At 41.2% G+C, this 1153433-nt stretch overlaps 8 protein-coding genes, 5 long non-coding RNA genes, 1 other non-coding gene and 1 pseudogene across 43 annotated transcripts; 10 read left to right on the top strand and 5 right to left on the bottom strand.

Annotated features, from left to right (window-relative positions):
* Positions 1–354: 354 nt before the first annotated feature.
* NKX2-3 (NK2 homeobox 3) lies at positions 355–3879 on the bottom strand. Its single transcript, XM_008540924.2, has 2 exons — positions 3320–3879; positions 355–1804 (listed from the first exon to the last, which is right to left on the bottom strand). Exons 1-2 carry the CDS (start codon positions 3681–3683, stop codon positions 1056–1058), a joined length of 1113 nt encoding a protein of 370 aa, XP_008539146.2. The 5' UTR covers positions 3684–3879; the 3' UTR covers positions 355–1055.
* A 1932-nt stretch (positions 3880–5811) lies between these two features.
* Positions 5812–69282, top strand: LOC139073787 (uncharacterized). 2 transcript variants are annotated; one of them, XR_011522786.1, is made up of 4 exons: positions 5812–5948; positions 60989–61088; positions 68415–68525; positions 69152–69282. It is a non-coding gene; the product is annotated as an uncharacterized lncRNA (long non-coding RNA). The 2 variants fall into 2 exon arrangements; XR_011522787.1 differs by lacking the exon at positions 5812–5948 and adding an exon at positions 9172–9290.
* On the top strand, positions 35169–35979 carry LOC139078221 (large ribosomal subunit protein eL21-like; annotated as a pseudogene).
* A 13372-nt stretch (positions 69283–82654) lies between the features above and the next one.
* On the bottom strand, positions 82655–87611 carry LOC139073784 (uncharacterized). 3 transcript variants are annotated; one of them, XR_011522782.1, is made up of 4 exons: positions 87549–87611; positions 86055–86164; positions 84119–84214; positions 82655–83174 (listed from the first exon to the last, which is right to left on the bottom strand). It is a non-coding gene; the product is annotated as an uncharacterized lncRNA (long non-coding RNA). The 3 variants fall into 3 exon arrangements; XR_011522784.1 differs by having other exon boundaries at positions 85978–86164; XR_011522783.1 differs by lacking the exon at positions 87549–87611 and adding an exon at positions 87426–87535.
* On the top strand, positions 86053–117989 carry GOT1 (glutamic-oxaloacetic transaminase 1). Of its 3 annotated transcripts, XM_070559551.1 has the most exons (10): positions 86053–86256; positions 87639–87933; positions 96308–96489; positions 109513–109636; positions 110568–110680; positions 110910–111014; positions 112829–112979; positions 113063–113228; positions 113975–114117; positions 117187–117989. In XM_070559551.1, exons 2-10 carry the CDS (start codon positions 87816–87818, stop codon positions 117324–117326), a joined length of 1242 nt encoding a protein of 413 aa, XP_070415652.1. In that variant the 5' UTR covers positions 86053–86256; positions 87639–87815; the 3' UTR covers positions 117327–117989. The 3 variants fall into 3 exon arrangements, with proteins under 3 accessions (XP_070415652.1, XP_070415654.1, XP_070415649.1); XM_070559553.1 differs by lacking the exon at positions 86053–86256 and having other exon boundaries at positions 87724–87956; positions 96222–96489; XM_070559548.1 differs by lacking the exons at positions 86053–86256; positions 87639–87933 and adding an exon at positions 87941–88173 and having other exon boundaries at positions 96222–96489.
* Positions 117990–120587: 2598 nt separating this feature from the next.
* CNNM1 (cyclin and CBS domain divalent metal cation transport mediator 1) lies at positions 120588–182570 on the bottom strand. 5 transcript variants are annotated; one of them, XR_011522666.1, is made up of 12 exons: positions 179390–182570; positions 155753–155896; positions 152760–152900; positions 150714–150883; positions 148977–149076; positions 148529–148576; positions 136965–137128; positions 126186–126369; positions 125885–126034; positions 124097–124198; positions 122900–123074; positions 120588–122371 (listed from the first exon to the last, which is right to left on the bottom strand). XR_011522666.1 is itself a non-coding variant. In XM_070559466.1 (12 exons), exons 1-12 carry the CDS (start codon positions 180957–180959, stop codon positions 122995–122997), a joined length of 2916 nt encoding a protein of 971 aa, XP_070415567.1. In that variant the 5' UTR covers positions 180960–182570; the 3' UTR covers positions 120588–122994. The 5 variants fall into 5 exon arrangements, 4 of the variants coding, with proteins under 4 accessions (XP_070415567.1, XP_070415572.1, XP_070415587.1 ...); XM_070559466.1 differs by adding an exon at positions 145104–145166 and having other exon boundaries at positions 120588–123074; XM_070559471.1 differs by having other exon boundaries at positions 120588–123074.
* Positions 132219–134842, top strand: LOC139073789 (uncharacterized). Its single transcript, XR_011522793.1, has 2 exons — positions 132219–133188; positions 134065–134842. It is a non-coding gene; the product is annotated as an uncharacterized lncRNA (long non-coding RNA).
* A 55604-nt stretch (positions 182571–238174) lies between the features above and the next one.
* Positions 238175–845852, top strand: HPSE2 (heparanase 2 (inactive)). 3 transcript variants are annotated; one of them, XR_011522679.1, is made up of 13 exons: positions 238178–238627; positions 241657–241814; positions 301418–301579; positions 589677–589850; positions 612988–613159; positions 633756–633803; positions 687063–687156; positions 703300–703406; positions 708861–708975; positions 728903–728942; positions 816452–816597; positions 823525–823671; positions 843265–845852. XR_011522679.1 is itself a non-coding variant. In XM_070559517.1 (12 exons), the coding sequence occupies exons 1-12, from the start codon at positions 238338–238340 to the stop codon at positions 843428–843430; spliced, it is 1779 nt and encodes a 592-aa protein (XP_070415618.1). In that variant the 5' UTR covers positions 238175–238337; the 3' UTR covers positions 843431–845852. The 3 variants fall into 3 exon arrangements, 2 of the variants coding, with proteins under 2 accessions (XP_070415618.1, XP_070415622.1); XM_070559517.1 differs by lacking the exon at positions 728903–728942 and having other exon boundaries at positions 238175–238627; XM_070559521.1 differs by lacking the exons at positions 816452–816597; positions 823525–823671; positions 843265–845852 and having other exon boundaries at positions 728903–729876.
* LOC139073794 (uncharacterized) lies at positions 357382–358418 on the top strand. Its single transcript, XR_011522799.1, has 2 exons — positions 357382–357492; positions 358280–358418. It is a non-coding gene; the product is annotated as an uncharacterized lncRNA (long non-coding RNA).
* LOC139078492 (small nucleolar RNA SNORA25) lies at positions 745720–745837 on the bottom strand. Its single transcript, XR_011531468.1, has one exon. It is a non-coding gene; the product is annotated as a small nucleolar RNA SNORA25 (small nucleolar RNA).
* A 12108-nt stretch (positions 845853–857960) lies between the features above and the next one.
* On the top strand, positions 857961–883742 carry HPS1 (HPS1 biogenesis of lysosomal organelles complex 3 subunit 1). 12 transcript variants are annotated; one of them, XM_070559744.1, is made up of 21 exons: positions 857961–858106; positions 859258–859390; positions 859654–859768; positions 861488–861604; positions 866440–866577; positions 866795–866937; positions 868086–868194; positions 870426–870586; positions 871021–871123; positions 871867–871965; positions 872107–872173; positions 874132–874187; positions 875394–875561; positions 875648–875827; positions 876973–877034; positions 877385–877519; positions 877598–877662; positions 878755–878900; positions 880844–880957; positions 882624–882706; positions 882963–883742. In XM_070559744.1, exons 4-21 carry the CDS (start codon positions 861488–861490, stop codon positions 883123–883125), a joined length of 2109 nt encoding a protein of 702 aa, XP_070415845.1. In that variant the 5' UTR covers positions 857961–858106; positions 859258–859390; positions 859654–859768; the 3' UTR covers positions 883126–883742. The 12 variants fall into 12 exon arrangements, 9 of the variants coding, with proteins under 9 accessions (XP_070415845.1, XP_070415822.1, XP_070415853.1 ...); XM_070559721.1 differs by having other exon boundaries at positions 859258–859386; XM_070559735.1 differs by having other exon boundaries at positions 858061–858196.
* Positions 883743–885139: 1397 nt separating this feature from the next.
* PYROXD2 (pyridine nucleotide-disulphide oxidoreductase domain 2) lies at positions 885140–913313 on the top strand. The gene is made up of 16 exons (XM_008537140.2): positions 885140–885415; positions 889950–889969; positions 892526–892619; positions 892702–892775; positions 897926–898081; positions 900612–900765; positions 902556–902617; positions 902713–902810; positions 904916–905057; positions 905461–905595; positions 906824–906896; positions 907154–907310; positions 909400–909554; positions 910278–910384; positions 911899–912019; positions 913026–913313. The coding sequence occupies exons 1-16, from the start codon at positions 885289–885291 to the stop codon at positions 913094–913096; spliced, it is 1746 nt and encodes a 581-aa protein (XP_008535362.1). The 5' UTR covers positions 885140–885288; the 3' UTR covers positions 913097–913313.
* Positions 913314–934011: 20698 nt separating this feature from the next.
* Positions 934012–1138113, bottom strand: R3HCC1L (R3H domain and coiled-coil containing 1 like). 8 transcript variants are annotated; one of them, XR_011537138.1, is made up of 10 exons: positions 1137484–1137590; positions 1119929–1120035; positions 1072775–1074600; positions 1056867–1057042; positions 1052141–1052211; positions 1051145–1051240; positions 1050498–1050638; positions 963790–963859; positions 954371–954604; positions 934012–934583 (listed from the first exon to the last, which is right to left on the bottom strand). XR_011537138.1 is itself a non-coding variant. In XM_070609045.1 (9 exons), the coding sequence occupies exons 5-9, from the start codon at positions 1057028–1057030 to the stop codon at positions 1042899–1042901; spliced, it is 540 nt and encodes a 179-aa protein (XP_070465146.1). In that variant the 5' UTR covers positions 1057031–1057042; positions 1060545–1060666; positions 1072775–1074600; positions 1119929–1120035; positions 1137484–1138061; the 3' UTR covers positions 1042165–1042898. The 8 variants fall into 8 exon arrangements, 6 of the variants coding, with proteins under 6 accessions (XP_008524799.2, XP_070465146.1, XP_008524796.2 ...); XR_011537139.1 differs by having other exon boundaries at positions 1137162–1137509; XM_070609045.1 differs by lacking the exons at positions 934012–934583; positions 954371–954604; positions 963790–963859 and adding exons at positions 1042165–1042966; positions 1060545–1060666 and having other exon boundaries at positions 1137484–1138061.
* Positions 1018626–1039396, top strand: LOXL4 (lysyl oxidase like 4). Its single transcript, XM_008526573.2, has 15 exons — positions 1018626–1018767; positions 1023153–1023458; positions 1024294–1024472; positions 1025374–1025579; positions 1027027–1027065; positions 1027177–1027396; positions 1028274–1028457; positions 1028636–1028790; positions 1029529–1029696; positions 1030758–1030920; positions 1033232–1033475; positions 1034600–1034715; positions 1035421–1035557; positions 1035938–1036049; positions 1038091–1039396. The coding sequence occupies exons 2-15, from the start codon at positions 1023185–1023187 to the stop codon at positions 1038159–1038161; spliced, it is 2268 nt and encodes a 755-aa protein (XP_008524795.1). The 5' UTR covers positions 1018626–1018767; positions 1023153–1023184; the 3' UTR covers positions 1038162–1039396.
* LOC139081808 (uncharacterized) lies at positions 1116862–1120073 on the top strand. Its single transcript, XR_011537154.1, has 2 exons — positions 1116862–1116934; positions 1118709–1120073. It is a non-coding gene; the product is annotated as an uncharacterized lncRNA (long non-coding RNA).
* Positions 1138114–1153433: the final 15320 nt, after the last annotated feature.

Below are 1153433 nucleotides of genomic sequence, written 5' to 3' on the forward strand. Positions count from 1 at the left end.
TAAAACTTGGGGGATTATAAAGCCCGGGACCTCAAAAGGCCCTGAGTCTCTGACCTGTCCTCCTCACAGGAGTAAAGAGAAATTAACGAACAAAGCCACGAGGAGATCAGACTTGCAGCCTGGGTCTGGCGCAGGGGAGACCAGGCCTGCGGCCGCCCAGGGAACACTGCTTTCCCTTAGGCACCTTTTCCTACCCTGTCCGCCCTGTTTAAAGGACCCCTCCCCACTCTTTTGGACTAAACAGTCTGCAGCCGGCCAAGGGTTTGGAAATATTGCACCTTGTTTATTGACTCCTGTAGTGTATGGCAGCGGGTGTGTACACGGCGTGAGGATATAGTTATATATATATATATATTATATGTGCTGAATACAGACTACGAAACAGAAAGGAAACCGGGTAACACCTCCGGTGGGCCACCGGGTCTCGGATTTGTTCATTCTCCAACTTTTGCTCTCTCTCCGCTGGCTTTTCTCGAAGAGTTCTACTCCCTCTGACAATCCTGAGATCCAGGCCGAGGTATCCGCCGCGGAGGGCAGGCGGTTGGGAAAAGGAAAATCGCCTGTGGAGTGGCGCTCCGGGCCCGCAAAGCAGGCAAAGGGTCGGTAGGGCCTGGGGATTTCTCAAGCCACGACGCCCATTTTTCTCTCCTTCATGCTTTTTTTCGTCTTTGGGTTCTTCGTCAATGCTTCGCGGAGACTGCGGGACCGCCGCAGAGGGAGAGAAGCCCTTCTCGCTCTGGGAGTACCGAGCGGCAGCCAGAGTCCTCCCCTCTCGCACTCCCTCCGAGGCCAGGGTCGGGGCCATCGTCCTCCCCGGCACCCAGCCGGCATTTCTGCCTCAGAGACAGTCTCGGAGACCGGTCCCGGGCATCCTCCTCGCCCCTGAGCCCCATTCCCCAGGCCTCGTGGGAGCTGCGCTCCGGGGCCCTGGAGAGCGAGACGTGTATATATTTTTTTTAACGAGGGGACCAGGCCCTTGGATCCAGCCTTTCTCGCGCTTCAGTCCCGCGGCGCCAGGATGCGGCGGGGTGGCCGCCGCGTGACTCGCCCGGTTCCTACCAGGCCCGGATGCCCTGCAAGGTGCCTTGCGCGCACGCGGCCCCAGCCGCGGCCCCTTGGTGCAACGGCTGCGCGCCGCCACCGCTGCCGAAGCCGCCCAGGTTGCTCATGTTCACAAAGGGGCTGCCTCCGGCCGCGCCGCAGGCGGGCTGCAGGGCCGAGGCCGCCGCGGAGGCGCCGCCACCCCCGCCGCCCCCGCCGCCGCCGCCGCCTGCCGGGTACGCACAGCCGTAGCTGCCGCTATAGGCCGCGGCGGCGGCGGCGGCAGCGGCGGCGGCGGCGGCGGCGGCAGCCGAGTTCCCATAGCCGTAGGCGGGGAAGCTGTTATAGGAGTAGGCGCCCGCGCCCACGCTGTAGGGCGCGCCGTAGGGCTGCGCGCCGGGCGTGACGCACGGCTTGCCGTCCCGCACCAGCACCGGCACCGCCACGCGGCGCGGGGGTGGCGGGGGCGCGTGCGCGCCCAGCTCCAGAGACTTGTCCTGCCGTTGTCTCTTGCACTTGTACCTGCGATTCTGGAACCAGATCTTCACCTGTGTGGACGTGAGCTTCAGGCTGCTGGCGAGGTGCTCGCGCTCGGGCGCCGACAGGTACCGCTGCTGCTTGAACCTGCGCTCCAGCTCGAAGACCTGGGCTTGTGAGAAGAGGACCCGGGGCTTCCGGCGGCTGCGTGGCTTCGGCCTCTCGCTCTCCTCCGCCGTCTTACAGTCTCCGGCCGCCTCCAGAGGCTTCTTCAGCTGGCAGGTTTCTGCGGAAGAAGCAAAACAACAGCGTCCCTTAGCTGTTCCCGATCTCACCGCGGCTCCGGTCCCGGAACACTGTGGCCCCTTTTGGTGGCAGCGCGGAGCGTGCGGTAGTAAATGCCTGGACTTTTTGGAAAGTTTGTGGCTCCTGGCGCCGTGGGTCCCTGCGGCAGCCCAAGAACCCTCAGAGACCGTCTGGCCGGTGGAGGCACGTCCCATGGGGAGGGGTAGTTAGTGCACGTTTATTTGGAACTTTGCATCTGCGAGAGGAGAGAAGAGATTACCCTGCGGCTCTGCGCACTAATGACTATTTTTCAGGATGAAAGTTTGCAACTACATAATAACGACAGTATTTGCAAACTCGTTTGCCTTCCACTCGGTCGCGGGGAGCTAAAGATGTGAGGCGTGTTGGTATCTGGGGGCCGGTGCGCACGAGTTGCGCGAAAATCTTTCTGTTCGGAAATATCTGATTGTACGCTCGTGCATTGCCCAGGGACCATTTTTTTTTTTGCTTTTAAAAGACCATATGCCCACTGCTAAATGTCTGCGTGACGATGTCTGTGTTACCTTAGAAAAAGAAATTTGATTGACTCGTTCAGACAGTGTCGTGTCGATTTTAGGCCCAGGGGAGCTGTCAGAGCACAGGCCTCGGCTTCCGCCACATCCAACCTCCTCTTGGGGAAAGACGTTCTTTGACTCTTTCCCCTCAGAAACAAACCCTTCCTTGGAGGCTTTATTCAGTTGTCTGATTTTCCTGCCCAATTCAGCTCCCGTCCGATGTGAGCGGCCGGGATCTCAAACTAAGTTCCGCGCGTTTTTCATTCGGCCGGCAGCCCCACAGCCTGGGACACAAAGCAAAACATTACGAATTTTCAAAAAAGGCCGGCGCCTCAGGGGTGTGAGCGCTGCGCTCGCGCGGAATGGAGCGTTGCCACGGACTCTCCCCTCCCGCGCTGCGGGTGCGGTGGATGCCAGGACGCTGAGCTCCAAGCGGAGAAGTGAGGAAACCATCCAGCTGGTGTCTACCAAAGTTCCTGCGTCCTGCGGACGCTGGGGACACAACCTGCTTGGACCGACTTTTCGGAGAAGAGGAAGCGGCTGCCCTGGCCTCGGAGAACTCGGAGAACTCGTCTCACGCCAGAGGGAAAGTGGAAACGGTTGAGGCTCTTGCCCCTCTCGCTCTTGGGAAGAGCAAAAATACTGAGTTGTCAGGACTCAGCAGCTGAGCCCGAGTTGCTTATCAGCATCAGGGCAGCAATGACTACCTTCCCCTCCCTCAGGGGCTGCATCGCCTCCCCCCTCTGGGGGGAGTAGTTGTCGGGGTCACCCCGTCCTTCCCGCTCCGCCCCGGCTCCCTCCCTCCCAGGCACCTGCGCTTTGCGGAGCCGTCGTTGACCAGGACGAGGCATGACCCCAGCCGAAGGTTAAAGGCAGGGTAGCCGTGCTGGCAAGGTTTGTGGGCTGTTTGCGGGCGCTCCCCTCCAGATGTGTGGGTGCGTTTCCTTTCCCCCTCTACTCACTTTGGCTCCGGTCCCTCACGACCTCGGGCTCCTCTTCGGGTTCCTTAGGCCCGCTGCACGAGTCTCGCAGAACCGTGTGGACATAGCTCTGGGGACAGAGCCCCGAATCCCCGTGGCCATCGGCTGTGGCTAGTGAGTTCAAATAGGACAGTTTCTCGCTCTCTTCTTCCTCGTCCTCCTCCCCTCCGTCCGAAAATTGCGTCCCTTCGGCGGCGGCCAGCATGCAGGGCGCCGAGTGGAAGTGGTGCTCCAAGTCCGCCTGCAAGTGCGCGCCGTGGAAGTGCTGTTGCTGCTGCTGCTGCTCCAGATTCAAAATGTCTTTGACTGAGAAAGGGGTGGAGGTGACCGGGCTTGGTAACATCATCAGGGCCACTTAATTGTCCAGTCCAAATACTCAATAAATCCCGGCGGGGGCGGGGAGGCAGCGCGGCGGCTCCAGCTCTCCTTCTGGACTCCGCCGCTGCTGCCGAGTCGGCCTTTTGACAGACGCGGTCCCGCTCCAGTCTAAATCGCCTCCATTGGCCCGGACCTGGGGGTCTGGGTTTTGTTACAGCCACTGCAGGGACTGGGGCCTGGGCTGAGACGCCTGTGTCCGGGGGTCTTGCGTCACGTTGGGGGCGGTGCTCTGGCCTCGGCCTCCCTCCCCATTGGTTCCGGTTCATGTGGACCACGCCCCCCGCGTCCGCCGAGTTGGGTGCTGCGGCGCTACCAGAAATAGACAAGGACTAGTATAGAGTCGCGAAGTCCAAGTTGCTGCGGGCGAGACTGCACTGCCTCGGGTGCCCGAACGACCGATTCCAGCCCCTCCTGGCCGCACCTTCCCGGTTAGGGCTTGTGTGGGAGGCTTCTTGTCCGCCAACCAAGTGCTGGGAAGGATGACCCAGGAGCGTGGTTTTTCCAGCTGCCGCGGGGGCAGGAAAACTTCCTGGCCTGTAAACACCGGGCGCTGGATCCCGAAGGAGACGGAATGTTTTATATACGTACGGATGGGCGACGTGTCCGTTCCCGCCTTGTTGACTTTGCTCAAGCTGTTCCCTCCACTTGGAACGTCTTCCCTGCCCTTGTCTCCATGAGTCGAAAGCTGTTCTCTAAGGCTCTGCTCAGATAGCACCTTGTCAAGGAAGCGCTCCCTGATCGCCTAGCCGGAAATCATCCCTCCCGCCTTTGAACTTGCACCACGTGTTAGTAAAGGACAGTCGGTTCACTTGTCACTTTCCACCTAGTGCTATAGCTGTATTGCCTACCTGGTCTCCCCGGGTAGACTATAAGCCCCCGTGAGCAAAGTCCCGGTTGCATTTGCCCTTGTAACCGTTGCAGCGGCCGCAGTAAGCAGGTATGTGAGAGACAGGACGAGGGAGTTATTACTGAACTTTGTTGTCTGACAGCTCTTGGTTCGAATCTTGGCCTGGTCAGTGTGTGGCCTTGGGCGTTTCTAAGCCTCAGTTTCTTGGTATACAAAAAAGGAGACAGTAATACCTTTTTCAGGGTTGTTGCCAGGGATAAATGAGGTAGAACATGCCAGGAGCTTAGTTCAGGGCCCTGCTCATGTTAAGTGCTCAATTCATGTCAACTACCGCTATTCTGAATCAGAGGCCAAGCAGTGTTTGTGGACTGCATTGGTGAGGATGTGGCTGGAGTGCCGCACACGCTGGATGGCTTCATAAGGTCTTGAGAACAGGATCTGTCCTCACATGGCAGGTGGCCCCACCGTGGAGGCCGTCTTTTCCGCCTATGGAAATTGGGTGCCTGGGTCTAGGCCCGAACCCCCTGAGGCGTCTTTCTCATTTCTCCAACCCACATGCCTTCTGGCGCCCTCGTGCGGCTCTGGTTGTTTTCTGGGCGAATCTACAGGGTCCCCTGAGATTCTGGACACCCGCGCCAATGGGGATAATGTTCCCGCACAATAGACATTCACCTGCCACCACGTCTAGCCCAATGAGGAGCCGCGGGCGCTGCTGAGAGGCCCACAGAAAGACCCGAGGCGGCACTGGCCTTGAAAAAGTGCGGACCAGTTCCGGCCCCCATCGTGGTGCCCCTCATCCAGCCCTACCCACCCTCAAGCGTTTTTTGGCGGACATGATGGTGGAGCTAGGGGGAACCGGCCTCAGCTGGAAGGGGCGGGTGGAAGGCGCGGGGACTCTGGACAACGCCCCCGGGCGACGGCAGATTCGGGATGGGAGTAGGGGCGAGAATGGAGAGCTGCTGTGCGGGGCCCCGCAACGGCGGGAGGAGTGGGTGCCCAAGGCCGAGGAGAGAAAGAACAGCCGGTCGGGAGGGGGGAGAGGCGGAGCTGTTCAGGAGCGAGCGGAAATGGTGCGGGGAGTCAGCCTCTGGGGCCGCCCGGGGAGCTGGGATGCGGCGCGGGCCACGTGCGCCCGGGAGTACTTAGCGTGGCAGGCGGCCCGCGGGCGGTGGTGGAGACCCTCTGTGGGCAGGGCCTTGTGCTGGGACGACCATCCCTCAGCCGCAGGGTCGCCCGGTGACTTTCAGCTTTGAATTCAGAGACTATTGACGCCCCAGGCGGGGCCAGCGTCTCCAGACCAGGCCACGGGGCTGCAGAGAGAAGAACACGCCTGCTTTTGCCGCGGATCGCGAGCGCTCGGGCGCAAAGACCCAGAGTGAGGTGGGGGTGAGTGCGCGGCACTGCGGGGTGGGAGTCCTTGAGTGTGTGCGTCGTGATGGCAGGCGAACATAAAAGAAGGAAGCTGCCTCCAGTCCCATTCCTCCACTCCCATCCCCAAGGATAGACCGTCGCGGGGAATGTTTCTGCTCCCCTTCCTTCAGTCCCCAATGCTTTTCGCTTCTTTGGGTGATATTCTTGAGTGATTTCAAGATGCAAAAAAAAGACAAGACAATGACAAAAGCTATTGAAAGTCTCTCTCCCCCGTTTGCAACCGAAGCCTGCATCTCCTTGCTATGTTCTCTTGCTTCTCCGCGGCGCTTTGCTCCCAGACCTTCCCTAAACCCATCCCAAGGAGCCCCAGCTTAGAACCCGTGGCCCCGGGGTGCTGGGAACACCAAGACACGCCCACACACCCGCTCCCTGCCGCCGGGAGTCCACCTAGTTGCCTCCTCCCTGAGCACGCAGAATGCTGTCTCCTCCCCACCCGCAGGCCCACGCAGTCCGATCTCCTCCAAACCCGCCGCCAGCACTACCCTGCCAGCTACCCCGCTTGGGCTAGGCCTGAGTGGTTCTGTCCTGCAGCCGCTGACCCGGTTGCTCCTCGGCAGGCCGTCCGGGGACGCAGTTGTGGCCCGCCAGGCTGGAGGCCCGTGAGGATCCGGAGCGTGGGGAGCCCAGGCCAAGGGGCCTAGTGGGCAGTTTCTCTGCCCCATCCCCCTTTTCTCTTCCCATCCCCAGCCATGCTCAGGGCTGATCTAGCGGCGAGAAGCTGTTCTTAGTCTTACGCCCTGAGCAGGCGCTCGGGTCCTAGTTTCTGGCTGCCCTCTCCTAGTAGTTCAAGGCTCGCGTCGGTGGGTCTGCTTCTCCCGAAGCGGAGCTTGCCAGCAGGGATCCCTCCCAGGCTAATCCCGTCTAGATGGCCTGCCTTTCCCGAGCCCACAGCCGCAGCCCGGACGACCCGTGAGCGTGTGCGCCGCCAGCTGCGCGCCGCTGTCCCGGAGGAAAACGCCAGAGCCATAGTTACACGGCAGCAGCGGTCGGTTCTCGGGAGTCACTTATCAGAATGTGGAATCCAGTTCCATCGCGTATCCGGTTACGGGCCCGTTCTGGGGCATTTGCATTGTCTTGTTTGAAATGAGGATCTTTGAAATTCTGGAGCTGTGCTCGACTAATAATAGGTTTTCGTTTCGTGGACGGTGTAGCCAATTCCTGCCAGATAAAGTAAATATCGTTGCATCCATGGAAGAGTTGGATTTAATATTGAGTGTATCTGCCTCTATACGCTTTTATCACATTCTACGTTTATGCAAGTTCCCCTTCTCCCATATATGATTAAAGATTAAAGAATCGTAAAATGGTGGCAGATTCTATGAGGGTGAAGTGCTATGTAGGCTATATAGATGCATAAGCGATAAATAAACGTATGCTTTTGTGTTTTTTTGGGAGAAAAGCCATGTGCTAATCATTACAATAAATATATTATCAAATAAAAATGTGATGATTCTTTGAAAACTGTAAAATGTTCCCATAAGTTATTCTCTACACAAAAATTGCTTAATTAATATACATATAAATATAGGCAGATAATCAATCATTTTAGTTATATATGCCACTGCTAATGTTATTACCTTCCAACTATTAAATAGCCATTTAATTATGTAACCATATGTAATTATGTAACCATTTAATTATGCCACAAAAAAAGTTGAAAGTAATCGTGGCTTTCTAATCTAAATGCAGCATCACAGTCAGAACTGACTTTCTATTAAAGCATGGAAAATCATCCTGTGATGAACTCAGCTAGCCAGAACTATATGATAACATTTCAGGTGAATTTTTTTCATTGAACTTTTTCATTTTTTACTCCTCTCCTAGAAATTTCATTTTCAATGACATCTTACAAAGAGGGAAGAAAGAAAAGTTTCCTCTTTAGCGGCAGCACTAAATAGTTTTTATTTTGTTTCTGTTGTTGTTGGTGGTGTGTATGTGTGTATGTTTTGGTTTGGTCTTTAGTTGAGGGATGTTAGAGAGCTATCCAAAATTTTTGAGCAAGCGAGAGACAATAGTGTTTTGTGAGAAGAGTGAATACATTTTCTACTTTTAAAGCAGTGTCAACTAGGTAGGTCAGTCCCAGAAAGCATTAAACTGATTTGGTTTCTTGAGAGGATTTGTTTCCTCATTTTGGTAATTTGTAAAAAGATTTTAACATGGTGTTTTGAGCAATTTAGCTTGTTTTGCATATGTTTGTATAAATGCCAGATTTCCTCAGGTTGTATTTGGAATTGAGTTTTCGAAATAACCCACCGCTTCCCTTCCCTGGGAGAAAACCAGTCCAAGTTCAATAATCCCTGTAGTTCTTTGTAAATTACAGGCCCTTACTGAAGACGTGAGTTTCGATTGCTCAGGGAGGGGACCTTCCACATCTACGTGTATCTGCTCCCTCCAAAAAATTTTAAGATAACAATGTAAATATAGCTTTCATCACCAAAATCAGTTCTATTCTGCCGTTGGAACACACAAGTCAGAAAGGCTAACTTTGTCCAGTGAAAATCAATTCAATATTTTTTCAAACAAAAACGCCTAAGTGAAGGACGCCTGTATGCACACATTTATTTGTACTATTTGCGTGTGCTATTTGGGAGTGCAGCGAGCAGTTTTAACTTGGGGATTAAACTGGAATTCTGGATGCATTCCTTAACTTTTTTGTTTTTTTTTTTTAGCGTGAGTTTAACTTCCTGTAGAGAAATTTCAACGTCTATAGACCTTTTAAAATATAATCTGACTTCAGAAGAGCAGCTGCAGTCTTTGGTGAATTAATTCACTTAAACCAGAAAGCCTGCCTGCTCCGTGCCGGTCTCTGAGCAGTAAGGGTGGGGGTGGGGGAATGTGGTTATCCCGTCCCAGGAAGCAGAGATTCTTGGTGAGTCTTCCTAGTGCGATCTTCTTCTCAACCCTGTCTGCTCTCAACCGCAAGTCCTGGCAGCTCGGCCTCCTCGGACGTAGAAACCTTTCCCCAAATCTCCCTGGGAGCGAATGACTTCAAACCGTTTGAGAACGAAAACACCTTTCTCATTTGGAAACAAACGTTTGCCGCAGTCTTATCGTTTAAGTAACGCCTTATCCCTCCGTCGCTGCGTCCCAGCCTGGAAGTCCTGGTCTGTGGTGGGCACCAGAGAGCGATTCCCAAGGTGCGGCGGGACCTTTGCTCCGTCACTGCGCGACCGGGTCTGCGGGCCTAGCCGTCCACTTGCCTTTGGTTCCCTGAAGCTCCGGGGGCACCCAACAATTACTACTGCCCTGGCGACAGTCCCAGCTTGCCTGACCCTGAGAAGATGTTGCGGGGTGGGGGTAAGTGGTTGCTGGCCTTGCTTGGATCAGCTGGGGGCCGATCTGGAAAGGATCGAGACCCCAGGCCGCCGCGGCGCACCAGGGCGCACAGCCACGGGGACAGAAGGCGTGACGCGCCGGAGGAGCCAGGGCCAGGCCCGCAACCCGGGGCCTCTGGACTTCGCTGGTGTGTCTGGTCGAGGGTTTGGCGGCCTCGCGGGTGCGGGGACTGTGAGGTTGGGAGGCCTCACTGTGCCCTGCCGGCGGTGGGCGCCGCGTCTCCAAGCCCGCGCACTGTGTCCGCGCTGGTTGGGGCCGGGAGTGCGGAGTTTTTTCCCCCGGCGCGACTCTCTCCAGCTGCTGGCTAAGAGCCTGGGGCCCTAGCGACGAGCCCCGGGGAGACCTGGGCTGGGCTTCTGTCCTTGAACCTGCCTGTAGGTTCCCGAACTCCGCTCGACCTCTCGGCACTCCCACCAACCAGAGAGCAGGATCTTGTTACCTCTCGGGGGGGGTTTGCCGCACCCAGAGACCCGGCAGAGCCTCCAGTCCGGGACCCCAGAACTTCCGTGGCCCTCTTCCTCTGCACCCCCCAGCCAGCCTCTTTCCCCTTTCGGCCCCTTCCTCTTTCACTGGGCCCATCTCTTACTCTCCCACCCGGTCCCTTCCTCACTCTCCCTTTTTCCTCAGTACCCTTCCCCCACCTCCTTTCTCCCTCACCTCCTCCCGGTCTCTCTGGCCTCCTTTCTCCCTCCTTCTCCACTCTTCCCCACCTGTTTCACTCTTCCTTATTTTTTCACTCCCTTTTCCCTTCCCCCTCATCTTATTTCACTCTCCTTTCCCCCTCCTTTCTCACTCCTCCGCTCTGATGCTCTCCTGCTTTTTGTCACTGGACCCTGAGCGGACCGGCTCCTGATTCCTCGACCCTACTCCCCATTCCACCCCTGTGCTTACTGTCCCGGGAGCTGCCCATAAAATGCCCATGCACCCTTGGGCGTGTGATAGGGATGCTCCTCTGCACCCTGCTCCAGCCTGTAGGACCTCTCCCACCTTCCAGCCCCCCAGTTCCCAGCAGCCTGGGCTGTGGGCCCTGACCCGTCTGTGGGGCTCCAGATGGCAGGCTTGGCCACCCTCCCCGTGGAAATCCCCGCTCCAGGCAGATCCTGCAGAGCCTCCGTTTCCTTCTATTGTGGCAGTCCAGAGAGAGTCACAGCGGAGCTGAAGGTGACTGTAAGACCTGGGCCCCCAGGCATCCCTTGAGAGCAGATGGGGGCTCCTAGACCAGGGCTAACCCCCTCCTGGGCCAGGGCCAGGCGACAGCAGACTGGACTGACCTTCCCTTTTCTTTATTTCCTGCCAGCTCCACTTTAGATTAGGGGGCTGTTCAGTCTTAAGATCACCCCAGCTGGCGAGTGTTTCCAAGACTGCTTTACAATGCAGGGGCCAAAGCCAGGGGAGAAGACTGGGGTCTCTGGCTCCCACACCAGCCCAGAGGGAGCAAGGACTGAGCACTCTGTAGTTGTTCCCGGCCCACCAATAATCACCTTCCTCTTCCTAGTGGCTGGGTATGGGGCCAGTGGAGCCACTGAGTCACTGGCCTCCAGAGAGGAGACAGGGCTCGAGACCTTCTCCCCTGTGAGTCAGGCTCCCTCGCTGCCGGGGAGGCCGCTGGCCACCCTCTATCCTTTTACCTCCCGTCTGCGACCATGTTTCTGATGTTGATGGCAGTTGCATCACTCTGATAAATATGGGTTTCCAACAGATGGATGTGGACCTGACATATGTTTCTTATGACTGATCTTTCTCCTTGAATGAAAAGGAAGGTGCTTTCCTGTGTGGACACATCAGCATGTGTGTAAATGGATAGGCACGGGGAAGAAGGCACTCAGGACCCCCCATAAATGTAGACTCCACATTAGGGCTCTGCTCTTTCAGAGTGTGGTTATAACGGGAGGGCTGGGCCAACACTCATTCCGAATCCCCCTCCCTCCTTTTTCTCCCATAATAATGTGAATTACTGGTAGTGACATGAGATTTGGAGAGAAATGTTTATATGAACCAAGATGAAAACTTACTTCCATGACTATTAGATGCTCTATTTCCATACAAGCAATTTATGGGATCATTACAATTAGTCTTGTGCAAAGTGGTCCCATAAGGACCTGTCTAAGCTGCAGTCAGAGAAGACGGAATAGATTTTATTACCAGAGTTGTAATGACTGTGTGTGTTCTTGAAAGTAATAAAACCACATTGAAATTATTCTGCAATTTAGACTTTTAAAAACTTCACATCCCCCTACCATTAGTATAGTAGAGAGGGTGGCCTGTGTGTATGTATGTTTACGTATTGTGCCCCCTACTCTGAGCAAACACGGATGTGGGCCCGTATGAATGATTTACGCCTCCCACAACCGGTAAGCCAGTGTGTATGTGAATGGATGCGGACGAGCCTCCTGAGCATGCAGGTGTGAGCGTTGGCACCTGTGACACCCTCCTCTGCAGGGAGAGCCCACGGAGTGAGGAGGCTGGGTGTGGGGTGGGGCCTGGGGAAGACGTGGCTTTCTCTAAATCACAGTCACACCTCATCGTGTCTTGGGCCAAAGCATCCACTCGGGAGGGAGTCCGCCAGAGGGGTTTGGAGCCTGGTCCTGCTGCTTTTGTGGTCTCATAACCTTGAGCCAGTCCTTCAACCTCGCTGAGCAGCAGTTCTCTCACCTCTCAAAGGAGATGATGAAGGTGCGGACTTCACAGGCCTGCAGTAAGGATTAAAGAAATGATGGCAGGAAAGCGCTCGCAGAGAAGCCCGCAGGAAACGTTCTTGCGATGGTGACTGAGGGTGGCCGCCCAAGGAGGGGTCTCTGAACCTCTCCTCCTCTGAGCAGAGCTCAGGGGGCACGATTCCCAGGCGCTCCTTTTCCTCACTGGGGGAAAAAGCATTATTTACCTATCAAATTTTGCACTTTTTTCTTTTCTAACTGGTCCCCAAACAGGGAGACTAGGTCTCTTAACCATTTGAGTTTTAGGATATACTCTTGGAACCATCAACAGCCTCCACTCGGCCTCCCCCCCTTCCCACACCCCACCCCCTGAAGCTGAAGTAAACAAATCCCGCACCAGACCGAGCTTCCCGCTCCCACAAAAGCATCATTTTTAGCGGCAGTAAACAAATCCCCTAAGCCCATGTCATTGTTATCGTGTTTAGATAAAGATCTGGCCAATTAGTGTCCCAGCTGGAATGTAAATAAATCAGCTGCCCCAGACGCACAGCGGTGGTGGGCGTCCATCTCCCACCCCAGCCTCCACATTAAGGTCCAGCATTCCTCCTTCTCTCCTTTTCCTTCTGGTATGAGGGACAACCTCTGGCCTTGGGATTTACGTGGTCTCTAATCTCTGTCCCAGATCTGCTGTGTGACTTCAGGCAGGTCACTTACCCTCTCTGAGCCTGTTTCCTTTTCCATAAAGAGGAGTTGATGATGACTACATCTCAGGGTTGGGAGTGAGCAGCAGTAATAGCAGAAATAATATGGCTGATGATAAAAATAATACTCCCACCAGCAATGGTCATATAGATAACATTAGCTACCATTCATGGCTTTCCTATAAGCACAGAATGGCTCAGTGATTAAGTGCCTCCCCACTCCCGAACTCCCACATAAACTGTGAGACGGTGGGCAAGCGGCCTCTGTAGGGCTGGGGGACTGCTGTGTATGAAGATCTGAGAACAGCACCTGTGTTGTAAACCCTCGCTGCCTCCACCATTGTTACTGTTTCTGCTCCTTGCAGTAGCTCTTGTCTATGGCCCTGTTCATGTAACCATTTGACAGAGGAGGAAACTGAAGCTCCGAGAGGTGAAGTAACTCGCCCAAGGTTAAGTTCCTTGCCTTCCACGTTCCTCTCCCTCTCTTCGCTCCTCTCCCTCCCGGGGCAGCCCCAGCTTTACCAGGCTGAGCAGGAGCGCAAGGCCTGCCTGCCGGGGCACTGTTCTCTCTGCTTTTGCGAATTCCTGCTCGGTCCTCGACAGCCCTCCCCCCACCCCCAGTCTTCCTGGAGGGCCCAGGCGGTAGTCCACAGCCCCCGCGAAGAATGTGCCCGGGCGGTGGGATTGCCTGGAAGCTGCCTTGAAGATAAACACGGCTGGGCGGTGGGGCGGAGCTGGTGGAGCCCCCTCCCCTCCTCTCCCTACCGGCACCCCCCTCGGAGCTGCTTCCTTTCTCCCCATCTCCGTCCTTCTTTGCTTTCTCTTCAAAAAGAAGAGGGGCTGCCAGCTCTGTGCTCTGTCTTCTGAGGCGCCTGCCACGGAGGTAATATTAATCATGATAAACTTCCCACGTGATAATAAAGCGTTACCCATACATGATCGTTACAACATCCCTATGAGATTATTTCTCCTCTCCCCGCAATTTAGAGCCGTGGAAATTGAGGCCCGCAGAAATGAAATGACTTGTCTAAGGTCACAGAGCAGGTAGGCGGTGGATGCAGGACCACCAGGCCGGTGCGCTGGACACTGCCGCCCCACCCCCCGGGTGGGCTGGAGAGAAAGTCCTGCCCCAGCCCGACTCCAGGAACCAGGACCCCAAGGCCACCTGCTCCCAGGGAGATCTTTCTGTGGGAGGCCCCTGAGCTGATCCGCTAGCTCGGAGGCCTTGCTCTGGGAGCAGCGTCTGCAGCCCCAGCTCGGAGCAGCCCGTCGGGCCCCTGGGAGCGCCGCGAGCCCAGCTGCGGCTCCCTGGGAACTGGCCCAGGGGTGGTGGCTCCCCTCCCCCCTGTCCTGACCTCTCAGGCCACTGTGCCCACGCCCTTTGCAGAAGAAGGAACTTCCCTCTGGAAACCAAACCCCCGCAGCCCGGCGGGGCCGGGGACGCGCTGGAGCCAGGCTCCAGACCCTGGAAACCCGGCCCGTCGGAATCTGAGCAAGTGCTGTACCTCGGTGTGCACCGCGCGCTTCCTGGAGCAGAGTGGTGGGTTCAAATCCTGTCTCCACTCTGTCTCCGGGCGAGTTCCTTAATTCGGAGCCCCGTTTTTCCGATTTGTGGCACCGGGAATACTGAGAGTACCTACCTCCTGGGTCGCTCTGAGGATTAAAGAGATTACTTCTGTGAAGCACTTAGTGCGGTGCCTGGCACAGTAAACGCTCAATAACTGCTAGATTGTTATCGTTAACCCGGGGCCCGGTGGAGGCTGACTTTTCCGTTTCTGGGTGTGAGCTGCGTCCCTGTGCGCAGCGAGGCTGCGGATGGCGCCGGGCCGCACCCGCGGGCTACGGCTGGACACTTGGGCGCGCGAAGTTTTGGAGAAGAGCCGGGTTAGTCCGGGTCCGCTGTGTTGGGGGCCGGGCTTAGGCGATCACCGCGGCTCTGCGTCCTGGGCGTGCGCGTCTGTCCCGAGCCGCGTGCGTGTCGAGGCCTGTGCGTGTCAGGAGCCGGTCCCCGTTGACGCGCCCGCGGGGACCTCACCTGCTCTGGATTTAGATTTCGGCCGGGCCAAGAACCTCTGGTTTACCTGACGGATGCGTGGTGTCCACGATGTGTACACAAACCCGAGCGAGGCTGGAGTCCCCCGTGCTCGGCCTCTGGCTCATCGAACAATTTGCGCTATTAATGGTTATTTTATTTATATCGTTAGAATTGTCCCCCCCGGGTCTGTTTACACCAACGTCTGGCCGTCCAGGCCGCAGTGTTTGGACAGGGGATTACGCTAATGGATGGCGAGCTGGGAGGAGGGAAGGAGGCGCTGCTGGAAACTGGGCTCCGGGCTGCCACGCGGGGTGGGCCTCGAGGGAAGCGGAGCAGGCCTCTTCTGGGCTCGACATCTGACCTTAGGAGGGAAGGAAACGTGTCTGCTCGCGATAGGAAGCTTCGGGGCCTCGGGAGGGGTGGAGGCTGGAGGTGCCTGCTCCCGGGGCGGCCCCTACCTCGCTTCTCTCAAGGCCTTTCAGAACTCAGAACTCGAGGTCGTCCCGCTTGGGTGCGCACACGTCAACAAGTAAACAAGATCTGGAGCTACCAGGATGGCGGCCTCTTTGATTCCCCCGTCGGTGGCTGCCAGCTCCGTGCTTCGGCCTCCAAATCCGGATTATGGCTGAGCCCCGGGCGCCCGGCGGCCGGTGGGGTTAGACGCGCCTTCAAAGGGCGGCCGCCCAGCGGGCACGCTGCTCCGCAAATCGGGGAGGCCCCACAGCACCCAGCCCTAGGTGCGCACCCCACGCCCACCTAGCACTTGGGAGCAAAACTCGGCCTGCGCACCCGGCGCACGCAGTGGAAAGGCCCGTCCGCTGGCACCAGGGGCCAAGGAGGTTTTCTGGGATTTTTGGCAGCCTTCAGCTTCAAAAGACCTAGGCCTGGAATTCCTGGATTTGGAGCCAAGCATCTTTGCTACAGGGCTGGGGCTGATGCATAAAAATATCTAACATTTAATTAGCGTTTACTATGTGCCAGACACCATGCCAAGCATTTTTGCTCTCCACCACAATCCTTGGGACTATTATCCCATTTTACAGAAGAGGACACAAGAGGCTTCAGTAGCTGGGGCAAGGTCTCTGACGGCTGGTGTCAGAGCCAGAACTCTAGCCGTGCAGTCTGGCTACAGTACTGGGGCGGTGGTTCTCAAGTTTTGGGGTTTGAGCACCCGTTTGGGACCCTGATGTAAGCTATGGACCCCCTCCCCAGAAGAATGCTCATGGGCACATGCAACCCTTTCTCAACAATTTTAGGGTCTTCATCGAGTCCCGTAGGTCGGGCCAAGGACTTCTGAGTAATAGTTTTGACTTTACAGGTTATACAAAGTGCATTTGATTTAATTTGTTAATTTTGAACATAGATTAGGAAGGTAGTACTTTTAATATCCGTTTTATAACTAAAGATTCCTGAAGCTCAGAGAGGTAAAGTCACTTGCTCAAGATCACACAGCTGGTAAATGTGGAGTTGGGCTCTCAGGTCTTTGGACTCTAGAGTCTTGGTGCGCACCACTTCTCCACTCTCCCCCACTATGAAGTTTTCCTTTTCCTTCCCTCTTAGCTCTCGCTTTCTCTTGGGGGGGAGTGGTAAAGGGGCGCGCAAGTGGGGCCATTCCTCCAGAGGATCTGGGTTATTCTTGGGGGCCTCTGCGAGGTGCTCTGCTGCTCTGCTGGCGGGGGCGCAGCGCCAGGACCCGGTTGCCCTTGCTCTGTGGGCCGCGCTGCCAGGACGCGCGCTCCGGTAAACGGTTTATCTAAAGACAACTTCTGTTTCTCGTTCGCTGTCGGGAGTTGCCCTGTAGCCGGCAATGAAAAATGCGCCTTTTCCCGAGACTCTGGCGCTGGTGATTTATGTGGGAACCGTCCTCACCCGCGAGGCCTGGGCTGCTCAGCCGGGCCTAGGGGGTGGAGGGCGGGGGCAGGCCTGGAAGAGAACCTGGTGCCCCGGCCCTTCCAGCGCCCGCTTTTACGGCGCCCCCCTCCACCCCTACCTCCAGGACATTTTACAGCCGCTCCCCCAGGAAGCTGAGCGCTTTATCGCGGTAAAGTAAACACCATTATCCCAGGTCCATTAACACGGAGATTTTGGCGTTGTAAATAGACCCCGAGAGGGAAAAGAGCAGCCCCCTCGAGCTCCCTTGTAAAACCGAGAAGGTTCTCCAAGATTTATGGCCGTTGATTGGCCCCCCAACCTTCTAAAAAATCTCAGTCTTGACCAAAGCCAGAAGGTAGGGCATTCCCCCCAGCCTAGAAATCCCGCCCCTGGTGTTAAGACTGCGAGGGTGAGGAGTCCCCAGGACGCGTCTAGCCTGGTCATTAATTTTCTTTAAGTCACAAGCCCAGGAATGCTGATTCTTTTCCGGCTGTGGATGCATAGATAAACTCTGCAGCTCCCCAGGAGCTCTTAACAGGGAGCAACCAGTGTAGACGGTGCCAAGGGCCGGGATACTTGTGTTCCAGGCGTCTTCTTCATTTGTAAACTGGATAATGCTTTCAGCAGCTACTTAGGAGTCTATAAAGCACAGGAGACTTGCAGTTGATGGGTGCTGCCAGAGCACGGTCTCCCAGGGCAGTCATTTCACCAGCTTGCACGGCCTTGCATTTGCCTCTCTTTCCAAAAGGATATCCGCATCTTATTCACTCTTGGGCCAGCCTAGATATGAAATCAGGGAAGGATGGTGGTACCGGCACACGACAGACTAGACGGTCCTAGCTCGCTCTCTCTCTGCCTTTCTGTTTCTGATGAGTATCCAGTGACCTGTTCTGGGAAGTTTCTGTTCATCTGGATTGTGGTTTTCTTATCCCCTCAAGTCAATATTTCTATCAAACAGTGGATTTTGACCTAGGAAAGGCGGCTCAGTTTGATTGAGAAAACAAAGGGACAAGTTCTCTAGGCCAAAGGAAGCTTCAGGAGCGCCCAGCCTCTCCTAACCCTTGCCAAGGTCGCTTTCAGGACACAGTCCATGCCCGCTTGACCTGCTCCTTCTTTAGCCCTGAGAATTTAGTAATTCTTGTGGGATCCTCCATCTGGCTGAAGGGTTGGCCTTCGGGGAGGGGCAATAGAGAAAAAACAGAGAGCAGAAGTGTGCCAAAAATTGTTCTGGTCCTTTGGCATAACTGCCTCTACCTAGAGCACGGACTTTTAATCTTTTTTTTTTTTTGGTACCAAAGATCCCTTAGACAACTTTGACAGTTTGGTGAAGCCTATGGACCCTCTCCCAGAATGCTTTTAAATGCATAAAATAAAATGCATACAATGACATTGAGAAACAGTTATCAAAATCTTTTTTAAAATAGTAGTGTAGTAATATATATGCTTCTTTATTAATTGATTAAATAACAAAATCTAGTGGCAGTTCTAAGGACAACCATAATTTCAAAGTAGTGATGAATGTGAATGGGACTTCATGGTATCTACAGCATCAGTAGTGTTCTATGACAATATCAGTGATTCCTATGGGTGACAAAGTTGTAGGTTACTACTAATACTACTGGGTTTGTTGCCTACATTTAATAATTAAGGAAATGCTAACTTACACTTAGAACTAATAAAAATAAAGATGTATTTTTCCCCTTCACATTTATGGACACCCCCTGAATTCTACGCTCAGGTTCCTTGGCAATCCATAAATGGCCAGGTTAAGAACCACTGGTCAAGGGTCAAAATCTAGACCACTTCATCTCAAAGAGTGGTCTTCCCATCACCTGCATCAGAATCTTCTAGAGGTGTTCCTTAGAAAATTCTAGGGCCCCCTCTGAGATCTACTGTATGAGTTGACGCAGAAAACTGCATTTTAAACTTAATTTTCAGAGGATTGTTTTCACACAAAGTGTGAGAATGGCTGTATCTGGACCTCACTGATTAGCATCAGCACTTCGGCTGGCTGCTTGGATGGTGAAAGAAGATTCCTTTGGAGAGCTGGGGAGTAGGGTGGGAAAGCAGGGATTCTGGGCAGAAGCTCTTCTGTGGACACTGCTTTGAGGTGGTGCAGGTGAACTTGGTGGGCACAGCAAGCTAGGGCATGGGAGAACACCAGGGAAGGAAGCTGGAATGGGACATTTTGGTGAAGGGTCCCAACATGTTGGCAGAGGCACTGGAAAAACTTCAGAAATTAATCGGTCCCCATCCCCACCTTGATCCTGTATCTTACACGTAAGAAGAGAAATTTGCCAAAGGCCATATTGCTAGTGACAGAGGTGGGTCTGTAGTCCACTATCCTGAAATGCCACGTTTAGTCCTCACACTTGCTGGTGGTGAGTTCAGGGCATAACACACGGTCATTGGCAAGCCCCGTCCCTATGGCCCTATATAGACTTCTCCATCAGCTCTCTGCACTGGCTTCCTTTTTGCTTTCAGGTGCCCCTGAAATTCTGAGTTCCTTTACAGAGTCTTCCCATGTTGGTACCTTTAGAGCTTTCATTCATTCACTCACTCACTCATTCGTTCATTCAATGAATGCCATGCCCAGGCCTTGTCCTAGATGCTATGAAAGATACAGAAATGAGTAAAGAGATGATCAGTACCCTTAAGGAATTTTCACTGATACCCTGTCTCGTCACTACCAATCTTAAATAACCCTGATAAGCATCAAACCTCTTTTGACCCAGGCCTGATCTGATGTTTGTGCAATCACCAAAGGCCAAAGAAGTCTTGTTGGAAGGGAAGCAGAGCTTGTAGCATAGTGATTAGTTGGGACTGTCTTTTCTATTGTAAAAGGTAACCAGTTAGACCATGAGCTTTGAAGAGCATCATTACAATGTTAAAGTGTTGAACAAAGTGGAGCTTGTTGCAAATGTAAGAAATGTGCAAGATACAGCCAACATGATGCTTGAGGACAGTTATGAAATTGCTGGCCCCAAATCAAGCAAGTGATGATAATTGACAGTGCAGAGTAAACACAGCTCTAACTAATAAATTTTCGCTTGGCATGAGTTTCAGTGCTTTTGCTTCTCTTTGTATTCTCCTGTGTGTCTTCTTGAGGGTCTTAGATCACTCTCATAGATAGCAGGTCAGTCTGCGTGCAGAATTCAGAGTTTAATAAAAACACAGAAGAATAGAAAGGGAGTAGGGTCTAGAGTCATAAGATTTGAGTTCCAGTTCTGTTTCTGTCACTTAAGAACTTTGTGACTTGGGCAAATAAGTTGAGTTTGAGTTTTCTCTTTGGTAAAAATGAGTAATAGCAATGCCTGTTTCATAAAATTGTCAGAGAGAGTGAGACAAAGTATGATAAAAGTGCTTTGTAAACCGAAGTCACTATACAGTGTGAGTAGTTATTATATGTTTTTGGAGCCAGATAGACCTGGATTCCAAGCCTGGCAGGAACCACTTACTTGCCATTTGTGTAAGTTATTTAACTTTCTGAGCTTCAGTTTCCTTATCCATAAAATGAGACTAATAATACCTATTTCTTTGGATCATTGTTCTAAGATTTATTTATTTATTTTTTCTGCTTTATCTTCCCAAACCCCCCTGATACATAGTTGTGTATCTTAGTTGTAGGTCCTTCTAGTTGTGGGATGTGGGACGCCGCCTCAACGTGGCCTGACAAGCGGTGCCATGTCCACACCCAGGATCTGAACCCTGGGCCGCCGCAGCGGAGCGCGCGAACTTAACCACTTGGCCACGGAGCCAGCCCCTGTTCTAAGATTTAAATAAGAGCATGTATGTAAAAGAGTGTCTACCACATTCTAAGACAGCCCACAGCCATTTCTAGGTTGTCGATGTTGGAATGGCAGTGACTGTGTCCCATTTATCCTTGTGTCCTTAGAACATGGCAGAGAGTGCTGCACATAGTAGACTTAATTTTGGTTGAATGAATGATGAAGGAAGCTTTGTATATGTGTCACCAGGCATAGCATAATCTATACTTAGGCAAAATCCTCATTGGCCAAGCAGAGCTACTCCTGGGTCAATTTCAACTTCAATTTTACCCCCATGGGCCCATTGCATTCACCCCCCTCCTTGGAGGAAGATGGGGTCATGATGCGCCCCAGAGAGTCAGTAGCAGCCAAGGGCTGCAGTTCACGGCTTGGGAAAAAGAAACAAGTTTCTAAATTGCCGTTCATCAATCAAGCAATCAATCAACAAATGTTTATTGAGCTACTACTATGTATCACACACTGTTCTAGGTGCTGGGGATTCAGTGATAAACAAGACAGGCAAGATTTCTGTCATGGGTGCCATTAGCCAGTGCAAAGAGTGACACCTAGAGTTTCTGTTTCTTTTCTTGTTTTCTTTTTGAGATGAGTGGGTTTGAAAATCTGGAGGTGGAAGCCCGGGGGAAGTTGCTGCAGTGACTGAGGCTGGGAAGGTGGTCTCTGAGGAATTCAAGGGTGTGCAAAGGACTGGAGAATCAAGCACAGCATAGTAACATGCGCTAGTCAATAAAGACACAGTTGACAGAGGGAGAAAGAGGAAGACGGAGAGAGAGCAGGAGGTTGGTGGGGGAGAAATAGAATTAGTTTTCTATCGCTGTTATAACAAATTACTGCAAGCTTAGTAATTTAAAACAACACAAATGTATTATCTTACAGTTGTATAGGTCAGAAACCTGACATGGGTCTCACTGGGCTAAAATCAAAGTGTTAGCCTTTCTGGAAGCTTCTAGAGCTTCTAGAGAATCCATTTCCTTGCCTTTTTGCAGCTTCTGGAGGCTGCTCACCTCCTTGGTTAATAGCACCCTTCCTCCTTCTTCAAAGCCAGCAGTGACAGGCTAAGCTCTTCTCAGCTGCCACCTCGCTGGTTCTCCCTCTGACCATTCTTCTGTAGTCAAGTCTTTCTCTGGCCACAGTTGGGAAACGTTCTCTGCTATTAAGGATTCATGTGACTAGGTTGGGTTCATGCAGATAATCCAGGATAATCTCCCCACATCAAGGTCTATATCCTTAATCACAGTGCAAATCTGTCGTGTAAGGTAACATATTCACAGGCTCCGGGGAATAGGGCAAGGACAGCTTTGGAGACCATTATTCTGCCTACCAGAGAAAGAGAGAGAAGAGAGGAGAGAGGAAGGGAAAAGGGGAGAAAGAGGGGAGAGGGAGGAGAGAGAGAGAAGAGAAGAGAGGAAGAGAGAGAAATATATGCCTAGTGTCTTTCCCAGAAAAATGGACTTCCAGTAATGAAACAATTAAGAATGCAGCTAGGGGCTGGCCCGTGGCTGAGTGGTTAAGTTTGTGCACTCTGCATTGGCGGCCCAGGGTTTCGCCGGTTCGAATCCTGGGTGCAGACATGGCACCACTCATCAGGCCACGCTGAGGCAGTGTCCCACATGCCACAAATAGAAGGACCCACAACTGAAAAAAAGAAAGATGCACAACTATGTACCGAGGTGCTTTGGCGAGAAAAAGGAAAAAAAAAAAAGAATGCAGCTAAAGTTCAACATTTTCTAGTAAATTATATTTTACTTTTTGCTGCACATTCAGCAGCTGTAGCCATAACATGACACTCAAAGCACAAGCTAGTGCTATTAACTTCTGCTTCGTCTTCTCGTCCAGGAGTCCCTGCTATATGCAAGCTATCTTCGAGTGTGCAGGCGATCAACTCCCTGTTAATTACACTTTATCTTTGTCATATTTCCATGTTTCCATCTGATGCAAGATGAGCCCTTGGGCAAAGTTGTGGGAGAGCTGACATTTGTCTTTTGTGCTACTCTGTCTTTGCCACTAAACAGACCCCTCTGCTTAAAAGGACATACACAACTATCTGAGGATTTTTTTTTTTAACTTTTTTAAGGTGTATGGCAAAAGACTGGATGGGAGTACTCTGAAATGGCAGTATTTGTTAGGTGGTAAAATTATGGATTTTTCTTATTTCCCTTTGAAACATTACCCACTGTTCTTTTGTATTTATCAATAAAAATATCTGTTCACAAGTGTTAACCATTTGCTGGAGACCTAGTTTTGCAACATGGAACTGAGAAGTGGTGATCAAGATTTGCATTTCCTACTTTTATTTCTGAGGAGGCAGCCTTGCCCAGAAGAGAGGACTACAAGACTCAGCTAGATCTGGGTTGGAGTCCTAATTCCTCCATATACACCCTGGTTGACCTGGGGCAAGTGACTCAGTTTCTTCAGATGTAAAATGAGGAAACTAAATAGCTTTTGTCTCCTAGTGTTTCTGTGAGATTAAATCACAGATGCCCGCAAACTGCTTAGTCTGGTGTCTGGCACGTAATAGGCCCTCAATAAACACAAATTGTTATTTTTAGAGCTCAAATATTCCTTAATCCAGCCCTCAAAGCAAATAGCAAATCTGTTATCAGGGACAGCAGGGGTGGTCATGTTCCCAATTTCTGAATGTGGCAATTATGGACAAACAGAATGTGTTTTTATTTGAGAACCTTCAATTTAGGTGAAAGCCCATAAGTGACTTAATTATATAGACAAACACTATTGGTAATGCAAGATATTAAGACAAAGAATAAAAAAGCAGTCTTCAAATTTATTTTCTTATTACTTATGGAGCACTTAGTATTTTCCAGGTCCCATAGAGATGGGTCTCTGTTTCCAAGAATTTACAGTGTACCAGGGGAGAAAAGAAATGAACACAAATAGCTATACAAAAAGGCGGAATACATAGCAAGAACCCTGGAAGGTTCAAGAAGGAGGTTTTCCTGGAGAATAGACAGGGGAGAATTCATGGAAGAGGTGGGCTTTGAGCTGGGCCTCGAAGAAGGGTGGGGTTTTGACAGAGTAATGCGGTGGTGGGAGTCATTCTGTGGTCATTCTGGACTGCCCTGCAAGCGTTTTCAGACACAAGCCTCCACTAGCACAAAGATTCAGTCCATGTTATTCCCAAGAGCTATGCTCTTTGAAACAGGGAAAAGTTTCAATGCAATGTTACGATGGTTCCTAAAATGATCAACATGCAACAAATTTAGTAACACAAGATGCTTGTTAAACAGTCTCTCAAAAAAGGCACATATCAAAAATATATGCACAGTATGTTTTCAATTATGTAAAATGCGCAGAATAAAGATGACAGGAAATACTTAAAAATGTTAACACTTATTGTGTCTAGGTGTTGGGATTATGGATTTTTTTCTTCTAAATAGTTATTTTGTGTGTGTGTGTACTAAACACCCAGAAAAGAATGTATACAACACATATGTTCAGTTTCAATATCAACAACAACAATAACATAAACACTTATGAATTCACCACCCAGGTAAAGAAATAAAACATTGCTGGTACTTAGAAGTCCCTTGTGTGACCCTCCGTACTTATATGCCTTCCTTTACACCCAGACATTATCGTTAACTATTTCATTAGAGTTTTTCAGCCTATGTGTGTTCCTTAAACACCATATTGCTTAATTTGGGGGGAAAAACTGAGTGTCAAACACAAATTTAGCTGTGTGAGGAAAGGACAATATTGTCGCTATTAGATGAAGGCTTCTAGAAGGAGGAGAGGTGAACAGAGTCTCCGGGTGATAGTCCTACCGTGGCATTCCTGAGAGTTTGCCTGAACCCTCTGGGAGAAGTCAACAGACAAGACCTTAAATAAGTTTTGAAGTCTAGGACTCTGGAACCAGGGAATTTAGAAGGGCTATAGTATGGGACAGAGACTGGATGTCCAATAATAGATATATGGCCAGAGGGAGTGGCTGCTCTGTATGTTTTGCTTCTAAGCACCTGTAGACTCCCTCTAACTCTCAAGAGTAGATCCAAGAAGACCTCTCTGGAGTGAAATGAATGTCTTCACCTGGCCCATTACCTGGCATGGAAGGGGGAGCTAGGATTAGATCCACACATGGTGAGGGCAAGCAAGTATAGATAAGAGTCTGGGGCAGGCTCTCCAGGGCACTCTGTCCTCAGTTTAAGAAGATGGTATAATGGCGGAGGAAATCCTGGTGATGACAATGCTAATAATGTCTGGTCCTTGAGTCTTACCGCTCCAGTCTGAACTGGCTGTCCTCCTCGGTGGGGGCAAAGTGCTCTCTTGGGATCTCCATCACTCTCTTAGGGACTCCCTCCAGCCTCTCCTAGGCTGGCTTATTGGTTTCCTGTTCCCCGTTCTCTTCATGGTTATTGCTTTATTTTGTAGGAGCACTACTTCCAAAAGCTTTTTGAAAAAGGAAGGGTACATGAGAGGTCAATAGTTTAAGACCTTGAACATCTTAAAACGACTTTTATTCTACCTTCGTGTTTGTTGATAGTCTGGTTCTAGAATTCTTGTTTGGGAAATAATTTTCCTTCAGAATTTGAAAAACATTGCTCCGTTGTCTTCTGCTTCCTTGTTAGCGTTAAGAAGTCCCAATCCTCTCTAAATCATCTGTCTTTTCTCTCTTGAAACTTGTAGAAACTTTTCATTTTCCTCAATGTTGTGAAATTCCACAATTATGTGCCTTATTATGGGTCTATTTTCATCCATTGTGTTAAGCACTCAGTAGACCCTTTCAGTCTATCAATTCAGTCCTTCAGTTTGGGAAATTTTCTTGGATCATTTCATTAATTTTTATCCCTTCCATTTTCTTTTCTCTCTCTCTCTCTCCTTCTTCTTCTTCTTTTTTTTCTTGCTGGGGAAGATTGGACCTGAGCTAACACCTGTTGCCAAACTTCCTCTTTTCTGCTTGAGGAAAAGTGGCCCTGAACTAACATCTGTGCCACTCTTCCTCTATTTTGTATGTGGGATGCCCCCACAGTGTGGCTTGACGAGTGGTGTGTAGGTCGGTGCCTGGGATCCAACCTTGTGAACCCCGGGCTGCTGAAGTGGAGTGTGCAAACTTAACCACTATGCTGCCGGGCCAGCCCCTCTCTCTCTTCTGTTATTTGGATATTGGATCCTTTGGACTGATCCTCTATTTTTCTCTTCATTCCTCCTTCTCACCTCTTTGACTTTTTGCTCAACTAGGAGACTTCCTCAATGGTATCCTCCTCCTCAATAAGAGCTTTTCATTCTTGCCTTATTGTTTCTAATTCTCCAGAGCTCCTTTTAATTTTGTCCTCTGAATGTCAGTTCATTGAAACACACATCCTACTCTTGTGTCATGATTGCAATATCTTCTCTTATTTCTTTGAAGCTAATGTTGATAATTTTCAGGGGTTTTGTTTTCTTCTCTGCATAATTGCTGTTTCTTCCGTTACATTTTTTCTGTTTGTTGTCATTGTTGTTGTTGTTAGGTTTTACTTTTGCATTTCATGATAATGGCTTTCCTCAGCTATCTGGTCATACTTGAATGTCTGGTTGTGATTAAGAGTGGGCACCTAAAATGCTGATCGGACCTTCCGAGAGCAGGAGTGGGGCTTTGGACTCTGAGCTCCACTTTATGGTGATTTGGGTGAGTTGCTTTTTGCAGAACTGCTGATGACAGGGTCTTTAGGTATTTCCTTTGGGCTCGTCAAATTCTCAGGCAAGAACTTTCCAGTCTCCTGCCTGATGCTGCCCATTCAGAGATTTGAGGATTCTATGGTATCACTGGATTGGTTCTCAGCTTTCTCCACTGCTAGCTTGGGATTCAACAATCTTGATTCTGTCACCTGTCCCCAGTCTTACAATTGGGAAGTGAAAAAATTAAGGAATAAACAAACAAAGGTAAGACTATGGTGTGAGCTTCAATTCTGGATCCTAACATCCAATTTCTATTTCAGAAAGGAGTCAGACCTGTGTGGATGTAAAAATCAATTGAATTATCTATGTCCTAGATTTTCAGCCAACTCCTTAATCACCTGGGGTAATGGAGGGAATCCTGGATTCCCAGAACAGCTAAATGTCAGAATTGGATGCCACTTGGAATCAATTCAAGCCTGACATGTACAGAAGAAGAACCCCCAAGCCAGTCACCTGTATTTGCTCCAGAAGGCATTCTCTGAGCTCTGTGTTTGCCTGACCTAATACACACTAGCTCAAGATCCTTGTGCACACATCTCCCAAGGGAAGAGAGGGAGCCCAGAAGTCTGGATCTTGAGGGAAAGGAAACTTTCAGAGGCAATCTGTCCCATGGATCATGTGCTCACAGAGGCACCAAAGCAAACTATATGCACGTTGCCTTATCAGGTTTTGTTCTGAACAATTAGGAAGGGCTTGGTCCTGAAGGAATGGGTCATAGAGTGATGGAGGAACACCTCACCTCCATTCCCCAACACGGCCAGTCTAAAGATGGAACCCCAATTTCCAAACCCATCATTAAGACTTGTGCCATGGGGCAAGTCAATACAAAACATTGTTATTCCTAGCAGTCTCAATTGGTAGAATCATAGTAACAAAACAAAACAAAACAAAACAGGAATAAGAGGCTTTTAAAATGATCTGAGATGTCATTCCAGTTGTTCTTTCTTTTGTAATTTTCCTCACCTGGTAATGTACTGACTTGGTTCCACATCCTCCCTTTTTTGTTTCATTTTATTTTGTATTAAACTGTAATTTTATTTATTTTTTTTGAATAGATATCAAGTTCATGTTTTTCAAATTTCAAAACGTATGGGTCTCCTGTTTTCTCATGTGCCCCAGCCCCTAGTGTCCTTCTCTAGAGGCAATCAATGTTATAAGTTTTTAAAATGTAACTTTCGGAAACATTTTGTGATTATACAAGCAAATAAGTGCATGCTCTCTTTTTTTTGCCTTGTGCACAGATGGTAGCATTCTGCACATACTTTTCTGCATCTATGTCCCCACCAAATAGCATTTTTCACTGCTGTTGTTTAATGTACCTCTACATAGTATCCCATTGTGTGGATGACCCGTAATGTATTCAACCGATCCACTCTTGACGAACTCTTATGTCATTTCATCTCTACTTTTTCTTTTGAAGGCTTCATTTTTTAGTATTTTTCCTCCACTCTTCTTTCAGATTTTTATCTTTTTAAAAAGAGTAAGCATTTAGAATTTTAATAGGCATTGAGAAATCACACACCAAAAAGGTTATAGCAATTTACAGTGCCACCAAATATATGAAAGTGCCTGTTTTGCATTATTCACAATAGCCAAAATATGGAAACAACCCAAATGTCCATCAACAGATGAATAAAGACAATGTGGTATATACGTACAATGGAATATTACTCAGCCTTAAAAAATAAGGAAATCCTACCATTTGCAACACCATGGACGAACCTGAAGGACATTTGTTAAGTGACAGAAGCCAATCATAAAAGGACGAATACTGCATGATTCCACTTATATGAGGTACCTAAAATAGTCAAACACATTGAAGCAGAGACTCGGGGAGGGGAAAAGTGGGGAGTTGTTTAATTGGTGTAAAGTTTAAATTGTGCAAGATGAATAAGTGCCAGAGATTTGTTGTACAATGTAGCACCTATAGTTAACAATACTGTTCATGCATTAAAAAATTTGTTAAGAGGGTGGATCTCCTGTTAAGTGTTCTTAACACACAGACACACACACAAAGGGACACAAGGAAACTTTTGGAAGTGATGGATATATCTACTACTTTGATTGTGGTGAGGTTTCATGGGTACACGCATATGTCCAAACTTATCAAATTGTATACAGTAAATATGTGCAGTTTTTTGTATATCAATAATACCTCCAAAAAGCTGTTTTTTGAAAAAGAGAAAGTGCCCTTTTTTTCAGAGTTTCACCAATATGTTATTCTCAGTCTCTGAAATATTCACCATCCAATAGGCTTTATTTGTTTATTTCTAAGTATCATTTTCCACAATCTAATAATACACACAAAAAAGTTGCTAAGTAAAATTTACAAAATACAGAGAAGCAAAATAAGATGATTAAAAAAATAACCGTAATCCCACACAGTAATAATCAAATAATAATTATTATATTCTTTTTCTTCCTTTTTTTGGTACAAATATGGTAACATGCTACATATATTTTTTCTTAACTCAGTTCTTAAAGTTAATAAAATATGAGGAACATTTTCTATATTATTAATTACTTCCCTGTCTGTAACACCTTAAAATTTATATTATGAAAAATGTGAACCATGTAAAAGTAGATAAAATATTAGAATACCATAATAAGCATCCATATATACACTACCTAGATTTAAAAATTATTAACATTTTCCCATTTCACTTCTTTTATTTCTTTTTCTTTGCTAATTATTTTAACACACTTTCTGGCCCTCGTGACATTTTACCCTACATATTATTTCCTAGATTTTAGTAAAATCACTCTTCCTCAGTGCTCTCCCTAGAATACATATTAAAAGTGATTTCATGTATATTTACATGTATATGCATAGGTATACATACATATATATATAATTATGTGATGTTATAGTATAATTATGTGATGTTATATATGTTGCATATATTTATATTTTACATATGTAAAACTACATGATAGAATTACAGGGCTTCTCTGAGGCAAAATGGTGGAACCAGGCAAGCTCCTTGTCCTGAAGTACCCAGCACCCTTGTCCTTTTTCTAGGGACCCAAGAAAACCATTCACACAAAGTTGCTGCGGAGCTTAGAAAAATCATAAATATTGAATAGCACATAAGTCTTTAGAAATTTCTCTTTAAAGCAACATTAACTGTGAGGTGGCTAGGGAAAACATTAACATCCTTATTTTATAGACCAGAAAACCAAGGGTCCATGAAGTTAAGGACTTGCTATAGGCCACACACTAATGAACAGAAATGGATTCTAACTCATCTTCAGAAGCAAATGTTCTTCCTCCCAGGAGTTTTGCATCTTAAAAGAGGGCTGCAGGAGAGGATGATGCTTTACACCCAGGGATGAGTCAGTGGTGTGAGATTCTGGGCTTTGGAGGAGTTATTTTGGGAGAGCGCTACCTTTCCAAAGACCAGTGTCTACCTCCTCCACCTGGAGTTGGGGGTGGGCGCATCAGGGTCTGCCTTGAGGCAGAAAGCAGTTGGAGAGATTTTGCAAAGGGAGAGCTAAAAGGATTTGGGAATTTGCTGGACACTGGGGAAGAGGAAGATGCCAAGGCTTGAGCTTGGATGAAAGGAAGAATTTTGGCTTGCAGTTGATTTTGGGGAAAGGATGACAGTACCCATTAACTTTGGCATATTGCCTTTGGAAAACATCTAGAGAGCAGTGTCGAGTGGTCATCTGGAGATTCAGGATTGAAGCTCAGAAAAGGGATCTGTAAGACTGTAGAGTTAGGAATCATGGAAGCAGAGGTGATAATAGGTAGAGGCCATGGCAAGAGATGGATAGAGATAGAGAGAGTGGAGAGGGCCAAGGGTGAGGTCATATGTAGATCACAGGGAGAGGGAAAGAGAAAACCAAGAACAAATGAAGAAGACAGAGAAGAAGCATCAGGGAGAGAGAATAAGAGGAAGATGGTGTAGTGTCGCCAAAGTGTGATGAAGAGTCCCATCACCGAGGACAGGGCCTGCCAACAGACCAAAGGTTGCAGGACAGTCAAGGAGGATGAGAACTGAGGAAAGGCCCTCGGACGTGATGAGAGCTGAGAGCGTGTTACTGGACTGAGTAGTCTGGGGAAAGAGCAGGTTGAAGGATTATGAATGGGGCGAAGTACGAATAAAGTAAGCATGTACCACTTCACCACCTCATGCTTCTCTGCAGGGGTCACTGGCTCATGACCAGGGCAAAGTAATGGGACACTCCTTCCTCTCTCCCTGCTGCCCCAAGTCCCAGCTTCCATTCTCTTGCATGTATATATTGCATTCAAATCTGTTATTTTTCATTTAAACTACCTTCTTCCTAAATAAAAATATTGGCAAGAGACTATAATACAAGGCTCTTTGCTCTCCACCACCTTATGCCCTACGTGGTTCCGCCCTTCAAAATATTCATAGGGAAGGTCCTAGTAATGGGGAGAGAGTTTCTGTGTGTTTAATTAAGGTATAAGATACATATAGGAAGGTGCACAAATCTTAAGTATACAGCTTAATGGAAAATTATATAGTATATGTCTGAGTAGCTACTATCCAGATCCTGACATAGAACACTTCCAGCACTCTAGAAGGCATTCTCAATGCCCTTGGCTGTGATTGTGGAGACCTGGTCCAACTCCACAGGTGAACCCACGGTGGGGAGAAGTCCTGACTTTAATTTTAGCTGCCCCTGAGTAGTCGGATACACGATGGTGAAACGTGTGTGTGGACACTGGACCACCACCTGGGTTTAAATCTCAGTTCCACCACTTACCAGCTTTGTGAACTTTGGCAACTTTCTCAACATTTCTGTGCCTCAATTTCTGTAAGAAGGGGCAATAATAGTACTTACTTGATAGAGTGATGGAGAAAATTAAATGAGGCACTGAGAATAGCGCCTGGCACATGGTAAGCACTCAATAAATGTTAGCTCTTTTTAAGCCATTGGTGGGAATTCCAGGTGCACTACTGGAGCCAATAGAGCATATATTTAGGAGTGGGTCATGTCGATCCTTCAAATCCCATCCTTAGTCATTACCACTCACTTACAAGGAGCGAGGGCTTTTCACTACCTCTCCCCAATCTCTCCATGGGATCTCTGTTCTATACCTGGGCACTACACACAGCTGAGGAAGTGGCGACGCCAAACCGAGCTCTGGTGTTGACCTTATCAAGACTTTTCCATCACACTTGCTGGGTCATCGGAAAGGCTCGCTCACTGTGCAGGCCAGCCAGCTTCCAGGGAATTCATCAGCGGGCTGGAACTGGGTGTGTGTGACCCTCAGCTGCTCCCAGGGCTTTCCCCTTCCTTGTCCCCACCCAGGTTCACCTCTGGAATTGGACCAGTTCTCCACAATTGCGGCCAGGGTGACAGCAAGGTGTGATGGATGGACAAGGAGCTGTGGAGTGGCAGGGCTCTTGGTCAGGAACCCAAGGCTGTGTTTATGAGAAGGAAGAGGCTGTTTCCTGAAGCAAGCATAATGCAGCTCTAAAAAAGGCAGAGGAAATACATCATGCAAGGGAGCGTAACCCTGGGAGGACTGCTGGGAATCCGAGTACCAGAGAAGCCCTGGCAGGTCAAGGTGCCTCTGACAAGACCTTTTTTTATAGGCCATTTGCGTGAGGGTTTGCTGCTGTTCCCTGCAGAGCTGACAGCCACTCAAGGTCTCAGTGGGGAGTTGGAAGCTAATCTTAGCTGTCGCTTTCCAGACCTTCTCCACTGGCCCTGCTGATGCATTTAGAAAAGAAATAACAAGCTCTATTGTTTTAAAAAACTGCAAAAATGGCGATTTTGGCTGTTGACTCTTGCACTGCTGCAAGTAGATTGGGAGTATCAGCTTTTTGCCTTCTTCTAAACCCAGGACAAAAGAAAATTTACCTGGATTCTCCCAGTGGTCAAGAGAGATCCGAAAATGTGTTTCCCCCAAAAAGTGTTAATATCTCTCTTTATCTCTAAGGATTCTTGTTCCTCTGACTTCTCTAAAGAGCCTGCTGGAGATAAAGGAGACTCAGCATGGAAGGAGCTCTCTGTATTAGACCCACTAAACAATAACTCCTCATTGTCTCTGCCAGCCCCTGGCCACCACTATTCTACTGTCTGTCTCTATGATTTTGGCTACTCTAACTATCTCATATAGGTGGGATCATACAGTATTTATCTTTTTGTGACTAGCTTATTTCACTTATATCAATGGCATAATGTCCTCAAGTTTCATCCGTGTTGTAGCATGTGTCAGAATGTCTTTCCTTTTAAAGGCTGAATAATATTCCATTGTGTGTATATACCACTTTGCTTATTCATTGATCTGTCAATGGACATTTGGGTTCATTTCATATTTTAGCTGTTGTAAATAATGCTGTGAACATGGGTGTACAAATATCTCTTTGAGATTCTGCTTTTAATCCTCTTGGATATATACCCAGAAGTGGAGTTGCTGAATCATGGGGTAATTCTATTTTTAATTTTCTGAAGAACTGCCACGATGTTTCCCACAGTAGCTGAACCATTTTACATTCCCACTGACAGTACACAAGGTTTCCTATTTCTCCACATCCTCACCAACACTTGTTACTTTCTGTTGTTTGGATAGTAGCCATCCTAAAGGGTGAGTGAGGTGGTATCTCATTGCTTGGATTTGCATTTCCCTAATGATCAATGCTGTTGAGCATCTCTGCATGTGCTTACTGACCATTTGTGTATCTTCTTCAGAGACATGTCTATTCAAGTCCTTTGATCATTTTTGAATTGGGTTGTTTGTTTTGTTGCTGAGATTCTGCTTCCCTTTTATAGGACACTTATGATTACATTTGGGGTCTACTTGGATAATCCAGAATAATCTCTCCATTTCAAGATCCTGCAAAGTCTCTTTTCCGATTTAAGTTAACATTCACAGGTTTCAGAGATTAGGACCTGGACATTGAGGGCCATAATTCAGCCCATCACACGCTTTAATGACCATAGGAATTTATCGAACATTTACTGTGTGCTAAGTACTGTGCTAGGTGCCTTTAATGCAGGTACCCTTCTAATTCTGCCCCCCATGAAGTAGGTACGGCCTCTAATTTGCAGATAATAATAGCGAACACTCGTTGAATTCTTAGTATCTGCTAAGCTCTCTTCTTGGACTTTAGGTGTATTAACTCTTTTAAGTCTTACAACAACCTACGAGATAGGTACTATTATTACCTGCATCTTAGAGATGGGGAAACTGAGGCATAGGCAGGTTAAGTAATTTGCCCAAGATCTTCTAGCAGGAAGCAAAACTGGAGTGCGAACCTAAGCAAATAGCTACTAAACTTTCTACCAATTCGGCTTTGTTCTTCTTACTTCATAGGAGAAATTTTACCTGGCTCTTTATTGTCTTTATTCCACCTACAAGGTGACAGTTGTACTGTGATCTGAGGGTCACCTAGAACGTCAGCTGGCCAAATATCAGTTTTTTCATTCTCTGGGTATATTCCTTTGTGTTCAGTATTGCCTGTATATCCCCTTTGAAACTAAACATTCTTAATGACTAACATATTAAGTCATTAATATTGTGATGTGAATAGGTTTACTGGGTAGATTTTATAATAGAAAGAGAAGCATGAACTTGGAGGGTTAAGAAAGAGAAAGCTGGGATGATGTCAGGGTCAAAAATCATGAAGTGGACAGAGGAATGGGGAATAAAATGATCGACCTTTCCTGAGAGGAAGAGGTCATGCTGAGGAGGGATGGGGGGCGGGGGAGGGAGAGAGCGAGAGAGGCATGACAAATGAGAACTGGAGTATTATGAACCCACGAAAGTCAAGTTTGCTTCAAGGTGACCAAGCTGAAAGTGTGGACATGAACAGCAGGAGCAGACACTTTACTGGGAAGCGAGGTGGAGAGAAGAGATCATAAAGAGGACTCACGCCATCAGATTTTTCAGATCAATAAAATCCCAGTCCCTCGCTACAATCTATTAGTTCAAGAAGCATTCATTAAACTCCTACTGTGTGCTTGAGGTTTTTCAAAGAGCTGCCATTGGAGAGGCTCCCGCCATCATGAGGGCAATCATGAAGTAACTCTGGATTGCAAACTGGCAACCCAGGAGCCTGATTCTGGGAGAAATATTTTTGCCAGCAAAGCATTTTGAAATGGAATTAGATTTTTTTTTTTGTTTTACTTTGAGCACTTCTTACATTCTATATTGGCATATTTCCAACCCACTTCATGCAGCACTTATCCAGCCCCTGAAGGCATTTGAATTTACAACCTTTGGGATAAGGCTTTTTCCATGTGATAGAGGCTGCCAAACTTTCAGAATGAAAGCTGTTAAACCAAGGAAAAGTACGCTTACAACCATCTTAACTCTAGAAGGTCACACACCTGACCTTTCAGCCTCATTTGTCCACTAATCGTACCCCATTAGAAGATCCATATGTCATGAATTTTACTGCTACGAATTATAGGGTCAGATCATATCCCATTTTGTCATCCACCCTTGGATCTCCTGGGGACGAAGCTATTTCTCCTTTTGAGTAAATGGGAAGTGTTTGTCTCAGTGGCTTTTAATGGGTGGGCAAGATTGACCTTTAGCCTCCACATGTACAGGGGTTGTGTGGCAAAGAGGTGGTTTGGGCCGAGACTCACTGGGGGTTGGTAGGGGCTGAGGAACCAAGGTTATATCAAGTGATTTTGCCAAAAGTGATAGGATGTCAGAGCTAGAAGAGAGCTTAGATTATTCATTCATTCAACAACTATTGACTGAGGGCTGGCATTTTGCTAGGTACTGGGGTCACAGCAGTAAAAGAGAAAGTCCCTACCCTCATGAAACTTGTGTCTAACAATGTAGTTCCTCAGAAATCATGTGTGCAGTCCAATGACTTTATTAGACAGACAATGGAACCAGCATCAGAACAGGCACATGAATGGCCTAAGGTCATTTATTTGGCTTGTTAGTGACAAAACCACCACTGAAGATAAGGTTTGACACTCAGTTCCCAGGCTTTTTCCACTTCTTACCTCTTTGTCCTTCTTAATGGTTTTTATCTGCCTTCATCTTCCACAATGATCTATCCCAAACCATCCTTCTAGTGAGGTTGACTTTATTGAGCTCCCCTAAGCTTAATTATCAATTGATTCTTCTATCTTAAATACACTTTTTTTCTGTTGGAACTGCTGTCTTCCAGTAATTTGCCAAAATGACCAACACAAAGAGAAGGAGGAGCGATGACTGTTATCTGATCTCCAGGCCTTTTAGAAAGCATGGCGTTGGTCCTCTGGTCACATATATACAAATCTACAAGAAAGGTGATACTGTTGACACCAAGGGAATGGCACTATTCACAAATGAATGCCCCACTAAAGTTACCATAGCAAAACTGGAAGAGTCTACTGTGTTACCAAGCATGCTGTTGGCATTGTTGTAAACAAACAAGTTAAGGGCATGATTTTTGCCAAGAGAATTAATGTACATATGAGCATATTAAGCACCCTAAGAGCCTAGTTAGCTTCCTAAAACATATGAAGGAAAATAATCAGAAAAAGAAGGAAGCCAAAGAGAAAGGTACCTGGGTCCAACTGAAGCACCAGCCTGCTCCCCACAGAGAAGCACACTTTTTTTTTTCCTGAGGAAGATTAGCCCTGAGCTAACTGCTGCCAATCCTCTTCCTTTTGCTGAGGAAGACTGGTCCTGTGCTAACATCCATGCCCATCTTCCTCTATCTTATATGTGGGACACCTACCACAGCATGGTGTGCCAAGGGGTGCCATGTCGGCACCCGGGATCCGGACCAGTGAACCCCGGGCCACTGAAGCGGAACGTGCACACTTAATCACTGCATCACTGGGCCGCCCCCCAAGAAGCACACTTTTGTAAGAACCAATGGAGAGAAGCCTGAGCTGCTGGAACCCATTCTCTATGATTCATTGCTTAGCAGGTGTAAAAATAAACAAATAAATAGAAGACCTCTGGACTATGAAAAACAAAAGCAAAAGAAAACTCCTTAACTACCCCATGGAAAAATCAACTCTATTTGTTCTCATCATGCTTAGGAGTAGAGGACAGAAACTGAATTTTAGGTCCATCACAATCTAATTCCCCTCCGTCCTAGGGTATTTGACAAGATAGTTTCCTGGGGTCATGAATCAGTTTGTCAACCTGCAAATAAGCCTAGCCCTCTCTGTGTCTCTGAATATGGATGTCTGTGTGGACGTGTGAGTGTATTCTTACAGTTGGTGACCTTGTCTTTTCTATCAACTTGGAATCACCTCCAAACTACTGGAAGTGAGAGGTTATGGTCTTTTGTTTTTGCTGAGGAAGATTAGCCCTGAGCTAAGATGAGCCCTGAGCTAACATCTGTGCCAGTCTTCCTCCACTTTATATGTGGGTCGCCACCACAGCATGACTGATGAGTTGGTGTAGGTCCATGCCCAGAATCTGAACCCATGAACCAGGGCCACCAAAGCGGAGCTTGCAGAACTTAACCTGTACACTATGGAGCCGATCACAATTTTTATAGTAATATGAGTATGTCCAATGGTTTCTGTGGTTACCTGATACATGTTTTTGGGCCATTTGATTCCCTCTGCTTTCTACCCTCAAATTGCAATTGCAATTTAATGTTTAAAGGGCTCAAACACCTTTGGTGGGCAAATCTCCCCATGGAAGAATCACAGAGCTGATGAAACCATCCTAGGGTGTCTGTGCAATAATGATTTCACTGAAGTTACTCAGTGTTTCTCCAGCCTCACCCCAGCCTCTGGGTGATGGACACACAGTTTTGGGAAGAGATACATATAGGGCCTAATTCTAATAATACCTTAGATTTCCTGGGCACTTGGTGCATTTCATGGTACTTTCACATATACTGTCTTCATAACCAGCTTGGGAGGTGTATTGGACAGATATTATTATCCTCACTTCATTGATGAAAAGCCCAGACTAAGAGAGGACATGAGATTTGCCCAAGGTCATATGGTGAATCAGCAGCAGAACTGAAATAAGGACCAAAAGCTATGGACAGTTAATAAGACAAGGACAGAATGGAAAACCTGGAGAGTTATCATGAAAGGATTCATCAGGCCAATATATGAGGCAGGCAGCCATAATTTATTGAGTCTCTACTATGTGTAAGGTACTGTGAGAGGTCTTTTATGTATATTACTGCATGCAAGGTCATAGAAAACGTGGAGTTGTGATTATGTGTGGAATGACTTTTTATGATCCCAATTTACAGAAGAGGAAATTAGGAGTCCCAAAGGATGAGTAATTTGCTCAAAGTCCTGGAAAGAAATCCATTCACCCTCCTTTTACAAGAATATCCCAGTGTGTATAGATGACCAAGCCCTAGTCATTCCTTAGCCCCACCTTCAGTCTCTGCTTCCTTCTCCTCAGCCCCCACTCTCATTATCAATCTTCATTTTCACTTCATTTTCAAGTTTATTCTCAATCTCAACCTCATTCTCAGTTTTAACTTCATCTTCTCCCCATGATCAGGGAGAATCAGTTTCAATAAATAGTGGTTGATGATAAGGAATTTCACGTTTCCTGAGTAACTCCACCTAGTCTCCAACTTGCCAGCACAATTTCTGACATGCCGTCTTTCTCACGCCAGTCTGTAGATAATCGTTTTCAGATATTTCTGTTGAATAAGTATCGTTTTCTCTATTAATCTGTAAGCCCCCTCAGGATGGAAATTATGGCCATGCTTTGCTCTCTAGACTAAGAAGCTAGCATAGCTATTTTTGAATTGTAGGAAGTTAATATATGTTTGTTTCCAGTGATGCCATGATTACACTCATATTGGGTACACAGGATTTCTTCACTGATCATTTTCATTTGCTTTTTGTGTTGGATCCAAAAATTCGTCACCTTTTCATATTTTCATGATACATTATTTATTATTACCATTAGATTTTACTCAATGTATTTGTTCATTCAACAAATGTTTATTGTGCTAGGTAACAGGAATACAAAAAGAACATGTCACAATCTCAGACTTCAAGTTTTGAGGCATCAACTACGTTTTTCTCATTTTGAAAGTGTTTTATTTATTTTGGCTCTGTAGTTGTAGTTGTTTTGCAGGCAGTAATTTGACCAAAAAGAAGAGCCATAATTTCGTAAATAACTGTTAGATTATTTTTGCAAATGCCAGGAGAGACAGCAGCTTCTGAGGTCCAGCATGATTCTTTTCAAATGGTCTTTAGCCACAATATGGCTGAATTTGCTCTTACATTTGGCATGCCCTGCCTTCCTCCAGCATTCAACTAGACTCCTCTGGCTATTTCCTTTTCATGAGGAGGAAGGTTAGGTTAAATAGAAGGGCCACCCCAAAAGTAGTGAGAGGCCAAAGAAGTATTAAGAACAACTGTGCAAAAAAAAAGGAGATCCTGGGGCCGGCCCCGTGGCGCAGCGGTTAAGTGTGCATGTTCCACTTCGCTGGCCCGGGGTTCACTGGTTTGGATCCCGGGTGTGGACATGGCACCACTTGGCAAGCCATGCTGTGGTAGGTGTCCCACATATAAAGTAGGGGAAGATGGGTACGGATGTTAGCTCACCGCCAGACTTCCTCAGCAAAAAGAGGAGGATTAGCAGCAGATGTTAGCTCAGGGCTAATCTTCCTCAAAAAAAAAAAAAAAAAAAAAAACCAGGAGATCCTTTTGTGATTCATGGTCTTTATCCTGAAAGGAGACTTATCTACTACCGTGGAATACCACCATCTAAAAACAGTTGTAAGATGCCATGGTCAGGGAATATGACAGACTGGAGATGTGGGGTTCCAGCCAGATTGAATGTTGCTGAAGGACTGTGTAGTGGTGCAAACTGCCCTTTCTTGTCAGTGTGCTGATTTAGCTCTGGAGTAGATCAGTATGTGAAGGAAAAGAAGGGGACAGGGTTCCCTTTCCTAGAAAGCTCTAAACAGGAAGACGTTTGTTGCATCTTTTAGAAGACATCCAACTAGATAAAAATGATTTTGTTTCTGAAAGCATAAAGAGTAAATTTCAAAATGCCTCCTCCCTACATATAGCATCCACCAATGTAACTGTTTGATTAAATTATTTTTATTGTCATAATTTCCACTGTCCAATGTAGTTCACTATGGTGGTTTTGCAGTATAGACCAGAGCAAGAACTATTTCAGGAGAATGGAGTATTGGATATACTCTGTGGTACACTGCAGGTAAGAAATTGGTGAGCATCCTTCATCCAGTATCTTTACTCTTTCCTACATCTTTGTTTTTCTAGATCTTCGTAATCAGAGGCTCGCTTATCTCCCTACACTTATTTTCCATATGGTTCCTCAATCAAAACCCCTCTCATAGTTTAGGCCAAGTTTCCTCACTTTCATCCCTCCCCCACAGGATACAAATCCCTTCCTCAGTTCCCCTGGGGAGGAATGCCTTTTCTGCCTTTCCCAATCCTTTCCTTCCTCCAAGGTCCACTTGAGACCAATGTCCTCCATCAAGTCCTCCCTGACAGCTCCTGCCCAGTTCCCTCTTCCTTCTCTGACCTCCTACTACACAATGGTCTGTGATAATAATAGCCTTCAGTGGCCCAGTGGCTGACAAAGCACTCGCTCACTTGTGATTTTCACAAGCCTCTGAGGTTGGTAAGGAGAATTTTCTTGTCACCTCAGAGAGAATGGAAAACCATCCCAAGGCTGTATTGCAAATGGGAAAACTGGGACATCAGCCTAGGTCTTTGAAGTTTAAAGCTTTTCCATCATAGTCTTTTGTGTCTATCTCACACTTCTTTCCCCAATAGTGCCTAGCTCAGAGTTAAGAAAAATCAGGTGCTCCAATAAGTCTTTGTAGATTGCTCTATTGACTTTGTCAAATCTTCGTCTTTCTTCTTGCAGCCCACCTGCTCCCAACTCCAAGTCGCTATTTCCACCTGTCATGAACCATGAGTCTGCAAAGCACCAGAGATCTGTTCTTCCCAGATACCATCTGTGATGGAAGCTGTATCTGGGGGGTGGGGCTGGGTTCTGTTCTCTGGGGATGCTGTCTGTGAGGGGCATGGTCTCCCTGAAGAGCTGAAGAGGGACGACATCTCTAAAGCGCGGTAGAATGAGGACATGATTTCACTTGTTTGTTATGAGCTCTTTTCTTTTTTAACCAAAGAAAAGGGTATTTAAAAAACCACTAGCAGGGAAAATCTCTCTTCTTCGGCTGAGTGACATTTCATGCCTGTTCATATCGTTATGTCAGTCTTTGAAAAATGAAGAGCTTAAAGCAGTCTCTTTCCTCACTAGACAAAAGGAAGAGCTGGGTGTTTCCCTGGTAGGAGACCCGCATGTGACGAATGAAGCATTAGGATTCGGGCTGAGTCACTGGCATTGGGAGGGTGGGGGTCACAGCCTTCCTCTGAGCTTTCAAAGCCAGCGGATGCACTTAGGGCCGTAGTTACACACACCTGTTGGTGGCAGCCAGTGCTGGTACCGTCAGCATCTGGGACATGGCTCAGGTAAAATCTCCAGCTGTCTTTCAAAATGGATCTTCTCTAGATCATGTGGGCTAGTGTTTTATTTACTTTGAGTTTTATTTATTTATTTTTTTGGAGAGGAGGATTGGCCCTGAGCAACACCTGTGCCACTCTTCCTCGGTTTTGTATGTGGGTCACTGGTACAGCATGGCTTGATGAGTGGGGTAGGTCCACGCCGGGGATCTGAACCCACGAACCCAGGCTGCCAAAGCGGAGCGTGCCAAACTTAATCACCATGCCACTGGGCCAGCCCCTAGTGTTTTATTTTTTAATAACTTTAAAAAACAATTTAGGACTCACGATTAGTTGCAAAATAGTATAGAGAGTTCCTGTGTACCTTTCACCCAGCTGCCCCTAATGATAATATCTTACCTAACCATAGTTGTTTGTTTTTAATGTAGAATCTATGAATAAATGCTGTATTATTATCTCTTATGGTTCTGGGGATTGATGAGCTCATTTGGGTGGTTCTCATGTGGTGTCCTTCATTCAGTTGCTATCAGATGGCAGCTAGGCTAGAGCCATCTGAAGGTTTCCTCATTCATGTGAAGCTGGGCTGGTAAGGCAGCTCTTTCTCCACGTGGCCTCTCCCAGAGGGTAGCTCTGGCTTCCTAACAGCAGGGCGGTCTCAGGGTAATCCGATTTCTTATATGGTTACTGACTTGCTCCAGAGCAATTGTTCCAAGAGGCCTGGGTGGAAGCTGCAAGGCTTCTTATGATCTAGTCTTGAAAGTCCCAGAATATCACTTCCATCACATTCTATTGGTCAAGCAAGTCTCTCAGGCCAGCCAGATTCAAGGAAGGAAGAATTCGACTCCAGATCACAACAGGAGAAGGAGCGAAAAATGGACAGCTATCTTTAAACTACCACAACTGCCCCGCAGCTTGGTGGTCCCTAAGTGAGTGGACAGACATGCTAAGGAAGAGCTCATTGGAAGTGTTACTTATGTCATTAGTAGGATAAGTCCTTATGTCTGATTGGCCCCATGAGAATTTTACAGTCACAGTGTCACAGCACTAGTGGGCAGCGTATGCTCAATAAGTGTTGTCTGACAGAGCGATTGAATCACATTCTCAACCCAGACATAGTAAGTGGAAATAAATAGGGAAATAGCAAATCTCTCTGTGGACTCTGTGGTAAATCCTGGAATTGCCCTTGAACTGTTCCAGCTTCCATTCTTCAAATAGGCTGGAATCCATGAGTTTTTGCCTCATTTGTGTCTGTTACAAAGCAATCTGCCTGGAGGAGACAAAGCACTGTGCTAGGTGCTAAGTGGGGTTCCAAGATGACTCATGCATGGCTTCTGCTCTCAGGAACATTCGTAACAATTCCTTCCTGCCTGTCTGCTGGGGTCTTATTTTCTGGCCTGGGTGTTAAGCACGACTGGAAGAATGGAGAGGCGCTAGGTGGCGAGGGGAATCAGGGGAAGCAACCGCCACATTGTTGTGATGGCTAAAACAGGTTCACCAGGTTGTTCCATGAGGAAATCAGCAGCTTGCTTCTCAGACAGCAGCCTCTACATGAGGGAAACATCTTCTGGTTCTCTCTCAGGCGGAGAGCAGGAGATGGGGACTGGCATGTTGGATCTTGACTTTTTTTCTAAAACATTTACCGTCTTCCGTGCCCAGATATCAAATTATCCAGGGGACAATTCTGTGAGCACACATTGTACGGGTGGAAAGAAACCTTTGCCCAGTGGTGGGGACCGTCCAGCTGGAGGTGGGTGGCGTTGGGGAAGGCTTTTCGGTAGAAGCACAATGGGCTTCAACCGAAGCTGGGGAAGCGAGGAGAGAGCTGAGAACGAGTCCAGCACTGCTTGAATTGAGGGAAAGGCTCAAACTGAACAACTCAACTGACTTGTCTATTGAATGTGCTTCCTGTGATCATCTTCCTCAGATAAAAGATGATTGAAGTTTCAGTCCTGGGGTTTGTGGGGAGGAAATTGAGTGGAGAGGAAATTCGGTGGAAACCGAAAATGGGTGTGTCTGACAATGGTAGAAGAATTGAGTGAAAGGGCTCCATCTGGAGGCCTTTTTTGGTGGTGGTACCAGAAAAATGGAACCAGGGTATCTCTAGGCAGTGGTCTTGGGGTCTGAAGAAGAGAGGAGGAGAGTCCTTGCCTGAGACTCCCTCATGAACAGTGTCAGAACTGTGGAGTCCTGGGTCGATAGAATGGGCTGGAAGAGAACTGTGCGTGTCTGACTGAACCCTGAAGAGTGTTATTAAGGGGACGGGAGAAAGGCTGCCTTAAGCATGCGGGTGGGTGGAGGGAGAAACTGTTAGACAAATTCCAAGGGTTGGGCTTATGGGAAGCCTCCTCAGCTATGGTATTGCTAGTTCTTTGGATGTTCTATCATACCGCCGTGCCCTTGCCAATGCTGTTCCTTCTGCCTGGAATACTCTCCCCTCTTCTTGGGCCTGGATGATATGAGGTCTTAAGGTTCAAGGGAAGCTTCAGGACTTTAGGGGGAACTTTTCTGATCATTCTCAATCTGGATTAGGGGCCCCTCTTCTGTGTCCCATGTGACTTGGGCTTCTCGTTGGGCATGATCTCGAGGAAGGTAGGATTGTGTCTGTCTTGCTCCCTGTAACATTCCTAGTGCCTAAAACTTGAAAATTCTCATTAAATACCTATTTACTGAATGAAATACCTCTGTTCTAGCAGTTATCATAGATATGAATGTTGTGTGTAGACTTGTCTGTCTCTCCCACCAGGCTATGAGCTTCCTGAGGAGAGGGACCATGGCTTACTCATCTTGGTTATCCCCAGTACATTAGCTCAGAGTCTGGGAATTAGAGAGTGACATCAATATTTGTTGAGTGAATGTTAGAGAGGCGAGGAGCAGTCTGGGGGTACACGTAAGGCTAGTTGGTGATGCTAAGCTCGGGCTCACATAAGAACATCAGTGGAGCTTTAAAAATGCTGATGCCTAAGCCCCACACCAGACCAATGAAAACAGTCTCTGGGGTGGGGACCAGGCATGGGAATTTTTAAAAAGCTCTATAGGTGAATCTAATGTTGGGAACCTCTGGGCTAGGCTCTAACAGAATGTGAAATCTAGAGCAGCCAAGAGAACATTTCAGAACAGAGTCCCTTTCTGCTGGAGAGGGAAGGGCTTTAGTTCTCTTCCAAAACTGTGTAGGTATTGGAGCAGAAGATTCCATCCTAACACTTAATGGATTCTCTCTGGAAGAAGAACTGAGGTAGCCAAATGCGCTCCGCTTTTAAGAAATTAGGACATTTCCAAGAATGGTCTTCACCATAATTGCCCAGGGCCTGCAGAATCAGTATCGCCTGGAAGCTTCTTAGAAATGCAGAATCTGAAGCCCCTACTCTCCCAAACCTACTGAATGAGAATCTGCATTTGCACAAGATCCCCAGGCAACTCATGTGCACATTGAAGTTTGAGAAGCATTTCTGAAGTGGTTATTCTCAAAGTATGGCTGAGGTGCCAGCATCATCTAGGGGAAGGAATGGGGTGGGGGTAGGGAATTATGGTTCTCACACTTTAGCTTGCATCAGAATTACCTAAAGCGTTTATTAATCTCAGATAAAAATTGCTGGAGCAATTCCCAATTCAAAGGGAACCTGGTAAACCCATGAACCTCTTCGTTCCGTAGGTCTGGGTGGGATGTGCGAATTTGCATTCCTAACAAGTTCCCAGGTGATTTTGATGCTGCTGGTTCAGAGAGCACACTTCTTGGCTATTACAGTTAAGACTGTTATGAGCATTCATGTACAGGTCTTTATACTGACGTATGCTTTCCTTTCTTTTGGGTAAATACCTAGGAGTGGGATTGCTGGATCATGTGACAGTTATATATTTAATTTTTTAAGAGACTGCCAAACCATTTTCCAAAGTGGTTGGACCATTTTACAGTCCCATCAACAGTGGATGAGAGTTCTGTTCCTCCACTTCTTCACCAACCCTCTATATTTTTATTGTAGCCACTCTAATAGGTGCATGGTGGTATTTCATTGTAGTTTCAATTTACATTTCCTTAATGACTAATGAAGGAAATTTTTCATGTGCTTATTTGCCATCTATATATCCTCTGTGGTGAGGTGTCTGTTCAAATCTTTTGCCGTTTTCTTATTGGATGGGTTAATTGAGTTCTTTTCTTATTAAGTTTTGAGAGTTCTTTACTCTAGATATAAGACCTTTTTCAAGTATATGATTTGCAAATATTTCCTTTCAATTATTTGTGGCTTTTATTTTCATTCTCTTAGCAATATCTTTCAAAGAGCAGCAGCTTTAAAATTTGATGAGGTCCAATTTATCAATTTGTTTTTTAATGGAATGTGCTTTGGGGATTGTGTCTAAGAAATCTTTACCTAACCTAGGATCACAAAGATTTTCTCCTGTGTTTTCTTCGAGAAATTTTATAGTTTTAGGTCTTACATTTAAAGCTATAACCTATTTTTTGTATATAGATATTTGATTTTTTCATCATTGTATGTTGAAAAGACAATCTACTGAATTCCCTTCCACCTTTGCTGAAAATTTGTTCATAAATGTGCGGGTCTATTTCTGAACTCTGTTCTGTTCCATTGACCTAATTGTCTGTCTGTACTTTCATACAGTGTCTTAATTACTTTAACTTTATAATCAAATAGTGTTAGTCTCTGACTTTTTTGTTCTTTTTCAAAGTTGTTTCGACAATGCTAGGTCCTTTGCATTTCCATATGAATTTTACTTTATTTTTATTTATTTATTTTTTTGAGGAAGATTAGCCCTGAGTTAACATCTACTGCCAAGCCTCCTCTTTTTTTGCTGAGGAAGATTGGCCCTGAGCTAACATCCATGCCCGCCTTCCTCTACTGTATATGTGGGACGCCTGCCACAGCATGGATTGATATGTGGTGCGTAGGTCCGCACCCAAGATCCAAACCAGTGAACCCCAGGCTGCTGGAGCGGAATGTGTGAACTTAACTGCTGTGCCACCGGGCCAGCCCCTCCATATGAATTTTAGAAGCAACCTTTCAAATTCTACAAAAAACCCTGCTGGAATTTTTGTTGGGATTGCATTTAATCTATAGATCAATTTGGGGAGAACTGACATCTTAATATTGTGTTCTCCAAGTCATGAATATGATATATCTCTTTATTTATTTATATGTTTAATTTCTCTCTTAATTCCAGGCTATAGAAATACTATTGATTCTATTTTTGTAGATTCTCTAGGATTTTCTACATAGATGATCACGTTATCTGTGAATGAAGACAGTTTTACTTCTCTCTTTTCAATATGAATGCTTTTGTTTCCTTTTCTTTATTATCACAGTGGCTAGATCCTCAATGCAAAGTTGATTATGAGTGGTAAGAATGCATATTCTTGTCATCTTCCTGATCATAGGGAGAAAACTGTCAGTCTTTCGTAATTAAGTATGATGATGTAGCTGTAGATTTTTCAGAGTTTTTAAAAAATCAGATTGAGGATGTTCTCCACTATTCTTAGTTTGTTGACTTAAAAAAAATCAGGAATGGATATTGGATTTTGCCAAATGATTTCTCTGCATTTGTTGAGATGATTATATGGCTTTTCTTTTTTAGTTTATTAAATGATGAATTACATCGATTTTTGAATGTTAAACCAACCTTGCATTCCTGGGATAAACCTCACTTGGTCCTGCTGTATCCTTTTTATATGTTGTTGGAATCCATTTTGATAAAATTCTGTTTAGAATTTTTTCACCTGTGTTCATAAAGGACATTCGTCTGTAGTTTTCATGTAATGAGTATCTGGTTTTGGTATCAGAGTAATGCTGGCCCCACAGAATGAGTTAAGAAATATTTCCAGTGTTTCAATTTTCTGGAAGAGTTAATACTATTTCTCCCTTAAATGTTTGTTAGAATTCACCAGTGAGGCCATCTGGGCATGGAGTTTTCTTGTGGAAAGGTTTTTAACTATGAATCCAATTTCTTTAATAGATAAAGTGTCAGTCAGGTCATCTATTTCTTCTTGAGTAAACTTTGGTAGTCTGTGTCTGTCAAGGAATTTGTTCATTTCGTATAAATTGTTAAATTTATTGGCATTATTTTTTCATAATATTCTCTCATCATCCTTTTAATGTGTGTAGAATCTGTAGTGACATCACTGCTCACACACTTTATGTTAGTGATTTTTATTTTCTCTTTTTCCCGATTAGTCTAGCTAGAGTTTTATTAATTTTATTGATCTTTTCAAAGAACCAGCATTTGGCTACATTGATTTTTCTCTATTTTTCTGTTTTCTGTTTCATCTATTTCTGTTCTGACTTTTATTATTTCATTTCTTCTACTTACTTTAGATTTAATTTGCTCTGCTTTTCCTAGTTTCTTAAGGTGGAAGCTAAGGTCCACCAATGATTTGACTCATTGACTTGAGACCTTTCTCCTTTTCAAATATAGATGTTTAGTGCTGTAAATTTCCCCCTAAGTGCTGCTTTGGCAGTATCCTACAAATTTTGAGATGTTGTGTTTTCATTTCCTTTCAGTTAAAAATATTTTCTAGTATCTCTTTTGATTTCTTCTTTGATTCATGGGTTATTTAGAAGTTGTCCTTTAATTTATAGATACTTGGGGATTTTCCAGAGATCTTTTGGTTTTTATTTATATCTTAATTCCATGTGGTCAGAGAACATACTTTGTGTGACTTGAATTCTTTTAATTTATTTAGACTGGTTTGTGGCTCACTGTATGATTTATCCTGGTGACTGTTCCATGTGCACATGACAAGAATGTGGATTCTGCTGTCATTGGGTGGAGTGCTCTGTAAATGTCAGTTAGGTCAAGTTGGTTCATTGTTTAACTCTTCTTTATCCTGATTTTCTTTCTACTTATTCTACAAATTGTTGAGAAAAGGGTACTTAAATGTCAAACTGTAACTGTAGAATTATCCATTTCTTCTTGCAGTTCTGTTTTTGCTTCATGTATTTTGGAGCTCTGTTATTGAGTGCATAAATGTTTATTCTTTTGAGGAACTAATGCTTTTACCCCTGGTAATATTCTTTGCTCTGAAATCTTCCTGTCTTAAATTAACATAGCCACTCCAGGTTTCTTTTGCTAAGTGTTAGTGTGGGATATCTTCTCCTATCCTTTTATTTTTAACCTTTTTGTATCTTTAGACTTGAAGTGCATTTCTTATAGACAGCATATAGTCAGGTCTTGGATTGTTTTTGCTTTTTTTAAATCCAGTCTGACAATCTCTGACTCTTAATTGAGGTATTTAGAACATTTACATTTAATGTTGTTATTTAGATAGATTTAAATCTATCATCTTGCTATTTGTTTTTTATTTGTCCCACCTGCTCTTTGTAAACTTTGTCTCTTATTCTACCTTCTTCTGCATTAATTAAAATTTTTTTATGATTTCATTTTATCTCCTTTTTTGGCTCATTAGCTATAACTCTTTGTTTTATTTTAGTGTTTGCTTTAGAGTTGATAGTATACATCTTAATATATCACAGTCCACCCTCAAGTGATATTATATCACTTCGTGTATAGTATAAGATCCTTACAATAGTATACTTTCATTTCTCCCCTCCTGATCTTTGTGCTATTGTTGCCACACATTTTACTTTTACATATGTTATAAACGCCATACTAATTGTTATTATTTTTGTTTAGTCAATTAGCTCTCAAAAAGACTTAAATAATAAGAGGAAAATTTATATATTTAACCATGTAATTACCGTTTCTAACTTTCTTTATTATGTTGTGTAGCTCCATATTTCCATCTGTGATCACTTTTCCTCTGCCTGAAGGACTTCCTTTAATAATTCTCTTATTATGGGACTGCTGGTGGAGAATTCTTTCAACTTTTGTGTTAGAAAGATATTTTCCCAAATATAAAATTCTTGGTTGACAGTTTTTTTTCTTTTAATACAGCCATGTGCCACATAATAAAATTTAGGTCAGTGATGGATGGCCTATACAATGGTGGTCCCATAAAATTAGTAGCATATAGCCTGGGTTTGTAATAGGCTATACTGTGCAGGTTTGTGTAAGTACTGTAGGAGAGGAAGAAATTTTCCTCTATCCTTCTAGGTTCTTCTGGCTGGTCTAAGAATTAAATTGACATGAGACAGATTAACAGGAGAAAAACAAAAGTTTGATTACATGTGTACGTGGGAGCAACCCAGGAAAACCAAATGCCTCATCTTAATACCATCCTCAGCTAAAGACAAAAGAAGATATTGGGGATGGGGAGAGTCAGGGACTTAAAAGGCAAGGAAGGCAATTCAGCAGTGAAAAGGGGTAAACATTTGGAAAACAAGTGTTTGGCCACACAGAAACAGAAGAACACACAGAGGAGCCCAACAAAGAGGCTTTTCTAACTTTCTCCCTGTCTATCACCTAGTTTGTGTTATGCTGAGGTGATAGCACCTTTCCTGAGAAAGGTTTTATCTGAATTCTTTTAGGCAGTTAAGGGGGAGTTAACAAGAAAAACTCTCTGAGCCTTTTGTTTCTTAAAAATAATCAGCTTAACATAATCTTCATGTTAGAGACACATTTTGGGGTGGCAGATTTTCTTCCCCTTCAGTACACTCTATGATGATTGCACAGTGATGCAATCGCCTAACAATGCATTTCTCAGAATGTATCCCCATTGTTAAGCAACTCATGACTGTCCTTTAATCATGTTGCTTCATTATCTCTTGGTTTACATTGTTTCTAGAAAGAAACCTGCTGTCAACCTAGCTTTGTTCCTCTGCATGGTAGTGTGTCTTTTTTTTTTTTTTCCTGGCTACTTTTAATATATTCTCTTTAGCATTGCTTTTGAGCAATTTGTTTATGATGTGCCTTGGTGTAGTTTATGTGCCTTGTGCCTGCAGTTCATTGAGCTTCTTGGATCTGTAGGTTTTCATAATGTTCATAAAATTTTTGCCATTATTTATTAAATATATTTTTGGCCTTCCCCTCCCTCCTTTCTTTGAGGACTCCAGTTACACGTATTTTAGGCTGCTTGAAGTTGTCCCAGAGATCACTGATGCTCTGTTGTTTTTTTAATTATATTTTATTTCTGTTTCATTTTAGATAATTCTGTTGCTATATCTTCAAGGTGACTAATCTTTTCTTGCCATGTCTAAACTGATATTAATCTCGTCTAATATATGTTTTTATCTCACACATTGCTGTTTTCATGTCTGCAAATGTGATTTGGATCTTTTTCTTTTTCAAATATGTGTTCCTCCTATAACTCAACAATAAGAACCAAATAACCCAGACAAAAAATGAGCAAAGGACTTGAATAAACATTTCACCAGAGATGATATACAAATGACCAACAAGCATATGAAAAGATGCTCAACATCACTAATCATAAGAGGTATGCAAATCAAAACCATAATGAGATATCACCTCACACCCATTAGGATAGGTATTATTTAAAAAAGCAACAGCAGAAAATAACAAATGTTGGTAAAAATGTGGAGAAATTGGAACCCTAGGCACTGTTGATGGGGATGTAAAATGATGCAGTCACTATGGAAAACAGTAAGATGATTCCTCAAAAAATTAAAAAGAGAATCATCATGTGATACAGCAATTCCACTTCTGGACATATGTCCAAAAGAATTGAAAGCAGAATACAGAAGGGATATTTGCACACTCGTGTTCATAGCAGCATTATTCACAATAACCAAGAGGTGGAAGAAATCCAAGTGTCCATTGATAGCTGAATGAATAAACAAAATTTGGTATATGCATACAATGGAATTTATTCATGCTTAAAAGGGTAGGGGATTCTGACACACACTACACCATGATGAATCTTGAGGCCATTATGCTAAGCAAAAGAAGTCAGTCACGAGAAGACAAATACTGTATGATTCTACTTATATGAGGTATCTCGAGTAGTCAAATTTACAGAAACATAAAATAGAATGGTGGTTGCCAGGAACTGGGGGGGGGGGGGGTGAGGAATGAGGAGTTATCGTTTAATGGGTACAGAGTTTTAGTTTTGCAAGATGAAAAAGTTCTGGAGATTGATTGCACAACAATGTTAATACACTTAATACTACGGAACTGGACACTTAGAAATAGTTAAGACGGTAAATTTTATGTTATGTATTTTTTACCACAATAAAAAAAAATCCACAACAAAACACAAAATAGATCACACAACAAAAAAATAATAAACAAGAAATCTATTAATGTATTGACAAAATATTTTTGGGAAAAGTAGCATATTGTTCATCCATCTGGAAAGTCTGTATTAAAAACAAGCTCTTTCTAACCAATAGTTAGAAATAAAACAAATGGTATTTATTTTTTAAAGAAATGTATTTTCCACGTCTCTACTTAATTTTTGAAACAGGTGCAATACAGTTATAACTGTTTTAAAGCCCTTTTCTGCAATATCCCACATCGGTATCTGTTCTGTATCAGTTTCAGTTGATGGTTTCATGTCCTCACTATGGATTGTACGTTCCTGCTTTTTTTTTTTTTTTTTTTGCATACCTAGTAATTTTTATTGGATTCCAGGCATTCGAACTCTATTTTGTTGGGTCCTGGATATTTCTGTATTCCTACGAATGGTGTGGAGCTTTGTTCTGAAAGGACTTGGTTAAATCACTTGGAAACAGTTTGATCTTTTGGGTCTTGTTCTCAAGATGTGTCAGGCAGGCATGGAGCAGTGTTTGGTCCAGGACTGATGAGTCCTTACTACTGAGGCAGTATCCTTCTGTGTATTCTTCCACTCATGAATCTTGAAGTGTTCAAGTCTGCCTGGTGGGAACAGACACTATTCCCATGTGAGTGCCAGTCAGTTACCTCTAATCTTTTTGGATGGGTCTTTGTCTGGCCTCGGATAATTTCCCTGTATGTATGTGCTGATCAGTGGTCAGCTGAATACTTGAGTGGAAACCCTCTGCAAACCTCCAAAACTTTCTCTCTCGGTACAGTTCTCTCTCTTTTTTTCACTCTGTCCTAAGAATAGGGTTCTTAGGAAGTCTGTTCTAGCAGTCTTGGCCTCCTCAGATTCTCAGCTTTGTATTCTCAACTTGTTGAGTTCTCCTGGCTCTGCCTGGGCGCCCCCTCTCTGAGCTGTGGCCTGGAAATTCTCTCAAGGCAGCCAGCTGGGGCAGCTGTAGTACTGCCCTCATTTGTTTCGAATCTCTCAGAGATCGCTATCCTTCTCTGCCTAGTATCTAGTGCCTTTCAAACTGTTGTTTCAGATGTTTTCTCAAGTTTTTTGGTCGTTTCAAGTGGGAGAGTAAACCAGTCCCCTGTCTTGGCTGGAATTGGAAGTCTGCATTTAAAATTGAAAGCATACTTTCATTCTAAAAGTTCTTTATGTATTTCATAGAATTAAAAATAATTGACTTATCTATTTCTCAACTAAAACTGCAGTTTTCTTTACCTGAAAATGATTCCTGACCGAGTGAATTGCCCTTTGCTTTAAAAGCAACCCCATCACTCACACGAAGATGTTAGTGCAGAGCTGCATCTGAATCTAAACCAGACTGCGTTAAATCACTGTGCGTGTACATCACGGTGCCTGGCAAACACAACCGTCGTTCTGGGGACAGCCACTTGAACTAGAGCAGTGGCATTAAATCTTCGCCTCACTCAAGTATGGCCATTCCGTGGTTTCGTTTACAGCTGACACGTCAAAGACATTATAAGGAAGAAGATGAAACTCAAAGGTAAGATTTATAAACATAGGCTCCCTGCTCTTAGATTAAGTGTCCCTGAAGACTTCAACCTAAAGTGGATCTCTGTAAGCAGAATCCTGATCAGGCACATGCGGATGTCTTCTGTTTGGATACCAGTGGGAACTGTTAAGTGACTATGTAAATCTGACGATAGTGAAGCACAAGCATTTATTTGATAGCGTTGAATGGGGGGAGGTGCAAAATGTGAAGCAGTAACAAATGAAAACTGCCTGTCGATGTGGAGGAAAGGCAAAGATATATTCAGGCATGCATTGAAGTATTAAAATGTAAGTGCACTGTAGAAACACTACAGACTGTGGGGCCTGGATTCCAATCCTGTCTGTGACAATTATAGTTGCGTAAACTTGGGGAAGTGACTTCCTCTTCATTTCTTAGTTCCTACAGTACTACTTCATAGGGTTGTTGCAAGAATTAAATGAAATAATATGTTCAAAGCACTTAGAACAGTGTCTGGATATAATGAGCTCAATATGATGTTAGTTATTGGTACCATCATCATCATCATTGCTGTTTCTAGAATTGCATGTGCAAGGGCAGAAAGGAATATAGAATGTGCAGAGCATCAACAGAGAAGGTCTCCTTGAGAAGGGAGAATCTGAACTGAGCTCTAAGCATAGAAAGACCTCAAAACAATGGAAATGGGCGGTAGGAAACAGGTAGATTCCGAGTGTAGGAAAGAGAATGAGCCAAAGTACAAAGAAAAAAGTTTGAGGTATGGGAAGATCTAGCTGGTGCGTATGGTGTTGCTGGGCAGTAGAGAGTGATCAGGCTGGAAGGGGAAACAATCACAAGGTTTGGCAATTGTTTAGATGTGGCAAATGAGGGTGTCATGTATAACCCAAATATATGCTGGAATTCATATGGCCCAGTCTCAAAGCAATGATGAACTGAAAAAACAGTCTAGCAACCAACGCTATTTTAAAATGAAATCAAAATTTTGCTTGCCAGTCTCCAAGAACATCAAAAAGCATGCAATTCATAAGCTTTAGGAACAATTCCTAAACTTCCCTTTCCTCTCCTCAGTAATTCTTATATCTTGCCAGCTCTGGAGCTTCTCCTTCTCTTAACCTCCCCTTTTCCATTTCTTCTGTCCTGAAACTCTCTCAGCAGCCTTAGGGCATGAGGCCCTCATCTTTTGTTCCCCTCCTCCTTTCCTTCTGCCTTTTTAGTCTTGTCTCTGTTTATCCATGCTCCTGATTTTGAATCACGAAGCCCAGGGACCATCCTGAAAGAGGCAGAACTCTCCTTAGAAGGTAGGCTGAGCAAAGCTGTCAAAGACAATATCTTCTCCATGGACGGTGGTAGAGAGATTTACGTTGTAGCAGAGAGGTTATGTATTAACACTCTTATGTTAATACGTTTTTTAAGTCATCAAAGATAACAGTAAGGTTTTGAGCCTTGGTGATAGAATAATGGAGGGTGTATCATTACAGAAATAGGGAAGCCAAGGATGGAAGAGCTTGGGAAGATGTTGAGTTTGGAACAGTACATATATTAGAGCTACAGCATCATTCCAGGTGTAGGTAGACAAAAGGAAGCTGGATAAAGAGATCAGGGATTTAGACGGATTTGGGTATCATCCCACAGAAGTGATAGTTGAAGATGTGGAAGTGCATAAGAAAAGAAATATAAAGAAAACATAGAGAAAGGTGAGCGTTAAGGACAGAACTTTAGAAAATACTTACATTTCAGGATAGGAATTGACAAGAGAATTTAGGAAAGAAGAGAGAAATCCTGTTGTCCAGGCCTCACCCAGACCATTCCATCAAAATCTCTGGAGGTGGGATTCATGCATTAACATTCTTGACAGCTTCCCACTGATTCCCTGTGGAGCCAAGTTGAAAACCTTGTGGCTTATGTGATGCCTGATGGTTTTTAGGGTTGTATGGAAAGCAGTTGTTAGGGAATAAAGTTCTAGTTTACTGGATTTAAAAATCAGAAAATCTAACATTCTCGTTTTGCTGAGGAACCCGGGGCTCAAAGAGATTAATTAATTTTGTGACCTTAAACAAGAAATTTAATGAATTTCCAAACTTACTTACCTCTCACTGTCATAAACGCGATCTCCTCTCCCTCGTCTTCTCTCACCCCACTCCTCCTCATCCTAGCCCAAGCCCTCTGCTACCCCTGCTCCGACTCTTCCTGTCTCTCCTTCTATGGCTGTGCAATCCATCCAAAGGCTCTTGGTTCAGATTTCAGAACGCTACATTTCTGCCTGGTTAAAAGGCTCACTTGAGGTACCTCCAGCAGCGGCAGACCAGACCAGACCACACTGTCGGAGGAAAACCCTTTGAGGGACTCTCTTATAACTTTGTGAGCCTGGAGGGAAGGGTAACCTCCAGAAGAAAATGGAGGATGGGGGGGCATCCTGTATTTTGAGGTGCTGGAGGTGGAGATGCCCCGACTTCGCACAGTCTGCTCCTCAGAGACTCCGGCAGGCCCCTCTCTGCTGTTTATGAAGTGGCGTCAAAGTCTGGGGCTGTGGTGGCGAGGCCTGCCAGAGCTGATGAGGACACAGCATTTGTGGGAATTCTGTGACTCCAGAAGGCGAAAGGTCAGTTTCTTTTCATTGACAGTGTTCTTGCTGCCCAAGAGTTTATCTCTGAGAATCTTGACTGGTTTCCAGGGTCAGGCTTCACCTCCATTGTTATCTGGAAACACAGGAACAGCCCTTTTGTCGTGCCAGACTAGGTCAGACATTGGACCCCATTCCCCACGGCACTGTAACTGGGCCTCCTCCCGTGAGTAACATTCTGCAGCTTTCCAAAACAGCTAGAAGAGGATTTTTAAAAATACACAAACCTGCTCATGTTCCTCTCATACACATCCATTTGTGTTTGATTTATGCTCCCCTCTGTGTTTCGTTTTCTCTCTAGGCTCCACAAAATTACCCATGAATATGATCCAGCATTGGAATGCACCCTGGAGCTTGAGGACATGCCTGAAATCCCCTGCAAACACTTGTCTTTCACTCCTCCTCATACGCAGAAAGGATGTGCACATATGACCCCTGGACTCACACATGATTCCAGCCCACAGTCACACTAAACTTGGGTTCGAGTTACATGTGTGCTTGCTTACACCTCAACTCACACACTCCCACCTGGACATTTGTGTACACAGGCCTATTCATTCCTAGCAGAGCCAAAATCTGCATTTACAGCTACATCAAAAACACACTTTTAGGTCCCTCAGAAACAAATGGCAACAGAGAAGGGAAACAGGGCAGCTGTAAGAATGGCCCTGCTCCCTCCTCTTCTGTCCGGGAGCAAAGCAACCAGGATCTTTTGGGCTAAGTCGATATGCTGGGCCCCAGTGTAGACTCTTACAACAGGCCCTGATCCGACTCCAAGGCCAAGAGCAGCAATCCCCTCCCCGCCACGTCTGCTGGGTTCCTCCAGCTGTCTCCAGGGCAGTTCTCCCTACATGCAAACTATTAGCATTTCCTGTTAAAACATTTCTAATAAATAAATGAATACATCATCTTCCCAACCCAAAGCAGGTCTGAAAGCAGCCTAGGAGCTACTCCAAGCTAAGGATGGACGTGGACCACCCAGCACCAGCCCACTGGCCCAGGGCCAATGTTGCTTTTGTTTGAATTCCTGTATGAGTAACTGCTCCAGCTGACGCCAGCCAAACTCAGTGAAATATTATTTTTAATATTAAATAAATAGATGGTAGGGTGTGTTGATCTTTTTTTTTTTTCCCAGTAAATTGCAGCATCACAACATAGAAGCTGGCTCTGTATCTAGATTTCCTCAGAGAGCAGAAGGAAGGCTGACATTCTTTTGACCTTCCTCATGGAGCACTTACCCCCCAAGAGACAGAAAAGTCCCAGTTGCTGTTGACAGGACCCTATTTGGAGTAAGCTAGGAGTTCAAATGGTAACAAAGCTTACATAGGATCACCAACCATTTTTGTTAATTCTTCTAACTTAGTGTTTCTTTTCAGTATACAGAAAGTGCATGCTTTTTATATAAAAACCAGAAAACACAGATAGATAAGAAGCTGCTGAAATTCCATTATCCAGTAAGAGAATTACTGCTGAATTTTGATGACTGCTCTTTCCAGCTTTTACATATTTATATGTATATATCACACAAAGTGAATGTTGATTTTACAAAAATGGACTCACACTGTACATATGTATATTTTCTACACAAAATCAATTTTTGGCATTTATTTTATGTTAGTAAATACTCTCCTGAAACTCTACACGTAAGGGGGCTACATAATACCCCATCATATGAATATGCCACAGTGTGCTCAACCAGTCTCCCACTACTGGATGTTAGGGCTGTTTCCCAGTTTTTGCTATTATAAACAACACTCCTGTAAAACATCTTTGTAGTTAAATCTCTGCTTATATCCTTAATTATTTTCTTAGGATAAAGTCCCAAAAGTAGAATTTTAAGACTTTGGCTATATGTTGTCAAATTGCCCTCCAGAATGATTATACCAACTTACACTGCCACCATCAGGGAATCAAAACGTTCCCCTGCTTGTACCTCTGCCACGCTGTGTGTTATTCTTCAAAAACGATCTTTGACAATTTGTTAGTAAAAAACTAAAGAGCAACCAACCTTAAACATTTAACAGGAGAGGCGAGCAGTGTAGAAATTTTGCAAGTCTGAGTGGTGGGTGGGTGCAATGTTGGCCAGTGAAGGGGACAGACGTAAAAGGAGACCCTGGCGAGATGGCCTTGAGAAAGGCTCTGGCAAGTGAGAAGACACCTTGACACCAGGCATGGCTGGATGAAGTCAGCGCTCTGAAGCCCCAAGGTGAGCCAAGACAGGACACTCTACCACGGGGTTTCCCAGAATGTGTTCACAATGAGATTCACTTATTTGGAGAGGAAAGACACTGAGGTCAAGGAGGTTTTGGGAAGAGTGGGATAAGCCAGTTAGACCAGTTTCTTCGCAGCAATCCTGTAAAATGCCAATGATGGGGGCACATATGTGGGATGCAGTGTTTCCTGAGCTTAATTAACCACAGATCCAGCCCCACCCCTAACTTTTTTATTTTCCATAACACATCTCATGGATCTAGCCCTTGGTGGAACACACTTTAGGAAATGCAGTGTGATGCCATAAGTGGAAAATTGTTTTCACGGAGAGGGCAGAGAATGGGAGATTGGACAGAAAAGAAGGATGGGGGTGAAACAAGGAGGGGGACAAGAAAAAGTAGGAGAAGGAAGAGAAATTAGAAAAAAGGGACAGGAGAGTAACACAAAGGGGAAAGGAAAGAAGAAAGGGATGCAAAGGGAGGGAGGAAAAATTGAAGAGAAGGAGGAAAGTAGCAAGGAAGAGTCCCCTTATTACTAGAACCATCTACCCACTGCTTTTAGGGAGAGCCAGGTGTCTGTAATCTGCTCTGTACCCACCTCCCCCTACAAGCCACCCCAACCCCTATGTCACTCTCCACAGTGGGTCTTCTCTGAAATGTTACCCATCTCACAGCCCCTTCCTCAGTGACTGTTGCTTAAATGCAAGAATTCATTTGCAAGGAAAGCTCAGAACATAGAAACAAACAGTAGGCCCCAAAGAAATCCAGAAAAAAGAAAACAGAATAAGAAATTCCAAAAATATTTAATCATTACATCTTGTTGGTGTATAGCTTCTTGTGGCACAATGGGACACGACCAAAACTAAACAAACACACTCCACTCAGCAGGAAGTCTAGTTGCCTAAAGAGCAGAGGAAGGCAAATTGACAGCTTTTAAACACCAACTGGGCCTTTCACCCAAGAGGGCCTGCTTTCAAGCAAACTGAAAGCACCAAAGTGGTAACATAAATTCCTAAAAGCTTAAATGCAGTGCATGTACACAGTGCTAAACCCTTTAGAATTCCACAACAAAAAGACATTTAATTATTTAATGGAAGCTATTTGTTATTTTTTAAAAGTCTCAAGTAACACATGCTGAAATAAAAATAGGCATTTTGAAATAAACTCATGGAGCATTCATCCAAATCTGAAACCCCTGCGTTCTCATATGGTCACACGGCTAAGGAAGTGATGGAATCCCAAAAAGAACCTAGATTTTAAAACTCCAAGTCTAGCACTCTCTCTGATGCACTGGTGCTACTTCGCATTGGAGTGTATGCATGCCAGAATAGGCAGGGGCCAGGAGATTATTTCAAAGATTTGAGATACAATGGCGTTTCTCAAAGATTTTTAGGGAAACATTTTGATATAAAAAGTATAAAGGCACATTATGAAGTAGAATGCAGAATTTGCATGATATTTTACTATAAAATAAAAGATTTCAAAGATATTGGCACTAATGGACCCCTTCTGTCCGTGCGCGCAGACCTTCCGATGGTGTGCTTTCTTCGCTCTCTGCTCTTCTGGTGGAAACAAGTGAGAAGAACTCGCTCTTCACCATGCTGCCTCTCACCCCTCCTTTCCTCTGCCGCCTCCTCATCCTTGTTCTTCTTCATGGTCTTCGTTCATTTAGGTGGTGTTGCCACCCTCAGAGACTCCCAAAGGCAGCTTGCTTGTGATTCACTTCAGAGGAAGAGGGCTGCCATGTCAGGTTCTGGTGAGGCTCTCTTCCTGGCTTACAGACAGGTGCCTTCTCACCAAGTCCTCACATGGCAGAGAGAGGATCTCTGGTCTCTCTTCTTAGAAGGCTGCTAATGCTATCATGGGGGCTCAGCCCTCAAGACCTCTTGTAAACCTTATTACCTCCCAAAGGCCCAGTCTCCAAATAGCATCACATTGGGGGTTAAAGTTTGAACAAATGCATTCAGAGGGGACACAATTCAGTCCATAGTGATTAGTTAGGATAATTTCAGTTGTAAGTAACAAAAGACCCGACTCAAGGAGCTTAAACAATAAAAGGCATTTGTTGGCCCAGAGATTGGAGGCAAATTAGGGTGGGCCTCAGGAATAGCTGATCCAGAGCCTGAACCATGTCATCAAGGACTCTGATGTCCATAGCGTTGCCGTCAGACTAAGACTGTTAATTCTCTCAGCGTAGGTTGTCTGAGAGTTTGTCCTTCCTAGCTCACCTCCAGTGGACATGTCTCATTAGTTGGAATTTAGGCATGAATCTATTCCCAAACCAATCATTGTGGCCGGTGTGATGGGTTTTACTGATCCACTTAAACGAACCAAAGTTCACTCCAAGAGCTGAAGGAAGATTCCACTCACCCAAACTCCACAGCTGCTTCATAATCTGAGAAAGAAAGGAGCAGAGATGATAGGAAGTGTCTATGTTGCCCACTATAATTTCCTCTTTAAAACTATCCACTTTGAACTGTTGACTGTTTTTGGTACATGGCATGTTCTAAGTAAACAAGAACTGTCGAACTGATCATCTGCTTGTTTATTATGAGCTATAGTGAACATCCTGGGAGGCAGTAATAGTGGGATGGACCCTACATAAAACATAAATGGGCGGCCGGCCTTGTAGCCGAGTGGTTAAGTTCGCGTGCTCTGCTTTGGTGGCCCAGGGTTTCGCCAGTTCAGATCCTGGGCGCGGACATGGCACCACTCATCAGGTCATGTTGAGGCGGCGTCCCACATGCCACAACTAAAATGTACAACTTTGTACTGGGGGCATTTGGGGAGAAAAAGCAATAAAAAAAAAACATAAATGGAAATGCTGTGAATACTGAACTCATGCTGTGGCGACACAAAGAAGTTCAAGAAAAGGACAGAAGTCCATGGCCCCCAAAACTGCATTTAGGGTTTCATTGGGTCCACATTTCATCTGCATCCACTCCCTCCTCCAGTCCTGGAAAGAGCCATCTTCATTCTTCTTCCATGTGGAAATTGGCATTGTTTCATGCCAGTCTGGTAGGATTTGAATTTTTATTTTATTTAAATCACTTTGCAAAAGGCTTTGGAGTATACATAGTTTAGAAGTGGGGAGTCCATTATGCTAAGTGAAATAAGCCAGTCACAAAAGGACAGGTTATGATTCCACTATATGAGGTCCCTGAAGTAGTCAAATTCATAGAGATAGAAAGAATGGTGGTTGCCCAGGGCTGGGGGAGGGACAAATGCGGAATTATTGTTTAATGGGCACAAAGTTTCAGTTTGCAAGATGAAGAGTTTGGAGATGCATGGTGGTGATGGTTGTACAACAATGTGAATGTGCTTAATATGACTGAACTGCACACTTAAAAATGGTTAAGATCCTAAATTTTATGTTGTGTGTGTTTTACCACAATTAAAAAAAATGTTAGGAGTCGTATGTGGGATTTCCTTTTATTTACCTTACTTTCACCATCATTTTCTTTAAAAATCTCTTTTCTATTTCTATTATAAACATCTTACTTGAACAGTCAGCAAAATTTTTTCCCACCTCAGACACCTGGACTTTTTTTTTAAGGTCAAATTTAGACCTGCTTTGAGGTACTCCAGATTTTTTTTCTAGATTTACAACGTATTTTTTTCCTTCGAAAATGTTCCTTTCCATTTTTGCCCTCCCTAATAATGGAGTTCTTTCGCAGCTCCTTTTTCCTTCCCAAATGAACTAACTTTGGTTACCTTTAGTGGCTGTTAGCATTATCATCATCACACATTTTCTTGGGAGGGTGAGAATAGTGCAACCATATTTTCAGTAGGATTCAGCAAAAGCCAAATTCTACCACTTATGGGGACTACAGCCTGAGTGCTGCAACTTTCCCCAGACACTCAGCAGTCACCTGCTCTGCCAGGCCCTTTACGAACACAATTTCATTGGGTTGTCCCAGCTTCCCTGAGAGGTCTGTATATCACCACCAGTATACACGGGGACACTCAGAGGGGTTAAGTAACTGGTTCAAATCTCACAGTTGGTGTCCTTGGCTCCAAAACCTTGTAATGTCTTTCTTTCTATACTACCCTGTCTCCACTCAGTCTTTTCCTTCTACTCCAAGGCATTAGGACACCTCCATTCCTGACCTCCTGGAGCACTGACTGCCTTTTGTGGGGGATTGAAAAAGACTTCTGGGAAGAGCTGGTGCTGAGTCCTCTGTGGTAAGAGATGAGTCATCCCAGCTTTCCAACTCTCCTCCCACCTTCTCCCCTCTCCATCCACCCAGTTCCTCCTGGTTCCCCCAGTTCTCTAGCTGCCACCACCACACCTAACCCAAAGGGCACTTCAGTCCTCTCCTTGAGCCAGCCTGGGTGGAGACAAATCCCCTTCTTTTTGAGTAGAAACAAGGAGAACACTCTTCAAAAGTAAAAGAACATTAATATGAATGTAAGATGAAACTGAACCACACTGCAAGCAGGAAAGACAAAAGCATAAGAGTAGATGTACTGACCGAAGGAGGGTTGTCTTCGTGATTTAACTGCAGTCCTTCCAGAGTGGCTGAGGGTTGACCTGACTGCAGTTCCATTCCCTTCTGCACATCCAAATCCCCTCATGGGGAAGGAGGCGGAACCCCGATTCCTTCATCCTTTCTTGGCCAACAATGGGCCTGGGGGCCAAATGGACCATTGTCCCAAGAGAAGGAACCCTCATCTCTCTCCAGCGTTAAAGTAACAGGACCGATTTCCATGCCTGGAACTTTGAGTCCTTCTCTCCCGTCAAGGGGTAAAGGAAACTAACATTGAGCACGTATTGTGAGGGGAACTTGACAGGAGTTTAATCCTCAAGGCCACTCCCACAAACAAGGTAATGTAAGAAAGAGTTAGGAATGTGTTCAAATTCCAGTAGTGCCTACCACTAGCTGGGAGACTGGGTAAGTCCTTCCAACCCTCCAAGTCCCACTTCTTTCCTCTGTAAGATATCAAGGAGGATTGAAGAGGTAAATGCACACAGCACCCAACCACTCCCAAAACGTTAGCTGTTATCAATGACCCTATGATCAGGTGTCAGTACTCCAGTTTCAGAGATGTGGCAGCCTTTGAACCCAGGTCTGCCATGGTCAAGGCCCATGTCCTTTCCATTTCCCCATTGCTGTGGCCCTCAAGTGAGCACTTGTTCTCGTGTTGTCTTACACCGTTACCAGGTAGTGCATTTGTGGAGGCTGTAACAGCCCTAAGTAAACAACCGTTTGAACTGAATGCATGAATGCTCATGTTAGTAAAAGGAGAGGAAATGATTTTAATTTGAGACAGAAAAAGCACTTATACCAGAGGCTAATAGATTAATTCATTTAGACAGTCAGTTAGTTAATATTTACTGAGTACTCACAGGATACATGGCCCTATTCATATAGACTGTGCCATTTTGGATGCCTGGAGGGAGTGGGGAGAGCAAGGTGAGGGGACTGGCAAACGGGGAAGTTAGCCTAAAAAAATTAAAAGTCTGAATTATAATTTTTAATATTATTTTATTATTTTCAGATAATTGTAATCCTCAAACTGGGCTAAAAAGTATTTATGGAGAAAGTGAAAATTGATTACATGACTTGTAATAACCATATTAGCATTTGTGATGTGGAAACAGTTGCGTCCTCTTCTATCCTCAAATCCTAGTTACGTGAATACTTTGTGTAGTCTCCCAAAGCTAGTGGTTTTAAATTCCAAATTAGCATAGAGTCTGAGGAAGGTTTTTATTGGACTGTTGCTACGGGCAGAAAGTACTTGAAAAGAAGACACCATGCCTTGGATTGGAGGACAAGATTCCAGAGAGCAAGATTTCGTGTCTTGAAGGAACTTTATGCTCCTTGACTCAGCCACTCGTTTGATTTAGGAAGGGAACAAACAGCACAGGTAGGAGCCCCAAAGATCAGGGGCATGCGCAGTTAGTTGGGGGTAACACCGCCATTGCTGAGAAGGCTTGATGCAGTTAGGGTTGTGGATGGATTGGTGGAGATGGGGTAAGAGAGGGAGGAGCCAAAGGCCAAAGATCCCTCAGTGTGGGCATCTGCAGGTTCAGACAGGTAAGAGAACAGACAGGTTAAAGCAGGTTGGATCTCAGGTGACACAGCAAGAAAAGGCTCATGGGAGCAGGTCCAAGCGTGAATCCTCAAAACGAGTGTTATAACAGGAGTGAGATGAATCTGGGGACCTCACTCCTCTCGCAGTCAATCTTGAGTCATCAAATAGATTCTGAAAGGGGACTTGCGAAGGCAGTCTAGTAAGGTGCCTTCAAGCATATTTCGATCTCAATCTGAGTTGAGCGATCTTGGTAAATCATTTAATCTTTATGCTTCCACTTCCTCATCTGTGAAGTGGGAATGACAATAGTCCCTGCCTCATTGGGATGTTATGAGGATTAAATAACTTGATGAATGCCACGTGTTCAGCACTGTACCCAGCACCTAGGTACTCAAGACCAGGCAGTGGTGATTATTATTAAACTGTAGGGACCTAGGGCTATCACTTTGGATTTGTGAGCCCCTGAAGAGCAGGTTCTATGATTTTATCTTTAAGTACTTATCAAATTACTTAGTTCATCATCATTATGGTTGTTAATAAAATAACATTCAGCTATTTTGAAATATGGCTTCTGCTTCCAATGGTGATTAATACCTAATAACAAGCAACCTCTCTGTGGACCTGGAACCAACTCTTCCAGGTTTTTTCCACCAGAAAAAGAGATAACTGAACCATAGCAATACAGTTAAGCTGTCATGTGAGTCATCCCTGCTCCCAGGTCTATCCTTACATTATTCTCTGAACCTCAGATCCCAATAAAGAGACACCATAGAAAGAAAGAAGCAAGAAATACGAAAGCAGAGTAGAGAACTGTCGACTCAGAGGGTTGGAAGGCATTGAAGGTTTTCCGGATCAACCACCCCACAGTCAACCAAGAGTGGTAACAGTGATGTCGAGAAGGGAATGGGGATTAATAATTCCTTTCCGAAAGCTGAAGAAATTTAAATGATCTATCTCTTCCAAACAAATCTGCATTTTTAAAAAGCCTTCCTCTTGTTACCTCTTAGCCTTCACTCACTTCTCTATACCACTGCAGCTGCTCTTACTCAGCTTGTGGGGGAGGGTGAATAAAGGATTCCTCTGGAGCTACTGACATATGTTCAGCTGCCCCTTGCTATCACTGTCATATTCCCAGCTCTGACACCCCTGGTCTAGCAGCAGAATTACTAAGAGGGAACAGCTGGCACTACACCTGGGTCCTACTCACTAAGTTTGGCATTAGATCGCTCCAAAAATAAGATATTGCTCCAAAGATTAAGAGGATAAGAACAGGGGCAGGCCCAGTGGCGCAGTGGTTAAGTTCGTACGTTCCGCTTTGGTGGCCCAAGGTTCACTGTTCGGATCCCGGGTGTAGACATGGCACCACTTGGCAAGCCATGCTGTGGTAGGCGTCCCACGTAGAAAGTAGAGGAAGATGGGCACAGATCTGAGCTCAGGGCCAGTCTTCCTCAGCAAAAAGAGGAGGATTGGCAGTAGTTAGCTCAGGGCTAATCTTCCTCAAAAAAAAAAAAAAAAAAAGACAGCGAGACAGAGGATAAAACCCAATGAATTTATTTGGAAATTTATTTTTTTAATGTCATGTTAAAAATCTGCATATGTAAGAACACTCTCCTTTCTATTTACCTATTCACAACCCAACTAATGCTGTGTGGCATATTAACGGTATTCAATTTAGGTAAAGAAAAATCTCCCTCTGTGGGACGCACCTTTGCAAGTGAAATGCTGGTGAAAATTTGGCTTAGACTTCACCAGTTCTTTAAAAAGGAAAAAAAAAGACTCATGCAAAGTCTTTAAGATTTACAATTTTTTTTTTAAAGATTTTATTTTTTTCCTTTTTCTCCCCAAAGCCCCCCGCTACATAGTTGCATATTCTTCGTTGTGGGTCCTTCTAGTTGTGGCATGTGGGACGCTGCCTCAGCGTGGTTTGATGAGCAGTGCCATGTCCGCACCCAGCATTCGAACTGATGAAACACTGGGCCGCCTGCAGCGGAGCGCGCGAACTTAAGCACTCGGCCACTGGGCCAGCCCTAAGATTTATGATTTTTATTGTTTCTGCAAAGTCATGGGACCAAATCAATTATTTAACCATTTTCAAAAGATGCTTTGCTTCTAATTACAATGTTATCAGGGGATCAGTGTTACAGGATAGGCTGAGATCCCCGGGGGAATAGGATTCTGAGATCTCTGGCTAAGAATCTCTTTTGCAAAGAGGCAGCTATCATCTCCTGTGGATATTCCCACCAGATAACCTAGGTTAAATCATAATAGACTTCTTTTTTTTTTTTAACCCTAATTTCTCTCTTAGAGTAAGCCATGTTACCATCTTTCTTTCTTTGCAATCCTTTCCTTTTTAAATGCTGTCTCTCTCTCTCTCTCTTTCATTCAGAGTATAACCTTTTTTTTTTAAAAGTCGCTTCATTTCCTAATTTTCTCTTCCTCTACAACTCTCTATATCCTGCCCTTTGCCCTTCTGTTCTTTCAATTATTTATCTCCTTTTCTGTCTTGTCATTCATCTTACTCTAACACTGCATATGAGTTTCTACTCACATTAAGGTCTATATCGTCAGCCCAAGATAACTCCATCTCTTCATAGGGAGGAAAAGCTAGAAAAAACCCAGAGCTCTGGGTTCTGGCCCTTCTCTTATTATGTGGCTCTGTTATTCCCCTAGAGCTTTCACTTCTTAGTCTCAGCATTGAAAAGAGAGAATGAACTAGGATACTGCTCAGTAACGCACTCCATGGATCACCGTTTGACTAAAGGCTTAGAAGGCACGTCACCACTCAAAGTGCAAGATGTTCCAGGCTGACATTATGCCATTGAAGTCCAGCCTCTGCGACTCTACTGCCCATAGGCATTGGGACGCTTTGTAATTCTTGATAGTGTTTGCTTTGGAATTACAGAGACTTTGTCAGAAAGGTTCTTCTAAGTCAATGCAGTCTATCTAACCGTCTGCATTCGGGGAAGGGGAAACTTAACCACTTCCCAAGGCAGCCCAATCCATTCCGTGGCCAAATAAGAAAGCTAAATTTTCAAAGAAAACATTCCTATGTTTGGTCATGGTGGTTGTTTGTTTAGCAAACTATCCTCCCGTGAATGATAGTTACTCTTAATTTTCAGTAGCCATAGGTCATTCCCTTTCCATCAAGGTCTTTGCAAGAGAAAAGGCTTTAAAGTTATCAGAATACTGGATTATTTGTCTTTTTAAAATTTACAGATGTGGAGGTAAAAATGTGTTTGCAGTGCATGGATCCAACCTCATCGGCTTCATCATCATGTATAATAACAATAGCTAACACGTCTATAGAATTACTATGTGCTAGGCATTATTCTAAGAATTTTGCATATATTAAATCAAGAGAATATGATTTCCCCAGACAGCTTTTCCTATTTGCTTCCCTACAGGGGCCCAGAATATGATGGCACATCAACAAAAGAAGACTCTAGATGTCTTCTAGTCCAATCCTCAACTACCCAGAAAAGTCCCAGAGAGGTTATGTGCCTATGTTAGGTCACACAGCTGTTAGTGGTAGAGTAGGATCTCAAATGTCTTAATAACAACTAGCTCATCGTTCATAGCTAGGATCAAGTAAGGTATTATAGGAACCTGAGATTCTTTTTCATAAGAATCTGCCTCGTTTTGCTCTACATGTAGCTAATACTCTGCACAAGGTGCCAGAATCACTTTTCTATTTTTCCTACCTTTTTATCTTTTAAAATATTTATATTTTATTTTTATATTTTTTATTTTATATTTTATATTTTTTTATTTATATTTATATTTATATTTTATATTTATAATATTGAATTTATTTTCAGGCACTTATATTATCTCTCTTTCCATATCCCAGTCTATTTAAAAACTTTTTTAATGTAGCCAAGTGAATTTCTCTCCAAGTTAGAGTGAGATTTCTGGATCAGGAACGAAACAATCATTTCAACTTCTCTGCCATTGACTCTCCTATCAGAACAACTGACAAACGCAGTTCAGTTGACCTATTCAAGATCTGTCAGGTCTTTCTCCTGTGCGGCTTGTGGTGAAGGATGTCAGGTGCAGTGGGAGAACAGGTGACAGGGAGAGGGAACCCTGTGTAGAACAAGAAGATGCACAGCCTCTTAGCTGGGCTGCGTGTTGAACAGAACGCCTCGCTAGCCGGAAGGAGGGAGCTGGCTTCCTGGCTGTTTGCTTCCATCCAAATTCACCTGAACTCTGCTCCTGTGACAGCCCAGGAGCACAATATGGAAACTCCTGCCCAATTCTGGTTGAGAACATTTCTTCCCAAGAACCTCTGTCTGTGCTCCATCCACATTTGGAACCAGATCTGGCAACATCGGTAGAGAGGAAAGACGTTCGTCCTCTCAGTACACGGCAATATGCTATGTCAGCAACTGTTCTTTTCAATAGGAGTTTGGTGCATCATGTGTGGGCTACCTCGAACATTTTAAAATCATATTTGCCTTCAAACAATGGCAGCTTTATAAACAGTATGGACATGCACAGATGAGTCAAATTCAATTTATAACGATGCTAAGGCAATTCCAAAACTATTTTATTGTATAAAATATTGTTCAGAATTTGTTTATTGGGTTCAAGCTTCTTTTATTTATTTATTTTTTTCAAGTGTTCTTTGAATTCCTTTTTTTTTTGCTGGGAAAGATTCACTGTCAGCTGACATCTGTTGCCAATCTTCCTCTCTCTCTTTATTTTTTTTGGTGAGGAAGACTGGCCCTGAGCTAACGTCTGTGCCAGTCTTCCTCTATTTTGTATGTGGGATGCTGCCATAGCATGGCTTGATGAGCAGTGTGTAGTGGAACGTGCAAACTTAACCACTATGCCACTGGGCTGGCCCCTCTCTCTTTCTCTCTCTTTTTTTTCCCCCTCCCTAAAGCCCCAGTGCATAGTTGTATATTCTTGTAAGTTGTAAGTCCTTTTAGTTCTTCTATGTGAGCCAGCAGGACAGCATGGCTATTGACAGATGAGTGATGTGGTTTCACTCCCAGGAATCAACCTCTGGCCACTGCAGTGTAGCACGCCAAACTTTAACTGCTAGGCCATCAGGGCTGGCTCAAGCTTCTTTTACTTTTAATACAGCTATTATTATAGCTGTATTTGTTGGGGGGAAAATACTGGAGATTTGTTGATTTTAGTTGGATTTTGGGCAAAAGTGTGTTTTCCCTAATTGTCTGAACTTTTCTCCACTTCTGGAGCTCTAACGATGGGATTTGTGTGGATGTTAGGGTCACACATACCTGGGGCTCAATCCTCACTCTACCCCTAACAGTTGTAGGAGCTTGTGTATGTGACTTAACTCTCCGAGTCTCTGCTTCCTTCCATGTGATAGCACTTACCTCACAAGCCAACGTGGGTTTCAAACAAGATATTTTAAAAGCACATGGAATAAGTTTGCATAGTGTTCTGTATATAGATGCTCACTAAATGTTAGTTTCCTTCTTTCTCTGTGTGTATTTGTAGTGAAGAGGAGGAAAAGAGTTGATGAGTATGAATTGGAGGACCCATCCAGAAATAAAGGATCTGCAAACAATCAAACTAATAAAAAATCAAACACAAAACAGAGGAACAGAGGTGAGAAATAGAAAAAAGAAGTTTAGAAAAATGCTGTCAACAACAAATGTTCACTAAGCACCTCCTATTTATGTGTTTCAGTCCTCTACCAGGTAACCAATGTATGGGACTCAAGGATAGTTCTTGTCTTCCAAGAGCCTATAATACTTCTGAGGAGACAAGCTTTATTTCTTTGTAAAATAGATAAATAAAATGCAAAGGAGTTGTTACCCTTGGAGTTGAGTGGAGAGGGCAATCTCTTTATTTATGTATCTTTGGAGAGCAGACAGAAGCTCAGTGGTGCTGTCGGTGAGAGGCAAGAGCAGGTGAGAAAATGACCAACGTTTTGAGTCTGATGACAAAGGTTTGGGGACATCTTAACAAGCGGAGGCTGTTGGTTTTGTTAAACCAGCAGCAGTGAAAAATGCTCTTAATATTCTTTGGAACAACAGAAAATCCCCAAACAAACCTAAACGGGGCCTGGTAGTCTCAATGCATTCATGCTAAGGGGGAGGGGTGGGCAGACAAGCTGAAGATGTCCAGTGCATACTCCTGGTTTCCTTATTCGGCCTGAGAGACACCGATACTCTTTGTTGAGTTACTTATCCAGATCCTCTTTAAGCTCCATTTCTTTCTTTTCCCAGCAGATCCCTGGAGAGATGCCCTTTCAACCCTCCATCTCTGCTAAATGCCTTTTGGATCTCAGCAGTGGAGCCCATTGGTTGGTTGGATAGTCAGAGCAGACTATTACTGACGCCTATTAAGGCTGACTGAAAGAATTCTAGCCAAATCTTCCAGGTTAGAAGAGAAATGACAGCTCCTCCCAAAGGTATTTCCATGACAAAGCACAGCAACCATCCTGCAAAGGGTTAATACTCCCCCCTCCCCTGCCCCCAACTTGCTACAGAGATCAGCTAATCTGATAATTACAGCAACAAACACAGTTTAGACAAACAAGACCTGACCCTGAGGGTTTGGAATGAAAACATTTACTCTCTCCCTCCCTAGAGAGATGGTGCCTGGAGCATACACACAGAGAGACACTGGGAAAATACCCTTGTGCTGGAGCGACAGGGTGAAAACATCTGTGTTCCTGAGCTGCTTAAGAAGATGAAGTTAACAGGGAGAAGGGATGGGGCGGGGGAGGTGGGAGGAGCAGGGAATGGTGCTGTCGATGGGCGTACATGTTTAGAGCAGATGGAAAATGTACCCATCCATAACTGGAGATGTAAGCCAATTGTAATTAAGTTTACAACGGAGGCAGAGGGAGAGGAGAGGTACAAAGGAGACTCAATGATGGAGAATTCCAGTGAAAAACCTGGAGATTAGCTAAAGGAGGAGAAACATCTTAAAACACCAAAGTGGGATTTACTCCTGAGAGCTAGAGGAGAAGGATATTCAGAGTAGTCCATGATTCTAACGAATTCACTATCCGCCTGCCAGGGGGTGAGGGTCACAGTCTCAGTTGGTTGGTCATCCTTCTTACCCCCAGGTTTGCTTCTAAGCCGAACAGCATGCCTTTCTCCCCGCCTACCTGCCTCAAAACCTGTCAAGCTACTTTTTTCCCCTTTTGCTTCTAAAATGCTGCTTCCTAGAAGATGCCTGCTGGGTTGCTTGAGCTGGAGATTCCGACCTTGGCTTGTTTTAACCTGGACTTCCAACAGTTTCTCCTTTCCCAATACCCTCAAGCTTTGCCCCAGGTACCCATGTCTTAGTGCCAAAAGTCATTTCTTTTTTATCCTTGGCTGATGGTGTGTCAGCTGGTAAACTCTCCTTGCCCTTTAGAACTCTCCAAATTATCTCCAGGCATCCGAATCCTTGGGGGATTTGCAGATCATATATATGGATGACACCATGCTAAGAGGAATAGCTACTGTGATTGATGAGAGGATCAAGCTTTAAAATGAATCCCATAAGCTGAAAGATGGTCTAAAATCAATACGGTCAGATGTGCCAGGAATAAATGTGAAACACTGCATTTGGGTCCAATAATCAATTGTACAAGTATACGATGGAAAGACTTACAGAACAACAGTTTATGAAAAAACAAAACAAAACATTTTTTGGTGACAACTGGTTCAATAAGACAAGAATGAACCTGTGTTCTTAACAAGGGAAAGGTAGGACTGAACAAATCCTTTTTATTGTTTTTGAGTATAATTGTCAGCTGATCAAGCACAGAGTTCCAGTAGGCTGTGCAGAACAATCTTGTTTTATTCGTTTCTGTTTTAATTTAATTTCAGTTTCAAATGCCCTATTGCAATCTATTCAGGGTCCACCTTGGCAATCATCAGTGGCTCCCGTAGCCTGTTCACCTGATTCCAGTAGCCTCTGTGTTTTGAATCTCACACAAGCCCACTTGGCTGCCGTGCTGCTGGCCTGTTGGAGAGTCCCCCACTTCCCAAGGAGAGATGCTTCTTTCCAAACAGGCCAGTCTTCTCACTGTTCCTCATACGCCCCACGGTCGTTGGTTCATTTGTTCATTTCTTCACAGATCCGTTGACCATCCACTATGTGGCAGGCACTATTCCAGGCACTGGGGCTTCAGTGGTGAGCAAGATAGGGTCCTTGCCCTCATCAAGCTTAGGCTCTCATGGGGGTAGGCAGACCCTAAAGAAACACTTGAAAAATGTCAGATAATAAAAAGGTATGAAAAGCTATTAGGTAGTTGAAAAGCCTTCCGGCTTCTGCTTAGACTTCTCAGAATGTTACCTCCTGCTTCCTAAACCGGCTCAAATTCCACCTTCCCCTCAGAGGCAGAGAACTCCTCCAAGCTCTCTCTGCCCTGGGGTTTGTGCCACATAATTTAGCACTCAACTGCTCTCTAAGTGTTTCCCCCAATGCTAATTTTGCCTCCCAGCAGGCTATAGGAGCTGGCAAACTCTTTGAAGTTATAGGATGTGCCTTCAATTTAAACATATTCAGTCAATCTCTCCCTAGAATGCTCTTTAAAAGGAAATGAAAAGCATAGTTGAAACATGACTTGAAGTTTTTAAGCTGATTCCCAGATAACAAGAGAACTTCTTCCAGTGCCTCCGAAATCCTCTAGAAAAAGAATGCAAAGTTAGGACAATAGTTTGTTTATTTGTTGAACTTAACCTCCTCCAAAGAGTCCTAGACTCTGTAAGGAGATCTTTAAAGCAACAAACATACCTTAATCGCGTAGCAGCAAGATTAGAGCGAACAGCAGCAGGGAAACATCCAACAAGCTCAGAGGGAGGAAAGGAAAGGGCAGACAATGGCAAATCCAGAAAAATGATCAGCCCCAAATTGAGCCCAAATGACATTCTTTTGGGCCCCTCACACTCTGTACAATAAAAGCGGGCCAAGAAAAGCCAGAAACAATCCTAATGGCCATCAATAGAGGACTGGTCAAAGAAATGACAGCTTCATATGGTCGACTGGCACGCGGAAAGAGTAAGGTAGGTACAGCTATACACACTGACGGAGACAGATGGCCACCGCGTGGTTTCAAAAGCAAGTCTCAGAACAATACAGACAATAGGATCCTTTTCATTTAAAAACTATATTCATATGTGTGTAGAAAAATGTATGTAAGGATATACACTTAATTGTTAACAATGGTATTTCTGGGAATGGGGTTATAGGCAATGGGGTAGGGGAGACAGGCAGAGGAATTTAATAATTTATTTTTACTTTATAACTTCTAAACTGTTGTATATCCTGTACCTAATTATATATGTATTTTGAGAATGAGCATTTATTGCTTTAATAAAACAACAAACAGTCAACAAAAGCAGCCAGAGTTTTCATTAATTTCTTTTGGAGAAGACACACATGTTGTAAAGAACAAGGTCATTCCTAATGTCTGGTTTGCTCCTTGGAGAATTATGGATGCCCAGAGTGGTTCCTGGATTTGTATAGGTGTCCTTGTGCCACATGCCACATGGGAGGACTTCTGAAGAGAAATCCTAAGCATTCACCAATGGGCTGTGCACGGCTATGCCCTAGGAGGCGTTCTTAGGTAGAATGAGAGCAGATCCAAACCAAAGACAGGGCAGGGCACGGAAGCGGGGAGATGAGGGCTCAGCTGGAAGCGTGTTTCACGAGTTTGCTTCCTTAATGCAACTCAAGGATGCACTGAACAAATTCCTTGACAAATTTTTGTGTTGTATAAATGAACCTCTGAAAAATACATATAATAAAATGTGTACATCAACGGTAATTTTAGGCTGTAAGGGAGAACAATATTTAAGAGGTGTTGAGGTCAAGAACGTGGCTTTGGAATAGAGACATGTGAATTCTAAGTTTGCCGCTTAATAGCTTTGTCATCTTGGGCAAATTATGTCACCTCTCCTACCTCTTCTGAGTCTCTTTTGGGGGCTCCTCCTTCTCTTTCCAACCCTAAAATGCTGATGTTCCCAAGGCTGCTGTCTGAGGCCCTCTTCTCCCTTCCTCCGGTAATATCCTCCCATGGCTTCAGTTACCTCATGCCCATGACATACAAGTCAATGGATCAGGCTGAATCTCTCCTAGCTCCGACTGACAACTTTTAGTAGAGCCCCATTTCCCACACAGTAACATGCTTTACATGGTCCTTCAAAATCTGGTTCCAGTCTCACACTCCACACTGCCCTCTTCCCTCTCTGCTCCAGTCATACCAAACCACTTTTCATTTCTTTGACTAGGGGCCGGCCCGGTGGCACAGTGGTTAAGTGTGCATGTTCTGCTTCGGTGGCCCAGGGTTCACCCGTTCGGATCCCGGGTGCAGACATGGCACCGCTTGGCAAACCATGCTGTGGTAGGCGTCCCACATATCAAGTGGAGGAAGATGAGCACAGATGTTAGCTCAGGGCCAGTCTTCTTCAGCAAAAAGAGGAGGATTGGCAGCAGATGTTAGCTCAAGGCTGATCTTCCTAAAAAAAAAAAAATCTCTGATCTCATTTCTTTGACTAACCATGTCATGTGCTCTCTTCACTCTGGGCCTTTACAACTACCGTCTCCTCAGCCTTGAGCCTCGTTTCTCCTTTTCTTTTCTTGCTAATTTGTACTGATCCATTAGATCTCTGCTCACACCTCACTTTTTCTGAGAAACCCTCCTTGATTCTCCTGGTCTAGGTCTTGTGTCTTAGCAGCTACCTCAGCGATTTCCTGTTATTGTGCTCTTTGCACTGCATTGAATGACTTGTTGACACATTTGGATTGCTCATTAGATCGTGAGCCTCATGAAAGCAAGGACTGTATTTGTCTTGTTTGTCACTGTATGCTTAGAACAGAACCCCAATATTGACAGTTAATAGTCTTATAACAGATATTTGTTGAATAAAGCACGATTATCATTGATAAGAGTGAGGCAATATAATGGTTAAGAATTAGTCTCTGGGTTCAGATTTTAGCTCTACTACTTAACAGTTGTGCAACCTTTGGTGAGTAAATTAACTTGTTTGTGCCTCAGTTTTCTCATCTGTTACTCCATCTAAAATGCTTAGATGAAATGAAAGACTAAATGAAATAATCTTTTTCATTACAAAGCAAGTACTCAATAGATATCAGCTATTTCAACGCTTGAAAAAATGCTGAGAGCAGTACCCGGCACATAATTAGAACTTAATAAGTATCAGTTATTACTCTCACTATAATTTTTTTGTGATGATAAAAATAATCTCTAATTAGTTTAAAAAAATTTAGAATTTTGAGTATAGATTTTCTTAAACCACAGCATATTTGTACTTAGTAAGTCAGGCAATCTGGTCGCTATTCCCTCTAGGAAAGTATTTGAATACTTGGGTGGAAAATTATTAGGGATGTTAAGAGAGCAAGGAAGGAGAACCAGTTGTGTTCGGTGTTAATAATGTTTTAGACTTCAGTTTTTACAATACAGTGGTTGGACTTTAAAAATAATATTATTTCTCTGATTGTTGCTTTTGTTCTAGATGTTAGTTCTCGAAGTTTGGTGTGCATCTGCATCATCCTGTAGCTTGTCAAACTGTTGATGACCCGCCTCTCTCCCAGAGGTGGTCCTGAGATGGGCCTGGGTCCAGGCACTTTAACCAAGCTCCCTCAACATTTCTGACGTATACTGAGGTTTAAGAACGTGTGATCTAACAAAAGGCAGTTGGTTAAAATCAGCCACTACTCTGACCATGTGGCAGCACGGGGCCCAGCAGGACTTTCCTTCTACAGGGGTCTCTGACATATTGGTCTCTGGTAGATGCGTCTGCTGCTGGGAGTGGCCTCTGGGACCCCAGGAGAATCCTGGAGACAAATGGCTCCACCTCTAAGGGGAACAGCTGTCACAACCTGCTCTGGTCTTGTTGGCCGATGAGGAGGAGAGGAGCTCTCGCTAAGAGGTGTGCTGGAGGCACCAGTAGCAGCCCTTGCTGGAGGCGCTGCCTGAGGTAGCAGCAGGTAGCTGCGATGCTTCTCAAAGTGGGGCCCCAGGATCACCTGCATCCGGAATCCTAGAGAAACTTTGTTAAAATGCAGACTCCTTGGTCCTACTCCAGACCTACTGAATCAGGATCTTCATTTTAAATGAGCTTCGCAGATTTTTCTGAGGCATGTAAGGTCCAAGAACCACTAACAGAAAGTTGAGTTGAGATCCCAATGTGTTCCCCGCTCTGCAGTCTGGAGTGGAGAGGTGTTTCTTTCGTTCTGTCACACTCCCCTTCCTGGTAATTTGGCAAAGATGGAGACCCAGACATTCCGCCTGGAACCTCAGATGAAATTCTCAGAGCTTAGATGGTCATCAGCCCTCAAAGATCAGGTAGAGGGTGTAACCTGAAAAAAGACGTTTGTAAATCAAAGTGTAGCTTTCTTTGAGTTATTAGGTGTTATGCACTTTTCTGAGGTCGACTAGAGTGGGCATTTGGTTTTCAGGAAGTATCTGGTTAACATGGTTTTCTTTTGAGAGAAATCTCAATCGTGGTAGGTGGGCATTGTCTGGATTCCTCCCGTAGGGTCCTGTGAGGGTGACAGGCCTGTCCTGGCACACTTGGCTCAGGTGAGTGAAGCGTTTTGTAGGTGACATCTACTCTCCTTATCTGTCAAACAAAGATAGATGAGCAGGGACCTTGTTGCCCTGGGGGATGTTACCGCCTTGGTTTTCCCATCAAACTGTGTCAGGCTTTGTAACTTGAAGAAATGAGAAAGAGAGCAGGAGAAGGACAGTTTCTAATGAGCTGTCAGCGGGGCCCCACTCTTTGTCGGCCTGCCTCAGTCCTAACTTTGTTCCAATGCTATTAGGGTAAAATCCTTGAGTTTCTCTCAGAGAAAGAGCTGTGGCCTCGGGCTGAGAGGCACAGATTCATAAGTAATTTCTCTCATTATGCACTTCCAGTGCTTAATCACCATTTCAAAGAGGGAGGTCTGCTGGCATGAGTGAGTTATCTGAGGAACCAGAGAGGTTATTGGAGTCCACGTCTACAATGCCAAGTACAACGTTGGATGGGAAAGTATCTAGAGAAGCCAGCAATAGGAGCCCAGTAATCCCAGAGTAGAGAAGTGATGGGTTTAACAACGAAAACCTTGGGTGCCTTAGCAGTTTTTGTTTTGTGTAGGTATCATAGATTTGTTTTATTTTTGTCAGTCACTATATTATTTGTTATAACATTAGGCATTCAAGATTCTGATATTAAAATAATAATTACTTTAAATAGTCTGTAATCCAGGATTACAGATGGTATGACATCCAACAGCCCCGGAATGTGTTTTGAATAGTTACACAAGTAGTGCATGGATACATTTTTGTTGTAAAATATTTAGAAGTTTACACAGCAAAAAGTCCCTTTTCCTCCCATTCCTCTTCCCAGAGGTAACCACTGTCAATAGTTTGGTGAGTAGCCTTCAGTGATCTTTCTAAACATTTACATACATATGTCTGTATATATGCACACATATTTTCACCTAAATGAGATCATATATCACATATTCTTACATAACTTTTTAAAAACTTAGTAGTATATATCTTGGGGATATGTTCATGGCAGTAAATATCAGTCTTCCTCATTGTTTTTGTTTCTTCTTTTTTGAGGAAAATCAGCCCTGAGCCAACATCTGCTGCCAATCCTCCTCTTTTTGCTGAGGAAGACTGGCCCTGAGCTAACATCCATGCCCATCTTCCTCTACTTTCTATGTGGGACGCCTACCACAGCATGGCTTGCCAAGTGGTGCCATGTCCGCACCAGGGATCCAAACCGGCAAACCCCGGGCTGCCAAAGCAGAATGTGTGCACTTAACTGCTGCGCCACGGGGCTGACCCATTCCTCATTCATTTTTAACATCAGCACAGTATTGCATTATATGGACATGCCCTACTTAAGTAATCACTCACCAATTGGCGGATATTAAACGTTCCCAATGTTTGCTATTACAAACTATGCTACAGGAAGCCTCTGTGAACATACATCTTTGTTCACGTATTTTTGTAGGATAGATTCCTGGAATTAGAATTGCAGCTTGTGCCATTCTTTTGTTTCATTACTGTTTCTACATTTGTTTATTACATAACATGTGTAACTCTGCTCATCTCTTGATTCATCTCTATCAATGGTTCTCAACCATAGCGGTACATTAGATTCACCTGAGGAACTTTAAAAATTTTCGTATGCTCAGGCTGCACCCCAGATCCACTTTGGGAGATTTTTTGGGAGTAGGGGTCAGGCTTTGGATTTTCAGAAAAAAAATTTGAAGATTCCAGTGTGCAGTGATCTACACATTAAACAAAATAAAACAACTCTAGAGCACTTTAAGATAGTACGACCAATTGTCATGGAAACAATTAAAATCAATCAAACAGTCACTGATTAATCTTTCATCGTTCACTCTGAAAACGGGTTGAGTAAATCAAGTTGTCCAGGTGAAAATAAAGTGATGTTTAATAGTTGTATATCATTTTTATCTCTTGAAAATGCTTTTCTTTTCTTTTCTCTTATCTCAGAGCATCTTCAGTTCAGAACTGTGAGCAAGGTGGGCCAGGAATGACCTTGCCCATTTTGTAGTCCAGGAAGCTGTTGAGGGTAACGTGACGCTTTTCAATTTTAGTGTGCTTAGGAAAAATCTGGGGATCTTCTTAAAATGCAGATTCCAATTTAGTAGGCCTGAGGTGGGGCCTGAGAGTTTGCTTTTCTAACAAGCACCTAGGTGACGCTGATGCTGCTGGTCTGAGGACCACACTCTGATTAGTGAGCACTAATCACTAAGGCAGTGAGCTAAATATGGTGGAGGACCAAATCCAATAGAAGAAACTGGTTATGAACAAGGGATAAACCCTTGGCATAACAAAGAAAGGAGTGAAAGAAGGGAATACGGGGTGGGGAAGGATGGAGGGCAAAGAAGCCCTTCCTCTCTGACTACAGCCTTCCCTGCTGGGGGATCCCGATGGGAGCCCATTAGTGCCCATCCCACTGCCTTTCACACCTCAGTTACAGCCCAACCTTCCCCTGGGGAACCAAGAGGCCCCAATCCTGAACTTGGCTTGTCTCCTCCCATCACGTACGCATTTGATTTAATGGTCTCCCAGAGGAGAGTTTGCAGCCCAGAGCTGGCTCTCAGGCCCATCACACATGAAAGAGATGCTGTGAGTTTCTTGGCCATGTCCACTCACCATCTATGGCAGGGCTGTCCTCTTTGGGCAGTGCCTGTCGTCAGTTTTCCTCTTACCCTTTAGAGATCTGTGTCCTATGTAGGATAAGAATAATAAATATATAAATAAATGTTTCTGATTCTCCTTTCTCTTGCTATTTGTTTCTTTTTTTAAAATAGTAAAGATTTATGTTACTCAGAGTAAATTACTACTTGCCCCACATTTCTTAACTGAATCACAAAGATGAAAATACTGATATCCGGGTGCTGGCCCGATGGTGTTGTGGTTAAGTTTGCATGCTCTGCTTCGGTGGCCCAGGATTTGTGGGTTTGGATACTGGGTGTGGACCTACACACTACTTGTGAAAGCCACACTGTGGCAGGGTCCCACATACAAAGTAGAGGAAGATTGGTACAGATGTTAGCTCAGGGTCAATCTTCATCACCAAAAAAAAAAAGAAGAAGAAGAAGAAAAGAAACTTGTATCTGAACTAATGGAAATCAGATGTTTTTAAATGATGTTTTTGTGTTTTTATCTTTTGCAACAAAATTGCTAGAAGCAATAACAAAATAATAAATTAAAGGTATTCTTTTTAATGGGCCATTTTCTCTTGAAAACATTGGCTGCCAAAATGGATTCCAGAAATTTGAGATTAACATGTGCAAGCATAGGGTCTAAGAGGTGCTGCTAGGGTAGGAATTAGCAGTGAAATGCTATCTGTGCTGGAGGGAACATTGTTGGGGGGAAGAACTGGCCTCAACTGGATTAACTCCCCCTATTATATGCTTTCATGTGCCTTTTCCATGAAGGTACATAGCACTTACCATGGCTGTAATTTTAGTAATTTTGTTTGTGCACTGCTCTTATTATCTGTCTTCTCCATTAGCTTAGAGAACCCATGAGGACAGGGGCTTTGTCTTTTTGTTCACCACGCTATCTTTAGCACCTGGTGCAATGTTTGGCACATAGTAGGTGGTCAATAAATATTTATAGAATGAATGAATAGGGGCTGGCCCTGTGGCCAAGTGGTTAAGTTCGTGCACTCCGCTTTGGTGGCCCAGGGTTTCGCTGGTTCGGATCCTGGGCACAGACATGGCACCGCTCATCATGCCACGCTGAGGCAGCATCCCGCATGCCACAACTAGAAGGACCCACAACTAAAATATACAACTATACTGGGGGGCTTTGGGGAGAAAGAAAAAAGAAAAGATTGGCAACAGATGTTAGCTCAGGTGCCAATCTTTAAGAAAATAAAAAAGAATGAATGAATAAATCCTGAAGGAAAAAGAAGCACCAGTATTATTATAAGATGAAGTTAAGCTAAGGTTAAAACTAAAATTAAAACTGAAACTGAAAAGTAAAAGCTCTCAAGAAGTTTACAAAGCTTAGCTACAGAAGAAAGATTCCTGACTGGAAAAGTCGGAGACTCATTGCTTTAGTTATGTGGAAGACTAAAATTCATACCCAACCTTACCCCTTTAAATAATTTTGACATTGTTGTGTCATTCTTCTCTGTAAGCCCAATGCCCCTTCCATTTCTAGAGCAGGATATTTCCCTGTTCAGAACTTGGAACTGTTGTATGGAAATTAATCAGATGCCAGAAAGCAAATACAGTGACTTCAGCACAGGAACAAGGACCTCCCATGGTCTTCTTAAACACAATTAATGAACCAGTAATACATTAAAAGTGTTTTTAAAAATACGCTCTACCTCAAAAGGGAAGTTGTGGGATTCATTTTCAGGTATGACTTCACACAAAATATTCAGAGTTCCCTGGTATAAAAGCACAACTTCTAAAAACAGTAACATCTCATTCACTCTTTCATTCAATAAATTTTTATCACACAAGAGGCAACATGGCACAGTGGAGCAGGGACCCTGAGGCTGGACAGTCTGAGTTCATATCCCCATCATTGTCTAGCTGTGCCATCTCAGGCAAATTGCTCAATTGCTTTTTATCTCAATTGCCTCATCTGTTAAATGGGATGATAAGACCACCTATTTGAGTTGTTATTGTAATTTGAATGAGTTAGTGTGTGTAAAGATCTTAGAACAGTACCTGGCATATAGTAAGCACTATATACATGGTTTTAAAGAAGCAAACTCCTGTAATGTGCTAGGCAGGTATTAAGCACCAACAGGCCCCCAGGAGAGTAGTGAACTAGTATCTACTGGACACTTGCTACGCATCAAACGCTAATCTCGAGGCAGTTTTGCGATTCAATTCGTACGAGAACCCTGACGGAGAATCATCCTCATTTATTCCTTCAGCCAATATTCATTGAGTGTCTACTAGATGTCAGGAGCTGTTTGAGGTCCTGGGATACGGTGCTTACGATTTATATTTTTTGAAAATCACTGTTTCATTAAAAAGTGATTTTCAACAGCTCCCTCGAGTTCCAGATCAGCTCTAAACTGTACCACACCACCTTATTTCACCCTAAAACTATTTCAAAAATCTCCACTATTTTCCCTATTTTGTTTGTAGTTTAAAATATGTAAATCTTAAATCCATCTAGAGTTTTTTTTGTGCCTAGTGCAAATGAGAAAACCAAATTTTTTATCCCAAATGAATTTGACATGATAATTGACAGTCACAACATGAGATGAAGATCTGTGCTTGAAAAGGTGCATTATTTCTAAAAGCACATACTGAGAATTAAATACTGTCATGTTAACCTGAGAGAGCGCCAGAAGCACATATATCTACAGCTAAAGCAGGGTCTTTTTCTGGGACAGTTTCCTTCTGTACTCGTCCTCATACAGACCAGCTAAATAAAAGTGCTATTGTGACAGCAAGAATGATTAGAAAGAATACTTTTTTCAGTAATTAACAAAAGTCAGATATTCTGAAAGTAAAATGATTGGTTAGTTAATATCTTAAAGTGATACTTTCCTTCTCATAAATGTCTATGTGCCAGACGTAAATGACTCGTGAAAGCACTTTATAGAGGTGGCCCCCTTTTCTGGCATGTATTCCCCGGTTTATAGAAAATGGCTGATCAACAGGTTAGAGAGAGACTAGGGTAGAACCTCTGTGAGGGGAGGAGGAAGTCTTGTCATTACCTTGCTCCACACGCCCACAGCCACAGAGTGAAAGTTCTATAATTTTTTCCTGTTTTTGCCTGACCAATAAAAAAGCACTTTGGAAACCGGGTACTAGTGATCCAGAACAGAGTTATTACGAATTCTGGATGAAAAAGTTCTAGAGATCTGTTGCTCAACAAGACGCATACAGTCAACACTGCTGCACTGTACACTTGAAAATGGTTAAGATCGTAAATTTTATGTTCTACGTTTTTTACCAAAATTAAATAAGAAGAGTAAATAAATAAATTCTGCATTGTAGTTTCTGTTTTTAATCGATCAACAAATATGTGAGTACCTATTATGTACCAGATATCTTGCTGCTGTGTAGGCTACTAGGAAATATAATTGGTGGTTTCAGTTCTTAAGGAACTAACAAGCAGTCAAGTTGGAGGAAAAAGTTACGTACGTATACATGAAACTGAACCCCTCGGGCAATGTAACGATACCAAATGAGAAGAGACACAGAGTCTCATAGGAGTTTAGAAAAAGCAGGAATCTGGCTACAGTGATAGAAATATTGGCCAGGTACTTGAATGGTTTTCAAAGCACTTTGATATATATTTTTCAAATTGACCCTTTTGCTAGATCTAGACGGCATTATCTGCATTTAACAGATGAGGAAACAAAGGCTGAGGGCTTGTGATTTTTCCAGGTTCACACGGCAGAACTGGGAACTAGACTCAATGCCTTCCAGCTTTCACTCCTGGTGGGATTTTCAAAATTGGCACTGAGGATTTGCTGCCAAGAGAGTTTTGAGGGTTAGAGCAGAATCCAATGTGCTAGGGATACTGTAGTTATGCATTTGCTAAAAAGGCAATTATTCTCTCCTCTCTGTTATCCTGCCAAAGAGCATCACATAACTTTTAGTACAAAATTTTATACATATATATATATATATATATATATATATATATATATATATGTATAGCTACTTAACGGATACAGAAACTCAAATTATACTGCAATAGAACGAGGACTAGCATATAAGCATTCAAATTCACCCTTATATACACATAGCCATTTAGCCAACTGCAGTCCTATGAAAGACACTCCTTACTCATCATATCAGACATCATTTTTTACAGTCATAATACATCTGGTACAGCTGAGATAGGTCTGATCTGACCCAGGTGTGACAGAGAGGAAAACTAACACAGATAGAATAAAGTCAGTGGATTAGAATTTAAAAGCAGTTATCAGGGCTAAGACCATATGAGTTACACACATTTTTTAAACTACATCCTGCTAGTTCAGTAGATTGACTCCTACCCAGAAAGTGCAGGAGCATTAAGTCTGTTCATACAATAACCCTATCTGATTGCCCAGGGTCAAGCTACTGTTTATCTTTGCCAGACAGAGCCCATATCCTGAACAGGGGACTCAAAATCTGCATTTTTCACCAATTACTTCAAGGTAGTACAGGTTCTGACGTCGTTTCTACCACAATCACCTAAACAATAAGAAAAATACCTTTTTTTTTTTAAGTATTGGGTGAAAGTAAATGCACAGCAGTGATCAAGAGCTTTGCTTTTATTTTCCTTCTCATGAGAGCGCAAACATTTTGCAAAAGAAGGGCAGTCCTGCCCTCTACTGCTGGATGTTGAAATGTTAGCAATACACTTCTATACTCCCACTAGCTATGCGGAATAGATTAAGACAATCTATTACATTGTTTTAGATTATCCCTTTAGGAGTTGTTTAAAAGAAATGTGTTCTTGGCAAACACATTGAATTTGTTTCCTTCATTATTTCTTCATCTTTCTTCATCTCGTACCAAAGCATAAGACTTTAGGACAAGACCCCACAATAAAGGATGTTACAACTTGGGGGGAAAAAAGCTTAAGACATTGCTCTAGAAGTAGGAGGCTGTATTTGTGAGGCATTAAGGGAGAAACAGGGCAACGAGAGGAAATTTTCTTCTGACTTTAAGTCTGTGCTCTTCTTGATCTTCTGTCACTTGGAGTGTCTTCATTAGCTTTCTGCTAAGGCGATTCATTTCTGTCCTTGTGGTTCTTTGACTGGAGACAACAGTCACCTGGAGATATTGAGAGAGTAGTGGAATAGTGTTTCTAAAACACTTTCTGCTTTTAAGAAAAAGACAGTATAGAAGTACAAAGGGCTATTATTAACACTGTTACATTTTAATTAATTATTAAATCTGTTGTTACTTTTAAATTACTTTGAGATTTTACAGATCTCTACAAAGACTTCTTGGAGAACTCTAAATATTTAAAAAATTGTGGTCTCTGCTTTCTTTTCCATTTTTAAAAACTTTCAGAGTATACACTTGCAAGAGGCCAGAGCAGACAGACTTCAAAGAGAGCTAGCCTAACCATTACCTACAGCGATGCAGGGACTAGAGTGCAATCTCTATGACAATAATAGTGATTTCTACAACTGTGTTAAAGGTGTGTGTGTATCAACACTAAGAAAAAATCTTTTTGTCCCAATTTACAGATAAGAATACTAAAACTCAGACACATTAATTTACCCAAAGTTTCAAAACTAGTAAGAGGAAAAACTAGAATTCGACAGCAGGTGCAAATTCTCTGCATTGTTCTTCTATGCAGCTCATCATTCAGTGGGCAAACTAAGCAAATCTCAAAGGCAAGTGCTTGTAAACATCTATGATGATGATGATGATGATGATGATGACAGCTAACACAGTGAGTACTTACTAGTGTCCAGTACAATTCAAAGTGTTTTACATTTGATCATTTAATCCTCACAGCTACCCCATGAGGTAGAACTATTATTATCCCCATGTTACAAATGAGGAAACTGGGGCACACAGAGGAAATCTAGTTCCAGAGGCTATGAATTAACCATTATGCTATACTGCCTGTTAAGTAAAGCACAAAATCTATATAGCTCCACAATTTCTGAATGGTGCCCTGGAACTTAATTACATTCAACAAGTAGATAAAACCATCAATAGTTGTCATCCTGTTGATATCTATTATACAAAGTTCTCAGTACCTTTAAAAAAAGAGTTCTTTTGGGGCCAGTCCCATGGCCGAGTGGTTAATTTCACATGCTTCTCGTCAGCGGCCCAGGGTTTCGCCAGTTCAGATCCTGGGTGTGGACATGGCAGCGCTTGTCAGGCCATGCTGAGGTGGCATCCCACATGTCACAACTAGAAGGACCCACAACTAAAAATACACAACTATCTACTGGGGGGCTTTGGGAAGAAAAAGCGAAAATTAAAAATATCTTTAAAAGAAGCTGCAACCTTTAAAAAAAAAAGGTTCTTTTGATGGCCTGGGGTTCACAGGTTTGAATCCCGGGAGCGGACCTATACACCACTCGTGAAAGCCATGCTGTGGCAGCATCCCACATAAAATAGAGGAAGACTGGCACAGATGTTAGCTCAGCGACAATCTTCCTCAAGTAAAAAGAGGAAGATTGGCAACAGGTCTTAGCTCAGGGCCAATCTTCCTCACACACACACACACACACACACACATACACACATGAAGTTATGCTCATTTGGGTGGCCAGTTCAGGAACTAACATCAGACCCTGTCTACTCCAGGCCTCATTGGACAAGCCCTTCTATGAGATAGGAAGCAGCAAGAGACCCTACTTGGTCCAATCCATGTGTGCGGGTGGGAAGAGGAGTCACACACAAGGAAAAGAGGAGAGAAGCAAGAGAAGAGAAGCAAGGGGAGAGGGTTCCTCCAAGGCACACTAGGAAACAAGCCAGTTAATTTGAGGGGCGAAGTTGCAAGTGATCACTTTGTTAGCAACAGTAAACTCAATATGGTGGGACCACCACCACCGCAGGAGTTCCACACTTATCTTATCGCCTACTATTCAGCTACACGGTGACTCTTGAACAGATCTCCTCTTACTGCTTTGGTTTTTAAAGAAACATTTGTTCAGCCCACAACTCAGCTTCTAAATAATATCCTACTCTTAGTGACAGCATCCACCCAAATATAAACATTCCAAAGCACTTTGTGCTCGAGTGCAAAGTGTGAAAAACTCCTCCCTCCCCTGACTTGTTCCTAAATTTAGACCTTCTGGGTATCAGGGGCAAGATCGAGTACAGTAAGCAGGTGTGCACTTGCTTAGAGGTCCATGCAGTGCCCGCTGCTGCCCTGGCCTGGCCTGCCTCTTATGCTGTGGGGCAGCGCTGCCCAGCCCTGAGGCTTCAGATTTCTAAGAGTATTTTCTAATGGAATTCACCCCAGGTCAAGCTGTGGCTTTGTGGTTCTCAGTTCCTTTCTTCCAATTCTTTTGAAAGAACGAGAAAAAAAACAAAAAGGCAGAAGGAAGATGGTAGGGAGGACACGAACAGACATTCATAGCAAAGCCAGGAGGCAGCGAGAACGCCAGCCTCTTTCTTTAGACTCTTACTGCCCTTTCCCTGGACACTCACTTTACCTGGCTGCCTACTTGTCTGGGCAATGTTGGCCTCTCAAGAGTCTTTTGCTTGAATTACCATTCAGCAAGGGGGCAGTGTTGCGCCAATTCTGTCAAAGTGTTAAAATTAGCGATGGCCTGGGAAGCATTTTGTTTATTTCAAGACTGGCATTTTCCTTAGAGGGGCAGCCTGCAGGGCTCAAGAAAGAAGGCAACTGAACTGAAAGCAATCTCCACGAACCTGATATTCCTGAGCAAACAAGTTTGAGACTTGGATCCCACATAATATGCTGTCCTCCTCCTCCCCATGCACAAGACCCGTTTGCCCCTTTCTAAAATTTAGAACAAGTATTACAGAGACACAAAGAAAAACCACATAGGGCACTTTCTTTGCCCCGTCAGCCTTGGTTATGGAGATGCTTAGGTTGTCAATAAATATTTATTTGGACTTAGCTAAACGTGTAGTTAACCTAGGATTGTTTTTCTCCCGGGGGAATGACGTAAGGAGTGACCATGATATTGCTGGCCAAAGCTGTGGAGATCATACTTTGAAGTCAAATTCTGGGAAGGCTGGGTTATAGAAACACTCCTCTGCCTCTGCTTTTGGAAGCACTCAGAGTTCATGGTCACTTCAGCTTCAGTACTGAACCTGCAATTCTGAGAAGAAAGCGTTGTTAATGAAACACCGGGCAGTTTACTTTAAAACCAGAGGCAAAGTTTCTGAAAAGAAGTGGATGATACAAATGTTGGCAAGTGTTGCATAAAGTTCTTTTGGCATATGTTTATTATTTTGAATGGAAAATTCACTTTAAGGTTTGTGGTATTATGCAGTGAATAAAGGCTGAGGTATTGTTTTCTTCTGAAACACCAAGAGAATTGACTCCGCCTTCCACCATTTATTGAATACTTACTAAGCGAAAGAAACTGAGGGAGACTTAAACAGGGTAAAATCTTTAGCCAAAAGAAGCTTGCCCTCTACAAGGGGTGTGGCAGATGTGCAATGGTAACAATAGCTAACATGCAGGCAGTGCTTACTGCATGCAACTTAACACTTTATACATATTAAGTCACATAATCCCCACAACAACCCGGAGGAAAATAGTATTATCTCCAGTTTACAGAGCAGGAAGAGAGAGGCTGGTTAACTTGCCTAAACCTGCCCAAGTCAGTAAGTGGCAGAGCCAGAATCTATACCTAGGTAGTCTGGCTCCACAGCTGGGTTCTTAACTAGAATATTTTCTAAAACGGAAGTACTGCCAAGATACAGAAGCACAGGAAAGAGACAGATTTTGACCTGAGTGAAGGTTAAGGAAATGACTTTTTGGAGGAGGCATTTGCTGTGGGTCTTAGAGGTCACCCGGAGGAGAGGGGGCTGCGGAGGAAGGAAGGAATGAATAATCAGGGGAAAGGAACAGCCTGACTAAAACAAGAGGCAGTTCAGGTACCAGCCGGTTGATGACAGCCAGATCTGGTTGAGTGCATGCGTGGGAGGAAAGCTGGAGAGGGCAACGGCGCCCAGATCCTGACGGTCCCTGAGGACCAGGCCTTCTCTGTAAGGAAAAGGGAGCAAGAATCTCCAACTCTAAGAGCGGCAGAAAGGAGTTCCCGGTCACTCTTTCACTTTTATTAGGATGTTCCTTGTCTGAGACCAAGGCAGGCGGCTCACCCACATTTCCCTTAGGGGCAAAGAGACAGCCGAGAGGGTCAAGGTCGCCCGCGCGGGCTCCGGGGCTGCAGGTTCTGGCCCAGGACTAGCGTCCCGAGGGTTTGGCTGCCAGGCCGGGCCAGGAACGTGCGCGCTGCTGGGCCTGGCAGCGAGAGCACCAGGTCCGCGGTTACCGGAAGACCAGTCCTCCGGAATTCCCGCCGGCCACCTCCCCCCGTCCCGTGGCCCTCGAAGGCCGCGGAGACCACCTACAGGACACACCGACCGCTGGGATCTTCCCCTCAGCACCGGGAGACCCAAGGAATAACGGCCTCAGCGATAGGAGCACGCACTGCCAATCAACCCTAGCCCGCGTCCCCATCTCAGCCGGCGTACCTTGCATTGGTTGCATCCGGCCTCTGATAAGATTCTCTTCTTGGATTGGCTAATACTGTCTCCTCCCTCCTGTCCTTTCTGTGTCAGAAGCTCGCGATTGGTGAACTGCGTTGCCAAGTTCCGGACGCAGCCCGACCATTGGAGGCCGTGGGCCCGCCCTCGCCGGCTATGTGAAGGTGAGCGTCTCCTCCGGCCGTGGTGGCTGGACTGGACTGAACGGCTCCAGGCGCTTGTTGAAAGCTCTCGGCCGATTCGTGCTCTCTCGCCATGACGTCTCCTTCAATCTTTGTGGAGGTTCCGCAAGCCCAGCCGGTCCTTGTCTTTAAGCTCACTGCTGACTTCCGGGAGGATCCGGACCCCCGCAAGGTCAACCTGGGAGTAGGAGGTAACGATGCAGTGCCCCGGAGGGTGAGCAGCCTGAGGAGTGGAGCGGACCTAACCTGGGCTGTGGGGGGACTGTGGGAGAGGCCGAGGCCCAGCTTAGCGCTGGCTGGAGAAGGGAGCCCCGGAGAGGAGTCAAGATCCACAAGGCTTAGTTCAACCTGCTCATTTTTCGAATGGTCTTATGGAGTCTCTGGAAAAGGGAGATGTGTCCAAGGTCGCACAGAACAGGTGTAGCAGCCAGGTCAGAAACTCAGCTGCTCCGATTCCGTATTCTGCGTTCTTTATACTACGTCCTTTCGCCTCTTAAGAAATGGGGTAGCCAGAGATTGTAAGGAAAGGGAGGAAAATAGGAAGCCTGATAGGCTTGGAGTCTTGGTCGCTGAGAAATGGTTAAAGGAGAACTCTTATCTTTTGGGAGCTCTGGTTTGGGTCGGTAAATATTTGGGTAGCTACCGGAGATCAGTCAGGTTCTTTACCAAGCCTTGTGGGGCAAGACTGGGGCTTGGTTTTGGCCTCAAAGAATTTGAAATCAGCAGGTGTTAAGTTATGTAATAGAGATCTGAAACCCTTGTGAGATAGGTTAATGCTGCCTGGGGGGGATCTTGGAAGAATGTTTTAGCTCTCAAGGATATGGTAGGAATGGGTAGAGATGGTGGAAAGGAATGGAAAGAGTGTAGACAGAACGTCACTTTCCACACGTTTTGTCTTCTTTTCTTGTTTTTTTATTTCTTGGACTTCAGACAGCTCAGATCATGGGTCCCAGTGTCCCCTCCTGCCGAGTAAAAAATTTGGACTGGAGTGCCTCTGAAATTGCTTTAATCTTCTCTGATGACTTTGTTATTTCTGTCACCATCATTTGGGTGTTTGAAGTCCCACAGACACTCGACAATGTACAAAGACCAGCCAGGGAGAAGAAAATGAGTAGGATGATGTTCTAAGCCAGGGAACAGACTTGCAGTAAATGGACTAGAAATTTTGGAAAGAGAAAATTGAACTGTTTGTAGCAGAGGGTGGCGAGAAGGAGGTTTAGAGTCAGGCTTCCCACAGTGACTGTGTCTGTGCATAGCACCTGTTAAAAAAAATCTTCACCAAGGAGAATGGGAGAGGGGTAAGAAAAAAGCCATTAAAAAGTATGGTTTGTTGGAACTGGCTAATGGATACATGGGCATCCATTATATTATTCTTGCAACTTTTGTATATATTTGAAATTTACCCTAATAAAGCATTTAAAAAGAAGTTAGTACTATATAGTTTCACCCATGGAAGGAAAGGAGGCAGCAGAGTGGGAGAAATATTGAAAGACTGCCTTGCATTGGCTTGGAATGGGCACCATTCAAGCTCTTAATTTAAATCCAGTCCAAAATCTCCAAGTATTTCTTTAGGGCCAGATATATAGTGATGCTGATCCAAATGCATCTTTTTAAAATCTCAGATTTTATTGGCTCAGATTTTATTACCTTTAAATTGTCTTTCAGGGTTTTTGTGAGGATTAAATACATGTAAAGTGCTTAGAATAGTGTCTGGTACATAAGGAGGGGTTAGGTGAGTATTAGCTGTTACTATTGTTTTGGCATTTCTTTGGGTAGTTCTTCTAAAAGATGTTGAATAAAAATTTTCAGCTCAAGAACTGCAAAATGAGATAATTTCTGACATTGGTTCAGAAATAAACTGCTCATGCAGAGAAAAAAACGTGCTGCCAGCCCAGGCCAGAAGTGATTGGCTCGAAAGCATAGCCTGCAGCTCAGATGGTCACCTCAACTGTGACAGTGCCTTTGTCATGTTGTCCAGGAACCCAGGAACTCTGTCTCCTTACTATGAGCAAATGATTTATGCATTTAATCTCATTTGATACTTTCCATTACTTGGGAGGGTTGTTTATTATTGTAACTGTTTTAGAGATAAGGGAGCTGAAGGCCAGGTTGATGAAGGAGTTTGCCCCAGGTCATGTGGCCATAGGTGTAGAGCTGGGACTCCAGGCCAGGTCTCTCAGGCTTCTGCGGCTCTGCCCCCTTCTCTATTTTGGGTACCTTCAGGTGTTCTGGAGGTAGCTGGTGCACTGGAGTGGGAAGAGCCAGGAGATCTGGGCACAGGCCCAGCCCTGAAGTCCAGCAGTGTGACCTTGGGAGGGTTACTTAACATCCGGGGACTCAGTCTGTTAAATGAGGAGCCAGGACTGAATGACTTCTCTCTAAAATTCGACTCTTAAGATTCACTAGCATATTACATGACTATGGTATGGGATAATAATGTTACTGGCCTCATCAGTTGACTGAGGTTTAAATGAATAATTGTATGAAATGTGACATATAAATGAAAAGTGTTATATAAATGTTGTTTTTGATGATCACTGTGACCCGACTTTTATGTGGATGGGTGGTGCTCAGAAAGGGTATAATTCGAATAGAATAAGAGGTTTCTTTCCAGCTTTTGTGTGTCCTAACTCTTTTAATGCACGTCCCAAAGTATATCCTTTGTAAAGGAAACGTAATTTATCACTTGACTTTGGGGTAGATACTCTTTTTTTTCCTGAGTTAAGATAAAGCGCACTGGAGGTTATCCAGCTCAAGTTCTAGTGATGATGGACAGGTTTAGAATAAACTGCAACTATAATCTCATTAGCTAGTTCCTACTTGCAGATCTTTTCCCTAGGGATTTTCTTCTTGCTGTGACTATTTCTGTAATTTCCTTACAGTTAAACAGAGCAGAGCGTCACATTTTCCACTGTTAAGAATGACTCTCTGAGTTAATTATTTTAGTGCTTCTCAGAGTTTCAGGCAAGTGGCTTTAAAGGCAGGGGAGCCATGGGTCCAGCCTGATGCAGCCTGAAGCAACACATTTCTTCACAGTCCAGTCCATTTATCGTGTAAACTTAGCTTTCTTTTGTTCCAGGTAGACTGCGCTTACTTTAATCTTTGTTGTTTTTAATGTGGGTTCCTAGCATCTTCAAGTAAAATTGTTGGAGAAAGGTGCCGTATCAGGTATTTCTGAGTACCCCCTGGCCCTCTCCCCGGGACCCTAGTTGGAGGAGGGCTTAGAGGCATCTGTGCCTGGGCTCTTGCGTGGGGATGGGTGAGGGAAGTGGAGATCTTAGGAGGAGGATGAAGGTGATGGTTTGATCGTTTAATTCTCTATGTTCTTCCTTTCTTTTCTTCTGGAAAGCTAGACTGTTGCACTCACCTGAAACCTGTGTGACTCTAAAAAGGCTTGTATCCAGGGAGAGGGGGAGTAGAGCTGGGGAGCATGCTGATATAAAGGACCTTTAAATCTCTCGGGCCTGCTTGCTTTGGGCTTTCCCTAGACATCTCTGGCTCTTAAAAAAAAAAGCACATGGATCCATGAACTTAATAGTATGACAGCCTAGCTCTTACAGTCCCTGTGATCTTGGGCAGCTTGCTCAACTTTTCTGGCCTCAGTTTCCAGATCCCTAAAGTAGGGATCACAGTATCTATTTTGTGAGTCGTTATAAGAATTAAATGAGTAAAGAATGAAAAGAGTAAAAAAAAATGTAAAGTATTTAGCACAGTGTCTTGTATGTTCTAAGTATTCAGCAAATCCTTGTTATTACTATGGCTTTAGCTACCATAGTCGATGTCTATAATTATGAAATCTTTCTTTCCATCCTGGATTTCTACCCTGAATGCCAGACCCATACTTGCTACAGTCTGCCGGACACATCCTACAACCACCTCAAATTCAACCTGTTGAAAACACAACTCATCTTTTCCACCTTCTCTTCAATCTAATTTTTTCTTCCTCTTATGTTCTATATCATGGTTGACCCCCCACCACCAGTCAATGTCTAGACTAGAGAGAGACCTTGGAGTCATTAGTGACCCTTGCCTCGTTTCCATGTCTGTTTATTTGGTCATTAGGTTCTGTCTTTCCTACCTTATAAGTCTACTCTGAATATCTCCTCTTTTCTTTATCCCTGCTGCCACTGCCTTACTTCGAGACCTCATTATTTCCCTTCTGGATTATTGCAATAGCCTCCTGACTTCGGTATCTGTCTCTGTCCTCCTCTCCAGTTTATTTTCCATGATGTCACTTGAATGATCCTGTTAAAATGTATAGCTGGCCATGTCACTCTCTTGCTTAAATGCTCTCAGTGGTTTCCGCATTGAAACGAAATTCCTTAGAGGAGACTCCGAGGTTCTTTGAGCCACTCCCCACTGTTCCTCCATGGAGCCTCCATCTGAGCCATTCTAATGCAGGTCCTCAAAGGCCTCATGGCTCCAAGCCTCTGGGAACTTGCACAGGTGTTCCCTCTGGAACGCTGTTCTTTCCTTGTCTATCTTTTAAACTCTTATTCATCTTTCAGGCTTCATTCTCTGTAAAATCTTCCCTGACCCCTCTCAGGAGAATTCGGGGCTCTGTGCTCTCTGTTTCCTGGAGGGCAGGCAGTATTTTATTTTTTCTCATCCATCTCTGCGTAGCTACTTCTAGCCAGTGCCCGGTTTATGGTAGATTCGGTAAGTCCTTGTTAAATGAATGAGTGAATGAAAAAACGAATGAGAAACTGATGGGTCCAACAAACAGAATAAAAGTCCCCCCAGGAGACTGGGAATAGTGGTTGTTGATAATGCTTGACCTCATTGCTCTAATCACACAGAAGTAATCTTTTACTGAAAAGTTCTACTTCAGTTAGACGAGGCATTAGGAATAAATCTGGAGCTGAAGCTGGAGGAAACTGGGCAGTGAAGAAGGAAGAGGAGGTGTAAGTTGGCCAGTTTCTCTTTTGTCACATACAGACACAGTGCCTCGCTGCCGCCAGTCGTATTACAGGATTTTTTAGAGTTGTACAGAGTACACATTGCTGGTAAGAACAGTGGTACTGTGGCATTTTCTTTATCTTTCATATTTTATTTATTTATAATTCATGAGTTACAAATGACATGTTTGTAAATATATACAGCATAATTATATAATATATATATAACATCCAAATGCAGACCTGAAGTGTAATAGAACTGGTTTTTCTATGAACACCCACACTCTTGTGCATCTAAATAGTATCCTCTCTGTGTAGTGTCATCCACATATACCGCAATTGCTCAAAGATTTCTGGAAGCCGTCTTTTGGAATAGCTTTCAAAGCATGTTAAACTCACACAAGAGAGCATCTCTTTATAATTGTTCTCCATTAATATTATCCAGTTTATTCACGTACCTACTGTGCTGAACATGATGCAAGTACTGTTTCCAAAAATTAAATTTACTTTTAAAGGATGAAGGTTTGGCACCATTGAGGATATTCCAAATAACGAGATGTTGCCTCTAGAAACAATTCCAAAGGAAGCATTCCAAGAACACTTTGAACAGTGGCAGCATTGTGACCTTAGATAGGGTGATCTGCGTCAGGGACAGCTCTTACTTGGAAGTAATTATTTTGGAATCTCTTTGAAAAACCAGACTGAGTTCCACCTGATAAAGTAGACATTTTGACCTTGTTGAGAGGGAGTTAGTTTGGTGGGCCGGGGGCGTCATGTGAGCGGTGTGACAGTAGTATGAGTAGATCCATCTGCCAGGAGACTGTTGGTTGGTTAGTGGCTGCGTTAGTCTGGATCTCTGTCCGAATTTTTATTACCAGCTTGATGTGCTTATCAGATTTGCAGATGACACCTTCCTGGAGGATAGAGTTAGTTGATAGAAGGCAGATACAAAATCCAAATGATCTTAGAAAGTCTTATTTGTTGTATAACTTTTGACCTTGTAATTTTACATCTAGAAATTTATCTTAAGGAAACACTCATGAATATGTGTAAAGATATAAGAACATTCATCACAATGTTTATAATAGCAAATAATCAACACAAATAGTTAATAAATTATACATAGGAAGGAATATTGTCTGGCCACTAAAATTGTGCTATAAATGGCTCATATATATGAAAAATATATATGCCCAATTGCATTCATAGTAAGAGAAATGCAAACTAAAATTACCCTGAGATACCATTTGTACCCTCATTTGGACAAAAATTCTCTCCGTGGGTGAGGCTTTGGGGAAGCAGACCCTCTTATACATTGATGGTGGGAATGGAAACTGACAAAATCCCTAAGGAGGCCAATTTGACTATATCTGTCAAAAGTGCAAATACACATACTTCTTAGCCCACTCTTCCATCTTCATCCCTGCATCTTATAGATGTATTTTGCATACTTGTAAGATGATGGATGTACAAGGTTGTCCACTGAAGTAATGTTTTGTAATAGCCAAAGATTGGAAACAACTCAAATGTCCAAATTATGCTACATTCATCAGTCATGCAGCTGTGAAAAAGAACAAAGACACTCCATATACACAGATATAAAAAGATCTTCAAGTGGAAAAAGCAAGGAACAAAACAGTGTATAGTATGCTGTTACCTTTTGTGTAAATGGGAGGACATAAGCTGTATTTGCTTGTGTATGTGTAGGGAAATTCTGGAAGGATATAAAAAGAAATTGAGCAGTTGTTATTTACAGAGGGAGAGGATTTGCAACTAGGTAGATGGAGGATAAGAATGGGCTGGGGACATGTGAATGTGTCATCTATTAGAAGACTAGTTAATGACAATAAAAGATATTCATAATATATATTTAATAAGTGGAAAAAGGCCTGTTGAAAATTCTATAGACAATATGATGCATATTTTGTAAAAGAATATACTCATGTAAGATAAAGCTTAGAAGATTGCACATCAAAATTTTCATAGTCCTTATTTCTGAGTGCTGGGATTGCATGTTAATCATGTTTATTTACTTCCTGGACTGTTCTAAATTTTCTACAGTCAACATGTATTGTTTAGTAAACAATATTGACCGCCCTTAAAGGTGATTTTTTTTTTTAAAGCTTTTGTTTTTCCTTCTTCTCCCCAAAGCCCCACAGTATATAGTGGTATATTTTAGTTGTGGGTCCTTCTAGTTGTGGCATGTGGGATGCCACCTCAGCATGGCTCGACGAGCAGTGCTAGGTCTGTGCCCAGGATCCGAACTGGTGAAACCCTGGGCTGCCCAAGCAGAGTGTGTGAACCCAACTACTGGGCCACGGGGCTGGCCCCTAAAGGTGATTTTTTTAAAAAAAGTCAGAGATTAATGTTGGGCAGGAATCAACAAGGTAAAACTTAATCAGAATTATTCTAAAATTTTCAGTTTCAAAATAACTTGCAAAAGTACAGGCTTGTTGGGGCCAGCCCAGTGGTGCAGTGGTTAAGTTCGCACATTCTGCTTTGGCGGCCCGGGGTTCGCTGGTTCGGATCCTGGGTACTGACATGGCACCGCTTGACATGCCATGCTGTGGTAGGCGCCCCACATAAAGTAGAGGAAGATGGGCACAGATGTTAGCTCAGGGCCAGGCTTCCTCAGCAAAAAAGAGGAGGACTGGCAGTAGTTAGCTCAGGGCTAATCTTCCTCAAAAAAAGAAAAAAAGTATAGGCTTGTTGGACTTAAACATTCCAGTGGAGAGGCAAATGACCCCTGTCGGGAATCCTACTCAGAGGGCTTGTTGGCTTGCATGCATGCCAAAGCAGCTGCCCTCTAAAGCTATAATCCCCAAATAATCATACGGTAGGACAGAAAAAAAAATCAGTGGTAGGATAACTCAGTGGACTAAAAATACTTTTATTCTAGAAGAAATGCCTAGAAATTTGCTGTAAGCCAGATTAAATATTATGAAAAAGGTAAAGGTAGGTCAATAGAAGTGTGAAGCAGGTGAAGTGAAGAGTCCAAATGGTAAACACTGGCTGATGTCAGCGCACAGAGAGAGGACAAAGATGTGTTTAAATGGGTTGTTAGCTGATTGTGTAACCACCGTTGGACTCTTCATCACAGTTTGCTTGCCATTTGTCCCATTTCTGTTCTTATAGGAGAAGAGGAGGAAGTGGTCCTCCTTCCACACCCCTCTCTCTCCATGTTTACGTTGGAAGGTGCAGCATTCATCTGAAGTAGCACTTAGCCATTTTCTGGAAGTCTCTTGGGGACATGCAGAAGGAAGAAGACTGCTGGGCCAGTGGCTGTGGAGACCTCAGTGCAGTAGGAATACTGACGTAGCATTTGTAAGATATTGTTTAGTGCACAGAGTGCTCTCACATGCACTCTCTCATTTGCTCAGGCTCTGTGATGTCCCAGTTTTATTTTAGCATTCTGCTTTTTAATGGTCATATATTTAAGATCTGTAAGTTCTGTGAGGATAGGAAACACGTCTGTCCTTCTGTTTGCCCAGCACCTAGCCCAGTGCCTGTCCCCAAGCAGGCAGTCAGTAAATGCATGAACTTGATTGTAATTTTTCTCACTCTTCTGTTTTGATTGGAAGATGGTGGAATTCTCCCTGTTCACAGTTCCAGACTCTTGGACAAAGCCTAAGACTCCTCCGTTCTATAACTCTTTCCCATGTTCCAGCTTATCGCACGGATGATTGCCAGCCCTGGGTTTTGCCTGTAGTGAGAAAGGTGGAGCAGAAGATTGCTAATGACAGTAGCCTAAACCACGAGTACCTGCCGATCCTGGGCCTAGCAGAGTTCCGGTCCTGTGCTTCCCGCCTCGCCCTTGGGGATGACAGCCCAGCTCTCCAGGAGAAGCGGGTGAGTTTTGGGTGAGGATATGTTTTCTCTTTAGAAACTGTGAAGGTAAAAAAAGGTTGAAAATTCAATTTGTTTTAGAGTAATAGGTGTTATTACGTCCATTGAACTGTCAATGAGCAAGGGTTTATGTCGAGTGACCTCAGGAACCTGAAGTGCAAGTAACGACCCATATGAAAAGACGGCTTCTTCACTTGTTTACTTTTGCCTGGTAGATCATCAGATTTCGACTGCTGGGTTTGAGGCAGTAAGTAGAAATGCCAAGCCATGGGAATTTAATGGCATGATCAAGACATCAGGGTCTAGACTCAGACCTGCCACTACTTTTGACTATAGGCAAGCCCTTTACCCCTCTCACTCCTACGTCTCATCTACATGTTAGAAAAAGACTAGTCTGTGCTTCATAGTCCCATAAGGAACACTTGCATAAGGGGATTATTTAAGGGGCCTCTGAACCCCCTGAATTTTTTTGCAGAATTCCATGTGTATGCATGTTTCTGGGAAGAAGTTTCATAGATTTTACCAGATTTTCAAAAGGAGTGTGTGACCTCCTTAAGTTGAAGAGCCGCTGGTCTAGATGCTCTCTGAAGTTCTTGCCAGTTCTAATCTTTAATTCCTCTAGCCTTGATCTCAGCTTCTGTCGTTTAAGTGCTTCTTGGTATGTATACTGTGTCTAACTAGATAAACATGGAAAAAGAACACATTTGGAAGCAGCGAGAGAGGCTCAATGTGGCAGGAAGTGGTGTGGTAGAGAAACTCAGTGTTGTAGGGATTCAGAGGAAAGGGATACTGATAAGGCTGGCATGGGACTTGAGCCAAACCTTGGGGAATGAGGCCACACACTGGTTCTCAAAATTGGCTTACATTAGTATTACCGGGGAGTTTTAAAAACACACTGATGGCTGAGGAGAAGGGGCGGAGCAAAATGGCGGGGTGAGCTGATCCGGGATTCTCTCCCCTCCAAAATACAACAAAAGATTGGAAAAACTGAATTTCAGAGAATAAATCTAATGCCAACATGTTAGAGACCTACAATACCAAGAAGGTGGAGATCATAAACCTTGCTTATGGCCTCGGAGGCGCTGGAACGGTAGGAGAGAACATCGTGCCCTCCCCTAGAATCTGCGGTCGCTGCTGTGTGGGTCGGGAAGGAGCGGGAGAGGGGCTGCGCGACCGGGGGATCATCCAGGACTCCTGCCGCTGGTTCAGTGGAAACCCACTGACGGGGGGGCGGGGGGGAAGCTTCCATCCACAGGGACCCCATAAACCCAGGGCCTTGGGAGACCAGAGAACAGAACTGATCTAAATCCAGATCGGCACATGAGAATAGCAGCCCCTCCCTCTGGGCAAAGCCACTGGGCGCCGCCATCTTGCCCAAAGGCACAGAGCTCATAACACGTAGCTCTCGACCCCCATCTAGTGGCGACAGGCTGTAACTGCAACCGAATTCTACCACCATGTGGAAAAACCGCTCCAGCAACCATCCAGCAATTTATAAAAGCCCCATACCAGAAGGAAAACAATAAAAACATAGAATTAAGTCCTGAGGACTTGGAAGTAGGTAAACTAAGTGATAATGAGTTCAGAGCAGCTATAATAAAAAAACTCAATGAGGTAGAGAGAAAGATAGAGAAACAAGCCAATGAGCTCTGGAGTTACTTCACAAAAGAGATTGAAATCATAAAGAAGAATCAAACAGAATTACTACAGAAGAAAAACACAATGGACCAGATAAAACAGAATACGGATTCCCTGAATGCCCGTGTAGACACCATAGAAGAGCAAATTAACATAATTGAAGAAAGACAGGCTGAATGGCTCCAGACAGAGGAAGAAAGAGAACTAAGAATTAAAAAAAAGGAGGAAAATCTCCGAGAGATAGTGGGTTCAATGAGGAGTAAGAACATAAGGATCATAGGAATTCCCGAGAACGTGGAAAAGGAAAATGGAGCAGAAAGTGTGCTTAACAAAATTATTGAAGAGAACTTCCCAAATCTAGGGATTGACGGGGAAATGTGTGTAGAGGAAGTTTTCAGATCTCCTAGATTTGTCATTGTAAAAAGACCTACTGCAAGACACATAGTAGTAAAATTGGCAAGAAGGAAAGATAAGGAAAGAATACTCAGGGAAGTAAGAAAAAAGAAGAGAATAACCTATAAAGGAGCCCCTATCAGACTGTCAGCGGATTTCTCTACAGAAACCTTACAAGCTAGGAGAGAATGGAGTGACATATTCAAAGCTTTAAAAGATAAAAATCTTCAGCCAAGAATACTCTATCCAGCAAGAATTTCCTTCAGATATGAGGGAGAAATTAAATCTTTTCCAGACAAACAAAAGTTAAGGGAATATGTAACTAAAAGCCCTCCATTACAAGAAATCCTCAAGAAGGCTCTCATACCTGAAAAAAGAAAAAAGGGAGAAAGGGGTCACAATCCACAGACTAGGGAGACCGATGGATAGAACCAGAACAGGATAGCAAATATTCAACTATAGCATTAGGGTAAAGGTAAGGAATCTACCAAAGCAAGGACTATCTTATCACTCTAACTACAAATTCATAACATGAGTTGGAATAAGAAATGAAAATAAATATTTAGGAGGGGAAGAGCAAAGGGTCTAAATCAGTATTGGTCAAGTAAGTAAGAGACCACCAGAGAATAGACTATATTATACACGAGATTCTAAATACAAACTTCAGGGTAGACACTAAAATAAAATACAGAACAGAGTCACAAATCATAAATAAGGAAAAATCTAAGAAACCCAGCATAAGAAATTGCAGTATTAAATGGGTAGGCCAAAGCACACAGGAAAAGAAACACAGGAAAACCAGATAATGAGCGACAGATTGACAGCATCAAGTCCACATGCATCAATAATCACTCTCAATGTAAACGGATTGAACTCTCCAATAAAAAGACACAGAGTGGCAAAATGGATTAAAGAACAAGATCCAACAATTTGTTGCCTCCAAGAAACACACCTCAGCCCCAAGGACAAACACAGGCTCAGGGTGAAGGGGTGGAGGACAATACTTCAAGCTAATAGCAAGAAAAAAAAGGCAGGTGTTGCAATTCTTATATCAGACAAAGTGGATTTCAAAATAAGACAGGTAAAGAGAGACACAGAGGGACAATATATAATGATCAAAGGGACACTTCATCAAGAAGAAATAACGCTTATAAATATCTATGCACCCAACACAGGCGCACCAAGATTCATAAAGCAACTATTAACAGACGTAAAGGAAGATGTTAAAAACAAAACAATAATAGTAGGGGACCTCAACACCCCACTCACATCAACTGACAGGTCATCCAGACAGAAAATCAACAAGGAAATAGTGGAGCTAAATGAAAAACGAAAACAATTGGACTTAAAAGACATATATAGATCACTTCACCCTAAAAGAGCTGAATACACATTCTTCTCAAGTGCACATGGAACATTTTCAAGGATAGACCATATGTTGGGAAACAAGGCAAGCCTCTACAAATTTAAAAAAATTGAAATAATAACAAGCATCTTCTCTGATCTCAGTGCTATAAGGCTAGAAATTAATTACAAGAAAAACGCTGAGAAAGGCACAAAGATGTGGAGACTAAACAACACACTACTGAACAAGCAATGGATCATTGAAGAAATTAAAGAAAAAATCAAAAAATACCTGGAAACTAATGAAAATGATAACATGCCATACCAACTCATATGGGATACAGCAAAAGCTGTATTAAGAGGAAAATTCATCACAATACAGGCACATCTTAACAAACAAGAAAAATCCCAAATAAGCAATCTTAAACTATACCTAACTGAACTAGAGAAAGAAGAACAAATAAAGCCCAAAGTCAGCAGAAGGAGAGAAATAATAAAAATCAGAGCAGAAAAAAATACTATTGAAACAAAAAAAGGCAGTAGAAAGGATCAGTGAAACAAAGAGCTGGTTTTTGAGAAGATAAATAAAATCGACAAACCCCTAGCCAGACTTACAAAGAAAAAAAGGGAGAAAGCTCAAATCAACAAAATCAGAAATGAAAGAGGAGAAATAACAACAGATTCTGCAGAAATACAACGGATTATAAGAGCATACTATGAAAAACTATATGCCAACAGAATGGATAACCTAGAGGAAATGGATAAATTCTTGGACTCCTACAATCTCCCAAAGCTCACGCAAGAAGAGGCAGACAATTTGAACAGACCAATCACAAGGAAAGAGATGGAAACAGCAATCAAAAACATCCCAAAGAATAAAACCCCAGGACCAGATGGCTTTCCTGGGGAATTCTACCAAACTTTCACAGAGGATTTAATACCTATCCTTTTCAAGCTATTCCAAAAAATTAGGGAAGATGGAACACTTCCTAACGCATTCTATGAGGCCAACATCACGCTGATACCAAAACCTGACAAGGACACCATGAAAAAAGAGAACTACAGGCCAATATCACTGATGAACATAGATGCAAAAATTCTAAGCAAAATTTTGGCAACTAGAATTCAGCAATTCATCAAAAGGATCATACATCATGATCAGGTGGGATTCATACCGGGGACACAGGGATGGTTCAACATCTGCAAATCAATCAACGTGATACACCACATCAACAAACTGAGGAATAAAAACCACATGATCATCTCAATAGATGCAGAGAAGGCATTTGACAAGATCCAACAGCCATTTATGATAAAAACTCTGAACAAAATGGGCATAGAAGGAAACTACCTCAACATAATTAAGGCCATATATGACACACCCATAGCCAACATCATACTCAATGGGCAAAAACTGAATGCCATCCCCCTGAAAACAGGAACGAGACAAGGATGCCCTCTATCACCACTCTTATTTAACATAGTACTGGAGGTCCTGGCCAGAGCAATCAAGCAAGAAAAAGGAATAAAAGGAATCCAAATAGGGAGGGAAGAAGTGAAACTCTCGCTGTTTGCAGATGACATGATCTTATATATAGAAAACCCCAAAGAATCCATTGGAAAACTCTTAGAAGTAATCAACAACTACAGCAAAGTTGCAGGGTACAAAATCAATTTGCATAAATCAGTAGCATTTCTATACTCCAACAACGAACTATCAGAAAAAGAACTCAGGAATACAATACCATTCACAATCGCAACAAAAAGAATAAAATACCTTGGGGTAAATTTAACTAAGGAAGTGAAGGACCTATATAATGAAAATTACAAGGCCTTTCTGAGAGAATTGGATGATGACATAAGGAGATGGAAAGACATTCCATGTACATGGATTGGAAGAATAAACACAGTTAAAATGTCCGTTCTACCTAAAGCAATCTACAGATTCAACGCCATCCCAATCAGAATCCCAATGACATTCTTTACAGAATTAGAACAAAGAATCCTAAAATTCATATGGGGCAACAAAAGACCCCGAATTGCTAAAGCAATCCTGAGAAAAAAGAACAAAACGGGAGGTATCACAATCCCTGACTTCAAAACATACTACAAAGCTACAGTAATCAAAACAGCATGGTAGTGGTACAAAAACAGGTGCATAAATCGATGGAACAGAATTGAAAGCCCAGAAATAAAACCACACATCTATGGACAGCTTATCTTTGACAAAGGAGCTGAGGGCATACAATGGAGCAAAGAAAGTCTTTTCAACAAATGGTCCTGGGAAAACTGGAAAGCCACATGTAAACGAATGAAAATTGACCATTCTTTCTCACCATTCACCAAAATAAACTCAAGATGGATCAAAGACCTAAAGGTGAGACCTGAAACCATAAGGCTTCTGGAAGAAAACATAGGCGGTACACTCTTTGACATCAGTATTAAAAGGATCTTTTCAGACACCATACCTTCTCAGAGAAGGGAAACAATAGAAAGAATAAACAAATGGGACTTCATCAGACTAAAGAGCTTCTTCAAGGCAAATGAAAACAGGATTGAAACAAAAAAACAACCCACTAACTGGGAAAAAATATTTGCAAGTCATATATCTCACAAAGGCTTAACATCCATAATATATAAAGAACTCTCACAACTCAACAACAAAAAATCAAACAACCCAATCAAAAAATGGGCTGGAGACATGAACAGACATTACTCCAAAGAAGATATATTGATGGCCAATAGGCACATGAAAAGATGCTCATCATCGCTGATCATCAGGGAAATGCAAATCAAAACTACACTAAGATATCACCTTACACCCATTAGAATGACAAAAAATATCTAAAACTAATAGTAACAAATGTTGGAGAGGTTGTGGAGAAAAAGGAGCCCTCATACACTGCTGGTGGGAATGCAAACTGGTGCAGCCACTATGGAAAACAGTATGGAGATTCCTCAAAAAATTAAAAATAGAACTACCATACGATCCATCCATCCCACTACTGGGTATCTATCCAAAGAGCTTGAAGTCAGTACTCCCAAAAGTCCTATGCACCCCAATGTTCATTGCAGCATTATTTACAATAGCCAAGACGTGGAAGCAACCTAAGTGCCCAGCAATAGACGAATGGATAAAGATGTGGTACATATATACAATGGAATACTACTCAGCTGCAAAACAGAACAAAATCATTCCATTTGCAATAACATGGATGGACCTTGAGGGAATTATGTTGAGTGAAATAAGCCAGCTAGAGAAGGATAATCTGTGTATGACTCCACTCATATGAGGAATTTAAAATTATGGACTAAGAACAGTTTAGTGGATACCAGGGGAAAGGTGGGGTGGAGGGTGGGCACAAAGGGTGAAGTGGTGCACCTACAACATGACTGACAAACATTAATGTACAACTGAAATTTCACAAGATTGTAACCTATCATTAACTCAATAAAAAAAATTAAAAAAATAAAAAAAACCAAAAACATACTTATGGCTGAACCCCATGCCAGACCAGTTCAGCTAGAGTCTTGGAGGGTACCACCCTTTCCTGCGCTTTCATTCCCTTTTCCCCCAGTTCCCTTCCCTCTGTGGGCATATTTTTAAAAGTTCCTTAGGTGATTCCAAAGTACAGCTCGGGAGGAGAACCACAAAGTACACAGGAAGGAAAAAGGAGAGGTATTTGGAATATTAGGAGTCCAGGAGCAGAGGTAGGAGATAAGCAGGTCTAGGTTGTAGAGACTTGCCTGATTAGAGCTGGGAACATGTTGGATCAATCAGGAAGGCTGATTTTGGCAGCCGGGGCAGGGGAGGTCACCTGAAGGTTTGAGCAGAGGAGTTGCCCCATAAAAGTGGTGTTTGCGGAGGATAAACCTGGCTGGACGAATAGGACAGGGAAGAGCTCGGGTTTTTGCAATAGTCCAGTTAAGGGTTGTGCAATTCAAACCAGCTGGCTTTATCGCTCCCCTGGGTCAGTGTTATAGTGCAGGCCTTCACGTGTGGAAGGGAAGGGACCACATCGTGGAGTCATCAGATTTATTCCGCATGCTGTTCCCCAGATGCCCTGATCAGCAGAATGCGTGGTGATACGAAGGTTGCACATGGGCATGTTCTTATGTGTATCAGGAAGCAGGGAGGCTCTGGGTGAAGGTCTTGGGACTCAGGCCAGTGATTAGGCAAGTAATTAACTTAATTAGGGTTTTATCTGGATTGGTGTGAGAGATGTACCCGACTTGCCTCAAGGAACCTAAGGAATACTGGTAAAGATGGTAGAGTTTAGAGATTGTAAGTGGCATTGGGAAGTTGCTCTGGAAATCCAGTGTTTCTACAGAGGGAGAAGAGAGTCTTGATGAGGTTTGAAAGTGGAGAACTTTGGCACCTAGGGGCTATCTTCTGAGACGCTGTTGATAAATTAGTTGGAATTCTGTTGTTGGCAAATAAAAATAGATTCCGTGTCGGGGAGCTGCTGCTTCTAAGACTGCAGTTCTTATTAACTGTGTTGGGCAAATGCTTGTTCCGCTGCCCAGTGTTCCCCTTTTGATCACTGAGTCCTGTACGACTTGGGGCTGTTGCTTGTGGAACATAGCCCTCCCTCTTCTAGTTCGTCCTGTTTTGTGTTTTTGATAACAGAACAAATGTAAATGGCAGTCTATAAATATTTGAAGACCTTTTTTTTTGGACTGGGTTAGGAGAGACTCTCTTGGCATCTACATCACCCAAGGTACCAGTTGATTCTGAGCTCGGAGCCTTTCCCCTTTTCTTGAATGTCTTCACCATCCCCAGGTTACAGTCTTAGTTCAGCCTGCCGTCATCTCTTTTGGAATCTTTTAATACTCTCTTGCCTCTGGTCTCTTCCTCATTCTAGTACATTCTTTTTTTTTTTTTAAAGATTTTATTTTTTTTCCTTTTTCTCCCCAAAGCCCACCAGTACATAGTTGTGTATTCTTCGTTGTGGGTCCTTCTAGTTGTGGCATGTGGGACGCTGCCTCAGTGTGGTTTGATGAGCAGTGCCATGTCCGCGCCCAGGATTCGAACCAACGAAACACTGGGCCGCCTGCAGTGGAGTGCGCGAACTTAACCACTCAGCCACGAGGCCAGCCCCTCTAGTACATTCTGTACATTGCAGCTAGAATGATCTTCCTGGGCTAAAAAAGAAAACTAATCATGTCACCTGCTCCCTTTCCCCTCTTCCCCCGACACACAGTAGCTTCTCCATTATCTACAGGGTAGAATCCAGACTTGTAAATCGTCATGCAGCCTATTTTGTAGCTAGCCTTCATCCTGTCCTTGCATTAGCCTCCCCCCTGCCCCCCCTCCGCCCCCGTCCCCACTGGGGTCCTGCCATTCTGAGAGCCTGCTGTTTTCTAGACCCACCAGGCCCTGTCATGGCTTAGAGCCTTTGCCTCAGCTGTTCCCTCTGCTTGGAATGTGCCCCTTCACTTCTCTGACTCACCCGTCCCCACCTCCACATCCTTCAAGGCCCAGTCAAGGGTTGCTTCCCTGTGGAATCCTTTGCTCTCAGGCAGAGCGAGTTGTTCGAGTCCTCTGAGTCATCACAGGACTTTGTTCACAGCTTGGGCATAAGAGTTCTTACTATAATGGATAATTTTATAAGTCTGTCTCCTCACAAGCTCATAACTTCCCCAGGGCAGGGATGATGGCTTCCTTCTTTATCCACAAATCTTCAGCATTTAGCTCCTAGCCTGGCCCCTCAGAGATGCTCAGATGTTTGAATTCACTCATTCAGTCAGTCAACAGATGAGTGCTCACCACCAGGGGCAGGTGCTGTCCTGGTTGTTGGAGCACAGCAGTGACCCAAACACCCCAGATCCTCTGCCCTGGCTTAGAGTTTTGTGGAAGGAAACTGACTATAAGCATAATAAATAAGAACATGACATAGTATATTAAAAGATGATAAATGCTATAAAAATAGAGCAGGGGAAAGCATGTGAAGAGGGCTGAGGGTGGGAGTGAGGGTGGATACAGTTTTGACTAGAGTGGTCATGGTGGAAATAGAAATGACGTTTGAGCCAAAACTTGAAGGACATGAGGCGTGAATAAAAGAATGAATGAACCAGAGCAGTAGTCATGTCTTCCCTTAGAATTGTCGTCTCAAGGTTTAACGTTATCAGGTCCATCAGTCATTTTGAGGAGACGTATATTCTAGATCGTCACGGTCTCTTATTGCTTCTCGAATTTGAGACCTTAGGATCCAGACCAAATGTCGCATTTTCGTCTCCTGCATGGTAATGTTTCAGCTTCTAAAATTACTGAGCCACTGTAGGTAGGAGGGCTGGTGGGCCGTTGGGTGACATCCCAGTTCCTCACTTTGTCCATTGCCTCTGGGAGACTGGGGGCTTTCGCTGTGGCTCTCATCTTTTCAACAGTCTTTTTCTTCATCTAGTTCAGCCGATGTTTACTTAGAAGCATTTGCCAGATACCATGTGAATTGTTAGGGGCGCCCAGAACTTCACTGCATCCTGGCCTCGGCTACAAGCAGCTCCTAGTCAGCTCTCCTGCTCCTCGCAGTCAAGTCATAACTTCGGCATCTTGTGATCTGAGACAAATGTTCTGGAGTCCAGCAGGGATTTCTTCAGGTGGTGTGGCTAAGTCAGGAGTACAGATTATTGGCATCGCTTCACACTGAGTCTTAATGGGTTTCCCTTGTTCTACATACCCCTCTCCAGCCCCCCAGGTCCAGTTGCCTGACTCCTTGAGAAGTCTGTACTGATTGCCTTTGATAGTGTGGTCTCCCTTCACCCCAAATACAGGACTTTCTTGGTCTCTAGAGCGATTTGCCAAAAATCAATTCACAGAATGACCCCTTGCTACATTATTGATTTGCTGAAAATTGGTTTCTGTTAATTACTGATATAGTTTAGAGCAGTTTGTGTTTCACTGAAACTATCCAGTGTTCAAATATATTTTTAGGGAGTGACAATTTCTTGAGAATTTAATATTTCAGGTGTCACGAATGTCAAAGATTGATGTTAGTGAAGTGGGTTTATCTCTGCCAAATACATTTTCAATCTAGTCTGCTGACTTTCTGACTTCCTTTAAGTAATGAATTTGCTTTCTGGAGTGGGAGGGAAGGATTGGAGTTACAAGTTGAGCACAGGAAATAAAAAAATTATGCCTGGGAGTATTTTCACTGATGTCCGTGTGCACCTCTCACGATTCCATGATGCCTTCAAACTGTGTTCAAGGGAAACCTTGCTCATTTGTATAGGAAGTATTAACCTTCCAGAATTGTGTTATGTGTTTGAAATGTGAAATAATGTATAAAGTTGACATTCAACTTAACTGATGACAAATCCGTGGAAAATATGTGCTCATTTGGGTTACATCACCTTGGTAGCGATTTGCATGAAGAATCCAGGTAGATCCCAGTGTGGGGGCAAAGCCTTTACAGTAATGGGAAGGGACTGATGCTCAGCGGGATCACTGTGAAGAGCAGAGACATCAGTGGGCCAATCGGATGTGTGCCGACCACGCTCACCCCAGCTCACTGCCTTCGCTTCTCTCTGCAGTGTACAGCTGTGCTCAGTTCCTCTTTTCCTTGAATGTCAACTTTGCTTCTGTTTCACGTTCCAGATGGTATTCTTTTCACAGATGCTCAGACCTCTGAGCACAAATAGAACAGTGGGGAACAATAATGGTGATAACTGATATCATTGCCTCGTTTTGGACTTAAAGAGGATTTCTGCTAATGGTTCATTGTTCCTCATGAAGCTGACTTATTCATCATGGTTGAATGAATTTTTTTTTCAGGAATTATCCATTGTTTCCTGTTTTACTGAGCACTTACATCAAGCATGGCTATACTTTCTTCATCTGTTACGATGATCATTTGGGTTATCGCTGTCTAGCAGCCTGACAAATTTTTGTAATATATTTCTTAATAATCATGCGTTCGTGGGATGACTCCCTTGATCACGGGCGTGTGTCTTAATGTACTGTTGGATTCCTGCAGTGCGTTGGTGTTCGTCTGGGGAGTTAGTATCAGTGTTCATGAAACAGCTTGGTCTCTGCCTTTTTTCTTTTTTCCTTTGTCATCTTTTGGCATCAGTATTATGTTAATTTTTTTAAAAAGATTTTGGAAGCTTTTCTTCTTTATCTAGGAAGATTTTTTTTTTTACCTTTTTATTGTGAAAAATTTCAAATATATACAAAAATAGATAAAACAGTGTAATGAACAAACCCCGACGTCCATCACCTAGCTTCCACAATGGTCTGTATTTGGTCAGTCCCAAAACCCTCCGTCTCCCTGCCCAAGTTGGATTATTTTACAGCAAATCTCAGACATCTAAATTTACTTTAAAAATTATTTTAAAATACAAATAATACATGAATACGTTTTCCTTATTTTTCAGAAACAACCTATAGATTAGGCCAAGTCCCTGTGACCACTTTTCCCACATCCTAGGCCCTCCTCAGATGTTGCCACCGTTGTTAGATTGGTGTGTGCCCTTCTTCTTACTTAGATAGACTTTCTCATGTGATCTTTTTCTTTCTTTCTCCTTAATCCTTTAGACATGTTAGGCAACATGTAATGTATTATATTTCTCTACTGAAGGAGTCATGCTAAAACCGAATTAGAGTTGTGAAAGATACATGGAACAGGGTCAGCAGGGCATGGCGACTAGATCTTGACTAGTGAGAAGGCCTGGATTTGTGCCAGCTCTGCCGCTCTCCAGCTGTGTATCCTTTGGCAAACCACTTCTCTAAATCAGTTTCCTCCTGTGCAAATTGGAGATCTAGAAGTTACTTTGTGGGGTTGTGTGAGCCTCAAATAAGAATATGTGTGAGGGTATTTTGTAAATGGTCAAACATAAGACTTTCATTATTGTTCATGTGAGGTCATTTTAAGATGAGAGGAAGCTTAAAGAGAGGAAAGTATTATGCATGTGTCACCTTTGTTTTGCTGGAACATGTTTCTAAGGATTAATAAGCCTGCCTTATAGCCATGAGAAGGAGTATTGTGGATTGATGTTGATGGCAAGCTAGAAACATTATTTTACTGACTTCTGCTGGAGGGCAGTTTTTTGGTTTTTTTTTTTTTTTTGGTGAGGAAGATTGGCCCTGAGCTGACATCTGTGCCAATCTTCTTCCTTGTATGTGGGACGCTGCCACGGCATGACTTGACAAGCAGTATATAGGTCTGCACCCCCGATCTGAACCTGCAAACCCGGGGCCACCGAAGTAGAGCATGTGAACTTCACCACTATGCACTGGGCCAGCCCCTGCTGGAGGGCACTTTTGATCTTGAGATGGGTGCCAAAGGAATGGGTTTGCCTTCCAGGGCACACTCTAAATGTGGCCTAGATACGTCCTCTACCTCTGTGTTCAGAAGGGAAGCTCCCCCGAGAGTCAGACTTCTAGACTTCCTGGGTTGAAGACCTGGCCCTACTGCTCTGTAGCTGGTAACTTTGAGCAAGTCACTTCACTTGTCTTAGTCTCAGTTTCCTCATTTGTAAACATGGGCAAATAATAGTATCTTCTTCCTGTAGCTGTGAGGTTTTGATGAGATCAGACCTTTAAAGGGCTTAGCACAGAGCAGGCACAAAGTAAGCGCTCTTTGTTACCGTATTTTTCCTAATATTATCTGACCTCCCCACTATCAACCAGTGACCCTGCTTCTTCTCTTTCAGGTAGGAGGTGTGCAATCTTTAGGGGGAACAGGTGCCCTTCGAATCGGAGCCGAGTTCTTATCACGATGGTACAATGGAACAAACAACAAGAACACACCCGTCTATGTATCCTCACCAACCTGGGGTGAGTTCTTTAGCTGTGGCGAGATGAGAAACAGAGAAACCAGGGAGAATTGTCCTCATGACTCTCACTGCTTACACAGAAAATGTAACCCAGCCCTGGATCAACTGACGTTTGGGAATGGCTTGAGCAGTGGTTTTGACAGTACATGAATAACCTGATGCTTAAGTTCAGATTAGGAATGCTTTTTCCCAAGACTCTTGAAAGACTTGTATTTTAGTATATGTTGAAACTTCCTTGAGGAGGCCTAAAAAGTAGAGGGAGGAAGTCCCACTTTAGTAGGATGTAAGTTTAGCATGGCTCCAACTGGTTGAACTTGTTCTTGGTTATAATCATTCTTCTAAATCTTTTCTTTTTTTTAAAGATTTTATTTTTTTTCCTTTTTCTCCCCAAAGCCCCCCGGTACATAGTTGTATATTCTTCATTGTGGGTCCTTCTAGTTGTGGCATGTGGGATGCCGCCTCAGCGTGGTTTGATGAGCAGTGCCGTGTCCGCGCCCAGGATTCGAACCAACGAAACACTGGGCCGCCTGCAGCGGAGCGCGCAAACTTAACCACTTGGCCACGGGGCCAGCCCCAAAGATTTTATTTTTTTCCTTTTTCTCCCCAAAGCCCCCCAGTACATAGTTGTATATTCTTCGTTGTGGGTCCTTCTAGTTGTGGCATGTGGGACGCTGCCTCAGCGTGGTTTGACGAGCAGTGCCATGTCCGCGCCCAGGATTCGAACCAACGAAACACTGGGCCGCCTGCAGCGGAGCGCACGAGCTTAACCACTCTGCCGGGCCAGCCCCTGTTCTTCTAATCTTAACCCTGTTCCTCGACGTCACCCGCTAGACATGGAGCCTGTGAGGTCCCTGGAAGCTGGCTTGTGTCCTTTCCAATTATGCCTCCTTGTGTTTGTAAAAGTTTTTAACCTTTTGCCCCTTTGCTTGCAGAGAATCATAATGGCGTGTTTTCTGGTGCTGGATTTAAGGACATTCGGTCGTATCACTATTGGGATGCAACGAAGAGAGGACTTGACCTCCAGGGTTTCCTGAATGATCTAGAGGTGGGTGATTAAATGACAAAGTGAACAGAATTCTGTGGTGTCAGGAGGAGCAGGGAAAAGTCTGTAGATCAGTTGATTCGAGAGTTTGAGACATCCTACCCAGACCAGATGGTGGTTTTTGAAATAGCACATGAGGAGGGAATATGCTGCCCCTTGACCAGTGTGTCACTGACTCTGTCACCCCATATTCCTACTAGTGTCAGAGCTGACATAGCTTCTGTCTCCTCAGAATGCTCCTGAGTTCTCCATCATTGTCCTCCATGCCTGTGCACACAACCCAACTGGGACCGACCCAACTCCAGAGCAGTGGAAGGAGATTGCCTCTGTCATGAAGGTAACTGCCTTTTCAGAGCATCTCTTAAAAAATGGTGTGTATTAATATTTAATGTATTCAAAAGCAATACCTGTTTACTGAAGAATTTGGAAAATGGAGATGAGCCCAAAGAAGAAAATAAATATTAACTGTAAATCTTATTACCCAAGGAAGGCCATTGTTAATATTTCAGTGTACAGAATGTCAAGCCTTTTTTTTTCTTTTTAAGTGCAGTTATACGTATGTATATTTGACAAAGATGGGATAATTTTCTGCTATTTTGTAACATACTTTATCTTTTGTTTGAACTCCTTTCATGTCATTAAATGTTTTGTAGCATTGTTTTCCATGCATGCATATGTCACAGTAGATTAATTAAATCAATTGATGGACATTTAGATCTCAGGTTTCTTGATCTTATGAACAATTACGTAATAAAACTGCTTTTTTAATTATTTCTTTGGAATAACTTTCTAGATTGGAATTTCTAGCTCAAAGCATATATATTCTTCATTAATGTGTTTAGAGAATGCTGACTGAGAAACTGTCATCACCAGGCACTGTGGAGATACAATAGTGAACCAAGCAGAGATGGTCCTTGCCCTCAAAGGCCATACATCCTGCCAGGGGAGATAGCCAAGTGCTGAGAGACAGCTGTGTGGATGGTGTTTTATGGAGGCACAGAGCCAGACTTTGGGGAGTGTATGTGTGTTGGGAGGGGTGGTAGTGGCAGAAGAAGCCTTCATGGAAGAAGTGGTTTCCATGTTGAGACTTGAAGGATGAGGATAGGTGGGGGGCCAACGGGGAAAGAATGTTCTCTGCAGAGGGAAGGATATGGTCACAAGTCCAAGGCAGAGGTCATGGCCCATTTAAGGAAGTGAAAGTAATTGTTGGTATGGTGTGGGTTCCAAGGGAGTGAGTGTGAGTGATGGGGCTAGAGAGGCAAACTGGGCTGGATCCTGTGCTGAGGTATTGAGCTTTATTCTGAGAGCAGTGGGGAGCCACTGAATTCTTTGACGTCATGGAGTGACGTGATGGGATGTACGTTGTCTTCGGGTCATCCTGGCCACGTGGCAGGGGATGGATGAGAGGGAGGCAAGATTAAACAGGCTGGAGAGCAGTTAGGAGGCACTTGCCATAAGCCAGGGAGGAGTTGATGGTGACTGGAAGGAGGTGGGTGGCCGTGGCCAATGTGCAAGGATTCCAGAGCTCTCAGGAGACAGGAGTGATGAGCCTTGGAGTGTGATTGGCCATGAGGGATGAGCTGCAGAGGTAGGAGTGGAGGATGCACCCTGGCCTCAGGTTTGGACAGTTGGGGGTAAAGAAGTGGTGCCCACACAGAGAGCAAACCCAGCGGGGGAGGAAGTTCAGTGTGGGGCACTCTTTGAGAACATCAGAGTGATAAGAATAGAGACCAGGCTGTTTCCTTCATGTTGAGTACCCTGAAGACTAACCCTGAGGTTGTGAGGAGGCCTTGGGGATGTGCCAGCACTTGACTAAGCTTATCACACCAGGAGTTCATGGGAAAGAATCCACCGACATAGGACGCTACATCCATGCCTCAAAAATTAGCCTTGTTGGCAAAGTGGCATTTTGATACTTTAGGACAATATTGTTAAAAAAATAAGGTTAACTGAAATTGTTAGATTTGTTGCTTGGTTTTTAGCTGAACAGAGAAACAGATGTAAAGTAGTGGTTGGATGCAGAAAGAAGGGAAATAGGAGAAATGGACAATGTTAGAAATTCCTTCCAGGCACCAGTTGGGAATGGAAGGCCGGTGTCTGAAGTTGGTTCTGGAAGGATTTCCTGCCCTGACTCTCTTTCCTTCCTTGCAGCGCCGGTTTCTGTTCCCCTTCTTTGACTCAGCCTATCAGGGCTTCGCATCTGGAGACCTAAACAGAGACGCCTGGGCTGTTCGCTATTTCGTGTCGGAAGGATTTGAGCTCTTCTGTGCACAGTCCTTCTCCAAGAACTTCGGGCTCTACAGTGAGTGCTCTCCTGAGTTACAGCTCCGCCCCGACCCGCCCCCCATCAGGGTTCCTAAGGCTGATTCTTGTCCCTCTCTTTAGATGAGAGAGTGGGGAATCTGACCGTGGTTGCAAAAGAACCTGATAGTATCCTGCGGGTCCTTTCCCAGATGGAGAAGATTGTGCGAATTACTTGGTCCAATCCCCCTGCTCAGGGAGCGCGAATCGTGGCCTTTACCCTCTCTGACCCTGGGCTCTTTAAGGAATGGTAAGGGGCTCAAAGCCTGCTGGGCGAGGGCTGGGAATGTAGAACAGCAATTGTCCTATTCCACTTAACTGTCTCTTCCTTTTATTTTGGCAAAGGCAGGACAAAATAACTTTGACCTCTTTGTGTCTCACATATTTCTGTAAGATCGGACTGGCACCTACTCACATGTGCGTGTCACAACACGGGGACACAACATTGAGGAGGTCCCCTATGAGTGGGAGTTTCCCCCGCTCTCCCACTACCCTGGCTTCCTCCACCTAAAGCTGGGAAACACAGGAAGAAATTCCGTATAGAATAGAATATCCAGCTTCAAGTTAGTGTGACAATTTGGGAGCTCTTCATTCTTATCTAATTTACATGGATTTTACCTTATTTTGAAACAGAGTAATTTTTTATAGTAGCTAAATCTGCAATCTCTATTTAATTAGTCCTGATGAAATATATTATCCTGCCTAGGTGAAGCCTGTCAGCACCTAGGTGAAGTCTGAGTTAAAACATAAGTAGTATTACAGCCAGTATACCCAAGACTAGCACTAAACTTCCATCAGTAAATATCGTCCTTTCCTTCTGCCGGGTAAGTCTGTCTCTCTGGTCTGCTTATCAACCTGTCCAGGCATCCACATATCATCATAGGGAGATCACGATCCCATTTTCAGTTTGTCGATTAAATTACAGTTTTTAGACCAACATGTTTTCGTGTACCATCTCTCCCATCTGGATTGGTGTTGATATTGCTGTCCACTCAGGACAGGTAATGTGAAGACAATGGCTGACCGGATTCTGTCCATGAGATCTGAACTCAGGGCACGATTAGAAGCCCTCAAGACCCCTGGAACCTGGAACCACATCACTGAGCAAATCGGAATGTTCAGCTTCACTGGGTTGAACCGTAAGTGGCCCCCCACCTTGAATGCTGGACACTGTTGGACACAGCTCTGCTCTTGTCAGTGTTCTTGGGCTCAGCTCCATTAGCTCTTGCCTGATTGGTCAGCCATGGCTTTAGACCAGAACAAGTTAGGTTTTCTCAGTGTGTCCCACCCGCCTCTGAACCCTTGGGTCTCAGAAGAGCATTGCTGTGGTCTGCCCTGCTGACTCGTAAGTAAGATATTTTCATTTTTCTGGGCTGGGAAGTAGCTCAGAGCCAGCTGGGAAGTAACAGGATTTGTAGCTTGGAGCCTTGATTTATGAAAGGGCTCTCATAAATGCTCAGGTACCTTTTGGCTTTTCCTTAATCCTAAGTATAAATATTATATATGATTATTCAGGGACCTTCTTGCTTAACAGATCTTTCCTAGTCTCCAGGCATTGCCCTGAAAAAGGTTACAAAGTTATCTCTCCATTTCAGAAATAAGAACTTAGATTGGTAGTTAGAATTAAAAGCTGATTGAACGTCTAGTGGACCCCCATGCACAATCTTGGTCAGCTGTCAGTAGGAGACATCAGTGACTGTCCCTTCTGATGACAGAGGATTCATTCGTTTAGTAAATAATAGCACTTACCGGCCAAACCGCCAGTCACGTGGTGCAGATGTGGCCACTTGCCTGCGTGTGGAGCTTGTGTCCGGGTGGTTCTTGGGACAGATGTGTTGTGCCTGGCTTGGTAGGAAGTCACAGAGTGCCGTACTGTAAACCATCAGAGTGCCTCTTTGAAACGGGCTCCGAAAAAGCCAAGGGAAATACATATAAACAAGAAAGGTGATAGAATTTGTATATTGTAGACCCCTTGGAATACTTTGGGGTAAAATGAGGCTGTCCAGGAAAGTAAAGGGGATAGCCCAGTTAGCCATAGGTGTCCTCACGACCCTGGAATGGGCAGTTAGTTCACTGGAATAAGTAAAATCATCCGTATATAAGTCTTAAAATATTAAGTGTAGTGGAAATGGTGTTTAGTAGTAATATTCTAAAAGCTCACAAGATGGGGATGTCTCCCCATAAAATATCCATCTTGTCCCACTCTCCAGAGTAGGAAATTAATTTTTTTATGAAGTGGAAAATGGTGAGAATAGACCTGTGCTTATAACACAAAAGTTATATTTTTAGCACTTAGCACCATTTACCCTTTTTAAAAACATGGGGTTTTTTTTCCTCCCCAGATTTTAAAGTTTTAACCTAGGAAGGAGAAGTTTTAAACATACAGAAAGGTTGGCGGAATTGTATGGTGAACCCCTTATACCCACCACCTAGTTTCTTCAATTCTCATGTTACATACGGTGCTTCCTTTATGTTTTATTCATCAGAATGGGGGCTTTCAACCTATAGTCCGTGGATGTACTTTAGGAGGTGTGTGAAGCTCATATTTTAAAAATTGTGTATGTGTATATTGGCCTTTTTCTAGGCAAAGAGTCCATAACTTTTACTGGCTTCTCAACCGTGACGCTCCCCTGTCCTGCAAAAGTAGAGAAGTTTCATTTTTATTTAAAAACACAGGTGGGAGCCCTGTAACCACAACATCTGCCTCTGGGGCATGGGCTTTACAAACAGTGGCGTCCCTGTGGCTCTGTTGTTGGTGTGCGAGGTTAGGCTTTATCTCCTTGGGTGACTAATTCACACAGTTAGAGTGGTCAAGGGTACTTCCGAAGGGCGGTTTGTTTGGAGGGGCCGGGATAGCACTGAGCTGTGCCAGGTTTCCACTTCCATACCAAGGCCGCATAGTGTCCTGGCTGAGCTCAGACCCTTGAGTTACACTGTCTGCCTTAAAATCCCAGCTTCACCACTCACGGTGTGACATTGGGAAGGTCATTTAACTTCCGTCTGCACCATCTATAAAATGGGGATAATATTATTATCAAGATGAACTGAGTTAATATAAAGTGCTTAGAACACTGCCTGGCACATAGTGTTTGCTCCTCTGATTATTACGATTTTTATTACCATCTTAGCTTGGGCTGCCATAACAAAATACCATAGACTGGGGGCTTAAACAATAGAGATTTATTTCTCACAGCTCTGGAGGTGGGAAGTCGGAGATCAGGGTGCCAGCATGGTCAGGTTCTGGTGGGGGCCCTCTTCCTGACTTGCAGATGGATGTCTTCTGTGTCCTCACATGGTGGGTTGGGGGCAGGTGGAGAGAAAGAGAAAGCTCTCTGGTCTCCTCTTATAAGGACAATAGTCCTATCATGGGGGCTCCACCCTCATGACCTCATCCAAACCTACTTACCTACCAAAGGCCCCACCTCCAAATACCATCAGGTTGGGGTTAGAGTTTCAACATGAATTTTGGAGGGACACAAACATTCAGTTATTATTATCCCATTCCCTCAAATTGATGATGCCTTAAGGGTGCTGATTACTTAGGCAAAAATCAGCTAAAATTTTGCCATGGCTCTAAAGATTGTGCCATAAAGGAGGTCCAGGCAGTCCCTTCCTATTTCATACATGAGCATTCCTGCAAACCCATGGGAAAGCCCTCCTGCATTTCTTTGAATGAGAAAGCTGAGAAGTGCCAGATCAGAGGCCTTTGCAGTTTTTCAGCCCGCTGGTTCACGCACACAGAATTTATCCAGCACCTCTCATGCACGGGGCCTTATACGGTGTACTGTGAAAACGAAATGTCAAAGGGAGGTTGCTGCTAGGTGCTCAGGGATAAGCAAATACAGGTTAAGGAAGAGATAAAGGAAGCACTTCATAACTAGTTGTTCATATCAATGGGATGTTCTTAAGTCTGAGGGTGGTTTTAATTAGCAGGGTTTCCTGGTGAATGTAATGTGCAAGGTTTGGTTGGGAGGTAGTCCCAGGTTAAAATTCCCATCAGGAGGAGCCATATTAAGCTTTCTGGGAATTAGAAAGTTAGCTAATAAGTTTCCAGAATCTATTGAGCCAATTTCCCTATGCGTCAACTGGTTAAAATAGCTTTCTGCCTTAGTGGGAGAGGGAAAATTCTGATTGTCATGGAATCTCTGAATCTTCATTGCTTAAAAGATTCCTACTACTCTGATTGTATCTCTTTTGGTTTTCAACAGCCAAGCAAGTTGAATATCTGGTCAATGAAAAGCACATCTATCTGCTGCCAAGTGGTCGGATCAACATGTGTGGCTTGACCACCAAAAATCTAGATTATGTGGCCACTTCCATCCATGAAGCAGTCACCAAATTCCAGTGAGGAAACATCACCCAAACCAGCGCCACCAAAGCGGTCCTCTGTCACGTGTGTTCCCTGCCTGTACAAACCTCCTTGTGTATATCACAGATTAGAGACTTGAAGGATGGCAAAGACTGCTCTGCCTCCGTTTAAACTGGCCCTGTGTGAAAAGAACCTCCCTTGAAAAGAAATAGGGGCCTGGGATTAGACCCCTTTTGGAAACCAGAGCAAATTAAGATATTTATTTAAGAAGAAAAGGGTACTTTGATCATGAGACATAGATATCTTGCCCCCTCACTAGAAGCAGGAGTGTTGCCGTGTCGCTCATGTGCTGCTTCGTGTTGCTTCACTCTGTGCAAAGTCTAGTCCCAAAGATCGAGTTGTCTGAAGAGCCACGTGTGACTGTGGGTGTTGGCTGTGTCATTAAAACTCATCATGTCGACCCAGAGCGTCTGTCTTCCCTGCTCTTTCTGCATGGCTGTGTCCCTAGCCCTAAGCTTTAGGTCTTTATGGTGACCGAGGTAAGATATATATTTAAATATCTCACACACACACATATTTAACTGAAACAAAAGTTTCACAAAACAGTATTTACCCTTGTGATGTGTAGTGCATTCTGATATTTTCTAGTCCGTTCTATTGTGTTCTATTTCTCAAAAAAATAAAAGTGCTGATTGAGACCCATGGAACTGATTTTGTGATCCACTGATGGGTGGTACCCATGGTTTAAAGTGAATGCTATGGAGGGATTTACTAGATGCTAAAGAAGAAACTACAGTGTATTCTTGTGGTATGCCTCTTTTTAGTGAACTGGTGGTACCACAACTCTATGTCAGTTTTATGGGCTTGTCCTTCAGAGGCCAGCTGTCTTGTTATATCACTTTGGAAACTGGACTTCATGGATTGTAGAAGGGTTGACATCACTCGGGGTGATGCTAGGACACCAGCCCCGCCCATTGCAGCTGGAGTACCTCCTACCCTGTTGAAACAGTTAGAGCCACTTCAACATAGATCACATTTTCCACAGAGTCCAAGGGACTCTCTCCAAATGATAGTTTTGTAGAATTTGGTGGGGTTGAGTTTTCTTACAACAAGAGGGCCACTTGGAGTTTTAGAATATTGAAAGAGAATTCTTGTTATTTTAACAGGATCTGCCCTTTTCTAGGATGCCTTTGAGTTGTTATAAAATCCTACAGTCTCGAGGGCGATTGGGTCTTAGAAGTCATCGACTCCAGCCTCTCTCCCCCAGTGCAATACTCTCTCCTGTGTTGTCCCTGACTTGTCACTTTGAGCTGGGCTGGGGGCAGGCAGATGGATTCTTTCAACGGTGAAGCATCCCATTCTCACGATAGAGCCCTTTAGTTGTGAAGATCTTTTACCCTGATCTGGAGTGCGATCTCCATCTGCCCCACTCCCTGGTCCCCTCCTCCCTCCCTTTAAACCCACGGACACCAAGTCGACTGGCTCTTCTAACTGATGGCCTTTCAGACATTTGCAAGTGGCAGTTCTTCCTCGTTTTCGCTTCTCCACGTGAAACTCCTCCCTCTCCCCATTCTTCAGTGTTTCCACACAGCATATGGTTTCCAGATCCTTCACCATCCGGCTGGATCCCCCGCAGTCCATCAGAGGACACTGTGCAAGTATGTGATTGCACTGGCACATGTGAACAGACTTAAGGGGACTGGGTGATCCTGCACTCATCTCTTCATTACCTTCCTTTCTATTGATATTTGCTCCCCTTCCTATTTAAAAATGCTTGTCGTGAGTCAGGGAAGACGGGCAAATAGGAGGCGAACAATTCTCCCTTCTGGCCATCTCTCATTCTCCCGAAGCATAGCTTTAAACCATGAATTCTCAAGAGGGTGACAGTACCTCCAAGGGGGCAAAAACTGGTTCTTGGGGGCAAAAAAGCTCTGAGTATTAAAATGGTTTGTGGCCCTCCAAAGCGCAATCCTATTTGACAAAATCTTGTTTCTTGGTATTTAATTTCTCTTGCTAGGGAGAATTTAAATGCAATTTTTCTCTTTGTGGGGGGGCACTGATGAAAAAACAGTTAAAAGCACTTCTTTAAACCAAAGTGCTAAAATGTTTCAGCATTTTAAAAACGTGCCAATCCCACTGTGACTTTGGGCTCTTCACTCTGTTTCTATATATATTTTGGTCAGTGTTCCCTCCAGTGTGTTCCAGGGTCCTACGTGTGCTCACATGAAGAAAGGGCTCTGTGTAAGCCTGGGACAAGCTGGGCGTCCTGAGTTCCGATGGTTTCTTCACTGAAGGACTCCTCAGGGCCCCTAGCACGCAGGTATGCACTGTGACTGTCAGCGGTAGGATGGGTTCACATTTTGCCTGCTCACCAGGGGGCACTCACACCTTCCAGCTCCACCACTTCCTGGCTGTGGAACCTTGAGCAAGTCACCTCACTGAGCTGTTGTGCAGACTGTAAAACAGGGACAGACTGTAATGCCACCTTCACAGGGTGGTGTTGAGAAAGAAATGAGCTAATGTATACTTTGCACAAGATTTAGCGCATAAAGCCCTCAGCAAAATAGTTATCATTTATTATTATTATTAATGAAGTTAAGAGCTATGGAGACTCCTGGGAAGAATCTTAAGTCGTTCTGGCACAGGCCACTAATCGGCCTGTGTTCAGGTTTCAGAAATTTGTAGTAGGTGTCAGATTCCAGCCTTCCACAAAGACCTTAAATGCCCAAACACACCTTCCCACCTGTCTAGCTGTTCCCTCCCTCCTGCATTGGTTTAAGACTGACCAATGAGCCTGGCCCACTCCCTGTGCCTTTCCCAGCCTTTGGTTGGAAACTGCTGGAGTTGTGTCACTTCGGCTCCTCTCCAAATGGTCTGCAGAAGCTACTTGGCGTGACCAGCACATTGTCTCGGGTGCTTGCCTGGGTCTGGCCCCCTTGACCTTGAAGGTGCCCAGCCCATGCCTCGCATATCACTTTGCGTTCAACAAATGCCTGCGCTTCTCATTATCGTCTTAGGGCTTCTTCCTTATCTGCATTCACACTCCGGCTTCTCATTTGGGTTTTACTTTCCATTTCCGCCATTCGCTCCTGCAAAATCTTACCCATCTGGCTGCCCAAAGTAGAGCCTGAGTGTTTTCCTGTGACCTTAACAGCAGCCTCTCACCTGGCCCTGAGAGGTGTGCCTCTTCAGGCAGGTGGGCCTCAGGTGAGGTAATTATAGGTGTGCACCACCCAACCTGCATCTCAAATTAAGCCACTTCAGAACTCTCAGATTCCAGGGGCAAGGAAAACAGCCACATTCCAGGAAAGGCATTTTCGTTTTATTTAAAAATTATTTACAATTTATTGAGCCTTCATAAATGCTTTATTTTAAAATCCTCTTTTTTTTTTAAACATTTTTTTAACCTGAAGAAAACCTTGGGAGGGGAGGCGGCGAGGAATAAGGAAAGGAGTGGTGACAGGCTCCTTAGGGGACTTTGCAAAGGGAGGGGTGTACTGCAGCAGCAGTGGCCCGAGCCCCGTGGCCTAAGGGGTAGGGAAGACTAGCCAGGCAGGCTCCCTTGGGCCAGTGGCCAGCGGGGCAAGACTGCATGATGGCAGTTCTTGCTGGAAACTCACCGTTCACTGGTTTGGGTCTGAGGCAACCAGCACCAAGGGTGTCTGACACTTTGCCTATTCCTACCAGGCAAGAGTAGGTTTGGGGGTGGGTGGTGGCTGCGGAGTTATTTACGAGAAGTCATGCACTGCTGAGCCTCAGGCAGAACCAGGCAAGCGGTATGAAGCCGATAATACATTACTGGAAAAGCCATCTCCAGCTGAAAAGTCTTTACTTCCACGTGCTGTGGCCCTCCTGTCTGCAATACCTGCTCTGGTTTGGCGGGGAAGCAGGGGCCGCGTTATGTGGGGTCCAAGTTGTACAGTACTCTAGGGCGTGCCAAGAATTTCTGAGGACTTCCACGGCTTGGTGGGTGCCAGCTTTCCCCATTGAGGTGACGGACACTTGAGAAGACCACTTATAACTAAAAATCTGTCTCAAACTGCCCACTATTCACTCTGCATTGCAGAAACTTTGGGCTGAAAGTCCCACTAGTTAAAATAGTGGCTTTTAACCCTTGGTGGGTCTGAGATCTGTGAGAATTTTATGAAAGCTGTAGGCTTCTGGAAAACACGCGTAAGAACACATATACTAAATTCGGACAGTGCTAGGGCTTTCATAGACCCTCTGAAGTCCAACAATGGACCCTCTGGGGTGATGGACCCCAAGTTAAGAACCCCTGAGTTAAAGGTTCCTGTGGGTAAGCATTTTCTTTTGAGATGCAAATAACCCAGAGGAATTATCAATCTCCCACCTCTTCATGTGATTATTGATTGAAAGGGTGTGGAGAGATGGGAGTAATGGTTTTAGAGGAAAGGGGTGGTAAACCTGGATGGAAAAGTTTGGGAATGGTTTGGAGATTCAGCAGGCGGCGCTGGATCACTGGATCCCTGACTGAAGGGACCCAAGGGGTGGGAGACAGGTCAGAAAGGGAGACAGATGTCCCAAGGACAACCTTCACTTACTTCCACATTTTCCCAAAGTCTGGGTGTGTGGTTCCTCATCAGAACGATTTATTAAGTAGGTATATGCAGTCATTCTGCCACCTGGTGGTTACGCTTGGAATTGCATCTACCCCAACATCCAGGTGAAAACCCAGAGATCTAGTAAGTTCTCGGCATAAAGTACACTTAGCTGACCTGCTGGGGTGGAGTAAGGGTGGGGGTGAGAGGAATGGATGAAAAAGAAGAGTGATTCTTCACTGTTCCTGTGGGATGCACACTGAAGTCCCACGAGAGCTTGCATCCTTCTTGGCTGACCTGGGCACTCTTTGGTTTGTCATGGCTAAACTCACTTTAACAGCTTAGAATTTTTCCATATAATTATTTTTCTTTTTGCTTTGATTTGATCTTAAAACCTGAAGTTCCATCTCTGAAGTTCCATCTCTGGCTCCCAATTGGGTCTCTCTGCTCCCTGCTCCTCCTCTTCCAGAGCAGATTTATTGATGGATTGATGACTGCTGATTGGGAGCCAAAACAGATGCGTCCCTGGGAAAAACAGTGACTTGAGGTTCCATTTCACATTCTTTCCATTCCAGCTGAGACACACTTCCCAGGCTGCTGAAACCCTTATCTAACAGGAAACTGGTCACTGACAGTTTTCTGTACTGTAACTTCACATGCCAACATAGCTGAGTCCCTCTGTTCTAAAGTTCTGGAGGAATTCTTGGTGCATCTCCTGAAATTAACCTTCACACCTGCTACTCCAGCCTCCTATGTCCCTGTCTGCCGGTGGCACCTTCTGTATTAAGCTAAGCATGAAATATGGCATCAGGGGATCCCAAACAACAAAGGGCAACAGGGGTCCCAGAGTGGCACTGTCAGCTTGGGGTCATTTCTTCTCCAGTTCCAGACTGTGCTGTGGACAAGACCATTTCTAGCATGTTCCATTGCAGGCACCTCCTTCCATTACGGCCACAGCAAGGCTCTGAGTCAAACTGGAGGCAATGAGGGAAAATCTGCCAAACTGACAGCTAGGGGTGAAGAGGTGGTAAGGAAAGCAGAATGCTCTGTCACCTGTGGGAGGCTTTGGGGGGGAGCAGATGATGGGAGGGTGGGTTCTCCCCCAAAGCTCTGCAATCTCACACACCCAGCAAATGCAGTCTGCCCCATCATGTGATCAGAGGCGTTAAGTTGGAGTTCTCCTCAGAGGCTCGCTCTCCATCTGATGACCTCTTCCTTTTTCGACCACCTGAAAAACACAGTTTGTAAGGATCAATTGTAAGACCAGGAGGACATTCATACTCTCTTGGTGGTCCAAGCTCTTTTCATAATAGGAGCAGAAATGGAGACAAAGCCCTTAACAGTTTGGCAGGAAGTAATCTGCATTGTATCCTGGTGCTAATAGCATATTTACATCTTGAAGGATTAGGCTGCACTTTCCACTGAGATGACATCCCCAAAAAGCCACAAACCCAGCCTAATGCCAATGGAAGGGCGATTTCCTGGAGAGGACTGAATAAAGCCCATGCAATGCCTCAGGATCATGCTCTCCCCATCCCCTAGAGGCCCCGGGCCAAATGACTGCCAGACACTGAAAGAGGACTCTCACAGCCTTTCAGGTCCCATCAGCCAGGGGTGGTGGGTGTAGCTGGGAGTCACTCCCCGGGACCTTCATTCTCTAGCTCTAAGTAACTTCCCTTCTGCACTGGGGCAGGTGGGGGTAATTACATAATTATCCTCAAGGATGGGAGGGCACTCTGCTCCCAGCTCTGTTGTTTTTAGGAGGAAATATTTTCCACCCTGTTCTCTTGCCACTGACTTCCTTCCATAGAGGATATTGCTTTCCTTTTGTATTGAGTCTCCTGGACACATATTCTTTCTTTAAAGGTCCAGATGGTAAATATTATAGGTTTTGCAGGCCATTTGGTCCCTGGTGCAACTACTCAACTCTGTCATTGTGGCCACAGATAACAAATGGGCCTATGATCCAATAAGTCTTTATTTACAAGAACAGGCCAGGGAGGGAGGTCAGGATTTGGCTCTTGGCCACGGATGGCAGGCTCTTGTCCAAATCACCAACTGAATGGGACAGATCCCCAAACCCATCAAGGGTGCGGTACTGGCCCAAGCCGTATTATGGATTTCCACAATTGTACCTCATTAGGGTTCGCAAAAGGAGTCAGCAGTTCCTCCTCCAGGAGTAATAACCTAACATGACGTTTCTATTAGCCAGCTGGTGGGCGGCTTTTGTTTGGGTGAAAAGCTACTCACTCAAGGTTCTCAGCAGCTTCTTGCCCACAGTTTCCTCAAAGTCGCTACTGCAGGGGCTGGTCTCTGTGTCCAGGTTGATATTACAACATTCACTATCTGATGCTGAGAGAAAGGAAAGAAGACAGAACTCGAGTCTTTCCAACCTACACACCCAGGGATCTAGGTGGGGTGATTCTGGGAGATGTTCCTCAGCAGGTCAAAGTTCAAACCAAGAGCCAAGGCAGTGGTGGCTGTAGGGAGGGATGCCCAGGAAGGCACTGGCTCTAATTAGTTAGCAAGAGGCATTTTAGTGCCACAAAAGGAACAACGAGACAGAGAACAGGAGTGGGAATCCAGTATCCAAACACTGTTTGGCAAGAGAGAGAAGAAGAGAACAAGACATTCTCCACTCAGTATCTCTGCTAGACAAAGAGTACATGTGAGGACAGGTGGGGATGGCTCCTTCCTCTACCTGCACAGGCCTTGGAAAATCACCAAGTTCAATAACAAACACATGCCTTTATCTTCTCCCACCAAACCCAGTGGGGATTCAGGGAGCCACAGACTCTCAGAGCCGGGAAGTGGCTCAGGCCCTTACTGCAAATGCAATAAGAAGTTAACCAGGGATGCAAAGTGGTGTACTGGAAACTGCTCTGCACCCAAAGCGACGAGGCCTCGCCCACTTCTAATGCAGTGTATGGCCTCGGGCAAGTCATTTCCCTTCTCCAGGCCTCAGGGTCCTCATGTGTCATACAAGGAGGATAGACTATATGATCCCCAAAGACAAGCCCGTCTCCTCCATTCTTCTTCCTTTATACAATTTCCTGCTACACGCTTTAGCCACTAAATTCAGTCTGTGCAGGAGAAAAAGAACACCAGTTCTAAATCCAGGTCCTGCAATGGTGATTTTGTGTGTTCCAGATTTTCTGAGTTAGCCACAAGTTCAAATATGCTGTCTCGCTGACTTCAAAAATCTATGAGCACTCATCAGGTCATTGCTTTGGACTTGAGGGTCTCAGACCTACGGACTAGGACAGGTCTGAAAGGTTGGGTGGGGTAATTGCTGGCCTGGGGGGTGGGTGGAGGGGGCTTCTGAATGCCTGGGGAAGTATATCTGAGTGAGGCAAGCACAGAAGGATCCCAGGACTGGTGGGACACGGGGAGCTCGGGGCAACATCACCGTCAAGACAGAACGTTCAGTGTCTCAGAGGGAGGTGATACGATCTCAGACCTCAGGATAAGTCCTACAGTTACCGCCGGTCTCTGGGGCCCAAAAGAAAGGAACAGCTCTGCCAGTAAGTGATGGCTGATTTCAGTTTCTTAATCTGTAAAGTAGGTATAATAATAACTATCTAATATTTAGAGAGCATGGTCCCAAGCACCGTGGTGTGCCCTCTATATATGTTATCTCATCTATACTCAAAGCTACTTTATGCGCTGGCCACCATGATTTATATCTATCACATAAGAAAACTTATCTCTGAAGACAAGGAAACTGAATCCTAAGTTAAAGCAACTTGCCAAAAATTGCAAAGCTCCTAAATGAAGGAGCCAGGGTCTGAATCCAGGAGGAAATACAGCTCCTATCACTGCTGTACACACAGCTTTCCTGGGAGAATGGATTAAGATTGGCCTGACGCATGGCAGGCGCTCAGTAAGTGTTAGTTTCCTTCCCTGGCGGTATAAGGAGGTGGAAATTTTACACAGGGGCTGGGGCCCAGGCTCCCCTCACCCGCTCGCCCTGGGTCATCCCAGCACCTGGTGGTGGTGACCCCTCTTGCTCCTGCCGGCCCAGGTTCCTTCCCTCACCTGCCCTGGTGGGAACAGCTGCAGGAGACAGTGAGAGTTGCTGTGTACTGTGCTCCTCGAAGTCCGTCATTTCCTCCTGGGTGAAGGCCATCTCCTCCATCCTCAGGTAAACGACCTCACCGGGGCTTCTCAGCCCATCGGGGCGGCTGCCTGAGGAGGACAGCAAGCATGTCACCCCTCTGCTTTAAAGAAGACCTGGGGCTCCATGAAGCACAAGATTGCAGCTCTGGGCCTCGTTGAGGAGGAAGGCAGAGCCATCCTCACCCCATAGTAACCCAGCCCATCTGCCTGACTGACTTACACAGCAGGCTGTTTCTGTTGTTCAGCAGGGTGATGGCAGGGTCATCCTTGGGAGTCTGGGGTGTGCCCCGGGTTGTGGGGGCCTTGGTGGAGTCTCCATCAGTGAAAGCCTCCATGTCAGGGGACTGGGGTGAGCTGTCCATGTGGCAGGCGGTGAGCGCGTTCTGGTACTGCTGCCGTGTGATCTGGAAGGAAGAGGCAGAGAAGGGCGGAAACTCAGGAGGAGCTGGGCAGAGCCCTTTCTGGATGTGGCCAGCCTTCATGACCTCAGAAGTAGCCCCACCAGGATGCTTAGAAACTCCTGGCCTCTGTGGCCTAGGATCCATGAACTGGGGGCCTTACCCAAGCTGTACCAGCCCAGTGGCTGAGGGACAATGAGAGGACCCTTTGCTTGTTTGCCACCAGAGTTCCCACTGTTCATTTTTATTGGCTCTGGACTCCTCCAGTACACCTGGAGAAGCCAAGCCTTCTTCTCCTGAGACCCTGGAGAGGATGGAGGGCATCTTCCATTAGGGTGGTTGCCCATGGAGAAGTTTAAAACATACACTATATTATTGCCAAGGGCCCTCTCCTACGGGATCAGTCAGTGGGGACTCTGGTAAGGGAAGCTCTGCTGTCCCAAGTCTTACAGTCAGGAAGCTGGAGGCTGAGGCTCAAGAGCAGGGGCATTTCTAATTTGGAGTTGGCCCATCACCAGATGTGGAATCATGCTCCTCTGTGGGAAAAGTCTACAGCAGAGGTGTCTCCCACATGTCTCGTAGGAATCATATTAATGACTTTCCTGATGTGTCAAACCTCACGGGCAAGTGAAGGCATCTGGAGAGTTAGGCTCAGCCAGAACAGAAGGGAACTTCTATAATTCCAAGCAGGAAAAATACGATCAAATGTCTTTTCTGGAAAGTGGGAAGAAGGTTTCTCCGTCATCCCTGTTCTCTGGGTGTGTGTTGCAGACTGGTGCTGTGAATGCTTGTTTCCAGTGAAAAGAGGCCAGTTTTTGCACCTCCCAGTATAGGAATGTGATACTGTTAATCAATGAATGGCACTGGGAGAAAATGAAAATGCTCATGGCACAGCACCCTTCCCAGTCCTCAGTCCCCTAAAGTGTTCGCACCCTTCTGCATGTATTTAGCTGGAGAACTGGCACAACTACACACTGCGCGCATTTTGCCTTCTCTTTCCTTTAGGGGCAGGACTGGTATTACACGTTGGAACAGTAACTATGTCTGGCTGGAAACAGGAGAGGGGATGGTTAAGATTTACACATTGGAACACAAGGGGCTTGAAGTTGGCTTAATATCTGGCAAGGGCTCCTTCAACAGTGGCCCCTTGTCAACTGCTGACTTCTCAGCACCTGCTCTCCAGGCCCTCCTTTCCCTGGTTTGGGTGTGTCCCATGCCTGGCCTCCCTGGGGGCTGTGGGTGAGGGCCAAACCCAAGGCCTTGAGTCAGTCCTAGACTGCTCATTACTCACACCTTCTGGGTTGATTCTTCGTCATCTCTGGCTCATCCCACTTCTGCCTTCCCCACCCAGCAGGTTTTCCTCCTTCCTTTTCCGTACAGGCTGTTGGTCTGATACTTTTTACTGACTGGGTGAGCTAATTTTTTCTGCTTTATTATTCTATGATGTTCTTGCCACATTTTCTAGATCCTATGGTCCTCTGATTCCTCCAAAATGTCTTAAAATCACCAACGCTAACAAGAGCTTCTTGACACAATCTCTTGTTTTAAGAATTATTTAGCACTCATCCTGGATATTAGGTCACAATTTTAGCCAAAATATTTCATCTCAACAACCATTCAGGCAATGTTTCTTCTTCACAAAGAGAAATCTTTGATTTTCCCTCAAGTTGGGAACCCATTACTTAGTTGTACATTATCAATCCTCTCTTTCTTCCCTAACAAACTTCAGGAAATCTTGCCTGAAAATCAAGCAAATTCTAAGCACTACTAATTAAACACAAAAACACCAATTAAGAATGTATGTCTTTTTGCAAAACTTGTAGAACACACACATGCAGAGATCCCAGGCTTCAATCATACTACTGCCCATTCGAGGAGGCAAAAACAGTCCTCTTGACAGTTGAAATCAGTGGTTCTCAGACTTCTGCATCGGAATCATCTGGAGGGCTTGTTAAAACAAGATTACTGGGCCCCACTCTCAAGTTTCTAACATACTAGGTCTGGGGGCTGGCCTGAGAATTTGCATTTCTAACAAGTTCTCAGGTGATGCTAATGACGCTGGTTTGGAGAGACCACCCTTTGAGAACCACTGACTTAAGACCTAGTTAAAATCAGACACCGTCCTACTCAGGTTTTTGTTTTTCTCCCTTTAAAGGACTTAAAAGGATAAAACAGCAAAGTGTTAACAACTGACTTTGATATTTTTCAAGTCAAAATGATATGTCCTATGCTTTATGGCATGGAACGATGGGTCTCAACTTAGCATTTGTCAATGTTCTTGTTGAGAACACCTGACTTTTATAGCCTTGTCTGTTGGGAAGTGAGAAGAGAAATCAGGTTCCAAAATTTCCGCAAGAGATGTCAACTCTGGAGCCTGCCCTCAACTAGTCTAAAACCCTATCTTTGGTCAATCACACAATATCAACAAATTCACTGTGATGCAGTCCATGCTGATGGCTCAGGGACCTGTAAGTCTTCAGATAAAGGATCAAAGTGACATGCTAATTACTCATGACTCCAGGGACAGTGGTTCTCAACCTTGGTAGCACATTAGAATCACTTGGGGAGCTTTAAAAAAATCCTACGCTCAGGCAACACCTTTCAGCAATTATATGCTAATCTCTAAGGGGGGCCCAGACATCAGTGTTTCTTAAAGCCCCCCAGGTGATCCCAATGCAAGCCAAGGATGAGAACCACAGCTCTGGACTCTTGAAAAGTCCCTCTGCAATCAATTATTATTTTCACTCCCCTCAATAATTGCCTTCACTCATGTTAAACTTTCATATTGGACCCCCAGCTTGTATAGAGGGCTAAAATAAGAAACCTCCATATGAAGAACATAAATTCTGGCAAAACCAGATGAAGCCAATATGTATTATTTTCTGCTGATGTCTTCCATAGTCATACAGGAATCCATCAAGAAATTACCGCCAGGAAGAAGCTCCTTTCTCTAGATGAATTATACAGTTCCTTATATTGGATGAGAACTCAAATATCCACTATATTTCTCCTGTTTTGCTTTTATGACGAGGAAGCTCACAGATAAATCTAGTATTTAATTGCAGTAACAAACTTATTCCTGATAGCTTTTTCACCAAATTGGTTTGCAATGTCTTTTAAATTTTTTATTTAAAACATCGTTGGATTATTTATTTTTGGAAATCACACATATTACTGGAAATGCTACAAATATCCTAAAGAGATGGAACTGATATTAAATTTTCAGAAATTGGTGAAAGCTCTAGTGCTAGTGTTATCCAGAGGAGCTTGCTTTTGCAGATAGAGGTTGGCAGATGAGGACAGAAACTTCCATCTATTTAGTGCACTATGGCTTACAGAGCACTCAGGTATGTGTTACCTCCTTTGCTGTTTGTAATGACTGTATGGGGTAGGCATGAGAGGTCTTAATCATCCTCACTTTACAAATAAGAAAATGAGGTCCAGAAAGTTTGAGGGATTGCCTGGGGCTTGACAGTTAGCAAGCCTTCAAAGCCCTAGCCAGTGCACTGTCTCATATGGTGTGTGTTTTGCCTGGGAAAGTTCTGTTAAATAAATGGAAAACGATAGGATATATTGGAGTATACGAGGAAGCCATTTGGTTTAAAACTAATTTGGCCTGATCTTGTATTTCCAAAAGGGCCTGTTGTAGCCTGTTGAGCGTGCATTATACATCTGCTTTAAACATTTACAATGTCCCAAAGACAAGAATGATGCCCTTAAAGATAGGATGTATCTTCCCCGATATTGGCATTTCCTTAACAATAAGCATCTCTTTCTAGAAATGAGGATTATTTCTTGTGACCACTGATCTGCTGTGCCAGCAAAGCAACCTCATGACTATTGCAAAAGGGACATTCCTATCATATGTGATGTATGCTCTTTGTTCCAAGACAGTATACCACTCTGTATACCCTCCTTCTTTGATGCCCTTGGGGAAGGAAGGCCCTGGGCTATAGTCCTCAGACCTGGCTCATAATAAACTCACTCCAATTTTGATTTATAGATTGATTATGGATTATTTGCGTCAAGAGTGCTATTCACTCCTGGAGCCAGAGAGAGGGAAGGTGAAAAGAGAATGTGGACTCCAAGTTCTCAGAGGGGAAGGAAACTCCAAGAGTCTAATAACAGCACCCCTTTCAATCTGGAGATTTCATTTAAAGGGCCTTTACTCTTGCTCTCCAGGGAAAATCGTCTGAGCCTGCGCTCTGTGTGCTGCCTTTCACACACCCATTAAGGTTGCCTTTCACAATCCTTTGGAGGAGGTGCCCCAATAACTGCTTTGTAATCTTGTGGTCTGGCACATGGCCTGAACCAAGGTCATCATCAAAGCCCAATTTTCTAATGAGCGCATGGGTTTTCTGAAGGTGAAGCTTTCTTTGGAGTCTTGCAGGTTCTTCTGGCTTAAAGGACAGGAAGATTTCCTAAATGACACTTGATAAGCTCAAAAGTGCACTTGATATTACTTCGGGTTCTCTTGACTAGTTAGTTTAGATCTGGCTTCCAGTTTAGTCAAAGAAGGACAAATGACCCTTCACCTAGAAAATACGGTGTGAAACACACTGCCTACTCAACACAAAGCTTCAAGTCCCAGTTTTGCCACTTTCAAGCTGGGTGACTTTGACAAATCATTAATCTCTTTGAGCCTGTAAAAGTTGCCCAGAGATAATGAGATAACGAGAGTGAATGTGTTATACAGTTGTTAGGAATGATCCACACCCATCTCTCACAACTTAAGTTTATAATGCGCTGACATTTCAAAGAAGGGCGTCAAACATACCATCTCCTCATGTCTAAACTATCTACGTTACACCATGAGGTGGGGGTGGGGGAAGGAGCAGTGTCCTTCTGCCCCCAGAGTAAGTGTGATGGGAGGTGCTGTGAAGGCAAGACTAGCTCTTGGGAAAGTAAATCCTTAACCAAGGAAATAAAGCAAAAGATAAAGTAGGGGAAGGGAGGAGGTTCCAAGTAGGGACAATGGGAAAGGAAGATGGAGAAGAAAAGAGACAGTGAGTGAAGGAAAGAGGAGGAAGGGAGAAGGAAGAGGGTCTCTTCTGGTTGACTTTGAAATAAATTTGTGGGCTTAGGGCTCCTATCATTTGGTACATTAGCTGTGGTCCCCAAGCTAGAAGCCTCTTGGAAGTGTTACAAAGTACACTATTTTATTTAACTAATTTATTCATTTTTGGAAAGGTTCTGTCCAGGTTGTACACGCAATGAGCTGTACCACTCTCTGTTCCTTAGAAACAGTGATATGGCCCTGATTTCAGTAACCTGGAATCAAGGATCCAGGAATCCTAAGCCTCTCTTTAAGCACTGTTATGGAGGAAGGCATGAGCTGGGAATAAAGGATTACTTCTGGTAAAAACAGTGAGTAGTAAATATACTCTTTCCTTGTAAGGTACTGAATTCCCTGTCATTGGAGGCATTCACACAAATGTTAAACAACCATTTGTTAATGGTGTTAAAGAGAAGACTCAAAGAGCTGCAACCAGGATCTAACGTTAGTGGGAAAAAGCACGGCAGTGTGTGTGTGTGTAGGGGTGGGGGTGGTGTGGTTGTTAGCCCAGGTATGGGGGTAGGGGGCAGAGGTTGGGGGAGGGTCTGCATTGGTGGGTGGTTGTGTAAAAGGAAAGGCTCTACCCACTGGTTACCTTCTCTATGTGTCTCACAGCCTTGATTTCGAACTGCTTCCTCTTTTAAAACAATTTTTAAAAAATGATAAACTACTGCCATGTCAATGTGTCACCTTAGAAATGAGTTCAGGGAAGCAAGCTCTCCCCAGCTGCGTTTCTAGATTCGAGCATCACTTTTTATCAGTTGCCTTCCTTTGTTCAACAACCTATGAGAGGTTCTTTCTCCCTAGCACAGTATTGTCCAGTAGAAATAGGTAAATCACACAGGTAATTTAAAATTTTCTACCAGTTACATTAAAAAAAAAGTAAAAACAAACAGGTGAAATTAATTTTAATAATATATTTCATTTAACCCAACATATCCAAAATAAGTTCACTGCAACATGTCACCAATATAAAATTATTAATGAGGAATCTTACTTTCCTTTTTGTACCAAGACTTTGAATCGGATGTGTATTTTACATTCACCCCCATCAATCTGGATGAGCCACATATCATGTGCTTAATAGCCACATGTGGCTACTGGCTGCTGTATTGGACAGCAAAGGTCTAGCAGATCAACCTAAACCGTTCAGCCTTGTTCTGATAATCCAGCCTTGCATGGCCAGTAGTGTTCCCACTGCTTGTCAGAGCAGAACCACTAGTCCAGCTCAGCTCCTCTTGCACAGTTCCTGGAATGCACTGTGTTTACTTGCCTTCCATTACCCTGTTTATCAGTGTCCCCCCTCATGGTATTGTCTCACCTCCCATCTTATTCTTTCCTAATTCTTAAAGGTCCAGCATATTCTCCAGCCAATATAGTGCTTAAAATAAGTGCCATACAAGTTTGTAATCAATTAGATACTACCCTGCATTGGTCACTGTTATTTAACTTACGTTCCTTCTCCTAACTAGATCTTAATCTCTTTCTAAGGCAGAGGATATGTTTTATATTTCTTTAGTATATCTCATGGTGCCCAGAACAATCATTAGTGCTCAACAAATACTTATTGATTGGCTCATTGAGGGAATCAAACCACTGTTCAAAAGATAATATATTTTTATTCTCTCTTCATTACTGTAGACACAACCATTTCTTAGCAATGCCTCAAGTTTAAATTTTCTTCTCTTGTACTTTGGCCAGTTAAGAACTCAAGCATCCTCTAAATTACAAAGGAAGTGGAGCTTTGTTCGTCTGGAAACTAACAAAAGGTAAGGGTGCCCTTTTGGACATTTGGCGTAGCAGCCAACGTGTCCAGAAGTTAACCTTTTGGCCAGTGTGACATCTCCCATCATTTTATGATGTTCATCCCTCAAAACACAATCCTGTAATTTAGGGATTCCGCCGCCAGATGGTGATGGGGCCTGTGGCAGGGTTACACAACCCAGACTATAAGACATCTGCCAAATATTCTTAGTTCAATAGTGGTATTTACAGAACACATTTAAAAAAAATTCATAAGGATTCTTTGTTACCTTCATAACTTATTAATTACTATTAATAGTGGCTTTAATATCTTTCCCAGATAATCATTAGATACACTTTCTATCTGATTTTCTAACTCATCTTTAAGTCAAATTACTCCTGGACTTAATAAACAGTTCTGGAACGTCATTCTATTTGGACATGAAAAGCCCTTGCAAAACCTTCCTCCAGTCAGTCAAAGGGGCTTCTGCCAGTGAAAACACCCCTTTTGCATAGTGTCCTCTTTAGCTTCCTCAAAAACTCTCTTCACGTGAAGAAAGGTGGGGAGGCAGGTAGGGGAGGTGAATAAAAGAGCAGCCGCAACAACAGCCCTCACAAGTCCGTTAAATCACGAGGAGGGAGTTCTGAAGTTTAGTTTAAGGCGCCATCTTAACTGATATGAAAAAACAAAACAAATGAGAAAACCAACACACCAAAATAGAACAAACACTTGTGTTAAAACAAGAGTTTGAACTCCCCAAATTCCCTTCTACAGAACCACCCATTCCAATCGAAGTTTTTAGGAGACTGGAGCCACAAGTTTAAAGTTTTCAAATAACGCTTTAATTAGTTTCTCAACTTCTACTTTTGATATTTAATCTTCTCTATTTCCAAATGTCTAGGTAGAAAAAAGGACGATGTTCTGTGCTGCTCAGCTGCCCTGGTCACTGCCCTGGTCACCGCACCTGAGAGCTGACCTCGGATTTGGGGTTCTCAACACCCCCACTGCCTCACGTCAGGAAAGAGACTTCCCTTTTACGTTCCTCCTTATTTGTAGAGTGTTCCCTCTCCTCATGTTCTAGGGGAGGATAAGTGAGATCAGCTGTAAGTTTTAAGAAAATTCTTACAAACTTAATGCTAGGTATTCACCTTAACACATTCCTCTTTGAAGAGTTGCCAAATCCGTCTCCTAAAAGTGCGCTCCAATCTAGGCACACCTAGAGGTGGTTCAGAAAACTCGGGGCTACCACAGCTGCCCATTAAACACAACTCCTCAAAATCTGCTTCACTTTTCTCCTCAAAGCAGCAAGCTAAATCCTCATATTGATTTTCTGAACTTATGAAACAAATGGTGTAATGGACTGAATGTTTGTGTTCCCCTAAAATTGATATGCTAACATCCTCCCCGCCCCCCCCCCCAGGTGGTAGTATTTGGAGGTGAGGCCTTTGGGAGGTCACTGGGTCATGAGGATGGAGCACTCATGAATGAGATTACTGCCCTTATAAGAAGAGGGCTTGCTTCCCCGCCTCTCTCCTCTCCACCATTTGAGGATACAAGGAGAGGACGGTCACTTGCAAACCAGGGAGGGGGCTCTCATCAGGCACCAGATCTGCCGGAACCTTGAACTTGGACTTCCAGCCTCTAGAACTGTGAGAAATAAATATTTGTTGTTCAAGTCACCCAGTCTATGGTAATTTGTTATAGCAGCCTAAACAGGCTAAGACAAATGGAAAGACCTGAGGAACAAACTTAACAAAAATTCCCAGTGCACTTGAAATAGAATCCAAATGCCTTACTCTGGCTTAAAGACGCCAGGTAACACTGCGGCTGATGCTCCATTCTCATCTCATATCAGCCTCCGTCTTTGCACGTCATGGGCCAGCACTCAGATCCTTGAACCACCAAACTCTTTTCTGCCTCTGTTGTCTCTATCTTGAACATTCTCCCACTTCCCCTTTCAGGTCTCAGCAAAAATGTCCTTTTCTCAACCTGCTCTGATAACCATTTCTAAAGCAGCCTCCTTGCCAACTCTGCCCAGTCACTGTTTATGCCATGACCTTGTTTATTTCCTTCACAGCATTTATCACTACCCGAAATTGCCTAGATTATTTATGTGGTTACTTGTTTATCATCTCTCTCCTTCTTTTAGCACGGAAGCTCCATAAAGGCAGGAGCTTGCTGTCTTGTTCACCACAGCATCTCGCCAATGGCTAGACAGTGCCAAGCACAGAGCAGGCATTCAGTCAGGATTTGCTGAACCACTTACTCACATTGTGACTTTCAATTTCTTTTCCCACAAACCATGTGAGCAGTACTACAAACCAATAAGACTCAGCATAGTAGAGTTTGTCTTCTCCCATTTTTTCCTACCTCTCCCTCTGAGGAAGGTCTGCAATGAGGGGACTTCAGGGCTGGAAGCAACAGGGAGGAGAATCATCTGAGTCTTAACCTCATCGTCTCATTAGTCTTGTTAAGTGTCCACAGTCATACACGCCCATGGGTACTGCTGGGTTAGTTCCTAAAGTCACTTCTCTCTGGCTCCTTCAGCTCTGATTTCCCACAACTCTCCCTAAAGCCCAGGGGTTTGAGGGCTTGGACTTTGCAGACAGAGAGACTCAACTTTGAAGCCTGGTTCTGCCACTTACTAGCCACGTGACCTTATACTTCTCAAGCCCCAGCTTCTTCATCTGTAAAATGGGAATGACCGTAGGATCTACCTCACAGGGCGGTCGTGAGACTAAATGGATGATTCAGACAAAGGACTAGTAAAGCGGGTTGCACAGAGCACCCCACAAACAGTTATTATCCCACCCCACCCCCAAGGTTTGGCCTCTCTCTCTGATAACTTTGCATGGTTACTTTTATCAACTGATGTCAGTTTTAGCTCAGGGTGTCTGCAGAGTTCTAGAACACAGAAAGCCAGCCAGCGCACACCACTCTTAAATAATCAGGACACGTGTTCTGGACAGAAGGAAAGGACCTTCTCCCACTTTTGAGATTTAATACACATCTCACTACTTAGCCTGCAACTGGGACAAGGGTTACCAAGTGAACTCACTGGGTGTTTTGTTGGACTCAGATAAATGGGGCGCTCTCCTGACCTCAGGCCTAAGCATGTAATGGTTTGCAGAATGCTAGCAAACAAAACAGATAAAACCTATCAAAGCAAGAGAAAGGAGGATGTTTTAGAAGGCCTCTGCGCAATATTGATCTCAATGAAGGGTACGAAGAAACAGCTCCCCTCCTCTTTAATTACAAGGCCATGAGCATTGCAGTTTCCCTCTACTGCATTTGCAAAGTGCTTCTCTCCAAATAGCTCAGTGATGTCAAGGGGTGTAATAGCTACACAAAGGATTTTCAGTTAACATACAGGCCGAACTGTACTTTAGAATTCAAATATTAAGATGTGCAAATACACTTTCATATATAAAATCATAGCATGGCTTGTTCTATATACTTGGTTTATTAATCACCTGCGAATTTATCTTGAAAAAACAAAATCAAACTGGTGCCTATGGCAGGAGATCCAAAGGAAACAGTTCTGCTGTCTCGGGCAAATTAATTCCATATTGCTTTGTGCCTCAGTTTCCCCACACGAAAAATGGGGATCAGGAAATCTTAAAAGATTGACAAATAACGAATAGTAATCAAGCTAACTGAAAACAGGGCCCTTATAAGGCCAGGGAACAACGGCCACCCAGCTTTACCTTGGAACCTGGGGGAATGGGCCGCACATCCTGTCCCGCTGCCCCAGCCAACTCTGCTGCTGGGCACCAGGGGATGGCCATCCCGGGGTGTTACCTTCACAAACTGCACATCGCTGAGGATGTGGACTGAGTAGTCCGGTGTGTAGAGGTTGTTGCTGCTGCTGCACAGCTGGGTGTTGCTCCCCCCAAAGTCACTGCGCTCACGGTTCGGAGACTCGGAGCGGTTCAACCCGCTGCCACGAGAAGGGGACCGGTTTACTGCAGATGGTGAGGGACAGGTGAGGGAAACCAGGCGAGGAAGGGTGGGTGGGGAGAAAGGAGAGGGAAATGAAGAGAGAGAGAGAGAGAGGTGTTGTTTACTGAGGTCCCACAGGACTTTTAGGCAAGGGTAACACAGGATGGTGGAACTGGGCCCTCAACGCCCCCATCAGAGCCCAGCCGCTCCACTGATGTTCATTTCCGTGAGGAGCAAATACCTAAGACAGGAGCTCCTGACTCCCCTCTGCTCAGGCTCTTCCTGTTCCCCACGACCACTACCAGGGAGGAGCAGGGGCAGAGGTGGTCCACTGCCTTTCTCATTTCTGGTCTTCGGGTTAAGAGCAGGAGATGAGGACTGTGCTGTGAGCGTGGTTAGCTGCCCCAGACGCTGAGACCCTATACCAGAGTGAGTGAGTGTATATAAACTTCATTAGCAAACCTTCTTTCAGAAAGGCCTAGGCCTTAGGTTTGCCCTCAAAACCATCTGTCCCAGCACAGATAACCAATCCCCTGTGGTGATGCCTTTCAGTGGGGATAACTCAGGTCTGTCCCAACAGGGGCAGGGTCCGGGACAAGCAGAGGCCTGCAAACCACATATTTAAATCACATTAGTAAACTGTTAAAATATGTTCTATCCTTGCCCTTGACAAATATACCTTCATAACAACCTGGAAGGCCAGGTCCAACTACTTAGAGTTTTGTGCCAGAAAAAGGGCTGTGTGGGGAGAACCCCTACCCTCAGGCTTCCTGGTTCCCTTTCCCCAGGGCTGTTTAGGTGGGAATTCTGGGATTCTTGTACCTGAAACGTTGTCTAGAGGGAAGAACACATCTCTAGCTGGGCACATCTCTTTGTTCCTGTGAACTCCTCACCCCACAGAGAAGGCCAGGGCTGAGGCGGGCCAAAGCAGGGCTCTCTACCATGTGGGTCTAGGGCAGGGCTCTCTCTAGGCCCAAGTGGGGGACTGGAATAACTTACAGGCCTTCTGTCAAAGGCCGCCTAAATTTTCAAACTGAGGTTCTCTTTCCATTGTCAATAACCTCTTCTTTGGGAAAGTTGAATTAAGACCATGTCACTTGGTTTCAAAATGGACTATGTGAACTACCTCCCTCAGGATCAGTACAAGAGAGGTTCTTAAGGTGGCCCGAGCATTATCTCAACCGCAGAATAACATCGAGTGAGAGACTGCAAAGCCCCAGCCACCCCTCTGCTTCCCAACTGATGCTGCTGTGCATTTTCCCCCAAAAACGGGAGGTGGGGGGCTGTCAGCCTCTCATAACACAGGTTTAGTTCAGGGGCTCAAATGCAGAGTCCAATTCCTCAGAGATTCTGTTCCTTGTTCTTTCAGGGCAGGAGCTCGGGAATTTAATTCTGTCTGTTGAGATAATGCTGCCATCAATCAAAATATTTGATTAGTATCAATTTGGAGTGAGTCCTGGAGGGTTGACATCTGTTCAGCTGCCAAGCTGTTATGTCTGGCAAACCACTTAGCAGAAAGATTAAAATAACAATAGATTGAATCACTTTCTCATTAGAACCAGAATAATCACTGCCTCGATAGGATTATGGAATTAAGGATTCCACTTCCAGCCATCCCCTTCTCAGTAAATGTCATTCACACATAAGCTGTTACTTAAGCCAGAAACCTGGGAGTCACCCTTGACTCCTGCCACTCCCTCAGTCCCACATCAAGTCCTCTTATCTCCTCTTCCCACACAGCAAGCCCATCTGCCTCTATCTCTGTCTCCACTCAAGTCCTGGGTACCATTACCCTTGCCTGGACACAGTCTGTCCCCCACTTAGAATCTTATAATCAGTTCTCACCTCAGCTGCCAGAAGAACATTTTCAAAACCACAAATTAGCTTCCTTTTCTTCAGTCTGAATAAAATCTAAATTCCTCGCTTTGTCCCCTAAAGCCCCCCATGACCCGACTCCTGATTTCCCTTCTGATCTCATCTTGGGGCTCCCTTCCCCTCCCCTGCTAGCTCTGCTCTAGCCCACTGGCTGCCTTGGGATCCTCAATCAGGCAAGGGTCCTCCACCTCAGTAGATGCCCTTCCTCCCCACCCCCCAGTCCCTTCCCCACCTCTACATTAGGTCTCAGCTGAAATGTCACCTTCTCTGAAGACTTTGGCCATCCTAAGAAGATTCCCCCCGTTTTCCTCTAACACTGCCCCCTGTTCACTCCTTCAAAGTACTTTTCACAAGTTTTAATTAATTACATGATTGTACTTATTTATTATGTCAACTCAGTTCAACTCTAAATTCCATGAGGGCAGAGACCTTGTCTTTTCTGGTCATCATGGTACACCCAGTATCTAGCACAGAGCCTGGCCTAGAGTATGTGCTCAATAAAAATGTACAGAATGAATGAATCAGCACCTAAGAGTCCCTTAAGGAGCTTTTATTTTGAATCTAAAATTTCATTGAGAAAAAGGTTTCAGAGCTCTCAAATCATCCTGGAATCTGAAGCCTTTCCTCTGCAACCTAAAGTCATTCTGGGGAAGCTGGCTTCTTCAAGAAGCTAGGGGTGGGCAGAAGGACACTCCAGAAATACAGCTCAAGAGAGAGAAATAGCGCGCAAAGTGTGCAATGAGAAACAAAGAGCACCGAGAGCCTCAGGCCTTGGCGCAGTAACTTGAGGAAGAGCCATAGGGAGCGTCAGGATTTTGTTTGTTTGTTAGTCTGTTTAATTTGGCCCAGTAACTTGAGGAAGAGCCACAGGGAGCGTCACGATTTTGTTTGTTTGTTTGTTAGTCTGTTTAATTAGAGCTTGTGAAACAGGGGGTCCTAGACTCAGGTCTCTAGGACCCCACTTATCCACTGGGGAATAGAGGACCAGACCTTTCCCCAGAGTGACCAAGACTGAGAGGGACAGTGATGGTGCCATGAATAGAGTGAAGCACCAGTGACTGTAAATGGCAGAAGTACTGGGGAGACAAATATGTATTTCATTTCTGCTCCTGGTCCCTTGCAAACTAACAGATGAATTCTGGCTTGGCTAGACCCTTTGTGGCTGTTCTAAGGTGGTGGCTGGCTAAGTAAGTGGATGGTGCTTCCTTGGGGCTAGTTGTTATGGAAAAGCAGGGCAGGCAGTCCTGCAGGAGAGTCCTGCAGGCATTTTTGGCATGTGAGTGGAGTGGCCTGGAAAACAATACCTTGACCTGGTGGGTCTTGACCTCAACTCAGTTCAGAACAAGGGGAGAGAGTGTGAGTAGGGCCTATGGCTTCAGTTACCCTGAGAAATAACCATTGCTCCTTGATAATCCTCCACTTTGCCTGGTTGGACATGTGCTTCACACACCCTACACCTGCTGTTCCACATCGTCATCCCTATGTCACAATTCAAGATATATTCAGGGAGGATGACAGGGAAAGACAGCCCTATCCTAGAAGGTTCTGCCTGAATCACTTCCACTCTCCATTGGAAACAGAGGCAACAACTACACCCCTGTTCCCTAGAAAGTTCTCATCCTCACTGGCTCTCAGCACAGGAATGTCACTCTACTGTCACTCACAGGGACCTGCATGTCAAACACAAGCGATATCACTGTGGTACCGGGAGGAGAAACACAGCTTGCTTTCTTTTTAAAATAAAAACAATGCTATTGAAGCTTTATTCATAAAATCCCAAAGGATTCCCAACATCAAAAGATACAACTGTCTTACAAAGATCAGGTCTATTAAAAAATTTTGAAAAGGAAAAGGAACCCTGATTTCGTGACAAAGAAAGTCCCAGCTCATCTGAGTGTTCTGCAAGAACAATGTTTTCATGGCCCAGAGCCTGACATTCCTCAATAGGTGGGATGCTGATGACTCGGCATTTCGGTAATTGTGCACATACATTCAGAGGTTTCTGAGCAAGGGAAATGGAAATGCTTTTAATAAAAAAAAAAGGAGAAGAAATCAGTAACATACGAGTGTCCCAGCAGCATGGCAAACTAGTTCAAGTTGTATAATTCCCCGTGGCGTTTCCTAAGAGCACAGAGGCACAGCTTGGGGGAGTAAAGCAAGGGGGGAAATTCTGTTTAGTGCAAAGAGGTCTAGGAGGGGACAGACCAAACAGCGATGCATAAAGCTGACCACAGGACCCTTCAACAGGAGGGAGGCCAAGCAGCCTACATATCCCTTGCCCACGGTTGCTGTTACATCATATCCTCAAGCTGGCCCTGGAGAGACTGGGTGGTAGGGAGCAGGATTTCCTGCTCTAGACCCCCAAGTGCTCTGGAGAAGTGTGGTAGAACTCATTCCTGCAGCCTTTGCATGGCCAGTCTGCAAGAGATACCTGTCCTAGATAGTAAGTTGGAGTGAGGTGGGATGGAGAAGACACCAGGGTAAAATTGGGGATGGAGTGGGAGAAAGGGTGGAAAAGGATTTTACACTGTAGTTGGGGCTGGATGGAATCTGCACTTATAGGTAGGGGCCCTAAAAACCTATACACTGCTCTGAGACTCTGCTTCACTCATGACACCTGGATCTGGGGAGCAGGATCCATGATACAGAATGCTCCACTGGCCATTTCAGCTTGGAGACTGGAGGGGAAAGTAGGGTTCAGTGGCTGCCTGCTTGCATCTTTTGGAGCCTCAGTGAATGACAAGAGAAAACAGCCCGCTTTGGTCATGGTCACTGTGCCGCGGGACATCCGTGTTCTCCAAACTGGATGGGGCAGTTTAACTACATAGGCTTATTAGAGTGCAAACTAGGATTATTAAAATTCATCATTCTGGGGTAATAGTCAACATCAGACAACCAAATGCCAAAAGCTCTCTGTCAAAGCCACAATGCGAACTCTGCAAATCAGCCCAAGTTATAAGCCCAGATGAACTCGCTCACGTTACATGGAGCTTTAATGGTTCCCAAATGTTTACCATGCAAGAGCCAACCCAAAGGAATATTTCCACTTACCACATTTCACAAAGTGAAAAGATTATTTTTAGGAACTTTGCGTATATTCTGGGAGAAAACTCTATCCTCGTCAATCTCAAAGCACGTTACAGATGGACTATCTAATACTGAAAAAGAACCCTTGCTCCCAATGCCTCTCCCTGCTCTGACCTCTGTCCTGCTTGTGTGCTTTTGTGGATTCGGAAGGACTGTCATGGGCAACTCGAAATCATTGCCACATCGTCGGGAGAAGAAAGAAGGAGGATCTGGGGAGTGGGAATGATGACTGCAAGGGAGCCACGTACTCCCAGTGGGTCGAGCAGAAGTTTCCATTTTAAATGAAAGCACCTGCAAAGCTGGCTAGCTACACTGCACTCTGGAGGTAATCCAAAAACCCTCTACTCTCCTTATTTCAAACTAAGTCTCACATAGAAGGAAGCTCTCTACGGATAATGGTGGCAATATTTGGTGCAGGGACTGCTGGCCTCAATCCAGCGTGAGCACCATATTTGTTAGCACAGGCTACTCTCAAAATGCAAATAAGGCACAGGGGGCACAAAATGCCTATGTTCAGCGGGGAGCAAGGTCCCAGGCAATCGGAGAGCGGGACCTGAGAGACTTGGATTCCAGTCGTCATCCCTCCACCTTCTTACTACACCAATGACATCGACCCGATGGCCTAATTTCTGAGAGCCTGTTTCCTTACCTGTTGTTTCCCAACAAGAATTCCTGCTTGTCTCCTAAGGTGGTCGTGGGGATCAAATAAAATGACAGGGTTCTTTTAAAACTTAAAGGCCCTATTAATTTCCAGGATTCCTCTTTTTCCTGGGTAGGATGGCGGTTAGACATAATATACATAAATTAACGTATCTGGATCATAAATCAAGTATGGGGCCAGAAGGTACCAAGGGCTGCTTTCCACAAAAATCCTCTGACTAAGGCTGCTTCTTCTGGTGAAGTGGCACAGAAACAAGAGAGACAGCAGAAATACAGTAATACAGTTCTGGGGTATGTCACCCGGTCACGGGGAAGGCTTCACAGTTGGCTGTAGATAGAGACAGGACAAAAGGCGCTATGGAGAGGAAAGAGCCCAAGGAGAAGCAGGGCATCCCTGCCTCTCATTTCCTCCTGCTGTGCCCGTCACTGCTCTGCTCTGCAGTTAAACTAAGGGTAGGAATAAGCTAGCTTTGTTCTCACCTCTTTGTTGCTCACCTGTTTCCTGCTGGGTTGAACACCCACAGTCATGGAAAATGGGCAGAAGGTTAAAAGAGCCCTGAGCACATGGCACTAGCCAGAGTTGGACCAGAAATCTCAAAACCACCAGAGGGGATGGTACGGCAGGAATGAGTCACCTTAATCTCTATCTGACACTGCGTTACCACGAAGTTTTTCATAATAAATACTAATGAACTAGAATCAACTTTACTTTAACTGAGAAATTATAATTAACTAGACTGTCTCGTTAACTGAGGGTTAATTAAAAAGGAAAATATACTCCTGCCTTGATCCTCTTCTTTGAAAATCTTTAAAAAAATGTGCATTTTCCCTTTCTGCTGAAACTTCATAGCACACTCTACACTCACCAAGATTCCCTGCATGTGAAGGATCTGGAGGGTCCATGATGTGGTCAGTTCTAATTTTGCTGGCATGCAGAAGTAGACCAGTTAGCTGGTGATGGCACCAGCCTGGCATCTCACATTGATCATACTATCCTGTAGTCATCATGAAGGCATTAGCTCTCACAAAGCAAGAAAAATTTTATTTCATGGTGGAAAATCACCGTCAAGTGAGAGAGAAAACTTTGGTGAAATTTGAGAAGGTGGTTAATTTGTCTTGTGCCTCTAAACATGGAAATCAGATGGGTTTCTATGGAAAAATGTGACTTGGGAGAAAGCAGAAGTCAAGAGAAATTATTGTGAAGTTGCAAACTTGCGGGTTGGAGGTCTCAGGACATAGCCTTTTTTTTTTTTTTTTGAGGAAGATCAGCCCTGAGCTAACATCTGCTGCCAATCCTCCTCTTTTTGCTGAGGAAGACTGGCCCTGAGCTAACATCCGTGCCCATCTTCCTCTACTTTATATGTGGGACGCCTACCAAAGCATGGCTTGTCAAGTGGTGCCATGTCCGAACCGGTGAACCCTGGGCTGCTGAAGAGGAATGTGCGCACTTAACCGCCGCGCTGCTGGGCCGGCCCCAGGACACAGCCTTTTTGAACACTGAAGGTCTAATGCACAGACAGTGGAACATAAGTAGATTCTTGATGACTAAGGCTATGGTGGGGCCTCAGAATCTTTACTGCAGCCTTGGGATAAGGAAGACAGATGCAGACGGTATAGGAAATTGGACTGTGTTCTGATTTCAGGGCAATTTAACAAATACTTGGTTTGGTCATTACTTGCTCAATGAACCTCAGAGATCAACCTCCAGAGATGAAAATAATGCAAACAGTTAATTGATTGTTGAGATTTACTGCAGTCTACTCAATCCTGGAATTACTGTGTAGCTCTATGAGGAGCTACTTTACCTGATTAAAAAGAAAGCCAGTAAAGTTTATTTAATTAACAAGAGAGGTTAACCTAATGAAACATTGTTTTGAAATTTTTATATATAGCATCCTTTGTATGACCAGAGCCAGAGAGAATATGGTCACCACATAGTAACATTACTAGAAAGATGAGGGTGGGTTAACGGTCAGCTAAAGGCAGAGACCATATAGAAGGAAGGGTGGAAGAAAAATAGGAATACAGCATAATATTCCATTGTTTCTTTCTATTTTTCTCCTGCTGTACTCCTCATCCCTCCATTCTGCGGTCAGACAAAGGATGAGGAAGAACTCACACCATCCCTTATCCCTACTATTTCTCTACGTCCATACACAGGTACACCCCTGGGAGCTAAATTCACAAGTGGTGCCAATGAACCAGAAATGCCCGGCTGTGCGTAAAAATGAGTGCTATTTGAACAATCTGCTATGCCTTAGTCATGAGAGTGCCTGCTGGGAGACACTAGCTCTCATGCGGGACAATGACAGAGACCAAAGGCCTCTTGCAAACGCCGCTGGATCTATGGAGACCGAGACACCCATATGTGTTTACCTGGGGAGCCTGCCAGAGAGTCCCCTCTGCTGAAGGCGAAGGTACGAGACACAGAGACGGGCACTAAAGAGTCAAGGGCCAAGGAGTTGTGAGTTGCAAGGGGAAGATGAACACAAAAGGAGAGAGACAAAGAGCAAAGTGGGTGAGACAGTCTTTTCCTGGATCTTCACAGCATCACATTTCTCTGCAAAAGGGAATCTTGTCTCTGAAAACATTGAAATCACATCCTCTTACAAAGTCACTCTCCAGAAAGAGGAAAATAAAACAGACTTTGCTTCAGGTCATCTGAAAAGATGTGCAATCATCTTAGAGGGCATCAGACCTGCCAATGACAAGAACAGGCAGTGCCCCAGGGGGGAGCACATGTAGGCAGCACTCTCTCTGAGGCAGCCTTTTTGAGCCAGCAGATACACTGGGAGCCCAGCACTGCATTCCCACCAGGCTCTCCCAGCTGCCACACGTGTCCTGCTCACCTGCAGGAAGGCTGAAAGCAAAGTGCATGCTCCTGCTAGGGGCATCCTTCATGAGGCTGTATCCTGCCTCAGACTCCTAGGAGCTCCCTCTGTGGTCATGGTGCTGGGGAGAGACAGTGCATTGCTAGAGGCTTTGGATACAGGAAAGGCAACATTTCTAGCAATTTTAATGTGAATCAACTTGATGATTTAAATCATAGTCATTTCTTAGCAAGTTCAAGTGCTCCAAAGCACCTCTCTTCTTATCTCCTTTTCCTTCTCTCTCTTTCCCCAAAGAGTCCAAAATGGTGCTGGCTGTCACTTGGGGTCTGGGGTGGGGTGAAGTGTGTAGCAATATCTAGTCCTTCTCCCATCTTGACCCTTGACTTGATCAAGTAGTGTTTCTGCATGGGAATCTGTCTTCATCTCTCTTATCTGCTCATTCCCAGAGTCCCTTCCAAGGAGCTAAAGTCAGTCAGTCTGCAGGTAACAGCACACTGAAATAGGCAGCTTTCACAGTCTTATTTGCTGCACTCGAGGATTTTACTGAAATTACCTGTATATGCAGGGGAGTGCAGGGGGCTTTATACCTACTTGATAATCATTTACTTTGACACAAGATGTCAAAGAATATTTGAATGGGCCACTAATGTTGTAAGACACAGTGGAATAAGAAACCCCACAGTCTCAAGAAGAAGCCTAGCACGTCCGGGCTGCAAATTAAATGTATATCCTGCCAAATAGATAGTAGACTTGTTCTCTCCCGACTACACTCCCCTATGGGCATCTGTTCTGGCGACCCTGAGCTCAGGCCCAGTTCCTCCAGAGTGCCAGGCTCGCCAGGGTCCTCCAGCAGTCAGAACCAAGATAAAGCAGACAGGACTGGCTGTGTTTCCTTTGCCCTGGTCAGGAAAACCAGAGTGACTTACTTGTACCCTCAAGTTAACTTTGAGGCATCCATCACAGAGCCAGGATTCTGGCAAATTCGTCACCCCATTCATCACCCTCAAAGGCTGGTAAAGCTAGAGGTTGCCTTCAAGGACAGGGGCAGTTTGCTGGACCAAGATCCTAAAAGAGCCTTAAGCTCTCCCTCAATCTATAGGCCAAGGTTCTTGGCTGGTAAAAGATGCTGGGTGGCTGGACCTGGGCTGAGAGTCCACCAGGGACAACCCTGGGGTGTGGTGGCCTTTGCAGTTACTTCACACTTCACCCCACTAAGTGGGGAGGGCTTGGGGGAGGATGGAAAATGTCTCCATACCCCTGCAGGCTAATTTGAATTCTTTTTCCTCCCGAAGATTGACAAAGATGCTCAGAAGTGTGGGGCAGGGTGGGGAGAAAATTTAATGCTTCCTTTTAATCAGTTTTGAAGGAGAGATTAGTGCTGCAAGTTTACTCCCATCTCACTGATAAAATGGAAGGATTTTCATAGAAGGAACTAGAGACAGGAAGGAAGAAAAGGAGGAAACCATCTTCCAACTACTTACACATTTTTTTTTTTTTTTTAAAGAAAGCTCATCTAAATTAAGTGGGCTGGGGAGCCTTATGTAGCTCCTTTCCCCCAGAGTTCCCACCTCTTCTCTTTGGTCTTTTGGCAGAGCCGGGACAGGGCCAACAGGTCTAGGTAACATTTAGAGTCACAGGAGTTACTCCACCTTGAGCAATCTCTAATGTGAGGCCGGAAATCTCCCATAGAGAACCAAGGTTGACCCAGTCTGGCAGCCCATCCCTTTCCCATCCAGAGTTCTTGTTCTGAGTACTGAACCTTCCTTCATCAACCCTAATTGAGATTTGTTGGCTTATGTAAGTATACTACTGTGCTAGGGTTTCTATTTTACAGATCTCCTTCAATGCATGTTGGGCCCATGGGTGTGGGCACCACTTCAATTTCATTTCAGCCCTCTGCTGGGCTAGGATGTGAAATTACACCACAAATTATTCCAATATTCCCATATAGAATTGCATTCTGGAACATGATGGGTCTTAAATCTGTATTTCATTGTGCTGTGTGAACTAGTGAGGGCACTGGAATGTATCTAGGTAAATCACTATTTGCTGGGTGATTTGGAGCAAGTCATTTCTTTAGTTTCTCTGTGTTAAAATGGTATCTACCTTTCAAGTGCCTAGGATTGTGATATCAAGCTTTGGGACCCTCTGATAAATCCCAGTATAAAGCATGATGTAAAGTCTTTTTTATGATGAGAGAAAACACCCCATTTGGCATTAAAATGGCCACCATAAACAGTAACAGCTCAAAGCAATGCAAAATTCAGACCAGTGAATCAAAAAGAAATCTAGAGAAATCATTCTTTCTGGATCACACTCATGTCACAATAAATGCCATGCCTTCTGAACACAAGTGCAGTAACTATGCAGGAACTAGCGAGAAGGTAGAGCACAGAAGGGACAGAGCAAACCAGCCAGCAGCCCTGTGCCAGTCCCCACCATCAACATGCTTGGCCAGCTGGCAGACACCTCTCCACCAGCTGAGATGCAGTGAACAAGGAAAGAGAAGCAGATAAGCAACATACTGCACCAGCCTGGGACTTACATCCCAAGATCTCACAGTCGCTTCTTACTAACCCCACAGACACAAAATAGCATAGTAGGTTTTCAAGTGAATTATCCTAGCAGAGAAGGGAAGGCTGAACTTCCACCAAAACACACAAGCACCTGCCTGCATTCTCTGGCAGGTGACAATAAACAGTGCCTTCCCTCACAGACTCCCTCTCTGCCATTCATCACTTGCACATGAGCAGAGAAGCAGCAGAAAACATTCCAGACACACAGAAACTAAGCTCCCGTGGTCTGTGGGTACCTGGCAGGAAGCAGTGCTCCTGGCAGAGCATTACAAAGAGGCTGCCAGCATTTGTGTTAGCCTCAGCCCAGGCTCGGAGTGCTCGGTCCAGGGCCCCAGAGTGGGCTGAGGCAGGACTACGCTGGGGAGGGCGAGGGAGGGGTTTGAGAGATACATACAAAAGACAGAGGATCCAGCCAGACTTCCAACCTTCCGCACTTCGTTATCTAAGGACAGAAGAATGCAGTGTGTTTCACAAGCAATTCAGAAAACACACATTCTTATGGGAATTCTCCCTTTTCCACCCCACCCCAGCACCAATTAACCCTGCAAAAACCAGGCAATCAAATAGAAGTGTAAAAAGCAAAATAAACTTATCTTTTCACACTGAAAAATACCACTATCATCCCTAACACATGATAATGTTACAGCCCATTGTGAACTTCCATAAAAAATCTTTCTGAATGAAATATGCTTCTTATACCCATTTTACAAAGGAGGAAACTAAAGCCTAGGAAGTTAAATGCTTGTCCAGGGTCCCTAACAGGAGTCAAGATGAACTCAGATGCTTTTTTCTACAACATTCCATTGCCTCTCCAATAAGCTATGGCTTAGGAACCAGAATACCTGAGCAAGCAGTGGTCATGATGGCTGGGACACCATAGTAGGTGAAGGCTCCATTCTCGAAGCGAAGGCCTTCCTTCCCAACCTCCACCTCCACTTTACCCTGGAAACAGAAGGAAGTGTACTTAGAGTGTGTACAAGCACTTCCAGTCCTATTGACTACCACCCTAAGCACTTCTGCCTGGATCACAAGAGGACTTACGTTCTTATCACAGGAGAATGTGAATTCTGCGCATACTTACACTTCAGAAACAGCACATCTGACTTCAATAGCCCTCTGCAGTAAATTAATTGCTTAGTTCATAAAGCAGCATCCAGTCATGAATAACCAAGCTTTCCTTGCATACTGTACTGGACCTTCCATGATACAGCTCCAGGCACCAGCTAGTCTGGGGCCCCATAAACTGCCCTATTGGTTTAGTCTGAGATAAGACCATCTTTAAGTCTGGCTGACATAAAATCTGATTCTGCACAAAGTTTGTTGAATTCATCAGCAGTTATAATGATACTAATGGGTATCAGATAGTGTATGTCGATGGGCCTGACACTGTGTTATGTGTACTGCATGGACTCCCATTCAGTTGGTCCCACAACTCTATGAGGCCCGTACTGTTTGTATCCCTAGTTTACAGATGAAGCCATTTTGAGGCTCACAGAGATTAAATAACTTGGTCAAGGTTGGTTAGGAAGCAGCAATATTGGAAATTTCAAAGCCAGATCTTTCCAATTTCTGAACCCACACTCTTGCCACTACATTTTAATTCCTCCAAGTTTTATCTGTGAACAGTTAAGTTTATATTAAGCATAAGAGAGTCAATTGTATAGGTTCATTATGTTAGATAAATAATGTAACAGGACCCTTCTCGATTTCCGACAGTGAAGAACGTGACTCCATTTTTGGAGAAAGGAGGTCATTTTACTGAGATTGTTTGGAAGGACGGCTTAAATCCCTTAAGATTTTAAGACAATTACTGTATTCAGACTTCATAAGATTCTGTTGGGAAGAGACATGGAATAGCGACAGGGCTAATGGTGGAGCCAGGCCAGGGCACCAGCAGTATCACAAATTGGAACCATGCCTGACACTCATTTACGACAGGCCTGTCGAGGCCCCGAGGGCAGAAGGTGATCATACTTATGTGAGCACCAGGAAGATGCTACACCTCTTTCACTAGGTCATTTATTCCCTTCCTGGTCCTCTCGAGGGGGAGAAGATTCCAGGGACTGCAGAGGCTGAAACGTGGCAGAGAGTGGATGTGTTCTGTGCACCTCCAGAGAGCGGAGTGAGGACCAGTAGGTGGAAGTCAGAGATGGTGAGATTTCAGCTTGACAGAAGGAAGGGCTTTAAACAAGAAGTGTCTGAAGTTTGGGAGGCAGTAGACTGTTTCATTTCTGGGCATGTCCAAGCAGAGACAAGGAGGTCTTAGGGATGCTGTAGGACAGCAGTTTTGGAAGTTCAGTCACAGAAACTCTCTGCTGGGGAAGTACCTGCCCTACTACCCCACCACAAACATTGCTGATGTCAGATGCAATGCCATCAAGATCCCACCACTCCCAGGACATCAGCCAGTCATACATGGCCCCTGCTTTGGGTCATGGACAAACGCCCACCTCAACAGGCCTTGCTCTGGAGGCAGCCAGCCAAGCCTTGGAACCTGGCACTGAGGAGGCAGGGCCATTCCTCTCCAGCTGGAGATGCCCCCAGCTTGCCCTTAGAGGGTCCCTGGCTTTCTCACTCACCTGCAGAAGCAGCACAAAGTAGTCCACGGGGCGATTGCGCTGGTAGAGGTAGTGTTCTGGAGACTTCTTGTTCTTTTCATCAAACTTCAACTCCTGGATCACATTTGGATGTTTCAAGAGCCGAAGCAGGATCTTCTCCGACAGGTACAGAGACTTAAAGGGCTCCACTTCTAGGGGAGAATGAGAGACAGGACGAATTGGCAGCGGGGAGGAGTCAGGGTGAGCATAAGCAGGGCGTGTGTCTAGAGCCACCTCCACTCATGCTCCTGGCACCCAGCTGGCAGGGTTCCTGCGATTCCCTCGAGTTGGGGGGTCTCAGGCCTTCCCCATGTCCTCTAGGGATGTGCGTCTCTGCATTGGCAGCTCAGGAGAAACATGTCACCATTTTGCAAATGTCAGTTTTGTTATTAATTTTCTCCTTGATTTTATTTAAAGTTGGGCATGGACTTAAAAAAGAAGGTAACCTTGCCATTTGTGACAGCATGGATGAACCTGGAGGACATCATGCTAAGTGAAATAAGCCTGAAACAGTGCATGATACCACTTACATGATGAATCTAAAACAGTCAAACTCATAGAACAGAGAGTAGAATGGAGGTTGTCAGGGATTAGCGGGAGGGGGAAACAGGGAGGTATTAGTCAAAGGGACAAAGTTTCAGTTATGCAGGATGAATAAGTCCTAGAGATCCACTGCACAGCACAGAGCCTAGAGTTAACAATACTGTATCATATACTTAAAAGTTTGCTAAAAGAGTGGCTATTAAGTTTTCTTACCACACAAATAATAATAACAAACAAAGAAGGTAGGAGGAAACTTTTACAGGTGATGGTTATGTTTATGGCATAGATTGTGGTGATGGTTTCACGGGTGTATACTTATCTCCAAACTCATCAAATCGTATACATTAAATATACACTGCTTGTTGTATGTCAATCAAACCTCAATAAAGTGGTTTAAAAAAAAAGTTAGGGATGGATAAGTAAGCCTTGTGAACAACAAAGGCTTTAAAACCATAACCAAATGATATACAGAGAATTTAATCTGACTTATTTCTATGACATGAATGAAATGAAATTCCAAGTTAACAGAGACAATTATTTAAGTGATAAGTTCTCAATAATGTGAAGTATCATCGCATCATATTCACATATTAGCAGATATTCTTACATATTATGTTATGTTATATTATACCGTACCATATTATATTAACAGATACAGCTGCTTTGCTCTAGGAATTCAGGCAGCCAGTAGTTAAAAGAAATCTGTATTCAGAACTAGATAACATGTTGAAAATTCTACTTTAAAGAAGCACCAACTTAAAATTTTCTACTTTTTAGCCCCTGGAACACCACTAGCACTCATTAGACATTCAATAAATATATGTTGGATTAACTAAATATTGAACTTAACGATGGATGAGATCATTCTAGGTCAGCACATTAATCAGGCATGGATGAGAAGGTCAGAGGGTTCAAAGGCAAATTTTACCTTCTTTAGAAGAAGGAGAAGTTTATCTTTGGATCCTCTCACCTTTTTTTCCTTTCTACAGATTCCAAGATTCACAATCCACTTCTGTATTTTAAGAACTCATAGCTCACAGGCCTATGTGGTCCCTGGAGGGTACTGGAGCCCAGGGCCTTGTGGTTGGGTAGGATAACGCCTCTCCCTCCCCTACAAATCCTCTGGGGCACCCCAACTCCAACAGGATGGAGGTCGGCCTAAAAGGCTCCTGCCAGGAGGCAAGTGGAGGAAGGGAAAAGTGCAGCAATGGTTTCTTTAGCTCTTTTCTCAAGTAGAAGGGAGAAAAACAGAGTTGGGTTGTACTTACTTCCTCCTGAGAAGAACAGGCCTGGGGCTGAAAATGACAGCACGTGGCATGCCATCGCTCTACCTAAGGCAACCTCCTCATTTGGAACAGTGGTTCTCAGTCCTGGCTGCACACTGGAATTAGTTTGCAAGGTGTTAAAAATGATTGGTGCCTGGGTCCCACCCTCCAGATTCTGTTTACCTGCCTGTGATGGAGACACCAGTGGGCAGAGTCATACCTGTGGCCATGAAGCGGTGTGTGGCCAGCAGAAGCTGTGGAGAGATCTTCACCCTCATCTCCGAGTCGGAAAGTTTAAACAAGGAGAAGTCATGCCGCTTCCTCTCCCGGTGCGGGACCCTCTGCTTTTTCCGATTGTCGGCTGTGGGATCACATGGGACAGATTGTGGCTATCTCAGAATCACTATTGGGTTTGGAGGTTTTCCCAGAGTCATATGGGACAGACAGATCCTTTGGGACCACGTGAATTTCTGCCAAGTGTCAACTGTAGGTGACATTACAACATCTCTTTCCCAGGGAGTGGAAGGATGATGATAAGGGATAGAAGGTGGGGGATGCTATAATGTCTCAGCGTTACTTACACTTAGGTGGTGGATAGTGGAAAAGGGTGTATAGCGACTTGGGGTCCCCAAGACCAGGGTTCTAGGGCAGCTGTCCTACTTACAAGCTGTGCAACCTCTCTAAGCATCAGTGTTTGTTTTAATCTACACAGCGAGGTTAATCCTTAATAACTCTTCTACTCATCTGATGCAGTTATTCTGAGACTCCAACCAGAACCCATCTGTGAAATGCTTACAAAAAGGCATTCAGACAGGAGGGACATGCATTTTCACCATCGAGGGGTTTGGCGGGGTCTGGGGCTTTCTGCCTCTGTCCTTCTCCTGTCCCCGGAGCTGGGCTCACCTGGTCTCTTCCTGCTGATTTAAACCATGCTCTGAGCAGTACCTGAGGTATGCCACCCAAGGGAGGAGGTGGTCACCTCCTCTTCCCACTCACAATTCTCCTGATTCAACCCTAGCCCCCTCCGTGTGGAGAGAACTGGGGGAAATAAATGGAAGCAAGGAGAAGAAATGGGAACAGCTCTGTAACGTGCAGAGACGAGTTCTTTGGGCAGGGGCCTCAGGCAGGACCTGGAGGAACTCCAGAGATCCTATGATTGAGAAAATTTGCTTTTTCCAATTTATTTTTCTTCCTTCTTTTTTTACGCTTGTCTGAAAAAGTATTTTTGGGGGGTATGGGAATGTTTTCTTGGGTCATGTCTCTTTTGCTTTCCTTTAGTTTTGAGCAAAATTTTGAACCTTCTAGTCTATCTCACTTGTGCTGAGGGGAACAAAGGGATGTGGGTTTTCTCCAAACTTGGTTTGGAGAAAAACAGGCCTTTGGGGAACCAAGAGTGCAGGTTGAGCAGATACAGTGGAAATTAAAGGCTCCCAGGACTCTCTCTCTCTCCTTCTGGAACTCGCTTCAGCCACACTGGTTGGAATTCCTTCTAGAAGGGAGAAAGTGCCCTTCAACCACGCTGCTTTCTTCTGGGCCTACCTTGGACTCTGGGCCCCTGCTTAGCACCTTTTGCTCGGATTGCAACAGTGGCTAGATCCAGACCCAAATGTCCTGTGGGTCAGGGTCAAGTGAGAAGAAACACAGTATTCCCGGCTCCTTGGCCTTCTTACAGCTCTTAAGGAATCCTGCCAGAAGCTTATTTATAAGCGTGGGAAACCCTAACCTTCTCCTACAGAAAGAGGATCGCTCAGCAAGAGAGCAGCAAATATATGCATCAGACCCGTTCTTTTGCTCTCACAGGTGAGCAACCTTCTGCTTTTCATGACATGTTTGCCAAAATATCCCCTCTCTTTCCTCCATCAGAATGCCACTTAACATGTCATCATTGGAGAATCATTCCCCTGATCTCCTCTTCATTCTTTTTATTTTAATATTGAGCGTTTGGAGCATTAAGGTTGTTAGAACAAATGCCCTAGGAGGAGCTTACTCATTTACTTATTCATTACACTATTATCAGCCACTAACACTTTAGTGTGAATGTCTTCACCAATATTTCTATGGAAACACTTGGGAATCCTAAATCAAGAGTAGTGGGCAGAGGTGGAGAAGGGAAGGGGGAGGGAGAGGTCAATCCCTATTTGAAGAAGACAGGCCTGGCCAGGGCACCACAGCAATACCAGATACTGTGACATTCCTGCTGTGTTTTATCAAGGTCTGGCCCATCTTTTAGGTTTGATCTCTTCTTAGTCCAAGGAGAAGGCATTCTTCCTGCACCACGCACTGCTCTATAGTATCAAAGCTTTTTCTCCCGGGAGTTTGTTTCTAGCTGCTCAATAGCTACTTCTAGCAAACACAGGACAGGGGTCTGGAATGGGTTATCTGAGGGGAGGAAAAGGGATTGGTGCCCCACAAGATGAAATTCAGGGAAAGAAACATTTCTTGGCCTAGGGACTCCTGTGGATTTAGATAACACTCCCAAGCCCGGAGACAAAGCACGCCTTTGCAATGTTTGCAAGCAAAGCTTTGAGAAGGCTCAGTACCCCAAAGCAGTCACTATCTGCATAGAAGAGTCCATGTTGTTCCTGAGGGGCAGTGGGTGGGAGGGTGAGGAGACCAGGAAGAAGGGAGCAGGGACAGAAGCAGGGGCAGGAGCCAGGGGTGCAGAAGGGAGGAGAACAAGAAACCAGGCGGCAGAGCTAAAAAAGCATAAGGGAGAAGAGCAGTGTCTAAGAAGCGATAGTCAAGGTTTTGGCATAGGTTGCGGGTGGGAAACCTCATGACAGTCTCCATTGCGCACTGATGTTCTGGTGTGAGTGGAACCCCATGGGTAGTGGGGTCTGAGTCTAGGTGGGCGAAGAGACAAAACAGAAACAACACAGGGGACAGAAACAAGGGCAGAGCGGCCTCTGGCCATCATCCGAGGTACACTTTGTTTCCTTTAGTTCCTTTTCCATCCAAAGACCAGGAAGTCTCCTTTTCATAGTCTTGGCTCAGTTCCTGAAGGTCCCCTCCTGATAAACATTCAGCTAGCACATCCTCGGTGACTCGGGGTGGTTCAAGTCAGGGTATCTGGCCGTGCTGGCATCAGGTGACTGACACATACATGGGGCTTGCCCTGATACCCTTTCACACTGTCTATCAAACTAAGCCAGTTCTGAGAGTCTCAGAGGAAAACAGGATGACCTTGGACGATGGCCAAGGCTGTGCACTTACTATAGAGGTCAGTTTCATCCAGGATCTCTGATTTGATGATCTCCTCTATGATGTCCTCCAGTGTGACAATGCCCATCACCTCGTAGAAGGGGTCCCCTTCTCCCTCATTATTCACCCGCTGAACGATGGCCAGGTGAGATTTTCCTGAAGAACAAATGAAGTTGTAGTTAAGCATTGGGACATTTTCAGAGACCTTTCCTTGTAAGAAAATTATACAAATTTGTTCACTGACTAAGCTTGGGACTGAACCCATCCCAGGACCTCCTTAAAATATGAAGTTTGTGTACAAGCTCTTATAAATGCAAACATTATACTTTTATATCTCTGTCTCTTTTTAGGAAAGTTACCTAATATATCCAAAGCCAGTTAAATTTGTTTTCTTTGAACTTTCACATTTAGCAAATACATCTAAGCTGAAAGATGATGAATAACCTAATTGAAAGAACAATAATTGGAGTCAGAAGATTGGGTTGAAGCCGTTCTCCTCCTCCAAGCTTCCTCCCTCCCCTGACCTCAACTCTCCCACTTATTATCTGTGTGCCCGACCCTGGGCAGATCACTTAACCTCTACCGAGTCTCAATCTTCTCATCTAGAATTAGGGAATAATACCAGTGTGGTGATTTTAAAACATGGCCCCCACACTCTTTGATATGCCTCCCATTGAGAAGTGTGGTCTATAGCCCCTTCCCTTGAGTCTGGGCAGGCTTGTGACTGCTTCAACCAATAGAGAATGGGGACGTGTCTGCTATGTGACTTCTGAGGCTAGGTCATAAAAGGCATGCGGCTTCTGCTGCAGAAACATTCTAAGAAGTCTGACAATTACCCTGAGGCTGCCATGGTGGAGAGGCCACACACGTGCTTAGGCGACAGTCCCAGCTGAGACCAGCCTTCCAGGCATCCTACTAAAGTACCAGACAGGTTAGCAAAGAAGCCACCTTGGCAGTAGATGCACAATTTCAGCTGATCTAGTGCCACCCTCTGGAGTCCTCCCCAGCCATTCAAATCATCTCCAGCTGTGGGCCCAGTTACTGTGAAGAAGAAATAAGCCATTCCTGCTGTACATTGTCCAAATGCCTGACTCACAGAATCTGTGAGCATAATAAAATGGTTGTTGTTTTATGTTGCTAAGTATTGGAGTGCTTTGTTAGCAGCACTGGTAACTAGGACAACCAGTACCCATAGGTGACTGCGGAGCTCAAATGAACGAGCAGATGTGTAAAGGCACATTGTAAACTATAATGTGTCATAGGCAGTTTTTAAATTTTTATTGCCCAACAACTTAATAATAATAATTAACATTTATCGAGCTCTAATTATGTGCCAGGCACTATTCAGAGCACTTTACATGTATTGATTCATTTAATCTTCATAACAACCCTGACGCGAGTATTATTATTATCCCCATTTTACAAGTGAAAGAATTGAGGCTCAGATTGGTTAAGTAACATGCCTCAAGTTACACAGCCCATAAATGGCAGAGCTGGATTGCAAACCCAGGTAACTGGATTCAGTCCTAACCTAGGGACTGACTCTTACCTAACAGTCCTGCTTCACCTTGGTTTGTTTTCATCTTTTGATAGACACATTTCTTAGTCTTGTTTCTAAAATGCATATCTGAGTGGTTCTTTCTTTGGCTAAGAGACATTTAAGGAAAAAATTGAGGGTACTGACTTAGATGTGTTATTCTTGCCAAAAAAAGAAAAAAGGAAGTTCATGCTTTCTCAGTGTTACCTTTTATAAGCTTTTCTCGGCCATCGATAAACATATCAGAGACGAGAAGTAGTCAGTGTGCCAGAGGCATAATTAGCCATTAAAATTTAAACAGATGAATACCTTAAATCACAGGATAGTTACCCATTGGAATTTTTACCCAGAAATAAATGGGAAAGATGGCATTTGTATCACTCAAGAATGGTCTCTAATTCCTTCTCCACCTTCAACCTGTCCTTTGACTCACTCCCACTGATCTGATCATACCATTTCCCTGCTCAATGACCCTCCATGGCTCCCTAGTGCTCACAGAAGCAAGTCTAGATTCATTAGTTTGGTATTATCAAGACTGCAAAATGGGGCTCTTCTCTATCTTTCTAAATGCATTTCCTGCTACATTCCCTAATCATTCTATACTCCAGCTGTACCAGGTTACCTCCACTTCCTCAATTTCCTCCATGTCCACTTTCCAAGTCTTGGCTCACACTGGTCTTTCTGCTATCCTCTCTCCGCTGGCCCTTCCAGTTATAGCTCAGGTGTCAGTTCCTCAAGAAAGCTCTCCCAGATCTGCCCCATTCTGAATCTGAACCAACCTCTCCTCGCCTGTGTTTCTAAGTCCCTGATAACTACATTAGAGAATTTATCACATTAGAGAATTTATCACAAGTTGCTGCTTCTTGTAACTAGCAATGTGTGTGTCCTCTGCTGGACCATGTTTCTTCCTCAGATCACAAGATCCTTCAGGACAAAGTCTCATACACTTAGATATGCTTCCGTCCATACAACGAGCAGCCAATAAGTGCCTGATGAACTGAACTAATACTGAATAAAATCCACAGTTGATATTATAGATAATATTAAAATGAGATACTAAAATGTTTATTTTTTGATAAAATACAATGTGTTTAAATTAAACTCTGCATCAGTGGTTCTAAAATTATCCTTTGAAACAACTGCATCCTACCCATCTGGACTGAAGTGTTTTGTAGCTTAAATTAGATTATGTTCATTGTTAGAATGTGCTCAATTTAAAGGTTTTTTTTCCAACACATTGTTCTTAAACTTATGCTACCCGTTCTCACTTTTCTGCTAACATGTGCTGGCAGATAGCAAAACAAATGACTAGTATAATGGAAAAACTTGGAAAAGTGATTTCTTAAAATTGTTTTCTATAACTGGATACTTTTTGCAGTGTGGAACCTAGAATACAGACAATACAGCCATACTTCCTGCCACTAAGATGATTAGTTCATATGATAGGATTAAATAAATTGATATTTTATGATGTTTCACAAAGAGTACCATAACTTCCATGTGAAAATCCACCATTGGTCTATACTTGGTAAGTTCAATTTGAGGATACACTATGCGATCACCAGAGAATAGAGATTTTAAGTCCTAATTACATGATATTCAAGACAATGTACTTAGGTAATCTATTTAGAAACATTTTGTTACCACAATCAGTCCTTAAGATTCCCTCAAGTGCCTGTAGAGATCTAAAAACAAATGAAGGAAGTCATTCTTTCTTGGGTACAGACTAGAAGAGGAATCAGCAATCACATAACCCTGTTCTGAGCTGACACACAGGGACAAGAAAACTGCTGTTCTCATGATACACATACTTGAGGTCCTTCCTCTTTCAAAAAAGTTGGCCCGTAAGAGACCTATCTCCTCATATCCCTTCTCTTCCTGGGCCCAGACGTGTTGGAGCGGCCCCAAGTGAAGCCAATCTTGAGACATGGAAAAGTGAGTCATTTTCTCCTGCCAAAGCACTTTGTACATCCCTGTCTATTGGCATTTACAATAACAATAATAACAGCTATTATTATATTATAGCAGCTACCATTTGCTATACACTCTGGGGACCAGGCACAGTGCTAGGCACTGCATATACATTATTTCACCATGTCATTGTTCTCTATTTATATGTGATCCTCCCACTACGATGGTGAGCTCCTTGAGGGGCAATAGCTATGTTCTACTTATCTCCATTTCCCCAGAATCTAGGACAGCACCTGGCACAGAGGGAGAACGCCATAACTAGTGGGTGATAAGTAGATATCCACATGAAAAAGAAGGAAGCTGGACACCTACCTCACATCATATACAAAAATTAATTCAAAATGGATCAAATGCCTAAATGTAACAGTGAAAACTATAAAACTCTTAGGAAAAAACATAGGAGTAAATCTTTGTGACCTTGGAGTAGGAAATGGTTTTTTAGATAAGACACCAAAAGCACAAGCAAGAAAGAAAAATAAGTAGATAAATTAGACTTCATCAAAATTAAAAAGGGACAGCATCAAAAAAGTGTAAGATAACTTACAGAATGGGAGAAGACATTTGCAAACCACATATCTGATAGGGAGCTTGTATTCAGAATATACAAAGAAAATTTATAACTCATAAAAACAACTCAATTAAAAAGTGGGCAAGGGATGTGAATAGAGATCTATCCAAGCAAGATATATAATTGGCCAATAAGCACATGAAAAGATGCTCAACATCTTCATCATTAGGGAAATGCAAATCAAAACCCCAATGTGGGGTTGGCCCCATGGCTGAGTGGTTAAGTTCCCGCACTCCGCTGCAGGCGGCCCAGTGTTTTGCTGGTTTGAATCCTGGGCGCGGACATGGCACTGCTCATCAAACCACACTGAGGCAGAGTCCCACATGCCACAACTAGAAGGACCCACAACGAAGAATATACAACAATGTACTGGGGGGCTTTGGGGAGAAAAAGGAAAAAAAAAAAACCCCAATGGGATACCACTTTATACCCACGAGAAAGGCTACAATAAAAAAGACAGACAAAAACAAATCTTGATGGGGATGTAGAGAAATTGGAATCCTCGGACATTACTGGTGGGATTGTAAAGTGATTCATCTGCTTTGGAAAACAGTTTGGCAGTTTCTCAAAATATTAAACATAAATTATCTTATGATCCAGCAATTTCACTCTTAGGTATATACCCAAGAGAAATGAAAGCATATGTCCACACAAAAACATGTACACAAATGTTCACAGCCTTATTATTCCTAACAGCTAAAAAGTGGAAACAATCCAAATGTCCATCAACTGATCAATGGATATGCAATATGTAGTATATCCAGACAACGGAATATCATCAGGCTGTAAAAAGGGAATGAAGTACTGATACACACTACAACATGGACAAACTTTGAAAATATTATGCTGAGTGAAAGAAGCTAGACACAAAAGGCCACACATTGTATGACTTCAATTATACGGAATTTCCAGAATAGGCTAATCTATAGAGAAAGAAAGTAGATTAGTAATTGCCAAGAGCTAGGGGAAGAAGGGAATGGGAAGAAATTAAGGAGTTTCTTTTGGGGTGATGAAATGTTCTAGAATTAGATAGTGATGGCTACACAATGGATGGTCCACTGAATTGTACACCTTAAAAGGGTGAATGTTATGGTATGTGAATTATATCTCAATAAAGCTGTTATTAAAAAAAAAAAAGCCAAGTGGAAAAAAAATAACCAGTGCCTGAATGAACAGGTAGATTGGTGGGGCTGAAAGTTGCAACCTACACACAAGTGAGTAAAAATAGGAACTCCTTCATAAAAAGAGAACAGGTTGAAATGAAAAAGCAATACTTGTTTAGACATGGGTGGTAGTGCTGGTGACATGCTGGTTTAGAGTGCTTGTTGTCATTCTGTGCTCTACGATGTGGCAGAGACCACAAATGGACACAGGTGAGGCCATTGGGAGAAGGTATCATCTTACGATTTTTTGTGGTGATGGAAATAGGGAATGAGGCCTTATCACAGATGAGAGGAGAGAATCTGAGAACAAAGAGCTGTGGGCCTGGAACATAGTAGGTTCTCTTCTTTATTAGGGATTTTATCAACCTGAGGGATGACTCATGGGTATTTAAAACTCATAAACTGGGGCAAACTGGGGCAGTGGGTGCTCAAACTTCCCAAGTGTTTCCATCTTTTTCCAGGCAGATGCTGGTTTCCAACAAGCATTATTGCTCCTCCCGTGGATGAGTGTTGTGTTTACTTCCTAAAGGCATACTTGAAGGAGCAGCTTCAATTTGGGCTATTTCTCTCTTCTGCCCTTCTATGAGGTTCTGTGAACAGGAACTGTGGCCTTCCCTGTGGAGGTGACCCTCTGCAGACTATCAGAATTTCTCAAGCGCCTTTCTCATGACTATTAGTCCATTAATTTCAGTTTCCTTCTGACTTACTAGAAAAGCTGGATGCCTGTGAAATAATTTAGGTTAACAAGGATGACGAGCATTAACGTTTGTACAGAACATCATAATTTGTCAGGAGGCTTCACATACAGTCCAGGGGAGTCTCGGAGTTTGTGAGAGGATGTTCTTGAGAACTGCGAGAATCCCTCATTTTGTGAATCAGAAATGTTTGGACAGGCCCCCGGCTTTCTTCAGAATCTACTGAGAGACGATAGGAACTGTTGTCTTATGCATGTGTCTTATGCATATTTTTAAGCAAGTTAGCCTCTTTTTTTCAACTTCCTTTAAAAGATTCTCTTTCATTTGGTGCCCATTTTCCTTGAAGAAGAAAGAAAGACCATTTCTTTCGGATCGTTACTGCAAACAAGATGACACAGGGAGAACGGCAGAGCCGCACTGAGCAGCAGATGTCGAGAAGCTGCTAAGCGCTCTGCTTTGCACACTCTCAGCCTTGACATAAGTCTGAAGCAATGGGGCCCTGAAAAAATCACGCTTCCATTTGCTAAAAATAGTCAAAGTGGCAAACTTAAAGCTTGCTAATTCCAATGGCCTATTGGATCTCGTTAAGATAGGATGAGGCAAAAGGTAATTCTTTAAGTAAAAAAATTCATGAATGCTTCTATTTATGAGGTATATTAAAAACATGTTCTTTGACCATACTGTTGTGGCACTGAACATCAACAGATGGGAAATCTCTGGGCTAAGCTGAAAGATAAAGAAACAGTAGATTTTATGGCAAATGCATTTTCTAAAAATTAAGGCTATACTTGTCTCTGTCCTAAAGAGCATATTTTATTCTGGGTTCACTGGTGTTCTACTTCTGAACTGGTAACTACAGACTCTCTGGCTTCTAGCTTGACTGCCTGCTGCGTTGCTGGTCTCCAGCCTCAGCAGAAGCCCCAGCCCCATCCTGATGGTTTGGCTTGCTGACACACCTCTCCTAGTTTCTAGCAGCTGCGGGCTCCTTAAGCCTTGGTTTGCTTCCCTCAAGCATGGACTACTTCCTCCTGGCCTCTGATTTATAATCTTTAGCTGCAATGCTGTCCATACCCTGATGAGACACAAAGTGGAGAATATGCACTGATAGCTTGAGCCTTGTCTGGATGACAATGTGAGGATGGTTTTGGTTGGAACCGGAGAAGTAATCTTCAATGAAGCATAAGTGGTCAGAGTCACATCTTCCTGGGATTAAGTCATATTATAGCCTTCCATTAAACAGGGCCAACCTCCATGCCCAATGCTTTGGAATGCACTTCACCTAGCTCAACGCTTCTCAATGCTGGCTGTACATTAGAATGATTCAAGAAGCTTTAAATACATTCTGAAGAGTGGATCCCTGCCCAGAGCTTCTAATTCCATCGATTTGGGGTGGGGCCATGGCATCAACAGTTTAAAACGTTTGCCAGGTGATGCTAAAATTCAGCCGAGGCTGAGAACTATTACTTGTTTTATAGTAATGGGTCTCAAAGCATGGTCCAGGGATCAGCAGCATCAGCATCACTTGAGAACTTAGTTAGAAATGCAAATTGTCAGGCCCTATCCCAAACCTACTAGGGTTGTGGTCCAGTGACCTGCGGTTTAATAAGCTTTACAGCTGGTTCTGATGCAGGCTAAAGTTTGAAAACAACTGGTTTATGGGTAGGCTCTATGGCACTCTGGTTATTTGTCTGATGACCTATTAATGAGGAAGAGAAAGCAGCACGGAGATGTCTGGTAAAATCCTGGTACTGGGGCTGGCCCGGTGACGCAGCAGTTAAGTGCGCACGTTCCGCTTCAGTGGCCTGGGGTTTCCCGGTTCAGATCCTGGGTGCGGACATGGCACCACTTGGCAAGCCATGCTGTGGTAGGCGTCCCACACATAAAGTAGAGGAAGATGGGCACGGATGTTAGCTCAGGGCCAGTCTTCCTCAGCAAAAAGAGGAGGACTGGCAGATGTTAGCTCAGGGCTAATCTGCCTTGGGGGAAAAAAAATCCTGGTCCTTTTGGTGCACCTGGTTTAAGTTACAAGATGCTAACTACTCATGGAAAGACAGAAAAGAATCTCCTGGAGCAAAGGATAGTTGTAGTGGCAAGCTGATGAATACTTCTCTCATATGATGTGGTAGTTATGGTATTTTGTTGACATGGGCTAGGGAGTGGTTGTTGACTGTTTAACGCTGAGCTTGTAAAGGGGTTTCTTGTAGCGTTTGCACTATCTATTGAGTTCTTCGTGTGTTTGAGGTCAATAAAACTTCCCACTAATGAAAGTCAAACTAGTGTTTTCTATCGCCCCAAGAATCCAAAGGGTGGTCTCAGTACTGGTTACTGGTAGGGCTCTATCTCATTACCACCTGGCATCAACATACCCACACAAGTCACATTTCTTAGAAGGGCAACTAGGTTTTCAGACATTGCTTTTAAAGCAGTGGTTCTCAACTGGCACTGATTTTGCCACCAGGAGACATTTGGCAATGTCTGGAGACAATATGGGTTGTCACAACTTGGGGTAGGGGATGCTACTGGTATAGAGTGGGTAGAGGCCAGGGATGCAGCTAAACATCCTACAGTGCCCAGGACGGCCCCACAACAAGGAAGGTCAATAGTGCTGAGATTGGACACCCTGCTTTAAAGAGACAGAAAGTTAGGCAGTGGCAGCAAGGTCACAACTGTATTTTGGTATTCAAAGAAGCTGAAATACCCTCCAAAGGTCTTCAATAAATATAACCTCCAGATGGTTTAGGCACATCCACAAAGAACAGCTCCCAAGGACCCTGTTAGCATACCTCCTGTGCCTTGAAAAAACAAAAAGAAAATAATTGATTTGCTTTCTCTCTCTTTCAAAAATAGCTACATTACTTTGATAAGGTAACTGTTTCCAAGATAAAACATAGAAGCTGGGAAGAAAGCAGATTGCTTGGAAATAGAGAACCAAGGAAAGCAGAAATGATTTTATGGTTTCTGCCTCACTCTTGACCTTCACCTTGTAAAACCCAGTGGCTTTTGCCATGTTCTTATTCTCCCTGGCATCCCTACAGCATCTTTTATTCATTTGGTAGACAGTATTGAGTGCCTCTTCTTTCTTACCTTTGTCTTGATGACCCTCTACCACTTGAAGTGTGTTCCTTGGAGCAGCAGCATTGAACATCACCTGGGCACTTTTCAAAATGCAGGTAATTGGGTCCCACCGGCAGAATGAGGATCTTGGGTGGTGAAGCAAAGCTCAGACAGCTGTTTTAATGATATCCTAGGTGATTCTTATGCACACTAAAGTTTGAGAAGCACAGCTCTTGCCTCTTGCTACTCAAAGTGTGGCCCTTGGACCAGAAGATTTGGCATCACCTGGAAGCTTGTGAGAGGTGCAGAAGTTTGGCCCCCATCCCAGCAGTCTGAGTCAGAATCTGCATTTCCTCAAGCTCTCCAGGTGATTCTTATGCACATTTGAGTAGAACTGGTCAAGACCATCCTGGTTTTCTTTCCACCCTTAATGACTGATATTTTTCTGTTTCTATTGTGGATTCCTTTACTTTATCCTCACCTAAAGAAAAATATATCTCAAAGACTAGCTCAGTGATTCTCAACCTTGGCTGCACGTGAGAATCACCCGGGGAGCTTTAAAACCTATTGATACCTGTGTCCCACCCACAGAAGTTCTGATCTAACTGGTCTTGGGTTGGTCCAGGCATTGGGATGTTTAAAACTTCTTCAGGTGACTCTAATGGGCACTCTAAAAACCTCTGCTCCAGTCCTTGATCCTCTGTTCTTCTCTCTCCTGCTGATTAAAGATCCCCGCACAGCCTATCACTTTGTTTCTTCAAAATTTTTAATTATATCACTTTTTTTTGGTGGGGAAAATTGGCGCTAAGCTAACATCTGTTGCCAATCTTCCTCTTTTTTTTCCTCCCCAAAGCCCCCCAGTACCTAGTTGTACATCTTAATTGAAGGAACCAACTTTAAATATTACCATCACCTCTTTCCTGAGAACTAAATTTATATCCTAACATCAGCATCTATTTTGAACTCTCATCCTGTTTTAGATATTTTGCCTGAGCTGTGTCCTTGTCTTGTCGAAGTCACAAATAGAAACACATAATCTTCAAGACCCGCTATCCCCGCTCTTCCTCCCTCTTCACTACAATAAATGGGGCCATCACCCTTCTAGTTACCCAGACTCATAATCCAGGAGTCACGTTTTACTTCCTTTTCCTTTGTTCCTATTTAGAAAAAAATCCCCATATTCTTCCAATTCATCTTTTCTTCATTCTTTCAACAAGTACCAAATGAATGCCTACTATATGCCAAGCACTCTTCTAGGCACTAGAAAGGCGGCAATGAACACATGAACAAATCATTTTCCTCCTGTAGCTTACATTCTAGTAAGTGGAGATGAGAGACAATAAGCCAGATAAATATGTAAAATCTATAGCACGGTGCTCCGGGGAAAAGCAAAGCAGGGAAGGTTGATGAGGGAGTGTGTGGGAGTGACTGAGCAGGTGTTATTTTAGGAAAGGGAGGCCAGGGATGAACTCCCTGAGAAGGTGGTATTCACAAAAATTTCTGAAGGCGGTGAAGGAGCACCATGGATATCTGTGGGACATCTTTGCAGTAGAACAAGATGCAAAGGCCTTGAGCTGGAAGTGTAACTGATGTGCTGGAGGAATGGCAGGGAGGCCAGTGCAGTGGCTGAAGAGTTTGCAGAGTAGCAGGAGTCAAGGTCAGGGAGGTAAGGGGTGGGTAGGTGCAACTGCGATAGAGCCTGGAAGGCCTTTGTAAGGACGCCTACTGTGAGTGAGATAAAGCCATTGTGGAGTTTTGTATTGTTGTGTGTATGTTTCTTTTTAGCAAAAAAGTGATATGATCTGACGTTTTAAACAGATCTCTAGCTGTTGTGTTAAGAATGGACACAAAGTGGGCAGAGGTAGAAGCAGGGAGACCTCACAAGAAGCTCTAGCACTCATCTGAGGGAGAAGTGGCTGGTGGCTTGGACGGGGATGGTAGTAGTGGAGGTGGTGAGATATAGTCAGATTCTGTAGATATATTGAAAGCAGAGTCTAGATGAGGGACTGGATGTGGGGCAAGAGAGAAAGAGAAGTTGGGGTCTGAGAAACTAAGAATGGAACTGCAATTTACAGAGTTTGGGAATATTGTGCGAAGAATAGGTTGGCGAGGAGAGCAGAACCTCAAGTTTGGACAGGTTTAAGTTTGAGATGCCTTTTTAGACCTCCAAGTGGAGACGCCAAGAGGCAGCTGGAAATATAAGTGTGGAGTTAGTGATATCTTTGGGAGAATGAAGGAAATGACCAAAGGAGTGAGAGTAGACAAAGAGATCCATTTCTGAGCCCTGGGGCGTTCCAACATTTAGAGGTCACAGAAATGCAACCAACATTCATGCAACAAATATCTAAGTGTCTGATATGGGTAGGCCCTGCCTCAGGTGCTGAGGGTATATCAGTGAATATGATGTGGGAGTAACCAGTAAAGGAGACTGAGAAGGAGAATCCAGAAGATAATGAAGTCTCAGAGATTTTCCCCCCTTTCAACTGCAGGGGGATAGTCCTTAATTTCCATGTCCTCATTGCATTCTGGATCTCTGCGCTAATATCCTAAGCAATCCTACTTTTGTTTTTTTCAGCTCTAATCCATCCTATCCATCAAAACCAGACTGACTGCCCCAAATACTACATTTATGAGGTTATTCCCCATCTTAGTAACATGTACCAGTTACCAGGGAGGATCATTTCTGAAGTCTTGCTGCCCTTAAAGGCCACCATGTTTTTTGGGTATATACGTTGCCTTCTTTCCCACTCTTTCAAAATGCATTGTGCTTATTCCCAATTCAGAAACTAACTGGTCCAAGGATACTCAGCTAATAAATGACAGAGCCAATATTTGAACTCAGGGAAGTGAACAGGACCTGCCCTAGCTGGGGTTTGTGGAAAGCTTCAAGACACAACTAAATAAGACTGAATACTTTAACCTCAGGCTTCTCAGACTCAGAACTGGTCTTGGAGGCTGCCCAGGGGGCCAGTTTGTCTCTCTAGGTTCAGGCCAAACATAACCAAGATCCCCTGCTTACAAATCACCATGCTGACCCAGAGTGATCTGGCTAAGCTTTGGATGATGATGACATTCTCAGAACATGAACCAACCTCAGATATGAGGAAGATACACTGCAAGGCAAACAGGGCTTGCCTTAGTCATCCAGAGATCATTTAGTTCTGGGCCAGGCCAGGGGCTACAGCCAAGCTAGGCTGGTCCCTGGGAGAAGAGAGAGGTGTGTCTCTTGGGGAGCTCTATTTGAAGTAAGCCAGATACCTGAGGTGACCTTAAAACCTACCATTTTGAAGGTTCTCATTCTAAGTGAAGACAGCCTACAATGATTCCAATGTTCTCCACACTGTTTCTGATCTAAACCAAGCTGATTCCAGGAGGGCACAGGTCAACATTCACTCCCTTTTCCAGTTCTCTGTTCACTGCGTGTATATGTAACGTCTGGTCTTCATCGTATCTCTGCAAATGAGGACTGTTTTTACTAGTATGTGGATGAGGAAACTGAGACTTAGAAAAATTAAGTGACTTGCCCAAGAGCCAAGAGTTAGTATGCAATAGAGCCGGAAACACACCCAGGTCTGTCTGCCTCCACAGCCTGTGCTCTTCCCAACATGCCTTGCAGACTCCACATTTCAAGGCAAATCTCAGGTTTCCTGCCTCAAGTGTGTTAATAGAAATGGAAACTTATTTTGTAAATGCTCAGAGCCTGCAGGAAAGCATGCAGAGATAATGCCTAGCACCTCACTAGTGAGTTAGCAAGAGAGGAGAAGGGCTTTGAACAGGGAAAGGGAAAGAAGGAGTCACAGGCCCACCTCCCCACAATACTTCTGGCTTCTGGTCCAACCCTTCTTCCCATTTCTAGCCTAACATTGTATTTCAGAGGACTGCTTGGAGCTTTGAGGGGTTTCGTTGATCTGACGGTGATATTTGCTTATGTGGTTGTGTTTTTTCATTTGCCTGGGATGTCTGACGAAGGGCAGAGTGATGGAGGAGGAAACCTAATGTTAACTGATGACAGGATAAAAGAAATGTAAGGAAATTGCCACAATTCAATTTTGGTCTCCCGAGCCCTATCCAAAGTATATAGCTCTCACTTTTGTCTTCTTATTATATACAACGACTTTTACATAGGCTGGATCAGAGGAAGCATTTGTTATACAAAACGACTAACTAGGTACAATTCATTTAACTAGATCGGTGAGGTCTGAGGCAAATGGTGGAGACTCCTGAGTGCTGTCCAGGCATTATCTTTAGCCTTCCCAGTAAGCTTACAATGTAGTATCATTACTCCCATTTCAAGAAGAAGGATGATAAGCCTCATTCAGAGTGGTAGCGTGACCCGCCCCAGTCACATAGCAGGAAATGGAGGAGCTGGGATGTCTACGACTCTCTGTGGGTCCGGGATCTGAGGCGGTGATTCACAGATGTGGCTTCTGGTTCTGCCTCAGTCACTAACACTGAGCAGGACACTTGTGTCTCCAGATCCCAGGTGCCTCATATACAAAATGGGGATAAATTCTACTGACTTCACATGCACGGTTAGCACAAAATGAGTTACTGTTTTGGAAAGATCTTTGCAAACGTAAAGGCTTTGCAACTATAAGGAATTATCATTGCTATTTTTACTATTTGTCCTTTCTGGGCCTTGGTTTTCTCCACCTTAAAATTAACAGATAGGGGGCCGGCCCTGTAGCCGAGTGGTTAAGTTCACGCGCTCTGCTGTGGTGGCCCAGGGTTTTGCTGGTTTGAATCCTGGGTGGGGACATGGCACCGCTCGTCAGGCCATGCTGAGGCGGCGTCCCACATGCCACAACTAGAAGAACCCACAACTAAAAATATACAACTATGTACTGAGGGGCTTTGGGGATAAAAAGGAAAAAAAAAAATCTAAAAAAAAAAAAATTAACAGATGGGACCTGGTAATCTCCAAGGTGCCTTTTCTGGATCTAAAATTCTGTACTTTTATGAGTATAAATAGTCCTTGGCTACAAAAACAGTTTGGCTTTACAGGAGGCTTCTTTGTGATGATATATGATACACTAGAATTTTAACAGCGCCAACAGTTACAGCCTCTTGCATTTACAAAGGGTTGTGAACTCCTAATGTTTATATCTTAATATTGGAGAATTCCACTGGAATGAGATGAGAAAAAGCTGCCTTGACCCATGCTAGATAGTTTTTATCTACACAGTCAAATCAAAACACTTTCTATCAAATCAGGAAGAGAAACACAAAAGTGTTAACCTATAGTCCTGCAGCAACCACCTTGATTTGAAAAAACAAAATGTCCCTTTCTCTAGTTAAAAAAAAAAAAGCTGCACTTTGTAGTAATTGTCCTGTTCTACTTTATCAGAAATAGAGTAATCAACGCGTTTATCACCAAAAAATTTCTTGAGCCACTAAAAGGCAATTATAAAAAAGCGAACCATGTCACCCAGAGCACCATGGTAACCAGCATCACCGAGGCATGAAAAAATAGTTGTTAGTCACTAGAATCGAAGGAGGATGGCAGTTTGGCTTGCTAAGCAACACTGCAAAAATAGCAGAGTAACGACCCATAATCTGCAGGTCTGACTTTGCACGGCTTTGAAGGTGGTCCCAGAGGGAACTACCCCAGGTCCGTACACCGAACCCGTACCCTAGGCTCCCAGTTAAAGCCTAATGAATCACTTATTCAACAAATATTTATTGAAGCTTATCGTATGCAACGCACATAATTCCCTCCAAGTGTATTTACTCAGCTTCTTAGTTAAATAGAAGCTCTGAAATAGACACAGAAAGAGTGGTTTTGTGATGAGTGCGGTGGGGGCAGGGATCTGCTGGAGGTTGGCTCAAAGAGAACCAGCAGCTGATAGCCAGAGGACAGAGATAAATAAAAGAGTAGACAGAGAACTGCTTTATAATACCGCATAAAATAATTACATTCTTGTGACCATGATGCTGCGTCATCAAGAAAAGATTAAGTTATATTTAGGATCCTTTGTTCGGGAAGGCAGGAAAGGGTATAAAACATTTTAGAAATATCATCACCAAAAGTAGTTAAAATATACAGTTTTGGCATTTAGTGGAAACAAAAATGACGTTTGACAAATACCTCCTTCTGTCTAGTTCCCCATTTTGCTGGAAGGAAAGCAGCATTATGATCATTGCCCTACCAGCATTCAAATATAGCATCAGCTCCCTTTCTGCCTTGATTTTTCTAGCCTCAGCTGGAATGCTCTTTCCCTTCAGAATTGTTCATGAGAGTCCCTCTCCTCTCAAGTCCTCAGAGGAGTTTTCCTCTATCCTTTCAGGGAATTATTTCTCCCTTCTGCCTTTACCCACAGATGTCTGGATGCCCTTGCCTGTATCCCATCCAGTCTTGTATCATTTCTATTAGGGCCCTTCCTCCTTTCATGCTCCTGGAAGGCAGGGTCTTTCCCATATCCATATCCATCTGCCAGAGCCCTGGTAGGCTGGCGCTCAGTGAATGTTCCTGAACTCAACTGCCCAGATGATGTCATCAATCACGAGGGGTAGAGGGAGGGTTGGTAGGTAGAGATGGCGCTTCCCCTAAGGGATGTGAACAGTCCAGGAACCCTGCATGGCACTCACACTCTTTCCTCAGAGCCTTTGAATGTCTGCTCCCTTCTAGAAATGTCACTTGGGGAGGGAGAAGTCTATCCTCACCCAGAAGACCAGGTCAGGGCCCCTATTATATGCTCTCTTAGCTCCCTGCACCCTCTCTTCAAATTACTTGTCTCCGTTTGTAATTATTTATTGGTTAGCGTATTTCTCCCTACTGGACTGCAAGCACCAGGAGGGCAGGAGACCTGACATAGAATAATGTCAAATGGAAGGAAGGAAGGAAAGAAGGAAGGAGGGAGGAGAGAAAGGAAGGAAGAAAAGGAAGGAAGAAGGTATTTGATTGTTAAAAAGTGGAATTGAGGTGAGCTACGATATTCTTCAGACAATAAAGGACTCACAGAGGATGATAAAAAGAGGAAATGGAGGGGCCAGCCTGATGGCATAGCAGTTAAATTTGTTCGCTTGTTTTGGTGGCCTGGGATTCGCAGATTCAGATCCCAGGGGAGGACCTGTGCACCACTTATCAAGCCATGCTGTGGCAGACATCCCACATATAAAATAGAGGAAGATTGGCAATGGATGTTAGCTCAGGGCAAAATCATCCTCACCAAAAAAAAAAAGAAAGAGGAAATGTAATTTAACTATAGCCTGTGGGATTTGGATGAGGTAAAAATATAGTCTGACAATGAAGCCTGTTATGCCCTTAAAAAAAAGTGTGAATTAGAGTCTCTCTCAGGTTTTCAGTGCCCTTTCCAGCTCAAGTTCCACTGTTATCTGGTATTTCTTTTGCCAGACTGAGAAAAAAAATTATTGCAGAACACTATGACAACAACCATAATGAAAATTTTTAAAGAAAGAAATATAACCTGACAATTTTAGCTTGTATACTTATTTTCACTTTTTCTCATTTCTTTCTGTTCTTCCTCGCTGCACGTGATGGACTGAGCTCTGTTTACTGTTTGCCCTAATTATTGTTCAGAAGGTAAACATCTCATTCTAAATTTTACTAATTATTATTTAGTAACACAACACATTTTTAAGCATATTACACGTAATTATACCTGTGAAATGTAACTTAAAGTGAAAATAACTTTTTATTTTCTTTTATGGCAAACAAAGGATGTAGCACTAATGTTTTGGCAGCTTTTTATAGAATTAAGCAAAGGGATGATTATTCTTCCTGTCAAAACAGCTCACACCTGAATTTTGGAGTGATAAAGCAAAACACTGACTTTTCAACCAGATTATTACTCAGTGAAAATGTTACACTGTGTGTCTGCACCAGGAGTACTTAATGGCTGGTTGGATGTACTTTTGGCAAAAAAGAGATCACATACAACAGGACCAAAGACGGAAGAGGATACCTTTCAGCTCCATATGGCTGATCAATGTCTTTTTTGTTCACAACTGTATTCCTAGGGAGCACAGTCCCTGGCCCACAGCAGGAGATCAATAAATATTGATTGAATGAATGAATGAATCAATGAATGAGCAAAGACTGAGTATGAAAACTGCAACAGGCCATTTTACGTAATTTTACATGGCCACACTAGTCTACAGATAGAGTACCCCAACATTATGTGGATTACGTCATCTTTTGTTTAGAAAGATGGTGATACTAACCCAGGAGAGGTGAGTTGTTTAATCAAGTTAAATACCAGAGCTGTAGTGCCCAGAGGCCTTTGACTTCAGAACAAAGCTTTATTCCTTCTCCCTGTTGTCTACAAGGTTGGTTTTCTCCTAAAAACTATCCAATAGAGTAGTAAACTTTAGAAATTAAGTTCAATAAATCTCTAAGGCTCCATTTTATAAATTCGTCTTCCCAAATTATAGAACTCAACCCCAAGGGGACTATTGTGAAAATAATACCATTACATCAAAAAATCACTCTTGGGATCAGAATGGGATATTTGATTTGTGGCGGAAGGCAAGACCATGACTTTTCCCTTTATTTTCTTTTCAAGAATTGGATTAAGGTTGTTATTATGTGTAATATAATTTTAACATGACAAAATATTAAAAGCTATTATTTCAGGATAGTCGGATGATTATCTTCAGGTGATTTTCATAATATCTACTGTTCTATATTTTTCAATTTTCCATAATAAATATGCAGTATAGAAATTTATAAGCTTTAGTAAAAATTTAATAAAAGCAAAATAACCTAACCATAGTTTCTCTCTTCTCCATTGTTCTCAGTGCATTTTTACATTTCTATTACAGCACTTTCGCTTTAATGATTTAGGTACAGGTCTGTCTTATCCATATACTTAGATGATGAGCCATGACTTGTGAATTGTAATGTTGTTGGAAGTCAGGGGAAAGGTGAGTCCAGCCCGCCTTCTAGCTTTACAAGGGGGAATACTATTCTCCCATTAGGCTGTAGGCTCTTTGGGAGCAAGGATTGTATCTCATACACCCAAGCCTCAATATAGTGCTTTGAACATGAAAATGGGTAAAGAATTATTACAATAAAAATAGATATACCCAAAGAAGCAAAGAAACAAAGAACCAAATGTACCTAAAAAAACAAAGAAATACATCACTTTTCTTCTAACATTTAAAATTTGTCTTTGTCCTGCTGCATGGCCCAAAATGATTAGGCTGGAGATAATTAAAGATTCATTTACTAGAGCTCTGCAGATCCCTTCCATTGTATTACTTGTTCAACAAGCATTTATTGAAAACTTACTATGTGTCATATCCATTGTTAGATGCTACAGCTATAAAAAAAAGATAAGACAGTCTTTATCCTCCAGATGCTCATTATATGGATGGGCGGTAGTTATAAACAGATATTGATAATACAGCCTGTTAATTCAATAATAGAAGTATCGAACAATGAAGCTGGCCAAAACTAGGGTTTACAGGAGAAGCTCCCCAGAGGAGGAAGTCCCTGTGCTGAGTGTTAAAGGAGGAGCTGGAGTAGGGGTTAGTCAGGCAACACATCTTCCTGACAAAGAGTACAGCATAAGTAAAGGGACAAAAGCAAGAAATAGCACAATTCGGCCACGGAGTTTGGTGTTGCTGGAGCATAAGGCTGTGGCAGGGAGTGGTGAGTGATGGGGCTGGAGAGGAGGGCAGGGAGCAGGTCCTGAGGGTACAGCTTAGACTTTATCCTGCAGGCAGTGGGGAGTGCAGAAGGGTTTTAAGCAGGGATGACATCACCGGAGATTATTTCAGTGTCACTGGAGAGGATAGATTTGAGGGAGACAAAAATCGGAAGAAAACATCTTAGGAGGCATTTGCACAAATGGGGAATCGATTTGTGTTTATATTTAATAATCATAGCTAACATTTATTTAGGATTTATTATGACAGTTACTAAATAAGCAGTATTATGTAATATTGTCTTAACATTTCAAACAACCCTATGAGTAAATACTCTTATTATCGTTATTTTATAGCCAATGAAACAAAGAGTTAAGTACTTGCCCACGGCCAGGGTACAACCCCGGCAGTCTGGCACCAAAGCTTATGCTCTTAATCACTATTCCATTTGTTTAATTTCTGTCCCTTGCATTAGAATGAAAGCTCCATGCAGGCAGGGACCTTACTGGCGGTGTCTCCACTGTGCCTACACAACAGGTACACAGTAACTATTCCTTGAATAAAATCAATGAATAACCTAAGTGGAAGAAATGGTACAAGAAATACCTATACTTGGATGCAATATTGGCGAATTTCTTGCAGACTTTGTTCCAAATATTTGGCAGACTTTAGCAACTGTTATGGACAGAATGGTTGTAGCCCTTCCCTTCCCCAAACCCATACGTTGAAGCTCTAACCCGCAGTGGGGCTTCTAAGGAAGTAATTAAGGTCAAATGAGATCGTAAGGGTGGGGCCCTGATCCAACAGGATTGGTGTCTTTATAAGAAGAGGAGAGACAAGTGTGCTCTCTCTCTCTTTCTCTCTCTCTCTGCGTGTGCCCCAAGGAAAGGCCATGTGAAGACATAGTGAGAAGGTGCCATATGCAAACCAAGAAGAGAGCTCTCAACAGAAAACAAATCAGCTGGAACCTTGATCTTGACTTCTAGCCTCCCACACTGTGAGAAAATAAATTTCTGTGTAAGCCACTGAGTGTATGGTATTTTGCTATGGCAGCCCAAGCAGACTAAGATAGTGATTAGTAGGATGAGGGTATGGGGTGAAGCAGAGGTTTCTAGCCAGGGGGACTGGAGGGCAAGTGGTGCCACTAACTGGGGTAGAGAACACAGGAAGAGGAAGAGGAGAGATTGATTATGGTGAATGGAATGGAGTTAGGGTTCACTTCACTGGAACATAGAAATATAGTAGAAGTTAGCTATTTAAGGACATTTATTCAATAAATGTTTATTCATCCCCTAGCCATGGTGGCTGCTGTGCTTGTCCTGAGAATACAAAGTAAATATGATTCATTCTTAGCCCTCAAGGAACTCACAGCCCAGTGGGGAGAAATATTGTTTCCTTTTGTAAACCTAGCATGCTGGCTGGAAAGACCATTTTCCTTTACCCCACTTCTAAAGATCTGGAACTCCTAATAAACATATATAGAAAATCCCATATGGAGAAGAGCTTTGGAGTCACATGACCTGCATTTGAATCTGGGCCTTGGAATATTCTAGCTGAGTGCTGACCTTAGGCAGGCCAAGGTACCCTTCTGGGCCTTAGGGTCTTCACTTGTACCTGCAGAGTTATTTAAGGATCAGATGAGAGAAGGTAGCTATAAATGTTTTGTAAAATGCAATATGCATGTTAACAATTATGGTAATTATAAAAGCTACATTTCTAACCTGTAGAAACAAGAAACAAGAGATGAATCAACCATGGGCAGCAAGTCAGAGGTGAAAGGCCATTTTGGAACCCTGTGGGTGGCAGGAGTTTTGGGATGGAGGATGGAATAAGACTGGTGTAGCTGGGAAAAGAACAGGCTTTGGGGTTCTACAGATCTAGCGTAAATCACAATTCTGTCAGTAATTAGCTATGGGAAGTTGAGCAAGTCGTGTTATCGATCTGAGCTTCAGTTTCTTCATCTGTAAAATGGATTTGATACCTACCCAGGAGGGTTGCTCTGAGAATGTAAAGGGCTTGGTGTGGTGCCTGGCAGAGCTCTTGCTCAATTAACGGTATCTGTTGTTCCTATCAATATTATTTTCCTCTCCTATTTCCTAAGGGCTTTGTTTAGGTAGTTAAGTTACTAGAGATGCAAGGAAGTGAGGCAAATAGAAGGGCTATTATGACTGGCTTAAAAAGTTATTTTTAAAGGTAAAGAAGAGTAGTTCAACTTGGCTTTCCTCTCCCAACCTATAGGGCAAACATATGTCTTAAAGAAGATGACAACTGTATTATATGGCTTGGAGCCAGAGAACACCCACCTTGATAATTATTCCTAGTATTTATTCTAGTCTAAGTAAATCTACCAATCAGAGTTAATAAGGGTTCTCTGAAGGGAATGCTTCTCAAACTTGAATATACACATGAGTCACATGGGGGCTTGTTAAAACACTGATTTTCATTCAGTGGATTGAGAGCAAGGCATGAAATTCTGTATTTCTAAAGAGCTTCCAGGTGAGGCCCATGCTGCTAATTTATGGACCACACTTTCAGGAGGGAGCAAGGCTCTGAAGGGACATGAAAAGTCTTCCTTGGTGTGGTGTTCACTGTAATGGCCTGCTTCTCTTCAGTGGTCTACCTAATTACAAACTAACTACTAAACAGAACACTAAGGAGCCTTTTTCAGACCAGATTTAGAAGTTCTGCAACAGGACTCATTTCAGATCAATACCGGCTTTTTGGAGCAGCCTACTACGTGCAAGGTACTGTGCAAGGTGCTGGGGAAACAAAGGTTAGTAAGACACAGTTTCTCCTTCTGAAGACTGCCCTTATTTACCACTGCATGCCCCTGTAGACTGTTCCTTTCTGAGGGCAGTCTTATTGCCTACCCTGCTGCCTAAAGCTACACAGATGCTCAATGCATACTAAATGAATGGAGGAATGGGTTCACAGGAGCGTCCTTAAAAACGTCTTCTGGCAGCACATGACAATGAGACTCTAGCTTAACTGCACTCTATCTTAACTATCACATGAAGAGGTGGTTAAGTTAAAACGAAGCTGACAGGGTGGGCCCTAATCCAATCTGACTGGAGTCCTCATACGAAGAGGAGATTAGAACACAAGGAAAGACTCCAGGGATGAGCACACACAGCCGAGGGGCAACCCTGTAAGGACACACTGAGAAGGTGGGCACATGCCAGCCAAGGAGAGAGGCTTCAGAAGAAACCAAACCTGCTGACACCTTGAACTTGGACTTGCAGCTTCTAGAACTGTGGGAAAATAAATTTCTGTTGTTTCAGCCATCCGGTCTGTGGTATTTTGTTATGGCAACCCTAGCAAACTAACATAGATTTTCACAGCTTTTATGCCCAGATCCAAAACTCCCTTCTGTAGGGTACACAAAATGTAGGAATAATTCTAAGAGTGGATGGATGAAGCTGAGTGCAGAGGGAATGAGTCACACAAGTACCCGGGGGAGACAGACAGGAGAGGGTGAGACAGTAGCCCAGATTGAGCTAAAACAGCTGCAATATATACGTATTTCCCTCCCCTTATGATACCAGCACAAAATCTAGGGCTGTTCTCTCCCCAAATCTGAGACTGAAAGTAGCCTTTCGACTTTTTTCCCCCTTCTCAGGCTACATTTTGCTATTTAACACAATTTCACTTGTCTAAAAATACTGTGGCAGGAGGAAGACCCTAGATTTCTCTCTGCATGCAAAGTCTTTATATACAAAGAGTACCTGCTGATAAGGTAATGAGATTGAATTTTTGACAGGCAAAAAAGAGTATCAAAAATACACCATCAAATGAGATTCTTGGTAGCCACAGGGAAGCTACACTCGAAGCCCAATTCTAATGTCAGGGGATTGATTTTTTGTTTTATTTCATTTTTAATAAATATGCCATCTCATATGTACAGGTGAATGTCTCCTTCAAAATAGTCATTCTGGAAGGTTCTACATTTATTCTAACCATGTCATTGTTCTCAAATCATTTCTGGAATTGCTCTCAGTGACTGTGAGTTAGTCTTCTGAATGCTCTCAATGGTGACTCTTGAAGGTAGATTTGATTTTCAAAAACAACCAAATCTCCTCCTACGTCAGCTCTGGTTAACTAGGGGGACGAGTCAAATGTGTAAGGCCAAGAGGATTGACTCTAAAGTATCCAGGCCGATTTTTCTGGAGTGAATTGTACTCAACCCCAGAAGCCAGTTTCCAAAGGCAAACCCTAGACATGTGTGGTAAACACGTTATAGGCATGACATCAAGGGGGGGCTGGTGACTGCTCTGAAGGAAACCTCATTCATTTGAATATGCAAGTTTTCTAGTGGGTCTCTTGACCAGAATACTTCCTCAGATCCAGACCTACCCTGCCTCATGGTTCCCAGAAGTATAAGGACCTCACTGTCTAAGTCAACTCTTAATCCCCAACCTGGGTACTTGACACGTCTGCAATGAATAGCTGATGGAAAAGTTCAGCATCGGGCAAGAAAGTCCAAAGTGTCTGGGGCTGACTCTATGTGATTCAAAGGCAGAATTAGGACCCAGAGAGATGCTCCCCAGTCCTAAATTTCTGCTCACTTTGAGAAAGACATTGTTAGTAGCTGGAGCTGTCCAGCAATGGAGTTAGTTTGCCCCGGAAATGGTGAGCTTCCCACCCAAGGAGGAGTTTAAAGCAAAGGCTGCTTGTTATGGGAACCAGTAGAGGTTCCTCCTGTAATGGGGAGCTATGCAATCCCATTCAAGGGTTATCCCCTGAGTTCAACCTGTACAATACCTGGCAACTGGTAGGCCCTGAAAAAATACTGGAATAGAAAGAATGAGCAATCGGGAATGAGGTACCTCTTGTGAGCCAAGTAAAGGGGAAGAGGCCAGGGGCTCGGTCAGCTGCAAAGCAGGCAGGGAAAAGTGAAATGAAAAGAGCCAGGGAGCCACGAGGCCTTCCTTGAGCTTTTGGTACAGTAGGAGAGAAGTTGCCTTGGGTGCCTGAAAGCTCACATGTTTTTGAAAGGGCAATACTTTTGAAGGGGGTAGGAGTTGAGGGAGGAGATAAACCACTGCTCACCCTTCTTAAACTCCTCCAGCACCGTGTCCAGCCGGGTATCATTGAAGACGCAGTGTAGGGGCCGGTTGTAGAAGCGAGTGACGGTGAGGAGCGGGGTGCAGTCGTCGGGGTCCACGAAGGCCAAGTCCTTGACAAAGAGAATGTCCACAATGTTGTGCCGCTGGTCGCCCTCGTACACGGGGATGCGAGTGTAGCCGCTGCGCAGGATCTCGGAGACCGTGGCGAAGTCCAGCACGGCGTCGGAGCGCAGCATGAAGCAGTCCCCGAGGGGGGTCAACACCTCCTCCACCACCTTGGTGCGAAGCTCCAGGGCGCCCTGGATGATGTTGAGCTCTTCCTTCACAAGGTCGCTGTAGGGGTCCGCGGCCCGCAGCGTCTCAAGCAGCTTCTCCCGCGTGTAGAAGGTGCTGATCTCCTGACGCAGCGCCCAGTCCAGCAAGCGGCCCAGTGGGTAACACACAGGGAAGGCGGCCGCCATCAGGAGCCGGGTAAGGCACACACTGTGCGAGGCGATGGCCAGCCCGTGCCGCGAGCACACCGAGTAGGGGCAGATCTCGGCGCCCAGGAACACGGCGCCGGTGCACACGAGCGCCGGCAGCCACGGGAAGTGAATCCCTGCCTCGCCGTAGCCTTCCTCCGGATCCCCGACGCCCGGCGGCAACGAGGCATACAGCCAGCCGGCCAGAGCCGCGTTGGCTCCGGCTTGGCCCAGGAGCAAGGTGCAAAGCAGATGGGTCCCCCTGCCGCGCACGGCCTGCACGCGGCGCGCCTGCTCCTGCTCGGCGGCCGAGCCGCTGTTCCGCAGCACCCGTAACTCCACCGGGTCCAGCGAGAGCAGACTCAGGCGCAGGCCGCTGAACAGTGCAGACAGGGCGAGCAGCAGGATAGCCCCGAGAGCCCGCAGCCACGCGGGGGGCAGCAGGTCCCCGCCCGGGCCGTACAGCCGCGGGCGGACGCGCAGCAGGAAGCCGCCAGCGGCGCCGTGGTGGTGCCAGGTGCGCCCGTCCCAGGCGCACAGCGAGAAGAGCTTCCCGCCACCGTCCGCGCCGCCCCGCTCTGCCTCGCCCTTGCGCAGCTCCCGCACCCGCACCTGAACTAGAGCCGAGCCTGCCACGCCTCCGGGGCGCAGGGGCCCCAGGACTTCCACGTCCGACGCCCAGTCGCTCTGCTCGCGGCAGCGCTGCGGCCCTGGGGGGCGCGTGGGGACAGCGCTGGGCGCCACGCCACTGCCGCCTGGGGGCTCCTCGATAAACACGAGCCGCGGAGCCCAGTCACCGGTGCCGTTCTCCCCCGGGGAAAGGGTGGGTGCAGGCACAGTCGCCGTGGGCGCCGCGGGCCCGGGCTGGAAATAGACGCGCAGGAGGAAGCTGGTGCCTTCGGCGGCACGCAGGGTGCCCCCTTCCAGGGACACGCGGCCTCCAGCGGTGTCCTCGGGCCTCAGGCCCAGCAGCCAGGCGGCGGCGGCCGGGGGCCGAGGAGACAGGGAGAAGAAGAGCAGGAGCACAGCGCCTCGGCTGCAGCAGTCCCGGAGCCTTACACCCACCGCTGCTGCCGCCGCCGCCGCCGCCATCCTGCACCCGGCGCGGCCGCACGTGATACTGCAGAAGCCGAGCAAGAGCTGGAGGGAGGAGGAGCCGGAGCCGGGAACCGGCCCCAGGCAGGTCACCACGTGTACGCCCCCTACGCGCGTGGGCTGGAGGCGGTGGGGGTTCAGACCCTGCCTGGGCAGGATGTCTTCGCCGGAGGCTGGAGATGCCCACGCATAACTGCACTCTGCATAACCCAAACACACTTCGTTGTATCTGAGTTGCAGTCTGGGGAAAGCTTGCCTTGGAGCATGGCCTCCACTCCAGCAGTAGGGCGCCGCTCCGAGAACTCCTACCCGGCAGTAATTCCTTGCTTACCCACCGCTTCCCCATTGGCTGGGGCAATTTCCCAGCGTTTTGCCTCTCGCCCTGCCTCTTGCATTCCCTCTTCTGGTCAAAGGATATTCTGGAGGCAAGTCTTCAATCTGTGAACTTTGTGTTTGGTCTCAACTCCAACTGACCTTTCATATTTCAAAAATTTCTAAATTACTTAAGTTCAATTCCTTGTTAAGATCCGAATGTCCAATAAGAAACTGTTGAAATAAATTATACCACTGTGCAATAGAATACTATGCAGCCTGAAAAAAGAATGAGGTGAATCCATGTGTTTGTGATATGGAAAAATATCCAAAGTAATAGTTGAAAAATAACAAGGTGCAGAATGATGTGTATAATATGCTACTATTTGTGCTAAAAGTATTTATGTGTAAATTTGTATGTACATATATACATATATAAAATATTAGATTTAACATACAGAGGATACACAAGAAATTTGTAATAGTGTTGCCCTCTGGGGAGCAGGACCAGAGTCTGGAAGTTTGGTTGAAAGATACATTAAAGTATATGTATAGAGAGATGAACAGGAAGTTAAAAAGATAATACAGAGACCCCAGTACCCTCACCCACCCAGTTTCCCCCAATGAGTACATCTTAACTACAGTATAACATAAATAGCAGGAAATTGAAATTGGTATGATGTGTGAGTATAGTTCTATGTCATTGTATCACGTGTAGATTTGTGTAACCATCGCTGCAGTCAAAATAGAGAATTGTTCTATTATCACCCAGATCTAGCAGGGAAACTTTTTAGTGAATTCCTTTACTGAATTTACCATGGGCCTATATTACTTTGTTTTTACTTTCATGCATTTATTTAAAATTTTTATATAGTAAAATTCACTTTTTGTTTTACTGTTCTGTGAGTTTTGACAAATGCATATTCATGTAACCATCATAATCAAGAGTAGTGCCATTACCCCCCGATATTCCCTCTTCCTGTCTCTTCGTGGTCAACCCCTCCCCCATGTCATCCTCTGACAACTACTGATTTGTTCTCCTCTGTAGTCTTCCTTTTCTAGAATGTTGCATAAATGGAATAATACAGCGTGTAGCCTTTTGGATGTGGCTTCCCTTACCTTGTTAGCATAATGCATTTGAGAGTCGTCCCTGTTGTAGTGTTTAGCAATAGTTCATTCCCTTTTATGGCTGGATAATATTCCATTATATGGGATGTATCACAGTTTATCTGTTTACCAGTTAAAGAACATTTGAGTTATTTCCAGTTTTTGGCAATTATGAATAAAGCAGCTATAAACGTTCTTGTGCAGGTTTCTGTGTGAACATACGTTTTCATTTCTCTTGGATAAATTTACCATACATCTGTATTACTTTTTAAAATATAAAAGTAACAGTAATTTGGCATACTACATTTGGCATCTCTAATTTAAAAATCATTGCTGTGTGTGAAATCTTATTTTCCATAGACTTTGTGAGACCCCAAAGATATTGATTGAAAAAGCCTTGCAAAGAATAAAGCTCAATACAGATGGTCCAGCTAAAAGTTACCTTCTTTTCATAACAAACTCTTATCATCCAGAGTGGAAATAGCCTCTTTCTGGTTTGGGATTAGACAGGCCTTAGTAGGGTGCAGGTCACATTCCTACATAGGCTGCCTTTCACACTCTGCAGGGAATGGGAAACAAAGCTGCCATTGCCGTAAAACACACTAGATCCTGTCCACTACATGTTGCCTCCTGCGAGGGCTGCTTAAGAGACAGACAGAAGATTTAATCTGAAGAGGGAATATTGAGGCATTTATTGGAAGTACAGAGGATATACAGGGGAGAAGGGGGGTCAGGCATGTGATTGTTTCTCTAAAGTGTTTGCAAAAAAAGCTCTTACTTTTCTCCTGACACTAAGATCTCTCTCCTCTCCCAACATAAGCTCCTCAGCACAAAGGAGCTGTTATCCTAAGGGTTCTCCTACATCTTTTAGATCACGAGACTTTATCATCATTATAATACCACCTAACACCTTTATCAAGCTTTAGAGTTACAAAAGAATTTAATATTTATTATTTCTTGCACACAATAGCACTGGGAAGTGGATATAATTATACTCATTTTATAAATCAGGTTAAAAGTCTGGTGAAACTGATTTGGTCTCTAGGTTAATGCTCCCTCACCCCACAGTGCTGATCGGTACCAAAATAAAACCTTTCAAAAATGTTAGATCAGGAATTCAAAGACCTAAATTTCTGATTATAAACTATTACATGCTCATTGAAAATAAAATTTTAATACAGAAAGGCATAAATAAAAATAAACTATATCACCACCAACCAGAGATAAACACTGTTAATATTTTGACACACTTCCTTTTTTATTTTCTACACAGATAACTCAGAAATGCACACACATATGTATGCCCTCATATATTTGTATATTTTATAACTGAATACGTATTATACATACAATCCTAGTCTGCTTCTGTCACTTAACATATCAAGAGCATTTTCCTGGGGCCGGCCCCGTGGCCGAGTGGTTAAGTTCCAGCGCTGCGCTTCAGTGGCCTGGGGTTTCACCAGTTCAGATACTGGGCGCGGATATGGCACCACTCGTCAGGCCATGCTGAGGTGGCATCCCACATGCCACAACTAGAAGCACCCACAACTAAAAATATACAACTGTGTACCAGGGGGATTTGGGGAGAAAAAGGAAAAATAAAATCTTTTTTTAAAAAAAGAGCATTTTCCCTAATGTAATAAAAAATTCTTTCATAAACATTATTTTGAATTAATGATAGCATCACATTATCGACATATATTTTATATTATACTATATTGAGAGAGAGAACTGTAAGAATGATCCTATTTCCATTTGCACTAGCTCTATTATTAACAAGTGTTAGGCTTAGGAAAGTCAGTCTCCTTTTCTGAGCCCATTTTCTCATCTGTGACATAAAAGACAGTTTTAAGGTCCCTACCCTTTTATGTGTCCGGTGGGTAAGGGCTAATGTACAATCTGGAATGACTGAGTACTTTTCCTTTATTGAATAGGAGATTCTGGAAAAGTACTGAGTTTCCAGAGCTCTATTGTAACTGAAAGGATTCCTGGGAACAGGTTCAGGCAGTGTGATTCTAGTAAGGAAGAGCTAGCTGCCAAAAGCAGCTCCCAGAATCTGAATGTTGACTATCTTCCTAGTTTACAATATGAGCACTTCCTAGTATACAAGATGGGCAATTCCTCACTTCCCAGAGAGATGGAGGAAATGATACTTGCCTTTAGTCTCATGACTGTGCTATTTCAGAATGTACATGTTAAATGCTTTTGTGTATTTCATTACTTGTTCATTCATTGAATAAATTCGTGTTAGTCAACAAAGTACCAGGCCCTGTGCTAGACATTGTGCATAGACAGATATCATCCTTGCCATTATGGAGCTGAGATTTGACTGAGGATGACAGACATGAACCAGAAATTGCTTACCTACCTAATTAATTAATTACTCCTATGAAGGAGATGTTCACTGTGCCATGCAAGTATATAATTTGGGGACCCATCTAGAGAGGAAGGTCTGGGAAGACTACATCCCAAAGTGAAATTGAATGAAAATGGAAGAATTTATACGTTAGGAAGAATATGAAAAATATATTTTGTGTCTTCTATTCCTTTTTGTACTACTTTTGTACTACTTTTATTCCTTTTTGTACACGGGCTGGCCCCATGGCTGAGTGGTTGAAGTTCCATGTGCTCTGTTTTGGCGGCCCCAGCCTGGCGTTTATGGGTTTGGATCCTGGGTGTGGACCTACTCCACTCATCAGCCATGCTGTAGAGGCATCCCACATACAAAGTAGAGGAATATTGGCACAGATGTTAGCTCAGGGCTAATCTTCCTCACAAAAAACAACAACGAAAAAACAAAACTATAACCATGTAATAATAATATTCTAATAATGTAATCCATTAGCATTCATTGAGTGCTTACTATGTGCCAAGTACATTATCCCTTTTAATCCTCAGAATAGGTGAGAAAACTGAGGCTCTGATTGGGTAACTCTGTGAAAGTCTCATCATTAATGGGTAGTGGGGCCCAGTTGAGTCTAGAGTCTACAGTTAAAAAAATTAGGAATGGGGCCGGCCCAGTGGTGCAGCAGTTAAGTTCACATGTTCCACTTCAGCGGCCGGGTGTTTGCCAGTTTGGATCCTGGATGTGGACCTATACTCTACTCAGCAAGCCATACCTGTGGCAGGCATCCCAAATATAAAGTGGAGGAGGATGGGCATTGTTGTTAGCTCACAGCCAACTTTCCTCATCAAAAAGAGGAGGATTGGCAGCAGACGTCAGCTCAGGTCTAATCTTCCTCAAAAAAAAAAAATTAGCTGGGGCTGGCCCCATGGCCGAGTGGTTAAGTTCGCGCGCTCCGCTGCAGGCGGCCCAGTGTTTCGTTGGTTCGAATCCTGGGCGCGGACATGGCACTGCTCATCAGGCCACGCTGAGGCAGCGTCCCACATGCCACAACTAGAGGGACCCCCAACGAAGAATATACAACTATGTACCGGGGGGCTTTGGGGAGAAAAAGGAAAAATAAAATCTTTAAAAAAAAAATTAGGAAAATAATAATACCAGGTAACCCTTACACGAGGTTTACTAGATATCAGGCATAAATTAACTCATTTAATTCTCATAAGAACCTTTGGAAGTAGGTGTTATTATAATCATTTCCGCTTTACATGAGGAAGCTAAGCTACAGAGAGATTAAGTACCCTGGTAGTCAAGATTTTACGCTACTCTGCCTATAGCTGGCTGTCACACTTTTGCCTATTTACATCATTTTACATAGTTGCACTTATAATGTTCCCTACTATTGTAGTATTCTGTTTCTTTTCATTAATCATTATAGCATAAGTATTTTGCCTCATTAAAACTATTTATAAACACGTTTTCCTTCCTTCCCCTCACCCTCTGTTTTATTGTTGTTTATTTGTTGGTTTTACCACAGGTGCAGAGCATTGAGTTAATGATCTCCAGTTCATGGGCTATGAAAAGGCCTCCTCCACCCCATCCTAATCCCAATCCCATCTCCTTCCCCTTCAGGCAACCACTGCAGAATTTTGATATGTCCTTAAACAGTATATTTTCTTGTAAAATATGTAGTATTGGTTTGTGTATGTGTTTTCTTTTATTGAGATGCGATTCACAAGCCATAAATCGACACTTTTAAACTATAGAATTCAGTGGGATTTAGTATATTCATAAAGTTGTGTAACCATCATCACTATCTCATCCCAGCATATTTTCATCACCCTAAAAGAAACCCTATACCTTCTAACAGACACTCCCATCCCCTGCTAACAGACACTCCCATCCCCTGCCACAGCCTCTAGCAACCACTGATCTACTTTCTGTCCGTGTACGTGCTTTTAATTTTCATAAAATGTGCTGTAGAACTTGTTCTGTTTCTCTCATTTTCATTCAACATTGTGTTTGTAAAATCTGTCCGTGTTGCTGAATGTATGCCTGGTTTGATGTTTCTGAATGCTCGGTGGTCTTCCACAGTGGATGGCCACGTCATTTTCATCCATTCCTTTAGAGATGGACACTTAGATTACCATCAACTTCCCACTACTGCAAACAAAGCCACAGTGAAATCCTTGACCATTCCCTATTGGACCTGTGAGGGATTCCTCTGGAGTGTACCCGCTGTGGGACTGTTGGGTAGCAGTGTATACATATACTTAATCTCACTCAGCACAGCCAGATTACCCTCCACTGATGGTGCCTCAAGTTGCCTGCTTTCCGACATCTTAGTCTACACTTAGTATTATTCACTTCCCAAATTTGGCCAAGCTGACGTGGAGGAAATGCTATCTCGTTTTTAAAATTTGAATGTCTCTGATTCCTAGCAACTTTAAGCATCTCTTCATATATTTGTTAGCCTTTCAGGTGTGAAATTGGGTGGAATGGGGCTAAAGTTTTGGGCTGGCATTTAAAGTACATCTGCTCTTTTATAGGACATGCATTCAACAGTGCTTCATATCTGAAAACACTAACCCGTGCTTTACTCTGCTTGAAGCCCTGGACCCTACTCAGACAGAATCGTGGAGATGGAGCTTTCCAGTAGAGCAGGGGTAAGTCAGTCTGGACTTGATCATGTCTACATCAAATAGTTAATTGTGTGCACAGCATTTCTGAGATACAGACATTTCTATTGGTTAATAAGGGATGCTCCTGCCTGGGGCAGGGAGGGTTTGTTTGTTTTCTCCCCAAAAGGTCAAGAGTTTTTTTGGAGAATGATTACTCCCCAGCATCTGGGCAGTCAGAAGGTCAATCCCACCTTGACCACTAGTTAATCAGGTTATTCAACACTTGAATCAGGTAATTCAGTGTAGGGTACCAGACTGGGTCATGAAGAGCTGCAAGCAGAAGTGATAACCCCCAGCCAAATAGAAATAAATATTGAAGATATTTTCTTTACTGAGAGGAGATGGAAGAATGGAAAGTTATTCATACGTGATTGGCTTGAGTGTCGTTTATCAGGAAATCTGGTTCTCAGATGGGCAGGAGGGAAAAGTCAGTCTGATTAAGACGGCCTAATGCAGGCAAACATTCATTTATTTTCTGCACAGAGCAAAGATTCTCAAATTTTATTATGTGTAAAAATCACCTGGGGCAAGCTTAGTAGCATAGTGGTTAAGTTTGCATGCTCCGCTTGGGCGGACCCAGGGTTCGCAGGTTCGGGTCCCGGAGGAGACTTGTTAGACGGCTCATCAAGCCATGCTGTGGTGGGCACCCCACATACACAATAGAGGAAGATTGGCACAGATGTTAGCTCAGGGCTGATCTTCCTCACCTAAAATAAAAAATAAAATCACATGGGAGTTGTTTTTTTTTTAACAGATTCTAGAAGAATACACAGGAAACTGGTAACAGTGGTTGCACCTAAAGAGAAACTGGTAGCTGGGAAACAGGGATGGAAGAGAGAATTTTCCCTTTGAATCTTTTAAATTTTGTACAGTTAACATATATTTCCTATTTGAAAATAATTTACATTTAATTAAAAAAATGTGCATTCCTATCTCCATTTTGCTTCTGTGGGTCTGGAATATGACCCAAGAATTTGCATTTTAACAAACATCTCATGTGATTCCAATACAGCTGATTGTTGGCTCACGTTTTGAGAAAGAACCACATAGACGAGTGGTTCTTAATCTTTTTTGGATTTACACACTCCTGCGAACTTCTGATGAAACTAGGGGTCTTTTCTCTAGAAAACTGCACATGTATTCAAGGACAAAATAATTTGAATATGTTGTGAATACAGTTGCAGGAGGTCCTTGGGAATCCCAGTGGCATCATGTCTGTGACTCTTATGTTAGGGACTCCTGATATAGAAATTTTGTTCTCTATCATGGCAAGGAGTTTTTTTAAAGAGAGAGTTTCAGAGAATTGAGAACATTTTTAAGTGTGACTGTGTGTGCATGCATGTGTACCCATGCGCCTGTGTGTAAGAAAAGAGCAGAGGTGATTTCAACTTTTGATGAAAGGGTTCCTTCTCCATTTCTAGAACCAGTTGCTAACTAATAAAGGAACAGAAGATAGATCCCTCAACAATTCCTTCCAGCTACATCCTGTCCACAAACACGTTAATGAAATTTGCAGATGACCCCAAAAGAGGATATGTTGCAAACACCAGGAAAGCCAAAGAAATTATATAAAACATTAGCAATATGGCAGAGAATGACTCTCAACTTGGAAAATTTTCAAGTAGAGGCATCTGGAGAAAAGTAATTGGAAAGAAAATTTTTCATGGGGAGGGCAACACCTGGAAAGTAGTAATGGCTGTAAGAGGCCCAAGGGTGATGCTAAATGGCAAATTAGATACATGTCTGTTGTATAATATTGCCAGAAAAATATGACACTGGTCTCTTGTCACAAAGCAAGAAGATAATAGCTCTTTCTGTTTGGCCCTAGTGAGATAGCACCTGGGATGCTGTTTTCAGTTTTGGACACTTCATTAGTGGAAAATTGTTGATTAGCATTTGGGAATTTGGAGGCAAAAACCAAGAACAATTAAAAGCATTTATCTGACATGACTCAACCATTCAAAACCAACTGCACAGAGGGAAAGAGAAATAATGAAACCCCATACTTAGATTATGTTGCTGAGAAATCAAAGAATTCGAGTCTTTCATTTCAATTTCAGCATAGAACCACTGATTGTTGGAGCTGGGAGGGACTTTTGAGATGAATTTTGATGGCCTTTGAGTTCCTGGGCAGTGCTAAAATTTTGTTAGCTGGGCAGATTGCTCTTGGGCTATGCATTCCACAGAGATCTAGAAAGGGTATTATTATGATATTGTTATGATGTTATTCACCTGATTAAAACCCTACAATGGCTTCCCATGGCATTTAGAATAAATCCAGCCATTTAACAGTGCTCACATTGTTCTGCTGAATTTGGCCTTTGCCTAAATATTAGCTTCTAACACTGTTCCCTCAACTCACCAATCTTCACCCACACTGGCCTCCTTGCTCTTTATAGAACTCTCCAAGATCTTTCTAGCCCCATGGTCTTTGCATTTGCTGTTTATTCACCCAAGTTCGTGTATTGATTTCTCCTCATCTCTCTTCCTTTTGTAACCAAGTTATCTAAAGTCTCCATCCCCACTCCATCATCCTGTTTATAAGTGTTATCACAATCTTTAGTTATCTTTATTTACTTTCTTGTTTATTGTCTTTTTCCCCTATCAGGATGTAAAGTCCAGGAGAGCAAGGACCTTTTCTATCTTGTTCATTCCTATATTTCCAGTGCCTTGCATGAAGTCATAGCTGACGCATATTGAGCTCTTATATTTTCCTGACCCTGTTCAATGATTTACAGCTCATTTAATTCTCCCAGCAACCCCATAAGACTATAATTATTTCCATCTTATAAATGGGGAAGCTGAAGTGCAAAGAGGCTAAATTTTGTGTGTGTGTTTTTTTTCTGAGGAAGATTTGCCCTGAGTTAACATCTGTTGCCAATCTTCCTATTTTTGCTTGAGGAAGATTCACAGTGAGCTAACATTTGTGTATGTCTTCCTCTATTTTGTATGTAGGTTGCTGCCACAGCATGGCTGCTGATGAGTCATGTAGGTCCATGCCCAGCAACCGAACCTGGGCCACTGAAGGGGAGAGTGCCGAACTTTTTTTTTAAAAAAGATATCTATTGGTTTTATTTTATTTTATTTATTTATTTATTTTTAAAGATTTTAGTTTTCCTTTTTCTCCCAAAGTCCCCCCTGGTACATAGTTGTGTATTTTCAGTTGTGGGTCCTTCTAATTGTGACATGTGGGATGCTGCCTCAGCATGGCTTGATGAATGGTGCCCTGTCTGAGCCCAGGATTCGAACTGGCGAAACCCTGGGCCTGCGAAGCAGAGTGCGTGAACTTAACTACTCGGCCACGGGGCCAGCCTCTAAAGAAGCTACATTTAATTTGCCCAAGATTAAACAGCCAAGTAAGTGGTTGGGCTAGGGTTTGAATCTTGCCAGTGTAACTTGTCCAGGGTCTGAGAAATTAATGGAAGAGCTAAAGCCAGCATCTAGGGCTTCTGGCTGCCTGGGGCTTATCTGTCTAGAGAACAGGCAATGGATTAATTACTTGGATAGTTATTCACTGTTATCTTTTCCCCTGTGAGAAATTCTGGTAAATGAGGATTTGCTTCCGTATTTGAGAATGTGTGATCTTGAGTCATTCCTTTTGGGGATAGTGAGGAAAAGAGACAATTTAGGAAGGGGGACAGGAACAAAAACAGAAGGTAAAACATATGGCAGAACAAGATTTCAGCTTTTTGTGACACAGTCTTGGGGGAGGCAAAGGAAGCTAAGAGGAAGTAAAGCAAGAACTTGTTTTCTGGACCATTAGGAGGTAGGGAATTGGGCTGGTATAAGAGGAGTTGAGGGCCATGTGCCTTGGCATGAGCTTATTTATCATGGGCCAAAACAAGACCTATATAACCCCATATTTGGGAGAGAGGACTGAGAAATACCTGTTTAGCTAGGCAAACAGAATAAACAAAGTGTGTCTAAGGCCTTTTTGTATTGAGCATCCAAGTGACTCACTCTCTGTGAACCTGTGGGACCAAGGATGTGGGAGTCAGTGACACCCCTATGTTATAAAATCAGAAAGACATGTTTGGATGGAGGAACCAACAGGGACATCTTCTTAGTTTGCAGATTATCTGCAACCAAGCAAAACAAATTTCCAAGCATCTTGTCAAAACTGCAAGGTTTTTAGCAAGCATGGGATGATACATTGAAATTATTTCGACATATCACTATTATTCACATGAGTGAATGTTAAAATTAACTGCCTTAACTGTTTTATTAGTAGGAATGAAAACATCTATAAGGGGTTTCATTGGTTCACTCATGATAGCCTTGGTTTCTTTAACTCTATCTTCCCTGACTCCAGTCTTGTTTTGTTTCTCCATTCTTCACAATGCAGAGACTGATCCTTTTTTAAAAATTTCACTTTTTTTTGTTGACTTTATTTTTTAGAGCAGTTTTAGGTTCACAGAAAAATTGAGAGGAAGGTTCAGAGATTTCCCATATAACCTCTGCTCCACATATGTATAGATTGCTCCATTATCAACATCCCCCACCAGATTGGTACCTTTGTTACATTTGATGAATCTACATTGACACATCATAATCACCCAAAGTCCATAGTTTACATTACTGTTCACTCTTGGTATTGTGCATTCTACAGGTTTGGGCAAAGATATAATGATATATATCCAAAGATATAATGATATACATCCATTTCACTGCCCTAAAAATCCTCTGTGCTCTGCCTATTCATCCCTTCCCCATACCCCCTGGAAACCATTGATCTTTTTACCATCTCCATAATTTTCCCTTTTCCAGAGTGTCATAGAGTTGGAATCATAGAGTATGTAGTCTTTTCAGCTTGGCTTCTTTCACTTAGTAATATGGATTTAAGTTCTTCTATGTCTCTTCATGGCTTGATAGCTCATTTCTTTTTAGCACAGAATAATATTCCCTTGTCTGCATGTTCCACAGTTTACTTATCTATTCACCTACTGAAGGATATCTTGGCTGCTCCCAAGTTTTGGCAATTCCCAATAAAGCTGCTATAGACATCTGCGTGCAGGTTTTTCGTGGACATAAATTTTCAACTCCTTTGAGTAAATACCAAGGAGTGCAATTGCTGGATCGTGTGGTAAAAGTATGATTAGTTTTGTAAGAAACCACCAAACTGTCTTCCAAAGTGACTGTACCAATTTGCATTCCCACCAGCAATGATGGAGATTTCCTGTTGTTTCACATCCTCACCAGCATTTGGTGGTGTCAGTGTTTTGGATTTTGGCCATTCTAATAGGTGTATAGTGGTATCTTGTTGTTTTAATTTGCGTTTCCCTGATGACACATGATGTGGAGCATCTTTTCATATACTTACTTGCCAACTATTTATTTTCTCTGGTGAAGTATCCATTAATGTCTTTGGCACATTTTTTAATCTGGTTGTTTGTTTTCTTATTGTTAAGTTTTAAGAGTTCTTTCTACATTTTTTCCAACTTTTTTGAGGAACAGTTGAAGAATAAAATTGTATATATTTAAACTGTACAATGTGATGACTTGATATACATATACATTGTGAAATGATTACCATGAACAAGTTAATTAACTTGTCCATTACCTCACATAGTTATTTCTTTTTGTGTGTGTGATGAGAATACTTAAGATTTCCTCAGCAAATTTCAAGTATACAACACTGTATTATTAACTATAGTAACCATGCTATACATTAGATTCTCAGAACTTATTCGTTTTATAACTGGAAGTTTGTACCCTTTAACCTACATCTCTCAATTTCCCCCCTCCCCCAGTCCCTGGCAACCACAATTCTACTGTTGCTATGAGATTGACTTTTTTTTAGATTCCACATATGAGTGAGATCATACAGTATTTGTCTTTCTCCATCTGGCTTATTTCACTTAGCATAATGCACTCCAGGTTCATCCATGCCGTTACAAATGGCAGGATTTCTTTTTTTTAAAGGTGGAATAATATTCCTTTGTATAAATATACTACATTTGCTTTATCCATTCATCTGACAATGGATTCTTAGGTTGTTCCCGTATCTTGGCTATTGTGAATGATGCTGCAATGAACATGGGAGTACAGTATCTCTTTGAGATACTGATTTTGTTCCCTTTGAATATATAGTCCAGAGTGGGATTGCTGAATCATATGATAGTGCCATGTTTAATTTTTTGAGGACCCTCCATACCATTTTCCATGATGGCTATACCAATTTACATTCCCACCAACAGTGTATAAGGGTTCCCTTTTATCCACATCCTCACCAGCATTTGCTATCTCTTATCTTTTTTATAATAGCCATCCTAATAGGTGTGAGGTGATATCTCATGGTTTTGATTTGTATTTTTCTGAGGATTAGTAACGTTGAGCACCTTCTCATGTACCATTTGTATGTCTTCTTTGGAAGAATGTCTATTCAATTTCTTTACCAATTTTTAATTGGATTGTTTTTCTGCTATTGAGTTGTATGAGTTCCTCATATATTTTGGATATTAACCACTTATCAGATGTATGTTTTGCAAATATTTTCTCCCATTCCGTGGGTTGCCTTTTCATTTTATTGATTATTTCCTTTTCTGTGCAGAAGCTTTTTAGTTTGATGTAGTCTCATTTGTTTATTTTAGCTTTTTGCTGTCTGTGCTTTTGGCTTCATATCCAAAAATCATTGCCAATATCAATGTCAAGGAGCTTTTCCCCTACATTTTCTTCTAGGAGACTTAAGGTTTCAGGTCTACAATAGTATACAGTAATGTCCTAGGCCTTCACATTCACTCACCACTCACTCACTGACTCACCCAGAGTAACTTCCAGTCCTGCAAGCTCCACTCATGGTAAGTACACTATACAGGTGGAACATTTTTTATCTTTTATGCCGTATTTGTACTGTACCTTTTCTATGTTTAGATACATAAATACTTGCCATTGTGTTACAATTGCCTACAATATTCAGTACAGTAACATGCTGTACAGGTTTGTAGCCTAAGAGCAATAGGCTATAGCATATGGCCTAGGTGTGTAATAGGTTATACCATCTAGGTTTGTGTAAGGATACTTTATGATGTTCACAACAGTGATGAAATTGCCTGATGATGCATTTCTCAGAATGTATCCCTGTCATTAAGAGACACACGATTGTACTGCTTTGATTACTATATGTTTGTAATATAGTTTGAAATCAGAGCATATGATGCCTCCAGCTTTGTTCCTTTTTCTCAAGATTGCTTTGGCTCTTTGGGATCTTTTGTGGTTCCATATAAATTTTAGGACTGTTTTTTCTATTTCTGAGAAAAATGTCATTGGATTTTTTTCTCATCTTTCCCTCCCAGTTTTAATGAGATATAATTGACATACATCAATGTATGAGTTTAAGATGTACAGCATCATGGTTTGACATGCATACATCATGAAATAATTACTGCAATAAGTTTAGTTAACATCCATCATCTTATATAGATACAATAAAAAGAGAAAACAGAAAAAGAAAAAAAAGAATTTTTTTCCTTGTGAAGAGAACTCTATCATACAGCAGTGTTAACTACAGTTGTCTTGTTGTACATTACATCCCTAGTACTTATTTATCTTGTAACTGGAAATTCATACCTTTTGATCACCTTTCTCCGATTCTTCTTCCCCCTACCTCCGACCTCTAGTAACCACAAATCTGACCTTTTTTTATATGAGGTGTTTTTGGTTAAGATTACACATATAAGTGAGATCATACAGTATTTGTTGTTCTCTGTCTGACTTATTTCACTTAGCATAATGCCCTCAAGGTCCATCCATGTTGTTGCAAAAGGCAAGATTTCTCTTTTTTATGGCTGAATAATATGCCACTATATATATATATATATATATATATATATATATTTACCACAACTTCTTTATCCATTTATCCATTGATGGACATTTAAATTGTTTCCATGTCTTGGCTATTGTAAATAATGCTGCTATGAACATGGCGGTGTAGATATCTTTTAGAATTAGTGTTTTCATTTCCTTTGGACATATTCCCAGAAGGGTAATTGCTGGATCAAGGGTAGTTCTATTTTTAATTCTTTGAGGATCCTCCATACTGTTTTCCATAGGGACTGTACCATATAATCCCACCAACAGTGCACAAGGGTTCCCTTTTCTCCACATCCTCACCAGTATTTATCTCTTGTCTTTTTGATCATGGTCATTCTAACAGGCATGAGGTGATATCTCATGGTGGTTTTGATTTGCATTTCCCTAGTGACTAGCGATATTGAGCATCTTTTCATGTACCTGTTGGCCTTCCATATATCTTCCTTGGGAAAATGTCTATTCAGGTCTTTTGCCCATTTTTAAATTGGATTATTTGTCTTTTTGGTATTGAGTTGTATGAGTTCTTTATATATTTTGGATACTAACCCCTTATCAGATATATGGTTTGCAAATATTTTTTCCCATTCTATAACTCGTCTTTTCACTTTGTTGTTTCTTTTGCTGTGCAGAAGCTTTTTAGTTTGATGTAGTCCCACTTGTTTATTTTTAATTTTGTTGCTTGTGCTTTAGGTGTTGTATCCAAAAAATCATTTCCAAGACCCATGTCAAGGAGTTTTTTCCCTGTGTTTTCTTCTAGAGTTTCATGGTTTCAGTTCTTCTGTTTAAATCTTTGATCCATTTTGAGTTAATTTTTGTAAGTGGTGTAAGATAGGGGCCTAGTTTCATTCTTTTATATGTGAATATACAATTTTCCCAGCACCGTTTATTGAAGAGACTGTCTTTTCTCCATTAAGTATGTTACCTGTGGGGTTGTCATATATGAACTTTATTATGTTGAGGTATATTCCTTCTATATCTAATTTGTTGAGAGTTTTCATCATGAAAGGATGTTGAATTTTGTCAATTGCTTTTTCTGCATCTACTGAAATGATCATATGATTTTTACCCTTCATTCTATTAATGTGGTGCATCACATTTATTGATTTGCATAAGTTGAATCATCCTTTCATCTCAGCAATAAATCCCACTTAATGTGGCATATGATCCTTTTAACGTGCTGTTGAATTTGATTTGCTAGTATTTAGCTGAGGATTTTTGCATCTATGTTCATCAGCGATACTGGCCTGTAATTTTCTTTTCTTGTAGTATCCTTGCCTGGTTTGGTATCAGGGTAATGCTGGCCTCATAAAATGAGTTTCGAGGTGTTCCTTCCTCTTTAACTTTCAGAGAGAGTTTTAGAAGGATTAGTATTAATTCTTCTTTAAATGTTTTGTAGAATTCACCAGTGAAGCTATCTGGTCCTGTGCTTTTATTTGTTGGGAGATTTTTGATTACTGATTTAATCTCTTTGCTTGTTATCGGTCTGTTCAGATTTTCTATTTCTTCATAATTCAGTCTTGGTAAGTTATGTGTTTCTAGGAATTTGTCCATTTCTTCCAGGTTATCAAAGTTTTGGTAGGTTGTGTTTCTATTTTTGTTTGTCTCAAGATATTTTTTTATTTCTTCTTTGACCCGTTGATTGTTCAGGAACATGGTGTTTAATTTCCACATATTTGTGAATTTTATAGCTTTCACGCTATTATTGATTTCTAGTTTCATACCATTGTAATTAGAAAATATACTTGCCTTGATTTCAATCTTCTTAAATTTGTTAAGACTTGTTTTGTGACCTAACATATGATCTATCCTGGAGAGTGTTCCAGGTGTGCTTGAGAGGAATGTATATTCTGCTGCTGTTGGATGGAATGTTTCTTATATGTCTGTTAGGTCCACTTGGTCTAAAGTGTAGTTCAAGTCTCGTCTTTCCTTATTGATTTTCCGTCTTTCTTAAAAGTGTTAAAGTCCCCTCCTATTACTGTATTGTTGTCTATTTCTGCCTTCAAATCTGTTAATAATTTCATAATATATTTAGTTACTCCAATGTTGGGCACATGTATGTTTATAATTGTTATATCCTATTGATGAATTGACCCCTTTATCATTATATAATGACTTTCTTTGTCCCTTGTCACAGCTTTTGTCTCATTACAGCTTTTGTCTGACATAGCTATAGCTACCCTTCCTCTCTTTTGGTTTTCATTTGCCTGGATATCTTTTTCCATCCCTTCACTTTCAGCCTATGTTTGTCCTTAAAGCTAAAGTGAGTCTCTCTCTCTCTCTTTTTTTTTTAAGATTTTATTTTTTTCCTTTTTCTCCCCAAAGCCCCCTGGTACATAGTTGTATATTCTTAGTTGTGGGTTCTTCTAGTTGTGTAAAGTGATCTCTTGTAGGCAGCGTACAGTTGGGTCTTGTTTTTCAATCCATTCAGCCTCTCTATGTCTTTTGATTGGGGAATTTAATCCACTTACATTTAGAATAATTATTGATAGACAAGTACTTACTATTGCCATTTTGTCAATTGTTTTGTTTGTTTTGTAGTTCTTTTGTTCCTTTCTTCTTCTCTTGCTATTTTTCTTTGTGAATTGATGATTTCTTGTAGTAGTATGCTTTGATTCTTTTCTCTTTCTCTTTAGTGTTTGTACTATAGGTTTTGCTTTGTGGATACTATGAGGCTTTCATATTATATCTTATAATAGTATATTTTAAGTCAATTACAACTTAACTTCAATTGCATAAAAAACCTGGACACACATATTTTATGTTGATGTCACAATTTATATCTTTTTATATTGTGTATCCATTAAAGGAATATTTAACTATAGTTATTTTTAGCACTTTTATTCTTTAGCCTTTACACTAGAGTTCAAAGTGATTTGTATACCATCATTACAGGATTAGAGTATTATAAGTTTACTAAATATTTACCTTTATCAGTGAATTTTAGACTTTCCTATGTTTCTTGGTTACTAATTAGTGTCCTTTCATTTCAGCTTGAAGAACTTCCTTTAGGAATTCTTGTAAGGAAGGTCTAGTTGTGATGAATTTCCTCAGTTTTTGTTTGCCTGGAAAGAAACTCATATTTGTAAAACAGAAATCTGATTACATCAATCCTTTGCTTCCAATGGCTCTCTATTGCTCTTAGGATAAAGTTTAAATTCCTTAACATGGCTCATCAAAGTCCTTCATGAATGGCCTTCTCTGCTTCATCACTCTGCTTCTCAATGGTGGTAAGTGGCAGAGCTGGGGTTTGAATCCAGATAACGGACTTCCAGAGCCAATATTTTTAATTGCTTCCCTGCATTGTCTCAGGAATCAGCCATATTGAATTTCTCTCATTGTCTCCCATGAACTATGCTTTTTCTTGTATTTAGGCTTCCCTATAACCTGTTGCCTTGGCTGGAATTTCCTCTGTCCATCTCTTGACTTGGAAAACCCTTCCCTATTTATCCTTCAGATCTCAGTTTTGAAGTTTGTCTAAGAAGCTTTACGTGATTCTCCAAGTCTGAGTCAGAAGGCCCTCCCCTGTAATTCTATAAATCCCTTTTCTTCCCCTGACATATAACTTATTCATTATATTATAATAGGCAGTTTATTTATTTACCTCCTTGACAAGAATTCGGATTCTGTGATTTCAGGGACTGCGAATATCTTATGTATTATTATATCCCCAGTGCCTACCACAGAGTGGGCACTGGGAACATATTTGTTGTATAAACGAAACATAAGATTTAAAATTCCTTAAGAGGGTATTCTCCTATTCTGAAAGTTTTTAGAAACTTAATACCGGGGGTTGGTAAGGGAATACTATAATTAGTTTCCTGTTTGGATCTCTTGGAACACTTCAAAGCACAACCTAGAAAGAACTTAAAGGCAGCGGAGGTGCTCAGGAGAGACAGAGACAGAGAAAAAGAGAGATCTGGGATGGGCAGAAGCTGGTGTGGCTGTGCTCCTAGGGCATCCCCCTCAATGGCCCATCTGAGCTGGTCTGTCAGTAATTTGGCCGGGTTGGGGGGGCACACCGTCCCTAGGGGGCGTCTGTGAGCACTGAGAAGGCGGCTCCCTCGCACCCAGGAGCGTCCTCACAGCGGGTAACACTCTGGTACTTCACCACCCGTGAGGGCATCTCGGGCCTCCTCACAGCGGGTAACCTCGCGGTGCTTCGTCACCCGTGTGGGCGTCTGGGGCCTCCTCACAGCGGGTAACCTCGCGGTGCTTCGTCACCCGTGCGGGCGTCTGGGGCCTCCTCACAGCGGGTAACCTCGCGGTGCTTCGTCACCCGTGAGGGCATCTCGGGCCTCCTCACAGCAGGTAACCTCGCGGTGCTTCATCACGCGTGAGCACATCTCAGGGCCTCCTCACAGCACAGGACGTTCGCGTTCGGGAGCTTCCCAGCGCTCACTGAAAGTTCAGGAACTTTTCCTACGTCGTCGAATACGCAGTGGCCCTCCGACACGTGTTCTGCCTCTGCTTGTCTTGCCGTGGGGGCCGGAACGCCTGCCTGGAACCGAGCGAGCCCGTGGAAGAATGGCGGTCCCCTAACTGGCGCCCCTGAGTGGGAAGATCCCGGCGAGTGAAGCAGAGCGGCCTGCGCCCGCGGGAGGCGTGGGGAGCCGGACTCCGGCCCGGCCGGTGCCTGTCCCCTGTGCGGGGCGGAGGATAAGGGGAAACCCGGATCGGGAAGCGCGGGAAGGCTCTACTTCGGCAACACGGGGCCCCAGGAGGGGTGATCTTGCCCAGCAGTCAGTGGTGGAGCGCCTCCGAGCCGGTGGGCAGAGGCGGCGGCGAGGCCGACGTCGGATGAGGGCCAGGGAGCCCGGGCTGAGAGCCGCCGGGCGGCTCAGAAGGCAGGTGAGCACCACCCCCTTGGAGAACTCCTGGAGAGACGAATTGGGGAGAGGGTATCCCGAGAAAATATGGACTCCCTGCTCCTTAGCGGGGTGGGGACGGGGAGCACAAGATGTGGGGTATGGCCCTGAAGGGATCAGATTTATGTTCACCGTTCTGAAAGACTGTGGAAAACACTAGTCGTATTTGGACTTTCAGTTGCTGCAAGTGGGTGACCCTTTCTGGAAATGAGGGAGAGCTGAGTGGGTGGGACTCAGCTGAAGCACCTAGTAGTTATAAATGCTGGTGTAAAATCACCATAGAAGTGACTGTGGCCCTGGCCGTCAGTCTCCAAGCTTGTCTGCTTAGCCCGAGGCCGGAGATTTAGATGGATTTGTGCTTGCTGCCTCCTCGTTCCGTGCCTCCTGCCTGCCCTCCTTGCCCTCTTCCCGGCCTCACCTTTCGCTCCTCCCTTTGCTTGGTCGTCTCATCACTCCCTCCTTCCTCCCATTAAACCAGGAGTTCTTAACCCTAGAATTCCGGGGGTCTGTGAACTAGGATGGAAAGAAGATCACATTTTTATTTTGTTTAACGTCTGAATAAACTCTTGCATCATCATTAGTTATGAAAGTAATCGCAAACCACAGTCGTATTAGCAGTGCCTGTGACTCTGGCATCAGTAGAAATCGTGTAGTATTAACCGGAGCTGTACTTTTGTTAGCATAGAAATTACAGACGTCGTCATTCACGTTGTGGTATTTAGAAATGTTTTTGCTCACTATTGTGAAATTATGCATTTGACTTGCTACCTGATCTTTTATTCAATGTGTTAACTTTGAAACATATTTAATACTGTATCCCTAATTTTAAAAACATTTTGATACTGTAGTTCAATATAATTCGTTTCCTTTGCATACTTCTCATCCATTCCTAATCTTACTGTGCTGCATAGAAGGAAAATCGATGCTGATCTTGAGAAAGTGAATGACTGAAATCATTGGGCCACAAATGTTTTTTCCAGTTTAGGTGGTTTCCAGTTCTTCTTTCAACAAAACTGAAGGAGGACCTAATGTAGTTGTTAGTTGCTAGATAATTAAAAGTAATTTTTTTTGTGTGGAAGATTAGCCCTGAGCTAACATCTGCTGCCAGTCCTCCTCTTTTTGCTGAGGAAGACTGGCCCTGAGGTAACATCTATGCCCATCTTCCTCTACTTTATATGTGGGACGCCTACCACAACATGGCGTGCCAGGAGGTGCCATGTCCTCACCTGGGTCCAAACCGGCCCAGTGAACCCCGGGTCACCGAAGCAGAACCTGCGCATTTAACCGCTGCACCACTGGGCTGGCCCCTAAAAGTAATTTTTAATAATACTTTTAATTTCTGTGATTTTTGGCATATAACTCTGGAGGAGATAAAAAAATTCTGTTATGTTGCGATGACAAAATTGTTACTATTCCTATCTACTAATTTATGTGAACACACTTTCTCAAAGCTTACTTAAAAATAAGTAAAAAAAGTAAAGGGATTGATTTTGTACATCGACTAATACTATTAGTAAATGCATAGATTCACATTCATCTGAGATATGATGCCAATAAAAATTTTTTAAAATATCCATATGAATTTTATGTTTATGCTATTTTGCTCAATTGGGTACTAATACTAATTGTAATGCCAATGTAATTCAGAAGAAAATTTTTAATACTCTGAGCCTACTAGGGTCACGGTAAGTAACACCTTGATTTTGGCTGCTAGCCTCCAGAACCGTGAGAGGATAAATTTCTGTTGTTTTAAACCATCAAGGCTATGGTGATTTGTTGCAGCAGCCGTAGGACAGTAATACATAGGGTTTATAGCATATGCAAACATTCAGTTTTAGTAGATACTGCCACCTAGTTTTCCAGAGTGGTTGTAACAATTTACACTCCCAGTAGCAGTGTATGAAAGTTCTGGTTGCTCTACATCAAAGATTGGGGGCCAGATATTAAAGAGTCAGATAGTAAATATTTTAGGCTTTATATGCTATACGGATTTGTGGCAGATACTCAGCTCTGTCATTATAGCATGAAAAAGGCCATAGATAATACCTAAATGAATGAGCATGGCTATGTTCCAATAAAACTTTATTTACAAAAATAGGTGGTGGCTCCTAGTTTGTTGATCCTTCCTCTATATCCTCACTAACCCTAGATATTTTCTATCCTTTTCATTTTAGGTATTCCAGCTCATGTGTAGTGGTATCTCATTATGGTATTAAGTCACATGTCCCTGATGACTCATGAAGTTGAGCATCTTTTTGGGTGTTGTCCATTTAGATGTACTCTTTTGTGAAGTGCCTGTTCAAGTGTTTTGCTCATTTTTAAAATAACAGTTTGAGATATAATCCACACACCATAAAATTTATCCTTTTAAAGTATACAGTTCAGTGGTCATTAGTATATTCACAGAGTTGTGTAACTATCACCACTACCTAATTTCGCAGCATTTTCATCACTGCCCCCCCACCCCCCAAATCCCATACCCATTAACAATTACTCTCCATTCTTTCTACTCCTAGCAACTACTGATCTACTTTCTGTCTCTATGGGTTTGCCTATTCTGCACGTTTCATGTAAATGGAATCACACAAATGTGATCTTTAGTGTCTGGCTTCTTTCACTTAGCATAATGTTTTCTAAGTTCATCCATGTTGTAACATGTATCAGTCCTTCAGCCCTTTTTATGCCCAGATAATATTCCATTGTATTGGATACACCACATTTTCTTTATCCATTCATCAGTTGATGGGCATTTCGATTGTTTGCAATTTTGGCTAATATGAATAATGCTGCTATGAATATTTGTGTGCAAGTTTTTGTTTGGACATATATTTTTAATTCTTTTGGGTATAGACCTCAGAGTGGAATTGCTGGGTCATATGGTTACTTTATGTTTAACATTTTGAAGAACTGCCAAACTGTTTTCCAAAGCAGGTGAATCATTTTGTAATCCTACCAGCAGTGTTTGAGGGTTCCAGTTTCTTTACATTTTCACCGTCACTTGTTTTTGTCTGTCTTTTTTTTTTTTTATTATAGCCATCCTAGTGGGTGTGAAGTGGTATCTCATTGGGGTTTTGGTTTGCATTTCCTTGATGGCTAGTGATGTTAAGCATCTTTTCGTGGTTTATTGACTAATTATATATATTCCTTAAAGAAATGTCTATTTAGATTCTCTGACTGCTTTTTAATTGAATTGCCCATCTTTTTATTGTTGAGTTGTCAGATTTCTTTATACATTATGGATACAAGTCCCTTATCTGATATTTGCAATATTTTCTACCATTCTGTGGGTTGTCTTTTCACTTTCTTTATGATGTCCTTTGAAGCACAGAAGTTTTTTATTTTGATGAAATCTGATTGATCTATTTTTTTTCTTTTGTCACTTGGGCTTTTAGTCATATCTAAGAAACCATTGCCTAATCCAGGTTTACAAAGCTTACCACCCATGTCTTCTTTTAAGAGTTTTATAGTTTCAGCTTTTAGGTTTAAGTTTCTTACATTTTGAGTTAATTTTTGTATATGGTGTCAGGTAAGGGCCCAATTTTACTCTTTTGCATGTGGATATCCAGTTGTCCCAATGCTTGTTGAAAAGACTGTTCTTTCCCCATTGAATGGTCTTGGCACCGTTTTTGAAAATCAGTTGACCATACATATAAGGGTTTATTTTTGGACTCTCAATTCTATTCTCTTGGTCTATATGTCTGTCCTTATGCCAGTACCACATTCTCTTGATTATTGTAGGTTTGTAGTAAGTTTTGATGTCTGGAACCATCAATACTCCAATTTTGTTCTTTTTTCAAGGTTGTTGTGGCTACTCTGAGTCCCTTGCTTGTCAAGTAATGCAAAAAAGACAGTTGGAATTTTGATAGGGATTGCATTGAATCTGTAGATCATTTTGGTGAATATTGCCAGCTTGACAATATGAAGTTCTTTGATCCATGAACATTGGAACAGGGGGATGTCCTGCCATTTATTTAGGGCTTCTGCAATCTTCTTCAACAGTGTTTTGTAGTTTTCAGTATATAAGTCTTGCACTTCTCTTGTTAAACTTATTCCTAAGCATTTATTCTTGTTAATTGCTATTGTAGATGGAATTATTTTATTATTTTCCTTTTTAGGTGTTCACTGCAAGTGTGTAGAAATACAGTCTACTTTTGGGTGTTGATCTTGTAGCTTGCAACATTGCCAAACTTATTAGTTTTAATTGTTTTTTAGCGGATTTCTTAGAATTTTATATATACATATAAGATTGTGTTATCTGTGAATAGAGATCGTTTTGCTTCTTCCTTTCCACTCTGGATGCTTTTTAATTCTCTTTCTTGCCTAATTGCCCTGGTTGGGTTAAAACCTCCAGTAAAATGTAAAATAGAAGTGGTGAGAGCGGACATCTTTGTCTTGTTTCTGATCTTAGGGAGAACACTTTCAGACTATTACCCTTAAATATTATGTTAGCTGTGGGTTTTATGTAGATGTCCTTTATCATGTTGAGGAAGTTCCCTTCTATTCCTAGTTTGTTGAGTGCTTTTGTTATGAAAGGATGTTAGAATTTTTCAAATATTTTCTCTTTCTACTAAGATGGTCATGTGGTTATTGTCCTTTATTCTAGGTATATGGTTTGTTTCATTGATTGATTTTCATATGTTGATAATCTTTTTATGTGTTCCCTTTTGCTCACTTTAAAAATGACTTTGTCTCTCATTTTTATTTTTATTTGTAAGAATTCATTATATCTTCTCTTGGTGTCATTGTGTTCTTAACGATATCTTTTAATGAGCAAAAGTTCTTAATTTTTTTTTTGTGAGGAAGATTGGCCCTGAGCTAAAATCTATTGCCAATCTTCCTCTTTTTCCTTGTGAAAGATTGTCAGTGAGCTAACATCTGTGGCAATCTTCCTTTATTTCACGTGGGATGCCTCCACAATGTGGCTTGACGAGTGGTGCTAGGTCCACGCTGGGGATCTGAACCTGTAAACGCCAGGCCACTGCAGTGGAGTGCACAAACTTAACCACTATACTACCGGGCCAGCCCTGAAAGTTCTTAATTTTAATATAATCCAGTTTACCATTTTTTCTTTATGGTTAACATTTTTTGTGTCTTATTTAAGAAATCTTTATCTACTCCAAGATTATGAAGATGTTTTCTTATGTTTTTTTTTCCTGAAAGCTTTATTGTTTTACTTTTCACATTTAGATCTGTAATCCATCTGGAATTGATTTTCAGGTGTTAGTGAGAGGTCAAGGTTACTTTTATTTTTATATAGATATCTGATTCACTTTTCCTTACTGGACTGTCATCTTTTTTTCATGAATTAGGTGGCCACGTATATGTGGATATGTTTCTGAGCTCTCTATTCTGTTCCAATAGTATTGAAAAAAATTGTTTTAAACTCTTTATGGGTTCAGTTCACTTTTTGTATTATTTTATGGCTACTCTTGCTAGTTTAAAACCATTTGTCATAATTTTTAAAGTTAAGGTGAAATTCATATAATATAAAATTAGCCATTTTAAAGTGAACAATCCAGTGGCATTAGTGCATTTACAGTGTTGTGCAACCACCACCCCTGTCTAGTTCCAAAACATTTTTACCACTCCAAAATAAAACCCTCTACCCATTAAGCAGATACTCTCCATTTTCCCTTTCCCCCTGCTGCTGCCAACCACCAATAAATATGCTTTCTGTCCCTGTGGATTTACTCTATGGACTCATTCTGTGTATTTCATATAAACCGAATTATACAATGTGTTACTTTTTGTGTCTGGCTTCTTTCACTTAGCACAATGTTTTCTACTTTTATCCACATTGTAGCATGTATTGTTAGATTAGTTTTTGTTTTTCCTTGCACCAATGTCTTCATTCCTAGGGTTTTATGATAGTCCTTCTTAACTGATAGTTCCGTCATTTTATTCTTTTTCAAGATTGCCTTGGCTATTGTTGGCCTTTTGCATTTTCGTATAGATTTTAGAATTAGCTTGTCTATAATACGAAAAAAAGCTGGCTAGGATTTTAATTGAGATTGTATTAAATCTGCAGATCTGATTGGGGAGAACTGACAATTTAACAATTCCTTTTCATGGATATAGTATACCCCTCCATTTTAGTGTAAAAGTCTTGCTTGTTTTTAAAAAAACTTATACCTGGATATTTGACGTTTTTGATGCTATTATAAATGGTATCCTTTCTTAAAATTTCATATTCTGTTTACTTGTTGCTGGCATATAGAGATAGAATTATTTTTTTTATATTGACTGTGTATCTGGCTACCTTGCTAAATTCACTTATTCTTACAGTTTAACTGTAAATTCCTTTAGATTTTATACATCACAATCATTTGCTGAATATGACAGCTTTATTTCTTCCTTTTTAATCCTTTTTGTCTTTTTAAACTAGTTAATTTAGTTTAATTGCATTGGCACTATTCAATATTTCTAGCCGGCATCCTTATTCATTTCTGATTTCAAGGGAGTCTTTTTTTTTTTTTTTTTTTAAGGAAGATTAGCCCTGAGGTAATATCTGCTGCCAATCCTCTTCTTTTTGCTGAGGAAGACTGGCCCTGAGCTAACATCTGTGCCCATCTTCCTCTACATTATATGTGGGATGCCTGCCACAGCATGGCTTGACAAGTGGTGTGTAGATCTGCACCCCAGATCCGGGCTGGTGAACCCCAGGCTGCTGAAGCAGAACATGCGAACTTAAAGGCTGTGTCACTGGCCTGGCCCCTCAAGGGAATCCTTATGTTTCATTATTAGCAATGATTTTTTTGTGTTCTTTTTATCAGATTAAAGAAGTTACTTTCTATATTACTTTACTAACATTTGATTTATGAATGTGTATTAAATTTTATCAAATTCTTTTTCTTCAACTGTCAAGATGATCATGATTTTACTTTACTCTTTTTTCTATTAATGTGGTGAATTACCATGATTAATTTTTTTTACTTCCATTTTAATTTTTTTTGTTCAGATGAATTTCATATCACATACAATTACCATTTTAAAGTGTACAGTCCAGTAGCATTTGGTCTATTCCCAATGTTGTTTAACTACCAGCTCTCCCTGGTTTCTTGTCATGACCCCATAAAAACACCCATACACGTTAAATAATCACTTTCCATTATCTCCTCCCAACTCCTGGCAACCTCTAATCTGCTTTCTGTCTCTATGGATTTGCCTATTCTAGATATATCATATAAAAGGAATCATAGAACACGTGACCTTTTGTATCTGGCTTCTTTCACTTAATGTGTTTTTGAGGTTCATCTAAGTTGTAGCATGTATGAATACTTCTTTCCTTTTTATGGCTGAATAATATTCCGTTGTATGGATATATCACATTTTGTTTATCAGTCTGTCTGTTGATGGACATTTGGGTTGTTTGAGTTTTTGGCTATTATGAATAATGCTGCTAAAAATACTCTTGTATGTGTTTCTGTGTGGACAGGTGTTTTCATTTATCTGGGCTATATACCTAGGAATAGCACTGCTCGTTCATATGATAATTCTGTGTTTAACTTTTTGAGATCCTATAGACATTAAAAAGAAAATAGAAAGATATTATGAACAACTTGATTTCAGTTAATCTGAAAAGCTGGGTAAAATTGACAAATTCCTTGAAAAACATGAATAGTCTGTAATCAAATATTTTTTTTAAAGATTGGCACCTGAGCTAACAACTGTTGCCAGTCTTTTTTTTTTTTTTTTTAATGCTTTTTCTCCCCAAATGCCCCCAGTACATAGTTGTATATCTTTTTAGTTGTGGGTCCTTCTAGTGGTGGCATGTGGGACACCACTTAAGCGTGGCCTGACGAGCAGTGCTATGTTTGAGCCTAAGATCCAAACCAGGGAAACCCTGGGCTGTTGAAGTGGAGCACGCAAATTTAACTGCTTGGCCACTGGGCCGGCCCTCCCTTTTTTTTTTCTGTCACATATTTTTTATTTCATTTTTCTCCTGTGCTAATCTGTTCATTATATATTCTTTTACCATTTCAGTTACTCTAGAGATTACAACATATATTATTGACCTGGTACAGTGTAATTAAAATTATTGTTTTTATTATTTTTCCAATGCTTGAATTTCTGGTAAATAACATTTCGTATGTGTTGGCATAACCTGTTGCTGGAGGAATTAGGTGTGCCCTGTGTGACTGCATGGAAAAGGGACTCTTGGAAGCTTGCGCTGGTTTCCTCTGGGCTTTGCCCCATGTAACATTTCCCTTTGTTGATTTTTCTTTCAGTCCTTTCACTGTAGTAAATTATAGCCATGAATATGACTGTAAGTTGAGTCCTGTGAGTCCTTCATGCTGATCTTTGAACTTGGGAGTGGTCTTGGGGACTCTCAACATAGATGTTGAGACATGGTGCCACACATGCATCAAGAAGCTATGAAAAGAATTATTACTTACATAATGAGCCTATCTGGGGAGAGGAGGGCTAGGCTCCCAATAGCTCCAAAAATGACTTGCAAGAACAAGGAGAGGTGACTGGCTTTGGCTTTTATTGTGGTTAGAGGTTGAGCTGGAGTGAGAGTTCTCATGTGAGCTGGGACTTGTGTATTTTAAATTCCTTCCTATGCCAAAGGAGGGTGTGCATTTGCATTCTTATCAGCTTTCTCAGATATGGAGTTTGAAAACCATCAGTAGTCAAACATCAAAAAGGGGAGTCAGACTCTTTATTATAATTCAGCTCTGATATTTGACAACTGAAATGTTTCGTGTTTCATTTAATTGAATTTGAACTTGTTTAAGCCACATGGCATTTTTTGAGGCCTGCAATCTGAGGCTGGTAAGGGAGTTAAAGTTTTATTGAATGCCTTGTTCAAGAGCCCAGTATTGTGTATTTTGAGAATTTAAATGAGTGTCTTGGTCACTGTAAACAATGTTTGGAACAACAAAGGTGAGAAGAAGTGTCTTGGTGAGGTTTTGTAGTGTGCTTTAGTATGTGCAGAGATATATGTGACCTTGATATTTTGGATATCAGTAGGGCATAAGATTCTGAGAGTTCTTTACCTGGAATGGGGCTACCTTGGTTAAGAAATTATTTCTGTCATTTGCGGTGACCCAAAGCTCTGTAAAAATGTATAGAGTTGACTAGACTCTATGCTTTCATTAGTTTTGCTACCAAATGAGTAGTGGTCCCTTTCCCTGCCCTGTCTGTTTTCCAACAGGAGGTTGTATTTATAGTTGCTTGCAGCATCATATTTATGTCTAGAATTTGAATTAGTAATTAAGAAATTGCATTTATCAGCTCTCTTTTGCTCACTTGAGAGAATTTACCTAATTCTCTGAGTCAAGATTTCCTCTCAAGTGGGACAGATTGTTGACCAGGGCATCCAGTGCTAAGATGACTGCTTGAAGTTTGGCCAGTTTTGCTGATCCTTGGATTCCATCCTTTATCAGAGATGTGCCATTAAGGAATGAAAAGCAGCGGGTCTCCATTGAACTTAATCATGTATAATGGTGGTATTGCTGCCCATAAAGTATATGAACTCCCTTTGCTGTTCATTCAGTTGATCCCAAGGGGCTCCCTAGGCATCTGGGAGATGAATGACCTTTTCTAGCTCCATGGCATCTGTCAAAGGACTGAGGTCAGGGGAGGCCACCCCTCCTGCAAGTAGGATACACCAGAGGGCCCAGGTTTGGTTCTATCTGGTGGATACTGTTTCCATTTAGCAAGGAGGCCTCAATGGCCATGCTGAGTTTGTGGGTGCTGCTTCTATGACCCAATGCATAATGGGCAGCTGCGTATGGGGCATCACTGGATCATAGTGTGTGAGAGCCTCTGTTTCCAGGAGAGCCCAGTAATGAACTAATAATTGCCTCTCTAATAGTGTGTACTGTGTGGGGTTGAGGAGAGCAGTTTCTTGCGTCAAAAACCCATGGACAATTTATGGCCATCATCGGTGATCCAGAACTCTAGGATCTATGAGAGGAGGTTGCCTCTTGTTGTAGGCAGAATAATGGCCCCAAAGATGTCCATGTCCTATTCTCTGGAATTTTTTTTTTTTTTTAGATTTTTTATTTTTTCCTTTTTCTCCTCAAAGCCCCCGGTACATAGTTGTATATTCTTCGTTGTGTGTCCATCCAGTTGTGGCATGTGGGACGCTGCCTCAGTGTGGTCTGATGAGCAGTGTCATGTCCGCGCCCAGGATTCGAACCAACGAAACACTGGGCTGCCTGCAGCGGAGCGCGTGAACTTAACCACTTCGCCACGGGGCCAGCCCCCCTATTCTCTGGAATTTGTTACCCTACATGGCAAAAGGGACTTTGCAGATATAATTAATTTAAAGGCTTAGTTGATATGGGGAGATTATCCTGGATTATCTGGCTGGGTCATCCTATGTTTTCTGCTAAGAGTTTTATTGTTTTAGGTTACATTTAGATCTTTGATCCATTTTGAGTGAATTTCTGTATATGGTGTTACATAAGGGTCCAACTTCATTCTTTTACATGTTGATATTCAGCTTTCCAACCACCATTTTTTTATTTTTGAGGAAGATTAGCTCTGAGCTAACTACTGCCAATCCTCCTCTTTTTGCTGAGGAACACTGGCCCTGAGCTAACATCTATGCCCGTCTTCCTCTGCTTGATACGTGGGACACCTACCACAGCATGGCTTTTGCCAAGTGGTGCCATGTCTGCACCCGGGATCTGAACCAGCGAACCCCGGGCCGCGGAGAAGTGGAAGGTGCGAAATTAACCGCCATGCCAGTAGGCCAGCCCCCCAGCACCATTTGTTGAAGACTGTCCTTTCCCCATTGTATAGTCTTGGCACCCTTGTCAAAAATCCTTTAACCGTATATATGAGGGTTTCTTTCTGGGCTCTCTGTTTTGTTCTGTTGGTCTGTATGCCTATACCACATTGTTTTGATTACTGTAGTTTTGTAGTAGGTTTTGAAATCAGGAAATGTCAGTACTCCAGATTTTTCTTCTTTTTCAAGATCATTTTGGCTATTTGGGATCCCTTGAGATTGCATATGAATTTTAGGATAGACTTTTCTATTTCTGCAAAAAAAGTTATTGGCATTTTGATAGGAATTGCGTTGAATCTGCAGATCGTTTTGAGTAATATTGACATTTTAATAATATTAAGTGTTTCAGTTCATGAACATTGAATGTGTTTCCATTTATTTAAGTCGTCTTTAATTTCTTTCAGCAATGTTTTGTAGTTTTCATTGTACAAGTCTTTCACTTCTTTGATTAAATTAATTCCAAGTTATTTTATTCTTTTTGATGCTATTATAAATGCAACTGTTTTTGTAACTTCGGTTTCAGATCATTCATTCTTTGTATATGGAGGTGCAACTGATTTCTGTGTGTTGACTTTGTGTTTTGCTGAATTCACTTCTTTTTTTTTTTTTTGCTTTTTGGTGAGGAAGATTGGGCCTGAGTTAACATCTTTTGCCAATCTTCCTCTCTTTTTTCCTTTCTGTCTCCTCAAAGCCCCAGTACATAATTGTATATCCTAGTTGTAGGTCGTTCTAGTTCTGTTATGTGGGATGCCATCACATCATGGCTTGATGAGCAGTGTATAGGTCCGCACCCAGGATTTGAACCGGTGAACCCCAGGCCACCAAAGCAGAGTGCACAAACTTAACCGCTCGGCCGTGGGTCCGGCCCTGAATTCATTTATTCTAACAACTTTTTTGTGGAGTCTTTAGGTGTTTCTGCATATAGGATCATATTATGTGCAAACAGAGATAATTTTACTTCTTTCTTTCCAATTTGCATGTTTTTTATTTCCCTTTCTTGCCTAATTGCTTTGGCTAGAGCTTCTGGTACTATGTTGAATAGAAGTGGTGAAAGTGGACATCCTTCCCTTGTTCCTGATCTTAGAGGAAAAGCTTTCAGTCTTTCACCATTGAGTATTATGTTTGCTGTGGGTTTCTCATATATGGCTTTTATTATGTGGAGGTAATTTCCTTCTATTCTTATATTGTTGAGTGTTTTTATCATGAAATGGTGTTGAATTTTGTCAAATGCTTTTTCTGCATCAATTGAGGTGATTATGTGGTTCTTTCCCCCCTTCATTTTGTTGATATGACGTATTGCATCAATTGATTTTCATATGTTGAACCATCTTTGCATTCCAAGAATAAATCCCACTTGATAATGGTGCAAAATCCTTTTAATATGCTGCTGAGTTCTGTTTGCTTGTATTTTGTGGAGGATTTTTACATTAATGTTCATAAAGAATATTGGTCTGTAGTTTTCTTTTCTTGTAGTGTTTTTATCTGGCTTTGGTATCAGGGTTATGCTGGCCTCATGAAATGAGTTAGAAAGTGCTCCCTCCTCTTTAATTTTTTGAAAAAGTTTGAAGATGATTGGTATTAGTTCTTCTTTAAATGTTTAGTAGAATTCACCAGTGAAGCCATCAGATCCATGGCTTTTCCTTGTTGGGAGATTTTTGATTACTGATTCAATCTCCTTCCTAGTTATAGGTGTATTCAGATTGTCCATTTCTTCATAGTATAGTTTTGGTAGGTTTTGTGTTTTTAGAAATTTGTCCATTTCTTCTAGGTTATCCAACTTTTTTTCGGCATATAGTTGTTCATAGTACTCTCTTGTAATCTTTCCTATTTCCATAGAATTGGTAGTAATGTCCCCACTTTCATCTCTGATTTTAGTTATTGGAGTCTTCTTTCTTCTGAGTCCATCTAGCTAAAGATTTGTTAATTTTGTTGGATCTTTTCAAAGAATCAACTTTTGTTTCATTGTTTTTCTCTGTTATTTTTCTGTTCTCTATTTCATTGATCTCTGCTCTATATAAGTTCCTTCCTTCGGCTAGCTTTGAGTTTAGTTTGTTCTTTTTCTAGTTCCTTAAGTTGTAAAGTTAGGTTGTTGATTTGAGATCTTTCTTGTTTTTTAATGTAAGCATTTATAGCTACAAATTTCTCTCTTAGCACCACTTTTACTGTGTCCCATAAATTTTGGTATGTTGTGTTTTCATTTTCATTTGTCTCTAAGTATTTTCTAATTTATCTTGTGATTTCTTCTTTGATCCATTGGTTGTTTGAAAATGTGTTGTCTAATTCCCAAGATTTTCCAGTTTTCTTTATGTTATTGATTTCTAACTTCATCTGTTGTAGTCAGAAAAGAAAGTTTGTATGACATTTATATTTTTAAACCTGTCGAGACTTAATTTGTGGCCCAACATATGGTCTATCCTGAAAAATGTCCCATGTGCATTTGAAAAGAATGTATATACTGTTATTGTTGAGTGGTCTATATATGTTCATTAGATCTACTTGCTTTATTGTTTTATTTAAGTCCTCTGTTTCCTTACTTATCTTCTGTGTGGTTCTATTCATTATTGTGATGAGGTATTGAAGTCTCCAACTGTTATTATGGAACTGTTTCTCTCTTCAGTTCTGTCAGTTTTTGCTTCATATATTTTGATGGTCCGTCATTAGGTATGTAAATGTTTACAATTGTTATATCTTCCTGCTGTATTGAACCTTTTATTGAATTATTTATTTTATTATATAATATCCTTGTCTCTTGTAACCTTTTTTGATTTAAAGTCTATTTTTTCTGATAGTAGTATAGTCGCTCCTGCTCTCTGTTGGTTACTATTTGCATGGAATCTAGTTTTCCATCCTTTTACTTTCAACCTTTTGTGTCTAAAGATACTTTGGACACTTTGTATCTAAAGTGAGTCTCTTGTAGACAGTATGCAGATGGATCATATTTTTTTAATCTATTCTGCCAATTTTTCCCTTTTAATTGAAGAATTAATCCATTTATATTTAAAATAATTACTGATAAGGAAGAGCCTACTTCTTCCATTTAGCTGTTTGTTTTCTGTGTGTCATAAATGCTTTTTATTCCTCAGTTCCTCCACAGGCCTCAAATTGTGGAGGAACTGAAAGAACCATGGTTTTAATACCTAATAATTAGAAATACTTTTTGAATGCGTACACGTTATGATTTGGTACCAAGATGAGAAAGATTAGTTATCAAATGTTAAATAGTCTTCAAGGGAATTAAAACATTCTTGAAAAAAATGAAGTTATTTAAGGGTTCATTTTTAAACAACTATTTATTAAGCACTTAATATTTACAAAGTACAGTGCTTGGCTCTGTAGGGATATAAAATAAAATAATAACAATGGCAGCCACCATTTTTTGAGCAAAAACAAGCACGGTGTTAAGCCATTTACTCTCTTTCTGAGACTTCCTTCTCAAATAGTTTTGAGGAACCATTGCTTCAAGGCTAAGCATTAGGATTCCATTAGAACTGAGAGAATAGAGTAGATCTGAGAATCTTAACTGTTGATACAGAAAAGGATGGAATAGAATTGTGACAGATGAATATGAGGCATGTGATGTTTTGCATCAGTATTCTCCAACCTAATCTCTTACAACTCTCTCTCTGGTTTACTAAGCCCCTGGCACAGTGACCTTCTTATGCTTCTTCCCAACACACCAAGTTTGAACTGCCTCACAGCCTTTGTACTTGCTGTGATTTCTCAGATACATTTCTCCCAGCTCTTCGAATTGCTGACTTCTTGACATTTAGGTCTTGGTTCAAATGTCACTTCCTTGAAAGGTGCCTTCTCTCACCATCCCATTTAGTGTTCTCCCTCTTTTACTCTGTATCACTTTACCCTGTTTTGCTTTCTTTATAGCATTGAATTATTTATTTGTTTACCTTTGTATTGCCTGTCTCTCCATTATAAGCTCCATGAATGCAAGGACCTTATATTTTTTACTATTCTACCTTCAGCATCTAGAACTGGGCTTCACATATTTAGGCATTCAGTCAGTTCTTGTTGAGTGAATGAACGAAATCTCATTTAACAGATAAAGAAACTGAGGTTCAAGGAATTTAAGTGTCATGTTTAAGGTCACAGAGCTATTAAGTGTAGGAGTTTGGACTTCAGTCCAGAGCTGGAATTTTAACAACTGCCTAGCTTGCAACATGAGACTGGCATACCCATAGTTAACCATAACACAGGGTGGCAGGGAGTGAGGGCTGTGTTACATATGCAGGCCACGTGGTCATGATAAGGAATGGTTCCTGAATTTGGTCAGAGGTTCTTTGCTTTTATGCTTCAAATTGTGGCTGTTCCACTGTTCCCCAGAGTCTGGGAAAAATTAAAGGGAAATTTTCTTGTTATTTAACTGCTCTAATGAAAATTGTAAAAGAGAGGTTGAAGTAATTATTTGGTAGTTGAAATTTGGGGAATGCATATAAGTCTCAAATGTTCATTTTGTTCCTTTTCTCTATAACTGGGTACTTTTGAGGCTCTACTATATTGCAGATATTAAATAAATACAGATGAGTTTTAAAAGTTGTAATGGCATAATAAATTTTGGATACTCACCATCTTGGAGTTGGAAGGGACTTTGAAGAACTTCTGATCCAGAAAGCTAAAGACACTTGTACATGGTCACACGACAGTTACTGGCAAAGCTAGTCAAGAACCCAGTTCTCCTGGACTTGCAGTCATAGGCTCTGTGCACAGCCCCACTCTGCCTCACTTTTCGGTTGCTAGGAGCAGTCTCTAAAGGATATGCTGAGAAGGCCTCTGGGTCTCCTCTGACATCAACTTTAAAATATGTGCCAGCGTGAATTTTCGTATACAGAGCATGGGATTTTTCAAGAAAGTCACGTCTGTTTTATTTACTCAGTGTAGTCCCTGACAGCAATATGCAAATATAGAATTTATTTAGTCTGCCTCCCCTGGTGACTTGCCAATCTCTGAGGGGGGAGGAACACATTTTATGTTTCCCATGGGTTTTCTTTGTCATAGCTTGATTTCCCATAATGAAAAGGGTCCTGGGTAGCCCCATATGGGACAAAGCTGGAGATTATTAAATGCTTCTGTCTTATGTACATTGGGCATTGTATTTACTTACGAAGTTCCTCCATGCACTGAATTTAGAACTTGCCAAAATCTATCACTCAAAAATTGGTTTCTTGGGTTTTCTGAGGAACTACAGTATTTGACAAAGGAAAGCTAGTCTTTTAGTTACAGTATAAGAACTTGGAACCCAGGTTTTAGTTACAATTTAGGAATCTCTCTTAGCTAAGTGTACTCCCTTAGGTAAAGAATAAAAGCCTTGATTCTTATTGAAAGCTATAAATTCTTTCACCTCTCTTTTTCCAGCATGAACATGTTCTTTATCAGAATGAATGTTCTTGGTCCAAAAATCCAGCATCATCCTGCCTTTCTGTATGTAATTTGCTTGTAGCATTTCTCTGAGATAGCTCATTTACGTGCTATCACTTTCTATGGTATCAGTAAAGAACAATGCAACCTTTTCATGAAAAGAAGGCATTTCTTCCTTCCTCCTACTCTGTTGTTCTGAAATGAGATTTATTTTTTTCTGATGATAAACGAATATCCAGGGAATTTATACAAGCTCCGTGACTAGGAGAGAAATAATAGTTTTCATAAATTGTGATTTTGATGACTTAATCAGTTATCTTTGGTATTTTGAAGTCTACTAAACAGGTCTTTTTTAAAAAGGGAAATATGTACCTAGAATATAATCTCTTTTCAACGTTTCACTATTACTCTCTTCCCCCATTGCAGAATACCCACTTGGTACTTGTAGTACTTGTAGTAAAGGAATGATCTGAACCTTTGATTTATTGAACGCTTACTGTGTGGCAGCTACTTTTACATACTTTAACTCATCTAATCCCCTCAACAGTTTTATGAAGTGGTTATTTTTATTTATTTATTTATTTTTTAAAGATTTTATTTTTTCCTTTTTATCCCCAAAGTCCCCCAGTACATAGTTGTATACACTCTTCATTGTGGGTCCTTCATAGTTGTGGCATGTGGGACGCGGCCTCAGCGTGGCCTGATGAGCAGTGCCATGTCCTCGCCCAGGATTTGAACCAACGAAACACTGGGCCGCCTGCAGCGGAGCGCGAGAACTTAACCACTCGGCCACGGGGCCAGCCCCTGAAGTGGTTATTTTTATGCTAATTTTTACTAATGAAGAAATAGAAGGTCAGAAAGTCCAAGTAATTTGCCTGAGTTCACACAGTTAATGTGGTAGAACCTAGATTTGTTAATTTCTCTGGTTGTGAATGCCAACTGCCTACTCAATATTCATCTTCTCCTCTTTCTTATCAATAGAACCTCAATTTTATTTGAGGTATCAGAAGACTATTTCTCAGCCTCCTTTTCAGCTAGGCGTGGCCATGAGATAAAGGTGGAAAATTGTTTTGTTTGTTTTTTAAAGATTTTATTTTTCCTTTTTCTCCTAAAGCCCCCCAGTACATAATTGTGTATTTTTAGTTGTGAGTACTTCTAGTTGTGGCATGTGGGATGCTGCCTCAGCATGGCCTGATGAGCGGTGCCATGTCTATGCCCAGGATTCGAACTGGTGAAACCCTGGGCCACCGAAGCAGAGCGCTTGAACTTAACCACTCGGCCACGGGACTGGCTCCTGGAAATTGTTAAATGGGACTTCCAGGAATGACTCAGCTGGGACTTGTCCTTGTTCTACTCATTTTCCATGTTCCTGTCAAGAAGTTAGATGTGATGGCTGGAATTCCAGCAGTTATCTTGTGATCATGAGGGAAGCTTGAGATTGGAAGCTACATACCAATGCTAAGGATAGTGGAGTAGATAAATAGGAGTCTGAGACCTGATGACAATGTGGTGCCACCGTAACAGCCCAGGACTGCCTACCTTCAGACATTATGTTAATGAAAAAGAGATAGGGAAAAAAAACCAAGTGTCAGATCTGTGTAAGAAGCAGCTGATTGTAGTTCCTGATTAAGACAGACTTCAAGAACTCTTCTATATTTACTACACTAGACCAGTTCTGCTGGTCTGTATGCCATTTTTTGAATAGCTGAGTGACTAACTTTTTAAGTTTAATCCAGTGTCTTACTATTCAAAGTGTAGTGGGTGGACCAGCAGTATCAGCATCACCTGGGAGTTTGTAAGAACTGCAACATCTCAGGCATTACTGTAGACCTACTGAATCAGATTCTGTACTTTAACAAGATTCCCAGGTGATTCATATGCCTATTAAAGTTTGAGAAACACTGGTTGCCTTATGGTCACAAGAAGTTCTTAGCTGAAAACAACTTCTACAAAGTATACTTATAGGTATGCTTTGAGTTATGCAACAGATGTTATTTATGATAAACAGGAGACCAATCCAAGTTTTGTAAATTAAATCATATTAAAGACACTGGGACAGACGGGCAATTTCTTTTTAAACTTTTTTTGGCTGACAGCTACTATGTGTCAGTCATTGGGTGAAGCATTTTACTTGCATTATTTCTTAAAACAATCTAATGAATTATCGTCATCATCATCATCATCATCATCATCATCACTGCTATTTACAAGTGAGGAAACGAGAGATCAGAGAGTTTAAGTAACTTGCACACTCTCAAACAGCTAGTTTGTGGCAAAACTGGGACTTGAATTAAAATCTGTCAGATTCCAGAACCTGCATTCTTAAGCATTTAAAGTAATCTCATGGTGTAGCCTTTGGTAAGATTTCTATTTTAATGAAATGCTCTCTGATCTTTTTCTTTACAGATTTTTGATATACTGAAACAAGTTATGTAGTAAATATAATAATGCTAAGTTATCTATTAAACATCATTTATTATCAGCATTAACAGCATTATTTCTGTGAGAACTCTTTAATTGAACTTACATAAAGTAATAATGATAATACTCAGAATGAAATTTGCATTTTGGAAGTTTCTGATTACCCTTCTTTGATCTTATAGTTTAAATTTTATTTCTTAAACTATTATTTTTTCTGATTATGTAATTAATATATGTTTATTATAGAATGTTTTGGAAATATAGAAGAATATAAAGAATAACATAAAAATCACTTGTAAACCCAGAAATAGCCATGTCTACCTTTCAAACTCTTTTTTTTCTGACATACATATTACTTTACACATATTCATTGTCAAAGAATTGTGAAGAGTCCTGCTGTCCCTAATTTATTGTTTAGAGTTTTACGTATCAGATTTTCTTAAAGTGAAGTGCACATATATTAAATTGTATTATATGATAGACATCTTGATGTTTCCATCCTCTTCTTAGGAATTTGAGAATTTATATTTCATTATATTATGCTTATGGCACTTATACTATCAAAAGTCAGCTAATTGTTCCAAAAACTACCAGGATGCACAAATGCTAATTATTTCTATTATTACATGCCTTCCAACATGGAGAGCAGGGGTGGTATCTGAAGTACCCTCAGAGGTGGGAGGGCTTGTAGAGATCTTACCTGGTGAAGAACTACCCTCTTCCATTATCCTATCTTTTTTCACGGCTTCATTCAGCGAGACTGAGCTCACTATTTCAAAAGGCATCCATTTCATTTTCATTGAACATCTTTACTTGGTAGATTTTCCTTAAACTGAGCCCAAACCTTATTTTCCTTTTCTTTCTACCTGTTGGTCCTAAGCTCTGCTCTCCACAGCAAAACACAACAAAGTACTTTAGCTTCTTTTTGATTTTTCTTAAACTGGAGTATAAGCGTCCCAGGAGAATAAATGAGATGATCTACATTTTTGATTTGTGTTTTTGTGTATTTTTTTTGTGTGTGTGTGAGGAAGATTGGCCCTGAGCTAAAATCTGGTGCCAATCTTCCTCTTTTTGCTTGAGGAAGATTGCCGCTGAGCTAACATCTGTGGCAGTCTTCCTCTATTTTATATGTGGGGTGCTGCCACTGCATGGCTTAATGAGAGGTGCGTAGGTCTGTGCCTGGGATCTGAACCTGTGAACCCTGGGCTGCCAAAGCAGAGGGCACAAACTTAACCACTACGCCACAGGGCTGGCCCCAATTTTTGTGTATTTTTAATGTACATTATTTGGTACAGTAGTAAATGTATGTAATTCATAAACTAATAATGTATATTTTATCTGTTAAAATATGGTCAAAAAGTTTGGAGACCACTCTTCTATCCTTCAAATATCCTTCCAATATCTGAAGCCTCTCTTTTATAGTAGCTTTTCCAGCTAAGAAGTCTTTGGGGGCCTTTTTTCAAATGATCTTCATAAGATATTGTTTCTAGACTTCAACCACCTTGTTTTTTTCTGCAGAAGCTCTTTAGCTTATCAGTGTCCCTCCAGATGTGGCCTACCCAGGCAGAACAACATTTTGTGAGGACTGACTCTAATGTTACATTGTACCATGAGTTGTTTAACTTTCCTTTTATTGCTAGACATTTATAAATAATGCTCTGTGCTCATATTTGTACATAAATTCTTGTGTATCATTCTGATTATTTCCTTAGGATAACTTCCTAATTGGAATTATTCTGTTAATAAATAACAATATTTTTAAGGCATTGATATATGTTGCCAAATTCTCCCCTAGAAAGATTATATCACTTTATTCTTCCACTAGAAATAGATGAGAATATCCAGTTATTATAGCCTTGACAGAAATTACTTATATTATTGGGGATTAATATTTTATTTTGCTGTTTTCTAATTAGATGGACAAAATGAAATTCATTGTTTTATTTTTAATTTCTTTGATTCTTGGTGGTCTAATTGTTTTCTGTAATTAATTTATAAATTGTACCAAATGCTGTCTACTCTGTACATTATTTATTTTGGACATTAAGTATTCAATATTTGCTAAAGACCCTTTTCCTTGATTTAATTTTTGGGCCAACTACAAATAAATGCAAAAATATTAATTAAGGCATTCCATAGAGGTAGGTTGTTGTCTTTGTAGGAATAAGGAAAAAGAAGCCTAATATTTGCAAGTTTGGATTGGTGTACACATAATTTTAAAATGCAGACCAGCAGATCATCTGAAGAGAAATACAGAAACACTTTACTGGTATAAAGTCAGGATTTCCTTTTTTCCGGGATCCTAGCAAAATTGTTTTTCCCTCTGTCACAATAAATTTTTTTTATTACGCAAGTTGCTCTGTAAGCGTTAGATGTGTGCCTGTGTGTGCACGTGTGTGTGTTTGGACTTTATAATGCCATAAAATGGTAGAGATTACTGTTTTTATGTTATTTCTCCTCCCACCCACTGGGAGATATCCTGGTTTGAATGGGGGATAAATTAACTCCCAGGAGTTTTCCAACTTGTTCACTTTAAATATTTTCCCCTGTAAAAAACTCACCTGATGACAGTCACTATCCATTTTCTCCTCTTTGTTCCATTCTTTCAGAATTCACCTGGTAACTTAAAAATTATGACTCTGGGTAATATAGCACCATGATTTAATATATCTATTCCCAGCACATAATCTTACAGTAATCAATGTAAATGCTTGCAGTCATCAGTTTTTGCTTTAAATTTACAAATACTTCCCTCTATTATAGTAGGATAATATTTCTATATTACAATATTGTTTTCAGTATCTAAGTCACTTCCCTGGTATCTAATCTGTTGTACTAGGGTACTTCTTTTGAACTAAATGGCACCCCTGTGGCTTGAAAAGAATGAAGTTGCCTTTCTGTGTACATGTGTCACTGTCACACATTTAATAACCCCTGCAGTGAATGGAACTCAATATTGTTTCTTGTCTGCTGTTACTAATAGCATTTATCCTATTTGCCAGTTATGAGATTTTCAAGACTGTAAGCACAAATCAAAAAAACAAGATAGATTTTTTAGAAACTCTAGAATGCATAATAGAACATTATAAATGTAATTTGGATGAGGCTATGAATGCTCAGGTAAGAAAAGAAGGTGCTAATAGGTTATATGAGACATTTGTATTAAAGGGATCAGCGTGTAGTGAAAAACCCTGGGCTAGAAGCAAAATTCCTTTAAAAAATTATGACTAGATAATCATGCTACACAAGTACCCAACCATGAAATTTTAACACTTTTCTATAGGGTTTTGTATGCTAATGAGATAAAGACATTTAATGATAGATAGAATAGTTCTTGGGCTATGGGGCAAATAGGCATTAGTAAAGGAAATGTATATGAAGGACTGAGCATAGTGTTTAGCTCATTCTAGGTGTTGGTAGATGGAGTTATGATTATTGTTCTAACTAGTAATATTATATATATGTGATAAAATAGTTCGAAAATCAATTTTATTCATTTTTCAACAAATATTAGGCACTAACTGTAGGCAAAGTACTACTTGTGGTAATAAGAATGAATAAGATACTGTTATTTGGGGCATATAAGCTATCATTACTAAAGATTACTAATAAAATAAAACTTTTAGTATCTTTATTTTGCTGTTTTTTTCCATATCTATGTTCATGATACCACGTACTTTTAATCAGTCATTAACATTACTAGGACTTCACATCACACGCATACACATACACACCCGCCTATAACAATCTCTTCCCTTATAGAATTTAAGGGAAGAATATAGAAATATCTAAGAATATAGAAGCTCCCAATAGAAGAGTTTTCTTACAGTCCCATGTCCTAGATATTCTGCCCTGAGGGAGCCTGGTCTGAGCTGGTACCTGGGATGATGGCTGTCCTAGGGGCAACAGTACATTCATCTTGTTGGGGAAGAGGGAATGGAGAAGACCCAGTGAGAATGCTACAGCTGGAAAAAGAGAGGATTCAAAGTGAATGAGCTTTACATATCCCTGGGATGGACCCTGCGAACAGGGGGTGGAGGGTGAGGGTGGGGAGGAGAAGGAGTAGAGGGGATTTAGCAAGATAGGTCAGGATTAATAAAAAAGGAAGGAAGGGAGTGGGCTGTCTCTGGATTCCTTTTTGGTCCAGACAACTGAAGCAGATGTTACTTAAGTAGGTTGGCCATAATATGTTCTAGCTTGTCCAGGAGAGTCTAGTTTATACCTTGGTCCTTATGTACTTATTAATAGTATTCCCTTAGCTCTCAGAAGTGTCAGGTTGAAAGATAAATTATATGGTAACCCTACCCTTAGGATACTAAGTTGTAAGGGTCAACAAAGTTCCCCTGGCTCATGCCATCTACGTGACTACCTACAGAGAGAACGGGGATGCGCTGAGAGGAAATGATAACAAAAGGAGTTAACTGCAAACACTAAGATAAACTTTAAAGGTTTCACCTCAGCTTGTCTTCATCTTGATAGGAAAAATTAGAAACTGAATGCAAATGTACTCCAATTCTCTAAGAGCCATAATACTGGGTTTTGGAGGAACTGGATCTAACTCAATGACTAACTTGCTAATATGATTTTTCCTCTTTGGTTTCTGGAAGAGCCTCAGTTTCCACATGTGTAAAATGAAGGACTGAATTAAATTATTTCTTAGGTCCCTTGCAGTTCTGATAATAAATGTTTACTTTTTCACGAGAAGTTGACTGGAAAAGAGCATCCTTGCAGAATTTTGTTCTAGTTTAAAAAGCTATATCCATGTAAGTGAGATCTCTACATCTGCTGTTGGTGAATTGCATTTCCAAGCTGAGTGTTGTGTGGTTTGACTTTATACTACATGAAGACTTGCTATAGTGTGCTCTGTGGAAATTGAGAAAGAATGGCTTTTCAGACAGCTGTAGTGCCATCCTTGTTAGAGAACATCATTATCTGCTTTTAGCCTTCTAAGAAGTGATCTCAGACAGAATGGGAAGCTCTGAAAACATCCAGCTTCCCCCAGAGATGTGATCTCTTGCCAAGGCAGTTCTGATGCAGGAGCTCAAAGCCCCTTTTCTATTTCTGTGTCCATTGATTGATAGATTACAGCTCAGGAGCTCCAAGCTTAGTCCTTAGTTTCTATTCCTGTCTCCTTGGACTACTTGCCTCACACTGTTAACAAGCATTTTGCTATTCTCTATTTATACAAATGGTACCAGAGAAGTTTTGTGACCCTAGATTGGTTAATGATCTGTTTGCCTTAATCTTCTATAAAAAGGGTTTGATTCAGATTGGATCTTAGAAGTCACGTCCCTGGCATCAGTGAGAGTGCACATATCCTCATTGGCCAGAGCATCATGGATTCCTTTTTGTTCCCACCGTGGTTAAAGGCCACTTCTTCCCTGTGTAGTAGTCATTTTTCTAGAGGGTCTATCAGTTACTGGATCGTTTATCGATCACTCCATCCATCCATCTATCCATCCATCTGCCTATTTTATGTGCCCTGCCTAAAGATCTGTATCAAGTAACTCTAAGAGAGAAGACTTGTATCCTTTGTTTCTCTTGGGAACTAATCCCATACTTGTAGGGGCGGCTTTATATCTTGGACCTGATTCTCCCAGATTTTAGTGCCCAGATTTAGAACCCTATTTTCTTAGATTGCTTATAATTTGTTAAGGATTTACCCTTAACTTGCTTTACAGTGATTGCATTTGGGCCAAAGGCAGAAGGAGAAGAAAAATTCTCAGGCTATATATATATATATGCTTTTTACTTAAAAAAACTTTTTTATTATGGAGAGTTTCTAAAAGACTCCGAAAGTAGAATTATATAATGAACCCCCATGTATCTATTACCTAGATTCAATAATGACAACATTTTGAGAAGTTTTTCAGTGCTCTTCCCTCTCCTTTTTATTAGAGTATTTTAAAGCAAATCCCAATACGTAATTTCACTTATAAATACTTCAAGATACATCATTAAATCTGAGGACTTTTTCTTTTTTTTTAAACATAGCTACATGACAGCCTGAGTTTGGTTCCATCTTTGATGTCCTTGTTTTTGCTTAACGGGAACTTTCACAATGGGAAGAGTATATGGGAGGAATGAAGGGAAGTTGGGGTGTGTATATGGGGGCATGGGAGTTGAGCAGTGAAGGTCAGAGTTCAGGGGAATTTTAATCCCTTAATCCCTCTTTTAAAATTAGCTACGGGTGATCAGATGATTTAAACTCTAACTGCTTACCCCTAATACTGCCATATTACAGTTATTATTTAATCTCACTTGTAAGCAGATGCTCTTCTAGGGCTTCCCAACACAGGTCCAGAGCTTGAGGACATTTTCATAAATATTCCATTATGTATCTCTAAAAGATAGGGGCTTTTTAAAAAACATAATAACTGTAGAGTTATGTCACATAACCACATCACATTAAAGAATTAATAGTAAGTTCTTAATATCAAATAACCAAATTTCCAATTGCCTCACTCTGAATTTTTTTTCGTTTTACTTGAATCATGTGATTGGTTGATATATTTTTAAAGTCTGTCTTAATCTAAAGTGCCCCTGCCTTGCAGTTTTTGTGGAAGAAACTAGGTAATTTGTCCTGTAGAATTTTCCTAAGTCTAGATTTTCCTGCTTGCATCTCTTTGATGTTTAAAGTATTCCTCTTCCCTCTGTATTTTCCTGTAAATTGGTAGTTGAGTTTGGAGATTCTTTTTTTTTTTATCCTCAAGACTTTTTCATAGGTAATGCTGTGTTCTTCCACCAGGAGGCACACCATATCTGATTATCTTTCTTTTTGCAGTGTTATTTTCCCAAAGACCTGTGATTCCTCTTGGTAGGGAAATCTGTGCATTAAAGATGTTCATTGCTGCTGGGTTGGTCATTTTTTCTAGGTTATTTCAGTGGATGGAACTAGGAAATCTGATTGTTTTAAAAGATAAAATATCCTGAATTCTCAGTAATACTTCCAATTCAAATTCAATACTATAGGTTTACTTAACCTCATCTTTTTGTGTATCTGTTTTGTATTTTTTTTTTGGTGAGGAAGATTGGCCCTGAGATAACACCTGTTGCCAATCTTCCTGTTTTTGCTTGAGGAAGAGTGGCCCTGAGCTAACATCTGTGCCATTCTTCCTCCATTTTGTATGTGGGTTGCTGCCACAGCTTGGCTTCATGAGTGGCATAGGTCTGTGCTTGGGATATGAACCTGCAAACCTGGGCCACCAAGGCAGAATGCACTGAACTTAACCACTATGCCACTGGGCTGGCCCCTGTTTATTTGTTTTTTAATATTGTGTGTTACTCTAATTTGCTTTCCTTTCTTCTATGCTGAGAACTCTGGTTCTCATGAATGCTGAATATGATAGAATAAAATAGGATATTACATAAAAGTTAATTTCCTTTATTCCACATTACACATGTAACAGTCTAAGAATAACAAACATCAACACTACCACTAACAATTATGACTATTAGGACGTATAAACTAGTATGGTTTAAAGTCACTTGAAATAGTTCTTCAGTGTGTAGTTATACCTCCACCAGATATACATTTAGGTTGCTTTGTTTCATTTTATTTTCAATTTTTAAGGGCTGCTTTGAAAAAAAAGTGTTCTATAAAGTAAAGTATTTACATGGTTCTAAGTCAAATCAGTAAAACAAGCTATGTTTTAAAAGTTCATATCTCCATATAATATCTAAGTCTACTTATACTTTGATTTTTGTCTGTTGGCTTTCTATGTGAGCAGTATTAAAATTAGCTATAACACTTCTTCCCTTTCCATTCCTTCTCCCCCAGCATCTGATTTGAAGTCATATATCCTTTTACTCCCAGTTTATCAGTAAGCTTATTCTACTTTTGTTATCCTTTCCCATTTTTTGTTAGTTTTACTGGATCTACATTTACAGCATATAGCCACTGCCTACTGTATTCTCTCCATTATAACTATCATTTAGTCTGAGTTCTATGAGTAAATATTTAATATTCACCACCAGTTCTTACATAGATCTCTCTACAGTCATTTGGGTTGTCTAAAGTTTATTCTGTGATGGCTTTCTCTGGAAGCTTTCATGAAAGCAATATTCCTTGAGTTCATATGTGTCCCCAACAGTTTTTCTGTGGCCTACTAGAAAGTCAGTTTGGCTTGATATAAAATTCTCGGCTTATATTTTCTATCCTTGAATAGCTTAATATGCTATTTGGTTGTCTCCCAGTATAAAGTGTGGCTGTTGAAATTGATGATAAATCTGATTTCCTGTCCCTTATAAGTAAGTTGGTCAAAGGATAGTTTCTTTTTTTCCCCTCAGCTTTATTGAGCCAAAGGATATTTTCTTTTCTTTTTCACCCAATGTTTTACTAGGATATGTCATTGGTCATTCTGTGATGCAATGTGTCCTTTAAATATGTATTTTTTTCAGGAAAGTTTTATTGAATTATAATTTTTCATATTCTGTTCAACTGCTTTGGTTTTCTTCCTCAGGAACTCCTATTATATATTTGCTGGATCTTTTTTTTACCTATTTTCTTTATCTTTTCCTTTTTTTCCTTCTTTTTATCTCTTTTTCTCTTTTTTATCTGTTTCTTTTAAGGCAGTATTTTTTATGTTATTCACTCTTTCAGTTCTTTTAGTCTTCATTTCTGAAATGATATTTTTCTTTTATTTTTAATTCTTTTCAGGGTTTTGTCACCCTATTTCAGGGTTTTTCTAATTGTGATTTTTGCTTTTCTTTCACATCTTTTATCATTTTCTTAATTTCCTTTACCATGTTTTGAAATATTTGGTTATAATTTTCATAGTTTTCATGGACATGTCTTTTCTGGCATGATTTTTTTTATTTATAGAGAGATTATTCAACTTCTACTCTCTTATTTCTTATTATATTTTTGCATAAAGTTGATTGTGAGTCTTTTTCATTGCTCATTTTTGTGGAAAATTAGTTTTCCTAAACTTTTAGGAAGGAGAGTTGGATTAGGAGAGCTTTTCTAGCTTTACAGTTCTAGAGCTCGTGTGTGTGTGTGTAGCATTAAAAAGTATGGCCTATTGCTTTCTGAGCTACCCTGGTTTTGTTTCCCTCCTCCAATTTTATCTCAGCTTTTTGTTTTCTTTGCCTCAGTACTGTATGTACTGTACAATATGGATTCTTTTCCCAGATGTTTCTCCTCATTATGGGGTTTTATTTGTGGAAGGGAGTTTTGGCTGGTTGGTTTTGTGAGTTCACAGGGCCCAGAGTGCTTCAGGCCCTTCAGACTTCCCATGGATCCTTGAACCCACCCACAAATTGAATTATACAAAATCTTCCCAGTTTTCTGTTGCTGTTTTCAAATATGCCTGCTGCTTTTTATATGGAGTCTGTCTTAGAGAGAGAGAGAGAGAGAAAATGAACATAAACAAGAATGGGCACACACGAGTTAGGGGATTTCTGAGATGGCTTCAGGAGCCAAATTCTCTATGTCTTGCTCTCTAACCATAGTATTCTCAGTAAAAGTGAACACAATCATGGGTATAGACTTAGTCTTTATACACTAGAAAATGTTGTATATCAAATTCAAAATCTATGGAGAAAATCAAATTATCAATATTGCTGAAAAAGGAAATAAAATTTGTTTTGCGCAAAATATATCCTCTGTTGTACAGAAGAGAATGCCATTTAGATTGAGGAGGAAAAGCTGATAAAAATGTTAAAAGACATGTTACATTGATTGAAATGTTTATTATCTCTAAATATGTGAGCCTACTTATATGTTACATAGACTGGTTCAGAAGACCTGAGTGATTAAGAGCTTAGCCTCTGGAATGACAGACCTAGATCTGAATCCCCAGACCACTTCTTACTAGCTGTTGACTTCCAGCAAGTTACCTAATCTCTCCAAGTGTCAATTTTTTTCTTCTTTAAAATGAGGCTATGAGAACCTGTCTCTTAGAGTTATTATAAAGATTAGATGAGTAATGCATTAAAATGCTTTGCATACTATCTGGTACTTAATAAGTGCTTAAGAAAGCTGGTTATTTTAAGTATTATTCTTTGTCTGCATGGGTGGGTAAATGGATTTCATACCTGAGATGATGAAGGAAAGGCTTAGTGACATCAGCTTTATTTTCATGTTGATGCTTCCTCTGGCAACAGTTTTCACCTGCCAGCACAGTATTGTGTGCTTACTCTTTCTCTTTAGTAGTGTGACTTTATTTTGATTCCATCATGCCTTGCATACAATTGGTACTAAAATAAATATTTGATAACTGTTTTTGTCTTCACAGAGTACGAGTAGCACATTACATGTTTTTAGGTAATCTGATTAAAGCTCAAGTGGATCATTCCTGATTTTGTCTTCATGAAGATCATGCTTTTTCACTATGTAGACTTTCAGACTTCCCAGCAACTGGGGGTTGTTCCTCATGGACCTGCTGGCTGTTGCTATGTTTGAGATTGCTCGTTTATCTATTGTTACTTTCACAAAGACCCATAGATACATCTGTGGGCATTAATTTTCATGATGTTTCTGACTGATCTATTCCATATTTTACAATTGCTTATTCATTATCAGTAACAAAGCTTCTATATTTCTGTATTCCTTGTGGTGTTTACCTAGTCAATTTCTGTCTTCTTTGGATTTGGAGCATCATTTTATTAATGACATAGTAGTATCACATTTTCTTTTTCCCTTCCTTCTATGGGCTGTATGTTAAGTGCTGTGTGGAATGCAAAGATGAGTTTCACTAAAATTTTAAAGAGCTGAAGAAGTTTCAATACTTAATTGCTAAAACTTAGATAAATTTAGCCAAGAGTTGCAGAGCAGAGCTAGTTCTTGAAACCTCTTCTACAGTAATAGAGCTCAGGTTCTACTTGCTGTCCCCTAAAGTAATGCTTCTCAGACTTTAAATCTGAATTTTAATCACTTGGGGAGCTTGTTAAAATGTAGATTCTAATTTTGTAGGTCTGGAGTAGAGCCTGAAATTCTGCATTTCTAACCAGCTCCCAGGTTATGCTGATACTGCTGGACCTGTGGAGCAGAAGTATGATCTGACCAGATATGCAATTAACTATGAAAACACATTTTGCCTTCTATTTACATTTTTTATGGGAATTAATTATATGAAATATCTTAGAGCTGGCAAATTATTTATATTAAATATAAATATCAAAGATAAATGAGAGGAAGATCTATTTACAGTTTTTAACTTCACTGAGGATGGATTAGGAAGCATATTTAAATTAGTATTAGAGGTTTAGTTTAGCCATTAAATTTTTTTCTACCATTGCTAGGCATTTTTTATTTTTACATCTACCCACACAAATTATCACAGTGATCCTGTAAATTAGATTACTGTTCTTATTTTGCATATAAAAAATTAAGATTCAGAGAAGTTAAACAAGTTCTTTAAGCCTTCTTAGTAAATAGTAAAGATGGGGTGAACTTAAGTCTGACCTCAAAGTTCATTCACTTGGCAGTGCAATAAGCTGCCTTCCTCAGATTGTTTTCCTAGGAAATGGGTTTTATATAAATGTTAAACATGTCTTATGGAACCCTCTAAAGGAGTTTATGTATTTATCCATCTATGAAAATTTAGATAGTTTAGCTTGGTGAGTCTTTATAGAGTTCTGTGATGCTTATAGTGGTGATGGAAGGGGTGTGTATAGTGTGTGTGAGTGTGTGCGCATATGCTTTCCTTAAACGAGATGCAGTCTTGTAAGGAGATATTTACTCCTCTTTAAAACCATGGGCCTTGAATAAATGATTTCTGAGATTCCTTCATGCCCAAATATCCTATGATATATGTGATATTTTTGTTTTTGAAAACATTGTGATAGATGGGGGATTTAAAATATTTCCACCAGCAGATGGCACTCCAACATTTCTACAGCAACCAACCCTTAGCTTGTCCCCCCAAAGTAGAAACTAGGCAAAACTGGAGACACATTAAAAAAAAAAAAAGAAAAAAACCCAAAAACCCAACTCATTAAATTATGAAGTATTTCAGTCATCACTGTGATGGAGAATTACATATGTATCAAGTAATATATACAAATTAATATTGTCATAATCCCTTACAGTGCTCCACAGCACTTTTCACCAAACTCTATTATAGTACTCTTCAAATGGATTTGTATTTGTTAACCTGTTCATTTTTCCAGCTAGACTGTGAGGTTTCCAAGGGCAAGGATATTCTTTGGATCCCGAGAAGGGGGAGCAGACATGCTACCTAGCCCTTAGTCAGCACTCAGTAAGTATTTCTCTCTTTCATTCCCAAGAAAATTGGTAAACTTTTGCCTTGAATGCAGGAGAATGTTTTTGAACATTGGTTCATGCAAAGCCTTTTGTTTTCTTTTTTTCCCCTTTCAACAATTGCCTTATAGGTATCAATTCTAATGTGTTTGATGTATGTCCTTTGATATCTTTGTATCCTTATAAAGTATATTGTTTTGCACTAATGTTATTAGACTATAGATCTCATTCTGGTTTTTTTTTTGTTTCTCACATATCGTCATATTTGAAGGCCATCCAAGTTGTCATATGTACATTTAATTCATTTCTTCTAACTGCCACCCTCTTTATTTCACCTGTCCATTTCCCTTGTGATGGACATCTAGGTGCCTCCGTTTCCTTAGTATTAAAATCAAGGCTTTACAGACCGTCCTCATTCAAGTCCTTTTATGAGCCTTTGATGAGTTTCTTGGGGGTTTATGTCCATAGTGGGATTGCCGAGTCTTAGAGGAATACGCATACGTAATTTCAATAAATATTGCCAAATGACTTTCCAGAATGGCCCAACCAGTTTACACTCCCATCAGCATCCAAGAAGGTTTATATCTTCCCACATCCACAGTTAGTGTTATCCGTTATTCAAATTTTGCCAGTCAGATGGTGTAAAGTGAAAACATTTCTTGAATGAAAGAATAATCAGTTGAGAATCCATTAAAGCAAATCGGATGTATAGTATTTTCCCCCTTTAAGCATAGTCCCTCACTATCTGAACTTCCATTGTCTAAACTTAGGAACAGAATAGATTACGATATTTTTTTTGAGATATCCCTTAGTATTTGAACTCCTGCTCTTCATTACCTGAAACCTAGGAATCAAATAGATTCAAATAACATGGTATTCCTCGTCATCTAAATTTGCTCTCTGAAACTAGAAACCAAAGAGAATTAATAGCAGGGGATCCAGAATATGCCCAGGCCACACTCCAAATCAATTATCAGAATATCTGGGGGTTGGCCTGGGCATGATTATGTTTAAAAATCTTCTCAGGTGAATTTAATGTGTAGCCGGGGTTGAGAATCACTAACCTAGACTCTCAAATTATTTTCATGTCTTCCTGAAAAGGAAGAACATTTTTAAGTATTTAAACACAGGAAATCTATTTTATTTGTGATGGCCAGGCTTCAGAAAATCAAAAGAAAAATTTAAAATGTAAGTGTCTGATGAAAATGAAACATACTTTCTTAAAGTAACAGCACATCAATGTCTCTAGGTAACCAAAAAGACTAGAAGAATTGGAAAGTTTTGGTAAGAGTTAAGGCTGGTAAGATTTAGCATAAGTGGCACTGAACTAAGGAAGGACTTGGATCTGCTATGTGGGGACAAAAAGAATTAGGGATCTAGATGTTAATTCAGGTGAAGTAAAATATTCAATTAAGTATGTACCAGTAGAGTCTGTTAATTGATTTTAATTATTGAGGAGTGGATTGAACCTGTGGTATGCTTTGTATTGTCAATATTTGTTTAACTGTCCTTATTATGAAATAAGCATATTAGAGTATTTAAAAAGGTCAAAGTGCACTGTTAGCCTGGGTAACAAAAGAAAATACAGTCACCGCTAGTTACTTTTTTGGGGTCAGCAAACACAATTATGTTCCAGGCAAATGTTTTCTTACAAGTCCAATTTTTAAATATCAAGATTAAAATAGTAGAATATTGAGATAAATATATATGATTTAGATATTTCACTTTCTTAGAAATTATCTTTAGCATTAATTAATACTTAGAATTGTCTAGGAAAGTGGTATGTATGAACAACTTATACAAATATATGTAGTTAATGAAGTTATAGAACATGTGAAAGGAAATCTGAATTTTTCTCCTGGGACATTATATATAAAAGTTCTCAGGTATTTTCAATAACAAACATACCAAAACCATAGTCTAGTTATCAGTCAGTAGAGCAGGCTTTCGTCTCAGGTTCTTCAAGAAACAGAATTTTGAACTTTTGACTCTGGATTTCCTTACCTGAATTACAAGGATAAAGCTTGTCTTCTCTATGCTATGAGCATAAAATGGAATAGTATACATGTAGTTATTATTATACTATTTCAAGACCTTAGATTTCAGGTGTATAATTTCTTCCTACCTTATCTATGCAAATTACATTTATTTCCACAATGAAACCCAACTAATGAAAATGATAGTAGATTAGCAACTATGTGCCAGGAACTAAAGACATTACTACATTTAATTCCCACAACACATGTGGAGGGAAGCATACTTATGCCTATTTTACAGATGGGGCAGTTGGAGCTCAGCAAGAATAAATGACTTGTTCAACAAAGGTCACGTGAGTTAAATTGTGAATTGGGTTTTAATCCAAGTCTATTGGACTCCAAAGCCTGTGCAATTTCCAGTATAAAATGGTGCTTTTCAGGACTTCCCTGAATGTACAAAAGGCAAAATGGGCTAGGGCTGGTAAAACCACTCTTCAGTGGGTGTGACTAAGACGTGAATAATTTTAATCTCTTTTTTAGTTACTTGGTTTTCTACCTTTAGTAGTTCCTCAAGTAACTGTCATCCCTACCCCCAAACATGCTAAGGGATTTCAAACTGAACTCATTAGAGTCAACTACATTTATTGTGGTTATGATCTTCCCCACATAAGTTTACTGCTTGATGGCAACAATGAGAACAAAAACTGTCCAGCTAGAGTTTTCTTATGTAATGAGATTGAACAATCAGAGAGTTATAAATTCCTTTCCCCTTCAACTTTCCATATGGCAAAAATCTTGCCATCCCTTGCTCCTCCAAGCAGGACAGAGACACAGTCTTTGATGATAAAACAGCACACTTTGTTATTCCCCAGCATTGTCCTTTGCCTACTCCTGACCCCCCTTTCCTAGTGGAAAATTGAGGGAGGCATGTAAAACCTACTTAACTTTTCTTCCTTTTTTCAGATGCTAATTACAGGCAGAAGAGTCTGCATGGTTAAAATATGTGGTATATACTTGTTTTATTTTTGCATTTATTATTGACATCCTATTAGAGTTGACATTTTTTTCAAGTTTATCACTAAGTTATTTATATTAACTTAATTCTTGACCAAGTCATCAATTAAGGGTATGTATATGTGGCAAGTGTGGGAGAGAGGGAATAAGAATAAACAAGAAACAGATAGCACAGTTAGACGTTTTAGAGTTTACAAAACACTTTCTTCATACAGAACTTTATTAGATCCTTACTCTAGGATATTATATTAATTTTAGCGTAGGCCACTGAGGCTTAGACCAGTTGAAAAGTTTACCCAGGGTCTTAAAGCTAGGATCTGGCAAAGTCAGATTTTAAACTCAGGTCTTCCAACTCGCAGTCCAAGGTTTTTCCTACTCTACATTGACAAATTGTTAGAGGGTGCGCAGTAATTTAGCCACTTAGAGTATGGTGGTTAAGAACACCAACATGGCTTTGGAATCAGGTGGCCCTGGGTTTCAATCCCATGCTGCCACTTATTAGCTGTGTACTGTGAGAAAGTTGCTTAACATCTCTGAGTCTCAATTTTCTCATATGTAGATTAGCTATAATAATAAATTATATCTACCTTTCAGAGTTATTTGAAAAGATTAATAAGAGAACATATATACAGCCCTGAGCACCATGCCTGGACCATAAGATCTCAATGGATAGTAGTCATCATGGGCAAGTACACAGGCAGCGATGAGACAGTGGACTGGCTGCTATAGCTTCATGCTTTCAAGTCGCAGTTATGTTGGAAGGAATCTTTTTCTTGCTATTAGACATTTATGTATAGTTTTCTCAGAAGGGGAAAATGGTCATGGAAATAACTATGGCTTTGAATGTTTAATAGAAGGAGAGGGAGGTGGCATATAGAGTCAATGAGTTTGCGACAGGCTAAAGGTGAGAAAAAAGCATAGGAAAGGTGGAAGGAAATTACTGTAGTCAAGATGACTATACTAAAAAGCATGCACATCTTGCAGCAACACTGTATACTACAAAGCAGAATTTGGCCATAAACACAGGATATATCAGTAGTCCCAGTCACCAGTCCTAATACGTATTTTGGCCACTGGCATATTTCCACTTGTCTGAGATAAAATGATAAAAATGATAATACTGATTTTTCATGAAGCTAAATTTATTCAGTTTAAATGCTCTTTATTTTGACATATCTTTTCAGCTTTTTTTGGCTGTTAAAATGTTCTTTTTTGGGGGGAAGTAATAGTGATAAGTAGTCAATAGATTTTTTTAAGGTCCTTACTAGACAAAATAAAAAGTTGGCAAATCTTTGTCAGCTTTTCCCCACTAAGTAATATTTATTTTGAAATCCCAAAGTCTAGAAATCACTGAACCAGTTAATCTTCAAGATTTCTTACAGGTCTGGGAACCTAGACTCCTAGATAACCAAGGAATTTATCTATAAGGACATTCACTAACATCAGGCAGAGCATTTCCAAGGAGACTTCAATGCGTCTAATTCCCAATAATTCATATTTTATACAGGGGCCCAGTTCTTGTCTCCTAGGAAATTACAATCTAAGACAGAACAGAGTTGCAAATTGTTGTTACCCAGCACAAAAATAGGAGAGAAACGTCAATCTAAAATACATATTAATAATGAGCTACTTACAGCCTATAATTTAGGGTAAGATGGGAGGCAAGACCAAAAACCATGATATGGGAGGCAGGGGCATTTGGAAAGAGTAGCCTTGTGGATGTCTATGCCCCAAATAGACCAACAGACCAGATAATCAGGTCATCGTGGAGTCAACCAGGGCTATATGGAACTCCTTAAATGTTATCGAATTGCCTTCTTTGCCCCATGTCCTGAGGCTGGACATGACTATAGAATTTCAATGGCCAGAGAGATGGTTTTCATCAGGACATAAGAAAAAAGCACTTTGTTTTGTTGGTTTGACTTTTATGCTACATACAGGTCCCGATGAAAACATTAAATATTAGTTAAAGTAACTAGGCTACCAAACAATTACGGAACATTTGGGTCAGTAAGCAAAAATTATAGATAAAATTTATAATTAGACAAATTCTCATTCTACTCAAGTTCGTCTTTACTTACAAGAGTAGATACTTTTGAAAGGTACATTCATTATGGACATCTAGTAGATGGATGTTTTCTTTATTTAAGTGGTCTTCCACTGGCCCCAATTAATGTGGCTTCTGAAAGTATATTCACTTTTAAGCCAGGGGGTGTTTAGGCCCTTGGAAAATCTGTCTCCTTGTTAAAAACATATAATTGGTTTTAATTCTGAATACAGAATAAACTAATGGCTTCTGAATTTGAAGGATAAGAATTTCCTGAAGGAGATGACCAGGAAAATGCTAATAACTGGAAAAACAAATTACTGAACAGAAACCTAACACAAAGTTTACTGTGACAAAAGTATTTATTTTTTTCACATTCTTCTTGAGAGCAATATGATTTTAGTGCATTGAGCATGATTTGACTTAACATTAATTTATTTCACAGACATTTATTGAGTGCCTACTGAGGGTTTGGGTCTGGAGATACAAAGATAAATAAAAAATCTTTGCTCACCAGGCTGTCAGCATCTCTAGGAGGTGCTCAGTGCACATTTTAAAATTACAGTTTCTACTGGAACTTCTACCGTACCCCAGTCACACACAAACACACATATATTCTAGTGGATCTAGGTGTGCGAGAAATTTTCAGGAACTGAAGGAAGCAGGCCTTAGGGCTGAAGCCCACATCTAATACTTCAGTATGTAACGTCTTGGTTTTTAAAATCATCTTTAAATGATATGCCTTGAATTTTTTTTCTCTTTTGGCCTCATTTTATGCAGTCCTACTTCTGGAAGGTCTTCATGGCACTTCCCAGTCTAACCCACCCTAAACTGTGGATTTCCTGATTGCTTAGTTTGGTAAAAGCACCTCAAGGAACAACAGTTGAGGGTCATCTACTCCAGCCCTTTTCAGATTCCTTAATCCTATCTAGAGGGAAGAGGTGGGAGGGAATGGGAGACATGTTACTATTTCTGCATTTGTCGGGCTCTGAGACTGCCCTTTGCACGTCCACCCTTGGGGAAAACCTTTGCTCTGCATTTTAGAGTTTTGTCTGTTTGATATCAGGAGGCCCTGGGATGCTCATGTGTACCCACACTGCATAAAGTAGTTCTCATCTGCCAAGTAAAAGGTCCGTTTTGTTCCAGAAAGAAGACGAAAGGGGGGCCCAACGGTGTGAGTGCAGCAAAGTGTGCCGGGCCTCTTTCCGGCGCTTCACTTTGGGACCCCGGAGCTCAGTCCGAGAGATGCTGTGGGTCAGGGCTCCATGAGCTGGCGCGGGTGGTGCACCCCCTGGCTCCCAGCTGTTTCATGCATCCAGGAGCTATGTGCGGGCGGACTCTGGCTGTGACCCCAGGCCTAGTATGAAAACCCAACTGTGTCAGTCTGTTCCTCTCAGGCAACATTAGGGCGTACTTCCCCGCAGGAGGGGCAAGCCCAGGGTTGACCTCTAGGAGAGGCTGGAGGGACGGCTCTACTTGTGCCGTGGAGTGGCCACGCAGTGGCTCAGAGGGGCGCAGCGCCACTCAGACTCTCCAAATACAGACCAGGTTGCTTTGACTTGGCCTAAGTCAGCATATATTGGAGCCCCCAAGACACTTTCGCCTCGGCTGCAGGCAGAATGGAGCCACGACTAGTCTGAGCTCTTTTGTCCCTACGAGCAGATAAGCCCTTTGCCCTGGTCACTCCGTGTATTCCTTCTTGGCCACCTTTTGCCCTATCGAGGTCAGAGGATGCTTCCGTGTGGGTGCCCAGCGCGTCACAGAGGTCCAGACTTGTGTCCATGGAGTCTCTCTCTGCGCTCTGTGCTTTAGCTGGTATCACAGTTGCTGCCGAAGGACCCCTCTGCAACTTAACCACCCTTGCTCTTGCTGCTTCAACCCCAAAGGAAGGCCCAGAGCGGACGATATGCCTGACGCCGTCAGGACAAACGGGCGCGATGCGGGTGCGGACTCTTTACCCCAGCGCGCCCGCGGCTGGCGTGGGGCTGTTGTGTGTGGGTCCGAGCTAGAACCGCCCTTCCCAGAGCCTCGCAGGGAGGAAAGTAAAACAAGACGTTCTGCACCGTACCCAGAACGTTACAACAGTTCTGTTTCTCTCTCTGTCTCTGCTTTCTGACCCTAGAGGGTTAAATCAGGAGGGTACAACGCCACCCCTTCCTCCTACTTCCCGCCTCTCCCCCCACCCCCTTACCTTTAAAAAGTTAAAAAATGTCTGCAGTCGAAATCTCTTAAAGGGGCGGTGCTGGTGAACGAGTACTCTTGGCACGAGTCGCTGAGAAGGCTGGCTAGGGGCGTGAGTTCGCTCCACCAGCACCAAAACACTGAAGAAGGAAAAAAAAAAAAAAGAGAGAAGGAGACAGAGTGAGAGAGGGGGGAAAAAAGGAAGGGGAAAAAGGGGGAAAAAGGCAGACAGACACACACTTTAGATAAGGACAATTAGTCACCAGCGAGATCCTGTAGGAAGAGGTTTGAATCAGAGGGATTTAATGAGGGTGCTCTGTGCCTTCCCTGAAGCCATGCCCTCCAGCAACTCCCGCCCCCCCGCGTGCCTAACCCCGGTGGCTCTCTTCTTGGCTCTGTTGCTCCATCTCTCCCTTTCCTCCCAAGCTGGAGACAGGAGACCCTTGCCTGTAGACAGAGTTCCAGGTTTGAAGGAAAAGACCCTGATTCTACTTGATGTGAGCACCAAGAACCCAGTCAGGACAGTCAATGAGAACTTCCTCTCTCTGCAGCTGGATCCGTCCATCATTCATGATGGCTGGCTCGATTTCTTAAGGTAAGGCAGGGGCTTCGATGGATCATTTTTTTCTTTTAAGTAACAACCCCCACCCCTTCCAACTCCCCATTCCAAAAGGGGAAGAAGAAGAAGAAAATAAGCCAAGCGGATCTCTCAAAGAGAAGAAAGGAGGTTTTCCTCCTCCTGGAATATTTGCTGTGAGGCTGTAACTGGTGATTGAGTAAAGCAATGTTTTCTATTAAGATGCACATGTTTGCAATGCAGAATGCATTTCAGAAACTTATCAGTTATGACTGAAAAAATGTTGTGCTTACATATATCCACAATTAGCCTCCCCGTCTCCTTCTGAAAAAGAAACAAGAGGTTCAGGGCAGTTACAAAAGCGAAGAAAAGATCTTGAGCAACAAAGACCCGAGAGGAATGTGTGTGTGTGTGAGAGAGAGTGAGTGCGTGTCTGTGTGTGTCTGTGAGTGTTTAAGCGGGGATCGCACGAAAGTGGAATTTTCCACGGAAAGATCGCTTCGTCAGTTCTCTTCCACTCCCAGACGGAAAACGAATTTAAGCAGGGGGCTTGAACAGTGGGCAAGTTGGATCAGATTTTTAAATTTTTATTTTATATCCTCCGCTGTCGTCTCCAGACTTCAGGACTTTGTAAGACGCTTTTTATAGATCGAATCGCCCCCAGTCCCTCCTCCTCAAAATCTCCTGCGGTAACTGCATAGTTTAGTTTTTCTTTAAAGAAAAAAAAAATCCTCGCTTCGGTCACAGTGTATATAAGGAGAGCGTAAAGGGTCCTAGAAATACTTCGGGGATGTTTCAGAAGTCTGAACCCGGCACCGGCGGATTAGCAAACCCGGAGGTTTGTGATCACCGACTCTCCCTTACTCTAGGGCTTGGAATCTAACTGGGCTCACCCTCTCCCTGGGTTGTTACTGTTCAGCAGTTAGGCAACCATGATCCCTTCCCGTTAAGGACAGAGTTGCAGTGTAAAAAAAGAAATAAATAAATTGCCTGCAATGTCGAATCCAAGTGTTGAGTTTTTAAAAATTCCCTCCAAGTTGGAGCCTCAGCTGTGGGCTCCCTCCAAGAGCTTTGAGGGCTCTCAGTCCCCCTTTTCTGCCCTGAGGCAGAGTCCGGCAGCGCGTCTTTCGTGAGTATCTTTCACTCCTTGGGAAATTCGAGTTTTGTTTCTTGTGTGCGCCAGCTCCTCAGTCTCCCGGTCTTCTCGGCTTCGGCGGGGTCAGCGGATGCGGCAGGTAGCGACTGGCGCTTTGTGGAGCGCTCCTTCCACGTGGAGCGCTCCTTCCACGTGGAGCCAGCGTTGCGGGAGGACTGAGTGGTTGCCGCTGCCGCCGCCGAGGCCATTTCGGTTTGTGCCGTGCCGGTGCCTCTGCTGGGAGGGCGGGAACAGCTCCGCGGAGCCCGGCTTCCTCCTCGGAAGTTCTGACTTGCAGCAGAGCGCGTCTCCGAGCACGTCCGAGTGTGGGGGGCGTCAGGGGTTTCCCGAAATATTCGCCCCACTTGCATTGCACTTCTCCAGCTGCGCGGACTCCTTCAGGTTTTTTTCTTTCTTTCTTTTTTTAAACTATCCTGTTCGCGTTAAATGTTTGCCGCAGAAAAGATTCTGGAAGGCGGCTTTTCGGGGAAGAAGCCGTGGCGGGGCGCATTCGCATTGGCTGTGCAGGCTTCCGGATGCACAGTTGTTGGAAATGCCGTTTCCGCGGGGCCGGACTCTTGCGGACATCGCCTCTGCCTGCCGCCGACCCACGCGACGCCCCGACTGTGCCCGCCCTGGAACTCGGAGTCCTGGAGTCCTTGGCCAAACGACCCTTCTGGCCACCGAACTTCTCGGGACGGCCACGACTCTTGTCAGAAACTCTCCGAAAGCGGAGTCTCCGGGTTTATCCCCCCTCTGTATCCACCTCATTTATGATACTCTTTAGTTTCTCCATTTGGATTTGGATTTTCAGACCTGAACCAGCAAAGCGTTAAAAATAACTTTCAGATCCAGAACTCAACAGCTGATCCCTGTAGCATTAAGAGCATCTGCAATGCTCCTTCTCTACCCTTTCCTGAAGTTTCAGCGTTTGGCTTTTCAAAAACCTATTTATGGAAATCCTGAACCTAAATAGATGTAAATGCTATTTTTCTGGTGCTTCTCGAGTCTCCTCCGAGGCACAGGTTCCACATTTTGGCAAAATTCACGTTCTCTGGCTCTTCCAAACGGCCCTAAGTGAGAAGGAAAAAAGATGGAGCCCAACTTGGAGGGTGGAGACGAGGATGTTACCTTTCCTGAGATCAGGCTGAATTATTTCAGGGGGCAAAGAGACATTGCTTTTACTGTGCAAGGCGGGGGTGGGGAGTGTTCTCTGAAAGGCAAGGATTAACTCCGGCAATCTCTCTTGCCCAGGGATTTGGGAGATGGATGCGGTTGTTATAAGGCAGTGGAAAAGGAAAATCAACTTAGGCATTAAAAGAAAAAAGTCGGAATCAGCTTGATCTCACGTGCCTGGTCTGAGAGAAAGAAGGCAGGTTTCGCCTTCTCCGCAGTGGTTGCAGCGCCCTGGGGCGGAGGACGTAGATCCCGGCTTTCAGTCTGGAAGTCTAGGCAGAAGTCTGAGCGCCGGGTCCGCGCGCTGCGCGTCTCCGCCAGGAGCGCTTTCCCGGCGGTAGCGGAAGCCGGGCAACTGCGCCTTAGCCTCGTGTTCTCAGCAGAAGTGTCCTCCTCACGCCACACGCACAGTCTGTTAACAAACACACTAACCCTTTGCAAATAAGTACCTTTGGCATGCAGCGTGGGGGTGTCTGAGGGAGGGGGCCGCTGCCGGCTGGGCGCAGAAGGCGTAGCCCCGGGGAGCCAGGTGGCTGAGGGCAGGGCGGGCTGGGGCGCCGGGCGCACGCGAGACGCCGTGGAACGGCCAGGAGTCCGCGCGGGCGCCGGGCTGGGGCGGACACAGAGCCCCCTGTCCCCGGCTAGGTGCTCTCAGAGGAAGAGGGCCTTGCTCGGTGCCCCGCGCCCTCTCGCCTTCCTCCTGGATCCTTTCCTCTCTCTTTATCTACCCCTGCAGCTCCAAGCGTCTGGTGACCCTGGCCCGGGGACTTTCGCCCGCCTTTCTGCGATTCGGGGGCAAGAGGACCGACTTTCTGCAGTTTCAGAACCTGAGGAACCCGGCGAAAAGCCGCGGGGGTCCCGGCCCGGATTACTATCTGAAAAACTATGAGGATGGTGAGAAACCTGCTTTCCATTCCTGCGGGGTAGGGGAAGTTTGGGGAGTGGGGGCGAGTACTCGTTGTCTGTATAGTGGTGGGGGGAGATTTAGAGGAGAGACTGGTTGAAGTTCCCCTGAAAAGCTGGTAGCTGCTGGCGAGGTGACACGGGAGTGTGGGACTCCTGACGTGATTACGCAAAGGGGGCTCACCAGGTTGTCCTTGTCCTGGCTGCCGGCCTTTTGCTGGGCGGCTGTGTCTCCGAGGCCGCGAACTGGTAACCAAAATTTCTGGCAGGCAGTCCTGTGGGGAGACGACGCAATGGGTTTCTTGAGAAAATTCACTCAGGTTCATAGGCTACTAAAAGGTCAGGGTCACGTTTCATTCCTAAAATTCTAGAAAAAAGTGCCTTTTTGTTTTTCTTACTTCTTGCTTTCCTGAGCTGAGGATATGGAAGGATTCAGCCTTTTTGAAACCCTCTCTAAAGTTTTCTCGAATAACCGTTTTAGATTGGTCTCTTGTGGGGAAGGTTTGAAAAGCTCCACAGTGAGTTCTCCTTCAGATTACCTAATCTCAGAGTCGATTTTTTTTTCTGTTTTAAAGTAGGATGGTGAATGCCAGCCTTCTTTCTTGCTAGGATCAGATGAGTTAAGTATTGGAAGGGCTTTGGAAACTCCAAATCCTATTCCAATGTGAGAGGCCTATCTTTTTAGGTTTGAACAGTCTCATTTTAACTAGAGAAAAAATGAAAATGGTATTAAAAATTTGTTTAGAGGATTTGGTGTTAATATCTATGAACTTTCTATGTGGGCGGCGGGACATACTTTATTTCGAATAGGCAAAATGGGAATGGGTGTGTGCTCAGCCACTGAGGCTGTTCAGATTGGGTAGAAGAGGCATTGGTGTCCATTCTTGCAGGACTGTCTCTACCCTGCTGTTCTTTCTCATAAGTGAGCTACAGTTTTATTTTTAAAGGGCTCAGGGACAGGTTCTCAGAGCTCCCTGGATTTTGTTACATCTTGTCCTTATAAATCAGCAAAACGAGGAAATGCTGTTGTATTTTCTGGGGCTTTCACTGGATGGGAATTCAGGAGAGGTATTGGGATCTATTTCAAGGGTGTCTGAGAAACATTTTTTAAAATACTAGAATGGAGAAAGAGAGCAAGGCTGAGGCTTCTTGAGTTTGAAGCCTGATTAGGACTTACACTTTTATAACATTTGTAAAGTATGTAGGTGTTTAAGGCTACATCTTTTCAAAGGTAAATGTCATTGCCATAAAAACATGGATTGAAGTATAGTTTGCTGTCACTCAGCATAAAATGTTGAAAGGTAAAAGATAATCCTGAACAGCAGCTCTGATGGTAATTTGACCCAGGGCCTTATAGCTCCCAGGGTCCCTGTCAGCTCTGTGATCAGACACAAGAAGGGAGAATATTAATGGTTTTCTTGATGAAACAGCTCTTCTTCGAATCCATTTGAACTACTTCCTTTTTAGTTTGTGGAAAAACTTGTAAGAGCCCTAGTTACCACTGGGGGAAAAAGAGACCATTATAAGTTATAGGAATTGACTTTTTTCTCTCAAACTTGTACCTAGGATTATATTACTGATTCATTGAGAACATGAGATCTGCTTAAAATGAAGGATACAATTAGTTTCCCTTTGTAAAAGGAGAAAGTGGGCATCATGAGGAGAAAGGAAATTGGCAGAAGGCTGTGCCCGTAAAACTTCATAGAATTAAAAACAATCAGAAATGGAAAAGATCTAAGAGGCCATCTTCAATCCTCCCACCACTTCAGAGGCCAGTACAGGATCATTCCATATGGAATCCTTTTCTTATTTTGTCCAACCTGGTATTAAATATCTCTAGGAATGTAGTTTTCACCACTCCTGTGGGAGAGAGTTCTTGTGTCCCATAGATTTGTGCTGGCAAATTTATCCTGAATTTTCCCTTTATAAACAATCTCCGAGTATTTGTGCTTATCCCTGTTTGCATTTTTTAGACATCTACCTTCAAAATAATTTCTGTCTTTGGTGTGAGTGTCAGCTTCAAAAGTAGGTTTCCTCATAGCTGTTTTTTATCTAGACTACCTGGATTTAATTCTTTTAAAACTTTCTTTAAAGTCAGTCTTTCCAGACACTAATCTGTTTTATTGCTCCTAGCTGAACTCCTTTTGATTTATGTCTCCCTGGTAATAAGATGCTCTGAACTATATCAGTATTTGAGGCCTTAGCAGAGTTAAAGAGAGTAGGAATGCCCTATTTCTGCCCTTTGATGCTTGCATATTCTTAAATTACCCATATTGTTTTTGTTGTTGCATTGCAGAATTCAAGGAAAAAATGTTTCTGGTATAGTCTTAGCAATTTTGCAAACATTATACTTCAGTTGTCACTTTCCATCCAGTGATAACTGTCATCATCATGAGTATCTTAAAATAATTAGATCTTCTCAGTAAATGGACCTGTCGTAGGCACTTGGCCATAAGCATCTTGTTAAAAAAAAGATTTATTGACTTAAACATAATACAGAATAATAACATACATTTTGAGTAATGAGATACACTTACTGGCACATTATGAAACTGAATGATGAAGAGAATAGGGAATTTGGGCTTAGAAAGCGTGCATTGCAGGCCTGGCGCTATCACCTATGAATGTGTGGCCCTGGCTTGCTGCTTCTCTGTAACATATGGATGATAATAGCTGCTGTGCATTGCTGTGAGGGTTCTAAGAGGTAATATGTGTAAAATATTTTGTCAATCGCAAATCACTATATGAAGGCTAAGGATTCTTTTATTAAAGGCAATTTAATAAAAGTAAGAAAATTTATAACATATATATTTAATATTTTAAAGTGGGATTAAGGAGTGAATAAGATTCAGTGAGACAGAAGTTTATACAGAAGAAAGGAGATAGATTTAGGGAATTTTTTGAGAGGATAAAGAGAACGCAAGGAGAATTGCCTTTAAGGAATGGAGGTGGAGATCATAGGGTGGCTTTCTTTTGCGTGTGTGGTAATGAGAGAAGAGACTAATTTTTAGTTTTGTTATATACTAACATTAAAATGAACTCTTGTTCCAGCTTGGGTAAAATATACTTTTCTGGTTAATTCTTTCATATTGCTACCTTGATGTGATTTTTTATTGTGGGTGCTTTCCCCTGAATTGATAGTGCAATTAACAAGTCATGTGGCTTCTACTTTCCAAATACTTTTTTTTACTGAGGTATAATTGACTATTTTTTTAAATACTTTTTAAGCACTTTAGTGCAACTGTGCTTTCTCTAACTTTCTAAAGCCACTGTTACGTATCACTTTGGAGCTTCTCTGGTTACTCCTTTAATACAGTTACTTATTCCACTCTATGCTTAGGCAACTTGAATATCATACAAACATGGTGATGATGGAGGAAATAAAAATAGGATTATTCTTCATATCTTGGAATCTTACCCTTTACCTAACTTCCTCTCTTCTATGTGATATTATGCTTTTCTTTCTCCTAACAAAGAAATCTCAGGTTAATCTTTTGTTCTTAAGTTTATTTTGCTCCAGTCTGCCCCTTTTGGTTGTATATCAGTGGACTTTTTTGTATGCCTGTCTGTTTACTGCCATAACCATATCTTTAATCAAGATGTACACTATTTATTATGTGCATCAAAAGCCAGCTTAATATTTCTAAAATGTCATAATTTATCCTGTCACTCTTTTGCTTAAAAACCTTGATGATTTTTGGATTGCTTACAGAAAATGTTCAAACACCTGGACTTGGCATTCAAAGCCTTTCCCTTCTCAATCCTGGCTTTCCTTTTGTACCCTACATTTCCATATACCTTTTATAACAGCCCTACTTGATTTTCACTGTCTCCTTAAAGCACCTTAATTTTCTCAACCCCATACTTTTGTTCAGCCAGTATACCTCTGCTTTGAATGTCTTTCTCTTGGCTCTGTGCAAATCTCACTCCCTCCCCCACCCAATTCCTGAAGGCCCATTGCAAATGCCCCTTATTTTCACAAAGCCTTTCTTGAACAGGTCGTTCCATAGTGATCTCTTCTTTCTCTGGACTGTTTTAGCTTTTACTCAATAAGCTGTTCTTTTGGCCCCTTCTGCGTTGTTTTGCTCTTTACCTTTTCATGTATATGTTTGTTTGTTTTACCTTTCCATCTAGAATGCAAATTCTTTATAGGAAGGGACCATAGCTAATTATTGTATATGCTCAATTTCTAGCATTGTGTATGGCAAATAGTAATAGTACTTGTAGTAGAACAAGTAATAGTACTTGTTCAGTTATATAATAAGGATCGCTGACTTGGCACCCTTTATTCCGAAAGTTTGCCAACACAAAAAGAAGTACAAAGAAAGACAGGAAAGGGAGCCAGAGAAGTAGGACTACAAATGGTTAGTATATTCTTTGTTACACTTTCCATATTTTCCAAAGGGTTGGTAATGAGTTTATATGACTTTTACCATCTGGGAAAAAAATGAACACGATAGAAGAGAATAGAAGAGCTTCAGCAAATATTTGTGGGTACATAGTAGATTAAGCACACTCTTAAAGGCACTGGGAAAATAGAGGTGCCCAATGAAGAGATGAGTGAAAGCATACATGAAGATTCTATTAATTTTTCACCTTCAATGCATATTCCCATGAAGTCCCTTCTTAATGCTTGTTGTAATGATATTTTTCATTATTTTAACCATGGACTCTTTATCTTTGGTAGTCTAAGTTGTCTTGGTTTCATGCTATGCATTAAAGGAACTTTACCACCTGATTTAAAGCCTTGCACTGGACCCATACTGTTTTTTTATTGTTCTGTTTCTTCTTTGCCTTTACTTTTGCTTTCCCTTGTTAGCCTTATGTGGTTTCTATGCCTAATTTTCCAATTTCCGATTTAATAGTGCCTTTTCACAAATTTAAAATGTTTTTTCATCTCCATCTCCTGAAGTTTTTCTCTTCAGAGAGCTTCTGAAATCCTACAACAATGTCAGTATACTTCATAAACTCTAAGGCACTATACAACTATTATTATTGTTCCCCTTTCTCCAGGAAATTTTCCCAGTTTTAGCAGAGGCGAGGTAGTTAATTCTTTTTCTTTGTATTCCCATGCCATCAATCAAGACATAGGACATAAGAACAGCACGACTGCCAAAATACATATTTGCCTTGAACTTATTCACCTTTCACTATCTCATTTTATTTCAAATAAATGTTCCTTGAAATTCAATTACATTTAACAAGTATTTATTGATGACCTGCTCTGTGTTTAGTTTCATGCTGGACAAAGAATGGCAGAATATAAAATAAATAAAAGATACTGTCCCAAAGCACCATTAGAATACAACAGTAATATTTGCTGAGGCAAGATTCACTAATCAGAGTTAATATTAGTAGGTGAAATTTTAAGGTAAAACAGGATATTTGCATAGCCTCAAAGATACTCCTCCACAATATTTATTAATTATTGTGGTGGTTTTAGCATATGTCCACAATTTGTTTGATACTTCTTCTTCTAGGAGGTGGAGCTTGACTCCCCTCCCTTGAGTGTGAGCTGGATTTAAGGACTTGCTTCTAAAGAAAAGAGTCTAGAAAGGGGAAAATAGTAACTTTACAGTGGAGAAACTCACAGATATCATTTTAACAAAGTGATCGTGTTAACATCAGCAGATAAATCATGTTGATATCGTGTATTCCCTGATATGATGTGATGAGAAGGGCACTTCACCTTTGTAATATGCTTCCTCCAAATTCGTAACTCTCTATAAACATGAGAAAACACTGGTGAACCCCAAGTTGAAGGACATTATGCAAAATACCTGATCTGTACTGTTCAAAAGACACTGCCCCTGCTGTCATGAACTGGTAGCTTAGGTGGTGAGATAACATTTGTACTAATAAAACTGAAGAGTAACACAAAGATAATATAGAATGAAGTGCTAAGAGGAACATAATAGTGTGCCAGGGTGTAAAAGGAAAGGTAGAGATGAATGCTGGCCAGATTTAGATGAGAGTGAGATTGGGCCTTGTGAAAGATGGGTAGACTTTGGAGAGGTAGAGCAGAAGAGGGAAAGAGCATGAGGCAAAGCCCAAGTATATGTTTGCACAGTAAGGAGACTGCTCTGGCTGCATAGGTTGTACATATTAGAATTATCTTAGTTGATGTTGCTAGAACTCAAATTCTTTTTTATAGAAGCCTATTTGCACATTTTTTGTTAAATTCAAAAATGTTTATAAGTTAAAAAATATCTAAAATAAAGTACATTAGAAATTGTTCTAAGAAAAGCTCATATTGGTAGAATTATGTCTAAATTGGGTTTTAAGAAGTTCTAATGTATTTTTGTCAGCTCCAAAATATGTAATTAAAAAAGAAGAAAGTACCTGTGTGAGAGAAAAGGTTGCTTGGGTAAATCCAGATCAGATTATGAGAATCTTGAATTTTAGGCATAGTAAAATGGAATTGGCCATCTAGGAAAATAGAGGCCATTATAAGTTCTTTTACTCCATTGGAGAAGGGAAGGACACCTTTTCAAGATGGGTAATGACCTTTGCCCTCTCCTATTCTCCTTTTCCAAATCACTGCACACATTCATGTACTCGAGCTAAAGTGTGTTATAACTGAACTTAGTGGTGTTTGAGTTATGAAGCTTGTTTGAAAGACAGATAATTTAAAATCGAATTGTTAATTTAATTCTTATTTGTAGGGTATATAAAATAAAGAAAAGGTTTTAGAATTTGCTTGACAATTTTTATGCTACCCTTCCTTCTTTTATAGAGTAAAAACAGGCAAGTATTTTAGAATATTCATTCACTCATGAATTTACTCATTGAGCAGGCATCTAGTATCAGACCCCTGCTTGACACTGAGGCTGGGAAGGTGAATGAGGCCCAGATACTATTGTCAAATTACATACTACTGAACTCTTGTTACTTCAGCAGCATCAGCCAAGAGCTGTTTCTAGAGATTTTTAGGCCCAAGAAAAGCCTCCATTCCACCTTCATCATTTGGCTTTCCATGATTTGTCTGCTAGCAACTTTAGAAGGATTTGAAACAGTTTAATATTGTATTAAAGGATGTCAAAGATCACCTGAAGTTTTATGTATGTTATTCTGCCTTTTGGAAACAAAATGGATGCATTTTCTGTAATGTTTGAAATTTGGTACCCAGGTCCTGCGTGCTAGCTGCAGCTCACTGTACCTCTGTGAATTTGAATGTAGTATCTCATAGAGTTATAGTCATCATGTCCTTCAGTCACAGTTTAGTCATTTTGGCCACCTCTGTAGTGTTGGAAGTGGTAGGGATCAGGAAACTCTGGTCTATTGCTTGTAAGGTGGCTTAATTAATTTTAATGAATCAGAAAGTCCAGTAAATAAACCTTTCAGTCACAACCACACTTGTATAAGTTATCACCTGGTCACTGGGGCCGGAGGTAATCTACAAACAGTTGTGTGTTCCTGTACAACACAAATTGTGTTACTGTTGCCAATACCAAGTACCATTATTTCTCTTGCCAAATTTGTTTAAATTCTCTCTCCTATTCTCCCAAGCCCTCCTGGTAGAATGGGTACCTCATAGAAGAAAAGAAGTTTCTTTCAAAATTCCCTAAGCCTGTTCAGATTGCCAGTCACATGGTCTGGGCTCCTGGAGTTAAGACCCTATTCTGAGAATCCTTCATCAAAATGGATTATATGTTTAGAATCTTAACTTTGGTTCTTCTTAGTGCTTTAATCAAGTTTTTTGCTATCTCAGGCTATGAGTCAATGGATTGGAACTCTGAGCAGAGGGTGTATGTGTCTGTGTATGTGAGAGAGAGGGAGAGAGAGAGAAGAGAGAGTGAATGAATGAATATATGAGCATGGAGAATTTGGTGTGTTGTGTTTCTTGCGCTCATCCATGGATGGTGATGTAGGCACATTTCCAGACTAGTGGCTGATAGTGTAGAAGGTATAGATACCATGTTGAAATCCTTTGTTCTTTGGTTTTGTGATCTGATTGAGTTGGGTTCAGTTCTGTTCAGCTTTCTTTACTTTAGTATGGTGAAAACAGTGTAATTTTGCTTAATTATATAAACATATTTTGGTTATCAACTATATACCAAGCTTAGTGCTAGGTATTGGGGCTACCAAGAGGAATAAAACATGAACTGTACTCTCAAAGGGCTCTGGTCATACATATTCAATAGAATTTCACAGTAGTCTCTGTAACATCTCTCTACTATAGTCAGTCTAACCTTTGGCCGGTCCCTCTACTTTGCTCACACTATACCCTCCACCTTGAATAGTCATCTTCCCTCTAGAATTCAGAATTTTACTTGTGCTTCAAAGCTCTGCCCAGGTCTCCTATCTGATTAAGCCTTTTGCTAAGCCAATTCACATTAATCCCCCTTCATTCTCTGAATTTTTCTGAAATTATTCTCTGAATACTCAAACTAATTTAGTCCAAGTGCCTCAGAATTTATGTTTGATTGACTTAAGCAGATATCATTTTTGTCTCTAGGGATTTACAATCAAAACACACTGGCATGGACACATGCATAAAAATCCATATAGAGATAACCATCATCACACTACATGGAACAGACACATTAAGTCAAATAAAGTATTTATGTTATTTATAAACTTTAATGCATATGTTTTGCTTTTTGTGTGGCAAAGAATGAAGAGCAAAAATATAAGCTGCATCTTTAGAAAAGACAGGGTACATTTCTGTATCTAAATGTTTGTTTTGAGGGAGTTGAGAGTTAAACCAGTACCTTATTTTCACTTGCTCTGGAAATGCAAAAACACCTTAGAGGATGGTAGGTGAGATTGGAAAGCTGGGAAAGGTAAATTGTCCAGATTTGGGGCATTATCTCTGAAATACTATGGAAGAATGGATGTTTCTCTGCAGCTTAATAATAGTAACAATATATTAATAATATTACTTAACATTACTGAGTGCTTATGTGCCAAGTACTATTTTAAGCAATTTACGTGCATTAACACATTTAATCCTCTCAACCCTATGAGGAAAGTTTTCCCCATTTGACAAATGGAGAAATCGAGGCACAGAGTGGTTAAGTAACTATCTCAAGACCACCCACCTCATGAGTTGTGGAGCAGGGACACAGTGACATCAGTGGTTAAACTTGCAGACTTAAATGGAGTCTCTGCTTGAACTTCACAAGAAGACTGGTGCTAGTCTCAGTTCTTCTGCTAATTAACTGTGTGCCATTGGGAAAGTTGTTGACCCTCGTGAATCCTTCCTTATCTGTAAAATGAAGAAAATTGACTACATTGTCTACATATAGCATCTAATTCTAAGATTCTGTGAGTTAAAGATATCCTCAGACACACAAGATGTGCAGGAAATAATAGAAATGAGAACAGGATAGGATATGTTCAAAGGTTAGAGGCTGTAGAACAAGCTGTAAGGGCTGTAGGAGTTCAGAGAAGGGGGTTAAGTGAGAGCTGGAGTAGTCAGGATAGGTGCCTAGGAGGAGGGTCTTGACCTGGCCTTAACGGTAAATAATAAAATGTTAATAAGAGCTACTGTTTGTTGAGCTCTGTGTTTTACATTGTTACCTCATATAATTCTTAAATCAATCTGATGAGAAACTTTTGTGTGTGTGTGTGTGTGTGTGTGTGTATGACGAAACTGAGACTCAGAAAAGACATGTGACTTGTTCAAGGTCATACAGATGAGTGGTTGGTAGAACTAGGAGTAGAACCCAGTATGGTACTCTCTTCACCATACTTAGAAAAGAGAGGGATCCAGTCTTTGATTCATTCATTATTTCATTGATTCATCCATTCATGTATCTGGCACTCAAAAGCCTTATGCTTCACATTGTGGAGCATTAAAAAAATGTGTTCCGTAGTCCTTCCCATGAAGGTGTTTGAAGGTCTTGTTGGTTAGGACACAATAGTTTTTAGGTAAAACAACAAAAGAATAATCACATAGAGACATAGAGACATAAACAAGTGGAAGAGATGGTTGTCACACTTTATGACATAGTGAAGGAATAGAACAACAATTAATTCAATATGGGATAGAACATAGTTTCTCTGGGAAGGAAGTATATTTTGGAAGCAGATGGATTGAAGAGAATAATAGAAGTGGATCAACAGTGTTATTGATGTAAGGAAACTGGCATAAAATTAAGAATACTTGAACAAGTTGTTGGAAAGTTACCATCACATTGTTGGACAATTTTAGAACTACTTTATTATTTTTTTTATTTTTTATTTATTTTTTTTAATTAATGTTATGATAGATTACAACCTTGTGAGATTTCAGTTGTACATTTTTGTTAGTCATGTTGTGGGTACACCACTTCCCCTTTTGTGCCCTCCCCCCACCCCCCCTTTTCCCTGGTAACCACCGATCAGATCTCCTTATCAATATACTAACTTCCACCTATGAGTGGAGTCATATAGAGTTTGTCTTTCTCTGACTGGCTTATTTCGCTTAACATAATACCCTCGAGGTCCATCCACGTTGTTGTGAATGGGCCAATTTTGTCTTTTTTTATGGCTGAGTAGTATTCCATTGTGTATATATGCCACATCTTCTTTATCCAATCATCAGTTTCTGGGCATGTAGGTTGGTTCCACATCTTGGCTATTGTAAATAATGCTGCGATGAACGTAGGGGTGCAACGGACTCTTGAGATTTCTGATTTCAGGTTCTTAGGATAGATACCCAGTAATGGGATGGCTGGGTCATAGGGTATTTCTATTTTTAACTTTTTGAGAAGACCTAAAGATTAGGCCTGAGACAATAAGTCTTTTGGAAGAGAATATTGGCAGTACACTCTTTGACATCAGTTTCAAAAGAATCTTTTCGGACTCTATGACTCCTCAGTTGAGGGAAACAATAGAAAGAATAAACAAATGGGACTTCATCAGACTAAAGAGCTTCTTCAAGGCAAGGGAAAACAGGATTGAAACAAAAAAACAGCTCACTAATTGGGAAAAAATATTTACAAGCCACTTATCCGACAAAGGGTTAATCTCCATAATATACAAAGAACTCACACTGCTTAACAACAAAAAAACAAACAACCCGATCAAAAAATGGGCAGAGGACATGAACAGACATTTCTCAAAAGAAGATATGAATATGGCCAATAGACACATGAAAAGATGTTCATCATCGCTAATCATCAGGGAAATGCAAATCAAAACTACACTAAGATATCACCTTACACCCGTTAGATTGGCAAAAACATCCAAAACCAAGAGCGACAAATGTTGGAGAGGTTGTGGAGAAAAAGGAACCCTCATACACTGTTGGTGGGAATGCAAACTGGTACAGCCACTATGGAAAACAATATGGAGAACTACTTTATTTTTTATTTATAAACTGGAACCATACTCTGCCTTATTCTTCCTTCAAGTTCTAAGCCCAGTGAAACCTTGTGAAGGGTAAAGGGGACTGATAAAGGTGAGGTTTCAAGAAACCCCTTCCTTAATACCTCCTTCCCTTATCTTTCTCTTTGAACTGAGATTTTGTTAAATTCAAGTAGAGAATACTTTTATAGCCACTTAAAAAGGAAGAAACCAAGGAACAAAGAGGTTGTATATTCTACACAAAGTTTCAGGGGTTGTTTAAATAGCTGTGCTGGTAAGTGGCAGAGCTGTAGATGGATCCAGGACAGTCTCACTCTGAAGCTGGTGATTTTCACTGCTTCTATTGTAGCATGACAGCACAATCTTCCTCATTCTTTTACCAAGACAGCTTCAAAGGCCTTTCCTCTAGGAGTTTATATTAGCTTGAGTCTGATTTGAAAGTTTGAGAATGGGACTAAATGAAAGTTGTTATGATTTCCCTTATGGCTGTTTCCATCTGGTTTGGGCACCCATCACCTCACATCTCTTCTGTTGCCTCTCTCTCAGGGAACTGGGTTCCTTGTCTCCAGCCTTTCTCCATCCTGCTGCCTGATTAATCTTTCTGAAGCTCCACTGTCCTCCTATCACTGCCTGGCTAGCAGCCTTTAGGGACATCCCTCATCTGCTAACGCAAGTGCTCCTCACTCTCCTCCAGCTTTCCAAGGCCCTCTAGAGTCAGCCCACCCTCCTTGGCCAGCTTTTTCTCTCCTGCTCCTCACAGGAACCTATGTCTATTCACAAGCAGATGGTGTAGCTTCCTGTCACAGAGCTCTTGCTGTCTCTGCCATTCTTTTACTTTCTAATCCTCTGGACCCCCAACTCCTTCATCCATCTCCCCACTTTCTTCCCTTTTCTGAATTCTTCCTACCTTTCAAAGCCTTGCTCAATTTTGTCTTTCTTTATGAATTCTCCACTGTTTTAGCTCAAAGATTTAATTAATTCATTAATTCCTGAAATATTTATTGATCCTGCCTTTCTAAAAATCACTCCTTTGGCTATTTTCATATTCTGCCTTATGTTTTTAGGCGTCTTTTTGTGTACATTCATGTAGACTTGGCTCTACTGCTAGATTATAGGTCACTGTGAGAGTAGTGATTATTTCTACAATATTTAGTAGAGTGCCTTTTGCATTGCAGCTCCTCTCAGTAAATACTTGTTGACTGATTATTTGCCACTTATTTGGTAGCTTAACATGCCAAAAGGAATAACCTCTTTTCTATCCATTGTTTCTGCTTTTTTTTTTAATTCATAGTATATTTCTGGTTAATGCTTAAGTTTTTCTTGTTTTTTTTGGTGAGGAGAATTGTTGCTGAGCTAACATCTGTGCCAGTCTTCCTCTGTTTTGTATGTGGAGTGCTGCCACAACTTGGCTTAATGAGAGATGTGTAGGTCTGTGCCCAGGATCTAAACCTGTGAATCTCGGGCTGCCAAAGTGGAGCATGTGAACTTAACCACTATGCCACTGGACTGGCCCCATGCTTAACTTCTTTATTCATATTTTTACTTTTAAAGAGTCATGCTTTTATTTTATTAATTATCAATGTAATGCATGCTCATAAATATAAATTTAATAATACATATATCAAATAACCCCCCAGCCCCCTCCATAGATATAACCACTTTTAACAGTCTGGCATGTATCTTTTCAGACCTTTCTGTATGCGTATAGATGAATATAAATTTTTAAATATGTAAGTGGGATCATATTGTTGTACAACTTGCTTATCTAGATAACCTTTTAGTCAGTAATATGGTTTGTTTTTGAGTGGCTAAAGAATAATTCATATGTGGATGAGCTGTAATTTAACCATTCTCTAATTCTTTCATTAGTACTTTTTTGCAAGAACTTCTCTGTTTGCTATTTGTCTACAGCTTCTAACCAAGCAGTGCTGTAGTATCATATTTCTCTCTGCATATTGGAACTTGATCTAAATTATTTATTTTTCCCTAATGTCTTTTTAAACACCCTTATCCATTTTAATCCTTTTAGCTATAATACATTCTTTGAGCAAATGTCAAGAAAACAGCCGTAGCAAAACTAACCCTGTGCATCAAAATATGGTTTCCTTTAGCAAAACAAGTGCTTTGTAAATTTTTGGATGCAGATGGAAAATGACCCTGAAAATATTTTGACTTTTTGTTCAAATAGTTTTTGGTTCAAATCACTGTGTGATTTGAAGGAAAACCTAGCTGGATTTCTTTCTTTTTTTAAAGATTTTATTTTTCCTTTTTCTCCTCAAAGCCCCCCGGTACAGAGTTGTATATTTTTAGTTGTGGGTCCTTCTAGTTGTGGCATGTGGGATGCCGCCTCAGCATGGCCTGATGAGTGGTGCCATGTCTGTGCCCAGGATCCGAACCGGCAAAACCCTGGGCCGCCTAAGCGGAGTGTAAAAACTTAACCACTCAGCCACAGGGCCGGCCCCTGGATTTCTTGATTCTCTTTGAAAGTCACTCATCTCATTAAATCTTCTCTGTGAATTTGAATACTAGTCAGCTAAAGAAGGGAGATTTATAAAGACCTGGCATAATATTTTGTTAGAAACAGTCTAAAGAAGACAGAAGGTAGCCATTTTTGAATAGCTCACTAATCAGTCATTTGCAGAAGAAAAAGAATTACACTTTACATTTGTAATGTTCTTTAAAGATTATAAAAACTCCTCTGATCCTCACAGAAACTCTATATAGTAAGTCTTTTGACATTTACATTTTATAAATGAGAAAACAGACTCAAAGAAGTTGCTCAAACTAACATGGCTTTTAAGTGGCAGACCTGGGATTAGAAGTCACTACCTCTACCTTAGAGCCTGACACTTAAATGAGGTATCACAGCTAATGATAATCCCTTCACTCTGCTGCAGTGAGCCAGGTGGCTGCTTATGTTCTCCAATGGTTAGGCCAATCTGAAACAGGTTCTCTGGGAGGCTAGAAAGGGTCTATGGTTTTTATGAGAGGCCATGTTTGCTTGTAGGTATGCTAGGGTCCAGTTTAGTCCCAGATTCTTGCATCTTTTTGAACAATTCTTCATTGATAAACTCAACAGGGTGCAGAATGCCATTCTTGGAGATCTGGCACCTGAATCCCAGATTCCCTTGAGACTGGGCTCCAAACCAGAGTGAGGTTAGAAGCAGCTCAGAGAATAGGACAGAGGGGACTTTGAGAGCACTTCGTGGGATGCTGACATCACTATGGAGATGTCCAACAAAGATTTGAAAACCTTTTAAGTGCAGACATTCATTAGCTATCATGGTGCACCTAGTGAGAGGGAGGCGGAGTCTGTTTCATTTACCTTGGAGGAGGCCCATAGGGTGTAAACAGAGGAGCTGGCAACAGAACGTGAGCTTTTCGGTGACAGTCACTAAACCATGCACACTTTAAAAAAACGCTTGTAATCACCATTGATAAATCTTTGCATATCTCTCAGTGTCCTAATAGGTACACTGTTTTCATCTGGGTGTTTATTTCCTTGAAACTGTTGAAAAATCAGATTGTGGGCTTACTTTCCTGGGTATTAGGAATCCCCTTGGAAGAGTAGACTCAGGTTAAATCCAGTGAGATATAGATTCAAAAGGAACTACTGGCCAGGTTTAGCCAAGTTAAAATCCATAGGTGAAACTGAACACGTAACCTAAAACCTTTAGAAAAATAAATGCTATTGTTTCATAGAACATTTGTAGAAGCAAATGAATGGCACTGCAGTCCAAAGGTTAGGATTTTCAACAACTTGCAGCAGAAAACTTACACTTATTAAATGTCTTCACTAGGGGTTTTTGTGTTAGTGGATGACTGAGGTCTTTTGTTTCTTCTGTTTTCCTCATGGCAGTAAAGTTGAAATTTAGCAAGCTTTCAAAATGAAATTTCTCATAGAAGTTATAACCACAGGTTTTAAGTTTTCATCACCTAAATGTGGAACAGAATGAGTGAAAACTTGGGGGGAGGGGAAAAGAGTGTTGAGGACACATGTGGTGTGTATCAAGAATCCGTGTAAATCAGGAAGGTGTGGTAAGGGGGATTTCCTGTGTTACAAAATTGCTGAAACAGTGATTCCCCACCCTCCATGGAGACCTTCCAGATGAAGGTGCTGGCCTTTCCTGACACCAGGCAGAGGTGGTTTGCCCTTTGCCTGATACACTGTAGTTTCCTTGAAGCTTCAATCAACACTCTGGCGCTAGGAAGAACTTATCCTGGGGATAATGTGTTCCTTGATTGTGTCCTTTCTTTTGTGCCTCATGAGTTTGGCAGGTACCTACCTGTAGGATCATGCCAGACTAGTAAATTTGAACCTGTTCTTTTTTATCCCTGCTGTAGGACAATTCATTTCCAGGTTTCCAGGTATTATAATAATAACTACCAATTACTGAGCACTCATACATCCCAAACACTGGGCCAAAGCCTTTCAAAGGTGATCATGTTTTTTCCTCACAACCCCGTGAGGCAGGTACTATTAATAGTCCCATTTGATAGAAGCTTATAGAAGTTAGTAGTTCTTAATTCTGGCTTCACGTTAGAATTAGCTAGGGGCGCTTTAAAAAATATTAAGTCCTAGCCCAATTAAATGAGTCTCTGGGGTGGAGTTGAGGCATCATGATTTTTAAAAATCTCCCCAGGTGCTTCTAAAGTACACACCAGGGTAAGAACCCTTGGGTGAAGTGATTTACATAAGGTGCCCCAGCTGGTCTGTTGTGGTGTTCAAATCTAGACAGTCTGAATCTAGAGGACAGGCATAGCCAACTCTGCTGTTGTGGTGCCTAAACTTTAATGTGTCTGTGAATCACCCGGGGATCTAGTTAAAAATGTGATTCTGCATTTCTAAAAAACTCCCAGGTCTTGCCCATGCTGCTACTGGGTACTAATGTTAGTACCTGTGATAGCCAGAAGGGGAAAATGTTCACCAGAAGGCAGGAGCAAGATGGGGAGCTGGGAGGGGTTTCTCATCCATTTTTCTTTAGTGGTGATGGCAGGGATCACAGACTCATTATACAAACTTCTCAGTGTTTTCCTAGGGCTAATTAACCTGTTTCAGATTATTTCTCTTTTCTGAGAACCCTAGGAACTTCAATACTGTGGCAAAACTAGTAAAACTTCCCTTGTTGAGGCATTTTCATCTGTTAGGTACAGATGTGGTTTGTAATTGCTAAAGTGGTCAGCTTTCAAAACCTTTTTCTCCTCTTCTTTAAGGAGACTGAAACAGGAGTTTAGATAGATGAGAAATTATAAGAAATCCATGAATTTTCAGTTAAATGCTCATTGAATAAATATTTGTTAAGTACCTACTATGTATCAGCATTGCAATATGCTCTCCCTATAGGATGCAAAAATGAATGGGTCATAGTCCTTGCCCTGATAGAACTCACACTTTAGTGAGAAAAAAATAACATATACAAAGATAATGATATAGTAGAAATATGAATAGGTAAATTACAGAGAAAGATGCAATAAACTTTACCTGAAGTGGGTGAGAAAGACTTCATAGGTGTCACCAGACAAACTTGTTATTTCTGATTGTTGTAAATGTTTATAAGAGTTTAGGTTATTAGACCATTGCTGTGATTTCTTAAAGTTTCCTTTGTATTACAGAATGCTTTTATAATTTTGAGATTAAGGGTCCAGGTGATTCTCATCAATTACATGCATTAAAAAAGTTGACATTAAATGTGTTTTCTTCTGGAAACAACATCAGTAACATCATCAGCCTGAATTTATTGAGCACTTCCAAGGTGCTATAAGCATCATCTAATTTAATCTTTTCTTTTTAATAGCTTTATTGAGCTCTTCCATACATTATTCACATTCCATACAATTCACATATCATTTAAAGTATACACTTCAATGGTTTTTAGTATTTTCATAGAGTTGTACAACTATCACCACTATCAATTTTAGAATATTTTCATCACTCCAAAAGGAAACCTTGTACCCTTTAGTTATCTCCCCCAAACTCCCACACCCCCAGCCCACCTGGGCAACCGCTAATATACTTTCTGTCTCTCTGGGTTTGCCTGTTCAGGATATTTCAGATCAATGGAATTATACAATATATGGTTTTGGGGACTGACTTCTTTAACTTAATGTTTTCAAAGTTCATCTTTGTTGTAGCATATATCACTACTGCATTTCTTTTTATCCATGAATAATATTCCACTGTATGGATATACTACATTTTGTTTACCATTCATCAGTTTAATGGGCATTTGGCTTTTCACTTTTTGGCTCTTATGAATAATGTTGCTATGTCGGTTTTTGTGAGGATACACATTTTCATTTCTCTTGGGTGTGAACCAAGGAGTGGAAATAAATGTTGGGTCATATGGTAATTCTATGTTTAACTTTTTGAGGCACTGCCAAATTGTTTTCCCCAGCGACTGTACCATTTTACATTCCCACCAGCAGGGTGTGAGGGTTCCTGTTTCTCCATATCCTTGCCAACACTTGTTATTGTCTCTTTTTGATTCTAGCTATCCCACTGGTATCCCACTGGTGCAAAATGGTATCTCATTGTAGTTTTGTCTTGCATTTCCCTGATGGCTAATGATGTTGAACATAATTTCCTATGCTTTTTGGCCATTTATATATCTTCTTTGGAGAAATGTCTATTCAGATCCTTTGCCCATTTTTAAATTGAGTTGTGTTTTTAATATTGAGTTGTAAGAGTTCTTTCAATATATTAAATGTAAGTCCCTTAGTGGCTATATAATTTGTGAAATTTTTCCCCTGTTCTAATAGTTTTCTTTTCTCTCTTGATCTTGTCATTTGAAGAACAAATTTTGGTGATGTTTAATTTAATTTTCACAATGTCTCTGGGAGGTAGATTCTATTATTATTTTAATTTTATAGAAGAAGAAATTGAGGCTCAGAGAGGCTAAATCTCTTGGACAAGGCCACACAGTTAGTAAGTAGCAAAGCCAGGATTTTTTACCCACCTCATACCCCTCATCTCACCTCTGGTAGGCAGTTTGACTCTAACACTTGATTCCTAATGCTTCCTTTAGATTACTTTTTCTAAAAAAGTGAACCCAGAGCACAAATGCTCAAGAGAGAATGCAAACCTTCTAGGCCTCCTTTATTGGCTCTGGTTATTGACAGTGACATTGTCTCAGGTATTTACCTCAAGCCGAAGCTGTATGTTGAGGTGGTACCTCAAAGGGAACAGTCTTCTTTTCTTTGCCAAAAACTCAGTGAAAGAGGATGCTTTCCTTTGGTCATGGACATCATGGTCTTGGGCAGGAGGGATGGAGCCCATGGCTAGAAGTAGTCTATTTAGTCATGGTATGATTCTTGTGTGTGTGTGTGTGTGTGTGTGAGTGTGTGTGTGTTTTAATTGTGGTAACATTGGTTTATATCATTATATAAATTTCAGGTGTGCATCATTATATTTCAGTTTCTGTGTAGATTACATCATGTTCACCACCCAGAGACTAATAATCCATCACCACACACATGTGCCTAATCACCCCTTTCGCTCTCCTTCCTCCCTACTTCCCCTCTGGTAACCACCAATCCAATCTCTGTCTCTGTGATTGTTTGTTGTTGTTTTTACCTTCTATTTATGAGTGAGATCATGCAGTCTTTGACTTTATTCTTCTGACTTATTTTGATTAGCATAATGCCCTCAAGGTCCATCCATGTTATCACAAATGGCCAGATTTCATCCTTTTTTATGGCTGAGTAGTATTCCATTGTGTATATGTACCACATCTTCTTTGTATATTCATCCGTTGATGGACACCTAGGTTGCTTCTAAGTCTTGGATTTTGTGAATAATGCTTCAGTGAACATAGGGGCGCATATATCTTTATGCATTTGTGTTTTCGTGTTGTTTGGATAAATACCCAGCATGGTAGTTCTAGTCTTAATTATTTGAGGAATCTCCTTACTGTTTTCTGTAGTGGCTGCACCAGTTTGCACTCCCACCGGCAGTGTGTGAGAGTTCCTTTTTCTCCACATCCATTCCAACACTTGTTATTTCCTGTTTTGTTAATTATAACCATTCTGATGGGAGTGAGATGATATCTCATTGTAGTTTTGATTTGCATTTCCCTGATAGTTAGTGATGTTGAACGTCTTTCTTGTGCCTGTTAACCATCTGTATATTTTCTTTGGAGAAATGTCTGTTCAGATCTTTTGCCCATTTTTAAATTGAGTTGCTAGTTTTTTCGTTGTTGAGATGTATGAGTTCTTTATGTATTTTGGATATTAACCCCTTATCATTGTATGATTCTTTATCAAAGATTGTTGATGAAGGAATTCATTACTGTTGATCTCTTCAGAGAATTTTTTTTCCTTCTTCTTACTGAAGTGTATTGACCTTTTTATTTTACCCCACAGATATCTTTTCCTCTTCTCTGCTTTTTGGACTTTGCTTAGAAGTCTAATTTTTCTTAAGATAGGCAAAAATTCACCCTTATTTTGAGACCCAGCCTTTTCCCTCAAAGAACATTTTTTTTTAGTTTATGAGTATGAGGAAACATTTTTGATACAATGCCAACTCTTTCCTGCCTGTTTAACTGTCTTTGGTATTTCTCACTTTCCCTTTGGTCTTACTGTCCTTTCCCAGACCTTCTACTAAAATGGCAGGTCAGTAGCCCTAATTTCTTTAAAAGGAATAGAATAAACAGTTCTTGAGTACTTGCCCTCTGCAAGGCACTTTATATTATATCTCATTTAATACTCAAAACACCATACTAGGAAGGTTTTCCAAATATCGCCACTTAAAGATGAGGAAACTGAAATTCAGGGAGGTTAAGTAACTTGTCCCAGCTTTACAACTAGGACTTGGAAAAGTTAGAACTGATAATTCTAAAAGCTATGGGTTTTTTTTTTTGTAGCAATACATGGTTGCTCCCAGTCCACTATTAGAATCTTATCATATCTAGTTCAGTGATGGGTACATAGTGGGTGGTCAAAAATGCTTACTCACTTGTACTGAATTCCTATTATAACATACCCTTACTACATTTAAAAGCCAGAGAGAGGGCTAATGGTCCTCTTACTATAAAATAATGATGCCTAAGGCCTAATTCCACACTTCATCTTAGAGTAGATCTCTGTCCTTGGGGTCTCTGCTTTTGAGTGTGTGGTGATGTTTATTAAATCACTGTACATCCTGTGCCAAGCATAGGGCCTGGCACATAGTAGGTACTTGATAAATATTTGTTGAGAGAATAATGAATAGGTTAGGTTGTGGTGGTCTGGAATCCATCAAAATTGTAAACAAAGGTCCTTAATTCATGTAACTTAAGGGTAGTTGTCCTTCCAGTGGTTGTTTCTGGATCTGCGTTTGCAATCACCATTAACCAAAAGAGTCCCCGAGTCTACAGAGAATGTATGCATCTAATGTAATAAAATATTCTTATGCGGAACATAGAGGCCTTGAGGAGCTGCAGTTTACATGTGAAGAAGGAGCTCTCACATCTTGAGAGTCTTACTGTTTTAGACCTAGCTTGTTTATTCAGAAGGAAAAAAATTACAGGGAAAAACTAAAACAGACAAAAGCTAAATGGACGACTGCTAGTAATCTGATATGAGGAGGGAGTAGAATTCCTGGATTCTGTTCCCAGCCTGGCAGCTGATTTATTCCACTACTTCCCGCCCCTGGTTTGTTCCCCCAGTAGTCTCATTTCCTTTGCTAGTACAGGAGAGGGCTGCGATGAGGATATGGAAGTAAGCATTGTGAAACCTTGATGACATCGGTAGACTGATGATTACTACCATGGAGACCGTGACATGCTCACCTTCTGGAAGTCCTGGTTTCCTGAAGTTGGAAGGGCTCTGGAAGTAACTGGGAGCGTAGGCTGAGAAGTAAAATTTTCTTGGGAATGAAGGAATATAGGGTAAGTTTTTGTGTTATGCATATTAACCTGTGATCCCTTTTCTGGAGTTGTTAGTCATGGTCAGAAGTATTTGGACATGAAGGCATGCTCTTCCTTTATCTTTTTTTCACAATTGTTTAATGTTTGGGAATTGATGAACTAAAGATAAGGGTCATGTGCCATTGGGCTAATCCCATTTCCAATATACCAAAGCCATTTGGGAACCAGTTGTAAAAGGCTTTCCTTGAGGGGTGAAATTGGATTGAGGTTTGGGATCAGATTGTGGAAGACAATCTGAGAGTTAACTTGAAAGTTAAGGGGTTTGGACTTTATCCCTCAAGCAATAGAGAGTCAAGGAAGGACTGTGACTAAGAAAATTATATGTGATATTTTAGGAAGATTTATCTCATGGCTCCTCACAGGACAAAATAGAACAGTGGTAAATTCCTAGCTGCAGAGGGACCAAGGAGAGGCTAGTTAAGATATTCAGGAGTGAGATGAGGACAGATTACATTAGTGAAGCAGAAGTTGGAAAGAAAGAGATAGGGAGTCATTACAAAGGAAAAATTGACAGGACATGGTAATTGATTTGATACGGATAGTATCCTTTGCAATTAATTTGTGCTCCAGTTGTAACATGAAAGGGAGAGTTTTTCTTTTTTTTAAAGAATTCACTGGGATCAAACACTGCTTATAAACTGAGGGATTAATAACATCGGCATGAGTCAAACTTAATTTGTAAAAAAATTTCGTCAGTGCCAGAGCAGGTTTTTGGCCCTGTCAGTTTAACTGGAAACAATCCCTTTTCTACATTTTTTTTTTTTGCCTGTCTCCTCTCTCAGAAGGCAAAATAAACCCAGACAATTGGATAGTGGAAGAGGGGGTTAAGAAATGTTTTCCAAGTATTAGTACATGGGCAGAAAAACTTTTGTATTTAAGATTTCCCCAGATATATATGACATATCTGTGTGACAAATATGTATGAATCTAGTTAACATATGGGGGAAAATATTTCCTAGTAGCTAATACTGCACCCTTAAACCTTCCATATTGTCCTATGGTTATATCTTCTTGCTTATAAATAGGGACTAGTTGACTGAGTAGGTGGTCTAGATAATTGTCATCATCATCACTATTTTTGTCATCAGGTGGCTATTTTTATTACTAATGACTTTTATTAAATGTTTAATATGACCCAGACATTGTACCCACATTATACCTACTATTTTATTTAATTCTCATAACCATCTTATGAAGTAGGTACCATTTTTTATTATTGCACAGATGAGGAAACTCAGGCTCAGAGACATTAAATAACTTATTCAAGATCATGCAGCCAGTAAGTGGAAGAGCTAGGACAGAACTTAGGTCATTTTGACCCCAAAGCTCTATTATATCTGGTAAAACACTTTCAAGTACATCTCCAGCAGGCATGTGGGGAGTATCAATTTTAGAGCTAAAAATCAGCAGTGTTAGTATTATTGTATCTCCTAAAGAGAAATCTGATTATGAGGGTAAGGAATTATTTACAGAATGTTTGATGCCATTTTTCTAGGTTCCTCTCACTTTGCTACATCCTGAACACATTTCCATAAGTCAGTGACTAATAGTAATGAGTCATTATCTGCCCAGGTAGGTTTTTGTTTTTTTAATTGTAGCCAAAAAAAAAAAAAAAACTACGTAAAATTTACCATCTTACAACTATAATGTAAATTCAGTAAAGTTGCAGGATACAAAATCAACATACAAAAATCAGTTTCATTTCTATGCACTCATAACAAACTGTTTGAAAAGGAAATTAAGAAAACAATTCCATTTATTTATAGAGAATAAAATACTTAGGAATAAACTTAACTAAAGAGGGGGAAGATGTGTACACTGAAAACTACAAAACATTGATGAAAGGAGTTAAAGAAGACTCAAATAAATGGAAAGATATCCATGTTCATGGATTGAAAGACTTATTGTTAAAATGTCCATGCTACCCAAAGCAATCTACAGACTGAATGCAATCTATACAGAAATAGAAAAAAAAGTCCTAAAATTCACTTGGAATCACAAGGGACCCCAAACAGCCCAACTATTTTGAGAAAGAAAAACAAAGCCGGGAGCACCACACTACCTGATTTCAAAATATGTTACAAAGCTACGGTAATTAAAACAGTATGGTACTGGTGTAATGACAGGTATATAGACCAATGGAACAGAATAGAGAGCCCAAAAATAAATCCATAAATATACAGGCAACTGATCTTCAACAAGGGTGCCAAGAATACACAATGGGGAAAGGATAGTCTTTTTAACAAATGGTGTTGGGAAAATTGGATATCTACTATTCATAGGAAAAAGAATGAAGTTGGACCCTTATCTCACACCAGGCAAAAATCAACTCAAAATGGATTATAGACTTAAACATAAGACCTGAAAGTGTAAAACTCCTAGAAGAAAATACAGGGAAAAGCTTCATGATGTTGGTCTTGGCAATAATTTCTTGGATATGACAAGAAAAGCACAGGCAACAAAAGCAAAAAAAGGACAAACGGGGCTATATCAAACTAAAAAGTTTCTGCACAGCAAAGAAAGCAACAGGGTAAAGAGGCAGCCCCCACAGAATAGAAGAAAATATTTGCAAACCATATATCTGATAAGAGGTTAATAGTCAAAATATAAGAAACTCCTTTAACTCAAGAGCAAAAAATCAAATAACCTGATTAAAAACTGGGCAAAGGACTTGAATAGACATTTCTCCACAGAAGACATACAAATGGCCAACAGATATGTGAAAAGTTGGTCAATATTACTAATCATGAGGGAAGTGCAAATAAAAAACACAATGAGATATTACCTCATACTTGTTAGGATGGCTATTATCAAACAAACAAAAGACAAGTGTGGGGAGGATGTGGAGAAATTGAAACCCTTGTATATGTTGGTGGGAGTATAAAATGCTGCAGCCACTATGCAAAACAGTATAGGGGTTCCTCAAAAAATTAGCAATAAAAATACCATATGATCCAGCAATACCACTTCTGGGTACTTATCCAAAAGCATTGAAATCACGATCTCAAGGATATTTGCACTCCTGTGTTTATTATAGCATTATTCACAATAGTCAAGATATGGAAACAACCTGTCCATTAACAGATGAGTGGATAAAGAAAATGTGGTATATACATACAATGGAATGTTATTCAGCCTTAAAAAATAATGAAATCCTGTCCTATATGACAACATGGATGAATCTTGAGGACATTATGATAAATGAAATAATCCAGTCACAGAATGGCAAATACTGCATGATGCCACTTATATGAAGTATCTAAAATAATCAAACACGTAGAAGCAGAGTAGAATGATGGTTGCCAGGGACTGGGGTGAGAGGACATAGAGAATTTCTATTCAACGGGTAAAAAATTTCAGTTATTCAAGATGATTAAGTTCTAGAGATATGCTGTATAACATTGTGTAACATCTGCTGTAACAAAACTGTATCGTACACTTAAAATTTTAAGAGTTGACCTCACCTTAAGTGTTCTTATCACAATAAAAAAAGATTTCTATCATAACAATATTATAAAACCTGAAGGTTTATTATATGAATATATTAGGGTATTAAAGTGTTCTCTGTGACTATTTTTGGTGTCCTAACTCAAATGTAAGCTCTATGAAAGTAGAGTCCTTCTCTTTTATTTTTTCCCCATATCCTGTGCTTTTAAAATGGTGGAAAACCAACAGTAGATAATTAATACTTTGATTAATGAAGAGATTGGTTAATTGTGAGAAAAGTAAGGACATTTCAAACTGATATTTTTGAACATTTACTATTTGCCAGATTCTGTGCTAAAGGTTTAGTATAGTTTGTTTCGTTTGAATATATACAAGACCCTGAGAGAAGGTTGTTGCTACTCACCTTTTAATGATGAAGTATCTGAGATTCAGAAACATAAGTGAGTTGTGTGAGATATTATGGTTAGTAAGATTTAAAACAAGATCTTTGATGTTTCTGAGTGTTTGTTTTTTCTTACTTCAGAGATTTATCTCTTTAGCTAGTAGTAAATTATTGTGACCTTGTAGCAAAAATTTACTACTTTAACCATTTTTAAGTGTACATTTCAGTAGTGTTATTCCCAGGTAGTTTTGAGTCCATGGAAAGGATATATCCTCTCTATCTTCTTCATCTTTGTCAGATTCATGTTTTACATTAATAATTCTATCTTACATTTACATGGTGTATTATTGTTTACTAAGCACTTGACATATAGGTGTCATTTAATCTTCAAACCACCGTCAGGTAGGTGCTCTTCTTCGTATTTCAATGAAGAAGAAACAGACTTAGAAGTGAGGTGACTTGCCCAGTTCAAACAGCTTAAATTGCTCAGAGCTGGACCTTGAACTTGGTACTTCTAACTCTGTGTTTAGTACTTTTCCTACTGTAACCTGTTAAAGTTACTAGGGTGTTCTAGGAGTTGGAGGAACCGCAATTTGCTAATGCTGGTGATTCAGAGGTGAATAACACTATGCTTGCTTTTAAGGAACTCCTCTTGTAGGAAAGACAGATTTGTGCATAATTCATATGAAACAGAATGTTAATGTTAACCTAGAGACACGTGCAAGGTTTGGTGTTAGCAGAGAGACATGAAGAACTAAGTCATCCTTAACTGGAATACAAATTTTCGTCTCTCCTTATATATCTGTAGGACAGTATTTCTCTAACAGGAATCTGAAAACTCCTGGAGGGTAGTATGCCTCTGTCCATGTCTTCTCAGCTGTCCAGGAATTCTTTACTAGAATTAAAAACTTTATGTTTCATCCTAATGGTAATCTAATATATATGTGGATCTAGCTACATTCTAATTAATCCAGATGAACACTTCTGCCACAGGATTTTATTATCTGTCTTTGTTGGTCTTTAGGATTGTATTGGTGCCAAGACCTACTACTTTAATTGTCTGAATTTATGGGGAAAGAGCAGGGGTAAACTTAATACATGAATGATGTGATTTGCCGAAATGAAGGCACAGTCATGTCAAGAGTGGGCTATAGGAACAAAAGTTTAGAAATAGTTCAAATAGAGGGAAGTCATGGGGGAATTGAATGGTCTATAGGGCCTACACCAGATTCAAGGTGATTATGATGATAATGATGACAATGACAAGGATGATGATACTGGTTATGGTGACAGTTAACATTTTTTGAGTGCTTACTATGTACCAAGTACTGTGCACTTTACAGATATTAGCTCATTCATTTATCATAATAATACTATGAACTAAACATTTTTATTTCCTTATTTTCTATGTAAGAAAACTGAGGCATAACTTGTGCCATAAATCTTAGCTATAATCACATCATGAGTGGTGATTTGGTATTTCAATAAAAATGATGCCATCCATCGCCTTAAATTGATGGCAGTAATTTAAATTTTATGGATTTTTTTGGTTTGTTTCTATTCAACATATAAATTTGTTTGTTTTTTGTAATTGCTTGTGAACTATAGGTAAAGGCTGGCTTTTATGTTTTTAAATACTTAGATAACATGATGATAAAAATAATTTATTTTAATTTTGAGAGCAGTCCATGAAAATTTCTTTTTTCCCCTCTTTATCTTTAGTTTTTAAATTCTCTTCAATTTTATTTATTTTTTATTGTGGTAACATTGGTTTATAACATTATGTAAATTTCAGGTGTACATCATTATATTTCACTTTCTGTGTAGATTACATCAGGTTCATCACCCAAAGACTAATTACAGTTCGTCACCACACACAGGTGCCTAGTCACCCCTTTCACCCTCCCTCCCTCACCACCAATCCGATCTCTGTCTCTATGTGATTGTTTGTTGTTGTTTTTATCTTCTACTTATGAGTGAGATCATATGGTATTTGACTTTTTTCCTCTGACATTTCACCTAGCATAATGCCCTCAAGGTCCATCCATGTTGTCACAAATGGCTGGATTTCATCATTTCTTACGGCTGAGTAGTATTCCATTGTGTATATATACCACATCTTTATCCATTCGTCCATTGATGAGTACCTAGGTTGCTTCCAAGTCTTGGCTATTGTGAATAATGCTGCCGTGAACATAGGGGTTCGTGTATCTTTATGCATTCATGTTTTCATATTCTTTGGATAAATACCCAGCAGTGGAATAGCTGGATTGTATGGTATTTCTAATCTTAATTATTTGAGGAATCTCCATACTGTTTTCCATTGTGGCTGCACCAGTTTGCACTCCCACCAGCAGTGTATGAGAGTTCCCTTCTCTCCACATCCTCTCCAACAGTTGTTTCCTGTCTTGTTAATTATAACCATTCCGACAGGAGTGAGATGACATCTCATTGTAGTTTTGATATGCATTTCCCTGATAGTTAGTGATGCTGGACATCTTTTCATGTGCCTGTTGGTCATCTGTATATCTTCTTTGGAGAAATGTCTGTTCAAATCTTTTCCCATTTTTTAATTGTGTTAGTTTTTTTTTGTTGAGATGTATGAGTTCTTTATATGTTTTCTATATTAACCCCTTATCAGATATGTAGTTTGCAAATATGTTCTCCCATTTGTTAGGTTGTCTTGTCATTCTGTTGATGGTTTCCTTTGCTGTGCAGAAGCTTTATAGTTCGATGTAATCCTACTTGTTTGTTTTTTTCTATTGTTTCCCTTGCCCTGTCAGACATGCTACTTGAAAATATGCTGCTAAGACCAATGTCGAAGACTGTACTGCCTATGTTTTCTTCTAGAAGTTTCATGGTTTCAGATCTTACATTCAAGTCTTTAATTCATTTTGAGTTAATTTTTCTGTATGGTGTAAGATAATAGTCTACTTTTGTTCTTTTGCATGTGGCTGTCCAGTTTTCCCAGCACCGTTTATTGAAAAGACTTGCCTTTCTCCATTGTATGTTCTTGGCTCCCTTGTCGAAAATTAGCTGTCCATAGATGTGTGGGTTTATTTCTGGGCTCTCAATTCTGTTCCATTGATCTGTGTGTCTGTTTTCTGTTTTTGTGCCACTACCATGCTTTTTTGGTTACTATAGCTTTGTAGTATATTTTGAAATCAGGGAATATGATACCTCCAGCTTTGTTCTTTTTTCTCAGGATTTCTCTGGCTATTCGGGGTCTTTTGTTGTTGCATATAAATTTTAGGATTCTTTGTTCTACTTCTGTGAAAAATGTTGTTGGAACTTTGATAGGGATTGCATTGAATCTGTAGATTGCCTTAGGAAGTATGGTCGTTTTGGCTATGTTATTTCGTCCACTCCAAGAGCATGGAACATCTTTCCACTTCTTTGTGTTGTCTTCAATTTCTTTCAACAATGGTTTATAGTTTTCAGTGTACAGATCTTTTACCTCTTTGGTTAAGTTTATTCCTAAGCATTTTATTCTTTTTGTTGCAATTGTTAATGGGATTGTAGTCTTGATTTCTCTTTCTGCTACTTCATTGTTAGTGTATGGAAACACAACTGATTTTTGTATCCTGCAACTTTACCATATTCATTTATTATTTCCAGAAGTTTTTTTGTGGATTCTTTAGAGTTTTCTATATATAAAATCATGTCATCCGCAAATAGTGACCGTTTCACTACTTCCTTTCCAGTTTGCATCCCTTTTATTTCTTTTTATTGCCTGATTGCTCTGGTTAAGACTTCCAATACTATGTTAAGTAAGAGTGGTGAAAGTATCCTTGTCTGGTTCCTGTTCTTAGAAGGATAGCTTTCAGTTTTCCTGCATTGAGAATGATATTAGCTGTGGGTTTGTCATATATGGCCTTTACTATCTTGAGGTGCTTTCCTTCTATACCCATTTTATTCAGAGTTTTTATCACAAATTTGTGCTATATCTTGTCAAATACTTTCTCTGCATCTATGGAGATGATCATGTGATTTTTATTCTTCATTTTGTTAATGCGGTGTATCATGTTGATTGATTTGCAAATGTTGAACCATCCCTACATTCCTGGAATAAATCCAACTTTGTCATGGTGTATGATCTTTTTAGCGTATTGTTGTATTTGATTTGCTAGTATTTTGTTGAAGATGTTTGCATCAATGTTCATCAGTGATATTGGTGTGTAATTTTCTTTTTTTGTGTTGTTCTTGTCTGATTTTGGTATCAGGGTAATGTTGGCTTTGTAGAATGAGTTAGGAAGCTTCCTCTCCTCTTCAATCTTTTGGAAGAGTTTGAGAAGGATAGGTATTAAGTTCTCTTTGAATGTTTAGTAGAATTCACCAGGGAAGCTACCTGGTCCTGGGCTTTTAGTTTTTGGTAGGTTTTTCATTGCTGTTTTGATCTCCTTACTGGTGATTGGTCTATTCAAATTCTCTATTTCTTCTTGATTTAGTTTTGAAAGGTCGTATGATTTTAAGAATTTATCCGTTTCTTTTGGATTATCCAATTTGTTGGCATGTAGCTTTTTGTAGTATTCTTTTATAAGCTTTTGTATTCTGAGATGTCTGTTGTAATTTCTCCTCTTTCATTTCTGATTTTATTTATTTGAGGCTTCTGTTTTTTTTGTTGGCGGGTCTAGCTAAAGGTTTGTCAATTTTGTTTATCTTTTCAAAGAACCAGCTCTTGGTTTTATTGATTTTTTTTCTATTGTTTTTTTAGTCTCTAGTTCATTTATTTCTGCTGTGATTTTTATCATTTCCTTCCTTCTACTGTTTTTGGGCTTTGTTTGTTCTTTTTCCACTTCCTTTAGGTACACTGTTAGGTTATTTGAGATTTTTCTTGTTTGTTGAGGTAGGCCTGTATTGGTATAAACTTCCCTCTTATAACTGATTTTGCTGTGTCACATAAGTTTTGGCATGTCATATTTTCATTTTCATTTGTCTCCAGGTATTTTTGGATTTCTCCTTTGATTTCCTCATTGACCCAATTGTTGCTCAGTAGCATTGTGTTTAATCTTCACATATTTGTGGTTTTTCTTTGTTTCTTCCTGTAGTTGATTTCTAGTTTCATACCGTTGTGGTCAGAAAAGATGCTTGGTATTTTTTCAAGCTTCTTAAATTTATTGAGGCTTGTTTTGTGGCCTAACATGTGATCAATCCTGGACAATATTGTCTGTGCTTTTGAGAAGAATGTGTATTGTGAGGTTTTTGGATAGAATGTTGTGTATATATCTACTAAGTCCATCTGGTCTAATGCATCATTTAAGGCCACTGTTTCCTTATTAATCTTCTATTTGGATGATCTATCCATTGGTGTAAGTGGAGTGTTAATGTCCCCTACCATTGTTGTGTCACTGTCTATTTCTCCTTTTATGTCCGTTAATAATTGCTTTATATATTTAGGTGCTCCTATGTTGGCTGCATAGATATTTACAAGTGTTATATCCTTTTGTTGGATTATTCCTTTTATTATTATGTAGTGCCCTTCTTGTCTCTTGTTATAGTTTTTGTTTTAAAGTCTTTTGAATGATATAAGTATTGCTACACTAGCTTTTTTTTCATTGCCATTTGCATGGAGTATCTTTTTCCATCCATTTGCTTTCTTTTTTACCCAATCAGCCACCCTTTGCCTTTTGATTGGAGCATTTAGTCCATTGACACATAAAGTAGCTATTGATAAGTATGTGCTTATTGCAATTTTGTTACTTTTTTTCTGGGTATTATAGTCGTTCTTCTCTGTTCCTTTCTTCTTCTCTTGCTCTATTCCCTGAGGTTTGATGACTTTCTTTATTATTATGTTTGAGTTCCTTTCTCTTATTTTTTGGGTATATTTATTATAGGATTCTGGTTTGTGATTACCATGAGGTTCATATATAATAACCTACATATATAGCAATGTCTATTAAGTTGATTGTTTCTTTAGTTTGACCTCTTGCTAAAAGCTCTACTTTTTACTCCCTTCTTCCTACATTTTATATTTCTGATATCATGTCTAACCTCTTTTTGTGTGTGTGTGTGTGTGTATCTTTTACCCTCTTATTATAGAAATAGGTAATTTTAGTAGTTTTGTCTTTTGTTCTTCATATTATTTTCATAGGTGGTTGATCTGCTACCTTTCTATATTTTTTGCCTTTACTAGTGATTTTGTTGCTTTTTTCTTTTTTGGATAATTTTCTTATTCCTATTCGTGGTCTTCTCTTTCCCACTTAAATAAGTCCCTTTAGCATTTCTTGTAAGACTGATTTCTTGGTGATAAACTCCTTTAAGTTTTGCTTGTCTGGGAAACTCTTTATCTCTTTTCCATTCTGAATGATAACCTTCCTGGGTAGATTATTCTTGGCTGTAGGTTTTTTTCCTTTCAGCACTTTAAATATGTTGTGACACTCCCTTCTAGCCTGTAAGGTTTCTGCTGAGAAGTCAGCTGGTAGCCTTATGGAGTTTCCTTTGTATGTAACTTGTTGCCTTTCCCTTGTGGTTCTTAGGATTCCCTCTTTACCTTTAATTCTTGACATTTTACTTATAATGTATCTTGGGCTCTTTGGGTTTATCTTCTTTGGTGCTCTGTGTGCTTCCTTTACCTGGATGTCTGTTTCCTTCCTTAGGTTAGGAAAGTTTTCAGCTATTATTTCTTCAGATAAATTCTCTGCTCCTTTGTCTCTCTATTCTCCTTCTGGGACACCCATAATACAAATGTGAGTGTGCTTGATGTTGTCCCAGAGGTCCCTTAGAGTGTTCTCATTCTTTTTAATTCTTTTTTATCTGTTCAGCTTAGGTGATTTCCTCTAGTCATTTGTCCAGCTCACTGATCTGTTCTTTTGTATCATCTACTCTGCTATGGCATCCCTCCAGTGAATTTTTCATTTCCCGTATTGTATTGTTCATTTCTGATTGGTTCTTCTTTTATATTTTACAATTCTTTGTTGAAATTCTCACTCAGTTCATCCATTCTTCTCCAAAGATAGGTTAGCATCCTCATGACTTTTTGTTTGAAATCTTTGTCAGGTAGATTATTTGTGTTTCACTTAGTTCTTTTTCTGGACTTTTGTCTTGTTCCCTTACTTGGAACGTATTCCTTTGCTTCCTCATTTTGCCTCTTTTTCTGTGCTTATATGTAGGTATTAGGTAGGTCAGTTACATCTCCTGATCTTGGAGAGGTGGCTTATGTAAGAGATGTCTTATGAGGCCCAGCAGTGTCCTTCCTTCTCTCACCAGTTCCAAATGTTCCAGGAGTGTCCCTTGTGTGGGCTACATGTGTCCTTCTGATGTGGCAGGGTTGCTCTTACTGCAGGTGCACATGGAGGCTAGACTGTCCCTCTGGCCAGCTGGTTGTAGCACTCAGCTGCATGTGGCTGATATGGACCCTTCAGTCACTTTATTGGGCATGGAGAGCTCCAGTGAAGTTGGCTGCAACATCTAATAGCACATTCCTGTTGCAGTTTTTCTGTTAAGTGAATAGGCCCCCAGTGTGGTTGGTTGCTAGGCTCAGGGGCTTGCAATTGCTGTGGGCCTCTGGCCTGCAATGCTCTTGTTAGCTCTCTGTAGATTGCAGCTGAGTGGGGCTGGCCCCAGGTACTGGAACACCCAATTGTTTCAGGCTTTGGAAAGTGGGCTGATACCCTATGTGGCTGTTTGAGAAGCACAAATCTTCTGCAGCTGATAAGCCCCGCTGCCCACAGGGCCACACACACAGTCAACACAGTCCTGCCTCGTGTGTGTGCCCTGACCCAATGAAGTGGACCCAGTTGCCCCACTGCAGAGGCTCCACACACTCCACCCATGCCCCACACTCCACCTGCTCCTTGCACACGCCCTGCCTTGCAGAGGTGGACCCACCCACTCATCCAGCTGCAGAGAATCCAGACACCCAGGCTATGCAGGCCCACAAGTTTGAAGGGCTTGCTGTTGGGTGGGGCCAGTCCCTAGGGCAGGCTGTCTGTCCTGGCTGAATTGTGTTAAGTCAACTCTAGTGGTCTAGTGGGTGGGGCAGACCCCGGACTAACAGGCCACGGGAAGAACTCCAATCACGTTTGCCAGCCTCTATGTCAGCTTGCCTGTGCTAGGTCACAATAATGGCTGCTGCCATTGTCTGTCTCTGGAGAGGTCTCACCTCTCACTGAGATGTACCTAGAGCCTATCAGATGGGTCTGTTTTCACCCAAGGACTGTTCACCTCTCTTGTGATTTTTGGTTGCTTTCCAAAATGGGTGAATTTGTGCTTGGGCCCTTTAATAGCTGGCTGTTTTCCCCTTATGACCAGTAGCTTTTCTGGGGGTATTCACTGTTGTTGTTAGTAGCCAGAAAAGCCAGATATTGTGACACTTGTCTCAGTTGTGCTGAGTCCAAAAGCTGCTTATAGCAGTAACACTCCCCTACTCAGGTCCCCCACTCCTCTGGGGAAGGCTTTGTCCCTTAGGATTGCTCCTGGCTGGCCATGAAGTGCTGCGGCTTGCCAAGGTGGCTTTTTTCTCTCCAGAAAGGAATTTCTGCCGCTTCCACCTCAGTCATGACTGTCCCTTGTTGATGGAGTTCTTTTTATTCAGTTTTCAGTTCTCTCTCAGGGGTAATTGTTCCAAGAATAGTGGTAAATTTGTTGTGTCCATGGGAGCAGGTGAGTTCAGAGTCTGCCTATGTTGCCATCTTGACACCAACCTCCCTCTTTGTCTTGAAAAGGAGAGGAGCTATATCTGAAGCACACTGCCAGGGAACATCATAGATATTCTAATCTGTCCCTCTTGTCCTCTATCACAGCATTATGCCACTCTCTGGGTCTAGAAACTGAAATAGTGGACTCCCAACTTTTTTGACATATACTTCTGTTAGTAAAAACTTTTGAGCACATCCACAGATTTTCTTTATTTATTTATAAATTATATATTTGCATTATTATATGCTCTGCTAATATAGTATAGTCACAACAATATAAATTATAACGTAGTAAAATGTATACATAGATGTCACATTATTTTCTTCTCACATCCTTGGTGCACACATAACCCATTTTCGAGACCACTGGTATAGAAGACAGAGTTTTAGATTAAGATTCAGCATACTGGATTCTATTCCTGGCTCCACTGACTTGGCCAAGTAATTTATTATTTCTGGGCCTCTGTTTATTCTTAAAACTTGAATTTCCTAGGCTGTTTTTTTCCGTAAGCAAATTATAACTTTACTCTTTGTTACAATATGGTTAGTCTAGGGTTGTAGGTAATGATTGGTGTGCATACTAATTGTAGGAGTCAGGACATTTGAACATAATTCTTGCCAACATTATCCACATTTTATTTGTGGTGGGTTAACTCCTTGGATTTTTTTAGCAAAAGATGTTCCCATGATCCTGAATATATATGAAATATAGCTTATCAAATATCGTTTGTGAAACATTTGTTTAAACCAAGTTAAATAGGTTTCTTTAAGGAGTTATTAATATACTAATATGCAGTATAAATGTCTAAGAGAGGGATAAAGTATGTATTTCATGAGACCAGTGTTTCACAGAACATGCTTTGAGAATCCCTGGGTCTCAGAATTTTTTTGGAGTCATTGTGGTATAGCAGTTAAGGACATTGGCTTTAGAGTCAGACAGACCTGTATTTGAACTCTGAATGAAGCTAGAAAAACTCCATAGGGAGGCAGGCACTTGGGGAGATTAATGTGGGGTAACAGAAGCATCTATGTAGGCAAATTCTCAGAGACTTGGAGGCAGTCTTTCTGCTTCTAGAGCATCTCTTGGGCCCCCTTTGATGAAGAGAACAACAAGAACTCCCCATCAGGCAGCATGGTCAATTAATTCAGAGGAGGGCAAGATATTCTAGGATATTTCAAGGGATTCCCTCTCTCTCAAAAAGGACCCACATGAGATGCACTGCTCTCTTCAGAGCCATGGTCAGAGCCCACTCGGAAGATTATGTTCTACATAAACAAAAATAAACAAACTGGCAAGCAAAACAGAAAAAAATCATACTTGGCATGGAATTGGTTATCTGTATCAAGCAGTCAAGTGAGTTCTTTCAGGACACTAACTTTGGCACTTCTTAACTTAGGGTTAAGCTGCAGTCTTCATGTGGGTCTGATGTCATTTTGTGTTTAGCTCTCACTAGGCAATAATCAAACTTTGCAGCAGAGAGCACTTTATTAGATTTCCACATAATGTCAAAACAACTTAAGTAAGTTCATGCTTTTTAATGAGGCCCTCTCCTCTCCTCCCAAACATGGGGTCTTTTCCTCCTCAGTTGTCTACTCTGACACATAGAAAAGGAGAGAAAGGTAGGTGTCTCTGCCTTTTGGGGGAATGTGGGATCTTCCATTTAAACTTACTCTCGCGTGTTTAGCTTTCTTGGCCTGTTTATGTAAATATAAGAAGCTAGAAGCCAGTGAAAATAAAAATCATGAAGCTATCCATGAGACATGCAGAAGCAGCCTCCTTGAATGATAAACAAGCTCAGCTGCAGAAAGATCTGTGGTCTGATATTCATTACTGAAAAACTTCCATTGGATGGACAGTTTGTCCAGATGAGTTAATTGATTTTAAGAGCTCTCTGTCCTCTTAGAAATATACCATTCCAAACTAGCTGAAAACATGTTTACTTTGAACATTCATCAGTAATTCTGGGTCAGTCACCCCACAGCTTGGTTTGCTTTGGTGCCAGCTGCATGTGGCAGAGAAGTTAACTAGATGTCTCTCATTGTGTTAAAAGAGGGGAAAGTCATGTAGGGGAACGGGACTCTTGCAGAAAGAAGGAATATGGAGTTTCCAGTTCTCCCCAGGACTGGGAAGCCATGAGCACAGAGACTAGTTCATATGAATCCGTAAGGAATTCAGAGGCTTTTTCCAAGGACAGCTTCTCATCTCTGCAAGTGAATTTCCATTTCGATATTCTGAAAATATTTGAACAAATTATTTCACTTACCCAAAGGCTATTTTTCTATCTCAAATTTACCCTGCCTTCCAAGTCCTATTTGAATCCTACCTTTACTCCCAAACTTTCTCTTATTGCAATGGCTTTATTAATTTCTTGTTCGAAGTTCTAAAGTGCTAGGATATTATAGCCGTGCTCTTTTCCAATGTATTGTATTGTCTCGTGGTGTTGAAAGTATACTAAGTAGGTCTCTCATTTAGATTTGAGTAAGGAATTGCCTTGTGAGTAGGTAGAACAAGTGACAACCTTTGCAAATGATTTTTAAAAAAATTTCCTCTTCTTCTGCCACCTTTCCATCCCATTTTTATTGATCAGCATTATTTAGGTAAAATTTGTCAATTTTAAGCATACAATTTGATACATTTCGACAGCTATATTCATTTGTTAACTACTACTGTAATCATGATATAGAACATTTCTCAAAAAGTTTCTTCTTGTCTCTTTATAGTTAACGCCCCACTCCCCCTAGGAACTACTGATCTGCTTTCTATTACTATAGTTTTACATTTTCTAGACTTCTATTTAAATGAAATCAGGCAATAGAAAGCCTTTTAGTTGGGCTTCTTTCACTTAGTGTAACCCTTTGAAGATTCATAAATGCTGTTGCATGTCTCAGTAGTTTGTTTCTTTTTAATGTTAAGTTGTTTCCATTGATGGATATACTACAATTTGTTTACCCATTTTCCACCTGATGGAAATTTGAGTTCTTTCCAGTTTTTGGCTTTATGAATAAAGCTGCTATGAAAATTCGTATCTTTACATGGATGTATGTTTTTTTCCTTTGGGATAAATACCTGGGAGTGGAATTGCTGGATTGTGTGGTAAGTGTATGTTTAACTTTTTAAGAAACTGACAAACTTTTTCTCAAAATGATAAGACTATTTTGCATCCCCATCACCAATGTATGAGAGTTCCATTGCTCCACATCCTCATCAAAGTTTGTTATGGTCAGTCTTTTTAATGTAAGCTATTTAGTGAGGGTGCAGTGGTATTTCATTGTGTTTTTATTTGCATTTCCCTAATGACTAATGATATTGAGCATGTTTTATGTGCTTATTTGCCATGTACATTTTCTTTGGTGAAATTTCTGTACAAATCTTTTGTCTTTAAATTGGGCTGTTTGTCTTATTAAATTGTAAGAGTTTTTATATATTCTGGATACAAATCCTTTGTCAAATATTTATTTTGTCAATATTTTCCCCCTTCTATCTGGTTTAACTGCCATTTTCTTAAAACATGTCTTTTGAGGAGTAAAACTTTTTAATTTTGATGAAGTCCAACTCATTAAAAAAAAGTAATTTATGCATTTTGTATTCTAGGGTTTACAAAATACATTTTTAAATGATCAGAATCTACTTTCAATTAATATACAGTTTCATGTGTAGTGTAAGTGCCATATTTCTTCCTCCCATCCATGATGCTGTTGATGTCATATTTTAACATATGTTATTCACAAAATTCATTGTTCTTATTTTTGATTGAACCATTCAGCTGTCTCTTAGAGTAATTAAAAATAAGGAAAAAGGATTTTGTTTTACCTTCATTTACCTTCTGACACTTGTCAATGTTTTTGACATCCAAGTTTCTGACCTATATCATATTCCTTCTGCCTGAAGACTTTCTTTAACATTTCTTAAAGAGTAGGTATGCCAGTAATGAATTTGTTTGTCTGAGAAAGTATTTCTCCTTTACTTTTGAAGGATGTGTTTGGATAGTATACAATTCTGGGTTGACCATTTTTTTTTCTTTCAACATTTTAAAGATGTCACTCCATTTTCTTCCATGGTTTCTGATGAGAAGTTTGCTGTAATTCTTATTCTTGTTTCTCTGTGGCAATGTATCCTTTTTTCCTCTGTTTTCAAGATTTTCTCTTTATCTTTGGTTTTTAGCATTTTTACTTTGATATTCCTAGGGGTGTGTGTGTGTGTGTGGTGGTTATTTATCCTGTTTAGTGTTACCTGAGTTTATTGGATCTGACCATGGTTTGTTATTTGTCACTTATTTTGGAAAATTCTTAGCCATTATTTCTTCAGCCCTGGTGTCCCTTTGTTTGCCTTTTAGGATTCCAGTTATGCATGTAATATACTGTTTGTTATTGTTCCTCTGCTCTTGGGTTCTCTGTTCTTTTTTTTGCCTTCTTTTTTTCTTTGCATTTCATTTAAGTAGTCTCTGTTTGACCTGTCCTCTCTTGCTTGCATTGTTTCTGACAAAGAGTCTGCTGTGATTCATATATGTGTATTATATATCTACATATATATATATATTTTTTTTTCTCCCCTATATCTACTGTGCCTTTTTGCTCTGTCTACTTTTAAGAGTTTCTTTTTATCTTTGGTTTTCAGTAATTTGATTATGATGTACTTTAGTATTATGTTCTTTCTGTTTTTTTCTTGGGGTTCTCTGAGTTTATAGATTTCATCTAATTTGGAAGTTTTTTTTTTTTTTTTAAAGATTGGTACCTGAGTTAGCAACTGTTGCCAATCTTTTCTTTTTTTCCCCTGCTTTTTCTCCTCCAGTTCCCCCAATACATAGTTGTATATTTTAGTTGTGGGTCCTTCTAGTTGTGGCATGTGGGATGCCGCCTCAGTGTGGCCTGATGAGTGGTGTCATGTCTGCGTCCCAGATCTGAATCAGCAAAACCGCAGGCACCGAAGCAGAGCTCATGAACTTAACCACTTGGCCATGGGCTGGCCCCTAATTTAGAAGTTTTGACCATTACTTTTTCAAATATTTTTTCCCTGTCTTCTCCCATCCCTTTTTTGTACCAATTACTCATATGTTAGGCTGCTTAATATTATCTGATAGCTCAATAATGCTATGTTAAAATTTTTTCAGTTTTTTTCCCTCTCTATATGTCATTTTTCCTCTCTATATGTCATTTTGGATAGTTTCTACTGCTATGTCTTTAATTCCATTAATCTTTTCTTCTGCAATGTCTAAGTTACTGTCAATCCGGTCCAATATGCTTTTCATTTCAGTTTTTTTTTGTTTCTAGAAATTCAATTTGTTTCTTTTATATCTTTTGTTTCTCATTTTCACTCTTGTGCTTTCTTTTATCTTCCCAAACATATAGAATATATTTTTAATAGTTTTTTCATATCTTTGTTTACTACTTGCATCATCTGTGTCATTTCTGTGTCTACTTATATTTATTGCTTTCCCTCCTATTTATAGGTCATATTTTCTTGCTTCTTTGTATGTCTAGTAATTTTTAATTGGATGTCTGACATTTTGAATTTTACATTGTTGGATGCTAGATATTTTGATATTCCTTTAAATATTTTTTATCTTTTAGGGGGATGAAGTTAAGCTCCTTGGAGCCAGTTTGATTTTTTTTCAAGCCTTTCTGTTAAGCTTTGTTAGGGTGATCAAAAAAAGTCTTTAGTCTGTGGCTGGTTTGGCTTCTCTACTGAGGCAATACCTTTCTGAGGCAGTACTTTCTACATCCATACCCTTCTTACTCGATGTCTTGTGTGTTATGAAGTCATTTCAGTCTGGCTGGCCAGAACGCGAACTATTCCTGGTCCTGTGTGAACTGTGGTGATTGTTCCACTTTCTCCTTCCTGGTGGATCTTTTCCTTGCCCTGGTAGATTTCTCACATATGGCAGGTCATTGCACAAAGATATCAGAAAACTGCGCTACAGATCTCTGGAGCTCATGCTTTTTGTGTAGCTCCCTCCTCTCCTGTACTATCTTCTGTAAATTCTAGGTGCCTTGACCTCTCCTAATTTTGAACTCTGTCTCCTCAACTCAGCAAGACTGCTGAGTTCTGTTTGGGTTTCCCCTCCATGTACTACAGCCTGGACGCTCTCTCCAGGCAGTGAGATAGGGTGTCGTAGGGCTCACATTTTTTGTTTTTCCTTCCTCAGGGATCACTGTCCTGTGTTTTCTCTTTGCCTATGTCTGAAATCACTTTTCCATGTATCCAGGTCCTTTTTTCAGTTATTTAAGTTAGGAGGGTTAATCTGGTTCCTGTTAGTCTATCATGACTGGATACTGAAATTCATAGTATGATTTTAAATTTCCCAGAATGTCTCCCTGTCCCCAAATATCATCCTCACAGCCTTTCAGGCTGCTTATAATCCCACCACTAAATAATCATTAATTTGGATCTTTTGGTATTTGAATATCCTAGTAAGATGCAAAAGTGCCCCGTATGAAAGGAAGCATAACAGTGCAAGTAGCTCACTAAATATGGGGCATCTGAAAGCGTAGAAATGTTATAGAACTGTAACTCTAGGTACCTGGTTTCAGTCTCAGATCTACCACAAACTGTTTGTGAAACCTGGTCAAGTTATTTAACTTTTTTGGACCCAGTTTTATCATTTGTAAAGTATAAGCAAAGTGGAATAGGTGATTAGATGAAATTAGTGATTAGTTGGCCTCTGGCTGAGAGCAGAAGTAGGCCCATGCTTTACTGCTTAAGGAACTTAAATATAGTTGGGGAAACACAACTAAATTTCTTTAAAACTCCAGCAATTCATAAAGGACACTGTAGTAGAATACAATCTATTCTAAGTGCTGTGAGAGTACAGATATGTTAATCTGTTATGTTAGTACACACATAAGCTCTGAAAGAATGAGATAAGACTTTAAGGCAAAGATGGAACTCTGAGTATTCCTGAAAGGTTAGGTACTTTTGGATAAGCCAAAGGGGACAAAAGTAAGGGGAACAAGATGTTCACCTTTGTTAGAAAATTTTCATTGTCTAATGAGAAGGTAGACTTCTGAGACTGGATCAATTTCAGGGTATTATTTATGAAAATGGAAGTAATTATTCCTTTTCCTATGTCACTAAGAGCTAACGATAATTGATATTTTAATAGTGGTTATAACTCTTGTGGTTATTTTGAGATGGCTATAATATAATCTTTTTCAGCGTTATGAGTTTTGCAGACCCTTCCTACTGTTTCTTAAATAAATCCCAGGTCTAATTTGTACCCCAAATAAAATTTACTGAAATTCCATATTGTTACTCATCCCTTCGACTTCTCCTGTGTTCCCTACCTTGGTTAATGGCATCATTTCCTACCTTGTTTCTTAAGGAAAACTTTGAATATCTTTGATTCTTTTTTGAGCCTAATCTCTCGTATTTGTTAGGCTGTCAGGTATGCTTATCCTTAACTCTGGAATCTTCTTTCTTGCTACTGCTGTGCTGCCAGCTTCTTACCTCTCTCCTTGACTGTTATGACAGATTAATGGGTGTCTCTGTTCCCCAGCTCTCCCAGTATGTTCATCGTGCTGCTATCAGAATTATTCTTGCGGCTAGCCTTCAGTAGATCACTTGTCTGATTCAGAGCTTCTGACATCTCTTCAGAGCCTGGAAGATAAAGCTCAAGCCATAAGGCACTTGTAATTTTGCTCCCAGTTGTTTTTCCCAGTTTATTCTCACCCTACTGTACTCTAGTCTTAGTATTCTAAATATGATATGTGGAGAGGGAATATTCCAAACAGGAAGCAGAGTTAGCAAACACATGAAAATATATAATGTATTTAGATTCTCCATCAGATAGACTGCTACTTATCTTTTAGTAAAGACTTGGCTAAGATGACCCCCTTTAATATATCCTGACTTAATCCCCTTTACCTGCTTATGCAGGTTATAAGTGCTTGCCACATTTTTTCGGAGTTATTTGTGTTCTTACTTGTTTCCAGAGTAGGTTGTGAACTCCATGTGGTTAGGGACCAACATGTATTCATCTTTGCATTCCTAGTGTCCAATATAGTGTGTTGAGTGCCTTGTAGGACCTGACAACTTTGTTTGAATTAATCACCAGCACACATAACTAACACGCTCTCTTGAAAGCCTGGTTCTTTCCAGGACTCCTAGTTCTGTAGGTCCCTTGAGGCTGCCACTAGGAGGCTCCAAAGCCATCCACATGAGGAAATTTGGTTTGCTTCCAAGTTAGGCAAGCAACTGATTATGCTTGACAAATTCTTATCAGAAGTTCAGATGTGTAAACCTTTGTTTTAATTTCTTTAGAATTCTGTTTTGTTTTCTGGTTGACTTTGACATTTAGCAGCTTTGGATTACACATTACCCTTTGGAGAACTTATACCTATGTGGTGATATGCCAGGGATATAAACATTCTAGTACCAGCCAATCTACCCATACCATGGGGGAAATCACCTGTCAAAGAAGCTAAGTTAGTTTTTTCAGGCACAAAATGAAGGCAAGGGCTATTGAGTCAAATCCAGTGCCTAAACATTTCTTCTCTTCTTCATCAAAAAGCATGTATTAAGTGTAATTGTTGGCTCCTGTCCTTGCCTGTCGTTCATTTACCTTCAAAAAATTTGAATACATCAGATTGCAGCAGAAATTGCTATCTAAGATTATTGCTGTTCAGTGACCAAATATACCAGACCATTAGCTCTAGTTGGCATTCATGACTGCTGCTTTGGTGCAGTAACTTCTAAGCCATTTCTTAGAAGGTTGTGTCTTCAGGGGCTTATTGAAGTTGGGATAACCATAGAGCTTCTCAGTGGTTTTTACTGTTTGTATGTGAGGAGGTAGATAGAGAGGAGCCCATTGGTGCAGAGCTCCATTGGTTTCTTCATGCATCACTGTATTCTCTTTCCACATCTAAATTCTCTCTATTCTTCAAGGCTGAGTTCATCTTCCATGAGGATTTCTCCAGGCTGTACCATTCTCTCTTTTTTCTGAATTTAGAATAGCTAAATCTTAGAGTTGGAAGAACCCGTTACTTCACAAGTCCAATGTTCTCAATGTGTGAATCCCAAGTCTGGGTTAAAATGGCCCCAGATACACTGAGTGAACCAGCAAATGTCTTGGTTTTGACCAAGCTGCTTATGTAGCTGTTCTGGTCTAAGCTACTCTTCTAAGAACTAATGCTTTTACATCAAGCTGTGTGTATCACTGCTGCAGCTACTTATGATTACACAGATTGTCCATGAGGCAGTTTATTTAGCGCTTTTGTGAAGAATCAGTCACGTCAAACAAAATATCTTTGTGGATGGAATCTCAGCAATTGCAGATGAAAGAAATGAAGTAGATGTGATACATTCTGATACTTTGTATAGATTAGAATTAGATCCAGTACTTCAGGGATGTTCACTTGAAAATAGACTTCAGGTGGATTGGATATGAGTCCTGGTGTAGAGATGAAAAAATCAGGGCTGTGGTCAATACTGTGAGGATAGCTTTAGAAATATTTAGCAGGTGAATGATTTATGCTGAGTTGTTGTGGGAAGGCTGTGCTGCTGGGTTCAGCTTCCAACCCAATTGTAGCACATGTTTTCATGAACATTCTTACGCCGGAACAATGGTGTCTTCATCTGGGAATGATGTAATACTGGAGAAATACTGCAGACCACAGAGGAGGGAGCTGAAGCAGAGTTGAATATTCATGGACATCTGCCAAGTATCCATATATATTTGCATATATTTAGTAGAAATGGATAAAAATACTTGCTGAGGCAGATTCTGCCAGGGTGTCATTTATTCTGCTGAGTGGTGGGAAGAGTATCAGCAGTTAGAGGCCTGCGTTCTAATCATTGCTTGGTACAAAATGCTGTGCAATCTTGGGCAAATCACTTCATCTCTGGCCCCAGTTTTTTAATCTGTGAATTTTAGGGTATTTTATCCCTACGGGTCCGTCTAGAGCAGAAGTCAGCAAAGTGCAGCCTGTAGGCCAAATCTGGCTCCACCTGTCTTTGTTAAATTTTATTGGAACACAGCCGTGCCCATATATTGTCTATGGCTGCTTTTGCATTACAGCAGCAGAGTTGAGTAGTTGCAATGAAGTCTGTATGGCCCATAAAACCAAAAATATGTACTGCCTAGCTCCTTATAGAAAAAGTATGCCAACCCCTGCTCTAGAGAACATTTGAAAATATTGGAGGATTTTCAATCATTGAGACTAGGGATGCTACCAGTATCTGGTTGGTGGGGGCCAAGAATGTCGAGTGTCTTGTAGGGCAGAACATAGTGAAGAGCTGTCTTACCTGAAATTCCAATAGCTCTCTTTTAAGGATCCCTTCCCTATTTTTGATTCTAAGGAGAACCGCTTTTGAAAACTATAACAACTCTCTTAGGCCACTAAGGCAACAGAGTTTCCCAAGGTAAATGGTTTAGGAATTTTTTTAACCACTCCCCATAATCTGAAAAAGAGTATCCACCAAGAATTTAAATCAATTATTATGGTTAACGGTGAAATGTTAGAAGCATTCCTTTAAAATTAGGAAGAAGCCAATAATGCCTGCAGGTCAGCTTTGTACTGGAGGTTCTAACCCTCACACTAATGTTGAGAACTGTGAAGGACGAGATTTTACCCTACTTGCAAGCTACAAGGTAGCCTGCCAGAATTTCATGGATGCTGGCAGAAGATATAAGACTCCTGTGTCAGACACAAAGGAGTTTATTTTTTACAGCAATAGCAGTGGCCAGAGTATCAGCAAATTTTTTGCACTGTTTTCCCGAGTCTCAGTTCCCATAGGACAACAGGAAGAGTGCTAGGTGATACTTGCACATGCAATGGTTGTATTACAGGAGGGAGCCCTGAGTTAGAGAACCTGAGTCTTTTATGAGAAGTAAACAGGCCTGACCTTTGTTCTGAAGGGAAATATTATCTTTATTTTATTGGACATTACGCATGTCGGCCCTTTGCTGTGGAGGGAGGTTCTATCTCTGTTTTCTAAGACTGTTCAATATATAAACATCTTTGCAAAGATAATCTGGAACAAAGGCAGCCAGTGTCGCTGATTGTGAGATAAGCAGAAATGCAAGAGTCCTATGTCTTCCAACAAATAAGAAAAGTAAAATCGATAAAATATATAAGAATTAAGAAGGAAGAAACAAACTTGTTTTTATTAGCAGATATATGATTGTATAGCGAATTCATGAACATCTAGTCACAAATGGTTAGAAATAATAGTTTGGCAAGATTGCTGGACTCAAACTCTATATAGTAAAACCAGTTGCATTTTTGTAAAGTAGGCACAAAAATTTAGAACATATTATAAAAATGATACCATTTATAAAATCAACAAAAAGTGTAGTACCTGTGAATAAAGCCAAGAATTTTTTTTTTTTTAAAGATTGGCACCTGAGCTAAATATTTGGTGCCGATCTTTTTCTTCTTCTCTCTCAAACCCCTCAGTACTTAGTTGTGTATTCTAGTTGTGAATGCCTCTGGTTGTGCTATGTGGGACAGCACCTCAGCATGGCCTGATGAGCCATGCCATGTCCATGCTGAGGATCCGAACCAGTGAAACCCCAGGCCGCCGAAGCGGAGCGCAAACTTAACCATTGGCCACGGGGCGAGCCCCTGAGAAATGTTGAACCAAATTTTAGTAGAAGACATTGTAAAACTTTATTGAAAAACACATAAAAGAAGACCTACATGGCCATTCATAATGTCATGGATAGGAAGACTAAATATCTTGAAATAATCTCCAAATTAATTTATAAATTCAGTGCAGGTCAAACTCCTACAAGCTATGTGTGTGTGTGTGTGTGTATGTATGTGTGTATGTGTAACTTACTTAACAGGTTGATCATCTCAATAGTTGCAGAGAAAGCATTTGAAAAAATTTAACATCCATACATGATAAAAACTCTCAGCAAACTAGGAAGAGTAAGGAACTTTCCTAACCTGATAAAAAGCATCTATAAAAATGCTATAGTAACGTCATTCTTAATGATGAAAGACTGAACACTATCCATCAAAGACTGAGAAGAAGGCAAGAATGTTCACTCTCACCACTACTATTGAACATCATACTTGAAGCCCTAGCCAGTACAATAAGGCAAAACAATGAAATAAAAGGCATGCGGATTGGAAAGATAGACATAAAACTGTCTCTATTTGCAGATAACACAATAATCTACATTAGAAAATCCCAAAGAATCTATAAGAAAGTTCCCAGAACTAATAATGAGTTTACCAAGGCTGCAGGATACCAGGTTAATATACAAAAGCAAACCATATTTCTATATATTTACTTTCTATATATTTAATGAACACTGGAATTTGAAATTTACAAAAAATACCATTTACAATAGCACCAAAAGATATAAATCTAACAAAATGTATGCAGAATATTTATGCTGAAAACTGTAAAAACTGTGGTGAAAGAAATCAAATAAATGAAGAGAGCTATATAACATGTTCATGGATTAGAAGACTCAATATTGTTAAGACTTCAGTTCTCCCTAATGTGTGATCTACAGATTCAACTGAATCCCAACCAAAATTACAGAAAACTTTTTTTTTCCCACAAAGGAACTGGAATTGGCAGAACAATTCTGAAAAAGAACAAAGTTGTAAGACTCACATTACCTGATTTCAAGACTTACTATAAAGCTTCAGTAATCAAGGCAGGATGGTGTTGGTAAAGGATAAACATATAGATCGATGGAACAGAATAGAGAGCTTAGAAATAGATGCACACAAATATTGTCAACTGATTTTTGACAGAAGTGCAAAGAAAATTCAATGGAGAAGGGAAGTCTTTTCAACAAATGGCACTGGAACAATTGGAAATTTCTATGTGAAAAAATGAACCTTGATCCATACCTCACACTTTATACAACATTAACTCAAAATTGATCGTTTACCTAAATATAAAACGAAGATTATAATACTTCTAGAAGAAAATGTAGGAGAAATTTGTGTGGCCTTGGAATTGGCAAAATGTTTTTAGATACAATATCAAAATTATGATCCATTGAAGAAAAAAATTGATAAATTGGACTTAATCAGGATTTAAAACTTCTGCTTGTGAAAGATGCCATGAAGAAAATGAAGAAGTGAAGCCACAGACTGGGAACAAATATTTTCAAAATAAAAAACCTGATAAAAGATTTGTATCCAGAACTTATAAAGAACTCTTAAAATTAAAAACAATAGAAAATAAATAACTGAATAAAAAATTGACAAAAGATATTAACAGACACTTTACCAGAAAAGATATTTGGATGGAAAATAAGTATATGAAAATATGTTCAACATCATTGTCGTTAGGGAATGAGATTAAAACTGCAATGAGATACCACTACAAATCTATTAGATTATCTAACAAACAAAACTGACCATACCAAGTGCTGTTAAGGATGTGGAGCAAACAGAACTCTCATACATTGCTGGTGAGAATGCAAATTAGTACAGCCACTCTAGGAAAGAGTTTGGCACTTTCCTATGAAGCTAAATGTACATTTATCATATGACTCTGTAGTCTCGTTCCTTGGAATTTACCCAAGTCAGTTGACAACTTATGTTCACAGAAAATCCTGTATGTGAATGTTTATAGAAGCTTTATTCATTGCCAAAAACTGGAAACAACACAGATTTCCTTCAGTGGGTGAGTGGGTAAACAAACTATGGTACATCCATTCAATGAAACACTATTCAGCAATAAAGAGGAATGAACTATTGATTCACAACAATGTGGATGAATCCTAAATGCATTTTGCTAAGTGAATGAAGCCATGTCCCAAAGGCCACATATTGTATCATTCCATTGATATGACTTTCTGAAAAAGACAAAGCTATAGGGGAAAATCCCCAAACCAAAAAATAGCAGGTCAGTGTTTGGCCTGGGGTGAGAATGGAGGGAGGGATGGATAATGAAGAAGTAGTATGAGGGAGTTTCTTGAGTGATCAAGATGTTTTGAGTAGTAATATGCTAGTTGATACTTGATTCTATGCAATTGTAAAAACTCATAGAGTGAATACCACAAAGAGTGAATTTTACTGTCTTCAAATTTAAAAAAATCAACTGGATTGTTGGGTAAACCAAAAATGGAATGTAAATTTTACAAATGAATCTTAACTGTATTCCAGTGAATGACACAACCACACTGAAGGCTTGGAGAAGAAAGGAGCTGACCTAAGCAGCTTTATTTTGACTGGATATTGTAAGGCTAATGAAAAAAGAACTGAACAAAAATGCTATACTGTAGTTGGTAAATTTCTTTCTCATAGGATTAACAATTCTGAAACTGCATGTATACTACTGCTGAACAAGCAGGTAAATATATTGTTGTTGATGACAAGCAGGTTTCTCACTGTCAGAGAAAGAAATTACAAATAAGCAAATGGGAATGCTAGAATGAACCCTTTGGTATTAGATTGGAGTTGGATTCATAAATATGAACTAATATGTGAAAAGACACGCAGATAGGTACAGAAATAAATATACAAGTACAGGGTGTATATGTATCAGTTACTATATACATACACATTTCCTAGCTCTGCCTACTAAGAGGGCCTAGAAATTGTCAACTTAAAAGGCAAATTTGTCTGTTATTTTACCCCAGAATGAGTTTATTTGGGAATAGCCAAAAGACTTGCAATTCAGGATGTGCGTGTTATGGCAAATCATAGGAAAATCCAGAAAACAGAGGAGAGCAGCTTGCTTTTATAGAGAAAAAGGGCAAGTAGGGAGGGGCTGTTGTAAGTGAAGGTCCGTTAGGGGATAGTAACAGTTCAGGACGGCAGAGGGTCCTCGTTGGCTGAGCTGCAGTGTTTCTCACTGGCTGGGCTGTTGCCCGGTGGGGAGAGAAGGCTTCCTTCAGTAGTAAAGTAGTTTTACTTCCTGTGGAAGACGCAAGAGTATGTCTCTTCCTATTTGGAGTAATTGATTATGTATGCTAGGGCATGAGAACACCTCTTACAGGCCTTCCTGACTCCAGTTTAGTTGATGTTTCTCTTACTCGTTTCACAAAGTGGTCACATGCCTGTAGCAGTGAGCACATGTTGTGCCCAGATCTTGATTTTAAAATACCATTCTCCAACAAAAGGAACCAGGGCTCCCTGGAGAAGTGTATGATTCCAGGACTGGGGGAGGAAAAATGCAAGATAATCTTGGAACATTTGTGATATTAGGAAGTAAGGAAATGCTTTAAAAAAAAATGATGGGAGTATGTCAATAAGACAAAGAAGCTGACCTGGAAAAGCTCTCAATGGCCAAAGCTGGAACAACTTATGCAATAAAATAAATAAATATGATGACTTAAAGAATGAAATAAATGTTTACAAGTCCATGCTGATATAAACAATGGTTGAATAAATAAATGGACAAAGGGCATCTCTTCCTTAAAGAAGAATTCCAATTAGTAAATGTAGAAGGAATGAGAAAACAGAAAATTACCATTAGAATATCAGAATAATTATTACTATAGGCAAGATCCACTGATGAATGCTAAAATTAATGGGTAGAAGTTTACAGAAAAATGCAGTATTACATAGCCTCAAAGTGGCTTCTGCAAAATATTCATTAATTACAAAGGCAAAATACTAACTTCACAGTGGAGAAATGTGTCAGAAACAACCTTAACCAAGGGATCAAGGTTAACATCATCATTAATAAGACCTGAGAATACCTTTGTGGTGTCCCTCTCCCAAATCGGTAACTTATTCCAACTATGAAAAAACTTCAGCCAACACAAATTGAGGGACAATCTACTTGAACCTGATTGGTATCTGACCAGCACTGTTCAAACGTGTCAAAGTCATGAAAGACAAGGAAAGACTGAGGGACTGTCACAGTTTAGAGGAGATTAAGGAGACATGGAAACTAATGCAGTGTGGAATTCTGGATCAGGTTCTGGACTACAAACAGGGTACTAATAGAGAAACTTGTGAAATCTAATAAAGTCTGAGGATTAGTTAATAGTATTTGTACCAATGTTGATTTCTTAGTTTTTATAATTGTCCCTTGGCTGTAGAGAATGTGTACTAATAATATATCTGTTTAATGTTTATAATAAAAGCATATATGCACATACATACATACATAGAGCTATATATTACTTGTAGGATTTAGAATGGTGGTTATCTTTCTGAGGGTGGAGAGGGGACAGAGAATGTCATTGTAGAGAGGTAAGCAGAGGGCTTCAAGTATTTCTGAACTATTTTATTTCTTTAAACAAATCTAGAGCAAATATGTCAAAATGTTATGAAAGGGTAGAGCTGAGTGAGGGTACGTGAGTGTGGGTGGATATTCTTTGCACATTTCTCTGTTTGAAACATTTTAAATGAAGCCAATATAAAAAGGAAGGATTTTTTTCTAAAAGTGATATGCTGAATGCCTAGGATAGCCATGAGTCTGGATTTGTAGATGCTGGCCTGCACAATTTTACTTATCCAGATATAAGTTACATAGTATTAATTGGAATTGAAAGAAGGAGGCAACTCTAAGGGACATTTTGAAGCCAAAGTTGATAAACTTGGTGACTTGAAGGGAAAGGGAGAGAAAAAGAGGAATAAAAGAGACAGGCATCAGAGATTAAGGCAATGTGTGGTTGACTAAATCAGCGAAATAAAGGACAATCCAGTTGAAGGGAGGAGAGGTTAGGTGATGAGTACTTTGGCTTGGGGCTATAGGCTCTTAGGACAGATGCGCTTCTAGGTCTGTGAACCTCTTTCAAGGGTCTGTGGAGTGGTCCAGATCCTTCTTTTCTTGTGGCTGTTGGAGCACCTGCATTGAAGCCAGGAGGGAAGGGAGTGGCTCTAGTCTCATCCTTGGTCAGTTTGAGGACAGGCAAAGCATTCTCTCAGACCTGTACCTCATTCTTCTGGAGCTGATACTGCAATCGCAGTATACAAAATTATATCAAAGTTGTCATATCTAATCTCATATAATCTACAGAGAAAACCAAACATAGAATATGTAACAATGGCATTGCAGTCTCAAAATTTTAAGGGGATTCATTCATATTTTGTTTTAATTTTTGAGAAGCTCTGTATTTCTGGTTATTTTTATATATTTTTATTACTTTAAAGAATTTCTGATTGTGGTAAAATGCACATAACAAAACTTATCATCTTAACCATATTTAAGTGTATGATTAAATGGTATTAAGTACATTCACATTGTTGTGCAACAATTACCATCATCCATTTTCAGAACTCTTTTATCTTGCAAAACTGTACCTCTGTACCCATTAAAAAATAACTTGCCATTTTCTTTTCTTCCCTGCCCCATGGCAACCACAATTCTACTTTCTATCTCTATAAATTTGACCACCTTAGGTACCTCACACAAATGGAATCATGTAGTATTTGTCTTTTTTGTGACTGAATTATTTCACTTAGTGTAATGTCCTCAAGGTTCATCCATGTTGTAGCATGTGTCAGAGTTTCCTTCCTTTTAAGGTTGAATGATATTCCATTGTATGTATATACCACATTTTGTTTATTTATCCATTGAGGGACACGTTGGTTGCTTTTACCTTTTGGTTGTTGTGAATAATGCTTCTGTGAACATTGTATTATTTTTGTTACTTTTTAACAATTTTTTGAGCTATAATTTCCATGCCATAAAATTCACCCATTATAAGTATATAATTTCTGTGAATATAGAGTTGTACAACCAACATCACAATCCAATTTTAGAACATTCTCGTGCCTGTTTGCCATCAATCCTTGCTCCCGTACCAGCCTCAGGAAACCACTGACAGCTTTCTGTCTCTATCAGTTTGATTGCCTTTTCTAGAAATTTTAATAAATGGAGTCATACAATGAACAGTCTTTTCATGTCCAGCTTTTATGTTGTTGAGGTTATCCAGGTCTAGCATTTATTGGTAGTTTGTTTCCTTTTTTTTGCTGAGTAGTAGTCTGTTGTATGGATTGACCACATTTTGTTTATCCATTTACCAGTTTATGAACATTTGGGTTGTTTCCAGTTTTGGCTGTTATGCACAATACCACTCTGAGTATTCAAGTACAAGTCTTCGTGTGAACATATGCTTTCATTTCTCTTAGGTAGATTCCTAGGAGTGGATTTGTTGGGTCATACAGTAAGTTTCTGTTTATCTTTTTAAGAAACTGCTAAAGTGTTTTCCCAAGTAGCTGTACCATTTTACATTTTCACTAGCAACGTATGAGGCTCCTGTTTCTCTACATCCTTGCTAATACTTGGTATTGTCAATCTTTTGGATTGTAGCCATTCTAGTGGGCATAGCACCTCATTGTGGTTTTAGTTTGCAATTGACTAATGACTAATGATGTGCATCTTTTCATGTATGTGTAAGCTTTCGTATATCTTCCTTTGTGAAATGTCTATTCAGATATTTTGCCCATTTTTTAATTGGGTTGTTTGTCTTTTTATTAAGTTGTAAAAGTTTTCTTTTATTATATATATGATTTTCAAATATTTTCTCTCAGTCTATGGCTTGTCTTTTCATTTTCTTGTTTTCTTTTGAGGAAGATTAGCCCTGAGCTAACTGCTACCAATCCTCCTCTTTTTGCTGAGGAAGACTGGCCCTGAGCTAACATTTGTGCCCATCTTCCTCTACTTTATATGTGGGACGCCTACCACAGCATGGCTTGTCAAGTAGTGCCATGTCCGTACCCAGGATCCGAACCGGCGAACCCCAGGCCACCGAAGTGGAACGTGCACACTTAACTGCTGCGCCACCAGGCTGGCCCCGGGAACAGTTTCTTAGTCTTTCCTTGACTTTCATGGCCTTGACAATTTTGAAGATTACAGGACAGTTATTTTGTAGAAGTTCTCTTAATGTGGGTTTGTCAGACATTTCTTTGTGGTTAGATTAGGCTCTGTCCCATAAATTTTGATATCTTGTATTTCCATTTTCATTCAGTTCAAATCATTTTCTAATTTCCTAATTTCCCTTGTAATTTCTTTGACCCATAGGTTATTTAGAAGTGTGTTGTTTAGTTTCTTAATATTTGGGGATTTTCTAGAGATCTTTCTGTTATGGATTCTTAATTTAATTCTAGTTGTCAGAGAACATACTTTGACTTAAATTTTTTTTTAAGTTTATGAGATTTATTTTATGGCCTAGCATAGGACTGTTCTGGTTGTGTTTCATGTGTGCTTGGAAAGTATGTGTATTCTGCTTATGTTCGGTGTTTTCTATAAATGTCAGTAGGTCGAGTTGGTAGATAGTATTTTTCACATCTTCAATACTTTCACGGACTTTCTGTCTAGTTCCATCAAATATTGAGTGAGGTATTGAAATCTCCAACTTTAATTGTTGAATTCCACTTTCAGTTTAGTCAGATTTTGCTTCATGTATTTTTGAACTCACTTGTTAGGTGCATATACATTTATAGTTGTTATATCTTCCTGATTTATTCACCTTTTCATTACCGTGAATTGTCCCTGTTTGTCTCTAGTAATATTTCTTGTCTTAAAAAAGATTTTGTCTATGATGAATATAGTCATGTCTGCTCTCTTATGGTTATTGTTTTCATGATATATCTTTTTCCATTCTCTTATTTTCTACCTCTTTGTGTCTTTAAATCTAAAATGTGTCTCTTTTCAACAACATATGTTTGGATCTTGCTTTTTTAAACTCAATCTGACTATCTGTATCTTTGATTAGAGCTTTTAGTCCATTTGGATTTAATGCAGTTATTGATATGGTTGAATTTATCTGCCATTTTGATGTTTTCCATATTTCTTATAGTTATTGCCATCTTTCTGTTAAACAAATTTTTTAGATTCTTTTTTAGATTACTTATTTAATTTCCCTTCTGATTTTTATGTTGTATTATTTTCAGTTATTTTCTTAGTGGTTGCTCCAGGGATTACACTATGCTTCTTAACTTATGACAGTCAAATTTAGGTTAAGACTAACTTCATTTTGATAAATTATAGCAACTGTACTCCAATACAGCTCATTTGCATATTCCCTCTAGTGTGCTAATTTTGGTCTAAGTATTTATGTTATAACTATAGCATATTTTCCTTTTCATATAATCTTATGTATTTAAAAAAGTATAAAACATCTTTTATATTTACATACATATTTATCATTTCTGATATGTTTCATTTCTTTCTGTGTATTTGAATTACTATCTTGGATCTTTTTCTTTCAGCCTGAAGGACTTCCTTTTGTATTTCTTATATTGCAGATATGCTAGCAGCAAATTTAGTCTTTTTTAATATAGAAATTTCTTTATTTTGCCTTCATTTTTGAATGATAGCTTTGCTGTATATAGAATTCTTGGTTATCTGAATTTTTTTTTTTGGTGCTGAACATGTCATTGCATTGCTTTCTGGCCTTCGTTGTTCTGGATTAGAAGTCAACCATTAATTATATTGCTGGTACCCTTTACCAGATGAGTATTTTTCCTCTTGCTTTTAAGATAGTCTTTTTATCTTGATCTTTCAACAGTTTTACTATGTGTTTAGGTGTAGATCTCTTTGTAATGATCCTACTTGGAATTTGTTGCTCTTCTTGGATCCATGGATTAATGATTTTATGATTAAATCAAATTTGGCATGTTTTTGACCATAATTTTTTCAAATAATTTTCTGCCTTTTCTCTCTTTCTCTTCTCCTTCTGAGATTCCCATTACCCATCTGTTGTATTGTTTCATTTTATTCCATAAATCTCTGAGGCTGTGCTCATTTTTCCTTGATCTTTCTTTTCTCTGTTTTTCAAGTTAGGTCATTTCTGTACATCTGTCTTCATATTCTTTAATTTTTTCTCCTCCCCTTTCTGATCTGCTGTTAAGCCTTTCTAGTGCATTTTTCGTTTCAGTTACTGTAGTTTTCAACTCAAAAATATCCGTTTGGTTGTTTTTTTAAAGAAAAGTTTCTGTTTATTTCAGTCTCCTATTTATTGAGTCATTGTCAAGTTTTTCTTTAATTATTTAAACATGATTTATTTTATTATTATTTTTTTTGGTGAGGGAGATTGTCCCTGAACTAACATCTGTGCCAATCTTCCTCTATTTTGTATGTGGGACACCACCACAGCATGGCTTAGTGAGCAGTGTGTAGGTCCATGTCCAGGATCTGAACTGGCAAGCCCTGGGCCACCAAAGCAGAGTATGCATACCTAACCACTACATCACCAGGCCTACTCCCTTTTAAGTTTTTAAAACATATTTATAATCTCTGCTTTGAAGTCTTTGGCTTCTGGGATCACATATATTTAGTTCTGTTGACTACTTTTTTTCTTGATATGGGTCACACTTTCCTGTTTTTTGCATGACTTGTAATTTTTTGTTGGAAACTGGACATTGTAGTTATATTGTAGCCAATCTGTAATCTTATTTTTTCCCCGTGAGAATTGTTGTTGTTTTTACTTTTTAAAAAATAAATTACTTGGACTTAATTTTTCTATCTTGTGCTGTCACTGATATTTCTTCTCAGTTTTTAAAATTATTTAAGAAACTTTTTTAGCTTGGCTTCCTAAAGTTTACCTCTGAGTCTTCACAGCTTAGTGATCAGCCAATGATTGTTCAGAATGTGTATTTCAAATTCTTTGAGTCATTAAGGCTTCTACACTCTGCTGGTAGATTTCTGTGAGGATTGGTAGGAATATTTAGTTTTGCGGCAGTTTTTAAGTCTGCCTTGCCTTTTACTTTCCTCACAGCCTCTTGGGTGTCCCCTGTGTTTGTGTACAGTCTCCCGGTTAGCCAGTTTTGTGTGAAGAACTTTTCCTATATTGAGTTTCCCCTGCATGTGCACATAGCCTCCTAGTCAGCCAAGGATATGTGGAAAACTTACATAGCTCATTTTTATGTCTTTGAAAATTCTAGGACTCCCTATTAAAATTTTTGGCTGGTCTGCCAGTCTGCTGCTTGCCCCAACCAGAACTGCAACCTTAGGCTAGCGGAACTGTGGGTTACTAATGGTTGAAGCATGGAGAAAGACATGTAGCAGAAAGAAGAAAGAACAAAAATACAAACACTGCCATGCTCATGTGTCCAGAAATAATGATGGGCAATGACTTGACATCAGGGTATCAACTTTGGTACGAGATGTTCTCTCGCTTGGTACCTCCCTCAGGGTATGTGTTGGGTCTTTTGGCATCCTTGAACTATATATCAGGGTAAAGATCATAGGGGAGGTGAGGAGTTGACATACGGATAGCTTGATATTTGGAACCACTTTGATCATTTAACAACCAAGAATATCAGCAAGGAGGGGAGTGCTAGTAGGGAAAGAGTAGAGATTTAGAGATCATCCACACCATCAACTTCTCAGTTTGGTAGACCAGGAAAAAACTGAAGCACAAGGATGTTAAGTTTTTAGTCTATGGTTTCGTGGTTATTTGGTAAATTAGTTGAAATTCATATCTAAGTCTTCTGGCTTTGAGTCTTTATTCTTTCTCTTATGGCTGGCAAAGAACACAAGAAAAGTATATGTTTTTGTAGAGCCATAAAATTCTTGAGTTAAAAATGACCTAAAGGAATAATAATATCCTTTAATAATAACTTTCTGATATTATTATAATTATTATTAGCAACCACTGAAACAACCAGCACTTGTTAAATGCCTAATATGTCCCTATCACTGTGTAAGCTCATCACAAATATGCTATTAAGTTTTCTCATTTTTAAAAATTAGGGAAGGCATTAAGAGCTTTAGTGATTTGTCCAAGAGATGTCATATAGTAAGTAGTAGAGCGGGGATCTGAACTTGTATCTGTTTGGATTCAAAACCTGTGCCTTTAACTATCTGTTATATTATAGGTGATACAGCCTAACCCTATACCTGGCAGGTTTTAAAGCCTATACTGGAATCATTTATTGTGTATGTGTCACCCAGTCTGTGCTGGAATACCTCCAGGACTGGAAAATTCACTCCATCCTCAAGTAGCTCTTTTCCTTATTTGATAGCTTCTGGTAGTTTTCTCATGTTGAACTAAATGATATGTCTTTTGGTTATTCCCATAATGTTTGGCTTTCTGGATTTACACAGAATAAGTCAGTTATCTCTTCTGTATGAAAGCAAGTCTTTAGTTTTTTCTTTGCTAGGTTCAACACTTTCAATATTGTCAACTATTTAAAAAAATAAAAATTATTTCCTATCTTTATACTTTTCCTTGGATGCACTCTAGACAGTTAGTATCCTGCTGAGACTGTTGCAGCTGGAAATAAATGTAATACCACAGGTTGGATACTAATAACAAAAATAATAATAGCTACCCTTTATGGAGCTCTTATTATGTGGCATGCATAGTGCTAGTACTTTACATATCTTTTTTTTGGGGGGAAGATTAGCCCTGAGGTAACATCTGCTGCCAATCCTCCTCCTTTTGCTGAGGAACACTGGCCGTGAGCTAACATCCGTGCCCATCTTCCTCTACTTTATATGTGAGATGCCTGCCACAGCGTGGCCTGACAAGCAGTCATACTTTTTGCACCCGGGATCTGAACTGGCGAACCCTGGGCCGCCAAAGTGGAACATGTGAACTTAACCGCTGCGCCACTGGGCTGGCCCCTACATATCTTCACGATAACAAGAGATGAAGAAATTGAGGCTTAGAGAGGCTATGTGAACTTGAGCACGTCACTTAAGGTTTGTGGACCTCATATATACAATAGAGATAATAATTTTATTTTCTCAAAGATTGGCACCTAAGTTAACAACTGTTGCCAATCTTATTTTTTTTTTCTTCTGCTTTTTCTCACCAAATCCCCCCAGGACATAGTTATATATTTTAGTTGTGGGTGCTTCTAGTTGTGGCATGTGGAACGCCACCTCACCATGGCCTCACCAGCGGTGCTGTGTTCATGCCGAGGATCCGAAGCAGCAAAATCCTGGACCACCGAAGCAGAGCGTGTGAACTTAACCACTCGGTCACGGGGCTGGCCCCCAATATTTTTTTTTTTATCATTTGGCATTAGAAAAACAGATTAGGATTTCAAAAATAGGTAACTATTAATGGCTTTTGCAAATGATGCATTTGTCTCACATAAGAAATCAAGAGATGGGCAGTCTAGCACAAGTGTGGTAGCTGTGGTAGCTCAGTAAAGACATTGGGGACTAAGGCTCTTTCCATCTTTCTCTTCACTATCCTTAGAGTGTAGTAATACTTTGCCCTTTTGCTTCTTGACTCATTGTCACAAAATGGCTACTATACCTCCAGGCCTCATATTTATGTTTCAGGCATGAAGAATAGGAAGGACTAAAAGACTGAAGGAAAAAACTTTCTCTTAGTGAGGCTTTGTCTTTTAATTTGACAGGGGAAATCCCCCTAGGGGATGGCCTGTAGCTCATTGGCCAGATACATGTTACATGGCTACCCCTTGCTTCAAGGAATGCTGGGAAATTGAATATTTTAGCTTGTCAGTCAGTAGAGGAAGGCAAAGGAGAAGGGATTGTGTTTAGGGTTTGGGTCAGCTAGTCAACAATGTCTGCTGTATGCTTTGAGAGGATTGTTGGAAAAATTCAATGATACAGTGTAATTTAAAAGTTTTTTATAGAGTGTAATTTAAATAAATGTAAACTATTTATTATTCCTCTTGCCTTCTAGTGGATGGTCTTAAAAACTAGAGTGTATCCTTGAATTAATTTATTCTAATTTTGTATTGAAGCATCAGAAAATTTATGAGATTAGTTAGCTACTTGTGTTAAATGAGTTCACTTTATTGCCCACATTCTAGAAATTGGTATAAATATGTTTAGGCATAAATACTGCGTTATTTCCAAGCAGCTCCCCTGTTTTCATTAAGAATAAGTGAGGGCCATTTCCATATCTGGCTGGTCTTTGTGTACTATACATCCTAACCCTCATTGTTATGGGTTTGTATGTATATCTGGGCTTTTCTTTTAGGGCTCCATTGATGGATTTGAAAGTTATCTGTCTAGAATGTTACACTCTTCATGTCACATACCCTATTTTCTCCTAGGTGTCATTGAGCATTGCTTAAAGAGCCAAATCTTTCCTATTGGTACCATCAACAGGGGCATTAGTTTTTCCCTTCCAAAGCCATTGGTGTCAACAGTAGCAGAGCAGTCATATTTTAGTATTTTCTCCTAAAATTTTTCAGTTTGCTATGTAAAACTTGGAAGTTTCTAGAATTGTTATCCTAATTGCTGCTGATAGTATCCTGTTTTTATATATAATCAGCTGAATTGTGTTTTAATTTGTAAAAATAAACAAATAATTTCAGGACATGAAAGCTCCTTGCTAACTGGGGAGCATTCTAGATGAACGTGTTTTTTTTTTTGAGGAAGATTGTTTTCTGGAGAATACATTTCGCTGAGTGAAAATTATACTACAATATAAAAAGCAGTCTATCACTCAAATAATTAGGAAAGAGGCAGATCTGCAAAGTGACTCTAACTCTACTCTTGGTGTCTTCAGTGATCCACAAAATACTTCTAGATTGAAGGAGAGATTACTGAATCAGAATGTATCCAGAGGTACATGAAAAATACCAGGAGAAATTCTAAGCAGCTAACCTACAGAATGGCAGCCCCAATTTGAGCTGAATGGGCTGCCTGGGTGGTAACTTTGAAAATAGGCCAAGTATCCTGAATACACATGCTGGAGCTATCACCTGGTCCTATAGCCTGAAGTAGAGGAAATGACTTTCAGAGTCACTGGTATTCAGACAAAGGTGTATTATTTTTCCCCATGGAGAATGGTAAAAGATGTTAAGAAAAGGCCCTAGGAAGTAAATGAGTCCTGGAAGTGAGCTAAGAAGGGGAATAGAGGAATGAGAATCTTAAATGAGGTCAGAGAAAGCTAAGGAACAGAAATCTCCAAAGAATTTGGAAATGATCAGAGGAAATTGCAAGATGTATCATGGAGTTGGAGACCCTTCAGGTTTATTACTTCTGAATCTCTTCATTCCGATGAAAATGTTGGTAGTTTATAAATTCTGTCATTTTGGGTGAAACAAGACTTTGATGTGTGTATGGTTTTTTGTTTTGTTTTTGTTTTTGCTGCCTGCCTTCTTTTTTTCTTTCTGTAGACATTGTTCGAAGTGATGTTGCCTTGGATAAACAGAAAGGCTGCAAGATTGCCCAGCACCCTGATGTTATGCTGGAGCTCCAACGGGAGAAGGCAGCTCAGATGCATCTGGTTCTTCTAAAGGAGCAATTCTCCAATACTTATAGTAATCTCATATTAACAGGTAAGGCTATTGGAATTGGCTGAAATCGTGGAGCACCATAGATTGATGGCCTTCATCAGTTAGCATCTTGATGCTTGGAAGACACTAGAGTAGGATCCAGATGAGCCTACATCTGTCTGTCTCCACCCATTATATCTCTTTTTTAATTGTGGTGGCTCTTGTCTTCCTGTAAAATATTTCTTGTAGTTTGCAGATGTATTTTGGCTTGAGGTTATGGGTGATTCAGCATGTGTGTTCTCAGAAGATGGAACCTATGAAAACTGAAGGAAGCCTTATAAAAATATGACTTTTTAGATATGTTCCAGTAGATTTGAAAGAATTACTAAATTTGGTGTCTAAGAAGCAGCTATTTTTTCTTTCTGCGTATGTCCTTTCTGTGAACCCAGTGAATATAAAGATGAAATGTAAAAGAGATAATGATCCACAGGCAGAGCTGAGAATGTTCTATTCCTGGTGGAGTTTGAAAATATCTGGGGAATTTTATTTTCTTTTTAAGAGCAAAGAGGCTATGCAACTGAGTCATACTCCCTTACATCCTTGGTTCTAGGAGGGAAGTGAATGTGTGTCAGAGCTCCAAGGAGAAACAACTTTTTGCAGGGCTGCCTGCAAACTTTGCTGGTAAAAAGCATGTGAGTTGCATGCCTTTGTCAAGCTTTGGAAAAGATTCTAATAGACTCTAATGTGAGAATCATGAAGGACTTGAGATGAACTAGGAGGAGCAGTGCAAGTTACCTCCGTTTTCTTGAGGGCATGCAAAGCAGACCTGCATTATGTTGATCCAAATAAACTTTAACAAATCAAAAGTGTTTGTTTACCCTTGTTTATGATTATTTAAAAAATAAAAAGATTGACTATCTGACAGGCTATGAACATCTCACACACAGTTTGGTAAACTCCAAGTGAGGAAAATTTTAACTTTTTTACGGGCCTCCTGGTATCTCAGCAGGAATTGCTGAGTGGCAACTAGATTGTTTTGCTTTTGAAAAAGCATAAGACTCCTCCAACTTTTCATCTTGTACCTGGTAGAAAACCCAACAGAATGAGATGAAAGCCAGATTTAAATGTGGCTTTGGTGAGCAGAGAAGAGGATTATGAATTTCATAAGTATAGGCCCTATTTTTTGCTCTTTGATATGTCATTAGGAGGCAAAACTTAAAAGTAATTTTTGGCCAATTATGTATGCATGTATTTCCCTAAACTGGTTAGTGAAACTATGTTTAAGTTTAGATATTTGGGAAGAACATAGATTTTTCTCCAAATTTCTTCAGTCTACCTCAAATGTACATGTATTTAGCATTTTTCAATTCAGTTATTGGAAATGAAATATTTTTATTTCATCCTTATTCTAATATTTTTAGGCACATATTAAAGAGGTCAGACCCCATGTTCTTTAATGTGGCATAGAAAGGGCTTAGGGTAATTCTAACCCTAAACTGTGGATCCAGAGTGTGGCTTGAAGGCATATTATCTTTGAAAACACAAGTGTTCTGTTGAGTTCAATGGAATCTTTTCTAATTCTCAGTAACATAATCCCTTTGGATGTTTATCCGCAGTTCAAACTGTTGGAATCAACATTGTCAACTTTTACCCTGACAACTTGCTTACTTTCCACTAAACAAACTTACTCGAGAGAAGAGCCTCTTTCCTGCTCTCACTTCTCCCAAGCTGCTTCAAAGAGTCCTCAGGCATTTTCCACATTTTTCACCCAAATGCCTGTGCAGAGGTGGTACCTTGCCGCAGACAGAGCATTTGGTGTGCCTGGGTGTGTTTATATGAAAGTTCAAAAGGTTTTGTTTCCAGGTGTTGGGAAGAGATGGAGTCATTTCAATTTAGCACCAATGGTAAAACTATTTTAATGTCCTTTAACTAAGTCTTTGATTTTACACAGTGTGGTTTTCTAATTGTTATGAAGTTTAATCCTTGATTTCTTGTATAAATTTTGAGAACATGGTCTCCAGACAGCTAAACATAATATTTAAACATAACTAAACTAACTTTTGTAAATATTTCCCTTTTCGGTGATGAATGTATATTGGTAAGGAGGGTGAGGTTGAAGGGGCAGAGACCTCTCAAATGAAGTGACTTTCTTTACCAACATTTTCAGAACACCTACTCTAGGATTTCTGTTTGGTGATGTTCCACTTATTTTATATAACTATGGCATAATGTTTGAAATATCTGCAATGAAAGTATTTATGTGGGAACAGGATGAGGAAATTGGGCCTTCAAAATCTCAGAAAGAGATCACTTTTGCATACCTCTGCCCCCGCCTCAGCTCTTCTCCCCAGTTCATGTATATGGGTAGCAGTGTATTATATTTGTTTCCTGGCCTTGGACACCTAAGTTCACAGTATAGGAAAAAAATTTATAAAGTGACTGAAAAATCAGTATAGTAAGAAATTTGTAAAGTGATTGAAATGTTAGATGGTTAAAAGCATGTTAAAAATGATGGTTGTTGCCCTCCACCTCACAGGCAAGCCCTCATTCTTAGATGTTCCATCTTTAGCTGATGTGTCTGTCAGCCTTGAGGTAAGAGGCATGCCTTCATGTTATGTATTCCAGCTCATGATCTCTCTTAAACAGCCACCCCTCAGATGAGGGCAAATGATATTTTAGCTTTGAGCGTCTTCTGAACATTTAATAAAAGGAAACAACTCTACAGTCCTTAGTGACAACCCAGTTAATAGAAACTAATAATTCTTTAATGCATATATCTTATTGAAATATTCTCGTTATATCATATTTTTAGAAAAGTGGATTGTGGTTTTGCATGGTATTAAACATGTCTTAATGTTTTCATTTGAATGATTTACATAGTATTAGAAATAATGTTAGCCTCACCTAATCTAGAGGGTTTTTGAAGTAAATTCTAACGTTATGGGAAGGTGATGGAGAAATTCCGGTAGAACATCAGTGATAGAACTATTTTACATGGTGGTGAGTCGTACACTGCGCTTTTCACACTAACTCACCAACATGTGCATGTTTGCTTGTTCTGCAGCTTCTTGAGTCTAAGTGTGCTAACGTAACTGTGTATGTTACTTAAGGCATGATAAATGAGAGGGAGAGTTGGATAGGATCGTTTAAGAAAGAACAGGGATCATGTCTTCCATTTCTTTGTGCTCATGATTCTTAATGTAATAATGCTCTATAAATGTTCTGCTGTGTATATAATAAATGAATTTACTTGAAGACTACTTTTTAAGGGATAATTTTGACATCTATTAAGTAACTTTTATAGGTTCAGATTCAGTTATTTGTCTCCCCTCACCTTGCCACCTCCCTCCCTTTTTGAGGTGTAAATTGAACTTTTGTGGCAGATCCCTGTACTATAATCAAATGAAAGACAGAAAACAAAAGTTAACAGTCAGCCTTAAGGGACGATACATTTTCTAGGATTTTGTTTAGAACATAAACTCCTGGAGGGCAAGGAATATCATGTTTGTGTAGCATTCTGCATAGTATCTAGAACATAGTGAATGATCCTGAAATGAGGTCGGATTTTAAAAAACTTATTTGTGCTGCGAAGTCATCTAGTCAACCCTCTGTAACCAGGCAGCCTGAACCATTGCCACTATAAATGGATGGCGTTACTCAAGATGCTTTCCATTATGCCTTTATGAGGACCCTTGTCATGTTATTGGTTGCCACTTTTGGTTTTGTACCTCTTTTTTCAGTCATTAGATTCCAAAGCGAACTGGGATTCCTGTAGTTAGCTTCACTGTGCTACTGGGGCAAATGAATTGAGCAAAAGAGGCTCCTACTTCCCTGTTGTGGCTTGTTCCTCTAAATTCAATTGAGCAAAAGGGCTCGGATCAGTGAAAGGAGAACTGTTTTGTCAGTCCTACAAACCATTAGTGCTTAAAGGACTATTTCAAGGTCTTTAAAATTATTTGCATTATATTCTATAGTATTGAATACAACATACTTTAACCATTTCCCTATTAATTTACATTAATTTATATACATATTGATGCATTTATTTCTGTAGAATAGATTTCTCAAAGTGCGATGTCTGGATCAAAAGATATGTATTTTTAAATTTTATAAATTGAGGTTTAATGAGGTATAATTTACACACAGGAAAAATAAATTTTGGCAAATGTACATTCTATAGAGTCATATAACCACCACCGCCATCAAGATATAGAAGATTTCTGTCACCCTAAAAAGTTCTCTTGTTTCCCTTTGTAGTCAATTTCCTATCCCTTCCTCCACTCCTTAAATGTCATATAAATGGAATAATAAAGTGGTTGTGTGTGTCTGATTTCTTTCACTTAGCATAATATTTTTGAGATTCATTCATCTCGTTGCATACATCAGCATTTAGTTCCTTTTTATTGCTGGGTAATATTTCATGTTAGGAATATCCTACAATTTGTTTATCCATTCGTCTGTTGAAGGACATTTGGTTTGTCTCTAGTTTTTGGTGATTATGAATAAAGCTACTATATATGATTGTTCTCAGATTTTTGTGTTAACATATGGTTTCATTTCTCTCAGATAGATGCCTTGGAGTGAGATTGCTTGATTTTGTGGTGTTTGTTTTAACTTTAAAAGAAACTGTTGTACTATTTTTCCAAAGTGGCCGTACTATCTTGCATTCCACCAACAGTGTATGTGAGTTCTAGTTCCTCCACATCCTTGTCAACAATTAATATTGTCTGTCTTTTAAGTTTTAGCGAATAAGCAGTGGTATCTCGTGGTTTTAATTTGCAATTCACCTTATGACTAATGATATTGAGCATCTCTTCATATGCTTATTTGCCATCTATATATTTTTGTTGATGAAGTGTCTGTTCAAGCATTTTGTCCATTTTTGAAAAGTAATGAGTTTTCTTTTCTTACTATTGAGTTTTTAAGAGTTCTGTATATATTTTGGGCTACAAGTCCTTTATCAGACATGTGATTTGCAAATATTTTTTCCTCTGTGACTTGTCTTTTTATTTTCTCAACAGTTTCTTTCAAAGAGGAGAAACTTAATTTTGATGAAGTCCAATTTATGAAGTTTTTCTTTTATGGTTTGCATTTAAAATTTTAATGCATCTTGCCAGATAATTTTCAGAAAAGATTGTAGCAATTCCCATTCCCACTAGCAGTGTATGAGAGCAATTATTTCCTAGCATTTTCATTAGCACTGGGTATTAGTGCTCTTTTCAGTCTAACAGGTGAGAACTATTATCTCACTGTTGCAATATGTATAGCTAGGATGAGTATGTTTTCACATATTCATTAGTGGTTTGCCTTTTCTGTTTTGTGAATTACCTGTTCATATTCTTTGACTTTTGAAACGATTGGGTGTTGATCTGTTTCTCATCAGTTTGTAAGTACTCTTTGTGAATTAGGATTGTTAATCCTTTGTTATATGGATTGCAAACCATTTTCCTCCTTGGATATCATTTATTTGTCAACTCTGTTTTTAATTTAGAGTTTTAGTCTTTTACTGTGACTGGAACTTTTGATTATATACAGTATGGTATAAGTATATAATATTGTTTTCTTCCAAGTAGCCAGCCAACTTTTTATACATTATTTTTAAAATAAAATATTCTTTTACCACTGAAATGAAACATCATGTATGTTATATATTATACTCCCACACATATTTTTACCTATTTCTGAACTCTATTTTCTGCTCTTTATTTCTGTGCCAAAGCTATACTGTTTTGATATCTAATAAGGCATACTAACCACTCCTTCGTTTTTCTTTTCTGAGGTTTTCATGGCTATTTTCATATAATTGCTTCTGAAATGAGCTTCTCATTTTCTCCAGTTCGGGAAAATTCATCACTGGATTATGATTGGAATTGCATTCAATTTATATCCTAATTTGGGAAGGATTTATATTTTTCTGATATTGTCTTCCACTTAAGAACATGCTATATCTCTTTACTTGTTCAATTCTTGTTTTATGTTGTTTGATAATATTTTATAATTTTTTCCTATAGCTTTCTTGTTAAATTTATTTTTTAATATTTTATACTTTTGCTGATGTTGAGGGTGAACTTCTTTCTAACTTATTTCCAGTGTAGAGAGAAGCTATTGATCAAAGACAAAGATAGATTCATCCCTTTTCTAAATTTTTACCAATTATTTTTCTTTTAATTTCTAAAAACTTTCCAAACAATATTGAAAAATAGTGGTGCTTTTCACATGATTTTAGTGAAAATGACTTTACTGTTTTACGTGCATAAACATCTGAATATTTATCTACTAAAACCAATAGCTTTAAAATCAAAAAATATTTTTTGACTTTATTATTTGTGATTATAATAGAGATAAAAATATTTTGATTAATGTTCTTCTAGACATCTCTCTATCCATATACATATGTGTATACATAAGTCATAAACATGTAGGAAACACATAATACATAATTTTATACAAACCAAGTAATAAAACACATGCCTGTTATTTTGTAACATCCTTTTTGTTAACAATATTTTGTGGACATCTTTCTAATCAAAGAATATACGTTCATATTCTTTTTAATGGCTATGTTAGAATCTCATTATATGGGTATATTGTAATTATTTAACTGATATTATTTGTCTATTGATAGACATCTTGCTTGTCTCTAATTCTTCATGATTGTAAACAATGTTGTGATGAACATCATTGCATATATATCTTTGTACAATTCCTGAAAGTATGAGTGCTGTGTGAAAGGAATTACACATTTAAAATTTAGATGCATTTAGTAAGTGGACTTCCAGAAAGGTCATGCCAGCTTATACTTAACACGAACAATGTGTGAAAGAACTCGGTCATCTTGTCTCTTGCTAATGCTGATTATTTTCCAGTTTTATCTATGTTAGTGTAATGAACCATAATTGATAAGGCATTGTTGCTTTTAATTACATTTCATTGATTACTAGTTAGGTTAATGATCTTTCTATAGTTTTTGCCACTTTTATTTCTTCTGTGAATTTTCCATTTCTTTAGCCCACTTTTTAATTGGGTTATTGGTCAATTTCTTATTGAATTATAAGATCTTTTTATATTTTAGGGATAGTAATCTTTTGTCATGTATATTACCAAAAAAAAAAGTCTTCTTGGGCTTTTTAAATTTGTTTTTGTTGTATGTATAGTTTAGTAGTCTTTTCATTTTGTTTTTCTTTTCTCTCTCTGTTCTCACTCCTGTCAGGCTAGCAGTCTGGGAATTGTCTCTATCCTGCCCTTGATATGCCTCATCCAGAACCAGGTTTGTAGTGATGTTTGCTTCTACTCTGTGGTGATATTTGGGGTGTTGTACATCCAGTCCCTGGGCCACATGGCTTGCCTGAGTTCTAAGTGTTCTGTGGCCCCTCTCACTCTTCTCTGCCACTTCCTGTCATCTGCTGCCTCTGGGAGCAGGCCACAGTGCTTTTTTCTTTTTCCATTTAGTGAGTCTGGCTCTGGTCCTCCATTTCTCCCAGGTCACTTTTTTTTTTTCTTTTTAAGATTTTATTTTTCCTTTTTCTCCCCAAAGCCCCCTGGTACATAGTTACATATTTTTAGTTATGGGTCCTTCTAGTTGTGGCATGTGGGACGCCGCCTCAGCATGACATGATGAGTGGTGCCATGTATGCACCCAGGATCTGAACTGGCAAAACCCTGGGCCACTGAAGCGGAACACATGAACTTAACCACTCGGCCATGGGGCCGGCTCCCCAGGTCACTTTTTATCTGCATTATCTCTTAGCAGTCAACCTACTGGCTGCCACTGTGGCAATGATGAGGTTGACAGGTTTGAAGCAGGGACTACTTTAGATATGGCAGTCAGGGAAGACCTCTCTTAGCGGAGACTTTCCAGCTGTGTAATCAATTGTAAGTATGTTCTAAGCCTCAGTGTCCCCATCATTAATAGATGGGTAATAATATGTGCATTACTTTTCTCTTGGAGTTATTTTTGGGAATCATCGTCTCAGAGTGTGTCAAAGCTAGAGGAAAAATGTCTGTTCTTGTATTTGAATAATAAGATAATAAGTGTGAAAATACTTCATAAATGGTAAGAGATCTGTTTCGTCTCTTTATAAATGAAGGAATCATAGCGGTCCCTTGGTGCAGGAATACGCAAGTGGTTGGGCAGCTTTCAATTCCACTTAGTGCATTGATTCAGTGTGTGAGTTTTGGAATCGGACACTCTGAGTTTGACTCTAGAACAGCCACTTACCAGCACTCTTATCTTGGGCAAGTTTTTTAATTCTCTCTCTCTTTTTTTTTTTCTGCCTGTGATTATCTTTATTAAAGGCAATGAAGTGTCAGTTAACACAATGAAAAAGTACACAAGGGCAGCTGTAAAAAAATTATATTTTTCTACTGAATTTGTGAGTTTTTGTGTTTTGTTTTTTCAGAACATTTTGATTTCTAGCTAGCTTTAGCATAGCCTGATGTTGAAATTACTTCTCTGATAACCAGTTGAGGACAGTGGAATATCTAAGAGCTTAGAATATGTAAGGTGTCTCTGTTTCCCTCCCTACCTAACCAAGCCTCTAACCAGAAGTGGGTGGCCTGCAGAACCTTCCTGATCCCCACCACATAATTAGCATTTCCTGGTAAATAAAGGATAGGTTATATTCTCTTTTTAGCTTTAGTTTCCTCAGGTTAAAATGGTGATTGTATCTTACCTACCTCAGAGAATGTTTGAGGATTAAATGAGGTTATGTACACAATGCTTTTAGCACAGTGCCTGGCACACACTAAGTATTCAATATATGTTAGCTTTATTATTCTGATTAATCTTACTATGCTTTCAAATGTAAATATTACTCTTGGGTACCTCGGTTTCTTTTCCAGTACTGACATCTGTCTGCTTTTAAAACCTCAGTTGACACACTATGGTAGGATAAAACCAATCGGAAGCACTTTTGAGCTCTCCTGTGAACGTGTGGTAACTTTATGATAAATCTCCCTGCCACTCTGAACCTTGGATTTCTATTATCTAGGATGCGTGTAAGGATTAGTAAAATAAAGCACAAAGAGTCACTTAGTCCCCTGGAAAATAAAAGTCTGAAAATGTGTCATGTGGGAAACATTGTTCCTAATTTTCTGGGAAAGCATGTTGAGCTCCTTGAAGGCATGATATTAACTAGATGAATATGAGTTGGTAATAGAATTCTTCCTGATTACCCTAAGATGAAGTTCTGAGACACTCTTTGTTGTTGGTGCTGTCAAGTCAATTCTGACTCCCAGTGACCGTGTGTACAGCGGAGAGTAACCCTGCTCAGTCTTATTATACCTCCTTCTCATCTTCTGGCACTATATCAGACAATGGCTGCTAGTCGTAGGATTTTCATGGCCAAATTTTTCCGAAGTGGGTGGCCAGGTCCTTTTTCCTAGTCTGTCTTAGTCTGGAGGCTCTACTGAAACCTGTCCACCATGGGTTACCCTACTGGCATTTGAAGTATCAGTGGCATAGCTTTCAGCATCAGAGTGACATGTAGCTGCCACAGTATGACAACTGACAGACAGGTGGTGTGGTTCCCTGACTGGAAAATGAACCCGGGCTGCAGCGATGAGAGCACTGAATCTTAACCACTAGACCATCAGAGCTGAGGCTGAGCAGAACAGAAATTGGATGGTATTTTACATATTTAGAATTACCCTAATGCTGTTATCAGCACAATGAAATGTCTGCGTAAAAGTCAGTGGCTATACACAAGTGCACGGTCATGAGGTTAGATAACACAAGACTAGAAGTTTGCCTTTACTTCAACTGCTGTATGGTTTTAAGTATGAAGATATACTCTGTTGCTTGTAAGTCCTCTTACAAACCATCATGTAAGTGAAAATTTTTTTTTCTTTTTGGTGAGGAAGAGTGGCCCTGAGCTAACATCTGTTGCCAGTCTTCCTCTTTTTTGCTTGAGGAAGATTGTTGCTGAGCTAACATCTGTGCCAGCCTTCCTCTGTGTTATGTGGGATGCTGCCACAGTGTGGCTTGATGTGCGGTCCTAGGTCTACACCTGGCATCCAAACCCAGAAACCCCGGGCCGCTGAAGCAGAGTGTGCAAATTTAACCATTAGGCCACTGGGCTGGCCCAAGAATATTTTTTTTTATAAATTAAATTTCTTATTATTAGACTCAACAGACATAAAATTACATTTCAGTAAATATGATTAAAAAAACAAATGAGAGTAAAGGATATAATTACAAAAACTGTACATTTTGTGCATTAAAACATATTATTGGCAATTAATATAATCATTAAAAGATATTTTTGAAAAAGTGCTTATGTTATGCTTCTCTCAAAATTAGATTTAGTTCATATCCTCTGCCTGTATTTTGATCAGGTTGTTTGGGTATCTTTTGTTGAGTTGTGTGAGTTCTTTATATATTTTGGAGATCAACCCCTTGTCTGATAAATGATTTGAAAATATTTTCTCCCAGTGGTGGGTTGTCTTTTTGTTTTGTTCATGGTTTCCTTTGCTTTGCAGAAGCTTTTTAGTCTAATGTAATCCCATTTGTTAATTTTTTCTTTTGTTTCCCTTGCCAGAGTAGACATGGTATTCAAAAAGATGTTGCTAAGACCAATGTCAAAGAGTGTACTGACTATATTTTCTTCTAGGAGTTTTGTGGTTTCAGGTCTTACATTCAAATCTTTAATCCATTTTGAGTTAATTTTTTCCAAAGAAGATATACAGATGTCCAACAGACACATGAAATGATGTTCAACATCACTAATTATTAGGGGAATGCAAATCAAAACTACAAAGAGATATCACCTTACACCTGTCAGAACGGCTGTAATTAACAAGACAAAAAACAGCAACTGTTGGAGAGGATGTGGAGAAAAGGGAATGCTCATACACTGCTGGTGGGAATGCAAACTGGTGCAGCCGCTATGGAAAACAGTATGGAGAGTTCTCAAAAAATTAAAAATAGAAATACCATACAATTCAGCTATCCCACTAGTGATCCAAGATCCAAAGAACTTGAAATCAGTGATCCAAGGAGATTTATGCACTCCTATGTTCACTGCAGCATTATTCACAATAGCCAGGATGTGGAAGCAGCCCAAGTGCCCTTCTACACATGAATGAATAAAGAAGATATGGCCTATATATACAATAGAATACTACTCAGCCATAAAAAAAGACAAAATCGTCCCATTTGCAACAATATCTATGGACCTTGAGGGTATGATGTTAAGTGAAATAAGCCAGACAGAGAAAGACAAATACTGCATGATTTCACTCATGTATGAAAGATAGCAAATACATGGATAAAGAGAACAGATTAGTGGTTACCAGAGGAGAAGGGGGTTGGGGGATGGGTGAAAGGGATAAGGGGCACATATGTATGGTGATGGATAAAGATTAGACTACTAGGGGTGAGCAGGATGAAGTGTATTCAGAAGTTGATAAATAGTAATGTACACCTGAAATTACACAATGTTATAAACCATTATGATCTCAATAAAATTACTTGAAAAAAAATTAGACTTGGGAGCATTGACTGATTTCTCTTCTAAGTTGATGGAAGCTTTGTCTTTATGGATCACAGAGTGAGCTTCCTTATTTGCAGGAGTCTTTGTGTTAGGAGACCTGGAGAGATGATGATTACTTCTTGCTTTTCACTCGTACTCTATAAAAGATGATGTAGGAAGGAATCCTTTGAATTTATTTTAACTTTAGCTTTCCTGTTTTCTCACTATGCAAAGCAGTTTCACATAGGTTTCTTCATTTAGGCTGATGGCATCACATCAAAACATAATTGAAGAAAAACAATTTATTGGACAGTGAATTAAATGCAGACAACCTTCTGCAGGTCTGGTTGAACCCAGTGGTGGATTTTAGTGTATTTAGGTCAGTGATGGATCTCCAAGGTTCCAGGCAGGTGTGGGAGAGGGTGTATGGGCACTCCATGAGATGTGGGAGTTTTGTTAATGGTGTTACTCAGTCACATTGTCAGAAGATTAATAGTGTTGTACAGTTTTTATTCTGAGAATAAAGAATTTTCATAATTGGGAGGAATGGACAATGTTTCATCATTCATTAATTTTTCGTGTGTTTGAACATATTGCAGTTCACATGTGCCCATTTAAATGGATTTCGAAAAAAAACTGGATTAAATATAGTACTAATAATGCCAGCACAAAGGAACAAAAAGAAAATCACAAAGCCAAAAGTTTTTTGGGATGAAATCTTTGTCAGCCATGTAATGAAGTAAAAATAATTGAACAAGAAGTTGTCCTAAAATTGTCTGAATTATCAAGAAGAATATTTGAAAATTCAATTTACATATTATTTTTAATATGTCTTATTGAAAGTTTGTATAATAGCCAGACATTAATAGTATGTAATACTATTTTAAAAATAGCAAAAAAGTTTTTGAACCATTATAAAAATAAAAACAATTAAAAAATATTTTTTATTTAATTTTAGCTGATTATTAAAACATTTTTATTTGACATGTTTTATAATGTATCTAACATATTACTGCAGTAGGTGCATGTGTAATATATATGTAATATATTAATATGTGTAATATTCATGGACATGGATGATTTATGATAAAAAATGTTTTACTGCTATGCAATCAAAAAAATCTGGAGACCAGAAACCTACGAAGTCCTTTGTTCCTAAAAGCAGCATAGCAGAGTAGATATGAACAGGAACTTTAGGGTTAAATAGACCTGGTTTTAGATCCTGTACTTACCATGTACTAATTGTTTGCACTTGGGAAAACCTACTTAATCTCATTCCCATTTGTAAATTAGGGAAAATAACATCTTATATGGTGTGAGGATTAGTTAACTGATGTTATGGAGTGTTTAGTATAAAGCCATACACTCAACGAATGTTAGCTATTGTTGTTGTTGTTATAATTATATTATTATTAATAGAGAGATTGTCTATCTTTTAGGGGATCCTCTATAAATAAACCCATGTCTCAAATACTACCACAATGCAAAGTGAAGAAGAGCTAAGTAGATTTTAAAAGAAACAAGTTCTTAAATTTCATGGTTGTTGTCAGAACTAAAGTTTTCCATGCATCTGTTTTGTGTATGTGTGTGTTTGTGTGTGTGTGTGTGTGTCTGTCTGTCTGTCTGTGTAAGGTTCAAGGCTTTGGAGGAAGTAGAAAGTTTATTATAGGATTATAGGGGCATGAGCACATCAATGCACTTGCCACTCTTCTTCCCCAGAGCAGCTCTAGTCTCTGTTAGGGTTCTGAAGAGGAGAAATGCAAGCATCCTACAATTTCTTTAGTCTTTTGCCTGTTTCCCTTGGCTATAAGAGCTTCAGCTGTCATATGTTTCCTGTTCCTTTTCTTGGTATGACGAAAAGAAGCTTCACACATAATCTGGGGGAGTGTGGAACTATGGTGGGAGTAGGGAGTGATAAATTGTACTACGCAGCAGGGAAAAATAACATTTTGTTCATTTGGAATAGCCATTTGATTCTCCTGTGGCTTATATTGTAAAATATATTATTGTTACAGTGATTGATGGTTAATATATTAGGGGGAATTGTTTTGAGTTGAGAGACCTGCATTTCAGCCTTGCCATTTGCTTCACTTGTGTCCTGGAGTAAGCCTCAACTTCCTCATTCATAAAGTTGGAATCATAGTATCTGCCTTTTGTCAATATTCATTCAACCCACATCTGAGCTCCTATCATGTGCCAGCACTGTGCAGTCCACTAGGGATTGGTAGGTGAGAAGACTTGATCTGATCCCTGCCCTCACTGTTGTTAGAGTCCTATAAGGAGATAAACCTGCAATCAATTATAGCTCACTGTGATTAGGGCTATGTTAGAGGAATAGAAGCCTGAGTTGGCCTAGGGAAATCAGAGGGATCTTAATGAAGGAAGTGGTGCTAATGACCTCCAAGTTTCCTACACTTAACCTAAAATTCTAGATAGCACTTGTTTCAGAAATTAAAGACTGTTTGGCAAACTAAAAGGGATAGGCACAGGAGCAGTTTTCTTCAAATGTGTTGGCAGTCTCTGATGCCTTCAAATAAAAAAATTCATTTTCAGGTACATAACAATCCTTTTTTTCTGTACAGTAGGATGAGAGGCACTATATGTAGGTAGCTGCATGTGTGGTTTAGAATTAGAATGGTTGAGCAACTTGGAAGATCTCAATCTTTCTTCCTTCTTGTTCTTTTTCCTCATCTTTCTCTTTTGCTTGTGTGAGGGTGTGCATCAGTGCCTCACTCTCTGTTTCCTCCCTCCAGGTTTTAATCCACACTTATAGCTTAAATTGACATCATAGAGAGGTAGGTCCTGATTTTGTGGGGTCTGTTGCTTATAGAACTTTTTTTTTCCCGCTTTAAGAAAAAGGATACAAAATTATAAACTCAAAATTATATGAAAAAGTTTATATAGAAAATCAAAAGACCCAGAATACCAACACAATACTAAAGAAAAACAAAGTCAGAGGACTGACAATACTCGACTTCAGGACTTACTATAAAGCTACCATAATCAAGATAATGTGGTGTTGGTGAAAGAATAGACAAGTAGATCAATTGGATAGAATAGAGAGCCCAGAAATAGACCCTCACAAATATAGTCAACTGATCTTTGACAAAGGAGGATGGGTAATTCAATGGAAAGAGGTTAGTCTTTTCCACGCAGTGTGCTGGGACAACTGGACGTCCACAAACCAGAAAAATGAATCTAGAAACAGACCCTACACCTTTCAAAATAATTAACTCAAAATGCATCATAGACCTAAGTGCAAAACATTAAATTATAAAACTTCTAGAAGATAACGTAGAAGAAAATCTAGATGATCTTGGGTTTGGTGATGAGTTTTTAGATGTAACACCAAAAGCGTGACCCATGAAAGAAAAAGTTAAGTTGGACTTCACTAAGATTAAAAACTTTTGCTCTTCAAAAGACACTGTTAGGAGAATGACCAACTGGGTCCAGAAATACTTTGAATTCTTAATTTTTAATTTGGAATAAAATAAAATGATGTTTTATGTTTGATTTGTCAAAAAATTATCTTCCCTTCCTTGTCAGATACACTGTGGTGTGTATTACAAAAATGAAGTTGCTGGTCCTCTACAAACTTATCAGAAATTTCTGTTTTATAAAAGGGAAAATGACTAATAATGAAGATTTGAATGATGCTTTTATGAATCTTTTGGATAATTTCAGTAGAATTTTTGGGTTTCTTAGTCCATTAATAAAGAAGAGATGGAATAAAAATACTTTTCTTTTGTCATCAGGATTTAAGTATAGTGTTTATTTTATCCAGTAAAATCTTTATTTTCAATAGCCACTTTCCATTTACTCTGAACATATTTTCCCAGGATTGTTATTTTCTCAACTCATTTTGTGAAAGTGGGACTCTATACATCTTCATATAGATGAGTCTTACTTCTTTATAAATAGTCCCCTTTCCAATGCATTGAAGTCATACTTTATGTTGGAAGGGAGGAGGATGCTTATTATTCTATTCTCCTAAGGCAAGGAGGACATGGCATAACTGTCAAGGGTGGAACTTCCACATACACCCTGAGGAGCAGTTTCTGCATTAGTGCTGTGGTTGCTGCTCCCTTCTCTTCAGAGAGGACTTTGGGCTGAAGAGCTGACCAGGAGCTGAGAATGCAATCTCCTTTTCAAGTAGGCTTAGTCAAAGGAAGAGTATGTGCTAAGAAGGAAGCTAATGCTAATGGGCATGCCTTTTTATTTTACAATAGCTTCAAGGTTATATTCTCCTAGGAGGAGAAATCCCCAAACTATCATCCTTGTGTCTTTGAGTCATAAATTCTGTTTATGATGTTTAAGAGATGTTTGCTTATGACAAAATTATTTGCTAGCATATGATTTCTGGAAAACAAATTGGTCTGCCTTTCTTACAGATTTTTTATTCACGCTTTTTCCTTCCTTCACACATAACTGAGTCCAGGCTTATATTTCTTGATCCTCCATATGAGAAGATGCACAGAACCTGGTTTTCATGGTACCTCATACAACCATTCTCATATTCAACAGGGATGTTTACTACTCTTATTTCTTCCAACTTAATTGTTGTATCTGTGATACAACTCCATTTGTTTTTCATGTGCTGGCACTACTCAACCCAGTGTAAGGAAAATTTTTCTTCATTTCTCTTTAACCTCTTTGTAGAAGAGGAGTATGGAAAAGAAGAATGGGGCTCGCATTCATTATGTACCCAAGACACGTTCTGGAGTGTTTGGGAGGGTATTGAATGCTGCCACTTTTGTTCCATTTTTTTCCTCTTGAGAAGAAGAGGCAGTAAAGAGCCAGCCTCATATAGCACAAGAGCTTCCTGTTTAGCATTATCATTCATTCTTGGAGTCATCCCATTTTCAACTGGGAAATAATCCATCCTACCCTATCAGTTGGGAATGACTCTTTTGTTTACCTAGATGAAGTCATCATTTGGTATTTAGTACTATAGACAAGAATTCCAAGAAACTCATAAAAACCTAACCAGATAAAAACTTTTCCAAATTAAGTATACATTTTTAGCTGGCAGTATTATTAGGAATTAAGACCAGCCCTGCCATGTTATAGGTAAATAAACTAAGGCTGCATGTTAAAGGTCACACAGTTGCCTAGGTGGGACTAAAATCCAGGCTTTGAATTCTTGAGTTCATTGCTCTTACCCACTACACTGCAAAATGCTTTCTCTCCTACAAATGAAATAACATGGGAAAATAATTGTACAATTAAAAAATTAATTCATATATGTACTCCAAAATGTTTATTGTGAGGCTCCTCTGTCTAATGTAGAGATCAGCATTCAATGTGGAGGTGAATATGTCAGTGCCTCAGTTCCAGGTGAGCCTGTTTTCTGTTGGTGTGACCAACAGGCAGATCCACGACAATGCTGGGAGGATAAGTGCCCTACTCTCAGATGTAGGGACCCAGAGAAACTGCTTGGGGGATAGGGAGGTAGACATTTTACCTGAGTCTTGAAGGAAGAATATGAATTGTAAAATGCACAAGAGGATACAGTTTAATTATACTGAAAATGTGACATCATTTAATCCTTTATGACCTACTGAGACTTTCAAGTCTCTGTAGTAAAGGCATCACTTACAAGAACTTCCAATTTAGGACACCATTTCAGGCTACAAGGATTAAGGCTATAGGATAAATCCAAGAGGGACTTTTTAATTCTTTTTAGGTCTTTTGTCTTTATTTTTGGTGTTTAGGTGGTAGTTGCTTATGTGGCCTTTGCTTAGGGTAATGACTAAATTTTAGACATAGATAGTGGAGAAAAACAATATCCCTCTGTTAAGTGCTTGCATTTTTAATAGAATTATAATTATTTACCTAAGTGATAAATTAGTCATGAAATATTATATAGAGAGAAGTTGGAAGAAACAGATTTCTCAATATGAAGGACATACTGTGTTACTAAAATAAACTATGCATTTTTTTCTCTAAACAGTGTCTCCTCTTTCTCTTACCTGTAGGTTGCCACAGATCACTTTCAGTATGCGCTCTCTTTTTAGTTTATTTCTGTTAGTCTGAAGTTATGAAATACCTAGTTAGTACTTTCATGCTAATCTCTCTCAGCACAATAAGCTTTTAACAGACTCTCAAAGCCTCCCAGCACAAGTCTGTTTTCCAACTGCCTAGTTTTGTCTCTCTGTATTTCTTTGTTCTTAGCTGTTTCCTGTCTTGTAGCTCAAAATGACAGTATCTTCTCTTAACTCTCCAGAAGCTCTGAACTGTTTCTTAAAGAGGAGACATTCAATGTCATTGTCTGCTTCAGCCATTTGTAATTCCTTCATCTAGAGAGGAATATTGCTTGTTTTATTTTACAAGAGTTAGATTTATATTTTTATGTCCTATTTGAAAAGCAAAACTGATTTAAGCCTCTTATAAAGATCTCCTTACAGTTAGTCCTTTCTTGCTTCTCAGTGGACTATTAATATTTGCAGAAGGCTGGTAGGATGTACCTTAAGAAAGATGAATCCAGGAGATAATTAATGTTCACTTTTTTCCCCTTCATTCCAAGAAAACAAAATATGCTCAGTGTGCATTTCCCTGGAGGATACATGTAAAATGTTCATCCAGAAGTTCCATATATTCCAATAATATACTCTTGGGATTTGAGCAGTCTTTTATCCTTCAATCATATATTAACTAAAAATCAAATGTAGATAAGGCACAATGCTAGGAGCCATGGAGAAAAAAAGTTAAATATATGTTCTTTATTTCCAGGGTAGCTAAAACACAAAGTGTTAAAATATTGATTAAAGAATAAATACCAATATAAAAATGTCATTTAGAATTACAAAGTTAATACACAAATGTGAAATTAAATTGTTAAAATTTATGTTTGGTGTTGATTGAGGCAGAAGAGGACTTGGCTCTCTTGGGAGAGGAGTCTGTGAAGAGAGCACTAACTCATTTTCTGAATTAGCTTAGAAATGATAAAGGGCTAGAAAACCAATGGCAGAAATTTTTAAAAATCACGGTATTGGAATAGAAACTATTAGTACATAAAGGTGTAGTTAACCTTTCAGAACTAAGGGAGCCGATTAAGGGAAAGTTTAAGTATTCTGTTTCAAAAAATGACTAGACAGGTGCTGGCCCTGTGGCATAGTGGTTAAGTTCAGCATGCTCTGCTTTGGCAGCCTGGGTTCATGGGTTCAGATTCTGGGCATGGACCTATACTGCTCATCAGCCATGCTGTGGTGGTGACCCACATATAAAGTGCAGGAAGATTGGCACAGATGTTAGCTCAGGGCTAATCTTCCTCAGCAAAAAACAAAAACACTCCCCCCCCACCCCAAAACATGCTTAGACTATTATCAGATTAATGTCAGAGAAAAGGACACGGAACATGTTCTAGAAAATTAGTGAAATGTAGTATTTTAAGAATTTAGGAGTCAGAAAGGTCAGCAGGACTAGAATTTTGACTTTGCTTTTTCCTGAGGGAGATTTGCCCTGAGCTAACATCCATTGCCAAATCTTCCTCTATTTTGTATGTGGGTCGCTGCCACAGCATGGCTGCCAATGAGGGGTGTAGGTCCGTGCCCAGGAACCAAACCTGGGCTACCAAAGCAGAGCGGAGCATGTGGAACTTCACAACTAGGCCATGGGGCCAGCCCCCTAGAATTTTGACTTTTAACATTACCAGTGGGACTTTGGACAATAACTTCTTTAAGCTTCAGCTTTCTCAGCTGTAAAATGAGAATAATAATAGTGTCTATTTCATAGAGTTGATGTGAGGATTAAGTAATATGTATGTTTAGGGCTTAGCATAGTGCCCAGTTTATTAGCCCTCAAGTAAGTGGCAACCATTGTAAATATTATGTAAACAAAGCTTGGAAAAATAGTAGGGGTTTAAAATATGGTAATATTATTTTTATGTTTACACTGTTTTTCTCTTATGTTAAAATCAGAATTGTGCTTCTTATATCAGTTCATGCACACTCTAGCACTTTAGTCAGCTGGTGTAGGTTTAAAAAAATTGGTGAAATATTGATAAAATGTCATTAACTTGGAATTTAAATTGCCCCCAAACTCTGTTAAAATCTACATCAGTGACATAATTATCATAAACAAAGCTGATTTTAGGGGTTTTTTTATTATAGAGATTTCAGAATAGATTTTTTTAAATGAGATAAATGGAGTGGTTGGCTATTTTAAGAGCTTTTTAAGAACTAAGGTTTTCTACAAACCTAAATACCAGTATAACAGATAATTTTTGCATTCTTTAATGATTCAGATAATAAGATAGAGTTGAGAATAAAAGAGATATATAAGAATATACACACATGCACATACATTTTACTTTCAAATAGAGAATATACCATCTTTTAAAAAGTGCCCCATGGAACATTCTCTGAACTTGAATAAGTAAAAGTTCGCAAAGAATATCTCAATACAGTCTCTAAAGAATAAATAGTATATAATAAAACTAGAAATTAATAACAAGAACAACAACAATGAAACCCTTCCCCAATCTGGAAATTAGAAAAAAATACAAAAATAAAAACAAAAAATAAAAACCCAAGAAATCTCTCTTAAACAATTACTGGATTAAACAGAAAATACAAACACTCTAAAGTTATAAAATTTCTAGAAAACAATGGTTATGAAAATACTAGATGTCAGAAATTATGGGATACAGCTAAAGCTCATAGTGCTTATAGGAAAAATTAGAGGCCAAAATAATTATCTCAGTAATGATAGAATGAAAATCAATGTGCTAAAGACTTAAAAAATTCAAAAAAATGAAAAAATGTATCTATGCATATTGATAATAGTATGTATTTGCAGAAGAAATTCAAGAGGGAAACAAAAGTGGTTATCTAGGGCTGGACACAGGTGGAGGCATGGGATGAATAAAAGGTTGAGAGGGAAACTTTGTTTGCCTTTTTATGATGTTTTGCTTCTTAAACTGTGTGAATGTATAATTTGTTCACAAATTTGAATAAATTTTAAAAGTACATGTAGCTAGTTTTGTTTCAGGAAAATACTCTCATGCAAAAACTTAAGACAACTCGGATAGCTAGTTAATAGATCTGAGAGAGGAATTCTTGAGAGGTGGAAAAGGCTGTGCTTTTCAAGAAGTATTCTTTTTAGAGAATGAAGTGAGTCAGTTTGCATGGCCTAATCTATATTATATAATTTAAGATTCTCAGAAGTCAACAATTCTCATTGGAACCACTAAAGCAGTTAATTTATCTTTTTAATGCCTTTTATGTCCTAGGTGTGTTATTCTAACCTTTCCAACAACCTTGCAAAAATTGGTGATGATATCCTCAGTTTACATCTTAAGAAACTGTGGCACAGAAAGGCTAAGAGGCCAAGCTGGCTTTGAATGTTTGACTCCGAAACTCAGTGAGGCTACGTCCTTCACACCATGCTGTCTCCAAACTCAAGTTGATTATGCTTTCAGATATTCTGAAGTAGTAGCGTTTCAGAACTATTCATGCTCATGTACCTGAGGGTTTTCTGAATATTTTTCCCCTATGAATTTTCCTTTGGAAGTAGTAAACTGACATTATTCCCAAGGGCGAGTGGAGGTGTTTTGGACTGAGCACATTAGGACCACAGTTTACCGTCTTTAGAGAAATGGACTAGATGAGTCATGACACTTATTGACCTGCTTATTAATGATAACAATAATAGCTACCATTTATTGAGTAATTATTTAGTAATCGTTATACATTTATTAGATCTTCTAATGTTTACCGTATACTAAATTTTGTGGGTTGTTATAAGGTGTTGAGAGGGAGGAAAAAGGGTTGCATGATTAAGCAGATTTGGGAAATGCTGAGTTAAAACCATTTTGCATTGAAGGACTTATCAGAACCTCTAATATGCTGATATACATGTGAATTTAAATGAGGGAGATATAGAATGTGGTTTTTCCTAACCCTATTTGACCAGACCAGTAACCTTTCCCTCCCCTTTTCCTCCCCACTTCCCCTGCATGCCTTGAGATTGGCGTGATCTGAAGAATATGCTTGCAAAAACACTGTCTAGAAGGATTTGTTTGGAAACCTCAGGAGACTCAGCATTTGAGCTCCTGCGTATAACAAAGATGAGAGAAACTTTTGAGTAAATTAAAGAACCTTTAAAAAGAAAGCTCATAGAGGTTAAAAACCCTTAGTGAATTTTATTCTAAGTTAATGAATAAAGTAAGATGTCCTTTATTGAAAGAGAATATGGTAAAAGGACAAGAAAAAAATTATATGGCAGAATGCAACATCAAGAACATTTGAATTAGGGGGCATAGTAATAATACTCATGCCTCCATAAAAGGGTGAATTAAAAGCAGCTAGGACAGAAGAATATGCTGGCAGAGGTATCAAGAAACACCACTATATATATATACACACATACAATGGACTACTACTCAGCCATAAAAAAAGACGAAATTGTCTTTTTTGCAACCACATGGATGAAACTTGAGGGCATCATGTTAAGTGAAATAAGCCAGACAGAGAAAGACAAACACCATATGATTTCGCTCATGCGTGGAATATAAACAAACTTACAGACAGAATAAATTAGTGGTTACTGGGGGAAGGGGGGTGGAGGGTGGGCACAAGGGGTGAAAGGGCATACTTATATGGTGTATGACAAACAATATACAACTGAAATCTCACTATGTTATAAGCTATTATGACCACAATAAAAAAATAAATTAGGGGCTGCCAGTGGCTCAGTGGTCAGGTGCGCACGTTCCGCTTCGGCGGCCTGGGGTTCGCCAGTTTGGATCCTGGGTGCGGACAGGGCACTGCTTGGCAAGCCAGGCTGTGGTAGGTGTCCCACATATAAAGTAGAGGAAGGTGGGCACACATGTGAGCTCAGGGCCAGTCTTCCTTAGCAAAAAGAGGAGGATTGGCAGATGTCAGCTCAGGGCTAATCTTCCTCAAAATAAATAAATTTAAACAAATAAAAAGAGGAGACAAGAAATACATTCACAGTAAAAAAAAAAATAAATAAATAAAACAAACAAAAAACCCCCCACCACAATAGGGAATGGAGCACAGAATATCAAATGCAACGTGTGTAGGAGACTATGTGCCCTTCATTTTTTTTAAATTAGAGCAACTCCACTTTTTAAGGAAAAAGAGAATTGGGCCAAAATCACAGCAGGTAGTGGCTGTGACTTTTAAGAACTCTGTTATTTATAGATTGATGAAGATGTGAGTATTCTGGAAATAATTGTAGACTTTAAGTCTGGAGACCTGGGTTCAGTTTTCGCTCTGCAGGTACCAGCTAAGTGGCTCTGGACAAATAACACAGTGTTACTTAGCGTATTTCACAAGGTTCAGGTTAAATGAGGTGGTGATCATGATTCTCTGTGCTACATAGTAGGAGCTTAATAAGTTTAGTTGTAGTTCTGTATCTCTTTGAGTACATAAAAGAAGATTAGGATATTTTAGAACTTCTGTTTCCTAAATTTATGGGACACTATTACAAGAAGCTGCTAAGAACTAATAGTTCGAAAGGAGTATTTTTATCACTGATGGAAGTGTTAGTCTGTAAATAACATCTCTGAAGGCTTATTACCATCAAAAGAAGAAAGTATCATTTTTTTTTAGTTTTGCTTACCCCTAGTTAAGGTACAATCCAAGTGTGAATTAAAAGACTATCTGGCCTCAGAGAGAGTCCTGTGGGAAGGAGGCTGAGACAGAGATGGCTGCTGTGGGTTTTGAGGACTGATGGACTAAAGGAGTAGTTCTCTAACTTAAATAAGCATAAGAATCCCTTGAGGAGCTTGTTAGAGAAATGCAGATTTATAGGCCACAGCCCCAGAGCTCTTGAGTGGAGGCAGTAAATTCCATTTTTATCAATAAGCACCTCAGATGTTTTTGATGCAGATCTTTGATCACACTTTGAAAAAACTGAGCTATAACCTATATAAAACTATCATAATAATAGTGGAATAAGATACAATAATGTGCAGATGAAAGAATAGTTTTTAGAAAACTTATTAATATTTTTATGTATTTGATCACCATGTTAAATTATTTGAAATATTTTTTCTTATCCTCATCTGTTGATTGGTTCATGTATTTCTCATGTAAGCAAGTATACTTAAATTTTATTTAGCATTTATAGATCTTTAAATTTATACTTGTGAAAGGGAATATTCCGATAATGATTTACTACTTTGGGGGAAGTCTTATTGCAGTAGAACTTCCCAAATGCTCCAGGTTCTTCTTGAGCAAGTGCCCTCATTCATTCAGAACATATTTATTGGGAATCCAGTATATGCCAGGCAGCATTTTAATTGCTGCAGAATATAACAATGACCATTTTAGAAGGAAAGAGGAAATCATCTCAATGAATAAAATATATATTCTGTTAGATGGTGATGACTATGGAGAAAAATAAAAGCAGAAAAAGGAGCTAGAGTGCTGGGATAGGTATTCCATTTTAGGTAGATTGTTGAGGGAAGAAGTCACTGGGAAAGTGACATTTGAGGAAGACCTAAAGTAGTTGGGGAGCAAGTCACACAGGTAATAGAGGAAGAGTGTTCCAGGCTGATGGAGCATGGTGGGCAAAGACCCTGAGCCATGAGCATGTCTGCTGTGTTCCAGGGACGTCTGGGAGCCAGTGTGGCTGGAGAGGTGTGAGCAAGGGGAGTGTAGTAGGGAGATACGTTCAGGGAGTCTTGAGAAGGGAGGTTCGGGAAGTAAGAGATGGGAGGGGACAGATGATTTATGGCCTTGGGAATTTTTCAAGTTAGAATAACTATCCTAAAATAATCAGAAAGCATCACAGCATTCTGAGTTGGGTTTTAATAATCTTGTTAAGAATTGCCACACAGGACCATTATTGTGATAAAATAATTTTCAAGGACTGGGAAATGTCTTATTCCTCTTTGAAAATCCAGAACCTGCAAAGTAAGCATTTCATAAATATTTTGTTGAGCTGCATTTGTAAAATGAATTTTCAGAAATGGGGTTTGGGATTGAGAACTCCACATTAAGGATTTTTAGAAGAAATTCTTTGCAAGTTGATTTTGATAATAAATGCTAAAATTCCACCAAGTTTTGATAGTCATTTCTTGATGTGAACTCCAGGTCCTCAGATGAGTTAATTCAAGGCCAACACAATCACAAAAACATTCTTTTGGATAAAAGATATGCCTTTCCCTTAGTAATTTTTTAAACTGAAATACCTTGTGCAAATTTTAGTTTTTATTATGGATTGCACTCATTCTACCAAATAACATGTTTATTATTACTAAGGTTTTTTTTTAAGTCTGCGACTTAAAAAATCATAAAGAAATCTGAGCTTAATTTAGAGTTTCTAAATCTTCTCGAACTTGGTGGATGGGTTGCTAGAGGGATGTAGATAACTTTACTGAATTTACAATCTGGGGACATTTCAGATAATGGACTGTTAGCTATTCCCAGAAGACAGTGGAAAGCCATTGGATTGTACTAATGAGAGTGTCATTCTTAGATTTGGAGTTTAAAAGGATCTTTTTCCTGCCTGTGTGGAGAATGGGGAGTATTCAAGAAAGGGGGACAGGAGGCCAGAACAATGATATTATGGCAATTGTCTGGAGAAAAAAATGAACAGGGCTAAAGAAAATGGAGCTGAGGAAGAAGGAGAGACTCAAGAGTTATTAAGGAGACAGAACTGAGAGGTCTTGGTGACTGAATGAATATGTGTGTTTGTATGTGTGTGTGGGGGCAAGATGAATGGAGATCAGGATACGAAGAGTGACGAGTGTAGGACAAATCTCAGGTTTCTGGGTATTACCAGATCGCCACTTCACCAGTGTGTGTCCATTTGTATGCAAGTTCATAAATGTCCTGGAATTATTAGAGTTTACAGTCCAACTCAGTGAAAAACAACAAATAAGAAACAAGAAAGAAATATAATTTAGTGGCTAAAGACAGTCAAGTTGTTTTGGGATTGAGCGCAGCTTTTATTCTAATACTCTTAATAACTGTTTTTGAAGTTATCAGCATTAATTGGGATCTTCGTTTTATTTTCTCTTTAACTAGGAGATGGATCTGGAAATGAAAAATCTTTCTCTGGGCTAGTCATCAGGGCAGTAGCAAACCAGAGAACATAAAGGACTTAAAATTTGAGTTCTTTCCTTAGGTCAAAAGGCCACAGAGGATCCTACCCTGATACAAAGCTCTTCATTTGATCGCAGCCTTCATGCATCACTTCTGGTATTATGTGCACATTTAAGAGAAAGGGAGCCAAAATCAAACCATAACAAAGAGAATTTCAGCAGTCACGTTAGGATATGCAGAGGACTATAGTCTGCCCTCAGATGCACACCCAGAATTTCCATTGACGTCAGTACTTATTGCCCACATGTATCCAAGGGCAGAATCTGGCCCTTAGAAATTAAATTAAAGAATTCCCTGTGTGGGACGCCAGAAAGTATCACAGATCTTCTGAGAGTGACAAGCTACTAATCACGAAAGGGAAGTTTTTCTATGGTAATGTCAACACTGATGGATTAAGATGGCCCATGTATGTAAAATATGGACCCTTCCCATTACTGTTTAAATTTACAAACATTTATGATCTGCAAATGTGTTTTCAAGAGTACACATGACTTTTTAAACATCGAGAGATGACTCTAGTGATGTTTTCATCCTTTGCCTGTTGTATGCTTTTAAAGGCACTGAAATTAAAATTCTAAACCCTAACATTCCAAAGTCACTCTCATTCTATAATTTTAGAATTGGAATAATACAAAGAAAAATAAACATTCTCCAAACTAGTGCTACATTTCTTCCATTGTGGATACATTTTGCACAATGAAGGTACCTAGAGTTTGACAATTGCTAGTAATCTTTTGGACTCAATAAATGGGAAAATGATACACTGCATAATCTTTTGATTTGGGAGTTGGATGGAGGTCAAGTTCTTGTCAAGCCTCAGAAGGAGAGAAATGGTCCTCTTTTTGCGCAGTAGTAAATTGAATGGAGTCTTCGTTTTGTCACACCATCACTTTTGTTCTTTGAATGAAAGAAAACATACTGTTCTTTGAATGAAAGATGGGATTAGGATAATTTGTTTTCTATAAGAAATACAATTCAAATATATACATAGGTCATAACTTAAACTCTTCAGATTAAAGTACTCCTGTGTATTACCATACTTAAGCTGTTTAATGCTGATTAATAATAATTCCTTTCTCCCAAACCTTCAATTCAGTTACAGAAGCATTTATTGTGTGACTCCTTTGGGCTAGTCTCAGGGATGGCATGCTGGGCTGAAAACCCAGCCCCAGCTATCTGGGTACTTAACGTCTCTTGATGGGGGCAGACATATTACACTATGCATGGAAGACAGAGAACATATAAACAAAATTCTGGGAGACAATAAAGAAGGAGAGAAAAAGTTCAAATTTTCCTACTGTTTTGGAAAGGCTTCAAGTAGTCCTGATCTTCTGTGGTGCACTTTGAAAATGAGTGTGGTTTTGACTGGTGACAGAAGTGTGGGTAGAATAATGAGAACAGTATTCCAGGTGGAATGATAAGCCTGAACAAAGAATTAGATGAGTGCTTGATAGGGATATTGGGGATCAGGAAGGTGTCTGGGGTGGTTAGGACATAGAGTGCACTGAGAACACAGGGTGAGATCAAATAGTTGAGACCAACCTTTGGCCCTTGAATGCCAAGCTGAGCAATTTGGATTTTGTCTGAAAGCACTTCCCATTTCTTAGTGTTTTTGGCCAATCTCGGTCAATATCAGGTTAAAATTCCAGTTGTTTCTCTTAATAAAAATAGTTTCACAGGTATTATCTTTAAGCCTCTTATACTGATATCCAGTTTTTATTTTTTCACTTTCTTTCAATATTTTTAATAAATGTGATTCTTTACCCATTCAGAAAAGTTTTAATATTGAATAAGCAGGTTTAGGAACCAGTATGATGGCTATCATAGAAGGGATTCAAGGTGAAAAAGGGTGATGTGAAAATCTTTGGGTGAGAAGGAAACCCATGAAGTAGAAACAGCTTTCAGCTCTAATTTCTTGCTGTAGTTTTCTCTTGCTTAGAGATGGTGTAGGTTACCAGCACAGGCATGCAACTAGCCCCAGCCTGGCAAACTGTGGTGCTGGGAAATATCTTGGGCCTCTGTGTTAGCCCCAATACACAGACTTGGACAAATTATGCCACTTCTCTGGACCTCTGGTTCCTTCTGGACTTCTGGACCTTCTCTGGTTCCTTATTTTGAAAATGAGGAGTTAGTCTAAGTAAGCTCCAGGTTCTTTTCCTCTTCCATGATTCAATATTGAGCAGTCATGGCTGCACCTAGCAAAGAAACTCCCCTCTTGGATTTGTCTTTGTTGCTGCTGAGCATTGCTGAGGCACACTGGCATCTCGCTCCTCACAGATTCCTGCATCTGGCTTGCTTTGCTCCCTCCCCTTGCCTCACACCTACAGGCCAAGTAAAGGATGGTGGAGGAGATGGAAATGAAGGGTGCTAGAGGAAGAGAGGAAAATTGTACTTTGACCTGGAGATGTGAAGGACATAGACCAGGGAGAGGGAGAACTACAAAATAGGCACAGCTGATCTTTCTCACTGCTGAGTTTGTTGTTTTTTTATATATCTTCTCTGTGCCAAGCAGTATTGACTGGGGCTGGTTGGTCAATTGGCTTGTTTTTGCAGGTTGTACTCTGTAAACTTCTTTAGATAAAATCACTCTGTTTGCTAGCAACCAAAGGCATGCATTTATAAGAGGTGCTATCTATGGTCTTACTAATTTTTTTTTTGTTTTTGTTTCTGCTTTTTAGAATTTTGTCCCTTGAGGGCTAACATTCAAATCGCTGGCCTCCTTCAAATCAATTTCTAACCAATGGAGCCAACCTGCTCAGCAAAAGTGGTTCCCCAGGGAGGCTCAGTGTTGGCTTGTTTGCAGAAATATCTAACTTTAAAAATAACCCCCTGAGTATAAGGGGAAACCCATGCCCTGAGAACATTTGGATCCTTTTCTGTGAGGACTTTTGAGCTACCTGGCAACTAATGTGCATCAAGTGGTTTGTTAGTGAAAGGGGCCAATACATATTTGCATAGAAAAAAGGCCACTTTACCTCTTAATTTCTTCCAGCATTTTCCTGAGGTGGAAAAAAGCCTGAAATCATTGTCATTGTCCTTAGTTCCCTAGAATTAAAAATATGGACTTCAGTGCCCTTAAATGCACTGGTTACCAAGAAAAGCAAATGCTTCTCTGTGGCATTCTCTTGACATTCTGGAAACATTACTCTGCCTAGCATTTATTTCAGGATTGGGAGTAATCGAGTTTTATGGTCCTCTCTGTAAAGGGTACAAGCCAAACAAATCTCGGACTTCTGGCCTGGCTGTTATTGGCTTTTTCCAATAGCTGTACCATCCATTTCAGATTGCAAATGGGGTAACCAGGCCTGAAATGACTCTTGGAAGAAGAACTTAAGCAATTACTTAAAAAAAAAAAAAAAGTCTTTTGTAAGTTCCCATACAGCCTTGCGAGAGCCTTCAGTTCAGACTTGCAAAGGGACAATGCCTTCTGGCTCAAAGGCATTTTTAGCCTTTTGCAAAAGTCTCATTGTTTTCTTTGACGTTTGTTCTTTTACCTTCAAGACATTTTCTTTTCCAATATTGGCTCCAAAATCATATTTTTTGGAGGAAAATAAACTCAGAGTCCCTCTCAACAAACACCTCTTTCCAAGAAAAATAAATGACAAGATAGCTGAGAAGGGATGGAGGACTTTTCACTGCCCTCTGGATTCCTCACAGTGCACCCAGGAATAGTGTCTGGATTGAGGAAGCAAAGACCTTTACTGTTGTTAGTGTTCTCTGTGCCCTCAGTCTATCTATCTTTGCAATCTTCTCCCTTTGTTCTTCTCATAACTGTGAACTATATTGTCCATCGTGTATGAGGCCTTTGTGAGTTTCTGAGTCTAGGTTTATTTAAAACTAAAATCTGATCTATTCCCCGTGTCCCCTTTATTCTTCAAGCTTAGGCAGGAAATCTGAGGTAGTACATCATCATAAAAATAAAGAGGTGAAATACATAAAAGCTCATTGTAAATTGGGAAATGCTATTTAAATATAAGAGCTTATCTAAAGTGAAATTGGGGGTGTCAAAATTGACTTTAGTGGAGTCATTTTAAAATGGAGTCAGCTGCCTTTCCAGAGAAACTGCCTTGCTGTCTTGAATTTTGGACTGGGTCAAACCTTTGGACTGGACCAAAATGACAATTGTTTTACAAGCAATTGTTTGAGAAATCAGCAGGAAAACTGACATCCTGATCACAAATACTGAGGACTGTGGACTTTCTGAAGGTAGAATCAATAGTCAATCAATGTTTAGCCAAGACTAGCTTCTACCTCCAATTCAAAGTAAAATTCTTTGTAATACAAACCTCCCTTTGCCTTTAAAAGCTGCTGACTTCTCCCTAGTGGGACACTATTTGGGTTTCTACGTGAATCTGCACTCCCCAAATTGCAATTCTTTGATCCCAAATAAACACTTTGCCTCTTAAACTGGTTTCTGTTTTTGTAGGTTGACAAGAGTTTAAGAAAATCTCCTAGATCTATTATGTGATTTACTTTAGGTACTTTGAAACGCCCTATTTTTCACAGTTGATTTTCATTCAAAAATTTTTAGAATAGTGACCTTGATTTTATCTAATACACACTTTCCTTTGAGCAGAAATCCATTTAAATAATCTTAGAAAGATGGATACTCTTTTCATCCAAGTCTGTAGTATCGATGAAAATAATCCATAACCAATCTATAATGAAAATTTGGGTGAGTTTATTCTGAGCTTAAATCTGAGGATTATAACCCGGGAGAGTCTTTCCACAAAGGAACAGAGCACTCCAAAGAAGTGGGGGTACACAGGGTGGTTATATACCCTCAAAGAGTATGTTTCACATATGATTGAAATGTCCCTTTTACAATAGTCACGAGGCTGCTCTGTCAGCACAGTGATTGATGGAAACGGCAGATAGGTCTGCTGTCTCAGTGAACGCTGCGGGGTGGCAGGTGTGTTGCCTTGGGCTGGGTGGTCACAGATGAGCACTGCAGTCGGTTCCCAGCCTAAAGAAAGATGCTTAATCTTTAAGGAGATGCCAACGTTGGGAGGGGGAGAGAAGTTGCACCTTTACCTCAAGGGCCTTTGCTCTTGCCATAGGGAATCTCTAAAGCAGATATACAATGCATGCTCAATGGCCTCGGTCAGGCCCTTTTGGAAAGACAAGGTCAGGCCGAATTAGGTTTACACAAAATGGCTTCCTCATATACTCCAATGTATCCTATTACTTGCCATTTTTATTTGTCAGTAGAGTATAAGAATCCGTATCTCTTTTGTCAGGTTTTGCCAGTGTTTCACATCACTTGAGATGTCAATTCTGATTTTCAGTGTAAGGATCTCTTGCTGTAATTGAAGGCTATAGCTTTGTCCCATTACAATGGAAACAGAACAGCCATTCACCACTATCAGTGTAAGATTCCTTTAAGTTCTTGAAGGCTCACCTTCTCTGGATGAATATGTTTAGTTTCTTTACACTTTCTGTATAGTGATTATTTCCAAAAATTTTATTATTCCAAACATCTTCTCAGTTTCCCAAATCTTGTTTTAGTTTTGGAACACCCAAGTAGAGATGTCTAATTAAAGGTATGCTCAATGCTGGAAGATGAATTTGTCTCTCTGCTGTTCTCTTCTTTTATATGTGTTTCTACATATAGCGGTCACTTCTTTTTTTGCTACCAAATGACACAATGTACTTTTTGACATTCAGATATTTTTCTATTTTGCATATTAAGGCCTTAATTTAGGACCTGAATAAATAGGAACTTTGAGATTCCTAGGAAATAGGGTTAAGTAGTGGCATAACTAACAGTGTTCATACTTCCTGTGAATTCATTTTTTTCATTCATTCAACAAATAATGTGTATCTAGTATGTGCCAGGCACTAGAAATGTAGCAGTGAACAAAAATGACAAAATCTCTGCCCTCCTGGAACCAAAATTCTAGTCAAGAATTTCTCACCCCCCAACTTTTTCAGTTGAAGTTTATATGGCCTAAGAATGTAGCTAAGACTGGATATGTAAGGTAAGTGATAGCAAGTTACCTGCTTAGCTATCACAGAATAGCTGTGAATTTGAGGAAGTAATGTTAGCTAACTGCCTAATATTCAGGAGCTTAACTGGAGTGTTCAGCCTTAGCAAAGACACCAATAGGCTGTACAGTAACCAGTTTGTAAAATGACAGGCAGTGTCATTGTCTCTAGTCATCTGAAGGGCTGTTGGAGAAGAATTTACCATGGCCTGTAGGGTCTAGGGTCTCATGAAATATCACTGCTACAATTTAAAAGGAGATGTGTTTTAATTCACTATATGGAAGGGCTTTGCAGTATAGCTGTCTAAAAATGAATGGATAGCTTTAGGAGACTGTATCATCATCATCATCACCATCATTATTTTTTGTAGTAGAATAGTACTCTAGTAGTTAGTTACCTGACTAATTTGTCCAGGTAGTGTACTAAGGGCTTGAAAGACATTATTTTTAATCTTCAAATCATCCTGTGAAGTATCATTATCCCTGTTTCACGGATAAGGAACCTGAGACTTAGAAAGTTTGTGAGTTCCCCATTCTGCATCTAGGCTAAATGACAGATGGTGATGTTGTAAACAGATTGAAGCAGTAAATGGGAGGAGATGGACCACTATTCATCTTTATATTGTACAATGTAAGTTTTAAATGCAAGTATAAGATCTTTTAACTTGTATACAGAACCACAGAAATTACGTGATTTGTATTTTGTAGCTCATACATCCATATGTATTTTGATCTTACCACAACAGTGGCAATGCTGTGCAATCCATCTCAACAGTTTTTACTTCATCTTTTGATAATGTGCACAGTCTACCAACATTCTCTACCTTTGGCTTACTGATAAATAAGGAAGAACCAAAAAGAAAACTATGGATTGTCCTCTTTCCCTTTCTTTCCATGTCATCATTTTCACTGTAAGTGGTTGGTTAATATAGGGGAGGAACATGAGTAAGAAAGGATATGATAGGGTTCCTTGGTTGTTTGAGTTTATTAGAATGCCATTGCCTTCTTTCTGCATTCAGAGCAAGTTCTGCTTTGAATGAAAAGTGTGACTTCTCAAGGCTGGTAGTGCCTCCTCTTTCTCAATCGTAGATGTAACATGCTTATCCTGGACTCAGTTTGAGTCTCCCTGAACTCCCACGTATTGTGGATCCATTGGAATTTTGTGCTCATAGAGCATCACGAAGGCTATATGTGAAAGGGGTGATAAGAGATGGCAGGTGAACAGGTAGTGGGTGGGGGGGATACACATATTATGCATATCGCCTTTACTGATACGCGTGTTGCATTGTTCCATGGATTTAACTTACAAGACACAAGTTCAAAGATAACATCATTAAGAATTTTAAGATGGCAATGGCAGAGCATTAAACTAAACACAGAGCCCTCATAAGCATAGGGTTTTGACTATAAAGTGAGCATGTTATAATGGGATATCAAGGAACTGTGGCAGACATGAATATTGTGTGCATCTCCCCTGCTCACACTCCTGTTCCATTATCCCATCAGACCTCAATTACAAAACACAAGTTCAAAGATAAAATTATTAATTTAAAAATGGCAACAATAGAGATTAAACCAAGCATAAGGCCCTTCTGAGTATGGGCACCTGTGTGACTATATAGGTTGCATGCCTTTGAAGCTGGTCTTGGCTGCTTCACTCACTTTCTGATACCTAGGATGGGATGACTCAAAGGTTGAACCCAGCTGGGCCTGTCAACTAGAGCACCTACCTGTTGTCTCTCAATATGAATTGGATTTCTCCAAATGCGGTGCTTGGGTACCAAGTGGCAGAGTCCATAGAGGGACATTTCAGAGGGCAAATATTCCAAAAAAACCAGGTGGAAGCTTTTTGGCCTTTAATGACCTAATATTGGATATCACCTAATATCACCTCTGCCATACTCTTCTGGTAGAAGCAGTTAGAAGACTACTCTGATTCAAGGAGGAGGGACGTAGAACCTGCTTCTCAACAGGGAGAGTATCAAAAATTTAGGATCATGTTTTAAAACTGCTTCAGTGCTTAAAACTTACCAGGTGCTCAGGTGTTTTCACACTCTTCTCTTTCTCTCCTCTCCATTCCCATTTCCTCACACCTAGTTCTTTCTCTCTCATCTCCCTTCCTCCTCCTCCTCTTTCCCCTCTTTGTCTTCCTCTTCTTCCTCCTCTTCCTCTTCCTTCTCTTTCTTGTTTGTTTGTCTGTTTTTTTAACTCTCATTGCACCACACTTTTTTCATTGTTGAACAGGAGAAAACATTTAGAAAGTTGGAGAGAAACATGAAAGTGGGTGAGAAACAGAGAGGAGGAGAGAAAGTGGGATTAGCACTAACCTCTCTATTTAGCTGTGCGAATTTATGGCACTATTTAAAAATTTCAGACACCTAGATTATCTCCATTCACTCCATCTCAGCCCCACCTTCATTTCAAGAAAGATCTGTGATTATACAAATTTCCGTTTCTTCCTATTTATTTCTCATCTATTTGCCTTCGAATATAAGCACTTCTACTAGCCCTGGTCTCATGTTCTCTGCACTTAATTTCTCTATCAACTCTACTACATTTCTGGACTCTTCTAGAATTCAAGCAACATGGCTTCAAACATTCTATAACCAACATTATATATAAGAGAGAGAAACTTATTCCAAATAAACTGAAGCAAGATGTGGCTGCAAGAGGAATTTTGGCCTATAAATGTAAAAAAATCTCATTGTATATTCTAAGAGAATGCATTTGGGAAGAGCATGTACTTCAGTGGAAACTGATAGAGCTGGTTTGTATAAAGCATCTTTAACCCATCTGCCACTTGAATGATGGCTTCTGACTCAGTCTCCTTATTTCAAAGGATACCACTTGAGTATTGCCTTAAATCTCAAACACTACTCATAAAACAGCACTTTGATTTGCTAAGTGGGACTAAATCAGAAACATGTAGACTTGGCATCACTCAGATTTACAAAATGATTGAGCAGTGTCAGAATAATGCCAAGTAAAACAGTGTGATGAACTCTAAACATTGTTTTCTCACATACCTAAGAGTACTTGATTCCAGGCTCTCCAGGGTCAATGCCAAAGATACCCTCGCCCTCGCACAATCTATGGCTTTGAGAGGGAAATGTATCATGGTGTTTGTCCCCAAAACCATTATGTCCCACATGCTGTAAGCCTGGTTTATATTGTTTACTAGATAATTAAGAAGCAAGACAAACATTTTATACTGATGTTATTTGTTTTTTGGCCAAGATAATTCAAACTAGGTACATTAAAGTAGTGTCTCACAGGAAACATTAGGCTAACAGCTTAAAATCAAATGAAATCTTTCTTCTTTTCTTTTTTTGTGAAGAAGATTGGCCCTAAGCTAACATCTGTTGCCACTCTTCCTCTTTTTGCTTGAGGAAGATTGTCACTGAACTAAATCTGTGCCAATATTCCTGTATTTTGTATGTGGGATGGCGCCACAGCATGACCTGATGAGCAGTGTATAGGTCCGTGCCTGGAATTCAAACCTGTGAACCTTGGGCTGCTAAAGTGGAGCACGTGAACTTAACTGGTATGCCACCAGGCCAGCCCCCTAAATGAAATCTTTTTACAGTAAGAAATTATCTTTTTTCTCTATAGCCTAAGACAGGTGTTTTCATTTTTCTCTCTTTTAAGATCATTACAATGTCATGTCCATACCATTTTATATTCCACTTTTCCCAGGAATTATAACAGCATGAAGAACATAGGCTTAGGAGCCAGATGGACTTGGATTTAAATATTGGCTCCATCATCCACCATCTTTATGCGTGTGGTCAAGTTGTTTATCCACTTTGGTCTTCAGTTTGTTTATCTGTAAAATAGGGATAACAACTGACCCCCAATTATAACTTGGGTTCCACATGACTAGTCTCTGTGTAGCATCTTATTCAAAGAAACAGTAATTTAGCAGAAAAATGTAACTGAAGGTAATTAAGATATTTAGTATTTAAAATACAAAATTAAAAATTTTAAAAATAAAAGATTCGGTTGCTTTTATTGATGTATAGTTAGCATACAATAAATTACACATATTTAAAGCATAACATTTAATAAATTTTAACATTTATATACGCCCATGAAATTATCACCACAATCAAGATGATGAACACATCTATGTTCCCCAACAGTTTCCTCATGCTCCTTTGTAATACCTTCCTTCTGCCCCACCCTGGCTCCCTAATCCCTAGGCAACTAACCTGTTTTCTGTCATTATACATAAGATTGCATTTTTAAGAATTTTATATAAATGGAATCATACAGTATGTACTGCTTTTTTGTTGGCTTTCACACAGCATAATTATTTTGAGATTCACCCATGTTGTTGCACGTATCAATATATCAATAGTTCATTTGTTTTTATTGCTGAATAATCTGTTGTATCAACATACTGCAATTTAATTACCCATTTATCTGTTGATGGATATCTGGGGTTTTTTTTTCAGACTATCACAAATAAAACTGCTATGAATATTCTTGTACAAAACTTTGTATGACTATATGCTTTTATTTCTCTAGCAAGTGTGTGTTTAACTTTTTAAGAAACTACCCAACTGTTTTCTATAGTGGTTCTGATCATTTTACTTTCCACTAGTATTGTATGGAAGTTCTGGTTGCTTCACATCCTTGTCAATACTTGGTATGATCAGTCTTTGTGATTTCAGCCATTCTAATAGACAGGTAGTGCCATCTCATTGTGGTTTTAATTTGCATTTCCCTTATGAAAAATGGCGTTGAGCATCATTTTATGTGCTTATTTGCCATCGGTATATTGTCTTTGGAGAAGTTTTTGTTCAAATGTTTTGTCCGTTTGAAAAAATTGGATTGTTTATTAAGTTTTGAGAGTTCTTCATATATTCTAGATAAAAATCCTCTATCAGCTGTGATTTGCAAATATTGTCTCCTGGTCTGTGGCTTGTCTTTTCGTTCTCTGAACAGTGTCTTTCATACAGCAGAAATTCTTAATTTTGATGAAGTCCTGTTTATCATTTTTTTGTTTGTTTTCTGGGTCAGAAATTCTTAATTTTGATGAAGTCCTGTTTATCATTTTTTTGTTTGTTTTCTGGGTCATGCTTTTGGTGTTGTTACATTCTTAATGCACAGAAAAACTTAATAAAAAGCCTTTCGACATCTCTCTCTAAATTGCTCTGGACAGGGGGCCAGCCCCATGGCCAAGTGGTTAAGTTCACGTGCTCCGCTTTGGCGGCCCAGGGTTTCACTGGTTCGGATCCTGGGTGCCGACGTGGCACCACTTCTCAGAGGCGGTGTGCCACATAGCACAACCAGAGGCACTCACAACTAGAATATACAACTATGTGCCTGGGGGGCTTTGGGGAGAAGAAGAAGAAAAAAAGAAGATTGGCAACACATGTTAGCTCAGGTGCCAATCTAAAAAAAACAACAAAAAAAGACTGCTTAAAGCAGTAATTATATATTATATTGGGCTGGCCCCATGGCCAAGTGGTTAAGTTCACAGGTCCCACTGCAGCGGCCCAGGGTTTTGCTGGTTCAGATCCTGGGCGGACATGGCACTGCTTGCCAGGCCACGCTGAGGCAGCGTCCCACATGCCACAACTAGAAGGACTCACAAGTAAAAGATACAACTATGTATACAGTATATGTATAATATGCACAACTATGTATACACTGTGTACTGGGGGGATTTGGGGAGAAAAAAAAGAAGATTGGCAACAGTTGTTAGCTCAGGTGCCAATCTTTAAAAAAATAAATAAATTGCTCTGGACAACAGTACTGAAAACCCTTGCTCTATACTTTCCTCAAATCTCCTCCTTACCTAGATATGTAGACTCTTTTGTTTCTCTGCCTCTACCCCACTTTTCTGTTTTAATCATGGATGAAATATCCCACTCTTTTTTTTTTTTTGAGGAAGATTAGCCCTGAGCTAACATCTGTCACCAATCCCCCTCTTTTTGCTGAGGAAGACTGGCTCTGAGCTAACATTCATGCCCATCTTCTTCGATTTTATATGTGTGATGCCTGCCACAGCATGGCTTGCTAAGCAGTGCGTAGGTCCATCCCCAGCATCCCAATCAGTAAACCCTGGGCCGCCAAAGTAGAACGTGCAACTTAACTGCTGTGCCACCGGGCTGGCCCCCAAAATATCCTAATCTTATTTGTCCAAGTAAGCATAGTTTGTTTTTTTTCAGTTTACCAAATAAGAAGCTGCTATAGTTAAAGTAGCTGCAGTGTCTACATAACCTTCTTTGGATGAGAACCAACATGGACAATGTGAGCATTAGATGAGATGATACATGATAGTGCTGAGTACAAAAGTAAATGCTTGAAGTGGCTATCATTATTGCCATTTTATGCTGATTTAGCTAAACACTTTTCAGCATCACTCACAACTGTGAAGTTGACTATTGGTACTATATAGATAGATTTATAGTGTGTATATAAGAAATGTAAGCATGGAAGAAAGAAGGAGAGGGAAGAAAAAGTTCTTTTTTGGAACATACTCTTAAATATAAGTTGTTGTTTTTTTTCCTGAGGAAGATTAGCCCTGAGCTAACAGCTGTGCCAGTCTTCCTCCACTTTGTGTATGGGTTGCCACCACAGTGTGGCTGATGAGTGGTGTAGGTCCATGCCTGGGATCTGAACCCACAAACCCAGGCCACTGAAGCAGAGCATGCCAAATTTAACCACTACACCACAGGGCTGGACCCTGTAAGTTTTTTTTTTTTTTAACTGGAAAATCACTTGTTTTCCATAGATGTAGTAACCTCACATGTGAGGTATCACCTAAATAAGTAAAGATGTCTAAAATCTATAAAGTGATTTGAGAGCTAAGAGGCCTAGCTCTCATTACTTGATCCCAGTATTGTCCTGCAAGCCAAAATATTTCAGTTACTTTTTCTAGGCAAAGATAGGAGAAAAAAAAGTTCTCTTATGGCCTTTTTAGGTAGCTATTCTCAATTTCCCCATGAAATAGCCTGAAATATTTAAAGGACTTTTGAGATCCAGGTTGGTTCTAGACCTTTCTTAACATGATCTTGGACAACATCTCCAGCTTCCTAGCTGGCCTTAAGAATCTATCTGGAACCCAGAGGTATCAGGACTAACTGAGTTCTATGATCCTGGGTTTTGTTCAGAACAGGGTTAGAGAGTACTCTCAGGGGAACATGGGCCTCACAGAATGAGTTGGCAAAAATTCCCTCCTCCTCCATTTCCTGGAAGAGGTTGTAAAGGATTGCTATTATTTCTTCTAAATGTTTAATAGAATCCACCAGAAAAGCCATCTGGATCTGATTTTTCCTTTGAGCAAAAATTTTTAATTACTAATTTAGTGTCTTTACTCATTATAAGTGTATTCAAATTTTCTATTTCTTCTTGAGCCAATTTTGGTCATTTATATCTTTCTAGGAATTTTTTATCTCATCTAAGTTGTCTAATTTGTTGACATAAAATCGTTCGTAATATTCCCTTATAAATCTTTTAATTTTTGTAGGATCAGTGGTGATGTGTCCTTTTTCATTCCTGATTTTGGTGATATTTCTTCTCATTTTTTTTCTTAGTGAGTCTTACTAAAAGTTTGACAGTTTTTTAACCTTTTCTTAGAAGCATTTTTTGGTTTTATAAAATTTTTTGGTTTTATCTATTGCTTTTCTGTTTAATTGATTTGCAGTCTAATCTTTATTATTTCCTTTCCTCTCTTTGCTTTGGGTTGAGTTTACTTTTCATTTTCTAGGTTCTTAAGGTGGAAGCTTAGGTTGTTGGTTTGAGATCCTTTTTCTAGCAGAGGCATTTAAAGTTATAAATTCCCCTCTAAGTATTGCTTAGCTAAAAATGGATAAATTTATTGCTGGCTATTTTTTACTTCAGAAGATATAGTAGTAGTTTTTAATCTTGGTTTGGCAGAGACTACCCAGATATTTGTTCTGTTTGGACATTTGGGTTGAATATTTACTGCCCTGCCAAAGCTACAATCTTTAGGGGCATATACACTGTTGCTGGGAATTCTCTTTTGTCCCAAACATTTGTCCTCCAGAGAAAGTCTTACAAAACCATTTCCTCAGCTGTCTGCCTATACCTATTCACTTTCTCCCCTGCATTTGTGATTTTCTGTGACTTCTCATTTTACTAGTTCAGTTGCTTTCCATGATCACTTAAAGCTGAGAGAGGGTAGGAAGTGAGGGATATAGTGTTCTAAATGATGAAAGGAACTCATCAGAGTCAGACATATCTTTTGGATGAATGGGGTGATGTGATTTCAAAGGTGTCAGGAAGGCATTCCTCATTTCTTCTTCCCACCCACCTTTTTCTGGTTGATGCCCACTCATTCTTCAGTCCTTGGCTTAGATATTTCTTCTTCTAGAATGCTCTGAGCCTTTGCACTTGGTTAGACTTCCCTGCTCATAACACCATGTCTTAACTCTATCAGTAATTTCCACACTTTAGTGTAACTGCTTGTTTATTTATCTGTTCTCCTTGTTTTCTGAGGACAGGGCCCATCAGTGTGCTTCATATTGTGTAAAATACCTGGCAATATTGTGTGCTCATGTGGAATTAAAAAAATCGCTCTCTGAAATTTAGTGGTTACAGTTTTATTCCTTTGTATGTTTTTTACTCATCAATGTAAATTTGTTTTTCAGATCCTTTCCAGAAAGCAGGTTTGGTTGGGAGGGAGCTCGGGGTACCTTGGGAGCACCAAAGGAGAAGTGAGCACAGAAAGGGGCAAAGGGCTCACTAAAGGCTACCTTTACCTTTGAGCTTAACATGGCTTATTGGAATCCTTGTTTTTTGATAAATTTGTCAACATTTTTATATTACCTTCAGTGATGAAATGGAAAGCATGTATGTTTAATTTGTTTATCTCACAAAATTGAGCTGGTGATCTTGTTTTACCTGAGAGAAATATGTCTAAATTTAAAATTATCTGACAAACTGAGAAAAGGGGAAGATATGTAAAAAACGAAATTTCAATTTGGGGTAATTACTGTCTTTTTTTTGTGAAGAAGATTGGCCCTCCGCTAACATCTATTGCCAATCTTCTTCTTTTTGCTTGAGGAAGATTGTTGCTGAGCTAACATCTGTGGCAGTCTTCCTCTGTTTTATGTGAACTGCCACCACAACATGGCTTGATGAGTGGGGCTAGATCTGTACCCGGGATTTGGCCCCTGAACACCGGGCTGTAGAAGTGGAGCGTGGGAACGTAACCACTACACCACCGGGCTGGCCCCATGGGGTAATTACTTTAGAAGACACAGGTCAGAGATGATGTCATGTTCTAGGAGTAGTATTAATGTCTGTAAAATGCTTTAATCATGAGAATAATAGTAAAAAAAGGTAAGAATTGCTAAAATTTATAAGGAAATTTTCTCTGATCATACTCTTTCTAAAGAGAGCTATAATTCTATACTTTAAACCAAGAATTGCCACATTTTTATGCATATGGAAGGCTTGACACACCTTTTTTATTTTTTTTTTAACTCAAATTATTTTGAGTAAGAAATTCTGGTAAGAAATAATAACACTTCACCTATATGTATCACCTTAGATTCCTTTTGGTTGATAAGATGTAACTTAAGAATAGCAACACCTGTACTTTGCTTTATAATTTGCAAACCAATTTCTTTTTTTTTCTTTAAAAATTATAAAAGAAGTTCATTTGGCTGGAGAAAATGACAGGATATACTGTATATGTATGTATTTAATATATAAAAATACATATAAAGTATAAGTATATATAAAGTATATCTCCTCCCTACATTCTCTAATCTCATTTCTGTGGAATCAATACCATTAACAGTTGTGTAAACTTCTAGACTTTTTTTAATTCACTTATAAACATATTTATGTGTGTATATATAACATGTAGCAAAGGTATAAATATAAAATATCTATGTATAGGCACACATTTATTCACAATTAATTTAGTTATTTTAATGTACATCTTGGACATGTATTTTTATGAATTTATGATAGTATTTCTGATTGATACTTTACCAACAATAGAATTGATGGAGTAAAGGCTGTTCACATTTTAAGTATTACAGGCAAATTGCCTACCTAAAGGTTTATACTCCGTCCAGCTGTGTATGTGACTATCCTTCCGCCTGCCTCCTCCTGCCCCACACCATTGCCAACATGGGTGTTATCAATCTTTTCAGTTCTTGTTAAGCTGAAAAGTGGTATCTCCTTGTTTAGTTTGCAATTTCCTGTTCTCTAGTGAGGTTGAACATCTTGTATTTCTTCTGCAAATTGCCTATGTATGCCTTTCTATTTTTTCCTTTGATATTTGTATTTTTCATACTGATTTGTGGAAGTTCTTGAATTATTAGAGGTATTGACATTTTTGTTAAATATTTGTAATAAATATTTTCTCTCAGTTTAACATTTATCTTCTAACTTTGTAGTGTGTCTCACAAAAAATTTATTTTTGTTTTGTCAAATCTTCAAGATTTTCACATGTATTCTCATACAATCCTTAAAACAAAGCTATGCAGATAAGAACTATCATCTTTGTACAGATGAGCCAGCTGAGGTTCCTAGAGCTTAAATGACTGGCCCAAAGAGAAGGGACTCACATCTAAGCCTATACTTCTGGAGATGCACACTGTGACAAGGGAAACTATAGAGGATAGGTGAATAGGCTCAGGAGCCACAGAACTAAGAAGGAGCCACAGAACAAAGTTCCCTTTCAAACTGACTGCTCCTCAGGACCCAGCCATTGGTCAACAGTCTTTAAGGAGGCTGTGCCTAAAGCAGCGGTAATAGTTTTACAACGGCCTCTAGGTGGTTCTGGTGATATGAGGTGTTTGTAACTCCTTTGGCTTAGATTTGACACCCATTTCCCTTCTTCGCCTCTCCCTGCCAACTTTCTTTTATGGCTCTTGGCTCAGATCTTGGATATTAACTTTGCTTATTTCATGACTTCTGGCTCTGACCATTGGCTGGGCCTATGAACAGATTACTGGCAGCAATTTCAATGGATCCCCTGGTTCCAGATCTAGGATTCTGGCCTTGGTTGAAGGTCACGGTGTTGGGAGGGGGTCTTAGGCCTTTGCATCAGTGGATGACAGACAAATGGAGAGTTGGAGAAAATGCAACAGAATAAACTTTATTTAAAAATGCCCTCAAAATGTCTAATGAGAAATTTCAGCTACTGGATACCAAAGACCAGTAAGGAAGTAGGAGTAGGTTGGCAGAGTGGTACATTTTGTTCTTTTTCTGCCTGGAAAGAACTAGTTATGGGCAGTTTACTCTGTCAGCATGGATTGAAGTCATATAAATTCTCCTTAATCATTCTGTCACCTTGTGTTTGAGAGGAACAGGGAGACTAGAGGAAACTGGAATGCTCCTCCTAGCCAATCTGAAATCTAGAAAGTAAAGTTATTGTCAAATGAAAAAGCAAAGTACAGAACATTGTGTATAGTATAATCCTATTATTATAAAATAAAACCCTACTCTAGAATATTAATATTGGTTAGGATTCTAACTTATAAATAGTAAAATCCAACTCTGGCTAAGTGAAGCCGGAAACTTCCTGTTGGGGATTTTGGTGGCACACTGATAGAAATCTTGGAACAGTTTCTGACCATTTCTCCCTCCCCCTCCCACTACACCATGAGCTTACTATAAACACATACAATCTCGTACCCAACCATGGGGAAAAGCCAAAATTTTCTAATACTTCTCAGCAGATGGAAGTTTCTATCTTATAAGTTAATTTTTATTAACAAGCATTTCTATTCTAAAGCATTTCTATTTGTTTAGATATTGTTTACATACAATATCTCATTTAATCCATACAGCAATCCTGTTTACAGATAGGGAATGTGAGACACAGAGAGTTTAGGTAATTTGCCCAAGCTCACACAGCTAGTAAGTGGTAAAGCAGGGAGTCCAGAGTCTATGCTCTTTACTGTCTTAACCGCTAGGCTATGCTGCCCATCATGGGTGAAAATATGAGAGAGGGTAAATGTTTTCTTTAACAACAGGTAACATTTATTATAGATAATATTTATTGAGTGTTTATTATATTTCAGGACATGTACTACATACTTTACATGTAAAATGTTAATCTTCATTACAGTACTTTGTAAGAGGCACGATTTTTATCTCTATTTTATAGATGTAAAACCTGAGGGTAGAGAGGTACAGGAACTTGCTTAAGACCATACAATCAGTAATGGCAATTCTAGGATTTAAGCATAGATCTGTTTGTTGCCAGGACCTATGATATTAGCTATCCTCTATAGTTATAAAAAACAAACAACAAAACCCAGGTTTATTTAATATTCAAAGTATTGAACTTATAAAATCTACAATTATTAAGTTCACATACTGAGAGGCAGCTTTCAGAAATTTTTGAGAGAGCAAGCAGGAATGGACACACTTCACTTGAGGACTTAGTATGGAGGCAGTGTGGTGCAATGGACAGCATAGTGGATCATCTGGGAAATGGCATACTAGAGTTGGAGTCCTAGACCTGCCACCAACTCATTTTGTGACTTTGTGGAAGTTAGTTCACCTCTCTGAGTCGGAGACTTATCTATAAAATTAATGCCTAGGATTAGATCATCTCAAAGGAAGCTTCTGATTTAATGTTCACTGATTATCATCACAAATAGATTATAAAGAGGAGATGTTAGACTGTCTTAGGGTTTGATCTTGCCTGACTGTCCAGTTGGACATTATGCTATCTGGGTCTTTTTTGGATTATTTTCCAACTGGTGGGCTCCCTTTGTTGTGGGCAGGCAGATTTCCTTCCTGCCCAAGTTCCCTCCCTTTATCACCCTGTCTCTGGTGTACTACTCCTTCTTCTCAATATCTGGGTTTCTTTTCTACAGGGCTCTCTGTGTAGACTATGTTCTTCCGTAAACCAGTACTCCTGGCCTCAGCCTTCTCTGAGTTATTGGATTATTTGTCATCTGTATCTGTCACCAGATACTTAGTTACCGTGAATTATTTATTGTTGCCCATGTTTGCATTTTATGTAGAATTTTAAACACTACAAGCTCAAACTTTTAAATTCACAGTTGATTTTAAACATAAAAATATGTCTCCCGATATGTACCACAAGGACATTCATTTATGTCCGTATTATCATTTTTATGTCTTTTATGATTTATCATATTTTACTGTATTTGTGTTGTGTCCCCTTTTTCTTTTGAGATGAGCCTTCTTTTTTATACATAAGTTTTTTTTAGGGGGGAGGGTTACATTTCCTTATTGCCTTTTCTGGTATTTTTCTAATTTTGTTCTTGTTAGACAGGAAATATTTTTTAAATGTGTTTTTGAGAGTTGGGATTTTTCTCATACAATTTCTCTAAGTTTTCATTTTTATTATATCTGTATGGGATTCCATATTGCTATACATTTTCATATATATTCAATTATGTGAAATGTTTGTGGTTCTTATATTACTCTTTTCTATGTGTCTCTTATGCCTCTACAACTAGACTAAGTTTTTTGAGGGCAGCACCATATCTGTAGCACCAGCTCCTGTCCTGGTATCTTTATGTAGGAATGGTCCCTTCAGTGAAAACTCTGTGAAAAGTGCTGTGCCAAAACTTGTAGTTATAAATTATAAACCACTCTTCTTGCCTATTTTTTGTACCTAGGTCTTTTTCCTCTTTCAAAATGATGTATCAAGTTGTTATTCCCAGCAAATAAGTCTTTCACAGTAGAGAAGCTAATTTATTTGGGTGGACATATTAGTGTTTTTATTAAAAAAAAGAGAGAAAAGAACTATAGAGGTACCTCTGTTAGCCTTTATCTTCACCAAAGTAAAGCACAAGTAGATACTTGAAAATGTGATAATTAAGAAGCTACCCTTTCTTGATGCTAACAAGAATGAAAGAAGATACATACAAAGAATGGGCAAAGTAGAAAATTCTTGAAAGTTTAAAAGTGGGGAAGGAATTTATTTTAGATACACATTTATTTAGACCTCTGGCATCTGCTGATCCTGAGTATGAAAAGTTCCCCACAGGTCCTCATGGTAGGATGGAACACTTCAATTTTTAAAAAATTTTCTCAAGGAATGAGGACTCTTGCTGTAACCATTGTGCAGTTCTGGAACTGAACCTTGAATAATGGTCTTTATTGGCATGAACAATGGTCTTTATTGGTATTAAATAGGGATTGGCAAACTATAGCCCAAATCTGGCCCACTGACTTTGTATAGTTTGTGAGCTAAGAATGATTTTTACATTTTTAAATGATTGGGGAAAAAAATCAAAAGAATAATATTTTGTGATGTGAAAAATATATGAAATCCAAATTTCACAATCCATAAATTGGAACAAATCCATTCTCATTTGTTCACATATTGTCTATGCTTGTTTTTATTCTACAGTGGCAGAGTTGAGTAGTTGTGACAGAATCCACTTGTCTCACAAAGCCTAAAATGGTTGTTATGTGGCCCTTTACAGAAAAAGTTTGCTTTTATACTCCTAGTATAAGGGAAGATAGGATAGGAGACCAAAAAAAAAGTGGGTTGGGGGCAGAAATGAGGATAGACGATAGAGGCAGAATTCCTTTCCTGCTCCCTTTTTGTCCTTCCCTTGTCTCACCTGTTCCCCAAAAACATCTCTCTTTTTCTCTTTCACACCCCCTCTCCCACTGCACCCCAACTCTGTGTTCACAAACACATATGTGTTTTGAAATACAGAAAACAAGTCTTTCATTATTATGAGGGTTTGTAGTTTCTTTTAATTTTTTAAATTATATTTTCCTTTATTATTTTAAATCTGGAGTTTCAACCATCTGGGAAAGAAAACTGGGGACCTCAGCATGTAGGCTGTCCATTTGGCAACAGCTAAAAGTAGTGCTAAGACTAATCAAGAGGAGTGAGACTGAAAATGAAGCTTTGTTGGCCTGTTTTGGGAAATTTGGACCAGATCCGACAGCTTGAACACCGTTTTTGACCACCGTGCTGGGAATCCTGTTTTGTTCCACTGTTCAGAAAGCCTTTAGGGGTTAAACTTCTGTCATTCAGTTCTTCATGGAGAAACAACAACACAAAACTAGGGGCTCAATTTAGAGGAGAAGCTGAAACTGATTCAAACAAGATTTCATTAACTAATTTGGGGAGCATTTGAAGCTGTTCTGAGCTATACAATTACTCTTTTTTTTTTCTCATCTCCACTGGCACTCTGAGAATCAGATCACCTGGGGAAAGCAGCTTTAAAAAATTCCAGATGGTGTGTGTGATGCTCCAGCTGTGGAGAATCTCTCCCAGTCAGGCAATCTGCCTTTCTGCCGGAACCCTCTAAAACTGTGCTGCCCATTTGTCATGCTTCTCCAATTGCAGCCTTCTGGATAGCTTCTCTTTGCCTTGTCTGACTCTTCCTTTCCAGTTTTTATCATCCCCCTCCATGAGCTAATGTAGTAACATCTCTTCATTGGCTATAAATCCATAGAAGAACCCAATATAAAATATGGTTTTGTGAAGGAAAATTGGAAAACATCTGTTTTTTTACCCATAAGATTCAGTGTTCACTTGTCTCATATGACGACGTGACTGTGCATGTGTGAAAAAGAAAAGAAACAGGAAGAAGGGAGGGAAAGGCTAGGATGAGGGTGAGCAAGAAAGAATTCGCGCTTGTGTTTTTGTAGCCAGCTGGACCAAATAACTTCACCTCCATGTCAGCTTGATTAGAATCCTGGGTTTATGTTGAGAAAGGTCAGTCTCACTGACTAGAATGAACTTGATGGGGCTACCAAAGAAGTGATTTCTCCTGAATTGGTCCTGGCTATTGTCTTGATTATAAGCTTTGTCTGGAGTTAGTCCTAGTTTATGGTGGCAAGGCCTGAAAGCTTATGGGCATCTTTTGGTCTCCAGAGGGTTCAGGTGGGCTTTCCTTGAAACTTGAACAGTGTGGGCAAGTAAAGGGAGGAATCAGATAGCAAATGAAACCCCATGCTGTTGGCTACCTGCTGCCCTTGTTGTGTCTTTCTATAGTATTCTACATATAGAATTTCTTTTTATATTTATATAATATATAATTCTCTCACTCTCCATATATATATATATACACACACACCTTTCCTAATTTGTAGAATATTAAATGGGGGTGAATTTTTGAACCTTCCATTTTAGGTTCAGGTAAGGTACATGGGTCACTTCAGTTTTATTTTACTTGGTACTTGGTACCTTTTGAAATCTAGATGGAAAATTACACAAATTGGCGGGAACTAAAATTTCTTTTCCAATATTATCATGTTAAAAAATTATATAGCATAAAATGCAAAGATTGTAAGTTTACAATTTGATTAGTTTTGTTAAAAGTATACACCTATGTAACCACCACCTCAGACAAGATCTGGAACATTTCCATCATCCAGAAAGTTTCCTATTGTCCCTTTCCAGTCAATCCTCATCTTCCAAAGGCAACCACTGTTCTGATTTCTATCACCATAGATTATTTTGCCTGTTCTTGAACTTCATATGTATTTTTTGTGTCTGGCTTTTTAAGCTTAACATAATATTCCCATTACTCATCCATGTTGTGTGTGTCAGTAGTTCATTTAAAAAAATTTCTGAGTTGTTTTCCATTGTATGAATACCCACAATTTGTTTATACGTTCTCCTGTTAATGAAATTCTAACTTATTTTCAGTTTTATGGTCATGCTTCACTTAACAATGGGGATATGTTCTGAGAAATGCGTCATTAGGCAAGTTTGTCGTTGTGGGAACATCATAGTGTACTTACACAAATCTAGATGGCATAGCTTACTACACACATAGGCTATATGGTGCTAATCTTATGGGACCACTGTCATATATGTGGTCTATTGTTGACCAAAACGTCATTATGAGTCATATAACTGTATAGAGTGAAAGTTTTAATCATGATGTCTGATTTATCAAAATTTTCTTTTGCAATTAATGCTTTCTGTGTGCTAAGAAATCCTTGTCTACTCCCAAGACTGCAAAAATGTTTTTCCATGTTTTCCTCTAGACATTTTACTAGCCTTAGCTTTTATACTGAAGTGTATGACCCATTTCACATTAATTAATTGTGTCGGGGAAAGCTTAATGTTTATTTTTTCCATATTTTTCTAGTTATTCCAGTGGCATTTGTTGAAAACACTGTCTATTCCTCACTTAATTATATAATTGAGGATTTAGGCTATTGGTCTGTAGCTTTTTTTTTTTTGTAATGTCTTTTCCAGATTTTGGTGTCAGAGTCAAGCTGGCTTCTAAAATAGGTGGAAGCATTCTTTTTTCTTCTTTTTCTGGAAGAGTTTGTATAATATTGATATTGTCTTCCTTGAAGGTTGATAGAACTTACTAATGAACCCACCTGGGCCTGGAGTTTTCTTTGTGTGAGATTTTTATTATAAATTTAGTTTCTTTAATACATATAGGGCTATTCAGATTTTCTAGTTCTTCTTTAGTCATTTTTGTTAATTTTTTTAAAGGAACTTGCCCATTTTAAGTTGTTGAATTTATTGGCATAAAGGTGTTCATAGTATTACCTTACTATCTTTTTAATGCCTGTAGGATCTGTACTGATGCTTCTCTTTTATTCCTAATATTATTAACTTGTGTTTTTTCTCATTCTTAATTATTCTTGGTAGGTGTTTATTAGTTTTATTAATCCTTTAAAAGATTTTGGCTTTGTTAATTTTCTCTATTGTTTGCTGATTTCTACTCTGATCTTTATTATTCCTTTCCTATTACTTTGCATTTAATTTGCTCTTCTTTCTCTGGCTTCTGTTTTTCGTTTTTTTGTGAGGCATATTAGCCCTGAGGTAACAGCCACTCCAATCTTCCTCTACTTTGTATGTGGGATGCCTCCACAGCGTGGCCAATGAGTGGAGTAGGTCCACACTCAGAATCCAAACCCGTGAACCCAGGACCACCGAAGCACAATGCGCAGAACTTTAACCACTCAGCCACAGGGTTGGCTCCCTCCTCTAGCTTCTTAAGGTGGAAACAGATAACCAATTTTAAGTCTTTCTCTTTTCTCTAATATAGGAATTTATAACATAGATGCCCTTTTTAAGGACAGTTTTGGCTGCATTCCACAAATTTTGATATGTTTATTATTATTCAGTTTGAAATATTTTCCAATTTCTCTTATGATTTCTTCCCTGACCAATGAGTTACTTAGAAATGTGTTATTTAATTTCCAAATACTGGGGATTTTCTTTTCATTTCTCTCTTTTTCAAATTGGATTATTTTTATTCATCTGTCTTCAAGTTCACCACTTTTTATTCTACATTCTGTTTTTAAGCCCATCTAGAGAATTTTTAATTTCAGTTCTAGAATTTCTATTTAGTTTTTATTTATATATTGTTTTCATTTCTCTACTGAGGTTTCTTATCTGTTAACTCATTAAAAATATATTTTATTTTAATTTTTTACGTATTTATAATAGGTGCTTAACGTCTTTGCTAAGTCCAACGTTTGGGCCATTTCTGATCTGGTTTCTATTGATCAATTTTAATTTTTTTGTTTATTTATTTTTGACTATAGATAACATTTTTCTGTTTTTTATGTATCTGCTTGATTTTTAAATTGAATAGACGTTGTGAATAAAAGTATTGTAGAGCTTCTGGATTCTGTTTTCTTTTTATGGGTAGTACTGATTCTCATTTTAATAAGCAGTTCAGTTACAGGCTGGTCACCTTAAACTTTTGTAGGCTTTAGGCTTTGTTCAGTATTGTGGAAAGTTCAGGGTGTTTCTTAAGCCCCTCTAGTTTGGCAGGACTTCACTTTCAAACTCTGTCTCCCTTCTGGGTCTCATTAGGATTTGGTTTCAGGCTCTGTTAGGGTAGATTTAGAGTAGCTTTTACACTAGTGTTAGGTTCTTACTCCTGTGGTGTGGCCTTCTGTTGTCTCAACTGAATGCCAGGGATGTCATCAAAGTATTAACAGTCTCTTACTCTGAAAGGGCCAAGAACTCTGCTTTTCTTCTAGCATACTTATCCTCTAATATCTCTATTCCCCTCTCAATCCCATAGTAACTGTTATCTGGTAAACCTTGCAAGGTCTCACTCTGAACATGTACAGCCTCACCCTTAGTCAGGGATACACACAGGACCTCCCACGTGGACTCCTAGGGCCTTCTTCTCTGCACGGCTACCTTTTCTCTGATGCCTTGCCTCAAAGAGTACAGTTCAGCCAACCTTAAGTCTGATTTCTGTCTCCTCTGGTCAGTGGGACCACCTTGACTCCAACTCTCTGCATTGCAGTTGGGAGATCGTATCCAGCCAGAGAGCTGGTTGATCATGGGGCTCACCTCATGAGTTCCCTTTCTCTCAAGGGTTGCAGTCATGTGCTATCTGTTGTCCGCTGCCTAAAAAGCGTTGCCTCAAATAGCTTGCTCAGTTTTATAGTTGTTTATGTCAGGAGGGCTGATCCAGCACCAGTTACTCCAACATGGTTGAAAGTGCAATTCTAGATCTACCATTTTGCTGTGTTCTATTTGTCCTGTCTTCTTCTTTTTCCCTTGTTTTTCTCCTTTCCTGTTTTCTTTTGGGTTAATCAGATTTTTAATGTTTCATTTTAATTCTTCTAAAGACTTTCTAGCTATAACTTGTGTCTTATTTTTAAGTGTTTGCACTAGAGATTACAATATGGATCTTTAACTTACCACAATCTATTTAGAGTTAATATTGTAGTATTTTCAATAAAATGTAAAAGTTTTATAATACTGTAATTACATTTACATCCCCCACCCTTTGTGATATTGTTGTTATATATTTTACATCTACATATATTATAATCCCACAATATAATATTACAATTTTTTCATTAAACAGTCAGGTTTTTTTTTGGTGAGAAGGATTGGCCCTGAGCTAACATCTGTTGCCAGTCTTCCTTTTTGCTTGAGGAAGATTGTCCCTGAGGTAACATCTGTGCCAATCTTCCTCTGTTTTATATGCGGGATGCCACGACAGCATGGCTTGATGAATAGTGTATAGATCTGTGCCTGGGATCAGAACCCACAAATCCCAGGCCACCAAAATGGAGCATGCAAACTTAACCACTATGCCACTGGGTCAGCCCCAAACAGTCAGTTGTTTTTTTTTATTGTGGTAAAAAACACGCATCATAAAATTTATCATATTAACGATTTTAAGTGTATAGTTCAGTAGATTTAAGTATATACAGTCAGTTGTTTTTTCAAGAAATTAATAGAAGGTAGAAAATATCATCTGTTAGAATTATCCACATTTTACTATTTCCGCTTCCCTTTATTTCTCTTTGTAGGTATGAATTTCCATCTGATGTCATTTCTTTTCAGCCAGAGAACTTCTTTTAGCATGAGGTGTGTGTCTGTTGAAGACATCCTCTCAAATTTTGTTCATATGAAAATGTCTTCAATTCTCCTTCATTTTTGAAGGATATTTTACCTAGATATGGAATTCTGGGTTGATGGTTTTTAGTTTTTTAATTTTTGATTTTTATTTTGTTTTTGGTTTTTAAAAAATATTGTCCCACTTTCTTCTTGCCTTTATTCTTTGTGTTGAGAAGTCAGCTTTCATTTGTAGTATTCTTCCTTTTTGTGTAATGAGTCATTTTACTCTGTCTGCTCTCAGGATTTTCTTATTACCTTTGGTTTTCTGCCATTTTACTAAAATGTGCCTAATGTGATTCTCTTTATATTTTTCCTGATTTGGGTTTGATGACTTTCTTGACTCTAAAAGTCAATGTTTTTCATCAAATTTGGGGATTTTTCCTACATTATATTTTCACAATTTACCCCCCACAATTTCATGCTCTTTTCCTTCTGAGATTCTTATTACACATATGTCCAGCTATTGGATATTGTTCTACAGATCCCTGAGACTCTGCTAATTTTGTCCAATCTTTTATTCTCTGTGTTCTTCAGAATTAATACTTTCTATTGATCTGTTTTCAAGTTTGTGATCTTTTCTTGGAAGGGCTCCAATCTTTTGTTAAGCCCATCTATTGAATTTTTTATTTCAGATATTGTTCTTTTCATTTCTAGAGTTTTCATTTGGTTATTTTTCATAGTTTCTATTTTTCTGCTTAAATATTCCATCTTTTCATTCATTATTATCATCTTTTCCTCTAGTCCTTGATTGTATTTATAGTAGCAGCTTTAAAGCCCTTGTCTGCCAATTCCAGTGTCTGCATCATTTTGGGGTTTCTATTGACTGCTTTTTCTTTTAACTGTGGGTCACATTTTTTCTATTCCTATGTCTGGTAACTTTGAAATTGTATCTGGACATTAGTTTGATACGTTGTAGAGAATCTGGATTTTGTTGTCTTTCTCTGAAGAGTGCTTCTTTTCTTTTAAATTCAAGCAGACAGCTCAATTATTGGTTGGTCAACTTAAACTAGTGTAGACTTTGTTTTACACTTTGATAGAGCAGATCTATTTTAGTTTTTCTTTTAGTCTTAGAGTGAGACATAGACTATACTCACATGGCATTACTCCTTTTTGCACTTTTACTGGACAGTCCAAATGTTTATCAAGCCTCTCTAACTTGCAGAATTGAAACTCAAAACACTGTCTTCCTGCATTGGGCAGCAGCTGAAATCTCTGCTCAGCCTTTTCAGCTTTCCAGCAGACTTTTTGGAATCTCACAGTTCAATGGTCAGTTTATACTTAGATTTTATACTTGGATTAAAATGATATGCTTAGAACTTATGCTTAGTTTTGAGAGCTCCCTCTTCTGTTTAGTTTTTTCCTCTCTTGGATTTCCTATCTCAATTTCTGGACTCTTTGCCAACCTTAATCTCTGTGCCCTTGGGGTTTCTGCACCGTTCTGCATAGACTGGAGAATGCCCTGAATAGATTATTGAGTAAATTATTGTATATGGCTCATTCATTGCCTTTCTTTGGACTGAATCAATGTTGCATGGCTAAAGGGGAGAATGTTTGTTAAAAAAACAGTTGTGCCAGTAAACACTCTGTCATGGTAATAAGCCTACATGGCCCTTCTGTGACTGGCCTGGAAAATGATTGGCAATGCTAGATTGGCACTCCGTATCTCACCAGGAGCCAGGTTAGGAACATCCTGTCACCGCAGATTATTGAGCAACCTATATCACTAGGGTTTTTTTTAACAGGATTCCCCTGAGAGTATGTGCATTTCCCCTTCTTGTTTGGTCATAGTAGAATAGGTGAGGTGCCCAGATAAGTGGCTTTGTGAAACTTCACAAACCTTGTGAAATAGAATTTATATGTCTTCTTTGATTGGCACTGTTCATGAGAAAGTGTTTCTGGTATGTTTGCCCAACACATTTCATTTTCTTCCTTCTGATTATAGCATTTCTGCTACCATCCCAACTTTTCTTTGGAGAACCCTTCATGTTATTTATGTGGAACACTCAGTCTTCATACTTGTGCTCTCTGCTTATCTTCCTGATCCATACCCCATCTTTCTCTCCTCAGGAGTGGAAATGTGGCCCCAAATTACCGCAGTGATTCATTGAAATATAGACCAGGATATAAGTAAGACCAAATAGAATTCTCCTCAGGATATTTCTGTTCAGCTTAGACCATGAGCTCCTAAGGCAAGAACCACCTTTTGCTCACCATTGCATCCTCTGCACCTAGCACAGGCCTGGAAAAATGTGAATGAATCTTGAATAGAATGAGTGGCCTTTGTCAGAATCATGCAATGATGGTGTCTTTGGCTTTCCAAGACTGGGTGTTTCTTTTCCTACCTGATAGCATCTCTCTAAGAAATATGAGTTAGGCATTGGCAAAGGTGTTCATCAAATGGACCTCACCAATATATCATTGGGGGCATGACTGAGAGAGAAGAAAATCCTGGAGGGAGTACATTTGAAGCTAGACCTTGATTTCCCTACAGGAGTACAATTTTGATCTTTGAAACAGGTGTGTGTGTATTTATGTGTGAGGACACGTGTGCACATGTATGTGTGTGTGTGTAAACTGAAAGATGAACAGGAAGTTCATTCCTTTTCTTAGAGCTCTTTCCTTCAAGTCTTTGTTCCCCATTCTGCCCCCAGGACATCAAAGGACTCAGGAAGGTCTTTCTCTAGATATGCCTATTTCAAGTATATCTGCTAGACACTCAGTATGGACAACCTTGAGAGATAAAAACTCCAGGAGGGACCCAGTCACCGGGGGAACTCCTACAGTTTTGTGAGTTTTGCCTCCAGCAGCTTGACTTGTTCTCACAGTGAATACTGGGGAAAAATCTCTTCGTGTTTCTGGCAGGGGAAGGGGAAAAGAAACCATCTTGAAATATGCCAAAGCATTCTGTTCTTCTTAACAAGATCTGCCCTCAGTAGAAACTATTTAACCAAAGCCTAACTTGCTGGAGTTTTATCAGAGCCTAAATGACTTGGGAGAAGGGAAATACCTAACTCCAGCCTCCTCTAGCCGTCCTGTTCCACCTAGAGAGGGGAGAGGGAGTTGCTGAGAAGTACCTGTGAAGTTTACAATCAAGAGGTACAGGCTCACTAAAAGACTGATACCTAATCATAGTACTACAAAATGCTTCCCCTCCCTATACTTTACCACCACATCACTATAGGCCTACAGCAATTCTAATACACCATGTCTAGCTAGCAAGGAAAAATTACAATGGGGATCAGCCCAGTGGCGCAGCGGTTAAGTTCACACCTTCCACTTCGGTGGCCCAGGGTTCGCTGGTTGGGATCCCTGGTGCAGACATGGCACTGCTCGGCAAGCCATGCTGTGGCAGGCATCCCACGTATAATGTGGAGGAAGATGGGCATGGATGTTAGCTCAGGGCCAGTCTTCCTCAGCAAAAAAAGAGGAGGATTGGCAGCAGATGTTAGCTCAGGGCTAATCTTCCTCAAAAAAAAAAAAAAAAAATTACGAGACATACTAAAAGGCAAAACAACCACACAGTTTGAAGAGACAGAGCAAGCATCAAAACCAGATCCAGATATCACAGGGATGTTGGAATTATCAGACCAAGATTTTAAAGCAATGATTATTAATATGCTAAGGGCTCTAGTGGATAAAGTAGACAGCATGCAAGAGCAGATTGGCAATGTAAACATGGTGGTCAAAATTCTAAGAAAGAATCAAAAGAAATGCTAGAGATAAAAAGCGCTATAAAAGAAATGACGAATGCCTCTGATGGGTGTATTAGTATTAGTATAACCTAGATGAAATGCACCAGTTCCTTGAAAGATACAATCTGCCAAAAATACAAGAAGAAATAGACGATCTGAATAGGCCTACATCTATTAAAGAAATTGAATCAATAATTAAGAACGTTCCAAATCAGCACCAAGCCCAGATGGGTTCACAGGAGAATTCTACCAAATATTTAAGGATGAAATTATACTAATTCTCTACAATCTATTTCAGAAGATAGAAGCGGGGGAACTACTTCCTACTTATTCTGAGGCCAGCATTTCCTTACTACCAAAATGAGACAAAGACATTACAAGAAAAAAAAAATACAGAACAATATCTCTCATGAACATAGATGCAAAAATCCTCAACAAAATGTCCTTCGGTAGGTAAATGGATACACTGTGGTACATCCAAACAATGGAATATTATTCAATGCTAAAAAGAAATGAGCTATCAAGCCATGAAAAGACATGGAGGAAGCTTAAATGCATATTACTAAGTAGAATAAGCAAGTCTGAAAAGGCTGCATACTATATGATTCCAACTACATGACATTCTGGAAAAGATAAAACTATTGAGACAATAAAAAGATCAGTGGTTGCCAGGGGTTAGGGAGGAGGGAGGGATGAATAGGCAGAGCACAGATGATTTTTGGGGCAGTGAATCTACTCTGTATGATGCTATAATGATAGATACGAGTCATAAATTTGTCCAAACCCATAGAATTAAAACACCCAAGGTGAACTCTAATGCAAGCTGTGGACTTTGAGTGATAATGAGTCAATAGATGTTTATCAGTTGTAACAAATGTACCACTCTGGTGGCAGATGTTGATAATGGGGAAAGTATGCATATGTAGGAGAAGGTGGTATAAGGGAAATCTCTGTATCTTCTGCTTAGTTTTGCCATGAACCTAAAACTGCTCTAAGAAATAAAGTCTGTTTCTAAAAAGTGAACATTGTATCATTCTTTAATAAGAGAAAATAATAAAGTCTTTAGCATTTAAATGCTCATTTGATATTTGACTAAAGTCTTGGTACTCATTTTTTTAACTTCCATTATATCTCATGTAAAAATACAACCATTTTTATTGTATATATTTACAGTTAATTATTTATTTCAAGTAAAATGATATGGATTGTGACTAAATGTGCTCCAAACTCTTCTAGGCAGAACAGCATATACATAAGATGAGGAAGATCTAGATCCTACTTTCGGAAAGATTTCAGTCACAGTCGAGAAACATCAATTTGGGAAACAGAGAGTAGTACACACCAGTTTAAAATAAAGTACCAATGTTTCAGAATACCTGCTCTTTGTTGTTTTTTTCTTTTGTAGTTCAGGGCTGTGATAGTCCTTTTCCTGACTAGTTATTCTTAGTCCACTTTGCTTATGGATCATCTAATTTGGAATAAACTCAAGTCTAACCCAAATAAATCTCATAGCCAAGAAATGAGTAACGATGTGAAAGCTGCTCCCTCAGAAGACACCCAAAGCAAACCTTTTAACAAACACCAGAAGAACAATAAATAGCTTAATTAGCCTATTCACCATCAAAATTTCAGTGATTCTAAGAAGATGTACCTCAAAATCCACTAATGTTCTTATCCCTGAGTAAGACTCAGAGCCCTCTCTCTTGGAAATGGCTTGCCAGCCTTCCAGTGGAATAAAAAGTTCTCATCACCTTCTGTTTTCCATCTTGCTTTAAATCCTATTCACAGATTGTGTTAAGGGTCACTTTGACATTCATTTCTCAAATCAGACTTGGCTAGTGCTCTTTATGAATCTTCAAAGCACAATTCTTGAAAAAATGCTACTAATTCAAGTTTTGAAAAATGCACTCCTTGGGTGATCCCAGAAGCGTTTGGCAACAACTGCATTATTAGACAAAACAGAAATAATCATCCAACTGAGAAAGAGCTTATTTTATATACTGTTTGGTAGAAAGTTAAATTGTTCCTCATATTCTAACATTGATTGGTGTCCTGACCTTTCCAAATATTTAACCTGTAAAGACATTTGAGAAGCCCAGGACTTGCTCTCTCTGTCTCTTCAAAATGATAGATTTCACGTGAATTTTTACAAATGGGATCTCACAACTCCCTATAGCTGCAAAGGAGCAGCTGTCTTAGAAGGTACAGAGCGTGAGAAAACACTTTCCAGAGAGCTCTGGGACTTCCCATTATCTGGAAGTTTTTAAGGTCTTAAAATTTGTGAAGAAAATGAAAGTTTTATTTGTTTATTTGCTTTTAAACGAAGGGTCTACATCATGATAATCAGCTGCACCTGTTTGGAAGCAGCCTTTCGCAGTTTTCATTTAGCATGCTGCTGCGTGTATTTGCTTAATTCCTCACAGAAATGTGTCATCAAATAAGAAATGTATAAAATTACCATTTAAAAATAAATAAGCAGTTGGCATTTTCAGAAGAATCATTTCCATAAAATTCCAAATTTTATGAACTAATGCTAAGCATTTTCAAACCAGTTGTTTCAAGGATTGAAAGAAAATTTATTACTATTAAATCTTGGCAAGATGACCAGTGATAGAAGATTGTATACATAGTTTCAAAATTTTTGTTTTGGATCATCAGGGATTAAGCACAATGGAATATATTCTGTGAAATCAAAAGTAGAGCTGGGGCAAAGAGTTCTCAAAGAGCTTGGTGTTCTGTAAGGCTCTCATTAGAAATGGTAGGAGAACATAGAAACGCTAGCAACAAAGATGTGGGGCACATTACCTCCGAATGCCAGCTGTAGGATTCTGCCTCATTCACGACTAGATTAATTACCAGGTTATCTCCGGTGAACTAGCCTTTGGGGGATGAGTGAAGATATTTAAAGGAAGAGCTAAGTAGCCCAGTGAATGGAAACTAGCAATTTATAGTTGCTTCATATTCTGATGGTTGAGTAGAGGCCCAGGGCAGTGGACTCTTGGGATTATACGGAGATTAAGCTATACCTTTTACATTCCAATGAAAAGGAAGTATGGCAGCATGTTAAATTGGAAGTTTCTACTAAGGCATCAGTATACAGCAGATGTCACACACTAAAGCAAAGTACCGGGCCAAGTTGCAGAAGGATATATACCTGGAAACTGGTCACCTAATCTTAAAAACTCCTCTTCCATACAGAGGCTTTTAAAGTGTGGATTGTTAGATATTTGAGGAAGACTTTTTAAGGAAGCTTTATTTGGAGAAAGTGGTACTGTGAATCTTTTTCTCCACACTTCTGTCCCAAAAGTGGGGTGAGTGCTTCCCTCTTCACCTAAGGTCAAGAGAGAAGAGCTACCTGAGGCCCTTAATATGGATTTCCCACCATTGGGTATGGGAGAATGCACTGGGAGAACTGACTTCTCTTCAGGAAATCTAGAAATCAAAGAAAGATGGCCTAGCTACTTTTGTGGTGGGGCAAAGGAGGATCGCTACTGCACTGGAATTTGACTGAACTTTTGAGAGTAGTTTTGGGGAAAGAATCCATGAGTGTTTGTAATGGGTCAAATGTGGGGTCATATGAACAAGGGACATCTTAGATCCAGTGCAATAGAAATTCCTAGACAGGCAAACAGGTGTCGGCAGAGGTGGACTACTGTGTCCCTAGAGCCTGAGGACTGCCAGAACAGAATGCCTTCTTCCAAGTCGAGGGAATGAATGTGACAGACTGCCAGCATTTGAGGATGTGTGTAGTGCTTTGAAAAATCTGTGAAGACACCTACAAGAGAAAAAGTAGCTTTAAGCTTCTACCAGGCTCAGAGAATGAAGCCAAATTATAACCATACTAATTAAGTAAGAGTTTTCTTGCTTCCTTTACTTTTCCCTTATCCTTCTGCAGAGCCTTGAGCAGGAGGTAGATGTAATTTTGAATGAAGTGTAAAGCTTTGATTATACCCTGGGCTTTGGGATTAGATGTTTTGTGAACTGTGAGACTATGGTTAAGTCTTAAAGTGACCATAGAACATTTGCTACTTCAGAGTGAGACTTAAAAGCCATGGAACTGCCCAAGTTTCAGTCCAGGGGCATAGGAAATGCTTCCCCCACAAAATACATTTTAAAGGAATAGGGTGAGACAAAAGTATGCTATCCAGTTATCTCCCATGATTCTGCTTGTTCAATGTGCTGGTTTTGGAAAAGTTTTTTTCAAAGTTTGCAAATTATGGTACAGAATCATTTTAGAAGAGAATATCATGATGGTTAAGAACATGAGCTCTAGAATTAGACTAGGCTCAGATCCTGGCTCTGCCACTTTTTAGTTATGTGATTTCGGATAAGTTACTTAACTTCTTTAGAATCAATTTAGTTATCTGTCAAATGAGGCTAACAGTAGTAACTACCACAAAAGGTTGTTGTTAGCATTAGATGGGATAATGCAGGTACAATGCACACCTTGGTGTCTAGCTCCAAATGTTAGCTGTATAACAAATTTAGACTTTGAAGAGGTTAGATTTTGCTATAAGGTAATTTAATCATATAGATTTTAAAGTAATAGCCAATTGTGAGCTAGATTGGCTTTTAAGCTTTTGGCTGTTGAAAATATCATCAAAATATTTTTCAAGTGTAAATTATCAATGATTATTATTTGTATTTTTTTAATGTGCCACTATGAACCATGCTAGAATACAAATGCTTGTATATCTTTGTTCACTGATGCATTCATTTCTGTAGAGTAGATTTATCAAGGTGGGATGTCTAGTTCAAAAAATATATGTATTTTTGAATTTCCCCATAACGTCAATCTTATTAAGATATAATTTACATATGGCAAAAAATGACTTTAGAAAAATGATTGTAGTATACAGTAGTCCCTTCTTATCTGTGGGGAATACATTCCAAGCCCCCTTGTGGATGCCTGAAACTGCAGATAGTACTGAACCCTATATATACTATGTTTTTTCCTATACGTACATACCTATAAGGTTTAATTTATAAATTAGGCACAGTAAGAGATTAACAACAGTAACTGATAATAAAAGATAACTATAACAGTATATTGTAATAAAAGTTACCATAGATTTTAGCAACACCAGCGTATGATTTTTTTTTTTTCCTTATTAAGTCCAGAACTTTCATCTATTCACTTAATGGAAGTACCTTATGGCTTCTCTTTGGCATATCTGAATTGCCAGCATCACTACTCTTGCGCTTTGGAGCCATTATTAAGTAAAATAAGGATTACCTGAACACAAACACTGTGCCTCAACAGTCGATCTGATAACCGAGACGGCTACTAACTGACTAACAAATGGGTAGCGTATACAGCATAGAAATACTCGACAAAGGGATTATTCACATCCCCAGCAGGATGGAGTGGATGGTGGGAGATTTCATCATGCCACTCAGAACAGCGTGCAGTTTAAAACTTATGAATTGTTTATTTCTGGAATTTTCCATTGAGGAGTACTACTGTATAGTCATGTAACCACTACCACCATCAAGATATAGATTTAAATCACCCTGAAAAGTTCCCTTGTGCCCCTTTGCAATCAATCTCCTCTACCTAACCCTAGTCTTTAGCTGCCTCTGATCTGATGTCTATTCCCAAAGTTTTGCCTTTTCCAGAATATCATATAAATGGAATAATAAAGTGGTCATATGTGTCTGGCTTTTTAGCATAATGCTTTTGGAGATGTATCCCTCTTGTTGTGTATATCAGCATTTCATTCTTTTTTATTGCTGAGTAGTATTCCATTATAAGGATATTCTACAATTTGGTAATCCATTCATCTATTGATGGACATTTGATGTGTTGCTAGTTTTTTGTGATTATGAATAAAGTTGCTGTAAACACTTGTTCTCAAGGTTTTTGTGTGGACATATGTTTTCATTTCTAACTGCTTGGGCATTTATTAAGTGTATGTTTGACTTTTTAAGAAATTACCAAATTTTTTTCAAAGTGACTACCATTTCACATTCCCACCAGCAGTACACAAGAGTTTCAGTTTCTCCACATCATTGCCAACACTTGGTATTGTCAGTCTCTTCAATTGACATTCTAGTGGGTGTGAAGTGGTATCTTGTGGTAATTTACATTTCTCTAATGACTAATGATGTGGGTCTTTTCATGTGCTTATTAGCTATTTGCATATGGTGAAATGTCTGTTCAGATCTTCAGCTCATTTTTTAATTTGGTTGCTCATCTTATTGTTGAATTGTGAGAGTTCTTTATGTATTCTGGGTACAAGCCCTTTATCATAGAAGTGGTTTGCAAAAAATACCTTCTCTTAATCTGCAGCTTGTTGTTTCTTAAAAAAATTTTCTTAAAGGTACCTTTTGGAAGAACAAAAATTTTTTATTTGATCAAATCCTTTTAATCAATTTTTTTCTTTTATGATTGTTTATCTGAGTATATCTTTATTTTGCCTTCACATTTGTATAGTTTTGCTGGATATAGAACCTTTGGTTGACAGGTTTTTTTCCTCCAGTACTTTGAATATGCCATTCAGCTGCCTTCTGTCCTCTACTGTTTCTGATTAGAAGTCAGCCTTCACTGATATTGCTATTCTTCTGTATGTGATGGATAGTTTTTGTCTTGATACTTTCAAAAATTTATCTTTGCCATTGTCTTTCAAAGTTTGACTGTAATGTGTCTAGGTTTGGATCTCTTTGTGTTTATCTTACTTGAAGGTTCTTGAGCTTTTTGGATATTTAGGTTAGTGTATTTCATCATTTCGGGGACATTTTCAGTCCTTGTTTCTTCAAATACGTTTTCTGTCCTTTTTATCTTTGCTCTTCTTCTGGGGTTCCCCTTATAATATATTGATATAATTGATGTTGTCTTACAGGTCTCTGAAGCTTTGCTCATTTTTCTTTAATCTCTTTTGTTGTTTCTCCTTCATATTGGATAGTTTCTATTGATCTCTCTTCTAGTTCACTGATTCTTTCTTCTGCCATCTCTAGTTTGATGTTGAGCTCATTTAATGAATTTTTCATTCCAGTTATTATATTTCTCAACTTTAGAATTTCCATTTAGTTTTTTTATAATTTCTGTTTCTCTCTTGAGATTTCCTATTTGTTGAGTCATCATTCTCATATTTCCCTTGAACTTACTGAATAAACCATTTATAAAAGTTCTTTGAAGATATTTATAATAGTTACTTTGGAATCTTTTACTGCTAAATCTAATATCTAGGCCCACTCAGAGTTAGTTGCTTTTGTCTACTTTCTTTTCTCTGAGTGTTTCTTTGCATGCTTTATAATTATTTTTTGCTGCTGTTGTTGTTGCTTAAAGCTGGATATTTTAGATATCATATTGTAGCAACTCTGCATTCTTATTTTTTTTCCCATTAAGAGATTGTATCTGTGTTTTCTTTTTGACTTTTTCTTTGTTTTTGGTACCTTGCCTCTACCTACACAGTGGAATCTGTCTGCCCTCTGGTGTTCAGCTAATTGATGTCTTTGCTTAGTTTTCTGTTCTTATTTTTATTTTTTTATTTTGACTTCCTAGGGATTGCCTTGTGCCTACATAGGTTAGTGGTCACTAGTAGTTTGAGAAGAAATTGTGCACTAGTTCCCTCAAGTGCACAAGGTTTCCACCTTCTATTGATGAATCTGTATGTGGCTTGAAGAGTATATTCAAGTTCAGCCAATTTACAGATCTGCTTCACTTTCTGCCTGGCTCTTTCTGGACTTCTCTGTGTATGCCTGTCAGCCAGGGATGTATGATGAGCTTATATAGCTCTTATGTATCTCTTTCATTTCAAGGCTCTCTGTGTTCAGTTTCTGGCTAGTCCATCATTTGCACCAACTGCAACTGCTCTTTGGAGAGAGTAGTTGCTGATCTCTTTACTCCACGATAGCTGGAGGTCTTCCTTATCTTGATGTTTTAAGACTGTTGATTCATATTATTAAATTTGTTTCATTCTTCTTTCAGTCTGTAGGTATGTCTGCAACATTTCTTTTTTTTGCTGAGGAAGATTTGCCCTGAGGTAACATCTGTTGCCACTGTTCCTCTTTTTGCTTGAGGAAGATTTTCCCTGAGCTAACATTGTGCCAATCTTCCTCTATTTTGTCTGTGGGTCACCACCACAGCATGGCTGCTAGAGTGGTGTAGGTTAACACCCAGGAACAGAATCCGGGCTGCTAAAGCGGAGCGTGCTGAACTTAACTACTAGGCCATAGGGCCAGCCCCCTGAGATTTGTTTTTTCAAGGTTTTTAAAGATTTTATTTTTCCTTTTTCTCCCCAAAGCCCCCTCCCCCAGTACATAGTTGTGTATTTTTAGTTGTGGGTCCTTCTAGTTGTGCTATGTGGGACGCCGCTTCAGTGTGGCCTCATGAGAGGTGCCATGTCCGTGCCCAGGATCAGAACTGGGAAAATCCTGGGCCTCTGAAGTGTAGCATGTGAACTTAACCACTTGGCCACGGGGCAGCCCCTCCTCCGAGATATTTTTAAAGGTGGATAATTGAGTGAATTATTGCATGAATCCGTGAATATTTGAGAATATTTTTCTGTTTTCTTTACATTTGAATGACAGCTTGGCTTGGTATAAAAGTTTGTGGTCATAATCATTTCTCCTTAAATTCTGTAATACATGGTTGTCTTGCATTTGGTGTTGTAGAGAAGAAATATGACTTTTGTATCTTTATATATAATTTTTTTCTTGCTTGAATGATTTTAGAGATTTTTCTTTATTGTTTCAATTTGAAAGTAGAATATATCTTTGTATAACCATTTTTTAATTAATTTGCTCTAAAATTGAAATAAATTTAACCAGAAAGAGGTGAAATCTAAATAAAGAAAACAGTAAAGTTGTACTGAAGTTCATAAAGCCAGATCTGAATAAACAGAGAAGCATACCATGTTCCTGGAGAGGAAAACTAAATGTTATTTCTTCTCAAATGCTGTGTTACTTCATCTTTCATCATATCAGGCAACACATAACATATGTTTGTCTCACCTTTAGTAATGCAATTATAATCTGAATCTCAAAGGGGTTTTGAGGTAATAAAATTGGACAAATTGATTTTAAAGTTCATTTATAATAGTAAATATATGAGAGTATCCAAGAAAATTTTGGAAAGAATATATTATAAATCTAATGTTTTTAAAACACTGAGATACATAAAAAGATCAATGGCATAGAAGAATGAGTCTAGAAAAAGAAGTAAGTATATATGGAAATTTAACATGTAAAAAGATGGTGACATTTCAGATCAACAGGGAAGGATAGATTCAATAAATTGTGCTAAATACGTGACTATGCAACTTTAAGAAAATGACTTTAGATTTAATTTTCTACTTCATGTCACATACAAAAAAATTCCAGATGAATTAAAAATCTAAATGTAGGGGGCCGGCCCTGTGGCCGAGTGGTTAACTTTGCGCACTCCGCTGCGGTGGCCCAGGGTTTTGCTGGTTCAGATCCTGGGCGCAGACATAGCACCGCTCGTCAGGCCATGCTGAGGTGGCATCCCACATGCCACAACTAGAAAGACCTGCAACTAAGATATACAACTATGTACTGGGGGGATTTTGGGAGATAAAGCAGGAAGAAAACAAAAAAAAGATTGGCAACAGTTGTTAGCTCAGGTGCCAATCTTTGAAAAAAAAAATCTAAATGTAACTTTTTTCCCAATGATAGAAATGCTATAAAAATGTTGAGGAATATTTTTAAAATTTTGGGTATAAATACACATCATAAAACTTACTACTAATAAAGGAAATGTATAGTAGATTTGACTATATCATACTACACTTCTGTTTTACAAATGCTATATAAAGTTAAAAGATGATCAACAGATTAGAAGAAAATGGATGAGAAATACAGAAGACAAAATGTTGGTGAACCTGTGTGAAAATGGACACTCCTTGTGGGAATATAAATTGGTATAAATATTAGGAGGCACATTCTTAGCAATCCTAAATGTAGGACTCTATCTTATAGAAATAATTCCATGAACATATTAATATGTATTTTCTTTGTAGCATAGTTTAAAATATCAAAATTCTAGAAATAACTCAATGTGAAATAATAAAGGAATGATTGGATACTTTTGGCACATCTATTCAGTTGAAATGCATACAGCTATTGAAAGGAATGCAGTAGAACTATATATACTATTATGGAAAGATGCCTGTGGTTATGTTTTTAAATGAAAAAAAAATGCAGTTTGAAGAACATCTATATAGCATGACCCAAATTTTACAAAAAGAAAAGTATACATTTGAAGATCTACGGATATATATATACATATGCATGTATATAATCTATAATCTACCTGTATAGAATCATAGAAAAATTGTGAAAGAATACATGTTTATAGTTAATAGTAGTTAGATCTAATAAGTGGGTTTTAAGGGATGGAGGTAGGCATTTACACTTGAAAATCATTTTTGAAGAATAATTAAGGATAAGTAAATATGCTCAAGATATAATTAAAGTATAAAGAGTATTGCTCTGACTCTTTAGTTATTTTGGTTAGGCCAGGTCAGAAATAAGACAATGGGATTGAAGAGCTGACTTCTTTCCTTCCTTCCACTCTTAGCATTAACCCTCCCTTTCTATTGCTTGATTCCAAGACTCCCAGAGCTCATTTCTACTGAACTTGCTTCCTTTCTCTGTGCTGCCATCTCTAGCTTGGACTTTCTACAACACATTGCTGTTTGAGGATCTTGCTGAAGCTGTACTCTACTTGGAAAGGCCAAACACGTATCATGGCCCAGAATACCTGCTGCTTCAGACGGGAAATGGCATATATATATATTTAATGTCCTTCATTTGTGTGGAGCTTTACATAATGATTTTACATGCACTGTCTTACTTGATTATTCCAATAGTCCTGTGAATTGGGCAAGGCAAGCATTCTCATTTTAACAAAGGCTTGACATGGCTGGTGTCTTACTTGAGACAGGCAAATAAGGAAGTGAAACATAGATCTAGATAATTACTCAGTTAGAATGAGAGCATGACCAATAGGAGGTGAAATAACTCCGAAGAGTAGGTAAAGCACTGGCTGGGAATCAGAAGCCTATGGCTTTGAACATTTCATTCTACCACATCAGACCTCTGCTTCACACTAAAAAGATTAGTTGGAGTGGGAAACTCAAATGCCTATAAGGATTAGACAGACATTTAAATGAGTGGAACACAGGGTATAAGATTATAAAGGAGTGGAAACTGGTGAACTAGAGCTCATGTACTCCCTCCAAAGACTTGGAAATTTAAAAAAAGATTAATGCTGTTAACGCTGATTCATGCTGTTAACACTGAGGCTTTGGCAAGTCTGTTGGCCAAATCCAGCCCACGGGCTTCCAGTTTGTAACTCCTAGATTAGTTGATTTCTTTTCAAGTCATAACATCCTCTTATCCTTTTGTAACATGGAAAATTGATTGAATGAATGAGGGGAGCAGTTGGTACAGGGTATTGAATTTATAATATAATTTTATTTTTAAAAACTTTTTATTTGGGAACATTTTAGCAATTTGTGATATACAGGAAGTTGCAAAGATAATACAGAGAGATCCCAGGTACCCTTTATCTAGTTTCCCCCATTAGGTACATCTTGCATAACTATAGTACAGTATCAAAACCAGGAAATAGGCATTAGTATGAAGTGTGTCTATAGTTTGTTTTCATTTTATCTTATGTGTAGATTTGTGTAACTGCCACCACAATTGTATATAACTATTCAATCTTCTTGTGTTACCCCGTTTATAGTCCCACCTACTCCTTTGCTCCCACAGATGGATGTACCACAGTTTGTTTAATTATTCACCTATTTAGGACATTTGGTCATTTCCAGTTTTTGGCTATTGCAAATAATGTATAAACAGTTGTGTACAGGTTTTTGTGTGGACTTAGTTTTCATTCTGGGATAAATGCCCAGGAGTATGATTGCTGGGGGGTATGGTGAATGTATATTTAACTTTTTTAAGCTGCCAAACTATTTTTAAGAGTGACTGTGCCATTTTATAATCTTACCAGCAATGCTGCTTTGCATTCTTGCCAGCATATAGTATTGGCACTGTTTTTATTTTAGCTGTTCTAACAGGTATGTAGTGATATCATCATGGTCTTAATTTACATTTTTCTGTAGCCTAGTTATGTTGAACTTCTTTTCGTGGTCTTATTTGCCATCCATATATCCTTTTTGGTGAAAGGTCTCTTCATGTCTTTTGTTCGTTTTCTAATTGTATTGCTTGTTTATTTTATTGTTGAGTTCCCTCAGAACTGTGACTATGTCACCTTATATGGCAAAGGGGAATTTAGGTTGTAGGTGGAATTAAAGTTGCTAATCGGTTGACCTTAAAATAGGGTAATTATTCTGGATTGTCTGGGTGGATCCAACATAATCACAAGCATCCTTAAAAGTAGAAGGCCAAGATAGAAGAGTAAGTCAGAGAGATTAGATGTGATATGAGAAAGACTCAGACAGTTGGTGCTCTATCTGTTGTTGTTTGCTTTGAAGAAGGAGAAACAAGGTCAGGAGCCAAGGAATGTGAGTGGCCCCCAGAAGGTGGAAAAAGCAAGTAAATGGATTCTCCCCTAGAGCTTCCAGAAAGAAATGCAGTCCTACCAACACCTTAATTTTAGCCTAGTGAGACCCATTTCATACTTCTTATTTTCAGTAATATAAGATGTGAAATTTGTACTGCTTAACCCACTTAATTTATGGTAATTTGTTATAGCAGCAATAGAAAACTAATATAAGTATCAAGGTGGGAATTCTGAGGTACTTCCATGAAATCTTTAGGGTTCCATGGTATCCACTTTAAAGATTGTCGATTTTTAATGCTTGAATCGCAGTGTGTTTTTTTTTTGCTTTTGTAGACCCATAGTTTCTTATGTGCTGATGTTTTTTTCTCTCTCTACCTCTTTCTTTAAGCAGTGGGTGAACAGAAGGGGGACCTTGTGATCTCAAGAAGTAATAGAACAGGTTGAAGACATTTTCTAAACATTGTCCTATGTGCAAATATGTGTCTGCTGAATCTAGATACAACAGCTGTTTCTCACTTTCTTATGATGTGCTCCAAACATTCAGCAGTATCTATGAAAAACACCTTTAAAATGTCTTATTTATGATGTGGCAAGTGGAGATTAAGATTATTGTGCTTATACTTGAGCCAGATATATGTGGTGTGATTGATGCAGATATTCAAACTAAGACTAAAAACGAGGGTTGATTCGTGCATATTTTGTGAGTGTTGTGATTGCTCTCATACTTAATAAGGTAGTGGAAATCTCAGGAACAAAAATGACTGACTAATAGCTTGCCATATTTGAACTTCTGGCATTCTCTACATAAGCCTAAAAAGTGCTGAGCCTATTCCTTTTCCATTGCCAATATGTTACATTTACCTTCGAGATGGACATACTGACAACTACGAATTGTTTATCCTTGCATTTGAGGACTTTCACACACTTCTCTGATTTATTTCCCAATAGTATCCTCTAAATAACTCAAATATTATAAAAACTGGTTGTTTTCTGGTCCCCACAACTAGTTGCATGTTTTCTTTTCTGTGCCTCCCTCTACTTAGAATTCTCTCCCATCCTTCCTCCATCCTAGCCTACAAAAGTCACAAGCATTTTTCAGATCCCAGCTGAAATTCTATCTCCTTACATGAAATGTCCTGTCGTTCCCTCTGAGTATGAGGGAATTTGTTATAGAGAGGTTAATTTTCTGTGCCATGTATTATGAAAATTTGAGTATTTATAAATTACAGAAGCTTTCTGAATTATTTTTTTTCATTTCTTTAGGACCTAATATAAATTTTAGGTTCTCAGAAGATATTGCATAAGGTTATATGAAATAACTATTGGAGTATAAAAACTAGGACAATTGACATGGGCCCACCCATACAGAAAATTCTTCCCATTTGAAAACCAGCTTTTGGTGACTTGGTTTCAGTGTTCATATGTGTGCCTTTCATTTTGTATTAATGTATTTTTATTCCTAACGTAATGGTTTCATGTATTTGATATTGATGTTTCAAAGAACTAGATTATTTAAGAGCAAATAGTATATAATAGTCTCCTTGGTAATGTTACTTTAGAACAAAGAAGGGGAAAATGTGACTATACTGTTTCAGAGCTCATCTTATAATTGAAGAACACTTCAGAAATTATTATTCTCTTTTAAGGCTTGGGAAGCTAAGAGGGGTAAAGGATTAAGATTCTTCCAAGGTTTTTTGTCCTATTATGGGCAAATTCGTTCTTGTTAAACATTCATATTTCTCCTTTCAGTTGCTCAAATGAACCAAAAACTAGCTTTCAAGTGAAACCAGATAGATCTTCTACATATAACTCTCATTTCTCCACTTCCATTTCTTCAAGGAGGGGGAAGGAGGGGTCGACCTCAATTGTATTCATTCAACAAATGTTCATCCAACATAAATGTTTGTTGAGCACCTAGAACAGTGTCTAGCCCAGATATTAGTGACTAAGACAAAATCTCTGCCCTCATAGAGCAATCGTAGTAGGGACCTTTTCCAAATCATTAATATATCATATTGTCATTGAAAGTCTATGCTGTCTTATCTTTGTATTCTTCTCAAATCTTTGTTGACCTCAGCTACCGTATGGGAGTTACTTCTACCTTCCTCTATTACTTTACCTTATTTTTGCTGTTACGTTGTACTTTAGAAGCCATGTTCAACACTCTGGCCTCAATTCACTGTCATTCATTTTTTTGCTGAGGAGGACTCACCCTGAGCTAACATCTGTTGCCAATCTTCCTCCACTTTATATGTGGGCTGCTGCCTCAGCGTGGCTGACAAGTGATGTAGGTCCACACCTGGGATCTGAACCCATGAACCAAGGCCACTGAAGCAGAGCATGTTGAACTTAACCACCACACCATAGGGCCAGATCCTTCACTGTCATTCTTGATCTTCATCTACATATCACTGTTCTTCATGGCCAGAACCTGGAGCTTACTCTCAAAGGAGATTGAGGACTTCTACATTTGACTAAGAGGAAGTGATAGGGATTGGATTTGCCTTCCTACCTGAAACATCTGCAATACCAGGCAAAAGATTATGAAATAATAGTTTGAAGATAGAACATCAGGCAACTCAGGACAGTGATCTCTGAGAAAGGGAAACAAATGAGATAAGCTCTACAGTTGCACCAACTTACTGCTTAGAGAGAGTTTCCAGACTTCATTGGAGGAGCAGGAAACCAAAGCTGACCCCAATGATCTTCCTGAGATGAGGAGATGAAACTGGGAGTCCAGGGAGGCCAAGGTGGCTAAAGTGTGCATCTGTACAAGGAGAGAGCTTCAGAGATATTCAAAGGGTCCCTGCTGAGTTTTCAGCTTACTATTGAGCAGCACATATGTGTAATTAATCTGTCAGAAGCCGTGGAATGTATACCCAAAGGAAGCAGAGGAATAATCTGTGGGGTTTACACAGGTCTTGGAATTGTTCATATTCTCACCAAGCAGAGTGAAAAATCTTATAATCAATGGGGCATTGGATAAATTACTCAGAAAGATATTCTCTCATTGGTAGGGTAAAATCAGTACTAGGTCCAAGGTTGCTCTGGTCCTGCTTAACAAAACTAAAAAGCAGACATCAAAAGAATCAAACTGATTCCAAGAGGAAGGAGATCAGGAAAGTGACTGAGTTGTTTATGTGCTTCAAGGCTCATCTCTGAGCTGGACATGTATGAATCTGATCCTAAACACCATATTAAAAACTTTGAGAACTGAACTAAGAGCTAGACCACTGATCCAGTACCATACTGGCCACTGGGGGTGGGGTGGGGGCATGAATGCAGAATATGTTAAAATAGCACAACACAAAAAAAGAAAAGTACAGGGCAATATCACTGATGAACATCAGTACAAAAATTCTCACAAAATACTAGCAAATTGAATACAATAATACATTAAAAAGATCATACACCATGATCAAGTGGGATTTATTCCAAGGATGCAGGGATGGTTCAACAGCTGCAAGTCAATCAATGTGATACACCACATTAACAAAATGAAGAATAAAAATCACATGATCATATCGATAGATGCAGAGAAAGCATTTGACAAGATACAACATCCATTTATGATATAAACTCTGAGTAAAATCAGTATAGAGGGAAAGTACCTCAACATAATAAAGGCCATGTATGACACACCCACAGTTAATATCATTCTCAATGTAGAAAAACTGAAAGCTATCCCTCCAAGAAAGGAACCAGACAAGGATAAGCGTGGCCACTTTCACCACTCTTATTTCACAAAGTATTAGAAGTCCTAGCCAGAGCAATCAGGCAAGAAAAAGAAATAAAAGGGATACAAATTGGAAGAGAAGTGAAATGTCACTATTTGCAGATGATGTGATTTTATATATAGAAAACCGTAAAGAATCCACAAAAAAACTTTTAGAAAGAATAAATGAATACGGTAAAGTTGCAGGATACAAAATCAACATACAAAAATCAGGTGCATTTCTATACACTAACAACGAAGTAGCAGAAAAAGAAATCAAGAATACAATCCCATTGACAATTGCAACAAAAAGAATAAAATATCTAGGAATAAACTTAAGCAAAGAGGTGAAAGATTTGTACACTAAAAACTATAAAACAGTGTTGAAAGAAATTGAAGAAGACACAAAGAAATGGAAAGATATTCCGTGCTCTTAGATTGGAAGAAATAGCATAGTCAAAATGACCATACTTCCTAAGGCAATCTACAGATTCAATGCAACCCCTATCAAAGATCCAACAACATTTTTCACAGAAATAGGGCAAAGAATCCTAAAATTTATATGGAATAACAAAAGACCCCGAATAGCCAAAGGAACCCTGAGAAAAAAGAACAAAGCTGGAGGTATCACACTCCGATTTCAAAATACACTACAAAGCTATAGTATCAAAACAGCATGGTTCTGGCACAAAAACAGACACACAGATCAATGGAACAGAATCGAGATCCCAGAAATAAACCCACACATCTATGGACAGCTAGTTTTTGACAAAGGAGCCGAGAACATACAATGGCGAAAGGCAAGTCTCTTTAATAAATGGTGTTGGGAAAACTGGACAGCCACATGCAAAAGAAGGAAAGTAGACCATTATCTTAGACCATACACAAAAATTAACTGAAAATGAATTAAAGATGTGAATGTAAGACCTGGAACCATGAAACTTCTAGAAGAAAACATAGGCAGTATACTCTTCAACATTGGTCTTAGCAGCATATTTTCAAGTATCATGTCTGACTGGGCAAGGGAAACAATATAAAAAATAAACAAATGGGACTACATCAAACTACAAAGCTTCTGCACAGCAAAGGAAACCATCAACAAGAGGAAAAGACAACCTAACAATTTGGAGAAGATATTTGCAAAGCATATATCTGATAAGGGGTTAATATCCAAGATGTACAAAGAACTCATACATCTCAACAACAAAAAGCTAACAACCGAACTAAAAAATGGGCAAAAGAGAGAGGGGTGGGCGGAGAAAAATGGCAGGGTGAGCTGACCCGGGATTCTCTCCCCTCCAAAATACAACAAAAGATTGGAAGAACTGAATTTCAGAGAATAAACATAATGCCAGCTCGTTAGAGACCTACAATACCAAGAAGGCAGAGATCATAACCTTGCAGACGGCCTTGGAGGCGCTGGAACGGTAGGAGAGAACATCGCTCCCTCCCCTAGAGTCTGCGATCGCTGCGGCGCGGGTCGGGAAGTAGCGGGGGAGGGGCCGCACGACCGGGGGATCATCCAGGACTCCTGCTGCTGATTCAGTGGAAACCCGCTGATGGGGGGAAAGCTTCCGTCCACAGGGACCCTATAAATCAAGGGCCTTGGGAGACCAGAGAACAGAACTGATCTGAACCCAGACCGGCGCGTGTGAGTAACAGCCCCTCCCCCACAGCAAAGCCAGTGGGCGCAGCCATCTTGCCCCAAGGCGGAGAGCTCGTAACACGCTGCTCTCGACCCCCATCTAGTGGCGACAGGCTGTAACTGCAACTGAATTCTACCACCATGAGAAAAAACCGCTCCTCTACCATCCAGCAATTTATAAGAGCCCCAGACAAGAAGGAAAACAATAAAAACACAGAATTAAGTCCTGAGGACTTGGAATTAGGTAAACTAAGTGATAATGAATTCAGAGCAGCTATAATCAAAAAACTCAATGAGGTAGAGAGAAAGATAGAGAAACAAGCCGAGTTCTGGAGTTACTTCACAAAAGAGATTGAAATCATAAAGAAGAATCAAACAGAATTACTTGAGATGAAAAACACAATGGACCAGATAAAACAGAATACGGATTCCCTGAATGCCCGTGTAGACAATATAGAGGAGCAAATCAGCATAATCGAGGACAGACAGGCTGAATGGCGCCAGACAGAGGAAGAAAGAGAACTAAGAATTAAAAAAAATGAGGAAAATCTCCGAGAGATAATGGATTCAATGAGGAGTAAGAACATAAGGATCATAGGAATTCCCGAGAATATGGAAAAGGAAAATGGAGCAGAAAGTGTGCTTAATGAAATTATTGAAGAGAACTTCCCAAATCTAGGGATCAACGGAGAAATGTGTGTAGAGGAGGGTTTTAGATCTCCTAGATTTGTCAATGTAAAAAGACCCACTACAAGGTACATAATAGTAAAGTTGGCAAATAGGAATGATAAGGAAAGAATACTCAGGGAAGTAAGGAAAAAAAAGAGAATAACCTATAAAGGAGCCCCTATCAGACTGTCAGCGGATTTCTCTACAGAAACCCTACAAGCTAGGAGAGAATGGAGTGATATATTCAAAGCTTTAAAGGATAAAAACCTTCTGCCAAGAATACTCTATCCAGCAAGAATTTCCTTCAGATATGAGGGAGAAATTAAATCTTTTCCAGACAAACAAAAGTTAAGGGAATTTGTAACTAAAAGCCCTCCATTACAAGAAATCCTCAAGAAGGCTCTCATACTTGAAAAAAGAAAAAAGGGAGAAAGGGGACACAAGCCACAGACTAGGGAGACCGATGGATAGAACCAGAACAGGATAGCAAATACTCAACTATAGCATTAGGGTAAAAATAAGGAAACTACCAAAACAAGGACGATCTTAGCACTCTAACTACAAACTAATAAGACAAGTTGGAATAAAAAATGAAAATAATTATTTAGGAGGGGAAGAGCAAAGGGTCTAAATCAGTATTGGTCGAGTAAGTAAGAGACCACCAGAGAATAGACTATATTATACACGAGATTCTAAATACAAACTTCAAGGTAGACACTAAAATAAAGTACAGAACAGAGTCACAAATCATAAATAAGGAAAGATCTAAGAAACCCAGCATAAGAAATTGCAGTATTAAATGGATAGTCTAAAGCACACAGGAAAAGAAACACAGGAAAACAAGACAATGAGTGACAGATTGACAGCATTAAGTCCACATGCATCAATAAACACTTTCAATGTGAATGGATTGAACTCTCCAATGAAAAGACACAGAGTGGCAAAATGGATTAAAGAACAAGATCCAACAATTTGTTGCCTCCAAGAAACACACCTCAGCCCCAAGGACAAACACAGACTCAGGGTGAAGGGGTGGAGGACAATACTTCAAGCAAATAGCAAGAAAAAAAGGCAGGTGTTGCAATTCTCATATCAGACCAAGTGGATTTCAAAATAAGACAGGTAAAGAGAGACACAGAGGGACAATATATAATGATCAAAGGGACACTTCATCAAGAAGAAATAACGCTTATAAATATCTATGCACCCAACACAGGAGCACCAAGATTCATAAAGCAACTATTAACAGACCTAAAGGAAGATGTTAAAAACAAAACAATAATAGTAGGGGACCTCAACACCCCACTCACATCAATGGACAGATCATCCAGACAGAAAATCAACAAGGAAATAGTGGAGCTGAATGAAAAACTAAAACAATTGGACTTAATAGACATATATAGATCACTCCACCCTGAAGGAGCTGAATACACATTCTTCTCAAGTGCACATGGAACATTCTCTAGGATAGACCATATGTTGGGAAACAAGGCAAGCCTCTACAAATTTAAAAAAATTGAAATAATAACAAGCATCTTCTCAGATCATAGTGCTATAAGGCTAGAAATTAATCACAAGAAAAAAGCTGAGGAAGGCACAAAGATGTGGAGACTAAACAACACTCTACTGAACAAGCAATGGATCACTGAAGAAATTAAAGAAGAAATAAAAAAATACCTGGAAACAAATGAAAATGATAACATGCCATACCAACTCATATGGGATACAGCAAAAGCTGTATTAAGAGGAAAATTCATCGCCATACAGGCGCATCTTAACAAACAAGAAAAATCCCAAATAAGCAACCTTAAAGCACACCTAACTGAACTAGAGAAAAAAGAACAAATGAAGCCCAAAGTCAGCAGAAGGAGAGAAATAATAAAAATCAGAGCAGAAATAAATACTATTGAAACGAAAAAGGCAGTAGAAAGGATCAATGAGACAAAGAGCTGGTTTTTTGAGAAGATAAATAAAATTGACAAACCACTAGCCAGACTGTACAAAGAAAAAAAGCGAGAAAGCTCAAATAAACAAAATCAGAAATGAGCGAGGAGAAATAACAACAGACCCTGCAGAAATACAACAGATTATAAGAGAATACTACAAAAAGCTATATGCCAACAGAATGGATAGCCTAGAGGAAATGGATAAATTCTTGGACTCCTACAGTCTCCCAAAGCTCACTCAAGAAGAGGCAGACAATTTGAACAGACCAATCACAAGGAAAGAGATTGAAACAGCAATCAAAAACATCCCAAAGAATAAAACCCCAGGACCAGATGGCTTTCCTGGGGAATTCTACCAAACTTTCAGAGAGGATTTAATACCTGTTCTTTTCAAGCTATTCCAAAAAATTGGGGAAGATGGAACACTTCCTAACACATTCTATGAGGCCAACATCACGCTGATACCAAAACCTGACAAGGACACCACGAAAAAAGAGAACTACAGGCCAATATCACTGATGAACATAGATGCAAAATTTCTAAACAAAATTATGGCCACCAGAATTCAGCAATTTATCAAAAGAATCATACATCATGATCAGGTGGGATTCATACCATGGACACAGGGATGGTTCAACATCCACAAATCAATCAATGTGATACACCACAGCAACAAACTGAGGAATAAAAACCACATGATCATCTCAATAGATGCAGAGAAGGCATTTGACAAGATCCAACAGCCATTTATGATAAAAACTCTGAACAAAATGGGCATAGAAATAAACTACCTCAACATAATAAAGGCCATATACGACAAACCCACAGCCAACATCATACTCAATGGGCAAAAACTGAACCCCATCCCCCTGAAAACAGGAACGGGACAAGGATGCCCTCTATCACCCCTCTCATTTAACATAGTACTGGAGGTCCTGGCCAGAGCAATCAGGCAAGATAAAGGAATAAAAGGAATCCAAATAGGGAGGGAAGAAGTGAAACTCTCGCTGTTTGCAGACGACATGATCTTATATATAGAAAACCCCAAAGAATCCATTGGAAAACTGTTAGAAGTAATCAACAACTACAGCAAAGTTGCAGGGTATTAAATAAATTTGCATAAATCAGTAGCATTTCTATACTCCAGTAATGAACCAACAGAAAAAGAACTCAAGAATACAATACCATTCACAATCGCAACAAAAAGAATAAAATACCTTGGGGTAAATTTAACTAAGGAAGTGAAGGACCTATATAATGAAAATTACAAGGCCTTTCTGAGAGAATTGGATGACGACATAAGGAGATGGAAAGACATTCCATGTACATGGATTGGAAGAATAAACATAGTTAAAATGTCCATTCTACCTAAAGCAATCTACAGATTCACTGCCATCCCAATCAGAATCCCAATGACATTCTTTACAGAATTAGAACAAAGAATCGTAAAATTAATATGGGGCAACAAAAGACCCCGAATTGCTAAAGCAATCCTGAGAAAAAAGAACAAAACGGGAGGCATCACAATCCCTGACTTCAAAACATACTACAAAGCTACAGTAATCAAAACAGCATGGTACTGGTACAAAAACAGGTGCACAGGTCAATGGAACAGAATTGAAAGCCCAGAAATAAAACCACACATCTATGGACAGCTTATCTTTGACAAAGGAGCTGAGGGCATACAATGGAGAAAAGAAAGTCTTTTCAACAAATGTTGCTGGGAAAACTGGAAAGTCACATGTAAAAGAATGAAAATAGACCATTCTTTTTCACCATTCACCAAAATAAACTCAAAATGGATCAAAGACCTAAAGGTGAGACCTGAAACCATAAGGCTCCTGGAAGAAAACGTAGGCAGTACACTCTTTGACATCAGTATTCAAAGGATCTTTTTGGACACCATGCCTTCTCAGAGAAGGGAAACAATAGAAAGAATAAACAAATGGGACCTCATCAGACTAAAGAGCTTCTTCAAGGCAAATGAAAACAGGATTGAAACAAAAAAACAACCCACTACCTGGGAAAAAATATTTGCAAGTCATATATCTGACAAAGGCTTAATATCCTTAATATATAAAGAACTCTCGCAACTCAACCACAAAACATCAAACAACCCAATCAAAAAATGGGCTGGAGACATGAACAGACATTTCTCCAAAGAAGATATACTGATGACCAATAGGCACATGAAAAGATGCTCGTCATCACTGATCATCAGGGAAATGCAAATCAAAACTACACTAAGATATCACCTTACACCCGTTAGAATGACAAAAATATCTAAAACTAATAGCAACAAATGTTGGAGAGGTTGTGGAGAAAAAGGAACCCTCATACACTGCTGGTGGGAATGCAAACTGGTACAGCCACTATGGAAAACAGTATGGAGATTCCTCAAAAAACTAAAAATAGAACTACCATACGATCCAGCCATCCCACTACTGGGTATTTATCCAAAGAGCCTGAAGTCAGCAATCCCAAAAGTCCTGTGCACCCCAATGTTTATTGCAGCACTGTTTACAATAGCCAAGATGTGGAAGCAACCTAAGTGCCCATCAACAGACGAATGGATAAAGAAGATGTGGTACATATATACAATGGAATACTACTCAGCTGCAAAACAGAACAAAATCATTCCATTTGCAATAACATGGATGGACCTTGAGAGAATTATGTTAAGTGAAATAAGCCAGCGAGAGAAAGATAATCTGTGTATGACTCCACTCATATGAGGAATTTAAAACTATGGACCAAGAACAGTTTAGTGGATACCAGGAGAAAGGTGGGGTGTGGGGTGGGCACAAAGGGTGAAGTGGTGCACCTACAACATGACTGACAAACATTAATGTACAATTGAAATTTCACAAGATTGTAACCTATCAATAACTCAATAAAAAAAATTTAAAAATAAATGGACAAAAGATTTGAACAGACATTTCTCCAAGGAAGATATACAGATGGTCAACAGGCATATGAAAAGATGTTCAACATCATTAATTATCAGGGAAATGCATATCAAAACTACAATGAAATATCACCTCACTCCCGTCAGAATGGCTATAATTAACAAGACAGGGAACAATAAGTGTTGTAGAGGATGTGGAGAGAAGGGAACCATCATACACTACTGGTGGGAGTGCAAACTGGTGCAGCCACTATGGAAAACAGTGTGGAGATTCTTCAAAAAATTAAGCATAGATCTACCATATGATCCAGTTATTCCACTGCTGGGTATGTATCCAAAGACCATGAAAACATGAATGCATAAAGATACATGCACCCCTGTGTTCACTGCAGCATTATTCACAATAGCCAAGACTTGGAAGCAACCTAGGTGCCCATCCAGGAATGAATGGATAAAGAAGATGTGGTATATATACACGATAGAATACTACTCAGCTGTAAGAAATGATGAAATCTGGCCATTGGTGACAACATGCATAGACCTTGAGGGTATTATGCTAAGTGAAATAAGTCAGAAGGGGAAAGTCAAATACCATATGATCTCACTCATACATAGAAGATAAAAACAATAACAAACAAACACATAGAAACAGAGATTGGACTGGTGGTTACCCAAAGGGAAGGAGGGAGAGAAGGAGAACAAAAGGGGTGCTTAAGCACATGTGTGTGGTGCTGGATTGTAATTAGTCTTTGAGTGGTGAACATGATGTAATCTACTCAAAAATTGAAATATATAACTATGTACACGTGAAATTTATATAATATTATAAACCAATATTACCACAATAAAAAATAAAAAATAAACATAATTGTAGGATACTGAAAATAAATAAATAAATAAATAAATAAATAAATAAATAAATAAATAAAATAACACTGTAAAGTCCTTGAAAACAGAGCTCTCATTGAAACCATAACCCAAGGAGGACTGCTTTGAACTTGTGGCCTGAACTCATCTGGGATGATTGCCTGCTAAAACAAAAATATCAACATTCTCCATAGGACTTTACAAGGCCAAGAGTCTTATGTCATACCATTCAAAATGTCCAGGATATATCCAAAATTATGTGGCATACAAATAATCAGGAAAAATCTCAACTTTCACTGGAAAAAATGATCAACAGATGCAAATGACAAGATGACACAGATGTTGGAATTATCTGACAAATTCTCTAAGGTAGCTATTATAGTAATGCTCTGACAAGTAAAGGTGGAGACTCTTAAATATAGACTGTCTCAGTAAAGAATAGAAAATAAAAAGCAGAAGCAAATGGAAATTTTAGAACTGAAAAATTTAATAACTGAAATAACTCTGAAGAAGCTTAATAGCAGGAGAAACTATCCAATCTGAATAAAAGTGAGAAAAAAGATAGAAAAATAATTTAACAGATCCTCAGGGATATGAGGGTCAATACCAAAATGTCTAATATTCGTGTCATTGGAATCTCAGAGGGAGAGGACGAGAAGTGCAGTGCAGAAAAAATACTTTAAGAAATAATGCCTGAAACATATCAGATTTGATGATAGACATAATCCTACTGATTCAAGAAACTCAGAGAATCCCAAACAGTATAAACCCAAAGAAATCTACAACGAACACATCAAGATCAATCTGCTGAAAACTTAAAGCAAAGAAAATCTTGAAAGCAGCTAGAGAAAAATGATCTATTATTTATAGGAGAACTACAATTCACATAACTCCATATTTCTCATCAGAAACCATGGTAGGCAGAAGGAAGTGGGACATTTTCTAAGTGCTGCCAGGAAACCATCAACTGTAAATTCTGTTTCAGGTGAAAATATCCTTCAGAAAGTAGGTGAAATGAAGATGTTCTCAGACCAACAAAGATGATTCATTTCTAGGAAACCTATTCTAAAAGAATTGCTAAAGGAAGTTCTTCAGATGGAAGGGAAATGGTACCAGGAGGAAAGTTGGAAGATCAGAAATGAAGGAAGAGGAATAGAAATGGTAAATTTTATATTATGTGTATTTAACTGCAATAAAAAAGTAAAATGATGGGAAAAGTTATACTATAAAAACACTAATTTAAAGAAAGTTGGAGAGGTTACAATAATATCAGACAAATAGACTTCAGAAAAAAGAAAATTACCAGGGATAAAAAAGGATATTGCAAAATGATAAAATGATCACTTCACCATGAAAAAATAATCCTAAATTTGTGTGCATCTAACAACAGAGCTTTAAAATACATGGAGCAAAAACTTACTAGGATAAGTTTAGATAAGTTACATTAAAAATGATTCTATTTATGTAAAATTGTACAAATGTAAACTAATCTACAGCAACAGAAATCAGATGAAGGGTTTCCTGGGTACAAGAGGCTGGATTACAAACAGGCACAAGGAAACCTTCAGGGGTGATGGATATGTTTGTTATCTTGATTGTAGTGATGTTTTCGTGTGTATGTATGTATTTTAAAATTTGTCGAATTGTATACTTTAAATATATGTTGTTTGTTATATATTGATTATACCTCAATAAGGCTATACGCATACTTAAAAGAGAGAGACTGGGACAAATCTAATCTTCCACACTTGTCTTAGTTCATAGACTCCATGTTTCTTGCTGTTCCTACTCTTCTTCCCAACAAATCTGCTGTTTACCTTTTTTGGATCTCTGGTGTCTTGACCACTTGAAACTCTTTCTTTGCTTTTGGATAGCCCCTTTCTGGCCATACATCAAGGAAAGCTAAGGGACTGAGGGAAGTGCTAGAATTTCTGACTTTGCCATTCCAGCTGAAAAAAGAGAGCCTAATCTAAAGGGAGAGGATATGTGAAGGAAAGCTTGTTAAAAAAATTTGTTTTAAGATCTTGAATCTTGAAGTCACAAAACTGCTAGTTATTTATAAGCTTGGTCTACTGGAAGGAAGCCCCCGCCCCCCCAAAAAGAGCACATGAAAGGATGCTCAATATCATTAGTCATTAGGGAAATGCAAATCAAAACCCCAATGAAATACCTACTTCACATTCACTAGGATGGCCATAATAATAATTTTTAACATGGAAAATAACAAGTGTTGGCAAGAGTGTGGAGAAATTGGAATCCTCAAACAATGCTGGTAAATTGTATTCTTTTTTTTTTTTTTTTTTTTTTTAAAGATTTTATTTTTTCCTTTTTCTCCCCAAAGCCCCCCGGTACATAGTTGTGTATTCTTCGTTGTGGGTTCCTCTAGTTGTGGCATGTGGGACGCTGCCTCAGCGTGGTCTGACGAGCAGTGCCATGTCCGCGCCCAGGATTCGAACCGACGAAACACTGGGCCGCCTGCAGCGGAGCGCGCGAACTTAACCACTCGGCCACGGGGCCAGCCCCGTAAATTGTATTCTTATGGTCTGAATGTGTAATATGATATCTCTGGGATGTGATCTGTGGTTTGTTTGGGTTGATGCATGTGTGCTTGTATTTGTGTTCGATAAATGATTGTTGAAGGGCTTTGTGAATAAGTGCTGCCTTTAGGACAGTGTGAATTTGGGAGTAATGTAAAACAGAGGGCCCAGGCAAGTGTTAGGACTCCAGAAGAGTCCTAGAAAAAAGGGCCACACTTTGGAAGATTATAATTAATTGGAAGAGTAACTTGTGTAGTTATAGTATATTAATAACTAATTAACACTTGTATAAATATTCTGAAATTTGAAAAGCATTTTACCATTTATAGTCTCAGTGATGTAAGTGACATTATCCTTATTTTATGAAGGAGAAAACTATTTACATTTTAGTGCACTTAGTGCTAACCTAATGAAGTTTTTGCTGGGTTAAAGATCACTTAATACTACCAACATGAATAAGAGATGATCCTTTTACTCCTGAGTTTTCTTTCTTTGAAGGGTAGGATCCCTCCCAAGTCTTCTAGAGCTTTTGCAGTTCAGGGCAAACACTTGTCCCTCACCCTAAATGCTTCTGGGATGAAGAAGTAATTGAAAAGTAAGTATTGTTTTGGAGACTACTAATATTATAGAGAGAAATTAATACTGAGCCAGATATCTTGGGGCTCAGGGGGCAAACCCTTTAAGATAGAATGTGTAGAGTTAATGTACAAGACATTGGATGTCCATCATCATGTGTACTATGTCAGATATAGAGATTCAGAGAGAGAAAGGCTGCTGGGAAATGTGAAATTGTTAATATGGATAATTTGACAGTAATCTTCACTCTCTGTGTAAGCCTTGAATATGTTATTATAAGTTGATGTTTTCTCATCTATAAAATAGAGATAATAGTAATATCTACTTCAAAGGGCTTCTCTGAGGATGAATAAAGATCATGCATACAAATCAGTTAAAATAAGAGCTGATGCAGAATAGCCACTTGATACATATTAGCTATTAATATTAATAAATTGTCATGGATGAAGACAAGATTATATACTCTAGTAGTAGAAAATCTGTTAGAAAACTCTTGGAAGTGGGGGGAGGACAGTCACAGAGAACATCTTTAGGTAGATAGAAAAGACTTGGAGGGAAGAGAGACTCACCCAGGAAAATCTCCATGAATGGATGTTAGAACCACCAGCAGTTCAGCGTGATCTGAACTAAAGGTTAGGTCTTGGAAGAATAAGAGAGAAAAGATTTCTACTTGTAAGTAATCATGAAATAAATGAGGTAGAGTATTCTCTGGACTTGGGGATGGGAATAGAAGCAAGGGTGAAATTAGGAAAGGATATGACAGCCTATAAAAGTCTTGTCATTGCATTTTTCTTTGTCAGGCTGATTTAGGTAGTGAGATTTTGTTCTTGAAAGTGATTTGTTCTAGATCATCATACACTGTAATTAAATAGAATCAGAATTTAATTAAACAGATATTTATTGAGCACCTCATACATGTAAGGCAATGTCCTATGTAAATTTGTTAATTTTGATATTTTCAGTATAAGACAAAGTCCATGTTCTTCAGGAGCCTACTTAAATGAGCAAATGAGTATGCAATGCAGATGATCAGTTACGGATTAGGGGTACAGAGACAATTGATGAGGAAAGAATATATTCTCCCAACAGCATGGTCTTAAAGAAGAAAAATACCTGAAATCACTCTTGAGTGATGTTGGTAATAGAAAGTGGTTAGGACAAAGTGCTTAGTGACCTTGTTTATGAAGACTGCCCAATTTGTTTATTCACATGCTTTCCCTGCTAGATATGGTTACATGTTGAGCACTATATTGATTTGCTATTGTTATGTAACTACCTCAAAATTTAGTGGCTTTAAACAACAAATATTTATCATTGTTCATAAGTCCGAGGGTCAGCTGCCTGAGAGTTAGTTGATCTAGACTGGGCTTGGCTCATCTCTGCTCTTTGGACTAGAATTCAAGTTCTTGTAGTGATGACAGAATGCAAGAGAGAAGATGGAAACATGCAAGGCCTCTTGAGGCCTAGGTTCAGAAATAGGTCACTGTCGTTTCAGCTTCATTCTGTTGACCACAGAAAAATCACACGGCCAACCAAACCTAGCGTCAAGAGATAGGGATACTTGGCCATTGGAGGTGGAAGAAAGTGAGTAAAAATTTCTGAACAGTTATCTCATCTGCCAACCCCAAGCTCTGAGAACCCTGGCAAAAGGCTCTTCAGAAAGCCAAATAGTTTGGAGCCCTTTACACTGACCATGTAAGTCATGCCCCTGGCTGAAATTAGAACTTGAACAGTGCTTTCTATTTAGACAGCAAATTAAAATTACCAAAGAACTTTCACATATGGTATTTCAGAACTGCTTGTTAATATAAGCAGAGATTATCATCCTTAAATTAAGAGTCAGAGACATGAAATGGCCATCCCATGTTAACAGTCTATAGGAATAAATAGACAGGAATGGTGTCCACCTGGTTTGATGCAGAAGAAATTCTGAAACATAGTTATGTACTCAGTAGCCATCTCAGGGACCTAGATATAGCAAATTGTCCTTTGTCTTCTGGTCAAAGGCAGGGAGATTGGAAGAATGGCTTCTACATATTTCCTTCTCTTTGTCTAGAATCTGGACTCTGCACTCAGAAATCATGGTTTTCTTTCTTTGACATCATATGGGTAGAAAACCTTGTTTTGGTTGCTTCTACAATTTCCTCTCATTCCAAAAGACTAGAAGATTGGAACTGATTACTACTTTACCTTTGAACCTAACCAGATTTGAAAGCATTTGTCAACTAGCATTTGGCAGTGGTTAGAAAATGCCTCAGTTGATGTAGCTTCTAGTTTCACTTGAGATTTGGTTTGGGTATGTGGCAGTTACTATTAGTTTCCTACCCAGCAGCCATTCTTGCCCTTCTTCCTTCCTAACAGGGCCTCAGTTTTGTTCAGGAACAGGCAACTAAATGCTTCAGGGGGAGCTGATTCCTTCCTAACCTTAGGTAGATCTTGATTAGTTTAAATCAATCATGGTAATTCTAATCTTTTTACCAGTGATTGGTTTGGGAATGGCCAATGACATAAAACTTGAAGTCTTCAGGGAGGCTTCTAGGGTAGGTTTCTTCACTTTCAAAAGAAGTGCACTGAGAAAAACAGCCCCTTTTCTGCCTCCAGACACAACTATGTGAGGAGACAATGCCTGCAGCTGCTGCAGCCATCTTGCTACCATTAAGGAACATATCTGAAGACAAAAGCCAACATCTAAGGACAGCAGAGCAGAAATTGAAAGGATTTGCATCGTTAAAGATACCACTGAGCCACTGATTTAATCAACCCTAAAAACAACTTACTTCAAAACTCTGCTTTTCATGTGAGAGATTACATTTACATATTGTTAACACTGTTTTTTCCTGTTGTTTGCTGCTGAAAGCACCCTGATTAATTGAAAGTAGCACCCTATAGTGAGATGCTCTACATCTTGCCCTGCCTTGACCCTCAAGGAGGCAATAAATAAGGTGATTAGGAGCATGGGCTTTGAAGTGTGGCAGACCTACATTTAAATCTTGACCCTTACCTTTTATTAGCCGAATAACTTTCAATAAGTTATTTAACCTCTCTAAGCTTCCTTTGTCTTCTCATTCTATGAAATGGGAATAACAGTATCAGCTATTTTACAGTTATTAGCATTATGTAGGATAATGCATTCACAGCCTTAACACTGTATCTATCACAAACTGTGTTCAATAAATTCTTATTATTTATTAATGTTTACAAATGCAGATTGATGGCACTGTTCATACCATTTGTGCATTCAGGAAATGCTGATTAGGCACATAGTTTGTAGATTGAGTGTTGAAGACAGTGTGCTTCTCTCCTGTGGGGACAGAAATCTAAGTTGTGAGAAGAGTTATATTTATGGGAGAAAGTTTTACAATTTACAAAAAACTGTAAAGCTCTTAATGGAGGGATCGGACAGCTGAGAGTTCTTTACTTCCATGTCCCTTCCGTCTCCTCTGGGGGGAGGAAATGGACTACCCCATCCTGCTACCCTGATCTTTGAGATATGCTTCAGAGGGCCCTGACTCCACTTTCCTAGGCAAGAAGCAGCCTCCTGTACCATAGTTGGTTGTTCTAGTTTACCAAGTCATGTCCATGGCCTGAGTGTTCTCTGGCCATTTAAGCTGAGCTGAGGCAACATTTTCAGCCAGTATTTAAGACAGAAGCTAGTGGTTATTCTAGAAAACCACTTAGAATGCCTCCCTTCACCTATCCCCGGGTATACCAGGCAGGATATCCCTGCGCGGAAAGAAAAGCTGTGTGGGCGTTGCCAACGTAGTCTTGTGTGTTTTTCACACAAGCTTAGGAGACCTCTATCATGGTGTCACTTCTAGGTACCCTGCCCTCCTCCAACACACAAACATACACCCAACCTGCGCTTCCTCTAGGTATGCCTCAGCAAAGAGCAAAGCATTTTATTTAGTTGTGGTAGGAGGTAAAAAGCTTGGGAAGCCCCGCTCTAGAGAAGCTGCTGTGAGACTGCCTTGAAAATAGAATGTCAGATCATCTTTCAATCCAGGGGAAGCACACTGAAATGCACTGGGATACAGAGAGAAAGAGAATTGGGCTGGGAGCCAGGAGAGCAGTATTCTAGAACAGACTTACTGTGGGACCTTAGGCAGTCACTTAACCTTTCAATGTCTATTTACTCATCCCCAATTAATGACTATACGTAAACTGAGTAGTTATTTAATTTAATAATTATGAATATTTAATTTATGAACTATACATTCATTTGAATAATTAGTTAATATTTTATTATTTAATTAAGTGCCTCTAAGAGATCAGAGACTGTGTCTGGTTCTACTCATTATTGTAACTGCTAGCACAATTCCTGACATAGAATAAATGCTTAAAAATAATTATGACTGAAGAAATGAGTCTATAATATGAATGGGCTCTGGAAGAGGATCCCTAAAGTCCTTTCCTGTTCTGTAAATAAAGGGAAATTTCCATTTCCTCATGCCCTCCTTAATATCAAACCAAATAGTGCTTCTTTGAGAAGGAATACAAATGCCTTTCTACTTGAGGGGGATGCCATCTCAGTCTCTGAAGCATCAAGACACTAGCAGCACTAGAAAGAACTTCTGAGGAAAATCTGGCTATTTTAACTTGGGAAGAGTGAATTTGGTAAAGCTTGAAAGTATACTCCTATATGCACTTAAGTTGAAGACCAGGATAGAACCATATAAAGATAAAACTATTATCTTGGACTGTTTGGTCTCAATCAGGAATAAGAGAAAGCCAATTCTAATGTTAAAATAAATTTGGGATCTTCCATAAAATTAATTGGAAAACTGAAGAATTCTATAGGAGAAATTGACTCCTATATGTGAGATGCCTCTGTTGCAGAGGACATCTTGAAGTAATATGCAACTCTTGATGACACCTCTTCAACGCTTAGTAAATCTGACCTTTCCTTTTATCTGTCATTATGCTGAATCACATGGCCCAGCAAGCAGCTAACACATTGCAACCAAACTTCACAATTGTAGGCTGGGAACATGTGCTCCTCACGTTGATTAGTCATATTACCAGTGTTTAAACCCATTTCCTGTTACCTTCGAGGATGGAGGTTACTTGACAGGAAGTCATTCTGCTGTCATCCAGCAGGGCTGCCAATACAATTCTTTAAACTTGTCAGTGAGTACAGAGGCAGCCGATTTTGCTCTGCTCTAAAGCTTTTGCACATGTTGAGTAATGCAGGCATTTAGTATATCATGGAAGCACCTAGTTTTGATACTAATGGAATGTGCATTTCCTTGAGATTTCTGAGTTCTCAAAGGTTTTGGCAAATGCTGACAGTGAAACTGTTTTAGTTAAAAATAAGCTTATTTTGTGCTTAAAGGGTCATTTTGCATTAGCTGTGTCTTCAAGTCAATTTTGAAAAATCACCTATTTTGGGAGTGGGCAAAAAAGAAGTCCCAAGAGGTAGCACATTTCCTCTAATAAATTCAAGCAACTTTTTCTTTGTATTGAAGATATTATTTGTCATACATTTTCCTTGTCATACGAAGCATTCCCAGACCATCATTTAAAACATATTGGTAATTTGGCCCTTAATTTTGGCACCTGTACATCTTTTAAAGCTCTGGTCTGTGTTTGGAGACTTAACTACTCTGTAAGTTAATACCCTTTTAGGGCCTAAACACCACCATTAACAGCAAATTGCCCTCTCAGGATGCTGGATAGAACCATTTTTTATATTTATTTGTTTAATCTTTATTAGCCAAAGGTTGTCCAACAGCTCTGAGGGAGTGAATTGCCCATGAGGCTTGGAGGCACGTTTAAATCTTTCCCTATAACTTCAGGGATAGGAGGACGTTCGATTACTGTAAGTACTTTGGGCTGCTTATGATTCCAACCTCCATTTCTAGGAAGCCTTGAAAATCCAGCCATAAGCTGCTCCCATTCTCTGGCCTGTAGGCTTAGTAAGTAATTCCTAGATTTTCATAGCTGGAGGAGACCACAGAGATCATCTGGTCAAAACTACTTATTTTACAGGTAGGAAAACTGAAGTCCAAAGAGGGGAAGTGATTAAGTTGCTGGGATCTTAAGTTATTTTTCTTCCCTGGAGATGTTTGCTTTTTAATAGAAGTCTTCTAACACAAAATCTTCAAGAACCAAGGGAAAGGATTCCTGCTGATGGAATTTCATGAACTGTCAGGTGGTAGGGAGTTATTCCTGGACTGGGAAGCTCTTCAAGTAGGTGTCTATTCCTTCTGCTTTTCTTTCTTATTCGTACTAACTTCTCCTGTGCTAGGAAATAAGACTCCTTAAAATTAAAGAATCTTCATTCCATGTAAAGGCTGTGTTTGTTTCAGGATAACACCTAATCACAGTGTCTGGCATGAAGCAGGTGCTTAAGAATGTGTATTGAAAGCATATATCAAAATGGCTTTAAAGATTCTGATCTAATCAAAAGTAACATTCTGTTGAAGGAAGAGCATTTTACTTCAGAGTCCAGATTCCTGGAGCCAGCCCCATGGCCAAGTGGGTAAGTTCGTGCACTGTGGTTTGGGGGTCCTTGGTTTTGCTGGTTCGGATCCTGGGCATGGACATGGCACTGCTCATCAAGCCATGCTGAGGCGGCATCCCACATGGCACGACCAGAAGAACTTACAACTAGAATATACAACTATGTACTGGGGGACTTTGGGGAGAAGAAGAAGAAGGAAAAAAAAAAAAAAACCAAGAAGAAGATTGGCAAAAGATGTTGGCTCAGGTGCCAAACTTAAAAAAAAAGTACAGATTCCCAATACCTAATAATAGCTCTGCCAAATGTGACTGCTAATTCCTGAGTTATCAATATTCTGAAATTGTGCAATTAACATTCATCTTCATAAGATTTTGTGTCTATTCTGAATACTTCTGAATACTTGAATAATCTTTTGCTGATTCTTGGCTGGTAGAAATTGAGATGAGAAAGAAATCCTAGATTCTTAGAGTTGGATGGCTTCTTAGAGGTCATCTAGGCCAATGCACTATCTGAACCCTGCTTGATTTCCTATTGCAATAAACCTGCCAAATTGTTAACCAGGTTCTGCTTAAAACTCTTCCTGGGTGGGGCGGCTTTCCATACCGTGAAGTGATCCAGTCATCTTTGAGCAGACTTAGAAAGGTATGCCTTTAAAAACAAGTTTTTGTCTTTAGCTGTATCCTACATCCTTAAAATTTCTACCCGTTGGCAGTAGTTCTGATCTCTGGAATCACAGGAGTGAAGTCTAATCCCTCTTCCACAAGACTGCAATTCATGGGTCTATTTTGTTGCAAGCTTGGAGGGTATATTGTTAACATTATTCCTAATGAATTCCTTTATTATTATTATTTATTATTTCTGAAGATTCCTAAACAGGCTGATTCCGTGGTAATTTTTCTTCCCAAGTATGTTTTATTTACCTTTATAATATTTTGTGCTTAAAGATTTTCAAAGCAGAAGCTAATAAACACATTTAGTCTCCTTCCTAGTCTTTTGGTTTTCCAAAATGAGAGTTGCTTTATGTTTTTGTTTGTAACTTTCAGTTATAGAAAAGTTTCTTTGATGTCCTCTTTAAGCAGAGTAAAGAATCTCATTCCCCAAAGAATCTCACTGAGTTTCAGATTATTTCTTTATGGGAGAACAGCTATGGTCACAACAGAGAGGATTCTAAAGATCTGCCATTAATAATTGGCCTTTGAGTGATTCCATTTTCAGTCCAAAATAAGTGAATAAATGGACAATAATAGAGTGTATCACTCCTCTGCTCAAAAGGTGTCAGTTGGCCATGACTGTCTTCCATTTATGTCTAAATATTACTGAATGTTACAGTGCTACTCACAGTGTGATCCACAGATGGGCAACATCAACATTACCCAGGAGCTTGTTGGAAATGAATTCCCAGGGCCTACCTAGACCAATTGGATCAGAATCTTTGGTCCCCAAAATCTGTGTTCTAATAATTTTTCAAGGGATTCTTAAGCATACTAAAGTTTAAGATGCATTGGTGTAAATGTCTTAGACTGTCATTCAACATCTACTGAAATACCTCAGCAACCTTTCTTGTTCTTTCCTTATTATCTACCTCTTAAGCTTTGTCCAAATTCGAAAACTTGATATTCTGTCATAGATCCTTAACTTACTTTCCTACAAATTTTTGCTCACACCATTCACTTGGCTATGAATGTCCTTACTGCCTTTTTTCCTTAAGGCCCAGTTCAAATGTGACCTCTTTTATAAGGATATCCTGAAGTCCCCAACTGTGTCGTCTCCTTTTTCTAAAACTGGCATAGCAATTTGCATCTCTCTGCACATTACATACTTCTCTAAAGTGAAATTTTTCCTTATCTTTTGTCTAAACTTCCATCTACCTCCCTATTTCACTCTGAGCATAAATTCTTAAGGAGAGGTCTCTTTTTTAACTTTTCCATAAGCTTGTAGTCAGGGATCAGCAAATGTTCGTTGAGCAAGTGAAATAATCTGCTAACAATGGAAAAGGAGCATACTCAGAATTTATAGTTCTGGGTTCTGGTCTAATCTCTGCTATCAGTCAGTTTGATTTCTTTGAGCAAGTCTGTTCATCTCTCAGGAAGTCAGTGTTCTCATCAGCAAAGTAAAAGGGTTAGAGTAGTTGATTGTTTCTCAAACAGTGGTCTATAGATGAATGCCAGGCTGTGATGAAGTTTTCAGCAACTTAGGATGAAATGAGAAAATAAAAACAATGTGGTAAGTTTTTAATGAGGCTAAGTTCATTTAATTTTTAACTTCCAAGTTTATGTTCTTCCCACATTTTTGTTATTAAAATGTCTATAACATTATGAAATGGTGCTGATAATTGATGGTAGCTGCTATTTTAAATGTCTCTATTTTGTTAAAGCAAATGACTGTGAGAAAATGAGCAACTCTATTTTGGTGCTTTTAATGTTTGTTTTTTTGAAATGTTACTGGTCCATGAAATCCATAAGTATGTGAATGACTTGCTTAGATGCTCTGCAAGTCTTTGCCCAGGGTTAGGATTCTATGGTCTGTGAGTTGTGGTTGGATTGGGCTTGGACCTGAAACCCCTTTGGAGAAGCCAGGTTGCTGCAGGAGTTGAATTTTGGAATTCTGCAAGAGACTGGCTGCCTTGTCGCTGTGGTCCACTGTTGAATCAGTACTTCAGGATGGTGGCAAGGACATGTGGCTGCCAGTAACCCTGCTCTGGGGGCAGATTGAAAGCTGGCCTTGGTTCTCAGTCCTCTTTTAAAATCCTTCAAAACAGCTCTAAAAGGTTTTGCACTGAAAAACTACATAATTGAACCAAAATGGAGATTTTCATAATTCCTCCCAACCCTTCTTGAAAAGTTTTTGGTTCACACTTGACAGGGCAATAGGAACTTTCAGATATAAGTTAAGGAAGTGGTGTCATTAATAGTAAATGGCAGTTTTTCTAAAATGATGCATGTTTTCAGATATAGGACTGAATTCTATTACGATAAAAAAGGGGCCATTTAAGAAAAGCTTATCAAACTGTCCTCATCCTCAGAATTGCTTCATACTATTTCCATTTCAGTCCCCATAGCCATTCCAGTCCCCCAAGCACTGAGTCTGGCTGCTTTAGTATTCAAGCACATTGACTGAAGAGGCTTTCTGTATCTAATTTTACAGTAGCATATCACTTGATTATTAACACATTAAAGGCAATATGCTTCTAGCTTAGAAATCTGATACTAATTGGCTTTGGGATATTTTATTTAAAAAACATTTTCCAAATGGGACTGTGAATTGTTCAGTTTCTTTATTCAGTGCTAAAGAAAACAGTAATTCTGCCAGCAAAGTTTGTCCAGCAGGGCAGAAATATTAGAATCTTCGAGTTTACCTGTCAATCTTATATTTTCATGTCCTTTGCCTAGAAACAAGCCTACAAGCTAATTGACTTCTGTTCCTTTCCTGTTGGCTTCTCATTTTTCTGAACATGGAGACTCAAAACAAAGATAAAATTCCAGAGGAAGCTGGCATTGATCAAGGTTTGGATTAAATTAAATTAAGTGCTTTTTATTGAACTCAGCAGTATTAGTTATTAAAACCAGAAGGCTATACCCTGCCTAGTGTAAAAAAAAGAAAACAATGACTCATACTTTGGCACAGATTTTATTGGGAAATTAAAGCACTCGTTTTCTTTTATTCCATTAAAACTTTTGCAGACAAACATATGTAAACAAGATTAGGAGATGGAAAGCAGTGAGGAAATCAGTCTTTCTGGGCTCTGGTACTTTGTGGGTTCTAGCTTTCAGCTGAAGAACTAAAGGGAAAAAATCTTATCTGGGAAGAAAACAGGAAAGCATACTAGGATTTTCGTTTTGGGAGGACATAAGTCAGATGAGTTGCCAACGTACTCCTTTGTTTCTGGATGAGTTGGAATTATGTATATAGGGAAGGGAGAGAGGACAGCAGTATAGTGTAGCTTAATGTTCATTAGCTAGGACGTTAGACCCTCAAAATCGCAGCTTTAGGTCTACCCCTTCAGGCTGGTTGACCTTCGACAAGACTCTTAACCTCTCTGCTCCTGTTTTCTCAGCTGTGAAATAAGGGGCTAGACTGGTTAGTCTCTAAAGGCCCTGCTCGCATTCTGTCATCTATTTCTATGTTTTGTTTTGTGCTGTGGGAGACCACCATGACCCATAGTGAAAATAGCAATTAACCCAGGCTTGCCCAGGCCAAATTTGTCCTGCCATCTATTATTATTTTTAAACATTAACTAAAAAAGTCCATACTTTATTCAGATTTCCCTAGTTTTTCTGTTTTTTTTTTTTTTTCTGTTTAGGATCTCATCCAGGATACCATACTACATTGAATCATGGCTTTTTTAAAGACTCATCTTGATTGTGACAGTTTCTCAGACTTGCCTTGTTTTTGATGACCTTGACAGTTTTGAGGAGTACTCATCAGATCTTTTACAGAATGTCTCTCTATTGAGATTTGCCTAATGTTTTTCTCATGATTAGACTAGGGCCACGGGTTTTGGGAAGAAAACCACAGAAGTAAAGTACCATTCTCACTGCAGCACATCAAGAGTAATACTGTCAGCATGACTTATCACTGTTGATAATGACCTTGATTACCTGGCTGAGGTAGTGTTTGTGAGATTTCTCCACTATAAAGGTACTTTTTTTCCTCCCCTTTCCATACTGTACTTTTTGGAACGAAGTCGTTATGTACAGCCCACACTTAAGGAATGGGGAGTTATAATCCACCTCCTTGAGGACAGAGTGTATACATAAATTATTTGTGTTCTTCTGTATGAGGGATTTGTTCCCTCTTGCTCATTTATTTGTTTATTCAATCGTTTATTAATATCAGTATTTTCATGGATATTTATTTTATTTTTTGGTGATAAGGCAATGCTTCTTTATATGTTTCATTGCTCAGATTGTTCTAGCTTTGGCCATTGGGAGCTGTTTTGGTTGGCTTTTATGTCCCTTTGATATACTTCATCATTGGGTTTTTGTTCTTGAGCACTTCCTTTTGCCACCTGTTTTTGTAAATAAAGTTTTTTTGGAATACAGCCACACTCATTCTTTTACATATTCTCTATGGCTGCTCTTGCACTACAAAGGCAGAGTTAAGTCACTGTAACAGAGACCATATGGCCTGCAAAACCTGGAATATTTACTATTTGACCGTTTACAGGAAAAAGTTTGCTGACTCCTGATTTAGACCATTTTCTATGTATTCTAGTAATGCACTGTAGCTTTAACTTGATGGAGTATAATTTCCAGGATTTTCAGATTTAACTTTAAGTCATTTTTTTCATTCAGAACATGATCTTGACCCTGAAGTATAATCACCAGTGGCACCATCAACAAGACTTTGTTAAACACTCCTGGGTTTGGGTGGCTCTGTTCCTTTGACTATGACTGCTTCCTTGCCCAGATACTTGACCATGTTGTTGCAAAGTGCCTTTTCTGTTAGTAGTTTTTTCATTGAAAGGAAAAATTTAAAGATCAGGTCTATTGTGTCTTTATTCCTTTTACTAACTTGTACTAAAAGAATTCATATAACCAAGGTCTGAATTTTTTTTAAGGTCTGAATTGTTTAAATGGCTGTGTACTTGAGAAATTCCTTGTTGATAGCACTAGTTCTGCCCCTAGAAGCAGACAAGTGGAGAATTTGATGTGAAGTGAAGAATGTTGACTAGAGTTTTGTACAAGTCCATCAAGCTTATTTCATTGGTAAATTTACTCAAATTAGAACCAAAGTTTTCAGTAGTGAAATATGAGTGCATTAGTCCACTTCTCTTAAGTGTTCTCTAAGCCATATGCTCTGACCTGTACTGAGAGAAAATAAATCATCAGATTCCATAGTGGTTTAATATGTCTAAACATCTGGATTTAGACATAAATCTTATTTCAATATGGTTTTCACACTCCAACATCATCATCTCACCAATGAATAAAGTTGTCAATAGAGGATGATTAGAGAAATGGGGTGATTTATTTCTTATAAGTGTATTAAAGTCCCAGTGAAGCAACGTTGGTGTTATAAATTCAAATTTCATTTCAACTCTGTAATTACACAGATAGGATGCACACAGGGGACAGGATTTGGCCCTTAGTATGGCCTTATTCAGATTTTAGCATAGTGGTGCTTTATATTAAAATTTTACTATAAAAATTAAAATAATGGACTGAGAAAGTTAAAGTTCTCCTAGGTACATTAAGCTTAGCACATAATATAAAGTCCTATTTCTTTCTTTTTTCACTGCCAGTCTTTTCAATTATGTAGTCTGTCCCATAGCCTCCACTTTCAATTCCTGCTCTCATTAGTTCTCTGAAATCTGCTTTTTTCTCTGATTGCTTGCCTGAGCCAGAAGTCTTTTTTTTTTTTTTAAGATTTTCTTTATTTTTTTTTCCTTTTTCTCCCCAAAGCCCCCCAGTACATAGTTGTATATTCTTCGTTGTGGGTCCTTCTAGTTATGGCATGTGGGACGCTGCCTCAGCGTGAGCCAGAATTCTTGAAGGTCACCATGACCTCCTAATTGCCAAATCCAATTGTCTTTTTCCAGCCTTGGTTTCCTTGATTTGCATGCAACATTTGATACTGTTTTGCACCTCTGAGTGTGTTTGTGTGTGTGTTTTTTCCTTTTTTTTAAAAATCCTCTGTGAAGTTTATTTCAGTATGAATAACGAAGCTCTGGAAATTTCAGGAAAGATAAATGCAGACATGAGAGAGGTAATAATAGATATCAATAAAAAGGAAGAACATGATTTTTCCATTTGGCTTTATGAACAACACACTTGTGTATGTGTGTGTGTGTTTTTTTTAAGTCTAGTTCTTAACCCTTAGCTTTTGTCACTCTACACAATTTTCCTTGGTAATTTTGTTTCCTACTTTGGCTCCATCTCTGTGCAAATGATGGTCAAATCTAAATCTCCAGGCTGATCTCTCTCCTGGGTAATTATCTCCACCAAACATTTTCACGTGGTGTCTTGGGTCATCTCAAATTTAGTATATTTTAACCTGTCATTCTTCTTTCTTAAATTTCGTTCCTTTCTTCTAAATTTCTTGTTTCTGTTAATAATCCCACCATTGTCAGGGTTGTCTGGGCCTGACATTAGAGTGACATTTGATGCACCTTTTCTCTTGCTCTTCATAGCCTGTGAGTTAACAAGTTCTAATGACTTTCTCCTTGCATTGCTTTTTTTATGCTGCTCTACCTTTCTGTAAATATTTACTGAGTACTCTCCACCATGTGCCAGGGATTATTTTAATTTTCCTCTTTCTCTCCATTATATCCTGGTTTATCACTCGACGTCTGCACAATTACAATGACCACCTCAGATTGGTTCTCTGCTTTATTCTTTCTGGACAAATCCATCTATCGTACCCCATGCCAGATGACATTTTTAAAAAGTGAATTCCATAATGTCATTCAAATAATTATAGTGGCTCCCCACTGTAAAGAGAATAAGGTAAAACTCCTAAACTTAATGGTAGAATCTTTCCACAGTTTGGCCCAGGCTTCTCTTTGGAGTATTAGCTCTCTCTTCTTTTCTGTATAATCCTCTTTCTACCAAAGCAAGCGTCCTCATAACCCACTAAACTCACCTTTTGTTTGGGCTTTTCCTCTTGAAAATCATGGTATTCATAGTCTGCTTACCTAAAATGCCTTCTTTATTGTGTTCTACACTGCAATCTGCACATCTTTCAAGTCCCAGCTCACATCTCACTTCCAGTGAGATTACGTCAGTACAGAGTGGCAGCGTGGTAGATAGAAGGAGAAAGAAGAGATTTGAATTCAGAGGACTTACCTCTGCTAGTCACCATCTGGGTGACTTTGGACAAATCACTTTGTCCAACCTTTGTTTCCTCACCTATAAAAGTTAGAGTATACTGCTACCTTTACAGGGATGTTGTAAGGATTAAATAAATGGACCTATGCAAACTCTCCAGGCACCTAGTACTAGTAATTGCCCACAAATGTTTGTTGCAGTTGAGTCTCCAAAGCCAAACTGCAATAGCATTTTTTATACAACTCATTTTTTCCTCTATATATTTACTGCCTACTTATGGTGAGTTATCTCTTTGTAATCTCTCTCTCTCTCCCTCCACACACACACACACACACACACACACACACACTCACTCTCTCTCTCTCTCCCTCTCTCATCTAGCAGAATGCTTTGGGCATAGCGTGGGGCCAGTGAATGTTGATTTATATATTATTTCACCTGATGGCACAAGGTTTAATTGGAACCATCTCTCTCCTTTTCCCCCAACATCAATCATCCCCACATACCACCCCCACTCCCATATACACATATCCATATACTTGGATCCAAACAATAATAGATAAATCTAATTCCAGCCTTAATTGGAATTCTGTCTTTGAACTGCCTTCCCTTTGGGCAAAATGGAAGGGGAATAAGACTTGTCCTTTGATAATGATGGATATCTTTAGAAGATTAGAGTCTCTTTAGTATCCTCTGGTATCCAGGAGGTGTCGCTATAGCCTTATTTGCCTTGTGAAAGGGTAGCACATACCTTTAGCATAAGTGGACCACTTATGGTAGTATAGAACTCTTGGGGTCTGAGTTATCTTCATCTGACCTTTCAAATAGCGTGTACATGACTATCAAGGGGAAAGTATTGAAATTCAAGGCACAAATCCTTATGTAATCCTGAGAAGTGATGGGGAGTTACTGGAAGGCAGAGTGATCTAGTTCACTTGTTGTGTATGGAAAAAATGATTTGAGGTCTAGCATCCAGAACAGTTTGGAGCTAAATGAAGGAGGATCTGTGTTTCCAGGGAGCTGAAGCCAAGGCGTGATCATTATTTACAGGCATGTTCATGCCCTTCTTATAAGAAGCTTTTATAGGCAGGTAGTACTGGCCAAAATCACGTGAAGAAATCTGTGGTCTTCTTTCATCTCATCTACATCTAGAATTCTCCTCTAGGCTCAACGAAAACTAGCTGAGCTTCCCTTCAGGAAGATACTTGGAGGCTATCACAGGGAAAAAAAACCCCTCAAAATTTTCTCCTTTAATTTGGCAAAACTAAACATACAAAACGAAAGTTTTCAAAAAATACCTAAAAGGCGAGTCTTTGGAGGGCAGTGTGTTTGTCTGTACTCCCTTAATCCAAATCACAGCTTCCTCTGTTCTATTTGCTTGTGATAACATATATCCAACTATGTGTTGGCTTGACCTTCTGACATCAGGATAAAAACCTTGTCAAATTTCAGCACAGTTAAGCTCATGTGCACTGTAGTACCTGGAAAGGAGACCTCAGAAAGGAATGGTTTGGGCATGACTAGAGGGAACATTTTTCCTGTTGTATTGGAAATAAGTCAGTGCTCCTGATGGAAGGAAAAGGTCACTATGCTGTGGTACATGCCTTCTGTGAGATGAGGCTCTGACCACTAATGACACTTGTGCTTTTCATTATGACAGAGGTGTTAACCACATCATGCTGGCTGTGCTCCAGCCCAGGCCATTGCAGCCTTCTGCTTCTGCAGCCTTCCTCCTCTTCGCCTTGGTTGGCTGTAGAATTCTTCACTTCCTGTCCTAAACTTTTGTGAGGTGTCATGACTGTTAAACAGCTGCCATGTTGCAGGCCAGATGTCGCTGCACTTTAGTGTGCATGAAATGTTCCTCTTATAAAATATTAGATAGCTTAAAAATCTGTTTTGAAGGTTTGTAAAACACTTAGGATTCTTTCAGATAAGAGGACTATTTGTATATTCTTAAATTGTGTGTGAAAAAAGGGCCAAAGTGTAAAATACAAAGGGTGAAAATACTGTAGTCCCTAAGTCTCCTGATTGTGAAAATAAGTTGCCAGCTATTTTGAGGGAAACAAGTGGATATCATCCAATTAGACTTTCAAAATCTATAACAAGTTTTCTAATCAAAGGCTTTTAAAATGCAGTCATTGCATTGATTTTGGAATGGGAAGGGTCTCTTTTCACTGAAGTAGGTCATTTAGGTTATTTAGGAACAAGAAACAAAAGGAAGAAATAATACATACTTGTGTTATTTTAAAAATTGTTTTCTTAAGGTATAATTTACGTAAGAGTGAAGTAAAAGATCTTAAGTGAACAGTTTGATCAGTTTCCACAAATGCATACCCTTGTGTAACCCTACCCCTGTCAGCACCCAGTGCATTTCCATCATCCAGAAAGTTTCCTCATGCCCCTTCCCAGTCAGTGCTCTTGAGGTCCCACCCTCAAACAACCACGGGAGTCTGATTTCTGTCACCATAGATTGAGTTTGACTATTCTAGAACTTCATAAAAATAGAATTATGCAGCGTGTACTTTTTTGAGTCTGGCTTCTTTCATTCAGCATAATATTTTTGAGATTGACTCATGTTGTTGTTTGTATCAGTAAGTTGTCCCTTTTTTGTTGCTGAGTACTACTTTATTGTATGAATATACCATGGGTTGTTTGTCCATTATCCTATTGATTTATATCTGAGTTGTTTCCAGTCTTTAGTTATAATGAATAAAGTTTGTATGAATGTTCTTGTGCAAGGCTTTTTCAGACATAGATTTTCATTTTTCCTGTATAAATATCTAGGAGTGAAATTGCTGAGTCATAGGGTAGAAAAATGTATGTTTAATGTGTTAAGAAACTGCCACACTATTTTCTGAAGTGGTTATATCATTTTACACTCCCACCAACAATGTATGAGAATTTCAGTTGTTCCACATTCTCTTCAAGAATTCTTTTTCGTTTTACTAATTCTGGTGGATGTGGAGTGGTACTTGATTCTTTTTTTAACTTTCTATTTTCAAATTTTGGCTTTACGGAAGTTTTAAAAGTTTGGATTTGAAAGTTCCTATAGACCTTTCACCTAGCATCCCGTAACATTAACATCTTACATCATCCTGGTACGTTGATCAAAACTAATTGTTTTGTAACTAATTGTTACAATGCTATTAACTAATCTATAGCTTTTAATTGGATTTCCTCAGTTTTTCCATAATGTCTTTTTTTTTTGTTCCAGGATCAAATCCAGGATAACATATCGCATTTAATCTCATTGTGACTTTAATTTGCACTTTTCTGGTGACTAAGGATGATCATTTTTTCATGTGTTCATTGGCCATTTATAGATGTTCCCTTGTAAAGTGTCTGTCCAAGTGCTTGTTTTTGGGGTGGGGGTGGGTGGGGATTATTTGCCTTTTTATCATGAATTTTTAGGAGCTCCTTATTTTGTTCTGGATATGAGTCCGTTATTAGATATATGTGTTGTGAATATTTTTTTCCAGTCTGTAGCTTTTCTATTTATTTTCTTAATGGTGTCTTTTGATGAATAGAAATGAATACTTATCTTAAGAAGGAAGTATAATGTTAGAGTTCTCATGGATCAGAAAGGGGGGCTCAGATTTAATATTTTTAAAATTAATCCGTAGAGAAGAACATATTATGATTTCTTCAAAGACGTGGGTTGAACTAAGTTTGTCTGGACTCTGAAATAATAACCTGAAGGGGCATATATCAGGAATAAGCCTAATAATAATAATAATAATAATAATAATAATAACAGTAATTGCTAATACTTGTTGGGTGTTTACTATGTAGCAGACCCTTTACTTATTGCTTTGAAGGCATTGTTTCATTTTATTCTCACAATAATCCTATGAGGTTGGATTATTATTATCCACATTTAAAGGTAAGGAAACCAAGGCTTAACGAAATTAAGTATTTTATTCAAATTATTGCTAGAAAATGGTAAATTCAAAGTTTGAATTCAGGCAGTCTGACTCCAGAGTCTGTGGGCTTAATTGCTGCACCATTCTGATAGAAAGAAAATCAGTGAACTTTAGTGTGTGTGTGGCTATGAACATGGAAATCAAGAGCTATGGAATACTGTTTTCTGATGTCATTGCTGTGGCAAAAGGTGTATATTGATAACTTTCTGGGAAACACTATTTTATCATTGGATAAAACAAATGCCTACCTAGAGTAGCAAGTGTAATTTTTTTTTTGGTGACCATACTTCAAAACAACGGAATCAGAAGGAGGAGATATGGTGGTGGTGGAGGTGTTCAGGAACAAATTACACAGACTGGAAGTGATGTATGAAGCTGAGAGGGACTACAACCAATGTATAAAAGTATTCAGAATATGGACAAAATGAGCATGGTCTTAGTCACTGGATTTCAGAACTGTAGCACAAAAGGACCATTATTGAAGTTTTTCCCATTGATGGAAGGTTAAGTAAAATAAAAGGAAGACTTTTTTTTTACACAACTTGTGGAACTTATTAACTGAAGAGGTAGTGAAGGACAAAAATAGAAATATATTCAGATGAAAGGTTGAAAGATTTAATGAATGGCAGTTCCATGAGTTATTTAGGGGAGCTAGTCTGTGACAGGGAGGGGCAGGGACATTCCTAAGTTTTGAAGTTGACGTCCAAGAGGACAGCTATGTTCAATTTTAACAAATCCCATGGTAAAACTTCAGAATGTTCTAATGTCTGAACAACTTGTTTTTTCCAGAATATCACATTGTATTTTTATGTTATTGTATATGCAGCTCTCTCTGGCTCAGGTGCCATAGCCCTCTTCATCCTTTAAGACTCAGTTCAAATACACCTCTTTTGTGAAGCCTTACCTAACAATTCCAGGCAGCTCGTTACTCCCTGCTCTGTGTTCCTTGTAGTGTCCTCTATTTTAGTACTGATCACAGTGTTTAGGCAATCTTACAGCCTAAATTTTTACTGTTTGGTGAATGACTGGGTGGGGAGACCTTGACTCTAACTAGTGTGGCAAATCTTTCGGTCAAAGAGATCACAAGAATATATAATCCTCCTATATATCCAGAACTAGAAAACTTGATATTGGTTAACTCTGGTGATTCCCACTACAACTATTATCCCTATCGTGAGCTAAGGCTCAGAGAAGTTAAACACTTTGTCCAGGGTCAAACAGCTGCAAAGAAGTATAGCCAGGATTGGAACCCAATGATGTCTATCTTCAAACCCCATGCTTTTAAACATTCAAATATGAAGACTTTTTGGCTCCTGTATCACGTTTTAATTTACTCCACACCTGGCTACCATTGAGAATACCTGTAGGGAAGAGGGATGTTATTCTTTTTCTTAAGCCTCTTTATAGGCATCATTCTCCTCTCCCTTGTATATACTTTCTTGTATAATAAGCTGCTTGACTGCAAGCCTTTCTTTCTTCTTTCATTATTTCCACCATTGATCCACAGTGCCTTGCACATAGTGGGTGCTCACTGAAAATTTATTGAACTGAATAAAATCTTACTGTGCTCCAATGATTCAACACAGAGGCTGGGCTGTGGCTTGGAAATAAAACCTTCATTTTTCAGCTTCCCTATAGATCTCCGCACTAAATGATTGGCAGCAACATAATCTCATGCTTGTGTTCTGGAATACGTTAACATTTTATATTTTAAAATGTCTTATTTGGGCCCTTTTAGAGAGTTATTACTAAGAAGTTCTTTAAAAGAAAAAACACAGTTCTATGAAAAAACAACTATTTAAATTTTAGAATTGGTCCTACAGAAGGCAGAAAACTAGAGGGGAAAAGGGCTATTCTAGTTCCCTAGGGCCCAAGGGAACAATAAAATATTTTCTATAGTGAAATATATTTTTGTTATTTTTAACATTTATTTTTAAAAACTAACCTTGCCTTATATATGAGTTTATCCTGTATTTAGGAATATGCAGGAAAATATTGTCTCTGTCTTTAAAAAATTAAAATCTGATTGGGAAGACAAGATAAAATTAAAAGATGCAATTGATAAAAGATGCATTGATTTATTTCTACGTGAGTGGAAAAGAGACAGTGCTATATGGCTTTAGAGAAATATTTGTGGAACTGACAAAATGGAAGAGGTGGCTGAAACCTGAAAATGGTCAGGAAGTTTTGGAGAGAGTGGAGTTGTTTGGGTGCAGACTGCTTCAGACTGCTCCCAAGCAGTTTCATGTGGCTGGAGAAAAACACATCACCTTGCTAACTAGTCTCACTTTCATTTCATGATCCTTAACCTGAAATAGGTTTTGGTGATGCCTAGCAATCTTACTATTTTTCTTGTCTATTCACTCTCCTATTCTCACTTTATCTTCTCTCCCCAAAACCTACAACATTTCTTTTCCCCTCTTTTCCTTTACTTTCATTGGCATGTAAACATGGATCCTTTTAAACTTAAGTCAGACCATGCAGTTCTTCTGCTCAAAACCTCCCATTGGCTTCCCATGTCTTTCATATTAAAATACAGAGCATGCTCTTATGTGAGGGCTTTTGCATTAGCTATTCTTCTGCTTGGAAATTTCCTCCCTCAGATGCCTATGTGGCTTGTCTCTCTCTTACTTCAGGTCTCTGTTCAAATGTCAGAGAGGCTTTTCCTGGCCACCTATACAGAATATCAGTCCCCATTCTGACCTCAGCACTTTCCAGTCCCCTTACTCTGCTTTATTTCTCTCCACATTTTATATTTATTTGTTTATCCATTTAATATCTGTCACTTCCCATTTGAATGTAAGGGACTTTGTTTTGTTCTGTGTTATATTCTCAGAGCCTACATGTTGCAGACACTAGCTAAACTTTGAATGAATGAATGAAATAGGCATTTGAAAAACAAGTAGACATTTAATAGATGAAGCTTGGAAAGTCATTCCATGTTAGGTAAATGGTGTGGGAAAACAAGAAGAGGTGGAGATATGCATGATTGTAGAGATGGAAGACCAGTGTGTCTAGGGCATCAGGTTTGAGTTGGGAAATGGTAGGACAAACTTACAAAGTTATGTTGGGGTATGCTGTCAAATGTTCTGAAGAGCAAACTAAGGTGTTTTATTTGTATGTGTAGATAATGTGAAGTGATTGCAGGTTTTAGAAGAATGGAGTGTGTCTTTCCTGCCACTAGGACAGAATCCAATAGGCACATCCCGTGGAAGCTAAAAATCTCTCCAGTGTCCCTATTGTAGAGCTCCAGAAGTTTGCCTTATTTTGGAATATAGATGAAAAGATTTTAATTAATTTTCATTTTTGAGATAGAAGACACATTTGACATCATATTGTTCAAACTACTACCATGATGCTCTAAGTGCTTTCATGGCAGAACCATTATTTAGTACATTGTCTGGCTTTTAGTAGGAGCCAGTAAATATTAGTTGTATGAGCACTATTTGTTGAGTGGAAACAAGTCCTAAAGAATTTGAATGACTTACCTTAAGTTCAGCCAAAAGTGTGGTTCCCAACTTTAGTCTTTTGGCAATTGTTCTTCATGGTTTCTTCATAGCAAGTAATTCAAAAGATTAACCACATAGTCCAGACTCTAGACTTAGATTTCTTTCCTCCTTAAATAATTAACTATTACAACACAGCAGTATTTGTTGTATTAGATGTAAATAAATAAATGAGATATACTGTGGATTAAAATGGAATGGAATAGAACTGTAAACACAAGTTACCTATTCCTAGTTGATTACTAGAATGCATAGTGAATTTTCTTTACCATAACTTTATCTTGGCCTCTGCTTGGTTGGTTACTGGCTATTTTGACATTAGAAAGCCACATTTATTTTAGGTGCTTAAAAGCTGTTTTCTCCTGATTCTTGACTCTCTTTTCTTCTTTCTAATCAGGAAGAAATAAAATTTATTTTCTTTGCTTTTACATGTTAGATGTTCAGTGACTTTACCCTAAAAACTGAGCCAGTAATTCATTTATCTGTGAGCGTCTAGAAAGTGTTAGGGAATCTATTGAGTTCACAGAGAAACGTTCTCTATAGGGCATCCCTCCAGCTCTTCCATCTATTTTTATTGTTGTTTTTGTTTGTGTTTTTGATTAACTTAAACATCTTATAACTTGGCAGCTTTACATCCATCTCTCTTCTCAGTGTTGCAGATTCCTCACAAGACAGTATCTCTGCGTGTATATTCTATAGTGGTTGAAAGAGAACTTAGATGACATTATTCAGATCAGCAGGCGTTTTTTGTGTGTGATGGATGACCTTTTATCTCCACCTAAATTTCTGATGGGGGTTAAGCCTTTTTCCTTTAAAAAATATTTTAAAACATATATTGATCAAGATGAAACAAAATTTTCAAGAAAGAAAGGATAAAAGAGTTATTTTCTCACAGTGATAATTTGGAAGCAGTGATTTAAGAGTAGTATGGAGTTAGTCAAGTGGACCATTTGAGCAAAGGAGGGCAGTTGGAAAGATGTCGCTTTAATCCAGGCTTAGGTGTTAGTGTTAAGGAGGTATTAGGGACATAGGAAAGAATGTGTGAAAGCAAGGGTAGGATTGATATTTTTTGAAGAGTAGGAGGGAGAATTAAAAATAGCTGTAGACATAAGGCATTCAGGAAGGCAAACTGGTTTTGGATATGCTGGGTATAGGAGAGAAGGACATAGAGGTAGAAATAGCCACTAGGCAGGTGATGATATTGGACAAGACGATAGAAGAGATATCAATTTTGGGAACAGTTTTCAACTTTTACTGGTCTAGTGTTCTTTTACCTGAAGACTGTCTGGATCTCCTGGTGGAGCCAGAGTGAGAGGGAACAGGAGGAATTAACATTTCTTGAACCCAGCAGTAAGTTGGATACTATGCTACCCTTTCATAAATGTTATTTCAATGACTCTTACACTCCGCCTGTGAGAGTATGAGCCTCACTTTCCAGATGAGGATGTTAAGGGACTGGCTGAAGATCTCATGCTAGCACATGGCAGAGCCATGGTTAAACTGATTAAACAGGGTTAAATTTTGTTTCCAAAGACCATGCTTTTCCCATTTATGTCATACTGATTCTGACCCCTAGAAAAGGGACAACTGGAAAGGAACTTTGGGAATAGTGATTAAGAAATACACAAGGATGGCGAATTAGGGATGAGAGGGCAGATGAAGAGCATGAAAGAGTTAAGTTAGTTGTCTAAGAAAGAAAACAGGGAATAGCTTAGGCAGTGTGAAAACCTAATTGACTAGTAATAGGTTATTCAAAACCAGGTTATAAAGGGCCAGCCCCAGTGGCCTAGTGGTCAAGTTTGGTACACTCCACTGTGGTAGCCTGGTTTGGATCCTGGGTGTGGACCTATGCCACTCATCTGTTAGCAGCCATGCTGTGGCAGTGGCCCACATAAAAAGAAAAAAAGAGGAAGATTGACAATGGATATTAGCTCAGGGCAAATCTTCCTCAGCACAACAAACAAACAAACAAAAACCCAAAAAACGGTTATGTAAATGTGGAGTTAATTCTGTATAAGATCTCTTTTCAGTTGTCTAGTGGCTGATATGGTTCAGGTTTTCTTTCACTATTTCATATACTTAATATATTGGAATGTTACCATCTACCATAAACATATTCCTATCTTTGACTAAAGATTCTACGGGGGATAGCTACTGAAACTGTCAGAATTTGGGAAGGCTCTAATTATAATATCCCATCATACTCCATATTAGCAGCCAAACCACCACAGAGATTGAGCCGTAGAGGAAAAACATTTTGACTTTTCATCCAGAATATATAGCTACTAGACATAAATGTTGTCTTAACTGTTTATTTAACATTAAAAGTTGAACTGTGCAATAATATTAGTTTCAGCCATATGAAATTGCCAATATTCCATCATTTTTAACAATGATAATAACAAAATAATGAAAACAATAGTTTATTGGCATTACCAAATCATTATGACATGCTAAATGCTTACCATGATTATTTCATTTAATTCTTGAAGCTAAACTATGTGATAAATACCATTTCCTTCTTTTAGAAATGGGGCTAAGAAATGTTAAGAATTGTCCACGGGTACATAGGTTGGAAGGTAGCAGAGTTGGGATTTGATCCAAGGTCTCTCTGACGATTAGCAGCTGTTTGGTCCTGTCCACAACATCCATAAGACATTTGGTCCATGCCAAAAGGTCCTTCATGTTTGGTCCTGTCCAAAATGTCTGTGAGCATATTTGGTCCATACCAAATGGTTTTGGATAGGACAACTATCAAGGATGTTTTGGCATAGACCTAATGTCTCCATGGATGTTTTGGACAGGACCAAATATGACCATATATTAAGGATCTTTTGGCATGGACCCAGTGTCCTATGGACATTTTGAACAGGACCAAATGGCCCTGCAAATATCAAGGACTCTTTGATGTGGACTAAATGTCTTATGGGCGTTTTGGATAGGACCAAATGTCTTGCAAGGCTCTCTGACTGTAAATGCCCTTCCTTTCAGTATACTAGGTTGATTCCTTAGGGAGAACTATAAAAATGAAGACATTTGTAGTAATGATTACCTCTCTGTGGTATTCATCTCACATTGAACGTGTTATTTACATTAAGACATGTAAAAATTGATATCTTCCCTCTCTAGCTGCAGGTGCCTTCCGAATATGGCTTCAAGATTAGAATAACTTTCTTTATTCTGAGCCAATCCAATGTGGCTTTGTGTGTTTTACTTTGCCCTCCAAAAACTCCTTCTCTAGACATTTCTGCTTTTGTTGCTTAAATGTCCTTTTGCAAAATAGAGAGAATGTTTGAAACAGTATATCAATAAGAGAGAATTTCTTTCTTTTCTATTCAATGTTTCTTTTTAATGAGCTACTATAGTAGTTATGTTTTATAAAGTTGTCAAAAGCACTGAATCAGGGAATACTGAACCACTACTTCTGGGTGAAATACAAGTTTAGGTTCCTGTGAGCTTCTGGTTACATTTTTGTCAACTGATCAGTACATAGCCTTGTTTTATATGTGTTTCTGTTTAAAGAAACCTTATTTAATATGTACTTCATACAAATAATTAATTGTACACAGTATTTCTTTATAATAAAACACTAGCTAAAAAGGGTGTAACATTTTTCTGACTCTGAGTGATGTGACTGTAAGTATTTTTGGCTTTTAGCCTCACAACAATGCTGTTCGCTATTCATTTTATTTTTTCAATTTTTCTTTTTTTCAGCCCTGAGGTAACTACTGCCAGTCCTCCTCTTTTTTCCTGAGGAAGCCTGGCCCTGAGCTAACATACGTGCCCATCTTCCTCTACTTTCTATGTGGGACGCCTACCACATCATGGCGTGCCAAGCGGTGCCATGTCCGCACCCGGGATTTGAACCAGCGAACCCCGGGCTGCTGAGAAGCGGAACGTGCAAACTTAACTGCTGCACCACCGGGCCGGCCCTATTCATTTTATTTTTATTGGTCATCATCTCATGAATCCATAAATTTAGCTGCTTTTCCATCTTTCCCATAGCTTTACCACACACTATAAATGTTATTTTAGCACTATCTAGAGTGATGTGGCCTCCTTTCTCTGGTGGTAATTTATTTTTAATTCATTAACATTGAACTCAAGGCCAACAACACTGGGACTCACTGCCTGAAGGAAGCTTATCTGATACTCGTATTTCCTCTGTAAGGCTCATCACAGCATTCTTGGACTTAGGAACACTAGAGACCACTTCAGCACTGTGCTTAGGCACCATTTTAAATAGCAAAACAACCAACCAGAAATACAAAAATATGAAAACATGGCAGGAAATAGGCCAGGAAAAGCATAATTGTTTACAGTTTGAGAGCTGAAACAAGAAGACAGATATCACCTCATTTGACCTCAGCTGGGAACCTGTCAGCCAGGTGTCAAATTTTTTGCCACTCTGCATGTCCATGAATGAGCAAGAGAGCACCACAAGTATTGACTCTGGGGTTACAAATAAATTTTAGCAAGTGGACAAATTTGAAAATACAGAATCAGCAGAAATAAGGATCTACTGTAATTGGATTTATTACAAATCACAGTTTTTTTATGCATTGCAATTTTCAGGACTTTTATGATGCTTCAAACGAGTTAGGAAGAACAAAGTAACATCTTAAAGTTGCCACATGCTGTATTACTGTATATTTCTTCGAGTAGTCCTGTAAAGGAAAATTTTGAATTTATTATCAGGTTACTATTAGACAAACAGAAGCTGAAGTAAGTAAAGCAATTATTTTCAAATCACAGAGCAAACCATTGGTTAGCCAAAATGCAACTGTAGCAAAACAGCACCAGATTGCCAGGTAATTGTTGCCATTTCTATTGATACTACCCTATGCCCCCTTTTTTTTTTTTTTTGAGGACCTGTTGATGGAAGTGATTTCTTTGAGACTATAGCCTTTTTTCCTTGATCCCTTATGTCTGCTCAAAGGTGCATGTTTATTTAATGAAAATTTATTGAAGGCTTTATCTAACAATATTTGCAATTTTTAACATTTGCATAATAAGTATGATGTAGTGGTTAAAACCTCAGGCTGTGGAATTAAGCCTGGCTCAAATGTTGGCTCTACCTTATACTAGCTGGTGGATTTGTGCATGATATTTATTGTCCCTAAATCTGTTTCTCCATTTGTAAAACTGGTGAAATAATAGTATATTATTTCATATATACTATAAGTGATTTTTATATAATTCATATATATAAATAATAGGTTGTGAGAGTTAAATGAGATAATTTGTATAAAATGCATAACACAACACTAGGTACATATAAGCATTTAATAAGAAGTATGTATTATCATTACAAAGAACCTGTTTTAAATGAGAACACAACAGTTCCCTAATGCAGGCAGTGTTTGTATCACCTCTGTTATTTATTATCTGGGTTTTTTTTTTTTTTTGAGGAAGATTAGCCCTAAGCTAACATCCACTGCCAATCCTACACTTTTTGCTCAGGAAGATTGGCCCTGAGCTAACATCTGTGCCCATCTTCCTCTATTTTATATATGGGATGCCTGCCACAGCATGGCTTGATATTATCTGTTTTTATAATGAAGTCTCAGAGAAGTTAAGTGACTTACTTCCCAGGCTCTATCAGCTTTAAGTCTGGTGAGCTGTCCCTCCTGTGAATTTACAATGAATCCTGTTCTTCCACTTTTAGAGTATTAATTTACGAGATAATGTAATGAGTCACTTGAAAAGACATGTTGTCTTCATGGTTGACTTTCTGATTGCCTAGCTCATTGCCTGGCAGATATGAGGTCCCCAGTGTATGATTACTGAATGAAAAGATTAAATGCCTGAATCACCTAGTTTTTATGTAGTATATCAGCCCTCCTGTTTTCCATTTCCATTCTTAATTCCCAGTATTATTGCCCTTATACCCATGCTTCTTAGGCACTACACTAGATTGAAAGAGCAAAGACAAGAAAGAGACACAAAACACAGTTCCTTTTCCAGGAGTGTACAGTCTATTACAGATAGCAGATGGATAGTATATTGGTTTCCTGTGGCTGCAGTAACAAACTACCACAAACGTAGTGGCATAAAACAGTAGAAATTTATTCCCTTATAGTTCTAGAGGCCAGAAGGTGTTGGCAGAGCTGGCTTCATTTGAAGGTTCTCCACCAGATTCTGTTCCTTAACTCTTTGAGCTTTTGGTGGCTCCAAGTGTTCCTTGGCTTGTGGTTGTATCACTCCAATCTCTGCATGTGTGGTCACTTTGCCTCCTCCTCTTCTGTCTGTTGTCTCTGTGTCTCTTATAAGGACACTTGTCATTGGATTTAGGGCTCACCTAGATACTCCAAGATGATCTCATCTCAAATCTTTGCCTTAGTTACATCTGCAAAGGCCCTTTTTTCAAATAAGATAACATTCACAGGTTCCAGGGATTTGATGTGGATATTTCGAGGGGCTGTTTTAAATCCTCCCACAGATAGCAACTACTGTCAAGTCCATTTTTATGAGGGTACAAACAGTTCCTTACTTCAGGTGTGAAGAATGATTCTGTTGCCAAAAACAAACAGGGAGATGACAGTCTGTGCAAAATGCAGCTCAGGCATGTTTAAAAGTTGTCTTTTTAAAATATGTTAGGTTCTGAGTACCTTCCCAGCCACCCATGCGAAGATTTTATTGAGAAATTTAATATGCAGTTCCCCCTCCCCCACCCCAATCCCAGAAAAGATAGGGGAATAGAGGCTCTGGAACCGGATTCCTGGGCTATAAATCCCTAACCTACCCCCATCATTTCTAGCCATGTGGCCTTGGGTACATCTTGCCTGTAAAATGGGAATTATAATAGTACTTACCTCGTTGGCGTTGTTGTAAGGATTCAATGAGTTGATACATGTAAAGGATTTAGAACAGTGCCTAGCGCATAGTAAGCATTTAATTAGTTAATGCATATTAACTATTACTAGCTATTGTTGTAATTGCCTTTGTTGGAGATACAGGAGAAATATAAGACATGGTTGCTTTCTTTGAGGTCTCCAAAATCCCGTGGAAAATATGGGCCTAACATGGCTGAGTTCTGGTTGCAAGATGAGAGACCATAATCAAGAAGTGTATCTCAGAGGTTGTTATGGTAAATCTCCTGTGAGATAAGTAGGACTAAACTGGTGCTGTGGTAGGGAGTGGAAGAGAAGGGTGGGCTAAGTGAAGAGTTTTAAAGGAAAAATGGGACAAGACTTGGCAACTTTATTCCCACCTTGTTGTGGTGGGAAGAACAATCTTTCTTTTAGTTCCACTCTATTTCTAAAACCAGCATTGGTTAGCCTTTTTCTCTAAGGTGAATTAATTATAAGATTCCTTCCAGATTTCACATTTACTCAATCTGAACTCTTCTGATTTTTGAAGAAATACCCCAGGTCCAACAATTTGTTTGGGTGAACTGAGTGCCGGAAGCCTAATCTTGTTCCAGCCTCTACTGCTGTCTGAATCATTCTCTGCTGAATAATCTACCCTTACACTCACTGACTGCTGCTTTTATAGCTTTGAAACATATGAGCTGGGTTTCAGATACCTCTATCTGAGAGAGGACTTCCTGAATAAATTATATATGCTTAAATTTTTCTGTTCCAGTCCCTTTCTCTGATGGAAATATAGAGAAATAGCCAAGAAAAAGGAAGAGCAAAAGTCTTGTGAAAATATGTGGCTGTTGTTTCTTTTCTTTAAACAGTTAGTGTGATCTCACGGTAGTTTTTCTTTCTACTTTGTAAATGTTCAGCAGAGTACGCACTGATTCAGCCGGAAATATCAACAGTATAATCTCAGCAACTGTTGCAGTTTCTCTGTTAAATCTAATAAAATTTCTTTAAAAGCAGGCACCCAAACAAATGTGAAAAAAGAATCTTCTTAGGGAATAAAGTTGAAGAAGATAAAATTAAAACCAAATTAGAAGAACATTCTCACATTATTTTCATAGTTCAGCCTTCATATAGTTGTTATTCATTAAAAGAAGATAAATCTAACATTTCATCGCTATACTGAACACCAGAATAACAAAACTAATAGCATTCAGTTTTCCCACTAATAAGGGTTTGATATTATCTTTGTTCAACATCGGTTCCCTGCTTCCAAAATGGTACATCTGCAGTCAATCTCTAGTTAGTGGTTGTAGCTGGAGAGAGATTTATTAACAGTAAAAGGGAACAAGGCCACATGACTTTTAGTTATTTTATAATGAATATATTGGTGCCTAAAGTAGAATTACCATGACTAAAATATAACTCAGAATTTTCCATATCTCTTTCTATGATCACCAGGTAAATTCTTTTCTCTATAAGGTTGCTGCAGTCTTTTAAAATCCCACATTTCAGATATTTTATTTGGCATTACAAATCATTCTTTTTGCTCACTCAGGCTCCCCTGTATTTTGAACCTCTCTTTTGTCGCTGTGTATATGTGTGGTGGTGCTCATAGTGGCGATATGGAAGATGATGAGGATGAATATAGTCTTTTTTTAAAAGAAATTATTTCCTTTTTGTCCATTTTGCTTATTATAGGAAATTTGCAAAATATGGACACATAGAAAGCATGATTAAAAACATTACCCAAATATACTTCTGGAAAATTCCAGTGAAAAACCTGAGCCCCTTATTTTTTTCCCTTGGCAAAAATGCTCTATTCTTGTTCTTAGGAATTGTTCACACTAGAGCAAATTTGAAACTTACCTTTTGTTGTTACTAAGATGTAGTCATCAAGACCTTCTAGTTCAGAAGTACTGTTTACTCATCAGGTGCTTTTGTCATTTTTGTAGGCCTGAGTATTTTACTTTGTAGGCAGAATCTTCACTATACACAAGAATTTACCTTCAGAGACAAAGGCATTTGTGAGCAGGAACTTCTTTGAGCATTCTCAGAAGTTGATACATTGGTGGGATATTCTGAAATTAGTGAATTAGCTTGGCGCTTTTACTGGGTAACAACTTTCTTCTGAAAGATTTTCTTTCTTTGCATCAAAGTTGTGACCTGTAGTTGATCTAGACAGTAGATGGCTTATTTTTTCAGGTAATTTGACATACTTGTAATCATGGTTCTATAATTCAAATGTAGACAATTGCAAACACTGTCAATTTTGTGTTACTACTTTGTTGAGGTTTTCTTGACAAGGGCTACTATAGCCTCTGATTGATAGATGGTACAATAAACCTTAAATTTATAGTTCATTAGTATAGTTTATTATCATTCCCACTTGATTTATACAAGTCAGTGCAAAATTACATTGTACAATAGAAGCCACTGCAGCTTTGTAAGAAAAACAATTCACAGATTTTTGTTGTTGTTGTTGCTTAGTGAAATCTAGAAGAATATATATACAATTCAGCCTGATGGTGTTACTATTAGATGACTCAGGAATCAATATATAAAATTTATCATCTTAAAAAAAACTTGTCATCTGTATCGAAAGTGTTTTGATCTGTAAACAAGGAATATGCTCACATGGAGTTGTCCCCAAAATACATATCTCATAAATACATTAAGAGGTAACTGCATCAACATGAAACTATATTTCTGGGAACTAAAATGCTTTCTGCATTGCTAATTAGGGGTGGGATTTGCTATAAAGAAAACAGAACTAGGATATAAAGAAAATATAACTAGGATGGTTGTCTTCTTCCTTTCTGTTGGCACTCTTAAATTTTTTGGGATAGAGGTTGAGGGGGTGGCTTGAGCTAAGTAAGAAAAGAGAGGAAGAAGGATGGATGATAGCAGAGTTATTTTATTTGCTGCCTAAATAACTTAATGATGCAATGTCAGATAAATATCCAATGGAGCAGAATAGAGATCTCAAAGAAAGATCCCTGTGCATGTGTTACTTCTATGTGATAAGGTGGCACCACAAATCAGTGGAGCTATATGTGAAAGATAAGTCTATGAAGTTAATAGAAGAAAGTGTAAGTGAATATCTATGAAATCTAAGGGCTCAAGAAATGACTTCTCAACAAAATTTTAAAAGCACTGTATTCCCCATAAGGGAAATACTGATAAATTAAAATTAAGGATTTTTTTCAATGAAGCCTCCAGGGACAAAATTAAAAGACAGGTGACAGAGGGAGAGAATATATTGGCAATGTCTATAATTAACAGGAGATTAATATAATGGGTATATATGGAACTCCTGGAATCAACAAGAAGAAAAAAATATGTGAAAGATAGGAACAGAAAATTTACTTAAGAAAAAACCCTAAGAATTAACCAGCGTATGCTCAAAATTATTAGTAATTTTGAAGATAAAAATTGTAAAGACCATGAGATACTACTTTCTACCTATCAGACTGGCAAAGTTAGAAAGTTTGACAAAGCCAAGTGCTGACAAGCGTGAGGAATAGGGGAACCTTCATGCACTGCTGATAGGATTGTGGACTGGTGCAGCAACGCTGGAGAGCAAATGAAGAGTATCCTTAACTCTCTCACTTTGAAATTCCACTTAGGTGTTTTTACTCCCATGGAAATTCTCATGTGGGTCCATAAAGGGACATGTACCAGAGTATTCATTGCAGCTTTATTTGTCGTGGGGGCAGTTGGAGCAATCTGGGTGTTCATTACTGGGAGAGAACATAGATAAAATGTGGTGATTGCACAACAAGGAGTATTATGCAACAATTAAAAGCAAGCAATTTTTTGTTTTACCTAACAGTATGGATGGATCATAAAAACATTGTGAAAGAAACAGTGATACAAAGTACAATACCATTTATGTGAATTAAGAATACACATACAAAATAGTACACATTTATAGAAGCACATGCAAAGAAAAATATATTAAACACATTTAAGTGATTGTTCGTCTTCAGAATAGTGGGGCTTGAATGTGGAACGGATACAAAGAGAAATAAAAAAAAAATACAGTAAGAGAGGGGCCTTGCAAAGATCAGTGAAGATGATGTGTCATGAACTGAGTATAATTAATTCTAACCTCTGTGCTTGAGATCATAACCAAAAAAAAAAAAACAAAAACAATGTTATAACAATAACAGAAGTTAAAAACAAAAACATCTACAATTTCTCTACAAATTCTGTATTGTTTGCAAGAATAAATTTCATTGTTGTTGTTGTTAGTCTTTGTAATTCTGGTGCCTGGCACATAGTAGTAAGTGCAAGTAAATTTTTGTTAGTTAAGTGAGTAAAATGAGTGGATGAATGAATACAAATAATTATTTTTCAATAATCCTATGCTCCTTGTAGTTGTTATCTCCAAGTTTTAAACTGCTCTGAATCAGGGAAGTAAACATAGCCTCCCCATTTTGGTGGTTCTATGCACCGTATTGCAAACTGTTTTAATTAAATTAGAGGCTTCTTTATAAAATACAAATTTGATTACTTCCATGACCAAATGCTTTATTGGCTCCATTTAAGCTTTTAGGGTAAAAATGACTTTTAAAACTTAACATGCATGTGATTTGGCTTCTGACTACATCTTTTTTCTTCATCTCTTTCCTTAAGCACCCTGAGCACTATACCATAGGGAACTTCTTTCATATCACAAATGTGACATTTTGTTTGATAATTATTTGCCTCTACAACATTCTGATCCTGGAGGAATGCTCTTTCACCCAAGAAATTTATGAAGTGGTTTCAGATACTTGAGGCAATTAAAAGAGTTTATTTGGAGCTGGCCCAGTGGCATGGTGGTCAAGTTCGCATGCTTTGCTTTGGTGGCCCGGGTTTGCAAGTTTGGATTCTGGGCACCAGCCTAGCACCACTTGTCAAGCCACGCTGTGGTGGCATCCCGTGTAAAATACAGGAAGGTTGGCACAGATGTTAGCTCAGTGACAATATTCCTCAAGCAAAAAGAGGAAGATTGGCAACAGATGTTAGCTTGAGGCCAATCTTCCTCACAAAAAAGAAAAACAAAAAACCAAGAAAGTTTATTTCAGGCCAGTTATTTGTGTTAGCCACCATCCTGGATTCAAGGGATGCAATCAATGATAAGGGAAAAGAGTACAATACTTAAGTCAATGTGTTTTTTAGTATCAGCTCACTTTGCTTGAGCAAGGTTACCAAATTATTAATTTTCCACTAATTTAACCTTGTCCTTGCCTTCACTGAGCCAGAGAAGGTTCCATAATTATAAATGTCATAGTTGCAAGGGGCCTTTAAGGTCTCTCTGGGGCAAACAATCAGGTCACTGGTTAGAGACTGAAGGCGATAGGGGGAAGTGACTGGCTTACTACCACAATGCGTTCTGTCTTCAATCAAGTTCTTTCTAGAAACCACATCGTGCAGGTTCTTAGTTAATCTCAGGTAAAGACTCACCATGAACACTTACCTAGAAAGATAAAACCAGAACCATATAGAAGACAGGGTTAAAATATAGACTTGTCCAATTGCCACCTTGAGGCTTATAGGATTTTTCCTTTCCTATTGAATAGGGAAGTCTGGGCAAAAATAGTTGGTATTGGGCTTCAGACCAATGCAGCTATTAAATATTTGAACTAGGAATAAACAATGGACGTTTCCTTTCTGATACTGAAGAGCAGGTGGAAAAAAGGAAATTTTAGTATAGAAAGCCCTCGGGTTACTCACATTTGACTTACGTAAACTTGGCTTTACATAGTTTTCCACAAGCCAAGATAAATTTTCCTGGTGCATAAGCATATACATCACGTTCAGCCTTCAGTAGTTTGTTGTGTGGAATGAAAAGACCTGACAGGAATCTCATTGGGAAGTCTCTCTCTCTCTCTCTCTTTTTTTTTCCACAATAGCCATTTAATTATCTGGTAACGTAAAGTGACTTTGATTTGTGTAAAAAAACGTACTTACATAAGAGTTTCCACAATAGTAACTTTATAGAAGTCAGGGAATACTAATGATAGGAAACTGAACGGTGTAGCTGTGGGGATCCATACAGTGCTGATTATCTGAAAGCAAACTAAGCATATGCTTAGGGTGCTAGCAAAAATAGGCTCACTAGATATTTTTTTTTAAAAGGTGTAAAATTGGGCACCATGGGCAAAATCAGAAATATATTGGGCTTCCTTATACTTTTTGTTTCCTTTACAGGCTAGCATTGTTTTCATTTTGAATTATATAGCGAGAGATGTGTAGGGAAGGAGAAGTCCATAATTTTTCAGTCTTATAAGGTCTTAGTCAGTCCTTAATCTGAAAAATTCATTATTCAAGCCAGGAGTGAATGAGTCATGTGTTTGATAGACTTGTTTCCAGTATTCTCTAAGGCCTCAGAATTTCAATCTTGAGTAGATCAGATACTCCCTCTCCTCCTGCTTCTATACCCCCTGGTCAATTTGGAAAGACACCCATCGTAATTGAGTTGTTTCTGAACTCTCCCAAGTTAAAATCTTATGAGGCATCTATCTGTAACAAGTGGCAGTTTGGGGTCACTAGTTGTTACTCAACTGAATCATCATCCAAATATTTTGCTTTATTTGCTTTACCATTTCATTATTTAAATTATTTTTTTTTTTCCAAACTTAGCTTGGAATCTGTCTGAGGCTTGACCACATGTGAAGTTTGACATTTTAAAGGTCAGCTGGTTTGAGTTATTTGTGTGTAAGAGTCAACAGATTTGTTTTTTCTTTTTAAATGGGGAAATGTCTATTGTTTTTTCCACTTGGAAAAATAAATAAAACATACAAATATCTCATGAGCTTTCTTCAGACTTTCCCAGAAAGAGTCTGTATTTGTGCTGAGACAAAGCACAGGGAAGTTGCAGCTTCAGATGGTTTGGAGACAGTTCACATTGCAATAGCTGGAGGGTTAGATAAGGGGAAACCTGTGGAAGGAAGATTTCCAGTGGTTTAGCTGGAGAGAATAAAATCTGATTTCTTCATGTCTGTATTATAGCACTCTACAGGATCATAAACCCCAGTACAGAACCACATTTGGGACATGGCTGAGGTGGGGCTAACATTATGATGTTAGCTAAGCTGTTTCTGGGATATTCTATTGCCTCTTAGCTCAGACCAGTTTAAGTATCTCTATCATTTTTTTAGCTTAAGCCTCCATGGCAACTGCTAGCTGAAAGGTCAGAAGAAAACATTTTGAAGTCTACCACCTTCTCCTAACTGCTGTCTCCTCTAAAGCCTGATTCACATGGCAGAGGATGACCTTAGAATGCTCATACATTCCCTTGCATAAAATCCTCTTTTTTCCATAGCCTGGAAGAGCCCTGCATGATCTGAACCCCATCCTAGAAGGATTTAAATGCCAGCTGAGTTGAAGGGGTGGGCTAGGGAGGGTGTGGACCAAGGGACCTAGCCATTGGTTGGTAGAAAATTTACAATTAAAGAAAGCACCACCGTTTAACTATCTTTTCTTTTTGTCACCCTGGCAGCTTTCCTATTGCTACCTCTGAAGTCTTTTCATTGTAATATTAACAGCTGTAATTCAGTACATTACTGGTACCTTTTAAAAATGTGGCACTTTGGGAGAATATGCTCAGGGGAAGGAATTGTTTCCTTTCTCTCCCATCTTACTGTGTTTCAGTCTGGTCTCTTTCTGCTTCTCTACCTCATCTCTTTTTTCAGTTGCTTTAATTTATCAAGCTGTTTCTGGCCTCAGGACCTTCACACAAGCTGCTCCTTCTGCCTGGAAGCTCTTTCTCCTCTCTTTGCCTGGCTAACTTCTACTAATCCTTTAGAACTCAATGTAATTCAGTCCTCGTCAATGAGGACTTCCCCGGAATGACTGAATGAATGAGAGATACAAAGAGGGACAAGGCAGGTTAGTAGCCCTCAGGGCACATATAATATTGCTAAGATGATATGTTCTGAATACATGAAAAGTTCATGATACAAGACAGCTAGTAAGTTAAGAGACCTGAGTGCTTAGAAGAGGCAGTGACTATTTTTAGCTGAGGTTTTTATTGTAGACTTCATAGAGTAGGGTAGGTTTTGAAGAGAACTTGAAGGATAGTAATACTTATGTTGGTGTAGAGGAAGGGTAAAGGAATATTGTTTGGGAAAAGTGACTGGGAGTTGGATTGGAGTGGAGACACTGATTAGGGAAGAGAATAATTTACCTGTAGAGGTGGAAGAGACCTTATATTCAGATTCAAATGACTTCAATTGAATGCCTACCATGTGTCAAGAATGTTAATTTTTTTAACTTTATTTATCCCAACTATATGAAAACATTATTACTTATGTTTATATTCTAGATAAGGAAACTGGGGTTCATAGAGGTTAAGTGACTTGCCCAAGATGGCAAAATTAGCAAGTGACAGAACCTGGTATTTTAACCCCTGCCTCCTTACTTGGAGCCTAGTACTCTTTCTACCTTCTCATGCTACTTCTTACGGTCCCCAAATAAGAGCTGGGCTGGAAATAGGTTGTAGAGGACCTAAATGTGAAATGTGAACTTTCTTTTTTAGGCAACAGTACCTATTAAAGATATTTTGATCAGGTGAATTACATGATGAAAGTAATATTTTAGGAAGATTATTCTGGTAGGCATATGCAGGATAGGTGAGAAATGGGAGAGTCTGTTGACAGAGAGGCTAGTGAGGAAGATATTGTAGTAGTCTAGGTATGAGGTAATACGTGGCTGTATCTGGAAATTGGAAACATGGGAAGTAAGTTATGTATATTAGGAAGAATCAATAGTACTTGTTGACGATTTGATATAATGGGCAGGAAAGAGAAGCCAGGAGCGATTCCAAGGTTTTGAGCCATCTAGGAGAATGGTTTACCTCCATTAAGAAAGAAAGGGAAACTAGGGATTTTCACTGATTTAGGGGAAAATACAATGAAATTGGGTTATTCATATGATGCTAGCAAGACATAGCATTGGAGATATTCTGCAGGCATCTTAAGATATGACTGGAACTTGGGAGAGAAGTCAAGGCTTGAGAGATTTAGTTAATAGTTGACTAATAAATGGAATGGCAAATGTCATGAATACAGATGAAATCTCTAAGAGTAGAGGCGTTTGATAGAACTAGAGCAGAGGATTGGGAACAGATCCTCGGGGAATACTAACATCTAGAGGGAAGGAGGGATAAACGGTACCTGAAATATAGAGAGCAGAGTGATTAGAAGGTAGGAGAGCCAGACTAGAAGAACACTATGGAAAGGAAAGAAGGTGCTTTAAGAAGTCAAGTGTAATGAGCTATGTCTCGGTGTCAGGTGCTTGATACTTGCAGATAATATGGTTTCTAAGTTATTATTAAAACAAGTTATTAGCTAGGAAAAGGGCCAAAATGGAAGTAATGCCAAGGAATACCAAGTAGCTCAATCTAATTACACTTTCAATAAACTCATTTATTTATAATGTGTAACAGCTATTTTCTTCCTAAAGCTTAGATCTCTGTGCAGAAAACTTTAAGTAGAGATTGCCTATATTATATATTCACCAGAAGGAAAATAATAGAAAATAACTGGAAAATAAAGTATAACACAAATTTAGAAAACTATAGCAGTTAAGGGAAGAGCAAAATCAAAATTCAGAAGAGGGATGGTCCCAGGTCTCTAGACAGGCACTGAGGTAGGAAAAAAGTTGTGTGTGGATTCATTGAGCTCTGTGTGTGTTCTTCATTTAGTAATAGACATGCTCTTCTCAAGTTGTGTGAACATTCACCTGTGTTTCCCATTGACTTACGTTACAACGTGAAATATTTTATCTTCATCTGGCATTGAGTCTAGATAATAGACCCTGCTGTGCCTAATGAGTGTTCTTTGCTAAGTCATTAACTTTATCTTGATTTTTGGTTCCTAGTCTCTAAAGGCGTCCTGAAGCCTTTTGTAGCCCACACAGTCTATGGTTCCATGACTGATCCTTAATTAGAAACTGCTACTGCTGATATTCTCCACCTAAAGAATCATTCTGACACATCTTTTTTGAAACTCCTTATTTTTCCTTTTAAGTCATGGAATGCCTCTACTGGGCAAAAGGCTATAAGGGGGCATTGATACACATACTTTGGTATTTCTTGATGTTTCTACGTTTCTAGTCACTCACGTGGCTGGTACGTAGAAGCCAAGTACAAAACAAGAGTGAATGTGAGGATGAGTGAGATGAAAGGCAGGAATAAAATTTAATAAATAAATACATTCTTAGTGCTGAAAACAAACAAACAAGCACAGAAAAGAGACTGGAAGAAAACATTCTAAAATGTTAATAGTAGTTATCTGCAGGTGTGAGAATTGTGGTTTGTTTTATATTTTTGTATCTTTTTGCCTTTGCTTTTTGTATTGTTTAAATTTTCTGCAATTATCACATTTTAACTTTTACAATCAAAAAAATGATAAAAGTGTCTTGTTTTTTATGCATATTCCAAAGGACTTTAACATGATTGAAGTTTAATAAGTCTATCTTGATTTATTGACTGATATTTAATGAAAGTAATGAAAATGGTGTGCTGTAGAGAAATCTTATGTGTTGTGTGGGTCCTGAGGATTGTTAAAGTGACTACCAGTATTCTACAGGTGGGGTTGAGGTGAATTAGGTTCCCAGTTCAACAAACATTCACAGAAAATATACTCTGCATAACATGAAGGGGATTTACAAAGATTAACAAGCATTCCAGGAGGTAACATTCCATTTAGGGAAAATGAGAAATATACATATCTAACTGCAATTCAGAGAAAATGATTTCATGCTGTATTAGAGGTATAAACAGGGCTGTGGGACTACAGATGAAGGGGAGAGTAGCTCTGTCTTGGAGAAGTAGAGGGATACATTTTTAAATGTTCTCTTTTCAGATTATGTAATAACTAATATCTCCCAAATTTAATCACTTTCAACCCACCTTCATAGTTTCCCGCTTATCTGCATGCCATCTTTACAGTTGATCCATCTTTTTAACTTTAATAATTCAGATAAATGAATTATGAAAGTAAACTTTATTTTAGTACTATAAATGGAAAACCCTTTCACTTGCCATGAAAAGACAGAAACTAAAAATATAGACAGTATAAATAAAACAGTGTTACTAAATTATATCTAGGTAGTGTTGCCTGTTCCTTGGCTCTTAAACTCAGTCCTTATAAAAAGAAAGCTTAGCAAGTGTGGGAGAGATGCTAATGACATATTAGCATGGCAGTGAGACTTGCTTCTTAACAAATCAGAAAATTAGAAAAAGAATTGAAAATAGAGTGGCTTTCTCGCTATGTGATTCTATGCTATTTAATGACTCTCTCACCACTCATGGTACCAGTCTCACCTCTTTAGAAGTACTTTGGTGAAATCAACAGTCCAGATTAGGTCTGATGGATATAATCTCAGTAGAAAAGAGGCAGATTTCATGGAAGAAGTGGTGTCTGAGGCTTTTGGTTGGCAGAATCTGAGGCATGGATATTCCTGTGGACAAACTGTGCACAGAAGCATACTGGTTTCTATGGTGGAAGTAGAAAGAGGTGAAGGAGGAAGATTTGTTTATATTTTACATTCTTATTTTTCTGCCCCCAGAACTCATTTTGGGTCCAGAAGGAAGGAGGAGCTGAATGCCTGCTTTCCTGTATTTGTAAGGCCTTCTTCTTAGTTGTCTCCATCTAGATGAAGGCCTCCACTCCCAATCCTCTGTGAGTCTGCTTTAGACTATAAATGCCTCTGCAGATGTGAATAATGGGTGCCTTTTCTAATGCAGATGACATTTATATACTGAAAATGGACTTCACTAGTGGGGTTTGCTGGAGTTTATCAACTTCAGAAATACAACTTTTCAACTGTAGATCATTAAACACATTAGTGTCATTTCACAAACCATCTTGGGCACCAATAGTGCTTTGATACTTTGAAATCCAAGATAAATGCTGTCAGTCAAGATAGAAAGTGATATTTCTTTATGGGCTAGACCTTTGAAAATATACGGGTGTTGCACTTGGCAGCATATCAGCAGCCACAGGGACTCTTTTCCCACTGGCCATTTTTTTCAGAGATAATTTTGACAAGAGATTGGAGGGAATCCCTCTCAGTTCTCTGGGGAATGTGAAATTACTAGATTTATAAGATCTATCTTGTTTGCCTTAGAAGAGCCCAACTTTAAGCTTGGTAAGAACTGTAATTTGTAGCAGAATGCAAAGTAATAATGAAACTACTTCATTAGAAAGTATGAATTCACATCTCATGTAAATGTTCACAAAACATGATCAGTGTCTTAGTCACCCTCTCTCAGAATAATAATAAATATATTGGCTGTCATGTTTTTAGTACCTTTTCTGCTTACTGTATGCCAGACATTGTGTTTTTCACTTCACACACATTATCTATAATCTTGACATCAACTCTGTAAAGTTGATATTTTTCCCTCTTTCAGATGGAGAAATTGAGGTTCTTATGGAACTGACCAACGTCAGTCACATAGCTAGAAGTGGTAGGAGTCCGTACCTCCTAACTCTACAAATCTGTATCTTTAAATTTGGTTCCTAAATTTGACATGATACTCCAGGTAAGGTGTGATAGGAATATAAGCCAGTAGAAATATTATAAACTTTTTATATTAATGTAGCTTAAGTTTACATTTTCCTTTCTCCTCCTTCCTACCCCCTGTGGCGTACGAGCATTATGTAAGCATAAGAAGGTGCTAGAACTCGGCATTTAGAGTCAGACAGATCTGGTTTGAGTCCAGCTCCATCACTTACTAGTTCTCAGACTTGGCAAGAGATGTAATCTCTCTAGTACTCAGTTTTTTAAACTATAAATCCGGTGTAATAACAGTACGTGTCTCTTGAGGTTAGTATTATTAAATGAGATACGATAATTTAAGTGCTTAGCACATTGCCTAGCATGTAGTAAGTGCTCAATAATAGACAGCATGAATAATAATTATTATTCATTTATTTAATCAAATTTCAACTTTTCCTGTTACATCAGCTTCTCTTTTGTTCCACAGTTCTCTAATAGTTGACTAATCCTTGATTTTAATTTGTTCTCTACAATGCCCAGCTAGTTCTACAAATGTGTTGAAAATATGTCCTATGCAAATTACTTGGCTTGGTTTAGCTATTGTACCTGTTTATAAATGTATATGAAAATGTGTGTTTGTCTGTTTGAGTGTGTGTGTTTGAGTGTGTGAGTGACATATATGGGAACAATGAAAGACCTCTGTGACACTAGCCTTCTAGGGCATTATTTTGTTACCAACCCTACTGATCCTCTCTTGGGAATTCAGATCCATCCTTAAACAGCTAAACTTTCTGGAAGATTGTGACTCAGATTGTCAAAGCTTACAGAGAGCAAATGCTAGAAGAAGAGACAGCTTCTCCAGCTTCTACCTTTCTTCTCTCTGCAGACGTGAATACTTCCCACAAACCCGTGTATGAAATCTGGGAGAAGCAGGGAAACTGTTGAGCTATTTATTTCATTGCAAACAAAGGTTAAAAGAGTCTTTTCTGAATATTTTTCTTGGAAGCCAAGAATGAAATATTATATTACTTGACCAATGTGTTTATTTTGAGGGAATTTAAGATTTAACTATCTTGAATTGTATCTCTGTTCATTACATGCCTACATGATCTTCCTCTAGCCCAAGCTATCCAATGCAACAACTGGGAAAACCTGCTAGGGAAGAAGTGGGGAGGAGGAGTGAGACTCAAGAATCAGAAACCACTTTATTGATGGGGCATGTAGAATTAGCAGACTGCTGTGAGGGCATGCATTCACAACAAGGGGACTTAGATAAATCAGATGTTTGATGGGCTCAGGCTAAGATGACCTTATCCATCCTTATCACAATGAAGATAGCCCTTTTAAGAGGACTGAAAATACTCCAATCTAAATTTACTAATGTGGCCTTTGATAAGGTCTAAATGTCAATCTCTTGACTTCAGCTATAGCACTCTTTCCCTCATTCAGTTTTTGCCGGTGCCTTAGCTTTCTTGTTTAGTGGTTATCCTGAAGTTTGTATTCAGAATCTCATGTATAAGATAGTCCATTTTCTGATGGCCTCTTATTTCCTTAGTCTAAACTGATTCAGTCCCTTTCCTTCTCCCCTCCTAAGTTGTTTTTCTCATCTTATTCCATCTTGTGTTGTGAGTTTGTGGTTAAAATGACAAGATTATCTTTGTTTTTGGTGTTTTCTTTCCCTCTAGCTTAATGCTATAGTTGAATATTTGCTATCTTATTCTGGTTCTGTCTACCTATTTATCTCCTTACTCCGTGTTTTGTGTCCCCTTTCTCCCTTTTTTTTCCAGGTATGAGGGCCTTCTTGAGGATTTCTTGTAGGGAGGATCTCATGGCTGCAAAGTCCCTTAGCTTGTATTTGTCTGAGAAAGTTTTTATTTCTCCATCATATCTGAAGGATATTTTTGCTGGATAGAGTATTCTTGGCTGAAGATTTTTGTCTTTTAAATATTTGAATATGTTGTTCCATTCTCTCCTACCTTGTAAGGATTCTGTGGAGAAATCTGCTGAAAGCCTGATAGGGGTTCCTTTGTAGGTTATTTTCTTCTGCCTTGCTGACCTTAGTATTCTTTTTTTGTCATTCATTTTTGCCACTTTTACTAGTATATGCCTTACAGTGGATCTTTTTACATTGACAAATCTAGGAGATCTGGAAGCCTCTTCCACACAGATTTCCCTCTCTTTCCCTAGGTTTAGAAAGTTCTCTGATATTATTTCTTTGAACATGCTTTCTGCTCCGTTCTTCTCCTATTCTCCTTCTTGAATACCTATAATTCTTATGTTGCATTTACTCATTGAGTCGGATATTTCTCGGAGACTTTCTTCATTTCTTTTTAGTCTTATTTCTCTCTCCTCCTCTGTCTGGAGCATTTCAACATGTCTATCTTCCATTATGCTGATACGCTCCTCTATGATGTCCACTTGAGCATTCAGGAAATCTGTATTTTGTTTTATCGCTTCCATTGTGTTTTTCATCTCTAATATTTCTGATGGATTCTTCTCTTATAGTTTCAATCTCTTTTGTGACGTAGCTCCTGAACTTGTTGAATTGTTTCCTTACATTCTCTTTTACCTCGTTGAGTTTTTTGATGATAGCTATTTTGAATTCATTGTCATTTAGATTACATATTTCTGTGTCTTCAGGACTGAGTTCTGGGTGCTTGTCATTTTCTCTCTGGTCTGGAGATTTGATGTAGTGTCTGATGTTGGAAGGTTGGGTCTTATGCGTTCCGATATTATTCGGTTGCAGTTACCACCTGTTGCCCTTGGGTGGGGGTTGAGAGCTGCGTATTCTGAGCCCTCTGCCTTCAGCCGAGATCCCAGGCAGTGCAGGCGAGCTGTGTGGGGCACGTGGGGGGAGGGACACTTTCTCCTGCATGCACACCGGGCTTTCTCAGTCAGCTCTCGCTATCTGGTCTCCTGGGGTTTTGGCTTGATGAGGTCACCCCCCCATAAAAGCTTTCAGCCTGTTAGAGGACTTCTCTCTAGGCTGCAAGGGCTTTAGGGAGTCCTTGATGATTCTGCGATTGAGTGACCCCTCCACTGCTCCTTCCCTCATGGAGCCTCCCGCTGTCGCAATTGCAGTCTTTAGGGGAGGGAGTGAAGCTCTCTCTTATCCCGTTTCAGCTCCTTTGAGGTGATCTCCAGCCTCTCTGCCTTCCGTCATGTGGCTGCGTGTCTCTCTGAAGTTTTTGTGTTGTTAGGACGTTCTCTGTTGGAGTATGGATGCCTCTTTTTGTTGTATGTTGGAGAGGAGAGAGTCCTAGGCAAGTTCATGCCACAATGATGCTGATGTCACTCCACCTTAGCTTTCTTTTGATTCCAAAGATGCACAGAATTCATTCCCACTTCAGAGATTTTGCACTTGTCCTTCCCTCTGACTGTATTGTTCTACCTCCAGATCTTTTCATGGCTGCCTCTTCATCATCAAGGCTTCAGCCCATATGTTAGCTCTTCAGAGAGGCCTTCTCTGACTTCCTTTGGCAAGAATGCTATTTGCTGCCCAATATTCCTTCTCCCTTTCTTCTCTTGTTAGGCACATTGGCATACAGCCAAACAACTATATTACCCAGGCTCCCTTGCAGCTGGATGTTGCCCTGTAACTAAGATGTGGCTAATGAAATGTAAGACAAAGTGTAGTGTGATGCTTTGAAAACAACCCCTAAAGGGAAGGAGGTGCACCTTTCTTTCTCCCCCTCTCCATCCTGTTCCCTGGAACACCAAATGTGGGGACTGGGCTCCGGCAGTTATCTTGGATCATGGGGAAAAGGGCATACACTAGGTATGCTGGAGGAGTGATCCAGAAAGCCTGAGCCCCTGATGAACTTGTGAGTCTCTAACGTAGCTCTGGGTTGTCTACTTCCAGTCTTCTTTTATTTTATTTATTTTATTTTTTATTTTTTTTGCAATATTGATTTTATTTTATTTTATTTTTTATTGAGTTAATGATAGGTTACAATCTTGTGTGATCTCAGTTGTACATAAATGTTTGTCATTCGGGTTGTAGGTGCACCATTTCACCCTTTGTGCCCACCCCCCACCCCACCTTTCCCCTGGTAGCCACTAATCTGTTCTCTTTGTCCACATTTTTAAATTCCTCATATGAGTGGAGTCACACAGAGATTATCCTTCTCTAACTGGCTTATTTCACTTAACATAATTCCCTCAAGGTCCATCCATGTTGTTGCAAATGGGATGATTTTGTTCTGTTTTGCAGCTGAGTAGTATTCCATTGTATATATATACCACAACTTCTTTATCCATTCATCTGTTGATGGGCACTTAGGTTGCTTCCATGTCTTGGCTATTGTAAATAATGCTGCAATGAACATTGGGGTGCACAGGACTTTTGGAATTGCTGACTTCAAGCTCTTTGGATAGATACCCAGTAGTGGGATGGATGGATCGTATGGTAGTTCTATTTTTAATTTTTTGAGGAATCTCCATACTGTTTTCCATAGTGGCTGCACTAGTTTGCATTCCCACCAGCAGTGTATGAGGGTTCCATTCTTTCCACAACCTCTCCAACATTTGTTACTATTAGATTTAGATATTTTTGTCATTCTAATGGGTGTAAGGTGATATCTTAGTGTAGTTTTGATTTGCATTTCCCTGATGATCAGCGATGATGAGCATCTTTTCATGTGCCTATTGGCCATCCGTATATCTTCTTTGGAGAAATGTCTGTTCATGTCTCCAGCCCATTTTTTGATTGGGTTGTTTGATTTTTTTGTTGTTGAGTTGTGAGAGTTCTTTATATATTAAGGATATTAAGCCTTTGTCAGATATATGACTTGGAAATATTTTTTCCCAGTTAGTGCGTTTTTTGTTTCAATCCTGTTTTCATTTGCCTTGAAGAAGCTCTTTAGTCTGATGAAGTCCCATTTGTTTATTCTTTCTATTGTTTCCCTTCTCTGAGAAGACATGGTGTCCGAAAAGGTCCTTTTAATACTGATTTCAAAGAGTGTACTGCCTACGTTTTCTTCCAGAAGCCTTATGGTTTCAGGTCTCACCTTTAGGTCTTTGATCCATTTTGAGTTTACTTTGGTGAATGGTGAAAAAGAATGGTCACTTTTCATTCTTTTACATATGGCTTTCCAGTTTTCCCAGCACCATTTGTTGAAGAGACTTTCTTTGCTCCATTGTATGCACTCAGCTCCTTTGTCGAAGATAAGCGGTCCATAGATGTGTGGTTTTATTTCTGGGCTTTCAATTCTGTTCCATTGACCTGTGCACCTGTTTTTGTACCAGTACCATGCTGTTTTGATTACTGTAGCTTTGTAGTAAGTTTTGAAGTGAGGGATTGTGATACCTCCCATTTTGTTCTTTTTTCTCAGGATTGCTTTAGCAATTCGGGGTCTTTTGTTGCCCCATATCAATTTTAGGATTCTTTGTTCTAATTCTGTAAAGAATGTCATTGGGATTCTGATTGGGATAGCGTTGAATCTGTAGATTGCTTTAGGTAGAACGGACATTTTAACTATGTTTATTCTTCCAATCCATGTACATGGAATGTCTTTCCATCTCCTTATGTCCTCATCCAATTCTCTCAGGAAGGCCTTGTAATTTTCATTGTATAGGTCCTTCACTTCCTTAGTTAAATTTACCCCGAGGTATTTTATTCTTTTTGTTGTGATTGTGTTCTTGAGTTCTTTTTCTGTTAGTTCGTTGTTAGAATATAGAAATGCTAACTGATTTATGCAAATTGATTTTATACCCTGCAACTTTGCTGTAGTTGTTGACTACTTCTAAGAGTTTTCCAATGGATTCTTTGGGGTTTTCTATATATAAGATCATGTCATCTGCAAACAGCGAGAGTTTCACTTCTTCCCTCCGTATTTGGATTCCTTTTATTCCTTTATCTTGCCTGATTGCTCTGGCCAGGACCTCCAGTACTATGTTAAATAAGAGTGGTGATAGAGGGCATCCTTGTCTCGTTCCTGTTTTCAGGGGGATGGCACTCAGTTTTTGCCCATTGAGTATGATGTTGGCTGTGGGCTTGTCATATATGGCCTTTATTATGTTGAGGTAGTTCCCTTCTATGCCCATTTTTTTCAGAGTTTTAACCAAAATGGCTGTTGGATCTTGTCAAATGCTTTCTCTACATCTATTGAGATGATCATGTGGTTTTTATTCCTCAGTTTGTTGATGTGGTGTATCATGTTGATTGATTTGCGGATGTTGAACCATCCCTGTGTCCTTGGTATTGGTATGGATCCCACCTGATTATGATGTATGATCCTTTTGATCAATTGCTGAATTCTGGTGGCCAAAATTTTGTTTAGAATTTTTGCATCTATGTTCATCAGTGATATTGGCCTGTACTTCTCTTTTTCTGTGGCGTCCTTGTCTGGCTTTGGTATCAGCGTGATGTTGGCCTCATAGAATGTGTTAGGAAGTGTTCCATCCTCCCTAATTTTTTGGAATAGCTTGAAAAAGATAGGTATTAAATCCTCTCTGAAAGTTCGGTAGAATTCCCCAGGAAAGCCATCTGGTCCTGGGGTTTTATTCTTTGGGATGTTTTTGATTGCTGTTTCAATTTCTTTCCTTGTGATTGGTCTGTTCAGATTGTCTGCTTCTTCTTGAGTGAGCTTTGGGAGATTGTAGGAGTCCAAGAATTTATCCATTTCCTCTAGGTTATCCATTCGGTTAGCATAGAGTTTTTCGTAGTATTCTCTTATAATCCGTTGTATTTCTGCAGAGTCTGTTGTTATTTCTCCTCTTTCATTTCTGATTTTGTTTATTTGAGCTTTCTCCCTTTTTTTCTTTGTAAGTCTGGCTAGTGGTTTGTCAATTTTATTTATCTTCTCAAAGAACCAGCTCTTTGTTTCATTGATCCTTTCTACCACCTTTTTCGTTTCAATAGTATTTATTTCTGCTCTGATTTTTATTATTTCTCTCCTTCTGCTGACTTTGGGCTTCATTTGTTCTTCTTTCTCTAGTTCAGTTAGGTGTGCTTTAAGGTTGCTTATTTGGGATTTTTCTTGTTTGTTAAGATGTGCCTGTATGGCGATGAATTTTCCTCTTAATACAGCTTTTGCTGTATCCCATATGAGTTGGTATGGCATGTTATCATTTTCATTTGTTTCCAGGTATTTTTTTATTTCTTCTTTAATTTCTTCAATGATCCATTGCTTGTTCAGTAGTGTGTTCTTTAGTCTCCACATCTTTGTGCCTTTCTCAGCTTTTTTCTTGTAATTAATTTCTAGCCTTATAGCATTATGATCAGAGAAGATGCTTGGTATTATTTCAATTTTTTTAAATTTGTAGAGGCTTGCCTTGTTTCCCAACATATGGTCTATCCTTGAGAATGTTCCATGTGCACTTGAGAAGAATGTGTATTCTGGTTTTTTAGGATGAAGTGATATATATATGTCTATTAAGTCCAATTGTTTTAATTTTTGTTTAGCTCCACTATTTCTTTGTTGATTTTCTGCCTGGATGACCTGTCCATTGATGTGAGTGGGGTGTTGAGGTCCCCTACTATTATTGTGTTGTTTTTAACATCTTCCTTTGGGTCTCTTAATAGTTGCTTTATGAACCTTGGTGCTCCTGTGTTGGGTGCATAGATATTTATAAGCATTATTTCTTCTTGTTGAAGTGTCCCTTTGATCATTATATATTGTCCCTCTGTGTCTCTCTTTACCTGTCCTATTTTGAAATCCACTTTGTCTGATATAAGAATTGCAACACCTGCTTTTTTTTCCCTTGCTATTAGCTTGAAGTATTGTCCTCTACCCCTTCACCCTGAGCCTGTGTTTGTCCTTGGGGCTGAGGTGTGTTTCCTGGAGGCAACAAATTGCTGGATCTTGTTCTTTAATCCATTTTGCCACTCTGTGTCTTTTTATTGGAGAGTTCAATCCGTTCACATTGAGAGTGATTACTGATGCATGTGGACTTAAAGCTGTCAATCTGTTGCTCATTATGTGGCTTTCCTGCTTTTCTCTTCCTGTGTGCTTTATCCTACCCATTTGATACTGCAATTTCTTATGCTGGGTTTCTTAGATTTTTGCTTATTTATGTTTTGTGTCTCTGTTCTGTTGTTTAGTTTAGTGTCTACCCTGAAGTTTGTATTTAGAATCTCGTGTATAATATAGTCTATTATCTGGTGGTCTCTTACTTACTTGGCCTAGACTAATTTAGTCCCTTTGCTCTTCCCCTCCCAAATTATTATTTTCACTTCTTGTTCCAATGTGTGTTATGAGTTTGTAGTTAGAGTGATAAGATCATCTTTGCTTTGGTAGTTTCCTTACCTTTATCCTAATGCTGTAGTTGAATATTTGCTATCCTGTTTTGGTTCTATTTATGTCTCCCTACCCTGTGGTTTGTGACCCCTTTCTCCCTTTTTTCTTTTTTCAGGTGTGAGAGCCTTCTTGAGGATTTCCTGTAGTGGAGGGCTTTTGGTTACAAATTCCCTTAACTTTTGTTTGTCTGCAAAAGATTTAATTTCTCCCTCATATCTGAAGGATATTTGCTGGATAGAGTATTCTTGGCTGAAGATTTTTATCTTTTAAAGCTTTGAATATGTCATTCCATTCTCTCCTAGCTTATAAGGTTTCTGCAGAGAAATCCGCTGAAAGTCTGATAGGGGCTCCCTTGTAGGTAATTCTCTTTTGTCTTGCAGCCTTGAGTATTCTTTCTTTGTCATTCCTTTTTGCCATTTGTACTACTGTATGCCTTGCAGTAGGTCTTTTTACATTGACAAATCTAGGAGATCTGAAAGCTTCCTCTACACACATTTCTCCCCCAATCCCTAGGTTTGGGGAGTTCTCTTCTATAATTTCATTAAGCACACTTTCTGCTCCATTTTCCTTTTCTACTTTCTCGGCAATTCCTATGATCCTTAAATTCTTTCTCCTCCTTGAATCTGCTATCTCTCTAATCCTTTCCTCATTCCTTTTACTCCTTAGTTCTCTTTCTTCCTCTGTCTGGAGCCATTCAACCTGTCTATCTTCGATTATGCTAATTTGCTCTTCTATGGAGTCTACCCGGGCATTCAGGGAATCTGTATTCTGTTTTATCTGGTCCACTGTGTTTTTCATCTCTAGTAATTCTGTTTGATTCTTCCTTATAATTTCAATCTCTTTTGTGAAGTAACTCCAGAACTCGGCTTGTTTCTCTATCTTTCGCTCTACCTCATTGAGTTTTTTGATTATAGATGCTCTGAACTCATTTTCATTTAGTTTACCTAATTCCGAGTCCTCAGGACTTAATTCTATGTTTTTATTGTTTTCCTTCTGGTCTGGGGCTTTTATAAATTGCTGGATGGTAGACGAGCGGTTTTTTCGCATGGTGGTAGAATTCGGTTGCAGTTACAGCCTGTCGCCACTAGATGGGGGTCGAGAGCCGCATGTCCTGAGCTCTCCGCCTTTGGGCAAGATGGTGGCACCCAGCGCGGTTTGCTGGGGGGAGGGGCAGTTTGTCTGGCGCACCGATCTGGATTGGATCAGTTCTGTTCTCTGGTCTCCCGGGGCCCTGCGTTTATGGGGTCCCCGAGCACGGAAGCTTTCCCACCGTCAGCGGGTTTCCACTGTACTGGTGGCGGGAGTGCTAGATGATCCCCTGGTTGCGTGGCCCCTCCCCTTCTCCTTCCCAGACCGCGCAGCGATCCCGGTTTCTAGGGGATGGAGCGATGTTCTCTCTTGCCCCATTCCAGCTCCTCCGAGGCAGGCAGTAGGGGCTCCATCTTCTGTCTTTTGATACCGTAGGTCTCTGAGTCCTGGCATTGGGTTCATTAGCTGAAATTCAGGGTTTTGTTTTTTCAGTGCTTTGTTGTGCTTTGGAGGGGAGAGAGTCCCGGGTCAGCTCACCGCTCCATTTTGCTCTGCCTCCTCCGAACCTCCAGGCTTCTTTTAAATGAGAGAGAAATAAACTTTATCTCATTTAAGCCACTGCTATTTTTGTTTCTTTTGTATATTCAGCCAAACTTATGACAAACCTATTTAAAGTATCCTTCTTCTGCCTGAAACACCATGCTCTTTCATACCATTATTTTATGATTTGTCTTCTTCATGGCACTTTTTAACAATAGAAAGTTCTCATTTCTTTCTTTCTTTATTGTTGGTACATCCTATCTAGAATGTAAGGTCTGTGGAGAAGGGACCTTATCTTCCTTGTTCACTATGATGTCCTCAGATCTAAAACAATGTCAATAAAAAATTGTGCTCATGGTGGCAAGATTGAGTCCTCTGGACACATAAGGGCAAGGGTAAATTGTGAAAGATAAGAGGTTTCAGGGTTTTGTTGGAGAGAGTGTGGTGGCAAGGAGGATTATGAGAATAGAAGGAAATGTAAAGAGAATGAAAGAGGATATTACTCAAGGTACAGAAATGGAGAGCACAGCTCCTTCCAAAAAGACTCCTTCATCTCAGTGTCCTCAGCATTCACACAGACCTGTCACTTAGGGGTGCTCAGCAAGTGGCTAATTGCGTAGACAAAGTATATCCTGTCTCCTCTGTCTTGGCATCATCAATGCTGCACCTTATCTTATGTTTCATAATGAAGGAAGCAGTCTTTTCCATTATATTTCTTCATATAAGACAATAGACTTTCTACACCAAAGTTACAAAAGCTGTAGAAAAATATCCATGTTAAAATCAATCTGAAGGTATCCTTTCTATCACAGAAAAGTAAAAGTATGCTTTCAGAAATGTCAGAAGGTAATTTCAACAAATTGGTGACTTTTAAAGCTTATTGTGTTCTCCCTAATGCTGTTAGTGTTGTCATTTTTGAGGAAACCTTGATATCTTGCTATCATGAGTGTTTAATTAAGAAGATTTGTAGTGATACATTTGATGCCACTAGTGCTCTCAACAGAGCAGAAAAGGGAATGAAGATTTTTAGGCCTTCCCACTTTATTACCCATAGACCACTCTAAGCTCTTGGTGCTCTTTTCTTCCCATTCCATATTCCTTATTAATGATAATAACTACTATTTATTGAGTGTTTATTATATATTTGACACTATGTTTAGCGCTTTGCTTACATTACCTTTTCAATCCTGGCAAAAACCATGTGAATTTGGGAATTTTATTCCCAAATTAAAGATAAAGAAGCTGAGGCTTAGAGGAGTTAAATAAAGTGTTCAACATTGCATAGTCACCAGTTGGACAGAGCTGAGATGAGGACCCAGGTCTATTGGGCTCCAAAGCTTGCATTCTTAACCAGCTGCACTGTCATATGACCAAGTTATACTGCCTCCACACTGCCTGTTGTGTCACTCCCTAGTTGCCATGTATTATCTAGATAAGTCTTGCCCATTTCTCCTAATTCCTCAAGCTCCAAAATAGTCATTCCTTCAACTCCCTCATTGTGGAACTATGTCCTTTTGCTCTTAACCAAATGGGTCCACAATCTCACGCAGGGCTGGTGAATAATACAGGATACCACAGTGTACAGACCTGGGTTGGGGATAGAAGGGACAAGACTCAGGCACTGTGAGCACATTTTGGTGCAGTGAGATGGCTGAGTCTGTTAGGTCCCTGCTGTGTTGGACAGAAGCATGGTGAGGTAAGCCAGCAGTGATAAGGTTAAAGGGTCACAGTCACAGTGGCAGAACTGGATTAGATATGTCCATGTGGGATAAGACCAAGTCAGCAAGGTTCCAGTCATGTGGGAAGACTCCTATCCCAAAGCCTCTGCACCAAGGCAAGGGCCTAAGGGATTCTAGCTCCCACCTGGATCTTATAACTGAAGCCTTTCTTTAATTGGGCATCTCAGAACTTCCAGGTCAATCCTGCTACCAGAAGGAAGCTCAGCTCTCTTATGTAAGAAATATCTCCCTTGCCCACCAGGAGCCTTTGGCATCTTTTTTCAACTATATAATAGTCCCTTGGACTTATATGGGGCTCTGGCAGAAGTAGGGGGAAGAGAAAATGTGAGTTGGGTGTCATGAGTCATTATTCTATGTCAGAGCTTATGATCACTACTGTTGTGGACTGAGTTATTTCTCCACCAAAGTCGCATGTTGAAGCTTTCACCCTGCAATGTGGCTATATTTGGAGATAGGGCTTTTAAGAGGTAATTAAGGTTAAATGAGGTCATAAGGGTAGGGTCCTAATCCTATAGAATTGGTGGCTTTATAAGAAGAAGAAGAGGGAAGAGACTTTTGCTCTTTCTCTCTCCATGCACATGCACCAAGGAAAGGCCTTGTGAAGACACGGTGAGGAGGCCATCTGCAAGCCAGAAAGAGAGCTCTCACCAGAACCTGACCATGCTTGTACCCTGATATTGGGCTTCCAGACTCCAGAACTGTGAAAGAAATTTCTGTTGTGTAAGCCACCCAGTCTATGGTATTTTCTTACGGCAACCTGAGCTGATAAATACAACTGCTTTATCTTCAGAGCCTTTGTCCTCAGTGGCTGGCCATTTTCTTTGCACAGAGCAGCAGGAATTCTTTAAGTCCCTAGGAGGAAAGCAAACTGAGCGAAGTAATTCACACTGAGTTGTGAATGACTGACAAGTCTAACCTGGGGGAGCCAGGATTTGCCATTTTAAAGTGAGATTTATACAGCCAGTCTCTCACTCCTTCCCCACCCCACACCCAATCCTGGCCCATTTTTGCTCAACTACACACACATACATGCACACACACACATACACAAATACACACACACACATCCTTTTGGGCAAGTAATCCTTCCTCAATAGCCCTTGGCTTTCTTGACTATCCTATTTTCACACACATGGGGGTGGTGGGACATGGGGAAAAATAGGTGACCTTCTTAGCACTTCACTTGTAAGGGAACCCACCTCTGAGAGTAGACTGTTTTTTTCTGTCCGTAACATATGAAAAACAAAATCCTGTAAAACGGAATCAAGAAGAGGTCATTCATCATCCCCCTGTCACTAAGAACAGCAATTCAAGACAGCAGTCATTCTGTGTAGGGTTGAGTGGTTAAGGCTTTGGAATCAGCTACCTGGGCTTGGATCTTGGCTCCACAGGTTATAGCTATATGAATTTGGGCAAGTAACTTTACCTCTCTAAGCCTTCATTGCCTCATCTGTAAGATAGGGTTTATGATAATGACTATTCAAAGGGATGTGGGGATTTAGTTGGGAAATTTATGTTAACCTTATAGCAGAGAATCTGGGTATCTAAATACTCAGTAAATGTTAGCTTTATTCTTATTTACTAAGCACCTCCTGTAAACGACACTATACTTGGAAATACACAGAGAAATAATGCTCTGCTCCTGCCCTCAGGGAGCTTACAAGTATGAGAATAGCATACAAGATTCCTTTGAGATGAAGAGACCCTCATAGACACCAAGTCTTTTAAAACATCTTCAAAATTCCTGTTTTCCAGTAAAGCTACTGTCATATTTTCCTGCACACTCAGTTTATCTGTCTTCTTAAGCCTTTTGAAGTCAGCTACACTAGGCTTTTTTGCATCTTTCCTTCTAGTCCTCTGCACAATGTAGCCAAATATTATACTTCATGTATTATTTTTCTTGTCACTTCCCTGGTGCTTCTCCAAAGCAGACTCTTTTCTTGCATGCAAAGGAGGGAGACTTCCTTGGAAGAACATCTAGTCCAAAGGCTCCACGTATCACATATGCCGACTTTGTTGTTTCTTCACAAAGACAATCTATTTTCTTGAAAAAAACCAAAACCAAAACAAAATAAAACAGCTCTGTAAGAATGATCAGAGTTTCTTAGTGGTACCAATTAGGGTAAAAATACTTTGCCTCTCTTTTCTGTTGGAGCCAGGGCTACAGTATTTCTGTGGTCACACTGTTGTTGTCCAGACAGGGTTATTGCAGTGTACTTTTGGTTTGAAAAAGAAAAGGAGGCAGTATTTGTCTCCTCATGCTTATAAATGGCTCTTTCACCGTCTCCCTCATCTTGCACCCCTCTTCCCTCTCTAGTTAAGCTAGTAGTATGTGGAAAGGGCTAACCACCACTTCTTGACACTTGTGCTTAGAGGCTTGGCTTAGATAGCCTTCATAAGAATATTCCTTCACTATAGTCTCTGACATAAGGTGGCGCAGAAAGCTAGACAGAGGCCAGTGAGTGTGTAAACAGTGATGCCAATAGTTAGAACAAGTAAAGGGGAAAAAAAGTCTTACCACTTCTCAATGGGCTAAAAATCACAATGGTACTATGTGGTTTTTAGAAGAGGGAGCATGTTGTCAAATCATGACTTATCATTTGAATTACTAATTTTCTTGAATGAGTTATTTGAGATGGAAATTTTTATTTATTTATTGAATGAGCATGTCAACATTACACTGAAAAAAAAGGCGCTGGTACATTCTGCCATTGTATAATATCATATGAAACGCCAGGTAAATTGTATTGCTTCTGTGATTGTCTGCTTTTAGAAAATCAGTCTTAGGAAAGTTGGCATAGCACAGAGATGGTCAGAAACATTTGGAAATGTTGATAACATAGCAGGAAAATTATAATTAATTCTTTGAAAAAAGACAGTATCATTTTATCTTTTTCTTTCATTTTAATCATTCAACAAATATTTACCAAGTACCTTCTACTGTATTTCAATGAATCTAAGATTTTATCCATTATAAGATGCATCATCATTTCAGGTACCACTAGAGTGGCAGGCAGCTTCTGATATGGCTCCCATGATCCCCACCTCCTAATACTATGCCCTTGGGTAATCCTCAAGTGGGCTGGACCTAGCTCTTGCTTCTAAAGAATAAAATATGGGAAAACATATGGGATGTCACTTCATGACTAGATTACAAAAGACAATGACTTTAATTTTGCTAAGACTCTGTATCTCTTTCTGGCACTCTCCTTTGCCTTCTTGCTTGCTTGCTCTGATAAAGCAAGCTGCTATGTTGTGATATGCTCTATGGAGAGGCCCACATGAGAAACTCTGGGGCAGAAGACCCAGTTAAGCTGCTCCTGGATTCCGTATACATAAAAAAGAAAAAAGGAAACACTAAGATAAAATCAACTTTTGCTGGGGCTGGCCTGGTGGTATAGTGGTAAAGTTCACAGGCTCCACTTCAGCGGCCCAGGGTTCTCAGGTTCAGATCCCAGGAGCAGACCTATAGACCACTCATCAAGCTGTGCTGTGGCAGTGTCCCACATACAAAAAATAGAAGAAGATTGGCACAGATGTTAGTTCAGGGCCAATCCTCCTCAAGCAAAAAGAGGAAGATTGGCAATACATGTTAGCTCAGGGCCAATCTTCCTTAACTGTCCCCCGCTCCCCACCCCCACCAAATTCAAACTCTTACGAAAGATTCTCAAGAGTTCTGTTTTCTAACTTAATATGGAAACACTTAGTCTTTTTTCAGTTTCAGCTAGGCATAAATGCTGTTACCATGTGTGTGTGTGTTTACTGGAATTTTTATAGCATTTTTTCCCGTTTACCATGCTTCTCCATTTTTGTTTTATGTTTTCCCTTTTTATACCTTTTTCTTTTAGCTACTTTTTTTTTCTTCCACGGGCTGAAACATGTCTTTGTAATGTAATCGTTTTGTCCCCCCTGATTTTTCTCCCCAAATCCCCCCAGTACATAATTGTATACTTTAGTTGTGGGTCCCTCTAGTTGTGGCATGTGGGAGGCCGCCTCAACATGGCCCAATGAGCAGATCCATGTCCGTGCCCAGGATCCAAACCAGTGAAACCCTGGGCCGCCCAAGTGGAGCACACGAACTTAACCACTTGGCCACAGGGCTGGCCCCTGCAACGTGTCTTTATAGAAAAGATATGTGCTTCAAGGCGAAAACTTACTGACTTTGTAATCTTACTTAATTTTTCTGAACCTTATGTTTCCTCTGTGTAAAATGGGAATAATAATATCTGCTGTGTTAGGCGTGATCTTTTTATTTCAAGTGTCAGAAACCCAACTCAGACTAACTTAGACAAACAATAAAAGTAGAAGTTTACTGATTGAGGTAACCAGAAAGGGGTGGAGTTGAGGCTTAGGGATTACTGACGCAGGGACTGCAGTGTCATAAGAACTGTTCCTTTCCATCTATAAACTCTACTACTTTCTGGTTAGCTTCTTTTCTCAGACTGGCTTCTTTCACATGACTGGAAACTTGGTTACCAGCTGCTCCTATTTCTTATGTCTCTGACACAGCTTTGCCACCAGACAGGGACTGAATTTCTTTCTCAAGCTCTAATTTAATAAATGCCAAGGAAAGACTGATTGGCCCGCCTTGGGTTACATTGGTTGTGGGAAAAGGCAGAGGCCTATATTTGGCAACCCTTAAGAAAACTACCTGGTTATAATATATGTGGGGGGCATTCCACCATTTTTTGGAGGATTATTATGAGAGTTAGAAACAAGATTCTTCTAAAGTACTTCGTTTATACTATTGTTGTTATTTTTTTTTCTATGAGTGTAAAAGGAATAGTCTCCTGTGTATATGTGAAAATAGAGACTGTAGTCTGTGCTTTAGCTTCATCACCAACCAGTTTTGAGAATTGGGCAAAATATTACAATGTGAATGGTAAATGTTAAACAAGAGATTAGTATTATCTAATTGTCTCTCTTTAGGTACCATTAAATTTTCTCTGAAAACGATTTTGGCATTGAAAACAATCAATATAAGATTAAAGAAAAACTTTGAGGAGGGAAAATAATTACCCACAATCCCATTTACTTAATGCAGTTTTGCATGTTCCCTTCCAGGCCTCTTCCACATCCCAGAAACATCTATAGAGTTATAATTGTATTCACCTATACTTTCTATCCTGCTTTTAATATTATGTAATAAAATTTTCCATCTTTCTTGGTAGCAGTCAGAATGATAATGTCATGACTATATACTATTCCATTGTGTTGATAGATCATAATTTAGGCTGTACTTCCCCTTTATTGGCTGGATTTTGCAATTTAATTTAATGTAATTTAATTTATTTTCAGCTATTATAGATAATGTCATTTTGTAAATTCTTAGTAGTATACTGGATTAAAGATAGATTGTACTAGCATAAAGTTCACAAATGGGCAATTATAATACTGGCTGATAAGTGTTCAATAAATACTTGCTACATGAGTGAATGTGTCAAAGAATGGGCTTCATGGAAGTAAGCAAACTTTAACATGGAAAGAGCAATGGCTGAGTGGAAAAGGAGAGAGAAAGTTATATGCATTTGAAAGTTATGGGGAAGGAGAGAGCTTGTGTTGCAATGTAAGATGCTTTTGGTATCAAGAACTTTGACTTTTCTATGTACCTTGGACAATGCCTTTACCCTCCTGCACCTCAGTTTCTAGAGGATTCCTAAAGTTCCTTTCAAATAAAAAATTATTTGATTGTCTGATGTCAACAGTGTACAGACAGTCTGACCAGAGAGAGGATATTGATAATGTTTTCCTGATACAGATTACAAAGCTGAACAGAGCAACATATAGTAATTGTGAGCAACTTAACTATCTTGATGGCTGCTGGAAACTAGTGTCAGCCAAAGGCAGACCATCTTATACATTCTTTACTTGTTAGATTGGCAGTTTTATGTTTAAGAAGGTAAAGAGAGAAAGCAATGAGAAAATCTTTCTATGTCGTCTATAAATGTGATAAGTAGGGGAAGCTATCAGAAGATCAAATGTGAGCAAAAGGTCATTTTTTTTTAAAGATTTTATTTTTTATTTTTCTCCCCAAAGCCCCCTGGTACAATATATCTTTTAGTTGTGGGTCCTTCTAGTTGTGACATGTGGGATGCCACCTCAGCATGGCTTGACGAGCGGTGCCATGTCAGCACCCAGGATCCGAACCGGCAAAACCCTGGGCGCCTAAGGGGAGTGAGGGAACTTAACCACTCGGCCATGGGAGTGGCCCCAAAAGGTCATTTTTTTAAGGGAAAAGGAGTGAATTCTGGAAACAATAGAGTGATTTATATGTTCCACTATATGTAAAAACATGTAAAGAGTTATAAACCTTGTCCTTTGTGAACATTTAGAAGAAAAAGTAGTGATCAATAAGAGCCAACTTGTGTTCACTAAGAAGAAACCCTGCCAAAGTAAATTTACTTCCTTTTTGGGTGGGGTTAGTGTCTTGATGTATTGGAGAATTCCATACACAAAGGATATATTGATTTCAGCAAATCAATTTACAAAGGCTTCCATGTCATATATCTTGTAGCTAAAATGATGAATTTACACCTAAATGAATTTGCAGTTGATTGAGCAACCATTGTGGTGTGACAGCAAAACAATCTAAGCAATCTTAGGCTCCATTAATAGATGTGTAATTCCATAAAAAGGGAAATAATGGTCCCCCTAGTTATTAAAATTAATAGTGCTCAGCAAGGTCCTTGGCTCTCCAGGTGCCCTTTCCTTCCAAAGTCAGCACTGAGGAGAAGATAAAAGAATAGATGTGTGAACTTAAAAAGGTCAGAGATGAAGAAACTTGAAGCTAACCAAGGATTTCATGGGTGGATGAAGAAAAGGGAACCTTTCTTCTTAAGCCAAAAGGCAGGTTTTTGTGATAGTTTCAGACCAGGTACAGTGAGTGTGTATATGGGTTTCCTGAGGAATGGTATTGTATCTCGTTGATATAACTTTATAACCCATTCTTACCCCTAAAGCATGGCGCATTATGCCTGGAACACAGGAAGTACTCAGTAAACAACTTGAATAAATGATAAATGCAAATGCATGAATGGGGATGCCTTCCAGGCTGAGAAGATGCCCTGCCAATAGCTCTGTCCCTTAAGACCACTGAAACAGTACAAACTATAAGTCACCCAAGACAGTGCTACTGCCTCTCATTGTGCAAAAGCGAATACTCCAATGGTAGAGTTTATGGACATCTCATTCAACTCTCCTTTTCAGACAAGGAAACTGAATCCCCAGAGAGACCAACAGCTTGTCCAGGATCCCATAGCTAATTGTAAACACAGTTGGTTTAGAAAATGCTGGTGTCTTACATCCTAGTCCAGCAAAGCTTTCCCTGCCTCCTTCCTGCCCTGCTGCTCTCTGCCTCAGCAGCTTCATAGACAAGTCATTTAAAATATTTTCCACTTAAGCACTTGATGAAAATGCACTCTTGTCAGTTACTCCTGAGCTCGTTCCCTGTCTCCACCCTTTACATTCCAAACTGATCTGCATTCTTGTTCTTGTACCTATTTGGCCTCTCAGTAGCGGCCTGTTGAGAGGCCTTCCCTGTACCCTTCACTGTGCCCAGTCTGGGATTTTTGTCCTCAATACTCTCCCAATTCTTTCTTTGTTAAAAAGACAAAGATGATGGTTTTATTAGTCATCTATTACTGTGTAACAGGCTACCCCAAAACTAAGTGCTTTAAACTGTAAGCATTTATCATCTCAGTTTCAATGGGGAAGGAATCTGGGAGCAGCTTAGGTGGGTAGTTCTGCTTTAAGGTCTGTCATGAGGTTTCAGTCAAGATATTGGCTAGGGCTGCCGTCTTATCTGAAGACTCCTCATGGAGAGGATCTATTGACAAACTCTTTCACATTGTGTTGGCAGGCCTCAGTTCCTCACTGGCTGTTGGTCAAAGGCTTCAGTTCCTTACCACGTGGAATATTTCATAGGTTGCCTGAGCGTCCTCAAGACAGGGCAGCTGGTTTTACCCAGAGCTAGTGAAAGAGAGAAAGAGAAATAGGGAGAGGGAGAGAAAAGCCATTGTCTTTTATAATCCAGTCTTGGAAGTGACATACCATCTGCCACAGATTGTTTGTCACACAGACATTCCTGGTACAGTAAGGGAAGAGACTGCATAAGGGTGTGAATACCAGGACGTGGGCGTCCATGTTGGAAGCTAGCTACCACAAGAGTACAGGAGTGCTCTTTGGCAAGGAGGTCCAGACACAATTAAAACTTATTTTAAAAGCTGTTTTAATGTGGAATACATTCATGTCCCAAATCAAAATAGTATAAAAAGATATTCAATACAAGTCTCTCTTGCTTTCCCTCATTCTTCCCCCTTCTCATAGATAACCATTTTTAAAGTTTCTTGTATATTAATTTAAAGCAGAGGTTGGAAAAATTTTTAAATTAAGGATCAGATAGTAAATATTTGGGCTTTATGGGCCATACAATCTCTGTTGCAACTACTTAACTGTGTCATTGTTGTATGAAAGCACCCATAAACAATAATAAATGAGAACATGACTGTGTCAATAGAACTATATTTATGTATGCTGAAATTTGAATTAAAAAAATTTTCTGTGTCATGAAATCTTTTTCTTTTGGTTTTTTCCAGCTGTTAAAAAATGAAAAGACCATCGTTAGCTTGTGAGTTGTATTAAAACAGCTTATTTTTTCTCCATTAGGGACATTAAACAATTCTGGGTTACCCCAGAGCAATCCTCTTATATATACTTTCTCAATTTTGGGTTGTTGAAATTCTTCTGGCAACTACCCTTTGTCTTTAGCAGCCATTCAACATGCACACCTTTTTTTTTTTTTTTGAGGAAGATTAGCTCTAAGCTAACATCTGCTGCCAATCCTCCTCTTTTTGCTGAGGAAGACTGGCCCTGAGCTAACATCCGTGCCCATCTTCCTCTACTTTCTATGTGGGACTCCTACCACAGCGTGGCTTGCCAAGTGGTGCCATGTCCGCACCCGGGATCCAAACCAGCGAACCCGGGCCACCGAAGTGGAATGTGCGAACTTAACCGCTGCGCCACTGGGCCAGCCCTGCACACTTCTTCACAAAACTGGGCTTCTCTTTCTCTTGCTCAGAATGAGGAAACTTTTAATATGTATTATCTTGGATCAGTAGGGCCAGAGGAGACCTTGGATATCATCTTGTTTGCCTCCTTACTGCTTTTTCCATTTTATAGACGAGGCATGTGAAGTCTAGAGTTTTTAAAATTTTATCAAGGGTATAGCTAGTATTACAACCCTCATCAAGGAAAACCTCACTTTGCTTTAGGTGCTAAACAGTGGGAAAATGGAAGATTACAGGATCTGCAGTGTCCACTGTCATGGAAGCTTCCAGTTTCTCTGTTCCTTTGCCTGGCATGACAGTGATGTATGTTTCTGGAACTTTGTGTCTGCTATGAGTGTTTACAAGGGCACATTCAGTGTACCATGAGTATTAACAGGAATGTGGCAGGATGTTGATGGCTGCTAGAGAGTGTCAGGGACTAGGGACTCAAAGGAGGGGTGGGTTTGTGGTAGAAATGTGAGATTTGGTGGTAACTGGATAAATATAAGCTTGTTTGTATGTCTAGTTGGCTTTTTTTTCTTTTAACTTAGAGTTTTGGGCCAAGATTTCAGTGTCATGGAAAGAATAAGGATGATCAAGGGAGAAAATGTATTATAACTTTCATTTAATGTGTCCTAATAACTGCCTCTTTTCTTTCACCTTGTGGGCTTGGTGGAAAAAGCATGTCTCAAATTTAATGGTGCCTTGAAGACGAGTTGATGCTTTGTTGTCATGACCATTGTTGTCAAGGCTGGGAACATTGGATGATTAAGAGGGAAGGCAATGAGAAGGTATTTAGGCAAATAGGTTGGTGAAGATTTAAGCAGAGCAAACTTTTTCTAATACCTAAAAAGCTAATATGGGGGCCGGCCCTGTGGCGCAGTGGTTAAGTTCGCACATTCTGCTTCTCGGTGGCCCGGGGTTCGCCGGTTCAGATCCTGGGTGTGGTCATGGGACCACTTGGCAAGCCATGCTGTGGTGGGTGTCCCACATATAAAGTAGAGGAAGATGGTCATGGATGTTAGCTCAGGGCCAGTCTTCCTCCGCAAAAAGAGGAGGATTGGCGGTAGTTAGCTCAGGGCTAATTTCCTCAAAAAAAAAAAGCTAATCTGACTGATGCGTCCTTTTTCTCATGCTTCATGCAGTGCTTGCTGATCATGGGGTACACTAAATCAGGATCTGTCTCAATAAGTGGGCAACCCTAGCTGTATTACACCATCTCCTCCCCTCAGTTTGTCTCTGTGTACTCTATATGTTTCACTACTCTCTGATTGTATTTTATTTTTATTTTGTTTTCTACCTTCAATTCTTATTTAGACCTTTTCTTCATTCCTCCTATTTACCTTCACACCTCCTCCCACTGGCTCAGAATCAATTAAAAAATCAGAGTTCTTTCATTATTTCTTTTCTGAGAGCAGTCATTTTATGGCTTCATAAATTCGTTGAACAAGCTACTATTGCCAGGCAAAAAGCCTGCCCTTTTGAGGCTTACTTTCTAGCAGGGGAAGACAATCAATAATAGACATTATCACTGAATAAATGCACTATGTTAAAAGGTAATGTAGCCTACTTCTATTTCCAGAAAGATAGGGTAGATGTAGTTTTCCCTATTCCTCTTGCTAAGTACAACTAAAAACTTAGCATTAAAAATAATGCCAATATTATATATCTACATATTGGCATTAGGGCTTAGGATTCCAACATATGAATTTTGTGGGGACATAAACATTCAGTTCACTGTAGATAACTCCGAGATAAAAGAAACGTTAGAATTATCTGAAAAAGATTTTAAAGTACCCATGATAGAAATGCTTCAATGAGCAATATATATACATACATAAACTCAAAATAGATTATAGACTTAAAATACAAAACAGAAAACTGTGAACTTGCCGGAAAAAAATAGGAGAAAATCTTCAGGATTTAGAGCTAGGCCAACAATTCTAGATTGGCACCAAAAGCACAATCCATAAAAAGAAAAATTAATGCATTGGAGTTCATCAAAATTAAAAGTTTGCTCTGTGAAAGGCCTTCTTAAGAGGATAAAAAGACAAGCTGCAGACTGGGAGAAAATATTTGTGAATCACCTATCTGAGAAAATAGGATATGTGAAGAGCTCTCAAAACTCAACAGTAAAAAACTAAGCAATCCAGTTAGAAAACTAACAAAAGACATAACAGATACTTCACTTGAAGAGGATATACAGATGGCAAATAAGCACATGAAAAGATGTTCAATACCATTAGCCAGTAGAGAAATGCATATTGAAACCGCAATGAGATAGCACCACATACGTATCAGATTGGCTAAAATTAAAAATAGTGACAACAAGTGCTGGTGAGGATGTGAAGACACACACATTGCTGGTGAGAATGTAACATGGCACAGCCACTCTGGAAAACACTTTGGCTGTTTCTTAAAAACACTGAGGATGCTACCACCACTCAACCCAGCAGTTGTACTACTAGGCATTATCCCAGAGAAATGAAGACATGTTCATGCCTACGTGATTGTTGATAGTGACTTATTTGTAGTAGCCTAAAATAAGAAACATCCTAGATGTCCTTCAGTGGGTTAATGGTTGAACAAACAGTGGTGCATCCAAACCATGGGCTACTGCTCAGCAGCGGAAATGAACGGACTATTGATAAACACAACTTGGACGAATCTCCATATAATTATGCTGAATGACAAAAAGCTAATCCCCAAAGGTTACATATTGAATGATTCCATTTATGTAACATTCTTGAAGTTACAAAATTGTAGAAATGGAGAACAGATTGGTTTTGTGGTTGCCAGTAGTTAAATTGGGAGAGTGGGAAGTTGGTATAAGAAGGGAAGTAGGGATGGCTATAAAAGGAGAATATGAAGGATGCTTGTGATGATGGAAATGTTCTGTATCTTGATTATCAATGTCAATATCCTGGTTGTGATAATGTACTGTAGTTTTGAAAGATGTTACCATTTGAGGAAACTGGGTAAACAATACATAGGATCTGTCTGTATTATTCCTCTGAACTGCACGTGAATCTACAATTATCTCAATAAAAAGTTTAATTAAAATTAATGCTATAATTAAACAAAATTAATTAATTAATGCTATAGAACAGGGTAAGGAGGATTGGGAATTTTAGATTTGCAGGGAGGAGGTATGATTTTAGAGTGGTCAGAGTATGCTTAATTGAGACAGTGACATTTGAGCAAAGATTTGAATAAGTTGGGAGTGAACTATGTGCATATCTAGGAGAAAAACCATTCAGCTAGAAGGAACAGCTAGTGTAATCAGTAGCTTGATTGTAGGACTTATAATTAACTGCTTAAATATTGTCTCTCCCTAGAATCTATGTTAACTGAAGACTAAGTCTATGTTGTATTTGCATCTATATTTCCACTGCCTGCCTGGGGACATAGACGTAGAATAAATTCCTTAATTCTGTTCTTAACCACAACCTTGTTTTTCATTATATAGATTCAGTTCTCCTACTCTTCTTCCTAGAATTTTATTTGTAATATAACAAGTAGGATTACAATGTAACTTTGTTGTGCAAGTATATTCCATCACTACAAACAGATAATCTTACTCTTTGACAATCATGGTTGCACTAAGAGCTCTGAAGAGGGGGCAAACCATTTTTGTTCCCTTTAGTTTTCCTTTCATTTCACAGAATGAGATTCAGATAGGTGCTCAGAAGTCTTTCATTTGTTCTTCCTCCTTCCTCTCTTTCCTTCCCCATCCCCTTCTTGTAGTGTGTCAATTTCACACTGCTGCCATGTTTGTGCTCAATGATTGTGAGAATCTTCTCTATTTGGGACCATTTATTCTGTGTTTCAGAGTGGAGGACCTCAAAGGCAAAGACAAACACACTTGTTTTGCTTAGCCTGATGGCCTTTTGTAGCTTAACTTCAATTTGTCAGGCTCTCTGACATCTTACCTTTCACTAAGGAGTGAGGATGGGTCACAAAGCAGTAGATGGAGTGCTCTATCCTGTCATTCTTGATAATCATAGTAGTTAACTCTTTAAATGAGCACAAACTATGTATCAAGCACTGTGATAAGAATGTGACAATGATGTACATTATCTCTATTAATCCTCAGCTACCCTACAAGGAAGATACTATTATTGTTTCGGCATATACTAATGAGAAATTAGAATTCCAGAGACTGAGTGGCTTGCTCAGAGTAACAGGACCAGTAAATGACAGAGCTGGGACTTGATCTGTTGTCTCTATAATATCAAAAGCTGGATAGGACATTGTCTAGATTTCTTTATCTGTTTGGATTCATAGTTGAAACTAGAGAACCCACTCCAGCTAGTTTAAGCATAAAGGAATTTATTAAAGGATATTAGTCAGTTCACACAATCTCTAGGAATGCCAGAGGGGTCTAGATTTAGCCCTTTCCTTACAGCTGATCACTTGCATCTAGCACACAAGTCTTTCCCCACGAACTGTCACCTGCTAATTTATAGTTAACAATCCTTACCTTAAAAGAGGAGCATGAGGGCAAGTGACAGAACATCATGGAAAATATTCCCTTAATTAAATTCTCCTGCACCCATTGGAGGAGGTGTGTGACTGCACTGATTTCAGAAAATTTCCTCACAGGACACTGGCTCCAACTGCTAGAGAATAGACTTTGAAAAGAGGTCTGTGCTGATAAGTGATGTCACAGTTGGGCGAAGGAATATGTGCTAATGAACCATGCAAAGCCCCAGTCACTAAAATTGGGGTTTTACAGATGTGTTTTTATGGATCCTTATTTACCATGAATGTTTAGATGGTAATCGGAGCACAAATTGTCTGTTAAAATAGTTATTTCAGCCTTCCCCTGACCATCGTAATCTTCTGGTAATCCCTCTCTTGGCCCTCTCCAGCTGTCTGCCCCTTATTCAGTGAGGGGCCAGTTTCCCCTTTGCTGCTGTGAGTGAAGGCTGAACCTTAATGTGTGGCCACTTACATAGCTTCTCAGCTTACTAGTCAAAAAAGAGGCCAGATCACTTTATATGGTCACTGGCTTCTCTGGTGTGGAGAACAACTCCGTCCACTCCCAGAGCAGATGTTCCCACTGACAACAATGGCATAAATAGTAGTAATTTCCAGTCACAGATTGCTCATTATGTGCCAGGAACTGTGCTAAATGCTCAATCTGCCTTGACCCGTTTAATCTTTGTAACAAGCTCACAAGATAGGTACTGTTATTATAATCAGTTACAAATGAGGGAACCAAAGATCAGAGACGAAAAAAACCTTGCCTAAGGTTACCCAGGTTGAGCACCTTGTGGAGCCAGGATTTAGACCCAAGCGTGTAGGAGTACAGAGCCTGTGCACTTAACTATGATGCCAGACTGCCTCTCTTGACTAGAATTCTTGTGTGTTGACTTTGAGGCAGTGTCATCCAAATATTCTCCTGGCAGCTGGATGAAGCTGCTTGCAGCAGGAGAGGCAAATTCTCCTGAGAAGTTGATGAACACTGTATTCCAGAGAAGACTATGTTGTCTGCGTGAATTGCTTGTGCCCCTGGGGCTCAAAGAGGAGAAAATGATTATTTAAGTTGAGAATTCACTTGATTCAAAACAAAATTCTTATGGATGGAGTTTTCACTATTTTTAGTTCAATCCGGTTTTTATGGGACGTTTAATCTAATTTAGTTCAATTATATGAAATGTTAGTAAAAGATGTTCTGGAAGTTAGAATGGAACATATGACCCAAAGGAGGTGGGCAAGTCATTAGGAATAAAGTGTCTGACTGTGAGAGCTGTTAAACACTGGGCCATTGTGTAATATCTGGAAAATCCTGAGGACCAGCTACATTTCTGTCTCCCAGAGGTGGTTTAGGTGTGAGATTCTCTGCAGAAGGCCTCACATTTCCTTGTGATTCTTGTTCTTAATAAACTTACTTAATCTAGAGTGTCAGTTCAGGTCCTCTGAGAAACAGACACTAAGAGAGGAGCTAGACATAGGAGTCTTTTTTGTTTTTAAAGATTTTAAAGATTTTTTTAAAGATTTAAAAAAAAAAAGATTTTATTTTTTTCCTTTTCCTCCCCCAAATCCCCCAGTACATAGTTGTATATTCTTCGTTGTGGGTCCTTCTAGTTGTGGCATGTGGGATGCTGCCTCAGCGTGGTTTGATGAGTGGTGCCATGTCTGCACCCAGGATTCGAACCAACGAAACACTGGGCCGCCTGCAGCGGAGCGTGGGAACTTAACCACTTGGCCACAGGGCCAGCCCCTAGACATAGGAGTTTTATTTGGAGAAACACCCATGAAGAGAAAAGGGGAAAGAAGCAGGAGGAGCAGGGAGAGCCTTCAGATGGTGATGCAGGTCTGACACTTTTAAAAGGAGCAGGCAAGGGAAGGAAAATTGGGCAGGAAGAGCTTCAGACCACAATGCAGTTCTGAGGAAGACCTGGACAGGCTGATGGGAGTCTTTAGACAAATGTTCCCCACTAGAGAAATCTGTCAGGGGGATGGCCTAGCTGGGCTGTACCTTCTGTGCTTAGTCATTGCCTGGGAGCATCACAGGGGTCAGAGGGTGGGAGGTGGGGTGGGGTGCATGTCCTCAGAGTGAATGCTGCAGTGGATCCAAACCATGGCAGCTGGAGGCTGTCAAACAGCTATGCTTCTAGCAGCAGGTTCTCTTGAAGGGAGAGCTGAGCGAGGCATCTCCATGCCTGCCACAGTTACATATTGCGTTGCCAAACTGGAGTACTTTCATAAAATTTACTGCTAATGTCATGTGAACCAAGAAGCAGACTTTCCATTTCAACAGTATTTTCTCCTAAAAGTAAATCCCCTGGCATCAAAGTGCACTGTCTATAAAAATCCCTTCGTCTTTCCCTTTCTAGACACCATATCTGGGCTTTGATTTTTTCTGGAATCTACCATTTTGGTATCTAATAATTTTTCTAAATGCTTCAAATTTCTGATCTGATGTGAGTAGAAAGAACACTCTTTACATACTTTTCACTTTCACTTTTCCATAAATATTGTTTAAAATGGTAATTTTGTCTCTTGAATATATTTAAAATTTGTTTTTCCTCTCCATTCCCTGTGCTGTTAGATTAGCTCAATTCCCTCATCCTCACTTCCCTGGATTATTTTAGCAGCTTTCCATCTGTTCTCTCCTCCTTTGTTTTGTCGCTGTTTCCTTCACCTTCTGTATGAGTACAAAACACAAATCTCACCTTTTTAGAAAACTTCAATGGCTTACTAGCATTTAGAGGACAAAACAAAATCCAAGCTCCCTAATATGGCAGGTGAGGTGATTAACTTATCCTGCTCAGCTTGCTCACCTATCTCCTTCTCTCTCCCGGCGTGCTTTCTATTCCAGTGCTATGGAACCAATTATAGTTCTGCACACTGCCTGCCTGTGTATATACTCTTTTCTTTGTCTCGACTGTACTTTTTTGTGTCCACTTGACACACTGCTACTAAAAATCTGGTCACGTATCACCTTCTCTTTGAAGATTTTCCTGATTTCTGTTCAGAATTGATCACTTCATCTTTTGTATTCCTACTGAATCTCCTACGTTTGTAATTGTAATCTCCATGTTTTGTATTATAATTATTTGTACTCTTTCCTCAAGGGCCCTGATTGTATCTTATTTTTCTTTATAGTTATTGCACCTGGCACAGTGCTTAGCCCATGAGAGGTGCTCAATAAATATTGGTGAACTGAACCAAAATGGAGTTACGTTCTTTGTATTGCGCACAATATCTACTACAGAGTCTCCTAGAGCAAATATTTGTGTAATAGAATGTAAATGAAGTGAAAATATATGTAAGGAACCATAAGAAACCTCAATTTTAATTATTCATTAACTGCACTTGTTGTTAATGCTGTTTACATCTTATCATTTTCATTATGTGAGAGCAGTTGCCTTACTTGTGTTACTATGGGGTCAACACCATTCATATGTGTATCACCTATGTATGATAATCACATGTGTACGATGTGATGATACAGTAGGCAAGAATTGAGGGCTAGAGTTATCTGGCAAGTATGGTCCTGCCGTATCATTTTCATTTCCATATAATTTGTAGCTGAACAATTATATTGGGTTGTATCTGCAGAAAAATGTTGCTAGTGATGTGTGACTGCTCTTCATTAAAATTCTCTATGGGCATTGCCATCAGAAAGACTAAAAAAAAGAAATGAAACTTCCTTGCCAGATGCCTACCAGAGTCCCTTCTTTGCAAGTGTTGCTAGTTGTTTATTTTTTCCTTCCTTCATTTCATTCATTCACTCATTCATTCATCTTTCAGTTTGTGGTGGCAAGTAGAAACAACCCATGAGAAAACTAATGATAGTAATAATAAGAGAAGATGCCAGTTATCGAGTACTCATTCAGGCACCAAACTAGGTAACTTAATCCTTAGAACAGCTCTACAAGGTAGAAAATATTATTTTCATTTTAAAGATGAAGAGTTGTATGCTCTGAGAAGTTAAGAGGTAGAGCTAGGATTTGAAGGCAGGCGTTAATGCTTTGAAATAGCCCTATTCCAGGATTGATTTCGGAATGATCTATTTCAGAATCATTCCCACCAATTCACCTTAAGATTGCTTATGTGATCTTTTTCTTTGCTTATTGCTTATGCTATGTTTTTTCTACTCAATCCAGGAATCCAATGATATCAACTTCTAAATTGGATGATGGCATACAAAATTAAATTCTGAATCACCGTCATGTGTATTGAACAGCTAAGGTATATAGTTAGAGTGTTTCTAGTTTAGTTCTTATTTTGCCGCAAGAATTGTTTCTATTAAAAATGCTAGTGATTCTTCCTCAAATTCCTCCAGTTTCCAACTAGCTAATAGTGAGGAGGGTGTCTGCATTTAAATTAACAATGATAAAATAATTTTGCATGGCACTGTATTTGTGTAACATTTATAAATGGCTTCCTCCTTCCCTACTTCTCCCACCAAAAGGGCACGAATTGAAAACTCTGGCACGATCTGGAATAGTTGCCAAGTCCCCATGTGAGGCCTTTATTTTGCTTTTAATAAAGACAGACCACCATATAGCCAAAGGGGAACTCCAGTCAGACCGATAGCAGCCTCATTTCCTCCCAGTGGGAGGCATGGCAAGGATAGATGCTCTAGAGATACTCACAGCAATGCTAATGTGGGAAGGGCTCACTGAGGAGGGAGGCCGGGCTGAGCTCTGTGTGGAGGCAGGGGCCAGGCCTATGTGTTAAGGCTAATCAGAATAGATGATCTGATTATCTCCCAGAATATAAACACTCCCAAGACTTAATCGTTCTATTTATGTTGAAAGAAATCGAGAAACAAACTTCGTTATGTTATTTGGAATAAATCTGTGCAGATGGCAAGCAGAACCAGAAACTGTTTGAAGTTTCGTGACAAGCCAGGGGCATATATGAATATGATAACTTTTCCTTTTTGAAAGCACTTGATTTTATCAGCTTGTTTACCTATCTGTCACACTAGAGCATAAAGCCAAGAAATGCTTTTATAGACTGATATCTGAGAAATGCGTTCCTGGTAGCAAGGAAGTAACAAGAGAGTCATATATCAGTTTTCTGCTCTTTGTTAAATGCAGTAATAAACTAGTTCTTCAAAAATCGTCTAACTGGATATCAAATAGAGTGTGACAGTGGGCAGATTTATAGCAAAGGGTAGACATTGTCTGTGTAACAAATTGCTCTCTTGCACCAGTATTTCATGCCCTGTGTGGATAAATGGAAAGCAATTTGTCACATTCTCAAAAATTCATTCCCATTAAGTTGTTAAACAAAGCAAGTAATTGCAGTACAGAGTTTTCTCTTCTTTAATCCTCAACCAAAGGACACCATTTAGGCCTCTGACAAACCTGGATGGTTATCGCAGCCGGAGCAGAACTGGTTAAATTTTATTCTGCCTTCCAACAGGGAGCTAAAAGTAATTGCAAAATATTTTGTCCTCCTTGGCTCTGCGTGTAGATTTAAAATTAAATTGGTTCTGGTTAGCAAGCTAGAACAGGGCAACTAAATTGAATTTTCTGAGGAATGTTGTGAATCCTATGTGAAAAAAAACGCATACAGTTTGTATGTTTCCTGCTATCCTTTCTTTTGTGCTCTATGCTCTCCTGGTCCATTGTTATCTTTCCATGTTCTTCTTCGTGTTGGTAAGGCCAGCCTCAATTGTATCTCATTTGGAATTTTATGTGCATTTTTACCCGTGTATATTTCTCTGAAAGTTTCAGACATTTCTTTTTCTTGTCACCCTTTCCAAACACTCCCCAAGTGCAAATTGCTCCCTTTCTTTCTCTTCTCACTCACACATTTTTCACAGAATGAGATTACTGTTAGCATTTTATCGAGTTTGCACAGAAGAAAAGCAAACATAGACAGACCAGAGACTGGGGCATGTGAAGTGTTAGGCTGTTGATTATGTATTTAAAGCACAATCATAGACTTTTGTGCTGCTAACTTCCAGAGTGGATGATGACATTCTGAAGAAGATTCTAGAATTATCTTCTTTGAGTTAAGTTTTTTCCTCTCTCTCATTTTTCTTTCTTTCTGTCTTTCTTTTTTTTTACGAGGAAGATTGGCCCTGAGCTAACATCTGTTGCCAATCTTCCTCTTAGTGCTTGAGGAAGATTGTCACTGAGCTAACATCTGTGCCAATCTTCCTCTATTTTGTATGTGGGATGCTGCCACAGCATGGCTTGATGAGCGGTGCTAGGTTGGTGCCTGGGATCCAAACCCATGAACCCAGGGCTGCCAAAGCAGAGCATGCAAACTTAACCACAACGCCACTGGGCTAGCCCTCATTTTTCTTTTTTTAACATTTATTTTCTTAACGTAAAATTAATGTTTGTTCATTGTAGAAAATATGGAAAATTCAGAAAAGTATATAGAAAAATTGTATCAAAGTTTATTGAAGTCTGTAGATATATATAGAAGAAAAAAATAATCTTACCATCAAAGACCAAAAACAATGATTTGACATATTTCCTTCCAATTTTTTTTAATGTACTTATTACTTTCTTTCTTTTTTTTTTTAAAGATTGGCACCTAAGCTAACATCTGCTGCCAATCTTTTTCTTTTTGTTCCTACTTCTTCTTCTTTCCCCAAAGTCCCCTAGTACATAGTTGTGTATTCTAGTTGTGAGTGCCTCTGGTTGTGCTATGTGGGATGTCGCCTCAGCATGGCCTGATGAGCGATGCCATGTCCGCGTTCAGGATCTGAAGTGGCAAAACCCTGGGCCGCCAAAGCAGAGAGCACGAACTTAACCACTCAGCCACGGGGCCAGCCCCTGCATTTTACTTTCTATATTGTTAGAATTATACTGTGTATACACTGTTGGATACACTGTTGGGTATTGCTTTAACCTTGGAAAGGTTTATAATGTTTTTTTCTTAAATTGATCTTTGCTGTAGGGGCCTGGGCTTGGAGTGAAGTCTACCACATACTTTGCTTCCGTTATTCTCTGAATGTTTAGCTAGCAGAGCATCTGGCATGTGACAAAATTGGCTGCAGTTTGGCAGCAGACGGATGTCCATCTTTTAGGCTCTTCTCCCTTTGCCCTTGAGTATACAGGGCAGGTATCTTAGTGCTGCCACAGTTTAGATTTCTCAGCTTCCACTAGGGTGCTTTCTCATAGGACCTATGTCACTTTTCCTATTAAATATTCATTCCGTACGTAAGAAGATACTAGATCAGGCATACATCTGATGTTACAGCAAGTTACTAAGTGTGTCTGCCCTGAATTAGGAAGTGTTTGCTATTTGGCCTTTAGGCAACATATTGGAGCAATCTTAATTTTTATTTAATGGTTCCTTCCAGGAAGATAAATGCCCAACTGATACTAAATTGTGTGAGTTTGAGAAATTCATAGTGTTTTTTGTTTTGTTTTGCCTCTTATTGTTGAAGAAACAGCGCTAGGTCTCACAATGTGTAAATCCTCCATTTTCACCTTCTAAAATTTCATTTCCCTCACTGATCTTATGAGAAAGAGAAAAAAATATTAGCTGTTTGCTTTATTCCCCTAATTTATTTGTGGATTTGAGGCTCCATCAGTCATTCAGTATGGTACTTTGCTTGCTTTTATTAAGGAATCATCTCTCTTTTTAAGCTCTTAAATACTTCCCCGTCAAGAAATCTGTTTAAAAATTTTTGAACATCCATCTCAGATGCCCCCACTGAGAGCTTTAATTTCATTTTGTTTGCTCTGATTTAGGCATTTCCAAGCCAGGGTGGGCCAGTTAGTGGTCCACGTCCCTGGGCTCTGTCAGCGGCATTTGAGTTGCTAATTTGGGAAACTTTTAGACCAGTTTTTCTCACAAATGAAGTGTCTTTAGGGTGGTATTTTCTGATATTTCAGAAGGAAACCAAAAGCTGGGAATATTTCAGTCTTCTTTGAGGTGAGTTCTTTTTCCAGGTATTGTTGGGCCCTGCTTCATCTCCACTGTGCACTAACTGAAGATACTATGAGAGATTATAGAGATTTACACACAGTTTACTTCATTACATGAAGACAGAATGCAATTGAGGTAAACAACATATAGTAAAATATACCCATTTTAATTGTACATTTCTGACAAATTTGTATAACCATGTAACCACCACCAAAATCAAGATATAAGACATTTCAGTAAGCCTCCAAAGTGCCGTGTGCTCGTCCCCAGTTAACACCCCCTCTCTCCCCAGCCTCAAGCAAATACTAATCTGTTTCTCTCACCATAGATTAGGTTGGTCTTCTCTAGAGTTTCATATGAGTAGAATCATACTGCATGTTGGGTTTGGTGATTTTCAGTCAGCACATTGTTTCTGAGATTCATTCATGTTGTTGTTGCATGTATCAGTAGCTCATTCCTTTTTATTGCTGAGTATTATTCTATTGCATGCATGTACCACAATTTCTTTGTTTATTCAATTGTTGATGGACATTTCCAGTTGTTTTGGTTGTTTCCAGCTTTTGGCTACTATGAATAAAACTGCTATGAATATTTATGTATGCATTTTTGTATGGACATATGTTTTCATATGTCATAACTAGGAGTGGAATATATGAGTTATATGGTAAATGTAAGAAACTGCCAACCTGTTTTCCAAGGTGGTTGTACCATCTTACATTCTCACCAGCAACATATGAGAGTTCCAGTTGTCCCACATCTTCACCAGTGTTTGGTATTATCAATCTTTTAAATTTTATCCATTTTGGTGGACATGGAGAGGTATCTTGTCTGTGTTTTTCGTAACAACTTTGTTGGAATATAATTGACATACAATAACTGCACCTACTTAAGGTATTCAATTTGATATGTTGTGATGTATATATATATACCTGTGAAACCATCAAAATGATCACCACAACCAAGATGCATCCATCATCACAAAAGATTTTCACCCTCTGTGCAACTCTACCCTTTTCCCTCTTGCCCGCCACTCTGTCCCCTGGTAACATTGATCTGCTTTTAATTACTATAGATTAATTTGCATTTTCTTGAGTTTCATATAAATGGAATATTACAGTATATACTCTGTTTTTGTTTGGCTTCTCTCACTCAGCATAATTATTTTCATATTCATCCTCGTTGTATTCTTTTTTATTGCTAGTGGTATTCCATGTTATGGCTATACCACAGCTTGTTTATCCATTCATCTATTGATGGACATTGGATTGTTTCTAGTTTTTGACTATTATACATAAAGCTGCTATGCATATTCTTGTTCAAGTCTTTATTTGGACATATACTTTTATTCCTTCTGGGTAAATACCTAAGAGTAGAATGGCTGGATTACATGGGTATCTTTAACTTTTTAAGAAACTGCCAAAAAGTTTTCCAAATGATTGTACCATTTTACATTCCCACCACCTGTGTCTGACAGTTCCCATTCCTTTACATCTTCACCAAAACTTGATATAGTCAGTCTTTTATTATTAGTTCTTCTAATAGATGTGTAGTGGTACTTCATTATGATTTCCATTTTATTTTCCTAAGGACTAATAATGTTGAACCTTTTTTCATGTGCTTATTTGCCATCCATATATCTTCTTTGGTGAATTGTTTGTTAAAATATTTTGCCCATGTTAGGGGGCTGGCCCCGTGGTTGAGTTGTTAAGTTCTCACACTTTGCTGGTTCAGGTCCTGGGTGCAGACATGGCACCACTCATCAAGCCATGCTGAGGTGGTGTCCCACATAGCACAACCAGAGGCACTCACGACTGGGATATACAACTATGTACTGGGGGACTTTGGGGAGAAGAAGAAGAAGAAGAAAAAAAAGAAGACTGGCAACAGATGTTAGCTTAGGTGCCAATCTTTAAAAAAAAAAGAAATATTTTGCCCACTTTAAAATGTGGTTGGTTGTTTTAGTGTTATTGAGTTTTTAGTGTTCTTTGTATGTTCTGGATATAAGTCATTTATCAGATAAATGATTTGCAAATATTTTTCTCCCTATGTGTTACTTGTCATTTCATTATCTTGATGATGTCTTTCAACAAGCAAACATTTTTAATTTTGATGAAGTCCAACTTATCAAATTTTCTTTAGATTGTGCTTTTGGTGTTCTATCTAGGGTCCGTGGGCCAAATCTGGCCAATTGCCTGTTTTGGGCAATAAAGTTCTTTTGGCACACAGCCATGAGTACTTGTTTACATATTATCTATGACTGCTTTCAAGTTACAGTAACAGGGTTGAATAGTTGGAACAATGACCACATGGCCCACAAAGTCTAAAATACTTACTCTCTTGCCCTTTACATACAAAGAAAAGGTTTATCTAACCCATGACACAGAGGTTTTCGTCTGTGCTTTCTTGTACGAGTTTTATAATTTTAGATTTTACATTTAGATCTATGATTCATTTTGAGTTGATTTTTTTTTATGAGTGGAGATATGGATCAAAATTTGTTGTTTTGCACATGAACATATGTTTCAGCAAAATTTGTTGAGACTGTCCTTTCTCCACTGAATTGCCTTTACACTCTGGTTGAAATCAGTTTTCCATATATGTTTTAGTTTATTTCTGGACTCTTTATTGTGTTCTATTTATCCATTTGCCGATCTTTATGCAGGGCCATGCTCTCCTGATTATTTTTGGCTTTATACCAAGTCTTGAAATTAGGTAGTATTAGTCCTCCACTTTGTTCTTTTTTCAAAAATTTTTAACTATTCTAGGTCCTTTGTATTTACTCATTTGTATTTAAAGAAAAAAAGCCTGTTGAAATTTTTATTGGCATTGCACTGAATTCATTGATCAATTTTGAGGGAATTGACATCTTAACAATATTAAGTCTTTAAACCCATAGACGTGGTATATTCTCCAGTTATTTAGGTCTTTAATAGTTGTCCATAAAGTTTTATAGTTTTTAGTGTACAAATCTTTCAATTCTTTTGTCATATGTATTCCTAAGTGTTTCAATATTTTGATGACATTGTAAATGGTATTTTTAAAATTTTAATTTCTGATTTTACATTACTAGTATATAGAAATACTATTGATGATTGTATATTTATTTTATCTCTTGCAACATAGTAGCTTTTTTGAAGATTGCATTGGATTTTTTGTGTAAACAATTGTCATCTGAAAAAAACAATTTTGTTCCTTCTTTTACAATCTAAATGCCTTCTTTTCTTGGCATATTTCACTGGCTAGGCCCTCCACTTCAATGTTGAATGAAGTAGTAAGAATGGTCAACTTTTTCTTGCTCTGAATCCTAGAGGGAAAGCATTCACACTTTTACTATGAGGCATGGTGCTAGTTGTAGATTACTTACAGATGCCCTTTATCAAATTGAGAATATTTTCTTCTATTCCTATTTTGCTGAGAGTGTTTATCATGAATTGATGTTGAATTTTTTCAAGTTTTTTCTGTATTTATTGAGATGATTTTATGGTTTTCCCTTTTGATCTGTTGATATACTTAATTAGATTGATTGGTTTTTCAAATGTTGAAACAACCTTGTTCTTCTGGGATACATCTCGCTTGATCATGATGTATTATTTTTTATATATGGCTAGAATTTTCCTTGTGGGAAAATTTTAAATTATAAATCAATTTCTTTAATAGATAGGGTATTCAGATTTTCAACTTGTTCTTGAGTCACTTTTGACAATATGTGCTTTTCAAGGAATTTTTCATTTCATCTACATTGTCAAGTTAATTGGCATAAAATTGTTTATAATATTCCCTTATTACTCTTTTGATATACCTAAGCTATCCAGGGATGACTGTGTTTTTGTTCCTGATATTGGTAACATGTGTCTTCTTTCTTTTTTATGCTCATCCTAATTTAAGAATTTTATTTATTTATATTTTCAAACAACTATATTTCGGTTTAATATTTTTTGTCTTTTTAAAAATTTTATTCATCTTAGCTCTTATTTTGATTTCTATCCTTCTATTTACTTATAGTTTACTCTTTTCCTTTTAGCATCTTAAGATAGAACCTTTCTCATTGATTTTATACTTTTCTTCATTTTCTGTTAAATGCATTTAAAGCTATAAATTTCCCTTAAGGACTGCTTTATCTGTATACCACAAATTTTATTGTGTTCTGTTTTTTCTTTTATTTAGTAAAAATTGTTTTCTAATTCCCTTGTCTTTTCTTCTTTTACTCATGGACTATTTAGAAGTATGTTGTTTAAGTTCCACGTAGTTTGGAAATTTCCAAGATATTATGTGGCTGCTGATTTCCAATTGCTATCAAAATCTCAGCAAGATTTTTTCGTAGATATAAACAAGATTTTTTTTCTGAAATTTGTATCAAAAGGCAAAGGATCTAGAATAGTTAAAAATAATTTCGAAAAGGAGAATAAAATGAGGGGAATCAGCCTACCTAACTTCAAGGTTTATTATGTCACTACAGTAATCAAGAATGTTTACTATTGACAGAGGGATAGACACATAGATCAATGGGATGTAATAGATATTCCAGAAATAGACTCCCATAAATATGCCCAACTAATTTTCCTTTCTATTTTTTTTTACTTTTTATTTTGAACAAATTTTAGATTTACAAATAAAGCTGCAAAAATAATAGACTTTCGAATACCCCTCATTCAGGTTCCCCTTATGTTAACATCTTACATGACCATAGTACAATCATCAAAACTAAGAAATTAACATTTCTACAATTCAAATTTAACCAATATTTCCACTAATGTTACTTTTCTGTTCCAGGATTTTATCCAGGATCCAACATTACATTTAGTTGTTAATTCTTCTTAGTCTCCTTTATTATGTAAAGTCTCAATTTTTCCTTGTCTTTCATGACCTTAACACTTTCATTAAAAATAAATTTTTTATTTTAGACAGTTTTACAGTGATGTCAGCATCATGGCAGAGTGAGCTGTTCTCTTTTGTCTCTCCCCTCTAAGTTACAACCAACTGGACATCCTTTGACCAACAGAGGATTCTTTACACAGCACAACAGGACACATAAGAGACTCATGCATCTATATATCTGAAGGTTGGTGGACTGGACCCCTGGGAGGCAGTGGAACTAGGGGAGCAGCCCCTCCTCCCCTGGCAGCAGTGAACCAGGATGTGGATCTTCATGTAGCAGCTCATGTGACTGTGAGTAGAGGCAGCAGGTACCTTGGCCCTTGAGACTACGAGTGGAGCAGAGGTGGTGGGCACCCTAGACTGTATGACTTTGAGCAGACATGGTAGGAACAGAAAAAAACAGGCCCTGCTCCCCTCGAGCAGTGGCATGTGGAAGCTGTGACCAGAGGCTTCAGTAAGCACAGCAGAACCAGTGACCTAGCCCCAGTGGTGGCACCCCAGACACCAGCTCCACCAGCAGCAGGGGCTGCATACAAGTCCCTAGGTCCCTGGGTCCCCTGCAGCAACAGCAACACCTGTGAACCCAGCACCCCTGACAGTGGTGCAACCAGCACCCCCAGACAACCTGGAAGCAGCAGCACAGGTTGTGCACAGGGCAACAGCATCCAACCCCATCGAGAGCCCGTGGAGAGCCAGTGGAGGAACATGAGACCCAGGAGACCCCAGAAGCAGCAGAAGTACTTGTGGCCTAGTGACCCTGGTGGTGACACCTGAGACTATAGTGAAATCATAAGCAGCAAGGCACTAGCAACATCAGAGGCACAAAGTGGGCACTGACAGTGCCTCTATCAGAGGCAGTGGAGGGTGGAAAGTGCAGGCTCTCAAATATAACAGGAAGCAGCCCAGAACCAAAATAACCAAAGCCTTACCCAGATAAGAAAAGGTGGTTGCTACCACATATGCACTGGCAGAGGATCAATTCATCAGACACGATAAAGAACTAGAGTAACATGGCAGGACAGAAAGAGAATGACAACTCTCCAGAAACCAAACTTCAAGTCACAGAAGATTACAGTATAACTGACAGAGAAATCAAAATAGCTGTCATAAAGAAACTCAATGACTTACAAGAAAACTCAGAAAGTTCAGTGAGCTTAGGAATAATATTAATGAATAGAAGGAGTACTTCACCAAAGAAACTGAAACTCTAAAAAAAATAAAAACCAAACAGAAATTCTAGAGATGAAGAACGTAATTAATGAGATGAAAAATAAAACATTAAAAGTAGAGAAGACCATATGGAGGAGAGAAATAGTGAGCTTGAAGATAGAAACCTAGAAATGATTCAGGTGGAGGAAGAGAGAGAACTAAGGTTTTAAAAAATGAAGAAATTCTTCAAGAAATATCTGACTCAATTAGGAAAGTAACATAAAGATTATAGATATTCAAGAAGGAGAAGAGAGGGAAGAAAGGAGCAGACAGCTTATCCAAAGAAATAATAGCAGAGAACTTCCCAAACCTGGCAAAGGAACTGGACATGCAAGTACACGAAGCTAATAGAACTCCTAATTGCTACAATGCAAAAAGACCTTCTCTAAGGCCTGTAATATTAAAACTGTCAAAAGTCAGTGATGAAGGAAAAATATTAAAGGCAGCAAGAGGAAGAAAATAACCTACAAAGGAACCCCCATCAGGCTTTCAGTAGATTTCTCAGTAGAAACCCTATAGGCTAGGAGAGAGTAGAATGATATATTCAAAATACTGAAAAACAAAAACCATCAGCCAAGAATATTCTATCCAGTGAAATTATCCTTCAGATATGACAGAGAAATAAAAGCTTTCCCAGACAAACAAATCTGAGGGAGCTCATTGCCTCTAGGCCTGCCTTATAAGAAATGTTGAAAGGAACCCTCTGACCTGAAGCAAAAAGGCAAAGGTTTACAAAGCTTTAAGAAAGGAAATAGACAGACAGAATCAGAAAATTTCAGCTCTATGTCAATAAGTTAGTAAACATTTAATTATAACATAAAGGGTAAAGGGGAAAGAAGGCATCAAAAATAAATATATCTACTTCAATTTGGTCACAAACTCACAACACAAAAAATAATAATTTGTGACAGCAATAACATAGAAAAGGAAGAGGAAAATGATGGAACTGCACAGGCTAATGGAGATAAGATGCTATCAGAAAAAGGACTGTCTCTTCTATGAGATCTTTTATAAAAACCTCATGGTAAACACAAAACAAACAATCAGAGCAAAGTCACAAATCATAAAGATAAAACTGAGAAAAAATCACAGAAAACCACCAAACTGAAGTGGCAGACAGAAATACAAGGAAAAAGAAACAATGGAATTTTATAGCATCCAGAAAAAAAAAAAGATAAAATGACAGTATTAAGTCCTCATATATCAATAATCACTATAAATGTAAATGGATTGAATTCAGCAATTAAAAGACACAGAGTGGCTGGATGGACTAAAAAACAAGACCCCAAAATATGTTGCCTCCAGGAAACACATCTCAGCTCTAAAGACAAGTATAGATTCAGAGTAAAGGTATGGAAGATGATACTCCAAGCAAATGGGAAGCAAAAGAAATCAGATGTAGCCATACTTATATCAGACAAAGCAGACTTCAAGACAAAAAAGATAATGAGAGACAAAGATGGGCATTATCTAATGATAAAAGGGCATTCCACCAAGAAGATATAACATTTATTAATATGTATGCACCTAACACAGGAACATCAAAGTATATAAAGCAACTATTAACAGATCTAAAGGGAGAAATTGACATCAACATAATAATAGTAAGGGACCTTAACACTCCACTTATGTCAACGGATAGACCATCTAGACAGAAAGTCAACAAGGAAACAGTGGCCTTAAATGAAACATTAGATCAGATGGACTTAACTGATAGATATAGAACATTCCATCCCAAAATAGCAGAATACACATTCTTCTCAAGTGCACATGGAACATTCTCAAAGATAGACCATATGTTAGGAAAACAAAGAAAGCCTCAATAAATTTAAGAAGATTGAAGTCATATCAAGCGTGTTTTCTAACCACAGTGCTATGAAACTAGAAATCAATTACAAGAAAAAGTCTGGGAAAGTCACAGATATGTAGAGGCTAAACAACATGATACTGAACAACCATTGGATCAATGAAGAAATCAAAGGAGAAATCAAAAAATACCTGGAGACAATGAAAATGAAAACACAACATACCAAAACTTATGGGATGCAGCAAAAGCAGTCCTAAGAGGGAAGTTTATAGCAATACAGGCCTACCTCAAAAAACAGAAAAATCTCAAATAATCTTATACTATACATAAAAGAACTAGAAAAAGAAGAACAAACAAAGCCCAAAGCCAATAGAAGGAAGGAAATAATAAATAATAAAAATTAGGGCAGAAATAAAGGCAATAGACACTAAAAAATATAGCAAGGATCAGTGAAACTAAGAGCTGGTTCTTTGAAAAGATAAACAAAATTGACAAACTTTTAGCCAGACTCACCAAGAAAAAATTAGAGAAGACTCAAATAAGAAATGAAAAAGGAGAAATTACAACAGATACCACACCTTCCATCCTAGAAGAAATGGGTAAATTCTTAGAATCATATAACCTCCCAAAACTGAATCAAGAAGAAATAGAGAATCTGAATAGACCAATCACAAGTAAAGAGATTGAAACAGTAATCAAAAACCTCCCAAAAAACAGAAGTCCAGGAGCAGACGACCTCTCTGGTGAATTCTATTTTAGAAAGTTTTAGCATTACATAAAAATTGCAAAGATGTTACTGAGAGTTCACATGTACACCATACCTAGTTTCCCCTATTATTAAATTGTACATTAGTACGGTACATTTGTTGCAATTAATGAATCAATACTGATACAGTATTATGAGCTGAAGTCCATGCTTTTTTCATATTTCCTTCATTTTTACCTAATGTCCTTTTTCTCTTCCAGAATCCCATCTAAGATACCACATTACATTTAGTTGTCATGTTTCCTTTGGCTTTTGGCTGTAAGTTTCTCAGACTTCTCTTGTCTTTGATGACCTTGACAGCAGTGAGGTATTTTGCAGAATGTCTCTCATTTGGGATCTATTTGATATTTTTCTCATGATTAGACTGGGGTTATGTGCTTTTGCCAGGAAGACCACAGAGGTAAAGTGCCATTCTCTTCACATAGTATCAAGGATATATAGCATCAATATGACTTATCCCTTTTGTTGACCTTGGTCACCTGCCTAAGGTGGTATTTGTCAGGTTTCTCCTCTATAAAGTCACTTTTTCCCCCTTCTGTTCATATTTTATTCAGAATTTAATTTTTTATGCAGGTCATGTAATGTTAAGGGTGTCTAATTTGCTATCTGACTGGAAAAGCAATTCAAGCATTTTCTTTTAACATTTGATATCCTAGCACATGACTTTCTTTTTGTAATTTGACTCTATAAATGCAGATATTTACATGGAATGCATACCCTTTTGTCTTCAGGAGAAAGGGATATCTGTACTAGCTTTGTGACTATGTAGCAATTAACCTTTTTAAGCCTCATTCTAAAAATGAGGATGATAATGATACCTACTTCATAGTATTGTTTCCAAGAATTAAATAAAATAATATACATAAAGCACTTAGACCAGTGTGTGGCATTTGGTAAGTGCTCAAGTTAGCTACACCCCTCCTCTCTGCTTCAGGAGAGAGGAAGGCTCTACAAAGGTTTAACACCGAAAATGAAAGTGTTAATGGCTTTTTCAACAATGTACTTCTCACTTCTGTCACAGAAGTTAGTCACAATTCTTGGCTACAGGGATAATTAAAATCATTCAGGGGAAACAAGAGACTTGTCATAAGGCAATTAATTTTCATCGTCAGACAGTTAACTGGTTGATGAATTAGTTTGTGGTTCTTGGAAGTTGGGACTGAAACTCAACTCAGCAGAAAGGGCAGTGGCCCAGTTGTGAATATCTTGTTTGTTCCTAAATCAATCTGTAAAGGATAGTAGAGGGTTCTTCTGCTCAAGAAATGCTTAAGAGTATATAAAGTGAGAGATCAGGAAAGAAAGGTTCATAATTCTTCATTTCTGGTAGATTTCTTTACCTACTCCCATGCCTTGTATATGATAAGCACTTAATAAATATTTGCTGAATTAACTAGAAGATGGACTTAGTGGTGTCCAGGATATATTGAAGAATTTTTATTCCAAATTTATTCCAAAGCTCATGTAGGATCTTCTGGATTGTGGTGGGGCCTTGGTTGTCATATTAGGTCATAACCTTTGACACTTGAGGATTCGGATAATGCAACAGAGATATAGTGCACCTAATTCCAAGAGCCCTTTAATTTTCTGATAACATTTATTTTACTTCCTTTTCTTTTCCTTTCACTTAATTTTGAGAAGAATATTTTTCAACTTTTTGCTCTTCTTTTTTATTATGTTCCCCATCCCTAGTTTTGTGTCTGAAGGACTTGTGACCAAATGTCAGAAGTATAAATAATTCTCCCACACTCTCAGTTTAAGAAGGTAACAACTGTTAATTCCATTACTTACATTCCATGAGTCAGTTAGTAATAAATGTTCCACAACTATGGGCTTTCAGTTGCACTGATGCTATATGGTTTGAACTATTTATTCAGTTTATTCTTAACTCTTCCATGCTTATGGGATCATTTTGAAATTCTGATGACTTGCTATTCAAATGGTTTTCGTTGGCTATTGCTGCTAATTTGTATATGATTCTCTTTTTCATTTGTTTCTTTCTGAGTTCCATTGATATTTGGAGTAAATATTTTGATGGAGTGACCAGAAGAGTTCAAAATCTAGTTCTGTCAATAAAATAGCCACATCAAAAGCATACTCTCTAATCACCCTGTGCACATAGCATAGAGATGTGTAGGGTTCTACCTAGCTGTTAGGATGCCCTGGGCTTGGTGCCCCTTTTACAACCCTGAATGAGCTAGAACTGTCATTTATTAATATTATCCTTTAGCTAGAAGGTTTTCTCCTTTTATTTTTGTTTCATTTGTTAGTTTTTATCTACTGAGTTAATTTTTTAAATGCATTATATAATAAAACCACACTAATACTGAAAAAGGTTTGTTTTTTTTTTTTAAGGAAGATTAGCCCTGAGCTAACTACTACCAATCTTCCCCTTTATTTGCTGAGGAAGACTGGCCCTGAGCTAACATTCATGCCCACCTTCCTCTACTTTATATGTGGTTTGCCTACCACAGCATGGCTTGCTGAGCAGTGCCATATCCGCACCCAGGATCCAAACTGGTGAACCCCGGGCCGCTGAGGCAGAACGTGTGCACTTAACTGCTGCGCTACTGGGTTGGCCCCTGAAAAAAAGTTTTTAAAAAGAAAAAAACAGGATAACTGAATTTTTCCAAATATATCAACTCATTTCATTTTTCTGTTCTTTTCTAGCCCTTGCATACATGTGTACACATTTTTATATAGTTTAAATCACAGTCTTCAAGCGATTTGGGTCATGCTTTCTTCACTTAGCATTATGTCATACGTATTTTCCCATAATATTATCTACCCTTTATAATAATAATTTCAATGGATCTTAATTCTCTATTAGGTTTTTTACCACTTTTCAATTGTTGAATATTTAGATTTTTTGCAGCTTTTTTCCTACTACAGTCAGTAATATCACAAATTATCTCACTAAATACCTTGTTTCTTCTTTATGTTTTTTTGTTTTCTTTTTAAAGATTGTCCCTGACCCAACATCTGTTGCCAATCTTTTTTTTTCTCCTTCTTCTTCTCTCCAAAGCCCGCCAGTACATGGTTGTATATTTTAGTTGTAAGTCCTTGTAGTTCTGTTATGTGGGACGCTGCCTCAGCATGGCTTGATGAACGGTGCCATGTCTGCACCCAGGATCCGAACTGGTGAAACCCTGGGCTGCCGAAACAGAGTGCGCAAACTTAACCAACTCAGCCATGGGGCCGGCCCCTACAAGTATTTCTTAAGGATAAATCCCCAGGAGTGAGATTATTGGATCAAAACATAATAAAAAATAATACCTTATATGTCTTCAGTACTTCCCATGTGCCAGGTTGTGAGTGGAGCAGGTCTTTACCTGAATTTAATCTTCACAATAACCTCCTCAGATAGCTACATTATTATCTTTATTTTACAAATGAGATAACTATGTTAAACAATTTAAATGGGCATTGAAATCCTGCCACTGTGAAAATTAGAGACTGCAACTTGGAACCACTATGTGAGTCTCATGTTCTGGATGTATTTTATCAAATTGCTCTTCTAAAGAGTTATCTTAACTTGTAGTAGTTCTCTACCCTGTGCTGTCCACCCAAGCTGTGAACTTTAGAAAATGTTATGCCTTCCTCTCTCCCCTGCCCCACCCTCCATTCAGTTTTGTTAATTCAGTAAAAGCAAAAGTTTCCCCATAGTTAACCTAAAATTTTGGAGCTGGAAGGGAACTCCTGGAATATCATCTTGTTGATTAATAAATTGAGGTTCAGAAGAGTGAAGTAATTTGTCCAAGACCAACCTGGGATACTTGATTCCGTGGGCTAATGCCTTCTGCAGTCTACTTTGCTGCCATCCAGCTGTTCCTGTCTTCCTTCTGTGTTCTTTCTTCACTTGGTCCTTGCCCACAGATACCAACTGTGAATGTTGCAGAGCAAGCCTAAGAATAAAAGTTTAAAAACTAAAACAAATCCAGTCTATATGACTGAATCAATCTCATTTCGAGTTCATTTTTACTGGGGAAGGGGCAAGAGAAAATATCTAGAACAAAAATCCTCGTTGTTTTAGAAGAGAAAGTGATTGATAGGACACTGGTATCCCTGTTAAGATTACTAATTTTGAGGATGTGGCTCCCCAATGACTAGTTTTCATATATCTTTTAAGCAATTCCAGATTGAAAGAAGTGTCAGATTTAATTGGCTTCCTACAATTCCTTGTTTTTGTTGGAGAATGCCTTGTTCATAGTTAACAAGGGATTTACTAAGGCCTTATGGGTTATAGAGAAACATCTTTTATTATATAAATGAATTATGTGTGTTTCAGTGTGTTTATGCCAGTCAATTTGAGAAGGAGAATAGGAGAGGGTATTTCAGCACATACCATGTGCCACATTGGTTTAACATACCTTCACTTATGTAATCCTCAAACAGAGGATGTTATCATTCCCATTTTACAGATGAGAAAACTGAAGCTCATAAAAGTTAACTGACTCAGGGTCACAACAGATAATTAAGAGGTGAGGTGGTGACTATCTGATTCTCCTACGGTTTCTTCTCTCATTGAAGCTCACTGATATTTTTCCTTAATTTTGTAGTACAAAAATTGGGATAGTCAGTTATAATTATCATTTTTTAAATAAGTAGGCAAAAATATTTATCCTTTTTTGACTTTAGAAAAGGTGATTTCTGAATAATGACTCTAAGAGCATTTTCCTTAAGTATGAGAATGTAAGTGATCAGACTCCACAAAGTTTTCAATGGAAAATAAATGTAGACATAACAGAAGGAAGAATCTATTTGCTAAATTTTCTTCACAGTTGATTACCAGGTACTGCTGGGCTTTCTTTAGAACTTATCCTCCTGTGTGGGTGTGTGTGTGTGTAGGGGGGAATGTGTTTAAGGGCCTGTCTCTATTCATTAATTTCGGTGACTGGTCTTTTTGTGTGTTTGCCCTTTTATTTTAAAATTGCTTTAATTACATTTTCCTATGTCATATTATTTTCACCACGGCTGACATTTCCTGTTTTCCAAAGGATACATTTGCACCAAGTTTGGCAAATGCTTGTTTTCCATCTCTCCACCATGTGGCTTCTCTTACTTTCCCCTTGGTCAGTTCTCCTTTTATGTCTTCAAGATTGCATAATTTCTGCCCCTCCTCTCTTTTTGCATTTTCTGTTAGTTTCTGGTCTGCCAAATTGTTTTTCTTCAAAGCTCATCTCTGTGAATATTTCTTGGATTAATCCTATTTTACTTTTGAACTCCCACCACACCTTGGATGCTCTTTCTTTCCTGGTCCCATGGCTTTCATAATGCCTGTCTGTGTAACCGTCTTGCTCCTCATTTACTAGACTCACTGATCCTGTGTTGTCCACATGGTTCACATTTTTTAAACCAGAAACATCTGCATAAGGAGGAGATACTAATAATAAATAATTAAATTTAGCACTTTCCATGTCTTAGACCTCTTTACCAATGTTATTTAGTTCTTTCACACAAGAACAGATAGTAGGTAATAGCAATTCGTTTCCTCCACTGCAGAAACAGAGGAGCTAATGACTTGAAGAATTTGAGGTAGATTGAGATCCAACTCTGAAATTCATGCAGTATTAAAGCTGATATTATGATTCCTAGCTTTGACCTGAAAAAATTAACTTATAATGCATGGTTGCGTTCAATAGAACATTAGTCAGAGGTGATTATATAGATTTTGTGATACAGGAAATCTCAATTTTTGGTATCTTATTCATTTGAAATTTGTGACTTTTTTGACAGTCAGCACTGAAGTATTCCTTTGTGCCAGCTCTTTAAATTTACAGAGGACCCAGAATCATAAGTCTCTGCTTTGCGTTCTTCAGAAAACAGAAGATTGAGGATCTGACCATTTATATGAATATCATTAATTGTAAACGAGACTTATTGAAATTTGGAAACTCTGTTTAAGCAGTTAGTTATAGTTATATCTTCCAAATTCATGATTTGTCCTATCATTTCCCTGCTTGAAAAAAAACATTCTGTCTCCCCATTCCCTGCTGAATTAAGGAAGTACTCCAGGAGCCATACCTGGCTGGCTCTGCATTAAATACATCCAACTTCTCTTGTGCTTTTCTGATCCTCTCAATCCTTTTCTCCTTTCTAAGCTTTACTCTTGATAACTTTACTCCTCAGGCCATTTCAGTATGTAGCACTAAGCTTGGAACATGTTTGGAACTCATGTTTGCTCAACTCTTTGTGGAATCGATGAATCTCAATATCCCTCCTAATGAATCCTTTTATCTCTATCTTTTGAACTTTTCTGACTCTACAGGAGCTTCCCTATGGTGCTCTTCTCTTCGTAGACTTTGTATTTGAGTCATTAGCATGTATCTCTTCTCTCCCCTAGTAGGCCTTTAACTCCCTCTGGCTAGAAACTATCTGTTGCTGTAGTGTTACGGCATTATACATAATAGATGCTCTATAAATTTATATGGAGTTGGGCATATGTGACAGTAGTAACTCTTTGTTAAATGTATTCTACTAGATTAGATTGGCATGCTTTTCATTTAGTCAAGCAAGTGTGGTTTGACCTTATGTGTTTTGGATGTATCTATATATGTAATTCATGTATAGAATACATATAGAATATATGAATATTTACAATATTTCTTCCCCAGCCTTGTTTTTGAAAAACTGTGTGGCAGGAGTTTTATGACTGAGAAATGTAAGAACTCATGGCAAAAATAGTCTTAGGAGGACTAAGAACTCATCTATAAACATCTTTATAAAATTCTTTATTTTGTATATTTTAATACTGATGCTTCAAAAGAAACTTTTCATATTATTTTCATCCTAAAGTTTTAACAAGATACTCATAAATTAGTTTGCTTTTTTGTAGATAATATGGATTCTAAGAAAATATTTATTTTTCTATAGCTCATCTTTCATCTAAACTTTCAATGCCTTTCAGGTTGTGTGCTCTATCTCCAGGTTTCACTATGGTTCCAGAGGTTAAAATAATTTGGATACTTTGAATGGAAACACAAAAACAAAAGCTACAAATAGCCTTAACTTAATATACTCTGCAGAACTGAGTAGGCATTTCCCAATTCTCCTAGGCCTTAGCTCTCTCCATGCCAAAGCATTTTTTTTCAGCCCCTATTCTACATATTTTAGCTTCTTTTCTCCTAATAAATTAAGCATACAATTCTAAGTCCTGGATTTACCTTCTGTAATTTCCTTTCTGTACTTCAAGACAGCATGGCAAACATTTCTACGCCTGTTCTGCCAACATTTTTACTTTTGTTTTATTCCCAGCACCATCCTTCTTTTTCTTGAGTACCCCTAAATCAACTGTTCATTATTTGCATCTCTTTGAACAGTTATAGATGTAGAGATTTAGTACCTATTAGAACTTCCTCACCACCTCCCCTAAATTTACTTCCTCTAAAGCACCAGCAAACAATGTAGACTTTGTCAAAGATTTCTTCAAAGAGCAGAGGAGAGAGTTTACATCACTCATTCCACAGCCAACACCTTCAAAATCTCTATCAGACAATTGTATTCTTTAAAATCTCTCCTTAGCCTCGTTACCATCAAGGATTATCTTCCCTATTTTTTTCTCCATGTACAACTCAGCTTTCTTGGCTCCTTTCTCTACCAGATTTTCCATGAGAATTCTCAGTTCCTGATCACTTTATTATGCAAAGTTATAGAGGTCAGTTCTAGCTGCTACCTGTAAACTCATATATCTAAATCTATCACAGGGCTCAGAAAAAGAAAGGATCCTTAGTAGTAGGATCTGTGTTGCTTAGGAGGAATTATCTTCTTTTATTACTTGGAGGGTCTTCCTCCAAACTCTGAGCATATAAAATATTTATTTCAATTAAGTTCTGTGCTCTCCCCAAAAGAAGCTGTCTTATCATTTGCTAAGAGAATGAACACTTCTTTATATTGTTTTTACATCCAATATCTGTAATAGGAGTGGCTTAAAATGAATGTGTTTTGGAATATATTCATTGGAAAAGGAAAGATACACAAAAATCTGTCTATACTAAAATTTTGTCCAAAGTACTAGCTGTTGTGGAGGAATTCCTGTTTGGAGGATTAAATAAGACAACACATATTAAGTGCAGTGTCTGGTTATTCCTATTGTTATTTATTAGTCTCATTTATTGTTGTAAATTTTATTATATACCAAGCTAAATTGATATACAAGAGCCTTTTAAAAGCAAACATTTTAGAACTCTAATGTCTAAATAAGTTTTAATTCCTTTAGAGTAGTTATTAGAGGTCAAATACATACTACAACAATGTTATCATGCTTATCATTTTTGTCCAGGGGAATTAGCTTTCAGGTATTTTATGTTAAGTCCTCATCAGAAGAAAATCAATTTCGTTATAATGTAATTAAGAATTTAAAAAAAAAATTCCAAATTGGTAATTAGGTAGTTGAGTCATAAACTTTCGTTACCAACTTGGCTCCAAATTGCTTTTGATTTACCACCAGTGAGAGTGTTTGTTTAAATAATGTGCCACAGGCTCAGAAGGCAGTGTCCAAGGAGAACCAATGGTAGCAAATTTGGAATAAATATATTATTTCCTAAATACCTGTGTGTTCTTTGGCAAGCCATTTCTCTTTTCCTCTGGACCTCAGTTTCCTTCTTTAATATATTGCAGGGGGTCCTGTCAAACTCTATTATTCATTGATCACAATAGAAAGTCAGTGGCATATAAAACAACGACCTGAGGCAACTTGAGTTGAAGCTTGAAGACAGACAAGAAAGAGGGTGAACGTTTATCAGAAGTATGGTTTCATTATATACTCTTGTCTGTTTTTTAATGCCATAATTTAAATTTTAACTTTTTGGATTTAGATAAAATAGTTCTTGCAACTGCCATTTTAACAGGAGAGGCAGGTCTAAAGTGTACAGACATACCTCGGTGATATGGTGGGTTCGGTTCCAGACCACTGCAATAAAAGGAATATTGCAGTAAAGCGAGTCACATGAATTTTTTGGTTTCTCAGTGTATATAAATTATATTTACACTATATTGTAGTCTAATAAAGTGTGAAATAGCGTTATATCTAGAAAATTGTACGTACCTTAATTAAAAAATACTTTATTCCTAAAAAATGCTAACCATCATCTGAGCCTTAGTAAGTCGTAATCTTTTTTCTGGTGGAGAATCTTGCCTCGATGTTGATGACTGATCAGTGTGGTGATTGCTGAATGTTCGAGTGACTGTGGCAATTTCTAAAAATAAGACCACAATAAAGTTTGCCACGTCAGTTCACTCTTCCTTTCACAAATGATTTCTCTGTAGTGTGCAATGGTGTTTGATAGCATTTTACCCACAGTAGAACTTTCAAAATTGGAGTCAAGCCTGTCAAACCCTGCCACTGCTTTATCAACTAAGTTTGTGTAATATTCTAAATTGTTTGTTGTCATTTCAACAGTCTTCACAGCATCTTCGCCAAGAGTAGATTCTATTTCAAGAAATCACTTTCTTTGCTCATCCATAGGAAGTAACTTCTCACCTATTTAAGTTTTATCATGAGATTGCAGCAATTCAGTCATATCCTCAGACTCTGCTTCTAATTCTAGTTCTCTTACTATTTCCACCCCAACTGCAGTTACTTCCTCCACTGAAGTCTTGAACTCCTCAAAAATCATCCGTGAGGGTTGGAATAAGCTTCTTCCAAACTTCTATTAATGTTGCTGTTTTGACCTCTTCCCATGAATCACAAATGTTCCTAATGGCATCTAAAATGGTGAATTGTTTTCAGAAGGTTTTCAATTTACTTTCCCCAGATCCATCAGAGGAATCACTATTTCTGGCAGCTATAGCCTTATGAAATCTATTTCTTAAATCATAAGACTTGAAAGTCAGAATTACTCTTCGATCCATGGGCTGCAGAATGGATGTTGTGTTAGCAAGCATGAAAACAACATTAATCCTGTATATCTCCATCAGAGCGCTTGAGTGACCAGGTGCATTGCCAGTGAGCAGTAATATTTGAAAGGAGTCTTTTTTTTTTGAGCAGTGGATCTCAACAATGGGCTTAAAATATTCAGTAAACCATCTTGTCAACAGATGTGCTGTCATCCAGGCTTCATTGATGCATTTATAAAGCACCGGCAGAGTAGATTTAGCATAATTGGTACAGGCCCTAGGATTTTCAAAATGGTAAGTGAATATTGGCTTCAGCTTAAAGTTGCCAGCTGCATTAGCCCCTAACAAGAGAGTCAGCCTGTCCTTTGGAGCTTTGAAGTCAGGCATTGACTTCTCCTCTCTAGCTATGAAAGGCCTAGATGGCATCTTTTTCCAATATAAGGCTACACTGAAAATCTGTTTCATCTACATTGAAAATCTGTTGTTTAGTGTAGCCACCTTCATTAGTTATCTTAGCTAGATCTTCTGGATAACTTGCTGCAGCTTCTACATCAGCACTTGCTGCTTCACCTTGTACTTCTATGTTATTGAGACAGCTTCTTTTCTTAAACCTCATGAACCAACCTCTGCTATCTTCAAGCTTTTCTTCTGCAGCTTCCTCACCTCTCTCAGCCTTCACAGAATTGAAGTGAGTTATGGCCTTGCTCTGGATTAGGCTTTGACTTAAAAGAATGTTGTGGCTGGCTTGATCTTCTATCCAGACCACTAAAACTTTCTTCATATCAGCAATAAGGTTGTTTCACTTTTTTATCATTTGTGTGTTCACTGGAGTAGTACTTTTAATTTCCTTCAAGAACTTTTCTTTTGCATTCACAACTTGGCTAACTGTTTGGCACAAGAAGCCTAGCTTTTGGTCTATCTCAGCTTTCGACATCCCTTCCTCAGTAAAGTTATTCATTTCTACCTTTTAATTTAAAGTAAGAGACATGCAGCTCTTCCTTTCACGTGAACACTTAGAGGCCATGTAGGGTTTTTAATTGGCCTAATCTCAATATTGTTGTGTCTCATGGAATCGGGAGGCCCAAGGAGAAGGAGAGAGATGGGGAACAGCCAGTCGGTAGAGTAGTCAGAACACACACATTTATCAATTAACTTTGCCATTTCATATGGGCACAGTCTGTTGTGCTCCAAAACAATAGTAACATCAAAGATCACTGATCACAGATCACCATAACAAATATAATAATAATGAAAAAGTTTGAAATATTGCAAGAAATACCAAATGTGAGACAGAGACACGAAGTAAGCAAATGATACTGGAAAAATGGTGCCAATAGACTTGCTTGACACAGGTTGCCACAGACCTTCAATTTATAAAGAATGCAGTATCTGTGAAGTGCAATAAAATGAAATGCAATAAAACAAGCTATGCCTGTATAGCTAGCAGTAGATATTATATTATGTAAAAGGCTGTCAGAAAGGAATGAACTGTCTAGTGAATAAATGATTAATTGTGAATTTTGAATGAAACTGAAGTAAAACTCAGGAATCCAGTGTTGTCCTTTTTTGTTACATTGCCCTTTGGTGATCAGAACCCCAAACTGAATGTATTATTTAACTGGCAACTAAGCCAGCTGAGATGCACTCATGTTCGGAAGGGTGTGTAGCCATGAGGATAGGAACTGGCTCTCAGAATAGTAGTTAAGCAGTAGTCAGGGATGAGGCCATAGTGTCCCTGAGAATCTCTTAGAGGCAGGGTATAGTAGTGGGAAAGGTACAGGCTTTAGAGTCTGATATGATCTAGGTTTACATCTTGGCCCTGCCACTTACTGTTCAGTGATGTTAGGAAAGTGATCTCACTTCTTTCAATCTCAGTTTCCATATACATATTATGGGAATAATTCTACCTACTTTGCAGTGTTATTGTCATGAGAAAGTGTATGCAAACCATAGATACTTGATAAATGAAATTTTGATTATGTACCTGGTTTATTCTTTGAGGCTCATGGAAATGTAATTCTAATCTATACATGTGCACTAGTAGTTAAAGACACGTAAAACAACCCTCTTGGCTACATCACAGCATAGTTGATATGGAAAGCACAGTTCGGAGCTGCACCCTAATGAAATCCTTACCCTCTCACAGCAAGGCTAGACAGAACCAGATACCTTTCTTCCCCATGTTTACAGAAGCGTTGGTGTTACTGGGTGTTGATTTCTAAAAAAGGAAAAAAAATGCCTGTATACTTTTTAGTGAAAATAACTTAGATTCTTAGGCATGTTGGAATAATTTAATAGAATATAATGTTATTTATAATTTAATGACATTTAATAGCAAGTATTTTAAAGTTAGGATAATTATATACCTGTATTCTTATTTAAGATCATTTTTTCCTTGATTAAACAAATATTTATTAAATTCATGCTGAAAACATGATACTGTAGTATTTAATCAGTACCTTGAAGGAAGGATTTAGGCATGCAGATTTAGTAGGGCAGGTCGTTCCAAGCAGGAGAAACAGGCTGAGCAAAGGATTTTGGAAAACTAGCTGCTGTAGAGAAGCAGGTAAAATGTTGCCTATCTTTGGTAGAGTTGACAACTCTGTGAGCAGTAATTCATTGTGCCTTATTGTTAAAATTGGAGACTATTTCTACTTTGAAAATAGTCTCAGCTATAGAAGTTGAAAACCTTGTGAAAATTAGATGGGAACTCACTGAAGATGCAACATAGTAAATGCAAAAAAATTGTTTGTGTCCTAAATGATAAAAATCTACCAATCTGCTTCTCTGTCTTTATTTTCCCACCTCTATTCAGGAGAGAAAAATAAAAATTCTAGGACAAACCCTTTTTCTCTACTATCTACCATTATATCAACTATTTAGGCTTTTTTTTTTCAAGTTCCTTCGTATGGGCTGGGGTTAAAGACTAGTTAGGCGAGAAGTATGCTGCCTGGATGATTAGGAAAAAATGTTTTCCGTAGAGGCTTTTTCTCCCACGAAGAAATAGAATACAATCAAATTCCTTTAAAAGTACTGGAATACAAGGGCATCTTGCTCCACTCTGACTCCGGTGCTGTGGATTGAATGAATGTCTTCTTTTCCTTCCTATGGTGGAGAGATTACTAGGCCTGGTTCTGGTGGTCAACATGAGATATGTAATTCCAGAATTAGCCTGAGCCAGAGTTTCCCAAACTTCAGACATTTATACTCTCTTTCATGATTTTTACCATATATTCTCACCATTTGTTCAACTGTTGACTTAATATTTTTCTTTAAAGCGCCTTAAACTTGTTGCTTAAATACTTATACTTGCCTCACCTACGGTAAATGTATCTGTAAAATCTCAGGTTTGATATGCTAGTTATGTTTTTTAATTCATAGTAAAATTAAAAAGTTTGCCTATTTATCACTCAAAATCATCTCATGAGCCACCAGTGGTACATACAGCATTTTGAACAGTGATAATTTCAACTCACCACTGTGCTTTGATATTGCTGACTGGAATAGCTAAGAAAATGATATCTGAAAAGTGCCAAGAAAATTACAGCAAGTTCTAGATATTATTTCTTACCATGTCAGAGTGTGAAGCTGTCCTGTTCATCGCTGTCACCTGGAACCTAGAACAGTTTCTGGCACGTGATAGATTTCCAGTAAACTTTTTCAATGAACTTTTGGATAATTGAAGACCCAAAGATTTGTTTACTTCTTGTCCGTTTACTCAGAAAATTTCAGAGTTTGGCTTCCATTGGAGGATGTTAAGTAGCATAGGCTTAATCCATATAGATTAACCGCAGAAGGTTAAACTTGACCACACTTAGTTATCTTAGTGCCTTCATGGTCAAAGGGGGCCCTCTTTAACCTCACTTAATGCTGGAATTTTGTTTTCCGAAGTATAGAGGATACAATTTTAGTTGGTATATGAATTTATTTCACACGGTCCGTGACATGACATTAAATAACATTTGAATCACATAGTGAGGAAGTTATTCTAGTTTCAAGCTTCCTTTAATTTTGTTTACATCAAGTACCCTTTCTTAATTAGTTTGGCACTAGCTGAATATGTCTCAAATACTTCAAAAGCAGGCAACAGCATATAAATAGATCCTAATAGCATTGTTTTGTTTTCTATTTCTATCTATGTTTACAGAGCAGTATATTGTATTGGTTAGGCAAACAGGTTTTGGAGTCACTCAGCCTGGATTAAAAATACCAGGTCTGCTACCTACTGACTGTGAGGTTTAGGGTAGGTTACTTAACTTCTCTGTGTCTCTTTGCTCTCAACTATATATAGATCTAATGATGGTACTTTTACTTCATGGGATTCATATGAAGATCAAAAGAGCTAATACATGTAAAGCACTTAAAATAGTACCAAGCACTAGCAATACTCAATAAGTGTTAGCTATTGTATTTATTTTTGGCAAGTGATAATAGTTTTTCATTATAGTAGGAAATTAAATTTCTATTAAAATAAAGTTTGAGAAGTAAAAAAGTGGTCAATGTAGAGAAAAATATTAAGTAAGTGCTAGCATAGGTAGTAAGAGGCTATGGCTAAAATCAAGAAAGTGGATGACTAAACTTTGGAATTTAGTTTTAGAATTTTTAAGGAACACATTGAGCCTATTTTCAGACACCCTGTAGTCCATCTCTAAGCAGACTTAGGGTGGGTTTTTCTAGTTATTTTCATAATAAAGTGGCAACTTTGCCAGTTGTACATTAATATTCAAAGCATATGGATTTTCTTGCAGACAGCAGCAATAGAATATCTTCACTGCAGGCTCTCACTAGAGAACTTTGTCCTGAAATGTCATTTCCATGATTGTTGCTTCAGTCTCAGCTGAGCTCATTAGGAGTTGAAGAAGATGGGCTGAAGGACGTGTTCTCTCCCTACCTCTCTATGAATTCCAAGTTCTGTTCTCAGAACAGATAAAACCAACAGATGAATCTGCATCTTATTACTTATTATCCTGTGTATATGCTTTCATTGAGTTTTTTGTGTTATACCTCTGGAGTTATTTGGACATGGCTTTATTATAAGAAATGTTATTGAATATTTTATAAAATTATCCTCAGAACATTGTTTATTTTGTTGTGAAATACTTATTATATAAGAACTTACTGTATAAATTCCTTTTAGAAGATGAATTAGCATCCTTCCTTTCATTATAAAGTCAAATTTATTTGGTGGACTCATTGAGTGTCCCTTTTACTTCTAAGTGATGGAAGCTTGGAACTAAACATATATTAGCCTTTTATAGTAACATATATTAGCCTAGATTTTTAAGGAAATACATACTTCCTATCATTATAACTTTTATTTTAAGTTTCTATTTTAATAAAATATTTTGTAGATGTCTTTTATTGTAAGTCACCTATAATCCTATTTGGAAGTAAGAAGTACTAGGAGGCAATTTAGATAGTGATAAACTGCACCTGCTCAAACTGTCTGTTTGTTCAGATTCTGGCTCTGTTGTGTCCCAGATGTGTTATCTTGACATTTTATTTAATCTTTCTGTGCCTCATTTTCTCATCAATTGAATGGGAATAATAATAGATATCATCTTGTAAGTCTGTTGAGAGGATTAAATCAGTTACAGTGCCTGGCAAATCATAACTGAAAATAAATGCTAGCTGTTTTTCAAAAGTAGGAAATGTGATAAATTAAATAATAAGTAGGATTTAATCATTATGAAGAGTAAACTGATGAGGAATTAAAATAGTTAATAATTAAGTGTGCAATTTTTTTCACTTCCAAAAGCAATGTACCAGTTATTTGTATTATTGTAATTTTCCAAGGCATATGTCCACTTTAGGCTAGGTAGTAGATATGCTATGAGTGAGGTATTTTGGGGCAGTTTTCATTCAACTTTTAATTTATTCAATGTTTATCATGTTCCACGTGTTGCTCTGAGCTCTGGGGATTCAGAAATAAACAAAATGAAGTCCTAGCCCAGAGGAAATTAGCATCAAGGTTTAATAGGGTATCAAGGGAAGAAGGCTAGCTTCAGGGCGGAAATAGAGTCTAAACCACAGAAAGTGCAAATATATAGTACTTACAAGGGAAAGTCTGTGAGTTCTAGTCTTTAAAACTGACCTGGAACGTCCACTTTCAGCTAAGATGACATCACAGGAACCAGAATTATGCTCTTGACTTAAACAGCTATAAAGCTGGACAAAATATAGGTTTCAGATCTTGGACAACAGGCAACACAGGACTGTAATCACTGAGAAAAGGGAAACATATATTTCCAACTTATTGCCTGGAAGTAGTTTCTAGGTCACAGCCCATGTAGAGGATGCTATAGGAGTGTATGGTAAAGGGATCTAATTTTTTTCTGGAAGTTATAGAAGGCCTCCTTGAGGAAGTGATATTAAGCTGAGGCCTAAAAGACGCATTTATTCATTCAACAACCATGTCTTTTGAACATCTATCATGTTCAGGCATTGTTCTAGGTGCTAAGGTAGCAGAGATGAAAAGACAGACAAAGTAGGTAACTTGCTCTCATGGACTTTATTTACTGGTGGATGAATAAAAGATAAGCAGGACAAGGTGATTAGGGGTGATGGAATGTTCCAGACTGAAGAAAGAGAAGGTTCAGTAAGCCAGAAGTGAGAGTGATCCTAGTATGTCCAATTGCTTAAACATTAAGCTTGATTAGAATGGAAATAGAGGGAATTGACAGGTGAGGAGTGATGACGAAGCTGGAGAATGATGCAGGGATCAGAGCACACTGAGGGTTGTAGACTGTGTTAAGAATATGATGCTTTATCCCAGCAGTAATGGGAAACCACTGATTTTTTTAATCAAAGAAGAGATTGAATCAATTTTTGTATTATTAAAAGATCACTCTGGCTCTAAGTCAAGAATGAATTGGAATGGACAAGAGTCAGGGAGATCAGTTAGGAGGTTAATGCAGATGCCCCAGAGTGTGGCTTTAGAGACAGGATTACAATGTGACAGTGGGATGGAAAGAAGTAAATAAGTGAGGCAGATTGCATGATAGATTAAATGTCTGGGGAGGGAGGAAAGGGAGAGAGAGTGAAGTGTGGGATGACTTCTCTGTTTCTGTCTTCAGCAACTGGGAGAATGATGTCCTTTTTGAAGAAGGAACTGTTTGGGGAGGACAACGTAAGTCCAACTTTGGACGTAGTACATTTAAGATGCCTATGAAACATCCATTTGGAGTTGTCAAGGTAGTGAATACACAGGTCTGGAGCTCGGGTGAGAGTGCCAGTAAGATATGGGAGGCTTCAGCATGTAGATGGTAGTAGAAGTCATGGATGTTGGAAAAGTAGTCGTGTTCCCCATGATATGCCTAAGCATCTTTTGTTTTTCTTTACTTCTTGTAAGCTTAGTAGTTGTTTTCAGGTGTTCCATACACATCTGTATTCTGTAAGAGACACTCTTAGTCTTTGATTTCCTTTAGAGGACTTCTACTTCTTCCTAGCTTCTAGTGTAAACTTCTATACATAGTGCATGCACCATAAACTTTTTTTTTTTTTTTTGAGGAAGATTAGCCCTGGGCTAACAAATGCCGCCAATTCTCCTCTTTTTGCTGAGGAAGACTGGCCCTGAGCTAACATCCATGCCCATCTTCCGCTACTTTACATGTGGAACACCTACCAGAGCATGGTTCGACAAGCGGTGCTGTGTCTGCACCCGGGATCCAAACCGGCGAACCCCAGGCTGCTGAAACGGAACATGTGAACTTAACCGCTGCACCACTGGGCCGGCCCTGCACCATAAACATTTTTGATAGAGAAACTAGGACATGTTATTCCTGTTTGAACTGGTAACTGGTAAAGATTCACTTTTCTCTCCAACAGGTATATCATTCCACATTTGAGGCAATAGAATTCTTAGGAATTATAGGAATTTTGAAAGATTTTTTCTTTTACCATTATGTGTATCCTGGCAAAATAAATATGCATTGCCTTTTTGGATCAGGCAGCCAGGAATGTAGAGCTCTGGGAATCCCTGAAGTAATGAGCTCTGCTGTGTAAAGACCCATGTGAATCGTTTTCAGACATAAGTTGATTGAGCTTGTCCCCAAATTGGCAATGGTTTATGGAGCAAACATCTGTGGCCTTGGTGGACCTCAAGAAATTAGACTTACAGCTGACAACTTTTGAGTTAATACTGGGGAACAACTGTAGCTCCGTGTGTGTGTGTGTAAGATGCATTTCTGCAGAATCCTGTTCCAATAGGGAACATGAGTTTTACATTAGGATGGTTGCCTTTCCGTACATGGCTTTGCCATCATTCTTTCTCTTGCTGAAGCTGCAGTGCTGCTCTGTTCTGGTGTTTCTTCAGTGCAGCTGGAGGCATGTCTTTTGGCAAGGTTCTCTGTTTATTATAATCTCTGTGATGTACAAAAGTAAATTTCTTCTTTAACTTTCTCTTTAAATACTTAGAATTGTGAATGTGGTTTTAATTAAGGATTTCAAATTGAAACATTTCCTTTTTCTTAGGACAGTTTTCAGTTAGAATATTTTAGGGTTTTGAGAAATACCAGATCCCCAACTCACAAAGTGCAAAAAAAAAAAATCATCAGTCGCTCCTTTAAGCTGCCATTGTGTGGCTAAGGTTGTAGGGCACGGATTTGGGTCATAGTCTCAACTAAGTAACTCTTTTTCACCCCTTTACATGACTACAACTTATCTGAAGACTTGGGAAACCGTCCCTAAATAATATGGTGGGTGTTTTTCCTTTATGTAAACTCATGACTGTTAGGCTTAGGTCTTACTCCAGGCCTGGCTTTTCGGGTCAGATGCTGGCTTTTCCTCTCATAGGCTTATGACCTTGACAAATCGGTTAACCTCTGTGAGCCTCAGGAGCTTCATATGTGTAACTCAGATGTTCTGCTCTTACTAGGTACTAAGTGAATATTCAAAATTAAATGACTCTATATACTCTGCTTCCTTTTGATTATTAAATGTATCTATGTATATATAAATATGCTTGTAATTGCATGGAAATAACTCTGCAGAGCTATTACAGAACCTGAGTAACAATTGTTGCCTCTAGGGGTTGGCCAGAGGTAAGGAGGAGACTTATTTTTCACTATGTATTGTTTTCTATAATCAATTCTTTTCCCAGTTCAAGTATTACTTTTTAAAAAAACAATAAAGCAAAATCAGTATGAATCCAAGCCCCTATTTTGTGAATTGTGAGAAATATTTTCTATTCTTGGAGTTTGTCTTTTTAGATATCCCAGTCCTAAGTGGTCAGTCCTCTTTACTGTCCATGGAAAGTCTGCCATGCCAGCAAAGGATTGGTACCCTGCTGGTTTTGCTGCTCTCTTTATCCTATAGAGACAGATAGCGTTGCTCTTTTATTCAAGGGCAGCTTGTAGGACCTGCTAGTTCCTGCTCAGAAGCAGAGTTTTGTTTGTTTCCAGATTTGGGCCTCCACCCTTCTCTCCCCACAGTCTCATGGCCTCAGCACAGGCTGCAAGCAGCTGCTCAGGAAGAACACAGAAAGAATGATGAACTCATAGAATTGCCAGTGTTTTCAGGAGGTCTAATCTTGCAGGAAGCTGTCAGCTCTGTTTTTATGGGTAGGGATTCCACAGCTTCCCTGGGTAGATACCGTCCAGTTGGGTCTTTTCCTCCTATGTTGTCAGTATACCCTTTCTCTCAACAACTTGGATGAAGACAGAGAGTACATGTATGGCATGAAGGTGATATAATCAGGATCCAAAAATATCTGAATAGGCTGCAACCAAATTAAATATAGCAAGATCACTTAAATATACATGTAGCCAAATCATCTATCGCTTGACAGGAAGAGATGTTTGAACATCAGTCTGTATGAAAGAGAACTAGGATTTTAAGTGAAAGTGATGGGCTACCAAACATGTTAATGCTTAGGCTATTTTAAAACAAGAAAAATACCTAGAATGAGAATATGATAGTCTCATCCAGTTAGGCCATACGTAAACTATTGCTTTCTGTATCAGCATTTTATTTTTGAGGGGGATAGTAACAAACTGCATTTATAGGAGAGTAACAAACATAGAGAAGAGCTTGAATTATTGTGATGATGTTTAATTATGATAGCTAGCATTTGTTTACCAGTTTCTATGTACCAAACATTCTCTTAAGAGCTTGTATTAGTTTTTGCTGCGTAACTATGGTAGATTAGATTATTCTTTAGTAAATATTCACTCCTTCCTCTTCCAAAACCCATTAGAAGAGTAAACTTTCCCACCCCATTGATGTTGAGCATGGCTGTGGGACTTGCTTTGGACTCATGGACCACAGAGTTTACTTCTTCTCCTCTTGACTTTGGACTAGGGCACATGACTTTCTTTGACTATTGGTAAGCCAGTAGATGTGACAGGCAAAAGCCCAGCTTTTTTGATGTGTTTTCTTAGGTAGGTTTGCCCTCATACACTCCTGCTTTTTACCATGAGGTGACCATGCCTCAGATAGCTGCTGGTCTGAGGAGGAGAGGACATATTTGGAGCAGACCTGTACCCAATCTGCAGCTTTTGGAGTGAATCACAGCCAAGACCAGCATAGATTAGCTGAACCCCAGTCAACCTATAGAGAAGAGAGCTAGAAATAAATGCTTATTGCTGTACATTATTGAGTTTTGGTGTAGTTTGTTATGCAGCATTATTTTGGCAATAGTTGATCAATATTGTAACAGACCACCTCAAAGTCTCAATGGCTTACAACAAAAAAACCTTTTTCTCACAAGTCTGTAAATCAATTGTGGCTCTGCTGGACTTGGCTGAGATAGGTTAGGCTTGGCTTCAGACTGCAGATTAGGTTCAAGTCTGCTTTGTGTGTTTTCTTATTTTCTGTGGACTAGTGACTCTGTGGCGCATATTCTTATGGATGATCATCACAGCACAAGAGAGCAAGCAAACCATGCAAGCATGTTTAAAGTTTCTGATTATGTCACTTCTGCTAACATTATATTGGCTAAAGCAAGTGATTTGGCTAAACTCAATATCACTGGGACAGAGAAGTATGTTCCATCCACTGTAGTAGGCCCTGCATACATGGCAAAGAGTGTGAATGTTGTATGCTTCTAACACAAGGAAGGTATGAAAAGTTGGGAACAATGATCATCCAGTCTACCCCAGTGCTCAACACGTAATTTATTTTAATCTTTACAACAATATTGTGGAATCAATACCATTACTATTTCTCTGTTACAGATGGAGAAACCGAGATACAGAATGGATATTAAGTATCCAAATATCACACAGTCAGCAGGTTGTGGTTATGGAATGTAATGCCAAAGACTGTACTCTTTACCACTATGATTTACCTCCTTCCAAACATGTCATGAGCAATGTCTAAAGGAATCAGAGCTGCTTTGCTTGGAGAGGAGAAGCCATGTGTTCACCATCTTCCTAGCTCTGAAGGGCTATCATATGGAGGAGAGAGATAAGATACATTTTATGTGTTGTCAAAATGTAGTACCCTTGGTATAGGTAGTGAGTAGAGAGATCAAAGGGATATAAATTTTGGCACAATTAAAAAAAACCTTTTTAACAGTCAAAAGTTCTCAAAGATGGAATGTATCCAAGCAGATACCTAGGTGACCACTAGGTATGGATATTATAGAGAAGATTCCAATATCATGTGGAGAATCAGGTTTGCTTGAAAGTGGAACCTTGAAACTTTAAGGAGCCTTCCAGCCAAAGAATTCTGTAACTCTATGAAAATGTAAATTGTTCTAAAAGAAGATATTTATTCTCAGTTAATAAAAACTTTACCAATAGTAATAGAGTTTTCCAGTGTTTAAAATGGCTAGGCATATTTTATAGTTAGCTAATAATTAAGAATCTTATGTCGTGCTCTGAGACAGCTATACTCCATTTAATAATATTCCATATGTGTGCAACACATAACTTAGACATGGGTTATTTATGGCAGTGAGGTATAAGGACAGTTCATTGAACTTCAATTCATTGAAGTCACTAACTTACCTCCTTGTCCCACTCTGGAGCCCAATTTCCCCCAATGTAAAATGGATGGTGTTACATTAGATAGTCTTTAAAGACGTTCAACTTGTCTCTGATAGTCTGTATATGAAGAATGTAAGGATTTTTTTGTTTTCTTATTAAAAAAAATAAAAGTAGAGGCTGGCCCTGTGGCTGAATGGTTAAGTTCGCGCACCCTGCTTCAGCAGCCCAGGTTTTTGCCAGTTCGAGTTCTGGGAACAGACCTAGCACTGCTCATCCGTCCATGCTGAGGCAGCATCCCACGTGCCACAACTAGAAGGACCCACAACTAAAATATACAACTATGTACTGGGGGGCTTTGGGGAGAAGAAGGAAAAAAAAATTAAATATAAAATATAAAAGTAATTTAGTGCATCCAAAATTTACACTCTTGTTCTTTTTTTAAAAAAATAACCTATCTATACACAGGCATCTAGGAAAACATCAGGTGTGCAAAGCATAGTGTGATTGTGTGTCTTTGTAGGTGATACACAGGAATCTCTCTCTTGGCTTCTTTTTCTCTTCCTCTGCTCATTCCTCTTCTCCACTGGATTTTGTGACAGACTTTTAATTTTAAAGTTGATATTTAAAATAAAAAACTCATAATAAAGATAGCATTTGAATTTTCTACTAACGGCTTCAAGTTTTAAAGAATAATTTTTTAACAAGAAAATATGCTAAAATACACGTCTGATAGAAAATTCCAAATTCTCATGGAATTTTTCCCCAACAGAATGTTCTGTGATGTGATAAACTGTGATTTATTGACAGGGTCACATGCTAACATCCTCTTGGGTTGATGCCACATGACCTTTCCACTATTGCAGTCTCTTACATATGCATATAATAGAGTCCGTCAGCTGAAAGTCAGAGGATATCACAAAACAAAAAACTACTTGGTGGCAATAGAAGTACCACCCTACACTTTATATTTTTCAAGAGAGAAGTCAAGGGACCAGCAAGTTGTAATGATATTTGAAGCTTCTGTTTCTGCTGAATGTGTAGGTTAGAGTAGAAATATCAGTTTCTTTGGGCAGATGTGTCTTGCTATGCTTGTGGCATGGCTTATTACAAAAATGTACTTGTTACAACAAATTATGAGAGGGATAGCTTCCTGAAATCTTTATATATTTAAAATTACATAATTAATTATGTATCTCCCATAGAAATAAATGTGAAGCCTTGTAGCCATTGTAGAAAATTGGGGGCTTTAATGATGCTTTTTGTTCTCCTAACTTTATCTCATCATACTGGAAGGTACTCAGGAGAAGCTGCAGTCTCCTAAATTAGCAGCATGACATACTGTGGCAGTTGTCTAGCATTCTTCATGGCATTTTATCAGATCTAATTTTCTTGAGTATACTTTTAAGCACAAGTTCCACTACTGATTTGAGTGATGGAACAACATCGTTATAAATAAAAATTATTTTAAATTGCAAAGATGGCCATGGTTAAAATAACTGCACAGTAGTTACCAAAACATCTCGCCCAAGTTTTAATATACATGAACGGTATAGTTCTCACCTTACCGACATCAATGGCTGGTCTGTTTACCAGCTTTAATGGCACCACTGTGAGGCAAATTATTGACTGTTTATAATTCACTTGGCCTGCCAGCTTTGAAATTGTGTTTCTTAACAAATAATTTTTTTTCAAATTTTACACATAAACTGAGACTTTATTTCTGTTTTTCCACCAAACGTTTTCAGATTTGAATAATTCGAAATGCAATGACATTGTACCTACATGCTGTTTATAAATGGATGTATCCAATAATCAGGCTGGAATGCTTTGCTAGATCTTCTTAAGAGCAGAAAAGGGATTTGAGGTTTTCTGTAAGAGTTTCAGGGTCATAGAACTTTCCTACTCTATGTTTCACATGATGGCCTCCAGTCTCATGTAAAAGGTGAGCACATTTATATGTGCAGAGAGAATAGCACAGAAATTGCATTCTTACAACCAAGAAGCAGATTCAATTGATCATCTTGCTTATATAAATGACAGCTCATACAAATGCGTATACTAGTTCCTTCTTGTTGAGATGAAATGAAATACTAATGGACACCATCTTTCAAATGAAGATCTGGAGGCAGTTTTTTTTCTTTTTTTGACAGACTTGTAGTTTATGTGTATTTTTTTAAAAAACACTTTATATTAAAAAATTCTTTGATTTTTAATTTCCATATTGGGGAGAAAGGGAAGAAAAAATGATTTTTGAAAAACTGTATCACAAAGAAAAATAGAGGGAGTGAATTTATATCATAAGTTCCCTCAACTCCACAAAACCAATATCCACAATGATCTTGCTGTCCCCAAACCATGAAGGTGGATGAATCTAGGCATTTACTCAGCAAACAAGCAGTGCCTTCCTCTCCACCTCTGGCAAGAAGGAAAACAAATTGATCTGATAGCATATGAGGCAACAAAACAGGTTAAAAAATCAAATATTTCTAATGAAATATTCTTAATCCTTATCAATTTAAGAAACCACAATTTTCCTTTTCATTTAAATACATATGAAAAAATGCTTCTGTATTGTTCTTTAGACATAATTTTCTTCCATAGAAAATGAAGTGCAAGGACAAGAGGTCTGGTGGATGTAAGTTCATACCCTCAGGTGGGCATCTTGCACCTATGATATAGAAAGCTGGAAAGAGGGTCATTCCTACCCTAAAAGAAAAAGCCAGATAATATAAGAAATCATAAGTTTTCTTGAATCCATCAGTGAGCTGAGGTTGCAAGGAAAGCTTCTAGCTTGAAATCTGAAGAAAGGCAGGTGCCTCCAAGAGAGCACTGGCTTACATGTAGCAGAGCACAGGAAGAAGATGAGCACATCGTCAAGTAGGTAAGATGAATTCAGGCAGAAATTTTAACAAATTGTTAACTGCTAAATGTGGGCTAGCTTGAGAGTGTAGAACCTTTTGGAGCTTCACACACAGGAAGAGTTCAGACTCATTTGCTGGCTCTTCTTCATGGGCCTCTACTAGATGCTCACAAGAAAAATTGGGAGCGTAATGAAGTAGAGACTGAAGGAGGGGAGTGGCTGCCACTGCAGGAAAGACAAATTTGGCCCCTTTTCCCCTAGGGAACAGAAGACTTAAGTCACTGGGGGAAGGGGCAGCAAACCTTGTTTTGTGTGTATGACCTTATTCTGTCATCCTCCTTCTTTAACCCCAGAAGGGCCATCATACTCGACTTATTTATTGATCTTAGAGGGTATAGCAGGATTTCGAAGTGACTCAATCCTACTTTCTCTTAATAAATAAATAAATTCGTATTTAATAATGTATATTAAGAACAACATATAGCAGCTTCTATTGGTTCTCTGCTTTTTTCTCAAAATAAATATATCTGAGTTTATCTACCAAGTATTTTTCATGTTGTCTACAATTTGCTGATCTCTTTTACATTTTTATGTTATATTTTTCTTTCCCATCTTTTCACATTTCACTTTCCCATGTTTCCACATTTCTCTTTCCTAGAGTACATTTACAGAAGTACTTAAGTTTTACAACAGTGAATCAATCCTGCCACATGCAATATTCTTCTCAAAAACTCCACTTTATATCCACTCTTGTGTTATTGTACTAGCCTAATATATTGTAACCATTGCTCATCAAGTCTTAATACTCAACATGTCTTCCTAGATTCAATCCATTTCCTTTGTCAAGTGCATTCATTAGGTACCTGTTTTCTCTTACTAGTTGTTGGTTTTATTTATTTACTTCCTTAGTCTTGTTTCCTAGGGACATAGCAGACTTTTACAGGGAATAAAGCAATTCAGGTGTTATTAGTTGTAAGTTCTTACATTTGCATAGAGTTTTTCACTTTGCAAAGCACACTTCTCATATATTACCTCATTCAAGTTTCTCAGAATCCCTGTGAAATGGATATTGCAGATGTTATTTTTCCTTATTTACAGATTAGGAAACAGGTTTATCTGGATTCACAGGCACACAGCTAGTTACTAATAGACTTATCCCTAACTCAGCTTTTCTGACTTCAAATCTAAAGTTTTTAACCTATGTTTTCCAGCTATATTCTATGAAAAGGAATGAGCTTCTCTGATTTGTTTTTTACCATATTGTAATGTTGTCCTGTTTCCATTGATGCAAAAAGCCAACATCTTTTATTTCCATTTAAGTGACAACTTTCAACGTACAAATTAGTTCAGTAAACTTTCCCATCTCTGAATCTGATCTTTAAGCCCTAAGTTAGGACTGAACTTATTTTGCAGGAATGAGAATTTTGGAGACAACACTTAACCAAGACTACACCCTCTGAGAGAGTAGTGGCAGAGATTTTTTGGTTTTCTAGAAAAATGGTACAACTTCTAGTGACCCATAGCTCCAGGCTTACCAGAAGCATTTGGGTGAATCATGGTAGGCTCCTTGTTTTGGATAATGGAATCACAGAAAATTATAGCTGTAAGTGACCTTGCTGACTTACCCTTTCATTTTATTGATGTGTAAACTTGGGCCCAAAGAGATGACTTACCCAAAAGTATGTACTGATTAGTCATAGGATCAAGACTAGAATACAAGATATACCTCCTATTAAATCCTCTCCATTAGTAACTATGGACTCTTGGGGATTTTAGGGTAATGTATTGAAGACAGAGGCCAGTATGGTTTACTGGATCCTAGAAACATCATTAGACTTGGCTTCTTGGCAGTAGTGAATATGGCATCTCAAGCCTAGAATAAGCAATGGCTTTGGCAAAGGCTTGTATAAATTAAAAATTTATATAAACTTAAAAATTCCCTTGGGGCTGGCCCCGTGGCCGAGTGGTTAAGTTTGCACGCTCTGCTGCAGGCAGCCCAGTGTTTCGTTGGTTTGAATCCTGGGAGCGGACATGGCACTGCTCATCAAGCCATGCTGAGGCAGCGTCCCACATGCCATAACTAGAAGGACCCACAATGAAGAATACACAGCTATGTACTGGGGGGCTTTGGGGAGAAAAAGGAAAAATTAAAAAAAAAATCCCTTTGTAACATTTATAATTACCTCCAAGATGAGCCCTATTCTATCATCATATAAACCCACATCCCATAACTGGTAACAGAATTATTAGGAATGGGAGAAGAACGCTTACTCTAATGACCTCCCCTATCAGTTTGGAAATCATTGACTTTGTAGGGTCTACCTAGTTAATCTTTTTCTTGAGAGGTCTTGGGATCTTGTGATATGTGTACCACTTATAGGAACCTAATTGTTTCATTAGGTTTGACATTTTCTTGGCATCAAGGATGCCACATAAATAAATAAAAAATACAGCAAAATACATAAATCCTATATCAATTAAATCAGAGTCTACAAAAATGTATGCAGTGGAACAGTAACCCTATGAAATTCTCCACAGGAAGAGGTTCTTTGGCCAGCTAAACTTGATACTGGCTGCAAATTATATTCTCCTCTTGGAAATTCTCAATGCTTGTTCGCATATTAAAGGCTCTGGGAAGTCCTCTAGTAAGAAACTAACATTTCTTTACTCTGTTTCTCTCAACACCTTTTGAGCACAAAACTTTTAACGCATAACTTTCACATTCTATACAACTAGTACACTGAGGAATACATTCTAGGACACAATGAACAAAAAGAAAAGTAAAGGCAAACACTCTAAGATACAAAGGAATGTATGCAATAACCATGTGACCCTGTCCACTGACATGGTAGGTGAACAATGGCCCCCAAAGATACCCACATCCTAGTCCCCGGAACCCGAATGTACGGCAAAACGAAGGTTGCAGATGTGATTAAAGTAAGCATCTTGAGGTGGAGAGATTTTCCTAGATTATCTAGGTATATCTTATTAGGTATAGCTCTGTTTTGTTATTTTAATGATTGCTTTAAGGTTTAAAGTACACATCTTTAATTTTTCATAGGATACCTTCAAGTGACATATTATTATTATTATACCACTTCATTTATAGTATAAGAAACTTATAATAATATACATCCATTTTTTCCCTCCCAGCCTTTGCATCATTGTTGTCATGCATTTTACTTTTATATGTTATAAACTCCACAATACATTGCTATTATTTTTTAATAATTCATTACCTTTTAAAGATATTTAAATTACTATATATTTACCTCTATCCTTTCCATTTCTGGTCTCTTTATTCTTTTATGTAGATCCAGATTTCTGTCTGTTAATTTCCTTATCCCATAAGGATATTACTTAACATTTCTTATCTTTCTTATGTTGATGATGAATTATTTGACCTTTTGTATATCTGAAAATGTTTTTATTTTACCTTCTTTTGAAGCTATTTTTGCTAGCAATAGAATTCTAGATCAACAGGGTTGGTTTTGGGGTTTTTTAAAATTGTTTTTTAAGTACTTTAAAGATGTCAGTCCAGTCTTCTTACTTGCATTGTTTCCAGTGAGAAATCTGAAGTCTTACTTATCTTTACTCTTTTGTATGTAACATGTATTTTTTTCTTTTCACTGCTTTTAATATTTTCTTTTTATTATTGGTTTTGAGAAATTTTTTTTTTTAAAGATTTTATTTTTTTCCTTTTTTCTCCCCAAAGCCCCCTGGTACACAGTTGTATATTCTTCGTTGTGGGTCCTTCTAGTTGTGGCATGTGGGACGCTGCCTCAGCATGGCTTGATGAGCAGTGCCATGTCCGCGCCCAGGATTCAAACTGATGAAACACTGGGCCGCCTGCAGCGGAGTGCGCGAACTTAACCACTCGGCCACGGGGCCGACCCCTGGTTTTGAGAAATTTGATTATGATATGTCTTGATGTAGTCTTCTTTTTCTTTTTAAATGTATTCTTCGTTTTTAAATTTTGTTTTTATGTTCCATTTTATGTGTGTGTGTGTAAGATTGACCCTGAGCTAACATCTGTTGCCAATCTTCCCCTTTTTGCTTGAGGAAGATTGTCATTGAGCTAACATCTATGCCATCTTTCTCTGTTTTGTGTGGGATGCCACCACAGCATGGCTTGATGAGTGGTGCCAAGTCTGAGCCCGGGATCCAAACCTGCGAACCCCAGGCTGCCGAAGCAGAGCGCAGAAACTTAACCACTATGCCACTGGGCTGGCTCTTGATGTAGTTTTCTTAATGTTTCTTATGCCTGGGGTTCTTTGAGATTCTCTGATCTGTGCTTTTATGGCTTTCATAAAATTTGGAAAGTTTTTCATCCATGATTTCTTCAAATATTTTTTATATCCTTCTTTCTCTCTGTTCCTTCTGAGACTCCAATTATCTATATATTAGGCCACTTGAAGTTGTTCCATAGCTCACTGATGCTCTTTTAATTTTTTTTATTCTTTTGTCTTGATGTGTTTCATTTTGGATAATTTCTAATACTACTCCTTCAAGTTCACTAACAGTTTTTCCTGCATTATTTAGTTAACTGTTAATTCCACTGTATTTTTCACCTCATACATTGTAGATTTTATTTCTAGAAATTTGATTTGGGATTTTTTTATGTCTTCCATATCTCTACTTAATTTTCTGAACATATAGAATATAATTACAGTGATTGTTTCAAAGTCCTTCTTTGCCAATTCTAACATACCTGTCAGTTTTGGCTTGGTTTTGATTAACTGATTATTTTCCTTATTATGGATCATGTTTTCCTGTCCCTTTGCATACCAGGTAATCTTTGATTGAATGCCAGATATTGTGAATTTTACCTTTTCAGGGTCTGTATATTTTTGCATTCTCATACATTGTTTTGAGCTTTGTTTAGGGACAGAGTTAAGTTACATGGAAACAGTTTGATCATTTCATTGCTTGTTTTTATGATTTGGTAGGAAGGTTTGGACAATGTTCAGTCTAGGGCTAATGTTCTCTATAACTGAGGCAACTCAGATCTTTCTGAGTTGTCTATCCAATGCACTGTGAATTATTAATTTTCCCAGTGTGGCTGGTGGAAATTAGCACTATTCTCAATCTTAGTAAACATCAGGCACTGTTCCCTATAATTCTTTTGGATGGTTCTTTCCATGGTCTCAGGTAGCTTCTTCATACCCGTGTGCTGATCTGTATTCTGCTAAATACATGAGGAGGACTTTCTGCAGATATCCAAGGCTATGTCTCTGTGCATCTCTTTCCTCTCTAATACTGTGAACTAGGTGCTTTGGTCTTCCTAAACTCTCATCTTCATCTCCTCAAATCAAGGAGTCTACTAAGCTGCCTCTCACTTCTTCCTCCCTGTGCCATGGCGTATAAACCCTCTCAAGGCAGAAAGATGGGAAAGTATAGTGCCACCTTATTTCTCATCTCTCAGAGTTCACTGCCCTTTGTTGTCTGATGTCCAGTGTCTTGAAAATCATCGTTTCATATATTGACTCTGGTCCTTATTACTCCATCTTGGCTGGAAGAAGAAGTATCCCATATATTCCTTTAGACTACATTTAGTAACTTACCAATTTAGAAATAATCTTAGGAATCGGTCAACATACCGCCTATTTTTAAAACCTATAATTTTATTTTTTTTTATGGCTGACTTGCTTAAAGTAATTCGTCTAGTTGGGAAGAGAAAGTTTTCAACTATTATTCAAATCTTAATTCTTCTCCTAACTAGGGGTATAGCTGGTGGTTTTCAGTAGAGATTATCTTCTATGAACCCTTTTAACACCAACATTTTATTCATCTGTTCTCCTGTGATGGTAGTCACAAACTGTTTTGGTAACAGATTGTGAAGATAAAAACATTGAACAAAAAAAATTAATTTAACCTAATTAGATATCATTGCTACCTGCTAGAATTACCCAATGGTAAAACCTGCTCTCACATATCCTCTAAGGTGTTGAGAAGGAAATGGTCTGAGAACCATAATTCTTTAAATTCCTTGGATTATTAGGAAATGAAAATTTTAAAACATTATAAAATATTGTTAATTAAGGTACATTTGATCAGTAGTGCTCAAAAATAGTTCTAGTACCAAACCAGTGAAGATTTTCCATTCTTAGTCAAATCATGATGTCAGAGAAAGAAAACCTGGCTAATTATATACCAGCTTCTCCTGATGCAGAATGCATGGACCTTGACCCTATCATTCTTTAGGGGCAACTTGTATTTGTGGGTATCCTATTGGCTGGCCTGGGAAATGTGCCATGAATAGTGTTTCGATAGGGTCCTCGTGTGGACTTAGTGAGTCTGACAAACTGGGTGAGTTTGTTTAGCCTCTCTTCAGCCTCACTGTCTTCATCTATAAAAAAATGAGAGTAATAATAATACCTGTCTTAGTATAAGGATTAAATAAAATAATTCCTTAGTCTATGCATTCTCAATAGGGGCAATATAGGCCTCAAGTTTGTGAAAAATTGGTTCTTAGGGGAATGTGTGTGAAGAAAACTTAGATATCACAATGGTTTGTGCCTTTCCAAAGGGCTACCGGAATAAAAAAGATATATGCTATATTTGTGGTATTAAAATTTCGTGGGGGAGGTAGGGGGATTAAGAAAAATAAATGTCTAAAAAGTCTCCTGGGGGAGACGATAATAAAAACAATTGAGAATCATGGCCTTGGTCCGATGTTTAGTCATTATCATTAGTTTATTAGTTTGGCTGATCAATTAGAACCCAGAATGTACTTTCTGTGTAAGACGGGTGTTATAAATCAATGGCTCCCAACATGTGGACTACAGGTTTCCAGGAACCTCAGAATGAGAAGAGGTCTTTGAGTCCATTTACCTACCAATCATTACCTATAGGCTAAATCAATTTATGTTTTGCATAGTATATATAACTTCTCAATTATATATATGTATAAACTATATCTGTACATATTGTTATAATATTTACTTCTCAAATATGTATTTATGATGATGTTGAATAAAAACTGAAATTCATTTAAAAGTTTTGAATTCGTAGCAGTTTTCTTCAGTATGTATTTTCTCAACTAATATGTTCTAAAAATCCAGCTAATATCATTTGAGAGCTCAGAAGATGTTTTTCTATTTGAAAAGCTGCTTATACTTCGTATAAGTTTGGTAAACACATTTATAAATGAGAGGGTTTTTAGGCCAGCATTCAAGATCTATTTAACCTACAGGTTAGCTGAGCTGTTTTACTAGTTGTGGGCTTGAGTACCTCTGAGACAAGCCCCTTCTACACTTGAAGCAGGAGAGTATGGAAGAAGTGGAACCTGGCTCTAGGGTTCCTCTATTGACTACCCTTTAGTGGCACTGGACAGAGTGAGTAGGAGGAGCCAAGAAGCAGTAACTGTGTACATATGGGCAGTTCACAGGACAAATGTTCCTGAATTGGGAAATATATATATTTTGCCAATATATATATATATTTATGTATTTATTTTTTGCGGATCTATTCCTGTTTCCTAGCCATTAGAATTACTGACAAGATCTCCCAGAAGTAATGTCAGTGATTTGGGGCATTGGAATTTCTTAGCTCCTATTAACTGCTTTGTTATTTCCCTTCCCATACTTTTTCCAAGGCTTGGGTCTCTTTGTCTGTGACTTTTTCTGGCAACCAGTAGTCAACAAAGATTCCCTCTCTTCCTTCTCTTTTCAGCTGCTGTCATGTTTCATTCCTGAGGGAATCAAGAATTTTCCTTTCCACTTATAAACAACATTGTTTCCACCTCTGGTCCCAAGAATCCTGATCAAGCCTTCTTAATAATTGTCTCCTGTCTGCTCTACTCTTTTGAGACTTTATGTACAATGCCAGTGTTTTATTTCAAAGTTTTCTCTAGGGATTCTGCTCTGTTTTCTGAACCCTATTGTATCCTTCCACAATCATTCTCCAGTAGACATAGGAGAGAGAATTGTAGATTCTAAACTGATGATCTGATGATAGCATTAAAGGGCTGAATATTTTGAAATTCATCATCTACATTTTAATATGAAGTTAGCAACACTATGAGATAGGACAGGTATTAGTTCCACTAGACAGATCAGAGAGGTTAAATAACAAGGCATAGCTCTAGTAAGTGGAAGTGCCAGGACTTCAAAGCAGATTTTCTGAATCGCAAACTAGAGATTTTTCTAAATTTCTAAGAATTAACATTTGGAATGTACGAGAGCTTCAGGTTTTAACAATTTGAAGATCATGAATAAAGCCATTTAATTCCCTCCTGCTCTATTTTTCTCTCTCTGGAAGTCAGCTTGCTGCCTCTTTTCTTGACCTCTCATGCTGTGGGCCTGGTCTCCAGTACCCTTGGGGCTCTGGTTCCTGAGTGCCAAAGATGTCACCTGGCGCCACACAGTGGTAGAGCTATCTGAGCCTTGGCTCTAACCCAGCCAGTACCCCTGTTATAGATTCAAATGGAATCATTTCTTGATATGTCTGCTAACTACTATTTAATTAGGAACACAATTAATTTTTTTCAGTTTAAGCATGGATTTTCACCTTGATATCATCCTGGACAAATCATTATTCCTGAGAACGCTGGAGAGCCTTATTTCAAAGGTTCACCCACTCCAGGCAATATTTAAATCATGAAACATCTTGGAGTCAAAAGTAACAGTGGTCACATTCCTTACCACTGATGGCACTAGGGTCAGCCTGCTGCAGTGTTGAGATGTGGCACTCTTGAGTCCTTTTTTCTGCATCCCCCTCTTGATTGTGCCAGGGTTGTTCTCATTTGGTTGTCCAGTGACCCTCTGATAATGGCTGCCTTCTCATGTCTTTTTCTTGACCTTGTATCCATCAAAACTTATCTTCACATTATGTTAACAGTCACATATTGAAGACTGATTGCTTCAAGGCCATAGCTTGTTCTGGGGATAACTGATGATCCAGTAAGTAACAAACTAATAATGGATGAAAATGCATGAATGAGTTAACATTTATTTCATATTGTTTCCAAAGCCAAATTATGTTCTGTGTCCTAGACGTTCTGTGTTGGCACTCCAGGGTCCCCTGGAGGTGGAAGGATTCTAGATTCCTCCCTTCTCCTGCTCTTCAACCTCCACTACTGCCATCACAAGAGTTTTAGTTTCATCTATTTCATAATTTGGACTTCCATGTAAGATTTCATTAAATAAATGATTCAATGAATAAAAAAGATTGGAAGAGCATTGCCTTGACCCCAAAGAGAGGTGAATGTTAGGGATTCTGTTTCTTTGGCTAGATTTTATATGCAGAAAAAAGCTTCTTCAAGCCCTTAAGGCTTGAAGGCTTGTACTTAAGGCTTACTTCAGGTAGTTACGTGGGTCAGAGAAGAATGTCTTGGTTGTGATTCACTTTGAACAGCAAATGAAACCAAGCTCCCTACCTTTCATAATGAGAATATTTTAATATCTTTACCAGCTGAGAAATTTTCTTCCTTAGAATGTTTTGTTTAATATGGGAAACCAGCTGCTTCTGCATTCATCCACTCAAACAGAATGCATTTATGAAGCACCTACTATGGATGATGTAGGGAACTGTATGTTTCCTACCCTCAATGAGCCTAAAATCCACATTTTGTTTGTATATGTGCCTGTGGAAGTGGGGATGGGGGGCGTATAAATTAGAATTGAGAGTAAAATGAACTGAATGCTTTCATAGATGTGCAGAGGGCTGATAAAGCAATTAATGCAATTATTTTGAACTTATGGCCACAGGGAATCTAGGAGAAAGGCTTCATGAAGAAGTTGGCATTTGGATTAAGTCTTAGAAGTTGAAAGGACTTTCAAAAGTTGAAAAAGGGGATATAGCCTCATGGTTAATGGGTAATAGCACAATATCCAAGATTTTGTCAGATTATCAGAATCCTAGCACTTAGTGTTACTTGGAGCAAGTTATTTAACGTCTCTTGGTGTCAATTTCCCCATCTCTAAATGGGCATATTAATAGTAACTATTTCACTGAGCCATTATGAGATTTAAATAAAGCAATGCATGTAAAATACTTAAAACATATAGGGAATGCTCACTTTCATTAACTCATAAAAGTTAGCTATTTTTTGTTTTTGTTGTGGGAAGGATAATCCAAATTGACTGAATGGCATAAGCAAAAGTAGGAAAGTATGACTTTGAAAGGTTTGTTCTGATATTCAGTGCTTCCACAGCTGGAATGCCACCAGAGTTCTCCAAAGAGCTCAAGGCATAAACTTAAGAATGTTAACACCACAGTGCAACCACATTTCAAATGATATCACTTTTTGCCAGCCAACCTGGGAATGTAATATTCATTTATAATGAGGACCAGGACATTTTTTCTGTAAAGGGCCAGATAGTGTGTGAGTGCATGTGTTTTAGGCTTTGTGAGCCATACGGTCTCTGTTCCAGCTCTGCTGTTATATCTGAAAGCAGCCATAGACAACACATAAACAAATGAGCATGGCTGCATTCCAATAAACTTTCTCTATGGACACTGAAATTTGAATTTCATGTGTCATGAAATATCTTTTGTTTTTTTCAACCATATAAAAATGTAAAACCATTCTTAGCTTTAACTTGCAGGCCATACAAAAATAGGAGGTGGGCTGGATTTGGTCTGCGGGCCATAGTGCTGATCCCAGATTTGGAACGTTGTTCTCTCGGTGAAATGAATTCTGCATTCTAAACAATTAACTCTGAAACAGACTTTTGTAATACAACTTGTTGGTAAGGTAGGAGCTACATAGCCCCTATATTCTTTTTTTTTTTTTAAGATTTTTTTTTCCTTTTTCTCCCCAAAGCCCCCAGTACACAGTTGTACATATGTTAGTTGTGGGTCCTTCTAGTTGTGGTGTGTGGGATGCTGCCTCAGCGTGGTTTGATGAGCAGTGCTATGTCCGCGCCCAGGATTCGAACCAACGAAACACTGGGCCGCCTGCAGTGGAGCATGCGAACTCAACCACTCGGCCACTGGGCCAGCCCCTATATTCTTTTAGCAGCCCCCTCTGCTGGTTGATTTTATTCACAAACACGTTACCAGGAACACAGATTTCTCAGCAATTCATTCCCCTTATAAATAATTTGTAAAACCAACTCACATTTACTAGTAACGTTGAGTTTGGCACCCTTCCACACAATTTCAAAGAAAGTTTTCAGCAACTTGTCAAGCTTTCAGTCTCTGGTATGATACTGTTCCTTTTTCAAACTCACTTTTCTCTAACTTCCTGCTAATTTATTAATGAAGCTCGCAGCTTTAAGACCATGGAAATCAACCTATCAAGTACAGGAATGAAATTCCTATTGTCAAATTTGTTTTTCTATTAATTGCCCTAAAAATATCACAGATCTTTCAGGTTACCAAGGAATCAAAGTTTAACAATCACGCCTCAGGGTTTTCCTTTCTGTTTTTCTTTTTTACAGGCTGCTAATTGTCGGCACTTACTCTATTCCAAACAATCAGGTCAAGAGTGGCAGAATTTACAGTTTCTGGACCAACCCTTGTCTTTATATCTGAAAAACTAAATTTCAGCCTCGGAGTTAAGGATGCTAATAATTAAGACAGATTCATTCATGTAGGCATTCAACAACCATTATTATAGTGTTGGGCAAGCTACTCAAATTTTCTGAGCCTCAGTTAGCTTGTCTGTAAAATAGGAAGAATAGCTATTTTGAAGGATTGTTAAGGATTGAATGAGATGATGTATGATGCTTGATAGCTATCGATAGTTATGATTATTATTTGATAATTATTATTATTTGCCTCTAAACCAGTGTTTTTCCTTTATAAAACTCTTTCTCAAATACTTCAGTCACCACATTTTTTTCTGACTCATGTTTTGTGAGATTACATCACATTTTCTTCTCATCTCTTTGACATCTTACAATGTAGAAAAGTTTCTGTACACCACAAATGTAAAGTTTTCTCTCTGCATTCCCTGTTTCAGATAGTGCATAAAATTGCTTAAAAAACTTATCTTAGATCAGATTTTTGGGAACTCCATTATTAATACTTCTTTATTAAAAGTCATATATATTTAACTCTCCTCTTTGCTTCTGATCATTAATATAATTCTTTCTAGTGTAAGACAAAACTCCACTGAGATTCATGCTGTAGATTATTTTATGTCTTTAGAACTTGATTTGTGATGAGTGTGTGTGTGTGTGTTTACTATTCTGTATTTCAAACCTCATTTTTATATTGTAAATATTGTACCTGTATTAATATACTTTGGGGATTTAAAACTTTATGGTGTTCGATGTTCTCAACCAATAAAGAAATATTTCTTGTTCCAAAAAGGTCATACTATTTCTATTCCAACCAGCAAGAAGAAGGCTGAATTGCCTTCACATCGTATGAGCTATTTTCTAGCTTATACAGACATGTAAACATGTTTTACTTCTTCTCTTATGTATATATCTGGCTACAAAGTACAGATATGACGTCTTTTCTACTTGTTCAATTAAGGTACTCAAAGGGGACTATAAGTAAAATAGATGATTCTGGACTAAATAAGAAGGGCTGATCAATATAATTAGGTGACTAGAAGATCCCAGAGTAAGAGGATGAATTAGCCCAAAGTTCCAAAAAGGGAGATGACTGCACATATTTGGTCTGATATCTCCTAAGAGATGATGTCTTTGAGTGACTCTATTAATTATATAACATTTTGTGATCAAGATTTTATGGACATGGGCCTGGAGGTTAAGAGTCAACTGCAGAGAAGCTGAATGTGAGGAAGGGATAGAGAAGTAAAGGAGAAATTATCTATATTGTGGAAAAGCTAGACTACCCACTGGATCACTGAGTCTTGGCCAGACTGCAGCTGATCACGGGCTTCCTTGAGTAGCAAGAGTTCTCCTGTGGGAATAAAACTAAAGTGGTATATATTACAATGTTTCTGATTTTTACAGGAGACAGTAGATGGGTACATGTGGGATGACTGTGTGCTTGCTAGCTTAGTTGGGAAAGGCAAGGGACAGGGCCTTTATTCTATATTGTCCTGATTCAGCCTTAGTCTTAGATTGGTGCTGTGTTGCTGGGTCTCAAAGGTAGGGCTTTCTCATCATTGATTCTGCCTCATCCTGGGTGATAGGGAATCTCTAATGGTCTGAGCCCAGGACTGTTTCCTTCTCCATCCACAGGGGTAGTCGGTTTTTTCTATCCCATCCCTTAACTGCAATGGGGTCAACTGTGCCCTGAGATTGATAGTGTGTGCTTCCACTCCCGGAGCAGCTTAGAGCTTTTATACCTTAGAGAAGATAGGGGAGAAGGACCCGGACAGGGCATTGTGCCTTCCCCAGAGTGACTGTTACTCTCCTCCCCTCCTCTCACCCCTTCCAGTCCTGACCTGCCCAGGAAAGCTCTTCTTGGTCTCTTACCCTGCCCTTCCTGCTACCCTACCCAATTATTTTAATGCATGCTTGGGGATATCCAGAAAGAAGAGCCTGAAAGTGGATGCAAATCCCCCTTTGTATCTCAGACCCCCAGGGGTTCTATACTGTCATGCTAGCCCACACTGCCTTTTGCAATTTGTTGAACTTTTTATTTGAGTTCTTCTTACCAGCTTGTAAGGTGTCTGGCATCTCCTACTTCCATACTCTTCCCCAGGTAAGCAAGTGCAGGCATCCCATCTATCCTTGGAAGTGACTGTCTTTCCTTAGAATTCAGGCTAGTTGGTTGCCCTGAGATTTTTATGTATTTATTTATTTTTTTTGTGAGGAAGATTGGCCCTGAGCTAACATCTGTTGCCAATCTTGCTCTTTTTGCTTGAGGAAGATTGTTGCTGAGCTACCATCTGTGCCAATCTTCCTCTATTTTGTATGTATGATGCTTCCACATCATGGCTTGATGAGCAGTGTGTAAGTCCACACCCGGGGTCCAAACCTGTGAACCCTGGCCCACTGAAGCAGACTGCGCAAACTTAACCACTATGCCATTGGGCTGGCCCCATAGCCCTGAGATTTTTGAACTGTCTCATTCAAGAAATAACTTTGTAGATTATCTGGCTTTTTCTTGTTGTTAGGGTGGGAGCAAAGCTTTCTATGTTCTAAGAAGACATCAAAAGTCCAGTGAGTTGACTTCAGAACTTAAAGATGTTGAGGAGATTAATTTTTCTCCTTTTGTTAGCTTTATTGATTATTACAGGTGAATATTATATATATGGAGACTCTGTGGTTTAGAATAACTTGCTATAAAACTAAATCTACAAGTATAGAAAGCTTGGCTGTCTTGCCTCTCACTAGTGGTAAGCGTCCCTCCATCTTTAGTGCCCACGGATCCTGGTGTTTGTGTTTCTCAGTATGCTCCTTACGTGTTGTGTGGCCTGCTCTTTTCTTCCTACTAGAATTTCAGCTCCTTGAGGGCAGAAGTTATATCTGTTATTCATATTTGTGGTTCCCCATCTCCCCCTAGCATACTACCTATGTGTAGCCGTAGGTTCATATATGTTTGCTAAATTCCAATTAAAGAAATTTACCCTAAATTATAAATCACTAGATTACTCGGTCTTTCGAGTCATTTCATTCTCTGAATGGAAAGGTGAAATGTCATGAGTTGTCCTTGACAAGCAAAGAAATGCTGATATTAGTGTCTAATGATATATTTAAAAAACCCCGCAAAATCAAAAAACAGGCTTCAATCTTCTCTGTGTGAGCAGTACATTTAGCAATTCATAATTGAATTTCTTGTAAGTGAACCTTGAGATAATTCTCTCTCTGCTTGATTACACAGTAAACCATTTCTCATAAAAGAATCATCAACTCATAAAATAGTCATTATGATGCAAAATGTGCATGAAATGTGCAATATAAGGAAAGCAGTCTAGAGGAAATTAAGACCAGAGGACATTCTAGAAAACTTCACTTTTAAATTCTCATTCTTGCCTTTAAACTCTTAAATTCCTAGAGTAAAGGAAAGGGGCAACTTTTTCTTGTTATCATTATTCTAGATTGATTTTCTTAATACAGTGTTTTAAAATTATTGAGATACACGAGTCTTGCTTATTGTCTTGATTTTCTGATCAGCCTACTTAGCATTAGAGAAAAGACCAGAGGGAAGATGAAGAAGAAAATAATATTCCCTTTCACTTATCTAGCACTTTATAGTTTATAAAACAATTTCACATACCTCATGTGTGAGAGAGTTAGGACTTTTAGTTCCATTTTACAGATAAATTAACTGAAGCTCAGAGCAGAAACATGAGGGGCCCAAAGTTATACAGTTAGTAAGAAGCAGAATTGGACCATCTCTTCTGGCTTAGCTTCATAAATTGCCTCTTTCTAACTGCTCTGTTTTTGTTAGGGTTCTTTCATATATATTCAAGTTCCAAATGCATGAAATAGTTGGTGCTGAGGAGGAGTTTACTGTGGGTAGGTGGGGTTCATGGGGGAGAGAGCACTTTTACATTTTCTTGGCCATTTTACTCTGAACCATGCCTCTTCACTATGGCAAAGCATTTTCCTAATGATATATGTGGAAAGGAGAAATGAAAAGAAAGGAGAGATGATAAGGAGATGAGACAAAAAAAGAGTATGAGAAAAAGATAGAGATGGGAAGCTCTATTTTTCTTTCTGTCTGCTGTCAATATCAAAGTTATAACATTGACCAGGAGAATTTGGATTAGAACTCAAATCTTGGGAGCTCGGTTTGCTGAAGCACCTTGCTTCTCTAGAGAGGAATGGAATGAATTGCCTCAATGCCTTACTTGGCTTTATGGCAAACATAAGAGGGAAAGCCTCTCCCCTTTGTTTGTGTTTCCTTTTAAAGAGAAAGCCATCCACAAATGTTTAGTACTTTTAGGAGAAGTTTGCTCTTCCTCCTCATTTAGCTGTGAGAATAAAATGGCTCGGCCTTCCATAAACTGCCTATTGCATAAGAATTTTTCAAAGAAGATTAATGACAAGGATATTTATGAAAATGTCTCTGCGACTTTCATTTGTAACTATTCAGATATGTGGCTTTTTCCATTTGTATTTAATTTACATTTTAAAACTTTTATTTTGGAGCTCAGCCAGACAACATATAGGCTGGCAGAGGGTCTTGAAACTGTGTAAACAAGTAAATAAGCGATCCGATGACTTTTATATGCATGCAGGAAACTTCTCAGCCCTTGTTCAAGGAAATTAACAGCTCTCTAGTGGCAGGTGGGTAGAGAAGCTCATCTTACTTTTCCCAATTTCTTTCTTCAGTTTCTTCCTTGAGTTTGTAGGTTGTTAGAAAAGGTGCAAGGTTGTAATGTTTGTGCAGTCTTCATCTAAAGAAGATTAGTTCTTTGAATGCAATTGAAAGTGGGAGCTACTATAGCTGGACACCAGTCTTGCTGACATGATAGATTCATGGTAAACCTTAAATTTTTAGGGTCATCTCTAGTATCCCTTTCTGGTGTACCTCCTAATTGCAGCACCTATTTCTCCTAGCTCTCTTAGAAGACAAGATAAGGGAGAAGCGTTACCAACTTGGTTTGTCTAGGTGATTCTAGGTGATTCTGATTACTTAGGACACTTGGTTGTAGAGAAAAGGACTCAAGAAATAACTGGTCTGATCCAATATGGAAACTCTCTTGGAGTTAGGAGTGAGCTTATTTGCAGCACAATTAAAATAAAATTAGTTTACTCTGTCTTAATGCCTCAAATCAGCATTCTAGCTAGGTTTTAAGGGAGGTGAGTATAGGATTAGAGAACTTTTTAAAGAAAGACTCCCGCAAAATGCAAAGGATTCTGGGAAAGAATACCCAAGCGGTAAAAAGTCAGGGAGAAACTATGGAGAAGATGTTGTTCCATATGAGAGATACTTGCTCTTTTCAGAAAGAGGAGCAGAAGGATCTGGCAAGAGGCTACAAGAGAGGCATGAGTTGGTCACGGGACGTATTTTCTTGAAGAATACCTTCCTGACTTTGTGCTGAACAAAAATATAAAACCCTTCATTTGGCAAAAGCCTGTACAGCATAAGGAGAAGTGGGAAGAGGGGTGGGGACATTGAGGCATACCAGAGAGAAATAGCAGCAACCACAGCATCACTAAAAGTCAAGGCTTCCTTTGTTGAGCCAGGCTCCCTAAGTCTCAGTAATTCCTGCCTCTGTCATCAAGACCTTTTGGAGTTTCACTTCCCGAGATTTTATCAGATCCAGATCACAGATATCTCTGAGGTAACTCTTCCCTTCCAAATTTACCTCTACTCAACATGTATGGTTGGCTGTTCAAGTCATGTTATTACATAATGGTGTAGAACAATCTCAAAATACAGACTAAGTTAGTTTCAAATAATTAGTTTTAGTAACATTGCCAACTCAGTTTGACATGAATTGACAATAAATCCTAAGTTTTAGAGTCTTTTCTAGTCTCCCTTTCTGGTTCACCTGCTAATTTAAACATCTGTTTCTCCTATCTCTCTTGGAAGACAAGATAACGGAAAAGCAGTACCTACCTGGTTTTGTGTAGGAAGGTTATTCAACGTCTCTGAGATTGCTCACCTGTAAAATGACAGTAATAATATCCACTTTGGAGGCTTGTTGGGAGGATTAAAGTAATAATTCTAACTGATTTAGCATAATCCTTGATCCCGGTAAGCACCGGTATCTACCAATTTGTTTCAGACAGTAACTTCTTCTAAAGTTACTAGAACTGTTTTTATTAAGTCTTCCCTCATCGTTTCTAAGCTGTATTTCCCACTTATATAAAGGCTTGGACCATCTGTTGAACAATGTCAAATAGACATGGAATATGCAGTCCACTCCATATGGGATGATTTGTGTGGAACAGAGAGGCATTTTCTATCAGGAAACTTCTCTATCATTAGCTTGTATAAAACTGGCCCTTCTTACAAAAGTGATGTCATCGCTATATTTGAATTCACTTCTTCAAATATCAAATAAGAACAAATATTTTTGAATTCAATTTTCTTCTTTTTACTTTTTAAGGTGAACTTATAGCTAATTATCACTACTTTATATTTATCCATATATTGAGAAGGAAGAATGAGTCTTCTCACTTTTCTAGTTCTCATCTTTCCCCTTCCTTTAGAAGATCCTATGGCTGTATTAAAGCCTTGACTTTCACTTCCAAAGCCTTTGGTAAATCTGTTCCTTAACTTCCTGGTGATGAATCCAGTACTTTTCTACCTTGGTAGACTTTATTTATTTATTTATTAGATTTCTTCAGCCCAGCTAGGTTTCTTCAATGGTTCATCCTAAACCTTGAAATGTATTGCCTTTGGCAAGCAGAAGAATGGTTGCCAGATATTTCAAATCTTAGCTTACTCTTTTGCTTTCTGTGTAATGATGGTGCTAACTTACACTTGCTTAGCCTTTTGTAAGGTGCAGAATACTTTCACCTATATCTAGTGTTATCTTTTACACACATGGGTATATATATATATATATATCTCATATATATATGTTACATATATATATGTCAGAGTATATGTATATTAATTATGCAGCCTATGGTGAAACTTAATTAACTGGGAAGAGAAGAGAGTAGCCTTCATTTTCTTTTTACTCATTCATTCTTCCCTTCTCTGTCTCTTCCCCATTACCCATATTCTGTGCTAAACGGTTGATATTGGACAATTCACTTAACCTCTTTGGACTTCAGTTTCTTCATTGGTAAAAGGAAGATAGTATTTCCCTGCCCTGTGTGAGAAAGTACTTTGTAAAGTGCTATGAAATTATAATGGATTATTTTGCTTCTTCCCCACTGGACTGTGGGCCTTGAAATGGCAGAGAGTGAATCTGATTCACTTGTGTAAACTCCAAGTACTTGGAACACAGCGGGCCCTCAACTATGTCTTGTGAGTGGATGGAAAGGCTCAAGTAAAGAGGAGAGGGAAAGGCAGCAAGAGGAAGGACAGAGGGAAACAGAATTAAGAGGAAAGGGAGGAAGTGGAGGAAAAATCTTTAGTGCATTTGGTACTTTCTCATCTCAACTCATTTGACGGGGTTTAGCAGGTGAGACTGTGTTGCAGCTAAAGGAATGTGTTGGCGTTGAAGGAATGCTAACAGCCCCATTTGCCTGTCATTGTCTCAGGACCTGTGCACTCTCACCCATTTGCACGGCCTCTAATATGTCATTTCTGTTCCTGTATACACAAGACAAACTCTGACCCATGTTTTGGTGCAGTGGTAAAAATTGCCAGGATATAAGCAGTAAGTAATCCTTCTTTAGAGTAAGACATGGCTTTTATGAGTTTCCTGCTTTGATCTGATTATCTTTTTCTCTAACCCTGCTGCTCTTTGGGCTTTCTTAGTTTTTAATCCCTTCGCTGGCCTCCTGATAAATCTTTTTTTTATTTTTAGTTTCAAATCTTGAATTAACTCTCTTTGCTGTGGACAAGTCTGTTTCATCCTAGTCTTAATCTTTTTAAGACCGTTTTTCTTTCACCTGAATTGTTTTATGAATGATATGCTCAGAGAACATCTAGCTAGTGCATAAAGATTTGTTCACATTCTTTAAATTGATATGCTGGTTCCTATTGTTCTTCTACACCAACTGAACCACCAAATTCTTATGGAAAACTCAAGGCTGGTCCCTGTTTCCCACAAAAGGAACAGTGACCTCACAGCCTGGATATTCTAATAAAGTACTAATTAAGGAAAGTCTAAGTCGACAGACTAAGTGTTCTGATATTGGTCTGGCAAAATATGGTCACATAGACATGGCAGAAGCTGGTCTACAGAGCAGATCACATATCATATGTAGAGAGAATAATACTTCACAGAGGACGCACTACCTAAGGCAGAGTTGGGAAACACCTGATATGTATGTCACTGCTACAACTTTTCATCCTTTACTCATAGCAGACATCAATAAATGATCATAATTCTTGTTCCTAGGTCACACTTTGCCTAAGAATCTCAGGAATATATTCCAAGCAAATTTGCATATAAAGTGAAATCCAATAGCTGTGCCTGGAGTAGTCATTAAAACCACAGATTTTAGTGTTTAGGCAAATTTGGGTTCAATCTCAGCTCAACCGTTCATTAGCTGTGTAACCTCTCCTAGCCTTAATTCCCTTAGCTATAAAAATGATAATAAATGCCTCCTAGTGTTGTTATAAATATTAAATGAGATAATATGAAACACTCAACAAATGTTCATAACAAGTGTTCAATAAATGGCAGCTGCTATCATGATTAGAATTAAAAGAGTTACCAAACGCATTTTGGGAGGCATATGACTCATCTGTGGCTGAAAAGCAAGGGGACATAGATTCCACTGTTAATTCAGCATCCATGTAGCTCTAGGAAAACTGTTAATAAGTTAGAGTTTGTGTTTCCTGTCAAATGTTGTTATTAAATCTGAAGGTGGATGGTGAGTTGAGAGAGGACTGTAACAAACTATGAAGGAAATGCTTTGGCTAACTTCAGCCATCAATATTCTTCCTCCATATTTTGTACTTGCTTGAAACTTTTGTAGGTTGTTTTGCATCTGCAAGTACACATTCTCTGACTTGCACAGGATATTATGGAATTCATCTCCTGCTCTCATTAGTGTGAACCCTGCCACATGTCATTACAGCAGTTTGGCAGCTGCCTTAGGGAAGCTCATTTTTAAAAAGAATTTGTTTGTTTATTTGTTTATTTTAATCTGTTTCTTTGCTTGTTGGCTTGAGTTTCAGTAACTTTTTGATTTTTCAGATTTTACTGTAAGTGTTTCTTTAACGATGAAGATGTTTGAATTGTTGCATCAGTTATTTCACAGGGATCTTCAACAGATGCTATGCCATTCCTGGGTTTCCTAGAAAACAAGGAAAAAATATATGCAGGAGATATGTAGCAAGGCATGTCTCCATGCTCAGCATACTCATTTATAGCCTTCTGCTGTACTTTCAGGTTCCTTTTCATCTAATTACGAACTTCAAAACCCAGGTCGTGATAAAGAAGAAATATAACCAAGTGTAGGAAGCAGCATAGCATAACTAAAAGATCCAGGAGCTTTGGATCCTAGTCCCAGTTCTAGTGCTAACTAGTTGTCTCACCTTTCTTAAGTCACTTAACCACCCTGGGCCCTAATATCTTTGTCTCCTGTGTGAAAACACAGGCCCACGTTACTGTTTCTTGGTGACTTGAGGGAGCCTCTGGGTCTTTTGAAAATGCACTGGAATGTCATATAAATAGTCTGAAAAAGTATACTCAATATTGTAATGTTATATTTGAAAAACAAAAAGTATATCATTTCCATAAATAAAATTACAGAAAGTAAAACTCTCCTTGGTTGGTAGGACATGTGTTAAAAAAGATTAAGAAACGAAACTTTGCAGGAAGGCAGATCTCTTCTACATTTATTTGTCATATATGAGATGCCAGAATCTGCTGGAATTGGAATGTTCAAAGGTGAATATAACATAATTTTTGGCCTCTACTAACTAGTTCATTGGACAGTAATATCCTTCTACCCTTACTTTCCAGTCTCTGCTACTTGAACTCTTAAAAATTTTTAAATTATTTCTTGTTAATTTAAGAACTCATTTCTAGGTAATACAACAACTGCCATTTCAAAGTTTTTCCAAGAATATCCCTTAAAATAATGTTTTATGTTTTCTATTTCAAAAATCCAAAACATGAAATCTGAAAGTAAAATAGCAGTCATGCTTTTCTAACTAACGCTAAAGAGTGTTCTACTTGAAAGGGTTAAAAAGTCTTAATTCACTGTTTAAATAAACTTTAATTCGCTGTTCACTATTTCTTAATATAACTGTCAAAAGAGAACTTAAATTCAAATATGACCATGGTCAATAAAATCATTGTTTAATTTTCTTCATAATCAAGTAATTGTATGTTGGATCTAAACAGAACTTTTTGCTTTTCAAAGCACTTTCAGATAAGTAGATAGTGGTCGCAGGAGGTAGGCAGGCAGGGCATTATATAGCTAGTAAAAATTTCAACTTTGACTTGCTTCTTTTTTAAAAATGTCAAAAGCTAGTATAGGCTTTTTAACCAAGCTTGTTTTCTTGTTAATCTGTATAAAGACAAAATTTTAAAAATTTTATCAGTAAGTTTATATTTCTCTGCAGGATCAGCCATGAAAATAACCCATCTGACGATGTATAAACTCTAGCTGTAAAGACAGTCTGTAAAGTTATCTTGCTTGAGAGGAAACACAAATCTCACACCACATGCCAGGCCCAGGGTCCCTTTTACTGCATCTGTTCAAGGGTGAAATACTCCGAAAAAATTCCTGTTGGTTGGGAAACACAACTACTGGTAATTAAAAGCTCTGATTCCTTTACTGAGCAGTCCCAAGACAATCAGTAGGGGCTTATGCTCTAAAGACTCCAGCTGCCTTCAGCCTGCAAATGACCCAGTTCTCAACCTTATGTTAGTCCATGACACACCTGTGCACTGTCCAAGACACACTGGAGACTAGACGGGAAGTCCCTTGTCCAGCCTGCTTGCAGCCACATCAGAAACACACACCAGGTGTGACTGGAAAGTAATGAGGCTCACTCAGAAACAAAATAACACAACTGGACCAAGAATAGGATTTATGCATCCAATTGAGGATTGTTCCTCAAAGTGGTCATTGCGGAAAACATAAAATGCTGCCATTGCTCATAACACTTTTAGAATGTCTCCTTGAGAATGGCCTTTAGAGATTATGGTCTTCTCAAGAAAATTTGTCCATTTCTTTATATTCACATGTTAGTCTTTTAATCAAAAAGTTGGTGATTTGCTATATAGATCTGATGCTCAGGAGAGAGGTCTACACAGGAGATAGACATCACTAGAGATGCCATCATTGCCACCAACTACCTGTTAGAAACAGTAAAAGGAGATGAGAAACTGGGCTACTCACTCTACTACTTTTAGGCTGCTCACTCAATATTCAGCTTTGCAGCATTGATTTGAGTGGGGTGAGCAGAGTAAAGTAAGGAGCTCTCCTACCCTGACCCCATGCTCCTAACTTAGTTTGGCAATTACTTGTTATTTCCCTTTCTCTGAGTCTTCCTCATCCCCACCTAGCTCCATGGCCGCTCTCTTGTTCCTAGCCATCCATCATCACCTTTCCCTTCCCAGTTACAATTTTAGAAGTTACCTCCATTTCATTTGTGTCACACTTGGCAATGCCTTCAGCCAGGAAATTAAAATCTTAATGGCATTTAACAACTGCCTTACCTTGTACATAATAGAAATGTATATTCTTGATTTGATGTAAATTTGCTGATGGAGGAGTGCACTGGAAGGAGGTTGGGATTTTCAATCAGAAGGCCAGGGTTAGAATCTTGTTGTTCTCAAGTAATGTCACCATTCTGAGTTCAGGATTTTTCATCTGTACCATGGGAATAGGAATACCTACTTTTCAGGATTTGTTGTAAAGTTTAAATATTAGAAATATATATGTAATGTAAACCTACATAATGCCTAGAACATAGTGTATATTTAATATGTGGTAGCTATTATTAAAAGTAAATGCTGAAGTTCTTAGAGGCTAAGTGACTTTCCCAAGGTCATATGGCTGATTGATATCTTGGGATGGACTTAGATTCAAGTGTGATGAATCTGTGGTTACTACTAATCCATGGTGCTGACTTTTTCAGTTCATTAATATTTCTTCATCTTTGTCTCTGAAACTTTCCTCTGTGTAGGTCAAAAATTGACAAAGTTCTAAATTCTTCAATCTATTTCTAATTCTAGAGAAATTATTGTTGGACATACTGCTATCATGTAAATAATTATAAAAGCCACATAAGAATATGAATAGCTTAATATCAGAAACTAAAACATAGCCCATAACCCCAAAATGCAAGCAGTTATAAATGAAGATTCCTATAGTCTAGACACTGACCACTCCATACACACACAGTTGTTCTTACTGGAAGCTTTAACCTTGCAGATGCCTTCTGAGGAAGCTCTTCTCCTCTTTTATACTTGGCAACCAAGAGAATATCAGAGCTGGAAGAGACCTCAGAAATCATCTAGTTCACTTCCTCAGTTTACAGATGAGGAAACCTAGGCTCAGAGAGGAAAGTAACTTGCCTAAGATCACATAACTTAGAAATAGAACCAGGTCTTCAGTGGAAACCCACTGATGGGGGGAAAGCTTCCGTTCATGGGGACCCCATAAACGAAGGGCCTTGGGAGAACAGAGAACAGAACTGATCTGAACCCAGACCGGCACGTGTGAGTAACAACCCCTCCCCCCTGGCAAAGCCAGTGGTCTCAGCCATCTTGCCCCAAGGCGGAGAGCTCATAACACGCAGCTCTCGACCCCCATCTACTGGCGACAGGCTGTAACTGCAACCGAATTCTACCACCATGCGAAAAAACGGCTCCTCTACCATCCAGCAATTTATAAAAGCCCCAGACCGGAAGGAAAACAATAAAAACATAGAATTAAGTCCTGAGGACTTGGAATTAGGTAAACTAAGTGATAATGAGTTCAGAGCAGCTATAATAAAAAAAACTCAATGAGGTAGAGAGAAAGATAGAGAAACAAGCCGAGTTCTGGAGTTACTTCACAAAAGAGTTTGAAATCATAAAGAAGAATCAAACAGAATTACTTGAGATGAAAAACACAATGGACCAGGTAAAACAGAATACGGATTCCCTGAATGCCCGTGTAGACACCATAGAAGAGCAAATTAACATAACTGAAGATAGACAGGCTGAATGGCTCCAGACAGAGGAAGAAAGAGAACTAAGAATTTTAAAAAAATGAGGAAAATCTCTGAGAGATAATGGATTCAATGAGGAGTAAGAACATAAGGATCATAGGAATTCCCGAGAATATGGAAAAGGAAAATGGAGCAGAAAGTGTGCTTAATGAAATTATTGAAGAGAACTTCCCAAATCTAGGGATCGACAGAGAAATGTGTGTAGAGGAGGGTTTTAGATCTCCTAGATTTGTCAATGTAAAAAGAGCTACCCCAAGGCACATAGTAGTAAAACTGGCAAAAAGGAAAGATAAGGAAAGAATACTCAGGGAAGTAAGGAAAAAAAAGAGAATAACCTATAAAGGAGCCCCTATCAGACTGTCAGCGGATTTCTCTACAGAAACCCTACAAGCTAGGAGAGAATGGAGTGACATATTCAAAGCTTTAAAGGAGAAAAATCTTCAGCCAAGAATACTCTATCCAGCAAGAATTTCCTTCAGATATGAGGGAGAAGTTAAATCTTTTGCAGACAAATAAAAGTTAAGGGAATTTGTAACCAAAAGCCCTCCATTACAAGAAATCCTCAAGAAGGATCTCATACCTGAAAAAAGAAAAAAGGGAGAAAGGGGTCACAATCCACAGACTATGGAGACCGATGGATAGAACCAGAACAGGATAGCAATTATTCAATTATAGCATTAGGGTAAAGGTAAGGAAACTACCAAAGCAAGGACGATCTTATCACTCTAACTACAAATTAATAAGACGAGTTGGAATAACAAATGAAAATAATAATTTAGGAGGGGAAGAGCAAAGGGTCTGAATCAGTATTGGTCAAGTAAGTAAGAGACCACCAGAGAATAGACTATATTATACATGAGATTCTAAATACAAACTTCAAGGTAGACACTAAAATAAAGTACAGAACAGAGTCACAAAACATAAATAAGGAAAAATCTAAGAAACCCAGCATAAGAAATTGCAGTATTAAATGGGTAGTTTAAAGTAAACAGGAAAAGAAATGCAGGAAAACAAGATAATGAGCAACAGATTGAGAGCTTTAAGTCCACATGCATCAATAATCACTCTCAATGTGAACGGATTGAACTCTCCAATAAAAAGACACAGAATGGCAAAATGGATTAAAGAACACGATCCAACAATTTGTTGCCTCCAGGAAACACACCTCAGCCCCAAGGACAAACACAGATTCAGGGTGAAGGGGTGGAGGACAATATTTCAAGCAAACAGCAAGGAAAAAAAGGGAGGTGTTGCAATTCTTATATGAGATCAAGTGGATTTCAAAATAAGATAGGTAAAGAGAGACACAGAGGGACAATATATAATGATCAAAGGGACACTTCATCAAGAAGAAATAACGCTTATAAATATCTATGCACCCAACACAGGAGCACCAAGATTCATAAAGCAACTATTAACAGACCTAAAGGAAGATGTTAAAAACAACACAATAATAGTAGGGGACCTCAACACCCCACTCACATCAATTGACAGATCATCCAGACAGAAAATCAACAAGGAAATAGTGGAGCTAAATGAAAAACTAAAACAATTGGACTTAATAAACATATATAGATCACTTCACCCTGAAAGAGCTGAATACACATTCTTCCCAAGTGCACATGGAACATTCTCAAGGATAGACCATATGTTGGGAAACAAGGCAAGCCTCTACAAATTTAAAAAAATGGAAATAATAACAAGCATCCTCTCCGATCATAGTGCTATAAGGCTAGAAATTAATTACAAAAAAAAAAAGCTGAGAAAGGCACAAAGATGTGGAGACTAAACAACACACTACTGAACAAGCAATGGATCATTGAAGAAATTAAAGAAGAAATAAAAAAATACCTGGAAACAAATGAAAATGATAACATGCCATACCAACTCATATGGGATACAGCAAAAGCTGTATTAAGAGGAAAATTCATCGCCATACAGGCACATCTTAACAAACAAGGAAAATCCCAAATAAGCAACCTTAAAGCACACCTAACTGAACTAGAGAAAGAAGAACAAATGAAGCCCAAAGTCAGCAGAAGGAGAGAAATAATAAAAATCAGAGCAGAAATAAATACTATTGAAACGAAAAAGGCAGTAGAAAGGATCAATGAGACAAAGAGCTGGTTCTTTGAGAAGATAAATAAAATTGACAAACCACTAGCCAGACTTACAAAGAAAAAAAGGGAGAAAGCTCAAATAAACAAAATCAGAAATGAGCAAGGAGAAATAACAACAGACTCTACAGAAATACAACAGATTATAAGAGAATACTACAAAAAACTATATGCCAACAGAATGGATGACCTAGAGGAAATGAATAAATTCTTGGACTCCTACAATCTCCCAAAGCTCACTGAAGAAGAGGCAGACAATTTGAACAGACCAATCACAAGGAAAGAGATTGAAACAGCAATCAAAAACATCCCAAAGAATAAAACCCCAGGACCAGATGGCTTTCCTGTGGAATTCTACCAAACTTTCAGAGAGGATTTAATACCTATCCTTTTCAAGCTATTCCAAAAAATTGGGGAAGATGGAACACTTCCTAACACATTCTATGAGGCCAACATCACGCTGATACCAAAACATGACAAAGACACCATGAAAAAAGAGAAGTACAGGCCAATATCACTGATGAACATAGATGCAAAAATTCTAAACAAAATTTTGGCAACCAGAATTCAGCAATTGATCAAAAGGATCATACATCATGATCAGGTGGGATTCATACTAATACCAAGGACACAGGGATGGTTCAACATCCGCAAATCAATCAACGTGATACACCACATCAACAAACTGAGGAATAAAAACCACATGATCATCTCAATAGATGCAGAGAAGGCATTTGACAAGATCCAACAGCCATTTATGATAACAACTCTGAACAAAATGGGGATAGAAGGAAACTACCTCAAAATAATAAAGACCATCTATGACAAACCCATAGCCAACATCATACTCAATGGGCAAAAACTGAACGCCATCCCCCTGAAAACAGGAACGAGACAAGGATGCCCTCTATCACCCCTCTTATTTAACATAGTACTGGAGGTCCTGGCCAGAGCAATCAGGCAAGATAAAGGAATAAAAGGAATCCAAATAGGGAGGGAAGAAGTGAAACTCTCGCTGTTTGCAGACGACATGATCTTATATATGGAAAGCCCCAAAGAATCCATTGGAAAACTGTTAGAAGTAATCAACAACTACAGCAAAGTTGCAGGGTATAAAATCAATTTGCATAAATCAGTAGCATTTCTATACTCCAGTAATGAACCAACAGAAAAAGAACTCAAGAACACAATACCATTCACAATCGCAACAAGAAGAATAAAATACCTTGGGGTAAATTTAACTAAGGAAGTGAAGGACCTATATAATGAAAATTACAAGGCCTTTCTGAGAGAATTGGATGATGACATAAGGAGATGGAAAGACATTCCGTGTACATGGATTGGAAGAATAAACATAGTTAAAATGTCCGTTCTACCTAAAGCAATCTACAGATTCAATGCCATCCCAATCAGAATGCCAATGACATTCTTTACAGAATTAGAACAAAGAATCCTAAAATTGATATGGGGCAACAAAAGACCCCGAATTGCTAAAGCAATCCTGAGAAAAAAGAACAAAACAGGAGGCATCACAATCCCTGACTTCAAAACATACTACAAAGCTACAGTAATCAAAACAGCATAGTGCTGGTACAAAAACAGGTGCACAGATCAATGGAACAGAATTGAAAGCCCAGAAATAAAACCACACGTCTATGGACAGCTTATCTTCAACAAAGGAGCTGAGTGCATACAATGGAGCAAAGCAAGTCTTTTCAACAAATGGTGCTGGGAAAACTGGAAAGCCATATGTAAAAGAATGAAAAGTGACCATTCTTTTTCACCATTCACCAAAATAAACTCAAAATGGATCAAAGACCTAAAGGTGAGACCTGAAACCATAAGGCTCCTGGAAGAAAACGTAGGCAGTACACTCTTTGACATCAGTATTCAAAGGATCTTTTTGGACACCATGCCTTCTCAGAGAAGGGAAACAATAGAAAGAATAAACAAATGGGACTTCATCAGACTAATGAGCTTCTTCAAGGCAAATAAAAACAGGATTGAAACAAAAAAACAACCCACTAACTGGGAAAAAATATTTGCAAGTCATATATCGGACAGAGGCTTAATATCCATAATATATAAAGAATTCCCACAACTCAACAACAAAACATCAAACAACCCAATCAAAAAATGGGCTGGAGACATGAACAGACATTTCTCCAAAGAAGATATATGGATGGCCAATAGGCACATGAAAAGATGCTCATCATCGCTGATCATCAGGGAAATTCAAATGAAAACTACACTAAGATATCACCTTACACCCATTAGAATGACAAAAATATCTAAAACTAATAAAGGTAACAAATGTTGGAGAGGTTGCGGAGAAAAAGGAACCCTCATACACTGCTGGTGGGAATGCAAACTAGTGCAGCCACTATGGAAAACAGTATGGAGATTCCTCAAAAAATTAAAAATAGAACTACCGTACAATCCAGCCATCCATCCACCCAAATACTACTGGGTATTTGTCCAAAGAGCTTGACGTCAGCAATCCCAGAAGTCCTATGCACCCCAATGTTTATTGCAGCATTATTTACAATAGCCAAGACATCGAAGCAACCTAAGTGCCCAGCAACAGACGAATGGATAAAGAAGATGTGGTACATATATACAATGGAATACTACTCAGCTGTAAAACAGAACAAAATCATTCCATTTGCAATAACATGGATGGACCTTGAGGGAATTATATTAAGTGAAATAAGCCAGCTAGAGAAGGATAATCTGTGTATGACTCCACTCATATGAGGAATTTAAAATTATGGACTAAGAATAGTTTAGTGGCTACCAGGGGAAAGGTGGGGTGGGGGGTGGGCACAAAGGGTGAAGTGGTGCACCTACAACATGACTGACAAACATTAATGTACAACTGAAATTTCACAAGATTGTAACCTATCATTAACTCAATTAAAAAAAAAGAAATAGAACCAGGTCAATTAATGCCTAATTTACATTAGCCCTAATTTAAATTACCTAAAAAGGTAACTTTTTAGAAGTACCAAAGAATTCCTGTCTTCCAATGAAACTACCATCCCAGGAATGAAGGAGAAGCCGCCTTGAGCCAGAATTAGAACTGAAGTAATAATATTTTCTCAAAATAGCATTAAAAAAATCATGTGAGGGAATGAAGCCAGCATTGTGGCAGAATGAGTTGTTCTCTTTGTCTCACCCCTCTGTTACAACTAAATGGGCATTCATTAACCAACAGAGGATCCCCTACACAGCACAACAGGATACCTGGGAGATCCACACAGCCAGATATCTGAAGGTGGGTGGACTGGATCCTTGGGAACCAGGGGAACTAGGTGAGTGCACCCCTCTCCCTCCCTGGTGGCAGTGATCCAGGTCTTGGGTCCTCACACAGTGGTTGGTGTGACTGTAAGAGGAGGAGGCAGCTTAGCCTGCACACAAATGCTTTTGGAGTGGTAGCCCAGCCCATGGGAGTGCCCACTGTGCTTTGGTGGTCCCACCAGTGGTAATGCTCCCCACTGAGTGGCAGAGCTCAGCCCCCATGGAGGAGCCTCACCCACCAAGTGCAGCAACTCAGCTGAACAAGCCATGAGCACAGAGCCAGCCATGTGAAAGAAAACATCCCTCCTGCCTAGCACACAGCTCAGCCAGTCCCCTGTTGAGTGCAATGGTCCCACCTGTGTGAGAGCAACCCATTGGCAGAGCACAGTGGTCCTGCTTGCATGTGCCTGCACAACCCCCCAAGTGGCTGCAGCCAGCTCACGCAAAGGCAGAACAGCCCTACTGGCACAACTTCCAGCAGAAAGGGCGATCAGAAAACACAGCTCCTGCCTGGCCCCAGTGGTGGCAGGTGGAATCTGCAACCTGATCCCACCAAAAAATGCACTGGCAAAGGATCAATTCATCAAACACCATGAAGAACTACAGTAACACTTCAGAGAAGGAAAATGAAAAGTCTACAGAAACCAATTCTGAAGTCAGCAAAATTGCAATCTTAATGACAGAGAACTCAAAATAGCTGTCATAAAGAAACTCAACAAGTTACAAGAAAACTCAGAAAGACAGTTCAATGAGCACAGGAATAAAATTAACCAGCAGGAGGAATACTTCACTGAAGAAACTGAAGCCCATTAGAAAAACTATACAGAAATTCTAGATATGAAGAACACAAACAATGAGATTTTAAAAATCTAGAAACCATAACAAATAGAGCTGACCTTATGGAGAAATGCTTCAGGTGGAGGAGAGAGAGCTAAGATTTTTTTAAAATGAAGAAATTCTTTGAGAAGTATCTGACTGAATTGGGAAAAGCAACATAAGGATTATAGGATTCCAGAGGGAGAAGTGCGGGAGAAAGGAGCAGAGAGCTTGTTCAAAGAATAACTGGGAACTTCCCAAACCTGGGGAAAGAACTAGACTTACATGAAGTTGTTAGAACTCCTAATTACATCAATGCAAAAAGACCTTCTCCCAGGCGTATAATATTAAAACTGGCAAAAGTTGATGAAGAAGAGAAAATATTAAGGGCAGCAATGCAGAAGAAAGTAACCTAAAAGGAAACCCCTATCAGGCTTTCATGGATTTCTCGGTAGAAACCTTTCAGGATAGGAGAGAATGGAATGATATATTCAAAATACTGAAAGACAAAAACTTTCAGCCAAGAGTACTCTATCCAGGAAAACTATCTATCAGATATGGAGAAATAAAACCTTTCCCAGATAAACAGAAGCTGAGAGTGTTAATCACCACTAGGCCTGCCTTACCAGAAATGTTGAAAAGACCCCTTCCATCTGAAACTAAAAAACAAAGGTTTACAAAACCTTGAACAAGGAGATAAATGGATAGATAAAATCAGAAAATTGCAGCTCTATATCAGAATAGGTTAGTAAACAATTATAACAAGATAACTATAAACACTTCAATTTAGTCACAGACTCACAACAAAAAAGAATAATTTGTGACAACAATAACTCATAAAGGGAAGAGGAAAGGGATAGAACCTGCTTATGCTAATGGAGATAAGAGGCTATCAGGAAATGGACTGTCTCATCTATGAGACTTTTATATAAACCTTATGGTAACCACTAAACAAAAAATCAGAGCAGGGTAAGTAAAGAGAAAACTGAGAAAAACATCACAGAAAACCACTAAACTGAAATGACAGTCAGCAATACAAGGGAAAATAAACAATGGGACTATAGAACAACTTGAAAACAGAGATTAAATGGCAATATTAAGCCCTCACATGTCAATAATCACTAAATGTAAATGGATTGAATTCTCCAATCAAAAGACACAGAGTGGCTGGATGCATTAAAAAATAAGACTCAACAATATCTTGCCTCCAGGAAACACACCTCAACTCCAAAGACAAACATAGGCTTAGAGTGAAGGGATGGAAGATGAAACTCCCAGCAAATGGCAAGCAAAAGAAAGAAGATTTTGCCATGCTTACATCAGACAAAGCAGACTTCAGCATAAAAAAGACAATGAGAGACAAAGAAAGGCAATATACAATGATAAGAGGGACAGTCCATGAAGAGGACATAAAACTTATGAATATCTATGCCCCTAACACAGGAGCACCAAAGTATATAAAGCATCTGTTAACAGAGCTAAAGGGAGAAATTGACAGCAACACAATAATAGTAAGGGACCTTAACACCCCATTTATGTCAATGAATAGATCATCCAGAAAGAAAGTCAACAAGGACATAATGACCTTAAATGAAAGACTAGACTAGATGGACTTAATAGATATATAGAGAGCGTTCCATCCAAAGACAGCAGAATACATATTCTTCTCAGGTTCACATGGAACATTCTCAAAGATAGACCATATATTAGGAAACAAGGCAAGCCTTAATAAATTTAAGACAATTGAAGTCATTTCAAGCATCTTTCCCAACCATAATGCTATGAAACTAGAAATCAACTACAAGAAAGAAGCTTGGAAAGTCACAAATATGTGGAGACTAAACAACCTTCTATTGAACAATCATTGAATCCATGAAGAAATCAAAGGAGAAATAAAAAAATACCTAGAGACAATGAAAATGAAAACATAACATATCAAAACTTATCTGATGCACCAAAAGTGGTACTAATAGGGAAATTTATAGCAATAAAGGCCTACCTCAACAAACAAGAAAAATCTCAAATAGGTCATCTTAAACTACACCTAACAGAACTAGGAAAAGAAGAACAAACAAAGCCCAAAGTCAGCAGAAGAAAAGAAATAATAAAAATTAGAGCAGAAATAAATGAAATAGAGACCAAAAAACAGTAGAAAGAATCAATAAAACTAAGAGCTGATTCTTTGAAAAGATAAACAAAATTGACAAAACCCTTAGCCAGACTCACTGAGAAAAAAAGAGAGAAGGCTCAAATAAAGTTCAGAATGAAAGAGGAGAAGTTACAATGGACATCACAAAAATACAAAGAATTATGACAGAATACTATGAAAAACTATATGCCAACAAATTGGATAACCTAGAAAAAATGGATAAATTCTTAGACTCATACAACCTCCCCAAACTGAATTGAGAAGAAATAGAGAATCTCAATAGACCAATCAAAAGTAAAGAGATTGAAATAGTAACCAAAAACTTCCCAAAAAACAGACGTCCAGGACCAGATGGCTTCTTTGGAGAATTCTACCAAACATTCAAAGAAGATTTAATACCTATTCCTCTCAAACTATTCCAAAGAATTGAAGAAGACAGAATGCTTCCTAACTCATTCTATGAGGCCAACATCACCCTGATACCAAAACTAGGTAAGGACAACACAAAGAAGGGAAATTAAAGGCCAATATTGCTGATGAACATAGGTGCAAAAATCCCCAACAAAATATCTGAAAACTGAATACAGCAATACATTAAAAGGATCATACACTATAATTAAGTGGGATTTATACCAGATGCAGGGATGGTTCAACATCTGCAAACCAGTCAATGTGATACACCACATTAACAAAATGAGGACTAAAAATCACATGATCATCTCTATAGGTGTAGAGAAAGCATTTGACAAGATCCAACATCTATTTATGATAAAAGCTCTCAATAAAATGAGTATAGAAGGACAGTCTAAACATAATAAAGGCCATATATGACAAACCCACAGCCAACATCATACTTAATGTGGAAAACTGAAAGCCATCCCTCTGAGAAGAGGAATAAGACACTCTCACCACTGCTATTCAACATAGCTCTGGTGGTTTGAGCCAGAGCAATTAGGCAAGAAAAATAAATAAAAAGTATCCAAATTGGAAAGGAAGAAGTAAAACTCTCACTGTTTGTGGACAACATGATTCTATAGATAGAAAACCCTAAAGAATCCACCAGAAAACTATTAGAAATAATCAACAACTACAGCAAAGTTGCAGGGTACAAAATGAGCTTACAAAAATCAGTTACATTTCTATACGTTAATAACGAACTAACAGAAGTCAAAAATACAATCCCATTTACAATTGCAACAAAAGAATAAAATATCTAGGAATTAATTTAACCAAGGAGGTGAAGATCTATACACTGAAAACTATAAGACATTATTGAAAGAAATCAAAGAAGACATAAAGAAATGGAAAGATATTCCATGCTCATGGACTGGAAGAATAAACATAGTTAAAATGTCTGTATTACTGAAAGCAATCTAGGGATTCAGTGCAATCCCAATCAGAATCTCAATGACATTCTTCACAGAAATAGAACAAAGAATCTTAAAATTTATATGTAATAAGAAAAGACCCCAAATAGCCAAAGCAATCCTGAGAAAAAAGAACAAAGCTGGAGGCATCACAATCCCTGACTTCAAAATATACTACAAAGCCATAGTAATCAAAACAGCATGGTACTGGCCTGAAAACAGATACACAGATCAATGGAACAGAATTGAAAGCCCAGAAATAAAACCACACATCTATGGAAAGCTAATCTTTGACAAAGGGGCCAAGAACATACAATGGGGAAAGGAGAGTCTCTTCAATAAATGTTGTTGGGGAAACTGGACAGTTAAGTGCAAAGAATGAATGTAGACCATTATCTTACACTGTACACAAAAATTAACTCAAAATGGATTAAAGATTTGAATGTAAGACCTGAAACCATAAAACTCTTAGAAGAAAATGTAGGCAATACACTCTTTGACATCGGTCTTAGCAGCATCTTTTCAAACACCAGGTCTATTCAGGCAAGGTAAACAAAGGAAAAAATAAACAAATGAAACTACATCAGATTAAAAAGTTTATGTAGGGCAAAGGAAACTGTGAACAAAAGGAAAAGACAACCCACCAACTGGGAGAAATTATTTGCAAATCATATATCTGACAAGAGGTTAATCTCCAAAATATATAAAGAACTCATACAACTTAACAACAAAAAAACAAACAACCCAATCAAAAAAGGGGTAAAGGATATGAACAGACATTTTTCCAGAGAAGATATGCAGATAGCCAACAGACACATGAAAAGATGTTCAACATCACTAATCATTAGGGAAATGCAAATCAAAACTACACTGAAATATCTCCTTACACCACCTGTCATAATGTCTGTAATTAACAAGACAAAAAATAACATGTTGGAGAGGATGTGGAGAAAACGGAACCCTCATACATTGCTGGTGGGAATGCATACTGGTGCATCCACTATGAAAAACAGTTTGGAGACTTCTCAAAAAATTGAAAATAGAAATACCATAGGATCCAACTATTCCACTACTGGGTATTTATCCAAAGAACATGAAATCAACAGTGCAAAGAGATTTATGCACCCCTGTGTTCATTGCAGCATTATTCACCATAGCCAAGACATGGAAGCAACCCAAGTGCCCATCAACTGATGAATGGATAAAGAAGATGTGGTATATATACACAATGGAATACTACTTAGCCATAAAAAAGAGACAAAATCGTCCCATTTGTAGCAACATGGGTGGACCTTGAGGGTTTTATGCTAAGTGAAATAAGCCAGACAGGGAAAGACAAACACCGTGTGATTTAACTCATAGGTGGAAGACAAACAAATACGTGGATAAAGAGAACAGATTAGTGGTTATCAGAGGGGAAGGAGGTGGGGGAGTTGGGCAAAAGGGGTAAAGGGGCACATCTGTATGGTGACGGATAAAAAACTAGACTATTGGTGGTGAGCACAATTCAGTCTATACAGAAACTGATATATATTAATGTACACCTGAAATCGCATAATGTTATAAACCAATATGACCTCAGTAAAATAAGTAAATATATATATTTATATTTTATATATACAAATATACATATTTTATATATAAATATATATAAATATATTTTATATGTATAAATATAAAATATAAATATATATATATATATTTTGAGGAAGATTAGCCCTGAGCTAACATCTGCTGCCAATCCTCCTCTTTTTGCTGAGGAAAACTGGCCCTGAGCTAACATCCATGCCCATCTTCCTCTACTTTATATGTGGGACGCCTACCACAGCATGGCGTGCCAAGCAGTGCCATGTCCGTACCCGGGATCCGAACCAGTGAATTCTGGGCCGCCAAAGCCGAACGTGCGAACCTAACCACTGCACCACCTGGCCGACCCCTAAATATATATATTTTATATATAATATATACAATTAAGTTGGAAGACTCAGGATTTTATTTACCTTTGCTCACCAGGCAATAAAACTCATCACTTGGAGGCCTTAGGACCAAAACATTTGAATATCCTTTTCTCAATCTGGGGAAGGAGTAATGCACTAATACAGATGTTTAGAGAGAAAAAACAAGATGTTGTGAGTAGATTTGTTGTAGAATGCTAGTTTTTCATGAGAGGTGATGTTATGTTTACTTACAATAGTGAGAATGGGATGGGAATAGCTGTTAGCAGAAAGCAGATTAGGAAATTTGGAGAAGTTTTTCTTTCGTTTTCCATCAGTCTTTATGTTATGATCTAATTTAATTAAAGAAATTTTATATAGTTCCAAAACCTCTCCATATTCAAATGTAAGTGCCCAAATCTTAAAGCCAAATGCGAATAACTTTTGAATTAGCTATATGATTGTTTCACTCCAGTTTTGTCACAATTGAGAATATGTTGTGTTCTGTGTTGGATTCTCCTTTCTGGTATCAACCATTTTCTTTATATCCCAATATAAAATTTTAAGTTAGAAGGGGTATTAAATCTCAATGAATCCAACTTCGTGCTATAAAATAATGAGACAAAATAGTTTGGTAAACTCAACCAGAACCAGTTCCTCCAACTGGACACTGTCCCTTATAAGAGTAGATTTGTGGAGGCAGAAACCAGAGCCATGAGGAACTTGGCTTCTGCACTGGGTTGTTGCTCCAAGATAAGCATATAAATAGATAGTGTCTTCTGATGACCTGCTCTGTCTTTAGACAACTAATGTTTCTGTATACTAGTTCCCATTGCTTCAATGCATGTGATTAAATATTTCTTGCGTATCTGTTATGAATGAGGTAAAGAGACGCAGCAGTGAATAAGGAAGACTAATCCCTGCCAAAAATCATGGAATTTACATTCTACTGAAGGAAGACAATGTCCTTTTTGTCACTTTCTTAAGAACTCCCACATTAGCATATTACATGAGAATTATTGAAAAAGGAATCCTTATGGAGGATATGCTCAGAGGGAGTAATTGCTGCCCTTATTTCACTCACAGCCACAATTCTATGGGCAAGACTGAATATGATTCCACAGATGCATTATAGCTGTATAGAAGTAAGGATGAATCTTAGTAATACTATTGAGTGAAAAAAGTAAGTTCCAGAAGATTACTTAAAGCATGAGCATAAAAAGTCATGATATCTTTTTTATAGAGTCAAATACAAATAAAACTAAGAAATATATATATTTTAGGACTATATGTATGATCAACCTATATTTTTAAAAAAGCTAGGGGAATCATAAACAAAAGATTGGGCTAGGAGTTACCTCAGAGTAGCTGTTATCAGAGAGGCAGAGGGAAGGGATAGGGAAGGAACATACAGGTAAATGCATGTTATTATCAGTACTACACTTCTTGTGTTGGGTGTTGAGTTCATAAGTGTTAATTAGTTAACTAAACAATAATTACAGTATGTCATGAACCAAGAATTATGATTAATTCAATGCTGTGTACAGTAGATTAAAAAAATTTTCCCTCTTAAAGGTGACAGTCTTTTAAATAAACCTGGCTATCATGACTTCCTTTCATTTTCTTACTTCCAAGCTAAACATGATAATTTCCTAACTATTCTCGCATATCTCACTATGACTAAAAGTCAACTTATCTTCTCCTTCCCAAACATCTTTTTCTTCTGCATTTCATGTGTCAGTTGATGACACCATCCTTCTCTGAGCCACTCAGGCTTGAAAATTTGGAGTCATCTCTGAAGCCTACTTTTCTTTTGTCTCCTCCCAGATCCAATCACTTTTCAAGCCCTGTAGAGTCTCTCTCTGCCTGCCTCTTCTCTGTTCCCACTGTCATCACCCTAGCCCAAGCCCTTGTTATGTCTCTCTTACAATGTTGAAATCGCTCCCAACTGCTGTCTCTGCTTCTAACCTATCACATCTCCCATCCATTTTCACTGTGCTGTCGGATTTATTTTCCCTTCATACTTTAATACTTCATGGTACTTCTATGCTCTGAGCTTTTTAACATCTAAGGATAAAAGTCAAACCCAATAGCTTGCTCTTCTAGACCTGCCATCTGCCCCTACCTATTTTCAACCATATTTCTACTCTTCTCCTTTATCTATTATATAATCCAGTCCAGCTGAACAATTACTTCACTTTTCCGTGTAAATAATTTCCTGCCCCATCCTGATAGTCAGGAGGTTTTCTTAATCAAAGGATAATTTGCTGACTGGAATGAACAATGGACATAAAATAAGAGAACTTGAGTTTAAGTTCACCAGCTGTAGGATCATGGACAAATGACTGAATTTCTCTGATTCCCCAAGCCCTTATCTGGAGGAAATGAAATCCAACTGAAGATTATCATAAGGTTTAAATTAGAATGTATATTTTTAAATGCAAATGTATATTTTTTAAATGCTTTGTAAAATATTTTTAAATGTAGTTAGTTTCTCCCATTTCTGCATCTCAAAGATGATCTTAAATTTACCATCATTACCTCTTCCTCCAAATGAAAGTAGGTCTTCCCTTTTTCGAACCCTAGTGGCAATTTCACTGTGCTTTACTTGGGTCACTTAACCTGTATACCTTTTATTGTAATTATTTATGTGTATGTCCTGTCTCTCCTACTAAATTGTAAGGATTGGGAGGACTGGGTTCCAGATCATTTCATCTTTGTATCCACCTCCTAGGACTTATTGTAGTGTCTTAAACAATGTGGATGTTCTATTATATTTAATGGATGAATGATAAATTTGAATTCATGATTACAAAAGTATTATTCACCTTTTTATAATCCATTTCTTTTTCTAATCTCCGTCTTACCTTTCAAGAACAGAATACTGGTGAGGTTCTGGAAAGGGTTTGATTCTGATAAGAGTTTAGAGTAGCATAACTGATATCAAATGCAACAGCAGTGCTATGTGAGATGAGTTACCAGATGTCAGTAACTTGAGAAAATTACCTCTCCTAACTTCTGCATTCAAATTTTCAGCCTTAATGTTGCATGGCTTTGGTTTGGCCTTTAATTTATAAAAGTTCAGTATTTTAATTATGTCTAGATGAATGAAGTGAATGTTCTTTATATGCCTCATTACCTACATTAGTAAAGACATACTGTGGTAAAACGTGAATCACATATTTTTCACTGGCCTATTTCTAGAACTGATCTATTACAGTTTTATATTAACTTCTTTAGATGGCTTATGAATTTTAAATATAGACTAGATCATAAATTTGCAAACTCTTATAGACAGGTGAAGACTGTATGTAGGATCCACAGATGTGCCCCTGTGTGCATTGTCAGGAGAGCTATGCCTCTTAGGAGGTCAGCTAAGGGCTTCGGAGGCCAGGAGCATGGAAAAAAGTAAGGGATGGGCAGCCTCCCACTTTCTTTTATAATCATTTGAACACCTACCACTGTACTAGTTGCTGTGAGGAATATAAAAATGCATCAGACCTGGATCTTTCTCTAAAAGAGAGGATGAAAATGTAAAATGATAATTATATTACTAAGTAGACAGAAATAATACAATACCTTCAGGTTTTATGTGTGAGGCTCTATGGACATTATTGTTATATTTTAATGTAGTTAATCTTTACAATAAAAGGCTGAGATACACACCATTATCTCCACTTTACAGATTAGAAAACTGAGGCTTAAAGGGATAAAGTAATTTGTTTAGGGTCACAAAGTAGTAGCTGTGGAGCTGGAATTTAGACCCAGGTCTGTCTGACTCAATTGTGAATTACAGCAGGATTTGAACCATAGGTGAGAGGTACGAACTGCTGTGGGAGACTGGAGAGAAAAAATACTTCCAACTTACAGTTTTAGGGACAATTGCAACTATTTTTATAGGAATTTGTCTGAAATATGTAATATACTTTCCTGATGTCTTTTTAAAGTTATGAAATAGTTCAAGCATAAAAATTAATGTAGAGAAAATTACAATGAGTATTCATATCTCTACTACCCAGATTTGTTATATATTAGTAATTGATCAAATTTGCTTCAGATCTTTTTTTTTTTTTAACAAAACTTTACATTTACTTAAAGGTTTCTTTGTATTCCTCTTAGATCCAATTTCTTCTCTTTCATAAGATAACGACTATCCTGATTTTGGTATTTGTTCTGAATTTGATCTTTTTTATTCCCATACATAGAAAATCAGAAACAGTAGTAGTGCCAAGGGAGGCATTGAATGGCAGCCTTAAAACCCCGTCATCTTCTGGTAGCTTCCCCATTCTCTGAGATAGATAGTTGTCATTTGTCTATCTTATGTGAAGTACAGTGCAAATGCTGTTTAAGCTCCCATTCTAACCAGCTTACTGCCTCTAAGCCTCTCCAACACAAAAATTCTTGAGTCACTGCTAACTGAAAATAATACATGTATTTCTTGATGTTGCTGGGTCTAACTATGAGTATTAATGCTAGTGCTATCTTATACTGTGGTGGTATTTTGATGTGTCAACTTGACAAGGCTGAAGTCCCCAGCTATTCAGTCAAATGCTAATCTCGGTGTTGCTGTGAAGGTATTTTGTAGACGTGATTAAAGTTCATAATCAGTTGACTTTATTTAAGGGAGATTATCCTAGATAATCTGGGTGGACCTGATTCAATCAGTTGAAAGGCCGTAAAAAGCAGGGTTAAGACTTCCTGAGGGAAGAAGAAATTCTGCCTATGGATAGCAGCTTCAGTCTGTCCCTGTGAGTTTTAGCCTGCCCTTACTAATGGCCTATCCTATGCATTTCAGACTTGCTGGCCAGACCCTACAATTGCATGAAATTTGTAATAAACATTTTAATATGTATATTTCCTACTGGTTCTGCTTCTCTGTTTGAACTCTGACTTATAAGTATACTATATTGAGAAAAAATTCTGGTAGGGGTCTATTTCTTTGTTTCTTTACTCTTTTCTTCATTTTTTCCTTCCTCCCTTCCTTCTTCCTTCCCTTCATTTTTTAATATTAGGTATGTTATTATTATTCAGTCATTCAAAAATTATTATTTTGAGTTGTTTCTCTATTTCCTCTCTCACTTTGAGGCTATTTTTATCTTCCAGTATTTAACAGTATATTGTACATAATATGTACACAATGCTCATTTGCTGAACTGATGACAGCCTATGGCTATCCCTCTCCATTTCTAATTTGTCATTTCTAACATACTATAAGCTTATAAACCAGACAAGCAAGTATTTAAGAAAAGTGCATGAAGTAAGAATAGATACACTCCAAGAGAGGGTTGAAGGAACAAAATAAATGGCATGGATTTCCATGCATCTGGCAGAGAAATCTGTGAATTCTTCTCAGAAGCCACTTTAAAATTTGTCAGATCATTATGTAATTGGGTTCCTGAGAACCTGCTTTGTGCTGGTTTACTGCAAAGAGGCAGACAGATTATACGTGCATAAAGACAGCAAAGTGTTCCAGGTTCTGTGGTAGTCATTTGCATGGGGTCCTTCATAGGTCTGAAGGAGGCAGGAAATCGCTTTGTAGATCAGGTGACTAACTAAACATTTGAAACGCTACTTCATTTTCAAAGGTGGTTAAATTCCAAAGAAACGATGTGAAAGCCTGTGATTAGAGAGTTACAGATACAAGAACTTGAGAGGCATATAGCTAGTATCTCATCTTCTTTTAAATATGCAGTTGACGACTGGTCTTGTCAAGTTGTAACAGACCCAGCAGTGTAGCATAGTGGTAAAGTAGACAGGCTTTGCACCCATTCCTGCACTGAGAGGATTGAGTGGCACAGGAACTTGCCATAGCTTATTGATTCAAAGATGGACTCTTTAGGGCTTGATGAGTTATTATGAGGTGAACACCTTTATAACCACCACCAAGGTGAAGAAAACTTTTTTAGCCACCCCTAATCCCTTCAAGGTGCCCTGCCCCAGTTAACACCCCCCCTTCCTCCAAAGTAACACTATAGCAATCACTTCCTTATATTTCTTTATACTTTTATCACCCAAGTGTTTATCCCTAAACACTATAGTTTAGTCTTGCCCATTTTTTAAAAAATTTCTTGTTTTTTATGTCTCTTTAATAAGTTCTCCCTGCATACTTTTCTGTTCCTTACAGTTGATCTGTGGAAGAATCCAGAGCATTTGACTTGTAGTTTCCCATAGTCTGAGTTGTGCTGATTACATACTTACGTTGCAGTTCAACATGTTCCTCTGTCCTCTGTATTTCCAGAAAACTGACAGCTGGATCCAGAAGCTTGATGAGACTCAGATTTGATCTCTTTGGCAAAAACAATGGTTTTCAAACATTTTAATTTCAGGATTCCTTAATTTCTTAAAATTTTTTGAAGAACACCCCCCCACACACACAAAAGCTTTTCTTTATATGTCATATTTATCAATATTTACCAAATTAGAAATTGACACTGATAAATTTAAAAATATTTATGTAATAATTCATTTAGATTAATGATAATAAACCTATTACATGTTAACATAACATTTTAAATCATAAATAACTATATTTTACAAAATGAAAAAATGTCTGATGAGAAGAATGACATTGTTTTACATTCTTTTTGCAAATTCTTTTAATGTCTGGCTTAATAGAAGACAGGTGGATTATTATATCTGCTTTTGCATTCAATCTGTTGCCTTATGTTGTTTTATTTGAAGTGTATGAAGAAAACCTGGCCTCACGCAGATACGTGGTTGGAAAGGTAAGGACCTCATGGATCCCTTCTGAAAGGATTTCAGCATCTTTAGAATATACTTTGAGACTCTCTGGGCAAGTCTATAGGTGGTTTTGAGTTTTTCATCAAAAGGGACATGATGTTGGTTGCCCCTCTTTTTTATGGTGATAGCAGCTATTGATGCTCAGTGCCCGAATGCATTAAATCATTGGAGGTTGCACAATGGTGACATTTATTTTTAACTTATTGGTTGGAATACTTTTATAAAAATCTGCTTCCCACATCTACTGGTTTCTTAGTGGTATAGTTAATATAGGAAGGTAGGGTAAGTGATTCTTTTCCCTTAGTTACCGTTTTTCAAGATAGTTACTTGGTTCTCTATCATCTTCCAAAGGTGACTAGTTGTTTTTAAAAATATCACTATGGATTAATGGATCTAAATTTATTTCATGTGTTCCAATCAATTGCAATTATTATCCTTTTTGAAGCTTATATTACTCCATCTTAACTAGTTGGAGCCTCTTGAAATTGCCTCCTGAGTCCTGATAGTGAGAAAGGTAAGCCCTGTCATTTTTTCACAATAAATATCTCTGAAATAAAGGTATGTCTTACAATTAAGTGGGTGTCATCATTTATTTTTTTCTTTCTCAGTGATATATAAAATAATAGTGGATAATATAATCAGTAGCACCTTAGTTTATTGAAATGTTTTAACATAATTAAAAAATTTATTTCTTGCTTAAAGTCTCATTGAGGCATGCTAAGCAGCCCTCATCCATCTTGTTCTATCATCTGAAGCACTGGCCTCTACACTTACTGTGCCAGGGTTATAAAAAATCTGAGGCTTGTACAAATGCTTTAACTGTCTAGGCCCAATGCATTGCTCATTGGCTGAATTTAACCACATGATTGCAACTTAATTGTGAGGGATGCTGGGAAATGTAGTCTTCCATTGTGCCTAGGAAAGTGGCATGATAAACACAGCAATGCCTCTGTAACATTAGGTAACTTTCTCAACATCTGTGTTTTAGTTCCTTATCTATAAAATGAGGATAATAACAAGACCTACTTTATGGGGTTATGTTAAGGATTAAATAAGTTAGTACATATGAAATATTTCATACAGAACGTGACATATAATAAGTGCTCAATAAATGTTAGCTATTAATAACAATATTATTTCAATAGGAATGTCTTAAAACAAATGCCTAATATGTTCCAGAAGTCTGAAGCATGGTTATTCCTTAAAAGGTATTCTTCAGAACATGCTCAGATTCAAGAAGCACAGAAAGTTTTGGCAGATATATCCATGCTCTAAACCAGTCCTCTAATGAGGCCATATTTTTTTAATTCACCTTGAATTGTCAGGTCAAAGAGTAATGATCTCCAGGAGGAAAACTAGTTGATAGTCAAGGCTTGATTTTTGCTTCTTCCCTAAGGGATCTAGTTCCATTTTTGTCTCTCTAAGAGCCTCATGGATTCTTAGGTGTTTGGAGAGCTGTCTGCCTCTCAACTATTTGAATATGCTTTTAAAAGTTTCCAGAAACTGCTGTTTGTTGATAAATCAGAATAATCAGAAAGAAGAGTATTAGTGAAGCTGTAAAAGTAGGAACAAAATTTTATGCAGTGGTGCCAGCTGTCATCCCACTTAGAAACACACATCATAGATTTCAGTGCTTTTCAGACATCTGCTCTCTTAGCCATATAAAATAGTCGTTCTGTCAGCAAAAGTCCCGGCAAAAAAGCTCCATTACTTCAGGAATCACATTCCCAGGCCTGGTGCCTGTATCTCCATAGTTATGGATATGGAGAAGTCCCATAATATTCTCTTGTAAAATTAGCCATGACCTAGTACTTGTATACACATTTTCTTACCCCATGGCTGGAATTCAAGCTTCTTTCTCCATTAGTTAAATATGGAGCCCTAGATCAATGGTATCTGGGCACCCTCTCTATCTCATAATCTGAAAAGAGTAGCCTCTATCTAAATCCTTTTCCACACGGATCATGACCACAAGTTGTCTCTAATCATCTGGTGCAGATTCTTAGCTACCTCACCTAGACTTTTAGGATCCTCCAAGCTGAACTCATTCCTCATGACAATTATCTAAACCCTTAACATTTTGAGATTGAACCCAGATCTTGCAGTTTATTTCAAGCTGTTTGTCAGCTTTCACTTGAACCTAGAAACCATTGTTGTCATTTGAACTCTTTACCATCTGACGATTGAAACCAGACCCCAAGCTGGTCTTCCAAGCTTTTTAATGACAAGAGATTGAACCCAGACCTCATTCCTGACATCCAAAACTCTTACCATTTGAGGATTAAATTCATTCCCAAGTATTGTCCAAGCTCCATGCCATTTGGGGACCAAACTTTAGGTCTTAGGACTTTTAGCTAAGTTCTTTACAGTTTCTGGATTTAACCCATGCTGCTCATATGTTATCAAAGTATTATATCAATTGGAGATTGACTGCACACCACAAGGCGGACAGCCAAGCTCTTTAGCAGTTAGATATTGAACCCAGACCTCAGTGAGGATTGTCTTCCAAGTTTTGTGCCAGCTGGATTTCGAGCCCAGTCTATGGCCGCCTTCCAACCGCCTTATTGATGGGGGAGAAACAGAGGTCCCCAAACCACTTTAAGCATTCTATCCCGAGGGATCAAACCTATCTGTAGTCATTATCCAACCTCTTTACCAGCTGTGGATTGGACTCGGCTGTCAAAAACCAAGTGGAAAGATTGGTTGAAAGCCTATTTATCTTTTTCAGCTGCTAAAGATCTTGAATGATGATATTAGTAGCATTGAGGAGCAGTGCTTCTCAAAATGTGGCTTCCCACCACCTGCATCAGAATCACCTGAGGCTGCTTATTAAAAAGGCAGATTTCTGGGCTCTATCCAAGACTTTCTGGCTCAGAATTCTTAGGCCTGTGACCATGGAATCTGCATTTTTAGCAAGCACTCTAGCTGATTCCCATGCACACTAAAATTTGAGAACCACTGCCCTTGAGCAAGGTTTCCTTTATCTGGTGAAGTACAATCCCAGATCTCCCAGCTGCCATCCAGCTGCTCACCAGCTGGGTCTAAAATGCAGGTTCTTATTTAATATACTCTATCAATACATTACTTTGTTAGCTTGGATGTCTAAGCCAAATTTTTCCTAACTGTTATTCAGTTGTGCTAGTTTATAGGATGGGCCTCATTCCCCTGGTTCAATAAATATGGGGGGAGGGGAGCAGTTGAGTTATGATATAGCACAGCCAACTCTGCCACAGGGATTTTATTTCCCACCCAGACAGGACCACCAATACAGTACCTTGTCTTGGGGGAAGGACACCAGCAGCCCTGAATGCATATTCCTTAGGACCACACCATCCTGCAAATATAGAAAGGCCACCAAGCCCTCTGTGAGTGTAAACACTGGTCTTCCCCCAGCTTCTCTCTAGTGAACAAGCTGATCAAATTGGCATAGTAGGTAAGACCCTAAACTTCTTGCCTACCCTACTTCTTCATGCTTTCTTGCATTCCCCTCAATATAAAAAAATCAGAACATTTAAAAATTTACTGTTTTATAAGGAAATGTAGAGGGATGGAGAATGAAAAACAATCTAGATGTTAACATCTGGAGCAGACCAAATTAAGACATAAGGACTCATTACTGCAGCAATTACTTACTAAGTCTGGAAACTTAAACCTAAATCTGGGTTGAAATTTTTCAAGCATGCTTTAATATAAAAATAACTTGGGAAAAAATCTGCATGCACTACTGTGAATCAAACTGAATTTCATGTCCACTATTGGAAATGCATGGCCCTGCTTTCCCATTGATTCCGAGGGGAGAATCATGCTCTCTAGGGCTGAAATGTGTGTTTGCTTTTGACCAAGGTATAAGTTAAAGAATATTTTAAACCATCAAGTCTTTCACCCACACTCAATATGGCTGTTTATTTTTTAATCTTCTTAGTTAAAGTGAAGCAAAGATTCTCATAATGTTAGAAGTTTTGTTAATAAGGCTTGCTTGTGTCTACACAAGCACTTTTTTTTTACTATAGAATTAGATTCAGAAAGCGTCAAGGATGATTCTTGTAAATTCTTCTTCTTCCCAGGAGGTTGTAACCCCCGAGGCTCAGGGTTCTGTCAATGAACCTACTATTTTCAGGCTGAAGCCTTTTGTTTCTGAATCATAGGTGTCTTTTTCTCATTAAGTAGAGGAAGGCATGATGCTGATCCAAAATAGAGCTTTCCTTTCCTGTAAGTCCTATTCCTTAACCTGCTTTCTTGTTTTTCATCTTCCTCTCTTCCTCTACATTCCCCTCCTTCTCCCCTTACTTCTCCATTACACTTATTATTATTGTTTTCTGTCTTCCCCACTAGAATGTAATCTCCATGAGGACAGGGATGCATCTGCCTCATTCACTGTGGTTTCCTCAGTGCCTGGCACACAGGAGACAATAGTATTTATTGACAACTGTAGTACTGCCTGATTAAATAAGTGAATGGATGAGAACAGCCAAAAAAGAAACAAGTAACTTTTAAAATTCCCAGTGGTATTGGAGAATAGTGAGAGGTAAAAATTTCATAAGTCAATGTGATGTTGAAAAATCACTTTGAAAATACAATCCAAACCCTTGCATTAAAGACTGGATGAGATTTTCTTTTTTTGTTTGGGGTTTTTTTTGGTATTCACTTTTTTGAAAAATTATTTTTAATTGTGGTAAATATACATAACATAAAATTTACCATTTTAATCACTTTTAAGTGTACAGTTCAATTTGTCAAAAACCAGACTTTGCACACTGAATAAAATAAAGCAGAAAGATGAGTTTATTGCAAGGCTTTTGACCTGTAAGCCAAGAAACTCAAGGCTACGGGAGCAATGAGTTCCGAGTTGCTCACAAAGGGATTTTTGTAAGATAAATGCAGAAGTTATTTGATTTTTTTCAGCTGATTGGTTGCCTAGTGGTCTTCTTTCTTATTTGGACCAAGATAGCTGAGCTGGGAAAAAGGAATTCCAGAGAGAGCGTGAACAGACTTGGCATTCGGATATTGCCTGGTATGCTCTGCTGATTTCTGAGATGAACTACAAATTCCTGTAAGGTTAGGTTAAGTATCATTTATGCTCCTACCTTACTGTTTTCCTTCTGTCCCTGACATAAGTAACTCCATTTTAGTTTAGTTCTACAAATTGCACTAAGTCCATTCACATTGTTGTGCAACCGTCACCACCATCCATCTCCAGAACCTTTTATCTTGCAAAACTGAAACTGTACCCATTAAACGATAATACCTCACTTCCCCCTTCCCCTAGCCTTGACAACGATCGTTCTACCTTCTGTCTTTATGAATTTGACTACTAAAGTACCTCACGTGGGTGTAATCATACAGTATTTGTCCTTTGTGACTGGCTTATTTTGCTTAGCATAATGTCCTCAAAGTTCATCCATGTTGTTGCATCAGAATTTCCTTCCTTTTTAAGGCTGAATAACATTCCATTGTGTATGTATACCACATTTTGTTTGTCCATTAATCTGTCAATGGACGCTTGGGTCGATTTCACCTTTTGGCTATTGTGAATAATGCTGTTATAGACATGGGTGTACAGATTATTTGTTCATGTCCCTGCTTTCAATTCTTTTGGGTGTATACCTAGAAGTAGTATTTCTAGATCATATGATAATTCTATTTTTAATTTTTTGAGGAACCTCCATACTGTTTTTTATAATGGCTGTACCATTTTACATTCTCACCAGCTGCACGCAAGGATTTCAGTTTCTTCACCTCTTACCAACACTTGTTGTCTTGTTTTTTGTGTGTGTGTGTGAGGAAGATTGGCCCTGAGCTAACATCTGTTGCCAATCTTCCTCTTTTTGCTTGAGGAATATTGTTGCTAAGCTAATGTCTGTGCTAATCTTCTTCTATTTTGTGTGGGATGCTGCCACAGAGTGTCTCGACCAGCAGTGTTTGGTCCATGTCTGGGATCTGAACCTACAAACCCCAGGCTGCTGAAGCAGAGCTCACGAACTTACCCACTATACCACTAGACCAGCCTCTGTTGTCTTGTGTTTTGATAATATCTCATTGTGGTTTTGATTTGCATTTCCCTAATGATTAGTGATGTCAGGCATCTTTTCATGTGCTTATTAGCCATTTGTGTATCTTCTTTGGAGAAATATCTATTCAAGTTCTTTGCTCTTTCTTGAATTGGGTTGTTTATTTTTTTGCTTTTGAGTTTTAGGAATACATGAAGGTGTCTTCATGATAATGTGTCAAAGTTAATACAGAAGGCAGGATGATATGGCACCAGAACTCTATACCAAGAATCAGATGATATTGCGTTCTAACCCAGGCTCTACCACTTAGCGGCCTTGTGACTCTGGAAAAATTTTTTCTTTCTTTCCAAGCTTCAGCATTCTTAAAATTTTCACTCTGCTTGCCTTTCAAGATTGTGGGCATCCAATAAGAAAATATATATGAACATTCTTTGAAAACTACAAAGCTTTATGCAAGAGGAAGCAGTATATATTAGTTAGGCTTCTTCAGAGTAACAGAACCAATGGATGTGTGTGTATGTGTGTAGAGAGATTGAATTATTTTAAGAATTGGCTTTCACAATTGTGGAGGCTGGCAAGTCCAAAATCTGCAGGGTAGGCTGGCAGGCTGGAGAGTCCGGAAAGAGTTACTGTTTAAGTCCAAAGGCAATCTGCTAGCAGAGTCCCTTTTCTTCTAGGGAGGTCAGTTTTTTTTCCTATTAAGGCTTTAACTGATTGGATGATGCTCACTCACATTATAGAGGGTAATCTATTTTACTAAAAGTTTACTGATTTAAATGTCAATCTCATCTAAAAAAAAACACCTTCACAGAAACATCAAGAATAATGTTTGACCAAATATCTGGGTACTGTGGCCTAGCAAAGTTGATACGTAAAGTTAACCATCACTCGGTGATGTAATGGGCAGATATATTCCTTGGTGGCACCATTACCCTGACAATCTTAAAGCAGCTTTTAAATATTAACTTTCACCACATGATAAAATATGTAATTCAACCACCCTTTCATTTCTCAGTTCTTTAACTATCATATTAATAACTACCGTTATTTTTTCTCCTTTATAACCAACTTTCCACTGCCCTTCTCTAAACATATTTTTGTCCTTTTCTGTTGAAGGCTGTTATAGTTATTTATTGCTGTGTAACAAACCACTCCCAAATCTAGTGGTTTACAGCAATAATTATTTAGTTTACAAGTTTGCAATTTGTCCAGTTCTTGTCAGGGAAGGCTCATCTCTGCTCCATCTGATATCAGCCAGCTGGGCAGCTTGACGTAGGGGCTTGTGGGTCCACTTTCAATGGGGCTGAATCACATGGCCAGTAAGTTGGAGCTAGAGCAATGCCTGCTGGGGCTGAGGGCTAAGGGCTTCAGTTCCTTTCCACATGGATCTCTCCCTGGGCTGTTCGTTTTTTTCTTGGCATGGTGGCTGAGTACCAAGAGTGAGCATTACAAGAGACAGGAAGTGGAAGCTGCCAGTTTCTTAAGAGGCCTGGTCCTAAAACTGGCACATTGTCATTCCTGGAATATCCTAAGAGGTCTTGTCCTAAAACTGGCACGTTGTCTTTCCTGGAGTATTCTATTGGTCAAATAGCCACAGAGTCCAGATTCAAGGATAGGAGACATAGATTCCATCTTTCAATGGCAGGAGTGTCAAAGAATTTGAGACCATATTTTAAATCTGCCTCAAATGTGCTTCCATAAATCTCATTGTTGGGTCTTGTTTCCACTCTCTTTTTTTGTGTTGCTATTTTAATTTAAAATTTTATGGAGTGTAGTAAGATGAATGTAAAAACATTATTAATATAGTCAGTTTGTTGTGCCTACACAATACAGACACTTAAAATCCTTCAGCATTTTCTCATGTAGTCATTCAACAGATATTTATTGAACATCTACTATGTACTTGGAGCTATTGTAAACACTTGGAATACAATGATAAACAAGACAGACAAGGTCTTTGCATTCTTTGCCGTATACATTTTACTGGGGAAATAAATACATGAAAATCAGATGATGATAGATACTATTAGAGAATTAAACTAATATGATGTGATAAAATGACTGAAAATGAATGTTTTCAGCTGCAAGTAACAGCTGCAACTAATTAAAAGTAATTTAAATAATGAGGAGTCTAGTTGACGGGTGGTTCTGGCTGATTAATTTAGTGATCAGAGACATCGTCAATAACCAGGTGCTTTCCATCTTTCCCCGTGCATAGTCATAAAATGGCTGCAGCTGTTCTGCTACCACCATAGTCATGCATTGATGACTGTGTCCAATGACAAAGAGGTAAAAAGAAGGGATGTCTGTGCACATCTTCTCTATTTTCCTTTTGCGTGAGAGAAATTTTCCTAGAGGTAGGTTTCTTTCATGTCTCAATGGCTAGAATTGTGTCACATGGCCATTCTTAAACCAATCCTATAATTGTGTCACATGTCCATGCTTAAACAAATCCTATATAATGAGACCACTATAACTGACTTGGACCATAGGATTTGTCCTCTGGGTATGGAGTCTGTCTCCCTACAAGCACCTCCTCAGTCTTCTCAAGAGAAGGGTAAATAAAATTGGAGTTTTGTTAGCAAAGAACAAGGGAGAACTGGCTTTAACTTCAGTGACTAATTTTAAGTTGGGAGGTTAGGGAAGACCTTTCTTGAACAGGTGATGGTTAAGCTGAAATCTGAATGACAGGAAGGAGCCAACCTTGCTTGAGGAAAAGAAAACACTTAAGGACATCTTACCTAATTCTTGAGCCTCTTCTCAAGTAATTATCCACATATCCATTCCAGCCTTTGCTTATGACATTCCCTGTGGCTGTATGCTCTTTCCTCCTTTCTTTCATCATAGTAGTATCTATTTGTCCCTCAGGAAGGCTTGGTGCACAAATTACTTCTTCAGGAAAACTTTCTTTTCCTCTTTCCACCCCACATACATCCAAACACCAGATCAAACCTTCTTGGACTGATAAACTCTAAAGAACCTCGTATCTTTTGTAAGATACGTGTATCTCTCTTTTGTTGTAATGATTACAGCAGAGTTTTTTGAGTATGATTACTTGAGTAGTGTGTACTACTCATACTATATCTTTGGCTGCAAGAGCACAGACACCATATCCATTTTTTTCTCAATTATTATATCTCTAATGCCTAGCACAGTGCCTGACATACAGTGGGTGTTCCATCATGTTTAGGTGAATAAAAGGGAAGAATGAAGGGAATTCCTACCCTTATGAAACATGTAGGCTACTAAGGAAGATAGAGAAATAAACAAACAATTTCAATGTTGCCTGCTAAGAGCAAAAACTCTGCCTGAAGGACTTTCTTAAAAGTGAATGTAACTCATGAAGTGGTTTTGGTATTCTATGCAATTCTCATCACTTACTTGTGTCCTCAGATGGCCTAATTGAATAGCCTAAGGAAATAAAATAATTTTATTATGAGAATCAGAGTGTGACTAAATCCTTTCCCTAGTTTATAGAATTGTAAAAGATTAGAAATGAGATGGACATCTGAAGTCATCAAAAGATTAACTCCTTCATTTTAAAGATAAGGTAAATGAAGTAACACTGTGTTAACCTAGTTAGCTCTCTATGATGGTAAGAGACATTGGCATACACACAAAATCTTCAAGTACCACAGGAAGTAAAAATGAAGAAATCTATTCTGAGTTATTTTTAATAAAGTTTTATTGAATTAAAACATACATGCAGAAAAGTGCACACGGTGAATAGCTAGTGAATAGCTCGATGCACTTTTACAGTGAGCACAACTGTATAAGCACCACCCAGATCAGGAAGTAGATCACTGCTGACACATGGTGAGAAGGTCTCACCATGACCACTCTCTATCACTGAACTTAGTCTTCTTTTTGAAGATAACTGCTGTTCTGACTTTAAGTATCATAAATTAGTTTTACCTGGTGTTGAACTTTATATATATAGAAAAGGAGTATGTACGCTTTTATATTTGGCTTCTTTCACCCAACATTATTTCTGTGACATTCGTCTTCCATATGGCTATAGTTTGTTCATTATCATTGCTATATAGCATTCTGTTATTTGAATATACCAAATATATTTACTATGTCTATTGTTAATGAACATTCCGGTTTTTCCAGTTTTTGGTTATTAAAGTAAAAGAGTGTCTAGAGATGTGTTGTGGGTTTTGGTGAACATATGTTCAAATTTCTATTGGATATATGCCTATGAGTGAAATTGGTAGCTCACAGGATAAATATTGGGCTTCATGTATTGCATGTTGTATAACAGTTTCCCAAAGTGGTTATTCAATTTACACACCCATTAGCTGTTCCAGTTTTTCTACATTGTCAGCAACACTTGGTGTTGATAATCTTTTTCATTTTAGCCATTCTGGTGGGTATATAGTGTTATCTCATTGCCTTTTCCTGATGACTAAGAAGGTTAAGCACCTTTTCAAACGTCTATTAACCGTTGGCCATCCTCCTTTATGAAGTGCCTGGCCAAGTCTACCCATTTTAGGTGTTCTGTCATTATATATTTTGAATACAATCTCTCTGTTGATTATATGCCTTCCATTATGTTCACCTACTCTGTGGAATGCCTATTTACTGGCTTAGTGGTGTCTTCTGATGAAAAGAAGTTTTAAATTTTGTCGTAGTTCAATTTATCAACCTTTTTCCTTTCTGGTTGTGCTTTTCTGTTCAAGATATTATTGCCAACCCCAACTAATGAATATATTCCCCTATGTTGTTTTTGATAATCTTCATTGTTTTACCCTTTACAGTTAGACCTAAAATTCCCATTGAATTGATTATTTTGTATATGAGGTAGGAATGAGGGGGTAGGTTAAAATTTTTTTTATTTGCATATTCACTTGACTAAGCATCGCTTTTTGAAACGATCGCCCTTTCTCTGCTTGTCTGCAGTGTAGCCTTTATCATAAAGCAAGTGTCCAGATGTGTTTAGGTATGCTTCTGGACTCTCTGTTCTGTTTCATTGGCCTATTTGCCTATCTTTATACCAATATCACACACTCTTAATTACTGTAGATTTGTAAGTCTTGATATCTGGTCGAATAAATTCTGCAGCTTTGTTCTTTTTCTTCATGGTTGCCTTAGTGATTCTTGGCCTTCATATTACCATATGAATTTTAGCATTAGCTAATCAATTTCTATGAAAAGCCTCCTCATGATATGATTGGGATTGCATTCAATCTGTAAATTAGTAGGGGAACATGATATAGACATTCACTTATATATCTCATTTTCAGCAGTATTTCATAGTTTTTGTGTAGATGTCTTATACATCTTTAAGTTTATTCAGATTTATTCAGAGCTATCTGATTTCATACGCATTATGCAATTGGAAATAGTCTCATGTGTTTATAATTTCATTTCCTCATTGTTTGTTGATGGAATATATAAATACAATTGTTTTTTTTTATATATTGACCTATATCCAATGAACCTGCTTAATTTACTTACTCATTCTAAAAAAATTAGCTGTAAATTTCTTTGGATTTTTATGTACACAATCATGTCATAATGACAGTTTTGTTACTCCTTTTCCATTTATTATACCTTTATTTTCAGTTTTTGGCTTATCAGATGATGAGAACTTCCAGTACAATGTTGAAAAGAAGTGGTGCTAGTGGGCATCCTTATCTCATTACCAGTGTTAGGGAGAAATACTTTACTTTTATTCATTAGTTTGACATTTGTTGTAGATGTTGTAGATACTCTTTATCATATTAAGGATGTTTCCTTCAATCCTAATTTGTTCAGAATTTTTATCATAAATAAGTGTTGAATTTTACTTAATGCTTTTGCTGTATCTATTGAGATGATCATATACTTTTTCTCCTATATTGTGAATTACATTAATTGATTTTCGAATGTTGAACTAACTTTACATTCCTGGAATTCACTCAGTTTGGTTTTGATGTATTATATTTTTTATATATTACTAGATTTTGTTTGCCAAGATTTTATTTAGGATTTTTACATCTATGTTCATGGGAAGGTCTGACTTGTATTTTTTTTCTTTTTTGTGATGTCTTTATTAGGCTTTTGTATCAAGGTTATGCTGGATCTAAGCATATCAAGGTTATGCTTTATCTAATAAAATGATTAGGAAGTAGTCCCTCTTTATTTGATTCTCTGAAAGACTTTGTGTAAAGTTGGTATAGTTTTTCCTTAAATTAATGGAAGAATTTACCAGTGAAGCAACCTAGCTGTAGAGATTTTTTGTGTGTGAAGACATTTTAAATTACAGATTAAAAATTTTAGTAGATATTAGACTACTCATATTTCTGTTTCTTTTTTATATCAATGTTGGTAAATTGATTTTTATAGGAATTTGTCCATTTTATCTCTAGTTTCAAATCCACTGGGAAAAGTTGACCATCATTTTATCCTCGTATATCATTAATGTATGCAGGATCCAATTTTAATTCCTGATGTTGTTATTTGTGTGTTCTCTCTTTTTTTTGTTCGGACTTGCCAAGAGTTTATCAGTGTTATTAGTCATTTCAAAGAACTAACTTTTGGCCTTGGTGTTTTTTCTTCTTTTTTATATCTGTTTTCTATTCATTGATTTCTGCTGTTATATTTATTATTTCCTTGATTGTACTTTCTTGGGTCTAGTTTGCTATTCTTTTTCTAACTTCTTTTTTTTTTTTAATCAGAACCACTGCTTTTATTTCTTTTTCTCTCAGTTTTATTGAGATTTAATTGACATACAACGTTGTATAAGTTTAAGGTGTACAACATAATGATGTGATATATGTATATATTGCAAAATGATTACCACAATAAGATTAGTTAACATCCATCACCTCACATAGGTACAATTTTCTTTCCTTGTGATGAGAACTTTGAAGATCTACTTTCTTTCTAACTTCTTGAGATGGAAGCTTGGAGAATTTCTTTTAGGCTCTCTTCTTTTCTATGTTTATTTAAGGCTAAAAATTTCCCATTTCCCTCTGTATACTGTTTTAGCTGCACCCCTTGAGTTTTCATATATTTTATTTTTTATTATTGTTCAATTCAAGATATTTTCTAATTTCCCCTTTGACTTATTCCTTGGCTCATGGGTTATTTAAAAGAATGTTGCTTGATTTCTAGTTATCTTTTAAAATATTTTAAAATTTAATTCCATGTAGAAAATACATTCTTAAATCTTTGAAAATTATTAAGACTTGTCTCATGAACCAGCATATGCTCTGTTTTGGTATATGTTCATTGAAAAGCATGTGTTTTTCTGTTTGGGATTCTATAAATATTGATTAGGTAACTTGTTGATTGTGTTCTTTAAATCTTATATATCCTTGTTGATAGTTTTTATTGGCTTCTGAAGGTTACTGTTAGAGGTATGTTAAAATCTCCCATTATGATTTCTTGACTTCATTATGTATGCTGTTAGGTCTGTTAACTTTAGCTTTAGACACTGAGGCTATGTGTTTATGGATATGAAAATTTAGAATTACTGTAGCTTCTTGGTGGATTTAGCCTTTAATCATTATTTCTCTTTATCTGTAGTAATCCATCTGTATTAGTTTCTATTGCCACTATAACAAATTGCCACAGATTTAGTGGCTTTAAACAACACAAATTTCTTATCTTACAATTCTGGAGATCAGTCATCAAAAATATATCCCCTAGGGCTGTGTTCCTTCTGGAGGCTCCAGTGGAGAATCTGTTTCCTTGCCCTTTCCAGATTCCAGAGGCTGCCTACATCCTTGGGCTTGTGGCTCACTTCTTTCATCTTTAAAGGCAGTGTCATAGCATATTCAAATCTCTTTCTATATATCTCTATGCTGCTATGGTCACATTGCCTCCTGTCTAACTCTGACTCCTCTTCCATCCCTTTTACAAGGAGTCTCATGACTAAATCAGGCCCATCTTGCTAATCCAGGATAATCTCCTTATCTCACAATCCACAACTTGATTACATCTTCAAAATCTCCTTTGTCTTATGAAGTAATATTCACAGGTTCCAGGGATTACAACGTGGACACCTTGTTGGGGGGGTGGGGGAAGGAGGATGCCATTATTCATCTGCCAATACTATCTTTAAGTTTTCATTGTTTGATAGAAATGTATAGGTACACTTAACTTTCTCTTGGTTAGCGTTTGCATGGTATTTCTTTTTCCATCCTATTACTTTTATCCATTCCTTATCCTTATATTTAAATTTGTCTCTTTTTAGTAATATATAGTGATTTTGTTTTTCTCTTCAGGTGACAGTCTTTGGCTTTTAATTGGTGTTAATCTATTTCCATTTGGGTTTATGTTTACAACTTACTATTTGTTTTCTAATCATCCTATTTCTTCTATGTTCCTTTTCTTTCTTTTCCAAAATTTTAAGATTCATAACTTCTGTTATTTCATTTTTCCCCTACTAGCTAGTTTTTTAAACATTATTTTACAACTTTTTAGTGATTATTCCCAAAATTACAGTGTACATTCTTGACTTATGATATAAATTAGTACTTTTATAATTTCCTGGACAGTACAAGGACCATAAAATACTTTAAATCCATTCATCTACTTCCCATCTTTTGTTCTGTTGTCATTTTGTTTGCTACTCTGTATATTTTGAACCCTACACTCCTGGAAGGGACGGAGCATAAGCTGGAACCCACTGGGCACCTTTGCATCTGTAAATAACTACTTTTGACTATGAAAAAATTATTTAGGGTGTAATGGCTGCTGCTTACCTTCTGCCTTTCAAATCTTCCATAAATTCATTTTTGGCCAACTCTACCCCAGAACTATATGGAGAAGGGGATTTGGGGAAATGTTCACAACTTAACCAAGTTAGTACAGCACAAACCATTGCTCTCTCACGTCATTTTCCTCCAGAAAGTATTTTCTTTTGTTTCTATCAAACAGAGTAGGAGCCAATTACCTTAATTAATTTTGGGACTGAGCTGACTTGAAACTTGTTTAAATCTTTGTGAGGACTTCTCTTTCTGGTTCATTCTTCCTCCTAGGATGCATCCTTTCAGGGTCCCAATAGAAAGCTCGGGACAAGAGTTATATCTCAGCCCTGTGAGACTGCTGAAAACTGTGCTCAGTGTCTCAGCCCTTGAACTGTTTCCTTCTCTTTGACTATGCAGTTTCTTGGCTCTGCACTGCATGTGAATCAGTAAATGCTTTGAGAGGAAGACATGGAAGAATATTCAGCTAACTTCAATAAAATGCCCTTCTTTCATAGATCTTCCTCTTAGGTCCTGGCTGTCTTGGTAACTCTCCAATGCCTTCAAACTGATTTTTTAAATCCAGTTTTTCTGGCAACAAGAAGGTTGGGTCTGATACAGGGTGACTCTTCATAACCAAGAATGGAAATCTCAGAGTTGTTTTTAAATTTGTTGGCCACAAATGTATGACATAATAACAAGTTATATTGGGTAATAAATGGGAGGGGGGAGAGATAACATTAAGAAACAATAAATAATGGTAATTTTACTGGCTGACTTTCTTATTGCTAAAGAGCATTGTTTACCATAGTTAAATAAATAAATAAATCTCTACTGATTCTCACTATGGAGCATCACAGTACATAGATTTGCCCATGTGAAAAGCAGGTCATAAATTGCAGTTTGGTATGTTTGCCCTTAATGTGTTCCTTCATTGGTTGTCTTCTCTGTTCCTAGTATTTTAATGTGTGGCCTTTCCCTTTGGTCATTCTTGAATAGATTATTATCCTAATCACAAGTCATGGCCTCCAAATTTGATGAAAATCTATTTGGTCATTTTTACTTGACATGGAACAGAGAAATAAGCAGACAGTTATGTTTTATGGATTGAATCTGTATACTCTACAAAAATACTGGTAAGGCTAACAAGTGAGTTTAGCAAGATTATAAACTATATGGTCAATGTACAAATATCAGTTATATTTCTACATACTTGCCACAAAAACTGGAAAAGAAAATTTAAAAAAATATCATTTTCAATATCATCAAAACAAAAAGCACTTAGTAATAAATTGGATAAATTGGATATGTGAAACTTTACGTAAAACATTTTCATTAACATGTACAAGGCCTTTTGGGTTAAACAAATTCAAACCCTGGCTCCACCAACTACTAGCAGAATAATGTTAGACAGGTCTTTAGGCTCTCTAGACTCCAGTATCCCCTTTTTTGAAATTAGGATAGTAAAAATTACTTCAAGGAGCTGAAATGAGTTAACATACATGGCACATAGCAGGTGCTTAATAAATGTTAGTGGTCTCTCTCTTCTTTGCATCATACTGCAGGGCCATGCTCTTTCTCTGAATTTAAAATATTTTATTTCAAATGTGGCCAAATTGGCTGTCTTAACTTTTTCAGATACTGGGTGGTTGATTAAAGCAAAAACATACTGAAAGAAGGAATACCATTAAAAAATATACTGAACATAGCCATTTGTTAATCAAATTCACAAACTGTCATATGGAAAATATTACTTTACAAATGCTGATAACAACACAGACGTTTATTGTGGAGAGAGAATAATTTGGAACCCACAGGTTAAAGTAAAGGATTTTATATTTTATAGCAGTATTTAATAAAACTGATTTAATTACTTTAGGGTATCTATTACTCCTTGGGAGAAATGATACTTTTTCATATCTTTTAACCCTATCAGACCCATACAGCATCAGCTCAGTGCAAAAGCATATTATTGTAGCATTATGTCCCAAAGTACCTAACATATTTTTAATTAGAAATTGATTTCCAGCAAGCTGATTGTGAAATGCAGCATGAGCATTGGACCAGATATAAGAGAGCTTGCAGTAGGTTGTTGCATCAATAGATCATCCAGCTTCTTCTAGACTGATGATTATGTGGGAACTTCAAAATACAGTAGCTATAGTTATAAATTTGTATATATATATATAGATACACACATATATATAATTTATATAAATGTAAATAATCTGTAAAATTTACTGTAAGCAATCATATATATATATAACTTATATCATTATATTGTTATATGTCACTATATATAATGATTTAAATTTTATAAATAATTTTTATAAATATATTTTATATATAATAGTTATATAATTAATAATATATAGACATATATAATAATATATTATGCATATAATATATAAAATAATTTCTGTATACTTATATATAGAAATATATATAAAATTTACCTCTCAACAATCCTACAAAGCATTTTCCAGTTGATGAAAATGAAGCTTAGAGAAATAAAGCTAATTTGTCTAGGCTGTAGTTGTCAGCAATGGAGTTGGGATTCAGTCCCATGCTGATTGACTCCAGAATCTGTGTCTTTAAACATTTTATTTTACTCTTGTATAACATTTCTTTAATTGATCTGATTCTATTTGACCCTTGTGGGTAGGGCCACTTTTATACCTGAGATGGAGAATGAAGTGATTTTAGAGATTCTAAGATCAACAATTTCTCCTCTTAATTTCACAATACTTTGGAACCCATGAATTGAAGCTTCTTGTTAAGGTGACCGTATTCAAGCTAATGACTGGGACACTGCCTAAAAAAGAGACATCTTGCTTCTATCTAGGTAATTTAGTTTAGCAACCAAAAATACTGGAATTTCTGGGCCTTTTCATGATTTGTAGGAAGAAAATCCTTGAAGTTCTGGTGATGAGTCTTTGATCCAGGTTTGTGATAAATGGCTCAAGTCTTGTAGTGAATGACGTTTATTATTAGTTGTTTATCTCCTTATAAGAATGGCTGGCCCAATGGCATAGTGGTTAAGTTCACATGCTTCGCTTTGGTGGCCTGGAGTTCATGGGTTTGTATTCTGGGCACAGACCTATGCACTTCTCATCAAGCCATGCAGTAGCAGAGCTCCACATACAAAATAGAGGAAGACTGGCACAGATGTTAGCTCAGGGACAATCTTCCTCAAGCAAAAAAAGGAAGATTGGCAACAGGTGGTTAGCTCAGTGCCAGTCTTCCTCACCAGAAAAAAAGGATGATAGATCAAAAAGCAATTTTCCTGGCAGAAAGAAAGCAAGGTCGTTGGGAGTAATACAAATATCTGTGAGGTAAGGGGAAGTAAACAGAATCAGGAAGCTAGAGGACTGACCAATTCTTTCATTTCTGGGATCTCTTCTGGTGTATTTCGCCCCATCTAGCCCATATCGAATATTTGCCTGAGAGCCCACCTGAGCTGTGGTCCATTCTCTGCTGCTGTGAGTCCCAAACTTCCCTGAAAATGAGAATCATGTGATGTGGCATAAATGCTTTGGGTTCCCCACCCAAACCTACTGAATTACAAGTTTTAGAAGCAATACTGAAGTTGAGGAACATTCCTTTAAATCTGTGCTATTGTATACAGCAGGCACTAGCCATATGTGGCTATTGAGTACTTGAAATGTGGTGGTGCCAGATGTCAAAATGATAATATTTTGGTTATATTAGGCTAAAGAAAATGTATTATTAAAATTAATTTCATCTGTTTTTTCTTTTTTTAATGGGCCTACAAAAAAACTGAAATTATATATGTGGCTTGTATGACATTTGTTTTTCTGGACAGTGCTGCTTTAGAGAGCGAAGAATAGATTAATATTTCTCAAGTATGGCTCATGGACCACCTACATCAGTGTCCCGGGGGTGGCTTGTTAAAATTGCAAATTCCTGGGACTAGTACAGGAATCTCTTAGAGTGGGCCTTAGAAATCTATATTTTTAACAGGTGTTCACAGGTGATTCCTGTCCACAGTAAAGTTTGAGAATTTCTGGAAAAGTCCTTTATTCCCGTCTTTCCCATTTCCAAATCATAGGGGTTGGTACAATTCATGTCAATTCAGGATTACTACCAGATAATCTCCTATGGGTAGCTCTTGATCCATTCATAATCCTCCCTGAACAATATTCCTTGTGGATTGAAGATGCAGCAAGAGTTACCCATAAGAAGATAGTCCTGTGATTGAAACCTATCTGATAGTAATGTAATATTTTCCTTGGCTAGTGCTGGATAGGTTTATGAGAAAGAACCATACTAATCAAATGAAAGCTGGAGTGGCTTTATTAAAATGATGCAAAGTAGACATCAGAATAAGAAATATTGCTGAGGGTAAAGAGGAACACTACATAATGATAAAGGGGTTGATTCATCAAAAGGACATAACAACCCTAATATGTATGTGTATGACAATAGAGATTCAAAATATATGAAGCAAAACCAGATAAAACCAAAAGAAGAAATAGACAAATTCACATTTCTACTTTGGGACTTCAATACTCCTTTCACAATACCTGGTAGGATGAGTGAAAATCAATATGGGTATGGAAGACCTGACAACCCTATCACCCAACTTTACTTGATTGACATTTTACTTGATTGACAACCAACAACAGCAAAATACACACTCTTTTTAAGTGCACAGAGAACAGTCACCAAGATAGACCATATTCTGGCCATAAATCCAGGCCAAATCTTAATAAATTTAAGAGGACTGAAATCAGAGTATATTCTCAGACTATAGTGGAATTAAACTAGAAACCAATAACAGAAAGATATCTGGAAAATTACCTCAAATATTTTGAAATTCTTCAAATATTTGTAAATTAAACCACACATATCTAAATAACACACAGGTCAAAGAGGAAGTCACAAAGGAAATTTAAAAATATTTTAAATTGAATAAATATTAAAACACACTATATAAAAATCTGTGAGATGCAGCTAAAGCAGTGCTTTGAGGGAAATTTGTAGATTAAATGCTTATGTAAGCATCAGTGATCTAAGCGTCAATGTTATAGAACTATAAAAAGAAGAAAAATTTAAACCTGAAACAATCAGAAGGAAGGAAATAGTGAAGATAAGAACAGATATCAGTGAAATTGAAAACAGAATAACAATAAAGAAAATCAGTGAAACAAAAGCTGGTTCTTTGAAAATATCAATACAATTGACAGAACTCTAGCCAGATTGACCAAGAAAAAAAGAGAGATGACACAAATTGTATGCCCCAAAATTCAAGAACTTAGATGAAATAGACAAATTCCATGAAAAAGTTGAACTATAAAAATTCTCTCAAGAAAAATTAGATAACCTGAATAGTACTGTATTTATTAAAGAAAGAAAATGAGTTAATAGTTAAAAACCTTTCAACAAAGAAAACTCCAGGCCCATATTTCTTCATTGGCAAATTCTACCCAACATGTAAGGAAGGTTGATTATATACCAACTCTTCAAGAAAATAGAAGAGGAGGAAATACTTCCAAATTCATTTTATGAGGCGAGTATTACCCTGATACCAAAATCAGAGAAATCCATTACAAGAAAAGAAAACTACATACCAATATCCCTCATGAACATACAATCAGAAATACTTAACAAAATTTTAGCAAATTAAATCCAACAATATGTAAAAAGGGTCAAGTGGCCTTTATCCTAAGAATGCAAGGCTAGTTCTACATTGAAAAATCAATATTCTTCAGGCTAAATAGGAAAAACAGTGTGATCATCTCAACAGATGCAGAAAAAGCATTTGGGAAAATTCAACATCCATTAATGATGAAAGCTCTCAGCAAACTAGGAATACAAGGGAATTTCTGCAACCTGATAAAGAGCATCTACAAAAACCATTGTAATGCTAGAGGAAGACTAAATATTTTCCCCTTGAATAAAGAACAAAGCAAGGATGTCCACTTTAACCACTCCTATTCAGCAGGACAATAGGCAAGAAAAAGAAGTAAAAGGCATCAGGATTGGAAAGGAATAGGTAAAATTGTCTCTATTCACAGACAATATGACTATATAGAAAATTTAAAAGAACCTACAAAAACACTACTGGAACTGATTAGCGTGTTTAGCAAGGTTGCAGGATACAAGGTTAATATAAAAAATTATATTTTCGTATCCTAACAATGAACAATTAGAACTTGAAATTTAAAAAATAGTATTATTTACGGTAGCATCCCAAACCATGTAACAATTAGGCATAACTCTTAACAAAATATATGTAAGATCTGTATGCTGAAAACTACAAAACACTGATAAAATAAATCAAAGAATATCTGAATAAATGGAGATATTTGCTGTGTTCATGGTTTGCAGTACTCATTATTAAGATGTTAGAGTGATCTGTAGAGTGAATGCAATACCAATCAAAACCCAGCAGAATTTTTTGTAGAAATTAACAATCTGATTCTAATATCTACTTGCTCATAAGGTTGTTCTGAGGGTCAAATGAAAAACTACATATAAAGCAGTTGCTAAAAAGCCTATCATACAACAAGCAATAAATACTAGGTGTTATTATGCAATCTTTTCATTGCTCCTTTTGGCCAGTGGATGTCTTTGATCTTTGACACTACATTTCCTTCAATATATACCAAGAATTGTATCCTCTTCAGCATTTATCTTCATTCATTCATTTCTTCATTCATTCTACAAATATTTACTGAGCACTTACTATGTGTACAGCATTGTGGTAAACTGGGGAAACAATGAATAAACAAACACACTATGACCCCTACCTTCATGAAGCTTTCATTCCGGTAGCAGAATAGAATTTAAACTCATTTTTACAGAACTCTTTAATTACAATTGTGAAAGTGTTTTGAAGTAGGGAATACCATGGGTGAGACAACTGGGAGATTTAACCTAGGCTAGAGTCTTCCTTGACAAAGAAGGATTTGCACTGAGGTAGGGGGATAGGAACAGGGTTTTAGACAGAGATAACCACCTATGTACAGATCCCGAGGTGATGAGAGAAGGCCAGTGTTGTTGGGTATATAAAGTAAGAAAGATAGGGGTTCAAGAGGCTGTTGGAGAGGAGGACAAGGGCCAGATTATGCAGTAGTCTTTTATCTTAAGAGTAATGGGAAGCCATTGAAGCGTTTGTAAGAGGGATTTGGTAGGAGGAGGATTAATCCATCCATCCCTGCTTTCATATACCACAGCTGTATTTTGAAGACCTAGTATGTATATGGCACTAAGCTGATTGCTGAGAAGTCAGCAATGAAGAAGCCAGACATAGATTTATGGTGAAGCTAATGAAGCTTAAACTTCAGAACGCATCACTTGCACAGGCCTTTGTGAATGCCAGCAATGGGAAAGGAAAGCCAGGTTGCAATCAGGATGCATTTCTATGCAAGCATTTCTAATAAATTGTCTAAAGAAGTATCAGAAGAGAGGGATCTTAATCTCTAAAGCTTCAATAATCTATTGTGATTTCTTTTCTCATTCTAAATAAATGTATAAGTTTATGCATAATTTTGTACTTCTAGTCTATATTCCTTTCTAAAAGAAGGCTCCCTAAGTTAATTAGTTTCAGGTCCCACAGCATCTGGATCCACCCCTGGTTGCAGCCCTCTTACAGTCTTACAAGGGAAGCAGATAAGTAAACAATTTCAGTATGATATGACAAGGGCTATAATAGAGGGAGGCACCAGACTCAGACATGGATGGGGAGGTAGTGGAAAGCAGGGAAGCTAGTACCTGAAGATTATAGGAATTAGTAGGTACAAAAGCAAGGAGGGGTGCAGATCCCCTAGTAGAAATAGAGGAGTAGTAAGAGTGTCTTTGGGCCAAGCAGAAAGTTAGTAGCCACTAGTTGCCATGGAAACACAAATCAACTTCGATCATGACTTTGAAGAAAATTTTGAATTTGGACCAGACTAAAGGGCAAGAAAATCTTTTACGGTTTTCCTCCATCTGTTCTGCCTATAACAAGGAAAGATCAAAGAATTAAGTAAAACCTTGCCAGGAAGTAACAGAAGGCAGTCCCAGATAAGGTTGGTAGAAAAAGCACTTAATTAAAGTCAATGCCTTGAGACGGCAGGTCAGATAAACAGATTTTACCTTCCATATGTAGCATGCTTTGAAGTATGGACATATATCTTTAGTATTCCTTGGTATTTACTACTCCCAAGAATACAAGCCTCCAGGTCCCTGCAGAACTAAAGATTTTAGTTGTTAAAATTATTATTAATATTTCCTTTATTTTTTAAATCTACAGATGCTGGTAAAAATTCAAACCTTATTACAGTGTGTAGAGTAAGACATGATCATCTACTCTTATCCCTCCTAATTCCCAGGGTTAGCTGTCAGTGTGGTGGGTCTCTGTCCAGACTGTTATCTGTGGATATGCAAATATCTATATTTACAAGCCCACGGAGAGCTATCAAAACCCCCTCATGGAGCTATACTATACTTATTGTTTATTAACTTGCTCTTTTTCACTTAACAGTATATCGTAGCTCTATTTCTATGAGTACAGATGGATCAATATTAATTGTTTCTAGTGTTACATTATATTCATAGTTGGTATGTACCTTAGTTAAAAACTTTTTTTGAAAAATATTTTAAACATGTGCAAAAAGCAGAGAGAATTGTATAATGAACCCATTACTCAATTTCAACAGTTAACAACTCATGGCAATTTTGTTTCATCTATACGCTCATCCACTCTCTACCTGTTTATGAATAGATGTAAAGGCCATGTCTAAGATTTTATTAAACAAATGCAACTGTAGTGGATATATTTGTAAATGTATCTGGACATGCATAGTATAAAAACTCACCCCAGAGCACTGGAGTGAGTGAATGTCAACTGGGGTATTCTCTGATGGAAAGGTCACCTGGGAAGGGTGATGTCTGGACTACACTAGATTGCAAGAGAAAAACTAAGCAGAAAACTAAAATCTGGAAGTTGGCTGTTTTGTATAGCTGGGGGCTTGGAATGGAAACCAGTCATTAGAGATAAATGTTCTCAGTTAAGCCAAGCTCTTGCTTGCGTGTTAAGCTAGTAAACTGGAACTTCAGATCTATGTAGCTGGGACACTAATTGGAGACTATCAAGACTGAAACTTTATGGCACCTTTGAAGGGCTCTCTAAATGTAATAATGGGAATATGAGTTTTTATATAGAGACTGTAAAATTAGGGAAATATGAGCTGTATTTGAGAGGGCCTAGATTGCACTCAGATTTTGTTGGTGTGATTTCTCTGAAGATTATCAGATGTTTGCATTATTCAGACCTAGTTATAAAATAACATGTTTTACCAATAAAGAGAACTTTGTTTTTTCTGGCTCAGAAAAAGGATTTATGTCTTTTTAAACTGTCCTAAGTGTGAGTTGAAGGGCTGCTGAGGCATAATTCTCACTTAATTCCTAAAAGAGTTCAAAATTCTGGTTTCTTGACTAAGCGTTACGTGCTAGAAATTGTCTTTGATTGACTACATGAGCTATTGCATTAATTAGGTTGTGAAGTTGTAATGTCTCCAATTAATAGAATTGGGAAATGAATGGAGCAAATAAAAGAGATATTTCTAAGGAAGAATCACTCTTCTTTAGAGCTGAATTGGGTATAGGGATTTAAAAAATGGAAGGATGAGGCTCTAGTTTAAGACGAGATGGCCAGGAGGGTGATGGTACCATCAACAGAAACAGAGGATTTCTGGGAAGGAGAAAGAGTTTGGAGGGATGATGATGAGTTCAGAAGATTCTTGGAATCAGTAAATTGTGGGGTGGAGATGTTGATTTTAGAGGAACTCATATGGAGATGTAGACTGAAGCCCTATAAATGAGTCATCTATTGGAGCTTGTAAAAGAACTCAGGGCTGAGGAATAGGTCTTAGAACATCTCCCCATTTAGTGTGCCAGAGGATAAAGTGACGGTGAGAAGAATCTGTCAGAGATGAGAGAGCCCAGTCAGAGCAGTGACCCAGAAGAGAGGAGTCAACGCTTCCCTGTGTCCTTCACAGTGACTCAGTCATTAAAGAGAAGTCAAAGGTGTGTTTGATTTACCCATCAATACACTTGAATAAGTAGCTGCAGTGAGTTGAGAAACTCCTCACTTAGGCTACTGGAGTTTATCTTATTGCTTTTATAACTAAATAATGTCACCAAGATATAAAGAACTTCTTTATTACTTTTCTACAAAGACCATTATTATTGGAAACTTAATTAGGTTTATATGTCCCACCTAGATAAGGTGAAAGGGAACAATGAAGACATGTCAAAAAAAATTCTCCAAATAAAACCTGAGAGTCATCATATCAGTGAAATGGAATCCATTGTGTTATCAGCACAGCTTCTCCCGGAATAGTCCTGCTATATGAATGGTGCAGGTCAGTGAGCTAACAGTTGAGTGCCTCCTTTGTGATATTACAGTGCATTCTTTAAAATTAAGAGCAACTTTGAAGAGAGAGGTGTTATGATCTCATGAAGGGGAAATTGAGGATTAGAGCAAAAAAATCATATGTGAATTTGGATGGAAATTGAAGTGTTAGATGTCTGATTTAAAAAGTGAGATTCTCATAATCATGGAGAATCATGAGATTCTCATAATCTCCATAATCGTGGCGTGAGTGGAGGTTTAGATGATATAAGAATGGCAGACACAACATATGAATGTACTTAATGCCACTGAACTGTACACTTAAAAATGGTTAAAATGGTGGGGCCAGCCCTGTGGCCAAGTGGTTAAGTTCACGTGCTCCTCATCAGCGGCCCAGGGTTTCGCTGGTTCAGATCCTGGGGATGGACATGGTACCACTCATCAGGCCATGAAAGAGAAGGAGGAAGAGAAGGAGGAGGGGGGGGGGGGAGAGGAAGAAAAGATTGACAACAGATGTTGGCTCAGGTGCCAATTTAAAAAAAAAGGTTAAAATTGTAAATTTTATTTTATGTGTATTTTACCACAATAAAAAAAAAGAATGGCAGAATTTTGAAAATATTGAAACTGGATAGTAAGTCCATAGGGATTCATTATATTCTACTTAGTATCTGTTTGAAATTTTCCATAAGCAAAAGTTTTAAAAAATTAAGATTCTTTAAAGGCAAATTTAAATGCATGAAACATCTTTTCTGAAGCATGAGAATTAAGGATATAAACTACCTGTTATACAACATTTACATAACAGTCTACTTACTTGAGAAACGTTACATCTATTTAACCAAATTGTGATTATGAGATCATCATCATAAGAATACATCCCAATAGTTTTAATATTTAATGTTTTTTACAAAGTACTTTTGCATCGAGTATATGTAACGTTTTCATGAGGTGGGTCTCATCATTCTCCTTTTACAGAGAGTTGCAGTGATTGCCCATGGTCTCATAGAAAGTAAGAGGCAGAGCTGGGGTCCAAATACAAGTTTTCTGCCTCCAAGTCCAGTGCTCTGTCCCCTGGGCTCCATGGGGGGTGTTATTTTGGTAGTGACAACTTTATGACACCTTTACGACACCTTTACCAGTGTTCTGAGGCTCCAAGCCTGAACTAGTCTGCTCAGTAGTAGTGTCACTGTCGGGTATCTTTGGACAAGGCAGTTAACTTTAATCACTTCATTTTTCTCATTTGAAAATGGAAGGAACTGGACTAAGTGACAGTCTTGGTTCTTCATCTCTCAAATTCTGTGGATTAGATTTGATGGTAACTTAGGCAGTAACAGAGAGATAGAAATAAAAAGGGAAGCAGGAATCCTGTTGTATGTGTTAGGTCATATATAGAGTTTTCATCTGATTTCTAGATACCATACGTTAAGATAAACATTGATAACGAAAACTATAACCGGAGAACAACCATGGTCCATGCCCTTAAGTCCCTTATGATCCAATGGTCTAGTTAAATTCATATTACAGAACTTCTTGCTTAATTCTATCCACTCTCATTCTTTATATTTTCCATACTGACTGGATATTTCTGGTCTTTTCCTTCTCTATTATTCCTAGTGACAAAATTTCTAGACACACCATTCTTGTTTGTTTGCTTTTAGCTAGTATTTGTGACAAAATAAACTACACTACACTACAGTTGAAGGAAAGCTACACTACAGTGGAGACCCTTGTGATTGTCATTGGGTGTCTAAACTAATTTCAATTTCACAGATGCTCAACAATTCCTTTTCACATTGCCTATGTAAAAGCACCTTGTTTATTTACGTAATATGTAGTCTATTTTATTTAAACTATATAGATTTATATTCAAAATCACATTTATTTTTATTTGTTGTGGTTTATAAACATATCTTTGTCGTTATTAATGACTAACATTCTGTTTTCCATTTCTTTCTTCCTTAATTTTTTAGTGACCCTTGAGATCTTCCTAACGCCCTATATTCAGGATTTTGAACAAGTAAGGAAAGCCATCTTACATTTGCATTTAATTCATAGAAATTTGTCCACATTATACTTCTGCTTTTAGAAGTATAATATTACATTTTTGCTACCATCTAAGCATAAGCATACATTGATCTCTCCCTAGCAAAACATAAATGTTTTTCATCCCATCCCCACTAGCATATTAGCAATGGAGCAAACTGATATTGCGTACCTCATGATATTTTACATTGAAAAGGATAAACTTTTCATAACTTGCAAACCTGAATCTAACCTCAAGAAAACATCAGATAAATCCCAATTTAAGAATATACTACAAAAAAATGGCCAGCACTTTAAAGAATTCAATGTCATGAGAGATAAATGATGAGAAGCAGTTCCAGATTAAAGGAGACTAAAGAGGTATGAAAATTAAATGCAGTGTTTGATCCTGGATTGGAACAATATAATTTCTATAAAGGACATTTTTGAAACCGTTACCAAAATTTAAGTAAGGTCTATAGATCAGATAATTTTTTAACTGAGATATAATTATGATAATATTGTATTAATGTTATTTTCTGACTTTGACAGTTATACTCTGGTTATGTTAGTGAAACTCCTGATTTTGATAATTGTACTTTTATAATTGTCCTTGATCTTAGGACAAACACCAAAATATTTAGGAGTTAAAAAAAACTTCACAGTTTTTCCGATCTCCTATGTGTAACATCTTCTTGATTTAGCAGCCCCAGCCTGCCTCTTGGAACTCTCAGAACTCATGCCCTACCTCCCACTCCCTTTCACTAGGATTCAACAACCTTGGCCTTCTTTTGTTCCTCAAACATACCAAGCTTGTTCTGCCTCAAAACCTTTTGTGCTTGCTATTTTCTCTGCCTAGAACATTCACCTCCCAGATCTGTGCCTGGCTGGCTTTTTGTCATCATTGGGCCCTGGCTCAAATATGACACTTCAGCACCTCACCTCAGGGCATCAGTCTCTGACTACTCAAACAAAACTGGCTCTCCACCCAGTCTTGATTACATTAACCTGTTTTCTTGTCTTCATAGGACTTACCACTCCCTGAATTTATCTTGTTTACTTATTGCCTGTCACCTCTCTCACTCCCACTCTTCCTTTCCTACCTAGTTAGGATATAGGTCCATGAAAGCAGGGATGTTGTCTATCTTGATGACTGCTATAAACCCATTGTCTAGAACAATTACTTGGCACATAGCCTGTGTTCAGTCATAATTTTTTGAACGGATGAATGCATTTATATGTACAAAGACTAGACATGAATAGCAGCGGAAAAATATCAGTTGTAGGGAGTGATGTTATGGATAACTAAAAAATTTATTCAACTCCATTTGCAAGCTGATATTATAATAGAAAGTGCCCATGACTCCAAAAGAGTTAACACCTAAAGTGCTCTCTGCTGTAATGGTAGCAGTGGTTGATTATTTTCTACCCAGAACAAGGGCCAAAAGGTTAGGACATGGTATAAGGATTAGGGAGAATAGAGTTTCCAGGCTTAACTGGTATAACAGGGGAAAACTTCTGAAATCTAGACTATCTTAGACTGTTCCTAGAGCAGTAGATGTGTCCTTGAGAGAGGAGGGGTCTCCAGGCTGGTGGAAATAGGGCATGCACACACAGAGAGAACAACCCATTGGCCTCAGGGCCCATCCTAATGAACAATTCCACATTCCAAGTCATTCTTTAGTCTATGAAGTGGGCATGTCATTATTACTTTGCCACATTTTGGGGTGTGCTGGAGAAGAGCTAAGGCAAGCATTTGTTTAATAAAGACGCTAAGTAACAACATTCTTCGTTTCATCTTCTTTCGACATTTTCAAAGCCCTCCTTCAAAGCTGCTGTCTTTGAGGCTCTATTTACTCCATATTAAATGTCTCTCTGAGTAAATTCTTTGGGTAAGGGCCAGTCTTCATGGTGTTCTTGCTAACGCAAGACTTTGGAGCTATCTATAAACGACAGGTCTCCTTTGTACAATTTGTTGGAGCAATAACCACCACTCTGGCCACTGGGTGGCAGGAACCATTTCCCATTCTTCATTTTCTGTAGGAATTTGTAAGGAGCTGGGCTTCATTAGATTCTTTTAAATGAGTAAAAATGCCAACCACACTTTGCAGACATGATGTTTTCAGACACTTGCAAGTTCAAAAATACCCTTTATTCTTTCCAACTCAGTATGAAGGCTGTTCCCATGGAGGCCTAGCCACAAAGCAAGTTTGAAGTTTTCTTTTGTTTGGCTTATTTGGAGTTATTGATGAACTAGCTATAGAAGCCCCTCCATGCTTTTTTGTATGGTGTGGGGGAGGTGAATGGCAAGAACAAAGCTAAAGTTGTCTTCATTTCAGTCTTCTTTATGTTTAAGGGGATCAAACAGATTTTTCAACAAATATAGACACCGATACTGTTTTCATCTTGGTGATGAAAAAGGATAAAAATGAATGGCTAATGATTGGATTTACTGAGTGAAAAAAACTGTTTTAGACTTTATGGTGGGACTCTATTCTAGCATAGGTATTCTGCTTATACACCTGAAACAACAGGCATAGGATTTTACCTCTGTGATGTTACAATCATTTATAAGTTCTTCTTTTAAGTTCAGATCAAGGTTATACTCAATTTTGCAAAAAACAGAGATTATAATGAGTACATTTTCCCACACTATTCTAGAGACAGGTAATTTTTAACTGTTACATATCTGTGATAGCATGGAAAATATTCAAAGCACGATAATTTCAAAGAACCACTGTCATTTTATGCATATCAGAAAAAGGAAGTTAGATGATAAGTGGAAAACTTGAATTAGAAATCAAGTGACAGGAAGAATAATTCAGTAGAAGGAGTATGGAATTAGGCAGCAGAACACTTCAACCCACAGCTCTGTTTCTGTCTAGGTGTGCAATATTAGGCAAATCTTGTGATCTGTGTAGGCCTTGATTCAAACATTCACTCCTCAGGCAATGTAATATGAGAAATAGGTATGAAATACTTTGAAAAGAACTAAGTGCTATAATATTAGGGACTAAAGAGGTTGTTCAGTTAAGGAGAAGCATCCCTGCAACACAAATGCATTTGTCTTGTAGAGATATTGTTATGTGAGGCCAACTGCTGTTTAACAGGTATTTTGATCAGCTATTTGAACCTTATGAATAAGGCAAACAAACCCTTATTTGGGAAGGAATTTCTTATGGGGAAAAAGTCCAGCCATCTTCCCTCCTATCTTTCACAGCAGACATGCTAAACACATAGTCTGTCCACTTTCTCAGCACATTATCAGTCCTCAATACCAGGCAGTCTGGCTTCCATTTCTGTCAGTAGTAGTTTTTCTTGAAGCTCATCAGTCATTATCTGATGGCCAAATCCAACTGCCTTTTCTTAAGGCTTTATACTGAATATCTGCAGTAGCATTACGTTCGCTCCTTCCTCAGGTTCTAATGCCTGCCCCCAACCCTGCTCAATTCTAGCATTCGTTATGTCTTCATATGCTAAAGGGAACAACAGTAATAAGCTGTGGGAAAATGATAGGATAAGGAACGCAATGTTATATGTAAGTTGTGAAACATAACGTATTCTCTTTCTTCTACGACAATAAAAATTTTGCAGTGTTTATTGGTAGAAACTCAGAAAAAAAGGAACTATGAGTGCCATCTTGTGGCAAGGCATGCCCTACCACATCTAATTTGACCTTACCATCCCCTCCCCCCGCTAAATATTTTAGCTGTGCTCTGCCTGTCTGTGTCATTTGACACTGGAGTCCCTTCCTTTTTGAAGCTTTTTTATCTCTAGTCTCTGAGTCACTGCAGTCATTCTCAGTCTTTATCTTCCTTTATCTATCTTAACTTTTCAAGATTTGATATTATATCACCCTATTGTTTTGAAAATCACCTCCTTCCTTGAATCTCATTGCTGTTATATCTTGGTTCTTGGATCATATTTTATCTCTTCTTGACAATTCCACTTACTTCTTTCCTGACATCTGTGGCTATACTATAAAACTCAGCCCTTAGTAGTGTTGCCAGATAAAATACAGGACATCTAGTTAAACTTGAATTTGAAATAACAATGAATAATTTTTTAGGGTAAGTATGTCCTCAATATTAATGGAACATGATTATATTAATGCAATAGCATTATTTGTATTTGCTAAATTTGGCAACCCTAGCCATTAGCCTTCTCTTCTTTCCTTATTGTGGTAGATATGGAGATGTATTGCTCAGATTTCCCTTCAAAGAAGTACTTGCTACCCAGCTGTGGGGAGTGAGGTCAGCAGACATCCTCCAGCTGTCAGCTCCTTCAGGATCTGCCTCACCCAAGGTCAGCCCTTCTCAGGACTGTTCACATCATTGACTGAATTAAGTGGGGATGTAAAGGCCCAACCATTTTGGTCTGATGCAGGGCAACTCTGACAGGCAGCATTTGCTTCAGAGCTCCATCAGGTTGGCCGAGGCATTTTCAGTGTGCATTGCAGTTTGACTTTTTCCTCTGTCTAATCCACTATCCACTTCCTTCCCTTTCTTTCACAGGTGCTGATCCTTAATAAACATCCAGACTTTGTCTCAGCTTCTGCTCTTAAAGAACCCAAGCTGCAACACTCACCCTTTCAAGGAACTCATTCCTATGACTTCAACTATGATCCCTCCAACTATTTGATGTGTGTCTACAGATCTCTCATGTCTGCGTTCACAGCTGCCCATAGTCTTTCTCCACTTGAAGGTCTGTTTTTCAGACCGAACTAAACTGATCATCTTTTTATTCACTCATTCAGCAAACATCTGTTGAGTGCCTGTCATATTCCAAACACTGTACCACTGGGGTTATAATATTGAACCAAACACACATCCCTGCCCTCATGGGGCTTATCTTCTACTGGGGAAGACAGATAATAAATAAGATAGATAAAATGTGTTGTAAGTTATAGAGTGACAAGTGCTAAAGAGAAAACAGAGAAAGAAAGGAGTATAGCAAGTGTGTACGTGAGAGTACATGTGTATTTGGTTTTTTGGGGGAGGTAGGGGCAGAGGAAATTTTAGATAAGGTGGCCAGGGAAGGTGTATTAATCAAAATAGGTTATGATATGCTATGGTACGAAATCTACGTATCAGTGGTTTAGCCCCATAAAAGTTTAGTTTTTGTTGATAGAAGTCTGATATAGGTGACATCACTCCACCCAGCAGTTCAGGCCTCCAGGCTTCCTCCACAGTGTGATGCTGCCACATGGACATATAGTTTCTAGGGGCAGAGAGAGATGGAGGTAGATCAGCAGGCAATAAGTGCCTTGGCCTGGAAGTGACATCCCTCCTGCTCACATTCCCATTTGCCAAAACTAAGTCACATGCTCCCACCCTTAACTACAAGGGAAGCCAGGAAGTGTCCGCCTATCTGCCCAGGAAACAGAAATGGTACAGTGATCTGCCAGTTTTCTTTCCTTCCACAGGAGATTTCCCTGAAAAAGTGACATTTGAATAAAGACCTGAAGGAATTTTCTCGGAATTTTAAAGTCTGTTTCAAATATACTATCACTCACAGCCCCTTTTCCTATTGAAAACATGCAGTTATTTTGTATTCTTCTTTCATCTTCTCTATCTAACCAATCAAAAGTGTAACTCGTCTCTAGCATTTGGTAATCTTTTATATTCTATTTCTATCTCTAACCCTTCCCTGCTCTCCAGCCCCCAATCCATCTTCCATGCCACAGCCAGAGTGGACATTCTAAAGCAAAAATCCTGTTGATGTATGCTTTTCCTTAAAAAATTTTTTTATTGATATAAGAAACCCAATTGTAACTATGTATCTGTGAATTTCCCGCTACTATTGTTTACATGTCTTAAAATTTATAACAGAGCAAGTTTGAAAAAAAAAGAAACACCTAACTACAAATGAAACACTTTCCTACTAAAAATTTAGCTAATTATTGATCATTGCCAATATTGATTGATAATTTTTTTTCTAAGAATTAGAGCTTTTTCTATGTTTTGTTTTTGACTGTGGTTTCATTTTTTATATAAGCACTTTGCAAGCTTCCCTCAGCTCTTAAATTATCTACCTATATTTATCAGAAAGATGTGACCATTTTCTGAGCAGTTTGTAAATAGCTCTCAGAAACTCCTTTCTAGTTTTGCCTTCCTGCATATACTGTTTCTCCCTCTTTCCCTCTCCCTCCCTTCCCCACATTTATTCTTATAAAGGAAACAATTTTAATTCCATGTAATTTTTAAACACTGGGTCAGAGAATTCCAGCTTGAAGGAGAAAAAAATATATTATGGGAGACCCCATGTTTGCAACCAATGTGTGGCTTTCTAGTAAATTTCTTCCAAATCAAGAAACTCCCTACCCTTTGATGTCAGCTTCTTGGTAAAAACCTTCGAAGTTAACTCCAATGGTTTGGATTTGAAGATAAATATCCTTAAAGACTTCAGCAGTATTAGAACTGGTTTTTAGTTTGTGAACTTTTTGAGATTAGGGACAATTTATCACTCATTTCTGTATTCTCTTTACCTCACTCAGTGTATGGTATAACTGTCTTCAATAAATGTTGAATGAATGAATGCTAGAGTATTCTTTAAAGATTCATCCTAGTTTTGCTTGTGAACATCTAAAAACACATTTTAAAACAGTTTTTTAACGACAATGCATACTACTTTTCTAATTCTCAAGATAATTTCTTATTAGGGCTTGAATGGGTAGAACAGAGCCCATGGTATGTGTAAACACATCAGTGTTTTCTAGTATGACTCTTTGCCTGAGGTTCCCCCTGAATAAAAGAGTGGAATTATGGAAAGTAGTAACTTCCCCCATTTGTGCTCCCACTGCCCATGTTGAGTGAGTTGAATAATATGGGAGTGCGTCTTCCTCCAGCTTTATTACAATTGATTCCACCCCACCCAAGTGTCAGTTTCAATGTGTGGAAGGAACTCTGAGTCTTTTGGAAGAGAGGAGGAGATTGAATAATTTCAAGGTATTCTTGTGTTAGTGATTTCAGGCACTTATCATCCCTAGAGATCTTAATGATTTATCTCTGCATCTAACAGATGAGGGAAAATGAGACACCAAGAAACTAATTTTTCTTCTTCATGGGCTACCTTCATATCAGTGCATTTACATAGACTCACTGCCCCCTGAGCCTGTTTTCTGCCTGATAACCAAAGTGGAGCTAAATCTCATACTGCAGGTTAAAATTAATCTCTCACTTAACATCTGTTTCACTGGATTATTTAGATTTTCATATGTAATTTGATATAAATCTCAAAGATGACACATCTTGGATTTCTGTTATATCATCAGTGAAGTCCATTAAACTTGACTGTGATTTGGAACTTTATCCTTTATTTGACTTTCACAACTTCTTTGAGATGACTTCCCTTACAAGGAGAAAAATCTCTTCTATACCAGAATTTATCACTCAAGTTCCCTGTGATTTCTCTGGAGCAACTTCATGGATACATGGATGTTGAGAGCAGAAAATAGATGGACATTGCCAATGTTCCGATTTAACCTCCTCCTTGTATAGATGAACAAACTGAGGCCAGTGAAGAAAAGGGACTTGCCCTAGTAGCCAAACTGGAAGCTGAATCCTGGTCTTCTGACTCCTTCTATGGATAGATTTGGTCTTGCGTGTTCTTTTGCCTGATATGCTTGCTTTAGGCATTCCTGTGGCATGAACGGCCACAACATATTTCCCCTAATTTAAACCACCACCAAGAAGTCCTGGTGGCATGAGAGGACCTATGCTTCAAAGAAGTATGAGTAGTTAAATATGGCAGTAGCATAGGCAGTAAAAGGGGATGTGACAAGGGAAGAGGAAGGACAGGAAGATAGGGATTCCTTCATAAAGAATCTTCAGGTTGCCATCCTAGATGCAACAAGGGTTTTATCAGCGCTTGACATAGAGTTTTTCTTTTGTTTTATTTTATTGTGAGGCAGAATAAAGCTATAATACAGAGAACAAATGGCAAATTAAAGAAAAGCAAAGAAGAAAAACAAAGATTCAAGCATCCTATTTTTAAAAACTTCACATGTTTACTCTTTGAAAACTTCTAGTATCGCATAATAATTTACTTCATTTGTTTGACAGTTATAAAAACTCTAGGACATAATTCAGTTTGATTTGCTCTTGGTTTTCTCATCTCAGAAATGAAGCCAAGTATCTCATTTGGTTATTATGAGGATTCAGTGAGAGTTTGCTTGTAATTGCTTTTATATTCTTTGGTGTAAAAAAATGGCAGTCTTGAATTCAATTTGTCTGCTGAACTACCTAGCCACTTCTATATATAGCTCTTAAGTCTTCTGTTAACTTGTGTTTTTTTGCTTACTTGGGAAGTAAGCTGCCTGAGTTGTGGGGATGAAAGTAAATGGATTTGGTAATTCAGCCTTAGTGACCTCCCTACAATTTTTTTTCAATCTCCAAGAAATTCAAGTTGTTTTTGTAACATAGAAGATGTCCACTGGAAGACACGTTTAGTAATGGTGACAAGTTACTCTCTCTTTTTTCCTCCACAACTTTTTATTTTGAAAAATGTAAAACCTGGAGGGAAGTTGGAAGACTAGATTCATCAATTGTTTACATTTTGCCACATCTTTTTCTTTCTAATACCTATCTATCTACTTATATAATTTTTTGCTGAAATGTTTGAGAGTAACTTGTAGACATCGTGACATTTCTTTCCTAAATACCTTAGCATACATCTCCTAGGAACACAAGCTTTCTCCTGCGTAATCACGATACCATTATGACACCTAAGAAACTTAACATTTATTGATTAAATATCATCTAATATACAATTCATATCCTAACTTTTAAAAATTATCCCAACAATGTCTGTGGTATCTATTTCCAGCTCCTCCTCATCAATACTGGATTCAAAGAAGAATCATGTTTACATTTAGTTTTCTTATCTCTTTCTTTACTCTAGAACAGTTCCTTCAAGTGTGTTTTGTCTTTTGTGAAATTGACATTTTTGAAGAGTCCAGGCCAGTTTTCTTGTAGAATGCATCTAAATCTGGATTTGTCTGATTGTTTCCTTATGGGTAGATTTTATTTAAATGTGTTTGGCAAGAATACTACATAGATGATGTGTTCATCTCCTTTTTAGAAAGCTCTCTGGGATGTAGTATGGAGATGGGATTGAAGAGCGCGAAATGGGAAGGCTGTGGAAGTTATTCCAAATGAATGATATGGTGGTCTGAACTAGGGTAGAGGTGGTGGGGACTGAAAAGGGGAAAATCTGAGAAAGGTTTAGACAATGGACTTGATGACCAACTTTGGTTGTGATAGGTGATAGAGAGGGAGGAACCTAGGATAATTCCAAGGGTTACTGATAAATGACTATCTCACTCATCAATTTAGGGAATATAAGAAAAGAAGTGTTTATTGGGGTGGCTGATAGTTTATTTTTCACATGTATCATTTGAAATACTGGTGGATCATTCAGATAGAGATGATTGATATGATTAGTCTGGAGTTCAGGAGACAAATCTTGGACTGGAGATTTAAATTTGGGGCTGAAATATTAATATGTAGGCAGGAGTAAAGGCATAAGGATGGATCAGATTGCCTAGAGAGAGTATTAGGTGAAGAGTGATGGGGTGAGAAAGCATTCTTAGTTAAGACTAAGCCATAGCTGCTAGTCCAGTGCTGTTGCCCTAGAGTTCTTGTTTAGTTTTTCAGCATTTTAAGTTCTGAGATTGTTCCACTGATTTGGTCTTTAGTCAGTCACCAACTAAACTCAGAATTGTTGGGCCTCATCACAGATTGCAGTTGCCCCAACTAGACTACAGAATCACTGGCACTGACCCCATACTCATAGTGATCCATGTTTTCTCCAGGCATCCTAGGCTAAGTGTGGGGCTGTCTCCCACAAAGAGGCCATCCCTATTTAAGATGGGACTACCAGAGCTCCCCCGTTGTTCCTAGGTTCACTCCCAGAATGTGCTGAGGCACATTATGCAAATTAACCAGACATGATAAAGATGATCATACATTAGCTGGGCATGTGCGCTTGTGTGTTTCTGCTATCTGGATTGCAATTCTGTGATGGAATAGTGCCAGACTGATCTAGCAAAAGAAAAAGAAAGGAAAACCAAAAAATGTTCTTTCAGCTCCATTTAATGCTTTGTCTTTATCAAGCTTGTGTGCTGTTTCTGCCTGTACCTCTCAGCGTATGGAGACAAGAGTCAGGACCCCATCATTCCTCCCTACTCCTCCAAGAAATCTTTTATACTTCCTCCACAGGTAGAAGCCCAGGTCACCAACAACAGCAGCGAGTGTTTTATTGACACTTGTGGTATTCGATTACCAAAAACCTTCCCATTCCCAATATACTTAGAATCATGTTAAGTGAATATCTACAAAATGGAAATTCTTCTTCAATGACCTCTAAAGAGGAGATAAAGGAGATTGGGGGATGTAAAGGAAAAGGGAAAGCCTGAATACTTCTTGCAGAGAAGGGAAGGCTGAGCCCAGTGGGGATGGCTGAGTGTTCAGCTGCCAATATCTGTTACTTAAGGAGTGACATTTTCCAGATCTCATTTCAGGGAAGGCAACACCTGATTTCACTTAAAATTGCAGCATCTACCCTGCTGCTTTCCCCTGACCAGGCCCACGCCTCACCAGCCACAGCAATGAGGCTGAGAGAAAGGAGGATGCAATTAGCTGGTGAGTGGGGGTTAGGGTGAGTGGGAACCTCTTGAGAGTTCTGATCTGGTTGTGCAGCTGACTTAGGAGGTTTCTCGCACACACTAGCACGCATTAATAACATAGTCAAGTGCCAAGAAGCAAGAGAGAGAGCTGACACAATCATTTAAACATAATGCTATATGTTTTGATGGTTGTTGGTGGTATTGGTTTAAGAGCTGTGGCTCTCTAGCTTCTGCTTTCTTGAATCACCAACATTGCTTGATATGTCGAGCAGATAGGAATTTTTCTCTTAAATATTATATTAGCCTGGCCAAGGAGAACTGTAAAAGTTGATCAGAGCACAAATGTTCAATTATTTTTTTATTTTCTATTCTGGTCCTTAATGTCTTCTTTGTCTTCACTGTATTTTTTTGTGTACACACACACACACACACATACATATGTGTGTACACAAATACATGTAGTCAAGGCAAAGAAAATATTAGGGACCAGAATAGAATGTGTGTATGTATGTATGTATATACAAATATAAAAAATATATATATATATTTAGATGATCCAATTTCCTGATGTTAATTTTAATCTAAAAGATCTCCATTAAAGCTGGAGTAAAACAAAAAGCTCAAAATTGCAGCCAATGCAGAAAACTATAAAAGCGCAGAAATATTTGTTTAGTGATTTTTTTAATAGCAAAAGTATTACATTTATTGTTTGCAGCCTATTTTTCACTTAGCAATGTATTAATATTTTCCAGTATCAAAAAATATTTTTCTGTAGCATTTATTGAACTAAATTGGAATTTAGTTGGAAATTTAGCTGTCAATCTCTCTCTCTTTCTCTCTGCCATTAAACAAAGCTGTGGTGAACATTCTTATGAACTTTTTGCATCAAGTTCTATATATTTCCTCAGAGAAAATTTTTAGAAGTGGAGTTTTTGAGTCAATGTGTATGTACATTTTTAAAGCGTTTGATATATATTGCTAAAATGTCTCTTTCCAGAAGAGGTTTTAAAGTCTTATGAGGATTATCTCATCTGAAATTTCCATAAACAGATTGGAGGTTAGAGCAGGGGATTACAAATTTCAAGGGAGATCATTACTGTATGTCCTAAAAGTGTCAGGACTAGAATAATTGGGATAGTTGTCATTGAAGACTATGCAAGTGTAAATCCTCTCTACCTTCCTGGACCAGCTCAGAAAAAGAGAGCTAATCTGAGAATTGGACCTCTGATTCTCTATTGATGGTGTACTCATTGATGCATAGGTAGTGCTAGTATCTAAATGAATCCACAGGGTCTGAGACTAAAAGCCTAGAGTCTCATTTTTTTAAAAATCCAAGAAAATATAAGGAGATAATATTATAGTAGAAAAACAAACTATAAAGGAATAGATTCTTGTTATGTCCACTGAATTAAATACTTCTTTTACATAATATCCTTTACTCTGGGTGGAGGTTCATATATCTCTAGCTAGGATCTCAGAAACAGCCCACCAAAAGTAAGCTTTTAGATAGGGAGTAGGCAAAGTAGAAGTTAAGTACCTCCACAAGAAGAGGAAATAGATCTTCCCTAATCAATCATAATTCTTTGCTGGCCTCATTAGCTGACTGCAGCATAATGGAAGAAATGTCCTTCCAATTGTCATCTTTCCTGGAAATCTCTGGTGTCTAATTAATTTCTATTCAGAGTTCCGAACTTCCAGCAGTAATGCTCATACTCAACATTTTTGTTAATGATATTTTTGTCTCTAGAATTTATAAATGGAAGATTACTTTCTGTAGCCATGTCTAGGGAATGGACACTTTCTCCTTATTTTCCATATCCATTCTTGCAGTAAATCAAATCAATCAATCAATAATAGGTATCCAACTTGCATTAGGCACAATTCTGGGACTCCATTTATTACCTGACCTCCATAATCTCCACTCTAATATGCATGCCATGTTGACACTCTGGGTCTCCAGGTATCAGTCTACTCAGACCCTGTACTAAATATTTCTCAAAATGTCTGTGTGTTTTCTTTGCCTCAATGAACAGTCACCTGAGTAAATGGCTCTAGGTCTCTGGGAAAATGGAATCATTATAATATATGAAGCTACAGTGCTTCTCCTAAACACCTGGCCATCTCTGTGACATTAGGTTCTGGATCTGAAAATTGGCCAAGAACTAGCCAAGGACAAAGAACTAACAAGGGATCAGGACTTATCATTGGGGCAACCATCCTCAGCCTCCTGCTCATCCATTTTTTTCTTGTTGTGCTTGTAAACATTAAGTAACACTCCTGTTGGCTGCCCATCTTTGTGCCCCTAGGGATGTCATGCTCTCTTAAGCATCTCCACAGCTGCCTGCTGGTCAAGCCCCCTTGGCTGTCCTTGCTGGCCATTATGGTAATGGCAACTTTTTGGCTTCTTGTATTTAAATACCACCACCTGGGCTCTGTTGCTTTGGCCTCCATCATCCTCATGGTTATTGACAAGCCCAACCCTGGACTGCAGATAAGAGCCACCACTGAACTTCTTAGTGATGCTGTTCCTCTCACCAGCACATTCCTAGTGGCCTTGGTGGAGTGGTGTCCTTCGAGTGCTCCCTTGGACCATAATCCTCTAGTGGGTCTTTTGGTTTTATTAATATATGCATTCTTGCATGGCCACTTCCCTCAGCCTCTTTTATTCCTCCCTCCACCATCTTCCAGAGCAACTCAGGCATTTCTACTTTGCTCAACACAACCATTACTTTTTCCAGTCTTCTAAAAGTCGTCCTAGTAGCGAGTTTGCCTCATCCCCTGGGATCGTTGCCAGGGTGTTAAATCTCATACCCCAAGAAAGCACTGGCAAGTCAATGAATTCTCAGTTATCCAGTCATATATCCTAGCCCTTGATTAGGCATCTTCAAAATCCAATCCCAGGAATATATCCCTGGCTCTTGTTAATACATGCTAGCTAATTCTCTCAACTCCTTGACTGCATAGAGATCCTTGACTCCATCTCTTCATTGCCTTAACTGAGTAATTCTGGGCTTTACCAGCATTAGTTATCAGTGTGGCAGCCAGCAGAGGAGGTGGGACAGCTCCTTATGGGGCAGAGGCTTCTGCAGTGTTTTCTAACACAGGGCAAGTCTACCTCTTACTAGGGAAGGGTGGGCCACCGTGTTAGCTCTGGAGGTTCAGTGGGGGTCTTCAGCTCCATTATCTGGGGGAGCCATGCAGATGTCCCTATTCCATACTTCAGGGTCTGCGTTTTCCCAACCAGAGCTCTGAGATTACCACAACAGACCTGTTTTGATGAGCATTCAAATGTTTCTGAAGCCCTGTAGCTCTATCAGATCTTCGGCTTTCTTATCTGTGTTTGTTCTTCCACCACAGGATCTAAAGGGCACCTTCATAAATGACCAGAGAAGTCCTTTGGCTCTCACATTTAGCCATTTGTTACTTGTTAACCACTCTCAGTTTCTCATTACTTTTCTTCAGAGCCTCAATACAATTTTGCAGTGACCTGCAGCTCGGCTGTCTTGGTAGACAGCCCTCCTCGTATCTTTTATATTATTGCAGTAGCCTACCTCTACCTGGCTGTTTGCTCAAGTCACCACCAGTGAAATCTTTAGCAACTGAGCTGTCACCTTTTGTCAAAGACTATCCATCCCCACTTGCCCCACTCAGGATGGCATCCTTTTTGCCTGCCGAATGGTGTACAGTCCCGAATCCCCATCTTACTGCTTTCTTGGACCATTCTCAATATCATTTGCAGTAGTTTGAGCATGCCAAGAAGCAGACAGAAGGATAGGATTAGATGTGCCAGAGAGTGATTGGGGGTGGGGGGATTTGGCAAAGGTGAAGAAAGCCGTCAGACTGGTGTAATGTCTGTAGAGAGAGGAAAGGAAGGAGGAAAAGGTAGGAGGAGTTTTAGACTACAGCATGGTTCCAAAAAAGATTCTGTCATGCCGATGGGGAGTCTTCAAGCCAAATTTGTCCACAGGTGTCCTGTGACTAGCTGGAATGAATGTGCCTTAGTACCGTTCGCCACCATGTTCAATAATTGACTGAGAACAGCTCACGGGAAGTGTGGCCTCAGCGTGAACACAGTGGTGAATGCAGAAGAGCAGAAGCTGCAGCTGATAATCAGTAATGCTCCCTGTAGCAGGATTTCTGAGTGACATATTTCATGGCATGCATGTATGTACACACACCCACACCCACACCCACCCACACACACACACACACACACAGAGTCATTGCTTAAGATGAGTAAATCTTCAGGTTCAATACTAGCAGATGAGAGTATCTGAGGGGCTATATCCAGAGAAAGGGGATTCTGTCGTCTATAATTCAAATTCAAAAAAACGAACACACAGATAGTACACCTAGGGATCAGACTCTACCGTACCATTATTATTATAATTTTTTTCAGAACAGGTTTGTACAGACTTTCTTAGCCAGTTTAAAGAAATTACCCCCAATTTGTGGCTCTGTTTCTGTGTGAAAAAATGTAGCACCAAGTTTCCCACAGCTGACTAAGCACAACTGACTGACAAGTGAGTCTTTAGACCACAACAAAATTATAAACTGAGAACTCCCTGTAGCCAGGAGAGGCCTCTTGGACTCCTTCTGGGCACTTTGAGATATAAATCACCAAGTGTTCTTTCAGTGGATGATAATTTCAATGTCTAGGTCATCTCAGAACTGCCATTTGTTGATTCTCTTCTCTCCTGAGAGGTGGTCAGTTTTTCCCTTTTTTTATTTTATTTGATTTTGAGGGTTTTTTCATGTTGCTTAATTGAATCATATTCTGTATATTTTGAATATTATGTTGTGAGACACTGGGTCCTGGGATTTTTGTTTTTTTGTTTTTCTTGGCATACAGTCAACCTGATTGTATTCAGACTATAAGTTCTGTCTCATCTTCCTTGGGGGTGGTTTTGATGCCAGCTCTGTTTTCAAAGCTGTTTTTATGCTGTCTGGGTCTGCCAAGTGCATCTGCCACTTAGGGATTAGTTTGGACTTGGGCTATGGTTTAATGTCATATTTTATTCTTAAATGCTTTTCTATGCTTCTTTGGGTCTCTTCAGGATATGTGAAACTCCAGGGTAATCCTGGAACTTATGTTGTTTAATATCCAAAACTAGATATATCTCCTTCTCCATCTCTCTCCTCTCTGGGAATCTCCTCCCGCATCACGCACACACACACACACTCTGGATCCAAAACACTCTTTTCCTCAGTTCTTTTGTCCCAAATGATGGGTTTTTCTCACGGTTTTATCTCCTCATGTTTTTATGCAGTTCTGTGAGAGTGGGACTACCTTAGGGGTAAACGATTGAGAGAAAAGAGTGTGAAAAAAATAACAGGAAATCCCCCCACCTTATTTGGGCCATGGTGGCCCATTTCTCAATTTCTCTGTCCAGAGAGATGAGTCTTTTTTCAGGGTTTTAAGTGCCTGTGATGTCACTGCCACAGCCGTAAAACTCCCCAACTGGCCAGCCCAGTGGGCAGGGATGGGAGAGAAAAGAGAAAGAAGGAAAATGCTAAAAGAAATGGGAATTACTGCACCCATTGTCTGGCATTCTGAAACCTCTTTTCCTGGTTCCATGACTAGAAGTAATGTTTTATTTCTGAGAATTTTTGCTTTCAGCATCCATGGCACAGTTCTGCCAGTTGGGTCTTCCCTTGGTCAAAGCCTAGAGATAAAGGAAGAAAATAAGACCATGAAACTCACTCTCATTACAGATCATTGTCCAGATTTTGAGTTCAGTCCACAGTCTGCTTGCTAATGTCTACTTCTCAGAGTCCTTAGGTAGTTGTCTTTGTATTCTCTCCAGAGATTTTGGTTGTAATCAGTGTGAGAGAAAAATTGTAGTTCGCTTACTCCATTTTGTCTACATGGATGGAGTTTTGGAAGTCTTATCCTCATTTTTGGAGGCCATTTTCTTCTGTGTAAATGATTCTATATTAAAAGTTTTTACTTTCAGAACTTAAAAGATGCTATTCCATTGCCACCTGACTTACATAGTAGTTTCTATTGAAAAGTGAGTTGTCGTCTTGTTGTTGATATTTTGAAAGTAATATGCCTTTTCCCCCTATGATTGCTTTTAAGATGTTCCTTTAGGTTTTTGGCAATTTGGCTATGATATTTCTAGATTTTCTTTGTATTTTTCCTACTCAGGGTTTGCTGAGTTTCTTAAATCTTTGAATTGATTTCTTTCATCAAATTTGGAAAATTATTGGCTATTCTCTGTTCAAATATTGCTTGCCCCATATTCTCTTTCTCCTCTCATCTGGAACTCTATTACACATATGTTAGGCTTTTTGATTCTTTATCCTAGTCCAGATTTGGCAAATGCCACCATAGAATAAAATGAGTAGCAATCATCAGCTAACCTCGGGGGCTCCCCACTCTATGAAATTCTTTGCTCTTTATTCTTCCATATTAATTTTAAAATCACTTTGTCGAGTTCTGTGATAACCTCTCATGGAACTTTTATTGCAATTACATTATACTCATACATTAATATATAGAGAATTGGCATTTTTAAAAATATCAAGGCTTCTTACCCCAAAGTAAGGCATAAATTTTTATTTATTCAAATCCTGTTATATCTATCAATAAGGTTTTATAATTTTCTCCATAAAGGTAACACACAGTTTTGTTGGGTATATGTCTTGGTATCCCACAGATATTTGTATTTATATGTTATAACATATTCATAATATGTTACTGTTATGAATGGTAAGATTTTGGGTTTTTTCTTTGTTTTTAGGTTTTGCAGTTATTGCTGGCATGTAAGAGTGTCCATCTCAACTTCAGTAGCATAATGCTATTTATATATGTATTACTATCATGTAAAAATACTTTAACAAAAGGTATATTTCCTGTTTATTTGTTAAAATTGTTTTACTATACCTTTTCTCTATTTTTTCTTTTTCTTTTCTTTTCTCTCTCTCTCTCATTAGTTTTGTTAGAGATTTGACTATTTTATTAGTCTTTCAAAGAATTAGCTTATGGTATTGTGGGATTTTCTACTATTTTTTAATCTTTCAATATTTATTTCCTTTTGATCTGATAATATGCTCACACCTCCTTTTATTTATTTAATCACTTTAGCTCTGTTGACTATTGCTGTGAAAAATGGAGATTTAGCTCACTTAGCTATCTTCTCATCTCTCTTCTTTTCTTCCCAGTATTTGATAACTTTATGAAATAAATATATTTGATAAAGGATATATATTATATTCATATTCATCAATTACATAAATCTATAATATATTAATACATATATAAATATCTTAAAATATCTATTGATTATCATTGTAGCTTTAAATAACATTTTAACTTTAACTTCTTGTTTTCTCCATTTTTGACAATATTTCTTAGTGCTCTGCTCTCTAAGATGAGGATACTAATACTGCTATCCTTTTATCTACTTCTTTCAAGACTCTGCCATTTTTGGTAACACATTTACTTTTACCTTATCTTTGGTATTATTTACATTTTGTTCTTCAATCTCAACCAAATCCTCTATGTGTTACTATGGAAATTATCCAAATATTGAAAAGCAATAAAGAGGATTTACATAATTATGACATAGAAAAGTCATTTACTGCTGGGACAAGCTCTATGTAGATTGATATTTTCTACTTTTTAGTCTACTGTCACAACTCCTGGGCCACTCAAAGAAGAATTTTCCTATCATCAACGTCCTTGTATGAGAACTCTTTTGTAATATTCAGGCATTTAAGGGACACTCCACATAATATCAGTTGCAATTTTGATATTCACTTATTGAGAAAATTAGTAAGGACAGGAAGTTATTATGAATTCATTAATGCTTTTAAAAATAATTTTTTAAATAATTTGTTTTGTGTTAATCCCAGAAGCATCTACACCTATTCAAAAAGTATCAGTATATATGTGTATGACGTATGTCATTTATTCAGCCTAAAAATGGAATAGTGTCTAGAATTCTGCAATAACTTATCCTTGGCCCTCATGTTGGGAACCAATTTGAGCTCAGAATGGATTTTACCTTTTTAAACCGTTGTTACAAAAAAAGGAGAAGAGTATGTGACAGAGATAGAATGTGGATCACAAAATATTTTTTTTTACCTAAAAATTTACTATATGGCCCTTTTCAGAAAAAGTTTGCCAACCCCTGTTTTAGACTAAAGCAAGGCTTCATAGAAGAGGAACAGATTCTAGCTCACTAGGCAGCAAAGGGAAAGAATATCTCAGGCTGAGGAAATTGGACGAGTGAAAGCATAGAGGACTGAGTATGACTGTTAGAAGGATTCATTGGAAATTGAGACAGTGCCATATCTTAAAGCATCTATAAGTGATATTATTCTTAGGTAAACTTCCATGAGCCTAGATAAGAATAATCCACATGTTCTTTGTTTCACTACAACCAAGCGCTGGATTGTGTTGTTTGCTAGCAGTGAGTGGGGAGCCTTTTCACTTTAGAATTCATTTGAACCAGACTCACAGAAATATCAGGGATTATATGCAAAAGAACAAGTGTAGATAGAAGAGTTAAGCACAGAAGACAAATAAAAAATCTCCCCACAAAAGCAAACCCATTAAATTATATGATAAATATTACATATTAACTCTTTTGGATTTTTCTTCTATTTCTTTATTTTAATACAGAGAGGTATAAAAAAGAAACCAAAAAAAAAGGACCATAATTTCCTGCCTAGATAATCCTTGTACATGAAGAAATGCACACTCGCTGAAAACTGAAAAATAAAAGTATCACTCCCTGTCTTATCTCCACTTCCCCTCCTCTCAAATTATCAGTCTTAACAGTTTCGTTTTCTTACAACAAAATGAGTTATTCATATATGTGTATATGTATATGTGTATACATATGTGATTGTGTATGTCTGTGCATGTATGTATACCTAGATATACTTAGAAGGGAACATATTATATCTACCATTCTGGTCATTACTGTTTTTTCTTTTTCGCTTTTTAAAAACTTAATAATATATCTTGATAGTCTTTTCATATAGATATATACAGATAAATTTTGTTCTTTGAAAAAAAATTTTTTCTTTTAAATATCGTCACCTGAGCTAACAACTGTTGCCAATCTTCTTCTCCTTCTTCTTCTTTCTGCATTTTCTCCCCAAATCCCCCCAGTTCATAGTTGTATATTTTAGTTTTGGGTCCTTCTAGTCGTGGCATGTGGGACGCCGCCTCAGCATGGCCTGACAAGCAGTGCCATGTCTGCATCCAGGATCCGAACCAATGAAACCCTGGGCTGCCGAAGTAGAACACGTGAACTTAACCACTCGGCCACAAGGTGGCCCTAAAAGAATTTTTATATTAAATTATTTTTAGGCTTATAGGAAAATTCATCAAATTTTTATGAACCCATAATTCATATATAGTTCATAGAGTTTTTATATACTCTTCATCCAGCTTCCCCTAATGTTAACATTTGACATAACTATAGTACAATTATAGAAATAAGAAAATTAATGGTGATACAATACTATTAACTAATGTATAGGCCCTTTCAAATTTGGCCAGTTTTCCCACTATTGTCCTTTTTTTGCTTTAGGATCCCATCTAAGATTTAGTTATTAGTTATTTAGTTATTTAATTACATTTAGTCATTTAATTAAATTTAGTCATGATATCTCCTTCAATCTGTACTTAGTCTTTCATTCTCTTTCATGACCTTGACACCTTTGAAGAGTCTAGGCCTGTTATTTTATAGAACGTCCCTTTGTCTTATATTTTCTAATAATTAAACTGAAGTTTTCCATTTTTGGCAAAAACACCATTAAAATGATGTTGTAGCGTTCTCAGGGCTTCACATTTCAATATGTCTGCTAAGGTTAACTTTGATCACAAGGGTAAGATGTTGTCTGCCAGGTTTCTCTTCTGTAGAGTTACTATTTTTTAAATTAAGGAATAATTAATATATAACATTATATTAGTTTCAGGTGTGTAACATAATGATTTAATGTTTGTATACATTGCAAAACAATCGCCACAATAAGCCTAGGTAACATCCATCCCCTTACATAGTAACTGAAAAGTTTTTTCTTGTGATAAGAACTTTTAAGATTTGCTGTCTTAGCAACTTTCAAATATGCAAACGGTATTATTAACTATAGTCACCATGCTGTACATTACATCCCCATGATTTATTTATTCCATAACTACATGTTTGTACCTTTTGACCCCCTTCACCCATTTCACCCACCCCTGCCTCCTGTGGCAACCACCAATCTGTTCTCTGTTTCTATGAGCTTGGTTTTTGCTTTATTAGATTCCACATATGGGAGAGATCATATGGTATTTGTCTTTCTCTGTCTGACTTACTGAGTCACTATTTTTATCTTTGTAATTAATTAATATCTTGTGGGGAGATACTTTGAGGCTATCCAAATATCTTTTTTTTAATGTTTTGATACAGCTTTATTTTTTGAGGAGCTTTGATGGCAGGGCCGGTCACCAACTTTACCACATTATAGGTACGTGATGATTGTAAGACATCTTGGCTAAAGAAATGTTAAAATGTGAGAAAAAATGTGTTTTAGAATTGAGAAAATATAGTATTTTCTTTCTGTTTTTCAACAAGGAATAAGCCTTGTTAAAGGTAGTATTTTGTAAGGATCTGCCCTCTCTGTATATCAGAATTTTTATTACATTTGTCAACAGGAGTTCAGCCTGGTTCAGATATGTATTTTTTTATTAAGGCAAAATTGGTAAATAACATTGTATAAATTTCAGGTATACAACATTATAGGTTTGACGTCTGTGTACACTACAAGCTAGCCCTTGTGGTCTAGTGCTTAAGACTCGGCACTCTTTTATATTTACTAAGAGTTGGTATTCTGTAAGCAAGATCTGTTCTTCCTCTATATTTCATTTATTTAGTCAATTATTAATTTATATAAGACGACTTATCGGTATTTATTTTATTTTGTGGGTTATAATCCAATGCTATCATTATTGATTTTGTTGTTCACATTGTCTCAGTGTTGGCCACTAGTGGCTCCTTCAGGTTGGCTCCTATGTCCTTTTGACATGCCTTCATCATTTTTTGAGCACTTCCTTACTTTCTGGTATCACAGGATGTCCTAGGCTTATATCTTGTATTTTCTCTGACCTAGCTCTGGCATCAGCTATTTCTCTGAGGAACCCTGGTTCCTTTTACTAGAGAATGATGTTTAGAAACAAAGACCTGAGTACTCGGTGTACTCATTGATGTTATTGGAATGTTATTGCTTCTAGGCCTGCTCAGTAGAGGAAATATATATATCTATATATTGAACACACCCACATATACATCTATATTTCTGTATCTATCCATCTGTACATATATTAAAAACCATGAGTTATACTTTATACCTTTAATTCCAGTCCATCTCCACAGAGTTTATTATAACTTTCTTCCTTTCCTTATTTGGAATCTCTTTCTATAACAGATTCTTTACAATTGTTTAACCAGTCCCCATTTGATAGGCATTTAGATTGTTTTCAGTCATTGGCTATTAAAAAGAACACTGCAATGATAATCTTTGTATATATATCTTAGAAAGATTTTGCAAGTGTGTATTAGGAAAGATGTCTAGCAGTGGGCTTGCTTGGTCTAAAGGAAGGCGCATTTAAAATTTGGTAGATATTTTTAAACTATCCCCTAGAAATACTATTTGCATATCTAAAAATTATGTTCTTAAGGACACATTTCTTAAAAGCAATCCTAGCCTCTTTACTAATGTCAGTGTCTCTTTTAGTCTTTTCCTGTCACCATTTTAGTGGACTTCTGTTGGGATCCCGAGGTTCCACTATACTCATTGGCATTCACGTTTCCCTTTAATCTAGTTAAATTGATTAATGCAACAATTAGTCTCTAGCCCAGAGTCTTCTGATAGTGTTGTAATTTTTATTCACAGACATTTCCCAACTCTCATTCTCCTTCAACAGCTTCAGTCAAATTATACACATTTGGGCTGATTTCTTTATAACCTAGTTAAGGTTTCATTTCCTTCACTAAACTGAAGATATTTCTCTTCATATTAAAATCAGCTCTCAGCTTAGACATGTCTTTACTCTTTCTGAAATGCGTGTGTTTCCCTTCTAGGCAGTTTCTAACTGTTCTCTCTTAATAGCTGCAATTAAAATGCCCCCCTTCTTATTGGATGTACTCACTATTCAAATGGTTCCCCACTAACTGATGGTTTCTCTCTGAATTACAAGAGGCAGAGTTGTTTCAGAGTTCACCTCACTCTGCTTTCACTCTCACATTTCCTTTCTGGATTCCACTAGAACTTCCTCTGTTCTTCCAACCTCTGTGGGATAGTCACCTATGCCTCCCCCATATTATTCACCTAAACTGAACACTCAAAGCAATGAGTATATTATTTGAATGCATTTAACAGCATGGAGTAATAGACATAATCTGGAGGGAAGTTTCTACAAGGAATAATGATAATTAAGGTTGAGTGTATAGGATGAAGACTGATTGTAAGTGGTATTGAAAGGGCCTAAATAATACCTGTTTGAGTCAGACATTTATTAAGGCTTATTGTGTATCAGACACTGAAATGGATGCTAAAAAAGCAGACACAGTACTTTCTCTTTAGCAGATGCTCCCATCTGTCTTTAGAGAGGGAAGTAGAGCTGAGCAATGATAGCATGGTTGACGATTGCTGTTACAGGAGCTGATAAAGAGATGGGAGAGACCAGAGGAGAGGGAGCCCAGATGTCTCTACCTTAGAGAGTCAAGGAAGACCTCAGAGAGAAGGCCATTGACCTAGGCTATGAAGAAGAAGAAGGAGGAAGGATATTCCAGGTAGAGATAAAAAGCTTAGAATAACAGGGAACCATGGTTTGTCAAGTTCTAATGTGACCCAAAGTTCATCAGACTAGTGTTTGAGAAACTCTTTGGGAAAGTGTAAGCAGGTACCATTCAGAAAACATAGTTTTTGTTATAGGATTCAGTCCAATCCTATTCATTTCTAAATTGGCAAAAAAGACTAAAACACTCCCTTTGTGACTATTTTGTTGTCTGGAAATATTCATGTGAAGGGAGAGTGCTTTTTCTGAGTGGCTAAGGACTTGTACCCCTGATCCTTACCCTTAGCTCTTGGAGGGCAGTACTTGTGACTCCAAAAGGGGAAATTGGTGCTGAGTACAATAGAGTAGTGTCAGCTTATTCTAATTGTGAGCATGTGAGAATGTGAACAGATTATCAAATCATGTGAACAACAAAACATAGAGATTGGACATACTTGAGGAGAACTCAATCAATATTTTAGTGTCAGTCCTCTGAGGCAGCTGCCTCCTGCCCTCCAAGAAAAAAAGCATGCAATGGTCAGGGGCCTGTTTGGGGGAGGGTTAAACTGGAATGACATCCTAGGTATTGAGTGATGAAGTTGTTTTAATACCTTATCTTGTTAGAATACTGCGGAGGCACAGTTGGAAGCCAAAATTACTCAGCAAATCGCTGTTTAATTCATAGGTGATACTTGTGGCTTCATAATTTCTATAGAAGAGGAATTTAAAGATGGCTATTAGTTTTGAAAGTAAGGGATAGAGCCATGTCTATAAGTTTTGTTTGTATAGTATTTTACATAAGATTAAGAAAAAGACAATTGTCCCTGTCAAAGAATGGGGGAAACGTAGGGTAGCCATTACTTTGGGGGAAATAAATAAACACAAACAGGATGAAAAAGGCAGAAGCTATTCTGGAGAGGGAGTCAAGGAAGATGAGAAACCTTTAGGTGCCCGGCAGAAAAGAGAATGGGAGAAGGGCTAGGATAGGCTGCTTAGAGAATACTCGTATCTGTAAATCAGAAAATTCCTCTGACGGTTCTACTCTCCGTCCTCTACAGCTCCATACCTCTCCCAACCTTTCAAAATGTTTTACTTAGTCAGATTTATATCTTCAGTTAATACCTCTTGCCTTGACTCTGGATTTGTATACTCTGCCCCCTCAAATTCTTTACTTATATGTCTAATAGGCATCTCAAACTTAATGTGCCCAAAACCAAAATTCTGATCTTTGCCTTCCCCTCCTCCCTTCTCTGTCTTCAACACTTCCTTCTTCAATGTCAAGTTCATGTTTCTCTTGTTCAAGCCAAAAACTTGAGTTTTCCTTGACTCTTTTTTTCTCACACTCCATACCCAACCCTTCAGCTCATCTTATCAGCCCTACCTTTAAAACATTCCAGGAACCCAACCGCTTCTGCCACTCTGCTGCTACCACCCTAGTCCAAGCTGCTATGGTCCCTTGTCTAAATTATTACTAAAGACTCCTAACTACTTTCCTTGTTTTCACCTTTCCCTCTATTCCCCCTGCAGTCTCTTTTTAGCTCAGCAGCCAGAGTAATGCTTTTAAAATGTGAATCAGGTCATGTTCAAAACCATCCAGTGGTTTCCTGTGTCATTCAGGGTAAGAGCCAAAGTCCTTATGATGGTCAGTAAGGCCCTACACAATCTGGTCCTGCTACCACTCTGACCTCATCCCCTACTGCTCTCCCTTTCCCTCATTCTGGGGCAGCCACGCTAGACCCTTTGCTGGTCTTCACATTCACCAGTCTCCTCCCTGCCTTGGGCCTTTGCCTTTACTGTACCCTCTGGCTGGAATTCTTTCTATAGTTGTCCACTTGACATACTCTCTCACCTCCATCAGGTCTCTGCCCAAATGTTACCTTATCAGTGAGGCTTATAGCATACCACCTGCATTGGTTCTACACTCGCCTAGCCTGCTTTACCTCCCCCCATGGACCCCCACTGTAACCACATAAAATGTAAGCTCCATGAGACTAGGACCTATGTTGTGTTTTGTTCATTGCTGTAACTCTAGGGACCATAATATTGCCTGGTATATAGTAAGTGCTCAATAAATATTTGTTGAATAAATGAATTAATCCTACTAGAAATATCAGCCAACCAGTTGCTTAATTTGACAAGCATCCTATTTTTTGTATGTTGGATTGTTGTTTGTCTGTTTTATTTTTAAAGTGCCAAGACCTGAGGAAACTAAGTAAAATGACTGTCATTTATATCTTATTGTGAATTCATTGATCTTACTTGTTGGTAATGTAAAGCTGAGATTAGCCTCATTGAAGAAATGGCTTTTCAACAGGTGGAGATCTTAGTCATGTCATCCATATCTTGGAAAACACTCCTAAAAGGACAAGTAAGATTTGAATGTATTTAAGAGAGGAAAAAAGGCATGCCAAATGAGGAGAATAATTAGAGCAAAGATCAGTGGGGCATGGAATTGTATAATAAGCAGAACTGACTGACGCCAACAAGGAACTCATTGACAACAATAGAGAGGCCTGAAGTGGGGGAGGGGGAGGGGAATTATGGTTGAGTTGTAGAGGCCTTGAACTAAGGAAGTAAAAGGTCTTGAAAATCCAGTAAGGTTTTGAGGGTGAGTGAAACGGCTGAAAGTGGTTGGGGGAAGATGAATCTGACAGGACGGGAAGACACTAGAAGTAGACAGGCAATTACAGATATTGTTGTGATTATTCATGCAAGTGGAAATGAGATCCAGGACAAGAATGGTGGCAATAGAAATGAAGGAATGGGATGGGTATGGAACACATGGTAAATAGAGTTCATGGTATCTGGGATCAACCTGACAATGAGCATGTTTCTACTAATGGTTATGATATTTCTGTTCTCAGAAATATAAAAAATGTGGAATTGAGTGAAATTTTTTGGAAGTGCTGCTAAGCTGATCTATTTTCCAAAACTCACCAGCCAGTCATCTTTCCTGGCCTGGTCTCCTCACACTTTTTCTATCATTTTATTAAAAAAATACAAAACCAAGGGGGTCAGCCCAGTAGCATAGTGATTAAGTTCATGTGCTCCACTTCAGCTGCCCAGGGTTTGCAGGTTTGGATCCTGGGCCTTGACCTACACACTGCTCCTCAAGCCATGCTGTGGCAGCATCCCACATACAAAATGGAGGAAGATTGGCAGAGATGTTAGTTCAGTGACAAATGCAATTGCTTGGAACATTTGCTGTCAGCTTCCATTCAAGCAAGCAGATACTTAAAGACAACTTTGTACTCTCTTCACTAGAGGGTGCCAATGCCTCTATGTCCTCCAGATGCCTTGGCATCTCATGCAAATATAATTCTAAAGAGCCTTGTCTAGCAGACAGTTGAAGATGAGGAGGAGCTGAGGCTAGAGGGAGATATAAGAGAAAACAGGCTTGGGAGTCGTCTATATAGTGCTGATAGTTGATGCTGTGAAGGTTCTTGAGACTTCTGAAGGATAAAATGGCTGAGGACAAAACCTGAAGAAATGTCCACACATAAAGGTCAGGAAGAAGAGGAAAAAAGGGCAGAGAAGATAGAGGAGAACAGGAAAAGTAGTCTTAAGGAACCCAAAAGAAGACAGTTTCAAGGAGGTGCTGGTCAATGACAGTAGGCGTTGGTGAGAAATTGAGTAGAAAAAGGACTGAGAAAAAAAGCTATTATGGTTAATCAAACAGTGAAGTTGGAAACTAGATTTAGGGTAGGGGTGTGAACTTCAAAAATGAGTGCTAGAGAAAAAGGAATAGACTCTGGTACCTTGAACTTACTTTTTTAAAATTAATTAATTAATTATTTATTTATTTTTTTGAGGAAGATTAGCCCTGAGCTAACTGCTGCCAATCCTCCTCTTTTTGCTGAGGAAGACTGGCCCTGAGCTAACATCCATGCCCATCTTCCTCTACTTTCTATGTGGGACACCTACCACAGCATGGCATGCCAAGTGGTGCCATGTCCGCACCTGGGATCCGAACTGGTGAACCCCGGCCTGCAGAGAAACAGAACGTGTGCACTTAACTGCTGTGCCACGGTACCTGCCCCTGAACTTACTTCTTGAAGTTCTGTGGCAACAAAAGGAAGAAAAGAAACAAAATAGTAACTAGAGAGACACCAGAAATAGATTAAAAAGAAAATCTAGGTAATAATTATTATTGCTAGTTCAAGCAAAAAGAGGAGGATTGGCAACAGATATTAGTTCAGAGCCAATCTTCCTCACCAAAACACAAAACAATTATAGAACCAGCAGTGCCAGATCTTCTGACTTTTCAAGAAAAGCTAGAAATCTAGCTACTTTGTATATCTTCCCATTTTTAAATGTTAGCAATTCAATTGTTTTGTTAACAAATAGAACATACTGTGGACTAGAGTTGGTTGCCAATTTGCAACCTCTAGCTGGAATTGGGTGTGTTGCTTTCTAAAACCACCTTGAAATGTACCCCAAACCTAAAGGTAATAGTCCCTTTTAGAAGCCTGTCTGTGTAATTCCTATTGGCAGGAAGCTCATAGGAAGGCTTTTTGTAGTAGCTAATGTTTTCCTTTTGTTGGAATGCTGATTTGAAAGTTACAAGCCTTTCTCTGCTTCTTCCCAGCCAGGTCTCTAGACAAACTTTATAACTTTGCTGATTGCTCGGGACTCCACCTGATATTTGCTCTAAATGCACTGTGCCGTAATCCCAATAACTCCTGGAACAGTTCTAGTGCCCTGAGTCTGTTGAAGTACAGCGCCAGCAAAAAGTACAACATTTCTTGGGAACTGGGTAATGGTAAGTAAGGATGTTATTTCCTCTGAATTGACAAGATAAAGGGTGAAAAATAAGTTGGCCTGGGATATAGTCTCAGACCATCTCTAGTCCACTGGCCCAGAAAACACTTGGGATGTTTGGCCGCTGAGTTGACCTTCCGAATATTAAAAGACCAAATAGTGAAGGACAGTAGATTTAGTGAATCCACACCATTTGAATCTACAGTTATCTCTAGTTACCTCATTCCAAATAGGGGGAAATGCCATATGTGATTTACAACTAACAAATTGATGTTAAACCAGGTACAACCTGTCTGCACAGCCTGAGCTGCATTTTACAATGTGTGTTCTATGGAACACTGGTCCTACAAGATGACCCTTATAATAATTCAAAAGAGCTTGGTCAAATATATTTGGAGATTGCTCTACAGTATATGTACCTCTTGAAGGTTCACAATACATGTTAGCATATAAAAGGCTCTGAGAAGTCCTGCTGCAATGAAAGCTGTATAACGTTTTTTAACCCAGCATTTCTTAAACCATTTAACCAGTGTTGTTTTCAGGGGTGTGCAACCTATGCAGTCACATAGGGCCCTATGCTTAGAAGAGACCCATGCTTGGTTTAATGTTCTGCTGTCGTCATCTTAAAATTCTTAATTTTTTAACAATGGGACTCACTTTTTCCTTTTGCACGGGGCACTGCACATTTTGTAGCCCGCCATGTTTAATCATTGAACTGTGTGTGTGTGAGAGAGAGAGAGCGATAGAGACCTATTATCATCCCATGGAACAATAGTCCATGGAATGCACTTTGGAGAAATATTGCCTCAATTACACTACTTTTCCTAATGATATATATGTGTGTGTGTGATATATATGATATTCTATAGATTCTATAACTCCCTAATATTTTTTAAAATTATTTTATTGATGTCATAATGGTTATAACATTGTGTAATTTCAGGTGTATGTTATTATTTATCAGTTTCTGTATAGACTACATTGTGCTCACCACCAATAGTCCAGTTTTATCTGTCACCATACATATATGCCCCTTTACCACTTTCACCCACCCCCTCCCGCCTCCCCTCTGGTAACCACTAACCTGTTCTCTTTATCCATGTGTTTTTTGATCTTCCACGTATGAATGAAATCATATGGTATTTGGATGACTAATGTTGAGTCAGTTAGTATGGGTGTTAGTTAAAATTATGGATAGTATAAATTTGAAAATACTCTGATTCTCTAATTAAAAGACATTTTGGTGGACCTTAGAACAAAACAACTAAGTCTAACAAACCAAGACATCTCTTAAAATTACTGTTACAAATCGATATCAACATTTTTGTCCATGGCTTCACATATCCATAGCTAACCCATACTTGTTTGAAGCTCTGTGTATGTGTATATATGTGTGTGCACACATACACGTGCCCGTGTGTATTTATTGCACTCTAGAATTTTAAGTCCTCATAATAAGATAGCAAGGGATGAGGGTCTTATATAAGAACAATTGTCCTATTTTCCTATCAGTCGTCATTAACTGGAATGTAGTCTCAGTTTCTTTCCTTTTGCTCTTTCTTTCTCTCTTCCTCCCCTGGAGTGGGGGAAATTTGGGGAGAGTTAGGGGCCAAATGGAGATCCACTGAGCTGAACTGAAAGATGCTTTGGCTGTAGGGGGTAGAACTAGAGTAGCCTGAGGTTTTTATCTTCCCAACCAGTCTGGGTATCATACATTCTGTGACAAAAGCTAGAGTGATGTGATCAGCTTTGAACTTGGCAAAATTACTGCATAGTAGGGAAAGTCCTTTTCTGATCCCTTCCCTTCCCATCTTCTATTTCATGCCCCTAAACATTCTTTGGTATTTTATGTTGTCTACTCATCACCCCACTCCTAAAATTACCCTACCCCGATATCAGACACCACACGACTTAGCTCTCTTCCCTAAACAGAGCAAAATATTCTTCAAACAGTGCATTCCCCCAAACAAGGCATTATGCCTTTCATGAGGGACCAATTAGATACAATGTTTAAAGTGGGTGAGTGTAAGACTGTAAGGAGTGTAAGGGCCTCTGGTGAATTAGAGAATACATGCTCTGCCTAAAGGCTTTGTTTGTTTGTTTTCTTTTTAAAATATTGTGCTACCGAAATGAAATTGGTTGTAAAAAAATCTTAGCTAGTTATAAATAAGCGCTAAGCAATTAAAAGTTACTTACAAGTGATTGATGGGGATATTCCTCCAGGGTTTTTGGCATCTCTGAATGTGGGAGCTTGTTAAACTTAATAAATCTTTAATTGGTATAACTGGAATGATTTGGGGGTGCAGGTGGGTAGGGAGAGAATATACACATCCTTCTGTAGATACCCGTCTATTCCAGACAACTGAGAGCCTGCCGCTCCTCACCCACCTGCTTCCCCCCAGCTATGCCAAATAGTTTGGAGACGGAGCTAATTACTTTAAAATAATGTTATTTAGTCACCTTAGCCACACAACACTTGATTCCCTTCATCATCTTTTAAGTGCCTCTTCAGAGCTTAACGAAAACAAAGTATCATTTCTGAGGAGGAAAAAAGGCACAATCACAGGTGAGAAAATAGGTGGGGATATAGATAGGAATAGATAGGAAAATAACCAAATCTATGAATTTAAAAATTCAATCAAATTGAAAGTATGTGGTAATGATTTTGTGAGTATTTCTATCAAGGCAGATACAGATGAGTTTTGAAGCTCTAGTCAAGAAGACTAGACTTGGTTCATTTTTCCCTCCTTGCTTTTATTTTAAAAACTACATTTCTGTTTTTTAATATGACTTATAAATAATCTGCCCAACTCAACATACCTTTTCGGGTTTGAAGATTTATTTTGCTGCTTCTTTTAATTCTTTCTACGTGAATGAATGTGCTAGAATCATATTCCTTAAGATTTCTAGTGTGTTCTTCTCACAACATTCTGTGTTGTGTATTCAGGTCCTTTTCCCTCAAAATTATCTGCATGGTCATCTTCCTGGCCTAGACTCGTCTCTCCAATCTTTTATCCATTTTCTTCTTTGTAACCTTATCTTTTTGGACAGAGGGAATAGTTTAATCATTATTTCCAGATATAGGGAGGGACAATAGAACTGGTCAGTCCTCTTGTCACTCATCTTCCCACATACTCACATCCTGTTAACAAGCATTTTATCTCTTAGCAAATCTAACGTTGGAAAAACCAAAGTAGACATTTCTTTGGTTGTTTCTCCTAGAGTAGCTAAACTTCAAGGGACTAAATTACTTTTTTTTTCCTCCTTTGAAATCAGTGAATAATATGGGCTACAGACCACAAAAGCGAGATACACCCAATATCAAGAGGTAAAGACTAAGAAAGTTTAGCATGTCAAAGTCTATGAAAGAATGACTTTCTTGATACAGGATTTTTAACAACTACATTTTGTGGAAATAAAATGTTTCCTTAAATGTAATAAATTATAAACTCTGCATTTGATTAATGCTAGGTGATAACTGTAATTATTTGCATTTTTATTAATCACTGGTGAATCTAAAGTAAGGAAGAACTAGAGGATTTTGAAGCAGGGTTTCAAATCCTAGAAGTGTAGAATAAGATAGTCTTATTAGGAAAAGTCTCAATAAGATAGAATAGTCCAACTCTGCTCCAGGGAGATGTTGTTTGTTCTCTAGAGGGCCATCCTTAACAAGAAGCCTCTGAAGATAATGCAGCATCTCTAACTGAACTCTACATTTATGAAATTGCCCCTCAAATTAAGTGTGCTTCCCAATTAGATCAACTCATTTCTGTGAACAGATAAAAACTACTATAATTAATTACTGAATCAGTGTCATATATTCATACCTACACCTGACCTATACATTCACCAGTTATCTTATGATTTTAGTTGTATGGCTCAATTCCCTGGAACTTGATGTCTGCTAAGTGATTCATGAAATCAAATTTCTGACCTTACAAAATTTAGCCCCTTAGAGATGATGATTCTGGCAGCTCAGCTTTATTTATTCATTCATTTACTCAATATTTCTTAAGCATTTAGTCTGTGTTTATGTGGATAAATGTATGATGTATTTATGTCTAGCTGTTTATACCTTTTGAACATGTATATCTGTGTATATATAATAGTGATCGCCTTGTGAAGGCCAAGCAGAGTTGAGCCACCATCACATTACCAATTGTTTATGAGGCTAGGTCATAGCCCAGAACTTGAGAGAACTATATTTTCATAGAATAGAGTTTTGATGGTTAGGGAAGGAGAAGAGAGGGAAAGAGAAGGAGAGGGGAAGACGAGAAGCCATATAAAGTTTCTTTAACTTCTTACTTCTCTCCTTTCCCTCTCCCTGCCTGCTTCTTACCATCATCACCTTCATCTTCTTAATTTTTTCTCCACATACATACTCTCATGCTATTTAGTCATTTAATTTGTATTTAATATTTAATGTATACATATTGAGCACCTGCTATGCAAAATATTGTGCCAAGTGCTAGAGTGGGAGTTGGAGGATATCCTTAAAATCCTTCTCTGCCCACTACTGTATTTCTTGGTGGAGTACACTGTGATAGCCAGTAAATATAAAGAGCAAGGAATTCTCAGTCTCTAGGAGCTTATTATCTAAATGTAAAGGCAAGATAAACTCAAGATTATTGAACTATTAAACCCTCATATATTAAAACTGGAAGGAGCCCTTAGAGTTAGAAATGAGTATAGAATAAATCAAGGAAGTTATTAAACTAACAAATAATATAGTATAAAAATATACATTAATGCACAGAAGTGTTCATAAATTCATGACTTACATTTTCAAGCACTGAAATTAATTATCCTTTGATTAGTAAGAGAATTTATTGATGTTTGAAGTGCATCAGTTCTTTATTTGATTCATTGTCATAGTGGAGAACCATGTTCTCTCATGAACATGGTTTAGTGTTAGAACTTATGGCATAACTGTTTAGGGTTAGTTAGATAGTTCAGGAAAGCTTAGGTGGGATAGCTGCCGTGTGTGGACGTTTGATGAATCATTGATATGACCAAGATGGTCTATTTTGTTGTTCTCACTGATATGAGCCACTGCTGAGATGCAATTGACACTTGAAGGAACATAGTAAATAATTACTACCTTCCACTCATTTCTTAAACTCAACTTTGTTTGCTCAGAACAGGAGATGATGAAAGAGAACACATCTAACTGACATGGTCCAATAGAACTCTTGCCAGCTCTTCTTAAATATTTTAAAAACCTGTCAGTAACTTGTAAAACTAGACTGAATCTGTTGTTCTGACTTACCTCCTTGACACACCAGTGACTTCTCTGTCCATATGTGGTTGACAAAGGACAGAAAACCTACTTTGGTCATTTTTTGGTTTCGAGTAATGGACATGCACCAACAGTGACTGTTCACAGCATATGAGGCTAACTTCATATCTCATTTAAAACACTGTGAGCTGATTCATGGAGTGACGTCAGCATCATGGTGGAATGAGCTTGCCCAGGACTCTCTCCCCTCCAACATACAACAAAAAGGAGCAACCATATTCCAACAGAAAATATCCTAATAGCACAGGAATCCTCGCAGAGTCATGGCAGCCAAACAACAGAGGGTAGAGAGGCTGGAGCCCCCCTTAGAGGAGCTGGAATGGGGTAAGAGAGAACTTCACTCCCTCTCCTAAAATCTGGCATCACTGCTGTGGGAGGCTCCATGAGGGAAGGAGTATGGGAGGGGTTGCACATCTGCAGGATCACCCAGGACTCCCTAGCGCCCTTGCAGCCTAGGGAGAAGCCCTCTAATGGGGTGAAAGCTTTCATGTGGAGTGACCTGATCAAGCCAAGACCCCAGGAAACCAGACAGTGAGAGCTAATCAGGAAACTAGAGACTGCGCTCAAGAGAAAGTGCCCCCCTCACCCGTGCTGTGCTGTGCCATCTTGGCTGAAGGAGGAGGGCTCAGAATATGTGGCTCTTGACCCCCATCAAGTGGCGATAGGCTGTAACTGGAACCGAATAATATCACAATGGGAAAAACTCGTACTGCCAGCATCAAGCAGTTCATCAAGACTCCAGCCCAGAGAGAAAACAAATACCCAGAATTCTGTCCTGAGGACTCAGAAATGAGTAAACTAAACAACAATGAATTTAGAATAGCTATTGTCAAAAAACTCAATGAGGTAAAAGAGAATATAGAGAAACAATTCAATGAGTTCAGGAGCTACTTCACAAAAGAGATTGAAACTATAAAGAAGAATCAATCAGAAATACTAGAGATGAAAGACACAATGGAAGAGATAAAACAAAATATGGATTCCCTGAATGCTCGTGTGGACACCATAGAGGAGCAAATCAGCATAATCGAAGATAGACATGTTGAATTGATCCAGACAGAGGAGGAGAGAGAACTGAGACTAAAAAGAAATGAAGAAAGTCTCAGAGAAATATCCAACTCAATGAGGAAATGCAACATAAGAATTATAGGTATTCTGGAAGGTGAAGAGAAGGAGAATGGAGCAGAAAGCATGCTCAAAGAAATAATAGCAGAGAACTTCGCAAATCTAGGGAATGTGTGTGGAGGACGCTTTCAGATCTCCTAGATGTGTCAATGTAAAAAGACCTACTGCAAGGCATATAGTAGTAAAAATGGCAAAAATGAATGACAAAGAAAGAATACTCAGGTCAGCAAGGCAGAAGAAAATAACCTACAAAGAAACCCCTATCAGACTTTCAGCAGATTTCTCTGCAGGAACCTTACAAGCTAGGAGAGAATGGAATGACATATTCAAAACTTTACAGGATAAAAATCTTCAGCCAAGAACACTCTATCCAGCAAAAATATCCTTCAGATATGAGGGAGAAATTAAATCTTTCCCAGACAAACAAAAGGTAAGGAACTTCGTAGCCATGAAATCCTCAAGAAGGCCCTCATACCTGAAAAAAAAAGGGAGAAAGGGGTCACAAAACACAGAGTAAGGAGACAAATAGATAGAATCAGAATAGGATAGCAAATATTTATCTATAGCATTAGGATAAAGGGAAGGAAAACACCAAAAACAAAGACAACCTTGTCACTTTAACCACAAACTCACAACACAAGTTGGAATAAGATATGAGAATAATAACTTAGGAGGGGAGGAGGTAAGGGACTGAATTCGTTTAGACTAAGGAAATAAGAAGCCATCAGAGAATGGACTATGTTATGCATGAGATTCTGAATACAAACTTCAGGATAGCCAATAAACTAAAAAGCAGAACAGAGACACAAAAAATAAATACGGAAAAAACTAAGAAACACAGCATAAGAAGCTGCAGAAGTCAATGGGTAGACCAAAACACACAGGACGAGAAACAAAGGAAATGCAGGAAAACTGGAAAACGAGTGACAGAATGACAGCATTAAGCCCGCATAGATCGGTAATCACCCTCAATGTAAACAGATTGAACTCTCCAATAAAAAGACACAGAGTGGCAAGATGGATTAAAGAACAAGATCCAACCATGTGTTGCCTCCAGGAAACACACCTCAGCTCCAATGACAAATACAGGCTCAGAGTGAAGGGGTGGAAGATGATACTCCAAGCTAATGGCAAACAAAAGAAAGCAGGTGTCATAATACTTATATCAGAAAAAGTAGATTTCAAGATAAGGCAGGTAAAGAGAGACAAAGAGGGGCAATATATAATGATCAATGGGACACTACATCAAGAAGAAATAACCCTCATAAATATCTATGCACCCAACATAGGAGCACCAAAGTTCATAAAGCAACTATTAACAAACCTAAAAGAAGATAGCAAAAATGACACAATAATAGTAGGGGACCTCAACACCCCACTCACGTCATTAGACAGATCATCCAGATGGAAAATCAAAAAGGAAACAGTGGAATTAAATGAAAAGCTAAAACAGTTGGACTTAATAGACATATATAGAACACTCCATCCAAAAACAGCAGAATACACATTCTTCTCAAGTGTGCATGGAACATTCTCAAGGATAGACCATATGTTGGGAAACAAGGCGAGCCTCTACAAATTTAAAAAAATTGAAATAATAATAAACCTCTTCTCCAATCATAATGCTATATAGCTAGAAATTAATTGCAAGAAAAAAGCTGAGAAAGGGACAAAGATGTGGAGACTAAAACAATATGCTATTGAAGAAGCAATGGATCATTGAAGAAATTAAAGAAGAAATCAAAAAATATCTGGAGACAAATGAAAACGATAACATGCCATACCAACTCATATGGGATACAGCAAAAGCTGTATTAAGAGGGAAATTCATCATAATTCAGGCACACCTTAACAAACAAGAAAAATCCCAAATAAGCAATCTCAAATTACACCTAACTGAAGTAGAAAAAGAAGAACAAACAAAGCCCAAAGTCAGCAGAAGGAGAGAAAGAATAAAAATCAGAGCAGAAATAAATGCTATTGAGACAAAAAAGGCTGTAGAAAGGATCAATGAAAGAAAGAGCTGGTTATTTGAGAAGATAAATAAAATTGACAAACCCCTAGCCAGACTTACAAAGAAAAAAAGGGAGAAAGCTCAAATAAACAAAATCAGAAATGAAAGAGGAGAAATAACAACAGAATCCACAGAAATACAATGGATTATAAGAGAATACTACAAAAAACTATATGCCAACCAAATGGGTAACCTAGAGGAAATGGATAAATTCTTAGACTCTTACAACCTGCCAAAGCTGAATCAGGAAGAAACAGACAATCGGAATAGACAATCACAAGGAAAGAGATTGAAACAGCAATCAAAAACATCCCAAAGAATAAAACCCCAGGACCAGATGGCTTTCCTGTAGAATTCTACCAAACTTTCAGATAGGATTTAATACCTGTCCTTTTCAAGCTATTCCAAAAAATTAGGGAGGGCGGAACACTTCCTAACACATTCTATGAGGCCAACATCATGCTGATACCAAAGCCTGACAAGGACAGCACGAAAAAGGAGAATGACAGGCCAATATTGCTGATGCACGTAGATGTAAAAGTTCTCAACAAAATTTTGGCAACGAGAATTCAGCAATTCATCAAAAGGATCATACATCATGATCAAGTGGAATTCATACCAGGGACACAGGGATGGTTCAACATCCACAAATCAATCAACGTGATACACCACATCAACAAACTGAGGCATAAAAACCTCATGATCATCTCAATAGATGCAGAGAAAGCATTTGACAAGATCCAACAGCCATTTATGCTAAAAACTCTTAACAAAATGGGGATAGACGTTAATTACCTTAACATAATAAAGGCCGTATATGACAAACCCACAGCCAACATCATACTCAATGGGCAAAAACTGAAAGCCATCCCCCTGAGAACAGGAACGAGACAAGGATGCCCTCTGTCAGCACTCTTATTCAACGTAGTACTGGAGGTTTTGGCCAGAGCAATTAGTCAAGAGAAAGGAATAAAAGGAATCAAATAGGGAGTGAAGAAGTGAAACTCTCACTGTTTGCAGACAGCATGATCTTATATATAGAAAGCCCCAAAGAATCCACTGGAAAACTATTAGAAATAATCAACAACTACAACAAAGTTGCAGGGTATAAAATCAACTTACATAAATCAGTAGCATTTCTATACTCTAATAACGAATGAACAGAGAAAGAACTCAAGAAGACAATCCCAACAAAAAGAATAAAATACCTTGAGATGAATTTAACTAAGGAAGTGAAAGACCTATAAAACTTTCCTGAAAGAAATTGATGATGACATAAAGAGACGGAAAGACATTCCATGTACATGGATTGGAAGAATAAACGTAGTTAAAATGTCCGTTGTACCTAAAGCAATCCACAGATTCAATGCAATCCCAATCAGAATCCCAAAGACATGCTTTACAGAAATAGAACAAAGAATCCTAAAATTTATAAGGGGCAACAAAAGACCCTGAATTGCTAAAACAATCCTGAGAAAAAAGAACAAAACGAGAGGCATCACAATCCCTGACTTCAAAACATACTACAAAGCTACAGCAGTCAAAGCAGCATGGTACTGGTACAAAAACAGGTGCACAGATCAATGGAGCAGAATTGAAAGCCCAGAAGTAAAACCGCACATCTATGGACAGCTAATCTTCAACAAAGGAGCTGAGGGCATACAATGGAGAAAAGAAAGTCTCTTCAACAAATGGTGCTGGGAAAACTGGACAGCCACATGTAAAAGAATGAAAATTGACCATTCTTTTTCACCATTCACAAAAATAAATTCAAAATGGATCAAAGACCTAGAGGTAAGACCTGAAACCATAAGGCTTCTAGAAGAAAATATAGGCAGTACACTCTTTGACTATCACTATCAAAAGGATCTTTTTGGACACCATGTCTTCTCAGGCAAGGGAAACAATAGAAAGAATAAACAAATGGAACTTCATCAGACTAAAGAGCTTCTCCAAGGCAACAGAAAACAGGATTGAAACAAAAAAACAACCCACCAAGTGGGAAAATATTTGCAGGTCATATATCCAACAAAGGGTTAATCTCCATACTATATAAAGAACTCACACACTTCAACTACAAAAAAAAATCAAACAACCCAATCAAAAAATGGGCAGGGGACATGAACAGACATTTCTTCAAAGAAGACATATGGATGGCCAATAGGCACATGAAAAGATGCTCATCATCACTGATCACCAAGGAAATGCAAATCAAAACTACACTAAGATATCACTTTATACCCATCAGAATGGCAAAAATAACCAAAACAAAAAGTAACAAATGTTGGAGAGGTTGTGGAGAAAAAGGAAACCTCTGGTTCCTTTTTACACTGCTTGTGAGAATGCAAGCTGGTGTAGCCACTATGGAAAACAGTATGGAGACTTCTCAAAAAATTAAAAATAGAAATACCATATGACCCAGCCATCCCACTTCTGGCTATCTATCCAAAGAACTTGAAATCAGCAATTCCAAAAGTCTGTTGCACCCCTGTTTTCATTGCAGCATTATTTACAATAGCCAAGACATGGAAGCAACCTAAGTGCCCACTAACTGATGATTGGATAAAGAAGATATAGTGTATATATATACAATGGAATTTTACACAGCCGTAAAAAAGGATAAAATCGTCCCATTCACAACAACATGGACTGACCTTGAGGGTATTATGTTAAGTGAAATAAGCCAGATAGAGAAAGACAATCTCTGTATGACTCCACTCACATGTGGAAGTTAAACATGTAGACAAAGAGAAGAGATTAGTGGCTACCAGGGGAAAGGGGAGATAGGAGGTGGGCACAAAGGGTGAAGGGGTGCACCTACAACACGACTGACAAACAACAATGCACAACTGAGATTTCACAAGGTTGTAAACTATCATAATCTCAATAAAAAGTTAAAAAAAAAAGACTATGAGCCACCATTCTAACTATATGACATTCTGGAAAAAAATAAAGCTATAGAAAGTGAGTAAACAGACCAGTGGTTTCCAGGAGTTAAGGGGAAGGAGGGAAGGATGAATAGGTGGAGCACAGGGTATTTTTATGGGTGGACTTGTTTTGTATGATATGGTAATGACACATACATGACATTATGCATTTATCAAAACCCGTACAGCCTTACAACGCAAAGAGTAAATTGTAAACTATGGATTTTCCTTATGATAATCTATCAGTATTGGTTCAATTGTAACAAATGTATCATACCAAGGCAAGATTGTACTAATAAGGGAAATCATATGTGTGGATGGAAAGCCGGGGTATATTGGAACTCAGTGTACCATCTACATAATTTTCTGTAAAACTAAAATTGCTCTAAAAAATAAAAATAAAGTCTATTAATTATGAAAACAAAGCCATAGTGTAGACCTACTTCTTGGAACTATGAATATCATTTATTGTGTTGTTTCACTTCATATTAGGGACAACACAAGAATCCGTTTAAAGCATACTATTGGGCAAAGGATCTGAGTAGACATTTCCCAAAGAAGAAATATAAATAGCCAATAAACATGTGAAAAGATATTCAACATCATTAGCTATCAGGGAAAAAAAAAATCAAAACCACAATGAGAAAGTACCTCACATCCACTAGGATGGCCATAGTCATAAAGGAAAATAACAACTGTTGGCAAGGCTGTGGAGAAATTGGAACCCTCACACACTGCTGATGGGAATGTAAAATAGTGCCATCACTTTGGAAAACAGTCTGTCAGTTCCTCAAAAAATTAAACATAGAGTTACATACGACCTAGCAATTCCACTCCTAGATATATATATCTAAGCGAAATACAAACATATGACCACACAAAAACTTCTACACAAATATTCATAGTAACATTATTCATAATATCCAAAATGTGGAAATCAACTAATGAATGGATAAAGAAATTGTGTTATAGCCATAAATGGAATATTATTTGACCATAAAAAGAAATGAGGTACTGATACATGTTACAACATGGATGAACATTGAAAAGATTATGCTAAATGAAAGAACCAAGTCACAAAAGAACATGCTGTATGATTCTCTTTATATGAAATATCCAGAATAGGCAAATCTAAAGAGACAGAAAGTAGTGGTTGCATAGGGATAAGGGTGATGGGGATAAGGGATGACTACTAAAGGACATGACCTTTCTTTTTGGGTTGATGAAAATGTTCTAAAATTTATTGCAGTGATGGTTGCACAACTGTGTGAATATACTTAAAACCATTGAATTATATACATTAATTTGGTGGATGGTATACTAAATAAATTATATCTCAATACTGCTGTTACCAAAAAAAACCTATTGTGTGTTAATGTTTTCTATTTTAAAGGGCATACAATGCATATTCCCTGACACTGGTTGGTGACAAAAGACTTGAGTTACTTCCTTAGAAGGTTTACACTTGTAATTATCAACAACATTGTCATCCTATATTTGCATAATATTTAGTTTACATAGCACTTCCAAATAATCTTCTATTTGGATCTCAAAATGCTAAATAAAGTGCCTAATAAAGTAAATATTATACAGGTGAGGAAACATTGGAAAAGGTGAAGCGAATTGCTAAATACAGCAGTGAGTGCTAAATCTGTCAGGAACTTGAGACTTCTAACAGAAAAGGAGATACTTTTTCTACTACCCTACAGGATTTTTTTTTTAAATGCTGTTAAAACTTCTTGGCTTTCTTCACTTCATTCAACAGATATTTATTGACTTCCTAGTATGTGCCAAAGGCACTGTACTAGTTTTAAAAGATACAACAGTAAATAACAGATAAATATCCTTGCCTACATCCTAATAGAGGAGATGGATGATAAATAGGACTGAAAACAGTTTATCGTTATCCTCTCTCACACAACGTTTTTGCCTGTTAGCCATTCAAATTGAAGCATTCGACTTGACCTTATTGCTTTTCTAACAATGAATTGATATATCCCTCCCTCTCTACACTACTCCTTCCCTCCCTCCCTCCCTCCCTCCTATCCTTCCTCTTTATTTTATAATTCAATGATACTTAGAAAATTTACAGACTTGTACAATCATTTCCACAGTCCAATTTTAGAACATTTCCATCACTCCAAAAAAAACCGTCGTGCCGGCTTATAGTCAGTCCCTGTAACCATTCTCAGTCCCAGGAAACACTAATCTGCTTTCTGTCTTTATAGATTTGTTTTTTATGGATACTTCTTATAACTGGAATCATACAATATGTAGTCTTTTGCATCTGGCATCTTTCGCTTAGCATGTTTTTGAGGTTTATCTATACTGTAGCATGTAAAAGTAGTTCATTCTTTTTATTGCTGAGGAGTATTCCAATCTATGGATATATGTCACATTTTGCTTTTCTATTCACCAGATGGTGGACATTTGGTTTGTTTCTACTTTTTGGCTATGATAAATAATGCTGCTATAAATATTCACATGCAAGTCTTTGTGTGGATATATGCTGTCATTTCTGTTAGGAAGATACTTGGAAGGGAATGGAGTTGCTAGTTCATATGGTAAATTTATGTTTATTTTTTCACAAACTGCCAAACTATTTTCCAAAGTAGCTTTGCCATTTTACATTTTCACCAGCAATGTATGAGATTTCCAGTTTTCCTGTATCTTTGGAAACACTTGTTAATGTCTATCTTTTTTATTATAGCCCTACCAGTGGGTTTGAAGTAGTATCTTAATATGGCTTTAATTAGCACTTCTGTAATGATGAATGATGTTGAGTATCTTTTCATGTAATTTTCATGTGCTTATAAGTCATTCTTACACCTTCTTTGATGAAATATCTACTCAAATTTTCTGCCCTTTTACTTGGATTATCTTATTATTGAGTTGTAAGAGTTTTAAATATATTCTGGGTCAGCCCAGTGGCGCAGCAGTTAAGTTTGCACGTTCCGCTTCTCAGTGGCCCAGGGTTTGCCGGTTCGGATCCCTGGTGTGGACCTGGCACTGCTTGGCAAGCCAGGCTGTGGTAGGCGTCCCACATATAAGTAGTGGAAGATGGGCATGGATGTTAGCTCAGGGCCAGTCTTCCTCAGCAAAAAGAGGAGGATTGGCAACAGGTATTAGCTCAGGGCTAATCTTCCTCAAAAAAAAAAAAAAAGAAAGAAAATATTAAATATATATATATATATATTCTGGATACAAGTTCTTTATCAAATATATGACTTGCAAATACTTTCTCCCAGTCTATAGCTCATATTTTCACTTTCTTTATGGCATCTTTCGAAGCACAGAAGTTTTGAATTTTGAAAGTTCAATTTCTCAATTTTTTAATTTTATGGATTGCACTTTTGGTGTCATATCTTTGCCTAACCCAAGATCACAAAGTGTTTTCTCCTATATTTTCTTCTAAGTGTTTTACAGTTTTTGCTCTGACATTTGGGCATAAGATCCATTAGGAGTTAATTTTTGAGTATGGTTGAGAAGTATGAATCTAAATCATCTTTTTGCATGTAAATATCTCAGCACTGTTCATTTAAAAGACTATTCTTTCCCTATTGAATTCTCTTGACACTTTTCTCAAAAATCAATTGACCATAAATGGGTTTATTTCTGGACTCTTAATGCTGTTCCACTGATCTGTATGTCTGTTCTTATATTAGGATTCCATCGTCTTGATTACAGTAGCTTTATAATGAGTTTTGAAATTGGAAAGTGTAACTCCTTCAACTTTGTTCTTTTTCAAAATTGTTTTGGCTATCCTAGTTGTTGGTAGTTCCATGTAAATTTTAGGATCAGCTTATTGATTTCCTCAATAAAGCCTGAGATTTTAATAGAGAAAGCATTGAATCTATAGATCAGTTTGGGGAGAATTGTCATCTTAACAATTTTGAGTCTTTCTTCCCGTGAGCATAGATTATCTCTCCATTTATTTAATTTTTAATTTCTCTCAGCAATGTTTTATAGTTTTCAGTGTGCAAGTTTTACACTTCTTTTGTTAAGTTCATCCTTAAGTATTTTATCCTTTTTGATGCAATGGAATTATTTTCTTAATTTCATTTTTGTATTGTGCATTGCTAGTATTTAGAAATAAAATTGATTTCACATATAATCTTTCATCCTCTATCCTTGCTGAACTTCTTTTTAGATCTTATATGTTTTCCTCCATGTATGTGCATTCTTTAGGATTTTCTGTGTACAGGATATGTTGTCTGAGAGTAAAGATAATTTTATTTCTTCTTTTCCAATTGGTATACTTTTTATTTCTTTTCCTTGCCTGGTTGCTGGCTAGAACCTCTAATATAAATGTTAAATATAAGTGTCAAGAGCACACATCCTTGCCTTGTTCCCAATCTTACAGGGAAAACATTCAGTATTTCACCATTAAGTATGATGTTTTACCATTAAGCATTCAGTATTTCACCATTAAGTATGTAGGTTTTGGGCCAGCCCCATGGTGCATGAGTTAAGTTTGCACGTTCCACTTCGGCTGCCTGGGGTTCGACGGTTCACATCCTGGGTGCGTAACTACACACTGCTTGTCAAGCCATGCATACTGTGGCAGGCATCCCACATAAAATAGAGGAAGATGGGCACGGGTGTTGGCTCTGGACCAGTCTTCCTCAGCAAAAAGAGGAGGATTGGCAGCAAATGTTAGCTCAGGGCTAATCTTCCTCAAAAAAAAAAGTATGTAAGTTTTTCTTAGATGCCGTTTATCAGATTGAGGAATTTCCCTTCTATTTATAGTTTATTGAGAGTATTTATCAGGAATAGGTGTTGGATTTTTGTCGTTCCTTTTTTTTTTTTTTTGCATCTATTGAGATAATGTTTAGGCTTTTTTTTCTATTAATATGATATTTTACATTAGTTGAGGGTTTTGGTTGGGTTTTTTTGATGAGGAAGATTGGCTATGAGCTAACATCTATTGCCAATATCCCTCTTTCTGCTTGAGGAAGATAATCGCTGAGCTAAACATCCATGCCAATCTTCCTCTGTTTTGTATGTGGCATGCTGCCACAGCATGGCTTGATGAGCGGTGTGTAGGTCCACGCCTGAGATCTGAACCTGTGAACCCCAGGCCACTGAAGCAGAGCATGCAAACTTAACCACTACACCACTGGACCAACCCCTGCATTAGCTGAGTTTTGATATTAAATCAACCTTGCATTACTGGCATAAATTCTACTTTATTGTGGTATTATAATATTTTTTATATATTGCTGGATTCAGTTTGTAAATATTTTATAGTGGACTATTGAATCTATATTTATGAGGGATATTCATCTGTTGTTTTCTTTTCTTCTAATGTCTTTGTGTCACTTAGGTATCAGGGGAATATTGGCCTCATAAAATGAGTTGGGAAGTATTCCCTCCTCCTCCATTTTCTGGAAAAGTTTGTAGCTAACATCTGTTGCCAATCCTCCTCTTGTTTTACTTGAGGAAGATTAGCCCTGAGCTAGCATCTGTGCCCATCTTCTTCTATTTTGTATGTGGGTCACCATCACAGCATGGCTTGACGAATGGTGTACGTCCACACCCAGGATCTGTACCTGTGAACCCAGGCCAGTGAAGCAGAGGACACCAGACTTAACCTCTATGCCACAGGGCCAGCCCCTATTATTTCTTCCTTGAATATTTGATAGAATTCACCAATTAAGCCATCTGGGTCTGGACTTTCTTGTGGAAATATTTTTAATGATTAATGAATATTTTTAATTCAATGTCTTTTGTTATAGGCCTATTCAGATTTTCTATTTATTTTTGTCAGTTTTAGTAATTTATGTCTTTTTGAAAACTTTTCACTTCATCTGAGTTGTCTAAATCAGTGGTATGAAGTTGTTCATAATAGTCCCTGGTTCTTTTAATTACTGTGAAGTCCTTTGTGGTTTATCCCCCTTTCATTCGTAATTTTGGTAATCTGTGACTTCTTTCTTTTTGTCTTGCTCAGTCTGGCTAACGGTCTGTCAACTTTGTTCATCTTCTCAAAGATCCAGCTTCTGCTTTCATTGATTTTCTCAATTTTTTTCTATCACTGATTTCCACTCTAACTTTTATTATTTCATTCCTTCTTCTTGATTTGGGTTTAGTTTTCTCTTCTTTTTCTACTTTCTTAAAATAGAAGTTTGGATTATTGATTTGAGATCTTTCTTCTTCTTTTTTTTTTTTTAAGATTTTTTAATTTTTTTCCTTTTTCTCCCCAAAGCCCCCTAGTACATAGTTGTATATTCTTTGCTGTGGGTCCTTCTAGTTGTGACATGTGGGATGCTGCCTCTGTGTGGTCTGATGAGCAGTGCCATGTCCGCGCCCAGGATTCGAACCAACGAAACACCGGGCCGCCTGCAGCAGAGCGCGTGAACTTAACCACTCGGCCACGGGGCCAGCCCCTAGATCTTTCTTCTTTTTAAGCATATGAGTCTAAGGCTATAAATTTCCCTGTAAGCTTTGCTTTTCTCCCCCCCTAAACTGCAAAAATTTATTTTCTCGCTCTTCTGAATGCTGTAAGTCCAAGATCAAGGTATCAGCAGATACAGTTTCTTCTGAGGCCTGTCTCCTTGGCTTACAGATGACAACTTTCTCAGTATTTTCTCACATGGTCTTCCTTCTGAGTGTGCATCCCTAGTGTCTCTTTGTGTGCCCCAAATTTGCTTTTTTTAAAAGATGTCTTTTAGAGCAAATTTTTAGGTTCACAGCAAAATTGAGAGGAAGGTACAGAGATTTCCCATATATTCCCTGCCTCCACATGTGCATAACCTTTCCTACTATCAACATCCTCCACTAGAGTGGTACATTTGATACAATTGATGAGCCCACATTAATGCATCATAATCACCCAAAGTTCATAGTTTATATTATGTTTCACTTTTGGTATGCACATACTAAGGGTTTGTGCAAATGTATAGTGACATGTATCCATCATTACGGTGTCATACAGAATATTTTCACTGCCCTAAAAATCCTCTGTGCTTCAGCTATTCATCCGTCCCTCCTCTCCCCAAACCCTAGCAACCACTGATCCTTTCACTGCCACCATAGTTTTGCCTTTTCCGTGTTATATAGTTGGAACCATACAGTATGTAGCCTTTTCAGATCGGCTTCTTTCACTTAGTGATATACATTTAAGATTCTTCTATGCCTTTTCATAGCTTGGTAGCTCATTTCCTTTTAGTGCTGAATAATATTCCGTTGTTGGGATGTACCACAGTTTATTTATTCATTCATCTACTGAACGACATCTTGGTTGCCTCCAAGTTTTGGCAATTACGAATACAGCTGCAGTAAACCCATGTGCAGGCAGAAGTGTGGACATAAGTTTTCAGCTCCTTTGGGTAAATAAGAGGGAGGACAATTGCTGGATCATATGGTAAGAGTATGTTTTGTTTTGTAAGAAACCACCAAGTCTTCCAAAGAGGGTGTATCATTTTGCATTCCCACCAGCAATGAATGAGATTTCCTGTTACTCCACATCCTAGCTAGTATTTGCTGTTGTCAGTGTTCCACATTTTGGCCATTCTAATAGGTATGTAGTGGTATTTCATTGTTGTTTTAATTTGCATTTATTTCCCTGATGACATATGGTATTGAGCATCTTTTCATATACTTATTTGCCATCTGTATATCTTCTTTGGTGAGGTATCTGTTAAGATCTTGGTCTGGGGCTGCCCCGTGGCCGAGTGGTTAAGTTCGTGCGCTCCGCTGTAGGCAGCCCAGTGTTTCGTTGGTTCGAATCCTGGGCGCGGACATGGCACTGCTCATCAGACCACGCTGAGGCAGCGTCCCACATGCCACAACTAGAAGAACCCACAACGAAGAATATACAACTATGTACCGGGGGGCTTGGGAGAAAAAGGAAATAATAAAATCTTTGAAAAAAAAATCTTTGGCTCCATTTTTAATCAGGTTGTTTGCTTTCTGATTGTTGAGTTTTAAGAGTTCTTTGTATATTTTGGATAACAGTTCTTTATCATATGTGTCTTTTGCAAGTATTTTCTCCCAGTCTGTGGCTTTTCTTCTCATTCTCTTGACGCTTTCTTTTTGCAGAGCAGAAGTTTTTAATTTTAATGAAGTCCAGCTTATTAATTATTTCTTTCCTGGATTGTGCTCTTGGTGTTATCCCATACATTTTTATACATTATATTTTAATTACATTTATTTTAAAATATTTTCCAATTCCCTTTGTGATTTCTTCTTTGACTCATGGATTATTTGTTTAATTTCTAAATATTTATAGATTTCTCAAATTTCTTTCTGTTGAATTCTAGTTTAATTCTGTTGTGGTCAGGGCACATACATTATATGATTTAATCCTTTTAAATATACGAGATTTGTTTTATGGCCTAGCATATGATCTATCCTGTAGGATGTTCTATACACACTAGAAAAGAATGTGTATCCTGCTGTTGTTGAGTAGAGTATTCTCTAGATATTAATCAGGTCAAGTTAGCTGATAGTGTTACTCAAGTTTTCTACATCCTTGCTGATTTTCTGTCTAGTTGTTCTATCTATTATTAAGAATGTGGTATTGAAGTTTCCTTCTATTACTGTTGAATTTTCTATTTTTCTCTTCAATTTTGTAAATTTTGCTCCATGTATGTTGGTGTTCTGTTGTTGGTATGTATATATTTATAATTGTTATATCTTCCTGATAAATTGACTGTTTTATCATTATAAAATGCCCCACATTGTCTCTTGTAACATTTTTGTCGTAAAGCCTATTTTGTCTGATATTAGTATAGTCGTTCCAGTTCTCTTATGGTTACTATTTGCATGATATATCTTTTTTCATCCTTTTACTTTCAACCTTTTTGACTTTAAAGTTTGTCTTTTTAGTTGGATCATATTTTTTATTCAGCCTGACAATTTCTGCTTTTAATTAGTGTTTAATCCATTTACATTTAATGTAATTGTTGACATGGTTGAATTTACATCTGCCATCTTACTATTTTCTATTTTTTTCATTTTTTTCTTCCTCTGTTTCTCTTTTACTGCCTTTATATGCAAAAGTGATATTGTCTAAGGCACCATTTTAATTTCTTGGCTTTTGTTTTTAGTTATTTTCTTAGTAGTTTCTTACTGTAATACATCTTAACTCATTACAATCTACTTTAGAGTAATACTAACTTTATTCCAGTTAAATACAGAAACTTTGCTCCGAAAGAGCTCCACGTCCCCCTCCTTTGTGCCACTATTATTCTAAATATTACATCTTTATATGTTGTAAGGCCAACAATACAGTTTTATAGTTTTTGTTTTATGCAACTGTTATTTAAATTAGTTAAGAGAAGAGTAATGAATATTTTCAACTGTCTTTTGTATTTCCCTATGTTATTACCCTTACTAGTGTTCTCTATTTCTTTGTGTAGTTTTGAGTCACCATCTGGTGTCATTTCCTTTCAACCTAAAAGATTTCCTTTCTAATTTCTTGTAAGGCAGATTTTCCCACAACAAATTCTGTCCTTTGTTTTCCTGAGAAGTTCTAAATTTTGCTTTCAGTTTTGAAGGATAGATTGCTGCATATAGAATTCTTCGTTGACTTTTTTTTCTTTCACCATTTTGAATATGTCATCCCACTGTCTTCTGGCCCCCATTTTTTCTGGTAAAAATTCAGCTGTTAATTTCATTGTGTTCCTCTGTATGTAAAGAATCATTTCAGTTCCAAGATTTGCATTTTATCATTTTTTATAATTTCTATTTCTTTATCTATATTTGGTTAGTTGATAAAATCATACTTTCATTTAATTTTCATTGTTCCCTTTAGTTCTTTGAGCATAATTATAATAGCAGTTTTGAAGTTCTTGTCTGCGAAGTCTAACATTTGAGCTCCTTAAAGACAGTTTCTATTGACTGCTTTTTTTCTTGCTTGTGGGTCACACCTTCCTATTTCTTTGCACCTCATAATTTTTGTTGTTGTTGAAAACTATATATTTTAGATAATGTGTTGGAGCAACTCTGGATTTTGAATCCTCAATCCCAGAGGTCGTTTTTGTTGTTTCTTTTTTGTTTATTTGTTTGTTAGTGACTTACATGGATTAATTCTGTGGAGTCTGTCTCCTTTGCATCATATAGCTGCTGATATTTCTTAAGTTTTTAATTTTTTTTTTTGCATCTGAGCTAACATCTGTTGCCAATCTTCTTTTCTTTTTCTCCTCCTCCTCCGCCTCCCCCTCCCGAGAGCCCCCCAGTATGTGGTTGTGTGTTCTAGTTGTAAGTCCTTCTGGTTGTGCTCTGTGGGACACTGCCTCAGCATGGCCTGATGAGTGGTGCCATGTCTGCTCCCGGGATCCGAACCAGGAAAATCTTGGGCCGCGGAAGTGGAGTGCATGAACTTAACTGCTCAGCCCCTGGGCTGGCCCCAAGTTTTTAATTTTGTAATCATTTTTTTATTTTTAAGGCCAGTTTCCTAGGGGTTGCCCCTGAGTCAATATAGCTTAATGGTGAGACAATGATTGATCAGAAGTTGTGCTTATTTTGAGCCAGTAAGGCTTCACTCTTTGCCAGTGGATCTCTGTGTGGATTAAGGAACACAGTCAAAATTTAGGCAGTTTACAAGTGTGACTGGCTTTTACTTTCCGACATGCCTTCTCAAGTCTTCTTTATGAGTGTACTAGGTTTCACATTCATCTGGGAAAGCCTGGATAGCTAGTGCCCTCTCCAGTCTCTCCTGAGCATGCACAGCCTTACAGATTGCAAGGAGTTTGTGTGAGCTTATCAAGGCCTATGGTGGCTGTCTCATTCCCCAGATCTCACTGCTAAATTTCTTGCAAGTCTACTGGTCTATTTCTTGTCCGTACCAGTATCAAAACCTCAAGCCAGCCAGAGATGTTGGCTTTACCTGGGGCATGTGTTTCATTCCAAATCAAGTTAGCCCCCTCTAGCAGGGGAGCTGGTGGTTTCTAGGACTTTCCTTACCCTTTTAGAACTATCAAGATAATATAAACTGGGGGAGGCAGTTTTGCTCTAAATTATTTCACTCAGCCACTTTGTTATTATTGAACATTAAAGTTTTTCTCACTTTTTGATACAATGACCATCTTTATGAAGCTTTCCTTTCTTACTACTTGTATTAGTTTCCTAGGTCTGTCATACAAATTTACCACAAGCTCGGTAGTATAAAACAACAGAAATTTATTTTCTCACAGTTTAGGAGACCAGAAACCCAAAATCAAAGCAGCACTGAGGTTGATTCCTTCTAGAGGCTCTGAGAGAGAATCTATTTCATGGCTCTCTCCTAGCTTCTGGTAGCTGCCAGCAATCCTTGGCATAGCAGCATCCCTCCAATCTTTGCCTCCACTGTCACATAGTCTTCTTCCCTGTGTGTCTGTGTACCTGAATCTCCCTCTCCTCTCTCTTATAAAGACACGAGTCATTGGATTTAGGGCACACCCTAATCCCATATGACCTCATCTTAACTAATTACATCTTCAAAGACCTATTTACGAAGAAGGTCACATTCTAAAGTTCCAGGTAGACATGAATTTGGGGGGACGCTAGTCAACCCAGCATTCATTCTAAAGCATCACCTGAATATCTGTAAGGTCTCTCTGTTGTGGATTAGGCGACCTTTTGTAAAGATTAGTTAGGAAATGAATAGAACTGTAAAATAGCACTTGACATTTTTGTTGAGGTGGTTCTTCCAGTTAAGCTAGCTCACACCTTCTTTTTTGGTTATTTTATTCATATTATTAGGAAAAAGACAGAGAGGTCTGTGGACAGGAAAGGTTTAGCAGAGCCTCGCTCCTCTCAACTCTGACTTACATGTCTGCTTTTATTGTAGAGCCAAATAACTATCGGACCATGCATGGCCGGGCAGTAAATGGCAGCCAGTTGGGAAAGGATTACATCCAGCTGAAGAGCCTGTTACAGCCCATCCGGATTTACTCCAGAGCCAGCTTGTATGGCCCTAACATTGGGCGACCCAGGAAGAACGTCATCGCCCTTCTAGATGGGTAGGTCAGATTACTTAGCAGTTCTTATAGCATTGTTCATTAAAGGTAATGAATTAATGTATTTGCATTTTTCCTGGTTATTTCTGGTCTTAAGAAAGATAGAGAGACTTTTCCAGTGACTTTTCCCACTCTAAATCAGGGATTCTCCATCAAACAGTGGAGGAACTTCTCATCTCTCCAGGTGTTCCACAGGCAGCAGAAGATGGTAGGATTGGGGAAGGATATCACAATCTCCAGGACAGATTGGAAGGGATGGCTTGTTTCAAAAGCATATTTAATATTACAGTATTTCATAGCATCATTTATATATATATATTTTTTTTCTTTTTCTTTTTGGTGAGGAAGATTGGCTCTGACCTAACACCTGTTGCCAATCTTCCTCGTTTTGCTTGTGGAAGATTGTCACTGAGCTAACATCTGTGCCAATCTTGTTCTATTTTGCATGTGGCATACTGCTACAGCATGGCTTGATGAGTGCTGTGTAGGTCTGGGCCCAGGATCCAAACCTGTGAACTGTGGGCTGCCAAAGTGGAACACACAAACCCACCCACTATGCCACCAGGCCGGCCTCTCATTTTATATCTTTAAAAAAGCAAAATAATGTCTACTCTATTCTTGTAACATCCTACAGAAAGTAAAGCTTGACAAAATCCTGGCCAGTGGAGCTGAGTTAAAAAGTTGAGAAACACTACAAATACTTGTAGATTAAAGCACAACTTGATAGGTTTAATAGCAGGTGTTCTGGAGAATTGCTACCATATGATTTATTTAGTTTTGATCTAATCTAATAATCATTTTTTAAGCCTTGGCTGTGGGTGAAGCACTGTATTAAATGCTCTCTGCCCCAGTCCTGCTGGTGGGCCAGGCCCAGGTGAATAAGTGGACATCCACTCAGGTCGGGTCCAGTTATGCAGGGAGAGAAGGAACGTCTGAGAGAACTGCATGAGGAAGGCTGAAGATGTGTGGATCCAAGACCCAAAGTGGAGATGTAACTGGAGCAGGAAGGGTGGAAATAAGGAAGCTTGGAGACTCAGGAGTTCTTTTGGAACACAGAGTATGCACCAAGGCATACCTTTTATGTGGCATCTTGTTGTACTCTGGGGTAGGCATGGTTATTCCTGCAAACTCAAAGATGAGTAAGACATTTTCCGGTGAAGTGCACAGCCCAAGTGAGGTTAGATAAATGCCATAGAGTACAAATAGAGATATCCGATGAAAGAGAAACCCTTGGCCAATGTCTCAGATGGCCCTTATGGCTTCATGGCTCCTGCAAATCTCTCTCCTCCCTTTTTTGGTGACTTAGTCTTTATCTAAGCTAATGAACATAGCAGATATTACTGAAGGTTTGGAAAGGCAGAGGATTTATATTGTAACAACATTAACAATCTAAAATTTAATTTTAAGTGTTTTCTTCTTTACAAAGTCTCCTCAAGCCCTTGCTTCAACTCCTGTCCTTTGTCCATCCTTCTCTTTTCTCCCCTTCTACTTGCGAACAACTTTTCCTTTTTCTTTTTTTGCTGAGAAAGGTTAGCCCTGAGCTAACATCTGTGCCAATCTTCATCTATTTTATATGTGGGTCACTGCCACAGCATGGCTGACAAGTGCCTGGATTCTGAACCTACAAACTTGGGCTGCCGAAGTGGAGTACACTGAACTTAACCGCTAGGCAATGGAGCTGGCCCCTACATTCCCTTTTTCTTGCAGAACAATTTCATAACCTTGGCCCCTAACCACAAATGCAGCTCTGGGCTTTCCTTTGCATACTTTCACTAGACTTTGAAATTACTCTGCATGTGTGTGTGTGTGTGTATGGGATGGAGATGGAGAGGTTAGTTTTATTTTACGTGTTATAATTAGGGAATAAGAATCACATGTGTAAAAGTTTATTCATTGTTCATAATATATAATCAAGCAAAGCCAATAATTCTATCATTTAAATCCACATAGTTATTCTTTTGGATTATCTTTTTTCTTTAATGATTTGATTAATGTCTTCCCATGGGACTGACAATGTCCTCTGAGTATCCTGACCTTGTATCAATCATTTATTCATTCTGCAATTGTTTCTTGAGTAAGTGCTATGTCCTGGGTGCTTCATCTGGAACTTGTAATATGATAATAAACAAAAACAGATACTTTCTCTGCCCTCATGGAGTATATAATATTTAGGGGAGACACAGACGTTATATCAACTGATCTTAAAACTAAGACAATACCAAGAGAGGTACTGTAAGGGCTGGGATTTGACTCAGTTAGGAGGTCATGAAAGGATTTCCTAAAGAAGTCACACATAAGAGGAAGAGAGATATTTAAAGTGTAACCTAAATGATGAGTAGGCATTAACTAGACAAAGTGAGAAGTGAAAAATATCAGTGTTCTTGGGAGAAAGAAAGGGTTGTGCAAAAGCCCAGAGGATGAAAAAAGGGCCAGATGGACTAAAGAAAGGTATAGCCACAGAAGTAATTAGGAGTCGTATTGTATAGGAGCTTATATGCATAGTGAAGGTCTTAGAACTTTTTCTAAGTGCAGTGGGAAAGATGTTGAATGTTTTTAAGCTTGGAAGGGAAATAATTTGACTTATTATACAAAAAGTATGCTATGTCTGCTCTGTGCAAAATGGATTGGAAAGGAAGCAGGGAAATCAGTGAGAAGGCTACTGCAGCAGAAAGAATGATAGGGACCTGGTCTAGGGTGGTGGCAATGGAAAACATTGTTGGAGGTAGAATCCACAGGATATATTGGTTAAGTATATAGTGATGTGACATAGGGATGTGTACCTAGCTTGGTGGATTGTAGTCATTTACTGAGATGGGAAGACTTGGGGGAATAATTGATTCTGGGAAGACAATCATAGCTTTAGTTTTCATGTTATGTTTATTACGCTTGAATCGAAATGGAGATGTCAAGTGTATCATTGAATATGAGATCAAGGATCAAGGTCTCTGCTAGAAATATTAATTTGGGGGGGTCATTAGCATGGAAATGTTATTTAAGGCCATTGGAATAGAGGAGATCATTTAGAGAGACTGTGGAAAGATAAGAGACAGAGGCTCAGGAGAGAGCCCAGAGGAACTCTCACATTTAGAGATGTGAAAAAAAGGGGAATGGTCTCAGAGGTAAGAGGAAAGGGAGAGATTGAGATATCACAAGAACCAAGAAAAGAGAGTTTTAAATGAGGAGGAATGCTGCTAGGAAGCCGGGAGGTCAAGTAACAGGAGGACAGAGAAGTGCCATTGCATTTGGCAACATGCAGGTTGTTGGTGACCTTGAGAAACACAGTTCAGTTGAGTGGTAGGAGCAGAAGTCAGATCACAATACGGTGAATGAGGGGGTGAGAAGTTGGAAACAATAATGTAGACAATAACTCTTAGGAGAATTTTTACTGTGAAGGAGAGCAGAAAAATGAAGGGAGATGTGGGATCAAGAAAAGTGATGGCACTTTTCCCCTTTAATGTGGAAGATAGCAGAACAAGTTTATATGTTGATGAGACTTATCCAGGAGAGGAGAAGAGCTACATGATACAAAAGATTGAGGATATAACCAAAGTGAGAAGTTCTTTAAGGTTAGAAGAAATGGAATCCGGAGGGATTGGCCTTCGTTAAATGGAGGGGCAATTCCACCAGGGTAACAGATGGTAAGAAACAAATATTTCTCTCTATCAGAGAGTTAAAAGTCAAACTGAGGAGACGCTGCTACCCAGAACATCAGGTGTAGTTAGGGCATCCCAGTCTGTGTACATGGTGTAAATGTAAGCACATAGGTGTGGGTTCATTATGAATATGTCAAGAAGCTTGGGCATGACAGTAAGCAACAGATGAAAGAAATGAGCATATGACTGGGTATTGTTGTGGCAAGTGGTGGAGTGCACTTCTTCGTACATCCAAAAACTAATAGGACTCAAGAGACTAGAGGAAATCACTCATGGCAAGGAGAGGTACTGATGAGCTTTTTTATTTTTTATGTGCCGGAAGAAAAATGGAGATTTATCTTTCTTAATGTATATGTACTAAATATACAGTGAAACATAACGTGAAACATATAAGCATTCCCAGCAACGCAATCAACAATAACAAAAATGTCACCACTCTTAATTACCAGCTCTGTAATCTTTTCCAATCCTCCTGTATAACCAGATATAATTTTACATAGTTGTGATCATTGTATATGCATCATTTTGTGTTCTGCATTTTTTATTCATTGCTTTATATTGTCCTTTCCTTATTTCTACATAGTTCTCATGTTTGTCATTCTTAATAGCAATAAAACATTCTATTGCATTAATGTACCAAAGTCTGCCTAAGTGTTCCCTCGCTGTTGGGCATTTGGGCTGTTTCCAGTTTTTGTCTGTAATATATAGCATAGCTATAAACATCTTTATACAAATAGGGTTTTTATTTCTTTTGAATTACATCCTTGGGCTATATTCCAAAAAGTTGGGTTTCTGGGTCAAAGTATATGATAATTTTTATGGCTCTCATATTTGTTGCCAAATCTCTTTTCAGAGTAATTTCATCACGTTGCAAGGCAGCAATGTGTTAGTGTATCTTTTTCTGCAATACCTGACACCAATGACTGTTGTCATTTTTATTAATTTACTCTATTAATTAATGCAAGAGCATGCCTCATGTTGTTTAAATTTGAATTCTATTAACTATGAAAATAACTGAACATTTTCTAAATTCTTATGTTGTTTCTTTCCCCTCATCCCAAGTTTGGTTAATGACGAAATAACCATTTTGCCTGAGGTGCAGACCAGGAATCCATTTTAGATACATTCCTTTCTTTTGTTCACCTACTCCATCAGTTAGAAGTTCTGTTATTTCTGACTTCTTAGTATCACTTATATCCTATCTTCTTTTCATTTTTATTTTAAACCTTATCATTTTCATCCTAAATGATTTTTCCATCTCTAGTCTCAGGCTCTAATAATTTCTCCATATTGATTTCTGAGTAGTTTTTTAAAAATGCAACATGTGGTCCAGTTGCTCTTGCTTGAAATCCAAACCCCTGGCCTTCAGAGTCCAGGACCTGCCTCATTTTGCGGCTAGTAAATTCAGCTATACCCCCTTGCACAACCTGCCCTTAGCTACATCAAAGGATGTGTACATTTTGGAAGATGCCAAACACTTTTTTACCTTTGTATCTTTTTATTTTGTGTCATTTTCTTTGGAATACCACCCTCTCCCCTTATTTTTCCTCTTTCCAATAGATCTTCTCTGACATCTTCAGACAGGATTTCTTATCACCTCCTCTGTCTTTGTGTGGCACTTTGTTCATTTTTCTGCTATAGCACTTATTAAATTGGTGATAGCTTATTTATTTACCCATCTGCCTTCCATAATAGAATGTGGACTGGGATCAGGACCTGGTCTATGTTTTTTTCATTCTGTAGCCTCAGAACCTAGGAATACAGTGGGTGTCTTATAAATGCTTGTTGAATGAATATGTCTTACTCAATAACGGGCTCTAAATTCATCTGACCCAAAAACAGTATATATAAGTATGACTGTGAAGCACTGTATAAATAGTGATTTAAATAAATTATGATGATTTAAGTAAATCATCATAATTATCTGCAGTTTTAGTTTTTATAGAGCCAAACTAATTTTTAGGCTTTTTTTACTTAGTTTGTTACAGGACTAAACAGAACTATCTTCCCACTTAGGATATGAACTCCACCGGGACAGAGGTACAATCTTCATGGTCATATCTTCAGGGACTAGCATGTTGCTTGGAATATGGGAAGTATTTAATAAAATGCTAGTTTTATTATTTTCTTTCCCTCATTTGGGGACTGACTATTGCTAGTCATTGATTTTTATCTAAAGGCATGAACAATTGTTCTTTAGGGTTATATCAGTTTCCTCTGTTTTTCTTTTGTAAACTTTTATGCATCATCTATGTAGTGACAATTTTATCTTAATCTATTGTTTTTCTTATTACTTTGAAATGTTTCTATTGTTTCTGAAGTATATTTTTATTCTAATTGTTCTTTTCTGCTTGTTTGTTGATACTCTTTTCTGTTTCTTCCCTTACACGGTTAGGATAAAGTTACTATTTCATTTTCATCTAGCCTTTTTTCATCTTTTAATTTTCAATGTTAGGCTCTTTTAACTTATTTGGAGTTTATTGCTGTATCTGCTATAGAGTGAGGACCTAATCTGTGTTTTAGTGGTACGGCAATGTCAGGAAAAGCAGGTATTCATTGAAACCATGTTTACTGAGGCTCCTTTTTGAGGACTTTAGATCATAGTGAGGCAAGTACTAAATTCCCTTTCAATAAATATTTTTTGAGCACCTACTTTGTGTTTGATCCTTTAAGTGCTGGGTATGTATTGATGAGTAAAGCCAAAGTGATTCTTAGCCTCTTGGAACTTAGGAAGAGAGAGCCGCAGTAAATAAGAAGACAAATTCTTACAAGTTGTGTGTAATTCTGTGAAGGAAATGATCAAGATGCCTGGGGTTGGGGGATCTATTTGGTCAAGGTGATCAGAGAAGACTTAGCTGAGGAACAATTTATTTAAGCCAAGAACAAAAGAATGAGAAGGAGCCCACCATTCAAAGAGTGGAGGGAAGAAAGTTCTAGGTAGAGGCACTAGGTCATGTTTTTCAATGTCTTGAATCAAAAACAAGGTTAAGGCATTTGAGGAATAGAAAGATGGGCAGTATAGTGAGCACAGGGAGAGTGGTATAGGAGATGAGAATGCATGTACAGGCAAGCACAAGGTTATTACTGGACAATGTATTCCATGGTGAAGAGCTTGTGTATTTTATTCTATGAGCAATGGAAAGATAATACAGGGTTTTATGAGGGCAGCAACTTGTATTGGAGTCTACTCTATTCTATTCTGTGTGCCAAATGGATTTCAAGGTACAAAAGTAAAGGATCAAAAGAGCTCAGTAAGGAGGCTGTTTCACTACAAGATGATGGTGGATTGGGTTAAGGTAATGGCAGAGGAGAGAGAGAAGTTAGGGTAGATATGGCTTGTTGATGGATATCTCGGTGAGGTGGAGTGAGAGAATAGGAGAAACTAATTAAATAAAGTATGTCTTCCGCCTTTTGGGCAGTTAGTATCTCTCTTTCCAGTGCCATTCATGCAGAAAAGGGAGTTTCTCAAAAGGAAGTTGCATCCAAATGAACACACATTCATACTCAGGAAATATTATCTCTGGAGCAAAAAAAGATGGTTTTAAATATATTGGGTGCGCTTCAAGTTCAGGATAGTGATCTGAGCACAAGCTGCATTTCCTCCTGGAATCACATCCAAACTCCTACTAAAAATTGATATAGAAAAAAATCTGTAATAACACACAAAAGAAAGATCATCAGCAGATGAGAGATTTTCGACAGATTTCTGTAGGAGAGTAAACAGATGGAAGCCTGTTGACAGATTAAGCAGAGTAAGGCAGTGACAACCCAGAGAACATGGGCTCTGGGAAAAGATAGCCAATCTGTCTAAGCAAATAGGCTCAGAGTCAGGAGAGAGTGGACTGAGAAAGGAAAACCAAGCCAAGGGGTTTATATGAATGTCTGCAGAGGGACTACACCCACAGTACAACTCTTCCTTCGTCATTTTAAGTCCCCTACCCTGCCCATACAGAGGAAAGAGAGTTCAGGCTGTTATCTCCAAGCAAGTGCCAAACCAAAACTTAGGAGCCTTCACCAAAGAAACTGAAGGAATAGCCTGGGGATGAGCTAGTATTGCTAAGATGGAGTTGCTCCTGTATAGTAAAACACTGAGTGCACACAGTGGGATACCCAAAGACTGGGTCTGTGCCCTCCCCCTCCTCCCTCTCTAAAGTGAAGTGTCTTGGTCAACAAGCTCTGCCCAGAAAATAGAGATCCTAATGAAATGAGAGATTTATCCAAAAAGCCCACTTATTCAACAGTTGAGAAAATCTGCACCTGTGACCTAAGAGAATCTGCTTAGTCCTTAATTTCTAAATGTGAATAGATAGCCAAAGATCACAAGACATAAGAAGGAAACCTGTAGCATGAAAGAGAAAAACTTATATAAATAAATTAAAAAACTGACCCAAGAAGAATTCTAATTCAAGATCACAACTTTAAAAATAAAAACTGGTAGCTAGTATTCTTAGTAAGATATGGTAAGATATTCTACTGATAGAGTTAAAACACATTTCTATTAAAAAAAGGTAAAATCAGAACAAAAAGGTATTTTTTGAAACTAAATGTATAATTGCTGACATTAAGTCCAATAAAGGTTAGGCAATGATTTCTTAGATACAACACTAAAAGCATAAGTGATGAAAGAAAATGTTGATTAATTGGACCTCATCAAAATTAAGAACTTCTGTGCATCAAAGGACACCAACAAGCATATGAACAGACACAGAATGGGAGAAAATATTTGCAAGTTGTATAACTCATAGGGAACTTGTATCCAGAATATATATAAAGAACTCTTACGACTCTACCATAACAATAGCCTATTTTAAAAATGAGCAAAAGATATTTGAATAGACATTTCTCCAAAGAAGATATACAAATGGCCAATAAACACATGAATAGATGCTCAACATCATTAGTCATTAGGGAAATGCAAATCCAAATCACAATGAGATACCACTTCACATCTACTAGGATGGCTATAATCAAAAAGACATACAAGAGCAAATATTGGAAAGGATGTAGAGAAATTGGAGTCTCATACACTGCTAGGGGGAATGTAATATGGTGCAACTGCTTTGGAAAACAGTCTGGTAATTACTCAAAAGGTTAAACATAAAGTTACCATATGACTCAGCAATTCTGCTCCTAGGTATATACCCAAGAGAAATAAAAACACATGTCCACACAAAAACTTGTACACAAATATTCATAGTGGCATTATTTATAGTAGCCGGAAAGTAGAAACAATCCAAATGTCCATCAACTGATGAATGGATAAATAAAATGTGGTGTATCCATACAGTGGAATATGATTTGACAATAAAAAGGAATGAAGTACTGACGCATGTTACAAATGGACGAACCTTGAAAGCATTGTGCTAACTGAAAGAAACCAGTCACAAACAGCCACACATTGTATGATTTTCTTTATATGAAATGTCCAGAACAGGCAAATCTGTAGAGACAAAAAGTAGATTATTGGTTGCTTAGAGCTGATGGAGATTGTGGGAAATGGAGAGTGACTACTTGTGGGTATGGGATTTCTTTTTGAAATTAAATATTTTAGAATTAGATTGTATTGATAATTGTACAACTCTATAAATATAATAAAAACTATTAAATTGTACACTTAAATGGGTAGTTAAGATGGTATTAAATTATATCTCCAAAAAGCTGTTAAAAGAAAGAATCCAATAAATGAATTGGAGGATAAAATCAAGGAAATTTCTCATGTATAGAGCTTTAGACAGAGACAGAAGATTTGAGATAAAATATTACTGATATAGAGGATCAAGTCGGGATACCCGACAGCCATCTCATAGGAGATCCAAATCCAGAAAAAAGGAAGAAAATTATGGTTACAGAAAAGAATGAAAACTTTATCAATCTGTATAATGTAAAAGTAAAGAGACAGTTGATAGAAAAATAGGTGGTAGAAATGGAAAGAAGAAATAAGACATACAAAAGCTGATGTCCTCATATAGTATATGTAGAGTCAGAAAATATTGTCTAAACCATTGAAAAAATCGAGAGTTGGCGAGGAGGAGGCCCAGTAAACCAAGCACATGGAGTTAACTCTTGGTTATAATGAGTTATGGTAGCATTTCCTTAAATGTGCTCTGGAGAATATCAGTTCTGCAGGATGTTAACAGTATGTGAAGGGGGAAAAAAAAATAAAAGGTTCCACGGTCAAGTAAGTTTGAGAAATACTGGGACCCCTAAATTTACTGAAACACTTCCAAGCACCTTTAACACATTAGTTTACATTCTGAATCTCTAAGAAGAGGATTTAGCATGCAGAATTTCTTAAATTTATTTGATCAGAGTCTTATTTTCAGACACCATCTTGAGGACCTTGTGTTCCACTAACATGTTCGCATCACAGTGACTTGGAATATGAATGTTGCTTTGGGTGAGGGGGTGGCAGTAGAGCAAATGATAACAAAAGAATTGCAATTTGGAGAACTCAGAACCTGGACCACTTTAAATGCCTGGTTACTGGTCTATTTGCTTCCACTCTTGTCCTCTCCAATCCATTTACCACACAGTTGCCAGAAAATGTTTAACAAACACAATTCACATGATGTCAGTCACTTGCTAAAGACTCCTGATGACTTTTTATTGCTCTTAGAAAAAAATTTAATCTCCTTGCTATATCATACAAGGCTCTACAGTGAATGATCTGGCTGCTGCCCAGCTCTTCATTCTTATCTTTTCCAGCTTTCCCTTTCTCTTACTTCACTGAGGCTTCACTGGCCTGGCACGTGCTAAACTTCTGTTTAATTGGGGTCTTCACATATGCTCTTCTTTCTACCTAGTGTTCTTCTCTCTGCTTGCCACGTGACTGGTTTCTCCTCATCCATCAGAGACCTTCCTTGAATAAACTAGCTAAGTAATTCTCTATCAACAAACTCTGTTAGTTCTCTTTATGGCATTTATCACAATTTATAACTGCATATTTATTATTTGTTTATTTGTTGGTTATAGATTATAAATTCCATGAGGGTGGGAAGTATATCTACCAATGTATATGCAGTGCTGGCAAAAAGCCTAGTACATAGTAGGCACTCAAATTTGTTGAATGAATGAACGAAGAATGGAAGTTATCCTAACGTTCTACAGAGTTGCTAGTGGAATAGTCTAACCTGAACCTGTGTTAGAACGGAAAGCTAGACAGGGCCTTTAGCTCCCATGATGGCCCAGAGAGCTATGGAAAGCATTCTAATTTTGGCAAAGAGGATAAAAGCAGAAGAGGATTAGGAAGCAAATAATGGTCTTTTCCACCACAGCAGACCACATGATGTATGCTATATGCTCATACATCATGCTCATATATGGTCTACTAAACAGAAACAGAAAAATTGCCTTTTTATATCCAGAATTTCTATCTTTAGTTGTGCTTAATTACCAATACTTCTACTAAGTGCCTAATGCTGGTTTATAGATTCCACTTATACTCAAAGCATAGACAGCAATGAAGGCTGTGTGGACTCATAAGGATGAAAACTTCACTGTGTTCCTATACACAGGCCCTCATTATGACTTTTGTGGGCCCTAGGCATTTTTGAGTTCATGGGTTCCTTCCTCCATAAAGACATTTAAAACAACAGCCTTCTCTTTTCTGCTGTAGTGAGCCAATATAGCAGGATCAGGGAAAAAATAGCGGGATGGTGAAGAGCATGCACTTGGGAACTAGATGAGATCCATGTTAGCTCTAGCTAGGTCCTCTTGAGGAATTATTTAATCTCTCTAAAACCTGAGTTTCCTCATCTGTAAAATAGGGCTAATGAAATTACCTATTTCTTAGACTTGTGGTGAAGTCAAATCAGAAACTGAATTTAAAGTGCTTACCACAGTTCCTGGCACAGATGACACAGATGACATAAAGAAATGTCAGCTACAATTTTTAAGAGAAGAAGTGTATTTAAAAGATGAACAAGCAGGTTTTTCCTAACTGCTTTTTTGCATGTGACTCGATGTAGAATTGTGTGAGGACAGGAACTAGAAAGATTAGCTGCCATAATATGTCAGCGTAATAAGGGTGATCACAGCTCTACCCCCTGCCTGGAAACCGGCTTACATTCTCATTTGGAGTGGGAAGATGCACAGCTGGGGACAATTTGGTGCACTGAGTAATTATTACAATGTTGTTCCTAATAATTGTTCTGTTTTATTTCAACTGTGAAAGAGTTATTTGACTTGACCAAACAGCAGGAGGAGAGAACAATTTATTCCTCTTTCATGAGAAGAGAGTTTCCATCTCTGCCTCTAGAGGAAGGAAAGGCCTCCCAGCAGCTGTTCAGTGCTCATTAGCAAAGAAGCACTGGCTACTGCAATGGTCTGCTCCCTAGCTGAGAATTGTGTTAATGACTACTTACTTACAGACTTGCTTTCTTTTATTTTATTTTTTTCCTTATTAGAGAAACAGCCTAATTCTTTACCCAACCTCAAGGTTATCACTTATTGCCGTTACGATGAAGGATGTTTCTCTCTTCTTTTAATGTTATAGAAATCAGATGGGGGTTAGAAAGAACACTGGAGAAGGAGGCTGGAGCGACATAGACTTAGATTTGACACAGAGGGTCTTGGGAAATATTCGTCCTCACTTTCTTTTTTCCATTTCTTTCCTCCCTTCCCTAGTCTACTTTCCCTTAGAACTCTACTTTCTCCTTCAAGAATGGCCCACCCTAACAGGTGCTGCTCAGATCAGAATCTGTCAAAAGTGTAGCCCATGGTCCTCCTGCGTAAAAGCACCTGGAGAGCTTCTTAAAAATGCTGCATGATTCTTAGGCTCCAGCCCAGACCTACCAAATGAGAATGTGTGGGAATGGGACCTAGATATTGGCATTTTGAATGCGGACCCCAAGGGATTCTTTGCACACCAAAGTATGAGAACCATCTCCCTGTAATATAGGCAGTGCAGGCTTTATTGTCTTTATTTTACAGATCAAGGAATGGAGGTGCACAGATGTTAAATTATTTACCAAGCTCACATTTATTGAGCTGTATGCTGGGCAGTACCATTGTTCCTTCATAAATGTTAACCTGTTAATCTTCACAAGCCCTTTGGGAAGTAGATGCTGTTCTCCCCATTTGTAATGGTTCAGGGAGGTTAAACAACTTAGCCAAGGTCACATGGCTGATAAGCTGTGGAGCCAGGTCTTAAATCAGCTATCTGTCTGACTTTTGGGCCCTTGCTATTTCTACTTTGTGGTGCTGTTTCCCTGAATCTTCATCTTTGAAGAAGTCACGGGAGCTAGCATACTAGAAAAAATATAATCCTTATCCACCTTAGTTCCACAGTGTTTGCTCGCATAAAGTTAGCTTCATACCAGGGCTTGAGCTTTTGAAAAGTTTGTTTTTCCCTGTGAAATTCATCATGACATCTTGATGCATCTTTTCTCCTTCCCACCAGGCTCCACAGCCAGGGCAAATCATATCACGTCAGTTATAGCCTTCTTTGCTTGAATCCAAGACTTTATGACTTCCTCAGCAGCATTTTAGACTGTCATAATGTGTCTCTCTTAATATTCCTCTAACCAGCACCTTCCAGGTCCAGCCATAGCCTTCCAGATCTATTTTAGCATCTTCTCTCATCATCCCTCATCCCCCTGCCATTTCTCTTCATTCTAATCAAACCAACCTATTTTGTCCTTTATGTAGTATTGTCTCACATCTGCCTCTATTTTGTTCCAGGCATTGTCCTATAGACTCCCTCCTCCCAACCACATTAGCAGAAAAATAGGCTTGATCTTGGGGGCCAGGTCCAGGTAATAGTGCCTGGCACCCTGTCTTGAGAAGGGTTCTTAGGCTAATTCTGAGAGTAGTGAGACAGTATTGAGATCTATTACCAATATCTACCATGGGCTCAGAAAAAAGGAGCAGCACCACTGATAGCACAAATTTGCCATCTCTGCATGGTCGAAACAAGGGCTTTAGAGTCAGCACTGGGTTTGAATCTCAGCTTTGTAACTTATTACCTGGGTGATCTTGAGCACAGTTTATTCATCCATAAAATGAAAGTGATATTATCAACCTTATACATTATGTAAACTGCTTACCAAGTGCCTGTCAATCAGTAAATGGAAGCTAACTCAGTTTTTCCTTTCTTCATTCAAAATCTCCCTTAAATTAAACTTCATGGGTGTGACTTGTATGGGCAAGGGAGATTGGTTGAAGAGTCTCACCCATCTCAAGTCCCTGTATATGAAAAGTTCTATAGGGCCAGCCCCAGTGGTCTAGCGGTTAAGTTCAGCATGGTCTGCTTTGGTGGTCTGAGTTTGGTTCCTGGGCACAGACCTACACAAGTTGTCTGGCATTGGCCGTGCTGTGGCAGCTGCTTACATACAAAAAGAGGAAGATTGGCAACAGATGTTAGCTCAGGGCAAATCTTCCTCAGGAAAGGAGCAAAAAATTTTTTTAAAAAGTTCTACAAATCTATCAAATTAAGGGAATTGTAAGCTGGAAGGGAAATCTAAATAGGGAACTGTACTAATCATTAAAGTTAATGTTCATATAGCCGTGCTATTTATCAGCCTACTGTGAATATAATATTATGTGTAAATAGAGGTAGGAAGAGAAAAGGAAGAGAGGGAGAAAGGAAGGGAAGATTCAAGGGAGAAAGAGAGAGAGAGAGACACAGAGAGAGATGTCAATATTTTATTTGTTCTATACAGCACCTAGTATAGCTCAATATATAAATTAGCCATAGAAAAGTGGGTGGCTTTAGACCAAATAGAAGATGCCTGGTTTGCTGTAACCTAAGATGAATAATTTCCTCACAGGTTTTTCCTAGGCCTTTCTGTAGAATGGCTGTCACATCTTATTCATGTTAGTTATGCAACCAAAGATTCTCTTTGAGGATAAGGAAAGAAAGATCAGGCTGTTGCACTCTTACTGAAGTTTGTACTCATTTGGACATTCAGTTCCTTGTGAAGGATTTATCCTTTTTCCTGGGAGCAAAATTCAGAATCTCATTTTTAGGGTTGTACTCTGTGGTTCAGAAGTAGAAATCAAACCCCAAAGACCATGAATAAAGATGTGCCTTATAAGAGAGAGCTGTGATATGCCCTGGGAGAGAAGGCTCAACAATATTTCAGATACGTCATCTGTGCAGGTGGATAACAAAGGAAAGAAATTCTCCCAGATTTGGGGTCCCTTGGGGGAGGAAAGGAACTCTCACAATGAAAGGGGATATTTTGTTCTTTTCCATAGCAGCAGTTTGTCTCCAATGGGAAAGATCCCCCAATACTGAAAGGTCTGCCTGGCACTGGCCATTTTCCTCTGATACAGGTCCCTGCCCCTTCCCTCTCTTATCCTTCTGGCATGACTGGATGTCAGCATGAAGGCAGACACCTCTTGTTCTCTGAGATAGTCATCCAGGATTTCTGTCTTCATAATTCATGTATGGAGACATCCAACCCTGGAAAACCAAGGTCTTCCCCTCTTGTCGTTATTTACATGCTGGGTTATCTTTACTTGTACATTCATAGACCTAAATCTAGGGATTAGAATAGAAGTAGATGGTTGAAAATCCTTGGATAATACCAGACTCTAAACAGAATTTCACTTTCCCAGTGGTATTTCACTCCTGACAGCACTAGTCTGTGTGCATGTTATTCCACCTCTAATATTACTGTTGCTGAGCACTCTGCAGCTGTGTTGAAGTTATTCATTTATGTGGTTTGGGCCAGTTTCTGAGAAACAGGCAGAACTAGAGAGCAGAAGAATCCATCAATGTTAGATCTGAACAAAGAAAATTATGATCATTTTGGACTTGTCCTCGACAGTGCCAATATGGATATAAAAACAGAGTATAGCAATGAGATGCAAAGTAGAGATAGAGAGCCCAAATTTTCAGAGAAGGAACATGGGGGTAGGGAGAATACCCCCAAACTCACTGACTGTAATATCTATTTCTTGGAGTTTTGTCTAATCAGTTTCTTTTATGTGTGATTTCTGTGGTTGGTTTTTCTTTTTCTGGTTATTATTTTTTTTTCAATATTCTTCAAAGACTTCTGAAGACAGAATATTTGCCCCATTTTGGATGAGATTTTTTACACTTCTCAAAATACAAGGGTGTGTTGGTCATCTTGATAGTGTTTGGAAATGCATATTTTGTTTGACATTATTTGCAAATTAGATTTTTCCTCTTCAGAATAAGTGTAGAAATGCTTCCATATGTTTGAGGTTAGTCTCATCATGTAGTTTGTAGCAATTTTCGTGTGAACACATATCATCTGATGGTGTTTTCTCAAAGTTGGCTAAAATAACTTTTCTGCTGCTTCATTGTACTACAAAAGTTAAGAAGATAATATCATTTGTTTAAAAATATTAAATTGTGATTAAAATATTTTTAAAAATATAATGAAACTAAACTATATTTTACTCTTTTGATTTCTTATGCAAAATTAGATAGTAGGTGAGGATCTGACTTGAAGCTTTTTTTCCAAATAGCCACAAATCATATATTAAAAAATACTTCAGTTTTTTCATATACTAAATTCTTTTTCATGTAATACATTCTTATGTATGAATTTTAAAAAAAATCTTTTCTGTTTAATAGATCTCCTTACTAATTCCTGAGCTGGGAAATTTTAATCATTATAAATTTTATGATATATTTTCATGAGTGGTAGAGCAAATAAATGTCTTTAATTATTCCAACTTTTCAGAATTTTCCTGGCTTCTTCAGATGAATATTAGAATGATTTTGCAAAGTTTTAAAAATATCTGCTGGGTTCTTTTTTTAACCAGAATTTCATTATGCCCATAAATTTGTTTAGGAAGAATAATTGATTTTCCTATCTAGGATCATGGTAGATCTTTTCCTATACTCAATTTTCAAATATTTGTAAACTATATAATATTCTACATATGGGTCTAGTATATTTCATATTTAATTATTGATATTATAGATTTTCTTTGAGGAATATGGGTTAGGGGTGTGAGGAGAAAACATTAGCATTACTTTAAATATTCCTAACTCTAGTTTTCCGATTCTTTTTATAATGCTGCTTTTGATAATGGGTGGTTATTTAAGGACTTAATTATCAACCTATAGCAGAACAAACTGTCTCATGCATGTGAGGGTTTCCAGGTAGTAGTATCATAAAGAACCAGTCTCCAACTTCTAAGACACCATATTAGATGAGCTCTTAATTGCCTGTTTAGAGCCTTGTGGCCAGGCAGGGCACTGATGATGTTTCTTTTTCCTCCTGATTTTCTTGTGAATGCATAGCTGTTCATCAATGATGACTTATCTCAAGTTCTTCAAGGCATGTTCAGGAGGATTGGAATACATTCACCAACATCAGCATCAAAAGTCTGTTCCTGGGTTGCCCATCTTGGGCAATAGCATTACTGCAATTCAAACTTCAAGGTCCTTGTTTACACCCTCTCCTCCATTTAAACACCCCACCAAGCCCTCCTGAGAGCTCCAATAGTGTTTCTCAATTGTGTATTATTTTCTTTCTCACATTTCAAAGCCTCCCACCTCTCTGCAGTCACCTCCTGCCAGTTTGTCCTCACCAGTACCTTTCACCTTCACCATAGCCAGAATAAGCCTCCTAAAGCTCACATCTGATCCTGACATGCCCTCGCTTGTTTAAACACAGGATAAAATCCAACAAATATACATGAAGGAGGAGCTAGCTATGTTTTACAATATTATGCTGGGTGCTAGTCATACAAAGATAAATAGGACCTGGACTTGTATCTAGCTTTTAAGGGATAAAGCCCAGACATGTTAGCATCACAGACTGTCAACTAGTGATCTGACCAGTCTGACCTCCTGCTACTCCCTTACCTGTCCCCTGACATCCACCCATGCTGGATTTCTGAGGACACACTCACCTTGACTCTTCCTTGCTTTGCTCAAGCTGTTCCTATGCCTGGCCTGCTCTTCATAGCAAAATCCTACCCTTCTGTCAATGCTAGATTCAAAGTCATGTACGATGTGAAGCTTTTCTCAATGCTTATCCCTCTTCTAACACCATAGAAGGTGAAGCTAACTGCACCCTTGTCTGCTATCCCACAGCAGTTAGTCTGTACCAGTAATGCAGCACATGAGACTCTGAGAGCTAATTGTCTCAACATCTATCTTCTTGGCTTTGCTGTAGTTGTCTTGCAGCAGAGGCCCTGAGTCGGTCACCTTTTGTATCTGCTCCAGCACATTGTCTTCCAAATAGACACTGAAATGCTCAAGTCTGTGAGAGGAAGCCAACAAGCAAAGAAGGTGCTTAGGACTGTTTTCTTTTTCTGATAAATATGGTAGTATTTTCTCAAGGCAAAAATTCAACTTACTTTTTGCATCTTAGAATTGTATTGTGCTTCTTGGCCTCAGTGAAAACAGCTTGGAGTCAGCATAGGATCCTGGAAAGGGGGTAGGATTTGGAATCAGAGAACTCAGTTTAGTCCACATTAGCTCTATGAATTTGAGCAGTTCACATAACCTCTACGAGACTCAGCCTCCTCCACTACAAATTAGAAATATCTACCTACTGGGGTTGTTTGGAGGGTTATGTGAAATTGTACATATAAGAAGCTGTAAAACATTATATTATGAGAAAGCACTATAAATGTCAGTGTTATTTTCATTATGGTTATTTTTATATGTAAATAGAGACAGTTTCACATAAAATATTTCTATTTCAGAGATTTTGGAAGTTACTTTGGAGGAGTAAAGCCCATGTAAATAAATTTTTCAAGTATTTTATTTCTTTTTTAAGATGACACTTGTATCTAAATTTGTCTAGTTTTTCTAATTTCTAAAATATCCTGGGGAAGGGGTGCAAAATTTTATCTTCCTCTCTTTGTTTTTGGGTCACTCTACTTCTAAGATTAGCATCAGGTCTCCACTGCTCAGAGCACATACATGGCAGGGATAGTATTTTGGAGACCAATCTGTTTTCTTTCTCACTGTATTTTTCCATCTTCTTCCTCTGCATTCAAGCAGGGAGCTGGTTGTGTGCTTATGGACTCAGGGCTAGCACATGGCAGGATGGAAAAGACAATGGACAAGCCTTTCTGGCTTTTGAATTCCAAAGGGGGAATCCGTGGCATAGTGCCAGAAATAGTGAGAAGAGTGAAGCTACCCTTGCAGACTGAAGAGATTTTCCTGGACTAGGGAAAGGAGATGAGGAGAAGAGAGAAATCCATGGACTCCAAAAGTAGAGGGTACCTTTGTCTTACTTCCCAAGAAGTGCTGCTAGGAGGGGCGGAATGACCCTATAAAAATGGGCTCTTTGGGTGTCTGGAGATACAACTTCTCTAGCCAGTAGGGAAGTTAGTAATCTGTCTAATAGAAGCAATAACATCCACCTCACCAAGCAAAGCAATTTTGAGAATTATAAGAAATAATACATGTGAATGGCTGGTACTAAGTAGGTACTCAGTAAATGTTATATTCCCTCCAATTCCCACTGACATTTTGTCCTGCCCATCAAACCAATTCCATTCCTTGATCACGCTCATGCTCCATTTCCCATCTTCTTGCTCCTGGACTGCTGAATGATACTGGAGAAAAAAGCAAAACCATATAGACAAGGGCCAAGCTGCCTCCTCCTCCTCATGTGCTCCTTCTGCTATCTTCTACCTCCTCCTCCTCCTCTCCTTTTCCTTTTCCTCCTCATCTTCTCCTGACCTCCTCCTTCTCTCCCCGCTTCCCCTGTCTTCTTCCTCCTTCTCCTCCTTCTTCTCCTTCTCCCCCTTTTCTCTTCCCCTCTCTTCCTCCCTGTCTCCCTACTCTCCTTCCTTTTCATCTGCTTTTATAAACTTCACGCTGATGCTAAGCAACAGTCCTGGTATTCTCTATCTCTCGCCCAGTCCTGCAGAGACTCATCTGCTTTCACCATTGTGGTAGAGCAGAGCCTCTGTTTGGGCAGTGCACAGCAACCCCTTTGCCCATGTGTCTGCCTGGGAAGATTATGCTGGGGTAGGGCAGGGATAGGCCTTCCTGACAAAACACCGAAGAGTGGAAGAGTCCTTTGTTATGAAGTACTGATTGAAGATTGTTTCTGTCTGAAGAAAAAATCCCCTCCAGAGTCTCAGGGTTGGAAGGACTATCTTAAAGACTGAGGAAGTTCCATTTGATTTCCTTGTCTGGGTGGTAACTCTCTCAAATAGTAACATTAACCATGACAGCACTGAGTACATGGCCTCAGAACATGTGGAGGGGAAGGAGGAGGCAAGTAGGTAAATTGAGTTGTTCACAGACTTGCAATTTATGCTACTCTGTGGCATTGTGAGGCCTTGGACGCTTCCTCCTGGCCCTTTGGTTCTCCTGTAATCTCCAGGAGCACAGGAAGATGGGGAATTGCTAGTAAGACTTTGCTATGTGCTTTTCGGTCTGGTTTCCCTCTTGGGCTGAGCATGCTTGTCAGATGACACTTCTCTACTTAGCTGCTGCAGAAATGGTTAGCTTTCTCTATATGGTGCTTGGGTTTCTACACTCAGATAAGTGTGGCAGCCCATCATTCGGGAATATTTGATAGTGCTTTATATTTGTACCAATAAATCGTTTTTTCTTTTCCCATGGTCTCTTCAGAAGGAGAGGCCTGAGGTTTTTCAAAGGCATTTATTGTGTTGTCATCCTTGGGAAATATTATTGTTTATTTGTTTCCTAGTGGATCTCAGAGTCCTTAGAGAATAGAAAATGGAACAGATATGTTTTGATCATAGGGAAAGCAATGTGAAGACAGATATAGGTAGAATGTCATATTGTGGTCTTGATTTCCAGATGGTGAAGGATGTGTGGAGAGCTGAAAATACGATAACCTTCACCTTCTGAACAGTTTAACTTCCAATAGCTATGGATAGGCCATGAATACGGCTGTGGACCCTCTCAGAAAGCATAGCTGCCCAGGGATTGGGCTGATCTATGACTCAGCTTATTTTATTTTAACCCTGAGGAGATGGTTTACTCTAAGTTACAATATCTGTGCTCTTTCTGTTCTTTACAGATTCATGAAGGTGGCAGGAAGCACAGTGGATGCAGTTACCTGGCAACAGTAGGTATCCACCCTTTTTGCTTTTACTTATTATCAGCTGGTATGAAATGAAAGATAATTAGTTGTCATGAAGTTTTTGGCTGACATTTAATAAGCTATTCTTCATCCTCCAAGAAAAAAAGTTAAAACTAACTCCAAAGCTGTTTTTATGACATATGATGCATACAGTCTCATAGTAATATAATTTTGTTTTGTTGTTTCAAAACAACAACAACAGTGACACATTTTGGAAATTTCAGCTATTATGTACACTTTTAAATTAATCTGTCATCAGTGAACAGGTAATGGGAAGTCTGAACACACTATCATTTCCCTATAAGCTTTTCCTTGGGAATAAATTTTCTTAAGAGAACAAATAGTTTTAATTGCTCAATGTATCATGTGAAAATAGAAACACTTCATTAAATTAATGGCAGTGGTCTGAATTAATGCCAAGAGAGTCACTAATGTGAAGCAAGTAAAAAAAACCCAAAGGGAATGAAGCAGTTTCAAGAGAGCATAAACTCCATCATTCCAGGAAGAAGCTTACAATGGCAGAGACCTGTTACCCTAAGGGTAGCTTGACTTATAAAGATAATTATCTGACATATAAATTTAAATTTTGTCTGTCTCCTTATGGCATTTGTACTGGAATGTCCGGTATCTCACAATGTCTCACCAGTTTTATATTGGAATCCTGTCCTTTCTTTTTGTAAGAAATCTATCCCACAGCATCTTCCAAATCATCTCTCATCTAATGTGGTCATTACAGCTCAGACATGTACCCCCTTTCTCGTAGCTGTCAACTCTGGCCATCTTTCTCAGCTACTCTAACCCTGCCTGCCAAGTGTATTTACTCCTCTTGTCTATCCTCCATTTTAAGTGGATCACAGTATCTCTTGGGATTCATGACAGTTGTTCAAGAAAGAGAAGTGGATGAAATCTTTATTAAACATCCCGAAAGAGATTTGTTGGTCGTTGGCAATCAATAATTTCAATCATAATTGAAAATAGTTTATTCTATGTTTATACTCTTAGTTTCTCTGAACAGCAAGTTCCAAATGTTTCCAAAGAAATTCCTTATCCACCTTCAATTTGTTTTTGTGAATGACGGATTGAGGAGGTCTGAAGATCTTGTCCTCTCTTACTTAAAACCCCTCAGTGCCTTCCCTTTGTACTTAGACAAAAGCCAAACTGTCTCCTCAGGCCTATAAGGCCCTTTGTACTTGGTCTCTGCTAACTTCTTTTTTTTTTTTTTAAAGATTTTTATTTTTCCTTTTTCTCCCCAAAGCCCCCTCGTACATAGTTGTATATTTTTAGCTGTGGGTCCTTCTAGTTGTGGCATGTGGAATGCCGCTTCAGCATGGCCTAAGGAGTGGTGCCATGTCCGCGCCCAGGATCTGAACCAGCGAAACCCTGGGCCGCCGAAGCGGAGCGCACGAACTTAACCACTTGGCCACGGGGCCAGCACCTCTGCTAACTTCTGACTGCATCTGGTGCCACTCTGGTGTCATTCTCTCCCAACACACTGGTGAACTTTTGGTTCTTAGAAGGGCCATGTGCATGTCTGCCTCAGGATCTTTGTACCTGTTATTCCCGCTGCCTGGAATGCCGTTCTCCCCAATTTTTGTGTGGCTGGCTCCTTCTCATCTTTTAAGACTCAGCTTACATGTCACCTCCCTCAAGAGGCCTTCCCTGATGATCCTATCTAAAACAGGTCCTCCATTTAATTCTCTTTCTTAGCTCATTTTTATAGTACTTATCATAGCTACAATTATTTTTTCCTCATAACTTGTTTCTGTAATTCATGTGTTTTTCTCTCTCACAAGAATAGCACTTATTCAATTCAACACGTATCTATTTAGGCAGCTGTTTATTGGGCATTTACTATGGGGGGAAATAACAACAGCAACAATAATAATATCACTGTGGCAGAAACTGTTGCAAACCTTTGTATACCTTACCATGTCTGATCCTCACAACAACCAAATGAGGTCAGGAGTATTTTTTCGGGGGGGGAAGATTAGTCTTGAGCTAACTACTGCCAATCCTCCTCTTTTTGCTGAGGAAGGCTGGCCCTGAGCTAACATCCGTGCCCATCTTCCTCTGCTTTATACGTGGGATGCCTACCACAGCATGGCTTTTGCCAAGTGGTGCCATGTCTGCACCTGGGATCCAAACCAGTGAACCCCAGGCCGCTGAGAGGCCAAACGTGCAAACTTAACCGCTGTGCCACCAGGCCAGCCCCGGGTCAGGAGTATTTCTATCTCTGGTTTTCTACAACTTAAAGGAAGTTGTAGAAAATCCAAAGATTACATAGGAAGTGGCAGATTTTGGACTTGAAGTTGGGTCTGTGTCCCTCCAAGGGCTATTCTCTTAACAATTACTGCTTTGATGACAAGACAATGGTCCTTTACTGAAAATATTACTTTCTAGTGGGGGAATTCAAATCCTTTTCAATGTCCTTACCAAAGGCTATCTGGATAATGTAGCATAAAGGCTGAAGCTTGAAGAATTTATAATGTTTGTAGGGAGAAATAATGAGCTCAGTGTGCAAAACTTATTGGTAAGAATGTAAGGCTTGCTCAATTGTCATGGCTGACAGGGAGGAATCAGAGAAAGTTTTTCTTCCCTATCAAGCACTCTCCATAGCACAAATGGAATGAAGTAAGCACAGTATTTTTTTTTTTATAATGGAGAAATACATTTTTTATAACTACATTTTCTTTATTAGCTATTTTTAAAATATTGGCCATCTCTCAAGATAAATACCATGTGTTTGCAACTACTCTAAAAATAACCCCCAAAGCAGGCAAGGGGTTGTGTTTCTTTTGGCTCCAGGATCAGCACTCATTTGGGGACAACAAGTAGCACCTAGAATTTACCATTTATCCCTTCCAGCCATAGTTTTCAGTCAAGAATTGAAATAATCATGGAACAATTCCAGGAAATCCTGGCCAGGAGGACTCAGTGAAAATTAAAGCCAAATACCATGTTTCTCTAACCCTAGGAAATGCTGAGGTGAAAATTTCTTAAAAAATAAAAGAAATTAAGTCATTCTCAGAAAAAAAAAGAGCTAACATAAAATTTGTCAATATTTACCTATCAATTCAATACTGAGATGTTTAGCATGGAGCTTGAACAACCAGAACTCTGAATCTTAGGTGATAAATAAACAGATCTGTATAGTTAGACTATTTTGATTTGGAAGTTCATGCTTTTGGGTTTTGAGGACCAAGATACATGACTTAATGATTGATGCTGCCCACCAACCTATGCAGAAAATCCAGCAAGAGTTAGTGAGGTGAAGTTCCAATTACAGGAATGGTGGAATAGCTTATATCAGATATCAATGCTAAATCTGGACCAAAAAAAATACACATACACACACACACACACTGGAGAGTGACCAAAAGGCAGCAAAAACCAGAGGAAGTTATTTAATACTTGAAAAAAGTGAATGGTACTGGTGAGATCTGTGGTTACTTAAGAATCCATGCAGTATGGGGTAGCTAGAACTCAAACAAAATATGTGGTCATATTGGTTCGAAGTGTCAGAAGGAGTGAGAAGTTAGAAATCTTGGAAAAAAGAAGCTGTGGGGAAAAACATAAAATATACATATAAACTTTCCTGAAATCTTTGCCTGAGCCCTGAAATGTGCATATTCAAGGGAGACTCCAAGGAGCCTGGTAGAAAACAACAGCTGGAAGCCTGAAAAAGTTGAACAGAGATTTCAGCTGCTGTCTATCACATGAAAGACAGAGATTAGAATTTGAATCCCGCAAATTTAGGGGAACTTGATAAACACCTTATGCTTTCTGGTGAAAACTAAAAGGGTTATACCTCAGGGATAGAATCTATGTTCCAAGACTAAGGATCTGCCCTAAGTCTAATGTATAACCAAAACAGACTCACCCTAATAAAGTGTCAACTGCAGCTGCCACAAGGGCAAGATGGTCAGCTGTTTATCCAAATGATGACTAATTTGTCTGCAGAAGCAATGGAGAACAGAAGATAATAGAACAACATCTATAAAGAACTAAAGAGAAAAAAGTCAAGCCAGAATTCTATATCTAGCAAAAATATCCTTTAAAAATGAAAGTAAAATAAAGATGTTTTTGATAAATGAAAGCCAATAGACCTGTGCTATAAGAAATACTAAAGGAAGTTCTTCTGACAGAAAGGCAGTAACATCAGAAGGAAACTTGGATCTCAAAAAATAATAAAACACATTGGGAATGGTAAAATTGTAGATAAATATAAAAGACGATTTTTTCTTTTAATTTATTTAAAAAAACAACTGACTCTGGGCCAGCCCCGGTGGCCTAGTGCTTAAGTTCAGCACACTCCGCTTCAACAGACCAAGTTTGGTTTCCAGGCATGGGCCTACACTGTTAGCAGCCATGCTGTGCTCGTGGTGACCCACATACTAAAAAACAGAAGAAGATTGGCACAGGTATTAGCTCATGGCAAATCTTCCTCGGCAAAAAAAAAAATATATATATATATAAGTAAATAAAATAAAAAACAACTGACTCTATTGCAAAAATATAACATTATATCATGGGATTTTAAATGTATAGAGATGTAAAAATATATGTAATAATACCACAAAGGATGATGAAGGTAGGAGGCAGTAGATGGAATAATACTGTTGCAAGGTTCTTTTGTGTGAAGTAATATAATATTTACTCTAAAAAAGACTGTGATAAGTAAGGGTACAAATTGTATTCCTAGAATTAAGGTTGAAAATGGAACTAGGGTTGCTGATCTAGAGAAGAGAAGTTATCTTGGATTATCCAGTTAGACCCAATGTAATCATGAGAGTGGAAGAGGGAGGCAGAAAAAGGAGTCAGGAAAATTTAACTACAGAAGAGGAGGTCAGAGTGATGTGAAGATTTATAGAAGAGTTGAATAACACTATCAATTAGCTTTACCTAATTGAACATTTGTACACTACAATTGAACACACATTCTCTTCAAGTGAAAAGAGGAGTTAAAGGAAGGAAGATGTAACTATAGAAGAGGAAGTCAGAGTGATGTGATGTGAGAAGGGCTTGAAGTGTACCAAAGACTGCCACTTACTTTGAAATGCCTCAAAACATAAAATGGATCAATGGATGGATAGAGGGATAGATAGATCATAAACGTGTCATAGAGCAAGTATAGTATAATGTTAATTGTAGAACCTAAGTGGTGGATATATCGTTTTTACTATACAATTCTTTACTTTTATCAGTAAAAGCAGAAGCATTTGTCACAATTTTAGCCACTTCTTCTAATATTTGTTTCCATATTTCTCTACAAGATTCTGATGCTGCTATTTCTTGATTTTTTCCCAATTCAAATATTATCTATTAATTTCCTACTATGGAAGATGTGAATCTAGCTTTCAGAGCTCCCTAACTCTTCCCACACTGAAACGTACTTACCTTTCCCCATCCTCTAGTATTTTATGTCTTAAATATTCATTAGATCAGAATTCAGTGCTCACATTTTTATTATTATGTAAATATGATTCATGGCAGAGAATGTGGTGTGCTATGATTACATTTTCTTTCTTTCACTACTTTTTGTTTTCCCTGGAGTTAATAACTGTCTCTTTTTCATTGCCTAGTTTCCTATTAATCTATTTCTAATTCATCCCTAAACACTGTACCTGAGGGGTAAATCTCCTCTCTGTGCAAACACCCCAGGTAGCCATCAGTTTCATCTTGTCCTGGAGATACTCTCTTGGAGCAGGGTCTCCTCTGGTCCCATCTGGACTAGTTGATCTCCATGCTTCCTGCACAGCTGTTGTCCTGGGAGCTCCCTTTACCATCATCCTGGGGATTCCTTCTGACTCTCTAATTTGTTGGATACATGCCTTTTTTTGAGGTTTCCTCTTTCATTTTGGTGGAACATTTTTTTGCAGGAACTTCCTGAGAAAAGATAAATGAGAGGTAAGCACGTTGAGAACTGTATTAGAGTTTGATTTATATTTTGGATGCATATAGATTTCCCTCAGATTTTGATGCTTTGGCTCCATTTGGTTCTAGCTTCCCTTGTAACTATTGAGAAATCCAATGCCTTTTCAATTTCCAATCCTTTTATTTGCCCTGTCTTTTCTCTCCGTACTTTTAAGATCTTCTCCTTGTCTCCAGTGATCCTTTATGTGGCTCTCATTTTATTCTGTTCACTAGGTGTGTGGTGGACCCTCTTAGTCTGAAATTCATGTCCTTCAGTTTAAGGAAATTTTCCTGAATTTCTTTTCTTTGATAATTTCTTTCTTTTTATTTTTTGTGCTTTCTTTTTCCAGAACTTCTACTAGTCAGATATCAGAACTCCTCAAATAGTATTCTAATTTTTATATATTTTTCTCTTCCTTGTTTTTTTCTTGTTTTCTGATAAATCTACTTAATCATCTAAATTTTCTGTTGAAATTTTCATTTCTGTTATCACATTTCTAATATCCAAAAGCTCTTTTTATTCCTCAAAACTTCCTTTTTTATGGCTTCTTATAGCTTCTTTCCTTGTTTCTGGATGCAATATTTTCTATTTCTCTCTGAAGATATCAATTTTAGTTATGTTTCTTTATTTTGTTTCTTTTCTCTTCCCTGTCTCCTTTCTTCCTTCCTTTAGTCCTTCTTTCCTTCCTTCCTTTCTCCAATAGTTTTCTTATAATTTCTGCATTAAAATTTTTTCCTCTGTGTCCTTCCCTTTTCAAACTCCCATTTTTTAATTTTGGCTTCTGTCTCTCACATTATTTTCCTCAAATCTCCAATGATCCTTGGATCCCTTCTCCTATTTAAGAGAGAGGCATGGCAAGCTGATTGGATGGTTTTCATTCATGGACATTTCTTCTCAACTAGTGCGGGTCTACGTAGGGTGATCTGACTAGGTTATTACATTAGGGGACTCCTGTCTTTATCTGTTGGTCTTTTCTCTTGGACAATTTAGTTTTTCCAGAGAAGAATCTTTCTTCTTCCAATTTGGAAGTATAAATCTGCGAGCATCCTCACCTCTGAGGAAAGGGGCTGGATAGCTCACTGTTTAGTATGTAGCCTTCTACATAGTCCTCTTGTTTTCAGTATGGTCACCTCCACCTCAACTATGCTTGGTGGCCCTGACTCTAGCCCAACCTCTAGTGTTTGGCTTTCTTGGAAATGGGGCAGTTTCTCAACTATATAGGGCAGTGGTTCTCCAACTTTTTTTGTCCCAGGACCCTTCCACTCTTGAAAAATATTGAGTGTCCTACAAACTTTTGTTTATGTGGATCTATTTATAGATATTTACTGTATTAGAATTAAAACAGAAATTTTTAAAACATTTATTTATTTTTAAATAATAACCCCATTAAATTTTACCATAAATAATGTATTTTTATAAAAAGTGACTATATTTTCCAAAAAAACAAACACATTAGGAAGAAGAGTGGCATTTTATATTCTTGAAAATCTCTTTAACACCTAGCTTAATTGAAGATATGTGGATTCTCCTATCTTCTTCTATGTTTCTATGGCAATATGTTGTTTCAGTTTAACAATACAAGGAAAGTTTGCCCTCACAGAGATATGTAGCTGGAGAAGGGAGGAGGAGTGTTTTAATAGCCTTTTTTCAGATCATTGTGGCTAATCTCGTATACTATACAAAAATTCACCAAGTGATCATTTCTTAAAGATTAGTTGCAATGTCGAATATGAAGCTGTATCAGTGAACTTTTATACTCTGATGCCTTAAAATCTGTTGTCTTGTGTTTTGAACGTATCTTTTACCCACACATGATTTTATATCATGCATTAACCATTTGCAAAATATTGTTCTGTTGAGTTGTGGGTTATGCAAATCTTCCAAGTGTTGACACATTTTGTTACAAAACATCAAAAAAAGCACATTTATTATTATCACCACAGACCTAATCAGTAAAGTCTTTAAGTTTGGGAAGCCGACAAGCTCGTGGTGGCAGATACAGATAGTCTAAAATTCTAATTTTCACTGAACAGTTCAAAATGTGTAATCAGCAACAAGTTATATCAATTGTTTTCCTTGAAGTGACAGGCTTACTTTGTTCATTTTTGAGAAAAATGTTTTCCAAATACCCTAGTCTGAATAACCATAATTTGTCTGTCAGTCATTCTTTCTTTCAAGTAAAAATGTTGCTCCACGAAAAAAACAACCAATTCAGTTTGCAACTCAAACAATCATACAAGTGTTTGTCCTCAAGACAACCATCATACTTTGCTGTGGAGGTGAAGTCTTTTGCGTGTATTTCTCGTTTAGTCATACAGAATATTTTTACACATGCATACTGGGGAGTTAAAATTTAGTAAAATTAATCATTTTTATTACCTTATCAAGGGAATTCTTAAGTTAAACTGGCATTTTTGCCTTATTGCAAATATGTGACAATGACCACCAGTACAGTTTGATGCTCCTGACTTGACTTATGCTAAGCTGCCAGTAGTTTTACCCACTGTTGCTTTATACCATCAGTCCAGATGTCAACATAGTTTTTCCAGTACCAACCATGACAGTCAAGTGAATTATTCAACACTTTATGTATTTCATCACCATTTGTACTTAGTACCAATACACCAAGTGTATTTTAGTGCCATTTGCATAAAAGAAGATCTTTATCAATGATTAGTTGATGTTGGTATTGGATGAATACAAGAAAAAAAGCTACATCTGTAGACTTATCCAGATATTAATATCCTGAGATTTATTAATACAGCTTTGTTTTCATGTTTGCAGCTAGATCTTTAATTTAAAAAGTCACTCTATTGTTCAGAAGGGGTGCTGGGGTGATTTCTTTTACTGACTTGTTATGCAGCAGGCATTCAGTAGTGTCAACTGTACGAGGTTCTATCATTCTCTCAGCTGCCTTGTACACCTTTCTAGCCAATGCAGTATGACAACCTACTCTGTAAGATGCTTTTCTAAATTTAAAATTTATAAAACTCTTCAAAGTAATTTTAAAATGTTATCATAAAACAAGATAACAAAGTGTTCTTATTTCCATATAGGCGTAAGAAAAACGTTGGAATTTCAAAAGAACTTATTGGACAGTTATGGGGTTACACAAATTATAGCTGTATATGTATAATAGAAAATAGTGTGTAAGAACACAGTAGAAGTATTGAGAATAAACTGAGTTAACCTTTGAAAAGATACACATTTATACCCCAAAACCATACCTTAGAAAAGTCTAGGAAACAAATATATTCAAATATACATTCCATTAATTGTCAGAGCAATAACATTGTCACATGTCATATAGACTATGGAAAACCTCTACTGTACACTTGTGAGATAGTGACAGTGAAAATGGCAAATAACTGTCTTAGTTTAGTGTTATTATGAAAATAGTTTTGATCTCATGGAGGCCTGAAAGGGCCTTGGGGGACCCTCAGGAGTCCCTGGACCACAGTCTAATAATCACTGATGCAGAGTGAGGGTAGTGATCTGAGGTCTAGCTGCTTCCCAATTCTCCTGTTTCAGCCCACCTATCCCCCCTTTCTCAAAGCCGCCTGATGCTTCCAGCTCCTGAGACTTTCTGGGTTCCACAGCAAAAAGCTTTTAGGCTTCACTAAAAGAATGCACAGGTGGAGAATTCAGCCTCCCCTGGTCAGCTAAGTCAGTTACCACCCTTCCTTCTGTTCTCTAATATCAACATTTTACTGTGGTGTTTTCCTGTCCTATTCTCTTAGATCTTGTAGGTTAATGCCTTTTTTTTTTGGTCCTATTACTGTTGTTTTAGTGGGGCTTGGGGAGGGAGCTTAGTAAATGCCTATTTTTAAACCACCATATTTAACCTGAAATCCTGCTGTCTGCTTTTTTGTTCCTCTAGGACTATTTTTAATAAGACAAAGTTTAAAAATTAATTTCTAAAAAAGTATGAAAGCCATTTTTAATGTTTATCAAGTTAGGCAAACCCAGGTGTTCCCAATGCCTGGCCCCATCAGAGACCAACAGAATAAAAATCATCTATGGCTATGTGGTCCAGATATGAGGTTTTTTTTTCTTTTGGAGGTTATGATAGATTACAACATTGTGAAATTTCAGTTATACATTACTATTTGTCAGTCACCTTATAGGTGCTCATCCTTTGTGCCCACCCTCCACCCCTCTACCCCCTGGTAACCACCAAATCATTTTCTTTGTTAATGTGTTTGTTTGTCTTCCACATATGAGTGAAATCATACAGTGTTTGTCTTTCTCTATCTGGCTTATTTTGCTTAATACCTTCAAGGTCCATCCATGTTGTTGGGAGTGGGGCAATTTTGTCTTTTTATGGCTGAGTAGTATTCCATTGTATATATATATACACCATTTCCAATCATCCAATCATCAGTCAATGGGCACTTAGGTTGCTTCCGTGTCCTGGCTATTGTGAATAATGCTGCAATGAACATAGCAGTGCATAAGTCTCTTTAAATTGCTGATTTCAAGTTCTTTGGATAGATACCCAGTCGTGGGATAGCTGGGTAGTATGGTATTTCTATTTTTAGCTTTTTGAGAAATCGTCATACTGTTTTCCATAGAGGCTGCACCAGTTTGCATTCCCACCAGCAGTGTATGAGGGCTCCATTTTCTCCACAACTTCTCCGACATTTGTTATTTTTCAGACATGAGTATTTTTAAGTAATTCCTTAGGTGATTCTGACGTTTAGTGAGGGTGGAGAACTACTACCCTGGAGACTTCTGACTGAGCATCAGTAGCCCCTGGGCACTTACGCCCCAGAGAGCACACTTAACTTGTATGGCTTCTAGACCAGCCCAGCAGCATCACCTGGGAACTTGTTAGAAATGCAAATTCTCCAGTCTTGCCCCAGACTCACTGAATCACCACCCAACAATCCGTGTTCTGACACACCCTGCAGGTGATTCTGATGCAGTCTAAAGCTGGAGAACCACTGCCACAGAAGATGACTGCCTGGATCTGATTTCAAAGAATACATTTGTCACCAGACTTTTCGGCATAAAACTTTCTTCAGTAGCTTCTTTTCTGACATGGATGGGGGAAAATATATAAGAAAAATTGTCCCAGGAATTGGCCTTTAGTAAATTCCTGCCCCTTGTAGTCAGAGTCATAGCTTCAAGTCATCTCATTTTCAGTAAGTCTTTCTCTTATATAGAAGTCAGCACTTTTCTTTCTTTGGTCTTAGTCCGCACTTAGGTACATCATTCCTCACTTCTGCTGTTGCAGAAAGACAAAATATGGTGGGATATTACAGCTGTAGCCTTGAAAAGATCAATTTTAAGAAATCAATTTTATAATTTAGATCTTGCGCTACGTTTAAAAGCATAAAATGAACATTTTTTAAAAGTCATTGCAAGAGCAACTAGGGATTTGCCCACAATATAACTAAGTGTGAGCGAAATGACTCTGAGAATAGCATCTATTGGAAATTCATGAACATTTTCAGGGGTAATGGAACATTAGAATGACTTGTTAAGCAAAGATTCTGCTTAAAAGGAAAAGCTGAGGGAATCCATCACATCGATACTCAATTTTATAGAAAAGAGAGCTAACAAAATGTGGACCCTACTTAGAAAAAAATTGGGAGAAAGATATAACAATGTGAGTGATTCACAAGAGTGCTAAAACTTATTTAAAACTATTTTGGAAGCAAAGTACCTAAAGAGCTGTGCATTATGGTTTGGTAGAAAGAACAAAGGCTTTGAAGTCGAACATGCCTGGACAGAATATCTCTGACGCTTGGTAGGTTTATGGCCTTGGGGAGAAAGTAAATCCTTCAGAGCTCAGTCTTCCCGTCTATACGATGGGATTAATGCGCACCTCACAGAACTGTGGTGAAGACGAAATGAAATCATGCATGAAAAGCATTGCATAGTACACACAATATATCGAGCCCTCACAAAATGTAAGTTCCCTTCTTCCTTCTCCTTCTATCTTTCTATGATCCCTCTCAATCTCTATATTTGTGAAAGTGCCTCACTATAGAATATACAGGCGTTATCACGGATTCTATTACTGAGCATTTGTATAGCACTCTGCAGATGCTTCAGTACTTTTGCTTATGGTCTTTTCAACCAAAGGAGGAAACTGCATGGTTCTGTGGGGTAACTCTGTCATATTTTATTTATTAATTCATTCAAAAGATATTTATTGAGCATCTATGATGTTTGGGCACTGTGCTAGATGTTATAGATAGATGAGGGAGAAAAAAGAGACAAGATCCTCCCCCCTGGGAACGTTCATGGGCTTTAGTTAGCTGGGAGTTTACCCCTGTAGTGATCACTTTGGTAAGCTGTGCTTAGTCTCCTTCTTCCAGAAGAGAAAGTAGAAAGGGAGAGGTGCTCCTGGTGGAGGAAGTAAGGACTATATTAGGAAGTAAATCCCTGTGGGCCCCAGAGAGATCTATGCCTAGACAAATGCCTGCTGCAGAGGATTTAAAAAGGAAAGGATAAGGAAGGAGGGAGCCATAAATGACACATGGAGGTTGGCTGCAAAAAAATTGGAGAAAAAGGAAGAGAGAACTTTCTAAAAGCTAGTTGAAGAATCAAAGAGCTCTTTGTTTTAAGAAAGAGAAGACTATACACACACACCTATATATGTATTTTATTTTTAATTAAGTATTTTCTGGAGTCAAACTATGTGCCAAATTCTTTACAGAAGTGATCCAGAGCATGGGTTTTCCTGTCTAACAGACTGAATTCAAGTCCTTATTGCGTATGGTCTGTGTGACCTTGAGCAAGTCGCTCAGTACCTCATTGAGCCTCAATGCCTTCTTTCGTAAATTAGGCATAATAATACCAGTGATCCGGGTGGTAGGCTCCTTACCATTGGCCCAGGGTGGGGGGTACTTGTAGCTTTCCTCTCAGCCTAATTCCGGAAGGCTGTGTAGTCTCCATTAAATCCCCAAATCACTTTTTCTATCTTTTTGCCAGTGTTACTGCACAAAAATAGGGTTTCCTTACTGGATGCACATTTTAAAAAGCCAATTATTACAGCACCAGCTTTTGGGAAGATAAATCAGCTTTATTGCTAGAGCAATCTGTAAGGAGACAGGAGGCATCAGCTCTCAGATCTGTCTCCCTGATCCAGGGCTTGGGGCAAAATTTATGGGATGAAGGGCAGGGCCGTCTGAAGTGTGAAGACAGCTGATTGTAGGTAAGGAGAAGTGAGGTAATCGATGATCTGCACAAGCAGAGTCAAGCTTCCTGGCTCTCCACAGGATGCATGTTCACAAAATAGTGGTGTTAGCATCATCTGAGGGTAGAGTTTTCAGCCCTTTGACATCAAAAGGGTCACTTATCAGGCATTTGCTCAGGCCCACTTCATGGGTTGGTGGTCTCAACTGGCCTGAACTGGACAAGGGGTCTCAGTTCCTGAAAAATTACTCTTAATTACTCTGTTGATAAGATGAGGTTAGTTGAACTGCTCCTAGTGTTGTCCTGTCTCAATCACCCTGGAGCCCACCCAGAGAGGTGCCATTTGGTTATATCTATCCATCCTGTAACATCATGGGAAATCAAAGGGTCTAGGTGCCAGCTTAGACTTGAAATTCCTGACCCTCACTTTCTTTATTCCTCCATAAAACAAGTGTTACGCTAGTCTGTAGTCAGACTGTCTGGTTTTGAATTCTGGCTCTAATGCTTTTTATCTTTTACAAGTCATTTAACTGCACTGAGTCTTAGTTTTTGCATCTGTAAAGTAGGTATTCCTTTATTCAGAAAATATTTGTGGAGTGTCTGCTCTGTGCTAAGCACTGTTCCAGGCACTTGGGATGGATTAGTGAACAAAACAGACAAAAATGCCTGCCCTTGTGGAGCATACATTCTGGGAGAGAGTGGGTGTTGGTGGGAAGAGAGAAAGGTAAGTAGAAGACAATAAACAGGGGCTGGCCTGGTGGCACAGCAGTTAAGTGTGCACATTCTGCTTTGGTGGCCCGGGGTTCGCCGGTTCGGATCCCAGGTGTGGATATGGCACCACTTGTCAAGCCATGCTGTGGCAGGCATCCCACATATAAAAAAGTAGAGGAAGATGGACATGGATGTTAGCTCAGGGCCAGTCTTCCTCAGCAAAAAGAGGAGGATTGGCAGCCAATGTTAGCTCAGGGCTAATCATCCTCAAAAAAAAAGACAATAAATAGTAAATATAATAAGAAAATTATGTAGTATGTTAGAAGATCAAAAGTTGGAATAGGGGCCGGCCCGGTGGTGCAGCGGTTAAATTCGCACATTCCGCTTCTTGGCGGCCAGGGGTTCGCAGGTTCGGATCCCGGGTGTGGACATGGCACCACTTGGCACGCCATGCTGTGGTAAGCGTCCCACATATAAAGTAGAGGAAGATGGGCACAGAATAAAGGAAGTGCTGAAGGGAGGAGGGCAGACTGCAGTATTAAATAGAGTGATCTTTGAGAAGGTGAGAATTGAGCAAAGATGTGAAAGAGGTGAGGGAGTTAACTAAGCAGGTACCCTGAGGAAGTGTGTTCTAAGCAGAGGAAGCAGTTAGATCCAAGGTTCCAAGATAGAGGGGAGTCTTAGGTGTCTTAGCTCCCACCATGTAGCATTGTTGTGAGGATAAATAAGATGATGCATATAAAGCATCTAGCATAGTACTTATAATCATGAGTGTTTAATAAGTTTGGGTTATGATTATTAATTATCATTTTTATGGAAGTCACATTTTTAAATGTTCACTATGTTGTAGAATCTTTCAAAATGACCCACAGAGCCTATATTGAATATTGTGGTACCTCTTTGAAAATGCTATTTTCCTCCATACATATTCTTGACTTTTATACATACTACTTTGAGATGAAAAAATATATTCACTGTCTCTCAATAATTTCTTTCCATGGCAAGAGTCATGAAAAAGGTGTAAACTGTGTTACATTAAAATTTTTATGAAGCTAAATGGGAGATGTGACCACTCTTCCCATATCTTCAGCTGCTTTATTAATCTCTCAGTCATTAGTATCTGAAAGGCTGCTACAGTCAAAGCACAGACTCTTTCTTTCCAGTATTCCCAACCAATATAACCATTTTTTTCCATGTCTCTTTTAATTTTAGAAGAAAAGAGTGGGAGATTTTGTGTTATTAGAATTCTATTTTGGCTGTCTCAAACTGCAAGTCCTCAGAGGAATTGAAGCTCTGTATACATAGTTAGTGTTTTGTGTATGTGTATTAGCATATTATGTGGGTTGAGGATGATGAAAATAAAAGGGAAGAACACTAAGTGAAAGCCTTCCACGTGCCAAATATTATTGTAGCTGCTTTATATATAATGTTAACCCTTGAAAGACCTGATGACCTTGCTGCTCAAAGTGGGGTCCAGATCAGCAGGATCAGCGTTGCCTGAGAGTGGTTAGAAATGTAGACTCTTGAGCCCCACCCCAGTTGCTAAGTTGGAATCTACCCGCTAATAAGATTTCCCCAGGTGTTTCATATGCACATTAAAGTCTGAGAAGTACTGCCCTGACAAGACAAATATCATTAACACCATCTTCCTCAGATGAGGAAAGTAAGCTTCAGAGAGAGTATCAACTTGTCTTAAGTAGTCACAGCTAGTAAATGGTGGTCCAGAATTTAACTGAGAAGTTAAATTTCTTTCTTCACAGAGAAGAGTCCACACTCATTCTACTACACTGTGTCTTTCACTAGTTCTTTTTGATACATATATTTCATAATCTATTTTATAGAGAAAAAATAGGTCAGCTTCCACTTGAATGTACTTTGAAAGCATTTGCCCAGACAGGCTGAGTATAAACACCAGGTCCAAAGAGGTGGGCCTAGAAGATGATAATTGAGTTCGTGTGTGGTTGTGGGGGATGAGTCACATGCGACCCTGCTCTGCTGAGGTGACCTGACTTTCTGTTGAGTTAGGGAACCCAAGTGTAATTGTTGGCAGGATTCTCCCCAGATTCTACTCTGATGAGGAGAAGACAAGAGCGAATGGGGAAAGGCAGCCCATGGCCTCAGGAGATGAACAATCTGGCGTACAAGTCAGGGAATATCTTTTTTTATGAGCAAGGAGATATTTTTATGGTTTGCCTTGAGTGAATAGCCTCTGTTCTTGGGAAAACAAACTGGGAACAGCTGGACCACACTTTGGATCAGTTGCCACAACAACTTGATACATTTGTCTCTGGTGTCATTTGATCCCTTTGAGAGCTGTATTACCTCAGGGTAGATGTTTGACTTTCAGGCTTCCTTTCTGCAGTGAGCATGTTTGTTTGATTGTATTCCTCAGATTACGTGCAGTGTTGATTATATTCATTTGGGAGTTCGGATTCTAGGATTACAGAACATGGCAACCTCACAGGTGACTGGATCCCAGCATCTCGTAGAACCATCCTTATGTTTACTACTCTGATTTCCAGGGATAAACCATGCCTGATAGCATCTGGGAAAATCATACTGATATTCAAAGTCATCCCCAATTTTCAATTTCTGGTACTATATTCCACTTTCTCATCTCAGGTGATCTTTGTAAGCAACACTTTTCAAACTTGATCTCAGTACAAAAGTTATATTATTATTATTTAGTATTTACCAGTTTCTTAGAAAAATTAAGAGACAGCATGTAAGATTTGCAAAGTAAAATTGAATGCACTTGTGTAATTTCAAGAGCAGCTTAAATCTTTCCTCTTAAGAAGCTTAGAAATGACTAGTCTCTCGATGACAAACTGAGAGCCCAGCTACTGTCATATGAGAAAGAACTGAGTGCTCTGCATGAATCGTTTACCCTGACAGACATTTGTTCTCCTTAGGAAAAGTGGCCGCTTTCTCCTCTCTTTGATAAGAAACAGTCAAGCACTCTTATCCCAGCTCCCAAATTTATGGCAGCTGAAACTAGAGGTCCTGATAAACTTATATTACCGCATCTGTGCCCACCATCACCACCTTCTGTGAAAGTCATAGTTAGGCTCCTTTCTAAGGAACAAAATCTCCCGAGAGAGTTTAGGAAAGCAAAGAGAAAAAAAAGTAATGTCGTTAGAAGCTATGGAGGATAGTTTTGAGCATGTGCAGGATGTAATTTCATTATTGTCTAGGGTTACATGGCTGTTTCTGGGATGAGAGAGTTTCCTAAACAGAATATTGTTGTTAGAAAACTGTGGTTTTCAGCTGGTATTTTGGTGCAGAGAAGGAGAGCTGTTTCCTGTCATTTTTTCCCTTTCTTTCTCTCTTCCCACTTCATTTCGTTGAAAAAAAAAAAAAGGAAATAAAGTTAAGGGTAACAAAATCACCACCACCAACAAACACTTCTGTTAAAATTCTAAACTTGGCCTATAGGAGTAAAGGAATTAAAATTTTCTGTAATTTTTAAAAATTCATTTACATTGCGTGCAGCTAGTATAGTTTTTGCAATGCCTGTTCAACTTTTACCTAAGATACTTTAACGTGAATCACATGAAAAATGTGACTGAACATTATGAGCACTTTAACATTTGCATTTCCTGTTCTGTGTGGATAATTTTGTAAATGATGGGTTAGCCTGACAGGCTGGGAGGTGGACAAAGAGGGAGTTGGCCAGCTGGGTTTGGAAAATGCTCTTCCTTTTAGGATATTTGGCATGCCCTGAGTGAAGAGATGGTGATTTCCCTGTGGCATGGGGGACATTTTTTATTTCATGAAGAGTCAAGTTTTGCCATAAGGAGAGCATAAAGCTTCCTTTCCAGACAGGGCAAAATCAATAGCATTGCCTGCAGCAGCAATCTTTCAGTGCTTGGGGAAACCAGCGGACCCAGCCTAGTGAGTGGGTAGGCTACAGCCTTGCAGGACTTGAAGTCCCAGGAAACACCTCCAGGTCAAAAGAGATTTTCCAGGTCCTCATCCACTTACTGCAGGAGCCAGATCTCCAGTGCTACTTCTTCGGGTTTAAGGCACTTTTTAGGATCATCAATCCTTTTACAATTCTGATGAAAACTATTGATTTTCTTTAGAAAAACACATATGAGTATGTGCAGAAATACACACACACACACACACACACACACACACACACATAATTTTACATAAGATTTCAAGCTTTTTATGAATCCCCTGGAGTCCATTCATGACCTCATAAGGAATCCAAGGACCCTATGTTAAGAACTAGGTTTAAGCATCAGTTCCTCTTGCCCTCACGCCACGCTACTAACTCCTGAACCTCCAAGCTCTTTTTTTTTTTTAACTTTTTATTGAGATTATGATAGTTTACAAACTTGTGAAATTTCAGTTGTACATTATTGTTTGTCTGTCATGTTGTAGGTGCACCACTTCACCCTTTGTGCCCACTCCCCAGCCCCTCTTTCCCCTGGTAACCACTAATCTGTTATCTTTGTCTCCATGTTTAATTTCCACGTATGAGTGGAGTCATACAGAGATGTCTTTCTCTATCTGGCTTATTTCACTTAACATAATATCCTCATGGTCCATCCATGTTGTTGTGAATGAGACAATTTTATCCTTTTTTATGGCTGAGTAGTATTCCGTTGTATATATATACCATATCTTCTTTATCCAATCATCAGTTGATGGGCACTTAGATTGCTTCCACCTCTTGGCTATTGTAAATAATGCTGCAATGAACATAGGGGTGCAAGGGACTTTTGGAATTGCTGATTTCAAGTTTTTTGGATAGATACCCAGTAGTGGGATGGCTCGGTCATATGGTATTTCTATTTTTAATTTTTTGAGAAATCTGCATAATGTTTTCCATAGTGGCTGCACCGGTTTGAATTCCCGCCAGCCATGTATGAGGGTTCCTTTTTCTCTACAACCTCTCCAACATTTGTTACTTTTTGTTTTGGTTATTTTTGCCATTCTGATGGGTATAAAGTGATATCTTAGTGTAGTTTTGATTTGCATTTCCCTGATGATCAGTGATGATGAGCATCTTTTCATGTGCCTATTGGCCATCCGTATATCTTCTTTGAAGAAATGTCTGTTCATGTCCCCTGCCCATTTTTTGATCAGGTTGTTTGATTTTTTGTTGTTGAGTTGTGTGAGTTCTTTATATAGTATGGAGATTAACCCTTTGTAGGATATATGACCTGCAAATATTTTTTCCCAATTGGTGGGTTGTTTTTTTTGTTTCAATCCTGTTTTCCCTTGCCTTGGAGAAGCTCTTTAGTCTGATGAAGTCCCATTTGTTTATTCTTTCTATTGTTTCCCTTGTCTAAGAAGACATAGTATCTGAAAAGATCCTTTTGATAGTGATGTCAAATAGTGTACTGCCTATATTTTCTTCTAGAAGCCTTATGGTTTCAGGTTTTACCTTTAGGTCTTTGATCCATTTTGAGTTTATTTTTGTGAATGGTGAAAAACAATGGTCAATTTTCATTCTTTCACATGTGGCTGTCCAGTTTTCCCAGCACCATTTGTTGAAGAGACTTTCTTTTCTCCATTGTATGCACTCAGCTCCTTTGTCAAAGATAAGCTGTCCATAGATGTGTGGTTTTATTTCTGGGCTTTCAATTCTGTTCCATTGATCTGTGCACCTGTTTTTGTACCAGTACCATGCTGTTTTGATTACTGTAGTATGTTTTGAAGTCAGGGATTGTGATGCCTCCAGCTTTGTTCTTTTTTCTCAGGATTGTTTTAGCAAATCAGCGTCTTTTGTTGCCCCATATGAATTTTAGGATTCTTTGTTCTATTTCTGTAAAGAATGTCATTGGGATTCTGATTGGGATTGCTTTGAATCTGTGTATTGCTTTAGGTATTATGGACATTTTAACTATGTTTATTCTTCCAGTCCATGTGCATGGAATGTCTTTCCATCTCTTTATGTTGTCATCAATTTCTTTTAGGAAAGTCTTGTAGTTTTCATTGTATAGGTGTTTCACTTCCCTGGATAAATTTACCCCAAGATATTTTATTCTTTTTGTTGCAGTTGTGAATAGGATTGCATTCTTGAGTTCTTTTTCTGTTGGTTCGTTGTTAGAGTATAGAAATGCTGCTGATTTATGTAAGTTGATTTTATACCCTGCAACTTTGCTGTAGTTGTTGATAATTTCTAATAGTTTTCCAATGGATTCTTCAGGGTTTTCTATATATAAGATCATATCAACTGCAAACAGCAAGAGTTTCACTTCTTCATTGCCTGTTTGGATTCCTTTTATTTCTTTTTCCTGCCTAATTGCTCTGGCCAAAACCTCCAGTACTATGTTGAATAAGAGTGGTTAAGAGTGGACACCCTTGTCTTGTTCCTGTTCTCAGAGGGATGGCTTTCAGTTTTTGCCCATTGAGTATGATGTTGGCTGTGGGTTTGTCATATATGGCCTTTATTATGTTAAGATACTGTCCTTCTATACCCATTTTATTGAGAGTTTTTTTTTTTATCATAAATGGCTGTTGGATCTTGTCAAACGCTTTCTATGCATCTATTGAGATGATCATGTGGTTTTTGTTTCTCATTTTGTTAATGTGGTGTATCATGTTGATTGACTTACAGATGTTGAATCATCTCTATGTCTCTGGTATAAATCCCACTTGGTCATGGTGTTTGATCTTTTTAATGTATTGCTGTATTCGGTTTGCCAGAATTTTGTTGAGGATTTTTGCATCTATGTTCATCCGTGATATTGGCCTGTAGTTTTCCTTCTTTGTGTTGTCGTTGTCTGGTTTTGAGATCAGGGTGATGTTGGCTTCATAGAATGTGTTAGGAAATGCTCTATCTTCCTCAATTTTCTGGAATAGTTTGAGAACTATAGGTATTAAATCTTCTTTGAATGTTTGGTAGAATTCTCCAGAGAAGCTGTCTGGTGCTGGACTTTTATTTTTGTGGTGGTTTTGATTAGTGTTTCAATTTCTTTGCTTGTGATTGGTTTATTCAGATTCTCTATTTCTTCCTGATTCAGTTTTGGGAGGTTGTAAGAGTCTAAGAATTTATCCATTTCTTCTAGGTTGTCCAATTTGTTGGCATATAGTTTTTCATAGCATTCTCTTATAATCTTTTGTATTTCTGTGGTATCCAATGTGTTTCTTCTCTTTCATTTCTAATTTTATTTATTTGAGTCTTCTCTCTTTTTTTCTTAGTGAGCCTGGCTAAGGGTTTGTCGATTTTGTTTATTTGCTCGAAGAACCAGCTGTTTGTTACATTGATCCTTTCTACTGTCTTTTTTGTTTCAATTTCATTTATTTCTGCTCTAATTTTTATCATTTCCCTCCTTCTACTGACTTTTGGCTTTGTTTGTTCTTCTTTTTCTAATTCCGTTAGGTGCAGTTTGAGGTTGCTTATCTGAGATTTTTCTTGTTTATTGACGTGAGCCTGTATTGCAATGAATTTCCCTCTTAGGACCGCTTTTGCTGCATCCCAAATGAGTTGGTATGGCATGTTTTCATTTTCAATTGTCTCCAGATAATATTTGATTTTCCCTTTAATTTCTTCAATGATCCATTGGTTGTTCAGTAGCATATTGTTTAATCTCCACATTTTTGCCCCTTTCCCAGCTTTATTCTTGTAGTTGATTTCTAGTTTCATAGCATTATGGTCGGAAAAGATGCTTGATATTATTTTAATCCTCTTGAATTTGTTGAGGCTTGCTTTGTTTCCCAGCATGTGATCTATCCTTTAGAATGTTCCATGCACATTTGAGAAGAATGTGTAACCTGCTGGTTTTGGATGGAGTGTTCTATATATATCTATTAAGTCCATCTGGTCTAGTTTTTCATTTAATTCTATAATTTCCTTGTTGACTTTCTGTCTAGATGATCTATCCATTGATGTTAGTGGAGTGTTGAGGTCCCCTACTATTATTGTATTGTTGTTGATATCTCCTTTTAGTTTTGTTAATAGTTGATTTATGTACTTTGGTGTTCCTGTGTTGGATGCATATATATTTATAAGTGTTATGTCTTCTTGGTGGAGTATCCCTTTTATCATTATAAACTGCCCCTCTTTGTCTCTCTTTACCTGTTTTGCTTTACTTTGTCTGATATAAGTATGGTGATACCTGCTTTCTTACGTTCCTTATTAGCTTGGAGTATCGTCTTCCCTCCCTTCACTCTGAGTCTGCGTTTGTCTTTGGGGCTGAGGTGTGTTTCCTGGAGGCAGCATATTGTTGGGTCTTGTTCTTTAATCCATCCTGCCACTGTGTGTCTTTTGATTAGAGTTCAATCCATTTACATTTAGAGTGATTATTGAAATGTGGGGGCCTAATGCTGCCATTTTATCACTCGTTTTCCTGTTCTCCTGCATTTCCTTTGTTTCTTGTCCCATGATTTTTGGACTACCAATTCAGATAGGTAGGTTTCTATATTGGCTTTCTTCTTATTTGTAATTTGTGTCTCTATTCCTGTTATTTGTTTAGTGTTTACCATGTGGTTTGTATAAAACATCTCATAGATGAGATAGTCCATTTTCTGATAGCCTCTTATTTCCTTAGATTAAGCCATTCCATCCCTTTCCTCTTCCCCTTCTAGGTTGTTATTGTGAGAACTTTTTTTCCCCTTCCTTCTATGTTGTGAGTTTGTAGTTAAAATGACAAGATTATATTTATTCTTGGTGTTTCCGTTCCTTTTATCTTTAATGTTATACTTAGCATTTGCTAACCTGTTCTGATGGAGAGCTGCAATTTTCTGATTTTTGTCTTTCTACTGATCTCCTTTGCTTTGGGTTTTCTAACCCCTTTCCTTTTTTTTTTTTCAGGTATGAGGGTCTTCCCGAGCATTTCTTTTAAGGGGGGATGTTGTGGCAATTAACTCCCTTAACTTTTGTTTATCTGGGAAAGTTTTTATTTCTCCATCATATTTGAAGGATATTTTCACTGGATAGAGTATTCTTGGCTGCAAGTTTTTTTTTTTTTTTCCTTTTTCTCCCCAAAGCCCCCCAGTACATGGTTGTATATTTCTCGTTGTGGGTTCTTCTAGTTGTGGTATGTGGGACGCTGCCTCAGCATGGTTTGATGAGCAGTGCCATGTCCGCGCCCAGGATTCGAACCAACGAAACACTGGGACGCCTGCAGCGGAGCGCGTGAACTTAACCACTCGGCCACGGGGCCAGCCCCCCTTGGCTGCAAGTTTTTGTCCTTCAGAATTTTGAATATATCATTCCACTCTTTTCTAGCCCATAAGGTATCTGCTGAGAAATCTGCTGACAGCCTCATGTGGGTTCCTTTGTAATTTATTTTCTCCTTCCTTGCTGCCCTTAATATTTTCTCTCTGTTGTTGACTTTTGCAAGCTTCATTACTATATGCCTTGGGGTTGGTCTTTTTACATTGATAAGGTTTTGAGATCTATTAGCTTCTGTCACATGGAGTTCCATCTCTCTCCCCAGGTTTGGGAAGTTCTCATCCCTTATTTCTTTGAACAGGCTTTCTGCCCCCTTCTCCTTCTCTTCTCCTTCTGGGATACCTAACTGAGTCGGATATTTCTCAGAGAGTTTCTTCATTTCCCTTTAGTCTTAGTTCTCTCTCCTCCTCTATCTGAAGTATTTCTATATTCCTATCCTCCAAATTGCTAATTCTGTCTTCCCTATTAGCAACCCTACGGTTCAGAGAGTCCAGATTTTTCTTAATCTCCTCCATTGTATTCTTCATCTCCAACATTTCTGATTGGTTCTTCTCTATAGTATCAAGCTCTTTTGTGATGTAGCTCCTGAACTCATTGAGTTGTCTATCTGTATTCTCTTTTAACTCATTGAGTTTTTTCATGATAGCTACTTTGAATTTGTTGTCATTTAGGTTATAGATTTCAGTGTCTTTGGGATTGTTTTCTGGGTACTTGTCATTTTCCTTCTGTTCTGGAGATTTAATATATTTTTTTCATACTGCTTGATGGTGTGGATTTGTGCCTCCACATAGAGATGGTGTTTGGTTACTGCTTCCACTTTCTTCTACTAGTGGGGGAGGGGGAAGCAGCTGTGTAATCTGCACCAACCAGGATCCCTGTCAGCTGTTCCTGACTGAGCCTGGGCCCCTCCTTGTGATCACAGTGACCCTGTGGGGTCTCTCATCAGCTGGGGGAACAATTGCAAGGGGGCCTCGGGTTGTTGGTGCCTGTTCTCGCAGACCACCTAGACACACTCCCTCCTTAGGGTCTGCAGTGGTGTTATGGGCTTTCACAGCTGCTGAGAGCAGGTTCACCTAGACTTGCAGCTCTGCCACTGTCAGGTCCCACAGGATCTCACTTGTCCACTATCGGCTGCAGCACAGCTATGGGTATCTAATGCAGTCTGTGGTTAGCTCACCTAGCCATGCCACGTCTGCCCCAGGGCCTCCCAGCCTTTGTGTTTGTGGGCTCTCTGCTAAAGCCAGGTAGAGTAGAGGCTTTCCCTGTGGCAGCTGTGGGACCGTGGATTTTCCCCCTGGACCGACGAGCAGTCACAGTGGGGCTCTGGATTTTCACCACCTGCTCACGTGGTCCTGCTGGGTCTCCCTTGCCCCCTTGGGGCTGTAGTAAGGCTGTCTGTGTTAAATGTGGCCAGCAGGTTGCTCAGCCAGATGAGCCCCTCTTGCCCCAGGGCCTCCCAGCCTCTGTGCTTGCTGGGCAGGTCCTCTCTGCCAAGGTCAAGGAGAGGCTTTCCCTGCAGCTGCTGTAGGACTGTGGATTTTCCCCCTGGACCAAGGAACAGTCACACTGGGGCTCTGAATTGTCACTGCCTGCTCTTGCAGTCCTGCTGGGTCTCCCTTACCCCCTCGGGGCCACAGCAGGGCTGTTGTGATAAATGCAGCTGGCAGGTTGCTCAGCCGGCTGAGCCCCTTTTGTCCCAGGGGCTCCCAGCCTTGTGATTGCTGGGTAGGGCCTCTCCACTAAGGCCAAGTAGAGGCTTGCCCTGCAGCTGCCGTGGGACCGTGGATTTTCCCACTGGGCTAAGGAGCAATCACAGAGAGCTTGGGGCTGTAGTCACCTCTTTCCACAGTCATGCCACCAATGCACGCACATGCCCACCATCAGTGCTGTGGCAATGCTATGATCATGTCAGCTGGTAGAGAGTCACTTGCAAGTAGTAGGCTGTCTGGGGGTCAGAGAGTTTTCGCCTATCTCCACCTCCTCCCTGGGGGAAGTCCATCCACCTTCTGATGTATAGCAGCGCGGGTCTCTCAGGCATCCTGAGGTGCTGTATGGATATCCTTTGTTGAACGATGAATGTCCAATTAGTTTTAGTTCAAAGGGGAAGAGACAAGGAAAACTGCCCACTCTGTCTTCTTGCTGATGTCACTCTTCCCAAGCTCTCTTTTTAAATGCCTATGAAGTAAAACACATAAAGCCCCAACCTTAATGTAAATTAATTTATTCTTGTGTAACAAGAGACAGAAAAGGGTTCTAGGTACCAGGAGAAAGAATAGTCTTTCTTAGTCTCCCTTCCATCACTTCAATCTATTTTCTGTACAGCATATGATTAGTGCTCATTAAATCACTGTAGAGACAATGAGAGAAGACAGACAGAAAGGACACATATGACTGAAGACATTTTATTTTATTTTGTCTTACTTTATTTTGCCTGAACTGATATTTGCCAGAGTTTGGGTGTGAGAGAAAAAAAGATAGTGAAATGTTTATCTAATATCATGATCCATACAGTTTTTATGAATTCTCCCCTCATAGATTCATGGAATATTGCTGGATAGCATGTTCTCCTTCCCAGCTCTTGTGGGGACATCTGTAAAGACAAGCATTTTTACTACACTCATACTACTAAGAATTTTAATTAACAGAAAATAATGCACAACCCATATATCGGACATTTAGTGGACAGATTGTAAAACTCTGTTGATTATTCTGGCACAACATCATTTCGCAGAATCTATTCAATTAACAATTGCTTTCTACTCACTTTCTTCTGTGTTCATGTTCAGCTTCAGCTTTCCAAGAGCTTACACTGTGTGTGAGTTTAGCAGATAGACAGGAAAATTCTCTTGACTCTACCCGAGTCTCATTGCTTTATCTCTTCTCCACTATCTCTACCTCCATTTACTCAGATTAAATTACTTGCTGCCTTGTGGGTACCCTGAAGTCACATGGTAGCTGTTGCTTGCCTCCTTTGCTGTCTGCCCAAGGCACATACTATTGAAACTACAATTCTAGTGTCTCCAGGAGGAAGGGAACTGATATATTTTTGTAGGTAATTGTCATTTTATTTCACTTCTCTACTTCTCAACTTCTTTGGAGCCTCTTAGGCTTTCTCAGCCTACTCAGTCTTCTCAACACGTGCCCACTTTTATTACATTACTGAATCACTGTCTTTTTAATTTGTGTATTGTTTTATAGTATGGAAGAAATACCGTTCTACTTGGAATCCAGGTATCTTAGGCTTCTATCTATAATCTGCCATTGACAAGTTGTAGGGCATTAGGCAGGTCAATTTAATTGTGACTCTTGACTTCTTAATCTGTAAAATGAGAGTAATATCATGTACCTCATAGAATAGTTGTAAGAGAAAATGGAGATAACATATGTTAGGGTGAACCATATGGAATTGCCAGTATTCAACTGTTTTTGACCCAGGAGAAAGGCAATTTCATGTGGTTCAACCTAATGTCAAACACAGATCTTTGTAAATGGGGGACAGTCAATAAATGTTGAATCTGAATCTGTTCCAATTGGGAGAAAAGTAGAACAATGATATTTACAAGGTTGCTTTTCACATACCTTCTCTGATCACCCCACAAAATACAAGTTTATTCCTGAAGAACACCCTTAACAGTGCTGTGGGGAGACAATTCAGGGCTATTCTATATCACAACCTGCCCCTGAGCATAAAATCTAAAAAGTTTCAAGTCCACAGTTTTAGCTAACAAGACGGTTTTCATGCCCTCGGAAAAAGAATAACCTAAATACACTGCTTTCTAACGTTCCAGCAGTCTTGCCAAATTTACATTGTATTTAATGAATAAAAATTACATTATAGCCTATGTATTAAGAATATTGTTTCTGGAACTATGCTTTTGGTCAAAAGAATATTATTATTCTGTTTTGTAGATAATGAAAAAGAGGTTGAGAAAGGTTAATTTAATCAATTTGTTATCTTTACTATAATGTAATAATATATTTAGTTAGTGAGAAAGCTTTTACTAGAACCTAGCTTTCTAGAATTTCATGTCTTCCTTCATTGCTGTACTCAGCTGGTTACATGCTTATTGAGTACCTGCTATGTGACAGGCCCTGAGCTCCTTCCGTTCAGTCCCATGGTATGGTTTATTGGTTTGGACTGCCATTCCTGCTCTCCACCTGTACCCAGCTCACCCTGGGAAAGTGTGTCTCTCCGAAGTTTTTTCTAATATGTAAAGTTAGGTCTTTAAGCTAAGTCATCTCTAGGTTCCATGTTAGTTCTAGATACAATTCTATTCTTAGTAGAAACAAGAAAATAATTGTCAAATGTCACTATAAGAATCGTGCTGGTACTGCATCATATTCTATATTTTTCACATTCTTTATATTCTACCCATAGAGGTGAAATAAGCGTCTGTAAATACATTGGAAACAAGATTGATTCACTGTCTAATCAATTTGGTGGTGACAGAACGAGGCACTTTGTAGTCAGGTATTATATTTACATTGGATATAAGTAAATAAGGAGTGAAGTAGAAGAAAATAAAACATCAGAGGAACAAGAACAGGAAAAAGATAGGAAACTGAAGACAATAGGAAAATAATGTTCAAGGGCACTTGCTATCTATACATTTTTTCTTTAGTAGATTTAAATTATTGAAAAATATGACAGTTTATGATGCTTTTTCTAAGAGGACTTTTCTTCTTTTGTTTTTTTAACATTCACTAGAAGGACAGTTAAAGGGAGATGAAAACTGCAAGTGCTGAAAACAAACGTATCCCTTATAATGTGACCAATTTTCCCAAGGTTGGGCCTGCCTTTAGTATGCACACTAAGAGATGTTGGATTTGGGGAGAAATTGCCATCTCCCTCAAATTAGTTGGAAATGCACCCACCTCAGGTGGTCCAGAATAAAAGTTTTACATGTCCCAGAAGGGTTTTAAAAAAAAATTAAATCAGTGGGTTACTTGCAGTCTTCAAGTGGTAATTTAGTTAACTAAAATGTGAAAAATCAAGGAGGCAAGATATGATTATTTTCATGTTGGTCTCAAAAGCAGTTAGTCCTAACCCTTCTAATGTCAAGTGGCTATCAACTAGCATTTCAGGGCCAGCTGGCACCGTGATTAGCTCCTCTATGCCATGTGTCTTAAGACCCCACCACCTTCACAGTTAATTGACAGACTCCTAGAACACTCACTGCTAGGGGCCCCATGCTTGTACTTTTAGAGCCTTAAGACATGAACGTTACCACTTGAATGCAAATGTGGTTTATTCCTTGCAAGGCTGCCTTAATGGCTGTGTGACACAGGGCTCCATGCTCAGAAGGGCCTTGTACTTGGTTTAATGTCTGCTGTCACTGTCTTGAAATTCTTAATGGTTTTTTAACAAAGGGTCTTACATTTTCACTTTGCGCTGGACCCCAAAAATTATGTAGCTAGTCCTGATTCCTTATAATCGCTTTTAAGCTTGTTTTGTTCTGTTTTAAATTTTTCATGAAAATCCTTGAGTTTGTTGGGAAGATCATCAAATATCTGTCTGACCTGGGCTGTAAGAGGCATGAAGGAATAAGAAATGAATAGCATGACTCACTGTGATTCTGCTCTGCTTCCAAAATGTCAAATGCTAAAACTCCCCTTTCTGACTATTACATCAGGTTAACCTTTCTCAAGTCCTTCTTACTACAGAACTAGCCCTTTGCCTTCTCCCTGATGGAATGAATAGCTATAGTGTCACACCCTGATGATGTGCCTTGTATTTTACATCCATAATCTTGTTTAATCCTCACAACAATCATGGAAAGTTGGTATTACTATAACCTTTTTACTGATAAGGAAGGCAAGGCTCAGAGGTCTTCACTGATTTGCTCAGGATTTAAAGCCAGGTGTGTCAATTTTTTTTTTTAAAGATTGGCACCTGAACTAACATCTGTTGCCAATCTTCTTTTGTTTTTCTTCTTTTCCCTAAAGCCCCCCAGTACCTGGTTGTGTATTCTAGTTGTAGGTCCTTCTAGTTCTGGTATATGGGATACTGCCTCAGCATGGCCTGATGAGCTGTGCCATGTCTGCCCCCAGGATCAGAACCGGTGAAATCCCGGGGCCACCAAAGTGGAGCACGTGAACTTAACCCCTCGGTCATGGGGCCGGCCCAGGTCTGTCTAATTTTTGCTTGTTTGTTTGTTCGTTTGCATCACCAGCATCTGTTCCCCAGATACACAAAGCTCCTTTTTTTTTTCTTTGAGGAAGATTAGCCCTGAACTAATGTCCGCCACCAGCCCTCCTCTTTTTGCTGAGGAAGACTGGCCCTGAGCTAACATCTGTGCCCATATTCCTCTGTTTTATATATGGGATGCCTGCCACAGTATGGCTTGTTAAGTAGTGTGTAGGTCTGTGCCTGGGATCTGAACTGGCTAACCCAGGGCCCCTGAAGTGGAGTGTGCAAACTTAACCGCTGTACCACCAGGCCAGCCCCACAAAGATCCTTTTTTGTGTAAGACAAATATTTAGTTCCATGTGAGTCCTTTCTAAATATCTCTCAATCCTGACCTCTTTCATTTCTTTTGTCTCATCTCCTATCTTCTGCCACATTCTCACTACCTTTTTTCACTGGTTCTTAATCCTTCTGGACCTGGACTTCCCTTTCTCATTTGTTCTCTAGTCCTATTGAAAAATCTGTTTTGTTGTGAAGAAATTCCTCCACATCTTTAACCTTTTCACAAATACCTCCTTTGTATTCTTGCCTTTTGTAATTTTATGACTTTGATATAATCTAGTAAATAAAATTGTGTAAACTAGCCATCACTGCAGGAAAGCAGAAACTGTTTTGCATACATCATAGACAATATTACTCTCCAAAGTAAACTGATCAGTTACAGGAACTTTAGTATCATTATCATTGATGTAGATTGACCTCTCAGCAGACAAAGCAGGTTAAGTCATGTAGAATTAATTAATGTCTTTTCTACATTAATTTTACAAATATTTATTGAAAACCCCCGCATGCTAATATTTGTAAAGAAAATATAGCTGTTATTAACGTTAAATTATTTGAATCCTATTCAACAAAGTTCCTGTTGATTATAGTAAAAACCAGTGTATACCTGGCCTATTTAGTCTCACCTAGACGGTCAATAATCAGCTAACTAACTGGTTTCCCTACCTCTTGTCTGTCTTACTTCCCAGTCCCTTCTTATCACTGCCACCAATTATTTTCCTGAAACACACATCTGATTATATGATTCTCCTGTTTAAAAGCAGTGATTCATTAAGGAGCTATTTACTGAGCCACTACTATGTGCCAGGCATAGACTGGACAGTAGGAATACGACGGAGAACAGGATAGGCCTAAGGACTTGCTGTCATGGTGATGACATTCTAAAGAGAGCTTCTCATTTTCTCCTTGGTAACACCAAAACTTTAGAACAACTTGTAGGGCTGATCATAATCCGGATGCCACTTATTTTCTGGCTTTCTCTCTCTCCATTCTTCTGCCTCCCTCACCTCTGGCGTGCTGTGCTCCAGTTGAGGCTATGGTTCTTTTTCCACGGCATGCAGTTTCATGCTGGTGCTATTTCTTCTCCCTGGAATGCCTTTCTTTCCCTTCTCTGTCTTATGAAATCTTACCTCTTCTTAAAGTTGAACTCCCATGTCAAACTTTCAGCTTGTTTTCTATGCCTTTTTAAACTTATTTACCTACCTCAACCTAGCAACTATTGAGTTCAAATTTTTTTCCTCTTTCTCTTTCCTTTCTTGCTTTTTGAAATTGGGGCTTGTTCTTAAGCACTAAATTTAAAGATTCACAAGAAAAGTAAGAGAAATAGTGGCGGATGAAGAATTGCAAAATCCATTAGCAAACTGAATGTAGCACTGTAATTCACCTAGGGTTATTATTTGAGGGGCTATTATTTGAGGGTTATTATTCTCAATCAGTTGATAAGGTCTAGGTGATATGTAGGGATATTAAACAAGGTCCCAGCCTCCACAGAATTTACAATGTAGTGGGGAAGATACAGTTCTCTACATGAAACTATAGTGATCAATACAAGAGTAAGTAATGGAGTACTAATTTTGAGGCACAGACTAAACCAAATTTATAGATCTTACAACTGAAGGCACCTTAAGAGACCACTTTTCTTGGCCCCCTAACTCCAAGCAAGAAGTTAATGACCCCATTTTACAGGTGGGCTAAGTAAGGCCCAAAGGGGTTATGTGGCTTGTTGAAAGACCAGAACTCAGGATTTGTCCTTCCTTATGCAGAACTCTTTGTCCCACACTATTATCAGGCAATCCATCAGCAAATCCTGTTAGTTCTACCATTCTGCCTTCAAAATATATCCGGATTCCAAACATTTCTAACCATTCCTACTATAACATCAAAATTCTAAACAGTTTCATTTCTTCCTCAGACTATTGCACAAGCCTCTTAACTGATCGCCTCGCTCCCACCTTTAGCCTATTTCAGCAAGGAACTAGAGTGATCCTATCATTCCTCTGCTCAAAATCCTTTAATGTCTCTTCATCTAACTTAAAGTAAGAACCAAAGCACTTAAGATGGCCCATAAGACCCCACATTAATTGGCTCCCTGAATTCATCTCCTGCCTGGCTCTCCTGCCCCCGCCCAACTCTACTGCCACCTTCTGGCTGTTGCTTGGACATGACAGTCATGCTCCTGTCTGATATTTATATCTGCTCTCCCTTTGCCTAGCATACTCATCCTCCAGAAATCTCCATGACTCTCTCATTTCTTTCAGGACTCTTCTCTAATGTCACCTAACCAAAGTGGACGTCCATGGCCACCTTTTGTAAAACAGCAGTTTTCCCCAGCTCAATACTCTTTTTAACCCCTTTATCTTGCTTTATTCCTTTCATAGCATTTATCCCCAATCTGACACATTTATTAGTTTATTTCTTATTTTTTCTCCCCCTTCTAGAATGTGAGTTCCATGAGAGCAGAGGTATTGTCTGGATTATTCACGGCTGTATGCCCAGTACTTAAAATGAGGCCTGGTAGATGCTCAGTAATGAATTGCTGAGTGAGAGAACTAAAGGAACATTGATGAAGACCGGAGGCCTTATCAAACTGGTCTCCATTATTCCCAGAACATGCCTTGTGTTTTCTTGACTCCTGGAATGTCTAACTCACACCTCTGCTCATGAGTCTATTCATCCTTTGTGACCCATATTAAGTCTTATTTCCTCTATGCTGAATGACCTTCATCTATCTCTAAACTCCTATAGTTAGCATGGGGCAGTTTATTTGATGACTCATCGTATCCTATCTTGGTTTTATCAATCTTTTCCTTACTATTCTTTAAACCTTTTTTTTTTTGGTGAGGAAGATTGGCCCAATCTTCCTCTTTTTGCTTGAGGAAGATTGTCACTGGGCTAACATCTGTGCCAATATTCCTCTATTTTCTGTGGGATGCTGCCACAGCGTGTCTTGATGAGCAGTGCTAGGTCCGTGCCCAAGATCTGAACCCATGAACCCTGGGTTGCCAAAGCAGAGTGCATGAATTTAACCACTATGCCACTGGGCCAGCCCTTCTTTAAATATTTTAAAATTTATTGTACAAGTTTGTATTATCTTCCTAGACAAATCACTGTCTGTTGGAAGCAAATCAAAGAATATTTATTGAGCTTACTGTTCAAGCATATGTGAGATGCTGAACATACAAAACCTTGAACCTCTCTGATTTCATAGCTGTAAAATAAGAGGACATTGGGCTAGACTCCCTTTTCTCAAAGTTTATTTTACAGAACATTAATTCCACAGCATGTTAATAGTTGGCCTCTGTATTAGTCAGGGTTCTCCAGAGAAACAGAACTAATAGGATATGTATATGTTTAGAAAGAGATTTATTGTAAGGAACTGGTTCACACAATTATGGAGACTGGCAAGTCCAAATCTGCAGTGTGGCAGGCTTGAGCCCCAGGAGAGCAGAAGGTGCAGGTGAAGTCCAAGGGGGTCTATGGACTGCCTTTTACTCTCTCTCACTTGAGGTCTTTTTGTTCTATTCAAGCCTTCAACTGATTGGATGAGACCCCTGCACATTATGGAGGGCAGTCTGCTTACTCAAAGCTCACCAATTTAAATGTTAATGTGATCCCCAAACACCTAAAATTAAGCACAGTCCTTGAAAATATGACCCCATTATTAAATAAATTTGTGAAACCATTGATTAAATAATGTCTTTTCACTGTGGTATCTCAGTATCTAATGCATACTATCAATTTCCCAGGGAACATCCTTTAGGACTAGTGTTCCATGCACATGCTTTAGGAAAATGCTAGACCACATCGTCATTAAGATTCTTTCCATTTCTAAAAGGTCACAATCCTAACTGACTTGCCCAAGGCTACATGACTTGTATTAGAGCTTAGACTAAAATTAAGTTCTCTTAAACATCCAATCCACAAGGTTATTTATTGCAGCTTTATTTGTAATAGCAAAAGGTTGAAAACAACTTAATGGTTTATTAATAGGGAATTGGTTAAATAAAAACCATGGTATATGCATGTAAAAGAATACTCTGCAGCTTAAAAAAGGAAGAGGAAGCTCTTTGTATACTAATATGATAGGATCTCCAAAATATATTGTTTAACTGAAAAAAAGAAAAGTCAAGAACAATGTGTATGGAATATTACCTTTGTGTAAAAATGTATGTGTTTGGGGGGGGGATATATGCTTTGCTTGTACTTGCTGAATGTCATTGATAACATTCCTTGCCTATAGGAGGGGAATAAGGTCACTAAGAGATAGAGGTGGGAAGGAGAGTTTTCAGCATATCCCTTTGTTCTTTTTGATTTCTGAGCCTTGTGAATCTATTACTTATTCCAAAACCAAGAATTAAATAAATAAAAAGCAACCTCAGCTGGTTCTAATGAAGCAGGGCTTTGGAAACCACTAGACTATATATTGTCCTCCCAGACCAGACTCCTTTGAGACTTTGTTAGTCCACTTTATTATGCTACCTCCACTGACTTTTCCTAGGCATCCTTTGAAAGAGATAATCATGCCTCCTGCCTTCCCGTGCCTCCCCCTGCCTCCCCTGCTTCTCAGCCCTCACACAGGCTTGTGATTCCCAGGGGAGCACCAGTGCTAGCTATTCTCTGTCTGCAGGCTTAATACGACCTGGGAGGAAGGCTGTGCCAGGGCAAGAAGCCGCCAAGGAATAGCTAGCAGCCCAGATTCAAGGTGGGCATTCTGCGACGAGCCCTGGCCTCTGGTGACAATTCAGCCGACTCATTCCTTGCATTTCAACTTTATCCTCAGGAAAATTGAGATAATGGGGTCTGACTTACTTGTATCAGGTGGGTTTTGAGGCTCAAAGGAGATTAGAGATGAAAATGTGCTTGGCAAACACGAGTTCCATATATATGGAAGAGAGGGATTTGTTGTGGAGCATAAATTGTTCCAGGTGCATCGACTAACATGACTATAAAGCAGCCCTGTTCCTGGTGGCTGCACCATCATCCCTCAGGAGGTAAGCAGAAAGTGGCCATATCTTCTTCAAGCTCTAGAATCTCACCTTGAGTGTATGAGGGACATTATGGGGAAGGTGAAGTCCAGAGACACAGCTGATGCCAGGAATTATCTTCCTTGTTCAAATGGGCTCACTCGCCAGCTGTTTGCCAAGACTTTTCTATGTCGAGAGGCTATGCTGTGTCAAGGGTGCCTTTTAAAAGCTGCCTTTTTAATAGTGCAATAATTTTATTTGTAGAACATGAAATAATTTTCAAAGGCGTTGGAAGGAAGTCCAGTAATGAGTTTTATGAGCTTGGACCAACAATTTCACCTCTCTGGGTCTCAGTTTCCGAGTCTGTGAATGAGGAGGTCCTTAGGACCATATTGGTGTTAATGCTGTCGAGTCAATTCCAACTCCTAGCAACCATGTGTACAGCAGAGTGACCCTGTGCATAGCAGAGAAGAGCCCTGCCAGTCTTTTTGCACCATCCTCTCACCTTCTGGAGCTCTAGCAGACAATGCTCTGCTGCTATTCATAGGTTTTGATGACCAATTATTTCGGAAGTGGGTGGCCAGATCCTTCTTAGTCTGTCTTAGTCTGGAAGCTCCATTGAAACCTGTCCACCATGGGTGACACTGCTGGTATTTGAAATACTGGTGGCATAGCTTTCAGCATCACAGCAACATGCAGCTGCCACAGTATGACACCCGACAGATGGGTGGTGTGGTTCCCTCACCAGGAAATGAACCTGTGGCTGCAGTGGTGAGAGTACAGAATCTTAGCCATTAGACCACCAGGGCTGGCCTAGGACCATGTAGCCCCTTCCAATTCTAAAGTAAGGAAACTACCCAACACAACTGGAAAAAGGAAAACAGAAATCCCACATTTGTGCAATTCTGCACTCAAACTGTCGTCATAGTTAGAAAATAGATTTGTAGTGAGAAGATTGTGCTGAGAACCACTCCAGGATCAGCTTTGTCTGGTTCCTTAACACATGACCACTCTTCTCCATCATATCTACTTCAATTTGATCCGCCCCACCAGCAGCACCTCTTCTCTTCATTCAGACAAACAGATAAATAACCAGACTAGTAGCCAAGAAAGAAATTAGTAGCAGGTGGAACAGCTTAGTTTTAATGATGCTGCAACCAAATTTTAATTGAACAAAAACTCGTAACTTTGCCCATTCTTAGCCCATTAATGCCTCACAAGTACTCAGTGAAGTTGGCCAGGCCTGGTCTCCCAGGGAGGAAAGTGCTAACACTTTTGGCATCTGTTCTTAGCTCTCCTTTCTACCTCTAGAAGTGGGCCAATTCTCCTGTAAAATTTCTATTTCACTTTGGCCTGGGTTTTGTTTGTTTGTTTTCTTTATCTTTTAACATTTTGTGTATGTGAATTTGTTCAGAGGAGACTCTCGATGACTCTTTTCCTAAAGTGAGAAGTTGATTTCAAGAGAACCATCCATAGGACCCTCCAACTGGCTTGTTTTATAAGAAGTCAGAAATGGCAGCAGAAGTAATCATATGAAAACATTTGTGTATCCACACTCATAATTAATAACTATTAAAGTATTTTTAAGTTTTGATTATGATATTTTTATTTTAAAAATCTTAGATATAAAATTGAAATCTCCCTATTCCGCTATCTAGTCCCATTACTTCCCAGAGATAACCACTTTTATAACTTTAAATTGCATGCTTTCAGTTGTATTTATTTTTATATTTTTACTAAAGCCATGAGAATCTATAAATCATCTATTGTATTGCTTTGCATGCTTTAAAAATTTACATAAGTTACATAATTGTAAATTATATAAAATTATATGAATATAGAGTAACACTCTACATATCTATAAATTGCTTTCTTTGCTCAACATGTTAAGATCTATGCATATTGTTACATATAAATTTATTTCTTTTTTTTTCCTGCTGTATAGTGTAATTAAAAACATTTCCTATTAGAAGATCATAAACATATTCTCCTATTTTTTTCTTAGAGTTTTAAAGTTTTTTGGGGTATACTTAGGTCTAATTCCATCTGGCATATATTTTTATTTATGGATGTGAATTAGAAATCTGATTTTATAATTTTTTTATATAGTTCTTGCACGTTTGGATAGATTTACTCCCAAGGACTTACAAGTTTGCTACCACTGTGAATGTTATTTTTTTAACACATTTTCTAATTAGTTCTTTTTAGTATTTGGGAACACTATTGATTTCATATGTTCAACTTTTAAGTAACTACCATGATAAATTTTCTCACTAGTTCTCAAATTTTACCTATAGTTTCTTTTAGCTTTTCTATACACAATCATGTTGCTTGCAAATAATGATAATTTTGTCTCTTCCTTTCCGGTAGTTATGTGCTTACATATTTATTACTTTTCATTTTGATTTTTTTGAACTAGTATAGGACCTTCAGTACAGTGTTAAATGGAAGAGTTGTGGGAGGCATCCTTGTCTGTTCTTGACTTGAATGGGAATGAGTTAATTTCACCATAAAGTATGAATATTTTCTCTGGGTTTTTGGTAGATAGCCTTTGTTTAGGCCAAGAAGATCTTCTTATCTTCCTGGTCTGTTAAAGAGTTGTTTTATTACCTTTTTTTTAAGTAATGGAAAGTGTCAAATTTTATCCAACTTCTTTTCTGTATCTATCAACATGATCATGTGGTTTTTATCCTTTAATATGTTAAGATAGTATATTACATGGACAGAGTTTTTGATAGTGGACTATCTTTGTATTTATGGGATAAACTCTATCTAGACTGGAATATTTTTAAATAAATTGCTGGATTCTATTTGCTAATACTTTATTTTAAGGGTTCTTTCCATATTTATAATTGAGATGATTTTATGATTTTGTTTTCTTATACTATTCATTACTGCCTTTAGAATCAGGGCTCTACTACCATCATAAAATGAATTGGGTAGTTTTCCTTCTTTGTCTATTCTTCGCAACAATGTATTTAATATAGAGATTATTTGTTCTTTAAAGATTTTGTAAAACTTGTTTGTAGAGAGCTTCTGGTCTGGCCATGATGGAGTAGTTTGTTTTGGACTGACTCTTCCACCAAAAACAACCCTAAAAGCTGGTCAAATACATAAAATAACCTTTGCAAGACATTGGAGTACGACCAAAACAGGGAGGCTTGAGGGTCAGGGATCCTTGAAAGAAGGGAAACTCTTAAAGTGAGCTCCATGCCACCATCATCCCTAGATTTTTCCCTAAGGACATTTTCCAGATTATAACCTGGGAGAATAGAGTTCAAGCAGAAACAACATTGTTATTGGGCTAGGGAGACAGTCAGAATTTGAGGCTACCAAAGTGGCTCATTAAAGGGTAAAATCCCAGAGAAAAGCAAAGCACAGAGAAGGAGCCCAAAAATATGAATACAGATTTTCAACAAGTCACTGACTGGCTCCTCAGCTGCACGAACAAGTGGTGAGACCCCTAGAAACCAAGCTGAAAACAGCAGCTGAGAGGCTGTACAAAGATTTCAGCAACCACATGGTGATAGAGACAGAGATTAGAACTCAGGTCCTGCCAATGTGTATGCATTTTAGTAAACATCCCTGGCTTCCAGTTGAGACTCTGCAAGGCTTGTTCTCTCTGAGTAATGACCATGCCCTAGAAGTAAAGACAATGTCTCAGGAGTAGGGGCAAATCTGAAATAGATCAAACCTACCAAAGTGATCTGCTGTTATTCTACGTTCTTCTCAGAAGAAAACATAATCTTCTTTGGAAAATGGTAAATCATCCATAGCCTTTAAATGTTTTCTCTCACTGTGTCCAAAATCCAATTAAAAATTGTGAAGCATGCTAAAAAACAGAACTAAGTGGCCAGAAGCTAAGAGAGAAGAAACACACACACACATGCATGTACACACACACACACACACACACACTCTTGCACACTCAGGTGATTCTGGCATTGCTGTTATCAGACAAGGAACTTTAAATAACTCTGATCAATATGTTTATGAAAATGTGAATAAAAGGTGAAAAACAGAATTTTAACAGAGAATTGTACTCTATTTTACAAAAACCAAATGGACAGTCTACAAGTGCAAAAATATCTGAAATTAAGAACTCTCTGGAGAGCAGATAGGATATAGCAAAAAATAGGATTAATTAACTCATGGACAGGTAAATAGAAAATAGCCTAAGTTAAGCACAGGAAAAAAAAGAATGGTGAAAAATGAGTGCGTGGAACATGTGGGATACAGTCAACTTTTATTATACTTAGAATTGGAGTACCAGAGGGAGAGGAGAGAATGCAACAGAAGCAATATTTAAAGACAGAATGACCAAGAAAATCCCATAGATTCAAGAAGCTCACATCGTCAAAAAGTTCATGTAGAATCACCATAACCTAGCAATTCTACTCCTAGTTATATACCACAAAGAACTGAAAACAGGTATTCTTAAAAACAAACACTTGTATATGAATTTTCATAGCAACACTATTCACAACAGCCAAAGGTAGAAGCAATCCAAATATGCATGAATGTGTAAACAAAATGTGGTATATCTATACAATGGAAAAATATTGATACGTGATACAACATAGGTGAACTTCAGAAACATTATGCAAAGTGATAGGAGCCCGTCACAAAGGACTATATATTATATGTTCCATTTACATGAAGTACCCAGAATAGCTAAGTCCATAGGGACAGAAAGAAGATTAGTGGTTTATAGGGGATAGAGGAGTGGCCGCTTAATGGGTGTGAGGTTTCCTTTTGGAGTGATGAAAATGTTGTGGAATTAGATAGTGATGATGGTTGCTCAACGTTGTCAATGTACTAAATGCCACTGAATTATACACTTTAAAATGGTTAATTTTATGTTTCACAATTTTGCCTCAATTAAAAAAAGATTTAGAAGAGAAACTCAGCAAATTACAAGAAGGATACATAAAAAGAAAACCACACCTAGATAAATCATAGTCGTACTGCTGGAAAACAAAATTAGCAGTTGAAAAATGTCACTTCATCATCTTCTAGCTTCTATAGTTTGTGTTGATAAGTCAAATGTTAGTAATATGGTCATTCTTTTAAAGGTAATGTCTTTTTTCTTTGGCTGCTTGTAAGATTTTTCACTTGATCTGTACCTCACAGCATAAGCAAAAATATTAATTCAAGAGAGATCACAGGCCTAAATGTGAAAGGCAGAACAGTAAAGCTTCAGAAGAAAACAGAGAATGTTCTCACGACCTTAGAATATGCAAAGATTTCTTAAATAGGACATAAAAATCACTAATCCTGAAAAAAGACTAATTAATTAGACTTTATTTGAATCAAGAATATCTGTTCATTAAATTTAAAAAACAAAGACACCATACAAGAGTGGAAAGGCAAGTCACAAACTGATAGAAGATACTGGCCCTATATATATATGTATATATATAGCTAAAGGTTTGCATCCAGAATATACAAAACATTCCTGCCAGTCAGTAGGAAAAGATAGGGAGTTTGATCTTAAAAAGGGCAAAAGACATGAACAGGTGCTTCACAAAATGCCCTGTTTCCTGTATGGAGCAGCCCTCTGAGATTTCTTGTGTGAGGTGTAGCCCCCAGTTCCCGCCCTTGAGGCCTATTCTTGATCCAGGTTCTCTTGATTCTGCTCAGTTACCATTCTGATTTTGAATCCCTGTTTATTTCTACTATTTGGAGATTTTCCTCCATTTCCAGTTTAGCTAATATTCTTTGTTTTATTTGTGCAGCATTTCTACATGTTTAAGATTGGAGGGGGGATTTCTAGCATCCACTCAGTCATGTGTGTTTACTTAGAAGTCCAAATTCCATTTTTATGAAGTCAGGTTAGATTAGAGTGGGTGATACAGCCCTGGATTGTTTCTGGATTCATGACTTTATATTACTATAAATCATTGTGGGCACAGTAGGTTAGAAGATTTCACAGAGAAGAAAGCCATTTCGAATAGAAAGAGTGAAATAAAGGAATCTGGAGATTTATACAACTGTTGGAAACCAATATTGGAAGGCAGAGGGTACTTTTAGCACCTTCTTTTTTGGGTGACGTTATTTTGAACACTTGCTCTTTGACACTAGGGACCCGGTGGGTTCTCATTTGTTTTGTATAAGCAAAGGATCTAATAAGTTACAGTGATAAAATGATTCTCAAAGCTTGGATCTACTCACATATCATATCACCTGGGATGCTGATTAAAAATGTAGATGCAAGGGCTCTACCCAGGGCCAGGGAATCTACATTTAATATACTTTCTGTGATGGTGATTCGTATATTCCAGTGTGAAAATCATTACAGATAGGTACCAGATATATGTGTGTTAGCCCTACCAATAGTCGTTGTATATCAACTGTGGGAAATCTGGCAGATAATGCTTAATCCAAGAGGATAACTGCTAGTTTTCTAGCTGCAGAGAATTTCAGTTGTTTAGGGCAGCAGGGGAACTAGCAACCAATGGCCTACAGGCCAAATCCAGCCCATCACAGGTTTTTGTATGGCCAGTGAGCCTTACAAAATGCTATTTGCATTTGTAAATGGTTGAAAAAAAATCAAAAGAAGAATAATACTTTGTGACATGTGAAAATTCTATGAAATTCAAATTTTAGTGTCTGTTTACAGTTTTATTGGAACACAGCTATGCTTATCAATTTACAAATTGTTTTTGGCTGCTTTTACATTATAATAGCAGAGTTGATAAGTTGTAACAGAGACCACAGAGCCCCCAAGGCCTAAATTACTTATTATCTATCTCTCTCTCTTTTTTTTTGGTAAGGAAGATTGGCCCTGAGCTAACATCTGTTGCCAATCTACCTGTTTTTTGCTTGAGGAAGATTGCCGCTGTGCTAACACCTGTGGCTATCTTCCTCTATTTTGTATGTGGGATCCCACCACAGCATGGTTTGATAAGTGGTGCAAGGTCCACACGCAGGATCCAAAAATTCGAACCCCAGGCTGCTGAAGTAGAGCATGTGAACTTAACCACTATGCCACCGGGCCAGCCCCTTATCTATCCCTTTATAGAAAAAGTTTACAGATCTCTGGGCAAGGCTATAGGCTTTCATTGTACTGTGCAGGCCTGTCAATTTCCCCATAACCCCAAGGCTGCCTCCTCTTCTCTTACCTCCCCCACACCCCGCCATCCCCACCACAAACACATACACACAGCCTGATTGAATGCCCTGCAATGAAGCCCTGGGCTGTCTTCTTCATTGTGAAAGAAGGAATAAAAACTGCCCTGTTCTCGTTCAGAAAGATCCTTTAAGTCTACCTGTGATCTTTGGGGAAATATGTTCTTGAAATATCAGGTAGCTCTGATTACATTAATTTAAACTTACCAACTTTTGGAGCCACTTAGGAGGGCCAATTCTAGCCCCAGGAAAACATAAAAATGTCTAAAAATTCTTAGAAGGGGAAATCCATTTACAACAAGTTAAAGGTTAATGGATTCATGATTCAACCTCAAACTGTATTGTGCCAATAAACATTTGATCTAATGAAGAAAAAAGTATTTTTAAACTTGATAAGAGAATAGGGCTTCCTGAAGCTTTCCTAGATATTTGATAAGATAAAAGATGAATTTTGTAGAAAAGAAGATAAAGCAGGAAATAAGACTAAAGTTCTTTTCTTTGTTTTGCTTTGTGTATACAGAGGGCTAATACATAGTTTGTGAATTACTGAGTGCTTTTTTTTTTACACAGTTTCTCTTAACCTTCCTTCTGGTCATTTTTCTGTTTAGTGGCAAAATGATAAAAATAAATAAATGAGGAAGAAAGAGTAAATGGAAAATAGGGTTAGAAGTATAATAAAGCAGTGGGAAAGATTATCACTCTAAAATGTATATCAGCTGGTTTAATTCTCTTGTTAGAGATAGGCTACAAATTTGATTCTATGCTTCCAAGTGGCCAATGCAAAGTGGAAAATAAAATCTAGTGTCTGTAAGTCAAAAACTAAACTAATTTTTCATGAGAAACATCACTTTCTTGATACTAAGCCTTGAGATAAATTTTTCTGGTGGATCCTCATAAAAAGTCTGTCGTGTGATAACATGGATGCTGTTTTACATGCATTCATGTAATATAGACATGTTTTGTCTATCCTATTCTTTCAAAGACATGGATATAAAATCCCATATTAAGGAAATGGTGTGGTATAGGGATTGAGACAGTGCAAAATAGCAATAGTTTTTCGATCTCATATATATATGAGCGTGTGGAAAATCTAACTCAAATAGGAAACTTATATGAGCGCTTTGGTAAAGTCCTTTTCTTTTACTTTCTCATATGTTGGATATATTCCTGTGTGCATCTGTTGTACAACATCCTATACAAATGCAATTTAATTAATGCCAGCTGAAATATAGAACCCTCATATGTGCAAAAGGGACACCCAATGATATCATTCCATTCTGTGTCAAAGAGGAGACCTTGAGCATTAGATCTGGAAAAGGCCTTAGAAATCATCTTGGTCAAAAATGTCAAATATGTGGCATATGTGTTTTCATTCCTTACTTCCATTACCATGGCAGACATCACTAATTGATCACATTAATATGCTGATTGATAATACAAAGTAGAGATACGGCTATTTTCAACACAACCCTCAATGCAAGTACTGCCAAAAGATCAGTGTTGAAATGCACAATAAAAATGCTACTATCAGACTTCTGGTTTTAGCCCCAACATGTAAAGAGCTTGGAAGTTGTTACTCTCATTCATTCGACAGGAAAAAGCTGAACAAATTGAAAACTTTTCTTGGACCCATCAGAGAATTGAGATTGTAAAGCAAACTACTACCCTGAAGTCTAGAAAGACAGATGAATCCGAAGAGTCACAACCAAAATGTGCTTGCCTGGAACAGAAAATACTGAAGCCATAAACTGGTAGGAACACTTAAATAGTAATTTTGATGAATTGCAGGAGACTCTTTGTGTACTAGCTGGAGAATGAGAGACTCCTGGAGGCTGCAGTCTTAGGGCCCCCTCCCCTCTTACACTTTTGTAGAATCTAAGAAAAATCCCCTAGTAGCTCTGGCAGGAGGAGGGTAAGAGTAATCATTGTGAAATATGACAAGAGAATTCTCAATAATAAAGGCCAGCTTTCCAAGGGAAAAGACACAACCAGAGCCTTATCCCAGCTGGGGAAGGGCATTCCTCCCGTTCTAACCCCCTCTAGCCTTCCTGTCTCACCTAAGGGAGGAAAATCTATACCACTGGAAAAAAATTGTGAAGGTTATAGCCAAAAAAACAGGCCCACTAAAAGACTGAGATTTAATCATAGAGTTATAGAAAACTTTCCTTCTTCTATGCCCAACCACAACACTAGCAAGGTTTTAGTGTAATAATGGCACATGAAAGTTGAAGGTGCTGCAAGACACAGACTTTTTCTGAGGAGGAGTAATTAGGGAAGCCTAAAGTCAAGAGGACACATAAACAAGGGCATTAAAGGAATTTGAAGCCCTGGTACATACAGCTACAACAAACACAAAACACAGCCCAACTCCTAGCCCAAATCCTCACACTGAAGGTCTGTTTATCTCAGTTCCTATTACCCAGTTTAGCATATGTGTTTTCAACAAAAAATTACAAGGTATGCCAAAGGCAAGAAAAAACACAATCTGAGCAAACAAAGCCAGCATCAGAACTAGACTGAGATATGACACAGATGTTGGAATTATTAGACAGGGATTTTAAAATAACAATGATTAATAAATTAGGAGGTTTAATGGGAAAAGTACACAACATGCAATAATAGATGGGTAATTTAAGCAGAGAGATGGAAACTCTACAAAAGAATTAAAAGGAAATGCTAGAAATAAAAAACATTGTAACAGAAATGAGGAATGTATGTGATAGGCTTATCAGTAGACTTGACACAGCTAAGAAACCAGTGAGCTTAAGGATAGGTCAATAGAAATTTCCAAAACTGAAATGCAAAAAGAGAAAAGAATGGAAAAACAAAACAAAACCAGAGCCGAACATCCAAGAACTGTGGGACAGTTTCAAAGTATATAACATACACATTAATTGAAATTCTGGAAGGAGAAGTAAGAGAGAACAGAGCAGAAGAATAATGAAGTAATATTGGCTTGAAGTCATTCAAGTATTGAAGTAACAATGGCTGAAAACTTTCCAAAATTAGTGACAGACACAAAACCATAGATCCCGGAAGCTCAGAGAACACAATGCAGGATAAATACCGAGAAACTACACCTGGGAATATCATATTCAAACTATAGAAAACCAAAGAAAAAGAGAAAACCTTGAAAGAAGCCAGAGCAAAACAACACCTTACCTACAGAGGACAAGGATATGAAGTACAGTGATATGAAGCAATATCTGTGTGAGCAAGGATATGAAGTCTCCTAAGAAACCATACCAACATAAAGAGAATTGAGTGAAATAATTAAAATTGAAAGAAAAAGCTCAGCAACCTAGAGTTGTATATCTGGTGAAATTATCCTTAAAAAATGAAGGATAAATAAAGACTTTCTCACATAAACAAAAACTCAGGGAACTTATCACCAGCAGACCTGCCCTGCAAGAAAGATTGAAAGAAGTTTTTTAGGGAGATGGGAAATGATATTCAAATTCAAATCTAAATAAAGAAAGGAAGAGTGTCAGGGAAGGAGTAAATGAAGGTAAATAAAATCTTCTGTTTTTCTTATTTTTAATTGATCTAAAAGATAGCTGTTAGTTTAAAGTAATAATAGCAAGAATGTATTGAGTTATTATAGTATATGGATAAGTGAAATGAATGATAGCAATATCATAAGAGATGGGAGGGAGAAATTGAGGACAGTATGTTGTAAGATACCTACACTACATGTGAAGTGGTATAGTGTTATTTAAAGGTACATTTAGATAGTTAAAAATATGTATTGGAAACTCTAGGGCAGCTACTTAAAAAATTTTAGAAAGAATTGCATCCTAAGAGAGGAAGTAAAATGTAATTATATAAAATGTTCAATTAGAACTAGAGAAACAGGGGCCGGCCCAGTGGCATAGAAGTTAAGTTTGCACCCTCCACTTCGGCAGCCCAGGGTTCTTAGGTTCGGATCCCAGGTGCAGACCTTGCTCATCAAGCCAGGCTGTAGTGGCATCCCACATAAAATAGAGAAAGATTGGCACAGGTGTTAGCTCAGGGCCAATCTTCCTCAGACACACACACACACAAAAGAACAAGAGAAACAGAAAAAGAGAGGACAAAAATAGAGAACAAATACAAGGAATAGAAAATACTTACAAACATAGTAGGTATTAATCCCAAGTATATCAATTATCACTTTAAATGTGAATGGTCTAAATATGCCAAGTAAAAGAGATTGTCAGAGAGCATAAGAAAACAAGATCCAACTATATGTTGCCTACAAGAAACTGAATTTAAATATAAAGACTCAGATAGGTTAAAAGCAAAGGGATGGAGAAAGATATGCCATGCTAACATGAATCAAAACAAAGCTGGAGGAACTACATTAATTTCAGACAAAGCTAACTTCAGAACAAGGAAAATTATCAGAGATAATGAGAGTCATTATTATAATGATAAAGGGGTCAATTCCCTAAGACATAATAGTCCTAAACATGTGTGCACCTAATAACAGGCCATGAAAATACACAAGTCAAAAGCTAACGGAATGCTATTAGCCATCCTTCATTTAGGCTAAGCAACCACCTTGATAGATGAGATGATAAAAGTGGTTAAGTGACTTGCTTAAGGTCACAAGACTAATGACTGGCAGAACACAGGTCTCCTAGTTCCTTGTCTAGATCACGATCCAATAAGGAAAAATTTTGTTTGTACTTGAATACAGAACAAATGAAGTAAGCATGGTATTTTATAGCTCAGACACTTGGCAGAACAGAGTAGAGAGGGAAGAGTTTTTGGTGTCTGTCACTTAGTACCTACATGATCTCTGGTTTCCTAGTTACTAAATCTCTGTAAGCCATAGTTTTTAAGCAGCAAAACAGGGAGTGTTCATGAGATTTAATGAAACACCTTAAGTAAAACAGCTAGCAAATAAGAAGGAACTTAATATAAGGTATCTCTCTTCCTCTTTCTCCTTTCTGTGTTCTCCTAGTTAGTTACACTAACTTTATTATGGTTAAGTTAGTTGTGCTATGCTGCTAGAAGCAATTACAATCATATGAAAAGAAGCCAGAGAGAGGATGTGGTAACTGTACAAGCAGTCCACAATTCACAAACACTGAATTAAAAAAAATACTACACATAGATGGTTAGGTTCCCGTAACTTAGACCCTGCCATTCCTATTTTTGATGCCCCTCAATTAGATTTACCATGAAGCTAATGAATTAAGCTTCAAGCCCCTCACTTGCATTGTTTCCTATGAGTGGTGGGAGTAGCTGAGAATTGTAAGATGTTCTAGGTGGTAAGGGAGTGGGGGCAGGTTGCTATCAGGAAGCATTTTGTGTAAGCAATTCTGGTAAGTTGCCTAAAGAGCTCTCAGAAAAAAAGGGACTTGATTCTCTAAGTTTCTGGCAGTTTGTTGTGATTTATTTTGTTGTTCTAAATAAATATTTACTTTTGTACCTAATTTTGTATTTTGTACTTTCTTACAGAGGGCCCCACAAATTGTTTAAGTTTCAGACCAAAACACATGGATCCACTCCTGGCCACACTTTTGGTGCCATCACCTGCCACTACTCTGAAAATTCCCAGAGGTGCCCTCCTCAGAGCCCACTCCAATGGCTGGAGCAGCAGCTAGCTTTCCTACCCCTCTTCTTCTCTGATTCCTACAGAGCTCTCCTCTGCACTGCTAGGATCATGGGCCAGCTGTTTGAGTCTCTGCCAGGACACAGTGTCTCTCCATGTACACTGGGTTCATGGGAGAGAATGGTCTGGGCTCAAGGAATTAGGTCTGTGCAAGGAATTAGGAGAGAGAAAAGATCAAGAAAATGGGGTCCTTAGTGCAGCACTTGAGCCTCAGGGCCACCCTTTTAGCTCATTGTGGGTTTGATTATAAGGCACATTAAATGTATTTTTTGAGTACCCATTATTTGCCTGTGGGATTGCCTACAACTCTGACCTTTATTTGTACCATTTTTCTATGATAAAACTTTTCCGCAGTACAACCTCTGAAATTCCTGAACCACAACCTTTAGTCAGCTGGATGACTCCTGTATGGATTTGTAGGAGCTAGTTTAAGAAAGCCAAAGAGACATCTGTATTCTGTAGAATCATTTTTTGTAACAGTTCATTTCATCCAAGCTTTACCTGCCCAAAGTAATTTCAAACACAAGATAGGAAGCTTGACCCGTTGCAAAGAAGATTAAGAATAATGTAGCCTCAGAAAGAAGGCAAGTGTAAAGAAGAATGTGCTCAGCAGGAGCCAGGAGTGAGGGTCTTTGGAGGAGGGGCCAATGTAATTTATAAAGCTATAGAGAGACTCAAGTCAGTCTCTCCAGTGTTTGGCTCCAAGGTGTCAGAATAGGTTTTATAGGTCAACAGGGTTGTTCTAATGATTATCCAAGCTTCTCCCCCTTCAGTAGGGAAGGCCCCAGTTTTACGGCATTACCTGCCCAGTCAGCAGGCTGGGTGTTAGAATTCTGAGCAGACTACCCCTCCTCTCTGAAAGCAGCAGGCAGCAAAATAGGTCCGGAAATTCCTGAGCAATGGGAAGCCAGCTCTAATGCAATTACCTGAAATAAAAGAAGGGGTCAGATAATAAGGGGCAAAGGTTTTTCCTTTTAAAGTACAGGGCCAGGTAAACAAAACCAGCTGCCTCTGGAGCCAACAAACTCTCTTCATTAAACATTTTAAGAGGCTAATGGGCATAAGTGGCTAATTGTAATATAATCCTAAAAACTAAATGTAGGGGCCTGGAGAAGGGTGGAAAGGAGATGGGGTTAAAACCAGGCTGACAGAGACAGAAAGGAGATGAGACCTGCTCCTTGGCAAAGAATCCCTAAATGGCCAGAATGGAATTGAAATAAGAGTAAGATGATTTGTCCAGGAGTCTCTAACGTTTCTGTCAGTGTCCCTGTAAGATGGGCCTGGGAGTCGCAGCTAGGACAGTTTTAAGTTAATATGCCAGTAGAATAGAATCTGGAATGAGTTTTTAAAATAACTAATTCTGGGAAATTTTATGTGTATTTACTATGAAAAACTCTGGAAGGGTATACAGCAATATGTTAACAAGGGGTCTCTCTAGGTACTGGGCCTATCAGTGATTTCTCATTTCCATATTTTTATTTTGTTAATGTGAATTTTCTAATTTGTCTACAATGAGCACTTATTTCTTTTATAATAAACAAATAAAAGGCAAAAGTTTAAATAAGATGAAAGGTATTAAACTGGAAATAAAATTTAAAACTAAAAAGGGCAAGAGAGTTGGTGAATGAATTGGTAAGTGGTTCCATTTACTTTGTATACTCTGCCATCCTTGCCACCTCCCCAGATGGGCGCTTGATATGACTTGCCGATCTAGAGGCCAGCAGAGGAAGGGATGATGGTTGCTGGTATTGAGCCAGACAGGCTATTTGTCCATGCACAAAGGTTTCAGCCTCACTGTGTCTGTAAGAGTTCCCAGAAAGGTTATTTCTGCATAGGCTCTCTTGACCTCAGCTTTTAGTTGAACAGCTCGGCTACTTGCAGTATGATCCTAAGATGTTGAAATTTCAAGAGAGCTTGGAGGAGGACTATGATTTACCTAGCAATAAAAATCTAAGTAGTTCTAGAACCAACCGTTCTGCCAGGGTTTATGTGGAAGATGCCAAATCACCTCTAATTGATGAATTTCCTTCCTCTTTCCTTTCTTTCCTTCTTTCAAGCCTTCCTTTCCTCTCTGATTTATTTGGGCTTGTGATGCCTTTCTAGCCATTATTAAACTAATAACTCTTGTGGAGAGACTGGTTGGTAGCTGAGAATCATCTTTACCTTTCCAATGAGAAAGGGAGAAAAGCAGAGAGTTGCTCCCAGGTCACTGGACAATCTGTTGGAATCCAGCCTTACTTCCTTTTACCCAGTCTTGGTTAGAAATCACCATCTTCATCATTTTAGCAATTTATTTTTACCAAATGGTTACCACAGGCTACTCTACCTCCTTCATGTCCAAATCTAAATGATAAACTGGGTCCCTAATCACAGGCTGCCACTATCACAGAACCAAAGCTCTGTAACACGCAGGAATTTTTCAACCAACCAAATAACTGGGTATTTATTAGACTCATACCTATGGTTAAATTATCCTCTCTCTTAAAAATGATACTGAATTCTGGGGGACCAAAGTTCGTATTTCCAAAGTACAATATAAATGTGGGTCTAAGGTTGCAAATGAAAGTTGCTGAAACTTCTTAGTATAATATGAGGATTCCTTTGACATCCAAATGTGAATTTCACTCAGATTGAGGTAATTAAAAAGACACCGTGATGGTCAGGCTGGGAAAGGACAGGACTCTTAGCTGGGCCAAAGGTAGAGGAAATGCCCACGGCCATATTTGAGAAGCATTTTAAAAGAGTCTCTGACATCTCTTGTTAACTTCTCTTATTCTCTCGGAGAGCTCATCTACAGCCATGGCTTCATCCATTACTTATAAACTGGAGAAGACACCCACGTCGACATTTCCTGCCTCAATTTTTCTCTGCACCTCCTTCTCATATTTCCAACTACCCATTGTGTATTTCCTCTTTGATATTCTCTGTGTCCTTAATATCCCAAACAGAATCATTCATCTGCTTTGAGAAAGCTAAACCCTAGTCTGACGTACCCTTGGCACCTGTGTTCTCCAAGACATTTTCTTTTATAACCTCAGTGTCATCATTGATTTCCTTCCTCTTACGCTCTTCAGAAGCTTTATTAGTTCTTCCTTCACAGCCTCTCACTTTTACTTCTTTCCATGACCTCCCTTACTTAGACCCAGATTCCTTCTGCCTGCACTAATGAGATAAGATAACCTCATCACACTAGTTTCCTGCTTGAAGCTCTCCCCTGTTCCAATCTAATACACAGCCCACAGGAATAGCTTGAGACCAACTGGGAATGATTGAATCTAGTTTATTAGATTAAAAGTGGGACCAAGAATAGGCTCTAAAAAGCTTAAGCCAAAGTTTTTACTGGAATTTGTCCCCAATGTGTTATGTGAAAGAGAAATTGGACTATTTCTGGGTCTAAGAAAACAGCCATTGAGTGGTCAGTAAGAGGGAGCAAATTTTAGACCGATATTAGAAGTACCTTTCACTGATTCAAGCTATGGTACAGTGGAACAGTACTAGGATTTTATGAACGTCGGTTCCCTGTCCTAGAAAATCACTTCTCAGGGATATTGTAGCAAGCTTACATGCTTAAGACTCCATGACCATTAAGGTCTTTTCAGACTCCATATTTTTGCAACATCATCACAGCCCTTTCCATCCCTCCCTCTGCCTCCCGCCTACTGGGAATCCAGAGTCTGTTCTTGCTGCTCCATACATCCCTCATTCCAAATTCTATCATGGATAAACACACTCTCCTTCTCCAGCCAGATGCTCTCCCATTCACCCCATTCTGCAGCTTTTCAGTCTAAGTTGGTGCTACCTTGGGCCCTTACCTAACCTGGAGGGTAGATTTGGTTATTGAAAACCTTTTATGTGCCAAGTTCTATGTCAAGCATTTTCCCTGATTTGATCAGTACAGTAACCCTATGAAAATACTATAGATTTGAGCTTTTTTTAAAACCCATTTTAAAGGAGAAACCCAACATCATATAGGTAGTAAGTGGCAAAGATGGGATTGAACTGAGGTTTTCTAACTCCAAGTTCTGCACACTTGAAAAAAGGGACAAAAGGAAGGAGGAGAAGAGTGAAGGGACCCTCGACCCTGGGCCATGGATTGTGTGGGATAGGGAGGGTGTCCACAGGGAATCCTACACATTGAAAAAGTACATCTGGCACTTTTATCTCAATAAGTATTAAACAAAATATGTTGCCAGCAAAAATCATAAACACTGATGTTTAAAATAGTTACTGGGAGCTAACAAAGAGAAAAGAGGAAACTATAATATATTTAATTAAAACATAAAAGAACACTAATTACAGTGTATTTTTATCATTTGCCTAGTTATCATGTCATATAGTAACTAGTATTCATGTTAAATGTGTGTTAGATTAACATTACATAAGTTATTTTTCATTTTAACACTACTCTGTTCTAATATGCCCAGCATTCACCTAGTATGCCATCTAATCACGGCTTTAAATAAAATCAGAGGAGCTAGCAGTGACGTACTAAAAGAAAGAGGTTGTGAGGTCATGGACATGCCCAGCACTGTGTGTTGCACATAATAAATGTTTATTAAATCTGAGCCTAGCATCTATACCAGGAATGAGGTGAAAGGTCATGTCATTGTTTTGTGTTATTCTCTAATATAAGTAACCACCTCAGATTTTGAAAAGCTGTACCCTTTGACACAGCAGTTCCACGTTTAGGATTCTATACTCATACAAAAATTAATTCATCAGTCCCCTATTGTTTATGACCCTATCTTTATGAGCTGAAAATTAGAGAAATTAGAACAGAGCCAAGAGCTATTGAGTGCCTACTGTGTGCCAGACACTTTAGGTTTGTTACCTGTTTAATCTTCAATTAACCCTAAGAAGTAAATATGTTTTCTCTAAGAATAAGAAAACGGAGGCCCATAGAGGCCAAGTAATGTGCCAAAGATCATAAAGGTAGTAGATACCTAACTTGGAATTTGAACTCAGATATCTCTGGATCCAAAACCCATGCTCTTTCCTGTATACCAGTGATTTAAACATTAGATTCTGTGGAAATGTCTGAGGTGGTGAGGGAGGTTAAGGGGAAGGGCTGAGTGGGGGGAACTCCTCTCCCACCTCACTTCAACCAGAGCACCTGCTTAAAATTTTTAACCATTCTACTACATTACATATTGGTGTGGGAATTTAACGTTAAAAAGAATTTTCATGCGTTTCTGTAATATGTACTAGTAGGTTGGTGTCTTATTAAAAATGAAAGTAATTAGCCATCAGCCAAGGAGATCTAAGTGGGTTGGAAAAGGCACCCAAGAGTTATAAGCATTGATTTAAATTAAATTGATTTAGTTCAGAATTTTGCAAAGATGGAGGTGGGGAGGTTTGAGATGATGAAGGTCATCTGACCCTGGGCCAGTCTCAGCTTAGTCTTCAGAGTAAGGATTTACAAAGAGGGTCTCCACCAAGCTGGATGGACCTGTTTCCATCAAATGTTCACAACATACTATCAGCACAGCTTAATGTTTCACTTAACCTGCCTAACAAAACCTGGACACCACCACACCAATGTGTGCCAAACTTGTTACCATTTTAGGAGAGGGCTCTTGGACTTTAATCTGCCTGACTTATGTGTTTGTTTATTCACTTATCGATTCATTTATTCTGGAGATGGTAGGAGACGATTGACTATAAGGTATTTTGCCCAGGGAACTTACTGCACTAGATCAGATTTTTGTGGTTAGTATTTGCTTTCTTATTTAAAGTGTGGAAACCTACCGATGTGTTTGAGTATTATTTCAAACCTCTCACACACCCTTTATTACTTTAAGGTGGGGGTAGAGATGATATGGGATGGGTGTTAAATTACTTTCCTTAGGGGAAAAAAGTAAGCTTTTCCCCATTACCCAATTTGTGTTATGGATTCCTGTCAGTTCCTATAGAGCAACCAATGCAGTTTCATGTGACAAAAGTTGGAAAAAAACTCACAATATTAGCCCACGAATGGAGGTGGAAATGAAGAAGATAAAAAGTATATTATTTGTTTGATAATTACTCAAGGTCAAAACTTTTCAGGATATAAGAGCCCAAGTGAACCCTGGCCTGTTTACTCAGGCAACAGAGACCTCTGGCTAGAGAAGTATATTTGTAGTCTCCTGCTCAAAATTTTATCTGATTCTTATTTTATTTTTATTCCAGTTGCTACATTGATGGCCGGGTGGTCAAAGTGATGGACTTCCTGAAAACTCGCCTGTTAGACACACTCTCTGACCAGATTAGGAAAATTCAGAAAGTGAGTAAAAGTCTTCTGGGAAGAAGATGAGTGAGTTTTGGGGTAAAGCAAGAAAAAGGTTACTGGATCCCAGCTGAACGTCAGCACTGTGGGAACCAGGGAAGAAAAACAGTACAGTCCAGATTCCTAAGGTCTGGACCTCCCTCTCACTCGATGATTGTTGTTTATTGTTTTTCAAATTGAGAAAGGTTTGAGTGTGCCATATCAAGGTTTAAACACCTCTCTATTTCAATAACAGATAGTTCCTATAGTTTGCTTCTAAATTGTGAGTTTCTTAAAGGAAGGATAGGTTTATTTTCTTTTTGCAGAGGTTTATTTTGAGTTAGTTTAAGGAGGAATGATTACATTTATTTAGTGAAATTCTGAGCCATATTTACGCTATTCCTAGGTGTCTTAGAATCAGCCAAGTAACATCTTAGTTTTATAGAGATGTGGGGGAAGCTATATTATATTAAGCAATTGCATGTAGATTCTATTAGCAAGACAGCTTTGGTGAACAGTTCTTAAATTTGAGTACAATCAAAATCACCAGAGTTTGCTTTGCTTGTAAAGTTTCCAATCTCACTCCTGATGTTTCTGATCTGAGTGGATCCCAGACATCTCTGTTTTTAATAGTCATCTGTCAAGGTGATTCTACCCAATGCAGATCACATCTTGAAATACACTGGAATCTAATTCTGAATTGTGAAGATCTTATGTCTACAATTTTCATCTACCTCTACAAAATGGTGATAACACATCTTTTCTTGCCTCGTTAGGCCCTTTTCCAGGGACTGGGGATCTTCTGAACACTCAACGATCTCTTGAGCAGATTAAAGAAGTCTTTGCAGAAAAATAGCAACAACCCCCATTAATATGGGATGAATGGGTAAATGAATGGAAGATGAATGAATGGCTCATGTATAAAATTAGCTGTGAAAGAAAATCCTATTTGGAGCAATCATAGAAAAGCCCTTTTGATTGCTCAAGGGGAAGTCTGTACACCTTTTTGTATTGCTACCTATGTAATGCTTAGATCACAGATAGCCTTTTGAATCCTCTTGTTCTCAAAGGGTTTTGGAGGCTGGGAAGCCTCAGGACTTCTGGACTCCTGCATCCCAGTCCGATCCTCTGGGGATCAAGTGCATTGGCCAGCACCCTTATTTGTCACTGTCTTCTACTAGGCCAAACCTAGGAGATCTAAATGATTTGAAATATCTCTGCTAGTCTCTGTTTTACATGTATTTAGTTTTTAATGTTTAAATATTTAATCTTTACTGAGCCCTTGGCAGGTACCAGGCAAAGTGCCAGGTGCTAGGATACAAAATGGGATAAGACATGGTCTCTGCCCTCGAGGAACTCACAGTTTTAAGGTTTAACACTTACTTTGAGCAGGTTGAAAAATGTAGTACCTAATACAGTAGAATGTGTCAACCTATTGAACACTATGGTTTTCTAATCACATTAGGCTAATCGATATTAGATATTGATCTCTAAAAAGAGGGGAGAATTTTCTTCACTCATTCATTCAAAAGATATTTTTTGAGTGCTTACTATGTTCTAGGCATTATTCTAAGTGTTTGTATTACAACAGTGTACAAGATAGACAAGTTTCTATATTTTTGGCTTTTCCAGTTTTGAGTCCAATGACCTAATCAAAGGGTTGTCATTGGAAGTAAAATGCCTAGTGCTAGCATGGCACTGAGAGTGAAGGCTCTTCCTGTGGTCATGTAATTATATAAGTAGATATAAATATATAAGAGTTCTAGGTCAGAACTGAGACAAAGGTGTTGGGAGTTAGGTTCTTCCCTTTCTCCCCACTACCTTTCACCCTCCACACTGCATACTCCTTAACCATCTCAGGATGTTCAAAGACTGAAACACGGGAGCTAAGTAAGTGATCAGTAAGCTAAGCTTACCTCCTAATTTGTCCAGGGCTCAAGAAACTTAAGGAGAAAGGTTCAAACCCTGTGTACAGTTGAGATTCAGACCTTTAAAAACATGTCTGATGGATCTGCCCAGGGAGGGCCAAGTGTGATTGCAGGGAGGAGCAGTGGAGCCTCTAAGAGAAATGACCTATATACAGAAGGCTTCTGGGAGGGGGCGTCGGGGGGGTGGTGCTAGACTTAGTAGTATGGCCTGGAGTCATCTTTTGGCTATTGCAAATAGAACATGCCCAGGGGTCCCCTAAGGGCTAGGTTCTTGTTCTGATTATATCTTACTGTGCAGCAAATTGCCCCAAAACTTACTGGCGTAAAACAACCATTCATTATGCCTGTGGAGTCTGTGGGTCAGGAATCCCTGCAGGGCACTGCGGAGATGGTTTGCCTTTGCTTCATGATGTCTGAAGTGTCAGCTAGAAAACTCCAAGGCCGGGGTGACTTAAAGGCTGGCAACTGGAATTATCAGAAGGCTTGTTCACTCACATGTCTGAAAGCTGATGGCAGCTGTCAGCTGTGGGACTGATAACTGGAATACCTACGTATGTTCTTCATATAGCCTGGGCTTCCCCCTAAGGTTCTGAAGCCAGACGCCCAAGAGAGAGGCAGGTGGAAACTGTACACCTTTTCTAACCTACCCTCAGAGGTCCCAGGGCGTCACTTCAACAATGGTCTATTCATCCAAACAGTCACCAAGACCACTGGAGATTTGAGAGGAGAGGAAATAAATTCCTCTCAATGGCAGAGTGGCAAGATTCTGGAAGAATGTATAGGACCAAAAATATCTTGGCAGTCATTTTTGGAAAATACTATCTGCCACAGTTCCATCCTCCTTGTATCATTTAGTAGCCCTTCAGTCATTTCCCTAAGTAGTTTTCTTTTTCCAACTCTCTTTTAGAAAGCTCTTGCCAGATTATTGCCTTAAGTGGATATCAGCCGGAGGTGTTGCTGGATCACAGATTCCCTGAGATTTGATTCATGAGATAGACTTTCCATTGGCTCAACAGCCTGGACTCACTTCTTAGGGGCTCCAGGATGAGAGTGTCTCACCACAGCCCAGGAGGTACTAGTTCCTGGTCTGCCCTGGGGAGATGAGGGCTGGGAAACCGGAGAAGGGTCACCATGCTTTGCCATTTGAAAAGTTGCTTTGGCTGTTTCTGAAGTCCCCTGTGGGAGGAAGAGGGGGTGTGGGGAATTAGAGTCTAAGGTACAAACTGCGGCAGAGTGACCAAACTTCTTTCCTGCAAACCCTCAAAACCAGTTTGGAGATAGGCCAATTAAGATTTTAATAAGAATATATACCTGGAATCCTCATACAAAAGCTAGAAATGGAATCTTTGTTTCTTCTTTATTATGGGATGTTCAAGGAAATCCTACTGACCCTCCTTAGGCCCACAATGAGGGGTAAAGGGCAGATTTCCTACCAAAATGGATTCATTTGGGAGTGGTTAGATAAATCAGTGGTCAGGCTATTTGAATAAGGGATAGAATACAGGATTTGAAGTCTGATGGCTTGGGTTGGAGCCCAGGCTTAGCTGTGTGACTTTGGGCCATTGACTTAATTTCTCTGATTTTGTTTCTTCATCTATAAAATGAGGATGCTAAGAATACTAGCCTCCTTCCCTCGTAGTGAGATTAGGAAGGTCATGTGAGGCCTTGTTTTATTAATTGCTATTGAATGCTAGCTTTTATTGCTACTATTACTTGTTTCAATTTATTATAGTTATTTTTAATAATAATTTATGTGACTGGAGAAGCTTCATATTACCTTTCTCCTCAAGTTGTTCTTTGCTCTTTTCCTCCTTCCTGTTTGTTTGAACCCTGGAGAATATGATAGGTGATATTTTTGGCACCTGAAAGGCAATGATTCAATTGTTCAAAACAGATGTGGTTTCCAAATTTAGAATGCCACTTATAGAAGAATTCTTGAGCAATAGGTGAATTCTAGTTATATGAAAATCTACATGATGCATTGAACGCCAAACAGACAATGTTTGGACAACCTCCTCCTTTGGATGATCCACACACTCTCTCCCTTCCATTAGAATGAGGGTAATCCTCTGTATTTTGGGGGATGAGTCAAGGGAAAGGTTGAAAGTCTACCAATGCAGGCAAGAGTAAGATGGGAAAATGATAGATGTTTAGGATACAGTACTGATGGTATAGTATGGATAGCTGGGCTCACTCCAAAACAATGACATAAAAACCAAGAAAAACCACTCTGACTTAAGTCACTCAGACTCTATGATTTGTGTCTTCATCTCCTAGAGGAATCAGAGGAGGAAATAACTTTCTGGTATTATTTTCAGCAAATCAGTAAGTACAGGAAAGAGCTGGTGAAATCCCAGCTCCAAAAGTACTGTCCAAAAGTACTGTCGATATGATTGCAATTTGAATACTAAATAAATTGGACAATTGTCTTCCCTAATATTTGAAAAGTTTCTTCATCCCTCCGCTCCTTTTTCTTCCCTCCGTTTCTTCCCTTCAACAGTTTCTTCAACTGTTTATAACATTCTTAGTATTTTCAAGACCCCTGGTGATAAAATGGTGAGCAAGTCTGACGTGGTGGTTATCCTCATAGGCCTTATGGTCCAGTTGGAAAATAGTTAACAAAGCAAGCAATGATAATAAGATGCGATGACTCCTATAAGAGGGGACATATAGAGTGCTACGGGAGCTCATAGTGGAAAGTATCTACTTTAGTGTGTAAAGGAAGGGAAATCAGGGAAGTCTTCCCAGAGGAACTGACATTTAGGCTAACACCTAAAGGAAAGAAACCTGCTAATTTATACAGTTTTTCTTAGAGTGTGATCAGAACACTACTGGTAGTTTCGTGTGTATTGTGGAGGGAATAGATTATATGGTTCATAATATGACCATGATCATTCTTTTGTTATCATCATTGCTTATAAGTGCTAATGGTATTTAATAAAGAGTAACTGTTCTGAGGTCAAAATAAGTGCAGTGACATTATGTAACTTCTTCCACTATATCTTAGTTGCAGGGCCATGGAAGTAGGTAAGGCAGAAGGATATTTAATCCTTTGATGTAATTAATAGATCAAACAAGAAACTTTTGTTCTCAACCAACCTTCTGATTTACCCGCTTATTTGAGTCTCTTGGAATATCAGAAGAGAAGGGGGTAAAAAAAAATAATAGTTATTCTTTCTTCTCTTTTTTGTAAGATTGACTTTTTCCTTTCACATGGTGGGTACAAAATATATCTGATGTTATGATATGAAATTGTGCCCCTATATTTTCAAGTATTATCACTTAAAATGACCACAGTGATCTGTACATCTCTCCATGGTGGCTGTTCATCCATCCCCTAGTGGTGCTAAGCCTGGGTCAGCCATTGCTGAGGTCATTAGTCAGAAACACCTGGGTGTGCATCTTAGCTCAATAACAGTTGTTCTTAAGGATCATATAATAATGAAAAGCACAACTAAAGGAACGAGGACAATGATAATGTTAACCTTCTTGAATGAAAAAACTGGAAAATGAGAACATATTACCAGGGTACGAACAATAGTTTCACCAAAAACAATAATGCCTATCACTTGGCAGTTGCTCAATAAACACCTTCCAAGTGGAAGGAGGCAGGCAGTGAGGCGAGAGTGAATGAGCAGAGTGATAGTGGAAGAAGTATGAAAGAAGTAAAGTAACGTCTTTTTTTCGTTCACATTTAGACCTGCTGGCGCTGCTGTTCATGTGCAGAAGAACCCAAACTGCTACTAACTTTGTAGCATAGTATTGAGTAGACAGAAATTGATTTAGACAGCCATAAAGGGGCTATGCTTACATGTGGGTATAGTAGGAAGAGTATCTCTGGGTATGTGTTTAGAGGTGAAAGAAAGGTCTCTTTGTGGCTCAAAATAACATTTCAGTCTGTTTGCTAATGCCAGATTTTTCATTTGACAAACATAACCTTTCATTCTACATTAGGAGGAGTATGCAAAATGTAAACAACCTGAGAAGAGGTAAACTACATTGGTTTAAATTCACACTAAGGTGTTGATATCAAATAGAAGGTCCTTTCCAAGAGCAGGTTTTGATGGAGTGGAAGAGAAACACAGGCCAAAGAAGTACTCAAGAGATGCAGAGAATCCTAAATACAAACTATGTCACACTCGTACCTTGGGTGACATCCATGAGTGATTCTGAGTTTTATGGGCCTGAAGCTTATACAATGGAGGCTCTTTAAGAAAAACAAAACAAAACAAATTTTTACATTTTAGAAATATATCTCACCTTATGAGGCCCTTCTCAGGACATTAGTAGAAGCCTGTGAAAGTGGGGAGCTAGAATTTTAAGCTTCATGTGGTTCCCAGTAAATTATCCTCTGTGACTCCACTTGGCGGTGCATCTGCAAATGAGAGATTATGACCCAAGGGAAACTTTGGCTCTTCTCCTTCCTATCCAAGACACCAATGATAAATAGGGGAATCTAACTGGAAAGGTATATTTACCACAAAAGAGCCCCAAAGTGTCAGTCATTGTCATTCCCTGAACTGTATTTCCTTGGTTCTTAAATACAAATAATTATAAAATGCACCATCAGTTTAATAACAGCTGGGAGAAGGGAGCAAACAGCTGGTAGGTTTCTTTTTATGTTGATTATGAAAAACATTCTGATTTCAAAACCATTAAAATGTGAAAAATACATCATTAACTTACAGAAATATAGTAATTGTGTTACCTTTTAGGTTACAAATACCACTTATTGAGTACATCATATATTACTAACCCATTGAAGAAACTTGTAATTTACTCAAGATCACACTTGCTAAGTAGTAAAATTAGAATTCAAACCCAGGCCCACCTAACTCCAGAGCCCACACTCTTATCCAATACACTGTTCTGCATCTCCCATACTTGTTAATCATTTATTTTATAACCCATGTAACATTTATATTCCTAACCACCCAGGATTAGGAAGGCTTAAGAATACTGAATGTCCGTGGTGAAAGAACATCAAATTGACCCCTAATCAGTTGATATGATCTAGGGTGGGTATCCTAGAAGTGCAGGTTGAATGAAAGTTGGGTACCACAATATTTGGTAATATCTAATATCATCACAATATTAGATACTGAGAGAGAACAAGGCTTTTCAGGGAGTGATTTGCATTCATTCAGTGGACTCCCTTCATATGTTTCATGTGCACAGGCTTTTGGTGAATGTATAGTGAGGCCTTCATATGCAAAGCAATGACTATGTGAAGGTATGTGCTGCTCGTGGACACTTAGAGGAATGGCCTTGGGAACAAGTTGCCATTTGGGGCAAAAACTTCTTCAGGAGGAAGAGGCAACTTGGGGTGACCTTCCAATGTTTCCACATGGAAGTGGGGGGATTATAAGGTTTGTCCTGAACAAGAGAAAATTACCTCTGAGGCTGGTGGAACCTATGACTTGTCAGTGGGTAGACCGTCGTCCAGTAAGCCTGAGGGGTTGGTTAGTCACAGAAAAGAAGTGGGGAAGAGGGGAGGAGGGATTTATGTGCAAGTAGCTGCTGTCCAATCTCTCCCTCCACCAGCATTTATCCTTGAACATAGTCATTGCTTTGGGACTCTGTGAAACTCTCTTCCTTATTTTCTTACATATGCTCATAATTTCCTTGCCTCCCCAATGACTTTATCTTTTTTGTGTATGTCCTTATTTTAATTTTATGTTTTATTGCAATTACGTTCAATTGCTTTTCTGTGGTTTGAGATAACAAGAGCAGAGAATGCAGTTTTAAATCCTAAAAATGACACAGAAACAAAAGCCACAAATTAAAAATTGATCTGATACCAAAAGAAAATGGGCAAATATGGCACTCTGGAACAGGGAGATGATAAAAAGAAATTATACAGAAAAAAAAAATTAATGAAACTGACAGGAAGTACATTAGACAGAAGAAATAAATCAGGAAGAACATGACGAGATATTGGAATGGCTGAGCTCAGAATAGCCTGGCTTGTCTAACCAAGAAGGATATATTGAATATGGAGGCAGTTTAGTCAACCAGAAGCTTCTAGGTCTCCTCAAATAGGAAAATTCAGTTAGAAAGTGGGGAAGCCCTGAACTGGAACTGTGAGAATTTGGTGTTTGCACTTGTGGCTCTGAGGTTATTAGTTACCGTCTCTGAAACTTGGCCTTTTCATCAGTAAGATATTCTCTCTCTCATTTATTAACAAGGAAACTATTTCATTATCTCGTTATTTAACAGATATTTAATAAGCAAAGTAACTTTCAAGCATTCTATAGGGCATGCAAAAAGGAAAGAAAAATGTGGCTTTCTCAAGCTACCTATAGTATAGGAGGGAAAACAGATAGGCAAACAGAAAATTACAACTCATGGGGTCGGCCTGGTGGCTCAGCAGTTAAGTGTGCGTGTTCAACTTCAGCAGCCCGGGGTTCACCAGTTCAGATCCTGGGTGTGGACATGACACCACTTGGCAAGCCATGCTGTGATAGGTGTCCCACATATAAAGTAGAGGAAGATGGGCATGGATGTTAACTCAGGGCCAGTCTTCCTCAGCAAAAAGAGGAGGAGTGGCAGTAGATGTTAGCTCAGGGCTAATCTTCTTCAAAAAGAAAAGAAAAGAAAAGAAAATTACAACTCAGTATAATAGGATCAAGGTCACAGATGGGGTCAAAGAACTTTGGGGCCCAGCGGAGAGAAGAATTAATTTTCTGGAAGTGTGAGGAAAGTTTCACAGAAGTGACATTTGAAATAAGCCCCGGAAAAAAAGTCAGACAATGCGGGTGAGGAGTGAGTAGGGGAGAAGGGTTTGGTAAAAACCTAAAAGAAGATCACGTAGTTGAAAAATGGTGAGTCCATTCTGTGTGGTGAACCATAGGTCTTGTGGGGAACGAGGGGAGAAGAGATAGCTAAGGGGTGGTTATGAAGGGTCTTAGATCCCAAGTTCCATAAAGCAACTGGCATCATATCCTATGGGTCAGTGGGTCTTACCACCATTCCACCATGTCTAACATACGCCTATAGACAAATAGGTAAACTAGACAAAGGGTTGTGTGTAGTTTACTGGCTCCTTAGCTTTTTTTTTCCAGGTTAAGGAAACAGTTCATTATTCTAGTGAATGAAAAGAAAATTATTGTGATAACTTTGAATCCACTCTTTCTATTTTTAAGTAAATTATTCCCCAGATCACTGCTTTCAGTATTATCAGAAACAAGTTGCTTGTAGCACATCTGCCAGCTAATCACACAGACCTCTGTGAGCACACCATTGAGTCCTGCTGCTGGTAATGGGGAACCATCGAAGGTTCTGAAGCTGGGGAGGGACTTGTCAAGTTAACAGATGGCAGCAGTGTGGAGGATGGCCTAGAGGAGGATGCCCTTGGCAGGAAGAACAAGGGAAAAATAAGACCCAGAACTCAGGAAGGGGCAGTGAGAAAGAAGAGAGCAGAATGGAATGATCCCCTCTTCTAACACAGTAAGTAGCTTAGAGTCAAAAACACACAAGAAGGATTAAAGAAAAATCGGAACATTACTGAACTGTGATCAAGACCTCTTGTAAATATGATAGGGAACAAAGAGGTAGGGGCATCCCCAGGAAGAGCTCTGTGCATAGGTAGGTTAAAGAGGCTTGCTAAAGCTGTTCAGCTCCTTCTAACCAACGATACAGGGGACCAGTTCTTATTACTTGAAGAGCTACTGCTCTTCCTGAGGTCCTGGGGAAGGTTGATTTCCAAGTAGATGAGATGCTGGAATTAATGGACTCCAGCTTCTTTTGGAGGGTGGGCCTCCTGCCAGGACTGATTAGCCCAGCTGGCCTGTCCGCTATTCCTGTTTTATTGCTTCCTTTCTCATTAAGGAAGGTGTTGGGTTTGGATAACCATAAACAACATGTCTGCTGCTACAAGGCTACCCTCTCTTACACAGCCAGTGGCTGAAACCAGGCTCTCAAGAGTCTTTTTTAAAGACTTAGATCACAGTTTTGGAGAAACAGGAAAAAAAAAGCCCAGGTTTGAAAATGTGCCACATGAAATGCTTATTTTACTATTTTTCCTTTTTTAAAAAAATTTAAAGTGGTAAGGAAACTAAAACTAAAAAAAAAAAATCAGTGCAGTTTTTCTTAAACTTTCTCGTCTTTCACCCCTTCTCTCTCAACGAAGCCACATGTAACAGTCCTGATCCTCAACCCCCAAAATGTGAAGGAAAGGAGCTGAAGGGTTTCCCTTTACACCACCCTGCCCCCACTAGGCCCAAGGATTCTGAGCAGCCACTGGCCACTTGCTGAGCTGTTCAGTGGGTACCTCAAAGCTCCCTTATCCACATGGGCCCAAGGGCTAAAGTCTATGTGGGACAAAAGAACTGCTGAAAGGGAGCCAACCGCTCAGCTGCCTGTGCCGTCACTTCAGTAATCTCAGCATTTGTACTTCTCCCTCCCCAGACAATGTGTTCCTTAAAATAACCTTCACTGGCACGTCATTCCTCACCAGGAACTGTACCCGTGTTCTTTCCAGTCCTCCAGTTTTCTCTCTTCCAGCACAGGGAGAATCATATTTACTCAGAAAACCACAGTGTTGAACTACAGCCCTCAGTTGCTTAGAGTTTCACTTTCTAAGGAAATTTTGCAGCTGGTTCCATCTGCTTTTCCTGATTTTTTTCTCTCTTCTGCTCATACTGATTTCCTCCCCAGTCCCAACCAGCACCCAGCCTTAGTACCTTTGCCACACATCACCATGATGGTCTTCTCTGCTCGTGGTAGACACACAATTCATCAAGCCTCTCACCATGTACCTAACAGCAAATGCTCAGAAAATTGTTGTTGATTTGTACAAACTACTCCCAGAACCTTTACCATTAATACTTTCTGGGAATCTCTCTCCCACAGAACATTTCATATAACTGGTTTAGGTTTTGTATCAGAATTCTATCTCACTGTGTGTGTTGTTCACGTGGCTTCTTTAGAAAAAGACAAGAATTGTTCCTGTGCTGAGAGTGGATAAATGAACTACTCTAAATGCTAATTATGTTAATATGAATTATCCACATGCATTTTGAATCCTAAATGTGCCTTTCTCTGCTACTTAGCATACATCTGGGCTCTTACCTGCCACCACAAGGGTTGTGTCCAAATGAAAAGCAGCCAACTCTAACGTTAGATTGATACAAACACAATTTCATGTGCTTTGGACAAGGAGAGTGGTCTAAGTAACATTTTGGTTTACACTTTAAGAGATTACCACACACCAGAAACTTTTCCAAGAGCTTTACAAATATTAGGAATGTAAGTATCACTAAATGCTCTGAGATAGATATTATTATAATTTTAGAGCCGAGAAAATTAAGGCTCAGAGAGGTCACACAGTGAGTAAAGGATAGAATCAGGATTCAAACACAGCCAATGTGTGTGCAGAGTCCATGCCCCTAACCACTACTGAATACTACCTCACCAATAATACAATTTTTAGATTGTTTTCTTCCACATCTCTCTGCAAGTCAGAAAAGAATTCAGATGAACTTTTATTTACACAGTGTCTATGTCTTTGCAGAGTCCTGCGTACACAGTATTTTATAAACCCAACCATTTCTGGAATCAAGTCTTCACTTAAAGGATCTAGACTTTGAATTCCTTCTGAAATATAACCATCTCATACAAATTGCCACTCCAGTCTGGGCATGCCACCTTCCAACTAAGTATTTATGACCAATGTCCTTATAGGATAAGTGGTAGAAACACATGATTGTCTTCTTATCTTCAATATCAAGAACATTATAGGGCCGGCCCCGTGGCCAAGTGGTTAAGTTCAAGTGCTCCGCTTCAGCGGCCCAGGGTTTTGCTGGTTCAGATGCTGGGCGCAGACATGGCATGGCTCATCAAGCCATGCTGTGGCAGAGTCCCACATCCCACAACTAGAAGGATCCACGACTAGAATATGCAACTACATACTGGGGGGATTTGGGGAGAAAAAGCAGAGAAAAAAAAAGAAGATTGGCAACAGTTGTTAGCTCAGGTGCCAATCTTCAAGGAAAAAAAAAAGAACACTATAATGATCTCCATGCTTCATAAAATCCTTCTGGTATGCAGATCACATTGGATGGTGATTTCCCTTTACCGCTTTTGGCGTTACTGGATTTCATATATAAATTACCTGGCGAACAAAGCAGTAGTTCCCTTTCCTTCTCTGAAATTTCTGACTTTCAGAATTTCTGAGGCAGACCCCAGGCCTGATATCCTGAGCTTTAGCAAATGTGTGTTGCTCTTATCTAGATCTTTCACACGATTGTAGGTTTTCGTGCTATGCTTTTATTTTTCTCTAAGGTTGTTTTTGCAATCAAGGTATTGCTTCCAATTCTTTGACCAGTTTAGTTGCCCTTTCTTAGGTCATATAACTTCTTTAAAGAGTGGCAGTTTCTGTGGGCTTGTGCATCGGCAGGTTTGGAATCATGTTGACTTCTTTGTGTGACTAGAGCACCAAATTCCGAGTAAGCGCTTACCCTGTTCCAGGCTCTCTGCTAGGAAGTAAACACAAAAGTAAATAATACAAGATCCCTATCCTTAAATAGGGTTTCTAGGAATTAGTCCATAGACTCCTGGACTTCTTTGCTGGATCATAAATGATAGTTCAGAATCCCACCAACAACTTGTAAGTGTATTTGGCATTAGTTGCTCTGAATTCATGCATCACCTTAGAGGGACCCGCATGAACCTTCATCTGATGCATCTATGCCACTTCCCACTGGCTCTCAGGATCTTCCTGTGATTGGCCTAATGTTATTTATTCTTTGTCTAGTAGTCAGGATCCTTAGCACAACCCTGTCACATAATATTCCATCTCATTGATGAAGAAATTGAAGCTCAGAGAGGTCATAGAAATAACAGAACTTTAATGCGTCCATCCACTTTACAGTTTTCATTATATATATATGTATGTATACACACACACACACATATATATATATATATAATGTATATAAAGTATATATATACTTACTCACTGCACTCCAGATGATCTTCTCTTGGTTCTACAAACAATAGTCTTGTTTCCATCTCAGCTCCTTTTTCTGTGCTGATCCTGCAAATCCATTAAGGGGTTGGTTCCCTCTTCACTCAGGTCTCAGCTCAGATACCACCTTTTGGAGGGGTGACCTGACCACTATCTAAAGTATCCACCCTCCCCTCCTGCCAAGTCATTTTCTCTCAGATTACTCTGTTTCATTTTCTTCCTATCTCTTATTATTTCTAAATTTCTTTTATTTGTTTACTTCTTTCTTGTTAATCTCCTCTCCTTGACTAAAATGTAAGCCAATGAGACCAGAGCCTTGTTCTGTTTCATTCACTGCTATATTCCTGGCCCTAGAATCTGCTTGGCGTGTAGCAGGTTCTCAATAAATATTTGTTGAGTGAATGAATAAATGCATTTGACAATGCCTTAATGTTTGGGGATGGAACCCGTAGCCCTTTTCTAGTCTCATTTTTATATAGTCTTCTTAAGTAACTTCATTCACTTCTGTGGCTTTTTCTACCACTCTCACTGTTTTCCTCCAGATTGTTGTTGTTTCTGAGATGACCAGTGCTAAGCTGTATTTGACTTTTTTTTCTGTCTCCCAGATTTCTTGTTTATGTAATTTTAACTTACATAATAGGAGATGGTCTTGACCTTTGAGTGATAGGGGCCAAAGGGACCTGCATTAGTATTACAAAATATTAATCCATTTTGTATTTCAAAGGGATGGATTTTATCTATTCCACATTCATGGCTTTACATGTGGATGCAGAAATTGAAGTCCAAGATAATAATGAGCCACAAGTCTCCCAACTAGTGCATGGTAGAACCCAAAATTTCCAGGGCACATTCCTCTTTCCACATTAGTTATCTGCCTGTTAGACTCTACCTCTTCTTTTGCTCATGATACACACACACACACACACACACACACACACACACACACACAGAGCTTTATTGAGATAAAATTCACATACCATTAAATTCACCCTTTAAAAGTGTGCAATTCAATAGTTTGTAGGATATTCACAGAATTGTGAAACCATCACCACTATCTGATTTTAGAACATGTTCATCACCACCCAAAGAAACTCCATACCTATTTGTAATCACTCCCATCCTCCACCTTCCCTGTTTCCCTGCCCTTCTCCAACCTGAGGAAACCACTATCTACTTTCTATCTCTATGGACTTGCCTATTCTGGGCATTTCATATAAATGGATCTTACAATATGTGGCCTTTTATGTCTGGCTTCTTTCACTTAGCTTAATGATTTCAAGGTTCATCACATTGTGATATTTACCTTTATGTTCTGTTTTGTTTTAACTAAACCCCCTTTCTCTAACTGCCTCATTTCAATATCTGTCTTTGAGCAAAAATTAAACTCTGAATAACCTGAAAGCAAAAGGCAAAAGAGAGAAACACAAATATCTTACTCAGCTCTAGTTAGTCATAAAGGAAGCACAAAGTTTATCAAGAGCACAGATGTTTTTCTAGCCCTGAGTTTTAAGGGGAATTATCAATCTAGTTCTTTAATTGCACCGTATGGCTCTATCTTGTGATCATTTAAGGCATTTTTCTTGCTTTCTTATTTTTACTATTTCCAGCTTCCCTTGGGTTGGGCACTCTGAGCAGTGTCTAGAAGCAGGAGAGGACTATCTGGTAGTGCCCCCAATTGACTCTTCTCTTTCCGGGTACGGGGGGAATTCTTATTTAATCTTTAACAACATTCCAATTTGACCTCCACTATTAATTCTCAGGGTCTTTCTTCCATTCTTGATCACAATCCTTACTTCCATCTCAAATTTGTGAAATAATTTTACAACTTTATTCCTGAAAGGATCAAGCACTTTGACAACTCTGATTTTAAAATAGGTCTCAAATAATACAAATTCTGTAGTAGATGAGGAGAGAGGGCAGGGAGACATACCTAGGGAGAGATGAAAAGAGGAATATGATTATTTGCTGATGTCTGCCTATGGGCTTGTGAAAAGGAGAGTTTTGGCATTTATGCTGCATCTACATATACTTTTTTTTCTTTTTTTGGACCTGAGGTGCAGAGAATTAAATTAAAATCATACTCTTCAACTACAGCAAACTGTTATCATCAGTTCATGCAAAGCCCTGCTTTTGTTTAAATTTTCATCTTGATCTCTAAACCCCACTCACGTTCACCTCCCTCTTATACATGCATTCCTTATGTATTGAATATGTGTCCTTAAGAGTATGTATGTCTATGTACTATTTAGTGTGATTGGGTGTGAATGAGTAATTACATACATAATATAGTGACAGAAATCTCATTCTGTTGCTATTTTTTCTTAAACTCACCACTAAATCTTTAAAGCCCATTCATGTTGCCGGATTTACGTTGAATCTATTGCTCTAACTACTGCATAAGTTTTTATGATATGTGTCCACCACATTTTACTTTTCCAATCCTCTAGCAATGGAAACCTGTCTCAAACAGTGACCTAGTGACATCCTCATTCTCGTCTCCTTAGAGGCCTGAGGAAGAATTCCTTTGGTCTGTATGTCTAGGAGAGGAATTGGTGGGCTATAGGACCTAAATACATTATTGTCTTTATCCAACCCCTTTTATGCATAGCCAGCATCCTCTCAGTCCTACCTCCTATACTTTCCATCTCTACAGACACCAGAGCTAGGTAGGTACACTGGCTGCAACCAGCTTGGTGTTAGAGTTATGCAGTGGGAGCTTGCCTCTCATTTCCTGCTCTGGGACTTCTCTAAGGCAGAGGTGTGGAGCTCAGGAAACCTGCTCAACACTCATGCCTGCACATTGAAATGGTGTACTGGGTTGGGGGAGGTTAGCAGTCACAATGCTACTCTTTACCTTTGGAGGATAGGAGCCAAGAGATAAATGCTTCCCCTTGTATCCCCTGGGGGACATTTCTGAGATGCAGTTCATAAGGCTCTTGCCCTGTGGGATTGAGTACAAGTTGTTGGCAGTGGTTGTCAACTTGAAAATACATCCTTGTACTGGTTTTCCCTTATTCCCTAATTGGGTCTCCCAATTCCTCATTCCTACTCCTTGTTATTACTTCCCAAATGGACTACATCAATGTTAATGCTTTTGTGTGTGTACCAGCTCACTATACTGGGTGAATCATCATGGAAAAAGCACAGATCATGACCATCTGTGAGCAGAAGATTGGGAACTTCCTTAAGGGAATGTGTGTCTTTCTCATTTGGGAACAGCTTTTAAAAATCTCATTATCCCCTTCTGCTTTTATTTTGTGACAGGTGGTTAATACATACACCCCAGGAAAGAAGATTTGGCTTGAAGGCGTGGTGACCACCTCAGCTGGAGGCACAAACAATCTATCAGATTCCTATGCTGCAGGATTCCTGTGAGTAAGACTTGTAGTTTCACTCCCGGGGATTTGAGGGAAGAAGGACAGCGAACTGTGGCACTGCTCCTTATTCTGCTTGCTGGAGGGGGCACAACTCATTTCCCGTTGAAAGTTCTTCATCCATTCTCTGTGAATGTGTTTAACCATTCCACAGACAGTGATTAGTGACTACTCTAGATACTATGATGTCCGGCACAGGCATCAGAGCAAATAGTAGTAACAGCAGCAGCAGCAGCAGCAGCAGCAGAGTAGCGGTAGTAGTAGTAGTAGCGATAGTAATCATGATAGTGGTAAGACTTTTATTTAATGTCTACAGTGCAAAGCATAGTGCAGAAAACATGCATTTTTCTCATCTAATTTTCACCAGAGTCCTGGGAGATAGATAAGAGGAAGACAAGGTTTTAGCCCCCCGAGACTTGTGATTGGAGGAATGGAGATAGGAGATAAGTCAAGCTGTAGGAGATAAGTGCTTTAATAATAATAATTTTAACTATATGGTGCTTACCATGTGCCAAGTACTTTCTGAAGTGTTCTATATATGTTTAATAATTTAACAACCAGTGGGGTAGATACTATTATTTTATAACAACCCAGTGAGTAGATGTGAGAGCTTGGACTCAAGCCCAGGTAATCTGCTCCAGAGTCCAGCCTCTTTGCCACTACATTAGACCATCTCTCTTTCTGCTTCACATGGTCTGTCCACAAAAGGGAAGTGGTAGATATGCAAAGGAATCAAGGGTTTCTCTGACTGGGAGACTCAGGAAGGGCTTCATGGAGGAAGCAGTATTTGAGTGGGACATAGAAAGATTACTCTAATTTCTATAGTGGTGATGGTAGAGGGGAGCATTCTGGTCTGGAGGAACATCATGGGCAAAGGCACAGGGTGGGAGAAACGATTGGTATGACAAGAGCCTTGGCATCTGCATGGATGTGGTAAGAGCTGAAACTAGGGAGGGGGTTTATCACCAAATAATGGAAGGCCTGAAAAACGAGCCAGAGGAAATGAGGCCTTGTTCTAGCCTCAGTGGCAAGCCATTGATGATTTTGGAGAGGGAGAGAGACACCATCTGACCTGTCTTTTAAAATGTTGGCTTTTAGGGGCCAGCCTGGTGGTGTAGTGGTTAAGTTCGCGCCCTCTGCTTTGGTGGCCCAGAGCTGGCGGGGTCGGATCCCGGGCATGGACCTAACACCGCTCATCAAGCCACTCTGTGGCAGGCGTCCCACATATAAAATAGAGGAAGATGGTCATGGATGTTAGCTCAGGGCCAATCTTCCTCAGCAAAAAGAGGATTGGCAGCGGATGTTAGCTCAAGGCTCACCTTCCTCCAGGAAAAAAAAAAAAAAACATGTTGGCTTTGGGAATGGTATGCACAAGAGTTTGGAGAGGCAAGAGATGGGAAAACGGATTGAGGCTACTGCAGTCTTCTGGAGAGTGACTTAAGCCAGAAGCATAAGGGCCTGTAACTGGCCTGCCAGTGGCAGGTGACAGGGACAAACCTCTCAGGACCATGGACTAACCAAGTTACCTGTTCCTGGTCCAGTCTAGTCCTGTGGCCCTGGCTTTTTGGCTGAGTAAGGTCCTCCTAGGTACTGCGGCTCTGCCCTCTGCTATGTGTCTCACTTGTAACAGCTGTTCCTAATTATACAGATGTAGTTCCCCTACCTAAGGCTGCCTCTTCAATATATTTGTGAAGAACAAATCAAGCCAGGCAAGTAGATTGTCTTTACAGATGGAATCCTGGCAAATGCAGATGAAGATAATGAGTCAATGTAATATATGACAATATCTTGGGTCTTCCCTCCCTGTGTCCTCAGCACCTAACAAGGAGTGGCACAGAGCAGTTGTTCAATGAGCATGGGCCAAATGGGTGAAATGAAGTGAATCAGCATTTGATACAGTGTTGCTGAGAGTCCTCTTTCAAAAACACACTCCTTACTGTGAGCTCTGGGGCAAAGGTGAGAAGCCAGTGGCAGTCAGTACTGCCAGGGGCCCCTTGGAATCAGCAGAGGAATGGCTTTTGCTCAGCCATCACACAAGGACTCTGCTGCAGGGCCCAGCAAGCAGCTCAGTTGTACTGAGTGTTTTCATGAGCATTCTTCCCTTTGGGGAATGAAGTGAAATGAAATGAAAAATACCACAGACCTTCACAGAGGGAGCTAGAGAGAGACCTGCCTTTTCATGAGCATCAGGCAAATATCCATAGGTCTCTGGAGTCACTGTGGGAACACAAATTAACATAGTTGTTTAGATTTTGGTTGTAGTTCAGATATCCAATGCTTGGTTGACACAGATCAAATGAAAACTAACTCATTCTGCTTCTGGTCTTCTGTCTTACCTCTTTATCACCCATTTGCTCTCAACTTCACTGGCAGCACCCAGTAATGTGCCCTTTGAGTCCAGTTTTCCAAGGGGCATAAATTGCTTCCTGGAAAAAAAAAAAGTAAAGCATCCTAAGAAGCTCCAGAAGCCTAGAAAGGAATTAGAAAGAAGGCATTTTTCAGCTTTTTGTTCCAACATATGGCATAACTATGAGCTTACGACACATACACAGACAAATCAGAATTCTTTGCTGCCAAGTATTCAAGGGTATTTTTCCTAATTAGGGCTTTGAGATTCTTTAATGCACTACAGATCCACCCTTGGCATACCACTGTGTCTCCAGCACCTACCAGTGCTGCCACATAGTAGGTATTCAATAAATTTTTGTGGAATGGAAAATTATGGCTGCAGTAACATCCTTGGTGGGATATTCCAGTCATCTTGCCACTTTTCTCTACTTGAGCATAAAGGGAGACTTGGAACACCGTTTATTTCCCCCTCTCAGAGGACTTACTATTATTGTTAGAAGATGAAGATAATTTCAGTACTAACCATTCCCCTCTGAAAAGCCCTAGGGAAGCAGAGGTTCTGGCCATAGTCAGTTTTGAATGCTCCAGACCCTGATTGCTCATCTAGGATGTCAGTTTGGAGAGGAGGATGCATAGTCTTTCCTCTCACCTTAGAATTCCTTCAAAAACCTCCCTATATACTAGCAAAAAAACCCCAGATTTACTAATTAACATTTATTTGTTGAGTATATATTCTTTGGGGTTCACTGTGTTAGGCTCTGTAGAGGTCAAAAGTAGGAATTTGATACCATTTGTATAAATGTGTATAAACAGGTATTTACATACCCACTGTTTTACAAGTGACTTACCTGGTCTCACAAGCATTTTTGTATCTATCCTCGATGCTGAGAACAAGTCCTGGCATTTACAGTTGATTAATTAATGTTGTTGAATGAATAATGAATGAATGAACAAATGGGAGCTTTTCACATATAAAAATACCAAAATATGGTCTTGTGTTGATATCCAGATACTGCTAGGTGTAGGGACTCACATTTATGTGATTATGTATTTACTCATCATTTTGTTTCTTCATTGATTCAACAAGCCTAGGAATAGAAGAGTCAATAAGACATACTTGTTTTTGTAGATAAATACTTGTTAGATATAGACCTTGTTGTATTTGTGCTATTTCAGTGGGAAGAGCACTGGTTTAGGAGGCATCAGCCCAGAATTCATGTTGTAGTTCTTCTCCAGGACATTTAATCTTGTGTCTCAATGGCTAAAGGAAAAGCTAACTGTTATCCTGATTTCACAGGTTGCTAAATTAATGCAAATGATAAAAACAAGCAGCTTAGCCAGGTGATATTCCAAAAGTAATTTCAAATTCCCTGGGTCGCACTGTCCCAATCTGAACAACAACAACAAACAAGGTTCTATTATATTATTGTCAGATTTTCTTTTTGATTTAAAACTTTCATTTTTGTGTTTTGCTTTGGTTTGTTTTGTTTTTGTAACTCTATTAGTTTTTATGAGAATAAAATATAATTGTGAATATGAGAAAGATTTGAAAATATTAATAATATTCATTCATAATATAAAAATTAACAATGCTCTTTATCCTGGTAAGAAAAAACTTAATTCTACAAGTCACTGGCTTGGAGCTCCATATGGTTTCAGATTTGGCAAATCACAACTGTGCGTAATTTATCCCTAGCAAGCTGGATGGTGATTCTCAAAGTTCCTAGAATCTAATTTTATCCAGATCAGTTTCAGTCTAACAAACAGTTTTGAGCCCCTATCGTGAGCTAGGAACTATGATGGGTGTTTTGGGTACAAAGCTAAAATATTGTGTCGTTCTCGATGAGCTCATAACCAACTCAGGGAACATTGGAGAAATAAGTAATTCTCATTTGGTGGGCTGGCAGAGGGTGTGAACAAGAGTTCTGGGGAAGTACAGAGGAGAAAGTTACCTCTGTTGGCAGCAGAGTTTAGAAGGAGATGATACTTGACTTGGAGATTAACAGATGGGAAGAAATTTGCCAAATGATGTCGGTTAGAAAAAGAGAGGAAGGGAATTCTAAGCAGGAGTTAAAACACGTGTGAAGATTCAGGTAGGTATGTGAAAACACGGTGTATTCATGCAGCCCAAAGTAGCTTTACGTGGCTTAGAGGCTGAGGGTTGGAATTTTGGGTGAGAGAAGAGGTGACAGATAAAGCCAGACATATGCTTAGGAAAGACTGTGAAATGCCTTATCTTTTATACTCAGAAGACAGAAGCTCTCAGTCACATTTCTTACATATATATTATTACAATTAGAAGTTTCCCTAAATTTCAGAAGTAGGAATAAAAAGAGAGAAAAGTAAATGAATTCATGCATGCGTGAATGAATGAATGAATGAATTGAAAGTGTAAATAATGAAGGCAGAGTTAGCAGTGGATGTTGGAAGAACTAAGAGGGCAGTAATTTTTGAGGGATAGCATGCCCTGGAAAGTGGATGTTTGGCCTAGTGGGGTATGCAATAAGTGTGTGAGCAATGCAGGTCCTCCATTGTGATGTGTGTGATGGTAGCATACTTGAATCCTGATATAGTCAGTTATAATGTCAAGGAAAATTATTATTGTATCAACTGCTGACAGTAATATAGGAGGGATGCAAATGACTGACCACTCTTGCTTAGGGTATAGGAGTATGTGAGTTAGAGTCACGTGGAAGGTACACGTACAGTGATAGGTGCAAGCAGGGGAGTTTGAATGATGGAAAGTACAGTGTATGTGCTCCTGTGATTGCGTGTCCTGTGGCCAGAGGGGGTGATAATTAGGCTTACATGTGGCTAGAGTGTTCATTTTAAGAGATAAGTCATTAGCAACAAGCTATTTTATGACCACGGGCAACTCATTTTACTCCCCTAGACCTCTGCTTCTTTTCCTATAAAATGAAGAGGTTGGATTTGATCATCTCTAAAATCTCTTCCAGCTGTGTATTCAAAGCTTAAAATAATCTCCTTTAAAGTAGGGATGAGGGGGTTGGTGTGTATGTGTGTACCTTAGCCGATCTCTGTAGAGCTTGTTCTATGCCATTTAAAAAATGTATTGATGTAGCTTTTCCCCCTGCTTTTTAGATGGTTGAACACTCTAGGAATGCTGGCCAATCAGGGCATTGATGTCGTGATACGGCACTCATTTTTTGACCATGGATACAATCACCTTGTGGACCAGAATTTCAACCCATTACCAGTAAGTGTGAAATAAGATTCCCAACTCCTTTTGCATGTCAGTCAGTTCTTTTGATCATGCCTTGTTCCACACTGGGAGAATTTTTATCCTTCTTCTGTTATCAGTTAATTTGATAAATTGGACAGAAGCTTTCTTTTCTTTGTTTTCTTGACCCACTTCACAGATTTTTGGTTTCACTACACATACACACACACACACACCGCACACACCCCTACGTATGCACATATACATGTATGCGTATACATATATATACATTTATATATTTATTTATTACTACTATTTTAACAAACCTTCTGCAATTGAGATTCCACATCTATTTGTGGCCTGTTTGAACTCTGCTTGAGAGTGAATTTTTCCAGATTGTTTTCTTTTAATGCCAGTAGGAGAGGTTAGTTAACGTCAGATGCAACATGTTGAAAGCAGATGGGAGACTGTTGGCCAAGATCAGATATAGTAGGAACCCATCTCTTGGGGAGTGGCTAAAGTGCACTTACAGTTAGATGTTGATCCCTGTCTGACAAGGGGATTTGCCCAGAGCACCAACTTTTCTCAGCAAGCAAAGGAAGGCAAAGGCTAAAGAAGAATGGCAAATTCTCAGGACTCAGTGGTTCCATCTGGGTTTGTCCAGTGACTTTATTGACCCATCAAAGTAATCCCACTTAGTCCAGAAAAGTTGCGCTTATCAGAAATATTACGTGAGTTATCCTTTTCATAGACTTTTTAAGATAAAAGGGTCAGACTCCTCTCATTAACTCCTAGAATGTCAGAGCTGGGATTCCCCTTCAAGATGGTCAGTTCCACCTCATGTAACAGAGGGACTGATAGCGTGGGGTGGGGGAAAGTGGGTACATAGGGCAGCCCTCAGACCTGTCCCAGTGCCCTGATCCAGTGCTCTTCCTACAGAATTACTGCTGCCCTGGGGTCCATAGTAAACAAACCCAGATGGAACCACTGAGTCCTGCCTCTGCCTATTTCCTCCCCCATCCTCTCACCCCCACCCCCAGCCCTGAGCCAGGAGGCCTCCAAGCTCAGGACAGAGAACAGCTTGGCACTCAACGGCACCATTTCTATGTCTCAAAAGAATCCCTCCAAGTTAGAGTACTGAGTTATTGTTGCCATCACTGATTACGTGTACATAAGTCCAATTAAGTCACAAATTTAAAACTGGCCCAGTTGCTTTTATTCACAGGGCCAGAAGACCTCTCTCAAAGTGTGTGTGGAGCTGGTGTACAGTGAAGAGGGAGTTTTCAGTTTGGAACCACAGGGATTTTTATTTGGTTGTTTGTTTTGAGCTTATAAACTTGTGGAGATAAAACAAAATTATAATTAGAAAAGTATCTATGAAATGTAAGCCTTAAATAATTATGATGTCACACAAAAGTACTCATTAACCATCAGGCAGTGGGGAAGAGACTAGTACTAGATAAACGAATAAATAAATAATAGAGTGCTGTAACGGAGTCAGTGAGGGCTCCTTTAGAGTGTGCATACAAGGAAGGCTTCTGAGAAGGTGACATTTAGGTCAAGAGCGCGATGACAAGAAGGAGCCAGCTGTGGGGATTTTGCAGAAGAGCTTTCGTGCAGGGGAAGGGGCTAGCACAAAGACTCCAAAGCAGGAATAGACTTGGCACGTTGGAGGAAACACCAGAACACTGGAGTGATGGGGACCTGGCCAGGAAAGGGGAGTCTGGCTGGACACGAGGCCGTCAGGGGTCAGATCATGTAGCGCTTTGTAAGCTAAAAGGAGTTTGACTTTTATTGTATGTGGGATGAGAAACCAATGAAGGGTTTTATGCAGGCAAGTGACATGATCTAACTTACATTTTTAAAAGGTCACCCCGCTATAATTAATGCATCAGATAGTTATAACTGTTGCAATGACGTGGATAACGCTTAATAAGTTACAGACCACTTTCATACACAGTACCTCAATAGTACTTCAAACATTTTGTGCTCCCTTCCCTCTGTCCTCCCTTCCTTCCTTTTTTCCTTCTTTCCTTAATTCCTTCCCTCACTCCTTCCAATCCCATTCACCCCTCTTGATCATGTGCTATGTGCTGATCACTATCCCTGGCAATGGGCCCCTGTGAGGACCCAAAAAGACAGGGTCCCTGAGTTCTTGGAGCCTATAATCTAATGACGCACCCTGAGAAATGGAAAATAAACATATAAACCAGATAATTGTGCTTTGTCATAATTGCTCTAAAGGGAGTCTGGTGAGATAAGTAGGACTATTTATACTTATTTTGCTGAAGAAAAACTAGGGTTGTATGAAGTTATTAAGTGACTTATCCAAGGTCATTCAAGCAGTGACAGCTGGAACTCTCAGAGTTTTTCAGTTCTAATCCTATTTTCTCTTTGCTGTGCCACACTATTTCATGCAGTATTCTCTTTGATGACTGTGCTGTGGTCTGAGACCAGTATTTGCCTCAGACTAAGGTCTGGAGATGGAAACGGGCACCTTAAGGAACTGGAGAGAAGAAAACCTCAGCTAGGAAAAGGTGGTCTTTGGGTGACTAGACAGGCTTGATTTCCAGAGTTGGACAAACCTGTATTCCACATCAACTCTCTGTGTACCTTTGCTGGCCATATGTAGGTTAAAGACACAGGTCCTTATGGCTTTGTTCTCCCCAAATGAGAGTTGCTGTGGGTGACTTCTTTTGAAAGCATGGCACAAGAGACCTCGGTTGATATGTGGTGGCAGCAGAGCTCACAGAAGTTCATAGGAAGCTAAAATAAGTCCCATTGATTTAGCACAAAGGCTCATATGAGCTGGGCAGCTGTATTTCTGGAAACACCAAACTCTAATAAAGAAACTGTACGTAAAAGCACTTAAAAAGGTAGCAGGCTTTCTTTTTATCTTTCTTTGCACTAATAAATTCTGCACCTTATAAGCAGAGAATTTGGCAGCTGGAAGAGTGTGCCCTAAGTCTCCCCTGGAAAGAATTTACTAGGCTAGACCAGGGCACCAACCTGACAGCCCTTGCCAGCAGGCCTCTGGAATGTGTAATGGAGACAGACCTGGGAATTGTATTGGTTGCCACTTCAGAGAGCTGTGCAGTTGATAACCGTACACTGCCAATAAAAACTTGTGGATTTTACATTATGATTAAATCTTCAAGAGAGTTTGTTAAGAGCTTAGGGGATTAGTGAGTTGTGTTTTGGTTGCCTCCCAGAAAAATCAGTATTTTCTATTCCAATTCCTTCAAACCCAGCTCAGTACGTTTCAGGAAAGGTTCTTATTAGCAAATACTGTTTGTTTTTGTTATTGCTCTAGGATAAATTCAGAAAAAGTGAGGCTCTTGGCCTAATGGCTCCTCAACTGTATCTCATATTACCTCACCACTCATCCAGTCAACTTTGATCCCAGTTTGTAGGATTCCAACCCAGCTCTGACAAGCCCATTCCAATAGTATCATTCCAATCGAAGGTAAGAGAGAATATGAGAGTGGCCCTTTAAAAAACAAACTTGTCTTCAGAAAGATCATTTTCAACTATATCCCATGTGCTTTATTGTTGTTCCTCTAGAAAAGTGCCAACAGTCCTCCTGCTGTGATATTTTCCTTCTCCTGGGAAGAGGAGAACATTTAGTTCAGCAGTGCTTCATCACTCGACTCCCACCCCTTTCCTCTGACCCCCCTGCCATTGGGAAAGATGGAACGTGTGAGGCTCCATAGTCAGTCAGCCAGTCATGGGCTCCCCTGGGAGTAAGCAATGTTTGTGCAGAAGAGACCTGCACATTCAGTGGACATAGTCCAGACCCCACCAGCCATGGGCATTTCTCCTAAGAGATGGTTTTGGAATTTAGCTTGCTTCTTTTTTTAAGAGCTTGATTTACAGAGCTTTCAGGGAAAGGAATGGTGAATTACTAGTCAACATCTTCTTGACTCCCACGCCAGCCTAGCAAATATAATTCAATTCAAAAAACACTGACACTTCAAATGTGTCTCTCTCTGTGCTAGGTATTCTGGGGACATGCAGCTAAATAAGATATGGTTTCCTTATCTAAACAGCTAACAATCTGTGTGTGTTTGCATTTGGGGATTACAATTTAGTCCTCTATTTAGAATAAAATAGAAAACTAGTGCACATTCAATTATTCTTTCTATACTTGGCTTAGTGGTGGGGACATTTATATTTGCTATCAGCATTCTCTTTTGCCCACTGTCTCTGGTGAATAATAGTAAACATTCAATTCAGCCCAGTGCACACTTATTGAACACCTGCTGTGTACATTGTTCTTGAATACAGTCAGTGGTCATGGACTGAAGTGCAACTCACTAATCTATGATGGGATTGAACCCATGGCTGTGGTTTCCATAGCAATGTGCTCTCAGGCAAGACACCACTGTTCAAATGTCATTTTGCTCTTGGAAAGAAACTCTGACTCTTTATGGTGCCTGCCTAGCTCCATTGGCTGGCCAATCACAGGGTTGAGATCCTAGGTGCTCCATCCTTGTTTCCCTTTGAAATGTGAGACAGTGCCCCTTATGCACTACACGGCCATGATATAGACATAGGATCAGCTTAAATCTATCTCTTTCCTGAGGAAGAATATATAATTACAAACCCATGTCCCATGTGCTGGATTGATGCAGAATTTCTTCTTGCAAGAAGACTACCACCTAATTAGGAGGCTTCATGAGAACAGCAGGAGCCTGGGACTATGTCAAAATTCATGGGTTCCAGTCCTAGTTCTGCCATTGATTAGATGTGTATCTTTGGGTTCCAGTTTTCTCATCACTTAAATTGCAGTAAAAATGTCTCCTCTATCTACCTTCAGAAGTTATCGTTATGATCCTTGAGAAAATTAGGTATGACAATAGGATTCCAATTTTGTGTACACATAGAAAATTACATACAAATGTTAAAAGTGGTTTTCTTTGAGTGGGTGCAATTACAGATAGTTTTTATTTTCTTTTTTGTGGATTTTTTATATGTAAAATTGCTATAATCAGCATTATTGCCTTTATAATCTGAAAAAAATAAAGGCTATCTCAGAAAAATAGAGTGTTTTGAAAGAAGTTCTTTAAATAGTTAAACAAATATTATCCCACCGATTCATTTATCATTCATGAGTCATTTATTCATAAATACTTATTACATTCGTGCTACTTGCTAGATACTGTGCTAGCCCTCCAGGAGCTTACAGTGTGGACGGGAGACAGATGAGTCAGCATGGACTGTGGCAGAAGTGCTTCAACAGGAGAAAAGAGGAACAGAGGCCAGCCTGGTGAGCCAAGCATGGAGCACCAAGGAAGGCTTTCTGGAGGAGACATTGCCTGAGCTGGATCTTGAAGAAGAAGGGCAAGTTAGCCATAGGAAGAAGAGTTTTGGGTCTGGGGAGAATCCTCCAAACAGAGGCAATAGCATGTGCAAAGGCATTAATTTTCCAGAGAGTCATGGTAAATGGATTATGAAAAATTGCTTAGGCAAGCTTTTCCCGTTGTTGTCCAGTGGCCACACAGGGTGTGTGAAAATGAAAGAATTTCAAAGCTGCAGATCTGGAAGTGGTGGGGCAGGGAAGGTCCAAAACCTAGCCAAACCAGCTTGTGACCTGTTTCTTGGTATAGCTTCCTTTCTCTTTCTTTTCTTTCCCGTGGGAGCCATCAGGAAGATGAAAGAAGCAGAGTGTACCTGTTTAGGGGTAGCTGTGATGTGAAACTCAATCCTCTCATTAGAGGCCTTGACAAAGACTTCTCCATGTGCAGCCTTCCTTTGTGGGAACGTGCAGCTGCTGAGAGAAGGGCGTTGACTGCAGGATCAATCACCAGGACTCAGGCTGGCTCCGTGTCAGTGGCCGAAGTGCCTGGGCTGCATGCCCACTGGGTATGACTTGCTTCTTTCCCTCTCTGTGTCTCTAAACCCTGGCTTCTCAGATCAGAGTCTGCACCCACACCATCTGACTAGGCAGGCAGCTCTTTTGCTTCTTATGCTTTAAATAGAAACCCCTCTGAATTTTTACTACCAGTCTTCATTCTTTGTTTATTTATCAACCTGAGTGGTGTGTATGGGATGTCAGTGACACACTTTAGCAGTTGTAACAGCTCACCGTGATGGAAGCTGCCTCTGGAAGTAGAAAGAACTCTGCACCTGAAATCAGACGAGGCAGGCTCGAAGTGCAGCGCTGAAACATTCAGGTTGCTTGGGTCTTCATTTCCTGCTCTCTAAAATGGGGCCAACTGTGCTAGGGTTGGGAGTGGGGAGTACTTGAATGTCATGCTTAAAATTATTGGCTTTGGAATCAGACTTACCTGAGTTTCAAACCCAGCTCTACCATTTACTAGCTCTGTGTCCCTGGAGAGATTACTAAACCTCAAGAAACATCAATTTTCCTCATAAAATGGAGACAATAATAGTGTCCATCTCAGAGCATTGTTGGAAAAGTTTGAATGAGCCAATGCATATGTATCTTATACCACATAGTAAGTACTCAGTAAATACTAGCTGCTATTATTATTTATAAAGTCACTTTGTAAAATGGAAAATTTTGTAAGTCACAGTAATTATCGTTAATAACTTGAACATAACTGTGGTGAGATAATATACATTTGAATATTTTTACAGATATCTGGAAATCAATTCAAGAAATGATAACTAAAGTATGAAAAGTAGATATTTTTTGTAAAAATTAAGTTACTAGAAAATTAGAAAAACAAAAAAGGAAAGCTGTGATTCTAGCACTTGAGAGGAGTTGACAGCAAATAGTTAAAGTTAAAGACAAACTGAAAATTACATTTTATTTTCCTCCAGAGAAGATGCTGCCAACCATTCCCAGAGAAGGCAATTAAAGCAGTAACCACACTGCAATACTAGCTCTAACACCTTCATTTGGTATTTATAAATGGCCCAATAAGCCCTGGAAACCATGATATGTCACATCAAAGTACTAATGACAACACATTATGTGAATCACTGAGAAGCAACAATTGAAAATCTCACTCTGCCATCAACCATTTATATTGTTCCCAGATTGCAATACTGAGGGATTTCAGCTACAGCAAATTATGTAGCAACCTAAATAAATTAAGGAGAAGAAGCAATTACAACCTCCCTGTGCTTGAGCTTAGGAGAACAGTGTGCCATCCTTGAAGCAACCTTCAGATGATGGAGGAGCAAGGCAAGCTCTGGAAATGAGGAAAGCTGCATCCCACCTAACCTCATCAGTTCACCTAAAACACCAGAAAATTATCTAAAAATAATCTGACAAGAAAGAGAGGAAGGCAGGGAGGGAGGAAGTAAAAGGAAAGAAAAAGTGGAATGCCCTTTGGTGGGTCAGAAAGATCTTTTGTGAATGCCACAATATGGTACGCTTAAGGTTATTTCATCTTAAATATTGTATTTGCAAACACTAAGGGCACAATGATGTCTGGTTGTGACATTTAGGAACCAACCAATAGGCCTCTGGTGGAAGTGACCATGAGAGCCAAAGATAATACATTATATTTTTCTAACTCAGTTATGTTTTTATTGCTGTCTGTTTAAATAAAAGCAGAGGTCTTTTAAAATAGAAATAGAATAAATACACATAAATTCCATTTTTAATTCTTATTTAAATGCACTACATTATTTATACATTTTTTAAAATTCATCAGTCATTAGGTACCTCACTCTCTGACTTTCAACTATTATCAATCTCTGTTTATTTCATCTCTTATTTGGTTTTAAGCATTGAAAGGATTGAATGAAACATAGAGTTTCGACTCACTCTAAACTTGACTTGAGCAGACCTGCCTTCTACTCTGGAAGTCACTGCCCTCATCTTGATGTCAAAATCCTTACAGCCCTTCTTCATTAGAGCAGTGATTCTCAAGGTTGTGCACATTATAGTCTCCAAGGGGGCTTTCACCCAGCCCTGATGGTCTAGTAGTTAAGATTCCCATTCTCACCACCAAGCCCGGGGTTAGCTTCCCAGTCAGGGAACCACACCACCTATCTGTTGGTTGTCATACCGTAGAAGGTGAGAAGATGATGCAAAAACACTGGATAGGGTTCTTCTCTACTGTACACAGGGTCACTAGGAGTCAGAATCAATTGGATAGCACTAACAACAACAACAACAAAATTTCAGTGATAATTTTTTTTTAATGTCCTCATGCTAGGGTGTTGTGACATACACTAAAGCAAAGCACTGTTTTAGTTGCCTGGAGATATAAAAATAAAATCAGATTCCTTCTCTCCATGTTTACAATCTGTTTGGGGTAACGAAACATAGAGCCTTGGAGAGATAGCTAATAGATGAGGTATGTTAGGTCTGTCTCGTTCACTCAGTATCTCCAGAGCCAAAACTTTGAGTAGAAGATCTTACTCCTGGCTGGAGGGGAGGATCTAGAAGGGAGAATTGGAGAAGGCTTGTGCAAGACGTCGTTAGTGGACATTTTTAATATGTTAGTTACCCAAAGAATACTGTTCCTGAGACAGGTCCTTGCCCCCAAGCCACTGCCGCGCTGAGAGAACAGGAAGGAAGGAGTGCTTTAGGACAGAAGAACACTGGAAGTTCCAGATCTGATTCCAGGTTTTGCCACCAGTTCACTCATCCTGGGGCACTGGCTGCTCTGGGACCACCTCAAATGTGGGTATTGAACTCGACCATCGGAGGTCTGCTTCAGCTCTGACGTTTTCTGATTCATCTTCAAGATTCCCATACCAGTATCTTCAGACAGACCTCCCAGCTGAACTTACATTAATAAAACCTTTTAAAATAAAATTAAACAGCACTATTTCACTTTTAAATCATTCACAGAGTAATGCCTCTTTTCCCAAGGCTCTTATAGTCCTGTTATAAGAGTTGTCACTTTCTTTTGTTATTAGAGTTGTTTGGATACATCTAATTTCCTCTCTCTGACTGTAAACTCCTTGAAAACAGAAGCCATCTCTCCTATCTTTATATCCCCCATAATGCCCTGCTCATAGTCTATCCTTACTGAATTCTAAAGAAGCTCAGTGAATGAGATTCTGGGGGCCGTAGTGCACTGCTCAGTAATGGAAATATGGAGGGCAGGCTTTTGTCAGGTGTTGTTTGCACACCATGTTCAGGGAGACAGTAGAGCTTGGTGCTTAAGAGATTGGATTTGGATTCTGGAGTCAGACCGATCTGGATGTGAATCCCAGCTTCACTCTCTACTTGCTTTGTCACTTTTGTCAGATTCCTTCATCTTCCATCATCTGTATAATGGGGATGCTAATAGTCTGTACCTCATAGAGTTCTTGTGAATGCTTAAGACAGTGCCTGACACTTAGTAAGCACATAATAATGTAACCATTATTGTCTATTCTAAATAAATGAACATTATTCACTGGAATTGGATGAAATTCTAACAACTTGTGTAAGATGGGAACACCTGGGAAACAGCCATCCCAACTGGCAGGTACTACTTAAAAAAGTATTGGTAACAGGAAGTATTTTAGTTACAATAATGTTAGTTGGCACATATAGTTTGTTTTAGAATCTTAAAAATCCTCCACATCTTATTTCATACTCCACAAACCCACCTGATAATAGTTTTCTTCTTTGGCTTCTTTGACTTTATTCTTTATCTTCCACCATAAGTTTACACAGCTCATTTCCATCCATTAATTCCTCTGGGCTTTCCAGCTTCCTAATAAAGCATGCAGGATAGATATACCCATCCTTTCATAAGAGAAGAAAACTGAGGCCCAGAGAAGTCCAGCAATTTACTCAAGGGAACACAGCAAGAGAGAGCCAGTGGTTCTGAGTTCTGTGATTCTTCATTACTACTTCATCTTCTCTCTCTGATTGGTTCTGTCACAGCTTTGTCAAGTCAAGGATTCAGGATAACTGTATCCTCTAGCACCCAAGGCAGGTAGGAACGGCAATGAGGAGGCAAAAAAGCTGATTTCAAGTAAAATAAAAGGATCTAGGAGATTAAAACCTGGGATTTCACAGTGGCTGACTCTTGTAGATTTACATTTTTACTTAATAATTAAAGAAAAAAGGGAAGAAAGGGACAAATTTTCAATTTCATGCAGGAGCAGGTTAGTTTCACTGCTTGTGCTGAATATATTAACAGAGCAATATAGAGTGCCCACCTCTCTTATGGCAGTTATCATTTCGCCTCATTATAATTATGTACGTGTCTACCTCCCTGAAAGTGGGATCACTTTAAAACCTTTCCACCCCTAGAAGCATGAGCAGCGCAGGAGCTGGGCCATCCTCTAATGTTTAGCCATCTGATGATGGTTGGAAGAGCCAGATCCAAAAGTCAGTTAAATTGTTTGGGAGAGCCACACTAGGGCATTTTACTTCTTGAGGAAGGTTCCAGGGTGGCTCTGAAAGACAAAAGGTCGTTAATGTCCCTTCATTAATCTTACCTCCTGGGAAATACTGCAAACACATATTGGAGGCTTTGCCATCAATGTGAACTGATCTGGACTCTTGCTCTTAGGGGAAAATGGAATAGGAAAGAAGGTGTTGGCAATGTCCAAGACAGTGTACCAAGTTCCATCAGTCTGTGCAATGGATTCGGTGCAGTTACAATGTCTGGAACAGCTAAGGCTGTAGGAGTGACAACTGAATTCAGTTGGAGAAAATTTACCGTAAGTGTCTAGTTCCCATTCCTCTGGACATATAGGGCTGTAGTACTGAGATATTACCTCTCTTACTATCCCCATTGCCTTTTAGACCTTAATCAAGACTGTGATTTTCCTTTCTCAACCTGGTACCACTCAAAGTGGAATAGGGACTTGGATTGGGGAATGATTTACATGTCCTACTACATGTGAATATTCCCACTATATGTAAACATCCCACTACGTGTCCTACTACTTCTCTACGTGTGACTCTTCTTGATCAGGCCATTATGCGCATTCATAGCACAAGCATGTAAAACATCAATGCCAGTATACATTCAGTAGAGAATGTGTATTGGAAGCCACAACAACAGGGCATTGAATTGGTCCAAAGGACCTTACCCCCAAGGTCACTTCAGATTTATTTTCCATACTGGGAACCTTGCCCAAACCTTATTAGCTGAAATCAGGAGCCCTCCTCCCCAACAACACAGGTAGGATAGTGACTTGGGTACCTGAATCTAACAGAGCCATAAGAGTTTGAGTTCCTTCCTCCCCGAAGTTTCCTAGCATACTTGAATGGAAGCATATGGCCTTTGTCTCCATGGAGACAGGGAGACTTCAGTCCCACCTCTAGTCCTCTTTCTCCTTAAAACAGCTAGAGTTGGGATAGAGAGGAAGGAAAGGATCAGGGGTGCTGAGGAAGAGAGCAGCTCCATGCCAGTAAGAAAAGCTTTGCTTTTACATTAATTTAGATTTTTTAAAATAATAGTTTTATTGAGATAAAATTCACTCTTTAAAAGTGCAGTTAACTTTTTTAGTATATTCACAGAGTTGTACAACCAGAACCAGAATCTACTTTAGAATGTCGCCCCAAAAGGAAACCCTATATCTATTGGCAGTTACTTCTCATTCTCCTTTTCCTCCAGCCCCTGGCACCTAATCTACTTTCCATCTCTGTAGATTTGCCTATTTTGGATACTTCATATAAATGGAACCATGCAATATGTGGCCTTTTGTAACTGGCTTCTTTCACTTAGCATAATGTTTTCAAGTTTCATCCATATTGTAATATATATCAATACTTCATTCCCTTCTATGCTGAATAATATTCTATCATGTGGATATACCACATTTTATTTATCTATTCATCTACTGATAGGCATGAGAGCTGTTTTTACTTTTTGGCTATTATGAAAAACACTGATATTAAACATTCATGTACAAGTTTTTATGTGGCATATGTTTTCATTTCTCTTGGGTGTATACCTTGTTGCACAATTGCTGGGTCATGTTTTTAACTTTTTGAGGAATTGCCAAACTGCTTTCCAAAGTGACTTCACTATTTTATATTCCCACCAGCGATGTATGAGTGTTCCAATTTCTTCACATCCTCATCAACACTTGTTATTGGCTGTCTTTTGATTATAGCCATCCTGGTGGGTGTGAAGTGATATCTCATTGTGGTTTTGATTTGCATTTCCCTAATGACTAATGATGTTGAATACCTTTTTATGTACTTATTGACCATTTGTGAATTTTCTTTGGAGAAATGTCTATTTAAATTCTCTGCCATTTTTTTAAAGGGAGTTATTTGTCTTTTTATTGTTGAGTTATAAGAGTTCTTTATCATACAAATCCCTTATCAAATACGTGATTTGCAAACATATTCTCCAATTCCGTGTGTTGTCTTTTCATTGATGGTGTCTTTTAAGTACAAAAGTTTTTAATTTTGATAAAATCCAATTTGTCTATTTTTCCTTTCATCACTTGGGCTTTTGGTGTCTAATCCAAGGCCGTAAAGATTTATTTCTATATTTTCTTCTAAGTGTTTTGTAATTAACTCTTACATGTAGATCTCTGATCCATTTTGAGTTAATTTTGGCATATGGTATGAGGTAGAGATCCAATTTCATTCTTTTGTATGTGGTTACAGTTGTTCTAGCACCATCTGTTAGAAAGACTATCTTTTTCCCATTAAATCGTCTTGTCACCCTTGTTGAAAATCAATTGACTGTAAATGTAAGGGTTTATTTCTGAGCTCTCAATTCTATTCCATTGATCTATATGTCTATCTTTATGCCAGTACCATACTGTCTTGATTAGTATAGCTTTGTAGTAAATTTTGAAATTGGGAATTTTGAGTCCCCCAAAGAAAATGTTTTTCTTTTTTAAGATTGTTTTATTTACTACTTTCAGTTTTGAGTGGTGTGGCAGCCAAATGAACTTTCAATGTTTTCAGTCCACCCAAAGCCACTTATTAGGTGGCAAGGTCATCATTACTGAGATTGTTTGTTTCAGCTTTAGGATCCCCTTGGCTCAGTAACCACAGCCACATTGACTTTAGGTTGGGATTGCAGGGCTTGCTGCCCCATTGTCATGATAATATCCTTTCTCTTTCACTTCTGGGGAGAGAAAGGAACAGTTAAAGTACCATTTTGGTAGCTTTTTTCAATCTTACCTCTTACCACTCAGCCTCTAAATATTAATTCAACTTTTGTTCATTAACAGGCAGGGCATTGGGGGAAACTTACCCCCCAACCTCACCCACTATTTGGTGAGAATGTTCACTACTAGATCCTGGAAAATCTCCTTATATCCCTGAACCTGGCTGCAAAGCCCTTGTCCTTCCTCTTCCAGAAAGTCATGTCACTGTCAGTATCCCATCCTTACCCCTTTGCTGTCAAGAACTGTGAAGGGTCCTTGATTTTACCCTACTTGCAAGCTAATATGTTAGCCTTTGCTGCTTCATAGATGTAGGCAGAAGACACAAGACTTCTGGGTCAGAGACAAAAGGCTTTATGTATTCATGCCCAGCGAGAAGCATGAACGTTAGCATATTTGCATTGGTTCCCCTGGCTGCCAAGTCCCAGGGGCAGTGCAATGGGCCCAAAGGTATGCTGCACATGCACTGAGTTCGGGTTGCAGCTAAGGAACTCAGGACTAAGGGCCCAGCACTTTTTGAGCAAGCAGCAAACATTATAGCAAGCAGCAAACAAGCCAGTCTTCCTGCCCCCAGGAGAGAGCAGTTATATGGTAGTCATACTGGGGCACTTTAACCTACTTAGTTACCTGTGTGAGTAACTACATAAACTGCTTTTTATTAGAAGACAGATAAGCCTTGCACTCTGACACTCTCACCAAGAACATGCAGAGACAATCAGGGCTAGTGGCTGACTGCCTCTCCCAGCAATCCACCCCTCAGCCCTACATGTTCTTGGCCATACTCAAAGTTACATCTGACATTCTGTCAGCCACTCTGATTAATCTGACTGACACAGGCTGGCACCAAATTTCTTCCATTTGTCTCATATAGGGTGATGGCTAATTTTATGTGTCAAGTTGGCTAGGCCATGGTACCCAGATATTTAGTCAAATGTTATTCTGGATATTTCAGTGAAGGTATTTTTTAGATGAGATCAACATTTAAATCAGTAGACTTCGAGTAAAGCACATTATCCAACAAAATGTGGGCTTCATCCAATCTGTTGAAGGCTTTAGTGGAAACAAAACTGATCTCCCTTGAGCAAGGAGTTCTGCCAGCAGACTGCCTTAAAACTCTAATTGCAACATGACTCTTCCCTAGGTCTTCAGCCTGCTGGCCTACCCCACAGATTTTGGACTTGCAAGCTTCCACAATCATGTGAGCCAATTACTTAAAATTAACCTCTTAGATAGATACATAGATAGATAGATATAGAGATATACACACATTCACATCCTATTGATTATTGCTTGTGTTTCTCTAAGGAACACTGACTAATACAATATAGTATTTAATTAAAGTTACTATCAGCAGAACCTTTATAAAATACTGACCATACTGTATTACAATTTACCTGTTCATCTCTCTTTCTGCTCCTCTCCCATAAGGGGAAGAAACATTTGAGCTGAAAGAGACTATGAAACCTTGAGTGTAGAGACTTTATTTTTGTAGTCTCTGTCTTCCTCAAACATTGTAGACACTCAATAAGGGTTTGTTCAATGAGGAAGGGACTGACTGTGTGAGTGCATGATTAGTATTCTTCAATCACCCAAAGTTGCCTTCCCCAGCATCTCCATCCAGCAAAAAAGCCTAGCTATCTTTCAAGGTCCATCTCACAGATCAGCTCTTTCTCAGAGCTTTTCTTGAATTCTCCTAAGTGAATGTTTTCTCTCCTGCTTCTAATCCTCATTAACATTTTATCTGTATCCCTTTATACATTTAGTAAGTATTGTATTATCTATAAATATTTACAGTCTTTTGCAAACTTGTCATATTCCCTTCCTAGAATATAAGTTCCTCAAGAGTAGAGACTTGGTATACTGATCTTTATATCTTCTCTACCACCCCATACACAGTGGATACCTAATAGACACTCAAAAAGTGTCTTCTGAATTGGGCTGTCTCAAACCAGGGTAGGGAATCACTGGTACAAACATGCTAATTACCCACAGCTGGTCTTAAAAGTATTTCTGATTATTAGGTAGCAGTTCAATTCCCTTTAGGAAACATGGTCTTTTTGTTAATGATCACTTTAACTACCACACATCTCTGTAATGACTAGTTGCCCTTAAAATGAGCCAATAACTAGATGTTTATAGAGAACACACATGTGAAAGAACTGTGACTAGAACATACAAAAGGTTCAGAGACCCAATAGCATGGGTGTTGAACTGTTCTAGAAATCCTACTGCATACACTTCATCATCATCTTCATCTTCTGAGCTACCATGAATTGAGAACCTGCTACATGCCAGAAACTAGGTTATTTCATACCATATTTTTTAATCCTTTAAACAACTGGAAATATTATCTTTAATGTACTGTTGAAGAAACAGAGGCCTAGAGAGTTTAGGTAATTTACCCAGAGATCACCCACAGCCTACTTAAACTTCATATCTTGCTTATCTCTAAGCCCTTCAGAGTCCATCTCAGCAACGTGTCTCAAGGACAAGCCACCCCCTGTCATTACTCTAGTCTCTCTGTCATCATTAGGCACCTCTTTAGGTTCATCATTTGGATCATCGTGGTGGCCTCCTCATGGTTCCCCTGCCTATAGTTTCTCCTACTTCCAATATATCTTCCACAGTATCTGTCAGAGATGTGGGCATGCCATTCTCCTTCTTCAAAACCTTTGTTGGAGGGGCTGGTCCTGTGTCCAAGTGGTTAAGTTCTCACGCTCCGCTTTAGCGGCCCAGGGTTTTGCGGGTTTTGATCCTGGATGCAGACGTGGCACCATTCATCAAGCCATGCTGAGGTGGTATCCCACATGCGACAACTAGAAGGGCCCACAACTAAAATATACAACTATGTACTGGGGAGCTTTGGGGAGAAAGAAAAACAAAAAGATTGGTAACAGATGTTAGCTCAGGTGCCAATCTTTAAAAACATTTAAAAACCTTTGTTGGAGTCCTATTGCCTACATAACACCCTCAACTCCTAAGCATGGCATTCAAGGCTTTCCCTAATCTAGGCTTGCCCTGTCTCTCTAATCCTGTTTTGAATCAGTCACTCCCAGATTACATGTCTTCCACTGGAATCACCTACTCATTATTACCCCTACTCATTATTACCCCATACTCAGTAGTTTGCTTCAAAGCCCATCCCCATTGACAACTTCTCTAATATCCCCAAGAGGAACTCCTCACTCTGGTTATCTCATAAGCACTTTGATTATATGTTACACTTGGTTCTCACTATACCATGCTGTCTATCATTGTTACAAACATGCAGTCAGTCTCTCCTTTTAGACAATGAACACATTGCAGGCAGGGAATATCACAACTTCTTGTACCTAGCCCGTAATAGGTGCATAATGAAAGATTACTAAATTGGCTGGAATTAAATTGAAATGAGCTTGAATTTTGGGCGAATAAGCCATTAGAAGCTATGTCCCACTCTGAGGAACAGTTATAGTTGCTGCCTGAAGGGACACTGATTATAAATTCTTTAATCACTCTCTATACTGTCAGGCACCAACCATTTAGGCAGTTGTATATCAACTACAATATGGAATATATATATATAATATATTCAGAATACATGTGGCATCTCAGATATATTCAGGACTACTTTTCCAAGTGTTTTGCCAGCTCTGAAAAGCACCTAGGTGCAGTGGTTCCATACCAACTCAAATAAGACTTAAAAGGGGATTTGAGGGGTGAGAGAGAGGTAACTTGCCAAATGAACTGTCTTAGAAACACCAATTTAATGATTTACATATAAATTAATCATAAACATGTGGATTAAATTTCCCAAGAAAAGGCATGTTTTGGCTCTCTGTGGACCACAAATGATTGCAAAATGATTGGAGATATTTCCTGAGCCCGAAGATGAAGAAGGAACAGGTCTATACTTCTTCAACTGCAAATATTAGTACAAGAAATAAATTATCCAGGGGGTCTGGGGAAGTTAGAAATACAGACAGGAAATAAGAAAATGAGATTCAGCTTGAAAGTATGCTCCAGGTACATCTGGGGTAAAGTAATCAGAAACAGAGAGATTTTGTTTTAGGGAGAACCCAATAAAGTTATGGAGACTACAAAACATTCAGGATGGTTTCTAGCTGGCATGGCCCATGTGGTAGAAGGCAGGTCATTCTTATTCCTGAGGATGTAAGAGAAAAGGTCCTTGAATATGGAATATGAAATGATACTTATTTCCCACAAAAGGTAAACAAAGCCTTTGCTTTTGGTTATATCAAGATTTGCCTGGTGGAAGAAAGGCTTGGCTAAAATTGGACTAACTTTTCCAGATAACTCAAGGAAATAAATGACCAAAATCAAGACTGTTGTCTTTGAGCACAGAGTCCAGAGACAAGATGGAATCTGAGATGCAAAGCAATAGAAGCTGCAGCTCAAGTTCACATGGGATACCTTTGCTGGGAAAGGATGCAATCTTCGAAGCCATAAACGCATTATGGGCCATCTACAGGAGATCATCCTAGAAGTGTTTTATCCTTTATTGTCATTTGAAAACACTTTTTGAAAAGATCAGTCATCCAAATAGACCATACTAAAGTACAGGCACTATAGGCAAGTTCTGACCTTGGAAACTGGGCCGTGTTGTGCACTGTTGTACAAATACATTGAAGTGAAGACCAGGGGCCTGCCCAGTGGTGTAGTGGTTAAGTTGGCACATTCCGCTTCAGCAGCCCAGGGTTCGCCAGTTTGGGTCCTCGGGGCAGACCAACACACAGCTTGTCAGGATACGCTGTGGCAGGTGTCCCACAGAAAATAGAGGAAGATGGGCACAGATGTTAGCTCAGGGCCAATCTTCCTCAGCAAAAAGAGGAGGATTGGCAGCAGATGTTAGCTCAGGGCTAATTCCTCAAAAAAAAAAAAAAACGAAAAAAAAAAAAAGTGAACACCAAATGTTCTAATGCCAAGGAAATGCAAAGAGGTTTTCTCTGAGTCTAGAAAAGAGAGTTGAAGAAAATCATCTATTGCTTTCTAGGAGGCAGGATATCTTGATCTTATAAGAGTCTCTGGATGCCCCATGAAGTGTGAGAAAAATAATAATGATCAATGGTAATAACAATCTTCTACATTTGTACATGCTTTGCCATTTCCACGGTGCTCCATATAAATTGTCCCATAATCTTCTCGGTAACTACCAGACAATATTACTATCTCATTTTTACAGGTGAAGAAACTGAAGCAAAGAAGTGAAAAATAATTTGCTAGCTAGTGTCAGTGTCAGGAACTCAAGTCTGGTTCTTTTGACCCCTAATTCAGTATTCTTCCTATATCTAAATAACTTCATAGCTTATCAGTATAACTCTATAGGAGAGAAGATTACTATAGCTTGTTGAAACTCTCTTTGCATAATTCAAATCCCTTGTTGATTGGATTGATTGAGTGGTCTAAGTACTGTTTTAACTCATTTAATGCTCACAACGACAGTATGAGGTAGACTTTATCATTACCCTCATCTTAAAGACAAACAGACACAGAAAGATTAAGTGACTTGCCCACTGGCTAGTGAGTGGAGGGGCTGGAATTCAAATCCAGGCAATCTGACTCTAGGACCCATTCTCTAACCACTACATTGTACTCAATTTAGAAGCCACTTTATTATAAAAAACATTTTCCCTGGTGAGGGGAAAGCTATATCAGAGTGAAGTTGGCATATAATTCTGGGTGTATCTAATCCTAGGGTATAGATTTCAATTAACTGCATGTTTCTGTACTGGGGAAAAGCTGATGTGACATGTCTATCCACAGATGGCACATTGTGACTCCACCCTAGACATATAACTCTATTTTCAGCCACTGTGGTGGCTGCTGAATCCTGAATGAAAAAGAGAATTCCAAAGTAAAAGAATAGGAGTGATATTTAAATACCATAATATTTAAATGACATGATGCCTAGAAGTATAACCACAGATTCCCATTGGCAGAATGGTTGCTTCTTTCTTCTTAATGGGTACTGGAGAGAATGGAAAGTTATCTTTTTTTATTAGGAGAAAGGGGAGCAGACTTCGGGGGCTGGTGTTGGAACATGCAGACACCCCTGCCTAATTCTCTTTTTTCTACGCTTGCTTTGCAGAGAAGTACTGACCAGGGGACTTGGACCCAACAGCTGACCTTTTAATTCAGCTCATCTTTTTGTTTAACTCTATTAGCTTAATGGAGACAAGGCAGGGAAAATTGTGAACATCTGGATAGTTGAGTCACAGCTGCCAGAAGGCCTTTCCTGACAGGCTGACTGAATTCTACAGTAATTCCATGAGGGGTTTGAGTCAAAGATGAGGATTCAAATGGAATGAAAAGAGCCGTTCCAATCAGGGCTAAGGATAAAAGTGAGGTCTTATCAAACAGTGATGTGCAACAGTGTGGAATGGGTGTGAAGGGAATATGGACAACTTGCAAATGCTTCTAGGGAGAACAGTCTGGATGGTGAAGGAACTGCAAACCATGTGACATGAGTGTGCGTTGAAAGTCCTGGGAATGTAGGTGAAAGAAGGGCAAACTCACAGGTGATGTGAAGGCTGTCTTCAACTGGTGAGAGGCTGTCATGTACAAGAGAGTTTAGATTTCTTCTGTGAGGCATAGATTTCTTGTAAGGCACAGAACTGCACCACTGGGTAGAAACTAAAAGGAGGAGGATTTCAATTCCTGCTAAAAGTGATGAGCCAGGATTTAAAGCCCAAGTGTGACCCCAGAGCTCTTCATCTTAGCCACTATGTTGTTTTAACAGAAGGGCTTCAAATTATACTCTACAACTCGGATATTTAAAAAAACAAACTTTATTTCACTAACTGATCTCTCCTGAGCCCCTAACCCTGCTTGTGAGGAATATAATAACAACAAGAATCAACTTACCAGTTAAAGGTACCTCATCTTTTCTTCCTGGTAATTTCACAGACTTTTCAGAGTTTTGATCTCTTTCACCTTCTTTTCTTCTTCCTAGATGCCATCTGGGTACAAAGGGATGCTGACATCATGTGCTGGTAATGGAGATGGGCTGCATGGTTCATATGCTGTCATCTTGTTACTCACTGACCTTCTCTCAATCATTCTTCCTGGTTATTTACTGAGGTGTATTAGGTGCTACCAGGTCGTTTTGGCTTCATGTTGGTACCTGCTATTGAGCATGGGCATTACCGTTGCTCCATACTAAGCTCCTCATACTCTGGGACTTCCTTGTACTGTCACCAAGATTCTCCCAGAGTACCAGTCCCCTCAGCAGTTCTCTGTGGCCTCACGGAGCACATGGGAACTTGTGGCTCTCCTGCAGCCAAATGAGACCTCGGCAGACAGGAAGCACTGACTCAGGCCCTCCCTTTGCAGAATCACACCAACCCACCATTTCTGTGCCCCTGTAGCTCCCCTATGTTGGTATGTGAAGTCTCCCCTAGAAGTTCCATATGAAGAGTGGAACACATGTATGCTCTTCTTTCAGTTTCTCCTTCTTCGTGGCCTGAGAACAGGGGGATGAACACTGGGTCTCTTTTATGTGATCCAGGCAACTTCCTCAACCTGGCCTCATTCTCTCCAAATCTCCCCTACGTCATATCCTCAATCAATCTCAAGGCCTCCAGTGAAACTTTATGTTCAGACCTCTGAGCTTTGCTATGTTCAGAAAGAGCTATAAGAACTTAGGGGTGGGGAGGGGGCACTTAACAAAATCTGTTTTCCAAGAATTTGCCTCACTAAGTTTTTCAGGCTAATTTGAAACTCAAAGCTGAGCACTGACCCCTCTAAGTGGTTTCTGACCTTCTAAAGAAGCATGAATGTCCTTGATTCAACACATAAAGAGCTGAAGGGTAACAAGATTTACAGAGAATGAAAGCTAAAATTGGTTCAGAGACTGAAAATGAAATTGGTTATTTTATGTATTCTTTTGTTTCAGTGAAATATTTTATAATAAAAAAATTAAATACATTGGTTTAAGATCGTAAAATGTCATTCTCGTTATACTTTACTGCCTTCTGTAGTAAAGAAAATCAACCAGAGCACGATAGCATAAGCCTTTATTCAAAAATGCCAGGCAAGAGAAGGTTCTGAAGGAGTGTTCCAACCTGGGGAAGCAGGGCAGAAGTTTTTAATAGGGCCTCAGCAGGAGGGGTTAGCCGAAGTTCAGCTAGTTTCGGGACTAGTTGGATCAAGACAGTTCTCAGAGAGAGGAATTGTACTGGTGAGTTCGCAGCCATTGCTAGGCCAATTTGAATTTATCAACAGTAGAGAGGGACAGCTGTGGGAGACAAGGACATGCTATGGCCACAGTGGAAAATTCTCTGGCCTTAAGTGTCTCTTAATTTACAAAGTAGAAAAATACACCAGTTGCTCTGTTCAGCATGTACAAGGCTGTTTTCTGAGCAACTGTTCTAATTATGTGGCCATAACCCACCTTGAGTACTCTGTCTTTTGATAACTAAATTTGCAAATTTTTTCCAAATAATGATATGGCTCAAAAGGCTTTGAACACAGTCAGCTTTCAATCATTGTCTGCTTTGCTGGGCTGAGAAGAGGCCTTGCCTTTGAAGAACTCATCAAACAATAAGTGAGACAGACAAAAACAAATTATGCCATCAGAATGAAAGTATGTTCAGAGTGTTGTGAAATTTCGGGGAAGAAAGTAGCATTTTTGCAGAGGGAATGACATTTGATTTATACCTTGAAGAATGGTATTGATAATGATGATAAAGATAATATTAATAGAAGCTATATTCATTTAGATCTATCATGTGCTAGCCACTCTATATACACATTATCTCAAATCCTCAAAATATCCCACTGTCTTCATCCATTTGGGCTGCTATAACAAAAATATCATCGACTGGCTATCTTATAAACAGTAGAAATTAATTTTTCATAATTCTGGAGGCTGGGAAGTTCAGGATCAAGTTACCAGCATATTCAGTGTCTGGTAAGGCCTGCTTCCTGGTTCATAGATGGCTGTCTTTTCTCTGCGTCCTCAAATAGAGGAAGGGGCAAGGGATCTCTCTGGGATCTCTTTTGTAAGGGCACTGATCCTATTTATGAGGGCTCCACCCTCATGACTGAATCACCTCCCAAAGGCCCCATCCCCAGATACCATCACCTTTGGGGATTAGGATTTCACCACGTGAATTTTGAGGGGGGACACAAACATTCAATCTATAGCATGCACTTGTATTTACTTAAGAAGAAATAAAAAGTGAAGCTCACAGAGGTTAAGTGATCTGTCTGAAGCCAAATTTATAAATGGGAGAGCTTAGATTCGAGCCCAGAACAATTTAGCTCCAAAACTCACCACTGTTCTCCTGCACCAGTGTTTCCCAGTGTGAACAGGCACCAGTGATGTTCAGGGGAAGGAATCTAGGTGTGCTGTAAATGAGATCAGAAGAAACGTGGTATAACATGTGACGTTGAAGCCATAGTGGGGGATTATTTCCAATTCATTGTTCTGTGAAAGTCTAAGGGGAAGTTTCAATGTCCTTACACCTCTAATCTTGTCAGTCTCTCATTTTACAAAGAGCTTCAGGCTCAGAGCATTTGGTAGCTTTCTGGCTAGAACTTAATAATGTGTTTTTTCATGGTACTTATTTTTATGGTTACTTTCTAATTATGAACAAGATGCTTTTTAAAATTTTGCATAATTTGATATGAAGCTTCCAATTTATGTACTTATTTAAGTTTAAAAGTAAGTACTTTTTGAAATATTGGGAAAACCCCAGTGGAGATGGATGATGAATATGTGCTAGTGGCCTGCGTGAGTGACATTTGGGACAGTAAGGGACTGTACCTTACTGAATAGGATTTCACTAGATAAACAGCAATGATGGGAAATAGCTGCTGGTGGTAAAGGGAAAAGAGCTCTCCAAGGAGAGGAAATGACTCATAAAGTGAGAAGCATATCAAAATGTGATGTATTTGGAAACAGTGAACAGGCTGGGGAGCTAAGATATGCATGGTGGATATTGAGGCATGAAACTGGCAGTCATTATTACACATGAATACTTTACCTTACAATTTCATAGGAGAGATACAACTGATACTAAATAGCATTCTTGTCTTTTTTGTTGTCTATTGTGAACTCTTCTTTCCTTTTTGTAAGAAGGTGTTATAACCTTGATTAAATATTAGAAAATTTTAAGTAAGTAGGTAAAAGACGAAGATGAAGGGAATCAGAGTATGCCACCCCAAAATATGACATTTTGACATAAGAATTATTTTGGGCTGAAGGCAAGTACGAAGCAGTAAACCCAGAAAGAATTATCTGCCTCGCCCTATTGGCCAAATGGAAGGACATAAATTTCCCTTCGTGAAGGTCTTTCTCCTCCTCTCTCCCGTGCCAGGAGGAAGAGGAACAGTGAATATTACTGGAGTCAGAGAGTCAGCACTGAGATAGGTTTGCAGAAACAAATTTTACTAAAATAACCCTTATCTTCTATTAGATATGCTAGTTTCCCTATATATTTACCTTCCCACAGTGTACTGCTCCTAGAAGTGCAATATCCTTTTCCTTAGTCTTGCCACTTCTCCACAAATCTGACACCCTTTATTCAAATGGGATGTGGTATATGACCTCTGAGTCTAACTGCTTCTTTGGGTCTTCACTTCTTTGTCTATGAAGACCTCCATGAATGTAAAAGTTAAAATATTAACATCATATAAAATTTGTATGCCTTTTCTCCTGTTAATCTGTCTTTTGTCAGTCTAATCCACAGGCCCCAGATGCAGAATCTAAGAGGGTAGAGGAAAAGCTTTTTCCTCCCCTACAAAGGGCTTTTAAGCAAATAGCTCTACCACAAATTTCTCAGAAGGAAATGTGGGGGAAGAATGAGGCTGTTTTTAGTTTGAAAAATATGTTTCCATAGTGAGGTATGCCCATCTCCTTGGAGAAATGTATTTTTAGGAAAATTTCTGAGTTTTTCACATCCTCCACCTCCAGTTATTTCAAGTAAAATAATAGCAAGAGAAATATGTGAGAACTTATATGCAAACTAAGTTATACTCATTTTCAACTAAATAAGTTAAATAATTTCTGAGAAAGACAAAAGAGTTTGTTAAAGTTAAACAGTTAAACCTTCTTATGCAGAAAGCAAAGCCTGAGAGAGGCTTATGTTCCCTGGAGCAAACTATCCTCTTTCGCTCTGTTTCTCTCTCATCTGTGATTTGTACAGGAAAGAAGGCAGATGTTTGAGAGACAGGAGGTAGGAAAGAGAATTGAAGCCTTCTTAGGATTTAATTCAAACACCTTAGGCAAGGTGAATAGAGAAATATAGCAGAAGCCATAAATAACAGTGTCCCTACATGCTGTGTCCCCGAGCTGGCCTTGAGAGTGAGGACCAAAACAGAGAAGTGAAGCTTAAGGCAGAGGCATGGCTTTGTCTCAGCGTGGTGGCAGCTTCTACTCTTCTCATTTAATCATTAACAAATTCTCACTTCCCAAAAATAGACCTTTTTAATATAAAACATTCAGCATCAAATAAACATCAGGCAACTGTTCCTTTTAACCGACACTACTTTAGAACAACTTTTAAAACAAAGAAGTGCTTATGGTGTCGTTTGGCACCTTTCTTACTGATGATAAGTTGCCATGTAGCACCTAACCCAAGAGTCATGGCAAGTCATGTGACTTAAGGCATTCTAGTCATGGCTGTGTCACACTAACACCACCTTGTAGCAACAGATCAAACTACGGGGGGGGGGGGGGGCGGGGTTTGAGTGATTGAGCCATTAAATTATTGGAAACCTCTAAGAGAACTTATATTCTTATAAAAAATTTAAATTTTGTTTTCTGTCTTTGATTTTCTCATTTTCCTTCCACAGTATTTTGTGATACTTTTTTTTACAATCTCCTTAGTAATTAGGAGACTTTTAGGACTCATTCCTAAGCAGGTCTGGCCTTTCAGGTAAGAAGGCAAGACACCTGCTGACGTGTGTACTTGGGGTTACTGGGTCCTTTTACAAATAGCCACTGTTGAATGCTAGCTTCCCTGTTGATAAGACAAAACTGAGTTTGTTTTTGCTGGTAATGAAAACACTACCTAAACAGAGTCTTGGTAGCCTCTCAGAGTGGGAAGGGCAAAGTCAGAATATTTATGGGATTTTTGAAATCTGGCTTAGTGTGGGAGCTTGGTTAGGATTGGGTAAGGATCATGATATAATAGTTTAGTATTGGTGGACAATGAAGTGAGGATTTTGAAGTGAGGAGTTTGAAGAGGTCTTGGGGTATAGACTGTTCCTTACTGCTTTCTATTGAAGGGTTGATGGATCTTCCAGAAAGTTCCTGGAATACACAATTAAATTGTTTCCCACTTCTATCATACCTAGACAAGAATTTCCTGGAGTAGTAAAGTTATATTGATGAAGACAGTGGAATGGTAAAGTTAGGTTACTGTGGACAGTAAGCTGTGTAGGTCTAGGTAGTTTCAGTTCTTACCACTCAACCACCCAATTCCGCATTTCTGCCGTTATACGGCTTAAGATTCATCGCAGTGAAGGCTTTTTGGTCCTTAGGGTAGTATAATGAAAACTGCACAAGTTTTGGAGTTAATATATGCTGTATAGCCTGGTGTTCAGCAAGTGTTTATTCCCCTCATCCTCCCTTTCCTCTCCCTGCTTTCAAAGGCTTCTGTTAAGATGTGGAGAAATTGGAACAATTGTACATTGATGATGGGAACGTAAAATGGTGCAGCCACTTTGGAATACAGTTTTGCAAAATATTAAACATAAAGTTACCATATGCCCCATCATTTCCACTCCTAGGTATAGCCAAGAGAATTAAAACTATATGTCCACAAGAAGCTTGTACATGGATGTTCATAGCAGTAGTATTCAAAATAGCTAAAAAGTGGAAACAACTTAATGTCCATCAACTGATGAATGAATAAATAAAATGTGAAATGTCCATGCAATGGGATATTATTTGGCAATTAAAGGAACAAATCATTGTACATGGTACCACATGGGTGAAATTTGAAAACATTATGCTAAGTGAAAGAAGCCAGTTACGAAAGACCACATATGTATGATTGCATTTATATGAAGTGTCCAGAATAGGCAAATACATAGAGACAGAAAGTAGATTAGTGATTGCCTGAGGCTGGGGGTGGGGGAAGGTGGGAGGGAGAGGATGAGTGTGGCAGAATGAAGAGTGACTACTAATGGTTATGGGGTTTCCTTTTTTGGGTGATGAAAATGTTTTAAAATTGATTGTGGTGATGGTTTCAGAACTCTGTGAACATACTGAAAACCATTGGATTGTACACTTTAAATGGATGAATTGTATGATACATGAATAATATCTCAATGAAGCTGGTTTTTAAAGAAGTTTCCCATAAAATGTAACTACTCTTCAGTGAGAGGCATGGTATAAAAGAATACATTAACTGATTGCTGAGAGCAAAACTTCAGAAAAGGAGTGTTGGATTGGTGAAGAATGGGATGGAGACTGGGAAGGAACAGGGCCTGAAAGGGGAAGTGCCCACGGAGCCAATGAACTGGCACCACCGACCTCTCCTTGTTCAACACTGCCTGGGCTGCCTGAGCAGCCGACTAAGTCACACAGGGGCATGCTCAGTGCATTTCGTACCCAGAGGGGCATCATTTTCTAATAACCCCCTTCCTCAGTATGACAATTATTCGTAGTGATAATCAGTAATAACATTTTCTTGATTTGTTTTTTAGTATTAAAACAGATGACAATTTGAAAGAGTGAATACATTTCTATTTTGAAGATATTTTTGTTTAAAGAGATTGTTCAAATTCGGTAAAAGATTTTAGTATAAACTGAAATTTGCATTTGTCAAACAGGAATAGTACACCTCACAGTTTGTACTCTGTCTTACTGTTTACATTTTAAACACAAAATCTCCAGGTAGTCACATAAAATGACAGAATTGAAATAACTCTATTTCTCTTTTTTCATCTTTAAGATCACTGTGCAATCGTTTATTTAGAAACTCCGGTTTAAATGTAGGAATATGCAGTACCACAGAGGTTAGAGATTTGAAGCACTGGCTGGAAGAGAGCTCCCACAATTCAAAACAGCTCACACTAGAACAAACTTATTCTCAAGAGGAACATGTATCGCCAACTCCCCGTGTAGGGACCCGACTGAATAACTGGGAGTTCTCAGTTCTACATGGTATTTTACATTCCACATTGTAGTCCATGGAGAATACAATGTTTACGAACAGATAAATTATTAGAATGTGCTAATTTGAAGCTTATACATATATTATTAAAACTCAACAGTAACCACTGTAGTTGTTTCAAAGTTAGACTAACAAAAGACTTTTTCAGGGAGAAGTATTTTGTCACTGGCAATGCTTACAATTGTTGGCACATGGTGATAATAAAAACCAGACTAAATTTTAGTCGGTTTTGTTATTGTTTTTTAAATCTCTACCCATAATGCACCCTTCTTGATGCCTGTACCCAGGGCGGACTGCCCCCACTCCACTACACATGGAACACCACTGAGGTTAAGTTGCATAAATCTGTGTAGAATGAACCGTATCCATAGTAAATGATTGCTTGTATAGTCTAACAATTATAGTTACTGTGAATAAAATATGTTAACCTAAGAGGAAAAAACTGTATCATTTAAATCTAAATTTGCTATATCTGTTACATAATCCTAACACTGAAATTAAAAGGTTAATTTTTATCAAACCTCTTTGCTCATGGAGGCTCTAAAGCTCACACTAAGTTGTAATAAGTTAAAATGGATTTCTCAAGGTGAAAATTGGTTTTGTTCATTAAGAAGAAAAGACTGACTTTTACAAACTACTTAGAGGTAAATGTTGAGCTCTTGGAACGCCAAACACACGTGTTGTTTAAGTGTTGAAAATATTTTAATATAAAAACATAGAACGTGAAAAGAGGAATAATAACATTAAGCAAATAATTATAACAATACTATATAAAAGCATTTGAAGCTACAACTTGTAATGGTATATTTTCTGGGTTTATCTCTTTTTCAACAGAAAGGTGATATGAAATCTAAGAGAAATATATATTTAAGGAAAACAAGACCGATTGACCCTATAACCTGAATCATTAAGAATTCTAGAGACTTCTTATGTAATTTACTGATATATTAGAGATCTAAAGTGTGTTTGGGTGCACTAAAATATCCATCAACCTATCCATCCATTCTCTTTCCTTCCTTCTTGCCTGCCTTTCTGCCCTCTTTGCTTTCCATTTTTTAAATTCTTCATTCATTCAGTTCCTCTTCTATTTTAAGCACTGTGCTAAGTAGTGGATTACAAAGATGAATGTTATCATTTCTGCCCTCAAAAATCTCTGTCTGGTGGCAAAGACAGACACATAAACAACTTATAATTCCATGTGGTGTCGTTAATGCTGCAATGTAAGAATGTACAGAGAAAGCTGCAGGAGCATCAGCGAAGGGGTAGTTGGCTCTCTCTGGGCACAGAGAAACTCTATACAGGAGGTGACATCAAACTAAGTTGTAAGGGCTTCAGGAGTTCTCCAGGTGGTGATGTACACGTGTGGGGTTGGGGGCAGTGGTGGAGCAGAGGGAAGACATTCTACAGTCAGTGTCCAAGACTTGGTTTACTTTTTTCTTCTCATTTTCCTCAATTTAAAATTGAAGTTATTTAAAAACTCATTCATTCTCAAGGTTTTGCTGAGTACCTCGTATGTACAACATTCAGTTAATGGGAAATTCTAGGATTATTGACTTACAAATCATAAATTGATTTTGTAGAGCAGGTTATCAAGCTCACTAAAATAGGATCTTCACAAATTTGCATTCTCACCCTAAAATCCCCTTTTCTTTCTGCTCAGTTCTACACAAGAGTGAGTTTTGGACAAGCAGTACTTTATAAATTTTCCCCATCTCCGTCTTTCAGGTTTAAGTGGTCCTATTAATTCTGATAGCCCACACAAAACCTGCTTAACCTGGTTGATTCTCTTGAGAGCAAGGTTAGGGAAGCCAATAGCCCATGCTGGCATTTTTTGTCGTCAGAAAGCTGTTTCAGGGTAAGGGACCTGCTCAGCCTCATTGGAAGAAGCACCGTCAGGCCCATCCAAGGGCTCCCTTCTGTAGCCCCTGAAGTTCCCAACCACAGCAAAATCAGACAGTTGAGAAAAACAGAGCTGCTTCTCAGAAAGAGAGCTGCTCCTGCATGGGCTTAAATCAATGAAAATCCACTCAACCAAAAATCTGGAAGTATGCTTGTACCTTATTGTTTTCCAGACTACCACAGCAATATCTCCCATCCCAACATGTTCTTCCTACACTGTGACCTTGATATTTGTCCCATTGAGTAGAGGCCTCTGTGTTCCCTCTCCTTGGATCTGGGCTACCACTGTGCCATCTGGACTGTCTCCAATAATAGAGTACAGTGGAAGATACATTATGTGACTTCCAAGACTAGATCATTAAAATGGTAGGCACTCTGCCAGCTTCTCTCAGGACACTTACTCTTAGATCCCAGCCCTTGTGCTGTGAGGAAGCCCAAACTAGCCTACCCAGAGAGGCCACATGTAGCCGTTCCATCCAAGAGCCCCTCTGAGATCCCAGCCAACATCAGCCACCAGACACGTGAGTAAAATGCCTCCAGATGATTTTAGTCCCCAGCCTTTGAGTCCTTGTAATTATTTTATTAATATTTTGCTGTTTAAATTAAGTTGATACTATTAAGCTATAAATCCATATGACCTAGTATGCTAAAATAGCCTAGCCTGTAGAGCTACCATGACAAATATTTTACTCCTGGGTTTTTGTTGGATTAATTTAAGTAGGACACACTATAATGGGAAATGTCACTTAAATGCTTTTCTTTATGCCTTCCCTGTTCACATTTGAGGGGGGAAAAAAAACTAGTCTAGCCATTCCACCTCCTCCTGAGATTCTAATGCTTTTATCATGGCTAGGGGTCTGAGAGCTGCAAATGGAATCTAACGCGAATGATTTAAGGTAACCATGCCTGTCAGACTATCAGCCTGGGGTTTTAATTGGACACACTTCTCTACCTCCCACTTCCTGACTCTCCTCAGCAGGACATGTTGTCCCATTATCCACCTGGCTTCAACATAACCACACAGTCTCCTGTCATTCTGTTTTTCCTGTTGGTCAGCCTAGGAAAATGGCCCAATACATAGAAGTTTCAGGAACTTAGAAGAGAGAGAGCAATTGGCATTTCTGTAGTTTGGGGAATAATAACCTACCTCATATTTATCTATCTTTTATTGTTTCGAATGCTTTATACTGCTGATGAGGATGCAAAGAGACCAGATCTCTCAAACATTGTTGTGAAATGGTATAGCCACTCTGGGAAAAAAGTTTGGCAGTTTCTTAAAAGCTAAATGCACATTTACCATACCACCCAGCAATCATACTCCTAGGCATTTATCCCAGAGAAATGAAAGCTTATGTCCACATAAAAACATGTACACTATTGTTCATAGCGGCTTTATTAGTAATTGTTAACAACCAAATGTCTCTCAATAGGTGAATGGTTAAACTGTGGTGCATCTGTACCCTGGAATAGTACTCAGCAGTAAAAACATACAACAACTTGGATGGATTTCAAGGGCAGTATACTGAGAGAAAAAAGCCAGTATCGAAAGGTCAAATAATGTATGATTCCATTTATACTACATTCTTGAAATAGCAGAATTATACAGATGGAGAACAGATTCATGTTGCCAAGGGTTGGAGATGGCGGAGGAGTTGTGAGGTGGGTGTTACTATAAAGGGGTAGTATGAGGGAGATCTTTGTGGGGGAGACTTCTGTGTATTGATTGTTGTGTGGTTACACCAATGTACACGTGGGATAAAATGGCATATAGCTATACACACATTATACCAACGTCAAATTCCTTGTTTTGATATTGTACTACAGTCACATTAAGATGTAGCCATTAGGGGAAACTGGGTGAAGGGTACACGAGACCTCTCTGTACTATCTTGCAACTTCCTAAGAATCTCTAATAATTTCAAAATTAATTTTTTTGTTTTTTTCTCACTTGCTTAAAAATCCTTTAAGACATGTGAGCATTTGATATTTATTCCCATTTTACAAATGAAGAAACTGAATTTCTGAAAGATTTTGACTCGCCTAAAGCCACATGGCTAAGACAATTCTGAAACCGGGTCTTCTGAGTCCAATTCCAGTGCTCTTGCATGCAGATTTTAGCAGAACCACCTTAGTTCTAAGAGTCAGAAGCTTAGTGCTTCTGTTCTAGTTTCACTAATGTTTCATTAGGTTAGTTTCATGTGGTTTACTCAATTGATTTTTTAACCACTTTAATTTACCAAATGGTGCATCATTTTATGAAATAACCTTTGCAGCTCTGTAAAATTAATTCCTTATTTGTATAAGTAGACATGTTACAGACCCAAAATAACAAGGAAGTAGGTATTTGAGCACTAAGATTGAACTCAAGATCTTTTACAAAGTCATAGAGTAAGTATATTTAGAGCTTTAGGGATTAAGAAATTGAAAGTCTCAAAATATTTTGGGGTTTCCTTCTGCAAAATGGCAGGTCAAAGTGTGTTTGCCTCTCATTTTGTAGTCTCAGTACTTATACAACTGAAAAAGAATACAAAAGTTGCCAATCCATAATGTATATAACTCCTTTTGACTTTTTCCAGTTTCATTTTCTTTAAAGTAGAGTCAGATATTAAAGATAGTTGAGAAAAATCTGAGACTAGAATCCTTTTATAGTTTTATGATGTTTTCTCCAGTTCTCATCCATATCTAAATTAACAGCACTTTTCTTTTTGGAGTGCTTCTCCTGTATCAAGTCTTTCCAAACGTTCAACTTAGTTTTCATGGAAGTAACAACTCTCTTCATATTTCATTAGTTTTCATCATAGTTTATATATCTATATATGAAAATAAACCACCATTAGCATAAATAGATTTGGGGAAAAAACCACAACTCTTCTTCATAGATATTCCACTCAGCTGATGGAAGTAGGAATGTGGGAAAACCTGTGAGTGGCTGAATAGCCATGGGCATGCAGTAAGTCATGAGCACCAGTCACTGTGTTTCTCAGAGGGACTGGAAAGTGTCTGTTTATCCAGTAAGCTGGTTGATGGAAGTCGGTTAAAAGAGCCTCTAGTGTATTGTATTAAAAAATCAGAATGGCAGAGTATACTAGCTAGATGGATAGATAGACTAAAAAGAGGGACAATTAAAAAATAAAGACCTGAGGGCTGGCCCCATGGCCGAGTGGTTAAGTTCACGTGCTCCGCTGCAAGTGGCCCAGTGTTTAGTTGGTTCGAATCCTGGGCGCGGACATGGCACTGCTCATCAAGCCACGCTGAGGCAGCGTCCCACATGCCACAACTAGAAGGACCCACAGCGAAGAATATACAGCTATGTACTGGGGGTCTTTGGGGAGAAAAAGGGAAAAAATAAAATCTTTAAAATAAATAAATAAAGACCTCTTGGAAATTAAAAATATGATTTCCAAAAATAATATAATAATAGAAAATGAAGTAGAAAAGAGTAACCAAAAATGGAGAGGAAGAAAAACAAAGAAACAGAAAATAGGAGATAAGATTTCTGAAATAGGAGTAGAAGTTCCCCCATTTCAATAGTAGGATTCCGGAAAGAGAGAACCAAGCAAATGGAGCAGAAGTGATCAAGGAAATAATACAAGAAAATATCCCAGAACTGAAAGGAAGTAAAAGTCTTGACATTTTAAGGGTCTAGCAAATGCTAGGCAGAATGAAAGAAAAATTATCTACATCTATACACGTTGTTATACAATTTCAAAAAACCAAGAATAAGTAGAAGATACTAAAAGCTTCCAGAGAGTAAAGGGAACAAGGCTTAGATTGGCATCAAATTTCTCATCAAAAACATGGGAGGCTAAAATACAATGAAGCAATGCCTTCAAAGTTCTAAGAAAAGTTAGTTTTTAACTCAGAAATCTATACCTCATCTAACTGTCAATCAAATGTGATGGCAAAATACAGAAATTTTCAGACATGATAGTCCAAAAAGCACCAGCTGGGTAGCGAATCTACAGAGCAGACAGTCCAGATTGGAGCAGGAAGATGGAGGACTCCAGGAAGAAGGTTTCTGGGGAGAAAATGGCAATTTGATGAAACAGCCAATGTATTAGAGATTTTAGGGAAAAACTGAGAGCATGATAAAGGCATAGAGTTCAAGAATAAAAGACAGGCCTTTTAGAAACTCTGAAGTGGAGGGGAAGAGTGAGGAGAAGAGGAGAGATTTAAATAAAAAAGTCAAGATTCAAATATGAACAACCTGAACGTTGATATGACTTTCAGTGGTGGTTTTCAATATTTAAAATACACCATTAGACAAATAATGGAAAATAACCGTGGTTATATAATAGACCATAAATATTATTAACCTTGGCAAAATATAAAAGTAAAGGCACAGTTGACAGAAGTTGGGAGGTGGAAGGTGACAGAGAGGTGGGGGAAAGATGGGAGAATTAGTGACCTTCTTTTACAAAGTGGAATTGAGTGCCCTAGAAATACCACCCAAATAACCTGTTGATACAGCAAAGCTGAGTGTATTGCTTACTGCAGTAGTGGAGAGCATTACGGTGGCAAATCTTATTCTATTTTTGTTCTAAGAGTTTTAGACCACTCTTATGAATGGTCTGGCAACAGGACTCTTTTTCCATTTTAGATTTCACTTGCATATTAAATCCACTATTTCTGGTTTAAGACCATTCTCAAAATGTGAGGAGAGAGCCAGAGTCACCTCTGCTTCAGGATCTACTTCTGAATGCTGTCTAAAGGTGTTAAAGAGCTTATCCTTGAAGTCTCAGATGGACTCATCTTTATTTCTTCTAGGACTGAATCAGAGCTTCTGACGCAATTCTGGTCTTGTAAGTCATCCTCATGGTCTTCTCATTCTGCCTTCTCCATCTGATTTTTTGCATTTGAGGTTCCCACTAATGTATGAACTAATGGGTGTAGATCTGGGAACCCTGGATTATACACAACTAAAACTATTACACAACTAAAACTATTCTAAATTCCTCTGCAAATTTCACTATCTCTTGTCTCAGTATGGAAAGTCTTTTTTCTTTTTTTAAAAAAATTATTTTATTAAGGTCATACTGGCTTATAACACTGTGTAAATTTCAGGCGTACATTATTATATATCAGTTTCTGTATAGACAGCCTGTTCACCACCTTTTATCCACCTAGCTTTTATCCGTCACCATACATAGGTGCCCCTTTGCCCCTTTTGCACCCCCTTCCCCTCTGGTAATCAGTAATCTCGTTCTCATTATCCATGTGTTTGTTTATCTTGCATATGAGTGAAATCATACAGCATTTGTCTTTCCCTGTCTGGCTTATCTTGCTTAACATAATACCCTCAACGTCCATCCATGTTGTCGTAAATGGTACGATTTTGTCTTTTTTATGGCTGAGTAGTATCCCATTGAATCTATATACCACATCTTCTTTATCAATTCGTCCATTGATGGGCACATGGGTTGCTTCTACATCTTGGCTATTGTGAATAATGGTACAATGAACACAGGGATGCATAAATCTCTTTGAATTGTTGATTTCAAGTTCTCTGGATAAATAGCCGGTAGTGGGATAGCTAGGTCAGACAGTATCTCTATTGTTAATTTTTTGAGAAATCTTCATATTATTTTCCATAGTGGCTGCACTAATTTTCATTCCCACCAGCAGTATATGAGGGTTCCCTTTTCTCCACATCCTCTCCAACATTTGTTTATTGTCTTGTTAATTATAGCCATTCTGACAGGTGTAAGGTGATGTCTCATTGTAGTTTTGATTTGCATTTCCCTAATAATTAGGGACGTTGAACTTCTTTTCATGTGTCTGTTTGGCCATCTGTATATCTTCTTTGGAAAAATTTCTGTTCATATCATCTGCCCATTTTTTGATCAGGTTGTTTGTTTTGTTGTTGTTGTTGAGTTGTATGAGTTCTTTATGTTATTTTGGAAATTAACCCTTTGTCAGATATATTATTTGCAAATATTTTCTCCCAGTTGGTGGGGTGTCTTTTCTTTTTGTTCATGGTTTCCTTTGCCTTACACAAGCTTTTTAGTCTGATGTAGTCCCAATTGTTTATTTTTTCTTTTGTTTCCCCTGCCTGTGTAGACATGATATTCAAAAAGATACTGCTAAGACCGATGTCAAAGAATGTACTGCCTATATTTTCTTCTTGGAGTTTTATGGTTTCAGGTCTGACATTCAAGTCTTTAATCCATTTTGAGTTAATTTTTGTGTATGGTATAAGATAATGGTCTACTTTCATTCTTTTGCATGTCCAGCTTCCCTAACACCATTTATTGAAGAGACTCTCCTTCCCCCATTGTATGTTCTTGGCCCCTTTGTCGAAAATTAGCTTTCCATAGATGTGTGGTTTTATTTCTGGGCTTTAAATTCTGTTCTATTGGTCTGTGTGTCTGTTTTTCTGCCAGTACCATGTTGTTTTGATTACTATAGCTTTGTGGTATATTTTGAAGTCGGGGATTGTGGTGCCTCCAGCCTTGTTATTTTTTCTCAAGATTGCTTTGGCTATTCGGGGTATTTTGTTGTTCCATATAAATTTTAGGATTCTTTGTTCTATTTCAATGAAGAATGTCATTGGAATTTCTATTGGGATTGCATTGGATCTGTAGATTACTTCAGGTAATATGGACATTTTAACTATGTTTATTCTTCCAATCCATGAACATGGAATATCTTTCCATTTCCTTTTGTCTTCTTCAATTTCTTTCAATAATGTCTTATAGTTTTCAGTGTGTGGGTCTTTCATTTCCTTGGTTAAATTTATTTGTAGGTATTTCGTTCTTTTTGTTGTGATTGTAAATAGGATTGTAGTTTTGATTTCTCTTTCTGCTAGTTTGTTAGTAATATATAGAAATGCAACTGATTTTGTATGTTGATTTTGTATTCTGTACCTTTCTGTAGCTGTCGATTACGTCTAATAGTTTTCTGGTAGATTCTTTAGGGTTTTCCACATATAGAATCATGTCATCCACAAACAGTGAGAGTTTTACTTCTTCCTTTCCAATTTAGATCACTTTTATATCTTTTTCTTCCCTAATTGCTCTGGCTAAAACTTCCAGCACTATGTTGAATAAGAGTGGCAAGAGTGGGCACCCTTGTCTTGTTCCTGCTTTCAGAGGAATGGCTGTCAGTTTTTCACCGATGAGTATGAGGTTGGCTGTGGGTTTGTCATATATGTCCTTTATTATGTTGAGATACTTTCCTTCTATACCAATTTTATTGAGAGTTTTTATCATAAATGGCTGTTGGATCTTGTCAAATGCTTTCTCTTGATCTATTGAGATGATCAAGTGGTTTTTATTCCTCGTTTTGTTAATGTGATGTATCACATTGATTGATTTGCGGATGTCAAACCATCCCTGCATCCCTGGAATAAATCCCACTTGATCATGGTGTATGAGCCTGTTAATGTATTGTTGTATTTAATGTGCTAATATTTTGTTGAGGATTTTTGCACCTATGGTCATCAGCTATATTGGCCTGTAATTTCTCTTTTTTGTATTGTCCTTGTCTGGTTTGGGTATCAGGGTAGTGTTGCCCTCATAAAATGAGTTAGGAAGTGCCCTGTCCTCTTAAATTTTTCAGAATAATTTGAGAAGAATAGAAATTAGGTTTGCTTTGAATGTTTGGTAAAATTCACCAGAGAAGCCATCTGGTCTTGGACTTTTGTTTTGGGGGAGGTTTTTTGGTTTTGTTTTTTAAACTTGAGCAACATTTTATTTACTTCCCCACATCACTCACTCACTCATGGGTATAAGTGGCTAAATTTTATATCTTCTCAGGAAAACAGCACTTTTGAGTGACTATTACAACCAATAGAGAACTTCAGTCTTTGATCACAGCATTAAGAACTCCTGGTTCACAAGCCCTCTTCGAAATGACCTATGGGGAGGTTTTTGATTACTGTTTCAATCTCTCTGCTTGTGATTGGTCTATTCAGATTCTCTCTTTCTTCTTGATTCAGTTTTGGGATGCTGTATAATTCTAATAATTTATCCATTTTTTCTAGGTTATCAAGTTTGTTGGTGTATAGCTTTTCATAGTATTCTCTTATAACCTTTTGTATTTCTGTGGTGTCTGTTGTAATTCTGTGGTGTCCTCTTTCATTTCTGATTTTATTTATTTCAGTCTTCCATCTTTTTTCTCGGTGAGTCTGGCCAAGGATTTGTCAATTTTCTTTATCTTCTCAAAGAACCAGCTCTTTGTCTCATTAATCCTTTCTACTGTTTTCTTAGTCTATTTCATTTATTTCTGCTCTGGTTTTTATTATTTCCTTCCTTCTACCAACTTTGGGATTTATTTGTTCTTCTTTTTCTAGTTTGTTTAGGTTTAGTGTAAGCTTGTTTATTTATGATTTTTCTTGTTTTTTGAAGAAAGTCTTTTTTCACTGGCTCTCAGCTCAGATTGATAAAAGCCAGAGGGTTTCCCTGTTCTGAATGGTCTTTAACTTTAAGGTATAATTGAGCTTAGAGGGTTTCTGGCCAGCCAGGAGAGAAGTGGAGTGGGTGAAGAAGAGAGAAGCAGAGGCAAATGGAAGGGCATAGGATGGGGCAAGAGGAAGAGGAAGGCAAGCGCCATTTGTTTCAAGGTTCGAGTTGTGGAAGATCTAAAAGAAAAATAGTTTTAAGTGTTTCACATTTTTCCTTTGCCTTGACCAAGGAGTCTCTGAAGGAAACAATTTGGAGTTGAATTTCTTTTGGATACTTCTTCATATCAATCAAAAATGCAGACCATTTGAGGGGCTGGCCCAGTGGCATAATGATTAAGTTCACGCACTCTGCTTTGCTGGCCCAGGGTTCACAGGTATGAATTCCGGGTGCAGACCTAGCACCACTCATCAAGCCATGCTGTAGTGGCATTCCATATACAAAATAGAGAAAGATGGGCACAGATGTTAGCTCAGGGCTAATCATCCTTAGCAAAAAAAAGAGGAAGATTGGCAACAGATGTTAGCTCAGGGCCAGTCTTCCTTGCAAAAAAAGAAAGCAGACCATTTGGTATTTACTCCCTTTTCATTCTAAGGTGTTTCTCAAATGAATGCGTTTGGTTCTATCAAAAATTCTGTAATTCTAAATTGTCTTTGGTGAAATTATGTCATTTAGGAAGTAAGTTCATGACTTTGGATTTTGTTTGAATACATGTAAGAAGCAGGAGTATGGCCTGGAAGGTTGAATCATTAGCTTTAGACTGAGACAAACCCATGAGAGGTTGTGGAAACAGTTGGTTAAAAGTGTCACATTGTGAAACTCTCGCTGTTTGCCGACGACATGATCTTATATATAGAAAACCCCAAAGAATCCATTGGAAAACTCTTAGAAGTAATCAACAACTACAGCAAAGTTGCAGGGTACAAAATCAATTTGCATAAATCAGTAGCATTTCTATACTCCAATAACGAACTAACAGAAAAAGAACTCAAGAATACAATACCATTCACAATCGCAACAAAAAGAATAAAATACCTTGGGGTAAATTTAACTAAGGAAGTGAGGGACCTATATAATGAAAATTATAAGGCCTTTCTGAGAGAATTGGATGACGACATAAGGAGATGGAAAGACATTCCATGTACATGGATTGGAAGAATAAACATAGTTAAAATGTCCATTCTACCTAAAGCAATCTACAGATTCAGCGCCATCCCAATCAGAATCCCAATGACATTCTTTACAGAATTAGAACAAAGAATCCTAAAATTCATATGGGGCAACAAAAGACCCCGAATTTCTAAAGCAATCCTGAGAAAAAAGAACAAAACGGGAGGCATCACAATCTCTGACTTCAAAACATACTACAAAGCTACAGTAATCAAAACAGCATGGTACTGGTACAAAAACAGGTGCACAGATCAATGGAACAGAATTGAAAGCCCAGAAATAAAACCACACATCTATGGACAGCTTATCTTTGACAAAGGAGCTGAGGGCATACAATGGAGAAAAGAAAGTCTTTTCAACAAATGGTGCTGGGAAAACTGGAAAGCCACATGTAAAAGAATGAAAATTGACCATTCTTTTTCACCATTCACCAAAATAAACTCAAAATGGATTAAAGACCTAAAGGTGAGACCTGAAACCATAAGGCTTCTGGAAGAAAACGTAGGCAGTACACTCTTTGACATCAGCATTAAAAGGATCTTTTCAGACACCATGTCTTCTCAGAGAAGGGAAACAATAGAAAGAATAAACAAATGGGACTTCATCAGATTAAAGAGCTTCTTCAAGGCAAATGAAAACAGGATTGAAACAAAAAAACAACCCACTAACTGGGAAAAAATATTTGCAAGTCATATATCTGACAAAGGCTTAATATCCTTAATATGTAAAGAACTCTCGCAACTCAACCACAAAACATCAAACAACCCAATCAAAAAATGGGCTGGAGACATGAACAGACATTTCTCCAAAGAAGATATACTGATGGCCAATAGGCACATGAAAAGATGCTCATCATCGCTGATCATCAGGGAAATGCAAATCAAAACTACACTAAGATATCACCTTACACCCGTTAGAATGACAAAAATATCTAAAACTAATAGCAACAAATGTTGGAGAGGTTGCGGAGAAAAAGGAACCCTCATACACTGCTGGTGGGAATGCAAACTGGTGCAGCCACTATGGAAAACAGTATGGAGATTCCTCAAAAAACTAAAAATAGAACTACCATACGATCCAGCCATTCCACTACTGGGTATTTATCCAAAGAGCCTGAAGTCAGCAATCCCAAAAGTCCTGTGCACCCCAATGTTTATTGCAGCACTGTTTACAATAGCCAAGACGTGGAAGCAACCTAAGTGCCCATCAACAGACGAATGGATAAAGAAGATGTGGTACATATATACAATGGAATACTACTCAGCTGCAAAACAGAACAAAATCATTCCATTTGCAATAACATGGATGGACCTTGAGAGAATTATGTTAAGTGAAATAAGCCAGCGAGAGAAAGATAATCTGTGTATGACTCCACTCATATGAGGAATTTAAAACTATGGACCAAGAACTGTTTAGTGGATACCAGGGGAAAGGTGGGCTGGGGGGTGGGCACAAAGGGTGAAGTGGTGCACCTACCACTTCTGGCAAACATTAATGTACAATTGAAATTTCACAAGATTGTAACCTATCAATAACTCAATAAAAAAAAATTAAAAAATTAAAAAAATAAAAAATAAAAAAAAGTGTCACATTGTGACTTGGGTCCCCATCCAAATAGCTGAGCCATCTCCATTGGTAAACTTGATGAATTCCCAGTTTCCATGGGACAGAAAGGTTGGAGAAGACATCTCTCCCAGAATCAAAGTCCCACAGATGGAACAGCAAGAGGAAGGAAAGTCCTTATAAGCTTTTGAAAACTGACCCAATGTATAGTTTGTCCAAAGGATGCTGGTCAAGAAGAAATTGATGGGGTTCAAGATGCACTACCCAAAAATATGGCACCTTGGCAAACTGAATATTTTCAGCTGAAGGAGTTTGAGAAAACAGCAGAAGCATGACAGTCACTCTGACCTTCCCACCACTCCTGCCCTTCTTTCCTGAAGCAGGAAGTCGAGAAGAATCTGAAGAAACAGCCTTTGCTAAATTTCCCCGTTTTCCTAAACTTATCTCGTGCTCTTTGCCCTATCGTATTTATCCACAACTGTCCACTCTTCATCAGTCCTAGCATAAAAATACTCAGGCTTAACCATTTCTTTGGGTCTTCATTTCTTTATGAAGGCTACTGTGTCACATAAAATCTTATATTAATAAATTTGTTTGCTTTTCTCCTGTTAATCTGTCTTTGTTGGTTTAACTTTCAGACCCAGCCAGGACCTTAAGAGGATCAAGGAAAACTTTTTCCTCCCCAACAAAACGTTCTGAATTTCTTAGTCCTTGGGGCTAGCTTGAGGAAAAGACTCTGGGTCTTTTTCCTCTCTGCTTTGAACTTTCATCTTAAAGATGCACAACAAGAAATGGGAAAGACAGAAACAACTACTAGTGCTTTTACTAATAAGGCAGATTTCTACCAAGGATAATAGTTTTTCCAATCTGATCAGATAACCAAAGGATTCCTAGAACGGATTTCTTAATCCTGGGACACAAAGTATGTTCAGCATTTGGGGAGCTCAAAGAAAAGAAATAAAAAAGAAATGAGTCAGGCCCAATGCAGGACTTAGAAACTTCAGTGTCAATGTCAGAGACATCCCAGCAGGAGACAGAGGAGTGTGAGGAGCACTGTTTCTGAACTGACAGTCTTGGGTCCTGGTGGTGAAGCAGTCTCAATGGCATCTCAGTGAGACTGCCAAAATTGTTGAATGCTGGCTGCAAAATACCACCATACTAACCTGTTGATAAGGCAAAACTGAGTTTATTGCTCAATGTGGTAAGGGAGAAAATACCTTTTAAAAGTCCTAGAAGCATCTCAGAAGGGCAAGGACAAGGTTGGGATATTTATAAAGCTTTTTTTGAGGTCTGGCTTAAAGGAGGTTTTTCACTGTATGGGCTTAATTAGGATTAGCTGAGTATCATGGCATAAGGTTTAGGATTGGTGGACACAGCAAAGCAAGGATTTTTGGGTGAGGGGTTCAAAGACTCTGGGAGAGTAAACAGTCATTTGGTACTATCTATTGAAAGCTTCAGCAGTCGGATGTTCATTTAAATGGGTTTTCACAAAGTTCCTAAAATAAACAATAAATTTTATTTTCAAATTGCACCTTTCTGACAAGAGCGTCCTGTAATACTAAAGTCAAGTTGAGGAAGACAGTGAAATAATATAGAGGAGTAGCTGGTTTCCTTTCCAGTGGAGTATGAATAGGTAACTGTGTGTAGTTGCTAACAAAAGAATTACAGGTTTAAATATGTTGTTTGAAATTACAGAGGTGAACAGTTGAGGAAGTGAGAATATAATTTAATCCTATTGGGAGAAGGAAGGAAGGAATAGACGGTGAGGGCTTTTAAAGAGCTAAATCCTCATCTTTCATATCAGAAAGTCAGGGATAATTTCTAAAACTGATGATTAAAAAATAGTAGTCTAGGGGCTGGCCTGGTGGAATAGTGGTTAAGTTCCCACGCTCCACTTCAGCAGCCAGGGCTTCACAGGTTCAGATCCCAGACGCAGACCTAGCACCACTTGTCAAGCCAAGCTGTGGCAGTGTCCCACATAAAATAGAAGACTGGCACAGATGTTAGCTCAGGGCCAATCTTCCTCACACACACACACACACACAAAATGGTAGTCTAGGGGCCAGCCTGGATATCCTAGTGGTTAAGTTCAGCACGCTCCACTTCGGTGGCCCTGGTTCAGTTCCGGGGCGTGGACCTATACCACTCTATTAGCAGCCATGCTGTGCTGGCAGCCCACATACTAAAAAATAGAGGAAGATAGGCACAGATGTTAGCTCAGGTTGAATCTTCCTCAGCAAAAAGAAAAAAGAAAATAGTAGTCTATTTCTTGAGAGAGGCAGCACTCTTCATATAAGTCTTCTGGTATTTTTTTTTAACCATGTGAATATATATTACTTTGGTAATTAAAAAAAAAAAAAGAATAAAGAAGGAAAGGCTGATTAGCAGTTGAAAGTTCCAGAGAAAGGCCATAGAGAGTAAGGGCTGTGATTAGAGAAGAGGTCATTGATAATCTTCTCCAAGTTTCCTCAGAGCCCTGAGGGGGAAGGTTAGAGAGAGCATGGGAGAGGGAGAGAAAGTGGGAGCAAAGGGCGTGCTTGAGAAGTTTAGGCAGCAAGGAAACCAAGAAATACGATAGTCCTGAGGAGGGCACTCTGTGAGAGGGAAGGGGTCTGATGGTGACAGAGGCAGAGGTGCTGGGACCCTGCTGGGCGTCTTTTTTTCTCTCCCCTGCTCTCCCTCCCACTCTGCTTCTCCTTTTTCTCTTTCACTGGCTGTAACATGGGCCTGGAGTAGTTTTTATTACAATTTTTGGTGTATTTATTGACTATAGTTTTATGTTTCCTGTTCATAATTGAAAAAGCAGATGAGTTAAACATTTTCTGTTTCTCACAAAAAATATATATTAAACCAAATTGAGTTGCTTTTTATTTCTCCGTGGTCTTCAGTTGACTTGGTTCTGTGGATGAGTGGTCTTCAAAGATTCGCCCCTCCCCCGCCAGCCTACATTATTCCCTTTGGTAAACGTAATCCACCTTCTCATATGCCAGAATTTTTATTGTTTCCCTGGTGATTTGTACTCTTCTATGACAACTTTGATTATTTTAAACTACTCTAGGTTTTGTCTGTGATGTCATAAATTGGTTCACTTTGTAGCTTAGTATATAATATTTAAGTTATTTCTGAACTCGTTTTAGACCTTTATTACTTCCAGTAAAAAGTGAAGCAGGGGTTTCATTCCAGTTTTAAACTCAGGAGTCAATTTTAATTTTTAGTTAGACAGCGACAATAAACACCTAGATTATAAGTGTCAGCTATGAAAATACTAACCAGAGGTTCACACAGGACCAGCAAAATTCTAGTGGATATTTATTTACTAAAATAACCTCTTGTCATTATCAGACGAATTTAGCTCAAATATACAATTAAAAATGACAAGAATAGATGAGCCTGTCTTCAGTTTGGAAGCTATAGGGAGTTAAATATTTTAGTGGCTGAAGGAGGCCTAGGGCAGGAAAGTCAAGGGTCGGCATCAGGGCAGGGCAGTGACATTACACTAGAACCACAAGACGTGACGTACAGTTCTAGCCTCTCACCAGGTGTTTGACCTTAAGGAAATTACTTAATCTCTCTGAGCTTCTATTTTTTAATCCATAAAATGGGAATAATGATAACATCTGCATCATAAGGCTGTTATGAGGACTAATTGAAATAATGAATATGAAATGCTTAGCATACTGCTTGGCACATAGTAAGCACTTAATAAATATTAACTATTTTGTCGTCAATGTTTCTATGGCTATTGCTGCTACAAATTCACCAGTGGGCTTCAAGCAAGTGACTTTACCTATTTGGGCATCTGTTAGAATAGACGAGTTCTATCTTATCTCTATTTTTTGTGACACTCCAATTCGACTCTCTTCTACCTAAGATCCACCATGGACCACCACAACAGCATAGTGACCTGAAGTCTATCCCCAGATAGGTAGACAGCAGACATTGCTTCTAAGGTTATTGTATAAGTAAATTAGTTATGCTCAGGTCTTAAGCAACATCAAAGTCTGTTGAAAATGAACCTAAATTCTACTCATGATCTATAATTAGCTGCTTAAACCCGGGATCCTAGCTAATGTCTTTTCCTTTTCAAGGCTGCTCAGTCTGTTTTCTTAGGGATTCTTCCCTACAATCACTGGCTACCAAATTAGCCTGCCCAGCTTCTCTCTTCCCTGCTATCCCAGAAAATAGTAAAAAAAAAAAAGTTCCCTTTTTCTCTTTTTAAGAGCTACTCCACTAATCTCTGTGGAGACACTAATCTCTGTAGAGACTACTGAGGTTGAGGTAGTTCCCAAGGTTCTAGAAATTGGATCCTGGTCTCTGTGTAACCATCCTGGATAATGTAGTACCTGCCTCCCTTATATTTCCTGGATTTGACAGTCTCTCTCAGTGCTCAGAGTCCCCAGTCTCCCACTTCCCTTTACATTAGCAGGAACCTGAGGACAATTTTGCACTGACCTGTGGTCGAAGTAGACCGTGTTCCTGACTGCAGTGCACAGGGGGGATCACCCTCGCTGGCTTTGCTATGGGCCTGGATCTTATCCAAGAAGTTTATCTGCACATTGGGTCAGTTGGTTGGGTCTGTGATGTCTGAATGGTTACAGGTTCTTCAGGAGGTGTCAGGGCATCCTAGGACTTCCTGTCCAGCTTCCTTCTGGGGCTTTCCAAGGAAAGCTCCTGCTTCTCTCGCGCGCATTTCTAATGTTCCCTTTTTCAGTCTTTGTTCTCTTTGCTTTTTGGTTTTCCAGGATTCTATTGATATATCTTCTAGCTCAGAGATTTCTTTCCCTCAGCCCTGTCCAGTCTGCAAATAAGCTTATCAAAGGCATTCTTCATTTCTGTTACAGTGTTTTTTATCTCTAGCATTTCTTTTTGGTTATGTCTTAGGATTTCCATCTCTCTGCTTACATTGTCTATCTGTTCTTGCATGCTGTCTCCTTTATCCATTTGAGCCCTTAGCATGTTAATCATAGATGTTTTAAATTCCTGGTCTGATCATTCCAACCTGCCATGTCTGGTTCTGATGTTTGCTCTGTCTCTTCAAATTGTGTTTTTTTTACTTTTGTGTGACTTGTAATTTTTCTTACCAGCTGAACATGATGTACTGGATAAAGGAACTGCTGTGAATAGGCCTTTAGTAATGTGGTGGTGAGGCGTGGGGGGAGGGGAAGCATCCTATAGGCCTATGATTAGGTCTCAGTCTTTCAGTGAGCCTGTGAACTTCACAAATGTTTCTCTATTTTTCTTCTCCTCCCCTTAGGTGGGACAGCATGGCTAGAGTAGACTGAGTTGGGTATTTCCCTTCCCCTGGTCAGTTAGGCTCTGATAAAACCCCAACAGGTTAAGTTCTGGCTAACTAGTTTCTCTGAGGGCAGGCCTTGGTAAGAACAGGGCTCTGGTTTATTTCAAAATGGTTCATTTTCCCCTCCCCCTGTCAGAAGCAGGAGGAGATTTTTCTCTGATATTACTATAGGAGCCTGATTGAGCAGTACAATATTGTGTATAGTACACTATTGTGTCGGCCCCTCTATGACTGGGTCCCCCTGGACCTTTTAACTCCTACAGCCAGTTACAGTTCAGGTTTCCCTGCACCGGCACTGGTTCCCACGGCAGTTTCTGCTCCAAGTCTCGGCTCTTGTTAGCGGTGATCACCTACCTGTATTCACCTGTATGACTCTCCAATCTTGGGGGCAGTGGTTTGCACTGTGTCCTCCCTTTTCTTATAAATCCAAGAGAAGTTATTGATTTTTCAGTTGTTTCAGCTTTTTACTTATTGTTAGGACAGAGTAGTTACTTCCAAGCTCCTTACATGTGGAATGGGAAACCAGAAGTCTAATGTTTTCTTTTTAATTAATTTTTAATTTTAAAGTAATGCATGAATAAATTATCCTTGAAAAAAATTAATATATTCCAAATAAGGAAACTCTTCTTTGCATTCCATCCCTAATCTTATTCCTCTCTCCCCTTTCCCTGGCGGTCTCCACTTTCATCGTGATGTATATTCTCCTAGATTTCATATTTATGTGCATATATTGGAGACCTTTATTAGTATATGTAGATCTACCTATTTTTCTTAAAGTGCTGCAATAATCCACAGTATAGCTGCACTCTGCTTTATTTAGCAAATCCCCTTTGACAAACATTGAAGATACCTCTGTCTTTAAGAAATATAGTAGTGCTAAATGAAAGAAGTCAGTCACAAAGGACCACCTATAGGATGATTCCATTTATATGAAATATCTAGAATAGGCAAAATTTATGGAGATAGAAGGTAGATTAGTGGTTTCCTGGGCTGGGAACAGGGGCGGGGGAGAAGCAGTATAGGGGAATGATAGTTGAGGGGTGCAGGGTTTCCTTTTAGGGTAAAGAAAATATTCTAAAAATGGTTGTAGTGATGGATGCACAACTCTGTGAATATACTAAAAGCCACTGAAGTGTATACATTAATTGATGTATTATATGTGAACTATATTTCAAGAAAGCTGTATAAATGAAAATGAAATGTAGTAGTAATCTTATTAGGTATGCTTCATCAGGACTAATTAAATTAGAGATGTCCAGGGACTGCCTAATAGCACCGGTGGTTTTTAACCTCAGCCCCTCATCTACACAGGTGGTGTGTTCTCTGACAAGCCTAGTCTCCTTAGCAGTTAATGTTTTTTAGGTTTGGGCCATGACCTTTGTAAAGTAAGGGGAGAGGAAGATAGCGGCTGAGCAGTGTAGAGTTCCTGGTGGTTTCCATCCTCTAACCTAAGAGCAGGAGTCAAGCGGGAAACTTGCTCTCACCTTGTTTCACTGTGATTCTAGAATGGAAGGCAGCAAACCCAATGGCCTCCTCTTCATCCTTGTGGGCCTGAGCAAGAAACAACACGTCTCAGAGTGGGTTTTCCAAAGAGGCCTTCTTCAATCGCCTCATGGTAAAAATGGGCCCTTTTCTTAGGAGTAGAAAGATGTTCTATATGCTGACCTTAATAGTCAGGCTCACCAACGAGGCCGGAACAACATCTTTATCCTCTCTACTAAAGGCATCTCTGAAGGCTTTTCTACAAAGAGGTGAGTTACAGATTTTATATTGCTGACTCTAGGACCCTAATAGTAAATGCTGCTATTATATTAAAAATAAATATGACAAATAATTAATCACCATTTGTTGAATGCCTGGTATATACCACTTGCAATAATAAATCCTCACAAGGTCTCCTTTTACAATTGAGGAAAATAAGGTTAAGTAACTCACCCAAGGTTATGGAGATCTGTTGCCCCAAAGCCAATGCCCTTTCTACTCCATCATGCTGTCTTCTGTGTATTTTAGCCTTGAATATCATGCTAAGAATCTGAGGGCTTTTTGAGGTCAGAGGCCTAACTCAATTAATCTCTGTCTCATTCACCACCTCTAGCAGGGCGCTCAGCACACAGTTGGTTCCTAGGGCATGTCATTAGGAATGCATTCTTAGAGCTCTCTGCTTTGCTTCATCTGTGCAGACCTTGCCTGAGCATGGCCAAGTACCACCTGAGGCATCTGAGCTCCCTGTGGGGGGTTCACATAAGAGGCCATGTGGAGCCTCCAACTAACTCCAAAAAGGGATTTTCTTTTTAAAAAGAGGATGTTAGGAAGAGTCTAAAGGGAAATGTTAGGATATTAAAATCTGTGGAATCAGCATGAAGGCTACTTATGGATTGCATTAGTCATGGAAGGTGAGTTCACTCTCGAGAAAGCAGAAAAGTTGAGAGATGTAGGGGGATGCAAATGACAGGTACAAGTGTCAGCAAAGTACTTTCAGAAGGACGAAACTCAACCCCACTCATCATTAATGCACATGAGCATGTGTGGATCGGTTTAGGACGGAGAGAAAATTAGAGCAGTGGCCAAAGCAGAAAGATGCACATTGAGATATGGTTACATGTTCATAGACACAAATAAAACTGACCTCTGGAACATGCAGATGCTATCTCCAGATGAAAAATAAATTGTCAACTATAGCATCTCACCTCAACGGAAGGGGCAGACTATATTCAGAAAGCAGGGGTTTTTTGGAATTAGAAGCCTGGATGAGAATGGAAAAGAAATAAAGGAAACCTCTTTCTCTAGATTAGAACTCCAGGACTTGAAGCCCAGAGTAGAAGGATAGAAGTCCTTATGAGATGGACAGCTCTGAAAATATGGCTGGACTAACTGCCAATGCCTGAAATGAATCAGGCTGTGCCTAAAGACCCTCCCTTCCCTAGCAATTATTTTGTGTGAGGTTTTTATGGAACTTTGTTTTGGAGGAGTCTTTGAATGCCCTAGATTCTGCTCGCAATTTCTTCATCTCATGAAATAAGTCAGCAGTCCATGAATATTATAACTTCAAAATTAGAGTCCAGTCGCTGGAGTTAGGAAATCTTGAAGTCAATCCTAGATCTACTACGGACTGTTAAGAGATGTGAGTCAGTTACTTCATTTTTCTCTTCCTCAGTTTGTCCTTTTGTAACAGAGATAATGTGGTTTTATTGGTTAGTTACCTCAGGATAAATGCTTTTAAAAAATGTAAAATTACTTTATTCCTTTGAAGTACATTCAGCAATCATTCATTAAATATTAGCCTCCTTTGTACAAGGTACGGGGGTAGAGTCTAGAGAGGGCTAGGGTCTGTGCAACACGATCCCCATGCTTACTCCACAGGATTATTGTACCAGGCAGCAAATGGACCCAGCACTGACATGCGTTAGGTCTTTTCTACTTTCTTTTCTAGAAATATCTCTCCTAGAATCCAACTCTGGAATTTCCTGACTTTTCCAAGTTTAGATAATAAATCTTCCATTGCACTAGTATAACTTAATGCCTTTATTTGCTTGAATTATATTTTAAAAAGAAAGTTATACAGTCCCACTGCCCTCAGTGAGGCCACAACAAGCATATTTCATTAGATTTATACACTTGAGATTTTATACTGCACAGTACTAAGAACTTTAAACATACAATAATTAACACTATACAGCTGAAAACAGAGTCTGGGAAGGAATAGTATTTTTAAAATTGAACAGGATAGATTATTTCAAGCCTCAAACTTAAGAGTCAGAAGATACAGGTGCAGTTTGAAAGAAGGACCTCCAGTTGACCTATCCTGGTTAGTTGTCCATCCCTGGACCCCTCATCTGTGGCCACAGGGTCACATTGTACAAAGGGCTGCTTCTGTGGTAACTATCTAATGGCTCTGCTTTACATGAAAAAGCTAATGGAATCAGTGGATGGGGGCTGAGCAGACAAAACAATGGAGTCAGCTACCAGATAATCACTAATTGCTGGTTTTCCTATTCTAATGACCAGACGAAAAAAAGAGAAAGAAGGGGCCGGCCTGGTGGCGGAGTAGTTAAGTTCACACACTCTGCTTTGGTGGCCTGGGGTTCGCCGGTTTGTTTCCTGGGCACTGACCTACACACCACTCATCAAGCCATGCTGTGGCGGCATCCTAGATACAAAATCGAGGAAGATTGGAGCAGATGTTAGCTCAGCGGCAATCTTCCTCACCAAAAAAAAAAAAGAGAGAGAGAGAGAAAGAACTAGTCCCACAGTGCCTAGCACACAGACAATTAAGAACTAAGTAAGTAACAGTTTATTGTTAGAAACAAAATTAACTTCCTCATGACCTGGACCTCACAGCCCAGAGCGGGAGCTCTGAGGAGAGCTCTGAAGCAGCCAGGAGGTTCTTAAAAAAGAAAAGTCAAGTCAGCAAACATTCATTTGAGTATCTACAGGGTACAGTGTATTGTACTGTGGGGTGAGGGCATAAAAGCAAGAGAAGCTATTCCATGTGGATATTACCAGTAATAGCAAAATAATGGACCATAGGCTGAACAAAGAAAGAGCAGGTAAGTGTGGGACAAGGCTCCTTGGGGGAAGATTTCCTTCAAGGAGAAGGAATCTTCAGATCTGGCTTTAGGAAGAGGTGAGGGACAAGGAAGGAGCAGCTAGAGGAGAGGATTCCACCTGCAAGGAAGAACCGTTGCAGAGGCAGCAAGTGGGAATATTGGGAAGTGGGAAGAGATGCCAGTGAGATATAAAACAGCTGGTCCAGAGAAGGTCTCTTAGCACTTATGTGGACTCAATAAGGAATTGGGATCATGTTGGGTTCCTAATTAGGAGAGGAGAGTAAATGGAACCGGTGTAGAAGGAAGTTTCTTGTGCGGCAGCTCTTTGGGAGTCAGTAGAGTAGGAGGATCCGGGAGACAGGAGGGTCTTCTGGGCATCAGCCATGGTCTGAGTCAGAGACTTGGGGAGCTGTGCTGGAAGAGGTGACTGGGAGAGACTTCTGAGTGGAAGCGGCCCCGAGAGTGGTCTTGTTAATATCCTCCTTCACCTCCTCCTTTCTGTACCCTAGAGCCTGGTCCCATGCAGAACAGACTGGAGTAACTAAGCACAGGTTTGATAAGTGATTAGAGAGAGGAGACTTGCTAGTGGAGACCAGGAAAGGCTCGTAGGATAAATCTGGAAAGATAAACTGCACTTTGATGGGTCCAATAGTACTTGATGAGGAGGAGAGAGAGAGAGAATGCGAAGGAATATAGATTTGCAAGAGTAGAGTGGTATTTAATCTTGGTTCAAAATGCTATGTGGTACATTATAGCTCTTTATAGTTTAATTAAGTTTATAATTTAAATTTATAATTAAATAATAATTTATATTTCAATTAAAACTAGAGAAAGACAGAAGAATGGAAAGCTAACTAGATAGTCTGACTTGTTTTATTTATAACGGTTTTATTGAGATATAACTCACATACCATAAAGTTCAACATTTTAAAGTGTGCAGTTCAGTGGTTTTTAGCATATTCGCAGAGTTGTGCAACCATCACCACTCTCTAATTTTAGAACATTTTCATCACCCCAAAAAGAAGCCCCATACCCATTAGCACTAGTCTGACCTAGCACAATGAGAATGGAGCCTCTGATTGCCAGGAATTCTCTGTCTTTCTTAGCTGGGTAGAAACCTTGAGTGACTCTCATTAATCGTCAAGTCCCATGCGACTGCTCCTCTACGGAAAAACGTCCTGATGTGGCTAGGGCTACAGGGGTGGAGAGGAAGAGTCCTGGAGCCCAGAAAGGAGGGACATATAAGAGAACCTCAAGGGAGAGAAAGGGAGCTTTGGGCCCTGAGGGAAAGAAACCAGCCAGGGTCAGAGTTGTGGAGCTGATAACAAGGCGGCCCTACTCCCAGCAGCCTCAGTAATGGAGACTCTTACAGGACAATTCTGAAACTGCTCTATCTGCCCAAACCTTCTGGGGCTTGACTGAGCAGGAAGTTATTTTCCTTTTTCTACCCGTCCTCCCTGGAGCAGATGAGCATGCTCATCTCCCCCTTTCTGCCGTGGTGCTGCTAAATACCAGACCCTGAGCTAGGGACTTTCTCTGTGTTATCCCAGAGATAGTTTAATCCCTACAACAGCCCTATGAGGTAGATATGGCTGTCCCTCTTCTTTAGAAATTAACAAACTAAAGCTCATAGAGTTAAAGTAACTTGCTCAGGATCATATACCTGATAAGTGCCAGGAATGATTTCAAACCCAGGACTCCAACCAAGACTCATTTAGCTTCTAGATCTTTACTGTCACTGCCTCAGTGGGGTCCACATCCTTCTGCCTCCCTCTTGACACCCCAGCACAAAGAACCAAGGCTAAGAAAAACTCTGCTACCCAAGACTGATGAAAGCACTGTGGTGACTAAGGTTATAAAAATCTTTGAACCCCTCACTAATGTTTTTGAGAGCGATGTGGTCTTCCTAGCAGTGTATTTTCTGTGTTAGCCTTTTACACATCTGGCATGCTAGATCCCAGATGTGTGATTTTCATCCCATGCGGTGGGGCCACAGTACTGGGGATCCTGCCGGTTCAGCTGTGCTCGAGAAGGCCTTTTTCTCTGACAGGGCCTGCAGGAGGTGGCTAGTGGTGGTTTTGTAGTCCCCAATTTGTTACTGTCTCCAGCCAGAGACAAGCGCTACCCCACTTGATACATACACACACACATGCACACACGTGTGCTCATACCATCTATTTGGAGAGGAACACGAAGAAGGAAACATTCACAAGGCATCACCAGTGATTTCTCTTCTCCCAGATCAACTAGTCTGACTTCTCCCTGTTGCCTCCTTTGCCTGTGGTCTGTCAGCTGGAGGTGATGACAAGGAATATTTCAGACTCTTTCCCCATCTGCTCCAAACACCAGGAAGCTGCAGGCCTGCTTCCCTCCAGGCCAGCTTAGAAATCCTGGTGTCAGGATAGAGCAGGCTTCCAAAAGCCAACCACAGAACATTTAATACCTGTGCAAACCCCACATAGAATTCATATGCCATAGGGTCATGGCTTTATGAGTGTTTCTATGACATGGTATTATTACACCCCAGATCTCTCACCTCATATGTCACTCAAGCATTCTCTGTCAGGAAACCAAAGAATAAACATCCAAAAAGAAGATTAATATTAGAGAGACTAAAAGAGTAAAGTTCACCGAAACCATATGGTTCAGCTCAGAAGGGATGTGTGTCCGCCTTCTCTCTATCCGCCTTCCACCTCATCTCGTCTAATACTCCGAACAGGAATCCCTTTACAGCTGTGTTGCTTAAGCTACCTGTGTCAGAGTCAGTGAGGAAACTTGTTAAAATGCAGATTCCTGGGAATCATCATTTTGGAGATATGACCTAGGAATCTGCATTTCACAAGCTCCCCAAGAGATGTTTGTGAATGGCAGTCCGCTTGTGACCATCCACCCTTGTTTGAGTACATTTTGTCGTGTGGAACTCACTGCTTCCTTGGGCAGCTAAGTCTAGATGATTGTAAGGAGGGGAAAGATCTGCTTTATTGGGCTGAATTTGGCCTTCTATAATTCTCATCCACTTTTCTTCCCATTTTTTCTCTTGCCCCTGGAGCCAGAGGGACTAAGTCACCTCCCTTCTGTTGGAGAGCCTCTAGGTACAGACCTTTCTGTGTCCCACCTCAGGAAGCAGAGAAATGAATCCACCCACTGGACTGGTAGAGCCAGTCAGGGTGGGGAACTGAAGCAAAAGGTTTTGACCTGCCAGGGTCTTGCAGAAGGCCTGGAGTTGAGTGTCTTGGTTGAAGGCCCAGCCTCTGGACTCCTGTTAGGGGCAGACCCTGCCTGTATACCCTTAGGCAAGATGCTCCCTGTCTCTGTGACGCATTTCTTCATCTGCAAAACATGATGACAATGATATTATAAGTTTTTTTGAATATTAAATAAAATAATACATATAAAGCACTCACAAGTGTCCCTGGTATATATTAAGTGCTCTCTAAGTATCATCGTCATCATTGAGTGGGAAGAGGGCAACAAAAAAATTCTTCAGGTTTGCCTATTGGGCTTCTGCTTCTTTTTTTTTCCATTCTAAAAATTGACAAAAAAAAAAAAAAAAGCTTAAGGATATAAGGTTGTTACATAGACTATGAGAACCAGTTGTTCTTTTCCACTGAGTACCAAGTGAAATGATGTGGGCAGCACTCATAACAGGAAGGATGGCCATTAGTGGGGTGACTGTATGTCCCAGCAGTTTGCCCAGAATTGCCCAACTTTGTTCCTGTGGCAATTATTAATACTCTTAAAAATGTTCCAGTTTGGATGACAAGTTGTCGAGTCACCCCAGACATTAGAGTTTCAGAAGATTTTCAGTGTGGATTGGAAGCAGTAAGACAGGTTACCAAGAGAGCTTGTGAAATCTCTTCCTTGGAAATATTTAAAACATGCCCATCTGGCTGGGATGATTTAGAACAACTGCAAATAAGTGCTCATTTATAAACCCCTAAAATGCTTTGTTTGGTTTCGTTTAACTAAACTGCCTTGCCCTGCCTCCAGGAGGTACGTAGGTAGTAAAATTAATGGAAACAACTTTGTTAACTACTCAATTTGCCAAACAAAAATTGCTTTGTGCTGTGGGCTAGTGGATGTGGATGAACAACCATTATGAGGTTACAGACAGTAACATTCTGCTTCAGACTGTAGAAAAGAGATACTTAGGTTTGGAAGTTAACAAATTCTTAGACAACTAAAAGTTTGAAATAAGAATGTAGACTGCTACTTGGGTAAGAATATTGTAATAATAGCTAACAGTGTGCCAGGTACTGTACAGATGTTACCACATTTCATCCTCAAAAACCCCTATGAAAGTAGTCCTACAATTATACCTGTCTACAAATGAGAAAACTGAGTCACAGAGAGGTAAGGAACTTGCTCAGTTACCGGCAGAGTTGTGACTTGTCCCAGGCAGTTTGGATCCAGAACCCATGCTATCCACCACCATGCTGCCTGCTCCCCAGAAAGAGAGAAAACTCTAGTTTAAATGAAGTGGGGACAGTAGCAGCAGTCAGGCAATTTCCTGTCTATCCAAGCTGGCTGCTGGTGAGAGCGGACTGCCTTGCAAATGAGGGAAACAAACTGGTCCTCACTGAGGAATAAGTGAAGAAAAATAGAATTTATAGAACTTTACATTTAATCCTTATGACATCCGTGGAAGGTAGTATCATCATTTCCATTTCACAGTTATTGAAAGTGAGGGCTTAGAGAGATTAAGGAGTTTGCTAGGCCTCATAGTAAGTCAGAGGCAGAAGCAGGATTCTGACTCAGGAATCCCATCCAACCCAGGAACTCCTACTCTTGGCATCTGTGGAAAGTGCCTGTGTTCACTATTAAGCCAAACATACAGGCCACAAACTTGAATATAGAAAATGACCTTGTTTGTGTGTATGTGTGTGTGAGTGCATGTGTGTACACAGAAAAAGGATGAGAAGGAACTATAGCAAAAATGTCAACAGTGGTTTTCTCTGGGTGGTAGAATAGTGGGTAATTTGTTTCTTCTGTATTTTCTAAGTTTTGCTTAATGAACACGTATCTTTTTTATAACAGCTTTATTGAGATATAAGTTAAATCCCATACGCTTCACCCATTTAAAGTGTACAATTCATGGGGCTGATCTGGTGGTGTGGTGGTTAATTTCGCACACTCCACTTCAGCAGCCCAGGGTTCACAGGTTTGGATCCTGGGCATGGACCTACACACCACTCATCAAGCCATGCTGTGGCAGCATCTCACATGCAGAACAGAGGAAGATTGACACAGACATTAGCTCATGGCCAACCTTCCTCACCAAAAAAAAAAAAAAGTGTACAATTCAACAGTTTTTAGTATCTTCACAGAGATGTGCAACTATCACTACAATTACTTTTAGAACATTTTCATCACCCAAAAAGAAACCCCATAATCATTAATGGTCTCTTCCTGTTTGCCCCCAGCCCTTCCAGCCCTAAGTAACCATTAGTCTGCTTTCTATCTCTATAGAATTACCTATTCTGGACATTTCATATAAACTGAATCATACAATATTTGGTCTTTTGTTAAGTGCTTCTTTCACTTAATGTTTGCAAGGTTCGTCCATGTTATAATATGTATTTATACTTTATTTCTTTTTATTGCCAAATAACATTCCATTACATGGAAATACCACATTTTATTTATCCACCTTTTGGTTGATGAATGTTTGAGTTGTGTCAATTTTTTGGCTCTTATGAACATTAATGTACAAGTTTTTGTGTGCACGTATGTTTTCATTTCTCTTAGGTATATACTTAGGAGTAGAATTGCTGGGTCATATAGTAACTCTATGTGTAACCTTTTTAAGAATACATGTATCTTTTTAAAAGTAATGTTTTTAAAGCCAGGGCCCCAGGAACCACTTATATGATAGTTGGAGAAAGGAAGATTATCTTAAAATTAGATGTTCCATGTCAAGCTTCTTATAAAATCAAGTCATCCAAATAACAAAGAGAAAAATAGAATAAAAAGTAAGAAACTAATCCTCAAGAGACATTGATATGTACATTGAAAAATTTGTTCATACTACAAACGTTTTTTGATCATCTATTATATACAAGAAGGACCAGTGGATTCGAAGTCAGAAGACCTAATCATTGCCTTTCTAGGGTCTCTTGAAGGCTGCCTGTGAGGCTCCAATGGAATCAGGTGTTTCATATGCTATAAATGGCTGTTCGACTTTGAAGAAGTTGTAGTAGGAGTGATCTCAGGGAGGCAAAGTTCTTCTGAGGTAGACCAAGAAAATACACTTAGTGGAGAAGAAAAGGCCTGAGAGGCAGAGAGAGAGGTGGGACCTATATGGGGACAAGACTAGGCTTTGGTCTCAGGCTGCTCAAGGTTTATCAGGAGACCCCAAAGGGAGGGGCAGGGCCCAGGACCGTCCATGATGTGCATCTCAGGGAAGAGACAAGTTCTGTGTTACTTTGCCCCTTTCTCTACCTACTCTTTATCCCAGTAAAACCTAGTTGGGAGAAGAAGAGAGCACATGCAGTCACACAAGGAGATTGCAGGCTCGATAGCAAAGGAATAGTGAGAAAGGAGTAGGTTGTGACTATCATTCCCAGTCCCCAGGACTGCTCTGGTGGTTGGGGGAGCAGAATTTCAAGGAGATTTGGGGATGCAATCAGGAGTAATGATAGGTAGAGCTTAAGGAGGAGGCCAAGGGATTTAGAGAGAGTGGGCTAGGTGAGCGTGGATGAAACGGATTCTTTATTACCTCAGCTCTGCACTCCGTTTTTCAAAACCTTTCAATAATTTGTACTACCTATAAAATGCAGTCCTTAGTGAGGCATCCGTGACCCTCCATGGTCTGACCCCAGCTTAATTTTCCAACCTTACTTCCCACTGCTCCCCTTCAGTACATCCAGCCACACTAAAGTATTTACTCTCCCAAATAAAACCAGAATCCAGCCTTTGTCTGGAATTACCTCCATTACTCTCTCTGTATCCAAATAACTGCCAGTTCTACAAAACCCAGCTCACAAACTGTCTCTTCCACAAGGACTCTCCAGAACCCCCATACCCTCCTTCCCAGACAGAATCTCAGACTTGCCATGATGCTTATAATGCTTTACCTGCATAATGACTCTTACAAGGTTGTCTTTAATTCTCATCAGAGGGTAGGCCTCTCAGGGGCAAAGACCATCCCTAAATGCACCTGCCTGTAATATAGAGTCCGGCACATAAATTTTTGTTGAATCAGTGGGTGGATGAAGTAATGGAATAGACGTGTGGGTAAGGTGAGAAAGAGGGGGGTTGTGTGCATGTGAGGGTAGACATAATTAGATAAGTGTGAGTGCAGGCCAGGAGAGAAGGCTTCAAGATGAGATGACTAGAGATGTGCTGAGGTCAATCAGATGGGAATGGAGATTGGTGGCGGGGAGCAAGAGTGGACAGAGAGGAAGGGAATATACAGGGCAAAGAGTGAGCCCTATCCTAGGGACTCAGATTTGAGCCAAAGATCCAATAGACAGAACAGCTTTTATTCCCAGGGACAAACTCAAATGTCTACAGGGGCTAGACAGGGAGCATCATGAGTGAAGTGGGTAGGGAGTAGAGCACACCCTATCTGAAGGGTGCAGCCTCTGCTCAGCTCCAGTGGATTCTTGGAGGTGAGCCACCGTGGACAGATCTTGAAATGTTTTCAAGAGAAGCCAGCAATATGTATTTTTTTGGTGAAATCCCACATGTGTGAAATATTAGAAACTAATTAGGGTTTTTAAAACTTTTTATTGAGACATAAGGTATATACAGAATTGTACAGATGTCCTAAGTGAATTTTCAATGAATTTTCACAAACTGAACACATCCGTGTAACCAGTACCCTGATCAAGTATCAGAATATTACCAGCAATTCAGAAGTGCCCCCCACATACTCCCTTCTAGTCCTTACTGTCTCAGTAGTAACCACTGTCTTGACTTCTAAATCACAGAATAATTTTGCCAGTTTTATACTCTACATAAATAGAAGCGTGTGCTGTTTAATTTTTTGTGTGTCTAGGTTTTTTCACTCAACATTATGTTTGTGAGAAATATCCATATTGTTGGATATAGCTATGGAGTGCTCATTCTCGTTGTATAGGATCCCACTGTGTGAATATACCACAATTTATATGTCCATTCTACTGCTGAAGGACGTTTTGTTTCAGTGTTTTTACATATTACACATAGTGCTGCTAGGAACATCTAGTAGATGACCTTTGGTGAACATATGAGCACATTTCTGCTGAGTATGTACCTAGGAATGAAGTAGCAGAGTCGGAAAATATGTAGATGTTCAGCTTTAATAGTTAACTGCCAAAGTATTTGTACAGCTTTACATTCCCACCAGTAGTGTATGAAAGTTCTGGTTTCTCCACAACTTTGTCAGCGGTACTTTTTTTCATTTTAGCTGTTCTCATGGCTGTGCAGTGGCATTGCCCTGTGCTGTTGATTTACATTGCCCCAATGAATAATGGAGCTGAACACCTTGTCCCATGTTCATTGGCTATTTCGTAGCCTTTGTATGGGATAACTGTTCAAGTTATTTGCTCATTTTTCTATTGAGTTGTCTGTCTTTTTCTTTATGTATTCTAGATATGATCCTTTGATAGATGCATGTATTATGAATATCTGCTGCCACTCAGTCGCCTGCCTTTTCACTCCTTCAGTTGTGTCTTTTGATAAACAGCAGTTCTTAACTTTAACGTTGTCCAATTTATCAATTTTCTCTTTATGATCAGCATTCTTTGTATCTTGTTTAAGAAATATTTGCATACTCCAGTGTCACGAAGACATTCTCCTATGTTTCCTCTAAAAGCTTTATTCTTTTACCTTTCAGATTTAGCTTTGCAGTCCATGTGGAATTTTTTATTGTATGGCATAAGCTAGGGTCAATAAACATTTTTCCACATAGATGTCCAATCATCTCAACATCATTTTGAAAAAGATCATCCTTTCCCCAATCCTCTGCTTTAGTTGCCTTTGTCATAAATCAGGTTATCATATCTGTGAGGGTCTGTTTCTGGACTCTGTATAAAATTTCATTTGTTCATTTGTCTGTTCTTGCACCAAAACCTCAGTGTCTTGTTATTGCTTTATAATAAGTGTCATATCTTGTGGTATAAGTCTCTTCCAGCTTTGTTTTTCTTCAACACTCCATTGAATATTTTGGCCTTTTGCATTTCTGTATGAATTTTAGAACCAGCTTATTAATTTCTGGAAAAGAACCTGTTGACATTTTGATATAGATTGCATTAAATCTGTAGTTTAATTTAGGAAGAATTAATATCTTTACAGCAGTGAGTCTTCCATTCCATGAATATGGTAAATCTCTTCATTTATTTAGATTTCTCAGTTCTTCTCAATAATGTTTTATAGTTTTCAAGGTAGAGGTTTTACCCACTTTTTGTTAGCTATGTTCCTAGGCATTTGATATTTATTGAAATTATATCTTTCTAAAGTTTTATTTTCTATGTGGTTGTTGCTGGTATATAGCAATTGTAGAGGAGGAAGACATTTCCTCTACCCAATGTGGGTTCATCTGGCCGGAGGATGAATTAAATTCACATGAGACAGAATAGCAGGAGAAAATTAAACAGAGCTTTATAACATGTATACATGGGAGGCTCAGGCAAGCTGAGCAACTTGCCAAAATGGCTGAAGTCCCCATTTAAATATCATATTCAGCTAAAGACAAAGGAGGATGTTGGGGATGGGGGGAGTCAGTTACAGGAGGTTATCACACAAGCACAATAAACAAATGCAGATTTAAGTCCTTGCCTTCCCCATTGATTAAGAGTTTCTAGAGATAAGGTCATCCCCCCTTCTTCCTGGTAGAGAGGGAGATATCTTTACAGATGGAGATTTCCTTTACAATGTAAATGTCTCTTACAAAGGGTAAGTAAAATCTGCTTTTCAGTTGCTTTCCTGTCTGCAAAGTAACCAGCCTCAAATAATCATCATGCCAAAGAGACATATCTTGGGGTGGCCAATTCCAGACCCCCACACAATCAAATTGACTTTTGTATGTTGACCTTATATCCAGTAATCTTGCTAAATTCACTTAATTCTAATAGTTGTAGATTCTTTTGGACTTTCTACATACACAAGAATATTGTCAGTAAATAGTAACAGTTTTATTTCTCCTATTCTGATTATTACTCATCTTTGATTAGGGCTACCTATTTGCTGAAGAAGCATGTTTACTATTTCTATTGGGATTTGTTGTGCATACTTTCTTCCACCAAGTTCATTTTTCCTTTGCTCTGAAAGTGTGCTCTTTCCTCTGTTCTCTGCATTCCAGGGATCAGTGTAGCTCACAGTAAATTTCTTTAGATCTAGACTCTCTGTTACTATCTGGTGAGCTCCCCCCTTCCTTGTCACCACCAGTCTCTTTTGGCTGGAAGAGCCATTGTATGTGATAAACGATAAAAGTGGGAAGTTGGGCCACCTGATGGCATAGCGGTTAAGTTTGTGTGCTCTGCTTCCATGGCCTGGGGTTCATGGTTCCAGATCCCTGGTGCGGACCTACACACCACCCATCAAGCCATGCTGTGGCAGTGTCCCGCATACGAAGTAGAGGAAGATTGGCACAGATGTTAGTTCAGGGACAATCTTCCTCAAGCAAAAAGAGGAAGATTGGCAACAGATGTTAGCTCAGAACCAATCTCCCTCACCAAAAAAATTAATTGGGGCCAGCCCCGTGGCTGAGTGGTTAAGTTCATGTGCTCTGCTTTGGTGGCCCAGGGTTTCGCCTGTTTGAGTCCTGGGCGCAGACATGACACCACTCGTCAGGCCATGCTGAAGTGGCATCCCACATGCCACAACCAGAAGGACCCACAACTAAAATGTACAACTATGTGCTGGGGGGATTTGGGGAGAAAAAGTAAAAATAAAATCTTTAAAAAAAATTTAATTAATTAAATAAATAAATTTTAAAAAGTGGGAAGTTAACATGGTTCTTCTTCAACTCAATCTTTTCTGTCTTAGGGAGCTACATCTCTAATAGGAACACTCTCCACTTCTCTGGTAGCCCTCTTATGCCCTTAGATTTCTTAGTGCTAACAGAAGTATACTTTCAAGACTGTAACTCTTTATTCTACCTCAAGCAAACAAGCCTAACACTTGGTGAGGAGGCTCATTATGGTGTATAGTGCTAATTATGGTGTACTGTGGTAATTTCCTTGTTTCGTGGATAATGGGCCTTCTTAATGCTGCTTTTCATTCTTTTTGTTTTTGTCAATGGGTTTTGAAAGAGAGGAATGAAGTTAAAATGACTATATTACATCATCTACAACCAGATGTCCCCTTCATATTTGCTTTCCCTCTCCACATTTTTAAAAACTAAAATTTATAGTTTTTTATTATAAACTTTATACAGGCTCATTGTAGAAAGTATAGAAAATAAATAGAAATACACAGAAGAATCGTTAAGAATAGGATAGCTTGGACTTATTTGCTTGAGGCAAGAGCAACAAAGACTTTGGTATAACTGCAAGACAAGAGGTGTTAATGGACAAAAGAATCCCTTAGAGAGCCAGAATGTGCCAAAATATACAGCCCTCAAAGGGGAGTTTAGTTAGACAGTCCACAGGACAAGCCGAGTGTGCAAACATAAACAGCCCTCGGAGGGGAGATCTGGGCAGGCAAACACAGACCGGGCCCTGCAGGAAAGCGGAGACTGCAGAAAAGGCAGAATAGGCGAACAGCACCGCTCAGAGGGGAGGTGTAAAGAGGGTAGAACCCCAGGCTTTAGAGGTGCTGGAAGGCTTATTAAGTTACATTCCATTCCCTGGGGCTAATGCTAAGTCATTCCCAGTTAAAGATTCATTTAATGCATTTTGCTAAATGGCTCAAGAGGGGGCATGACTTCCCCAAAGAAGTCTGAGCTATTATTGCTGGAAGGGGCCTCAGGGAGAGTCTAGGCCAGTACCTCCCAAAGCATGGTCCATGTGCCACTGCTGGCATAGAAAGTTATTTTAATGGTACACAGATTCATTTTTTTTACTTTATTAGTTATATTTATTTTAATTTGTGTTGGAAAAAATTATAGCTAACATAGTGAAACCACAATTTCACAGATATCCTCATTTAGAGTGAGGCTGAAGTTGGTAGTAATGTTAGGCCTGGGTTGATTTAAAGAAAACTATTAAGCAAATAAAGCACAGGTATCATGCAGATATTGCAAAAATCAAAGTTTGGGAAATACTAATCTAGAACAACCCCCTCATCTCAACTATGAGGAAACTAAGCCAGGGAAGAGACATGGCTCACCCTAGGCAGAACCAAGACAAACACACAAATCTTGTAATTCCCAGACCAGTGTGCTTTCTTTTGTAACTGACAAGATTTCCTAGTTAACTTGAGGGAATTTAAAATTGAAAGAGTTTCTAGGTATGCAGCTTACCCTTCTGCTTACAAGTTACCTTTATGACACTTGTATAATTGTAAACAAATTCTCTGCCTTTATGTACTCATTCATTTAATAAACATTACAAAACATTGTTGGGAGTGATGTAAGGAATACTAAGATAAGAAGATGGTGTCCCTGACCACAAAGAACTTACAATTTTTTGGAAAATTAGATGTTTAAGTACCAATAATTATTCAAGACACAATAAAGTAAGAACAGATACAGCAATACAAGAAAAGAACTGTAGAAGAACAGAGGAACAGGAAATTATTTCCAGGTGGAAACTGAGAGACTTCATGAAGCAGGTGCTACTTCAGTTAGGCTTGGATGAATGAGTAGGATTTCAATGGGCAAAAAGGAGGAGAGGGTCTCAAAGAGATGTTTGTACACCCATGTTCACAGTGGCATTATTTACAATAGCTAGAATGTGGAGGCAACCCAAGTGTGCATCAATAAATGAATGGATAGACAAAATGTGGTATATGCATGCCTTAAAAAGGAAGGAAATTCTGACACACGCTACAACGTGGATGTTGAGGACATTTTGCTGAGTGAAATAAGCTAATCATGAAAAGATAAATACTGTATGAATCCACTCATATGAGGTACTTTGAGAAGTCAAAATCATAGAGACAGAAAGTAGATGGTGGTGGCCAGGGGCTGGGGGGAAGTGTGAGTGGGGAGTTATTGTTTAATGGCTATAGAGTTTCCACTTTGCAAAATAAAAAAAGCTCTGCAGATGGTTGGTGGTGATGACTGCACAACACTTTGAATGTACTTAGTACCACTGAACTGTACACTTAAAAATAGTTAAGATAATAAATTTTATATTATGTGCATTTTACCACAATAAAAAAAATTGGAGGAAAAAAAGGAAGGGAGAAAGACAACTCCAGGCTCAGTTAAACAGCAGGAACAAAGATTGAGACGTGCCTGAGTACATGGTGAGTTTGGAAATGGTGAATAGTCTGATCTGGTTGGAGGCCTAGATGCAGGAGGCAGTGTGTAGGATGTTCTGAGAGATAAGGCTTGAAGGACGGGATGAGGCTGAGTCTTGGTGGGCATTGGATGCAGTGCCAGGAAGTTTGAATTTTACTTTCTGGATAATGGAAAAAGGTAAATGGGACTGAGGGTTCACATATTCCAATAGTGACCATTGCCAGCCTACATCCCCATGTACTTAACACTAAGAGTATTCAAAGTACCCTGAATCCTTGATGAGTTCTGAGGAGGGGAGGTCACTAATGAACAAGATCATAATGCCAGATTGCACGGTCAAAAGAAACAGGGGCTACAGGACTGACAAGACAGAGACACAGTTGGCTGTACACCTGGAGAAAAGGAGTCCCAATGGGGATGAAAAACAACTCCTTAACCAGCAAAGGAAGAGCCATAGAGAGAAGAGAAACAAAATAGCAATCATTGGTGAGGACAATTAAGTTCCTCTCCTATTGTGACAATGGAGAGGCTTCAGCAACCTATAGCCTTGGAAAGGAAGGAAGGCTAATGACTTCATGTGATCTAAGGATCCAGAAGGTAAGAGGTGAAATCAAGGCTTGAGCAATGGGATGGCAGGGCTAGAAGAGGCAGGAGAGACAAATGGTAGAAAGATCAGCTGAGGCACACCAAGAGCATTTACCTGGCCATTGCCAAGGCTTGAGGTCTGCTCTCTGCAAAAGGTAGGCTTGGGGAGGAGATGAGCCCTTTACTTCAATAAGGATGCATGTCTGAGCATGACATCTGGGGATCCTGGGAGACTGAACACACAGGTAACGGCCACCCAAAATCCCACGTGTCAACAGGGAAAGGAATAAAGCTTCATTAGCAGGTAGAAAGAACAGACAATGGAAACTGAGATCACTCCAAAAGAATAAGCATCTACTGCAATTACATAGTTAATAATTAATATATATGTAAATATTGTTCTCAGGTCTCAATATAGCTTTGCAGTAAGACTTCTGGTCCTATCTTTTAAATATTCCCGGGAATTCTTCGAATATGTTTTCTTGAAATAGTTCATGTAATCAACTACCTGTGAAACGCATGTGACAGATACGTTGAATCAGGTATAATGTTAGTAATCTGAAAACAAGTGTGCGTTTATGGATGTCTAATTAACTAAGGGATGGGAACAGTAATGAGGCTAATTGCAAAATATCAGAAATTCTAAAAATAATTGATATCCTGCTTTGGAATCCAATTTAATCTCAGCAATTTTTACTGATGTCCTTCTGCAGGGAGAACTGTTTAATGTGTCCTTAGAGAAACAGAAAGGAGAATCAGGGGCTTTCTTGACCCTTGGGAACCTTGCAGTTTACTAGCTGATGGACATCTCTAATATCGGCAAACTAACACAAATGTTACAGGGGAAGCTCATGTAGGGTGTCTTGGAGGTTCAAAGAAGAGAGATCATACTCCTCATATCTCGTCAAATCTAAGATGCTGTCAATTGAAAGACACACGGCTATTTTATGCACCACTAAGAAAAGAAGAACTCTGATAAACTATGACATGACATTGATGTAAGAGGCATCCCTTTTCCAGAGATGTTAAAAATGTGGAAAAAGTCATCTTAGAATTGATGAAATGTGGTAATTGAAGAATTTTAACCAGTCGAAATAAGAGAAAAAGTCCACCAAGCAGGGGTCCTTCTGTTTTTTATGTACTACATACTTTATTTGATCATTCACATGACTTCAATCATTCCCTCTAGGATTGTAACTCACAAATCTTTATATCCTGCCAGAATTTTTCCCCTTAAATGCACACCCCTTATATCCGACTTTGTTTCATTTATTTAACACTACGTAGTACATGTCATGTGCCAGGCAGCATTCTAAGTGTTTTATATTAGGTGTCGTAAAAACCCTATGAATACGTATTATTGTTATCCCTATCATACATAGAGGTTAAGTAACTTGCCTAAGGTCATACAGCTAGTAAGTCATACAACTAGAGAAGATGGGCATGAGAGACATTGCAAATCTACAGAAATCAAATCTACCGTACTTGTCAGCTGAGTAGGGAAGGAAGCTGAGAGAGAAGGAAGGTTTTAAAAGGCAATGACAGGAAGAACCATTGTCTTAGTCAGCACAGGCTCCTATAATAAATTGCCACATACTGGGTGGCATAAACAACAGAAATTTATTTCTCACAGTTCTGGAGGCTGAAAAGTCCCATATCAAGGTGCCGGCTGATTCAGTTCCTGGTGAGAGCCCTCTTCTTGGCCTGTAGATGTCCACCTTCTCACCGTGTCTTCACATAGTAGAGGGAGAGCTCTAGACTCTCCTCCTCTTCTTATAAGGACACTAGTCCCATCATGGGGCCCCAGCCTCAGGGCCTCATCTGAACCTAATCACCTCCCAAGTGCTTCATCTCCAAATACCATCACGTTAGGGATTAGGGCTTCAACATGTGAATTCGAGAGGGACACAGACATTCAGTCCATAACAATCACCAACAGGGATAGAGAAGTCAAATAAGAAAACTTCCTTTGGAAGGAAAATATTTAAACTTGGACAAGTTAAGTTTTTAAATGCTGCAAGACATGCAGGTGCAAATATCCACTACTCAGTTGGAAACGCTAGTGTGTAAATTTAGCAGATATCGGGCCAGGGATATTGATTTGGGAGTCAGGTGCAGAGCTGACCGTGGGAGTGTGATATTGCTGAGTAAGACATCTGGTAGAAACAAGCTAAGGACAGCTTGAGAAAAGCCTACATCTGAGAGAGAGAGAAAAGAAGGCTCAGTCTGAGGTAGGAAGAGAACTCAAACCGTAGAGGGTCACAGAAGGCAACAAAGAGAGTTCCGAGGAGGAGGTTGTTGGTCAATGTTAAATCGCCAATGTAAAATGCAGAAATGGAAAAGAATGACTGAGTAAAGCCCTCACATTTGGTAACGAGAAGCTCACTGGTGGTGAGAGAGAACACTTGTGTCAGATTGATTAGATAGAAACTAGCGGTTAGTGATTTTAAAAGAAAGCAGAAGATGCAGGTATTTTTTCAAGAAGTTTGTCCATGCTGTGAGGGAGAGCCACGGTCCTGTGGCGGAAATGAGGAAATGGGCTTTTAAAATGGAATTTTGAAGTAGTGAAGGAATAGACTGAATGGAAATAAGTCAAGATATAAGGTGCAGATAACTAAAGGAGTCGACTTCTGAAGGAGGCCAGAGGAAAGGGGATCCTTAACAAGCAGGACACTTCATCCTTTGCAATGGAGGGGTAATAATAATAATAAGAGTATTATTATTTTGGACTTTTGCTAAGTATCAGGAGCTATTCTAAGTAGTTTAGAAGTGTTTAATTTAATCTTATCAAAAGTTCTGTAAGATTGGGGGCCTACCCCATGGCCGAGGGTTTAAGTTCACATGCTCCGCTTTGGTGGCCTGGAGTTTGCTGGTTCAGATCCTGGGCACAGACCTACACACCACTCATCAGGCCATGCTGTGGTGGCATCCCACATGGAAGAACTAGAAGGACTTACAGCTAGGATATACAACTATGTACTGGGGCTTTGGGGAGAGAAAAAAAAAAAGGAAGACTGGCAACAGATGTCATCTCAGGACTGATCTTCCTCAAAAAAAACAAGAATTAAAAAAATTCTGTAAGGTAAACACTATTATTTTCCTCATTTTACAGATGAACAAATGAGGCTCAGAGTTTTAAACAACTTGTCTGAGGTCTCAAAGCCGGTAATTGATATATGCGAGATTTAATTCCAAGAACCTGGACTCCAGAATCTCTACTCTAAACCAGTACACTGTAAGATAATAAAAGATTTTGAGGTTACTAGAATGGAAGTTTAGGATACTTGTGTCAGATGGCCTAGAACTTTGTAGGAAACAAAATTGGAGGTCATCTTCTGAAAGTGGGCAAAAGAAGGAGAGGTTAGGGGTTCTATGGAGACAGGAATGATTTAGGAATCTACTGTAAAAAATTCAATAGGGATCTAGTAAGAGGCAAATCAAAAGATCGATATCCTTACCTGCCACAGTGAGAGAAATATGAGCATCACAGTAAGATTAATCTACTTATTTTTCTTGACCCTTCCGAGGTGTATCCAGATGCTGAAGTACTTGATTGTAGAGTTAAAGGTGGGGAAATGGGCCTAACATCTCAGCTTCAGTGTGCTAAACAAGATTCCTACAATGGTCTGCCTATGTCAGTGTTCAAAGGCACTCTTGCACCTTCTCACCTGAAGTTTGAAAATAGTAAATATCCACCTCTGAATCTCTGAAATTATACAGGAATATACGGGGAAAAGGGAAGTTGTCCACCTATTGTCAATAACATATTTTTTGTTGACACCATTCACTAAGTCAGAGAATCAAGATTACAACCAAAGTTTTATAAGAGCTGTTCGACATGAGTGATCTATCCTTCTTCTCTGTGGCCTTAATGCTTTGTCCTTTTATGGAATATATCACTTTCATCCTATTATACTTATTTGTGGGCATTTTTTTGTCTGCCTGTGGGACCATCAGATTTGGAAGGCAGGGACTCTGTGTTGTCCATATTTGTATTTCCAGTGCTTGGATTCCCTTAAGTGCAAAATGAGTCTTTAAATTGAATTATTGTAGGGGAGAAAGACCTCTTGCCCCGCTTCTTGGAAATTATGTCTACTTTAAGTAATTCTGAATGTGAATGAATTCTTGGGAATGGAAAATCAGTTTCAATATCCTTACTTTAGTTTTTATTTAAGTAATTTGTGGAGAGAATTGCAGTGTTTCAATAAATATAATGCTTCTGTATGGTGTTTCAGAATTTGACATATGCAGTACATTTCCAGGGAATAAAGTTCAACTTTTAAAAATTAAATTTTAACAATTAAACACTGATGTAGTAATATAAGAATATCCTAATGTTAAGGACTTGTTAATTATAATTGAAAAGTAGAAAACTATTTTTCCAACTACAATGACTCTAAACATTTATTACATACTAAATTATTACATTAAAACCCTGTTTTTTAAATTATATGAAGGGAGCTAACGAAAAATTCTCTATTTAATGAGTCATCTGAGTCCTAAATAAGGATTGTTTCTGAAAGAACAGCTGTTCCTCATCTTCACTTCTTACTTCTCCTTTCTAATCTGATGGTTTATGTCATAGTCCTTAAGTCTATATACCTTCAATTCAATTATCCTGATATTCCCTTTTCATATCTAGAATCCAATTATATTATGGTGGATGCTTTTGAAATGTCTGTGCATTTCAAACTTGCTGTTTCCTAACTGGACTATAAGTCTTACTTGCTATGGTTTAGTTGCTTTTGTTTACTTAATTTTCTTGCTGTTTAACTTTCTCTTCATTTTTCAAACTATATTTTCAGAGAGCAAGCATTATCTATTTAAGTTATTTACATGCTTTTGAAGGAGTTTATGTTTTGTATCTTTGGCTTATTGCTCCAAGATCCTTTGGACTCTGTTCTTTATTCATGTAGTCTATTTAAAAAAAAATTATTCTTTTGCTTTCTTCATATGCTCTTGATTTCCTCAAAAATGTGTTTGACACACTTGTAAATGATTTTAAAAAGTGGTAAAGCCAACAATAATTGCATTTGGCCCACAACATCTTCATGGTCCAGTGATGGTCAAGGTCACAAGCCCTTTACCACATGGGCCAGTTTGTGTTGCACATTTACAGAACACAGACTTTGCTCATGACCTTTTCAAAATTTACACAAATGTATATTTTTAGGCACAAGGGAAACTAGGGGAAAGCATATGTATGAATAAATCCAAATGTAACCCCACTGCTAAAAAAGATGATTTAATGTATGTGCTCTACCATTGATGGCTTATTCAATAAATTTATTCATTTATTCAAGAAAAATTACTGACTTCTTCCTATGTTCCATGTTTTCTTTTGTTATTGGATATAACACAAGGAACAAAGAGACTATTGTAGCCAAATGGAATTTTCATTATTATAAACCTCCACCACAGATAATAAACATGATAACTAAGTAACATATATAGTATGTTACATAGAGATAAATGCCAAGAATTTTTTAAAAAGCAAGTAAGGTGGGGCTGGCCCCGTGGCCAAGTGGTTAAGTTCGCGCGCTCCGCTACAGGCGGCCCAGTGTTTCGTTGGTTCGAATCCTGAGCGCGGACATGGCACTGCTCATCAGACCATGCTGAGGCAGCGTCCCACATGCCACAACTAGAAGGACCCACAACGAAGAATATACAACTATGTACCAGGGGGCTTTGGGGAGAAAAAGGAAAAAGATAAAATCTTTAAAAAAAAAAAAAAGCAAGTAAGGTGGTTAGGTAGTATTTGAGAGAAACATAAAATTTTAAGTACAGTGGCATCTCTATGTATATCTTTTGAGCACCTGCTCTGTTCCATGCATATGGTGAAAGGGCAAACATAGTTTCTGCTCTCAGGGATCTCACAGTCAGTAGGTGAGACATATATTAAACAAGTAATTACCAGTCTGATGAGTGTCCTAAAAAGGGGGGAGTACAGGCCGGCCCCGTGGCCAAGTGGTTAATTTCGCGCACTCCACTTTGGTGGCCCAGGGTTTCACAGGTTTGGATCCTGGGTGCGGACATGGCACCGCTCATCAAGCCATGCTGAGGTGGCATCCCACATGTGACAACTAGAAGGACCCATGACTAAAAATATACAGCTAGGTACTGGGAGGCTTTGGGGAGAAAAAGGAAAAATAAAGTCTTTAAAAAAAAACTGAGAGGAAGAGTAGAGTACAACCAGGTATTATAAGGGGTGGCAACCTGAGTGTCAGGGAAAATCTTTTTAAGAAGTGGCATTTAAAATGAGACCTAATGGATGAGGGGTTAGCTAGGTGACAATGAGGGGCAGTATTCCAGGTGAATCAGTAGGGTCACCTCAAGAAGCCCAATCAAAGCTATAGAATCATAGAATTCACGGGGTCTTTAGACATCGCTCTTTTAAGGCCTAGGAAAATCAAATTATTTGCCCAAGTTACACAATGAGCTAGGGACAGGATTAGAACTGGAACCCAGAATCTCCAGAATGAAAGTTCCACAGGAAAGAGATTTTCATCTGTTTTCTTCACTGTGGTATTCCTACTGCCTGGAACATTAAACTTTTGTCAAATTAAAGAATGAATGAATTGCCTGATTGGCTTGTCAGTGGTTTTTTGTCCACTTTATCATAAAGCTCATACATAATATTGTACTGGCTGGCTCCTAGGGCTGAGCACGCGATGTGTGAAGTAAAGCAGACACATTCCCTGTCTCCCAAAAACTGTCAGATTAGACCATTGGGTCTCAAAGTTTTTGGTCTCAGGTCCCCTATACAGTCTTAAAAATTATTGAAGAACCCAAAGATATGTGGGTTAAATCTATCAATATTTACCTTACAGAAATCAAAACTGAAAGAATTTTAAAAATATTTATGTATTAATTCACTCAAAAATAACAATAAATCCCATCATATAACATAAACAACACATCTTATGAAAAATAGCTATATTTTTCAAAGCAAAAAGTAATTGGTTAGAAGAGTGGTATTGTTTTACATTTTTGCAAATCTCTTTTGTGTCTGGTTTAACAGAAGATAGCTGAATTGTCATCTACTTCTGCATTCAATTTGTTGCAATATGTTGTTTTGGTTGAACTATATGAAGAAAATCTGTACTTACACAGACATGTAGTTTGAAAAGAGAGGGGTATTTAATAGCCTTTCCAGGTAATTCAGATATTCCTGTTTGCTGCTACACCAAAACTCAATTAGTAGTGATTTTTCAAGGGTTAACTGCAACGTGGAAACCAAAAGTCTACCAATGAACTTTTCATACTTTGTTACGTTAAAATCTGTTGGTTTGTTTGGTAATTTGAATGGATCTTTCACTTATGCATGATTTTGTAACATCACTCATTGGTCATCTGGAAAATATTGGTTCACTGAGCTACACGGGTCTTCCAAATGTTAAATAATTTCATTATACAATATCAAAAAATCTTTGTTGATATGACTCCCAATCTCATCAGAAAAGTCATTCATTATTGGGAAGCTGTCAGGCTCACAGAGGTAGATCCAAGTTTTCCAAAGTTCTAATTTTCACTTGAAAGTTCAAATTTTTATTATTGGCAACAATGCTGTCAGTCATTTTCCTTGAAGTGATAGACTCATTTCATTCATTTTGGAGAAAACATCTGCCAAAATACCCAAGTCTGAATGATCACAGTTTGTCTGTTAATCATTCATTCAAGCAAAAATTATGTTCTATGACAAAAGCAGTTAGTTTAGCTCCCAACTCAATTACATAAGAGCTTCTCCATGAGAGAATCATCATACTTTGGCAAGCAGTAGAAGTGCTGTATGCCCATTTGGCCACTCAGAATATTAAAAAGATATGCATTCAAGGGTCAAGATTTAATAAATGAAATTTTTTACTGCTTCATCAAGAATGTCCTTAAGTGAAACTGATTTTGTTGTTGTTGTTGTTTGCTGTTGTGTGGTAGGGAAGAGTAGGACTGCTAGTACAGTTTGGAGGCACTGCCTTGATCTGTGCCAAGGCTCCAGCAGTTTCACCCTTCGTGACTTTTCCACCATCGCTCCAAAAGCCAACATAGTGAATGAGGCAAATAAGGTCTTAATATTGTGAAAATACTTTGGACTTCACGAACTCGCTGAAAAGGTCTGTGGGATCCCCCTGGGGTTTGTGAACATGCTTTGAAATCATGAATTAGATAACCCCTAACAGTTCTTCCAGCATCTCTGTATCCATAGTTTTATAAAACTGAAATTCTTGGTTTTTAATTCAACATTTTGATCTTTTTATCCATGTGAACATTTCTGATTGGCACTTTGATTAGTGCTTTACCTTCTCATCGAGATTTTCCATGCACAGGTCTATACTCCTTACTGTGTGACATTTGCCCCATGCAAGTCATTTTGACATGGTTAAATTAAATGAGTCTTCCAGCCAATCGTTTCAGATTCCTTTTTAACTGCATCCTAGTGCTATTTGCTCATTACTATTTGTTTTCTCTCAGCCTTAAAAACCTAGAACCTTGGAAATGTGAAATTGGGAAGTTTCTCCAAAGCAGAGCCAGACTTGATATAGGCAAAAGAAGGCAGGGGGATGGATCTTTGGAGGTCCTGAGAGCAGTCTCCTTCCTATCCTAGAGAGAGATTCTTTAGGCAGAGAAAGTGGACCTGGCATTAGTTCCATCAGCACATATTCTGATTTCACTAATCTGGAATGGGACCCTGACATTGGAATTTTTTGAAAAAGCTTTCCACATGATTCTACCCTGTGCATTTGGGGTTGAGAACTACTGACCCACACCAACTTTATTTTCAGGTGAGGAAACCAAGGCTCATCAGTGTTTAAGTGACTTATTCCAGGTAATACAACTGTCAGGGCAGAAACCAAAATCCAGGTTTCATACTTCATTCAAGGGCTTTTCTCCCATAGCACCTTTTCCTAAAGATATAGGTAGACTGTTCAAGCATCCAGGGAGAATTGTGGAAGACAGTGCTAAGAAAGGTGTGCTTAACAGTGGGTAAAGCCAGGAATGAATACGGCGGTTAAAAGAGAAAAAAGAGGCAAAGGGCTTAATGCAAAGTGCGAAGAAACTGAAAGACACAGATGTGTGGGAGACAGAGAAGGAAGAGGAGGCAAAGAGTGAAGAAGGGAGGTATGGGAGCAGAGAGAGCCAGGGACAAAGAAAGAAGACAGAGAGGTGACAAGAAAGAGGTAGGTGGAAAAGTTGCTGAAGTACAATGCCACCCACACCCTTCTAACAGGATGAGTAAAATGTTAAAAATAGGATCACAGAAGCAGCTTTCTAAACAGGCCTTTTAAGGAAAAATAAGCGTCATGCCTTGCACTTACCAGACTGTTGAGTATTGTGGAGCTGATTTGTTGATAAAACGGTTTGACAAGAGAGGGCTATAAACAGACTTCAACTTCTTCACCATTTTCCTGAGCTTAATGTTAAGCAAAGCACCTGTTGCTTTCCCCATGTAATGAGTCAGCAGTTCTGGAGAATGGTATTCTGGTTCTCTATTTGCTGCTGCTATTAGAGAACCAGCCTATGTCACTGGCCAGCTATGGACAATTTAAACAAGAAATGTCCAAGTAACTTGGCAATACATAAGAAACTATGTGCTGTGGCCCCACCAGTGTCTTCCTTATCCCCACAAATGGGCATGCTCACTCTGTTCACTTGCATTCCTCAAGAGCCTGCTCAAACTTTTCACTTCTTCCATTAATTTAAACCAGGCAGTTCTCTAGAGATGTATGTATGTCCTTTATTAGGCAACATTGATGCAAGATCAGAAACCATCTTTTTTTTTTTTTTTTTTTTATTAATGTTATGACAGAAACCATCTTAATTAAGGTGAATTGTTCTCAATGTTGGCTACACATTTAAGATCACCTGGAGAGCTTTTAAAAATTCCAATCCCCAGGCAACATCCTAGACCAAATAAATCAGAGTTTTGGGGGGTAGGATCCATTTATCATCATTTTCTAAAGCTCCCCAGATGATTCCAGTGTACAGTCAAGGTTCAGAACCATTGACTTGCGCCTTCTTAATGAGATATACTGAAGGACATCACAGAGACCTAGAGAATAAATAATCTGCCTTGTTCACTTCCAGTTGCCCCCAAGAAACTAATATAAAATGGTAATAAACACATTCCCAAATCTACTGGCAATATTAGGTAAACCAAGTTTCAGGAAGGTTCATGACTGTCAGGACCACAAGAAGATGAAGAAAGCCTAGCAGAAGAGGAGGCTGATAATGCTTGACTTTGAGACACCATTTTTTCCTGACTTCCCAGACTTTCCACCTACTTCCCACCTACATTTCATTTCCCTTTGGCAAGCTCTTCTTCCTCTACCCATCCTATAAATATCAATATTCTTCAGGGTTCTTTCCTGGCTTACTTCTTTTCTTATTCTACATATACCCTACGTAAGCTCCTCTACTCACATAGCTCCAATTATCATCTGTTCATGGGTCATTCATAATTATGTGTCTAGCCCATTTCTCTCTCTTGACCTTCAGCTTCCTACTGGATGTATCTGATTGGGTGCTTCACCAGCATGTCTAAATGTAAACTCAACATCTCAGTTCTCCTACCCTCCAACTCCCTTGCCATAAGTTTGAATCTCCTGCTGCTCCATATTGAAATGAATGGCACCACTATCCACCCAATTGCCTGAGCTAAAAACCTTGACTTATTCCTTTACCTCACTCCCCAAGTCTCTTTAATTTGTCTCTGCCCTTCTGCCATGCCTCTCTTCAATCTATTTTCTATACTGCAGTGATTTTCTAAAACACAATGCCTATTAACACATGCTTCAAACCCTTTAATTCATTGCCTCTGGAATAAAGTTCAGATTCATTAATATTCAGGGACCTCCTTGCTAAATTGAATTTCTTTTAGTTCCTCGAATGTGGTTTATTTCTTTCTTATCTCTGGGTAAACCCTATTGTGTTCATTGCTGCAATCCCAGTGCCTCCCACAGTACCTGGTACAGAGTAAGGACCCAAGGAGCACTTGTGGCATGTGAATATGCGTGCTTGAAAGACTGAACATATTTTCAGGAACTTAAAGCCTGAGATGTTCTCCTCCATGATAATGAGCTAATTCTTTAGCACTAATCTATTGATTCAGAATAATAATACTTCTCTTCCCTAACTGACTCTCATCTCTGTTTTTCTAGGCCTTGGCTTAGCAAACCTGACTCTGGCCTCTTATGCTAATGACCTCACTTCCTGATGTTTCATCACCAACCCTGACCTTCCCCTTTCTTCCCCCTCTCTGATAACCAGATCCGTCTCCACTTAACTCTGCCTTAACAGTTCAGTAGGAAGGACATCAATATTCACTGTTCATATCAGAAGCACTCTCTTTCCAGTATCACCTCAATGATTTCCACCAGACCTGCTTCTTTAGCAGTTTTGTTTGGGTTCTCCACCAACCCAAAGTAAAGCAATAAAGAAATAGTTATGTCTGAAATGATTCTTCTAATGACAAAATAAGAATATCCTTTTGGCTCTGCCTTGGTGTCAATTCTCATCAAGCCTCTACTTTTGTAACAAATGGGACTTTTCTTTGACTATTTCAGTTGAGGCCCCAAAGTTGAGGTCAATGGGTGTAAAGTGCCACACATCTTTTTTTTTTTTTCTGCCTTATCTCCCCAAACCCCCCCTGTACACAGTTGTATATCTTAGTTGCACGTCCTTCTAGTTGTGGGATGTGGGATGCCGCCTCAACGTGGCCTGACGAGCAGTGCCATGTCCACGCCCAGGATCCGAACCCTGGGCCGCCGCAGCAGAGCGCATGAACTTAACCACTCGGCCACAGAGCCAGCCCCGTGCCACACATCTTTAAGAGAAGTTAGAGTTAGACCATCCATGCAGGACTTTCAAAACCAGTTCTGACCCAAACCAGACAAGATTGCCCATTTCTTGTCTGCATATAAAAGGAGACTGGAAGTTTGATGAAAGAGAAGATTGTGTTTGTGTCTGAAGACAGTTGTATCAACCTGGCAGTAGGGATAAGAAGAAGGTTCTTCCTCTCTACCCCTAGCCAAAGGAGAGGGCTTCTCAGCCCCTGAGGCACTATAGGAAGAGTATAAGGAGAGTTGTTGGAATGATTTGACATGTGTCCCCTGAAGCTTGGCAGGCACACAGGCCAGTGCCTGGTCCTCACCTGGAAAAGTCTAATGAAGAAGCTGGCTGAAGCTGTGCTTAACAATTGAATGAGGTGAGAGAGCTACTGTGTTATCAAGTTACATCTCTATTGAGGGTAGAGCAAGGGTGCCTATCTCCCTTGGACTTGAGTGAACACCACAAAAGGTAACCAAGCTTCAGTTGTCTTAAAAGAATCACACCCCAGCAGAAAGAAGCTGTGAGAGATATATCATCACGGTAGAAGCTTAGAGGAGTTTTAAGTGGTCAGCCATAAAATCTATTGCCTGTATAAGAAAACAGTATTACATGGAAGTTCCCAGCAAGAAACTATTGGAAAGACCCACAGAAATGTCCCACAAGAGAAAGGTCCATGATTTTGGCACCTCCCTCAGAGGGTGCACCAAAGCCAGTTACAATGACACCAGTCAATAAGGCATTTTTGCCCTCATTTTACCTTCTTTCCCTCTACTCCTTCAGGAATCGGTGGGGGAAGAGAATTAAATAAAAAACAAAGAAATAAGCAAAAAAACAAAAATATCTATCCTCTTCCTCCACTACAGTTTTCTGATTTATGTCAAGTGTAAACTGGTCAAGATATGAATCAAACTGAATGAAAAACTAAAGTTTAGGTATAAGATTGGGCTGGAATTGTTACTACTTGAAAATGATATAGTCCGTTAGTATCCAAAAACTAAGAAGTCATCTTCGAGATGACATTCAGGGACAGGAAAGTGGGTTTGAAAGGCAGTGGCTAGAAAAAAAAAAAGTGTAAATTTGTTTTCTGTAGGTACTCTGCTAAGTTGACCCCTTTTAATAAACCATCACACTTGTAGTCCTAACATCTAACTGGGCAGAAGAGGGGAGCAGGCAGGCAGGGAATGACTTCACATGTGAAGTAAGCTTAGGAGAGAGCATGCTAACTTTTTATCAAACATTCCAGAACTTATATACCCAAATGAAAGGAGTTCTCATCAAAAAGAGTCCCTTCGGCGACTGAAGAAGGCTCTGCAGTTCTTGCTCTGATATTGCCTTTGCTCAAAAAAAGCTGTGAAACATCTCTTTAGGAATTGCTTCCTGAGTTTATGGCACGTTCTTTGGTATCTTACACATAGCTAATCTTTCTCTGTTAGTGGTGAGTTGGATTTTATGAAATAGCTAAATATTATTTGGAGCCAAGACTAATGAACAGAGTGGATAATTTAACTGAGAAATTTCACTTGGGGTGAAAAAAACACCCCAGGTTATGACTATGAAGTGGATTTCTTCCATGACTTTTACTGGCTCAAAAGGCAATTCCAATTTAAAAATCCAAATGTTTGTGAGTCATAGCTGTGGTATTTGAAGAACCAAGTGACCAAGCTGGTGTCCAGCTTTAAGAATCAAATTGTCCTCAGTCTCTTGGTAGTACAAAACAGGTGGTAGCTGTCAGATCTTCAGAGCTTCGGATGCCACCCATCCCTCAGTTTCTTAGTTTTTGTCAGTTCTTCTAACTGTGATGTCCTGGCATTTGAAGCTTTATGTCTAACCCTTATCTCTGTTACTTTTTAAACTATAAATTTCTTCTTGTCCTGAAAAGCTAAGTCATCTCCCAGCCTCCTTTTCTTTAGACAAAACAACAGCACAGTTGTTGGACACTAACGGAAAGTCTGGTTAATTGCTCTCTGAGGACCAAGTGAAACTGTTTCACATCATTAGAAAAAAATGAAAATGGTCATTTTGAAATTCAGAATGACTGCTAATGACCAACAAAATCAGTATGTTCTCCATCTGCATTTAAAGTCCCCACGAAAAGGTTCTCACATTGGCCTTCGTTGTTCTGTCCAATTTTGAAATTTCCAGATCCTACAAAGTCTGCCAGACAGCTTCCTAACTCCCTCCATTCTTCAGAGTGAGCAGTATTCACTGACTTATCCTAGGCCTTCATGCTTTGCTTCAGGAAGTACTTTTCCAATTCCTCTGCTGGCCCCATTGCTGGAGTGATTTAAAGATTTCTCTCCAATCTTGAATACCAATTAGAACCACCTCTGAAAAGTCAGACCCTAATTTCATCAAAGAGTTAACTGGTGTTTGGAACCATACAGGTCTATTCAATATAAAAAACATATGTTTAAAATTGACATTTGGACCAATTTTTGCATCCATTAGATCCCAGATTTAGAAGAATTGCATGTGATTAACATTACGAAACATAAACACTGTGTTCCAGTGACTCAAAAGAAAGCCAGGAAATTTTGTATTAAGGCATTATTATATCTTCAGAATGTCCCATTGTGACTCCCATAAATACCTCCCAAAACCTACCTTCTTCTATAAAATTCTATTCTATGCTGTTTGAGCCTCAAATTATGGTGATGCTTCTTGACATCACAGCTGCTTCATTTACAGTCCAGCTAATTGGCTGAAATCTTTGTTGCCCACATTGCCCTTGAATGCATCCAGCTTTGTAGCAGTCACAGCCAAACATCAACTGGAAGAGGGTACCAGTTGAGGTCTACAGACTCAGAGAACATTGGAATTAGAAGGGACCTTAGAGATCATCCAGTACCTACACTGAGAATCTTGAGGCTCCAAGAAGGGGCATACCTGGTCCTAGGTCCTCAGTGAATATCAAGATACCAAGGAATTAGAGTAAGTCCAGAGCATCTGCAGAAGTGGAAATGGACTCAGACCCAGGAAGGAGAAAGAACTAGGTCAGTCCTCTTCCCCAGATAATCAGTAAGGCCAGAGCAATAAAGGTCAAAGTAGATGAACAAAGAGAAACTTTTCCAGGGTCTACAAGCTGCTCTCTAAATCCCAGACAGAGAAAAGGCTATGGTTCCACCCTCTGAAAGGGAAGATGATGGGCTAAAATCAGTTGATTAGACTTGGGAAGAATCTTTTGAGATCTTCTCCTGATCTTTTATTTTATAAAAAAAGGAAGCTAAGGCCCCAAGAGTTTATACAATATCATAAAGATTATTAGTGGCACACCTGGGCTAAAAATCTATTACTTCAACTTCCAGTCTGATCTTCTTTCGGTTATGCTACAAGACCTAATATTGTTGAGTGCTTGTACTTGCCAAGCGCTATACTAATAACACTTTACCCAAAATATATTATTTAGTCTTCTCAACAACCTCTTGAGGTAGGTGCTTTTATCATCTCCATTTTTCCAGATGAGTGAAGTGAGGCAAAGAGTGATTAAGGTGCATGCCCAGGATCACAAAGCGGAGGCAGGATCAAGACGTCTGCTTACGCAAGAGTCAGTGAATTTAGCATTCCACACTCCCTTTAGGGGAAGAGGTGGTTCAAGACTTCTGTGCTGGTCGTTGTGTTGTAAATTATCCCTTAGGATCTGATGTACCTTCTCTATTTTTTCTAACTTTGTACCTCATAAACAATTTTGGGGAAGTATTAAACATATACTAGAGACTCCCAACATAGAGGAAAAAGGAGCTTTATTCTCCTAAGCTCTCAAGTATCTGAAGAACTGCTCAGCCATAGAACTTAATTAGGGGCCTTCCATGTTGAAAGAGCCAAAATTGTGCATGGCATGTCTTAGGAAGGGCCCTTATGAAATGCAGATAAAGAGTTCTGAATTAAAGATATGAAAAAAATAGTACAAGTAGAAAGACCTGCAACTGGAATATACAACTATGTATTTGGGGGCTTTGGAGAGAAGAAGAAGAAAAAAATGATATGGAAAAAAAAAAGGAAATATGAGGGCCTTCTAGGGCCAATTCACCTAAAAATACATTTGCTTAGCTTAAGTGTGAGTAGAAAAAAAAACAACAACTAATAGTTATTGAGTGCTTACATGTATTAATTCATTTGATTCTTACAACAACCCTATGAGTTTAGGTACTATTATGATCCCCATTTATGGGTATGGAAAATTGAGGCACAGAGAGATAAAGTAACTTGCTAAGGGTTACACAATTAGGAGATAGACAGTTGAAGTTCAAAGTCACTAGAAGGCTTTCTGTGTTGCATTTTCAGTTAGATATCCAGAGAAATAACTGCTGCATTTCCTAGGTCACAGGGCACAGGTAAAGAAAGGCCACGTGTCTCGTAAGGCCATGTGTCTGAAGTGTGGGTACCTGTGTGAAGATGAGATGTGTGAGACTGAGCTTGTTGTCCTGTATTTGTAAAACTGGACATCTTTCCCTAGAAAGACCTTCTTTGGGATTTTAAACTATGACTATTTGTCCTGGGCCTCCCCCATTTTTAGCCTGCATGTGCACTAAGGTTTCTAGACTCAGAGTAAAATAGGTCACAACAGCACCTGCAAATTTAGGAAGCTGACAAACATCCCTGGAGGACAGAGCTGCAGTTGGAGGATCTGATGCTCTTAATGGCGCTGCGTAACAGCTTGGAAATACAATGTTTCCCCATAGCGCCTCCCTAACTCCCATAGCACAGAAGGGCACGGTATGAAGGGGAGATTCTAATATTTTCTGTTCCCCAAAGCACAGGCTCCTTGTTCTTCCTGTTCTCCTCCTGTGGCCAGCTGAAATGGCCCCTCTTTTTGAAGTCTCCCCTAATTTCTCCAGTCAGAAGTAATTGTTCCTACTTCTGTGCTTCCTGTACTGCCCTGGATTCGCATGTGAGCACTCACTGCTTTTGGTCTTCTATGGGAACCACTTAGATGTCTGCCTCCTCCACAGGGGCATAAGTTGTTTGAGGGTGGGGACCAAGTTTTCCACATTTGTTGTCACTGAGGTTCCCCAACACAGTGTCTGGCACATGGTGTATATTCAGTTAATATTGGGGAAAGAAAGGAAAGAAGAAAATGTGTGTTGTGGGGGGACACGATAGAAAGAAGGAATGAGTGAGTAACATACCAGGCCCTTCTCCACAGGGCCCAGACCCCTTCCTGCGGTCATGTGCTTACTAAACAATCCTACTGCTTTTTCCCTACTCTTCTCCAGGAGGACACCTTCCCTGGGGGGCAGGGGGTAGGGGAGCAGGGGCACAGTGCCAGGGCTTGGTGGGGGTGGGGAATGAGAATGCAGGGACGCTTCCTCTTCCACATCTGACACTCCAAAATCCTGCTAGGGGTTAGGTATGGAATGCTGTGTACACACTGCGAGGTAGTGGGGGGCGGGCCTGGAACCCTGGGGCCAGGCAGAGGCAGAGTAGAGATTCTAAACAACTATCCGCTGCCTCTCTAAAGCAGAAATTGCTGGAACTTTTGCTGGAATTGCTGACACTTGCCTCGGGATCCCTGTGCATGGAGAAAGGAGGGTTACTCCACTAAAGCAGTGATTCTCAAAGTAGAGTCCCGAGAACATCAGTATCACCTGGGAACTTGTTAAAAATGCAAATTATCTGGCCCACTCCAATCTAACTGAATCAGAATCTCTGGGGGTGGGACCCAGGGATCTGGGTTTTCTCAAGCCCTCCAGATGATTCTTTATGCACGCTGAAGTTTGAGAACCACTAGAGGGTTTAGAAGCCTCCAAGTGAGGGATGGGACACACAAGTGAACCGAAGTACCAGCTGGGCTCAGTACCTTTGAGCAGGAGAGACCACACACCTCACCCTACCCCGTCCCCACATACGTACACCCCTCCATTTTGTCTGTCTGTAAATACAAAGGAAGCAGCCAGAAAGAAACCAAGAGGAGCCGATGGACACCAATATGCCCGTCAGGTTTTTCAGATCAGGTGAAGCCCTGGCAGTTGGTGAGGATCAAGGAGATCTGTGCCTCAAGCGTCAGGGATGATTCTAATCATCTAAGGACTTTATAACTAAAGGTCACTCCATCTTAGCAGAGGAGCAATGGGAATGTTACCTGATTTGTGTTTTTAAATCATAAAATGTTATGAAGAGGTTAAATTTACTCTGGTAGATTAATCTTCCTAGCAGCCCAGATTTAACTTTTTAAAGCTCAAAGTCTTCTATGACTCCCTAGTTCCCGTTTAGTTTAGTTAAGTGTAGACTACTTTCTCTGCATACAAGGTCCTCCCTGATCTGGTTGCAAATGTGCCTTTTCTAACTGTCATATTAAACAGTTATTTGTAGCCACCTTGAGTTAGTTTTGGAACAAGATAGAGCAGGTCTCCATTAATTAATGAAAATGGTTACTTACACATGTGTTCTTTACCCTGGTAACTTCCAGCAAGCAGGGCCTAATAGCCCTTGGAGCAGGAACAAAATACATGGCTAAATTTTTTTTAATTAATATATGTTTGCATTTTAGTTTTAAGAAGGTTTTTTAGTTATAAAAGTAATGAATAATTATGGTAAGAAATTCAAGCTGTAGGGGAGGACATGAAAGATTCCCTCTAAACAGAAGTATCAGCCGTTAAGAGTTTCTTATGTTAGTTTCAGAAACTTTCCATGCATGTGCAGTAATATATTGATGTATGGCATAAACCTTTTTAAAAACCATGTTCTGCAGTTTACTTTTTTTGGTTAATATATCTTGGACAGCTTTCTATCTCTGTGCAAATAGCTCCACCTCTTAATATTCTAAGGATATGCCATCATTTATATAACCTTTCACTTATTAATAGACATTTAAGTTGTTTATATGTTTTGCTGTTATAAAAATGCTATGACTAACATTCTTGTATTCATTCATTTATTCAAATATTCATCAGTATTTATTGATCTCCTTCTATATGTGGCATACTGTGGGAAGGGCTATGTATACATATCTGAATAATATCCCTTGCCTTGTGGAGCTTACAATCTAGCAGCAGAAATATATAGAATAAATGAGGAAGTAAATATATAATTACAAATTATAAGTGCTATGAGGGAAATGAAACGTGCTAATGTAAAGTTAACTGAGAACACTTACCTGGATAGCAGAGCCAGGGAAGGGCTTTTTGAGAAGTTGACGTTGAAATTGGGACCCAAAGATGGTAGAGCATTCTAAGCATAGGGAACAGCACTTGCAGAACGCTAGATGGGAAGGAACTTGGCATTTTCAAGGAACTAAAAGGAGGCCAATGTGGCTAAAAGGTGACGGATGAGAGAGAGTACGAAGTAACCTTGGAGAGGTAGGTAGAGACTGGTCATAAAATATCTCATGAGCCATGGTAAGAAGTTTGGTTTTTATCTGAGGTGTTACGGGAAGCCTCTGGGGAATTTGATTCACGAGAGTAATGTGATCAGATTAGATGTGGATATAGATATATAAAAGACTGCTCAACTACTCTGTGGAGAATAGAGTGTAATGGGATAAGCATAAGGCCAGGAAGGAAACTATTTCAGTAGTATGGGCAAGATGATGGTGGATGGTTAGGGCCAGGCTTGGGGCTACAGAGATAGACAGATTCAAGATATATATTCAGAAGGTAGAACTGACATGAATAACAGGAATGGATGTGGGGATTGAAGAAGAGAGGCCTGGACAACCAGTGAGTAGTGGAGCCATTCACTGCATGAGGAAGACTGGGGGAAGAAGAAGTTTACGGGAGGAGGTGAATCAAGGGTCCACTTTGAATCTGTTAAGTTTGAGATACTTGAGAGATATGCAAGTGGAGTATGAACTATGCAGATTAATCACAAGAAAATGTAGGAAAGAAATAGGATGAGAGATGACAGAGAGGGAACAACCTCCTTAGGAGAAACAGCGCTTCCATTTGCATGGGAAGAAAGAGTAGAGTACTAAGGCAACCATGCATAGACTGGGTGATGGGAAGAAAAGGAGCTCCCAAATCATGGTTCCTTGTATCGCTTGCAGCATAAGACAAAGTCATTGCCTGGGAGAAAGGGAAGTGAATTGAGAAGAGAGTTTGAACAGAAAGGAAATATACAAAATAGTCATCTCAGAGAAGAGAAAAACAAGCTTGATGAAGAAACTAGAGAAACATCATAGAATTACTGGTAGCATTGAGAGCACATTTGAGGTATGGGATCATATTTAAAGTGAAACTTGTTTGCCCGACGCGTGCCTTCCTCAGCTACATTCAGCTGCTTGGGTACAAAAATTGAGAAGATGGGTGATTAAGGATGTCTTTGTGTATTGCTGTAAGTCTAATAAAAATACTTAGAAATAAAATTACTGAGTCAAAGGGTATGTGCATTTTAAATGTTGACAGATATCACTATCAATCAATATATTTGCAGATTTAACTAGAAACTTTTTTTAAAAAGCACAGTTTTTATCCCTGTTAATTTCTTTAAACACAACAAAAACAAAAGCACTAACAGGATAATGGTATTATTAAGACCAATAACTCAGAAGTTTTAAAATAGACAGAAAAGTTTAATGCAATTTAAGGAGACAAACAAAATTTACTTGCATAATTCATCTTGTGTGTATGAGGTGGTTGCTGCATGTGTGTTGGTTGAGTAGCGGTTTTGGGGGTGTGTGTTTAAAAATGGAAGGTGACCTCGCTTGCCCCGAATAGACCCAAAGACATCATGATTGAACCCAGAGTGTACCATAAGTGGTTTGTGGTTACTACTACTGATTTTTCACAATGTCTTCCCACTGTGCAGGTCTCTGTCAGGAAAATAGAGTGGTTTGGCTAGACGTGATTGGGATTTGCTATGAGTGGAGTGGAGCTGTCAGATTTATTTGGCTTTTTCTCTTAAAAATATATGGCTTTCTGTTTCATTCACAGTAACTGTAAAGCTCATTTGGGGCTGTTGCTTCCCAATGACTTGGCTCCCTGAGTTCTAATGAATGCACAGCACTAGCTCAGAGGGAGTGCACTTCCAGCTGACACGTCAGATGGGAAACTCAGTGGTTTGGTCCCAAAGTTCCTTCTGGGTGTCCATGTTTGCATAGTCCTCTCCTTTCACTTACCAGTCAAAGGTTACTATAACTAATTTGGTGTCTGTCCTCCACTGGCTCTCACGGTTTGATCTGCACACACTTAGCTCCACTGATGGAATCACCATGTGGCCTGGGGAATGAGTCTTGATCAAAGCACCGTCCATCCTCTTGCTCTCTGACTCTTTTTTTTCAATTCCAGCTCTGCTTCCGGAAATGCCCTCTAAAACTCACCTCATATGCTTTTGTGATAAAAAGACATGACTCAGAGAATGTGAGCATCTAGAATTATACCTCATAAAGCTCAGCTTTCAAAACTTAAGTGTGTTGAATCAAAGCCAGTCAAGTGAACTAAAAGCTGGCTGGAGAAAGACAAACACGGGAGAGTGATGAGTGACTCTGGGCTGAACAGAGGGAGGCCTGCTGTGAGCCTGTCAGGGATGAGGAACCATTTAATTGTCTCTCTCATCATCATTCCTGATCTAGAAGGCAGATGTTGAAGCCACCTTAATGAGAGTGTAGGTGATGCTAATTTTAGAAGCATTCCCAAGGCATAGAAAATGTAGGTGGAAAATACAAAAAAGAAAAAAATATTTTTGCCAAAGTTGCCAGTGCTACTGGGTCAGAGATCACCTGACCGTGCACAATGCCCACCTATCCCACCCCTGAAGGGCCTCAGAGAAGCAACTTGGGAGCTTGAAGATATGGTTAATTTTACTGTCCAGGTATGCTCATCAGCTCTGTGACTACAGATTCCTTCCCCAGGAATGACCATAGGATTCAGAGTTTCGGTTTTAAAATATGCTGGGCACTGCAGTGGCCTTGTGGTAGGAGATGAGTTATTCATCTCCTATGTATTATTCAATACATGCTTACTGAGTGCCAGCCTTGTGCTCATACTGTGCTAGGTTCTGGGAATATAACTATGAAGGAAATAGACATGGCCTCTTGCTTTCAAGAAGCTCAGAGTCTGTCTAGGGGAGAAACAAATAATAAATACATAACCGTATAAATAAGATAGTTACTACAGATGTAAGAAATGCAATAAGGGTTTGGAGAAATCTGGCGAAGAGGCTATTTTAGATAAAGTGGTAAAGATAGGGCTCTGAGGAGGGATGCTCAAGCAGAAACCTGAAGGATGAGAATGAGGTGGCCTCAAGAAGAGCCAGGGGAAGATTTTGTGCAGGGGCCTTAAAAGGGAGAAGGCCCAAAGGAGTCATAGAACAGAGAAGAAAGCTAGATCTGGTGGGGTAGGAGAAGAGTGATATGGAATGAGGTTGGAGAGCTAAGTAGGAACCCGATTATGAAAATCTGATCTTCAGGAGCAGAGCGTGAAGATCACTATGAGGAGCTTGGATTTTAGTCTAAGAGCAATGAGCAGCCAGAGAGGGGATTTAGCAAGGAACTGATATGATCTGATTTATGTTTTACCACTATGACTTTAGTGGAGAACGGGTTGTAAAGTCAAGCGTGGAGGCAGAGTGCCTAGATAGGAGGCTGTTGCAGACCAGGTGAGAAACTGTGATGGCTCAGACAAGGGTAATGGCAATAAAGAGGGGCAGAAGGGGACAGATGAGAGATATATTAGGAGGTAAAAATGAAAGGACATGTGGATGGATTGGACAGGAAAGAGTAAGCATAAGAGGGAAATCGAGGGATCACTTTGCACATTCTATCTCCTTATATGCAATAAAAGTTAGTATTATTCTAAATCACATCAACACTATACAAACCCCAGAATGGGTTTGAGCTTTCCTGAAAAATGTTTCTGCCCCTCCCCAAGCAAGAGTGGACTAGCTGAAAATCTTTGCAAGGAATTTGAATTGATATTAGCACAGTTGGACCCTGGGCCCTCATCCGGAGTGCTAGGCCCCAAAAATTTATACCAGCTTCAACTGCTCCACCCCCAATAAGCCATGATCCTAATCTAGTCCTGACCACACAAAGGCAGTCCTTCACCATTGTTCACTTTCATGGTTATGATTTTCTCTCCAGCCCTCTACCCTGCGTTTATTCCTATTTGGAATTCCTAACCCACCCTTCTTCCCATAGTGCCATCTATAAACTTACTGATGACCCTCATCTCTAGTTTACCCTCCAGGTCCTTTAGAAACAATGGTCTCTGTACTTATTTTTGAAGTCATGAGCAGATGGCCATGCTACATGAGCACAGGCACTGAAATTTGAACCAAGGAAATGTGATTTGGGGATGAGACTGGTTCCCTATGACTAGTGCTAAACTTTATACTATACAGTTTAATTTAATATTGGAGTTACTGTTGTAATCAAAATAAAACTTACATCAGAGTTGATCTGCTACATCTAATAATGTGATTGTTATTATGCTATGAGAGAAATGACATTTGTGTAAATGACTTACACACATTTCTATTTCATCGTCACACCAAAGCTGTGGTTTTCCTTATAAGAATTGTCAATAATTTTCCCTATCACTCATGTGAACACCAATTCACAGTAAAAGACAAAGATTCTATCTAGACCTTACCTTCTAATCATTGTGCTCATAGGGCTGAGATTTCCCTTGCGGCACCAAGGCTCTTCCTAGACCTTCTGCCCACACCCAGGTCCTTAAGCAGCACACAGAACTGTTTTCTCCATCTAACCATACTAGAATGCTCAAAATAGCAGAAACTCTGAGGCTGTGCACTTTTTGCCTGAGGTGTGATGACAATCATCATCTCCCTGTTCTATGAGGTGACCTAGGGGTGTGTGATGCCAGAAAACTACATCTTAGACAATGCGTTCTTAGACAACTTGTGTAATTTTGCCTTGCACTCATGGGAGCATCTAACCTATAGGAGAGAGACTCTCACTGGAGAGTTACATCAAAACTTTTAAGTTGAAATGTTATTCAAGGTCGGTGTTAAAAGCTGCCAAACACTACTTTCCTTATGCTGCCAAATTCCTGCATTCTTTTATGGAGGTAAACTATTGAAGACTCTTTTTACCAGTCTCGCCCTTCTGAGTTCACATCCACCTCAGCCCAGCCCACCCTACCCCCATGTTTTACTTCCTGCCCTTCTAAGGTCCCGAGGCACAGAGGTAGATGTTGCTCACTGCAGCAGCCCACAGGCCTACTCTGCTTTCTCTGAAACTTGTGGGTCTCACCCATCAAATTCAATTTTCACCAGAAGAAGATCCTTCTATTTCCCTTAATTAGCAGCTGCCATCTTTTCTTCTCCTTCTAGGGCTTTTCCTTTTTTAGTCAAAAAGTCACTTTGGCTCTCCCTTAGGCCTGTCTTCCCAGCAAGTAGTCCATCAGTCTCTTGTGTTTTTTGGACTTCCACCCTATTTTATGCTACGTGCCCATGGAATATTGCAATTCCATACAGGTGTTTAGAAAAGTGAGGAGTGAGCATGCCACCTGTAATGTAATCTGCAGGTCCCCAAGCAAAATGAGAACGTGGGAACTCAACTTCAACAAAGTGACATTAAAAGTGCTAAAATATAAAGCTTTTTTCCTTTCTGCCAGTCTCTCTCTTGACTTATGGTATTTTTTTATTTGCTATTTAATGTTGTTCTAAGTAAAGAAAAATTAAAATTTTAAATAATTAGCATGAATTTTGCCATTCCTCTTTATATTGTGCATGTGAGACATAAATGCTAATTTAAATTGTATGCAAATTACCAAAATTATACAATTTGTGTTTTATAGCTTGTAAATGCATATATATTGTCTTCTTACCAGAACAATGGAAGCACTGCATGAAACTAACTCAACTATTTTTATTTCACTTTTTGATATGAGCACATTCTACCAATACTCTCTACCTTCAGATTATTGATAAGTAAGGAAGGACTGAAAGAAAAAGGTTGCCCTGTCTTTCTCTTTCCTTCTGTTGTCATTTTCAGCAAAAGTGGTTGGCTAATACAGGGAAGTAATATCAATAAGATTGAGTACAATAGGGTTCTTTTATGTTTCTTAGAATGCTATTGTCTTCTTCCTGTGTTTGAAACAAGTTTTGGTGTGAACAGAAAGTGTGGCCTCTCGAGGCTGTCAGCCCTTCCATTCCCCACTTACACACACTCACCTGGCACTCAGTTTGAGTCTCGTCGAACTCCCACGCATTATGGATCCACCAGAATTCTGTGCTCACGGGGCATTGAAAACACTATTTGTTAATTGGATAGTTAAAAACTCAGACACACATATTGTGTATATCTCCCCTGCTCATGTGTCCACTGTCTCATTAGACTTCACTTACAAAACACAAGTTCAAAGACAAAATTATGAAGAATTTCAAGACGACAACAGTAGAGGAAACTTTACTGAGGTGGAAGCGAGAGACCAGGTAGTGAACCTATACGACATAGACTTTAATTCTTAATCATAAAGGAAAATTTTAAATGCATTTTCAGTGTTCCACTTATGCTTTTAAAACAACTGCTGTCACTTAAAATTAAAGAATGGCAATCAGAGCAAAATTAGGATAAAATTTTCCATCCAGCTTATTCTGTGTGGAGAATTTTGACTTTGTGCAATTCAAGACTTATGTCAGTGTGCTTTCACAAATGTCAAAATTATCAAATTATGTAATGAGATTTATAATAATGTCTTCATTCAGAGTTCAATAAGCTGTTTTCCAGCTGGAAATTTTCTGGAATTGGACTTTTCTTTGAACTTTGAAAATTTTGCCCATTTCAAAGAGTCCATATTCTATTTCATCCTAGGTTTCTGTGCCAAGATTGCTGTTCTTTCTAGCTTCTCCATCAACTAATATTTCTTTACGCAAAGTCTATAAAATCCCATAAATGAAGCTCTTCAGGTTTATGATTGATTTTCAATATGTGGGATTTTTGTATAAAAATATCAAAGGTAGCTACTGAGTTGGTCCTGAGGCCTCCCATTTGCACTTTTTAAGGATAAGAATATACACTGGCAAAGAACCTGCTCCAAAGTATTCCTGTCACTAACTCTCAATCACTCACTGAATAGTAAGGATGAGGTAATGGCTGAAAATAAAAAGCTTTTCCACTGGTTCTGTGCTGTGCCCAGCCAAGAGGACTGCTTCTTGTCCCTGGTCATAGGGCAGCATCAATATAGGAAAAATTGAGCCACAATCCAGAAAAATCCTGCTGTATGGATAACCACTTTGGTTAATTTTCCTTCTAGTGTATTTTCTGTTGGAATGATCCAGTTTGGCAACATGGGTTTGCCAGTTAATTATCAGTCCTCCTCTTCACTTGATTCAGCAAAAATGTCACCATAATGAGAACTATACTCAAGGCACAGGCGAGATGCAGGTCTTTTGCCTTTTCTCTCTGCTGCCTCTGTCTCCTCCTCATGAGATTCCCTGATGGAGGTGGGCCTTATTCCACGAGACCTGTTTTCTCACATCCTGGAACTGCCTCACACGACTCATACACTTATTTGCTCTTCACCAATGGGAAAGTACCCGCCAGCTTCCGTTGTAGGATATGGAGGGGAACAAAGATTCTCTGCCCTCTCCAGCTTGTTTCTTCATCTTATTCATATTTCTACACACATGCCCTGGCTTTGGGGTACCGTAAATACACTTTGATGACTGAAAATTTAACTATTCTTTAAAATCACATAAAGCCTAATATCAATGAAAATATCCTAAAAGTCATTAGATATGCAGTTTCTTCTTAAAGGGTGGATCTTACCTTGCATCTTGAAGCCCACTTTACTGGGAGGCCTGAATCCACTTGAGTATGGGCCTCATAGAGCAGCGTCTATAGTCCAGACAAACTTAATGGACACCATAAAAGCACAGACAGCATATTCTACTCTTAAAAAAGTAAAGTGTGAGGTTATTTGGGACTATTTCCTGAAAATTGGCTTTTAAATCTTTCTGTAGATGGTCCTAGGGTCTATAAGTTGTGTCCTGCCTAGCAATTTCCCTTCTGCTCAGGACCAAGGGGAGAGATGGAGAGACTAACCTAGTTTTCTGCAGGCAGCATTTCTTTTCCTCAGGAAAGATGCTGAACTTAGAAGTGCCTCAAGCATAGAAAACCCTTCTCCAGTGTTCAGAAAAAGTCAAGGGAGCTAGCTGCTTCTCCTAACCCCAGCTGAGTTCCGGGTGTGTTTGTCCTGCAGAGGGTGGATTGACAGACTGCTTTGGTCATGCTTTCCCACCAGTTACACATTGTAGCCATTTCAGGTTCAGCCATGCGTGCCAGATTGAATTAAATGCTTTTTTAAAAGTCTCCAAAGCAGGAAAACATCTTTCTCTGACTGGTATTTTTTTTACATATTTGTTAATGAGTGTCTGCACAAAAAAGCTGTGGTCTGTAGCTTGTTTTCCAAGGAGGAATCCAATTTGGCTCTCAAGGATGTTGCTGCTGCTCAGATATAGCTTAATTTTTTAATTGAAGCAGCTGCAAAATAGCTGTGGACAATGCAATGTTCCACAGGCTTTCCTGGAGCTGAGTGGAGACCACCTTCACTTCTGTCTTCTGAATCCCCCGAGCTCATCAGAGTGGCTGTCAACAAAATGTCTCCTCAGGGGGTGGTTGACCCTGCGTGGCCCTGTTAAAGCTGTGGTTAAGTCTGTGGCTGACTTATAGACTCGATTCTACTCTTTGTAGTCAGAAAGGTGCTAGCATTATGCCACCTGGACAAAGGGATGAACCAATTTCTTTCTACATGCCCTTCCAGAAATTTCTCTACTGGCTCAGCTTCTGTAGCCTGCCCAGATAGCAGTGCATTATTATAAAACCTCTTCTCTAAGTCCCTCACATGCATTTAACTTTCCCAACTTGTACAAATACTTTGGTACAGAAAAGCTTTGGTGGTAAAAAAAAAAAAAAGGGCAAGTTTGGAGAGGGAAAGGATGTGCTGAAGGCCACAGGGGCTTGCCCGCCTCTGCCTACCAACTCCGGAAGGGTGAGTCAATTAAGGAAGGAGAGGTGGGGCCTCAGAGTTAGCTCCAGAGCTCTACTTAGAGACCACGCTGGCTTTCGGCCAACTAAACTGTGACCTCTTCAGGGTGTGAAACCATATCTTAGCTGTTTCTATTTGTCCAGTGCATCACAGGTGCTCAGCAAATGTTGACTGATGACATCTAGACAAAAAGTCCTTCTATAGCTCTCCATTCATTTCTAGTGAAGCGAGACCCTCCTCTGTCCCTGTTGCTGGCCTGATTCTCTAAGACTTTAGTGCGCACAGGTAGCTGGCCCCCAGCTTTTACGTAAAAGTGCCACTATTCACTTTTAACCTTTGTCTTTTTTGCCTCCTTTTCTTTCTATCTTGTTCCTGCATTTTTCTCCCATATATACCTTATCTTCCGCTTGTTCTCTTTTGATTGGTTAATTGTTTGAGTTCTGTCTCATCTACCTTGGACCTTGTCTTCCCCATCATTCATCCTTTCTAGAGTATATTCAGATACGATACATATAAGCACAGGCCTTTACAGAAGACGATTATTAACCGTAGCATCAGCTAGTATCTCTCAGCGTCTACTACTCACCAGGCAGTGAGCTTATCCCTTTACATGCATTATCTTGTTAATCTTCACAACAACCTCATGCGGTAGGCTCAAGTATTATCCTATTTTATAGATGATGATCCTGAGGCTTGAAAGCAAAGTATCTTGCCCAAGGTGGTAGTCTCACCCAAAAAGTGCTGAAGTTGAGCTAGAACCCAAGTCTGACCTCAGTTAATGCCACCCACGTTATAGCTTGCAAAATGACGTCGAAGAGGTCCCCTGAGTGAAACGAAACTTCTGTGCCAGCAGCCCTTTCACCCTTTGAGGACACTTTCCTTGATGAAGCTCTACCCACTCAAGCCCAGTCTTCACTAACTGCACCCCAAGTTGCTTCCAGACACCTCCAGGGGAAGGATGCAAGTCATATTCAAGAACCTTCCCTGATTATCCCAGCATGACTTTGCCACCTGCCCTCACTCTTTTGAGAAGAGCTGCAGGACTGTTCCAAGGCACTAGACCCTGAAAGGGAAGCTTTCCCTTACTCCTACTTCCTGCGTAATTATCAAGCAGCAAAGGAAGGAAACATTCGTGAGCAGAAACTGGTTCTACTTCCAGGACTGAGCTAGGCGTTTCCCAGCACTCATCTCATTCAATGTTCACCATGATTAAGCAAGGAAGGTTTTTGTGGTTGAGGAATGTGCAGCTTTGAGCAGTTGAGTGGCTTGCAATGAACACAGATGGGTGAGTTTTAAATGGAATTCCAATCCAGGGTGCCTGACTCCAAAGCCCATGCTTTTCTGCCTCTGCTAGGAGCATACACAAGTGTCCAGAAATCCAAAGTGGTCCAGGGAACCAGCTCCATTGCAAAGGCAAAGATTGTAATAGAGGTTTTCCATGCTTGGAAACGTTAGTTGACTGAGGTGAATGGAAGGAAAAGTTCCCAAATGATCATTAACAAACTATTAGACATTCTTACATGTCACCATCAAACATAAAATGTTAGGTTATGGATACTGTTTCCCTCCACCCCTTCTTGTAAATAAACAAGAAGCATGAGTGTGTCCACATGTATGTCTACGAGCTACTCTATGATGTGTGGGAGGGGGGTGCACCAGTGTCTTCCATGTGCCACAGTCTCCAGAATAGGAGGGGTGGATTTTGACCTCCAGGGGAGATGTAGAGACATGCTTGGTTGTCACAACTAGGGGGCGTGTGTGCTACTGGCATCTAGTCAGTACAGAGTAGGGATCCTGCTAAAATACTACAATACACAGGTCAGCCACCACAACAGAAAATTAGCAGGCCCCAGTCACTAATAGTGCCCGGCATAGAAGTCCCTGCTCTAGGTTTCAGGACCAGGGAAATGGTATACTTTCTCTCAGGTTCTGGGATTCAAGAGAAAAGATTATTCCTAATATATTCCCCTACACTCTGGATAAAAAGTAACTGTGCCCAGGGGCCAGCCTGGTTGCATAGTGGTTAAGTTCATGCACTGCACTTCCACTGCCCAAGGTTCACAGGCCTGGATCCCAGGCACAGACCTCCACACTGGTCATCAAGCCATGCTGTGGTGGTGTCCCACATACAAAATAGAGAAAGATTGGCACCAATGTTAGCTCAGAGACAATCTTCCTCAAGCAAAAAGAGGAAGATTGGCAACAGATGCTAGCTTAGAGCCAATCTTACTCACCAAAAAAAAAAAAAAAAAAGGAAAGGAAAAAAGTGTGCCTGGAACTAGCCATCTGTCTAGGAAAAACTCCGTTTTTTCCTTTATTCTCACACTACTACCACACTCACAACAGTTCTAACACCAGGTGTGTGGTGGGTTTTTTTCCACACTGACCAATTCTCTGACAGCCCCTGCATATCCTAGAATTCAGTTCAGTTCTGACACTATATACCTGGAGTTAGCATGAGATCCCACAAGTTAAGGGCTCAGTCCCACAAGACTGACCCCACTCAGATGCCACTCACAAGTCCCAGGTTGCCCCTGGTGCTGCTGACTAACAACCAGCTATAAATCAGGATTTTCATGACTCTCTCCTCCAGTTCAATAACTTGCTGGAAAAGTCCACAGAACTCAGGGAAACACTTAATTAGGTTTACGGATTTATTATATAATAAGGGATATGATAAAGGGTGCAGATGAACACCCAGATGAGGGATACCCCGGGGAAGGTCCAGAAGAGTCTGAGCATAGGAGCATCTGTCCCTGTCACCCTCCCAGCACATGGATGTCTTCACCAACCCAGGAGTCTGTGAGCCCCTTACTTCCGGATCTTTATGGAGGCTTCATCACATAGACAGAATCAATTAGAAACTCAATTTCCAGCCCCTTTCCCCTCGCCAGAAAATGGGGGGTGGGGCTGACAGTGCCAAGCTTATCATGGCTGGGTCTTTCTGGTGACCAGCCCCCATCCAGGAACCCAGCAAGAATCACCTCATTAGAATAATTTCTTTGCTCTCAGCCAAGAAATTATAAAAGTTTTAGGAGCTCTGTGTCAGGAACCGGGGTCAAAGAGCAAGTTTTGGCAGGAACCAAGGGCACAGACATATATATATATAATAAGAAATATATATATAAAATATATAACATATTGTAAATATTATATGATACATAAGATATTATAAATATAAATAATAAGATATATATCTTATAATTTTACAGCATCTCTTATAAAATCGGGGAGACCCCAGTGAATTTAGGAAACTTGACAATCCTAGTGAAAAGCAGGAAATTTATCACCTCTTTCTTTCTTTCCTTCCTTCCCTCCCACCCTCCCTCCTTCCTTCCTTCTTTCTTTCTTTCTTTTCTTTTTTTTGGTGAGGAAGATTGGTCCTGAGCTAACATGCATTGCCAGTCTTCCTCTATTTTGTATGTGGGATGCCACCACAGCATAATTTGATGAGCTGTGTGTGCAGCTCCATGCCTGTGATCTGAACCTGTGAACCCCCCGGGCCATGGAAGCAGAATGCCTCAAGGCTGGCCCCTCTTATTGCCTACTTTTGTTCGCTGAATCCCAACTTAAAATTGGGATTTTGGCAGCCTGCTCCTTTTCTCTTCACTATAGTGCTCAACTGATGATCACATTTGTCCAGGTTAGTTCTTCGTACTCCAGGCCATTTCTCACAGTGTGACGGTCTAGACAATGGGGCTCGGGCTCTGCTCAGGTCTTCAAAGTGCAGCAAAGAGGAGTACAGGGCATCTTGGGGGGCAGTTCAGGCGAGGAAGAATGCATTTACTTCTTGCCTTACCCCGTACCTACGTCAGCCGGTGAAGCATGGCCTCCGTTTTACTAACTCTCACAGAGCACTCAGAGGAGTGAAGACCGGACTGATTTTTATCTCAGGCAGCAGTGGCTCTGAATTTTTAAAGGAGCTTCACATGAATTAACTAGGCAGTGAGATAAGATGTTTTTCCCTTTCGGCAGCATGCTGACATCTTACCCATTGATCACGCAGCCACTTTTAATCCTAGCAACACTTTGTTGTTGTTTTGTTTTGTTTTTTTCTTCTTCTCCCCAAAGCCCCACAGTACACAGTTATATATTCTAGTTGTACGTCTCTCTAGTTCTGCCATGTGGGACGCTGCCTCAGAATGGCTTGATGAGCAATGTCTAGCAATACTTTTCAACTATAGATTCAGAGAACTGCAATAGTGAGATTTATCAACATAATTTTAGTGCATTCATTTATTAATTCAACAAATATTCATTAAGCACCTACTATATACCCAGACACTGTGCTAGGTGCTGGAGCTACCACTCCATCACTTTAGGTACATTGCTGTATGTCTCTAAGTCTCAGTATCCTCACCTGTAAAAAGGGAAGATAACAGTGCTTCCTCATGAGCAGGATTGATTGGTGAACTCAGTTAGATAACACATGTGGAGCACATTATTAAGCACTCAAATGCCCATTGACATTGTTATGAGCAAACATGGACCCTGATCTCACTGAGGAGTCTAGTGAAGAGTACATACAAGTAAACAGGCGATTCACATACAGCATGAAAACTGCTAGGAGGGAGAACTGCAGGGTCCACAGGATCACGTACAGGAGAAACCCTAAGTCAGACCTGGGCCTTCAGGAGGCTTCCTCGAGGAAGTTTCTCTTAGGCAGAAACCCAGAGAAGGACAAGGAGTTAGCCAGGCAGGGCATGAGGGGGAAGAGGTACTCCAGACAAAGGGAACAGCATTTCTAGGGCCCAGAGGCGTAGGAGAATGGGCCTTCAGGGAGCTGGAAAGAGAGTGCCACCACGGTGTTCAGTGGGTGTGGAGCCTTCAAGTTTAACCGCACAGAGAGACACTTATTTCCCCTCAAAAATAGGACCACTGCATTTTAGAGCCTGCTCTTTTTCTACGCATTATAATGAACATATTTTGACATCAGTAAATACTCTTCTAAAATATAATTTTTAGCTATTGCAAAATATCCATAGTTGGATCTACAATAATTTGTTTATCCGCTAATTTATTTATTGAACATTTAATTGTTTTCAGGGTTTTTTTCCCCATTAAACATAATACTGTGATGACCGTTGAACCAATTAAGATTCTTTTCTTTAAGAAAAAGGAGGGAAGGAATCTAGGGAACTTAAGCAGAGAATAAATGAGGTAGTTGAAAAGCTGAAGCACCCAGCTTGGAAAGGATAGGATCCAGGGCACTGTGGAACTCAGGTGGCATCACCAGTTAACGGTCATTCTCTGCAAGGTGCTGCTCCGTATCATAAATCCACTCCAGCCGCCCTCGGTGTGCTTGGCCGTACCATTCAGTTTCCAGATTCCCTGGAGAGAAAGCCCAGCTGGCCTAATATGATCACTCACTCTCCTTAAGAGAGATCAGGGAACTTTGATAAACAGTGTACGATCATGGCTGAATCATTTCCCAAAAGAAAATCCAGATGCTGTAATCAGAAGGAGGGAGGAATTGATATCAGGGCACAAAACCAACGGTGGCCACTACAACCATCTTACAGATAAATCTTTGCACACACCTGTGATTATATCTCTGGAATAAACTATGAGAAGAGGAATTGTTGGGTCAAAGGGTAGGCAGCAATTTGAGGCTTTTGATGCATATTACCAAGTTATTCTCAAGAAAGGTTATTTCTGGCAATTCATTCTCTTTTTTTTCTTTTTTATTGTGGAAAAATAGATATAAGATAAAATTTGCTAATTTAACCATTTTTAAGTATACAATTCAGTAGCATTAAGTACATTCACAATGTTGTGCAACCATCTCCACCATCTATTACCAAAGTTTTTCATTGCTCCGAGTAGAAACTCTGTACCATTAAGCAATAACTCCCCATTCTTGCCTCTCCCCAGCCTCTGGTAGCCTCTATTCTACTTTCCATCTCTGTGAATTTACCTATTTTAGATATTTCATTTAAGTGGAATCATATAATGTTTGTCCTTTTGTGTTTGGCTTCTTTGCGTAGCAGTGTTTTCAAGATTCACCCATGCTGTAGCATGTATCAGAACTTCATTCTCTTTATGACTGAATAATATATTCCATTGTATGGATACACTACATTTTGTTTATTCATTCATCCGTTAATGGACACTTGTGTTGTTTCCACTTTTTGGCTGCTGTGAATAATGCTGTAACGCACATTCACATACAGGTATCTATTTGAGTCCCTGTTTTCAGTTCTTTGGGGCATGCACCTAGGAGTGGAATTGCTGGGTCATATGGTAATTCTATGTTTGACTTTTTTGAGGATCTGCCAAACTGTTTTCCACAGTGGTTGCATCACTTGGCAATTCATTCTGATACTAAACACGAGGAAATCTTCATCGGCATGCTAGACCTTTGTGATCCCACTATCCAGGTTGTTGAAACAAAAATAGTTCAAACGCCTTTTTTCCAAAAATAAGTCTTATTAAAAGCATATAATTTGGCAATTTTTATAGCAAACTTATCAATTCTGCCCATGGCATTTTGAACCCAGATAACGTCTCCTACGTTTTCCCAGTGAGCAGATGAAGGCAGGTCTTTATAAGTCTTTGTGCAAGCTTGTGATGGCTTTCACTTGCAGTATGCCTGGAATTCTGATTTCATATCCAGTGCCGCTTGTGTGATGACCTTCTGGGCTGCATTTCCAGAGGCTTCCTGGGTCTCAATTCCACTCGATTCTCTGGTTTGGGTATCATTACCATTGTATTGAGCTCGAAATTCCTCACTGCTGCCACTGGCTGCTCTAAGGAGTCCCAGCTGGGCCAGTGATTCCTCTCGCCCTTACTCAGGTCTGGGATTGATAGGGCTGAGTAGAGAAAAACTCTGTAATTTGTTTCACAGTAGATTACCTGAAGTCCAGCTATAGATGAGACTGGGTAAGAGAGGCAAGGGGCAGGGGGCCAGACCAAGGGGAAAATGGGTACCTCTTCTAGTTCCAACTCTTCATTGAGCACCTTTCTGTTCTAGATGCTGTCTTAGGCTCCGGGGATATGGCTGTGGGAAAACACAGTCCCATTCATCATGGAATTCATAGTCTAGAAGCGAAGAGACAAATGAATCAGAAAATCCTATCAATAAATATGCAAATACAAACTGAATCAATGTCCTAAGGGAAAGAAATAGTTCCTTAAGAACATAGAACATAGAAATGTAACTTAGCTCAGGCAAGGGATGGGAGTGCTCCCTTGGAAAGTGACTCTAGAGCTAACATTTCAGTTAAGAGTTAAAAAAGCAAGTGTGTATGTGTGTTTGTGTGTGTGTGCACGCAGGTGCGTGTGTGTGTGCAGGCGCGTGTGTGTGTGTAAGCTTGAGTTGGGAAGAGGTGTGTGGGACCAGGAGTAGGAGGTAATTAGAAAACAGGAAGGCCCTGTTCGTGGTGGGAGGGAGAAAAAAATCAATGTCCTGCAGCCCAAAAGGCCAGGTAGAGAAACGCAAGGTGGTAAGGGGCCAATTCATGTTAAAACCTCTGGTCTCAGTCTCTAGCCTGCAAGCAACAGGAAGCCACTTGACAGTTTTAAGTAAGGTGAGCAAAAAATGGATTGGAGGGGATTCATTCCCTCTAGAGAAGACAGCAAGGGAAATTGCAGCTTTGAGTATTTCCAAAGATGCTGCAGTCACATGGAAACTTCGTGGATCTGCCCTGCACGCCCTCTCTGTGGAGGCAGTCGGAGCTGCAGCGTTCTTCCCCTTACATGTGAGCTCTGGCATAGCACCATGTCTGGTGCAAAACCAACGGGGATGTTCCACTTCATTTCTTCTTGGCTCTCTGAGGTCAGATATCTAGACGAAGAGCGGCTACTAGTGTACCCTTTGTGCCCACTAGCATTAACTAGGTTTTTGTGACTTTGGAAGTCAGACAAGAGGCTCCATGAAGGAAAAATATATGTCATTTTGCTGTCACACTTCAATACATGTATACTTCACAGAAGCAGAAAATATTGAGATTAAACAAGTTTAGGCACCTGCAGAAAGACCTATCAGTGCTCAGGAAAACCATGACCTTTGAACCTTGCAAAGTTATCGTGTCACTCCCGTTCAGTGCTGGAAGCCCTCCCATCAGCTTCTGGAGGTGAATCTTCATTCGATCGTTCATTCAATCAAACATTTATGGAGTACCAGTATGTATGTTCACAGGCACTGGGGATGCAAAGGTAAGCCCTGATCTCAAGGAGCTTCCTTCCACCATCCTTAACCTTCCCAACACATGCACACAGGCACGCACACACACTCCAGTGATGGTTATGTTTTCAGGGCAACTTGGAGCATAACTGTGTACGTACTAGAATATAACTATTTTCATGAGGCTAAAAAAATCTTTCAAGGAATAAAGACAAGAATGAGCAACATTTATTAAATACATTTGATATATCAGGCACTATGATAGATGTTTCCAGATATACCATCTCCTTAAAGTCTTACAAGGAAACTGAGGTTTGGAGATGATCACTTTCCAGGATTTGAATATATATCTTTCAACTCCAAACAAATTACTCCTCCACTTTTGTTGCCCTGTGAAGCCTTCCCTGAATCCCCCAGTCGTAAATAATTGTTTCCTCTTCTGAATTCCCAAAGTACTACAAGTGATTCCTGCGCATACTTTACATTAGTCAGCCTAGTTTCACAGAGAATTGTTTACATGTATCTTGGCCCCTAAGCTCCTTGAAGACAGGAGGATGTCTTGTTCATCTTTGTATCACCTAGGCTGACACTTGGATGCCACTAATACGTGCTCAGAAAATGCTTGTAAAATGAAAGGATGTATTCACAGCTCTTACCTGGTTGGTCAGAGCCTAGGACCACAGCCCAGCACCACCTTCCCACCTCTAGTTCTGTAGTTTATCATCAGGGGTCTCATGGTCATGCAGTGTAGACAACCCAGTCTGCAAGCCCAAGCCCTGATCACAACCTCCATCAGTAGCTGCCTCTTGCCACCTTTCCAGCCTAGTGGTACACACTCCAGAGCTATAGTCCACTCTCAGAAAGCCAGACCCCAGGTTGAGGTCTACACACGTCCTGGCAACAAGCTAGGGACTATCTGAGTAGAGAATTCTAGGGCCATGGGACTCAGAACATGGTCTGGAAAGAGGCATGAGCTCTTGGCTCTGTGGACTTCTTGCCCCATGGAGAGGGACACAGCTGAACAAGGGCCGGAGCTTGGCTCTCTGAAGCAAGGGTCCCCTTGCCCAGCTCTAGATTAGTGGAAATAGTAAATATGAGAAATAGTGAGTGAAGTAAGTGGATAAAAACAAAACCCTTCAAAAATATGCATTGGATTTATATGCACTAAAAATGAAAAAAAGGAACTTCAGAACTAAATTTCAGGGACACATTAGGAAAGATTTGACCAATGCACATTTGTTGGTTATTACTATTACTCTGTTTGATTCTGTTTTCTTTTAGGTATGTTCTTTACTTGTCCCTGGTAGAACTTGATCTCACTGAGCTTTAATGGGCTAGAGTTGGGTCAGCAAGAGGTGGGGTTGAGGCAGAAGGGATGCACTACTCTTATTGCTGTGCTACCAGAAGCCATCCCATCTTCTGGAAGTAAGGATTTGAACATTTAAAAATCCTGTTTCATGTTCATTCTCTATATGCAATCAATCACCACATCCAATCAATTTTATCTCCTAAATAGTCTCTCTCAAATCCCTCTTTTTCTCTCCAATTTAACTTCCTAACCTTAATCAAACTTTCATCATTTTTCTTCTAAATTAACCTAAGTGGTTTTCTCCAATCCATTTTCCTCACAGCTGTGAAAGTCAACTTGCTAATGTAAATTGAATAATGTCACTTTCTCTCTTAAAATTCTGCAGTGGTTTCCCATTTATTTTAAGACGAATTCTAAAATCCTGAGGTCTACATGAATTGGCCCTACCAGCCTCATCTTGTATTCGCTTGCTGAGCTCCAAGCTGAATTGGTCTGCTTTCAGCTTCTCAAATATTCCAAACTCCTTTCCATCTCAGAGCCTTTGCAGAAGCTCTTTCTCTTGCCTAAAACAATGTCTATCCCCTCCCCTCTTTTCCTCAAATCTTAAATGTCACTCCATGAGATACTCCTTCCTTCCCTGACCGTCCCTCTACCAGACTGAGTCACATCTTCTATTATATGGTCTCAGATTCCTCCATTACCATTGGTACTATCGAAATTAATTAATTCCCTAACTCATTGGCTTCAGGACTATCTTTCTTGCTAGATTGTAAACTTCATTCTGGCAAGAACTGCATTTGTCTTATTCATCACTATATCCCTAATGCCTAGCAGAGAGCCTTAAACATAGTAGGCATTCCATAGCTGAATTCTAGCACCTCCTATAGGCCAGGCACTCTACTAGGGGTAGGCTATAAGAATGGGTAAGTCGTCTCAGACCTGGAGGACTACATGGTTCAGTGATTAATCCAGTAAACTCTGAAACACTCTGTCAGTTTCTTTCTCTTTTCCCATTTATTTTGGTTCAACTTATTCCATATACTGCATTGTCTAGGTTTCAGACAACAATTGACTTTTTGACAAATACTAAAGAAAAAGAAAAGATTTAAAACCTCTGTCTTTTTAGTGTCATCTGTTATTAGTTTTCCCTCTCCAACTAATAAATGGGCACAATTTTTCTTCAACCTCTTCTCATGTCTGATACACTTAAAGAATGTCTCTCTGTATCTCTCTTTGTCCCTTGAAAATTGCAATGCATTCCTTGCTTTGAATGTTTTTTACTATTACCATAAAAAGCCATTATATTTGCCTTCCTTCTTGATGACTCTTATTGTCTGAAAACTTCCGTATATATTCCATCTTTCACACAATGTCTTTTTGTTGTTGTTTTTAGACTTGTTTGTGCATTCTTTTTTTTCTATCTGTTCATGCATAAAGATAATTTTTTCTGCCTCTTCATGTCATTTCCTTAAGAGATATTCGAGAATTATTTCACTTAATTTTATTTATGACTATATAAATAGCACATATTCATAGTAAAATGAAAGAAAGAAGAGGGAGGGAGGGAGGGAAGAAGGAAATATAATTTGATTCTGCTGAGAGCTGGTTTACATGAGGGAGAGATAAAGACAGTGAGAGAGGGAAGATGGAGTTTAAAAGAAGAGGAAGACAGGGGCTGGCCCCATGGCCCAGTGGTTAAGTTCGCGCTCTCTGCTGCAGGCGGCCCAGTGTTTCGTTGGTTTGAATCCTGGGCGTGGACATGGCGCTGCTCATCAAACCACACTGAGGCAGCGTCCCACATGCCGCAACTAGAAGGACCCACAATGAAGAATACACAACTATGTACTGGGGTGAGGGAGGGTTTTGGGAGGGAAGGAAGGGATGGAAGAAAGATTCCCTGACTAGAAGGAGTTTATTTTTCAATTCCTTTCATATTTACAGGTAAAAAGACTCAATATCATAAAAATGTAAATTCTCCTCATTTGAGCTACAAATTCATTTCTAAATTCTAAATTCAATTCTAAATGAAATTCTAAAGTCCTAGAATATTTCATTTCGATACTAGATAATCTGATTCTGAAACACCAATGATTGAGCAAAGGTCCAGGATTAGCAAAGCCATTACTGAAGAATAAGATAGGGGGACTTGCTCTACCAGATTTCAAGACATATATAAAACAATAGTGATTAAAACAATGTGGTATTGGCACAGGACAGTAAAACAGGACAGAATAGAGAGCCCAGAAACAATCCCATGAATATATGGAGGTTTGATGTATGACACAGAGGACATTGCAGATCACTAAAACAAGGAGAGACTATTTAATAAATGATGCTGGCATAATTACCTATCCATATGGAAAAATATGAAATTAGATACCTACCCCACACCATACTCCCAGATCACTTCTAGATTGATTAAAGACTTAACTATGAAAGAAAAAAAATGTTAAAAGTGTTAAAAGAAAATATAAATTATCTTTATGAACTAGACATGAGGAAGGACTTCTTAACATACAGAAGAACTAGGCATTGTATGCCCACTAGATTGGCAAAAATTAAAAAGTCTGAAAATAACAGGTGTTGGCAAAGATGTGGATCAAAGGGAACTCATACAGACACTGCTAGAGAAAGTGTACCTTGTGATAATTGGAATCACTCTGGAAAAGAGTTTGGTATTATCCTATAAAGTTGAATATTTGTATACCTGTATATGACAGCAATTCCATTTTAGATTTCTACTCTAGAACAGTGCTTCTCTAATTCTAACGAGCATCAAAATCACCTGGTGAGCCACACAATTTGAGGGCCCCACCCCTGGAGATTCTGATTCCGATAGGTCTGGATAAAGTCGATGAATTTGCATTTCTAAGAAGCACCCAGGTGCTGAGACTGCTGCTGGCTTCTTATCACAGTGGGAGTACTGCTTCTCCAGATTTCTTCAGCTGTGTCTTGGGAAACAGGAACAAGAATGTTCAAAGCCACATTGTTCATAATAGCAAAAATCTGGACACAAATATCTATCAGCAGAAGAATGGATAAATAAATTGTAGTGTGTTTACTCAATGAAGTATCATACAGTATTGAAAATGAATGAACTATAAGTACATGTAACAACCTGTATGAATCTTAGAAGCATAATGTTAAGTGAAAAAAGGAGATTTACAGAAAATTACATACAGCATGATACCACTTATACAAAACTAAAAAATTAAATAATACATTGCTTAGGAGCAAATATATGGATAAAACTAAGATATGAAGCAAGGGAATGAAAAACACAAAAATGGGAATAACTAGATGCAACAGTGAGTATTTTGGTAGCTTTAAGGTGGATGATAGTTTCTCATTTGCTTCAGAACTGTCATGTAAGTTATATACATTCTCCTGTCTATGGAAAACATATATATAAGTACACATATAATGGAAGAAAAAAAGTTTGAGTGCCAAACAATCAGGTAAGTTAAATGAGACCAGAAAAGATTACAAGGAAACTAAAATTGTAAAAACAATTAAAATACTCATCAGACTTAGTAAATGACAGAAATGATCATGGAGAAAACAGATATGCCGTGCAGAGGACATCCTCTTGCAGAGAGAAAAAAAAAAGATTAAGAAAGAATGAGAAGAGATAGATGCACAGAACTGAGGATGCAGAGCTAACAAACAGACTCTTGAAACAGAGTGGAGCAGACAGAAAGGAAATAAGAACTCAAAGCTATATTTAAAGAAAATTCTCACAGGTTGAAGACAGACTTTAGTCTTTCTGATCAAAAGTATTCCCCAAATACCACAAATTAATGCAGAAACCCATATTGACACGTTTTTGGTAAAAGCTCAAATATCAAGGATAAAATGTGACTCCAGAAGCGTCCTGCTAGAACACAAAAGAGAAACTAAACGGGCTAAGCAAACACAGAATAAAATTCATGCTAGCCTAAAACTTCTCTGCAATAATGAACACTACAAAAAATGATTTCCAAGTTTATTTGGAAAAATAAATGGATGTGAGTAATTAAGGAAAGTTTGAACAAAGAAAGAAAATTAAATCAAAATGGATTTAAACCTCTAGATATTAAAATGTAACTTATAATAATTAAAATGATGTGAAACCAATAAAAAGAAAGGAGAGTTCAGTGGAAGAGAATAGAAAATCCAAACACAGAATTATACATAAAATTTCTTATCAGTGTGTCATGATATGCATATCATAAAATATCAAATATATGATATATTTATATATGTATTATATATATTATATTATGTATTATAATTATGTTTTATAATTACAAATATATATTTATTACAAACATTTTTATAATTTTATAATTATAACTATATAATGATTATAATATATAATATTATGTATTATAATTACATATTTATAGATATGCATACATAAATATATGCATATATTTTATAATACATTATATATTACATAGCATATAATGTATATTATAATCATATATTTATATATTCACATACATATATACACGTGTATTATAAATATAGAATATATATTAAATATAATTATATAATATATGTTATTTATATATTATATATTAATTATATATATTATATACATATCTTTTTACATATTTATATGTATATAAAACTTTGTATGTGATAAAGAGGGCCTTAGGGATAGGTTGTTCACTACAACAACTAGTAAATTATTTAGAAAATAATAGTATCATACAGCAAAATATTTTTCAATGAATTAAAAGATTAAATTTTAAAATGGCAATATAAAAAGAACTAGAAGAAATATAAGTGAAGAGTTATCTGTTCCTTGTGCAAGGAAGAACTTTCTAAGAATAAAAGAAAAGGAAGAAACCAAAAGAAAAAGATTGACATATTTTCCTGTAAAAATTTTCAAAATTAAAAAAAAATTTAAACATCAGGAGACCATATTTAACCAAAAAAAATCATAAAAAGTGATAAAAGGCAAACTACCAACTTGGACAGAATATTTGTTCCACATATATTCCAAAGGATTCTTACCACTAACATTAAAAGATATAGTACAAATCAGTAAGAAAAAGGTGGACACGACATTGGAAATATGGGTGACTGATGATCACTTCATAAATAATAATCAAGGACACAGAAATTGTAATCAAATTAGAGCAAATTAAAACAATGAGATGTTTTTCTCCTCTATGTTATCTACTATGATTAAATATTTGCCACTTTAAAACATCAGGAGACCATATTTAACAGCCACGCTAAGGCCACTTAAAGTTAGTTAAAGCAAGTGCTTGGGCAAGGCCTGGAGCCCACTGCTCAGGGCAGATGTGGAGCTATGCTGGTGGCAAAGAGGCTTTGAGACTGTGTTCAGATTTATGCAATTCAGCAGACATTTTTAAGCAGCTGATGTTATAGATGGCCACCCAAGTTAAAAAAAAGATCATTCAGAGGCTTCTGCCTGGAAAGATGAAGGCTAAGAAGACATGGTTGATGTCTTTAAGACTTTAAGTAGCAAGCACTGAGTAGCATGTTCACTGACTTCCAGAACTGGGGAGGGGAAGAGGAGGAGAAGCCCCTAAACAAATTAGGAGGCCCTATTTTACATGGTGAGTTATAAACACTGTGGTCGTTACCCATTACAGGTGATTAAAAACTTACACAATACAAGTGCAAATTTTATGTTTGTATCAAATACAAAACCAAAAATATGATAATAGCAAAAACAATACAAATTAAGGTGCTGGTGAACAGGCTTTTATAAATTCAAATGCATATGTGGGTTACAGATTGAATATGTATTAATCAGTTACAAATGGACCCTGGAATGGTTAAAAGCATCACATTCTTTTTAATTTAGAATTATTCCTTTTATTTTAGAATTATTGAGGATGACCAAGAATTAGCACCATGGTTTGCAAACGTTCTTCTGTTTGAGTTTCTAACTCTGGAATCCAGGACTCTGGTCTCCTGCCTGGAGGAGCTTCATCTCCCTCCCATCACACTAATGATCTTTAGTGACAATATTTGGAGAATGACATTTTGGATTCTCATATTGGTGACAATCCTAAAGATTGGAAATCTTCCATTGTACAATTAAACAGAAATCATAAACCAGTAAGGAAGTAAAATCATGGGAAAAGAAAGTTGGAAATTTAAGGTCCCAACTCGTTATTTCATCTGTGAAAAACTGTCATTCATCTGCTTGTATACTGCTCTGGGTCCACACTACTTACATTTTCCCATTTGGTCAATTGAAAAGGCAATTTTAGACAGTGCCCACTTCATTATCAACCCAAGATGAGTGCTTCATGGGGGTGACCATGCTTACAGGGTTAGGGTCTCATTGGTCATTATTCCCTGTACTCCTGGTAAGAAGTGGTTTCTGGCCTATTTTGTGTGTTTACTCAGAGCACAGCATCTGAACATGTGTCTTTCTCTGACTCTTCCTCTCTGTTCTGCTCAGGACTACTGGCTATCTCTCCTATACAAACGCCTGATCGGCCCCAAAGTCTTGGCGGTGCACGTGGCTGGGCTCCAGCGGAAGCCACGGCCAGGCCGAGTCATCCGGGACAAACTAAGGATTTACGCTCACTGCACAAACCACCACAAGTAAGTCTTCAGAGAGACAGCACAGAAAGCCACCCCAAGGGGCTGCAGGCTTCCGGCCCCTCTTAGAATTCCATACCATTTGGGACCCCTTCAAGACTTGTTGAAAACTGCTTCTGGAATCACTGTACCTGCTCTTTGCAGGTTTCAAATGATCTCTGATAAATAGCTTGTTCTCCAAGTAAACTCCTTTTCTCACACTCACAGTATTTGTTCATAAAAGATTCATAAAAATACATGCCATTTGTTCATTTGCTTCTTCATTCAACAAATTTTTATTGAGCATTTTCTCTGTGCCAGTTGACATAATGCCCACGAGGTTTTCTGTGTGCCTATGCCTGAACCAAGGCTAGAGATATTAAATCTGTCCCTACGCTCCGCCAGCAGAGCTTGAGGAAATAAGTCTGCATTTCTGAGACGCATGCTGGAGAGATGTGCCACAAGAAACCTAGCCCAAGACCAGTGCCTCCCACGCGGGGAGTGCCCAAAGGTAGTCGTGCCAGCTTAGAGCCATTTTCAGTATTTCAAAAAACCTTTCAGCTGTTTTAAAGGTTAAGAGGTTAAGTGAAATCTAGGCTTCTTTTTTTGGGAGGCTGGACTTAGAATAATCCGCATGGTGATGTATGGTTATTCTTCTCTTTTTGATCTGAAGCACTGGTTGTCATTAGAATTGTCATTAAACAAGTAGGAAAAATAATCATCAGTAAATAAAGTTTGGCAGATAAAATATTTTAAAACATGAGGATCATAAAGTAAAAACTTAAAACTGAGTATAAAGCAAAACTCTTCTGACCAAATATGGCTTTCTTACATCACTTCCTGTTTAAGGAGCAGAGTAGGCAGCCCTGGAAAAGAGAACTCTTTCTCTAAATGTGGAGAAACCCTGGGGGGAGGAGGTGAGGAGAAGGAAGCAAGTGCCTCCAGCCAGGCCTTCATTCCAGTGGCCTATCAGGGGCTGATCCTGGGCAGCAAAGAGCACAAAGAGCTCCGGTGGTCAGGTTACAGCAGACGCCCATTCCCCTTCCTTGATGAGAGAGGAGCCAAGCCAATTAATTTATCATGATAAGATTTTTCAAAGAATCACTCTGAGCATAGGGGGGCCAGGACCCAGTTGTCTTGTCTGTAGATACAAGTGCCTATTGTGGATGAGAGGAGGCTGGTTTGGGCAGAAGCCAGAGGCTTTCAACATCCCTTTTGCTCAACAGGAAGCTCAATCCAATACCTGACAGAGAGTGACTGCTTTATGGCCTTGGCTGGAGTTATCTGATCACCACACAAGGAAACGTTGTATTCCTTGTCTCCGCCCTGTCCTTGAGGTAACCACCCAAAAGGTGGACCCCCAACTTCAAGAGAGAAAAATTACTCTTGGCACCTTGTGTCTATGTCGGGAAGAACATCAGTTTGTGACCTTTGTACTATGGGTCTGAGGACCCAGGGAAAAAATGTCAGTCGCCATGGGCTTAGCAGGATTTGGGTGTCCTCACAGTGGGCTCCTCATATAGTCTCGCCACAGTGTTCATCCTGACATTCTTTGACATTCTTGTGGGAAGTTATCACTAATATTCTGAGTATACCATGAACTCAAAGCCAGTGTCTCATTCATTTTTGTATTCTTGATGGCTAGTATAGTGACTGGCATGAAGAAGGTCTCAGTGAATTTTTGATGAGTGAGTGAATGAATGGATGCAGAGATAGGGCATCAAGACATCACTGGTGATTTACAGTTCTAGTCCTCTTCCCCTCACATATCGCCACAGCAGCCAGAAGGAAGGGGTGGGGCTGAGTGATTAAGAACTCTAGCATTCACTAGCATGAGACCTTAAACAAGTAAAGTAAAATAATCTGCATTCAACATTCTCTGTACATCACCAGCTCTCCTCTGCTTTCTTTGAGAAGTCACTCCAGAACCTCTCTAGGGAAATGGTGCCACTGTGCTTCTATCAGTACCATCCCTCCTTCTCCCATTAAAAAAAAGAAAGAGACTTTACTAATTCATTCCACACATGACTTTAATGATAATAATTAGAGTGAAGGTGTTTTTGTTCCTATTAGCAAAGACAGCCCACAATGGATGCACTGAGCTGGCTCCTCCCTGTCAGTGCATGTCAGGTGCCCCAGATGGGTAGGTACAAGGATAGGAGAAGTGTCTCTGCTCCTCCTCTCAGGGAAGCCATGAGCCCAATCTGTGCCCCCTCATCCTCCCCAACAGTCATGAGGAAGCACTACTGTAACTTAGTGTTTATTTGTGGCCAATGAGGCCAAGGTCACAGAAATGTCCCAGAGTGGGCATGTTGGGTTCATGCTATTCTGACCAATACTCTGAAAACATATATCTTTGGTCAAAACAGGGATTGGGTGAGAAAGTATAAACTTACAGTAGAATAACCCAAAGAAAATGTCTATTAAAACAACTCCTACACTCCAGTGTACTGCACACTTGCTGTGTGACAAGCATCTTGCCCAATATTTGCATTTATGTTATCATATTGAATTCCGAAGGTTCTATGGTATCACCCTATATACAAATAACTACATTAATAATGCAAAGAATTTTACATTTGGAAAGAACTCTTAGACATCTTTTGGCCCAGTGTCCTATACAACACAGAAATTCCTTTTACCATCCCTGACAGTCGTGCAACCTCTACTGGAATACCTCACTGTCTCTTGTGGCAGTCTCTTGCATTATGGGTTGTTTCTAACCTAGTAGAGTGTTGTTGTATTTTATAAATGATTTAGGAAACGAAGTTAGATCCTCATACCAAAACCAGCAGGTGCTTTTCCGCTTTCTGTTCTAGAGTTAACAAATTAAGACGCTAGCAGCATGGCAGTTCTTACCCTGGATCTTCTTGTTCAGAGAACAAAGAAGTTTTGACTGGGAAATCTTCTTTTTATAAACTGTTATGCTGAGACAATATATGTTTCTGGGGAGGAGCTGAGGTCCTCAGCCAAGTTCAAAACCATTTGGACCCTGGTGGATATTGAAGCAAAATTGGGCCTTTTGGGGTTCAAGTTCGTTTATTATTGGCAAAACACAACTTCCTGTTTTTCAGAAGAGGTTTTTTTTAAAGACTCATAAAAAAGGTTCCTGAGGCTTCTTGGACATCAAATGACTCTTACAAAACAATATTTTGATGAGTTAAGTGTAAATGAATCAGAAACATGTGGATTAAATTTCCCTTAAAATACACAGGGGCTTTGAAATTAAGAGAAAAAATGTTTGGCAAAACATGGTCTGACTTTTACCGAACCCAAAAACTTTGAATTAGATTTGGAGACAATGGACCAACCCAGTTTTCAAGCACATTGGCTTTCACTGGGAATAACCAAGGATTCTAAAACATCATCCTCCCTTTCCTTTCCTAGTCTCTCAGCTTCACTGGAGACATTTCTAGAACAGTGACTATGTTTTATCTGGAAGTCAAGATATACCTCCCTATACCCTCCACCTCTTACACCCAGGATATTTCAGCTCCAGCCTCCTTTCCCTGACTCACTTCCTCCTCTTCCCGTGGCAACACAGAGAGGAAAGATGTCAGGCAGCAAAAGAACAGCCAGAAAGATGAACTCCAGATTCACGGATTCTCTGCTGGCGAAAAAGTCTCACCATGAGTGAGACATGGAGCAAGATAGATGTTCTACCAGAGGAAAGGGGCATTCACTGAAAGAGCCAAAAGCCACCTGGACTTGATGACATCAAAAGGTCAGCAATTGCTTGCAGGCCATGCCTTCAGACCCTGTTTTCAGATACTCCTCCAAGATTATTTTTCTATGGGCAGAGAAAATACATTCTTCAGGAATCTGGATTCTCAGAGTACTTTCAGGTTGGTGCTGCACTCCCCAGCCAAGAATGTGGCTTCGTAGCCAAGAGGCCTCTGTATAATGTCCTTGCCCATCAGCCAAGCAGGGAAAGGAATGGCTGAGGCAGTCTTCAATGCCAGTTCCTACCTGGGCAGGTGCCAGGAGTTTTGTGAGAGTCTCTGCATGCCGGTCTCTGGGCTGGCTTTCGGTACTGGTCTGTCTCCCCCCACGGGAACTATGTAAATGGAAATCAGACCATTACCAAGCGGCTTGAAAAGACACTTTCCCTGCAGCAATGCTGTGATTTCAGGTCTCCCCCCAACCCACCACTTCTCCACATCCCACCCTTCTCTGCGGTCTCTGAGGGCTCATTCTGCCCCAGCTTTGCAGAGGAGAAACTCATAAATGCAAGCATGCGGCTATCTCCTCCTCCACTGCTGGCCTTTGAGAAGGTTGTTTGATGGTGGTTAGCTAAAGGGCTTACTGCAGCCTGGTAAAACTAGTATCCATCCACGCCCACTTTTGCTCACACTCTGAGCCCAGAGTACCTGTAGATAATGGGGTCTTCTTCAATGTTGCACACAGCTAAGCTAAGCTTAAAGCCCACCGATGGAGTATAGTCAATGATAGTAAACGCTGACACAGGCTAGCTGCATCTTTGTTCAGGTCTCTGGTGATACAATTCTGACCAAATAAATGGGCATTCTCTTCTGGCCTAACTTATTCGGCTCCAAAAGCTAGTTCACATGCTGCAGGGTATTGAGAAGAAGGACTGGAGGAGGAGGGACCAGATAGAAGAGTCATTTAATAATTTTTCAGAATATAAATGCAGGCATCTGAAGAACTTTGAACACAATAATGTGCCCTCCTACAGATGCAAGAAAAATCATCTGACACAACCAGCAGATATACTTTGGGAATTCTTCTCATAACCTTAATGGATTGCTCTAGGCAAGTGGTTCCCAAACCCATCTCTTCTGCCAGATATCCCAGGAAGATGTGTTTAAAAATACAGATTGCCAGGGCCCAATTCCAAATGGATTGAATCAAAATCTCCAAGGGATGAGCCCTGGAAATGGTATTATTTTAAAAAATGAACAAACAACCCAAGTTATCATATTGACCTGCCCTTATTCACTCAACTCTTAATTAGCACCTTTAGAGGCAGAGATGAGTGACCCAGAGGCTGAGGGGTGCTGTGTCTGCAAGGAATGTTGCTTTCCTCTGGGCAAAGTTGACTTGGAGTTTCTCTGAACTCCTCCTTTGAAGGCAGGACCGGGTCATTTTTTGTTTCCTCTCATTAACCCATCCAGATGGGGCCCTATGGGACCCCTTAGAAACAAAGTCTTTTTTCCTATGAGAGAGAAGGCAATCATTATAGTTTTGTTGATACATGCCGAAAGGCTCTTGCATGTAGGCATATAGTTCTTCCAGGCTTCTGAACATTCTGTGCTGGTTTAAAAGGATTCCAAAAATAGTCTTAGTAATATTCCAAAAATAGTTTTAATAATCTGTAGTAGGTAAAACAAAGCAGAAATCAAAAAGATTGATAAATTTGACCATGTAAAAGTTTTTGACTTTTATTACATCAGAATACAGCATAAATAAACTGAATTGGTCAAAGGAAACTGGGGGAAATTGTGCAACATACATGCAGACAAAGGATCACTATCTTCAATAAATAAATAGTTTTTATAAATCAGTAGAAAAATGGGTAAAGACATGAACAATCAGTTTACAAAAGAAGAAATGAAATGGCAAACAAGCAAATGAAAAAATGCACCTCAATATGAATTTTTTCAAAATACAAATTAATACAACATTGAAATGCCATTAGCACCTCTCAGGTTAAGAAAGATATTTTAAAAGGTTAATGTCCAGTGTTCTTAAGGGTATGAGGAAACAGGTGCTGTTATACATAGCTGATCAGAGCAAATTAGTACAAGCTTTCTAGAGAGTTAATATCAATATTATCAAAATGTGTGTATCAGTCAAGATAGAAGAGGTTATGCTGTGATAACAAAGAAGCTCCAGATCTCCATGGCTTTCAATAAGAAAATGTATTTCTTGTTGACACTCCACATCTGTTATGGCTCTGCGGTAGCTGTACTCAACATCCTCTTCATTCCAGGATGCAGATCACTAGAGCACCCTCTTCTGGCAGAGGGAGAAGAGAGGTGACAAAACCTGAGCTGCCTCTTAAAGCTTCTGCCCAGAGGTTTTAACATGCCCACCCACAATTCATTGGCAAAAGCCAATCGTGCGATCACAGAAGGTTTCAACAGAGCCAGGACGTAAAGTCTTCCCACAGCCAGGGGCAGCACTGGGAATGAACTGGAAGATTTGGTGAGGAATCATGCCATGTGCATGTGTTCCCTTTGACCTGATGTTTCCAACTTCCGGGACTTTATTCATCAGAAATAATCGTGATGTACAAAAAGTTTAGGTACAATGTGAAGTCCATCGCATAATTTATACTGGCAAAAAAAACTGAAAACAACCTAAGTTCCCAAAAGAAAGGGGTTAGTTAAATAAATTATGTTACATTTCTGATTGAAGAATTTAGCATTCTTCTACAAGTAGAAGAATATATAATAACATGGGAACATGTCTAAGATGTTCATGAACTGAAAAAACTGTGTGAACAGTGTGTAAGTATCTAAAAACTGAGTAATATATATGTACATGTCAAAATACTTGATAAATATTTGTCAAATTAATAAAATAAAAAATACTGGAAGGATGTCTACCAAAATATTATCATATCTGAAGATAGTAGGATTATGGGAATTTTATTTTTCTTCTTTGTGTTTCTCTATATTTTTCCTTTTTTTCCTGCAATCAGCATGTTTTACTTCCATACTCAGGAAAAAGATATTTTGTTTTCTAAAAATCATTTCAATACATTTAAACAAAAACAAAAGGAGTGTGGTGGGAAGTGGGTATCCTCTTTGCAGGAAACCACAAAAACAGGGTCTTCCTGCCATTGAAGGTCTAGAGTGGCCAAGAACCATAAAGTAAGTGCCCTTTCCTGAGGTAATCCTGTTTCATGCAGTCTATAAATTACGCAGAAGCAGCTAACTGACCACTTTGTTTCCATCTTTCCCTTCTCTCTCGGTCTGATCTCAGCCACAACTATGTTCGAGGGTCCATTACACTTTTTATCATCAACCTGCACCGATCAAGAAAGAAAATTAAACTGGCTGGAACTCTCAGGGACAAGCTCGTGCACCAGTATCTGCTGCAGCCCTATGGACAGGAGGGCCTGAAGTCCAAGTAAGTGCCGACCTGGAAACAGCTCAGGAGCAAGTGCAGCAGGAGCCGGGCAGGGAGGGAGCTGGAGTTGCCCCATCCTGAAGGCACCAAGGTTACTGCTGATTCACTCGGGGCCTCAGTGGGATGGAGTCAGGGCCTGCTCCCTGTCTCTAGGCTTAGATTCCTCAACTGTAAAGTCAAATGGTGGACAAAATATTTCTCAACAAGAGCACTCTTGGTATCTGGGCAAGACAATTCTTCATTATGCAGGTTGATCACATTTCAGGCTATTTAGCACCCTTGATCCCGGCCCACTGAGTGCCAATAGCACCCCCCTAGTCACGTGACAACCAAAAACACTGGTAGTTGAGAACCATGTCCCTTCCAGCTGTAATTCTATAATTCTATAACTCTCTGTCATCATTCACAAACCTCGTGGGGCTTAGAGGAAGGAACACTGGATAAAGTGTCAAAAGTTCAGAGATCAAGAGTCAGTTCTGCCCCTAGCTTTATAACTTTGGGCACATCGCCTCTCTGGATCTCACTTTCCATACTTGAATATTAGGAGAGAAATTATATTCTGGGGGCTCTGTAGTCCCTTCAAACTCTATAAATATATGATTCTGTGATACTCTCCACCTCCCTCAGTCTCTACTAGAGACTATTGACAACACTGGCCTCTACCAACAGCAAGCAGCTCTAGGCCATGGTGTGAAGGGCCTAGTCAAGGGCAAGTCCACTCCAGCTCCTGAGCAAGGCCTCCCAGGATATGGTACGGACTGGGAACATTCCCATTCCATCTTTAATGTTTACCAAGTTTACCAAAGCCATAAACTTGGAGCAGGTGGCTTGCACTCCCACAGCTGCCCACAACTATTTGCGCTATAATTGTTCACTGTTTCACTGCAACCTTGGTGGCTTGCATTTGGCTTCCAACTGTATGTACAATGGGAGCAAAACACAATCTGGGAAGTCACTTATTGCATCTCTTTAGCCCACCCACATCTGTATCTTTAGTCTTGGTTCACATACTAGCTCTTCTTTTCTGGCTACATGTACATTGCTTCTACTTTTCTTTCCTCTCAGTTTTACCTATATCGGCAGAACTCTCTGGAGTATTTTATCCCCTCTCTCTCCACCTCCCAGTAGTTCATGACTGGTGTGCTGAATTCCTGGTTTTCATCTTAGGCAGGAGACTAGGTTTTGGCTCACTAAATAATCATATGACCCAGGCAAATCCTTTAATCCTAATCCCTAGGCCTCAGTTTCTTCAACTGCAAAATTCGAGAGTTGCTATATCTTTGGTAATTTATAGCTCTTCCACCTCTAAAATTATCACGCTGGGTCTGATTTTCTGAGGAACATGAATATGTTTAGGTCTCCCATTGTCATTCTGTAACGACCTGCAAAATCATTTCTAGCAAAGGGGCTGACTCCTCAGCAGTGATTGTAACAGCTCAGGGGCCTCTGGAGCCAAAAAGATAAGGATCTGAGCCTGCCCAGTGTCAGGAAGACCACATGTAGTGCGTAGAAGAAACTGGCTAAATGCCTTAGTCTAACAGGCCGAGGGGTCAGTCTCTGCTCTGCCACTGCTGGCTCTGTGTCCTTAGGCAAGTTGCATAATCTCTATGAGCCTCAGTTTCCTCGTCTGTAAAACCTCTCATGTGGAGAGAAGTAAATGAAGTAACCTGTATAAAGTTGCTGACACATAATACTCACTGCCTTCCTTTTTCTCAACTCAGAACTCTAGCCAGTTGGGGAAGAAGAGGAGAACGATGGCTCCTCTAAGACTTTTCTTCAAAAGCAGAGTCTTCTCATATTTTTAAGATAATGTGTTGATAAGACATTTGTTAAGATTATGGTAAAAAGACATAGGAATTGCATAAATGCAAAACCATGAAACATGAGGAGATGGTAGTCACAGGGTGGTAGCATTTTATGAGCCTGTTTCCCCACCAACCAAAGGCAAAAGCCTCAACCCTATTTACCCATCTTTACGCCCCTTCCTCCAGGATTACTCCCCTGACCACACCTTGGCCTCTGTCCTTAAGAGTGACTGAAGTGACTCTCACTGGCCACCAATATGTTGTATGTTCCACTTATGCTGTCTTGTACCTCGCCTTGTCACCATATTGGTGAGGAGTTGTGTTATGGCTTTGCTGAGAATGTTGGAGAGAGACAAGGAAAAAGAATTTCATTCCACAGGGGTCCTGAAGAGGGATTTGGTAACATCCGCTGAGATCAAATAACAATGTCATGCGATTGGAAGAAGAGGGTGCTGGAATCAGAAGGCCTGGATATGGGGCCAGCCCCGTGGCCGAGTGGTTAAGTTCACATGCTCCACTTCGGTGGCCCAGGGTTTTGCTGGCTCGGATCCTGGGCGCGGACGTGGCACTACTCATCAGGCCACGCTGAGGCGGCAGCCCACATGCCTCGTCTAGAAGGACCCACAACTAAAATATATAACTGTGTATTGGGAGGGTTTGGGGAGAAAAAGCAGAAAAAGAAAAAGAAGATTGGCAACAGTTGTTAGCTCAGGTGCCAGTCTTTAAAAGAAGAAAAGGAAGGTCTGGAAAGGAATCCAGTTGCTTCCATTTTATCTGTGTGACAAACCTCAGCTCCCTTACCTGTCAGGTTGGGTTATTGTGAGAAGCAAATTAGAGCATATGAGTAAAGTGAGGCCTTCTACAAATGTAAGTGTCATATTCCTGTGCATACACATACATACTTACATAAGTATAAATACAGGCACACACATGTGATTTTGTATATATTGTATTAAAGAGGGTTTTGGACTGCAAGTCAACAGAGCTGGATTCCAGCCCTAATCCTGCTACTACTTCACTGTGGAACTTTGGGCCCTTCACTTACTTCTCTGAGCCTGTTCCTCTCCTATAAACTACTGCTAACTTAACACCTCCCCCATCCTAGACCTCGGTGGCTCTGAGCCTATGCTGTGCCATCTTGGGCTATAAGCTGCTGGGCAGAGACTGTCATATACACATTCAGTGCCACATCCAGCACTCTGCTCAGTGACTACTAATAAGAGCAAGAGCCCTCAGGGTTCTGGGGTGGGCGTCTCTCAGGAAGGGTGTGGTTTCGGTGCAGGGGACTCTATGGGAAAGGATGAAAGGAAATGCTAGGAAGTGATTTCAGCCTTTGGTGTCTCCTTCTTCCTTTTATAAGCCTCTGGGGCCAGATTCTGTGTTCTGTGTCTGCTAATTCCTTGCTGCAGCCTGAAGCCATATAAGCTCAGCAGAGGATGAAAAGCTCTGGGAGCAGGGGAACCTGTGATTGCTTCTGTCTGGAGGAACCAGGAAGAGGATATAGAGCAAATCAGTGCACCATTCAAGCCACCAGTTGGGCATCTGGGCCTGGAGTTTCAGGATTAGGGAGATGCCAGCAAACTTTTTTGACTGGCAGAGAACATGGGGTAATTCTCATCTCTTAGAATTGTCCTCAGGGCTGGAAATATTTGAATCTCTGAAAGAGTCTCTCCATGTGAACTCAGGGTTCAGGTATATCAGGTATTGCACAGGAAGTTCTCTTGGTTCCACTAATCAGGCATTGTCCAGGCATCCAGGTCCACATGAAGGTTCCTGTTGCTCATCTCAGTGAGTGAACCAATCATAAGACTCACCACTCAAGTCTCAGCTCTTGATACAATAACACAGTTCTCAGTCTAAGAACTAGACAAAAGGTGGGCGCCCTAGACCCTATAGGATAGGAGAAGGGAAACTTCTAGAGAACTGCAGTGTGTACAGTAGAAGGGCATTCTGTGTCTGGAATACCTGTTCTTCAAGGATGGCTGAAGGAAATTGGGAGATTTAATTCATAGAAGAAAATTAAAGAGAGTCACAAGGACTTTCTTCAGATAGTCAAAGGACTGCTAAGTGAAAGAAAACAGACTTGACCCAGAATCCTGTAAAATGACAGAAAATCAGGGAGTGCAATTTAGAAGAGAAACATTTCACCACAAAACAAGCTCATTTCCCAAAGACGTGCCTGATCTGATGGAGCACAGAATAGGCTTTCTCAGGAGGTAGCTATTAATCAGAGTGAGCACCATGGCCGTCTGCAAGGTGCTGTAAGATTCCTCACTCAGTGGGAGGTTGAGGTGAAAGACTACTGCTCCCCATCAGACTCTAAAATTCCATTATTGTCTTCCATTCCCAGCCCCCCAACACACACACACTTCACTTTTGGAGACTGTTGTCTGTATGGTCACCAGCAAAATAGCTTCTTCAAGCCATTAAAAGGCCACACAAGGAGACTGTGCTACAAGAGGGAGTGGTGGGATTATTGGGCTATTTTTTTCTCCAAAAAATCTCCAACTGCAGGTGCCTCCTCTGTCATGCTCCCTGGTTTCTCACCTTTCTGGGAGGAAGACTAAGCCTTCACACCCAAGACAATAACAGTTCTCCTTTTGGATAGGTCACAGGAAAAGAGCACTACCATGCTCAAAGGAAGAATCTGCCCAATGCCTCATGTGATCACAAATCAGGAAACACTGTCCTCTCGGAAATCAATTCCACCCAAGATTCAGTGTCTTTCAATAAACAGAGAAGCAACATGAAGTTGAGCCAAACAAGTCAACTCAAAAACAGGAGGACTCACTTTTTGGTGGAAAAGTTAAACCAAGAGCAGGTGTTTGGTCAGATCCCAGCGTCTCCCTTATGTGTCTTGTTAAATTCCATTTGGAGGGAAAACTGCCAAAAGTTAGAAGAGAAGGAGACAACTTTCATTGGCTGTTCTATTCTGACACACGACCTGAGGGAATCAGCAGATGCTGAGAATCCCGAGGTGGAATGACATTTTGAGGTGATGTGGTTCATTCTCCTGCCCTCAGACAGTTTGTGGCTAGGACATCTGGACTAGAAACTGTTCTACGTTTGAAGACCTCTGGGGAAGGAGTGCCCACAATTTCAATCCTGTGTGAACACTTACTTTTATAAGAATGCTGGGGCCTGCTGTACCTGTGGCTAGGACTTTACAAATAGTAAAAAGCTTTAATAGCCATTATCTCATTTAACCTTCAGAACAGCACCATGAAGCAAGTAGAACAATTCTTGCTCGCCTCCCTCCCATTTTAGAGTTGGAGAAACTGAGTCTTATAGCATTAAGTGGCTTATCCAAGAGTCACACAACTATTAAGTGATAGAGCTAGAAAGTACCTAGCATCCAGTTCGCCTGACTCCGAATCCAGTGCACTTTCTCCAAAACTGTGCTACTCTAAGAGTCCGGTACTATAAAATTATAATGACATATTGACAAATATACAGTATGGCGAACTGAACTCTGTCATAATACTGTCTGGGTTCTTTTCATCTTAGGCTCTTCACATAATGAATATATTTGGAGAGTATTACATTACTGAGCAATGTTCTCCCCTTTAGGCTAACTCATCCCAGTACCATTCACTTTTCTTTGCAGTTCCTAATTTCTGATCCTTCTTAAAAGTTCTCTGAGTGGCTTCTAAGATTCTGTTTCCCAGTCACAGAATTTTAGTAAAAGCAAATTTTTATCTCAGCAAAATTGGAGAATTCCCTTCTGTGCTCTTCTCAACAAGGGGATTATTAAATACCCGGAGTGACTGTAAATTGGTTTAAGTTCTCTAACAATCAATGACAACATGTATATGCTGACCTCACACACACAGACACTGCCAGCTCCCCTACACCCAGTGGAGCCCACCCTCAGAGGTGTAGCTCTGAGGGAAAGATGCTGGCAGGCAAGGCTTCCCAGGGAAACTGGAAAGCATGTATCTTTACCCATTCATCAGATTTTATTGAGATCCTACTTTGTGTCAGACATAACTTGCTCCTCTTCAGCAATCTAACTTGCAGTGGCAATTAATCTGACTAAAATTTCCAATGAATTGTGGACCCATAACTATAAGAACTCAGGAATCCCAAGTAGACAAATTAGGAAAAAAGTCTGAATATAAAGTTTAATGTGAATGCTTCAGATCAGCAAGTCTCTTGATCGGCCTAATGCCAGGCCACATCATCACCTGGCCTTCAAGAGCTATTGAATGTGGGATGTTTGTGGGGGAGCGGGGAAGGGATTGTGAGGTCTCTGCCCTCAGAGAGTTCATCTTTATTATAAGAAACAAACAACTAACAGGAAGCAGCCTGTGGGTGGTGCCTTGAGAGAGGTGCAGAGTATTTCTGCTTTGGGGCTAATAGGTTCCATATTGAATGTTTAGATTTCATATCTGTATGAGCCTCTCCTTCAGCTGCCATGATTTTAGTTGAAAGAATCTCAAGGCTCCTATGAACCAAGAATCTTATTGCCTATTCTGTGAAGAAAGGTGAACATCTTTTTTTTTTCCTTTTCTACATACTGCTTATTTTTTCCATCTCTCTGGGATATAGCTTTTGCTTTGATTTTACCCTCATTAAATCCTATATCAAAGAAAAATATGGGCATCTAACTGCATGCCTTTAGAGAGGTGTCATTTGATGTTAGCCAAACAGAATGGTTCTGAAAATACTCAAGTAACTCCCAGGTGCTAAGACTTTAAAAATATCTTCACGTCCCTGTTGGAACTTCATGTCCATATTCAGAGCTTGCCTTGCATGAAGAGTCCTGAGGGCTGAACTGGCCACCATCTGACCCCCACAATCTCTCTCTAATGATAACTGGAAGCACCACATTTATTTTGGGGCATGGACAGATCTGGCAAAAGGAGCTTTGGGAAAAACCTTAACCCTAAGAATTCTATACCCAGACTTGTCGCTCACACACTCAGAAACAAAACCTGAAGATCTGTTTTCTGGGACCAAAGGGCCATTCCTCCTTTTATCTCAGCAGACTCAAGACATCTAAGTGTTTAAGGTCTATACTACTGACATTAGTTGTACCTGGAGTTTTTGAACTCTGGTTGACCAGATGTACTCCCTGCAGGTTTCCATTATCTTCACTTGTCTGGTATCATTTAAATTAGTTTCTTCTAAAATAAACCACTCCATGAAAATTCTGCACTTACTAAAAGATGACTTTATACAGGAAAAATTTGGAAGTACTCTTAGAGATCAAGAAGTTTCTTCTATAAGATCCCTGAAAGAAAGCCTGTCAGCTTCTGTTTGATGAGACTGTTCATCTCATGAGTTGGCCCACTCTAGGACCAGACAGCTCTGATTGTAGGAAAGATCCTCCTTATATGTGGCCAAAGGGCATTTTCTTCCCATTTCTACCCTTGGTTTAGAAAAATTAAGCAGAGTAGATCTATACCTTCTTTATAACAATTTTTCCATATGTCTCCCCTTGGAGTCCGAGTCTCCCAGCTGAATGCTCTCAGCTCCTTCAGCCATTCGTCAAATGGCCTGCTTTCCAGATTGCTCACTATCCTGCTCACCTTGGAGTCCACTGAGTTTAGAACCTTGTCTCATATGGTTAACTGTTCAGCTTTCTTACCTCAGACAAGCTTAGTTGTAGAGGTCTGAAAAGGAGTGGGAAGAGTGAGCATTTTGTTATTACAATTTACCTCACCAACACAGAGCAGTAATATTTTTGTCTTTGTCAACTTCATAATGAAAAATAGTATTATTATTTTAATTTGTATTCTTTGAGTATTAGTGAGGTGAAAATTGTTCATGTCTATTAGTATTGCATTGCTTTCATGAATTTTCTATGTCTTTTGCTTATTTTTCTATTGGACTGTTATCTGTTTTATTAGTGACTTGTAAATTTGTTCTAATATAAGGCAATTTCCCCTTTGCTGCCTATCATATGTGTTGAAATATTTTCTCCAGTATTTTACTTGCTATTTTCTAACTATTTCATTTTTAGGGTGTTATCTTGACATATGGAAGTGTTCTCTTTTTATATAGTTAAATCTATCTATCTTTTGCTTTGTGGTTTCTTCTATTCCACTTATATCTATGTGTATTCATGTTCCTGAAACCAGATAAATATGTTCTACTAGTTCCTTTATTTGTTTCATTTTTTGTATTTCTTTAATGCATTGGAATTTGTTTTGATGTACTAGAAGAGGTAAAGAACATCCGTAGTGCTGTTCAAGCTGAGAGCATGTGAGGAAACTTGTTAACCCATGCAAGGCTTCAGGTGCTGGTTTAAGTTGTCAGAAAAAGAGGGTCCTTTCTTACAAAGCAAGCATTAGGACGGAGACCTCTTTTACCTGGAGGAAAAGGCCCTGCTGGTACAGATGCAACCACATCATCTGCAGCTCTTTTGAAAGGCCACCCAGAGCCCCTCAGGAGGAAAGATAAGCCCCAGAGGCGGGGAGCACTGAGTGGCAAGAAAGGTGCATGGGTTTGGGCGGGATTGGCGGGGTCGGGAAGATGTATGAGCTGGCTGAGTGAGCAGGGAGGTGGTGCTTAACTCTAGCCAGCAACGTTCAAGTTAGTGTTCCAGTTCAGAAAGTCTGAAATAGACACCATAAAAGTAGAAATACAAATATATATGGGTATATTTACTTTTAAAAATACTTATACTTAAGGCTCTGAGTCAGTCTGTAGAAAAAATAAATAGAAGTGAGCCTTACAAATCTGTACTTAATGTAAACTTACTCACTGAAACTTAGAGGAGTTTGTGTTCTTTTAACCCTCGTGCTCATTGAAGGTGTTTTGTGGCTCATAAAGAGGCAGTAGCTATAACCAATATATATAGTGTTAACTAAGGAGATAATTATACACTTATTTGGAAAATATAATGAGGGTACTGACCAATAAATTGAGTTCCTCTTTAGTTCCTCTTGCGTGAAGAGAGCCTGAACCACTCTTTGGCTGTAGGGAGCTCTCTGTTGCACAGCCCAGGACCCAAGAGAAATCTAAATGACTTTATAGAACTCGCCCTTCAAGAAAAGCACAGAGGTTTTCTTTTCAGTGTTTAAAAATGCAGAGTTCGTTATTTATGCAAATGCTTCATCTGATTCAGTTCTTAGTTCATCCTGTAAAGTGCCACACCCACACTTCCCTGGGCCATATTGAGGAGCATGTTCATCTCACCAGAGTACACACGACAGTGAAAAACACTAAATGAAGCAGTTCTGTCGAAATAGCAGAAATGCTCACTTCAGACTATACAACAAAAAACTTGACTTCAAAGGTTCCCATCTTCCTTCTAGGTTAAAAAATGTGGCCTCCTGACATGGTACTCCAAAAGAATAAGAAAAGCTGTTTTTATTCCAAATAAATTCAGAATGTAATGGTAAGAAAGCTCTTTGATCCCCCCTCCCCCCAGCTGCAAACATCCCCACTCTTTCTTCAACCCTGGTGCTCAACCGTGGCTGGACTTTGAATCATCAGGGAACTTTAAAAACCCAGTTGCCCAAGCTGCACCTCATACCAATTAAACCAAAATCTCTGGGCTGGGACCCAGGCACCAGTATTTTTGAAAGCTCCCCAAGTGATTCAAATATGTGGCCAAGGTTGAGAATCACTGTCCCTCTAGAAAATGCTGGAACAAGATCCCAGCTGATTTGCATCTTTGATTTCACCCAGATTCTTTTCTTCACTCAGGCACTAAGCCATTTTGCCAAAGGTGTGAACATGCCATGAGCCCCTGGGAGTTCTCTATGGCTAAGTGGAAGGATGTGTACGGCTCCCAAAGGTTTTATTGTTTGTTTTGTTTTAACTCCCAGATTAGTAATGTACAGATCACTGTGCAGATTAGAGGATTATAAAATGCTTTTATATTTTACAGTGACTTGACATCTTAAACCACAATGTTTAGGAATCCAGGGTTTTCACTATTTTCTGAGAGTTTTTCATTTGTTCTCTGCTCCAGAATACATTTTCTTCCAGGTCATTCCCAGCAGCTGGAATCTCTCTGTATAGCTGTCCATAAAGGCTGTGGTCTCCTCTCCCATCTTCACTCACTAGGGGACCCTCGTTGCAGGCAGAGATCTGATCCATTCTGTTCCAGATGACCCAGATGAAACACTGGAAAATGAGCACTTTAGGGTAAAGCTAACATGTTTCCAAGCAGTTGATTCTAAACTGAGGGGCAGGGAAGCAGAATATGTAGGTAGTTCTGGTGGACTGAGAAGAAATGGCCCTTGTCTTCTCCTTTCTCCACACCCTCCCAAGGCTGTGGTTTGGGTGATGCACAAACGTAAGCCCCCAAGAAACTGAAAAACCCTAATCCAACTTGTCCCTATAGCAGGGCCTGGGTCCTGAATCAGTATTTCTTTGGCTGCCAAGCATCAGGAGCCCTCAACAGGATGTGCTTCCTTCCAAAGAGCTGGAGCACAAACTGTTGACCGACTGCCACACACCAGCAACCACTTGGCGGACTACCTCTTCCCTGCTCACCTTCATAGGAATGACTCAGGGTCACCGTACTCTTTGCACTTTGACATCTGTGGACGCTGGGTCATCTTATTTTTCCCTTTTGAGGGTACACTGGTGCACCTGATATTATAAGAAACATTGTCAAAATCTGATAAAACTGAGATATTTGTCCCTTTGATTTAACATATTTGAATAGGTATCCAGGGAGCCGTGACCTTATAGTAATGGAACTAAATTTGGGCATGGCTTATGGACTCTATCTCATACTCTTACATATGGAAAACCTTTCTGTGCACGTGTGTGTGCACACACACACCTGCCCTCTTACCTGACTCTCTTTGTCTCACCAGCAGATGCCTGGAAAGGGGATGCTTCTGATCCCACACTGCCCCTTCCAGCTCCACACAATTAGGGCTGGTAAACCTAGTCCCTCCCCGCAGAGGATGTTTTAACTCTAAGACAACACAGACCGCAAGAGGGTGAATATAGGAGAGTGGGAGTGTAGGGAAGGGAGAGAGGAATTCTGACCTGGAAATCCTCTGAGCTGAGGGCCATGGAGCAGGAGCTGGAAGGATAAGCCATATGTCTAGGAAATGCTGGAGGGAAGGCGATTCCAAGTAATAAGGATGAGCTTACTAAAAGTTTAGAAATACAAAATTTCAAGGGTCATTTTGTTTGGGGATGTGGCACATTATCTCACATGACTGGAACATACGATGCTTTATGGGGTGAGAGAAAAGACCACAAAAATATATTAGGGCCAGAATGCAGAAGGCCTCAAAATCCAGGCTGATTTTCCTTTTGTCCCTCTCTTAGTGTAATGTGTTAATTATCGTGTGTCTGACCACATATTTGCATGTTTCCGTGTTTTCTATCTTAGCCAGTAAGGACTACGTCTGTTATAACTGAATTTTTACAACACAAAGAACAGTAGAAGTAAGAGTACTGCCCCTCACACACCACTGGTGAATGCTGGTGATCATGGCACCGATTCTTACAATGGGAAGGGAACAGAGTTAACCACATATTAAAGGCTCCATGGTTTTCACAGCTGGTTCCTGTTGTGTGCTGTGGTTTAAGTGTGATATGTCTATGACTTGGAGTTTTGAGATGGTCACAGAGTCAAATGTTCTTCCCAAACTGCCCCCAGATGATTCCCTCACCTGCTGGGAGTTCAGAATATCAGTATAAATCCAGCTTCCTCAGCTGTGCTCTCATCTTGTCTGCAAAGGGTGCTCAGTTACTTTAAACCATTAGAAGCACATGGTGGGATCCTATTATAGCCTGGACCTTTATTACACAGACTTGGATAGAACACAGATCAAATCATGACCCCCAAACCTAACTGCAAACAGGAAAAGCCTATATCCCTAACAACTTGCCTATAATAATCCCCCAGCTCTGCTTGCATAAAGGAGTCCTAGTGTTCTCTCTGTTCAGTGATACAAAGCTAGATGGAAATTCCTCATTGTTTCTATCTGCCTTCATGGAGTAGGACGAAGGGCAAACGATCTTGTCAGCCTCCAATTGTCTCAGTGGGCAGGAACTTCATATAAGATGGGGGCTTTGGGTTATGGGGAACAGGAGGCTTTCATCTCCATTTTTTCTTTCTCTTACAGTCTCCTCACTTTAACAATAGAGAAAGCAATTGGAGTGTCCAACCAGGCACGTGAGAACTCCTAGAGAGGTTGATTGAGTGGAACTCGACAAGTATTAATTTGAACTGTATCACAGGCAAGAAGGCACTGCACCAGGTGCTATTGAAAATTATCTGCAGAGAATACACCTCTCTTCCCGCTGGGACTCTCAGATAAGGCCCTGGTGGAGGGGGCCACAGCCGAAGGGGCCTGGAAGGAAGAGTAGGCTTCTTGACAGCTTGTACCAGATTCCAGGTAGAAAAAAAGTACATGGGAGAAAAGCTTCAGGGCACACTTGGGAAGAAGTAATCCTCCCCATGACCCCTGAGGAGTAGGAGCGCCTCTGAGAGGGTCCTGAGCATCCTACAGCCTTTGCTCCAGCTAGGCATGTAGGACCAGGCGACAGTGGCCTGCGGTGGCCACTCCTGAGCAGCCCTCCTCAGTAGGATAACAATCACTCATGGCCATTTCAAAGGAACTTCCTTTCTAAGCTCCCCCAGATGCACAGCCTCTCCCGGAGCAGACAAGAGGAGCCAGGCCTTTCTGTCCTCAAACCCGGTCGGGCTCCCTCCCGGCTCTAACCTGCCCGTGACCTGGAGAAGGGCAGGGCAGCTGCGCATACCAACTTCCTAACTCAGTGAGGGGCCTCGAAGGGGCTAGCTCCAGCCTCGGGGGCCCTTAAAGCGCACACAGGTGCGCGGCCAGCCGGGAGGGCGGGGGCGCTGGGGACCGGGCCCAGGAGAGCTGGGCGCCGAGTCGCGCGGGCGCCGCCAGCCTCGCACCTGCGTGGACCCCCCTCCCCGCACGCTGGTCGGGGAGCCCGCAGCCCCGGCAGGAATCGCAGCACGGCTTCGCACATTTCCTTAATATTAGCCACATTCAAGTGGGCCCCCTGCCAAGTGGACCGCAACGAAGTTTTTGTTGGGATTTGATTGATTCCGTGGTTTGCTCCTCGGGAAGGCCAAGTGCAGGGCACATCTCCCAGCCTTACCGGGAGTGGAGTGCGAACTCGGGGCCAGACGCGCGCGCGCTCGGGTTCCTGGGAGCCACCGCCAAGCCCGACTCTCCGGCACTGTTGTGTAGAACAAGACTGACCTCTAGTGGCGTCTGGGGAAGCACCCTGGAGCCAGAGTCAGAAGAGTGGGTGTGCAGTGATTGAGGAGCCTCCCGCTGCCCCTACACACGCACACCTGGATTCCTGTACATTGCCCTTCCTTCCCCTCCTCCTTCCCTCTCACCTGCCCCCTACTCCTCCTTTCCCTCCCTCCCTCTGTCTCAACATTTAACAATCCAGAAACCAAGACCAGAGCCGACTAGTGACATATCTGGGCCTGCACATGGCAGGCTCAGAGTCTGGACTAAAACTCAGGTCTCTGGTCTTCCAGTCCAGTGTCTTTTCTTTCTAGATTGCAGTCCGTCTACCCACATATTTATATTCACTCCTTCTTTTATTGAGCACCTACCGTGTGAGTGGTGGACAGGAGAAGACAGGATGAATAAGGCAGACACATCGTCTTCCTGTCCAGTGGACAGACAGGCACTCAGCAATCCCAATACCTGTGATGAGTACAGAGGCCTGAGAAGTCCTGGGTGATATTGGAGCGCTTTGGAGGGCCACCTGACCTGAAGGACAGCTGGGAGTTAGCCGGGAAAAGGAAGCTGGAAGGGGGGAGGGAGTATGGAGAATGTTCCAGGCAGAGGGACAACATGTACAAAAGCCCTGAGATGAGAGAGATCATGACTAGAGAAATTGCAGCACAGAATGAAAGGAGGGTGGTGGGGAGCTGGAATGGACAGGAGCTCGAGTGAGCCTCTAAGGGGCAAGCAAAGTAGGTAAATGGACTCAATTATGGGGTCTTGTAAGGACTTTGGAGAATGTTCTAAGATCAGCAGGGAGCTACTGAACATTTAGACAGGTTAATGTCATGATCAGATTTCTCTTTGTGCGGGATCACTCTGAATTTGGCATTAAACTCTGTCTCAGGCTAGCTGTTAGGCTGTGGGCAACCTGCCTGAAAAATGTTGAAGCCAGAAGGAATCATATGGTTCATCTAGTCTGTCTTACAGATGGAGAAACCCAAGCTCAGAAAAGGTAATTCACTTTCTCAAAGTGGCTGAGGTGGAACTAGTTATCTCCAAGTCCCTTCAGCTTCCACTCAAGGCCCCAGATATGCCAGCCAGAACCAGACACCAGCTCCCAAAGCTGCTCCCGATAAGACATAGGCTTCCCCTGCATCTGCCTCCACAGAAGTCCACCCAGGGCCAGACCAGAGTCCAGCAAATTACCTTCAAGACTGGCGAAGCATGTCCTCATTAGACCTGCTTCCCTGAAACCTCAGGACAGTTGAAAGCTTGCTTCAATATCCATGGCTAGCAAGAAGTAGGATAAGACATGAAGACCAGAGACTGTAAACAGGTGGGGCGGGGGAAGGAGGGCAACCCTGCCAAGGGGCTCCCACTGAGACCCGGGTAGCGGAGGGCTTGACTCCAAATTGAGACAGTGAATCCCATTTCAAATAGCATGCCAAATAAAGAAAACAAGTTTAGGAATTGCAAAGTACCTCAAACTTTATAAAAACAGATAGTGATAAAATGCAGTTGTCCTAATATTTGGGTAATTTAAATGCCCTCAGCAGCAAGGGAATTAAGAGAAATAGTTCAACATAGGCTGGATCATTTAGCATTTGGTTTGAAAAGTCATGGGCCAATAAGAAGGTCCCAGAATAGGATGAGAATATGATAAGAAAGGTTTTCAAAGAGAGAAACACAATCCTGGTGAGTGCCATCTGGAATTGGAGAACAACATGAAATTGTAGAAAGAGGTGTCAGAAGGCCTGAATTTGAGACCTAGTTTAGCCACCTATTAGTTATGACCTTAACCTCTCTGACCTCGTCTCAATAGTACAGTTACAATAATAATAATAATAATAATAATAATAATAATAATAATAATAATACTTGCCCTGCGTACCTCACAGGGCTCTTTAGCAATCACAAGAAACGCCAGATAGGACTATGGTGAAGGGCAACAGTGCAGATCTCAGCTCTGCCACTTACTGGCTGTGCAACTTGGGTGAGTTTTAGACCCCTCTAACCTCTGATTTCCTCATCTGTATTATAGGAAGGCTAACACCTGCCTCAGGTGGGAGCTGTAAGGACTAAACGCAATAGTCAAAGTAAATCATAGCATGGTGCCTTTTGCATAGACAGTGCTCAATAATCAGTGATTTTTATCATTAACATGATTATGTTTGCAAACTTACAAATTGTTCAATGCATAAAAATGAAAGATTATTGTAATATTTAACATGATATCATGTCACTGGGTAACAGGATAAATGTTAAAAGAAAAATATAAGCACGAAAAATAGAATGGAGATGGTAAAGCACACAGTCTATCTTTATAATGAAGAGACTTTGTAGGTAAGGATGTATGAGGACTCAAGTTCTCACGAAATTAACTCCTGTTGGCTTGGCTAAGAGATGGTCATATAGATCTTTTTTAAGGATGAAAAACACTAGCAGTGATCAATGGCCTCGTGTCAGGTTGGGATAAGGTATCTAATGAGTGACTGTGAGGATCAGCGATAATTCAGGTCTTATCTAACATCTCCAGAGCCACTGAGAGCAAGAGTAATTGGTACATTAATGAAATCTGTAAAGACACTCAGCAAGCCTCCAGGGAGCCTCTTTAGAGCTGGAGAAACTCAACCCAGGAAGACAGGAAATAATGCAAAAGAGCCTCAAAAGTCCATTCACTTATTCAGAAAAATATTTTGTCCCCACTCTGTGCCAAACATCTCGTTAAGCACTGAGGATTTAGGCACAAAAGACATGATCCGTTTTGCACCAAGCTCACAGTCCAGTGAGAGACAGAGCGAGTAAATCACTGCAATTTGGTGAAGTGGCTGTAGGGATGGTTTGGGTACAAGAGAGCACAGAGGTGGGGCTCCTAACCCAGGGGTCAGAGAAGGTTCCCCAGAGGGAGCCACACCTGAGCAGGCTCTGCAAGGACACAAGGCAGTTAGCCCGGCAGAAGAGAAGGACTGGCTGTGCTCTAAGTGGAGGAAGCATCATATGCAGCGACCCAGAGTTTGAACTGCAAGTTATTTAATTTGATCACACTGGGGCAAGGGTGCTGGTCCCCTCAAGTACGAGGGTTCCTTTGTAATGTCAACAAATATCACGGCCCTCTCACATTATAGTAATTGTCCTTTTAAAATCTCCTGCTTGAAAAAAAGTACATGATGCCCCCGTCCTCCCAAAAAAATCTATTAGGAATTTTATAAGTTCTAAATCAATTTATGTCTTATTAATCCCTATTGTGTCTACTGGCATTTACATTTGAAAAATATTTACTATACTTTTAAATGACCCTGTGTATTTTGTTCCCAACAGTATCTACTTAAATTTTCATTTGAGAAATATTTGCCTCATCTATGTGCAAGACTTACTAGTTTTTCATTGTAAAACAAGCTTTGTTCATGCATATATTGATGAAATCCTTACAATAACTGCTGATTCATGCCACCGCCACCACCCCCCACCCCCCAGGGCTGTGAGCCGCAGTTGGTTAGCACTGGAGTAAGGGGTACTGGCAGGATCTGAGACTGGAGAGGTTGTTGGAGCTGGGCTTCATTGTCTGTGTGAAAGTGGAGGGGCTGAAGAGTGTTGGGGAGTTTGAAGCAGTGACAGCAACAGACGCTCAGTCAGCAATGTGGGTGGCAGGGTCGGGGAGGGTGGTCTGAAAGAAAACAATTGCAGTGAATGGAGAGAAAGGAGCAGATTTCAAAAATATTAAAAGGTAGAATTGAATGGACTGCGTGACCCCAGAAATGGGAACTGGGGGAGAGGTCTCAGGTGACTCCCAGCTTTCTGGCTTAGGTAATCGGATAGATGGTGGATAAAAAGGCAAAGAACAGGACGGGGTTTGAGTAGAAGATTTTGACTTTGGACATTGTGACTTTGAAGTTCCTGCAGGACGGCCAAGTGGAGATACACAAGGTAGAAGGATCCAGACAGAGAGACAGGTTTTGGAAGCATGGACAGGTGGATAGTAATCAAAGTCCTGGGCGGGGGTAACAGCACCCAGGAGGAGCCTGCAGTGTGGGAGAGAAGAGGCCCAAGGACAAAGCACCGGGACCCCAGCATCTGAGAGGCAGGATGAAGGGAAAGTCCCCCTAAAATGGAAACAACATGCAGAAATGAAGGAGGAAAACCAAAAGGGAGACAGAGAAAGACGGAGACAGAGAGCTACCGTGGGAGCCAAAGGACCAGAGGGCTTCAAGAAAGGAGTCATGAAAGTCAGTGACACAGAGCAGTCAAGTACAAATACCAAAACTTTATCTACCCATAACGACAGTGGAAAGAATCACAACAAAACACCATCTCCCACTTGTATGGCTCATTGTGCTTTCAAAGCACTTTCACACCATTTATTTCATTCCATTCACACTATGGCCTATCTAGCATTCTTACAGATGCAAAAACTGTAGGCAGTGAGGTTAAGAGATTGGCCAGAGCCATCTAGCAAGTTGGTGGCTGGGCTCCTGAAATTAGAGATCAGTCCAGAGTTTGGACCATGCTTCTGGTTTCTCCCACACCTGAGTTAGCTTTTTAAACAACCAATAATGAAATCAGAATGGGGCCTGTTCCAGAATAACTACTCATTATTAGTATGGAAATTAAAAGCCTTGCCTTTCACACTTTGTTTTGCACTTCCCAGACCCCAAGATGTCAGGGTCATCTGAATAAAAAGGCATTACCTAATTCCTCTGGGGTAGAGAGGGCTTTAGGGGTGTGTAGGGGGTGGGGCTCATACCTAATTCTGTATGTAAGAGGGACCATTGAAGGTTTTCAAGTAGAGAAGTGATATAAATTTGAGCATGCTTTGGAAAGATTAATTAGTGTTATTGAACTTGTATTTGACAGTTCATACGTCTGGTTTTTGGATAGTCACACCACCTGAAACAAAATAATGAAAATACATTATGAAGACCTGTCTGGGCTTTTTTTTTTTTTTTTTGGAACTGAGCCGCCTCTCCCCACCCTGCCTCCCGCTCCAATGAGTAGGCTGCCTTCACCAGAGGAGGTTGCTTGAATTTGGAGGAAAAGCTCCTGCGATATTTGATGAGGTCATCACTGATCTTCAGATCTCCATTCTCCCACCCTACACCTTCCAGAAGCAGGCCTGGCTGTCCATACAGGAATCCCCTGCTCGCTCATCCATTCCTCAGTCATCCCAACACAAGGAGGGGGGCTGCCCCTCTGGCTTGTCAGATCTGGACCAGGCCCAAACCTGTCCATGTCGGGCCAGGCCTGAAGCTGCTTGTCTGATTAGCTCTCCACTGGGAACAATTTAGGACATGGTTCTCTGGGAACTGACTGCTCTATTGGGCATGGGTCTGATTATCTCTCTCTAAACCTATCATTCACAGCACAGAAGGAACACTAAATAAAGACCTCTATATCAATTTCTAACATTTTATTCTCTTTACAGCTCAAATAATGTCACTACAATGTTATCACATTGGAGGTTGGGCAAGGCCCAGAAACAGTCATCACTACGCAATGTTGATTTTATGATGGTGACTCACAGTCTTGTTTCCAGCTGGTGGCCTGGTTCTGGCCTTTTCTACTGACCCATAAAGCTGAGCTTCAACATGGGTACATGGCTGTATGATCCTTCACCAGTCTGGAGCAGCTGGGAAGTTGTCTAGATTCTGTACTACAGGCCAAGGATGAGCAATGAGCTGTTTCCCTTTTCCCTTAAGTGTGCTTCGTATGTGGCCACTTCTCAGGCTAGTACACAGGACAAAGAAAATCAAGCAAGATAGGTGAATTGTGGGGCCGGCCCAGTGGCACAGCACTTAAGTTTGCGTGCTCAGCTTCGGCAGCCCGGGGTTTGCCGGTTCTGATCCTGGGCGAGGACCTACCCACTGCTTATCAAGCCATACTGTGGCAGGCATCCCACGTATAAAATAGAGGAAGATGGGCACAGATGTTAGCTCAGGGCCAATCTTCCTCAAAAAAAAAGATAGATAAATGAATTGCAATCACAGATGCCTACTTATCAGCTACTTCACTGTGTTGCTAAAGTGGGAACATCTGTTAATTATTAGATATGAAAACTCATTCTTAGGTTAGAAAAAGGAGAATCATTAGATATGTCTCTATCCTCCTTCAGAACAGCCCTTGACAAGTAACATTATGTCAGTTCTCTAATCTGTCAGATAAATTAATGAAAGATACGAGTTAAATACGAGATTTTTGAAATGTCTTAAGCCTATGCATCATTCCACAGGTAAAAACTCTTCAGGTAGAAAAATCAATCTAAAGTGCTATTATAATCTTTTAAAAAAATGAGACACTTTTCAGCTTCTGCATCACAGACACTTTCCACTTGTCTAAAGGATAGGTTCGTGGACCTAAACTACCTGAGTTCAAATCCTGGCTCCCAGACCTGCAAGCTGTGTGACCTGGAGTGAGTCATGTAACCACTCCAGGTAGAATGGGAATAATGACGGTTTCTTCTTCAGAATGTGCTGGGATGTTTGAATGTGTTATTAAAGTAAAGCACCTGCTGAGGGCCTGGGCACAACAACTGTCAATAAGTGATAGCTGGGCACGGATCAGGCCATCTGGGGCCTCCCCAGCTTTGTTGCAATGGCTCCCTTGTAATGCCGTAACAAGTTGCATGTTGTTTTTCCTCACTGTAGGTCAGTGCAGCTGAACGGCCAGCCCTTAGTGATGGTGGACGATGGGACCCTCCCAGAATTGAAGCCCCGCCCCCTGCGGGCCGGCCGGACATTGGTCATCCCTCCAGTCACCATGGGCTTTTATGTGGTCAAGAATGTCAACGCTTTGGCCTGCCGCTACCGATAAGCCACCCTCACACTCACAAGGTGCCAGCAGGCCTGCTGGACTGCTTTCCACTCTTCTGCCCTGATCGTATCCTTATTTTTCAGACATCTTCTTAGCAACAAACCAGCCTCTGCTGCCCTATCCTGCTGGAATCAACATAGATTTGCTCTCCGAAGAGACAAATGTCAAATGTTAGCCTAGGTAGGTCACATCCACCCCGAAGGAAAATGTAGACATCTTCTGTACCTGTGTAAGGATGAAGGTATGTGTGTAAAGCTGTGTGTATCCTCGTACACACCATGAAGACAAGCTGACAGTGCACTCCCAGGACAAATGAAATGACTCCCCATGATCCTGGTCACAGCAATATAACTACAGATCTTAGCCTGTGGCTGCCTCAGCGGAAGACGAGCAAGGAGAAAACCCAGTGGAGCTTCAAGAGCCCAGTCCTCTTCTAACTCCACTCCTTTGTCTGTTCCTTGCTGTTGCCCTGGGTTTCCCATCACCTTTCTTCCCATAGGGGAGCAAGTGGGTGAGTCAGCGCTGGCCTGCTGGGCGAGCTGTTTATGTAATTTCCCGGCTGATGTATGAGTGTGTGCATCTGGGTTTCTGACAGTGGCATCAATCACTGGCTATTCCTCTGGGAAGCGGGTGCTTCAAAAGTAAAATTGCAAGCATACTCCAGATTTTGTAAGAAGGTTCTATTCCTCTGTGAATGCAGATACCCCCAGGGTTGGAGTGGGAGTCAGGTAACAATATTCATTGAGTAGAGAGCAATGTATTAGGCACCACAAAAAGCCATCATCATCCTTCATTTGGCTGTGAGGGAGAGAGTTTTAGTGAAAGAAAAAGTACACCAAACCACCAGACACACACACTCACCAACTGAACAAAGCAAATAATTAGACCTGCCTCAAGTTTGAGAGAATATTAAGAGTATGCCCTTACTGGTTTGGTTGACCAAAACCATTATTAAAAAAAAAAAAAGGTGTAAACCAAAGGTCATCACTGTAAAACACAACTGACTCCAGCCTTTCTGCCTCTTCCCAAGCAGCCGTGTGCCTCTCAGTGCATGTACTAGCGGAAATCTAATGCAGGCTTTAAAGATGACCAGGTCCATCCTGTCCCAGACCAGCTTACCTGAGCACAGAACAAAGCTTTGAGTTGGCCACTGGGGGGAAGGAGCAATCCAGAGACTGTGGAAGGGTAGGTGGAAGCTCTCGAGCTGGGCCGGGGGCAAGTGGAGTGATTTAAAGTTCATGATGAGGATCTCCTCTGTGATTCAAGGGGTACGTGTGGGGCTTTGCAAACATGCTGCAACCAAATACGACTTTCTTTTCTGTGGATGTGATTCTTTTTCGCAGGATAAATGACATGAATTTTTTTAAACGAGGAGATATTTGACAGTGTCGTAGGATTCCAATTAAGAGAGAGACAATTTCTGCTGTTGTGAAAGGATAGAAATGGAAGAGAGGGGCAGGGTTGCTGATGCCAGAGGCCAAGGAGACTGCCTAAGATGCCCAAGGAGTCAAGGATTGGGGCCAAGTCTGCAAAGTGGACAGTAAGGTGAGAGACAGGAGGAAGATTACAAAAGAGAGGGGACAGAGGATTCCTGGCTTGGAGAACTGGGAATCAGGGGACAGGAGCCGACAGGCTCATTGTGTGTGTAAGGAAGACAGTGGACTCAGTTTTGACATGCTTATTATTAGGTTCAGGAGGAACAGCACAAGGAGGTGTGTGCTACTCGAGCAAGAAATGGGGAGCCTGAGGAGCGGGCTGGACACGGTCAGTGGTTGGCTCAACCTGGAAGCAGCTGAGAGAGGAGGAGACCTTAACACTGTGGCAACCCAGAGAGGCCTCCTCTTCTCTGGAAGCCGGCGCCTCCCACTGAAAAGTTTCAGCTTTGAGAGGGGAAGAGAGAGAAGTGCCAAGACTGGGGGTAGAAAGGAGGGGAAAGAAGCAGCAGAGGAAAGTGAGGAAGAGAAAGGAAAAGAGAAATGAGAGACAAATTTTAAAAGATTTGTGAGGCTATCAAAATCTCTTCTATACACTGGTCAGGTACAGCCCCAGGGCCCCCTCATGATAACAAGAGGAACCAGAGGTCCCTGGGGCCCGGCCCTGGGCCAGTTTGCTTTACAAACACAGTAGCCCCCTAGGGGTCCACAGCTTGCCCAGGGTCACTGAGGGGAATGGATTGCTGAGCTCGGAATAACACAGAGCCTGGTCATTTAACAAGTCAGCTCAGTGGCTGCCCAGTCGCACACTCACTCCCTTCCCCTCTCCCTAAGTTCTGCCGGTTCAGTACAGCCAGGATTCCAGAGCTCCGTCCAAACACCCTCTCTGTAAATAAGTGTTGATTGCTCACTCAGCCTCTAAACTTGCAGGATATAGGCAGTGCCTGCTTCTTTTGTCTGTCTCTGTGTATTAAATGCTGCTCCTAAGAGGTTTAAGTTTTCTTTTATTGTTTTTCGTTAATAACACGGGAGGAGGGAATCACTGAACTTGATCTTTGGAGTCCTGCAGTTCTCACTGTGCAACTGTCTCATGGAAGAAGTATTTGCACTATTCAAAGGATACTGAGAAACTCGCTACCGCCACATTCCGCAGGGACTTTAGTACAGGGCATCTGTCCTGGCCTTGTCGTTTTGGGGTGGGAGTAACTTACTAAATCAGTAGGGATCGCTCCTTATAAGGGATTCCCTTCTCACACTCCCCACAGAAGACAGCCTATGGCGAAACTCAGCATCGTGATGCATCAAGGGAGCAGCTTGCCAGGCTGGGCCCCACGACAAAGTTGCTCATCCACCAGCTTCCCCAGATCAGATTTTTCCTCCTAAAACAAGACATGGCCAAGATAATCTAAGACTTCAGAGCCACTTTATTTTAAACTAAAGAATGGGCTTGTGGAAATGCTTATTTGAAAGCATAATAATATATCATGAGAAGTCTGTGCTTTTTGTTGAGATGATTTTCTGCTCCTCCTGCCTCTAGGAATGATCTTCTCTCTCCTTTCTTATCGCAAAGGCTCAGAACAAATTCTCATTGTTACTTGAAGAGAAAGTCTCAATTGTGGTGGTGCCCTGAAAAAGCTGCAGTTGTAGGATATTCGCATTATTTCTGGCTGGAGAAAAGCTTGAAAATACCAGAACTGGGCTCCAGTGAGACTAAGGCCTGAGACTCCCAGAGCCACAGTCCCCACAGGCCCACTTGCCCGCCGCAGCCCCAGCCGCACCCCAGCAGTTGGACAGTCCCTGGGCAGAGGGGGCCAAGCCCTGCACCCTTGACAGGGCAGAGATTGTTGGCGGATTCTCCCTGAGAGGCGCCCAGCGGCTCTCAGCACCGGGGACCCTCTGTGGCCTCCTGGGGTGGGGCGGCTGGGAGGGCCCAGCAGGACTGCGAATTGCTGAGCTGCCGCATGGTCCAGGCCAGGCCCAGCTCTGCAGGTGTGCCCCGCCACAGGCACTCAAGGCCCCTGTGTTTGGGATGGATGCAGCTGTGGTATTCATCTTGGAAATCCACTGAGAGCAGCTTTCTTTCTGAAAAAAAAAAAAAGGGCAATGTTTAATCTCTGCAGAAGCACAGATGGATCCCTCTGACAGTAAAAATGCTGGGACCCGGAAGGACTTTAAAAATTTGAGATGTCAATAGAGCAACCAAAAATAGTAGAGATGTAGCTTGGAGAAGGCAGAGGAAGAAGGGGCATAAGCGTTTACATAGCATGGCTTCCTCCCCTGTCCCCTCTCTCAGGCCTCAGCACCCCTGCCCCAGCCTGGACACTGCCGTTTGCTCTTTTCCACTAACTTTCTCTCCAGTTCCACAGCCTCACCTCTGCCAGCCACCCTATCCCCAACCCAGGCCCAGGGAAATCTGCTGTACTGAGAGTTAAGGTTTGATTACAGAATTATTCGCAATCTTTTCTTAGGTTGTACCAGAATTGCAAATAAGACAATAAAGGGGACTCAAAGAGAAACAGCCCCAGTAACTGGAGCTTTAGAATCACTGCCTCCGAGTTCCACTAACAGGGGTGCAAAGCCTCCTGTAACTGCCATCCTATGCCCAGTCCTGGGCGGTGACTCTGGGGAGAGCAGAGAAGTAATTTGTCCAAGGCCACGCAGATAAGCAGCATGACATAGCTAGGACTCAAACCCAGATCTGTTATATTCCGAAGTCTGCTCTCATTGCACCATGCTCTCTCTCATTGGACTTACTGTGGCCAACTCTTTCTTACCTCTGTGTTGCCCACAGCCAGCTTTCTTAGAATCCTGCATGTGTCTACAGAGAACCCTTCACCCAGGACAGCTGATCTTGGATTTGGGGAAGCCGACTAGCCGTTCTGATGAGTAGTGAGTAGGGCTGTGACCAGCCTTGGCTGTAGAATTTCGAATCCAGGCTCGCCTTGGCCCACCAGTGGCCTTCCTGGTCTGCTCCTCTCCCTCTGTGTTTTTCTGCAGAACAATTTAAAGGGCCACTCCCACCACCCACCACGGGTGATGATTCTTAATATTTCTAAGTCCTGGAGGTAAGTGGCCGATCCAGTCAGCACCCACACATGCACTACCTCTGAGAGCACTGCTCCTCCTCCCCCCATAACCCACAGGTTTAGAAGTTTCTCTTCACCTTCCTAGACTAAATAAAAAATCCATTAACTATTGCTGTAGGGGTAATATTTGCAAATCTCACTCTAAAACAAGAAAGCCAAAATAAAGCAAATTAACTGCTTTGGCACCCACTTCCCTCCAAACACCAGAGCAGCCCCTGGAAGCCCTGGGAGCACCGAGGGGAGCTGACCATCTTCCAAAGGACTGGCTCCTGAATAAATCCCACTGTCATATGACCCAGCAGAGCAAAAGGGGCCCTTCTTTACAGCCTACATCACGAACATTTCTCTTCTAATTGTTATTCATGAAAACATTCTAGGATTCTTTGTCAAGTTGTAAATGTTATATAATAAATTATATTTTTGGAAGAAGCAAAAAGAAAGCTTAGTTTTACTCATCTGGAAGTCGGCACAATGAGTGCAGGAACGCCTCCCAGGGAAAGTTTCTTCTTGTGCAGGGGATTTCAACAGGTATTAATATTTTCTTCCAGAAAACAGATTGTATTATGGTTTATGTTTGCCTGGTGATTGCAGAGTTTGGGCCCATGAGGTAGTTTATATTTTAAGGTAATGTTTTGTAAGTAATAAAATGTGAATACTCTAACTTTCTGTTCTCAGGGTATTCTGTGGGGAGGCGGAGGCCACTGCTTCCCACACTACACCTTGGCCTTAAGACTGATTGCCTGATGAACTAACACATGCTGGCGATCTTCGATTTAATGGCATGCTGCCCTCTCCCTCTCCCCTTCCCCACAAGCTTTGCTTCAAGTACTCTATGTGGAAATTAAATGTTGTTATTCAAACTCCATGTCATTGACTATGTTAAAGTAACTGTTGGCTTCAATAACAGGTAAACCCAAGAATCCCAATGGCTTAACACCCTCGAAGTTTATATCCTGTTAATAGATCATGTAAAGTTCAGTTGGTGGTAATGAGGTAAGGCAGGCAGTGGTTCTGTTCCGTCTAGTCCTTTAGGGATCCAGACTGATGTAGGCTTCCCACCACATTCAGCACTTGGCCTCCAAGGTTGCTGTGGGCATCAACATGCAGCTGACAGACAAGGAAAGAAGAGTGTGTAGGATCACATGGGTGTATTTTAGGGGCCTAACCTAGAACTGTCACAAATTCCTTCCACTCAATTCCATTGGCCATAAGTCAGTCATGTGGTCCCATCTAGATGCTGAGGGTCTAGGAAATGAAGTCCCTGGTTAGGCAGCCACTTCCTCAACAACAATGTATTTCATTGCTATAGATTAAATGTCTATGTCCCTCTAAAATTCATATGTTGAAACCTAATCTCCAATGTGATGGTACTTGGAGGTGGGGCCTTTGGGAGGTGATTAGGTCATGAAGGCGGAGCCCTTACAAATGGGATTATAAAAGAGATGCAGGAGGGCTCTTTGCCCCTTTCACCAGACACATACAACAGGTTCCTATGAACCAGGAAGCAAGCTCTTATCAGACGCTGAATCTCCTGGAGCCTTGATCTTAGACTTCCCAGCCTCCAGAACTGCGAAAAATAAATTTCTGTTGTTTATAAGCCACCCAGTCTATGGTATTTTTGTTATAGCAGCCCAAACAGACTAAGATATTCATGGAAAAGGATCACAAAACTTTGATGGGCAGCTAGGAGACCAAAGAATGAGTCAATGATATTAGGTCCCTCCTGTTGATTTGCCATCCAGTGAGTGTTACGAACAGACTGTGTGTGGTGATACCTAAATTCAAAGGATTTTTTACATACTTCACAAAGACCTAAGGGAGCTGCTTCTCCGTCTCCTCCATTCTGTAAGTCCTGCCGCTCCTAATACTTGGCTGATTTTTAGCAGAAGGTCTTTGTGGTGTTCGACTGCCATCCAGTCTGGATGCACCTAATACTGGATGCCACACCCTCTACTAGAAACATCAAAAATGTAATTTAAAACCTCAAATAGCAAAGTGGATTAACGGATCCCTGGAGAATCACAGAGACCTCAGCTATAGACGAAATGGGTACCCATACCCAGGGATCACAACGCCATCCCACTGATTGAATCCACCTGAGGAGAGCAGGCACCTATACGTGCAGGCAATTGAAGGAAGCTGCTCTGTCCAGAGACCTTGATTCTTCACCTGGCTCTCCACCAACTGTGTGATGTTAGACAAGTCACTCAGCCTCCCTGGACCTCACCTGTAAAATGAGGACTTTGGGTTAAGTGAACTCTAGGGTCACCTGAAATCCCCTGTTGTCTGATCCTAAGTCGGATGGTCCCTGTTTCAGCTGCTGGTGTTTTTCTTTGTCCCCCTCATATATATATAATATAAACTTAGATATATTTTGTGAGAGATTTCAAAGTTAGCTTAAATTTTTTGTTGCTATTTCTACATAAATGCAATGTGCCTTTCAGGATGCGTGCATGTGAAATTCAACACAGACAACACATTTTGAGGACAGTTTCTTTTGCTCTAGAGATAATGTCATGATTTTTCTTTGTGTTAATTAATAGACTCCTCTCATCCAAATTTCTTCCAAGCAGTGATTTAGTGCAAATTTAATGTAGATGAAGCATGCCCAAAATTACATCACCTTTTTATTAGGTTTTAAAAGAAAAAGATTGACCTCATTTTTAAGAAATTAGTTAAATTGAACTTTAAGTCACATATATGGGATTACACAGCAGCATCTGAAATGTAACAGTAGAATTTTATCGTGTGTGCACCTAATGTCCTGGAATTCAATGATTTCTGGGTGGGGGTGGGCAGTGGGAGGGATGAGTGAGGAAATTGGAGGGGTAATGAAAGGAAAGATGGGGGGAGAGAAGGAATGAATAATCAAAATAATGCTAAGGGAGACGCAGGAAAGAATGAAGAGCAGCACAAAGGGTAAATATGGGGAACATCTAAATAAATCTAAAACAATAATAATCATGTCTCATGAGACTTAAAAGATGTAGAGAATTAAAAATGAATTACAACAATCATACATATTGAAAGCAGGCAAATGGAAAGTATTCTAATATCCTTCCATTTTCAAGGAAGAGGTAAAATTACCAATTTATATTAAACTTTGATAAGTCAAGGATTCATGTTTTCATCTTCTGGGTAACCACTAAAAGAACATTAAAAGAGTGTATTACTTCTAAGTGAATGGGGGAGGGACTGGAATCATAATAAAAAATAGTTGATCTAAAAGAAAGCCAGAAAGAAGAGAAAGATAACAAGGAACAGGTGAGGCAAATATAAAGCAAACAGTCAGATGACAGATTTAAATGCAAATTCATTTATAATGTTATTAAATGAAAGTAGAATAAATGCTCCAATTCAAAGACAAAGATTGTTGATGAGATTAAAGGAAACAAAATTCAACTAAATGCATTTAAAAAGAAACATCTAAAATATAAGAAGGTAAAAGGACTGAGAAAAAGATATGCCACACAAGGAAAGGTAATGTAGCTATGTCGATATGAGATAAATACTTTTGTAAAGCAAAAAGCATTGTTAACAGAAAGGAACATTTCATAAAGAAGACAATTTTGATTTAACAGTAAACATTCTAGATTTGCAAGCACCTAATGATGTACCCTATATGTAAAGCAACACCTCACAAAAATAAAAGGAGAAGAAAGACAAATTTGCAATTGTAATAGGAGATTTTAAACACATTTCTCTCAGAAAATAAGAGAAAAAGCAGACAAAATCATAAATAGAAAAGATTTAAACAATACAATTAGCAAATTTCACCTAAATTTTATATATATATATATATATATAATATATATATGTATAACACCACAGCCAATAAATAAATACATAGTCTTTCTTCAAGGGGACATGGAAACATTTACAAAACTTGACTATATGCTGTGACATAAAGAAACTTTCAAAAAGCTTCAAAGAATGATAACATACAATGTATTTCTCTGACAACACTGGAATACACGTGAAATTTTTAAAAAAAGAGATAACTAGAATATCTCCCTATGTTTGGAAGTTAAGAAACAGACTTCTAAATAATTCATGGGTCAAAAAAAAATCAGAAATCATAATAAAAAGTAGAAAATATCTCAAACTAAATGGAAAATACTACCTATCAAAACGTGCAGGGAGAACTTCCAACTTCTGGTAGTGTTAAAGTTTTATCAGACTGACCCTTTTGCCAATAGCAATTATAAACTCTGGACAGAATCCAAAAAAAAACCCCAAAAACAAAAAAACAGCTCTTTGAAAGCAATAGACAACAGCATAAAGCAGATAGAAACTGCAGGAGACATGATTTTTGAATGACAGGAATCATACTGGGTGAGATCCACATTTATTTGGCACTTCCCCTGAAGGAATTCCCCCAGTTCACAACAAAAGGGAATTGAGGTCAAGCAGAAGGCAGCAGTATATTTGACTGCAGAGCAAGAGAATGGTTTTCAGGACTGCCAGAGCAGTTGAAAATTGAAGGGGGTGGGAAAAGGAAAAATAGTGAGCAAAGCCTAAAAAGCAAGTACCCTCAAATATTTGGCTGACTTCTGAACTGTGTATGCACAGAGTGAGACTCCAAAAACCCCAGCAGAAAGAAATAGCCAGAAGGCTGAGAGAACAGGTGAGATATAAATTGCTGCCCAGTGCTAGCAGAGAGAGTTTGAGCTCAAGTCCTACCAAGTTAAAGGGGCTTGGTAAACACCTCAGACTTTCCATTGAAACCCCAGAAAGGCCACACCTTAGAAGTAAGAATCACACTTTCTTAAAGGAAAAACTGAAATACATCCATTCTAACAAAGCCTAAAATCAAGTCTCCATAAGATCAAAGTGAACGGCCATTAATTCAACTGCCTCCTAGAACAAAACTCAATACTCTTCAGTGGAAGATAGAGCCCAGAGTCTTTTCAATGCATCACTCACAATGTCCAGCATAAAATACAAAATTAATAGACACACAAAGAAACAGGAAAATCTGACACATAGTTATAGTGTTATTCCAAGCTACAGTGGAGCCTGAAGCAAAGGGAAAAATCAGAAATACTGATTATGTTTGTATTTAAAATTTTGGTATTTTGTTCATCATAGATTTTTCTGCATTACTTTTGACTTTTAAAAATACTAATTAGGGGCCGGCCCCGTGGCTGAGTGGTTAAGTTCATGTGCTCCACTTCCCTCGGGCCAGGGTTTCGCTGGTTTGGATCCTGGGTGCACACATGGCACCACTCGTCAGGCTATGTTGAGGCGGCATCCCACATGCCACAACTAGAAGGACCCACAACTAAAAATATACAACTATGTGCTGGGGGGATTTGGGGAGAAAAAAAAAAAGAAGATTGGCAACAGTTGTTAGCTCAGGTGCCAATCTTTAAAAAAAAAATACTAATTAAAACAGTATCTCTCTCGACTATCAACTTTTTTGACATTCCTTTAAATTTTTCACTCAAGGTGAGTATCTCATTCTTCTCACTCCAGTCCTGCTCTTGAAATCAATTAAAGAGATAAAATAGAATCATAAAAATAGTCAATAAATTTTTAAAGGCACAAGAAAGAAGGAAAAAGGAACAAAGAAAAGACAAGACAGAGAACAAGCAGCAGGATAATGGACTAACAGACTGACAGCAAACCATATCAATGAGCGCATTATGTGTAAGTGGTTGAACATGCAATCTGACAATTGAGTCTGCCAGAGATTGTCAGTTTGGACAAAAAGTCAGATCCAACTACCTGCTGCCTACAAAAAAAAATGCACTTTAAATACGAAGACATAAGTAGCTTAAAAGTAAAAGGATGTAAAATTACATATATAAGGGAGGTAAAATTTCTCCTCTACCCTCTTAGGGTTTCCAGCTGGGACTGACATAAAACAGATTAACAGGAGAAAAGCATACAAATTTTATTTAGTAATTTTTTACATGTACATAGGAGACCACACAAGAAAAATGAAGACCCAAAGAAGTGGCTAGGCCTAAGTGCTTATATATTAGATTTAACAAAGAGTGGCAATTGTGGAAAAGTAACTAAACTATATGAGGAGACCAAAGAAAGATAAGAGTTATTTTAACAAGGCCTATTTGTACAGATTTCTCTCCACCTGGACTCCCCATTTCTGATAATAAGAACATTGCCTTTCTCCTGGTATAGGAAGGGTATCTTTCACATGAGAGTTTCATCTCCTGCTTTCAGGGAGAAAAGGGAAGGTCAGAGTACCTTTCTTGCATCTGCTGTTTTTCTAGTGCCTTTAGCTCAAAATAATTAATATACCAAAGTGGCATGTCCTAAACTCCTTCAATGCCATGTTAACACTAATCAAAAGAAAGCTGTTGGGCTATACTCTTTTCAGAGAAAGTAGACTCAGTGCAATGAATACTGCCAAAGATTAAAAGGTAATTTTATAATGATATAGGGGTTAATTCATCAAGAGGACATAACAATCATAAATGTTTATGCATCAAATACCAGATCTTTAAAATATATGAAGCAAAAGCTGATAGAACCACAAGGAGAAATAGACAAATCCACAATTATAGTTAGAGAGTTCAGTATCACTCTGTCAATATTTGATAGAACAAGTACACAGAAAATCATTAAGGATATAGAGGACTTGAATATTGCTATCAACAGACTTGACCTAATTGACATTTTATAGATCACTCAACCCAACAAAAGAAGGATACGTGTTCTTTTCGAGTACACATGGAACATTCATCAAGATAGACCATATCCTAGGCTATCAATAAACTTGAAAGGATTTAAGTCACACAAAGCATATCCTCTGACCAAATGGAATTGAAATAGAAACCACTAACTGAAAGATACCTGGAAATCCTCCAAATATTTGGAGATTAATAACACACTTCTAGATAATCCAAGGGTCAAAAACAATCAAAAGAAAAATTAGAAAGCATTTTGAACTAATTGAAAATGAAAATACAACATATCAAAAGTTGTGGGTGCTGATAAAGCAGTACTTTGGGGGAAATTTATAGCAGTAAATGCCTTCATTAGAAAAGACAAAAGGTTTGGTGCCCCTGGCCAAGTGGTTAAGTTTGTGTGCTCTGCTTTAGCAGCCCAGGGTTTTGCCAGTTCGGATCCTGGGCACGGACATAGCACTGCTCATCAAGCCATGCTGAGGCAGCATCCCACACAGCAGAACCAGAATTATCTACAACTATGTACTAGGGGGCTTTGGAGAGAAGAAGAAGAAGAAAAAACAAGAAGACTGGCAACAGACGTTAGCTCATGTGCCAATCTTTAAAAAAAAAAAAAAAAGACGAAAGGTCTCATCAATGGATCAGTTTCTACCTTAAGAAGCTATAAAAAATGAAGAGCAAATTAAATCCAAACCTATGAACACATGTTTCTTCAACATAAGAAAGGAAATAGCAAATATCCATGCAGAAATTGGTGAAATAAAACCCAGAAAAACAATGAAAATTGATGAAACCAAAAGTTGTTTCTTTGAGAAAAATCAGTGAAATAAAGTCCACAGAGTCACCTGAATCCTTCTAAATTTATTGAACAGAATAGAGATTCCAGAAATAAATCCATACATATATGGTCAATTGACTTGAGACTAATATGTCAAAGTAATTCAGTAGGGAAAAGATGTTTTTCAACCAACAGTGCTAGGAAAATTGGACACCTAAATACAAAAAAATAAATCTGAACCCTTCCCTCACACCATCTATAAAAATCACTTTGAAATGGATTGTAGACCTAAATGCAAAACCTAAAATTATAAAATTTCTGGAGAGAAAACACAGGAGAAAATCTTTGTGAGCCTGCCTTAGGCAAAGACTTCTTAGATAGTACGCAAAAGCACAAAGATTTCTGTTTGCCAAAAGTCACTTCATCTGATGTCTGATAAAGGATTTGTATCTAAGTACATAAAGAAATCATATAGATAGTAAGAAGAAAAAATCCAATTTAAAAATTGGCAAACAATTTGAACACTTTACCAAGGAAGAGATACAGATGGCATATACACACATGAAAAGAAGTTCAGCACCATCAGTCATCAGGAAAACAGAAATTAAAGCCACGGCAAGATCCCACTACATACCTACTAGAATGGCTAAAGTTAGTAAGGGACAATATCAAGTGCTAAGGAGGCTACAGAGCAACGAAAACTCTCAGCATTGCCGGGGGGAACGTAAAATGGTGCATGCGCTCTAGAAATCAGTTCAGCAGTTTAATATAAACTTAAACATACACTTACCATATAGTCCAGCCATCCCGCTCCTAGGTATTTACCTAAGTGAAATAAAAACTTATGTTGACACAAAAATCTGGACATATTTACAAACAGATAAATTAGATTACACCAAAACTGAAAACTTTTATGCTACAAGTGATACCATTTAAAAAGCGAAAGAACAAACCACATAATAGAAGAAAATTCTTGCGAATCATATATCTAACAAGAGGCTTGTATCCAGAATACACAAAGAACTCTTACAACTTGATAATAAAGAGACAAATAATTTTAAAATGGCAAAGGATTTGAATAGACATTTCTCCAAAGAAGATATACAAATGGCCAAAAGCTTGTGAAAAGATGTTGAACATTATTAGCCATTAGAGAAATGTAAATCAAAATCACAGTGAGATATCACTTCACATCCACTAGGATGGCTAAATTAAAATAGACAGACAATAACAAGTGTTGACAAAGATATGGAGAAATTGGGATCTTCATACATTGCTGGTGGGAAATGGAAACTACCAGTAGTGGGAGTGAATAAGTAAATAGCAGCATATCCATTTGACGGAATTTTTTCAGCCACTGAAATTCAAGCTTTTGAAGAGTTTGACACAAGAGAGAAACATGGTGAGTGAAAATAGCAGGATAAAGAGTGCACAACCAGACCAGTGTCAGCTGTGGGCTGGAGAGAGCAATGCCTGACGTGCTGTAGATGGGGAGTTGGAAGGTTTGGGCCCTAAGGTTGGCTGGCAGGGGTGCTCAGTGAATGAGGGGAGGGGAGGGGAGGGGCGTGACGCTTTGTCTGCAGGTGATGGAGGCATTAATTCCTGGCCCCTGCCTTTGCCCAGGGTGTGCTCCCTCTGCTGTACTGCAGGCAGTCCCACAACTCATCCCCTGCTGGGCTGCGGTCAAAGCTCCCAGACACTGAGGGGTGAGTTGGGTGGGGATTTAGTCCCTTCCATGATCTTCATCAGCTCCCCGTTACCTTCAGCCGTTCCAAATACACACAGAATTTAAGAATATCTTGAAAACAAAGGTTTAAAACAAATCCCCTAATGTGCATCCCCACCCCCAAAATGGATTGGGAACCCTTATAAAGAAATTCCAGCGCTGGCACTCTGGGGGCAACTGGGCTGTTCTGCAGGCTGTTTCTCCTCCCCAGGAGGCCAAGGAAAACAGTCACAGAAGGGCAGCTCCGGGTCCGGAACGGCAGTTGAGCAAGTAAAGCCAGAGGGTGGGAAAAAGCCCAGCCGGGAGCCTGGACACCTGGGTTCTGATCCTAACTGGCCACCTCAGCGCCCAGTTATTTCTTTTGGAAATAACTTCTACAAGTTATTTCTTCTTTCTGGGCCTCCGACTCCTCTCTGTAAAATGGGGCGAAAAGGGGGACGTTCCTAGTGCCTCAGGGCAGCAATCGCTCGACCTAAGCCACGTGGAAGGGCCAAGCACAGGGCGGACGCAGCAGGTGCCCAAGGCGGCTGCAGGCGAGACCTCTAACCCTGGGGGCCTCGGCGCCCTCCTTGATGACACGAGGTCTGGAAGCACTGGGCGGCTGCACCCGGCTCTCCAGGCCAGGCCGCCTAGCGGGAGTGGGCGGCACCGCGGGCGGGAGCGGGGCGAGGCGGGGCGAGGCGGGGCGAGGCGGGGCGAGGCTGGGCCGGGCGGGGCGGGGCGGGGCGGGGCGGCGGGCCAGGCTAGGCGGGCCGAGGCGGGGCGAGGCGGGCGGGGCGGGGCGAGGCGGGCGGGGCGGGGCGCGAGGCGGGCGGGGCGGGGCGAGGTGGGCGGGGCGGGGCGAGGCGGGCGGGGCTCCAACCTGCGAGCGGGATCGCGGCCTCCAGTCCCTCCCCGGGCGGGGCGGGGCGGGGCGGTCACGCGAACAGTCACGTGGCCCCACCCGGAAGCGCGCCGGCGGGCTCCGGGCAGGCCCGGCGGTGTTTGGCTGTGATCGGTACGTGGACCTCCCGGACGGTCGGAGCGCCGCCGTCGGTTGTCCCCTCCGTGGGCAGCTTTCTCCGGGACCCGTGCGCCCCTCCCGGAAGTACGGAGCCGGCCCCACCCTCAGCCGGGCTGTGTAGCCTTGTGCGGGTCGCTTCGCCTCTCGGAGCCAAAGTTTCTGCAGCTACGACGTGGGGCGGGCGCCACAAGCCAGGCCTTCTTCCCAGGGTAGCTGTGAGGTTCCGGGGGCTTTGGGGATGAAACTGCTGGTTAAACTGTAGAGTACGGGGCACACAGGAAGGCTGCCATTGGGCGGCAGCCCCGCGGCGGCGAGCTGCTAACTCTCGCCTGCGGATTCTCACCCCGGCGTCCTCCAGCCCTGCAGGGGCAAGGCCAAGGCTCCGGGGGAGCGGCCGCAAGACGGAGCTGCTGGAAAGCAGGAGCGGCGACCTTGCGCAGTTTCCTGGGGAGGGAGGCGAGGGCCCGGGGTCCAGGTGGTGAAAATTGGCGCTGGGGGTTTCTCCAGGTTGGCCCGGCGCCGTCTGGAGCTCCACTGAGTCCTGTGTTCCCTCTTTAGAGCAGGGTACAGAGGCGGAGAGGGAAATCACAAAATGACACCGGTGAGGTTCTGTCCAACAGCCTTTTAGAATAAAAAGAAGTAGAACCTAATGTCCACTAAAAAGCTTTCCCGTTCCTCTGGGAATATGACTTGAAGGCCAATCTTGCCGGTGATGTGCCCAGTCTCAGATGTGTGGCAAAAGCTGCTGGGCCCTTAACAGCCCTTTCTTCTTATTTGCTTACAGTGTTTGGTTTCCTAATTAAGCTAAAGCTTTATATTGTTCCTGCCTTTTATCATCAAAATGTGAATGATTCTGGATCCCGTTTAGTTCATCCTGTTATTTGACTGAAGGGAAGGGGGGAAATAAGAGTAATGACCCCCCTACCTGTATGTAAGAAAGCAGAGTTTGCTAAGGGCAGTCCTGCCTGGTCCTTCCCTGACTCTCACCATAACCCTGTAGGCAGGTGGAGCAGGGGTTTGTTCCCTCTTTTCACAGCCCCAATCTGAGGCTCAGAGAGCTTAAGGTGACTTGGCGAGGCCAAAACTAGAACCGGGTCTCTGGTGCCTTTTGTGGAGGTTTACTGCCATTCATTGCGTGGTTCCAGGACACCTCCTCTCTGGGCTTCTTCCCTGTCAGCCTGCAAGCTCCCTGGGGCTGCTCAGGGCACGTATGCTGACCACACCGTGACTCTGAGTGACCCACAGTGAAATGAGAGTGCTTGGAAGGAAACACAGTAGGTGGGAATTCATGTTTATGTGTACCTGGCATGTCCAAAGGACCGTGCTGGCTGGGTTCGTGTTCTCTGTGGTGGGTGGTGGGTGGTGGGGGTGGTGGGATACTGGCCCTAGGATGCCTGGCCATGGGGAGTATATTCTGAGCAGACCGCGTGAAAGCCAGGACCACTTTGACTTCTCAGTCCTTCACGAGCTTGTCCTCTCCCAGGACCAGACAGCAGATGGAACGAGAGCCTCTGCTGCCCTCATGACCTCTCTGTTTTAAGTATTTTCAGGACCGGGGATGCTCTGCTGCTCTCATGAGCTGGCCACTGAGTCTGCCTCCCGCAGCCCTTTCTGAACCTCTGGCTGTCCAGAAGCTCTGCTGTGCTCCTTGCTAAGGTAGATGATCCTGTCTGACCCACTCTGGGACTGTGGGAGGTGGACAGAGTGAGGCAGGCAGTGGACTGAGCTCTCTAGGGCCCTGCAGAGCTCTCTCATCCCCACCCCCTGCCTCAGCTCTGCATCCTGTTGTCAGCTCACCTGTTCTCTCCTTCCTGCCTTGCATCCAGGTGGTCATCAAGGCCTGCTAAGCCTCTAAGCTACCCCTCCCTTCCTCTCCTGGCCTCCACCAAGGTGTGGGCTCTTATTATTCCCCACCAGGACGACCAGTCTGCAGGGGCTCCCTGCTGTCGGCTACAGCCTCCATTCCATAGCCCACTGTTCCCCAGCCCATACACTCCCTTCCCATCAGGCCGGCCCCTCGAGCCCCCAACTTTGTCATACTCACCTCGGAGCCCCAGAGCAGCCTCTTCCAGGCCCACCTGCCCTCATCTGGCAGCCTTTTCTTCACATCCGTCGCTCTCCCAGTCTCTGCCCTAGTGTATAGCAGTTCCGTGGGAATAGGCAACATGCTTTGTTTTTCGTTGTGCTGGAAACATCTTGAGGCCAGTGCTCTAAGTGAGAGTTGATAAACCAATAGGAGATTTGGGAGGAATTCAGTGAGTACCACTAAGCTGCTCATATCGGGGCTCCTGAAGAGTGTCCCTGAGTCTGGGACTTCAAGATGCTATGATCCTATTGAGGAAAGGGGACATCCGCTCATGGCAGAGTTAAGCAGAGCTTCCTGTTCACTCTCACGTCTTAGCACACGTACAACGCGATCACATCTGTGTGGCACACTGTGGTACACGGGGGGATTTGAAGCCCCTGCCCAGGGTTCTCTCAGCTGCAAGCAGCCGGTTCGAGAGCCCTGGCCTGGCCAGGCTTAGGCAGGCTGCCCAAGGGTTGAGAGGTCAGTGTCTTGTTGCACCCCAGGGTCCAAGGCACAGTGTGTGAAGCTCCAGGTTAAGAATCTACCAGTTGGTGACTAATAAAACACATTTCACATAAGAAAGTATTAAAATGTGTGGCACAGAGGGTACCTGCTGCGTGGTGGGGAAGGAGGTTCCGACAGCCAGACCCTGGGGAGGGGTCTGAGGAAGCAGCAGCTTAGCAGGTATGAGGAAGAATCGTGGCCGGGGTCAGGCAGCCTGCTTCTACCCAGAGCGGGAGGAACTTGTGAATGAAATTCCTGTAATGCTGAATCCGCTCCTCGTGGGCTTTGAGGCTCATCTTCTGGAGCTGTGTTTCACTCGAGGAGACACATATCTCTGGACTGCCCAGAGGGAGGTGCCCTAGCCGCCGTCCATTCCAGACCAGGCACTGACTGCCATGAGCGTGGCTCCCTCATACAGTTGGCTCCCTGTCCAGATCAAGAGCTGGGCCCGTCCTTATGTTTGGTTCCATTAGGCCCCTGGTGGGTGTGATGCTATGGTGAGGGGGCCGGATAACAGGAAAGAGCCACAGCTTGGCGTTAGACAGGCCTGGGTTTGGATTCCAGCTCTGCTGTTTCAAGCTGCGCCTGTGTCCTCTTCTGTAAAATGAAGAGTAACTGAAGATTCCTCCTTTACCAAGTTGTTGGGAGGTTGTGATGAAATAACACCAGGAAGGCCTTGTGGTGCGTGGCCCGTAGGGAGGGCTCACTAGGTGCTTGCTGGGATTATGATCCTCCGTGTTACTCAGGCCAAGCTTCTGACATGGGGACTGGGAGGTGACCTTGACCTTGCTTCTCCCCGGCAGATGAAGTGCGTCTTGGTGGCCACGGAGGGTGCGGAGGTCCTCTTCTACTGGATGGACGAGGAGTTTGAGGAGAGTCTGCGGCTGAAGTTTGGGCAGTCGGAGAATGACGGAGAAGAGGTGAGTGCGGGCTAGGAGGGATGGCCGGGAAGGAAGAGGACAGAACTACCAGCAGGTCTGGAGGCAGGAGAACCTGTTCCCCCCCTCCTGGCCTGGCCCAAGGAATCGACAGGGTGGTGTGTGTGGCCCAGCATCCCTCACACCCAGCCGTGCACCCCCATAGGTTGACCTCCTGATGCTCTCAAGTGTAGTCACCCCCACCCCCCACCAGGGCTCACTGGGCTAACCGAGGGCAGGAGGGGGTAGAATTTTAATCACGCAACAGGGAAACTTGGTGTCATCAGTTTCTCTACGTGAAAAGTTCATCATAAGCTTAACCCATTAATTTTTTTAACAGCTATATTAAGGTATAATTGACGTGCTATAAACTGAACATACTCAAAATATACAATTTTATATGTGTGTGTGTGAGGAAGATTGTCACTGAGCTAACATCTGTGCCAATCTTCCTCTATTTTTTGTGGGATCCCGCCACAGCATGGCTTGGTGAGTGGTGCTACGTCCGCACCTGGGATCCGAACCTGTGAACTCCGGGCCACCCAAGCAGAACGTGCGAATTTAATCGCTACGCCACTGGGCTGGCCCCTTAACGTGTACAATTTGATGTGCTGTAGTATGTATATATGTGCATGTGATTCCATCACAGTCAATAAAATGAACATAGCCACCATCCCAAAAGTTTATGCTCCCTCCTTCACCTCCCCTCACCCGGGCAACCACTGATCTGCTTTGCGTCACAGTAGATGAGTTTGAATTTGTGGACTCTTATGTAAATTATACATACATGAAATCATACAGCATGTCACTCGGGTTTGTTTTGGTTTGGTTTTGGTCTGGCTTCTCTCACTCAGTATAATTATTTTGAGATTCATCCATGTGGTGGCGTTTGTCGATAGTTCATTCCTCTTCGTTGCTGAGCCGTGTTCTGTTGTATCAACACGCCACAATTTGTTGTCCAATTACCTGTTGTTGGTCACAATAGCTGGGTTGTTTCCAGTTTTTCCTCTTAAAAATAAAGTGTCTGTGAACATTCACGTGCAGGTCTTTGTATGGACATCAGCTCTCCCTTTTCATAGGCAAACACCTAGGGTAGAAAGGCTGGATCATGGAGGTGTGTGTTAAACGTTTTAAGAAACCGCCAGACTTTTCCGATGAGGTGGTGTCATTTTATATTCCACTAGGAGTGTATGAGAGTTCCACTTCCTCCACGGCCTCGCTAATGCTTGGGGCAATCACCCTTTAATTTTAGCCCTTCTTATAGGTCTCTACTAGAATCTCATTGTGTTTTGATGTCATTTCCTTAATGACTAATGATACTGAGCATCTTTTCATTTGCTTATTTGCCATCCTTATATCTTCAATGAAGTGTCTGTTCAAATCTTTTGCCCATTTTTTATTGGGTTGATTTTTTCTTATTATTCTTATTGAGTTTTGGGAATTTGTTTTATGTTTTGGATCCACGTCCTTTAGTAGATAACGTGTTTTGCAGATATTTTCCTCCAATCTGTGTCTTGTTTTTGCATCCGCTTAACAGTATCTTTCAAAGAGCAGAAGTTTTTAGTTTTGCTAACTCCCATTTATCCACTTTTTGCTTTTATGGATCATGCTTTTTGTGTCATTTCTAAGAAATCTTTGCCCAACCCAAGAGTTTGCCCTATGTTTTCTTCTGGAAGTTTTATAGTTTTAGGGTTTTGTTTTTGGTTGTTTTTTTTTTTTTTGAGGAAGATTAGCCCTGAGCTAACATCTGCTGCCAATCCTCCTCTTTTTGCTGAGGAAGACTGGCCCTGAGCTAACATCCGTGCCCATCCTCCTCTACTTTATATGTGGGACGCCTGCCACAGCATGGCCTGCCAAGTGGTGCCATGTCCCCACCTGGGGTCCAAACTGGCGAACCCTTGGCCACCGAAGCAGAATATGTGAACTTACCCACTGTGCCACCGGGCCAGCCCTAGTTTTAGGTTTTATAGTAGGTCTAATGATCCATTTTGAATTTTTGTATATGGGGTGAGGTATGTATTAAAGTTCATCTTTTTTTGCATATGGGCATCCAGTTTAACACTTTGATGTTACAACTCACAGGTAGTTGCCATTTTCACCTGTACAGTTTCCACCCTATATTTTAAAGGAGTAATTTATTTTGAAAATTTTTCCAGATTAATTTTGGATTTAAAAAAATCTATTGTGGATGCACTAGAGAGAGCTCCTGTGTTTCTACAGTAGCGTGTGCTGCTGCCTCTCCTGCTCTCATGGCTCGAGCTTCAGCTGCACTCGCTCCCCTTTGGCGAGTTAACCCAGCCCGACATCACTGATGCTCTTGTCGTAGTCTTTAGGAGTAAAATAAGACTCCAGAGATCCTGGGCGTGTAAGTGGTTTGACTTAAGCTGAAAACCAGATCTGTCTGTTAGGTTCTTTTATTTTTGAGCAGTCAATACACGTAATTTTTAAGTTAAGAATTTTTAAGTATTTCAATTCTTAAGCTGTTATTGCAACTAGTAATTTGATGATGTTTCTCTTCCTCTTTCTTAAAAACCTGGTAAAGGAACAAACTCCTGATTTTTCAGTTTCTAAATGACTAGTATAAAGAAAAAAAGTCTTTAAAGTTTTATTTCTTAAGTATACAACATGTACTTTTTCCTGATCCTATAAATAACATGAATTAATTGTAGGAAATTTGGAAATACAGAGAAGTAGTTTTTAAATGACCGATAGTCCTATTACACAGAGCTATTAGCTGTTTAATATATTTCTTTGGGTCTTTATCTTTTATGTATAGTTGGGATCATACCACATTTCCAGTTTTATTTCCTGTATTTTTCACTTGCAATTGTATCAAAAGCATTATTCCATTTTGTTAAATATTCTCAAAAGCATAAATCTTAATGGAAACATTATATTCCAGTATATGAATAAATGCAGCATCATTTATTTAACCATTTCTCCAATACTAGACATGTATATTGCTTCTAGTTTGCTATAACTATTGCTGTAAGGAATATTTGTGCTTGAATTTTATCCCACATCTTAATATTTCCTTAGGCTAAATTCCTGAAAATAGAAACATCTAGTCAAAAGCCATTCAAAGATATTGTACCACTTTGTAATTCCTCCAAGTACTGTATGAGAATGCCCCTTTGCACTCTGCCCACACCAAATATTTTCATCTCCCCCCACCAAAGAAATTCTTGCTACACCTGCAGAAAAAAAGCTACTACCTTTAAAATGAGTTACTTGTACACAATCTAGATTTTTAAATGACTTTTAATATAATTTGTTCATGACAGTTCAAGAAAATTGTGGTATGCAAATAATTCAACAAACATTTCCCTATGTGGAGGGGTATTCACTCAACACTGCTAATTGAGAACCTACTATGTGCTAACCTCTGGGGTAATGCAGTGAACACAGCAACATGACCCTGCTCTCCTGGAACCTAGAGGCTGAAGAGGGAGGACATACAGTGATCCGATGGCGGTACACACAGTGCGTTCAGGGAGTGAGAAATGGTCTGAAGAAGTTCAACAGGGTGTGGGGAGGGGCGTGACTGGGACGGGGTGACCTGAGGGGGTCCGGGAAGGAGCCATCTGAGCTGGGACCTGAATGATGAGAAGGACCCGCTGTTCAAGTTTGACTGACAGACTCTGCAGCAGCTGGACACAGACTTGGTTCCTGAATGTTGAAAATGTTGGAAGAAAATACGCTCCGTGGCGCTGTGTCCCACTCATATTTTAAATGCCGCACGTTGGCCCTGGCCGGTCGCCCGTTTTTCTTTTCAAGGCAAGGTCTTCCTCAGCTCCTCGCGGACTCCACCAGCTCAGATCTGCCTTCTCCGTATTTCAGCCGAGGTTCCCTCCCGACGTCGGCCTGTGGAAGGCCTGCTGTTCCCCGTCTTCCTTTTCGTTCCACAGTGAGGATTGGAGTGGCGGCCATTCCTCTGGCTTTATCCCATTCTTATTCACACATTTTCAACAAATCTGTCCAGTTTCCTTTTGGTTTTATTTACTTCCTTATTTTGGAGGGCAGAGAGGATGGATTGGGGAAGAGCTCATAAAAGTAAATGCGTGTCTGTTATGGAAATAGGGAAAGCACAGAGACATGCAAAAAATAGGAGGAAAATTACTCATAATCCCTCTCTCCAGAAGTAGTAACTTTAACAGTGTTGGTTTTCTTAATATTTTTTCATTACTTTGCTTTTTCTATGTGTTTTAAAATATAGAGCATTCACAACCAATTTTTTTTAACAGAACATTGTATCAGAGGAGTTTTCCACGTCATTGAAACACTCCAGCATTTTAAGTAGCTGTATATTCTTCCGTCATTTAGATGTACTGTTATTTATTTAACTGTTCCCCTCGTCCTGGGCACTTGCATATTTTCAGGTTGTCTGCTGCTGTTAATTATGCTGTTGTGTGCATGTTTGTGTGTGTATCTTGGCCTCTCTCTCTGATTATTTTTCTTAGGATACTGTCCCCAAAGTAGCCGCACTGCAGTGAAGAGTGTGGACTCTGGGTCCCGTAGCAAACTTCCTTAGAGCTGCCCGTTCTCCGTTAAATGCCCCAGACATTGCAGTGTGGAGATGTGGCCTCGTTCCTTGACATTTCCTTCTAGATTCGGATCCTGAAGAGCACAGGCAGCTGGCTGACCCTTCTCAGCCTTCCTCAAACCACCCGAGGTGTTGGGGGCTGTCTCTTTTTGTCCCCCTGCCTATCAGGACAGTGATATCCTCCCAGGCGGGTCTTAAACTATGGAGACCCTTGATGGCAAGGCCTGGGTCTGGTCCATGCCTCTGTCCCGGTATCTGGTGCTCTAAGGAGTGTTATTTTCTTCCCCTCCTGCAGCTTCCCGCCCTCGAGGACCAGCTCAGCACCCTTCTAGCCCCGGTCATCATCTCCTCCATGACAATGCTGGAGAAGCTCTCAGACACGTACACCTGCTTCTCGACGGAAAATGGCAACTACCTGTACGTCCTTCACTTGGTGAGTGGGCAGCCTGGGGTCGGTGCTCTTCTCCACTCTGCCCCACGGGCTGCCCACCTGCCTCTCCCTTATCTTGAACTTCAGACTCCTTTAGCAGGCAGAAACTGTGTCTTACCAAAATGTCCTGGGACCCGAGCCTCCCCTCACTGTCCCCAGGGGTCAGGGCAGCTGAGGGGAGTCCTCGGGGCTGGCTGACCTCAGCCCACTGTGCCTACAGTTTGGAGAGTGCCTGTTCATCGCCATCAACGGAGACCGCACGGAGGGCGAAGGGGAGCTGCGGCGGAAGCTGTGCGTGCTCAAGTACCTGTGCGAGGTGCACTTCGGGCTGGTCACCGTGGACGGCCAGCTCATCCGAAAGGAGTGAGTCCTCGTGGCTGGTCCCGTCTGTAAGCCCCCTCTGGAGGCCAGGCAGTGTGTGCACAGCCTCTGTGAAGCTGCCTGTCCACACTCTGCCCCTGCCTGGGGCCCAGGGTCCCAGAAGCGGAGCTCAAAGGAACCTTGGAGATCATCTGATCCAACCGTCTCATTTTACAGATGACGGCCATCCAGCTGGTTGGTGGCAGCACCCAGCCTAGAAATCAGAGCCCAGGACTCCCAGCCCGGTGCCCCTTCCACTCCCCAACATCCATCAGCACGAACCTGGTCTGAGCTGGTCCCCTCTGACTTCTCAAAGCTTTAGACTCTTCCTCCAAAAGAGTGCGTGCCCATGCACACACATAGAATCTTGCGAACGTTTTCTGAGGAGTCAGGCTTGGAACCCATCCCTGGGCCCACAGTAAAGAACCCAGCAAAAGGGAATGGTGGTTCAGAGTGTGCAGAGGTGGGGAGGACCCAAGAAAAGGAGGCTGATTGGAATGTGGACCCGGCAGAGGGGTTCATGGTGGGGTCACCCATGTTTCTTAAGTATGTATTGGGAAGTTGCAGAGTTTGAAACTGGTTCGTTTGAGTTGTAGAGATGTGAGCAGTGCCCCTATTAAGGCACTTATCAAAGAGCAAACATCATTTCAGGTCACCTGGGCCCCGGCAGACCACAGTTTCAGTGGCAAATGCTGCAGGTAGAGAGTGTCTGTTGCACAGACCACATTGACCAATGTAGGTCTTGTCAGCATTCAGGATGGCTGCAACCCTTTGTATGGCCCTGATTTAAAAAAAGCAAAAACCCTAAGGTTTTCTGTTTTCAGTAGCCTGTGGGAGAAGTGAGAGGGATAGAAAGCTCAGGTGCCTTCCCAGGTCTCTCTAGATGGCTTCGTCTCTGTGTGAGAGACACTGGGAGGGCATCAGTTTGCTCCACTGCCTGACTCCTGGTTGTGTGCCCATCCCGCTCCAGCCCGTGGCTGCAGCACAGCCTGAAGACGGCCCCTCTGTGCCTTTGGGCTCTGCCAGTTGATTGGCCCTGTCCCCTGAGCTCACCTGGCTCTGACATGATCTGGGACTGTGTGCCTTTGGTTGAAGTTGGGGACAGCCAGCTTTTGCATGGTCTCTCCTGCTGTCTCTGGCTCTGTCCCCAGGCTGCGGCCCCCAGACCTGGAGCAGCGCACGCGGGTGTGGGAGCAGTTCCAGAGCCTGCTGAGGACCTACGGCCGCCTGCGGGAGCAGGAGCAGAGCTTCGCTGTGGAGGTGACTGCTGGGCTCGGGGCTCCTCGGACCACGGAAGCGTTTGACCCTGATGAGTGAGGGCACAGGCGGACCCTGACAGTCATTTAGAGAGCTGCTCTTCCTAGCCACGTGGTGGTTGAGTACTCTGATGGGCCTCCCTACCATAAAATAGCTGGATCCTGAATAAAACAGACTTTTTCCTGCAGTTTTTGGGTTTACAGGAAATTATGGGAATCTCTGAAGATTGCCCCCTCAACTCTGCCCCCCCCCATAAAAATTACATTGAGCTGAAACCAGAGCGTAGAGAGGTGAGAAATGAGCAGCGCTGAAGCCAGGACTGCCTGAGTGCTAGGGGTGGCACCAGCGCCGCGGCCAGGGAACTGCGCCCGAGGCCAGCAGCACATCGGGGAGCTGAGCTCCGGACCCCTAGACTCCTCATTAAACACAGACCCAAAGAGTAGAAGTGGCCTTTGTCAGTAGTGCTCTTGGCTCCCTGTGTAGACAAACATGGTTTCTCTCTAGATCAGTGGTTCTCACACTCAAGGGTGCACCAGAATCATCTGGAAAGCTTGTTAAATAGAGATTGCTGGGCCTCACCCTCAGGTTCTCATTTGGTAGTTGCAGGGGGGGGGGGGTGGGCGTGGGGAGGCTCTAGAATTGGCATTTCCAACAGGTTCCCAGGTGATGCTGATCATAATAACCATAACCAGCATACAGGAACTACACTTTGAAAGCCACTCTTCAGAGGACAGATTAAGGGCAAACAAATATGAGCTCACAGTCAAAGTTCAGACGCACAACAAAATAAGCCACCATGAGTGAGAGTCAAGGGGTCAATCACCAACAGAGCTAGATTCCCAAGGAACTTGATATATGGGAATGATTAGGTGTAGAGTATAGAATAACTTCATATGAAATATTTAAGACGTAAATGCTAGAAAAGAACCCATATAGAGATTTTAGAAATGAAAACATAATTGTTAAAAGGAAAACCTCAAGGGATAGGTTAAATAGTAGATGAGACATAGCTTGAAAGAGAATTAGTGAACTGGAAAATAGATTTGAAGGAATTCATTTTCCCTCCTCACTCACTCTTCCCATAACCCTACAGCACCTGCTGTATAAGAGTGTGCCAGACCCCGGGGGTGCAGAGATGGGTGAAGACACGGTCCCTGCCCTTGAGGCACGTCAGCCACACATACACACTAAAAAATACCATTGAGGACCCTGGGTGCTGCCACATGGGGCTTCTTCTCAAGATCCACCATGGCACAAAGGGTGGTGTGGTCAACTCTCTGAACCAACAGGAAAGGCTTCTCGTAGAAGGTCATCTGATGCAGTTAAGATAAAGTCCAAACTCCTCCTCAAGCCTGCCAGGCCGCGTATGACCTGCCGCTGCCTGTGTCACCCGGCCTCATCGCACGCCTCTCCTGTCCTCACCCACTATGTGCTGGCCACCTGGGACCTCTCCTTCTCAGGAGGGCTCTACGTTTAGCCCCGTGCAGTGTGGTAGTCATTAGCTGCATGTGGCCGTGGAACATTTGAAATGTAATTAGTCCAAATCAAGTTATGCCATACAGGTAAAATATAGACTGGATTTTGATGACTTAGTACAAAAAAAGGATGTCAAACATCCCATTAGCAATGCTTTTATAGTGTATGTTGAAATGACGATATTTTAGATATACTGGGTAAAGTGAACTATTAAAATTAATTTTACCTGTTTTCTTTTTTAATGTAGTTACTAGGAAATTTTAAATTCCACATAGGGCTTGCCATATATTTCAATTAGACAGCACTGTTCCAAACTCTCTCCCTACCTCAGGGCCTTTGCATATGCTCTTTCCTCGGTTTGCAGTACTGCCCCCACCCTCTTTCTCTGTCAGGCTTTCTTGTTCCTTAGATATCAGTTTAAAGGTCCTCTCCTCGGGGACATTTTCTTTTGAGCCGTACCCAAGTAGGTCTGTTTTTCTCCAGTTCAGAACTGTGTTTTTCCTCCTGCACACTTATTACAATTGGCACTTATTTTGTCTGCTTCCTTGCATGTTGTCTGTGTCATCCACCAAAGTCTAATGACCAGACTCTCAGCCCCAGGAAGGCAGGGACTGTGCAGGTCTGATTTTCCTTTTTCCTGAGTATCTGGCGCATAGTATGCACTCAGTGTGGACTGAGTGAATGTACCCACCAGCCAGGGCCCAGAGCAGGACACAGTGGTGGCTGACGTGGTTTCCCCTCTGCCTGCCCATTGCCAGGCCGTGGAGCGGCTGATCCACCCCCAGCTCTGTGAGCTGTGCATTGAGGCGCTGGAGCAGAACGTCATCCAGGCTGTCAACTCCAGCCGCGAGCGGGCCGGCGAGGAGGCGCTGCACGCCCTCCTGCTCGTGCACTCCAAGCTGCTGGCTTTCTACTCCAGGTGAGCCTGAGGTCCCAGCCCCTTCCCTCCCTTTGAAGAGCACCTCGTCCCTGGCCAAGAGAACCTTCCAGACCCATCTCTGCCACAAAGCCTTCTCAGATTCTTCAGTTCTTCAGCCCCTCTCGGCTCACTCCTTTCTCTGAATTATTTCTTCCTGGAACACTGTCTCCGAGTTTGAATTTAGGACTTCCTGATATGCTGTTCCTGGTCCCTTTTGGTTTCCCATCAGTAATTTTTTTGTTTTAATACAAACAAGTTTTATTTTAAAAATTGATGAGTTAATTTTATTTATACCTTGCCTCTCTCCAAAAAAGGGTGAGGTCAGTTGACCGTCCATGACTCCTTGAGAGTGGGGCCATGCTCCAGATTCCCCTAGCCCGCCTGCCCCCATCTGCGGCCACACGCTGACCAGCCGCCTGTTCTGCTCTCTGCAGCCACGGGGCCAGCTCCCTGCGCCCAGCTGACCTCCTCGCCCTCATTCTCCTGGTTCAGGACCTCTACCCCAGCGAGAGCACAGCGGAGGACGACGACACTCAGGTCTCAGGGCAGCTCCCTGGGCCGTGGGAGGCCGTGAGGGAGACGGCTCAGAAAACTGGTCTGGAGGGTGCTGGGCAGGCTGCCTGGAGAGGCTGTGGGTTCCAAACCATAATTCTGGGCCTGTGGTTGGGCATGACCATTTTCTCCTGCTTTCAGGATGTAAGGGGAATTCGAGAATGCATGCTGTTTTAGTGGGTTAAAAGTGCAGAGTTTGGGAGTCAGACGGTCCCAGCTTCACCACTTAGCTCTGTGAGCTGGGCAGGTCCATGCGCTGTCTGAGCCTCAGTTCCCTCATCTGTGCGGTGGGACAGTGATGGCCTCTTCCTCCCAGGGTGGTTATGAGAACTAAAAGAGATGGTTTACCCAGAGCCCAGCAGTGCCTACAGCGTAGTGCATGCTCCCTGTGTGGCAGCCGCCATCGTCACCATTGTCATCCTCATCATCGGTGGTGGTGGTGGTGGTGATCATGGTGGTTGTGGTTTGGATGGCAGTGTGTGGGAATTTCCTGGAATTTTGGTGGTTCTGGAGAAAGACTACACCAGCTAGAATTGAAACCTCCTTGGAGAGTGAGGACACACCCCCAGCACTGCTCCGTGGATGGGGCGCAGGGGGATGCAGGGGCTGGAGGGCCCTGCGTGGCCCTCTGCTCTGAGGGCTGCACTGTGAAGTGCTGGGGGGTGGAGGACCAGTGGGGAGGAGCCGGTCAGACATACTCTAACCAGCTTCTCCTGTGCCTGTCTCAGCCTTCCCCATGGAGGGGCCGGAGCAGCCAGAACATTCCGGTGCAGCAGGCCTGGAGCCCTCACTCTGCAGGCCGGGCCAGGAGGAGTTCCGCAGGGACCGTAAGCTCTGCACTGTGCGGAGGGGAGAGGGGAGGGCCTGCCTCTCCCGGGAGAGTAGGGGCCAGGGTTGAGCCCGCCTGAAGAGCCCGCCTGAAGAGCCTCTCAGAGCCCTCGGCCCAGGCTGCCCTCTCTCCCTCCCAGGAGACAGACAGCTCCCTCCCTGAGGAGTACTTCACACCGGCTCCTTCTCCCGGGGACCAGAGTTCAGGTGAGACCTGGGGAGGAGAGGATGGGGAGGGGAGGGGGGAGATGCCAGTTGGCAGCCCTGGGGAATCCGTCTTAGGGTTCTGTGGACGCCCACCCCCTATAAGGGCCCAGCCACAGATGCCCAAATTCCTGGAGTACAGGACCCTGTCTGCAGCTCCCGCTGTCCACCTTGCAAGCGCCAGCTTGAAGTCAAGGACTGTTAAGGCCGCTCCAATGATTCCTAGAACTTTTTATGACAAATTGATTTCATTTGTGTGTATTCTCTCCCTTTTCTTTTTGTAATTAAGAAGTAACCAAGTAATTAAAATTAATAATCATTTGATTTCAGTATGATTTAAAGTATAAATATTCAGTTTATACCTTACCTGTTTTTCAAAGTAAACAATTAAAAGAAAAATGTTCAAAATTTTATTCACAAAATGACAGCGTTGCTTAGAGAAATAGATAAGCCAAAATCCAGACTCTTGAGGTCCCTGTGAACAAGCATCACGTTTATCTCAGAAGTACTGGGGAAAAAGGAAGGATGGTGTGGTTCCCGTCACTGATGGAAGAAAGAAGGCCAGGGTTTCCGGAGGAGAAACTTCTCAGACTGAGTTTTGAAAGGAATTTCCTGTGTGGCCCCCTCAAACCAGTGGTTCACGACCCTGGCCGCCCGTTAGAATCGCCTGGGCAGCCTCAGCCAGGCCAGTTAAGCTATTCGTGGTCAGTGTGAATACTTGTAGAAATTTCGCCGGTGAGGCCAATGAGCGTGAGGGCGGGAACCAGCGCCCCGCCGAGAGTTAGGTTAGAGCAGTGGGGCTCAGCCCTGGCTGCACAGTGGCCTCACCTGGGGGTTTCAAGAACTGAAGCTGGGCCTGTGCGGGACAGTCTGACTTAGCTGGTCTGGGGTGTGGCCTGGACATCAGGATTTTTAAGTCTCATGTGCAGCCTCGGCTGAAACCCGCTGAGTTAGATGTTCTTAACTTTAGGTGCTTGGATGGGCTACAGGAGCCAGGGCCCCCTGAGGTCATGTGCCAGCTCACAGATGCTTGCATATTTCTCTGGGGCCGGGTCCGTCACAGTCCTCAGTCCTCTGAGCTCTCCATGAGCCCAACACACGTTGAGAAACCCCACTTGGGGGTGTTTGCTGAAGTTCCTTTTTCTGACGGCTCCCTTCCCTTCTTGATCACGGTCCTTTTCCTGGCCCCTGTCTCCCAGGGGTCAGTTTTTTTATGCCGCAGGGCTGTAAATGATGCCGTTCCGCGGTGCACAGAACTCACAGCTTATAAATTGCTTGAGTTGCGTTCATCCATTTGTAAATCAGGTGTCTGAACCACAGAAACAGGCTTCCCCAGGGAAACGTGATTGTAAATGATAGTTATTTGCAGTGAACTGTAAGAGAGAACACTATCGTTACAAACATCGCGCGTCAAATATTGAATGGTTCCCTGGGTTTTTGTGAGCTGTCCCAGGAAAGGAAATCCAGCTTAGTTCCTAGCACAGAGTAGGTGTTCAGTGAAAGTTTGCTGATTGACTAAAGGACTGGGGAAATGTAGAGCATGTGTGCTGCCTCCTAGTGAAGAGGCACTGTTATAACCAGGGAGGGGGCCTGAAGGATTGGCGAGGGCAGAAACAAGGAGGGGATTAAGGGGGTCCAGGAGGGGCTGAGGAATATGCCCCCCACCATTGCCAGGTACGCCCGCAGGAGCCTGCTCCAGCCGCCGGCTTCAAAGGGAGCTTCCTCCCCCAGGCCAGGCCGCCTTAGCCCGGGTGCAGAGTTCACCCTGCACCTGCCGGCTTGGGATAGGATGGGAAGGCCAGTGCTGCTCCAGTCCACACCATGGTGCCCTTGCCCCTCCCTGCCAGGGGCTGGGAGCCACTGATGGTGCAGGGCCATCTCTGTGCCACCCTCCCCTCTGACACGCTGTTGGCCATTATTTACATTTTCCCATTATTTATGTTATTACTTGTGGCCTGCAGGTAGCACCATCTGGATGGATGGGGACACCCCACCCACTGATACTCCCCAGGTCCAGGTGAGTTTCTCCTGGGGGAGGGGTTCTGCGGGGCACCGGCTGATCTGAGCTGTGGCCGGGAGCGCTGGGCAGTCAGGGTTTCTCCTCTGGGGGTGCCCTGCACCAGCACCAGCCTCCGTCCTGCCACCTCAGCGATGGTCAGAGCGGGGACGGAGCGCAGCCCAGAGGCAGGGCTGGCGGGCGAAGGGGTCCTCAACTCCTGAGAAATCCCACCCTCCTCTCTGTTCTTGGGAGTGAAAGTCCAACTTAATTTTTAATGTTTTTTCAAATGAGAAAGTAAATATATTCATTGTAGAAAAATCGGGAAATACAAAAATATGGAAAAGGAATAAAAATCACTCAATCCCTCCCCAGATGTTAACTGTTAGTAGACTATTAGATTTGAGTGTTTCCTTCTAGTCTTTCCAGTGATTTTTATATATTTATATGTATGTACACACACGTACTACACATGTTTTTTTCTTTTTACCAACTTTGAAACCTAATGTGCTTCATTATACCTTTTCCTTTCGTCGTTTTCCCATTTACTGGGCATTCTTCAACAGTGTGGTTTTTAATGACTCTTCAGGAGTCTGTCACCTGTGTGTTATTATTTATGGAGCAGATCCCCAGAACATACAGTCCATCATATGTTTTTTCTTTATCATGAGACCACAGTGACATCCTTACAGAGAAATTTTCGTGGCATCTCTGATAATTTCCTTAATTCTCTACTTTTGCTCACTAAAAGCTTGCTTACTCAGAGCCCTCCATGCTGCTGGAGTCTTGCTCATTTAGTCCTGTTGTGCCTCAGTTTCCCCATTGGAATGGCTGTCAGGATGTTCTGAGGGTGGGTGAACTGACAGTGTTACTTCAACGCCATCATCCAGTAAGGGCACAGGGCGGGAGCCCCTTCCCCCCCGTGCCCCCGTCTGTCCCGCCGCCTCCTCCCTTCATCACCCTCGGCCCCTGCTTGGCGTCCAGGCCTGACTCCGGGCCGGAAGGCCCAGGACCACCTGAGAGAGAGACAGGTGGCAGCCGTCCTGGAGCTGCAGGGGCTGTTTCCACCGAGGATGTGGATTTGAGAACTGCGGTTTCTCGGAGCTGAAACTGTTATCCCTCCTGGTTCACAGGGAGGACAGCGAGTGGGCAACCGTGGGTGGATCCCATATGAGGAGGCCAGACGGCTCCCCACCCTGACCCCTGACAGTCCGTCTCCCTCCACAGATGGCTGAAGACACCCTCCAGACACTGCTCCCTTGCTGCCCGGTACCTTCCAGCCCCAGAAGGATTTTTCTGGATGCCAGTGTGAAAGACAGCTACTGCCCCATGGTGCCCCACACCATGTACTGCCTGCCCCTGTGGCCGGGCATCAACATGGTGCTCCTGACCAAGGTGGTAGCACCCCCACCTGCCCCAGCGACGCTCCGGCCTGGACGCTCTGCCAACGGGCTGCCCCTGCCTTGCGTTTCTTCCCTTAGAGCCCCAGCACACCCCTGGCCCTGGTCCTGTACCAGCTGCTGGACGGGTTTTCCCTCCTGGAGAAGAAGCTGAAGGAGGGCCAGGAGGCCGGGAGTGCCCTGCGGTCCCACCCCCTCGTGGGGGACCTGCGCCAAAGGATGGACAAGTTTGTCAAGAACCGTGGGGGCCAAGAGATTCAGGTGAGACCCAGATCCCGGACGTGCCGGCCTCGGGGAGAAGAGACGGGGCCTGCTCGGTCCACAGCGGGGTAGGGGCAAGGGCTCTGGGCCCAGGTCCTGCCCACCATAGGTTTGCGATCCTTGTTTCCCCATTAGGAAATGGGAACAAAAGCTTAGAGCGGCACGTGACGTTTTCAGAATGTTTTTATGTGAATTTGGCAGAACCTGAGTTATAATTCCCGTTTTTTAGATGAGGAAACTGGGGCTTAGGCAGAGAGTGGACTTGGCCAAGGTTACTCCCTGTGAGCGGTGGAGCCAGAGCCTGACTTCAAGACTCAGTGACAGCCAGTGGTCCGCCCATGGCGCCCCGAGCAGCGTGGCAGGTCACAGAGGAGCAGGACACAGGCCACTCCCACCCCCGGGGGCTTAGAGCCCAGGTCTGGAGATGAGACCAAGGGACGTGGACAGTGTGTAAACAGTGAAAAACAGGGCACAGTCTTGTCAGGAGCCTGGAGGGACGTTTGGGAGGGGTAGATCACCTGGTTAAGCGGCTGGGGCTGCTCCCATGGCGGGCCGCACTGCAGTCTGTTGAGGACCTGAGATTCGTCATGGCTGGAGTGTGCATTGGTCCGAAAAAGGGCAGGAGGATTAGAGGAGGCAGAGCGAGCAACCGAAGGCCCAGACCCAAGTGGATGCAGGTTCCTGGCCCCAGGAGGCGGAGGCTGCTCAGCATCTCCCAGTGCCTCCGGGCGTCGCAGTGCGTGGGGTCAGAATGCAGGGTCCTCCCTTAGGAGATCGCCCAGGGCTCCTCCCACCGGCTGCCTGTGTCCACCCTGCCCTGGAGGCCTGCCCTGTCCTTCTGACAGTGTTAGTTTATGTGTCTGCTGGCTGGACAGTGAGCCTAGGACATGGCACACAGAAACTGCTCTTCCAATAAATGTCTGCTGAGTGAATAGAACATGGTGTAGAGCGGGGTGCAGAGAGCCGGGGGAACGTGCCGGAGACCCAGCTCTGGCTGTGCAAGGGCGGGTGTGTGCTGAGCTCAACGCTGAGGCTGTCGGGAGGGTGGTGCCCTCTCGGAGCCGGACATCAGAAGGGTCTCCCCTGGACCTCACTGTGAGAACATCATCACCTGTCATCGTGACCTGTCACCTGTCCTCCTACAGAGCACCTGGCTGGAGTTCAAGACCAAGGCCTTCTCCAGAAGTGAACCCGCCTCGTCCTGGGAGTGAGTGGGGGGCTCTGGGGATGGGGTGGGGAGTCGTTTGGACAGAGAGGCTGTCTCCCCTAGGCCAGGAGGGAGAGCATGCTCCAGAAGGTGCTTATGAGGGCAGAGGGGGTCCTGGGAGAGCAGGGTCCCACCCCCGGATGCCCGAGGTGGGTTGGAGAGCAGAGAGGCTAGAGGTTGAGCAGGGCTGTGAGGACCCAACACTGGGGGAAAACTGAGATGCTGGCCCCTGGCTCGCTGAGGGTGAGGGTGCACTCCATCAGCTGTGTCTGTCATCAGTTAGGAGCAGGGGTGACCACAGGGCTCCCAGGGCCCTTCCCGCTGTGACGTTCTCATCTCCCGGTGCCCAGGTTGCTCCAGGCGTGCGGGAAGGTGAAGCGGCAGCTTTGCACCATCTACCGTCTCAGCTTCCTGACGGTGGCTCCCGGCCGGGGAGGCCCTCAGCTGCCCCGGCACCTGCAGGAGCAGGTGCAGACGCTCATGCAGTAAGTGCCGCGGGCCCCTCGGGAGCCATAGCGGGCTCGAGGGGCGGGCACCCTCACTGCTCCCTGCCTCCCCTGCAGAGAAAAGCTGATGGACTGGAAGGACTTCCTGTTGGTGAAGAGCAGGAGGAACGTCACCATGGTGTCATATCCTGGTGCCCGCGCCCAAGCCTGCCCGGAAAGGCCCCTCGTGTCTGCCCATCTCCTCCACCTGCTGGCTCTGGACTGCGGGCTTTGGGGAAGGAGAATGTATTCCACCAGCTCAGCTGCTTTTCTCTGAGGAAAAATAATAGGAGTTAGTGTCCTCAGTGCCTTGTCTTAGGAACCCTCCGAGGCTGAAATTTCAGAAACCCCTGCTGTGCCACAGACACTGATAAAGGCCTTGGAGAGGTTTCTGTCAATGCTGTGCAGCCAGCAAAGTGGTGATGGGTCTTCCACGAGATGGGTCCTGGGGTCAGCCAGGTTTCAGAGGCCATGTCCTCCTCCTCGGTGGTTATACTTCACAGTGGACTGTGAAGGCTCTGAGAAGGCCTGCAGTAAATATGTTTATCCCTGTTTAAAAAACCATGTCCAAGACTTATTTGACCCTTTTCTTATGGAACACCAGTTTTATCAAATACTGATTTTTCCCTGGAACTCTCTATAAAGCAACTTTTCTGATAGTAAAATCTCTAAAGGGTCAGGCCTCCAGTCTCCTGAGACTTCTGTCTTCAGCTTGCAGGTGAAAGGACAGACGGGGCCTCGTTAGCCACCAGCCACCACCCTTCCATGGGTGTCTGTTCCCCTCTCAGATGGGAACTGTCCAGCCTCTCAAGATGAAGTGTAGAGATGAACAAAATCACAGTGGGGTGTGTGGGCCAGGCAGTCAGCTAGGCTCGCTCATCAGCTCCGCAGCTCTGCAATCACACCAGCCTCCCCGCGTGTAGAATTTAAACTCATCCCTCACGAAAATGATAAAATATGAACATACCGTGTTCCTGTTGGGTCCAGAGCTCCCCATATTAAATGTACTAGCGTCAGGGATCCATTGTACTCGCATCTTAGAACTTCTCACGGTCGGGGGTTCAGAGGTAAAGAGAACTGGGAAGAAGGGATCCTAGGGGGTGGGCTGGAATGGCACCCCGCTGGGAGGGCAGGCGTGGCCTCCCGACTCCATGGTGTCCCCTTGTCCTGCGTCCAGGACAGGGTAGCTCCTTCTCTGGTTCCTGGCTTTCCGAGTGCCTTAACTCTGCCCTTCACCTACCTCGAGGACTTCCCCGGCTTGGTGCATTTCATCTACGTGGACCGCACGACTGGGCAGATGGTGGCCCCGTCCCTCAGCAGCAGCGAGAGGACTTCGTCAGAGCTGGGCAAGGGGCCCCTGGCCGCCTTCATCAGAACCAAGGTAACTGCCACCCCGGCCGGGCGCTCTCCACCACCCAGCAGACACCATGTGCTGGCCTGACCTCTGCCCTCAGGCTGGGGCTCCTGGAGGACTCTGAGCACACCCACCTCAACCTTCCTGGCCTCTTCTGTCAGCGTCCATGCCCGGCTCTGCGGGCTCCAAGGAAGACTGGCTTATCTTCATCACCCCAAGGGCCCGATCAGTACCCGGGGCCACGTGGGCCTCAGTCCAGGTTGGGGGTTCTTCCCAGGTGTGGACTAGCACCTGGATTAGCAGTCTGGGCAGCGAGGTCAGAGGAGGAAACGGCCAGGGCCTGATGCCAGGCCTGGCATAAATGCCCAGTAAGTATTTGTTGAATTAACTAAAACAGAAAGAAGAAACATAGGTTAATCAATCTGAGTATCAGAATTTAAAACTAGGTGGTTTCTACTAAGGAAACATCCCCTGGGGGTTCATTTCTTCTCCTTAACTGACTCTTCCTCTTTATGGCAAACTAATATATGTACACTTGTATATACTGTACATATATAATGCTATGTAGCATAGTATAATATAGTATATTGCATGTGCATATATATATATTGTGTGTGTGTGTCCACATAAAGTATATCGTAATCGTCAAGATAAGATGGGTGACAGGAGGCCTGTTGGAGTCCCAGCTCTGCCCCTCCCCAGCTGTGTGACCTGGGGTGTTCCTTAGTCTCAGTTTCCATTTCATTATCTGTGAGAGAGGAAGGTAAACTATTGATGTCGTAGAATGAGCACAAAGATTACAAATGCACGAGATGATGCATATGAAACACTTGGCTTGGTATGTGGCACAGAATATGGGTGGAGTTTGCTGAGCGTTTCCTGGTACCATCAGCAGCAGCAGCAGCATCTTCGTCTTCGTCCTCTTCCCGGAGGTGGTTGTGGTTTCTTTCACTGTTGTTCTGTGCAGTCGGTTGTGGTTGAGATCATTCTGTGTGTGCACTTGTGTTTACCACATTTCACTTCACTTTATATCGGATGCATTTCCCCATGTCATTAATTCTTCATCAACAGGATTTTTAACAGCTCCACGGTAGTCCATCATGTGACTGTAACATAATTTACTCAGCCGTTTCCCTGGTGTTGAGCATTTAGATTGTTTCCAGGCTTTCACTGTTATAAATAATTCTGCAGTGCACACCTTTGTGCATCCATCTTTGTCCTCTTCTCTGATTATTTTCTCAATATGGATTCCCAGAAATGGAATTACTAAGTCAAATGGGAGGAATTTTTTTGGGGTTATTAATACGTGTTGTCAGATTTCTTTCCTGAAAAATATAGCAAATCCACGTCTTTGTTTGCAGATTCAGTTAGACGTTTTGTTGTGGTCGGCTTTGGAGTGAATCGTGTGTGTCCCCCACTAAGCTTTCTGGTGAGAGTGCTCATCAGGCCTTTTCGAGGGGGATGCGGGAGCCCGGCGTCCCTGCTGCCTTCCCTCGGCAGCTCACAGGCAGCATCAGCAAGACCCTGAATTAGGCCAGAGAACGTCACAGAGGCATCTGAGGCATTGGTCCCTTAGCCACTGTGTTTCCATCGGACCCCATGTGAACCCTGGTTTGGATTCAGCCCTGGAGCGGAGGACCCCCTGGATCAGGGGGCTCTGTGTTCACACACCGTACTTGCACCTTCCCGGCCTAATCTATGCCAGATTCCTGGCCCTGGACCAGCCCCGTGAGCCTTATAAAGTGTGGATTAATAATGTCGCTGGCTGTTTTCTCACCTGAATGCTGAGTTTACTAGTTAATGGCTGTGTGTCTAGTAAAGTTAGAACAGCATCTTCACATGTATTTGATCGATACAGTAGCCATGGGGCTGGTCCATCCATCCCTCCATCCAACACCGATTTGTTACCGAGCTCCTGCTGTGAGCTGAGGCCGTCTGTGGGCGCTGAGCGTGCTCTCCTGCTTTCCCAGGTTTGGTCTCTGATCCGGCGGGCGCGCAGGTACCTGCAGAAGGGCTACACCACGCTGCTGTTCCGGGAGGGCGACTTCCACTGCTCCTACTTCCTGTGGTTCGAGAACGAGATGGTGGGTGTGGCCAGGCGCGGGGCAGGACAGTCCTGAAATACTTTCCTTTCCTGTGACTCTTGGACTCCTTTCTTCTGGATTGTGTTCAGTCTGTCTGTCTCTTCGTCTCTTCTCGTCCCTGGTGGAGCTGACAGGTAAGCACAGCTGGTCGGGACCCAAAACTCAGAGTATATTCGCATAGGCCCTATGACCCCTCCTCCCAGCTCTCTGAAGAACCCACGCCATTGTTAGGGCAGTGTCCAGGTACCATGCGAACAGGTGGATGCAGACCCCGAGTGAGAAAGGATGCTCAGGTTGCGTGCCGCCTCAGTGGTGCTTCCACGTCATCAGCTCCACCTGGGAAGCGTGGCACACCGTGGTCCCCTCGTAGAGGTGGAGAGACCGAGGCTCGAAGCAATTACCCATCCTGCCCGAGGTGATGCTGACAGTGTGGCTCGGGTCTCTGGCCTCCTGGGCCTGTTCCCCAGACCTCACAGTTGCTACAGTGTAAGCACAGGTCAAGGGGACTTGTCTATGTCTCCCCCCGACCTCGCTCTGTCTCTCTGTTTTTCCTTTCCCCGTTTCTGTCTCTATTTTCTCCGCGCTTGTCACCTTTAATCATTATCCCAGCTCTCTAAGGGCCAATTCCTTCTACCCCTCACATTCCCTTGGTCCCTGTTCTCCTGTCCCCTCCCTGCTCGTGCTCTGCCCTCGGTGTGAGCCCTCCTTCCCTTCACCCTGAGAGCAATGCCCCATCCCGGCCCAGGGTGCACGTAGTTGTTGGGTCTCTCACAAGCTCATATCCGCACAGCGCCCTGTGATGGCTGGGGCCGGTGTCATTGGCCCCAATGTACACATGGAGACACTGATGCCCCACAGATTAAACATCATAGCCAGGGCCACCGAGGTCATAAGCGATGTAAGCCAGAACCCAGGCTCAGCTCTCCTGACCTGCAGGCTCCCATCTTTGCTCTGTGGCCTCTCAGAAGTGCCCAGGATGTGTGGATGTCCTTTCCCTTAGCTTCTGGGGAGAGACAGGGTTTCACATGCGTGGTTGGTCCCACAGGGTAACAGGCTGAAGCAGAGCTGTTGGGTGGGAGACTGGCGTGCAGGTGCAAAGGCGGGCTGTGCCATGTGGTCATGGGCAGCCACTTGACACTGCTGGGTCCACCTCCTCACCTGCAGGCCGGGCCCACAGTGCCCAGGCAAGCATTTCGAGGGCCTGTGACTGTGTTTGGCACAGAGTGGGTGCCCGATGGATCTTGATTCCTTTCCCCTCCCCTCCTCATGCACCCTGCAGTACCTGCTGCTTTCAAGGAGAGATGTGGGCCTTTTGATGATACCTTGCTCTCCATGACACCTCCCTGGTCGCCCTCCTGGCAGCCCTCCCAAGCACGTGCCTATCGCTCATCACGCAGGTCCACTCATGGTTGGGAATGAGAGCTACCGCGTGCCAGGCACGATGCTCGGAACTTTATAGATATTGTTCCCAATGTCATTGGGAACTTATTGTTGTTCCCACTTCACAGATGAGAAAACAGGGTAAAAAGAGGCCCATGTGTTTTCCCAGGCACCCAGCGCACCAAGCAGGGCTGAGCCAGCCAAACCTGGTGTATCTGACTCAGCCCATGTCCTTCCCACCACACCCACTGCCTCCCAGTTCAAGACCCTCTTCCTCCTTCCTCAGGGGCACAAACTACAGATAATGGAGGTGCCTGTCCTGTCCGATGACTCGGCTCCCGTTGGCGTGCTGGGAGGAGACTACTACAGGTGAGGCCGCCTCAGGAGGCTGCTGGGAACAGCGGAGGCACAGATGCTGGGTGATAAGTGTGCATTCCCCCAAGGGGAGCAGCTCCTCCTTCAGGAAAGCCCCCAGGAAGCAAGGGGCAGAAAAGGCCTTGCTGGCCCAGGTGCTGGGGCCTAGTGGGGTGACTGAGTCCCTGCACGGTGCCAGGAGAGGCCCCTGGCTTTGGGAGCCGTGCCATGGCCTTGCTCCTGAATCCTGTCCTCCCTTTTCTTTCTCCAGGAAGCTCCTACGATACTATAGCAAGGGCCACCCAGCTGAGGCTGTCAAGTGCTATGAGCTGCTGGCCCTCCACCTGTCGGTCATCCCCACGGACCTGCTGGTGCAGCAGGCCAGCGAGCTGGCCCGGCGCCTGTGGGAGGCCTCACGCGTCCCCCTGCTCTAGGCCAGCCCCGACTGCCCTGGTGCATTCTGCCTGTGCACCCTGGTTCTCCAGGCCCAGCCCCGCTTGCAAGCATCCCCACAGCAGCCTCCTCCTGTTCCTAGAGGCCGCCTGAGGCTGGCCCCGAGTTCCCAGGGCAGCCCCAGGGTTTCATGAAGAAACTCCACCTAGACCAGCCTCCACTGGGTCGTGAGCAAACGTCCAGTGCTTCCCTCTGGAGAAGGAGGGAGGCCAGGGGTTCTGTTGATCTCCTTAGAACAGCAGTGGCTGTGATGCTGGAGCTGGGGCAGCCACTCTGTCACACTGCCTCTTTGTTTATCCCCAGGAGACAGGGAGGAAGTCCCCAGTGCCCACAGGTGTCTAGAGACACCCTCCTTTCTGCTGTCCTCGGAGTGGAGAAAGAGCTTGTCCCTCGGCAGGCCATTTCCCTCCCCGGGTGACAGATGCTCCACTGGCTGGGTTTGAATTTCAGCTCTGCCTCTTCCGCTCTGCAGCTCTGGGCAGCGTTCCTAAACTGTGAACCTGTCTCCCCACGTTTACAGTGACAGCATCTCCCTCTCAGGGTAGTTGTGAGGGCCCCAGACACGCGACAGCTGCTCAATAAATGCTGGTTATGGTTATTGTTATTGTTCAAGCCAACATGCCTGGGCTCCTGAGCCTTCTTGGAGCCGAGAAGCCCTGGCGAGGTTCTAGCCCCTTCGTGCCCTGCTCATTCTCTGCTCCTGCCCCGGCCCCACCCCAGAGATGTGTGTCACTCAGACCAGCGGATCCCAGGCTTTGAAGATTTTAAAAGCTGCCCAGGAGGTACACCCCCTCTCCTCTAACCCAGAAGTCCCCAGCCCAGAATAGACCCAAGGATAACAGACCATCAGAAACTGGGACTGGGCAGCGTCCGCTGCTCTGGGGCCGAGGGGCCGCTGGTGGGGTGGAGAGAAGCGACGTGGCAGAAGTCAGCACCCAGCGCAGCACAGACATGCAGCCGGCAGCCGAGCCTGCTGTGTCTTCAGTCCCGAGCTGAAATTTGTGCAAGAAGACTCTTCTTTCCTATTAGGGGAACAGCTTACAGGGGACAGAGCTGCTGAAGGAACTGGAACCAGACCTCGGGCTAACGTCCTCAGAAGGTGGCAGTGAGGGACGGTCACCTGAGGTGGCCCAGTCTGCATTCCTCTTAAATATCACGACTTTATGGATGGAAATGTAAACCATTGGTTGTGGAAAATCCAGAAGAGCTCAAAAGTAAAAGAAGAAGCCTAGAAGCCCACTGCTGTCCAGGATCCCACATCCCACTTTGTCACCTAATAGTTTCCCCTAAATTTTAACAGCTGCTCCATGTGATGGGTCTAGTTTAACCAATCCCCCTAGTTTTTCAATATTATGACAACACCAGGTGAACAGCCCGAGTTGGGTTTTAGCAGAGTCACACGTGGCGTGACCCCTCCGAGGCGTGTGGAGGGTGTCAGAGTTGAGAGCAGAAGCGTCCTCGGGAGCCCTCTCGCTCAGAAGCACCTTTTCCTTGCGTTCTCCCAGCTCTGAGATGCAGCTCTGAGAGCAGGTTTCTAGAACATTGACAGACGTCGGAGCAGGACACTCACCTCCTAGGGTGCTTTCTTCCTGCCAGGGGACCGGCCTGCTAGCCAACGGGCAGAGAACAAAGGGCTCCTGATTGAAGACAGGCCAGAGGACAGTGGGAAAGCTGGAGATATTCACAGATGGGAGCTTGGAAAGTAGGAAAGGTGCTGAAAGAACAGAAATATCCAGGCCTTCCCAAGAAGAAGGCGAACCCCGAGAACTACGGAGAGTGCAGTGGCCCCCAGCCCTGCAAGCTTCTCAGCAGCCTGGCAAGCACAGGGTGTTTGAGCCTTCAGGAGAGTGACCCGGCCTTGGAGAGTTATCAGCACCGGGATTACTCTCCGCAGGCCTGGTGTTGGCATGACTTCTTCCTGGTTAGTAGGCAACCTCCAGAGTCTCTGCCCCGCGTGGACTCTGCCCGCCCAGTGTAGACTCGGTCCGCGTGTGCTCAGTGTCCTCTTAGTCGTGGCCTGAAGCCAAGTATGGCAGCTGGACCGCAGCTCCTCCTCTCTTCCTGCTTGCTTCCTGCTCCTCCCCCTGTGGGGGGAGCACAAAAAGCTGGTTGCAAGCAAATTCCTGGCCTAGCACTGGGCAGAGATGGCTGCCAGCGGCCGAGGGCTCTGCAGGGCCGTGGGCGCCTCTCCCCGCCCTGCTTGGAGACGAGCTCATTGGGAAGCCAGGGGACACCTGAAGCCTGAGTACGACGCGGTGGTGATAGGAGCAGGTAAAGCAGGCTGCGCCAGAGCTGAAGGAGGGGCAGCCCTGCTCAGGGGCCTGGAGGGCCCTTCCCAGCCCCTCCCCTCCCTCTGCTCTGGGCACCGCTGGCCAGGAGTTGGGGCAAGAGCAGAGGCCGTGGTGGAGAGCCCACCTATCTGCAAGCAGGCAGTGGGCTCCTGGGGCTGGCTATGCCATCTGTGTGGTCTGGAGCAGAGTCTTGTCCTCTCTGGGCTTAGGTCTCATCTAGCATGACCAGGGAGGACTGGGTGAGCTTAGGGGTTTCCAGGTATCTCCTGCGAAATTAGCTAGTTGCCACCATATCCTTAGGAAGCATATGGTACATAAGGGTCAGAAAGAAAGGCCTGGGCCAGCAGACCAGTGAGATCCAGACACCTCAAGTGCCCTGAGTTCTTGTCCCCACACCCTTATCACTAAGGTCACCCATCCCCAAAGGAAACAGGAATCGCAAATTGTAAGGGGCAGTAGAGGAAAAATAGAAATGAGTCACAGAGATCCTGCTGTGGGTTCGCCGAGGGTGACAGTGTCCCACCGCCTTGCACATCGGGTGCCTGTGGGGGATCCGCCACAGTGATCCTCAACACTCCTCTGATCCCCGGGCTGCAGAGTCCTGATCTGTCGGGTGACTGTGTGACGCTGTGGGCCAGGACCAGATTGGCTTCCATTCACGCTCCCAGAGGGCCGGAATTTCAACTTCTAACCTTATTTCCAAATGGGTTCATACAGAGAGACAATGACAGGACTGGAAGATGCTCATCCTCCAGCTCTGATGCTGCATCTGTGTTCTGGCATTTCTTCATTTCTGTGTGAACCAAGAACAGTCACGTGCCGGGAAATGTTTAACAGTCCCCTTTCCAGGGAAAAATGCGTGCATATATACACACAGAAGTTTATTATAAATAAAATATAAAATAAATTTAAATATAATTTTATATAATTATATATATTTTATATAATAAATATAAAATAAATATAAAAAGTTTATTATAAATAAAAGACTTGTACCACACAATTTTACAAATAAAAAACAATACTCTTAAATTCCAGGCAGCCAATTGATCCTCACCGAATTTCTGTGATTTTTGCCAAACTCAGTAGCCAACCTATGTTTGCAGTTGACAGATGAGGATAGTTGCAAAAGGAATGTTGATATTTTCATTTACTTGAAAGAGCAGAACAGAAGTGAAACAATGAAGATTTATGTCCACACTTCACTCCTCTGTCAATGATGGGAATGACTGCTCAATCAGATAATATTTTTCCAATACGGGGAAGAATATTTCCTCAACTTTTTGTGCTATCCACAGTGTAACAGCGACAGACACAACATGCTGTTAAATTTAATCTGCCTTATTCACATCTTCTCCATCAACTTTCTTAAGTTGAACAGTCAACAAAATTAATCAAGCCCCAGCGTGTACTGTTTGCTGAGTTCCATGGTGTAAATACTCCCACGGTGGCCTTTTTCAAGTTGCCACCGTGATGTCGCTGAATGTGAATTTGGGAGAGAGACTCAGCAGAGCATCCTTGCGTAGTGGGGCCGCTGTACGGATCCTTGGAGGCCAACAACCACAAGAGCATGGGTAACAGTAAGACAGTAAAATAGTTAGGAAGTGAACGTTTTGAGTATTTATTACCTTTGGTTTTATTATTTGTAGAACTGTAAGTTTATATAATTTGATGTTTAAGAATGGCTGTGTTTGACAACTGCCTTATAAACCTCCCTGGCTGGGGGAAGCCAGCTCCAGCGCCCTATGACTGGACTCGGGAAATGGAAGTGCTCCAGGACTTTGAGCCTCAGAGAAGCCCCTCGCCTTTTTCTGCCCTTGGTGACAGCCCACCCCTGCTGTCTTCCAGCAAGGAGGATGGACCCTTGGTCTTATGTCTGCATCCCTGTAGTCATGCCAGTACCTGGGAGCCACCTTGAAGATGACCCTGATTTAGTCATTTGACTCAGTGTGCCTAAGAGTGACCCAGGAGCTTGTTAAAAGGCAGTCCCTGGGCCCCGTGTCTGGTCATCAGGATTCCGAGGGTTGAAAATGACTCGAGGAAGTCAGCACATCTCACCAACACTGAGTGGCCCTGATGTGGGCAGCTCAGCCCACACGTTCTAGAGCCCGAGTTCAGAGCCCCTTCTCTCCAGAGCCCTGGGTGCCTGCTGCCTGGCGATCCCTATAGTCAGGCCGGGTCTCAGCAGAGCCTGCAGCTCATGACCCCTCCAAGGGGACAGGGTGGTCACCAGAAGCTGCAGGAGGGCTCGGCAAGGGCTGGGGGTGGGGATGGTGGAGGGAGGAGGGTCCTGGGCTGTTGGACCCTCAGCTTTCATCATTTGAGGTCTCTGTGCATTTGTGGGCTTACGTGTGATGACTGAACTGGACCCAGTTGCCTGGAAGACTTTATTGGTTTTCCATGATTTATCATCAGCGCTAATTAAAAGACAAATAGCTACCATTTACTGTGGGTCTGCTAAGGGTCAGGTGCTTTACATATAGGATGGGTCATTCTCCCTGCAACACTGCAAGGTCCAGCACCCTCTCTGGTCTACGTATAAAGAAGCTTGAGGCTCAGGGTGGCTGAAATGACTCTCCAAGGGCCACGCCCTGGTAAACAGCAGAAGCCAAGGTGAGCCCGGGGTGGCCAGGCTTTAGTTTGTTGTGTGGATATGAGAACAGGGCTTTTCAAACTGCAGGCTGCAATCTATTCGTGAGTCCCATCCAGCTTTTTTTTTTTTTTTTTTGGCGAGGAAAGGTTGTCCCTGGGCTAACATCTGTGCCAATCTTCCTCTATTTTCTATGGGGGACGCCGCCTCAGTGTGGCTTGGTGAGCGGTGTGTAGGTCCGCACCAGGCATCTGAACCTGTGAATTCTGGGCCACTGAAGTGGAGTGCACAGACTTAACCACAATGCCACCAGCCCAACCCCCTGCATCCAGCATATTTTTTAAGCTTTCTCATGAAAAATTTCAAAAATATGTAAAAATAGAATGTCAAGCAGCATTTTAAAAAATGAAACATAAGTAAGTCACATGCTTATCATGTGAGTTAATATTAGTTTATGAAACTTTTGTTTCTGTGAAACACATTTGTATACGGGGTGTGTGCCAGGTCATTTCTTCCCGTGGATCATGGTCAGAGAGGTTTGAAAAACTCCATCTTAGGATTCCTTGAATGGAAGAGAACTTGGCTCAATGGCCTCTCAAACGCTGGGGGTCTCTGTGTGGAGAATGAGAAAAAAATCAGCTCGGCCGTGAATAAAGCCATCACATGGCTCATTGCTGCCTCCTATTTATGGATGTTTGTCAAATTAATGGTTGAGCATTTTATTTGAGTCAACAGTGGGTCCAGGTTGGTGCCCAGAGAACGTGGTCATCTACTGATGTCTTTGAAGACTCAGAATGACCTTCTATCACCAAGGAGACGCATGAGTCTCCCCTCCTGTCTGAAGACGACCGGGGCCTGTGCTCTGCCGAACAAAAGATCCTCCATCAGCAGCTACAGCTTCTCCTGAGGGTAAAGGAACAGGAGGCCGGCTCCACCCAAGCGCCCGTGTGCTTGGCTGAGACTGGCCACCTGCCTCAGGGTGACCAGGGGGCTTGTGAGAAACCCGTCCCAGTCCCCACCCCCAGCCTGCTGAGTAGACTGTAGGGGGTGGTCTGAGACTGACCTGATTCTCAGGTGATCCTGAAGCTTCTCAAAGCAGGAGGGAGACTCGCTCCCAGTGGGACATGGGATCCTAAGCCAAGTTCAGGGCTCTTCCCCAGGGCAGCCATCCCAAGACTTTTGGAAAGGAACTTTGTACATAAGATAGACAAATTTACCCCCTCGGCTGGCATTCCTGAAGTACACCTCGTTACTCTAGCACACGTGGAAGCCATATGTGTTTACTTCATTGTGGACTGTTCCTATTTTATTTTGGGAGCCCTGGGGATTGACAAAGACAAACCTGTGTGAGTAAAGCCTTCTGGGACACCATTGTGCCCATTGTGAACCACACAGGCAAAAGAGGCCACGCTTGACAGCAACTGTCTACGTGACCAGCACTCACCTGGACGGCCAGTGAGTCCATGCTGGACGAGGACATGCAGCATCAGTGCACCAGCCACACTTGCCTTCTCTTCTCTGCCAAGTAAACTGTGAGGCACCCTCCGACAGTCACTCACTCATCCCCAGTGATGGAAGCTAGGCAATGGAATGCTCTGTGGGATGGTTTTCGTCCCATGACCATGGATTGCCCTGCCCCTCACTCCAACATGGAGCCACTGGCCAAGCCAGGGTGACAGGACTGTTTGCAAGCCAGGGCAAGAACCATGGTTTTCTGATTCCCCATAGACCAGGTGCCTTATGGCATCGAACTAGATGCTGTTCCAACAGCCAGGTACAGGTGGGGGGGTCCCCCAAGTTCCTGCTACTGTCCAAGACCTTCATGGGCATGAGGACAGGGATGGGTGACCACACTCCTCAGGGAATGTGTCTGTCTGCCCACTGACCAGTGTTTCTTTCCTCCCCTCTCCCCGTCTCATTGCAGGACACAACGGGCTGGTGGCTGTGAGTACCTCCCCCTCTGCCCCACCTCAATGGCCCTGGACACGTGGCTTTCAACAGGGGTGTGAGGAAGTGGGAAGGGTGAGGGCCACAGGCGAGAAGGAAGGCAGGCTAGTCCCCCGTCCCTGGTGCCAGCCGTGGCTGGGTCGGTGGACATCTGCAGTACTTAAGGAGGATCTCAGGGGCTCCCTTTCCTCGTCTCCCCCTAACACGTGGATTTCCCCCATGACCCTGGGAGAGTCTAGGAGTTTTAAGAAGCCAGATGATGGAAAGGTGGGAAAGCGTGTATCTGGCAGACATGTTGGAGGCTGGGGATCAGGTAACTGGAGTTGGGGGGCCCTGACTCCAGATTATGGGCAGTCCTTGTGAGCAGAGCCCTGTGCTCCCCAGCTGGGTCTAGGCCATGTACCAACCCGGAGTACCCAGCAGGTGCACGGTCCAAGTGTACCCTGGAGACAGCGAGGAAGCCGGTCTAGCGAGGAGGCAGCGCCCTCCCGAACACGGCTGGCGTCTACGTCCCAAGCTGAGCCAGGCCAGGGTTACCCTGAGGCTGTGCCTCTCGAACCGGAGTCCGTGTAGCCCTAGGAGGCGCTAGCGGGTGCTAGAGGGTATTTAGGTCACAAGACAAACACGGAACACCTTCCGGAAACAGTGGCAGCTCTAGAACATCAATATAGGGGGCTTAGCAACGTGGGGGAGCCGCGAGACTTGGGTTAAATCTTCATGCTTTCCCCGACACGTCAGCTTTACTTGAACATTTTACAGGGGGTGTTATGTAACTCAACTGACCAGTAATTTAAAATGTCGATTTTATGTTAATATAAACGTGGGTTCTTCTCCCAGCTCTGCCGGTTTCCATCTGTGAAGGTTAAGGCAAGTCACTCAGGCTCCCTGAGCCGCAGTAAATGAGAATAAAGACACCCACCCTCACGGAGTCGGTGTGAAGGGAGCAGATAATGCACTTCGAGGGCACAGAAAGCCTTACACAAATGGTGGCTCTTATTGCTGGAGGTTTCCAGCCCAAGGGAGGCCCATGTCAATGCCCTTCAGAGACACGGGCCCACCTGGTGTTAGTGAGGCTGGGTGGTGACTTGCCGCAGTGGGGAGGGCACACAGCGTGGGGGACGGCGGGAGTCTTGAGAGGCTGTTGGGAGGAAGCCATTCTAGGATTCGGGCTTTGGTTGGCTGATTTGGGGGAGTGTCTAAGGAAGTAGGGGTTTGCTGTAGATTGGATGCTGTAGGAAAGCGGGACAACCCTGCGACTGGGCATCTCGATAAATCTTATCTGTAGGGAGAGGCGACTGTTGTGAGGAGAGAGGTGATTGGTAAGGAAGCAGCAGTCACTCACCTTGGCCGAGAAAGAGCACGTTTGGTATTTTGTGGGTGGGCAGAGACCTTGTTTTCACTCGAGCTTAGACAAAACTGTGAAGTGGGCTCGCCCTGTCCCGTTTTATCACGTCTCAGACTACCCTTGTTTGAGGTTGTCATTCTAGTAGGAGGACAACATGGCTTACCCCTGCGGGCCAGGCCAGCTTCCAAATGTCGGGGGCTGCTCTTTTCCCTTTCTCGTTAGGATGTGTCTAGAGTGTAGATCCTGGGTTCAGACCATCTGGGTTCAATTCCCAACACCTCTGCTCACCAGCCACATGAGGCTGAGGGGAGCTATTCACCTCATGGAGCCTCAGTTTCCTCATCTGTGAAATGGGAAGAATGATAGTGCCTCCCTCCGGGGTGGTGGGTGGATTGAATGAGATGGTCCACTCCAGTGTCTGGCGCATAGTAGTTGCCAAGTGAACTTTCAAAAAAGTCTGACTTCTGAACTACACCGTCCCTGTTGTCACCCGGCTTGCGGTGGTGGGAGGAACACCGTAGACTCAGGACTGGGCTAGTTCCCTTCAACAAATATTTATTGATTTCCCACTAAGAGCTAGAGAAAACTTAATAAATCTCCTGCATCATCGGTTCCCCCAAATAAGACTGTGCTGTAATCACAGCCTCATTCACTGAGCACGTCCTATGTGCCAGGGACGATGTAAGTCTCTTTCAGGGCCCAGCTCAGTGAACCCTCGCAGCAGTAATATGAAGCAGGCAAAGTGGGTATTATCATCATCAACCCCATTTTTCACATGAGGAAACTGAGGCCACACAGATCAGGCACTGAGGCTGCCCCAGCAGAGGAGAGAGAGGACTGGAACCTGGGCATGTGGCTCAGCACTCATGGGCAGGCTCCCCTTGCTCCCCTCGGCCTTGTGAGGGGGGATGAGCTGGCCGCCCCCGGGAGGGGATGGGCATCCCTGGCAGGGCTGGGCAGGCACAGTATGAGTTCCCCGAGGCCCCTGGCCTTGCAGGAGGGAAGTGCACCTTCAGCCAGGAAGTGGAGGGGCAGGAGCAGTCATGTCGGTTCTTAGGGAAAGTGGGAATTTACAGGGAAGCAAGAGAATGGCCTTTCCAGAGGCAGGAACAGCATGAGCCAGGAGGCCGCCCCTGGCCCTGTAGTGAGGACCTGAGCCTGCGGGTCGGCCCCCAGGAATAAGGCAAGGGCCCTGTGTGCCCCGCCAGGCGGCGTACCTGCAGAGACTGGGGGTGAACACAGCGGTCTTCGAGAGACGCCACGTGATTGGGGGCGCAGCTGTCACTGAGGAGATCATCCCAGGTGAGCCTGGAGAGGTGGTGTGTGGGCAGCAGGGGGCAACCGCTGGTGACCGCTGGTGACGTCGTCATTTGATTCGTTTCAGGGTTTAAGTTCTCCCGAGCATCCTACCTCCTCAGCCTGCTGAGGCCGCAGATCTACACGGACCTGGAGCTGAAGGTAGAGCCCCTGTGGCCCCAAGGGGAGGGCACTTCCCATCTCCCCGCCCTGGGGGGAAGGCCCCACCCTGTGCCCGCGGTGACTCCCTGCACCCGAGCTCTCTCCTACCCCAGGGTTTGTCCACGGTCTCCTGGCGCATTCCCACACATGGGTTTGTCTAACCCACCCTGTGTCTTAAAATCAGGAAATTGCTCATAAAAATCAGACCTCTTTTGAAGAATGAGCCTTGTCAGCATCAGCCCGTGTTCCTCCACGCAGCACTGGCTGGTGCCTTCATGAGACTGGGTCCCCGCCCCCTGCCCTGCCCTGCCCCGACCCTTCCTGGCCTCTTGTCCAGCCCTCATGGGGAAGCTGCCGGAGCCCTTGGACCTCTGAGTTTCAGAGCTGCCTTAGGACGCCAGCCCAGCTTCTGCCCTCGTTGAACTTTAGATCCTGTTTCCATTCTTGACAGCTTGAGCAGGAAGTCAGACCCCGGGGACTTTCATGTCTTGTGACTTCTGGGCTGTTTTGAAGGGATCCTGAGACCTTTCAGTCTGCCCCTTGTTGACTTCCTGGTCGGCCAAACCTTGGTCCACAGGCTCGCCCAGCTCTGCCCCCGCCCTTTCAGATTCTTTTCACCCTCGCCGACTCTTTTATAAACTCAGTCAGCACATTCCTGGAGGCCGCTTAGCTTCTACCTGCTTGGTGCCCCCGTCACCCACCACTCAGAGGTCCTCTGCCATCTGGACAAGAAGCTGCGTGAGCTTTAGCACCATCTAAGTTGAAAGTTTGAAACTAATAAGACATTCAGCCGCTATTCATAGCTCTTTGACTGCTCCAACTGGTTTATGTAGAGACTTCTCTGAACTGGATAGCTACAGAAACCCACTAACGAACTGACTCTTTACGCCCCTCACAGGGAGAGAGAGACAGACAGAGAGATGAGAGAAAGAGCCCCTCCCCAGCCAGGACTGGATGAAGTCTAGCCACGGCCGGGGAATGGGCCTCTGGTCTTCAGTCCATATCAGATGATAGCTGAAGGCAGTTTGCAAACACACCAGTTATGCATAATGACAGATCTGGTGGATGGGGGGGTTTGAGTAGACCCTCCTTTTGAAAAATCTAATTTATGAAAACTAAAAATCACAGAAAATTTCAAATGATTATTCTGTTTATAAGAAAAGGTTACTCATTTGAAAATGGGATTTGTCATATTCTGTATGTGATTTAACCTCTAATCTTGGGCTGCATTAATAGGAGCATGGTGCTCAAATCAAGGGAGAAAACCATCATGCCACGTGATGTGCAAAACTAACCCCATCTAGAGTAGGGAGCAACTTACTATAACAGAACATTGACAGCCTGGAGGGCATCTACAGGAGGGCAACTAAACTCTTTCAAGGAACATTCAGTTTCCAAAACAATAACAATATTTTCCCAGTGTCACATCTTGGGCCACGAGCTTTAATGCTCTATCATCAATTAATTTTCACCTGTGAGACAGGAACCGTTCGTGTCCCCATGTTATGATGAGGGAACTGAGGTTCTGGGAGGTTAAGTTCACACGCTCGGAAATGAAAGAGAATTTGAACCAGGTCTGACTGACCCTCCTCCTTGTTCGTGGGCTGTGACGTGCCACCACAGGCGTCTCAATAGGGGTCCTGCTCAGCCTCCTGTGTTCTAACACTTCGCAGTTTGCCAGGCACAGGTACAGACCGGAGCTCTCCCTGCGGCTCGGGCCTGGGCGGGGCGCCGGCTGACGTTACAGGCTGTGGACCTGACTGGCCGGTGGTGACTCCGGCTCTGTGGTTCACCAGCTGTGCGACTTGGCCTCATGGTACGTCCTCTGTGAGAGGGGAATTGTAATAGCCCCTCCCTCACGAGGCTGTCGTGGTGGTTACTGTTTGCTAGTCATTAGCACGGTGCCTGGGGTGTAGCAAGTGCTCAGAAATTGTCAGCTAGTGTTATTACTCCCATTTGGCAGTTGGAAAACTGAGGCTCCAGAAAGAAAGGCAGGCTACCCGAGGACCCGCGGCTGGCTACTGCCTATCAGACCAGCCGGTATGGGCCTGTCCCCAGCTAGACTGAGCCCTCGACTGAAGTGTGAGGCCTGCCTTGGTACCACTGTCCCTGTTCCTATCCTTGAGCCAGAGGGTGCCTCCCCTGACCCCCACGGGGCCTCACGGGGCCTGTCCTCTGGGTCTTAGTTTCCACAACCATCACGAGAGCACCGGAGTGGACCACCTGCCAGTTCTATCCATCAGATAATAAGTTTTCTTTTACGGTGGCCGCACAGCAAGCAGAGGAATCCGAGCTGGGAGGGCAGGGCTTTTGCGCTGGTGGGCTCGTTCATCCCACATCAGCCGGCAGCCGCCTTCCCCTCCTCTCCCTGGGCCAGCCTCCACCTCATTCAAGTGGCAACCCCTTGTCCTCCCTCCCCAACCTCCCCAACCTTCTGGGTCTCAACCATGTTCATTTTGCTCCTGTTTTGCTCCCAGAAACCTCTCTAAGGCGGGACTCTCAAACTTTCATGTCCACCGGAACCACCCGAAAAACTGGCAGGAAAGTAGAGAGTTCTCGAGGGTTCCTGATCAGAGGTCTGATTCTGTAGGACTGTGATGGGGCCCAGGAACCAGTGATTCTGGAACAAGAGGAACCCAGAGCACAGCTTTGAGAACCACACCATTTAAATCTCCCGTCTCTGGTTCCTCAGACGCGCCTTGTCCCTTCCCGGCAGTTCCCACCCGGGACGGCTGTACGTGCCGAGAAATCTCATGAGTAAATCGGGAGAAGGTTTGGTTTTTGTAAGAGGAGAACCACACGATCTGAACAAACCTGATGGATGTGACCCAACGGAGATTGAGCTTCCCCCTTCTTATTCTGACACCACGTAATTGAAGCCATCAAGAAAGACTTGATAAGTTCACTTTAGAAGAGAAAGTCCCGGAATCAGCCAAAAAAATTATTCATGTTCAATTAGTTATACTTGCAACAATGCTTGCGCTCCTCTTGGGTCCCTTATTTGGGGTTTGTTGATTCATTCACCCCGTAAATGTTTCTGAGCCCCTCCTGTGTCCGGCGCTGAGACAGGCCCTTGGAGAGGCAAGGCCTCTGCTCTTAGCAGGAGAACTTCATGGGGAGGTAAGTGCTACCTGAAGAAGGAAAATAAGGCAACACGACAGTGAGGGACTGGAGGTCCGGCCAGCCAGGGACCAGGAAAACCTCCCTGAGGAGGTGACATTTGAGCTGACATTCAAAGGCCAAGAAGTCACCAGCCCTGTGGACATCTGAGCAGGAGTGTCCCAGTCAGAGGGAAGTGGAGGTGGACAGGCCTAAGGGGGGAAGGATGGTCAGTGTGGCTGGAGCAGGCATGTGACAGAGGGGCAGCAGATGGAGTGGCAGAGGGCGTCAGGGGCCCGCTGAGACCAGGGCCTTGCAGATTGTGCTGAAGGGACTGCATTTGTCCCGAGTGCCGTGGGAGGCCAGGAGTGGTGTTTAGTGAGGAGTGGACTGATAGGATTTTGACTTTACGAGGGGTCAGCCCATCTGCTGGATGGTGTGGGTTGTGATAGAAGCAGGCGTGGTCTCAGGGAGACCAGTGAGGTGGCTGCTGCCGTGGTTCACAAGGTGGTGGCTTGGGCTGAGGGCCAGTGGAGATAGAGAGATGTGGACAACTTCTGGAGATGAGCTGGTGGGACTTGGCGATGGATGGGAAGCCAAGGGTGGGAGAAAAAGAGGAACTAAGGGGGCCTCCTGGGTGATAAAGAGTCCACTTTATCAAGAGGAGCCAAGCTGGAAGTCCCTCCAACTTGGAATCAAAGAAATTTCCCCATGTTGGTGTTAGAAAGGACCCTGCAGGCCTCCCAGCCCAGCCCCTACCGATGGGCTGGCTTCCACAGAATGCTCAGCCTATGGTGTTCCTGCCATCTGGTTTGGGGGAAATTTAGCTGTAATTGTTGGGAAGATCTTTTTCAGTTTCTTCAAACTTCTACTCACAGATCTGGTTTCTGTCCTCTGGGTTGTCTGCCACGTGGCGTTCACTTATTCAGTCAACAGGATACGTACTGATTGCACTGCACCAGATGCTGGGGGTGCAGCACTGAGCGAGAGACAATGCCCCTGACCTCACAGAGCTTCCAGTCTACCTGGGAGAGACGGGGAGAAACCACGTCATCAGCCAGGCAGTGACAGGCGCTTCGGAGAGAAATAGAGCAGGGAGTGCTGGGGTCAGGGAGACCTTGCTGCTCAGGTGACATCTGAGCAGAGACCTCAGAAAGGTGAGAGAGCTGGTCAAGCAACTGGGAAAAGAAGTCTGTTGAGGCCACATTCATCAGGTTGCATGCAGTAAATACGTACAGCCTTTTGTATGTCAGCCAAACCTCAGTAAAGTGGTTTAAGAAGGAAGAAGCCTTAGCAGCAACAGGGAGTCTTGTCTGTGGGGCGCACAGGCCCTTCTGTTTTCTCTGTCTCTCCTTTGAAGAAGTAGATGAGCCCTTGGGAAGTTCTGTGTGTCCGTCAAATATTGGTAAATCAAATCATATTTTAAATGCATCAAGGGAACTTCCATTTAAAGTGACCCTAGAGTAAATGAGTCTGCAAAGTAAATAAAATTTTTTGATGTGAATAATTCATCTACCTTGTAAGTATAGATTTTCACATAACCGTTGCTGTATTGTGTCTTTCCAAATTTTAATTATTTATTTCTGAAGTGGGGGCAGTTGTAGATGAGCGCTGAGAGCCAGGGCTGTGGAGCCACAGAGATGTGGTTTTGAAACCTCCATCCACCTCCCATTGTGACCTTGGACAAGTTACTGCACTTTTCTGAGCCTCTGTTGTTGCATTAGTACCGTAAGGGTGATGTGCTTATGAAGTTGTTGTGCGGTAATCGTTGTAAACCCCGTTACAGTCCCTGGCACAGGGTAGCGTGGTGTGGTGTAGTGTGGGGTGGTATGGCATTGTGTGGTGTGACATGGCCTGGTGTGGCATGCATGGTGTGGTCTGCCATAGTGGGCCTGGGCAAGAGGGCTTTTTATACACTTCTATTAAAAAAATAGGAGCCAGGACCACATGCCTGGGGATCCAGTAGTGGGTACCTAAGTGGTCACACACACAATCAGAGAAGGATCAAGGGCAGATCCCTTCAAATGTGACCTGTGCTCTGTGTTCTGCAGAAACACGGGTTGAGGCTTCATCTGCGAAACCCCTACTCCTTCACCCCGATGCTGGAAGAGGGCACAGGGAGCAAGGTGCCCAGGTCCCTTCTGCTGGGCACAGACATGGTGGAAAACCAGAAGCACATCTCCCAGTTCTCACCGCAGGATGCCCAGGTAGGGAAAGACCAGCGACTGGTCTCCTCCTCCCTCGCCAGCCTCGGGGCAGCTCTGGAAGGGAAACGGGCCTGGTTGGAGTTGTCCTACAGCACATTGTCCAAGGGCCGTGGGGGTTTGGACAGGCCACCCCACCTGTCCTAGGAGGGCTCCAGTCTGTGCTAGCCTTTGGTCTTGGACGCAGAGAAGAGAAAGGGATGGAGGACAGTGATTAAGACCAGGGGACACTGGAGACCCTCAAACCTGTGTGTGTTCAGTTTGAGGCCACTGTTCGGGGGGCCTCCACCTGCTGAATTTCAAAGGGGAGTCTACTGGTATGTACCTACACTGTATGTGCTTTCTCTCTCTCCCGCTTTCAGACAGAACTCTAGGTGGTTATCAGTATTAAAGTACATGAAGGCCAAAAAGAAGGATGAAGGGAGGATCAGAGATAATTAAGGATAGAATGAACTAGATCAGGAATTTGGGGCAAAAGAGTTGTGATAAACATTCATTCGATTTGGGTCAATCCCCTGGCAGCCCGAGGCAGGAATGTGTCCGTGATGGCATGCAGGTCTGGTGAAAGGAAGTACACACTTCTGATGGAGAAGGCATGTTTTTTTCCTGGGATTGCATTATGAGGAATTTGTTGGGTAGCTTCGTCTAGATGAGTCACTGACCGTAATGGGCCTGGTGTGATTGGTTTTACAGATATAAAAAGACTCTTTGAATGGACACTTTTTGTACCAAGCCTAGATACAAGCTGAAGACGTAGCATTAACTCCTATCTTAGTGGTGACATTTTTTTTTTATTGAGGTCATAATAGTTTATAACATTGTGAAATTTCAGTTGTACATTATTATTTGTCAATCACCATGTAAATGCGCTCCTTCACCCCTTGTGCCCACCCCTTTTGCCTCTGGTAACCACTAATCTGTTCTCTTTGTCTGTGTGTTTGTTTATCTTCTACATATGAGTGAAATCATACGGTGTTGTCTTTCTCTGTCTGGCTTATTTCACTCAACATAACACCTTCAAGGTCCGTCTGTGTTGTTGCAACCAGGATGATTTTGTCTTTATTGATGGCTGATTACTATTCCATTGTATATAATGTACCACATCTTTATCCAGCCATCAGTCGATGGGTACCTGGGTTGCTTCCACGTCTCAGCTATAGTGAATAATGCTGCAATGAACCTAGGGGTGCATAAGACTCTTTGAATTGTTGATTTCAAGTTCTTTGGATAACTACCCAGTAGTAGGTTAGCTGGATCATACCGTATTTCTATTTTTAATTTTTGAGGAATCTCCATACTGTTTTCCATAGTGGCTGCACCGGTTTGCATTCCCACCAGCAGTGTGTGAGGGTTCCCTTTTCTTTGGTGGAGACATTTTTATAGGAAGAACCTAGGTTCATACAATCAATGTGCAGTGCTTCTCGTCATGTTAATCTAGTGTTGAGTAAAACAAAGAGAACCACAGGCACACAGCATATCCCTTCAACCAGCAGTTTCCGAACCTGGCTGACGATCAGAATCACCTGGGAGCTTTGCTTTGTTTTTACAAGTGTTTCTCAAGTGAGTCTTTTGTGCAGCGGGTTGGGGACCACAGCCTACACCCTTCCCTCCCAATTCTAACTGTCTCAGATGCACTAGAGAGGATTAAGGACAAGGCTGGGTCCCGGGGCCTATAGGACAGTGGCTATGGCCTTGCATGCTGGTGACCACAGGAGCAGGAAGCAGAGACCACATCCCATGGTAGAAAGTAAGGAAGCCAAGTTCTGGTTTTGTCTTTGCCCGTTGTCATATTAACGGCCTGCTACAGAGAAAGCTGTTCAACCTCATTTTTATCAGGACTTCTCCAGGGCGCTTCAACATGGAACTTTTCTTCATGCAACAGTTATTAAAATTCCAGTGGTATATCCGTAGATGTAGATGGGCCCCAAATTAAAAGCTCTGGGCTAAGAATCAAGCTAGAGCCTCCAGTGACACAGGCATCCATCCTGCTCCTGTCACATGTCCAGTGAAGGGGGTGTCCTAACCAGGCTGTCGAGATGGATTCTGCTGTGGGAGTTTGCGGGTTGAAGGGCTGCAGGCTTCTGTTCCTGCTTGTGACAAGAGGACGTGAGAGATTTGCAGACCAGGGAAGAACAGCGTGCTGCAAAACAGGGAAAGAGAGCTCACTTTTACCGGCAATATAGGAGAAGACAGGGCAAAGGGAAGAAACTTTTAAGTGGTTTTTGGTTTATCAGAGAGACCACATCCTAGGACACTTGCCAGTTTTCTGTGGCTGACGACTGGTCTTGGCCACCATTAACCCTTGTCCCTGCCACCACCCGGTGGCTCTCCTACTGCCCAGGCTCTCTCGGACCTCGTAGTGTTGACCTCAGTACACAGACCTAGAACTGGGGGTGACTCAGCACAGCCACGCTGAGCAGAGGCCCGAGGAGCCATCAAGGCCTGGCTGAGGTGCCGAGGCCACACGGGGGCAGCATGGAGCGAGAGCGTGGGGAATTCTAGGCAATGGGGCCCTGTTTGTGCTCTGTTGCAGGCCTTTCCCAGATATGAGGCATTCATGAATCGCCTGGCATTAGCCATTGACCCTCTGCTGGACACAGCCCCCGTGGACATGGAGGCCTTCCAGCGGGGGTCCCTGCTGCAAAGGCTCAAGTCGCTCTCCACCCTCAAACCCCTGTTGCAGGCAGGTAAGTCCGAAGAGCAGGCATCAGGGCGTGGGAGGCCCTGCACGTAGTTGAGCCCATTTCCTCAATGACGGGACATAAGCCTGAACCTCTAATGAATAGGGACTGCCTGGAGGACTTCAGTGAGAAGGTCAGCCTGGCGTGCCCTGAAAACAGAGCCCAAGACAAAGGCTTATGTGCAAGCAGTTCATTGTGAAGGGTGATCCCAGGCGAAGGAGCAGTGAAACTGGAAGGAGGGCGAGTCAGTACCAGGGTGTGTTACTATGCCGGCCACCACTGTGGGTGACAGGTGCTGGATCCTGGGCGGACCCTCTGAGAAGCCTTGGGAAATGGACATGAGGACCATTCCCAAGAGAAGAAAGGGGAAATGTTTATCCATCGAGTTCTGTCCCTCATGGGTCAAAGGTTGCCCCATGGGGTATTAACTCCCACAAGAGGCATTAACTTCTGGGCTGTGCACCCATGGGTGCCAAGAGGGTTCCTGTGAGTGTCCTGTCATGGTGCAGAGAAGCCCTAGGGAAGAAAGGAAGAGGCACGTCTTAAGGTCTGAGGTGAGATGCCATTGGGTTGCGCTGTGTGAAGCTGATCAAAGCCTGGTGGAGCTTCTCCCCGTAGCGTTGCTAGAATAAGAGATAAGGGCCAAGAGAGTTTGAAGAGATGCCCCCATACAAGGATTCCAGATTTGGGCTCATCAAGGAAAAATTCTGTGATCAATTAGTGATGTCTGCCATGGATATGCGAAAGGAAGTTTCACCAAGTGTGCTATTATTTTCTACCACTTCTCTAGGGTATAAAGTCCAGTTTAGCTGCTATATTCTAGAAAAATACTAAATCAGTTGGCTGTGGTCACGAAATTGCTGCATAGCAAACAGCTACAAAACTCTAATGGTGTATAAAAATAAACATTTATTTCATCTGTGCAATTCAGCTGATCCCAGCTGGGCTCAGCTGAGCTGGTCTGGTCTCACACATGTCTCTGGGGCTGGGGGTGATCAGCTGAGGCAGCTCTGCTGCAGGTGCCTCTCATCCTCCTCTTGGAAGCAGCAGCGTCCAGGCATGGCCTTCGTCCGTCATCAATGGCGGAAGCACCAAGGGCCAGCCCTGATGTCTTCAAGCCTGTGTTTGCAACACATCTGCAAACATTCCATCAGCCGAGCAATCACGTGGATGAGTCCAGAATCAAGGAGCAGGGCAGTCAACCCAGCCAGGGTGGGAGGCGCTGAAGTTACATGGCAAAGTGTGTGGATACAGGGACGGGGGAAGGATCAGAGCCAGCAGAATCTATCACAAATGTCAGAAATAGACATTCCCTCTCAGATCGCCAGTCCGAAGAGCTTCCTGCAATAAACATGCAGTAAACCTTCGTGCAATGAACATTTATTGAGCAACTGCTGTGTGCCAGATGCTAAACTAGGCACAGGGCTACAATGGTTAGAGGTCAGGATCCCTGCCCCCCAGGCCTTCCTGCTGGGTCACTCTTGGAGATAGTCTGAACCAGCATCAGAGGAAGGGCTTAGCCAAGCCAGCTGCCTCCCAGGGGACGGACCTTACAGAGTTCAAAGTAAAGGAATAGGTAGAAGTTAAGTTTTCCAAAAATAATGCTGACAGTTGAAATGTCTGAAGTGCTTATGGACTTGCAAATGCTTTACATATCTCATTTAATCCTCACAGTATCTCTTGGGGGTGTGAACTATTACTCCCATTTTACGGGTAAACAGGTGCAGAGATATTACAGATCAGAGTTTTCCCTCCTTCCCTGTCACGGTTTACGTTTCGTGGATCTTCTGTCTTAGGCCGCATCCTGGGCGCCCAGCTACCGGAGTACTACCAGGTCCTCACAGCTCCAATTACCAAGGTGAGAGCCTCCCCGGCCTCAGGCCACAGCTCGCAGTGAGGGGCCTCTCCTCTCGAGGCCCCTAAGCCCTTCTCCCTGCTGCTTTTCTGCCCCAGGTGCTGGATCAGTGGTTTGAGTCCGAGCCTCTAAAAGCCACTCTAGCAACAGATGCTGTGATTGGAGCCATGACGAGTCCCCACACTCCGGGGAGTGGGTGAGTGAGGGAGACGAGGTAGGGCTCAGCCGTGGGACGAATTCCCCAGCAAGAGTGATAACAACAGCTGTCATTCACTGAGCTCCCCCAGTGAGCCAGACACGAAGCCAAGAACTTCGTACACGTTCACCTAACCCTCAAAGCTACATCTGAGAGCAGTGGTTCAGAGAAGGGAAGCATCTTGCCCAAAGTCACACAGCTAGTAAGTGGCAGAGCTGATGTGCAGCCCGAGTCGCCTCCCCTTACCCAAAATCTTCCCTCTTGGCCACTGCTCTCTACTCTTCAGTAAGAAAAGCCTCTCTCCCACCTCCCACTGGTATCTCAACATGAGTGTCTTCTTCCCCTCCTCCTCCTCTTCTCTCTCTCGCTCACTTCTCTTTCTCTCTCTTCCCCTCCCAGGAAGCCCTGTTGCCCCTCTCTCTCCCGTGATCCTTTCCCTGGGTTCCAGGACACACTCACACACACACACACCTTTGTATCAGTGGGAAGCTGCCTTTCCCTTTGTGAGTTGGGGGGTGTGCTGACAGCCTGATCCGGGAGGGGGCAGTCAGACACAGTGCAGTCTGTGGTTGTGGTGTGACTTAATGAGCCCCTGTAGGAGCAGAAATGGAGGGATGTGTGAGAGTGTGTGTTTTGGGATAGAGAATGCTGCCAAGTGTTGGGACCTTTCCAGCACACCAGGAGATGCAGCTAGAGGCTGTCAATGTGGCTTTTTTCTCTAGGGATAAGAGCACCCTTTGGAAGTGGTTTTTCAACACACTTAAGCCAGCTCCAAATTCCCCAGGACCATGGAAAAGGGGGCTTGGCAGCAGTTGCCACACCTTGGCCAAGCTCTGTGATCAACCAGCCAATTTAGATCTTCCAGCTGGGGCCTCCCGTCCTTTTCTCTGTGGGTGTCTGGGAGGCTTAGCAACTGCTCCATTTGTGAAATGCGCCTTTAAGTAATTTGTTTCTTCATTAATTCTTTCAATAAATATTGAGGGAGCACTTGCCTGTGCTAGGTGTTGGGAATACGGCAGCAAACAGAGCTGAAATCCTAACAGGAGCGTCAGACACAGAGCAAGCAATGATGATAGAGTCCAGGAGTGTGATGATAGGGGAAATACGGCAGAAACAACTGGTCCAGGGTCAGAGAAGCCCGCCACGGGGAAGAGACGTTTAATCTGACACCCCAAGGGCAGGAGGAATTAGGAAAACACAAGACGAGGGAGGAAGGGGTTCTAGGCTGCTGGAACAGCATGTGCAAATGCTGGGAGCTGATAAGGGACCATGTGGGCCATTCAAGGAACTGAAAGAGGCTCCATTTGGTACGAGTGTGGATTGCGAGGGGGAGCATGGTGAGGGATGAGGCTGATGAGCAGGCGGGAGCCCTGGAGGCCATTTTCAGAGACTAGCCATTACCCTAAGAGCAATGACGAGCAAGTGAAGTCTTGAAAGGAGAGAAGTGACAGAAGCATAGCCAGGTTTTGAGATCAGGCTCCAGACTCTGTGGGGAGAAAGGTCTGCAGAGAAGAGAGTGGGGAAGCTGGTCCAAGCAGGAGGACGTGACGGCGGCAGTTTAAGGAAGAGAAGAGAGTGGCCCAGACCAGGGAGGAGGCAGCAGGGAGCGGGGCCTTCCGAAAGCTCTTTACGAGGCAGAGTCAACAGGCTTGACTGGATGTAGGTGGTGACGGGCTAGTGGGAGTCAAGACTGACCCTGGGTTCCTGTTGGAAACTGAAGGTGCCATCACTGAGATGGGGAAGATTGAGGAGAAACAGGTTGGGAATGGGGAAAAGGGGCTGGGTTTAAGATGCCTGCCCCAAACGCATCCAAATGGAGATATCCGTGGGTAGCTGGACATACGGGCTGGAGTTCAGGAAAGAGCTGACTACATTGTTGGTACTAAGGTCTGCACACAGACAACGTTTGCATGGAGAGAGAATGTGGGATAGGGAGGCAAAGGGCTCTTACAAGAGCTTAGAGCTCCTTGAAAGGCTAGGGAAACAGGGCTGGATGGGGGCAGCGAGGGGGCAGAGGGTACAAGACGGACAGGAGTGTTTGCACCTGGAACTCTGGGGAGACTAAACCCCACCTCCAGCCACTGATTCTGATGGTCTTTCCTCAGGTACGTGCTGCTACATCATGTCATGGGAGGCCTGGAGGGGATGCAGGGGGCCTGGGGCTACGTCCAGGGTGGCATGGGTGCTCTCTCTGCTGCCATCGCAAGCTCAGCCGCCGCGCATGGAGCAAGTATCTTCACTGAAAAGGTGAACGGCCCCTCTAGCCTCCACCCCAATTATTGGCAAGGATCCCAGGAGGGAACAAAACCTCAGATTCAGAAGGTCCCTCGTTTTACTGATGGGCAAGACAGGGTTCAGAATCAAGGGGCTCAGCTCATGCACCCTGTTAGTGGCTGAGCAGCTGTCCACCAAGTCGCAGTTCTCTGCCAGCCCCTTTGAATTTGCGGCCGCTCACCCACTTTTGGGCTGAGTCTTCGCGTTGGAGGGGCTGGGCTGGGGCTTCGCGGAGGGCCTGCAGAGCTCGGCAGGGTGGGTTCAGGACGAGGAAGCTGCGAGAGCCTCAGAGTAGCACAGGCACTGGACGCCCCCGAGATCCAACCTGCGTTTCCCTTCCTGGGCGTTTCTGGGGCCTCATGCTGGTGGGCTCTAGACGGTGGCCAAGGTGCAGGTGAGCAGCGGCGGGCACGTGCAAGGAGTCGTGCTGCAAGATGGCTCAGAGGTGAGGAGCAAGGTGGTGCTGTCCAACGCGTCACCGCAGATCACCTTCCTGAAGCTGACGCCACAGGTGAGGCCCTGGGGGTGAGGTAAGATGTCTGCCCAGATGGGCTGGAAATGGGGGCATCGAGGGAGCCAGGACTGCGTCAGGCTGGGAGATGCAAGCGTCTCTCCCTTCCCTGACAAGCGGGTGGCAACAGGGGAGAGGGGCGTGAGGCGACGTAGGCCAGGCAGCTGGCAGTTGGCAGAGCCAGAGCTAGAACCCAGGTCTGCCTTTCAACCCAGAGTTATTTCTACAACTTTCCTACTATGCTGCCTTCTCCCTTCTGACCAACTCTAAGTCCACTGTCTGTGTCAATGATGTGTTGCCGTATTAATGCTGCATAACAACCAACCACACAGCTTCCAGGCATAGGGGAAGAAATACTCAGTTAGCACACGGAGCTGGAGAGTTCAGCTGATCGGGGCTCACTCATGCATCTCCATCAGCTGTGGGTCAACTCGTGAGCCCTGTGGATCTTGGCTGGCCTCACTCGTGTGCCGGGGGGATCCCTGGCTGTGGCTAGTCCAGGACGGTTTCTGCCAGAATGACCAGGGTGACTCAGCTCCGCTCCATGTGTCTTTCATCCTCCAACGCGATAGTCCAGGCACGTTCTCAGGGACTGGCAGAGGGCAAAAGGGAGCAAACTCCATCAGGCAAGTGCTTTTCAGCTTCTGTTTGCTTCCTATTTGCTAACATTGGCCTTGTTTCATGGCCAAGCCCAGAGTCGCAGTGGGAGGGCATGCATACAGGGAGGGGTGAGAATTTGGGGCAATTTTTGCAACTGTCCACACCTGCCTTGTCCCCAAAAGATATGATAATCTGTGTGTGAACATGGAGCTCCCAACCCTTCTTGGGACTATTCTTGGGGACAAGCACAACTTTTTCTGAGTGATTCCACCAATAAAATTCAACAAACATCAGTTCAAAAGCATCTTGTTAAGGCAATTCTGAGCTCATCAAGACTTCCAAGAGCTTACAGACCAGAGGAGAAAAGAGGCCTGCAGCCCACAGGCCATATCCAAGCAGGAGTTGGTGTGGGCCGCTTACAGTCAGGATGGCTGGCAGAGCACAGAGGAAGAAGTGGTTAGCGCTGAGCAGGAGCAGGTCCAGGAGGGCTTCACGGAGGAGGTGGTTCGGCAGAGCTCTGAAGGATGGAGAGGATTTCTGGTGGTAGAGGTTGAGGGACCAGTCTGCGCAAAGGAGGAAGGCAGCCCCCTTGGGCCATCCCCAGGCCTCTCATGGAACCTTCTTTCAGGAGTGGCTTCCTGAGGAGTTTGTGGAGAGAATCTCCCAGCTGGACACCCGGTCACCTGTTACCAAGATCAACGGTAAGAGGCACGCAGACTGCAGAGCTCTTTGGGCATTGTCCGAGTGAGAAATCTCCAGATCTGGGGAAAGCTGACCTGCATCAGCTTCTCTATTCCCTGACCTCCAGCCTGCCCCCCAGTTTGAAGGGGAAACACTTTCTCATACTTTTGCTTCTCAGTCCACCACTCGGATGAGCAGGGAGATGGGTACAGAAGGGGGGTCCTAGGGGACTGAGGACACAGGCCTTTGGTCCTGACCCTCCTCCTTGGTCCCTCAGTGGCTGTCGACAGGCTGCCTGACTTCCTGGCGGCCCCCAGTGCTCCCGGGGGCCGGCCGCTGCCCCATCACCAGTGCTCCATCCACCTGAACTGTGAAGACACCCTCCTCCTCCATCAGGCCTTTGAAGACGCCGTGGGTGGCCTGCCTTCCCACAGGTGGGTGGACCCTGGGCTTTGTGTCCCTGGGGTATTATGACACATGGGCCAGGGAGTGGGGTGACTGTCCAGAGACGGGGACTCCCTCTTCCTCCTGGGGTCAGACATTCACAGTGACTTAGGATCTGCCTAAATCCGAACCTAAGTTCTAAAGATGGAAAGTGCATCCTAGCAGGAACTCTGCGGGCCAGGGCAGGGACGACCAGGACTCATTCCACCAAGTGTCACTGGTTAGCAGGAGGGGCGGAGGACCACAGGGAGAACAGCGCTGGCATTTGGGAAGAACTGGAGAGAATGCTTCCTGGGAGAGAACAGGAGTTTCTCTGATTCCGGGCCCATCAGAGGGCGCACCCTCACTGGATCGCCCTGCTCCATGTCCTCTCTTACCTCTGATAAGCCACCTTCACACAGAACTGCTCCAAGCATTTCCCACCTGCCACTGCAGCTGTATCTCCATCCTTCTGGGGACAGGCAGGGATGTTGCAGGAGCAAGCATCTTTCCAAACTGTCAGTTGTCCACTGAAACTTGTCGAAAGCCTGTTCTGTGCCAGGCTCTGGATTAGATATGTGATGGGGAGTTGGGGGTCGGGCACAAAGCTTATTGCAGGACAGGCACACAAATGTTTACAGCATGAAGTAGAGAGGACGTGTGCCCTGAGAGAAGGGTAGAGGGCAAAGTCCACTTATCCATTCATAAATATTTCAGGGCCCTACGCTGGGCCAGGCTTAGTTCAGGGACCTGGGCACAGAGCAGCAAGCCAAGTCAACGGCCTCTGCCCTCAGGTTGCTGCCCTTCTATGGTGGAGACAAGACAGTCAACAAACATGCACTGATGACATGCGGACAAATAGGTCAGGGGAGGGGAGGGTTTGCCAGTCTTTATCAGGAGGTCAGGAAAGGCCTCTCTGATAACATAACATTTGAGCAGAGACCTGAAGGTCTTGTGGATATCTGAGGAAGAACATCCAGACAGAGGGAAAGTCAGGTGCAAAGGCCCTGGGGCAGGAGTGTGCTGCTATGTTGGAGGCACTAGGATAAGGACAGAGTGGCTGGAGAAAGAACCTTGGAGTGAAGGGTAGGAGGTGGGGTCTGAGCTGCAGCTGCTGCATCCTGCTGGCCTTGTCAACGGCTCCTGGCTTTTGCTCCAGGAAAGTTTGTGCAAAGCCTGACTTATATTTTAGAGGACCATCTGGCCACTACGTGGATAAAAAAGCCACCTGTTGCAATTGGTTACTATTGCAGAATCCAAGGGAGAGAGGACGGTGGCTTGGACCAGGGTGGGGGCAGCAGAAGTGATGAGAATACTTGGTATTTCAAGATTTGCTGTTGGACAGGAAGTGGGGTGTGAGCATAAAAGAGGCACCGCCGTAACATGGTGTTTCCCTTCGTTGAAAAGCATAGATGGTGTGTATGGGAGGAGCAGGTTTCAGGGGACACGGGCATTCAGGTCTGGACAAGTTACATTTGAGATGCTTAGTGGACATCCACGTTCAGGGGAAACTTTGCAACTGAGGGTTGCAGGGAGAAGGGGCGTTTCACGGGACCTTGAGGGATGATCGTATTTGGGGATCAGGGGGTGACTGTGCTCCACGTAGGGCAGGTGTTTCAGGCCGGGGGAGGGCGTAGCGGGAAACAGGTGGTAGCTCGGTGGGGTGCAGGCAGCCCCAGCAGCTCTGTTGTGCGCGACCTTCCCGGGAACGCTCCTCAGTCAGGGGCAGAGGGGTTGAAACCTGCTGCCTGAGCTCCTGCTCTGGGCCTGGCCCCTTCGCTGGCTCGTGTTGTCTGTCTGGACCCTGGAGACGCTTGAGGCCCTGGCTAGAAGGCAGGCCATGTGGTGGGGGAGGTGGGGACGGGCCACGCATTCAGAGGGGGTGGGGGGCTCCTCAGGAGTGCTCTTGGCGTCCTAGTGGCCGCTGAGCCGTGCCAGCAAGCACCCACCATGGCCTTGCAGAGATGGTCAGCCCGGCCTCATCTCCTTCAGGCCTGCACTTTGTGCCCGAGACGTCGGCACCTCAGAGCAGCTCCCAGCCCCTTCCCTCGGGCAGCTGCTGCCCGTCACGCCTGACCCCCTCTCCTCCCCGTGTTACAGGCCTATGATCGAGCTCTGCATCCCTTCCTCGTTGGACCCCACCCTGGCTCCCCCCGGCTGCCATGTCATCTCCCTCTTCACTCAGTACACTCCCTACACACTGGCTGGGGGCAAGGTCTGGGACGAGCAGGAGAGGAACGCTTATGCGGACAAAGGTAAAGAGGGCCAGACTGTCCTGTCTCTGGAGCTGCCAGTGGCCTGAATGGAGCCTCCCCTTCCCCACTGCCCCGTTCAGGATTCACGCCTGCAGGTCCTGTCCCAAAAGGAGGGAAGCCAACACAAGGGAGCCTAAGTCAACACAGTGACTCCTGCTGGTCTCAGTCACTGGGCTAGGAAAGTCAAAAAGACACAGCTCCTGCCCTCAAGTTGCTCACAGTCCGGTGGGGGACACTCATAAAGAAAGCAGTCTGACAGTATGACATACTGTGCGAGCCAAAGGAGGAAGCTGTGAGCCAGAGAGAGAAGGAGACCTTTCCAAAGAAAGGGACAGTTGAGCTCTGTTTTAAAGGATGAATAGGAGTTTCCCAGGAACAAAGGGCCTTCCAAGCAACAGAAACAACTTGAGCAAAGCAATGAGGTGAAGAAAGCTTTGCATATTCAAGGGGAGACAAGGAGCTTTGTGTTTAGGGTTGGGGTAAGGAGGTGGGAAAGAGTGCGGGGGCTGGACTAGCCTGAGACTCATAGGCCTTTGTACTGAATTATATCTTTGCCTGTGGACTGTTTTTGTTTTTCCTTACTGAGATATAATTTGCATATAATAAAATAAGCCCATTTTAAGTGTGCAGTTTAATGAATTTTAGTACATTTGCCAAGTTGCACACTCAGTGCCTCCTCTCTTTCCCGGGTACCATCTCGTTTCCCTGCCGTTGGGCTCCCAGTGTTCGACTGCATTGAGGCCTATGCCCCCGGCTTCAAGGGCTCCGTGCTGGGCAGAGACATCCTCACACCGCCTGACTTGGAGAGAATCTTCGGGCTTCCTGGAGGGGTGAGTATAAGCCTGTGGGTCCCTCATCACATTCTTCTCCCTGCATCCCCGCTCCCTGGCAGTGCCCTCCATAGCCAGCCTTCATCGGGAAGGGAGAACAGCGGCAGAGACCACATGGAGAGGGGACAGAGAAATGGTTAGATCTGGGGAGTGGAGGAACGGTGAGGGGATGCAGACAGGAAAGACAGCTCCTGCTGAGAAGGTCACCAGGATTGTGGCCCTTGTGTCTGGGCATCCATGTCAGCCTCTCCCACCTGGCTCTCGTCAGAGGGAGCTCTCCTCCCTATGGCAGTGTGTCCTGGGACTTGCCTTCTATTTATCACAGCCTCGCTGAGACTGGAGGCAGGGGGCCCAGGCAGGAGGCCAGGCCCGATACAGCAGCCCCTAGGCTCGTGTGGCTGTGCATCGCTGCACCGTGGCAAGGCCAGCATGTGATGTGCTGCAGGTGTCAAATGCATACCTGATTGCAAAGACTTAGCGCAAAAAACAGTGTAAAATGTCTCATTAATTTTATATTGATTGCATGGTGAAATGATAATCTTTTGGATCTATTGGGTTGAATAAAGTATGTTACGGACAATAATTTCACCAGTTTCTTTTTAATTTTTAACGTGGCTACTAGAAAATCTAAAATCACACATGTGGCTCCTGTTATATTTTTATTGGACGGCACTGGTCCAGATGTCGAGTAAAGGAGGCCAGGCAGTGGAAAGGGAAGGGAGTGGATGGATGTGGAAGGCGTAGGGCAGGCAGAATTGAGAAGTCTTGGTAGCAATGTGCGTGCAGAGGTCGGGACGGAGGTTATGCGCAGGAGCTGGCCCAGAGGCCAAGAAGTGGACGGTCGTGTCCTCCACTGAGGCAGGGAAGATGGGAGAGGAGCAGGCTCGAAGGAGCTGGGTAAGCTCGGTTTGGGACGTGTTGAGGGTGAGCAGGAAGAACATCCCCCTGGTGACCTCCAGGAGATGCTGGTCTCCTTGTCCGGTCTGACCTTGCTCCTGTCCCACGCTGCTCCCTTCTCGGCTGGTCTGACGCAGGCCAGTGGACCAGAACTGAGCTGGGGTCCCAGTGCCCCTTGTCTGCCATTTACTAGAATTCTACTAGAGCTTGGACCCCATGGTCCAGGCTCAGATGGGTGTCTTGGCCAAAGAAACATGTGCCAGCAGCCAAAACAAGTCAAATTCCTCTATTTTTCAAACAGAGTGAGGGAGATTCACAGTCCACAGCAAAATCTTTAAAATCTCCCTTTTCTCTCTTGTTCAGTTTCCTCACACTCTGAAGCTGCTCCCCACCCTTCTTTCTCCCTGAAAAAATGCCTCTGGAAAACTTCACCCCCAGCCCTAGCACATGCGCCTGTTCTCTCTTCCCCTCCCCTTTCTGCACCGTAAGAACCCAAGAAACCATGTGGAAGGAGAAGAACCTTCTTCAGAGAACAGGGGAGGGGAAGAAATATGCAAAGGCATTAAAGACCCGAGCACTCCTATGTTAACGACTGTGGCCCTGCCTCCTTCCTGCAGAACATATTCCACTGCGCCATGGCCCTGGACCAGCTCTACTTCGCCCGCCCCGTGCCCCTGCACTCCGGCTACCGCAGCCCTCTCCAGGGCCTGTATCTCTGCGGAAGTGGGGCCCATCCTGGTGAGTGACCTTCGCTCCCACTACCCTGCGTGGGCTGCGAGGGCTGGCCGGCCGTCACAGGCTTGCAGATAGGGGAACAGGAGAAACAGTGAGGGAGGCAGGGAGAGAGCGAGAGGAGCGCGGGACTCCCGCGAGTACAGGCCAGCCCCACCTTCAGAACTCTCAGTTGCACCAGTCAACAAACAGCCGTGGCCTCTGCCAGGCTGGCCACACCCTCAGGGCAGCTCATGCTTCCCCCCATGAGGTTCGAGGATATGTCCCAGAGGCCTCTCTCCAGATTCCAGTTTGGGATTGTGAGAGAACCATGTCCCTAAATTCCCCCTCCGTATTTTACACCAGTAAGGATCCATAAAGTTCAGTTTCTCAACTTTAAAATTCTTCCCTGCACCTATTCCGAGCCTGGCTGACCTCGCCGAGGCTGCCATTTCATATTGACACTTTCTCTGAGCTATGTGGACCTCGGCCTTCCAGAAAGCATCCGGACTTCCACATCTTCCCCCTCAAACCCTTAGTCTTGTGTTTTGTTTTGTTTTGTTTTTGGTGAGGAAGATTGGCCCTGAGCTAATGTCTGTGCCAATCTTCCTCTATTTTGTGTGTGGTTCGCTGCCACAGCATAGCTTGATGAGTGCTGTAGGTCCACATCCAGGATCTGAACCCACAAACCCCAAGTCACTGAAGCAGAGTGTGCAAACATAACCACTACGCCACTGGGCCGGCCCCCTTAGCCTGTATTTCAGCTTCCCGTGCTGAGAGTCTCACCATCTAGCACGCTGGCCCTCAGCCTGAGGGGGGCACTAACTTGGACCGTACGTCCAGCCCCCACAGAGCTCTGATGGAGGAAGCCTGTGGGGGAGCCCAGCATCTGTCTTCACAGGCATCCCAGGTGGTTCCGATGCCCACGGCCCCGGCACCACCCTTCAAGCATCCCCGCTCTGCTTTGTCGCTGGCTCCCTGATCCCAGTGGGGTTCTGAGTGCAGCTTTGGCTCATGGGAGATTCCCTTCCAGGAGGAGGTGTCATGGGAGCTGCTGGACGCAATGCAGCCCACATGGTCTTCAGGGACCTCAAGAGCATGTGACCTTGAAGCAACTCCGACCCAGGAAGAAGAATTCACCCTTGAGATTTTGAGTCCCCGTCGGGTCAGCTTCCCAGGATACAGCTCAAGGCAGACAAGTCCTCAAGCTCCTGCCGCTGTTTTAGGAGAAACGTACTCGATGCATTCGGTAATAGTTAACCTTGTGCCCTTGACTTCAGGGTGAACCGGTTTTGTTTTATTAAAAACAACAATTTACATAGATAGCTTGCATTTTTCTATGTATTAGTAGAATAAGTAACATGTCATCATTGTGTAATTACACATGACGATGTCACAATAGGTGGGGTAATCCTATCTGGCATACTCAGTACCCTACAGCATCAGCTCCAAAGAGTCCATTCGACCGACAAGCGTGCCCATCTCCCTGCGGGGCCCCCACCAGCTGGTGGGATCGCTGCCCTGGTGAGGCCCAATCTACTGCTGTTGCATTCCTGGCAAAGTATAAGAAAGGACCTAATTCCCCAGTGACCCACAAAGTCATCCACAGGGCCACGACCCTGAACAGTGCTTGGCACCTCAAGCCGTCGGAACTGTCAGAGTCAGGCAAACAGCAGTCAAGGGTGAGTGAAAGTGGGTGCAGCTGAGGGCCATCTGGGAGGCCACATCCTGATTCTGGAGCATTCAGCCTGTCACCTCCCACGAGCAAGCCATACCTGTCTCATCACTAAAATCTTTCCACATCAACCTGCATTTTTCTAAAGTGAGATGGGTTGACACTCCGTCAGAAAGATTCATACAAATGTCCCCATGGTGATGCAGCTCTCCCAGCCAGCTTCTCCAATCCCACAGGCCAAGGTGGTGGTCCCGAGGGTCCCATCGAGAGAGAAGCAGGAAGGTGCCCTGGGACATCGCCTCTCTCCTTTCCCCAGGGAAATTTATACAGCTTCAGATATACCCACCTCATTACTTAACCTCAATAAACTTGGATTTCTGATCTGTAAAGGACTTATTTTAAAGATCAAGTAAGACAACAGGTCATATTTTAGTCCAGTATCTGGCACACGGTGAGCATTCAGTACATGGTGGTGGTCTCGCTGCAAATATTGTTGGTGAAGCTGTTGCTGTCATTTTGTATTCTGCAGAAGGCAGACTTTTCAATATCTTTTTTTAACCTGGCACCCAGAATGGAAAAGCAGCGTGACTAGGGCAGAGCAGAGCAATCTCGGCGTCCACCAAGACTTTTCCACGAGAAGAGCTGCCAAAGCAGCCCCCCCCCCCCCGCCGCGCCCCCGCCGCGCCCCCGCCAGCACTGGTGCAGCCAACTTTTTGAGTTTGTTGAAAATTTGGTCTTGGTCTGAGTTCTAGGATTTACTTCTCTCAAAAGACTTCCCAGGGCCCAAGGGGAAAAAAATGTTTGAAAGAAAGAAAGAGAGCAGGAGGGAGGGAGGAGAGAAGGAGAGAGAGAGAGAGAGGAAGAAAGAGAAGGGAAAGGAAAAGAAAGAAAAGGAAGGCAGGAAGGAAGGAAAGGAAGGAGGCAGGCAGGAAGATGTGGGATTGAGGGCGAGTGCGGGCTAGCGTCTCAGTAAGCCGTGTCTTCATCCTCTGGGAAGGCAGCTGCCTTGTTCCCATCACGGCACACCCGTTCCCAACACTCACATCGAGGGAGCAGAACTGAGTAACACACGGAACTTGTAAAATCCTCGGCAGGCTGGGGCAAATTACATCTGGTCTTTCAAAATATCAGTGTTTTTTTTTTGGTAAACAAAAGTCACAAATGCTTAATGTAGGAAGTTTTTAAAATATAATAAGAACATAAAGCTGACACACAGTGTCCCCTGCAGAGATAATGCTGGTTATCATGTTATAATATTTCTAGCTAGTCTTTTACGTAATTGGGATCATATTCTATATTTTATAAGTGGATTTTACACCTTTCTTCCTTTCATTTTACTTCATGTCATGAGCATTTTTTAGTGTCATAAATATTCTTTGAAAACATTATTTGTAATGGCTGCCTAACATTCTCTTGTAAGGATGTCCCATCATTTATTATGGGACATTGAGTTCAGCCTTGGCCTTGATTGCTAATGAGCATCAGCGAAGGCGGGAAAGCGCCTCTTCCTCACATCTATCTGCTCCTACTGGAATGACTATGGTATCTCCCAGGGCACAGCTGCTGTCCAGACAACATTCCCTCCAACGAGGCGGAACTCGGAGGAGGCCGGGAACAGCCGAAGGAGCAGTTTTCTCACGGAGAGGAAGAATTGCCCACTGTTTGGTGATTTCCTCTGTCTCATGTCTGTGGAAAATAATATTTGATCCAGACCAAGACACGTGATCAATCAGGCCTCGGCCCTATGGGGGCCTTGGCTCCTACAAGCCCCCAGCATGCCATCCCCTGAGCAAGGGGGACCGTGCTTCCCCAAGGTGGCGACCCTGCAGATCGGCCATGGATCAGGCAATGGGTCCCTTGCCGACTTCAGAACATAAAACTCTCACAAGGATAATAGGTCAGCGCCATCTTGTCACCTGATTTGTGGTTGCCCATCTCCCCTGGCGGTGGGGAGCACTTCCTCCGAGGCACGTGAACCTCACCTGCTTAGGTCGTTAGGCAGCCCCTCCTGCTCTGACAGCCCCCGGGTGGTGGTGTCTGGAGTCCGGGTGAGATGAGAGGTTTACAGCTCCAGGAGGAATTCAGGCGTCCCAGGTGTAGGAATGACAGATGTGGCTGGCCAGGCCACCTGCCGGCCTTGCGAGAGTGCATATTTCTGACACATGTTCTGTTTGCAAAGCATTTGACAACATTGAGCTCTTCTGTGGGACACTGATAGGACTCCCGCAGTGGAGGCAGAGACGCAGCCGGGAGCGTGCCTCTTCCCGAGCACGGGGCACAGGGCGGCTTTCGCTGGGCAGTGGGAGAATGTGCAACAAAAAGGAGCACAAGGCAAAATAAGGAGAAACACAAATGGACACAAATCTGAAAAAATATTTAACCTCACCAGGAATCAATGAAACGCAATTAAAACCAAGCTATGATGTTTTACCTATAAAATTGAGAAAAATTACTTGTAATAGAAAATGACCAGTGTGGGCAGAAAAGATACTCTCGTGCATTGTTGGCAGTGGCAAAAATTTGTATTTGATAATGAGACAGAAAAGCGAACATCCCAAAGCCAACCCATTTGGGGGGTTAGTCAACGTCTCGTCACGGAGCCTGAGGAGAGTATCAGAGACGTCCCCAAGGACTGAGGTACAGGCACATTCACGCAGTGTTATTGCAATAGCAAAATACTGGAAGCAGCTTAAATGTCCCAAAATAAAAAATTAGTTAATCATGACAACTGCATACGATGGAATATCAAACAGTAATTTTTAAAAAATCATGTTTTTGAAATTACTTTGTTTAATCACATGCAAAAATGCTAATAAAGTAAGATGCAGTGAGATCATGATTTTATTTATAGAGATATAAAGATAGATATCTTTCTGCCTCTGATAAATATGTATGTATATATTTATATATGTTAGAGATATCTTTATGATATACACATAAACATATGTGTATCATGCATATATATCATACATATACAGACAGAGACACTGAGAAAGAGACAGAGATGGAGACGAACAGAAACGGAGAGACAGCTGGGAAAGAATCCAGTACACTCAGGTGCTGCCAATGGCCTGAAGTCTCTCTGGCCACTTGGTGGCGATTTGGAAAATATTCCTTGCTATCCTCATATAACCTATCTTAGTTTAAGAACAAGCCCAAAGTAAATGGATGGGGCTTTGAAATTTAGTTTAAAATGATGATTTAGACCGAGTCCAAATGATTTGTGAATTACTTGTGCATTAATGTACATTTATCGATCATAAATGGGAGAATTTCAGACACGGTCTGAGTCTTGGATTCCCTTGGTGGAGGACTGGGGATCTCCCTCAACTCAGTTCCCTTAACAGCACAAAGGAGAAGGGTGGCGTGTTTTCAGTGTTTCAACAGCCCAATAGAAATCCTGGGTTCTTGTGAGGGGGCTGCAGGGGTGAACCCAAACCTGGACTGTGTCTGGTTTTATCTGAAATTACGTCAGTTTGGTTTTGCAGGCTGTCAGATGAGCAGCTCCGTGGCTGGTGAGACGTGTCTGTGAGTCGCAGGAGAACTGGAAGATGAGCTAAATTATACGGAGAAAACGACATTGGTTTGGTAGCTTGGTACGCAGAAATCTTTCAAAACAATGGGTCTCTTAAGAAAAAGTAATAAAGAGGGTTGTCAATAGTGAAAAAACGCTGGAGCCAGACCTGCGCTCTCTCCTCTGTTGGTTTGATCTCTCAGGACCTCTGGAGGAGTGTGGGTCTGGCTCAAATGCCGCTGTGCGTAAAGGCACTGTGATGCCTTCCTCACAGAGGCGATGGAAGGATCGTGTATGTAAACATAGCCCACCTAAGTCGGCGTACCCTATGACCCAGAATTCCACTCCCAGGTGTACATTCCAACAGAAGCGCTTACGGGTGTTCACCAAAAGACGCAAACCAGACTGCTCATAGCAGCACCGATGCAATACCACCACACTGGAAACTACCCAATGCCCCCAACAGTAGAATGGATAAGTAGGCCGTGGCACAGTCACACAATGGAATCCTACTCAGCAATAAGAATGAACAACATAGAGCCACACACCACAACGCTATGTTGAGTCAAGAAAGCCAGGCAAAAAATAATACAGGCTGTAGGATTCCATCTATAAAATGTACAAAAACAGGCAAAAGTACTCTATACTGTTAGAGAGTCACCTCTGGGAGTGTTAAGGACTGGAAGGGAGCCTGAGAAGGACTTTGGGGTGCTGGTAATAGCCTGCTGTTTGATCTGTGCGATGGTTACACAGATATGTTCAGCCTCCAAAACGTTCATCGAGCTCTATGTTTAGAATGTTGCAGTTTTCTTATTATTCTTCAACAGAAAGTTAAAAAGAAAAGTAGCTTGGTGCCTGGTGCAAGGTGACATTACCGTAGTCCTCCCTTATCCGCGGTTTCTCTTTCCTCGATTTCAGTTACCCGCTGTAGGACCACAGCTGACCACGGGGAACTGAAGCCACGAATAAGGAGGAAAGCAAAACTGAGGCTAGGAAGGGACTACTGTAAGGTTTAGTACTGTCCTCGCTTTCAAGCCTCCACTCAGGGTCTTGGAATGCATCCTGTGTGGATAATGGGGAGACTACTGTACTTATTAACATCATTACTGGAAAGCTCTTATTTACTGGCAAAGCCCTACATCTGAGACTAGACTAGGATGGGAAAATGAAAGAGGAGGGTAAGAAAGGAGAAGAAAGCAGAAAGGACAAGAGGGATGTGGTGGAGAGACCCTCAAGGTGCCTCTCACCCATGGTCTCTGCTTCCTGGTTTTCACACCCTTGTGCAATCCCCGCTCTTTGAAGGCAAGACCTGTAACTTGCTTCTAACCAACAGAATATGACAAAGGTGATGGGATATATGTGATTATGTCACAAAAATGATACCTTGCAAGAATCTCTCTCTCCCTGGCTGGCTGTGAGGAAGCAGGTGGCCACATTGGGAATCCCCCATGGCAAGTAACTTCTGCAGCCTCTAGGATCTGAAAGCAGCATCCAGCCAACAGCCAGCAGAAAACTGAGGCTCTCAGTCCTGCAACCTCAGGGAACCGAATGCTGCCAACAGGCACATGAGCAAGGAAATGGATGCATCCCCAGTTGAGCCTCCAGATGAGATTGCAGTCCTGGCCAACGACTGGATTTCAGCCTTCCAAGACCTTAAACAAAGGATTCCACTAAACCTGGCCGGACTCCTAACCTGTGGAAACAGATAATAAATCTGTCTTGTTTTAAGGCACTAACTTTGTGGTAATTTGTTACACAGTAATAGATAATATAAGGGAAGCCAAACAGCGACACACGTGATGGGTACAAAATATGTCTGATGATATGGATTGAAATTGTGCCCCTAGATTTGAAAGTATTTCCATTTAAAATGACCCTGTGATCTGGACATCTCTCCCGGGCTAGCCATCCATCTCCCAGTAGAGCTAAGTCTGGAGTCAGCCATCACTGAGGCCATCAGTCAGACACATCTGGGTTTAGATCCTGACTCTACCGCCATGTGACCTTGGGAAAGTTCCTTTCTGAGTCTCGGTTTCTTTTGACCAGCCAGGGATAGTGATGTCTTGCCCAGCATGAGGCAGACAACAAAGACTAGCTTCCTTCCTTCCTTACAAAATAACGTGTCACTGGACTCAGAAACAGAGGGTTCTGCCCGGTGAGAGGCACTCTGGAACATTCTGGGCACACCTGAAGCAAAGGAATGAAATTAAAGGCACCATGAAAAGAAATGGAGCAAGACTCCCCTAAGTTTCAGGTTTGGAGATCCCTCAGAGAGATGCTCCCCAGCTGGGAGGTTCCTGCCTGAGACAGCAGCACATATGCACACCTCCGCGATAAGCTGCACCAACTCACTCCCGCAGATCAATATATCAGGGCAAGAGAGAAGGAAGCAAGCAGGGCAGTTTGCCAAAGGCAGAATCTGTGTGTGGGCTGGTAAGCTGTATTTCTGGTCCAATAAATCAATTTGCCTTGAAAGAGCTCTTCCAACTCCATGACTGTAATTGGAGCTACCTTCCTCGGGGGCTGTTTGTTGCATTCAAGGTCAGGTGACAAGTACAGGTTTTTAGAGTCATGCACAGTCACTCCTCACCTGCCTCTGGGAAAAGCTCTGCAATATCTGGAGAATCAGCTAAAAACTAGTCTGTTGAAAAGTTAGGAGAAATAGGATTGAATTAACCTCTGATTTTTCTCCTTGTTGGATCTCCAAACTCACTCCAACGTTCTCTCCAGGACGCTCCCCCGAAACCAACATCTCTATTAATTTGCTATTTGTTGAATCTTGTTGTGACAGAGGTACCTGGGCACCAGCCCAAAAAAGAATCAGATAATAATAACAGCTGCTGTTTTTTGAGTCCTGATTCTGTGCCAGGCACTGCACCAACCATGCATTTTACATGCGTTATTTCACTTGTATCCACAACAAATCCAGGAGCCAAGTACACTGAGTGTCTGTTTTCACAGATGAGGAAACAGGCCCAATGAGGTTAAATAGCTTGCCTAAGGTCACAGAGCTGAGAGTTGACACAGTCAATATTTGAACTGAGGGCTCTCTGACACCAACAGTCATGTTCTAAGCAAGAAGCTCCACTCTGGATCCAACTAGTAGACACGTGGTTGCGTCATCAGCTAGTCCCACTGAATGTTGACTACTTGTGTGTAGGGCTATCTGGGAATGTGAAGCGATGGTCTCTAGTCTCAAAGCATCTACAGTCTAGTGAGGGGAGATGAAGAACACGCTATAGGGGTTATTAAGATCTCCAGTTCCGTAGGAATCTGTACAGAGCACTCTTGTGGAATTTGGAAAGACGAGCTGCCTGTGAGCAGGTAGGGTCAGGAAGTATTTCTTCCAGCAGAGGGGACTGGAGCTAGAGTGAGATCACCCCAGACTCTGGGGAGAAGACTCGATGAGAGAAAAGGATGAGGAGGGCCTTCGTGTTCCTCCAGGAGGCCTTGTGGCCAAGGCAGGGAGGTGGGAAAGGACAGAGAGCTCAGGAGCACACAGTTGAATGGGAAGAGGATTAGTGAAAGGCAGTGATGGGAAAAAAGGCAAGACAAAAGGCTCAAGCTGCTAAGACTGAATGCCCGGCAGAAGGCAGGCTCCGTTCTACAGCCAATGTGGAATTTGTTTGAGAAGATGCTGGGGTCTTTACATATGTTGGAGGGCGTCCAGCCCTTTAACTTGCTTAAGTGACCACATTCACAGTGTTGGCATAGACCATCCAAGGCAAGCTTCAGGACCCCCTTCATCCCCTCCCTTGGCTCTCTCCCAGCATACCCAAATGAGCTGTTCAGAGATAGAAATGAGGTAGGAATTGGGACATTGTCTTCAGGAGGCTGGAACCAGATCTTCAGACTATCACCCCCAATTAACTGTCCAGGCCAGGAGCTCAATGTGGGAGTGTCAGCAGGAGGCCAGTGTGACTCCTTCTGGTCTGTATAGAAGAATCCTGTCACCAGCAGCCTTGTTGCCAATGGCTCCTAATTCACCCCCGCAGAATAAAGGCGAGAGACCCTGGCCATGGGGGATGGATTTGAGGAGCTTTAGTTGGCAGTCCTGCTATTTCTCAGAGATGCTTGTAAAACCTTGTAAGTAATGGGCCCTAAAGCCTTTTATTCCAAGAGCAGCCCGGAAGCCTTTGCTGTGAGCACCTGCTTTGGGACCATGCCGCTGACCCACATTTCATCAGGGATCGAGGCAGATGGGAACCTAGGGGCTGAGTTTTGACTTGAGAAGCCAGAGATTCCTCTGCACACTGTATGAACTGGAGCAACCATATTTGGAGTCAGGAAGAAGTTTAATAATAGTAAACAAACTTCCTTGGAAAGGGATGGACTAAAGGGGAACTGGTTATTAGAGGAAAAAATTTTAAAACCACCACTGCTTTTATAGTAACCCTCTTCAGTCTATAATGAGAAAACCTCTCTTCTGCATAAACGACCTCCTAACGTGAGTCACCCCAAGACCCAGCTCCCAACCCTTAGCCAGGAAGCAGGAGCACAATGGAGCAGTCAGGTGTAAATTATAGGAGCCCGGCAGGGCAGGAAGCTGGGTGAGTTATAATCGTAGAGTAAATTAATTTCACATAAGTGGGATTAGCAGTTAAATAAATAGCAATCCCACCACTAAAGCTGTCTGGAATGCTGAGTGTCTGTCTCCTGCCAGGGGACAGAAAAACCTCATGGCTGAGCAGAAATCAGGTCACAACACGGTCGCCTACCAACTCTTAAGGACAACTCCCCTGGAAATATAAGGCAGAAAATGTTTGTGTTAGAAAAGACATTCCAGTTGGGAAAAGGAAGTAATAGGTGGGTGGAAAGCTGCCTCCCATCGACGGGTCATCCACCTTTTATGGCGGCCACGATGCCGCATGAGCCGGCATAGCCTGAAATGCACCCAGAATAGTGGAGGAAGGGTCGTCAGGATTTGGGGTAAATTGAGAACAATGACTTCTAAGGATGGACCCGTCAGGAGCTTCCATTCCAAGCTGAGGACGAATTGGTTTTATTTTTAAATTGTCAACCTCTTGTTTGTTTGTTTGGGCTTTTTAAGGCTTCTGTCCCTTTCACAGTTTGAAAGCGACCTCTGTTCAGGTGAGCGAAGTGCTGAGTTCTTTGGGATCTCAGAGGATGCAGGGCGTGGTGGGGACAACAGAGTCTGAGGTAAGTCAGGCTGAGGCGGTTTCCTGATCTACGGAGCGGGGTCAGTCGTACTTCATAGAGTTGCTGTGAGGACTAAATTAAACTGTCAAAAGCCAAAGCCCCTAACTCGAGTCCTGACATGCTGAAGATGGACATGTGAACAAACAGCCGCTCTCCTTCCCTGCCCTCCCCACTTCCTGTAAAACAATGTAGCCAAATAAGAGAATCCATGTTGAACGCTACCCGAAGGAGTCTATGTCAATATCGAAATCCTCCCGAGGGCGGGTGAACGACCTGCCCTTTAGGGAACTCTCCGCAAGGACCTCCAAGCATGCTTCACAAGGCCGGGCCTCTCACTTTCGGCACTCGGTTAGAACCTTAGCTAAGTCAAGGTGGATTTGCAACCAGAGGCTGCGGGGGGTTGAGAGGGGAGGAACATTCTTATGAGTCCTTTCCCAGTGATGGGAAAAAAGGCAAGTCAAAAGGCTCAAGCTGCTAAGACTGAATGCCCGGCAGAAGGCAGGGATTCCGAAGCTTTTCTGACTATGCCCACTTGAGCAGGGCTGCAGAGCACCAACATCCCACCTATCGCACGTCTGTCCTGAGTCTGGTAATTAGAGGGGCAGGGTTTAGGGGAAGGAGATGAGCACTGCAGAGGAGCCGAATGAATTTGTTGCATTGAGCTTGTAGAACGTGCGACATACACGACTCACTTCCTGTTTATGTTAAAAGAGAAGAACCTGACATTATACACTCCATTTTATATTATAAATGAATGCCGTATGGTCTAAAAAATAACCCTACCAATTTTATTATACTAATCTTGATTATAAGATGAAAGCTATTTGAATAGCACAAATCCACAGGCAAGCAATGAAGTGTCCCCAAATAACAGTGTGACCAATTGTGCCAGGTTGCCCAGGTTTTCCTGGTTTTAGCACTGAAAGTTTCACAAAACTGGGAAAACTCTCATCCTGGCAAAACCCTCAGTCTGGGCACACTAGGTGGGCTGGTCACTCAAGCATATAAGGAAACTGTGAGGGATTAGGTCCGTATCTCCTTTAGCAATAGGGGTGTGTGAGTGAGTACTTACTGAACAGCAGTTCATTTATATATAACATCTAGATAGCGGACAATTTTATAAAGCCAAAATACACGCTCTAGGACAAACCGAAAACTGCTCATCAGACTAAAATGGACGACGAGTGCACAAAATCAATAGTAATTTATAAATGAAAAGCATGAATAACAGCAATGGAAAACCACAACAGCTCAAAACAACTGCTGAAGAACTAACTAAAAAAGCATCTTTCCAAACGCTGGAGAAATTCCGCCTGTGGATAAAGCACAGCGTAGCCAGCCCCGGTGGTGCAGTGGCTAAGATTCAGTGCTCTTACCGCTGCGCCCCGGTTCATTTCCTGGTCAGGGAACCACACCACCCATCTATCAGGTGTCATACTGTGGCAGCTGCCTGTTGCAGTGATGCTGAAAGCTATGCCACCAGGATTTCAAATACCTGGGGGGCACCCCTCCCCTTCTCCCTGAGGGAGCTCTTCTTGGCCCAGTGCTTCCAGCGGGACCACTTGACATTTTCCTGTCCACACACCATTTGCAGAAGGGTCACCCATGGTGGACAGGTTTCAGTGGAGCTTCCAGTCTAAGACAGACCAGGAAGAAGGACCTGGCCACCCACTTCCAAAAAAATTGGCCCTGAAAACCCTATGAATAACAGCAGAACGTCGTCTGATACAGCACTGGAAGATGAGAGGATGGCTCAAAAAGACCAAGCAGGGCTCTGCTCTGCTGTTCCCCAGGTCACTAGGACAGCACTAACAAAGCGCAGTGTGAAATAACAACTTTGAGTCCTCAGTAAACCCTGGAAATGCTAATTTTAGTTTATGAATATCAGATTTTTGTGGATTACTGGCAAATAGCCTTTAATTGTAGGTGAGGAGGAAAGTCCCTGGACCATGTGTGTGAGTCACCTGTAGGAACCACAGGAAAGGTGAGCATTCTTGAGTCAGTTCATGGTCATCAGAATGACACTTAGTTCCCACCAAGGTGTCAAGGCCAACACTTTGAAAGTCACTGCTTTAGCTCATTTAATAAATGAGAAAACCGAGGCCCAGACAAGTTAAATGACTTTTCCAAAGCTATAGTTGCCATGGAGACTTCAAAAAGACTTTCTGAGTGTTATAGAAGTGTGTTAGGGAAGCAGAGTTGTGGGAATTTTGTCCTATTTAGCCATCCCTCCAGTTACACCTAAAATAGTGAAAGAGGATTAATCCAGTTGACCTCCAAAAAGATATATTGAAGTTCTAACCCCTGGTATCTGAGAATGTGAGCTTACTGAGATATAAGGTCTTTGCAGGTGTAATCAAGTTAAGATGAGGTCATATTGGACCCTAATTCAATATGACTGGTGTCCTTATAATAAGAGGGAAATTGACACACACACAGGAGAAGGCCGAGTGGAGACGCAGACATAGAGGGAAGACGGCCTTGGGAAGATGGAGAGACGATCTGATTTATGTTGCCACAAGCTGAAGAACACCTGGGCCACCAGACGCTGGAAAAGGCATGGAAAGACCCTCCCCTGGAGGCTTAGGAACGAGTATGTGCCCCCTGACACCTTGATTTTGGACCTTGAGCCTCCAGCACTGCGAGAGGATAAAGTTCTGTTACTTTAAGCCACCCGGTTTGTCACAGCAGCCCCAGGAAACTAATAAAGGACCCCTGAGTGGCTCACAGCCCCCAGGCGCTGGGTGTGTTCCCTCTCTTACCTCTCCCTGCAGCTGGCTGGGAACAAAAGAGAAGAGGAGTTCCTGTCAGTCTCTTCATTCTGTCTTTTCTGTCTCTGCAGAAGCAGCATCGAGGGCTTTGGGGCCTCCCTCCCCTGGGTGGGCACACAGGTTGGGCGAGGAGAGGGTGGCATGGTGTCTGGGTACTAGGAGGGCGAGGAGCCCTGGGGGGCACCCCTCCCCTTCTCCCTGAGGGAGCTCTTCTTGGCCCAGTGCTTCCAGCAGGACCACTTGACATTTTCCCGTCCACACACCATTTGGCAAGGGCAAGAGATTCGATGAGCCGTCCTGCCCTTCACTGTTTTTCCGTAGGACAAATGCAAAGAGCTCATCAGATTACCGGGGTAAAGGCTTCCTCTGTGGAAACTGAGAAGGTTGCATATTATCTTGCTCTTGCGTTTAACATCTTCTTATAGATGCAGCACGCAGACTTGGTTGGGTTACAAACTGCTCTGTGATCTGACTGCCTGCAAACTTCCACCCAGAGGAGAGAGAGAGTGTCCCCAGGCCAGGATGGCACCAGCCAGGGCAAGGCCCCTTGGTGCAAATACCCGACACAGAGTGTGGTCTCAATTTCATAAAATAAACGTACTTACATGTGTACCTGCATATTAAAATATCTGGAAAGAAAACACCAGAATGTTATCCATCCAGGGTAGAATTATGAGTGTTTTTATTTTATGTTACTTTTATTTCTTTTCTAATATTGCTACAATAACCAAGAAGAAACGATGTAATAAAACTAACAAAAGAAAAAATTCAGCCATGATTATAGCTCTCGAGGACAAATACTGTCAATATGTTGATGCTTGACAGATAGATGAAAATACTGGGAGAGCTACAATGATAAACTCCATGTAACACATAGCATTAATCCTTTCTTACTCCAGAAAGGATGTAGACGGCTTTTTCCTGTGAAGCAATTTTTTTTTCTAGTTGTGATCATCCTGTGTTTACAAACCTGTGGTTTTACTTGAAGACGCAACAAGCATTTCCCCATGTTGTTCTAAACCATCCATAATAATCATAATATTAACGGGTGCATAATAGTCCATTAGGTATATAAACCTTCATTTACTTAGTCCCTATAACTGACATTTTCATTGTAGGTTTAGAAACTTTTAGTGCAGAATTTTGTATTTTACTTCTAGCATCAAAATTCAGAGGGCCAGGTAATTTACAAGTTGTATTATCTCTCTTAATCCCCTTGGTTTATTGTTCTTAGTGAGCAATAAATTACTTTGTAACTCTCTATGGTATATCTGTATGTGTTTATTCATGTCTCATCACAGTGTCATCTCCTTTTCTCAAAAATACAATTTTTTGAATGTTTCCAGCATTTTGGGTCCCAGGGTCCAATTTGATTTGCCCTCGTTGGAATAGCACCTGCCTTTCTGTGGAAGCTGAGAGAGGGTTTGTCGAAATCGGTTGAGAGCCAGGATTCTCCTAACACGTCTGGCCGATGAAGTTGGCTGTACCTGGTCCAGGGGAGCCTGGGGTCTGGGGGTCTCCCCGTGTCCCCTCCCACCAACACCGCACCCTGAGATTCAGCCACCTTTTGGATTTAGGGTTGTTTTGCCCTGTACTAGCCAGGTCGTGACCAGGCGTTCATGCTGTTTTTCACTGTGACTGGCCTTGTTGGGTTGAAAGTGATTTTGAATGTCAATTGTTATCCAGTAAAAGAACACTATTTCTGCCACCAGGTCTCCATTTTCCTAAAACGCCAGTGCTTTTTCCTCTTGAATCCTGCCTTCCCTTCACCCATATGACATCCCCGCCTTTCTGCAAGGAGGCAAACATGTGGCATAGGCCATGCCACTCCTCATCCCTTGCCTGTGGCCAAATTATGAAATGGTCACTACATTCTTTCCAGCAAACCCCGGACACGGCATTGACCCCATGGCACTTGAGGTAGAAAACTATGTCATCCCTGGAATGTTTAATACGTCTCTTCTAATGCTGATACCCTGTAAACTTTTATCCAAATCTTTCCACTTTCATCTTTTAATTTAAAATCTGAATTGTGTAGGATTGCAAACAGAACATAAGAAGTCTCTGCAATTACACAAATCCAGACGTGAGGAATCCTGATGCAAGGAACAGAGCCTGCCAGGACCGAGCAGAATGGAGCAGGGACAGAGTGGAGCAGGGACAGCCTGGAAGCTGCAGTGAGAGGACCAGCAGCACGTAGACAGTAAATCCAAACCAGCTGAGAACAGAGACACTTCCTAACCACACTTTGCTAAGGATTTTCACTGGTCCTCGGTGAGGAGTGATTGCAAATTAATATCAGAATCCTGCTGTGTATATATAATTATGCTTAAGTTTACCTGACAGTAAACTGTCTACAATTCTCACTCCATTGTGTGGGTTCAGACAACTTCAAACAATTCTTTTGTTGTCTTTAGAAGTCCTAGAGTAAAAACCTTACTGGATATCATTATAATTATAAATCTGTACCCGAGGCTGCCCCAAGTGACTGTAGCAAATAAGATTCCAATTCTCAAAATGAGAAGACCAGGTTAATAGAACCCTTTCTGGAATCCTACTTTAATAAAGCTTAGCTCTGACCGGAGGTACCACACATTCCAGCAGCAGACAGGGCTTACATGGGCAGCCGTGCGTTCATCTCACAAGCATTTACTGAGCACCTGTGATGGGGCAGGCACTGCCCTAGGTGCCAGAGATACAGCAGAAAATAAGACAGAGTCCACAACCTCGAGATGCCTCTGGGAAGTACATTAGCAATAAAGATATGAGTGGGAAGAGGGTTTTAAGAAGAAAAGGTCTGGAATAATCACTAGGGGATAAGGATGAGGGAGACGATGAGAAATATGTAGGGCTGATGTAAGACCATGACTATATGGTGACAGACCAGGTCCACGGAATCCAGATGAAACATTTAGAATAAAGAGATGAGAGGGCTTGTCTTTCTGTTTCGTACTCTGGGGGCAGAAATAGCAGAAAAAGTGAGATTCTGGAGGATTTGGATGGTTTTGAACTTCAAGATGTCAGGCGGCAAGTGCTCTGTAGTGTGTGCAGATGGCTTGAAGTGGGGCACGTGAGCGAGGAGAGGAATGCACGTCCCCCTGGAGTACAGGGAGATGGAGTCTTTAGGGAGCGAGGGTTGAAATGCTCATCTTGGAGCACAGCTGCTGGAAGCATGGCCAAAGACATGCAGGCAGGCGACAGAAGAGGGAGCATTTCATCAGGTTCCATCCTTGCGCAACGCCAAGGGAAAGCTTGGAGGCGACCCAGCTTTGTTAATCCTCAGCCTCGAGGAGCTTAATTGCCAGGAAGGGTATAGCTGTTGGGTTCTCAGTAAAGGAGATGGAGCTTAAATCAGAGCCTTTAAAATTACTGATGGAATTTATAACTCTACCCTCGGGCCATTCAGCCCTGGGGTGCATGATGGAATCCAGCGGGGCCTCGTCTATTCACAAGGCTTGAAGTTGAGAACAATCTGAAAGTCCAAACCACTGCATCCTCCAGACTCCCATCCTCTGCTCCTCAGACCTCCACTCTGTTACTGTGGTTTGCAACTGCTTTTCCTGTCCCCATCCACTTGTCCCGAGGGGCCTGGCCTCATTTGATAATAAGGAAAATTCTAGAATGCCTCCTTGTATCTGTACATAGCTCACAGCTTACAAACTTTTAACAATTTTTATTTCATTTGATAGAACATCATGGAGACAGAGGCAGAGTACATGTTATTATCCCTCCGTTTCACAGTGGAGCAAACTGAGGCTCAGAGAACAGGCGAGTATTTTCTCAGAGCCTCATAGCTAGTAAACGGTGCTAGACTTCCAACCCAAATCGTTTGACTCTAAAGACCGCTGCATTATGAGAGGTCTTTGTAAGACACTGTGTCTGCACAGTTGACCGTAAGCTGCTGACTGGTCTTCAGTCTTACAGCTGAATCTTATGTTTTTGGATCAGGACTAATGCCTGAGAGAAGAAGAAATGCTCCCTCCCAGCAGTCAGGTTTGGAGGCTGTGGGGGCCGACCCCATCTCTGCTGGACAGAAGGAGAGGGTGGTAAGGACGGTGGCCAACGCAAAGGCATGAGTAAAACTCAACCTGCGGGCTCTGCCCCAGCCCTAATCCAGTCTGCGGTGGCCAGAATCTTAGCCCCGGTGCTAGAAATTCTGGTGCAGTAGTCATCTGTTGTTGGGCCCTCAGCATCCATTTCTGCTTCATTTGTAACAGCATTTGGAGAGTTAGATGTCTCCTCACCGCGTGCCGCCCTGGGGCTCTTCCCTCCCTTGGTCTATGGGCGAACATGTGTGCACAGGACAACCATTCAGGCTCTCTCCTGGAACTTCAACAATTGCACAGAGCGAGAGGGAAATCGCTGGAGCAAACTCGTTCCGGGGGCAGAGCCCCGGGGAAGCTATTAATGACTTTCTCCTGCCCAGACCCTAGAACACTCTGGTTCTTGCCTTTTTCAAAGCCCTGTTCTCCTACATTCCACTGGATTCTGGAAGCCCCCCGGGACCCCTGCAATCACACCCTCTCTCATCTACGCTGGTTAGAATGAGGTCTGTTGTGTGCAACAGAGAACAGTTGCTCGGCTCCATCTCCCTTCTACTCCCTGTGTCTTCTTCCTCCTCTCTCTCCGTCTCACGGGAAGCAGGAAAGAGCCCTGGAATCCAAGTCAGAAACCCGAGTTTGAGTCTGGTCTCTGCCACCTCACAGCTGAGTAATCGTGTACAAACTGTTTAACCTTTTGAAAACTCAGTTCCCCCACCAAAACGTACGGATAACGCTAATTGCTCCATCAGTTTGTTGTAAGGATTAATGAGATAGCATCTAAAGGACCTAACATTGTAGTAGGATCTACCCCGGAGCAAAGGACTGGACATGTATAGGCACTGTCCTTCTTTCCTGCTCAGTTCCGCTCCCTCTCCATCACCCTCCTGTTTATTTCCATCTCCCGCCTCCTCCTTCTCGCTCTTCTTTCTTCTCTCCTCTTCCATCTCCCTCTGCTTCTCCCTCGTCTCTTCCCCATTGCCAACGCCCCACGTCCATCTCCCCCCTCCACCCATCACCATCCCTCTCACCTCCGACTCCTCCATCTCCAGTCCTCACCCTCCTGCTCTCACCACATAGCCAGCAAACTGGTGACACTCAGGGTGAGGCCTCCACTTAACCGCAAATTAACGAGTTATATGTACATGGGACACTTTTTTTTTTTATTAAAGATTTTATTATTTCCTTTTTCTCCCCAAAGCCCCCTGGTACATAGTTGTATATTCTTCGTTGTGGGTCCTTCTAGTTGTGGCATGTGGGACGCTGCCTCAGCGTGGTCTGATGAGCAGTGCCATGTCCGCGCCCAGGATTCGAACCAACGAAACACTGGGCCGCCTGCAGCGGAGCGCACGAACTTAACCACTCGGCCACGGGGCCAGCCCCCATGGGACACTTTTCATGGTGCTTTTATCAACACATCATGAGACGTCAGGTCAATTAAAAGGATAGTCTAAGATAAATAAGGATAAGGAAGGAATTCATAAAGCTGAGGGTCACTGTTTACCCTGGGGGAAGAAGACAGAACTAGAGCCAGACCCACAACTCCTCCTTGCTCTGTAAGGGGAGCCTTGTCCTAGATACTTTGTGAGAAGAAGAGGACAGGCCTGGAAGTATTCTCTACAAAGAGAAGTAAACACGCTGGCACCCCGGGCACCAGGCGAGACAACCGTCCCTTTTCAGTCTGGAGTGAAGAGAGCCCGGAGCTGGCGCACACGCTGAGTAGGCTAAGGTGAGGTCGTAACGCCAGCTCCATCAGGCTGGCTCCGAGTCAGGCGGTGTGTGTGGGGCTGAACAACCCTCTCCTTTGTGCATACATCTCCTGTTTCATGCCGTGTGTGGAAAGAGGGGTCAGCGGAGCCTCTATGTGTTCCCCAGAGGGGTATGTTGTTCCCCAGACTGTGATTAGGCTTCAGGAAGTCAACAGACGGCCAACAGATCGGGGTCTGACTCAGGCTGTTGAAATGTGGAGGCAAAGCCAAGGCTGCTCTGGATTCCATCCTGCCTGTCTCGCTTGCTGTGGGCAGTTCACGCTCTGCACTCCTCACGTGGCCTCCTTTCATCTGACTTTCCTCCCACCCAACTTGAAAGCAGGACTATTTTTTTTTTTAATTTTTGGTCTTAGATAATAATTAACCATTGACTTGTCTCCACGCAGCTTCCAATAGCCTTCGAGGCAGAAGCGTCTCGGGCCGAAGTGGCGAAAGTTTCAGCCCGGTGGCCTAACCTGCTCCTCCTTTGTGCCGAGCCAGAATGCAGTTCAGATCACTCTTCCGTCAAGTGACTTGTCTTCCTGTTCAGATGCATGTGCCCAAGTGACCACTGCAGTTTGGGCCACATCAGTAGTCTTCCTGGGATTTTATATCCAATGAGGGCTGTCTGAGTGAGGCCTCTTTGTGGCCCATCTAGAGTTGTGTCTCTAACCTAAAACTTTCAAAATTGTTAAAAACCTGCATCTGAAAGTGTGGAAAAAGTTTAGGTGACCAGAGAGCCCTCAGAGAACAAAGGGACAGGGCAAGAAAGAAGAGGTCTTGAGATTTGCTTCTCAGATGCCTAAAAATCATGGCAAAAAGTGAGGTTTTGAAGGAAAACCGTCTGGAAATTAAGCTAAATTCACTCCCTAGAACAAATAAATGGACCATGGAGAGGAAACTGCCCTGATGTCCAGTTTGCCAGGCAGTCTCGGTAGGGGGCCCAAACCAGGAGAGTTAGGGTGGGCCAAGCGAGGCAGTTGCCCAGGGCGGACGGGAAGCCCTGGCCAGAGGGAGATTCAGGGCACGCATCCCAGGCACGGCAGCCACGCCAGGGCTGAGGAGGCAAGGGCAGGCCAGAAGCAGAGAGACGCACCGTTAGGTCACAGTCTGGAAAATCAGGAACGCTCGGGAAGGAAAGAGCCAAATAGGCCATAGTAATGGTTTTAGGACAAGAACTACGGATGCTGTGAGTGAATTGACAGATTCCCCAAATGCATGGTCCTGGAGCAGTTGATCTCTGGCTCTCAAATCACCAAAGACCCACTCAAGGTTTGGCTGCACATGATCTCAGTAACTCAGTCCATTAGTGGGTCCAAATGAAGCGCCAACTATATGCCCAAGGTTGGGCTAGGCACGTGAGGGATATAAGAACAGGCTGAGACCTCTGCCCTCAAGTGGCTTACAAGCTACCTCCTGGAAGTCATGCCAACCAAAGCCAGAGAAGTAAGTTCAGAGCAAGAAGTGGAGAAATAAGTGGGAGTTGAATTGTTGCATACGGATTTCTGGAAGAGAAAGGCTTGAATCAGAACACGAGGAATGGCTGTAATTTAACAACAAGGAAACTTTTTGGCCTGGGATCAAGACAGGTCAGTGTGGAAGAATGCCATGATTGATTAGTGATGTCTGCATGAGCTCAAGAATGGCAGCATCCTGCCGGCTATTCACCATCTCCCACCTCGATGATATTTAAAGGCCCTTTGATCTTTAATGGTCCATGACTAATGGCATTTGTGTTAAGATACAGCCACTCAGAGGCACTCAGAGTCCCTGTTACTTAGACTGGTCATGGGATCGGGGAGACAGGTATTATACTTGTCTGTATTTCTCACCCAGAAACCTGAGAAATTGGTTAGTCTGGTCTAGAATCCTCCCCACTGCAAACACCCTGGCCACTCTGGGCAAACAAACAAACAACCAGAAACTTCAGAAAACAACAGATGGAAAGAAAACCAAGGGAGTGGTTAATATATAATTGAGAATTTCCTTTGGGAGAAGGGCAAGGAATTCCACTGGGGAGGGCATGCAAGGGTATCTAAATTCCTTGGAATATTCTGTTTTTAAAGTGGGCTGGTAAGTGCTTGAGTGATCATTTTGAGTTATGATTTGTATGGATTTCATGCACACACGTTTTAATGTATGATGTATTTTATCCAAACACACACACCAATTCTTGGGTCAAGTAAGAGAAATAATAGGCTGGGCACGATATCTGACATCAGCTGTATCTAAATTGAGCTACAAATTCCTCCAGAGGCTCCCCACTTCTAGGTCGTAGTAGAAGGACCTGTTTACTACAAGAGTCTATCACTTCCAGTGATGGTGACAACCCAAGACTTAGAGTTGCCTGCTCTGTCACTTATTAATATACCCCAACTTGTTTACATTAATGTTATTATTTTCTTACCTGTAAAATGGGGATAGTGATTGCCTACATTAAAGTGTTGGCATGAGGTAATAGGGAAAGATGGATATCAATGCTCCAGAAAGTTGCGTATTTTATTAACAGCTGCCCATGTGGGTGTTACCACCATCTCCGAGGTTCCAGTGATGCGTTTTTGCGGCTCCTGTGCCTTCTTCAAGACTCCCAGTGTCCCAGTTCACCTCAAAGCTCTATTGCAGTCATCAGAAGAAGTCTGTGATCCTCTTCTCATTGAGCCAGGCTGCTGCTTTCCCAGAAAAAGCTTTGTCTTCTGCCACCCTGGCTGTCTGAGAAGGGACCTCCCTTTCTGGAGATTGCCCCCAGGTCCTCTATCCCTAGATGAATGGCCACCCCTGGGGCCTAGAGCCCCCCAAAACTAGGACTTTCTAGGTGACTTTTCTAGGTCGCACACTTCCTCCCTTCAGAGCCCATGCCATCCTCGCCTTACCTCAGGGTCACTGTTCTGGAAAATGTTCATCTCAGGCTCTCTACACTTCCAATCCCCTTAGGAAAGCACAGAGTGCTGCTACTTTAGGGACCACTTCCCAGCTCTCTAGGAGGTGCCTGGCCATCCCCATTGACCTAATTTATTCCCATGAGGTACTGGGGATTATTATGCAAAGCCCCACTCAACCCACACGTATTAATTCTCTCTTACTGTGTTACAAATTACTCCAAAACTTAGTGACTTAAAACAAGAAGCATTTATTATCTTGCCAGTTCTGTGAGTCAGGAATTCAGAAGTGGCTTAGGTGGTGGATCAGGCTCAGGATCTGTCCTGAGGCTGCAGTCCAGCTGTCCGCCAGGCTGCAGTCATCCAAAGGCTGGCCTGGGGCTGGATGCTCCGCTTCCAGGCTCACTCACGTGGCTGCCAGCAGAAGGCTTGAGCTCCTTGCTGGCTGTTGGCTGGAGGCCTCTGTTCGTCACCATGTGGGCTTCTCCTTTTGACACGGCAGCTTGCTTCCCCCAGAGCAAGTAATCCGAGAGAGAAAGCAAGGTAAAAGCCACGTCTTTAAAAAATTTTTTCAGATTCCTCGTTGTCTTTTATTTAATATTTTCAAAAAGTCGCATGTAGTAATATTGACAAACTAGATGTTAACATTTACCATTATCTGTAGCTCAGATCAGGTGATGAGGATCTGTTGTGCACTGCAGTATCTTCTGTTTTTTAATAACCGCTTTGTTGAGATGTAATTCACATGCCATTGCCAACTGCAAACAGGCTGGCCACAACGGGCTAACAAACAAACAACTGAAAAACCTAGAAAACAACAGGTGGAAAGAAAAGTAATGGAATGATTAACATAAAGTTCAGAATTACCTTTGGGAGAAGCGAGGGGAACCCCACCGGGGAGGACACACGAGAGAATCTAGGTTCCCGGGACTATTCTATTTTTTAAGCTGGCTGGTAAGTATTTGGGTGTATGCTATGTGAATATTTTTAATATAGTCACAAGGTTGTGCAACCATCACCACAATCAATTTTTAGAACATTTTCATCACCCCAAAAAGAAACCCCATAACCGTTAGCAGTCACTCCGCATTTCTCCCTAAGCCTCTCAGCAAGAGACAACTGGTAATCTACTTTCTGTCTTTACGGATTTCCCTATTCTGGGCATTTCATATAAGTGCGATCATATGATATGTGGTCTTTTGTGACTGGCTTCTTTCACTTAGCGTAATATTTTCGAAGATCATCGTTCTGGTAGCATATATGAGTACTTCCTTTTGTTTTATTGCCGAATAATATTCCATCGTGTGGATACACCACATTTTATTTACATTCATCAATTGATAGGCATTGGGTTGTTTCTGCTTTTCAGCTTTTAGGAATAATGCTGCTATAAACATTCATGTACAAATTTTTGTGTGGACATATGTTTTTATTTCTCTGGAGTAAATACCTAGGAGTGGAATTGCTTGTTCATATGGTAACTCAATGTTTAATATTTTGAAAAACTGCCAGACTGTTTCTCGAAGTGATGGCACCATTTTACATTCCCACCAGCAGTGTATAAAGGTTCCAATTTCTCCACATCCATGCCAACACTTGTTATTCTCTCTTGTTTATTATAGCCATCCTAGTGGGTGTGATGTGATGTCTTGTTGTGGCTTGGATTTGCATTCCCCAATGGCCATGGAGGTCAAGCATCTTTTCATGCCTTTATTGGCCATGTGTATATCTTATTTGGAGAAATGTCTATTCAGTTCCTTTGTCCATTTTTTGGTTGGGTTATTTGTTTATATTATTAAGTTGTCGGAGTTCTTTATATATTCTACATACAAGACCCTTATCAGACATAATTTGCAAAAAGTTTCTTCCATTCTATGGGTTTTCTTTTCTCTTTTTCGACCAAGACTTTTGTCTTAAAGCAAAAATTTTAAAATTTTGGTTATACTCACTTTGTTTTTCCCGTCTGTTCTTTGTGCTTTTGGTATCATATCTAAGAAACCATTTCCTAATCCAAGGTCATAAGCATTTTCCCTGTTTGCTTCTAAGAGTTTTGTATATAGTTTCAGATCTCACAGTCAGGTCTTCGATCCATTTTGAGTTAATTCTTGCATATGGTGTGAGATAGGGATCCAACTTCATTCTTTTGCATCTGCACACAATGTATTTTATGACCTAACCTCATGTGATTTACCGTTATTTCTGCCATATTCTGTTGGCCGCACAGGGCAATACTGTTACAGTGTGGAAAGGACTACACATCGCCTCTGGTCATGGAGACCAGGAGAATCACTGGGCATCATCATGGAACCTGGTTCCCATACCACAGTCTTTCCATATTTGTAAATCAGGGAAATTCCTTGATATTACCTTTACTGAATAACAAAACAAGATTATGAAATATTCCCTCATCAATAAGTGGCAGCTAATTTATTCCTCTACTATTGATCGACTTTCTTTTCAGTCCTGGTAATAATAAGATCTACCATTTCTTAAGCAACTACTTTGTTCCTGGCACACAGGAACTCATTAATTCTCATTACTCATTATTTCTAATCCCCACTTATTGGGGATTAGAAACAAGGGAATTTTATACCCATTTATTGATAAAGGAACCAAAGGAGAGGTTAAATAATGTGTCCAAGGTCACCCAGCCAAGAAGCCGTAGTCAAGTTCTAGAATCTTGGTTCATGGGACTGCAGAGTCCTTCCTTTCTCCTCCCCAACCCCTGTCCAAAATCTCCCGGACGTGCTCATTGGGGCTGGGCCTCGCCTGCTTCTCTGCTCTCTCTATGCCACATCAACCTGGTTATTCTTAAAATCAGCCTCCTCAAAACACTCAGAAGTGGACACCGAGGAGCCACCAGCATGAGTTTGCACACGATCAAGATGCAGGGTTTGGGAAGTGGGTGCCGGGTTGTTGGTGGGCCCCCTGGGGTCTGCTGGGTTCAGCTGCCATTCTCGTTGCTACAGCAGCTTTCTAAGGGATTGTACCAAAATTCAAAATATACCCCAAGTCCATTTTTATTTGCATTTTATAATCTATTTTGAATAGCTGAGCTCCTTAATAGTTATCCAAAGTATATTATTTTCCTTTAAAAGCACACTTTAAAATGTTCCACAGCACCCAATATGATTTTATTACATCTTGGAATCAAATTGCTTTCTAAAATTAATGTCTAATTTTATGACTCAAGACTATCAGAAAATAAGCCTAGTTACACATTCAAAAAGTACATTGCTGGATGCTTTTACATGTGCCCATTCCAAAAGGAGGGGTGACGTGCCCCTCTCTCTCTCTCCTGCATGTCAAGGAGAGTTAGAGACTAACGGATGAGCATAGAGACAACAGGAATATTTTTGGCCCCCAAAGAAATTTAAAGCCATTTTCAAACATTAAGTTCCCTGTACCTTTTAGGGAGGATGAGATATTGCAATCTGGGGCTTTTTCACTGTTTAAGACTTGCCATTAAAAAACAGCTGCTGTTTTTCTCCTTTAAACACACAGGCAGAGGTTCTCCTTGTGCTCCAGTCGTTTCCATCCCACTTCCTAACCGCTAGGGATTTCACGTTTTAGGGAGGGGCCACGCACTGGAAATCTAGTTCACTGGCAAAGCTTCCGGGGACGCAGAAAAAGCAAACCTACCCCCAAAGTGGCTCACTCACTCTGCTGTGTTTGGTTGCTTCACGGCCCTTAGGTGACTCTCAAGTTCCTCCAGGTCAAAAAGCAAGCCTACAGCTTCTGAGGGACGAGGGCCGCCTGCCGCTCCAGGGGGCCTTTTTCAGATGCAAACACAAAGGCCTCCCTTGTTCCCAAGAGTGAGCTGCGAGGCTGGACGGCAGCAGCGTGCTCTGACCCCTGAGGAGCTGCCTGACGGCCTCCTGCCTCCCCGTCTCCCACCTCTGCCCAGGCTCCACTCCGCAGAGACATTCCCGAAATGCCCAGCACTTCTCTTCCCAGCTTAAAACTGCACTGATGGCAGGAAGGGAGACGACCGGGCATGATGAACCTCCTGAAGTAGTCTTGGGGGAAAAAAAAGAATCAAATCTGAATCTGATGACATCTCTCGCTCTAACTCCCAGTTTACAGGAAACACAGATAGAGACACGTGTTAAATGACACCGTGGGCACGCAGCCCGAAAAATCCAGACTGTGGAAAACTCCCCAGAACAAATGACCAAGTTTCTTCAACAAAAAATTGCAAGGAGAAAAAAAGAGAGAGATGAAAGGGGAGCCTAGGAATTAAAACAGACCTTAAAAAGCAATTTACAACCTTTATATCCATCCTGAATCAAATAAACAAACTGTTGGAAAAAAAATTAGGGAAACGTGAACATATGACTGGATATTTGATGAGATTAAGAAATATTGTTAAACATTTTAGTTAGCTTAGGAGTACAGTGCTTATGGTTTTTTTAAAAAAGAGTCCTGGGGCCAGCCCACTGGCATAGTGGTTCAGTTTGCACACTCCGCTTTGGCGGCCCAGGGTTCATGGGTTCAGATCCCAGCACGGACCTACACACTGCTCATCAAGTCGTGCTGTGGTTGCATCTCACATACAGAATAGAGGAAGATTGGCACAGATGTTAGCACAGCAACAATGTTCCTCAAGCAAAAAGAGGGGGATTGGCAACAGATGTTAGCTCAGGGCCAGTCTTCCTCATCAAAAAAAAAAAAAAGAGTCCTTCTCTTCTAGAGACACATACTGAATATTTACAATCAAAACAACATGGTGTCTGGATTTACCATCAAATTAATCCAGGAAGGTGGAACAAAGTGGAGGTACACCTGAAACAAGACTGGCCATGAGTTGGTCATTGTCAAAGGTGGGACATTGAGTCCATTACATTGTTCCCCCTACTTTTGGTATGTTTGGAATATTTTGTAATAAATAATTTATTTTAATGAACAAAAACTGTTCTGATGGGTCCCCCATGGTCTATATCAACAGTAATGGATCTCGTTGAGACTCCGATGAAACAGACAGAGTCTCCTCTTAAAAAATGAAGTACACTCAGATATTTCCACACAATTTGGGAGATCACAGACTCCTGATGCCCCTTACACTTCTGGCCTTCAGGTTCAAGCATTAACCAAGGCCCTTGTGATGTGGCCCCAACTGCCTCTCCAGCTTCTCTCCACCACCTGCCACGGGCTCTGCTCACACCTGCTCCGCCATGCCTCTGCTCATGAGGCCTGTCCGTCTGATGACCCTTTCCTAGGAGGCCCACATCACGTCTCCACTCCTCTCTGTAGTTCTTCCTAACCAGCAGCACACCCACCGCCCCAGCCCTTGACACCGTGGAACGGATTCTCCCCCGACCCCGCCCTACCCTCCAGTGAGCCGCCCATTCACCAGGCCCGTGTCCTGCCCTGCGCCAGAAGCCTGGGCTCACAGGTCTGTTCCTGTCGCACCACGAGCTCCCCAGGGCCAATTCACCCTTTTCTTTTTCTCAGCTGAGCCCAGAGCTTTGCACACAGCTAATAAATGTTGGTTGAAATGAATTCAATGGAAAATTTAAAGCCCCAGGGTCAGGGGAGAGCTAATGGGATCTTGCAGCTCAAATACTACATGTCAGAGCAGGGGAATAAAACACCGAGCTCGCTGCTAGCAGGCCTTGGTCACATTTGTCCGGTAAGGAGTCCGCGTCCCGGGGTAGCAGGGGTGGAAGAGGGGGGCTCAGCCAGGTCCAGTGGCTGGCACCACCTCAGCCCACAGGGACTCTGCCCTTGATCTCAGCTAAAAGGTGAAGGCCGCCAAAGACTGGGGGCCCATTTGAGTCTCACGTCTGGTGCTTCCTTCTCTCCCCTGACAGCCTGGGGAGAAAGTGTCCGTGGGGTGTGGAGGGGCTCCTCCTTGGGCAAGGGGCAATCACACTGCTCCTAAAGGTGTGTGCAGGCTGCACACCTGACGACAGCACATCCGCCACTGCATCCCACCCGCGACCCTCCATCCCTCACACCTTCTGTCCTTCTGGGCTGCAAATAAATTCCTGAGTTAAGCCTCTTTCACCCCTTGGGGTAAATTAGTGCAATCTACTAGGCCAAGGTGAGGACTTTGCACATTCAGGAGACAGCCTGAGGCCCAAGGCTTCTGGGACTGCAAAAGCAGGACGCTGGAGAAGGGTTCAGACGGGGAACCCTAACCAGAAGAGATGGGCGAACACTAAGTCTAGGCCAGAGGGAGCGGCTGAAACCAGGAGAGAAGCCGCCAGGCCCCAGAGGAGCCAACGCAGGGCTCGGCCAGGAACCTACAGGGCCCACGACAAGGCCGGAAGGTGAATCCGGGGGACAAAGACCCCTACCCACTTACCATGGCATTTGCCTGGCACCTGGTATTTCTTCTAAAGAGTTTAGCCTTTCGTGTTTTTTAAAAGACACTCCTGGGCTTGAAAAGAAAGGAGAGGGACAAATGAGAATAAGGCGATTTTTCTGAGCTTGCATCGACATCTAAATGACCATGTCGGGAGCAGTCTGGGCAGCTGCGAACTAAGATTCTGTCTGCCCAGAGAGCCCTTCAGTTTCCCTTAACGCGCTGACATCAGGCGCTCCCTGAGCGCAGTAGTGGGGTGTGGCCCCCAGCGCTGCCCCCGTTATCTCAGGGGATCTCATTATGACCCTCTGCGGGAGGGAACGTCATTCCCATCTTACAGTTGAGAGAACTGAGACTCAGCAAGTAAACTGACTAGTTAAGTCTCTTTCCAAGGAGACTTGGTGGTTAGCAGGTAGTGACACCAGCGTCAGAAGGCAGGTCTGACTCGCTTAGAAGGCCAGGGCCTGTCCCAACCATCCTTTTCCACGTGTCATTTTTTCCTTTCAGGCAATGAGACTCTGCGTCAGGGAAGATGCTTGGGCCTTGAATCACTCCATCTGCGCTCACCACTAAGAGTAATGCTGCTCAATCACCAGCCGTGGTATTAAATTAAAATTCTTGCAAATAGTATGGTCCAGACAGAGAACTGGATTTCTGGGCTGTAAGGAGAGCATCCAGGGATGCTGACCTTGGAAGCAAGTGTGGGGTCACGTCTACCCCTGTAGGCTTGGCGAGTGTTTGCTCTTCCTCCAGTTCTCTTCCTCTCTAGACAATGAGGCAACGATTGCTGGGAGGAAGTTCTTTAAGAAACGTGTCTGTTCCAGAAGTGGCCCTTCCCCTCCAGGGCTTCTGCATCCCTGGGCAGGGTTTCTCCTTCTGAAATCCCCCATTTCCCCTTCTGTCAGCAGCATCTTAGAGGGGACCCCAAATCGTGTTCCAGTCTTACCCACACCCACATTCTCTGGCAGATCTGGAAATTGCTCTTCTTATCTTCTCATTATCCCATTAGCGATTTGGTTTTGACTTGCCCCGGTTTGTCCCTCAAAGTTCAAGGCCACCCTTCGCCTCCTCCCACAGCGTGATGAAGGACGCACTCACGGGCAGAGCTGGAGTTCTTGCCTCCTCCTTTGCCGTCTGCAGAACCTTAATCCTCGCTATTCATTCTTCCATCTCTTCTCTAATCGCAGATCTCCGGAGCCTGTCGTGTACACTCGTCACTTTTTCTTCCTTGCTCCTTAAAGACTTTCGTGGGCACTTCCTGAGTCTCCTGAACCCATTCTGTCCAGAGCTCATCCTGTGTGTATTTTCACAGGTTTGTCTTTTGTTGCAATTTTAACTCCTTTACAGCAGTTCCTGGCGTCTGGAGCGTAACCCACCTTCCTGGCCTCTTTACCCTTTCCTTCTCCCAGGAAAATGTACCCGACTCCAAAACCTTGGCTTTTTCACATGTTGTCAGAGCAACATTAGCTAACATTTAGAGGTGTGCTACAACTTTCAAAGGCTGTTCACTGCCCCGGGTAATCCTCTCAGCAACCCTGTGCCTGTTTCACAGCAGGGGAAACTGAAGTTCGAAGACTAGCCGAGGTTGCACTGCCAGTGAGAGGCATTGTGGGGCGTGCAATTTGGAAGTGCTTGTCCCTGTCACTTCATTAATTGTCACCAGCAAAAGACCAGGAAGTAAGACACACTCTTACAGGACCCTGAGGACCTTGTTATGGACGTGTGTGGATTCGTCAAACTGAATTCCAAAAATATTGTTCCATGCCCACCCTCCCATCATGTGCCTGTTTCTGCACATGCCCAGCACCCTTGGAAGGGTAGCATCTGGGCCGCTTGTTTGTTTCTCCTGTAAAAGCGGCGTTGTATCTGCCCTTCTTTGTCCTGCGTTCCTGGGCTCCAGGTCTTCTCTGCTTTGTGGAGACAAACAAGAGGGGAAAATGGAGGCCAGAGCCCCTTCACGTGCTTGCCCACCACCCAAGTTCCCTCTCCGGTCGGGCCTTGTCTGGCAACTCTCCACATCCCTCCAACCTCATCGAAATCCAGCGGTGTCTCCTCCACAGCCCGCGTCGGCCCCTCTGTTTTACAGGCTGCCACAGAGAACGTCTACCTATTCCTTTCTGAATATTTTAAAACATTTGTACCAGGTTCACATGGAGGTCTCATCCATGGTCTGACGTGCACATGAGCGTCCTCAATGACCTTGCCCCTGCCTGTCTGCCCCCACCCTCCTGAGCTTGTGTACTTCTCACTGTCTACGTGCTCTGGACTCTAGTCCTACTTCTTGTCACATGTCACTGAGGAACTTGTCAGCATTTTAAATTCTTCGTACTTGATGCTTTCCCTCTTGGTTGGGACAGACGTGGCACGGTCTCTCTTCTTCACTGGGACAGAATTCCATGGCGTGGCCTCCCACATCGTTCAGAGAGGGGGCTTCCGTCTGGGCTCATACTCACGAGTTTGGGCCATCCTCATAATCCACAGCCTGTGGCCACCAATGAGAGCACCTCTTAGTCTGCTTGAGCTGCTACAACAAAATAGCATGGACTGGATGGCTGAAACAACAAAGCTTTATCTTTCACAGTTCTGGAGGCTGAAGAGTCCAAGATCAAGGTGCCGGCAGATTCAGGGTCTGTTGAGAGCCCTCCTCCCGGTTCATAGATCCGTCTTCTCACTGTGTACTCACATGGCAGAAGGGGTGAGGGAGCTCTCTGGGGTTCCTCCTATAAGGGCACCAATCCCATTCATGAGGCTCTGCCCTCATGACCTAATCACCTCTCACAGGCCCCACCTTCAAATACTGTCACGATGGGGATTTGGTTTCAACATATGAATTTTGGGGGTGCACAAACATTCAGTGTATAGCAATACCTAATATCTACCCTTGCCACCCACACCACAAGCCTGTGGCACCTGGGGAGAGCCCTGCTCACTCAGTGAGATAGTCCTCCCTGGAGTGGCATTCTCCCAGAACACCCCTCCCCCTTGTCCTGGACCTTGCCTGAGAAGTCAGAACGCATGGAGTGTGTCTTGTGTGGGCAGGGCAAGGGTGGGGAGCTGCCTGGGGGAATGATGCATGGGCTAGGGGCGAGTAGCCTATGGGAGTGTTGCTCCAAGATAGTCTCCGGAAGAGCCAGGATGAAGGGAAAACTGTGTGAGAGTCAGTGAAGTCCTTAAACCAAGGGCCGCGGTGATGATGAGCAGACGAGAAAGGGCAGCAGAGTCAGCAACCAGGATTATGGAGCCATAAAGTGGGGCAGTCAAGAAAATTAAATCTCCAAACGTAATAACTCCATTCATAGCTATTCCCACCCCACCCCCTTTTTTAACCTTTCTGGTCTGATGTTTTTTATCTTCAAATAATTATAGATTCACTGGAAATTGCAACAATAGTACAAAGATGTATAAAGCTTCTTTTTATAGATCTTCATTTCAAAAGATAGTACAAAACTTCACCCAGTTTCCCCCAGTGGTTACGCAACTTTAGTGCAATATCAAAACCCAGAAATTGACCCTGGGCCAATGGGTCTGTAGGTCTATGCCATTTTCTCACATGTGTAGCCTCACGTAACCACCACCACAATCAAGATACAGAGCTCTCCCATCGCTGTGAAGAATATAGCTTCCCTTTTCACTGGGTCCTGAAGACATTCCATGTACTATGCTAAGCATGAGCTCCTCTGCTTCCTGTAACACCCCACCAGAAACGGTCTATAATTATCCCCATTTAACACGTCAGAAGACTGAGGCTCCCCATGGTCGCATTTCTTACGAAGGGTCTCACAGCTTGTAAGCAACAGAGAGAGGACTCAAGCTGAAGTCTTCACATATCCATCATATAGCTAACCAGGCTTTACTGCATCAGGGCAGGGGGCAGGGGGCCCCTTTTAGTACAAGCCTGTTGGGTGTCAAGCTGGGCTCGACGCTTTGAACACAGGGACAGAGGGGAACATCATTCTTGCATCTGCCTTGTCTGATTTCACCACCAGAACCTGGAAGTTCTTCTGGTTCACATTAACAAATCTTTAGTGTGGAAAACGGTTTGTGGCAGAAAATAGGAGAACAACATAATCTAAGGAGAAGTCTGGAATATCAATGCTAAACAAAAGAAGGAATCTGTAAGAAAACAAAATTGAGCAAGAAGAACATTTTCCCTAGAATAGCAGGGAAGGGCAAGCCTAAGTCATTAGGGTTGGAAGGGCATCGTTAAAACTATCTGGGTGAGCGATGGAAGAGCTGAAGCGCCTGGAATGTGTGCACAGGCAGGGGCCATGCATACAAATTTACAGAGTCCTGCAAATCTCGATCTCTTCCTGTCACCTCAGCAGTGACGCTGCTCAGAGCAGACTCTTGGGGTTCTTGCCTCAACACCCACCTCAAGTACTCCGTTCTGTCAACGAAGGATGTTCCATGGCATTATCATTTGCCTTGAAGATCAAAACTGGATCCTGACGGGGCCGGACCAGTGGCACAGCGTTTAAGTGTGCATGTTCCGCTTCAGTGGCCCGGGGTTCGCCAGTTTGGATCCCGGGTACAGACGTGGCACCACTCTTCAAGCCATGCTGTGGTAGGCGTCCCACATATAAAGTAGAGGAAGATGGGCACGGATGTTAGCTCAGGGCCAGGCTTCCTCAGCAAAAAGAGGAGGATTGGTAGCAGTTAGCTCAGGGCTAATCTTCCTAGGAAAAAAAAAAAAAAACTGGATGCTGAGTTTCACCCCTACTTGTTCTAACCAGGCAAAACTGATAAAGGACCATGATCTGTGGACAATCTCTTCATGCTGGGCCTAAAAGAAGACTCTTCTGAAGAGTGAAAAGTGAGACTTGTTTTAACTCATCGTGTATGGACTTAAGGAGTCATCATATATTTCATAGTGTGGACTCATGGATTCATACATGTGGACTTATGGATTCATACATATGGACTCATGGATTCATAGTATGCACTCATGGATTCATGCTATGGATATGGATTCACACATACGGACTGCAGGATTCGTTCCGCCCTACCCAGGCTGGAAGCTTCAATTCTTAATTAGCATAACCACAATGAACTCCCTTTTCTAGAACATAATATCCCCAGACTATTTGCCATCCTAGAGCCACTTTGTGAATTTCTTCGCTTGTGCGAGTTCTCCCATAAGGCAAGCAGATTCTCTCTCACTTAGTTGATCACTGTTGTGGTCTTTGTTTCTCCTTTAACAATTTCTTTCTCTCACTCAGGAAATCACTTCAAAATACAAGTGAAATGATGATGTCTATTATGGAGAAATCGAAAAAAAGTGTTGTCTTTCTTTTTCCTTCACAACATGATTTCTTTACCTTTGAAACAAGTGAGTTGTAACAGATCGCACCTGATCATGACAATGCAGCTGAAAACCAACCAAGCCCCATCACTTTTCCCGCAGTATGCATCATATTTTTTACAGTCAAAGGCAGGGCAGTGTGAGAGTCCAGCAAGCTGACTGTGGTCAGAATCTCTGTGCAGTCAGGTAGTGTGGCTGCTGGCAGAACGCCACTAATTTGGAGCTGCCTTAAAGTGGTTTCCACTTGGCAAGCAAGACGACTGCTGTCTTGTGAGATGGCGTCTTGGGAAGTGGCTCGACGGGGCCATTCACGCAGCCATTACTTACGTGTAACTTCTTTCCCTTCTTTTTTATGGCTGCAGCGTTTTATAGTTACATGTTAATCACATTTGCTACTTCCTTCTCCACTAAGCTCAGCCCAGGCAGTGACATGTTTAAGAGCCTCCTCTCAGCATGAAGCAAGGATGCCCGAATTCTTAGCTGACAGCAACTTGCAGACTTGGAAGCTTTCCCTCTGTTATCCTGGAGAATGTGGGCTTGTTGGAGGTCAGGATGCGGGAAGTGTCTGTGTTGGCCAGACCTGCTGGGTCCCTGGGGAGCCATACTTCAACAGCAAGAAAAATGGATAGTTCTTGCTCTTAGTTGCGAGTCCAGATGTGCGCACTCTGAAGAGACAGCCCGCTGAGAAGCGTTCAAGGCAAATGCTCGGGGCAGCTGCTCTTCAGAAGCGACGCCTGTAATTTGGCACCAAGTGCCCTCTCCTGCTGTTTGTCTGGAATTGACATTGCTGTTCCGGGTGTTGGGAGATAAGCTATAAATCTCTCCCGGCCTCTGATTTGGTCTAACAAGCTGCCGCCGCTCGTGGGACAAGCAGGGAGGTGGGCCGCTCTGTGGGGTACCTCCAGCCGTCCTATAGGGGGTGGCCTCAGGGTGTGAATTATGGGCCCAGGGCCATGATCGTTACTGGGAAATTTTGCACATGGAATTGCTGCCTCTGTCTGCAGGTCTCAGGAGGGCAGCGGAACTTAGAGGTTCCAGCAGACTGATTGATTCACTTAGCTGTGATCCCGAAATGCTACGGAGAAAAGCACGTGAAGGAGTTCTTGCATGTGAATGCTGGCAGCCTAGGAAAGGCTGGTGTTGGTCGATGATGAACACGCTTCTGTTGATAAACAAGTGGACACTTCATGGTCGTTGTCCAGAGGAGGCAGCCTTGATGGGGACAGGTGGTCTATGTCATGACGGTTGTTTTTCCCTTCCAAGTGATCATACCGAGAGATGTTCTTATCTCAAGATGAGGGTATCTTCCTTTACACCTAACATTGCCCAGGTTAAAGTTTTACTGTGTCCAGGATACCCCACATGAGACTTCTCGCTTAATCCTCACGACAGTCCTCTACAGTAGGTCTTGTGATCCACATTTTCCCGGTGACTACACTGAGGCTCAGAGAGGAGAGATAACATGCCCGAGGCCCCTCAGTGGTCAGTGGCCGACGGAGGTTCCAATCAGGCCACCTCCTTGCAGTTACCTTACCTTGCAGAGGGTGCGTTCATCTGCTCGGTCTGCGATAACAAAATATCGTAGACGGCGGGGACGGGGGAGTTGCTTACACAACAGAAGTTTATTTTCTCACAGTTCTGGAAGGTGGGAAGTGCAAGATCCAGGTGCAATTCGGTTTCTGGTGGGGCCCTCTTCCTGCCTTGCAGTTGACTACCTTCTTGCTGTGTCCTCACATGGTGGAGAGAGAGAGAGGACGAGCGCTGGTGAGTCTTATAAGGGCACTAATCCTATCGGAGCAGGTCCCCATCCTACAACCTGGCTTAACCTCCATCACTTCCTCAGAGGCCCCACTCCCAATACAGCCATGCTGGGGGTTAGGCCTTCAACATACGAATTGGAAGGGAACACAAACACGCAGTGCACAACAGAGGGCTGCCCATTCCCACTTGACATGAGCATGTTGAGGTTGTGCATGAAAAGCCCGTATTATCCAGTTCAGCATGAAGCGAACAGTTGTCTTGCTTATACTAAAGGAGGACAGGTGGAGAGCTGCCCCAGGAAGGTCTGACGGGAGGGGTGACTGAGGTTCAGGGTGAACTGGAGTTGAAGGCCTGACCCAGGCCATGTGTCCCCGCGAGAGGTGTAGGTCTGGTGGGAGAAGGAGCACGTGAGCCACAGATGGTGCTGAGATGGGGGTGGGAGGTGTCTGAGGCTCCGGGAAGGATCCTCAAGGGAAGCAAAATGACAGAGGTTTCTTCCTCTTCTTTCCCCACCCCCCTCCCCTTTCTTCCCCTTTTTTCTATTATTTATTTGTTTTGAACTTTGCCTCCAGAGTCCTACAGGCAGGATTAAATGGGACCCTGGAGGCCATCTTGTATCTCTTCTAGTATCATAGTAACTCATCCCGCTTAGTGCCACAGATGCATCCAGCCTCTTCTTGAATACCTCCCCTGACAAGAAACTCACCACCTCCTGAGCCAACCCATTTTCAAATATCTTAACTGAAGCAAGCTGCATCTCTCTGCAGGTTCTGGTTCCAACTTCCAGGGCAACACGAACGGAGTCAGCCCTTTAGAAGACATCTAGAACAAATCTTCTCTCTCCACTCGAAAGTCACAGCTCCCTCACCTGTTCTTCATGCTCAGGGTTGCCGTCCATACTTCCATCTCAAAGGTGACCTGGTCACTTTCTAAAATATACTGTATTTCTACACCAGCAGCAAGTTCTAGCCAAATAAGCATGCCTTCACCAGAATGAAGCCCATTTTAACTGTTCCCCGCCTTGCTTCCTTCTGAGCCAGAAAGGTGCCATTCATTCACTCAAAATTTAACGAGCAATATCTATGCGCCAGGACCGCCCAAGGCACCAGCACTACAGCTCTGAGTTAGACGTCAGAACTCCCGGAGCCCATAGGTCACTGGGGGGACAGGTGAGAAGCAGGCGAACAAATAAGAATGTCAGGTAGGAAACACCACAAAAGGATGACTTTTTCTTTCACCATCAAACTACACTTGGAAAATCTAGTGAGAGCTTATTCTGAGCAAGGCACTTACTAATTACGGAACTAAATCGTCTTGTACACATATATATTTTTTATAGGTTTCATAGAGCTTTACCCTCTTTGATCCTCACAAGAACCTTGTGAAGTAAATAGGATGGGCATTATTTTGATTACTGAGCCCATTTTGCAAGTGAGGAAACCGAGACTTATTTTAGCTGCCACACAGCCAGGAGCATGTGAGACCTCACAGCCCTCCGAAACCGGCTCTCTCGTCACAGCGTCTGGCTGCCACAAATTAGCAGGTCTGCTGATGGCTTATTCTTGTTTCCCAAGCCAGCTCTGCTTCAGTCATTAGGAGTATTGTATGCCAGTTTTTGATAAATGTATGCCTTCACATATTTATGTGATGCCTTTGGTGGTTTGGAAAATGTATCTTGCCTCTCACTGTCAGGATCAGCCTTTGTAAGGAGGACCTTGATGTGGGCAGCCAGGAAGAGGCTTGCCAGGATCAAGAGACATCACCGCAGAGCCGGGAGGCTGGTCTCCGAGTCAGGAAGTGCAGGGTGAGCCATCTGTGGAGGTCAAGCGGCCGCTCGCTCAATAGCCAGGACTTGGGGCCAGGCGGGGAGCCTCCCTCAGGCGGGTCACGGTGCACAGCTGCAGGGGAACAACGGGGCTGAAGTCTGAGAAATGAGGCAGCAAAAACTGCTTCCGGCTCCCCCGCTGAGCACAGTGCCTTAGCTAGACTCTCAGCCCTTCCTCCCTCCTTCTGTTCTCTCGAGAAGGGACGACCTGACACAGAATACACCCATCTTTCTTGGGGTTTCTCATAATTAGTCTTTTTCTTAAAAAGCCTGCACAGACATGTTTTATTCATTCTTTTGATTGGTTCTTTAATCGTTGTGCTGTGTAAATCTCTTTGATACAGAAGCACACGGACGCCTACCAGCCCCTCGTGTTTGCAGGTACTGTTCAGTTAGCGAGACCAGGGCCCAGGAGGGGCGTCAGGTGGATTTGCCCTTGAGACAGTGCAAAGCTCTGTCAAAGACATCAGCCAAAATGGGGAGGGGGGCGAGGGGGTGCAGGCAGTCTCTACACAAGAAACCAAAGAGAATGGAAGGACATTTAACCCGGGCGAGAGAAAGCACAACGATGCTGCAGGACACGAGGGAGCAGAGGCTTCTCATGGTCCTCTCTCCTGCCTTGACCAGTCGGATCCTGACCCCACAGGTCGTCCTTCCCCAAGGAGCCTGGCCATAGCCCAGACTTTCAAGGGGTCCGAGCTGCGGTAGGGCGTGGGGGCCCCTGGGTGAGATGCTCTGCCACGCACTCAATAGTTAGGTCCCATTTTCTATAGTGAGCGGCATGAGTTGTCCTTAAAATGACATCTGGGATGAAAGTAAAATGGAAACGAGGGGCGTAAAGAACAAAGTAAAAATGTAAATTGGAAGAGTCCAATTCAGATAATCTTTGATCATTTTGATGGCATTTGATTTGTTTTTTAATTAGCCACGTGTGACTGAATCTCTGAGCCTATTTCCTAGTCTAGAATGTGACACGAATGGGTCAAATGAACTCCAAGACCCCTCCAGGCTCAGAGACATTGGGTTCCTGTGAATAAGACTGACGGAGGAATGAAAATACTTGTAAAGAATTCTTCAAAGACACTACATGTTCTCAAGTCTTGATAGTTCGCCTTCTCTTTTCATCACGCTTCACGGCTGACAGTGTTTTCACACGTATTAGCTCCCTCATTCAGTCCTCACAATGACTGGGTGCCGCCTCATTTCACCCATGGTGACCTGTGTGGCTCAGTGGGTGGAATTAAATGAGTTGTCCAAAGTGACAAGCGTCACAGAACCAGGACACAAACCCAAGATGTCTGGCTTGGCCAGCCTTGTTCCTTATCTGGCCCCTGAACCCGTCACACCACCCCACTTTGTTCTCCATTTCTTCCTCTGCTCCTCGTCGCATAAGCTCTCAACTTCATACCTTGACTCCGGCCTGTGGCTCACGTTCGTCTCCCATCCCAGGGACTGGAATTATTCTCATTTTGCTAACTCTGGGATCCCTTCCCCACCACAGTCTGTACTCAGGGGTTGCATTTGTTTTTGTTGATTCAGGCAACACTCAGCTCAGACCCTAAGATGTACCCCGGGTGAGACAATGTGACCAGTACCCCAGGAATTCCACGACAGCCACACAGAAGAATTACGCGGATGGAGCAAGAAGGTCTTTCCGCCACATCTCCCAACAGGAAAATCAATTCAACAAATATTTATTGAGCACTTACTCTGTGCAAGGCATGGTCTGGATATTAAAAAGAAAAATGGTATGACCTTGGGGTGGTAGAAAAAATAAAAACATAGTTCAACCAATTTGTAGACGTCTGAGAAACTACAAGGAACAAGGTAGGCTCCGTAAAGTGCTTGTCCAATCAGAATAATATCTCTATTTACTCCAGAATAAGAATGATGACATCTTGAAGGATATGTCTTCATTTTGGACAGCAGTAGGACTTCTGTTCCAGAAGCCAAACGACGAGCTACATCAAGAAATGGTGCTGTGCCTGAGGGAACAAGCCGGGTGATCAGAAAGCCGGTCTCTGGGGGGCAGCCCCAGGCACACCTTGGAGTGGAGTCACAGGGGAAGTGGCTTCCAGGGTTGGAGGTGAAGCTTGGCTGGGAAGGCTGCGGCTGTTTGCTTCTCCTTAGCCACCCTTCCAGGACTCCTCTTTCCCTTTCACTTTTAGTACCCAATTTGGTTCCATGTGCCTCTCATGTGTTCTTTTTTTCTCGCAGAAGGATCATCATCCACATCTTTGCACATGAAACTAAGAGATTAAGTCAAGGCTTCCAGGAATCTATTTGTCTGATTGGTAGAAACTGGAGGTAGAAATGAAGGGAAGTAGACAATGACTAGGCTCCCTAGAGAATGTCGCCTTAGTCAGGCTGAATAATGTACCTTCTGGGGCATCATTTGGAGTCACAGCATGGCAGGGACCCTGAGGACGTGTGACACTTAAGTCCCTGACACCACTTCCAGCAGAGAGCACCCAGCCTCGGCAGGAACCTCTGCACTGGCCGTCACTACCTGTGCTGGCTGCCCAGCCGAACTCCGGGCAGCTCTGCCTGCTAGCATGCTCTCTCTTATGCGCGTTTCCCAGTCACTTCCGCTCTGTGACCGTAGTGAGGCCATGACGAACAAGCATAATTCCTAGAATTTTCAGTGTCTGGGAGTCTAGTGCAAGATTAAGAGCACCTGGAGCTTAAGGACCAAATTAAACATTTGAGATCATTTTAAAATTATGAAAGAAATACAGCCCACTGTATAAAATTCAAACCACATAGTAAAAACATTCACATCTCCCTTCCCCAGGGAACCCACTAGTAACAATTAGATAGCTATGCTTCCAGACTTTTTATTATGCATTTCTATTAATCAAGGGTGTGATTCGGTCTGATTTCCACTTTTAAAAATCTTCTCTCTGGCAGGATGGAGAATGGACTCCTGGAGGAGCCAGGAGTGAAAACAGGAAGTCCACTCAGTTGAGGTGACAAATAATGGCTGCTTGGACAAATAGGGCAGCACAAGAGATGGAGCCAAGTGGGCAGGTCCAATATATTTTTGGGCGGTAGAACCAGTAAATAATTGTTGAGTGACTCACTGAACCAATGTTTGAGGTGACCTTCCTTTTGCTGTGCTCCTCTTTTGTCCACCTTCTCCCTGGCAACAGTCCGAAAACCAGAGAACTTTAAAAATAGACCCATGCCTCCCCTCTCCTGTCATCTAAACATGGTCCCTGGATAGCGGAGCACAGGGGGCCACCACAGCTAGACTCAGAGGAGATTTTTCCTTTCAAATCCCTATTTTTAAACACTGAGCACTTACTAGAAAGTGACCCCCGACGTGCATGTGTATTAATGTCTTACCGGTTTCCAACCCAAGGGTGGAATTTGAAGACGCCGGATATTTGGGAAAATAACCAGCTCGCGCCACCTTTGAATTGCCCCAGATTTATCCCCGGGGTGTGAGCCTATTTGCAGATTTCTTCTCTCTTCCCACTTGTTTTTAAATTGCTGAGTCGTCCCTATACATAGCTAGGGAAGAGGCCGCATTGGCCGTGAAAATAGCTGCTTAGAGAAACAGAGCAATTTGGAAAAAGCAAAAATAGCTCTTTGCTGTAACCTGAGTGTCTCATTTCTGATATTGATTTCCGTGCTCTCTTGAGTGTGGTTTTCTGGAATCGCATATGCAGGCAGGTGAGGGCACCACCCTTGTTTATTTCCTGGTCTGCACGACACACGGTGGCTTTCAGGTCACAAGTGTTTAGAAAGCTGAAATAAACCCAGGAAGCAGACTTATTTTCATGTGTGGTCATTAAACCCATAGGTACCACATTCATAATGACTCATGGATGTCTTACAATGCATTTCAGACACCACAGAGTATCCCGTTTTCCTATGAAATATGATTCTTACCACAGGGTGCTGCCCGAAGTCCCTTCCTTTTGCTTTAGTATTCCTGGCCCGGGTGACTTTTGGAAATTAGTGACAGTGGTTTTCAACCGTGTCACACCTCAGACCTACAAATCCCTGGGGATGGGGCCTAGGCCTGCGTCATGTGAAAGGGTTGCCTAGTTTGAACACTTCAGTCCTGCAGCTTTTGAATCGTCGGTACTTGCGTGCTCCTGGGACACAGACAGTATCTGAGTGCTCAAAAGGCAAGTGTTAGAAAGCGCAGGTGGCTGTAAAGTCTGTGTCTGGAAAGCCCAGCCAAGGCCCCAAAGCAGCTCTCCACTGACCTGTGTCTCTCCCTTGGAAATACTTTTTCCCCCATGTGCAGGAGAATAAGACCAAAAACAACAAGTCAGTAATAGATAGGATGGATGAGTCTCAAAATAATTATGCTGAGTAAAAGAAGCCAGACAAAGAACAAGTGCATATGGTCAGATTCCATTTATAAAAATTCTAGAAAATACAAGCTAATCTATAGTGACAGAAAGCAGATCAGTGTTTGCTGGGGGACGAGGAGGAAGTGGGAGGGATGGATTATAAAAGGACACAAGGAAACTTTTGGGGGGCGATGGGTATGGTCATTATTTTGACTGTGGTGATGGTTTCACAGGTTTCATACGCATACGTCAAAACGCATCAAACTGTTCACTTTAAGTCTGTGCAGTTTACCGTCAGTTATACTTCAAAAAAGTTGGAGAAGAAAAATTACCTCAAAAGAATGAGCTCGGCAGTATCACTCTCGAACCATAGGAAGAGCATTAGAACTACAATAATTGTTCCTCCTCATCCTCCTCACCGCCCAGGAGGAACGGGACGGGTAGAAACACTGAGAAGTTTGCTCACATTCCCTCAGGGAGTAAAGGGCGGAGCTGGGGTGGACCCATGTCAAAATGATTCCACAGCCCAAGCTCTTAAGTCCAAAGACGTCTTTAGTCCTAGCTTTGCCCCTAAACAGCCATGTGACTGAGGAAGAAGGGTCCCCAAGAAATCACCCTTTTAGGGTCCTGAGCGACCCCCCCACACACACAAGCAATATCTCTTTATAATAACACTCTTTTTTGGTGGGTCACCTAATTTTCCCCCAAATTAGTCAAAGGTCTTAAGTAAAAAGCTGGCCGATGCCATTTAACTGCAACATAGCGATTTGAAGGGAGGAGTCACTGCTGTGTTTGAGACGGGCGAGTGCGTTTGTTTGACTTAGCTCTGGACTTTCAAAGGCGGCTGGTGACTTGGACTCTGCAGTGAAAATCCCTGGTGGTCACCCCTCTGGGGCAGCCGAGGTGACAGCTATGCCCTTGGGCAATGCGGCTGTTGCTGACCTTCTGAGCCCCACGGATGGAAGAGCTGCTTCTCTCCTCACCAGAGGAGCAAGTGCCAGAATTTCAGAGCCCTTCAGCCCTTCTGCACATCCCGCTACTCCACTCCCTCCCAGGAGGGGTGAGAAGCTTGTCTTTCTCTCTTACTGGGTCTCTGGCTTGTTGGTCCCACATCTTATGAGTCTCCAAGTCTCAGCTTTCCCCTGTTAGTGGGAAAAAAATCTGCTGCTGATTTCCCTCTGGAACTGAGAAAGCATCCTTCCACCAGACCTTGCTGTGACCTTGAGCAAGTCACTTCAATCTTCTTTGCACAGGTTTCTCGCACCAGTAAAATGACTTTGGGCAAATCATCTACCCTCTCTGTGCCTTATTTTTCCTCATCTGTAAAATGAGAACAAAAATAGTTGTTGTATATCGTATGGTTAGTCATCGGATTGTTGTAAGGATTAAACAAAATAATGTGAGTGAAGTGCTCAGAACAGAGCCTGGCACGTAATAGCAACTGCAAGCGACGGTTAAGTTATTGTTTACTTTGCCATTTACAAAGAATTTTAGGTGCTAAATTTGCACCCACGTTGCACGATATTCACGTAACCAACGTTTATGAAAGTTAAGTGAATTGCTTAGTTGGTGAGTGTTAGCTAGAACTTGAGCAAGGAATTGACTAGATGAAAAATTCCCTCCCACTCTAGCACACGGTAGTTTTTCTTCGTTTTGACATCAGGAATGTTAACTCTGCAATATCCTTCCTAAAGGTCCCCCAAATCATCTGCAGCTCTCAGATTGTCCTGGGGCCATGGAGGAAGAGGGGAGCGGGAGGGACCCTCTCTGTTACACTGCCCCCTGTTGGCAGGTGGGCTCACCCTGAGTAGCCTCCCTAATCAGCAGTTTATTTCCGATCACCTGGGGCCCACTCCCTCTTGCAAAATGGGTTAATTTCCACTTCCAAAAGTACCTTCTGCTAGTGAGTCTGCAAACTTTTTCTGATATGAACTCTGCAGTTATTAGGAACCGGATGTAGAGCATCCCCAGCAATCTCGAATCAACAGCAATCCTGAAGGACACTCGCACGCTTGATTTAGAAGGCATCTTCGCGAACCAGGCGAAAAATCTGGGATAGCAATGCCAAAACCATAACTTCTGATTCTTCTTTATTTACTGCTGCAAACTCTCAAACCTTATCTGGCAATTCAGTGGTCTAGTTAAGAGGAAGATTTTTCAGAGACAAAAATGTTGAACTGAGTTTGCCTTCACAATTGAAAGGAGAAAAAATTGCTCAGTGTCAGTGTCTGAATCGCAGAGTTCTGGCTTCTTGATCAGGAAGCAGAAAGCCACTTAGGGTAATTTAAATAAAACAGTTGTGGAAAGAGTGAGGGACATCTAAAGCCCACAGGTTTATATATTCATATATATATATATATATATATATATATATACTATTTTTCCTAAAGAATGTTTCTTAAATGATTCTCAAAGAATGTGTAGTAAGGTTGTATAAGCTTCAGGCCCCACAAAAGCTGGACCCATTCCTGTGCTCCATGCCTCAGTTCTGTCTGCAGACTGGCCTCCTGTGCTGGCCCACCCACCTGCATGCAGGGTGAAGTGGTTGCCTCAGGCCATATTCTACGTGTCACTTAGCACAAGCCCCAGGTTTGTTGCCTAGAATGTCTGCCAACTTCAGCTCAAGTCCTGGATAGAAAGGATCTCAGCATATCTTGGCCAAACAACACCTTGACTCGCCCCCATCCAATCACCTGGAAGAGTGCAGGGATGGGAAGCCTCTGTTAGAAAAATAGGTCCCTCTCTCTAGCACAGCTTGCGAGGGAGGGTGATTCCCAAAGAAGGTAGCCCCAGGTTGTGTTAACTACAGAGGGAAGCAAGACAGAAAGATCCTGAAGAAAATGATCAGGTCCTCACATTCCTCTTCCTCCTCTTCTCCCTCTTTCTCTCTCTTTTCTTCCCTTGGAGGTAGCAGTATGGCCATGGGCTGAGAGGCAGCAGGGCCAAGGAGGTGGTTACATGGCCTAGGGCCCAGGAAAATGAAAATGCCATCGTCTGAGCTGGTGGTGGCAGGACCAGAAACTCAGAGGCTGCATGTGTTGTCAGGAGAATGGGTGCCTGGGGGAATGAGCGAAGAAGTAAGTATGTTGAGGCTAATTGGAGCCAAGTTTTTACTGTTGGAGAAGGGGTTTGCAAATACGGAACAGGGAAAGAGAGAAAGAATCCTGAGGAGATAGACTGTAGCTGAAGTGTTGATGTAAGCTTGTGATTAGATAGACAGATGGATGATAGATAGACAGATAGATGGATAGATGGGTGGGTGGGTGTGTTTGTGGGCAGGTGTGTGCACATAGATACACACGTATAATTCCTAGCTGTATCTGCCAAGAGGATTTAGAAAACAATCACGCCCCACGAGGAAAGAACACCCAGTGTTCGGTTTCTAAATATCATCCTCCACTGAAAGGAACCACAGCTCTGTGAAGAAACGGCTGACCCACAGCTGGGACAGGGAAAGCACAAGACAAGGCAGGAACATCTTGCCATGCCAGAAAATTCTTTGACATTCTTTGTGTCAAAGAATGATGTAGACCTGTCAAAAGGACACAGGAGCCAGCCTGAATGGGCTCACTAGCCAAATCTGGGTTAATTGAGCACCAAAATAAATAATGATATTAATGGATCACAATCTATTGTCTATACTGATGTAACTAGATGCGTAGGTAGGTAGGTAGATACTTAGAGACATGGATAAGTAAATCAGAAGAGGTAGCTCTTCTTTACCATAAAGTAACAAACAAATGGAGAAGGAACGCTGGAAATCAATTCTCACCACTTGGCAACCACCATAGAGACTGTTGATAAAGGCATCAACAGACACTAAACCTGGGTAGAGGTTTGATGAGGAACAAAATATTGGTGTAATCTTGAAATATCTACCCACAAAATACTTGTCAGCCACAAAGGGGAAAGTGGTGAGTTTACAGCAGAGAAGCCTGGCAGACACCACCCGGACAAGCTAAATGATGGAGAACCCATCTCAGTGATGTGAAGGGTCAACCTCCTGAGGCCCCGCTGAGATGCTCTGAGAAGCGTCCAGCCTCATTTCTGTAGTTTTTCTATCCAAATGCATGGCCTGCGTCTAGGCATGAAGAAACAGCAGCCAAACACAGTGAGAGACCTGTCATAAAAGATCTGTCACTCTCTATAGACTGTCAAGGTCAGGAAACATGGGAAAAGACTGAGGAGCTGTTCTGTACTGAAAGGAAATAAAGGAACATGACAACCAAAAGCAACATGTGACTTCGGATGGGTCTTGAACAGAAAAGAAAAAGAAACGCTGTTGGGAGAGTTGGCACATTCTGAGTAAGGTCTGGGAATTGGATGGTCCTGTAGCAACACTTACATTTCCTGATTTGGAGGATCTGTGGTTGTCACGTGGGAGAGTGTCCTTGATTTGGGGAAGTTCTGAAGTATTTAGGGGTATGAGGCATCATGTCTGCAACTTGTTCTCAGATAGCTCAGAAGAAGAATGATGGTGGGTAGATACACACACAGAGAGAGAGAAGGTAATGAAGCGAATGGGGTAGTGAGCCAACGAATGGGGAGCCAGGTAGAGCGGTAATGGGGGATCTTTGTACCCTTCTTGCAACATTTCCATAATTTTGAAAGTACTTCAAAATAAGTTAGAAAAATTTGTCTATAGAACAACTAAGTCCTGAAATTGCTCTCCCTGCCCCGCCGAGCCTCGATAAAGGAAGGGAGCACTTCATCCCCGTGGTGCGCAGCCCCTTAAAAAGCTCGAGCCATTATCCACTTCAGTGAAGCAAGGCATCCCCCTCTTCTGCTGACCAGTGCAAAAAACCAAAGCAAAATAAAATAGATTTAAACATCTCTCACCAGAGTAAATGAGAAACCGGTCCTGCTTTGGTAAGACACCATGAAGTAACCCTTTGTCTACAATCTCAAAAGCAAACAACTGCTTCATGCCAGAAATGGAAATCATTTAACATTTTAACAGTAAATCCCTCTGGCAAACACTTGGAACTGATCTATGTCAAGGCAAAAGCATTGTCCTAAATATTTTCATCTACTTTTGTCGTATTATAATATTGAGACTGAAGGAGATCGCATGGTAGAGCACAAAGAGCTCATGCTTGGGAGTCAGACATGGGAGGGTTCAAATTCAGACTCCTCTGCTTTCTGGCTGTGTGTCTTCAGGCAAGTTACTCAACCCTTCTGAACCTTGTTCTCTGCACCTATAGGATGTGGATAACAACAGCTGCTTCCTGTGGTCGTGGTGAGGCTTGCTGAGATTTCACATGCCAAACATCCTGCATTTGGGAGCCCCTCAATCAATACTTGTTTCCTTGCTTTCTGTGAAACACGCGGAAGACTTTCAAGGCCCACCCACATCTGCGCGCCATCCTTTAAGAACCGTCTCGGCAGACACTGAGGCCCTCTGCCACTTCACTGGGTGTCTCTCCAAGCCCAGGAGTCCCGTACTCTGTGATTTCTTGCCTTCGCCCTAATGACATTTTTTCCGCCTGTCTTTATTTCATCCAGACGTCCCTTCATCTCACGGCACAAAGTCCAGGCGACACTTCTGACATGCCCAAATTTATTCTTCTCCCTTGAAGAAATCTCCCTTGGCTCCTCAAGGCTTATAAGCTAGGGAAACCAAGAGGAAAAATGTTCGTCTGTCTCAGCCTGTCTGCAAAGAGGAGCAACACGGTAAGAAATTGGACTAAGATGAATTTTCGAAGGACTGAACTTAATAGCAAAAAACCAAATAAATCTCCAGGAGTGTACACACAAGACACAGGGGCGCTGCTTTGGGTCCTTGTCTCTCAGAAGCTGGCTGATCCTGAGAAGAACGTGTCATCTTTTAAAAGCCAGCCTGATGTCAGGGTCAGCAATTGTTCTTGTTCTCTCTTCCCACCATTTTTTACGTACGGGAGGGCGCATCACCCATCAGGTGCTGTTTTGGGACAAGCCCCGTAATCATCTCAGAGCTAATCCTTCACCGTCGTGTCTGTTGGGATGGGAAACGGGGGAGAGAAGGTTGGACCCACTGGGGTTTCAGGCTCTCACACGAACTGCTTCAAACCCAGGGACGACAAAAAGGAAACGCCAGAGGAGACAAATGGCCTAGAGATGCTCTGATTCTGTTCAGCGCATACTTACCACCCTGAAGCCAGCAAGTCTGTTCCAAATACGCTCCTTAAAGAGCATCTCAACACTAGAGTTGTTCCTCTAGTTTTCCTCCAGAAAACAGAGCTACGAAATAGTACTGCTTTGAAAAGAATGCACTTTTTCCCCTTTGTTCTTATCACCAAAGACATACGTAGTCATAAAGAAATTTTAGGAAATATAGATAAGCCAAAAATAGGGGTAAAGGAAAGAAAGGAAAATCATCTATAATCCTGGTATGTGCCTTTTTCCTCTTTCTGAGTGTAGAATGGTCCTGAACACGATCTTTTGCAAGCTGCGTTTTTCATTTTCAGAGAACCGTAGAGCAGTGTCCCTTGCCATTAAGAATTCCTCCAAGCTATTCTTTGTGACGGTTGCATTGTGTTCCTTGGGACCACAGTTTATTTAACTAAATCTCTAATGGTGAATATTTAGGCTGTTCCTCACATTTTACTGTATAGATAATGCTTTAAGAATGTTTTTACAACTCAATCTTCATGTGTAGTCATTCATGATTATTTTGTTAGACTAAGTTCCCCCAGGTGAAATTAATGCAGGAATAGTACGCACATTTTTAAGACTTTTGCCCCATATTGCCAGTTTTCTCACCAGAGAAGTAGCATACGAAATAACACCTTCTTACTTTCAGGCGATCACGGCAGCCAAGTTCTTCCATTACCTTCTTTACACCATGGTGAAACTAACGCGTGTGATTCACTACACCATTTGGGAAGGTGGGGTCGGGTTCAGCCACTGGGAGAGAAGCAGACGCAGGAACTGGGAGCATGCTGTAGTTCTGAAAGAGCTGGTTCTCATCCGCTGGAAAAGCGTGTTCACAAAACAGAGGCTGTTGCTGGTGATTCCTCTCCACAACTCAAAGACCTCAAAAATCAGGATTTACAAAGGAAAACTTTTTCCCTCTCTCTCTCTCTTTCTTTCTGTTTATAAAAGTTAAACAAGCTCAATCTAGAAGATCTGGAAAGTGAGGAAAATTATAAAGAAAAGAATCCTCCGAATTTCCACAACCCAAAGGTCAACACTATGAACATTTTGGCAGATTTTCTCTGTCTTTTTTCTTTGCATGTATGTTTTGTTCACGTGAATGAAATAATACTGGTTCTATTTTTAGTCTGATTTGTCACGTTTTGTCCTGTTCCAAGGGCCTTCCTGATGTTCCCCCACTCAGGATGCTGCCCTGCTTCTGTCTCACACGTGGGGCTGGGGGGTAGGGGTGGGGGTGGGGGTGGCAGGTGGGGTCAGAGCCAAGGTGGTGTCGGTCGGGGGCAGGGGGGGCTTTCCCAGCCTGGTCCCCAGGAGGAAACACACACATCTCTCCCAAGCCTTTGACCTCTGGCTCCAGCACTGGCCTTCCACACACTCCTGCCTGGAGCTGCCTCTGCAACAATCTATAAGCCATTAGCTGGGGCCGTATTAAATCTAGAAGCGTTCGTCCCTAAGACCTCAGCTTTTATCCAGGGTTGCTATAATAAACGACCAGCTAAAGACTGTGTCTGCCACTTCGGCAGAAGACTTTGAAGAGACAGTCTATGATGTGCCTCGCTGTCCTTATATTGAGATTCTCATGATAAATTCGTGCTCACATTGAGTGTCAGGGAAAAGTTTGCCTTTCCTGACAAATGGCCATACTTCCTTTTATCCAATAACTCATCATATTTCCCCTTTCGCTCTAGCTCAATTTAATGCGCAATTGCGGTAACTATCTTCTGCTAGGTTTCTGGTTTAATCATTTCTTCCCTTCATCCATATGACTTTGGATATTTCATCTTTAATCTCACTGTCCTGGGGCCTTTATTTTTAATTGTCAGTCATCTCAAATTTGTTTGGAGGTTGGTAGGAGCACAAATCATAAATAAATAAACGATAATCTTGACCCCTAGGCCGTCTTTTTAAAGTCGTATCTGCCTTAGTAACTAATAATTCCCTTCATTAACTCTAAGTTCCTTCCTGGTATTTCCAGGCAACTGCACCCAGAGGGCTATTATAAGATTCAGTTGGGTACATTAGGCCTGACTGAGAAGAGTGGGACTTTTTAGGAACGAACTGTTCTATATTGGTGTCACTTGGTCATTTTCCTATATAACTTAAGTCCTGGTAAGGCTCTCTGTCAAATACGCCCTCTTTTTGAGGAAATAGCAGCTTATCTCCCCGCGAGGATGGTAGCCGGGCCACTTCCACACCAGCCCCCTTAGGGACTGAGAAAGCAAAATGGAGGGGGGCTTCTTGGCACTGCCCTGGGACCCGTGGGAGGGGACACTCTTGTTTCTGCCTGAACCAGTTCTGTCACTCACCGTTTCCTACCCCCTTAAGCCCCACCATGGACCTCCTTTGGTGTGTGTCACCTTGATGATGGCTCTCTCTCCTCAATCCACTCCCCCACCCTCTAGGTCTCGCTCTTTAAGTGGTAGATTAAATCAGAGACAGCAATTCGTCACCCCTCCTTGCAGCTACATCCTTGCCATGGCCTCAACATAGGCCGAGTGCACTTCCTCACTCTTTGACTTAGACTTGGCTCTGTGACTTGCTTTGGTCAACACAATGGGGCAGAGTGACAGTGTGCCAGTTGCAAGCCTGGGCTTTAAGAGGCCAGGCCAGCTTCCACTTGCTCCCTGTGCTTCTGCCACAGCCACGAGAACTTCTGGGTAACTGCTGCTCCTTCAGCCTGGGGCCCGTAGTAGGCAGAGTTTCCCCAGACGACTCATGGATTCATGAGCAAAATAAATGCTTATTGTTGCATGCCACTGAGATGTTGTGGCTGTTTGTTATGCAGCAAAAGCTGACTGACGCACTCTGTGATAGATCCGCCCTCGAAGATCTGGTTCTTGTTCTTGTCCTTGTCCTTTTGGCCTTGACTCCTCAGACCATTCAGTTGATTCTCAGGTTCCCTGGAAACTAGACTTCACTCTTATGTGCAGTCCTCACCTGTCACAAGGACCCCAACTCAGGTCAGAGTCCTGGGCTTCCTGCTCGTCCCGTAGGGCTAGACTCTCCAGGATGTCCTAATAGGGAGTAGGCATAGAATGCGTGTGTCTCAGCCTCTGGAATTTGGGTTCTTGACACTAAAAATAGTTAACACTTACTGAACATATGCTGACAGCCTGCCAGGCCCTGCACCAAGTGGCTACTTGTGTAATTTCAGATACTCCTCAGAATTATGGGGCAGGTATTATTATTCTCTTTGCTGTACACATGAGGAAACTGAGGAACTCAAAGGAAAGTAACTTGCCCAATTCTCACAGCCACGTGGAGGGAGAACTCAAACCCACCCATGTCTAACCCAGTGCCCACACCATGCTGCCACCCTTTTATTTACCTAAATTGTGCGAATCACTCGAGCCCCACAACTCAGTAGGCAGACAAAGCAATCTCAATCCTGCTGGGGTCTCCTCACCTCCATCTCCATGCTCAGGGCCAGAAAGCCTGGTGAGGGGCCAGATCCTGGGTTTGGGGAGCTGCCGTCCTTGCCATTGCTCCCTTCTCTCTCCAACCCCCATTGCAGGTGGCCCCCTAGACTGAAAATTGTGGCAGGAGCCTGTATAGGGCCTGCATAGGACCCCCGTGTGCTGTGTCCTGCCAAGCAGTAGTGACGCCAGTGGAGGCTGGGGACTCAGAGGCAAGGGGATGATGGGTAGTCAGGGAGGTCTTCTAGAAGCCCAGGGAGGAGCTCCATGTGGCATGTAGGAAATTTGGATCACGCTAACTCTTCCAAGGCAAGGCCTGAGCCGCCCACTACTGCCAAAAATCACTGAACCACAGCAAGGCAGAGCCAGGTATGGCCCAGAGAACTTTGGTGACAGATGGGTAAACTGAGGCCCCTTTCTCTACAATGAAGTACCTCACTTCTCACTTCCTAGTAGCATCAGCAAGAATTACACGGCCAGGGCAGCACGTTGGTCCCCTTATTAAGGCTCATCATAAGCCTTTGTCATTAACTTAACATGAGGTTATGTCCCTTAATCCTACTTCTGCATCTTATGCATTTATTACTACTAATGGTCTAACTCATTCAACCGAGACTCGAACGTGCCAGATTACCACGAACAAGACACTCTTCTGGGCCCTGCACAATTGAAGGTGTCGCATTTTCCTTTAGACACCTTGCAAGAGCTTTTGTTTAACTAGGTGAGTATGTTTATATTGTGACAACCCGCCCGCTCCCCAGGTCCCAGGGACGGCTGAATTTGCTCTTCTCAGAGGTCCCTCAGGATGGGAGTCTGTTTCTGAGCAGACACATGTCATCGTCCCAAATCCTGAAGAGAAGAGTTTCCTACCCTTCTGCTTATTCCGAGTCTGCTTCCCACCTCGCGATGAGGTGTCTCAGCTGAGAGACGGCGTTCACTGCCCAAGAGACTTACTCCTCAGAACGGAGACAACGGTGGGCTCTGTTTCCGGCTGAGAATGCTTCATCTGTTTTTTATCAATTCCCTGGGAGCAAGGAAAAGAGAGAGTCACCCATTCATACCTTAGCCTCCCCCGCACTTGACATCTGTCCCTCCACAGTGGCCGTTAACTACCCAATCCCTCACAGAGAGGGAGGCCGAGATCCACTCAGAGATGCCCCTAGAGGCCACGGCTCAGCTGTCCCCTCACAGGGACCACGCGTCCTCACTGCCCTTCGACAGGTCTGCCGGAGTGACAGCCTCGTGGTTCCCCGGCCGTGGATTTTGAGCCCCTGGTACCTCTCTCACCCTTCTCTGACGGGTGTAAATTGGTTCACAAATCCTGAAATTCCTTTCGCTCATGCTCCGCTGAGTTTCCTCAGCGATTTTCTGGTTTATTGCCCGTTGCCTGGTTGCTAAGATTCCTTGTAAATTGCGTTGCCCTCTGCTCTGCTCTGCCATTTGTCCAGGCTCAACGTGGAAGCTGTTGTCCCTGCGTTTGCCATGTGCTGGCTGTGAATCGCTCGAAAGCAACAGCGCTGCTTCAGGCAGCCCAGCCGCCTGAATGGCAAGGAGGCAGCTCGGTGAAACAAAACCCCAAGGGCACAGAGCTAATTTATGCCACCAGGCAGAGCTCATCTTTCTCGCCTGTCGCATTTCGGAGGAGGAATCAATATACTGAGGTGGTGGGATCGCTCCGCGCTCTTGAAATGTTTCTTGACGCCACGCCATCACACCCTAGAGGCTGCAGATGACTGAAAGTCAGACGGACGGCCCCCTGCTAGCACTACAGAGACAGACAGATAAGATGTGACTGGGAAGAGGCAGACAGTGCAGGCTCTAGCCAGAAGATCCAGGTTCAGATGCATGCTCTGCCACTTCTTGGCTGTGTGACTTTGGGTAAGATACTCAATCCTTCTGTGCTTTAATTGCTCTTCTATAAAATAGAACTAACAAGAATTCCTACTACATTGGATTGTTGTGAGGCTTAAATGAGATAATATTTGTAAACTATAGACCCTGGCATATAGTAAGTGCTGAATAAAAAGTATTGTTACTATTATCATCAACAACATCATCGTCCCAAAGGAGCATGTCCGAAGCCAAGGAACGCTGCGCTCTTCACATCCCTCCACCCAGCTGATTTGTCTCCACGCTGTAGCACAGTGACTGTGCCCCCTCCTCTGGCCTGGCGTTTCCTGTCAGTGCCCTCCCTGTCTGCCTTCCTCTCCAGCTCCCTCTGGTTAGCACAGCGGCTTCACATTTCCTTACACCCTTTAACTGGGAGAGGCGAGCCACTTGTCGTAATGAAAAGGGGGGGCCTGGCTTTGCTCCCGTTTCTTCAGAACAGAATTGTAAATTACACATCACATTTCTACAGATGCCATAGAGTTGTATAAATTATAGGCAATGTTTTTATAACATATACATGTGAACCTTTATCTAGATAAAATATTTATGAAGGTCCCTACAGAAGGGCTAATGTACACTCCCCTGGCGTAGGCTGTTTCTCAAATGTTCTCTGCAGCCACCGGTGGCCAACATGCTAATGGAAGCATTGTTCCCTATTTCAACCTTCCTTTTAGCTGTCTTTACCAAAGGATGTTGCAGAACCCTGAGGGCTTAGAAGCCAGTTTTGAGGAGCCCTTCACAGGAACTCAGAGGTGGAAGGGACCTTAGAAGTCATTGAACCCGAACTCTTACTTGCCCAGGAACCCCTTTCCCAGCAACCGTCAGTCAATGGATACTGCAGACCTCCACAGAGGAGAGCGTCCTCCGTCGGTGGGTGGGTGGCCAAGATGTCAGACAGTTATTTCTTGAGTTTAACTGAAATTTGTCCCTTTACAATTCCTCACCCCGCACCCTCTTGGACAACATTGGAAAAGACCAGCCCTGTTAAACACAAGAGGCTCCTCAAACATTTGAATTGGCGCCCCCATCTTTCCTTAGCCCTCTCTTCTCCAGGCTAAATAGCCCAAATTCCCTCAGACATTCCAGGCCTGGTTCCTGACTCTGCTCCATCACACTCATTTTCCTCTGACCACAGCCTGGTCTATTCATACGCTCCCAGGAATGTAGAGCCGGCCTGGAATGCCTTCTTCTAGATGCTGTCTGACCAGCCCGGTGACACTCACGTCCCATACCGTGATACCATAATGAATTTAGATTCGGTCGCTGGTCTAAAATTTGAATTGGCTCTTCAGTTGTAGCTTTGACACCTGAAAGCTCTTCAGATCTTCTTCGCCATGGCTCCCCTAACCCGCACTTGCAAAATGGATTTCTGAACCTGAAAGTGGGACTTTACCTTTGTTCCTCATGGTTTTTGGCTCAACATCTGCATTTCCCCTACCGAGCAGGGAGGCAGGCAAAAAGGGCGGAGGGGTGGGATGGTGCGGGCGGAACTCAGCCACTCCAGCACTTAGAGAAGCTTGAGTTTTTACAGTGACCCTGAGTCTATTTCTCTTTCACCAGCATCTATCACGGTGCTGTGTACACAGTAGGCACTCAGTAATGACTGAATCTGCATCTAACCTGCTATGTCACCCCTGAATTACAAGCTCCAATATGTGGTGCATGTGAAATCTCTCTGAATATTGTCAAGTACTGTGCAGATATCAGTTATTGTTAATATTGCTATTATTCTGCCTACTAGAAGTCTGTTGAAGGCAAGAGCCATAAGTTGTTTTTCTCTATCTCCATAGTAGCTGGAATGATGGCGTTTATACAGCAGGTGCTCCATTAAACTTGTTGGTTGAATTGAACTGAAGGAGCTTGCGCAGCATCTTAGACACAGACTTAGAAGAAGAAAGTCCAAACTGGGATAGAATGTTCTGGCTAGCATGTGACAGGAGATGAAGGCATAGGATAAACAGGGGAAAGAACGATGAGAAGCTGGGGCTATGCTGAACCCAAAGGGCATCCTTTCCCAAGGTCTCTATACTGGATCAGCTGTCATTGCATAACTAACCACTCCATGGCTAAATGGTTTGGGATAACAAGCATTTATTATTGCTCATGAGACTGTGGGTCAGCTGGGCAGATCTAAACCAGGCTTGGCTGACCTCGACTGCTCTGGATCTTGCATCTGAATCGCCTGGTGGGTTAGCTGGAGTCCCCTCGTGCACGTGTCTGGCGGCTGGCTGGCTGTAGGCTGAGGGGAGGGGATGACGGGGCCACGTGTCTCTCGTCATCTAGCAAGCCAGCCCATGCTTATTCACTTGGCAGCTCCACAGAGTTCCAAGAGAAAAAGCAGAAGTGCACAAAATGTCTTGAGGCCTGGGTTTGGAACCGGCACACTGTCACTTCCACTGCATTCCACTGGCCAAAGCAAGTCACAAGGCCAGCCCAGATTTAAGGGATGGGAGGGAAAATACCTCCACTTCTTCATGTGAGGAGCTGCAAAACCAGTTTGCAAAGGGTGAGGATATAGGGAAGTATGAAGAACTGGGGACATTTTGATTATCCATTTACCCATTCCTTGCTTCCTTCCGTCAATCCATTTTTCTATTTATCCACCCATCCGTTCATCTATCCATCCATCCATCCAACACCCACTGACTGGAGACATACTTTAGGACAGGACCATGCTAGGCATTGGAAGCATGGCTGGAGAATGTGTATGTTGGTGACATGAACCCTGGGCTTTGAAAGGGGGTTTCAACCCGAAGAAAACCATCACTGATGCAGATCAGGAGGGCTGCTGGTAGCCACAGAGTTGTTTCTACAGGCATGAGTAGCCTCTGTCTTGCTGGGACCACAGCAAGATGGTCCCTATACAGAAGACCTGTCCGTGCTCATTTGCTTTTGTGACCAGGCTGAACCCTGATACCCACCCAGCACTGCTGCTGCCACTGCCAGAATCCTGAACAATTTACGCATTCAGTCAGTCACCACGCACGTTGCCACACTGCATGTCAATCTAGCCTTGGCAAGGACATAAACAACCTGATGGGCCTCTTGAGGACTCGAGAAGCCTGGCAGCTTTAATCGGCTGCAGAACTCTCCCAGGGTGACTCGGGACAAGACTGAGACCGCCGGGCCGGGTGCAGTCCAGGATAGAGAGCCCGGCGCAGAGCACTTGGCAGGGCGCTGTTATAGCTCAGTTTTATGAGCTCTTAAATCTCAACATTTACCAAAATGAGGGAGCCCGGCAGTAAGATTAAGCGCTGCTGGGCCCTTTAAATCATCAGCACCAGCCATCCTGGGGGCTAGATTTGTTTTAGGCCCTGGCATGATCTCTGTGTCACAGACCAGGTAAATGAGCAGTGGGGAAGAGATCGGGTTCCTTGGCAAGTTCTGCCACCTACTAGCTGTGTGACCTTGAGCAGGTGATAGAACTGCTCTGTGCCTCAGTTTCCTCTTCTATAAATGGGGTTGTAAGCACCTGCAAGAGAATGCCTCAGGAGGTTCAAGGGCACTATTAGAAGATCCAGTCACTCTGGAGGCCCTCGGTGGCTTCCAGCTCCAGGAACAACGCCTCCGCTCCCACCTCACTGCACAATGACTTGGAGCTGCAGGAGGCCCAGCACCGGTGGTGCTGTAGGACCCTCAACTCTTCATCAGCCAGAGTCAGAAAGAGATACTCTGACCCAGCCTTAGATGTCTCAGCCCCTGGAATCCTCTGTAATCACTCAGAGTGCCCTGGGGCCCAGGGTAGAGACAAGCCACAGCTGCTTCATGCTCCTACCTTGCTGAGTAACTCTGGACAAGTTACCTCATCTCTCTGAGCCTCTGAGAAGCATCACAATGCGCCCAGGGACTTTGGCGGAACAAATAGTGCAGCAGGTATGAAAATCCTTTAGAAATTGTGAGTCTCTGTATAACTCATTCCTTTATTCAACAAACATTTACTAAACCCCGTGAGCCAAGCACTCTCGCAGGCCCTGGAGACAGACAGGCGAGAGAGCCTCCATCCTCGCCAGACGCACGGCTGCGTGGGGAGGCAGGCAGTCAGCAAGCTCCCGTCACAGGGACAGGGCCCAGGGGAGCCCAGAGGACAAGAGCAGGTGTGCCGGAATATCAGGAAGGCTTCACGAAGGAGGCAAGGGCAGCGAAGGCATGAAGACCCAAAGGGGTTAGCCAAGCCAAAGAGGCCTGGAGGCGAGTGCCCTGGCCGACAGAAGGGGAAGGACAGAGGACAAGGTCATGATGTGGCCGTGATGGGCAACTGTGACTGGCTGGGGCCTGCGGCCCGTGTCAGCAGCAGGGGTCAGGGTGGGCTGTGCTGAGGCAGCTGGAATCTTCCCTAAAGGGCCTGGTTGTCAGTCAGCAGCAGCAGCGCAGGCTCTTGCAGGAGCTGACTGTGCTCCCTGGGAGAGAGAGAACGGCCAGCACCTCCTGAGCACTTACCACGTGCAGGACACCGCATGACATGCACACCATCTCCTGCTCCATGACCCCAGAAGGCAGGGCGGGCGGTCGTTATCTGCATTTGGCATGTTAGGTGACCTTGTAATCTGCCTGAGGCCACCCAGTGAATCCGAAGCAGAGCTGGCTCCATGCCCATGCTCCTCCCCAAGGTGCTTGATCACCTCTCTGGGAGCCTGGATGAAATGAAGCCTCCCCTACTTTCCCGGCGATCCCCAGAAGGAGCCTCTGTCTCCTGGGACCCCGCAGCACGGCCTTGTCCGCCAACACCTGCAGCACTTCCCACTCCCAGCCTCCCTCGCTGAGAGCAGGTACCACCTGACCCCAAGTCAGCCTCCTCCAACCCAGGGCCTACCATGGAACCTGCCAGTAACCCCTGTCCCTGGAGAACACACTTTGAAATCCTCTTCATTAGACTCCGAATGTGGGAAATTAAAACTGTGAGCTTGAAGCTTTCAGGGCAGCAAAGAATATTTACGGGAATGCCGTTTCAGAAGATCAAATATTTATAATACGGCAGACTCCATCATGCTGCCTGCTGTCCGAGCTTCTGGGGCTGCGGCGGCTGCATTATGAATGGGCCTAGTCATTAAAATGCTTTCAGAATGCTTTGTGCTCCAGGAGCTCCTCTCCGAGGGCAGGGTACAGGTTCCGTCTCCCCCAGAAACCACAGTGATGTCCACCTCGGCCCCTGCTCCCCAGTCCCGGGGAGATGCCCCTCCTCGGCTTAGGTGCTGGGTTTCCCGACGTGACTCTTCCCATTGTTACACCTGATGTAATCGCTAGCTTTCTTCCTGGATTCCCCACCCAAGAGTTCACTCCTTAAAGGGCAGGCAATATCTGTCTTCTACATGGCTGTTGTCCCAGGGCGGAGGGCAGGACCTGACACAGGGTAGGGGCTGAATAAATTATGACTGAGTAACAACATGCCCCCAAATCATCATTTTCTTTAAGAGCCTATCTTGAATCCATCAAAGAGGGATTTTGCTAAATCTGTTTTCCTCCCTCTGGCCACGTTTTCTGTAGATGCTTTCTTGTAATATATTCCATTTCACAAAGGATTTTGTTTCTTTGTTTGATTTGAAGTCACCCTTCCCGGGTCTAAAGTGATTCCCTTGCTGGCTCGCTTTTTCTTAACCGTTTCCTTTCTCATCCTTGTGTTATGACATTACAGTATTATTATTAAAAGAATTTTGTTATTATTTGTACAGTCGAATTATTGCTTTTATTTCTGTCTTCTCATCCCAAATTACCACCCCGTAGGTCTTCTGGAAACTTCTCTGAACTGTCTCTGATTTGGGGGTGGGTGTCCAGGGACCACAATGCCAGCTCCTCTCCGCTGTGGCTGGTCCGCTGATGAGTTCAGAGGTGGAACAGTGTCTTCCGGCAGGAGGCCAATCCACGTCCGGGCTTCCCGGCCTTTGCAGTGTCCTCGTGTAAATAACTGTGGAGAGTTTGCAAGGCCTCTAGGTCCCTTTTCCGCGTTTTGTTTGATGCTCAATAGGATGCACTTCGGGTCAGGAAGACAGCGGCCCCGACCCCAGGACATTCCCTTCTCCAGAGAGTGCTTCCCAAGTGAACCGATTAAGAGGTGGGGCGTGTGGGCTCTGGGGCCAAGATCTGTGACGCGGCTTTTACATACGCAGTATCCATTTGCAGGACAGGCTGGGAGAGACACATCAAAGTGTGGCCAGGAGGCAACCAGCCTCTATTTGGCTCCTGAAGGGGTGAGGCTGATTTTCTGGTTTGGCTCTGGAGCCCGGAAGAGGGCTTCCAGAGTGTTTCATATCAATTCTATTAGACGTGAAGTCTAATCAAATGCTTTTTGAAAAATCTAAATCACCTACATTTATCAGTTTGTTTGTACCCATATGTAGTTTCTACCTCCCAGAACGCTGATGGATTAGTGACAAATGGTTTCTTTCAAACATCCTGCTTACTTGTGTGTTCAATGATTTTGCCCTTTATTATAGATCAGCGGTTCTCAAACTTGTCCGTGTGGCTGAGCACTTGGAAGTTATGGGGCTTTTTGCGGAACACCATGAAATACTGATATATTTAATCCCATTATATGAGCCAGCAACAATTTTACTAGCAGAAAATATGACTATATTAATGTGTGCAATATAATATCACAACCACAAACACACGTGTCCTAGACAAAAAGAAATAACCTGCCAAGCTGAGTTTGGCTGTGTGAGCAATTTCTCTTTTGTATTTGTTTGCTGCTTGTTCATTCATGCTGCCATCTCCTGAGGCTGCCCAGCAGTCAAGGAGCAGGAGGCCAATGATTTAAGAAAAAAGTCAAGCTTTGGAGGTGAAAAGACTGAGCAACTGTGAGCAGGAATCCAGTTCATGCGGGTCAGAAAGCCCCTTCCAGCTGCCCAGACATGGGGCTCTGACATCAGAAGTGCCCCAGGGACATGGGCAGCCCCAGCACTGTCCTGAAGCCCTGCAGCTGCCAAGACACCTTGCTGGAGCACTAGAGTCCCATGTGAGTCGGCTGCTGCTGAGGTGACATCCCTGCTACTTCATGTTCTCATGCATCCTTAAGTCACTTGGGAAAATCTCTTCCTTGTGACCGCGACAAGCCAGGTGGACATAACTGGAAGGATAGAGAAGCAGGAATCCAAAGGAAGTCATCACCTGACCATCCATGTCCCCAAGGAGAGGCATAAGAGTTCTCTATTCCCTTCTTTCCCACAACAACTCCACCCCGGGCCTCCTGCCTCTTCAGGCCCTATCTGTTTGATTGTGGTACCCACAATCTTCATGGGTTCCAATCTTCAACCAGTGTTTTCACCACTTAGTTCTATACCTACTGTTTCAGTTTCCTAGAGCTGCCGTAACAAATTGCTGCAAACTTTGGGTCTTAAAACAACAGAAATGTATTCTCTCACAGTTCTAGAGGCCAGAAGCCCAAAATCACATGACTGGGTCAAGGTGTTGGCAGGGCTACACTCCCTCCAAAGGCTCTAGAATCCTCGCCTCCAGCTTCTGGTGGTTCCAAGCATCCTTGGCTGCGTGCATGACTCCAATCTCCACCTCGGTCTTCACATGCCTTCTTCTCTGCCATCTGTTGTAAGGATTTAGGACCCACCCAGATAATCCAGGATGATTTCACCTCAAGATCCTTAATCTGATCACAACCACAAAGACCCTTTTTCCAAATAAGGTCACATTCACAGGTTCTGGGGATTAATACATTAAGACATGGAAATCTCCCTTGGTCGGGGAAGGCACCATTCAACCCACACCCACCAAGACCAGAGCACCCTAGTGGGAAATCTTGTCACTAGGCAGGATGCTCGTTTGCCCGTATACCCGTCCTCTGTAGATGCCTTTCCCGCCCCTGCTTCTTCATCCCACTCTTGCCACAGTCTCCCCTTAACGTTATTGTAGGGTCTAGATCTCGCCTCGAGCCTGTAGTAGCCACCCCAGGGAAGGAACCGTCCTACCAGCAGGCAGACCCAAGACTTACATTCAGCGTTAGTCCCATCTCATCCTAAGACCAGCACATCTGACCTCCTGGAATTAGATTTTCCATAGAGACTGTGATTTATTCCAAAACGACAGATTATTTTAATAAAATAATTAACTCTTTTAAGGCTGGCTCCTGGAGATGATCTTTTGGGTACGAAGTTGACAATAATAAGGAAAATAATTAGAATTGTTTATTTTCTATAATTAGAATCAGAGGGTAAGATTATCATAGGTTTGATTAAAGCTGAGAATTTTGGAGGCAACTGGAAAGTCTTGTCCCCTCTGCCCCTGGAGAAATATTGTCCTTAAGATCGTGAATATAATTAAGCTGGTGATACTTGAGAACAGAGTTCCACCTCTGATGCAGCAAAAAAGAAGATGCAGCCCCTGCCAAGTCTAGACACCCAACACCAGCCCCAGAGGAATCCCACCAGGCCTGTGAGTGAGGGTCCCCAACGTCACCCCACTCTCCCTTTCTGCTTTATCACTTCTGAAATGCTTATCATCTGCCAGAGGATGATCATTTCATGTGCTGCTTGTCATCAAGCTGTTAAACTTCTTGCTCTTATATATTCATTTCAGCCATTCGGATTTTCCATCTCATTGTCTCTTGTCTGCGGTGCAGAATTATAAAGGAGCCTTCGAGACTCTTGCCAATCCCAACGCAGTCTTTCTCTCCTTTCAGAAGGTGAAACTGAACAGGAACAAAGTGGCCAGGGTCCCTGTCCTGGACCGCCCTGTACCCCATAGGCTCAAGGCGAGGGGGTGCTTGCAGACAGACCCACCTCCAGAGCGAAGCACAGACGATGACCTCAGTCCAGGCCAGAGAGCAGGGAGGCAGGAACTCCTGACACCACTACTTGGTAGAACTCAGCCTCACTTCCTGGCCCAAGTCATTAGGAAATTATCTGTTTCTTTTAATGTCTGTGTCTCACCAGCCGGCGAACTCCCAAGGACAGAGATAATAATAGCACTAATAGCCACCATTTATTCAGCTCTTACTCTGCGCCAAGCACTGTTGTAAGTATTTAATATACATAACCTCATCCAATCCTCATTTCAGCTCAGTGAGCTGGGTGCCGCCAGTGTCTTCATTTTGGAGATGAGGATGCTGATGCGCAGAGGGGTAAAGGGACTGGTCCAGGGATGGAGCTGGAATTTGAACTCAGACCGATGAGCTCCAAAGCCTCTGTTCTTAACTCCAGCACCAACCACAGTGCCTGTCACGTAGTGGGTGTTTAAGAAAAGGTGGTGAAAGGACCAAGTGGATAAATGAATGCCTTCTCCCGGCTTCCCCCACTGCGCCCAGGCTCAGCCTGTGTGAACGTCCAGTGTTCCACCAGCTCTTCCCAGCAGAGCAACTCCGCCACCTTGCTCTTCCAACCAGGCCTCGGATCTGAGCCCTGATTTCTGCTGTCAGGGCCTGGGCCTGGGGCCTTCCATGTGGCTGCGAGGTACCAGTGAGTGTGTGATTCTGGGGAAGAGCTGCTCACAGCTCCGCACAGTGAAACGTCCAGAGGACAAGAGGCGAGAGAAACCTGAATTCTCTGCTGAGACTCCGGTGGGTACTGCCATCGCCGGCGGAAGATGGGTGATTTGATTCACCCCATCGACGCTTTTCTCCCTTTCATGGTTTCCCCTTTTTTACCACCTCCCCTCAGGTCTTGGTTTTGAAGAAAGAGGCATAAAGTAGATGTGAGCAGAGGCCTGGTCTCCTGGATGCCCCACTGAGAAGGACAGGGCGTGCCTGGCTCTCAAGGAATCAGAGCCTCAGAGACGGGAGGGCTCCAAAGGGTGACCAAGACATAGAGGGACAAGACGCGCTTTGGAGCCGGGCAGACCTGGCGCTCCTTCCTCGCCAGGCGCCCTTGGACGAGTCTCTACACTCCCTCAGCTTGTATTTCCTCGTCTGTAAAAGCAGGACAGGAAGTCCTACCTTAGTCATGAGGATGAATAAAATGTAAATATGTACAGGGCCTACCTGTTTCTCTCCAGGCCTGGCCTAGGAAGTGGCCTGTGGCTTTCCCCTCCGGCCCTTCCGGTGGGTCTGTAGCAAGCCTGCTGTAGAACAGTGGTTAAACGCACAGGCCCTCGAGCCAGGCGTCCAGGGTGGGGCTCTCAGCTCTGAAACTTAATAGCTGCATGGTTTTGCACCATTTTTCTCTATGCCTCAGTTTCTCCAGCTATAAAATGAGGTGTTTAGCTGTGCCTCCCTCACAGTTGTTGAGAGGAGGAAAGGAGGCAGAGAGCTCAACAGGCCTTCCTGGAACGAGTACACAGCAGCAGTAGGGTGCCTCCATCCAGATGCCCGCCTCATCACCAGGAGACGGGGGGCACTGTCACCTGCTCCCTCTCCTCCTCCTTCCCCCGGCCTCGCTCCGGGGCACCTGGCATAAAAGACCCCAGGAAGGAATTGGGGCCCCTAGAACCTCATGCCCTCCCTAGAAGGACAAGATCCCCTGTCCGCCCACAGGAGAACACCTCTGCCCTAGTGGAGATTCAGGAACTGAGGTCTGGGGCTCTGCAGAGATGGGCCTGGGTGGGAATTCCCAGTGGAATTTACACTTAAATTCCAGGATTTAAGTTTACATGTAAACTTAAGCTGGTGACTTAACCTCTCTGGGTCTCAGTTTCCTCATCTGTAAAATGGGGAGAATCACAGTATCCCATCTCTTAGGGCTGCTGTGAGGCTTAAACGAGAGAACGCATGTAACTCCTTTGGAACAGACCCTGGCAGATCATGAGTACTCAGTAAAGTTTAGCTAAACCCTTTTCCATTTGTCCCGCACTTTACAGTTTATAAAGCGTTTTCACATCCGTTCTCTCCTTTTGACAATCCAATCATAAAGGCAGACCCCAGGGGACCTTCAAATTCATCGCATGCCAGGCATTCCAAAGTAGGAATTATCCCTGTTGACGGAAGAACCCAAGGATCCGGAAGATCTCATGACAGGCCCATGGCAGGGCCAAGCCTTGTGACACTGGAAAGCATCCTCTTAATCACGGTGCCAGGCTATTTCCCAACCAAGGAAAAATGTCACCACACCCATGAAGGCGTTTAATTTGGTCCCAGCCCTGGGGATCTAAGTCACTTCTCTGCGCTGGCTCTCCTGGGTAAACAGCTCTGCTACGTGTCACCTCCGAGAAGAGGCCACTGTTACAAGGCCAAGGCTTGGATGCTGACACACTGGGAACAGTTGCTCACAGCTTTCACCCTGCAAATAAATGCCTGGAGTCTGGCCAGGGGCAGGGTGACCTCAGCAGAGAAGAGATCGGAGCCCTGTTGACCAACCCCCCCAACCTGGAGGCAAACAGCCCCTCCTCTGCTGTTTCCAAGCGTGTTCTCTCAATTAAAATGCAGGCGGCGCCAATCCCCTGTTGGAAATTGTGCTGTTGCAAAGCTGGGGCTGTCCTCACGTTCCCCCAAACACTTGTTGGCTGACCCAAGGGATCTCTTTACCTAAAGGGTCAGAGGCCTGAGTAATCCCCAGTTTCGAAAGACACCCTTTTAAGAAAGGAGCCAAAGCTAAACCCAGGCGTCAACAGACACGTCTTCTATCCAAGAGCAAAGAGTGAGGAATTCCAGTAGCCCCAAATAGAGAATCTTCTAGTTTATTCTAAGAAAGTGTATTCATTAGCCTCCCAGCCGCACCATGGAGCTGCCCCAGGCCACTGTCTCCGAATGTGTTCCATGCAATATGCCAAGGACGTGAGTAAGAAGTCCACCGGGGCAAGAGGGCATGGGGAAGGGGGCTCCATTGTCAAAGAAGTTTGGGGAACTCTGGACTAAAGAAAGTTAAACCAGTGTCCTTCCTTCTCAAGCCTTTGACAATGCTTATGCGAATGAGCTACAAGAGAAGGATCCAGAACACAGTGCTTCCCAAACATGTTTGACAACCCTCACCAGGGAACTCTGTTCAACGTGGTGATGCCAGAAACGCCCCAGGGCCCGCCCGGAGAGCTCCATACAGGCAGGGACCCGCCTTCACGTCTTTGCTGCCCCCATAGCACTTGGCACAACACCTGGCCTCTAGTAGGAAGTAGCAAAAGTTTGTTGAATTTAATCGCATTCTAAAGGTTCTTAATCCTAAAGCTGTTCGTCAGTAGCTTTCCGAGGCCTTTGTCCTTGGAATTCTTGAAACAGATTCTAAAGCTCTCACGTGTCCCTAATGACTTAGAACAGTAGGAACTTTTGCCTCGATTAAATGTAGCTTAAATTCCTGCCCAGGATGGTAGTGGCTTCTGAGAACTCCTCCCTGGGGCCCGGGCCCTCACCCTCAGAGGCCAGAGAGGAGCAATTGGCCACACGAGTTCAGGAGCCAGCCTCCCTCCTCCCTGTGTGGCCGTGGGCGAGGCATGGACTCCGCTTCTCACGTGAAGCAGGAAGTCGAGACTGCCAGGGTTCACCTTCAGGATTCAGTGAGGATGGAAGTGACGTAGCTGGCACATAGTAGGCCCTCCTTCAACTTTAATTCCTTTCCTTGTCACACTTCCAAAAGCCTGAGTAAGATACAGGGACAAATTCAGCCTAAAGGCTTGGGAAGGACCCTAGTGGAGAAGGAAAATGCAAACCTTTAGCTGACAATTATTACAAACGCCAAGGGAGAGTTCCCGAATGATGACTCCACAAACACAGTTATATATACCTCCGAACCCCAGGGGCACCTCCCGGCTGAGCGGGCCTGGCTTGCAGAGGCCCGCGGCTTGAGGGAAGGCATTTACACTAGGTCAAAACCACAGAGTGCCTAGTACTTAGCCTGAGGTTTTAGCAAATAATTATAACCCCTATCACCAGACTTGGCTTCCCGTTCATAACGCTTAACCTATGCTGTGCAGCCTGCAGCTTATGGCCAGCAAAGAGCGGTGCACACGCCTGGCCCGGGGTCCCCCCTCAGCCACTTAGCAGCTGTGTGATTAGAGACCAGCTAATGTCAGTGAGCCTCAGTTTCCTCACCTGTGAGAACCATAAAGCCCAACTCCTGAGAACGTCATTATAAAGATGAAATGAAGTGGAGCAAAATGAAAGGACGTTATAGACTGGATATGTTCTGCCATTGAAAGAGGAGCAGTTAGGATGCTGTGTCTAGAAGAAGGCCAGTGAGTGCCCAGGGCACCCGACGTGTCACGCGGACTGCCCAGCGCGGGACGGCTCCTCTCTCTGGATCCAGCAGCAAAGGCCACGCTGGCAGCGCGGGGAGGCAGGAGCAGGCACGGCTGTTCTTCAGCAATCGCTAACGCCGCTGCTATCCTCAGGAGCGAGCAACCCTCGGGGGGCCCGGGAGGTGAGCTTTGTGGGTCCTCGCGGCTTGACTGTCCCCCATCTCCGCGGTCTTCACCCCCAGCTTAGGACTCAGGGAACCACGTGTCCCTGCTTGCCTGGTTTGCGCCTGTTGTCCCCACGATAAAACCTTTTACTCTCAAAAGTGCCCAGTTTGGAAGATAGCTCGCATGGTCCCTGGGGGGCGCGTCACTCACGGCAGGTGCCCCTGTTCTGCAGGACATTCAGGAGCAGTGATGGGCACAGATGAGCCTCGAGTGCCCGGGAGATTCAGCTGTGGTGGGGAGACTCGGGTGGGCCTTCGCCAGGACCAGGCAGGCACTCCGGGTTCCTTGTGCGGAATAAAGGTCCTTTCTCTAGTCCCACCACGCCGTCCTGGCCACCCTTCCAGGTGACTTCCTTCCACCTGTGACCTCCTCCCTGCAGATGTTGCTGACTTCCAGCCCAGCTCCCCCCAACCTGGGTGTGTTCCCTCCCTTCTTTGAATACAAGTGACCTCTGCTGAGCACATTCTACACACCCAATGTGGCTCCTGGTGCTACCCTCATCCTGTCCTCCTGGCCCAGTGAGTTAGGAAATAGTGTCTCCGCTTTACCGTTAGGGAGACAAAGCCTCTGAAACCACAATGGGGAGAAAGAAGGAGGCAAAGGGAGAAAAGGGTTCAGTTTTCAAGGCAGGGGATTGTCAATTACTACTTGGTCAATAAACGGAAATGAAGATGAGACAAGAAATTACCATGGAAGGCAAAGAGGAGAGAAGAGAGACAGAACCATTGAAGCTTTCAAACAGCTGAGCCTCCTGTGCTCTGATGGCGATGTCGCTGATCCTCGTGGAGTGAGTTGTGGTATCTTCATTCATTGTCGAGAAAACAGCAGGTCAGAGAAGTTAAGTGATTTGCCCAAAGTCACACAGCTCAGGAGTGGTAAAGCTGGAATTCAAACCTGAGTTTCCCGAGTGTAAGCCCAGAGCACTGCGGTCTACACCATGCTGCCTTGTTGTTGAGCGGGACCCTCAGCAGGTCTCGCCGGTAAAACTCCACCTGAAGATCTTTTTATGGGAGTTTTCTCTTACAGTGTGATCTTCCAAGATGGTGGCAGTGGGGTACAGGGCAAGTGTCAGGAGAAGGAGGACATCCACCCCACTCCACCGGGGCCTAGACGGAGGTCAGAGCAGCCTGTTTCATCCTGGAGCTCATTACAAAACCCTTCCCAGGACACCACCCTCTGAGCACCTACTCTGTACCAGGCACCCGGCCGGGCTTTGGGATGACAGAGGCCCAGCCCCTGACTCTCAGGAGCCCCATTCTAACGGCGGGGACCAGGCAAATGCCTTCTCCAGAGGCCCGCGTTGCCAGGCAGGAGAAGAAAGATGCCAAGGACATCATTTTAAAATAAGCAAAGTCTGCATGCCCGAAATCACTCTTGGAAATGGTGCATTTGCTTATGTGTGTGTTGCTAGTCTACCTCTGTGATTTTTAAGGGTTTTAAAGCAAAACATTTTTTTCCAAATAAAATCTTTCCCAGAAACCCAATATCTTACAGTGACAAGAACGATAATAATGCTGTGAAAAAGCTAAAGGCAGGGTTCTTGTGGTTGAATGAGCACTCAGATGCCACCCCCTGGACACCCCTAAACCCAGACTGAGGACTCTCAGTCCATACGATGACAGATCACGCAGCCGCTAAATTATTATTATAAGGGTTAGGTAGCAACAGAAGAAAATGATCATGTAATGATGGAAAACCAGAAACAAAATGCCAGGTGCACCGTGGCTCCTGCTGAGAAATTACACATGCAGGTGTGAGCAGTGGGTTTGGGTAGATGTTGACATTAATTAATTGCGTCTTAGAAGGGGGAGAGAGGGGCCCGTGTCTACGGTTTGGGGATGCAGTGAAAGGAGGATTTCCCAGGAGGGATTGGAGGCGCGGGTCCAGGAAGCAGCATCTGCAGGTAAAGGGAAGAACTGAAAATGTATCTGGGGACTGTCGAGTCCAGAGGGTTAAGTGGAGCACAGAGTGTGAAGAGGGGAAGTGGAGGGAGGAGCGGGAGGGAAGCAGAGTTCAGACGTGCTCCCCCATCACTGGGCGTTTTTTCTTTGATCTCCAGGCAGCACGGGGCCATGTTTCTGAGCACAAGGGGTGACACGTGGAGCTGTCTCTGTTCCCTGGTGGAAAGAGGGTCCAAGGGTTGCCCGTGGGGTGGTCCCTTGAGGCAAGAGCACCCCCAGCCCGCTCCCTGAGGGTGGGTTTGAGCCCTCTGTCTCCCTCCAGGAGCCAGGGCCCTGGAGACCCTTGCCAGGGTCATTGGCAAGCCCGGACTGTAAAGGCCCTGGAGGTCCCGGGAGCCTCGTGCAGAGGCTGGTTCAGGGTCCGCCATAAGAGGGCAGGAGAGGGCTGGTAATGGGCCAGCGCTGCAGCCTCTGCTTGCCTGTCGGCCTGGCCTACAGCAGGAGGCCCTAGGAGCCTGCACTGGCCTGGAGTCTGGGTGGGGAGAGGTGTGGGAAGGAGAGGGAGAAGTGAAGAGGAGCAAGGCTCACACTGTTCTTTGGGGCAAACGCCATGACGACAACTGGACTCAATCAGACAGGCTTGGATTCCCAGCTGACCCACTTCCTGGCTGTGTGAGATTGGATGAGTTAAGTGACCTCTCTGTGCCTCATTTCCTCTCTGGCAAGTTGAGAGACATTAATAGCAAAGTTATCAATGTGTTCACAGGAAAGAAAGTGAGGGACATCCTGTTTTGATCCTAATGCCCTGGGCAATGCCTGTCCCATATTTGTGTGCACAGACTGAGGTTTGAGTGGGGTCAAGGATAGGGGCTTCTCTCACTTTTACTGGAAGGAAGTCCCCTGGAGCCACTGGCCAGCACCTGCAGCCTCCGCAGGGCCTCTCCGGCTGCTGGGCCACATGCCTCCAGCCCTCTTTCTCTCACTCCACCTCCACCACTTTCCCAAGCAACACCAGGAAACAACTTGCCCACCTGACCCCCTGACTGCTAGGAACCCGGTCTCCAACCTGCTGGAATGTGCCACCAGGGGTGGGGGTCCCCTCCAGGAATTCCCTCCAGCTTCAGGGCCCCACCTTTGACCTAAGAACCCTGCATGGGACACTTCCCCAGAATGGAGTGAGTTCAGAGCCCAAGGGATGCACGTGCGCACACATGCACACGTGCGCACGCGCGCGCACACACACACACACACACACACACACACGCAGAGAGTCTCAGATCACAGACGCCAGAAGGTGGTTTCTCCAGGGAGCTGCCTCGGGCAACTAGGGCCCCAATCTCATTTATTGTCTGCCCCTACACTTCCCTGCTTTTGTCCCTTTAGGACTTTGTTCCCCAAACTACAGGGTTAGGGAGAGGGGGTGCTGGATCCCCCTTTACTGATTGCTCAGAGGGGTGGCACCAAGTGGCGTCGGAGAGCAGAGGCAAGGACCACACCTGTGTCACTCTCCTTTGGGGTCCCAGCCCCTTCCAGAGGGTCTCTCTCTCAGTTTACACTTAATACATATTTGTGGGCCACAGGTGATCGGATTATGTTCCTATTACCTGGTGACAACCGGGCACCACTGGCTTCCCGAGCCCCACACATGTGATCCAGCCTCTCTCTCTTCATCCCCCGCCCTCACCCCAAATCCTGCGAACAGAACCAGGCAGGCCTGGGGCGCCTCCTCAACAACCTCTAGGTCCTTACAATTGGGGAGCGGTCTGGACCCCTTTGAGCATCTGATGAAAGCAATAGACCCTTCTTCCCAGAGAAAGCCGTTCCGTGCATTCTTTTCTGCAAACATTCTGAGAGAAGGGATGGCTCTCCCCGCACACACTCTGCGGAGCCCATGCCTGGGCCCGCCTGGGCACGAGTGTCCGCATTGCTCCTGGGATGGCTCCTCCCGCCTGGGAGTCAGACCAGGTTGCTGTCTTGCTTCTGCAGGACCAGCAGGACTCTGCAGCCTTAAGCAAAACAGTTTGCCTCTGTGGGCCTCGGTTTCTTTGCCTGCAAGGTGGTGGTGATGCGAACAGCACTGCCCATCTGATGACGCTGTTTAAGGACCAGATGTGCTGGGGTACAGATGGGCAGCAGAACGGCTTACTCTTTAGGGGGCGGCCTCCCCTGGCACAGAGGGGGTGCCTAGCCCTGCCTTGCAGAGCTAATGCTAGGGGTCCTGGCAACTCAGCCAGGACATAAAAGGAAGGGCTGCCTCCTTGGCCCCAATTCCTCAAGTTCTCTGTCTCCAAGAATTTGGGGGCCACCTGGCCTAGAAGCTTGGGCTCCTGCCTCTTCCCAGCCCCTATAGCCACTCCTTCACCAAGACATGTTTGTCTCACCCCTTCACATCTCGCACTTCTGTCTTTCTCTCTCTCATTCTCTTGTCTGGACGACTCGAACAGCCCCCTGTCCACAGCTCGCCCCTCCAATCCATTTGCAAAAGAGTATCAGTATCTTCCTAAAACACCAATATGATCATGTCACTCCCGTGCTTAACCTCCTCAGTGGCTGCTCCCCATCATCCCCAGAATAAAAATCACACACCTTAACATGGCCCACAGGGTCTAGCCCATCTCTCTGGCCTCATCTTTCCGTACTTCCTAAGGACTTCAGGTTCGTGAACATGTGCTGCTCTCTCTGGCCTCTGGGCCTTTGCACATGCTGCTGCTCTTCCTGGAATGCTCATTCCCAGCCTTCCTTTCTCTTCCCCCATCTCCTCTCCATCCTTCTCTAGCCAGCTCCTACATGTCCATCACCTCTCCACTCAAACCTCACATGCTCTGGGAAGCTCTCCTGTCCCCTCTCCCCGGGGCCAGGTTAGGAGCCCCTGCCCTGTGCCCCTCTGCTCCCTCTGTCACCCTGTCAAAGCATCAACCACTCTGGGTCACCCATTGCCCCATTCAGTCACAAGCTCCACCAGGGAGGAGCCAAACCTGGATCGTGGCAGCCCCAACCCTTAGCACTACTGACCTGTGGTTGATATATGCTCCAGAAGAATGTGAATGAATGAATGAACAAATGCACACATGGAGTGAGACCAGGTCATGGACCATTTGTACAGGAGTAGAAGCCATGGCCCTTGGGGACTACAGTCCCCACTGGAATGCTCAAGGAGAGTGCGGTTCTTCTCTGCCCCCTGCTCTCCTCTCTGTGGCACGCTCCTTTTCCTGTAGAACACCCTTGTCCCAGCACTGAGCTGCCAGGAAACTCAGAACCCAATTCATCGATGTAATAAAAATAACCAGAGCTAACATTGAAATGCCCCAGGCAGTCTGCTAAACTCTTTACAGGGGACACTATGTTTAATCCTCAGCAAAAGCCATGTGAGGCTGCTGTCCCATTTCACAGATTAAGAAGCCAAGGCATGGAGGAGGGAAGGGGTTTTCCCAAGGTCACGCAGTGGATTACTGGGACCTGGGATTACGGCTCAGACCTCTGCACTCTGGGTCCAGGACTCCCGCCCTCAACAGCCTGCCTCTTCTGGGTGCCACGCTTTTCCTTCTTCCTAACACCTCCCCACCCTGCACACCCTGAGGTGCTCCCTGAAAGCTGAGCTCCTCTCCTGACGCTGCAAGACCCGCAGGCACACACAGGGCCCCGCGCTCCATTGCTGGTTCCTGCCCCGAGACTGCGGCTGTCTGTGAGCTCCAGCTCTCCCCGTAAGGAGCTCCGTTCCTCCAGTGTCTCCAGTGGGACTGCTTCACAGCCGCCAGGGTCTCACCGCAAACCCCTCTCCACCCAGCAGCCCTGTGTCGAGCTGCCTCCCATCGCCCTGTCTTTTTGTGTGTCCCACTCCCCCGCTCCTGCTGGGACACTGCCACGCCCCAGCATGGGTGTCAGCTGGAGGGACTTCAGAGCACCTGGGACAGAGGTTTTCCAACCGAGCCCTGGGGGCCAGGGGAGGTGCCTGGGGGAGGCCCTTTGGGGGTGGAGGGGTGCAGAGAGGAGCCCTGGGCCCCATCCTCCGCTTCATCCAGAGAGACTCAGCTGTCCATCTGCCGTGCAACAGAATGCTTTCAACTGAACAACCATCCTTTCTGACTGTAAGGAAGCCTTCAAGCCCCATAAGGAGGATCAAACCCTCAGCAGGTTCTGCGGTCCTCCCAAGCCTCCAGTCCTAACATCAGTACGAGGGAGACGGATTCCATCCTCTCCCCTGTTGTCACCTTGCAGATATTTATAGCATTACCGTGTCCACCAGAGATCGTAATGGGCTTTTTAGGCTAAACCAATTAAACTCTCCTCCCGTAAGTCATGTCTGCTGGATCGCTCCTGCTGCCCTTCTCTGAACTGGTTCTATCTTCATTATCTCGGCTCGCGGTGGCGCGGGGAGGGCACGGCCGGGAGTTCACACAGTGGTCATCCAGAGAGAGCTGCCTGTCTCTGCAGCCCCGCCTGCGTCCTTCCGCCCCAGCCGCCACTTCTGCCGCATCTCCTTCCCTGGCTGTGCAGGTGCTCCAGACCTGGGAGGCAGAATATACTCAAGGAGGGGTCATTGGTCTTTCCCTCCTTTTTTTCTTTGCTCCCTCTAATCTGCAAATAATAAGCATCTAAGCCTACAGGAAATAGGCCGGGCTGGCAGCATGAGACTGTGACGTGCAAAGATGACTGAGTTCCAGGATGTGCCCCCAGGCCCTGCAGTCTGCTGGAAGCTGGTGCAAAGCGTTTCCTGGCGCCTGGTTCAGATCCTAAGGGCTCGAGACGGTAATGCAAGGGACCCACTCACTTAAAGGCAACAAGACTATGTTCCCATTTCTTTCCTAAATCAATAATAAAATATTTGCTTTTTAAAATGGGACTGTGTGAGTGCTCTGAAGGCATATGCCTGACGGTGCACCTGCCTGGAGTAAGTTGATATCAGACAAGTTTGCCCATGGCTCAGTCTCCAGCCCGTGGACTCGTCACTCAGTCCATTGCCAAGAACCATCCTGGAGGTTTTCACCACCACGCGGCATTAAATTCCTTTTATGTTTAGTCATACTCCATGTAATTTACCCCCAGGATGGACCATTGGTTTAAGACAAGAAACATAAGGACCTCTGAGATGGAAATACAACATTGGATTCTTGAGGAACATACAGAACAGAATAATTCTCAAAATTTTCCCAATACTCCATAAACCAATGCTAAGAAAGGAAAACACACAGTGGCAATTACAGTCAATTTCACTGTTTTGTTTATTAAGGGTAAAGATGATCCACTTCTGTAATGTGCTTTTGGAAAGTGCTTGCAAATAGCAGTTCGAACTTTCTCTTTAATCTCAATATCCAATGGAAGAAAACTCTTTACATTTAAAAAACTAGTTGAGGGGGCCAGCCCCGTGGCACACTCCACTTCAGAGGCCCAGGTTTTATTTCCTACACCACTCATCGGCAGCCATGCTGTGGCAGTGACCCACATACAAAATAGAGGAAGATTGTCACAATGTTAGCTCAGGATGAGTCTTCCTCAGCAAAAAGAGGAAGATTGGCAACAGATGTTAGCTCAGGGCCAATCTTCCTCAGCAGAAAAAAAAAAAAACCCTAATTGATTTTTCAAAATGCAAAAATTTCAATAACTCAAGAGATTCTAAAAACAGTTTTTTATGCTGCAAGTTATAATTACAACCTGGATTTTAACATATATGTGTTCCCCAAATGAAACATACATCAAATTAAAAGTTGTCGACAAATCAGCTTTTTACATAATTAATTTAAAGTAAATTAAACAGTATTTATCATTTATTCAACGGGGAAAATGCCCAAATTCATCTTTAAACATTATGGATATAACTAAAGTGTGATTAAAATAAAACTCGTAATAAAATCTTTAATGATACACTGATCTAAAATTACATTGTCACATTTAAAAATCACTCTCTTACATACCACAGAAAAATTACAAAATGGATTTTAAAAATTCATTGGTGTTGTTCCCTAAATTCTTTTGGTTTTCCTCTTCTTGGGTCCTGTGGTAGGCTTGCATTTTTTGGGCCCCTTGTGATTGGATGAGGTTGTGTGCCTAGTTCTGGCCAATGAGTTGGGAGCAGGGGCTTCTAGACCCTCTAAAGCTCCTTTTCCCTCTGACACAGTGAATGGCAACATTTGAGATAGTGGCTGTTCCATCAGCCACCAGGCTGGGCCCTGAGCCCCATGATGAGCACAGCACTCCTGTTGACCCATAATGGACATGTCAACCAAACACTGTGCAAGAAAACTGTGCTAAGCCACTGAGATTTGGGGCTGTTTGTGACTTTATCTTAACCAAGCCTGTCCTGACTGATGCAATTCCCAAGCAGGAATATGTGAGATTACCTATCACTTTATTCCTAGTAGTAAATATCTCTGTCACTAGGAATAATAGTGCAGAGGGTCAAGCTCGGGCCCTGGGGAAAAACACTTCTATGTCTGAATCCTGAACCAGCCACTTACTAGGTACGTGGCTTGGGCAAGTTACTTAACCTCTCTGAACTTAGTCTCCTCATCTTTAAAAAGAGGATGCACAATACCCACCTTGATTGCCTATTAAAAGGATTAGAAATAGCATATGGAAGAGGTCTTGCCCCAGGACTAACACTGAGACACTTTAGAAATAGAAGCCATTATAAGGCATTTTAGTAAACTTCTTTTATGCTTATCTGCCCAGCACCCCTTTGCTGCTTCCCTTTCTTTTGGCAAACTCTTCCTCCCCCTGTCAATCACAGTGGCCTATGCCCTGGCTGAAAGGATGGGCATGTAACCAAGGCCTTGTCAATCCCCCTCCTCATTCACAGTTATTGGTCAAAGGGCTGGGCATGTGACCCAAGCAGGGCCAACCAGAAGGCTTTCATGGGATTTGCTATAAGGACAATGGGGGAGTAGTTCATCCTCCATGGATAGTGACCAGTGATGTGATAAACCTAGAGCCAACAGGGATCATATTCCCTACCATGTAGAGAAAACCATTCAGTGGAAGAGAATGAGATCCCCACATAGAGACAAGAGCCAAGAGATGGAGTGAAAACAAGGGAGGAAAAGAAAGAGGTAGGAAAGAAGAAACATGAGCTCTTATCATTGTTGCCCTGGATCCATTAAGCCTTGTCCAATGCCAGCACCACCTCTTTATTCCTAGTTATATTAGTCAAAAAGTTCCTCATGGGTTAAGCTAGTTTGCACTGAGTTTCTGTCGTTTGCAATGAAAAGCATTCTGATGAATTCAGACATTCGCACACAACACATAAGGTATGCACACACAACCATAGCACGAGCCAGGCAGAATGTGATAAGCACCGGAGAAGACAAAGCAAAAATACAGGGGCGGGAGCAGTCACGTGTGATTGGCTAAGGCAGGTGGTGATCAGGAAGGGCTTCCTGAGGGAGGTGGCATTTCAAACAAAGAGTTGAGGAAGAGTCAACGTCAGTGGGTGTTGTATTTGTTTATTCTACCTTTTTATGCACCAGTGAGAACATACACCCTTTCCCCACCTCATCTCTTTCAGACCTGGACAATAAAACCAGAAGGTGATGTGAATTTTCCCTATATCTCCATGACTGAAGATTAAATTAGTGTTAAAACATTTCAGAAAGTTTCCAGAGAGGGGTTTTTTTTTTTTTTTGAGAAAGATTGGCCATGAGCCAACATACGTGCCCATCTTCCTCTATTTTATATGTGGGATGCCTGCCACAGCATGGCTTGATGAGTGGTGCACAGGTCCGTGCGTGGGATCTGACCCAGTGAACCCTGGGCTGCCGAAGCAGAGCATGCGAACTTAACCGTTACGCCACCAGGGCAGCCCCCAGAGAGATATTTCTTGAACCCTAAATTCCCCACATCCTCCACCAAATACTAATCAGGTGCAAACAAAGTGGTAGATTCTGGGGATATACAGGTAAACAAGGCAACACGTCCCCCCAACCTTATGGAGCTGATTGTCCTTTGGGAGTGGGTGGCGGCGTGGTCATCACACATATTGGAGAGAGCCATGAGAGAAAGCAACAAAGAAGGAGATGAAAAATAACTGTGGGGTAGGAGTGAGGGTGTCCATCTCAGGCAGGGCATCTGAAGCCTTCCTGAGGAGGGGCCCCATGTTCAGGACTGGAGAGAAAAGGAGGAGACTGTCACAAATGAGAGGAAGCTCCTCAGGGCAGAAGGATCAGTGTGTTCAGAGGCTCAGAGGTGAGGAGGAGGGTATTCTCGAGGGGGACTGAGAGAAGAGCAAGGTGGGCAGAGTGTGAGGACAAGGAGGCCGGAGGGATGCAGCCCGAGAGCTAGCCAAGGGCTGGATCACTGGATCACACAGAGTCATGACAGCTATGGAGGGAGTTTGGGTTTATTTCACAGGTGTAGGAAGCCCCTACAAGTTTTCAAGTGAAGTAATGACAAGATCCCTCCCATACCCATCACTTCAAGGCAAATCCTAACTTTTGTCCCGTCAGCCCATGTGGAGGGATCTGAGGACCTCACTCACCAGACTAGAGGGTCCTCCTGGAGGCCAGGCGCCTCTGGCCGGGTGGCTGGCCCCCATCTCATGTCCTGGTGCTCAAGCTCCAGCCTTGACTCTTTGCCCTGCAGACACTTTTCTCTGAGATTTGGGCCTGCCCTGCTCTCCTCACTTCTCCTGGGCTAGAGTTTCTCCAAGTCTCGTCCCCGGAGCATCTGAGTCAGAATCACCCAAGGAGCTTATGCAAAACCAACTCCTGAATCCCCTCCCCAGAGGGGCTGACTGGGCAGACCTGGGGTCTAAGTTTGTAGAACCTGCTGGAGGCTTCAGAAGAACCCCTGAGAGGCTTCAGAAGAACCTCCCCAGGGCGGACGCCTGCTGGCTGGTTCACCTGCTTTGTTCTCCTGCTGGACTCCCAAACATGGACCGCCCGCCCAGGCTGCCCCCAACTCCCTGGACTCTGAGTAGCAAAAACCCATCTGCCAGGCCCAGACCCCCAGTGATTTCCTGTAAGACATCCTCTCCAGTGTTGACATCTGTCTGAGCCACCAACACCTGTCTATCACTGTGTCCTCCTCCCCAGGTCACCTGGCTTGTCAGCTTTTCATCCCTGCAGCCCGGGATCCGCAAGCCTCATAGGCAGCTCTACTCCCCACCGGGCCCTGTGGCTGAGCACGTGGCTTTTTGGTGGGACAGGCCTGAGTTTGAATCCTGGCATTGCTACAGACCAGCTGCGTGGCTCCAGGCAAGTAACTCACTCTCTTTGTGCTTCAGTTTGTTTTCTGGGAAATAGAGCTAATAATAACTCTCTTATACCTTGCTATGAGAATTTAATGAAACAATAGATTTAAAAGTCCCCAGCATAAAGCCAGCACGCAGCAAACGTCAGCTACTATTGCTGTCATTACCACGATTACTATTATTATTCCTGGCCAGGTGTGATTTGCTTGAAAACCCAGCTCGCATTCCTTTAAATAATGATAGAAGCCTTTCTCCTGACATGAGCTTCTTCTCCCTGCTGTCTCTCCCTGAGTGAGGACACTGGTGCAGGTACAGTCACACAGAGGTTCAGGAGAGGGGAGATGGCAGGCAGCAATCGCCCCAGGAGCCGGTTGTCCCCTCCCCAGGGTGGAACACTTGGCCTATGCTGACTTTTCAGGAAGGAGAGCGTCTGAGCCCCTCCTCCCAGTTCTGCCACTCTGGCTAAAATCTATATTTGTCAGCTTTGTACTCCCCTGATCTGAGATGTTTGGCTGCAGGGAACAGCTTCTCCAGGGGAAAAAGCACATAACCTCCAAGGCTTTCTCTAAAATCAATCGCATGAGTGGTTCTGCTGTTCTGGCACCTTTTTGTGCTCCAGCTGGGAGACCAGCTGTCTGGGAGCTGGGGCCACCGAGCAGGGCTGAGGCATGCCCGCCTCCGGATGGGAGAGGAATGTATTTTCTTCCAACCAAACTGCCTGGGGGTGGCCTGAAAGCTCCAGGCTCCAGGGACAGGGCCAAGGTGGAGGCCAACCCACATGTGAGCCGTCCCCTTACCTGACACCAACAGGCCATGTCAGGAAGTGAGCTGCCCAGAACCACACCTATTAGAGTTGGAAGGACCTCAGAGACCCTCTCTTCCAACCTCTCCATTCCAGCTCAGTCACTCTGAGTCCGCAGTGAGGTGAAGCCATAGCTCCTGGCCTCGCAGTGACCTCCCTGTGGGGGCTCGCTGCCTGGGCTGTTCAGCCAGTTCGTCTGTTGCCCAGAGTAACAGCTCCACACCTGGCTGGGCCAGCACCTCTCCCCAGCCCCGTGGTTGGCCCCTGGTTCCCCGCTGTTTACTGCCAGCATCATCTTCCTGTTTGCTTTCTTCCAGGAAGAGCCAGAGGGGCCAGGCAGGCCCACAGCTATTGAATGGCTCTTCTGAAGAGCAGACTGTTATTCCAGCATCTCTGGAATGTCTAGAAGAATGAAATGGAACTGCTACTTGCAGGGGTCAGGAGTGAACTGGTCCTGGCTTTGGCCCTGTGTATAATATGGGGTCAGGATTTTTAAACAACACCAGATCTCATATTTCGAAGCACGTGTGTATCATTTTCATGCCTACATCTCAATGCCCCTGGGAGGTTATGGTCCATGGGCTTCAGAGCCACCACAGTCTACAGATGATCAGCTGAGGATGGACCTTCAAGTGAGCAGCCCAGTCTACAGCTTCCCCTCTTCCTGCACTGAATTGAAGGTTTGGAAATCAGGTTAGTCCCATGTTCCCAGGCCCAGGCATAACTGATAGAAGAACATTTACTATAGGTGTGGTGCAGAATGTCCCTCAAAATTTATGGGGTTTCCACATAGAAGGCCAGTCCAGCCTATACAGCATCTTTGTGCAAAGCAGAAAAGGTTCCCCTTCCACAACCCATTCTACTCCAATTGTTGCAACATACTGATTTTGTTAGTACAAGATACCTGATTTCCAGGAAACTGTCATCATCCATTTACAAACATGTAATGTCTATGGCATGGACGGGGCCTCCATGGTTGCAGGACACGTCACCCGCACAATGGCGTGTCCAGCTGGGCTGCTGGCGCTGCTCTGCCTCTTATCTCCCATCCTTCCAAGATGGTGCCCTCAAGACTTTTGATTTTCTCCTTCCATCCCCTGAACAGTTGGCTCGGCCTGAGATGGACAACCTATGGCAACCCATCAACTCAGAGAGCAGATTGATGGGGCCCTGTGCTAGGCCCTAAGTGCCTCCTCTATCCTCCCCAGCACGAGGAAATGGCCAGAGGCCCCAGGGCATAGATAGGAGCCAACATGTGCTTGGAACAGGAGTGGAGCAGGAGGCCAGGAGCTGCCCACGGGCGTGAGGGGGTGGCAGGCCACCACGGGGTCTGTAGGGAGAGCAATAAATAGGGCACAAAGCCAAATGTGATCAAAACGCATTGAGACCCTCCTTCTAGGATCTCCCTCTAAGCTGGGAAAGGAAAATCCTGGCTAACTTCTCCTCCAGAGAGAGAGATGAGAGGGCAGGGCTGGGAGAGCAGACTCCCGGGTGTCATTCTCCCCCACAGGCTGGGGACAGAACTGTCAAGCTCCTGGGTACTCCCCACCAAAATCTCTCCAAATGGGAGCAAAAGAGACAAGTCAGACCCTGGGGGCTTTAAATTTATTTTCATCTTCCTTTAGGAGCCAGAAAGACAGCTTTGCTCCCTCGACCCCTCACTTGTCCCACCCCTCCCTCCATCTGGGCCTTCACCCTGGTCGCTGCCTCTGGGCTCATTATCTGCCCACAGATATTCAAAATGATTTCATTAACGTCATTGCAAATGCAGTCATGAAGAACTTATTAAGGAAGTCTGAACCGGCCATCGCTTCCCACAAAGAGCCAACTTAAATACCAAGCAGAAGATCCATTTACGGTGTCAAAGAAAACCCCAAATGTATACGGTCAAAGAAATATTGCTACTCTTGGTCGATGCACAGGGTGCTGCCAGAGAAGCTGCAGGAAAATTATTAATATCAATTTTGGGGAAACATGGATTAAAAATAAACAGCCGTGATCGGGGGCAGACACGTGACGATGGAGCGAATGTGAAAGGCAAGCAAGCACAAGGATGTTCAGTCACAAATTTTGTGCCTGAGTGATCAAGCTTTATTTATTCCCTGTACGGCTCGTAATTTTAACCTTTTATTATGCAAAGCAGCCAGTTCGGTTTCACATTGCCAAAGGAGGCTTGGCATGATTAACAGATCACAATTGCCGTCACTTCATCTATGAAAAGGTGGGCTGGCTGGAAAGAGATTGTTTAAGTTATTTTCAACTCTTTGGACACGGAGACATGGGCACCCTAAGTCAGCATTCTCTTCCAAAAGCTGATGCAGAGAAAAACTGATGGTGGGGGAGAGGAGTGCGGGGGATGACCCGGGATAAGCTCCAGGGTCTCAGGGAGTAAACCCTCCGTGTGTATGCCAGTGGACAGCCTTCAGAGTCCGGAGGTTCAGGATGGGGCTGAGCTGCTGAGCGGGAGGGTGAGGTCTTTGCGGCTCCTCGGGAGCTCTCCAGGGTCCTGGACAGCTCTTCTTGAAACTCTCTCTGACCTAGCGGGCCCTCAGGCCTTGAGCTGGTCCGCCACCTCTGCCTTCCTGGATTTTGCCCTCCAGATGCCAACTACACCTAACATGAACAGCTTGCCAGAGTCTGAATCCTCCTTGGTCTTACATCACATGAAAAAGCAGCATGGTATCGTTGAAAGAGGCTAGATTTTCAAGTCAGATAGACACGGATTTGAATCTCAGTTCTACCACTCATTATGTGAGCTGGGGAAGTACTTTGCTCCTTGAGCCTCAGCTCCCTTTTCTATAAAATGAGATCATGACATTTGCTTTTTAGGGTTGTTGTAAAGATTTTTAAAGTTGGTGAATATAAAACACTTATCTTGTGTCTGGCGTATAGAAGATGCTCAGTGACAAATACCAACGTTACTATGCATGTTAGCTTCAGTGCTGCACCTCCGCTGCTCTAGTAACCTGCCGATCTCTGGACTGGTGACCCCTTTCCCAGTTAGGAATGAGTTAGGACTCAGTGGTTGCAAGTAACAGAAAATGGGTTATGTAAAAAAAATAAAAATAGGGATTGCATTACAAGGACGTGGTGGTGTCTAATGGAAGCCAAGAGCTGGAGTGCACCACTTCTCGGTAGGGTTGTAAACTGGGAGTGATGAGCTCACCAGATCCTTCACCATCCCCCGTTTCTGCTCCTCTCTGGTGTCTCTGTACTCCATCTGGAGGTCAGCTGTCTCTGTTCTTCCATCCACTCAGCAGAATATGCCTTCCATCATTCATGAGTATTCACTTTGTAAGTTTAGAATAGATACTGGACCAGACTGGTTCCATTTTCTCAATCCCAATTCCAGTTTATTGGAAGAGAAGTGTCAAGTGGGACCTACCAATGCCGTTCAATAGCTTTCACTATGTGAAGCCAGAGGGGGAAATATTGCGTACATCGTATTTGCACAGAAGCTCCCAAAGGCATGTGCAGTCCCAGAGCCATCCTGTGTCCCTTGCAGGAGAGGATGTCAGAGTGACTGGGCCTCTCAATTTCCCAGTTTGTGCATCAGAGGCAGCATGACCCCAAAGGAGCCGCTCCTGACTGAGAAGGACTGACATGTAGAGAGAGCTGAGCCCAGACTCTGTCCCCACACAGCCTGTCCTAGGACAAATGTTCAGCCTCAAAGGGCTTCACTGCATAACCCCATTCTCCATGCTTTTTGGACCCTTCTCAGCATCCGCGTTTCCCACCAGTACGTCCTAACAGCCTTGCAGCAGCCTCTGTTGTCTGTCTGGGCAGTGCTTCTCAACTTGGCTGAACATCAGAATCATTTAGAGAGTGTTTAAAATATAAAGATCCTTAGACCACCCTCCCTTGGCTCAGTGGTGGGGGGCAGGAACTTATTTTTAAACAGCTTCCCTGGAAATTTGGATTTCCATCAGATTTGGGAGCCCTGAACTAAGGTACACAGCCTCACAGCAAGAACACGAGTAAAGGCTCTATTGTGCTGTGCCTGGAGGCAGGGGCTTTAGACATGACTTCTAAGAGCTGCCTCTGCATCATTCCTCAAAGGGAACTGGTGGCTTTCCTTTCTTCTGCTCTGACAAGCTGTCAGAAAACAGTGCCTTGGGGAGCACCCCAGGCTGTTCAACAGAAGGACTGCATCTGGACTCTTAAGGGTGTCGCCTCATCTTCCCAAGAACTCTCAGAAGAATGGTACCTGCAAGCCTGCAATTTGAGAAAAACAGTGTTTCAGCAAAGGACAGCTAAATCAGTGCCCTTGGGCAGTGGGGCAGGAACTTGCTTATGATGACAGGGTCACACTCTGCATGAGCCTCTGTTTACATCAGCCAACGCCAGGACTAATTGCTAAGGGTTCACTGGCAAAGGGAAAATGAAAGTCCCCGGCCCCGGAAGAGAGGTTTAGGGGCAGGTGGGAGAGGGTAGTTAGCACCAGGAGAGAATCAGAGGAGCTGAACCAGAAGAGAACAAGAAAGGGCTCAAGACGGAAGTTCAGAGGAAACTCAGGGCTAAATCAGGGCAAGCAGAGAACTAGATAGAAAATGCTAACTTCTCAGGAAGTCTGGGAGAGAAGGATGCTGGGCAGAAACCAGCTGGCCTCAGCTGGCCTCAGCTGGCCTGCAGAGACGGTAGGCTGAGTAATCTTAGTGTGGTTCATGGGAAGAGCTCGGAGCTTTCCAGAGACAGAATGTGGCCTTAGCCATGGATTTGCCTCTAACAAGCTGTACGATCTTGAACAAGCTGCCTAACCTCTCTGGTCTAGGTTTCGCCATCAGTTGATCTCTGAGTTCTCTTTCCACTCCAAGACTGTGGATGACGTTGCCACAGAGCTGGGGGAAAGCTGAACCCTAGCTGCTGTATGCGCCGGAATCTCCTCCTCATTCCCAGCCTGGGCCCTGTGGGGATCCTCCATACTCAGATCCACCACACTGAGGGGACCATCCCCTGATGACTCACAAGGAGGAGAGTGGGAGGCACCGAGGGAAGGTGGCATCTGGGAGGGAGTCATGGAAGGCAGGAGCCAGAAGGGGTGTCGCAGCCAGCTGAGGGGCAGAGGGCTCTACAAGCATCAGGAGATCTGAGGGCAGAGCAATGCTGCCATCATGGTCTTCCCCAGCCCCCAGCCCCGACCCCAGGGATCTAAAGGGACCCTGCAAAGAAGGCTCACTACCTCTACAGACAGAAGGAAGCCATAAGTCTGTTCGTGATCAGGTTACAACAGGCTGACCAAAGTCTCGGAGTTTTGCTTGGGGCTGGAATGACCTCAACACAGTGTGGTAACTAGGGAAGCTGACGGCCACCTATGCTTTTGATGCATGAAAACCAGATGGTGAATTACAGCTTCCTTGTGCAGTCTGCCTGGCAGCCATGGGGCCCGTATCAGCCAGTGTCTGGTCAGGAAAACAGAAAACCCAGCAGTTATTTTAACAGAGAGAATTTAATCTAGAGAATTGGTTAAACAGGTATTGGATGACTGAAAAGGCAAAAAAAAAAAAAAAAAATAGGGGGAGGAGGACACTCTGAAAACAGAGTGAATAACTACAAAAGCAGCTGTCTCACAGGGCAGGAACAAGGGAAGAGCTGGGGTGGTAGAATCCAGAAGCTTGGAGGAGGGGCTGTGGCCGGAGGAGCTGGCACTGGCCTCTGAGGGTGGGAGCCGCCTGGCCCGTGATCTGAGTGGGCACAATGAGGCTGACTCGAGAAGCGTGCCAGAAAAGCCTGAAACTGGGACCAACTTCCGCTGCCAGGATAAGCACCTTCATTAGGGTGAGGTTGACGAAACAAGAAGAAAATCAGGAAGGAGCACGTCCCAGCGCCCTCCTCCTCCTGCCTTCTGGTCTCCTTCTGGCTTCCCCACTGGCAGAACCTACCAGGGACCAGCTGCTGGCAAAGGAACGTGCAGTCTGAGGAGTCCCAGCCCAGGCACCACAAAGCCGAATGAAGAAGAATGGGGTTGGGCAGAGAGACCAGGGCTGGCAGTCTGTTTGGCAGCTGTGGGGTCCACAGCAGGTGGGGGAGAATTAAGGAGGCCCCGGGTGCAATGTGAAAACTAAGCTGAAGTTTGCTTTGATATGATGCTTTGACACCCATGGAACTGCAAGGATCCCAGTGGCTGGGTTTGGGGTGAGACTCAGGCTTGGAATGGCAGTGGGTTCCCAGCTGGCGCCCCGGTCATTCAGAGTGGGACAACCCCAGGCCGGAGACAGGGAACCAAGAAAAGTCCCTTGGCAGCCTCACACCTCAGTCTCGGCATTTCCTCCTCCTTCTTTCCTTCCTATGAGGAAAGGGGGACAAACCGTGAGGAACTAATTCCTCCATGCAATGTGGAGAGAGAAGAGCACCCCCCCTCTCCAGGAAAATCTTCTCCCCCGGAATTGCCCCCCAGGGGGCACTACTTCTGCCTCCACCAGACATTGTCCTTTCAGCATCAAACCCACTGCCCTGCCAGAAGCAGAAAGGTTAGGAGGCTCTTTTTCTTGTCACAGAGATGTCTGCAATATATCGGGGGCTCATGCAAAAGTTTGCATTGGCCCATTTCACCAGCTCCATCACGGTGGGAGTACCACATGTCAAGCCTGGGAAGCACCTGCCTGCATAGACCAGGTGTGGAAATGTAGCCCAGTGGAGCGGCCACCCTGGGTGCCAGGCCATTGTCCCTCAGTCTTGACCACTTCAGAGCTGGCGGCCCAATCTCCCACTGCCAGCACTGCAGCCTGCTCTGCCGAAGCACGCAGAATGATGGAATCCTCGCCAATGCCAGTTGGTGTGTAAGTACCCCGATTCCTTTGCGCCCGGGTGGGCTACCTCTGAGCGGCCTGTTCTATGCTATTTCCCAGCGGAATTAAACCCTGGATGCCCACAGCAGTAACTCCCTTGGTAACCCTTTTCTGTCTTCCTGTCTCTTTCCCACTTCCATGGCAGTGTTCCCCAGGATTACCTCCTGGGTCTCAGCATCCAAGGCCAGAGGAACTAAGATACCCAGGAAACAGGGAAAAGGGAGTGCGGCCTCATGTCTAGCAGGAGCTGGCCCCCTGGAGAAGACCCAGCTGGGGCCACCACAGTGGGCCCAGGCCTCACCCTCTGGAGGCAGCCCCAGCGGCCCCACAGGAAGTGCCCCCAGCCAGGCTGCCCTGTGCAGTCGGGCCTGACGCTGGGGCTTGAGGTCTTTCCGAGCGAGGCTGCAGCTGTGCGGCAGTTGGTGTGTTTTCCCCAGACTCTGCCACACCCGTGTCTCCCTGACACCCGGGCCTTTGAGCTCTGAGCATGCTTTTGAAAGGGGAAAATCTGGGTCAGGCAGTCACCATCTAAACGAGGTTTCAAAGGACTTTCCATTCCCCAAGCCCTTCCCTTTGAACTTGGCCAAGACTCTCCTCCAGAGCTGATGTTCCTTCCTCAGAATGATAGCCCAAAGGTGAAAAATGCAGGGCAGCCTCACCGCAAGTGGGTGGAGTTGTTTTTGAGTCTGATGAGTAAGCGAGGAAAAGTACAGGCAGCTGAGCCGGCAGCCCCGTCCCGCCAGGGCTCACCGGGCTCTGTGCCACGGCCTGGCCAGCTGCCACTCAGAGGACCCCTCTCTTGGACTCACAACTGGTTAAAGCCGCCACCCTGGCCTTTTCTCCTCCTGCCTCCTGATATGACCCTGTGATTCTCCGGTCATCCGCAGAGCTCCGGGCTCAGAAATGTGTTCCAGCATAGACAGGGCCGGAGGGCACTGCCAACATCGGTGTCACCACCCAGAGAGCTGGTCCTCACATCCTCGGGGCATCCGTGCCTGCATGCCCCAGGCTACTGGCTCATTTGGCCAATTCAGCCTAATTTGATTATGGAGACTTTTCCCCGTAGCAAGTGGAGTGACTGGGAGTTGGTCTCTGGGTATGTGTATGATTTGGGAGATGGGAGTGGAAGGCAGGCTTCCTTTCTCTGGGCTCCCAGGGAGTGGAGCATAGCTCAAAGGAACAACGATGTATAGGTCAGACGTCTGTCCCCCATAGCCACCAGCTGCTCCCCAGCATCCAGAAGAAAAAGGGCCTTAGAGCCTCTTGGCCAGTCCCAAAGGAGTCCAGAGAAAGCCTTGGGGCCTGCCATACCCACTGGCCCAGCTCCATGGGGGAAGAAAGGGGACTGTCAGCAGTGGGGACACTCCTCCGAGAGTTGAAGGCAGTGCCACCCAATGGGCTGATGTGCTGGGTTGGAACCCGAAGAAGGACCCTGCCCGCCGGTTTGGAGAGCAAGAAGGGAGGGTCCACGAAATGGGCCCCAGAACCACCCTCCTCCATGCTAAGTCCCTCTTCCTGGTACTGTCAGAGCTAGATGTGTTCCAGCAGAGGCCGATCCTTTGCTTTTTTATTTTTATTTTACTTTTGGTGCACAGTCCCATGAGTTTTAACACATATATAGATTCACACAACCCCTACCACAATCAGGATACAGGACAGTTCCATCGCCCCCAAAACTCTCACTGCCCCTACGTAGTCATACTCTCCCGTCGCTGTAACCACTGGACACCCCTGACCTCCCCTGCTAAGATGGAGGTCAGGAGAGGGGAACCCAGTGAACTGAAATAAAAATGAAGCCCAGGAGTGAATTACATGGTGGGCCAGAGCGAATGTGAGCCATGTGGGGCTTTCTCCAAAACACCAGGTGTGTTCAAGGCTGAGAACACCTCAAGTTGAGGCTTTAGGTGGACTCAGCAAGACATGAACATCACGGGGAGAGACTGGGCTGGACTCTGCTGTGTGCCTCTGGGCAGGCTGCTTGGGCTCTCTGAACCTCAGGTGACTAGGGCTGATTCTTGCAGGTTTGATGAAGGTGTTTTGATTGTGACATGGTCAGGCTCTGTGGTGAACATCAGAAGAAGGTCCAGATAAAGGCTTAGACCCCACGTGTCCCCTACCTCCGAGCCACGCTGGGGGAAAGAGCCCCTCCTGAAATAAAAAAAGTTCCTTTGTACTTATGCAAAATCTATGTTTCACAACCAAGAAGTTTCTGGTGGTGCAGGAACTGTTCTCAGACTTAGGGGCCAGGGAACAGAGCTGATCCAGAGGACAGAGATCCATTCTGGCAAAAGTGGCCATAAATTTGTGGTTGTGTCTGAACTTGCTCTCTGGACCCCCCCTCCCTGCTACCCCGTGCCTTCAGTCCCGCCTCCACTCCTCACTCGACCACAGTGAGCTCCCCAGGGCGGGGAGCTGAGAGCTGCTTGGGGTTTGAAGCAGGGAGACCTGGCTCAAAGCCGAGCCACTTTCTGGCTGGGTGACCATGGACAAGTCACTCAACTCACCAGCTTCACTTTCCTCATCTATAAGTAGAGATGATGATAGTGCTCCATCGTGGGGCTGTTCTGAGGGTCAACTGGCAGCACGTGTACAGCCCTTGTGTGGGCCTGGCACACACATGTCCAGGCGCGCACACACACACACATACACACAGCGTGCTTTCAGGAAAGCTCAATCTTGTTTGTTGCTTGATTGTTGTTATTGTTGTGTTTTAAACTTCAAAGAAGGATGTTGGACCTCAGCTCTCTAAAACTCTCCCTCCGCTCTTGTATGAATTAAAACAGAGTGGGGCCTACTTTATCCACTTTAGAAATTTAAAGTTATGCAAAATTGACTTACTGAAAACAAGGGCTACTCCGGAAGAAGGGCCAGTTCTGGCCCAATTTTCAGCCTGGAACCCCAACTGAACCCAGCATGGGTTTTGTTGTTTGTAGAAGACCAGAAATTCTCAAGCCCCTCCTCGCTGGTGGAAAGGGTCCCCCGACAGGGCAGAGGCCCTGGCCAGAGGAGCAAGAGGACACCTGCGTGTTCCCATCCCACCCGCATCCCTCTATCACTCACAGCCCCTCCAGTCTGCACTGAACCTCCAGACTCACGTTTTAAGCCATAGAAGTTGGCTTCTGGACCTTGCCTTGGCCACACGAGGTGAGAGGACGTTCAACCCCCACCTCGTAAAGGTACAAAAAGACTCCATTTTGCCTCAACAGGTACCTGAAAAGTGCACAATAAAATGGATTGTTGTAAAGCAGCCCACATCTTCCCAGAGGCCCAGGGTTGCAATCAGTGGTGACTATAGCAAATTTATCAGTGATACCACCACCAACATCGTAAAAGCAAATACTGTAGGTCTCCATAATCACTTACGGTACTCCAGTTAAGCTCCAAGTCCTATAAAATGGGCATAAATATACTGAACACTTTATTGCATGAAGGAAACCAATGGCCTATATGCAATATATGCGCAGCTATAAAAAATACAACTGTGTCATAAATTTGAACTAAAACCAATAGTCTAGACTTAATGGACATCAATTAAATATTTAATTAATGCCAGTTTTTCCTACTTGCTTTGAATTCCAAATGAATTTGGGAATGATGATTTGGGTGGCTCAGGTCTCTTTTAAAAGCTGCCCAGGGAAGTTGAGCGGGTACCTTGGTCCCTCGATATATGAAGGTCCCAAGAAGGCAGCTGCATCCAGCTCAATGCACGGAGCTCCCAGTAGAGTGGTGAGCCATGGTTGTTGAGGAAGGCGTATATCCCACTGAAGAGCACGCTCAGAGGGAAGGGCTGCCCCATGCGGCACTCCCCAGCCTCCCCCACCTCTGAAGGGGAAGTCGCCCTGCCCAGTTACCCAGCAAGCCTGGTGGCCAAGCCCTGGCTGCTGAGCCAAGGTGGGGGCAGTTTTATGGAGTGGCCACAGGAGTGCTTCGAGGGACCACTGGCATCAGAATCGGGGGCAGCTGGTTAAAATGCAAATGTGAGACGGGCCTCTCCCTGACATCCTGCTTCGTTATGGCTGGGATGGGGCCTAGGAACCTGCATTTCAACCAGCTGCTTGGTAACTCTGGTGCACACTGGAGCTAGAGAATCCCTGCAACAGGGCTTATTCTCATCTCACCCTGCTCCTAGCCATGCAACACAGGCCACTGCTGTTCCCCAGCTCCACAACAAAACCGAGTGTGAGGGCCGCCTCATATCCATTCTGTAACTCTCCTCCTCCCCTGCAGGGACCCCTGTCAATCACTGGTTGTGCATCTTTTGAGACCTTTTTAAAAAGGCATTTGCATGCTCATATATAATCTGAAGTCCTTGTTGTTTATACGAATGGCATCATTCCGTGTGCGTTGGTATGCAGCTTGCTTTCTTCACTTTACAAAATGCCAGGAAACCACTCCACGTCAGTGCGCATCGATCTGCCTCATTCTTGCTCTCTCCTGCTCTGTACTTCATAGCAGGGCTACCCTATGGGTAGTTAATCACACCCATGCTGACGAATGTTTAACTCCTCCTCCCCCTTTTTTTTTTCTGGTTACTGACCATGTTTCTTTGCACAAGTCCTTGGCTTCATTCACAGCCTATCTATGGGCACTTCCCCAGCCTAGGCCCTGGGCTAGGGGACGGAGAAGGAAGAAAATGGCCCTGCGATTACTCCTGGTAGGGTGGGCAACACTGTGTTGACCCTCCACACTTCAATGAAAAGCCTTTAATTGCTTACCAGGCCCATAGCTGGAACACTAGCTTCTTTCCCTAACTTGTCTACACCTTAATGAGGATCCATGCCACTTTACACCTGGGACGCCCAGCTGTTCTCCCCACTCAGGAGTCTCCAGCTTGTGCCACCACATTGCTCTTCCCAAGCCACCGTTTGATTGTATCCTCCCCTCTAAACCAGGGTGCTAACTCCTGCCCTGGGCTGGGTGCTCCCTCCAATCCAGCACTCACCTCCTCCCCAGCCTTCCCTCCCCGTGGTCCCCTCCAACGATCTCGAGCTCCAGCTGGCCAGGAGTTTCAGCTCCCTAAGACCCATGTGGGAGGCTGTTGGGATGCCGTCCCCACCAGTTTGTAGCCCTGTGAATAACTGCCTGCCCTGAGAGCCCCACACGTGGCCGCCCCCCCACGAGAGCCCTCTGGGATCGCTCCCCAAGCAAGGCTTCCCTCTGTCCTCCATGCTCCCCAAACACTCATAGGCCCCCTCCTCTGTTGAAGTTCTTCACTGCAAGGAGTACCAGCTCCCTGTGTGCAGCTCTCCTCTTCCCACTTGGACTGCCAGCTCCTCGCTGAGAGGGTAACTCAGGGCTGCCCCAGCGCAGACGCCCTGTGACCAGTGAGAGGATTCTGAAGGACTTGGATTCTGTACTCGGCTCCCTTCACCCCTTCACTCTTTTCCTGTGCGATTTAAACCGACTTGCTGATGAGCACATCTCCAGCCCTGCATCTTCTCCCAAAGTCAAGACCATACGTCTTAGCTGACTACTAGAACCATCGACTAGAGGTCCCTGTGTGTCTGAAACAGGGTATAAAACCTGGCCCCTCCAGAGTCTGTTTTCCAATTCAGCAAATGAACGTGGCAGTCCAGTCCTTCCTCTCACCCGCGACAGCTTCGGGAGCATCTCAGCTCTCAGCCCTTGCAGAGACTTTCTCAGCTGTGGGTACTGACGGGTTTCAACCTACTGGATCAGCCTCATCCAGGGGCTCAGCTGACCCCGAGCACATCCTTCAGCAAATGAGGAGGCGCGCCCTCCCCCACAGCAGCAGTTCTCAACTTCAGTGTGCGCCAGAGTCGGCCCGGGGATTTGTTGCGAGGCAGTTGTTAGGCTGTGACAGAGTTCCTGATTGAGAAGGTCAGGGGTGGGGCCTGATCACTGGCATTTCTAGTAAGTTCCCAGGTGATTCTGAAGCTGCTAGTCTGGGGACCACACTTTAGAACCCCTGCCTTATTGGGTTTGGAACTGGCTCCTGCTGCCCTGATTTTGAGATGAGCCTGAGGTAAATCCCTACTTACTCCACATCCACCTCCAAACCCTGTGGTTCTCTGCTTGCAGCCAGTTTCATGCAGCTGACAGGGAGAGTACCTGGCAGGGCTGGTGGCCAGGTCGCCTGGCTGCGCAGCTGAGGGCTGGAGGGCAGCTTCGTGGGGTTGTGACAAGAGTGCTTTAAGGAACCGCTGGTGTCAGAATGACCACAGCCCGAATGCCCCTCCTCCTTCCCAGCTCCGGCCCTCTGTCCCCTGTATCTCATGCTCTGTGTTCTTTGGAGGGTCACAGGCACTTGGAGAATCTGACAAAAGCAATGGACTCCTGTCCCAAGGAAAGCATATATATAGACGATTCTCCATACAGTTTCAGAGGACATCACAGACACCCCCTCAAAGCCCACCATGGATCTCAGGCCGAGGACTCTGTTCTAATTCAGTGATTCTCAGTCTTCACTGTGCAATAAGATGTCACCTGGGAACCTAAAAAGTACAGATGCCTAGAAATCCCACCACCATCACCACTGCAGAGATTCTGATACAACAGGTCTGGGGTAGACCGAGGTATGGGTCTTTTCTTTTCTTTCTTTCTTTCTTTCTTCTTCTTCTTCTTTTTTTTTTTTTTTTGCTGAGGAAGATTAGCCCTGAGCTAACATCTGTGCCAGTCTTCCTCTATTTTTATGCAGGATCCTGCCACAACATGGCTTTATGAGTAGTGTGTAGCTCCGTACCCAGGATCCAAACCTGTGAACCCCAGGCTGCCAAAGAGGAGCATGTGAATTCAACTACCACAACACCAGGCCAGCCCCGGCATGGGTCTTTTTTAATGTGCAGCCAGGTTGAAAACCACTGTATCTTGCCTCCTCCCCTTGACCTAGCCCCTCCTCCCTTTTCCACACTGCCTAGGCCTGATGCATCTCAAGGCCTGTCTGCTTAGCGGAGCCCCTGACCAGTCCTGAGCCCCTGTTTCCTGCCATGATGATTACGGGTGGATGGGGTGGCTTGGTGTCTGTCCAGGGCCACCTCTCCTCAATTATCATCCTCACAAGTGTTCACAGCCAATCTCTAGGCTGTGTCCCGTGTCTTCTCTGAGAGGGCATCTGGAGCAGTCAGCCCCATCCTTGCCCCCTGGGAACAGCCGGATGCCCCATTAACCGGGCCGCTCCTTCCCACTTAGATTCAGATTAGCAGTAGAAGGAGCTGCTATTCTGTCTTGTCTTCAGAAACAATTAAGATGAAAAAGTGTCTCAAGCAACCACATGGAACGGTCGGCTTCAGCCCAGGTGTTCACACGCCAACGAGGATCGCAGCATCAGGGTAGCATCCCAGGGGGGTGCTTCAAGATTTCCAGAATGCAGGACTCTAATCAATACCCAGAGCAGCATGGGCGATTGTAATTGATTAAGTGAAGCACTTAAATAGAACAATCACAGTCTAATTATTGCTCATCGCTGACTCGAGGTATCCTCTAAAATTATAAAAACCAATCTGTGGCCTCTCCCTACTCCTCCTGAGGAACTGGGCGGGAAGAAGTAGAGATTGGGGGTGGGGGTCAGGGTGAGAAGAGGAACAGTGAGCCGGCTCCTGCCTCCCGACTGGGCAGCTGGGGTTTCTGTCTGCTCAGCTCCTTTCCCCTTTTCGTGGTACCAGCATTTCACTTTCCCTTTGAGGAACTAACCCCTCCATTCCATGATGTCTTGGTAGCCCTGTGCCGCTTTCCCACCCACCCTCTTCCCCCTGAGCAAGATCTGGCATCGAACATCATCTTGCCAGTCAGACTTTCTCTGGTTGAATTTAAATTTGAATGAATTGACCAGAGGCCATTCCACTGGCAGTAAATGAATAAACTGCCCTTTAGTTCCAGCTAATCACCGGGCCCCCTGAGCTGTTAACCTGCCTTGTACCACCCCGGATTATTCAGCTTTTCCTGTATCCTTTCAATAATTCCTTTTATGTTTAAATTAGACAATGAGGGGATCTCTTCTCTAGTAAGAGCCAAGAGGATGCTCCTGCCTGCCCAGGGGGTTCAGGTGAATCTGAGGGTTTGTGTTTCTCGTGCACATTCATCTATGCGTCCCATCCTAGACCTCAAGGCCCATTCTTTCCCTATCAGGGTTCTCACTTTAGCATAAGAAACCTGTTGAAACTGTGCTTCCACATCCTTGGCAGTTTTGCACCCTTATGAGGAGATCCCGAGCCCAAGTTTCAGCAGTCTGCCACACGAATGCGGAGAAGAAGAGCCTTTTTACATGCTGCCAGGGACGCCCTCTGGCTTCCACAGCACGCTCTGAGTTGCTAGTTAACTGAACCTCTTGTTTTTTTTCTTTAAGATTTCTAGAATGATATACAAAAGTCACCCAATTCCATAATCTTTATTGTTACCATGTCCCCCACAACATTCAAGTGCTAGTGTTACTGCATGAGCCAATGCTTTCTCTCCCACTGTGTGTTGTCCCAACACACCACTGGCAAGAGTCTTAATATTTGTGAGCTACAGCATAGGAGAGGTTTTTACCATCCCACTTACCGTCATCCATGTGGTCCTTTGGGTTGGGTGAACTGATAAATGATCCAGTTCCAGAATCTCATCCTAAGAGTATGCTTTCTAGGACCACTTTTAGTACCAGTGGAATTTGCTTGGGTTCCCCTGAAAGCAGTTCCTGAGACAAGGACTAGGGTGCACATTGTTTACATGGGAGGTAATCTCAGAAGGCAGAAGTGAAGAACCAAGAAGAATCATACAGGCAAGGGAGAAAAGCCAATTGGAGATAGATTATTGAGCTGGTCACCATAGTGAGTAATTGGGGCTCTATCTACCGGGGACCCTTTTTAGAGGGATGCACCTCAGAATTCCTCCCCAGCAAAGGATAGGAAACTGGGGCATTTATTTGCCAACTATTTCTCCAATTGTGTCCTCTTTGGTGGAGATTGGCTTTGGGGCATCAATCACCCCAAGAGGATGGGGAACATGTATATGAAGCATCTGCTCCACTGCCATGCAGTGAGTATGGAATCTAGATACACTGACAGCCAGAGCCATAGTCGTTGAGTTACAGTATATTTTACCCTCAACCATTAGTCAGTGGGGGCCTAATCAACCACCTCCACCCAGCTGGAATGAGGAGCCCTCCCCTCATGTGTCAAGGGAGGCTGGATGGGGAACCTGGACTTGTATTCCCAACTAGCAGTAACATGTGGTACCCTCCCATCCTCTGATGAAACAGCACTAGAAAAAGCCGGTGAAAACAAAAAGTTTAAACAAGATCCAGAGCGTCATAACATTATACCCGTAACGTCCAGGTTTCAATCAAAAATCACTCATTAGGGGGCTGGCCTGGTGGTGCAGTAGTTAAGTTCGCATGTTCTGCTTCAGCAGCCTGGGGTTTGCCGGTTCAGATCCTGGGTGCGGACATGGCACTGCTTGTCAAGTCATGCTGTGGCAGGTGTCCCACATAAAACAGAGGAAGATAGGCACAGATGTTAGCTCAGGGCCAGTCTTCCTCAGCAAAAAAAGAGGAGGATTGGCAGTAGATGTTAGCTCAGGGCTAATCTTCCTCAAAAAAAAGAGAAAAATCACTCATTATACTGAGAACCCAGGAGCTCTCAAAGTGAATGAAAAAGGCCCTCAAGAGATACCAATGCCAGCATGACAGAGATGTTAGAGTTATCTAACAAAGATTTTAAAGCATCCATAAAATACTTCAACAAATACAAACGCAGTTGAAGCAAAAGGAAAATAAAAAGCTTCAGCAAAGAAATCGGAAGTCGCAGAAAAAAAATTGAAGATATAAAGAAGAGCCAAAAGGAAATTTTAGAACAGAAAAATACAATAACCAAAATTTAAAATCTCAGTGAATGAGCTCAAGAACAGAATGGAGAGAACAGAGGAAAGAATGAGTGGATTCAAGCAGATACAAATAGGGGGGCCAGCCAGCTGGCACAGTGGTTAAGTTCACATGCTCCACTTCAGCTGCCTGGAGTTTGTGGGTGTGGATCCTGGGTGCAGACCTACACACCACTGGTCAAGCCATGCTGTGGAGGACGTCCCACATATAAAGTAGAGGAAGATGGGCACAGATGTTAGCTCAGTGACAATCTTCCTCAAGCAAAAAGAGGAAGATAAGCAACAGATGTTAGCTCAGGGCCAATCTTCCTCACAAAAAAAAGAGAGAGAGAGACAGAGAGAAATACGAATTACCTAATCTGAACAAGGTAGAGAAAATAGACTTAAAAAAAAAAAAAAAAGACAATGAACAAAGCCTCAGGGAACTGTGGGACTATGACAAAAGATCTAATATTCATCATTCATGTAATTGGAGTCCTGGAAGCAGAGGAGAAAGAGGGCAGGACTGGAAAAAGTACTTGAAGAAATAATGGCCTGAAAATTTTCCAAATTTGGCAAAATACATAGACATAAATACAAAATACATAAATTTCAGAAGATGAACCAACTCCAAACAGGATAAACCCAAAAAAATCCATACCAAGACACATCATGGTCAAACTTCTGAAAACCAAAGAGAAAGAAAAATCTCAAAAGCAGCAAGAGAAAAATGACCTTACCTACAGGGAAAAGACTATTTGGATGACAGTGGATTTCTCATCAGAAACCAACAAGGCCAGAAATAAATGGCACAACATTTTCAAGAAAGGAAAGAAATGTCAAGCTACAATTCTAAATCTAGCAAGAACAACAACAACAAAATCCTTCAGGAAAGGAGGGGTAATCAAGGCACTCTCAGATGAAAGAAAGCTAAGAGAATTTGTTGTCAAGAGATCTATCCTAAAAGAATGGCTAGCAGAAGTTTTCTAACCAGAAGGAAAACGATAAAAAGAAGCCACTTTGGAACGCCAGGAAGAAAGAAAGAAAAATGAAAAAATGGGTAAAATACCTATTTTTCTCTGTTCATGAGTTTTCTAAATTACGTTTGACAGTTGAAGCAAAAATTATAACACTGCATGATGTGGTTATGAATTTATGTAAAAGAAATATACAAGACAACTATATTGTTAACTGGGCAGGATAAAGAGGCATAGAGGAAGATAAGGTTTTTACAGTTCACTTTAACTGAAAAAATGGTAATACCAGTAGACTGTGAAAAATTAGGTATATATAATGCAATAGTGAAAGAAACCACTAAGAAAAGCTACACAAAGAGATACACTCAAAAACACTATAGATTAGGGACCAGCCCAGTGACACAGTGGTTAAGTTCATACGTTCTGCTTCTCAGGCAGCCCAAGGTTCGCTGGTTCAGATCCCAGGTGCAGACATGGCACTGCTTGGCAAACGCCATGCTGTGGTAGGCATCCCACATATAAAAATAGAGGAAGATGAGCATGGACGTTAGCTCAGGGCCAGTCTTCCTCAGCACAAAGAGGAAGATTGGCAGTAGTTAGCTCAGGGCTGATCTTCCTCAAAAAAAAAAAAAAACACTATAGATTAATCAAAATGGAATTCTAAAAAGTGTTCAAGTAGCCCACAAGAAGGCAGGAAAAAGAAAAGGGAGAAACAAAAAACAGAACAAACAAAAATAAAATGACAGACTTAAGCAATGATACATCAATAATTGCATTAAATGTAAATGGTCTAAATACACCAGTTAAAAAGCAGAGATTGGCAGAGTGGATTAAAAAAATGATCCAACTATGTTCTCTCTACAAGAAGCTCACTTCAAATATAATAATATAGGCAGCTTGGAAGTAAAGGATAGGAAAAGTAATTTCATTCAAAAATTAATCAAACGAAAGCAGGAGTGGCTATATTAATATCGGGTAAAGTAATATCAAGTAAACTTCAGAGAAAAGATAATGACCAGAAACAGAGAGGGGCATTACATTATAATAAAAGAGTCAGTCCAAAAAAAAGACATAGCGATCCTAAATATGCATTCACAAACAATGGAGCTGCAAATATGTGAAGTAAAACTGACAGAACTGAAAGAAAAACAGACAAATCTACAATTACAGTTGGAGACTTCAACTTTCCTCTTTCTGATAAAACAACAAGACAGAAAATCAGCAGAATGTGGAAGAATTCAAAACACCATCAGCCAACAGGATCTAATTGACATTTATAGAACACTCTACCCAATAACAGCAGAACACACATTCTTTTTCAAGTGTTTCTAGAACATATATCAAGATAGACCATATCCAGGGCCACAAAACAGACCTCAACAAATTTGAAAGAATTTAAATCATACAGAGTGTTATCTGATCAAGTAAAATCAAATAGAAATCAATAACAGAAATACAACTGGAAAATCTCGAAACACTTGGAAATTAATATACTGCTAAAAAATTCATGGGTCATAGCAAAAGTCTCAAGAGAAACAAAAAATACATTGAACTAAATGAAAATGAAAATACAACCTATCAAAACTTATGGGACAGAGATAAATTAATGCTAAGAGGAAAATATAGCATTAAATGCTTCATTAGAAAAGAGGAAAAGTCTCAAAGTGATCATCTAATTTCCCACCTCAAGAACCTAAGCAAAGAATGAAACAAACCCAAATAAGATCAAGAAAATAATAAAGACAGAAGCAGAAATTGAAAACAGAAAAAATGACAGAGAAAAGTCAATGAAACAAAAAGCTGGTTTTTGGAAAAGATCAACAAAATTGACAATCCTCCAGCAAGAAAAAGACAAAAAGGAGAAAGTAGACACAAATTACTAATATCAGGAATGAAGCAGGGAATGTAATGACAAACACTGCAGACATCAAAAGGATAAGAAGAGAATACTATGGACAACTCTACACATATAAATTTGACAACGTAGATGAAATGGTAAATGCTATGTGCCATCAGGTAAACATACAGGTAACGTCGTACTTAATGCAGGAAGACTAAATGCTTTGCCCTTGAGACTGGAAACAAGGCAAGAATGTCCCCCCTTATCCTTCCTCCTCAACTCCATACTGGAGACCCCACAAATGCAATAAGGCAAGAAAAAGAAATGGAAGGCGTACAGATTGGAAAGGTTGAAATAAAACTGTCTCTATTCATAGATGACATGCTTTTCTATGTAGAAAATTTCAAGGAATCTATAAATGACTGGAAGTGAGTTTAGTAATTTCACAGACTACAATGCCAATATGTAAAAATTGATTGGACTTTTATATACTAGTAAGGATCAATTAGAAATTTAAAAATTTTCAGTACCACTTACAATATTACCAAAATATGGAATACTTAGGCATAAATCTAACATAAGTGTGTCATGTGTCGGATCTTTATGCTGAAAACTAGAAATCACTGATTAAAGAAATCAAAGAAAAAATAAACAAGAACTATATTGTGTTTCTGGGTGGGAAGGAAGGCCCAATGTTCTTAAAATATGACTTCTCCTCAAACTCATCTATAAATCCAGTGCAATCCCAATCGAAATTCTGGTGGGCTTTTTTGTAGATATTAACAAGCTGATTCTAAAATGTATACAGAAAGGCAAAGGGACTAAAATAACCGAAACAATTTTGAAGAAGAACAAAGTTGGAGGACTCATTGTCTGATGTCAGACTAACTATAAAGCTACAATAGTCAACAGGGGGGAACTGGTGAAAAGGTGGGCCGTAGGCCAGTGACACAGGACAGAGTGCAGGTGACACAGCACAGCACCGTGGGGCACAGGCATTTTCCTCACTTCTGAGGGAAGGCAGCACCATTCTATGCCTTGAAGGGTGGCAGCTTTAGACGCATCAAGAGCTAGCCCCTCTGGCTTTGACCTCAGCATTTTTTGCAGTAGGCACTAACCACAAATACTTGAAAAGTTTTTCAGGAAACTTCTCAGGTAAAGGACATCAACAGTGGGGAAAAGGAGGGTGCCAATGTGCATGGAAGATGATGGAAGATGGTGCAATCTAACCGTTGCTTGTAGCCTGGTTTATGAGCACGTGTTGACTACCCCCTGAAAACTCCTAGATGTAAATCGAGTGAGAATTTGATTGGGGGGTGATGGTGCTGGAAGTGCGACCTACAGAAAAGAGACTAGAACCTAGAAAATAGGGCCTTTACCACGAGTGTGACCCCAGCAGTACCCTGGAGCCTGGGAAACAGGGGTTATTTTTACTTTTTTAGATTTCCCAAAATGGCTACATAAATAATAGGTGCTCAACAAACATGTGTTAAATAAATAAGAGGATGATCTCATCTATACAAACAGATTTCACTGGCTGATGTAATTCACACAATGATATAAATATAATTCATGACTTACAAGACTTACATTGAGGGCAGGAACTGGTTTTTTACATCTTTGTGTCCCCACCATGACTAGCAAAGTATTCTCTGTACAAATATGATGGATCCATGCCCGATGTTTAGTACAGGATAAGGCCCCAACCTGAATGAGACACATTCACCTGTTAGGTCTGGTCTGAAAATCCTCACCAAAGGCATAGGCGTTACACCAAGTTCCTGTCACACCACCTCACCACGGTGACAGCAATTCAAAGGGTGCTGATGGGCAGAAGCTTATGCTCATTAATTGGTAATGAGGAGAGGAAATTATTTCCCCTAACAAGTTAAGTTTCTGCCGATATCTTGGTGGAATTCCTTCTCTCCTACTTTGTTTACTCACGCTCAATGCTAAAAGGAGATGTCGTTTATCTACACTTTTTTCTGGATAGTTCAGTCAACACTTTAGAGGTCAAGCCGTCCTAAGAAAAGCGGTTTTCAGTTAATGGCTAGGAAATGAAGCTTTTCTTGTCCTTTCTGGGCAGTTTCCTTTGTGAATAAATCAACAACCTTGAGGCTATTTAACTCTTCTCTGGCCACTGATATACCGAGAATGGTCCAGGACTAAGAATTATTCCTGCCACTTGGGATCTACTGGGAATTACGCAAGCCAGGACCAGCTCCCAGGGGAGGAGGCGGCCTGTGGAACAGGTTCCGGGTCCCCTCTGCCTGCCCAGAGCTGGTGGGCGTCAATGACACTGTTGGCCAACTGATCTTCCGGAAGATTTTAGACTTTAGTCTGATGTTCCCATGGCATAGATTTTTGCAGTATTGAATAGATGGTGAAATTCCTGTCATGCAGGAAGATTCTGCCAGAATCCAGATGTTGGCCTGAACTCCCATTCCTGGCCCAGCACAAGTGGCCCCCTGAAGACAGTAACAAGGAACCCCTCCACCCCACCCCAGTGATGGACTCTTTGGGGACTCTGTGAAGGACAGAATATATGGCCCTCCCACCCCAACATGAAGGGAATGAAAACCCATTTGGGAGTAACTGGGATGTAGAAGACGGCGGTCCCCAAAGACCCAGCCCATCATGAGTGGAGGAGGCTTCTCCCAACGCAAGAGGGCCCCGGAGAGGGCTGCACTCCAGGGCTCTAGACTCCGTCAGTGCAAACATTTTCCAAGGGTGTGGTCTAGAGAGGTGGTTCTTGATGTTAGCAGGCTTTAGAATTATCTGGAGGACTTGTCGAAACACAGATGCTGGGCCCCATCCCGGAGTTTCTGATGGAGCAGGTCTGGGGTGGGGCCTGATAATTGGCATTTGTAATGGCTCCCCAGGTGATGCTGATGCTGCTGGTCTGCAACCACACACAGAGAACTGCTGAGCTACCGTGTGAGACCGCCAGGCCCGCCTCTCGCTCTGTCTGGTGTCGTCTGAACAGGCCCGTCAGATTACCCTTGCTTTCTAGTCGGGCTTCTCTCTCCCCCTGGCACCCCCACCCTCACTCCTGGTTTGGCCTTCGATGCCGATGGCTCCCCATCCCGCCTCCAGCTCTCTGGCCCTAGTCTTGACTCAGCTCCTGCTTCATCCATGGATCTCCCTTGACCTCCAACCTGGCAGGTCCCCACCCTCCCCGCTGGATGGCCTGGTCAAGGGAATTCTCCACCCAGACAGCTCCTTGCTGCCCTCTCCTGGTTGCTGGAAGCTGAACACTGGCTGGCTACATGAAAATCACCCCTTCGGAGTCTGTCAGGCTCTGCCTTGAAGGATCTTACATTCCAGCTGGGGAGATAAAACCAATTCCTCACAAAGAACCTTTAAAATGTTTGCAAAGCTCTGGATCAACCAACTCAGATGCGAAAGAATACAAAGCTGTATTTAGGGCATATGCACCTCTCTATAATCAACAGCTCTGCTCCTGAACACCTGTTTCCCTGACTGCCTCAATTTATCCCAGAGGGAATTCACAAGCGGTTGATCCGGGGCTAGGAGTGGCCCCTAACACTTCAGCCTTGAGTTTGGCTCTTCCCTCACATAGCTGACAATCTTCCTAAAGGGGCTGAGAAGAGGCAAGACTCCAGGCTAGAGGGGATGTTGTGCAGGCTGCAAGGTTCCCAGGTTAGCCCACTAAAGCCCACTGATCTCATCTGGGGAGAAGCAATGTAGTCACTATCTTAGTCGTTTTAAAAGATCCAGGAAAGCAGTGTGGAATAAGAAATGTTTTTTAATTTAACTTGTCTAGCGTTGCTTGAGGAAAAAGGGGTTCAATTACAGGCAGGTGAGAAGGTCAGTGCAGACCTGTGTCAGATTCCGAGGGGACCTTGGGGGCTTTGGGGCTGCGGCACTGCGTCTTCATTCCATCTCATTTCCCCCAGAACTTATGACTTTAATTTACCAGAATAGAAGCGTGTGCAGACACTGTGCCTGCTCAGCTGCTGAGACAGGGAAATGTGGGGTTTGCAGGCGGAATTGGGGGGAGGGAGTAGAGGAGGGGGAGACGGTCTCAAGGGAACTGGAGAAGATTGGGGAGAATTTAGACAAGGCTGTGTGGCTGGGAGGGGGAGGTAAGGACAGAAAAGGTGAAGGGAGAGCAGCGGGGGAGGGGTGGTTAGAGGGAGAGGAAGGGAATGATGATGATGGCTGAGACTGTTGACCCTGATGACCTTCCTCATGTGACGACTTACATGTGAGAAATGGGTTAATGAAGTGAGAGCCTGGATCTTGTTGGGGGGCCCTGAAAAAAGGCTGTGGGGCAGAAAGGAGCGTTAAAACATTGGTATCAAGTCAAACTGAACCCCCAAACATCTGTGGGAATTCAGGGCCTTTGTGCTAGGGATCCCAGGGCGGGGACAGAAATGGGGGTGTCTGAGTTGGGCTCTCTGCCTTGCCAGCTATAGGTTCTTAGGATCCTCCCTGTCCTCCCCCCAAAACACCCCACTTCCCAGACCCTGCTCCCCCCTCCCAAGGGTATGAATCTATGAAGAGGTAAATACGGTCTTCCCTCGGTATGGGGGGGATTGGTCCCGGGCCCACTGCAGATACCAAAATCCACGCTCAAGTCCCCTATATGCAAGGGCGTAGTATTTGCATATATCCTGCACACGTCCTCCCGTGTAGATTAATCATCTCCAGTTCCCTATAATACCTAATACAGTGTAAATGCTATGTATACAGTTGTTGTATTGTATTGCTTATGGAAAAGTGACAAGGAACAAAGTCTGTACATGTTCAGCACAGACGCAATCATCGCAGGCCTTTGAATCTGCGAATGCGGAACCGTCGGTACGGCAGGCCCACTGTACCCGCTCAAGACGGCACTAGGCAAGATTAAGGTTCCTACCACCCAGCTCTAAGCAAACCCACCCCTCATGGAGTGGGGGCACGAAGTCCACAGGGCCAAGAGGACGTGCCCCCCGCCCCCCGAGCCCCAATCCCATTTCCAGACCCCTTCTCCAGGAATTCCTTGCCGGGGAGGCAGGAGCCTGCTTCCAGCCCTTCCTCCTGAGAGCAGGCTGTGCCTCCAGCCTGTGCACCCAGGCTCGGGAGCCAAAGGGCGGCTGTTGCGGAGATCTGCACAGAGCCCGGAGCGTGCGTGCTCCTCTCACAGCAGAAGGCACCTCGCTGTGTGGGATGTTGGGGGGGAGGCGGGGGCCCAGTGGGGCTCAGGGCCAGGGGTAGACACTCCCTGTAACATGTTCACACAGAACCCCAAGGAGTGGAAAGTTCCAGATTCAAACCTGGCCTTCCAGCTCTTTCTGAAGGTGTCTTTGTCAAGGCAGGAGGACAGACCACGTGTTATCTAACAACGAGTTCGTTTGATCTTTAACTCTTAGACACTTACACGGACAGCATGAGACCCCCTCTGACTCATGCCCAGGCCCTGCGAATACTGGGGGGGGCCTGTCCAACTCCAAACGTTATTGAGTAATGGAGAGTCTTCTGAAGGTTTCAGAGGAACAGGGGGAAGGTGACAGTGCACATCACAAAGCAAAACTTCCTAAAATTTCTAGTAACGGGCTCTGTTCTTCCCCCAGATTTCCTCTCCCTACTGCAGCCAGCTCATCTCTCCTCTCCCCCCAGGAACCATCTCCCGGGCTAGCCTCTCCAGCCCTGCTACATGCACTGACTCACTCCGCCACCCCCAAGACTTCTCAGAATCCCCTCAGCTCCTGTGCCCCCTCTGAACGAAAGTCCTGCGCCTGGTTAAACAGCTCTCAGCAAACGAAAAGCCTGTCCCATCCTATGTCGGAATGGTCCCTTCCTCACCACCCCCCCCGCCCCCCACAATTTGTCCTGCTTTCTGTTATCACAGTCTCCTCTCCATCACTGCTGTGTCTTTGAGTCATCTCTCCCACTGGGTGGTGAGCAATCAAAGGGCAGAGACTGTCCCGTTCAGCTCCGTGACTCTTTGAAAGTATTCACACCAGCTTCATGGACGCATTCGAAGAGGAGTTGGAATCTGTTAGGCCTGAAGGATAGGTAGAACATGGAAAATGAAGTCAGAAGAGGAAAAGGGTAGAGGAACAGGAAGAGCAACAGTGGATTCTCCATATTCTGTGGGTAACAGTGAGCCATTGAAGATTCTTGAGCTCGGGCATGACAACACGTCGGGAAGATCAGTCTGCACAGGATTTACTGAAGTCGGGACAGCCAAGATGCAGGGACGAGAGGAGAGCAGTTTGGCCCTTGGATGTCAGAGGGGCAGAGGTGCAAAGGCAGGACAAATGGATGCAGGATCTCGGGCTCAGCAAAATGACTTGCCCAAGGCCACATAGCTCAGAAAGCCAGAACTAGAACTCAGGTCCCCCGATTCCCAGCTGTACAATTTCCTCCATATTGAGTTTCAAAGGAGGTGGGGCGGGACTGTCTTGAAGGCCACTGAGAAGGAAGGTTTGCCCCACAGGCATGGTACTGAGTTCTCTAGCCAGGTTCTCCCCGGGTGCTGCTGGCCATGTGCTAGGTCACAGCTCTCTGCAGGAGACTCTGGCCTTCCCCCTTGGGAGGAATGCAGGCCCTGACCTTGCAGGGTTGAGAAACACCCCTTGTGGAAGAAGTTTGTGTTCGCTACTGTTCAGCTTCTCAGCTCACCCTGGGAGAGGCGGGCAGATGGTGATGCTTATACCCTGGGCCTTGAGGACTGGGTGAGGGGAGAAGGGAGATGGGATAGCCCCTGACAGCTCTACAGTGCTCCATGGCTCCAAAGCTTTAGTCAGACCAGCCCACTTTCCCACCTCTCTATATGGTGAGTCATATCCATCTTTCAAGACACTTCTTCCAGGAAGCCTTCAATCCTCAGACTTCCCTCCTCTATACCCACAGCCCTGTGCTTCCACTCCCATTTACCACTTGCCACCCTCTGCAGATTATAGCTGTGTGACTTTGGCCAAGTCACTTAATCTCTCTGTGCCCCAGTTTCATCATCTGTAAAAGGAGGGTGATGAAAGTATTGTCCATAGGAATTTTAAGAGGATTCAATGAGGTGCTAGAGAGAGCAACTGCTCCGCACCTGCATGATGATGACAATGATGCTTCATCTGTTGGTTGACTGGGGGTCTGTCTCCCCCACCACTCTTCAGATTCCTTGAGGACGGGGACCACATCTGGCTTGTTTGTGTCTCCCCGGCTCTGGCCCAAGGACCAGCTCAAAGCAGGCCCATTTATTCAGCTCTCCAGCACTTACTGAGCACTTGCCATGTGCCAAGCCCTGCGATAGAATCTGGGTTTAGAGGTAAAGAAGAAGTTCAGGGGCCCCCAGAGTCCAGGTGGACACAGACCTGTATATCAAGAGTGTAGCAGAGGGTCTGGGGGTGGCCGAGGCTGTGAGCACAGTCATGCACGAAGAAGAAAGCAGGCAGTCTCCATCAAGTCAAAGCTCACTGAGATGAGCTGAACTGTCCCATGTGAGCCCCACAGCAATAGCATTTAAGGATGAGGAGACAGCCACTCAGCTGAGAAAATCCCACTGCTAGTAAGTCATGGGGGGGTCTGGGCCTGCTAAGGAGCCTCTCACTTCTCAAGGAGGGAGCTCACAGTGACCCCGGGGGAGATCCCTCCTTCCACTGCTCCCCAGCCTCAGCCTCTGCCCGGAGTCTTACAGCTTAAAGGACTTCCGGGCAATGTCGATTCACTCTCTGGGCGCTAGCCCAGGCCAGCCCCCAGGCTCCAGGGTATTTTTAGTTCTGGGCGGCCAGGCCCCGGTGGGTGATTGGCAGCAGGTGGAGCCTACGTTTTCCGAGCCCTCCGTGTTGTTCCTGGCTCCGCATGAGAGGTGGCTGGGCATGGGGAGGGGGCCGAGGCATACCTGGCACCCCGGCCCACAGCTGCCTCATTGTCCCTGGGGGAGGAGCTGGGCTGCTGCTGCTGCCACTGACCCAAGGCTGGGAGCATTCTTTCCTGTTGATTCATCAGGGGGAATGCTTTGGGCCCAGCTGGGGCGTGGCAGGGGCACTGGGGGGACATCTGGGACATGGGAGGCCAGTGGGACAGTAGTCCTCCAGCAGCCGGGTCAGTGTGACCATCACCCAGGGGTCAGAAAGGTCCACCTTGCCATCCTAGCTCTTATCACATCCTGCCTCGTGGCAGCGTCTGTTTACACGTCTGCCTCCCCCAGCAGACTGGGAAGGCCCCCCTCCCAGCCACCCCCTGCAGTGTCTAGCACTCCAGCACCCTGTCTAGCATGCAGGAGAAAATCAATAACGGTTTGTGAATGAATGAGCCTTTGGAAGACACTCGGGCAAGGTGGGAGGAAGAGGGGGAACCAGGCTGTACTGATCTGGGCCTAGGGAGGAAGCTGGCAGGCTGGAACTCTGCCCATTTTACAGACAGGAGCACTGAGGCACTGGGAGGGACCAGGACTGCGGGAAAGAATCTGGAGGAAAGGGGCTGGGATTCAGGCACCTGGGTGCCCAACTTAGCTGATGGGGTTCCAGTCTTTCAGCCTTTTCTACTTTGTTTTATTCCACAGTCTCCCCCACTCCACCCTCCACACGCCCCCTCCCCCCATGAGCCTGTGAAGGGCCAGGACTGCCTCATTCACTCCGTAAGGAGTTGTGGCAGAGGATCGAAGTTCTCCATTTACTGGTTATTACCTGGGGAGGCAAGTCGTGTCTCCTGAGTCTCAGTGTTTCCAACTGTACAATGGGCAGAACAGAGGCCTCTCACCCACATAGTACTCAGCGAACTTGGAGGGACCAGGGCAATGGAGAGGACCCCTGTTGCCCTAAAGAGAAGACACCTGCACCACACCAACCCGACCTCAATTGAACCGAGCCCCCCTCCGCCCCTTGCTCGCTCCCGGAAGGGTCTGCGCTGTGCTAGGTAACCCAGCCCGTAGGATTGGGGCCCCCGGGCAGGGAGGCGCTTCCCGTGAAGGGCGCTGCGCTGTGGCACTGGCACCTTCCGCGATTCAGTAATGTAATCCCCAGGTCAACTCTCCAGGGGGCATGTCACCCGATTTTGCAGAGGAGGAAACTGCGCCTCAGACAGGGACTCACGAGGCCGCAGCGGCGCTCCAGGCAAACGTAGCCCGCTGGCGCCTGGCCGCCAGGCTCTCCGGGAACCCTGATCCTCCCACGGGCCCTCCTGCTGCAGGCGCCAGTTTCTTCCACGGAAAACAGCTGCCCCGCCTCGACCCCCCGCAACTTCGCGACCCCGAGACTTCCCGGGCCGCGGGCGGCGGACCCCGGGGTCTGCGGGGCTGCGAGGGGCGGGGGTGCGGCCGCCCTGGCACCCGTCCCACGGGGGCGCGGGGCCGAAGGGAAGGCCGGGCGGGGCGCCCGCCTCGGCCAGGTCCGCCCGGGGGCGGGGCCTGCGGGGCCTCCTCCCGGCCCGCTAGGTGGGGGGCGCCCGCTGGCCGCCGCCGGATAAAAGGGCCTCGGGCTCCCCAGGAGGCCGCTTACCGCTGCTTGGCCTCGGCAACCCGGTCCCAGCCCCCGACCGCCTGCGCTCCAGCTGGTGAGCCCCCGCCTGGCCTCAGGCCCTGGGTCTGTCTCTTGCTGTCCTGTCTGTCTGTCTGACTTCTGTCTCTCTGTGGGTCTGGAAGCCTCTGAGAGTCCTTGAAGGCTGGGGACTGGGAGGGATGGGGGTCCCACGGACAGTTAACCTAGCCCTCTAGTCGCTCACCAACCTGCTTCCAGTGGAAGGGACCAAGTTGGGGAGCTTGGCCGAAGGCCTGCCCAGGGTGGTGCGCCCTGGCCTCGGGGTGTCTGCGTGTCTTGTTTGTGAGCACTCCAAGTGTAACCATTTCTCTGCCTGCCCAGATGTCACTCCTGTGACTTGGGGGACAAAGAGGGTGCAGCCAGGCTCTCCAACTAAACAGAGCCGAGCTGATTATGCTGGGGGTATGGGAGAGGGCAGAGGATGGAGGTGGGCAGAGGGCTTCAACCTCTACATGTTCGATGGCAGGACAGGTAGAGCTCAGAGCCCGTTTGCTGCCTCTGCTTATAATCAGTGGCCCCAGGGAGGGTATTAGGGTGAGGGGAAGCCCTGACCCATCTCCAAAGAGCTAGAGAGAAGGGGCTTCAAGTGATCCTGAAGCTGGTGCCCAGCAGGACAGCACCCCGATGCCCTCTCCTGAATACCCTTGGGCATTTGCAGCCCACCCTCTCAGGGGGCCAGGTCAGGCCAGGTGCCAGAGTACCCTGGTAACACCTGGAGCAGGTGCTTCTCTGCTTCAAGTTGGCAGGTCCTGGATCTGTCACTTGGTTGCACTCAATGCTGGCACCCACCTCAGTGCCCTCACTTCATGGCTGGGTCATACATCAACCAGCAATAGGGTGGAATTTCATTCATCTCCCTGCCTACCTTCCTTCTTCCCCCTCCTCCTCCAACTTCCATCTCTCTCATGGTTGAGAGCCTGGCTTCTGGAGCAGGCTGTCTGGGTTTGAATCCTGGGGCGGGGGGGGGGGGCGGGGGGGGGGGGGCAAGTTACTTAGCTTCTCTGGGCCTCATCATCTCATTTGTAAAGTGAAGATAAGAATTCAATATATATTTTTAAATATATAATAATAATTATTATTATTATTAACTGCCCTTCCCCCACTCCAACCTTCTCTCCCCTCACCCTGTCCTCTTCTCCTTCACTCGGGAAAAGGCAGTTTTCTTCTCAGCCTGGGCCTCTTCTCTGTGCTCGGCTTTGGGAGAACAGTTATGAGGAGACGCTGGAAACTGGTGTGGAGACAGGAAATGAACACACCAAGTGCTCGGAAGGTGGGGTGTGGGAGGGATTAATGGAGGGGCAGCGTTAGAGCTGGGTGTTGAAAGATGTGGAGGACTTTCACAATTGAGATAGAGGGAGAGGGTACTCTGGGTAGAAGGAACAGTGAGGGCGAAGGCTTGGAGTCTGGGAATTGAAGGATCTGTTTGAGGAATATGAGGAGAGGAGTTTTGTGTGAGCAAAAGCTCTAAAGAGAGCTGCACTGGGCGGACGGCTGGGGAGAGTGGCTCTCCCTGGACCCGACTCTCGGCTCCTCCTACCGCCCATCCAGCTCTTGGGCAGCCTTCATGGAAGGGAGCTGCCCTGCTCTGGCCCCAGGGTCCTGCAGCAGAAGCCCACCTTGGAGGGGAGGCAGTCGGTTGGCCCAGGACTGTCCACAGCATCTAATAAGACCTCCTCAGTGCTGTGGGGATGTCAGCCACAGCCCGACAGCAGACCTGCCTGGCCCACCCCATGGCCCATTGGAGCATGTCACAGATAGTGCTCATTTCAGAGGTGTTGCACCTGAGTCTCAGAGAGAGGCAGCACCTGATTCAAGTCACATAACAACTTGGTGGCAGAATGAGGAGCCTCCTGACTCCTGGGGGCAGGGGGCAGGGTTGTCTCTTAGCCAGACCCAATGTGACCACTGGGTCCCAACAGCTGGTGGGCCCTAGGCCCAATCCTTCCCATCCTCTCTAGTCATCTCGGGAAGGTCCCTAACCACAGTGACGGGTTTGGCTCAGTCCCTAGTTGTCCCTGTGGCACACGGAGGAGGGCATGGGGATATCCCAAGCAGTAGAGAGCACTCTGCTGATGGTGACAGCCAGCTGGGAGCCCCCATAGGCTCCTCAGTGGGGAGGGAGGTGAAGAAAACAGTGTTTAAGTCTGGAAAGGAAACGCAGGAGGGCTCAGGGTGGGAAGAAACTTCGGCAGGGAGAATGGGGAGGAGGCAACACCCAGTCTCCAGAAGTGGAGAGAAGAGAACCAGGGCTCAGAGAGAAAAGAGGCAAAGCTGGAGAATGTTGCAAAGAGGGGTCCCGGGGACTTGCTGTTGAACTAGGATGTGACCTCCATTCCTTCTTTATCCGAAGAGTGGCTGAAACCTAGACCAATCGTTCTATAGTAGCTGTTACAGTTACTGTTGATAGTTAACTGTCAACTGAGAGGGTTTAACATGTATTCACTCATTTAATCTCCACAAGAATCCTCTAAGGTAGGTGCTATTATTGTCCCCATTTACAGATGGGGAAACTGTGGCACTGAGAAATTAAATCACTTGCCTAAGACCACCCAGAAACTAATTAGCAGAGGGGGGATGTGAACCCAGGCGGTCTGACTCCCAGTCTGTACACTTAAGCACTGTACTATGCCACCTTCATCCATGCAACTGCGGGTATTTGCTGGGTGCCACCTACATGCCTGGCACTATTCTGGGTGCTGGGGGCACAACGTGAAGCCCTCGTGCCCATGGAGCTTCATTCCTGAGCTCATCTAGTGCACTTCTGGGAGCCCACTCCACCCAGCCCTGGGCCCGCCCAAGCAGGAGGATTGGTGGCTGAAGGGGGTGGGGCTGGGTGCAGGAGGGAATAAGGAGTGATTCTCAGCCAGACCCAGCCCTTGGGGAAGGGAGTGGCAGGAGGCCCCGTGAGACCCTCCCTGCTGACCAGCTACACAATCCCTCAAGGGCAGCAGTGGCCATGGAAGAGGGAGGTCTCCCCAGAACGAGCTCTCTTAAGACTCAAGCACTGAAGAGGGAGTCAAGGACCCAACTTTCTCCATCCACTGTTCCAGGCCGGGCTAAGCTCCCCATCGGCAGCAGATCCTGGCATGGAGGAGCTTCAGCATTGGTGGCTACAGACAGCTTTAACCAGCTATGACTCTCTCCTCCATGCTCCCAGGACCAAGGCTGCTAATGCACCAGGGAGAGAGGACCAGCCCCCAACCTCATTGCGTTTAAGGACCCAAAGAGCCCTGGAGACAGGAGCCCTCTCTCTGGTGTATGGTCACTGCTTAAACCCTCCAGTGGCCCCTCACTTCCTCCAGGATGAAGGACAAACCCCCTGCACGGTGCACAGGCCTTGGTCCTCTGCCCTCCCAGCCCCCAGTACTGCAGGAGGGGGTTGAGAGAGGGCATTTCCTGCTCTTACACAGACTCAGCTCTTTGCCTCTTTCCTCCTTTGCCCCTCTGTTCTCTACCTGGAGTGCCCTTTTCTCACTGGGGCGAATTCTTCATCTGACAAGGCCCGGGCTGAGTGTCCCTTCTCTGAGAGCCTTCCCTGATTCGTCGTCTCCGAGCTTCATGAAGGCAGGGAGTAATGCTCCATGTCTTCAGGTCTGTGTCCCAGTACCGGCCTACTAATAGCCTGAAGCAAGCATTCCAAACACGTTGGTTGAATCGGAGTACGAATCCTGCCCCCGATGGACCTAGAGCACAGCCCGAGGATATCACACACCACCCAGGCTGGAGGAGATTCAATTAGACAGTATTTGCTTCAAACTCCTCACTTTGGAAATAAGAGATCAGGACCTCGAGGTGTGAGACTTGCCCCAGCCACACGGCAAATGAGCAGCAGAGGCCTAGACTCCCAGCAAATGGCTGTTTCCGCTCCAGCATTCTGTGTGCCTTCCATGGGGAGGGAGGCCACGGTGCTGGGAACACCAGGAGGGCCATGCCCCTGGGCTAGATGTTCTGGACCTGAGGGCACCCCTGGGGGCTCTCCTATGACTCAAAGGGTAGGCCATCCCCTCTTCCTACATGTAAGACTGTCTCAGGAATAGCCATTTGTTGAGCGCTTACCACGTGGTAGACTTGTGCTAAGCACTTTACATGCAGTGTTTTAACACTCACAACGACACTGTGAGACAAGGATTTTATTTATGATTCCCACGCTACAGATGAGATCGAGACTCAGTAAGGTTAATCTTAAACTTCCTCAAGGTCTCATGGCCAATGAATGGTGGGTTGGAACCAGATCGACTAATCTCAGAGCCCAGACTCAATCAGTGCCCCCACACACACATGCACAGTCACACACACACACATGCACTTGCAAGGGCCCTGCCATCCTTTGTCTCTGCCAGCAGAAGAAGCCTGAGGTCAGGGTAGTGGTAGTGATCACTGTCACGTTCACTCATTCTCCAGGTGCCTGAGCTCCAGTTGCCCTTGAAGTCGCCATGATGTGGTCCCCACCAGCCACCCTCTTCCTGCTCCTGCTGCTGGGCCAGGCCCCTCCCAGCAGGCCACAGTCACTGGTCGCCATGAAGCTACGGCTGGTGGGCCCAGAGGGCAGGCCAGCGGAGGGCCGCCTGGAGGTGCTGCACCAGGGCCAGTGGGGCAGCGTGTGTGATGACAACTTCGCTCTCCAGGAGGCCACGGTGGCCTGCCGCCAACTGGGCTTTGAGTCTGCCTTGACCTGGGCCCACAGTGCCAAGTATGGCCCAGGGAAAGGTGAGTGCTGGGTGCTGCCCAGCAGGATGGTGAGGAGATAGCAGTGGGCTTCTCTCAGGGAGTGGGCTCACTGAGGCTCAACAGAATACATCAGACTCTTGTCCATCTTTTTTTTTTTGGTGAGGAAAATTGGCCCTGAGCTAACACCTGTTGTTAATCTCCCTCTTGTTGCTTGAGGAAGACTGTCACTGAGCTAACATCTATGCCAATCTTCCTCTATTTTGTATGTGGGATGCCATCTCAGCATGGCTTGATGAGTAGTGCGTAGGTTCACACTCAGGATCCAAACCTGCAAACCCTGGGCCACTGAAGTGGAGCATGCAAACTTAACCACTACACCACCCAGCTCACCCCTCTTGCCCATCTTTTAATACCCAGCTCAAATTATCTCTTCCATGAGGCACTTCCTGAGTGCCCCAGCTACAAATGATCCCTGCTTCAACCCTCCCATTCTTGCTTGCAATGAGGTCACCACCATCACCACCACTCAACTGTAAGTTCCTTGAACGTAGCAATTAACACACAGTAGGTGCTCACCAAGCATTGTTGAGTGAATGAATGGATGGATGAATGGGTGAACACGTAGGTCTAATTACAAGACCGATCTGGCACTTTCCAAAAACAGTTGCTACAGGACCTGATGCCAAGAGGAGGCAGCAGGCAGGGTTGTAGATGCCAAGATCCCAGGAGAACCAACTCCTCTCTCCAACCCCGACTTTCCACTCAGGGTTTGGAAGGGGAAAGTTGCTAACTGTGGGGTCCTATCCAGGAGGCGGAGCTTATGACTTGCCTCTCCAGGTCCGTCCCTGAGCATCACCCATCCCCTCCCCTACAGGACCAATCTGGCTGGACAATGTGCGCTGTGTGGGCACAGAGAGCTCCCTGGACCAGTGTGGGTCTAATGGCTGGGGCGTCAGTGACTGCAGCCACTCGGAGGACGTCGGGGTAGTGTGCCATCCCCAGCGCCAGCGAGGCTATCTTTCTGAAAAGGTCTCCAATGCCCTCGGGCCCCAGGTGAGGAGGCTGTTCAGGCCCTGGCCTGAGCTGAGAGTTGGGTCAGGGGATAGAGAGCCTCCAGGGGATGAACCTGGAGGAGGAGGGAGGGGAAAGGGAGCAGAGTGTGGGCTGAGAAGCATCCCTGGGCCCCGACTCCTGTTGGTGGCCTGGAGCAGGTGCGCGGACAGAGGGCCCAACTTGAGGCAGGGCAAACCAGGGAATCATAGGCTGGGCCTGCTGGAAATCACTGAAGCTGCTCCCAATAAAGGAGACAGCAGGGGGACAAGGGGCTGCCTCACCCACAAGGCCTAGCCACAATTGCTGCCTCTTCCCGGCACAAACAACCCCAAGCTAAAAACAGCCCAAGCCAAACAACAGGAGCAGGCAGGGCAGGTCTCTGGCTCCCACCCTCTGCTGCCAGGCAGCCCCAGCCTGAGGACAGTGGCCCTGGCCCACTAAATGCAGTGGGCCAGGATGGGCAGCTCTGCACTGGTCTAAGTCACCCCAGGGCTAGAGTAGGGGGGTCTCGTGGGCCAAAGGATCCTGAAGTACTTGGCCTGAGGTCCATCCTCAGCTCTCCCCAGGGTGGCATGAAGAAGGCCCCTCTATGCTCAAGGGAAGCCTCCCTAACTCCAAGGGCTCCCATCCTGACCCCAGGGAAGGCACAGATCTGCCTGGTTCTCTCCAGAGTTAAGGAAAGGACCCTAAACAAACTGAGCTTCTGCCTCATGCTCACACTTCGGTCTTCAGTGAATCTCTCCCCGTCTCTGGGCCTCAGTTTCCTGGCCTGTCCAATGAGGGGGCTGGGGGGGGTGGTGATCTCTAAGCGCTCTGAGCCCCAGCTTTCCCACATGAAGACCAGCAGTGGGCTCAGCAGAGGCAGGAATCCTGGGGCCCACAGTGATGGTGTACCCTGCAGGGCCAGCGGCTGGAGGAGGTGCGGCTCAAGCCCATCCTTGCCAGTGCCAAACGACGTAGCCCCATCACCGAGGGAGCCTTGGAGGTGAGGTACGAGGGCCACTGGCGGCAGGTGTGTGACCAGGGCTGGACCAGGAACAACAGCAGGGTGGTGTGCGGGATGCTGGGCTTCCCCAGTGACGCGCCTGTCGACAGCCACTACTACAGGTAGGAGGATGGCTAAGCAGGGGGACCTGGGGGAGGCAGGGCTGTGGGGCAGTGATTGTGTGTATGCACGTGCGCATGTGTGTGTGTGACATGTGTGTGTGACAGGTGGACCCTGCAGAGCTCAGTGAGATTGGCAGGGTGGGTGTGTATGGCACGACATTCAGTGTGTCTGGATTGGGAGGGAAACAGGCGCAACTGAGGAATGTGCCTGGATTCCCTGGGTTACAGGTCCCTGAGAATAATTAAGAGAGTGAGGATGAACTTCAAGATCCTGGGAAATACCTAGAAACAGTCAGAATATAAACATTGTGCTTGCCAATCATCTAAAAAGAATTGACTATAGTACAGAATGCTCCCAAAATGAAAACCATTGAATGTAAACCTGTGACCCTGATTAAAAAGCTAGACTTTACTGAAGATATTTACAGCGGTGCCCACAAGGATAGATGGCCTGAGTTCTGGTCTCAGCTCTGCCAGTAACTAGCTGTGGGGCATCCATAGGGCATCTGGGCCTCAATTTTCCAGTCCCCAGGGAATCATCTCAACTCTGCCCCAGTGAATTTCCTCAACTCTGACCCAAGCCAGGCTTTGACTGCATTGCATGTAAGCAAGGAGTGGGGTAGGGCGGCATTTGGGAAAGGCAATATAAAAATATTGTCGGAAACGTGACAGAACTGTCAGAAGATTGCATCAGCCTGTAAATGATGGCCAGTCACAGTTCTACCAGCTCTGTGTCAGTGAAAACCATGGATGTTTCTCATCAAGGGAGAAGCCTCCCAAAGGACATCTGAGTCATCTGCCCTCGCCCACCTCTAATCAGTTTTAGTTGCTCTTTCCTGTGTCCTGGACTTAGATGACCCTGGTCCCTAAGGCCAGCCACGTGGCTCTGTCCTTGGGGACAATGGGGATGGCAGGCCCCTGGTTCCCCACCGCCTGGTAATTGCACACCTGCACCTGGCTGACTTGCCCATCACCCATGAGGAGGGCAGCCCTCATTACAGCCGCCTGTCCCTATAGGTCGTGTCTCTGGGTAGGCAGCCCCCGCCAGCAAGGCTTTCAACTTCCACCTGTCCCCAGAGGACCTTCCCCCTGGGCCCCTTCCCTTGGGGTGCTCGCTAAAGGTTCCCCTTCATCTGGACTGAGAGAGGGTGAGCTTGGAGCTGCCTGCCCGGGGGCAGCCCAGTGCAGAAGAGACCGCAGTTTGGGGCTAGTCCAGGGACCTTGCTATGCCCTCCTTTCCTTCCCTATAAAATGGAGACCATTGTTATCTGTGAGGTGGCCGCCCTGTCAGGGCTGCTGTGAAGCACAGCATTGAAATAAGATTTGTGAATGAGTTTACAAACTGTGAAGTCTGGTGCAAACTCAAGGACAACTATGAAGAGCCAGGGTGGCAAAGGGCGGGACTTCTGCACCCACTCCACTCCCTACCTGCTTCCTCCCACCACAGGAAAGTCTGGAATTCGAAGATGAAGGATCCCACGTCCAGGTGAGGAGTGGCACCCCCTCCCCTCCCTTCCCTTCCCCAGTGCCTTGGTCTCCCGAGTCCTGAGTGCTTCCCTCAAACCCTCCCCCACCCTCAGTCTCCTTTGTCTTCCAGGCTGCAGAGCCTGACAAAGAAGAATTCCTTCTGGATCCACCGGGTCAACTGCCTGGGGACAGAGCCCCACATGGCCAACTGCCAGGTGCAGGTGGCACCAGCAAAGGGCAAGCTGCAGCCAGCCTGCCCAGGTGGCATGCATGCTGTGGTCAGCTGTGTAGCAGGGCCCCGCTTCCGCCCTCCGAAGGCAAAGCCCAGGCGCAAGGAGGCCCAGGCAGAGGTGGGTCTCCAGGGGCCTGCACCCCGGCCTGGAGGCACAGGCCCCCTCTCAGCGGGACCCTACACAGTTGGGGGGGGCGCTCTTCAAGACAGGCAGGAGAGGAGGGAGGAAGCACCCCTATCCAGGAGGCATCAGTTCAGACTGGGAGGAGGACAGCGAATCACAGAATGGTAGAATCTTGGAATTTATTTGAAAGGAACCATTTATAACCCTGCCATAAATAGAAAGCTGACATCACTGGTCATGAATAGAAGGTAACTATAAAAACAGTAATTACATTGTATCTACATCCCTCTGAGGGGAGAAGGTACTGCACGTGAGCCTGGCCCTTTGTTATAAAAACGAACGAGCAGGTGCTGGTGAGGGGTTGTGGACATGGCGGCACCGCAGTGAGATGATCTCCTCCATGAAACAGGAAGGAATGGAAGAGAATGCAAATGGAAATAACTTCCCCACTGCGTGAATCAGTTTAATTAACACCACGTCCCTGCACGTCTTTAAAATCATCCCACAGATCTCTTTGGGAACAGCTGATCTAGTTCAACCCCAAAGAACAAAGAAGCCAGGGCAGGCGGAGAGGGAGTGACTGGCCTAGAGTAGGAGGGTTGTGAAGCCCAGGGACCTCAACTCCTAAGACTTTCATTAGAGCTGGAATTGGTTATTACTATTATTACTGTCGCGGTTCTTGGTCATTGAAGAAAGGGAGATTGAGGAAAATGGTTTATTCAAGGTAATAGCTATCAGCAGTCAGAGATGGGACTGGAACTCCAGTCATTGGCTCTGCCCAGCTGGATGGGGCCCTGCCTGAGCTCCCTCTGCAGTGGCTCAGCCCCTGCCCCCTCCTCAGCCCTCCCTGAAGGTGATTTTCTCCCAGCAGGAGACGAGGGTGCGCCTCCGCTCTGGGGCCCAGGTGGGCGAGGGCCGGGTGGAAGTGCTCATGAACCGCCAGTGGGGTACAGTCTGTGACCATGGGTGGAACCTCATCTCCGCCAGTGTTGTGTGCCGTGAGCTTGGCTTCGGCTCTGCTCGAGAGGTCCTCTTTGGGGCACGGCTGGGCCAAGGTGAGTGAGGAGGCCTGGGGTGGGGTGGGAGGGCTTGGATGTGCCACTGGTCCATCTTTTGGTGGCTCTGGGGTGCCAGAGCCCAGGTCAGAAGATCCCCCCTCTGGGGAGAGGAAGCCACAGGTGTGGGGCTACAGAAGTGGAGCATAACATGGCACCTCTCTCCCTCTCCCTGTAGGGCTGGGGCCCATCCACCTGAGTGAGGTGCGCTGCAGAGGATATGAACGAACCTTAAGTGACTGCCCCTCCCTGGAAGGGTCCAAGAATGGTTGCCAACATGAGAATGATGCTGCTGTCAGGTGCAACATCCCTAACATGGGCTTCCAGAATCAGGTGAGCTCAGGTCTGCGCATGGCCTCACACTGGGGGCTGGGGGAGCCCTGAGATAGCCCTAGGACACAGCCTTGAGCCAGTGGGGAGGGATTCATGAGAGGCAGCTGGCACTTCTGCTGTCCCTCGGAGCCAGCCTGGAAAGCCCTGTCCTCCCTCTGAGTCTCCCCCGGCCTGGCCCACATCCCCCAGGGCCAGGTGCTGGCCTCCAGAGATGTCAGAAGGCAAAGGGACACTTCAGGTGGATGCACTCCCCCACCACACCCTCTTGGGTCCCCTGTGAAGTTGAGAAAGAAGGTCCCTGGGGCAGGGGACCACAGGACTGTCAGTAATGGGCAGTGTGGCATTGGAGAGGCTGCATGGGATGGTCAGAGTTCAAGTGTCGTGCTACCATGGACTGTGGGCAAGTCACTCATGTTTCTGAACTTGGTTCTCTCTTTCATGAAATGGTGTTAACTGTCTCCTAAGGTCATGTAAATGGGATGACTTCAGGAGGAGGATGGCGAGTACCGGAGCAGGGGCCCCGGGTGCAGGCACATAGAGTCAGATTTCTCTAGCGGGCAGCGGCGTTAGAGACTATCTAGTAAATGCCCTCGAGTTACAGAGAAGGGGAAAAACTCAGAGAAGGGTTTGTCTCCAGGGCCACACGGTGAACTGGCCTGGGCAGGTCTCAGGGCTGGCAGTCCTGAGCTCTCCCCTCCTAAGGCCGCCCCGCTCCTCACACATCTCTGACCATTGCAGGTGCGCTTGGCTGGTGGGCGCAGCCCTGCAGAGGGTGTGGTGGAGGTGCAGGTGGAGGTGAACGGGGTCCGACGCTGGGGGTCCGTGTGCAGTGACCACTGGGGGCTCACCGAAGCCATGGTGGCCTGCCGACAGCTTGGCCTGGGTTTTGCCAACCACGCCATCAAGGTAGGTCCCTGTCTTGATCCAAAACTTCCTGTGCTAAAGCTGCTAACCCTTCATTCATTCATTCAACAATTAATTATTGAGTGAAACTATGGGCCAGTATAATGCTAGGTGCTGAGGATACTGTGGTGAACAAAAGACATAGTTCCTGTCTCACCAAGGAGTCACTCAAGTGAGGGAGGCAGTCATTAATAAAACGTTCACACGACAGGCACATAATTGTGTCTATGGGAAAGATGAATTGAAGTTAGCCAGATGAGATGGGCAGAGGAAGAAACAGCCCATGCAAAAACCCTGTGGCCAAAGGAAACTTGATTCAGTTGAGGAAATCAGGGACCAAAGGTGGAGTGTGGCTATCAAGGGCAAGTGGTGTGAAGTGTGAGGGTGGAGAAGGAGGGCAGCGGCAAGACCGTTCAAAGGCTGCAATCCAGATTTTTAAAAGATTTCTTCTTGCTGTTTGGTAGTTGGGATGGAGACTAATGTGAATACAGAGAAACACTGTTGTAGTGGCCAAGGTGAGAATGATTCTGGCTGGGGCCAGGCTAGCGGCAGTCCTGGGGAATAAGTGGATGGACTCAAAAGATATCAAGGAAACAACATCAAGAGGCCTTGGGCATGGGTGCAATGGAGAAACCTCTTCAACTGAGCTTGTACTAGCCTGCCGGGCAATGCTGGCACACCTCACCTGGAGAACTGGGCTCAACTGTGGGCGCAGCCGACCATCTGGGGCTTTATGAGGAACAGCTGGTGAAATGGGACAGGCCACCTGGGTGGACAGGAAGGGAACAGGAGCATCCTCTTCAAATTATGGGAGAGTGAGGGGGCAGGGCCAGTGGTAGAGGCCACAGGCAGCAGACTTTGGCCTCAATACATGGAAGAAATTTCTAATATCACAGGGGTCCAAATTGGCATGGACTATCCCATCACTACAGCTTTTCAGGCCTAGGCTGGGCACAGCCTGGTGGGGGTGGTCTGATGGGGTCCTAGCTTCAGCTGGGGGTCAGGGGAGATGACTCCAAAGGCTCCTCTCAGCCCTAACTGGGTGACATTGGCTGTTTCCTTAGGACACCTGGTACTGGCAGGGGACGCCAGGGGCCGGAGAAGTGGTGATGAGTGGGGTGCGCTGCTCAGGCACAGAGCTGGCCCTGCAGCAGTGTCAAAGGCATGGGCCGGTGCACTGCTCCCATGGCACAGGGCGCTTCTCAGCCGGAGTCTCCTGCACAGACAGTGAGTAACGGGAGGCCCACGGGGCCTGGGGACAGGCAAGCATGGGTTCCCCCAATTTGGCAAACCTATACCTCCTGTCCTCAGGGAGGGCCCCAAGTACTGGTCCCAGCTCCAAGGCTGATGGGGAGGAGGAGAAGGAGAGCAGGACTTGGAGGACCAGCTCTGCCCTTCCAGCTGTGTGTGTCACAGGGGGATGCAAACCCCGCCCTGCCTATCTCACAGAGTTATTGTGAGAATTAAACCAGGGAATATGTGAAAACACAAGGCTGTACAACAGTGTTTTTCAATTTTCATGTCATGACCAATAGTTAAAAAAAAAAAGAAACAGAATAGAAAACAACAGAACGTGTTACATTCAGTACGGGTAGTATTTTTTTCTTGGAATTATGAATGTATGTACAAGGTCACAACATAAAATACATTATTTTTTACTGTGGTTTTAGTAAGAAAAGAGTTTGAAGGCTGTTGTAAAGGGTTATAAGTGTGAGGACACATGGGGCATAAGGCTCTGCTGTGTGTTCTCCTGAGCTGTGGGATTTTCCCCAAAGGCTTTAGAACAAGACCACTTTGAGGCATCGGTCTGCCCCACAAACCCAGATTCTTGGGACAGCAGCATCTGTTTGACATCTGCCAACCAGGTCTGTGCCAAGATAACTATATCTCGTCCAAAGGCTGCAGGCTAGCACCAAGCCTAGTAGCCACTTGACCTTCTTCCCAGCCAAGCCTCAATGCCAAGACATCCTTAACCTTTGTCAGCAAGCTTTAGGACTTCCTCTCTGTCCAGTGCACCTTGGAAGAGCACAGGGCCCTTACAGCACACCCTCTCCTGCAGGCTAACGGGGCATCAGGTGGGCCTTCCCAGCACCAAGGCTCACAGCACACTGGGGGCCTGCTCTGCCTCCTGGGAGCCATGTACCCTTCCCTGTTCTACCGCCTGGAGTGGCAGCTCTCCTCCTAAACGAATTTGACGCTTCACAATGGCTGAGCAGAGAGCCGTCCTGCCCCCTCTCTGGCCATCCCTATTTCTCCTCTGTGGTTTTTCTCATGTCTTTCTTTCCTTCATTCTCTGTTCTTCTCATTCCCTCTGAAAGCTCTCCTTTTCCACAGGAACTCTAGGGTTTGTCGGTTGGCACACCCTGGCTCTCTCCAAAACATACCACAGGAATTTCGAGAGCATTTGGTGATAGCACAGGTATCATACAGCAAACCAGCCAAGCCCTGCTCCCACCCTCAGTGCCCATCCACTGAAGTCAACCAGGGTCCTCACCTCACTGTTGTCAGCACTCAGGCTCACTCACCCATGATGCCTCTGCCACAAGTCTGTACTGTCACCCTGTTTTTGCACCAACAAGCATTGAGAATGGGCAACTTCTCTCTCTTGATGTTACATGGCAACAGCTGCAGATCTCTACATTTCCATGCTGACACACGCGGGCTAGCAATGGTAGAGGAGGCATGTGGCTTCTGAGGACGGTAAGAGCCCGTCACAGGAAGGGAATGGGAGAGGCACTGAGCAGCCTGTTGAGACACAGGCTCCAGCATGTTGGATTTTTATGCAGAGAAGCACCAAGAGTCCATGATGCCTCAGAGAATGCACAGGATACCCTGGTATGAATGCCCATGATCACAATCAGGTTAGAACAGGAAACTTGGAGGAAGCACAGGCCTAGAAACTGCAGCAGAATGGACTAGAACGGCAGAGCTCAGGAGCAGGCTCGGAGATCAGTCTTCCAGCTCTCCCTCCCAGCTCCTCCCCTGCCTTACACTGAAGGAACTGAGGCCCAGGGAAAGAGAGTGACTGAGCTGAGGTAACCAAGTTAGACATTAGCAGAGCTTACAGAGGCAGGCTCCACAATGGCACTTAGAGGCTGAGAACCACTTTACAAAAGAAATACTAGCTTACATCAATTGCATGCTTACATCGGGCCAGATAATGATCTAAGCATGTTACAGGTATGATCACATTAATATTATCATCATCCCCATCTTAAAGATGAGGAAAATGAGAGACAAAAAGGCTAAGCAAGTCACAGAGCTAGTTGATGCAGTCAGAAATTAAGCCAAGACATGAAGCCAGGCGGCTTGGCTCCAATGCCAGCAAGCTTAACTGTGACACTTTAGCTGCCTCCCGGGTTAAGGCAACAGATCATTCCTTATGATTAGAACTCATGTCTTCTGGCTCATAAACCGCCCTCCTCTTCTGGGGTGCTCCAAAAGAGCTTGGTCTGGGGGCAAGTCTGGACTCCTGGCCAGAGAGCAAACACAGCTGTCTTCTACCTTTTGCATCCCTGCCATGCTTCCTGTGACCCAGGTGCTCCAGACCTCGTGATGAACGCCCAACTAGTGCAGGAGACAGCCTACTTGGAGGACCGCCCGCTCAGCCTACTGTACTGTGCGCACGAGGAGAACTGCCTCTCCCAGTCCGCTGACCGCATGGAGTGGCCCTACGGACACCGGCGCCTGTTGCGCTTCTCCTCACAGATCCACAACCTGGGCCGGGCTGACTTTCGTCCCAAGACAGGACGCCATGGCTGGATTTGGCACCAGTGCCACAGGTTAGTGCCTGCTCCTGCCTTGGTTCTAGAGGGACAAAAAACAGGGTCCAGGGACCAAACCAGTCTGGTCTTTCCTTGGCCCCAGGCAAAGTTTCCCAGGAGGGCTGTGTGCGCTGGGTGAGAGCCTTCCGTCCTAGCTGCCTTACTGGCCTTGCCTCCGGGAGGCAATAGAGAATCCCAGGAGATCAACCTGCCATCTCCATCACTCCCTCACCTGCCCAGGATGGACCATGTTGATGGTGCTCGTGGAGTCCATTCCTCCATTTCCCACAGTGATATCCAACAGAGCAGTCACTGCCAGCAGAGCTGGTCTCTGTTAAAATGATATTGGACAACTTTTCTATCTTGGAAAAGCCAGGTAAATGGAGGACTCCTAGAAGCCTGGAGTCCCAAAATACATCCAGGATGCTGGCTCTGCAGAAAAAGCTTGCTAGTTTCTGCAGCAGCAAAGCAAGGTCCCCAAAGAATAGCATGAACACTGGTACCAAAAGGGAACAATGGGCATTCTTTCCTGCCAGACATCTCCAGCCCAGACAGGAGAGACAATGCCTGTGACAAAGGCAGAATGGAAAAATGTGTTTTTTCTTTCAAGACACAGCTGTGGGTGGGGGAAGCTGAGAGGAATGGGCAGCGACTTTGGGACTTGGCCTTGCCTGAGATAATAAGCACCTTTCCCTGTAGCATGAACAGAGTTGTCATTACAGGATAGGAAACAACGGTAGCAATTTGGTCCCAGGCTGACAGGGAGCAGGGGAAGCGCCCTCCTCAGCAGCTCGGCTCCTAGGCTGGTCCCTAGAAGTGCCCCTTCTTTCACATCTGGTTCAGGCCTTGCAGCCAGGCACCAACCTGCGGGAGGCTACCAGGGCAGAGCATCACCTCTCCTCACCTGGGTTAAGACCCTAGGTGATGGGGGCAGCTGTGCCTTGCTGCCTGGCAGGGGTGCCAGAAGAGCAGGCCATGGGTCATACTAATGTTGGGTTTGGAAGGGAGAAGGGCACGCCCTGCTATTATGACGTTCCTCTCTGGGTAATGATGGGGCCTAGTGCCTCGGTCTTCCCTGCCAACTCCTCCAGAGAGGACCCTCTCTCATTGCTGCGAAGCTGACAGCTCTGCTCCTTCTGCAGGCACTACCACAGCATTGAGGTCTTCACCCACTATGACCTACTCACTCTTAATGGCTCCAAGGTGGCTGAAGGGCACAAGGCCAGCTTCTGTCTAGAGGACACAAACTGCCCCACAGGTACGTGGTTTCCTGTCAGCATATCCTCCTCGTGTTATATTCCTTGGCCCCTTTGGGGTCAGGTTCCCCTGTCTTGCTCAACAGTCTCAGGCACCTGGAGACTCTGGCCTGACAACAGCCAGCACTCAAGGCAATTCAAAGAGATCAATTTTTTACCTTCTGAAATCTTAGGTATAAGGTCTCTGCTTTCTCTGCATTCCCAACATACTTTGTGCCAGTTTTAAAATGCTTAACACTTTCTATTTTGGGTAACAGTTGTAGACCTGTTTTATCTCTGCCAAGTTCTTTGAGGGGATGGATTGTCTCATTCTCATCTGCATACCCACAGTTCCTAGCCCTTGGCAATGGCATGGTAAACACTGGCTCTTCAGAGGGTTGCATGGATGGACAAATGTATTAGCACAGCAGGGCTGGAATCTTCCAACCACATTTCCTAGGCAAACAGGGATTTCCATTAGAGCATCCAAAGTAACGATCTCTGTCACAGACGGGGTTTGCTACAATGCCGGATTCATCGTTAGTAGGAATTCTGGCTCTGATACTCAGGCAAGTTATTTAACTGAACCTCAGGTCCCTAATCTGATTGCATGTAACTGGTAAGGCTGGTGTGAGGATTACCTGATAAATATATGAAAGACCTAGCAGAGTGCTTGGTCCCTAGTACCTACTCGGCGCCTCAGTAATTGTCAGCACCCTTCCTTGCAGGACTGCAGCGGCGCTATGCGTGTGCCAACTTTGGGGAACAGGGAGTGACAGTTGGCTGCTGGGACACCTACCGACATGACATTGATTGCCAGTGGGTGGACATCACAGACGTGGGCCCTGGGGATTATATCTTCCAGGTAAGGGGGCTTGTGGGGATTCCTCACAGGGACTCCATTTCCTCCAGATGTTCCCAAAGCTACCAAGGTCAAACAAAGGAGGAGTTTCATCCAACAGGTCTATCACTTGAAGGAGCTATGTTTGGTAGAGGGGAAAGAACACCAAATCAGGATCCAGAGGACCTAGGTTTGAGTCGTGACAATTGTCAGTTGTGACTTCAGTCCCCACCTGCAAATAGGGACATTAATTTCTACCTTCTGGGGGTGACTGTAAGGATTAATGAAGCAAAGAATATAGACACACTGTACAAGTCTACATGAAATGTAAAGGATTATTAGCCACTATCAGCTCGCTCCAAAGCCAACTGCCTGTTTTCAGTTGTCCCCTTCTCTCACTCCAGGTAGTTGTGAACCCCAAAAACGAGGTGGCAGAGTCCGATTTCTCCAACAACATGATGCGGTGCCGCTGCAAGTATGATGGGCAACGAGTCTGGCTGCACAACTGCCACACAGGTAACTGCAAGCCACGGTGGGGCCAGCCCGCTGTGGGCTCGGTGGGGCTGGAAGACTCCAAATGTACCGCTGTGTGTGATCTGAATGTGTGTAAAAGGCTAGGAATGGAACAGAGATGAATTTCCTTTGACATCTTCACAGGCAGAGTTCTAGAACAAACTGGTCAGCCGGTCAGCCTCATCCGATACCTACTTCTACATCCCTCTTTGTCCTTAAAGCTGTTTGCATTGTAGACTCAGTCTGGCATCTGTCCTGGAAACCTTCCCCTTACTTCAAGCCATGTCAGGATTTTCCTTTTCCAGTCTGTTAATTTTCCTCTCCTTTTCATATGGTCTTTCTTAGCTGCCTCCATCCTAAGCTGACTGCCTCACAGGCACAAGTAGGAGTCCCCCAGGTCTCTGTTCCTATCTCCAGCTGTGACGACTGCTTGCAGGAAGGAGACCTTCCTGCAGGATTGGCAGTATCAAAGGAAGAAGCAACGATCCAGTGGTGGGGGGTGGGAAGGCAGGGTGATGAGGTGGTTGCTCTACTTACTTATAAAGAAAGGTCACGATTCCTCTATCTTCAAGTGTGAAAATGCTTGGATTTGCTATGGGATGTGCATGTTCACACTCACACTTACATATGTGGGGTGGGGCAGGGCAGACCCGTCCCCTCAGTCAACAAACATTTATTAAGAACTACTTCTGTGCCGAACATGGTGCCAGGCACTAGGAACATAAATGGGAGTAAGCTGGGGAGCTCAGTGTCTAGAGTAAGTAGACATGCAAATGGATAACCCCAATACTGCTGAGTACCCCAGACCGGTATGAACTAAATGCTGAGCACGCAGAGAGAAAGCAACAACCTAGAGGCTAGCACAGGTCTTCCAGAGGAAGTGATGTTTGGGCTGGGTTTCAGAGGAGGGGCAGAGTCAGAGAAGCGAGGAGTAGAAGGAGCACAGGATGTGGCTCTAGGAGGCTTCACTGGGTTCCAAATCCAAATCCACCGCTTTCTAGCTGTGAGACAGGGAGGAAATCTCAACCTCAGAAGTTTTCTCTTTTGTAAAACAGGGCTCTGTACTTCAAACCCACTCATGCTTTTTGCAGGGAGGGTTATGATGGTTCTTGCTATCCTGTGGACTTCTGGGAACCACCGACAAATTTCAGTCAAGGGGGACAAAAAGATCAGATTTATGCTTTCAAGAGATAACTCTGGCAGCAGATGGAAGACAGATGGGAAGAGGAGGAAGAAATAATCTACGGTTTCAAGTTTGTCAGACTGAGTACATTTTGCTGCCATCCAGTGAGAGAAATGCAAGAAGAATCAGGAAGTGGGATCTGGGGCTGCGCACAGGGAGACAGCGGGTCCTCCATAATGCTGGCAGCAGGCTGCAAGGGATCCAGGACAGTGAGAAGCCAAAGAAAAGTAATGCAGTGCTGACCCTTGGGAGGGTCCTTACAGAAAACAGACAGCACACTGGGATGAGAGTCCAAGGTTATGTGATGAAAGGACTACTTACAGAGGTGTAAGACTAAGGAAACAAGGCGTGTGAGATATCCAGGGATAAGCAAGAGTGGAAAGCTTTCCACCTTTTAGGCTTCAAGGGGCAAAAGGTGTCCTAGGAGACCATTACTGCCAGAACAGGGGAAGAAATACCCCAATCGCTCTCTCCTTCCGCCCTCTCATCTCTTGCTATTGTTTCCACTGACCTAAATCAACCAGAAACCAGAGGATGAGCGAGCCAGGGTGAGACAATCTCTAGGGGCCAGTTCTCCAGGGCACAGAGAGGACAAAGGAGGGTACAGAATAAATCTGGAGAGGGGGCAAAGGAAAGTAACCAGCACAACCCTTCCCACTCAATAGCCTATTCTTCCTGACACCCCTGAAAGTGCACACCTCTCGGGTCTATCTCTATAGAACGGACTGGGCTCTGTGCCCTTGACTGACCTGAGGTAAAAGATGAGCTGGGCAGAATGGATCTGTGTGTTTGTGAAGTTGTCTGGGAAGGGATGAGACCATGGTGGGGTTGGCTACTTACTTGTTTCCCTTTGGCCCACAGGAGATTCATACCGAGCCAATGCAGAGCTCTTCCTGGAGCAGGAGCAGCGCCTCAGGAACAACCTCATCTGAAGCCATCACTGCACACTCCCAGCTGCTGCCCACACACCAGATACCTCAGCTTATTGGAGCCATGCCCTTCACAGAGCCCTAGCTCAGAGGGAAAGGGGCCAGTGCCAAAGGGCACCAAGAACCTGCTCAGGAAGCCTTTTGATGGCAATTCACCAAACCAGGATGGTACTGCTCCCTCAGGATGGCTCTGGACCTGTCCCCTCAAGGTCTTTGGTCTATGGACTGTGGCCTCCAGGCTTTGCTCAGCTGAGCTCCTCTTCCATAAGGACACCCAGTCTTTCCTGGATCTTGCCCCAGAGTTCCTGGTTCAGGAGCAATCAGCTCCTTAGGGATGGACTGTGGCCCAGTCCCCCATTTAAATGGTGCTTTGCAAATGTCTTGGAGGAGTAGAAGACAAAAGACCAAAATACACAGGCGGTGGGGTTAGCTCCCTGCAAGGAGCTCAAAGCAATACAACTTGTGTCAAAGTCGCAACGGACAGAGAAGTTGGTGAATTCAGTACCTTGCTTGATCTGTCCTCATTTAGAACTCACCTGTCATACTCTCTAAGAGTCTGTTCTTTAATTCCCTTACCTTTATCCTACCACACATATGGGTGTTTCTAATATCCCTGGAAGCTTAGGCCTCAGGCATCCCCTTATGTCCTGATGGGCCAATACCACCAGTTACTGAGTGCTTGAGAAGGGGCAAGATTCACAGAAGTGGCCAGATGGGCCTTCCTGCAGAGCAGCAAGAGAAGGCCAAGCAGAAAGACTGCTGGGGTAATATGGACTCCAGCCCCTGCTAGGGCCTCTGCCAAGGAAAAATACATGCCATGTACCTGGCAGGCAATCCAGTCTCCCTCAAGATCACTGTGCTTCTCAGGACTGGCCTAAATTTCAGGTCTCAACCAAGTTTCTGGAGTGAACTTTGCAGTAAATAAGTTTTTGCAATGGAAAGAACATCGGTGAAACAAGCCACTCATGTCTGTAGGAATAAGACAGGTCTGGTAGAGTGGAGGACAGGAGACTAGGTATAAGTCAGAGGGGGACATTTCATTTAGTTAAGGACTAAACCTAGGAAAGGCCCCCTCCCTGCTTGATGTGGCTGTGATATGCTCTTACTCATACTAAAATCCCATGATCTTCTTGGACATGATTCTTAATTTTTATTCCACTTAGACACCTTAAAAGATGATCCTTACAGGTCTGACATCCTAATGCCAATAAAGGTTGCTCACTATGGACTGCTACAAAGATAAGACCAGCTATGATTCTTTGCAGTTCCCAGCACAGTAGCTTTACCCCTTGGCCCACCCGCTGAGCTGGTGGCTAGGATGTGTGGGGCCCACACAGTACTCACAACAGCCCCCTACATTTCTCTGATCAGATAGCAGCCTTCGGTCTGCTTCCCAATTCCTCCCCAGGCTCAATGCTAAAACATGGGCTGGACTTAACCTTTCCAATGAAAGGCAGGAGGCAAGCAGGTGAAGTCCAAGGATTGTAAATGTTTATAACTGAGGCTGCAAAGCCAAAAGGAAGGGTAGCAGATGGGGCCGATTTACAAAAGTACTCCCCTCCCACATCACAACAGCTACCCCCTCCATAGGAAGTCAGAAGCTCTGGGGTATCCTCTAAGAACACAAAGAAGTGCTTTCTTCCTTCTCCTCTACCTTCTCTCTTCTCAACTCCTTCATCTCCTTCATTAGGCAGAGGGAGCATTATATTTTGGCATGGCAGTTTAGGTAAACAAGGGAAGGACTGATTTCCTGTTGGATCTAGCAAACATCTCCCAAACAGTAACAACATTATACTCGCACATGCAGCTAATGGTCTGTGAAAGAATGTGCAGCGTGTGGTGACTGATGACTAGATTCAGGCAGGGAGGCTACCCACAGCTTCTTGCTGGATCCAGTTTCCAAGAGGGCCAGAAAAAAGCAGGCCAGGCAGCCAGCCACCAGCTCTGGTCTCAGCCTTGCTGCCCACATCACAAGTTTGATAGGTGCAGCCAGTTCTAATTCTTGGAAAAAACTACACAAGGGTAGTGCTGTTACACGTCTGAGTTGAAAGGGAAGGACATGGGAAGACTGGTGGCTGGCATGACTTGTAACTAGATGAGGAATGTTAACAGAATACCAACCACCAAATTCCAGACAGAACCAAAAATGTGAGAAGATTTTTCACCTCGGCATACTTTAGTCTCAGAGAAACTAAAGTGCTGGGAACCTCAACTTACTAGGCAGAAGCCTAAGGTATTTCTATTCCACAAAGACCTTCACTCTACAGGGAGCATATCAGAATTGAAGGGGAGTGTACCTTTCTACTATAAAGTCCAGGTGATCCTAGGATTCAGACACGTATGCACAGCAGAGTGCGTTAACTGTCTTCTCGAATACCTGAAAAGGAGTCAGCTGCAGCTACAGGGTGCTCTCCAGTTAGCTCAGCTTATGAAGGCATGGCTTAGATATGGCCAAGGATTTGACTCCCATCTGGGCAAGCTCAATGTAGTCCGTGCTGGGCCACGGCAGGCCATCTTACCTCCAGCCAGTACACATCAATTCCAATCACCAGAAAAATCTAACTCAAAAGCATATTTTCTACTAACCGTAGATGTAGCAGCACTCCACAGATTTCAGTATTGGCTAAAAAAAATCCCTTCTCTGGGTCTGGTTATAAGGATAAGACTGAAAGTTAGAGGTGGCTGACTGTTAGCTGAAAAAAAGCCTAAGCTACTAGCCACTTAGTACACAGCATTAGATTGAGAACACAAGTAACTTCCAGAAATTACGAGGACTACAAAAAAAGCTGAGTAATAAACGTGGGGCTATATGTTACCATTAACAATGCCTTTAAAAGTTAAAATGCTGTCAGAAGGGGGAAACACCCTCAAAGGCAAGTAATAGGGGCAATCATCTCTTTTTTACTGCCCAAGGTCATTCTCAGCCTTGAAGCAGCAAAACAGAGCAACGGTGTGCCTCCGAGGTCTACCACTCAGAATGAAGCCTGGCTCCGGCTCCCTGCATTTCCTTTCAAATGCAGCTGTACAGTTCAAACAGACCTGCCCATCTTAGAGAAGTCTGCTCTCTGAAGACAGACAGCACAATCCTGCAGCTAGCAGCCAAAGAGAGGGGCACTGGCCTAAGTCATCTGGGACCGAAGGTCAGGAGAAGGACGTATTTAATCCCTCAAACGTGGAATGGAGGCGCTGAACACGAACAAGGGACACTTTCAGAACCGAGCAAGAATGAGAAGACGATGCTGAGGAACTGCTGGCGGGCTCTCAGACCAGAATAGCAGCAGGGACAGCTGGGCCAGGACCAAGACCCAAGGCCAGTGTCATCTGAGGAACGTGTGAACAGAGGCCCACCCCACCACGGTCTAGGCGATGCTAATAATCCATCATTGTCATGGGCACTAAATTACACAAAAAAGAGGCTACTGCCCATGGTGAAAGCACAATGAGACACTGTTTCTTGCTACTTCAGCATCTAAGTTCTGGCATTACCGTTTCTTCAGTGTAGAACTACTTTCCAAAAGCACTGAGAATACACATATGAGATGGATAAAGCCCGAGCTGATGGCTCTGACTTGTCGTGTCCTTTAGGGAACCTCTCACTACTCGGAGGTGGTGTCTTATCCTGGCTGCTCTTCGCTGTAATGGATGAGCTGGAGCTTCTTGCCCAGTGCCTCTGGCACAGGCTGAGAAGATCATACCAAGAACATGCTGTGTGACAGATGCCCTCTGCAGGATGTCACATTTGACAGAAATGGGAAAAGGCAAGAGGGTGGAGTCCGGGTGCATAAAGAGGCCAAGAAGGGGAGAGGAGCTGCCACATGCCAATTCCAGGAGAGGCACTTTATAGTATATTCTAGGGCAGAGAGATGATCAGCTCTCTATTCAGTGGGGTTCAATAAAACCAACAGATCCGCTGAACTCATGCACAGAATTACAGGAATGAAGATTCAAGGAGAGCTGCTCTCCAGTTTCTTTGTAGGAATAATAAAATTGACAAATACCAGAGTGATATATGTCATAAAATGGGCTTTAATATCTCCCTCATACAACATCCAGTACTGCTTAAACTGGAACTGGCAGGCAGCTCCCAAGACTGGCTTCCTAGGAGGAATGAAGCTGCCATGCCCCTGGCTGCTGTGCAGCTGGAGCAGCCCCAGGCACTCAGCTCAGTACAAACTCTGGAGTCCAAATATCTGCTACAGTTCACCAACTGTGGAGTTCTGAAACTGGCAGTGTAGATTCTGTGAATACCAAGTACACCAGACACTGTTCTGTCTCTTTGTACTAACTGTGCCCCCTTCTCCCCCTCAATATTGCTGTTCTCAGTTTTGTGAGGTACTAAGGAACACCCTGCCCTTGCAGGGCCTGAATCTCCCATCAGCGCAGGTTTGAATCCTCTGTTGTATTTGCTTAAAACATCTTGGAAGTGGGACCCATGCTAACACGACTTGCCCTGTCCAGATGACTCTTGGAAGTCACATCTTCCATGTTTCTTCCTAGCTGATGGCTCCTTTCTATGCCCAAAACAGGAAAGTGATTCCAAAGAATTGCATTTAGGAGTGAAGACAGACAGGAGTCCATCTTCTTTCTATACCCAGTCAATCCTTGTCTTGATTGTTTTATCTCTTTCTTTCACTAACATGCACATTTGCATGTACACAGAGCTCTGGAAGCATCCTCTTATCTGAAGACTATGGAAATATTTTCTGAATTCATGGGATTATCCCCTTCATTGAGTGATGTTCAAACTGCAGATTGGTCTCTGCCTTCCCAGATGTCTTCCCGTTGCTTGGCTTCCAACCGTTTTCTCTCTATAAATAAGAGCAGTGTTAAAAGTGGTAGTCTACTTCATATAACCAGTGACTTTCCCATAATCCAAATTACAAGGCAAATTTTAATCATGAAACAGCTGGATTTCCTGGTCTTCTCTTACCTAATTCCAGAGTTAAGAACTTTAACTTTCCATGGGCTTTGTAAGTGAAAACAACGTTACTATTACTCTATAACAGAAAAAGATCTGGGCCTAGAGAATAAAAGCTATATGGAATTAGTGAGAATCTAGCAGGATGCAGATTCTAGTCTTGCTGACAACGTATTTATTTTAATTCTATTTCTCAATTGTGTTACTGTTCCAATATAACTGTGCATTATTCCCAGCTTACTGATCTTTACAAGTAATTCAATAGGCGTCAAAAATACGTTTCAATATCCTTCTTTTACCTTCTTGCTCAAATGAAAATGGCAGCCACAGGGGCTTTAGTCATATCTCCCTACTATAATCTCATGGAACAATATTTCTGAGGCAAACCAAATTTCACTATTTTCAGAGCACTTTCAGGAGCCAGAAATTTTCTGGAATACACCATCTCAACATGGAAAAATGACCACATATAATGGAAGCAAACTAAGGACTATTTCTAAAAACAAAAAATGCACAAATCTGGGCAATCTGTCTTCAATTTTTAACATAGATGCTTGGTTTTCATTTAAGAAATGAAATTCATTTCATTTCCTTTCACTAAGACCTGAGAAAATACAGACCATACACGGTTTGGTGGTCTGAGCACTTCACTAGGTGCCACAATACCAGTGCTCATTTCATGGCTAGTCATTGATCTTGACACCACAGAATGCAGATGATAAGCCTAAGTGCTTCCTTCCAAGGGCTATTATTTCAGACAACGTCTGCAAAAGATTTTGCAAGTCATAAACCAAGGGGATTACAGAAATCAAAGGGAGTTTAGAGTTAACACTTGCTATTTTGACCTATCTTTCCAAATCAGCAGAATCCCTTACAAAATTCCTATACTCTATTTGACTGTACTTTAAGGGCAAAGAACTTGGTCAGGAAGCTGACTGGCACTTGGAAACGTGAAAAAGAGAAATTCACTGCTATTTGGGCACCATCTTGTGGCATTATGTGAATATAGCAGCAAAGTTACAAGAGGCAAAAAATGGGGGTCAGCAAATTCCAAACTGAAGGCTAGCTAGTTAATTCAGTGTCCTGTGACTCTGCTTAAGGCAGGCTTGAATGGGGTCGGGATTTTCCAAGCAGAGAGCACTAAGGATAATGACTTGTCTCAAGGACCCCAGGATTTCTTAGGAAGGCACTGTGGTTCTGATTCTTACAAACAGGGGAAAGTTAGAAGGGGATCAAAAGGTAAAAGCAAACTTAGACAAAAGCAATTGAAAACTGGTTCTGGATTACAAGAAAAAGTGAAGAAACCAGAAAAGTGAACTATTAGAACTCAAACTCTTCGATAAGCTTGGATACTTAAATCAGAAAGGCATACGGGAAGTAATAAGAAAAGAAATCAAGGAGCAATAGAAAAATATGACTGGCCCATAAGCCACAATTCCAAAATCAAAGCAGTTCTGAAAACAAAGTTTTGTTTTTTTAAAAGCTTGGGGCCAAAACTCATTTGGTGGTAAACCTAACCTGAAAAGACACAAGGCTATTTATAGTCTTTTTTCGTATGGCTACTTATAATGCCATATTTTCTGCTGCAGAACTATTAATGTTAACAAGTTTGATTTTGATATTATGAAGCATATTAACCATATTACCTTTCTAAAATTGGAAAAGTTCTGAATTCTGAAATATTTCCTAATCTAATGCTTTCTAATAAAAGACAGTAGATCTTTATTACCAAATACATGTAAATACGATGAAATTCTGGTGGTAAACCACATGAGAAAACCAGTAAGAGTAGGGAGACAAATTAAAAAGCACAAAGAAATAGTGAAAATGTGAGGCATAAATTTAGAAATACAGACCATGAATAAAATAGAGAAACATAAGTTAGTATGACACTTAAAAATACTTTCTTCATTTTAAAGAGGAAATGGAAGCTTGGAGGGGTTAAGTGACTTGCTGAAGCTTACATAATCAGTGAAAAACTGAAGCTGGAACCCAGTCCTTAAGTCTTAAGCCATCATACTTTCCACTATCCTGACATCTGAAAATATCTACAAAGAAAGGGAAAAAATATGAAAAAAAATGTAGTGACAGAAAGATAAAGAAACATGTTGAAAGGAAAGCAGATAATAGCTGATAGACTGCATGAAAAAGCTCCTATTAACTTTATCTCCAACAATTATAAAAGTAAACTAAGTAAAGAGAAAGCCCAACAGCAGCCATAAGGGCATGAAACTAAGGAAGAAGAGAAGAATGAGTATGAGATGATGAACCTAAAGCACTCATATAAGCCGGCCCTGAAGACTTTCATTTCCCCGTATGATAAACAAACTGGCAGAAATGATTATGTTAAATGAGTTGAGTGAAATCATCACTTCTCGCTGAGGGAGTGGAAAGTGTTGAAGGGGCCAGTTTGGTGTCACGTTTAAAAAAATTAAAGAAAAGAGATGTAAATTAAAACTTTCAAAATTTACTTCTACATCTAGAAAATAATGAGAAAAATCATCACAAAATCCACTGGCAGCCACCTGCAGAGTAATAAGCAACATGAAGACTTAAAGTACAAGTCTGGTCAAACTAATCTAACTGCCTTCTTTTATGGGTTGACACATCTGGTAGATCAAAGAGAATTAATATAAGTAACCTCTTAATTTTAGAAAAGTTTTAGAATTTAGGCTTATCGAGTATTTATGTCATCATTAATATACTGGAAAAATATAATCTGGATCACAGAAGTGTTAAGGAGGCATATAACTGAGGGTGGAATGATTCTCAAGGTATTCGTGTCAACACAAAGAACTACGTGCTATTTATTTAGCAATAGTTGGCGAACTGGTCAGTTAGCCCTAGGGCCAACATTTTCATCTCTGATCCAGGCCAAGGACATAAGTTTATTAAACAGCAGGTGACACCAAAAATATGGGTAAATACTGCATGTGAGAGAAAAATATCACATTAATCTGAAAGGAAACATGCTTAGATATGAAGGGAACTGCACATCGGGGGAAAAAAGACACCAAGAAAATACCACACGACCTAGATTATGAGTCAGCAATGCAGCACTGTCCTTGAAGGCAGAATAATGGAATGCCTCAAAAGAATTTCAGAAGGTAGCAATTGTGATTAAATTTTTATTATAGTTAACTAAGTATCCTATAGAGATGATTTTACTTTCAAGTTCTTAGTGATTTAATTAATCAAAGTAGGAGATCAAATTATTGTTTACTCACTCTGCCTTTCAGGCCTGTGACCCAAAAGATGACCTTTTAGAACTAGCCAATTAATCACCTACCCCAAGAATAAAATCGAAATAAGTTATGAAATAAAATTATAGCAGGCTTTGAAAATGAGAGACTAGCTTCTTCTGAGAAGTCCTGACATTTATCTCCAATATCAGGTGGGAACCAACTGTTTCGATAAGTGGAACAAGAGGGAAATTTTACACGTATTCTCAAGTTAGGTCTTTAAAGTGTGGTTTTGTCATTTAGTATGAATCACTAGGTTAAAACATGTGATTAAGTCAAATAGAAAGCACTCAAGGATAATCTCTGCTTTAATTTCCCACTCTTAGCTACCTCTGAGATGTTATGCACTCTGCTGCACTAAAAGATACTTTCTCCATCTTCAAAGACTTATGAACTAAAGCTGTTATCCCCCAGATAAATACAACATGATTTGCTTAAAATGATTTGGGTACTTCCTTTTTCAATTCTTCCCAGAGTAGCTTTACTTTCTGAATCTTCTTTTTAAGGACTACGACACCGACTTCTCACTAAAAGGGTAAGAAAGACCAAAGTAGGGTGGAAGAACTTAGCAGGAAAGTGTTTAAATCCCAAATTCATTAATTAGAAGGGTTACATATGCAGTGGTCACCTCCGGGTTTTATAAAGAAAAACAGGGAGGATCAGAAAGGGTTCAAAGTAGAATCATGAAGGAAATAAGATTTATGAAGAAAAATTAAAGTAACCAATGTCATTCATATATTCAGTCAATGAACATGAATACTGAGTACCTTTTTATGAACCAGTCACTGTGCCAGACAGCAGAGCTCTTACAGTCGGAAAAAGAAAGATAGATTATTCTATAGTATTATTAATAAAACTACCTATATCAGGATGGCACATAGATTTCAATTCCCATGCTAATTTTGATCAATTGGCAACAGTCAAGTCAAAACTCACCAAGGAAGGTAGGTCATGACTGATTAGCACTGTCTGTCATGGATAATGGACAGGGAGCAGCAAGTACATAGTACATATTTGTCATTAGTGGCTCATATTATTATAATAAATCCTAATTTCCCAAGAGTCACATAAATAATAGCATTCTGATTTTGTAAAGCACCTTTCTAAACAATTTTACACAGGTTAACTTATGTTGTGCTCAAAAAGTGCTCAATGATTAGGTAAGTCAAGCATTATTTTTCCTTTGTTGGCAACTGGGGCACAGAGAGGTTTCAGAGACTTGCCCACGGCCACACAGCCAGTTAATAGCAAAAACTCTATTATAGCCCAGATCCCCTCATTCCTGAATGATCTACCCTTGATCTTTACAGTTACAGGCTCTTAGAACAGAATGGTATCCAGATGTTCCCTCCTTCTACTAAGGAAAAAAGAAGAGGAAACTGGTTTAAACTATTACACAAATTTAAGTTAGACCTAAAGAAGAATGTTCTGACAGTGAATGCTGCTGACCATGGGAACAGATAACTAAAAAGAAGCCTGTCATATTTCATTTTCTGAAGACCTTAAAAAAATTTTTATCTTTTTTTCCCTGGGAAAAAAGTCCTTCAAGAGAGATTGGAGTATTGTAGAAGGAGCATGGGTTCTAATTAGAGAGGCCTACGTTCAAATGCCTCCTCTCAATTTACCAGCTGGGTGACCGTAGGCCAGTTACTTAACTTCTCTGGGCCAACTAGAAACTGGAGATAATAACCATGCATCAGAGTTATAACATGCTGCATTGCCTGGAGTTTCCTTCCAATCTTCTTAATCACAAAAAGCTTTTCATGGCTTTTAATATTAAAATCTTCAGAACTAAAGTGAGAGAAGAAAAAATTGCTTAAAATACCAGGTTCATATTTTCTGCCTTACTCAAAGCAGAAAACCCCACCAGATTGTTAAGTCTTAAGGAGAGGAACAACATCTTGCCATCTCTCTAATTCTCCTAAATAGAGAGCACAATGCATCGCACAGGGCAGGTGCTCAGTGAATGCCAAAGGTAGTTGACAGAGTATTACAGAAAATTTACAATAAAGAGTAATGACAAAAAATATGCATTGGAATCTGAGTTGGACTCACCATATAGTGATAATGTTCTACTACTAATAAAAACAGCAGCAGCTAACATTTATCACATAATTATTATAGGTCTATAGAAACAAGAGACAGAGCGTTCATATGGTTTTTGAAGATGACCAAGTATCTTTCGTGGATTATGTCACTTGATTTCCATTTTATGGATGAGGAAACAGAGGCCTCCAGACAGTAAGTAATTTATCCAAGGTCACAGAGCCACAAAATGGCAGAGCTTAGATGTCGAACCAGGCAGTTTGAGTCCAGAGTCCACAATACTATGTACTATGCTGTCCTGACCCCTCCCCGTCCAGTGAAAGAAGATCTGCAACAAAAATATCTGTTCTGTTTAATACCTAAACAGTAATTTCCACAGAAAAAGATCTTTAAGTGAAAAGTCTTGGGCTCCATGCAGACAGATGTAACAGTATTTGCTCAACACATGAAGAAGCCAGAAAGAGATATATCAGGAATGTTCCATATGCATTTTCTCAGATATTAAGAATGGGAGTCCTGAAATATAATAAGGGAACAGTCCTCTATAATCCACACCGCCGCAGCACCAATGGACAGGAGGAACTTATCACAGTGGGTCTCGATCCACTTAAACAAAAGCCCTTCCTTAAAAAGGCAGCAGCAGGGTACCCACTTAGCCAACAGTCTCATTTGTAATTGCATCACTGAAAGTCCTCTGTGTAGCTGGGCATTTAAAACAAATACTGCAAGTGGAGATCATGCTGATGTGCCTAGAGAGAAACGGAGGGGAATCCTCAGGTGCTACCCACACAAAAGCACTGCTGCAGCACCTGTACAGACAGGTGATATCACGCTCCCAGGCAAGCTTGATGCACTGCAAAGAGTCATATCTCCTTTCATAGATACTGCTGTTATTACCTCTACTGATCTTCTGAGATAACTGTGCTTATCACAGAGAAATCATTTTCCACAGGGATAACCAATTAATAAAGAGTTAAGGACACTGCACATTCTCCTTTAATCTAGTTCTGTTATTGCCATCTATAAAAACCAGAGGAGTCTTCCCGTTTCTATAGTCTGCAGGAGGCCTTTAAGTGAACAACACACTGGAAAAATCAAAACTGCCTCATTATAATCATTAAGGTTTCAAAAATTAGTTGGGTTCAACCCTGAAACTCTAGCACCTGCCATGACACACTCTGTCACTGGTTATCTGGCCAGTGCAGCTGAGAGCCTGCAAGCTGCCTGCTATCACCAAAGCAGAGTGGACAGGAAGTATTAATGGCCTTGTTAGACCGGCAATAAACAAGGAGTTTGAAACTTCAATTCGTTTAATGGAAAAATGAAGTTCCTTTTCGGTAAGTGGAATTTTCAGAATAAATTGCCTTCACAGATTCCACAGATCGTGGGCTAAGGCAATGAGACTGTCTAAAGCCTGCAGGTTGATAAAAAGTACTTAAGTGCAAAGCCAGAGTCCCAAGCCTTTACATACAAGTCAACAGCCTATAAAAGAGGAGAGAGATTTTAACCTCAACTCCAAACAAGAGGGAAAGAAATCTCTGCTTGTGGATCATTTGAAATCCTTTCTGAGAACTCTTAGGTACTGGAAAATAATCAGAAGTTAGGTTAATCTAGATGTGCTCTAATGAAGCCACTCAGGACTGTCTTTGAAGAAAAAAAACACCCCCTACAGTTATCATTATCAAATGTCAATTGCTGGCTTTTCCTTAATTTGTCTTCTACCCAAGATCTAAACCATTTTATAGTATCATGGCAATCATGGCCCAGTAAAACCACAGCAAATAATGGTTTCTGCCTGGAAAACTATTACTTCTTCACAGCAAAATTTTTCTCAGAGTTTGGAGCAAGAATTATAGAAAAACCCATGGGTGAGCTAAGAACCGGAAACTATTTCTTGGAAAACAATAGTAGGAGCATGGATCAGGGTGCCTCGGCATGTGGAACATGCAGACAAATCCTGAAGTGTCTTCTTCCTAAATATAAGGCTTAAAAACAATGTCAATGTACTTGGGAAGCTTCTAGGAAACGGAAATGACAAAACGGAATGGGCTTTAGTCATTTTTCTTTTTTTATACATGCCTTATAAAGTGAGCTCTAAAGGGACTAAAGAAGAAAGCCATCACTTCAACTCACCTCGGGCTTCTTGCAATTTCTTGAGCTCTGCTTCCCGTTCAGTTTTGCTCTGCTTACTTCGAACCCCAAGGGCACTGATAACTAACCTTCTGGCTAAGGCTGCTGAAGTCTCAGGACGCTCCTTTGCTGGCTGGAGGAACTCTGAAAGGGAGAAAGGGAGGGAGGAGGAGGGAGGGAGGAGGAGGGAGTAAGGAAGAGAAAGCACTCTAGCTCCAAGTGATTTAACTCAGTAATTAACATACAAAATAGACTAACAAGGGCTGCATCAGCAGTAATTAATATAAGCCTGATAGATGACGATCAGAGGAAATTAACATGGCAAAGCACAAACAGAGCTGGCTTCATTATCTGTATTAACACAATTTCTTACTGTGACTCTATCAAACAGCTAAACAGAGGTAAACTAGATAAGGATATCATCAGGCAAAGTTCCTGCATTGCTTGCCTAGTATCTCCCACTCTCTCCAAGTGGCTGCTCAGATGCCATTATTTCCAACATAGCCTTTTCTTTTTTCCTGTAAGAATATACTTACTTTAATACTAAAAATAAAAGTGATATGTTTTTAGAACTCTGGATGCTGCACAAGTGCTGGAAAAAACAATAACACCACTATCAACATGATAAAGCCCCGAGATGACAGGCTTACCGGCATAAGCTCTAGCTTTGGCCTTGGCTGCTCTCGTGGCCTGTGACAAGGGTCGGGTCTTCACCATGGCATGTTTACTTCCGAGAGCATCACGAGCTGCAAAGAGGAACAAATGTAAGGAAGGAAGAGACACGAAGAAGACTGACGCAAAGGAAAATTTAAGGCTAGTTCTTAGAAAGTTTTTCCTAGATGTTATGCTTTTTTTTTCATGGCAAGCAAAAGAAATTGGTAAACTCTAGAAAATCCAAAAGGAACAACTTGGCAGCGATTATTTTAGATCAGAGATCAGCAAACTATGGCTCTGTGACCGTATCCAGCTAACTATCTGTTTCTGTAAAGTTTTACTGAAATAGAGCCATGTCCATTCCTTTGCATATTGTCTACGGATGTTTTCTTGTTACAGCAGCAGAGTTAAGTAGTGACAGAGATCTTATGCCCTAAAATATTTACTGTCTAGACCTGTACAGAATAAGTCTGCAGACCCGAATTTTAGGTTGTTCAAACAGAAACCAAGATCTCTGATTTCTTTGAATGCCTCTGCATCAGATGTATCATGAGGCCAAGGATACATCTGAAAAGGCCGTTATCATACATTCTGAAAGTAGGTATTACTACCTCTCACCAGAAAGGTTAAAGGGCTACTTAAAATTCATTTGTCTGAGGGGAAAAAAATCACAAATATTGTAAGATTTAGCCACGTTGGCTTCTTCAATCTCTACCTACAATCTGTTTATGCTCTATTATAACTGACAGTTATGCAGCAAACAGCCTTGGAAGGAGCTGACTCTCCCTCCAGATACCAGTGCATGAAGGTGAAAAGGGAGAAGGCGAGCACCTGGGTACCAAAGTACTAGACCTCAAAAACCTGTATCTGTCAATTACCGATACTGGCTGAATAAAATGCCAGCCAACGTTGGAATAGAAGGGAAATAAGAACAAGTAGCAGCAGAAAATGCACAATATTAAAAAGAACACAGAAATCCACTGGGTGAATACCTGTAATCGGACTGGAGAATACTCCTAGGGCATGTGTATCATCCACCCATTTAATATCAAATCCTTTCTTTCTGCAACAAAAGAACAAATTGTATTTCTTAAAATAAAATTTACTTTTATGAAACATCTTTCAAATAGAGTCTCACAAAACATTTCATGAGGAGATAAAGAGAAACACTCAATTAGCACACAGGTGGAATGGGGATAATGACACAAAAAACAGCTTGGAGGACAGAAGAAGCCATTGAATTTTAAAAGCAAATAATACCATCATAAAGAACTACTTGGGAGTATTTTACATTCCAGTCATTTATAGACATCAACTAATTAATCCTCACAAGCCCCTTGGGGAGGTAAAGTATTTAATGCACTATTTACAAGAGATGTTCTTACGGAGGGGAACAGAAGAGGTGGAAAGAGGAAGCAGAGGAGGAGCAGAGGAGGAGCAGAAGAGTATTAGAGGAGGAGGTGGGCAGGGAAGGTCACCTGGATTTAATGCAAATGCAGGCACAGGGACAGAGAGGGAGAAGGACATAGGTCATTCAAAGCAAAAAAATCAGGTAATGGAGAAAAAGGACAGGTATAATCAAAGAGGCTGACCTATTCTTTCTTTCTCGTTTCAGAGAAAGGGAAAATAAGAAAGAATTGTGGCAAAGTCAGAAAAATTCAGGATAAAAGAAATCAAGATAAGAGAAATATCAGACCAGATTAGAAAGAATGACCATTAAGTACTAAAAAAAAACACCTTTATTTTGGAACAGAGCTATACAGTGAGCACAAGGACTATCAGGATGATGCCATGACAGGTGTCATTTTTTCAGCTAGGAGCTTAAAACTGCTCACAGACTCAATACAGTTCTGTGGAAAGAGCAGAGGTTTGAGGATCAGACATAAATGGACTCAGGTTCTGCCACCCTGAGATCCTGGGCAGGTTTAACCTCTCTTTAAGCTAAGTCTGCTCATCTGTAGAAATGGGCACAGTACCTTCCTAACAGAGTTGTGAAAAACGGAAATGAGATCATCCATGACAAAGAACATGGTGTTAAGCAGTTAGTGGGCATTTACTAAATGAATGGTGCTCATTATTTATTAATAGCAATATTCATCAGGAAAATTATTAACTCTGATGAAGATAGTGATTAGCACATAAAGCTGACACTGGTATTTAACTCACAGGTGTTATTATAAGCTTCTGCACCCTGACTTTTTCTTTATTTTTATTAAAGCACTATGAAGAAGAAAAAAGACAACTGCTAAAATATCTTCACTCTTTAACAACCAGTGAAGAAAAAAAATTGCTTTGAGGGAAAAGGAATAAAGGAGGCTTTGAACATTAGTTAGAGAATTTCCTGAATGTAAGGGTAAGTTTGACCGTGACATGAAATGACCACAGGGGTTGGAGACCGCGGACAAGTTCAATAGGAGAAGTCTATATTATAAGATAGTTTGCAAAAATGATAGAAAAAGGCCTAGATAGGTTATGGAGGGCCTTTTAGACTTTGGAACTTCATAATCCTTTAAAATGCTCTTTTGGGAATATTAGGGGGTTTTTATAGAAAAATGGTCTTACAGGTAAGAATAGGAAGAAACAAAGCAAAGGGAAGTTAACAATTCATAAGAATTAACTAATCTTCAGGAAACTCTAGACATCAACAAAACTGATCCTTGGTTTTAATCATTATTAACAACAATCTAAGGTAGTTCTACTTTGGGATTTAATCTCATTGGCTGCTTTTTAAAATCTATTATGCATTTCACATAGAACAGGCCCTGATATTGGGTCTTAACGTAACTGCAATGATTTAGACTAACTGACCTATACTATCTACACAGAGTAAGGTCTATGGCAGAGAAGTGTCCTTCAGGATCCAGTCACCCCTTCCTTCTTTTAGTTATAGAACTGATACTCCCCACCAACCAAATTTAAGTGAGGTATATGGCTGCTAGCTAGTATTGCCTGTTCTAAAACTTCATAAAATAACAGCATGCTTGTTTTTGTACATAAAGTTTCATTGAATACAGCCGTGTTCCTTTGTTTACATCTTGTCTATGGCTGCTTTTGTGCAATGATGGCAGAGTTGCCTAAAACATTTACTATCTGGCCCTTTAAAAAACAGTTGGGGGCTATACCCTAACTGATACAAAATCAAGATGTACATGAATTGATTTTTAAATTTAAATCTATAATATCAAACAATGGACCTGGATCATTTTTAATATCAGGATTGGAGCATTAAAGTATAATCCTTTTTGGTATTGACTAATTCTTTCAGATCTTGAAATCCTTTTTCTCAGTAACTTTTTTTCTAGATTGTTTCTTTATTGCTGAAGCTTATTTTTTCTTACAAGTTAAGGATACAGAAGTATACTTCTGACTCTTTTACCTTTTACATATATGTATAAACTATATACATAACAAGGGTTAGTGCAATTGTTCTCAAACCCACTTACATTAGTTTTAACTTATATTTTCACTACATGATTTAATTAAATAAAATTTAAAGGATGAAATATGAGGCTGAAAAAGATGAGTTGCTGTGTCTATAAAAACTTAATTGAATGCTTTGGAAGACCAGAGAAAGGTGAGGTCACTAAAAAAACCCCAAAAACTTTAATCAATTTACATTTAGGAAAAATAGCTATAAAAGAGAAAACACTTTAACCTATGAGGAATATGTACTCAGATGACTCTGAAGGTACATTAAAGTTCTTGCTGCACTTTAAAGAAATTAAATTGAAAGTCACAGGTGATATATTATGAGGGTGAAGTACAAGAACTCTTCCATCAATAGAGCAATAACTTTAAAAAAAAGGTGGCTTTCGTACCACATCAAAGACTGGCAAGTGAATGAATATTTATATGTGTTGTTAAAATGAACCAGTTGAGACATATAACAATCATTTTTTATCATTCTCCACTGGACTATTTCTACCTCAGTGGTCAGAATAACTTCAAATCAATTTAAGGTGCTCCTGGACTGTTGGGGCTTTTGGGGGCTTGGCAGAAGAAAACACACATCCTCTCAGGAGAAATCCTCTTCTTCTATTGTAGGCCTCAATTCCCATAAAGAAAACTACAAGGAAAATGGTTGGCTCATAGTAAAAAGATAACTAAATCTCCAAAAAAGCAAGTCACTATAAGAGAGAAATTGCAGAAATAGAACTAAAAGGACTTCAGAGAAGACTACAGAAGGTCTATGTTTAATATACTTAAAGAAATTTTTAAAATCGTGAAAATATCTGGAGAAAATAAGAAGCTAAAAAAAATGACCATTCAGACTTGAAAAAAAAATAGAGAACTTTGCAAAATGAAAAAACAAAATGAAATTTAAAAATTCAATGGACAAATTTAACAGCAAATTTAACACAGCTGAAGAAAAACATCGGTGCACTGGGAACTAGAGCTAAAGAATTTACTCAGACTCTAACAGAGACAAAGAGATGGAAAACATGAAAGACAGGTAACATGAGGGTTAAGTGAGAAGGTCTATTATACATTTAATTGGCATCTCAGAGAAGGTAAAAGAGAGAGAAAGACGGGCACAGAGGCAATATTTGAAGAGATAACGTCTGAGTGTTCTCCAAAACCAACAAAAAACACTAATTCACTGATTTAAGAAGCCCAAATAATCTCAAGAAGAATAAATAAAAAGAAATACAAAACCACATCATACTGAAAATACACAATACTAAAGACAAAGAGAAAACCTTAAGAGCATCCAAAGAGCAAAGACATTACATTCAGAAGTGACAACTGTTAGACTTTCAGCTGGCTTCTCATCCTCCACAGAGAAAGCCAGGAGACAGGAGACTAGTATCTTCAAGTTCCTGAAAGAAAAGTAACTGCCAGCCTAGAATTCTATACCCAGCAAAAATGTCTTTCAAGAATGAAGTTGAAATAAAGCCATTAAAAAACAACAAAAACACCCCAACTGAGTTTGTTACCAGCAGACTGTTACTAAATTAATGCTAATAAATATATTTCATGCAGGAGATTTCAGATGGAAGGTATGAGATCCAAGAAGATATAAATCAAGTACACAGAAAGTGGATAAATCTGAATGCTGAATATATAAAACAATAACAACATCAAACAGAGTTTAAAAAGGAAAAAGAAAAAATTAAAAAGAATCAAAATAATCACAACAGCATACTAGTTGCGGGGGGCTAAGAGGTGGGGAATGGAATTGGGGAATGGAGTTAAAAGTCCTTATAATGTTTAGAAAGAGTGTAAAAAATATTAACTTTAGCCATTGATAAGTTAAGCATGCACTTTGTAATAGAACACAGAGTTTCATTTCCCCAAAAAATGGAATGAGAAAAAAATACCTCATCAATCCAAAAGAAGGCAAGAAGAAGAGAAAAAGATGGGACAAGTAAACACACACAAAAAAGATGGCAGGCACACATCTAAATATATCAATAATTACAATAAATATAAATAGACTAAATGTACCATGAAGACAGATTCGGAAGTCATCATTGATGACATTCTTCTTAAATGCTAAAATGGGGCCTAAAAAGACTATTTGGCATTTTTAAGGAACTTAGAAGAAGAGTCGTTTGATATAGAAGATTTCTAATGCACTTGGAAAAGGCAATAAACAAACTTGATGCTAAAGCAAACCAGTGGGGAATATGAAAATACAAGATGAGTTTTCAGAAGACATTTTAGGAAACTTCATCCCACCCTCCCTAACACACCCAACCATTTGCAAATACTTACTGATAACTGCAGAAAACCCGTAGGAGGTCTTCAGTACGAAATTCTTGGGGGAAGTCATAAATTTCAATGACATGTGGGAATTCACAATCACTGAGGTCAATATCAGGAACTTCATAGTTGTAATAATCAAATCTAGATTCCTGGATGCTTTCTCTATTCTTCATATTCCCTGATAACTAGGGAGAGGAGGTATATAAGCAACTGTTACATCAAGCCAGGGCATTATAAAATATTCTACCATATATAATCAATCCTCCTCCTTGTCTCCATGTTCCTATTCCTTAACCTTTAGCATTGTCTCTGTATTAATGCTGTTCATGAATATAATAATGACCAGAGTTCTCTTTCTCAGTTTATATTATACACGTGGAATACTCGAAAAGATGTTGAAATTCCAGCAAAGATAGGCAATGCATGAAAGTTAACTTGCATTTATCAACCAGTGTGTGAGAAAACGTAGAATGATTAATGTAGTGAGTTACAAATGGTACATCTTAGAAAATGAATTTCGGAAAATAGCTGAAGAGATGAATTAATAACATTTGCTTTATTTGATTTTATTGATCAGGCTCATCTCATAGTTTCTTTTCTGAAAGTGAACAAAAACAAAGCAAAATTTTTAGAAATGAAAACACTTTGTGAGTTCACCTTTTGTTGAATGTAGCTTATAAAGGAATTTGTTAAGACAAATGTAAGTGGTACAAGTAATTATATTTAAGGTCCCTAGCATGAGAACTACCTAAAGGAATTCCCACATAGCGGGTTAGTAAGGAATTAATAGTAATGAAAAATACTTAAAATTTGGCTACCCTGTGAAAAAACTGAAGGCTATTAACTATTTCACATCAGAAGCAAGAGAAGGGAAAGGGAAGAATGGAAAGTGGCAGCAAGGCTATCACAGTCATTTTGTTTTTCACCTGTTATAAAACCTAGATGCTAGCACTGACCACCCAAAGCCCTCAGACCCAAAAGTGTCTTCTCTCTGTTAATCAAAAGTCCACCTTGAAGTCCCTTCAAGCTTTCTCTCTTTTATTCTGAGCCTCTTTTCCCATCATGTGAGGAAATGAGAACTTGCAATGCCAAGGATATATCTCCTTTCCTTGGAGAAGTGAAAAATGGATTCAAGAATTTTATTCGGGAAGGAGGGTTGGGGGAAGGTGACATAGGTAAAATCAACAAAAATGTTCATTTATTGCTATGCCTCTAGTTCCTTTTCTCCACTAAATTTCAGTTTTACATCTAAAAAAGTGGGCATAATAATATTACCTACACCTCATAGACAGGGGTGGATTACATGAGATGAGGTAGTAAGTGCTTAGCTTACTGCCAGACACCTAAGTATTCAATGAATTCAACCCACTTTAAACAAATCTTAACTGAGTGCCCAATCTATCACAGGCCAAGCATCACGTTATTCCCACTCTGCTTAGGATGTAGAAAGCAGGAAGAGAATATTCCTCCCACAGTAACAATGAAAAAAACCAGCTGATCCACAAAATCAAAACTTTTCTTGAGTTCACCAGACAGCTGAGAATACAAGACAACCAAGGAGACTGAAATCCACAGAATGACAAGTCCTTCCAAAAAGAAACAGAACACAAACTGTTTTGCCTTTAGCAGATGATGGAAAGACGTGGCCACCACACAAGTGGACAAAAGCCTGGAGTAGGCTGGAGTATCAGTTTAGAACAACTCAGAGCCCCAGAAACAAGGCGGGTCTGCAATGATTTGAAGTCCATCCTTATGCCAGTACCACACTGTCTTGATTACTGTAGTTTTATAACAGGTTTTGAAATCAGGAAGTTTAAGTCTTCCTATGTTCTTTTTCAAAACCATTTTGGCTATTCTGGATCCCTTACATTTCCATATGAATATTGTCAATTTCTGCAAAAAATAAAAAAGGGGCAGCTGGAATTGCATTGAATATATGAATCAATTTGGCAAGTTTCCTAACAATATTAAAAAGAGATGAACATGGGATGTCTTTCCATTTATTTAGGTCTTCTTTAATTTCTTCCAGCAATGTTTTGTAGTTTTTCAGAGTACAAGTTTTATAGTTCTTTTAAGTTTATTCCTAAATATTTTTTTACACTATTGTAAATGGAACTGTTTTCTTCATTTCAGTTTTGGATTTCTGGCATTGACTTTTTTTTAGTAAAGATTTTATTTTTTCCTTTTTCTCCCCAAAGTCCCCCAGTACACAGTTGTATATTCTTTGTTGTGGGTCCTTCTAGTTGTGGCATGTGGGACGCTGCCTCAGCGTGGTTTGATGAGCAGTGCCATGTCCACGCCCAGGATTCGAACCAACAAAACACTGGGCCGCCTTGCAGCGGAGCGTGAGAACTTAACCACTCGGCCACGGGGCCAGCCCCCTGGCATTGACTTTTTGAGTTACTTTGCAAAAACCAAAACACATCACTGCATGTCCATGCATTTACAAATTGGGGCTAAAATATGCATTGTGAGAGGTAAACAACACATGACTACAAAACACCTTGGAAATATAAATTCTAAGAGCCGATTACAAAGAGGCAGGAAAAGACAGGCAGGATGATCTGGCAAGAAAATATGATTATGGTCCTTTGTTCTAACCTAGTCAGCCAAATTGAACTTGTATACTTATATTCCATTTGTGGGGTAACTATGAAGCATTTTGGCTTTTGAGACTGATTAAATGCAAAGTGTTAATAATAGCAAAACATACAATTCTTATGCTACATTTCATGGAACAATAGATACAAAGCCTACAAGTTACACACTCCTGACTAGATTTTCCTGTAACACTCAGATTCTACTATTATCAGGGATTCTGACATTTTCCTAAGAGGAGGAAGAACTTCATTTCATTTCCCCAGGGTATCGATATTGTTGGGATAAGCTTACATTTCTAATTTCCACTGTAACACTTTAATGGAAGTATAGTGGTAGGTAGGAAACTGTTAAAGGTGCTTTTTCTCCTGCAAATCTCAAAAAACATGCACGGGGGCCTTGACAGAGTAAAGGAGACAGGAATATGTGGCACAGAAGGGAGAAATGTCTAAGAGAGGACAATACAGTATGAAGTGAGGACCAGAGCAAGATGGTAAAGCAGAGTGGGGGGTTGGGACCACTGTCATAGAGAGATTAGACACGGCAGTGCAGACTGCTTTAAGGAAAGACGAAAAGATCTGATGCAATGATTACGTAGATACCTTTGTAGCAGACGTGCACCGCCCAACACAGTAGCTATCGCCCACAAGTGGCTACTGAGTACTTGAAATGTGGCTACTCTAAATTGAGATGTGTTTTATCTATAAAATACACATCAGATTTCAAAGACTTAATACAAAAAAATCTAAAATATCTCATTAATAATTTCTTATATTGATTACATGTTGAAATATTTTGAATATATTAGATTGAAAATATATTGTTAATTTCACCCGTTTCTTTTTACGTTTTTTAATGTGGCTACAAGAAAATTTTATACACAAGGCTCACATCTGAAGCTTGCATCGTATTTCTATTGTAGACAATTGAAATGTTTACTCGAAGAATCACACGTAGTGAGGCAATACTTGCTATATTGTCAATGTGAAACCTTCATATAGTAAGACTCACATACATATTTTTCTTTTTTACGGGCAAGAAATGTTTAATAAAGCAATAATAGAAGGGGAGAGGTTTATAAAATATTACCTGATTTGCCGTGACATAACTGCCCTGATTGCTACTTGTAGAGGGAAAAGAGAGTAGCAAGTCAACTAGGCATGCATCACTGAGCTTTTTATTTTTTGTTGGTTTTTGCTCGATTCTTGGTTCTTTGAGATAAAAAAGGAAAAGCAAAAAGTTCTGAAGTTACAAGTCAGTTACTTTCTAACAAGCCAGTTACTCTCTACAGACGAAAAATAAAAATAAGCTACATTATTTTGGAATAAGGTTATCTTTATATCTTTGACAGATGCACAGTTTTTATCATCCCAATTACAAAGACGGAGAATTGCATCATAGAGAGACTAAAGGATATCCTTAAGGTTACAAAGCAAATTACTGACAAAGTTTGAAACATATCTCAGGTCTCCTGACTGCTAGTCTAGTATCCCTTTCATAACATGATGAAATAGCCTTACAGTGAACAGAATCAGAATCAGTGGCTGTAGCAGTGTTCAGGACAACTAATTCTCTCTGACTAAGGATTTATGGATATAAGCTGTTCTAGGAGGAAGGGGAGAGGGAAGGGAAGGGAAAGGAAGAAGAGAAAGAAGGACTAAGGGACGGAGGATCAACAGTAAAGCTGAAAAGACAACTCAGGGTTGTTGATTTCTTTCCAGTCCTATATTCTAGATAGCATACAGACTATAGATTAAACCTCCCAAAACACGGCTTTGATCATATTATTCCTTTGATGGAAAATATTCAATGGCTATATTTAAAGCTCCTATAACCTGGCCCCAACCTACCGGTGGTAGACAGAATAATGGCCTCTCAAAGATGCCCAAAATATATAAAGAACTCATCCATCTCAACAACAAAAAAACTAACAACCCAACTGAAAAATGGGCAAAAGATCTGAATAAAGATTCTCCAAGATGGCCAACAGGCACATGAAAGGATGTTCAGTATCATTAACTATCAGGGAAATGCAAATCAAAACTACAATGAGATATCATCTCACTCCCTCAGAATGGCTACAATCAACAAGACAGGAAACAAGCGTTGGAAAGGATGTGGAGAGAAGGGAACCCTCGTACACTGCTGGTGGGAGTGCAAACTGGTGCAGCCACTATGGGAAACAGTATGGAGACTCCTCAGAAAATTAAGAACAGAACTACCATAGGATCCAGCTATTCCACTGCTGGGTATTTACCCAAAGAACACGAAAACACGAATGCATAAAGATACATGCACCCCTATGTTCTTCGCAGTATTATTCACAATAGTCAAGACTTGGAAGCAACCTAGGTGCCCATCAAGGGATGAATGGATAAAGATGTGGTACATACACACAATGGAATGCTACTCAGCCATAAGAAACAATGAAATCTTGGCCATTTGTGACAACATGGACGGACCTTGAGGGTATTATGCTAAGTAAAATAAGTCAGAGGGAGAAGTCAAATACTGTATGATCTCACTCATAAGTAGAAGATAAAAACAACAACAAACAATCACAAAGAGACAGAGATTGGATTGGTGGTTACCACAGGGAAATGGAGGAGGGTGAAATGGGTGATTAGTTCATGTGTGTGGTGATGGACTGTAATTAGTTTTTGGGTAGTGAACATGATGTAATCTACAGAGGAATCAAAACATAATGATGTACACCTGAAATTTACATAATTTTATAAACCAATGTTACTGCAATAAAGGAAAAAATTTTTTAAAAAAAGATGCTTATGTCCTAATTCCCTTTACCTGTGAATATGTTACATGGAAAGGAGAATTAAGGTAGCAAATGGAATTAACATTGCTAATCAGCTGACTTTAAAATAGGGAGATTATCCTGGATTATCTGGGTGGCCAGTATAATCACAAAGGTTCTTAAAAGCAGAGGAGCTCAGAGGCATTAGAGTCAGTGTGTTAGAGTGATATGATATTAAAAAAACTTGACTGGCCATTGCTAGTTTTGAAGATCGAAGGGAGCCATGAACCAAGGAATGTGGGCAGCCTCCAGAAGCCGAAAAAGACAGGAAACGGCTCCTCCCTTAGAGCCTCTAGAAAAGAACACAGCCCTGCCAACACCTTAATTTTAGTCCAGTGAGACCCATTTTGGACTTCTGACCCCTAGAACTGTAAGATAAAAAATCTGCGTTGTTTTAAGACACCAGTCTGGGGTAACTTATTACAGCGGCAATAGCAAATTAATATACTTTCCTTTCTAGCTTTATCTCATGTCACCCCTTCAAATATGCTATATTCCAACCAAAGAGTAATACTCACTATGCCTCAACAAATCTTGCTTCTTCCTGCCTACCGCTTTGGTCACATTATTTTGCAAGAGCTGCTACCTGTCAGTTTCTCAAATCCCAAAATATCACACCATTCTCCAAGGACATACTCAAACATCAGCTCTTGTATGATTCCTTCCCTAAATACCCCAAAGCATGTATAATCTGACTCTTCCTCTATACTTTCACAGCATCTACCTCATCTGTGCTACTTTTGTAGTACACACCTTATATTACAGCTAGACCCACCTCTTGCTCCAACCTTATCCTGACCACCTAACTGCCCATCCAACATTTAACATACGTCTAACAATCATGAGAAAAAGAACTTGAAGAAAGAATTTTAATACGTAATAAAGTTATAAGAATGAAGAAAGTGCTACCAGTGGGTAGAGGAGAATGAACTTTTCTTACTCTTCCTCACTGCCCAAGTAAAGAAATAATACAGAGAAAAGGCAGAGAAAGGTACCATAGGTAGAAGTGTGCAAAGGCACACAAGGAGTGTGGTATTCATCGAACAGTTCAGGGTGGTTACACTGATTAATGTGAGGACTTGGGGGAGTCTTACGGCTTTAATTGTGCCCCCCTCAAATTCGTATGTTAAAATCCTAACCCCCAGGGACCTTATAACATAATATGACTGTATTTACAGGTCTTCACAGAGGTAACTAAGTTAAAATAAGGTCCTTAGGGTGGACCCTAATTTACTATCAGTGGTGTCTTTCTAAGAAGAGGAAATTTGGACACAGACACAGAGGGAACACCATGTGAAGACACAGAGAGAAGATGGCCATCTACAAGCCAAGGGGAGAGGACTCAGAAGAAATCAACCCTGCTGACACCTTGATCTTGGACTTCCAGCCTCCAGAGTTATGAGAAAACAAATGTCTGTGGTACTCTGCCACAGCCAGTCTAGAGTACTATGTTCTGGCAGCCTAAGCAAACTAATACAGGGAGTGAGCCTGCAGTTTCAGTTTCCTCATGAATATTCTGCTTCTATAATTCAACCATAAGGGACATGTCATATTTATCCCTATATTCCTCCACTGCACAGATTATTTTGCACAAACTAGGCATTCAATAAACATTTGTGAAATGAATAAAATGCACATGCCTCAAGTTAATTACTTTGTCCAAATGCATGCTTAACAAGACTGATTCTACATAGAGCCCTCATCAATAAGGATTTGATTTATGCAACATACAGTTTTTAAATGATTCTGTATGGCAATCTGATATTTGAAAAAAAACCTGACACTTTTTTTCCTTTCCCTTTACCAATAAACTTGAATTGCTATGGTTATATAAATCATGCAGAAAATCCAAAATTAATAAATTATAAAAGGAAAACAACAATAAAATTTCAAAACAGATCATCTAAACTTCTGAGAGTGACAAATTTAGGACCTAAATCTGGGAACATTTTGTATTTTTTACAAGCTGTTCTCATAGCCTGGAACGCTTTGTCTGCTCCTGATCCTTCCTACCCTTTAAGATCCAGCTTCAATCTTTATCTCCTCTTGAAGCTTTCCTTATTGACTCCAATTTGGTGGTCTCTCCTTGCCCTATACTACAATATTGTAACACTTAGCAATTGGATATATACGCTATTTCATCAGTTCTAAGATGCGTATTTTTTCACATTTTGACATCTCTGATATCAAGATGCATCTTACAATCATGCATATTGTCACTACTTTCCTGCAACATGCATGAGCATCAAAAGTACCAGTACCAAAACGTACAGAAAGGGTGGTCAGCAGCATGGAAGAAAATCCAGATATAAGAATAGCTCTATATAAGTGCAAAGGTGACTTAAGAATTCAGCAACAGTTGTTTTTGCTCCTTGTATGTATTCTTTTAAAAAATGTTGCATCACCAAAGTTCTTGATGGCACAGAAGATGAATCAAGATAAAAAGGCATCAATATCAATGACTGAGACAAGAAATTATTAGAAAGAGTTGGACTGTAAATATTAAGTTTTAGGAAAACCTTAACCAATTTACTTCACCTACATTGTCTTTATGTAAGAAATGATAAATGACAAAATTTTATATCTAATTAAGTCTAAAAGAGTTCTTTCAATATGTATAAAATAAAAATTCTAAAGGGTAAGCATTGTATGAAAGTTTATTTTTTTCTTTTCTTAGTGATACATAAAGTAATGATGTATTTCACAATCAATGGTATTTTCAATTCAATGAAACAGAATACTCCTGTATTTTTTTCTAGTCATTTCTCAGAATAAGTCTCATCAGCTCCACAAGACTATAAATTCCTTAAACATTGTTATCCTTCTCTTTTATCCCTCACATTACCAATGTTAGAGCTGAGCACAGAATAGCTCTACGATGTCTGCTGACTGGCTGAGACCTGTCAGGTAGAGGCAAAGGCTTACTATCACGGAAAGAGCCCAGGGCTAGAAACCAGGAGACTTGCATTCTAGTGCCAACTCTGGCACTAACTTAGCTAGGTAAGTAACAACCTTTCCGGGCCTTAGTTACCTTACCTATAAAACAAGAGGGCTAGACTGCACTATGATTCAGGTTCCTTTCAATGTTAACATACCACTTTTTTAAAAAGACTTGTACAGTTCTATCTCTTAGGTTAAATTTCTAGTTCCTAGTGCTTATTGTTCCAGGGCTATGATATCACCCTGGTTCAAATCTTGGAAGGTAGAAATAAGAACACTTTTGTGGGTACTTTTAATTAAAAACAACATAATAAACCACTTTAGTTATGGCTATAACAAATTTAAATATGGGGGGCATCAGGGACAAGGATAACGGAGACTTGAACACAAGTTGTTGGTATAACATTACTGTGGTGACTTCAAACGTCACTGTCTATTTACATATTTACTTACAGAATTAACCCATATAGTCAATTCTCTATTATGTAGGTTTAGGTTATTCAAGTCCTTTATTTTGTTTCTATTTTTCTCTTCCACTGTTATCTTGTGGCTACTTAACTGATAATTAACTCACTTTCTATTGAAGAAAATCAACTTAAAATTTTATTACTTATCACAAACTTTGATAAATTAAAATATTTGGTTGGAGAACAGGCTTAAACTATAAACAAAAAAAATAAGGTTTTTGGATTATCTGGATTTGATTCTATCTAAGGTATTTCAATATCACAGAAAATTGAGAATAACAGCCAAGAATTGTTCATGTTGGTCTATGGTAACATAGATAAATCAAAAGCTAGAATTAAAATGTGTTACCCATTTAACTTCCTATCTTTGGTAGTTAGGGAAATAACACTGTTCATTTAAAAAACTAAAAAGTATTTCAAGTCCTTTTGAATTTCTCATGATCTAAGTTCAAAAATATCCAAAAAGAGTTCCCTAAAAAGACACTACTACTACGATGTGTAATAAACATATAAGTTTCCAGCCTTCTTCTATACTGTTTAGGGTATAAGTCCTTTTCAAAAGCAGAAAAATAAATCTAGATCCTAAACTCTAATACTTTATACATTAAGTAAAAGAGTAGATAATGTCTCCAATAGTATTCCCTCTCTGCAAATAAAATTATGTAATATATCTAGGCTATGCCTCCACTGATCTTCTCAAGAAACCAAGGCCAGAAATGCAAACTTTGGCTTCATAAATTTATAACACAGCATAGGTGGAATGCCATGCAAGGTGCCATCTGAAGATTTCTCTAGAATAAGTAACAGCAATATCTCAATACCTCTGATTATCATCAGTGGGAGAATGCGATTGCCATAGCTTTGGATTAAGCCATAGTAAAAGAGAAGAAAGGGAGGAAGTACACAAGGAAGCAGAAAAGGAGAAGGGCAGAAGGAAATAAGAAAAAAGAAAGCTACAATGATGAGACGTGTATAGTGCCCCAACAGTTGGCTGGATGATCATTTACTGTCCCCAGTGCCAGAGGATAATTTTGAGAGCTCTAATTCTCTCCCATGTATGGCACACAAATATATGGGCAGGGACCAAGTAAATATCACGAACCAACATGGATCTGGCTCCTATTCAGACAGTACAGAAAGGTTAACACAGCAGACTGCTGTTGGCATTCTTGGGAAGATGCTATACAGATCCAGTGAACAGTGAAAACACTCTAGCAGATTAAATTTATAGTCAAGAGGAAGACCGAGAAGGCAGGAAGACATATCTGTATTTTCTTTCCTTCTCAAAACGACTGGAAAGACTACATGAAGAGAGCCCACTGATGAAGTAGAAGGTAAGACTAGACTAGCCTGGAACAGTAAAACTAAGTCAAACAGGGATGCTAGAGGTTTGAATCTTCCCAAGCTAGTCCTGATAGCTTGACTCAGGTATGCTATGATAGTCAGTGAGAATGGCTGTCCATGAGACCTAAGAAAAACTGCAAAGCAGACACACTTAGCATTTTTTGCCATTCTACTCCTTGTTTGATTTCTCTAGTCCCTGATCCACTTTTTCCTTCTACCTCCTTTAGCTACTTAAAATCCTGCATTACACCCAGGCCTGTCCTCCCACATCAAAACTTTTCCTTGTTTATTACTTTATAAAGCATTAGTCTTTGCCTATCTGTCCCTCTCAGAAACAGGCAATAGATATGTTCTTCTGACCTTCAAACTGCAGACTCAGACCTACTGGTTTAAGACATGAGTCAGTTTTGTTCCTGGTAGGCAATATAATAGTATGACCCATCATCTGAGGGATCAAAACTACAGTCTTAGTGCTTTAAGCCTAGTATCCAGTATGCCTGGGCATCCTCTTGGCTCTTCCTTAACAATTTCAGCCTTTGGTCAATCCACACAAAAGATTTTCTGTATAAGGTTACTGATCCGTGCTTAAATTCCCTCTGCCCGAAATCTAGGGCTTATTGCAAACTTACACCTCCCTGCACTCCAACCTCAAATTCATCACAACAAAAAAGTCTGAATTTAAATATGTTTAGACTGTCACCTACCCGCTTCAGGAGTCAGGTCTATAGCTGGATCACTCTTTTCCTTCCTAGGACTCCTTCCCAATGCCTAGCAACAGAGTATCCAATATGCCTATAAGTAATTTCTGATAGAAATGATTGAATTAATTCAAATCAAAGTGTGGGCGACATTTAATTCTCCCAAAGGTCTGTTTCTATCTTTAACCAAGCTTTTTAACACAAATGAATTTCTAATTTTTGGATACAGCTGTTGCTGTCTATTTTTTTCCTGACTAGCACAGAGTATACGCTCTGGTTCTCTTTGCCAAACCTACCATTTCCCTTCCCTGCTATTGTCACTAAACAGAGAATCAATCAAATGGAATGAAACGTAAGTACCCCTACCCCATGTGCCCCAACCACATCCCACATCGCACATCTCATGGAGCTCAGTGAAGCAAAAGTCCTGCCAGGGACCGAGGAAGGCACACCAGGAATCTGAAGTTTCGGACAAGAATCCCTCCTTGTACTGACGATATAGGCCCAGAGCTGTTTACCTTTCTTTAGTTTTGAAAAAAGATCAGAAATTAAAATGCTCTTGGTTTGAATGCAGATTCAGAGGGAAAAAACATTATGCAATAAATCTACAGAGCTCAGAAGGGAGGTTTTTAATTTTAGGAGTTAGCTGGTTTTAAAAAAAACAAACCATGAGCAATAGAATCCACTTAATGTTCCCTCTTTTAGAGTGAACTGGAGATCTAGTCATCATCCACTAATGAGCTGAACAATAAACAGTATATAACTCAATCAGATTCTTCATTGGATGTCCTAGGGACTGCATTCGAATATACAGCATCTGGAAGGTGAGTCTCTAAGCCCCTACTTAGGCAGTCAATAACATGTTAATTCAGACATTTTAATAAAAATATTAAATATAAACCTGTTAAAATGAGTTGGAACTATTAATTAAGATACTGTGAAAAGAGAAATTAAAATAGTAATAGAAGAGTGAGGGAGTATATGGGAACTGTCTGTACTTTGCATTCAATTTTTCTGTAAACCTAAAACTGCTCAAAAAATAGAAATGGAATAGAAATTAGGAACAGAGAATAATCTATAGAAGTAGGGATTATAATCTCTTGTTTAATTCTATGGCCTGATCAACATGAAAGAGTATCAACCAGTTTAGTCCTTGGGGATCTAATCCTCTACTGAAGCCATTGTCTGGATGACTCATCAGACAATCAAATCCAGTATTAGGACATCTCTTACACGGTTGTTCTACATTAATTATCCTTCAGAATGTTATGTGACTATCTAATCACATGGTTACATCCTGCCTCTCCAAATAAAGTACAAGTAACTTTAAAGCAGAGAAAAAAGCTGGCATGTAGCACAGTGCCTTTAACATAGTACAGATGATAACAATATATATCTGACTATTTGCAATGTATAGTTGATCAAACTCTAGGTGCTCAATATTTGCTATTTAACTGCAAAGTGATGGGGTACTAAGTATCAATGAGATCCCTAGGGGGTGGGATATAAAGGACTTTCCTCACTTTGTACTTCATATAATTAGCTTTTAGTGGTTGGATTATTCATTTTTCAAGTTTCGATTTTCTACTTAAAAACAGGGAGTATTTTTGCAAAAGACTATAGGGAGCCAGAGCAAATGTACGAACATGAGTGAGCACACACAAAGGGAAGATGGTTTGGGAACGAGTGGTGTTCCTTTACTCTTCTCTTTTCCATGGTTATACATTGTTACTGGCCTTCTGCAACAAAGGGAGACTCCTACCTAAATATTTACCCCTATTTAAAAACTCAAATCAAGGCCAGAAATGGCCAGTGAAGGGACCAGATGCCAGTGTCTACCAACATCAATGTTATGTTGCTGGTATCCTACGAACCCTCCTACCAATAGGTTTGCTGATCCATATACAGGAGGCAGCAGGGGCTACAGGAGTTCTATCTAGACAACAATAATTTTTGTGTTCTTGTACCAAGATCTCATGGAAGAAGTTAAAAGAAGTCATGCAAACATCCTTTTCTTTATCAAGTACCAACTTAGGTGTTTGGGCATCCCATACCATGGCTTAAAGAGATTAAGTATGATCTTTTGGAGACTGATCAAGAGTTACAGTTCCTGGAGCTCAATAATGGACCCACCTGTGCTCTCTACGCTCCTCAGGCAGTTTTCGAGTTTCAAATGTCACAAGAAACTGCTTCGCATGCCAATGGCTGCCACACCCTCCTCTACAGCATACCTCCCTGCCTACCAGAAGTATGAGACATACCTCCATGTCTAGCCATTGTCAACAAAGAAACAGGCCAGCTGGGAAAAGAGCCAAAAATCTTTTGGTTGGAAAGTTTTCAAGGTAGACAGACACTCTACTTTAGCCTTCAATAAAGTATGTTTGGAGCAATATAAATAATAAATTAAGAACAGTCACCAAAGGGCTATTAATTTTATTTGGTTTGTGACATCTTTTAATAACATTATTATTACATCTTCTAAAATTCAAAGCACAGGAGATTGTAGTTTGGAATTGGATCTGCTACCTGCATTCTCAATACATCTCCTTCTTTCTTGCTCTCTTCCACCCTCATCCCTCAACACAGAACCCATTCCCTACCAAGCATCTCCAAAGATAACCAAACATAACATCCAGGCACTGGATGTCTTCAGCTTGTAAAACTACATACTCTTTTTTCCTGCCATTCCCAAGTTTAGGTCATGTTAGTATCCTCTTTGGCTACATTACTATGCTCTTCAAAATACTGAGTAGTTGCCTAAATTCTTTCATACCTATTCTAAACAGTGTTAAGACCCGAACAACAAGGTTGCACAGCTGAACCCTGCTCCCCAAATACAGAAGCCATATCCCTAAGCTATCACACAGAAACCAAGTTCCAGCAGCAATGATGTTTTGAAAGGCCCTGAAGTCCACTCTAAAAAGGCGGAGAGCTCTAACTCTGCCCTTGCCTACATCCATTCAATAAATATTTATTGAGTCCTACCATGTGTAAAAGGCTCTGTGCGCCAGGTCCTTCTTTTTACGAAGCTTTTCTTTCTCTCCTATGCGTACCTGTGCCCTCTACCCACTCAGGTAGTCACTTTACCAACTCCTATGAACACTGCTTCCTTTCTCATACTAAGGCCTTCTTTCAATGCTTAGATTCTTAATAACTTCTCTATATTCACCTAACTTCCTGCATTATTAGTAATTCTTAATCTGATTTGGGTCTAAAACCTCTGCTGAACAGTGTTTTTCTTTCTAATTATGGGCTGACAGCCATCTCTAGTTACCACACTCACATTCTGATACACATTTAAGTTTGTGTATTACCTTTGAGCAGTGGTTCTCACTTTATGTGCATCAGAATCACCTGAAAAACTTGTAAATACACAGACTGCTAGGCTAAAGAGACTGCATTTCTAACAAGTTCCCAGGGACCATGCTTTGGGAACCATCACTTTTGAGACTCTGATGAAAACTATGAAAAAGTGTATATATATATAAAATTTTGCACACAATTTCAAGGGGTTTATGGATGACCATTTGTAGACACCTTCTGCTCTAGATTTCTTTCTAAGGAATGTTTAGGACGTAGTGTTTCCTGACTTGACCATAAGTATTAATTGCAGTACAGGTGTGCATGCAAACATCTCCTAAGAATGATGAAGAAATACCTGGTACTGGAAAATCAGTTCTGTCCAATGTGCTGCCTTCTTCAGCCTCACATGTCTCTTTCACATGCATGTAATCATTTTTCTGCACTTCTGGTTTAATTCTCAGAAACAAAAGACTCACTGTTGAGTATTTAAAGGGCTTTTTGGAATCACTCAAACAAAACTATTTTATAGGTGAGAAAGTGGTCTGGTAAGAAAGAATATAAACATTGGATTAAGACAGAACTAGACTGAAATTCTGATTCCGCTTTTCCTAAAGGTATGAACACTAAGCTTCAATTTCCTCATTTATAAAATTTCGGATTTCATAGGGAAATAATTTTTTTCCCTTCCAGGGAAAGGTTTTCATAGGGAAATAATTTTTTTCCCTTCCAGGGAAAGGTTACATGAAAGGAATGAAACAGGGAGTGGTTCTACTATTTCTTATTTATGGTAAGGAATTTTTTTTTTTTTTTTAAGACTGACCCTGAGCTAACATCTGTTGCCCATCTTTTTTATTTTTTGCTTCTTTTCCCCAAAGCCTCCCAGTACACGGCTGTATATTCTAGTTGTAGGTCTCTCTAGTTGTGCCATGTGGGATGCTACCCAGCACAGCTTGATGAGTGGTGCTAGGTCCACACCCAGGATCCGAACTGGCGAAACCCTGGGCTGTTGAAACCTTGGGCTGCCGAAGCAGAGCATGCGAACTTAACCGCCTGGCCACAGGGCTGGCCCCTATGCTAAGGAGTTTAAACGGTAGTGAGAGAACGAATGTCTAAATTAAGAAAATGAGAAGACTGAACTAAATAATTTCTAAGATGCCTTCAAATCCAACATTTTGTATGTAGGAACTTTAACTAGCTGGCATGTCATTATTCACTTATATTTTCTATAGGTACTCAACAATCATTTATTCTTTAACTCATCATAAACTCCTTAAAAAGAAAATCATACCTTTATTTTTCTATTCCTTTCTCTACTTTCTTCCCTCTACAGTGTCTAACAACATTCCAAGATCTACTGGAAACATAAAATTAATATGAATAATAATAAATTATTCTCCTTCCCTCAAACAGGCCTGGGAAAATACATCTTTCCAACACAGAAAAGCCCTTCTGAATAAGTTTCCCTCTGTATTTCCTCAACAGCCAGAATCTATTAAATTATCTTTAATCCATTCAACAAGATCTCTCAGGACTTGGCTATTACAGATATAGCTCAATTCTGTATGTTTTACATTTTAAAGATCTATCAGACATTCTTTTCTCAATTTACAATCTTATTAGTTTATTGCAGAAACTCTTACATTGGATGTAATATGAGTGAATGTGCACAAATGTCTACCAAAATTATACCCCCAAATCCCAGGTTCTAAGAATCTAGAAATCACCTTAGCATCCAGCCATTTCCACTAAACATACCTCTTGTAGAAGACGTGGATCCAGGCAGTCACCATCATCATTAAACATAGACTCCCAGCTCTCCTCAGTAGCAGCACTTCCTTCAACATGAGAAGCTTCAGTTGCTTTCAGTTCCATGGATGTTTCCACAGACACTGATTCTGTATCAGGAAAGGATACACCAAATTCTGTATTCTCCGAGTCATCTTCCTCTTTTGTTTCGAACTCTTCAGCAGTTTTTAGTTCAAGTAATGTCTTTGTTATATCACCAGTACAATCTAGATCATTGCCCAAGGCACTGTCTGAAAGTACTTTTGTCCCATTTAACATACTGAGTTCAGAGTCCAAAAAAGTGTTACAATTACTACCAGCAATCTTCTTTATAGGTAAGGAGGAAGCACAATCTGACAAGCTCTCTATCAATTTTCCTGTTGACTCAGTGAAACCAGATGAAATACTCTCAGCATAAATATCTGAGCAAGCAGTCAGGTTGCTGAAATGTTCAGTGTCATTTCCACTTCTAGCTACATGAAGAGGAGCTGTAGCTGCACTCATTTCTAGATATTTTGAGAAACTACTTGTGTTGCTACAGGCCTCGTCAGCTATTCTAACTGCAACTACACAAGGGCTGCCTACAGTTACTTGATCAGATGTGACATCTGTAATGTCCATCACACATGCCTTATTGGTAATGTCACCTACACTCTTAGACCCATTATCTGTACCTGATTCATGAGCAAGGACGGCTGTATCAGAAGGTTCATACTTTACAAATAATTCATCAGTAGTGCTGTCATTCTCCTCACACTCTCTAATCATTGTTGGCTCAAAAATGCCATTTGTGCTCTCTAATTTGCTGACGATAGTCATTTTATGAGAGATGTGACCCATAGTCTCAGGAATGGAATCTATACCTTTCTGACCCAAGATGAAATCTGTACTGTTGGCTACATCACCAACATTCTCAGCTTCAAAGTCTACAAAAGTTTGCTCAGTGACACCATCTTTTGGACTTCCAGGAACGGAGACAGTGGTGATGCCTCCATTGCTGAGCTTCAACATTCCACCTGCTGTTTGCATATCTTGTTGTACAATTCCAGAATCAGAGCTTAGTTTTATCGGTGCAAGCATACTCTCAGCTTTCAACACAGAATTAAAAACTCCAGGAAACTGGGATAGTATCTCCACAACTGTAGTATCAGTTTCCATTCTGCTTTCCAAATCTCTGTCTTCAAATGTCTCCCCACTTAGCTCGTGCCCACTGAAATCACAGAATTCCACATTTTGGAATGGTTTGTTTAGAACCTGAGATTCACTGATTTCTGAACAAGACTGAGATACAAACAACCTCTCCTGTCCTGTCACATCTGTGGTTCCAATCTCAAAACACTGCACCTTCTTTGGTTTAAAATGTCTTTGTAAAAATACACTAGGTACAATCCCAGGATTTGGGCCTCTTTGCTGATGTGCTTGGGATAATACTTCTTTGGATTCTGTGGTTCCCTTCTTAGTACAAATCCTATCTTTCTTTCTTTCTTGAAGGCACGCATCTTTTCTTAACTTTGTTGAAGATTTCTGTCCTTTCCTGTGATTGTGCTCCTTTTTATCAGGATTAATACTCAGTCTTTGAGCTGCAGGTTTGTCTCTAAAGATCTCCTTTTGGGAAAGACAATCTTCTTTTTGTTCCTCTTTCACCATGGAGTTAGATGGACCAGAGTTTTTTTCCTTACCACCTGACTCAAGGAGGACTACACCCCTTCGAGCTTTAGGTACATAAAGTGCCATGTCAGGCCTTCTGGCTCGAACTCTGCATCTCTCTGCCTCTTGCTGCATGGCACCACTTCAATCTGCAAGAAAAAGAGAGAATGATTTAATTACCAGAAACTAATTACAATGTATTGAACCAAGAGATTTTTAAAGACTAGGTAGAGGGCCTAGTAATCCATCCTATAGAAACCCTCAAGTTAAAAGTAAAACTTGCCATAAAATAATTAATGTAATCAGGTAAACAACTAAGAAAAATAAATTCCAAAATAACTCACGAGCCCATGAATTTTATCCATATATCTTCTTTCTTCATTTTCCCAAAACCCTTTATCTCTACCTCCCAAGTCCTCTCTACTTTTTAACAAGTAGCCTTGTCTAAAGATGAATTAAAACAGATTACAACAACGACTGCCAGCTATCAAGTACTCATAAAACACAATGATCTTCATAGTCTAGGAGCTCAGAATTTACATGGAAGAGTATATTCAAGAAGGACCCCTAAAAACACATTAGTTGAACATAAATATTTATACATAAATATGATTTTTAAGAGTAACTTGAATGTAGCCTAGAAAATGAGATGAAATCAGGAACTGCTTTCTAGAAGATCTGCTTTTGAACATAATTTTTAAGGAAAGATATGGGTAGTGCAAAAGAGAGAGCCATTATTCTATTAATACTATTTAATCAAGTGACCTACTGTAAGTTTTTCTTCCTTCCAGCAGCAATAAAACAGGTCTGGGTAGGATGAAGAAGGGTGGAGGTCATGGAATGTGACGAGACAACTCACACTAGTAACTTCCTGACAACCTCCACCGTGGTTGGTCAATGGAATTTAACAAGAGGAAATAATTTAACAAAGGTTACATAAACCTTTATCTACTATCTATAAAATACAAGGAAATGTGCTAGACAATTTCACACTGAAATAATCTTTGAATCTTCAAAATAACACTGTGAAGTAGGTATTATTTGTCCAGAGCAGAGAGAATAGGAGGTGCTACACATTGCAAAGAAATACCTATATATACTCAGAAGCACCCATTGTTAATATTTCACCACACACATTTCAAAGAAAGAGATAATAAGAAAGAATGAACGACTAACAAATCCTGTCCCCTCTATTCCTGATCCCTCATTTCACCTGATACAGAATACTTCCTCAGTGAAAAGGCTCTGCTCTCCTGGCCCAGGCTATTTTCTTTTCAGCCCAAGTATATACTATGGCCCTGATAATCAAGTGTCTCCAGTGATCCTCTTGTCCCTTTTCTCTTTTGATGTCTTAATTATTGTCTAGCCCACCATTCTTCATGGATTTTCTATCTTTCCATTTGTGGAAGAATATGCCTTTACCATTTAGTCATGCCAAGATCTTTCAAAAATGCCTACTTTTCAAAGATCGAAGTACCAAAGGGTATTTCATCGGAGAGAATGCCATAGACATAGTATATCTTGATCTCAGTTAGCAAACCATCTGACCAAATACCTCATGATAAACTTCTGTATTTAAATTGCTAAAATGTGGGTTACTTAATGGAACTGGGAGGTGGACTCACAACTGATTAAACAACAAAAGTAACGATAATAAGTAGAAGTAAATCTAGAGAGCGTTAAAGTAGAACTGTGTCCCCACAGCCCTTTGAAATTGAACATTTTACAAATGAACAAATTGCAATTGCAACTGCAATTGAACAATTGCAATAAACATTGCAATTAACACAAATCCATAGGATTAATATAGACCAAAAATGATAAAATTACAAATTAATATCATTTCTACAATCTGGAATGCTGTGCTGAAAGCAATATGAAGACATAAGAATAAATAAACAAAATCTGCTTTGGGTAAAAAAAAAGAATCGAATAACACAGACGACTTGACTTGTGTACAATTTGCATAAAAAAAAGACCTAAAGGCTTTTACTTCATCTACAAAGTCAATAAAAGCCAAAAAGTAGTGATGTGGATGTTTAGAAAGGCAACACAGTCTTCAGAGTCTAGAAAATATACCATACAATGTATGGTTAAAGGAACTAAAGGTATACTTCTTGCCCAAAGAGGTCTAAATGGAAACAGCCCAGCTACGTTTATACACAAATGGTTGGTTGCTCTACAGAAGAGACAAATTTTCTCTTCTATGTTTGTGTATTTCTCCAGAAGTCAGTACCAGAACCAACTGGCAGAAATTAAAGGAAAACAAAGTTTGGCTCAATATAAAAAAGAACTCTACTTCTAGAGTTCTCCAACACTATTATCAGGTAATAAGCTGTCTCTAGAATAATTTAAATACAGTCTGGATAACTGATAGACTAGAGAAAGAAGTTCTATCTCTAAGGCAGATTGGTCTGGATTAATTATAAGCATTCTTCAAACTCTAAATTCTATGATTCTGTTTCTCATCTACATACATCAAAGGCTTCATATCAAGGACATATATCAAAGGCTTCAAATTGAAAATTATCATTATGTGCTACAGCTAATGCCTTTTAGAACTCACCCTTTCTTTTTTCTTAGTTAATGCCCACATGTTGTCATGGTACAATATCCTAAAGCTGAATAACAGTATAACAAATTTATATTATTGTCTATTTCCTACCAAAACACTGAATTCAATTATGCCATGACCAGCAGTGTGCTGCTAAATGATTAGCAACTGGCTTTCCTAGTGTAGTTTGGAGTACTGGTTGATGTTTTCGTTTATGTGAATGATGTCAACAACGTTTCTCTGCTGAAGTGGATAATCATTTTTGAACAAAAGAATATATCCTCAATTTTTTGAGCTATGCACAATTTAATAGCTAAAGACACGACACTTTTAAGTTTGCATTACTAGCATTTTCTCCAACACTTTTAAGTCTAGACAATCAATAAACAATAAATCAAGCCTTGATTTATGGCATTTGCCGATCTCTGGGGTGTAATATTCCCACCATGGCTAATTTCAAGCCTCCAGTGTGACATTACTGAACATGGAGTTGGAAAAAGACACAAAGTAGCACACCATGACATATTTCAGCCATAAACGTACAATATACATAAATAACTTCAAGAGCATAGATCATAGTAAAAGGTAGTAAAATAATTAGGAAGTGATGAATTTTAAGTATTTATTATCTTCTTATAAATGTAATTTACTTAATAATAAGTTATATAAATTTAATTTTTAATAATGGCTGTGTTTAACAATTTCTTTGCAAAATTCCTAAAATTTTAACAATCAGCTCTCAGGCCAGTAAGAGATGCTCCAATATACCACTGGCTGTGACAATTCTTTAGTAATAACTCACAGACACACAAAAATGAGAAGCATCCTCATCTTGTGGACTTTCAAGATAATGCTAATTTATTGTGAAACCTTGTTGTATTTTTTCAATTTTTTTTGCAACTGTAGGCATGAAAAGCCTTTAACATTGGGAGAAGGTGTGCCCACCATATGCAATTTTTAAAAATCTAAATTGGATTAAAATTTGCCTACCCAGGTATTTACTACAGCACTTGATATTTTCCTTTTCTCATTTAACACAGGTTTGACTTTTTCACAGTGTTCTAAGTGCTTTTATCAGTCCAATTTGCTTCTTAACTGAAGGGGAGAACCAGTTACTTGGAGTCTATTTTGCAGTTAATTTATCCTGGAATTTATCATGGCCATTAGCATGCAATTCTTTTCAAAATTACATTTTCTCCTTTTTTTTTTTTGAGGAAGATTAGCACTGAGCTGACATCTGCTGCCAATCCTCCTCTTTTTTGCTGAGGAAGACTGGCCATGAGCTAACATCCATGCCCATCTTCCTGTACTTTATATGTGGGACGCCTGCCACAGCATGGCTTGCCAAGTGGCGCCATGTCCGCACCGGGGATCTGAACCGGCAAACGCGGGGCCACTGAAGCAGAACATGCGAACTTAACCACTGCACCACCAAGCTGGCCCCTCAAAATTACATTTTCTAAAGGGATAAAAATTCAGCTTCCTCCACGATGGTGGGCAATTAATTGCTAACATAGGGCTTTAAAATATTTTACTCCAAATCATTTTTTCTATACTATACTTTTGAACAGTGGGATCATAACGTGAGTACCTGTCCAATTGCTTCTACAGTTTCAAATTAACCTTGAGAGAAAATATCAGTAACCTCCTTTACGTACCTTTCTGACTCATCTTCCTGAGTAAGTGAACTAGCACAAAACAAATCAGGCTTTTACATTTTCCTAACAGAATGTCAACGCTGTTTGTCCACATTTGGTATCTAAAACATATGGTTCCCTCTTCAATCAACAGTACAGAATATTAGCACTTAAGGCACTCAGTGGATAATTCAACCATGGATTTGATCCAGTACTTACCGAAGGCTCACTTGAGACATCTGATATTTGAGAGAAATGCCTAACAAGCATGTTAACTATTCTATTTTCCAGAACAAATTCTCTATGCTCTCTCACTTTGTTAGCTCATTAGAATGCATCATAACTAAACCATATATTTTGTCTTCAACTTTTTACTTGCAAATAATTTCAAATTTATACATAAGTTACAAAAGCAAAAATACTACAAAGAGCACCTGTACACCCTTTACCCACATTTATTTACTGTTAACATGTTATCCCATTTGCTCTATCATTTGCAAGTATGCATGTTCCCTCTCTCCTCTTTCTCTACACACACACACACACAATTTTTTTTTCTGAACCTTTTGAGGGCAAATTACAGGCATCATGGCCCTTTATCCCTAAATACTTCAGAGTATTATTTCCTATAAATACTCATATTCTCTTACCAAATCAGAATACAGTTATCAACATCAGCAAATTTAACACTGATACTTTTATCAAATCTAACATGAGTATTCCAATTTTGTCAGGTGACCCAGTAATGTCTTCTATAGCATATTTCCCTAATAGCGGATCCAATTTAGAATCAGGTAATGCATTTAATTAGCACATCTCTTCATCTTTCACATTCTAGAATGTTGCCACAGCCTTTCATTATCTTTTATGACATCAACATTTTGGAAGACTAGCTCCTCGTCCCACCCTCTTTTTAAGAGAACATCCCTCATTTAAGGTTTGTCTGATGTTTCCTCATGACTAGACTAAGGCTATACATTCTCAGCCAGAATAGTACATAGGTGGTCATGTGTCCTTCTCAAGCCATCACATCTGGAGGCATATGACTTCCACCTGTCCTTCAGTGGTGCTCTTAACTTTATTACCTGGTCAAGGCATTGTCCAGTTTCTCTGCTGTATAATTACTGTGTATTTTGTCCCTTGCAGCTAAGCAGTCTATGTAGCAACATTTAAGAGCATGCAAATATCCTGCTCCTCATCAAAATTTCCCCCTAGATTTAACATCCACTAATGATTCTAATCTGATCCAATCTTTACTATGACGGTTGCAAAATGATGATTCTTCAACTCTACAAGTCCCTTCACATTTACCAGTCAATCCCTGGCATTTTTCTGAAAGCAAAAGTAAACCATATATATTAGCTCACCAAAGAAACTAAAATTCTATGACGCAATGCTAAAATTTCAGCTTTCATAGTTGGTTGATACAGTAAATGTCCATGTGAAAAACATTTTCTAACTTTTGCAAATCAAAGTCGAAAGTAACTATCATCTTATCCGATGTCCCATTTACAAAAAAAAAAAAAAAAAGGAGGAAAAAGCACGTCTCTCAGACAAAGTTATATGGTCCCTTTAAAAGGCACAGCACAATGTGTCCCTTTCTGCTCTTTTCCAGAAAACACAGAATTTAAGTTTGGTGTTCAAACTCAATGATTAATCCATCCTAGATGTCTGGTAATATTTATTTCTCTGTCCCTTTTTAAACCCATCTCAAATTCCTTTGGGAAGGAGACAAGGCACAATCAATTCATACATGTTATTAAACAGAAACGTGAGAGCATGGGAGGAAAACATTTTTTTGTGGAACAATATATTTATTTTATATCTATTTTCAACCTAGATTTGTTTGAACTATGAAATATTCTTTAGAATAATGAAATGTCTCAAATGAGGTATATATTGAGTTCTGACCCTGACATCTCCTTCAAATGATTTGCAAAAACTATGCAATACAAAGAAATTTACCCACGCACATATTAAAATTCCAATGTAAATATCCTGAATGCAAGATTCAACAGTTTGATTTTCAATTCAAGATGACAGACAAAGCACACAAGTATACCCTCCCCCTAAAATGGACACACATCTATATGGGAATTCATTTTATAATAAATGTGGCACTTCACATCAATGGAAAGATATGGAACATACAATGTCAGGACAAGTGCCTGGCTTGTCAATACCTTATTGAGGATTTTGTGTATATATTCAAGCGAGATCAATCTATGATTTTTCCTTCCTAGTATTGGGAATTATATGATTGGATTATCAAAGTTACCATAAGATACATTATGTAAGTTAAAGATTTGTTACAAGGCTGGGCTTACTGTTTCTTAAATGTTTGGTAGAACTCATCTGTAGCATTGTCTGGGAATGGTAATTTGTGGTGAAGATGTTTAAAAACTATTTTCTTTAATGTTAAAGGTCTACTGAAGTTTCTCTTCATGAGTCAGTTTGGCAAATATATTTCTCTAGAAAACTTGCCTTTTGACCTAAGTTTTCAAACTTATTGATATAAAAGTTGTTCATGGTAACTTTCTTGTTAGTAAGCATCTCTCCTATAATTACCATTATGTGTCTTCTTTTTTGGTTCTTAATGTTGTTTGTTTGTACTTTCTTCCTTTTGTAATTTATCAGTCCTGCTAGAAATCTACTTTATAAGTCTTTCAAAGGACCTGATTTTGGTTTTATAAATCTTCTCTACTTTTTTTTCTATTTCATTAATTTCTGCTCTCACCTTTATTATTTTCTTCCTTCAATTTTCTTTAAATTATTCTATTTTTCCTGGGTTAATTTCTTGAGTTGGTGACTTAATTAGAGATATTTCAAAGTTTTCTGTTGTTGCTGTTTTTAACTTTTGTATTACAAAATTTTTAAAACATATATAAAGAGAAATTATTATAATGAACTCCCAAACACCGATCACTCAGCTTCAAATCATGGCCAGTTGCTTCCTCACTTTATCTGTGCATACACTCCCATCACCATCGAATTATTTTAAACCAAGTCCCAAGTATCATTCCGTTTCATCCTTCAATACCACAGTATAAAGCTTTAAAAGGTTGACTTTTTTTTTTTTACAAAACCATAATACCAATACACACCTAATATATTTCCTTATATCATCACATATCCAGTGCTCAAACCTTGCCAGCTCTTTTTTTTTTTTTTTTTGAACACTTGGTTTGTTAAAATCAGGATCCAAAAAGATCAATAGGTTCCATTGGTCTTTTCGTTTATAGGGACCTGTCACACTGTTTTTGTTTTTGTCCTCCTATCTTGCCATTCATTTGTTAAAGAAACTGGGTTATTTGTCATATAGAATTTCCTACATTCTAGACTTTGGTGATTGCATTCTTGCAGTATTGTTTAATAAGTTCTTATACATAGTCTTTGTACTTCCTAAAAAGTGGTGGTGATCTAGTGGCTTGATAGGATTTGGGTTTAATTTTTTTTATAGCAAGAATATGTCATAAATCATGCTATAAATTTCCTATTGCATCACATCAGAAAGCAATAATGTCTGATTGCCTCCTTGTGGTAATGTTAACACTGATCACTGGGTGCAGGTGCTGTCAGCCCAGCCATCTACTATGAAGTCATCCCTCATCAGTCTTTCACCCAGTGATTTTCAGCAGCCTTTGATGAATGTTGCCAAGATACACTATTTGCAAAATGATGACATTCTAATTCTGTCATTCTTTTTGCATTTATTAGCTGGAATTCTCTTATAATGAACTTTCCCTCAACAACCATTACGTGACGCTGAGATACAGTTTATATGGGTAAGACAGAATACTCGATTATTTATTTACCAGTTTCTGAACAAACTGGTTCCATGGCATCCTCCAAAAGGTAACCAACATTTTTTTAATTGATTTTAACAAAACAAAAAAAACCACAGATTTTAATTTTTTCGTGTTTCAATTCATTGCAATAATTATTCTTCTTGAAGCTCAAACTATCTTTGGCCAATGGCAGCCCCTTCAAGGTCCGTTTTACACAAATCCAAGTTGTCTTTGATAGCTCCTTGCTTTCTTGTATGAGATCTTGTCATACCAGAGCTTACCCAGAGAGCTGGAATCAGCCACTTTTTTCAAGAAGCCCTCGTTCATTTGGTGAGAAATAATATCTTAAAACCACAATCTGAGTTTACTGCTACTGAGTTGGTCATTGTGGGTAATCACTTTCAGATCTCACAAATTTTTATTTTTGGAATGAAATAACAATGAAAACACATATTTCCATGCTTTTTTCATCTCATAAGTTATTTAGAAGTGTCTTTCAAGTGTGTGTGTGTGTGTGTGTGTGTGTATATATTTTACATATATTTTTTAATTGATTTCTAACTTAATTACACTGAAGGTCTGAATGACATCAATTCTTCAAAATTTTTTGATTTTGCTTTATGGTCTAGTAAATGATCAATTTTGATAAATGTCTCATCTGTACCTAAAAATAATGTATACTAGCTAAATGTTTGGGTGTTGTGTGTATTCATTAAATCAAGTGTATTAAAGTATTGTTCAAATCATATCCTTACTTACTCTCTGTATTAATTATTGAGAAGAATGTGTAAAATACCCACCATGTTTGTGGACTTACTACTTTCTCTAGTTTTGTACATTAGTTTTTATATAACTTTTTGAAGTAACATTACCAGATACTTATATTTAGAATTGTTCTATCTTCCTGGTAAATTTATTTTACTTATTTTTTTGATTTTTTTTTTGGCTGAGGAAGATTCACCCTGAGCTAACATCTGTGCCAATTTTCCTCTGTTTTGTATGTGGGTCACCGCCACAGCATAAGTGTGTAGGTCTGCCCCCAGGAACCAAACCCGGGAATTTAACCACTAGGCCATGGGGCCAGCCCCTGGTAAATTTTTACTTTTACCATTATGTAGTGATCTCTTCGACTGTTGAATTTTTAGGGGGGAGCCCTAAAATTTATTTTGCCTAAAAGTAATATACCTATGGCACTTTTCATTTAGTTAGTATCCTTTCTTATCCTTTTACTTTCAACCTGTGTCACCACGTTGTAGGTGTGTCTCTGGCAAATATTATACAGTTGAACTGTGTATTCTTTACCCATTCTGTCACTGTCAGTCTTTTAGTTGTCAAATTTAGTCCATTTACATTTATTGTGATTATGGGCACATCTGGAGTTGTTGTGCTTCCTTTCTGTTTATCCTACTTTTAGTAGTTTTTTCTTTTCCTGCTTTTTTGCGGTTGATAAAGTTTTTATTCTTCTTCTACTGCTCAGAAAGCTCTATACCCTACTTCTAGTCTCTTCTTAGCATTTTAACATGAGTGCTTGTCTAAATGTCTAAAGCTAATCCTTATTTGTATCTGTCCCCAGACAATCGTATGATGTTTTTATTTCACAATCCCTTCCATATGTACTCTTAGTTTTTGTCTGAAAATATCTTTACATTGCTCTCATCCTTTAATGAATTTTGACTTCTACTGTTACTATTAAGAAATCTGGAGCCAGCCCTGATGGTCTAGTGGTTAAAGGTCAGCGCACTGTGCTTTGGTGGCCCAGGTTTGGTTCCCAGCCAAAGAACCACACCACTCGTCGGTCGGTAGCCATGTTGTGGTGGCAGCTCACATAGAAGAACTAGAAGGACCTACAACTAGAATATACAACTATGTACTAGGGCTCTGGGGAGGAAAAAGAAGAGGAAGACTCACAACAGATGTTAGATCAGAGCCCAGCTTTAAGGGAAAAAACAAAATCTGTTGTCAGTTTGTCATTGCTTTATAATCCCTCTTTCCCTTATGATGATTCTCAAGATAGTCTCTTGTGTAGTTGGGGCTCTCAAGTTTCTACAATGTGTTTAAGTGTATGTGTAGTGTTATTTTACTACTAAGAAAATACTATGCTTCTTGAATTTGACTATTTTAGCTACGTGTCTTTTACCAATTCTATTCATTCAGGACAATATCTTCAGATCCATCTTCCACATCACTAGTTTTCTCTTCAAATTTGCCTATTTTACATTTTATCCTATTCAATCAGTTTTTAAATTTTAATGACTAAGGTTTTATTATAGAAGTCCTATTTATCCCCCACTCTGCCCGTGATCTCCCTGGTCTTATGTTGTTTAACAGTTTTATTGCTATTCTTATATTTATGTCTTCTTCTTTTATCTTTCATCATTTTTAACATTCCTATTTATTGCTTAATGTTTATTATTATAATTGTGGAATTTACTTTTAAACTAGTCTTATAATTAGATTTAACTTTTATAATTAATATTAAATATTTATTATTTAACAGTTCTACTTTCTAAAGTTCCTCACAATTTAATTCTGCTGTCTCTTGTATCTCTGACTTTTGCCTAAGGCATTGTCCATTTTTTTTTTCTGTAATTTTGGGTAGTGAGCTCAACATCAGTGGGGCTTCATCTGTGGAAATTTCATACAGCCAGACTACAAGTGTTCCTCTATGAAGCAGTTCTGCATTAATGTTAATTTTGAAGTTTGAGGTTTTCTAGACCACGCAGTAAGTATAAATATGAAACACAAACCCACATGAGGGTAAAACAGTAGCTACAAAATCTCAGGAAACTTTTCCCCTTCACTCAGAACCCAAGTAAAAACAGACAAGCTTCCTTGTTTTCTTTCTGTAACTCTGAGCAATTTTTTTTCTACTCTACCCTTTGAGTGAGGTACAGCTCTTGAGATTTAAGGCTTCATGAAGTGAACTCAGTTTCCAACTCATCTCTCCCAGGCCCAATGCCTCCACTCCTATTTCTCACACACCTATTTCTCACACACCTATCAATATCTAAGCCTCTTAGTTACCAAGAACAGCAACATTAGTAAAATAAAAAGTAAACAGAGAGATCTCGCCAAGATGGTGGCATAGGCAGACTCTGAACTCACCTCTTCCCATGAACACAATCAGGTTACAACCATTCTTGGAAAAATTATCCCAGAGAAAGGGGGTTTGGTGGGTGGGCACAAAGGGTGAATATGACTGACAAATAATAATGTACAACTGAAATTTCACAAGGTTGTAAACTATCATAATCACAATAAAAAGTAGAAAAAAAAATTACCCCAGAAAGAGAACTGAAAACTGGATAAAAAGAACCCTCACAACAAGGGACAGCCCTGACTAAGGCCAAAGAGGCAGAAATTCCTCTTGAGAGAAAAAAGCCACCCAATTAACAAACAGCCAACTGGGGGCAGGGGGAGCCTAGAGTCCCTGGGTACCTGCAGGAAGAGCAACCCTGCAGCAGCAGCAGGACACATGTAGCCCACAGGGGTCACTCCTGGAACATCTGGACTGGAGAAGAGAGGGAAGCACACTGCTGGGGTTCAAAAGGCATCTTTTACACAAGGCTACTTTTCCAAGATTAGGAGACACAGATGACTCACCTGATACAGAGATATGAGCACAGAGAAAGGGGCAAAACGAGGAGGCAAAGGAAAATGTTCCAAGAAAGGGAACATAAAACTCCGGAAAAAGAACTAAATGAAACAGAAATAATCAATCTACCTGACAAAGAGTTCAAACGAAAAGTCATAAGGATGCTCACTGATCTTGGGAGAAGACTGGATGAACTCAGTGAGAATGTCAACCAAGAACTGGAAAATATTAAAAAGAACTAATCAGAAACGAAGAACACAATACTGGAAATGAAAAATTCACTAGAGGGACTCAATAGCAGAGTGGATGATACAGAAGAATGGATCAGCAAGCTGGATGCAAGACTAGAGGAAATCACCCAAGCTGAACAGATAAGAGAAAAAAGAATTAAAAAGAACAAGAACACTCTAAGGGAACTCTGGGACAATATCAAGCACACTAACATTTGTATTATAGCTGTCCAAGAAGGAGAAGAGAGAGCCAAAGGGGCAGAAAATCTATTTGAAGAAATAATAGCTGAAAACTTTCCTAACCTAAGGAAAGAAACAGACATCCAAGTGCAGGAAGCACAGAGAACACCAAATAAGATAAACCCAAAGAGGCCCACACCAAGACATTTTATAATTAAAATGTCCAAAATTAAAGATAAAGAGAGAATCCTAAAAGCTGCAAGAGAGGGGCAATAAGTGACATACAAAGGAAATGCCATAAGACTATCAGCTGACTTCTCAGCTGAAACCCTACAGGCTAGCAGAGAGTGGCACAATATATTTAAAGTTCTGAAAGGAAAAAACCTACCGCCAAAAACACTCTACCCGGCAAGGTTATCATTCAGAATGGAAGGAGAGAGAAAGAGTTTACCAGACAAGGAAAAATTAAAGGAGTTTATCACCAAGAAACCATTTCTACAAGAAATGCGAAACAGACTTAAGTGGGAAAAAGAAGACCACAAATAGGAACAAGAAAATTATCAAAAAAAAAAAAAAAAACAGACAATAAAATCACTGTAAAGGCAAAAATACAGTAAAGGTAGCAGATCAACTACCTATGAAGATAATACGAAAGTTAAAAGAAAAGTACTAAAATTACCTATTTCAATGATAAGAGAATAATGGATACACACACACAAAATAAGACATTGGAGGGGCTGGCCCCGTGGTCGAGTGGTTGGGTTCGCGCGCTCTGCTGCAGGCGACCCAGTGTTTCGTTGGTTCGGGTCCTGGGTGCGGGCATGGCGCTGCTCATCGGACCACGCTGAGGCGGCGTCCCACATGCCACAACTGGAAGGACCCACAGCGAAGAATGTACAACTATGTACCGGAGGGGCTTTGGGGAGAAAAAGGAAAAAATAAAATCTTTAAAAAAAAAAAAAATAAGACATTGGATATGATTTTAAACACATAAAATGTGGGAGGAGAGGAGTAAAAGAGTAGAGGTTTCAGAAAGACGTCAAACTAAAGAGAATGTCAACTCACTATAGATTGCTCTAATCAAAAGGCACAGGGTAGCTGACTGGATAAAAAAACAAGATCCATATATATGCTGCATACAAGATACACACTTCAGACCTAAAGACACTCACAAACTGAAAGTGAAGGGTTGGAAAAGGATACAACAGGCAAATGGCAATCAAAAGAAAGCTGGGGTAGCAATATTTATATGAGACAAAATAGACTTCAAAACAAAAACTGCAACAAGACACAAAGAAGGGCACTACATAATGATGAAGAGAACAATCCAACAAGAGGATCTAACACTTGTAAACATCTATGCACCCAGCATAGGAGCACCTAAATATATAAAGCAATTATTGACAGACATAAAAGGAGAAATAAATAGCAACACAGTGATTGTAGGAGACTTTAACACTCCATTTACACCAATGGATAGATCACCCAAACAGAAGACCAATAAGGAAACATTGGCCTTAAACAACACATTAGACCAGATGGACTTAGTAGATATATACAGAACATTCCATCCAAAAACTGCAGAATACACATTCTTTTCAAATGCACATGGAACATTCTCCAGGACTCGTCACATGTTAGGCCACAAAACAAGTCTCAATAAGTTTAAGAAGACTGAAATAATACTAAACATCTTTTCTGATCACAAAGGTATGAAACTAGAAATCAACTACAGGAAGAAAATCAGAAAAGCCACAAATAAGTGGAGATTAAACAAAATGCTACTGGACAACGATTGGGTCAATGAAGAAATCAAAGGAGAAATCAAAAAATACAAGGAGACAAATGAAAATGAAAATACAACATGCCAAACTCTATGGGATACAGCAAAAGCGGTTCTAAAAGGGAAGTTTATAGCAATTCAGGCCTACCTCAACAAACAAGAAAAATCCCAAATAAACAATCTGATAGTGCATCTAAAAGAATTGGAAAAAGAAGAACAAACAAAACCCCAAATCAGCAGAAGGAAGAAGAAAATAAAAATCAGAGCAGAAATAAATGAAATGGAGGCTAAAAAAACAATAGAAAAAATCAAAGAAACCAAGAGCTGGTTCTTTGAAAACACAAAGAAAATTGACAAACCTTTAGCTAGATTCACCAAGAAAAATAGAGAGAAGGCTCAAATAAATAAAATCAGAAATGAAGGCAGAGAAATTACAACAGAAACTTCAGAAATACAAAAGATTACAAGAGAATACTATGAAAAGCTATACGCCAACAAATTGGATAATCTAGAAAAAGTGGATAAATTCTTAGAATCATACAACCTTCCAAAACTGAATCAATTAGAAATAGAGAATTTGAACAGACCAATCACCAGTAAGGAGATTGAAACAGTAATCAAAAACCTCCCAAAAAATAAAAGTCCAGGACCAGACGGCTTCCCTGGTGAGTTCTACCAAACATTCAAAGGAGACTTAATACCTATACTTCTCAAACTCTTCCAAAAAATTGAAGAGGAGGGGAAGCTTCCTAACTCATTCTACAAAGCCAAGATTATCCTGATACCAAATCCAGACAAGGACATCACAGAAAAAGAAAATTATAGGCCAATATCATTCATGAACATTGATGCAAAAGTCCTCAAGAAAATACTAGCAAATCAAATACAACAATACAGTAAAAAGATCATACACCATGGTCAAGTGGGATTTATTCCAGGGATGCAGGGATAGTTCAACATCTGCAAATCAATCAATGTGATACATCACATTAACAAAATGAAGAATAAAAATCACATGATCATCTCAACAGATGCAGAGAAAACATCTGACAAGATACAGCATCCATTTATGATAAAAATTCTAGATAAAATGGGTCTAGAAGGAAAATACCTCAACATAATAAAGGCCATATATGACAAATCCACAGCTAGTATCATTCTCAATGGAGAAAAACTGAAAACTATCCCTCTAAGAACAGGAACCAAACAAGGATAAGGATGCTCACTTTCACCACTCTTATTTAACATAGTATTGGAAGTCCTAGCTAGAGCAATCAGGCAAGAAAAAGAAATAAAAGGGATCCAAATTGGAAAGGAAGAAGTGAAACTGTCACTACTTGCAGATGACATGATTTTATATATAGAAAACCCTAAAGAATCCACTAAAACCTTTTAGAAATAATGAATGCACTCAAGTTGCAGGATACAAAATCAACATACAAAAATGAGTTGTGTTTCTATACACTAACAATGAAGTAGCAGAAAGAGAAATTAAGGATACAATCCCATTTACAACTGCAACAAAAAGAATAAAATAACTAGGAGTAAACTTAACCAAAGAGGTGAAAGATCTGTACACTGAAAAGTACATAACATTGCTGAAAGAAACTGAAGAAGACACAAAGAAGTAGAAAGATATTCCGTGCTCTTGAATTGGAAGAATTAATATAGGCAAAATACCCATACTTCCTAAAGCAATCCACAGATTCAATGCAATCCCTATCAAAGTTCCAACAACAGTTTTCACAGAAATAGGGCAAAGATCCTAAAATTTATATGGAACAAGAAAAGATCCCAAAAAGTCAAAGGAATCTTGAGAAAAAAGAACAAAGCTGGAGGTATCATACTTCCTGATTTCAAAATATACTACAAATGTATAGTAACCAAAACAGCATGGTACTGGCACAAAAACAGACACACAGATCAATGGAACAGAATTGAGAGCCCAGAAATAAACCCACACATATATGGACAGCGAATTTTTGACAAGGGAGCCAAGAAGATACAATGGAGAAAGGAGAGTCTCTTCAATAAATGGTGCTGGGAAAACTGGACAACCACATGCAAAAGAATGAAAGTAGACCATTATTTTACCATCACCATGCACAAAAATCAACTCAAAATGGATTAAAGACTTGACTGTAAGATCTGAAACCATGAAACTTCTAGAAGAAAACATAGGCAGTACGCTCTTCGACATTGGTCTTGGCAGCATTGTTTCAAATATCATGTCTGACAGGGCAAGAGAAACAACAGAAAAAATAAACAAATAGGACTACATCAAACTAAAAAACTCATGCACAGCAAAGGAAACCATCAACAAAGTGAAAAGACAATCTAACAATTGGGAGAAGATATCTGCAAACCATAAATCAGATAAGGGGGTTAATAGCCAAAATATACAAAGAACTCATACAGCTCAACAACAAAAAAACTAACAACCCAATTAAAAAATGGGCAAAAGATCTTAACAAAGATTTCTTCAAAGAAGATATACAGATGACCAACAGACATATAAAAAGATGTTCAACATCACTAACTATCAGGGAAATGCAATCAAAACTATAATGAGGTATCACCTCACTCCCATCAGAACAGCTATAACTAACAAGACAGGAAACAATAAGTGTTGGAGAGGATGTGCAAAGCAGGGAACCCTCACACACTACTGGTGGGACTGCAAACTGGTGCAGCCACTGTGGAAAACAGTACGGAATTTCCTCAAAAAATTAAGACTGTATCTACCATATGATCCAGCTATTCCACTGTTGGGTATTTATCCAAAGAACTTGAAAATACAAATGCATAAAGATATATGCACCCCTATGTTCTTCGCAGCATTATTCACAATAGCCAAGACTTGGAAACAACCTAGGTGTCCATCAAGGGACGAATGGATAAAAATGTGGTATACATACACAATGGAATACTACTCAGTCACAAAAAAATGATGAAATCCTGCCATTTGTGACAACATGGATGGACCTTGAGGGTATTATGCTAAGTGAAATAAGTCAGAGAGAGAAAGTCAAGTACTGTATGATCTCACTCATAATAGAAGACAAAAACAACAACAAACAAACAAACACATAGCAAAAGAGACTGGATTAGTGATTACCAGAAGGGAAGGGGCGAGGGAGGAGGGCAAAAGGGGCCGATTAGGCACATGTGTGTGGTGATGGATTGTAATTAGTCTTTGGGTGGTGAATGTGATGTAATCTACACAGAATTCAAAATACATTACAATGTATACCCGAAATTTATATAATGTTGTAAACCAATATTACTGCAATAAAAAGAAATAAAATTATAAACAATCTAAATAAGAGTAACTTCTGAAAACTATGGCCCATCCACACAATGGATCAATATTCAAAACATAATGCTAAATGAAAAAATAAAATTACAATCCAAAACATTTTTTTTGCACAAAAGTGTGTGTGCGTACATGAGTGTGCAGTCAAATACAGGGCTGTGATTCCTGGGTTAGAATCCTAGCCCCATACTTGACTAGCCCTTATCTCAGACAAACTATTTAATTTTATTGTGGCAAAAGTTACCACTCTAAGCCTTAGTTTACTGAAAGCATAAAATGAGGATAATAAGAGACTTATTTCATAGGCATATTAAACAGATTAAATAAAATGATGCGTGTCCAGAAACTTGCCAGTCACGGTAAAAGTCTCAATAAAATTTACCTATTAATAATAGGCAGTTGAGTTACTTAAGTTACAAGTTTGCATAGGGAATCAAAAGTCCTTATAATACAATAATATTCAAAATGTGTCTTGATCATCTATAAAATCCGTTTCTACTTGACACTAACATCTACTGCAACTATGTATCCCGGCTTTGCCCATCAATCTCTCACTAATAGTCTAATGTTATAAATATCCAATAACACAAAATAAACACAATATAACTCAATGTAAAGTGAAAATACAAATCTCGAAAAGAAAGCAGGATTTCACGAAGTCTGTGAAAATAATATTGAAGGAAGTGGTTATCTCACAGCAAAACCCTTGGAGAATGAAGATTTGGCAGAATCAAACCAGTGAACAACTGAAGAAGGGAAAATCCAACAAAGAGGATGACAGAATAGAAATTGAGAAAGAAAACGTCAAGAGATTAAGAGAAATCTCTCGAGAAACTCCTAAACTGTCAATAGTTTTGGTAATACTAATGTACTAGTCTAGTCTATATGATAAATACTAAGAAAATCAAAGTGAAGGATGTTATCAGACTATCACACAATTTTAGAGGAAAAATTATACCAAGAAAGTATATCGTCCTTTGTTAATTCTAAGAATTAGCACAACTGAATTACAACCTAAATCCTATTAATATGTGGTAAAATAAACATTTTTATTGCAGAAAATTGTCCCTAACAAATCATTTTTTCATTAATAACTATGAAACTTTAGTCTCCATTTTAAATAAGTCCACTTTAAGAGGTATTCAAAGTACCAATTTTCTCACTTAACAAGAATTTCTCATAAATGTATATTCCCAAGGGCAGAAAGGCTATTATCTAAACTGTTAACAGTGGTTACATCTGGGAGAGCAGAAACCAAGAGGGAAAAGAATTAAGGATTACTATCTTTATACATATATCTCAGTATTATCTGAACTTGTTACAATAAAGGTAGTATTTTTGTAATTAAAAACAAAATCACTAAAATTTATAGACATGCTATTGGTTTTTTTTACTGCAGTAACATTGGATTATAACATTATATAGCTTTCAGATGTACATCGTAATATATTTCGAATTTTGTGTAGATTACATCATGTTCACTACCCAAAAACTAATTATAGTCCATCACCACATATGTGAGCCTAATCACCCCGTTTGCCCTCCCCGCTTACCCCTTTCCCTGAGATAACCACCAGTCCAATCTCTGTTGCTATGTTCTTGTTTGTCGTTGTTTTTATCTTCTACTTATGAGTGAGATCATACAGTATTTGACTTTCTCCCTCTGACTTATTTCACTTAGCATAATACCCTCAAGGTCCATCCATGTTGTCCCAAATGGCCAGGTTCATCATTTCTTATGGCTGACTAGTATTCCATTATGTATATATACCACATCTTCTTTATCCATTCATCCCTTTGATGGGCACCTAGATTGCTTCCAAGTAAAGACACGCTATTGTTTTAGTGTAAAAGGCCATTACTATAAGTTGGTGTAGGAGAAAGTAAAGGCAATGAAAATTGATAAACAGACCTTTATTCGACAAAGTTATATAGGTAGGAAAATGATGAATAGAGAAAAGAACAACTGCTTTAATATACTTGACAGGATAATAAAACAAGCATGTTGGAAAGATACCATCAAATGTTGCAGAGTGCTGAGCAACCTCTACTTTCTGGTCTAAGAATGATCTAGAACTACACTGTCCAACACAGTAGCCACTAGCCATACACAGCTAGTGAGCACTTGAAAAGTGGCTAGACTAAACTGAGATGTGCTATGCATGTGAAATACTCCTGGATTTCAAAGACTTGCCATATAAAAAAAAAGTAAAATATCTCAATATTTTTATATTGATTATATGTTGAAATGATACTATTTTGGATATAATGGATTAAATAAAACATTAAAATTAATTTCAGTTATGAAAACTGTTATAAAGTACAGTTATAAAAGATATAAAGTACAGTTATGAGTCATATAATGACATTCCTGTCAACAACAGACCACATATATGACAGTGGTCCCATAAGATTAGAACCATGTAGCCTAGGTAGGCTATACCACCCACATTTGCGTAAGTACACTTATGATGGCTGCAAAACAAAATCACCTAACAACACATTTCTCCGAATGTAACCCTGTCCTTAAGCGACGCATGACTGTAAGTTTAAATGTGGCTACAGAGAATTTAAAATTACATATGTGGCTCAAATTTGTGGTCCATGTTATATTTCTAATGGTATAGCACTGGCCTAAGATCTTGTTATATTCTTAATGCCACAAGAACAAACACAGTCTGCTTTTCATGTCTTGCTTATTTCAGATTTTTCCACTTTCAGCAACACGGGACTATACGAAACCAAGAAATCAACTAAAGCTTGAATGCATAGATAAGCTGATCTCTGCACAAACATTTTAATGTTCCATTAGCTCGTAATGATCAAAAAAAGTATCAAAAGAAGTCTAGTTATGTTTCATAAATCAGAAAATAAGATGATTAGACAACATTATGTGGTAAAAGTTATCCTCAACAAATTTAGGAGCATTCCCCTGAAAATGAAGACTTTTTATATATATTTAAAATTGTGGAGGGCCCTAGATTTAGAGTCATTTCTTTGTATCTTAATAAAACAACTTCCTTTGTTTTACTATACGATCAAGAGCATTCTTATTCTCATTGGTCTACTTACAAACTGGCAAAACTAAGAGATGCGAACATCCTTTGGTTCAGCAGTATATTTGTTCATTTGTAATGGAATAAAAATATCTTAAAAGTAAATTTAGTAGGTTTATAAGTAAACGTAATATGTAAAATATATTAACTGACACAAGTAAACCAATAGATTTCTGAGCAACAAAAAGTAATTGTATACTTCTAAATTCTAGCCATCCCCACAAAAAGATAAAGGCTCTTCCTGCCCCAATTTCATAGTTTGGTGAATGGTATCACTGTCAACCCAGTTGTTCAAGCCAGAAACCTGGAAGTCATTATCCCTGACATTTCAATCAATTACCAAGCCCTGTTCATTCTACTTCTACACTGTGTCCAGTGATTTTCTAAAATACAAATCAGATTTGGCCATTTCCCTGTTCAAAATTCTTCGGTGGCTCGTTGTCACATACAAACTTCAAAGTATCTTTCATAGCACATTTGGCCCTACATGATCTAGCTCCACTGCCACCCCTAAAACTGCCTATCTGCCTCATCTCCAGCCACTCCTAATTTCAGACTTTATATTCCATCAATTCCAACTCCTGGTAGCAGCACAAACACACCTAGCTGCCTTCTCACATCTCTGTGGTTTAAGACATACTATTTTCCCAGTTAGACGCCTGTCTTAGAGTCTCCTACCTGTTGTCCTTCAATTCTCACCTTAAAGGTTACCTCCTCTAACTTCGTCATTGACTCTCTGATATACTGTGGTCCTACCCATAAGTTCCCCTGTATAACTCTACATATACCTTCACTAAAGCAATTACCATACTGCTTTATAGTTACGTGTCTGTATGTCTAGTTCTCTTCTAAACAGTAAGTTCTTTCAGTGCAGGATTAATGTCTTTTTGCCTTTGTATCTACAATGCCATAGCACTGCATTTGTCACTGAATAATATCTGTCAAATTACGGCAGATGAGACTTCTCCATAGGTGATGCTCCCCCAACCTCCAGTTGAGATTTGGAGCCCCATTCACTCATTTATTCATTCCACAAACATTTACTGAATACCTATTATGTGCCAAGTCCCATCTTAGGCACTGGAAACACAGCAATGAACAAAACACATTCTCTGGTTTCATAGAGCTTACATTGTAATGGTGGAGACAATAAATAAACACACACTTAAGCATATACTATAATGTCTGACAGTCATAAATGCAATGGAGTAAAATGAAGTAGGGAAAGAGATATGGAGTGATAGGGTGTGTGTGGCTATTTTAGAAGGAAAGTAATATGGTAAGGCAGGGAAGACCACTCTGGGGAGTTAATATCTGGGCTAATACTTGAATTGGGTCAGCGACTCACACAAATTATCCGGGGAAAGAAAATTCCAGGGAAAAAAAAGAAGAGCAAGTGCAAAGGCTCTGAGGCAGGACAAGCTTGAAATGTTCAAGGAAGAAAACGAAAACAAGTAAGTGTGGTAACAGCAGAGTTAAGAAGAGGCACAGGGGGCGGCCCCGTGGGCGAGTGGTTAAGTTCACGTGCTCCTCTGCGGCAGCCCAGGGTTCGGATCCTGGGCGGGGACATGGCACTGCTCGTCACTGCACATTGAGGTGGCGTCCCACATGCCACAACTAGAAGGACCCACAACTAAGATATACAACTATGTATGGGGGGTTTGGGGAGATAAAGCAGAAAAAAAGAAAAGAAAGATTGGCAATGGTTGGTAGCTCAGGTGCCAATCTTTAAAAAAAAAAAAAAAAGAAGAGGCACAGAAGTTAGTGAGATAGCTAAGGGCCAAAACAAGTAAGGGCCTGCAGGTCAAGACAAGAGTTTTGGATTTTATTTTGAATGTGTTGGAAAATCACTAGAAGTTTTCAACAAGAGAATGACATGATCTGACTTACCTTTGCTAAAGCTTTTTCTAGCAAAACCGTAAGGAGTTGACTGTAAGAGATAAGAGTAGAAAGAGGAAAATCTGTAAGGAAGTCTAAAAACTAATTGACGTGCAGTATGTCTAGGGTAGTTACAGAGGAGGTCGCCAGAAGTGGTGGGACTGATATATATTCCGAAGAGAAAGCTAACAAAACTTGGTGGACTGATTATATGCGATGTGATGAGAAGAGAGGTGTAACTTTGAAAGTTTTGGTCTGATGAACCTGGGTGATGACAGTTACATTTACTAAGATAAGGAAGACTGGAGAAGGAAATAAGAAAAGAAGAATCAAAAGTTACGATTTGACATTTTAAATTTGAACGCTAGTTGGACATCCTGTACAGTTATTAATGCAGCAATTGGCTATATAAATCTGAAGCCCAGGGGAGGTGCAAGAATTGGAGATAAAAATTTAGGAGTCACCACCATAAAGCTTCAAGTCAAGGAACAGGATAAGACCAGCTAAGGAGTGACAGAGATAAAGCGCCAGGAGAACTGAGCCATGGGGACCCTTTAGAGGTCAGGAAGAGGAGATGCAGCAAGCAAAGGAGACGGAGGAGGAATATTGGAACAAACAGAAGCACGCAGTATCCTAGAAGCCAAGTGAAGAAAATATTTTTAAAAGGCAAGAGTATTTGCATTAAATGTTGAAAGGTCAAGTAGGAAAAACTGAGAATTTTCTACTGGATTTGGCAGGATAAAGGTTGTGGGTGACAATGGAATGGTTTCAGCGGAGTTAGAGAGATTAATACCTGACTGGAACGGGTTAGAGAACAAGTATGGGGTAAAGAAGAATGATCCAATAGGAAGGGAGAAACAGACGATACAAATAGAGAATGAAGAGGTTAACATAATAAAGGCATATTTACAATAGTTTTTAAATTCTGGAACAAAAAGTTAGCAACTATAAGATCAGAAATTCTATCAATACCTGCTTTGTCATATCTTTATTAGAAACGCAAGGGGAGTATTAAGTAGAATATGATATTCTGAATTGCTCAATTATTCACCTCAGGACAGTTAAGGCACCTTGAGCCTCAGTATTTATATATAAATCAAACTCACATATTCAACATCTTTCTTAAAATTATTTTTGCCTTAGCAACATTCAGGATTCATTAAAGCCTGTACAAGGCAGTTCTTCAGTCATTTGAATTCAGTCTAAGGAACACAGACAAATTAATTCTGCTTCCTTAGCAATGGTCAGTATGGATCTTTGCAGTACCAGGTGATCTTGTGAATGTAGCAGCTAATATTCACTTACAAGCTTTTATAGAATGCTTCAGTGTTCTGATGACAAAACTAGGTCAAAAGTTCTTTTTCTTGGTCACTATGAGCCTACTTCCTGACAAATGAAGCTCCAAGTAGAAAAAACGGAATTTCTTTAAGCTAGTTACCTTTTTTAAAGATAACAGATGGCTCAAAGCTCTATATTAGAGGGGAAATCTAGTTTTAAGAAAAATTTAATAAAGTATAAGGCTAACCAAAAAAAGTACTCTTTTTACATTTTCCATAATACAAAAGCATTATACAATAAACCTAAAAATAAAAAATCTGTATCCTCACCTTACAGAGACAACAACTGTTAACATTTTGCTGTATATGGTTCCAGATCTTTTTAAAAGCTTTGTGAAGGAGACATATGCTATGAACACAGATTTCTGTAGAGAAAAACTTCTAAGCCAGTTTTTTTCAAATCTTTTTCTGCACTCCAGTTAAAAACATTTCACATGATGACAGTATATACAGGACTCACACACATATATGTGACTGAAAAAAGTTCCATAAAATACCTACCCTTACTATTTTCATTGCTAACTTTTTAATCTATTCTATTTCACTTTTTTAATTTAAAAAATTTTAGATTCTTACCATAATTTAAAATCAATTTATTAAGTTGTTTCACTTGATTGACTGAAAAACACTATCCTAAACAGCATATTTAACGTCAGAAATTTTTACAACAGGGATAGAAAACATTCTCTATTTCAAATATCTGAAATTTTGGTTGTAAAGCAAGATAAAAGGGAAAGTAAAACACAAGTTAAAAATCAGAATATTATACCACCTGACCAGGAATCTTTAGCAAAATAATAAAATTAGGAATATACTCAATCTTTCCACACTTTCAAGGGCTTCCACTCCCAAAGACGAGCACACTTCTGTCAACAGGAAACCAAGGAATGTCCTTCCTTTGCAAGAGCTTCACTTTAAAATATACTTGATCCAAACACAACATAGAGGCACTTGTGTGTGATATTAACAACATGAAAAACTATACTTGGACAGCAGAGAAATGGCTTCATATTTTAAAAACTATAAAATCTGCTAATGAACCACAACTGATTCTGTTTTCTTAATGCATCCTTCCGTAAATACACTTGCACTAGCTAATGCAATCACATATTGCACACGTGAAAACACAAAATAATTCCTACATCGACTTGCAGTTTTATTCTTACTTCTATTCAAACCAGGTTTACAAAATATACGTTATAATTTAACAGAATAAAGACAATAATTTGTGAAATCAAAGAGATTACTCTAGGCCTTCTCTTTAACATACCCGGACTGAAGAGAAACAAGTTTTAAACCAGGTAGACACTCATTGAGAGGACCTTACACAGACCTTACTCAAAGGGATGCAAGAAAGATTCATTAATAAGAAGCAGAATGAGGAATCAAATAGTTCTACTGAAACTAAACTGCCATGTATACAATGAGACCTTACTCACTGTGAAAGGCTGATCTCACCCCACACATAAAACAACTATATTATGACCTCCAGAATACTACTTTTGAGCAGAGTACCTTATTTTTATTGTTTCTGTCTCTTCACCACCTGTCACTTCTTGCCACTCTAAGCATTTTTATTTCTCTGAATCTAATGGGTGCCGTAAATTTCAGTGTGTTCAAACTATATACAAAATAAGAATAAAAGGCTTCTAAGTAAGGATCTGAGATGCTTCATATTTGAGCAAAGTGTATGACCTTTATGACACTTATTTTGGCCACTTAGCAGATTTGCTTACTTGACGACATTCAAAATAGTAACATCCTCATTTAAGCCTCTCAATAACCCTACAAAGTGGTATTATTACCAGTCCAATTCTACACATGAGAAAATGAGGCATACGGTGTTAAATAATACGTCAAAGGCCAAGACCTAGAATGTAGCTGATTCTAACCTAGATAACCTGATCCCAGTGTTTGTGCTCATAACTGCCTTACGGCAATATGAACACACCAGTGTTTAGCACCCTCTGCTTTAATATCTTCTTTTCCCCTAAAAGATTGGCACCTGAGCTAACATCTGTTGCCAATCTTTTTTTTTTTCCTTCTTCTTCTCCCCAAAGTGCCCCCGCCTCCCCGCAGTACATAGTTGTATATTCTAGCTGTAAGTCCTTCTGGTCGTGCTATGTGGGACACCGCCTCAAGTATGGCTTGATAAGCAGTGCCATGTCCATGCCCAAGATGGAAACCGGGAAAACCCTGGGCCACTGAAGCGGAGTGCACAAACTCAACCACTTGGCCATGGGGCTGGTCCCTGCTTTACTATCTTTGACAATGCCCTGGGAAAGAAAAATAGTTAGGAATAACTGCATCATTTGACGTCTAGGAGATCGGAAGTCCTAACTACCTCCTTTCTTCAAAAGCTGCTCCAAAAGACATTAACTGAGCCATGGAAGTAAAAAGCCAGAGAAACACTGGTGGGTCAACAAAGCTGATCAGGAAGTTTTTAGGGGTCTAGCCTTGTCTAGGATTACACTGTGTTTGTCCTGTAATGAATCCAAACCCAAGACTCTCCATTGCCATTTGAAGACCTACTTGTCAAGAATTGTTTAAGACTGTTCCTTTTGAAATGCAGTCGTAAATGATCTCTGAATGCCTGTCACATGCTGTAGATTTCAATAAATATTCCTGAGTAAACGTGGGTTAGGCATTTTCTGCTCCTTGCTGCCATTCTAAACTGTTAGCTTTTCTGACTCTCAATTATACCTTCAGCTCCTTGAAAGCAAGAAATGCCTTATCATTGTTATATCCTCAATGCGCAGCACCATTCCTGGCACATGGATGGCTTTCATAAACGTTTGGTAAATAAACAAGTATAAAAACAAATGTCCCTAACACAAAGCAATATTAGTGCAGATGTTTCTCCTTAACTTGAGACTGTAAACAGGCGAAAGGCATGTGTATTCTTGATCAAAGTTAAAAATTCTTTATCATTGTGTTATTTTTTTTATTCTATTCATTAGCTATTTTCCTACTAATGTAGATCCTTCTTAACTTGCATATGTGACACATGATACATATCTATTTACAGAAAGAGGCCTTATATGCAAACTGCTGGTGAGAGCAAAATTAAACCTGAGCCAGGTTAAAGGCCTGTCCTCTGGTTCATTCTTGAAAACCACAATGTCCTGCCACCATCAAAGTAATGATGCTCTGTATTTTTAAAGTATTTCCCATTTTTACAGATAGTTGAAACATAGACATGTTCCAATTATTAGAAATGCTGCAAAGCACTAAGACCATGAATGTTTCTGAGATTATAAAAACTGTGATATTGTGGATTTAAAAAACTGTACATAGCAATATAATTGAAATTTGTACTGCACTAAATCATTGAATTCAAGCACTGTTCTGTGTTCATATATATTAACTCATTTAACCATCATAACAACTCCTTGAGGTATGCATAATTATTATTGCCATTTTACAGATAAGGTAAATACGACTCAAAGTCACATATCTAGTTAGTAAGTGTAGGAGCCAGAACTGAAACTCAACTTTGACTGATTGCTCACAACTCTGCATCCCATTGTATATCCTCAACAAAACAACTCTGAATTTTCTGAATCACAAGTGCCTAACTTTATTGTGATAACATATCATGTTATTTCTAACTCCATCATTTTGAGAAATAAAGGAAAACTGTTTCCCTTCATGAGCTCCACACATATGTTCCCATCTTAACCACTAAAATCTTGAATCATATAGGGATTGTTTATCACTAACTTTCCCTTTTCTGAAAATTAGACTTTGCCCCTCCGATACTATGAAAACACTACTGACACCCACCACTGTGTTCTGTATAAAATTTGCCACAGCTATTAGTGGCGGTGGTCACTACCTTAGACGACTCTGGAGTCTTAGAAGACTTGACCTCTAATGCAAGTTCTAAACATTTATGTAATATCCATCCACCACACTAAATGCTGAGTAAAAACACCTGGAAAAAACAAGAAAATTACAAGATTAAATACAGTAAGTTTCTCTCTGCATGGAACAGCTCTTTGAGAAGATCCATTGTAGGCTATTTGTGTTCCAAAAGAGCAAAGAAGCCAGTTTGCAGATTTTGTTTATATGCCGACAGGCTAAACATCAAAACTGAAGGTATCAAGCTGCCTTCTGTTTTTCTCAACACGCAAAAATGACCAGGAAAGAGAATTTTATTCGCCATGACTTACATATTATTTATTTACATATTATTTAGATATTATCTCCTTTTCACCTTTTCTGACTTACTTCCACCCAAAACCTCAAGGAATTTTGAATCATGGGCCATGAATGGTGGTTATTTGTTAAAGTAAACCAAGGATCTTTTCTTCTACTCTCCCTCTCAAGGAAGGAAGGAAATTTGGAGGTTCTGCAGAAACATACCAAGACTTTCACTGGATACACACTTCAAGTTTTCCCTCTCCCTCACTCTCCACATTCAATCAATTGACAAGTTCCCCTGATATTCATACCTGAATATCTCTTTAATCTGTCTAGTTTTTTGTATCCTAATACTACTCCAGGTTAAACCAACAAACACAAATATGCCTAGAATACTCTAAAAACTCATCTGACTGGTATCCCTGATTTGCTTCCTTTCCATTCATTCTTCACCTTGCATCTAGAATGACACTTTTAAAACAATTAGCTGCTCAGATATTCCTCTCCCTAAAATCTTTCAATGACTTCACATCATTCCTATGATAAAATCAATTCTTTTAACATGGCTTACAAGACTCTTTCTAACCTGGCTCCAATCAATTTCTCTTACCTTTTGCAACTTCTGTCCTTATATGCTATACAGCCACATCAAACTTCTTTCATATTCTTGAACTCTTCATGTTGTTTGTTTCGTGGATTTTTTTCATCTTAGCCTCTATACTGTCTCTTCCCTCTACCTAGTCTACTCCCCTACAGCCCCTTAACCATCTTCACCTAACTAATGTCTACATAACCTTTAGGTCTCCAACATAGCTCTTTCGCTGAGAGCCTAATCATTCTAAATTACACTAGGTGTCTCTGCCATATACTTCTCCTATTACAGCTCTTATGTTTTATTATAATTACTTCTTCAATTATTCAGTCTTTCCCACTAAACTATATGCTCGCGAGAAAAAAGATTATGTCTTCTTACTCATCACTGTATCCCTAACACTTAGTATAGTGTCTGGGCACACAGCATAGACTTGATGTTGTTTTGTTTTGCTTCTTGGTAGAATGAACGAATGAAAGAATAAATTAACAAAAATAACAACTTGGGGGTAGAAATTGAAAGGGAAAGATTTAAATAGTACTCTGATCAACAAAAATCCCATATGGAAATCACACCCTCAAGGGGCTGGCCGGGTGGCAGAGTGGTTAAGTTTGTGTGTTCTGCTTTGGTGGCCTGGGGTTCACTGGTTCAGATACTGGGCGCAGACCTATGCACCCCTCATCAAGCCATGCTGTGACAGGTGTCCTACATATAAAGTAGAGGAAGATGGGCAAGGATGTTAGCTCAGGACCAATCTTCCTCAGCAAAATAAGAGGACTGGCAGCAGATGTTAGCTCAGGGTTAACCTTCCTCAAAAAAAAAAAAATCACATCCTCAAATAAATAAGTGACACTTTTGGATTCTGCTTAGGATGTAGAAAGCTGCAGATGTCATTCCCACCCTTAAAATAAACAAAATAAAAGGTGGATAATGTGCAAAAACACAATTTTCTTGAACTCATCAGAGAAGTATGGTCACAGGACAAGCAACTAACCCAAAATCTAAGGAAAGAAGACAGGCTCCTCAAAGGAAAGATAGAAAATGAACACTTCCTTACCTATCTAAACACTGGACACCACACAAGCCAGTAAGAAGAACTCGGTTAAAATGTTTTAAAAATTGCTAAAGGCCAAACGTGGGCTACCATGAGAATGTAGAACCCTTGGCAACCACAGAAACAAGTAGAATTCTCATCCACTCACAGAATCTTCTCCATGGACCTCATTAGAGGCTCAAAAAAAAAGACTAAGGGCAAGGCAAGAAAGAAGTCTCCCTTGTGGTGCAGACTTGGGAGAAGGGAACAGCAGCCCCTGTGGGAAAAGTACCAAGCCCCACCTGGATCCTTCTTGCCTACCTCCCCTATGGAAACAAAAGCCTTTTGTGGGTGGTGAAAAGGTGGCAAATCCTGTTGCCCTCAGGCAGTAAGTGAAGGCCCACTGCAGCTAGGGGCAGTAAACAAAACAAAAACACTTCTAGGGGCCAGCCCTGTGGCCAAGTGGTTAGGTTCGCAGGCTCCACTTTGGTGGCCTGGGGTTTCGCGGGTTCAGATCCCAGGCGCAGACACGGCACCACTCACCAGGTCATGCTGAAGTTGCGTCCCACATAGCACAACCAGAGGCACTCACAAGTAGAATATACAGCTATGTGCTGGGGGACTTTGGGGAGAAGAAAAACAAAAACAGAAGAAGATTGGCAACAGTTGTTAGCTCAGGCGCCAATCTTGAAACAAAAAAAAACACTTCTACTCCTAAGGAAGGAGTAAGTTCACTGAAAAAGCCCCACCTCAAGAGTCAAGGGAAAAGCATCTACCTAAAACTGAGACTGAACCAAACCAAGAGAATGCCCTCCTCGTCTTCCCCCTACATTAGGCTAGCAGGCCTCAAGTAACAGTAACAGCAATCTACTATTCTGGGAGGAGTGAAAGCATGGAGAGAGATCTCTCTGAGACGCAAGCTAAAAGCAAAGAAGACCAAGGGGATGCACTATAATTAGTGTTCAGGTGGTGAACATGATGTAATGTATCCAGAATTTGAAATATGATGTACATCCGAAAAAAAACAAAAATTAAAAAAAAACAAAGCAAACATATTAAGTATGAATAAAATTAAAAGTGTATGCATTTTATTACCAAAAAAAAAAAAAAGCAAAGAAGACCTAAAGCTGAGCGTAGAGCAAACATTAAGAGAAACCTTTTGGCAAACCAAACCCCACCCAAACACAAGCTAATTCTAGAGAAACTTGAAGCCTATAGTAAAACTGAGGGTAACCGAGCAACAATAAAACCAAAACTCAGCTCAAAATCCCAACCAGACTGGCCTGGCTCAAATCCCTTCTCCCCTCAACACACACACAAAAGTCTTAGCAAAAGATAAAGCATGCTTGTTTCTGGGCATACTTTTACCTGACTCTCTACACAAAATGTCCAGATTTCAACCAAAAGACATAAAAAGGAGTAAAGAAAAAACAAAACAAACGAGAAAACACCTGCATTGTCAAGAGACAAAGCAATCAACAGAACCAGACTCAGAAATGACCCCAATGCTGGAACTATCATACTGGAATTTAAAATAATTACAACTAATACATCAAAAGTGCTAAGGGAAAATGTGGACAACATGCATAAGCAGATGGGTAATTTAAGCAGAGAGGTGGAAACTACAAAAAAGAATCAAATGAAAATGCTAGAACTAAAAACAGGGTAACTAAAGATAGAAAGCCTTCAATGACCTTATCAGTGAACTCAATACACCCATGGAAAGAATCAGTAAAGACACATCAATAGAAATCACTCAAACTGAAACATAAAAACAAAAGAGAATGAAAAAGACAGAAGAGAGCATCCAAGTGCTATGGGACAAAATCAAATAGTCCAACATAAATGTACTTGGAACCTCAAAAAAAGAGATCAGAGAAAATGAAACAAAAGCAATATTTGAAGAGATAATGGTCAAGAATTTTCCAAAATTAATCAAGTACATCAAACCACAGATCCAAAAAGCTAAGAACACCAAGCAGTATCAAAACAACAAAAACTCACACCTAGACACATCATATTCGACCTGAAACAAAAAAAGAATTAAAGATAAAGAGAAAATCTTAAAGCCAACCTCGTAAAAAAGATATATACAGCCAGATATCACTGAAGTGCTGAAAGAAAAAACTGTCAACCCAGAATTCTATACCCAGCAAGAATATCTTTCAAAACTGAAGGAGAAATACAAACTTTTTTAGACAAACAAAACATAATTCACCAAGGCAAAAGACTAGAGAAGACAGAATACACGATTATCTCAATAGATGCACAAAAAGTATTAGACAAAATTCAACACCCATCCATAATAAAAACTCTCAGCAAGCTGAGAATAAAAGGGAACTTCCTCATCTATATAAAAAGTATTTGCAAAAAAAACCCTGGAAAAAACAAAATGAAGCAAAGTAATAATAACCTACATCACACTTGATGGTGAAAAACAAATGCTTTTCCCCCTAAGAGCAAAAACAAGGCAAGGATGATTGCTCTCACTACTTCTAGGCTCTAGCCAATGCAATAAGGCAAAATATATATGTATATTGTAAATATATGTATATGTATACATAAAAGACATCCAGATTAGAAAGAAAGAAATAACAACTGTCTTTATTTGTAGACAATATAACCTTCTACATAGAAAATCCCACAGAATTTACAACAAAGTCACTAGAACTAATAAGTGAATTTAGCAAGGCAATAGGATACAAGTACTTCTATATGATATCAATAAACAAATAAAAATTGAAAATTGAAAGAGTATCATTTACAACAGCACTCAAAAACATGAAATACTTCAGTATAAATCTAACAAAATATGTGTAGAATCTATGCTGAAAACTACACAACACTGATAAAAGAAATCAAACATTTAAATAAAGATTATTAAGACAAGATTAAGATGTCAATTTTCCCCAAAATTATCTCCAGATTTCAATCAGAATCCCAGAAGGAATTTTATAGAAATTAACAAGCTGATTCTAAAATGGATACGGAGAAGCAAAGGAACTAGAATAGACAAAACAATTTTGAAAAAGAAGAACAAAGTTGGAGAACTCACACTACCTGGTTTCAAACTTACTGTAAAATAATCAAATCAGTCTGGTATTGGAAAAAGGAAAGATATACAGATCAATGGAATGGAAAAAGAGTGCAGAAACAGACCCACACATATATGATCAATTGATTTTCAACAAAAGTACAAAGGAAATTCGATGGAAAAAGGATATTCCTTCCAATAAATGGTACTGAAACAACTACAAATTCACACGTGACAACAAAGAAAAGATAAAACTTCTATCTATACCTCACAACATATACAAAAACTAACTCAAAATGAATGACAGACCTAAATATAAAACCTAAAACTATAACACCATTAGAAGAAAATATAGGAGAAAATCTTTGTGACTTTGGCTTAGCCAAAGATTTCTTTTTTTTTTAAAGATTTTATTTTTTTCCTTTTTCTCCCCAAAGCCCCCTGGTACATAGCTGCATATTCTTAGTTGTGGGTCCTTCTAGTTGTGGCAAAGATTTCTTAAATACAATACCAAATGAATGATCCATAAAACTGAAAAAAAAAAATTTAAATCAATAAAATGGACTTCAGCAAAACAAAAACCTTCTGCTCTTCGAAGACACTGTTAAGAGAATGAAAAGACAAACCACAGAATGGGAGAAAATACTTTCAAATCACATATCTGATAAAGAACTTTTATCCAGAATACAAAATGAACTCTCAAAATACGATATCCAAAAACAAAAACAATTTGAACAATACTTCACCAAAAAAGATATAAAGACAAAACATGCTCAACATCACTTATCACTAGGGAAATACAATTCCATTTATACGACATTCTGGAAAAGGCAAAACTGTAGAAACAGAAAATATATCAGTAGTTGCCAGAAACTCAGGCTCAGGAAAGGGGCACAGGGGAATTTTTCAGATTGATGGAACGGTTCTATATCTTAATTGTGTAGGAGTTACGTGACTGTATGCTTTTGTCAAAATTTGCAGAATGTACTCTAAGAAAGGTGAATTTTACTTTATGTAAATTAGATCTTAATTTTTTTAATAAAAAAAGAAAATCTCATCCCGTAGAAATTCCTACCAAACTATAGCTGACAGTACTGACTCTTTAATTTCTGATTCTTGGTTTTAAAATATACCTATCTGGAAGCCAGTGAGTAATTAGTGTGGTCTTAATGAAGTTATATAAGCAAGACTAAAGATCAATTTCTCTCTTAAAACTTGAGGCTATAGTCTTTCCTAATTTAATTCTGCAGTTATTACTTAAAACTTTCACTGAGTTACTCAACTTTCCATGAGCAAAGACTGTAAAACTCAGTCTCCTTTGACTGTCAGCTCTATTATCTACTCCATATATAACCAAACCACACAATTCTTTGCATTGTACTCAGGGAGATATATAAAACTATTTTTAATCTGGATAGTTTTATTCTGAACAACTTTAGAAAAGACAGCACTGAGAGTATTCTAAGATACTCTGGCAATTCCAAATGACATTAGGCATATCAATATATAATAATTTTTTCTAAAACATACCTTTTTTCATAATTCCTTGCTCAAAAACCTCAGTGATTCACCAGAGCCTACAAGATATAAACTAAACTTACCTGGCATTCAAGCTTCTTCACAATTTGGTGTCAATCTACTGTTCCAGTCATGTTCCTACCACTCTCAGACACAAATTCTCCATTCTGCACCAGATGGCCTCATGGTCTGTTCCTTCCAAATTCCGAAATGCCCTCCTTGAATTATCTCAGTTTAAACACTCCTAGTCACTATTCATTCAAAAGACTTATTTCAAATCTTTAACTATTTGAAAACACATTGATTTCTCCTTTCCGTGCATTCATACGCGTTCATTATCTATGGTAATCATTTGTCATTATATACTACCTTATATGCTTGTTTAAGTGTTTCACCATGAATGTCATCTCACACTCTATAATAGTTTCTTGAGGGCAGACACTGTTTTTCACATGCTTCTTGTATACCCAGGAATACAACAGGTACTCAATAAATATTCAGAGAAAAAAATTAATGTGCAAGTTAACTTACAAATTAATTTCAAATCACTTTAAGTTTTAAATTAATTTAAAATACTTAACTTCCTGGAAAAGCTTATTTTATAACTAGAGAAACTGAAGCCGGGGAGGAGACTTTGCTCCCTGAGATCTGCTACTGTATCACTATCACATTCATTTTCGTATTTCCAGAGTTGAATACAGTGCCTGACACACGGAAAGCACTCAAATATTTAACTAAATTTCATCTTCTAAGGCCACAAAGTAGGAAATGGAACCCTGGAGTTCTATCCCAATCCTCCCAAGACGATGTTAGTGTCTTGAAATGTTCTCTAATTTCTCGTATTTCTTCACAGATTGTCCCTGAATAGATTAAAAATATTACAAAGACAAAAACTGTGCTTTCTCCTCTCTTTAAAGCTCGCAGAGCAACTATTACAGTGCTGAGTACATGCATAGTAGGTAGGCAATATTTCTATCAGATTTCTTAAAAGTAACATAAAGGCAGCTCATATATACTTCTCTGCCCCATATAAAAACATACTAGTTACTCTCCCTACTGGGAAGATTTATTTTTTATCATCTTTGGCACAAATTCTAGAATGCTATCTTCCAGGTCACATGCTCCGATAAATATGCATCCACAAGCAATTATGGAGATAGATAGCTTATGGGGGAGGGGGCACTCTTTGGTCAGGTCCCAGTGCTGGCCTGTGGTTAGGGGGAAGGGAAAGTGGGGGGAGGGTTGTGGCCCTGCAATTAATCACTGCCCACTCTGCTTAGGGGTATTTATCACAGCCCGCTGTCAGGTAAATCACTGGAAAAACACCTCTTCAGTAATTAATGTGAAGTGACGGATGGACAGCCCCTGGGCCCATTAATCAGGAACATCAGCAGCCTACTGAGATTATGAATGTCAGGATGCATAAACTGCCGGTGGATCAATAGGCCCAGGAATTCATCCAAGGCTCTCATTTCCGAGGCATCTCCGGTACATTAGGCTCCCTCAATCCCTCCCCCAATCTGAAATGAAAAGCAAGGTTTCAGAACAAAGAGCAAGAGCTGAGGTCTGAAGTGACCACTGTAAGAAAATAGTCAAGGAAGCTGCCCATGGCAGGCAAGGTACCAGGACAGGCAACAGGAGCACAGAGCTTTACTGGCAAGAAGCTCTCAGAAGGCTCAGTGCCCTGAAAAGCAGGGTAACAAGGAAAGTAACAGCTAACATTCAATTACTGAGAACCTTATTATCCATTTTAGGGTAATCCAGCTTCTTGCTTCTAATCTTTTATCCATTTTCCTATCCACATTTTCTTTCCTTCATACTGGCACCAATAATATGGAGTAGAGAGAAATAAGAGAAAGAAAATCCAATTTCTGCTACCTAACAACCTAGGTAAAAGTTACAATTTAAGAGGAAAAAGAAGCATTTGCTTAAAACAAAATCGCTGAATTATCCTTGAATTTAATTTAGCCTCATCCCTCATTACCATGATGAACTGGGAATTGCCAGAAGTACTTTCAATTTAGAAAAAGGTGGTCTTTCTGATTCATTAGCATTTACAAAGCAGTTTGCCAATATAAGATATGGGATAAAGGCTAAAACTGTGTGGTGGGATTCCAGCAAAATGAAATCAGCTCTTAATTCTATTTCTTCTCCAAGTCAAACAAAAAATTCTCCATCAAAAGGGTCTGTTCAACTTGTGGAACAGTATGGAGCTGAAAGAGAATTACTGTTCGCTCATCATCCAAGTTAAGCCAAATGTTGTGTGAGAAGTATGGCTGTGCTGTGGCCTCATATACTGAACACACTCTAGGCTGCAGTGACGGGAACGAGAGTGCACTTGCCACTACATCCCGCCAAACCCCAGTGCTGTGCTTTGTGGTCAGACTCAGGCCAGGGCTGCAATAGTTGGTTAGAAAGTGTCTCAGAGTTACGGCTGCCTGTTCCGCTAAATCTCATTTCATCCTACTGATGGATGGATAGACAGATGGTGGCCTGGTGAAAGTAGCATTATCAGGCAGCTTCTATGGAGCCTCTGAATGATGGATAGCCCTCTTTCTGCTTTCTCCAAACCACCATCGATCCAAGCCATATTTCAGTGGTCAGAAGCCCAGTAATATTAAGACACACAATCAGGTTAAGTTACTTGCAGTGTAAACCTCTAGAACAGAAATTCTAACACCTCTGCTTTGCTGTCATGAACTGGGCTGAAAATGCTACAGTTTTATTCTTTCTAGCTGCTAACCCAATGAATTCCAACAGCTCAAAGCCCAAAGGGAACAGCTGGGCTCCATTCCTAGGAACACTTGAAAAGCTAGTTTCCCTGCCAAATTTTTACTAGCCAGTTCTGTGAAATGAATTCTGCAGTAGTAGTGAGCAGATCTGTGAATATGTGTATCCAGTGGAGTGTGAAGCCATTAGAACCACACAAACCACCAAGTTTGTCGGTGATATAATCACTAGCCTCAAACGTGTGGAGCCTTGGATCTACCAAGTAGACCCTGCCTACTAACATCAAAGAGGGTGATTAAAACCAGGACAGATTAAGTCTTCGTCTTTTGCACATAATCCTAAAAGGCTATTTCTATCTAGTCTGCCTGGCTGGCTTCTACTCTCTTGTGTACACATCAAATCATAAGCACTAATCCTCGCTTGTTTTCACAAGCACACGTCTGCATCCATTTGCTCTGTCACCTTCTACACACTCATCTCAGCTTGTCTATTTGGACTCCATGCCTTCTTTGTTCTTTCCGCATTATCCTGTGCTCTCAGACAGCTACTCAAACTCGTATAACTGGACTCTGTATCAAAGTTATTTCCACTCAATGGCCTTTGACTCCAGCTTTGTGATATAGATTCCCAGAACTCACATTCCCTTTTCTAAGTTCACGTATCCCCAAATGACTTCTCTAAATGCTTCACTATCAACTATACCCCAAATCAGCTTGGCTTGGCTCCTAGTCCTGCTCCTCTTGACTAATTTGCTGCCACCCTGACCCTATGCTCACAGGGAATTTGTTTGTATTTGTTTGTGGGGTTAGAAAAATGTCTTGGTGGAGTGGCAATTATTGTTCTTCTTGCTGTCATGGTAGTTTACTTGAATACTTTAATATTTATGTCTTAAGAACACACACAGCTCTGTTCCTAGCAAAAAAAGCTATCATGTACTATTTTTACAAGATACTACTTAATTATAATGTCATTTTAAGCATAGCACTGCCCTTCACATAAACATTAAAAAATTTTTTACAAAATCTCAGAACCACATTACTGAAAGAGATCATATAGATCAGAATTCAACGTCCTAATTTTTAAACTGAGGATCTGAGGTTGCAATGTCCATGATTAGATATACACTAAGTAGCAAAGCAAGACTGGAACCTACATTTCAATTGCAAGTGCTGTGTTCACTTTACTATATTTCTCAGACATTCTGTTTTCATCCTTGGGATTTCAGTGGGCATGGGGGTAATGAGGATTGAGTGCCATTCGTGTGTATGCACCTGTGTGTTTTGGGGGAGAAAGGTGTCCACAAATTAAATTTGATCACCTATACTATTGCGCTTCCCATCCAAGTTTCCCATGAGTCATCTAGGACCCACTCACTATCTTAGAGAACAAAATCAGATGAATCCCTGACAACTAGAAACCTCTACTCTTCTTTTCTCCCTTCTTAATGTAATTGACCCAGTCCTACCTACAAGGTTGAAAAGAAAAATGCAGAAATATATTTAATGCAAGTAGAATCAGAAAAGCAAGAGGCTCCATAACTTAAACTAAATGAAGAGAGTAGTAATGTGCCCTCTTCGTTTCCAAGGACACATTCTGGTCAAATACAGAGCACAATTTGACTGATTGGACTTCACCCTCTGGTGGCCAAGATGTGTCACTGCTGCATTTCCTAATGGCCAAGATACCTCCAAATAGATCTTTATAACCTTATAGTTGAATATCATGTCATATAACCTCCTCATTTTAAAGATGAGGAAATTGGTTATGGAATTTATCTAAGACTTACAGCTATCTAAGTGGGAACTGAGACCAGAACTCAGATCTCCTATCAACTAAAGTAGTGGTTTTATCACCATCACGGCTGCCTTAAGCAGTTTTCCACCGATATACAGTACTCCCCCCTTATCCATGGTTTTGCTTTCTGCAGTTTCAGTTACCCATGGCCAACAGAGCATTCCTAAAGTATTAGATGGGAAAAAAAAAAGTATTAGATGGAAAACTCTAGAAATAAACAATTCCTAAGTTTTAAACTGCAGCCATTCTAAGTCGCATAATGAAATCTCATGCAGTCCCACTCTCTCCCACCCAGGATGTGAATCATCCCTTTGTCCAGCATATTCATGCTGTTTACGCTATCTGCCCATTAGTCACTTAGTAGCCCACTTGGTTATCAGATTGACTGTCTCAGTATTGCAGTGCTATGTCCAAGTAAACCTTTATTTTTATTTAATAACAGTTCCAAAGTGTCATTAATTTCTTATTGTGCCTAATTTAGAAATTAAGTTTTATCATAGGTATGTAGGTATAGGAAAAAACATAGTACATATAAAGTTTGGTACTATCCGTGGTTTTAGGCATCCACTGGGGGCCCTGGAACATACGCCACACAGATAAAAGACAACTATTGTATACTCAGGATATACTAGCTAAGCAAAGTTTAATCAGGAAGTTAATTGTGCTACAGAAATAATCACATAATGCACATCAAAGCCAAACATATTATCCACACCAATGTTCATCTCCATTAGTATAAATGATCAGGATGACTTTTCCATCCCATTCCCATAAAAATGTGCCTCATACACTGAACAAGAACTCTACTACAACTATTCGTAGCACCAAACAAAACACTTCTCCTAAGAATTCCAAAAAAGGCACTTCCTCAGAAAAAATAGCCTGTGTTACATAAATAATAAGGAACGACAATTATGTGAACTCTTATTTTATTCCTATATACTCCCTAAGTTCATAGAAAGGCTGTTTTACTTGCATTAACCAAATATGTTATAATCAATTTTTTTTTTTTTTTTAAAGATTGGCACCTGAGCTAACATCTGATGCCAACCTTTTTTTCTTCTACTTTTCCCCAAGGCCCCCCAGTAAGTAGTTGTGTATTCTAGTTGTAGGTCCTTCTGGTTGTGCTATGTGGGATGCCCCCTCAGCATGGCTTGATGAGCAGTGCCATGTCCCCCAGGATCCGAACTGGGAAAACCCTGGACCATCAAAGCGGAGTGCGTGAACTTAACCACTTGGCCACGAGGCTGGTCTCTAAAATAATAATAATAATAATAACCAATTTTTTTACTCATTTGCAAGGCTATCTTAAGCCAACACAAAGATCCCTTCCTTTCACTAAAAAAAAGTCTTTTTATAGTGTTTCTCTTTGGTTAAGAAAGATGCATTAAGCAATGCCTAAGAGAACAATGACCTTTTTCAAAATCTGCTGCTGTGAACCACGTCTAATTATGTTTTCCGTTTCATTAAGGTTTAGGCCCTACAAGCAAAACTGAAGTAGTGGTAGAGTAGTACCAACAGTAGTAGCAGAGGAAGAGAAAGAGGAAAAAATAAGCAGCTGCCATTTAATGAGTGCCTATGATGTGGCAGGAACTGTGCTAAATGTTGTATGTATATTATCTCATTTGATTCCAACTATACTAGGAAGTAGCCATTATTATCCCAAGTTTACAGATGAGAAATCAGAGGCTTAAATAACTGAAGATCATACAGCTTCTAGGCGTTAGTTAAGATTTCAAAGTCCCTGCATGTAACTACTACACCTGACTGCCTGATAGTCAGCAGGATGGTCTCTCACAATAATGTATTAATTTAATAAATATTCACAATTTGCTTAGAATCTGTATAAATGCAAGGCAACAAAAGAGAGCTCAAAAATGACTATAGTAAAATAAAATCAACTAGGATAAGAATGAAAGAACTTTAATGATTTCATGGCATGTCTATTCCCAATAACCTTCCAGACTTGAAAGTGCTGACAATAATAATTCACTATCGTCTCTGAAACTTCCTCATTCACCTTGCCTCACCCTCAAAGCCATATGGTGAAGAACCTCACCAGGTGTCAGGAGAGGAACTCCCTCTCTTCTATTCCCCATAAAAATAATCTCTATACTTCTTCCCATCTACTCCCCCAACCATTTGAAAACATTATCCTTCTCCACATACTTCCTTTTCTCCAGAGGCACATGTGAACATGGGAACAACGACCAGTGAACTAAGTAACACAATTCTTAGACTGGAGGAAGCTCCAAAGCAGAATGTAGAGTGCACTTTCAAATCTGAGTCTAAAAACAAAAGAAACTCGGCACATCAAATACCTACTGCAGATGGTATTTTCAGATTTAATGTTAAACAGAATTTAATAGTTACAGTATTTCAATATTAGTCTGCCTTGGACATTTACAGCCTTTGCCTCTCTGCATGCAGTTAGACAAAGAATACAGACTGCAGAACAGTTCAAGAAACAGTTCATGAAAAATCTGAGTATCAAGACTATGAAAGATACAAAATACATGATTCCGGTAGGATCATGGGAGCCCCAAAATACATAAATTATGGCTTGAAAATGTCTTTCTTGCAACATGACACAATTCCTGCCCCCAACTTATTTTACACTCCACTGGCTGTAGTCGCCATGCATCGGCACCAACTGATTTCACGCTTTCTAAGATCAGGAAACAGTCCGCAGCTTAGTCTCTCTCACACTCCACTGATATGGTAACGCCATGGTTCACCAACTTAACTCTTCCAAGTTTAATGTTAACACCTATTATTGACCACCTCAAAAGGGAGTCAGACCAAAGCTTTAATATAACTGAACAATAGCAATATAATATGTAAGAAGAGAGAAAAAAGTCTGCTTCCTACTCTGCATATGTGCCTGGCAGGCAGTAAGGGGGAAAGCAAGAAGGGAAAAACTCCCTCCTAAAACTTATTTCCCTCACTACATATCTGGAGGTTGTTTGTGCTTCTAGACTTATTTGAAATTAGTTCCTCTCCTGGATCTATCCTGGGTTACAGTGATATCCTATAGTTGACAACAGAAGAGCTGGAATGCATTAGGCTTTGGGGCTAAGCCTCAAACTAGACATCCACTAAACTTCATCTTTTTTACCATTTAGGATTCACAGACTAAGGCTAATAAACCATTGAATAAATTTTGAAAATAGAGGCCACTAGGCGTAATCTGTGCCAAGTGTCTTACATATATTACCTCATTTGATCCCAACTACATATTAAGAGGTAGCTATTAGCTCAATTTTACAGATGAGAAATCTGAAACTTAAGTTACTTAAGATCTCACAGATTGCAACTGTTGGTTAGGATTTCAAAGTTCCTGCACTTAACTACTACAGTAGACTAGAATACATGCCTTCTAAAAAATGGGGTAAAATAAAACATAGCAGAGAATAGTTTAAAAACAAAAAACACCAAAGTGCAATAGCAACAAAAGAGAACAGCTGTAAAGGAGGTGGAGTCCCTATGTTAGAGAGAGAGTTACAACCCTGTATGTACCTCATCTTCCGCATTGTAGCTACATTAGCTAGTGTGAAGGCCAATGTGGCTCGTAAGAAACACTTTAAAGCAAGCAAAGAAAGTATTAGATAATTAATAAATAAGAGCTTCTTACATATGCAGATTGAAAGTTTACCTAATTAAAGTTTCAAGAATAACAAATGCTTACCTTAGAATATAATAATATCTTTAGCACAATGCTCCTTTAAGGATCAAGAAGCCTATACCGAGTGCTACAGAAGCCTTTCAAAGAAGAATAATCTACTTAACAAACATGCTCAGGTACCTAAACTGCATTCTAATCTATTATTCTTATGATACAAAAAGAAAGATAAATGTTGAAGACTGGTAAAAGCTAACAGTAGGTAATGGCATTTTCTCACAGTCAAACAAATATTTACTAAGTGCACATATTGTACTGAGATCTATGCTAGAGGCAGTGGAGAATGTAAACTAAGCCTACAAGTAATAAAATGGTTTGAACCACATGAATAACGTAGCCTCCCCTTTAAGTTGTCTCTATTTGGGAAAATAAGAAGATTTTCTTTAAGTTGTTTTAAAGTAGTATATAAATGATAAATAAAGAGAAAAGCAGTAAATGATAAAAACACAGAGAAGAGACATATCACCAAGGGCCTGGAACGGTTGAAGAAGACGTCATAAAGTAGGTGGAATTAGAACTCGGCCTTTGGAAGCTGGCATTGAGAGAGAGAACTCAAGGAAGACACTCCAAGCAGAAAGCACGGCTTGAACATATGAAGAGGTAGTATGTCAAAAAGTGTTATTTTCGAGATAGTTGTAAAAACTAGTCTAGCTAGAGGCAAGGGTTCAATGTAGGGAAATAGTGGAATATTCGGTCAGAAGGACTGTTTTCAGCCTGGAGGACCTTCAGCACTAGGTTTAGGCATGTGATATCCTAAGCAATGAAAAGTTGAATCTAGACCTTACAGACAACTCCTGAAAAGTGATACTATTACAGTGTCTTCCCTTACCCCATTTGCCCTTTCATTTACCCCTGGCATCTTTTTTAATATGCATCATCAGTGTAGAGGCACTGAGATAGCACACAATCTTAAGACTGACATCTCTCTTATGCTTACTTAATCCAATGGTATCAATGACCAAGCTGTAACATATTAACCAAAAACAAGGAATAGGACCAACAAGAGAGAGAGGCTCTAAAACAATGTACCCCAAATCTAATCTCATATTCAGAATTAGACATTACGCCTAGGGGAGTAATCAAATACATTTACTAGGTATAATCATAATCAGAGAAAGAATAGAACCAAAGTTTGCCCCACATTAAATTCTACTCCACAATCCAAATAATATCCAGAAACTCATGCCTTGAGGTCCGATGAAGATGGCTATAGTTGGCCAATTGTTTCTGAAATAATACCATCTGGTGGTATGTGTATATGTGTGTACAAAATCTAATAAATAAATAAACAACAGGATAAAGGCTTTGTCTGAGATAAAGGCCTAGTCATTCTGGATCCAGATATGGTAAATGGCCTTATACCAGTGCAATAATTCCTGGAAAAGATAAGCCCAATCCCCATTACTCTGACTTTTATAGTCTCATTTCCTGGCATGAAATGATATTGCTACTCTCTTCAAAACTTTTAAATCTATCCAATCCATACTCTCATCAATATAACATTTAACCTTACAGTTTTGACGAGAGAATAAAATACTAACACCTTGAAAAGAAAAGTGAAACACACTATTTCTACCCTACCAAAACCCACACACACACTCTACCTGTTTATTTCATATTTAGCAGAGCTAACGAGAATAGCTTCCATCTGAATTGCCCACAGAACTGAGTTGCTCTGCTCCTCTCTCATCTCTTCCCCTCCCCATCCCCTCTAAAACTTACACACAACCACCTCATTCTGCTGTCCACCTTCCCAAAATGCTGCCCAACACTCAACAGGCTGTCACAGATTGTTAGCACTGCGTTTGGGGACTTGAGAAGCACTCTTGTGGGACAGCACAGAGTATTAGTACAGCATTTTCCCGGACACAATGTCACTCTTTATAGCCAGTTGCAAATTACTTTCTTCTTAAAAAATAATACTTCTAATAAGACAGGCACAAGGAGATTTTAAATAACCAAGATTAAAATTCACTTTGGTTTGCTCTGAGAGCTGGGTCATTTCAGAGCTATGTACGATGAAACCCCATGCCTCCACTTAAACGAGCCACACATCCCATCTAGCAAACATCTGAAGTCAGCTTCTGATGCTAACAAAAGCAAAGAGACTATCAAAAAGAATCTTTCTCCTTTTTTCCGTGCCTATAGCTCCTCATCCTTAGATTCTATCTGAGACAACATTGTTTAAGCTCAGCTCTCCACATCAACATTTATGTCTCACCATGCCTTGCTGTGCAAAACCATTTAAAAGACAATTCTGCAAATCATCAGTATCATTTTATTAAGTTTTCACCCAACTTTTGCCATGTGTTTCAGCAGCACACAAGTACAATTATCTTCTGACAGTTGCTGTTACTGATTCTCTCGTTACCAGTAAAGCCTTCACCCTACACATCAGCCTCCCAGTTGCCACTGGTTACACATGAGAGCCAGAAGCTGGAATAAACTGAAAATATCATCAGAGGATGCAGGTAAGAAAAATCTCTCACAAAATAGCAGGTCCTATCAACTTACTACGTCTTCTTGGAAAAAAATTTTAATTGAAAATAAACACCTATAGAGTAGTATTAAAAAATCAGGGGCTGGCCCCATGGCCAAGTGGTTTAGTTCACGGACTCCGCTGCAGGCGGCCCAGTGTTTCATTGGTTTGAATCCTGGACGTGGACATGGCACTGCTCATCAAACCACGCTGAGGCAGCGTCCCACATGCTACAACTAGAAGGACCCACAACGAAGAATATACAACTATATACTGGGGGGCTTTGGGGAGAAAAAGGAAAAAAAATAAAATCTTAAAAAAAAAAAATTTTAAATCACGGGGCCAGCCCCATAGCCGAGTGGTTAAGTTTGCATGCTCCGCTTCGGCAGCCCAGGGTTTCACCAGTTCTCATCCTGGGTGCAGACGTGGCACCACTCATCAGGCCATGTTGAGGCGGCGTCCCACATGCCACAACTAGAAGGACCCACAACTAAAATATACAACTATATCCTGGAGGGATTTGGGGAGAAAAAGCAAAAAGAAAAAAGAAGATTAGCAACAGTTATTAGATCAGGTGCCAATCTTTAAGGAAAAAAAATTAAAATCAGTTTTACTAGATAGCTAATTATCTTTCATTTCCAAGTTCTTCGATGGCATTATTCATTCATCTTTGTTATGCTTTACTGAGGATTCAGTGACCATCTATTCTTCCTAAACCAGTTCATCAAACCCCTACAATAACCATGCATCTTTGCTGCTCCCTATGTGAACAACAGGGAAGCTAGAGCTTGACAGGAAGAATGTTAATTCTCCGTTTTTACAGAGGCAAGAGACTGAACAGAGCAAAGCTAGTAATCCAAGTTTGAGAATTAATTCCAATATTTAATCAGCTCCTGTTCTCTCTATAACAAACACCAAAATTAAGACAGTCAGTGACTAGAAGCAAGAAAACCTTTAAAAGACCCTAAGTCTTTCAGGAAATTGCCACTTTCAAACTTGTTTTACATACGAGTTACAAAATAAAATGACACTGAAGGAACAAAATATAAGCAAACATTTAGAATACATAAACAATATTTCTAAAAAATATGCATAAGTATAGTTAACTGACTTACCAAATAAGCGACATTTATTTTTTGAATAATAAAACTCTAGAACATGCAGATAGACTGTCTGAAGGCAAATGGTACAAAAGCTCCCTTCTGATGGACAGCAGCCTCACCTGGAAAATAATAATAATAAAAGTTATTTTTATAAAAATATGTAGTTATCACTTCTTTGACACCTGTCTGTGCATTCAACTTTCATTATCTCACTTCATGATACTAAGAGTTTAACACAGTGATTTACCATAGAATGTGCAATGAAAATAAAGACACACAAAAATACTTTTTAGAGGCTAATCAACAAAAAAGAATATGGAAATGTCATCTTCTCTCATTCTCAGTCCTCTGAGAACTAGTCTGAGGGGAATGAAATGCCTATTGACTGTCACTAAAAATGAGATAAGAAACAAAATAATACAGATGATCAAAAACAGAAAAAGATGTTCAACTTCCAGTCATTACTGTAGTTCTAACTTATAGGATGGCACATGGTGGATGCTCAATAAGAATATGCTGAATAGATGGTTGAACACACAGATAAAAAATAAACCTTATCTTGGGGCTGGCCTGGTAGCGTAGTGGTTAAGTTTGCGTGCTCTGCTTCAGGGGCCAGGGTTCACAGGCTCGGATCCCGGGCGTAGACCTACGCACCGCTAATCAGCCATGCTGTGGCAGTGCCCCGAATACAAATAATAGAGGAAGACTGGCACAGATGTTAGCTCAGGGCTAATCTTCCTCAAGCAAATAAAAGAGAAAAATTGGCAATATAAGTTAGCTCAGGGCTAATCTTCTTCAGCAAAAAAATAAATAAATAAATAAATCTCATCAGTTAACAAAGAAAAAATAAATCACATCAGTCAGCAAAGAACTGCAAAGTAAATACACTCTTTTTTTGCCCATCAAACTGGCAAAGATTAAAAAAAGAGCAACTCTTTCGGTGAATGTAGACTGAATAGGGCTCACACATTGTTAGCGGAGGTATACATTTTATTAATATAGAAAGCATTTTAACAATATTTCAAAATCTTTTATAGATCAAAGGGCCTTTGGACCAGGTAATTCTCCTTCAAAGAATTTATCATAAGGAAATAACTGAATTCTACAAGGATACTTATTCCATAACCATTTATAATAGTGAAAACTTATAAACAACTTTAATGTCCATCTATATGGGCCAGATTAAATAAATTATGGTATATTATACTATGGAGAACAATAAAGATATTTTAAAAAATAATGTAGTTCTAAATATTGATATAAAGATCTAAAAAAGTATAACTTTTTCAAAAATGGAGAATTTAACAAGAAGCGTACAAAATCAATATAAAGAAAACTTTAAAACATTTCTGAAAGACACAAAAGTAGATCTGAACAAATGGAAAGATGTTCCTTGTTCTTGGATAGAAAACTCAACACAAATCAACATGATACAGATGTTAGTTCTCCCTAACTTATAAAGTTAATGTGATCTCAACAAAAATCTCAATATGAGTAAGTTTTTTTAATGGAAACAGAGAGCTGATAGTAAAGTTCAACAGAAAAATAAACAAGTATAAGAATAGCCAACAAAACATTAAAAATGTGAAAAGCTAGCCCCTCAAACAGTATCAAGCATCTCTAACTACGACAGTGTGATAAACAGTGCAGGATCAGACAGACCAGGGCAAAAGAAAACAAAGTCCAGAAACAAAGTCAATGGAAACTTACTATATGACAAAGGTGGCATTGCAAAACACTCAGGCAAAACTGTACTTTTTAAAGAAAATATGCTGGAACAACTAATTAGCATTTGGAAAAAGATTAACTCACAATATTCATTAAAAAAAATCCAAATGTTATCAGGGATCCAAATCTAACAACTAAAATCATACAAGTACTAGAAGAAAGCTTATGTAAATTCTTCTTTAACCTGAGTAAAGGGAAGGGTTTTCTAAATATAAACCAAAATTCAGATGCAACAAAGGACTGAAAAACTGGACTACATAAAATAAAAGCCTGGGGATGGCCCAGTGGCATAGTGGTTAAGTTCACGGACTCTGTTTTGAGAGCCTGGGGTTCATGGCTTTGGATCACAGACCTACACATTGCTCATCAAGCCATGCTGTGGCAGCATCCCACATACAAAAAATAGAGGGAGGGTGGCACAGATGTTAGTTCAGTGACAATCTTCCTCAAGCAAAAAGAGGAAGACTGGCAACAGGTGTTAGCTCAGGGTCAATCTTCTTCACCAAAAAATAAATAAATAAATAAATAAATAAAAGCCTAAACACACACACTCCAAAGTCAAAAGACAACTGACAAACTGGGAGAAAATATTTGTAACATATATAACTTATAAAGAGCTAATATTCCTAATATAGTTTTTAAAACTCTTAAAAGTTGAGGGAGGAAAAAAATCCAAAAACCTGACAGAAAAATTTTTTAAAAGATACAATTCACACAAAAAAAAGATATTAAAATGACCTTTATACATTTGGAAAGATGTTCAACTTCACTACTAATATGAGAAATGAATATTAAAACTATATTGAGGTGCCATTTCTTACCTATAAGGTTAGCAAAAATTAAAAAGTATAACAACACAATCTGATGGTGACACTGTGGAGAAACTAACACTTTCCTACATTGCCGGTGGGAATTCAAATTTGTACAACCCCAAAGAAAGGCATTTAGCAATTTTTAAGAAAACTATATAGATGCCTTTAGAGTTCTGACTCAATCGTTCCATTTTAAGAATTTACCCAAACAAACAAAAATATATATGGACAAGATTAGTCATTGCAGCACTATTTGTAAATGCAAAATACTGAAAACAGCGTAAGAGAATGGTTAACACCCTCACAACAGAGTACTGTGCAACCATAGGAGGAAAAGACAGAGGGAGAGGGCTAGCTTTATAAACTGATGTGGAATGGATTCCAAAATATATGGGGCTAAGTGAAAAAAGCAAAGTACAAAAGAGTATCTATAGTATGCTACCTTTCATCTAAGAAAGAAGAGCAAATCAGAAAATATACATGTATCTCCTCATTCCTGGGAGGAAAAACACACAGGAAGGATAATTCAAAGAATGATAAGATAGGTTACCTACAGAGGGTGGGTGGAAACAGGGTGGAAAGGACAGAAGAAATGGGTGACACTGCTCTGAGTATGTATTTTTTACACATTTCTGACTTTTGGAACCATGTTAATGTTTCACATATTCAAAAATAAATAAGATTGAATAGGATGAGGAGAAAAAGTTAGAATACAAAAAGAACTGACCTGTATTTCAAATGACTAAATAACCACATGAGGGAGGGAAGAATGCTGAGGAGAGAAAACTAACGCTAGTAACTCTGAACATGGCTTTTAGATCAGCACTGTCCAAAAGAAACAGAATGGGAGGCACATATGTAATTAATATTTTCTAGAGGCCACACTGAAATAAAAGTAGGTGAAATTAATTTTATTAATATATTTTATTCTATCTTATGTATCTAAAATATTTCAATACAAAATCAACATAAAATTATTGAGATACTTAAGATTCCTGATTTCATACAAAGTTTTCAAAATCTAGTGTATATTTTACACTTACAACAAATCTCAATTCACGTAGTTAGTGGCTACCCTATTGGACAGTGAAGACAAACCATATGCCCTTAGGCTAAAGGAAAAAGCTATCGACAAATATTGAACTCTATGTACTAGGTATCTTTTAAACAGTGGTACGAGTTAGCAATTCTATTTTCCGATATTTAGGATTGAGCCAATAAGTAAAAACACGAATAATGGGGCTAGGGTTCTCACTGTTGGAAGGAGCTGTGAATACAGAAGGAACGAAGGACAGAATAAACCCCGTAGTGTTAGACTGTAATCACAGGTATCTCTATCAACGCACCGCTTTCAGTAGACAAAGATGTACATGTGTGCTCACACACACACGTCACATCAACTTCCTAGACACCTGCTGAGAGGGCCTAGAAGCAATGACACCCAGCTGCAATGAGGACATCTAGAGTCTGGATCCTGGCTTACAAGGCCATTCTCTGCTAAAAGGACAAGAGCTCCTTGAAGAAATAACTCATTCTAGGGATCAAGCTTGGAAAATGCAAGATGAGCCCAGAACATCTTGTTGTGGTAAAAAGTTAGGAAGTACTCAAACAATAACAATTGCAGGCCAAAAGAAGACAATCAGCTTGAAGGGGCTCCCGTTGGCCAAATCCGGGACAGTGTCAAAACAAACAATGAAATAAAGTATCATTATAAATAAGTGCAGAAGCAATGAGGAGAATTAGAAAATCACCATTTAGGAATCATGAAAATGATTCAGGCAGAAATCACCAACGGATACTAACATTACTGAGTAAAAGTTCAAGGAGTAATAGGCTATTATTTATAAAGTCTCAAAGCATCTTTTCAAAAATACCTCAAAATTACAAACAAAATGTGAATGTACTTAATCCCACCGAACTGTACACTTAAAAATGGTTAAAATGGTAAATTTTTTTAAGTATATTTTACCACCAAAAAATTACAAAAGGAAAAATAACTTTACACTGGAAAACCTGGCAGACACTTCCTTAATGAAGTGATCCAAGATCACATTACGAGTATTTCAGCATCCTGTGCCTCCTGACATGATGCCCTGAGAAGCGTAACATTACTTCTGTGGTACTCTTGCCGGAAATAGATAACCTGAATCCTATCACGAGGAAACATCAGATAACCCCAGATCATAGGCATTATACAAAATAATTGGCCTGCACTCTTCAAAAATGTCAATGTCTTGAAAAAACAAAGATAGACTGAGGAAATACTCCAGATTAAAGGAAACTAAACAGATATGACAACTGAATGCACTCTATGATGTGAAATTTTCTCTTGTACAATAGTACATTATTGGGACAATGGGTGAAATTTGACAAAGTCTGTAGATTCGATAATAATATTAAATCAATGTTAATTTCCTGATTTTGACAACTGTACTGAGGTTACCTAAAAGCATGTCCTTATTTTTAGAAAATGCACTCTGAAGTATTTAGGTATACAGGAAATTCAGGTATACGTATACAAGTTTTTAGGTATAAGTCTGCACCTTACTCAAACGATTCAAGAAATAAACATTGAGAGATAAAGAGAGAGAGAGAGAGAGAAAGGAAATGTAGTAAAGTGTTAACATTTGGAGTATCTGGGTGAACTTTCTGTACATTCTTCTAACTTTTCTGTAGTGTGAAATAATGTCAACGTAAACAGAAAAAAGATGTTAGCACAGTACCTGGCACATAATCTGCAATCAAATAAATAGTAGCTTTAGATGTTAAGGAGAACATTATCTCTATATTCTGTGCAAAAAAATCATCCTGACTCAAGAGATTTATACTTTCATGATGGAAAAAAATGGGGAGGAGCAAAATAATACATATAGTATATTCCACTTAAACATATTTGCACAAATACACAGATAAATGAAGAGAAAAGACTAGGAAATATACACTAAACAGTTAATAGCAGCTAGCTCTGAGTAATGGAGTTTGCTAGCTTCCTTATAATGAAGATGAATCGTTTTTATGTTTTTTTCTGAAAATTACTTTTAGAAATTAAAGGGCTAGCCCACAATCAAGGAAGCCATGACATCCTTCCTTTTCTATCACAGTACCCCCCTCTCTGCAGACCTACATTTAGTCACTGTATTTGAGCACCATATTCTGTTACTTTGCCTTTCATATATTACAATTAAAATGATCATGTGGTATCATTTCACATAAAAATATTCCAGTTAGTTTGTCAAATCATTTCAGTCTTGCGGGTTAAGAGAGTGGAATGGACATACACAAAGAACTGTGCTTCTTTCCAAAATCCTACTAAAATAACAGTACAGTCTTTTTTTATTTTCCAAGACATAAATCAACAAGGATGGAGAGAGCAGAAGAGGAGGAAAAAGTAACAAAACTTCGGAAGTTGGAACATACACAGATGAATGCTAACTGTATAGCAGATCCTGGAGAGCCAAATACAAATCCAGCAGTAGAGAAAGCTGAGACCCAAACCAATTTATAACCAGAAACCCGCACAAGGGTCAGGAACTGCCAGCACCATCTCTGGAACTGGAAGTGAAGTGGGGAAGGGGCAACAGGTGAAAGCTGTTTGAGGAGAAGTTAGATCCTTAGATCCCCTCCCCCTCCCTGAAAGAAGACTTGAGGTTATCTCTGCAGAATGTAAAACAGATGATCTCTAGTTTGGGGGCTGAATAGAAGTGCAAAGGTCTTTAAAACTGAGTGATTAAGTGAGCATACTGAACACTAAGCTCTACTGCTCCCACCCCCATCCCCACACACCAAGCTCCCTGCAAAACTCAATATAAGGGCCCTCCAGGTACCTACAAATACCCAGCACAGCATAAAACAGACACAGACATGCACCAAGGCACATCACTGTGAAATTTCAGAATACTGGGGACAAAGCAGAGATCCAAGAAGTTTCCAAGAAGAAGGTCCAAACAAAAGAAGATTCATGTTGGCTTACTACTTCCGAACAGCAACAGAAGACAACGAGAAAAAAACTATGCCTTCAAAATTCTAAAGAAAAGTATTTCTAATCTAGAATTTTACACTCACCCAAACTATATTAATCAAATGTGAGAACAAAAACAGAGACATTCTGACATGGAAAGACTCAAAAAATTACCTCCCATGTACTTTCTTAGAAAATTACTAGAAGATTGAGCAAACTCAGGAAAAGACTGATTGTTCGTAGCCATGGTAAAAAGCTGCCCGGAGAACCAGTTTTAAGTCCACTCAATTGATAACGACAACTTACCTCAGCAGCTACTCTTTCACAAGCCAACCAATCAGGGACAGATTCACTCCAATAAACACACCCCTGAGCAGTAACCAATCAACAACGTCATCCAAATAAAATGCTTCTGTACATGATGTTAACCCACTTCCACCTCTTAAAATCTTCCAATCCCTGAACTCCATACTCCCCAAAAACACTATGTAATATTAACAATCCAGTGTGTTTAGGGAAATTATACCTGATGAGATATTCTGGACAGAGAGTGATGGTCTCATCATCCTTTGGCGCCAAACAGGGAAATAAAACAAAGACAGACATGGGATATGGAAAACAGGATATCCAACACAAGAGAGAAGTGAAGGAGTATTGGTGAATGGGGATTCCAGGACAACTGTGCACTAAAAGTAGAAGGCAACCAATCCAAATTGACACACGAATGTTGAAGGCTATCATCCCCATGCTGACACACTGACATCTTTTTAATCTGACACAACTACTAGAAGATGTGCTCCACCTGAGCAAAAGGGTTAATGAAGAATGAGGAAGATAAAGAATTCCAACAACACTGGGAATCAAAACCACAAGGAGAGAAAAGTCTAAGGATGACAACAAGGGAAATCATTCCAGAACTGTGCAGAAGGCCCAGGTAGCAGGCCCAGAAAGGAGGACAATGAAGGTCTCCAGAAGAGAAGTTTCCAAGAATCTCTTTTTTCAATTGAGGTCACATTGGTTTATAACATTATGTAAATTTCAGGTGTACAGCATTATATTTCAGCTTTTGTATAGACTGCACCGTGTTCATCACAAAAAGTCTAGTTTCCATCCATCTCTATACATATGTGCGTGCTCCTTTATCCCTTTTGCCCTTCCCCCTCCCCTTCCCCTAACCACCAATCTGTTCTCCATATCTATATGTTTGTTTTTTTATCTTCCACATACAAGTAAAATCATACAGTATTTGTCTTTCTCTGTCTGACTTAATTTCACTTAGCATAATACCCTCAAGGTCCATCTGTGTTGTCACAAATGGCACGATTTTGTCTTTTTTTAATGGCTGAGTAGTATTCCATTGTATATAATATACCACATCATCTTTATCCATTCATCCATTGATGGGCACTTAGACTGCTTCCAAATCCTACCTATTGTGAATAACCCTGCAGTGAGCATAGGGGTGCATATATCTTTTCAAATTAGTGTTTTCATGTTCTTTGGATAAATACCTAGAAGTGGAATAGCTGGATCATATGGTATTCCTATTTTTAATTTTTCAAGAAATCGCCATACTGTTTTCCATAATGACTGCACCAATTTGCATTCCCACCAGCAATGTAGAGGGTTCCCTTTTCTCCACATCTTCTCCAACACTTGACTTTTTAATAATAGCCATTCTGACAGGTGCGAGGTGATATCTCACTGTAGTTCTAATTTGCATTTCCTTAGTAATTAGTGATGGTGAACATCTTTTCATGTGCCTGTTGGCCATGTGAACATCTTCTTTGGAAAAATGTCTGTTCATATCCTCTGACCATTTTTTTTTCCCCTGAGGAAGATTCACCCTGAGCTAATATCTGTTGCCAATCTTCCTTTTGTTGTATGTGAGCTGCTGCCACAGTATGGCCAGTGACAGAGGTGTAAGTCCACACCCAGGAACTAAACCTGGAACAGCAAAGCGGAGCATGCCGAATTTAACCACTAGGCCACCAGGGCTGGCCCTCCTCTGCCCATTTTTTTTATCAGGTTGTTCACATTTTTGTTGTTCAGTTGTGTGAGTTCTTCATATATTTTGCAAACTAACTCTTTATTGGATATATGATTTGCAAATATTTTCTCCCAGTTGGTGAGTTGTCTTTTTGTTTTGTTGATGGCTTCTTTTGTGCAAGAATTTCTTTAAAAACAAAGAAAATTGGAACTGACAGACTACTGTGACTGATCTTGTGGAAAAGTACACTGAGAGGCTACTATTTAAGACATTATCAGCAAATAAAATTTGCACAGGCTTAATAATGTAAACACAGCAGTAACTATTTTATTTAACCAAATATTGTAATATAAGTAAATTGGGAGGCTAGGGGAGGAGTAGCAGTGGTCATAATGGTTTAAAAACAGTAAAATTTTCTCTTTCGTAATAGAAACTCAATATATAATGAACAAATTGGTAAATCAAAAGACAGCATTACACATATATTATTTAAAAATATGGAGAGGCCAGCCTCATGGTCTAATGATTAAGTTTGGCGCACTCCATTTCAGTGGCCCGGGTCCAAGGGTTTGATCCCAGGAACAGACCTACACCACTCTTCAGCCATGCTGTGGCGGCAACCCACATACAAAATAGAGGAAGACTGGCACAGATGTTAGCTCAGAGCTAATCTTCCTCAGAAAAAAAAAATACGGAGATATGTAAATGCCAGGAGAAACAGCTTAAGGAGTTGAAAGTGGTTACCTTTAGGGAAAGGACTAGAGAGAATGGGAGAGGGTGGGACAAAAACTACTCACTATATTTTTGTTATAAACCACTTTTTTACTATTTGACTGTTTAAACTGTCTATTTTAAACTATAGATCTGCTGATAAAATATGAAAAACAGCAACATATGAACATCTTATCTTAAATATACTCTTCATCATTCAAGAATATATAAATAAAACATTTTCAACTGAAAGGGACAAAAAATCCTAGGGAAAAAGTTCTCCCCTTTTTGTTGGAAGACCCTCATATTTCCAATACTGAAAGAGCATAAACATACAACATACAGAAGAGCTTTAAAAATAAAAAATGTTAAAGCAAATTAACAATTGAGTGGAGAGATTTAAGTAATTGTAATACTAGGAAGACTGTAGGTCTGACCTTACAAATTCATTAATGATCAAGAAAGTGCAAATAACACATTTAATTAAATTTGCTCATTTATCTATTTTTGGAAGTACAATTAACAGCAGTGAGAGAGAGCAGTAATATAAAAGGACAGAGATGGATTAAAAACATTGGCCAAAACAACCAAATTGGAGAGTGGATGGAAGGCTAGGTAAAATTATAGGCTTAAAACAACAAAAAAAGATACCAGAAACTTATTTACCATCAATTTTACTGCACACTGTTGCCATGCGAAGTAATTTTGGCCAACACTAATATTAAATGAGGATATATGTATACACACACATACACATACATATATACACATAATATTTTTCTTTATGAGACTGATAATTCTAATTAAGCAAGGATTCATGAAGGTATTAGACTCTAAAAACAAAGTACTATTGACACAATTTGACAAAAGTAGTTTTACACTCATAGTTTCCTAAGTATAGAAACTCTATCAGGGATTACCAATAATTAATTAAACTGTCCTAAAGACAATTAACTCTGTTATCTACCCTTTATTCTTCATCTAGCTACATTTGGATCATCCTCACTATTTCTGTTCTTTATACCCAGGCACTGACCATTCAAAACAGTCTATATTCCCCAAGTTCTCTAGCAGGAGTATGGTTCTGTGACTAAGTTTTATCAATGGAATATGAACATAAGTGGTATATATAACTTTCAGGAAGTATCCTTAAAGGGAGGGAGATGTGTTCTTACTCTCTTCCTCCTTTCTGCTGGTTGGAATGTGGATGTAATGGCTGGAGCTCCAGTAGCTATCTTAGACCCTAAAGTAACTTTGGAAAAGAATAGAATCCATGCACAATGGAGAGACATAACACCATGACAAACAATACCAGTCCCAGACTACTTCTGGAATTCCTGACATTGAGAAAAATACACTTCTATCATGTTTAAGTCTCTCTTACTTGGTTGCAACGAAATCTAACCCTAATGAATATAACCTCTATACTAAAATACACTCCTTGTTTTCTTTCTTTCTCTAAACAATCTCCCTCTGCTCCTTTGCTGACTCTTTTTCTGCCTCCCACTTCCTTCCTACGAGTATTCCCCAATATTCCATCCTTGGTCTTTTCTGCTCTAGGCCAAACATTCTACAAAATCACATCTCTATAGGTCTGACTGAGCTCTAATTTCATCTCCAGCTGTCTATCATTCCACTTGTACAAGACATAATTATACAGGAACGTAAGTGATTTTTAAAACAAACAAAAGAGATAAACAAAGTGGTGGTAATAGCAATAGCAGTAGTTTGTTGTGATGGTAATAAATAGCTAATATTTACTGAGCTCTTACTATTTGCCAGCTATTGGTCTAAGAGCTAACCCTCACAACAATCCTATGAAATAGGCAGTATTATCACCATCCCCATTTACAAACAAGGAAACTGAGACCCAGACAAGCTACATAACTTGCTCCAGACACATAACAAATGTACTAAAGAAATCATTCAAACCCAGGCTCTCAAGAACCCACCCTCTTAACCAGTACCCACTAGCACCTTATTCTAAAGATGCTATCACAGCTTAAAACTTTTCAAAGCTGTCCTCAGCAACCACAATAGTCATTTAAATATCCTCTATGGTGATAAATTTCATGCCTCTGAAGACTAATTTTTAGAAACTGCCAAGTATCACTTAGAAACAAGTATGGTAAATAAGATGAGTGATCAAGCAAGATAACACTGTTCTGGGGACAAAGGATATGACCACCAAGTAATGAGATTAGTTTTCTTGTACGGCTCTACTGGTTCTGAAAGCAGTTCCAAAAGACAATTCCAAAGAATATCAATTTGCTAGAATAAATGCATTGCCTCAAAAATGGATTACTTTAAAAGGAACAGCATTCATTTACTAAGTTCTTTATTTTTAAAGCATGAGATTTTTAAACTACCATTTAAATTATCTAATACCTAAAACTCATATTAGCAATTGAACTCATTATCGTTCTCCCTAGATCCATCTGAGATCCTTTCCCAACGTAACTATCAATGGTACCACAATACACTTGACATGCCAGGCTCAAAACTTTGAGGTATTCTGATTCTTCCAGCTCTTCTAACCCCACCCTAATTGTTCTTCCTCCACAAGAGCTATCACGTTTTCTATTTCCACATTATTCTATGACTGTACTATTGAAATACTCTCCAGCCACTCCCTACTTGAGGTTATCACACAAAATTGCCAGTACAACCTTTCAAACTCTCCTTTCATCATATGACTTTCAACAGAAGTACTGTTACCTATAGGATCAAATCTAAGTTCTTCAGGCTAGCTTTCAAAGCCTTCCATTAATTCTTCTTCATTATCCCTACACACATATAAACCCAACAAATCACATCTCTTTCCTACTCATCATCAGTAAAAATCATACCATTTGTGCAATACTGTTAACGTTTCCTTTTTGTCTTGTTCAGTTCACATGTTGTACTCTCTTTTGCTTCTAACTACTCTCTGTGTAGAATTTTTTTCTGTTCTTTCTACTCAATTTATTATTCTCACTTCCTTCATGATCGTCCTCTTCCATGAAACCTAAATAACCTCACATAGATACTCTGCATTTTGCATTCCTCTACAGAGAGATCATCCAGGAGTAGAACTGGAAGAACCTCAAAAACTGACCAGACTGGGACTTCTTTTGTGTATGAGTGATTTTCTAAGGAGAGGGTTAACTTTCATCAGATTATTCTGTCAAATACCTTGGAAGGTTCATTTGACAGCGGACAAAATGGAAGCCCAGAGATATCCTCTAACTTACCCTAGTTTTCAGTCTGGCAATGGCAAAACCAGAATTTGAACCCTAGTCCCCTAGGTTCCCAACCAAAGTAAATATAAATTTAAAGATCACTGCCCAGTAATATAATTCATGCTATGTTCCTGAAAGAGTGATAGACACTATTAATAAACATGTTATTTTTTTTTAAGAAAGCAAGATACAAAATGTACATACAATAGTAAGAGATTCCAATTTAAGAGAGAGAGAGTGTGTGTGTGTGTGTGTATATATTACATTAATACCCCACACAGGGAAAACAGTCACTTCCAAGTGGTGAAAATATAGCTATATTTTCAAATCCTACATAACGAACATGTCTTGAATTTATAATATTAAGAAATACTTAAATTAAAATTATATGACATCATGAAGTCAAAGATAAATTCCTCAACCTTGAACTCAACTGTCAGAGGCAAAGAAAAGTTTCAGGCTGCCCAAGGAAACAAACAAGCAGCACAATACAAAAACGAAACATCACGGCAAAAAGGGAAAGAATAGCAATGTCATATTGACAATATTGGTGGCAAAAACCAAGCGCTACATGGCTCCTGGGGCTTGTTCACTTTAGTACTTAATAAATCATTGGTTCTCACACTAGAAGAGTCAAGAGGCCTAAACTGTCACCGGGAATTGAATGTATAGAAAGATGAGCATGCTGACTTTGAGACAATTATTTGGGATGGTTGCAGAGAATTACCAATCATATAAACAAATCAAGACTATTTCTTTTCTTTCTGGGTCTTCTCCTAAAATGAAAATATGAAATGAAGGTGCAGAAGTTCTGGGAAGATTCTTGTGAAGAAAAAGTCTAGAACCACCAAAATAGGCTAATAAATTCATCTTTTCCTAAGTTTTTAATTCCACTCCAAAATCCCTTTATCAAAAACTCTTGGGGCCAGACAGGTTTCAGAATTCTGAATTTTTTCTCAGATTTTAGAAAAGTTAATATGGTAGATATTCTATATGTTACAAAATATTCCAACCAGGGTCTGGGTCAACACTCTGTAATTAAACACACTAATATGTCTGTGGAAAAAAGTATGACTAGTTATACTAGGTATGATAAAGACTACAAACCACCTTACATCAGTGCAGACTGGATTGTGCCGCCAAGTGAGTCTGCCACAAACTTCCTACAAACTTTCCACTTTCACAACAGTTGGAATTTCGGAACCATGGATAAGAAATTATGGACCTTAAACTAGCTTCATCGGAGAGGTGAGATTATCAGTGGATTTTATTTGTTTTACAAATGCTGAGAAAATGAACTCAGAATGATTATACAAACCAAAGTGACAAAACCAGTAAGTAGCAGAGCCTGGATTCAAACCTTGACTCCAAAGGTTAGGTTATCTCCACAATACAATACAGTCTCTCCAGAGCGTGTCTTAGGGGCATAGGACAATCAACAAAATATTCCTCTTCAGAACTATTCAGCACAGTCATTACTAACTGAGTATCCACTAGGCACACTTAGATGCTACTGCTGGGAATGAGCGTACCTTCCAAAAACTTCTTTTAAGTAAAAAATGGTCAAGGAACAAAAGTGTTTAAAACACAAAGGAAAAAAATAACACATTATAGCATACAAAGTAGATTGTAATGCAAGTGACTCTCTGTTGTCATAGTTTTGTATACAAGTTTGTAGTAAAAACAGTTACCTCACTGATTCATAACTAAAGGTAAGCATTAAAACAGTAAAGCAAAGCCAAGGGATTCCACGTCAAAAAAGAGAAGTAAACGACAGCCATAAAAAAAGACAAAATCATCCCATTTGCAACAACATGGATGGAACTTGAGGGTATTATGCTAAGCAAAATAAGCCAGAGAAAAACAAACACTGTATGATTTCACACATATGTGGAAGACAAACAAACACATGCACAAAGAGAAAAGATTAGTGGTTACCAGAGGGGAAGGGGGTTGGGGGTGGGCATAAGGGGCAAAGAGGCATATATAAATAGTGACGGACAGGGGCCAGTCCGGGGGCACAGCGGTTAAGTGCACTCATTCCACTTTGGTGGCCTGGGCTTCACAGGTTCGGATCCCAGGTGCGGACATGGCACCACTTGGCAAGCCATGCTGTGGTAGGTGTCCCACATATAAAGTAGAGGAAGATGGTCACAGATGTCAGCTCAGGGCCAGTCTTCCTCAGCAAAAAGAGGAGGATTGGCAGCAGATGTTAGCTCAGGGCTAATCTTCCTCAAAAAAAATGAATTAAATAAATAAATAAATGGTGACTGACAAATAATAATGTACATCCAAAATTTCACAGTTATAAACTAGTATGACTTCAATAAAATAAAATTTAAAAAAGAGAGTAAAGGAAACATTTCCTAAACATCTGAATCTGCAGACATCTTGTAGTCAATACAGCATTTGAAGGAATGAAAAATAGTATATTTTAATTCTTAACCCTAAGACTTTGCTTTGATCAACAAAGCAGTGTTCTCTATTAGGTTTTCCTCTTTGCTTTCTCTAAACTCTCAGTCCTTGCCGATACACATACACCAACGCCACTATCAGCACCAATCACTAGGTTTCCATCTTCAAAAAATGAAGGTCATGGGGCCAACATAGTGGTTACGTCCACATGCTCCACTTCGGAGGCCCAGGGTTCACAGATTCACATCCTGGGCACGGACCTATGCACCGCTCATCAAGCCATGTTGTGGCAGCGTCCTACATACAAAATTGAGGAAGATGGGCACAGATGTTAGCTCAGGGCCAATCTTCCTGAGCAAAAAGAGGAAGACTGGCAACAGTTATCTCCGGGCTAATCTTCATCGCAAAAAAAAAAGAAAAATATGAGGGTCACCAAGTCTTCTATAAGGACCCTACCCACTAGGCTAAACTTTTAGAGTCAAATAGTCTGGCTTAAAAAAACAATGCAGGGGAGGACAAAAAAACGCTCCATAAAACTATGTCCTAGTCAATACTTAAGTCATAAACATAGATAATTGTTCTGCTACAAGCCATAAAGTGCAGATGGAAAACAGCAGTCTCACTACAGGTTACAAATGAAGTACTAGTCCAACAGCACATCTCAACAACGATCTTTTCACAACAGCATTTCTGAAACCTCCAAAAGTGAAAAACAGCATAATATAATCTTTATATAAAATGCAATTGCTAAAAAAAGCACAAAACTCTACAATGTGAGAACCTCTACAGTATCTTTTTTAAGTTTATGGGTTAAAGATAACTATCCTCATTTTACAAACAAAAAAAATGGAATCTCAAGAAAATACTTTATCTAAAATTATCATCATCATTTTTTACCATCATCCTAGTCATCAATTACAACAGCAACAAAATAATGAGCACTTACTCACTTTAGGCACTACAAGACTCCTTATATTCACATCTGACTTAATCCTTATAGACACCTTGTGAGGTAAATTATCCCCATTTTAAAGATTAGTAAACAGGTTGAAAGAGGTCAACTAATTTGCTAAAAGTCACAGCACCAGAATTTGAACTCAAATTTGTTCAACTTGGTACATTACACTAATTCACTTATTGCCATTCTCTTTTGTCTTTTGAAACATGTTCAAGGATTTGTCAACCAATGATTTCAGAATAAATACAAGATTACCTAATTACTACACCTTCAAACCCATAAAGAATTGATTGTAAAATCCCCATTCTCTACAAGGGGGAAAAAAGACAAAAAGCCACCTGCTTAGAGTCTCAGAGCTTAACTGCCAGAAAAGAAAACAAAATGGAATATTGGCTACTTATATTCTGAATTCTAACTATAAGGAAACCCAGATTCCTAGCACATTTACCTAGAATAGGTGACAATAACCCCAATATTTCAGCTAGTTTGCACACACACAGAAAGTTAGCAGGATTATGTCAGAATCACAGGGAGGTTTAGCACGAGCTGTATCTGAAAAGGTGAAAAAGACGTACGACCTGCTGGAGACAGGCATGAGTTTATCTGAGAAACATTAAGTGCTTTCTGAGATCCTCGTATCTGTGGTGCTGAAGGTTCTAACAGAGCAGGGGGTAGACAGGTGTGTGTGTGTTGAAGAGATGGAAGTGTCCAAATTCTGGTGGATCTTAAAATCCAGATAAAGTTTAAAACTGACTCTACAGGTGATGAGGTCTTATGTCACCTCTTCACCAGGAACACGGCATAAGAATATGTGTATGACTCACATTCGTTTCCAAAGACACTTTCTCCCTACTTATTAACTCATCTGACCTTCATAACGACCATGATCATGTTTATGACAAGTTCATAAAGACACGAATGTGGTTTTAAAAGTCAACTGACCCGGAATGGAGACCGGAGAATAGTGAGGTTATATTTGAAACATGCTTTCTCGCATTATTACTTCTCCTGAACCCTACAACAAAACTGGAAGGCAGGCCGACCGGCCGGCCAAAGGCTACCGTCCCCATTTTTCAGATGGGAAACCGAGGCTGCGATAAACGGGCTGCAAAAGATCACAGGTCCAGCAAGTGGCAGACCCGAGACTCCTCCCAGGACATCAGACTCTAACTCCTGTACTCCTTCAACTCTGGGAGGTGACTTTACTGATAAACAAAACTTTAACCATCGGACTTAGGGTTTTCCGAGGGCGGCCCAAGAAAACCAGGAAGTACAGCCCCCTGCACAGACGGCTCACTCCCAGCCCATAGCCCGGGGCTCCGGGCAGCGGAGTGGACTCACTCGAGAGGCTCGCGGCCGGGAATCAGGCAGCAGCCCCGGGGTCGTCTCGGGGCGGCCTCAGCGGCCCACAGCCCCGTACCCCCGGGGGGTCGCCACGGACCCGCTAAGTACCTGTTGAAACCCGGGAAAGGAACGTCCCCTCCGCAGGGAGTATCTGGGGCTAGGGCCCAAAGCCGGCACGCAGCCGCTGGGAGAGCAAAGGGCCTCGGGAAGGTACCCCGCAACCCAGGACCCGCAGGGGTCGAAGGGCGGAAGCTTCCCAGTAACCCCCGCCCCAGGCGGGGGCCCGCCCCGCAAGTCACGTGAGGAAAAAATACCGGTAACAAAGGGGGAAAGGAACTCTAGTCCGAGGGGTAAGGGGAGACGTGGAGGCGAGGAGCCCAGCTTGGGGCACGAAGGAAGGGAAGGACAGGGACGCGGGGCTGCTCGTTACCAGGGGCGCCGTCGCTCTCGGCTTCCGCCGCCGCCTCCAAGGTCTTGCTCTTCCGCTCGCGCCGCTGGAGCGCGCGTCAGGCCTCGGCTCCGCCCCCGTCGCCGCGGGGCCTTCTGGGGGCTGTAGTTTGCGCCAGGCCTAGGCCCCGCGAGCTGCCTCTCGGTCACGTTGCTGGGCGGGGGGCGGGGAAGGGAGGGTTCCTGGCGAAGTGGCGAGGGTGGGAAGATGTTTACGCTCTCTTGCTCAACCCGCCCCACTTCCCCTCAGCTAGAAACGTGCTCAGATGTCCTTATATGTCACGCAGTCAGACCATCCCCCTTCTCTTCACAGCCAAGTTTCTTGAATAAGGTAGTCTAAACTCACTGTCCCCGCTTCCTCCTTTGTCCTCTGTATTGCAGCTTCTGCCCCTGCAGAAAATGCCGTTTTTGCCATCAGTGTCCTTGTTGCCAAATTCTTTGGAGGTATTTTCCAGTCCTCTAACTTAAGGTTTAGGCACTATTTGACGCTGTAGGACATTATTTTCTAACACTATGCAGGTTTCCCTTCCTCCTTTCAGGTCATTCTTCTCAGTCTCCTTCAAGAATTCTTTTCCTAACTCCCGTCTTAAATATTGGTGTTCTCCAGAGTTCCAGGTAGTGGAGTGGGGGAGGGGACACTCCTGACCCTTCTCTCCTGTTCTCATAGTTCGTATTCCCAACTTCCTAGACATCTCTCTTCATTCACATACCACAGGCATCTCAAATACAGCAACTTCAAAAGTGAACTATCCCGTCCTCCCTAATCATTAATATTCACTCCAACCTTCAACCTAGATTCCTCCTTCTCTCTCACTTCCTCTTCCACCCATGTCCATATGGTCACCAAATCTCGTAGAGTCCATGTCCCGAGTAACTCTTCAATCTGTTCTCTCTTCATTCCCACTGCTAGTGATTTGACCCAGGCTCGCATCATTTCTTATCTGATTACTGCATCAGCTTCCTTACTGGTCTCTGGACCTCAGTACCTCTATCCAGTCTTCTCTACTGCCATCAGGCCCATTTATGCAAACAGCAAATTTAATCATGTCACACTGCTGGTAAAATGCTTTAAAGGATCCACTTGATTGAGTTTGGGAAGAAGAATGGAGGTGAATCCTTTGGGTGGCTTTTACAACATATGGATGCCAGCCCCACTACTCCCCTCACCCCCACCCCATCCCATATTGTGGCTGGGAGATTCAGAGAAGGGAGATTTATAGCAAATCATATTTTAGGATAGGTGGGCCTTTTTTAAAGTTCCGCAGGTGATTCAATCCTTCAATAGGATGTATTTTGGTTCATAATATGTACCAGGCATTGTGCTGGGTACTGAGAAAATAATGGCGAGCAAGACAGACCTTGTGGAGTTTTCATTCTCTTGGAAGAGGCAGATATTAATCAAATGATTCCATGCCAAAAAACAAAACCAAGAACAACAATAAAACACAATTACCAGCTGTGATAAGAATTATGCAGGAAAAGTAATCAGTCCCTTTCCCTCTGCCAAGTGCCCCAGCCCAGCTTGGGAATAAGTTTATGCTCCTCAGCCTGTCAGAGTCTCCCAGGAGCTAATCTGATCCCACTCCCTCCCACATACTCCTGGATCTATGAAACTACTGTACTGCACTTGCTCTCGCCTTTGCATAAGCTGTCCCTCTGTTTGGAAAACACTTCCCGTTCTCCCTTGATTAACTTCTACCCTAATTCTCCTCTATTGGACTCAGAGCAAATCCAGTAGAACACCAGCCACATGGAGGGATTTTCTGAGGATTGGACTGAGTCAAGTGATAGGTCCCAGGCAAGCAGAACTCAGCTGAGAAGGGGAGCCAGAAACAGTTGAATGTAGGCTACTGGGAGCAGGTCTACATTAGCCATTTTTGAGCTATAGGGCCTGAGCCAACATACTCATCCTTCAAAACACACATCAAATATCACCTCCTCCAGGAAGTGTTTGCTGAGCTTCCCCAGGATGAACTACTATTCCCCCAGTCTCTTTCCTGGGTACTCATTGCACCCATGCTGACCTCCCTCCCAGTGATATGCTACGGCCAGCTCATACCAGCTTCAAAAAGCCAACTGTTAAATTCTCAGGAATTTTGCAAGTCAGTTTTTAAATCATTGGTAGCTTGAAATCAGCTGTGATGGGAGTATTTCCACCATCATGGAAATCAGCAAAGGACAAAGCAGGGCCTTTTTTTTTCTTGAGGGTCAGTTGACCAGCATACCACAACCTGGGTCATACCACACATCTCTACATTGTATTGTGGTGATTACCCCCCTATTAGATGAATTTCTTGTAACTTCATTTAGCAAATATTTATTGTTGTTAATTACTATGCACCAGAGACTAGCAAGATACTGAAGGGATATACAGTAGAGAACAAAAGAACATGGTCCCTACTGTTATGAGCTTACAATCTAGCAGAAAGAAAATAAACAAAGAACACCATACTTACAAATTGAGCTGGGCCACTTTGTGATACAACATTCCGACAATGAGCGGTGATGGACATAGAATACTACATTACTGTGCTTTAACAAGGCAGTCTAGGAAGGCCTCTCTGAGGAGGTGACCTTTCCACTTGAGCACGAAAGGGTGAGAAAGAGATGGTCAAGGGGAGAACCAGAGAAAAAGTGTTCCAGCCAAAGGGATGAAACTATAAAAAGGAAGAGCTAAGCTGTTTGAAGGACAGAATGAATGGTCGGTTTTGCTGGAATGGTGTGATGATTAATTTTATGTGTCAAGTTGACTGGGCCACAGGGTGCCTAAATTAAATATTATTTCAGGGTATGTCTTCCAGGATGTTTCTAGATGACATTAACATTTGAATCCCTGGACTCAGTAAAGTAGACTGCTCCACTCTCCATTGCTTCTCAGCCTAATTGTATGAGCCAATTCCTTGCAATAAATCTCTTTTAAACATATACATATACATATATATATATAACGTATATAGGAGATATACAGAGATAGAGATATAATATATGATAGATAGATAGAGAGATAGATAGATAGATATCCTATTGGTTCCTATTTCTCTGGAGAACCCTGACTAATACAGATGGAGAGAGTGTGGGCTGAGTGATCCAGATGACATGATGAGGTAAGTAGGACCAGGTGAGAAACCTGGATTAAATTATAGCCACCAAAGTGTTCAAACAAGGGAGTGATGTTATCTGATTCACATCTCAAGTACAATCACTTCTGCTTTTGTTTGGAGGACCAGAGTAGAAGTTTGAACCCATTTGGTGCAGTAGTCTAGGTAAGAAATAATGAAACGAAGATCTGGCAGTGAAACAAAGTGGGTGGATTTGACATGTATTTTGCAGATTGAGTCAATAGGACTTGATGATAGATTGAATGTAGGGGAGGTGGGGCCAGAGGCTGGGTAACAGATGGGCTGGGGAAGGAGAGAGAGGACCCAAGGGCAGAAATTATTTATATTCATCTTCATATCCTCAGCCCCTAGAATAGGGTGTGGCATGTAGCAGGTGTTCAATAACTGTGTGTTGAATGAATTTATCCATTCTGGGTGCTAAGCTCTGCGCCCTATCACTGTCACGTTACTTCATACAGGGCCTCTACTAGTCCATATAGTACCTTTGTGCAAATTAGGAAAAAGCGCCCCTTCCTCCAGGGTGCACAGATTGATGAGTGGAGCGTCGGCTACATTTCAGGCCCCACTTACCCCCTCAGCTGGCATCATTGTGCAGTGCACAGTCTACACAACCACAAACATCAGCCTTGCTTAACATCCCTGGGAGATGATTTAGTGGCATTAAGCCCGGGGTTCACAGGGAGAATTTGAGTTCCAGGGGAAGGAAGCTGCCTGCCTGGGCTCACCAGAGCTGCTGCTGTGACTGAGATTCAAACCTTTGCCCGCTGACTCCCTGAGGGCTCTTTAGCCTTGGAGCCACGTTGTCTCTCCCAAATCACTCAGCCCATCAATAAAAAGCTAAATTCAAAATGGTGAGTTTGCTTCCTTGAGTTTCTCATCTGTCTCAGTTACTATTGTTAGAGTATTTCACATTTACATAGTATCCAATAAGTGCTCAGCGCCTTACAAAATACAATAAAGGAACTCGAAACCAAAGGACCTTGATTTTTTTTTTTTAACAGAATAAATAAGGAATGACTGGTTAAAAGGGACCTTAGCTCTTGGATAAAAATGAACTGTGGCATGTTGGTTTAAGGCGTTGCTGCAAGCAATAGGAAAAAAAATATGCTCCTGAGCAAGCTGTTTTTCCTTTGCATCCCAGACCAGAAGAGGAGGGGATATTGGAGCAGCTGGCTTCAGAAATGTAAACAAGGGAGGGGGTCTAGGTTGGGGGTCAAGGGCAAAAGGAAGAGAAAGAAACACCTAAAGGAGGAACAGGATTCTCCCCTTTAATAAATAATAGCATTTAACATTTAGCAAGGGCTTAATATGTGCCAGGAACTGTGCTAAGCGCTCTACGTGCCCTATCTGACTCAATCGTCACACAACCCTACAAGATACGATCTATTATTACCACCATTTTCCTTTGGAGGAAGCTGAGGCTCAAGGCTACGCCCCTAATAAGTGACAAACCTCAGATTTGAAGCAAGACAGTCTGGCTCTAGAGTCTGCCCTCTCAGCCACAAATTAAACCACCTCCTACAGATGTTCCTGATGCCAGGTGCCCGGTTTTAGTAGTGTGACCCTTTGGAGTCCTAGGATAACTAATAGAGGATGTCTGGTTCTCAGACTCTTAGGCATTCCGTGTTGCCTGTCTGTTCAATGATTGGGCCATGATCATCTCCAGCCCAGCTTCAAAGTGGACAATTTGAACAAGGCATGTATAAGAGAAAAACTGCTGGGAGACATTTCACAATCTCCTCAGAGTTTTAATATCCTCCCAATATAATATCATAATTACCCAGATGGTATGGAAGATGGAGGAGAAATGTTATCAGGAGCGAGGGACTAAAGGAGCCTGCCCTTTGGAAATGTGGGCCCTGATTGGTCTCTCCAAACTTGAGCATTCTTTCCTTTTGTGATTTCCAGCCAATAAGCACAAAAAGATCCAAACTTTATTGGATTTTGGGTGGTTGGATCCCTTTCTCATGAAGTGCTACTATCTAGAATTGTATAGGTCTTAGGCATCAACTGGAGGAAAGATAAGACTTTTTAGGACACTGGGAGGGCAGAGTATCAACAGGTACTCTCATTTAATTCATAAAAAAAAGCAGGATAGAGAACTCTGACGAGCAGCAATGACTCCAGACCCCCAAGCCTAAGTTAGGAGCCCAGAAAACTCTCCCACCTCTAATTGAAGCTACCTCAGAAAGGGCATGGCAGCAGCTATTGTTTTGGTTGGCTCTCTGGGTTGTGAGCTCACAGTATCTGATGCTCTTACCCAACTGTGAGCTGTGCCAGCACCCCCATCGCACACACACATACTCCCCTCACAATTAGCTTTTCTGCACCAAGCCTGTTCCGTCTGCCCCTTGACCTCAAGACTTGTATGGCTAAGTTCTCCAATGCCACAATGCCCGCTTGGAGGGGAGGGCTTAGCGATATTATGCCCATATTCATCCATATACATTACACAAAGTTTTGCTCATAAGGAACAGAGATGAATAGGGAACAAACAGATTTTTTAAATTACAATGTTAATTCGTTTTTGCCTCAGGAGAGTCATAGAGGCAGAGTGACCCTTCTTCAAAGTTTCCTTCCCAGCGCACAATCCCTCAGTCCCAGACTCTTCCCCATGGCCCCAGAGCACTCAGAACACCCTGTCCCTTGTCAACAGCACCTAGCACAGTGCCTTAAATGTAGTAGAAACTTGATAAGTATTTGTTAAACAATCATCTTATCTATTCAACAACAGAACATCAAGAATTTGGCAAGACACATCACAAAGAGTTACATTCTCAGGAATATCCTAGAATTTGTAATCCAGTCCCTCATCTAGGGCAGCGGGGCCCCAAATCAGCCCACTTAACTCAAGAAAGCAAGAAGCCCAGCTCCAGGCAGACAGAACTTCTTGTTACTCTCCAAACCGCCATATTATTTCACACCTCCCTTCCTGTGTATGTGCTATTCCTCCAGCCCGGAATGCCCTGTCTCTCCATCCTCCACCTCCATCAGCATCCAACTCATGTCACCGCCACGAAACTTCCCTGGACTAGCAAGTCACTTCTGCCTCCTCCTCCCAATGAGCTCTCAGAATCCTTAGTTATAGCACTCCCCACCAAATCCTAATTATTGATGTGTGTCTCTACCCCACCACAGTGAGTGTAACTAAGCACCATGTATGGCACATGGGCCCCACATTATTTTTTGGACAAACTAGTCCTCTCCCTGTCATTTTAGAGGGGGCTGGGAATGTGGAGCCAAGCATAAAATCAGAGGAAATCAAGGAACCAATGACTTTAGTTTACACTCTCATTCCTCAAGAACGCTTTTGCACACAATCCCACCTAATTCCTTTGCCTCCAGAAATAATGTTGCAAAGCATAGGATGCTTTGCCTGGGAGTAGGCAGAACTTCACAAATTTCTTGACCTGGTCCCTCTACCCATCCTTAGTCTGATCCATAATAAAGATCTCTGGAGCTGAATAGCTTGGGTTTAAATCTTAGCTCTACTAATTACTAGGTGTGCAACTTTAAGTAAGTTACTTAATCTTTCTGTGTTTCAGTTTTCTGATGCATAAAATAATAATAATAGTGACAACACAGAAGGTGGGGAAGGGTTGTGAGAACTAAATGATACATTTTATGTAAAGTCCCCAGCTCTTGGCATATAATAAGGGCTCTATAAATAGTAGCTGGTTCGTAAGCAATCCAAACTTAAAGATGACGAAACCATTCTATTTAAACCTTCAGAAGGCTGGGTTTGTTCCAAGACATCCTGGGCAGGGAGGGGCTGTTGGGACCACTTTGGAGTTACATCTGGAGGCTCAGACAACTGGTATCACTGACCTTTGGTTCTAATCTAGATCCATCACTCACCAGCCATAGACTTCACCGAAGTAGCTCATTTTCCCAAAGCCTGATGTCCCCACTTGGGCTAGCAGTACTGAACTGTCTCACAAGGGGGTGACGAAAGGATCAATTCGTGTTAGCAAAGTGCTTTGCAAATGTAGCATGCTAAATATTAATGGGTCTCTCTGAGTGTCGGGAAATGTGCAATCTGAACTCTGCTCAGGGCGAGCTGAAGGTGGGGAGAGCAATTCTGGGCAGTCCAATTGCCACATCCTTGGTCTAATTGGGAGGTGGTGGTGATGGAGGAGGAGTGAGCACAGCGAGCATCTCGGGGCTGGGCAGGGCTGCAGGATGGCAGCTCTGGAAGGCAGGATGTTCTGAGGAAGCACCTAATCCACAAATAGACAGAAACCTAGGGCAGGTTTTGGGTGAACCCAGAAAAGTCCTCAGGCTTTCTTTACAAGGAGCAAAGCTCACTGCTTGCTGTTCTCTTACTCCTCAGTTCTGGAGAGAACAGCACTGTAAGGATGTCAGACATCTGAGTTTTTGTCCTGCTCTCAACCTCCCAAACCACGTGGATAGGGTGATAAGTAGACATTTTTTTTAACCTTAGCCAGAACTCTCAGTGCAGAATCTTTAGTGTGGTCAGATAACAGGGACTCTCTGCCCGTGTAGCTGCTGAACAGCTGTGGAGTAAGGCATCCTTAGGACTTTGCTCAATTGCCATGTCTTCCAGGAAGACTTCTTGGATCCAACAATGTTGATCTGGGAGTTCCTCTTTGGGGCTTCCATCATGCTCTGTGCTTGTTCCTATAAGTGTATGTAACAGACACTGTCAGTGCCCTGCCCACATCCTCTTGGCACCATCGTTTCCTATACACCCATGGCTTTCCTACACAGCCTATGGCCATGCATGTGCTCAGCCAGAGAACAGGACAAGCCAGAAGGTGGGAGTTAATGGGAGTAAATACCCCAGATTCTCACCCTCAGAGGGGGGACGACACTGAGATAGCTTCTGCGGTAGCTCTGAAAAATCCCCAGTGGGATTGAACTCCCATTGCCCACAACTGTAACCTGCTCATGAGTGCACCCTGTATTGGTTCCCTTTCCTTCCCTGTCTCAGCTTCTCATTCCTCCACTAGTACTTCCTGGGATCACTGCCTGGGGCTGCTTCTGGGCACCCAACCTAAGACACTGCACTTACCCTGCTGTATGAGCATTGTTTGTGCCTCTCTTTCTCCCTAGACGTAAGTGACTTAAGGACAGAGACTGTGTCTCCTTCATCTTTTTATTCTCAATGTTTTGCATCATGCCTGGAACATAAGGGCTCAGTATATATTTCTTAAATGAATGAATGAGTTGAGTACTGGGCCAAAGGATGATATTAACAATAATATCTGGCACTTACTGAGCTCTTGTATAATATTTCCCTCACTATTCTCAATATCAGCCAAGAACCTGGGAATTCTGTCCAAGGGCTTAGAAGGAAAACAAATACCAGTAATAATTGAACTTTCCAGATGTGGTCAAAACTTGCCTGCACACCCTGGCAGTCAGCTTGCATCCTGGCGGGCTACTCCCAGAGAGCCCTGCACGTATGTCTCCTGAAGCTCCGGCCTTGGGGAATTCATCACTTCGGGTAGGACAGTGGCTTCTGCCGTATATAACAGCAAATGCTCCTTTCTCCTCATGCCAGTTCCTCAGGCCTCCTCTCTCATTTTTGTTCTCCACATTAAAAAAAAAAAAAAAAAACTGGCTGGCTATTTTTCATGAATTTTCTGCAGTATTGCCTTTCTTCCTGACTTTTTTTCTTTCTCAGTGCTGAAAGAAAGGAAAGAACATGAATCTGTAAGAATAGTGTCCAAAAAGCTGAAGCTAGAGAAGGAGCGAGTGCTCCAGGAAAAGCTAAAAGCAACCAAAAGGACTCAGTAACCACATCTGGAGAAGAACATCAAGAAAAGGCTAGGGGCTGGCCCCCCATGGCCAAGTGGTTAAGTTCGCACGCTCTGCTTCGGCAGCCCAGGGTTTCACAGGTTTGGATCCTGGGTGTGGACCTAGCACCGCTCCTCAAGCCGTGCTGAGAGGGTGTCCCACACAGCAGAATTAGAAGGACCTACAACTAGAATATACAACTTGTACTGGGGGACCTTGAGGAGAAGAAGAAAAAAAGAAGAAGATTGGCAGCAGATGTTAGCTCAGAGCCAATCTTCAAAAAAAAAAAAGAAAAGTCTAAACCCGCCATTTGTGGAAAGTGTGGGAATGTGCATGTGACAGAGACGAGGAGTTAAACTATCCCACCTTTGTTTTTTTCCCCACCTTCTCCAGTCTCTACAAAGGTGTTCAAACTAGAAATTATATGGTAATCAGTATGAGAATGTATAGAAATCCAGCAGAAGGAAAGCACCTAAGCAATTTACAGTGAGGTCACATCATAGAAATTCAAATATTGGCATTTGGGGAAAGAAAAACAGAGACAAAGAAAGCTAGAGAGGACGAGCAAGCAAGTGCAATTTAAATCGTCTAGCACATTCTGCCTGCCTTTCCAACCAGTGAGCAGATGCCCCAGTATGAACATGAGATGGGAGAAAATAAAATAATTGCTAATATTAATTGAAATACTTACTATGTGCCAGGTGCTAGTCCAAGGACCTCACATTCATTAGTGAATTTGATCCTCAATGTAACCCCATGAGGCAGGAACTATGTTATCCCATTTTACAGATGAAGAGACTGATCCATAGAGAGGTTGAGTAACTTGCTGGTAGTCAGACAGCAAGTAAGTGGTGGAGGCAGAACTCAAAATTAGACAGTTTGGCTCCAGCCCTCACTAGACTCAGTTCCCAAACGCCACCAGTAGGAAAAGCATCTAATGGACTAAGAGTGATTCGAGGGTTCAGAGATCCATATCTTTCATACTGCAGGGCTCCTAATGCAAACAAACCAATTCCTTGTGTGCACAACTCAAGAATCAGTCATCTGGTGTGATGCTAAGAATATTCAAGGAAAATTCCGAGGATATGTCAAGTTTAGCTCTCTATGCTCACTTCGAACGTAACTCTTGTGCTAGATGCCAATCTTCTGTGCATGCAATTTGTCTAGGTCTCCAGGCCCAGGTGGGAAAGTCTCCCGAACAGCTGAAAGAATTTACAGATCTCAGAGGCAGGGAAGGGGAGCACTTGCATGGTGACAGACAAGAAGTATGTATAACTGAAATTTCACAATGACGTAAACTATTATGAACTCCATGAAAAAGAAAAGTCAAAAGAAATCTTTGAGAAATCACGAAAAGTAGAAAATATCACGGGATTTCAAATGAGAAACTATTTGGGCTCATTTTCAAAGAGATTGGACTTGTTTCTAGAAACTATAGTCATGTACACTGGATGTTAATATCAACTGCTGCTAGTTTTTTAGAAGAAGTCATTAAAAAGATTAACTCCTTCGTTCGCTCCACAAATCTTTATTTGGTACCTGTTACATGCCAGGCTCTATTCTTGGCACTGGGGATACAGCAGGAACAAAACAGATAAAATCCATGCTTTCATAGAGTTTTCATTCTATTGGGGGACTGTCAATTAATAAATAAATATAAGGATAATTTCAGGTAGCAATAAATCTTACTAAGTAGATAAGGCAGACCAAGAGGATGGCAAGTGATGAGTCAAGTAGGGGGAGTTGGGGGTCTCTCTGCACAATTGACAAATGAGCAGAGACTGAAAGAAGTGAGGGAGCAAACCATGGGAAGGTCTGAGGGAGGAGAGTTCCTGAGAGGGAACACCCAGTGTGAAAGCCCTAAGATGGGAACCTGACAGGTTCAAGGGACAGCAAAGAGGTCTGTGTGACCAGAGTGGAAAAGCTCAAGAGTTCATGTGGGCCATGAGAGGTGGCCAGGTGGCCACGCAGGACACTACCATCCACTGTAAGGATCATTGGGTTCTTTTCTGAGTGTTATGGGAAACCTTGGAGGGTTTTGAGCAGGAGAGTCATGTTATCTGATTTGGTTTTTAAAGAGATAACTCTGGCTGCTGTGAAGACAGGAGAACAAGCCATCTCTGTTCTCTACATTGGAAGTAACTACCTTTTCCTCTGTACTTCCACAATATTTAGCCCATGTCTTAATTATAGCATTTGTTTAACTCTTTTTTGTGTCCCCCCCACACTAGAGTGCAGTTTCCTTGGAGACAAAAATATGAGTTTATTTGTCCTTGTCCCTCCACCTTGCTTGCCCCTATGGAGCCCTCATGTCCACTGGCACACACAATGTCTGGAATAATGCTGAGCAAATGAAATGCTGAATAACTCTGAAAAACGACTAATATTACAATGAGGGAGGTTTCAACTGAAAAGGAGGAACTTTTGAACAGAGTCAAAAAATTGAATGGTCGTCAAAAAAACAAAGTTCCGGGTTAGAGAAGATGCTCAAGACTTCCAATCTTTTGCAAAGAATGTGGTAGCCTGGCGATTTAATCATCAGATGGGTGATTGTGCCTTTTAAGGGTCTTTGGAACTCTGAGCTTTTGTCATTCTAAGAATAATTGTTAAGTCATGAAAAATAGGAGGTGGTCCATTCAGGAGTTGGCATGATCCACCTCAAACAAGTCGTGGTCACACTTCCACAGACATTCTGCCTGCCCAGAGGTGCCTCGATGCACCTTGTAACTTGGTGAACTTCTTTTTACCTATCAAGACTCACCTCAGTGTCCCTTTGTATTGGCTTGTACTCTTAATTAGTAAGATCACAAATGGAGCACTGTGCGCATAATGGCACCACAATTTAAGAGGAATGTAGACAAACTGGGGCATGACCACAGGAGGCTGACAGACAGTGAGGGGCCTGCAAACCAGCTACTGTAAGAAACAGCTGGAGGGCCAGCCTGGTGGCGCAGCGGTTAAGTTTGCATGTTCTGCTTCTCGGTGGCCTGGGGTTCGCAGGTTTGGATCCCGGATGTGGACATGGCACCGCTTGGCAAAAGCCATGCTGTGGTAGGCAGCCCACGTATAAAGTAGAGGAAGATGGGCATGGATGTTAGCTCAGGGCCAGTCTTCCTCAGCAAAAAGAGGAGGATTGGAGGTAGTTAGCTCAGGGCTAATCTTCCTCAAAAAAAAAATAAAAACAAGAAACAGCTGGAAGCATTTAGATTTCCTCTAGAGAAAAGAAAGACTAAGGTGCGAGGGTCAGGGTATGGAAGAAACAACAGCCACCTTCAGGTAGTGAAAGGGCTGTCATAGGACACAGGGAGAACCTGACTACGTGCTGTCCAGAAGGCAGAGGTAGAACCAGTGGGAAGAAATTACAAGGGGGCAGACTTCTGTCCTGCTTAAAGAAGCATCCTTTCAATGCCTAGCCGCCATCCTTTCCTGCAATAGGAACACAATGTGTTTTAATTGAACTGGAGGTTTAACAATTCAAGCTATTTGAGAACTGAAACAGGCTCACAAAGCCTCTAGAGCAGTGCTGCAGAAAGCCACGGAAGGGAGTCCTACAGGACTGATGTTAGATTGGAGTAGATCAGGAAAGGCAAAAGCTTTCCCATTAAGTCCCAGCCATGCAGGTTGGCGGGGGCCACCTGAAACACTGGTGAGAACATTTTGAGGCTACATCTCTGCTCGGCAAGCAAGTACGTGGATGTCAAAGGGCAACATCTGCTGGGGGTAGAGGAGTAGGGAATGGCAGTAAGAACGCCAGCCCCAATACCTAAGGACTCTTCCAACCCTTCAATTGTATGCTCCTCTGTTGTTACTTGCTTGTATATTGGGCCTCAGTGGCTCAGGTGCAACTGCAGGTGTGAAATTCAATAAAGTGTCTTCCAGTCTCCCTAACGGGCACACATTGGTTGTATTCTGCAAAATCAGCATGGAACCTCCATCCATGGGCCCCGTGGCTTTCAGATCTGCTCAGAGACCTGGGGCAGCTGGCATTGATTCTGTTTGTTTCCTTAGAAGGAACAGTATTGATCTACTGCACTGTGAAACCTGCTCCTGGGTCACCTAGTTCCAACAAGCAATTCCCTTGTCTTCGGCAGCCATTTCAGAGTCCCCTAGACACTCTACTTCTATTTGGCTCAGCCTCCAGCTATGAGTCTACTGATGCTGGGCACCACTGAGCAGCCGCCTTTAATCAGTGTACTCTCCTTTCCCACCTTCAAACAAAGCCACATTGAACATTTACCTCTTCAGTGCCAGAAACAGCGCTGGGCATATGGCTGGCTCCAAACCTCAGTCTGTTGTAGACAACAGACAAACAGAGAAGGTACCAAGTCTGGTATAGGCAATCTGGCAAAGAAAAGTGAAATTGGGGCTGGGTGACAGGAGAGGAGGGGCCCAAGCTCTGCTGGGGAGTGGGCTGGGCTTGCCAGCAGCTGCTGGGAATGCTTCAACAGAGGGCTCAGCAGAGGAGGGAGGGGGTCTTGAAGAATGAGTAAAGATCTCTCCTAAAGTAATTAGTACAATGTTATAGTTTGGAAGTCACCTCTAATGACCTGACAAGAGTTCCGAAGATTGGTCAACAAAGTGTGAAATCAGGGCTAGAGCTGGACAAATTGTGAGGAAGATAAAGTTTGGCATTTCCCTTCCTCCTGGATCCTCTCCCTCAAACATGGACATGCTTCCTCGGGACCAGGATACCGCCCCTTCCTTTAACCCCAGAAGAGGGCGCCCTGAGCTCTCACGCTGCCCCTTCAAACACAGGGCTTGTCCACTCAGGGTTCTATGTGGGCTCTACTCGTGTAAATTCTGCCAAGCTGCAGAACACTCAGGCTCCTGCCACCAAAACTGATGTTCCCCACCAAGTTCATAGCAGCCGTGGTCACAATAACCAAAAGGTGGACAAAACCCAAGTGTCCGTCAATGGATAAATAAACAAAATGTGGTGTATATATACAACAAAATATTGTAAGCCTTAAAAAGGAGGGAAATTCTGACACATGCTACAACACGGGTAAACCTTGAGGACGTTATGCTGAGCGAAATAAGCCAGTCACCAAAGCACAAATACCGTATGATTCCGCTTATATGAGGTGCCTAGACGTGTCAAATTTGTAGAGGCAGAAAGTAGAATGGTAGCTGCCAGGGGCTGGGGGAGGGGAGAATGGAGAGTTGCTGTTTGATGGGTACAGTTTCAGTTTTGCAAGATGAAAATATTCTGGAGATTGGTTACACAATGTGACTGTACTTAACCTACTGAACTAGATACTTAAAAATAGCTAAAACGGTAAATTTTATGCTTCGTGTAGTTTACCAAAATTTTTTTTAATTGCAAAAACAAAAAACAAAGAAATCCTCCCTAACCTTCCCCTTGCGCCATCCTCCAGAACCAAGCACAAGCTTCTGAAGGGAGCTGACCTTACATGTCCTTTCATCTCACAGTCTCTGATGCTATGATTTCTGCCAGGAGAGGTCAGTTCAGCCAATAACATGATTGTGCTAAATGGGTGATAACAGATAAAGTGGTACTCTTCCCAGATAATACACTGTAACCAGAATCTTCGAGAAATCATTCCTGGAAGCCAAGGGTCATATTTAGCAGAGAGCTTTGAGGAACGGAGACAGCCCTTGCAGAGAGAGATTTCTGAGCTCTCTTTGGCCTGGAAGCTCCGTGACAGGAAGCTGGGGTTCACCTTCATCACTGCTTCACCCCAACACATGGCCCTGGACCGGGGGCTAAGAGACACTCAAAATGCGTTCATGTCCCCCCACAACAGTGAATAAATTAATTAATGAGTAAATGAAGCTAGGCCCTTTAAATAACGCAAAGCAGGCAGTTTTAAGCGTAAAGCATCTTATGGGAAAGGTGTATTTTCTACTTGTGCATTGAACAAGTTAGTTATGTCTGCTGGCACTCCTTCTTTTGGGGGAACTACTTCTTCCTCATTCTTGTGGTCTTTGGGGCTGTCAACCACTGCATCCTTCCCCACAGGCCACAGGGGTGGGCATGTGACCCAGACTGGGCCAACCGTAGTACTACATCCTTTAGACCCACTGACTGGTCCAGTTATGGGCACAGGACCCAAACAGGGTCAGTGAGAATCCTTCTGTGAGATTTGCATGCAGACATGAACATCAGTTGTGAGCTGTTTTGGATCACAAGCCAGTAGCCATCCTTCCCACCAACTAGAGAGATCCTGCCTGAGAACGAAGCCATAGAAGAGGAACCCAGAGCTGGAGAAAAGGAGACTGCATCCCGACTTCAGTATATTAACGCCTGGATGCAGCTGTGCGTAAAGCCAGACCAACTCTAGAACTTCCCAATTATAGGAGTCAATAAATTCTCTTTTTTTCCTTGAGCTTGTTTGAATTGGGTTGACGGACCTTAAACAAAGAATCCTGACAAATACAGTCCATTCATTTCAGTTTGAGTGTTTTCCACATGTGTTTCACCTTACAACATTGACTATTTTTAAGAGTCCACAAAATGTATTCTGCACCTCTTTGTATGCAGTGCACCAAGACACAGCATACAAATCTGGAGAGAAAGAATTAGAAAAGCCCGTTCGTCCTCAGGGACATTCTGCTGGAGGTGAAGGTTGGGGGAAGGGAAGAATTTCATTTAACTAGTATTTTAAAATTATCTGCTGTGTGCCAGATGTTTTCACAAGTAACTGCAGTTCAGCATCACTAGCACTGAAAATAAGGTATTAGTATGTGTACTTTACAGATAAAATCATGGTTCAGAGAGGTTAAACAACTTCCCCAAGACTACTCAGCTATTAAGAGGGAGAACCAGGTTTCAAACTCAAGCCTCTGACGCCAAGGTCAGTGGGCTTGCCACTGCACAATCCTGCCTCTCAGACAGGAGATAAGACAAGCTCAAGGATAGGATGAGGAAAATAGAGGAATTCGTTCCTTGACCCATTCAGCACATACTTATTCTGTGTCTCCTGTTCACTAATTCTGTGAAAACGCTTATTAAACTAATATACACTACATAAGTGTAAAATATTATCAACATGTGCAAGGCACCATGCTAGGCCCTGGAGAAGGGGGG

This window comes from Equus przewalskii, chromosome 1 (genome assembly GCF_037783145.1).
Source record: "Equus przewalskii isolate Varuska chromosome 1, EquPr2, whole genome shotgun sequence".
Lineage (NCBI taxonomy): Eukaryota > Metazoa > Chordata > Mammalia > Perissodactyla > Equidae > Equus > Equus przewalskii.

What these genes read in the sequence shown, in the direction of transcription:
- GOT1 (XM_070559548.1), top strand. Translation starts at nt 88,106, where the DNA reads ATGGTCTTATGGAGTCTCTGGAAAAGGGAGATGTGTCCAAGGTCGCAC. An exon ending in AGAACAGGTGTAGCAGCCAG is followed by an intron (nt 88,174 to 96,221) that starts GTCAGAAACTCA and finishes TTTGATTGGAAG; the next exon opens with ATGGTGGAATTCTCCCTGTT. An exon ending in CAGCTCTCCAGGAGAAGCGG is followed by an intron (nt 96,490 to 109,512) that starts GTGAGTTTTGGG and finishes CTTCTCTTTCAG; the next exon opens with GTAGGAGGTGTGCAATCTTT.
- LOXL4 (XM_008526573.2), top strand. Translation starts at nt 1,023,185, where the DNA reads ATGATGTGGTCCCCACCAGCCACCCTCTTCCTGCTCCTGCTGCTGGGC. An exon ending in CAAGTATGGCCCAGGGAAAG is followed by an intron (nt 1,023,459 to 1,024,293) that starts GTGAGTGCTGGG and finishes CCTCCCCTACAG; the next exon opens with GACCAATCTGGCTGGACAAT. An exon ending in GCTGCACAACTGCCACACAG is followed by an intron (nt 1,036,050 to 1,038,090) that starts GTAACTGCAAGC and finishes TTTGGCCCACAG; the next exon opens with GAGATTCATACCGAGCCAAT.
- R3HCC1L (XM_008526574.2), bottom strand. Translation starts at nt 1,074,586, where the DNA reads ATGCAGCAAGAGGCAGAGAGATGCAGAGTTCGAGCCAGAAGGCCTGAC. An exon ending in CGGGTTTTCTGCAGTTATCA is followed by an intron (nt 1,052,212 to 1,056,866) that starts GTAAGTATTTGC and finishes CTTTTGTTGCAG; the next exon opens with AAAGAAAGGATTTGATATTA. An exon ending in ATTCTCCAGTCCGATTACAG is followed by an intron (nt 1,051,241 to 1,052,140) that starts GTATTCACCCAG and finishes TCCTCTTTGCAG; the next exon opens with CTCGTGATGCTCTCGGAAGT.
- PYROXD2 (XM_008537140.2), top strand. Translation starts at nt 885,289, where the DNA reads ATGGCTGCCAGCGGCCGAGGGCTCTGCAGGGCCGTGGGCGCCTCTCCC. An exon ending in CCCCACACTCCGGGGAGTGG is followed by an intron (nt 902,811 to 904,915) that starts GTGAGTGAGGGA and finishes GTCTTTCCTCAG; the next exon opens with GTACGTGCTGCTACATCATG. An exon ending in TCTTCGGGCTTCCTGGAGGG is followed by an intron (nt 910,385 to 911,898) that starts GTGAGTATAAGC and finishes TCCTTCCTGCAG; the next exon opens with AACATATTCCACTGCGCCAT.
- CNNM1 (XM_070559466.1), bottom strand. Translation starts at nt 180,959, where the DNA reads ATGGCGGCGGCGGCGGCGGCAGCAGCGGTGGGTGTAAGGCTCCGGGAC. An exon ending in AGCTGTTCCCACCAGGGCAG is followed by an intron (nt 124,199 to 125,884) that starts GTGAGGGAAGGA and finishes CCTTTCTCTCAG; the next exon opens with CATCAGATAGTGAATGTTGT. An exon ending in GAAGCTGCTGAGAACCTTGA is followed by an intron (nt 123,075 to 124,096) that starts GTGAGTAGCTTT and finishes TGTGTTTTTCAG; the next exon opens with GTGGTCGAAAAAGGAAGAGG.
- HPSE2 (XM_070559517.1), top strand. Translation starts at nt 238,338, where the DNA reads ATGAGGGTGCTCTGTGCCTTCCCTGAAGCCATGCCCTCCAGCAACTCC. An exon ending in TCTGAAAAACTATGAGGATG is followed by an intron (nt 241,815 to 301,417) that starts GTGAGAAACCTG and finishes TTCTTTCTGTAG; the next exon opens with ACATTGTTCGAAGTGATGTT. An exon ending in AGAATTTCAACCCATTACCA is followed by an intron (nt 708,976 to 816,451) that starts GTAAGTGTGAAA and finishes TGTTCTGCTCAG; the next exon opens with GACTACTGGCTATCTCTCCT.
- HPS1 (XM_070559744.1), top strand. Translation starts at nt 861,488, where the DNA reads ATGAAGTGCGTCTTGGTGGCCACGGAGGGTGCGGAGGTCCTCTTCTAC. An exon ending in ACCTGTACGTCCTTCACTTG is followed by an intron (nt 866,578 to 866,794) that starts GTGAGTGGGCAG and finishes CTGTGCCTACAG; the next exon opens with TTTGGAGAGTGCCTGTTCAT. An exon ending in CAGGTGCAGACGCTCATGCA is followed by an intron (nt 877,520 to 877,597) that starts GTAAGTGCCGCG and finishes CCTCCCCTGCAG; the next exon opens with AGAAAAGCTGATGGACTGGA.
- NKX2-3 (XM_008540924.2), bottom strand. Translation starts at nt 3,683, where the DNA reads ATGATGTTACCAAGCCCGGTCACCTCCACCCCTTTCTCAGTCAAAGAC. An exon ending in CGTGAGGGACCGGAGCCAAA is followed by an intron (nt 1,805 to 3,319) that starts GTGAGTAGAGGG and finishes CTTCTTCCGCAG; the next exon opens with AAACCTGCCAGCTGAAGAAG.